The 1,153,433-nt window shown below is 43.4% G+C and overlaps 5 protein-coding genes and 1 pseudogene across 20 annotated transcripts; 1 reads left to right on the forward strand and 5 right to left on the reverse strand.

The window, feature by feature from the left end:
* Positions 1–1,371: 1,371 nt before the first annotated feature.
* Positions 1,372–26,927, reverse strand: LOC132589522 (eukaryotic translation initiation factor 2 subunit 1). Its single transcript, XM_060262276.1, has 8 exons — positions 26,803–26,927; positions 19,742–19,983; positions 19,410–19,489; positions 14,058–14,209; positions 12,296–12,402; positions 7,763–7,860; positions 6,197–6,340; positions 1,372–1,884 (listed from the first exon to the last, which is right to left on the reverse strand). Exons 2-8 carry the CDS (start codon positions 19,980–19,982, stop codon positions 1,759–1,761), a joined length of 948 nt encoding a protein of 315 aa, XP_060118259.1. The 5' UTR covers position 19,983; positions 26,803–26,927; the 3' UTR covers positions 1,372–1,758.
* Positions 26,928–27,503: 576 nt separating this feature from the next.
* Positions 27,504–55,897, forward strand: LOC132590108 (V-type proton ATPase subunit D). Its single transcript, XM_060262963.1, has 9 exons — positions 27,504–27,795; positions 38,051–38,168; positions 38,324–38,403; positions 39,614–39,681; positions 40,447–40,491; positions 48,684–48,787; positions 49,795–49,861; positions 51,075–51,153; positions 53,143–55,897. The coding sequence occupies exons 1-9, from the start codon at positions 27,755–27,757 to the stop codon at positions 53,279–53,281; spliced, it is 741 nt and encodes a 246-aa protein (XP_060118946.1). The 5' UTR covers positions 27,504–27,754; the 3' UTR covers positions 53,282–55,897.
* Positions 53,887–190,260, reverse strand: LOC132590107 (protein PALS1). Its single transcript, XM_060262962.1, has 15 exons — positions 190,097–190,260; positions 158,411–158,494; positions 144,310–144,829; positions 127,502–127,710; positions 120,970–121,047; positions 119,242–119,388; positions 108,312–108,473; positions 103,374–103,451; positions 101,577–101,760; positions 72,322–72,393; positions 70,618–70,689; positions 68,113–68,280; positions 66,690–66,892; positions 63,909–64,019; positions 53,887–56,844 (listed from the first exon to the last, which is right to left on the reverse strand). Exons 3-15 carry the CDS (start codon positions 144,710–144,712, stop codon positions 56,668–56,670), a joined length of 2,064 nt encoding a protein of 687 aa, XP_060118945.1. The 5' UTR covers positions 144,713–144,829; positions 158,411–158,494; positions 190,097–190,260; the 3' UTR covers positions 53,887–56,667.
* Positions 190,261–226,524: 36,264 nt separating this feature from the next.
* On the reverse strand, positions 226,525–252,354 carry LOC132589318 (Golgi-associated RAB2 interactor protein 2-like). The gene is made up of 6 exons (XM_060262025.1): positions 252,186–252,354; positions 249,412–249,614; positions 245,576–245,825; positions 242,596–242,849; positions 240,938–240,984; positions 226,525–226,721 (listed from the first exon to the last, which is right to left on the reverse strand). The coding sequence occupies exons 1-6, from the start codon at positions 252,267–252,269 to the stop codon at positions 226,675–226,677; spliced, it is 885 nt and encodes a 294-aa protein (XP_060118008.1). The 5' UTR covers positions 252,270–252,354; the 3' UTR covers positions 226,525–226,674.
* A 29,343-nt stretch (positions 252,355–281,697) lies between these two features.
* On the reverse strand, positions 281,698–961,737 carry LOC132589015 (gephyrin). 16 transcript variants are annotated; one of them, XM_060261529.1, is made up of 27 exons: positions 961,489–961,736; positions 846,747–846,825; positions 803,404–803,461; positions 720,996–721,088; positions 644,639–644,677; positions 611,075–611,169; positions 559,539–559,605; positions 512,643–512,915; positions 510,442–510,540; positions 489,458–489,592; positions 434,528–434,584; positions 426,006–426,047; positions 394,290–394,352; positions 391,701–391,743; positions 380,968–381,105; positions 362,392–362,484; positions 355,572–355,627; positions 353,623–353,742; positions 352,750–352,808; positions 352,424–352,577; positions 345,910–346,031; positions 319,619–319,706; positions 317,865–317,938; positions 305,182–305,246; positions 303,644–303,747; positions 295,898–295,994; positions 281,698–282,697 (listed from the first exon to the last, which is right to left on the reverse strand). In XM_060261529.1, exons 1-27 carry the CDS (start codon positions 961,550–961,552, stop codon positions 282,564–282,566), a joined length of 2,511 nt encoding a protein of 836 aa, XP_060117512.1. In that variant the 5' UTR covers positions 961,553–961,736; the 3' UTR covers positions 281,698–282,563. The 16 variants fall into 16 exon arrangements, with proteins under 16 accessions (XP_060117512.1, XP_060117515.1, XP_060117514.1 ...); XM_060261532.1 differs by lacking the exon at positions 510,442–510,540 and having other exon boundaries at positions 961,489–961,737; XM_060261531.1 differs by lacking the exon at positions 394,290–394,352 and having other exon boundaries at positions 961,489–961,735.
* A 121,238-nt stretch (positions 961,738–1,082,975) lies between these two features.
* Positions 1,082,976–1,083,956, reverse strand: LOC132589621 (thioredoxin reductase 1, cytoplasmic-like; annotated as a pseudogene).
* Positions 1,083,957–1,153,433: the final 69,477 nt, after the last annotated feature.

The raw sequence follows: 1,153,433 nt of genomic DNA on the forward strand, positions 1-1,153,433 counted from the left end.
TTCACATCATCCAGATTACTGTGCCCCACACAAAAGAACATTTTCCTTCTTAGCTTGTCTCCTGCCTTCTAAATTACTAAATGTTCTTTCATCTCAGGCTTCTGTAAACTATCCATCTGTCCACAAGCCCCTCTTATCCTTTGTTTATTTGAACAAATGTGTAACTTGCTTCCTATGAGATTAAGGTGTTTTAAAAGACCTAAAGAAGTCAAAACTCGCATTCCACATTCTGCTGTTCCTGCCTCTTCAGTTTTGGAAGTGCCTCCTGTCATACTATCCAACTTTTCTTAAAACACAAGAGCTAATCTCAAAAGATTGACACTGGCCAGTATTTTTATCTGAAATTACTCATTAAACTTATTAAAAAGGTAAAGGTAGTCCCCCTGTGCAAGCACCAGTAGTTTTCGACTCTGAGGTGACACTGCATCACATCATTTTCACGGCAGACTTTTTACAGGGTGGTTTGCCATTGCCTTCCCCAGTCATCTACACTCCCCCACAGCAAGCTGGGTACTCATTTTACTGACCTCAGAAGTATGGAAGGCTGAGTCAACCTTGAGCCAGCTACCTGAACCCAGCTTCCGCCGGGATCGAACTCAGGTCATGAGCAGAGAGCTTGAACTGCAGTACTGCAGCTTTACCGCTGCACCACGGGGCTGCTTATTAAACTTATTGCAACTGGCCTAAACTTGAACTGGTAAAATAACAGCTAATACTATTAGCACAACTATGTAACCATTCTAGCACATACACGCTATATGCTATTTGTGTATGTAGAAAGCTAATTCTAGTTTAAAAAATATTTTTAAATTACTAGCTTAATTGACTTGCATGTTTCAACATGTTTGCAATCCCTACAGGCAAGAAACAGTAGGTGGGCAGAACAAGAGTAACCTTAAGCTGTGTTTATGTGTACACAACAGCTGTTCAATTATTAAGCACACCGAAGGCCTTATGTAAGAGGTTTTTATAGGACTGTAACAGATGAGGCATTTTGTAGGGAGCAAGCAGGCACTGATGCATCACCCTCTCTGTGAGTTATTCAGAAAACTCCCATTGTCAAATGAATTAGTCATTTATGGTTTGTCTGCCATAGATTAGCATCAAAGCTTCAGTTCCATCCAAGACTTCTAATTATAAAGTTTTAAAACATCAAGAATCAAAAGGTAAAACTACAGATTTGTTCTTTTCACCCTCTGAAATCTTACCCATCTGTATTTTAACCATCTCTACTGTTGCTTGCACTAATTATAAGAGCATAACCAAGACACAGCAGGATTTATCAGCTTTGTCTTCAAAATCTTCTCTTTTCCTCTTCACCTTGTGCTCCATATCTCTCTCAAGAACATGGAATAAGGAAGCAGCAAAGAGTTAAGTATCCAAGGAATTTATTGAATATATGCTTCAGTACAGTCTGTGTAGGAATACTGGGAATCCCAGAATTCTCAGTGACAGACGCACTAAACAATTGCCAATCAAGAGTTCTTAGATATGAAAATATTGAGCAAGGCCTTGAGCCCAACAACTGGAAGTGGGTGTTAAGAGTCTTGAGAGAAAGGCACCTTGCCTTTGAGGAAGTTAGCCCAAGTTGCAGCAGATAATTTCTTATTTCTTTAAAATTTGGTCTCATTAAAACTTGAAAGTGTTTTCCAAGTCTTTTCTTTTGGAGTTTTCCATACCAGCCATCTTGCCAATCAAGGTGTCTTTATTGGTGTAGTTGTATCTATAACTTGCCACCCTATATTCCTCCCAAGCCAGTTAGTCTTCAGTTTTTGCCTCCATCTCTTCAGCATCATCATCTCCATCCACTTCAGCATTTTCACGCTCCAACCTTTCAAGCTGTCTTGCAAGCTCAGTTTCATCAGTATCAGTAACGACCTTGGGCTGAAAAGTTACACAGATATGAACAACATTTAGCTTTCAGTGTGACCAACAAGCTACTCAACCAAAGGCACTTGCACCAAAAATACAGCTGAACAACATAACTTGCTTATTTAAACAGTAAGAAGAGTGGTGTATCAGCCTGGCAGGCAGCCACACCGGTGACAGCATTCAGAGACGCTGCACCACACAAGATGTTTAGCCAGATTATAAAACAGGTCTCTTTCCAAAATACTGACTTAACTGCTTTATAGCTGACAGTCTTAGTAATTTTTATATTCTGCATAAGGTGGATAAACACAAATAAGATAAAGGCAGTGCTTTGAATAATACACTGAGATCTGATTCCTTCAAATAGGGTTAATGAAAACAGTGAGCCAAACACTATTTACAGCACTACAATCAACCACACATGAGACAATGTAAAGTTGACATTAATTAAAAATCATAGAAAAGGAAAAATGTTATATTTTGATTTTAACCCAAAAAAAGTATTTGAGAACAAATACCAGCTGTCTAGCATAGAGATCCAAGCTGTACAAGATGGAATGTTAAGCTGCACAAGGTCCATTTTTCCTTCAAACACTGAAATCAGCGAAGGGCTGTTATTCTTTGCCCTTCCTCCTCCATCTGCCTTGGTGACACTCTGAAAAAGGCACACAGGTCTGCTCCAGCACTTACTTTAACAGAAGCACAGAGGAGGTTATGTGGACACTATGTTGGAACAGATGACATGTAGCCAAAGATTAGTTGAGGAATTTGATAAAAAAAATATTCAGAAAAGGCAGGAAAATCCTGTTTTGTGAAATATAATCACAGTTCTCAGATGCGAGCTGGAGGGGATTATCAGAAAATGAAGCCCACTTGGTTCTACTTGGGGTTCAGTCTTCATAAACTATCCATAGTCAGGCCACCAACAAAGACAAGGTATGAGACTGGGTAATAATAATAATAATAATAATAAATTTATTTTTATATCCCGCCCTCCCCCACCACGGCAGACCCAGGGCGGCTCACAGGACATGGTATATACCATGATTACATAAAATACAATCATTACTATAAAAGACAGTTAAAATATAGTTAAATTACATTCATAAATTAAGTTAAATAAAACAGTTAAAACCATTATAGATTATCAATTAAGGTGCTACAGTTCAATATATGTATAGGATGGCTAGATGTCATTACCTGGGTTCCATCTTAAAAGCATGTTGAAAGAGGACGGTTTTGCAAGCCCTGCAAAACTGATTTAGATCTCGCAGGGCTCGCACCTCCTCTGGTAGTTGATTCCACCATTGGGGAGCCATTGTTGAGAAGGCTTGCTCCCTCGTTGTTTTCAGTCTGGCCTCTCTTGGTCCAGGGATTTTTAAAAGATTTTGAGAACTAGATCTCAGTGCTCTCTGAGGAACATATGGAGAGAGGCGGTCCCTAAGGTAGGCAGGTACTCGGCCATATAGGACTTTAAAGGTAATAACCAGCACCTTATAACGAACTCGGTACACAATTGGCAGCCAGTGCAGTTCCCGTAGCCTAGGCTGTACATGTTCCCACCAAGGTAGTCCCACTAACAGCCTGGCCGCTGCATTCTGCACTAGCTGCAGTTTCCGCGTTCGGTATAAGGGCAGCCCCATGTAGAGGGCATTACAGTAGTCCAGCCTCGAGGTGACCGTTGCATTGATCACAGTTGCCAGGTCACTGCGTTCCAAGAAGGGGGCCAACTGCCTCACCCTCCTAAGGTGGAAAAAGGCGGATTTAGCAGTGGCAGCTATCTGGGCCTCCATTGTCAAGGAAGGCTCCAGTAGCACTTCCAAGCTCTTGACCCTGCGCACTGGTATCAGTGATGCACCGTCAAAGGTTGGTAGGGAGATCTCCCCTCCTGGCCCGCCGCGACCTATGCAAAGGGCCTCAGTCTTCGCTGGATTCAACTTTAGCCCACTTAGTCTGAGCCAACCTGCCACGGCTTGCAACGCCCGGTCCAGATTTATAGGGACATCGTCAGTCCGGCCGACCATCGATAGAGCTGGGTGTCATCAGCGTACTGGTGGCAACCCAGCCCATACCTCTGGGCAATCTGGGCAAGGGGGCGCATGTAGATGTTAAACAACATCGGGGAGAGAACTGCCCCCTGAGGCACCCCACAATTAAGTAGGTGTCTCTGGGACAGCTCTCCTCCAATCACCACCCTTTGTCCCCGACCTTCAAGGAAGGAGGAGAGCCACTGTAAGGCTAGCCCCGAATTCCTGCATTGGTGAGGCGGCGGGTCATCAGCCGATGGTCGACCATATCGAATGCAGCCGATAAGTCTAACAACAGCAATACCGCCGATCCGCCTCGATCCAGATGTCACTGGAGGTCATCCATGTGGGCGACCAAAACTGTCTCTGTCCCATGGCCCGGGCGGAAGCTGGACTGGCACGGATCTAAGGTGGAAGTGTTATCCAGAAAATCCTGTAACTGCAACGCCACAGCCCTCTCTATAATTTGCCCAAAAAGGGCAAATTTGAGACCGGTCAGTAATGAGCCAATTCGGCCAGGTCTGATGTAGCCTTTTTCAGGAGAGGGTGGACCACTGCCTCTTTCAGGGGTGTTGGAAAGGAGCCCTCTGAAAGAGATCTATTTATGATGTCCCGTATAGGACATCTTAGCTCCTCCTGGCAAGCCTTAATTAGCCAGGAGGGGCATGGGTCCAGATCACAAGTTGTTGGACGTGCAGTGACAAGGATTCTGTCGACTTCCTCCAAGCTGAGTGGGCCGAAGCAGTCCAAGATCAAACCAGAAGACACGCATTGGGCCTCAAGTTCACTTACTGTATCTAAATTGGCATGGCAGTTGTGGCCTCGCAGCCTATCTTCAATTCCTTAACTTTTGGATTGCCTTGTGGCATTGTAGTAAAATTCCGAATTATCCTAAACAGTTGTGCCGGGCACGAATTTGCAGACGCAATCTTAGTCGCAAAGTATGTTTTCTTTGCGGCCTTGAATGCCATCTCATAGGACCTCATAAACTTCCTGTAAGATGTTCTAGTCGCTTCGTCACGGGTACGCCACCATTGCCTCTCTAGCTGTCTGAGACCTTGTTTCAGCTGGCGTAACTCCGGGGTATACCATGGGGCCAGCCTAGTCCGAGGTTGTAGAGGGTGTCGAGGTGCGATCTCATCAATGGCCCTAGAGAGCCCGCTATTCCAGGTCTCAACTAGGCCACTGAAAGAATCACCAGAGGGCCAGGAATCCTGCAGAGCCATTTGGAACTGTTCTGGGTCCATCTGGCTCCGCAGGAGAGTCATAATAAGCTCGTCGCCTAAACAGGTTTGGGGTGGCATATCTACACGAGCCCTGAGGGCGAGGTGGTCTGACCATGGCACCGCTTCAGCGGTTATATCGTCCACCATGACCCCAGCCGCAAAGATCAGGTCTAACATGTGCCCGGCCTGTTGAGTGGGGGTTGTAACAAATTGAGAGTCCTAGCGTCGCCATTGAAGACACTAGGTCCATCGCCTGACTGGAGGTCGGGTCATCAGCATGGACGTTGAAGTCACCCAAGATTACCAACCTTGGGTGCTCCAGCACCCAGCCTGTCGCCGCCTCGAGCAGGGATGGTAAGGCGCTTGCTGGTGCATTAGGCGTACGGTACACCAGCCAGATCGCCAAACCCTCTCCAGCCTCCCACGCCAGACCGGCACATTTAATACCCTCGATCCTTGGGGCCGGGAGCGCCCTAAAGGAGTAAGCCTCTCGTATAAATAATGCCACTCCTCCCCCCCGCCCGCTAGTCCACGATTGGTGGAAGACTGAACAGCCCGGGGGAGCTGTTTGTGAGAGGGCTACTGTATCTCCCTCTCGAATCCAGGTTTCAGTCACGCAAGCCAGGTCCATGTCCTGTTCGAGTAGGAACTCTCGAAGGACTGAGGTCTTATTATTAATGGACCTGGCATTGCATAACACCAATGACGGAGGCGAGTTATTCAGCCTGACCCTACTACCTGTCACCCTTGGGATGGGACACAGAATGGAGGAAGATCGAGCACTGTCTTGTCTCAGTCCTCCTCCCTTATATCGTCTGTTCCCACCGCCATACCTCCCCCTCCCCAGGAGCACTGGAATCCCTAGGCCAGCCATTCCCCGCTGGTAGCAGCCGCTATCTTAGCTACCACCAAAGCACTACTATCAGTAATACTACTATCGGTAAAGAATATGCCCCCCCTTTACATGGGTTCTGTCGTCTTGAGAAGTTGCAAGGACACGAAAGTGGTATCTCCACATGCTACCAAAATTCTTGAAATCAGACATCATTTAAGCAAACAAAAGGTTCTTACTTCCATCTGCACATTGAACACTCCTCTCTTCTCTTCAATCTTTTCCTTGATTACAGTCATGGCTTGGCTGAGGACAGAAAGACCTTCAGTCCTCTCCAGTGTTGTAGTGGTCATAACATATCGTGGAGGGGCTATCAAATTTATCTGTCAGAGGGGTGAGATGATAATGGCAGACTTCAATGTCTCAAAGAAAAACAAGCCAGTGTTGATGCATTTTCTTAAATCTTGAACCACCAGAGAATGACTTATAGTTTTTGTTAATAAGAATACAAGAGGAAAAAAACAATACCTAGCTCAGCTTTACATAAACATAATAAAACCTTAAATTATTATATTTATATAAGGTTCAATGTAATGTTAATAAAACTAAGTGTCCAGTGACAGCATTGAGTTATGTCTATTCTTAAAGAAATTACTGATAAAAAGAAGCCATTTTTCTAATAAGTGTGATTTCCCAGATTGAAATTCAGATTTAACTATGTTGTCAGTTACCTTATCTAAAGTAAAATAGTCCCATACTTGAAGATACCATGAATGCACCATTGGGGGTTCCTTATCCTTCTACTTTAAAGCAAATTGGCTGCTTTAAGGATGATTATTATTAATTCTTTTTCCTTTCCAGAAATGTTGTAATTCTCTCATAAATTAAAGAAAATCAGCTGGGAGGGGCAAAGGATTCAGTGGCCAGTTGTTTTGTAGATTTCTGCTATAATTACCAAAAATGTTTAATTCTTCCACACAGCCACCAATTATGCACAAAGGTTCCCTGTTCTCCACATAATTCCCAGCAAAAATCTCATTTTCCACATTAAGGAAATTATTTATGAGTAAAAGTTGAGGTTTACAGCTAAACAGATGGTAACACAAAAACCATGTGCACCCAGTTATTATGCAACTTGCAGAAAAAGTGAAATGGATAATAGATGGGGTGTGCTTTCTGGTATACTGAAGTGCCACCTGCTCTTAGACAGCAGTAGGTTATTTGGCTTTGAAAACAATTTATCCAAAATAGATCCTAATCTCTTCGTGGGAGAGGGAATACTAGATGCATCTGTGGAAATGTAACCGTCACTTGGGTTAGAAGGCAGAACCAACATTATCTGCGCGGAAAAGCAGCCAAGCAAATTAAACAGTTTTGACTCGATTTCTCACTAATAATCTACAGACGCTGCAGGTGGCATGTGCCCTAGATAAGTTTTCTGTATAGATATTTGTTATTTTGGCCTTAAGCAATATGATAGTTTGGAATTACTAAGAGGTCACAGCAGCAGGCTTGCAAGTAATGTTGATAAGGCAGTTGCCCACATTGCCCTGGTTGCACATAGATACACTACCTGCAGTGAGTTCACGGGCAACTAGTTTCTGTGTTTCTATAGGCAAAGAGGAGCAGGAAGAGCATGCACAGCCAATTTAATGCTGAATAACAATCCAAAATTATGCTCCTTCCAACTACCCAAGGCAGCTGCTACTTGCTGCTAATGACCAGACAACAAGAGAACAGTACAGCTAAATAACTCAGCATACTACTAATATCAGAGCAGGACCCACATCAGTGATGTCACTTACTTTGATTGGCATACTCTCTGTAGAACAGCTCAGGCCAGCTCTCAGAGCTTCTTTCACTGCATCAATGCCCTCATAACCATAGCAAGCAACTTCAATATCTAAAGGGACCACAATGGGATTTCATTAAAATCTATACATATACAATCCTGTAAGAAACCCTAGAAATTACCACTCAGCTATACACAGTTCAGTAACATTGTCTGCAATCCCCTTTTAAACATTTCCTCCCAAAAAACAAACACAAAACTAGAAAAAGGAATAAGGGAAAACCCCTCAAAATCTAGCAACTAAACAGAATTCAAAAGAAGTATACATGAAGCAGAAACAATATAACTGGGGTGGCAGATCTAAACATAAGTTTCTATAAAAGGTTTCCAACTATCTAAAAACAGGTCCATACACAATTGTTGTCTATATGTCATGTGTTCAAGTACTGACAGAGTTCTAAGGTCCTCCATCCACTAATTTACTGGAGGTGGGCATTTATGTTTGCAAAAGCCTGCAAAAGAGCCTAAGATAGATAGTCCAACTGCAAGGAGTGATCCCAGTAATCAGTTGAAGTTAACAAGTATGGCTGTTGATATAAAACTAAGATCAGGGAAACCAAATTCTCCTTCATTGAATGGAAGCTGCATCCTCTTTAAAGAAATCCTATGAACGCTTACCTGAAAATAAGCATCACTGACTAAAATGGGACTTTCTGAGTAGACATGCTTCAGCTTACTCCTGCTATATTAAGAAATGTATACACAAATGGAAACTGGCAAACAACCATTCACAGAAAGACAATTATGTTCCACTCTAAATTCATCCCTCCTTAGAAAATTCATCCCCCAAAGGTCTCATATGCATGGTCAGAATTCTTCCAAATGAAAATGCACAGCAACTAGAAAGTAGTAAGAAAACTTACAGAGAACTCTGCTGAAATTCAGTCAATCATGTCTTTTTCCTCCAACAACAAACAAGCCCTCACTACAAACCCTATGCATTGACAAATGACACTGTAAGGCATTTCCAGCTACCGCTGCCTCCTCTTTCCACTAGTGCAGTATTCCTCCCTTGGTTCCCCACTTCCTATACTCTTCTTTTCCTAGGCCCCCCAATTCTGTTTCCTGCTTTGTTAATTCTCTCAGGCCCACTCTTGGCCTACTATTTATACCAACCTCTAGTTTCTTTTCTTTTGTATTCTCTCTCTCTCTGTATGTGTGTATATATATATATACACAGTTTGGTGTGGAGAGCCAGTTTGGTGTAGTGGTTAAGTGTGCGGACTCTTATCTGGGAGAACCGGGTTTGATTCCCCACTCCTCCACTTGCACCTGCTGGAATGGCCTTGGGTCAGCCATAGCTCTGGCAGAGGTTGTCCTTGAAAGGGCAGCTGCTGTGAGAGCCCTCTCCAGCCCCACCCACCTCACAGGGTGTCTGTTGTGGGGGAGGGAGATAAAGGAGATTGTGAGCCGCTCTGAGACTCTTCGGAGTGGAGGGCAGGATATAAATCCAATATCATCATATATATATATATATATATATATATATATAATTATGGTGGATAGAGCCTGCCCCTATCCTCTCAATTGGGTATTTCCAAAAAGTTTCCCATTCCAGTACTAACCACAGCTGACCCTGCTTAGCTTCTGAGATCTGATGAGATCAGGTTTGCCATGGTTATTCAAGTCAGGCAATCTCTAGTTTCTTTTGACTCCAATCTTTTGTCTTCCTATCTCCTCCAAACTTCTGTGACACTTAAGTAGAATGGTTATCAAAGGAACAAACTATACATGTTGAAGTAAACATGGGTTTTTGGGAGAGGTTTTTTTACTTGTCAGAATCATTATTTCAGAAATACAATTCCTCATTAATTTCTCCACAATTATGGCAAGTGCTCTCAAAAAAACTTTAGGAAGAATTTTGAAATACAGTAACAATCCCTATCTTCTTTTAAAACTTCAGTAGTTAGCCAGTAGTAACAGGGGTTTTTTTGTAGAAAAAGCCCAACAGGAACTCATTTGCACATTAGGCCACACCCACTGATGCCAAGCCAGTCAGAACTGCGCTCCTGCTCAAAAAAAGCCCTCAGTAGTAATCATATTATTTGAAATTTGAAAAAACAATATTATCTTCTAACGTAGAAAATTAGGGAAATTTACTACGGGAATTTTATAACCTGACCCTACCAGATACTGAAGAAAGATCCCATTAATTTTTACAGGGTTTCACCATTAATTGCAATCCAAAGCTTTACATGGCCCAGTGTGTAGATGAAACTCTGTATTTCTTTAATGCTAGGGCATGTTTTATGCACACAAGTAGAATGAACAAGGGAAGGGCCCATCTGCACAGTGGTGTCTCAGGATCAAGGCAATTATGTTTAGTAACAGGGAGCAATTCTTATGAATAAAGAGGAGAGTTACAAAGTCTCTACATCCTACATGTAACCTGTTGATTCATCAAGCAACACCCATTTCTGGTATTCATTCTGAAGCTGCAGACATGTCAGGATTAGCCGGAACCTGTTTGCCACTCAAAATCCCTAATGATTTGTAACATCCAACTAGTAACTGCAGCTGTCAAGACTGATCTTACATAATATCATAATTAGCCTTGTGAAAAATGTTATGGAAATTCCAGTATTTCCTTAAGAAATGTTAAAATCTGATTTAACTGTGAATGTAAAGTAAAGACTTCTAAGTAATTTTAACATAATCCAACCAAACAGCTTGACTGTGTCATCTTATTCAATATTCATACAATGTCTGAAGCTAAAATGAAATAATTCTTGGGTGTTGTAGGAGAAAGGCAGGTATATAAATAGTTTTAAAAAACCCGTAGAAGTCCTGCCTGACTTCAGCAGATGCTTGTCAGCAGGGAGACTTGCATATGCTCTCACAGACCTGACATCCTGGGATTGGCCTCTAGAGGCTCCACCCCTTTTGAACTCTCAAGGAATCTGAATAATTCTGGTGGAAAATTGTTTCCACTCATATCCCAGCTGTGACTCTCCTCTTTGCTTCCCCACCCCTGCTCAAGGCTGCATCTCAGCTACTCACCAGCTTGTTAGGGCTAGTCAATCAGGCAGTGGAGCAGCAGGCTTTCTCTTAAAAAGTGCTTTGATGCATGGACACTGCAAGAGAGTCCCTGGTATCCCTCAGAGGTGGAGAGCCGGAGGAGGAGATTGCTTAAGTCTTCAACATAAATAAATTTGACCTGGCAATGTATAACTCATACTACAACCAGTCCCCCTTTCGCTTATAGGTGCTTTTTCTACACATGCACATTAAGGTGCTGCTTCTACAAGATATTAAAAACACTAGAAAACAGAGACTAAAAAACAGGCCAGCAGTAGCTTTGGGCCACTCTGAAATTCATATCCTACTTCTCGTCTCTTATCAGCACTTTGTCTCTGCTTCCTTTGTCTTTTTCTTCAAGCTTCCTTTACCTTCCCTGACTTTGTGCCACCTCCTTTCGCCACTTTTTGCCTGGCTTCCTGCCTCTTCACTTACCTACCTTATGGGATCTCTTTCTAGTCTTTAGCCTGCCCTGCACACAGCTACTATCCCCCAAGATCAGCAGTTTTCAGTCTATCTAGATCCAGTATCCACCCTTAACCTTTAGACATAAAAGGGGCCTAGTGAAGTACAAAGCAATGATCAGAAGTCATGCAAGATCACAGCCACATTGCCACATATTGCTGGCTCCTCCAGAATTCCATAGATCCTGTTGGCTGGTCTGCTCACACACCAAAGGCATATAGGGGACCACTAACTGAGAGAAGGGGGCAAGACCTCTGACCATCCATCACATTCCCCTGTTCTCAAAAAGGAAATTAGAATAAAGCTACAGGGCCGGATCTAGAGGAGGGCAGAGGGGGGTGCTTGCCCTGGGCGCCGATGGAGGAGGGGCGCCAAATTGGGTATGGAGTCCATTGTTTTCTATGGGACTATAAGATAGAATGGCCCATAAGGGGGCATCATTTTTTAATTTTGCCCCCCCCCCTCAAAAAACATGTAGAGCTGGTCCTGTAAAAGCAAAATAAAATGCATGGCTTTTTTTTTTTTTACACTCAGGCTTAAATTCCAAGAAAGAGTGCAAGTGTTTGCTAGAAAGTATTTCTAATCTGATAAAACACAATTTCAAATTATTGATTCAGTGTTAAAACAAGTCAGAAACCTGTAATTTAGCTCAGTGGTCCCCAACCTTTTTGGCACCAGGGACCAGTTTTGTGGAAGACAATTTTTCCACAGACTGGGGAGGGATGATTTTGGGATGATACAATTGTGCACTTTATTTCTATTATTACATTGTAAAATATAATGAAATAATTATACAACTCGTGGCCCGGTTGCTAAACCGCCATAAACCGGTCTATGGCCCAGGGGTTGGGGAATCCTGATTTAGCTAATGTATCTAAAATAATATGTAGCAAACAGGTCTTCTGAAGTAAAAAAAAGTAAGCCATTTTGTCTGTTGCCAGAATGATTGTCTATAAAACAGTAGTAATGAATTTTTCTAAATTATTTTGATTTTGGGACTTACCAGCTCGAATTTTTACTGCTTGTGGTGTAAGACGCCTATTAATATTGTCAATTAGCACACGTTTCTCATCTTCTGTCAGATCTAGCCCATCAAGAATGGCAGGATCCCTAGGTAATAAATATTTACCATTATTAATGATAATAAATTGTAATAAATATTTACCATTATTAATGATAATAAACTGTAATAAATATTTACCATTATTCCTTAAAATATATAATACAGCTTTCCAGAAACGACAGAAGTCATGTGTGGTGCAAAAACAAAAATAGGTGTTTGTTCATCAATTTAAACACCAGGGGGCAATAAAGCCACCTTGAGTGAAAGAGAAATATATTCTTAACTATGACTGTTGCCACACACTGGAGTTACTCATGATCTTCTTGGGGATTGATTCGCAAGGACTAAAATTGGTCTGGGAAGAATTCTTCTGCACATTTGCCCTCCCTGCACATTTTCATGGTTGTGGAATCAGTTTATTTTCTTCCAAATGTGGCTTAAATAATGAGGATTTTCAAAAGAAGGTGCTGTCATCCTCAGTATTATCAGTGGTGTCAAATCTCTCTCCCCAGCTCTGAAGAATTGCTGTAACGCTGTAATGACAGTAGTTAAAGCAGGGTCTCTGAATCTTCAGCTTTCATTAAAATACAAAGTCTCTAGCTCCTTGCCCTGCAGAAATATGCTTTTTCCCTTATATCTCACCAAGGGATGAAGCTAGAGACTTACTTTTAAAAAGACAAAAGCTGGAAATTCAAAGAACCTGATTAAACTATCATTAGAATAATATAGCATTGTAGTGATAGTTTAGGGCCTTTAAAAAAATTGAAATCACCATCAGGCGTGGGGGGGGGGGAAGGTAGTGGTTTAATAATTATGACAGTCCAGTCATTGAAAAATGTGCTGAAGGTGGGTGGGAATAGGTAAGACAAAGAAAGTCAACATACACTAGAAAAAAGCCAAACCAAAATCAGCTTCTAGAAAAAGATCAGGGTAAAACTGGTTGCAAGAGATTGCGGGGGGGGGGGGGGGGGGGGGACGGGGACAGGTAGGAGTGAAAACAAAAGGCACAAAAGTGTGCAAAGAAATCAGGGAATACACCAAAGAAGTATGGGGCCAGAACTTTGACAAAAGAAACCCAAGTGGAAAAGCCCTATAATAATTTGTGCTGAATAACCAGTTTCCTTCATGATGTTCTTACTCCAACCTTGGTAATAATCAATGTGACTAGTACAAAACAATACAATGTGATTAGCACAAGAAGTAACAATATGTCTTCACTTCAGCACTGCAAGTTATTTTAACTAGCTGTAGCTGGTGGGAGGGGGGAGAGCCTGTCCCTTTTAAACTACCATTTTAAAGGCAATCTGCTATGCACACATTTTTAGTGAGAAAAAAGTATTTGGCAAATAAGACATTGGATTTATATTCCACCCTCCACTCAAGAGTCTCAGAGCAGCTCACAATCTCCTTTATCTCCCTCCCCCACAACAGACACCCTGTAAGGTGGGTGGGGCTGAGAGGACTCTCACAGCAGCTGCCCTTTCAAGGACAACCTCTGCCAGAGCTATGGCTGACCCAAGGCTATTCCAGCAGCTGCAAGTGGAGGAGTGGGGAATCAAACCTGGTTCTCCCAGATAAGAGTCCGCACACTTAACCACTATACCAAACTGGCTCTCAATAAATAAATAAATAATTAATTAAAACCTATCCTAGCTGTTTCAGAGGCGGCAGAAAACAAGCTGGGAAAGTCGTATATACTTACGAAACTGCATGCTTGAAGGCATCATAGGCACCATATCCAGGCCTTTTATATTTGTCATCAAATACCCAAGCAGTTCTCTGGAACAGGCTCTCCAGTTGCTCATCCTTTGTGTATTCCAAAACTTCAGCAACGTGGCGAAGAATACTATAAACCTATGGCATAAGCATCAGTAATTAAAGCACAAGTGGCAGGGTGGGGGGGGGGGAGTAATGCAAGAATGCAATGTGGATTATAATTTCCATAGCAACAGCACTATATAAGATGCAATGACTCTCAATAATGGGGAAGGCATTGGATTGATTAAAGACATTACGGTAATTCAAATAAAGAACACACAAAGCTGACAATAACTTGTGGTGCTAAAAAGTCTTCCGGAACCTTAAGCATTTCATCTGTGATACACATAGTGTAAGTTAAGCATCTGTACCAATAATTATTCAGCTATTGCTCTAAATCAGGGGTGTCAAATGTGCGGCCCGTGGGCCAAACCAGCCTGCCCAGGGCTCCAATCAGGCATGCGGAGCTCTCTTATCGCCCCGCTCCTGTCCTCACCCTGTGAAGCTATGAGGCTGCAATGACATTTCCAGCTCCTTCTGCCTTCTCTTTGCAGAGAAGCCGAAAGCAAAGCAGTGAAGAAAATGCGGAATGAATTTCCCACTCAGGTTTATAGGCGGAGCAAATGTGAACAGGGAATCCACTCCATGTTTTCCTTACAACTTTGTCTATGTCTTTCAATGGAGAGGAACTTCCCAGCATTCCTAAGGCCAGCTGAAGTTTCCTAGAGTTGTGTTGCTGCAAACCAAGTGTTGATGTTTTGAGACAGTTTTGTCTCTTCTCAGTGGAATAAAAACTAGTGCCTAGTTTTACAAATAATCAGTCGGTCCTGGAACATTTAGAAAGAATGGATGTGATTACTAAGAAACAGCAGGGGTTTCTCAAGAACAAGTCATGTCAGACTAATCTGTTCTCTTTTTTGAGAAAGTGACTACCTTGCTGGATCAGGGGAATACTGTAGACATTATTAATTTTTAGAGTTTTATCTGTTTTAATTGTCTATTCCCTCACATGTTTAAATATTGCTTATTGTTATGTAGGATCTATTGTTGGAAGCCGCCCTGAGCCATTCGTGGGAAGGGCGGGATATAAATTCTAAATAAATAAATTGTTTATCTTGATTTCAGTAAGGCTTTTGATAAGGTTCCACATACTATCCTTGTTGACAAGTTGGTAAAATGTGGTTTGGATCCTGTTACCATTAGGTGGATCTGTAACTGGTTGACAGATCACACCCAAAGAGTGCTTGTGAATGGTTCCTCATCCTCTTGGAGAGGAGTGACAAGTGGAGTGCCTCAAGGATCTGTCCTGGGTCCTGTTTTGTTCAACATCTTTATAAATGGTGATGATTTGGATGAAGGAATAGAGGGAATACTTATTAAATTTGCAGATGATACTAAATTGGGAGGGGTTGTAAATATAGTAGAAGACAGAAACAGGATACAGGATGATCGTGACAGGCTGGAAAACTGGGCTAAAACCCAAAAAATGAATTTTAACAGGAAGAAATGCAAAGTTTTGCATTTAGATAGGAAAAATCCAGTATGGTTATAGGATGTGGGAGACTTGTCTTAGTAGTAGCATGTGCGAAAAGGATCTAGGAGTCTTAGTGGATGATATGCTGAACATGAGTCAACAGTGTGATGCGGTGGCTAAAAAGGCAAATGCAATTTTGGGCTGTATCAACAGAAGTATAGTGTCCAGATCACGTGATATGATGGTATCGCTTTACTCTGCTCTGGTTAAGACCTCACCTAGAGTATTGTGTTCAATTTTGGGCACCACATTTTAAGAAGGATATAGACAAGCTGAAACGGGTCCAGAGGAGGGCGACGAAGATGGTGAGGGGTCTGGAGTCCAAGTCCTATGAGGAAAGTTTGAAGGAGCTGGGAATGTTTAGCCTGGAGAGGAGGCGGCTGAGAGGTGATATGATCACCATCTTCAAGTACTTCAAGGGCTGTCATATAGAGTATGGGGTGGAACTGTTTTCTGTGGCCCCAGAAGGTAGGACCAGAACCAATGAGTTGAAATTAAATCAAAAGAGTTTCCAGCTCAACATTAGGAAGAACTTCCTGACCGTTAGAGCAATTCCTCAGTGGAACAGGCTTCCTCGGGAGGTGGTGGGCTCTCCTTCCTTGGAGGTTTTTAAACACGAGGCTAGATGGCCATCTGATAGCAATGAAGATCCTGTGAATTTAGGGGGAGGCATTTGTGAGTTTCCTGAATTGTGCAGGGGGTTGGACTAAATGATCCTGGAGGTCCCTTTCAACTCTATGATTCTGTGAGTACTCTAACTTGGGAACCCACAGCCAAAGAGGGATATGACACAAGAGAGCCACAGCTAACCTGAGTAGACCTGGGGAGGTGGGGGGGGGGGGAGCTTACAATGCCTTGCCATTTCATGTTTTCCCAGGCTGACAGCATTTTATTTTTTAAGTTTCTGCTGTGATCTTTGAGATTTTTCTTGATGTTTTATTTTTAAAATTGCACTGCAAAATCCCACTATCTCCCCTTCCTTTTTAAATAAAATATTGCAATAGTTTTAAGCATGTTTGTATTTTAAGTTAAAATTTGATATATTTAATTGTGTTGGCCTGTGTCCTCTATGAAGTCTATCTCTCTGCTCTGGCATTACATTTTAGGATATGCATGGCTTGGCACCACAAAGTCCCATTTATGTCAGATCTGGTCCTTCGAACAAATGAGTTTGTTCGCTCTAAATTATCTTCTAGATTGTAGAGCATATTTCATTACTAACATTTAGAGTATGTTTTTGTCCAGAAGAAGCTTTCTGTGAGTTCACATTTTTCTGTATGTACTTCCCTGCCATCTGTACCCCTTCCTCTGGTACAGACTTTACCTGTGGAGCTATTTAAAATGTTATAATGAGTAAGACACTTTCCAAGAGTGGTTCCCTCAAAACTGGTGTGATGCCTTAAAGGACTCTAGCTGTGAGGTCCAACTGTGCACTGCCCTGATCATAGAATCAGTATTCTGCTGGTGGTGGGAGGGATATGCAATTTGCCCTTGCTCCCATGGCTGGGTCATCTGAACATAAACTTTGTTGCAAAGGAGCTGGTCACAGAAAAAGTGGTACCACATGACTAAGGTCTTTAAAGAGTCACACAAATGAGTATCTTTTCCATTTAGTTTGTGGAACTCCTGGTGTCATTCGAAAGTACATATTCATTCATTTTTGCAGTAACCCCGCAGCCCTGAGAATGTAATGTATAAAGGTTGATTAATGCACTTGTTCTAGAAGTAAACATCTGATAAAATCACAATGAGCAATTCCAACCAAAAACTAGATAGAATATGACTGGAAAATCCTTCACTACAGAAACAACTCAGTGTTCATTCACTTCAGAAGTATAAATTGAGTGTTATCATATCATGCAACAGCTCTAACATGTTAACTATATTAACAAACTACTGTACATTAAAATTCTGCCTTCATGAATGTTCTTCATGTACAGAGTTGAAAACCTGAGGAAAAACCCATAAAGATTCCGGGGGGGGGGGGGGAATCTTCCCTGTTTTTCACTTCCTATATTTCCAGTTAAACTGGAACACAGAAAAAAAGCTGTGAAATGCCTTCTCTTTTTGAGTGAGAAAGCCTTCTTTTTAAAAAGTATTTTACTAATCCCAAATGGAAAAATTGGGAAATTTCAGGAAACACTGAATCCCCTCCAACAATGCTATTTTATTCTACAGAATGAGTAAAATGAAATACAGTGTTTTACTTAAAATGTGCTGGACAAAAAATTTTATGCAACACAAACTACTGCACAGAATTCATATGTATCCAACATTTAGTAAAATTTATGTTTAAATGTAAATCATGTAGACAATATTGTCATTAAAGAGTTCAGTGTTTCAATTCTAAAATCCACAAGTATGCCAGATACTACAAAAGTGTGCATGTTAACTATGTTATAAACAATGCATTTATGTTGTTAAATCAGAAAAAAAATGTTTAGATTTGATAGGTAAATATGCATATACTTCATTTCCCCAAAAATTTCAATATTTTTCTCCCCAATAACTGAAGAATGAGCAACTATTTTTTCCTGTAGCTTTGAAATTTCTGGTAATTGGCTGTGCAGAATCATGCATTCAATATTGACATCTCTATTAGTTTAGCCATTAATTGGACAAGGAATTCTGTTCACATCAAACACTATGACTTAAGTAGAAAAAAACGTTTATATGCAAATGAAAAAGCCACTGCAATCTGATAAAATGAAGTTACATATACATTCATTAAAGCAATGTAAGGCTTAGGGTTCTCTCTGTCCTAAGAGACTAGGATATTATAGCAAAAAGGATATTATAGCATTGGAGAAAGTCCAGAGAAGGGCAACTAGAATGATTAAAGGGCTGGAGCACTTTCCCTATGAAGAAAGGTTGAAACGCTTGGGACTCTTTAGCTTGGAGAAACGTCGACTGCGGGGTGACATGACAGAGGTTTACAAGATAATGCCTGGGATGGAGGAAGTAGAGAAAGAAGTACTTTTCTCCCTTTCTCACAATACAAGAACTCGTGGGCATTCGATGAAATTGCTGAGCAGACAGGTTAAAACGGATAAAAGGAAGTACTTCTTCACCCAAAGGGTGATTAACATGTGGAATTCACTGCCACAGGAGGTGGTGGCGGCCACAAGTATAGCCACCTTCAAGAAGGGTTTAGATAAAAATATGGAGCACAGGTCCATCAGTGGCTATTAGCCACAGTGTATGTGTATATAATTTTTTTTGCCACTGTGTGACACAGAGTGTTGGACTTGATGGACCGTTGGCCTGATCCAACATGGCTTCTCTTATGTTCTTAAAGACAAAACCATTCTAAGTTGGTGACTTCACAGGAATTTTCAATAGTTCAGTACTATCTCCTTTCAACTTAATATTGTTTGATTAAGTCCAGTCCAGAAAGAAAACCCTCGTCAGTGCAAAACAGTCTACAATTAGTCTATATATTTTTAGGTATCTATACACTACTTTTCTTGTAGGAACCCCAAGTGGCTTACCACATTATTCTCCCTTTCTCCATCTCAATCATGCAACAACCCAATGAGTTAGGTTAGGCTGATAAGCATATAACTTGCCCAAGATCAGCCAGTGAGTTTCCATGATTGCGTATGGACTGGAAGATGAGACTCCCAGATCCTAGTCTGATATCCTAACCACTTTGGTATAGTCACATAAACAGGGCCTCTCCTTTCAAAAACTAACCCAGTTTACTCACACTTTATTACTCTAGAATGTAGCACAGTAATGACCAATGGTATAGTAACTTACAGTTTTTGATTTGGTGAACTTGTCTTCACATTTAATTGCCTCCTCTGGGGAAACTCTTCTTTTTGACAAGTCAATATAGCCTAATACAGAAAGAAATATTTTAAAATGTAATTAAGATTCAACTCAACTCCTGATTTCCTTTTTAAAGAAAGCCAGTTCTATTCACTGACTGCAGCTAGAAAACTATGTTGCACTTCACATCTGAGAGAGACATCTTTTTAAAAATTCCTCTGATTCCAGATAAAACACCTAGGTCATGGCACAAGATGTCAGGATGAAAACTAAGTGTGCACTTAGGATTTAAAATAGCACTACATGTTTTTTTCACTCACCTTTTTCTTTATCAACCCTTATGACGACAACACATTCATTTCTGCCTATTCGGATTAGTTTGTTTATAGAACGGATACGCCTCCTGGACAACTCACTAAGCAGAATCATGCCTTCAATATTGTTGTATTCCAGGAGGCTAACATACGCTCCCATTTCTGCAATGGACCGAACATTGACCATGACAACATCTTCAACTTCCGGAAATTTATGCTGGTAAAACCTACAACTTAGTCCAGGCATCCTGTAATATTGGGACAGAGAAAGAGAGGCATTTAATTTAGTCATAACAGCAAAACCAGACCATGATTAAAAGAATGAACAAAGAACACTTACCTATGTACACTTTGAAACTGTGTATTAGACTTCACACCCTTGTAAAAAGCAGCATTGACAGATGTAACTGGTGGTGAAAAATGCTGTCAAGCTGCAGCTGACTTATGGTAACCCTGTAGGGCAGGAGACATTCAGAGGTGCTTTACCTTTGCCTGCCTCTGTGTCATGGCCCTGATATTCCTTTGTGGTCTGCCATCCAAATATTACCCAGGGTCGACCCTATTTCATTTCTGCGATCTGACGAGACATCAGGTTAGCTTGGGTTATCCAGGTCAGGGCTAGCAGATGTAGCTAGAGAGCAGTGTTCCCTCTAAGCTGAGTTAGTGTGAGCTAGCTCACAGATTTTTAACCTCCAGCTCACACATTTTTGTCTTAGCTCAGGAAAAATGGCCCCAGAGCACAATAATTTATGCAGTAGCTCACAAATTTAACACCAGTAGCTCACAATGTTAATACCAGTAGCTCACAATATAGAATTTTTGCTCACAAGACTCTGCAGCTTAGAGGGAACATTGCTAAAGAGTATCAAATCTAATGAAAAAACCCATGCAGTTAAATCAAAATACAAGGGGCTGAATCCCACTCACCACCAGCAAAAGGCACCAGTGGCTCTTTCTCAATGTTTTTCTTTCCCTGCTTTGAGCCCTGCAAAGATGATGCTAGGGGACTGGGTTAGCAGAGAGGGCTCCGGGCTGAAGAGGTATTGCCTCCAGATCCCACTCTTTACTGCAGCTGCCCATGCTTGTGTGGCTTTTTAACCGCACAGGTTCCTCAACCTCCAGAATCACCTTCTGGATGCCACCAGTACACAGGATCAGGTATTTATGATTATGCAGTTAAAATATTGGAAGTGTTAGCGTATAAAATTCTGTAAAAAGATTTAAAAAGCAAAACACAACAACTGTATTATATATTTGTGTGGTTCTTCAAAAAGGAAAAGGGAGGTTGACTGCAAATCTAAATCCATGGACACACACTCAAATCCTGCCAGATTCTGTTGGAAAGGTCTTGTGTTGTGTCACAGCTAAAAGTACATTTCAGATCTCACCAAAGCTAGAAATTCATTATGTCTTAAAGGAATGAGTCTCAACTACCTCAGCCCCCTCACCCCAAATCTGTAACAACAAATGTCCAAATGTACATAACAGTAATAAGGGTAACTAAAAATGTACTTTCTCTTCCTGTCTCCAATGGAGCTTCTTAGTTTCTGACTGTTTCGTTTCCCTTTAATTGAGGTTACCAGAAATTCAGACAGCTACACTGTGCCAAGAATCCCATGACTACATAGCCTTCCTTGGCTAGCCAACAAAATTTCATGGCTTTCTGTGAGCCTGCAGAATACTCATGAGAATGCAGTTTTGGCAACAAAAATCTCCAAATGGGACTGCTGTCATAACAATCCACTCAAAAGGGGAAAAAATGGATTTTGGAAAATCTTACATTTTGCCTATTTCATAAATTGTTGCAGATCAGAACACTTATTTCCTTTACTTATAGCCCCTCTTCCTTATTGAAATGAAATGAAGATTACACAGTGCAAGTCAATATAATCAATAAGATGAAACTAATAAGCAATATAATAAAGCTAAGGTTACTGAAAGAAATTATGCCTGCAGTTATGAGATTTATACTGTTTTTATACTGAGAAGTACTGTTTTTCAGGCTTGAGGTACATATTGGAAGGTACTGAAAGACCTGCTGAAATATACAAGGAAACTGTCTGAGAGAGTAGGGAAGTACTACTGTGTTCTAAAAGAGGAAGAGGAAGTAGCATGAACAAATGTGTATCACACACTGGCAAATTTTCAGAAACCAAGGGTATGTAAGAAATTCGAAAAATTATTCTGACTGAGCCAAGTTACAGGAAGGCTCTATAAAACCTACCAGCATATCCCCTTCCCTAGGAAGTTAGTCCCTACATTTCTCTCTGTCATGGAGATAAGGATTTCCAAGGCAACTCAACTGCTTTTCTCCTTATTTTTCTCAAATCTAGGGATATGCATTTGGAGCTTCCTGAGCCAAAAATATACCCAAAGATACCTTACCTGTATTTTTAATGTATATTTCAACTTTCCAAATGTAGCTGGGTTCTCTTGGGGAAAGCGAAAAAAATCCAGTAGATCAAAAAACAGCAGAGAGGCAGGAGCAGATTGTTCCTGCCTCTCTGCTGTTTGTTGGGCTTCTACCAAAGGGACTTTAGAAGGCATTAACTGTGCCAGGGGGTGCAGACTGTTCCTGCCAGCTCAGCTTGGGGCTGGCTTCTCATGCAGTTTAAACTGGTTTGCACAATAAGCCAGCCTCAGAAGCTGCTGTGCCACAGGGAGCAATTTACTAGCAGCAGCACAGCCAATCTTGGGGCCAGTCTCTCCTGAAGTGCGGTTTAAACCACGCTGTAGGAAAAGCCATACCAGCTAGGTCTGCATGCAGTGAGAAGAGACCTTCCCATGGCACATAGATCCTGGGGCCAGTTTCTCCTAAAAAGTTTAAACTGTGCTGCAGGAGAAGCCAAGCCAGCCCCAGGGTTGAGCTTGGGTTTTTTTTTTAAGCTGGTATTTTTCTTTTTGGGTCTATTGGACCCACCAAAATTGAGGATTTCCAAACAATCCCAGATCCAAATACTGAATTTTTTTCAGGTCCAATAAACTTGCACCAATAATACCATTTTTAAAAATTGCACACCCCTAGTTAAATTTGAGGATTGAAACATTATTGTTCCAACAGCTAAAACAGGCAGACAAGGTTGAACAGTTCTGGAGACTAATTGATCTAGACAGGGCAGACGATTTTATATAAATCAGAGGTGAACAAATTCACATTCAGCAACTGAAAGGGGATTGTGAAGCAACAGAATCAATTATGGTACCAGTGAAGGCTTCCTGAACTGGCAAGATGACAAATTATACTTAGGAAGTTGCATACAATTACAAGTAGAGGCATTACTTCCAAGAGGCACTGCTTTCAAGGGTCAACCGGCTAAAACAGGGGTGTTAAACATGTGGTCTGAGGGACAAATCAGGCCCCCAGAGTGCTCCTATAAGGCCCCCGAGCAACTGGCTGTCGTCTTCTTCCTTCTCCATCTCTCTTGCTTCCTTCTGTATCACAGCTTGCTCAATCACACAAGAGCTACGGAGCAAAGCCTCTATTTTCTCCAATGGCTGAGGCTAATTCCGTGCGGCGGAATCATAGAATCATAGAGTTGGAAGGAACCTCCAGGGTCATTTAGTCCAACCCCCTGCACAATGCAGGAAACTCACAAATACCTCCCCCCTTAAATTCACAGGATCTTCATTGCTGTCAGATGGCTGTCTAGTCTCTGTTTAAAAACCTCCAAGGAAGAAGAGCCCACCACCTCCCGAGGAAACCTGTTCCACTGAGGAATCGCTCTAATGGTCAGGAAGTTATTCCTAATGTTGAGCTGGAAACTCTTTTGATTTAATTTCAACCCACTGGTTCTGGTCCTACCTTTTGGGGCCACAGAAAACAATTCCACACCATCCCCAATATGACAGCCCTTCAAGTACCTGAAGATGGTGATCATATCACCTCTCAGCCACCTCCTCTACACGCTAAACATCCCCAGCTCCTTCAACCTTTCTTCATAGGACTTGGTCTCCAGACCCGTCACCATCTTCGTCACCCTCCTCTGGACCCGTTCCAGCTTGTCTATATCCTTCTTAAAATGTGGTGCCCAAAACTGAACACAATACTCCAGGTGAAGTCTTACCAGAGCAGAGTAAAGCCATACCATCATATCACGTGATCTGGACACTATACTTCTGTTGATACAGCCCAAAATTGCATTTGCCTTTTTAGCCACCGCATCACATTGTTGACTCATGTTTAGTGTATGATCCCCTAAGACCCCTAAGATCCTTTTTGCACATACTACTGCTAAGACAAGTCTCCCCCATACTATAGCCATGCATTGGATTTTTCCTACCTAAATGCAGAACTTTACATTTATCCCTGTTAAAATTAATTTTATTGGTTTTAGCCCAGTTTTCCAGCATGTCAAGGTCATCCTGTATCTGTCTTCTAAAGTATCTGCAATCCCTTCCAATTAAGTATCGTCTAAAAATTTAATAAGCATTCCCTCTATTCCTTCATCCAAATCATTTATAAAGATTTTGAACAAAACAAGCCCCAGCACAGATCCTTGAGGCACTCCACTTGTCACTCCTCTCCAAGAGGATGAGGAACCATTCACAAGCACTCTTTGGGTGCGATCTGTCAACCAGTTACAGATCCATCTAATGTTAACAGGATCCAAACCACACTTCACCAACTTGTCAACAAGGATAGTATGTGGAACCTTATCAAAAGCCTTACTGAAAGGAAGAGCTTGCTTTGTCAGACTGTCTCAATCACACAGCAGAGCTATTGAGCCAAGCCTCTCTTTCTTCTATTGGCTGAGGATCCACCCCCTCCTGGTCCCCTGGGGAAAGAAGGAAAGCGCTAGAGCTTCCTTTGCCCAGTTCCTTGGATCGCACAGGAGAGATACAAAGAAAGCACCATTAAGACCAACAATGCTAATGTTTTAAGCTTTAAAAAAAAAAATCTTCAATTGTGTTTGTCTGTGTCCTTTATAAAATTTATCTCTCTGCCACCTGGCATTACATTTTATAACACACATGGCCCAGCCTGACAAGGTCTCATTTATGTCAGATTCAACCTTCATAAAAATGAATTTGACACTCCTGGCCTAAAAAGAATACTCAGTTTACCACGTTGGCTACAGTCTAAAGCTTAGATTCTGCCAAAAATTTCAACGGTAGTGCTTCACCAGCTCTCCCCTACAGTGCAGTCCCAAAGTGCACTGATCCTTAGGGGATCAGAACCCCCAGAAACAGGTGGGTGAGGGAGATGGAGATCTGCCATGGAAAGGAAGAACTGATGAAAATTCTACCCCCCTTCTTAGGCAGAATTCAACCCTATAAATTTTAAAGTAGGAAGGGAAAGTACACAACATATAAAATAAAAAAATGCTTCCACCCAAATAGCAGGATGTGACTGTAAATGTATGTCTTAGAACTCAATCCCTGAATGCACATGACCAGTCCCATGTTACGTTTAAATAAAAGGAGAAATAAAGGTACATTAATGTTTTAAACAAAAATTTAATTGCAGTTCTCCAGAAATATTCCAAGCAGGACATCACATGCATTGTTACTGAAACACTTTTTAAAAAGAAAAACTTTACTGCAAATTAGGGCCCGGGGCTTGTTTAAGGCCACCTTGAGAACAAATGACAGAAACAACATAGGAACTGGAAGCTTCTCCAATTAAGAGAGCGATCCTATTCGTCTAAGCCACCATATCAATACACAGACATGACACTGGCACAAACACACACCAAATGGCAACAATTGCCAACTGAGGGGAAGACTGCATAAGGGAAACACTTGTATCCCGCTTATGCCACATACATAAGTGTGGAGAATGATACCTGAGTTTTGTTCAGCCCTTCTTGTCTGGACAGTCTTTTACCACTGTACTGTGTTGATTATGTAAGTTGTATTCTCCAGCTAAAATGTTTATAGCATTAATCTTCTATTTCATTTTACTGATATATGTAATGGGCCAAAACCATATTATGGCATATTTAGCAACGACCTGCAGGATATAATTTTTAAAATCAAACTACATCAGTGTAATTTACTAGTGGAACTCCTTCCCTAATGCATTCTTTTGGTAAGCTCATTTATATGCTGCTCCTCCAAACTAAGCTGGGTCTAATGGAAAACAGGGCCAAATTTCATTAATATTTTATGATGATTGTCTGAGCTCAAATCTTATTTTTAAACTGAATTTAAGCCAGCACATTTGGGGGGGCTATTTTTGGGGTAGCTATAGAAGATTCTGGAGAGTCTCTTGGACTGCAAGAAGATCAAATCAGTTAGTCCTAAGGGAAATCAACCCTGACTGTTCCTTGGAAGCTCAGATGCTGAAGCTGAAATACTTTTGCCACCAAATGAGAAGGGAGCACTCGCTGGAGAAGACTCTGATGCTGGAAAAGACAGAAGGCAAAAGAAGGGGATGGCAAAAGATGAGATGGCTGGACAGCGTTACTGATGTAACTAACACGAATTTGAGCAGACTTCAGAGGATGGTAGAAGACAGGAGGGCTGGCGTGACTTGGCCCATGGGGTCGCAGAGTCGGACTCGCCTGTGCGACTGAACACCCCCCCCCCCCCCCAGTTGCATATATGGAAATAGAAGAATTCCAAAAACGACAGTTTGAAAATGGTCCCATGTGACTCCCAGTAACTCCTATTTATTACGGATTTTTATTTTGTTATTTTTTTGTGGGACGAGGAAGCCTAACCAATGAAGTCGAGTTATCTACCAAAGACCGTCTCTCAACAGACACGTTTACAGGGAGCGCCTGCATTTATCATTTGGCTGCCCGATCACAGGGCGATGAAAGGCTCTTTGAGTTTGAGGCGACACTCGGCACTCTCTGGGAGGCCTGGAAGCCTCGCTTCAGGAAATCCTTCCGGAGAGGAGGGGTGTTCTCGCCGAAGAAAAGCTTCCACATCACCAAGACCCGCCCGTGGAATGAACGGCGGCCGCGTCAAGAGCGCGAAGTGCACCAGGCCCACAAGCGCCCCCTTCTTCGCAGCCACCCGGATGGCCTCAGGCCAGCTTCCATCGCGGATCCTCTGCGCCCCCCGCTTTTCTTACAGCCCCGGAAAGGAGGCAGCTAAGGCCCCCGCAGCTCACTTACCTGCCACTTCGAGGACCCCACTCTCTGGAGCGCTTCACTGGGCTCCGGACCAACGGCGTGTATCCGGTTCGACCGCAGCAAGCGAGCAAACTCAAAGTGCGCAGGCGCCACCCCGCCTCTTCCTGCTTCCCAGAGACCGGAAGCGGATGTATGTAGCTTCAGCCTGCGCTTTCTGCTTTGGTGCCTGTCGGTGTGGAAGAAGCTGCGTGGATCTCAACAACCGTGTCATTGTTAACTAGGTTTCCCCACCCTTTTTTTGGTTACCAAGTTAGGGATCTGCCAGCTTCAGTCCTTTATATGGGAACAGTTGCTATGAACTTGCTTCAGACCAGCACGGCTGTGCCCACCTGAATCTACGCACAGAGACATTAAAATAAAAGAATACAAACTGTTGTATCTGAAGTGCTTTGCTGGCCGAGCCAACATTTTGAGCGGTGTGAAATAACCAAATTCCAGGTGTCTTACTAAAACTCCTGCCTGTCTTACTACAACAGACTAACACAGCTGTCTTCCGGAGTAATGAGCATAGAACGCAGCCTGATCTAGTTCTTGATAAAGATACATTTCAGAATGAGGTTTGTGGCCACAATAGCTACTGCCCGAAGATCAACAAATTAATTAAGGCAGAGGGTTTTGTGAAAGTGACCTCACTTCACTGTCATTTCAGTCAAGCGTTATATTCGTTGCCAGTGTCTTCTGCCGGAAGGCGCTTCTCTTTCTCTTCTTGTCTATGGTGCTTAGCACAGCTGTAGGAGGCTGAGCTGCGCACTCCCCCTCCGCGAAGGAAGGCCCGGGAAGGTTAACATCCGGCAAAGACTCCGCCTTCTCTCTGGGGAATTGGAGGCGGCCCTTGACAACCGGTGCCAATCACGTGACCGAGGCCGGACTGCCAGCTGCCGGGAGAGAAGCGGCGGTGTTTCTTGGGTGCGTTTGTGCCGCCGCTGCCAGCAGGATGTCGGGCAAGGACAGGATCGAGATTTTCCCTTCGCGGATGTGAGTGGCCGTTTCCTTCTCTCCGAGTCCTTCTCAGGGGCTGCCTGGGGTTGTTCCAGACCGCCCTGACTGTTGAGCGCTGGTCCTTTAGGCGTCGAGGACACCAGCAGGTTTCGCTTGTTGTGGGCTCCTTATCCCTTGATATCCTTTTGCCCCCAGGTCGTATTCACTATGGAGGCAGCTTTTGCTGTCTTTGGCAATGCAGTGATGAGCAACACAGGAGGCTTGACTGGTGTTAAGCGACTTCAGTGGACTAGTTGGTCTTTAAGGTGACCTTACCTGCTGCTTTGGACTAAAGGACGGTAGTTGTTCTGGGTAATTTACTCGGTGGTTAAATACCGGAGAGTATGTTCTCTAGAGCTCTCTTTTTAGAAAGAGTACGTCTGTGAATCACGACTTTCTAAACATTTAAAAATATTGTGTTGTAAATGCACATAAAATTCAGTAACAGTCCATCATGAGGTAGACTGCAGAGTGAGGCAGAGGATCGGACACTCCACAGATTCAAAAACTAGCACAGCCAAGGACTTGCTGCCTGGCTTTGGGCATGTTGTTCTGCTTCGGTTGCACATGCCATCTTGTAAACTGAAGTAGCGATGACCTGCCGAGTGAATAAGACATGGAGGCTTATTGTGAACTTCAGTGATTGCATGAGTTACGAAGGGTAATAGTAGTTGGTGTATGCAATTATTACAGAACAACAAGATTGGTTTATTGTTTGTGAGAGATTGAATAAAATGATGATAAAATTCCTTTTGTTATCTTGGGAGGCAGATTCTTACATATCCAACTCATTTGTTCCGAGGTCTGGATCTGATGTAAATGAGGCCTTGTTGGGCCGGGCCATGTTGGGCCAGGCCATGTATATACCTATTTGAGATTTAGGGAGCAGAAATATAAACTTTATAAAGGACACAGACAAATACAATTAATTTTTTAAAAAAAAACTTTAAAACATGCTTAAAACGTTAGCACTCCTTGGTCTAAAAGGTGCTTTCTTTGTATTTCTCCCATGGAATCCAAGGAACTGGGCAAAGGAAGCGCTGGCTCTTTATTTCCTTCCCCGGGAGGGGGAGGAGCCTCAGCCAATAGAAGGAAGAGAAACTTGGCTCAGTAGCTCTGTTGTGCAGTTGAGATAGCCTGGAAAAACAAGCTCTGCCTTCTCCCCTTCCTCACCCTCCCCTTCTTCCCCAAGGGTGGAGGCTCAGCAAATGGAGAAATAGCGATTTTGCTCTGTAGCTCCTGTGTGATTGAGCAAGTCTTGCAAAGCAAGCTGTTATGCAGAAGAAAGCAAGAGAGAGGGAGAAAGAAGCAGATGACAACCAGTTGCTTGAGGGCCTGATGGGAGTCCTCTGGGGACCTGATGTTTGACACCCCTGTAAGTGCTTGTTACTGTCTGGTGTTGCTGTGTTAAATAAAATGTGTGATTCCTATATAGCATCAGGGGGAAGGACCTATATGATTGTGTTGTTGGGAAGTCAACTTGTGGCTGTGTTGCTGATCTTTTGATGGGACTCAGAACTGAACATGCAACTGTTACTAGTGGAGCAGAGCATTTTTTTACCATCACTGACTCCTTTACTAATGTACAAGGCAGGTAACTGCATTTGGGAAGGAAGGACCTTTAGGGTTAAGAAAATGAGGAAGTGTAAAACAAGTAATTTCCAGGCCTAGACAGCAAATGCTTTGTCATGTAGTCACATGTCTTTGACAGTTACAGAACAGGATTATCATCCTTTCAGAACATGAACTTCTTAGAAGTTATTATTTAACCCATTTGTACTAGAGAGAAAAGGTTGCTGAAATGTTCCTCCCTGTGTGAAAACTTGGGATTGTAGTGTTAATTCTCAAATAAAAACTGAAAATAATAAGTTGCTGTGTTTGATTTTTTAAATGAATTCCAAATTGAAGGTAACAGCAAATAATAATATAATTTAAAAATGAAAAGAGAAACTGCGATGTGCCATAGTTCACTGCTTCAGAGAGCTTAGACATGCCTAGATATACAAGACTGATCTGTTAACAACCACACCAAATCCTTCTGTGTCCTAGGTGTCTTTCCTTGGTTCTGTGGAAGGTCATACTTGAGAATGGCAAATACATTTAGCAGGATGTTTGCTTACTCTAATTTGTCAGGTTGCCATTGTTAGTTCTTATGGAATACTTATGCATACACAAAGTCAACCTTGCTGAATGATTACCCATCCACTGATAATATGGTGTATGTGACCTGTGAAAAGCTTAAAGAGTCCTAGAGATGTTAAACATGAAGGTGACCTTCTAATGTTTCTAAGCCAAACCTAGTTCCTCTGATTAATGCCTACATAGCAGAATTATCATTTTGTGACTGGGACTTTGACCTTCCAGTGGTTTTTTATATTCTATTTATCCAATAAACTGTAAAAATAGACAAGGGTGTTTCATCATGAATAGAAAATGCGAGCTTCCTCGAAATGTTTCACCTTTTCCTCTCTCCCTCCCTCAGGTAATCTTGTACAAGGAATTTAGTATTCCTTTTAAACATAATTGCAATGAAAATTGGTAGTTCATAAAACCAATGTATGGATGAAGAATAATTAAAAAAATGTAAGAAGTTATGTTTGCTTCATTCCTTGCCTTGATCTCAAGTGACTTGTGAAGGAACATCTATAGTTTGTGTTTGCTGAATCTGGTCTGACATTCTTGATAGTAAACACAACCATGTTTATTGCAGACACACAGCTCTGCAGAATCTTGTTCCAGCTAGTAAATGAATTAGGTTTCGATATGTAAACAGTGGTACAAGCCAGTTAGTACAGGAAAGCAAAAGCTATCTGAATTTTTACAGTTTGAGTTGTATTCCTTAAGTTATTTCCTTGCCCAGCATGTCTAAATGATGCCCTAAATTAATAATGTTAAGGTTTTCTTTGAAGATCAGGGTTGTCATCAGGATCTGTTCAGGTGGGTAGCCATGTTGGTCTGAAGCAGTAGAACAAAGTTTGAGTCCAGTGGCTCCTTTTAGACCAACAAAGTTTTATTCAAAGTAAAAGCTCTCATGTGCAAGCACACTTCTTCAGATACAAACAATGGAATAGAATCTCCTAAAGTCCTACTTATAGGAAAAGAGAGAGTGGGGGGGCTGCCCTTAGGAGGGCCCAAGATGTGGGCTGAAGTAGGATCAGGTGGCTGGTAAACTCAATGAATGGCAGCAAATGAGCATGTAAATACAAGAGCTAACAAGGAGATGCAAGAACAAAGCTGCAGTTCAGCAGCACCTTCAAGACAAACCAAGCTCAACCCCAGGTAAATGAGAGAACAGAGAAGAGGAGAGGGACGGTGGCTCAGTGGTAGAGCATCTGCTTGGGAAGCAGAAGGTCCCAGGTTCAATCCCCGGCATCTCCAAAAAAGGGTCCAGGCAAATGGGTGTGAAAAACCTCAGCTTGAGACCCTGGAGAGCCGCTGCCAGTCTAAGAAGTCAATACTGACTTTGATGGACCAAGGGTCTGATTCAGTATAAGGCAGCTTCATATGTTCATGTGCACACTTCTTCACCTACATTAAAACAGATTTCCTCAAATATTACATGCAGGTGTGTATGGGCGGGTTAGTTGTTGGGAAGAGCTAATTGGAGTCAAGATGCGTAAGTATCTGAGCAATAAATACTGCTAAGATTTGAATAACAATATGGTCGGATATGTAAATAGCAGCAAACCCGGCATACAGGTCTTCTCCTTCTTGACTTGACTTCGTGAACGAAGATTTAAGAAAGGTGCAGTAGGCCACGTCTGCTGCAGGCTCGCTGGTGGCTGACAAGACCAATGTGGGACAGGCAGGTCCGGCCACAGTGGCTGCAGGGAAAAGTCTGATTTGGGGTTGGTGCTGTAGCAGTGCGATTCTTCCTCAATCTCCTTTTGTCCTCAAGACCAGCTATGCATGCATTCTCAAAGGAAGAGACAGCCTGGTGGATGGTGTGCCTCCATGCTTTGTGATCTGAGGCTAGGTCAGACCACTGGTGATGGTTGATGCAACAGGTACCAAGGGATTTCTTCAAGGAGTCCTTGTACCTCTTCTTTGGTGCCCCTCTATTTCGATGGCCGGTGGAAAGTTCACCATACAGGGCAATCTTGGGAAGGCGGTGGTTTTCCATCCTGGAGATATGCCCTGCCCAGCGCAGCTGCGTCTTCAACAGCAGTGCCTCGATGCTTGTAACCTCCGCCCGTTTGAGGACTTCAGTGTTGGTCACAAAGTCACTCCAGTGGATGTTGAGGATGGTGCGAAGGCAGTGCTGATGAAAGCGCTCAAGGAGTCGCAGGTGATGATGGTATAAAAGCCACGATTCGGAGCCGTAGATGAGGGTTGTCATCACAACCGCTTTATAAACATTGATCTTTGTGCCTTTTTTCAGATGCTTATTGCTCCATACTCTTTTATGCAGTCGGCCAAATGCACGGTTTGCCTTTGCCAGCCTATTGTCAATCTCCTTGTCGATCTTGGCATCTGAGGAGATGATGCACCCCAGGTAGCTGAACTGCTGGACTGTCTTCAAAACTGATTCACCCACAGTGATGCAAGGAGGGTGATAATCTTCCTGGGGTGCAGGCTGGTGGAGAACTTCCGTCTTCTTCAGACTAACTTCTAGGCCGAATAGCTTGGCGGCCTCTGCAAAGCAGGATGTCATATGCTGCAGAGCTGATACCGAGTGGGAGACAAGTGCAGCATCATCAGCAAACAGTAGCTCTCGGATGAGTTTTTCCATTGTCTTGGAGTGGGCCTTTAGTCGCCTCAGGTTGAACAGGCTGCCATCGGTGCGATAGCGGATATAGACACCATCGTCATCATCTAAATCTACTGTGGCTCTTTGAAGCATCATGCTAAAGAAGATCGTAAAGAGAGCCGGCGCGAGAACACAGCCTTGCTTTACACCTGTGCCTATTGGGAAGGGCTCCGAGAGATCGTTGCAGTGTCTGACTTGGCCTCGCTGGTCTTCATGCAGCTGGATGATCATGCTGAGGAACCTTGGGGGACATCCTAAACGTTCCAAGATTTGCCACAGGCCTTTCCTGCTAACGGTATCAAAAGCTTTGGTAAGGTCGACAGAAGTCACATATAGACCCTTGTTCTGTTCCCTGCATTTCTCTTGGAGCTGCCTGAGAACAAATACCATGTCGGTGGTGCTCCTATTAGCTCTGAAGCCACATTGGCTCTCTGGGAGGAGTTCTTCTGCAATGGTGGGCACCAGTCTGTTCAGGAGTATTCTAGCAAGTATTTTGCCTGCGATGGAGAGCAGGGTTATCCCCAGGTAGTTGGAGCAGTCTGACTTTTCCCCTTTGTTCTTGTGTAGAGTAATGATGATTGCATCGTGAAAGTCCCGTGGTAGTTTGCCTTGTTCCCAGCAGGTGACAAGTACTTTGTGAAGTGTGCTATGTAGTACTATGCCCCCATGCTTCCAGATCTCTGGTGGGATTCCGTCAACTCCCGCTGCCTTGCCACTTTTCAGTTGCTTGATGGCTTTAACAGTCTCTTCTAGGGTGGGGATCTCATCCAACTCTGTTTTCACTGGTTGAAGTGGGGTGAGGTGGATTGCTGAATCTTGAACTACACGATTGGCACTGAAGAGAACCTGAAAATACTCCGACCACTGGTTCAGTATGGATGCCTTGTCTGTGAGGAGCACTTGGCCGCCTGCACTACGCAAGGGACTCTGAGCCTGATATGATGGACCATATACTGCCTTCAGGGCTTCGTAGAACCCTCTTAAATCACCAGTGTCTGCACACAGCTGGGTTCTCTCTGCAAGCTTGGTCTACGACTCGTTCTGAATGTCTCAAAGTTTGCGCTGGAGGTTGCTACATGCAGCGCAAAAGATTGCTTTTTTCCCAGGACAGCGCGAAAGATTGCTTTTTTCCCAGGACAGGAGGGCTGAGCAAGATGTGCTTGGTAGGCAGATCTCTTTTTCGCCAGTAGTTCTTGGATCTCTTGATTGTTCTCGTCAAACCAGTCCTTGTTCTTCCTTGTGGAGAACCCGAGGACCTGAGGTCAACAGGATGGTAGTTTTTAGGTGTTCCTAGAGTGCTTCTGGAGAAGGGTCTGTGGGGCAACTGGGTCTGGGGTCCTCAATTCTTGTCTGGAGTTTTGCCTGGAAGGCAGCTTTAACTTCGGCTGACTGAAGGCTGCCAACCTGAAACTTCCTCCGGGGGATACCGCCTCTCCTGGGTGTAGATTTAAAGTGAAGACGGAGATTGCCGCGTACAAGACGATGATCCGTATGACATTCTGCACTGGGCATTACTCGGGTGTGTAACACATCTTGAAGGTCTCTCTGGCGCACCAGAATGTAGTCAATAAGGTGCCAATGCTTGGACCGTGGGTGCATCCAGGTTGTCTTCAGACTGTTCTTCTGCTGGAAGATAGTGTTGGTGATGGTGAGCTGATGCTCCGTGCAGAATTCTAGCAGGAGGCGCCCGTTATCATTGCAGTTGCCAATGCCATGTTTGCCAAGTACTCCTTTCCAGGCTTCCGAGTTTTTACCTACTCTGGCATTGAAGTCGCCAAGGATGATCACCTTGTCCTCTGTAGGGGTCTTCCGTACAAGGTTGTGTAGATCAGCATAGAATTTGTTCTTTTCTGCAGGATCTGCTTGAAGGGTTGGGGCATACACACTGAAGAGTGTTGCATGCTGCTTGTTTTGAAGTGGGAGGCGCATGAACTTGATGCGATCTGAGTGACCTGTTGGCAGGTTTTCAAGTTTAGAGGCAATGGAGTTCCTGACCATGAAGCCAACGCCAGAAAGGCAGCTCTCAGCCTTTGACTTACCTGACCAGTAGAGGGTATAGCCAGCACCGTGTTCTCGAAGACTACCTTCCTCAGGGAAACGGACCTCACTTAGAGCTGCTATGTCGATTTTCAACCTGAGAAGTTCGTGGGCAACTAGAGCAGAGCGTCGTTCAGGGCGACCACTATCTACTGTGTCAAGCATGGTTCTGATGTTCCAACACGCAAGCTTTAGTCTTTGCACACTTTGTGAGGCAGGTGCATGCCTTTTCTTTGTTATTTTTCGACCCCAAGTAAGGATGCCCATTGACCGGGGCTAGCCAACTGGGGGGGAGGAGACGAGCTTTGTTTAGGCCACCTTTTCTAGGCCCCTCTCCGTACGGAGCAAGCAATGCTGTCCCTAAATAAGGCTGCTTGGTCATTCAGGGTGCTGCCGAAAAATGATTTCATCTCCGGGTCAGCATCAGGCAACCAATACCCTGAACCGCCTACATGCAGGATCGGGACTGCGGCTTCCAGTGGCATCTTCCACCTGCCGTTTCACCCCTTGCCCATCGCTGCAGGACTTGATATGTTGTGGGTTGTGGATGTGGATACCTTTCAGGCCTGCGCAGAGGAATTTTTAGGTGAAGCGCAGTGTGCGCAGTACTGGCTCCACCCTTTCACCTTGGGGTCATCTGCCATGGCCCAGTACGCCAGGACGCCGGCAGCATATAGGTGGTAGATGTTACATTAACGAGCTCTGTCTGCCCGGGCTTGATGTTAGAATTTTCCTTCTCTTGGCTGGCGAGGTTGGTGAGCCCCGGCTGCCCATCCGGTTATACCGCCGGACATTCGGTCGCACCATGACGTGGCAAACTCTGTGAAAAACGGGGGGGACCAGCGAGAAGGTGTTGCCACGGATGCAGTAATGTAGGAGAGACCATTGCAGTGACCATCTGCCAGGCATAGCCAGACAGTGACCACGCAGCGTTCACTACACCGGGAGAGGAGAGGCGATGTATTGCGCATACACTTTCCCGGGGGGGGCAGGACACCCAGAGGGAGCCCAGCCCCCCACCCCCCAAGAGGCATACAGGTAATAAAGGAGTTAACAACAGATGTGAGAACCAAGTTTGAGTCCAGTGGCCCCTTTCAGACAAATAAAGTTTAATTTCTGGGTACAAATAAGTACTGAGTGTATAGTATGTGTAGTGAGATAGGAAACTGATATCTCCATCATCCTGAGTGTTTTAATAACTTGTAATTCAGCAATCTGCTGTTTCAGTCTGTTTCTGAAATTCCTTTGCAATAAAACAGCTACTTTGAGGTCTCCCATTGAATTCCCTGGAAGGTTGAAATGGTCTCCCATAGGCTCCTTCAGTTTTGTGATTCTTGATGTCAAATTTGTGTCCATTTATACTTTGGCTTAGGGTTTGACCTGTTCTGTGTAGAGAACTTTTGTGGCTTTAATTTGCTGTCATTCATCAATCTTACTGACCACCTTATCTTATTTCAGTTCAACTTATGCATCTTGGCTCTTCCTAACAGCTGCTTCCACCCCAGGCCTGTAGCCATGGGGGTGGGGGCTCCTGGGACGCTGCCCCCAACTCATGTGCAAGGCCCCCCAACTTCCAAGCCATCTCTGGCTCCTGACTTCCCCATCAAAAATGTGCTACTGCGCAGTTATCATTTGTTTCACCTCCTTCATTATCCTAGCTTCCATTGCATCTAATTGGGCTTGCATTTTCTCTATTGAAGCAGACCTAGCATGAGTTTGTTTCGGGTCTGACATGTAAAAAAATCAAAAATTTTGATCTCACCAAATTAAATTTGAACCATCAGGTTTGATAAAGTGAAGCTTGCCCTTTCCAATGCACTTGATTTCGCTGTCCTCTGAGCCTCCCAGGTTCAGATATTAATGTTTAAAGCTTTTATTTCTCCCAAAATGGCGGTTGCAACTTTTGCTTCACTTTAAAAAAATTTGCTACTGTGCCTCATGCTGCCGTGCCTTGCACTGTCAGCCAGCAGCTGCCCTCTCCCCCTCCCCCTGTGCTTTTGCTCACTCTGTGACAACTGCTGCTGTTCCTTGTATTGCCAGCTGCTCTCTCCTACTCCCATCCTGAGCTGACTTGCACTCGCCTGTGGTTGTGGGTTCCAGGCACTCAGTGGCCTGCACAGCCGGGCAGGTGCTCCATGCCAGCGGAGATTGGGAGAGGAAGTGGGCTGCTATCTGCCTGCCTGCCAAAAGAGGAAGTGGCTGCAGCACAATTGATAGAAAGGAACCCCCCCCAGGCAGGCAGGGCAGGTGGTGGCTCAGCTCAGCTTTCCCTTTTGCAAGCAACTGTTTCTCACTACTGCCTTGTGGTGGGAGGGGGCACATAACCTCACCCGCTTCTCTCCTTGCCCTCATGCTCTTCTGTCCCCTTCTTTGCAGCCATTTGAGCACACACACTAGGCTAGGAAGAGTGTGCCACCACCACCCCAACTCTTGCCACGGCTTCTGCTGCTGCCAAGCTGGGTGGACAAGCAGCAGTGGCAGGGCTGGCCCTTTCCTTGGCCTGGAGGAGCCATAGTCATGGCTGACCAGCCAGGGAAAAGGGGTGCAGGCATTGGGAGTCCAGTGAAGAGTGGTAGCAGCATAGGGTCAGCTGGATGAAGTACCAGGCAGGTGGAACATGCACATGGTCTTAAAGTCCATGGATTGCAGACAAGGAGGGCATGTTCAGAATTTTCTGTTTTTTTGGGGAAAAAAAATATGTAAGAGCAGAATCCTGCCATTTAATACAGGGTTCCTGCTGGCCCTGCCATTCTAGATTGGGGGCTTTTGAAAAATTTGAGTGCTCCCTAAATTTTTAAAAAGCCCTCCGACCTAAGAAATCCTGGCTATGCCCCTGCCCCACCCTCTTTTTCTGTAAGTAGGACTTGCGGAGATTCTATTCCATTGTTTCTATCTAAAGAAGTTGCTGGCGCACGAAAGCTTATACTTTGAATAAAACTTTGTTGGTCTTAAAGGTGCCACTGGACTTGAACATAGTTCTACCAGGATCTGTGCTTACAAATGTCCAATTGGCAAAAGTTGCCTAAGGGAGCAATCCTAAGCAGATCTACTAGGAAGTAAGTCCCACATTATTCCATGAGGCTTACTCCCAATAAAGTGTTTTTAGGATTGCAGCCTAAGTCAAATGTACAGTTATATTTGTGGAATGGATTGTATGTAGAGTCTGACCATATGGTAAGGCAACTGTTGTGTCTTCCCTGCAATGATTGGAAGATAGAGAGAGTGAGGATATCGAATCTGTTTCATTGTATAACCGTTTGCAAGCAGCCATCAAATGGTAAACGTGTTTTACCACCATAAATCTTTATCATGTTTCTTAACTATATATTCAGGTTCTTTGAGCCAAAGAAAACTGATGAGTTTCACTTCTTTCGGGAATGTATATTTCCCCATTTCAGAAACATTTTTGTCTTTTATTGATAGCATGAAGTGATAGGATCAATTGTCCTTTTCTGAATTTGGCAGGGCTCAGACCATCATGAAGGCCCGTTTGAAAGGAGCCCAGACAGGCAGAAACCTCTTGAAGAAAAAGTCTGATGCTCTTACTTTGCGATTCCGGCAGATACTAAAGAAAATTATTGAGGTAAGTGAATAGTCTTTTAATGTGTTTCCATTAGTAGGAACATTTTAGCTTTATCAAATAAGGCAATTTGTGCCTGTCTTGATACAGTAAGTTTTGGTTTACTTTTCTTCATTATTGGTTGTAGCCTCCATGTTGGTATCTTGTTGCAATTGCAGACAAAGATGTTGATGGGTGAGGTGATGAGAGAAGCAGCTTTCTCATTGGCTGAGGCAAAATTCACAGCTGGAGATTTCAGGTAAGGCTTATAAATGTAGTTTTGGGAGTATCTGTTCTGCAAGGAAGGTAGAATAACTAGTGAACTATTGATTTTTCAAATCTATTCTGTTTATGGAGAAGAAATTGGAAGAGGATAATTCTGTAAGAAGAAAAAGCATTTGAACAGGGTTTGCAAAAATAAATAGAGAGAAGGCTGGGGTGGGGTTAAACTTTCAAAACTATTTTCTTACAGAAGAAGCAAGTTCTCAAGGAATTTCTATTACATTTACGCATTAAAAGGGTAGCACAACATCTTTAAATACTGTACAGCGCTTGAGATGTCGGCTTAGTCCCACATCCGAAAAAGCAGTTCTTCCTGCTTTTATGTTTTGTAGTATAGTACTAACAACTGCAATGCAGATAGGAAGATACAAAAACATTTCATTGAATTATAGATTTTCTCTTTGCTTTGTTAATCTGTTTGAGGTATTGATGTGTTTTCCCACTGTTGATTTTATGTATAGGCTTGCTTTGATTTATTGAAACCTGTGGTGGCTGATAAGAAATCGTTCTGTGAGCAGAAGACTCAACCTTTTGGCAAGGGTTGACCAAAGAATTACTGTGTCTGGAGCAATGTTTCTGTGTTCTGTAATGAAAATACAGGCTGAGATAATGTCCACTGCATAATTTACTCAGATTCTAAACTTTTAACTGTTAGATATATTAGGACAAAAGATGCATGGAGAGATTTTATGTAGGTAGTTAATCTTATGTTAGCGTTTTATCAGTTTTATTCTGCTGCTGAATAGGCTATGGGCTGTTGTAAAGGCTGACTATATTACGTACTATACTGAGAAAGGTTGTGCTTAGAAGATGTAACAACTTAGTTGGTTTATTTTAATTAATCTCTACAGCCCTCATGTGTTGGGATTGGAAGTTCCCATGCATTTGAGAATTATGCAAGTTTCTTAAAGTAACCAGCTTGTTTGCATAGTTACCTGTAAGATACTAGTTATTTTTGAAAGCTAGTTTTACATGACACGTTTGAAAAACACCCTAGCCTTTCCACCCAGCAAATGTTGGTTGTGCCTCTAAATTAATATCTGAGCTTGGTTTTAAGTGTTTGAAATTGTATATACTGATTTGTTAGCACTAAAGCTGATGGTTGAGTAAATGTTTGACTATTACTTGATTGTCACAGAAGTGATGTCATATGATAATTGCAAAATGAAAATCTTTTGTTTCTGCAGTACTACAGTGATTCAGAATGTGAACAAAGCTCAAGTCAAGATCAGAGCCAAGAAAGACAATGTAGCAGGTGATCAAACTGTAGACTTATTTCTTTCCTAAGACCATCAGGATGTACACAGTGTGTTCTTGAAAAAGGATGCATCTACTCTTGCACAGGATAATCTCCTTACAGATGTGCTTTTTGAATACAATGAAGAACTGGCTAGGGTCTAAAAACTGTTGAGACTAATAGAATGCCATCCCAGTTAGAGTTGAAATGAATGGCCTTAGAAAGTTGTAACTTTGGTTAAGATGGCAATATAAGTATATGATCATTGTTTTTCTCCTAATCAGAGGTCATTCAGGTCTGCTTCTGCAATGTTGTAGAACATGTTCTTATGAATGGAACAGTATAGTCTGGCATGATTCCCAGACTTTCCTAACAGAACAGAACACAGATTAGAACAATGGTGTCTCGTCATGTACCTAATACTCCCAAAATTGTACTAGATACAGATTGTGTGGTGCATATATGTGAAGCAAACTTTCATCAGTACTGTTGTAGAATTTTGGGTTTTGAAACAGAATATTGAAAAGTGCCCGAGCTCACAGTATTTCCAGCTAGGGCCTGTCAGTGATCAGGGTGGTCCAAAACTGCATCCTTTGCTGTAGCATTCCTCCATGTAGCTATGTGTGCAACCCATCACAGGTTTATGCCTTCAAATAGCTGTTGGCTCTGAGTCAAAAGAACAAATGTTTAAACTCCTAAAGGATCCAGTTTCAGGAGTCATGAGAGAAAACTGGGTTGATGCTATAAAAGATTTTTATATAAAGTGTTGTCTGTCTTTTACAGGTGTGACCCTGCCAGTTTTTGAGCATTATCAAGAAGGAGGAGATAGTAAGTAAGAAGTTATGCCCTTCCCCCCCGCCAATCCTCAAGAAATCTCTGTGTTGTTTGTAAAGCAATATTGAATTGGGAGTCTTGGAAGCTATATTTTTTCCATTGTAGCCTCCAGGAAAAATGACAATAAACTGTTTGGGCTTTTTATTACTTCCCTGTTCATCAGTTCTGACCCAGTGGGTTGCTTTTAGCTGCTGGAGGAAAGAGTAACAGGTGAAAGCAGGCAGGACATGTTTGAGATTTAGGCACCAGCCTTGAGCACCTGATACTTTTAGATGCAATCCAGAGTTTTTGAAATGAATAAAAAACTCTTCTGTTTACTTCAGTGGCTAGCACTCTTTGACACTACTTGTATTTTCCATATCATATCACTTTATAATCTTATTGCCTAATAGTGAAGTGTGGCCCACTTCTGCAGACACCTGAATTTGTGGATCAGGGCCACAAAGCAAGAAATCATAGTTTTGCAAACTTGGGGGGACCCCCCCCAGGTTTGCAGAAAAATTCAAATGCAATTTAAAAATGCACTGAGGGGTTAATCCCCTTCAAGTAAAGCAGCATTGTCTGCACAACTCAGAGAATGCACCCTACCTCCTCCTTCTATATCAGGCAGCAAGGAGGAGGACAACAACAACCACCGGTGGGAAGAGAGGAACCCTGAGTGGGCCTGGTGGTAGAGGCTGGGAGCTGGACTGGGCTTGCCAGCAGCTGTGGAGGAAGAGAGGAACTGTTGGCGAATCTGGTGGCAGAGGCTGGGAGCCATGCCAGGCCCTAGGGCAGCAGTGGGAGAGAATTATGGTCAGAGGGGAAAGGGATTCCTGTGAGTATTGCATGACCACTGGAGAGGACGCGAAAATCCTTCTAGAATTAGCTTTGAAGTACCGATCGGAACTGGCGCAGGTGCACTATATCCCATCGGTGTGAAGCACAGAGACCACGAAGAAGATCTTTTGCTTCCGTTTTGCAGAAAATCTGTTGCTACGTAACCATAACAATTTGGCTAGCATTCTATGCTTGGTTTCTGTGAGAAAAAGGCAAGGGGAGAGGGTGGGGTCCGTTGTGGGACTGTTTTGGTCTTTGAGAGAGGACTCATTGGACCCAGAGTTGGGAACACCCACTGGGCAACTTGATGTCACCTAGACTGTGTGACTCACTCAGGCCTGGCTGCTTGCTACTGTTCAGCAGCAGCCACCCCACAAAAAGAATGTAGTAGAATTATTAGAGTTTCAGACTGGGACTTCAAATCCCCATTCTGCCCTGGAAACTCACTGGATGACCTTGGGCCAGTTACACACTCTCAACCCAACCTGTCTCACTCGATTGTTGTGAGGATAAAATAAGGAAGAGAATGATGTAAGTTGTCTTGAGTCCTCATTGTGGGACATAAACCAAGTAAATAAATGTTAAGGAATTTGGGTATAAGAACCTTTCCTAGGACTCCCATCCCACTGGGCTCGACAAAGATTTTTAATTTTGAAACTGGTAGGACCCCTATAATTTGAGAAAGAGAGAAACCTGTTCCAGAGTATTCATGATTTATTGGAAAAAAACCATACTGCACATTTTCAAGCAGTATTGCAAGAACCAATTTCAATAGTCAGAAAAGACAAACCAATACTTATAGTGCACTTATTTATTTAGGAATCCATTCTGGCCACTTCTGGCAAGACCTAATCACAGTGTTGGCACAGGGTGTCCTTAGAATTTGAAACACTGGTGTTAAATACCTTTAGAATGCAGCTTTGCTGTCAATCGAGAAATCAAGGGGTCCTGATGAAACCAGACCCTTTTCTTTTCTGATCAGAAAATTCTGCATCAGTAAGTTAAAACAACCTTCCTGTCAAGACAAGGGCTTGGTGCCGCAGATAAGAGAATCTAGATGTTTTGACTTGACACTGATACTCAGAAATGTAAATCGTTCTTTTTACCGCATAGTTCAGTGTCAGTTAGAAGAGTATCCTGCAATGCCTTATGGGAGAAAACCAAATGTAGAGGCCTAGGCAAATTCAGGCTGCTGTATGGAACTGTCCTGTTTCGCCTATAATTCCACCACAGTAAATAAGATGGGTGGCAGATAAAAGTACATTGCATGGATAGGTGTGAAGGAGAGAAGGAAGTAGGGAAAAACAGGTTGCTTACCTGTAACTGATGATCTTCGAGTGGTCATCTGTGCATTCACACCCATGGGAGAGCGCGCCTGCGCTGATCCGATCGGTACTTAACAAGCCAAAGGATTTTCGCGCTCAGCTCCAGTGGGCATGCGCAAGAACCCCACCACGCATGCTCACAGAGTGGGCGCGGACATCCCATCAGTTCCTTCTGACCGCTGTATGATCCTAAAGAGTGCTGAAGGACCGACAGCAGTGGGGAAGGAGGGTGGGTGGTGTGAATGCACAGATGACCACTCGAAGATCATCAGTTACAGGTAAGCAACCTGTTTATCTTCTTCGTGGTCTCTGTGCATCACACCCATGGGAGATTAGCAAGCTAGGCCTATGTCTGGAGGAGGGTGCTGGAGGTCATTCAGACACAGCAGACAGCAGAAGCACATTGCACACTAGGAAAAACACAAGTGTAGATAGACGGTAGAGGCATAGCAGCTTGCTGACCGGCCTAGATCGTAGCTCTGTAGATCTGCTGTATAGACTTCTGTGGATCACCTGATGCAGCAGAGACATGGCTAAGGCCCTAGTTGAGGGACCTCAAGGCAGGTAAAGAGGCAACCCATGGTAAGGGACAGTAGAGCTCAGGATGTCCTGTTAGGCCTCCGGGAAGTCTCTGAGATCTTACAGTTTAGCTTGGAAGAAACAGTGGAGAAGAACAAGTTAGTATTGTTTCTAGAGTTGAATGAAGAACACAAAAGGAGGACCCTTTTGATATCCAAAGAAAGGAGACTTTCTTTATTTACCAACCCACAAAAAGAGTGTTTGCAAAAGAGATGTCAGAGTTACAAAGGGAATTCAGACTCTATTTCCAAGAGAAAGAATACCGCTGGAGAGTGGGGAAGAAGTATATTCTCATCATGAAAACAAAGGGTATCATAACATAGAGCCAGTAGTCCAGCTATCCAACCAGTGAGAGAGACAGCCCTCAATAACGCTGCTCCCTATGACAAGAAATGAATTGAACCAGTAGCCAGGGGTTTGGAGAGGTTCCCTGGCAGGATTGATAAGAGAAAGGCAAATGCCAAGGCGGAGTGGTCATTTGGCATAAAGATGAAAGCCGAGGTGGCCTTTAGGAAGTGAGTAATAGGAGAGTGTGAGGATGACCGGTACCCATCAGTGGAGGTACAGTGTGCCAAGACAGCCAGGAGGCTGTCCAACCCAAGAGGAGTTGAGGCTGCAGCCCACAATTATGCCAATAGGATGTTCCATATTTGGAAGAAAGTAGGGGGAGTCTCTGGGACGAGATGACGCAGAAGAGGAAAGTAGCGATGGCAAAGCCATCATAGTTATGCCCTAGAGCAGTGAGGGCATGGCTTCGGAGTTTGTTGGCTACCCTGGAATTTCAAGGTGCACATGGGAACACGTAGAGGTATTGGCTGCGTTGCAGGAAAGGAGACAAGATCTGGTATCCACTCCTGCTCTGGGGTAGAACTGCCGATGTTTCCTATCTTACTCAGATGCTGTCGATTGATGAGTGACTCCAGAGGCATAACAGAGGGTGGAGAAAAACCTCTCAACATGAGGGGATGACGCCCTGCAGGTTCAAGAAATCACCTGTATGTTCAGGTCCGCAAGTGGGCAAATGACTTGTGGGAAGAGTGGAAGTCCATACCGTCTGTCAACATTCCCAGTACTAGGGTATAAGCATCCTGGCAATAGTCCATCTGTGACAGCTATAAGATGAGGGATGAGGCATTTATGCAAGGGTGAACACAGACCTCTCTGCAAGTGATAGCTGAGGGAAGTGTGTAGTGGATCTTATCGCCAGCGTTCCAGAAAATGATGTGGTAGTTGGCATGGTCGGGAGGTTATAAGTGACTTGATACAGCCTGTCCTTGCCTCCCGTTCCCGGTATTCCAAGGAGGTCTCCCATCTAAGCACTTGACAGGGTTGGCCCTGCTTAGCTTCTGAGATCCGATGAAATCAGGTTCGCCTGGGCTATCCAGGTCAGGGCTGGTAAGCTCTTGACACGGGATCATTCATGTGCATCTTCCAGAATCAGACACTGGTTTGTAATGATCCAAAAGGAAGGACAGGGAGTTGGAGAGATGTCCCGAAAAACAGAAAGAGCTCCCATTATGCACCAATCCCATGGTTCAGGCAGTAGGGAGAAGTGGAGCAACAGGGGGTCTCTGAAGAGTCAGATAGATTTGAGGCACCAGAACTCCAGAAATGTAGGACATGCATGAGGAGGCTGGTAAGCACCCGGACCGAGGTGGTTGAAGCCATATGGCCCAGCGAGGATAGACATGGAAAACTGTGTGTTCTTACCATGTTCGGAGCACATGTTCAAAAGAGAAAGTTCTGCACTCCCCATATGATGTGTGCACGTGTGTGGACCCCACAGGCTAGCATTCATAGTTGTCCCTGTGGACTGGGCTATGTTTAAAGGATTTTAGATGTCTTTCTTTCTTTCTTTCTTTCTTTCTTTCTTTCTTTCTTTCTTTCTTTCTTTCTTTCTTTCTTTCTTTCTTTCTTTCTTTCTTTCTTTCTTTCTTTCTTTCTTTCTTTCTTTCTTTCTTTCTTTCTTTCTTTCTTTCTTTCTTTCTTTCTTTCTTTCTGTTTGGAGTTAGCAACCAACAGTTACAGGAGTGTGGTTAAACCTAGGAAGCAGAGCAGGCTGAGAGTTATAGTTTGAGAGGGAGGCATGATGAATTCAAATGCCCAATGGAAGTGAAGTGGTCCAACTGAAATGTAGTGGGAATACACACTCAGTGCCAATCCCTACTTCACGTTAGTTGGCAGGAGCATATCATGCAGGGCAGTCCTGCTAAAATTACTAGAGGGACTAGTACTACTGTCAATTGGAGAGCCAGTTTGGTGTAGTGGTTAAGTGCACAGACTCTTATCTGGGGGAACCAGGTTTGATTCCCCACTCCTCCACTTGCACCTGCTAGCATGGCCCCGGGTCAGCCATAGCTTTGGCAGAGGTCGTCCTTGAAAGGGCCAGCTGCTGTGAGAGCCCTCTCCAGCCCCACCCACCTCACAGGGTGTCTGTTGTGGGGGAGGAAGATAAAAGGAGATTGTGAGCTGCTCTGAGACTCTTCGGAGTGGAGGGCTATAAATCCAATATCATCTTCTTCATCTAGTGCTCTGTGGATCCTGATGAGGCAGAGGCCTCCCAGTCCTGTTCTTGATACCATGAAGTGCTGAAAGGGAAGGTGGAAACTTGGAAGGGTAGAAGAGCTTAGTCCCTGAACAGGAATAACGGGACTTCTGCCAGGAGAACAGTTGCTATTAATATGAGCCTACAACCGGCAGTTAGCTGACGCAGCTGCACTACATTCTCTCAGGTAAGAGAGAAAAGGTGTTGGTTAGTACTGAGGCAGAACCCTGCTTCTAGTAGAGTTCAGATGGTTGGTGCTAGGATTGTAGTTTGTTCTAGGCTGTGTTCCGGGTGGCATAGAACCTGGAGGCAGACCCAGACTGCAGGGCATTGTGATACTCCTGAGCATCTCATGCCAAATAGTATCTGCAGTAGAGTGGACAACAACTGTCTTGAGCAGGAAAACTTTAGTATATGTTCTAATACCCGACTGAGGCAGCAGAGCGAAGACATGATTGGCATCCAGGAATAACAACTACAAATGATGAGTTGTTGTGAGGACAAGAGCATGCCCCCTTTGAATTAGTTTGACAGCAGAATGCTGAACATACTGGGGGTGGGGGAGGCAGTGCTTCTGAGAGTTGTTGCTCTAACATAAACTGCCAGTAGCTGGTGTGAGTGGAGCAGCGGAGGGTCTAAACGCCAGGGTAACAACTGAATAAAATGTCCTGCCCAAGGTGTTAATTTCCCTCCCCCCTCCACAAAAAAGGGGGGGGGGCTAGAAAGAGAGAGTTCAGTCCCCAGTTCATGTATTGTACACATATGATCCAGCCAAGGAGAGGAACTTGGAGGAAGGATCGGTGTAGTTCGAACTTCTTACTCCTTTATGGCACTACTGCTAGAAAGGGGGTGGGTGGGTGGGTGCTAAAAACAGCAAATGCCAAGTGAAATGATGTTAAAACACCATTGCAGTGGTCGAGGGTTGAAGTTGATAGGAGAAAGCGTCAGGGTATAGTCTAATGCTTTCATGCAGTTGCCATAGGAATTAGGGTCATCTGATGGTAAAGGCAGAGACCATAAAGCTCAGGGTAAAGAAACAGCGTGGAGGTAGGCAAGGTTTGATCTGCATCAAAACAGCCAGGGGATGGATAGAGACGCTGATATTCGGTGCTGATGGCAGAGCCATGTGAGTCTGCTCTGGAGGGCTGTGCAGATGCTTCTTCTAGCATTGATCCAATAATAGAGCAGCCAGGTCGTTGTTGCCAACAGTAGTATGATGGATGGTAAAGCATCCAGTACCTAAGGGAGGTTGCATATTGCTGGGCCAACCTGGGAGGTCCTTAGAACAAGAGCAACAAAAAGCTGCTGGGACATGGACACAGTGTGTGCCTCCTGCAGTCTGTCTTTATAAGACTAGAAGAACCCATGTGAAAACGAGAAAAGGGGGGGGGGCAGCATCGCTGCCGACGAGCCTCTCTGCCCTCGAGGTCGAACATCGGTATGGGGGAGCGCTTTGGCTCCAGTGCCCACGAGACTGGCCAAGCAGAGGGGCATTGGCGCTTGGAGCCACAAGTATCGATGGGAGGTGCGTTTGCGCTATGAACTGGAGCGCGGAAGCACTCGGCTCGGGAATAAGCTGAGCGTCGGGGGGCTCAGTCGGCAATGTCAGACAGAAGCGATTGCTGATTCCGACGCTGATCCTTCCGATGCCGATCCTTCAGTGGGCAAGTGGCGTATGACGATAGAAGTCATGTTTGCCATGCCTGCTTCCACCTCAAATCCCTTGTCCTCCCCACAGCAGTTGCTGAAAGGTAACGAGGACTCCGACTTCGATGCCGAGAATGCTCGTAGGTCAGAGCGGTCGGCGTCGGAAAGGGAAGAGCCATGAGAGTTTGTCTTGCTCTCAGTGGGCTCCGGCACCAACATAGCGAGTTGGGCCGTGTGTTGTCCAGGCTGGAAGACATCGAAGTCCATTGAATCAGTTAGGGAGACGACGCAAGCAGTTCGAACAGGCACATTGCTGGCTTTTTCCTCGTTAGTCAGGAGGATTGGTGAAGATCTGTGCTGCGAGTCCCTCTCGGCAGGGAGAGGAGCGGAGAAAACGAATCAGGAGGGGAAATTTGATCCCAGCACTTGAGTCGGCAAGAGAGCCCGCCTCCATTGCTTTTCCGTAACGGGAAGGGGAAAAAAATGGGGGGGGGGGAATCCGAAGGGCTGAGAGAGTAAAGTTTTCGACTTTTCTCCATCTCACTAGGTTTGTTTTTGAGGTAACATGAGATTAGAAGTGGCTATTTCAAAGGGAAGTAAATAAAAGTACCAGCCGGAGCGAGGAGATCAACTGATCAGCGCGGCGGTCAGAAAAGAACTGATGGGATGTCCGCGCCCACTCTGTGAGCATGCGTGGTGGGGTTCTTGCGCATGCCCACTGGAGCTGAGCGCGAAAATCCTTTGGCTTGTTAAGTACCGATCGGATCAGCGCAGGCGCGCTCTCCCATGGGTGTGATGCACAGAGACCACGAAGAAGATAAATTAGGATACAGAAATTGCCATGGTAAGGAAAAGAGGAGATAGTGTGGGACAAAGTGAGGTGCCCCCTTCAAGTAATTGCAGGTTTCTTCCTGTAACTGGGCCACAGTTTTCCTGAGGAGAGGCTGCCGGGGGGGAGGGAAAGAAAAAAACTGAAGGTGTGTGTGTGTGTGTGTGTGATAAAGGTAGGTTAGCTGGTGGGTGGAGAGTACAAAGCATGAAAAGCGGTGACGCTATAGGGGCTTTCAGTAAAGAAAAAGGATGTATTGAGGGAAGATAAAATGAGATGCCCCTGTAAATCTTTGCAGTCCCCCGTGTTTTAGAAGAGAAAGCTGAAATGAGTGGCTTGGCATTTCTTTAATGCTTAGAACCAGCCACCTCTATGTGATGCCTTCTGGTGATCTAAATCTGGTAGTATTTTTAATGCTACTATTTTTACTGAATTGCTTCAGGTTATGAGCTGACTGGTTTAGCCAGAGGTGGGGAACAACTGGCAAAACTGAAAAGAAACTACGCCAAAGCTGTAGAGCTCCTTGTAGAACTGGCCTCGCTGCAGGTAGGTGGCAACACAAGACCATCAGAAGGATTTTTGGTAGCAATGCATTTTAGGGCATCAACCAAAGAACTTAGGAACTGCACCACAGTATAATTTTAATGAGGTTCTACAGTATCTGTTCCCTTTTCTGACCCTTTTACTTGCAGTTCGTTTTACAGAATGATTAGCAAGCACATGATGTAATGACCTTGCAGTTCTGGGTCTGGTTGGTGCCTAGATGTGATGTCCGTGGGAATGCCATGTGTGGCACCTTGACTTCCAGGGTGGAAGAAAGGCAGGATATAAACAAAGTAAAAGCTGCAGCTAAAATGTACCACAAGGGCATGTATGCTGTTTTTCAGACAACTCACTGTGTGGCATGCTACAGGCTATCTGAGGGGCTGTGGCAACTATATGCTGGCATGGTTATGTTATGGGAAAAATAGACTGGCTCTGCTGCAGCCTTAGATTTGACTTCCAAAGCAGGCATTGTCTTACAAGTAAAGCATCCCACTTTGTTTTAGCAGGCTGCTGCTGCAACCTAATTACATTCATCTGTAGGGTGTGCCTATCAGCTAGCGCAGCACTGAGCTCAGTTTTGCATTCACATAAATAGACATGTTACAAAACCTTCCTACACCCCTCCTGAGCCATTGTTGCTTCAGATCAGGTATTCCATCCCAATTCTAGCATAATTGTGCAAGGCAGCACTGGGAATAGATAGTGGGAATCTGGTGAGGCCATTTCTATCCTGGTCCAGTGCCACCCCATACAAGTCTTGTGCTGATAAGGTTGTGCCAGGAAGCTTGAAGACTGAATTTCGAGTTAATACTCTGTTTTAGGAAGCTTCCCTGTGAAATACCATCTGAATTATTCGACGCCCATCCTCCAATCATGCCAATGTGACTGTATCTTTTGGGTAATGAAATCCCCAAAGATTTATGCCAACACGGCTTTAAGTCTTGGATTGAGATCCTGAAACCCAACTTGTCATGAATAATTTGTCATTTTTCTGATGCATCTCGTAGACTTCATTTGTTACATTGGATGAAGCCATCAAGATAACAAACAGGCGTGTGAATGCTATTGAACATGGTAAGTGAATGGGGACGGTGCTTAAATGCTGTTCCACATGAGTTGGCAATGTTAGGTAGGCTCAGGCAATATGGAGAGCAACAGGATTACTGTAGAAATAGTCTCCATTTACTTTGTGGTCTGTAATGTGTATTTTAATACCATCACTTGTAGTGATGAAGAGGGCATATTTGGGGGTCCCACTTCACAACAAGATCTTGGGGGAAGATTAGGAATCTAAAAAGAGCTTGTGTTAGGAATAAGTAATCCTTACCACAAGTACTTTAGGCTATTGTATAGTCCACTTCTCAGATTTCTCATTGTAATCATTAGTGGGAAACCTACTCTTTGAGCAGGGCATCTGAGATTTGATAGCTAGACAAAAGGACTTTGACAGTTGAAGTTCAGTGCTTTCTTTCTATAGATGTTATAGAAAACTAAAGACTCCCAGAGCCAAGCAATATTCTGTGGCAGCACACCCTCTTGATTTCAGTGAGATTGTGGCCCATTACCAGGAACAAAAAATGATTTGGAATTCACACATCTTGGGAGTGGTAAATGCATGTTACAACTGTCTGCTTGGGTGCAGCTCAGTTGTCCTCCTAGATTATCATATTTTGCTGTGACATGCTTGTGGTGTCACATACTGGCCAGTGATATGACCCTATGGTGTAATTATAAAGTGTCACAGAGTTAACTACATTATGAAATAACAGGAACTCCCATTCTAAGATCCTTATGCTGGTGCCACTGAGAGATATTTTAAGACTTCTCTTTTAACTACACCAGAGGTCTCAGTAGTATAATATTTCACTGGGGTTTATGCTTGGGGCTGGAAGGGTTTAAGAAGCTGATTGAGTCCTGCTCCATCCGTGGCATGTCCCTGAGATTACCCAGTTCTATACCAGTCTAGCAGGTACATTGGTGGGTGCCAGCACAATGCTGTCCAGGCTTGTTGCTGATACACCTTCAGAATACTCTGATGAAGGGCTTAGTTGCTATGCTAAGCTTGTTCTGGTGAGGGCTTAGGATGGGGTTCTTGATTAGTAACAGCAGAAAGTTTTTATTCTAGTGAGATAAAACCATATCTATGTGAACATGTTTGAAGTCAGAATGCAAAGCTATTAGGATTCTAACAAAAAGTTGTTTTCATCAGTACATTTTTTATGTGTTACTCACCAGGATAACATTTTGCATGACTACATAAATCATGTTTGTTAATTTATTTTCATAGTGATCATTCCCAGGATTGAACGTACACTTTCTTATATAATCACTGAGCTGGATGAGAGGGAGCGGGAAGAATTCTACAGGTGAGTTGGCAGTCTTTTCATTCAAAAAGATTGAACCTGTATTTGTATCCAGTCTTATGAACATTTTAAGTCTGGTTTGTTAACAATCGGAATTTCCTCAAGAACACAGTGAAATCTGTAATAATGAAAGAGTAATTTGATTCTAGGAAGTACTGCTGAACTGTACTACTACTTTTAGAGTGTGCTAGCTGCATTTTTCAAGTGGTCCCTCTTAAGCATCCACAGATACAGGTTTATGTAGAGAAGTATTAGAGTGAACAGGGTTATAGATGAACATTATCCAACAGTAGCTGACACCAGTTATTATGGTCTTGGAGATCATTAAAGATTGTTGGCTGTATCAATTTGCATCCTGGTTCACCCTGCTTCTTCTTTACATGATCCTGTACCAGTGAGACTGTCTGTAGGAAGATTCAGTGAAGTAGCTGGCTAGCCACTCCAAAGCCTTGAAACAGCTAAATTGGGTGTTTGGTGGTATATGCAAATAATTCCTGACTCATTTAGCCCCCTAGTCAGTACTGTTTTGCCAAGTGGTTAGCTAATTTTTAAAAGGTTATTGATTGGCAAAGTCTGGCATGTGTGGTGCAGAATGGTAGTTAACAATATTGAGTAAGAGCTCTGGTTTGTTGAAGGTATTAAAATAACAATAGTTTGAAACTTTACTGGCCAATCCTGTGAGTTGTTGTGGGGAGACACCAGCTTGTGCGTAACCCTGCCATTCAATAAATACTAAGGCCAGCACTTACCTGATTAGATTTGGCTAGATGACATCACCACTGAAGGCAAACTTAGTTATGAACAGAGTAGGAGTCAAGTAGCACCTTTAAGACCCAACGAAGTTTTATTCAGAATGTAAGCTTTTGTATGCATGCACACTTCTTCAGACGAGGAGATGGGGTAGTGAGCTGAAATACATATACCTGGTGGGTTAAGAGTGTAAACTGATACAAAGTTAGGATCAGATGGCAAAATAGTGTGATAAATTGGAAGACCATTTGGTCTGTATAGCATTTGCATGGGAAACCAATAAAAGGTAATAGAAGTTGCCTGTTAATTGCTTTTGCTATAAGTCTAGGAAAAACAAAAAGACATGTATTTCCTAGTGATGTTCTTGTCCACCTAACTGTTAAAAAGTAAATCAAACTTTAAGAATGGCGTAGTGGTGTGCAGGAAGGAGTATAAGGCTCTTGATAAAGTTTGGGTTGCTGTGGACAGCCCTGAAACACACATAAAAGTATAGTCGACAAACGCGTTGAGGAGGAAAGTGTTATTCTTTGGATCCTATTCTGTCTGGAGATATCTATTGAACACGGAGACACTCCCTTCTTGTTTACAGTCAGTGGGGTATTATGGATTGATTTCAGCAAAAAAATGAGACTTACCTGTATGGAACATTGAGTGGATATGAGTGGAGAGAGTCTCAAAGGAATTACTCTGGAACAAATTTGATTACCTAACTGACTGTTTTTCCACACACCTTTAGTATTGCAGTATTGTTGTTTGCCTTTAAGAATAGACTATATTGATTTTATTTACCCTTAGAGCTATAAAATTCTATTGGAAAACTTCTATAGCTTGGAAAGTGTTTTGCTGTTGTATATTTTATCATTTGAAAAAATCAGCTGAATGGGCGGGGGAGCTTTTTTCAGGAGAGTAAATGTTCATAAAACATTCAGCTATTCTCCTGTTTTAGCTCACTACTCAGTTGCTGGAGCTTCAGACCATTTTTGTTGTAACGTATCAATGGCAATAGAAAAGACAATAATGGGCTTTTATGAATTATAGTTTTATTACTCATGCATCACAGGTGAAATAGATTGAGAGCTGGTTTTGAAATATTTCAATTTCTATATGGTATTATTTTAAACTCAAAACATTTTCTAAGAATTGTTTTAAAGTTGGGCATATTCTGCATAAAAGCCAGTAGTGAATGTTCGTATGTACCAGAAAGTACCAGAAATATCAATTATATGAATTATTTATTCTAAGGTTAAAAAAGATCCAGGAAAAGAAAAAAATAATAAAAGAGAAGAATGAAAAAGAACAAGAGTTACGAAGGGCTGCTGGAGAGCATGAACCTGCCAATTTGCTTGCAGAAGACAAGGATGAAGATCTTCTATTTGAATAGCTGTGAACATCTGTGCTGAAGCAAGAGCAGTGATTCACTGAGATACGGTTCCAGACCTGCAGTGATGCTTATTTATGATGTGGTTCTTCATTTGGTGTATTACTCTGTGATCTAGACTCTGGATTTAATCTAAGGGTTCTTCTATTATGGAAAACAGCTCATGTTTGATCACTGAATATGTGCATGAAGCAGAATCATTTCCAATTCAATTTATCCAACCATTTCATTTCTTTGGCCACAGAAGAATTGGAACCTTTGCTTCTGCAGTGCTTTCAGCTATTCTTAGACTCCACTAGAAGTGCTTGTACACCTGCTTTGTGTTCACAGTCAAAATCAGGTACTGCAGCCTTGCAACCCTATTAAATACCAGTTATAGCTGCATCTTTTGTTACAATTTATCTTTCTTGTAAGGAAGGTCCTACTTTGGTTTCACGTTGTAGCTGTGTTGTAGCCATTTGCCTCTGCTGCAGGATCAGTAAAGGAAGCAGTGTCTAAACAGTTGTATGCATCATTTGTCGCCACTGGCTGGTACAATGACCACAGCAATACAGATACATACTTTGGAGTAATCCTAGTACAAGGGAAAACACATTTAGCATAACAGATAAAGTTACAGTGATTTATTTGATGCTGAGAAATATTTTACATCTTTACATTAGTGTGCAGTTCTTAACATCTCAAAATAGAGTACGTGGTATCAAGCTACAACCTAGGGCTACCATAAGTCAAGTTTTTATGCCTTTTGTTAAGTCATCCTATTTAAACACAATTACATTCATGTATTGTCAACAGAGACCCATTAGCAAAGGAAGTAATCTATCTAGAACAAAGTTTTACCAACTTTTTTGCTCTTTGTGATGTGGAATACCATAGGGCATAGGAACACATTTCTTATTTACTTCCCTTATACAAGCACATTCTTCTCCCATGACAAGGTAAGAAAACACTCTTTTATCATGTACACTTCAGCAGAAGGATTGATGCATTTTGATTCAATTATATTGGTCTTCCTTAAGACTTCACTGCAGCCTACCAGTGTTGCACTTCTATAACCTGAGCTCAATATGAATGTTTAGGCCAAACAAAGGCAAAGAACAGCAAATACACTTTGTAGTTTGTTCATTCAAAGACTATATTCCAATTAAATTTTAAACCATATCAAGAATTCAAAAAACAGTAATCAAAGAAATAAAATGAGTTTTATTGCTTAACATACTGATGGTGTGGGATACCAATTGCAGCATTTTACCTTTGATTACAATCAAGATTTAAGTGATAATGTCACATTTAACCTACAATATCAAAAAAGTTTTCAGATTTTTTTTTTCTCAAGGCTACTGAAGTAATTAGAAATTTATATCTCACGAATTAGAACTATGCCTCTTAAATGAGGGACAACCAATACTTCGTAATTCTAAGGAAATGATAAGAAATATAACATTTTGCACCCTGACTAGGCATACTCTTGTGCACAAATTCCACTAACGTTAAATACACATTTTCATGTCTGTATTAATTTTAACCATGATTAATCTCTAATCAGAAAAAGGTTGTAATCAGTTTCAAATGTCAGTTCATAGACTTGCCTTACCTATTGTTTAGGGAATGATATGGTTAAGCCCCCACAGCCCATTCCTGATTTTTAAATTATATCTGCACTGGCCCACGATGTCTTAATGCTCATGACTAAAGAAACCCCACACCAACATGCTCCTCTTTTCACCTGGCATTCCAAGCAAACAATTACTTGCAGGCTTTCTAGTGACACAGCTTATTCTATATTATTTCTTTCTCCTACCCAAAAGGCTTTATTGGATGGAGGCACATCTGAGTGATTTTGTGATCTCTCTATAAATTTGTTGCAGTGTAAAAACTTTTTGTGTATAGCATACACAGGAGTAGAGCCTCTGGGTTCTCCTAAATTTCTCTTCCTTCTCCTCTACAGTGAGGGCATAGCTTCATTTATGAAATTCTTCCAATCCATTTAAGTAAAAATGAAGCTTTTCACATACTCCATGCACCAATGAATAATATGTTCAGCTGTGAAAATGAAAAGTTATCAATCTTGTAAATTTGTTCAATTGAACCTTTTACAAAAAAAAATGAAATATGGAAAGACAACTAAATCCTTCACTATTCTATTCATATATGTTGAAGTACTTCCAGTGTATGACTGTATAGAAAAAAATAAGCTATGACTGAAAAGAAAACTATTAATATTCACATTCAAGGATGCCACCAAAAAAGCAACAAAAGTAGTAAAATTCAAAAAGCAAGCTACACTTGGCAGATGTTTTATAAATGTAATCAACATAATATTGGGACCTTCAAAGGTATTTTCAATTGCACGTAGAGATATGCTGGTTCTACAAAAGAGAATATGCCAAATTTTTAATTTAGCCATTCACATTCTCTCACTATTAATTTTATTTTACAGTACCAAGGGTAATAACTTGATTTAAATAACTCCAATTAGCTACCTATATGACAAACAGCCATGAGACATTTTGTAACTGGGTAAAAAAAATACAAGAATATATTCTGATGTTTATCATCCCAAAGTCTGTTTTCTTGGTTATAAAAGACATTTTACATTATAAGGAAGCAAATCCTTTTTTTAAAAATCCATATAAGAATGTCTATTTTCATAAAAATATAACCTTTCTTTCCCTTCTAAATTTTTCTACAGGGATAACAGTGGCTGCCAACCAGTAAGTTTAAAAATATCACATCTAAAATATCAGCTTATATATAGAATTCATGTCCTGTGAGATTTAGGGCTATTTAATAAGTCATCAAATCTGATTTACAAAATAATTCAAGACAAAAAAGTTGAAATATTTACATTATACATATTTTCTGTTCAAAACTGCAGTGCTATCAAGATAATGGAATGTTTTATCAGTAACAAATTCAAGCCTAGCAGGGCAACCCCAGATCAAAGTGGCCCCTTTATACCACTGAAAGAGAATTCAGATTAATTCCTCTATTCAAATTCTGTAAAGGTATGTTTGCAAACTACAAGCATGTCCACAAGACAATTAAGTTAAGTGTTAAATAATAACCAATACTTATAACAATCAGGGGATTGTACATATATAAAACTTGCTTTAACTGTCAATTTTGAAGAAAAATTCTAAACAGAAAATGTAATTTAAAGCAGCTGCTTGAAAAGCTAACTCAAATGATTTTTAAAAAGGTAGTGGCTTGTTCAGTGTCCATGTCTGCTCAAAAGATGGTGAAAGTTCTTATATCCTAAATTGCACCAGAACTGTTCTGTTTGCTTGATTTCTTTGCACTGACCATCACATACCCAGAGGGAAAGAGCTTAACCCGTTATCAAACATCAGAGATGAGCCAGTCTTCTCTTGGCCAAAGACTTCTTTTTATCGTAGCCAGGAGGATGGGACCCACTGAGGTTCTGTATCAAGTTTGTTGATTAAACGAAGTAGTTCTTGATATGCTTTATCAATATCAGAGTTAACAATTGCAGTATCAAAGTAATGGCCATTATTTTGTTCCATCTCTCTGGTTTTTTCTATGATTTCTCGTAATTCTTCAGGCTGAAAGTGGACAGAAGTAAATACGCTCTTTCAGTGACAATTTAGGGATCCCACATCATAAACACATACAAATGCAATCACACATTGTGCAAACTGATCTGGAGGAAGCAAGATATTGTACCTATGGTAGGCTAGGGCTGCCAGCTCTGGGCTGGAAAATACCTGGATATTTTTGGGGTGCCGCCTGAAAACGGCTGGGTTTGGGGAGGGGAGGGACTTCAATGGAGTACAATGCCATAAAGTCCATCTTCTAAACTGGCCATTTTCTACAGGTAAACTGATCTGTGTTGCCTGGAAATCAGTTGTAATCCTGGGAGATCTCAGCCACCACCTGGAGGTTACTGAAGAGAACCATGATGGCTATTGTGACAAATTGTGAAGGACAGATTTCTTACCTGTAACTGATGATCTTGGAGTGGTCATCTGTGCAGTCACACACACGGGTTATCCGTCTGGATCGAACCCGACCTTGGAGAATTCAAAGCAATCTTAAGCGTTAATTTTGGCATGCACTCCTCGTTCTGGGGAGGAGGCATCCACTGTGCATGCCTAGAATGGGAGGGAGGCGCTCCACCCACTCAGTTTCTTCTAGCCGCTGTATAGAGAAATCTAGTAAGTAGAGAAATAAAACAACCAGCAGCGGGGAAGGCTGGGCAGGCGTGTGTGACTGCACAGATTACCACTCAAAGATCATCAATTACAGGTAAGAAACCTGTCCATCTTCTTCATGGTCTCTGTGCAGTCCCACACATGGGTGACTGGCAAGCTATTCTGCCTGGAGGCGAGTGCTGGATCTGTAATAAGAAGGCAGAGGTTAATTAAGCATATGAAAAAGCAAGGAATGTACTTACAGAATAGAAGACTGGGGACGTCAGTCAAAAATGGAGCGTAGTACAGCCTGTCCGAAGGGTGCGTCATGCCGAGCACGAACGTCTAAGGCGTAGTGCGTGGCAAACGTAGATGGGGAAGACCAAACCGCAGCGGCACATATATCTTCCATCGGGACGCCCTTGCAGAAGGCTGATGACGTGGAAACGGCTCGAGTGGAACGAGCTCGTAAATGTCCTGGTACAGGCTGCTTAGCCAGTCGGTAGCACAAGGTAATGGCCGCCACAACCCATTTAGAAAATCTTTGTGTTGAGATCCTGAAACCTTGGTTGTGGGCTCTATAGGCTACGAAAAGTCTATTGTCGTTACGGAAGGAACATGTTCGCTCGGTGTAGAAAGCAAGAGCTCTACGTACATCCAGGTTATGAAGGGCTCGCTGACCATCATCGCTAGGATGTTGAAAGAATGAAGGTAAAGTAGACGGTTTCCCTAGATGAAACGGTGAGACGACTTTGGGTAAAAAGGATGGGTCAGGGCGTAATATTACTCTATCATGGTGAAAGATAGTGTATGGAGGATCTGCCCTGAAAGCACAAATGTCACTGACGCGAGTGCTACCTGATGCGAGTGCCACCAGCAATGCTGTCTTCCATGACAGAAGTTGCAGGGGGATGGACGCCATAGGCTCGAAAGGTGGTTTCAAAAGTTGGCTTAAGACGAGAGACAAGCTCCAAGTAGGGTGTAATTGACGGATTGGAGGTTGGATATGTATGATTCCTTTCATAAATGCCTTAGTCGCGGAGTGGGAAAAAACAGTGCACCCTTCAATGCGTGGATGGAAAGCTGAGATGGCTGCCAGATGCACTTTCAAAGAAGAATAAGCCCTGCATTAGAAAGGAACAACATATACGTCAAAATCTGGGCTTTAGTGGAAAGTTCAGGGTGAAAGTTATGACGAGTAGCATATGCTGAAAAACGTTTCCATTTCAGAGAGTACAATTTCCTAGTGGAGTGTTTTCTAGCATTAAGCATGACCTGGCGAACATCCTGAGGAAAAATTCAAAAACTGATCTTCCAAGCAGTCAGTTTTAGAAGACCAGGGTCGTGGTGTAGGACATTGCCTTCCTGTTGGTAGAGTAAATCACGTACTCTGGGAAATTGGAGGAATGCGTTGTTCGACAGAAGAAGAAGAGTGGTGAACCAAGGTTGACAGGGCCACCATGGAGTGATCAGGATACAATTGGTCCGATCTAGCTTGATTTTTTGGAGTGACCTTGTGATGAGAGGAATTGGTGGAAATAAGTAATGAAGTGGTCCTGACCACAGGTGGAGGAATGCATCTCCCGGACCTCAAGTGTAGAAGCGTGGACACTGGGTGTTGTGCGCGGAGGCAAAGACGTCTATCTCTGGGACTCTGAAATGTTTGAAGACTGTCTGAAGGTATTGGCGATTGAGGGTCCATCCGTGGTCGTTGACTAGGTGTCGGCTTAGTGCATCCGCCTTCACATTCTGGACTCAGGTAGATGCACAGCTGTCAGAAATATGTCGTGAGCAATGCTCCAATGCCATAGGGACATGACACGTTTGCAGAGGTGGACGATGTAGAAGACAGTGGCAACATTGTCTGAAGTGACCTGAATGTGTTGGCCATGAAGAGATGGCAGAAAAGATCTCAGAGCTCTGTGAACTGCCAAGAGTTCTAGGCAGTTGATGTGGAGGGATCTTTCGTAATCTGTCCATTGACCTTGAACTGTCAACGTTCCCAAGTGGGCTCCCCATCCCCACTTCGAAGCGTCGATCGTGACAATGGCAGACGGGGTCGGCCGTATGAACGGCATTCCAGTCAAGAGATGGTGTTCCAGAGACCAGCATTCTAGAGATGGTAGGATGTACGATGGAACAGTAAGTAGGGTCATTTGGTATTGGCGATGTGGATGAAATGTCCGGACAAACCACAGTTGAAGAGGATGCATGTGGAGTCTTGCAAAGCATAGAACGGAAGTGGTGGCTGCCATGAGACCCAGCATGCGTTGGAAGATGAAGGCTGTTTGAGTATGGTGCATAATGATGGTACTGGCAAGGGATTGAATATGGTGCACTCTGTCCATTGAAAGGTAAGCCTTGTGTGCTAGAGTTGAGAGGTGTGCTCCTATGAACTGAATGTTCTGCATAGGGGTCAGGTTGGATTTCGCTAGATTGACCTGAAGACCTAGTGAGGCTAGGAGAGACAGGATGGTAGAAATGTTCCTTTAGAGTTGCTCTTTGGACTAAGCCACAACAAGCTAATTGTCTATGTAGGGGTAGACGGAGATCTTCTGTTGTCGTAGCGAGGCTGCCACCACCGCCATACATTTTGTGAAGACTCTCGGTGCTGTCGAAAGACCAAACGGAAGGGAGCGAAACTGGTAATGTTGGTCTCCGACGGCAAACCTGAGAAATCTTCTGTGCCAATGATTGATGGTGAGGTGGAAGTAAGCGTCTTGAAGGTCTATTGACGCCATCCAGGCCTGCTCTGGAATCTGGTAGAATAGACTGCAGTGTAATCATGCGGAATTTTTTGTAACGAATGTGCTGATTGAGTTTGCGCAGGTCTAGTATAGGATGTTGACCCCCGTCCCTCTTTGGAACCAGAAAGTAACGGGAGTAGAACCCTGTGTGATGGAACTGCAGTGGAACTGGTTCTATAGCCGCCTTGTCCAGCAAGGTGGCGATTTCTTTTTGGAGTCGGTGCCGTTGGCATTGAGGTTGAAGTGGGAGCAGTCAGGTACGATGCTGAGGTCATAGTGGGAGACCTAGGGACCGAAGACCTATGATCTGTCTTCGGCTTCAATCGGTGGGCTGTCGAATCCGATGGTTTTCCAGAAGTCGATTCCATACGATGCTTCTTTTTGGAATCATCAGACTTCTTGGAGTGCTTCCCGGACTTATGCTTGCTGGGAGCCGATGCCACGGAAGCTGCCAGTCGAGCCACTTCCCTTTGGTTAGTTAGGGATGTTGGCGAAATTTGGGATCCTGAAGCTTGAGACATCACAGGCCGTAAAGATGTCTCTAGAAGGTGGCTTTTGAGCCTGGCTGTGCGATTCTTTCTAGCCTGCTTCCCAAACTGGCTACAGTGGAGGCAAATGTCGGTTCAATGGGTCTCTCCCAGACAGAAAAGGTACAAGGAATGTCCGTTTATTGACGGAATCTTAGCCCCATGCTGAGTACACCTTTTGAAAGTGATTTTGTTGTCTTTCCCTTCCATCCGCCTGGGAAGAGGGGGGTGGAAAGGGGAAGGGGAAAGAGAAAGATAAGGGAGGATATATAGAATTTTTTTTTTTTTTTACAATACCGGAGAGGTGAAGATCGAAAATTTGGAGTGAAGGGCAGTGAGGATGCAAGGAGCAAGGTGAAGATTGCAGAGAAAAAACGGAGCGCAGCGAGGTAGGTGTATCCAGGACAGCGGTAAAGAAGAAACTGAGTGGGTGGAGCGCCTCCCTCCCGTTCTAGGCCTGCGCAGTGGATGCCTCCTCCCCAGAATGAGGAGTGCGTGCCAAAATTAACGCTTAAGATTGCTTTGAATTCTCTGAGGTCGGGTTCGATCCAGACGGATAACCCATGTGTGTGACTGCACAGAGACCACGAAGAAGATGAATAACTTATCAACATAGTACTTTAAAAAAACTAATGCCAAGTGATACAAAATAAAACCAGAGATACTCCAGTGTGATCTAATAGAACTGCAAAAATATTTATCAACGTATTCAATACAGGAGTGCTTTCTTGTTGGAATTTTGTTGTTGGAGAATGGTCATCTTTTCAATGTCATTCTTCCATACCAACAAGGTGAAAACACCCCACAACACAGGGGTGAACATCCCTCACAACAGCTGATACATCTGTTTCAGTGTTAATTTCTTCAGGAAAGGGATTATCCACAACAGAATATTCAAAATAGGGAACAAAGTCTCCAATCTCTTGACAATTCAAACTGGGACTAAAAGTTTCCACAATTTACAAGATGGCATTTGCTCACCAGGCTTCAAGCTACCTGTAATACTTGGACTTTTTTTTTACTGGTGAGGTTTGGTTGTGGTTACCCAAGAAGCACTGCAGGAAGATAAAATCTAAATTGGATATTTGTATGGGGCAGGAGACACCTATTCTATCATCATCAAATAATCTTCTCCAGGCTGCTTTTTGTCTCACCCCCATGCAGTAAAAACAGGCTCAGAGGAAGCACCATAGATATGAAAAAATGTAGCTGAAAACACTTAAGTACCCCTCTCTCTCAATGTGAATTTGCAATCCAGACAGCAGGTTCCCACAGCTGCTTTGAGCCAAGGGAAAATATTTATATAATTGACCTTGTTTGAGCCTTACATCCAGGGTTGTTTTTTTTTGTAGCAGGAACTCCTTTGCATATTAGGCTATACGCCCCCCTCCCCCGATGTAGTCAATCCTCCAAGAGCTTAGAGTGGGCCTGTAAGAAGGGGGGGGGGGCTTTTTTTGTAGCAGGAACTCCTTTGCATATTAGGCTAACCCCCCCCCCCCCCGATGTAATCAATCCTCCAAGAGCTTATAGTGGGTCTGTAAGAAGAGGGGAGGGGGAAGAGCAGGAGTTCCTGCTACAAAAAAAGCCCTGCTTACATTGAAACAGCTACACTATAGTATCTTCCTTCTAGACCAGGGGTAGGGAACGTTGGCTCTCCAGATGTTTTTTGCCTACAACTCCCATCAGCCCCAGCCAGCATGGCCAATGGGAGTTATAGGCAAAAAAACATCTGGAGAGCCAACGTTCCCTACCCCTGTTCTAGACAGAATGTGCTTCCCAGAGTAGTAGTTAGCTAATTTTTAAAAACTGCATCCTGCTACTCCAATAATGGACCAAAAACATCTAAGCCAGTGGTACTCACCCTGGCTTGCAGAGAGTTACATTCACAATTACACTCAGCCTAAAAAAACAGATTTACTTCCATCCTTGGCATCTCAGGGAGGCTTGCAACTTATCTGTTACTCTGGCAGCAGCCGTTCTCCAGAACATAAGAAGCCATGTTAGATCAGGCCAATGGCCCATCCAGTCCAACATGGTGTCACACAGTGGTCAAAACAAGCACCATCAGGAGGTCCACCAGGGGGGCTAGAAGTCCTCCAACTGTGCCCCCCAAGCACCAAGAATACAGAGCATCACTGCCCCAGACAGAAAGTTCCAACAATACACTGTGGCTAGTGTCACCCAATAGCATAGGCTGGAATAATGTGTTCCAAACACAAAAATTGTTATCTTGTATTAAAAACAACCAAAAAGGTAAAGGTAGTCCCCTATGCAAGCACCAGTCATTTCCAACTCTGGGGTGACGTCACATCATGATGTTTTCATGGTAGAGTTCTTTATTGGGTTATTTGCCATTGCCTTCCCCAGTCATCTACACTTTCTCCCCAGCAAGCTGGGTACTCATTTTACTGACCTCGGAGGATGGAAGGCTGAGTCAACCTGGAGTTGGCTACCTGAACCCAGCTTCCGCCAGGATCGAACTCAGGTCGTGAGCAGAGCTTTGGACTGCAGTACTGCAGCTTTACCACTCTGCGCCACGAGGCTCTTCCCTATCTTGTAATACCTGTGTCCATTACAAGAGTCTGAAGCTAATGCATATTTGGATGCAAGATTCCTCTGCATTGCAATGCCTGCCTGAGCACTAGCAAACTGGTTTAAGGAGTCATGACAGGAATTGGATTGTCCATCTGCCTCCAGGACCACTAAACTAATTGCCTGTGACTACATTTTTGCCTGTGACAAGATTTTTTGAAGTGCAGGAACATCATCCATACAGCCCACACAACTACATCGACAAACATTAATAATGTATTATGAGCAGCTTTTAAAAAATTGTTCTGGGAAAGTGGAATATTTTTTAACAAAGAGAAAGAAATACTAAAGAAGGATGACCAACATGCAGCATGTGTTTCAAAATTGGCACAGGCAGCCATTTGCAGAACCCCTTGATAGGAGCAGGAGTGCCAATATGCATGGCTATGACATAGGGTTCAGCATGAAATCCTGTCTGCCTCTCTTATACTAAGTGTTGTGTGTTCCAGCTAAGCGTAGTAGAAGAAAATGCGCATCAGTATTTGGGGGTGGTGGTGGTACAGAATGGATTGCATTGTGCTTTAGAGAGAAATTCATACTTCGACCTTTGGAAGGCTTACAAACAAGGCTCACCATCAGCAACAGAAATGATACACAACATGAATGTTACCTTTGGATTTTTGCCCTCTTTGGCCAGTAATGCACGAAGCCGCTCTTGGGAAGGTGGTGCAATGAAGATAATATATGGCTTCAAGTCTGAATTACGTAAGCTCTTCAGTGACTGTTGGGAAATGTAATTTGCGTTTATTAAAATTACTCATTTCACACAGAACAATGTATTCCATTATTCATATCAATTATCCAGTGCCAGTACAATTTCCGCACTGCAACATTATACTTGGTGAATTTTTATGGGAATTGCAGTGCAAGATGTCTGCTTAGAAAAACTTGCTTGACAAGTTACTTGCAATCTTGAAAAAAAAAACACTTTGTTTTGGACCACACAAGTGACTGCCAAAATGAACTCAGCTTAAACAGCATGAAGTAGTAAGAAATATACTATGCATGCTAACCTCTGGAACCCAGTACTGGAGGCAACATCAAGAGAAGAAAGCCTCATCTTCTGTGCCCTGTTTGTTGGCCCGGCAGAGCAACTGGTTGGCCATGGCATGAAAACATGAAGGTGGACTTCTTATGTTAACAAAAAATTGCAGTTTCTAATGGTGTTTTTTAAAAAATACCATGATGTTAAGAAGGCCGTTTTTATGTATCTGTCCAAATGTCATATAGTTTAGACACTGGCAGGATGGGGAGGACCACATAGCTAAGAAACAGAAACTGACATATCAGAAAATTTCATTATCCATTTTTAATATATTTATATATAGGAACTGAGACAATTAACTATTTTTAATATCCCCAAGACTCTAAATTTGGAGATGTCACATCCCTACCATGGCTTATTCTTTTTTTTGCAAAGAAAAAATATAATGCAACACACCACGGCAGGGTGTGGAAAGCAATAATTTGACAATTTATTACAAATGTGTTTTTGTAGAGTTGTTTTCTGTTTCTCACACAGTGGCACAATTTAGTGGTTAGCAGCATATGGCGCATGGACTCTCTTAAACAACAGCTGAAAAGTTAAAGATTCCAAGAAGTTTCTAACACAACTGTGGAAAAGCCTAAGAAAGTACAGTGACCCCCTTCCAGAGCCATTTCCTGCTGTACACTGCAGAAGGATGGTGCTTGCTGAGACAATCACGTAAAATGTGAAGGGGAGATAAGTACCTAAGCACTCAGGAACATGCCTGAAAATCACATGTGGTCATTGTTTCCTGGCACATGTCTACTATATGTTAGGAATATATGTCCCTCATTCATGCTTCACATATCTGCTACAACTAACTGTGGTGTAAATCAGCTGTTGCATTAAGTTTAAAGCCGCCCCAGAAATCAAGAAGTAAGTCAATTCTTTATCACTTGCATGGATCAAAGACGAGGCTGGTGAGAGGATTTGCACTTTCAGTGTGCTATAAACTTCTCCCACCAAAAGGTCAGAAAAACCTAATTTTAAAATATATGGACCTGATGAGAAAAAGGCTTCTGTATGGCCACTAAATAGTTATTTATTAGAATTCTACTTTTTTTAAAAAGACACTAACATTTACAAATCTGATGCAGTATGCACACAATTTTCCTTTTGGCAAGGCATAATAAAGGAATAAACAGACATTTTTGATGCTGGCTCAAAAAGGTCAGGGCTAACTGACCACCTCTTCCCCCATAATATCCCATCCTGCCTTTTAACTCTCACTAAATTTCACAGATGACATTATTAATACACGGCGGTATGCTGCCTCCCTATGTCTACTACTCAGCATCCAGTTAAATATGTTTTAACTATGTAAGTGTGTTCTAATTAACTATTCCAGGCTACATATTAGTCCACAACACATAACTCAGGCTGAAACTCTGGAGGTTCTTCAATGCTCAAACCTCAGTATTTTTTGAAGCTAATTGAAGATCTTTTTGGGTTGGCAACGGTAGCCAGAAAGGGCAGCAATTCATTTGCGTTATCAAAGCAGCTTGCTACTTTACAAAGGTAGCTGCAGCAGCTAGTGAGGGTTAATGTAGGACAGAAACCATATCTCTGCTGCAAGAATATGGAGAAAGCCAATGTTAAGCCAGTTCCACAACCTCTCTTGCCAGTACTCACTATGCTGAATACTGGTAATAAAGAGAATTCATAGCAGCAGGGACTCCCACCTCTGCATAGTCTTTCAACCTGTTATCCAATAAATCCAGTGATGGGTAGGAAAAATTACAAATAGTCTCCCACGATAAAACAGTATCTTCAAAATTAGGAAGTATTTAGCATTTATATTCTAAAAACAGATGTTCCATACAGCCATAGCACATGTACAGAGCAGACAATAAATATGCAAGTTTCGTGCCTGTGTAGGAGAAATTATAAAGGTCTGTTGTTGTATTACCTAATCTCAGAGGTAAAACAACTGTGCTCAACAGAGTGATTTCACAGGGCAATCAGTGCATGAAAGCTATTTCTAGAAAGAAGATCCTTCACCAACACGTTTATTTTAAACTACCGCAATGCAACAATTACAGCTGGACTGCTTATCTGGACTGGGGTTGGGCGGCATTGTTCTGCGATGGTTCTGATACTACTGGGAAAGTAGGTTTCAGAAAACAGTGCTGGGGACTACTGTTAAGCCCCCTGGCCTTTAGCCTATGGGCTACACCACAAGGTTCCATGTTGTCCCTTAACTCTTGGTAAAATTGTTTTAATGAAGTATGTTTGAGAGGGGGGATTATTTTTATGGTTTTATAATGTATTTTATCAAGAATGTTTAAACAGCCACTTTGGCAGCCCTTGTAAAAACAGAAAGATAGGATATAAATTTTGTAAATAAATAAACTTTGCTGATACCTGTGTATGAAGATTTAAGAGACATATCTTTCCAGAATTGATCACTTGCCGGACAGAGTCTATGCTGGTGCCGTACAAATTCTTCTCAAATTCACCATGCTCAATAAACTTCCCAGCAGCTATGTCAGCCTCAAATACTTGTCGTGACACAAAATGGTAATCTCGGCCAGCTACTTCATTGTCTCTCCTATTTCGTGTGGTATCTAACACCGTGCCCCCCCCCAAAAAAACAAGACAATAAATTAAGACAATTTTTGGAGATGGAAACAATGTAGAAAGCATTTTTATTTTAATTTGCAACCCTTACAGGGGAAAGGAACACCTACTTGAATCTCAGCAGAATATACTTGTGTTAGATGAAGAATACCAGTCTTTAAAGTTGTTAATCCAGAAAGATTTGCAAGTTTTAACCCCAATGGGGGTTAAAAATAGTTACAGAAGTCTCTGTAAGGTGCACAGTACATGTCCAGTCATGCAAAGACATACTTCCTAAAAACGTTATCACATGAAGGAAGGAATGTTATATGCAACTGAAACTCCTGAAGTATATGAAGAATGACAACTGTATCCATGTAAAAGAGTATTTAATCAAGCTGCTGTTAGTAACTAACTGACATCCTTGGGAAAGCAGCTATACAAAGGATTTTATTTTAAAGCAGGCTTTTTTTGTAGCAGGAACTCCTTTGCATATTAGGCCACACATCCCTAATGTAGCCAATCCTCCAGGAGCTTACAGTAGGCCCTGTAAGCTCTTAGGAGGATTGGCTACATCAGTGGTGTGTGGCCTAATATGCAAAGGAGTTCCTGCTACAAAAAAAGCCTGCTTTAAAGTACCCTCATACCTATAAAATACAGTATTTTCAACAGCACACACATACTGGTTTAGTGAATAATCTATTAAAGCAGCTTCCATTCCTACTAAGTTATAACCTGCTCTTGATTTCGTTTACATTGTGACATGGTCAGGCGGTAGGGCAAAGGTGCAGTGTGATATAATGGTTAAAAAGTAGGATTAGGAACTAGGGTACACGGATTCAAGTCCCTGCTTTGCCATGGAAGTTTGCTGGATGACCTTAGGTCAGTCAAACACTCAGCTAGGCTGATTGTTTTAAAGATAAAATGGAGGTGAGAAGAATCAGCTGAGTTGCTTTGGGGAAAAGTCAGTATGAATGAAAACATGGCCTGGGTGTCCCTGTGTAGACCCTGGTGTTCAGCAAACTAAAGAGAGTGGGGGAGAGAGAGTGCACTTGGCCAGACATACTGGGAGAACCTGAGCCCTAGCATTGGAGAATCAAACTGACAAGCTGAGCAAAATGAGTTGAGGTACTGCTAAAGTGCTTGGGGCTGGCTGCCTACCACTGCTGTTGGGGTTTAATTTTAGAACACAGGACCAGTGACAATGTATCCAAAGCTTCAAACTTACGAGGAACTGCAGAAGCAAACCGATCAGCTTCATTATTCATTAGCCTCTGCCGCAGTTCATTCTGGCCACAGTTCTGTGGACCGATCAGGACAATAGGTCGTTTCCTATTTGCGGGTTGGTGATAAAGTGACATTTCTTCATAAGTCAAAATCTCCTCATTGTCATAATCTTCAGAGAGAAAGACCAAAATAAAATGTGAATGTTTTCCAAAGTGAGCAATAATTACTATGACATTCAATAGGGAGGGAGTGTGACTCAGAAACAGGGCGCATCCTTTGCATGCACAAGGTCTCAATCACTGGCACCTTCAGTTAAGAGGATTCTCATGTCTGGATTACATAACAGTAGTCTGAGAAAGCACTATACATCCATACTCATACAAGCTTGTTCTCGAGTCTCTGAGAATATCAGGCAAAATTTCAGGCCATAAACACTATCTGGATGGTAGTTCTAATTTAAACAATAATCACTTTCTCCTTTTCCCTTGGTTTTATAATATATGGCATTTCATACACACATGATCTTGGTCCTGCCTAGATTTCTTTGGGTGCAAGGGGAGCGGGTGATTTTTTTGCTGATTCCTCCCTCTTGTGGATGCCCAAAAGAAACCCTGAAATGCTATTTCACCTTGCACCTGAGGAAATCTAGGTGAGATCGAAGCCATAATCATTGCATCTTGTGGCAATGATTTTCATAAGTTAGTTATGAAAATACACTTCTATTAAAAGAATATAAACCACCACTCAGTCTAGCATCTCAGAAAGCATTTTAGCTCATGAGTGCACACAGGTAATTTAATCAAAAATGGCACATCATTCCTTCTGGATCTACTATATTTCTAGAACTCCTTTCATGCATTTTATGTATCTTACACAGTTTTCAGGGCATCCTATTTATTTTAGGTATTTGTATCCCACAGCCTCTCAGCATTGTACAAATAAATGAAGATTCATAATAATAAAAATCATAATCACAAGCAAATGTAAAATAAATCATATTAAAAATTTAAAAATCAAGTCAGTGGGAACACACAAATAAAATCAACAAAATGTCTGGAAAAATAAAATTCCCTGCCATTGAATCTTAACTCTAACTTATTTCTTGAACTGTTGTCTGGAAAATATACTTCTCAAGGTTTTTTACCCACTTGTATATAGTTTGATTCCCCAATCCTCCACTTACAGCTGCTGGAATAGCCTTGGGTTAGCCATAGCTATCGCAGGAGTTGCTTTTGAAAGGACAGCTGCTGTAAGAGCCCTCTCAGCCCCACCCACCTCACAGGGTGTCTGTTGCGGAGGAGGAAGATAAAGGATATTGTAAGTCACTCTGAGTCCCTGATTCAGAGAGAAGGGCGGGGTATAAATCTGCAGTTTCTTATTTTTCTATGGTGGTTTTCTACAGTAATTCTTTATTTTCACTGCTAAGCTTTGGACTCTGGGTGTACTGATATTGTTCCTTTAATGCTAATAGCTCACAGCTTTAATACCAGTAGCTCACAAAGTAGAATTTTTGCTCACAAGACACTGCAGCTTAGAGGGAACACTGGATATAAGTACAAGTGCTTTGGAGATGATGAATTCAGAGACATATCTTTGATGTATGTCAGTCGGAACAAGGGAAAGAAGGAAAAGAAAGGAAAAAGAAGGAAAGATCAAGAGATCAAGAGAAGGCAGCAACAGTACATTACTATAGGTACTGAATCAGGTTTTGTATTAAAGTGAGCAACAGTGCAATCCAAGGCAGAGTTACATCCTTTTAAGTTCCACTAAAGAAAATTCATGGGGCTGTAAGTGAAATTTCTTAATTGCCAGCTTGTAAAAGCAATACATACCAGTTTCAGAAACAAGTGAACTACATTTTTTATTGCTCAGGATCATACCGATCTATTCCACTACCAGAAACCTTTTTCCTTCTGCTGGACGAGGCTCTTTACTCCCACTAACAGAATGTGCTTTTGCCAGAAGAACATAAGAAAAGTCATGTTGGATCAGGCCAATGGCCCATCCAGTCCAACACTCTGTTGTCACACAGTGGCCAAAAAACCAGGTGCCATCAAGTGGTCCACCAGTGGGACCAGGACACATGAAGCCCTCCCACTGTTGCTCCCCCAAAGCACCAAGAATACAGAGCATCACTGCCCCAGACAGAGAGTTCTACCTATACCTTGTGGCTAATAGCCACTGATGGACCTCTGCTCCATATGTTTATCCAATCCCCTCTTGAAGCCGTCTATGCTTTCAGCTGCCACCACCTCCTGTGGCAGTGAATTCCATGTGTTAATCACTCTTTGGGTGAAGAAGTACTTCCTTTTATCTGTTCTAACCCAACTGCTCAGCAATTTCACTGCATGTGTTCTTGTATTTTGAGAAAGGGAGAAAAATACTTTCTCTATCTTCTCTATCCCATGCATAATCTTGTAAACCTCTATCATGCCACACACTAGTGGGAGTCAATCCTTCAAGTAGGAAAAACCAACAACTCTTGAAATAATTTTAAATATCTTACCATCATTTTTATTGGCATTATACAGAACTTTTTTCCGTTTCTTTTTGTTTTTCTTTGCACACCAAAGTTTCCCTAGAAGTTTAAAATATGAATATGAGATTCAAAGTTGTACAAATATAATAACCAAAATTTCCTTGGTTGGCAGCTGTAATAATTGGAACACGACATTCACACTGTTTCCAAGTATCACACAACTGGTTAAATTAAATGTCAGCCACAAACATAACACTTTTTACTTGCTTTTCATACCAATACTGTGGATCTCTTACCAGCAGCCCATTGTTAATATCTCTCTTTACAAAATTTAATTATTCATTCTTTTTATCATTATTAATCATGATTGAATTCCTTGATAACATCACCATGACAAAGAATAAAACTGAAAGGCACCATGCTAATTCAAATCCTCGAGCAGACCCAGAAGTCAATTGACAATATAATGGTATATTTTATCTGGCTCATTCTGAAATTCAAAGAGCCCTTTCTAGCACAGCATTTATATATTTACTTTGCTCACAGTACACCTTTCTTGCTGAGATGCAAAGTCAATTACAAAATTTAGCAATGTAATAGAACACTAAAAGACAAATAATAAGCACTGAACACAACAGGATTACAAAGTTAGAAAACAACTCAATAAAAACAGTATAAGAAATGATGTAAGACATGCAAAAACTGGATTACAGAAATCAGAATACCATGCAGTAAAAACAAGAAATGCATACAATAAACAGCGCCATAAACTACACTCTTGCTCCCTTGCAAGAGTGTCTTCCTGAACAATTTCCACTTTACAGTCCCTTTTCCTTTTATACTCTCCTCCCAAGCAATTCCTTTTTACACATTCTACAGAATGACAGGATTGGGAGAACCTGCTTGATCTCCTCAGGTAAGCCATTCCACAAAGTGGGCATCACAACAGAAAATGATCAGGTATGGGCAGTCACTGATCAGGTATGGGCAGCATTGTGACAGAAAGCCTAACACCTTACTAGGGCAGAAGTGCCATCTAGAATGTCTGGGATCTTGGGCCCTGGAGAGGTACATTAAAATGACCCATTCATTCCCATTCCACATTGGAGCATCCTGGCAGACTTAATTCCTTTTGGACAAAGGACATTCTGGTTGGGACCAGACCACCTATCTGACTGATGGATGTAAGACTGCATATTATAGGGCTCTGATTGGTAAGAAGCCTCTGACATCACAGATGGAACTTTGCATAGGACTGACTAAAGCTGACTGTCACCCTTAGAAAGGAGGCCGGCTTAGGTCCAATTCCATTTACCATAAATATCTGGACATTTTGGGACTTTCCCTGTCTTCAGTTTTCAGTGGAATCTGAGTCCATAGGATATTAGGTAGGAATTAACAACTCCTTCAACTTCTTGTTACTACAAGGAATTCTGCACGTGCTCTGAGGAACCTGCTACAGCCTAGGTTGCATGTTAGCTTGGCTAGTTCAACTGTATTGCTTTCCATTTGAACATCTCTGTACTGCTATTGTTGTGTATTTTCCTTGTATTTTGTGTTTTGCCCTTTTCCTACCACCCCCGGAATTCACCAGCCTCCCCCCGCCTTTTATAATAAACTTAAAAAAAAATGAAGACTTTTTTAAGCTTTGCTTAGTATAATTTATTTCTCTGGCTTATTGCTCTTAATCTCTTCCCCCACATATTCGACAGTACAGTGCTACTGGCTTACCTGATTTTTCTGGTTCTTTATCTTCTTCTATAGTTTGTTTCATGGCTTCTCTTTGCTGCTGAAAGCTTTTTCCTTAATAAAAATGCATATAGAAAAATAATTAGCAATGGAAAACAACTGCAATTTCCCATGACAGATTACAGTAATAATTTTAAGATGACGGACAGTATCTCAGTGTGGATTCATACATCAATTCCATTAAGAACACAGAAGGAGGTAATTCCACAAGAGAATCTCTTATAACAGTACTGAACTAGTGTAGCACAATAGTACTACAATGACAACATGGAATCCTGCTTCAAAGTATTTAATTTCCTTCAAAATTCAAGAACTCTACAAAAGTAAAAGCTCTGGCCCATCAACAATATGGTCACATGAACTGCTACAAGTTTTCTGAAGGAGATCATATGACAAATATTCAGAATTTTTTTTTGTGTCGAAGGGAAACCGCAGAAATGTTCCTTCCCTTGTGCCGAAGGGAAACCTTAGAAATGTCTATGGACTAATTCCTTCTATTCCCCCACCTTACAGAAATAATAAGAGTAGCTACAAAGACAACTTTATCTTATGAAGCACAGTTCAGAACTTCCACTACTTTAAAAAATAAGACATTTCTCTACATAGATATGTTTGGTAAACAATCTCTAGCAATTGATAGTGATCTAAAGGACTTTGGGGCCTAGAATATATATAAGCAGTCTTATCATGAGTCATTATTTTAACAGAGAATGGAGGCACATGACAGAAATCAGACCTAGAAAGTGATCATTACCAAACATAGATCTTTTCCTCACAAATTTCAAATCTTTAGTGATACTTGCATATGAAGAACCTCTAAAGTTGTGTTACTGCAAACAACATGTCATTTATTAGAGTATCTCTATCAGCCACCCATGATGCATTTTTAGTTCCAATGGATCGCGAATTCTACTTGCATTTGTTGATCTCAGTCTTACTGGACCACATTCTTCTATGACTGAGATCAACAAATTCTATCTGGAATTTATGATCCATAGGGATTACATAAAGTATGTGTATCCCATAGAGGAATTGCAGTATGATGTAATTCCGTCCACTTTTGTAAGCAGCTATGTTTATGTGGTGAAATGATAATGCTGTCACTTATAAAAGGAAGGGTCTGGTTAAAGGTGGATGCAAGTAGCAAACAATGTATCTAGTTCTTGGCTATTCAATATAGCTACAAATGATATAATACAAGGTTCAGCTTCTCAGGCTGGACATATAAAAACTGCTGGTATGCATACATTTTTATTTATGTAAAAATAACTCTTTTCAATATTTATTTTTCATTCCAAGAAAATATATGCTGGAAGGAATCCAAAAACATGCCAGTCCAAGTTATTGACACACAAGATCTTTTCAGCATCTACCGAATACACCAAGAGTCACCTAGGTGCAGTGGTTAGATCCAGGTTCCCATTCTACCATGAAGCTGGTTAGGTGACCTTAGGGCCAGTTGGTCTCTCAACCTAACACACCATGCAGGATTGTTGTGAAGGTAAAATGATATATGCTGCCTGAGCTCCTTGGAGGGAGGTTGGAATAAAAATGTACTAAGTAAATAAACAAGAAACCAATAATTTTAGCTTTTCTGATGTGGAAGAATGAGAAAATATACTCTAATTCTTTATATTAAAGAAAACAGCAAATATTACCAACATGTTAAATCACTAACAGATGCCAATACTGTTAATTAGAAAAAACAGTAACATGGAATCACAGTTCATATTACAGGAAACACAAACAAACACACACCGTAATAAGCTGGCTAACACAGTCAGTAAAACTGTTTTCCAAATCTTTTGTCACATTATAAAGAAGTACAACCTCATAATATTAAAGAAAATTCCATTCAATCAGTAGGCTTGCTAGTCCTCAGGTTTGGGTGGCGGAGCCCCTGGTTTTGCAGGCTCCTCCCTGCTGCCACCCATGATGTGCATTTACATCTCTGCAGGTTTAAAAGAAGCTACAAACTGTGCTTTGGAATATGTGCACACCTTTAAATCTTAGCTTGAGGAAAGCTGCAAGGGGGCAGGGACAAGCAGGCAGAGCCATGTGGCTCTTCCTGGTGCGTGAAAAAGGAAGAGCAGAGTCCCTGTGTTTGTTTTGCATTCATTTCAGAAGTTGTTTGTATAGTAGAACAGTAAAGAGTTAACTAGAAACTGATTATAGGATGGAAGAAAACTCCACCCCCTAGATTGCTCTGTTCCTTACTTTGCTTTTCCTGTGTTAGTCTGAAGGTAATTGAAATACAGCACATTGTTACAGTCAGCAACTCCCATGAGTAAACTGCCCATTGTCAAGCATGGCTAATTCTGATCAATAACTAATGGTTTTAGGGCCTGACTAGAAACAGACCTGGGAAAGAGCCCAGGGAATCAAATGTTGTTAGTTTATTATTCTTTCCTGGCTTTCCTCTCCTTTATGACTGTTTAATTAGAGTGAACAAAGCAATCAGCACCTTCCCCTGAATTCTCCTCTGGGAGGATGAGCCATCTGGGCATTGCAAGGCCGAATGCCTGATAACGCCCTGGGAATGTATGTAGTTTTGATATTCTATGTGTGAACACTCCCCTGCTTCCACCCCCCTTTGGAATCCCTTTGAAGTGTGTCTTAAAAGTTGTGTATCAATGTATCGGTTTCATTCTTTTCAAGCAATGGCTTTAGCCAAAGTATCGGTCTATCAATAAACGTAGTCTTTGTATCAACCTCGACTCGTCATTGAACCCGCATGATTGACACCCATGAGATCACAAAACTGTGGGCTTGCTGAATGGAAGAGAATAATTACTTAATTTTATTTATTATTATTAAGGCAAAAGTCTCTAATGGTGCAAAATCCACAGTAAGGTAAGTAGCTTACAAGTCCATGTTCACGCGTCCATATCAATGTCTTCATACGGATGCAATCTCACTGGTCGACCCACATGGGGGGCACAGAATTCAAATTCCAGCACAATAAATGATAACAGAATCTATCTTCTCCTCTACGCGATTGCCAGCTAATTACTTATCGCATTTCGGGGTTGCACAATGTAACTTCAGCTTTATCAAGAGCAATCTCATTCAACCCAGGGAAAGAACCTCCAAAATTTCTCACCTCTCACTTCTACTTTCTTACACACCAGATAGCATAAAAAATTGGCACCAGCTCTCTTCAAAAAGCTTGAAAACTAACTCTACTTAAAGAAAGCCATTCTAGGAAACTCCATGCAGCTGTGTCTCTTTCTTAAAGGTATAAAACACAATATAAGGTATACAACACAATATAACATTATCAAAGTTGTTGTGGACTGAAACCATGTATAATACTTCCACTTAGATGCACCTTAAATGTAATACTTTTCAGAGATAAACTACGGTCTGTTTCTTACATTTACTAAATAACTGCAGAGCCATCTGCTTCGATATATGAATTTGATATTTAGAACATTTTGAAACCATACCAGAAACTTATTGCTTCCCAGAGAATCTAATGGAACACCATTTATAATTCTTTATTATAGCTAAATGTTTACTAACCCCAAGTTTTACTAAATGTGTTAGCCAGTGTGTTTGTTTCCAGTATTGTTAATAAGCATATCAAATTTCTTTGCTAAAGCTATTGGCCAGGTCTTCCCCCTAACTTACCAAGGTAGCTATTCGGGGGTAGAACTGCAGTAGCATAACTGATTTTACTAATAAGTATTTAGCTTATTCAGTAGGGAGAACCCTACTTACTGTGATACAGGGGCAGAGTATTAACTTCAAGTGCATAGAAGCAACAGTTATGCAATAGTCTCTCAGAATGAAGAACTGATATATGGCAAGACAAATCTTCTATGCATACACAGAGCCTTTTTGCAATTCTGGCTGTAGCTTACACAACATCCTAACATGATAGTGTTGGCAGCCTAACAAGCGAGCCAAACAACTCTGGAAAATATATAAATTCTGACCTATAACTTGGGACTTGCCACAATGCTGACGCTGTTGTACAGGTTACTATTCAGAAAATGAAGACTGCTTATAATGTCATTGTCTATAAAATAGCTATACTGAAAATCCTTATCAACAGGATGGCCTTAGATTGGCAGTAAATATATTTCTGCACAGTTCTATGCATAATAGAAAGCAACCTAGCGAAGAACAAACATTTACTAAGCAGAAGCTTCTCATTAGCCAAGGTGATTAGAGGGAACAACATGGAGTTAAGAGTTATTTGTGTAAGAAAGACTACTTCTTCCTCTATTTATTTGAACAACTAGATAGATTTTTTTAAAAAAACTCTCTGGGGTTGAACTATGTGCTTCCCATCTCAAATACTGCCACTTAAATTACAGACAGGAAAGCAATAATGTCTTGACCCCCCCCCCCCGCCCCATTAGATCCATCCATATAGTCTACTGTTTTCAAATCATGACGTTAGCAAATCAAAGATCTTCAAAAAAGGAACTTAACAGTATTGTTTTTAACAAGACAACATTTAACCTTGTATTCTTTAGAGAACAACTTAAAGTCCTTATGGCACAGTTTTTGTTTATTGAACCTAACAAGATTGATGTAGCAGACTAAACAGGGAGCATGATGGTACAAAAACTAAAAAAAAGTGTACATAGAAACATTTTTCTGTTGGCAAGAATAGTTTCAAACTAGGACTTTAAACAAAAAAAGAGGACTACTATGAGCAAGAAATACAAGGTTAGAAAAAGAAATTAAGAGTGGTTTAAATGTTATATTCAAATGAAGTTAGCTTTTCATGTGTCAATTATTTGTATAATACCAGAAAAATACTTGAAACACAGTAAATAAACTATTATGTACTTCCCCTTAAATTGTTTAAACTGTAGAAGAAAACCCAAAGGCACTGAAAACTTTTGACAGAATAATTTTAGCATATCGAAAGTGGATGTGACTATCTAACTCAGAATTTCCCAGTCACGAAGCTCAAGGAAGTGGGTCATGGGTTCTTGTAGGTTTATGGTAGTCCTTTCCCTCTTTGCCTAGTGCCCAGACAAACTTATGCTGAATCTCTGAGGTGGGGAAGGTGGTGCATAGTCAACCAGACAAACAGCAGACTGTAGTGAGCAAGGCTGCAGCTGAGTGATGAGATGAATACTTTCTTGTCCAGCTCAGCTGCAGTCAGCTCCATCATTGTTCTCCTTTTCCTCCTCAGCAGGTAGCTGAGAAAAACTTCAGGGTGACTGCAAAACACATTAATGCCACAGTTTCTGCTGCAGCAAACCAGTTTTCTATCTACCTCCTTAATTTGTCAGCTAGTAGGAAGAGGCAGAGAGGGATGCAGGCTGGACACTGCAATGAGTATGGGAGCGTGTGGGCAAAAGTGAGCTGCTTGGATGGGGTTAGGCAAGTTTAGCTGTTGCTTCTCTAATTTTTCACAGGGAGAATGCTTTGCTGAAGTCTTCAGAAGAGCTTTGCGCTTCAGACATAATACTAAAACTGCATTTCACTTTTAAAGATAACTTAAGCCTACTCTGTTGATTCATGAGCTACTGACTAGCAACATTAGTTTTTTAAAGCTGCCATTTGGCACTGATGGAAGAATACAATGATCTTCTCATATCTTTCTTTGAGTATATATTATTTTTCAGTCCAAGAAGTATCTCTCTGATGTGGTGGCCAAGCCTGTATCTCAGAAAAATAAAATGCCAACTTCATTCACTACCTAATTCTCCTCTTGGGTCTATTAGAGCCCCCCCAAATTCAGGATTTCTGAAAAATCCCTGATTCCAATACTGTGCCGGTATTGGGACCTGGGATTTCTTGGAAATCCCAAATTTTGGTGGGATCCAATAGACCTAAACCAAAAAAAATTTGTTCTCCTTCCACCCCCATCAACAGAATAACTAGAAATTTGGGGGAGCAGAGGAAAAAAAGCGTTCTACAAAATATTTCCCCCTTTTGGAGTCAGTGAAATGCTTTTAAAGACAAATTTTACAGCGCAATCCTATGAGGGGGGCTGAAAGAGCTTTGGGAGCAAACTAACGGCTATGTCGACGGAAGTCAGTTATGAAGGCGCAAGCCCACTTACATTCGGGCAGAGGCACCTTATACAAGCATGGGTCCACTTGAGCGAGAGGGCAGCGGTGCCTCAGCCCTGTGCCCAAGCGGAAGTGCAGTGGAGATACGTACGCCAGCTTGAAGGGGGTCAGTGTCAGGGGCATGCCCCAGCTTAGTCAGCTCTCAAAGAACTTTGGGTCCTGACATGCCCCCCCCTCCCCGAGGTGTAAAGTTATGCCATGGAAAATGCTGGCGTGGTATTGAAACAGAAAACAAAGTCCGCTGCTGCCGCACCAGCTTGCAAACTCCTTAGGAAGCTGTGTAATTGCCTCACCAATCACTTCACACCCTGGGCTGGTCAAGCCCCTCCCCAACACCCAATCACCACTCCCCGTCTCCTAGGAAAGCTTCTGCTCTAGCCTCGCACAACTCTTTAAGTAGGGTAGGGCGCAAGGCATGGGACTCTGCCACAGAGCTCACTGCCATGTGGACTTAGCGTGAGGGTGGGAGCACTTGGTGGAGGGAGCTGCACAGAGAAGGCACGTAGGCAGTACAGTGTGAGCTATTTGACTTGCAAGGAGAAGAGCAAAGTCTCTACTCCGTGGCTAACCTTTCCTGTTTTCAAGCCCCAACAGGTTTACGGCCTCTGGAGTGTTCGCACATAGATGAGCAAGTGCGGCTGCGCACCCTTGCATTGCCCCCCCTCCCCTTGCTCAAGGCTGGGCAAATTACCAGCATCTCTGGCACAGGAACCTGGCAGCGTGCTTTGGCATGTGGCATTCACCCCAGTCCATGCATGCCACTGGAGGGCTCCCTCCCTTGTCTGTCCTCTGCCTCTCATTTCCACCCCTGGTGGGGCAATGGGGGGGCGTGTCTGGCAGCTGTTCCATTGCCTGTGGGGAGGCAGGTCAGCAACTGTCCCTTTAAGAGAGTCCATGGCTTTGACAGTCCCACGCTACAGCTCCCATGGCTATCGAAGTACAAGCAAGCCAGGAACACTTTAACCCAGGACAGGTGGCTGTGTGTTGGCTGGTTCCATCATGTGCTGCGGGGTTGTTTGTTCGCCCCTCCCCCGCCACCTTTGCTGCCCCAGTCAGGATGGCACCTCCCCAGCTGCAAGTGGCATGGCACTCCTTCCCGAATGCAATGGGTTTCTTTCTCTGTTTTGCAGGTGCGAATTCAACAGAGACTTTTGTGTGCGGCATTTCAAACCCACCCACCCCCCTCCACTCAATCAGTTGTTCCTTCCCTCCCCTCCAATTGGAGCCTGCCATGCAAGACTTTCCAACTTCCAGCTGGGATGCTATTCTGCTTGGTTGCCGCACAAAAAAAGCTTAGATGTGCAACTGTGTTGTCTCTCCTGCTGGGCTTCTGCTTCGCTCCTCTCTGCCCCCGCCCCCGCCACTCTGTCAGTGGGCTTCCCAGAAAATGCCTTAGAGGATGGGCTCGCTTGTTTCGTGAGGAGGGGACAAGGAGGAAAACTATGAGCCACTCCACTGCCGCAGGGCTGGACAGGGGAGGGGAGGTCTTCGCCCCATGCATCCCATGGGAGGGAGAGTAGTCTTGCACTGGGTGCTGCACCTCAACCTGCACAACCCCACAGGCTGTTGTGCTCACCGCACAACCTGGGGGGGGGGCTAACAGAGTGGATGCATGGCCAATATCTCACACTCTGAGGTCTGCAGCCCCCGGGGGAGGAGTTCCATGCACATAGCAGGGGGTGTCACAGTGACACAGGGGGTCTCTGACTCCGTGTGGAGAGGTTGTCTGTTGGATTTGGTGGCATGTTGGGGAACTGTCTGTTTGTTCCCATACACACATTCTGTCTTTGGCAGCAGACTCCTGCACTTTGTGCTTCCTGTTTGTCTGCGGCAAGGCAGAGGATGCAATGCCTCTGCCTGTCTGCCTGCCATTGTTATGAGTCTCTGATAGTGGGTGGCTGCAAGCGGGTTGACAGCCTCTCAGGCGCAGGCTTTCCACCCCCCCTCCCAGTCACATGCAATGGATTGGCCAATCCTGTGGTCCTGCACAACCCTGTCCCTCCCCCCACCCCCATCTCAGCAGCAAGCCAATAGCACACACATGGACAGAATCATTATGGCGACAGCTTCTCTCTCATGCCTATTTGTCCGGCTGTGCTCCATCCCTCTGAATAACTTCTGTTGGGAAGGGCATCATGACATAGAGGTTTGAGTCCAACTATCAGTCTGACGGAGTTGATAGCCCTCAATAACACTGCTTAACTAGACAAGGAACAAATAGGCCAGGTGGCCAGGGACGAGGTTTCCCCGTCAGGTTAGACAGGAGAAAGGTGGAGTGGGTGGTTCAACCGAGGGATAAATGCAGAGGAGGCCTTTTAGGAACCACATAGCATGAGAATGCATAGCAGGTACCCGTCAAAAGGGGGTACAATGTACTGCAGCACCCAGGAGGCCGACCTTAATAGAAGAGGAGCTGAGGACAAAAGTCTACTAACTATAGTGTAAGGTTATAGATGGCAGGAGGTCTCCCTCCCCCCCCCCCAAGGAGGCTGTCGGGGGGGGCAATCAGGACTATCCGTAATTGTGTCATTAAAGAGAGGAGAGCTTCTACTACTCTACCACAGGGTGACTCCTGAAAGAGGAGTGCACAGTAAGACCTTCCAACCCATCTGTGAGAAGAGGAGTACACTGTGACACAATGTCTGGTCTCCATGCATCAGGCAAAGATCCAAGACAGGAGAAGGGTAGAAAAATGTCCCAGGAGAGTGACAAAGCAGAAGAGGAAACAACGACTGCAAGACCATGACGGTGCTGCAGAGAGCATTGAGGGCCATCCCTCAATAATTTATGGACTACCTTGGTGATTTGAGGGAGACATGAAAACATGTAGAGAGACTAGTTTAGTCCTGGGAACAGGAGGCCATCCCCCAAGGGCAGGATGTTTTGGGGCAGAATATTGACATTTCTGATCTTGAACAGTGGTAATGGAACAGTCGGAGGGGACCTCAAAGGCATAATGCTCGTCAGAGAGATGTTCAGGTGATTCCTCCACTCATGAGGGGCTGCTGCCCTGTGGCTCAAAGGATCCATCTGCCCATTCAAGTCTCCAAGTTAGTGGGAAACCTGCAGGAGTGAAATGGAGATCCATGCCGTCTGCCCATACTCTCAGAGCAAGGGCACAGAGAGTTCGGCAATAGTCCACCTTGACCGTAATGTGTATGAGAGCTGTGGAAGTTGTGTAAGAATGGAAACAGCCTTTGCTGCAAGTAGTCACTCAAAGAAGCATGGCAGTTCTAGGAAAGTAATAAGGTGGTTGGCCTAGTTGTGAGGTCTTGGGTTCCTGACACGACCATTTGTGTGCGCATTCCAGGGCCTAGGGAAGTTACTGGCAATGATTACAATTGTAAGAGTAGGGAGTTGGAAAGGTGTTCCCAAAAGCCTAGAGGGTCCTATTGTCCACCAGTTCTATGGCTGAGCCACTGGTTGATAGGGAGAGGAAGAACCATGAGGGGTCTTTGAAAGATCCAAGAGTTCTGAGGCATCAGTTATGGAAGAAGTGCATGGGGAGTTTGGTAGACATCTAGACTGAGGTGGTCAGGCCGTGAGGCAGAAGAGGCGTTGAGTGTAGGAAGCTGTGCCTTGTCTTAGTGCTTGGAACATATGTACAAAAAGGGGGCAGCATCCAACGCCCTGTGTAGGAAGGGGAGAAATCTTAAAAGTTAGGTTCCATGCTCTCCTATAGACTGGACCTTGGTGGGATTTTTCCTCCTTTTAATTATTTTTTTTTGGGGGGGGGGTAGATTTACCCTGCACCCAAAATTGGACCTAATGTAGTAAGTGAGGGTCTGTTTGGATTTTGCCAAAAGCCAGATAGCTAGTGTCACGTTCTCAGGGTGCAGGCAGGCAGGAGTCCAAAGCCAGTCCAAGGTCAAAGTCCAGGATGTCAAGCAGGAGTCAAGTCACCAATGCAGAATCACAAACCGGAATCAGAAGTCAATGTCCAAAAGCCAAAAGGTCAGGGTGCCAAGGAAATCAAGCAGGTCAGGATCAGGAATCAGGAAGGAGCATGGATGCAAGCCAACGAATAGACTTGTTGCTTCCACAAGGTTACCAGGTCCTGGATGGGAGCTATATGGGGGCCTCAATCAGCCTGCTCCCTGGGTGGCAGTGAATCTGCTAGAACTCAGGGCTGAGAGATCTGAAGCATCGGCGTGCCTCATGTCTTTGCTCTGAAAGTTCTTTCCGTAGTCTGCTTTGAACTCTTGAGATGGGAGGAGAGCTTGGAGGAGATTGATCGTCAACAGCTGACACTGGTGCCTGGAGAGTGATTGATGGGCCAGCTGCTGTTTGTTCAGCTAAGGAACTGGCTGGCAACTCTTCCAGGGCTGTTAATCCGTTCAGCTCCTCCTCATCAGGGCTCATGACAGCTAGTTGCAGGCACATAGTTATACCCCAGAAGTAGCTGTAGACTGCAAAGAGCATCATGGTTCTGATGAAGACTGTGTAGCCTTAGGATGCCAAATGGTGTCCCACGTGTAGATCTGACATCAGGGCAAATGTAGATTTGGAAATGTCCTATCCTCTTGGTGAATCAGCAGGAGGATATTGTTTAGGACAGACATGCCAGAGTTGTAGATGAAGAAGATAAGAAGATAAAGATATTGGATTTATATCCCGCCCTCCACTCCGAAGAGTCTCAGAGCGGCTCACAATCTCCTTTACCTTCCTCCCCCACAACAGACACCCTGTGAGGTGGGTGGGGCTGGAGAGGGCTCTCATAGCAGCTGCCCTTTCAAGGACAACCTCTGCCAGAGCTATGGCTGACCCAAGGCCATTCTAGCAGGTGCAAGTGGAGGAGTGGGGAATCAAACCCGGTTCTCCCAGATAAGAGTCCGCACACTTAACCACTACACCAAACTGGCTCTCCGTGAGATATATAGGGGCAGTGGTCTGTCTGTTTGTCTGTCTGTCTGTCTGTCTCTCTCTCCCTCTCTCTCTCTCCAATAATGACTCCCGGATTAGACTTTGGTGACTGAGCATAAGCTCAGTACCAGGTTCCTGCATGTAACATGCACCCAGAGGGAGGGACTTAGAGGAGGGATCAGCATGGATAAAGAATCCTTTACAGATTAAATTAAAGGTAAAGGTAAAGTCCCCTGTGCAAGTAGCAGTCGCCTCTGACTCTGGGGTGACGTCGCACCACGATGTTTTCACCTGAACTGAGTTTCTGCTGGGATCAAACTCAGGTAGTGAGCAGAGATGAGTGCAGTACTGCAGCTTACCACTCTGTGCCATGCCTTTCAATGATGAAAGCAGGGACAGTCAGTGACGTTTGGCCAAATCAAACTAGTGCAGAATGGCTGAAGCTTGCTCTGCATCAGAGAGGTCAACGTAAGGAGAACACCACCGACATGTGGTGCTGATGACAGAGCCTTGTCAGTTCACTCAAATTATTAGTGAGAGCACCCTTTCCAGTGTTGATCCAGTATCGGGTCGGTCTGGTTACTGCTGCCAACAGCCAGTATAATGGCTGCTTCTGGGAGGCTTCAAATGCTGGACTCAATCAAAAGGCTCTCGAAGCCAAAAACACGGAAAGATGCCTGGGACGGGGTGCACCCCATGCAGATATTGCCCCCATCACTTAACCCACATAAAGGGTGAGGGCAGCGGCGGCAACAGACGTAGCAAGTGTTACTGTCCTCGCCACCGATTAGCATCCACTGTTGAGGTCGGATGGTGGGGGTGGCGGCGAATGAAGAGCCGCCACCCTCGCCACTGATAGGCCTCCACTATCGAGGTCGAACATCGGTATGCAGGGACATTCTGGCACCGGTGCTCACAGGACCACAGCCGAGCAGGAAAAATAGGTTTCCTACCTGTAACTGATGATCTTCGAGTGGTCATCTGTGCAGTCACACTGATGGGATATAGGCGCCCACGCCGATCACGATCGGTAAACTCAAAAGCTGCGGATTTCCGCGCCCCAGGCCCAGTGCGCAGAAGCCCCACCACGCATGCCCACTGGGACCAGAGCGGACATCTCGCCAGTTCCTTCTGACCGCTGCGTAAGCCCTTTCAAGATGGACCAGCAGCAGAGGGGAAGGAGGGCGGGTAGTGTGACTGCCCAGATGACCACTCAAAGATCATCAGTTACAGGTAGGAAACCTGTTTATCTTCTTCGTGGTCTCTGTACATCACACTGATGGGAGACTAACAAGCCAACATCCTACCTGGAGGAGGGTGCAGCAGTGTATCAGCAGGGAAGCTCCTGGAGAACAGCACGGCCCACTGACGAACGTCTATGCCAGCAAAGGTCCAGCGCATAATGTCTAACGAAGGTATGCGGGGAGGACCACGTGGCAGCTTCGCAAATGTCTCTTAGCGGCACACCTTTCATGAAAGCCACGGAGGTGGCCATGGCCCTGGTAGAGTGGGCTCTAATAGGTCCAGGGAGAGGTCTCTTATTTAGTAAATAGCACAGCTTTATAGTCTCTGTAATCCACTTAGAGATTCTTTGGGATGAAACTCTGACGCCCCGCAAAGCCAGAGCATACGAGACAAAGAGTCTGGGGTCCTTACGACCCGGTCCTACCCGATGTAGGTAGAAAGAAAGTGCTCTTTTTACATCCAGGGCATGAAGCTTTTGCTCCAATTCTGTACGTGGATTGGGAAAGTATACAGGTAAACATATTTCTGAGTTCAAGTGGAACGAGGAGATCACTTTTGGAAGGAAAGTGATGTCAGGTCGTAGCCAAACCCCTTCAGTGCTGAATCGCAGATATGGGTCATCACAGCGTAACGCGGCAAGCTCTCCCACCCTACGTGCGGAGGTAATAGACACTAAGAAGGCTGTCTTCCATGACAGCAACTGAAGGGAACATGTCGCCATTGGTTCAAAGGGTTTCCCCGCCAACGCTTGTAAACCCCCTGGCAGGTCCCACATGGGGGCCGGGCGCCTTGTTGACGGATAGAGCCTCATAAGACCCCGTAAAAATCTTTTAGTATCTGGGTGTGTAAAAACCGAATGACCTTCGATTTGTTCATGGTTGGCTGAAATGGCCGCCAAGTACACCCTTATTGATGACACTGCTAGACCTTTTTCCAGTAAGGAGAGCAAAAAATCCAGAATAATCGGAAGGCCCGCTGTTCTAGGTTCTGCCGAGGCGCTTGAGGCAAAGTGCCCGAATTTCGACCACTTGTACTCGTAAGACTTCCGAGTAGATGGCTTTCTACTGTTCAGGATGACATGTAGTGCCCTTACCGACAATGCCCCTAAGCCAGCCTCCACGCCGTTAGCTTTAGGTGCAGGACGTCGTGGTGTATCACCTGCCCTTGGTGGGACAGAAGAAGGTCCGGAACCATGGGGAATTGATGGAAGATTCCCTTGGACAGTCGTAGAACTGGGGAGAACCACTGTTGTCTGGGCCACCACGGGGTAATGAGGATCCCCCTGGGATGCTCGCTGTAAATCTTGTGCACCACTCTGGTGATTAGTGGAATTGGTGGAAATAGGTACACGTGTCTTTGAGACCAAGGGAAGAGCAAGCCGTCTCCCAACGACAGCGGTTCCACTCCTCCCCTGCAGCAAAATTTTTCGCACTTTGAGTTGCTGCGTGTGGCGAAGACATCCACCTCTGGTGTCCCCCACTTCTAGAACACAGGTTGGAGAAGTTCCCAGTTGAGCTCCCACTCGTGGAGTGTGGCACCTCCTCGACTGAGAAAATCTGCACAGGCATTCAGATTGCCTGGAAGGTGAGTGGCCGTTAGAGTTGTGTTTGTTTCTCTGCAGATTTCCCATATCCTCAGTGCTAACAGACACAACTTCCTTGACACTGTGCCGCCCTGCCTGTTTATGTAGGCTAATGCGGTTGTGTTGTCCGTCAGGATCGCCACTGTCCTGTCTGCAAGTAATAGGCGAAAGGAGAGAATGGCGTGATGAATCGCCAATAACTCAAGAAAGTTTATGTGGTACCGTAGGTGGCATCGAGGCCACTTGCCTCCCACGCACAAGCCCTTTACCTGCGCTCCCCAACCCCACAGGGGTTTGTTTGTGGAATGGAGCCCCTTGTAGAAGGTGCCCTTTCCATTGCCACCAGTCCAGGGTAGACAAGACTGGTTGTGGAATGGTCATCTTGCGAGACGGGGGGTCCGTCTGGCATCTGAAGTTCTTGAGGAACCACAGTTGCAGTATTCGCATGTGGAATCTGGCGAACAGTAGAACCGCTGTGGTAGATGCCATTAGGCCCAGAAGGCGTTGGATCTGCAGTGCCGTGACCGATGAGTTGTGAAGGAAGACCTGTACCAGGGAAATGATGTCTTCTGCCCTCTTTACTGGTAGGAATGCCCTGCATGCTCGTGTGTCCAGGATAGCTCCTATGAACTGTACCCTCTGGGAGGGTTGAAGGGAGGATTTCTTCCTGTTGACCTGCAGTCCCAACTCTCGTAGGAGGGCCAGGGTGGTGTCTATCTGTTGTAGCAGGAGAGTTTCTGAATCTGCTACCAGGAGCCAATCGTCTATATATGGGAACACTGTGATTCCCTGTAGTCTCAGATGGGCTGCCACCACTACCATTGTCTTTGTGAAGACCCTCGGTGCCGTGGAGAGGCCGAAGGGCAGAGCTCTGTACTGATAGTGAGTGTTTCCTATGGTGAACCTGAGGAACCTCCTGTATGCTGGATGTATGGTGATATGAAAGTAAGCGTCCTGCAGGTCCAGGGTAGCCATCCAGTCTCCCTGATTGAGAAGAGGAAGGATGTTCGGCAGGGAGGTCATTCTGAATTTGTGGTGTGTCTTGCAGAAAAAAAAAGTATAGTCTCGCACTTCATGATTAAACTTCCTCCATATATCTTCTAAATTTTCTTGTTTAACTAATTCGAAGAAAGACTTTGGCAATTTCCCTTCTTTCCCATCATTTTTTTCCCCTCCAGATCTATCCAATGAGTTCTCGACTGTTCCATTAAGATCTCCCATTAAGAGTATTTGATCATAAGTCAACTCATCCAACTGTTGTGTAATGTCTTTAAAAAAAGCATCCTTTGCACCGTTAGGTGCATATAGTCCCAATAACAACGTTTTTTCCCCACTTAATATTATCTCAACTGCTACAAATCTTCCATCTTTATCTTTAAATATTAACTTTGGCTCCAATTCTTGTTTAATATAGAAAACTACTCCCCTTTTCTTCTGTTCAGCCAATGAAAAAAATTCCGTTCCCAATTGTTCATTCCATAAAAATGTATAATCCTTTTGTTTAATGTGTACTTCTTGCAAACAAATTATATTACAATTTTGCTTCTTGATCCAATGAAATGTTGCCCTTCTTTTTTGTGGTGAATTTAGTCCATTAACGTTCCAAGACAGTAATTTGTAATCCATCATGGTGCAAATTCTTTATTTTCTTCAAAAAATCTACTCAACTCCTGAGCATTTGTAATTGTAACTCTCTTCCCTTGAAGTTCAAAACTCAAACCTTCAGGTATTATCCATCTGAACCTCGTGCCATTGTCTTTCAGTTTTTCTTTTTGTATATTCTCCTGTCATTTATCACTTGTCTTGGCAGCTCCCTCATGATTCTCACTCTACTGCCTCCTACTATCAGTGACTTTTCAAAGTTTTTGTTCATGATCCTTCCCACCATTTCCTTTGTCATATATCTTATAACAACATCTCTTGGTAAATTGTTTTTCTTGGCAAAAAGTGAATTAACTCTATACATGTGATCATACATGTTTTTGGTCTCATCTGGGTCTTCTTCTAAAAATTCTGCAATTATTTTTATTATATATCCTTTCAAATCACCATTCTCTGCTTCAGGTACTCCTCTCAGACGTATCTGAGTTTCCATTAATTTACAGTCGTGGATTGTCACTTTTTCTTGAATTTTCAACAAGGTGGTATCATGTATTTTTACTTTCTCTTCCACCCCCTGCACTTTCTTAGCTGTTTCCTCAGGTTTTTTTTTTTTAATCATCCACTTCTTTTTTAATCTCTGTGATAATTTCTTCCTTTAATTCATCTATCATTCTCCTAACTCCTTTCATTATTCTGACTTCCATGGCATCCAATTGGTCCTGCATTTTCTCTAATGAAAGAGCCCTTTGTCGGGTCTGCTTGGGTTCAGACATTTAAGCAAAAAACAAAGGGATAGAAGAAGTAAAAAAAAAAATACCAAAAATTTTGGTCTCACAAGTTACAAGTTTAACTACCAAATTAAAAAGATCTCAATTTACTCTTTTAGTTAAACTTTATTCTATCTTCCTCTGAGCTTCCTAGGCCAAGATATACATTTTTTTAAAAAAAAATTCCCCTTTAAAAAATGATGAAATTTTTGACCTCACCAATTTGCAATCTGACAGTCAGGTTCAATAGAGCAGGACTTGCCCTTTCCAGCAAGCCCAATTTCGCTGGTTTCTGAGCCCCCAAAATCAAGATATTTATCAAAGAAGTCTCTAAAATTTCCAAAATGGCGGCCGCGATTTTTTACTTCTTCTTCTTCAAAAAAATTTCCCTTTTAAAATCACCCTAGGAGCCCACAAATAATGTAGCCAATAGTTCTTGTCTTCTTACCCTTTTTCCAGTTGATTCTGACAATTTTTAATGTCCCAGATTCTTTTAAGAACAATGTTTTGGATTTAGCCTCCCAGCAATGGCTGCCGATGTTTCTCTATGGTATAGAGTAGGCTTTTTTCTTTACTGCTTCCTGCCTCTGTCACCATCAACTCTCATGGAGATCTCACGATACTTGACGTACTTCCTGTCTTGCTCAGAAGTGCTGCAGGTCTGTTCCAATGTGACGCAGTTGCTTTTTCTTCAAAACCGCAGATAGACTAAACAATGTTCCTTTTCACTTTTTAGCAGTTTTTAGCACTGTCCTTTATATTTAAACAATCCAAACTTCACCCCTTCCTTCTTCTTCTTGCAAGCTTTCTATTTTTCTTTTTCCCACCTTTTAATTTTGTCCCTTTAAGCTATAAATAGCTCCGGAATGAAAAGAAAACTTCTGTACCTTTTGTTCCAGTTATCCAAGTTTCCACTGGTCTTTCAAAGCTTTAATTGTTTAGAAATGTCCAAGAAGGTTAGGATCCTGACGAGCTTATGTCAAATCAATGACTCTGAGAACTTTTGCAGACGTTGACTATGCAGACTCCATGAGACCCCTCAAAGCCTCAAAGAAGACCTCTCCAGGGCTTCCTTTCAGCCAAGGTAAATCTCTTTAAAGTTTCTGTGCAAGTCTTGGACCTTTCTCTCACTGAGAAAAGTAGGCAGTAGGCATTAATTTGCCCTCTACTACCCCGAACAAAAGTTTCAGCCTGCTCCCGTTATGAGAGACAGCTCAGCTCGTCATTTTCCTTCCCCGGAAGTCCCTGAATTTGTGGTGTGGAATGAAGAGATTTAGGCCCCGGAGGTCCATGATGGGTCGAAGACCCCCGTCTCTTTTGGGGATTGTGAAATATTGGGAGTAGAACCCTTGTCCCTCCTGGTTTGTCAGGACTGGTTCTATTGCGTTCTTCTGAAGGAGTGACTGAACCTCCTCTCGTAGTGTAGGTGATGTTGTAGTGTGAACGAAGGTGGGAACTGTAGGATTTTGCTGGAACTCTATCTGGTAACCCAGTTGGATTATAGATAGGACCCATCTGTCCGTGGTGATTCTGGACCATGCCTGCAAGTGGGGGAAAAGCCTGGTATGGTCCGAAGCTGAGGGGAGGGAGGAGGAGCAGGGGGAAGGGCAGTCAAAGTCCCTGTTTGGGCTGCCTATTTCCCTTCTGGTGAGAGGATTGGGAAGAGGCAGAAGAGTATTTAGATTTGGGATTGTATGGAGGCTTGGAGAAGGATGCTGTACTCTTTAGCCTCCATTGCTGCTCCGCGGGTTGTTTCGTGAATGGTTTCTTGTTCCAGGGCTTGTTCCAGGGTCGTCTGTTTTGAGATCTAGATGAGATGGGCACTCCCAGGTTTCTGGATGTTCTGATACTTTTGTCCATCTCCTGTAACACGGAGTCCGTGTTAGCGCTAAACAAGCCGTTTCCATCAAAGGGGAGGTCTTCGACGTATGACTGCATGTCTGGCTGTAGTGCAGTCGACCTTAACCAGGAGTGACGTCTTAGGGTAATGGCTGAGGTGATGGTCTTCGCCCCTATGTCACCTGAGTCTTTTGCAGAATTGAACTGCTGTTTGGCCAGCGTCATACCTTCCTTCTGAATCTTTTTGATGGCGCTTTTAGCCTGTTCAGGAAGGCCTGGCAAGATGCTCGACAGCTGGTCCCATAGAGCATATTAATAGCGCCCCATGCATGCTGAATAGTTTGCCACCTTGACTCCAAGCGAGCTCGCCGAATAAAGGTGTCTGCCTAAGTTGTCTAGCTTCTTCCCCTCTTTATCTGGGGGGGATGCATGTGTCTTCCTTGCCTTTGACGATGAGGCCACTACGACTGAATTCGGCTTGGGATGGTTAAACAGGAATTCAGCTGTAGATTCTTGGATACGGTACATATGGTCAAGCCTGCGCGAGGATATAGGTGTTGAAGCAGGCTTGTCCCAGGAAGATTTGGCTGTGTGCAGCATGACCGTAGTTAGCGGCAAGGCAATGGCTGTAGAGGTGTCCATCTGGACGATGTCGAAGACGTTGTCTGTGACCACAGGTTGAGGTTGGACTGTGGGCAAAGATAAGGTCTGGGCCATCCGTTTTACGAGGTCCCCATAGGATTTGAGGTCTTCTGACGGGGATATGGGCTGTTCTTCAACCACCTTGTGTGAGGGTGATGGCTCTTCTGGAGACGAAGAAACTCCTTGCTCCTCCTGGATCGAGCCCTCCTCTGATCTGGGGAGCCCTCCAACGATTCAGTGTGCTCTGATGGAGGTCTTGGAATGTCTGGAGCCTTCAACGACTCTGGGGTTATGACCTGTTCCGTGCCTCGGGAGCGTGGGGAGACCTTTTGCTTACGCGGTGATTCAGCGTCTGGCGGCTTCGACATAGATGCCGATGGGGCATGTTTCGGGGGTCTATACAATGTTCGCGACCTGCACGAAGCTTCCCAATCCGACTGCCTTGGGGGGAACCAAGGAAACATTGAAGGCAACGGGTACGACCCGTACAGGTACTGCCATTGTTGCTGGTCCCAGGGTATTGGTGGTGGTGGCCTCCGAGGTGGAGAGCGGTCTCTGGGTAACGCCCTTGGTAACTGCGCGGGGACCTCCCTTCCTCCGATTCCTGAGATCGGCGTCGACGTCGAGGGCTCTTGGATCGATCTCTCTGCACGCTTCTGGAGCAATCACGCCTGAGGCTTCGGGATCGATGCCGAGGCATGGAGGAGCCTCCTCTAGGAGGGCTGCAGGATCGGCCCCGACGAGGGCTGTCCGAACGATCTCGAAGGGGAGATCGGGACCGAAGGGTTTCTGCCACAGTATGGATGAGTTCGGGTGGGCTATCTTCCGCCCCCGAGCGTTGTGTCAGTTCCAGGTCACGATCGGAGTCCGATGAGATGGCAATCTGGGTTGACATGGAAGCCAGCATCGGGGGGCTTAGCCGACGGCGTGGCGAAGCAAAGAGCTTCAGCGGAGGTATGGTAGTGGCCGTCGATTCTGATGGTGAGATGGGAGAGGAAGATGCAACAGCCCTGTGTTTGAGTTTGTCTGTCTTCTTCTTCCTTTTTGCTTCCGGATGCGCTCCCTTCTCCTCCCTTGGCCGTTTTGCAGGAGTGGAGGAGACCAACTTAGATGCCGAGCCCGTTCCTTTTGCGGGGCGATCGGCGTCGGTAGGGGGTCTGTCAGTATCGACCGACTCCGATGTCGACAGTTTGTGGTCTGCTGTCGACATTTTCTTGGGGGACAATGCCCGTTCCATTAGAGCTGCTGCTAGGCGGGCTGCCCGGTTCTTTTTGGTCTGCCTCGAAAATTTTGCAGTGTGTGCACGAGTCTGGTATGTGTGACTCTCCCAGGCAGAGTAGGCAAAGAGCGTCGCCATCAGGAGGGGCGATTTTGCTCCTGCACTTTGCACACCTCTTGAAAAATCCCTGCTTTTCCATGCGAGGGGGAGGGGGGGTGAAGAGCGGGAAAAGGGAAGGAACCAAAGAAAAACTGAAGATCCTTTCCGCTTCTACTCTCACCAAACAAAAATGAAGCATATATAGAAAGTCTCTGTGAGTTTTGAAATCTGAATTCTAACAACAACAAGAAAAAGTTCACCGACCATAGCGAATGATCGACTGATCCAAGCGGCGGTCAGAAGAGAACTGGCAGGATGTCCGCTCCAGTCCCAGTGGGCATGCGTGGTGGGGCTTCTGCACATGCGCACTGGGCCTGGGGCGCGGAAATCCGCAGCTTTTGAGTTTACCGATCGTGATCGGCGTGGGCGCCTATATCCCATCAGTGTGATGCACAGAGACCACGAAGAAGATCTGCTGGTGCTCAGAGGCTGCTAGTGCATTTGCACTCCAAGCTGCAAGAGCTGAACTACCAGGACGGAAGCGAGTTGAGTGTTGGAGAGCTCAGTCGGTGGGGAGGACCTCCGACTCCCGACACGGATCCTCTCATGGAGGCGAGTGGCATATGATGACTGTAGTCAAGTTTGCTAAGCTTGCCCTCCTCCTTATCCTCCCTGCAGCGCAAATTCTGACAGGTAGTGAGGACTTCAATTTCAATGTCGAGTTTGCTCCTTTGAGAGAGCAGTCAGCATCGGAATGGGATAAGAGCCATGAGAGTTTCCCCTGCTCTCAGAGGGCTCGGGCACCAACATAGCAAGTTGGGCCATGCATCATCCACTCTTTCCAGTCGGTGTGAGAGACGACTTGGGCTTTGTGCACAGGCGTGTAGCTCAAGTTTTCCTTCATCTGCGGGAACGACTCAGTACAATGCAGGAGTAGATCTACATTACGTTGAGAGTCGTCCTGAGAAAGGATGAGCAGAAGAGGGGGCCAACAGGAGAGGAATTTGCTTTCCCACATTAAGAGCCATTTTAAAAACACCCTCCAGCGCCGTTCCATTCAAGGAAAGGCAGTGAAAAAAGGGGGGGTGTCCGAGACTGAGGAAAGTAAAGTCTTGCACTTTCCCCTCCCACACTATGTTTATTTAAGGTTTCTTTTGTTTTGAGATGTAAATAAGAAGAGAATATTTGAAGAGGGGGAGAAGGTGTAGCGAAAAGTTCCGGCTGGAGCGAGGAGATTGACTGATCGGCACAGTGGTCAGAAGAGAACTGGAGGGATGTTTGCGCCCGCTCTGGTGAGCATGTGTGCTGGGGCTCCTGTGCATGCTCACTGGAGTCTGGGCGCAAAAATCCTTTGGCTTGTTAAGTACCGATCGGGGTCAGCGCAGGCACGCTACCCCATGGGTGTGATGCACAGAGACCACAAAGAAGCAAAACCATACCTTTTAAAATCCATTGACTTTGAGGGACTTCGAAAGATGTTAATCTGTATAGGATTACACTGTCAAACACTTATATATTTTAATTTTCATAAATATGCCCACCACTTTATGTGCCAAGTAATAAACTACTGAATCCATCTTCTTAAAGCAATAAAATAAACACAGGCTTGATAAAAGAACAGAACAAAGTTGGAGACCAGTAGTACCTTTAAGACCAACGAAATTTTATTGAGAATGTAAGTTTTTCTGCGCTAAAAGCACACTTCATCAGACAATAGTATGGGATGGAATTAGCAATCCTACATATATAGAGAGTGCACAGTGAATTAATATGCAAAATAGTGAAAATGTTTTTAGCATATTAAAAGAACGACCATTGGTACTTACCGCGAGGGGTCATTCTCCTCTGAGTACAGGAGGACATCTTGGGTGCTTTCCACTATCTTGTCAGGGAGGCAGGAAAAAGAATTATTCTTCTTCCTCTTCCCATGACCCTGGAACACCCTTCTCCTCAGTTGGGAAACTCCGGGAAGCAGTTCCTAGACTATCAACCTTACTCAGAAAAATCTAACAGTAATAATGAGTTAAGATGCAACAAGCATAACAGAAAGAAAGAAAGAAAGAAAGAAAGAAAGAAAGAAAGAAAGAAAGAAAGAAAGAAAGAAAGAAAGAAAGAAAGAAAGAAAGAAAGAAAGAAAGAAAGAAAGAAAGAAAGAAAGAAAGAAAGAAAGAAAGAAAGAAAGAAAGAAAGAAAGAAAGAAAGAAAGAAAGAAAGAAAGAAAGAAAGAAAGCAGCAAGAGAAAGAAACAGACATGGCAGAATAGACCCTAGTATGAGCGATGTAGTGAGGTGGGCAAGATGTCCTGTACTCAGAGGAGAATGACCCCTCATGGTAAGTACCAATGATCGTTCTCCCTCTGAGTCGGAGGCCATTATGGGTTCTCCTATAGCAGTAGACTAATGACTGGGTGGGGCATTGCTCTCTTCCAGGAACACATGTTGTAAAACTTTTCTGCCAAATGCTGCTTCTGCTAAACTGTGTTTAGTTTGTAGTGCCGAACAAACGTTGAGATAGAAGACCATGCTGCGGCCCTGCATACTTCGTCTATTGAAGCATATTTGTTAAAAGCCGCATTAGTTGCTGCACTTCTGGCTGAATGTGCTGTGATCCCTCTGGGTACTTCTAATTTCATTGCTCTATAGGCTTCCGTAATGCATTGCTTAATAGCATAGCTGATGGCTGAGGCTGACATCTTTTGGCCCAACTTTGGTTGTGCAACGTTGATAAACATGGCATCCGTTTTCCAGATTGGTTCAGTCCTAACTAAATATGCCTTCAGGCAACGTCTAACATCTAAGTTATGCCACCTTAATTCCCTGGGATGTTTAGGATCTGGGCAGAATGATGGTAAATGAAGTTCCTGGGACTTGTGACACTTAGACACAACCTTGGGCTTAAAAGTGGGATCTGTACGAAGGATGTCCTTGTGAAAAACGCAGAGTTCTCTCTTCACAGACAGCGCATTAATTTCCAAAACCCTTCTTGCCGATGTGATTGCTATCAGGAAAATGGTCTTCAAACGTAACCATCTTAGAGAAATGTCCTGCGTAGGTTCAAAGGGTGGTTTCGTGAGTGCAGACAAGACAGTATGTAAACGCTATGTCGGAAATATGTGAGCCTGTGGAGGACACTTGAGGGTGGCCCCCCTTAGGAATTTCTGTACGGGTGCATGTCTGGAAATGTCTCTTCCCTGTATCATTCCCAATACAGAAGTTAATGCTGCTACTTGTCTACGTAAGGTGGCTGGTTTCAGTCCAGATTGTAGACCATCTTGTAGGAATTCCAATATGGATTGAATTGATGGATTTAGGGGGTCCCTTGCCTTTCTGCGACACTACCTATGAAATGCCTTCCAAGCAGTATTGTAAATCCTAGTGGTGGACTCCTTCCTGGAGGCCAATAATGTGTTAGTAATCTCTGAAGAATAACCTAACTTCAGGAATGTAGACCGTTCAATTTCCACACAGTCAATTGCAGCCATTCTGGGTGTGGATGCCAAATTGGGCCCTGCGTCAACATGTCTGGGGAACTCTCTAGCCAGAGAGGCGGAGTTGTCAATAGCTTTTGGATAGTAGAAAACCATGGGCGTCGTGGCCACCACGGGGCTACTAAGAAAACTTGCGCCTTCTGGTATTGTACCTGGCGAAGAAATCTCAATAACACCGGAATCAGAGGGAAGGCATACAGTAGGCCCTGAGACCAAATCACTGTCAGTGCATCCATTGCTGCTGCAGCCAGATGAAAAAATCTGGTGCAAAAGCTTGGTACCTGATAATTGTTGTGAGAAGCAAACAGATCCATGATTGGTCGTCCAAACTGTTTGACTATCTGTTGGAATACCAACGACTTTAATCTCCATTCCCCTAGTTGTATGGTCGTTCGACTGAGCCAATCTGCCTGAATGTTGGTAATGCCCTTGATGTGTTCTGCCCTGATGGACAGAAGATGATATTCTGCCCAGTTGAATAATGTCTTTGCTTCTCTGCACAGAGCCGAGGATCTCAACCCCCCCCCCCCCCCGATGGTTCAGGTAAGTCTTTGCAGCCACATTGTCTGTTCGTACTAGTATGTGTCGCTTCCACACTAGTTCGGTGAAGAATAATAGGGCTAGACTGATTGCTCGTAACTCTAATACATTGATCAGAAGTTGAGTCTCTGATGGTGACCAGCGACCCTGTGTTGGAATGTTGTCAAGTGTTGCTCCCCATCCTGACAGACTGGCATCTGTGAACAGCGGTATCTCCCCAAGAAGGTAGTAAATTCTCCCTTGTCGAAGGTTGGAATCCCTGGACCACCACATCAAAGATTGCTTGACCGCTAAGGTGACATTAATCTGTGGATTCTGTTTTTCCATGATCTGGTATTGGTGGGGGCAGAGTAAGTTTTGTAAAAGTCTCATATGTAGTCTGCCCCACTGAACTGCATCTATGTTCGAGATGAGCAAACCCATCAATTTGACTAAAGTCAATAACGAAGTGTGGACATTCCGGATGACCAGATTCATGAGCTGCTTGCTTCTCTGTATCTTGTCATTTGGGAGAAAAAGAGAATTCTTTCGTGTGTCTATGATCACCCCCAGGTGCTCCAACCGTTGTGTTGGTTCTAGAAAACTCTTGGATAGATTTATGAGAAAACCATGTTCCTGTAGACGCCAGATAGTTGTTTGGACATCTGATAGAGCTTTCTGATTGGACGATGATCTGATCAAAACATCGTCTAGATATGGATGAACATGAACCCCCTGTTGCCTGAGATGGGCCACAATGTTCACCATCACTTTTGTGAATACTCTGGGGGCTGTGGCTAAGCCGAAGGGGAGTGCCCTGAATTGGAAATGTCTGTGTCCCACGCAGAATCGAAGGAAATGTCGATGGGATAAAAGAATCAGAATGTGTAGATAAGCTTCCGTTAGATCCAATGACGTGAGGAACTCCCCTGGTTGCAGAGCCTCTGTGATTGACTTTAGGGTTTCCATACGAAAGTGTCGGAGATGAATGAATCTGTTGAGAAACTTTAGGTCGAGTATTGCTCTCCAATCTCCGTTCTTCTTGGGGACAGTGAAGAATATTGAATACACGACTCGACCCATCTGTTCTGTTGGTACGTGTTCTATAGAATTGATTTCGAGAAGATATGCTATGGCTTTGTTCATTATTGATCTCTTTGTAGGATTCTTTCGATTCGGGGACAGTAGGAAACGGTGGGGTGTTTTTGAATTCTACTGCATAACCGCACGATATGATCTCTAATGTCCAACAGTCTGCCTGGGAAGCCTCCCAGGCGTCTTGAAAATGATGTAGTCTTCCCCCTACCGGAATAGAAGTCCAGTCACGCCTTGTTGAACTTTGGTTCCCGGTCCTGCTTGTCTCAACGGTCTGAGTTCTGTTTGGAGAATCTAGGATTATTGAATCCTTTCTGAAGGGGTTGATTCCAGGACGATCTTTTGGTATCTGAGTAGGGTCTAGATCTGGCCAAGGTGTGTGAGGAACGAAAGGGCTGAGAATAAAAACATCTTCTATCAGGTCTCCGAATGTTCCTTGGCATGGCCTTCTTTTCGTCCTTAGTTTCCACTAAAATCTTGTCTAAGGCACTACAAAAGAGTTTTTCTCCTTGAAACGGATAAGAAATCACGATTTGTTTGGAGTGATTGTCTGCGGGCCATGCTCTCAGCCAGATGCCTCTTCTGGCTACTGTCCCTGAAGCCAAACCTCTGGAACAAAAGGTGAACGTGTCTAAAGAAGTGTCGGCCATGAACTCTGCTGCCTTAAGCAGCCTAGAGCTTCCCTCAATTAACTTCTTATTATTTTCTGGTAACAGCTGGGTGAGTCTCCTAGCCCAGACAACAGCTGCTCTACATACAATAGAGGATGCTGTACATGCCTTTATTGCCATGGTTACCGCCTTGTGTGACCTCTTTAGTGCCAAATCAATTTTCTTGTCCCAGTTATCCCGGATGGAACCATGGCCGTCTTCTGACACCAAACCCGAGTTTTGAAGTGTGGTCACTGGGACGTCCACTACTGGAACCTGTAACATCTCGTTTGCAAAAACAGGTAAATCATATAGCTTTTTCACAAACCCAGGAAACTGACAATTGGAGTCAGGTTTTCCCCATTCAGCTTTGAGTTGTCTCTCAAAGAATTGTGGAAATGGGAAAACCTTAGTAGTTGTGTGTGAACCTGGAAAAAACTCCCTATCCCCTGTAGTTTTGTTTCTGGGATTGGTATCAGTACTGGTATTCTCCTCAGAGGAGGAGGAATCCTGGAGTGCCAGTGCTGCCATGACTCTAGTTAACAAATATTGGAAATCATCAGCTTTAAAGCAACAAACTGACTGTTCCAGAACACAGACATCCTCCACCTCCTCATCTGAGATAAAACTCTCTTGATCTTTGGGCTGTGACTCCACATCTGAATGAATCTCCTCTGAGTCTTCCTCTAGTAATCTAGAGTCAGTAATCTGCTTTCTGGCTGCCTTAGTTGGCCAAATGGCCTCTTTGAGCACACTTTGTTCTGGGCGACGTGAAGGGGGAGGAGGAAGGGAAGGAGATCTGGACCCCACTGACCCCATGCCCATAACTTCCGATTGGCAAGCATTGAATAACTCGGGCCTAATCGTTTGTTGGAGCATAGCCATAAACTCGTTAGAAAAAGGCCCTTTTGGGTTGGGTACATTACCACACTGTTGCATCAGGGCTGGGTCTACCGTGGAGGCTTGATTTGACAGGGGCTGGCCTCCTGTAGTGGCTCCCGGCTGGAGATTGGCAACCATCCCATGGGGCAAAGCAGATAGCTCATGGCGCCGATCGGGTGAGATTCGCACCAAAAAACCCTCATCCAAATGTCTGCCGCCAGTTGCAAGCTTCTGATGAGGAGGAGCTTCAAATGTGTCCGCTGGTTCCTCTGGACGCTTCTGCCTGCGGTAACTGTAGTCACTAGAGCGGGAAACGTTGCCGGGAACCGCAGCAAGCTGAAAAGACATGCCAGTCCCGGAGTCTTTTCCCAAGGCGTCGGTTTGAGGGCCGAGGGAAGACGTGTCTTCCAAGAACTCGTCCCTGAAGCCTTCCATCTGCTGCTTCTTGCAGCGCTCAGCAAAGAAAAAAAAATCAGCTGCTTTGAAGTGTCCACGGCAGCGTCGTTCCCTCACTGATTGTGAGGGTATGAAGGGAAATAGAATTAAATCTAAACAAATGGTGACCATATAAACTAATCTTGTTATTTCTGTTTGATCTTTGCATCTGTTAAACATCTTCATTACGTCATATGCTAATTTGCTGCTTCCCCTCTACCTCTATATATGGACACTGTATCTGAAGAACTGTGTATGCACACAAATGCTTACGCCTTGAACAAAATTTTGTTGGTCTTAAAGGTGCCACTGGACTCCAGTACAAAAGACTGTTTTTGAAATATGGAGATTGCTCCTTAATCTGAGACCTGAAATCTCTCTTAAATTGTGTTGATACCATAATTACTGATCCCAGAGAAGGTTGCCCTAACCTCTGAGAGAATGATATTTGCACATTAGTGGAAAAAAACCAACATTGTCTGGCAAATTAGACTGGTTCATAAAGATGTGAGAATTGTTATCAATAGTGAAAGAAACAACAATTAAAAATTCTAAGAATAATTCAGAAAATAAAAATTGGCAACAATCAGCTGCATTTTAAAAAAACCGTTATGATTATATATGGTCCAAATTATATATTGTTGCATTTTAATAAATAATTTTTAAAAAAGAATTTTAGATTTGGTTTTGATTTAGGCTGAATCAGCCAATCAGGTGAATCCATATATATATATATATATATATATATATATATATATAAATTTGGACTATATTTCTATTTCTGGAGTCAGTCCTCCCTTCTCAGTTTGCAAGTCAACATAGATGTGTATAACATATATTCTCAACAACCCCCTCTGAATGCAGATACTTATTTCCACAAACATAAGGCATACTCTCCCCCTGCAAGTTTTCTACAGACTCGGGGGGGGGGGGCTCTCTGAATATTTAAAAAAATACATTGGGAGGTTTAAATTCCACCCAAAATAAAGTGTTGTCTGTTGCATAAGCAGACAACGCAACTTACCATTGAGGGCCTAGCTGCTGCTCCTGTGGAGCTGATCCAGGCCCAGCTGTGGGGGTGGGGAACGCTGGGCGCCACTCTGGGCCTGGCCACAGCAGCAGGGATTACTGGGAGCTGTTCCAGGCCCGGCTGCAGCAGTGTGGAGACTTTGGGCACAGACACAGAGTGGAGACTCTGGGCACAGACACAAAAGTGGAGAATGCCTGGAGAGACTCCAACCTGGCCGCAGCAAACACCAGGAGCTGCTCTGGACCTAGCCACCACCAGGAGCTGCTCCCAGGCACTACCACCACTGCCACGTAGTAGAAAACAGGGTATTGACTTGGGGGAGAGAGAAGGAAGCAGGACTGGCTTGGGGGTGGGGAGAGAGAGAGAAAGATGGGGTATTGGCTTGGAGGAGAGAGAAGGAAGGAGGATTGACTTGGAGGGGGGAGAGAGAAAGACAAAGATGAAGGGACTGACTTGGTGGAGGGTTAGAAAGAAAGGGGAAGATGGGGAGAGGGAAGGAAGCAAAAGTGGGGGAATGCGCCTTCCTCATGAGCTTCCTGCAGTTTCCCACTTGTAAAACATAAATTGCAGTCTAGCACTGAAGAATATTAGCCCTCTGGATGTCTATCTGCTAAAAGCTATATATCAAAGCAGAGCATACTAGCAGTAAGAAGAAGCAGCTTTTATACATTAGGACATTTGCCCTACAAGTGGTATCATTTCCCAAAGCATGATAAACCAACAAAGCCCTAAGCTTGACTCTTACAGCAGAAATCTAAACATATCCTCCTCTTTCCAAGAGTATTTGTAGCACCTGAATTATACTTTGCTTTTGAGTTATTTAGGATAAAGGGGAGAGATTAACTGAAAGTCTTATCCTGAAGAGGACATTAGAAACCAGCATCTTATTACTACTATGTTAGATCAAACTGACTGGACAGTGAAATAAGGCAAGAGTAATGCCCAGTGACCCGAATCCTGAAAACACACATCAGGTCTGTGACCTCAGCTACCACAACACTAAAGCTCTCCTGCTATCATCCGGTTAAAGAAAGGGAGATTGTTGAAATATGGTCTTTGAGGTTGGCAAGTGAAAACACCTAAGATGAAATGTTCTATTTTTTTTTTTTTTGCCTATAGGCCAGCAGAAAATGGCTCATAGCTCAAACCACAGCAACAGTCCACATGTTCATAAAGTGTTTTGAACAGTACTACCTGAACTATTTTGCAACTATTTAGGCATTCCACGATAAAATACCTGGAATAAGGCCTGCCAAAGGCTGATTTTCTTCATCTCCATCTCGATAAGCTTGCCACCAGTTTGGATCTTCCTGGCTGATTACATGGAGTATATCTCCCTTTTGAAAGGATAGGCCTAACTCTCTGCAAGGGACATAGGGGTCATCAGATGGATCATAGTCAAAGTGAGCTTTCACGTGGATCTAGGAAACAAAGAAGTATAAGCATAAAACAAAAGTATGTATCTGGTGTATGTTTCCTTTTAAGTATAGGAGATAAGGCTTACTTTCTCATACAAAACAAAGATTCTCGCAGGAGCAGTTCTCAAAAGAGTTCTCTCAGTCCCACCTACCTCATAGGGTGTCTGTTGTGACGAAGGGAAGGGAAAGGAGATTGTAAACCACTCTAAAACTCCAAGTGAGGGTGGGGTATAAATCCAATCTCTTCTTTTATTATGATAATTTTAGGTTCCTAAAGTTTTAAGCTGATTTATGCTTTAATTGGTGTTTTTAATGGTTTGTTAACTTTAATGATTGTATTATATTTTCCGTCATGTTTTATTTTGGGAACTGCCTGAAGCCATTCTTTGAAGAGGTGGTATATAAAATTTCTCAATGTTTGTTAATTACGTCAAATGGAAAACGACCCAAAATTTTAAAAAGTACCTCAAATTAAGATGGGATACATTAAAATAGCAAGAGGTAATATATGAACTGATCACCATGAGAACACTAGAAGTCTGTATGAGCTTGCTATGAAGAACTGCATCAGTGGACTTGGATATATCAACTCTGATGCAGCTCTTGAAAGAATAAATAATTGGCTAGGGTAGCAGGGGGTGGCAGTCCTTCGGCTTCTTCATTTGAGGAAATGCATGAAGAGGTCCAGGAAGGATCTCTTATCTTCCACACACAGCATACCTTAAATTACAACTGAGTTTCAAATATTTCTCTGTGCACATTATTAGTGAGATGCTTTTTTCAACACAATCCACCTGTAACAAGCAGGCAAGACAGCTGGAAAATGTTATACTCTTCCACCAGATTTGCTTACAATATATAGTACCAATTTAAAAATAAAGTTCCTTTTTTAAACTCATTAACATTTCTCCATCCTTTATTCAAACATGCATTTCTCAAGGAGAGATCATTCTGTTTAGATAAGGGTGCGGCAGCAAGTGCTGAGCTGGCTCAATGAAAGGGCACTTTGAAGAATGACTGTACAAGGAATTTCCAAATGGCACAGAAGAAAATGGAGGAGTGGCAGGAAAGCAAATATCGAAACCGACTGCCTGTTCCAGATCAGGCTGATACTTATTTGTCAGCATGTACATCTGATTGCGAAACAAGAAGTCAATGTATGAATTTTGCACAGAGCAGCTTAAGATTAGTACAAGGAAATGCACATGAGGAATTCCTCTGCAAAGGATCAAGAATGATAGCCTTCCTTCTGCACTGTGACCAGGACGTTTGTTTTTTTTAAATAGCAGGAACGCACAGGAACGCAGTTCCGGTGTCTTGGGTGTCATGGGGTGTGGCCTAATATGCAAATAAGTTCTTGCTGGGCCTTTTCTATATAAAGTCCTATGTGGAACAAGGGTGACATCAGGGGCTGTGGCCTAATATGCAAATGAGTTCCTGCTGGACTGCTTCTACCAAAAAAGGCCTGACTGTGACACAATACAATAACAGCTATCTAAAAATCTATGAAATTAGTATTTTATGGAGGGAAAGAGGCATTGCATTCCAATAAACGAAGACAAAATACATCTGTAATTCAGTATGTTATATATTGTAAATGTATTAAAATCACATACCACTGTCTCCTTTGCAGGTGGTGGCTTGCTCTGCTGACTGGGAATCAGCACAAATGTCAAAGTGCCATGCATGTCCGCCTGTGATAAAAAACAGATTTTTCATTGAGAGCTTGCATTTTTTGATATATTTGCTTATTGTGATCAATGACTGTTTGGTGCATGTGTATTTGGGGGGGGGCAGTTTTGAGAACAGTTGCTGCTTTTGCCAGTCTCTCACTCCATTAGAACATCCTTTAGTTTTCTAGCCTCCTTTATGGATGTGCTATAGCAGCATGGCAGCTGACACTTCCATGGGGATCTGGCATGCATGAGAAACAGTGTTTTTCTGTACTTGGAAACTAGCTGAGTTTACCAGACAAGTTAGACAGTGGGTAGCAAAAAGGAACAGCAGCACACTGGATCATTGCTGAGGGAGAATGAATGTTTAAACTGATGCCCCTCTGCGTGGCCAGCCCTAGACTGTCTGGCACCCTAGGAAAGGCTAATTTCTGGTGCCCCCCTTGTAATGATAACATCACTGAGTCACATGGGAGGTGCCTAATTCAGTGCCCCTAGAAGGCTGGTGCCCTAGGCATCTACCTAATGGCAGGGCCAGCCCTGTCCCTTTAGGTGGATCTAGGAACATTCTTATGTTCACATAGTGGGAAAGTTAGCACCTCTTTGGACAAGCCAACAAATTATTGTATTTTGAGCAAAATACAGAAGTGGAGCCTTGGCATGTTTTGGGGCATACAAGAAAAAACTAGAGGGCTCAGAACATCAGATCAAACAATCCAAGTATAAACACATGTATACCTTTCAAATAATTTAACCCTAGATTCAAGACCTCTAGAGTTCGGCTTAAATAAAATGATGCCTCACTCCAGAATGTGATGCTACTGGACTTTCATGGAAGAACAATTTTAAACCTATACAGTTACTAAACTTCAGACCAAAAACCTCATAAATAGGATTTATCATCTTTTAACGCTCTTGCTATATGAACTTGACATGCTGGGCTACTCTAAACTAATCTTAGTGGATACAACAAGATATACAGGAGGTGGTTAATTGCTAAATATGCAAGTACCCAACCTTTTTGTCACAATTACTGTATAGCAAAACAAACAGATCTGCACTACAATTCAACAGATTTAAATTCACAACTGGCAGGGTGATAACAAGCAGCAACTTCAACTGGCATGACAATAAGGACCCAAACAGATGAAACACTGGGAGAACCATGAATGGATCTTCAAATGTTTTAAGAAGTCTAAGGGCTGCTGTGCCTAATTTGAACTGGAATCATACTACTGGAAGGAAAAGGAGTTTAATTCTTCCACCCAGCCATCTTCGCTTACTGAAATAACATCCATTCTCATGCTGTGGTTTGTGGAAAGGAAAATACCCATCTTTATTGGGGGGGGGGGGGTTGTTCTCTATGCTTATCAGAACCACTGGTGTCATTTAATAAAACTCTAGGAATGAAAGGGATAAATCCCAGGGCAAGATCTACATATTTTTTGAGTGGGGGCAAAAGTAAAAAACGGTATGTATACACACACACACACACACACACACATTACAGGGCCTTTTTTGTAGCAGGAACTCCTTTGCATATTAGGCCACACACCCCTGATGTAGCCAATCTTCCAAGAGCTTACAGGGCTTTTAGTGCAGCGTCTATTGTAAGTTCCAGGAGGACTGGCTACATCAGGGGTGTGTGGCCTAATATGTAAAGGAGTTCCTGCTACAAAAAAGCCATACATATATGTATGGATCAATGTTTTTAATATAGATATATAATAAACAACTCTTTTAAACAGAATAAAGTGTGTTGACGTCAATGAATTGTTAATAAGAACACTTTTACGTTATCCATCATAGGTAAGCATTCCTCATAGAATTCCTTTTGTTTTAGGGAGCTAAGGGAGTTCATAGCCAGATATGCATATTAGATATTAGGATTTTAAGGAACTCAGAGGCATGATGAGAGTCATTCCATGGCAAAAAATACTGGAAGGGAATACAACAATGAAATTCAATTCTGTCAGAAATTCAATTCAACCAATTAACAATTGGTTTAGAAGTAGAAACTCCAATAAACAATGCATTAGGACTAGGATTTCAAAACTGGAGAGCAATGCAAAAAAATGACTTGGTAAGATAGCAAAAGTGAAGTCCTTTTCATTAATTTCAGTAGGAAAAATAAGCCCACTCATTCTTCCCTTGATTCCCAAACCAAAAAGCACAATGTTTCAGGAGTGAGATAAAGGGGCAAAGCAACTTGAAATGATCACCATCTTCAAGTACTTGAAGTGCTGTCATATAAAGGATGGTGTGGAATTGTTTTCTGTGGCCCCGGAAGGTAGGACCAGACCCAATGGGGTGAAATTAAATTAAAAGATTTTCCGGCTCAATATTAGGAAGAACTTCCTGACCGTTAGAGCGATTCCTCAATGGAGGTGGTGGGCTCTTCCTTGGAGGTTTTTAAACAGAGGCTAGATGGCCATCTGACAGCAATGAAGATCCTGTGAATTTAGGGGGAGGTGTTTGTGAGTTTCCTGCGTTGTGCAGGGGGTTGGACTAGATGACCCTAGAGGTCCCTTCCAACTCTATGGTTCTATGATCTGAAGAAGTGTCCATGCACACAAAAGCTTATATCCAGAATTAAACTTTGTTGATCTTAAAGGCCCCACTGGACTCAAACTTTGTTCTACTGGTTGATCCTGGATTTAAGAAAGCATTCTAAAAAGCAGAAAGGGACCCTGATCTAGTTCTGTCCCTACCGCCTAACATGATTTCTCTGGTACGTTTGTTTTCCTGTCAATAAAGACAAGCAAGAACATATTGAGGGTGGGTGAGGGATAATGAAGTTTAGGTCCCCTTCTCCACCAACATAGCCAGAATAACCAGCCAGATATAACGCACATGCATACACAAAGACAAGATCTGCTCCCGAATAAGGCTGCATAGCATCAAAAAGCATTAAAAATAAACCCATTTTAGTAATATTTTTTTCAATATTACACTAACACAGAATGGAGGTGGGGAGTTGTGTTTTAACCACTAAAAATCCAAGTGTTTTTTCAGTATTACACTAACTTGGGGGAGGGGAGGAAAGTATCATTTAAACAAAGGAACAATAAATGACTGCAACAGTTCATAAAGCTCCAAGCCTACCAGAGAGCCAGCACAGTGTCAATCACCTTTCATGCCTTTGACAGAAGTTGGCTACAGGGCAGGCAGAAGCAAAACTAAACTACAAGAACCCGAGTCTTAGAAAGCCCCCTTTTTTTCCTCATTGGGGTACATTTGTGTTTCTTATTACAGCAATAAAAGCTTGTTCCTCCCCATCCTATCAAATACAGCTTGCATTCAGGGCTGGGTTAACAATTAGACCAAGAAGGCACTGGCCTATCCCCCATGCCTTTAGGGGCCCCGGGCTGGCTCCCCGCCCCTTTCCCCTGCTTGCAGCTCTACCAGCCTGCACACACAGCCAGCAACTGAGCTGCTCTTTGCCCAACTTGCCTGGTGTGCCTGTTGCTGCCGTCGTCACCAAGTTTGCCTCTCTCTGCCTCTCCCTCACAGCTTTGTCAAAGGGGCTTTTGAGAAGGTGCCTGAAGGCTGTAGTGGGGACTGCAGGCAGTGGGGCGGGCGTTCCAACTCTGAGATAATTTGTGAGAGGCCTCCACAGGGTTTAATCCAGCACTGCTTGCATTTTGTGATAAGACACACCTTGTGTTCCCTCCCCTGCCCTACCACTGAACTCGGAGAGAAAAATAACACAGACCAAACCAAAGGCTGCAACTGTTTGAAAGCAAAGGAGACCTGATGCCTAGCAAGAAGAGAGTAAGTCACTCATTCACCTGCCAGCCAGCGCAACTTCATAAATATTTTTTAAAATGTGATAAGAGCAGCTGAAACGGGGGAGGGCAAAGTGTCATAGCTGGAGGGGAGAATTGCAAGGCTCACCTAACAGCTGGTTCATTGGGCCAGTTTGGGCAACAAGGACAAGAGAGAGAGAGAGATGACGAGAGACAGCCAGAGAGCATGCATGCAGATCAGGGTCTCAAGCTGGCAGGGCTATTCCTTCTTCACCCCTTGCCCCCGGTCTACCTCCTCCTTCTCCTGGCTGCTTGTTCAGTCGGAGAACATGCATGCAGATCAGAGTCCCAAGCTGACATGGCTGTTCCTTCTCCTCCCGCCAATCTCCCAGGCCATGCTCTGGAGTTGCAGCTGTTGTAAGGGGCAGACCTGGGAAAGTTGCTTTCTGGCGCTGCTGTCTAAGCATGCAAGGAGGACACCTTAGGTGGCAAGGGCAGTGCAGAACAAAGTGATCGCTTCTCGCCATTCCCTAGCACTGGTAGCAGCAGCAGGATGTGCTCTGCTTGCTGCTGCCTGTATGCATAGAGCAGCTGCTTTGCCAGCATGGCGGCGCCCCGTCTAGTCAGAACCCGGAGCAACTGCCCCCTCTGCCCCCCTAAATCTGGCCCTGATAAATCCCCCCCATGCCATGATCTTAATGTGAAATAGTTATTACCTTTTAAGAATGCATAGACCAGGGTGGCCAAACCTGCTTAACATATAAGTCACAAGGAATAAACATCAGATGTCTGAGAGCCACAAGACATGAACATTGGATGTTTGAGCGTCACAAGACAAGAAGTTAATTAAACAGATGGGGGTGGAGGGAGAGAGAGGTGGAAAGAAAGCAACTTTAAATGTATTCTCCAAGCTGCTGACTGGCTTGGCTTGGCGAAGTGATTTAAAGGGAGAAATGCTTTCTCCAAGCCAGCCGACGAGGTGGTGAGGGCTTTGAGAGCAACACAAATGTGCGAAAGAGCCACATGTGGCTCTCAAGCCAGTTTGTTCACCCCTAGCATAAACTTTATCACAGCTCTCCCAACATCATGTCTGTTTAGGTCTTCAGTATTTTCTATAACAGACTTCACATACCAGTAAGTCAAAAACTTCATTGACATCTTTTCCACGAATTTCAATTCCATTAATTTCAAGAACTTCATCTCCTTCATGCAACAGGCCACTCTTCTCTGCAGCACCTCCTTTCACTATTCGACTAATGATGACAGAATCCATTTCATTGCGTACTGTAGCACCCTGCGTAATTTAAAAAGTAACCATTTTAACACATCAGAAACAGCCTTCAAGTACAAACTGACTAATCTGTTTTGGCCTTTATTCAACTGCATATTCTGAAGACTTAAGGATGCAGTCTTTCTAAAGAGATGACAACTTCTGTGGATGCCCCCTTGTCGCAACAGACCCTCACGTTCTCCCTCATGCTGTGCCTAAAAACTCACTTGTCTAAGGGCTCACTTGCTCACATGAACAAATACGGAGGGAGGGGGGTTCTTCCTGTATCCACTGGTGGGAGTTACACTAGTCCTCAATTCAGAAACTTCCCCAGACTGCTTTTAAAACTGCTTTTAGCTTCCCAACTGTACAGAAAATAGCTAGGTAAACACAAAGCTACTGCATGTAACAACAGATAAGAAAAGTCACTGAATGAATAAAAGCTTAAGACAGACATGTTAAATATATGGCCCAGTGGCCAGCCCAGGGTTCTTATCCATTCTGCAAGCAACTTGGGGGAAACCAGACTGAATGTGGACTTGAAGAGCCTATATTAGGTTATTATATCTCTTGCTGAGGTCAGGGTTGGTGCCAGGGTTTTGGGTGCCATTGGCACCCACCCTCCCGCCTCCGGACAGACAAAAGGGTGAGGGTGGCAAGGAGGGTCAGTAGCAGAGGGCTTCAGTGACTTAGAAGCGGGCCATCTTTCTTGGGATCAGGCACGAGACACTCTTTGCTTAATCTTAAAATGACTCTTTTGCACTAAAAGCCACTTTGATCCTGCTTATTTGGGGACTGAGGAGCAAGCCCTATGAAACAGGATAGGAGTCTCCCTCCCTCCCCATCCTGGGTCCAAATTCTGGACTGGGAGAGAAAGTGGCTGCGCAGGTGCGGCATCCTGAAGTCTGCCTCCCTGAGTGATTTCTGATTTGACAGGGACAATGGGCCCACCAACCTTTCTGCCGTTGCTGCCACTGTCCTCCCACGATCTGGTGGTTCTGGACTAGAAACCCTGCAAGTCCTCCCTCTCTCCTCAAAGGGCGGTCTGGGTTTGGCAGAGAGAAGCCCCCGACACACACCTTTTGTCTTGACAGAGCCTCCCGGTGCAAGCTGGCTGTCGAGGGAGGCAGCAGTGGGTGAGGCAGTGGGGCACGTGTGGGGAGGGGGTGCCCACCCCTGTGGTGCCGGTGCACACTAGGCAGCCGCCTACTCAGCTTACTGGGACACACCAGCCCTGGCTGAGGTCCTTCCTTTCCCAAAATGCAGGCCCTCCTCAGGGTCTTCCTTCAGATCTCCAAGGATTGCTCAACCTTGAGTTGGCAACCACAAGGGGAAAGGAGAGCTGGTTTGGTCCCAAGTAGGGATGGGCATAGACTGTGAAAATGGTGGTTCATTTAGTAGTTCACTGGTGTGCCCGAATCACTGGTTCAGTTCATGTTTTTTGATTTTGTGTACTAACTGTGGTTCATTTGATTCAGAAGGGCTAGAAAGTGCTGGCGTGCCATGAATGTGCCCAGCATGATGACGTCACTGGAAGTGACACTATTGCACTGGGCTCATTTGCCAGGGAGCCATGCCTGGTGAAATAGCACCATTTCTGGGTGACCCCCTGCTGATAATGACACACATTAGCCACCCAAAACCCAGCAATAAAAAAGGCCAACGCCATGCTGGGAATTATTAGGAAGGGAATTGAAAACAAATCAGCCAGTATCATAATGCCCCTGTATAAATCGATGGTGCGGTCTCATTTGGAGTACTGTGTGCAGTTCTGGTCGCCGCACCTCAAAAAGGATATTATAGCATTGGAGAAAGTCCAGAAAAGGGCAACTAGAATGATTAAAGGGCTGGAACACTTTCCCTATGAAGAAAGGTTGAAACGCTTGGGACTCTTTACCTTGGAGAAACGGCGACTGCGGGGTGACATGATAGAGGTTTATAAGATAATGCGGAAAGAAGTAATTAGAGAAAGAAAGTAGAGAAAGAAGTAATTTTCTCCCTTTCTCACAATACAAGAACCTGTGGGCATTCGATGAAATTGCTGAGCAGACAGGTTAAAACGGACAAAAGGAAGGACTTCTTCACCCAAAGGGTGATTAACATGTGGAATTCACTGCCACAGGAGGTGGTGGCAACCACAAGCATAGCCACCTTCAAGAGGGGTTTAGATAAAAATATGGAGCAGAGGTCCATCGGTGGCTATTAGCCACAGTGTGTGTGTGTGTGTGTGTGTGTGTGTATAAATTTTTGCCACTGTGTGACACAGAGTGTTGGACTGGATGGGCCATTGGCCTGATCTAACATGGCTTCTCTTATGTTCTTATGTTAACCCATTTCATTTTGCAAGTTGTGCATAGTGTGAGCATCCGAACCAATTTGGAACAAACCACAAATTGGCTATCTTAGGCACGAATTGCAATTCGTACTTCGATTCATGCCCATCCCTAGTCCCAAACTCTGCACAGACAGTTCCTTTCAGGCCTGCCTACTGCCCTTGGCCAAAAGGCCAGGCTGCTCTGTCTGCTGCTACCTCCTCCAGCCATTGGGCTCCTGCCTGTGCCACCTAGGCTGCTGGAAAGATGGCTGGCTGTTCATGTGGAGGCAGCAGAATATTTTTGGCCCCACTTCCTTAAGCCCCATCAAGCTGTGGCTTCCAACTTGCAGGAAGCCCAGGGAAGGAGTTCATAGGCAGAGGTACCTGTAGAAAGCCTCTGGGTAGCTGTCCAAACATGCCCACTTATGGAAATGTGTGAACAGAATGACTGGCTAAGCCAGGCACATTGTGCATAGCAGCCTGGGTAAGCAAGAAAAGCCTGGTGCTTATGTAAGCAGAACAATGCATGTAGAACACTGAGAGTCAGGGGCAGAGGAGGCCCGAGCCAGGTGAGCCAGAGCCTGCTAACCCCCTGACCCAAACATGGACGGCTCCTCTCCTGTTTCCCTCCCTTGGCAGCATGTGGAGGATTAAGTAAGAGAAGTCATAACACATGTATGTTCCCTGGGCTCCCTGTACAGAATCACTGCCTTATGTAACAGTCTGGATGGAAGTGGAGAACAGGGGGTTTAGGCAAAACTCTAGGATGAGAGCAGGCATTCAGAAACATGCACAGGGTTTGCACATAGCAGAAAACCAGGTGCTGGATGTGCATCTGAGTGCTTGCAAATGGGGAGTATTTTGTGTGAATGGATAATTACCATGGAGCTGGTAGGAAATTAAAATCTTAAAAAGGTAATTAAAGTGGAGCTGGCATCTTTGGAGAGTGGTAGCACTTGAAGATTACTTGTGGTCCTGGGGGAGCACCGCAGTTCTTCTTGTGGTTCAAGCTTGTTGCTGAATGTGGGACTTTGACAAAGGGAGGTGTGGGCTAGCAATTGGCATGACAGAATGATATCTGACTGAGTCACATGCTGAGTGTACTGGACACCTTCTTCCCTACTGGACAAAGGATAGTGCAACTTGTCTTAGGTATGTTCTCAGGGCTCTTTGAAAGAGTTGGCTTTAGGATTAAAGGTAAGATCATTTCTGAGCATGACAAAACCCTAATAAAGACACAGAGGCCCTTTCAGGTGGACAAAGTCCTATGTTCTAACACCCTGCAGGTTAAGGACTTTCATAGTGAGAAAAAGAGAAATTATAAGATTATATCTTAGTCTTTCTCCCTGGTTTTATTGTTACCTGTGTTTTAGTATTTACATGGTTTTTATTGAGTTATTTTATGTATATTTTATTTTAGAAAAAGAACTGCCGATTTATACCCCGCCCTTCTCTCTGAATCAGAGACTCAGAGCGGCTTACAATCTCCTTTATCTTCTCCCCCCACGACAAACACCCTATGAGGTGGGTGGGGCTGAGAGGGCTCTCACAGTAGCTGCCCTTTCAAGGACAACCTCTGTCAGAGCTATGACTAACTCAAGGCCATTCCAGTAGATGCAAGTGGAGGAGTGGGGAAACAAACCCGGTTCTCCCAGATAAAAGTCCACACTCTTAACCACTACACCAAACTGGCTTTAGATGTTGAAATGTTTTAATGTTTGGATGTTCACCACCTTGTGTATTCTATCTGAGCGGAACAGCAGAATACAAATGTTTTAAATAAATAACTAAATATACACTTCAAGAACCCCTGTATGATTAACTGAGATGAGACTCCAAAATATGGACAGTATGACCTGTCTACTGGAACACTGGAAGGCTGAGCTGAACAACATGCTCAGTGGACATCAGGAAACAAATACACCCTCTGAACATGTGAGTATGATATGAGGCTGCCACCTGCTTGCATAAAGAGTTAGTTTTCACATCCTGGTCAAGACCTGCTTGAAATAAATGCAGTACATGTTTCATGGATCCCAGGAATGGGTCAAGGCTCTTCCTGTTAAACCAGTGGATGTGACCCTACAAAATAAATTCTAGATACTGAGCACCTTTCCCAGAAGTCATTGTCTTGGTTATCTCATCTCAGAAGCTTAGCCTTAGAAGACAGTGGCACTCACTATCCTTATGACAAAGTACAGCCAGTCTGATAGTGCATCTAAAATCACTAAAATCCTCCATGGTTCTAAAAACAAACTATCTGATAGGCTAAAGAAGCACGGTCTGTGCGGGCTATGACGTGCCAAGCAGCCCTGAGTGGCCTCCTTTTATCTAAGTTTCCTCATAAGCTTTGGAATGAGAGGGAGTGGAATGAAAATCATACATCAGATCCTCTAGCCAGGGAAATGTCAAACACAGACAAAGAAAATTATACGACAAAGTAAAAAGATGTGAGGGAAGCCTACTTTAGAGATCTCTCCTAGGCAGGAAATGAACCAAGGAGTAGGGTGACCACCACTTGTGCGGCAGGAAACTGACAATTAAGTCCTGCCTCAATGACTAAATGGTATGGATCACCCATGTTAAGATGTCATCCTCCCTGGAGTGAGAATAGGCAAAAACTTCCACTCCTTTGAGAAATGTGTACAAAGATACAGGCCACTGTTCTAGGTGGTTTTGTTCCTACAGTTTGAGTAGAAGAGCTTGCCATTACATAAGAGTTTAAATTAAACTTACATGAAGTATATTTTCTATGATGAGAATTGAGATAATACATATGATAATAAAATGATCACTTAACAGTATCATGAATATTAAAAGCCTTCAGTCTACAGTAACCACCAACAGACTCCAAAGGTTCTTTTAAAGTTCTGTCATACAACAGATGAAGCCTTCCTAATTTCTTCTGAAGAACCTCCTACAGTCTAGCTTAGGTGTGTTTAGCTTTTCATTTGAACATCTCTGAGCTGCTGATGCTGTGTGTTTCCCCCCATATTTTGATTTTGCCATTTTTCTACCATCTTTGGAATCCAAGCACCCTTCCCCTCTTCTATAATAAGCCTTAAAAAAGAAGTCATTTTTCTGGCTTCCCTTAGTACAATTTATTTCTCTGTGATATTTCTCTTAATATCTTTCCCACATGCTAGTCTGTATGGGTGCTATCAGGTTGGTAATAAGGAATTTTCTAGAAGAAGAAGGAGATATTGGGTGTGGACTGAGATTTTCAATCGTTCCTTGTCACAATCCATTGTTCCCACTTGTTTGAAGGCTTCCCTTATTGTCCCAATACCAAAGAGGACGCCAGCAAAGGTTTTAAATGACTATAGGCCAGTGGCCTTGACTTCTGTGATAATGAAGTGTTTTGAACAATTAGTTCGAAAATATATTATTTCCTGCCTTCCTGTTATTTTTGATGAATATCAGTTTGCTTACAGGAAAAATAGATCTACTGAGGATGCTGTTAATACTGTTCTTTATACTGCTTTATCGCATTTGGATAAAAAGGGGACGTATGTTAGAATGTTGTTTGCAGATTTTAGTTCTGCTTTTAATACAATATCACCCCATAGATTGTTGTTTAAGCTTAAAGATTTGAAGCTGTCGGACTCTATATGTGAGTGGATTTTGAATTTTTTGTCAGGTCGTTCACAAAGGGTTAAAATGGATGGATATATTTCCTCCGTGAAGATCTTAAATACTGGCACCCCTCAGGGATGTGTCTTGAGTCCACTTCTTTTCACTATTTACACGTCTGATTGTGTTTCTAGCAGTCTGAGTAACAAAATCATTAAGTATGCAGATGATACAACGTTGGTAGGGCTCATCTCTGAGGATGATGAGTCTGCGTACAGGAGGGAAGTTCAACAGCTGTCCCTTTGGTGTAAAGTAAATAATCTTATTTTAAATATAAATAAGACGAAGGAAATTATAGTGGATTACAGGAAGAGTAGTTTGGACACCCAGCCGTTGTTTATTGATGGTGTTATGGTAGAACAGGTGACAGAATGGAAGTTTCTGGGAATTACCATGAAACAGGATCTAACATGGGGGGCAAATACTTTAGCTCTAGAGAAAAAGGCCCAGCAACGACTATACTACTTAAGACTCTTAAGATCACTACAACTGTCAGGGAGTCTGCTGGTTGCCTTTTATCGTAGTTCCATTGAGAGCATTTTATCTTATTGCCTCTGCGCGTGGTTTGGGAGCTGCACGGAAGCAGAGAGAAGGGTGCTCCAAAGAGTGACAAGAAGAGCACAAAAGATTTGTGGATGTTCTCTCCCCTCATTGGTGGATCTGTATAATATGGCATGTAAAAGGAAGATACAAATGATCCTAAGGGACCATACACATCTGGGCCATTTGCTTTTTGAGATCTTACCGTCAGGTAGACGATATAGAGTGTTGAAGGCTAGGACAAACAGATTTAAGGACAGTTTTTATCCAAGTGCTGTGGTTAGGTTAAATGCAGGGTTATGAAGGATTATCTGTTTTAGATGTATTTAATGGTTTAAATGGTTTTAATGGTTTTATGAATGTTTAATGGTTTTATGAATGTTTATTTAATGGTTTTAATGGTTTTATGAATGTTTATCCGTTTTAGATGTATTTAAATGGTCTTAATGGTTTTAATGGTTTAATGGTTTTAGATGTATTTAAATGGTTTATGAATATGTGTGTTTGATGTGTTGGTATGTTTGTGGAAGAGCACCTCATTTCGTTGCTCTCTTTTTGTTGAGAACAATGACAATAAATTCATCTATCTATCTATCTATCTATCTATCTATCTATCTATCTATCTATCTATCTATCTATCTATCTATCTATCTTATATCCCGCCCTCCACTCCGAAGAGTCTCAGAGCGGCTCACAATCTCCTTTATCTTCCTCCCCCACAACAGACACCCTGTGAGGTGGGTGGGGCTGCAGAGGGCTCTCACAGCAGCTGCCCTTTCAAGGACAACCTCTGCCAGACCTATGGCTGACCCAAGGCCATTCCAGCAGGTGCAAGTGGAGGAGTGGAGAATCAAACCCGGTTCTCCCAGATAAGAGTCTGCACACTTAACCACTACACCAAACTGGCTCTCTTTTCTAGTGTTTCTACCTTATCACTTTGTTATTGCTCTAGTACTAAGCTGGAAGAATGCCAGTCTAGATATTCTCAGGAGGCACTAGCAGTGGTCGCAGGTTACTAGCATATTTTTCAGGGAACCGTCAGTATGTTTCCCAGCAAGGAAAGCCACCATTTCCCCCTTTCTTCCATAATAGAGACCACCCAGCAGAGTCGGATTATATATAAATCACAAGCGGGGAAACTGAGATGTACAAAACCTGCATTCTAGCTTGATTTTCCAAAAGAATGCATCTTCAGTCACTCATTAGAGTTCTCATTATAGAATATACAGATATGGCAGTAAAAACTTTATTTTACAGATAACAGGAAAAGTTGATGTCCAGGTCTCCTTTTTAGCCCTCCCTCTCCTGTACAACAGGGTTCTGGGCAGGTAACAACAGTGTTCTTAAAACAATATCTATAAAGTTATTAAAACAGTTTTTACAATAACATTAACAATTAATCAGATGGCACATAAAGAGAATAGCCAAGTGCCCCTGTCCAGGGCTGGGGGGGGGGGGGGAGAGTAAAATATATTATGGTAAATCAATTGGAGGAATAGCAGATACAAAGACAGGACAGGGGATGGGTAGGAGGAAGGAGAGAGGCCAATCACTCTCAGCCATAAACTTGGAGGGACAGCTCTATCTTGCAGACCCTGCAGAACTGCACCAAGTACTGCAGGGCCCGGATCCCATTCAGCAGAGCGTTCCACCAGGTCAGAGCCAGGGCTGAGAAGTCCCTGATTCTGGTTGAGGACAGCCAGATGCTTTTAGGGCTGGGGATCACCAGTCGGTTGCTATCCCTTGAGCATATAGCTCTTTGGGAGATATATCAGGAGAGGAGGTCCCTGGAGGTATACTGGTCCCAGATCATTTGGGGCTTAAACAGACTGGAACCAAATTTTCAACAGAGCTTGAGAACATAAGCTTAAATTAACTACCTTTCAGTTTCCAATGCTGTACCCAGAGAATTGGTAATATTTTTGGGAATGCTATTTATAACAATCTGTCAACATTCTAACCTATATTTAGAATGTCAACATTCTAACCTATATTTAGAGGAGAATCTGTCATCAGACCAAACACTACGAAAAACATATGGAAACCATTTACAGCAAATGTGGGCTCAAGGTGATTTATTATACAAACCATAAAAACAGAGCATATATAGCTATATATTAATAAGAACTTGACACCTTAATAAATCTCTTATAGCAGTGTTTCCCATTTGCAGGGTCATGGCCCGGTACCGGGCCACGGAAGCCTCACTATCGGGTCACAAGAAAAGCCAAAGCTAGTCCCGCCCCCAGCAACACTAGCCCCGCCCCGTCTCTGTGTTGTGCAGAGAGGAGCTGGACTGCCTTTCCATCCTTCTCCCCCGCTCCCAGTGTTTGAGAGAAAAGTTAGCATCCACTGGCACTTTAGACCCATGAAGTGTTCTTCAAGGTATGAGCTTTCATATGTCTTGCAGTATGTTCTTTTGGAGAGATTTCTCCAGGAGGCCTGAGCGGCAAAGAAGGGTGTGTGTGTTTTTTTCAGCCGAGAGGGGTGGGGAGCGGGCATTACAGTAGCTATTTTTTTTAACCAAACGACCCCTGGGCAGAATTTTTGCTGGCTGGGGTCATCTGATGGTGAGGAAGGCTTTTTTTTCATCCCTCCTTCTTTCTTTTTCTTTCCCTGCAAGTGATGCTCTGTCCGTATTCTTGGTGCTGGGAGGGGGGGAAGCAATAGTGAGAAGGCTTCTAGTGCCCTATCCCCACTGGTGGACATTCTGGTGCCTTTGGGGCATTGTATGAGGGAATTTTGGACTGGATAGTCCACTGGCCTGATCCAACATGGCTTCTCTTATGTTTTTATGTTCTTTCTTTCCATGTCTTTCTTTCCCTTTCTTTCTTTCCTTCCATTTTTACTGGATGAAACTTTTCTGTTCATCATACTGTTGTTGCAGATATAGGAGCTCTGCCAATGAAAAGTTGGCACCCCCAGTTGTAGCCAGGTGGTCTTCTATGAGATTTCTGTGTGAGTGAGTGAGAGTAAGAGGTGTGGGGCAGAAAGAGATTATTGGAGATTACTGTGGTATATCTCAACAGCACTGGAAGAGATGGTACTACGAACTTGGCACCATTTTACTAGTCCTGCTTTTAACAGCTGTCTGACACCAACATTAAACTCTTCCTGTAGATATTAAAAAGGATGAAAGTAGTTCACTGGCTAAGTAGCTGCACAACAGGTTGCTTTTAAAAGCATGGGAAACGCAGCCAGCAAAAAGCTGCAAGCCCCTCATAAATATCCTTTTTGGGATAACTGCAGAAAAGCTTGTATGAACTTCATATAACTTGAAATTAATTCATTAATTGCACTACAATTCTCTGCTACTTGTCACAGCAATTTCCCCGTGTTTCAACAAAGTATGAAAAATAGCTGTCGAAAGGTTTTCTTGAAACCAAGCAAGTTTGGTTGTAGCTTGAGGAAGGATTCCAGTAGTAGCAGCTGAAGGAAGGGCCTACTAAATGTGTCAGCATATTTTGAGGTAGAGCAGCTTCCAGGGCCCAGTGTGGGTGGTACACAGTGCTGGCATTCCTGATGGCAATGGCAATAGCACTCCCAATTGCATACACTGGCCAGTGCTGTTGAGGAAGGGATGTGTAGGCAGTGCAGGCAACTGAACATGGGCATTAGGAGTGCTTGCAAGCTGGAGAAGAATACACAAACAGATAGGTGCATGCAGGTATGGGGGTGAAAAGAGAGGAGCGCCCACTTTCCACCCCCATTTTGGCTCAGCATGAGTTTCAGAGAGATTTTTCTGAAAATGAATTTACTTCCGAAGAAGAGGCAGGTTTGGGGGAGTGCCCTGAAAGTGACATCACAGGAAAAGGTGGAGTTTTGGTTCAGTGTGCCCCGGAAGTGACATCACTTGGTCCTTGACACCACAGGAAATGATATAATTCCTGTGTCTCAGTTCCACCCCCAAAGTCTCCTGGCTCCATCCCCAAATGTTAGTGGGCCACGATGGAGAAGTGTAAAAATAACCAGGCCACGGGAAAGAAAAGTTTGGGAAACGCTGCCTTATAGCAACAGTCAAAAATAAAGTGCACAAAATTTAAGAGAGCATTGACAAAATTTAACAGACCTCCTCCTTCCAAGGTTCTTTAACAGAACTATCTTGCCATGCTTAAAGAGTCTGCATCTTCTAAAGACACACATGGACCCCATGGTTCTTACTTCCATATGAAGTCTATGGCAAAATATTGGAACAACCATAAAAAAAACCTTCAGGAATGGGGCCATACAAACCTTCGTGTGGTAGGAGATCAAAAGGGAAAACTGGCTAAATTTTCCCCCCATGTCTTATATTATTATACTCACCAATGGAATATCTCTAGCCTTTTCAATACGGACTATTTTAACTGTCTCTCCTCCATACAGACCAACATTCTCATAAATCTTTTCATCTGTTAATGGCTCAGGTTGCATTTCCTGCTCAGCAACTTTATCATGAGCCAACAGCAGTGCCTGGTATAAAATAAACAAAGCCATTTATAATCATACAATGTCCTTAATGTGTACTAAATTGAATTTATGTACATTATAGTTTAAAATTCCACCAAGCAAATATAAATTTAACTCAAGGATTATAAGATTTAAGAAGATGATGATGATATTGGATTTATATTCCGCCCTCCACTCAAGAGTCTCAGAGCAGCTCACAATCTCCTTTATCTTCCTCCCCCATAACAAACACCCTGTGAGGTGGGTGGGGCTGAGAGGGCTCTCACAGCAGCTGCTCTTTCAAGGACAACCTCTGCCAGAGCTATGGCTGACCCAAGGCCATTCTAGCAGGTGCAAATGGAGGAGTGGGGAATTCAACCCAGTTCTCCCAGATAAGAGTCCACACACTTAACCACTACACCAGAAAGAGATCTCTTGTCAAAATGGGGCTATAAGCCAGAATCATATCTAAGGAACAAGATACTGTGATTTTAGCAATATGGACTGTGAAGTTAATGTGACAGAAAATGCTGCCAATTGCACTTTTATTTGTAGCTATCCTATGAAGGGCAATCCCACAGAGCATTCTCAGTGCAAATGAGGAACAGAATCTGATGTCTGAGCTGGCTTCTGTAATAATCCAGTCATGAGAGTCATGATTCAAAGAACAAAAATGTGCACACTGTAGAAACGCTATATATTTTAGAATTCTGATGTTCACAATGCCGCATTTTGAGTTCTAGAGACAGTTTTCTTATATAGGCCCTTTCTGCACTGTGGGTTTCCCTGCACTCATGGTATATTTTCTGCATTGACTCCCACTATAGACTCACTGTATATTTTTAATTCTGCATTGCCTCCAGGGTTCTCTCTGCATTTCCGTGTTTATCTTTTAATTCTGCACTGCTCAACTCTCAGTTCAATTTTGCAAGGACCCTCATTCAAGCCAAAAAAGGAAAACAGCTTCTAGTAAAGCAAAGTGATCCCTGCCCAGTTAAGAATGGAAACAGCTTCCAGAAAGAGAGGAGTGATCCTGGTTTGTGTATAAAGAAGGATTTTGGGAACTTTGATGTTTGTTCCTGCCTTCTAAACTTTATATGTTCATGAAACTCAGAAACCTATACTTGAGTGTTTAAGCAGAAACGGAAAAGTAAGCCTCCCCCCAAAGTTTTAAACACCTTGTTGAATAGCAGAAACAATTATTTTTTTGGCAACAAATTATCTGGGGTTTGTGTGCATAAAAATTCGGTTTTACTAACTGTTCACCTCATACGTCCTACACCTTATTCCTCCTGACGTTTTCTCCTCCAAGTTTTTGTTTATTTTGAAGTTATATATAAAGTGACTGAGTGGGACAGCCATAGACAAACAAATAAAAAGAAAATAGACAAGGGGGCTGCTCAGCAAGAAAGAAGACAGAAGGGAAAATTCTGTGTGTGAGGGAGGGAAGAGGGTGAGATTGTTATACATGCACTTATTATTTCTTTGGGTTGTGGCCATAAAAATTTACCATGCAAGCTAGGAACAAAAAATGTAAAATACACACACATCTTAAGAATGCTAAGGGAATTGGTTTTACCGTACAGATAATTAGTTGTTTCCTACCTGAATATGAGGAGCATTCAATATAGAATTAAGTTCCACCCCATCTTTCTGATGACTTGGTTTCAACACACACTGTACCTGAAAGACAACAGAACAAGAAAAAGTTGAAACCAAGGTCCTCTCCAAATATGCTACCCTTTTGCTGGTATAACTTGTAGTTCCACCTTAAGATATATGAAGGGGTAACAGCCAGACAATGTGAAATTATACTATTTAAAGACAATCACTCATACTGATTTAACAGATTATTTTGTTATGGGATGATTTTTCTAAACTATAATGTGACCTAGCTCATTAAACATATAAAATTAAAATAATTCAGGAATGACCATGCAAGTTTATATTTTGACAAAAGTGCAATTAAAAGTCACCTACAAAATGTATAGAAGTAAATGCAAAAGATATTCATGTGGCTGTAATCAGACATGCAAAGTCATGCCAGGTAAACTGAGCTGTGAATAGGTTATCATTTTTGCATTTCAAAGGGAGAAATACTTCCCTCTGTACTACTGTGGTACATGCTCTGATTCAGCATTAGTGCTTTTCAACGATACAAAAGTGAAGAGGGGAGAAAGCTGTTCACTCTGCTTTTTTTATTCTGAACTGCAGCTAGTAAACAGAGTGGTAAAACTGATCAGACTGGATCACCATTACCTCCTGTCCTAGCTTCTTTATTTAGAAAATGTATGTGCCACCTTTCCAGAGACCTCCTTGTGGCAGCTCAGAAAGTAAAAAGAATACAATAAAAAAATAAAACTATAAAAATTATCAGGAAGCCAAAAACAAACAGCATACAACATCCAGCATGATAAACCAGGGGTGAAGCTCATTTGTTATGAGGGCCAGATCTGACATAAATGGGACTGTCAGGCTGGCCATGTGTGTCATAAAATGTAATGCCAGGTACTTGAGAACTGAGCGTAGGAAAACATGAAATAGCAGGGCATTGCAAGCTTCTGCCCCCCGCCCCAAGTCTACTCAGTGACTCTCCAGGATCTCAGGGTTTTTTTTTTTTAACAGGGTGGTTTGAAATAATTATTTTGGAGGATGTACTAAAAGGAATGACAGGATTGCCCATTGGAAACAATGGGAGATGCCTGAAGGCCTACTGGAGGTAATGGGAGCCAAGAATGCCAATTGACTTGCATGGGCTCCATTGAAATACATCGCAGTACAAAAAAAAGTTGCAATGAAAATGTGGAATGGATTTTTCATTAAGGTCTCTGGGCCTGACAGACTTCTCTGGGAATGGCAAATCCATTCCATATTTTCATTGCAACTTTTTTTGTGCTGCAATGTATTTCAATGGAGCCCAGAGGAGCTTCTGACCACAGGGGAAGCCAGCAAGGTCAAGCTGGGAAGTCTGGCAGCCCCGTCCTCTGCTCCCTGCACTCAGCAGAAGCTTGAGTTCAGAAGGGTGAGGATAGGCAGGGGGAGAAGAGAATGATGGGCCAAATTAAAGCCTTGAGTGGGCCACTTCTGGCCCATGGGGCATAGGTTTAACACCCCTGTGCTAAACAGTCTTTGGGACAGCAGTAGAACATAAAACAGCTTAAAAAGTTAAAAAGTTCAGACTTGGGGTAAAACTAAATATTTTTGAGTAGTGCCTAAAGGACAGTAAGATCAGTGCCAGGAAAGCCTGAAGGGGGAGGTCATTCTACAGGTGATGCCCCACCCCCCAAAAAAACTCCATCTCTGGTTGCCACTTGCCTCACTTAGGCAGGTGGGACCACAGAAAGCATGGCTTGGAAAGAGGATCTCAACTGGCAGGCTAGACAGTGTGATGAAAAGCAGTCCTTCAAATACTCAGGCCCAAGGTGTTTAGGGCCTCAAAAGTAAGAAATGCCATCTTGATCTGTGTCCAAAATTACATTAACAGCTTGGATCCAAATTATGTAGGGGAGAGCAATTTTTGCTCATTCTTCCTTTCCACCAGACACTGTGGGGGGGGGGGGAGATTTTAGGAGAATGGAAGGTTGTAGCAAGGGAAGAAATTTTGCTTCCAAGTGTGGCTGCATTTGCATAGCACAGCATTCTATCCAGTTTCATTTGTGAGGAAAACTTTAAAATGCATATTTCTGAGTACATTTGGAGAAACAGACCCCATATTGTTCAAAGAAAACATTCTATCATGTTTAGACTTCAGATTTTTTTCTTAACAGGTTAATGATAATACAAAAATAATCCTGGTCAGTAATCCTTCCACCCAAACCCAACAACCCAAAAATAATTAGAAATTTTAAAGACAAGACAGGAAGACAAAAGACAATGATGGCAGTAGAGAGAGAAGAGGGAAAAAAGGCTGATGGTGACAATTATAAATACTGCTAACATGGATGACAATCCAAACACTGCCTTCAGAAACAATTCTGTCTAGAAGTACAAATGGCTTCTGATTCTCTCAATATCCTTCCCTTTATTTAACTCATGAGAGATTTCCCCCCAAAACATATAAGAAAATGAACAGTTAGAGCCTTGCACTTTAAATAACAAAAAAAGACTACATAAATCTTCCTATGGATTAATGAATATGTACATATTCTTCATCATGTTCCCTCAGTACTGCTTCCTACTCCCTGAAAAATTATTGCTGATTCACAGTCTGACATTCATAAATTAGAGGGGTACTTAGACTAGTCTGTTGTAGCAAACTCATGAAAATTCATACTGAGATAAATGTTGTTAATCTTTAAGGTGCCACTGGACATTCCTTTTATTCATATCAACCTTGACTAAACAGCAAGTGACTATATTGTCCTTTTGAATGTCCACTTCTGTTCCAGGGATGCTGGTTAATGTTGCTGTGGAGAAACGCCATCTTGGTTAATGTTGGTGCTTGGTTGGAGGGGAACATGAAACTACTAGGCAGGCTGTGTGGCCTAGCCTTCCCTTCACTCCCCCCCTCCCTTCCGGAATTAAACCATCAACTCTAGGGGGAAAGCCTCCTAGAGGGGCAGGAAGTTCTTTAGCCTTCCCCTCATTCCCTCCTCCCTTCTGGAGTTAAACCAGCAACTCTAGGGGGAAAGCCTCCTAGAGGGGCAGGAAGTTCTTTTGGTTTTTTTTTATTTGAATTAGGCGGGAAAAGGGCAGTTCGCAGCTGGCCCTCAAAGAGAGAGGTTGTGAGTCTGTGGGCTCCTGACTGTGGGAGAGGCCTACTCAAGAGGCAGTCAGATTGAGTAAGTAATTCAGTCAGACTGAGTAAGTAATTCAGTCAGACTGAGTAAGTAATTCACAAGGTAGACCAAGTTTACACCAGGGACGAGAGGATGCGTTGAAATCCACCTTTTATTTGCCCTTCTTGTTGCTGATCAGGTGCTGTGCTAAACTGTTACATGTAACTATTTTTGTTTTTATTTTTCTTTCTCTTATTAAACTTTTTTTACTGTTTTGAATGCTGGCAGTCAAACTCTGTACCACATAGATCCCCAACCGCGTTAGACCATGCTGCTTTATGAAGGGAGCTCCGGGGAAGGGGGAAGGCATGCAGTTGGATAAGGTGCCAATCCTCCAGGGGTTCCCCGAAGAAGTGCTGTGGTCTCTGTGATACCCAAGTACAGGGTGGCAGAGCACCTTGAGGCCTGGCCTCAGAGCTGGAGAGGGGGATTGGGAGTCCTGTTCCTCTCAATCTGAACCCCTAGACTGAGCAGGTGGTGGCAGCGAGCCCAAGTGGCCAGAGGAGAAATAGCTCCCTCCAGGAGTTGGCGACTCAATAGGGAGTTGACGGGACCGGGTCTGAAGGCAGAATCGGGCCGGTTCCGTCACAGTTGCCTTCTACTTTCCTCAGCAATAACTACTAACATCCTTCATAATGTGAACAAAATTGTACAGTGAGCAGAGATATCAGGATCCATTAATGCTATGGAAAGAGGTCAATGCAGAAAAGTCCATGCTTTTGAATACACTGTAATGGAGACATGAGAAACTGCTGAGCAGAAGTTCTGTCAAAATCAACAGGATTTAACCCACAAGTGCATTTATTTAGGTTCAAAGTATAAGATGAAGGTCTCAAGCCAAATCACTCAGACCTTTAAATGACATGTTTTGGAAGAAACAAGTTCTAGTGAAGCTGATTGGCTTTGTTTTTCTCAGTAATGGAAATATATAAGGTTCAGTGCTTTTTGCTTTAAAAAGTATTATGCCATGAGAAATGCTAAATCTATTATCACCTAAGCACTTAGTGTAAAAAGGTCTATTCATTATGTGAAACATATCTTGATGGCATACCACAGTCTTCCATGTCAAGCTACTATGCTGATAATTGCATCAAATTATCTTTGAGGGTCACTCAGACTATGGTTCAGTAATCCTGGCTTCATTTTTGTCACATTTAACTGGCTTAATCAATTTAATTAAATTTGATGTTTAACAGCTATTTTTATACCAGACACAGATTGCACCAAATTATTTTAGGGAGTTAATCTCCACATAAATTCCTTAAGCCTGCATGCTTTACTCAGCCTTCTAATTAAATTAAAGTTTCAAGAAACAGATAAATCATATTTTCTTTGCTTTATTAAAATTACTTATTTGCCCCCAACCATAACTGAGAAAGCACCTAGACTTAACCCAGCAAAGTATTATTCAGAACGTAAACTGGAAAGCTAGCAAAACAATTTCTTTTGAATTTTTAACGTCTGATCAATTAATCAGAAAGGCTGCATTCCAGAAGGGTGTTTGCACAGCTTCCATGCATTCACTCAGGCTACTCCACAGTATTCTGTCAACTGCTGCTCCACAGGAATTCCAAACTTCTTTCTTGCTTTCTAAGTTTAAAAGCAATTTGGGGATTCTTACGAAAAATACTGGTTATGCACCGGTGGTTGGGTTGCCAGCCTGGGGCCTGGAGATCTCCCGCTTTTACAATAGATCTCCAGTTGGCAGAGGTCAGTTCCCCTGGAGAAAATAACTGCTTTTAAGGGTGGACTGTATGGCATTGTACCATGCTGAGGCCCTTCTCCAAACCCCGCCCTCTCCCAGATCCACTCCCAAAATCTCCAGGAATTTTCCAACACAGACCTGGCAGCCCTAACTGACGGGCAGTTCCCTTCTAAAGGTATATACACGTCACCGTCTCACACCTGTTTCCTGATTCTCTTTACTTTCATATCATCACGCCACTTCGTATCATCTGACTATTGTTGGGGGGAAATGCAGACTGATCTTTCAGGTATTTGATGCTTTAAGGAACAAACAGGATGCTACAATGCTATACAAAGTAAAATTATTTATATCAGCTCAATTGCCTGAAATATGCAAATGAAAACAATTACACTAGGGCTAGAAAATTCCAAGTAACTGCGAAGTACTTCAAAAATCACCATGAGGGAAAAAATGAGACTAGATCTAGTCCTTTAGAGATCATGGGTGTTTTCAATGGTAATTTTTCAAGAAACAGACCTACAGCAAAGTATACATACGTTCCATTTCCAAGCCTCCCTCACATTCACACTGCTGCTGTTAAACAGCAACTTTTCAGAGGAGCTACTGAAGACTTGTTTGAGTTTGTTCTTAAAATTTAAGGAATTGCAGCCATCACTCACTGGACAGCTTTTCTGTTTATTTGTGCTTTCTCACTTTCACGTAGGTTAAGTAGATAAAGTTGCATGACCATTCTGCAGGAATCATTCAAGACCCATTAGGCTGGAGTTTTCTTGTTTTCTTGTCATTGTTTCAGAACTTTAATGGAAGGCATGCCAAAATAATTAAAGCACAATGTTCTAGTTAAGAGAGAATGCATACTATAGGCATGTGAAAATATACATTCCAGTAAATTTGAACAAAATTGTTTTTTAATATAATTCAAACTGCTGTGAGTTCTCAAAAATGCTGTATAGTTACTAATTAACACAGTTCTCCAATTTAACTACAGAAAAACAAAGCAAACAATCACCATTCAAATAATGTTAATAGAAAAGGTAAAGCTTGCTTCTATATCAGTCACCCATTTGGATGACAAGTAAAACAATAGAAAAAGTCAAATCCATGTTTGTTAGAATGCTAGTTCATCATATATCTGATACAGTTCCTTTTCAAGATGTCAATGGAAAGCACAGTTTTGTTCTGAACAGAACATCAAGCTTAGATGTTTGGCAGGAGATACTTTAAGATGTGCAAAGGGTTTCACATATTTTGCAGTTTCTTTGAACAATGACCCCCATGCCATGTCACAGTCTGCTTTTGAAGTCTCCTCTGGTTGGTTTGGCATGTGGTATGTTGGGCTGCTGTTTGATAAAAACAAGATTAACCCTCCTCTGGTATGCTGAAGTAGTGATGCAGTCTTTGGGATCCTGGCTTTCAAAGAACGAAAGATTAATGTAATTTGCCATTTATACTTCTTTCTCTCTGTCTCTATAAAAGCTAGCTTCTCAAAGTTTAAAGTTATTCTCTTTTAAGAGGAAAAAAAAGATAACACTGTAGGCTATGCATATGTTTGTTGTTTCCTATCTTCATATTTTTTATGATGTACTTATGTTTGGCTGTTTTGAAAAAGTTTACCATTAGTAGTGCTAGATAAAAGATACAAAATACATACCTCTTGTGCAAGTTCTTGTGCATTGGAGATTAGAGGGTATGGAGGACTTGCTTTGTTCATATGAACTGTAACAGCATTGTATATCTTAAATGCATTCTGAAAGTCAGTGTTTTGGACTAGCTGCAATATTAGAGAAATTTCCTCTTGGCTTTGGGGATCTATCAGAGTGTGCTGGACATGTTTAAGAGAAGATAGCAGCTCATCAACTTCTGAAAAGGAAATCAATACACATTAGTTAACCCAGATGTATTAAATATGTAGGACAAAAAAAAAGCAAGTGGAGGGGCTAGCTATCAGATACATTACAACTTTCCCTAGATGCAGCCTTCTCGCTGCATCAGCCATCTTTAATAGAGAATTGTTTATTTCTGCATTGATGAAAACATCACTTCTAAGAGTAAAACAGGCAAAAAGCACAGAAATATATGATTATTTGCAGAAAGAAAAGCCAAAATTCTTTCTCAAATTATTTGTATGATTCCTATCATCAGTTTCAGCTAACATCAATATCTGTTCAATATAAAACACATTTGTTCTACACATTTTAGTGTGTTATTCCAAATAGAGGCAAATATGTTATTCTCCAGGATGTACTAGAAGAAATAGAGACAACGTCTAATAAACATTATATGCAGTCTATGGTTAACAGACCATTTCTCTCAAAGTTTCTGAACTTGGGCCTTCCCTTCTAAATCTATGCTACCTTGGGGAGCAATAGCAGGGGTGGCCAATGGTAGCTCTCCAGATGTTTTTTACCTACAGTTCCCATCAGCCCCAGCCATTGGCCATGCTGGCTGGGGCTGATGGGAGTTGTAGGCAAAAAACATCTGGAGAGCTACCGTTGGCCACCCCTGCAGTATAGCATCAATAAACTGTCCCACAGATGAACATGTAGATCCTTGCATGTAGTCAGGAGTGTATGGGTGAGTGCTAGAATCATTGAGCTAGGTAACAACATACTGACATCACAAAAGGAAGAGTAAGACCTGACCTGGAGAGCCCAGGCAAGCCCAATCTCATTCAGATGTTGAAAGTTAAGCAGGGCCAACCCTGGTAAGTAGTTGGAAGGAAGACCTCCACAGGAATATCAAGTCCAGGATGCAGAGGCAGGTATATCAAGCCACCTCTCTGAAAAATGACCTAGCCCTGCCAGTTGTCACCAAAAGTCACAATGACTTCCACACATGCAAGCACATACACACACATGCACGTGACACCCATTTGGTGTAATAGTTAAGCACACAGACTTTGATCTTGGAGAACCAGGTTTGATTCCTTACTCCTCCACATGCACCTGCTGATGTGACCTTGAGTCAGTCACAAGTTTTCACAGAGCTGTTCCTCTCAAGAGCAGTTTCTGTCAGAGCTCTCTCAGCTCCAGCTACCTCACAGAGTGTCTGTTGTGGGGAGGGGAAGAGAAAGGAGATTGTAAGCTGCTCTGAGACTCCTTTGGGTAGTGAAGGCTAGGGTATAACTCCAATCTCCTCCTTCACACACACACACAAATACTTTTTAAAAATCTAAAAGGAAGAGTAAGGTCTTCCAGTTCATCTCCTAGAACCACATTCTGGGAAACTGAATGAAGCAATTATTTTTGAACTCTCTTCATCCCAAATCATACTGGGAGAAGGAGGCAGTAATAGTGTCATAACTCCTACAAAACTGATGTGAACCAGTGAGGTTCCCCTGCCAGGAGACATTCAACCTATTCACATCTTGGCTGGTGGGAGAGGAAGGTACCACTTGCTTCAAGATCCTCCTCCCAGTACATATTAAAGTCTATCACATTAGGTGCCCCATACTAACAAAAGCAGTTCAAGAGCCACTACTCTATGCAAAATAGCTTTCTAAACTGCAGTCTCACTTTTTACTTAAATTATTATGAACATAAAAGTTATAACACTGATCTATTATATTCACACAAAAATCACACAAAAGAACAATAGTCATGTGTTGACAGTACTAAAGTACAGTCACATCTATCTTTTCTGGCTAAAAGCCAAGCAGTTTAAGGAAGAAAGCAAAGTATGCTCATTTCACAGCACATCATAAATCTTGAAACATGAAAGAAAGTGACAGTAAAAGAATCATAAATAGGCATTAGAACATAAAAGATTTTTACACTTCTAAAAGAGGTCAACAGATTTTACTGTTATGTTTCAAAATGTAAGATAAATATGTAGAGTTAAGCGGTATGTAAATTAATTTATCTAATACATTTCTTAAAATCAATAGCAAAAGTGGCTTGAATCAAAAGACTTGACATATTTTGTAAGTGAAAATTCTGTGACTTCTTATACAAAGTAAAAGATGGACAAGGATAGTCATTCTAACAGTTTCTTTTGCATACATATCAGCACCTCTAACATAGTAACAAATTCTGACTATACACAAAAAGACTAACAATAATGTCCTCAGCAATTTGCCTCTTTTGCAGAGCCACCATTTACCATCAAAGTCCCTGTATCATAGTCCTTGTGCATCAGAGTCACTTCTCCGCCTGTCAGAATGAGGGCACATTTCAGAGAAGCACAAAACTCAAAGAGCTACAATGAGCAGCTGAATGGCTCCTGGCCAAGGATATCACCATACCCTACTTCTTGGGCTTGAGGAACAACAAAGCAAACAACAGTCTGCACTGTGACAGCTCAAGGTGTTCCATGGAACTGGGCTGCAAGAAACTAAAGGTGCATTTTCTCCTCCCACTAAATCCAAACTGCTAGAGAAGTTCAGGAAAGCAAAACAGAATGTCACAAGCCAGATACAATTACACAGTAAGTCAATTACATATTTAATTCCAGATTTGCTACTTATTTATTTATTCAATTAATTTGTACCATACCTTTCTCCCCAATGGGGACCCAAAGCAGCTTACAGCATTCTCCTCTTTCCCATTTTATCCTCACAAAACCCCCATGATGTAGGTTAGGCTGACAGAGTGTGACTAGCCCAAACTCACCCAGCAAGCTTCCATGGAATGAATGGAGATCTGAGCCTGGGTCTCCCAGTTTGCACAGGGGTTTTAATAAACCTTTACCTTTACTCCCTGCTGAAAGTCTGAGACTCTGAACCACTCCACTCCACTGGCTCTCTTAAATAAAGCATGGATGAATCATACTAAGTCCCATATTTCTTGACTAAAGTGCTTCTTCTGTGTTAACATTTAACATCCCCTTAAAAACAACTCTTTTCAATTAAATGAAACCCTAATCAGAATCTAAAGTGCTTGTCAGTTCCACATTTCTGGCAGCTAATGCTGGCAATACTTCAACAGTAACACCCCACAAAGCTTAAGGAGCTATAAACCTTCAGCCACCCTCTCCCCCATGTGCATACAGAAGTATTTTGAACCAAAAAAAGGGGTAGTCTACACACAAAAAGGCAAAATTTCTTCTCAACACTGATAAATGGCAAAGTATATTTCTCTACTCAATACACCTTTTATTTTGTATTATGAGTCAAATTGCACCTTTTTCTGGCTTCAGTGGCAGACAGAGAAGATAGCCAATCCAATTCCAAGAAAAGTAGAAAAGGAAGAGATCTGTAATTCTGAGGGAGGATTCTTTTTCAAGATAGGGAGGATAGCCAATCTACCAACTGAAACATCCTTTATTTTGTGCCAATGTAATTAGTTTGCTAATGGAATACTTTGTTTTCGAACTTCAACATCAAACAGAATGCAGAAGATGAGCTGAATGCATTTGAACACAAAACTATATCTTCACTTCCTCACTTTATTCCTTATCACACAAAACTCATACTAAACCCTACTTGCATCATGAGGAGAAATCGCCAAGATGGTTTGCTGTTTGAAACAATGGGGTCAACAGGCTTTATTTAGAATGAAGATTTGCTTTTACTTATTAGTGAACATATGGAGCAATTAATTCATTTAGAATTTTTATGGACAAGTTTGTTCTCATATGACAGAAATCAGAGAAGGAAGCCACAAGATTAGTGAACTACCATATTCTTCCTGATTAGAAAGTCCTGTTGCATTGTTTATTGGCTATTTTATGCTGTTTGTCATGTTCTCAGAGTGCAGGCAGGCAGGAGTCCAAAGCCAGACCAAAGTCAAAGTCCAGGAAGTCAAGCAGGAGCCAGGAGCCAAGTCACCAATGCAGAATCACAAATCGGAATCAGAAGTCATTGTCCAGAAGCCAAAAGGTCAGGGTGCAAAGGAAATCAAGCAGGTCAGGATCAGGGATCAGGAAGGAGTGTGGATGCAAGCCAGAGAATAGACGTTGCTTCTACAAGGTTACCAGGTCCTGGGTGGGAGCTATATGGGGGCCTCAATCAGCCTGCTCCCTGGGTGGCAGTGACTCTGCTAGAACTCAGGGCTAAGAGATATGAAGCATTGACGTGCCTCATGTCTTCACTCTGAAAGTTCTTTCTGGAGATTGCTTCGAACTCTTGAGATGGGAGGGGGGGGAGCTTGGAAGAGACTGATCATCAACAACTGACACTGGTGCCAGGAGAGTGACTGATGGGCCAACTGCTGTTTGTTCAGCTGAGGAACTGGCTGGCAACTCTTCCAGGTCTGTTAACCCTTCCAGCTTCTCCTCATCAGGGCTCATGACACTATTCCCCCCCGCAGGACCCCCCACACACACACAGACGGGCCAGGGCAGGCCGTGTGGAACTGCTGCACAAGGTCAGGGGCATGTTGGTTGTCCGCGGGTTCCCATGAATGGTCCTCGGTGCTATAGCCTTCCCAGTACACGAGGTACTGGAGGTCCCCGTGGTGGATTCGGGAGTTCAGGAGCTGGTGGACCTTGTATTCCTCCTTGTCATCGACCAGGACAGGTGGAGGCGGCGCTGGAGGCAGTGGTCAGATGGGATCCAGTGGTGTAGCAGGAACAAGGAGGGGTTGGTGGAAGACCGGCTGGATGTGGAGGGCAGCCAGAAGCTGTAGCCAGAAAGCAACGGGGTTGATTTGGTCTGTAATCAGGTAAGGCCCTGCAAAGTGGGGGTCCAGCTTGGGAGGCCGACGCAGGTAACGGGTGGAGAGCCAGACGTGGTCCCCGAGTTTCAGTGGGGGCCCCACCTGTCGCTTTCGGTCGGCGGCTGTCTTGTAGGCCTCTTTAGCCTGTTGGAGCTGCTCTCGGACCAAGTCCTGGAGAGTCCAGAGTTTCTGCAGGTGCGCATCAGCAGCAGGGACTGCTGTGGAGGGCAGGACTGCGGGGAAGAAGCGAGGGTGGTAACCATAGGTGGCTGCAAATGGGGTCTGTTGCATAGACGCAAATACGGCACTGTTGTAGGCAAACTCGGCTGGGGGTTGCAAGGCAGCCCAGTCATCCTGCTGGAGCCCATGCAGGCAACAGCAACAGCAAGCCTTTATTGGCATAAAACAGATTTAGCAGTAAAATAGCAATATAAATAATATAAAATCCTAGATTATAGAGTACATAGGCAGCTAATATATTAAAATAAGTAAAATATATATGAGTAGAGTTTAGCCAAATTAAATAATTAAAACAAATAAAATGTGGTCATTCCAGAACCATTCTCTGTCGTATTTCCATGGCCTGTTGAAGAAATCTAGCCACCATTAAAGTTACCTCAGAGCAAGTGTCATTTAAAAGTTTGTGGACTTTGCCTGAATCAGCACAGCTGAACATATCTGCTAAGATATCTTTCAGGTATATACAACTAATATCATCATAAAGAGGACAGTTCAATAATACATGGGAAATAGTTTCAATACACTCGGGATTACAAAAACAGTGTCTATTAGAGTATTTAATCCTGTTAAATCTACCAAATAGGATAGCAGATGGTAATGCATTACATCTCGTTAACGAGAACGCACGCCGTTGCTGTGGAGCTTGTAGAGAGGAGAAATATGACGCTAATTTCCCTACTGAGAGAGGAAGTTTGAAATTCAGCGGGGAGCAAGATTTGTTGGCTAGGCTATAAAATGTTTGCATTTCAATATCTAGAATTCTGAGCTTAAGTTTCAAAAATGCATCTTTTAAGGATAGCATAAGAAGTGAATCTAAATCAATGCCCATAGATTTAATTTTCCTCTCAATAAATACTAGCCAATTTGACAAATTAGATTCTGAGAGCAGTTGATATAAAAAGCTCTCTGAGTCAGAGTGGAAATGTAGCCGTAGCCAGTATTTAAGTGACATTAGCCATGCTTGTGTTTCCACAAGATTCGTCCCTGTTTCTAAACACAAAATTGCATATGGTACGCACTTTCGGAATCCCAGAATTTTCCGTAGGAATTTTGATTGAACACCTTCAATGTTATCATCCAAAGCTGTGATCCACGCTGGGACCCCATATAAAAGCTGTGGTATCACTTTAGCCTTAAAGATTTTTAGCGCGGCTGGGATAAACTGATTGCCTCTGCTGTAAAAGAAGCGCTGGATAGCTGCAACGCTAACATTGACTGACTTAATTATACAGATACAATGATTAGTCCAAAGTGTGTTATATTGAAAATGAATTCCTAGGTATTTGTAGTATTTTACTTGTTCTATCTCTTTGCCGCCTATTCACCATTTAGTTGGTTTCCAAGATTTGGAAAAAACAACAATTTTAGATTTGTCATAGTTCAATAGGAGCTTGTTGTTGTTAAGGAAGGTGATACAGCGAACAAGCAAACGCTTTAATGCAATTCTGGAGCAAGATAATAAGACTGTATCGTCCGCATATAACAATAAGGGAACATGTCTGGCACCAAGTTTTGGACTATGATGGTCAGTATCTGACAAAAAGGGAGCAAGATCATTAAGAAAGAGGTTAAACAAAAAGGGGGCCAACACACAACCTTGTTTAACCCCCTTTCTTAACAGGATTTTTGACGCAAGATTGCCTGATAAAGAGCATTTGTCTTGACAAAAGTTGAAAGTATATAATTTTTTAATGAGCATAAGGAGTCTTTTATCAATACTTGTTTGATTCACATTTGGGCTAGACTTCCAGTTTCCAGGCGATGAATCAAGGCGGCTGCCGCCGAAGCTCCAAAAACGCTAAGTTGTTTTATTAGCCTTTTAAACAGCATTTACTTTTTTTCTGTTCCTTTAGGCTGTTAATTGTTTGAAGCAGCTTAACAGCAACATAGTCAACTCTTCCTGGCCGACTTTTATCTCCTTGTTTTATAAATAGCTGGTCGCTAGGTATTTACTGGCTCGTTTTCCAGCTGATGTTTTTAGAGGAATAGCATGTAATTGCTTGCAACTTGAGAAGTTGCTAAATTTTGCCCTGGCTGAAAGAGACTGTTTGGTGATGCATCCCTGCGGTTTAATATCAGCCTGAGCCAAGGAAATAAAGCAGTTACTTTTTGCTATTACATTTTGAGACTAATATGGGTGTGTCTAAGCGTAGAAGAGACCAAGAGGAACCTTTATTACCTCCTCCTAAGCAAAAGAGAATTGGAGACTTTTACTCTGCACAAATTCCAACCTCCAATCATTTTGAGATTCTAGCCATGCAGGCGGAAGATGTTCTGGAGTTAGAGCTGGGCTGTTTCAGGATCCATGGGCAGCTTGGGACATGGAACAAAGTGAGCCATCTTGGTGAAGATATCCACCATCACCAGGATGCAAGTGTGCCCCTTGGACATGGGGAGCTCGGTGATAAAGTCCAGGGAGATAGTGTCCCACGGTCCTGCAGGTGTGGGTAGGGGATGCAAAAGCCCTAGGGGCTTGGCCGGTACATCCTTGGCCTGCTGGCAGACCTCACAGGAACTGACATAGTGGGCCACGTCGGCATGGATGCGAGGCCACCAGAACTTCTGCGTGAGCAGGTACAGGGTTTTGTGTTGGACGAAGTGCCCCACAGAAGGGGAGTCATGGGTCAGGCGGAGCACGTCGGCCCGAAAGGGCCTCAGAGGCACGTATAGGCGCCCATGGTACAGGAGGAGACCTTGACGGGTAGAGAGGTCCCCGGCCAGGCTGTCTTGCACTTCCAGGAGGCGTTGCTGAGTCCAGGGATCTTGGGCCTGGCTGACCTGGATGCCTGCAGCCAAGGTCGGGCGAGTCATGGAGGCAGCAAAGACCGAGGGTGCAAGGATGAGCCCAGTTGGCATCTCCTCCGTTAGAGGCACAGCGTACTCCAGTTTTCGGGAGAGGGTGTCCGCTTTCTGGTTCTGGTTCTGCGGGATGCAGGTGATCCGGAAGTCAAATCAGGAAAAGAAGAGGGACCACCGGATCTGACACTGGGTGAGGTGTCAAGCAGTCTGTAAATGCTCCAGGTTCTGGTGGTCAGTCAGGACCTGGACGGGGTGGCAGGCCCCTTCAAGGTGATGCCTCCAAACCTCGAAGGCGGTTTTGATGGCAAGGAGTTCCTGCTCCCAGATGGTGTAGTTGTGTAGATGGTGTAGTTGTGCTCTGCGGGCGTCAGCTGCCACGAGTAGTATGCGCAGGGTTGTAGTGGCTGGGAGGGGTCCTCCCACTGGGATAGCACTGCGCCGAGGGCCACGCTGGAGGCGTCCGTCTCTACTGTGAACTGGGTAACAGAGGGTCTGGGTAATGCAGGAGCGGCTCAGTGGTGAAACAGGTTTTCAGGGTGGTGAAGGCATGGTCTGCCTCTGGAGTCCAGTGAAATGGCTTTTTGGGCAGTTCAGCTGAGGAACTGGCTGGCAACTCTTCCAGGTCTGTTAACCCTTCCAGCTCCTCCTTGTCAGGGCTCATGAAACTGTCTGACTAGCAATAAATGAAGCAATTAAAAAAAGTTCCAGGGATACATTAGCAATCATTCACTGCCTCTTTCTAAACAAGCAAGCAGAGAATGTTGCAGCAACTCAGATTTTTAATAACCTATTATTCAACTAGTTTTTCAATACATACTGTGACAGTAAGGTATGGGTTAAACAGAAAACCAAGGATGCATAGAGCCTGCGTCAGGAGACCTGAGGGTGGGGGCCAGAGCGCTTGGAACTCTCAGTGAGATTGACAGCTAACGGCTGAGGGAGTCAGTTAGGGTCTGACAGAGGCTGAAGAGAGTGCCTGTCAGAGTCTGAGAGAGCTGGTGCCTGACAGAGTCAGAGAGAGTCAATCTTTGAGGGAGCTGGGTCAGTAGCTGTGGAGAGTCTTCGTGAGAGGCAAAGCTAACTGCTAGCTCTAGAAAAACAGCAAGGGGCTGTGTGTGACTAAAAGGAAGAGTCACCGTGAAGACCTGAACGGTCACAGACACTTGTACATCTCTCTTAAGAGCTAGAGAGGTGGTTGAGGGAATATATGTGGGTCTAAGAGTCTGAAGGGCTGGGAGTAGAGGCTCCAGTCGACTTGAGAGACTTGGCACATTACACCCAAAAGGCCAGCCTCTGCTAGTGTTAGAGAGTGTTTATAGAGGAACTGTGAACCTGAGAGACCTAAGAAGAAAGTTATATTAGAAAGCCTGAAACAACTGAGCAACTTGTTAACTGATTGAGACACATTATAGCCCGTGTATATATCTTCCATAACCCCAGTTAAGACTTTGTGTTTAAAATAAATATCTGTGGTTTACGTTAAAGTTCTCTGGTGCCTATAATTTGGGAAAACTGTCAAATCTGCTGTGGTCCCCTACGAAGTGCATTATATATCCATCTGAAAACAAATACCCCGAAGAGACTAATATAGAGAGAAATCCAAATCATACCCACCCCTTTGAGTTATATAGTCCTGAGGAAAAAGTTTTTAAGGAAGAACTGAGGAGATAGAGGGGCTGGGGTAGCCATAAACAGCACATAGAAGCAACCCAGTGGGACCGTGAGGCGGGTGCTGTGATATATACACATCTTACGTGTAGTTTGGCAGCGTTCAGAAGAACCTAAAATTTTGTTTTGAAGTTCAACAAAAGTGTCAAATCCTTGACTGAAACACAGAAAAATAAAGCAGGCTTACAGAAAAATAGAAACTTTAAGCACTGTTAATTACCCTTTTTATGATTTGAAGTCTGAATATTCACAGGTCAAATTAGGGCAATTCTTCACAATCTTTCAGGTTCTAAACATATTTAAAATTTAGTTTTCATTTATTCTACAAGATTAGTTACTCAGAAACCTAGATATATTCCTTCGTTTTATTCAAGCCTGTTGCAAATGAAGAAAATATTTAACAATGTATAACACTCTTTTTCTTTTGCACTCTAAGTCCTTCAGCACAGGAGGCTGAAAAACAGTTGTTACCAGGGTCCCCGTTCGTAGATGTGTGCTGTCTGCCCCAACTCCATCTTGGCTAAATTTGCTGTGGCAGTCATTTTAGGAACTAGCAATACCTTACTTTGGAGAAGGTGAGGTTAAGGCTCTCCTTGGGCTATGCTAAGAAACAGCCAAGATTTGGGCAGAAGACTGATTCACTGATGGGGCATCTGCAAGCCTATCCATCGCCATGGGGGCATGCACCCACCTAGATCTTTCAACATAATTTAATTAGCAAAGGCAAGTCTTCCTGAGCACAAAATCATATTTCTATTAAATAGCCGGGTGGGCTTGATTGCTTTTACTGGCCTTGCCTGAATATCTCCTCCACATTGCATTAGTGGCATCCCAAGTCTTTTGCTCTTGTTTATTAACATAAGGATTGATAGAAAACAATTACAGTAAGGCTTTTGCACATAGCTGCAGAAAGCCAGCAATTCCGTACAGTGTCAGCAAAAAACAAGGTGTATGTGTGTGTGTGTGAGAGAGAGGAAGGTATACTTTGAACTAGTCATACTAAGCTTTTGATAAAGAAGTGTGTGTTGTTGCATAGCAGATCCAAGATACACTAGTATGCCACTGATGTATTAGCCAACATGTTGTACAGACACTGGCGGAGCTATACTCAGAAGCAGTATTGAAGCCATTCGAGTCTGTTGTTCAGACATACTTAGACTTACTTTTCAGGGACTGCCCTGCTTCTGCATCAACCCTATAAAATAACCAGAGTATAGACTCAAGGTTACAAGTCTAGAAATGGATTGCTACTGTAAGAGGGAACAGAACAATATTTTTCTCAAGGTGGCTCACTTGCATTTGAATCAGTGATCCCCATCCCCATACAATCTCTTAAAGGGGGGGGGGGAATTGATGTGAGTTTGGTATCATGAAAGGGCAGCTTCTGTAAGCTCCTACTGAATTCAAGGCAGGCCTGGCTTATAAACTTCCTGGCTTCCCTGCTTATCATAGTGTGCTGTTAGACATGAAACAAAGTTAAGATTTCCTCTAAAATGGAATCTGAGCATACATTTGGACTGCCAACTATGATTTGATGTTAAAGGGATCGGCAGCAGATTCAGGACAGAGAGAAGTACTTTTTCATTCAATGAGTAATTAAATCATAACATTCAGTACAAGTGATGTACTGATGGTCACAACCACAGATGGTTTTAAAAGGGACGTTGACATACTCTTGGTGGTCCATCAATGGCTGCTAGTCATGACATTAAAAGGCAAGAGACTGATGACATTAAAGTGGATTTTCATATTCAGAGGCAGTAGACCCATGAAAATCCTAAATTGTAGGCATGGGAAGCCCTATTGTGTAAATTTCTTTTATCATCATGAGGTTCAGCTCTAACTTAAAAGATATAATGATCTTGCCCTTCCAAAGAGCACATAATTATCTCCCTATTCTCATTTCATCCTCACCGCAACCCTGAGTGCTAGGTTATTTATTTATTTATATTTATTTGATTTATAACCCGCCCTCCCCACCAAGGCAGGCTCAGGGCGGTTCACAACATAAAACTTCACAGTAGTAAAACAATACATACTATAAAATAGCACATTTGATAAAATTATAGACTGAGAGATAGTGACTAGCCTAAGTGTACGTAGTGTGAGGATTTGAACCTCTCTCTATTGTCCTAACCCAATACTCTAAATGAAGGGTGTAAAATGTCTATCTCACAGGCCAGAACCGGCCCGCCAAGGGCTATGAATATATATACACGTCATTAGGTATTTGGCTCTTCTCCTGCCGATGTTTCGTTTGCTATAAATATATTTTGATAGGGCCAGTTATACTTTTGTGTTAGAGTAACTTTGTGTTAGCTTTCAGAAGCACAATTGAGACTAATTTATACACGGAAGTGTTGCTTTGTATCTCTGCCATCCTTATCTGTGTTTCACTTTGGTTACTTAATTCCCAGTTGGGGGTAGGGAATCCCCTGGTCTGGAAGCCCTCCCCCTGCCTCAGGGTTATCAGAACGTGGTAATGGGGAAATGTCCACTAAGCACTCCATTATACCCCATACTTGTCTCCTGATATGACTAGAGCAGAGTGGCCAACGGTAGCTCTCCAGATGTTTTTTGCCTACAACTCCCATCAGCCCCAGTCAGCATGGCCAGTGGCTGGGGCTGATGGGAGTTGTAGGCAAAAAACATCTGGAGAGCTACCGCTGGCCACCCCTGGACTAAAGTTCATAGCTTTCCAACTATTCCAACAATTCAAATCTTTGAATTACAAGCAATGGAATGCGCAACATCTGCTTGTTCATTTGTGCTAGAGCAGAGATGATGTGAAGGCTCAGCAAACCAGAAAAATTAGGAAGAACATCCATCCCAACCCACGGAAATGTTGGGGAGCAGTGAAAAAACTACTATGAAATATGTCCTTTTCAAGTGAGTGAAATGCTTTTCAAGGCTCACTCAAAAGGGTATAGCATGAAAATTTATATGCAAGTCTACAGCAGCAGTGGCCAAATTGTGGCTTGGGAGTCACATGTGGCTTTCACACATATTGTGTGGCTCTTAAAGCCACCACTGTCTCATTGGCTGGCTTGGAGAAGGCATTTATCTCTTTGAATCACTTCTTTAAGCCAAACCAGCCAGCAACTTGGTGAGTGCTTTTAAAGTTGCTTCCTGCCTCTCCTCCCTTCGCCTTATCTATTTGCCTTCCTTCCTGCTCTCAAACATCTGATGTTCATGTCTTGTGGCTCTCAAACATCTGACGTTTATTCTATGCAGCTCTTATGTTAAGCAAGTTTGACAACTCCATGTCTACTGCATTAAACAATGATAATGCCTATGTATAATGTAGACATTTACAGCATATTTTCAAGGATATGTTTATTGTTTAAATATGAATAATTTTTGCAACAGTGAGAATGCTATAATGCAGGGGTATCAACCGTGCAGCCTGTGAGCCAAACCATGCAGCCTGCGGGCTTCTCCTCCCTCCTGCTGTCACCCTGGGAAGTCCCGAGGCTGCCGAGAACGAGAACGTTCCCAGCTCCTTCTGCCTTCTCTTTGCAAAGGCTAAAGCTGAAAGTAAAGCTGCAAAGAAAATGCAAAATGGATTTTCTTTCAGGCTTAAGAACATAAGAAGCCATTGGATCAGGCCAACGGCCCATCCAGTCCAACACTCTGTATCACAGTGTGGCCAAAAATATATACACACACACACACACACACACACACACACATACATACATACACACACACACACATACACACACTGTGGCTAATAGCCACTGATGGCTTCTGGGCAGAGCAGACATAAACATAAAATCCACTCCATGTTTTCCTTACAACTTTGTCTATGTGTTTCAATGGAGAGGAACTCTGTAGAGTTCCTATGGCCAGTTTAAGCTTGCAAATCAAGTTTGTGTCCTTGCAAATCAAGCTTTGTTTCTTCTCAATGGAGTGAGAACTAGTGCCTAGTGAATACTCTAACTTGGGAACCCACAGCCAAAGGGGGATATTACAATGGAGAGCCATTGTTCATCTGAGTAGGCCCAGAGGTGGGAGGGTGAAGCTTGCAATGCCTTGCCATTTCATGATTTCCCAGGCTGAGAGCATTTTATTTTTTAAAGTTTCTGATGTGATCCTTGTGCTTTTTCTTGATGTTTTATTTTGAAAATTGCATTGCAAAATCCCACTATCCCTTTTGTTTTAAACAAAATATTGCAAAAGTTTTAAGCATGTTTGTATTTTAAGTTAAAAAATGATATCTTTAATTGTGTTGGCCTGTGTCCTCTATAAAGTCCAGGGCTTTTTTTGTAGAAAAAGTCCAGCAAGAACTCATTTGCATGTTAGGCCACACCCCGATATCACCATTGTTTCACATAGGGCTTTTTGTAGAAAAGGAAGGCAAGGAAAGGTCTCCTGTGCAAGCATCAGTCGTTTCCGACTCTGGGGTGACGTTGCTTTCATAACTTTTTCATGGCAGACGTTTTACGTGGTGGTTTGCCATGGCCTTCCCCAGTCATCTACACTTTTCCCCCAACAAGCAGGGTACTCTTTTTACCAACCTCGAAAAGATGGAACGGTGACTCAACCTCGAGCCTGCTACCTGAAAACCCAGATCCGCAGGGGATCGAACTCAGGTCATGAGCAGAGCTTAGGACTGCAGTACTGCAGCTTTAATACTCTGCGCCACAGGGCTCTTGTCAAAAAAAGAAAAAGCCCAGCAGAAATTAATTTGCATATTAGGCCACACCCCCTGCCACCAAGCCAGCCGGAACTGTGTTCCTGTGCGCTCCTGCTCAAATAAAGCCCTGATAAATTCTATATCTCTGCTACCTGGCATTACATTTTAGGACACACATGGCTCAGCCCCACAAAGGGTATAGCATGAAAAATACTTAAAAGGTTAGCGCTCTTGCAATATTTTGTTTATGTCATTTATGTCAGATCCAGCCCTTCTAACAAATGAGTTTCACCCCTGCTCTATTTTTTCCATTGGCTGACCAGTACACTAAGCAGTTTATGTACAAAAGCTCACAATGCCCAGCCATTTCATGTTTTCCCCTGGACTCAAGGAATTGACCATGAGATTTCTGTAATGAATGTCAATAAATCAAAAGTAGGTTTGTAAGTTACGTCAACAGCATACTCAAGATTGCTACAGCACAGACATTGTCTCCAGATTTTGATGCAATAATTCAGAGCAAGAGGTGTCAGTTATCAGAAACTGTTAAATAAACAAAATATTGCAAGAGTGCTAACCTTTTAAGCATTTTTTATTTTTAAAGTTAAAAAAAATTAATTGTGCTTATCTGTATCCTTTATAAAGTTTATATCTCTGCTACCTGGCCTTACATTTTATGACACACATGGCTTGTCCCAACAAAGTCTCATTTATGTCTGATCTGGCCCTCATAACAAATGAGTTCGATACCCCTGCTATAATGTCTTTGATAATAACAAGCAATATCTGAGGGTAATCTTTAGACACACATTTAACCTGGAAACCTAAACGAAAGGCTGTGATGGCATGAGTGGCCTGCTATGGCACAGAGATCATGTGGGTTTTTTTCTAGAGGAAAGGCAGACAATACCTTCTGGCAGCAATTATAGCTTTTGACACTAATATATTGTCTCAACTACTATACGGAGCAACAATCTGGGTCCATAGGATAAATAAGACTATAGATCAGATGCTATTTGTGTGTCAAATCTCTGGGATCCTGAAATACATGGCTGGCAGCGCCTTTAGACTGGAACCTGGCCAGCATTCATTGAATCTAATATTGGTATTGGTATTAAATGCAAAACTTCTCTGCTTATTATATTACATTACATTTTCAGACAAATATTGTGGTTGTGATTTAGGGATCACAGAAATTGTGAAGCATGGTTGGTTTGAATGTCCACAGTATAGCAAGAATTGGATCAAACCACTTAAGAAGAACTGCAGATTTATATTTTCAATTGCAGATTTTTAATTTCAAGTTTTATTTTTCCTTACACTCAGACTGCAAAAATGTAAGATATATGTGCCAAGGGAGCATAAGGTATAGCTGTTTATAGTTGTCTCTCAAGTAGTGAATATTTTTTCAATTTAATTTGAATAAAAGTAAGGTACTTATGTTGAAATCCCATAAGAACACCAAAAAGTACAATTTTATATGCTAAGATTTTTTTTTTACTGTTTTAACAACAAAAGTATATGTTTGATAGGCAAATACTGCACATATTTCAATTTTCCAAAACACTTGTATATTTTTTTCTGAAAAATCATGATACCCCTCCCCCTAATTTCCATCTCTGTGATGGGGGTCTGCAATCATAAAAGATGACATATAAGGACACGGAACAGATCTGCATGCTAACACAGAAGCAAATAAATGTTTGAAAATAAATAGCCATGCTATGATTGTTTTTATGAGAAAGAGGCATCTAGTGAGATTTCTCAGAGGTCAAATGCACAGACAGATCTATTAAAAGACTTTTATCCTTGCCTGTCAACTGCCTAGTAACACAAGCTGACAGTGTCTTGGAAAGAGGCAAACAAGCAAATGTTTTGGGTTTTTTAAAAAAAAAAACCGTTATGGGGAAAGATTTTACTTTGTTGAAGTACAACTACAAATGAGTTCATGACTAAGCAAGGATTGAAGTCTAGACCATAACTTTATCATGTGATATTTTAAAGACAAACTGGACTAAGAGACAGTACCACATAGATATGAATCCATTTAGCATTTTTTATAAAAAGGTCTTTGGCTATACTAAAGCATGTTATTCATGCCAAAATTTAAAGCTATCCACCTGGAAAACAAAACAGCAGCATAAAAATTTTGACTATACCTTCCATTGTACTGAAGATTATACAAAAACTATGGATTTAACCTACAAGTATGATTGGATTTCCAGTTACTGAGCTGCAAACTACCAGACCTTCAGGCAAAGGTTTCAAAGGTTGCTTCAAATCTATGGGTAATGTTTACTCTAGTAACCATGTATCACGTTCTGAAAACTCTCTTAATAGGAATTAAAATGCTTTTAGCATATTTTATGATCAAAACAACTGGTACAATCACATCAATTAGTGGGTGGATTTCCTTCTTGGTAAAACTACTGTCTTAACAAGTCTAGCAAAGCTAATCTTATTTTAGGAGGCCTAACGTATATGAAAAGTTTCATTCCATTTGTAAGCAACACATACCTAAGACTTTAACAGCACAGTGTGGGCTCTCCAGAATAACTCCTTCGCCTGTATCAAACATAGGATTGTCTATTCCAGTTTTAGGAGGAATTTGAGCTAGCTTCTTTAGCCTCATGGACGAATTTAGGTCCAGTTCCTGTTTCTTTCCTTCTTCTTCCCGCCTTCGCCTCAGATCCTCCTGCTGTTGTCGAATCCGCTCAAGTTGAGCACTCCTTCGTAGTGGCATCATCCTGGTGCCCAGATCACCAGGGCAATCAACAGCCATCTCTCTATGTTTCTGAGGCTCTTCTAAAGGTGCAAGTTCCACATTTTTTGTTTCACTGTCTGAATCTTCTGTTAAATGGCCATTCATATGAGTGGTTGTCATCGTTGTACGTAAAAAGCTGTACAACTTATCAGACATAAAATTTATTATAAAGCCTATTTTTTTGATGGTACCACTTAAAATCCATTATAATTTCAAGCCACTCTTCTTATGCATTACCAAACCCAGATGAAAAGAAATATCCAGCGAGATAATCTATGAGAAAACATAAAACACAGGAAATAGAGTTAATAGGGAGAAGCTAATTCTTATCTCCAATATTTCCTGTATAATTTCATTGGTTTTAGCGAATTTAGTGGAAATATTCAAATACAGACTTCCATATATCAGCACAATTGTGGAAGTATAGGGAGAAGGTACTGCACATAGTAACGTTTAAAGAAGATACAGTTCTTCATTAACTAGCAATTAATTGACAATACAGTTAACTGCAATACAGTTACAGATTATCTATGAGCAAATGTCGTTTCAGGAGCCCTTGGGGAAAACCTTCAAGGCCTCAACCCTTTCTAAACTAGCCTCAGATTACAGATGCTTTGCCATGGGCACACAGACTCCTTGAATATTCACAGTACGGATTCAGGAACTTGCAAAACCACATTTTCCAGACTGGTAACAGCACTGACATTACAACAGACAAGAGGTTTCAAACAAAGGCTTTTGCAAAACTTCACTATCACTGCCTTCACCAGACAGTGAAAGGTCTGGCTATGCTGGAGGGGTGATATTGCTGGCAAGCATTATTAAAGGTGGGCCCAAACTTATCTGAGCTTTAGCTACTTGTTAAAAGCTGGAGGAAGGTGGGGAGGAGGAAAGGACTTGTTATGTTTGCCATTTTCTGAATTTCCAATCAGTAATTAGAACATAATTCATAAAGATCTTCTGTGAGCTAACTTCTTTACAGGAAGCAATTTTATTTTGCTTACATCTGCAGAATGAGTTGCTTTAATCATTTCTGCAATATAACATGACTGTCAAGGTCAGACTGACCATGATGGCCACTCCATAATGAAGCCTAATTTTAAGAAAATTCCATTTACACTGGTCAACTCCCTTTACTCCCATCCACTTAAAATTTAGTAATGGAATTGGTGGGAGTGCATTGTTTATAAAGCATTGTTCTTAGCTTTTGTGTATTTTCTTTAATTACTGATTATTGAGAGTAAGCTTTTTACTGTGTTTCAAAAGTATAATTTGCTACTCTGGATGGAAAGAAATTTTGCCAGATCACACCAACCATTCGTTTCACCATTCTGTTTCCAGAACTGGCCAGCAAGATGCTTCTGGGAACTCACAAGCAGGTTGTGAAGACGATGGCTATTTTCTGTATTACTCTCCCAAGAGGCGCCATTCAGAGATATACAGCTGCTAAATACTTAGGTTCCATTGATGTATCATGGCTAATCATCTATAAAAGACTTGCCATTCATTTCCCTAGGCCATGGCTAGGAGTCAAGAGCAGCAAAGAAGTATTTGATTCCTCACCGGCTGTTGCTCTGCCCCAGGGTTTCTGCTTGAGCTGGCTCAAGCTATCAATTCCCCACCAGTTGCTGCGTGGACGCCTTTTGATCCGTGGCTACCTTCCATTCCCCTCACGGTGACTGGACCTCCAAAAAAACCAGATCTGGTCACTGTGAGGGGAATGGAACATAGCTGCAGATAAAAAGGAGAATGGATTGCTTGAGCCGGCTCAAGCAGAATCATAGAGTTGGAAAGGACTTCCAGGGTCATCTAGATCAGTGGACTCTCAACCTTTTTGGCCCTGGGGATCAGCCCCAGGGCCAGCAGGGTGGGGGCACCGAATTCAGCCTCCGCCCGCCCCCCTCCGCCCCTTGCGCCTCCCCCCCTCTGTTTGCACAAGTTTAAGGCTGGGAAAGGGATGGTGAAGCACCTCCCCGGCTCTTTAAAGGCCGACATCCCCCCGCCGATCAGCTGGTCGGTGGGGGAAATCACGGCAGCAGCGCAAGCCACCCACTGAAAAATCCACACTGCCCTTGTCTCCTCCCCACTTCCTTCCTGGGTGTGGGAAGGCGGCAAGGGCAGCACGTTTTTTTCAGTGGGTGACTCGCACTGCTGCCGCACTTCCCTCCACCGATTAGCTGATCAGTGGGGGGAGGGGGGTTCAGCCTTTAAAGAGCCAGGGAAGCACTTCACTGCCCCTTCCCCAACCTTAAACTTGTGGAAACGGAGGGAGGAGGCGCCACAGAGGGGGGTGGGGGGTGAGGCTGCACAGCGCCACGGGGGGGAGGCGGGGCAGCGGGGTTGTGCGACCCGGTTGCTAACAGGCCATGGCCCAGTACCGGTCTGTGGGCCGGGGGTTGGGAACCCCTGATCTAAACCAACCCCCTGCACAATGCAGGAAATTCACAAATGCCTCCCCCTAAATTCAAAGGATCCACATTGCTGTCAGATGGCCATCTAGCCTCTGTTTAAAAACCTCCAGGAAAGGTGAGTCCACCACCTCCCAAGGAAGCCTGTTCCACTGAGGAACTGCTCTGTCAGAAAGTTCTTCCTATCGTTGTGAGCCAGAAATTCTTTTGATGCAATTTCAGCCCATTGGTTCTGGTCCTACCTTCTGGGGCCACAGAAAACAATTCTGCACCATCCCCTATATGACAGCCCTTCAAGTACTTGAAGATGGTAATTATATCACTTCTCAGCCGCCTCCTCTCCAGTCTAAACATCACCAGCTCCTTCAACCTTTCCTCATAGGACTTGGTCTCCAGACCCCTCACCATCTTCGTCGCCCTCTTCTGGACCCGTTCCAGCTTGTCTATATCCTTCCTAAAATGTGGTGCCCAAAACTGGACACAATATTCCAGGTGAGGTCTTACCAGAGCAGAGTAAAGTGATACCATCACTTCATATGATCTAGACGCTATACTTCTGTTGATACAGCCCAAAATTGCATTTGCCTTTTTAGCCACCACATCACACTGTTGACTCATGTTCAGTGGATGGTTCACTAAGACCCCTAGATCCTTTTCACACACACTACTGCTAAGACACGTCTCCCCCATCCTATAACTATGCATTGGATTTTTCCTATCTAAATGCAGAACTTTACATTTAACTCTGTTAAAATTCATTTTATTGATTTTAGCCAAGTTTTCCAGTCTGTCAGCATCATCCTGTATCCTGACTATCTTTTACCATAGTTGCTACCCCTCCCAATTTAGTATCATCGGCAAATTTAATAAGCATTCCCTCTATTTCTTCATCCAAATCATTTATAAAGATGTTGAACAAAACAGGTCCCAGGACAGATCCTTGAGGCACTCCACTTGTCACTCCTCTCCAAAAGGATGAGGAACCATTCACAAGCACTCTTTGGGTGTGATCTGTCAACAGATTCACCTAACGGTAACAGGATCCAAACCACATTTTACCAACCTGTCAACAAGGATAGTATGTGGAACCTTATCAAGGCCTTATTGAAATCAAGATAAACTATGTCTACAGAATTCCCCTGATCCAGCCAAGGTAGTAACTTTCTCAAAAAAAGAGATAAGGTTAGTCTGACATGACTTGTTCTTGAGAAACCCATTCTGGCTCTTAGTAATCACAGAAGTCCAGGGGTAAAGCAACTGCTGTTGAGGGATCAGTCTTTGATTTTTGGCATATGAACTAAATATCCATACCTTTAATTCACATTGCCAGAAGTCAAACACTTCTTGGTTTGAGTACAATCAAGTTTCATGGCTTCAACTGCAATTGATGGAATCCAGTGGTGGTAGCAGCTACTAAATCTCCCACAGTGCTTTGTGAGCAGAATTTTAGCAGTAAGCACCATTTTCAGCAGCAACCATGCTTGCTTACACTATATACCACAATCGGGCTCCATAGCCTTGTGAGTAAAGTGCAAAGTGACAAAAGAGCAGATTTAGATCAACAGATGTAGCCTTGTCCATTGTTGGAAGTAACCAATTCAAACTGTGTTAATTTATATTTACAAGTATTACATGGTGTCATGACCCAGATGGGGGTGCCACCTGATGCTGCCACCACTCTGGAATCAGGATCCCTTGGAAAGGCCCAGAGTCCCCTCCCAAGCCCTTCCTTTGGCCCAAGAAAACAGGTGTGTTGACCAGGCAGAGTAACAAAAAACAAAATGGTTTATTTCAAACAGGAAATCAATAAAGGGTAAGTGAACAGATAAGGTGCATTAAACTACAGCAAGATGGGTGAAGGAAAATAAACGTAAAACCCCTAACGCGACTAAACTTAACTGTCCAAGCCTGTTAGGCCCCAGGCCTCGGCCTGCTCACTCTCTCCGTCAGAGTGAGGGTCCTCCTCCTGAACAGCAGCTGTCCTTCCTGCTTGGCCTCTCAGTAGGAAAAGAACAGTGTTTGTCTCTAGAGAAAGCTTTTAAGCCAATCACCTCAGAGCCTACTTGGACACTAATTGGCTGAAACCAGCGCCAAGCATTCTGGGGATTGTAGGCTGCCTCTTTTACTGAGACACAGGCCTCACAGGCTCCCTAGACCCACTAGGCCTCTCTCTGCAATAGTTTTTCAGTCACAACTGATTTGGAATTCGGAACATGTTAAACGTTTTATGTTAGTTTAACTGGGGATTTTAACTATCATTATAAGCCACCCTGAACAAAGAGGAAAGTTGGGATGCAAATGTTTTAATAAATAAGCTCCTAATTTAGTGGTTTAACTAGGCTTCCCAACCCCCCCCCCCGCCCTGCCGAGGGATCCCCGAATTAGCAACCTCCTCCCCCGCTCTCCAAAAATCCGGAAGCGGGGGGGGGGGGGGAATGGCGCCGTGTCTTTCCCTGCCTGCCTCCCTCGCAGGCTTCAGGCTTCTCCCTTCCTCCAGGTCACAAAGACCCGCCCACCGCCGGCCTGCTATTCATTCCAGTCCGGCCTCCCTTCGCGAGGTGCATGCTGGGACTCATAGTCCTTGCGTCCTCTCCAGCTGCCGGGTGGTGTCTCCTTGGGGAGTCTGGCCGGTGTGGGGGGGAAGCTCCGCCCCCAGAGTGTTTGTATCTCGGGAGGCTTCAGTTGCTGATTGAAAGGCTTCCTCTTGGGATGTTGTGTCTGTGTTACTTTGAAGAAGTTGGCAGCAACTCGTGAGTAGAGAGGCCAATCCCTCGCTTCAGAGTGGCCAGAAATGGGGGGGGGGAGGGAGTCTGCTGAGCACTTCATTATTCTCTATGTGGAGATTGATTCTCATAGGGTATAATGGGGAATTGATCTGGAGGTTTCGGGGGCTCTGGGGGAGCTGTTTTTTGAGGTAGAGGCACCAAATTTTCAGTATAGTATCTAGTGACACTCCCCAAAGTATCCCCCAAGTTTCAAAACGATTGGACCACGGGGTCCAATTCTATGAGCCCCAAAAGAAGGTGCCACTATCCTTCATTATTTCCTATGGAAAGAAGACATTTAAAAAGGTGTGCGGTCGCTTTAAATGTGATGGCCAGAACTCCCTTTGGAGTTCAATTATGCTTGTAACACCCTTGCTTCTGGCTCTGCCCCGATGTCTCCTGGCTCCACCCCCAAAGTCTCCTGGCTCCACCCCAAAGTCCCCAGATATTTCTTGAATTGGACTTGGCAACCCTAGGTTTAACATCCAACTGAAAATTATCTGAGAAGTTTAGTATTTCTATAGAGTAATGGAAAAGTCTGCTTCTAAACATATCTATAGGGTACTGTCCAGTTTCCCCCCTTCGCTGAGTTAGTGTGAGTGAGCTCAGTTTTTTATTCTCTGGCTCATACATTTTTGTCTTAGCTCACGAAAAATGGCCCCAGAGCAAACTAATTTATGCAGCAGCTCACAACTTTAATATTAGTAGCTCACAACTGTAATACTAGTAGCTCAGAAAGTAGAATTTTGGCTCAGAGATTCCACAGTTTAGAGGGAACAGTGGTACTGTCTGGCTTTAAAAATGAAAGCCTCAAAACATGTCCGGCAAACATAGTGCACTATAGATTATAAACGTAAATCGAAAGTATGTATACAACATGTTCCATGGCTGCCATTCCCATTTTGTCTGATGAAGTCTGCTTAAGAGCATACGAAAGCTTACATTCTGAATAAAACATACGGTAGTTGGTCTTAAAGGTACACTTGTCTACTGCTTTGTTCTATTGCTTCAGACCAACACGGCTGCCTACTGGGATCTATGTATTATAAAGGCAAGGTAATAATCTGCTTACACTGATGAAAGTCATGCAATTTACTTGAATAATCCACATGTCATCCAAAATATACATATTAACACAGATCAAAATAAAGCATATTTTTGAAATGTGCAAAACACATAGAAGTGTAAGTTATAAATAAGCAAAAAAACCCACCTACTTGGAAAGCCTAAACAGAACACTAGCAGCATCACAAAAGTAGCAAGTGCCAAATGGTCAATTCTACAAAGTCTCTGAAAATCACTCATCTGTACTACAAGGTAAAAGCAAGTCCCCTGTGCAAGCACCAGTCATTTCCGACTCTGGGGTGACGTTGCTTTCACAATGTTTTCACGGCAGACTTTTTACAGGGTGGTTTGCCCTTGCCTTCCCCAGTCATCTACACTTTCCCCCCAGCAAGCTGGGTACTCATTTTACCGACCTTGAAGGCTGAGTCAACCATGAGCCGGCTACCTGAACCAGCTTCTGCTGGGATCGAACTCAGGTTGTGAGCAGAGGGCTCTGACTGCAGTACTGCAGCTTTACCACTCTGCGCCACGGGGCTCACATGTACTACAATCGTATTATTAAAAGGTCACTGCATAGTTCCAAAAACGAAGGTATCTAATTTTGCTCAACATTGCTCAAGGCCCTTGGAATTAAAATCCCAAAGTTCCCAGTGATTACATGACTCACTATGCTGCTCTGTTTCTGCCCCATCTGCAAGAAATAGAGGGACCAAATTTCAGAGATCCTGTTGTAGACAGCTTCCTTCAAGGTACTTTCCCTATGTTATGCTCTCTCTTCAGCTACAATGTGCAGCACAACCTCTTCATTCCTTTTTGGTCCTTAATCACTCCTTTTGAAATAGAGAGACATACAAATTTCAAGATTTCTGCAGAAATACTGCAAGTTGGTATAAATTTTAAGAGATATCTTTCACTAATTTATCTAGCCCCAAGTTTCTTAAGCTTTGGGTGCCATGTGAAAACATTCATATTTTCACAAATGTTTTATTGCCTTTGTTTGCTTCTACTTTTTGATGTAGATGCAGTTAATATTGTTAATTTCACCCCGAACTTGTTCATCTGGTGTAATATTCTTTTTCTCCTGTTTTGTTTCTGTGCATACTGCAGACACACAGAACGTATTTTCAAGCATATATTTAATTTGGCCACAAGCAGCCCCATGGCGCAGAGTGGCAAAGCTTCAGTACTGCAGTCCGAACTCTCTGCTCACGACCTGAGTTCAATCCTCAGTGGAAGCTGGGTTTTCAGGTAGACAGCTCGAGGTTGACTCAGCCTTCCATCCTTCCAAGGTTGGTAAAATGAGTACCCAGCTTGCTGGGGGGAAAGTGTAGATAACTAGGGAAGGCAATGACAAACCACCCTGTAAAAAGTCTGCTGTGAAAACATCGTGATGTGATGTCACCCCAGAGTCAGAAACGAATGGTGCTTGTACCTTTACCTTTTCAATTTGGCCACAACCAGTATAGTGTATATAACAGTTTTTAACTCAAGGGTTTAATGTTTGGTGTTGAGAGCCAGTTTGGTGTAGTAGTAAAGTGTGTGGACTCTTATCTAGGAGAACCAGGTTTGATTTCCCACTTCTCCACATATACCTGCTGATGTGACCTTGGGTCAGCCACAAGTTCTCTCAAAGCCGTTCTGGGAGAGCTCTCTCAGCCGCACCTATCTCGCAGGGTGTTTGTTGTGGGGAGGGAAAGGGAAAGTAGATTGTAAGCTGCTCTGAGGCTCCTATGGGTAGCGAAGGGCAGGGTATAAATCCAATCTCCTCTTCTTTTTAACTCTATATCCAAATACACTGCTAGTCCTCCTGTGACTGTATGAAACCATTTGTCCAAATTAAATCTTTGTTTACTACTGTTATTCCTGTCTCTCAAATAGGAAAAAACCTATGCAATACATGCAAAGATGACACAGAGTGTAGCATTTTGTAGCTCTTTTTCAAGTATTAGGTCTTTCACAATTTTACCTGTTGAATACTAAAGCCTTCTAATATAACCACCAAATTATACACTTTGATATGTAACATATTTGATATTATTAAAGCTGTGCAATATATTTAGGTTTTATAAGAAAGTATTGCGTATATCATTTCCCCCACCACAAGTTTTCGAGAGGGAGGGGGACCAACACATTTTATAATTCTAAGTTTTGGCAGAGAATGGGAATTTCTGAATAATCATTACATTGGATGCTACAATGTACTACTGGTTACTTCAACTGATATATTGCCTTATTTTTTAAATTACTATGAATGAAAACCATCTCAGGAGTTTATGAGCTGAGAATACAGAATATGTATCTTTTAAAGACCTAAAGCTTCTCACAGGAGACTGCTGCACACTATTCCCAAGGATCTTCTGACAGCTAGGAGTAGCTTTTCAGGGGACAGTGGCCTAAGCAAGCAGCAGGGGAGGTGGCAAAAATCCCTCCTGGTCTCTATCGCTTTAACATCTCCACTCTCAACTAGAATGGTCATTAGCAATAAGCATAGAAGGTTCTCGGATATCAGCACTACTGTTCTCTTTCACTCTCTCTAGCCTTAACTATTCAGCATCTGCTGCTGAGTAATGGAGATAACATTTCCACTAAGGGTTTCACTGGCAATCAGGCAAGACCTAAGCAAACACAACTGATTTGCAAATAGACAACATTGTGGCCAGACAGAAGGTTGACTCATACAATCAGTTCAACAAAAGATGAAATAGTTTGTCGGTGCAGCTATCAAGTTCTGCTGCCTGCATCTACAGGTTCTATACACTGAGAAAAGACAGAAGTGTCAAATGATATATAGTTCCTGATATTCACAGTTCAGTTTAATAGTAACATTTTGTACAAGTTGAAGATACTCTGGTCTCAGGAACCAAAGCCTCCAGAATAAATGCTACAGTATAGTTCTCCTTGACAAATCTGTGGTAAGTATATATAGTTTTTGAATTCTGTCAGTCAGAATTAGAAACGTCTATATTCTTCTATAAACAGACATTCTGCTAATGAAAAAGGCATCATCTCACTCTTTTTGGATGTCCTAAAGTAATACTGATGTTTACAAAATTAATGATTTTGGGCTGTTAGCTAGCTAAAGATGTTCCAATCATTCAATTACACTTCACATATCAGAAAGATTCAATGGAGGTAAATTTTAAATATTTCTATGCAGATCTCTATGCCCCCCAAAATAAGATCCTGGACCGTTGGGAATACAGCAGGATGCAATCAGAAGAAATCAGCCTCTGCTCTTTTGCATATGGAGCAAGAATTCACATAAAAGCATGTGTATGCATGTATGGGTGATTTCTGCCCATTCCTGCTTCTCTTCCCCCACCCTTGCACCTTACTGTTCCTTAAGAACTCCTGGACAAAGAATTGCGAAAGTAAGAGTAAATAATGAACATTCACAAGCATTTCCCATACAAGGAGAAGACAGACAAGGTTGCCCACTATCTCCACTCTTATTTATAATAGCAATAGAACAATTAGCAGAAAGGATTAGAAATTCGGGAAGAATAGAGGGCTATAGGATAGGTAACGAAGAAATGAAGCTTAATCTATTTGCAGATGACATTATAGTAATCATGACAAACCCTAAAGAGGGAGTTAAAGAGGTTAAGATTATCCTAGAAGACTTTGAAAAGTGCTCAGGGCTAAGGGTCAACATGGTAAAATCAGAAATCATATAGAATCAGAGAAGAAAGGCAAGAGATAAATAGGAGTACGAACATAGGATTGGGGGTTAAGAAATTTAAATATTTAGGTATAGTGTTGCAAAAAAATATTGATAAAATGATAAAGGATAATTATGATAAAACATGGGGAAAATAGAGACAAGAAAAGATGGAAAAATAAAATGCTGGGGATATCATCTAGAATAGGAGTGCTAAAATGTTTTGGGTACCAAAATTAACATACCTATTTCAAATGTTGCCTCTGGGAACAATGAAAAATAAAACTGAACAATGGAACAGAGCATTAAAGGAGTGGATATTTGACAGTAAAAATGCAGGTTCCATAAGAGAATAATTTATAGTCATAAATCAGAATTTGGATGGGGAATCCTAAACCTAAACAATTATTATGAAGCTTTTCAACTAAAACCATTATTAGAAATAGGCGAGGAAAAGACTCAGAAGTGGATTAACCTTGAGAATGAAACTAATAATAATATAGGTAGATTAGGCATTTTTTCTAAAGTTACGAATAAAGACTTAAAATTAACAATAGGCCCTAGAAGAGCATCATTAGAAGTTTGGAAGAAATGGCAACCCTATTGGTTAGGAAAAGTTTCTAGATGGGCACCCCTCGAGACTGTTAACGAAGGAGTGCAAGATATTAATTGGTGGGAAATGTTAAATCTTAAAGATTATCACAGAGTGGGGGATATGTTTAGAAGTGGAAATCTTAAGCTCTTACAGGAAGTAACAGAACAAACAGGTAAACAATATTGGCTAAAAATAGCTGGGCTATATAAGGCAGTAAAAACGATTAGCGAAAATGAACTCTGGATAGATGAACCAACGGAAGTAATATACAAAGAAATGGCAAAGCAGAAAAAGGGGTTGGTAGGGAAAATATATAGAAAGATGATAATAAATAAGGAAAAAATAACAGAATACTTACAAAGGAGATGGAGCCATGAAGGTCAGATATCAGAGAGGATTGCGGATAAAATTATGAAAGGAATAGAAGAAATCAAAGTAACCAAATTTAAAGAACTTGAATATAAATTCCTTACAAAATGGTACATGACACCAGCACAGCTAGCTAACATGATTCCAGGGTTAAGCCCGTTATGCTGGCACTGTAAACTCTCTAAAGGTTGGTATGCACACATGTGGTGGGAATGTTCGGAAGTAAAGACCTTTTGGAAGGAAATTATCGAAATTATTAGAAAAGTATGCAATATAACACTAACTATAGATTTTAATCTAATGTTGTTAAGTACAATAGGAGGCCCAATAATAGGAGTATTCAAAATTTAGTTAAGGCTATGATACTGGCAGGAAAAGCGGTTATAGCTTTGGGTTGGAAAGACAAAAGTAAATGGACAGTAGAAATCTGGCACAACTATTTGTTTGAATTTATACAGTCAGATATCGTGGCATCAATCAACAAAGAGACAACGTGGGAAGGGAAATCTAATGAAATCAAGACCAGATGGAAGACCTACCTAGATTGGTTATTGAAAGAAGGAAGAAAAGACATTCAGTGGAAGATTAAGGCTTTGTGCCCATGGCTGGGGTGAAAAGACTAAGAGTAAAGGGAGGGAGAAAGGAAGGGAGAGATCGAAATGTATATAGCTACAAATATTTGTTGTAATAAACTAAATGGAATAATTAAAAAATGGGGGGGGGGGAGAACTTCTGGTCAACAGAAACAACTTTTCAGTGGTCAAAAGAGGAAGGATCTGTTCTGATTATTCCTTCAATTTATTTTGTTTTACTAAAACTTTTATATCTCATCTTTCCCTGTTATTTCAAGTGGTTTACAATATACCATTAAAATATCCAAGGGACAATAAGGAACAGTAGAATCCCAATTCACTCCCAAACTAATGAAATATGTGTCACTTACACACCACAGGTCCATTTGAGGAACCCATCCCATAAAGTGGAAACCATCACAGAGAAAGTACAGGCTCTAGTCAATGCCAACCTTCGCGAGGGACACCCAGAAGATGGCAAACTGAAGACGTTAGATGCAGGATGCTCTAGGTTTTCAAGGCAAGAGACAAACAGAGGTGGTTTCCTATTGGCTGCCTCTGTGTAGCAACCCTGGCCCTTGGTGGTCTCCCATCCAAGAATTCCTTAGCTTCCAAGATCTGATGAGACAGGGCTAACCTAGGCCATCAAGGCCAAGGCATGTTTAATGTACATGTCTATTATGCAAGTGTTTTAAAATTACTGTATCATTTGCTAGCCATATTGAATTACAGTGCCAGCGAAGAGTAACTTCTGAAATAATGGAATGTGTTTTCACTCCCTTAACTTCCTCTTCTATGCCTCCCCACCTTTGGACAGCAGCTGGAACTCCTCATTTATACCAGATTAGCATTCCATTGGCACTCTCTGTAGCTGACTGTTTGTTTCCATGGTAACAGCTTTGCCAGCTAACATGCAACTAATGCAAAAAAACAAAAGTACATCATGCAATCATGAAAGATTTCTCCTCCGTCTTCCCAGATTCTTTCCCTCTGGTCTTAAGGTAATAGTGACTACCCTTCTAAGCCTGTTAAACAGTAAATTAGACGATTACCCATGTGCAGAACAGAAGAACATCTTTCTACTAGCTGTATCAAGCTCAGTCGGCAGATGGCTAAAGCTTCCTAGTAGTAATGATGCCAAAACATTTAAGGAACTGCACGTAAACTATCTGCTCTGTTTACGTCAATCATTGGCGACTGCTTAAATTTAATGACATGAGTGGAAAAATTTTAAGCAACAAACACAGAAAATAGATTCCATTTAAGAATGTAAGTTATCAGTTTCAATCACATTGATACAGGGTACACATCTGCTTAAGGTTAGATTATTCACAAATTCCCTTCTTCACCCATCAGCAGATAGCTCCAACTGAACTCTACATTTATTTCCTACAAGGCCTATTAAAACACAGAAATCCTCATTACATCTTAATTACCATTTATAATAGAGTTGAAACCTGGCTAGTCTCACTCTCTCACTTTCACACACACACTCACACACACGCGCATACACAAAAGCCGAATTGCTATCTATGTTCCTTCACTTCTCTTTTCAAACCCCCAATTAATGAAATAAGGGAATTGTCTTTCATAGTTAAATTTCTCTTTATGGTCAACAGAAGAGCTGCTGCACAATTTTTTGGGGGGGGCGGGGTATTCTGTCTACCTTTGAAGTTTCTTAAGAGAAATGTTATGCACTAATCAAGAGGTGCTGAATTCATTTGTTATAAGAGCTGGATCTGACACAAATGCCACTTTGTTGGGTCAGGCTATGCGTGCCATAAAATGTAACATGAGGTACCAGAGACTTTATAAAGGTGACTTTAGATGTTGAATGGCGATAGCTGGTTAATGACAATAACAGGCTTGATTGGATTAGGTGTGATAGATATACAGAGGAGTAGTAGACACAGAAATACAAGTGTTGGTAATGAGACAGGAAACCTAGGTCTCAATTCCATCCAGGAGGATGCAAAGAATAAATGGACATAAGTCCAACATTAGAAACCACATTCAGTTGCTGACCTAAGAGTAGCAGTGCTCTTATAAAGAAATTTCAATGGGAGATTAGAAAGAGAGTCTGCTGAATTGCAATTGATAATGAAGCTCAAGACAATGCAACCTCCTGGACTGAACTGAGAGTTAGTTTTCCTGTCTCATTACCAATGTGTGCTATGCTTTTATCACCTGAAATCACTCTGCTCTCCAAGATATAAGAGCCAATCCAAGTGTTCTAATTCCTAAACAGGGTATTTTTTTAAAGAAAATAATTCCAGCTAGGAACAGAGAAATCAATTAAAAAACCCTTTTTAGAATAAGCCAAAATAATGTCTTAAATGTACACTGTGCTTGTCAGAAGAATCCATTCATCCATCCACCATCCCTCACTAGAAGTGTGCTTGCACTCAAAAGCTTATACCTGGAATAAAATGTTGTTGGTCTTGAAGTTGCCATGGGACTCTTTCCTCCTCCTCCTCCTGTTCCCAAATAGAAGAGAACAGCCCTGGAAAAGGAGGCAGAGAGTGAGTGAGTGCAGCAGAAAAACCACTGAGGGAATGGGGGGGGGGGACAACCTCCAGTGTGGCTGCAGTAGCAGCCCTGGGAAAGGAAGCAGAAGGAGGTAGTTGTTGGGGAGGGGGGAATTTGAGCCCTGCATGGGCCAGATCTATCCCGCAGGCCACATGTTTGACACTCCGGCATGGCAAGCCAATGATTCATACTTAGGAGCATAAGAGTCAGGCTGCCAGCACTATCTATTCAGAATTGACAATTACTTATTTAAATTACAGATGCTAGAATACCAAGAGTCTATCCTCACATAAGGCAATATAAGCATACATTTAAGAACATCAGAGCTGATAAAAGTGCAGATTTTTCAGCAGAATCAAACTAAGCACTGATAAGCTAGTTACATTAGACTTGTAGTTGAAAAGCATGAATAAAATTCTGTGTATAAAGCCATAAGGCTTGGACTAAAACCTATGTTTTCTGCTGGCAGAAGGCACTTCCCACCAGAGGAATAGGGGTGGTCTTTTATATTTATTAGTTTTTACCAATTTTCCCCTCCCTCATGCTCTTCTTGGGGGTCCACTGAGGACATGTTTCAGAGGACCTAAAGGCTGCTACAGTGGGAAGGAAGAGGTCACAGCATTCCCTTCTGGAAGCTTCTCTCTAGTCATACTAAAATATGATCTAAACTATAGCACTATAGAGATGGAAGGGACCTCCAGGGTCATCTAGTCCAACCCTCTGCATAATGCAGGAAACTCACAAATACCTCCCCCTAAATTTACAGGATCTTCATTGCTGTCAGATAGCCATCTAGCCTCCGTTTAAAAACCTCGAAAAAAGGAGAGCCATTAGAGGAACTGCTCTAATGGTCAGGAAGTTCTTCCTAATGTTGAGCTGGAAACTCTTTTGATTTAATTTCAACCCATTGGTTTTGGTCCTACCTTCTGGGGACACAGAAAACAATTCCATACCATCCTCTAGATGACAGCCCTTCAATTACTTGAAGATGGTGATCATATCACCTCTCAACCGCCTGCTCTCCAGGGTAAACATGCCCAGCTCTTTCAACCTTTCTTCATAGGACTTGATCTCCAGACCCCTCACCATCTTCGTTGCCCTCCTTTGGACCCGTTCCAGCTTGTCTATATTGGTCCACCCTCTCTTAAAAAAATGTACAGCAGACCCGGCCGAATTGGCGAATTACCGTCCGGTGTCTAATTTACCATTTTTAGGTAAAATTATCGAGAGGGCAGTGGCGTTGCACTTACAGAGGTTTCTAGATGACGCTTCCGTTCTTGACCCGTGCCAGTCTGGTTTCCGGCCGGGCCATGGGACGGAGACGGTGCTGGTCGCCTTGGTGGATGACCTCCAGTGGCAACTGGATCGTGGCGGCATTGCAGTGCTGATGTTACTAGACCTGTCGGCGGCATTTGACACAGTCGACCATCAGTTGCTAACGCGCCGCCTCGCCGACATTGGGGTTGGGGGGTTGGCCTTGCAATGGCTCTCCTCCTTCCTCTCAGGCCGGGGACAAAGGGTGGCTATTGGGGATGAGCGATCCCAGAGACACACACTAGATTGTGGTGTACCTCAGGGAGCAGTTCTCTCCCCAATGTTGTTTAACATCTATATGCGCCCCCTTGCCCAGATTGCCCGGAGGTTTGGGCTGGGTTGCCATCAATATGAAGATGACACCCAGCTCTATCTACTAATGGACGACCGGCCCGACTCCGCCCCAGGGAATTTGGACCGGGCCTTACAGGCTGTTGCGACGTGGCTCAGACTGAGTGGGCTGAAGTTGAACCCAGCGAAGACAGAGGTCCTTTGTGTGGGTCGCGGCGACCGGGGAGGGGAAATAGCTCTCCCTGCCTTCGAGGCGCACCATTGAAATCAGCGCGCCAGGTAAAGAGTCTGGGTGTTTTACTGGAGCCTTCATTATCAATGGAGGCCCAGATAGCAGCCACTGCCAAGTCAGCATTCTTCCATCTGAGGCGGGCAAGGCAGTTGGCCCCTTTCCTAGAGCGTCGCGACCTCGCAACAGTGATCCATGCAACGGTCACCTCAAGATTGGACTACTGTAATGCCCTCTACTTGGGGCTACCTTTGTGCCGGACCCGGAAGTTGCAGCTGGTGCAGAACGCGGCAGCCAGGCTGTTGTTGGGACTCCCAAAATGGGAGCACATACGGCCGGGGCTGCGTGGACTGCACTGGCTGCCAATTACATACCGGGTCCAGTACAAAGTGCTGGTCATTACCTTTAAAGTCTTGTATGGCTGAGGACCAGCCTACCTGAGGGACCGTCACTTCCCATATGAACCCCAGAGGGCACTGAGGTCAGCTGGAAAAAATAAAATGACTATCCCTGGGCCGAAAGAGATCAAGCTTCAGAATACCAGAGCACGGGCCTTTTCAATCGCGGCCCCTACCCTATGGAATCAGCTCCCTGAGGAGGTGCGGGCCCTGCGGAACCTTGATCAGTTCCGCAGGGCCTGCAAGACTGCCCTCTTTAAACGAGCATACATCGACTGCTGAATTGTTGTTAACTAAGGACCCACCAACACGGTCCTGTTTTAAGGACCTATGTCATCATGGAATTTGTTTAAACTGGCAGAAACTAGCGTCAGAATGCCATCATTGCTGCCAGATCAATTCAAATTATGAATTTTTAAATACATTAACTGGTATTTAAATAAAGTTTAAAGTTCTTACTTTTAAATCTAATGTTTTTATTTATTATTGTATATGTACGAAATGTTGTTAGCCGCCCTGAGCCTGCCTAGGCGGGGAGGGCGGGATACAAATAAAATTTATTATTATTATTATTAAAATGTGGTGGCCAAAACTGAACACAATACTCCAGGTCTTACCAGAGCAGAGTAAAACGATACCATCACTTCACGTGATCGGGATACTATACTTCTGTTGATACAGCCCAAAATTACATTTACCTTTTTAGCCACCACATCAAGAAGATGATGATATTGGATTTATATCCCGCACTCCACTCCGAAGATTCTCAGAGCGGCTCACAATCTCCTTTACCTTCCTCCCCCACAACAGACACCCTGTGAGGTGGGTGGGGCTGGAGAGGGCTCTCACAGCAGCTGCCCTTTCAAGGACAACCTCTGCCAGAGCTATGGCTAACCCAAGGCCATTCTAGCAGGTGCAAGTGGAGGAGTGGGGAATCAAACCCGGTTCTCCCAGATAAGAGTCCGCACACTTAACCACTACACCAAACTGGCTCATCACACAGTTGACTCACGTTCAGCGTATGATCCACTAAGACCCCTAGATCCTTTTCGCACATACTACTGCTAAAACAAGTCTCCCCCATCCTATAACCATGCACTGGATTTTTTCTACCTAAATGCAGAACTTTACATTTTTCTCTGTTAAAATTTTATTGCTTTTAGTCCAGTTTTCCAGCCTGTCAAGGTCATCCTGTATCCTGTTTCTGTCTTCTACTGTATTTGCAACCTCTCCCAATTTAGTATCATCAGCAAATATAATAAGCATTGTTTCGGAGAGGTAGAAGAACTAGAGATCAAATTGCCAACATCTGATGGATTATGGAGAAAGCACGGGAGTATCAGAAAAACGTCTATTTCTGTTTCATTGACTACGCTAAAGTCTTTGATTATATGGATCACAACAAACTGTGGCAAGTCCTTAAAGAGATGGGAGTACCAGACCACCTCACATGTCTCCTGAGAAACCTGTATAAGGGTCAAGAAGCAACTGTCAGAATGGGATATGGAACAACTGATTGGTTTAGAATAGGAAAAGGAGTTCGACAAGGATGTATATTGTCACCCTGCTTATTTAATTTATATGCAGAGTACATCATGCGGAATGCTGGCCTGGATGAGCCCACTGCAATGGCGGTGTACTCGTGACGAAGCGACTAGAGCATCTTATAGGGAGTTTATGAGGTCCTATGAGATGGCAGTCAAGGCCACAAAGAAAATGTACTTTGCAGCTAAGATTGCGTCTGCAAATTTGCACCCGGCACAATTGTTTAGGACAATTCGGAACCTCACTACATTGCCACAAGGCAAACCAAAAGTTAAGGAATTAGAGATAGGCTGTGAGGCTTTTGCGAATTTTTTTGCAGACAAAGTCCAGTCACTCCGCTGTGACTGCCCTGCCATATTGGATACAGTGTGTGAACTTGAGGCTCTGTGCCTGTCTTCTGGTTTGATCCTGGATTGTTTCGACCCACTCGGCCTAGAGGAAGTTGACAGAATTCTCTCTACTGCACGCCCAACAACTTGTGATCTGGACCCGTGCCCCTCCTGGCTAATTAAAGCTTGCCAGGAGGAGCTGAGATGTCCTGTACAGGACAACATAAATAGATCTCTTTCGGAGGGTCTTTTGCCAACCCCTCTGAAAGAGGCAGTGGTCCGCCCCCTCCTGAAAAAGGCTACATCAGACCCGGCCGAATTGGCTCATTACCGGCCGGTCTCAAACTTGCCCTTTTTGGGCAAAGTCATAGAGAGGGCTGTGGTGTTGCAGCTACAGAGTTTCCTGGATGACGCTTCCACCTTGGATCCATTCCAGTCCGGCTTCCGCCGGGGCCATGGGACAGAGACAGTGTTCGTCGCCCTCATGGATGATCTCCGGTGCCATCTGGATTGAGGCAGTGTGGCAGTATTGCTGTTGTTAGACCTATCAGCTGCTGACCCGCCGATATGGTCAATCACCGGCTGCTGACCCGCCGCCTTGCCGGCGCAGGGATTCAGGGGTTAGCCTTGCAGTGGGTTTCCTCTTTCCTTGAGGATCGGGGACAAAGGGTGGTGATTGGGGGAAAGCTGTCCTGGAGACACCTACTTAATTGTGGAGTGCCTCAGGGGGCAGTTCTCTCTCCGATGTTATTTAACATCTACATGCACCCCCCTGTCCAGATTGCCCGGAGATATGGGCTGGGTTGTCACCAGTATGCGGATGACACCCAGCTCTATCTATTGATGGGCGGCCGAACTGGCGATGTCCCTGCAAATTTGGACCAGGCGTTGCAAGCTGTGGCAGATTGGATTAAGTCAAGTGGGCTGAAATTGAATCCAGCGAAGACAGAGGTCCTTTGCCTAGGTCGCGGCGGTCCGGAGGGAGGGATCTCCCTTCCAGCTTTTGACAGTGCGCCACTGGTACCAGTGCGCAGGGTCAGGAGCTTGGGAGTGCTACTGGAGTCTTCCTTGACAATGGAGGCCCAGATAGCAGCCACTGCCAAATCCGCCTTTTTTCATCTTAGGCAGGCGAGGCAGTTGGCTCCCTTCCTGGAATGCGGTGACCTGGCAACGGTGATCCATGCAAAGGTCACCTCGAGGTTAGACTACTGTAATGCTCTCTACATGGGGCTGCCCTTGTGCCGAACTCGGAAACTGCAGCTAGTGCAGAATGCAGTGGCCAGACTGTTAATGGGCCTACCTCGGTGGGAACATGTGCGGCCTAGGCTGCAGGAACTGCATTGGCTGCCAATTGTATACCGAGTTCGTTACAAGGTGCTGGTTATTACCTTTAAAGCCCTATATGGCCAAGGACCTGCCTACCTTAGGGACTGCCTCTCTCCATATGTTCCCCAGAGAGCACTACGATCTAGCTCACAAAATCTTCTGGAAGTACCTGGGCCAAAGGAGGCCAAATTAAAAACAACTAGAGAACAGGCCTTCTCTATAAAGGCTCCCCAATGGTGGAACCAGCTGCCAGAAGAGGTGCGGGCCCTGCGGGATTTTAATCAATTCCATAGGGCGTGCAAAACCGCCCTCTTCCAACTAGCCTTCTAAGATGGAACCTGGCATAAGCATCACGACATCTTTAACACAACTGAGATAGTAGCACCACTAAATTATATTGTTTTAGACTGTTTTTAGATTATTTAATGTTAATTGTGAATTGTATTTAATTGTATTATCCTGTTTTTATTGTTATAACATGGCTTATGCCATGTCCTGTAAGCCGCCCTGAGCCTGCCTCGGTGGGGAGGGTGGGGTATAAATAAAATTTTATTATTATTATTATGAAACACAAGCCAGAATGAAGATTGCTGGGAAAACATCAACAACCTCAGATATGCAGATGACACCACTCTAATGGCAGAAAGTGAGGACCTAACGAATCTCTTGTTGAGGGTGAAAGAGCAGAGCACAAAAGTAGGCTTGAAACTCAACATCAAAAAAACTAAGATCATGGCATCCGGCCTCATCACACGTTGGCAAATAGAAGGGGAAGACATGGAAGTAGTGACAGACTTCACATTTCTGGGATCCAAGATCACTGCAGATGGTGACTGTAGCCATGAAATTAAAAGATGTTTGCTCCTTGGGAGGACAGCTATGGTGAACCTGGGCAGTATAATAAAAAGCAGAGACATCACCCTGCCAACAAAAGTCCGTATAGTCAAAGCGATGGTATTCCCAGTAGTAATGTATGGCTGTGAGAGCTGGACCATAAGGAAGGCCAAGCACAGAAGAATAGATGCTTTTGAGCTGTGGTGCTGGAGAAGAATCTTGAGAGTCCCTTGGACTGCAAGAAGATCAAATCAGTCAGTCCTAAGGGAAATCAACCCTGACTGTTCCCTGGAAGGTCAGATGCTGAAGCTAAAACTCAAATACTTTGGTCACCAGATGAGACGGGAGCACTCACTGGAGAAGATCCTGATGCTAGGAAAGTTAGAAGGCAAAAGAAGAAGGGGACGGCAAAAGATGAGATGGCTGGACAGCATTACTGATGTAACAAACACGAATTTGAGCAAACTTCGGAGGATGGTGGAAGACAGGAGGACCTGGCGTGACTTTGTCCATGGGGTTGCAAAGAGTAGGACTCGACTGTGCAACTGAACAAGAACAACTATTCCTTCATCCAAATCATTTATAAAGATGTTGAACAAAACAGGTCTCAGGACAGTTCCTTGAGGCACTCCACTTGTCACTCCTCCCCAAGAGGATGAGAAACCATTCACAAGCACTCTTTGGGTGCGATCTGAAAACCAGTTACAGATCCACCTAATGGTAACAGGACCCAAACCACATTTTATCAACTTGTCAACAAGGATAGTATGTGGAACCTTATCAAAAGCCTTACTGAAATCAAGATAAACTATGTCTACAGTATTCCCCTGATCCAGCAAGGTAGTCACTTTCTCAAAAAAAAAAAAAAAGAGATCAAGTTAGTCTGACATGACTTGTTCTTGAGAAACCCATGCTGGCTCTTAGTAATCACAGCCATCTTTTCTAAATGTTCCAGGACTGACTGATGATTTGTTCTAAAACTTTTCCAGGTATAGACGTCAAACTGGTGGGACGGAAGTTACACGGATCCTCCTTTTTCCTCTTCTTGAAGATAGGGACAACATTTGCCCGCCTCCAATCTTCTGGCACCTCTCCTGTTCTCCAAGAATTCTCAAAAATAATAGCCAGAGACTCAGAAATTACATCTGCAAGCTCTTTTAGAACCCTTGGATGCAGTTCATCTGGCCCTGAGGACTTAAGTTTCATTTAAATATGAAGCAGATATAGCACCAAAGAAATTAATTTTATGTATCTGGTTTTAATAATTAATTTTTTTAATTTTCATATTAATATTGTCTTATAATAGATTATTGTATTTTATCATGTTACTGTGTTGTTAGCCGCCCTGAGCCTGTTCGCAGGGAGGGTGGGACAAACAGAAATAAATAAATAAAATATATAATATACAAGTTCATGAATAACAAAGCTGTACTTTATCGACACACAGAGTATTTATTTACATCTTTGGTTCTCCAGAATGGAAAAGAAGCTGCTGTGTCCTTTTGCACTTTTTCTTGCTGTTTGGTTTATAATATCAAACAGAACAACTGTTTATTAATATGGATACCAGAAAGATTTTTCCAAGCCTAACAAGATGATCTGGAATTTGTGCTAGAGTAATAGATATAGTGATTTCTATTCACCTGATTGAATTCCAGAGTAAAATTCTGGTTGTCTGACATAAATATGACTGCACCTTTCCTAAATTATATATAAGGGACAAAACAGAGGGACTAAGTGTAAAATTGGAAAAAAAAGAAAGTTCTGAAAAATAAGTGCATGTAGGAATGTCCGTAACTATAATTTCACACACACAGAACAACAAGAAGAAAAAACTATTGTAGCTTTTTACCATAAAGACCTGAAAAAAACTTGCTGGGGGGGGGGGGAGAGCTGTCACAGCCTTTCCCCTGCTTCTCCTCCTGGTCCTTGCCTCTGCCACTTCATACCTTCTCTCTTGAATGGGGGGGGGGGCAGGGGGGAGAGAGAAAACATCAGCAGAGGCACTGGCGCATCTTTCTCCTGGCTGCTCTCTCTTCATTTCCATCTCTCCAAGGAAAGTGAGGGAGTGCTGCTTGGGACAAAGGAGGGTGCTGCTGCCTTGTTGCTTGCTTACTGAGCTTCTTGCCGTACACTTCTCTGTAGCTGTAGCAGCATCACCCAATCACACAAACACACCAACTACCACTACTTGCTCACCCTCTCTTGCTGCCTATCCAGCTTCTCTTTCTCCCTAGTATCCCCTGTTCCACTGCCACTAGCAATGAAGTCAAAGATTTTGCAGTGCTTTGTCAAGAAGACTCTTTTACTTTATGTTGGTTGTACAAGTGTAGACAGTGGCTCTCTAATTGGAGGTTGTTTAAAATACCGCCTCCCTTTTTTAAATGGGATTTTTATGCAATGGCCCTGATTCCGTGGTGTTTTTGATCTTCAGTTTTTGATCTTCAGGTTCAGAATCAGATATACTGACTGATAAATTTGTTTGTCTTTTATGACATAATGTAATTCTATTATTCACTGCACTTCCCATAGGATAATAAACACAGTATATAAATGTATTAATATTACCAACTATTAAAATGCTGGTACTATATAATGTACCACCTTGAACAAGAACATTCTTCCACAATGAAATATTAAAAGAAACTGAAATGCATATTATTTCAAAGCACTGAAATTAAGTCGCTATACCCAAAATAATCTGAAATTTGTTCACCATTTGAACATTTCAGCTCAATTAATTTGAAAAGGGCTTTGAAATGTGTTAAGGGGGAAAAGTCCAGGGGGGCCAGATGTCCCCAAACAGATCAAACTCAGCTATGAAAACACTGGAGATCCTTGAGAAAATCAGCTTTCTGTCTGTAAAATTGAATTGGGGGTTTATCTCATAGGGTATTGTGACGAAATGAAGAATTATCATAACTGATATTTTATATAAGAAACTAATAAATTCGGAGGAGGAGCAAACAGCAATTTGGAACTTGGGTGTAGATTCTGGAAGATCTTTAAATTTGCCAAGAAGGGTATAGTCAGTTACTGGATGATGTAAACTTAAACTAGTATTAGGCTACGCCCACTTCAAATAGGAGTGCCTGTCCATTAGTCATCCATTTAGTTTCATTCTCGTTTTGAACTTACTAGAACATTCATACACAACAATGACATCAGTTTATTGTATGATTCCAAGGCAGTAATTTTTCTCATGATACCTATCACATTCTTCAGTAGACTAGAGTGACAGATGTATTTATTAAGCAGAGTTATAACACTACATATGGTAGAATAGACATGTAATATAATTCTGCTTCATATGTACAGCCATGTTCATATTCTCAGAAACAGGAAAGGTATCGTGAAAGAAAATGACTCCTACAACAATTGGGGCAAATTGCTATTTTAAATGTTCTCACTATAGATATTTTTTCAACTGCATACAGAATGCTGATTTTGACTCATGTACATGATGATGATTTTAAGTGTGGGATTTCTGAATATGTTTACTGTTTAACTGGAATTCAGATGAACTGGAAAAAACTGGAAAAAATACTCCAGCTCACCTTTTCTTTCTACTTATTAAAAATTGTTTTGCTTACTCAATAGGAGCTTTAGAGCTCAGACTAGCACATCACAGAAATAAATACAACTAGAGGTTACTTATAAAGTACTGGATATAGGAAAGACTGACTTCAGAAGACAAAGAAAAACATGGCTCTATAACAATTATCTATCCAAATTTCTCAACACACAATGCTCAAAACACTTAAAGACAGAACAGTCTTTCTAGAGGTCTGAGGTCCCTTGAACATACAAGCAAGGTACACAAGTAGAGAGCAAAGGTATCAGATTTTCACAGAATAAGACATGCAACTGCTGTCAACTGTATTTACTCTTAGATCATAGCCTCACCAAACGTTTACCTTCTAACATTTACCATGGGTCACAGGCTAAAAAAGCAGACAGAACAACAAAACAAAGGAAGATATTTCCTGCCTCCTAAGACTTTGGATAAGACCATAACAAGAGCCTTGCTGGATCAGAGGTCAATCTAGGTCAGCATCCTGTTTTACACTGTGGCCAACCAGTTCCCCTGGAGGGCCAATGAACAGGGCATAGGCCAAGACCTTTCAACAATACTGTCTCCTACCAGAGATAGTACTGGTATTCAGTTGCTTATTGCCTTTGAACATGGATGTTCCCTTTGGTCACCACAAGTGGACCTGTCTTCCATGAATCTTTGTTACCTCCTTTTAAAGACATCTATGCTTACGGCCATTACTACATATCCTGACAATTAATTCAATAATTTAACTATTAATTGAATAAAGTAGTATTTCCTTTTATCTGCATCCTAAATCTACTGCTCATCAACTTAATTGGAAACCCTCTCAGTTCTAGTATTAGGGGAGAATACTTTCTTGTGGAATCTACTTTACTTAGTGCTCAAGGTCCTGTTTTTGTTAGAAGATGGGTGACTTTACAAAAGCTTTTTGAATACTACATTAAATAATTGGTTTCATATAAAGACAAGGAGCAAGGACAGTATCTTCTTGTCCTGTTCCTTTTTTCCATCACTGAATTTCTCACTAAAATGAACACAAAGGGACTCCTTTGAGAAGAAAGGGAAACAGGATTCATGACTACAGAGTACTTCTTAAACAGTTAAAAGTAATCCAACACATCACTTTGTGCAGTCACACACATGAAAGATTAGCAAACTGTCTTTTTGTAAATAGTATAAATGAAAACATCTGATTACGGATTCATAAGTTTTTGGCTAGTATTGGTAGCTATTTAAAAGTTTAGTATCCTGCCCTTCCTCCAAGAGGACCTTAGGGTGGGATACATCAGTCCCTCCCCCTCCATTTATCCTTACAACAAACTCTAAGGTATGCTGAGCTGACAAAGAGTGACTGCACTAACCAAGGGTCACGCAGAGAGCCTCATGGCAGAGTGGGGATTTGAACCTGGGTTTCTTCAATCTTAACCCATCACTCTACCTCCAAGTCAAACTTGCCACTTCTCCCTCCTCTTGTCATGCTCAGCTTCGTAGGAATTTGAAGAATCTCCAAAACAGGACATTAGGTATAAAACTTTGCTACAGTTCAGAGGTTAGGAGCCATCAGGTACTGCCTGCATAATTATACAGAGCTTTGGAGGTGCTCCCCACTAGGAGCTATAAGTGCTTCTAAAAGCTCCCTCCGCAGATGGGGAGCAAGGTGGTGATACCTATGTAACCAATGCAACATCAGTGACAGCCCCTGGTATTTAGGCTCTCTTTAACCACACACTGACTTTGGACACTATCAAAACAATGAAACATTTATGTCTCATCTCAGTCTGATCAAAATTTAGACTCTTGGACATCAGACCAGATAACTCCACAATTCTTGAAATAATCCAAGTAATGGAAAAACTCTCCCAAACTGGAGAATTCCAGAGGCACTGAAGTGTGGTGCTTTGAGTGTATGCCTAAGACTAAGAGACCTAAACTCAAATCTCTACATACATGGCACTCACTGGAAGACTTAGAGCAGTCAGTCATTATTATGGTCATTTGACCAATCATATAACACATTTACACATAAAAAAAAAAATCAAGGCATACAATAAACCAGATAATACAATTTGAAATTAAGATCTATTTACAGTACAGTTTCTGATTTAGAGGACAGTCATTCTCTCTCAGCCTGGTCTATTTCAAAGGGTGCTGTGAGGATAAAATGGAGGGCAGAAGAACTACACATGCCAGGCCTCAAACAACTTGTCTTCAGATTCAGAAGCCGAGCCAAAAATGTAGGAGCCAGACTAAATTTTTAGCTTCACATCTTAATGAGCATATTTTCTAATTGCTACTACCGAACCAAATTCTAACTTTTTCAGAGTTTCTCATTATTTTATTAAAGCTATGAAGTTCAATTTTTTTATGAAATTCAATACATAAACAAATGAAGGAGAAAACCATGAGTGAACATATGAAGCTGCCTTATACTGAATCAGACCTTTGGTCCATCAAAGTCAGTATTGTCTTCTCAGACTGGCAGCGGCTCTCCAGGGTCTCAAGCTGAGGTTTTTCACACCTATTTGCCTGGACCCTTTTTTGGAGATGCCAGGGATTGAATCTGGGACCTTCTGCTTCCCAAGCAGATGCTCTACCAATGAGCCACCGTCCCTCCCCATTGTGTCATTGCCACAACAAAAAGCTAACCTCTAACCCTAGTTTAGAAGCAATTGGTTAAGACTGAATTATTATTATTATTATTATTATTATTATTATTATTATTATTATTATTATTATTAATATTATTTATTGGACTTGCTTGATAACCCATCCTGGCCAAGGCCAGACTCTGGGCAATGTACAACAGATAGAACACTATAAAAAGTTAAATTAAAAAACTCTAAAACCCTTGACTGAGTTGCACTAAGTTAGTTCTCCTTCCAAACTATCAGAGCATATGGAGGGGGGGGGGGAGGAAGACTGCTGAACAGGGGTGGACGAAAAGGAAAGAAATGTGCCAGCTGTTGCTGTCCTCAATCGAAAGCCTGTCAGAACATCTCTGCCTTACAAGCCCTGCAGAATTGCATAAGATGCTGCAGGGCCTGAATGTCAACAGCTGAGAAAGCTACCAGGTGGGGGCGAGGACAGAGAAGGTCCTGGCTGTAGTTGAGGATAGTTGAGCCTTTTTAGGGCTCGGGATCATCAGCAAATTGCTACCAGAAGAGTCTAATACTCAACCAGGGATGTAACAGAAGAGATGGTCCTGCAGATACCTTGGTCCCAGACCACTCAAGGCCTTGAAGGTCAAAACCAAGACCTTGAATCTGACTCGCTACTCAACTGGAAGCCAGTGCAGCTGGTGTAGCACAGGTTGCATATGTGCCATCCATGGCATTCCCAACAGGACTCGCACTGCTGCATTCTGTTGGAGTTTCTGGGTCAGTCTCAAGGGTAGGCCAGTGTAAAATGAATTCCAGTAGTCTACCTTAGCAATATGTATAACATGGGCCTCCAATGAGAGAGAGGCATCCAGTGTCACACCCTGGCTCTTGATGGATGGCACTGGTGTTAGTGGCATCCCATCAAGTGCTGGTAATCTGCATCCCAGATCCAGCCCCATTTCCCCCAGCCACAGAACCTCCATCTTTGATGGATTCAGCTTCAATCTGCTCTTCCTTAGCCAGCCCACCATAGCTTCTAGGCCCTTGGCCAGATCTTGTGGAACATTGGCTGACTGGTCACCCAGTAAAGAGATATAGCAGAGTGTCATCTGCATATTGATGACACCCAAGTCTGAAAATTCCATGTCAGCTGGGCAAAGAGGCATGTATAGATGTTAAACAATGTCCAATAAAGGAGTGCTCCTTGAGGAACCCCACATACTAGGGAAAACCTTGTGGACACCTCCTCACCCTGCACCACCCTCTGTCCCTGGCCATGGAGAAAGGAGAAAGCCACTAAAGGGCTACCCCATATATTCCCACATCAGCAAGGCAGTGAACCAATAGATCATAGTCGACTGTGTCAAAAGCTGCTGTGAGATCTAACAACAATAGCAGTGCTAACCCACCTCAATCCAACTGTCTATGAAGACTGTTAGGGCAAACAGTACAGTCTCCATCCTATGGCTTGGGTGGAAGCCCAATTGGAACAGCTCTAGGGCCAACATATCATCCAGGAAATCCTCGAGCTGTTCAGCTACCACTCTCTCAATTACCTTACCCAGAAACAGTAAATTCAAGATTGGGCAGTAATTGGTTGGATCTAGAGAATCCAGAGATGCCCTTTTCAAGAGCAGTATGACCACTGCTTCCTTGAGGTCTTCTGGAAATTCCCCCCCAAACTCACTCTAGTCGTCTAAGCCAGAGGTGGCCAAACTACAGCTCGGGAGTCGCATGTGGCTCTTTCACGCATATTGTGTGGCTCTCAAAGCACCCACTGCCCCGTTGGCCAGCTTGAAGAAGGCATTTCTCTCTTTAAACCACTTCTCCAAGCCAAGCCAGTCAGCAGCTTGGAGAATGCATTTAAAGTTAAAGTTGTTTTCTTTCCACTTCTCCCTCCCTCCATCTATTTGCTTTCCTTCCTTCATTCTTCCCTTCCTGCCTTGCAAACATCTGATGTTCATGTCTTGTGGCTCTTAGATATCTGGCGATCATGTCTTGCAGCTTTCAGACATTTATTCTACATGGCTCTTACATTAAGCAAATTTGGCCTCCCCTGGTCTAAGCTCCGCTTCATCCTCCTATGTTCTGCCGTATACCAGGGGGATGCTTTTCCACAGGAACACAGAGAACATCGAGGAGCCACCTCATCAATGGCTCCACAAGCAAGCATAAATCAGCTCTCTGCCTAGATAGGGGGGAATGGGAATGTCCAGCCAGGTCTTTAGAATCTTTGGAATGGGAAGTGGCTTGAAGGAGAAAGCCTCCCAGATGATCCAAGCCACTCTACCTCCCACCCCTGAGTTCAAGATTGATGGAGGACCAAGTAACCTGGTGAAAGCCAGTTTGGTGTAGTGGTTAAGTCCATGGGCTCTTATCTGGGAGAACCGGGTTTGATTCCCTACTCTTCCACTTGCAGCTGCTGGAATGGCCTTGGGTCAGTCATAGTTCTTTCAGAGGTTGTCCTTTAAAGGGTAGCTGCTGTGAGAACTCTTTCAACCCCACCCACCTCACAGGGTGTCTGTTGTGGGGGAGGAAGATAACGATTGTAAGCCACTCTGAGACTCTGATTCAGAGAGAAGGGTGGGGTATAAATCTATGGTCTTCTTCCACCACCACATTAATCCACCATCACTGAATGGTGTAGAGTTTACATATAAAGAAGCAGTATGTACATTTATTTTTATACCATAAAATTTTCTAATGTAAAATTGCAAATAAACTTTAGGTTGGATCCAGCCAGCTTTGACATTCAATCTCAGCCAATTTCCCTTCTTTTTACAGAGTTCATTCCACATGGCTTTTGTCTATGCAGGTCCCATGATACCAAACATACCCTTTCTGGAAGTCAATTTCTCCTCCCTTTTTCACCAGTGGAAAAAATGGCTGACTCTAACCCCTTGTAATTCCACTTAGAACTCCTAAGACACACTACTGTAACCTCACTACTGAAAAAATTAGGCACCACAATGGAATTTCTAGGTTTCCCCTGTACCTGGGATATCTCAAGCCCTCAATGTGTGCTGCCCTGAGCTCCCAGGAGAAGGGGAAGAATAAAAATGTACTTAATATATAATTTTCAATTACTAGTTAGAAGGACAAAAGATGAAGTTATGGCTGATCCAAGACCAAGCCAGGGTTGCTGATGAACACAGGAAAGGAAGCATTGCACTACATTATTATAATAACTGGATCAGTTTTTGCAAAAGAACATAGAAACAGGTCTTCATTGCCTCAAATTATTAAGAACCAGAAACAGGTCTTAATTATCTGAGGACTTCTACCTCAACGTTTTCCAAAGGAAAACCATGGAAGCTCTGGAGAGCACTGAGAAGGGGGGAAAACTTATATGAAATATTTACTATTTTGGAATGAGTGAAATGTTTAAGATTTTACTCACTTGAAGTATATCTTACAATGATTTCTGCATAAACAACCTACAGCATTAGACAATTCCTGTGTATTATGGTTTAATGTGACTTATTTTGTCAACTACATTACATATATATATTATACCTGTGTTTGTGACTCCATCAGAACTACGAACATGGCTAACAAATTAAAGCATATTTAATAAAAACACATCTTAGAAACCATTAAAACTGAACAGAACACATAATTAAAGCAGTTTAAACCCATCTAAAATGGCACATCTCCCCACCCACAAAAGAAAACAGCTAAAATATAATTCATAATAAATGACGAGTTCAATGTTCTCAATGTTATAAGGTTTCTATTGTAACTGTATGAATGCCTACCCAAATATATACTATAAAAGTTATTTTCAACTTTTAATTCTTCCTACCTCTCCGATACCAAAAATGAATGCATATAAAGGCAGCATAAGGTACAGCAGTTGACAACTTTCTCAAATACTGATCATGATTTTTCTTGTAGAAAACTAATGTATTTTCACTTAAATGTGCTAAATAGAACAATTTTATATGATGTAACATAAGATGCATTCATATTGTTAAAGCATTAAAACACCAATTTGGTAAAGAAAGTATTGCATATATTTAAATTTCCTCCAAATTTCTATCCCATCCCCCAAAAGTTTTTCTACAACATTTCTGAAAATTTCACACCTCTGGCACTATTGAAAGGCTCCCAGCGGAAAAGGATTAGTGAAGGGTCAAACTGAAACTTCATATCACGAGATTCAATGTCTCCACAATGTGGAGTATTAACTGATTCTTGAATCAAACATCCAGCATAGATGTATTTCTGTATATATAGTAGCTTTGAATCCACATATAGGTAAAAGCAGAACAGAAATATTAATAATACTTTCCCTCCTCTTATACCTACCAATGCAGTTAGTTAGGACTGATGAGTTTACTTTACCACAAGACCCCTTTCCCATGGGAGCCATCCTTTAGACCCCTCCCCCCCAATATCCTCAGGCTATATACAGAGAAAGAGTAATCTGGTTCTCCCAGGACCTTTTGCATGTCTTAATCAAGACCAGGGGTGGCCAAACTGTAGCTTAGGAGTCATATGTGGCCCTTCCACACATATTGTGTGGCTCTTGAAGACCCCACCACCCCATCGGCTGACTTGGTGAAGGCATTTCTCTCTTTAAATCATGTCTCCAAGCCAAGCCAGGTGGTGGCTTAGCAAATACATTTAAAGTTAAAGTTGCTTTCTTTCCATCTCCAACTCTTTCCCCCCATCTATTTGCCTTAAGAACAAAAGAAGCCACATTGGATCAGACCAATGGCCTATTCAGTCCAACATTCTGTGTCACATAGTGGCCAAAAAACCAGGCGCCATCAGTAGATCCACCAGTGGGGCCAGGACACTAGAAGCCCTCCCAGTGTTGCCCCCCCCCCAAAGCACCAAGAATACAGAGCATCACTGTCCCAGACAGTGAGTTCCATCAATATGCTGTGGCTAATAGCCACTGATGGACCTCTGCTCCATATGTTTATCCAATCCCCTCTTGAAGCTGTCTATGCTGGCAGCTGTCACCACCTCCTGTGGCAGTGAATTCCATGTGTTTATCACCCTTTGAGTGAAGTAGTACTTCCTTTTATCCATTCTAACCTGACTGCTCAGCAATTTCATTGAGTGCCCATGAGTTCTCGTATTGTGAGAAAGGGAGAAAAGTACTACTTTCTCTACCGTCTCTATCCCATGAATAATCTTGTAAACCTCTATCATGTCACCCCCCCCCAGTCGACGTTTCTCCAAACTAAAGAGCCCCAAGCGTTTTAACCTTTCTTCATAGGGAAAGTGTTCCAAACCTTTAATTCTAGTTGCCCTTTTCTGCACTTTTTCCAAAGCTATAATATATTTTTTGATATATGATATAATTTTCTCTTATATCAGGTGCTCTTTTCCATGGACTATGAGGGTGGGACACAGTAATTTAGGAGTAAAGTGATTTGAACTGGACGACAGAATGCTTTGGAGGACATTAATTCATAGGGTTGCCATTAAGTCTGAAGTGACTTGATGGCACAACACACACACACACACAGATATGCATCTTGGAAAAAATGGGGGGGTTGGATCTGAATATCAGGGAGCCAAAAATATTTCTATTCTCTATAATCCAGGATACAACTATCTGGTGGTAGTGGGGATTCCAATATTATCTGGCTCCATTATTCCCTATGGGGAATCTTTCTGAAGAACTAGAAGGGCTGTTTCTTCAGCAAACTGCACCAAAACTGTAGCACAGCTGCTGGGATCTGTCCTTTAAATAATCCCCAAGTTTCAAATGAATTGGACCACAAGGTCCAGTTCCATGAGACCCTGAACAAGATGCCTCCATGCTTTCTCCAGGAGAAAGAATAGCCAAAGATGCAAAACAATAACTGGCCAAACACCTCTCAAAGCAGAAACAAACAAGCCCAAAGAAACAATACAAAACCAGGGAATTCTGGCAGAAGCACAGAACAAAGTGGCTAGCCTAACACAACAAACATGCAACCCAAGAATTCAAATCAATGTCAAACTAGAGAATCATTCAAGCCAAACCTAACAGCAGGAGAACCCAGCATGGTGTATGTGGGCGCCATGGCACTCACCAACTTCTTTTTCAGTGCCCATCAAATGTCTTTAGGAAGTGGGTGAGGCTAGGTAGGGCTTCTGCCCAGCAAGGCTTTTTGATTGGCAGTGCAGGTTTTTGAAAAATTGTTGCTTTGGTAGCAACAAGGATCTGCACAGTATTACTGAAGTTAAGCTGTGGAAATCTTTTTGTGGCTGACTCTGCCTCCTGCAACAGCCATTTGTGGTAGCCATTTTGCTGCTATGTCCACCATTCCATGTCAGGATTTCAAATGTGCCTGCAAGCGCAAAAAGGTCAGGACCCCTGCTAACAGGAAAGCTGTTGCAAGCCCAACTGTTTTACTCAAATCAGTCTGGCATACTATGAAGATGCTAACAGGAGGTGTTAAGATCACATTTTGCAATATTTCTCTCCCACGTTGGCATCTAGCCTTGTGAAGCATTCTGGAGAACTTGAAAGTCGGCACTGTTTTTTGTTATTAGATTCAGGAGGGTAGCTGAGTCAGTCTGAAACAGCTGAACAAAATTTGAGCCCAGTGGCACCTTTAAGGCCAACAAAGTTTCATTCAAAGTATACGCTTTCATGGGCACGTATATTTCTTCAGGTACCTATCTGAAGTGCACACAAAAAACTTTGTTGGTCTTAAAAGTGCTGCTGAAAAACTTTGTTCTTGTATTGTTATTGATAGTCTTAACAGGAGATATCGCACAGCTTTTGTTTTTGGATTCAGCTGATAGGAAATCACAGATAAGAGAATAAAGAGCTGGGTTAGATACTACACACACTTGATCTTAGCCGAGAAGCTATGAGAGGTGGGTTAGGAAGCTGCAGGATGGCAAATTCCACAACAGCGACAGAATATTTTTCAGATTCCAGCATGAAATGATCACAGGAACTTTCTTAATATTTTACAATGTCCCTTGTACAACACAGAAGCTAAAGAAGCTGGTTTGATTCCTAGTTCCTCTCAATACATTTTGCAGTATTAGCATATCAACTGTGCCTGATACAATTAACATCTAAAATCTTGAATCCAAAGGGTGAATATCATACTTCCAAGTTCAAAGTCCTTGCCATTCTGATTCTTATGCAATCTTTCTATATTTATGACATCATATTTACACATTCAGAGTCCCACTCATGAATTCTTGGTGAAATGTTGAGAAGCCAGAGGTGAATTCAAAATCTGTTTCTTGTTTACCTAGCATACAAACTGGAAAGGTGATTTCTTTCTAACACAGAAGCTGTTGCTGGCTTCCTGAAAAGCCACATTTCCAGCTTGACAAAAAGTTGTGTTTATTAAGACTGCCATTTCTACCATCTGCTGAATCTTGGTGGCAGGTCTCCTTATACAGAATTGTGGAAAGGGGTAGTGAAGCAACAATATTTGCTGTAGATGCACAGGTTGCTGCAGAATTTCACAAGGTACACTTTAACAAGTCAATATACCAGAGTGCAGCAACAAACATTAACAGATAATTACACTGATAAGTAAGCACTAAAGAAGTCTTGAAAATAATGTGCAAATAAGAACCAGCTTGACAGCTGATGAGCCCATATGTACATATATGCCACAAAGTAGTTCCAGCATGGAATCTTGCTTGCTAGATTTTATTTAATTTTTAAATAAACCATCCTTTCAAGGCTGAAACCACAATTACAGGTAATGAATAATTAAAACTCCTCAGGACTGATAATAAGTCACAAGACAAAGGCAAAAGAAAGCTATGGAAGACACTAACAGGGAAAACTGGGATAATGCAGCAGAAAAACAGTGCAATCCTTACCCTCAAGTTACACCAGCTGAATGAGCACAGAACTGCAAGCAAGTCCCCTTTATCAGCATAATTTATGCCAGCACAGCGAGATTACCGTCATGGCCAGTGCATGGGAGTAGACCTAGTAGGCGGCTGCCTAGGGCAGCACATGGGCTATAGGGGCACCGTCAGGAACCCCCTCTCCCTACACATGGTGTGTGTGCTCCTTGGAGCCTGCCTTCCCCAATGGAAGGCTCTGAAGACAACACTGTGCAGGCACTGCCCAGTTGCTTCCACATTCCCTGGGTCTATAGCACAGACCCGGGGGACATGAAGGTGGTCACCCCAACCCTGCCCAGCCTTCCCGGGCCCTGGGAAGGATAAGAAGGGTTGATGGGGCGCCTTGGCAACAAGAAAGCTCAGAGCCTGGCTCCGAGCGTGCCTGCTGCCACCACGACCCTGCTCAAGTCTTTCCAGGAACCAGGAGAGCTGGGCAAGGTTGGGGGGCAGGGAGGCAGCAAGTGCACTCAGAGCCAGGCTCCAAGCACGCCCACTGCCACACTGCCCCCCCACTGGAAGATGGGGGCAGGGTTCTGCCTGAGGCAGCAGAACCTCCAGCGCTGGCCCTGATTACCGTAGTGACATCATTAACAGTTTTAAATCAGAAGAAAACAACACCTTAAAGAGTAACAAAATTTATTCCAGCATAAGCTTTTGAGAGTCTGACTCATGAAAATTTGCAATTAAGTAAATCTTGTTACTCTTTAAGGTACCACTGCTGCTACTGACTAACACATCTAATATTTAGCCTTCAATCAGAACAAGTCCTATCTAGTATGACCATGATGATGTAAGGGAGAAGACATAGCTGGATTTGAGAGGGTGGCAGGCAGAGGACTGATGGAATAGTCACATTGGTATCTTATCCAAGAGCAAAACCCTATCTCACCTGAAGACATAACATTAAAAAAGCAGTTATCAAAGGAACTCAGATGTCTTATATCAAGTTGTGTGGCCTGTAGTTATGTCATTCTGTCCCTATGTGAAGAGAACTAAAAGCACACAAGTGAATACTCTGGTGAAGGGAAACTCTGGTATTTAAAAAAAAATCTGAGCAAACAACATCCAGCCTCATAAAATTCATATAGGAAAGACGGTTGGCCAACATTTCTTAAACCATCAGAGGCACGCAGAGAATACCCTCCATTGCTGGTAAAAATCATACATTTTACTCCAACTATTAATACTGCAGCCTAGGCACTCACCTTCAACATGTTTCCTTGCTAGATAAGAACTACAAGCTATGTAGAATAAGAGGGAACTGTATCATCTTCCTTGTGCTGCATTGTCTGCCACCTATATAATTCATCTTTGCATTGGAATGTTTATGGAATGTGATGTCATATCTGTTTGCAATGTTTTCTAGTTTAGTGATTCTAGTCCTATTGAGTTATTTATGGAACGTCTAATGCTGCCTGACTGCATTGTTTTAAAAAATTGTGTACTCCGCCTTGAGTTTCAGCAACATGCAGGATATAAATAAACTAAGTTGTCCCATGGGGCATGAAATACATGTTCTATTCCTCTTGCCTTCCTCCCTAGCCATTTAAAACGATGTCAGCCATATACCCTTAAGGTTTTATCTCAAAAATCTGCATTTCACCAAGGTAAGGAACTGAAGTAGTAATCACTGTAAAATGTCTCCAATCCCGAAATGCAAGATAAAACTAAAAAAAAAAAAATCTAGCTAGATTGAGCCGCCCTGAGCCTGCTTCGGCAGGGAGGGCGGGGTATAAATAAAAATTTATTATTATTACAGAACATTAACATTTATCTGAAACAGGTTTTATATCTGCAGTGGCTAATAAGACTGTTCAATTCATACTATCTACATATTTTATATCTACCAATGATGGTTACTAAGCACATTATATCATGTATCTAATTCTGAACTTGACCACCATGTGAATCAAGAACCCCAGAGAATGGGGCTAGATACAGATAAGGGTTGTCTCTTTACATATCTGGGAGACTCTTCAGGTTTGCTGAAAAATCCTGAAAAGAAAAAAAAGTGACATTTTAAACAGAAGATTATGATCTTGTAATAACTGTCATATGACCTTGGCTGCCATTTTGAAAGTCTGCCACTATAGGTGCAGGAGTTGCTGCTACACAAGCCAGTCAGTCAGTCAGAAGCAGGAGCCACCATAGCTTCATGAACTGCTGCTGCTGCCCTCCACTGCGGTGTGAGCCAGGCAGCCAGAGGCACCGCAAGCAGGCGGGCAGGGAGAGTTGTCACCCCAGCACCACTACCAAACAAGCCAGGCAGATGGAGAAACTGTGGGCCTGTGGCTGGCCAAGAAAGGAGGAGGAGGATAGGTTTTGGGGGGTCACTGCTCACTTCTTCAGACTTACGTCCATTTATTTTTTCAGGCTCAGTAGGCTATAACCTGAGGGGAGAAGACAGTACTATTCCCTTCCGTTGATGAAAGTGCCTTCTATTCAGGGAAACTGATCCAGGTATCCAACCTACTGCATATAGTTGAAGAGGAGGAGGAGAAGACTAGATTTATACCCCACCCTTCACTTGGGAGAGCAGCTTACAATCTCCTTTCCTTTTCCCTCCCCACAACAGACACCCTGTGAGGTAGGTGGGGCTGACAGAGCTCTTGAGAGAACAGTTCTGAGAGAATTTGTGACTGACCCAAGGTTACACAAGCAGTTGTGTGTAGAGGAGTGGGGGAATCAAACCTGGTTCTCTCATGCTCTTAACCACTAAATTAAACTGGTTCTCTAAAAAAAGGGTAGTGCTGAAATGGAGCAGAAAAGCATAACCAGAAAGATCCTTAAGCACCTTCCATAGGAGGAAGTGTTCAGAAGTTTGGGGCTTTTAAATTTATAGAAACAACAACGAAGGCAGGACATGATAGAAGCTTACACAATTATGCATAGGACAGGAAACACAGATTGGAAGAGCCTATAATGCCACTATGTGCAAGCACTCAGTGAAGCTGATGCATAATAGATTTAGAGCAGGCAAATAGAAAGCACTTATTTACTCAGCGCAATTAACTTGTGAAATTCAGTGCCACAGGATGCAGTGATAACTGCTAGCTTAGTTGGCTTTAAAAGGGAATTAGACAAATGGATTGAAGATGGGTCCATCAATGGGTATTAGCCAGGATGACTAAATGGAACCTTCATGGTCAGAAACCAGTGGTATGGAAGCAACAACACAGGGAGACCTTTGCCTCCATTCATGAGAACACAAGAGAAGCCATGTTGGATCAGGCCAATGGTCCATCCAGTCCAACACTCTGTGTCACACAGTGGCCAAAAAAAACCAGGTCCCATCAGTGGGGCCAGGACATTAGAAGCCCTCCCACTATTGCTCTCCCAAACACCAAGAATACAGAGCATCATTGCCCCAGACAGAGAGTTCCAACAATATGCTGTGGCTAATAGCCACTGATGGACCTCTGCTTCATATGTATATCCAGTCCCCTCTTAAAGCTGTCTATGCTTGCAGCCAGTGCTGGCTTTAGAGCATTTTGTGCCCCAGGCAAAAATAACTTTCCCCGCCCCTCTGCAGCACCACACTGAAAAAGGGGTTTCAAGTTTAAATCCCCTTCTCTAGAATCATGAAGCAGCAGCCGCAGATCCCTCCATTCTATCCTATAGGCCCATAGGAAAGAATGGAGTCCATTCTATCGTATGCGGCTATAGAATAGAATGGACTCCATTCTTTCCTATGGCCACATAGGGTAGAATGGAGGGATCGTGCCGCCTCTGCAGAGCAACGCTAGAGAAGGGGATTTAAACTTTAAACCCCTTCTCTGGCATCATGCTGCAAAGGCGACACGATCCTGCCATTCTATCCTATGGGTTCACAGGAATGAATGGGCCAATGGGGGGGGAGATCTTCTCCCTGCTTTTGCACCCCAGGGGTGCAAAGGCAATGAGAAAGACCCTGCCTCTCAGGAAACTCTGGAGAGGCATGGGGGGGGGGGAGAAATCCTCTCCCTGCTTTTGTACCCCTGGGGGTGCAAAGGCAGGGAGAAAGCCCCCATCCCTCGCACCTCTCAGGTGATTCAGAGAGGAGGGGGAAGGGAGATCCTCTCCCTGCATTTGCACCCCTGCCTCTCAGGAAACTCCAGAGAGGAATGGGGGGGGGAGACATCTCTCCCTGCTTTTGCACCCCCGGGGGTGCAAAGGCAGGGAGAAAACCCCCGTCCCTCTCGGGAGACTCCGAGAGCAGGGGTGAGGGAGATCCTCTCCCTGCTTTTGCACCCCAGGGGTGCAAAGGCAGGGAGAAAGCCCACACAGCCTGCACCTCTCAGGAGACTCCTGAGAGGCTCTGGGAGACTCGGGGAGGCAGCCACTGGGTAGCTGGCACCCTAGGTAACTGCCTAGTTTGCCTATTGGCAGATCCGGCCTTGCTTGCAGCCACCACTATCTCCTGTGGCAGTGAATTCCATGTGTTAATTACCCTTTGGGTGAAGAAGTATTTCCTTTTATCATTTCTAACCCACACAACTGCTCAGCAATTTCATTGAGTGCTCACGAGTTCTTGTATTGTGAGAAAGGGTGAAAAGTACTTCTTTCTTTGCCTTCTCTATTACCTGCTTGTAAGCCTTCTGGGCCACATGGCTGGTTACTGTGTGAAACAAGCATGCTGGACTACTGGTCTGATCCAGCAGAGCTGTTCTTACAATGAAGACATGATTTGGGGCTTGTAATCAAAGTATAATTATACCCCAAAAAGATGCACTTTAACCAACCTCTTGCCATTAATTTCAATGGAATAATTATTAAAACACTGAAATGGCTTGTGGCTCAAACAATGGACAGATAACTCAAAATAAAAGCAAAATTCCCCTCCTTGTAGATATGTTAAAATTCAAACATCTCTGAAGAAAATCTTTCTTTTGTATGAACTCACTATTGACAGCTAGGGTTAAGCAGGAAGACAGAGAAAAGTAAAATAAAAATAATTACTGTAACTCACTAGTGTACCACAGAATGAGGCACGTTAGAAATTCAAGCATCTAAAGTAAGGTTGAAGCTATAAACTAACTTGTTGCTATCTGATGCCCTTCTCGGCTTTAAATGATTGGACAGAATAGATTGTTTGAATGGTCAAAGCAGATCCTTAATACTAGTAGCTCAAGTACGACTTATCGACCACCCAGCAGGTGAAAAAAAAGCCTAGCTGATCAGCTCAGCTCATTAACTCTAAAAGTCTCCCTTAATGCTACTGTTGCTAACCAAGAGATCAAATTTAGAATTTATCTTCTTGGCTGAAGATGAAATTTCTTTTCCTATAACAGTGTGGGGGGAGGGGGAGACAAATCTAGTACTCCCCCCCCGAATTATCAGTTCTTTTAAGGCTCTTTTCTACTGTGGGCAGCTAAAAGAACATGTTGGAATGGCATAAAAGCAACATATACAGTCCATCAAAAAGATAAAAATATCACACGGGTTAAAATGCAGCCAGATCTGTCAAAGCAGTTTACCTTATGCCCTCACATATTTCTAAATGCATTGAGTGAAGGTGTTATGTGAATGCACACAGGTAAGCCTTCCAGAGGATTGAACCTATCACAAAAGACTGGTCCTGCCACTTACAAGTTGTATTGGTTTTGAAAGAAGAAATTTAAGCATGACTGAGGATTTAAAAGCATTTAGCTACCCTGTCCATATTTCCATTTCTACAACAATGTTTTTTATTGATGTATTAACATTGTACTGTAGTTGTAACAATTAGCTACCCTTGAGTGGCTCCGTATCTTCAAGTGACATTGTCTAACCAAGGGTCTATTTACTGGTAGAAATAAAATCCAGTAATACTCAACTGAAAGCAGTTCTTACATACAGTGTGTTAATAACTTAGGGATATAAAATGTTGAAAGTCTGAGCAACTAAACTGTAGTCTACTTATTTATAGAATATTGTAAAAGCTTAAACAATACCAGTTAAATCAGATATAACTCCTTTTTTCTGCACAACATTCTTCCTGCTCTGGAAATGCAGTCTACAAATGTTGTGATAATCTATATTACCTTTATGGTGCTCATGTCACACGACATTCCCATTTGCTGGCACTGAGGAGCCAGTTTTAATCAGATATTACAATTGTGTAGATCCCTGCAGTGATCCCAGCTCAATTCCTATCCACCCACTATACGAGTAAACTGCAAGACACGGATCAGAATTTGTTCACTTCATGAGTAAACACGTTGCTTGTGTAGCAATCCCAATCACACTGAGTTTGGTCATATTATAGTATATTTGTGTAGAATGCAGATTTAGATCTCTATACAGCTAGACATCACTCTGTGGGATATATACAATTGCAACAGCTGATTAAAGCTACTTATTCAGTGCCAGCAAATAGGAAGTTGGAGTTTGTCACATACTGCTGGTAACACAGGTTTATTGTGAGTTTTGCTAATGGTGTTTCCAGAGGGGGGAAAATGGTGCAAAACAGAGTGAAGCCTGGAAATACTTCACAAGAACTCAGAAGGCATTGTTAAATGTGATACAGAGCTAAGATACACAAAAAGCACTGGATCAGTGTTGAACCATTTGAGGCTGGTAACACCCTGTTTACTAATGTTTAAATAATAAAATGTTACTAGATTAAACGTTTACTTTTAAAAATTAGAGTATTTCTGAGCTAAATACAGTAGAAAAGAGGATAAATCCAAGCAGCACCTTAAAGACAGCTTTCTCTGAAGAAATGAGCAGTGACTCACAAAAGCTCACACCTTACCACAAATTTTGTTAGTCTTTAAGGTGCTACTGGAATCTCACAATTTTCTGCTGCTGCAGACAGACTAAGACAGCTACCCATCTTGATTTTTCTGAGCTAAATGTAAATGCTCTGGAGTCCCCCCCCCCCCGCTGAAACTGTCACTGAGTTGGACAGCAAGAACACTGGAGAAGGGGATGGTTGGGCAGATGAGCCAACCCCCCCTTTTGTTGTTGAGAGTTGCCAAGGAGAAGCATGAGCTTCTGCCCCCTCCCCCCCAATATCCTCATTTTGCCACAACTGCAACATGATTTAGACAATTGGGATGTTGGGTATCTGAGTAGAGCAGCAGCAGAGGGTATGTGGCTGAGCCAGAGCAAGGGAGGTACAGCAGTGCAGTGTGTATGTGTGTGTGAGCTAGCTCCCCCATGAGTCTTGCAGGCAAGGGAAAGAGATAGAGTGACAGAGAAGGGCTGGCAGGAGGAAGGAAAGGTAGAGGGAATGGAATGCCCTCTCCCTGCGTCCCTTGCAGATCTCCAATTGCATATCCAATTGGAGGAGGAGAAGGTGGAGGTGATATTGGATTTATATCCCACCCTATACTCTGAATCTCAGAGTCTCAAAGCAGTCACAATCTCCTTTATCTCCCCACCCCACAACAGACACCCTGCGAGGTAGATGGGGCTGAGAGAGCTCTTACAGCAGCTGCCCTTTCAAGGACAACTCCTACAAGCAGCCCTGGCTCGTGGGCAAACAGTGCCCTAGGCAGGCGCCCCACCACCTTGGCCCCCCTGGGCATGCTCTGCATGCCACCCCCCGCCGCGGCCAGCCTCCTCCGGCCACCCCACCGCGCTCCTCTCACCCCCCGCTACTGCCTCCTCCAGCCCACCGCTGCCATGCTCTGCTTGCCTCCACTGCCACCGCACTCCGCTCACCCCCCCTTTGCTGCAACTAAAACAGCCTTACAGGCTTCTTGCAGCCCGCGCCTGCACGTTTAACCAGGCGTGGGCTGCTAGAAGCCAGTAGGGCTGTAGTCGTGGTAAGTGGGAGCAAACAGAGCATGGTGGCGGCAGGGCGAGCGGAGTGCCGTGGTGGGGGGAGTGGAGCGCTGTGGCGGCGGCGGGCCAGAGGAGGCTGGTGGCAGCTGCGGGGGAGGCAAACTAGTCAGTTGCCTTGGGCACAGGAGGGGGGGAGCCCAACTCGGTACCCCCTGCCTCTCAACGCCCTAGGCAATTGCCTAGTTTGCCTAGTGGATGAGCTGGCCCTGACTACAAGAGCTATGGCTGACCCAAGGCCATTCCAGCAGCTGCAAGTGGAGGAGTGGGGAATCAAACCCAGTTCTCCCAGATAAGAGTCTGAGCATTTAATCACTACACCAAACTGGCTTCCTACACCAAACTTGGCAACTTCTGTGGATATTTAAATCCAGAGACTGGAGCCATGAACAGACCAGATAACTCTTTTTTACAAACCTTCAAAAAGTCCCAGGTTTGCAGCAAAATCTGAAATTTAAAACACACACACAACATTGGGGGCTTAAACCCACCAAAGTAGCAAATGCAGCATCCATACCTTTAAGAAATAATGTTCTCTTGGTGGCCATTGTTGGGGTTGCTGGAAAACCACAACAGCATTGCCAGCCTTTAAGCCCTGGTTTCAGTCAGGAAAAGTCAAGGCTCTTTCCAAGGGAGGGAGGGCTCTCCAGCAGCCATTGGGAAACCTGATGCCATGCAACTTGCTTGACTCATATATGAATGGCTACTTGTTGCTGTTCAAAAACAGCTACCCTACAAAAAAAATCAGTGTGGTGTAGTAGAGTTTCAGACTAGGGTCTGGGAAACCTGGTTTCAAAACTCCATTATGCCTTGGAAGCTCGCTGGATACCCTTAGGCCAGTATGCATTCTCTGCTTAATTTATCTCACAGGGCTGTTGTGAGGACAAAACGGAAGATAGGAGAATGATGTAAGCAGCTTTGGGTTCCCATTGTGGAAAATGCTAAAGTATAAATAAGTAATAAATATAGCGAAGGAGGCAGATAAAAGGTTGTTTTGGCATGTGAGACAGAAAGAAGGAAGCAGGGGAAGGTTGCTAAAAGAAGGTAAGGAGGAAATTTTGTGGGAAGACTGATAATGGAAGACTGATATGTCACCTGCAAGTGCTTACAGCTTCCCCAGCACAACTGCCAGAACCACACCTCTGGGCCATAGTTTTCCCAAGTACCAGCTGCCAAAGGGAGGGAAGGAAGGAAAACTGAAGAGAGGGAGGCAAATAAAGGTAAGTTGGTTGGTAGGAAGGAGAAAAGGAAGCAGGAAAAGGGGAGAGGCGATGATGGTTTTTGGGGAAGGGAAAAGGATGCAGTGGGAGGGGGGAAATGAAATGTCCCCTGCAAGTCTTTGTGGGTCCCCTGCTTGTAATTTCTTAAAAGCCACTGACTGGTAAAGAGCACTTCTTTCAAAATGGCATTGGAATTTCTTTGTGCTAAAATGCTAAATAATGACATGAGTTGGAAGTGGCTTAATTCTATACAAGCAGCACTAACTTACACAATATGTTTGTGATTAGTTGCGTCTGGATTTGATTCACTTTCCCTATAGCCACACAGCAGCTGTAGGAAATGTCATTTTGAAATCCTGTGGGGCCCAATTTGGATCATGGCATGGGGGAGAAGGGCTCCCACACTGTGCTCCCTCGTGCTTTTCCCCTCAAGTGGAAATGGCCCCAGCAGAGTAATCTGCTCCAGAATGGAGCTGTATGTGTACATAATCCTGCACATATAGCTTTAAATGAGGCAGATAACACCCCCTGGTGCTGCTGTGACTAAAAAAAACCAGTATGGGGAGGAACACAGGAGCCCTTCTACCCTTTAAATGGATGTTCCCCACAATTACTGCATGCTTGCAGGGAAAGTTAAATCTGGTCTGGACTTCTTTCAAAAATATTGTGTTGTTTGTCTCACAGTGCCTTCTGCTTCCTCCCTTGTAATGCCTTTGCTGGGTAGTCTGTATGCTTTGCCCCTGGAAGTGAAAAAGTCTTATTGGCTTCTAGAAACAATGGTCCCAAGCCTATTCAAAATGCCTTTATTTCTGTATATGTGAATCAATCATAATCCATATTCTCAATCTATAAATTCTCAACATCTAGGAACCATGAAATATAACGTTGCATTCTGGGCCACTGCTTACCAGCTATGTATGGCTCTGCTCAGCTATGTATGGCTTTGCTCACTGTGCTGGATTCCTCGTCTGATGAAGTGTGCTTAAGAGCACACAAAAGCTTACGTTCTAAATAAAAATTGGTTGGTCTTAAAGGTGCAACTTGACTCCTGCTTTGTATAACAATTATTCTGTAACATAAGTATTAACAAAGCACCATGGTGCATAGTTCATCAGAAAAGGCAGCAAAAAGTGAAATATTTTGTATTTCTAGGATATTGCAAAACTTCAGGGTTTTGGAATCAACCTGTCTAAAAATTCTTTACCATCCTTACTGTTCAGCAGAAATGAACCATTAACATCCAACAATTTCCTTTCAAGAAACTGTACTTCATCTTCTGCTCTTGTTCCACAATATCAATGCATCCTGTGTCAGGTACAGAGAAGAACCTTCTAATACTTATAGATATTTGTTCTAAACAAATAAACCTAAAAACAGGAAAAGTGAATACCCTGAAACTTTAAAAAAAATTAAAGTGCCAGGGTTTATACACTCACAGTGGCATAGGAGTCGCTTGGCTTCTCTGCAAAATATTCTGGAAGATTCACCTCCTTGATCATGATTCCTAAACAGCACTACTACTCCCAAACAGTTTAAAGAGATAAACGTGTTGCTGTATGCATAGCTTCCACCGGTTCATCAATTTAATCCTTCCTGCAAGATTCCTGTGTGCCAGTTGAGGCTAATGGCTTTATAAGGCCAGTTCCCCAAACATGAGATTTCCAGCAGGTGGGGGCAGGATTAACTGCAGGACACACTGAAATAGACAAGGTAAAGCAACAATGAAAATAGCAAAAGGGCCTCAACTAAGCAATCTCGAGCCTCCTTCGTGCCAGCCGGAAGCACAAACGCAGATTAGACACGAAGTACAAGATCGGCAGGATCAACACACGGGAACACAAACTACTTCTACGCACACCCTCAAAGAAGCGTAACTAAACAAGTTCCCTACCAGGCACAGACAGACACTTTCCCTCCCTCCCCAATAACTACAGGCAGGAAAGAAAAGCCCAGCGAGAAAGGGGCGGGATATCAGGGATAGCATTTGGAGGCGACCAGCTAGATACAGAGACAAAGTTCACACACTCGGGGACGAGGGGAACAGAGAAACGGTACCACTTCTTCCCCTAAGACATCCACGCCGAGAAAGACGTCTCCATGGCTACACCAACACCCAGCATAGGAACGACGAGCAGGGGATCCGGAGGTGCAATTCTAAAGCACTTGTCTGGGAACAACGCCCACTGAATAAAATGGGACTTACTACTGAGTAGACTTGCGCTCAAGCCTGCTCTTTAAATTGGGCAGTAAGGCACCTCCCCACTCCACGCCAGCCTCTCCCTGGAGGAACCTGTTGAATGTCTTCAGGGCTATGGAAGAAAAAGAGATCAAGGGGCCTCTTCTCACCTTTACATAGCCAGCCACACCAGACGGGACTCAGCCTACACCTTGAGAAGGCGCGCCCGGCACCACTTCCCTTCAGGCCCCTCAAAATAACAAACACGGGCCCGAGCCGAGCAGGGAGACAAGCTCTTCCCAATTCACTCCGCGCGCAGACGACAGGGAGCGAGGGAAAAGAGAGCGAGAAGCACCACAACTTCAGTCGACATCGCCCCGCCCCCTGTGCCAGATCCCAGGGACAGAAGCACCGCCTTTTCTCAGCGCGCAGGCGCTGTCACGGTCTTTCCTAGCGCCCTGCGATCCGCTCTCGACCACCTTATCTAGAGGGAAGGAATAAGGAAATCCGCGCCGGCGCTTGGCTGTCCATCTCACACAGACGTCATGGCCCACGGGCGCGCGCGTGCTCGCTATTTCACCCCACCCCCTTCGCGCGAGCGAGTAGCCTCTTCCTTTCTCTGACCAATCGGGCAAAAATGCTGGTGTTGCAATGAGGGGGTGGAGTAGAGTAGTAGGAAGGGGTACCGTTGTTGCCTCACATCTCTCCGGCAGGAAATTATATGAATAAATAAATAAACCAAATTATTATTAATCGAAAAGAATAATTGCGCAACTCTTTTGGCTGATTACATTAAATTCAAACACCCAAACCTAATAGTATTTTATGAGAAACTGAAGAGAAAATAACATAGTTTAATAAATAAGGGCAAAGTGCTGGTAATAAGACTGTGTTAAAGCAGCAACCAAGTTGTGTGGAATTTAGAGAATGACAGAGTGGCAGGCCATCCCACCCTAAGCACAGTTAAACCGTTCTAAGTCCATTAAAGACAATGGGCTCAGAAGGGTGTAACTCTGGTTTAGAAGGGTGTAACACTTTATTGTGGCCTGGTAAATTGAGTTCACAAAGCTTATACCACAATAACTCCATTAGGCTTTAAAGTGCCACACAATAATCCTAGTTGTTTAAACAATAGCTGCCCATTTTGAGAAGGAAAGGTCATTTTTAATATTTTCTGTGCTGTGTTAGAGTAATACAAAAGGCCCAGATCGTTTGGAAGACAGAACCCAAACAGCAAAGTGGGCTGTCCTCAGTTCACATTCTGAAATAATACATGCACACCCAAATCTCTTCCCAAAACATGGAAATTCAAATGAACATTAAACTGTGTAGCTCAAGGCATAAACCATAATACTGAAGACAACAATATGTTTAGATAATACTATTCAGTTAGGAATTAATTTGCAGAAATAGTTCTGTCTGTGGATGTTTCCAACCGGAGAATTGCACCTTAGAAACAAAAAATTAGGCACTTTATTTATTTCAGCTGATCAGAAGAAAAACCGAGGCGTAGCAACTAGGGTTGCCAAGTCCAATTCAAGAAATATCTGGGGACTTTGGGGGGGTGAGCCAGGAGACATTAGGGGTGGAGCCAAGATCAAGGCTGTGATAAGCATAATTGAACTCCAAAGGGAGTTCTGGCCATCACATTTAAAGGGACGGCACCCCTTTTCAATTCCTTCCTTCCAAAGGAAATAATGAAGGATAGGGGCACCTTCTTTTGGGGCTCATAGAATTGGACCCCCTGGTCCAATCTTTATGAAACTTGGGGGGGTATTTTGGGGAGAGGCACTAGATGCTATACTGAAAATTTGGTGCCTCTACCCCAAAAACAGCCCCCACAGAGCCCCAGATACCCATGGATCAATTCTCCATGATTTTTTATGGGAATAAATCTTCATAAGGAATAGAATTCCCAGAAGACATTTCCCTCCCCTCCCCACGCTTTCTGATGACCCTGAAGCGGGGGAGGGCCTCCAAATTGGGGGGGATCCCCTGCCCCCACCTGGGGATTGGCAACCCTCGTAGCAACTTATGAGAAGGACTACTTAGACCCAAAGCAAGTTTATTCCTCGGATGATGGTAGAATATTATTGGTAGATAGTACTCTTGATGACAGGAGGATCTTACTAGCTAACGTTTACGCACCCAATGATTCCCAAGATAAATTCTTCCAAGAAATTATGCTACAAATTGGGGGAGTTAGACTATCAGGAACATTGTATTATTGGAGATTTCAATGCAGTCGCTGAGAGGAAAATAGACAAAAAGACCAGGGAAGGGAAGAAAGAATCAGGACACCAACTTCCAAAAAGTTTTTTAGAAATAGCAGAAGAATTAAACTTGGCTGATGCATGGCGTACTAGATACTAACATTCAAGAAATTATACTTTCTTTGAGACACATAAATTGTTGTCACATATAGATAACATAAGAACAACGGCCCATCAAGTCCAACACTCTGTGTCACACAGTGGCAAAAAATTTTATATACACACATACACTGTGGCTAATAGCCACTGATGGACCTGTGCTCCATATTTATATCTAAACCCTTCTTGAAGGTGGCTACACTTGTGGCCGCCACCACCTCCTGTGGCAGTGAATTCCACATGTTAATCACCCTTTGGGTGAAGAAGTACTTCCTTTTATCCGTTTTAACCTGTCTGCTCAGCAATTTCATCGAATGCCCATGAGTTCTTGTATTGTGAGAAAGGGAGAAAAGTACTTCTTTCTCTACTTTCTCCATCCCATGCATTATCTTGTAAACCTCTATCATGTCACCCCGCAGTCGACGTTTCTCCAAGCTAAAGAGTCCCAAGCGTTTCAACCTTTCTTCATAGGGAAAGTGCTCCAGCCCTTTAATCATTCTAGTTGCCCTTTTCTGGACTTTCTCCAATGCTATAATATCCTTTTTGAGGTGCGGCGACCAGAACTGCACACAGTATTCCAAATGAGACCGCACCATCGATTTATACAGGGGCATTATGATACTGGCTGATTTCTTTTCAATTCCCTTCCTAATAATTCCCAGCATGGCGTTGGCCTTTTTTATTGCAAACGCACACTGTCTTGACATTTTCAGTGAGTTATCTACCACGACCCCAAGATCTCTCTCTTGGTCAGTCTCTGCCAGTTCACACCCCATCAACTTGTATTTGTAGCTGGGATTCTTGGCCCCAATGTGCATTACTTTGCACTTGGCCACATTGAACCGCATCTGCCACGTTGACGCCCACTCACCCAGCCTCAACAGATCCCTTTGGAGTTCCTCACAATCCTCTCTGGTTCTCACCACCCTGAACAATTTAGTGTCATCCGCAAACTTGGCCACTTCACTGCTCACTCCCAACTCTAAATCATTTATGAACAAGTTAAAGAGGATGGGACCCAGTACCGAGCCCTGCGGCACCCCACTGCTTACCGTCCTCCACTGCGAAGATATGTGTGATATGTGTTGGATTACTGCGAGTTTAATGAAAGAAGTGGAAGAGATAGAGATACTCCCACGATCCTTTGCAGACCACAACCCAGTTTGGCTAAAGCTGAAGAATTACCACAAAAAATGTTGATGGTCGTTAAATTTTCAAATTTTGAGAGAAGAGCAATTTACCAAAGAAGCAACAGAGGAATTGAAGAATTTTTTAAAACAAAATATACAACCTGAAATTAGCATCCAATGGTGTGGGATACAAGTAAGGCTTTTTTAGAAGTATTGCTATTAGATACCTAGCAAGACGAAACAAGGAAAAGAAGAAAAGACATCAGGACCTTTTGAAAGATAAAGAGATTCAATTAAAAAACGAACTACAAGAACCGAGGTTAAGAGAGAAGGTTCTCTTAAGTACTGCAGCTTTAACACTCTGTGCCACAGGGCTCTTGCTTATGAATAAGCAAGCATAATAAAACATTATATTGAACTGCAAAGCTGAAATCTGAAAGGTTAATACTACTGAACTCAATGGGATCTCAGCAGACTAAGTTAAAAAATAGTAACTTACATAACACTAGCAGTGGGGATTCCCATCTTTCCTCTATTGCAGGGGTGTTGAACTCATTTGTTATGAGGGCTGGATCTGATATAAATGACACCTTGTGGGGCTGGGCCATGTGTCATAAAATGTAATGCCAGGTAGCAGAAATATAAATCTTATAAAAGATACAGACAAACACAATGATTTTTAAAAAGCTTAAAATAAAACATGCTTAAAACATTGGCACTTTTAGGTCTTACAGGTGCTTTCTTTGTATCTCTTCTGCATGATCAAGGGAACTGGGCAAAGGAAACTCTGGCTGTTTCCTTCCTTCCCCAGGGACCAGGAGGAGGAGTACCCTCAGGCAATAGAATAAAGAGAGGCTTGGCTCAGTAGCTCTGCTGTGTGATTGAGAGAGCCTGGCAAAGCAAGCTATTCCTCCCCCCTTCCTCCTCAAGGGAGGAGCCTCAGCCAATGGTGAAAATAGAGGCTTTGCTCTGTAGCTAGCTCTTGTGCGATTGAACAAGCCTGGGAAAGCAGGCTGTGATGCAGAAGGAAGCAAGAGACAAGGAGAAGGAAGCAGATGACAACCAGTTGCTCAGGGGGCTGATAGAAGCCCTCTGGGGGGCCTGATTTGGCCCCTGGGCCACATGTTTGTCACCTCTGTTCTATTGCCTAGCCTACCATAAAAATATATACGAAGTAATTCTTATTGTCTATGTTTGTTTCCAATAATACCAAATACACAATATATCAAAATGTTTCACAAAAGGAAAGGAGCCACAGTATTTCAATGTCAAGAGAATGTCCAGTCTTTCTCCCTTCTTGTTCAATCCTCTGTGATATCCAAATTCCTTACAAATCCTGGCTCCAAAGGTGATGTTCCCTTACGTGCCTGTCAACTTGGATCACATTTCGCATACAATGCTTCCTCGAAGAGCCAATCTGCTCCATTTTTCTTTTTGACGTCAACTAAGACCACCTGATCAAATTTCCAATAGGCACTACCTCAATTTCATGGCAGTCCTCTGTCATGGGCTCAGAGCTTCTCCTGGTATCCACTGCCACAGCAGCCAGACCATAAACGTCTCTCAGTGTCCTCCCCTGCAGTGGCTGGGCCAGGAGTGGCTTCCTGCAGCAGCTATTGCCAGCTCTGCAGGTAAGTGCAGACAATGCTTTTTTAAAATTTTGGAGACAATTTAACCCACCCCTCTAGTATATTTTAGTTAAAATTTCAGATTTCTCTGCAAATTTAGGGTATTTCCCAAGTTTGCAGAAAAATCTAATATCAGTGTGGCTCTGAGCTGCAGATTTAGGTTCCACAGATGGGGGCCCAACTTCGCCGTTAGATATACAGATTCCTCACCTTTCTGCTCTCATAAGGGTTCATAAGGCGACTAACATCTTAGAATCACATCTTAGAAATCATTAAAACCAACAAAAACATATCAGAACAATTAAAACCTGAGTTAAAATACACATTCAAAAACATAAAAGCAACAATTGAAATTTTGGGCAGGAAGGATGGATCACTGAGGAACACCAAACAAAACAAGCATTCACCTGCTAGAGAAAGACAGCAACTGAGGGGGGACAGATGAGCCTCACTGGTGAAAGAATTTCAGAGTTTTGGTGCCATGATCAAGACTGTTTTCTCCCAGGTTGTATCCACTAATCTCAGACAGGCCTGGGAAGATGACCATCGTGGTTGGGGTAGGTTCATAAGGGAATAGGTAATCCTTCAGGTATGTTGGTCCTTACCACATAGGGTTTTAAAGGTCAACTCCAACCACTTGAATTGAGCCTGGAAACAAACTGGGATCCAGTGTAGACAGGGCCAAGACTGAAGTCATATGGTCCTACAACTTGCTCCAGTCAACATCCTGGCTGCAGCTTTCTGTTCCAACTGAAGTTTCCAAACACGTTTCAAGGGAAGCCCCATGTAGAGTACGCTGCAGTAATCTAATCAGGGCATGCCCTACAGTGGCTAGATCTTTTCTGTTCAGAAAAGGCTGCAGCTGGCTAACCAGTCAAAGCTGCCACCTGCATATTCAGCAGTAGGCCTGAGTCTAAGAACACTCCAGACTACAGACCTGTTTCTGCAAGGGGAGTGTACGTCTATCCATAATTTGGGAAACCTTAAATCCCAGGTCATAACTTCCTCCCATTGTCTTGTCAGAATTAAGCTTCTGTTTATTAGCCTGTCTGCACTCCAAAGGTGCCTTCAGGCATTTGTTCAGAGTTTCTACAGCCTCTCTAGGATTAGCCAGAAGTGACAGATAGTATTGAGTCATCAGCATATAACCCAACTCAAATCTCCAGATGACCTTACCCAGCTGTTTCATGTAGATGAAGAGAATAGGGACAAGATGGAGCCTTGCTGGAATCCACAGGGCAAATGCCAAGAGGCTGAGCAGAAGTTCCCTAGCACCACCTTTTGAAACCTAACCTCCAGGTAGGATCGAAGTCACTGCAAAACAGTACCTTCAGGTCCTACCCCAGAAAGGCAGTCCAGAAGGATACTATAATTGATGTTACAGAATGCTACTGAGAGGTCCTGAAGAATCAACAGAATCAGTCCATAATTTGTCCATCTCCTGGCACAGGTCATCCAGCAGGGTGACCAAGGCTGCTTCACAGGCCTTAAGCCAAATTGGAAAGACTTCACAACCTGTTTCAAGGAGTCATTACCTACTTCTCCAATCCAGACAGGCAGCCCCTCAGCAGATTTAAGTAGCCACTAAGGGTTGCTGTGGATTAACCCTATGCCTACAGGGTTGCTGTAGTTTCCATAACTCTATATATTGTGTGTTCCATCTAATTTGAAATGTATGAAACTGAGTCATGTTCCTATTACCAAAGGTGGTATTAAGAATGGCCAACTGTGAAGCAAGTAGGACCAATCCTGATCTCAGCTGAAGGTTTGTTTGATGTTGACATTGCCAAAGAGATAAGCCACTTTCCATTTAAAAATAGCTTGTCTCTTCAGCTTTGGGAACAAATAAAACTCCAGTTGCATTTTGCCTCTCTGGATTGTATTATTTGGGTAGCGTCCTTTATAGTTATATTTTTATTGGAGTAAATCTCAGCAAACTGATTTTAGTTTGCTTATCATTAAACATTTACAAGAAAACCACTGTATTTTGGCAGAAGGAAACGTGTCTGAAAATAATCAATTTGCTACATGGCTGGTCAAAATATGTGTGACACTGTTGCCATCTAGAGGAAGAATGGAAAACTACAGGAAAGAGAGCAAGGGTAATTTCTAGGTGCTTAAAAAAAAGTTCATCTAGTCTCTCTATGGCTTTGCCTCGTACAGTTATCGGTGATTGATTTAGCCCCTTTCCAACCTGATCCATCAGATCTGTGTTTTGCCACATACATTTGGTTCTTAGGACTGTTGCCATAAAATGTAGTGTTTTATTAGCTTTTACAGAGCTGAAATGCAGTGGGAACCAGTGACAGCCAGGCATAGTGGTCTAATACAACACACAGCTTTAATTAATTCCATAATTAATAAATAGTGGGATTACTGGAGCCATCTCTCCAAACGAATCTCTGTTTTCATTTAAGAGATGTCAGATTCAATATGAGGTAGGAACTGTTACTGTTAATAGATGCATAGACAGAAAATCTGATTGTACTGAAGGAGAAATGAAAATCTGTTTAACTACTAGAGCAGTGGCCCCCAACCTTTTGGCACCAGGGACCACTTTTGTGGAAGACAATTTTCCCATGGACAGGTGGGGGTGGGGGTGCTGGGGTTTTTGCTGCCCCAGATTGCACCCAAGCCCACACCCTATCCCTGCCCTCCCATAAAGGTAAAGGTAGTCCCCGTGCAAGCACCAGTCATTTTCGACTCTGGGGTGATGTTGCTTTCACAACGTTTTCACAGCAGACTTTTTACGGGGTGGTTTGCCATTGCCTTCCCCAGTCATCTACACTCCCCCCCTCCCACCCCAGCAAGCTGGGTACTCATTTTACCAACCTCGGAAGGATGGAAGGCTGAGTCAACCTGGAGGTGGCTACCTGAACCAGCTTCCACTGGGATCAAACTCAGGTCATGAGCAGAGGGCTCCAACTGCAGTACTGCAGCTTTACCACTCTGCGCTGTGGGGCTCTCCCTTGGGGGTCTTTAAATAAGGAGTAGGTGAAAGTCTCTGCCTCACTCCATGGTCCAGTTGCCAACTGACCGGGGGTTGGGGACCCCTATACTGGAGAGTTATATTTCAACACTATAGCACTACATTTAGAATCTCTGCCTGCTTCAGTTAGACAGGCCCCATATTGAATAAAATCTTTTTTCATTACTTATTTATTTGTCCATTCAGTTTATATCCTGCCCCAAAGCAGCTGACATATATAAAAAGGCAATACAATGAAAATTCAAAATTAAAATATAAAACCATGTGTTATTATTGGGACCTTTATGTATTCCTCCCAGATCATAGGTACCCACAATGGTAGTTATTCTAACAGGATCTCTATCTGTTCAGATAACAAGCATGCATATGTCAATTCATAATCAGTCAATTACAGAAAATGAAAATAAAAGAATGAACACTGGATTCCAGACTGTTGCAGCTCATAATTTTTGAATTAGGCAATCATTTCCTAACACTTTACTACTAAATTAAACAACTTAAAATATTTGCCCATAACTGCTGTGAAAGTTTTTTTTTTTAAAGGAGGGGGGGAGAAAGTGTGCTCTAGATGGGATAAAAAAATAAAGCTATGTAGAATGTAGAAGCATTTGGCTAAAATAAAGCATATTCCGTCTTTTAAAAATAATTGTTTTATTTAAAAATTGACATCACGGCCTTCAATTTATCTTTGATTTCTCTCTTTCTCCCTTGTCCCCCACTTATGACATTTCTTTGCTGAACCATGTACATTTTTATTCCAGCACTGCAAAAATCCTTCATTAATTCCTGTGCATTGATATTATGAGCAGTATTGGGGAAAGCTTGAGCACCTTTTGATTTCCTACCAGAAAAATTTTGAAGTTCCAGTTTTTTCTTCTTCTGGATTATTTTAATGGCCTGATTCTGTAAGTATGGAAAATTAATTCTGTAGCTGATATAGAAAATTCCTTTCTTCCATTAATCCCTTTTGGACAACTGGTGCTATGAATCATCATTGTGCTTTGCTTAAAAATGAATTTTGTCTGTAAATTTTGAATTATAAAATTTGGTGAGGACACTTGGGTCTGTTTAATAAGTTTTTTCCTTCTCTTCTTCAGAGAAAAAAAACTGGATACATTGTACTCCTGACTTGACCCTTGCTCTGGTTTTCTAATTTTAGAGGAGCAGTTCAATCTAATAATTGTCAGTATTTATTATACATTCAGACTTGTCCATTTAATGCTGTGAAAAATCACACCAATAAAACATTCTACTAAAGAATCTGAAGCAATACACACCAAGAATATTGAACGAACAAGCATATGATGAGAGGCTCCTAAGCTTAATGCTGACAGATTTCTTTCCGATAGAACTGTTGTCATGGACTCCTCAAAACAAATGAATGAAATCCAGAGAAGCCCACATATTTTCTGCTCAGGCATTTATGGATCCTTGATACTGTTTTTATATTTAAAGTCCTTAATTTAAGTTCATGGGTTCACTGCCACAGTTCCACTACAGATGCCACATTTGTATGAGGATTTGTATGTTGCAAAGCATTATCATTTTCTTGCATAATTTAATCTTATTAAAATGTTTATGAAAGTTTAGAGAAATTAAATCTCCATATATTAGCAGATTGTTTTGTAAGCAAAAGGAAGCATAAATTGCTGTATTTCCTCATCCATCTTTCTATCTTCCATAGAATCCATGGGTATATTTGGACACTGAACAATCCCTAAACCACAGCTGGCCCAGAAAAAGTCAAAACTATAGTGCTGGTGAAGAATTAGAGTTGCCAAATCCAATTCAAGAAATATCTGGGGACTTTGGGGGTGGAGCCAGGAGAGATTGGAGGTAGAGCCAGAAGCAAGGGTGTTACAAACATAATTGAACTCCAAAGGGAGTTCTGGCTATCACATTTGAAGGGATCGCACACCTTTTAAAATGCCTTCCTTCCATAGGAAAAAAGAAAGATAGGGGCACCTTCTTTTGGGGCTCATAGGATTGGACCCTCTGGTCCAATTTTTTGAAACATGGGGGGTATTTTTGGGAGAGACACTGGATGCCATACTAAAAATTTGGTGCCTCTACCTAAAAACACACACACACACCCCCGAGCCCCAGATACCCACGGATCAATTCTCCATTATTTCCTATGGGAATCGTTCTCCTTAGGGAATAATAGAGTGCCCAGCAGACATTTCTCTCTCCTCCCCTCGCTTTCTGATTACCCTGAAGCGGGGGGAGGACCTCCAAACCAGGGGATCCCCTGCCCCCACCTGGGGATTGGCAACCCTATGAAGAATAGATACGAGGCAAGTGTACCCCAGACAAGTAGATTGTTCTCAACTACCTCTCCCAGTTGCTGGGCTCATATCTGTCTCACAGTGACAGAAGAATTGGTTGAGGAAGATAACTTTGGATCTGGAAGGTAGCAATAAATTCCTTTTCAAACTGCTTACATTCAGTTCTCCCTGTAATCTCTTCTTTTTGTGGAGAGGATTTATAGCACTCCTCTCCACTATCTGTCTTATGCTCAAGGGGCCATCTATTGAAGCCACCAGTAGACGGAAGTTGATAGGTATGAGAATGAAAGATTAACATTTGGGATACTCTCTCCTGTCATCTCTGTGCCAACCAGTAATCCCAGCTTCTTTGTGTTCCACCAGGTCCCAATAGATAGTGCAGTGTCTTGCCTATTTCTGTTATGGAGTCTCAAGTTCCATCTTTGTTGTAGCAGAGTCACATTGTATCAAGTCTAAAAGACAGAACTGTGGTGACATGAGGCGAGTTTACCAATGTGTAGTTTTTGCTGGTTTAGAATGGTTTTGTATTTATGAAAGATGAACAAATTGTGGGAGAAAGTGTGTTGTAACCCCAGGTTTCTGTTTGGGGAGAACAAGGTCTTAAAATCAGTAAATGTTAGAGAATTTGCACGCAGCAGAAGACACTGAAGAAGAGGGACAGGGAAAACACAGGAATTAATAGACAAGAGAGACAACTGTATTCAACAGTGGAATATATTTACCAGGGCAGTATCCAATATTCAAAGTCGTTTCCAGGCCAAGGTCATACACAGTAATCAGTACACACAACAGTAGATAACAGTATACACCAGTAAGTATACACAGAACGATCCAAGCACAGTAGCACAGGATCAACACAAGCAGTGTTCGCTGTCACCCGGACGGTAAGTTACACAGTACCCACAATCCTTACAGGCAGAAAGAGCAAGCTCACTGAGCTTCCCTAAATACACACATCAATCATGCCAGCTCACCAGAGGTTGCATCAGCTCTGTGAGTCAGCACAAAGCCTAATTACAGTTGAGGTCATTCCACCTTACCTCAGTAACAAGAAACAGCAGGGCCATGATGCAGCATGACTCAGCATGACATTTGCAGAAACAACATTACTATTACTAAGATGGAGTCAGCCATTTTAGGACTGATTTCCAACAGTAAATGATATCACCATAGTGAAAAATTGGTAATATTAAACTAGGGGAATACACAATGAGAGAAAAACAAACTCATACCTAAGCCCCAGGATGAGGTTGTTTTTTGGTTTTGTATTTTAATGTTGGAGTGAGCATGCCTGGACATTGGAGTGTGTGCTACATCCTTGAATGGGATGCCTCCCTTTTTTAAAATCTGGAATCTGCCTTCTGACCCCTCCTCTCTCACACTTTGTCCTCTCCACAAAGCCTTCCATGAAGGCACATGTCTGTGGAGGTCTGTCCTGTATTTACAGTGCTCTCATACTTCCACACACTTGATGCTGGACAAGCTGGCCATGTTTTATATGGAAGGTACTGGGCCTGTTGCCATGCTGGGTTCCCCAGATGCCTGGACTTCCAACTTCTCACCAAGGCCACTCAACTCATTACCCAGCCCTGGCCCCCCAGCTTCCAGTCCAACATTGTACCACCCACACGTTTGCCACCTTCACCCTCCTCCTCCCCTTTTGAGCTTCAATTCTGAGAAGCTTCTTGCCCAGAGCAAGGCTAGTCCAGCAACCCACACACTGCAGCCAAGGTAAGGGGCCTGCAACCTGTGCCAAGGAAGTGCCCCACCAAGGGTGCCTCTCCTGGGCTCCAGTAATATGAGTTCTCAGTCCCAGCAAGCCCTCTCTGTCTGGTCAGGCAATCTGGGGTGCACCCGGCCTGGGCCTCCGTGGGCAGCAGGGCATTTCACTCACTGTACCTGCTGATCGCAGCAGCCCCTGGCACAGCCCAGGACTGCCATGGCACTGGCAAGAGCAGCTAGGGTTGTGGTTTTGCACCAGGCACAACATTTCTGGGCAGAGTGGGGTGGCATCTTTGGGGAAGAAGGGAGAGGTGTCTGCCCTGCCTGCCTGAGGAATGCCAAATGAGACCCCAGCCAGCCAGGGGCACATTGGGAAGCTTCCCTTTGGAATGAGCTGAGGGCGCGTTCAGAAGCTTTTCCCCTCATGCATTTGTTTTTTGAAATCCCAAGCTCTTCAAACCATTTCTGAGGAATGAATGAATGAATTAGTGAGTTGGCTATGTGGAGAGGAGTCCAGGCTGGGGAAGCCCCCTCTGGGGAGGAGAGGAGGAGGCCATCAATTGAGGACTGTACAAAAGTGGTGGGGCATTTAATTAAGTTTAAGGTAATTAACTTTAAATTAAATGCCGCCTAAGAAATTTAAATGCCCCCCACAAAAAAAATCCTAGCTACAGGCCTGGAAAGTACCCTTTAGATTAGTCTTCTTCTTCTCCTTTCAGCTGCAACCTGAATGTGAACTGAATCTATTTGAATAAAAGTAAGTTTTCTGTTTTGCAATATATTTCTTGGGAGACTTATATACTGCACTCAGTATTGTATTTCTGTGACTGGGCAAAACTCTGTTATATTAACCAGATATCCTAATATTTAATACCATTAGTAATTAAGTCACAGATTGAAATTTTAGAAGGAAAAAAATTAAGACATTTCAACTAGGCTTTGAAAATACAGGGAAATAAAATATTGATAATTTATGTAAGGGTGTAATAAAACAAATTCTATAATCATATTATGGGGGTTAGCATTAAGAAAGCTATGAAAGGACTACATATTTTTTGGGGGGTGGGGGTGGGAAGGATTCTACACAGATTGCACAACTTTGCATTTCATGTGGTTAGTTAACTTTTCCATTAGTGCTATTTTTCAAAACCTTTGGTACAACGTAATGCACTGGATATGAAGTCATTATGCCACTAATGGCACTTATGCCAATGTACCTGCACTTCCATTACTGGATGAGGGTACATGATTTTTGCTGATATCCTCTTCCCTGTGCAGACCTCTAGCTCAATGTTTACCACCTTTATGCCATTTCCTAAGGATCTCCTGACCCCTGGGAACAGAATTTCACTGGGCTACAGCAGAAAGAGCCCCATGGTGCACAGTGGTAAGCTGCAGTACTGCAGTCCAAGCTCTGATCATGACCTGAGTTTGATCCCAGCGGAAGCTGGGTTGAGGTAGCCAGTTCAAGGTTTACTCAGTGTTTCATCCTTTCGAGGTCGGTAAAATGAGTATCCAGCTTGCTGGGGGGAAAGTGTAGATGACTGGGGAAGGCAATGGCAAACCACCCTGTAAAAAGTCCACCATGAAAATGTCATGATGCAACGTCATCCCAGAGTTGGAAACAACTGGTGCTTACCTTTACAGCAGGTGGTGGAAGAATCCTGCCCTTTGAGCTTTTTCCTGCTCATGGTAATTTGGACCCAACCCATTCAGTTGCACTGAAGATTTCCATTGCTGAAATATGATAAAGTGGGCACATACTAGAAAGAATTGATTAAAGGTTTATGAATGACCATATGAATATTATCTCCGGGAAAATGTAACACTACTAAATTTGGGTTCTGGGACCAGATTTGGTTTGAGAATTTTGTTAATTTCTAAAAATAGTACATGCCAGGTTCCTCAGTTTCTGAAGGTATGTTTGCTTTGATTTGTGTAACAATTTGTCAAAGTTTATTGTGCACTATTTTACAAGAAACTTGTGATACAGTTCAGAGATCGTGGATTTCTTCCATCCACACCCAAAAGGCCCTGTGTGGCTGCTACCCGTATCTACTCCAAAGGATAGTTCTGTCTTGGCCATCACCTGGGAGGCAAGTTCCAGTAACCACAGAGTCTGACAGCAGAAGTTCTAGGATCACAGCCCTGAGCCCAGGGTTCAATAACACAATAATCAGTAATAAATAAAAGCCCAACTTTGGTGGCAAATCTGAGGATATTCTTTGGTTGGATGTGGCCTATACAGGATTGGCTCGCACTCAGTCTCTAGCATGCCATTGGCTGATTCTGCTCTCCCCTGCCCACCACTGGCCCCGTCAGGCAAGCACACCACCAGAAGGCCACTCACCTTTGAGGGAGACAGTTCTCTGCTGACAGGCTCTCTTGGGGACTTACTGATCACTACTGCCTCTCCTCAGGGTCCACTGTAGGAAGTCCAGGACAGTCCGTCTCCCCTCCCCCACCACCATAAACACCACTGCCACAAAGCAATCAGTGAAGCAAACAGTAAACTGTGAGAGACATGTTCATGAAACAAAACAGCAGTAGTTACTGCTCTTCAACAGACACAAAAGGAATGTTGATTCACAGCAGGGAGAGGCCAGTTCCACAGCAGCAGATAAACAGACTGACACTATACAATGACACTGTACAAAGCCCCCTTTCCACCTGCACTTTTCACTCTTTCTATTCAAATTAAGCTACAGTGGGCTCATAAGATAGAATGGGCTGTGAAGGAGAGGCCTTTCTTCCTGGGGAACCACTGTTGCCAATCTCCAGGTGAGGAAAAAAATGTATAAAAGTAACAAATGTTGATACAAGTCTTGGCTTGCTACTCTGTATTTTGAAACAAACAATTTATTATCAATATTATTGACAACAACACTTCATACTAGATGCCAGATTTAAACAACATTGACAAAATTACAATAGAGGGTTGATGTTACAGCAACAGCAGCAGCAATGGATTGCCTAGGTAACTATCCATTTCATTTGTCTTCTTCAGGCTGCAGTACACTAGGTAAAGTCTTGAATTCAATAATGGAATACCCAGTATTTCCTTCAAATTTATATTTAGACATTCTCCAGCTTTTACAATTGTTGTGTAGGCAGTTGCAGTTGGAGCCTCAGAGATCAACAGTCTTCTGTTAGAGGTTACCCTTTGCCAGGCTCAGTCCATAACTTATGAGTCTCTTCCAGCATTTTCTTAGCAGAGGGTAGGCCTCAGGCTGCCAGGTGTGCACTCCTGTGCCTGATCCATGCCTCACCCCCAGTCCTTTGCCTCCTCTGCTCCTGGGGTGCTTTTAGAGACTGTGGTGGTCTGGTCATGTGCAGGTCCATGCTGGGGCCTCCAGGCCTGAGAGTGCTGCTAGCTTAAGCAGTGGTACCATTTCAAGGTCCCTTCCAGGAGGAGAAGGAGGAGGAGGAAGACAAAGAAGAAGAAGATGATATTGTGTTTATAGTCCGCCCTTCACTCTGAATCTCAGAGTCTCAGAGCGGCTTACAATCTCCTTTACCTTCCTCCCCTTTAAAGGACAGCTCTGCAAGAGCTATGGCTAACAAGGCCATTAGAACAGCTGCAAATGGAGGAGTGGGGAATCAAACCCAGTTCTCCCAGATAAGAGTCCATGCACTTAACCAATAAACCAAACTGGCTGTCTACTGAGACACTGAGGTACAGAGACACCAGCCTCACAGGAAGGTTCTGTCAAGGTGGGCTTGGAGACTAGGCTTCCCAATCCCCAGGTCCCAGCGGGGGATCCCCTGGTTTTACAAGCTTCCCCCCTCCCCCAGCCAGCTGGCTGGCGGGGGAAGCTCCACCCCCACAGCCATTTGTGGGAAGGGCGGGATACAAATCACGAATAAATAAATAAATAAAATAAATAAATTATGCACCTCCAGGAACGATTCCCATAGGGAATGATGGGGAATTGATCCGTGGGTGTCAGGGGCTCTAGGAAGGCTGTTTTTTGAGGTAGAGGTGCCAAATTTTCCATAAAGCATCTAGTGCCTCTCCCCAAAATACCTCCCAAGTTTCAAAAGGATTGGACCAGGGGGTCCAATTCTATGAGCCCCAAAAGAAGGTGCCCCTATCCATTATTTTCTATGGAAGGAAGGCATTCTAAAAGGTGTGCTGTCCCTTTAAATGTGATGGCCAGAACTCCCTTGGAGTTCAATTATGCTTGTCACACCCTTGCTCCTGGCTCCGCCCCCAAAGTCTCCTGGCTCCACCCCAAAGTCCCCAGATATTTCTTACATTGGACTTGGCAACCCTATTGGAGACAGGTAGTCCACCTCCTCTTCTGATGAGGCCTCATGCTACACCAGGTTGGTCCATGATAAATTCATTCTATTCCAGCAGGTAGCCTATCTGTGTCTTTGCCCTCTTTGTTGGCCTGTTGACATTATTCTTTAAGACTCTATGAAGAGTAGCCTCCCTTTGCCCCTTCTCTTCCTGAAATCAGTACCCTCTCCATCCTCCTTGGTCTCTGACCTGGCTGACTCTGCTAGCTCGGTATTTTGCCAGCATATCAGTGGATTGAAATTAAATCAAAAGAGTTTCCAGCTCAACATTAGGAAGAACTTCCTGACCGTATGATCACAGCCTAGAAGTAAAAAAAAAAAATCAATGTATTTAGGGTTCTAGAAAATTAATGCATTTAGGGTTCCAGATCCTACCTTATTTTACATGTGGGGTGTGATGACACCGCTTGGAAGTGACATCATCATACCATCTGTATTGCATGGCAACACTCAGTTTTTGGGCAAAACTTTATGGTTTGAGCCCAAATTTACTATAGAGTTTTGCAAAAAAACTAGAGTGTCACTGTGCAACATTGGCCCTGCAATGATTTCACTTCCATATGTTGCCATCATGCCGCATTTGGGGGCATGTGCAGGCAGGAAGGAGCTTGCAAAAGCAGGGGGGCCCCCACTTGGACCAGGAGGATGGCAACCCTAAATGGTACAGACTAGGGGACTTGTCTCGCAATTTCCAATATCATTCCATTCTTCTTGAAGCAAGCTTGTTCCAATATCTGTTCCCCAGACAAGTCATAAAGAACTGGTGTCATGTTAAGGAGGGTTAAATATCTATTCATTTTTGAGACCAGATGCTTATTAGTGTTAGTATTTGAGGTAACATATTTTTCAAATGTCAATAATTTCCTAACTATTGGTGACTGGTGATAGAATGTCATAACTGATATATCTGATTTCAGTTTATTTTTGTGCCTTCATGCCTCAGATTTGACAGGTCATCATATACAGTTAACTTTCTAAATGTTTGTCTGAAACATACATGTTCATTTATGAATGGCAACTACTAGGAGCTAGTGGACTTGGATAATTTAATACCTTTTAAAGAAGTGTCTGAGTACTAATGGGATGGTCTGTCTGCTCAGTTCCTGTGGCGGATGAGGGTTAAGAGGACAAGGTTTAGTCATGCTTCTTGTGGTCTCTGTGGAAAACTACTTCTTATTTTTCTGGTCTTATTCATGTGAGAATATTAGTGGTGAGCACTGAACTTCTGCTTCAGTGGCAATAGTGTGGCTGGTTCTCATCCTCCAAATTGTATGTAGCTTCTGTACTTGAGAAATATGTAGTGGATTCAGCCAATGTTTTTACTCAATCTCACCCAATTACCCTCCTCTCATGGTTTTTGCCCATGCAAGTCCCATAATCCCCCAGGTAGAGTTTTTGATTGCCAGAAAAGGACCATCTCCTCCATTTTGTCTAGTGGAAAAGCTAGTTTGATCCACCCCTATAGATGGAAAAGGGAAATTGTGTTGGTTAAAGAATCTATCTTGACCCAGGTTGACAGCTCTGTAATGACAGCTGGTGATCTAGCCGGCATGCTAGGTCACAGTGACCTTATCAACAGGCTGGTTTGAGCCGGCTGAAGACAAGAGAAGGAACCTGCTGAGTCAGCATGACAATGCACTGCTAGGATTGGCTGACTGGACTATAAATGAACTGTGTGTGTAATGCACAGGTCTCTTTCTTTTTTTTTTTCTTTTCTTTTTTTTCATTTTTTTTGACTTTATTGAAACAGATGTGGAACACAAAAATAAACAATATACCAAATTATAAACATCCTTTCCCAATTTATACAGTCTAAATTCATATCCGAAGGGGTTGATTGTGGATTTTCTCCAATCTTTGTTAGCATCTCCTGTTTAGGTAAGTCAAATAGCAAGAGAGAAATATTTACATAGATACAGACCTTACATCATTTTTTTTTTCCAACCAATCATAAAATTTTTTCCATTTTTCTAAAGCTTCACATTTTGACATTCCTCTATTCAAATTAGTTAAGACATCCAATTCGGCAACCTGTAGTATTTTCGAAACTAATTCATCTTGCTGAGGAGGGCTCTTTTGTTTCCAGAATTTGGCAAACAGAATTCTAGCCGCCGTCAAAATATAAACTACTATGTATTCATCTTCCCGTGGGATCTCGTTTCTAACAAAGGAGAGTAATATTAGTTCTGCTTTAAGTTGTGTGTTTGTCTTTAATATCTCGGATAGCATCTTATGCACACCAACCCAATATCTTTTCACTATTTTGCATGACCACCATAGGTGGAAGAACGAGCCGTTTTTTGTGCCACACTTCCAACACTTCGGCGAGATAGATGGATTAATTTTATTAAGTTGGAAGGGTGTAATATGCCATCTGTGGAAGAGCTTAAAAACATTTTCCCTATGATTAGTCGGTTTGAGAATTTTATAGTTGACCTTCCAAAATAAGTCCCATTGTTCTAAAGTTATATTTTTGTTAAGATCTTTTGCCCACTTTATCATAGGTACCTTAACCAATTCATCCTGAAGTTTCCTTTGTAGCATATAATTGTACACTTTTTTAATCACTTTACCTTGTCCTGTAGTTAATATTCTATCAAAGTTAAAATCTTCCTTGGTGAACCCAAGCAGTTTATCTTTATTGTACTTAGTTGTTATTTGCGTCATTGTCCACCAGTCTAGTTTTATCCCCAGGACTTCTAAATCCTCTTTCTTTCTCAAATTATTCTTTCCATCAAGCAGATCTATATATCTGATGACCTTCATCTTGTTCCGTAAGTGGGGTTGTACTGAGGCCTCTTCGGGAGAGACCCATCTAGGTGTAGTATTACCGTATACATTTCTCTTAATTTTCAACCAGACCTCATAGAGGGACTTTCTGATCAAGTGACTTCTAAAATATTTTTGGCTTTTTTCTATGTACCAAAGATTAGCGTGCCAACCTGCCTGGAGATCGAACCCTTCCAGAGCCAATACGCGATTATCTTGTAATGTTATCCAATCTTTTAACCATAAAGTAGTACATGCCATATGATAGATCTCAAGGTCAGGAAGGCCTAATCCTCCGTTTGTGCGCAAGGTCATAAAAGAAAAGGTATGGAAAGAAGCCAGAGAACAACAGTTAATGATTAAAGGGGTAAGAATTAAGATTATGAAAGAAATTCCATGGTGTATAAGGACCAGGAGGAAGGATTATACGAGATTAACTGAGTTGTTACAAGAAAAAGGTATTATGTATAAATGGTTGGTCCCGGAAGGTATTTTATTTACCTATGCAAATACTAGATTCAAGATTGACTCTGTTTACAAATTAGATGAATTTATTAAGAATCACACAAAGCATTGGCAAAGGAAACATAGAGGGAAAAGTTTCAAAGAGACGGAGGAGCAGACACTACCGAGAGAGTCCACGCATCTGGTGGACCTTCTGGATGTAAGTGAAAAAGAGGAAGGAGAGGTACCCGCAGGTGAGGAATTGTCCCAGAGAGAAACGAGGCTGCAGAAAAAAAAGAAGTTTCAACTAACAGAACAGTAGAAGCTTTATAATAAAATGATGGCTAGCAAACTGAAAATTGTCTCGCTGAATGTTAACGGTCTAAATTCCCCGCAGAAACGAAAAAGAGTTTTTTTACAACTTAAAAGATTAGACGTGGACATTATTTGTTTGCAAGAGACCCACATAAAAAAGAAAGATGAACACTTGTTAACTAATCGAAGATTAGGAAAGGTGATTATAACTTCAGAATTAGAAAAAAAGAAGAGAGGATTAGTAACATATATTAAGTCAGACATCCAAGCTGAATTAATTTTTGAAACTAGGGATGCAAGATGCCAAGGCATCGAAATAATGAAAGACCAACATAAATTCCTTTTGATAAACGTCTATGCACCCAATGATAAACAGGGCCCATTTTATAAGGACTTGTATAATCAAGTGTTAAAGTCTAAATATGAAAATATCTGTGTTATCGGCGATTTTAATGCAGTCAGTGTTCCCAAAATTGACAGAAGTCCTAGAAATCCCAATAAAAAGAAAAGAAACAAGAACAATAAATTGTCAGGTAGTAATGTACTACCCGAGGTTTTTTTCAAAATGGCAGAAGAATTTGTTTTAGTGGACGCATGGCGCTCTATCAACCCGAATAAGAGAGATTATACTTTTTTTTCTAATAGGCATAAGTCATGGTCAAGGATAGACATGGTCTGGCTGTCGTTAGGTCTAGCGAAATTGATCGAAGATGTAGAAATTCTACCCTCTGCTATAGCTGATCATAGCCCTATTCTTCTATCTATAGGGCCCAGGAGAAAAAGACCCTCAGGATGGAGGATGCATGCAGGTCTGATGAAAGACAAAAAATTTATACAATTTATAAAAGCAGAATTAAATTTTTTTTTCAAAACAAATGCACAGCAGGAGGTTTCACATACAACAGTCTGGGAAACCAGTAAGGCTTTTTTTAGAGGATTAGTTATTAATTTTTCCGTAAATAAAAAAAGAGAAGAAAGCAAAACTCTCCTGAATTTGACAGACCTAATTAAGAGAAAAGAAAGACAATTAAAGATGACTCTGTCTCTGCAGGATATTAAGACGGAAATTAGAGATCTGCAACATAAGGTTCATTTATTATTTTTAGAAGAAATGGATAGGAAGATAACTTATTCTAGACAACAATTTTTTGAAAAGGCCGACAAACCAGGAAAATGGTTAGCGTACAAAATCAGGAAGGAAAAAGAAAGGAAAACAATTAAAGTTCTGAAAGATAAAGAAGGAAGATATAAAACCCGAATAGAAGATTTGAAGATAATAGTAAGAGATTTTTATACTAAGCTATTTAATAAGGTCGAATTGAATAAGGAAAAACAAGATGATTATTTATCTAATAAACAATTGATAAAGTTAACAGAGGAAAAGAAGAAGATTCTAAATGACCCGATTACAATGTGCGAAGTAGAGGAAGCTTGGACTAAATTAAAGAAAAATAAGGCGGCTGGTCCAGACGGTATCCCTCCAGAGTATTATATTACTTTTAAAGATGTTATTATAAATTATTTTAAAAACTTAATAGATGAGGTCTGGTTCTCAGCCAAATTACCAACATCTTGGAGATCCAGTAATGTTATCCTTATCCCAAAAACAGAGGGAGAAGCTGATGATATTAGAATGTATCGACCCATCTCTTTACTCAATGTGGACTACAAACTATATGCCCTTATTTTGGCCAATAGAATGAAAAAAATTCTAAATACAATAATACACTCAGACCAGACAGGTTTCCTTCCCAGGAGACACATGCGTACCAATATTCGGATGTTATTAGATTTATTAGAATATTATGAATTAAATAGGGATAAGGCCGTGGCTTTTTTTTTTTCTTGATGCAGAAAAGGCATTTGATAATGTAGACTGGAATTTTTTATTCCAAATATTAATTAAAATGGATTTTGGGTCTGATTTTATCAGGAACATACAAGCAATTTATGACAAACAGGTAGCCAGAGTAATTATAAATGGGGACTTGACCGAGGAGATAACAGTAGGCAAGGGTACAAGACAAGGCTGTCCCCTATCACCTCTTTTATTTATTTTATCATTGGAAATCCTTAATAATGTTATAAGAAAGAATAATAAAATTAGAGGTCCAAAGATAAAAGGGGAGGAATATAAACTTCTAGCATACGCGGATGATATGGTGTTGATTCTCTAATGCACAGGTCTCTTTCTGAGAATTGACTTGCTGGCGGAGCATTCTGTTCCTGTGATCAATATATTGGACTGCACTAGTGAGCACGTATTGTATATACTGTAAATACACTACTTTGGCACTAGCTGCAGGTGTCTGGCTGATTTCTTTCCTGGAGCTCTGTGTCGGGCTCATCACATCGCTCCCTCTGCTAGCGTCCGCACCGACAAATTGATGGTAGAAAACAGTTGCAGAAAGCACATTCAGAATAGTTCAAGTGGTAGTGATGGAAGAAACAATATACATACATAGGTGCAGCAAAAGTGTGGATGGTGGCTTCAAAAATTCAGATGGTCAAGGCAGTTAGAGCTGAGCAAGTGCTATCATTAATAAGATATTCAGAAGTTGAAAACTTTAGAGGCCATAAAACTGGGCCACTTTTTGAGACAAATATATGTTCAGATCATCAACATTAAAGAACTTGATTTTTGCCATGGTAACCACTTTTATCCTATTTCCAAATAATACTATTTTAAGCTTAGGTATTTATCAGTGTACAGTTCCATAAGTGATGTTAACAAATGTCTACAATGTACAATATGGCTCTATTATCTTGTAAAGGAAGAGACTGAAATGTCACACAAAGCCCATTTCTCAGGCGGAGGTGCTCTAAGCATAATAAACTAAAATTGATTTTTGTGTAGTTACTGTGACAGAATTAGAATGTTATTATGAAGCTCCTAGGTAACAACAGCAGTCCCTGAGCAAGATGAAGTTACTTGGGGTCTAATATAGTCAGGTCTAATACAGTTCAGTAAGACTGACCCAGCTAAAAGATAACTCCATTTTCCGATCTCTGTGAATAATATTCCATGGTTTTATTGCTTAGAAATTAGAATAATTGTTAGGCATTTATCTGCCTCAAGTTACGCTCCAAAACTGTTGGAAAAGTGGCACCTTAATCCACTGAGATATCTAAAACTGCAACAGTGGTAAGCAATGATTTATATTATGACAGCTAAGGCCTTAGTCTGAAATGAGGCATCAGAAAACTGCTACCCCTTACTATCAACCATGGCTGATGCAAAAGCTTGCATTGTGTCCATAAGCTTTTTTGATCCATGCATTTTTGTATACTAGTGCACGAGAAGACTTCTTGTTCTTCTGGAAAGATGTGGTAACCTTTTAAATGTGCAGCACAAAAGGCATTCACCTCAGCATTATCCTACAGATGACATGGTACCACAGGGATATTGAACGTGTGGCCCTTGGGACGACTGAGGCCCCCAGAGGGTTCTTATCAGGCTGCGAGCAACTCACTGTCATCTGCCTCCTTTTCTCTCTCTTGCTTTCTTCTGCATCTGAGCTTGCTTTGCTAGGCTTTCTCAATTGCACAGGAGCCATAGAGCAAAGCCTCTGTTTTCTCCATTGGTTGATGCTTCTCCCTTGGGGAGGAAGGGGAGGGAGAGAGCTTGCTTTGACAGGCTCTCTCAGTCACAGAGCAGAGCTACTGAGTCAATCCTCTCTTCCTTCTATTGGCTGAGGCTTCTCCCCCTCCTTGTCCCTGGGAGGAAGAGAGAGGGAGGGAAGAAAAGAGCAAGAGCTTCCTTTGCCCTGTTCCCTCAATCATATATACTCCATTTAAGGAAAATAGTAACTTTCAGAGAAATAGCTGTTTAAGCGCAAGAGCTAGAAAAACAGGAAATATGTTATACTTGGGTGCCAAAAGCACTTAGTTAACAAAGCCAAACCGCCATCATAGGAAACTTTGGTGGAAAAGGAATATGCTAATGAATCGCATCATGTAACCCATGCTTTCACCTCGCTCATAGTATAAAAGTGTGTGTAGACCTCTCGGGGGCAGCTCAATTCTTCGGTTGTGAGACCAATTGAGCTCTGACATGCCAATAAATCTGCTTCAAGCTTCCTTTGTGGTTCCTGCCTGGTTTTTCTTGGTTTTCCTGCTACATTTTTTGTGCATTGGCTGGGAAAAGGGAAAATCCCACAGGAAAATTCCACGGGAAAATCCCAAGCAGGAGAGTACTTGGGACCCCTTGGCCCTAGGCTCTGCCAGCCTCGTGCTGCAGGACTCTTGGACCATGACTGCCGCAATGATCTCTTTTACTAAGTCTTGCTCCCTGAGTCCTGTGCCACCTGTGCTGCTGCCCAGATCACCCAACAACCCTGGCAGGAAGCTGAACCAGAGTCCTGGGAAAAATCCTCCGGAGGTGAGTATCTGTAACTGGGTATCTGGCCACTCCCGTTTGGAATGAAGAGGGGCTTGATCACCCCCTATATCCCGACCTGTAGAGGAGATCAGAGGGATCTCGCTCAACCTTCAGAGATAAGGTTTGGATTTGGGAATTGTGGATTGCATGTGTGACTGAGAGGCAATTTGATTGCCAAGCAAGTGTGGACTCCTGAGTAGTGCATTTCCCAGCCAGGAGACCTGGGTCACGAAGCCAGGAGTCTGGGTCACAAAAAGGGGTAAGTGCCTGGAAAAGGTAACAATTCATGAATGACTTTTGTAAACACGATTGGAGACACTGGACACAGAAGGAGAGATTCAAGGCACTGGTCCATCTTTGGGTAGAAACAGAAGGGAAGTTATCTGTTTGCTGGGAGGGGGAATTGTGCCCTAAGTATAGGTTACAACTTTGGAAAGGAATAGATCAGGATACAACAGCATGGGTGATTAAAAGACAAGGGAAAACACGGAATGAGAATTGGAGGGCCTGGTGGAATAACTGGTATTTCCTTTGGCAAATTCCTTTGGTAACAACTGCATTCGGGTGTGGGAAATAACTAACACAAGGACTGGAGAGAAGACTACCTGTTATACAGGAGGATGGGAAAATCAGATTCCATATCTAAACAATTTCCATTCAGATAATTGCTTCCGGTTTGGAGAGATGGAATTACACACAGGAAGTTGATCCGAGTCAGACACGTTAAGCTTGGAAGGGTCAATAGATTCTGAGGAATATTGGTGGGAGGAAACCCTAATCCAGGGACTACATCCTTGGGAACCAGAAGACATAGAAGCAGTGCAGGAGGCCTATTTGTTTACAGCCCACAAGAAGAAGAACTGGCAATAGTTGAAGAGGCCCCAGGAGGTAACGAAAACGAGAAAATAGAAGTGGAATATCGAATCACATGTTTGCCTTTAACCCCCAAGACTTTGGACAGGAGGATAATCCAGAGTGGTCTCCAACTTGGCATTGGACTACGTTTGGTCTTCAATTTGAAGACCCCCTTCAACATTTTTATGGTCCAATAATTACTGAATCAGGAAATCTCTGCCCTTGGTTTAAATATAGAATTTGGTATTATAACGAAGAAAGTGCAGGAGGCTGGGGTAGGATAGAATACAAAACCCGACTCCACTTCCCCACACGAATTTGGACAATTCATTTTTATTTTCAGCACAGACCAGGAAAGCCTGAAAGGTTTTGGATGTTCAGGCAAATATCAAAATTTCACCAACCAGAATTGTTCTTAGCACAGGAAACATCCAGTCCAGTAATCTCTTCCGAAGGAAAATTAATAGATAAGACAGGATTACACTCCCTAAATTGTTCCAAGGGCACGCCACCACCCACACAGCCCCCATCCTCACAGGAAACCCCTGAATACACGCCTTCTGAGGTAGAGCGTGACACGAAATGATTCCAGAGGGGAATGTAACTGGAGAACCAGAACAACAAGAGGCATGTATATGCATATTGTTCCCCCTTCTAATTATTTTTGCTATATTTGTTTGGATATGGGACACCTATTGGCTGTAGTGTGGGCCCTCCTCCTTCTCTTGGGAGGAGGATGAGCCTCTCCACAAACTATAAAAGCAGATTGGAAAGAAAGGGATTCTGGCTCCCTCCCCTATATAGAACAGTTAAAAGAAAATGGTGCTAAAGAGGAGCCGAATATCCAGTTAAATTATGGACCAACCTCACAAAGATGACAGGGGCCCAAACTGTACAATTTGATGCCTAGTTAATATTGAAATGAGGAAACTTAATAGAACAAAGGAAATTAAATAGTGGTGATAAATATCTATGCCCTGAAAGTCAGAGGCGGATGCAAATGCCTGGGTGGAATGGGTCAAATATACTGTAGCAAGCCTGAACAAAAGTAACTGCTATGCTTATGCATCAGGCAGACCAGTAGCACAAGAGATTCCCTTCCCATTGGACAGAAGACCCCAACACAATATGGTGCATGTTACCCTCACATCAGCAGAAGGCGCCCTGGGGCAATGAGTCATGCAGATCTCACTCATTGCTTTCCCCATCTCTTAAGGATAGGGACCTAAGGGTACCCCCTGCGTTCTCGGAGGCCTACGAAAACCACTCTGCCTGCCTGAAGAGGCAAGGAAACAATACACCAAGGTTTTAGGCACTCTGAGAACGTGCACAAGAATCCTTAATCTCACAGGGGTGGGAACAGAGGAAAGAATCTACTCCCTATGGCAATACTGTGGAGGAAAAATGTTGAGGTATACTCTTCTGTCTGATTGGTCTGGAACCTGTGCAGCAGTACAATTGGCTATACCTTTCACTCTGGCATTTAAACAAGAGCCTACACCTAAACAAAGTAAAAGGGATGTATAAGGTACATAATTTAATGAATTATATTACTCATCAAATGGCAGATACACATTTATAAGGCCATGACTGCAGGTAAAAGCCATATAAAATGCTTGCAATTAGGAATAATAAAAAAGGGTTTGCTTGCTTGCTGTTAGAAATCTGCTAGTTGCTGCCTGAAAGTAGACTTGTGGTTAGGTTAAGACATTAACTAGGTAACAAAAACAGGAAACCGCTCTAAAACTGAACAGAAATGGTAATAAATGTAACATGAAAGATTCTTCCCACATGAAAACTGCTGCAGATTTTTAAAGCAGAAGCTTTTGTGGGCTGAAGCTCCCTTCATGCATTCAAAGATGTGCTCTAGCTTGTGAATCTTTTGTCAGTAAACCAGCTAGTTTCTATTCATGCCACATAAGTCTTCTCTGTAGCTCTTGTGAATAGTGAGTTGTCTCACACATGAACAAAGGGGGGGAATTGCTCCTCAAGAAACATAATATCTCCTCTAGCTCAGAGGAACTAATTTCTTGTGTCTTTGGATTTTGATCTGGGAATATTCCATTTTTATCAAAGATTTCAGGTTTTCACGGCTGGTAACATCATTAGGGTTTGTAGAATCTTTCGGGCTCAAGTGCCGTGTTCTACTGGAGAAAGTTTTTCTTCCAGATGTTTCGTTCTCGGCTGCGGAGAACATCCTCAGTGGCGTTGCAACCAGAGCAGGCGCTCTGATCTTCTTGGCTGAGAAGGTCAGCCAAGAAGGTCAGAGCGCCTGCTCCGGTTGCAACGCCACTGAGGATGTTCTCCGCAGCCGAGAACGAAACGTCTGGAAGAAAAACTTTCTCCAGTAGAACACGGCACTTGAGCCCGAAAGATTCTACAAACCCTAATAATTCCATTTTTAAATTATCAGTTAGCATAAATTAAATTGTATCTAGAGGTTTTACTCTATCATCCTTGCACTGAGTAGATCTTCTGCCATGAGGAAATTTGTTCAACCATATTCCTGGCATGTGGTATATTCTAATCTACAAGGTGTGAGTTCATAAGTAAAACAATATGTATACATTCAACATGCATGCATTGTAAAAGACCATAAGACCCACTCCCCAGGTCTGCAAAAACTCCACCAAACCCCCAAGAAATTTTCCTCTTGTGAATGGTCCGATCCACATAGTAGGGTTTCCCATGGAAATTAGATATATGATAAAATAAGTATTTCAGAAGATGGTGTGATAGCAAACTGTTAAAGCTGTAAACCAGTTTGAGAACCTTGGGTGATAGTATTCAAATTTGGTACTATTTTGCAGGCTTAATCACTGCCCATCATCCATATGTAACGCTGCTCACTGTACCCTATTTCATTGTCTAAATAATAACTCCAGAGTTCTGGTAAAGTCAAGTGAGCCAACAGATAATTAAAATTGACTATGTCTGAAATCTGTCAAAAAACAAGGCTGCCTTGAGTTAAAGTCCTGCCAAATTGCCTTATTCAGACCACCCTTAGGCATCAAGTCTAAAAAACCCCCCAAAACTCCTGACACAGTTAAGAAACGTAATCATTTAATAAAACTGTAAACACTAAGAAAAGCTGTAAACAAAATGTCAAAGTATGTTGAAAGGAAAAAACAAAAACAAAACTCAGACCTTGTAGCCTAAATGGGAAGGTCCTTATGTGATGCTGGTAAGCTCCCCCACAGCTGTTGAAGTGTCCAGGGATTGTTGCCTGGGTTCACTGGTCGCACTTTAAGCCAGCAACCAAATCCTGGGCAAAGCAGTCTGTCGCTGAGAAATGCCTAAAACCTCCAGATCCAGAAATTGACACCTGATTCTTAGTCCACTGGGAGCGTGTAAGCCAAAATGCCCTCAAAAAGAGGTTGGAGAATTGTTAGATGGGCACCTTTAGCTTAATAAGGATTTAGAATCGATATGTACAGGATTCCACCTCCAGAAATTATTGCTTAAATCTACCAAGGACACTAACTAAGAGAAACTATCTAAACTTTATTACAGAAAAATATAGAACATACACATACAAGGTCATGAATTTATACAACACACATACAGTTCTAATAAAAATAGAGAGAGATTCAGAGTTAACACAAGGATGTACAAACAGGGTGATAATTACCAATCGTAGTCTCCAAGGAAGGCTCCAATGGCAGAAAAATGAGGACTAGGGGGAGGGGACCCTCAACTGGACAAGAATCGGGGATGTATCTAGACAGCGGAACTGGGGTTCTGCTAGATGCACACGTGTAAAAGGTTGGGTTATAAGGCTTCCCTTGAGCTCTTAGGGGATGGGAGGTACAGGGGCGGATAACAGGTGGTCAGCTGGTGCATGACCTCAGAAAAAGGGGAGGCTCTACAGTGACCATAAGGGCTGGACTTATGCAGTAGCCAATAGCCAGTTAATTGGCACCCCCTGATTGGATGCTCATAGCTATCCAATGAGCAGACTTGGCCTTAGTTATCTGATTGGACTTCCAGGTAACAATGAGCCAAGGGGGAGGCTCCAGGATGACCATTAATGGAAAGAATGGGGGGAAACTCCTGGGGTGAGGGTGATTAAAAGCTGTTAAACATGTCTAAAAGGTGACAATGGATAGCCAAATAGCTACCTAGGTGACACCAGGTCTACACAAAGATACTTGGCCTTTAGGTGAAGATGTTGCTCCTTGGCTGGCACCATCCTTTGTTTTGGGTTCCATGGGACAAAAGTTTATGCAGTCTGACAGGGTCTCCTCCTGGGGTGAGCTTGATTGCCCTATGCACAGGTGACATCCGCTGAGTACGTGAGCCTCCTGCTTCGCTGTTATGGAGTCTGGCGCTGTGGAAAGATAGTTGCTGGGTCTGTTAGCCTTTCCCTAGCGATTCGGTGGTTGAGGCTGAAAACCGCTTGCTTGGACAGCTCCTGGCGGTGCAACTTCTTTCGCTACAATGGCTGAGATGGGGATTGCGCAGAGCGACTGGAAACCATCTGTTCTCCTGGTTAGCATTCCTCCAAAGACATGGAGTGCTGCTGCAACGTTATGGCTGTTAGTACTCACATAAGTCCCTTTATATTCTGGTAGACAAAACCCAAAGTTTCTGGCAGATGTGTGCAAGTTTAATCTCCAGGCAGCCTGGCAACCAAATGGGTGACTATGACATTCTGCAGTTGGGGGCTCTTTGCTCACAATTCCCCCCCTTCAAGCCTGACGTTATCAAATGGTTACGCTGTCTTGACTGGTAACAACGTCCACAGCTGATCTCGATAGGTGACGTTTTCTTTAAGGGCCAAGTGTTAACCTGGGTGCACCTCCTAACTAAAGGTTGGAGCCACTAAGCTAATAATACTCAAAAATAAATTTGAAAATACAGTTTCCAAAGGGCCAGAGGCTACTTCCTTAAAAACTATGATGTGATGGCGACTGACATTGGAAACATTGTTCATCATGCAGTGTCTTTGAACACAAGGTTGCAATTTTAATAAAACTGGTGATCTCATAACAATATTGTTGTTACTCAAACGAGATAACAACTACTGATTGGCTATGTATACCTTTAAATCAATGCTTAAATGAAATGATACATAATTGAATCAGATTTCATGGTTACAAGTTAGATTCATACATCATTTTCCTACAACTATTCTAATACATAGGTTTCCTATTCACTACATAGCCTTGAGTCTTCTCCTCCCCCCCCCCCCCCTCGATAGTCTTCTCGTGCTGGGGGAGGAAGAGGATCTTTTTCCTGCCTCACTTAAGTAGGTACGCTTCCTGGAGGAGGGAGAGAGATAGAGAATGCCTGGTGGCAGTCATTAATAGTCACCCCCCCCTCACATAGGGAATGCCCGATCTGAAGCCAATTCTCCACAGAGCATGCTCAATGCAGGACTTCTCGAAGTTTCCTGAGTCGAATCGGGTATTTCCGTGTTCCCCAGTCCTGGGATCACATGTCATAGTGGGATCCTATTAAGAGGAGTTTTGCGTTTACATATGTAAATAGGCACTTGCAAGGACTCCTGGGGGAGATGTTTGTGCCCTTGTTGCATGTAAGTGGTCCTCAAACAATACATATACCATCCAATACAATGATTTTTTTTATATCACCCAGACCCTAAGGTCACCTTTGTGCTTATTGAAAACTGCACACTATATTCTCAAGGCGTGTCCATTGGCATGCCCTGATTGCTAGCTGCAGCAGCTGGTCATGTTTCCTGGGTGAAAATGGCCACTGGGTTAGCGCTCCAAACCAGGGAGTATGCACCTCTATGATGCCCCTCCCCTTGCATTGGGTTCGGAGAAGCCAGCCATGTGTGCTTTTCTCCTTTTTAATTTAGAGCCTTTGTGGCTCTGAGGGGCCCAGTATCCGCTTGGCCCCTTTTTAGGGCCTCCCTGGAGTCCCTCCCTGGCTGGGAGGGGGGGACTTCCCCTTTTCAAGTAAAAGATAGAATAATCTATAATACGCATAGCCTGTCACTCACTCGGATGTCCGTCCCTCAAGGGGAGGGGTTATCACAGCGTTGTGCCACAGAACTCATTGTACACGTGCACATTTCTCTCGGATTTCCCCGGGCCCCTTTAAAGTGTGGGCTGTCTTATGCAAATAGACCCGAGTGGTTGCAATGCATGATGGTACAGTATATTTCATAGTAATAATATACAAACATAACCGTGTTAGAAATATCCTCATTTTTAGCAAGCATTTGTATTCAGTTAAACCACTGTCTTAGGTGCTGGTCATTTACCCTAGGGTAAATTTGGACACTTAGACCTAACAATGGGTCAGATAAGATGGACTGCTGGCATGTTAGGTGGGAAATCCAGGTAGAGGCTGTCTTCTCTGACCCCTCTGGTGAAATGCTGCTGGTTACCTCTGCCATTTACGGCCTGATACTGGACTCCCTTGGGGTCCTTATACAGACCTAGGTAGAGGCTGCTGCCTCTGAACCCTCTGGGGAGTTGCCCTGTCCACCTTCTGGACTCCCTCAGGGTCCTGATACAAGTTCATACTTTCTGGTTTGGCTGACAAACTATCTCAAAATCCAGCCCTCCCAGGGCTGGCTCCCTTTTCTTGTAAAGAATAGATTGAAAAATACATACACATATCCATATTTTAGTTGAAAACACAATTTTAGTGACATCTCCCACCCGGGAGATGGCACCCGTCAACTGGATACGTCACACACTTTACTCAGTGCTGCCTCCCGCTGGCGGCTGAGGCGGCTTACAAGAGGCTAAGGAGGGAGTGTAAGCACGGGTTTGGATAGGAGGAGCTATGTAGATTACCCCTTTCAATGGAAACAGGACTTCCAGACCTTTGTGTGTTATTTTCCATAAACACATAATATTTTGACATTGGCAAAACACAGTGTACAATAATATCTCTGTACTGGGCAGTAAAACATGCAGTTGAATTCTGTTACTGTAACTGCCTAGTGCCTTCCATTGCGTGTCTCGGCCCGGCTGAGATGGACCCAACCATTCCTCTCCCACCAGGGACTCAAATGCCCGATCCAAACTCTAGACACCCTAGATGTCTGAGTAGGATCTGTTCTGGCCCCCTGAGTCCCTGGAAGGGAGAATTTCTTAGCTGGAGCTCCATGCTCCAGAGGGCAAGTGTCACTGCCTGTCCTCTTTTAACCCTTTGGGCCGATGGTACGGCCCTACCTTTTTTGGTAAAAGATAGATTTCAATCAATACACAAACTTGTGTCCATACGCTGTGAAAGAACTCTATTTCTCATCTTCCCCTGCACACATGCCTTGGGTTGGAGCACGTGCAGAGTGTAAAAATGCAAATGATCCAAAACCACGGCTGGCTGGGGCAGTGGGTAGGTGGCAGGTTAATCAAAAACGAACATGCTTGCAGGTAGAAAACCAAGGGGAAGATTATAAACCTGTGACAGGGAACCCAAAGAGCCATTTCCACCAAGAAGCCGTGCCTGAGCAACCCTAGCTATGACCAGAAGGCTAATCGACGAGCAAGGACTGTCCAGGAAAAGCGGTCGATCTCAGCTCCCTGGTTTGGCTCTTTGCACCCACTCTGGTTCCCTTCTGCAATGATGCAGTCAAGGGCTGCATACCCAGATGGCTCTGTGGGTCAGAACAGGTTCTGCTCAGGTGTCAAACTTGGGTGCCGTTGGGCAAATTTCTCCTTCCTCCAGACCCTGTTTGCACTGAAGGCTCATGGAGGTCCAAAAAGAACCCACAGTGTACAACAGCTTGTTGTGCATTGGCTGTCTGACTTCTGGAGGGCTCCATGGGTCAGAACAGTTTCTTTCTGGGTGCCAACTCGGAACCCAGTAGTGAAGGATTGTCTATTGTGCATTGGAACTTTTAATTCTGCCATCGCAGTCCCAACACACAATACTTTCAAAACCACTCAGGTATCAGGAGTTTGGGAATACCTGCTCTAGGGAACTCTCTGGTTTGGACCCCCCCCCTCCACAACTCCCAGGGCTTTTCAGCCCTCCTTTACATGGTAAAAGACAGACTGAAAACATCTATGAAGGGGAAAGGACTTCATTTCCCATCCTTCCTTGCATCCTGGCTTCGGGTTGGAGCATGTGCAGAGTCTGACCATGCAAATGTCCCAAGACCAATGCTGACTGGGTGCAATGGATGGGTGATAAGTTAGTCCTGACAGGCACGTTTACTGGTTAGAAACCCAAGAAAAAAAAAACTTAGACACTCGACCAGTAGGTATAAAGAGCCATGGTTGTGTTGGTGTACTCCTGACTATGACCAGTAGGCCAGCTGGTGGTAAAAGCTGTCCTGTAAATGTTGCCGACCTCAGTTCTCGGGTTCAGCTCGGCAGCCAGTCCGTTTCCCCTTTGCAGCAATGCAATCAAGGGATGCATCTCCAGATGGCTCCAAGGGTCAGAACAGACTCTCTTCTGACACCGACCCTTATATGGTCAAAGACGGAATAAGATTCATAATAACAAATACAACCCCCCCCCCAAAAAAAACCACTAAAGTCTTTTAACCCTTATGTCCTAGGTTAAGTGAATCAGGGCAAACATACAAGAAAAAGCCCTTGGGATAAAAATGCAGGATCAGTGTTCCACAATTACTCTTTCTCCTGTGGCAGGGGACAGTATCTCCACATTGTTTGGAACACTTCTATTTTCCTAAGCTGTTAAAAATCACGGGCAGTGGCTGCAAGTCCTCTGCTCCCACCACACTGGAAGCTGGCAGGTCTACGCACAGGAGAAGATGAAGTAAAATCTACCAATCTTATTCACTGTGGTTTTGTGATTTCCTGTCAGCTACTGAATGCTGGGTCTGTAAAAAGTTTAACCACACCAATTGCTGCTTCCAGATAAATGATAATAGAAAAGATAAGCCTCAGGTTTAAAGGATAATAGCCTTGCTCTGCCTACTCTCCATTATTAGAACCATGGTCACTAGCGGTGTGAAGAAACTGCAGCCTGCCCCAAAACCAGATACAGTCCTGCTGTTGAAAGCAAGGAAGAGCATATATGCAAACAGTTTGGCTTCCAAATATTTGATCCCCTTAGTGATTATGCCAATAATGGAGAGCCAAGTTATATGCATATGTGCCCTTAAGACAAGAATGGTCAGACCCTCTTCCCCTTTGGTCAGGGTTACTCAGGTCTGAAAGGGGGGAATGTGGCAGGCATGGAAAATATTATGCAATTAATAGGTCAAATTATATGCCATTGAAGGGTCAGTGCTGTAGATTTGTGCTCACACAGAACGCAAGAGGTTTAAGTATTTGTGATGTGTTATGCTTCATTTAAGGGAAATAGTAGCTTTCAGAGAAATAGCAGTTCAACCGCAAGAGCTAGAAAAACAGTAAATATGTTCTGCTAGGGTGCCAAAAGCACTTAGTTAACAAAGCCAAACCACCTTCATAGGAAACTTTGTTGGCAAAGGAGTATGCTAATGAATCGCATCATATAACCCATGCTTTCGCTCAAAGTAGCACCTCGCTCATAATATAAAAGTGTATGTAAACCCCTCGGGGGCAGCTCAATTCTTTGTGAGACCAATTGAGCTCTGGTGTGCCAATAAATCTGCTTCAAGCTTCCTTCGTGGTTCCTGCCTGGTTTTTCCTGGTTTTCCTGCTAGTTTTATGATGTAAGCCACCCTGAGCCCATTTTGGGGTAGGGCAGGGTATAAATTTAATAAATGAAATGAAAATGTCAAAAGTAGGTTTGCAACTTACAGATACACACCTGAACAATATCCGAACAGCCTACTTAAGATTGTTATAGCACAGACATTGTCTCCAGGTTGATGCATTAATTCAGTGCAAGTTATCAGAGATTGTTAAATAAACAAAATATTGCAAGAGTGTTAATGTTTTAAGCATGTTTTATTTTATATTTTAAAAATATTTGTGTTTGCCTGTGTCCTTTATAAAGTTTATATCTCTGCTACATGGCATTACATTTTATGACACACATGGCCGGGCCAAACAAGTTCTCACTTACGTCAGAGCTAGCTTCATAACAAATGTTTGACACCCCTGACACAACCTAAGTTTGTGACATGGGAATTATGTGCAACCCTATTGCTTCTCTATGATCTCTTGGCTTTTCCAGCAAATTTCAGGGAAGCTGTGGAAACTGTGAACTAGTGCCTTGAAGCAGTTTTGGGATGGATGAGGGCTAGCAACCTGAAACTTAATCCTGAGAAATGGAGGTGCTATTGGTGGAGGGAAGGATTGGCCCAGTAACTGAGGTGTCACCTGTTTGATATAGAGCTGCATTTTCCACAAAGAGCAGGTCCATAGCTTGGGAGTGCTGCTGGACCCAGGCCTCCTGCTGGAAAAGCAGGTGTCAGCAGTGGCCAGGAGGGCCTTTCACCAGCTTCGGTTGGTGGGCCATCTGCAACCTTTCCTGTGAAGAAAAAGATCTTGCCACTATGGTGTGTGGCCTGGAACCATCTAGATTAGTAGGACTGACCTTGGAGAGTATCCAGCAGAATGCTGAGGCTAGATAGGCAGCAACCTGAGGAAGGGCCTTCTTTATCATAGTTCCAAAGTTATGGAATTCTCTCCTCAGGGAGATTAATTTGTTATCTTCTGCAGGGCTTTTTTTCTGCTGGAGCCCACAGGAGCGGAGTTCTGCCTGGGCTGGCCAGGGCCCTGGCTAGCCCGACCCACCATGCGGCTGCCATGTGCTCCCAGGCTGGGCAGGTGTGGCCTAATATGCAAATGAGCTCCTGCTAGGCTTTTTCTACAAAAAAGCACTGATCTTCTGTAAGAGCAACAAAAGAGGCATGACCCTTGTCTACATCCAAATGGAGATCATCAGCTAAAGCTACTAGTGCCTCTCCATTCTATACTCTGACCTGAAATCAGACTGAAAAGAGTTCAGAGCAGAGGAGTCATCTGAGAAGAACTGGAGTCATTTGACAACCACTGTCAATCATCTTGTCCAGAAAGGGCAGACTGAAGACCACATGATAACTGGCCACATAATTCTTCTCTAGCAATGTTTTCAAAAGTAATATACAGATAATCTCCTCTTTGACAGACAGATTAAGTGATTGTTTTATGATCAGAGACATGTTAATGTGATCCTAACATGATTCCAGTAACCAGGATGGACAAGGATCCAAAGTAAAAGTGGTAACCTTGACAGATCCCAGGATTCTGTCAACATCTATCCTGGTACGTGAGTTACAGTGATCCATAAAAAAGAACAGACAATGCTCTGGGCGCCACTTCTGTCTAAATTATATATTAGTTGTAAATGTATATAAGAGAAATTTATTTATGCACAAGTATTTAAAGGAAGTCATGTTTGAGCCTTTTGCTGGAGTCAAATTAGTTCTTATACCCACAGAAATAATGAGCATTCCTAGATGGATCCATTCAGATATTTCCTTCCACTCACAGAACAGGAACAAGAAATATATGTGTATAATATCATGGTTTCAATAATGTTTAATTTTGTAATATTGGAACTGAACAGCTCTTCAGGTTCTATATTTCTACCCATCTCCATGTGTACGTCTGTTTTCTTCTTTCACTTGGTATCTTCAGTTTCTTTTATTTCTGTTTATCTGAGAATCCATTGTCAATGTTACTTGTAATAAACAACTTCAGGCTTACTGACATTCTTGAGGATTCCTGTAAAGAAACAGGAGGAACATGAGGAAAATACAGTTGAGGAAAGCAGAGAAAAAAGAAGGATGGTGAGCCAGTAACATAGAGAGAATCTGAGGAATCAGGTTGGGACATGGATTTATGAATTTTTTTATTAAATCATGGGACTATTTTCTCCAGTTTTAGGTAACCTCAGTTCTCAGCTGTCTGTTTCAAAGAGGGAGATATCAGATATAATCTTAATTAAGATGAACGTGTCTGATATGAGCAGTTTTGTCAGTTTTGGAGAGGTGTCATGTATCTCGACTATTTGATATAATATGGAAATTAAATATCCCCAATGGACAGCTGATATTTCTTGAGGAGAGCCTAGCTGGCTTATGGGAATGAGTACATCATTTGCAGGAGAAGGTTGGAAAGAATACAAAGGAGTTGGAGAGGAATATAGAGAATAAAACAGACTGAAAGAGACCAGGAAGGAGGGAGAAGGTATAGTGGATCCAAGACATATTGAAATCAAAGGGGTTTTTTTAGGAAAAAAGAGGTAACTTAGAGTAGAATGGGGAAAGAAAAGTTAACAAGAGAGAAAACTGTTGCACTAGAAACAGCTAAAGAATATGAAGAATCCAGCATAGCAGGAAAAAGTAATGGTGTAAAGAAGAGAACAAGAAAATAATGAGAGGAGAAAGTCAGTTTCTGATTGGTTAAAGAAGCATCCTGAAGAAACTCACAAAACATACTGGTATTTTATAACTTTACTCTCAGTTCTGTAAAGTATAACTGAAGACATTTGCTAAACTAGTGGACAGTATATAACTGAATTTAAGGTAATGACATGAATGATTGTGCATGTTTTTGCATACAGCATTGACACTATTTGGTTGAATTTTTTTGGCTGTCGATCCACATAGGGAAATCTAAAAGTCAGTTTTGGTCCTAATGACTTTGGGAAATATTTGAAGTCAGTGTTTCCTCTAAGATGAGCTATTGTGAGCTAGCTCACAGTTTTTTAGCCTCCAGCTCACACATTTATGTCTGAGCTCAGGAAGGATGGCCCCAGAGCAAACTAATTTATGCAGTAGACAAACTGCTTGCTAACACCTTTAATGTCAGTATTTATTTTATTTAGAACATTTGTTAGCTGCCTTTCTACCTTGCAGAACTTAAAGTGACTTACAATATAAATAAAACATGATGAAAAACCATAATAAAACAACTATTATAAAACTCATAAAAGTCACAGATTAAAAACTCCAATGAGGTTGGCCAATAATAAAAACTAATCAATCAAAATGCAGCCCTAAATAAAACTGGTCTGCCTTTCAACAAATGTAGAGAACCTCTGCTTTCAGGATTAAGTTTCAGATAGGACTTAAACCACCATATAGGGTGTCCCTAAATCCTAGTGCTGAGACATGGTTCAGTAAGATACAATGTTCTGATGGCCTCCTGCCTCCTGAAGATCATCAGTGAGGGGGCCAGGCACACCTCCTTGGGGAGGTTGTTCCATAATTGTGGGGCTGCCACAGTAAAGGCCCTTCTCAAGTACCCACCAAACAGGAGGGCATCACCCTGCAATCCTAATTCATGGGCAGGAACACATGGAAGGTCTTTCTAACACCCTGGTCCCAGGCTATGTAAGACAAAACTAACACCTTGAAATGGGCTTAGGAGTGAATCAGTAGCCAGTGTAATTGCTTCTGTAACATATGGACTTGATAGCTGGCAATGACCAGCAATCTAGCCACAGCATTCTGCACTCACTGAAGTTTATGAACACTCTTCAAGGGTAGCCCCAATTAGAGTGCATTGCAGTAGTCCAGTGTAGATGTAGATAAGATCTACTGTGGCTAGATCAGACTGAACCAGGAATGGATGCAGTTGACACACCAGCTAGAACTGGGCAAAAACACTCTGAGCCACAGTAGCAATCTGGGTTTCTAAAATGACTACCGTGTCAAGCAGCACTCCCAAACTGTGAACTAGACTTTTCAAGGGAAGTATAACCCCAGCCAAGACAGGAGATCTGAAGTCCCTGGTCTGCCTTTCAACAAATGTAGAGAACCTCTGCTTTCAGGATTAAGTTTCAGATAGGACTGAAACAACCACCATATAGGGTGTCCCTAAGTCCTAGTGCTGAGACATGGTTCAGTAAGATACAATGTTCTGATGGAATATAGTCCCTTGCATGTGTTGCTTTCTGCAGGAGTGCTGCCTATTGGACAAATTGTTCTTAACCTAAAATCTAATTGGTGTCAATCCATTCCACTAATCTTTGATACAGAAGGGAAGACCATTCCTGACAGATGATAAAAGGCTGGTCAAATGCTAATGACATAGAGTCCAGCATGAGCATGTTCATTTTGCATAATATTGATCAACACACGGGCATGTTGGGTAAAGCCTTGTTTTGTAGTCCTCAAATGTTACATTCAGTGTGTATGAGATGTGTCTGTGGTTAGAGCAGTATGCCGACAGAATGAAGTAGACACCATCCTACTCTCCACACAAGTAACGCTTGCTTGCTATGTCTGAGGGAAAAGAAACTTAAAGATGCTCCCCATGAAGAAGGTCAGCATTCCCAGCTCTGACTGACCTTCTAGGTTACTGTTATCTCATGGTGTCTGTAACTGTTTCAACTTTTTGTGTGAACTAATCGTTTCGCTAAGCATGGGATTTTTTGCTTGAATTCTGGCAGGACCCTAATGGTCACAATGAAGGTATATAATCCGTGCACCCCTCAGCTGTATTTTAGTTCCCTCAGCTGTATCAGAATGTTTTTTTTACAGTACTTATAAATTGATGGCTCTTACCTGTTGTCATGATCTGAGGCCTAGTGCGGCCTAGAGAAGCCTGCCTAGAAGTAGATATACAGGGGCCTACATCTCTCAGGATTCTTTCTGTCCCTCTGACTGGGTACCAGAGTTTCTGGAGGGAAAACTAGCCCAGAGGGGGTGGGACTTGGGAGGAAAGGATAAAAGGCCTAGCTACATGGGAAGGTTTGTTCTCTTCTTGGAAAGGCTGCAGAGAGAAAGGTTCTCTCTGGGAAAGCCTGCAAGGGAGAAGGCAGCTGGAGAAAGGGATCCCTCACCCTAAAGAGGTGGTGAGTTTGGGGCAATAGAGACAGGGAATGTCTAGTCAGATGCGTCAGGGTTTTAATTTATTTACGCCAACCTTTACTGTTTCTTATTTCACTGTTGCATTAAATGTTTTGCTACCCACTGTTGTTTGGGTGGTATAAAAAAACTGTTGTTGTTATTGTTAAACTGCCTGGATCCTCACGCCTGGGTCTGGCCATGGTTAAAAGGTATCTGTTTTTAAGGGATAGAGGGGTTGGGTGGATGCTCTGGCACCTCCAGACAGACCTTAGCCAGAGTGGTGGCAGCCAGTAGAAGGCCCTTCCTGGTCCCCTGCTGTGTGACAGCTGTTTTTTCACATTTCTCATTTAATAATTTTCAAAGAAATGTTATTCCCTATCTGATGCTAGTCAGTGATCCAACCTTATTGGTTGTTAAATTCTTTTATATCATAATGTCATTCAGAAATCAATTTAGAGAAACAGAAATGTTTGCTTAGATAAAAGTTGAAGAGACGGGATAGAAATAATCGTTATCTGGTTCGGTTTGCAAGACACAATTGAAATACTGTTTATTGTTTTTGTCAGAGGTCTTTACATTGGTCAATATAATTAGAATAGCTAGTATTTTACACATGCATACTTTGTTAATATGCTTTATTGAAATATATTATTTGTGTTTGTAATTAAGATAACACTCTAAAATCATTTAAGAAGTAATACAATATCATGGTAAGATTAAAATAATATTGGAATTATCAGTTTTGATCTGTCTTTTAAGTAAATAGGGTGTATAGTGTATGTATATGAATACAGTTGGACGTGTTTTGTATAATTCATATGTATATATATGCACAACAGATGGAATATATATATATATTCCATATGCATAATTTGTATTTATGAACAGTCTTTGATGTATGCAAATGTCTAAAACTTTTTCTTTATATATGTTATCTTCCCTTCCCTGTCTTTTTCTGTATCCCTATATGCTTTCCCCCCAAAATATAAAGAAAATATTATAAAAGAGGAATCAATTGTATTTATTTATTTATTATTGGATTTATGAATCGCCCATACCTGTTATAGCAGGGCTCTGGGTGATGTACAACAGAGATAAAAACATCAAACATAAATGAACAAAATAAGAGTTATTTACAGTCTAAAATCAGCTGGCAAAATCTTAGCTATTACAAAGGGGCCAGCCACTTTGCGAGCACAGGGAAAGAGGGCAAGATGAATGCAGAGAGCGGAAGAGGGTGCCAGCCAAGATAGTAACTAACGCTGTCCTCAACCAAAAGCCTGATGGAACACATCTGCCTCACAGGCCCTGTGGAATTGCAACAGATCCCACAGGGTCCTGATGGTATTCGGCAGAGAGTTCCACCAGTTTGGGCCCAGGACTGAAAAGGCCCTGGCCCTGGTCTAGGGTAGTCGGACGTCCTTGGGGCCAGGGACCACCAGCAGATTGCTGTCCAAGGTGTGTATCACTCTCCTGGGGACATAACAAAGGAAACGGACCTGTAGAAATGTTGATCCCTTAAAGATCAATACCAGGACCTTGAACTTGACTCGATACTCCACTGGCACAGCACTGGAGGTATATGTGCTGTTCGTGACATTCTCATTGTAACACTCGCACTGCCACATTCTGGGTCAGTTGGAGCTTCCAGGTCAGTCTCAAGGGCAGCTAAGCATAGATCAAGTTACTGTAGTCTAGCCTGGAGGTGACAGTTGCATGGATTACCATGGCTAGGTCAGGGCATGACAGGAAAGGGGGCAATTGCTGAGCCTGGCACAGGTGAAAAAATGCCAACCTGTTAATATGTATGACTTGGGCCTCCATAGTCAAAGAGGCATCCAAGATCACTTCCAACCTCTTGACAGACTGTGTCAGTGGCACCCCATCAAGATCGAGTAATCTGTGCCCCAATCATGAGGGCCCCCCCTCAGCCACAGAACCTCTGAATCCAACTAAGAATTTTGCCACCCAACCATGGCCTCCAAACCCGCAGCCAAATTTGGTGGAGTGGTATCTGGGTGGCTGCCCAATAGCAGACACAGCTGGGTATCATCAGCATACTGGTGACACCCAAGCCCAAAACTCCACACCAGCTGGTTGAAGGGGTGCATAAAGATGTTAAACAACATTGGGAAGAGAAGCACCCCCTGAGGGACACCCACTAGAGGACACTAGAGGACACATTTAGTATTCTTCTAGTCCAGGGGTGGCCAAACTTACTTAACTTAAGAGCCATGCAGAATAAATGTCAGATGTTTGAGAACTGCAAGACATGAATATCAGATGTCTGAGAGCCACAAGGCAGTCAGACAGGCAGGCAGGGGAGGGAGAGGTAGAAAAAACAACTTTAAATGCATTCTCCAAGCTGCTGGCTGACTTGGCTTGGAGAAATTATTTAAAGAGAGAAATGCTTTCTCCAAGCTGGTTGACAGGGCAGTGGGGGCTTCAAGAGTGTGAAAGAACTACATGTGGCTCCCAAGCCACAGTTTGGCACCCCTGTTCTAGTCATTGCTCAAGATCTATTGATCAGAAGAGTTTTAAAAAGAAAAGGACTGAACTGTATGTTAAATTCCTCATATAAATGGTATGTCTATGAAAACATTAGCAAAATGTGTCTGGGGCTGCCTGGAGCCCTGGGTGCTCCCCCACCATGATTGTCTGTTTCTGGCTTAGAATGAGTGACAGAGGCAATCTGGATGTGGGGGTGGTGGTGTGCAGTGACTCACCTGGGTTCTGCTAAGGAAACACTGCTGGTTAGCTGGGCTTACTGGAGAAGAATGCTGCTGCTGGAGCCCAGGAACAAGGCCTCTGCAAGCTGCGAAAGTCTGGGCGGTATTTAACAGGGCCTGCAGCAGGAGCAGTTCAGGGGGGGGGGCAAGGGGCAGGTAGAGAGCAGCCAAGCTTGGATGAAGGGCCCATGTGGGGAACGACTGGGTGGTTAACAGTGGCTCCTAGCAGGGCGGAACATCCAAGAGAGCCACAGATGGCAGCAAAACAAGTGCAGCTGGATGGGTGATGGAATCAATGGGAGAAGCCACACCAGTTGCAAGATCAGTTGTCTGAAGGGCACTTAGGTGAAGGAGATGGGAGTTGATATAAATTAATGTAGTGCAGTGTTGAATGTGTGTGTGTAAGGGTATAGATACATATACACACAAACAAACTAATGACAAGTTTATGTGTGGCCCCACTTGTTTAAAAGCTGACATGAGCCACAAGGAGAAAGCAAGGTATAAATATTTTAATACATACAAATTAATGATAGGCAATAGAAAGCACAGGACATTCAATCAGACATAGTTTTTGCCTGCTTACAAAACTTCACATTTTGATTTATGGAAAGCAGCTGGTATTACTAGCCTCCAAGATCTTGCATCCAATAATTTGATGCTATCCAAATAATTTTTTGAAGCCAAACTGAAATTATCAGGACCTTGGGGGCAACATCTACAGGTCAGTCATATGTGCTCACAGAGTAATCTGACTAACATCTTAAAACAACCTCTGAGAACTCTAGAATTAATTTTTAAAAGAGCCCAGAGCTCTAAGAAACATTGGATCTCTACGGTCAAGCATGGCTAATTCTGATGAATAACTGATGGTTTTAGGGCTTTGCCAGAGGCAGGTCTGGGAAATGTCCCCAAGAACCAAATGTTGCTAGTTTATTATTCCTTCCTGGCTTTCATTCCGCTTTATGGCTGTTAAATTAGAAGCAGTGTGAAGGGAACGAAGTAATCAGCACCTTCCCATGAATTCTCTTCCAGGAGGATGAGCCATCTGGGCATAGCAAGGACGAATGTCTGATAACGCCCTGAGAACGTATGTAGTTTTGATAGTTTATGTGTGAATGCTCTCCCACGTCCCCCCACCTTTGGAATCCCTTTGAAGTAAGCTTTAAGAGCTTTGTATCAATGTATCAGTTTCATTCTTCTCAAGGAATGGCTTTGGCCAAAGTATCGGTCTATCAATAAACGTAGTCTTTGTATCAACTTCCACTCGTCATTGAACCCGCATGCTTGACATTTACTTGCATTCAGCTTTCTTCGCTATTGCTTCATCTCAACCCCTTAACTATCAGCTCTTGTGGAACAAAATATGTGGTCATATCATTTCAGAAAATCACTGGGGGCGTCTCTGGAATACCCCTTCTTTTAAGTCCAATGTTGCTGGTATAAAATTGCAAACTTTTAAAATCTTATCCTTGTGTTACCTCACCCAACAGCAGTTACCACATATGCTACACTCTGCTAAACCTGTGTTGGAAGAATTGTGGAATGAAAGGGGACTATATACACTGCTGGGCTCTCTGCCCCCAAAGTGAATAATAGAATCATAGAGTTGGAAGGGACCTCTAGGGTCATCTAGTCCAACCCTCTACACAATGCAGGAAACTCACAAATACCCCCCCCCTCAAATTCACAGGATTTTCATTGCTGTCAGATGGCCATCTAGCCTCTGTTTAAAAACCTCCAAGGAAGAAGAGCCCACCACCTCCCAAGGAAGCCTGTTCCATGGAGGAACTACTCTAATGGTCAGGAAGTTTTTCCTAATGTTGAGCTGGAAACTCTTTTGATTTAATTTCAACCCATTGGCTCTAGTCCTACCTTCTGGGGCCACAGAAAACAATTCCACACCATTCTCTAGATGATAGCCTTTCAAGTACTTGAAGATGGTGATCGTATCACCTCTCAGCCGCCTCCTCTCCAGGTTAAACATCCCCAGCTCCTTCAACCTTCTTCATAGGACTTGGTCTCCAGATCCTTCACCATCTTTGTTGCCCTCCTCTGGACCCGGTCCAGCTTGTCTATTTCCTTCTTAAAATGTGGTGCCCAAAACTGAACACAATACTCCAGGTGAGGTCTTACCAGAGCAGGGTAAAGCGATACCATGACTTCACATGATCAGGACACTATACTTCTGTTGATACAGGTCAAAATTGCATTTGCCTTTTTAGCCATCGCATCACACTGTTGACTCATGTTCAGCGTATGATTCACTAAGTCCCCTAGATCCTTGCCCCCCCCCCCATCCTATAGCCATGCATTGGATTTTTCCTACCTAAATGCAGAACTTTACATTTATCCCTGTTAAAATTTTATTGGTTTTAGCCCAGTTTTCCAGCCTGTCAAGATCATCCTGTATCCTGTCTCTGTCTTCTACTGTATTTGCAACCCCTCCCAATTTAGTATCATCGGCAAATTTAATAAGCATTCCCTCTATTCCTTCATCCAAATCATTGATAAAGATGTTGAACAAAACAGGTCCCAGGACAGATCCTTGAGACACTCCACTTGTCACTCCTCTCCAAGCACTCTTTGGGTGCGATCTGTCAACCAGTAACAGATCCACCTAACGGTAACAAGATCCAAACCACATTTTACCAACTTGTCAACAAGGACAGTATGTGGAACCTTATCAAAAGCCTTACTGAAATCAAGATAAACAATGTCTGCAGTATTCCCCTGATCTAGCAAGGTAGTCACTTTCTTAAAAAAGAAAAAGAGAGATCAGGTTAATCTGACATGACTTGTTCTTGAGAAACCCATGCTGGCTCTTAGCAATCACAACCATCCTTTCTAAATGTTCCAGTACTGACTGTGATTATTTGTTCTAAAACTTTTCCAGGTATAGATGTCAAGCTGACGGGTCGGTAGTTACCCGGATCCTCCTTTCCCCCCTTCTTTTCTGTTTAAAACAATTTTATTCCAGTAACATATGGTAAAAATCAATTCTTGCATTATTAATTACTTCTTTTTATCTATCCCATATATTACTTTTCTAACCCCTCCTCCCCCCGTTACTTGACCCCTGCTGGTGTTGTATACTTAAAATACTAATACTTAAAGGAACCCCTATCTAATAAAACAAACATTTCTATTTTTCTTTCTTTTAAGACTTAATCATTATCAAACATTGTCCAATGTCCTTTTATTTTCCACTCTTTTTCTATATAACTTCTAAACTTCTTCCACTCCAACTTAAAAGTTTCTAGATCATAGTCTTTTAAAATTCTTGTCAATTTTTTTCCATTTCACTCCATGTTATAACTTTTATAATCCAATCCCATTTCTCTGGTATTCTTTCTTGCTTCCACAACTGTGCATACAATGTCCTAGCAGCTGAGAGCAAGTACCAAATTACAGTTCTATCTTCTTTTGGAAATGTGTGCATAGTTTCTAATCTATGTCTAGTGATACAGTCCATCTGAGTTCTTCTTCCCCCTCTTGAAGATGGGACAACATTTGCCTGCCTCCAACCTCCTGTTCTCCAAGAATTCTCAAAAATAATAGCCAGAGGCTCAGAAATTACATCCGCAAACCCTTTTAGAACCCTTGGATGTAATTCATCTGGCCCTAAGGACTTAGTTTCATTTAAAGAAACAAGGTGTTTATGTACTATCCCTATGCTGATCCTAGGTTGGAACTTCATACCCTCATTATATGTTCTGTTTTTGCCATGTTGAGCACTTTTTCCCTCAGAAGAGAAGGCTGGGGAAAAGTAGGAGTTCTGTCCTCTCTTCATTATCTGTTACAATTTCACTTTCCTGCCCTCGCAGTGGGCCTACCATGTCCTTGCTCTTTTTCTTACTCTGAACATAAGAAAAGAACCCCCCCTTTTTGTTTTTAGCATCTTTGGCCAGCCTAAGCTCACACTGAGCTTTAGCTTTCCTAACTTTTTCTTTACAAACACTGGTGATTTGTTATATTCATTCTTGGTTATAAGGCCCTCCTATTACCTTCCAATTCCTAAAGGAGTCTTTTTTATTTCTCAAGCCTTTAGAGAGCTGTTTATGGAGCAAACTCAGCTTCTTTAGACATTTTCCATTTTTTTTCTTCTCATAGGAATCGTCTGTGATTGTGCTTTCAGTATTTCACTTTTAAGAAACTTCCACCCCTCTTGAACCCCCTTCTTCCTAAGTATTTCTGACCATGGGATTTTATCCAGCATAGTTCTAAGTTTATCGAAGTTTGCCTTTCTGAAGTCCAACCTATAAGTCTTTTCCCTCCCCTAAGACTGTAAATTCTAAAATCTTTTCCCTTCCCTAAGGCTGTAAATTCCAAAGTCACTACTGCCCAGGGTGCCCACTATTTCCACTTCTTCAATCAATTCTTCCTTGTGGGTGAGAATCAAATCCAAGATAGCAGATCCCCTTGTTTCCTTCACTTTCTGGAAAAGGAAGTTGTCAGCAAGACAAGTCAGGAATCTATTTGACCTTTCATTTTTAGCAGAGTTGGACTTCCAACAGATGTTCAGGTAATTGAAATCTCCCATGAGCACTGTATCCCTTCTCTTGGAGAACTTTGCAATCTGTTGTAGGAGTATCTCATCCAAGTCCTCTGCCTGACTTGGTGGTCTATAGCAGACCCCCACAATAATATCACTGTTATTTCTTACTCCTTTTATTTTTACCCAGAGACTCTCAACTAAGCTGCCAACCTCATATTCACATATTTCCTCACAAGTATATATCTCCTTCACATATGCTGCTATGCCTCCGCCCTTTCTCATTTGTCTGTCCCTTTTAAATAAGTTGTCAGTTAGTCAGTCAGTCAGTCAGTCAATATTTTATTTGTATCCCGCCCTACCCGACCAAGCGGCTCAGGGCGGCTAACAGCAAAAAACTCAATACATACATTGTACAATAAATAACATTTAACTGCAATTAATTAAAATCCATTAAAATTCTAAAAACATTAGTGCATTTAGTGCTATAATTGCTGGCAAGTTTACTTGGTAGTTTAGTAGTTTCAGCTGGTGAAGGCCGTTTGGAACAAGATGGTCTTGCAGGCCCTGCGGAACTGTTCAAAGTCCCGCAGGGCCCGCATTTCTTCTGGAAGCTGATTCCACAGCTGTGGGGCCATAACAGAGAAAGCCCGAGTATGGGTACTCTGGAGTATTACCTCCTTTGGCCAGGGGATAGTCAGCAGGTTCTTTCCTGCTGACCTCAGTGCTCTCTGGGGTTCATACGGGGAGAGACGGTCCCTAAGGTAGGCAGGTCCTCGGCCATATAGGGCTTTAAAGGTAATAACCAGCACTTTAGTTGTACCCCTGAATCCTAATATTCCAGTTGTGAGTGTCATCCCACCAAGCTTCAATAAGGCCTATAATGTCATAGTCTCGGTCCTGTATTAGGACTTCCAGTTCTTCCTGTTTATTTCCCATACTCTGTGCATTAGTGTAGAGACATCAGAATCCATGTTTTATCCATCCCGAGGGTTTTGTTTCCATACATACCTGCAAGTTAACATTACCTAGTGTATGCACCACTCTCTGCAAATCTTTAGTGTTCTTATCCCCAGTTTCTGGCATTATACGAGGCTTTGAATTATTGTCTCGCTCCCCCATGCAATTTAGTTTAAAGCCCTCCTTATTAGGTTAGCAAGGCTGTTACCAAACATCCCTTTTCCTACCGTCGAAAGGTGCAAACCATCTCCTGATAGAAGACCACCATCTCGAAAGTGTTAGCCATGGTTCAGAAATCCGAATCTTTCCTGATGACACTATCGATGTAGCTAGTCATTTATTTGAAGTATTCTTCTTTTTTTTGTCCTAAGCCACAGTCTTGAACAGGAAAAACTGATGAGAACACAACCTGTGTACCCAGTTCTTTCAGCTTCTGACCCAGAGTCACATAGTCTTTTCTAATACATTCAGGGCTATGACAGGCAGTATCATTCATTCCCACGTGGATCAGCAAGAAAGGATAATAATCCATGGGCTTAATAAGTCTTCCAATCCCTTCTGTCACATCCTGGATGCGTGCACCTGGCAGACAGCAGACCTCTTGAGATGACAAGTCCAGTTAGCACACTTTGGGCTTCACCCCTCTGAGCAAGGAGTCTCCAATTACCACCACTTTCCTCTTCCTATATTGGGGAGCAGAAGCTCCAGGCTTCTTATCCACAGGAGCCTGAGAAACTTTCTTCAAGCTTTGCAGAGGCTGGGGAAGTAGCTCTTGTTCCAATGGTTCAGAATCAGTTACTGTGGGTAGATCCTGGAACCTATTGCTGAGCAGCAGAGGCTCAGAACCTCTGGTGATTTTCTTGCTTCTTTGGGTTACATTTTCCAGGAACCCTCCTCCTATGTTGGGTTCTCTTCCAATTACTGAGATACCACTTCCTCTTCCTCCTCTTGTCCTTTCAAGAGCACCTCATGGGTTCTGTCAAGAAAAATCCTCACCTTCCTTTATACACTGCAGTGTGGACAATCGTGCCTCCAGTCCCTGTATCTTTTCCTGCAGCAGGGCTACTAACGTACACTTGCTGTAAGTGTAATTGCTGCTACTCTCAGGTAGAAATGCAAACATCCCACAGTCTTTGCACACCACTGCCTCAGCTCCCTCACAAGCCATGCTACTGCAATCCATTTCAAAATTCTCTTTGTCTTGACTTCCCTGTAAATTCCACCACCAACTGCCCCTTGAAACTACTTGTAGAAACACCTTTCTACAGAACCCCCAGGCTAGACCCCCAGACTAAGAGCCACAGGCCAAGAGCCCTTTGGCTCGTGCCAAAGGCTCATGCCTCTGGCAAGGATGAGCCTTGCAAATTAAAGGCTCAGGCCCCCACCCACCTCTGACTCAACAGCCAGAGCAACAGCAGAGGGTGGGGACAGCAACCACCCCCAGGCAAACAAGCTATCCTCTCTTAGCAACAGCTACATAAAAGACACACAAAAGCAATCAGAAATCCCTCTCCAGCAGGCACCAAGCACTCACACAGTTCCCTTCCACAGCAACCCTAGGTAATGCTCCCCAGCAGTTTTAGAAAAGCAAATCAACACTCACCTTACCAGCAGTTCTGTCCCATCTCCAAGCACCTTCCTCTAATGCAGCTGAGCCACTTCTGCCTCTGGCAAGGATGAACCTTGCAAATTAAAGACTCAAACCCCCACCCACCTCTGACAGCCAGAGCAACAGCAGAGGGTTGGGCCAGTAACCACCCCCAGGCAAACAAGCTCTCCTCTCTCAGCAACAGCTTATCAGCAGTTCTGTCCCAGCTCCAAGCACCTTCCTCTAATGCAGCTGAACCACTTCAGTGGTGCCTTTTTGGGATCAGTTTCGGAAAGAATTAACTCAGTCACAAATCTAGATTTCAGTTACACTCTGGATCACTATTTCTAAACGGGGAGATTCTATCAGATTGTGCACAATACAAAAAGGACATGGTTTCCCTCCTCCTCTTTGCTGCCTGAACAGCAGTTGCCACATGGTGGAACTACCTCCCAACTTGAATTTTTGGCAAAAAAAAAAGTGGGATGCCTATATTATGGCAAAAATAACTAATAATATTAGAAACACTGAACATCCAACCTCATCTTCAAACTTTGTGGCAGTATGGTTTCCTATTTTGGAATACTTAACAGTACAAAATGAAATTCCTAAAACAATAGATGATATGTCACTTTGGTAGGTTTGTGTTTAAATTTTCTTTATATCTTTTTTATATTATGCCTTTTGTTTGTTATACAACTGTATCAATGAATACAAGGAACATTATTGTATATCTAATCCAAATGTGTTTCACCTTATATATCTATATCGTATTATGCTGTAGCAATAATGTACTTAAATTCTATATGTTATCTTTGACTAAAAAAATTAAAAATATATTTGAAATTAAAAGCATAGGACACACAAAGTTGTATTCCAAGCGGCAGTGACTCTAAGTCACACAGAGGCAGCACAGACTTTAAAACAAACAAGCTGAAGATTTTTATAGCAACAAGGTCAACTCCAGTATTTTTCCATAATTGTCATGTAGGTACAACAGCCAAATAAATTCATTGTTAATGTAAGAAAAAAAACCCTTTAACAGTTGATATTGCATGCAATACACTACCAGACTGCTATTGTTCAGGCATTCATGCATCAGAGTGAGTGGTGCTGAAATGTAGACATGAATGGCAGCTCATAGGAACTTGCACTACTGATAACAAAATGATTGTGAACATTCTAGGAAGTACATAGAATACAGGAGAAATCATCTACTTTGTCTTAGAGAATAATCTTTGCTATACACACAAGCCATAGAGAAAAGCCAGATATTTCAGTTGCATGAATTAGAACTCACATTTGTCACAGAGAAACATTAGAAGGGCAGAATAGAAAAATACATAACAATGTCAAATAACAACTAATACCTGAAGTTTGCAGTCTTTTTTCTGAATAAGAAAAAGGCTCTCGTTCCCTAGAACCAAAAAAGACGATCACATTTTTAAGCCACAAGAGTTAGCACATAAAAAGGGTTACAAATTGCACTGTAATTTCATGGCAGCCCTACATATGATGTCAGTGAACATGGATTCAAAATGAGTGAATGTAGGGGGCATTTGCCGGGGGAAAGTGGTGCAGTACTTAACCCTTCCAGCCCCCAGTTCTCTTCGTCTTACTGTTTTACCCCCATTTTTACATCATGAGGGCATTTCACAACTGGAAGTAAGCTGACTTGGAGGAGAAATGGACTGGGGGGAGGATTGTGTGATAAATAGAGGGCAGGGAAGCTTTCATATTACCTTGGCCATCATTTCTCCCTGAAAATGCCCTCAGTCCCTGCATTCCTGTTACTCAGTAAAGGCATTGGAATTTGAGGCCACATTTCCTGACATAACATTTAGTTCTGGCTTCATAATTTGGAAATTGACAAATCATCCTTTGTCAGTTTCATACAGCTGTTCTGCCTTTGGTGGATATATGTGAGCATACTAACATAAAAAGAAATACAAGCATAGACTTATGGTTCTCCAGCTTTTAAGGTTCATGGCCTATTTGGAATCACTGATAAATCCTAGCAGGCATTTTGCAATCCAATAAATAGCTTCAAGTGCACAACCATCTAATACAAGATGCCAATAACAGTCTTTCTATTATACAGAGAAGGAAATGAGGCTGTTTAATTGAAGGAAGAAGCCACATTGACCAGAAAATACATTCAGTTTAGAAAGGGCTCTTTCCCACTTACTACATCACATTAGTTACATTTGGAAATGGTGCATTAGACACTAAAGGTGTTTTTTAGTATCACTTAAAAAATGAGTACTGAATCTGTAAAAATGCAGGGGACTTGCAATCACAAGCCCAGAAGAAGAAGAGGACTCCAGATTTATACCCTGCCCTTCTTTCTGAATCAGAGACTCAGAGAGGCTTACAATCTCCTATATCCTCTCCCCCCACAATAGACTCCCTATGAGATGGGTGGGGCTGAGAGGGCTCTCACAGCAGCTGCCCTTTCAAGGACAACTTCACGATAGCTATGGCTAACCCAAGGCCATTCCAGCAGCTGTAAGTGGAGGATAATAGCTCTTGGATTGCATCTGTTCTCAGTACAAGCATGAACATCTTCTACTATTAAATGCCTCACGTTTAGGATGTTTTCTACTTGCAGAAGGTGCTGTTAAAAGGATCCTGAAGAAATGAAGAAAATTAAATCAGTACTATCTTGTAAATCTTTGGTTTCTGTAATATGGAACTAGGCGAAGCGGCTGTCTACAAGAAAATGATCCAAAATATTGAGATTTTTAAAAAAATGGAATGAGATTTAAAATGAGATTGGTAACACATTGTTCAGGATATGCATATCTAGGCATCTTATTCTGTCCGAGACTCTCTCCACCTTGGGCCCAATACTGATATTCCAAATTCTGAAAAAGGAATAGAGGTTCATAGCTTTCTTTGTTTGCTTAAAGGGTAGACTAGCAACCAAAGGAGCCTTATAATTTTAAAGGCTGTGTTACTGAGCAGATGAATCTAATGCAAAATAATATTGAGAAGCCTAAGACTAAACATTGTGTAGCCCACATACCTAGATTTCTTTTTGGTGTCATTCTTCCTTAATTCTTGATGTTGCTTATTTTGTTTCCCTGAGCCCATACTGGATTTTCTGATGAAGCTGTAGGAAGAAACTGCCCCTTGGCTTCTGCTCTTTCCAACCTGTTCAATAGGATCCACAATTTCAGAAATGGTGACTCGCTTGGAAGATATTTGTTTAAGGATTTGTGCTTTCTCTGGTTCCTGTCTTTTCTCTTGGTCCCGGACAGACTGTTCTTGATTGTTTCTCTTTGGGGAGCAAACAATATATAGTTTTTAAAAACTGGGCACAGGTGAGAGTTGAGATTCTGTGTACTTGCAACAGTGAAGAGTTCAGAGTTATTACTGTGATGGACTGACATTTTCTGAATAGTTAGAAGGTCTAAAAATTAAAAGGGGAGAAAACACCAACATACAATCAAGAAATAACAACATCTGTTCTACAGTCCTGGGATGTAAGCAAGGAAAATTTAACTCATGACATTATCAACAGTTTGCTTTGGAACACTTTAAAGCACAGAGGGACTATAATGGATATAATGTACCATCTTAATAATAGTAACAACAGTTTGTTGCAACCACATACATACAGTTGTGGTGTTACCTTAATTAAGTCTCATTAAACCCCATTGTGTAGATAGTGCTATACATATTTACTTAGAAGTCAGCCCCACTCAATATTTGGAGAAACTTCCTAATGGTAAGAAAAGTTACATAATAGAACCAGTTACCATATGTGTATGTGCTCTACTTTGGATATCTTGAATTAAGCAGGCAGTTGGACTTCTATGTCCTATAATTCTGAATTCAGAGGAGCTTACTCCCAAATAAGCATGCATGGGATTGCAGTCTAAAATGAATTATTTTAGCTTAAAACCAACATAAGTTGAAAGTATATATTACTTATTCTTTCTGTTGAAAGAAAAAAGTGGGTTCACATAGAAGTAACACCAGCATATGGGAACGAATTCTCAGCATTTAGGAGTCCTGTTTTCATGGTCCTGCTTATTTCAGGCAGCAACTCAGTGGGTCAAAATGTATCTAAATCAAATGTATCTAAAATGGCATTGGGAAGCCTCTGTAATGTAGATAATATCTTGCCAGCCAGAAGCCTCAGTACAGAATTTCTGCTATACTTCTGCTTACACTTCTTGCTCTTCCCTGATTGTTTCCAGGCAGTGATTTTGCTCATTTGGAACCCAAACCAGAGCAGTATTTTTGTGAAGTATCTACACAATGTGATCCCCTATCATCCAATTTCCAGGGTTTCCATTTTTTGCTCCGTTCTTTCTCAAACCTGGTTTGATATAATTGTTTAAAAAGATTGCTTTTCAAGGTGAGGTGAGCTTTTTTAAAGTTCTCATTCACACTGGCACCATTTTCCTTGCGTCAGTTGTTTCCCCTCCCCAAGTCATCAGAAGAGTTTTTGAGCTTTTGAAACGTCCCCTTGAAGCTCACTTGATGCCTACTTTACTTTCTTTTAGGCACTCAGCTAAAACACTTCCCCATGGCTTTTAATTAGGGGTTTTATCTTACCAGGTTTTGTTTTATGCATCTTTTAAATGATGCTTTGTGTCCAGTGGCTTGTGTTTTAGTCGTTTGTGTTTTCACCCTTTGGTTTTTAATTGTAAACTGCATTCAGCACAACTCTGAGGAGATGTATGGAAATTTTAGGGTTGTCAGGCTGGAAAATACCTGGAGACTTTGGATCTGGGAAAGGGGTGGGGAGGGGGGACTCAGTGTGATACAATGCTGTAGAGTCCACCCTTCAAAGCAGCCATTTTCTCCAGGGGAGCTGATCTCTGCCAGCTGCAGATCAGTTGTAAAAACAGGAGATCTCCAGGCCCCACCTGGAGGCTGGCAACCCAGGGAAATGTTCTAAATAAAGTAAATAAATAAAAATAAGTAATTGCTGGATCGCTATAATGTTATAACATCACAATTAGAGCCTCTGTCTACACATTCCTCTAAATTCTCAGCTGTCTCTAAAAACAAAACAAAAACTTAGCTTTTTTGTTGTGGGGATAGCCGTTCTCCTTCTGCTTCGGCAGGAAGGGAGGGATATAAATCCAATAAATAATAATCTCCACAACAATAAGGGTTGGAGACTTAGGCTGCCTACACTGAGGGGTGGAAAAGATGTCCCTGCTGCAGAAGCAGTGCAAATGATGAGGAAGAGGCAGCTGTCCACATTGGGAAAAATCTTTGTATGGCGGTAAATTCAGGGGAACTGGTGGATGTTGGAGGAAACTGTACTTGAAACTCTTGTGTGAATGCTACATCAGCAGTATGAATGTCCCTGCATTTGCAGCAGCACTGACAAAGAAACAGAATCCTCACCATATAGATAGACCCCCAGGGCCAGTGCCAGGCTTCCTAGCACCCTAGGCTGGGAGGGTGGGGGTCATGCTCTTCCTCCTGGGCAATTTAAATTGTGCAGGAGGGCCCCCAGAACTGCCCTTGCCCTCCCCACACCAGTAAAAGGTCCACACTGATCAGTTGATTGGTGGGACCTTTCACTGGCATGGGGAGCACCAGCAGAAGCAGTTGGGCTGGCCTCCCTCTTCATTTAAAGGTCTTTTAAATCAAGTGGGGAGGTGTGTGGCTGCTTCTACCGCCTCTCCCACACAATTTGGACTGCCAGCAGGGGCACCTAGTGGGGGTGCCAGCCCTGCAGACCCCATTGCCCTAATATTTATGTGAACATTCCAAAGAAAGCATTTACATATTCCCCTTCAAGCCACTTTTTTACATATACCAAGACAATTAGAATAATGGTTTGTAAGGTGCTTTTCTTGGCATTCATCATCCCCATAGGGGCTTGTTATTGCAGGCCCTGTTGTGCTGAGCGTTTTAAATGGATCTTAAATTTGATGACTTTCATAAATATCTGTTGTAGGCCATCAGCCCCCCAAGGTCTTATTTTCCAAAATAATCCCAGTCTATGAGGAGGTCCCTGCCTGATTAATACTCACTTTCCATGGTGTGTTGCTGGTAGCTTTCTGTTCCTCCTGCATGTCAAAATTTTTAAATACAATACTGGCATCAGAATTCTTAGATTTCAATAAATTGATGAGTCGCACCCATTGACGGAAAAGGAACGCCTGTTTCTGTGGTGGACCAGAAAGCTCTAAGTAGTAGGCACGACCGCTCACCAGCTTTAATTTGATGCGATTCCTCTTAAGAGAGTGAATAGAAATCTTCACATATTTCAAGGGTAGGAACCTATTAAAAAATGTCACGTGAGTATTTGAAAGGAGTGGAAACACTGGAATCAAGAGCATGGGGAAGTGATCTGGAATTGGACTCATTTCTGAAAGGGCACAGTTTTGGGTTTTCAAACCAGGTTTATGTGTCTGCAGCTCACTCTGGCCATAGCCAACTTTCTATCAATTGTTCTGGCTTGTCGAATAGCTTCACAATAGGTTGATGGAACAGTAATTTTATCATCATCATGTGTGTACAGCAGAAGAGAAATGCATATAGTGTATGTCTCATATAGTGTATGTCACCCATGGATGGGTGCTGCTCTGTCATTTGAGGGGGGAGGGGGAGTCCATAACTCTATTTGTACTCTGCATACAAAGAACTCATTTATTGTTTCATGTTGATTAGAGAGTTATGGTGACAATTATGACTTACACTTTAAATATGTCTGCTATTAATTGAAACTCTGGCAATGTGCTACTTAGTGAACAAATCCTAATACATTGGTTGGCTCTTTGCCTGTTTCTCCTTGCCACACACCCCTTGCTTTGAGCTTAGAACGAAGATTTTGCATTGGTCCTCTTGCTACTCCTTTGGGCAGGATCAAAGAGTCAAGCATATTTTCAAGAGGACTTTGCCACTGGAGGTGGAATGAAAGAACCATACTTTTATTCCCTCTGTAAACATACCATACCAAATAAACTCTTGGGTACTGAACTCCTGGTAAAATACAGAAATTCCTCAATGAAAACCATTGGTAAAACATAAAACCAGAAGAACATAAGGGAAGCCATGTTGGATCAGGCTAATGGCCCATCCAGTCCAAAACTCTATGTCACGCAGTGGCCAAAAAACCCAAGCGCCATCAGGAGGGCTACCAGTGGGTACAGGACACTAGAAGCCCTCCCACTGTGCCCATCCCCCCAGCACCAAGAATACAGAGCATCACTGCCCCAGACAGTGAGTTCCATCAATATGCTGCGGCTAATAGCTACTGATGGATCTCTGCTACATATGCTTATCCAATCCCCTCTTGAAGCTGTCTATGCTTGTAGCCACCACCTCCTGTGGCAGTGAATTCCATGTGTTAATCACCCTTTAGGTGAGGAAGTACTTCCTTTTATCTGTTCTAACCCGACTGCTCAGCAATTTCATTGGATGTCCACGAGTTCTTGTATTGTGAGAAAGGGAGAAAAGTACTTCTTTCTCTACCTTCTCTATCCCATGCATAATCTTGTAAATCTCTATCATGTCACCCCCCAGTCAACGTTTCTCCAAGCTAAAGAGCCCCAAGTGTTTTAACCTTTCTTCATAGTGAAAGTGTTGCAACCCTTTAATCATTCTAGTTGCCCTTTTCTGCACTTTTTCCAGTGCTATAATATATGTTTTGAGGTGCGGTGACCAGATTTGTACACAATATTCTGAATGAGGCCACACCATCAATTTATACAGGGACGTTATGATACTGGATGATTTGTTTTCAATTCCCTTCCTAATAATTCCCAGCATGGCGTTAGCCTTTTTAAAATTGCAATCGCACACTGTCTCGACATTTTCAGTGAGTTATCTACCATGACCCCAAGATCTTTCTCCTGGTCAGTCTCTGCCAGTTCACACCCCATCAACTTGCATTTATAGCTAGGATTTTTGGCCCCAATGTGCATTACTTTGCACTTGGCCACATTGAACCTCATTTGCCATGTTGATGCCCACTCACCCAGCCTCAACAGATCCCTTTGGAGTGCCTCACAATCCTCTCTGGTTCTCACCACCCTGAGCAATTTAGTGTCATCAGCAAACTTAGCCACTTCACTGCTTACTCCCAACTCCAAATCATTAATGAACAAGTTAAAAAGCATGGGACCCAGTACTGAGCCCTGCGGCACCCCACTGCTTACCATCCTCCACTGAGAAAATTGCCCATTTATACTCACTCTCTGTTTCCTATTAATTAGCCAGTTTTTGATCCACAAGAAGACTTGTCCTTTTACCCCATGACTCTTTAGCTTACTCAGGAGCCTTTGATGAGGAACTTTGTCAAAAACTTTCTGGAAGTCAAGGTAAATAACATTTATAGGGTCCCTTCTGTCCACATGTTTGCTCTCACCCCCTCAAAGAACTCTAATAGGTTAGTGAGACAAGATCTTCCTTTAAAGAACCCATGCTGAGTCTTCCTCAATAACTTTTGTTCATCAATGTGCCTACTAATTCTGTCTTTGATAATGGTTTCCACCAAGTTTTCCGGTATTGAAGTCAGACTGACTGGTCTGTAATTTCCCGGATCTCCTCTGGAACCCTTTTTAAAGATGGGGGTGACATTAGCTACCTTTCAGTCCTGAGGAATGGAGGTAGATTTCAATTAAAGATTATATATTTTTGTCAGGAGATCCACAATTTAGTCTTTGAGTTCTTGAAGAACTCTTGGATGTATGCCATCCGAACCTGATGACTTATCAGTTTTTAATTTGTCTACCAGTTGTAGAACCTCCTCTCTTGTCACCTCAATCTGACTCAGGTCTTTCAACACCCCTCCCAAAATTAGCAGTTCATGGGTGGGCAAACACTTTTTTTCTTCCATAGTGAAGACGGAGGCAAAAAATGCATTCCGTTTCTCAGACATTTCCCTATCTTTCTTCAATAATCCTTTTATCCCTTGGTCATCCAAGGGCCCCACTGCCTCCCTGGCTGGTTTCCTGCTTCTAATGCATTTGAAGAAATGCTTATTGTTGGTCTTTATGTTTCTTGCAATATGCTCCTCATTGGCCCTTTGTACCTGCCTGATCACAGACTTGCATTTGATTTGCCACAGCCTATGTTCCCTTTTATTAACCTCACTTGGACTAGCTTTCCACTGCTTAAAGGAATCCTTCTTACCTTTTACAGCTTCCATTACTTTGTTTGTTAACAATGCAGGCTTTTTAAAATACCCATTTGTGCCTTTCCTGACCTGTGGTATATATTTTATCTGAGCTTCTAGGATTGTAGTTTTAAATAGCCTCCAAGTTTCCCCAAGGGTTTTGACCCTACTTACCTTTCCTTTCAGTTTCCTCTTCACATGCCTCCTCATCTCACAGAATTTACCCCTTTTAAAGTTAAAAGTGGTTGTGTTGGTCTTTTGGGGCAACTCCCCATTTATACAAATGGTGAAATCAATAACATTATGGTCACTGCTTCCAAGCGGTGCAATCACTTTTACATCTCTCACCAGGTCTTGGGCACGGTTTTTCTATGTATGTCTTGTGATTTCAGTAGTCAGGAAAACTCGTGACTATTTGGCCAGCATTCCCCACTCCCTGCCCCACCCTGGCATGGTATTACAGAGCACCTGGAACCAATACTCCCTCTAAGTTGCAGAGTCTTGTGAGCAAAAATTCTACTTTGTGAGCTACTGGCATTAAAGTTGTGAGCTACTGCATAAATTAGTTTGCTCTGGGGCCATTTTGCTACTGCATAAATTAGTTTGCTCTGGAGCTAAGACAAAAATGCATGAGCTGGAGGCTAAAAAACTGTGGGCTAGCTCACACTAAACTCAGCTTAGAGGGAACACTGCCTGGAACTTATGCTTTGTGTGTCAGTCTTTCACTTCTCCCCAGTACCAACATACCTGGTGAGTACTAACTCATCCTCTGAATATGACGTCTTTGTACATGATGAAGATGTTGAAATGCTTTCCTGAGAGGATACAGGAACGGTATGTGCGAGCAGCATCACATTTGGCAATGACTGATTTGGACTGGCGGCACAGACACCCATTGTCACATAGTTGGGCCGATTATGAAGGTAAATTGATTCACCTCTTCTATTGACCTTGTGAAAACAGTATTAAAGCATATTAAAGAAATAATGTTATTTCAAGAGCAGCTATAACCTGCTGTATTACTATTAGGATTCACATGATAGCAAAGGAAGAGAAGAACTGAGAACAATATAGACCTAAAGTTAGAAAATAATGATTTGATTTGTTAAAATGGATAGTAAAAACCAACTATTTATACAGTTCTCTTTTGCATTCTCCTATTTCTTTACATATTATTTTTGCTGTTCCTATAAAACAGGATCTGAATGACTGGCTACTGTGAGATTTGGGAGAGTGCATATAGATTTTCTTTTGTGGGTCCTTTTTTGGTATTTTTGTATTCGGTGTGCATGTGTGTGTATGCACTAGAAGTCATGGCAACTTCAGGTGACTGACCCCTACTGGGGGCCTAGAGGATATGCAGAGAGGTGGCTGAATAAGGCCTGCCCCAGTCCTTCTGACTACTGGTATTTCAAGGAGTCTCCCATCGATGTGCTTGCCACAGTCAACCCTGCTTAGCTTCTGAAAGCTAATGAGATTGGGTTTCCCTGGGCTATCCAGGTCAGGATCTCTTTTGTGGATGCTTGATAGGAAGACTGGGTGCTCACTGATGCTGGAGTGGGGAGATGGGTCCTGATAGTCTGTCCTCAAGGAAAGGCAACCTCTACATTAGCAAACTTCCCTTCAGTCTGGCCTCCACTGAACTCAGTGCTCAATCCTGGGGAAGAGACCATTTTCTGGAATTATTAGGGACCAATGGAGATAGAGGAGTGGGAAACATGCTAGATGTGGTAGGAAGAAGGGAACATTTCTATATGTTCTTTGGAGGCAAACATAGAAAGCTGGGAAGGCAGGCTAGCCCTTAGCAGTGGTAGAAGAAGAGGAAAGAGCTACAAGGAAAGGCAACACAATGTAGAGGAGATGGAAAAGGAGGTGGATGGTAGTGAAGAACCTACACATGCCCATGGAGAGAGACACTCACCACATCATGCATCTTGGTCTAGACTCTAGAGCTTTGAGCACTCTAATAACACCTGAGCAGGAGTGGTTATCTAATGAATTGTGGTTTGGGCAGTTGATGTTAGCATTAAACCACTGGGGCAACTCTGTGAGTAAACATCTTTGGGATGGATCCCTCTATAGTTAACATACTCCTCTGGCTTGGAGGGTGTCACTACAAGATAGAAGTTTATGGAAAAGTCCTAGGGGGGCACCTTATTCCAGTTTCCTATGGCTGGTATCACATTCAGTTCAGGGTAGTTCTGTGACTCTTTCCATCTATAATAATACTCAGATTCTTGTGGTCTTCTAAGGGCTGATTACAAAACAAACAATGGAAGTGTGAGTCATTTGCACATCTGATCTGACTGCTTTGGTTATGATTGGACCTGATGAATACTCAGAGGATGATAACACCAGAGTGGTCGATCCTATGAAGGACAAAATTATGACAGATCCCTGCAGTATTTGGGCCCTTGGATCTCCAGGAAGTTGTCATGGAGCTTGCAGCCAACTCTGGCAACTGGGCCAGAAGCCCAGGAGGCTCAGGAGCAAGAGCCACCCCGCAGAACCTGAGATTATTTCTAAATTTCTCAGGGGGACTCACTGGACAGTTCCCAGGAACAAATGCAACTGGTACAGGTTGCACGGATGGTTCTGCTACTGTAGCGTGGCCACAGCTGCAGTCAGTTGGGCCACTTGGGCCCACAGTGTTTGCTTCTCAGCTGCAGTGTCCTCTATCTGCCATGTGTTGTGATTAAACTGTCCTGTTCACACCCAGAGACCCTGGCAGGAGTCACATTGAGGCAGGCACAACTAGCCCTGAGACCAAAAGATGACCATTGATAGCCTCCACCAACAGAGGGGCCACTTTGAAGGGCAAGAGAATCTGCTGAGGGAGCTCTGAAGGGGCATGGCCAATTGTCAAGAACTTTGTGGTTATTTTCCCCAGGACCCCAATAGCAGAGAAGATAGAATCATAGAATTGGAAGGGACCTCCAGGGTCATCTAGTCCAACCCCATGCACAATGCAGGAAATTCATAAATACCTCTCCCCACGAACACCTGAAAGATGACAAAAAATAATCTGAGCCCAGTCATAAACACAGCTTAGATGGTGGAGTGAATGATTAGCTGCCTGAGGCCTCTTTGTTGACCACAGGGCATCTGTAGAACCAGATCTATATAGCTTTGTGGGATGCTGCCTGCAGTCTCCAGGCCACTACTACAGTGACAGGCACTCACTCCTACAAATAACATCCTTTCGGCTCTGGTTATTGTGGGATCAACAGCTGTGGTAGTGTTTATCACGTTCTGGTCCCTGGTGCCAACAGGACAATTTCACTTTGAGATGTGACTAGGGCAAAAACCAGAGGATAAAGCATGATGCAGCTGTTTCTGCTGCTGTGTTTTATATGGAAATATAGTATTTATACATACAAAGATGGATGTGAGCTTGTATTTATGGAATAAAAAGTGGAAATTAAAAGTTTAAAAATGAGAAAGTAAGTTTTTAATACAATATGAAAGAACTCATGGTCTGCTAAATTGTTAGTCTAACAACCTTTCTGCAAACTGATTACCTGAATAAAGTTGCTCTCAAATACTGGAACTGATCTCAAAGGAAGATACTCTCCTCTATCAAGAATTTTTTGAAGATCTCCCATTATGAGTAGCTAACTTGCAGATTGTCTGTTTGGTGAGGTTCCTAAAAACTGGTCACTTCTTATTAGCCCTAAACACAAGAAGAGAATAAACCAACATGGGAAAGAAATGGATACGGGGAAGAATTTGCTGGTGGGAGAAAGTACTGTAATAGGCTATCTCATATAGAGAATTAAGGAAAAAACAAATATTATAATTTCTAATCCTTTCTAATTGTAATTCAGTTTCTAATTTGTAATTCAGCAATTTCCTGTTTTAGTCTGTTTTTGAAATTCCGCTGTTATAAAATAGCTACCTTGAGGTCCTCCACTGAGTGCCCTGGGAGGCAGAAATGTTCTATAGGTTTCTCCATTTTGTGATTCTTTATGTCAGGTTTGTGTCCATTAATCCTTCGGTGTGGGGTTTGACCTGTTTGTCTTATGTAGAGAACTGAAGGCATTGTTGGCATTTAATGACATATACAATGTTAGAAAATGAGCATGTGAATAAGCCTAAGATAGTATAGTTGATGTTGTTAGGTCCTATGACTGTTGTCTGCGTGTATGTGGCAGCAAAGTTGCATCTGGGTTTGTTGCAAGCTCTGATATCAGTGCCCATATTCAAATTAGTTGTTGTATTATTGTGGGTGAGGAGTTGTTTGAGACTGGGGCTGCTGTCTGTGTACATGAAAAGGTTTGTCTACCAGTACTCGTGAAAGAGAATTGTCATTATCCAGTAGAGGTTGTTAAGTTGCTGATGATGCATTGAACTGTTTTCATTTGAGAGCAGTATGTGACCACTAGTGGTGTTCTGTTATTGTCTCTTTTAGGTCTGTTCAGGGAATATTTTTATAAAGGGAATCGGATTGCAGATAATGTTTGTGACATTTAGAAAGTGTTTACTGCTTTGTTCATTGTATATGTTGGGCTGGATCCATCCAACATTCCCTATCCATTTTACCTAATTATCCTTCTTACTATGCCCCTGTTCCACATCGTTTTTTCCATGCAGGTGCTATGATCCCCAGCATGGGCTTTTTGGTGGTCCATGGGGAGACCCTTGTCCTTTTCTCACCAACAGATAAATTGGTTGGATCCAACCTACCATTATATTGTTTTTTTCTCTAATGTTGCTACCCATTTTTGTATTGTTTGTTGTATGTATTAAACTATTCTATACCATTTTTAGAGCTGTGCTCTCTAATTTTCATAATCCAGTTTTATTCCACTTCTGGTTGTACCTATTATACTTAGGGTTGCCAATCCCCAGATAGGGGCAGGGGATCCCCTGGTTTGGAGACCCTCCCCCCGCTTCAGGGTCAATAGGAAGTGGAGGGAGGGTAGGGAAATGTCTGCTGGCCACTCCATTATTCCCTATGGAGACTGATTCCCATAGGAAACAATGGAGAATTGATCCACAGGTATCTGGGGCTCTGGGGGCGCTGTTCTTTGAGGTAGAGGCACCACATTTTCAGTATAGCATCCAGTGCCTCTCCCCAAGATACTCCCCAAATTTCAAAAATATTGGACTAGGGGGTTCAATACTATGAGCCCCAAAAGAAGGTGCCCCTATCCTTCATTATTTCCTATGGAAGGAAGGGAATTAAAAAGGGGTGCAGTCCCTTTAAATGTGATGGCCAGAACTCCCTTTGGAGTTCTATTAGACTTGTGCCCTGGCTCCACCCTCAATGTCTCCTGGCTCCACCCCCAAAGTCCCCAGATATTTACTGAATTGTACTTGGCAACCCTAATTATACTGTCTATTGCATTGTTTTTAGCTGTGTAATCTGCCTTGAGTCTCAGCAAGAAACATGGACTATAAATTAAGTAAGTAGTGTTTTATGATTGTGTTTGTATCTTGGCCTTAACTGTGTGGTGGAAAATTTCTCCAAATCTCTTAAGAAATCACTGAAATGTAAAATACTAATATCTTATCACTAAACAATGGTTCACATTACATTAATGGTAAATGGTCACATTCCTGATACCTAATAACACCTCTCTTTCATACAGTGGCTCCCTAAAAGAGGTTTACTATCTTATTCTCCCCATGCACTATTGTAAGATTTAAATGATTAAATTTCTTACATGGAAACCAAAGAAGACAGAAGACCATAACTTTCTGCCCAAGCCAAACAGCAAATATTTATCTTTCATTTTCTCTAACCAATGCAAATATCCAGAGGTGAGATAAAATCCATGTCGCAATAGGGACACACTGTCTTGTTGAAGTAGCATCATAATGCTGTGGTTTAGCCTGATATGGGAAGTCATCAGTATGTGTGAGACACAGGAAAGCAGCATGTCAAGAAAGACAGGCCTACTAATTTTGTGTGCAAGGAACTTTTCCAGACCTGAGCATTCAAACAAGCAGCTGCCCAACCGAAGCCTGAAGGAGGACAGTTCAGAAAGTTTATCACTTGATTCTGCTGATGTAAAACTAACCCTAACATAGTTTTTAGAAAGTTCCCTGAATATGTATTGCAACTGGTAATTTTCTTAGTATGAATAAATTACGTGTAGCTGCAAAAATGCAAACTGTTTTAAAGTAGTGTAATCTGAAATATTGTTCTGATGATTGTTAACTATTTATTTGGAAAATTCTAAAAATTATTTACAATCACGCTTTATCACAGCTGTGAATAAATGCCTTTTCCCCTGAGAGGTTTAAGCTGAGCAAAACCTCAACTGTACATTTAAAGTCCCCCCCCCCTCTGGGCAGGGAACAGGTTGTGGGGGGAGGGGAAGGAATAAGTTTAATTGCTTCCCAGACATACCTCAGCTCACCTTCATACAAATGTTAATAGATCTAGCAGGGGAGATAATGGGTAGGTCAAGATTTCCCCTTTCCCCAAGCTGGGAACATAGATTTGGAGGAATATTTTATTTATTTATTTTATTCCACTTTTATCCCACCCTCGCCACCAAGGTGGGCTCAGGGCGGCTCACACAGACATGCATGTTCATGATTCAACATAATAGTACAGCATTAAAACCATAAAACATAGAGTAAAATAGACATAAAATACATAAAAAATGTTTCGGTGCCATGATCTTATATTTTCCAATTTTATAATTCTCTGTATAGATCTTAAGTTATCCTCTCTGCAGCTGCTATACAACAGATTGTTGGTGGTGGTTCACAAGTTGCTATAAACTGTAGTGGCCAGCAGCCTAGTTCACAAATGCCTGGTGGAAGACTGTTGTCTTACAGGCCCTGCGGAACTGTATGAGCTCTCGCAGGGCCCTGACCTCTTCCGGCAACTCATTCCACCAGCTTGGGGTCACTACGGAGAAGGTTCTGGCTCTAGTTGACATGAGCCTGGCCTCCTTAGGGCCAGGGATTGTAAATAGATTTTGTGATCCAGACTGAAGTGCTCTCCAGGGAACATGTGGGGAAAGGTGGTCCCTCAGGTATGCAGGCCCCTGGCTATATAGGGCCTTAAAGGTGAGAACCAATATCTTGAAACAAAACCGGTATGCTATAGGCAACCAGTTCAGCGCTTTCAGCACAGGCTGAATGTGTTCCCATATAAGAAGGCCCATTAACGACCTGGCTGCTGCGTTCTGCACCAATTGAAGCTTCCGGGTTTGAGACAAGGGCAGCCCCATATAGAGGGCATTGCAGTAATCCAATCTTGAGGTGACGGTGACGTGGATCACTTTCGCCAAGTCACTGCGTTCGAGGTAGGGGACCAACTGCCTTATCAGCTGTAGATGATAGAAGGCTGATCTGGCTGTTGCTGCCACCTGGGCCCCCATATTTAAAGGGGAATCCAGGAGCTCCCCTAAGCTTTTGACCTTGGGCACCGGTGTAAGTAGTGCCCCGTCCAAGGTCGGTAGTAAGACCTCGGTTCCCAGACCACCACAACTTAGGTACTGGACCTCTGTCTTCGTCGGATTCAACTTCAGTTGACTCATCCTGAGCCACCCTGCCACAGCTTGAAGTGCCATGTCAGATCTTCCATGGAGGAGTTGGACTGGCCGCCCATCAGTAGATAAAGCTGGGTGTCATCCACATATTGATGACATCCCAGCCCAAACCTCTGGGTGAGCTGGGCAAGAGGGTGCATGTAGATGTTGAACAACATTGGGGATAGAACTGCCCCTTGTGGCACACCACACACAGGTGGGTGCTGACGGGACAGTTCCTCCCCTATTGCCACCCTTTGTCCCCAACCCTGAAGGAAAGAGGAGAGCCACTGTAAGGCCAACCCCCGTATCCCAGCGTCGGCAAGGTGGCAGGTCGGCAACTGATGATCGACCGTGTCAAATGTGGCTGATGGATCTAGAAGCATCAGTACTGTCGAGCCACCTTTATCCAGATGCCTCTGGATAAATGCTAAAATAAAATGCTAGAGTCTTCAGAAAGGAGATTCCTGGAGATTTCCAGGAAAAGCCTCTTTGACCTGGTCTGACCAGGTCAGTGGGAAGGGAAAGGTAGAGTCCAGAAGAGCACACAGACCTCACCACTGGGAAGACAGGCACTGACTATTTGCTTGCCTAAAAAGCTGGAGCACGCTTCAAGGTAATGAACACTCTGTAAAGATCTGTAACTTCCTAAGCAAAAGGCACTTGCCCTGTTTTAACAGCTGATAGGGCATGTAGAGAGAGAGGGAAAGAGGATTTGTGTTTTACCCATTTCTTGCTCAACTTGGTGCTGTGCTAAAAGTATGCTTGCACACAATTTCTTTTAAATAAATATTTTATAACTTTTGATGGTGGCATGTACCACATAGACCTCCATTGTTTCAGACACACTATTTTAAGAGGAGCACCAGGGAAAGGCAGGCAGTTGGCAAGTGGCTATTCCTCCAGGGGCGCAAAAGGCAGAGAATTGTCCCCTTGATGACCAGGTGCTAAGCAGCGGGTTTTGTTGCTGCTAATTTACAACATAACAAATCACCAAACACAAGTAAAATCAGGCCTCATTTTGGGCAGAAACTCACAGCTTTGGAACCTCTACATTTTATTGTGCTCTTTCTTTCTTAACCCCCCCCCCCCAATAATTGCTTATGGGCTCCATTTTTCAAACCCCCTGTGAGAATTTTGCTGAACTCTTAAGATTTGACAATTTTTCTAATATTTCCCTCCACAAAAAAGGGGAAAATAACCAAAACATATAAAGCAGACAGATGGAAATCTTTATCATGCCACTGTGGCCATGTAGGAGAAAGTAATTTTAAAAGTATGGTGGGAGTAAGGTTTTATTATGACAATTATAATTCAAGAAGCATTTTAAGGTAGATGCTGAGCTGATATAATTTAGTACACCTTTCGGTGATGTTAAGGGTGCGTGGCATACGCAAATGAGTTGCACTAATGAGCTCTAGCACCTCTTTTTTTATGAAATGACCCCTGAGTAAAATTGATTTAGACAATAAATATTTTAAACTTAAAACAGCAATATCAAAAACCTTTTGTGCTAAGTAACAGGAATATATTTTTATAATCAATAAAACAACCAATTAGAGAATAAATGGAGAAAACTGAATATAACAAAAGTATAATCAAATTATTACTCATACTGATTTAGGATTCCTGTGCAGAATTTAAGGAACTTACCGTGTCTTTTTTTTTTTTTTTTTTTAAAGTCTTGATGCAGGAGATAGATGGCAGGTGAGGATAAATTGCCTGATAAACTTATATCTGTAAAGCTGACCAGCTGAGTTGGCATCCCATGGCTTACTCCAAGGAGTGCCAAGTGCCTCTTAATCTTTCATGAATTTTGTTCCTGGAAGGTGGTCATTGGCTTAGTCAAGAGCAAACAGTCAACCTGGTAAAAAACTTTTGAAAAATAAACTGACTTCCTTTGTCTCATGTGTGAGGTAATAATGCCTTATTAGCATAGTTGAGTCACACAAAGGAGTTGAGCAAAATAAACCTTCTCAGGTGGTGGACAATGACCTGTGAAATAAGAGTAAAAAAGGTGAACAGGATGTTTCAAGGGAGAATGAAAAGACTCACAGAAAATAGTAAAAGCACTTTTAAAAAGCAGTTAAAGCACAGAACTCCCCAAATATATGATACTGTTTAAAAACAGCTCAGAGATTCAAAATGCAGACCTGAAAACAGTCAGCAATACTGAAATATCAGCTTGTCTTCAAGCACTTGTGCTTTTAAAAGTCCAGTGGAGATGCCTGTGGAATAGGCTTCAGAGGAACGATAGTAGACCTCTGGCCAGACTCTGACTAGAGGTAGTGTGGAGGATTCCCATATTCTCAGCAGGCAGTACTGAAAGGAGGAGGTAACAAGTGAACTGGGATAATGCAAACATAGGACAGGGAAAGAAAGAGAAGGGGAAGTGGATTAGCCAGCTATTCAGTAGTTTTAGATATGATTAGCACATTTCTAATTAGATTCTAGATATGTTGGCTGGATTTGTTCATATATGTCCAGGTTCCCCTTCTACAAAATAATACACATGCTCTTCTTGTGAGCACATTATCTTGCCAAACACTGCAGGCAGAGGTGGGGCTTTCAGGATTATTCAACAAGAATGCTCTGTGGGGACCACTTTGCATGTACTTGACTACAGTTGACACTGCTGGTGCAAGCCAAAGATAGCAGTAGCAGGGGAAATCTCTTTTATTTCCTACCTCTCTCAGAAATAAAGCCACCATCAGACACTGTCAATGAAGTACATATTTCATGTATGTGCTCTTATTTTTGCAAACTTTTTGGGTATCCAGTAGATTCTTGGGATCAGTTTTTGAACTGAGACATAGCAGCAAATTACTGGACTGAAGGACATTTTCCATTTATGCTGAAGTAGCCCACAATGCTTTGTTCCATCTTAGCCATCTGTGCTCAAAATTGTTTATAGGCACACGGAAACTGATCTCTGTAACTCAGCAGATTCTTGTAGAATTTGTATGCTGTCTCTGGAATGATGCAGGAAGTATCTGGGAAATACTCTTGAGTTTAGTTTAGTTTCATTTCATTTTATTTAGTTTATATCCCGCCCTTCCCACCAAAGCGGCTCAGGCAGCTCACAACACAAAAGTTCTAACATAGAATTAAGTTTTAAAATACATCAATTTACAACATTTAAACAATAAACCAGTAAAAACAGTAAAACAGTAAAACAAAGCCATCTAGTTAGCAATCTGTACTTAAACTGTAGTGCTCCGAATTTTACAAAGCCTCCCCTTGTGTCTCTCAGTTGGCAATATGCAAATCTTTTTCATTCAAGACTTCCAGAATGTGGAAGCCAATTTTCCTTTTGGATTTCTGAAAAGTGTTGCAGATTCATGTGGGTATATGTCCACAGTCCCCTTTAAGTCTGATTTCAAGCCATCTTCAAACTAATCTCAGTGATTAGTGATGAATCAGTGAATCAGTGATGCTTCCCCCCATCCCAGATTTTGAAGAGCAAGTGCCCAGTGTTTCACCATTAATAGGGGAGCAAACAACTTCATTTTTGTGACTGCCCAAGTTGATGTTAATGGCCTTAGGTCTGTGTGCATGTATTGAGAGTACACTAGAATATAAGTGTTGTGATAAGGTTGGAAGTTCATTATTTGACTTTCACCATATATGTATATCTTGTGGCCAGTGTCAGGGATTATGCTAATTTTATCTCACATCACAGTAGCCATCAGAGTAGTTAGCAATTTGCTTGTTTTTATTTATTTCTTTAGGATGCTTATATACTACCTTTTTCAGTTATATATGTTTCAAACACACACATTTTAGATACAAGCAGTAATACAAAATATAACATTAAAGAGGAGAAAAAAAAGAGGGGGAAGGGGAAAGAACCCACCTACGGCCTGTTATTACTCCAATACCCACAGCCGGGCACGAAGGTCTTGCCCTAAAGAAATTATACATCCTAAAATAGGATGAAGTTTAAATATTTTCTTGGCATTTCATTTTTCTTCGATGAATTAGCATTTACATAATCAAAGAAAATAAACCATTTTTCCGTAAAGTTTTCGGCTGCACTAGGGTTGTCTGTAAAGATAAGTTGTGAGGTAATTTTATCTTGAATGATTATATCCCACACTTTCTGGAACCATAGGGTCAGCGAAGGAGTTCTAGCAGCTTTCCAGTATTTTGCTAGCAGAGTTTTCCCTGCCAGTATCAAGAGAGCAATTAGATCTTTCTTTTGTTTAGTAAAGTTGTTGTTTGGCCAGAAATTAAATAAAATAGACTCAGGGGTACGGGGAAGTGATTCATTTGTAATGGCTTCAATTTTGTTTATCAAGGCATTCCAAAAAATTTGAAGTTTTGGGCAAGTCCACCAGCAATGAAAAAAGGACCCTATTTCTCCACATCCTTTCCAGCAGAGGGGAGCAAAACCTTTTCGCGCATAGCTCAGAGACAAAGGGGTTAGGTACCAGCGTAGAGATAACTTGTACTGTTGGAGCTTGAAGTTTGTGCACCTCCATTTACTTAAAGGAGATGACCATAATATAGACCATTTCTCCTCCGATAAGTCAAGAGGACAATCTTTGCTCCATGCTTTTTGCTGATGTGACTCCTGTGACCAGTTTTTTTGATTCAATAAAGTATAAATTTTTGAAATCACTCCTTTCCTGTTCGTGTCTTCTTTTAGAATTAATTTCTCAAAAATATTTACTTGATCAGCAGGAATCATAACCGGAATTATCTTATTTAGAGTGTCAAAAAGCTGATGATATTCATACCAAGGAATATTGGTCCTGTGTTTAGTTTCCAATTGATCCCTGGTAAGCAGCTTTCCCCTTGAACTTACATCGGTTATTCTTAAGATGTTTAACTGTCTCCATGTTTTAAAGCTTCCTTCGGAATTTCCCGGAGGAAACCAAGATTGGCCCAAGAAAGCCATAACCGGTGAGGAAGGCTGGACCACGTGCATCCTATACTTATCCCATGTCTCTAGAGTGGAACGTAAAAAAGGGTTAGTTAGCCGTACTTTGGCTCTGTCCGTTTTAGAATTCCAGAGGAACTCCCTAAGGTGTAAAGGATGGATGCTAGCAGCTTCGATTTGGGCCCAGGACAGATGACATTCTTTCCTAGCATAGAGTAAAGCACTTCGTAGCTGGGCCGCCACGTAGTAGCTGTTCAGTAGTGGTGCTGCCAATCCTCCCTTAATGAGTGGCCTAGAAAGAACCTGATATGAAATCCTGGGTTTTTTGTTGTCCCAAATAAAAGAAGACAGGCATTGTTGCCACGTTTTCATATCCTTATTCAGAATAGGAATAGGTAAATTCTGGAATAAAAAAAAAATTTGGGCAGGACAAAAGTTTTTAATAAGTCAATCTTTTCAATCAGATTGAGTTTGAGTTTAGCCCAAATAACTAAGTTAGATTTAATTGACGCAAATCGTTGTCTAAAGTTGGCATCAAATAATTTGGACAAATCTAAAGGTATATGGATCCCCAGGTGGCGCCATGACCTGGCAACCCATTTAAAAGGAAACAGCTGTTCAATCTGTAGATAGACGTCTGGTGGTACATGAACCGGGTACAACTCAGATTTAGTCATGTTAATAGTTAGACCTGAAAAATTCCTAAATAACTCCAAAGTTTTCATTACTTTTGTTAAAGAATGCACTGGATTACTCAGATAAAAAACCGTATAATCCGCAAAGAGACTGATTTTATGGGATACATCTTTCACTCTGATGCCTTCAACTTCAGGGTCCGATCTGATTACATGTGCTAGTGGTTCCAACGATATTGCAAATAAGATCGGAGAAAGCGGACAGCCTTGACGCGTACCTCTAGTCAGTTTTATTTCCTCTGACCTATAATTATTAATAGTTAATTGCGTTTTAGGATTTTTGTAAATAGCCGAAATTGAATTAAGAAAGTTTGGGCCAAAACCCATGTGATTTAGGACCGCTTTTAGGTATTTTATTTCAAGCATGTCAAATGCTTTCTCCGCATCCAAAGAAAGGATTAGTGAAGTTAGTTTGGATGACTTGCTATGATGTATTAAGTTAAGGGTCCTTCTGATGTTGTCGGAGATAGAGCGACCAGGAATAAATCCTGCCTGATCTTCATGGATATAGGTACAAATAATTTTGTTTAATCTGCGGGCTAATATAGTTGAGAAAATTTTAAAGTCGTGATTCAATATTGAGATTGGTCTGTATGATTTGGGGTTTTGTTTGTCTTTGCCCTCCTTATGAATCACTATCATTCTGGAGTCCCTCCACGTGTCTGGGAGAGCTCCTTTTTCCATTGCCAAATTGCAGGTTCTCAAAAGGGGTTGCAACAATTCGGAACTGAATTTCTTATAAAATTCTATCGGAAACCCGTCCATGCCTGTCGCCTTATTGTTTTTTATAGACGATAGTGCATCCAAAATTTCCGATTCCGAAATCGGTCTATCCATGAAGTCAGTATCCTCCATTGTTAGTTTCCTGTCAAACTTAGCATTTGTTAGAAAGGATTTAAAATCTAGGTCACCATCAATAGAGGAGGTATATAAGGAGGAGTAATACTCTTGGAAAACCTTGGTGATTTCCTGAGGAGTAATACAGATATCACCCTGAGATGAACTAATAGAGTGTATCAATGTGGTAGACTTCTTTTGATGCAACCTAAACTTTAAAAACCTTGGCGACTGCGAAGTTTTAGTAACGAATTTTTGTTTCAAGTATAACAACTTTTTTTGTATATCAGAGGTTTCTAGCAGTTCCAATTTTTTCCTCTCCATAGTCAACTTTTTCAGCAGTTTTTTCCCACCAAATTTAATATGTTTCTTTTCCAATTCAGCTATCTTAAGCTGATGTTCTTTTATTTGTTTGGTTCTATCCCTGTGGCAGGCCGCCGCAATTGAGATTAAATTCCCCCTAAGCACAGCTTTGAATGCGTCCCAAATGACATGTTGAGAAACTCCACAATCTTCATTATGCAAAAAGTATTCCTGAATTGATTTCCTAATTTTCCCACAGACACTCTCTTTAGAGAGAAGTAATTTGTTTAAGGTCCAAGAGGGGCCTTTATCATCAGAGCATACAAACTCCAGTTTACCTGACACCCAAGAGTGGTCAGAAATATTTCTCGAGCCAATATCTACACTTTTAACTGATTTTAACAGATTTGGTGAAACTAAAATGTAATCAATTCTGGAATAAGAGTTGTGCACGTGGGAAAAGAAGGTAAAGTCTCTTGCTCCCCGATTGAATGCCCTCCAGACGTCCACTACATTAAAAGAATGAAACAGTTCAGATAAACCTGTCTTTTTAGTTGTCTTAAGTTTGTTTCCATTGCGGACCGATCTATCCAGGGTAGGATCCACGATGTATTTCAGATCCCCACCAATGATGAGTTCCCCTTCTTTAAAGCCCATCAAATCAGCAAAGGTGTCTTCCAAGAACTTTAATTGGCCACTATTTGGAGAGTAGATAGAGGCAATAGTTAATAAGTGGCCATTCAGAATACCCTTCACAAATATATACCTACCATTAGGGTCTGCCTTCATGCCTTGCAAGGTAAAAGAGGATGTTTTCGAAATCAATATTGCCACACCCCTGGCTTTGGAAGACCCAGTGGCCTGAAAGATCTGGGTAAACCATTTAGAACGTAGCAATGAGGTAGTTTGTTTCTTTACGTGGGTTTCCTGCAAACAAACTACTTGAGGTCTCTCTTTAGCTAAGAAATTAAAAATGCGTGCCCTCTTAATTGGATTTTTAAAACCCCTACAGTTCCAAGTGAGAATTTTTACTGGGTTGGCCATTCTGGAAAACGTAATAAAACAAACAATTAACACAGGATCAAGAACCTTCCACCCCGCCGTGGAGTACTGGAGCAACAGCTTATTCTTACACCCAGACAAAACTAGGGAAAACACACAAGGTAAGTTAAAAAAAAACAAAAGAAAATAAGGACAAAGTGTCCTTATAAAAAAAGGTAACAAGTAAAAATAATAACAGGGGTATTATTAGCTTTCTTGCAACACAAAAGAAAGGTAAAATAAACTTAAAATAGAAACAGCACACAAACAAAACACAGCAACTAAATACTAATACCCTAATATGGGTAACTTTTCAAAGTCTCCCTTAGATAGGGAGATTAGGGAGAGCACCTGTATGTTCGTGTCTCCCTTCTTTGAAACACCTACTCTCCTCACCAGAGGGCGAGAATAACCAATAAGAATTTATATTATAATTCCTAACCATTCCTCCTTCCCCAACAGTATTAATAAGTTACAAACTCTTTCTAACCAAGTGCATCAAGCAAATTCAACTTAAAGCAAAGGTAGTAACATTCATAGTCCCAACAACAGTTACTCCTACTAGCACTTTTGACATGACATTTCCTCTTACCATTTGTCTTAACAAAATACATGCAACAAAACAAAAGGTAACTTGTACTAATAATATCACCCAGTCACACTTAAGTTTCTATTCAAGGGGATCCAAACGGTGTCCATTAAACGCTCTAGGAAATAGGGATAACTAAAAAAATTGTGTCCTAAAATTCATTTAAGGCAGATCAATATTTAAATGCATGACTAAGAGATCTTAAACCTCTACTGTCAATAAATAAATTAGTACAATACTGGGTATCATAGGCACTCCTCCACGCCATAAATAGGTAAAACAAATTTCCCTTTGGTTGGACCCATTAAGGAAGAATAAAGGATCTAACAGTCCTGTAGAAATACAAAATTGATTAGGTTTAGAGAATACAAGTACCAGAAAGAATTCATTAGACTTCAAAATAGAAGAACTCATTTTTTAAAAAAAAATTCCTTCCCTTTTAGATTTCATAATATTTGATTATAAACCTAGCATACTATAATGTCAATCCAGAGCCTGTGAATTAAATGACTTAATGTTACTTCTGCATTAATATAAAAATAAAGTAGATTGCCAACCACATTCAGCCCTGCAAGAACTAAGTTAATACAAAGCCCATCTATTACCTATAGATGGTAAAAAAAAAAGAGCTATTTCAAAACCAACATAGCTCAAGAACAAGCTGGCTGGTTACCTATTTTGAAACAAGTTCTCAATATCTAGTCCTCCTAGTGACAGGTAACAATAACAATATAAACTAGATTAATTTAATTAATCCAAGAGAGGGGAAAAGCCTATTTCCATTCTCAGACTTAACGCAGTAGCTTTCCTATTCCACAATTCCTCTTTCCCTCTTTCGTTAAAGGTTTGAACACAAAAAAACAGGCATCAAACAAGAAAAAGACCCGCAGGGAGTCGCCTTAGGGCGCTTCAACAGAGCGTTAAGTAGGCACTTCACCAGCTGTCTTTTTAAGCGTTGAGCTTTCCCGCGCCGGAAACAATACCCTCAAAGCGTCCTTCTCTTCTAAGGATCGTCCTGGCGTCAAGGCTTCAAACATAGCGGCTCCAGTCTTCAAGAAGGAAACATCGTGCCCCGCTCCCCCAAGTAAAGTGCAGAGGGAAAGTCAGGAGCAGAGATCAACAATCTAAAAGGGTTGCAGCAAGATTAGGTCTCTATGCAGTCGCTATGCAGTCATTCACATCAGGCGGTGGGCTTCCTGCCGGAAATAGCTGCCATAAGTCGTCCTTCTCTTCCGGAGTTAGTTTTAGCGCCAAGGCTTCCATCATGGTGATTCCTGACTGTGCATCAAAGGCTCTATGCATGACACCATTTTTGAAAATCAAAACCTCAGAGGTTGGGCTCCAGAGGAACCTTAGGTTGCTAGCATGGAGTTTATTGGTGATGATTTTTAAATTTTTTCTTTTTTCCAACGTTTCAGGAGACAAATCTAGTAAAAATAAAATTGTTTTTCCATTGCACGTTAGAGCGTCCGCTTGTCGTGCTTTTTGTGGAACTATGTCTTTAATTCTGGAATTAGAGAATTGTACTAAGATATCTCTAGAAAAGTCACTTCTTACTGACTTCCTTGGGCCCAGCCTCTGCACTCTTACCATGTTACTGGCCATGTTGCCCGGGATTGAGAGCTTTTCTTGGAGCCATTGCGCAATAAACAATAAAAGATCGTTTTTATCTTCAGCCCCCTCCCCAAAACCGCGTAGCTTCAAGTTAAGGGCTCTCCACTTATTTTCCAACATTAATATTCTGTTTTGTAGCTTCATTTCATCATTCTTTAAGGAGGTAAGCTCAGCTTTAATTGACAGCCCCAGCTCTGCAGATGTCTCTGCTATTTTAGCAGTAGTAGCAAGATACTCCGTCAACTCCTGTACTTTATCCTTTAAAGGCTTAATGTGCTCAAGTATAGAGTCATTAAAATATTTGTGGATGTCAAGCCTTAATAGATCTAGATCGCTACGGCGAATTGGACCATCTTCATCATTTCCCACTGAAGAGGGGGAAGAGGACTGATTTGAAAGAGCAGGAACAGGGCTGAGCGCCATTTTCTCAGGGGCCGGGGAGCATGCAAGTAGGCCACCAACCTTTAACGAGTTTTCTGGTGAAAAATAGCTTGGAACCACCGCTTTTTTCGCCGAAGTCAGACTTTTCTTCTGTCGCACCACCTTTCCTTTCACTTTAGAGGACATTTGAGTTTGTATTGATGTCAAAGTAGTAGGTTGGGGAAGGAGGCAGTCAGAGCTCACTTATTTTGCGTCTGCCATGATCGAGCGACGCTCCGCCCCCCCGTTATATATGTTTCAAGGTGGTTAAAAGATATAATTTAGCACACATAAATCAAAATTATAAATAAAATAGACAATAAAAACCAAACTTCAGAAAACTACTATAAATTCTTTGCTCTTAATATAAATATTAAATCCATAAGCAATCTCATGGACTGTAAAAGCCAAGAGGCGCACAATTCACTTAATTTAGCTCAAAAACCTTCTAGAACAAAACACTTTACTCCAGAAAACCTACAAGGGGTGTGTGCTAATCTTACTTTCTAGGGGAGAGAATTTCACAATTTGAAGTTTGCTGCTGAAAGTTTTCCTGGGGATCCCAGCCTTCAGGTATGCCCAATTCCCGCAGGAAAGCACCATCCATTGACTACAACTCTCCAGACCCTGTTTTAGGACATGCTATCTCTCTGGATTTAGATGACAGGCAAAGTAGATTATAGTGCTTCCAATCTCCAGATGATCTAAACAGCTTCATGTAGATGTTAAAAAGTGCAGTACCCCAGGAGCCAAATGCCAGGAGGCTGAACAGAAGTCTCCCACCAACACATTCTGGAAACAGGACCAAAATCAATACTGCATTCTGCCTTCACAGGGCCATGTTGACTGAGCAGTCCACAAAGATTTCATGGCTGATGGTATCAAAGGCTATAGAGATATCTTCCTGAGGACCATTAGGGACAAACTTCCTATTTCATATCTTGGCGATCAAGGTGGTTCTGTTCCATTATCAAGAATGAATTCACCACTGAAAAAAATCTACATAATCCTTTCCAGGAATATCTAGAGTTATTTAGCTATTACCATCTCCAACATATATGGGAAGCTGGGTACAGACATAATTATTTAAATCTGCTGTTCCTGAAGATGGTTTCTTGAACCTGTGATCCATAATGAGAATGGCTTCCCTCAGGAAGTGGAGAAACAAGGATGTTATTGAGTGCATGATTAACTGGAAATTTTGGGAATTGGGGTATGTAACAGAAATATGGCTGTCTCCAAGGCAGAAGGAAATACCAAGCTGGGCTCAGCCAGATTCCATTGGGGTATACCCTTCATATTCAGTCTGCTATTAGGCTTCCCAACCCTCCCCCAAAAAATGGAAGCGGGGGGAGGGGGGGAAACGGCGCCGGGGAGCATGGCGAGCCGCCCGATCCTGGAGTGGGCGAGGCTGCCACACCGCGCCGCTGCCGCCCCCTCCCCACCCACCGCAGCTGCTCCTCCAAGATGGGCCCAGGCTGAGCCCATCTCAGAGGAGCAGCCAAGAGGCGGCAGCAGTGGAGGGGAGGGCGAGGCAGGCCAGGAGCATGGCGAGCCGCGAATCTGGGCCCTTCTAGGACCCGGACTTGCGGCTCGCCACGCCCCCAGCCTGCCTCCACCCCCCCCCGCTTCCACCCCAGAGGCAGAGCGGGCGAGGCCGCCGCGCCGCTGCCGCCTCTTCTCCGCTCGCCGTGACTGCTCTTCCGAGATGGGCTCAGCCTGAGCCCATCTCGGAGGAGCAGCCACGGCGAGCGGAGAAGAGGCGGCAACTGCGGGGCGGCTCGCCACGCTCCCCGGCGCCGTTTCCCCCCTCCCCCTAGCTCCACCCCAGTGTCTCCTGGCTCCACCCCCAAAGTCTCCTGGCTCCACCCCCAAAGTCCCCAGATATTTCTGGGGTTGGACTTGGCAACCCTATCTGCTATAGATATGTTAGTTTTAGCCTTGGAGTCAATAGGATTTTGATGTGGGGATGGGAACTGTAGATTAAATTGAGAAGAGCATTCTTTATATGTAAGGTGGTGTAGTGCTAGAGAACATTTATAGATGGGCAATAAAGATTAATAGAAAGAAAAGAAACAAGTGGAACTGTCATTGTCTAACAAAGAGACAAACATATATTATCTCAGGCACAATTTGACCAGGCTAATAAGAATCTTACTATTCTGAAGGATATAGGAATCCTTAAGACACCCTTCCCTCCTTCACCCTTCTTCTTTTTTAGCCTTACTTGTTCCTCCAGTTTCACTATTCCAATTCCATCTCATCTTATAAACCTTTCAGTTTATTTTCCCCTCCACCAGTATTGTTACTAACTGAGGCTGAGAATTCTTAGCAAAGCTGGAAAGTAAGATCTGTGTTGTTTTAACCTTAATCAAATATGTCTTTACTCTACTTGTATGCATGTCTCAATAAATATTATTATTTCCATGTCTATTTTCACTGTTGGGCAATAATCAAATTGAGTTGGATGGGCATAGGGAAGAAACAAAGTACTGACAGGATCTTTTTAAAAAAATCTATCCTTGATTTTATCCCAAATTTAGATGTTTATAGTTTTAAATGGCATTTTCTTTTTATTATATAATTGTATTGCCTCCTACTTCCTGCTACCTGGATTCCTATGAACAAATGCCTAATAAAGGTTTCAGTATCAGGAATCCTTAAGAATGTTTAAGGACTATGCTTTAAACCCTCCATCACCACCTTCTGTTTTCACAGCTGTTTCTGACAGCTGAGTTGACAAGTTCATTACATTAGTGATTTTTACAAGAAGTGCTGAACAGCTTTCAGATGATAATTTTTAGTCCTAATCATTTTCTCTGAGACTTGAACTAGTGACAAATGAAAGACTCTATATCTATTAGCAAAACCCTTAGTCATCCAGTTATTTAAACATGATGCATTATCTCTTTTATGTGACATGAAGGCTGGCAGAATTTAATATCCTTCTACAAGAGAAAACGAAAAAAAATGTAATTGTTGTAATCCATGCTGGAAAAAAAAGCTATTAGGACAGCTCATCATTCTGCTCACCCAGAAAATAGTGTAATAAATGTTCCATATGCAAGTGCTGTGCTCAGAGATCCAGTAAGGAGTTTGTTACCAGCAGACACATATCACAGAGAAGTGTCACATAGATTTGCAGAGTTGGATGAACTGAATTTGGAACCACTGAAAAAGATTTTGATATGGACTGTTCTCATGATATAGCTCAAAGGTAATCTTCAGAGTACAAAAGTAAAAGTAAAACCACATTAAATGAAAACAGAAATAACATATCTCATCCATTCAATATGCTGTTTTTAATTCTAGGATTCATACCAGTTTGACTCCATTTACTCTAGTCTACAGGGTTTATATCCATAAGGCAGATATAGCCAGGCTTCAAAAAGTTCAAATTCTAAGTGAAAATTTAGGAGTAAAGTTTAAAACCCCAATGTAGATCAGATCTCTGCTTTCTGAGGGGAACCAAGCGACCATTAATTCCCACTATTAATCCCAGTTTATTGTGCAAGCACCACAGTCACACACTGTGCTGTGATAAACAGGCCTTATTCTTTTAATTGGTTGCAATAGGATTTTGGAGAGCCAGTCATAGCTTCAAGAGTATACTGAAAGGAAGCCCAAACTCTGAGTGCAAGGAAGTCTCCAGGGAAGCATAACGCATAAGACAAAGCATCTTGAAAAAGCTGAAATAGACAGCATTGTTAAGCATCTCTGCAAGGTATACCACATGGCAAGGATGCCATGGCATGCTCTTTCACTGTCTTCAGGAAACTTTAGAATAACTTCACAGCTACTCCCACAGGAAGCAGTGATCACCATTGTTTTAGATGTTCTTAAAAAGAAAATAGAAATTCATGGGGCATATATCCATTAATGGCTATTAGTCATGGCTAATAGGAACCTCTGTTTCAAGAGGTAATATGCTGTTGGACTCAAACTTTGTTCTAATACTATTTGCTGTGAGGTGACAACATTGGGAGGCTTTGGGTTCTATGCCTTTGTTGGTGCACCTCCTAGGACATCTAGATGGCCATTTTGGGAAGGATGTTGAACGATGGACCTAGCAGGACTTTTACTTTATTATATACTCTGGTAGATGAAGACTTTTTATTATCTTTGGGGAATATAGAAGAGCTGCAAATATCTGTAAACTATTACTATTTTGCCTAAAACTTCAGGCTAGGATAGGCAACTATCCTAAGTAAAAGGCACTAGCTCTATCTGCCTTTTCTAACAGTCACAAGTAAGATATATGAGTAAAGTTTAAAAATGCAAATTAAATTTCACAAAAATTCCAGCCATCTTAAGGAACATCTCTCTTGAGCAACATCTTTTGGTAACTGGACTAGATCGCTGGAACAGTCTCAATCCAGAAATAACACCCAACATATTTTAGAATCCAGACCATGGTTTGCACTTCTGAATATACAGGCAAGCCACTATTTTGAGCTGTTTGCTTTCATTTTCCATATGTTCTGCTCAGCATCCCTTGGAAATAGAGCAATCTCTTTAATTATGGTTAGCAATTTATACATTCTACCAAATTATAGCAGAAAACATGGTTTGCAAATCCACTTACTCTACAGTTTCTGATTCTAGTTTGCCAGATAATAGACCTAATGTGTGACTCCAAGCATCACATGAAATGAAGCCAGTTGAGTTCCTTGACCACAATCTGTGTAAAGTACTGGGGTCGACGCAGTAAGAGACCAGAGTCGGAGAGTGATTTCAGCAAGCTTTACTTCAGGTACACAAACACAGACTGAGCTCTATTCAAACCTCCCGCTCCTTTATACAATTCTTGCCCCCTTCTGATTGGTCCTTAACTATGTACATGGATTGGCTATTTACAGGGGCCTAAGGGCCTATCAGGGTACAGTATGAGCCTAGATGTTAATTGGCTACTTATGTTTCAATCCTTCCCCTGATTGGGCACGCTTAGGCCTTCTCTGGAACCCTGGTGTGGACTACAAGCTTTGGCTTTTTCAGCTTCCCTCCAAAAGTAACAGTTCCCTCCAAAAGTAACAGTTCTCCCATTTGAGCCTAGGACACAACACCCCTCCCCCCATAGTTCCAGCTATCAGGTGACATAGTCCTGGAGATATGCCGGAGGGCGGCGGTCTCGTGTCGAGCGTCGGAGCTCCGAGGGGACTGGGCGTTCCGACTCGGTTGGTGGTTCCGCGGCTGCAGAGCTGGAGACATCTGGGACGGCGGCCCCGGGAGACCTGGGTTCAGCTGCGCGGTCGGGGGTCTCCTCCTGCTGGGCCGAAGCGGGCTCCACGGAACCCTGTTCTGTGTCAGGCTCACGGGGACTTACGTTGTCCGGATCTGGAGCCTCTGACCTTGGCTCCCCGGCAGGCAGGCGACCACGGAGTTGGTCGATGTGTCGCCTCAGGAGATGTCCACCCTCCAAGGTCACTGCATAGGAGACCGGTCCGGTAACGTGGTCCACCTTTCCAGGGAGCCAGGCGGGGCCTGTGGTGGCATAGTTCCGTGCCCACACTGTCTCACCTGGGTAGAACCCTCTGGGGGCTTTAAGGTGCTCCGGCGCCGGTCGCCTGTCTGGGGCTCGGTCAGGGTGCAGCTTTTCCAGCAGGGTGGTGATGCGGCGGCCCATGAGGAGTTCGGCTGGACTGCGACCTGTGGAGGCGGTGGGTGTGGTCCGGTAGGCCATTAGGAAATACGCCAAGTCTTTTGGCCAGTCTGAGGGGCCCAGACGGTTCAAGGCCTCCTTTGCCGTGCGCACCATCCGCTCTGCCTGGCCGTTGGTGGCTGGATGAAACGGGGCAGAGCGAATGTGCCTGATGAGGTTCCTGGCTAAGAAGTCCTGGAACACTGCGGACGTGAATGCTGTGCCGTTGTCGGTGACGATGGTCTCTGGCAACCCGTGGGTTGCAAAGATGGCCCTCAGAGCCGTGATGGTCGCCTGCGATGATGGCGAGGGCACCTGGAACACCTCCAACCACTTGGAGTATGAATCCACTAGTATGAGTAGAGTCCGCCCATGGAAGGGGCCAGCAAAGTCCATATGCAGTCTTGACCAGGGGGTTTTGGTAGATTCCCATGGTTGCACTGGGCCACGTGGGGGGTCAGGCCTTGACACCTGGCATGTCGGGCACCTTTTAACCCAAGCCTCAATTTCAGCATCGAGGCCGGGCCACCAGACATAGCTCCGTGCGAGAGCCTTCATGCGGACTATGCCCGGGTGTGCCTCGTGCAGGGCTCTAAGCACTCGGTCTTGCAAGGGTTTGGGGATGACGACTCTGTTGCCCCATAGTAGGCAGCCTTTGTGGGTAGATTGTTCGTCTTTCCGGGCTGCAAACGGAGTAAATTCCGGCCCAGTTGAGCCCTTGGGCCACCCCCTCCCCACCCAGTCCAAGACACAGGAGAGGACTGGATCATGAGCGGAGCGGGCAGCAACGTCGCGGGCGAGCAATGGCCTGTCTGGAAGCATGTCCATCAGTAGGATCTGATGAGCCGGGGCTGGATCGGGATCCACGTCAGGCAAGGGCAAGCGGCTCAGGGCGTCAGCATGGCCCATTGCCTTGCCCGGGCGATGCACTAGGGTGTAAGTGTAGCCGGCTAGAAAAATGGACCAACGGAGGACCCGTGGGGACAACACCTGAGGGGTCTGCCGGTCTGATGCAAAGAGGCCCAAGAGGGGTTTGTGGTCCGTATAGAGGGTAAAGGGCCGGCCATAGATGTAATCATGAAATTTTTTGACGCTGGCCACAACTGCCAACCCTTCTTTGTCGATTTGGGCGTAGTTCCGCTCCGCCGACGAGAGGGTCCGCGAGTAGTACGCGATAGGGACTTCGGTCCCATCAGGGAGTCGGTGGCCCAGAACTGCCCCCACGCCATAAGGGGATGCGTCGCATGCAAGGACCAAGGGCAGGGTCTCGTCGAAATGGGCAAGGACAGAGTTAGACATCAGGAGGCCCTTGATATCCTGGAAGGCTTTAGCGTGCTGGCGGCCCCACGCCCAGGGTCGGTTCTTGTCTAGAAGCCGGTGCAGGGGTTCGGCCACCGCTGCCTTGTGGGGGAGAAAAGCATGATAAAAGTTTAGGAGGCCGAGGAAGGCCTGGAGTTCTTGCTTGTTGGTGGGCGCTGGAGCATCTCTGATGGCACGCAGCTTGGCGTCGGAGGGGTAGACCCCCTGGGCATCGATGGAGAACCCCAGGAATTCCACCCGATCCACGCCCAGGAGGCACTTCTCCCGTTTGACCTTGAGGCCGGCTGTTTCAAAACGTTGTAGGACTCCTCTAAGGCGGGCGGCGAATTCTTCAGGCGAGGCTGCAGCGATCAGCACATCATCGAAGAATGGAGTGACTCCGGGAAGTCCTTTTAAAAGAGAGTCCATGAGTTCCTGTAACAACCCCGGAGCCACACTCACGCCAAATTGCAACCGCTTTACTCTAAAGGCCCCCCGGTGGGTCACAATTGTTTGGGTGTTGGCCGTGGCCTCATCCACCGGCAGCTGTTGGTAAGCTTGGGCCAAGTCCAACTTGCCAAAAATTTTTGCGCCGGCTAGGGTGGCTAAAACGTGGCTGACGATGGGCACAGGGTATGCGTGGGCCTGAAGAGCCTTGTTGAGGGTGCACTTATAGTCTGCACAAATCCGCACCTCCCCACTGGGCTTGACTGGAGTCACGATGGGAGTTTCCCAGGTTGCGTGGGTGACAGGCTCTAGTATTCCCTGTGCAATCAGTTTATCCAGTTCCTCCTCAATTTTAGGCTTGAGCGCGAATGGAACTCGCCGCGCTTTAAGCCTAATAGGCCGCACTGTGGGGTCGAGGTGTAGTGTAACCGGGGGACCCGTGTAGCAGCCCAAGGTGCCATCGAAAACGGCCGGGAACTCTTCACAAACCTTGTTAAAGTCCACTCCGACAGTCTTATTGACCCCCCTGATCTCTATTCCCAGGGGCTTGAACCAGTCGAGACCCAAAAGGTTTGTAAGGTGGTTCTTGACCACTAGCACTTGTAGCTGGCCCTTGAACCCCTTGTATTGGACTGGGACCTGGCCCACTCCCAAGATAGGCACCTTATTCTTCTGGAAGTCCACTAAGGTAAACCCCGGGTCCCTGAGACGAGGCCTCAGCCTGGTGGGGATTTTAAAAAATGTCTCTGCCACTATAATAGATGATGCTGACCCAGAGTCCACCTCCATTTGGCAGGGCACCCCCCCCCCGATCCCTACATTGACCCGGATTTTGGAGGGCCTGGCTGGCGAGGGTAGGTACTGTACCGGGTATGGGTGGGCGTGGAGAGCGTCGGTCTCGAAGTCTGGCTGGCCTTCGGAATGCGCAGATCTTTGCGGGACGCGTGCTCGGGATGTAGATCTGCAGGCACAGGCGATGTGGCCTTCCTTGTTGCAGCGTCGACAGGTGGCATTCCGGAATCGGCAGGTCTTCCGCTCGTGCTGGCCCCCGCAACTTGCACATGCAGGTGGTGTCTTGTGTCTCATGCCCTGTGGGACATGGGTGGTCTTCCTTCCTGCTGAATGATAGCCGGTTTGTAGAGCTCTGTGCTCGTCCGAGTCCTCCATAGATGGTTCAGGGTTGGTCTGGTGTGTCGCAGCCTGTCTTGTCAGCCGCGGCTCTGCTGATCTGCCTTTCTCCCAGCTGGTGGCCACGTCGATTGCCTTTGTTAGGTCGCACTCGGAGAGGGACAGGAGTTTCTGTACTAGTTTTTCGTCCCTCAAGCCCCATACAAACTGGTCGAGCAGGGCTTCATTGAGGTCTGCGAAACTGCATCGGCTTGCCACCCGGCGCAGGCTTGTCAAGAACGCCATGGTGGTTTCGCCTGCCTTCTGTGTCCTTTGTCGGAAGTCCCAGTGCCGGGTGAGCTTGGTTGGCTGGGGCTGGAAATACTTCTCCAGAGCGCTGATGATGTCGTCCACCGGCGTCTCTGAGAGCTTCCTGGGTTGGAGAAGAGCCCTGGCTAAGTCCACGGTCTCCGTGCCACACGTATTGATAAGCAGAGCTCTTTGCATGGTAGTCTCTGTAATCTTCCGGAAGGTCAGGTATGACTGGAAGCCTTCGACCCATGAGTCCCACAGCTCGGGGCGATCGATGCTAAAGGGCTGCAGGAGGTTAGCTGAAGCCTCCATTCTTGGCAGCGTGTCTGGGCGGCTTGAGAGATGGGGTGTGCGCAGAGCGGAGGTGTGGACCCAGATGGCTTGGATTTAGCCACCTTTCCGTGTTCCTGGTTCTGTTGCTGGTTCTTACTGGCATCCCATCCTCGTCGCCAGTGTAAAGTACTGGGGTCGACGCAGTAAGAGACCAGAGTCGGAGAGTGATTTCAGCAAGCTTTACTTCAGGAACACAAACACAGACTGAGCTCTATTCAAACCTCCCGCTCCTTTATACAATTCTTGCCCCCTTCTGATTGGTCCTTAACTATGTACATGGATTGGCTATTTACAGGGGCCTAAGGGCCTATCAGGGTACAGTATGAGCCTAGATGTTAATTGGCTACTTATGTTTCAATCCTTCCCCTGATTGGGCACGCTTAGGCCTTCTCTGGAACCCTGGTGTGGAGTACAAGCTTTGGCTTGTTCAGTTTCCCTCCAAAAGTAACAGTTCCCTCCAAAAGTAACAGTTCTCCCATTTGAGCCTAGGACACAACAATCTGCTTTGATGTCTCAAATGAACCACAGAACCTTTCCAACAAAAGGATTCCATAACCCAAAGTTATGTGCCAGCAATGCATTCTTGCTACCTTTTACCCTAGTTCCAATGTAGCTAATTCAGTGTGAAAGCACACCAAGTCCTTTCTGCTGAAGAAACACATTTTGAGAAACAACCAGAAATTGTTTTCCCTCAAGGAATTTTAAAGGAAGTTGTTAACAGTCTTAACATACCAACTCTTAGTGACAGCTCATCTCCAAAACAACATGCACTACATGAGCATATGAGTATACACACTCTCCAAGAAATGCGGAGAGTTTCATAGTTGTATTGCTTTCTAAGATGCTTTTGCCTTGAACAGGAAACTGGAGCTCTGCTGTATGAGAAACCACAAATCTCCTGGACCCCAAGCAACTTCACCAACCACTTACCTTATTTCCCCTTTCATAATAAGACTAACCACTGCTATTCCCGGCTCATATTTAAGCTTTTGGCTCCTGCGTGTATCTTACACTTATCATTTGTCTCAATTCCTGCATAATTCCTGAGCCATCCTAAACCCTTCTCACAGTTATTCTCCCTTCTCCCCAGCCCTCTCTATTCCACTTTATCAACTTGACTGCTTCCTTGGACTGAATTTAGGTTGGCTTCCTAACAAGAGAACTGCCTAATCTCTTAGATTGATATTAGCCTCTCTCTCTTGTATGGCAAGACCCATTCAGGAAGCACTCTGATACCCAGCAGAGACTCTAGCAAGTAAACACCAGGCCCCTCCAAGGCATGACAACTTTATAAGAACATAAGAGAAGCCATGTTGGATCAGGCCAACAGAACATCCGGTCACCAACACAGTGGCCAAAAAAACCCCTCCACACAACACAACCCACATGGTGGCCAAAAAACAAACAAACCAAGTGCCATCAACAGGTCCACCAGTGGGGCTAGAAACCCTTCCACTATGCCCCCCCTCAAGCACAAGAATACAGAGCATTACTGCCCCAGACAGAGAGCTCCAACAATACGCTGTGGATAACAGCTACTGATGGACCTCTGCTCCATATGTTTATCCAGTTCCCTCTTGAAGCTGTCTGTGCTTGTAGCTGCCACCACCTCCTGTGGCAGTGAATGCCACATGTTAATCACCCTTTGGGTGAAGAAGTACTTCCTTTTATCCGTTCTAACCCGACTGTTCAGCAATTTCGTTGAATGCCCACGAGTTCTCATTGTGAGAAAGGGAGAAAAGTACTTCTTTCTCTACCTTCTCTATCCCATGCATAATCTTGTAAACCTCTATCATGTCACCCCTCAGTTGACGTTTCTCCAAGCTAAACAGCCCCAAGCGTTTTAACCTTTCTTCATAGGGAAAGTGTTCCATCCCTTTAATCATTCTAGTTGCCTTTTTCTGCACCTTTTCCAATGCTATAATATCTTTTTTGAGGTGCGGTGACCAGAATTGTACACAGTACTCCAAATGAGGCTGCACCATCGATTTATACAGGGGTATTATGATACTGGCTGATTTGTTTTCAATTCCCTTCCTAATAATTCCCAACATGGTGTTGGCCTTTTTTATTGCAATTGCACAGTCTTGACATTTTCAGTGAGTTATCTACCAGGACCCCAAGATATCTCTCTTGGTCAGTCTCTGCCAGTTCACACCCCATCAACTTGTATTTATAGCCAGGATTTTAGGCCCCAATGTGCATTACTTTGCACTTGGCCACAGTGAACCTCAGTTGCCAGCCTCAACAGATCCCTTTGGAGTGCCTCACAATCCTCTCTGGTTTTCGCTACCCTGAACAATTTAGTGTCATCTGCAAACTTAGCCACTTCACTGCTTATTCCCAACTCCATTAATGAACAAGTTAAAGAGCATAGGACCCAGCACTGAGCCCTGAGGCACCCCACTGCTTACCACCTTCCACTGTGAAAATTGCCCATTTATACTCACTCTCTGCGTCCTATTAATTAGCTAGTTTTTGATCCACAAGAGGACTTGTCCTTTTATTCCATGACTCTTGAGCTTACTAAGGAGCCTTTGATGAGGAACTTTATCAAAAGCTTTCTGGAATCAAGGTAAACAACATCTATAGGGTCCCCTTTGTCCACATGTTCGTTCACCCCCTCAAAGAACTCTTAACAGGTTAGTGAGACAAGATCTTCCCTTAAAGAACCCATGCTGAGTCTTCTTCAATAACGTGTGTTCATCAATGTGCCTGCTCATTCTCTCTTTGATAATGGTTTCTACCAACTTTCCCGGTATTGAAGTCAGACTGACTGGCCTGTAATTTCCCGGATCTTCTCTGGAACCCTTTTTAAAGATGGGGGTGACATTAGCTACCTTCTAGTCCTGAGGAGTGGAGGCAGATTTCAATGAAAGATTATATATTTTTGTCAGGAGATCCACAAGTTCACCTTCGAGTTCTTGAAGAACTCTTGGATGTATGCTGTTCGGGGCTGGCGATTTATCAGTTTTTTATTTGTCTATCAGTTGTAGGACCTCCTCTCTCGTCACCTCTACCTGACTCAGATCCTTTAACACCCCTCCCAAAATTAGCGGTTCGGGATTGGGCAAACACTTCTCATCTTCCACATTGAAAATGGAGGCAAAAAATTCATTCAGCTTCTCACCCATTTTCCTATCCTCCTTTAGTAATCCTTTTACCCCTTGATAATCCAAGGGCCCCACTGCCTCCCTGGCTGGTTTCCTGCTTCTAATATATTTGAAGAAATTTTTATTGTTGGTCTTTATGTTTTTTGCCATATGCTCCTCATAGTCCCTTTTTGCCTGCCTGATCACAGACTTGCATTTGATTTGCCACAGCCTGTATTCCCTTTTATTAACCTCACTTGGACTAGCTTTCCATTTTTACCTTTTACAGCTTCTATTACTTTGTTTGTTAACCATGCAGGCTTTTAAAATACCTATTTGTGCCTTTCCTAACTTGTGGTATATATTTTATCTGAGCTTCTAGGATTGTAGTTTTAAATAGCCTCCAAGCTTTCCCAAATGTTTTTGATTCTATTTAGCTTTCCTTTCAGTTTCCTCTTCACATGCCTCCTCATGTCAGAGAATTTGCCCCTTTTAAGTGGTTGTGCTGGTCTATTTATACAGATGGTGAAATCAATAACATTATGGTCACTGCTCCCAAGTGGTGCAGTAACTTTTACATCTCTCACCAGGTCTTGGGCATTACTTAGGACCAAATCCAGGCTCGCCCCAACCCTGGTAGGTTCTGTGACCATCTGCTCCACAGCACAGTCATTGAGATTGTCTAGAAACTCAATCTCTTTCTCCCAATCAGAACACATATTGACCCAATCAATCTGCGGGTAGTTAAAAACACCTATTATGACAGTTTTTACATTTAGTTGCTATCTTTAATTCTTTCATCGTATTATAATCATCCTCTAACTTTTGATCCGGTGGGCGATAACAAACTCCTATAGTTACATTTCCTTTTGGACCCACTATTTTGACCCAAAGCATTTCTAGAAGGGATTCTAATTCTGACCATTTCTATCTTACTGGACTGTATACCCTCTCTGACATACAGAGCCACCCCACCTCCAACCCTTCACTCCCTATCCTTCTGGTATAATTTATATCCAGGAATCACTGTGTCCCACTGATTTTCCTTATTCCACTAAGTTTCTGAAATGCCCACAATGTCTATGTTTCCCCCCGACACTAAGCATTCCAACTCCCTGATTTTACCTTGGACACTTCTAGCATTTGTATACAAACATCTATAATTTCCCAGGCAAGTTAGAACTGCAACCTTCCTCCTACTGCCTCGAGACTTTAGCAGACAGTCCATACCGTTTGTCACCATCTCAGTGGACAACTCTAATCCATTGCCTGGTAGAAAAGTAACAGCTAACCCTTCATCTCTTTGAGATGAGTCCTCCCAAACCAGACGTTTAATCTACTGTTTGCTTTTCCCCAACTTCCTTCTCCTCCAACAGAATAAGGGTTTATGTATGAATTCATGATGATGCAAGAGAGCATGGGGATACTGTTGGGCTTGCAGCCAGACAACGCTCTCAGGGAACTGCTACACATATGGCCACCACAGTTTCTATGATGGTGGCAGCTTGAAGATCAAAGCTGACTTGACACTTGAAGGTGACTTAACCAACAGTTGACTCCTATCTACAAAAAGTCACTTGAGATTTAGTGAAAGATGTCATTGGAGGAAGTACAGATGTAGGGGCGAACATGGGAAAAAAATCTCAATTCATTTGCTCATCATGCTTGCAGTGTATTGGTCAGTTACAAAAGCAGTGCACATCCTGGGAAGAAATGATCTGAACTACTGGAAATTGAAACAGAACCAAGTCTTCCGTATACTACTGGGAGGTTTTCAGCAAGCCTACCAGAAAGTATTTTTGTCATTAATTTTCTCTGAAATTAACAAATGCTTATGTCTATGCATAATAAATATTATTACAAAAAAGAGCAGGGAAGTAAATAATAACCAGTGAAAAGACTACAGTAAAGAAGTTCCTGTGCACTAGACTAACACATACACCACAGTTGTAAACAACCATGTTATATAATTCACAATGAAGTGTGAAAAACACAGGAATACAAGACAAGACAACAATGCAGTTTTAATTATAAAGGTATGCTGTGGAGCACTCCAGTCTCTTCAGCAGGATGCCAGGATCATACTTAATCAGTGGATCAGCATCTGACAAAGGGACATCAATTATTGTTTGGTTTTTGCTGAAAATCTACCTTATTCCTGTTGCTATATCTATGTATTTTACTCTTCAATGGTTGTTTCTGATAGTTGTTCTTGGTTTGAAAATATAGTGTATATGTAACCTATTACAACATTGGGTTTTGTGTTATATTATATAGTTTAACATACAGGGGATGGAAAAGGGGAAAGACAAACTCAATCCTAAAATATACCAGCTCATGTTGATATTTTTAGACTGTTTTTACTTTTAAAATATTTGCTACTGTATACACCATAAATAAAAATATATATTTGATTATATTTATTTTGAAGTCAGCTTAACCCTTCAAACAGTTTAATGTACAAGGTACATCTGTATGTTGATTTTTGTGATTCATTTAAAAAAATGAGTTGGATCCTATGGAGCATGTTTACTTTCTTTCCTTTCTTGTCCTTCCCCTTTCCCCAGCAGCCCCCTGAGATTTCCAAAACACTGGTTCCTGAAATTTTCTGTGATAAAAAGTCATGTGACTGGGGGAAGGCTGCCGTGAGGACTAGGAACCAGGTAAAATCAATACACAGTTCTTCAATTTTAACTTATTAATGTTTGTCAGGGTCACATATTGACTGGAAATTTATCCAGGAACTCTAGTCTAAAATCACCAAGAAGGACCCCACTATATTTTGTTCAGGAGACACTGTAAAATCTCTCCACTAGTGCTCTTTTTGTTAAAATATAATTCTGCTCATTTAATTCTTGAGTGAAGAAATCCCCCCAATTGAAAACAATATTCTTTCTCTTTATCAAATAACAAGGCTAATCACTCATCTTTTAAATAATGATCAAGGATTTTTTTTTATTCATTTAAGTTTCAGTATCATTACAGAAAATGTTATGGTACAGAGTTGTTTAACATTAGTTTTATCTCTTTGCTCATTTAATTTGCACACAAATGCTGGTAACACTAATATCTGTACAAGATCAGTCTTTGATTTTTTTAGATTTTAATTCTGTACATTTTTAAATGTATTGGTTAAAAAGGCTGTCAGCACTTAAGGAAGCAATTTTTGTTGTTTGTTTAAACAAAAGGTATCCAGTTACTGCCCAAGAGTACTGAGCTGGGTGGCTGCTGGGATGACAGATATCCCTGAATGCGCAGCAAGGGGGGAAACCTCGGGACTTGATCGGGTTTCCAATCCAGCCACTCTGCTTTTGGCACTGTGCACATCAACACGAGATACAAGATAAAGAACAAGCAGAAGCTCTCTGTGAAGCGGTTATGAAGCATACTAATAAGGGAAATCCAAGTGTTGTCTACGCTAGTATAAATAAGCAGACAGCCTTGTTTTAAGAGCATAAGTAGTTGTATCTTAAAGATGAGAAAAAACACAAGTTCTGCAGGCACCTACCGCTGTCTACTAAAAGCTACCGCTATCAGAACTAGCATTGAACACACAAAGCAATTGCAAGAAAGGAAAAAGCTGCTTTGATATAATCAGAATAGATTTCTTTAATATTTGTTTTTTAAAGTTTTTTTAAAAGGTATTTATTTAAATCCATTTGAAATATAGTTCAAGGTGTTGACTATACTGATCAACTTTTATCCAAATCAGAAAAACTAGCTGTGCCGTTGCATATTACAGGATACAGTCAATGATATGTGGACATGCATCAAAACATCTTTTGCTGATGACATCATAGCCTTCCAATGACCATGACATCAACCACCTCTCCCTTATGAAGTTCCACATACTGCTCTGTCTTTGGAGGTAGCATCAACAGTCCATTGGCACTGCGCATACTCATCAGACGACTGCTCATCTGATTCCCTATAGAGAAACAGAACAATCTGGTTAGCTGGGCAAATGCCACAAAGTGGTGTAACACATACAGCAATTTCCAAAGATGAATTCTAGGTTTAGAATAGTAGGGTTTGTCCAGAATGGCAATGAGAGAAGTTTCTGAGAATCTCCAACAAAGCTCATTGCAAAAAGCACTGGGGTCTAAAAAGTCACATAAATCATTCTCCCTCGCACCTTGTTTTCCTTTTTCCTCTCCTACTTACTAGTGCAGACTTATTTTCTTCCCATTAGACTAGTAGGGACAATTTTATTTATTTATTCATATTATTTTATATTTAATTTAATTATACCCTGCCTTTCCTCATGCTTCAAGGCAGCTTCAAGTTGTCTGAAAATAAAATGTGGCAGATGTCCAGGAAATAAAATTTTCTGTAATAAATTTTGATTTGGGTTGGAACACATTGAAAACCCCCACAAATGCAATTTATCCATTTATATTTATTTTACATAGCAGTACCCTTAGTCATTAATCTGTATCATAAACATGGCTGTCTCAGCAGCTGGAAAACAGATGTGGTCCAAAGTCTTTTCACATTTTAATAAAATCCCCTGGCTAGTTCTATCTAAAAAGCCTCCTAAGATACCTTCCAAAACCTGGAGAGTCTTCTTGGTTCATTTCTGCAATCAATAGGAAATGTTTTATGAGTAAATTTTTAGTCCAACATGTTGCCTCTTTTGGTTTCCCCATTCTAGTTGTTCCAGTTTGTAGCTTACCCCATTTTGTGCAATGCAGGTACGTTGCACTATATAGTTTCCATTTTCAATTAGGGGCATTACTTTTTATAAGGAAGAAAGGGAACAAGAGCCCATGTAATGCTACACACCTGCATGATAGTCCTTCAGATGTTTAAATGAACCTCCTTTAAAGGGATTCATTTTTCTTCTACTCCTTTTTTGTTTCCTAAAGGAAATGTTTATTCAAACAATGGATGGGGACAGTGAACATACTTCAAGAAGACTCTTCAAAAGAAAGGGAGTGACTTGCAGTATTTGAGGCAATTTTTTTTTTTTGAAAGGCCTTCTTGAATGTGTTTGTGATAGAGAAGGAATGCACCCTTCAAAGAATAAAATATATTTAAAAAATCTTTATAATTACCCACGCATGGTGTTGTGATAAAAGAGGGATTGCTTCCATTTTCGTAAGTAGCATCATGGGCACTGTACAATAGTTACACACCTAACACATACACTCATGATGAAGAATTGTGTTATGGTGTCAGTAGATATGATTTACCAACAGATATTATATACAAGTCCAAACTAAACATAGTATGCTATTGAAAACAGAAGTATCTCCATTCCTAAAATGGACACAACAACTGTCAGATCTATGGCAGTACCAGATTCTCTTTTTTTAAAAAAATTTCTTTTTTTTTGTTATTACTTTTTATTTTATTTTCAAAACCCAAAAAAACACAAACAAGATACAAACAAAGCCAACAACCATCCTGACAACAACAAAACTAAACAAATAACATAACATAAATCAGGATGGAGAATGCAGCCTCCATACATTCAATAGTGCACAACCCTATATCTTTTTCACCGTTATTTTTAACTCCATTTCTCAACATATTCACTTACTATTCACTGAATAAATATTAAGTATATCCACATACCATTATTTACATTTACCTATCCAATAATTTACCTTATTTCTTTTTGTTCCCAACATATTTGGCAGAAGGAAGAACAAGAAAACAACATTCTAGGGAGAGGGGGGGACCACTCTCACCCAACTGGGAGATTCACAACAAAACAAGCATCTTTCTTTCTTTCTTTCTTTCTTTCTTTCTTTCTTTCTTTCTTTCTTTCTTTCTTTCTTTCTTTCTTTCTTTCTTTCTTTCTTTCTTTCTTTCTTTCTTTCTTTCTTTCTTTCTTTCATTTCTGGAGGGTTCCATAATTTTTAATGGCTGGTCTATTAGGACTTTGCACCTCGTCTCCTTACTCATTTTTCTATTGACAGTACTATGGTCTTCCTTCTGAGAGGGATAGTTCTTATTATGGGCTGAATTACCCTTATATGGATCCTCTATTTCTTCCTCTGTATCCAAGGACTCAATTTCTGTTACTACCACCAATACATCACTTGCACCATGTAAAAAGTCTTTTTCTTGGTTTTGTTTCAAAACCTCTTGGGGTCTCAAACTATAAATAACCTGTTTCAGCTCAGAACTGACTAGCTTTCCTTCTTTAATCACTTGAGTTGTCTCATCTACCTCCACTATTTGATTCTCAGCCTTCATTTTAACATCCAGAGGTTTTAAAGACTGGCTTAAGTCCAAAAACTCTTCCTTAATTCCTACTATTTGTTTCTGTAGGCCATCCATTTTTAAATGTAATCCACCCATCTGCTCTACTAGATTTTCCTGCATCTGATTTAGTACTGTCCTAAAATACATTTGCATGTTATCTTGTAACTCTTTAATCATGTCCTGAAATATTGCAGGCCCCAATGATTTCGGAACATCTAGTGAGGCTACTGTATTGACTGACATTTTATCCTTATTTGTATTAGTATTCACATCCCAATTACTATATCTTCAATTTTTCTTATCTCTCAGACAAGATTTATGGTCCAAAAATTTTATAAACTATAGCTTCAAGTTCATCATTCCTAAATTTCATCTCTTACATAATCTCCTTACTACAGACTTTCACCACTTCATACTCCATACTTCCAGCACTTCCCCTCACACGCACTGCCACATCTTTCAACCAAAACTCAGCCTATATATTAACTTCTCTTCATACAACACAATCATATCACTTTATCCTTAAACATTCATTCACACTCACTCCTAAACTCACTCTCACTATTACATATGTAGCCGCTTCTCTTCGTCTTGTCTTCCTTTCTTTTTAGCTTCTCCTTACATTACTCTCACTACCATCTCATAGCATAGTCCTTTCTCTCTTCTTCTTACTTCTTCTCACTTGCCATTCTTCTCCCCGTCAAAATTCATCAAGATACTCTCAAAATACTCTCAAAAGTAGTGCCAATTTTAACAATGTTCAATAATTTCAGTTTGCTCAGTCCAGTTTCTTTTCCACCATGCCGAACCCACACTACTGCTCCATTCCACTCCTCCACTTCCTCTGAGGCTTTTACAAACTAGACAGTATATAATAATTTGATCTTACTCAAGTCTAAAGTCTGTTTGATCACGCCGAGCCCACTCTGTCACTCTGTTCCTCTCCTCCACTTCACCTGAGATTCTTCTAGCCTTCTACTCCTTCGCCTCACTTTCTACTCTGTCACCAGTGATCTTCCCCTCTGCCTCCTCGCTCTCTGGCGTCCTGATAGTCACTCCACTTAGCTCCTCTCCTCTCTTTGACTTCTTCTGAAACTTTCACTGGGTGTTCTATAATTTTCAACTCCTTCGCCTTGCCTTCGCCCCCTCTCCAGTAGCCTTTTCCTCCGCCTCCTCGCTCCTCACCTCCCTTCTGTCCTCTGCATCTGTCTCAGTCTTCCAAAAGGTTTGCCTCAAGGGGTGAGAATACTCAAAGAAAAGATAGGGGGGGGGGAAACCTTTTTTGGTTGTTTTTAAAAATCTTTGCAGCTTCTCTCCTCTTGTCTAGCAATTGTATCTTAGTTGCCAATATGGCGCCCGTCTCAGCCTGGGTTGGGGGAGGAAAGGGGGAGCCCAAACCGTAACTTGTGCCGCAATACATGTCTCCCCCCAAAAACCCCTGCCTAAGAAACCCCCCGACCAGGGCCCTATCGAGTCTTCCCACCTCAGAAGACCCCCAAAGCTGTGCAGTCCAGCACATTTCTGCAGAGCCCTGCAGAACGTGTCCATTCGTCATTGCGCTGAAACCAGAAACTCCTCTATGGCAGTACCAGATTCAATGTGTTGTTATCAGGCAATACTCTTAGCAGATCTCATTAAACAATATAGAGAATCTCATGAAGCTGACTGGAAATGTATTGAAAATCATTATTTCCTCCTCAGATTTTTTCAGGAAATCTTGTGGGTTATACATGATAAACATTTGTGAGGATTATGTAAAGAAGGGGTCCTGAACTGACTCTTTTTTGAATATTTCCAAGCTTGTATTTTATCTTTTCTTAAGTGCCTGAGTACTCTGTATACCATCACAAATGCTACTGAAACTGATATAAATACAGAGACCATGCATAAAGTTGCCAAGTTTTGTTCCCATGCAATCAAATTGCATTTTATGGTTCTTACAAGTTAATGTCGAGGTAACAGATTGTAATTTTAACCAGTGTATTCTAGTTAATATTTTTTCTGGAGCTGTATAATTTTTAAATTTTTATTATATGTACTATATTTATTAAGCTAGAAGATGTTTGACCACTACCGTATTATTTGTCATATCTCATTATTCATACTAATGTCCTATATTTTATTTTCACATTTATTTTTAAAATATCTTACGTTTCACCTATTTAGGTCCATCTTGATTTTTACAATTTTTATGTGGTTGTTGTTGGCCTGCATTGTGCTGTGTATTTGGTCATGGACCGTAATAAAGCAAACTGAAACTGAAACTGATAAACATTTGTATTCAAACTATAATAATCCCTTCATTGAAGCTACATTAAAAATCTGGACTAAGACTTGTTCAAGGCTGGCTCCACCACCCTCCATATTGATAACCTTTGTAGGCAGGTCCTGGTTTCCCCCAGAACAAGAATGTAATTCCTTTTAGAAATGGAGAACAACATGTCTGACTCCATTTTGGGATGTTACCAGCAAGGGGGCACCACATAATAAATCAAAACTTGAACAGGTATCCTTGCCTTGGTCTGAATATATACAACTTATCTCTACTTTGAACTCTGAAAGGTACCCTCTTTCGAAATCCTTAACAGAATTTGAAAGATTGCTGGTCAGCAAAATTAGTCTGGTTCAGGGTCTGCTCTCTACAATTTACAAAATTTTATTACAGCCAGCTTCCATTAGGAAGATAAAATATCAATTGCCTGGGCATGCAGACTTGAATAAAGAGCTCACGGCAGACCAGTGGAACCAAATCTGGGACTCCCTGCTCACCACCTGAAGAGTTCTGAATATTCAACTTCAAAATTTATTTATGTTATTCGATTTTTAGCCTGCCCTTCCCGTAGAACAGGCCCAGGGCGGGTTACATCATAAAAAGAGTCAATAGTAACGGTCATTTCATGTTGGTACCTAACCCCTGTGCAATTAGCTCACTCAAACCCCATGATGCCTCCAACCTTCTGGAGACAATGTGGGGAACCGGGACATTTTTTCCATGGCTGGTGATCTTGTAATTTGATAGGTAAATTTTGGAAACAAATCTAACACCAAATCCATATAATAACAGGTCATTTGATCCCCTTAACTCTGGAATTAATTCTTCTCAATCTGTGGGAAACTTGAACAATTTCCAAAACAAAACAAGACCTAATTATGATAATGATAATCGCTGCTAAATTCTTATAGCGTCACATTGGAGGTCTACTTCAATTCCATCACTCCAAGAATGGCACTTGAAGTTATGGGAGTTATTTATCCTAGGTAAGATTACATATACTTTGGATAAGTTTAAAGATACATCTGGCCAATCCAGGCAGATTCTGCACTCACCTTGCTCCGGGGCAGGCTTCCGTTTCTGTGTGGAGCAAGCTGGCGATTTCGCACTGGTTGCTCCATGCAGCCATTTTGTGCGGGGCAAACCCACAATTTGCCGCACCATACAGTGTAAACCTGTTGCTTCAGGTTTATCTTGCGCCGTGGCAAATCACGGGTTTGTCCAGCACAAAATGGCGGTGCGGAGCAACTGGTGAAAAATCGCCAGCTTGCTGTGCATAGAAACAGAAGCCTGCCCCAGAGCAAGATGAGTGCGTAATCAGCCTCAGTCTCCTAGAGAAATGCTCAAGTGTTGGTCTGCTCTCTCAAATGACTGCTGTGTTGTAAGTAAAAGTCACCTCTCTCTTCTCTGTTCACACTGATTAGATGATATCTATTCCCTAATCTAATACACTGATATACTGCTGGTGTTAATCTCTGTTGTCCAATTTACTTCTCAGCTCTGCATTTGTATTTTTAGTTTACTGTGTGCAGATGTTTAGACTCAGTTTTACTGACGATCTGTAACATTATATTTCATTTCTGTATACTCTGATTAATGTACTAATTTCTATTGAAAGATTATAATATTATTTAATTAAATAAAATATTATTTAAAATAAAAAAGGAGCTATGGCCCATTGTAGTAAGTACTGATGGTAATTTGACTGAGTAAACTAAAGAATAGGGTCGCTGTGAGGCAAAGCATCCAAGTTTCACCAAGGGTTAACACAAATAATAGTGCATCTGCTTCAGCTTGCAGGTGTTTGTAATTAGCCTATCTGTATCTCTTTCAATGTGTGATAGTGGAACGTAATAACTGGTCAAGTGAAAAGGCCTGTGCTCAATTCAGAAATTAGATGGGAGGGGGGAGTCAGGAGTAAATTGCATCATATCTTGGAGGGCTCCAGTGAACGAGCACTTTGATTGGATTCTGAAGACCACCTGATGTCACAGAGCAGAGAATTATAATTGGGCCTTAGATAATGGTGACACAATGCTAGCTTTTTATCCCATGGGACAGATGTATAACCTTCTAGCCTGGATTCTGCTATTTTTAATGGTGCACCAGTTATTGCTAGGTACTAAAGTGTTAGAAAGAAAATTATATTGTTTTTTCTAATTGATTCTAAAGACTGTGTTACTTAATAGTATTCTTAATTTTGTCTGTTCAGTAAATCTGTATGTATTTTTTAAAGGCACTGTTTGCTGGGCAGTAAGGCGGTAGCTAAGAGGACCCAGGATTGGATTTCCAAACAGTCTCAATCTAACATATGCAGGTTTCGTGTTTATTATCTAATAATTATTGTTATTTCTTTGTATTCCAGACTTTGATTCCCCCTGGAATAAAATGCACATGCTTGTCTTATATATTTGAATAGGAAACAGTAGACAGTATCAATGGATTTTGTCTTCGTTGTTGTCAGAAAAAATTAAATACTGTATGTCATTATTATTAATGTCAGGGCAGTTCTCTCAAGTTCAATCATCTATAATCAAGAAGAATACACAAACTGGAACATGTGCTGTCACTACCTTGGGTCACAGGCTAAAGCAGTCTGTAGGCCCTCAATGAACCCTCTCTTCTACAGAGTTCTGAGTCTTTTGTGTAAATTTTACGATAGGCCTACAGTTCCCAAGAACCTCTATGGCTTATGATTGGGCTGATGAAGAAGCAGAAGCTAATCACAGGTGAAGTACAGCCTGGAGAAAAAGCAAATAAGGCCCTGCATTAGGGTTGGTAAGCCTGGCAACCAGCAAGAGGGCTGAGGGCAGGGAAATGGGGGAGTTGAGGGACTTCAGCTATGTCATTCCAGGGAGAACCCCAAAGTGATGTAGTATAGCTCTAGAAATCAGCAGAAAGTCTGCAATAAAACCACATAGTTTCTTGTGCTTCTTAGAGCTACCATATGTCACTTCCAGGTTTTCTCTGAAAGTAATGTCATGACATAGCCAGGTTTTTTTTTTTTTAATTATTCCACTCAGAGCAACACTGGGCAAACAAGACTGCCAACAGGAGGCCTCCCACTAGATGGAAGGGGGTCACTCCTTGAAGCTAAGCAGCAATGAGGCTGCTCTTGGAAGGAGTTATTCCCTTGCCCCTTGGTGGGGTTAGTCTGGTCTACTTGGACCAGGTATTGAAACAGAGTAGGGACTAAGTAAGATAGCTGCATCAGGGAGCTTTGTTAATTTCTGGTGATCTTTTTTCTTTGTGAGTTTTGCCCTTTCAAGGACAACGCTTGTGAGAGCTATGGCTAACTCAAGATCATTCCAGCAGCTGCAAGCGGAGGAGTGTGGAATCAAACCCGGTTCTCCCAGATAAGAGTCCACGCACTTAACTACTATATCAAACTGGCTCTCTACATCACTATACCAGACTGGCAATAGGGTCTGTTTAGTAAATTTACAGTGGAGATCTGAATGTTATTTTCTTTATACTAAATGGATCCTGAACAGAAATCAGCTTAAACTTCCACAAAAATATTCAAAAACCTAGTTAGCAGATGAAAATGTTACACTGGTAGTCACATTTGCAGGAATGGCATACTACCTTGACTACTAAAAAAACTAGAGGGTCTAATGCAGGGGTGTCAAACATATGGCTCGTGGGCCTGATCTGGACCCCAGAGGGCTCTAATCAGGCCCACCAGCAACTGGCCATTGTCTGCTTCCTTCTCCCTTGCCTGCTTTTTTCGGTTGTCATTTTGGGTTTCTCCCCTGCGATCAGCCAGCAAAGCAGCCTCTCCTCTCTTTCCCTCTTCCTCCTCCTTTTTCCCAAAGGGAGGAGGAGAAAGGAGGAGCTTGATCTATAGGAGCTTGGATCTATAGCTTTGCTGTGTGATTAAGTTTGCCAGGCTCAATCAATCACACTGCAGAGCTACTGAGCCAAACCTCTTTTCCTTCTAGTGGCTAAAGCTCCTCCCTCTTGTCCTCTGGGAAAGGAAGGAAAGGATCAGAGCTTCCGTTGCCTGTCACCACCATTGGAAGAGATACAAAGAAAGGGCTTTTAAGACTAGTGACATTTTATTTGAAGGTATGAGAACATAAGAGAAGCCATGTTGGATCAGGCCAACGGCCCATCCAGTCCAACACTCTGTGTCACACAGTGGCAAAAAATTTTATATACACACATACACTGTGGCTAATAGCCACTGATGGACCTGTGCTCCATATATTTATCTAAACCCTTCTTGAAGGTGGCTATACTTGTGGCTGCTTTTTGCCTTGCTACAGAGAGCAAGAGATAGAGTTTTGTTGGGCTTGTTATGGGTGCAACTGAGTTCCCCTCCTCTTTTTCACTGTATTCATGCCATCCAGTCTTTCTCAATAAGAATGCATGTGAACTATTTAGAAGAGCAATAACAACAAGCCAGGATTAGGCTGAGAGTGTGTGTGTCCAGCCCAGGTTTACTCGGCAAATTTCCCTTGATTTTTCTTTCATATTTTCCTTTGATTGGTGATCTTGAATTTAGACTTCTCAGATAGTAGACTGATACTGACCACTGTACATGGCTGTCTCTCTGTTCTTGCACTGCCACATAGGAGTTGTAGTTATTTTTCTGGGGAAGACTATAGTTTTGTAGACCAGCACATAACTCTCAGTCTATGCCATGGTGCCTTCACATGTTCTTGACCAGCACATGAAGCAACTTATGTACAAAATCTCACAATGCCCAGCTGCTTCATGTTTTTCTCTGAGTCTTAGGCTCAAAGCACTGACTATGAGATCTCTGTAATGAATGTCAATAAATCAAAAGTAGGTTTGCACACTTGAACAACACCTGAACATTATATTCAAGATTGATACAGCACAGACATTGTCTGCAGTTTTTGATGCAATAATTCATAGCAAGAGGTGACATTTATTAGAGACTGCAAAACAAAATATTGCAAGTGTGCTAATGCCTCTACCTGGCATTACATTTTATGGCACACATGGCCTGGCCCAGCTCAACAAGGTCTCATTTATGTAAAATCTGGCCCTCATAACAAATGAGTTCGACACCCGTTGTCTAAGGTTTTTTATTATTACAAGTATAAAATATTGACATAGCCATTACAGGTAAGTTGTAGGAGCGAACAACCTGCCTGATTTCTGAACAGTGTTAGCAAAATAGATGAAGGATGATTTATGATTTTTCTTTTGTTTGTTTGGGACCAATGAAAGGTGGCTTTCTCCTTCCGGGCTCTCCCGGCCCCAACGATCGAGGGCGTTGAATGTGTTGGCCTAGCGTGGGATGTCGGAGAGGGGTTGGCAATCTGGCTGGTGTATCGTCCGCCTAATGCACCAGCCAGCGCCTTACCATCCCTGATGGAGGCGGCGTCGGGCTGGGCGTTGGATTACCTGAGGCTGGTAGTCTTGGGCGACTTTAATGTCCACGCCGATGACGCGGCCTCTAATCGGGCAATGGACCTAGTGTCTTCCATGGCGACACTGGGACTCTCTCAATTTGTTACGACTCCTACGCATCAGGCGGGACACACATTGGACCTGATCTTTGTGTCCGGGATTCAAGTGAACGATATCGCAACGGAGGCGGTGCCATGGTCGGATCACTTAGCCCTCAAGGCTCGTATGGAGACGCCACACCAACCCTGTAAGGGCGGAGAGCCTATTTTGGCTCGCCCGTGGGGCCTGATGGACCCGGAACGGTTCCAGATAGTCCTTCGGGACCCCTGGCCCTCTGGCGATTCCCTTGACACCCTAGTCGAGGCCTGGCAAGATCGGCTGTCTGGGGCAATCAACGAGATCGCACCTCGACGTCCTCTGCGCCCTTGTTCGAAGCTGGCTCCATGGTATACCTTGGAGTTACGCCAGCTAAAACAAGGGCTTAGACGACTAGAGAGGCAGTGGCGGCGCACTCGTGACGAAGTGGCGAGAACATCCTATAGATCGTTTATGAGGTCTTATGAGATGGCACTCAAGGCTGCGAAGAAAGATTACTTCGCAGCCAAGATTGCGTCTGCAAATTCGCACCTGGCTCAATTATTTGGAATAATTGGAGACCTAACTACACTGCCTCAGGGCAGGCCAAACGTTAGAGAATTGGAGATAGGCTGTGAGGCTTTTGTGAAATTCTTTGCAGACAAAATCACGTCGCTCCGCCAGGACCTGCCCATCACATGTACAGTACATGAACTGGAGGCTCCGTGCCTGTCTTCTGGTTTAGTCTTGGATCATTTCGACCCACTCAGCCTGGAGGAAGTCGACAGAATTCTCTCCTCTGCATGCCCAACAACTTGTGATTTGGACCCGTGCCCCTCTTGGCTGATTAAATCTTGCCTGAGGGAGCTTGGATGTCCTTTACGGGACATCATAAACAGATCCCTCTTGGAGGGGCACTTTCCAACGCCTCTAAAAGAGGCCCTGGTCTGTCCCCTCCTGAAAAAGACTACAGCATACCCGGCCGAATTGGAGAACTACCGGCCGGTCTCAAATTTACCGTTTTTAGGTAAAATCATAGAGAGGGCAGTGGCGTTGCAGTTGCAGGGTTTTCTGGATGACGCTTCCATCCTGGACCCTTGCCAGTCTGACTTTCGTCCAGGTCATGGGACGGAAACAGTGCTGGTTGCCTTGGCGGATGACCTCCAGCGGCATCTGGATCAAGGCGGTTTGGCGGTGCTGATTTTGTTAGACCTGTCGGCTGCGTTCGAAATGGTCGACCACCGGCTACTGACCCGCCGCCTCGCCGATGTCGGGGTTCGGAGGTTGGCCTTACAATGGCTTTCCTCCTTCCTCGAAGATCGGGGACAAAGGGTGGCAATCGGGGGAGAGCTTTCCCAGAGACGCACACTACATTGTGGGGTGCCTCAGGGAGCAGTTCTATCGCCGATGCTATTTAATATCTATATGTGCCCCCTTGCCCAGATTGCCAGGAGGTATGGGCTTGGGTGTCACCAATATGCAGATGACACCCAGCTCTATTTGCTAATGGACGGCCGGCCTGGATGCGTCCCAGGGAATTTGGACCTGGCACTGCAGGCCGTGGCAACTTGGTTAAGACTGAGTGGGCTGAAACTGAATCCAGCAAAGACAGAGGTCCTTTGCTTCGGTCAGGGCGCTCTGGGAGGAGAAATATCTCTCCCGGTTTTCGACGGGGCGCTGCTGACAGCGGCGCACCAGGTCAAGAGCCTGGGAGTTCTACTGGAGCCTTCATTATCAATGGAGGCCCAGATAGCAGCCACAGCCAAGTCAGTCTTTTTTCATCTGAGGTGGGCGAGGCAGTTGGCCCCCTTCCTAGAGCGTCGAGACCTGGCAACAGTGATCCATGCAACGGTCACCTCGAGATTAGATTACTGTAATGCCCTCTACATGGGGCTGCCTCTGTGCCGAACCCAAAAGCTGCAGCTAGTGCAGAACGCGGCCGCTAGGTTACTGCTGGGGCTCCCAAAGTGGGAGCACATACGGCCAGGATTGCGTGAACTGCACTGGCTGCCATTTACTTACCGGATTCGTTACAAAGTGCTGGTCATTACCTTTAAAGCCCTATATGGCCGAGGACCTGCCTACCTTAGGGACCGTCTCTCCCCACAGGAACCCCAGAGAGCACTGAGGTCAGCAGGGAAGAACCTGCTGACTATCCCCGGGCCAAAAGAAGTAAAACTCCAAAGTACCCGTAACCGGGCTTTTTCTGTTATGGCCTCACAGCTATGGAACCAACTTCCAGAAGAAACCTTGAGCAATTCCGCAGGGCTTGTAAGACCAGTTTGTTTCGAATGGCCTTCGCAGACTAGAACTGCTAATTAAGTTCGCCATTTAGACAATAGCACAATTTAATTTTACTGTTTTAGAATTTTAATAGTTTTAATTAATTATGGTTTAAAATGTTGTTTTGTATTATGTATATTTGAACTTTGTTGTTAGCCGCCCTGAGCCTGCTTTGGCGGGGAGGGCGGGATATAAATAAAAGGTATTATTATTATTATTTGTCCGAAGATCTTGGATCCCTTTTTTCTTTTTCTGTAGCATCTCAAATTGTGATAACAGAAAGCCATAGACATCAGCCTAAGTGACAAGAGATTTTTCTTTTGGAACACTTCATTGAATGGGTTTTGCTTCAAACTCAGATTCTATTAAGTGTCATTCTCTGTAAGTAACACTTGTCACAAAGTCTTAGATTTAATCAATCACATATAAAATGTGACATACAAAACCATGGTTGCTTGAAGCAGGATGATTTTAAAGTCATTTGACTGCCCATTGTCAACTTACTTCCACCTGATTCCCACTAAATAGCAGCTGCAGAAGTAATAATAATTCTGAATTGGAACACCAGCACAAGCTGTGATATAAAAATCTAAGGGGAAAATCCTGCCAGCTTAAATTAGTATTTTTTCTAGAGCAAGTAGGTTTCCTAATGTTTTTAAAAGAAGCAGTACAGAAAGTTTAAACTCCTTATTTTTTGCTTTATCCAAAGTTACTGAAGTGCATGAACTCCATAATGTGAAGAAGGTAGGGGTAGGAAGTTTATGCATCTCACGTGTACAACTTTGTTTCAGACATTTCACACTAATTATGATGGAGTGAAAGTCACTTGTATTTCTTCTTTCTGCCAGAGAGAGAGAGAGAGAGAGAGAGAGAGAGAGATATTCTGTAGCTAACCTGTACTTTGTGCCCAAGGCAGTGGTTCTTGGTGATGCCAAGTCAGTATGCACCGATGGTATTCTGGACGAGGGTCCAATTTCACATCACATGATAACTGAAGAAAGCATACAGAGAAATAAAATATAATTTCCTTCATACTATTTATTTACATTATTTATAGTTCATATTTCTCACTGAGATTTAAGGCAGATTACACAGTGTAAATCAATTAATCAATAGGATGAAAAATCAATTAATCAATAGGATGGAACATCTAATTAGCAATGTGGTTGGACTAGGATTACAGAAACCTGAAACAAAGCACAGAATATTAGACATGTACAATGCAGAAAATGTTATTACATAACTACAAAAACAATACAATCAGAGCAAGATTATATATGCAATAGATAACATGTATTATACACAATATCACAGTCCACAGACCTGTCCCCTTTATTGAAACAGCTTTCTGAATCACTCTGTTATAATATAGCCAAATTATCTTTATAAAAATACCCTCCTGGAAAATTTTGTTTTACATACTTTGCAAAATGATGGAAGTATGGGGGCCTTCCTGATCTCCTCAGGTAGGTCATTCCACAACAAAAATTAAAAGGACTCTGAACTGTAATGGCTAAACATCCACAAAATCACCCCAAAACCTAGCCCACAAGTGCAAAATGTTATTCTGTAGTTGGCTCAGATTTACAAGAAAAGCATACTGCTTTGACTACTGAAAAGCTTTATAAAAATATGCATGGGGTGGAGAGAGATGACAAAGATAAATTTTTCTCTCTGTCCCAAAATGCAAGAACTCAAGGGACTTCTGGAGTTGGAAAGATGGGGAACTGACGCATCTCCCTTTCGTGGCGTGGACCAACGCCTTTGTTCTGGACATAAAAGGTGTTTTTATCACCTGCTGCCTACCCTCCCAGTTATGGGAAGAGTCCAAGACATGCTTGCAAGATTTTGAGGAGTTTAACTTTGGCTGGCGAGGAGTCCTGCTGGGGCTCTTTTTTGGCTTTGAAGAATCTCCCGTGAAAAATTGCATAACGTCTACAAAGGCTTTTTGGAGTCATTAAGTTGACATAAGTTCACCCAACCCCAACTTTCTATGGACTATAGACTACTGAAGATTGGAATGATCAGTGTAAGGAAGTTTTGGACACTTGATAAGGTACAATTCTTATCTTTCATTCCGGGTCTAAAAGAACTTTTTAAACTAAAGAAACAAAGATTTGGAACTATTTGCAAAGAAGTAAAGCTGTGTTACAGAGGCTGGGGGTAAAATCGTGGCTTTGGGACTTTAATAGGTGCTGTAAAACTCAAAAAACCCCACAAGATTTGTTTACCTTTGTGGCTTCTGTAAAAAAATCCCCCGTCATAACAAAGCCTCGGCTTGCAATTGGGAAACAGGAAGTGACGATCGAAATATCTCGAGAGTGGAAACCACTGAGAACAGAACTTCATTTCCAGAGAGTCAAGAAACAGCGCTGGGAGAAGAGGGACACATCCTAGACCTCCAGGCCTACTCTAGCCCAAAAAATCATAGAGTAGGGGCCTGAAAAAGTTGCAGCCGCCATTCTGAATGTTTACAAAACTTTAAATATTAATATCTTGGCCCAGGAAGCTCTGAGGACGGCGATTTTGGGCTTGCTGAAGAGGGCATGCTCTAATCTATTGAACCCTGTTATCGGTTTGTAGTTTGGTGAGGTCAACCTGGGGTCTATTATATGATATGGGAACACTGACGTCTGATGTCTGATCCAAAATACGAACTAAGAACACGTGGAAGAGCTGGCTCAGTAGAGGGCAAAATGTCTAAGATTGCCCAAGAACAGCTGGATGCTATGGAGGCCAGATTAACAAAGGCAATAAAAGATTTGATAACTACAAGTGAGAAAAAGTTGACTAAAGAGACTAAAGAAATAACAAAAGAGATAACTAAGGAACTAGCAAAAGAAATAAATTCCAGTGCTGAAGCTGTAAAGAAAGAGATCAAGAAAGAAATTGAAGATCTGAGGAAGGAGTCACAAGCAACAACACAGAAGATGCAAGAAGTGAAAAATAGAGTTACAAATCAAGATGTTACAATAAAGAAGATTCAAGAAAAAGTTCTACTACAAGACTGTAAGCTGATGGAGAACTTTGTACGTCTGAGGGGGGTGCCAGAAAATAATCAAGAGGACTTAAAGAAATACATCATGACTATTATTGCTGAATATTTGAGTGAAGATCCAGAGAAGACTGAAGATCAATGTGATTACATGTACAGGGTCAATTCAGAGTTTGCCAGAAGGCGTAAATTGCCAAGAGACACAGTAATTAAATTTACCATTAGAGATATAGTGGGAAGGCTCTTGAGCCAACAATTTGCAAAAGAATTGGTGGAGGAGAGTAGAGTCAGAATAATGAAGGAACTACCAAGGAAGCTCATCAGTGACAGAAGACAATTTAAACCTTTGACGGATAAATTAAAGGCAAAAGGTACAAGATATAGATGGATTTTACCAGCCAGACTTACTTTTGAGTATAAAGGGCTGAAGTATTCCATAATAGACATTCAAGGCATGGAAGGGTTTTTGGCGGACAATAAGGATTTGGGGGACACAGCTTAATTGAAGAATCATTATGGATTACAAATTAATTTCTTGGAATGTTAATGGCCTAAATTCGACACAGAAACGAAGAGCGACATTTCATTGGATTACAAAACAAAAATGTAATATAATTTGTTTACAAAAAGAACACATTAGACAATTGGATTACAAATTTTTGCGTAACAAATTTTTAGGGGAAGAATTTGGTTCATTGGCTAAAGAAAAAAAAAGGGGAGTGATTTTTTACATAAAGGAGCTGGAGCCCAAACTGATTTTTAAAGATAATGAAGGTAGATATTTGGCAGTAGAAGTTTTGATGTATGGCAAAAAGACTCTATTGTTGGGACTTTATGCTCCTAATGGAGCTAAGAGTGATTTTTTCAATGATATTATGAAACAACTGGATCAAGTAACATACGATCAGATAATGCTTATGGGTGACTTTAATGGAACTATCCAGAACTCCTTATATAGATCTGGGGGAAAAAATGTAAATGGGAAACTACCTAAAGCATTTTTTGAACTAATTATACAAGAGAGCTTAGAAGATGTGTGGAGAAAATTCAACCCCAGGGTATGAGACTATACTTTTTTTTCAGCCAGACATAATACCTTTTCTAGGATTGATATGTTATGGGCTACAAAAGAGCTGGGGCTGATCACAAAAAAAGTAGAGATTCTTTTGAAAATAGGTGCAGACCATAACCCGTTGATGTGATTGGCTAAAGGGAGGAAAAAAGAGAGGAGGTGGAGGATAAATGATGACTTATTACAGAAAGTGGAGGTAATGGCATCTCTAGAAAAAGAAACCAAAGCTTTTTTCCAAATAAATGACAACCAAGAGGTACAATTTCAAACGGTTTGGGATGCCTATAAGGCTGTGATGAGAGGAACATTAATTACATTGAATAATAAGGAATGAAGGGCAAATGAAAAGCAATTGTTGGACTTACAAAAGGAAATAAGTAAAAAAGAAATTGAATTAAGAAAGAGACCGGGGAAAAAGAAAATTTTGCGAGAAATTACAATTTTACAGCGTCAGTTAAGTCATTTACTGAATAAAGAGATAGAATGGAATTTGAAAAGACTCCAACAAAAATCTTTTGAAGGGGCAAACAAACCTGGAAAGTATTTGGCGTGGCAAATGAAGAAAAGTAGGGAAAATAAATACATAAACAAGATTAAAACCGGTGGCAAAGAAATTGTAGACCAGGAGGGCATCAAAAGGGAATTCTACAAGTACCGTGCTAACTTATTTAAAGGCCAGCGAGTTGATAAAGAAAGAATAGAAGCTTATTTACAAAATGTGAACAGAAATGATGAAAGAAACATTGAATGATCCAATTGAAAAAGGTGAAATAGAAGCTGCAATCAGTTCAATAAAAATAGGGAAAGCACCGGGACCAGATGGCTTTTCAATAAAATTTTACAAAGTTCTTATAAATATATTAGTTCCAATGCTCCAAAAATTGATGAATAATATCCGTTTGGATGGGCAACTGCCAAATACTTGGAAAGAAGCAGTTATTTCATTGTTACCAAAAGAAGACAGAGATGCTACAAATGTGAAAAATTATAGACCGATTTCATTGCTTAACAATGACTACAAAATTTTTGCAAAAATTTTGGCAGAAAGGCTAAAACAATACCTGCATAGGTTTATCTGTGAGGAGCAAGCAGGCTTTCTCCTGAAGAGGCAAATTAGAGACAATATCAGAATAGTGGTGAACATTGTAGACTATTATGAAAAACATCCAGAAAAAGAAGTGGCACTCTTTTTTGCTGATGTGGAGAAAGCCTTTGACAATCTTAATTGGGACTTTTTGTTTGCTGTGATGGAAAAAGTATAGTTGGGAAAAGACTTGGTGAAGGTGATATATACTGAACAGCGAGCTAAACTATGTGTTAATTCAGATTTAACGGAGCAAATTGTTATCAGCAAAGGTACAAGACAAGGTTGCCCTCTATCCCCATTGCTATTTATAATGACTCTAGAGATTTTGTTGTTGCAAATAACAGAAGATAAGGAAATAGAGGGGCTAAAATTGAAAGGATGGACTTATAAATATAGAGCCTTTGCAGATGATGTGATGTTTATTACTGAAAATCCAATACAAGTATTACCATTGTTATTGGAAAAAATCAGAGAATATGGTGACCTTGCTGGGTTTTACATAAATAAAAAAAAATTGCAAATTTTAAGTAAAAATTTATTATTGTGCAAACAGAAAGAACTTCAAAATGCAACTGGATGTGAAGTCACCTCGAAAGTAAGATATTTGGGTGTAGAGATCACGATGAAAAATATAGATCTGTTTAAAAATAACTATGATAAACTTTGGCATAAAATTGAAGCTGATATGATGAAATGGAACAAACTGAACTTGTCTCTTTGGGGCAGGATAGCTGCCGTGAAAATGAATGTCTTACCAAGAATGTTGTTCCTCTTCCAAACAATTCCAATTGTGAAAGATGTTAAACAATTCAATAGATGGCAAAAAAAAGATTTCTGAATTTGTATGGGCGGGAAAAAAACCCAAAAATCAAAAGGAAAATACTAATTGATGCAAAAGAACGAGGAGGTTTTCAACTGCCGGATCTTAAATTATATCATGAAGCAGTATGTTTAGTATGGCTCAAGGACTGGATAACCTTATCCAACCAGAAGTTATTGGCGTTAGAAGGTCATGGAAATCTATTTGGTTGGCATGCATATTTGCATTATGGGAAGGAGAAGATGGATGGTTTCTTCCAACATCATTTTATAAGAAGAAGTTTGTTGAATACTTGGAAAAGATATTTTAAATATGGTGATGAGAGGAAACCACTGTAGATTGTACCAATGGAAGTTATAAAATGGATTTCTGACTCATGGGTTACATACAAACAATTGCTAAAAATTAAGGGTGGCAAAGTAGAATTAAAAGCAGAGGAAGAACTGCAAGACAAATTTAATTGGTTCCAGATGCTACAAATTAAAAGTTTAGTGGATAAAGATATCAGGACTACAGGTATAAGGCAAGATCAGACAGAAATGGAAAAAGTGCTATTAGGGGAAGATGAAAAGTTGATTGCAAAAATGTATAAATTGTTATTGAAATGGTCTACAGAAGACGAAGTAGTAAAATCTCAAACGATTAAATGGGCAATAAATATGAATAAAGAAATTTCAATGGAGACATGGGAACACCTATGGAAGAACTCTATGAAAATATCAGCATGTAATAATATAAAAGAAAACTGTTTGAAAATGCAATACAGGTGGTATATGACACCTAAGAAGTTAGCAAAAATGAACAAGCAGGCATCTGATCGGTGCTGGAAATGTAAAAAGCATGAAGGCTCTTTTTACCATATGTGGTGGACATGTGAAAAAGAAAGACAATTTTGGCAAATGATTCAACAAGAGATGTCGAAGATTTTGGGATATGCAGTTAAAAGGGCACCAGATACCTTTCTGGTAGGATTACAAATGGAAAGTTTTCCAAAGCAAGACAGGACTTTGGTGTGGTATATGTTGTCAGCTGCAAGAACATTGTTTGCACAAAGGTGGAAGCAAGCTGAAATACCAGATAAATGGGACTGGATTTTAAAAACTTTACATTGGAGTGAAATGGATAGACTTACTAGAATCTTGAAAGACAGTGATGCAGAAAAATTTAAAGATGAATGGTAGAAGTTTTGGGACTATATTGAAAAGCAATGGAGAGTTAAGAGACATTTGGTGGTTTTTGAAAGTATAACCTGAAATTGGGGAAAATGGGGAGACAGGTGATTAGAAAGAATTTTTTGAATCAATATACGATAGCTCCTTTTATTAGCAGTTAGAAAATATAATGATAATTACAACAGTTATAATTGATGTGATAATAGATCGATGAAAGATAAGTGTAATACTTAAAAAGAATTAAATAGCTATAACTGGTGTGATAATAGATGAAAGATAAGTGTAATACTATGGGTGAACTAAAAGGTTAAGGTGATATGATTTAGTATATTGAGATAAATAAGTTCAGGATGTGCTAACAATGTCCTGAAGGAAATCTAGAAGACCGAATTATAAATAGAGATATAGAGATGTTATTAGATTTTATGTAAGTTTTATAGTGCAAGATTCTAAAACGGATGGTACCTTAATTGTTTTTTCTCAATAGCTTGAAGCACCGACAGAGATCAAAGAAAAGAGGGGAGGGAAGTGAGGGGAAAAAAAAAGAAAATGTGTAATGTATTGATAAGGATTGAAATATTGCTTTTTTTCCTTTTTATTATTTGATGTACATTTCAATATATTGCAAAAATTTAATAAATTTGGTTAACACACCAAAATGCTGGAGCTCAAGGACATCCAATGAAGCTGATGGGCAGAAGATTCAAGGCGGACAAAAGAAAATACTTCTTTACACAGAGAGTGATTAAAATGTAGAATTCACTGACAGAGGATATAGTGATGGCCACAGGAATAAACAGTTTTTAAAAAGGGATTAGTTAGATTCATGGAGGATGTCAATCAATGGCTAATAGCCATGGTCGCGGCTGAGGGTAACTTCAACATTCAGAGGCGCTAAACTTTTCAATCCCAGAACCAGGAAGCAACATCAGGGGAAGGCCTTGGCTTTCTGGTTGACTACAGTGTGAGACAGGATGCTGAACTAGATGGACAATTGGTCTCATCAAGAAGGGGTCTTCTTATGTTCTTAAGCTACAAAAGTAAACCTGATCACACCTAATTAAAATGTGTACCTTTCTCACAGAATATCCACAGTCTATCTCTTCTCTATTCTACATGTATAGCTTAATTAGAAAAGATGTTGGGAGATCCAGAATAAGTTCTTTCCAGCATTTTTAAAAAAGGCCAATAGCAGCTGCATGAGCCCAATTTGGATTGGGAGCATGAACAGGAGAAGAAGTCAAATCAAAAATAGTTTTGCAAAACAATCTCTCTCCATACTGAGGCTGAAGAAGAAGAAAAGGCAGGCATATTAGGCAATATAACCTTTGCCAGAGTGCTGCTTATTTCATGGATGATCGGGAGTGGAGGGGGAGGGGATGGGATTTTAGGCCAAAGATGTTTCTGTAGTTTATAGGAGATTTCTTTAATACTGTAAAACTCATACCTAGATGGAGCAACTCAGAGGCTCATCTTATGTTTAAAAACTCTTACCCTGGCTTTTATAATAGTGGGCCGAGGGTCCAGGATTCCCTGCATTTTCCTCAGTGCTGGGACAACAAAGAGATTGCAGGTAACAACAGCTGACACAGGATTCCCTGGAGATCAAGAAACAATAGCAGTGTACATATGAGCTATTTTGAATTATTTATGGAATTATAAAGACAATGATTACACTGCTATAACAGTATTCAAGATTACCCCACTGTGTAATAGAAGAAAAGAGCAAGAGTTTAGTAGCGCCCTAAAGATTAACAAAATTTGTGAGAGGGTATGAGCTTTTGTGAGTTACTGCTCACCTCTTCAGATACAGCTAGAATGGGAGTTCATCTGTCCTTTATATTGGAAAGTGGATTGATTTCAGATGCCAAATGATATTAGCAGGCATGATTGGATTAGGTGTGATATGCAGAGGGATAGTAGGCTTGGAGAAATCAACATTGGTTATGCAGCAGGACACATAAGTCTCAATTAAATCCAGCTGGATGCATTGTTTCATTATCAGTTGCAATTCAGTGGTCACCTTCTTATCTCCCTTTGAAATTCCTAGTAAGAGAACTGTTGCTCTTAGGTCAGCAACTGAATGTCCTGGAGGGTTAGAATGTTGCCTCATTGGTTTTTGAATGTTGTGGTTTCTAATGTCAGACTTATGTCATTAATTCTTTGTTGAAGGGACTGGCCTGTTTGTCCAATATAGAGGGTGGAAGGGATTGCTGACATGTGATGGCATAAATCACACTAGAGGATGAGCACGAGTATGAACCCCACACGGTATGGCTGATGTTGCTGAACCCACTGCCAGTGTTGCTAAGATCCATATGACAGCAAAAATTGGTTTGTTGCAGGCCTTGGTGCCAGAGTCTATGTTACTGTTAAATTATCATTGCAAGTGAGAGGTTGTTTTAGGCTAACAGACTGTCTATAAGCAAGAAAAGGTTCACCCCTCCCCACAGTACTATCAGCCATACCTTCTGAAGTTCATGCTCCTGCCCATCATCTAATGTGATTTATTATCAGCAGTGCCCTTCCAACTTCTATATTCGACAAACTGGTCAGTCCCTTTGACAAACAATTAATGATTTCTCCATATCTACCATCCCTCTGCATATCACACTTGATCCAATCACTCCTGTTGTTGTAATTTACCTGCTAATGCCATTAGGTATCTGAAATCACTCTGCTTCCCAATATATAAGACAGATGGACTCGCATTCTAGCTGTATCTGAAGAAGAGAGCAGTGACTCATGAAAGCTCATACCATGCTACAAATTTTATTAGTCTTTAAAGTGCTACTGGACTCTTGCTCTTTTCTATTGTGCAGGGGGTTGGACTAGATGACCCTGGAGATCCCTTCCAACTCATATTCTATTACTACAGACAGACTAACATAGCTACCCACCTTGGCCTAATTCCACCAGACCATATGGAAGATGTAACGGGAGGTTTACATTTCCATACTCAAGTTCTGCTGTTTTATACTTTTTGTGCATCTGTCAAGAACAATTATATGTCTCCTTTTAGCAAGACTTACCTGGGAGTGCAAATATTATTTTTCTTACTCCATCAATATCCAAAGTTGCAAAGGTTGTTGGCAAGCTAGGAAGAAAGACTAAGTGTTAAAACTATACAATAATCTTTAATTAAGCTTTGGAGTACTATTGAAATATATAGATATTTACATTTGGTATATATTCTGGGGTTTCTTGCCAACTTCTATACCCTGGGAATCACTGTCAAGTTTAACATTTTGCAATATGATTGGATCCTGACCATAACAGTCTCCAAAGACACGCTTTTGCCAAATATTCCAAAACATTTGGTTTCTAACAAGATCTATAAATACCTTAGAAGTATACCATTTTGAAATGATGAGACTTACTCCCTAGGATTTCTGTTCACATGTCAGCTGCAATATTCCAATGGTTAAGAGCCTTCTAAACACTTTAACCTAAGACATTTACATCTGTTAATTATGAATGAGCATATTTCCTCAGTTCTGAAGTTCTATTGTGAATTGAGTTATTGGTCTGGTTGCCTAACTGAAGCTAACAAAGGAGAATTTTGAGAAATAGACCATGTCAAAGGACCTTAAAGCCAAAGTCCTGTTTAAGAGGCAGGCTGGACTAGCCAAAATCAAGTCTGGAGTCCTCACACCTCAGGGTATCACCTCCAGCAGTCCCCCTACTTCCTTATCAATCAGAGACTGAGGGAATAAGCCTCCTGGTTAGAAAGACGTCAACCCTGTAAAGTAGGATATTTCCAAGGCAAGTTCTAGAAACAATAACTCTGGTAGCTATAGCTAATAAAGGATTGAAGGCCCAAACCCCAAGAACATCACAAAATATGTGACCTATTATAAAAGTTTGCAGCAATATATCATAAAAGAGCAGTGAACAGTGAGGATTAGATAACAAAGCTGTATATCTAAGCTAAGCACGAGGGACGGACATGAACCAAAGGTTTGAGCACAAACTTGGATTGTCTGTGGCTCATTTCAAATTGTTTTGGAGAGAAAGTGCCTCCCATGAACTCTCCCTGAACCTCCCATGGAGGCTCAGGTTGGGTTCATTCCTTCCCTCCAAGCCGTGGCTTTCCCAGGCACCCCATAGCTGCAGGATTCCTGAGGACACCAAGGGGAGGCAGTTTAAACTGTCCTCCTCCAAGACTTGCCTTCCCTAGGTGACCTGCAGTCATGAGGTGCCTGGAGAAGTAAAGGTGAGGCAGTTTAAGCTGCCCCCTCTCCAAGCCTCAACTTCCCTAGGTGTCCCATGGTTGTGGAGCACCCGGAGAAGCCAAGGGGAGGCAGTTTAAACTTCCCACCCCTCCAAGTCTCAACTTCCCTAGGTGTCTTGTGACCATGGGGCTCCTGGAGAAGTTAATCCCAGGAGGAAAGGCGGTGCAAGCTGCATTCCCTTAGTTCCCCAGTTGAGCCTACAGGGAGACCTCTCCCTGCAGGATCAGCTGTCTTGCGAGCTCTGCTGGGCTGTCCAATCTCAACTGGGCAGCCCAGAAGATCCCCAGCTGAGCCAATGGGGAGACCTCTCACCGATCATTCTTCACTTCCCCAACCAGCCTGCCAGGATTGGCTGGTTGCAGAAGGGAAGAGAAAAAGGGAGAGATCTCTCCATTGTACCTTATGGCTCTATAGCATACAATAGAGAGATCATGGGCTGGAGAACGGAGGGAGTGGCATTTAAATCCCTCCCCCTCTCTCCCCCAGCCATGTGGGGGAGTTACTGGTCAAGACCCTACTAACTCAAGCAACGCAAACAGTCCACCTTAATAAATGGCAGTTTTATTCAGTCACTGATGCTACTGGTAGCAAAACGGGTTTTGCTAAGACTAGTGAGTCAAGGCAATGGCCCCCTTATATATACTTTTGAATAACAGTTACATTTTCAAAGCAAGGCAGGAAGTGATTTAGGCGGGAGCTTTAGGGAATTCCAGTTCAATAGTCATATTATTAATAATCCGTTTGACTGGAGAAGGTCCCAGATATTTAAGCCCCAGCTTCTTTGAATGCTGCGAATTAGGGAGATGTTTGGTGGAAATATATATGGAATCTTCCACTTTAAGGTCCCACAATTTGGAGTGTTGTTTATCATACTGGCCTTTGTAGGTTTCTTTAGCTTTGACAAGTTCCTTTTGGATTATGCCCCACCCTCAGGTTATCAAACTCCATCACTCATTAAACTCTGATAGATAGATAGATAGATAGATAGATAGATAGATAGATAGATAGATAGATAGATAGATAGATAGATAGATAGATAGATAGATGAATTTATTGTCATTGTTCTCAACAAAAAGAGAGCAACGAAATGAGGTGCTCTTCCACAAACATACCAACACATCAAACACACATATTCATAAACCATTTAAATACATCTGAAACCATTAAACCATTTAAACCATTAAAACCATTTAAATACATCTAAAACGGATAAACATTCATAAAACCATTAAAACCATTTAAACCATTAAATAAACATTCATAAAACCATTAAACATTCATAAAACCATTAAACATTCATAAAACCATTAAAACCATTTAAACCATTAAATACATCTAAAACAGATAATCCTTCATAACCCTGCATTTAACCTAACCACAGCACTTGGATAGAAACTGTCCTTAAATCTGTTTGTCCTAGCTTTCAACACTCTATATCGTCTACCTGACGGTAAGATCTCAAAAAGCAAATGGCCCAGATGTGTATGGTCCCTTAGGATCATTTGTATCTTCCTTTTACATGCCATATTATACAGATCCACCAATGAGGGGAGAGAACATCCACAAATCTTTTGTGCTCTTCTCGTCACTCTTTGGAGCACCCTTCTCTCTGCTTCCGTGCAGCTCCCAAACCACGCGCAGAGGCAATAAGATAAAATGCTCTCAATGGAACTACGATAAAAGGCAACCAGCAGACTCCCTGACAGTTGTAGTGATCTTAAGAGTCTTAAGTAGTATAGTCGTTGCTGGGCCTTTTTCTCTAGAGCTAAAGTATTTGCTGGGTCCCTTGTGGTTGTGAAGGGAGTTCTGGAAACAGCTTGCCCTCATAGCCATCCACGATTAGGAACAGGCTGGAGTTGGTGGAGCTGTGCACACTATTATTATAAGCATATTCCACAAAGGGAAGGAGGATGACCCAGTTATCCTGTTGAAAAGAATCATAACAGTGCAAGAATTGCTCCAGCATGGCATTCGTGCATTCAGTCTGTTCATCTGTCTGAGGGTGGTAGGCAGAGCTACAGCCCTGTTTGATACCGGTCAATTGGCATAGGTGGCCCCAGAAATTGGCAATGAACTGGGGCCCATGGTCGTGGAAGCCGTGAATCCTAACAATGTGTTGTAGGAACAGCTGGGCCATTTTCGTAGTGGTGGGTAATTGCTTATATTGAATAAAGTGGGCTTGTTTGGAAAAAGTATCCACTACTACCCAAACAATGGTCTTCCCCTGGTTATAAAGTCCATGGAGTTGCATTCCCATGGCCGGGAAGCCATCGGTGGTGGCTGAAGTTCTTCAAAGGGTCCCCCCCCCTCGTTTTTTAGCCATGATGCAGGTAAGACAGCCTTGGACATATAGGGAGATGTCCCGCCATAGCCTGGGGCACCAGAATTGCTATTGCACCAGGTGTAGAGTTTTGATGAACCCAAAGTGCTCCCCCCAGTTTTGAGTCATGCGACCGCTGCAATACTGTGGGACATAATGATTCCGGTTTGTATATTTTAGAGTCTCTAAGCCATAGCACATCTGGAGACTGGGAAAGCGCCAAGTCAGGAGTGGGTGGGAGCTTGGCTAGCTTATCTCACAACGCAGTGAAGAAAGTCTCATCCAGGCCCACCTCCCATTGCGCCTGTGTCTGACTGCGTGTGGTGATGAGGGCTCCCAGGTGTGTGGGGAAGAACGAGTCAATGATCACCTCCCTCTTGCTTTCATGTTGTGGGAGGCGGGATAGGGTGTCTGCCAAGAAGTTTTGCTTCCCCGGAATGTGCCCCAGGGTACAGCGGAATCTATGAATGAACCCTGCCCATTGGACCTGTTTGGTGCTGAGTTTGCTCATGGCTACCAGGAACGCTAAGTTTTTATGATCGGTCCAGAGCTCAAAAGGCACTCTAGCTCCCTCTAGGTAGTGTCGCCAAGTCTCTAAGGATAGTTCAATGGTGGATGCCTCCTTGTCCCATACTAACCAGTACTGCTCAGTGGGGGAGAACTTCTTGGACAGATTGGCACTGGAATGTAATTTCCTGTCCTTCTCCTCCTGGAGCAACACTGCCGCTTGGGCCACATTGCTTGCGTCACATTGCACCACAATTTTTTTTTTATTTTTATCGGGGTGTATTAGGATAGGTTCAGAAGTGAATAGTTGCTTGAGTTCATTAAACACTCTTTGATGACCATGCTAAGTGGGCGCTGGGTTTTTGAGCACTGGGTCCCTTTCCTTTTGTCTTTAGGAGATCTGTGAGGGGCAGGGTAACTGTTGCAAAGTTGTTTATGAATCCCCTATAAACGTCTGAGAAAAAACAGGTTGCTTACCTGTAACTGATGATCTTCGAGTGGTCATCTGTGCAGTCACACTGATGGGATTAGGCGTCAGTGCCGATCTCGATCGGTAAACTTAAAAGCTGCAGATTTCTGTGCTGACATCCCAGTGCGCATGCCCAGAAGCCTCACTGCGCATGCCCACTGAGACGGGCGCAGACATCTCGCCAGTTCCTTCTGACAGCTGCATAAGCCCAAAGATGGACCGGCAGCAGAGGGGAAGGAGGGCGGGTAGTGTGACTGCACAGATGACCACTTGAAGATCATCATTTACAGGTAAGCAACCTGTTTATCTTCTTCGTGGTCTCTGTGCATCATACTGATGGGAGATTAGCAAGCCCAAAATCCTACCTGGAGGAGGGTGCAATGGTCCATCAGCAGGAAAGAGACTGCAGAACAGCACGGCCACCGACGAGTCCTGGCGAAAACGTAGGTCCAGCGCATAGTGATTCACAAAGGTATGCAAGGAGGACCAGGTGGCAGCCTTACAAATTTCCTGGATCGGAACACCCTTCATGAAAGCCGCCGAAGTTGCCATAGCTCGAGTGGAATGGGCTCGTATGGGCCCTGGCAGGGGCTTCTTGCTCAATAGATAACAGAGTTTTATGGTTTCAGTTATCCATTTAGAAAGTCTTTGGGATGAGATCCGCTGCCCTAAAGAAGCAGTGGCATAGGAACCAAAAAGCCTGGAGTCCCTCCGAGAGGGATTTACACGATGGAGATAGAACGATAGTGCTTGTTTCACATCCAAGGCATGAAGTCGCCGTTCTGCGTCATTAACCGGATTAAGAAAAAACACTGGCAGGTAGATTTCAGTGTTCAAGTGAAAGGAAGAAATCACCTTGGGAAGGAAGGTGATATCTGGACGAAGCACTACACTTTAATTAGATAGGGGGCGTCGCATCTGAGTGCTGCTAGATCACCCACTCTTCTTGCAGAAGTAATTGCCACCAAAAAGGCCGTTTTCCACGCCAATAATTGAAGAGAGCAAATGGCCATCGGCTCAAAGGGTTTCCCTGTTAGCGCATGTAGAACCAAAGATAGGTCCCAAGTCGGAGTAGGCTGTCTCACAGCAGGATACAGTCTAGAGAGACCCTTGAGGAACCTCTTCATATCAGAATGCATGAAAACAGAATGTCCATCAATCTGGGAATGTTTAGCAGAGATGGCAGCCAAATAAACGCGTAACGATGAGACTGCTAATCCCTTATCCAAAAGGGAAAGAAGAAAATAAAAAAATGTAGATAAGCCTGCTGCTGATGGGTCTAAGGAAAGATTAGAAGAAAACTGAACGAATCTTGCCCATTTATAGGCATAGTACTTGTGTGTAGAGGGCTTCCTGCTGTTCAATATGATGAACTGAGCTCTGTCTGACAGTAAAGTCACTGTAGACGCCACGCTGTTAATTTCAGATAAGGAATATCATGGTGTACCACATGCCCCTGGTGAGTGAGAAGATTTGAGGCCTGAGGAAAGTGGTGAAATGTTCTGTTGGCTAGGTGAAGGACCAGGGAGAACCAATGCTGTCTGGGCCACCAGGGTGTCATGAGGATGCCTACAGGTCTTTCCCTCAATATCTTCTGCACCACTTTGTTGATCAGGGGAATGGGAGGAAACAGGTACACATGATGTTGACTCCATGGAACGAGGAGGCCGTCCCCCAAGGACAGGGGATCCGCCCCCCCTTCAGAAGAAGAGTTTGCATTTCCTGTTGTTGCGTGTGGCAAAAACGTCTATCTCCAGAGTTCCCCAATGCAGAAAGACGGGTTGAAGGAATTCCCAGTTGAGTTCCCATTCATGGAGCAAAGCTCCCCCTCGACTAAGGAAATCTGCACACACATACAAGTCCCCCGAGAGATGCCTCGCCACCAAGGACACACTCATTGACATGCACATCTCCCATATGTTCACAGTAAGTATACAGAGACTGCGGGAGACCGTACCTCCTTGCCGGTTTATGTAGAACATGGCCGTCGTGTTGTCTGTCAGAATGGCTACCATTTTGCCCTTGAGAAGCGACTGGAAAGATTGGATAGCATGGAAGATCGCCAACAGTTCCAAGAAATTTATATGGTGGTGTGAGTGCTGACTGGGCCACCTGTCCCCACGCAGAGGCCGTTCATATGTGCTCCCCAACCCCATAGGGACGCATATGATGTTATTGTGACTGAGGGGATGGTCTGTGGAAGGGAGTCCCCTCCATCAGGTGCTGCCGCTGTTGCCACCAGGTAAGAGAGGATAGAACTTCTGGAGGGATGGTCATCAGACGAGATGGAGAATCGAGATTGCATTTGAAGTGTTTGAGGAACCATAGTTGCAGGATCCTCATATGCAGCCTGGCGAAGATCAGAACCGAAGTGGTGGCTGCCATGAGGCCCAAAAGACACTGTACCTGGTGAGCTGTGACTGTGGGACTGCGCCGAAAGGTCTGAACAAGACTGATTATGTCGTCCGCTTGATTTGGAGGCAGGAAGGCCTTGCAGGCAAGGGTGTCTATTATGGCTCCTATAAACTGCACCCTCTGAGAGGGTTGTAGGTGCGACTTCTTTTGGTTGACCTGTAGTCCTAGCTCCCAAAGAAGAGGGAGAGTGACGGTAATGTACTGCAAAAGACTGGTCTTGGATTCTGCCATGAGGAGCCAATCGTCTATGTACGGGAACAGGGTTATCCCCTGCAATCTCAGATGGACTGCGATAACTACCATAGTCTTGGTGAAAACCCTAAGGGCTGTAGAAAGACCGAAGGGCAATGACCGATACTGGAAATGGGCTTCTCCAATGGTGAATCTTAGGTACTTCCTGTGGGAGGGGTAAATGGAGCTGTGGAAGTACGCGTCATGTAAGTCCAACGTGGCCATCCAATTTCCTCGATTGAGAAGAGGGAGGATGTTGGGTAGTGAGGTCATTCTGAATTTGTGGTAGGTGATGAATAAATTCAAGGCTCGAAGGTTCATGATCGGCCGAAGACCTCCATCTCGTTTAAGGACCGTGAAGTAGCGTGAGTAAAAAACGAGTCCCCTTTGATTTAAAAAAAAAGGTCTTCAAACCCGCGCTCCCCCAAATGCTTATTAACTACTATAACTAAGAACTATAACTAACTACAACTATAACTATATATATTTATTTTTGAATAAAGAAGTTCACCGACCGAAGCGACGAAAAATCGACTGATCAGAGCGGCAGTCAGAAGAGAACTGGCAGGATGTCCGCGCCTGTCTCAGTGGGCATGCGCAGTGGGGCTTCTGGGCGTGCGCACTGGGATGTTGGCGCGGAAATCCGCAGCTTTTAAGTTTACTGATCGAGATCGGCACTGCCGCCTAATCCCATCAGTGTGATGCACAGAGATTATGAAGAAGATCTAAGTAAACTTTGTAGTTGTTTCTGGGTTTGGGGGGGGCACTCAGTCTACCACAGCTTTTATTTTGGCCGGGTCCATCCCGAGTCCACCCGCTGACACACTGTAGCCCAAAAAAGTCTAACTCTGTTTTGTGGAATTCACATTTGGATAGTTTGGCAAATAGTTTATTCTCATAGAGGGTCTGTAGGACCTCCCACTCTAGCTTGATGTGGGAAGGGAGGTCCTCGGAATAAATTAAAATGTAATCCATATAACAAACCATGCCCTTATACAGAAATTTTTGCAAGGTTTCATTGATCAAGTGCATAAAGATGCCGGGCACCTCCTTTAGTCCAAATGGCATCACTAGGTACTCGAACTGTCCCAAGGGGGTATTGAATGCTGTTTTCCACTCATCCTGCTCCCTGATGTGCACACAGAAGTAGGCATTGCATAAATCCAATTTAGTGAAAATTTTGCCCTGGGAGACCTCACTGAGGAGGTCCTGAATTAGGGGAAAGGGATAAGCATTGTTCATAGCTGCACTAATCCGTGCAAAGTATAAGGCTCCCGTCTTTTTTTTTCCTAAATAGGATGGGGGCCACATGGGGTTACTGGGCAGGCCAGATAAATCCCTGCTGCAAGTTAGTGTCCACAAATTTCTGTCGACTCATTGGGTCTGGCCTTGGGCAGGGGCTCCCCTTTGCTGAACTCGATTGCACAGTTGATGGGCTGATGTGGGGGGAAGCTCATCAGCCTCGGCAGGCTCAATCCCCCTCAGAGGTCCCTGTACTCCGCTGGGATGCTGGAAACCTCCTGGATGGTGAGGCATAATTTTTCCATCCCGGGGGGGGGGGGGGCTCGGGACCCCAGTCTGCATTCCACCTATGCTTTTGGCACCCCTCATCTTGGAAACAGATAGCTTGCCCGCTCCATTTGACAAAAGGGTCATGATCGGACAACCACTCAAGGCCCAGCACCGCTTGAAAACGTGCGGCCGGTGTGATCACAAACGTCCTGGCCTCCCAGCGTTCCCCTACCCCCAGGGCCATTTGCTAAAACAGCAAGGAGGTGGTTAGTGTTTCCTGTTTAAGGCCTAATGCTTCCACCACACTAGGGGATAGCAGGTCCTTGGAGCAGCCCAAATCTAGGAGGGCTCTCACGCACGAAAACCTCTTGGTTACCGGATTCACTAGGGTGACTGGTATAAAATATAAAGTTCCAGAAACTCTCACCCATAAAGGAGCGGCTGTCAAAGTGACCTACTGGTGCACGCTCTTCACATCAGGTCATTGTCGCTCCCCTCATCCGAAGCCTCGGCTGCTTGGTCTATGTAGTGTAAGGCGGCTGCCTCTCCCCCCCGGGCTGTTTTGTAGCGCTTCCTCCTGGCTTCTTCTTCTGGTCCCCTTTCTTCAGGAGTTGGGGTTGGGGCTCCTGAGGCTTGCTGGGACATTTGTTAGTGAGGTGATTCTCCTCCTGCATTTTAAACATAGATGGCTTTTTGAACGCCTCTCCTTTTCACCAGGGGATAGGGAACTTTGCTTGGCCCCCCCTTCTCCCCAGTTTAGTCCTTGAACTCCTTCGTCCCTTGCCCTGCTTGCTGCTTGCAGTGGAGGGTGATGACTTTCTGGTGATCTTCATTCTCACATGCCAGCTGGATCCACTCAACCAGGGTCTGGAGGATCCCCAATTTTATGGCCTCTGCAAAGATGGAGGAGTTAAGGCTCTTCTTATACTGTTTGATTCGGGCCCTGTTGTCCCAGCGATGGATCTTGGTATTCAGGAGTCAGAATTCAGCCATGTAATCTTGCACTGACTTGCCCCCTGATGGAGGTCCTGGAACGTCGATATGGCATTGGTTTCTTGCAAGGGGTCCTCAAATTGCACCCTAAGAACCCTCAGGAGGTCTCAAGCCATGCCCAGGGTGGGGGACTTCGCCTCATAGAGAGTCATGAACCAATCCACTGCCGCTTCTTCCAGGCACCCCCCAATGTAGTGGGGAAATTCTCTGCCCAGACTCTCAGGTGCCCTCTGACTAGGACCAGGGAATACCCCAGCCTCCATTGAAGTAGGCTTTGCGGACCTTTGGTCCCCCTGGGGCGGCTCTGGGTTCTGGGGGTCCCCCCAGAGGAACACGTGGTTGCCCTGGGTCGACCGGTTGGCTGGGTCCCCCCCCAGCTGGCGCTGCCAGCAAACCCCGCCCCAGTGCTCCTGCTTCGTCAGGGGGTACTGGGGGGCGTGGGTGGGTGTTGAGCGGGAGGTGTTCCAGCAACCTGAACAGCTAAATCCTGTAGCTGACGGGCAAGATTTTTCACCTCCCACATAAAATAGTCATTCATGGTCAGCATTTTGTCTCTCATCTGATGGCCTTGCATCAGCATCGCATCCTGGAGCCAGCTGGGCAATCTGTCACTCCCTCAATGGCGCGCTGCTAGCTCGGACTCTTCAACTTCTTCTTCTGACCCCCAGGCTCGAAAAGCCCCATGGAGGGCCAAGGAACAGGGCCAATGGCGACCAGTAGTGTCTCTGGTCTCTCTGTCCCCATAGTTCCCCACGCTGTGTTCTCTTCTTCTGACCATTACGAATGTAGGTACCAGTGGTAGCCCTTCTGATGGAAGTAACTCTGGTTCGACCCAGTCAGTTTGAATGTCCTTAGATTTGACCTTCTCTTTTGACATTTTCAGAGTTAGGTGGTCCACTAGGGTTGGGAGTCTTAGCAATATGTCAAGACCCCAGTAACTCAAGCAATGCAAATAGTCCACTTTAATAAATGGCAGTTTTATTCAGTCACTAATGCTTCTGGTAGCAAAACGGGTTTTGCTAAGACTAGTGAGTCAAGGCAATGGCCTCCTTATATATACTTTAGAATAACAGTTACATTTTCAAAGCAAGGCGGGAAGCGAAGTGTGGGCAAACATAACCCTTACCCAGTTGTCCAGTCCCTTCTCTAAAGAGATGCAGTGCTATCAATGGCCTGGCCTTGAGGTTCTGCCTCTGGCCAAAGGAAAGGAATCTTGTTATTCGTTACAGAGATAAAGAGGCAAAAGTGGCAGCGCAGAGCATAGCACAATTAACAATTGGTACTGAAGCATAATTCACGGCAAGACCACTTGACACTATTTTCTCCAGCTTGTCTGTGGCAGGCCAGCTGGGGAAGGGAGTGGGAGGTAGAGTGGGTCAGTTTCACTCCCCTTGGCTTCCAAGCGAAGGGACTGAAACTGACCTGCTCTACCTGCCTTTCACTTCTCACAGCCCACTGGCTGGCTGGGAGAAGGAAGGGAAGAGACAGCTGGTCAGTTTCAATCTGCTGAAACTAATCATGTACAAGGGAAACTGAGGTCTGAAGCTCACCTGTCTTTGGAGCTCATTGAGGATGGGACAAACTGGATGAACCATGAAATGGTTCAGGAAATTAAACAAACCACAAAGCAACACAAACCACCATTTTCCCGATTCATGTCCATCTCTAATAAGTACATTTTCAAGCACTGTTTCAAAATTCAGATATTATCCAGCAAAACTGAGTCCCAAAGGGTTTCAAAATCCAAGACAAGGGCTCTAAGACAGTGACTCACTCAGAATCAAGAAGTGTCCCAAAGTTCAATTTAATCCAGAAAAAGGACAAAACTAGAATGAAACTAGAATGCAATATCTTTCCTTTATGCTCAATGACTTCTGTTGGCCTGATACTAGTTGACCAATCACATATATAACAAATAATGTAACTTGACCAATCAAGTAAGTTGCTAACCAGGTGACTTAACCAATCAGATGAGTTTGTCAATTAGATTAGACACTCTGCAGTTGCATTGGGTTCAATTAAGCAAACTCCTTCTCCCATCCATGAATTTGGGAGCTAAGGAGGTGGAATGTACCCTCCTAGATTCTTGTGGTCTAATGGTTCCCTCCCATCTCCTTTATCTGACTCTTTGAAGCTACAAGCAGCTTTACTTGAGTTCTCAGAGATAGAAGCTTCCATGGTTTTTAGCTAGGCCTCAGCTTGAACCATTGTTGGAATTTAGCATGAAACTGCTTAAAGGGGCCAGGTTCTTGACAGACTATATAGTTATGTTTTTAAAGTGCTAATTTTTATCTTGTGCTAGGAATTCACTTATACTCTTCTCAAACCTAAAAACAAGCAATCCTTCTAAGCCTCTTTCTATGGGAAAACATTTTAAAAACATATTTTTGATTTTCAAAAGGTTATTTTTGAAGGGGTTGATCATATTTTATTCCTATTTACACATACATTTTGGAACTATTACTCTAGAAGAATCCTAAAGTGTGGCATTATGAGTTCTGCCCTGGAATATTTATTTCCAATAATACAAAATCCAAAAATTTGGATAAATTTGACAGTGATAGATTATGTAGGCATTTTGATGTCTGGGGTCTGGTTCATAGGAATATTTGCCAAAAACGGAGCAATTTCAGATACTCAAGTGTGTTGTTACAGTCAACAACCAGCTTGCAATCAATATGCATAAAGCATTTGGGTACAGAATTAAAATAAAACCAACAGTGACATTGGATATTTGTGACTGTAACAATCGAACAGATTAAAACAGCCAAAAGCTCATCTAAAATTACTTTCAGATACTCAAAGATGGTCAGGAGCTTAAGTTAACCAGTAGGCAATTTTAGTTTAATATTTGAAAGAATATTTATAATCAATGAAACAGCTCAGCAGATTTACACCATAGCATCCTCTTTTTGATACTTAGAGATATGTAACTGTAGGGAGCCATGTAAAATGTCAACATCAACATAAAATGTCCCCACACTGTTTTGTAGTATATCTAAGACTAACATTGCGTATGAAAATATTTCTTACCCTGGTTTCATGAAAACCCTGCCGAAGTGAATTTGAGCATGAAGATCAATGTCCAGCACCTGTTTAAGATAGTCCTGTTTTAAAAAAGCAAAGAGAGCTTTAAAAAAAAGGTAATTAGTCCCAAGAATTGTGGAATGAAGCCCTATCCTGTCCTGAGTGTTATAAATATAATGTCTGATGCAAGTCAGCTTCTATTGGAGCTGGTGTAGCACACTGACTAGTGAATGAACTGTGATTCAAATCTGACATCTGCCATGCTCTCACTGGGTAGCCTTAAGCAAAGTCCTCGTGCAATAACAGGTTAGTAACAAAGGGCTGCCTTATAAGGCTGCATAAAGATTACCGATATCGTCTATGTGATATGTTTTGACCATAAGAACATAAGAGAAGCCATGTTTTGGATCAGGCCAATGGCCCATCCAGTCGAACACTCTGTGTCACACAGTGGCAAAATTTTTATATATATATATATATGTGTGTGTGTGTGTGTGTGTATGTGTGTGTGTGTGTATGTATATGTATATATATGTTTGTGTATATATATGTGTATATATATATATATATATCTGTGGCCGGACCTGCCTGTCCCACATTGGTCTTGTCAGCCACCAGCGAGCCTGCAGCAGACGTGGACTATTGCACCCTTCTTAAATCTTCGTTCGCGAAGCCAAGCCGAGAGAGAGAGATATATGTGTGTGTGTGTATATGTGTGTGTATATATACACACATATATACATATATATATACACTGTGGCTAATAGGCATTGATGGACCTCTGCTCCATATTTTTATCTAACCCCCTCTTGAAGCTGGCTATGCTTGTAGCTGCTACCACCTCCTGTGGCAGTGAATTCCACATGTTAATCACCCGTTGGGTGAAGAAGAGCCTCCTTTGACCACTGAAAGTGCTGTATAAAATTATCACCATCCTTTAGTGAAGGGTAAAGATATCCATAAATTATCTGTGATAACTGTGCTACACTATTAAATATAAGACAAGCAGTTCTGCGAAGGCCTTTCAAAATAACTGCTGAAATAGTAGCACATTTTATCCCCTATGAAATATTCTTACAAGTAGTACAAACACCAGTCTGCAACCTAATAGAATGGGATGGAGTCTGAGAAGACCTTTGTAGCAAGTGAGACTAGGGATGGGCATGAACTGAGTTATGAGCCAAAATTCATCATAAACTGGGCACGGTTTGTGGTTTGCGAACCTTGGCTCGTGCCATCCTGCTGGTACCGGCAGCAGGGCATGGAAAACACAGTGGCACAATAGCTTGCAAAAGCCATTTAAATGGCTCTTCAAGCTGCACTACAAGTCAGTTCATTAAACAAAAAGGTTTGTGGTTTGTGAGACGAACCACAAACCTTCATAGACCTCCATTTTACCCATTCGTACCCATCTGTAGATCAGACAGCCCCACTTAGGAAAACGGAACATCGTAGCCTCAATGATACAGTATGTTCAGCAACCCAACAACATCAACTCACTGTTTCGATTTGTGTTTGGTTAAGTGTACTTTTGCCATTAAAACCTATGCTGTAATGAATTTGTTAGTACTTAATGTGCAACAAGACTCCTTATTCAAAGCAGAACTGAAAAAAATTAATGTGTTGGTGAGCCAATTCAGACCTGATCCCAATCCTTCTTCAATGGAATCTACCATTCCTTAATGTGCTTCATTCCCATCACAAGCTTGTCCATGCTGCACTTCTCTCCATTTCAACCCAACACAGTTCTGTACACATACCTTTTCTCCCATGGACACACCCCCTGATGTGATGATGACATCAGCACGGCTGATTCCCTCATTCAAGGCATTAAGTAAATCATCTGGGCTGCAAAAAATAATAAAAACGAACAGATTAACAATAATGTGCTTTCTAAGAAAAACTAAATATGTATCTGCAATGTAACTCTTTTTTAAAAGCTCTAAGTAGACAAAACATATAATTAAAGAATAAGACTAACAAGATATTATACTAGTTATGAGACCTTTTTCTCCATAAACAGCAAATATTAATGCACTGGGAATCTCTTTTGTATATAGTATGCTTGTACAGTCTGGCTAGAAATACAGCAACATACGTATCAATTCATAATCACTTAACAAGAATTTTAGCCTGATGGACTGCTAGATAAGATTATTCTCAACAATTCATTATAAACAACAAAGATAACGAACTGCTTGAGTGTTTTGGGTTGTATCCAACCTCCCTACAATGATGAATGTCATTTATGCAGGGCATAACACACTGATGAAAGACCCTCCTCCATCAGCAGGACACACCTTCTGCGAATAGAACATGGCATCCTTAGCTGAGTGGAATGATTGGCTAAAACCTAGTGCCTGCTGTTAGAAATATAAATTAATAGTGAGAGAAGATAAAATTAAATTTGCACTGTCTTTCTAATCATGTAAGTTCTGATGGGATCACTTTTATATTCCAATGGGATTCCAAGCTACAGATGACAGTCTCGGCTGGCCAGAAGATATTGTTAGCTAATACATTAAAATCATGTCTACAACCCCTGTTAATAGCAACATTAATGGTCTAGGGTCTCCTAGTAGGGCAGCAAAATGGGACCGCCCACAGATAAAGACAGGATTTCTTCATATTTTGGGGTCTCCAAAAGTATGCAGAAAAATATTTAACCAGTCTGATAAACACTGAATATGTCTACTGCCACTGAGGAGCCACTGTTGATGGCAGTGGTGCATATCTTGCAGGGGGAAAGTGGAGCGGGAGAGGAAATGGTCTTCTAGATCCTCAGTGAATGTTAGTATCCTAGAGAAATAGTTTTGGTTGCGGGGATATTAATCCATTATTATTTATTTATTAAATTTCTAGACCGCCCTCCCCCACAGGTTGGGGCTTGGGGCAGTGTACAAGAACAGAAACACATTCATAATTAAAATACAAAGTCAAAACAATAAAATATAACAATAATTCTGATTAGATGGCACAAGACTACATCAGATTGTACTTCTGTCCCATGGGGTGGGGAGGGGCAGCGGCAGGGAACAGGAGTGCCAGAGTAGATGGAAACTGTCACTGTTTGTGGAACATTCTTATTCTTAAGATTTGTGAATTGCCTTATCCCAGCCAGTGCTGGGCTCTAGGAAATAGACATCAGCATAAAATATATATAAAAGCAGTAAATCCAATCAATTAAACAAATTTACAACCCAATGACATCCTTTGTAAATGTGCAACAATTCAGCTTTCAAGGCACTGGGAGCAGAGAGGAGGGGGAAGGAGGGAGGGTGACAGCCCAACAACTGTCATTGTTCTCAGGCAAAAGCCTGGTGGAACATCTCAGCTTTATAGGCCCTGTGGAATTGTAGAAGATCCCGCAGGGCCCTAGTATCTTCTGGCAGAGCGTTCCACCAGGTTGGAGCCAGGACTGAAAAAGTCCTGGCCTTTGTTGAGGACAGCTGGACCTCTTTGGTGCCAGGGATCACCAGTAGATTTCGACCTGTACAGCATAATGCTCTTCCAGAGACATAGCAGAGGAGGCGGTCCCATAGATACAACAGTCCCTGACCACTCAAGGCCTTAAAGGTCATAACTAGAACCTTGACTCTAACTCAGTACTCAGCTGGAAGCCAGTGTAGCTGGCGCAACGCAGGTAGACTATGTGCCATCTGTGGTGTTCCCATCAGGACTCACGCTACCACATTCTGGATCCATTGGGAGTTTCTGGGTCAAAGTCAAGGGCAGGCCAGTGTAGAGTGTGTCTAGCCTGGAGGTGACTGTTGCATGGATTACTGTGGCTAGGTCTAAGCAAGGCAGGAGGGGAGCCAGTTGTCTACCTTGGTGTAGATGAAAGAATGCCACTTTAGCAATGTGTGTGACTTAGGCTCCCATTGAGAGAGAGGCATCCAGGGTCACTCCCAAGCTCTTTACAGTTGGCATTGGTGTTAGTAGTGCCCCATCAAGGGCAGGCAATCTGCACTCTAACTCCAACCCCAGTCCCCCTCCCCCCCCCGCAACAGAACTTCCATCTTTGAAGGGTTCAGTTCCAACCTACTCTACTTTAGCCAGCCCACCATGGCCTTCAAACCCTCAGCCAGAGATGATGGGATTGAGGCTGACTAGTCACACAACAGCAAATACAGCTGAGTGTCATCTGCATATTGATGACACCCTAGCCCAAAACTCCATACCTGCTGGGCAAGGGGGTGCATATAGATGTTAAACAACATCAGGGAGAGGAATGTCCCTTGGGGAACCCCACAGACCAGGAGGTATCTTGAAAACACATCCTCCTCATGTGCCACCTTTTGTTCCTGACCGTGGAGAAATGAGGAGAACCATTGAAAGGCCAACCAACAAGAAGACAGCCTTTATTGGCATATGTAAGAATATAAAATAGAGGGTTGACTAGGTTACATATTAAAAGAATACATAATCCATACAGAATAAAATTAGGATTATAAAATAAAAACAAAGTAGCAATATAGTAAAACCTGATACATAGTACTACTTATCAGGACGAGTAACCATGACTCTATAAAAAAAAGTGCTACAAATTCTGTTATTTCTGGATCAGAATTATCTAGCAAGAAAAGCACCTTAAAATCATCAGAGGTCTCTAAAATTTGGGCCAATATGGAGTATAAAAGATCCCAGCGGTACGCCAAATAGAGGGGACATTGGAGAAGAACATGGGCAACAGTCTCAACACAATCCATTTTACAGGGACAGCACCTACTTGAATAGGGAGTCCCTTGGAATCTGCTTAAAATGGCTGACGGAAGGGCATTGAATCTGGCCAAGGAAAAGGCTCTGTGCAAATTTGGAGCTAGAAGTTGGTAGAAGTACACAGCTGGAATATTTGCATTTGGAACAATCCCTAAGTTTAGGGGAGAACAGGTTCTGTTGGCAAGACTATAAACAGTTTGTAGCTCTGAGGTCAGTAGGCTAGATTTTATTTCTAAAATAGCCTCGAACTCAGAAAGCAAGGATAAGGAATCTAAAGATAGATTCAGGAAACTTATTTTAGCTTCAATGTAACATAGCCAGCTGAAATTATCAGATTTGGAAATTAGCTGGTACAGAAAACTAAGTGGATCAGAGTTGAAGTGGAGTCGTAACCAGAATTTAATAGTGTGAACCCATGCCATGCTGAAAGGTCAACCCACAAATTCCCAGATCAGCAGTGTGGTGAATCAACAGATCATAGTTGATTGTGTTGAATGCTGCTGTAAGATCTAACACACACACAGACACAAACTTTATTGGCATAACATGGAAGAATACAAAACCCAAGGGAAATTAGAGGGCAAATAAAAACAGTCCACAAGAGTTCTCAGTAAAGTAAAATATAAGTACAATCAGAACTCAACCAAGACGAGTAGAAACATAATCTTCTCCTATCTAACTCCTTTACCACTTTTAGTTTCTATCTCTTTCGCTGCTAGAGCCAGAAACTCTGCCACCTGCTTGGTGATTGAGGGACATTTATCAGCCAACAAGAACGCTATCCCATCTATTTGTCGCAAGACTGAGGTCGTTTTCGCACTTAGCGTTTGCTCCCCTTATTCCACGGCGCAATTATGTCCGGCTCATTTTCCTCGTTTTCGCACATGGACTCATTTGCGGAGTCGCTTTCCATGAAGCCCCGGCTCAAATCGTTTCCCCACTGGCATCGACTTGAGTTCGATGCCCTGTCAATCATTTTTTTTTAAGCGCAAGTCTGGTTGCGTAAGGACGTAATAACATAACATCGAGCAGCCACAGCTGTTCCCTCCCCTTCTTTTTGTGGACAAACCGCATCACGTGTGCTGCTGCTGCTTATGGATTGGCTGCAGCTGTAGTATCCTCCACAGCCCTTTATGTATTAACAGAAGCATTCACAGTGGAGAATCCTAGCACTAGATTCCCCCCCCAAATTCTGAAGTTGCGAAATATCGCAATAACGAAGAGAGAGAAATCGAGGGGTTTGTGTGTGTGTGTGGCAGCTTCTTCCTTTCCCAGCCTCGCTCCCTCCCGGGTGGCGAAGCTGGGATTTCCTCCGCGCTCTTTCCCCTCCCCGGCTGGCGCTTGCAACGGGGACCTGATTCCTGCTGCCAGAGCTCCCCCCCCGCCCCATTCTCTCCTTCCCCTTCTGTGGCGCGTGTGAAGAGCGAGCTCGCGTCTATTTTCTAACTGAGCGGAATGTAGCCAGGGAGAAGAATTCAGGACTCCAACTTCCCATTTTATACATGGCGATTTTGTGCAGGTCCAGAAATCCTGGTGGCACAGCTGAGGGAGGCATTGCCTTTTTAAAACACACACACATGAACGCTTTGGCCCGCGCCGGCACTAGATTTCCCCCCCCCCCAACAATGTATAATGTAGTTGCGAGATAACGCAACAGCGAAATAACGCAACTAAAGTCAATAATAATAAAAAAAAATTCTAACGAAACCAATTGAAGTGGCAATTGAGGCTATTCCAGGAGGGGTTTTTTTTTTCTATTTGTTAATTTCGAAATATCGCTATTACGCAAGAAAGATGAAGTTTAAAAAAAAAATGGCCCTGCGGGCACTTTTGGGAAGCGCCGCGAACGGCTGATGATTGGCCAAGGGGGTGGATGGGGTGGGAGGACGGAAAGGGAGAGGGTGACGCCCACAAAGCAGTCGATCCGGCGTGGATGGATTTCCCACAGCAAACTCCGCAGAGTGGATCCGGTGTGGATCCGGAGGTTTTCAAAAACTCTGGAAGGAGGTGGATCTAGATACTCCGGCGTGAAACCCCTGCAGCACCGGAGCAAGACGCAGCGCCGGAGCAACAGGTGCGAAAACCAGGAAAAGATCCGGAGGTAAATGGGGTGCTACGCCGGAGTAAACGCTAGTGCGAAAACGGCATGAGAGTCAAGAGAAGTGGTTTGATCAGGCAACAGTGCCAACTTGCCTCAATCCAGCTGTGTTCAGAGACTGTCAGTTAGACTGACCAGGACAGTCTCAGTTCTGTGGCCAGGGTGGAAACCCGACTGGAATGGGTCTAGCACTGATGTGTCTTCCAGGAAGCCCTGGAGCTGTTCTGCTACAGCTCTCCCAATTACCTTACCCAGAAATGGTAAGCTTGATATTGGGTGGTAATGCGCCAGATCTGCAGGATCCATTGATGGCTTTTTAAACAGTGGTATGACCACTGCCTCCTTTAGGTCCTCTAGAAACACCCAACTCTCTAAGGACTAGTTGATAATTTCCTTCATAGGATCCCAGATCCTCTCATCACCAGCCTTAACCAGCCACAAGGGACATGGGTCTACCAGGCAATGGTTGGCCTAATGGCTCTCAGGACCCTGTCAACGTCAGCAGAGGAGAGCAAGTTGAAAGAATCACAAACTGAACCCAAAGACAACTAAAGGACCTCCAGTTCACTCGCTGTAACAAAATTGGCAGGTAGGTTGTGATGCAGCGACACGACTTTATCTGTGAAGAAGATCAAAAATGCCTCAGAATCAAATTACTACCTCTTTTTGAACCTCTTGTTGCGAGGGATGTTAAAGACCGAATTATCCTAAACAAATGAACTTGGCGTGAGCCCGTGGGTGTGATGGAGGCTGAGTAGAACTCAGTGCAATCTCTTTGATGCAATCTCTTTGATGGATTCAGTGAGACGGGAATTTAGTTTCCTACCAGCTCACCTAAGGAGGTGCAAGGAGGACTGTGGATCCCGCAGAACATTCTGGAACCCAATGGCATCCATTAGTCTCCATGGGCGAGCATAAATTGGCTCATCACCTAGATAGGGAGGAGCAGAAATGTCCAGCTGGGCCTTCAAAACCAAGTGGTCTGACCATGGCAACTCTTCTTTTGAGGTTAGGTCCACATTCAGCCCCATGCCAAAGATCAAATCCAATGTGTGGCCTGCCTGATGTGTAGGGCTCGAGATAATTTGTTTGAGTCATAATGCTGCCACGGAAGACATTAGTCCTGAAGCCTGGACAGAGGCCGCAGGTTCGTTCGCATGGACACTGAAGTCCCCTAAGACCAGCAGCTGTGGGTACTCCAGGGCCCACCCAGCCACTGCCTCCAACAGGCTCAGAAGGCCATCCGCTGGTGCGCTAGGCTGATGGTGAGAGTCTCACAGATGGTGAGACTCACCTCTGACTCCCACACCAGGCCAACACATTCAATTCCAGTGATCTTTAGGATGGTGAGTGGCTTGAATGAAAAGACTGCCAGATGAGCAAAGCCAACTCCCCCCGCCCATGGGTTCGGGACTGACGCAAGACTGAGAAACCTGGCGGGGCAAGCTCTTCCAGGACAACTGTTTTGCCCTCCCAGACCCACATCTCAGTCATGCAAGCCAGGTCTACTGACTGAGCTGCAAGATAATCTTGTTGTTTATAAACCTGGCATTGCATAGCATCAGTGTCGAAGGGGAGTATATAGTCCACATCTTCTCGCCAATTTCGTGGAATGGGACGAAGGTTGGAAAGGGACCAGGCATGTCCATATCTCCATCCCCTTCCATACCAAGACCTTCTCCCATTGCCATATCTCCCCCTGCCCTGGATAACTGGGATCCCCTTGCAGGCCCTGCAGAACTTATGTCCCACAGGGCAAAGATGTTACTTGGCAGAAACTTCTGCCAGGTTGGAGCCAGGGCCAAGAGGACAGCCGAGTGTCTCTTGGGCTGGGGAGCATTAATAGGTTTTTTTAAATCAGCAGAACACAGTATTCTTCAGGGGGTATACCAGGAGAGGCGGCCTCAAAGGTACTTGGGTCCCTGACCATTTAAGGCCTTAAAGGCTAATACCAGAACGTTGAACCTGATCTGGTACTCCATCTGGAGCCAGTGCAGCTCACACAGCACAGGGTGAATATATGTGCCCTTCATGGGGTTCCTGTGAGAACCCATACTGCTGCATTCTGTACTAGTCAGAGTTTCTGGGTGAGTCTCAAGGGTAGCACTGTGTAGAGTGAGCTACAGTAGTCTAGTCTGGTGGTGACCATTGCATGAGACAGGTAGGGGGCTAGTTGCCTGACCTGATGCAGCTGGAGAAATGCCAGTCTGGCAACATTTGTGATCTGGGTCTCCATTGATAAGGAAGCATCCAAGACCACACCTAAGCTCTTGACAGCTGGTGCCTGTATTAGGGGCACACCGTCAAGGGTGAGGAGTTGGCACCACAAACCCAATCCTCCCCAAACCTGATTCTATCTTAGTAGGACTGAGTCTCAGTTGCACTATTTCAGTCATCTCACCACAGCCTCTAGTCCCTTCAGGGGGTATACCAGGCATGTCTATATGAGATTCACTGGGCCAGTATCCAACTGGCTGCCCATCAACAGATTTAAATGAAGAGCATAACCAGATATAATTCCTGGTGTCCAATCAGTCTAGGGTGCAATACATTTTAGATCCATGAACACTCTTTTAGACTTAAAACATTCAAGTGGTGGGATTCATTAGATTCAGGGGAAGAGTATTTAAACACCATAATAAATAATGACATTGCAGGCTTATAGGAAATCACGTAAGAAAGTGCAGATGTGATATATAAAATAATGAACTATCACGCAGTTAACTTTACTAAACTTGCTTGAGTTAAAAGCATGGTACAGTGGTTACAGTGGTAGACTATGATCCAAGTTCATATACTACTTAGCCATGAAGGTTGCTGGGTGAAACTGGGCCACTCACTGACTCCCAGCCTAATGTACCTCACAGGATTACTGTGAGATAAAATACAGAAGGGTAGTAATGCTGTATGCTGCCCTGAGCTCCTTGGAGGAAGGGCAGAATAAAATTATGTCTGTCTGTCTGTCTATCTATCTATTTGGTTCAATTTCTATCCTACTCTTCCCACAAATGGGCTCAGAGCAGTTTACAAAATTGGTTATACACAATAAAATCAGACTTTAAAAACTATAACATCTGTAACCATGGCATTCAGAACTATTTCCATGCTGTCCCAGTATCAGACAATTGTAAACAGAGAGGGCTGAATCCTATATAGCAGGAGTGGCCAACGGTAGCTCTTCAGATGCTTTTTGCCTATAACTCCCATCAGCGCCAGCCATTGGCCATGCTGGCTGGGGCTGATGGGAGTTGTAGGCAAAAAACATCTGGAGAGCTACTGTTGGCCACCCCTGCTATATAGGTATCCAGATGGTAAATATCCTTCCCTTGGCTAGCTAAGGTGTGTGTGTGTGTGTGGGGGGGTCATCCAAGTCCTTGAAGATTGAAGACCTTGGTGATAGTAGGAGGGGCCAGATGGTATTTGATGTCCGCTTCCTCATCCAAAAGCTGGGTGGAATAGCTCCATCTTGCAGGCCCTGTGGAACTGTAAAAGGTCCCACATAACATAATAAAGAAAGAACGGATAAAAATGTATGCATATAGGTAAAGTATGAAGGGTATTTAAACATGCATGTAGACATCAAAAAGAATGAAATTCTAAAGTTGGATTTGGCTTTAAAATTCCGTTCAATATATTAAATTCTTCCCACCTTTATTAGAATTTGCCCTGATCTAATCAGTTAAGATTTTTAAACTGCTAAAGGGATACAACTAATACTTAACTTTCAGGATTAGGTGACAAATGTAAGATCAAGGGATTGTATGCCATGAAGCATATACATTCCCAAACCCCAATCTCTCTCTCCAAACAGCAGGTCATGGAGAAGTAAAAAAAAGACAGGTTGCTTACCTGTAACTGTAGATCTTCGAGTGGTCATCTGTGCATTCACACTCATGGGATAAAGCGCCTGCGCCGATCCCTGAATCGGTAACTAAAAAGCCCAGGATTTTTTCACGCTCAGCACCAACAGGCATGCGCAGGCATCCCAATGCGCATGCTCGCCAGCGCCAGAGCGAGGATCCCGCAAGTTCCTTCTTGACCGCTGTAAGCCCCTACTGGAGGGAGACCATCAGCAGTGGGGAAGGAGGGTGAGTAGTGTGAATGCACAGATGACCACTCGAAGATCTACAGTTACAGGTAAGCAACCTGTCTATCTTCTTCGTGGTCTCTGTGCTTCACACTCATGGGAGATTAGTAAGCAAGACATACCTGGAGGCGGGAAAACGGTCAACCGGAAGAAACAGTTTGCAGCACCGCAGCTCCCAAACGAGTCCTCTGCTGAGCATGCACGTCCAGCGTGTAGTGTTTCTAAAGTAAGTTGCAACTACGCTCAGATCGACAAGGAGGCTTTGGCAATCGTGGCGGGCATACACAAATTCAACGACTACCTGTATGGTAGGCGTTTCATGATTGCCATGGACCATAAGCCGCTCCTGGGCCTCCCCGCTCCAGACCGTCAGACCCCACAAATCTTATCACAGCGAGTCCTGAGGTGGAACCAATTTCTGAACTCATACACATACACCCTGGTGCACCACCTGGGCAAAGCCATGGGGCACGCCGACGCCCTTAGCCACCTGCCGCTTCCCTTGACGGACCCAGATTCCACCCCGGCCCACCATGTGATGCTTCTGGAGTCTTTGCCCGAGTGGCCCCTCCATGCTGCTGAGGTGGCTCGGGCCACAGGCAAGTACCGTATACTTGCACAAGTTTTGGACTGGGTGGGAAGGGGGTGGCCTACGGGCAAAGTGGACACTGAATTCAGGGCATTCACATCATGCAGAGACGAGCTATCCATATACAAGGGATGCATACTCTGGGCAGGGTGGTGGTTCCCCCCCTATGCGGAAGCAAGTATTAGACGCTTTACACGAAACACACCCGGGGATAGTGAGGACGAAAGCCCTGGCCTACAGTTACGTATGGTGGCCGGGTATGGATGAGGAGATAGAGGGGTGGGTGAGAAGGTGCCAACCCTGCCAAGAATCCCGGCCCGATCCGCCGAGCGCCCCCGTCCACCACTGGGAGTCCAACCGGCGGCCGTGGTCTCGCCTTCACTTAGATTTTGCAGGGCCATACCAGGGCCAAATATTCTTCATCCTGGTCGATGCATATACTAAGTGGTTAGAGGTGATCCCCGTAGCTTCCACCTCCACAGCAGCGGCGGTCAGAGCCCTGCAAAGGGCCTTTAGCACGCATGGGATCCCCGATACCCTGGTCACGGACAATGGGACCGCTTTCACCTCCCAGGAATTCTGGGAGTTTGTAAATAGGTACCTCATCAAGCACATCCAGTTCGCCCCCTTCCATCCGGCCACCAACGGCCAGGCAGAGCGCATGGTGCACACCACCAAAGAGGCCCTGGGTCGCATTATACAGGGGGATTGGGACCACCGCCTGGCAGACTTCTTATTTCATAACAGAATTACCCCCAACCTCGTCACCAGGTCAAGCCCCGCCGAACTACTAATGGGGAGGAAACTGATTACGAGGCTGGACAGGCTACACCCAGACAGGGCCACAGACATCCGCAGTTCCCCCGAAGTCAGGGAAGCGGCACGGGGATTCTTTCCGGGGGACCCGGTCTATGTGAAGAACTTCGCAAGCAGCCCAGAGCGGGTTGCTGGCCGGGTGCTTCGGGTAACGGGGTCCCGCTCGTACGAGGTCTCGTCCAAGGGGGGTCAGATACTAAGGAGGCACATAGACCAGCTGCGCCGCCGCACCTTGCCGGAAGAACCAACAGGGGTTGGGGAAGCGGCAAGCGGGGGAGAGCTAGCATCGGAACCCCCAGAAGCGGCCCTGCAGCCGCCGACCCTACCGACAATGTGAGTGGAAGGGCCAACCAGTGGGGAGTACGACCCACCGACTGGCGGTTCTGGAACCGCAACCAGTGCCGGGCAGCCAGCCGCCGGTGGCGAGTCCCCGAGAAGAGACCCCTTCCATGGCGGCAGCTCCAACGCCCCAAGTAACCCTGAGGCGGTCAACCCAGGAATGCAGGGCCCCAGCCTACTTGAAGGACTATGTATCTTGAACTGGGGGGGGGGAGGAGTGTTGTGTCTTGAAATCCAGAAGTACTGCACAGCAATGCGGCAGAGGTGACCAGAGGAAGTCCCCTGGTCACTCGCGCAGACAGAGGAGACAAAGGGAATGGCCGCTGGGGGGGGGGAATCTTCTTCTCACAGGAGCAGCACCTCTTAACCCCCCCCCCAACATCTTTCCATAGACGCCCAGGAAAAAAACCCCACCCAGGAAAGTCTCTGAGGGGGAAAACACGGGGGAAAAACCGAGCCCCGAAGGGCAAGTCCAACAACCTTTTTTTTTTTAAACAACACTATCTAACAACTAACTAACTACACTAAGAAAATAACAAACGGGCTATATACAACAGGAAAAAAGCAATCTAAGATTACTTTATTGACCGGGGACACGAAAGGAGATCCTCTCAGCGCAGCGGTCAGAAAGGAACTGGCGGGATCCTCGCTCTGGCGCTGGCGAGCATGCGCATTGGGATGCCTGCGCATGCCTGTTGGTGCTGAGCGTGAAAAAATCCTGGGCTTTTTAGGTACTGATTCAGGGATCGGCGCAGGCGATCACGCCCTTCCTATGAGACACGGTACTGTAGTACTGCAGTACTGTGATCTGAACTCTCTGCTCATGACCTGAGTTTGATTCCGGCGGAAGCTGGATTCAGGTAGCCAGCCCAAAGTTGACTCAGCCTTCCATCCTTCTGATGTTGGTAAAATGAGTACCCAGCTTGCTGGGGGGAGGGGGAAGTGTAAAAGACTGGGGAAGGCAATGGCAAACCACCCCGTAAAAAGTCTGCTGTGAAAACGTCGTAAAAGCAACGTCACCCTAGAGTCGGAAACGACTGGTGCTTGCACAGGGGACCTTTCTTTCCTTTCCTATGTGACACTACTCAGATTTGGGATGAAATAAGCCATCGGTGCTGTAAGACAACTGGGAAGAAAGGTAGGCATAAATAAAGTAAAAAAATAAATAACATTGGCAATCAAAGAGAGAGTTGCCCAGCCCTAAAAACCAGCCATGTCAAGCTATGGAGTATCAGAGTCATTTTAGTCATTTATTCACCCTTTACTCAGTGATTTTCTATAAGCCTCACAACTTGTCATAATCTAACATATTGTATTTCAGACAATTTTCCACTGGCATCTAGGAATGTGGACATTGAAAAAAAATCAGTATTTAAAAGATTTGGATACAAAGGAACCAAGTAATATCTGTATGCCTGGTCAGTCAGTCTGTCTGTCTATCATCCATCCATCCATGATCCATTCATCTTTGGATTTACCGTATTTTTCGGACCATAAGACACACTTCCCCCCCCAAAAAAAAGTGGGGGGGAAAGTGTGTGCGTCTTATGGTCCGAAGGTACGTACCTTGGGGGGGGCGATCTGCTGCCTCTTCCTCCGATCCAGCGCTTCCCCCGCGCCTGCCTGCCTGGCTCCATCTTCTTCAGGCAAGCGCTGGGATTGCTCCACGTGGCCCCACCGCAAACCCAGCGCTTCACAAGCGCTGGGTGCAGAGGGGGCAGCATGCTTCCTCCTTGCCTGTGTGCCTGGCTTCAGCTGTGATGTTTAAAGGAAGCGCTGGGATCGGAGGGGGGAGGGAGCGATCCCAGCGCTTGCTTTAAACATCACAGCTGAAGCCAGGCACACAGGCAAGGAGAAACACGCTGCCCTCTCCACAGCCGGCGCTCGCAAAGTGCTGGGTTTGCGGAGGCGGCGGGTGTTTCCTCCTTGCCTGTGTGCCTAGCTTCAGCTGTGATGTTTAAAGCAAGCGCTGGGATCGCTCCCTCCCCCCTCCGATCCCAGCGCTTCCTTTAAACATCACAGCTGAAGCCAGGCACACAGGCAAGGAGGAAGCATGCTGCCCCCTCCGCAGCCGGCGCTTGTTAATTTGTGATCCACTTTCTGCATTATGGTACATCGTGCTTTTGACAGTTTTTTGTTTGTATTGTTTTTCAGTTCTGTAATCCTAGTCCTAGTGCATTGTTTATTGGGTGTCTTTTGCTGTCTGATTAAATTGTTTTTTTTTAATAATTTGTAATTACTTTTCAGTCTCATTGAAAAAAGTGATCTATAAGCAAATATTTTTATAATATAAATAAACATTTCATTACATTTTTCACACATTTTCCCAGAGATATTTGCTTCAGCAACAGGTATCTGCTCAACCATTTCCATAATGATGACAGATGTAAGGAATTCAATCATCTTATCCACAAACTCCTCCTCACTACAGTAATCTTCTCACACCATTGTCATCTAGTGATTCAACAACTTCCCTTGCTGGTTTTTTTTTTTTTTTTGCTTCTGAGAAATTTAAATATATTCTTGTTGTTTGTCCAAAGGCTTCTAACAATACACTCCTCAAGTTCCCTTCTGTTTGCCTTACTTCTGTCCTGCATTACTGTTGCCACAATTTGTACTCCCTCATATTTTGTTGAGTTGGGCTAGACTACTACTTAGTAAAAGAAGCCTTCATGCCTTTTATAGTTTCCTTGATATAGTTCATTAACCATGCTGGGCTCTTCATGGCATTGTTTCTACCCTTCCTAATTAAATGCTATATTAAGTTTCTATCATTTGGGTTTTAAATAATCTCCAACATCAAGAGCCTCCTTTTCCCTTTCAATTTTCTTTTAATTAATCTCATTATCTTGGAGAAGCTGTCTTTTTGAAGTTGAATATGAGCATGTTGGACTTTCCAGATAACTTACTCCAGGGGTGTCAAACTCATTTGTTATGAGGGCTGGATTTGACATAAATGAGACCTTGTTGGGCTGGGCCATGTGTGTCATAAAATGTAATGCCAGGTAGCAGAGATATAACCTTTATAAAGAACACAAACACAATTAAAGGTGTTTTTTTAAAAACTTAAAACATGCTTAAAACATTAGCACTCATTGATCTTAAAGGTGTTTTCTTTCTATCTCTCCCATTGGATCCATGGAACTGGGCAAAGGAAGCTCTGGTTCCTTTCTTCCTTCCCCAGGGGACCAGGAGGGGGAGCAGCCTCAGCCAATAGACAGAAGAGAGGCTTGGCTCAGTAGTTCTGCTGTGCAACTGAGCAAAGCAAGCTCTCCCTCCCCCCTTCCTCCCCAAGGGAGGAGCACCAGCCAATGGAGAAAATAGAGGTTTTGCTCTGCAGTTCCTGTGTGATTGAGCAAGCTATGATGCACACTGTAAACGTTTATGCACATTCCTGGAAGGTAACTCTCTGCTGAGGGGTACAGAAGTCATGTGTCCAGGCCTGATCCCTTATTTTTTATTTTATTGCAATTATATCCCACCCTTCCCTAACAGGCTCAGGGCAGCTAACAACAGTTAAAATAACACAGTGTTAAAATTAAAGTACAATAAAATCATTAAAACATTTCAACAGTTCAAAATATGTAGTATGGTTCCAGGCTCACTCGCCAGGATCCACATGGCGGGTTTTCATTCTTATTGAGTGCCACATTTAATGATATTGTAAGATGTTATTTGGCACTCTGGATTTGTACTGGGATGGTTCAGGTGTCAGTGCTGTGGGCTGGTGGAATAGCGGTCACCTCCCCATTGCTTGCCAGGGGCAATGATTAAATATGTGGCAAACCATATGCCAAAATTGGTCAGATCTACAGATAACCCATTTGTGATGGTCCACATGGGAACAAATGACACATCCATGAACACCATCACAAGCATTAAGGATGACTATGAAGTTCTCAAGAGAAAGCTGAAGGCAATGGGGGTACAGTGGTATTCTCTTTAATCATTCCCATAAGAGGAAGGGGAACGCAATGGGAACAGAAGATAATGGAGGGGAACCATTGGGTGTATTGGTGGTGCCAACAGGAGCAATTTGGATTCTGAGACCATGGGCTAGTTTTTTTGGAACACAGCTTACTAGCATGTGATAGACTTCACCTAACAAGATTGGGGAAGAATGTGTTTGGCAGGAACCTGGGGAAAGGTGATAGGCCCACTATTTGGTGAAAATGGAGAAACATGGATACAGAGGACAGAGAGAAAGCAGAAAGACTCACTGACTATTTTGCCCCACTCTTTTCCCTGAATAAGAGAATAGGATTATTTAGAGATGGTAGTTGGTAAGCATGATGTCTGGGCTGCTGGTTGACATGAACAGAGAGGCTGTTGAAAGGGATCTGGCTGCACTGGATGAGTACAAAACCCCTGGACCAGATGCGGTGCATCCAAGAGGGTTCAAAGAACTTTCTAGAGAGCTTGCAGAACATTTTCTATCATCTTCAAGGCCTCTCGGAGGATGGGAGATGTGCTACAAGACTGGAGGAGGACAAATGTTATCCTAATCCTCAAAAAAGGGAGGAAGGATGATCCAGGAAACTACAGGTCAATCAGTCTGACCTCTGTCCTAGAGAAAATACTGGACCAGATTTTAAAGTGATTATTCTGCTAGCATCTGAATGATAACTTGGTGATATGGTTAAGTTAGTATATATTTGTCCCCAAAAGGTCCTGCCAGACCAATCTTGTTTCCTTTTTTTATCAGTGATGAGCTTACTGGATCATGGGAATGCTGTCAATATTGTTTATCTGGACTTCAAGAAAGCTTTTGACAAGGTTCCCCATTATGTTCTGATGTGTAAACTGGAGGAATATGGATTGGATTCTAGGATAATAAGGTGGATAGGTGACTGGTTAAAGAACTTCACTGAAATAGTAAGTTGTCAATGGCATTTCATCTGACTGGAGGGAGGTATCCAGTAGGGTGCCACAGCGCTTGGTTCTGGGCCCAGTAATTTTTAATATTTTGATAAAGAATATGGATGAGGGGGTGGAGGGACTACTCATTAAATTTGCTGATGACACCAAATTAGGAGTTGCAAACGCACCAGAAGGCAGAGAGAGAATTAAAAAAGATCTGAACACACTAAAAAAATGAGTGGATGTGAATTGAGACGCATGTATACAGACAGGGAAAGAATTCTACATAGCAGTTTGTGAACAAGATCTCGGGGTATGGGTGGAATATAAGCTAAATATGAGCAGCCAGTGTTATGCAGTGGCAAAAAAGGCTAATGTGGTTGTGGGACACAGCTTTAGTTGGGAAGGCCACACACATGCTTAAGTAACATCTTTAAGGGTTAATTCACACAGCTAGGCCTGACTGAGAAGAAGAAAAGACAGAAGAGTAACAACATTCCAGTCCTTTCTATAACAGAAACATAACTTACACTATGCCTTATGGAATCTCTACTTTGTTTCTAACAATAAAGTAAAGGGGGCCCTAAACCCCCAAACTGGATTTATCTGGTCAAGGTTCATGCGAAGTAGAATTTCTTTCTGCAACGTAAATTCTGACCAGTTAACTGGCACCAGCCTGGCAAAACTGTGTGTCATGAGAGCCAACTAATGTGTAGTTGGCTCTCATGACAAAATTATGCTGGATGTTACAGCCAATTAATATGTTTATATGCCAACATCCACCAACATGTCATCAAGGCTATATAAAGTACTGCTCACTCTGGAAGAGGGTAGAGCAGCCCAGTATACAGGCTTTGGGATAGCTTTGCTCTCAGTTTATTGCAAGAAACTTTTTTTTCTTCCTCCTCCATTAGACTTTGCTGATTGTTTCTATTGGTCAAGAACACTTAGAGCACAAATTTGTGAAACACGATCTTGGGGTGTATAACGTCCAGATCACAGGATGTCATCATCTTGCTGTATATTGCATTAGTCAGGTTGCACCTGGAGTACTGTCATCAAAAAGGATGTGGACGGAATGGAGCAGGTAGGGAGATCGACAAAGATGATCAGGGACCTAGAGACCAAACCCTACAAGGAAGGGCTGAGGGACCTGGGAATGTTCAATCAGGAAAAGCGGCTGATGGGGGACATGATAGCTCTCTTTAAGCATTTGAAAGGTTGTCAGAGTAGGGCAGAAAGCTGTTACTGCTGGCAGAAGACGATAGGGCCCATAATAATGGTGGAAATATACTGGTTGGATATTAGGGATTTTTTTAAACAGTAAGAGTAGTTCAGCAGTGGAATCAGCTGCCTAAGGAGGTGGTGACCTCCTCCTCATTGGCAGTCTTCAAGCTGCAGCTGGATGAACACTTGTTAGGGATTTTTTAAGCTGATCCTGCACTGAGCAGGGGGTTAGATTAGATGGCCTTTATGACCTCTTCCAACTCAATGATTCTATGGTATTTCCCCCCTACCATTAGACTTTTTTTGCTTTGCAGATCAACAACATGGAAAGTGCTTAATGGGGAGATTTATAGTATTTACTAACTGACTGCAGTAAGTTACTCAAAATATAAGAATGCTCAATAATTGAAACAGCAGTCTTTAAAGATTTTTCTTACAGCTAAACATAAATGGAAACTAACTAGGGGATTTTAATGTATTTTTAAAATACAGTTCTTCAGTCCCACGTATTTTGGATTAGAATTTAGCTATATTAAAAAGTGTAACATTTCTTTAGGTTATGAGGTTGATTGATAGTAGTGTTTGAACTATCTGCTATCCTTTGGTACATCTTTCTCTATTGTTTAAGAGAGAATGCCATAAAAAGGAGGAGGAGGAGGAGATTGGATTTATATCCTGCCCTTCATTCACAGTCTTAGAATAGTTTACAATCTTCTTTCCCTTCCTCCTCACAACAGACACCCTGTGAAGTAGGTGGAACTGAGAAAGCTCTGTTGAGAACTTCTCTTAAGACAACAGCTCTGAGAGAACTTGTTACTGACCCAAGGTCATTCTAGCAGCTGCAAGTGGAGGAGTGGGGAATCAAACCCAGTTCTTCTCACAGATTAGAGTCCATGCTCTTAACCACTACACCAAACTGGCTCTTACTTAAACTTACTTGCTTAAACCTATTTAATGGTTTACTTAAACCTAGCCATTACCTATTAGACTTGCTAGAATGTTTTAAGGAGTCAGTAAGATCAAGGCCCAAGAGAGATCTGGCTGTTCTGCTGACATGAACCTCATGAACCTCCCAAAGCCACCTGGGAGGGTCATGGGAGGTCTGTGGTGGTGAACTACAAACTGGGCCCGGTTGGTCACAAATTTAGGTTTGTGAGCTGGTTCATGCCCATCCCTACTGGTAACAACTAAATAGGAAATGGGATAAAGTTTCAGTTACAGCTCTTTCACAAGGGCAGAGTACCTGGAAGCAGCTAATACCCTAACAATGACTTAACAATTCTGTAAGTAGTAAACCATTTGTTCCATCAAGTAGAAATAGTTGGTGATAAAGTGGGACCATTAAAAAAGTAAAATATTGTGGCAAAACAGAAAAAAGAGGGGTTGAAAGGCCCCAGAAAAATGCAGTGTCTCTTGATGTCTAAATTAATAGCCTCAACATCTAATCACCTCAGCAAGATGAGAGTCTTCTTTCTTACTTCTGGGACATCCATGGGGGACAGGCATTGATTAAACTCTAGACTAAGCAATTTATCCTCCATTAATTTATCCCAGGATAATTTATGAGAATCAAGTGGAGTCCATTTTAAAAGCTCAGGTAAGAACTCACATTCTACCAGGAAGAGTTTAGATTTTATTACAGCTGCCCAGGCCATAAGAGAAATTTGACTACAGCTTATTTCATAATAAATTAGAATTTGAAATACATTTGGGAGCTTGCAGAAGTGTGCATGGGAAGGAAGCCTGCATGCTCTCCAACCTATCTAAGGCTGCAGAGATCCAAATAGGAATTCCATATAATAGGAAGAATGACTGATAATATTAATCAGACACAGGATTCAGAGACATATTTTAAAGTACATTAGAGTCACATAAAAATAATCCTGAAAAAGGAGCATGCTAGGTTAACAATACCTCATTGAAACGTAAGTCCGAACTGTATGACATCATTGCACTTCAGTGTTTAATACTTGTCAGGAACCACCTCCTTGGGGTTAGAATTCTGGCTTGAAGCTTCTTTCAGCATCCTTTTCATGGGGCTTTAGGGCTGCCTCGGTGTTTAGACAGGAGGGGGTTACCACTCACCTGTAGTTTGAATCCTCTTCTCGAGCAGTTGGAGAGCTCCCACATTTTCTTCCCTGGAGCCCATATGGACTTTGTTTTAAGTGAGTGGTTGCAAGGAGGCTGGATCAGGGAACTGTGTTTAAGGAGACTGCCATTTCATAGGGCCTGTAAGACAGAGCTGTTCCACCGGGCTTTTGGTTGAGGCAGTGGGTGTCCTATTCCACCAACTATTCTATCTGTCGGCCTCCCTTGTTATGACATCATGCTTCACAGCCTGTTGAGGTGCTGAATGTGATTTTAATGCCATCACTTCTTGGGCCAAAACCTGTATTTTGTGGAATGTGCCCTTTCCATCGGTGAAGAACCGTATTTAGTTTTATCGTTGTTGTTTTGGTCTTATTGTATTGTTTTAAATTTGACTTGTTGGTTTTTACTGTGTAATCTATGTTGTGATCCGCCCTGAGCCCAGTATGGGAAAAAGTGGAATATAAGTTTTCTAAATAAATAAATAAAACCCATTAAAGTCTTCAGAATCTTGCTGTGGAGTTACATGGCTTAGAGAAGGCATTTAAAGTGACAGCAATACCTTTAAACACCTTTTTCCTCCCCCCATTGGAAACAGTGGAGGATGGGGGCACCTTCTTCTGGGGCCCCTGGAATTAGACCCCTAGTCCAATCATTTTGAAACTTGGGGGGGGGGGGGGAGTGTTGAGGAGAGGCACCAGCAGCTATGCATTAGATGTGGTACCTCTACCTCAAAAACTGTCCTCCAGATGTTCCCAGATCCTGAATAGTTACTAAATCTGAATACCATATCAGTATTGGGATTTGGGAATATTGGGCTTTTTTTTTTAGGTTCAATATACCTGCACCTGAAAAAGACTTTTTTGTGTGTGTGAATACCCCTGTTCAGGAGTGTATAGAATAGATCCTGTGCAAGCTAGAGACACCAAAGTCACAGGGGTTCTCCGACTGACTCTCCTCTACCTACTCTCCAAGTTCGGTGAGGATTGGGTTTACGGGGTCTGAGTTATGGCCCCCAAAGAAGATGCTCCCATGAAAGTGCTTTCTGGATAAATGTTTCTCCAGAAAGCACTTCCTTGGGGGCACCTTTTTTTTGAGGGGGGCATAACTCAGGCCCCTTAAATGCTGTGGGAGCTGTTTTACCTGGTTACAAACCTCACTGGTTCGTTTGGCCCCTAAATGTTCATGATAGTTTGTGGTTTGCAAACCAGGCATGCCATGAATGGAACAGTATTTTTCTGGTTCATGCCCATTCCTAGCCACACCCTCCAGAGGGCACAGCTGCTTAGAGGTGCCATGGCCTGTTGCCATTATCTGGTGCGGCTGCTTTAATAACCTGTGCCTCTTATTTCATTTAATTAAGCAAATTTCATTTAATATATTTAAAGTAATGTTAGCTCCCTTCCAAGACATACCAATAGACTTTGAATCCTTTTGGAGGAGTGGCCAAAGGAAGAAGAGCAGGGGGTCACCCCAATTATAGTGTTGGACTTGATTCAACAGTCTCGGCTCAGTTCAGCAATTTTTGGGCCACATCGATTCAGTCTGACAGCTATCAGCACACAGAGACCTTCCAGAGGCCTCTCAAAGAAGAGAAGATGAGATCGGTTGCAGAGATTCTTGCTGTGAACTGTTTTTATGACCAATGGAGAAGCCTTTTATGTTCCTGTTACGACCACCTTCAATTTAATTTAATTATTAAATTTCATCAGCATGCAGCACTTTAGATTTAGCACTTAACACCCAGTGCTTGATAACTAGTACTCATAACTATTTACCTTAAACTTGCTGCTATAGCCATATAGGATCAAATTTACTGCTGCTAAGCTATGCAAGATTTTAGTTTTATGCTAATGAAATGTATTTTTTTGTAACCATTAATGCAAGTTATTGTTAGTTCTACAGATTGTGATTATTTATTGATTGTATTAGAATTTATCGTTATTAATTGACTAAATTGGAATTTTTAGTGGTTAATTAGTTAATTGATGAGATAGATTATAATTAGGAAATTTAGCTGTGGAAATTGATTAATTAATTAATGTACATATTAATAGGAACAAATTAGGATTTTAAATATAGATTGTAACGTGGCTTTTGCTAGCTAGTGCATTGAATTTGCTGGGAGAGTGAGAAGGGTAGACTGTTACTGTCAGGGGTCAGTGGGGAGTGGGTATAGGAGGAACTGGGCAGAGATATAGAAGGCCCACATTTTGGCCCACCAGTAAATGCTAGCAGGGTCATTGCCTGGCCTGATAGCACTACACTGGGGAGGCCATGTTAGGGTCGGGGATATTGGTCATTGAGGGGCAAGGAAGGTATGGCGGTGGGCATAGAGTGTGAAGACAAGGAAAGGGCCAGAGATATGGAAATGCTCAGACCCTTTCCCACCTATGTCCCATCCCAAAGCATGCTGGTTGTGGGGCTAGGAAGACCCCATCTCCGACACTGGTGTTGATTAATGCCAGGTCCATCAATGATAAGATTGCTACTCTGCAAGATTTTCTTGTGGAGCAGCAGGTGGACCTGGCATGTATGACGGAGACCTGGGTGTGGGAAGGCGACACTGTTGCCTTGAACCAGCTTACCCCACTCGGGTTCTCTGTCCTCCACCAGTCTTGGACAAATAGGCGGGGGTGGGGGGGGGGAGTTGCTGTGTTTGTCCGGGATTCTTTTTCTTTCAGGGTGCTTCCTGTCCCAAACATCGCTGGCACTGAGTGTGTCGGCCTTGTGTGGGAAGCTGAGGAGAGTTTAGCAATCTGGGTGGTGTGCTGACTGCCTACTGAACCTACAGCTGGATGCTGTGTCCACCTGGGCATTGGGCTTCCCCAGGCTATTAGTTCTGGGGGATTTCAACGTCCATGTTGATGACGCAGCATCTCAACAGGCACAGAACCTGGTGTCAACCATGGAGTCACTAGGACTCAGCCAATTTGTATCAGCTCCCATGCATCAGGCCAGTCACACGCTGGATTTGATCTTTGGGGCAGGTATATTACCAGATCTGGTGACAGCAGAGCGAGTTCCATGGTCAGATCTCATTATGCCCCAAAAGCCCGGTTAGACCTGAAACCTCCCCCCTGTTCAGGTGGTGAGCAGATTTATGCTTGCCCGCAGAGCCAAATGGACCCAGAGCGGTTTCAGGAGGCCCTGTGGGATCTGATGCCCCTTGGCGGGTCATTGAATGAGTTAGTGGAGGACTGGTACTCCCGATTCTCCACTGCCATCGATGACATTGCTCCCCGGCGCCCTCTTCGTTGTCGCATCAAAGCTGCCCCTTGGTATATCGTGGAGCTGCTGAGGATGAAACGGCAACTTAGATGGCTAGAGCGAGTATGGCGATGTGCTCATGACGAAGAGTCAAGAAGCTCTTATAGAACGTTTATGAAGGTCTATGAAGAGGCTGTGAAGTCCGCTAAGAAAGAGTTCTATGCGACCTCCATAGAGTCTGTGAAGTCACGCCCAGTCCAACTTTTTAGACTAATTCGGTCATTAACAGTCTTGCCATCAGGCAATCAGAATGGTAGAGAATTGGATATTGGCTCTGAGGCTTTTGCAACATATTTCGCAGATAAAATCCTGATTCTCCACCAGGACCTACCTGCTACGATTGATACATTACACGAGCTGGAAACCCCTTGGCCGTCTTCTGGTCCTATATTGGACTGCTTCAGCGGGCTCTTACCAGAGGATATGGACAGGATGCTGGCTGCAGTGAAGCCTACCACTTGCCTCCTGGATCCCTGTCCATCCTGGTTGGTGAAAACCAGCCTGGATGGTATCAGGGACTTCCTGGGTGATATTGTCAACTTGTCCCTTTCAACAGGGACCTTCCCAGAGAAACTGAAAGAGGCAGTGGTTTGTCCGCTTTTGAAAAAAAAATGTCATTAGACCCTGGGGTCTTGGCCAAATACCGCCCAGTTTTGAATTTACCGTTTCTGGGTAAGGTAGTTGAGAAAGCGATGGCGGAGCAGTTACAGGTTTTCCTGGATGAGACATCCGCCTTGGACCCATTCCAGTCTGGCTTTTGCCCAGGCCATGGGACAGAGACTGTCCTAGTCGCTCTCACAGATGACCTAAGACGGCACCTGGATCAAGACAGGTCAGCGCTGCTGATACTTCTCGATCTGTCAGCAGCATTTGACACCGTCGATTACAATCTTATGACCCACCACCTCGCCGTCACTGGAATTCGGGGGGGGTGGCCTTACAATGGTTTTCCTCCTTTCTCCAAGGACGGGGACAAAGGGTGGTGCTTGGTGAGCAGACTTCCTTGTGGCATCTACTTATATGTGAAGTGCCGCAGGGAGCCATTCTCTTGCCAATATTATTTAGCATCTATATGTACCCCCTTGCCCAGATTGCCCAAGGTTTTGGGATGGGTTGCCACAGGTACGCTGATGACACCCAGCTCTATCTGTTGATGAGTGGCCAGCCAGTCGCCGCCCCTGACCAGTTGTCTGAGGCATTGGGAGCCATGGCTGGGTGGTTACAACAGAGCTGGCTGAAATTGAATCCAGCCAAGACGGAGGTCCTGTACCTGAGTCGAGGTGGGGTGGGTATGGGCATCGAGCTCCCAGCTTTGGATGGTGCCACATTGGTGCCAGCCCAACAGGTAAAGAGATTAGGAGTGACCTTGGATGCCTCCCTTTCCATGGAGGCCCAGATCATGGTGGTTGCCAGGTCTGCCTTTTGTTATCTTTGGCAGATCAGGCAGCTAGCACCATATCTATCCCCCCAGGCCCTAGCTACAGTGATCCATGCAAAGGTCACTTCCAGACTAGACTACTGTAACTCGATCTACGCTGGCTTACCCTTGGGACTGATCCAGAAACTGCAGCGGGTACAGAATGTGGCGGCTTGCCTGCCGACTACACCGCCTTTATGGATGGGCATTCGGCCAGAGCGCCACAGTCTGCACTGGCTGCCCATTGAGTACTTGATCCACTTCAAGGTTTTAGTTCTAACGTTTAAAGCCTTATGTGGCCTGGGACCAACATACCTGTGGGACTGTCTCCCTCCACATATACCCAGGAAGTTGTTACATTTGGCCTCCCAACATCTGTTGGCCGTCCCCAGCCCAAGAGATCCCCCCCCTTGCCTCAACTAGGGCCAGGGCTTTTTCAGTCCTGGCCCCAACCTGGTGGAATCAGCTCCCTATTGAGATCTGGGCCCTACCTGGCTTATTAGCCTTCTGTAGGGCCTGTAAAATGGAGCTGTTCCGCCAGGCTTTTAGCTGAGGCTGTGGGCGTCTATTCTTGATCTGGTTGGCCTTCCCGACCAGCACTGTCATCTGTGCTAGGAAATGGATTAAAAACTGCCATGATGTGAGACGACTAGGCTGGGCAATATGTGATGACATGGTAATCTGAGTGCTGTTGAGTTGTCTGTTTATAGAAGAAGAAGAATTGCAGATTTATATCCCGCCCTTCTCCCTGAATCAGAGACTCAGAGCGGCTTACAATCTCCTATGTCTTTTCCCCCCACAACAGACACCCCGTGAGGTGGGTGGGGCTGAGAGAACTCTCACAGAAGCTGTCCTTTCAAGGACAACTCCTGCGATAGCTAAGGCTAACCCAAGGCCACTCCAGCAGGTGCATGTGAAGGCGTGGGGAATCAAACCCAGTTCTCCCAGATAAGAGTCCGCACACTTAACCACTACACCAAACTGAATGTTTTTATTGTATTTTATTGTTTTATCATATGTTGTACTCCGCCCTGAGTCCTACGGGGAATGGCCGGAATAGAAATATACTAAAATAAAATGAATATATTTATAACCTGCCTCTTAGTAATTATGCTCCTGAACAAACCATTTAAAACAATGAAAATATTAATCAAATTTAAACAATAGCAAGCAAAAATGAGTCGTGAAATAAAACATCTGAAAAATCACTCATACATCCTACAGGAAGAAAAGTAGTGATAAATAAACCTCATAATGTAAAAGCATTTGAAGTTGGCAAGGTGTCCACTGACAACCCACCCCCCCTCAGTCTCTGCTTCTTATGCTATGGATTACTTTTTGTCTAGCAACTTAGACTCCTACCTCAGTATTTAGATCTCCACTTAAATCTTCAAGGGATAAGTTCTCTTTCTTTCCCTCCCATTCATCCTTCTTTGGCTACTCCTTTTTCTTTTTTGCATTTTGTATGTGTGTGTGTGTCCATGCATGGAAGTAATGGTGACCTCTGGCAGCTCCTACTGGGGCACGGAGGACATTCAGAGAAGTGGCTTGATAGCCTGTCTCTGCCTTCACTATATGTGATAACGGCTTTCTCATGACTGTCACTTTGAATTGTGCATGGACACTAGCCAGCAGCCAGTACAGGTATTTTAAAACTACATTTTGCATCAACAGTAGCTTTTGAACATTCTTCAGAGGCAGCCCTTGAAAAGGCTCCCCCCCAAGTCAAGTCACAGACTAATGGCAACCCCATGGGGTTTTCAAGGCAAGAGATGTTCAGAGGTGGTTTGCCATTGCCCAACTCTATGTCACAACCTAATATTCCTTGGTGGTCTCCAGTGTTCCCTCTAAGCTGAGTTAGTGTGAGATAGCTCACAAATTTTTAGCCTCCAGCTCACACATTTTTGTCTTAGCTCAGGAAGGATGACCTCAGAGCACCCAAATTTATGCAGTAGCTCACAACGTTAATGCCAGTAGCTCACAATTTTCGTACTTGTAACGCACAAAGTAGAATTTTTGCTCACAAGGAGTCTAAGTTGCTAGACAAAAAGTAATCCATAGCATAAGAAGCAGCTTAGAGGGAACACTGGTGGTCTCCCATCCAAATATTAACTAGGGCCAATCCTGTTAGCTTCTGAGATCTGATGAGATCAGGCTAGCTTGGTCTATCTGGGCCAGGGGCTTCAGAAACAGCATTTTGAGTGGCATTTTTGTGCTGCAGTGGGTGGAGAGAGGTAGGGAAGTTGCACTCTGTGGACAGAAATCCCTTCCAGCAGGAGAAATTTCTGGTGGATATAAACTAGTTACCATAAAAGTTAGCTGAGAAAATTTATAGTGAAAACAACTTCTGTCTATAAAAGGCCAACACTGCAAGAAGAACTGACTGGTCAAATAGTGGACACAAATGGCTACTAATATACCTGTGTGCCTTTCGAAAATAGGCTATTACCTTTTGCACAAAGGTGACAAACCTGTCAGATAAATAAAAATGATAACCTTTTGGCAAGCAAATAAAAATAAATATGAAAATGCAGTACATACTTATCTCCCACAATTCCCAGGTTGATTGTTGGGTACCCATGTTCTTGAATTGTTGCTAGAAGGGTTGAACGATTACTGTCTCTAATCTTTCCTGGTAACAAGTCATCTTCAGGATTCAGTAGCTATACATGCAATCATAAAATAAAATGCTTCAATATTCAACCAGAGCTAATGAAACATAAAGGCATCTATTCTGTACATGTTCAAATTTCAGCTGAATTTAGGAAACAAAATGCTAGTCATTTTAATTTTTAAATTCATTTAATCAGGAAGAGCTTTAATGTAGTATTATGGTTTATTTGCTATACACTATACTAGAAAATAGCTTATTTGAAACAATGTTAAAATTTAGGAACATATGATATTAACAACGCAATCATATGCACAGTTGCCCTATTTTAAACTCACTGGAATAAATGGGCTTTGACTAGAATAACTCTGGTAAGATTACAGTGTTAGTATCTTGGATCATGATTATTATTTCTGCTGTTACATTCCACAGTAACTGTTTATCTGAGATAATATACTTGACTATAACATATATGTATGAATATGTGTATGTAATCCCTATGAAAAAGGCATGCTGCTCATTGGTGGCTGACTATAATTTCTCTCTCTTGAGAGATTTACAAAAAATTTAGGCTGCAGTATTTTCCAGAAATTAAAATCAAGGCCTAAGGTTTGGGCTACTTCAGTGAACTGTTACATACTGAATTGGTATTCTCTTAAAACCAGGTGCCTGCTGCTGTCTAGCAGAACCAAAAGCAAGGAGAAAAACAGAGGAAAGGATGAAGGCTGAACCTTTACTTAACAAGCAGTTTTGTCAATGATGTAAATACTGTAGTTTTTTTCTGAGTATAAATGTTTATCCTTTCTCATTGTCTTTCTTGTTCTCCTTCAAAATCCAAGCAAGCTCCATTCATCATTTTTCTACATTTTCACTTTTAAATCTATATACATAGCAAATTAAGTGTTCCTATTTAAAAACAGTCCAAATCTCTGCACAGTGAATTTTATCTCTTCCTAGTCAGCATCAGCTTCTGAGCCACTGATCTGTTCATCCCCATGTTACAGTATGAAAGACAACACTTTCAAAACCAGCGCTTTGTTGAAATATTTAATATGTAAGAATTTCAGCATGCAACAAGCACATTAGGAACATAATTTTATTATATTTTGTTTCTATGGTACGGCAGAACACAGTTGTGGACTTATACAATAAAAAACAAAAGCCTCTTCAAAACTAGCCACTTATATGCTGAAAAATTTGAAAAAGACACTTTCTAGTTTGAGTAATTTGGAAGCGATTTGGAAGAGATTTCTATTTATTTGTGTGTGTTCTGTTTTGCAGTGCCCAGGTGAGCCTTCTCTAGAACCTCAGAATCTTGAGATCACAAATATGTGCACCTATGGAACAACAAAAAAAAATCTCCGGTGTTTTGGTTTATTTGAACAAGAGGGGTGTAGTGTACTGAGAGACGAGTCGTGGTGAAGGCATAAGTATTTAATAGCTAGCACACTACCGAACTGGTTAACACGCGGTCGGGTCCGCTAATATATACAAACATCCCGGAACATCCCCTTTGCTGGCCAGCCCAATCCTGGCCAGTTGAGCTTCCCGCCCTTGGAGCTGATTGGGGTGGCTTTCCCGCGCTGCGCAAGGCGACCCGCGGGCGGCTCGGGTTGCGCGGCGCTGTGCTGATTCCAATACTCTACACTCCTCCCCTCCTAGTTTAAACTACATAATCCTGTAGGTACGTTGGTGCCCTGCGTTCCCGGGTTGATCTCCTCGGGGTTGCTATTGGTGTGGAGCCCGACCCAGCTGCGGGTGGCTCCGTTTCTGGCGGTGGATGGTCCGGGTCGGGTAGCGGCTCTGGTACGGGTTCCGCGGCCCCGGGGACCTCGTATATGGGCTGTTCTTGAGTCTGCGGGGCCCCTTCTGGGGACTCCGTTTCCGGCAGTTCCCTGATCCCGGCTGCCTCCGGCTCTTCGGGCAGGGTGCGGCGGCGCAGCTGATCGATGTGTCGCCGCAGTACTTGGCCCCCTGCTGTGGTCACTTCGTAGGATCGGGAGCCGGTTACTCTCAGGACCCTCCCGGCTACCCACTCCGGGCCGCTTGCGAAGTTTTTCGCGTACACCGGGTCGCCCGGAAAGAATCCCCTTACTGCCTCGCGAACCTCGGGGGACCCGCGGACCTCCGGCGCCCTGTCCGGGTGGAGCCTATCTAACCGGGTGGTCAGTTTCCTCCCCATGAGCAGCTCGGCGGGGCTGAAACCAGTTGTGGGGTTTGGGGTGATCCTGTTGTGGAACAGGAACGCGGAGAGGCGGTGGTCCCAATCCCCCTGGACAATGCGCCCTAGGGCTTCCTTGGTGGTCCGCACCATCCGCTCCGCCTGGCCGTTGGTGGCTGGATGGAAGGGAGCGGATCTTATGTGCCTTATCAGGTACCTCTCGGTGAACTCTCGGAATTCCCGGGAGGTGAAGGCCGTGCCGTTGTCCGTCACTAGGGTGTCAGGGATCCCGTGTGTGCAGAGAACCCTTCTGAGCGCCCGGACGGCTGCTGCGGTGGAGGTCGAGGTGACCGGGATCACCTCCAACCATTTTGTGTGAGCATCTACCAGTATAAAGAAGAGTTGCCCCTGATGCGGCCCCGCGAAGTCTAAATGGAGGCGGGACCACGGCCGCCCGTTTGACTCCCACCTGTGGACCGGGGCGGACGGCGGATTGGGCCTGGACTCCTGGCAGGGTTGGCACCTCCTAACCCACCCCTCTATTTCCTCGTCCATGCCTGGCCACCACACGTAACTCCGGGCCAGGGCTTTCATCCTCACGATGCCCGGGTGGGTCTCGTGGAGATCTTCCAACACCTGTCTGCGCAAGGGGGGGGGAACCACCACCCGGCTCCCCCAGAGTATGCACCCCTTGTGGGTCGATAGCTCGTCCTTCCTGGACGTGAATGGCCTGAATGCATCTTCCACCTTGCCCGCTGGCCACCCCCTTCCCACCCAGTCCCTGACCCGCGCTAGGATGCGGTCTCTGCCCGTAGCTCGAGCCACCTCTTCGGCGTGTAGTGGGCGCTCGGGGAGGGACTCTATAAGCATCACCCCGTGGGCCGGGGCGGGATCTGGGTCTGTGGCGGGCAGCGGCAGGCGGCTGAGGGCATCGGCGTGCCCCATTGCTTTCCCTGGGCGGTGGACCAACGTGTAGGTGTACGAGTTCAGGAACTGGTTCCACCGTAAAACCCTCTGTGAAAGGATTTGGGGGGTTTGCCGGTCGGGGGCTAGGAGGCCGAGGAGTGGCTTGTGGTCCGTGGCAATGGTGAAGCGCCTACCGTAGAGGTAGTCGTTGAACTTGTGGACTCCCGCCACGATCGCCAGGGCCTCTTTATCGATCTGGGCGTAGTTCCTCTCGGCTGGGGACAGAGTCCTGGAGTAATAGGCGACCGGCACTTCCCTCCCGTCCGGGAGTTGGTGCCCCAGGACCGCTCCCACCCCGTAGGGAGAGGCGTCGCAAGCCAGGATCAGGGGAAGGTTTTCATCGTAGTGATGAAGAACCGCGTTTGAGACTAAGAGGTCTTTGACCGCCTGGAACGCCGCGGCTTGGCGCTTTCCCCAGACCCATGGGGCTTGTTTATCGAGCAAACGGTGTAATGGTTCCGCCACCGCGGCTTTGTGCGGCAGGAATGAGTGGTAAAAATTCAACAATCCGAGAAAACTCTGTAGTTCTGCTTTGCATTTGGGGGCAGGGGCCTGGACAATGGCCTTGGTCTTGTCCGCGGTTGGGTGGATTCCCGCTGCGTCCACTGCGAAGCCCAGGAACTCCACTCGCGGAACACCCAACAAGCATTTTTCCTTTTTCACCTTCAGCCCCGCCGCCTGGAACCGTCGGAGGACCTCTCGCAGGCGGCGGCTGAACTCTCCTTCGGTGGGGGCGGCGATCAAAACGTCGTCGAAGAAGGGCTGGACTCCGGGGATCCCTTTAAGGAGAGAGTCCATTATGCTTTGGAAAATCCCCGGAGCCACGCTCACCCCGAACTGCAGCCGTTTAACCCTGAACGCCCCCCTGTGGGTCACGATTGTCTGTGCCTCTGCTGTCTTAGCGTCGACCGGCAGTTGCTGGTATGCCTGAGCTAAGTCCAGCTTCCCAAAAACCTTCGCCCCGGCTAGCGCTGCGAGGACATGGCTGACCACCGGGACTGGGTAGGGATTGTCCTGTAGAGCCTTGTTGATCGTGCACTTGTAATCAGCGCAGATCCTCACCTCCCCGTTGGGTTTTACGGGTGTCACTATAGGGGTCTCCCAGTCGGCGTATGTGACTGGCTCTAGGACGCCTTGGGCCGTGAGGCGGTCCAGTTCCGCCTCTATTTTCGGTTTTAGGGCGAACGGGACGCGTCTCGCCTTGAGCCTTATGGGCCGGACCGTTGGGTCGATCGGTAGGGTGATGGGCGGCCCCTTGTAGCTCCCCAGGGACCCGTCGAAGACCTCTGGGAACTCCCGGCAGACCCCGTCGAAATTGCTGGTCCGCATGTGGTCTACCCCCACTAGCTGGATTCCCAGAGGCTGGAACCAAGCCAGCCCTAGGAGTGTGGTCAGTTGGCGCTTGACCACCAGGATGTCTAGGGGTCCTCTAAAACTCCCTCGTTCCACATTCACCCGGGCCCACCCCACGATGTGTACCGGGTTTTTTTGAAAATCCCTTAATACGAAGTCCGCTGGCCTCGTATGGAGGCGGCGGCGGGGGCATAGTCTCTTGAGGGTTTCCTCCGAAATGATCGAGATGGAGGAACCCGAGTCTACTTCCATGAGGCATGGGGCGCCCTCGATCAGGACCGACATTTTGACCTTGTCGGGGGCTGCAAGGGGCAGGTTCAGTACCTGTAGACTGGTGGAAGCCGTCGTGTAGGCATCCAAGGAGTCGTGATGCGCTGACGGTTGGCGGCGGCTGTTTTTGGCCCGGCAAGCCCGGGCGATGTGGCCCGTCTTCCCACAGCTGCGGCAGTCCAGGTGGCGGTACGGGCAGTCCCTTCGCTCGTGGGGGTCGCCGCAGCTGGCGCACCTGGAACCGGTGGTGGCGGTGGGCCTCTCCGTTGCTCGTGGCCTCGCGGGGGCCCGTGTGTCGGTTCTTTGCGGTCGTCGGAGCTGGAACGCGTCTCCCTCTGCTCGGACCTCTGGCTCTGCTTCACCCTGGTGTACTGCCTCCCCGCGTTGCTGGCCGTACGCCTTGGTGGCCCTCTCAAACGCCGTCGCCTCGTTGAAGGCTTGTTGTAGGGTGAGCTCTTCTTTTGCGAAGAGCTTCTGTTGCAGCCGTTCGTCTCGGAGGCCCCAGACGAAACGGTCCCTCAGGGCTTCGTCCCTCTTATCAAAACTGCAGTTCCCGGCGATTTGCCGAAGTGCCGCCAGGTAGACCGCCGCTGTCTCCCCCGACTTCTGGTCCCTCTTGTGGAAGAGGAATCGGCGGGCGACGATGGAGGGTTGGGGCGCAAAGTGGCCCGTGAGGAGTCTCACGATCTCCCCGTAGGATCTCTCGGTCAGCCTTTCTGGAGCGGAGAGGTTTCGTGCGATTTCGAAAGTCTCTTCCCCACAGACGCTCAGCAGGACGTCTCTCTTCCGGTCATCATCAGTGATCAAGTTCGCCCTCAGGTAGCACTCGACCCGTTCGGTGTAGGTCTCCCATCTCTCGGGGTGCTCTGGGTTGAATTCAGCAAGGTGGCCCGTCGTTACGCTAGAGTTCGCCATGGTGGCGGCGGGCTGCTCGGTCGTCGGTCTCTCACCTTCCTCGTCTCCGGCCAGGGCTGGTTCCCCGCGGGGTGGCCTGGCCTAGCTAGATCCCACCTTCGTCGCCAGTGTAGTGTACTGAGAGACGAGTCGTGGTGAAGGCATAAGTATTTAATAGCTAGCACACTACCGAACTGGTTAACACGCGGTCGGGTCCGCTAATATATACAAACATCCCGGAACATCCCCTTTGCTGGCCAGCCCAATCCTGGCCAGTTGAGCTTCCCGCCCTTGGAGCTGATTGGGGTGGCTTTCCCGCGCTGCGCAAGGCGACCCGCGGGCGGCTCGGGTTGCGCGGCGCTGTGCTGATTCCAATACTCTACAAGGGGAAAAATCAAAAAACAAAAGTGTAAACCCCACTGGAGTGCTCACTGGTTTGCCCTTGCAATCTGAAGAACAATCCAACTTTAGAGAGGAAAATTTGTGATTTATCCCTATAAAAATAGCTCTGATTTTTTTGGAAAAAAGGTATCAGTAATATTGGAAACAGTCTATATAAAATAACAGTAGTCAAACCACAATCATTTCCAGGACATGACCTGAAAGCACATGTTGCAACAACCCTGCTTTAGCTAACTGCTATCGCCTAGTCAGGGTCTGGATGTGAGATTGCTTAAATATCTAAAGCACGCTACCTTTAGTTCCTCAAAAAAAGAGGATGGATATAAATGTAATAAAGAAATAAGTACTATCATGCTTGTAGAAGACTTGTAAATGTTTGGATAGCAATATTTTATTACCTCATTCCCTGTGGACATGACTGCAACCACTGGAAACTTATTAACTTCAACTTCTGTTACCCCAACAGTTGCTAGGAGACCTATTTCTGATGGGCCCATGTGTGTTCCCTTGGCCAACACACATTCACCTCTTTTAATGTCATGTCCTATAGGTCTGAAAATGCACACAAAATGGAATACAATTGAAATGTATTCAAGTTAATAGACCGTTATCAAACAACTAACAAGATGAGATTTCAAAACCTATTCATACCAAACCACATTCAACTGACTGTTATCCTTATTTTCAAAACAAGTGTAAGGGTGACAACAAGCAATTCACTAACCTGATATCTTGGCCTGGTCGAGCCTGCACCAGAATACGCACCTCAAGTTCTTCAGTGCCCTGCATTTAAAGAAACAGTAAACATAATTTCTTACTAATTATTACATAGCTGCTATTTTATTATTAGACTGCATTGTGTATGAATGAATTTCAAATTTTGTTATTGTATAATCTCTACAAAGCATGTTATTAGATCCAAATATAACTGACTTTCAAAAATCTGTTGAAAAGAATGGTCCTAAGTCCACAATGCAGGAGAAAGATGATTCATTCTCCATTGTAGTACATCTTCTGTATTTTTAAAAGTGAGCAGGGGGTTGTATTCCTGACATAACTGCTTGTGACCCAGTTCAGTAGTCATAAAAAGTAATGACAAAATGCACGCATGTGTATATGTACCTCCTTCCACAAATGATATAGTACAGCTGTATAGTTGTAAACTGATTTATTAATCAATTACATTTCAATACATTTACAAATATTAACATTTCAAATAAAATGTTTTAAGAAGGTCTTGAAGGAAGGAAACAGTTTCTCTTAAGCTAAATCTTTATTTAGCACTCTGGAATGAGATCTGTGTAAGTCATGTTAAGTGTTGCAGCATTTACAGTTATACAACTCCAGCTGTCTCCTAAAAGCTCCACATCTCTTTCCAAATATTCTCTCCTGCTACACATGCTGATCCCTATCATTCTCTCCCTCAACCCAATGAAAAACAAATTATACCAATTCAATTTAGGTGGCAGAAACTGTAACACGTGTACAGTGTTCTGTGTTTCAAATATGTATTGCTGGAGTGTATACAGCCACACAGCTGGGACTATAGAATGCCTCCTATAGTGATGTTACCATGTACCATTTTATTATCACTCACATCATCTGATTCCCTGATGAGTTCTGTGTCTTCTACTTGCACCACAGCATCAGCACCACAGGGTATTGGAGCACCAGTTGTAACTCGCATTACCTGACCAGGCATCACAGTCTGAGTCGGCTGAAAAATATCACTCAAGATCAACTAATTTTTAAAAGAGAGGAAATCTGAGAGCTGCATGACACTGCAGAAATAATTAGCAATGTTAAAAATAACCTTTGAAATACAGATACTAATTTTCTTAACACATTGCAATTAGCACTAGTCACATGCTAGACAAAATAACACCTGTTCAGCCATCCTGTGTCTAAGGCTTTCTCATAGATACATACAGACAAAAACGGTTCCATTCATATATCAAACAAAGCCATTTTATTAAACCAGCTATGTGCACACCAGTTAAATGCTTCAACAGTTAAATGCTATTTCCAGTTAGTGACTGTACTATCATTATGTGTTACTCAATGAGTGAATAGGCCTTATTGGCATTCTCACAAGGCAATTTTGGCTATATAGTATAATTAACTCATAGAGGCTATAAAAGAACTACCTGAGTCTGGCAGATTCTAACCAGCAGGAGCACTATATATCATCCCACAGGTCTCAGACTGAGAGTGTACCTCTCTCCTAACTCTGCTCCTTTCAACTTGAGCAAGAGTCAGTATGTTCTCCTCAGCCAATTTCCCTCTGCTTTATGAAGGGCTTGTCCCAGGGGTGGCCAAACTGTGGCTCTTTCACACATATTGTGTGGCTCTCAAAGGCATTTCTCTCTTTAAATCACTTCTCCAAGCGAATCTAGCTGGTGGCTTGGAGAATGCATTTAAAGTTAAAGTTTTCTTTTCACTTTTCCCTCTCTCCCCCATCTGTTTTCCTTCCTTCCTGCCTGCCTGCTTCTCAAACATCTGATTTCATGTCTTGTGGGTCTCAAACATCTGATGTTTATGCAATGTGGCTTTTACGTTAAGCAAGTCTGGCCACCCCTGTCCTGTCCTTAGGGTTGCCAGGTCTGGGTTGGAAAATACCTGGAGACTTTGAGGGTGGAGAGGGTGGGGTTTGGGAAGGGGAGGGGCCTCAGCATGGTACAATGCCATAGAGGCCACCCTCCAAAGCAGCCATTTTCTCCAGGAGAGCTGATATCTGCCAGCTGGAGATCAGTTGTAAAAGCAGAAGATCTCCAGGTCCCAGGAGACTTAGCAGCCCTACCTGTCCTGAGGCCAGTTCCTTTAGATGTTCCACCCCTCTGGAACTCTCACAGGATCTAAGCAATTTCTGGGAGAAGCTGCTGCCATGTCCACATTCCAGCAGTGACTCTTCTCCTTGTTTCCCACTTGTGGCTCAAGGCTGCTTTCCACCTAATCATCAGTCAGTGGGCTGTTAAAGGTCCAGTCCCAGTCTATCATTGGAGCAGCAGCCTTTGTCCTGAAGGCACCATGTGGGTTGCTGCTTTGGTGTGTGCACCCTAAGGAGTCTCAGAGTGGCTTACAATAATCCTACCTTCCTCTTCCCACAACAGACACGCTGTGAGGTAGATGGGGCTGAGAGAACTGTAACTGACCCAAGGTCACCTGGCTGGCTTCATGTGGAGGAGTGCGGAATCAAATCCAGTTCTCCAGATAAGAGTTCACCACTCTTAACCACTATACCATACTATCACTCACTATGTAATCTTACAATATAAACCTCTGTCATTTGTGGTATTCTACATAAGTAACTGACACAACTTTTCTTTGTTTAGTAGTGACCTAGCCTAACTGCATTTTTTTCCCATATATGATGTGACTGGGTTGGATCTAAGGATTTCCTTCTTTTAAGAGAGGAATTGTCCTCCACCAAAGGAAGTTTCCTCAGTTAGCAGAAGGGAACCTTCAGACCCAACCCACTATGTTCATGACAAATGAAGAAATGCCTCTGATATTAAAATTATCACAAGGAAAACATATTGCACTCACTTGCTCACCAGCTTGGGATTCCCCAATGATGAAACGATCCCCAGGTCCATCAGCAGCTGTGAAATAACACAGCAGCAAGGTAATTATAATTGTAGACAAATCATAGAATTATTGCTATTATTATACTCATTCTACTATATGTTTTTATATTTTTATGTGTTTGTACTATGTTTCATTTAATTTTTAAATGCTCTTAATGTTTTGCTTTAATGTTTGCTGCCTTGGAAACCCTGAACTGGGAGAAAAGGTGACTCATAAATGTTTTAAATAACTAAAAGAAAATAAATAAAACAATGCGGATGTTTTTGCTTCCAAATTTGAGCATTTTCACAAGTTGCAACCATTGTTCCCTCTAAGCTGAGTTAGTGTGAGCTAGCTCACAGTTTTTTAGCTTCTGGCTTACACATTTTTGTTTTAGCTCAGAAACAGTGGCCCCAGAGCAAACTAATGTATGCAGTAGCTCACAACTTGAATGCCAGCTCATGAAGTAGAAGTTTTGCTCACAAGACTCTACAGCTTAGAGGGAGTACTGGTTGCAACATAATGCAGTAATCATAACTGGATTTATGCAACAGGGTGCAAGTGCTCCCAAACTCTGTTAACCTCCTCCCCTCAATTCCATTTTAAGATTTCGTAGCACAAACTTTTTTACAAGTTTTATTTATTTAGAGTTTGGCTTTAAGAAGTAAAAAGCATTTACTGCGTTGTTTCAGTTTCTGAGCATTCTCTCTCTTTTTTTAATTGACTGATCATTTACGCCATGACCTTTCAAAATGTGTCTGTTGGAAAAACACTATTATTTATTTTTGCTTTAAAAAAACCAACAACACAGATTCCTAAAGCGTGACATAAAATAAACCCTCTGATAGTGCAAGTTGGGTTGGTTACCGAAAACCCCCTGGCATGTCCCCTCATGAGCTTCAGGGGTGGCTTGTTCTGAGAATCTTAGTCTGGATATGACCTTCCCAAGAGTCATTGAAAATCCTACCATTGGAACAGCCTGGCAGAGACTGGGTCAGAATAGGTTGTGCCTTCCCCTGACCACTCCCTCTCTTATTTATCTTCCATGGAGACAGATCAAGATGGGTAGCTGTGTCAGTTTGTCTGTAGCAACAGGAAAGTATAAAAGTCCAGTAGCACCTTACAAACCAACACAATTTGTTCACTTGACCATAAATTTTAAGTCTTTAAGGTGCTACTGAACTGTTTTTTCTTTGTCTGAAGCTATGAAGTCTGAAGCAAAGTTGGAATGGTGAAAGAGGACAGAGCGTCTACATTGAATGCAAGTCTTGGGGCCTGCCAGGTCTAGAGGAAAAGTTGCAGTGGCTGGTCCTGGGATCTGAGGAATAACAGCCAGGGTCCTCAGAAAAATGCAACTGGTACCTGCAGCTCTTCCAGGGTATGGAAAAAGTATAGAGGGGGAGAAGGAATTGTAGTCCCTTTGTCTATTGTGTGTTCTTTTTTTGCACTTTTTTCATTCAGATGCTATTTAATGTGCTTCGGCACTTTCTGAATAATAAAGGCAGAGAGTTGGAGTGAAGCCCCATTGATAATTGAGGGAAGTGAAGGGGAGAGCTACCCTCTGAAAGCTAATGAGCCTTCACATTGCCCCCTCTGCTGCCTTGGGGATCTTTTCTCATGGCCAAGGCCAGTGGAGGTGCTAGGGAAGCACTCTTTCAGTGCTGGTACTTTCAAGGGCTTTCTGGCCTTGTATAGTTGGGGGAGTGAGAGGTGCTAGCGTGCATGAACTGCAGGTGGCCTACTGACGGGCCCAACTGCTATGGGTGCTTTGGAGTGAGAAAGAGCCTGCTGTCCACTCCCAGTCCCTGCCAGTGCTTTGGTGGGTGAGAAGAATAGGGCTGCCAGCCCCAGATTGGGAAATACCTGGAGATTTTGGGTGTGGAGCCTGAGGAGGGGAAGGGGAGGGACTTCAGTGGGTATAATACCATAGGTTCTGACTTTCAAAGTGGTCTTTTTCTCCAGATGAACTGATCTGTATCACCTGGAGATCAGCTGTAGTAGCAGATCACCAGCCACCACCTGGAGGTTGGCAGCTCTAGAAGAGAGTGGCAGCTGAAGAAGACACAAAGGTTGCCATTGTGGAGGTTTGTACCAAGGCACTGGAAAATGAAGGAGCAATGCTGTCCTCCTGAAGCAACTCATTGCCAATGGCTACTGTGGGACATTCTTTCCAAGACAGCTTTTTCTCCCCCACCCCCCGGCTCCTGCTAGCAAGCAGAAGGGATGGAATTGCTGCTGATTTCTTAAGGTGTTTCAGCATTTTCTCCTGCTTTTCCATAAATAAGATGAAAGAGCTGTAAACTTTGCAGAAAGGCACAGGAAGCCAAAAGCAGAGCTACTACTCTTTATTGATACTAAATTGGGAGGGGTTGCAAATACAGTAGAAGACAGAAACAGGATACAGGACGACCTTGACAGCCTGGAAAACTAGGCTAAAACCAATAAAATGAATTTTAACAGGGATAAATGTAAAGTTCTGCAATTCGGTAGGAAAAATCCCATGCATAGTTATAGTATGTGTGAAAAGGATCTAGGGGTCTTAGTGGATCATACGCTGAACATGAGTCAACAGTGTGATGCAGTGGCTAAAAAAGGCAAATGCAATTTTGGGCTGCATCAACAGAAGTATGGTGTCCAGATCACGTGATGTGATGGTATCGCTTTACTCTGCTCTGGTAAGACCTCACCTGGAGTATTCTGTTTAGTTTTGGACACCACATTTTAAGAAGGATATAGACAAGCTGGAACAGGTCCAGAGGAGGGTGACGAAGATGGTGAGGGGTCTAGAGACCAAGTCCTATGAGGAGAGGTTGAAGGAGCTGGGCATGTTTAGCCTGGAGAGGCAGTGCCTGAGAGGTGATATGATCACCATCTTCAACTACTTGAAGGGCTGTCATCTAGAGAAGGGGTCCCCAACCCCTGGGCCACAGACTGGCCCCGGTCTGTGGCCTGTTTCTGAGTTGGCTGTGCAGCCGCCTGCCCACCCCACCAGCGCAGCCTCGTCGTCACCGCACTCAGCCTCACTGTCCCCCGTTTATACCACTTTAAGGACAGGGAAGGTGCCATGAAGTGCTTTCCTGGCCGACCTCCCCCGCCCCCTGCTGATCAGCTGATCCAATCAGCAGGGAAACCTGCAGCAGCAGCGGCAAGCGACCGCTGAAACAGCTGCGCTGCCGTATTTTTCCGGCCGATTGGATCAGCTGATCGATGGGGGGGGGGAGGTCGGTCTGGAAGGCGCTTTACCTTCCCTGGCCTTAAAGTGGTAAAAACAGGAGGTGGTGAGGCTACGTGGGGACGGGCGGCAAGGCTGTGGGGGCTAGGGCAGAGGAGGGAGGAGGAAACGGGGGGAGGAGGAGGAGGCGGCGCCGCGGGGGGGGGGCAGCTGCTGGCTCTGGGGCCGGTCCCTGGGATAAAAAAAGTTGAGGGCCTCTGATCTAGAGGATGCTGTGGAATTTTCTGTGGCCCCAGAAGGTAGGACCAGAACCAATGGGTTGAAATTAAACCAAAAGAGTTTCCGGCTCAACATTAGGAAGAACTTCCTGACTGTTAGAGCGATTCCTCAGTGGAACAGGCTTCCTCGGGAGGTGGTGGGCTCTCTGTCCTTGGAGGTTTTTAAACAGAGGCTAGATGGCCATCTGATAGCAATGAAGATCCTGTGAATTTGGGGTAGGTATTTGTGGGTTTCCTGCATTGTGCAGGGGGTTGAACTAGATGACCCTGGAGGTCCCTTCCAACTCTATGATTCTATGATTGTGCTCTGTTTTCCCTGTGCTTCTAGTAGCTGTAGTGCAGAACTGCATTAGAAGTGAAATTAATCAGACACATTCTGCGGGTAGCCTGATGCTGGCTTCAGGGGTCCTCCAGGTAACTTGGGCCTGGGAATTTTGTGCCCTAGCTTCCTCCCCCCGAGGCCCTAGAGTACCTCAGAACTCACAAGCAATGGACTTATTACAAGTTCCTTGGGCCAAGCTACAATGTTATGATTTTTAGCCAGTTGTATCTTGGCTCCTTGACCTGACTTTGAACCAGTCAGTCACATGTCTCCCTGTCAGCCATGGTCCCAGTCCAAACTAGGACCCTGCATGAGTTGGAAAATTACTTCCCAGCAAGTAGCTTGCCACTGATGTTTGAATGTCAGATACAAAGTCAAGTTAGGGTACAGAGACACAGTACATTAAAATCATAACATATAGATGGTCCTACAGATAACCTAGTAATTTTCCATCTGGTAGGACAGAAGGGATTTGAAAGTACTTAAAAGGGAAACTTTCAGAAAAAAAGAGGAAGACAATTTTAGAATGGGAAAGCTTTAAGTAAGAAGAGAAACTTGGCTTGTAATAGCCAGAAATAGCTTGGATAAAGAGGCCAAAATAAGGAACTTCAATGAGAAAGTCTATAAGTGAAAAAGAATAAAACAGAAGTCTATTCTGCCTAAAGAACACACCATCATAAAGGGGCAGAGGGGATGATGTTTACCACTTATTTTATTTTCTCTTGCCCATTTGTGAAATAATTTTTGCTTACATACTTTCCTTTTTTTTGTAACCAATGATACTACCTCTAAATGATAATAATTATTTTTTTATGGTATAAGTTTATGATTATCTTTCTGTACCCATATAAAAGCCTAATTTGGCCTCTGCTTACCAATCTACAAAGAGAGAGTCTCCTGCTTGGATCTGAACTCTAACAAGCAAGATTTTCAGGGCTTCTCCCTATGTCCCAGATAATTTGGAATATGTGGTGATGAAAGGCATGGGGAGGTGTCTTAATTTTAAGAATTTTAAAAGACAAAAATAGAGAATTTAGATTCCAGAAAACTAATCAGGCATCTCTTTAAAATAGTCTGGGAATTGTGGTGGTTAAAGGAATCTTATTTTGGGGGATGGTTAGTAGAAGAAACTCATTAAAGACTAACGGCTTGGGACCTGATCCAGTTAGTTAAATTCTGCAAAGCCAATGGCAGAATGAGGTGTGTGTGGAGGGTGATGGTGGCCTGTTTTGGCACAGTCATTATGGAAACTCTCAGAACCCTCAAGTCTCAAATAAGAACATGTATTTTCATTCACTAATCTGTATGGAGATAGTGACATTCAGTGAAATGCAATGTAATTTTTCAAAGACTAGCTTTCCACACACACCTTCCCCCTCCCAGTTGGCTACTGCCAGTAAAAATCAAGCCGCTGCCTTGGAAAGAGAATGCTAAAAGAGACTGGCATGTAGAATTTGAGTTCAGATACAGATAGTAAGTATTTTGGCTTTTGGAAGAAGCTATTATACAACGAAACGTGACAGGACAATTATAGGACAGGTAGCACGTGAAGGACAATTATACCCTTCAAGTTGACTGTTTTGTATGGACTCCTAATACGCCTCTGAATAATGGACAGATGTTTACAATTTAGTGATTAAGGAGAATTTTGGAGCCATATATATATATATATATATATATATTGCACTTACATTTTGGTGCTGTGCTTGTCAGTGTTATTTGTACTTTGTGTATTTGTGAATGAATTTTTGATACTTCGTATATTTGAGAGTTATTATTTTCCTAGCACAGTTGTTTGATATAGCCTAGTAAAAATCAGCTGGCAGATTTGTTCTTTCCCCACTTTTCTATAGTTAGTTTTAGACTAATTCTAAATAAGTCTTTTCCAAGATGATTGCCTGCCTGATTGCCACATAGTCTCAGTCTATTTATCACCAGAATGTGGATGGGCCCTAATGTGTACAGAGATAATTTTTACGATAACGTAGACACCAATCGCTTCTTTCCTTTCAGTGTTTTCTCACTATAATGGCCTGCAGCTCAGCAGTGGGTCTCCTGAAGTATTCTGGTAGGGTCATGCCATATGGGGGAACCACTCTCTACTGGGCCCTGCCAAACACATCTGGCAACATTTCTAAAATGCAAGGAATATGTCTGGATTTTTTTCACACACTAGTATCCTTACTAACAGTGACAAAAAAGCAAAAGAAACCATAGCAGAACAGTAGAACCACAAAATTAAAAGTGAAACTGATTTACTTCCAGTCTAATACATTTATTGGACTACAATAAGAACAAGTATAAATAAAGCTTATGAACCTTAGATGAATATGAATCTGTCCATCTTTATGTACTCTAGCTACACTTGAATATGCATTAGTTACAAAACAGCTGGAGCACCTTAGATGCTAATTTATAAAGCCTTCAGTGAAAGTAATAACAGTTGTAATCTCAGATAAGAGCTACAGATAACAAACTTTTTGAAGACCATTTAAATTATATTAAAACAGCTTGAGTAAGATTGCTTAGAGTAAGGACTACAGACTGAAGGCACAGTCTGGCAGTGTTTCTGAAGTTAAACATGATATGTGCTGGATTAATCCTTGGATGGAACTCTGCTTGGGAATGTCTTCCATGCTGCCAAGTTCCACCAGAGAAAAAAGGCATGGCATAAATTTAATAAATAAATAATATATCCTTGGATCTTTGGCCATCATTGGACTTGCTGCTCTATACAGCATATAGCTTCGATCTGTCAGAGCATTTCTGCAGACAGAATTTCTGCCTGTAGATAGTGAGTTTCTCCCCTCTTGCTGTAGTGCTACATGCCCCCTGAAATGCTGACTGAGAGCAGAATTTCAGGTGACATTTGGGGCTGCAGTGGATGGGGAAATGAGAAAGTCACCATCTGCAAGTAAAAAAACTTCTGCCATGGAGAAACACTGGTTATGCCTAGATAAGCAAGTAATCCACTATAAAGCTAGATGTATAAGAATCAACTTAATGGGCAAAATCATAAGCACTTACCTCTGACGGCATAACCATCTTTTACTGAAGCTGGAAATGGTGGTAGGTTGTCTTTTGCATAAACATCTTGGGCAAGAACTCTGCCCATTCCATCTAACAGAGGTGGGAGAGACAGAAAGAAGAAACAAATCCTTGTTAGAAAATTCAGAGTAAAAAGACTAAATCTGCACGTTTCTACTGATTAAGTTCATCTATAGATAACACCTCTCCGTTAACTTTTGGTTTCTGCAAATATCAATAAAGTGATTTGAAAAACTTAAGATTCAAATAAAGAAGTAAGATATGTGGTTCAATCAATCTCCAGTTTGCATAAGGATTATCATGGTAGTGTTTTACCCATAGTTTAATAGCTAGACTGTGTGCAGGCAACTAAGAAACAAATTATTTATCTATTACCTGAAAAACCATTTTAAAAATACACTAAAAACCAACTTAGAAAAGATAATATTTTGTGCTAGATGTTATTGCAGAATTGTGAGCAGAACAGTAATATGGTTTTTTTTCTTTAGATAGGTACCTTACTAGTAACACATTACTAGTTGGAGAGATTTTAGACCTTTTGAAATCAATTTTGTTAATGATGTACAGATTGATTAAAAAAACTAGAGGGATAATGCTTCTATACTCTGTGAAAAGCATCAAGTATATCAATACAGCAACATTTTAAGCATATGTCTATTTATTCAGAAATATGAATATGTAGAATAAAGCAGGTTACATTGTATGTATGACAATGACTGAATTAGGCTTGCCAGCCTCCAGATGGAGTGTGGAGATCTCAGCTCCCCTGGAGAAAATAGGAAAATAATCAAATCACCGGTCAACAATAAATATTCACTCTCATTGTATGTACATGCTATTGATTTAGTGCAAATATAAGACAAAATAAAGAACGAAGGAACAAATAAGGTATTTGTACTCCCCCAAATTATACACTTAAATGTTTCTGCATAGGAAAGACAGGTTGCTTACCTGTAACTGTAGATCTTCGAGTGGTCATCTGTGCATTCACACCCATGGGATAGTGCCTGCGCCCGGGATTTTTCCGCGCTCGGTGCCAATGGGCATGCGCAGGCGTCCCAGTATACATGCTCACTGGCACCAGCGCGGGGATCCCGCCAGTTCCTTCCTGACGGCCGGAAGCCCCTACTGGAGGGAGACCGTCAGCAGTGGGGAAGGAGGGCGGGTAGTGTGAATGCACAGATGACCACTCGAAGATCTACAGTTACAGGCAAGCAACCTGTCTATCTTATTCGTGGTCTCTGTGCTTCACACCCATGGGAGATTAGCAAGCAAGACATACCTGGAGGCGGGAAGACGTTCAACCGGAAGAAACAGCTTGCAGCACCACAGTTCCCAACCGAGTCCTCTGCTGAGCATGCACGTCCAGCGCGTAGTGCTTCATGAAGGCATGCGGAGAAGACCAGGTGGCAGCCTTGCAGACATCAGAAAGGGACACACCTCTCAGGAACGCCACCGACGTGGCCATCGCTCTTGTGGAGTGTCCATGAACAGGCCCAGGTAGCGGCTTCTTTGCCAACAAATAACAGAGTTTAATCATCTCAGTGAGCCATTTTGAGAGCCTCTGAGATGAAATCCTGGAACCTAACTTGGGAGCAGCATACGAAACAAAAAGCTGCTTGTCCTTACGAAACACCTTTGAATGTTTCAAATAAAACAGTAAAGCACGCTTAACGTCTAGAGCATGCAACCTACGTTCCTCGCCCGAGGAAGGGCTAGGGTAAAAAGTGGGCAACCAAACTTCTAAATTGAGGTGGAACTGAGAGACCACCTTCGGAAGAAAACTAATGTCCGGAGCCAAGAAAACTCCAGCCACTCTAAAAACAAGATAAGGGTACTCACACCGCATTGCCGTGAGCTCCCCAACACGACGTGCTGATGTGATGGCAACCAAAAATGCAGCCTTCCACGACAAGAGCTGCAAAGAGCATGTCACCATCGGCTCAAAGAGGTGACGGGTTAGTTTGTCCAGCACTAAAGTCAAGTCCCACAACCGTGGGGGCGATCTTGACGGTGGATGCAGCCTAAACAACCCCTTCAAAAATTTCTTGGACTGAGGGTGTGCGAAAACGGAGTACCCCTCCACCGGATCATGGAAGGCAGATATTGCCGCCAAATAAACTTTGATGGAGGAGAAAAACAGGCCCGCATCCACTAGGGACAGCAAAAAATCAAAAATTGCCGCCAATCCCACCCTGCTAGGTGAGACCGAAGGGTCAACTAAAAACTTGGTAAATCTCTGCCACTTCCTGTCAAAGGAAGCGCGGGTGGACGGTTTTCTGCTGTTCATAAGAACTTGCTGGACCCTGTCAGAGAACCCTACTGGTCGATGAACCACGCTGTCAGCTTCAGATGGGGCACGTTATGATGGAGTACATGCCCGCCCTGAGCTGACAGAAGGTCCGGCTCTGCCGGGAACTGGTAGAAGACCCCCCTCGAGAGTTGGAGCAGGATCGCGAACCAGTTCTGGCGAGGCCACCAGGGAGTCACCAGGATGCAGCGTGGTCTCTCCCTTGCTATTTTGTTGACCACCTTCGTCAACAACAGCAGAGGTGGAAACCAGCCCTCCCAAGGAAGCAGGAGCCCGTCTCCCAGAGATGTTGGATCCGCTCCCACTCTGGAACAGAACCTGGGGCATTTTTTGTTCTCGGCCATGGCAAAGACATCCAGCTGCGGGTACCCCCAAAGCTGAAATACAGGCTTCAGGAAACGCCACTGCAGTTTCCACTCGTGTGGGTAAGCCCCACCTCTGCTGAGGGAGTCTGCCTGAACGTTGAGGACCCCTGGAACATGCGCCGCCTTCACGAAGATCTCGTACTGGAGACACTCCAACCAGAGATCCATCGCCAATGCGCAGAGCCGACGAGACACTGTCCCCCCTGCCTGTTGATGTAGCACGGGGCAGTGGTATTGTCCGTAAGCAGCGCTACAGTCTTCCCCGCCACTAGGGGACGGAAAGAGTGTAGGGCAAAGTGAACTGCCAGTAGTTCCAGGTAGTTTATATAGAACTGAGTCAGTTTTGGCGGCCACTGCCCCCCCCCACACACACACAGGCCTTCCATGTGGGCCCCCCAACCCCACAAGGAAGCATCTGTGGTGATAGTCACAGTGGGAGTTGGCAGATGGAAGGGAGCTCCCTGGCAGATGTTGTTCTCTGACTCCCACCACTGTAGCGTCTGAAGAGTCCCTGATGGGATGGTGAATCTCTTTCGAGGTGAGTCTCTGAGTGGACGAAACTGGTGAAGAAACCACAACTGTAGGCCTCTCATCCTCAGTTTCGCGAAAAGTAGCACGCTTGTTGCCGCCACCATCAGCCCCAGCATTCGCTGAAGCTGCTGTGCTGTGCCCCACTTTTGCCTCTGAAGCAGTTGTACCAGACCGACAATGTCCTTTGCCCTCTGCGAAGGCAGGTATGCATGATGCTGGTCTGTATCCAGCAAAGCCCCTATGAACTGCACAGCCTTGACGGAGTAAGATGGGATTTCTCCAAATTGACCTGTAACCCCAAGGTGTCAAGAAGACGTAGAGTGATGGCAATGTGCGTTGACAAACTTTCCCTCGACTTTGCCACAAGGAGCCAGTCATCGATGTATGGGAAAACGACAACTCCCTGGAGATGGAGATGGGCAGCCACAACGCTCATCATCTTCGTAAACACCCGAGGTGCCGTGGACAGGCCGAACGGAAGGGCTTTGAACTGGAAGTGCTGGGAACCCACTGCAAACCTGAGGAAACACCTGAACGCCAGATAGATGCTGACATGGAAGTAGGCATCCTTGAGGTCCAGGGTCACCATCCAGTCCCCTTGGTTGATGAGGGGCAGGATTGTTTGCAGCGTGGCCATTCTGAACTTCTGGTACAGAATGAACTTGTTCAGATTCCGAAGATCCATAATTGGTCTTAAGCCCCCGTCCCTCTTGGGAACCAGGAAGTAACGAGAGTAAAAACCTCCCGTCCTGGCCTCCGCCGGAATTCTCTCTATGGCTTGTTTCTGTAGGAGGTTGTTCACCTCCGCCAGCAGAGGTGGGGAAGGGGGAGTGGTAATCACCATGGATTGGTTCGGAATCTGCACAAACTCTATTTTGTAGCCCTCTTCTATGATGGACAGAGCCCACCTGTCTGTAGAGATCAACTCCCAGACAGGTAGGAAAGGGCGGAGGCGGATAGATGCTGAAGTTGGGGCGATGATGCGTGCCACAAGAAAGTAAAAAGCCCTGCTTTTGAGGGCGGGTACCCTTAGACTTGCCCATGGCCTGAGAACCATAGCAGTTCCTGTTGTTGCCTGAGTACGATGGTCTGTCAGGCTGGGTGGAGTGAGGTCGCCATTGTTCAGGCGAAAACTTCTGGTAAGGCTTTTTGGCCCATGGTTTGTGCCACTGCTTCGCCTTAGGAGCCCTGGAGGTGGCCTGCACACCCAGGTTCCTGGAGGTCTTGAGGCTCTTATCGATTTCCTGCAGTGCACTGTCTGTGGTGGTGCTAAACAGGCCATCCCCTTCAAAGGGCAAGTCCTCAACAAAAGCCCTAATGTCCTGCTGCAGGATTGTTGATCTTAACCAGGAGTGCCGACGAATGCACACAGCCGACGTGATTGCCTTTGCCAACACGTCCACCATGTGCTTTGCTGCAGCCAATTGCTGTTTGGCTACAGCAAAGCCTTCTTTCTGCAGCTTCCTGGCAGCAGCCTTGTTGTCCTCGCTCAGGGAAGAAAGGAGAGGGGTGAGTTGTTCCCATACGGAGTACTGGTATCTAGCCATGCAAGCCGCATAATTAGATACCTTTACTCCTAGGGCCCCTGCAGAATAAACCTTTCTCCCTATGTTGTCCAGCTTCTTTCCCCCCTTGTCAGGTGGGGATGAGTGGACTTTCCATGCCTTGGAGGAGGAAGAGATGACCACTGAGTTCGGTTTCGGATGGGTGAAAAGGAACTCAGCCCCCGTCTCCTGGACCCTGTACATATGGTCCAGCCTTCTGGATGACACTGGAGTCGAAGATGGTTTCTTCCAGGGCTCCTTCACTGCCTGCAGAATCACTTTGGTGAGTGGCAAAGCGATTGCTGTGGATGTGTCCCTTTGCATAATGTCAAAGACATTATCATCCACGACAGGCTGTGGTTGTATCACAGGCAGGGAGAGGGAGGTTGCCATCCTCTTCACTAGGTCGCCATAGGACTTCAGATCTTCCAATGGCGAAAAAGGAAGATCTTCGGCCATCTGGGAACCTGGCGAAGGCTCCAAAGCACCTTTCTGGGCATCGGTACTGCTCTCTGAGTCCAATGAAGAAGACTCCTGGTGTACGGAGTGCTCAGAGAGGATCGGCGTCGATTCCCGGATCGGTGAACGGATCGACGTCGATGGTTGCCGACGAGTCTCAGCAACTGGGTTGGTGCGCCTCTTCGGAGGGATAGATACCGATGGCCATCGGGAATGGTGCGACAGCCTCGACATGCAGGATGCCTCTGACTGTTGGTCCCACTCCGCAAACTCCCTCGGTGGATACCACTGGTAAGGAGAGTAGGGATACAGGTAGGTGGGCGGCCACTGACGCTGCTCCCATGATGGTAGCGGTGGGAAACGGCATGGTGCCATGGAGGGCTCTAGCTCCCGTCTGCCTCTGGGCTCCATCGGGGGAGACGGGTCCATTGGTGCCGAAGCCTCCACTTCCGAGAGTGAACCGCTCCCGCTGCGATGCCGTGACCGGGATGACGAGGATTGCTGTGTGAGGTCAATCTCCTGTTCAGACAACGAGAGACGGGGCTGTTGAGTACTGCCTCTTGATGCCGATGGGCTGTGGCACGGGGACGCCAGGATCTTCCTCGGCGCAGCAGAGGTCATCAGTGCCGAAGCGTCATAAGAAGGCAATGGAGTGCGGGGCCTCTTCCGCTTCTCCTTGGACTTGGCCTTCTTCAAAATGGATGCTCGGAGCCCCGAGTCATCCCGACGCTTCTTGGCGGGCGTGTCCACTGATCCCTCATGGGATCGTTTTGTGGAGGAGCCTCGCTCTATCAGCATTTTGGTCACGACCGGGGTCACATCGGCCAATGTGACTGTCAGGGCCGGGGTGTCTGCCATGGTCGATGCTGATGGGCCCGATGCTGATCTCTGAGGGCGAAGTGCCGACTCAGTCAAAGCCGCCGAAAGCCACGCTGCCCGGTTCTTCTATGTTTGCTTGGAGAAGCAGAGACAGTGTGGGCAGGACTCCACGTGGTGCGCTTCACCCAAGCAGAGAAGACACAGGGAATGGCCGTCTGGGGGGGCAATCTTCTTCCCACACGAGCGGCAGCATTTGAAAAACCCCCAACGTCTTTCCATAGACGCCAATCGCCAAAAAACCCACTCAGAGTCCTCTGAGGGGGAAAAAACTTTTGGGGGGAAACAAACAGGGGGAAAGGCCCCGAAGGGCAATCCAACAAACACACACAAACTTTTCCCCCCCCCAAAACTATCTAACTATCTACTCTAAGAAAACAACAAACGGGCTATATACAACGAGAGAAAAGGCAAAAACCCGATATCTCACCGACCGGGGACCGAAAGGTAAACCTCTCCGCGCAGTGGTCAGAAAGGAACTGGCGGGATCCCCGCGCTGGTGCCGGTGAGCATGCATACTGGGACACCTGTGTATGCCCATTGGTGCCAAGCACGGAAAAATCCCGGGCTTTTCAGATACCGATTCGGGGATCGGCGCAGGCGCTCTATCCCATGGGTGTGAAGCACAGAGACCATGAAGAAGATCCAGCCTTAACCAAGTCCATAAGTAAGTGTTTTAGGGTGGAGTCATTAAACGTTCCGCTGTGACGTTGCAATAGAGAAAAAGGAGGGACCGTATATAAAGGAGTCCTCACGGTTTCGCCCATCTCAAACTTTGTCAGCCTCTTTTCTGTGTTTCTTGGAGCCACAGTAATTATGTTACAGACATGGATCAACGCATGCTCTAAACCTCTGCTGCCGGAATGTCTGTAACATAATTACTGTGGCTCCGGAAAACACTGAGAAAAGCGGCTGACGAAGTGTGAGAAGGGCGAAACCGTGAGGACTCCTTTATATACGGTTCCTCCTTTCTCTCTCAATTGCAACGTCACAGCAGAATGTTTAAGGACTCCACTCTAAAACACTTATGGAGTTGGTTAAGGCTGGTTCCTATGTAGAAACGTTTAAGTGTATAATTTGGGGGAGTACAAATACCTTATTGTTCCTTCGTTCTTTATTTTGTCTTATATTTGCACTAAATCAATAGCATGTACACACAATGAGAGTGTGAATATTTATTGTTGACCGGTGATTTGATTATTTTCTTATTTACACACTGGTACCAGTTATTTATATTGTATTACCCCCTGGAGGAAATGGCTGCTTTGAAGGATGTACTATGCTGAGGTCCCTCTCTGAACCCTGCCCTTTCCAGATCTACCCCCAAAGTCTCCAGATATTTTCCAACACAGGCCTGGCAACCCTAACTGACCTGCCCACCTCCTTCCAAAGGCTAAGAATGGCTATGATTAGCTGTCCTTGAAAGGCTCACAATTTGAATACATAAAGGAAGGGGAACAAAACAGATGGTTGAACATAAGATAAGACAGAGATCAAAACATATATTAAATGATGAGTATTCTTTTAATTTGGTACAGTACAGAAGCTTTATCTGCCAGCATTCTTTCTTACTCAAAGTATTTGCAGGGTCCTTTCCTTCACCCCTAAAATTTCCTTCAAAACTTTTCTATCCTCTGTGTCCATATTTTGAATGCTTTCTAGGAAGATGTACTTACTCACAAGTATAATCACAAACTGCTAGTTGTAATTTCTACTGAAAGCCTCTTTTACAGCACACCTAGTTTGGAAATACTAATGCTGGTGTTACAGTGGAGCAATAAAATTCAATTATAAATTCAATATAACAATAAAGAAAATATGCCAGATACTGAGCCAACTTTTTTTAAAAAAACAAAACATTTAACAAGGAAAAATCTGAGACAGAACACTTTATAATGCTTTCTAAAATTCAATAAAATTATGCTGAAATGGGCTTGCTGTGGTTGTGAGCTTCGTAGTGCTGGAACTATGAAATTTTAGAGAGGCATTTTAATCAGGGACCCTCTGGGTGATTATAGACCAGCTTTTTGGGCCAGCTCAGAGATGCCTCAGAAGTCAACTAAAAAAATTGTGGAAGCAAGACAAAATACCAGAGAAATGGGATTGGATTATAAAAGTTATGACATGGAGTGAAATGGACAAATTAACAAGAATATTAAAAGACTATGACTTAGAAGTTTTTAAGGCGGAGTGGAAAAAGTTTAGAAGATATATAGAAAAAGAGTGGAAAATAAGACATTGGACATTTTTTGATAATAATTAAGTTTTAAAAAGAAGAATATAAATTTTTGTTTTAATAGTTAAGGGTACCTTTAATATTTGTTTTTTTTTTAAGTAAATAACACTGGCGGGGGTCAAGTAACGGGGGGAGGGGTGGGTGGAAAGTAATATATGAGGTAGATAAAATAAATTTTTAAAGATGTAAGATATAGATATAGATTTATTACCATATGTTACTAATAAAAATTGTTTTACATCAGAAATCAACTAGAAAAATCCTTCCAAATGGCAACATCTGCTGCCCGTCCCCATCCCATACTCACCCTGTCCTCCAGCTGTCGGAGAGTGGCTCAAAAAGCTACCACTTTGAAAGTGGTAGCAAATTTTTGAGCAGCACGTCAGTCGCCTCCTCACCATCTGGAAGTGGATGGGTGCAAGCAAGGTGCCTCGGTGCTGTGAAATCACCAAGCCACCCCAAGCTGCATCTGACTTTTTGTGTGTGTGTGTAAAAACTACCCAGGGCATTTGAGCATGAGTACTTGACTCGTTGGGGGAGAAAAAGAGCAGTCCAGCCTCTGAGGCACTCTCATCTGATTGTGCCAAGCCACCTTGCAGATGGGATGAGGCCGACTCACACTGGAATGTGTGGAGGCTTCGGGACGATTCTTTTTGAGCTGGCCTGATTTGGGATGCCTCCCATCCGCCTCAAAATGCCTGCCTGTTAGCAGTGAGAATGTGCCTCTCTAATTTTCATTTCCTCTTCCTTTGTGTGCATCATATGCAGAAGTTACTTCTGATTTATGGCAACCCTATGAATTAATGACCTCTACCATTGCTTAGGCCTTGCAAATTGAAGGCCATGACGTTTTTGTTGAGTCAATTCATCTGAAGTGGGACTCCCTCCTTTCCTACAGAAACTAAATGAGTGTGTGCCAGATTATAGGATTTCCAATCCCCAGTTGGGGACAGGGGATTCCATGGTTTGGAGGCCCTCCCCCCACCTCAGGGTTATCAGAAAGTGGGGGAGGGGCACTCCATTACACTCTATGGAGACCAATTACCATAGGGGATAATGGAGAATTGATCCATGGGTATCTGGAGCTTGGGGGGGTTGTTTTTTGAGGTAGAGGCACCAAATTTTTAGCATAGCACCCAGAGCCTCTCCTCAAAACACCCTCCACGTTTCAAAAACATTGGGACAGGGGGTCCAATTCTCTGAGCCTCAAATGCAGGTGCCCCTATCCTTCATTATTTCCAAATGGAGGGAAGGCATTAAAAAGGAGTGCAGTCCCTTGAAATGTGATTGCCAGAACTCCCTTTGGAGTTCAATCATGCTTGTCACACCCTTGCTCCTGGCTTCACCCTCAAAGTCCCCAGATATTTCTTGAGTCAGACTTGGCAGCCCTAATCAGATATATTATTTTCATAGAATGCTCCACCTGGGCCTGCTGTTGGAAAGCTGTTGCTTCCTCTTCACAGTGGTAGATAACATAATGCTAGGAAAAGGTAGCACTTTATATCCCAGTGAATGAGCTACCACTGCTAGACAAAATAAGTTAAATCTAGGGGGAAAGCTATACCATACCATTCCACACCCCCTAGAATTCCTTTAGTTAATTTTATTTTGAAAAGATCCATATATAATAGCAAAATGTAAGAAAAAGAATTCTTTATACAGCACACACCTTACATTTATCTCCCACTGACTTTATTAAGAAATGTTTAAGATTAAGAGCACTCTTGGTATCTTGGTATTCAGTAATAACAAAAAGTGACAATACAAAATATTGTACAAGTATATAAAGTATTTTGTGCAATGCAATCATTTATCTATAATGAACTACTAAATGGTATGTCCAAAATAAAATGGTTAGGCTTGTGCTCTAGTGTTTTGATTTTTAAGTGTCTCAATCCATTTAGGAAAGGCTGCTGTTTAATATATCTGTATCTTTTATTTACTGCAAAGTGATGTGGACACTTTGAATGCATGAATTTACAACTGGATCAATATTTAGCTTAAGGCATTTACTGATTTGGCAGTAATACTTTTTTTACTGTTGTTTTTTAAAAGCCTGTGTGATTGCTAAACTGCCTTGGAAATATATTGCTGTGTTCCTTGAGAAATTCCCTCTAGAATATTAAAAATGATCCCACAAATAATCAATAAGACTAACAGAAAGGACAATATGTAAAGAGTTTCACATTAAGAGATATCATAATACATTTAACACTGGGGGGAGAAAGTATGACCTTGACTATGTTTCCTCCAGTCCAGAACCATTTGAATTCTGTGACTCACCCAAATTATGCAGATTAAACATATCTGTGTGACGTCTCTTATTTTGCTGTTTCTTTTCTAATTGTACCTGAGCACTCCATTGCAGTTTTGAGCATTGCAGGCTGGGCCTAAGCAGATCCATGGGCATATGAGATACTGTAAACCTTGATGAGTTGTCCACAAGGTTCTTTCTAGCAGAAGTTCCTTTGCATATTAGGCCATGCCCCCTGATGTAGCCAATCCTCCAAGAGCTTAGAGGGCTCTTAGGACAGGGCCTACTGTAAACTCTAGGAGGATTGACTACATCAGGGGGTGTGGCCTAATATGCAGAGGAGCTCCTGCTAGAAAAAAAGCTCTGGTTGTCCATACTGCATCTCAAGAATATTGATCACCACTTATTGCATGGGTGAACATCTGTGTGAGTAAGGTCCATTCTGCGTAATCATACAGAGTTTTATGTATATATTTGTTAATTTTATGGTTACCTTTCTCGTGTAGGGTTGTGTTTTCTCTCTCCTTTTGGTTGCACTTGTGTCTCTTATTTTGCATAATATACTGTTAGACCACTGTATGAGCAGGAAAAGATAGCTCTTAAGTGCCTGGACCCAGCCATAGCCTTAAAGAGTTGTTGTGATGATAAAATGGAGCAGAGGAGAATGAAGTATGCAGCTTGGGATCCCCAATGGGGAAAAAAGTGAGGTACAGGGTTGCCAGGTCTAACTCAAGAAATATCCAGGAACTTTAGGGGTGGAGCTAGGAGACTTTGGGGTAGAGCCAGGATCAAGGGTGTAACATGCATGATTGAACTTCAAAGGGAGTTCTGGCAATCACATTTAAAGGGACCCCACGCCTTTTAAATGTCTTCCCTCCATTTGGAAATAAGGGATAGGGGCACCTTCTTTTTGAAACCTGGGGGGTGTTTTGAGGAGAGGCACTGGTGATGCTGAAAGTTTGGTGCCTCTATGCCTCTACCTCGAAAAATAGCCCCCCACCCGAGCCCCAGATAACCATGGATCAATTCTCCATTATACTCTATGGGGATTGGTCTCCATAGGGTATAATGGAGTGCCCAACAGACATTTCCCTCCACCCACTATCTGATGACCTTGAAGTGGAGGGAGGGCCTCCAAACCATGGGATTCCCTGCCCCCAACTGGGTATTGGTAACACAACCCGAAGGTTATAGTGAGAAAAATTACTATAGACTTGTAACAACAAATTCTAAATTGCAAATTTATATGGTAAAGACAATTAACAATCTAACAAAACCCAATACGTTATATAGAGGCCAATAATGATTAGCCATCCCCAGGAATTCTATTCAGTACTGTACACTTCCTTTGATCATGCTGTTAGCCTACTGCAGTATTGTGATCCTAGGGTCCCTTATGGCCTAGTGCAATAGGCATTTGGCATTCTGGTTACTGCCTGTCCATCCTGAGGATTTTTGCCTGTTGAGCTTTAAGTTGAATTGACAGAGGGCTGCTTGGTCACCTGCACAGCCTTCTAGACCTTCACTATGTTTTTAGACTGGGCAGCCAAGGACTGCGCCCAGTTTCTTCAAGTCACACACTACTTGATAATTCCTATTTGTTAGTCCCACCAGAAGTCCTGCCTGTGCCACTTATTTGGTACAAATGGCTTCCAAGCACTTGGATTGGGAGCAGAGGAAAGTGCTGAGAGACACTTGCATCCACCATCACTTGGCACATCATATTTCATGGACCTCCAGATGCTTTGGTCATCCAAGTTGACAAAAATGATCTTTCTACCAAAACAAGATTGATGTCACAAGGTGGAAAGTGAGCAGAGCAGCTGAGCAGCTCATAGAGACATCAGGTGGATCTATCATATGGCATCCAGACATTTCTGGGGAAATATAGCCATTCAGTAAAGTATTCAAACTCAAAAATTGCACCAAAACTATTCATATATATTCAAAACTATCAGCAGCTCACGGCAAGAGCCAGGCACATTTTGAAAATACTTTCATTTTAACACAAGATGTTACTCCTTTTTTTGGAGTGAAATGGACAAACTTACTAGAATCTTAAAAGAATATAATTTGGAGAACTTTAAAGAAGATTGGAATAAATTTCAAAACTATGTGGAGATGCAATGGAAGGTGAAGAGACATTTAGTGGTTTTTGATAATATTAACTGAATCTAAAAGAGAAAAAGGACTGTGATTACTGAGTACTGTTTTAGTAGCGAAATATAAGTATGGTAGCTGAGTTTATACAGTAAATTTATGTGAATTAAGATAAGATTAAGATTTGAATAATTTTTAGTGATGATTTAAGGACTATGAAATATATGTTTAATGTTTAACAAGTAATAATTGAATTTTTAAAAGTGCAAAGAAGAATAGATTATGGTTATCTGATTAAATCTGTAATACTGAGGATTAAGAAGTAAGTAATGAGTAAAAGAATAAGAATAGTAGTTATATTGGAGTTAAGATAAAGTTAAGTGAATAATAACTTTCAGTTAAGATTCTATATATGTGAATTTTTACTTTTAAAAGGTTTTTAATTTGTTTTGTATACCGGTGGAGGTCACAATTTGGAGAGTGGGAGGGGTAAGAAATTGTGTAATGTATTGATGAACTATATTTAGATTTTGATAGTAGAATACTTTTCAATATATTGCAAAATAAAAATTTTGTTCACAAAGATGTTACTCCTTTTTTCAGAATATTAAGTTTTATAAATGCTTTATTGATGATATCTTTTTGTTGTTTGAAGTTGAAGTTATGGATTTTTTTAATCAGCTGAACTCCCTGCATACAACTATCAAGTTTGAAATTCATTATGATTTATCGTCTATTAATTTTTGGACATTGTGATGTACAAGACTATGGACCTCAAATTGGCAGTTAAATTACATCATAAACCTACAGACAAGGTTTCATTTTTACATTTGACTCTTTTCACCCCTGGCATCTACAAAAAAAATTACCATTTGGCCAATTTGTTATGGCCAAGTGTAACTCTACTGACAATTATCAACAGGAATCCAACCATCTTTTAAAACAGTTTTATTCTTGTTTCCCCCCAGAATATAGTGGTTGGAGCAACGAAGAAAGTGGATAGGATGAAAAGGATGAAACTTACAATATAAATAGAAGAAATCATTTGCATCAGTCTCCTGTGCTTTTCAATTTTCTAATTAGCCACTGGCATCCACAAAGCAATTTTACGCCATTGGCATGTTACTTTCCATCTACCAGGTTGTATTTTTCCTCCTAAAGCTGCTCTGTGTAGACAGAAAAACATTAGGAACCTGCTAGTACGAGCAGTTGTTAATAAAAGGACGAGGACTAAAGACATACTTAGTAATGGCAACTACAGATGTGGCTACTGTAAAGCATGCAGATTTATCAAATCTGCATGCAGCATCGAGCATGCAGCATTGAGCAGTCGGCCAAGCTGCGCAGTTTGCACTGGCTATCAATTGAGTACTGGATCCGCTTCAAGGTTTCAGTACTGACGTTTAAAGCCTTGTGCGGCCTGGGACTGGCATACCTGTGGGACCGTCTCTCCCTTTATGAGCCCCGGAGATCATTGTGATCAGCTGGCCAACATCTTCTGATCGTCCCTGACCCAAGGGACATCCAGCTTGCCTCAACCAGGGCCAGGGCTTTTTTGGCCCTGGCCCCAGCCTGGTGGAATCAGCTTCCTCTAGAGGTTTGGGCCCTGCTGGATCTGTTGCCATTCCGGAGGGCCTGTAAGATGGAGCTGTTCCACCAGGCCTATGGCTGAGGCAGGCAGACGTCCTTACCCTATTATGTCATCAAACTGGCCTGCCAATACTGTTGCTGAACTTGGGCCAATGACAGTTGACTTAAATGATGTGTCCACACCATGCCATGCTGCTTAAATTCAACTTCTGAATTAATGGCTTAACTAGCTTAAATTTTAATCTGTTTTAATTGTTTGATATTATTTATTTCTTGATTATTTTTACTGTTGATCTGATTGTTTTATTGTGTTGGAACCCACCCTTAGCCCATTATGGGAAAGGGCAGGCTATAAGTTGAAAGAAAGAAAGAAAGAAAGAAAGAAAGAAAGAAAGAAAGAAAGAAAGAAAGAAAGAAAGAAAGAAAGAAAGCTGACTGGTTTGAGGATGCAGATAAAGGCATAACATTACAATTTCCTTTTTTTGCTACCTGTGTAACAAAACAGGTGGCCTACCTCATAATCTGCCCTCATAGGTTTTATTACATTGGGATGTCAATGAGGGCTGTGAGAACTCGTATATCGGAACATCAAAGCAGAATCAGGAGTTCAAATATGGACCCACCCATGGTGGATCATTTTTTGAGTAAAGGTCACACTCCAGAACAACTTAAGTTCTGTGTCCTTTATACCTACCGATCACCAAGATACACAACTGAACATGTCCAACAAATATTGCTCCCAAAGGGAAACCCAATTTATATTCAAACTGAAATCCTATTCACCTTTAGATCTCAATTTAGCTTTACATATTTCTCCATCTATTTAAAATATTATGTACCTTTAAATTTCAAACACTGCTATCTCTAGTCTGCAATGTAAGAAGCAGGGGTGGATTTATCTGCCAGGAGAATCCACTATAGGATGAGAAATGAAGTTGTGGCTAGCATTAAATGTTTTAAAGTTGGGGGTAAGCCTACTTGCTTCTGTTTTTGCATATTTAACTGGCTTTATATTTGCATTATTATATCACACACTTATATTTAATGTGTAATATAAGCAGCAGGGGTGTGGTCATCTGCTAGGAGAACGCACTCCAGGATGAGAATTGAAGCTGTGGCTAGAAATTAATGCTTAAAAGTTGGGGGTAAACCTACTTGTTTCTTTTTTTTATGTATTAACATTATATTTAACTGGTTGTGTTTTTTGTATTATTCCTGTACATAATTTTATTCTGCAGTTCCACTAAAAAGTGAGGTTGAAAAAGTGCATGAAACATGCTGAGATTCTGGACTAAGTGTCTTTCTAGGCCTTTCCAAGATAGTTTTGGACTTTTTCATGAGTTGGCAACTGGAAGTTTTCTTTTACACCAAAAAACAGGTTCTTTAAAGACTTCTTTGGTCCTCTCCAGGAGAGCTGGCAACTGAAAGACTTCATTTGTACCAAAAAGGTTCTTTAAAGTCTTCACTGTAAATATCAAGACTTTGTGTTTGAGCAGGGCCTTTTTTGTAGAAAAAGCCCAGCAGGAACTCATTTTCATATTAGGCCACACCTCCCAACATCACTATTGTTTAGCATAGAGCTTTTTTGTAGAAAAAGCCCAGCAGAAGCTCATTTGCATATTAGGCCACACCCCTTGGTGCCAAGCTAGCTGGAACTGCGTTCCTGTGCGTTCTTGCTCAAAAAAAGCCCTGTGTTTGAGTATCCTTACTATTCTGGGGCAGTGACTGTGAACTGCAACATTGTGGACTGTTTTTTGCCTTTGTGATTCTTTACTGTTACATACGTACTGCGTCTTTAATTGCCATTGTGCTTGTTGTGCCTGGCTCTTGCTGTGAGCTGCTGAGAGTTTTGAATATATATGAATGCTTTTGGTGCAATTTTTGAAAGTTTGAATACTTTATTGAATGGCTGTATTTCCTCAGTGATTCTTGTATTGGCTTTACACACTGGGAGACCTCATTTTTTTTGGCTATCCAGACATTTCTTTCAGACAGACAGCCCTCTTTGAGGCAGATGCCCTGCATCTCTCCAAATGGGATTAGAACATTTAGCTTCACAGCATCCATGAAGGCCTGTTTTCTTGGGTGTGGTTGCAGGAGTGTTGGTGGGAGCTTAGCTGTCACCCATCTGTGTGGCAGTTTGGGCACTGGGCTGGATGCAATTCTGTGGGGAGGCTGAGTCTGCATGCCTGCTTCCCCTGGTCTTGGGACCCCCATAAGGAGTCTCGAGGGTAGGGCCATTCTGCATCATACCCAGCATGGGGGCAGGTAGCCAGCTCTAACACTCAGGTGGCAAGGGAATCATGTAGAGGGGCATGCACATATAGGAACCCTGGACTTGCCATCCCACATTGCTCTCACAACAGGGAGGCTGGGGGTAGGATTGGTAGGAAAGGCCTAGAGAGGGTAGGAAAGGCCTAGAGAGACACTTAGTCCAGAATCTCAACGTGTTTCACGCACTTTTTCAACCTCACTTTTTAGTGGAACTGCATAATAAAATTATGTACAGGAATAATACAAAAACCACAGCCAGTTAAATATAATGTTAATACATAAAATGCTGTGCAGCGTTACTATGATTGCATTCAATAAAAGTTGAGGTCGTTTTTCCCTCCATCAATGTGCTCTGCTTTTGTTGCTTCTTTTGCCCTTACTCCCTCACTTTGAGCAGTTTCAATCCTGATAGTCTCCTTGAACCTGTCATTGTTTTCCAATCTGGGGACAGATTTTTTGGTTACTGAGTCTGATAGATGCAGACCACACTTCAGTCTTGCCTTCAGATCTCAGTCATATTACTCAGGCTCTCAAAGGAAATGGACAGAAGTTACCTATGATTTGACTCATGATGAATAACTATGGAAAAACTCGTAGTGTCCAACCCAAGATCTAGCTTGTATTTTATGCCAGAAAAATATTTCTTGTTCTGTTCCTAAGAATTCCACTATAGTATACAAAACAGAATAATTTTATTTCTAGCTATCTGTGTGGCTTCTTTCCCAAATGCTCACTTAGAGTTGGTTCATACATTTTTTTTACCTGAACAACCCTGATCTTCCCTAAAATGGTCACCACATATATTGTGAGGGAAAATGTACTGTGCTAATTTGAAGAGCATAGAAGCCAAGAACATGACAGAAGCATTAACACAGGGAATTACATTGACAGCTTGTATACTGTGTATTTTCATCCAAAGTCAGGACCACTTGAATGGAAGATACAGTATGTAAACTTGCTCAAAACATTTACACTAGGCATTTCAAAAGAAGCCATCTTGCTAATGCTGGAACACCACTCAATAAATTCAGCTGATTTCACCCTGACCTGGATAGCCCAGGCAAACCTGATCTTGTTAGAACTTGGAAGCTTTTGCTGTTGTTGTTCATTTGTACAGTCGAGTCTGACTTTTTGCGACCCCATGGACAAAGTCATGCCAGGTCCTCCTGTCTTCTACCATCCTCCGAAGTCTGCTCAAATTCGTGTTAGTTACATCAGTAACGCTGTCCAGCCATCTCATCTTTTGCCGTCTCCTTCTTTTGCCTTCTTTCTTTCCCAGCATCAGGATCTTCTCCAGTAAGTGCTCCCTTCTCATTTGGTGGCAAAAGCTAAGCAGGGTCAACTTTGGTGAGTATCTGGATGGGAGACCTCCTTGGAATACCAGAGATGGGAGACGGGCTCAGGCTTTATTCAACTACCTTTCTGAATACATTCCAGGCCTCCAGTAGGGGTCAGTCACCAGAAGTTTCCATGATTTCCAGGAGCGCACACACTCACATGATCGCACACACACATGCGCATATAAAATACAAAAAAAAGGAAGGTGATTTCCATGAATTAATTTTTTGGGCCTTGGTAGCAGTTCTGACTAATCTGCCAAATTAGTTACCATTTTTCTTCTCTAAATGTGTTGGGTTACACAGCAGTATTTTCTCTCTGTAAGGAAAGATCTATTTTTTCACTAGTGAAAACCTGCAGTCTCTTTATGGAATAACCCAGTTTAGAAGTTCAAGTGTGAAACATAGCAGTTCTAAGCTGTGAACCAGGAAAACCCAGGATCTAAATTAAATCTGTTGCACAAACTCACTAAGCAGCCTTAGGCAAGTCTCTCTCTCTCTCTTAGACTCATTCTCATCTACTATACAATAATAGTGTTATTGATCCACTGTACAGAGTGCTTGCAAAGTTTCCTATATATTGTTTTGAACACTATATATTACAACAAAGTAACCAAACAAAACTCCAACTGTTTTCCCTTTCCTTTCTATCCAGAAGTCCAAGATTGTTTGATATACCTCGATAATTGATTATTTCTGTTCCAAGCACTGGGGTCATTTCCAGTACTGTGATGAAGGCTTTGTCCATTGATGTTAATGGAAATGGAGACATACGGTGTCTTCTTGCCACTTTTGTAATGTCTACGGCACTATGACCTGCAGAGGAATAATATTAAAATTAGAAAATATTCCTTGGTATTTTCTTAGAAAGATAATACTGTGATGTATACAGGGTTCCCCTCCCCTCAACAGAACAATCACATGCTGACAGTATAGTATATGCTGACAGTATACTCCTGGTATAGCCTATTGTGGAATGCAAGAACCGTTTAAAGAATCACTTGGATCTAGTGATTAAAATATATAGTACTCAAGATAATACACAGGCAAAACTGGAAACAGAATTAGAAATGTTCATTAAATTACTGTTCCACTAAAAATTTCATTAGTGTTTTTATTGACTACCACAATGTATTTGTTGATCTATAAAACAAATGAGACAGAACATCTATATTAATTTCTTCTTCCATTACTTATGTCAGAGAAAAGTTCATCGTACAAAACTGAGATGGATATATCCAATAGTCCATAACAGTTTAATTGCACTTAAGCAACTGGCATTCATGTACAAATTTCTCGAAGCTCCCCCATTGCAAAAATTATGAGAGAAGACTCTGAAATGTCTATGCCCACTTGGATCTATGCCTGAAGCACTTTTCCCTCATGGACAGCAAATTACAGCTGGCAATTTGATTATGTTTACAAGCACAAAACTAAACAAGTGTGAGCTGGATGAAAGTACAAATTGGACCTAGGGAAAATTCAGAGATTGTCATTTTGAATTAATACTGCCTCATCTTTATTTAGATAGCACAATCATTGTATTGCCATAGTTGTGTGTATAATATGAACTCCTTGTACCCAAGCTTAACTCTGGTATTAGCATTATTTATGTGGTCGGTCATGGCCCCTATTATAAGCTCAATTATGACCTGAGGAATGGAAGCTCATGTTTTTTACTTGTCTCTGTATCAAGTTTATGTCTTAACTGTGAGCATGTTTGAGATTCAAGTGAGTTATATGGTTGCTAAACTCGTCAGTTTCAATAAACCAAGGATGATGATGTGTTGGGCAGCCCATTCCTGAGAATGGCTGCAGTCGGCTCCCAAAGGGGAGACGTAATGCCAGGGGGGGGAGCACGGGCGGACGAGTGAGAAGCTGCTGCCATGGTGATTCCGCCCATGTCCATGCCATTGGCTCGCTGCCAAGGTGAGGGTGGTGGAAGGGACAGGGTCGCGCCCGACTATGGGATTGGACAGCCCGTTGTATGTGACCAGAAGAGGGGGTGGAAAGCCCGTGCCTGAGAGTCTGTCAATCCCCTCACACACTCCTGCTGTTAGAGACTCTGCCAATAGGCAGAGGCATGCGCAGACGAACAGGAAGCACAAAGTGCAGGAGTTCACTGCCATAAACAGTGGCTGGAATGTGTGTATGAGAGTGAGCAGACTGAGTCCAACAGACACCCCCCCACACACTCAGAGACCCCCTGTGTCACCCTGACACCCCCTGCTATGTGCACAGAACACCTCCCCTGGGGGCCGCAGAACTCAGAGTCTGATCTGCTGGGCATGCATCCACTTCATCATCCCCCCCTTTGTGCCCTGCGCACAACAGCCCTGTGGGGTAGGGTAGGCTGTCAGACGGGGCAGGCTGAGGGGCGGCACATGGGGGCAGTGTGGTGGCTCATAGCCCTCTGCTCACCCACCCCCAAGAACCAAGTGTGCCCACTCTCCCAGGCATTCCCTTGGAAAGGCCACTGACAGAATGGTGGTGGGGAGTGTCCAGGGAACTTGCAGCAGATGCCAAGCAGGAAAGACAAAGGAGGGCACAGCTCAGACTTTATTTTTCTGGAACAGAGTGCAACGGTTTCCCTAGTGTTCGTTGGGCAGTCTCGCTGGGGGTGGGGCTCCATTTGGGGTGGCGGGCAGGAACAGCTGAGTGGAGGGGGGGGGGGTAGAGTGCCACACACAGAGCCTCTGTGTTGGATTCCCACCTGCAAAACACAAAGATCAAGAGCATCTGCAGGGGCAGCAGCTGGAGGAGCAGACTCCGTTTCAGCCGGGCGCTCTCTTAAAGGGACAGTCTCTGACCCACCCACCTCCCCACATCGGGGCAGCTGCCAGACACCCCCCCCCCCCTGGTGCCCTGCCAGGAGTGGGAATGTGCCGGAGGACAGACCAAGGGAAGGGAGCCGGCAGCAGTACAGGTGAGCAGGGCCAGCAAATGCTCCCTGCCGAAGCCCACTGCTTGGTTCAAGTGCCAGAGACATTTGCACACCACTCGGTCTTGCAGGAGGGGAGGAGGAGGACATTGGGGGTGTGCAGTTGCATTTACCCAGCCATGGCCGACAGTCCTCGCACGCTGAGCCTCCGGGAGCTAGGAACCTGTGGAGACCTTGAAACAAGAGTAGTTAGCCTCAGGGGAGAGACGTTGCTCTCTCCATCACAGGTCAAAGATACTGTCTAAGCAATCGCGCAGTGCAGTGCCCCGTCACCAACGTGCCTGTCCCTCGCTCTAAGTCCACATGGCAGGGAGCTCCCCGGCAGAGCCCCTTGCCATGTGCAGCTGTCCCTAGCAAATCAGTTGTGCGAGGCCAGAGCAGAAGTATTTATAGGAGGGGGGAATGGCAATTGGGTGTTGGGGAGGGGGCTCGCCCAGGCCGGGCTGCGAGGGGATTGGTGAGGCAATTACATTGCTCCTTAAGGGGTTTGCGAACTCCCGCGGTGGTGGGGCCAACCTTTGTTTTCGGTCTCAACGAGTGCCTATGGGTTACACCACCATTTCCATGGACGTAACTTTACGCCTCTTGGGTGTGTGTGTGTCATGACCCAATGTCCTTAGGGAGCCGCCTAAGCCTGGCTACGCTCCTGATTCCACCCCCTCCTGTGCTGGAGCAGCTCGCTCCGCCGCACTTCCGCCAACGCTTGAGCGCACCCCTCATGCGCCGCTGCTCTCGGCTGGGGTGGTGCTCCGGCAGCCCCACGGCCACGTAAGTCTCCTCCGCCATGGCACTACTGGAGTTACGCAGGCACAAATGCTACTTGCGCCAACATAGTGATCCTCTGCTCCCAAAACACTTTCTGCCCCCCCCTTTAGGATTGTGCTCTACCAAACTTTGGATTGCTAGTTTATACCCTTCATCATTTTAAGCACTGGTTATCATGAATTAAGATATGTTAATCAATTATCTTCATGTATGCTTAATTTTATGCATTAATATAGTACCAATCTAGATAGCCCAGGCTAGCCGAATCTTATTTGATCTCAGAAGCTAAGCAGGATCAGCTCTGGTTACTATCTGGATGGGAGATTATCAAGGAGGTCCAATGTTGCTATGCAGAGGTAGGCTATGGCAAACCACTTCTTCTCTTGCCTTGAAAACCCTATGTGATTGCCATGTCTGCTGTGAATTGACAGCAAAAAAGGTACAAATAACTGTATTAAAATTATTTTTTCTTTTGAAGTTCATTCATACTACTATTGTAGTTCATTCAAATTCAACAATCAGTAAATGGAATCCTCACAATGGTAAAAAGGAAGCACCTATATAGCCACTTATATAGCAGTGAAATAAGCATTTTCTTACAACATTGATAGAATTATCAAATTAAATTAAATCTCTCTATATTCTCCTCCTCAAGGCTCTGCAGATCTCAAGCAACTCATTTTTGAATCATACAAAGCAAGAGGAAGAAAATAAGGTAATCTCAGAGCATTAACTTGGTAGAAGTTATCTACTGATTTATTGATTCAAGAATGTATATTCTGCTTTTTGTTGACATTCTCAGTGTGTCTTAAAATACAAATGGCCTTCAAACACTAAAAAGTTATAAAAGCACCAGAATAATTTGAATAATACAAATAAGTTTCTGAACTGCCAGGAGACAGTCCTCCACAATCAGCAGAATAAAAACAAGATACTTAGGCAACAGCAGTAGGAAACATGTCTGAAAAGAAACTTAAATAAATGCCTTCCAATGCTTTTAATAATTTTTTTTAAAATCAGCATATTAGGATAGAATCTTTCATATATTGGATGCCTGGATTTAAGAAAATACATGCATTTTAGAAAAAGTTTCCTAAAAGCAAAAGGATGCTGATGATCTACACTTAATTTTCATATATTTTCAAATGAGTGAGTTATAAGGAGTATTATATATTGAATTAGGTCCCATGGCTGATTATGTTCTTCTATGAGACATAACAGCAACATTTTAAAACAAGGACCAAGTGTATGTTTACTTGGTTCCTGTCTGTAAGTGGCTGCAAATAGTATGGGAATTAAGACTCCCTAAATAATATATGTATACCCAAAAGATGCACTTGCTGTCTTTTCAATTATACATTCATTATTAACTAATCTCAAGAGACAAATTCTGAAAGGAAAACTAAATATTATCAACGGGAAAAGAAAGCTACAGATTTTAAAAACTCTGTTATGTAATAACTATCAAGGGAAACAATGGTTATAAGGATGACAGCTCTGTGGGACTCTATGCTGCATGTACTCACAAATTTAAGTCATAGCCTAAAATGACTCATTATGTTATTTAAAAGAATTGATATATTGGAAAGAAATGTTACACCCATTGAAAGGGTCATAATTTCATTATATGCTATGCTCACCAACCTAAACTACTCCAGCTTCAAGCAAAATTATGGCAGCAGCAACACTGAAATAATAAATGCTTTACTCTGCTCTGGTGAGACCTCACTTAGAGTATTGTGTTCAGTTTTGGGCACCATAGTTAAAGAAGGATCTAGATAAGCTGGAACATATTCAGAAGAGGGCAACAAAGATGGTGAGGGATCTGGAGACCAAGTCCTGTGAGGAAAGGTTGAAGGAGCTGGGTATATCTAGCCTGAAGAGGAGTTGGCTGAAGTCTTTTCTACACTAAGTTCTGCTCCAGATTTTGTGAGTGCTCAACCTGTCTGCTACAGATCCACATCACTCAAATTGATTCTGCATTTAAAATATTCCTTTGTGCCTTCCCACAGGAAACAAGTTTTATCTGTGGATTTTTACTTCTGTATTTGTGCTGTTTAATGCACTTCTGGGTTTGTGAGGCCCCCCGAGAGTCCTTTTTCCTCTAAGCGAGTAGCCAGCCAGCCAGCATTGTCAGGAGAAGATGCATGTGTGTGTGTATGTGTCTGTTTGTGAATGAGTGTGTGAGAGAGTGTTAGCGGGGGAGGGGAGTCTGCGCGAGTCCTTTCCCCCCCTCAGAAATTGGCATGCCAGTTCAGTGCTGTCAGGAGAAGATGCATATGTGTATGAATGATCGGGAGTGTGGTAGCAGCTGGGGGAGCCTGCAGAAGTCCTTTTTCCCATCAGAAATTTGTATGCCAGCCAGCACTGTCAGGAGAATATGTGCATGTGTGTGAATGAGTTGGAAGTGGTAGTGTGTGTGTGTGTGGGGGGGACACAAGTCTTTTTTCCCCATCAGAAATCAGCATGCTAGCCAGTGCTGTCAGAAGGAGATGTGTATGTGTGAATGAGTTGGAGAGTGGGAGTGCAGGCTACATTGGTTTCAGTAATGTCTTGAGGTCCGGATCAAAACTAGTTTTGAGGACCACAGGGCAACAGCAGGGGTGAAGCGGTGTTGGTATACATTTACATAAAACAATGTAGAAGGTAGAAGAAACCATGAGACAAGACGGAACTGAAGGCAGCAGGTAATGTAGAAGGTCACTTTGGAACGCGCGCAAAGAAAGGATCAAATGGCTAGGTAAAAAGGGCCTGAGAGGTGATATGATAACCATATTCAAATACCTGAAGGGCTGTCATATAAAAGATGGCGTGGAGTTATTTTCTGTTGCCCCAGAAGTTCGGACCAGAACCAACAGGTTGAAATTAAATCAAAAAAGATTTCTGCTAAATATTAGGAAGGACTTCCTGATAGAGCAATTCCTCAGAGGAAAAGACTTCTTGCGAGGTGGTGGGCTGTCCTTCTTTGGAGGTTTTTAAACAGAGGCTAGATGGCCATTTGACAGCAGTGCTGATTCTGTGAACTTAAGTAGATAATGAGAAGGAGGGCAGGGGGCAGTACTTGTAATTTTCCTAGATGGGGCAAGTGATGCTCTGTATTCTTGGTGTTTGGGAGGGGCAACAGGATGAGGGCTTCTGATATCCTGGCCCCACTGATGGACCTCCTGATGGCACCTGGGTTTTTTGCCCATTGTGTGACACAGTGTTGGACTGGATGGGCCATTGGCCTGATCCAACATGGCTTCTCTTATGTTCTTATGACCCTGGAGGTACCTTCCAGCTCTATGATTCTATAGTCTGTAATTGGGATGAAGTCAGGGAACATTGTAAAGGTCAAGGAATAAGAGATGAATTTCAAAGACCTCTGCAGCTGATGAGAAATAACAGGTTGGATCCTACAGATCTGTTGACTAATGGCAGTGACTCTGTTCAGTGCAAGAGGTTCTTCTTCCATTGGTAAAATACTTCTTAAACTAGAGAAAAGAGTTAATCAACAGAACATCTATGGGATTCAACTCAATTTCTTTTACTTCTTCAGCTCTGTTCCTTTAATACAGGAAGGGGCAATGGGTCATGGTATTCTGCTAGAAATTATATTTCTAGATACCCCCAAAGATGTGAATGTGCTTCAGAAGCTCATCATTCCACTCTAAGGACTTCCTACATATCTAGCTTTGAGATGTTCTGCTGCATGGCGTGGAGAGCAGGAACAGGACTTCCTTTCTCCTTGGTTTTTATTTGTAATGCCACTTCCCTCTTTCTGTTACTTAAAAACTCTCTAGATAAAGCGGTTTTTACACTAAAATTAGAGTAGACTTCTTATATAGGGGACGGTTATCATGCTTAAGCACTCAAGACTAGGAGGTACGTCCTCATATTTTAGAAGGCTGTGTAGCAAATTTCATTAAAAGAATGCAGCAGCAACTTAGGATCTTTCTCACAGGTTTGCCCAAGGAAATGTTATCTGGAAATTCTTTGTGATGTAATCTTTCTCAGACACAGATGCCCCAACAAAGGCATTAAAAAAAAGCATTTGTACAAGCGGAAAATGTTAGAGAGATTTATTGTTAATTTTATGCTGGGAATCTTACAGGAGCAATGAGCAGGCCTCAGATTCAGTGGGAGCTCACAGGAGCACAGCTCCTGAATTGTTCTGAGAGTTTCACCTCTCCTGAGAGTTCCACTTCCTTGTCCACTGAATAGTATTGCAGTTGCATCACAATCCCTGGATGAGCTCCATCACCTATTTTTCTACAAAATGACCTCTGGCAATGAGTATTGAAAAGAGGGTGCCTACAGCAGCAATGGCATCTGTGGGTCAGTTTTCCTTCAGTCTAGAACAGGCTGCTCCCAAGAGTTGGCCTGTTTTGCCCCTGGATTTGCCCCAGCTACATGGATTTCAGGAACAGAGTATGTTCAGCCCAAAGCACAGCTTCAACTAGATCCTAGGCAGAGAGGATCTGACTCTCCTAGTGATATTCCTTATGGTTGTTTCAAGGAACAAGGTTGTTCCAGTCTCTAGTCATTTTATTTACGAAGAAAAACAAGCAATATTTCACTGATTGCTTGGTAGGACATATCTCTGTCATTTCCTTGTGGTCTTCTGCCCAGTGAGTGCAATGTCACAGGGGTCAATTTTTGAAAATTTGTCCTGCTTCTATACACATTGCAGAAACCAATGTACAGTAAAGACAATTAAAATCACAAAATATAAAGGAAATGCAAACAGTAAAAAAGGAAGCAAACTGGAGGAGAAACCCACATCACACAGAAAGCACATATATCAAGAACTGCAGAAGGATTTATTTATTTAAGGCAGGATAACTGAGTAAGCATTTATTTTTTAATTCTACAAAAATGATTTAATCCACTGAATAATTTCAAAATATTTATTTATTTAAAACATTTCTAGGCCACCTCTCCACTCAATTCAGGGTTCCCAAGGCAGCATGTATTAAAACATTTCAAATGTTAAAAAGCATTTAAAATACAAATATATATAAAACACATCAGACAAATAGATGACAACTGGTCCATCTAGTCTCTTACAGTGGCCAACCAGTTTCTCTGGAGGGCCAAAAACAGGGCACAGAAGCCAAAGTCTTCCTCTGATGTTATCTCCTGGCACTGGTTTTTGAAGTTTACTGTCTCTGAATGTGGAGGTTCCCTTCAGTGATGATGTCTAGTAGCCATGATATACCTATCCTCCATAAATCTGTCTAATCCCATTTGAAGTTGTCTATGCCTGTGTTGATCACTACATCCTCTTGCAATGAATTCAGCATTTTAATCACTCATTGTTCAAAGAAGTATTTTCTTTTGTCCATTCTGAGCCCATTAACTTCACAGGATACCCTCAAACTCCAGTATTTTGGGAGAGGGAGAAAAAGGTTTCTCTGTGCACTCTCTATACCCTGTGCATAATTTTATTTATTTATTTATATTAAGATTTATACCCCGCCCTTCTCACCTAAGTGTCTCAGGGCGGCTATTTTATATTCCTCTATTACGATCTTCCTTAGTTATCTTTTGTCTAAATCAAAAAGTCCTAGACTCCTCACCCATTCTTCTTAGGAAAGGTGCTCCAGCCTCCATTTATCTTGGTTGCCCTCTTAAATATTTTTTTCCAGCTCCACAATATCCTCTTTGAAATACAGTGACCAGAACTACACATAGTATTCCAATGAGGCTGCACCACAGAGCTATACAAAGGCCTCATATTATTGGTTGCCTTATTCTCAGTCCCTGTCCAAATAACCCTTTTCACAATGACATTTTCATTGAGCTGCCCCTTATGATCCTAAGTTTCCCTCTCAGTCTCAGTTCAGACACCATCAGCATATACTTGGAATTTTTGTTGTTGTTCCAGTGTTCATCACCTTACAGTTAGCTACTTTGAATTCCATTTGCTACATCGTTGCCCACTCATCCAGTTAGTGGAGATCCTCCTAGAGCTATTCACAGTCAGCTTTGGTTTTTATCATTCTGAATAATTTTTTGTCATCTGTAAACTATATATATAAAAAGTGTTTTATTCCTTGCAGTTGTGGACTTGCCTCACCTTCTCAAAAATAGTTTCTGGAACAAACAGAAATTTGCCTATATTTTGCTGAAAGTATGTGGGGCACTGAAAGTGTGTGGGGGCACTGAAGCCATGCTCCTGAATGTGGTAATATTATTTTTGGCTATTATGTGGTAATATTTATTTTGTGGTAATATTATTTATTTAGCCATACCTCTGTGTTTTGACATTTCATCAGCTGTTTCATATATATTTTGAAGTCTATTTTCCAGTCAAATCAGAGCAGAAATGAATCCTTTAGTAATAAAACCTATGTTGTGGTGGCAATATAGAGCAACCTGATTCGCTGGGATTGGGTAGGCCTGTGGGACATCAACTATTGGCTCATCACATGTCCATCATCCCCTCTGGCCTCCCTCGCCCACTGCAGGCCCAGGAATGCTGAACAAACTGACAAAAGCATCTTACCTCAGGAGACAGCCACATCTCCAACTCTTTTATATTCTGTCAACTGGCCTCAGAAAGGGCCGGAGAGCTATTGCAGCCTCATAAAAGGCCTCCCAGCACACGCAACCTTCAAGGGTCACAGAAATATCCAGGGAGGCCAGGCCCTGCTGGGAATGTTTCCTTAGGCCCAATGGCTGCCCCCTGGGAAGTGCTAGCCAGAGGCTGTTGCTAGGCAACCCAGGCTGCTTTTGTCATTAAAGGGAAAGACCTCAGGTGACTAGAATGCCACAGATTCCACCCTCCAAAGCAGTTATTTTCTCCAGGATGGGGAGAGAGATCTGCTGTCTGGAGTTCAGTTGTGATCCCAGGAAATTTTCAGGCTCCACCTGGAGGTTGGCTACCCTATGCGTGGCTGCTTGCTACTGTTCAGCAGCAGCCCCCCTATGACAGCCAGTGTGGCATAGGAGTTAGGACTTCAGAGCAGGATCTGCCAGACCCAGGTTCTTGCTGTGGATGCTGACTGGGTGATTTTGGACCAGTCATAGACTTCCAGCCTTACCTACTTCACAGGGTTGTTGTGCAGTTCAAAGTGGGGAGAGGAGAATGATGTAAGTCAGGGGTGGCCAACGGTAGCTCTCCAGATGTTTTTTGCCTACAACTTCCATCAGCCCCAGCCAGCATGTAGAGGCTGCACGGAGGGAGAAGGCAATGGAAAGCTGACATCAGAGGGGCAGATAAATGGAAGGAGATGTTGCCAACTCCAGGTTAGGAAATTCCTGGAGATTTAAAGGGTGTGGCCTGGAGAGAGTGGGGTTTGAGGATGGGTGGGGCCTCAGACAGGTACAATGCCATTTTCTCCTGCGGAACCACATTGCCAATCTCCAGGTGAGGGCTGGAGATCACTCAGAATTACAACTATTTTCCGGATGGCAGAGATCAGCTCCCCCTGAGATAGAGGGGAATGAATTCCATCACTTGGGTGGGTGGGAAGACAGCAAGGGTGGGGGGGCACTCACTCAGAGCCTCTTTCTAGATCTCATTGTAGTTTTTTTCACAATGGGCCTTATTACCAGTGAATAAATAAAAATTGAATTCTATTTCTGGAACCACATTCTCAATGTGTGTTTTTTGTTAATTTTTTTACTGTGCTTTCATGGACTATCAAAAGATAGATAGCTAGTGCTGCAATTTAAATGGGAATTATAGTCTACAAATAGCCAAAAATGCAATACTTACTGGCTCTGAGGATGTTCTCCTTACTGCTGCACCTGGATTGGACCTGTAGAGAGAAGTACACAACTGATGAGTCAGAACAAACAACTGTACAAGTTACCATGGAAATATAATGGGCAAGCTCCTGGGACTTGGAGACAGAGGGTCTATACAGTTTACCAGTTACGTATGACACAAATTTTATGCAAGTGGTTCTTGGACAACAGCCTGAATCAAATAAAAACATTAAAACATAAATCAGACCTACAAGACAATTTTTGGCAAAAATTTACCAGTTCAAACATGCATTTTGAACTTGAATGACAAATTCCACCTTCATTGTTCTATAACGGAGACAGAAAGGGACCTAAATCTAGTTCTATCTTACTGCAAACCACAAAATAGGACAATATAGGCATCATCTTAAAGATACTCAGGTGAAAAATCAACATGTGGTATTGGTTCTGTAGCCCTTTTACCATTTGATCAATGACTTTTCCTTGGATTTGACAGAATTAAAATTGTTCAGATATTGATATGCTGAAGAAACAGTATGCCTAACATGTCCTGATAGTGTCATTTCTCATTAAAATGCCTGCATAATAACAGCACCTATTTCATCTATAATGAGATTTTCTATGAGTGTATAGGCAACCCGAAATGTCATGAGTTTGTATGGTATCTGTTTGTTTTAGTTATCCAGACTGGTTATTTAAACAGGTGCTCTAGAAAAATGTGTAGTCAGTTCTCAGAAGAAAGTGCTTCATTAATGAGCAGATATTGCATGGATACAATCTCTGTGAGTGTGGCAGCATTTGCTTTCCTGCTTGAAAGCATTCTTTGTATGCTTGTCTGATTATAGTGAACTTATATTAGTGAACTTCCTTACATCTTACTTACAGCAGTACTTACTTACACTAGTAAACTTGACATTATCCTGTGACATATACAATTAATTTAGATCTAATGTTAACTTGGTTTCATGAGGCTAATAGGATGAATTGTCTTTTGCTTCTTGCTAACCATTTAGAATACAGCTAAAGGGAAAGAGTGTATTAAGCGTTTAGCTCTCACTACATTTCCATCTTAGGTCCAATAAGTCATACATTTGCAAAGATAAGTTATTCATCCCAATCCTAACAACAATGCAATGGAAAGAGCCAATTTCTCAGTGTTCACTAGCAAGGCTCTGAATTCATGGGAACATCATACATGTTAGGAGCTCTGTGCCATATTCATACATGAATATGCATGAACAGCTGAATCAGGGAGTAAGAATTTTCATATGGCACACCACGGACACCATCTGCCTTTTAAAAATTTGTTACTTCTGAACAGGAATGAAAGGGGGGGAAAGCATGTTACCAATTAAAATTCTATATATCAGGGGTGGCCACACTTGCTTAACGTAAGAGCCACAAAAAATAAATGTCAGATGACTGAGAGCCGCAAGATATTAATGTCAGATGTTTGAGAACTGGGAGGGAGGGAGGGAGGAGGGAAGGAAAATAGATGGGGAGAGGGGAGGGAGGGAGAAGTGGAAAGACAGCAACTTTAACTTTAAATGCAGTGTTTTAAAGAGAGAAATGCCTTATCCAAGCCAACTGATGGGACTGTGGGGGCTTCAAGAGTTATATAATAGATGTGAAAGAGCCACATATGGCTCTCGAGCCACAGTTTGGCAACCCCCGCTATACAGTATTTGAAGGTTTACCTGTAAAGGAAGCAAATTTGGTATGTGGGTTATGGAATGGGCAAAGACTGTCCCTGTAACACAGTCAGTTACTTAACTTTCAGGAACACGGCCATTGTTTACATATGTCCAAATAATGATTATTTATTTTAAAACCTCTTTCTTCTGTTCCACAGTAGCTTGCCCCAAACACATATTGATAGAGCTGGAGTTTACAGAATTATAACACGATCTCTTTATTGCAATGGGGTAACATGACAATAATGTTGCAACTTAGAGTGGCTATGGTTGTCCTTCCCTGAAAAAACAGTAATGTTTAAAAAACAAAAACAAGCCCCCCATCACTACACATTTATATGTCAAATAAAATATTAACAATGCTACATTTTGTTCCAGAATCTTTTTCCAACTTAATCAAAGCAATATAAATTCAAACAGAAAAAAGAAATTGTTTGCTTGCGACTACTGTAAAACAATTCTGGACTAAAAAGATAAAATGATATGTGTGCACACAATATGTGTATAAAAGAGAGAGATAAAGGGGGAGAGAGAGAGAGGAAGAGAGAGAGAGATCTGGACTGGAACAACTTGAAAGGGGTGATATGCAAAAGAAATGGACATCTTAGGTACACAGGACATTGTTTTAGAAATGGTGGGAAAAATGGGCAATGTACAAGGTAACTAAACTACAGAGACCTAAAAGAAAAATGTACAACAACAAAACACAAATACAGAGGTGCGTGGGGAAATAACCAATTAATAGGGTACAAATAAGAGGAAAAAAATGTTAACAAAGACAATTCTAAGAACATGGAAGTCAAGAAAATCTGCAACGAAGTGTAGAAACAGAAGGACCCAAACCCATAACGCAAAGCAATGTTTGCGAATGGAAAACAGCTCCTTTGATCATTAATAGTTACTCTCGAGTCGTAGCCTTTATTCCTCCTGAGTTCATCTTTAAGCCCTTCCAATTTATAGTGGAGCTAGCACATGAACAAAAAGAAGACATTTACAATGAACAAAGTGTCTGAGATTTATGTTGACTCCTGTAATATTAAAAGGCTATCTTGAAAAGGCAGCAAAAAGCAGTTTCAAAAGTAGTGTTGAGAGGAATTTTGTGAATGAATACAAGGACAAATTCATGGAATGCCTTGAAGGATCTCACTGTACACCTCAAGTTTACAGTTTATCCTTTACATTATTAATGAACATGTATAATGTGAAATTATTTTATCACTATAAAAATAGCAGGGCTACAAAATGATATGAGAATGAAGTCAGCCTCAATTAAGATTTGACCAGTTATTATCTATAGCTATAGCTTATGGATATAAACCCTGAAGCTAGTATGGAATTTATAGCTAGTTAGTGCTTCCATTTCCTTTATAAAAATATCCTGTAAATAACTTAATTTCAAATGGGGTTATTCAAAGTTATTCTAAATTTCTAAAGAATACATGTTTTTGCAATACAAAGATCTCTTTATTAATAATGGGAAGCACAAGTTTCTTGCACTCTTTCCCCCATACTTCTTCATACTATATGATATAAAATCTTTTTAAATCTTCACCTCCATATACTCCTGTTCTTACTACAGAAACTCTGTTTGGGTGAAAAAGAGAAGCACCAAAACAACCCCCTCCCCTCCAAAAAAAAGAACTTGCACTTCTGGCACTCTTTGTTACTGCAGACATCTGAAGACACTCTCAGACCTGACTCATACATTATCAAAATATCATGAGAGCTCTGGTGCCTTGCTGTTTCCCTCACAATTCTTGTCATGAATAAGGAGAAGTGGTTATGTAGACAGCCTAATAGACGAGGTTACTTCCAATGCGAATGCCTACATCAGTGTGTAAACATATGATTGGGGTGGGGGATGGTGCCATAGAGTTTTTACCCAAATGCAATGACATCACTTCCAGGTAACGTCATTGCACCAGGCATGTTGGGTGCTGATGGAGCTCTTCGGGGGTGGAGATCCCCTGTTGGCCAACTCCATGCCTGTGAGTTTGGGGGTCCAAAGCTGGGGGAACCCCCACCCCCAGAAGGAGGCTGGGAACCCTAATTTTGTAACATTATGGGATGTGTATTTTTTAACGATGGCAATTTCAGTCCACTCACATTGAACAAGAGAAAGTAAAATATGTATGTTTTCTATAGCATTATCCTGGACAATGTTGTTCTGTGTTTATCCTCCTTTTGGAAAGGTAAAAGATATCTGAGCAACTGGAATTTCATCCATATTACTCTGCTGTTTTTATTGGTTTGGAAGTTCTCTGTGGGTTCTTGCATTTTTGTTTTGTGAATGGTGACATATCTTCCCACAAAAACAAGCATTAAGCTTTAAGTGAAATAGAGCATTTTAATTAAATCACAGAGAATGGTGAAAAGATAACCGACCACATCAAACTTAACATCATAGTACAAGCAAAAGCAGAGAGGGACCTTGAACATATGACTATACTCATTAGAAAAAAAATCAAGAGATTACTTACCTTTTATAGATCATAACAAGATTAGCACACAGTATAAAGTCAGCTCTTCATTATGGGAAGTACAATTAAAAGTGAAGAGTTGGGGTAATATGAATTGCTACACAAAGATGAAGATTTTTCAGCCCAACATGAAAAGCTAACTCTCATGAAGAACATTTTAACTCACGTTTAATACAGTACATAGAACACTGACATCAAAACAATTTTGCCACCAACAGAGAAAAGTGATTTTTTTCAAAAGAAATAGTGGAAAGCTAGCCCATAATATATATAATTTATGGGAAAGCTTATCAGTTATAATCAGAGGCATGCAGAATGTGGAACCACCAGCAGAAACCAAATTAGTAGACACACACACACACACACACAAAGTGTGGACTAAGATAAGGAAAGGGTAATGGATTAGCTTAGCAGGTAAGCTAAAATGAAGGGAGCAAGATAAGCAAAGCACAGCAGCAACTATGAAGTGAGAGCTATTTTCTTCTGTCTTTATAAATTCCACGTTTATTTAAGGCATAAGTAGGATATTCTTCAATATTGCATATATCTCAGGTTGTGGCTTTGTATTGATGTAGGTAGCTATCTTATTTACTATCTCAAGAACTACAACAAGATGTTTTAGTCTCATACAATGTTCTTTGGCTTTTTCAACAAATACTGAACTAAACAGAAAATACTGATCCTAAAATCTATCCCTGAAATATATCTTCATAGTTAATATATGGTCTCATTTAAAATGCTCCACTTGCATACAGATAGTTTCTAGCCTCCACTCACTCTTAGTACATACTGATTCTCATAAAATCACAGAATTGGATGGGACTATACAGGCCATCAAGTCCTTGCAAAATGCAGGATCAGCCTAGAGCATCCCTTACAAGTGTTTGTCCAGCTGCTGCTTTAAGACTGCCAGTAAGGGGGAGCTTACCATCTCCCTAGGTGGCTGATTCCATTGTTGAACAACTCTTATCGTAAAAAAGGGTTTTCCTAATATCCAAGTTTTTCCCAATATCTCCCCCCCCCCTTCATTTAAATCCGTTGTTGGGAGTTCATGATAATATCTTTGATGAATAAATAGTATCTAAGACTGGCTTTGAGAGTTGCTGGAGTGCTCCCAACTGAATATCTAGTGACTTTTCCCAGTCAATTGGCAATTCTTTCTCATAGCACACATATATTTGAGTTTTATGAGAATCACTGAAAGAGGAAAAGCAACACAGATTCAGCTCGTGGCACTACTTTGGCAATGTCTGAAGCAACTTACAAGCTGAAGGTATTAAAAAAATACATGAAGCCCGAGAAATATATTAAATTTGTAGAGAAGATCTTCTCTGTTGGTTCTTGTACTATGAATAATTTTTCTCACATATAGTATATCACAATATACTACATTTTTGCATATTTTCTGACATAGATCCTAGTTGACAGAGTACATATGTTAATTAAAAATTAAAAGTTGTACCAACAGAAATTCCAAACATGGTTTTCCCTAGAACTCCTTAGTCTCTTGAATAAATTACTTTATTTCAGTCTCTTATGTTTCAGAATTGTGTGCTTTTGTGCATTGTCAGGAAATTTTAAACAATGCAGTCCTATGACCTTAAATAAGTAGGAACTTGTCATAGTCATAGGGGAGGATCCCTTCCTCCCATCACTGCAGCCAGGCCTAGCACGGCTCCCAGCTTCCACTGCCAGGCCTGCTGAGCCCCACCACCTGTCAAGGCAGAAGACTGCTTCCAGGTGGCAGGCCCTTTGAGGCTTGCTCCCCACTCCGCTGATGGTGGTGAGCCCTCCTGGAGCCATTTAGACATCTCTCCACTATCATTTACACCTTTATTTCCCTCCTCCCTCACTGCTGCCAGGATATCACATGGCTCCCAGCCTCCACTGATGGGCCCACCAAGGCTTCTCCCCCCCCCCCCCCTGGTCAAAGTTGACAGCAGCAAGTGTGGCTCCAGGCAGCGGGGCCCACCAAGACTTTTTCCATTCTCCTATTTTGGTGAGCCCTGTGCATGTCCTGGGCTGTACTGTTGGGCATGTTGAAGCTTCTCTCCCACACCATCAAGGAGGAAGATAGCAGTAAGTCATCCAACAGAGGAGGAGGGTAGGTTCTTTGTCTATATATGCATAGACAACAAATTTGTCTTGGGGGGGGGCAGAATTTAACCTGCTTAATGTATTTTTAAAAGTTTTCCGATTTTTATGTAAACTTGGAGAGTACCCCAAATTTGCAGAACTATCTGATTTGGGTAAGAGTGGCACCAATCCACAATTTAGATATTCATAAATGGGGTCCACATTTAAGAAATAAATATACAGATTACATGACTATTACAATGCTATCATTTTTTCCTTTCTTGCCCTTCATATTTATTACATCTGATGAATAGTAGTGACGCAGAAAAAATGTTCTGACACTGAAGACGAGAAGATAGGTTTATATTTATTTGGGGTCTCAGATTACATTTTGCGTGTTCACTGAAGACATTTTGCCTACTAAAAATTCCCTTAAAATGCATTTCAGAACATCAATAACTGGGAGCTGAAGATTTCCCCCCCTTTCTTTCTCAATATGCTTCCATCAAAAACATGGTGAGCAGATTTCTATTATTCCCTCCAAGATCTAAAAATACCACTTGGCAATAATTCATACTTCACAAAAATTACTGATACATCTCCTGTTTAAGAGAGATAAAAAAGCTGTTTTTTCCACAGTGATATTTCACTGACCCAAGGGTATTTCTTTCTTTGACTGCTTTTTAACATATTGTTACTGTCCTGGGACCCAACCAGAACTCCAGTGGAAGACCCCTGCAGCAGCCCCCTCATCGCCAGGTGCCCCCGAGCCCACCTCACCCTGCGGCGACCCCCTGACCCAGAGCTGGCAGACCTACTGGGGCAGCCTGAGGGAGACGACAGGAGGCTGTGGCGAGCTCGACAACAGCAGCAGTGGAGCCCAACCGGCCAAGAAGAATCCCAACACCGCAAGAGACGCCCCGGGCACTGTATGGGCCAGACTGCACGTCTGGGGAGGGCAGATGAGCCACAATGCATGAGGGCACCAAGAGGCACCGCCCAAACAGAAAGTCGGCCTCGTGGCTAATGCCATTCAGCCGACAGCATGCCTGGAGGGGGAGGGCAGAGGAGAAAGGGGAAGGCAGGGGGAGACATCCGGGGAAGGAACAAAGGTGCCTGGTGCAGAACATCCTTGCTGATAAAGGGAGTAGGGTTGAAATGAAGGGAGGAGAAAAGAAACAAGCCAGGAGATAAAAGGGAAGGGCCAAAAGGGATCAAGGAGGAGCATCGCCAGGGACTGGGCAGCACAAAGAGGGAGATGGTGCCAGTCCTGGCAGGGGTGTGGAGACCACCTGGGTGAAGTTAACCTGGTCTTCCATCCACAACTGAGACCCTGGCCCAGCAGCTTGGCACAGGGGCAGCAACGGCGGGGTGTGACAGTTACTAAAGAAAAGAGGGGGCCTAAGAACATAAGAGAAGCCATGTTGGATCAGGACAACGGCCCATCAAGTCCAACACTCTGTGTCACACAGTGGCAAAAAATTTTATATACACACATACACTGTGGCTAATAGCCACTGATGGACCTGTGCTCCATATTTTTATCTAAACCCTTCTTGAAGGTGGCTATACTTGTGGCTGCCACCACCTCCTGTGGCAGTGAATTCCACATGTTAATCACCCTTTGGGTGAAGAAGTACTTCCTTTTATCCGTTTTAACCTGTCTGCTCAGCAATTTCATCAAATGCCCACGAGTTCTTGTATTGTGAGAAAGGGAGAAAAGTACTTCTTTCTCTACTTTCTCTATCCCATATATTATCTTGTAAACCTCTATCATGTCACCCCGCAGTCGACGTTTCTCCAAGCTAAAGAGTCCCAAGCGTTTCAACCTTTCTTCCTAGGGAAAGTGCTCCAGCCCTTTAATCATTCTAGTTGCCCTTCTCTGGACTTTCTCCAATGCTATAATATCCTTTTTGAGGTGCGGCGACCAGAACTGCACACAGTACTCCAAATGAGACCGCACCATCGATTTATACAGGGGCATTGTGATACTGGCTGATTTGTTTTCAATTCCCTTCCCAATAATTCCCAGCATGGCGTTGGCCTTTTTTATTGCAAACGCACACTGTCTTGACATTTTCAGTGAGTTATCTACCACGACCCCAAGATCTCTCTCTTGGTCAGTCTCTGCCAGTTCACACCCCATCAACTTGTATTTGTAGCTGGGATTCTTGGCCCCAATGTGCATTACTTTGCACTTGGCCACACTGAACCGCATCTGCCACGTTGACGCCCACTCACCCAGCCTCAACAGATCCCTTTGGAGTTCCTCACAATCCTCTCTGGTTCTCACCACCCTGAACAATTTAGCGTCATCCGCAAACTTGGCCACTTCACTGCTCACTCCCAACTCTAAATCATTTATGAACAAGTTAAAGAGCATGGGACCCAGTACCGAGCCCTGCGGCACCCCACTGCTTACCGTCCTCCACTGCGAAGACTGCCCATTTATACTCACTCTCTGCTTCCTATTACTCAGCCAGTTTTTGATCCACAAGAGGACCTGTCCTTTTACTCCCATGACTCTCAAGCTTTCTAAGGAGCCTTTGATGAGGAACTTTATCAAAAGCTTTCTGGAAGTCAAGGTAAACAACATCTATTGGGTCTCCTTTGTCCACATGTTTGTTCACCTCCTCAAAGAAATGTAACAGGTTAGTGAGGCAAGATCTTCCCTTGCAGAACCCATGCTGAGTCTTCCTCAATAACCTGTGTTCATCAATGTGCCTACTCATTCTGTCCTTGATAATGGTTTCTACCAACTTTCCCGGTATTGAAGTCAGACTGACTGGCCTGTAATTTCCCGGGTCTCCTCTGGAACCTTTTTTAAAGATGGGGGTGACATTTGCTACCTTCCAGTCCTCAGGAACGGAGGCAGATTTCAATGAAAGATTACAGATTTTTGTTAGAAGATCCACAAGTTCAACTTTGAGTTCTTTCAGAACTCTCGGATGTATGCCATCCGGACCCAGTGACGTATTAGTTTTTAATTTGTCTATCAGTTGTAGGACCTCCTCTTTTGTCACCTCAATCTGACTCAGGTCTTTCAATACCCCTTCCAAAATTAGTGGTTCTGGGGCGGGCAAAAAGTTCTCATCTTCCACAGTGAAGACGGAGGCAAAAAATTCATTTAGCTTCTCAGCCATTTCCCTATCCTCCTTCAGTAATCCTTTTACCCCATGGTCATCCAAGGGCCCCACTGCCTCCCTGGCTGGTTTCCTACTTCTAATATATTTGAAGAAAGTTTTATTGTTGGTCTTTATGTTTTTTGCAATATGCTCCTTATAGTCCCTTTTTGCCTGCCTGATCACAGTCTTGCATTTGATTCCATTTTAATTCTAATTCCATTTTAGTTCTAAACCACATTGTCGCATAGCAGTTATTTTCACACAGTGGTCTGTATGTCCTAGGCTTGCCAGGCCCCAAGTCTGGGCAGGGGATCTCCTGGTTTTGCAAGCTCCTCCACACCACCAGCTGGCTGGTGGAGGAAGTCACACCCCAACAGCCATGATGTGCCTTTAAATCTCAGCAAGTTTAGAAGAAGCTTGCAAACTATTTGTGCTTTGGAATGTGTGTGTGCTTTAAATCTCAGCATGGGGGGAAGGCGAGGAGGTAGAGCCACATGGCTCTTCTCAGTGAGTGTGAAGTGTAAAGAGAGCACGGTCACTCTATTTGTTTCGTATTTGTTTCAGAAGTAATTTGTATAGTAAAATGGATAGTTTAAAGTAGCGTTTTCCATTTGTTGGATTGGGACCCGGTCCCGGGCCATGGAAGTCTCCATGCTGAATCACAAGAAAAGCCCTAGGTAGCCCCGTCCCTGCTGCTCTCAGCTTTCCGGGTGTGCAACCCAGGATCCACGAGAGACACAGGGTGCTTGCAGGAGGTGAGCCGGCTTCTCATATTGGGGAGGAGGCAAGAAAAGACCCTCTCTGCCTGCACTTTCTACCTGGGGCTGCATAATTGGAGCAGTCCAGGCCCCCAGCCCTGCTCCGTCATATCCTTCCCAAATGAAGCAGCCGCCCTCCAACTCTTCAGTCTTTCCATGTGGGAGGGCAGCGCCAAGAATGTTTCAAGGCTCCCTTTTCCCGCCAGACACATTCACTTCCCATCCACATGGCACGAGGGACAGCAGCGGCAACAGGATCTCTGGCTGGACCTCCTGCTGGCTCCTCAAGTGGAACTGGAGTTCTGCTGCTTCCCCTTGCCCGAGGAGACAATATCAAGCCGCCTGGATCTGCGTTGCAGAGGTGCCTCTCTTGGCCTCTCTGAGGCACCAGTTTGTTACCTGTCTTCATCTCCCGGGTTCTCTTCCGGCTTCCACCAACTCTTTCCCCAGGTCTCTTTCTACTTGGCTACTCAGCCAGACAGTAGAAGGGGCTAGAAGAAGCTGAGGGTCCCCGTGGCATCTCTGAACACAGGAGAGATGACGCTACCAGCTTAAATAGCCACTGGCCATTTCAAAAGAAAAGTCCTGTTTCCCATGTGCATTAAGCTGATCCCCTGGATTTTTTTTAAAAAAAGATTATTTACTGAATTTGGTGGGTGATATATTTTTCCATTCTGTAGAGAGGTAAAGCTAAGGAAAGAGGGGCTTTTAAAAGGCCAGAACTCCTTTTGCAACCTTGGTGAGAGAGAGAGAGAGAGCATGCATGCAGAGAGGAGGAAGAAGCCGGTGACAGGAGCCCTGCAGGCAGCAGCCCCCTCCTAAGCCATGCTCACCTTGCTCTGAATGTCAACCAAAGTCCATAAAATAAAGTAAATAAAAGTTCTTTAGAACGATCCTGTTGGAAGTATGAGAGGATTGAGGGATATCAGAGTTATCCCAGGGAGGGAGGGTCCTCTGTACTTGTTCTGGGCTGGCTGGGCAGGGCCCTTCCTTATTATAGCAGCTCTGTTGAAGGGAATGAGGCAAAGATCTGGAAGGGGCAGCAGAACAGGCAAGCAGAGTGCTTGATGAGGAGCTTCTTGAAAGACAACTGGCTGCTTCCCCGCTGGTGAAAAGAAGGGGGCATGGAAAAGAATAATTAAGGGGGGGGGCATGGATCATGCCATGTCAGAAATGATCCCTCTTTCCCACCCCCCACTCCCCTATCTGATTTCACTTTCCTTTTGAAGCTTTGTGATCATCATTAATGAGGTGTGAGGCATTTTCCAATGTGCAAAGCCGAGGTAAGAAAGCTCTTTTGCTGTCCATTAAGGCAGTAGTGCACTACCGGAAGTATTAAAGCCCCTTCTGGGTATGCTACCTCTGGCTATAATAGAGAGGTGCTACTGGACTGAGTATGTATAAAGCAAATTCCCTTTAACACCTTCCAGACTCATGTGAAAATCAGCAAGAAAACATGACAAAACTAGACTGATGCACAAGGTTTGAGAATGAAAAGGAAATCTTATTCAGGATTTCAAGTGCTTTGCAGTTATGTTTGGTAATGGGCTGGGCAAAGAGATTGTTATGTAAAGTTTTATTTAAAAATGCATAAAGAAATGAAAGATGTTTCAGCTCCAAGTAATTACAGGCCTATTGTCCTTCTTAACTGTGATTATAAGATTTTTACCACCATGTTAGCTAAAAGATTGAAGCAGATTATCAATAATCTGATTCAGTGAGATTAGACTGGTTTTATCCTTGGGAGGGATATATCAGAAAATATTAGAAGAACTTTGGACATCTTGAATTATTGTACAGTAACCAAACAGGAAGCAGTCTTAATTTCAATCAATATTGTTAAAGTTTTTGATTCTGTGGAGAAAGATTTTTTTATGACTGTCTTTGAGAATATGGGATGTGACAAGAACTTTTTAAATGGTCTCCGTGCTCCATACAACAATCCCTCTGCTCAAATCAAGGTTAATGATTGTTACTCTCAATTCTGTTACATAAAATAGGTACACGCCACGGGTGTCCCCTTTCATCATTAATTTTTGCTATCTCAATGGAACCCATGGCAGAAAGTATCTGAAGAAATCACAATATCGAGGGTGTCTCAATAAGTTCTAAACCCCATAAAATAGCGCTCTTTGCTGCTGATGTTGTATTATATATCACTTCCTCGTTAAAGTCACAACAGGTTATCAATCAGATCTTACAACACTTTAGTCTTATGTCTGGGTAGAAAATCAACCTGGAAAAAACAATTTTGCATCCAATCAGTCTGTCAGCTGATACCGAATCAAGGCTAAGAAGTCTAGTCCCTTATTCATGGGCAGATAAGAAGTGGTTATATTTAAGGATAAATATCCCCTAAATGAAGGCTTTAATAAAATTCAACTATGATGAATTGCTAAAGGAAGTTCAAGTATTATTACTAAAATGGAACAGAATCAACTCTTCTTGGCATGAAAGAATCATGAGTATCGTGTAGAAAAAAGTAGGAGTCAAGTGCACCTTTAAAACCAACAAAGTTTTATTCAGAACATAAGCTTTTGTGTGCTCCAAGCACACTTCATCTGATGAGGAATCAGATACAGTGAGCAGGGCTATATATAGCTTTTAGGCAGTGGTTTAGAATGCAAAATGGTACAAATTTAAGATTCAATGACAGAATAGTAAAATTCACAAATTGAGCAAACTTTTGATCTGGGTAGCATGAGCATGCAAAAGAAATAGAACAGTAATATGTCAAAATGTGAGAATGTCTGTCAATCACTCTATTATATAAGCCTGGGTCAAAAAGAAGGCATTACTTTCCCAGTAGTTTTTTCCATCCAACTAATTTACCTTTTAACATGTAACATATGTATAGTTTGCCATTAGAAGAAAAATATATTAATATAGTGGAAGATGGGTTTAGTATATGCAATGAGATAAACAGACAATATCCCCATTTGAGTATGCCTACTGCCTACCAGCTATATATAGCCCTGCTTACTGTACCTGATTTGTCTGGTGAAGTGTGCTTGGAGCACATGAAAGCTTACATTCTGAATAAAACTTTGTTGGTCTTAAAGGTGCACTTGACTCCTACTTTGTTCTACTGCTTCAGACACGGCTGCCCACTTAGATCTATGAGTATTGTGTGTTATTCTTCCTAATTTTTTATATTTATTCTGGGCTATTCTAATAGAAATATCAGAAAAAAACTTTGAATAAATGGCAACAAATTTTAAATCAATTTATTTGGAATAATGCTAGGCTGAGGATAAAATTTTCAATGAGGTGTACACCTATCAAGAAGGGGGATTTTCAAATACCCAATTATCTACTATTATGCAGCTAGGGTGGCCATAATATCCGCAGGCCAGCCAGGGACACCTTGAGGGGGGAATGAATGTGTGTGTGTGTGTGTGCGCGCTTTGCGCGCACCGCTGCAAACAGGAAGTGACGGCACTTCCGGTGACATCATGCCACCGCCGGAAACAGGAAGTGACATCACTTCCTGTGACATCGTTTCAAATAATAAAGCTAACAGTATGTTAGTTTGAAGTGATCAGTCGGGAAACATGTCCTTGTCCGTCCCCCACAACCCGGCCCCAGCTTTTCAAAATATGCTCACCCTAAGTTTCCTGCAACTTGTTTGCAAGAGATCCACCCATGCTCCAGGGGACTGCTCTCGTCCAGCAGCTCCTTGAGGTCGCCGGAGCAGCTCTGGAAGGACGCGCCGGGGCCCCCCGCCAGCAGGGCGGCAGCAGGAAAAGGCTCGGCGCTGGGCGGCTGCAGCCCTTTGGGGCCGATGGGCGGCTGCACCAGCGGCAGGTAGGTGGGCAAGGAGGCGCCGGGCTGTTGCTGCTGCTCTCGGGCGGAGGTCGGTGGGCTCGTCGCACTCTCCGCTGGGGCTCTGGAAAGCCTCGCACACGCTCTGGAAGAGGCTCTGGAAAGCGCCGTGGAAAGTCTTGCCCGGCGGCCGCCCGTACACCCGCCCCAGCCCCATGTGCACCTCCATGGCGGCGGCGAGCGGAGCGGTCGAGGCGGGGTCCTCCTTCCGGGCTCCGGGAGAAGCGGCGGCGAGCGACTCTAGCAGGGGCGGGCCATGCCGAGGCCACGGGCAGGAGACGGAGCGCCTGTACAGGTGCCGCCGGAGGAGGCGATGAGGAGCCGGCGGGGCGCTGCGGCGAGCGAGGGAGGGAGCACGAGCCAGGATAGGGCAATGATTAACTCGGCAATGTTCACAAGGCAGGCGGGAGCCGCCTGCTTGGCTCTGCGTGCGGCGAGGGGCAGCTGCAGGAGCGGCGAGAGCAGCAGGCACCGAGGTGAAAGCCCCGCCGGGGGTGGCGCCCAGCCGCTCGGCCCTTGACCCGCTTCGCCCGAGCGTCCCACGCCGCCGCACAGCTGCCCGAGCCCGAGGCTGCCTGTTGTGGCCCGGCGCGCGCTAGCGAGAGTCCCAGGGTGGTGGTGGCGGGCTCCTGCCTCCCCGCCTTGCTTCTTTCCTTGCCGGCTCGGGCAACAAGTGTGTGCGCGGCGCAGGTGGGGGGAGGCGGCGAGGGGGGCAGCGGCTGGCCCGGGCTTGATGCTTTCCCCTTTTGCCTGCTTCTCTAGCTCCTGCTCCGCCCCACTGGAGTCTCGCCGTGCTTCCAAATCCGGTTCTTGGGGGTTTGGCTTCTCCTCGCGCTCTCGCAGCCTGCCTGGAAAGAGCAGCGGCCCGGCCCAGCCGACAGCTGGAAGGCCTCGAGAGGCGAGGCGAGCTCCACGGGCGGCCCGAAGCCCCGCGACTGGAGTCCAGTTGCGGGGCTTTGGGCCGCCCGTGGAGCTCGCCTCGCCTCGCTCTGCCAGAGCGGCACAGGCAACCCCTTCGCTTTGCGCCCGACGGCTCGCTCGCTTCTCGCCACCGGCGCTGGAGGTTGTGGCTGCGGGGTGGGGAGGGGAGGCAAGACGGTCTGGGGAGGGGGCTCCATGAGGGGATGCTCCTGATTGGCCGCCCGCTCTCCCGAAGGCGCCGGGGCCTTCGGGAGAGCGGGATTTTGGCGAACCCGGGATTTGCTTGGTCCCGAGTTAGCCAACCCGTGAGGCGGGAATTTGGGGGCAGGGGCGGGACTTTCCCGGGTGGTCGGGACGATCTGGCCACCCTATGCAGCTAACCTTACCCAAACAGTTAAAATTATTAGGACAAATCTGGTAAAAACTTGGATCAGTATAGAACAAGAGTATGTTATCCCCTTCTTTTTGAGAGGAACTTTCTGGTCTAAATGTCAGAAGAGATCATATTCTATACCAGCGAATCCCTTCCTGAAAAATTCATTAAGAATATGGGATAAACTAAGAAAGTGGATTGTGCCGGGTATTTCCCTAGTAGGTGGTTTTTTCAATGAAGATTGGTTCCCACAATTTATAAAGGCTAACTCCAGCCATGCATGGGGGATTAAGGAGTTGGATAGAATTGGGGAGTGGATTAAAGGAATAGAATAGAAATAGAAATATGTAAATACCTAATTTAAGATATAATTTAATGAAAGCAAGAAACAAAATATGCCCATATTGGTTGCAATTTTTTTTTTGGGGGGGGGGATCTAGTATTTAAATGTTAACATACTTTCAGGGTAAATAACTGTTCTCCTCTAAAGTAAAGATAATTTCCCTACAAACAAAACAGGAAATAGGAATTAGAAAGCAACTAACTCTTCAGTAATGTAGCACTTGGTTCCTCTGTATTTGGAAGAACCCAACTATATGGCAGACTTTAAAGAAATAAAGGTGACAGCTTACTAAGTGGAAAATGTTGGGAAGCCTTACCGTTTGGTAAAGAGCACAAATTCACCATACATTAAAAACTGTGGCAGGAAAAATTATCCCACACGAGTCGTACAAACTTGCTGAAGACACCACTTTCCCATGGCCTAAATTAAACAAAACCCAGAGTCCAGAAGCAGCAGTTTTGGAGACTGCACATAACAAATGGCGCAATTTGTTTTTAAGTTCTTGTTTGAATGTATTTTGAATTCTGTAATACTGTGAAGCTGAATTGCTTAATTGTTTGTCTGTAATCTGCCCTAAGCCCGCTTATAGGGAGGGCAGAATATAAATGTGAAAAACAAACAAATAAAGAAAGGGGACTCTAGTGCACAGATGTTTATGGTATAATTTAAAAAGTTAATTGATAAGGTGCCACAGGACTCCTGTTTGTTTTTGATACAACAGACTAACACAGTTGGAATTGAATTATACATCAAATTTTATCTTGTCAGGTCATGTTGAAATAACATTTGTTTGTGAAGCCCAATTTGAGACCTAATAATAAGACTTTTGCAGTTGGTGAATTTGGTTTATTTTCAAGGCTTACACATGCCTTCTGGTCTGTTATCACATGGAGAGCTGCGATCAAATATTTCTGGTTTGGAATCCCAGTTATTGGGAAAGAAACAGACTCCATTTGTTACAGTGTTTGCATTCATAAGCCATTACAAACTAAAGACTTTGTAACCCAAAAGTTTCCTACTGAGGTACCATGTGTAAGTGAAGGAGAAAACATTCAGGTCTGCGAATAAAACAGGTATGAGTTGATCAAACAAACAAATTTAACTGAGATGTCTGAATGAAACTAAATTTTTTACTGTAATGGGCATATATTCCTGAGGTCAAGTTAATCATTCTCAAAAAATAATATAAGAGAGAAGACTAAAAATACATTTTTCTTAATGTATTCCATGGCACACCCAACTTGCTTCATGGTCATGGTTTAAAGTTGTTCTTTGTTTTCAGACGGAGGAACAATTGTGGGCAGGGCTTTTTTTGTAGCAGGAACTCCTTTGCATAATAGGCCACACACCCCTGATGTAGCCAATCCTCCAGTACTAAGAGCCCTGTAAACTCTTGGAGGATTGGCCACATCAGGGATGTGTGGCCTGGTTGTGAGAATTACGGTTGCCAATAAAATTTAAATGTGTGAAATGAGTTAAATCCAGAAACTCTTTTACAACCTATAAATGTAAGTTCTGCATTTTAAAATGTAAATTTTGTTCATGATAAAATATCCCTAATATTATTAAAATATATGTTATGCCTTGTTTTTTTTTCAAGGTACAACCAACTGTTTTTAAAGTAGACATTTTGAAGTTAGTTATTATTGGTTATTATTCCTTGCATTTTGTGATACATACTAAAAGCTAAGTATTGGAAGAACTCTGATGGATCAAAATTGAGGTGTCCATAGTTCAGGGGTCCTCAGTGTAGTTGGTGCCTGTGGGTGCACCATGGCACCCACTGACACATTTCCTTACACCCTCCAACTTTTTAGAAAATGGGAGGGGCCATGTGAGGCTTTCACCCAGCAGGTCTTCTGATTAGCCACTGGAGATCTGATTGGTAATGCAGATTAAAAGGTACCCTGTTAAAAGAGCTTCTGTCTGAAATATTGAAGTGTTACATGGAGCCTTTCTTCTTGACATTTTGTGGTTGGCTTCACCTCTTGTGACAACTATTTTGTTGTTGCACCCACCATCCTGTGTCACAATTCTGAAAGTGCTTGTAGCTCAAAAATGTTGGGGAGCCATGCTGAAGTTATTCTCTTATCAGCTAAGTCATACTGCCATAACTTTTGAACCAACAATCAGAACCACAGCTTACATTGCAGTCCCACAATAGTTATTCCAGTCTAACCCACTGATTTCAGTAGATTTAGACTAGAATAACCCTGTACAGGATTGCATAGCTGATCTGTCAAACAAAGGCAGGTAGACTTTTTGCTTGGACCACAGGTTTTGAAGGCTTGAATTAAATATTGTTTTATTAGCAAGAATTAAAGAGTTAACTATAGATAGTTATATTTATACTATACTGTTGGCAGCTACAAATAAACTGATACCTTTGATATGCATTGAGCTATGTTTGTGTGTATTTTGCTGTTAATATAATTGGCTTGGATCTAGATCAGTTCTTCTACCTAGTAACAGGGAGATTTCATCCAATTCCTTCTGCAGCCACCATAACATCTTCCGTGCAGTATCCAAGGATGCCCTGATGCTCAGGACTATGCCCATAGCCAGAACTTTTTTTATTGGTGGGGCAAATGAGTATAGTTGTAGTCAGCCCATCGTTATTTATTTACTTTATTTATACTTTATTATTTATTTACCAATTTTCTTCTTGAGACTCAAGATGGGCTACCATCCAATAGCATGAAAGATCTAATAAGCAGTGCAATAGGACAAAGATTACAAAAATTAGAAAAATGCAAAATATATCAGACATGCTGTGTCAAGCAATGCAAAAAATGGAATTACAAAAAATAAAACAATGCTGTAAGAACATGATAGAACATGTAGGGAAGGGCGGCCTAGCGAACAGAATTTAATATTTATTATTGTTGTTGTTATTAATAATACATAGCGTACACTGTAGCATAAACTACAGTCTGGTTCTGTATTACATTTATAAAAACGTGCTGCCAAACAACTGTTTTACATAGTTTGCAGAACTGAAGTAGTACAGAAGTCTTTCTTCCAGTTACTGATGCCTGAAACTGTAAATACAAACTTCTTTTCTCTGTTAATCAACAGTTGATCAAGGCTTCTAATAGTATCACTCAACAATTAGGTAAGCTCAGGAACTGCCCAAACACATGCATTTTTTGTTGGCACTTCCATTTTGTGAAAGTCAGGAAAGCTCCCTCACTTTTGTGATTTTGTAAACTATGTAAAATAGAATGGTTCAAGAGGAAGTTTTTGTAAAGGAATCAGGGCTATGTGATAATGGAATGGTTCAAGAAAGAGCTTTTATAAAAGGAACAGGACTATGGTTATATCATGGTATATTATGTATTATCTGTTTGCCATAAGTATTTTTTTTTGTTCTTACTGTATTGCTTTCTGCAGTATTTCACATCTCATGTGTAATGATTTTTGATCTCTTTCAAATTGCTGTAATCCTAGTCTTTTTGCATTGTTTATTAAATGTTTTATCTGATTGGCTGCATTGTTTTACATTGTGTAACCAATTCTGGGTCTCACTGAGAAAGGTAGATTATAATAAAGTCAATAAAATGCATAGGATCAGGCTGTGAGTAGGATTCTTTTCTAGTGAATAAACATAGGGTCATGCAGCACTGGCATGATCCCTGAATTTCCCGTGGGAAAGATGCTTTCCCACCAACATTTCATCATCAGAGCAAACACCAAAACCTTCCCTGTGAATAAGACTGCTGTGGGGTAGAATATATTGACAAAAATATTTGTATTTACTTACCTCTGGGCCTCAATCTCTTATTAGTCTCCTGTTCTGTCAAAAATAATTACCCCAGTGTTAAGAGTTTTACAGGACTATTGTGGGACACTGTCCTGCTCTAGCTTTTTCTTGCTTTCTTCTGAGTTTTACCCCATCCCTTAATCTCTCTCTCTTTCTGCTTTATTCCAACATTATTTTACTTTCCTCCCCTCTGCAGGGTTTTAAAATCAGCCCTGCTTTTAATTTTGTTCTAGTCAAATGCATAGAGAAGTCGCCACTGGAAGGTTTTTGACAGGATTAATAACATTTATCTCAACTCCTTCCTGTTATACGTAAAGAATTTGCACTTGAAATATCTAATTTCACATTCACGCTTAGTGTTGATTGGTGGGGCATGACAAAATGGTTTTTGCACCATTATGACTATGAGCCTGCTCAGGACTCACTTTTCACTGGGCTGCACCAAGAAGTGGGAGGTGGAAAAAAATCTGCTCATGGGTCATTAAAGCCAAGGTAATAAATTATTAAGGCAAAAGAAGAAGGGGATGGCAAAAGATTAGATGGCTGGACAGCATTACTGATGTAACTAACACACATTTGAGCAGACTTCGGAGGATGCTGGAAGAGCAGAGGGCCTGGTGTGGCTTTGTCCATGGGGTCGCAAAGAGTCGAACTCGACTGTGTTACTGAACAACAACAACAATCAATTATTCTTTTGTTCCTGCTAAACAGAATAGGGCGAAATTTTAAAAAGAATCAAGCTTTATTATTCAGTTCCTCAAAAAATGCATGTACCGGTATTAGGCTTCCCAACCCTCCCGCCCTGGCGGGGGACCCCAAGATTTCCACCCTCTTCCCCCGCTCCCCCAAAAAACAGAAGTGGGGAGAGGGGGTGGAAACGGCGCCGGGGAGCATGGCCAGCCGCCGCATCCCGGAGCCGGCGAGGCCGCCGCGCCGCTGCTGCCCCCTCCCCTCCCACCGCAGCTGCTCCTCCGAGATGAGCCCAGGCTGAGCCCATCTCAGAGGTGCAGCCAAGAGGCGGCAGCAGCGCAGGGGAGGGCGAGGCAGGCCAGGAGCATGGCGAGCCGCAAATCTGGGCCCTTTTAGGACCTGGACTCGAGGCTCGCCACGCCCCCGGCCCGCCTCCACCCACCCCCCTCCACTTCCACCCCAGAGGTGGAGGAGGAGAGGCAGCAGCGGCGCGGCGACCTCTTCTCCGCTCGCCGTGGCTGCTCCTCCGAGATGGGCTCACCTTGAGCCCATCTTAGAGGAGCAACCACGGCGAGCAGAGAAGAGGCGTCAGCTGCGCAGGGGTGGCTCGCCGTTTCCCCCCTCCCCTAGCTCCACCCCTTGTCTCCTGGCTCCACCCCCAAAGTCTCCTGGCTCCACCCCCAAAGTCCCCAGATATTTTGGGGGTTGGACTTGGGAACCCTAACCGGTATTCCTGTTCCACATGAAAAACTGTGCCAATTCTTAGCCATATTACAGATCTCTTATAACCTCTTTCTCTTAATACACTCCAGACAAGGGTCAAAGGTAGAGCTGCCAACCTCCAGGTGGGCCCTGGAGATCTCCTGCTTTTACAGCCGATTCCCAGGCAACAGAGATCAGTTCCCCTGGTGAAAATGGCTGTTTGGGAGGCTTGTCTCTCTGGCACTTTGCCCTGCTGAGGTCCCATTTCTTCCCAAATCTCTCCCTCTCCAGGCTCCACCTCCAAATCTCCAGGTATTTCTCAACCAAGGGTTGGCAACCCTTGTCAAAGAACCATCTTATTCACATTTGCTTTCTTACCTAATTTTTAGTAGTTGGAATTATTGAACTAGATAAATATTTAACTGCTGCCATACCTTTCCTAAGTATATTGGAAGGCTTCCTTCATCATTGTCTTTCAGCATTCTGTCAACCAGGCCTCATTTTCGGCAGGAGCTCACAGGAGCGGAGCTCCAGAACCTCTAAATTTTATTGTGCTCTTTCTTACCCCCTCCCCCCCAAAAACCCTGCTTGCTTCTGGGCTTCATTGTTCAAACTCCCTGTGAGAATTTTGCTGAACTCTAAGATTTGACAAACTTTCCAATATTTTCCCCCACAAAAAAAGAGAAAATTACAAAAAACATATAAAGCAGACAGATGGCAATCTTCAACATGCCACTGTGGCCACATAGGAGAAAGTAATTTTAAAAAGTATGATGGGAGTAAAGGTTTTATTATGACAATTATAATTTAAGAAGCATTTTAAGGTAGATGCTGAGCTGATACAATTTAGTACACCTTCCAGTGATGTCAGGGGTGTGCGGCATATGCAAATGAGTTATGCCAGTATGTTGTGCTAATGAACTCTGGCACCTCCTTTTCTATGAAATGACCCCTGCTGTCAACCATAGCACATGCAGAAGCTAGAGACAAATGAGCAGAGATACAGAAAGAGAAGGCTGAAGGCAACAACGAATTTTTAAAAATGTGCCATTGGATAAACGGTCTACAAAGAATGTAATAAATAAGCACACTTTGGCCCATCCACTCACATACCAATTATAGGTGGCATTACATAAAATGCAAAAGTGAAGTTCAAATAAATCTATACATGAGCACAGCTAACATGATCTAACACTCTGTGTGAGAGTTATGGTAATGAAATGTCTATTTTTTTTAAAAAATATATATAATAAATGCATTTATAACAACAGAAACTTCTATTTATATGTTTAATGAAGTACACTTCAGAAATCTTCTTAACAAGAATTATACATAAAAATATGTACCATATGGGCAAATCTTTATCACAGACTGCAAAGTTCTACCACAAGAGAAAAATGTAAAGTGAATATAGTGCATCATAATATAGCCATAGGACACTATGAAGCAAGAGAGCAATCTCCATGCTATGAAATATTTACTGAAAAATCAAAACTTTAACATTACAGGATTATGTTGGCTTGGAAGAATTTTGAAAGAATTGCTATACTATGTAATATCATTAATGCTTAGAGATGTAAAAAATATTAAGAAAATGTTAGTTTGGTTAGTGCAATGGAGATTGCCATGAACAATCCGTAAAGATGCAACACAATTAGGCTTAAAGCAGGGCTTTTTTTGAGCAGGAACGCAAAAGAAAGCAGTTCCAGCTGGCATGGCATCAGGGGGTATGGCCTAATATGCAAATAAGTTCCTGCTGGGCTTTTTCTAAAAAAAAAAAGGGGGGGCCTGGCTAAAGGTATTCAGAGATAACACAGTTTCTTGTGGTGATGGGGGCAGACTTTTGGTTCTTGCAAATTGTTTTGGTTGACAGACTCTAGGTTACTGAAATCATATAAAGCCCACATAAATAAGTCACTGACTAAATTCTGAAACTCTTTCCTCAGGGAAACTTTTTTGTTTCCTTCTGTTGTCATCTACCACTAGTTGATAAAAGACTTGTTTCATTTAGCTTCCTCAAGGATCCCTTCTTCCTGCCCTGTTTTATAGGGTTTTCATGTCCAATTCAAGAAATATCTGGTGACTTTGGGGGTGGAGTCAGGAGACATTGGGGATGGAGCCAGGAGCAAGGTTGTGACAAGCATATTTTTACTCTAAAGGGAGTTCTGGTCCCCTTGTACTCCAAAGGGACTGCGTACCTTTAAAATGCTTTCCCTGCACTGGAAATAATGAAGGGTAGGAGCACCTTCTTTTGGGGTTCATAGAATTGGATCTCCTAGTCCAATCTTTTTGAAATGTGGAGGGTGTTTTGAGGAGAGGCATTGGATGCTATGCTGCAAATCTGGTGCCTCTACCTCAAAAAACAGCTCCCCCCCAGATACTTGTGGATCAATTCTCCATTATACCCTATGGGAATTGGTCTCCCAGCTTGGGATTGGGAACTCTTATGTTTTGTTTTTATGCTTTATATGTATTTCAGCTATGGTTTAAATGGTTTTTGTTGGTTTTCACTGTTTTTAATATGTGGTTTTATTATGTTTTAATTTGTTAACTCCTTTGGTAGTCATTGGAGAGAAAAGGGGAGAGGGGAGAAAAGGGGAGAGGGGAGAAAAGTGGGTGTAAGAAAGAGACTGGCTCAGGCCCAAAAGAGAAACTCCAATGAACTAAAAGCAGAGCATTGACTTTGCAAGTAGTTGCAGAAACAGTCCAGCATTCATCTAGTCAGAGCTTCTGAGTCATGTTAATTAATAGCTGGACTTGATGGAGGGAGGGGCAGAGAGTTAAGGTTTTCTCTTTCAGAATAAAGCTAAGCAGGAGGAATTTTTTTTTTTTTTTAAATCATGCACATCTTTTTTTGGGGTAGGAAACTTTCCCTGTCTTCGACGTCTGGAAAATTTTTGCCTGATTTTAATTGAAGTTGCTGCTTGTGAGCCTCTGGAAACACTTTAATTTGCTTTGCCTTAATAATCACTGTTATTGGAGGTCACTTCACCTTCTCTGCAATAATTAAGAAAATTTTTGCCTGACCTGCTGGACTGGCATATGGACCTTTGAGCTGTGGATCCCAGGAGGACTTTTAAAGCCTAAAACCATATAGTGGGGTATACATTTTGTAAATTAAAAAAAAAGTAAATAAATAAAATTTATGTCTATCATAAATCATTCACTGACTCAGGGCATCTTCCCTAGGCCATTCAAGTTGATGGTCATTCATCCCTTGCTTAAAAAACGAACCCTACAGAAAAATGATGTGGCCAATTATTGCCCTGTTTCTAGAGAAAGAGCAGTTGTAGACCAACTATAGGCTTTCTTGAATAGTTTATGTGCTCTGGATACTTTTCAGTCCAGCTTCAAGTCAAATTAGGTCATGGAATAGGGTGCTGGTAGCTTTAGATCATTGGTTCCCAAAGTGGGTAGTACCACCCCTTGGGAGCAATGTGATTACCAAGGGGGGCACTAAGAGGCAAGGGGCTGGTGATGGGCACTGGAGGTGGATGCCTTTGACTGTATTGTTCACCTATTTATGGTACCATGCTGGCAAATGGGACTTCAAGTTTCTGCCTCTGCATAGTGCTGAAATATGGTGGAAATGATCAGAATTTTTACTAAATGTCCTGTAAGCCGCCCTGAGCCTGCCTCGGCGGGGAGGGCGGGGTATAAATAAAAATCTACTTACTTACTTACTAAATACTCCGTCAGCCTACTGCATTCTGAGAAACTGTCATCACCACATGTGTTTTTGTCTCTGTCATTTTTAAAGCTTTTGCTGGTAAATCTCGAGAGATTATTCCTCTCAGCAACAATGCCGCGCAAATATGCAGAGATGAAATGGCTGAAAATGTGGACAATACATTGTACAGAACACTAAGGACAACAGAATTTGCATTACAGCTAGGTGAGTCAACTTTGTCAGGCAATGAATCTTTCCTTCACACTTATGTCCACTTTATAATAGTTTGGCTCATCAGTTATTATTTGCAAGGCAACTAAGAACAGATAATATTCAGTATTTTGTGTTGTTGAGCAGTTCTTCAAAGACAAGTAAATTCCACTTACTAATATAATTGCTTGTGCAACTAACAGAGCACCATCAATGTCTGGTCACTATTGTGTGTTGCATATTTGGAAAAAAAATGTGCCATATGTCTTTACCATTAACTGTGTCCATTCACTGCCAACATTTGGTTGTGAAAAACTGCAGTGATTGCCAGCACAAGTCATTACATACAGTCATTATTGCAGTGAATAAAATTAAAATCCATGGTCTCAATGACTGACTATTCAGGAGCCCTATGTTGAGAATGACGAACATTTTCAACATTTGCTACTTCGCATCAACATTTGTTGGCTATCAGAAGACAACTGTGTGAGATGCTTTTATAACCTTTTTAACACTGTTATGGATTTTTAAAGACACTAGTGCTTTGCACAGTGATGAATGTAGAGATCAGGCATGACATTGCTTATTTATTAGAACTATTTGTGAAGATCCATGAAGGGAAATTGCAGTTGAAAGGAAATGAGATCAATCTTAATAAGGCCAAATCTGTTATCTCTGTATTTAATTCAATTAACTCTATTAAAATGAAATGAAATATAAGCCGTCATGAGCTATACCAATTCCTGAGCTTGTCTGAGCTAGAAGAGGAAGGTGGGATACAAGAAAATGACCACTGGATTATGCTGCATGAAGATATATGCAAGTGATTTGAGGATCTTCTTCAACGTAAATTCTAGATTGGGTGATAAACCCATTTTTAGATATTAAGGAGGCTGGGGTAGTGGAGGAAGAACTAAATGAATTACAAACTGATACTGAGCTGAAGCCAGTATGGTGATTTGACTCCTTCTAAGTGAATTTGAATCAGGCATTGGAAAACTGGTATCACTTCAGCAAGCTCATTCATTGCATTAAGAATGTACTGAACAGTGAAGTAACTACTAAATGTGGTATCTCAGGTAACTGCCAAATGATTGTAAGGGCCACTGTGGTATAGTGGTTAAAGGCAGCAGACTCAAATCTGGAGAATGATTCCCCACTCCTCCACATAGGAGACCTTGGGTCAGTCACAGTTCTCTCAGCCCCACCTACCTCACAGGATATCTGTTATGGGGAGAGAAAGGGAAGGCAATTGTAAGCTGCTCTGAGACACCTTTGGGTAGTGAGAAGCAGGGTAGAAAAACAAACTGTTCTTCCTTGAAAAACTGGTATCACTGGATCAAGTTCATCAATTTTGTTGAATAAACTAAAAAGTTTTAATTGGATTTTGAATAAACATGCAATTAACTGTTACTGTTTTGAATTTTATTGTTATGCTCTTCACTAGTGGCTGGTGCAAACTACTGCTTTGCATAATGCTTCTTATAGGATAGGGTAGGGGACACTGGGGATGAGTTTATAGAACCAAGGGGAGGTGGCCTAAAAAATTGGGAATTACTATTTTAACTGATGATTTCTGTTTGAATGTAGACAATAGTCTCTTTGTTGCTCCTACTGGATTTATCTGCTGCCTTTGACACAGTAGACCATGCTATTGTGTAAAAGTATTTGGAGGCAGAAATAAGTATCAGGGGATGTACTTTGAATTGGTTTAAATCCTTGTAGTTCAAAGAATTGCCTGTGGAGACCAGTTGTTATCAGTGTGGGATTTGTCCTGTGAGGTTCCCACAGGGTGTAGTCTTATTCCCTATGCTATTCAATCTCTATATATGAAGGCTTTATGAGAAACATCTTAATAGTTTTGGAACTGGATGCCATCAGTACATTGATAACATTCCACTCTATCCAAATCTTCTGGGGATGAAGCAGAGATCTTGAGTCTCTGCCTGGCTGCTGTGGTTAAATAGCTGAAAGTGAACAAATTGAAATTGAACCCTAATAAGATGGAGGTAACGATGGCTTAGAAGCTTGAGGTCTTGACAGATATTGTGCTTCCCAGTTCTGATGGGGTTCAGGTGACTCTTGCTGACTGGGTTAAGAGCTTAGGGGCTATACTGGATCCAACATTAATGCTGGAGAAATGAATTAACGCAGCTGCAAAAAAAAAATTGCTTTCTTCCCATTTAGTTAAGCCTGGTAGATGATGGCTGATCTGGCAACCTAGATCCACAAAATGATAACATCAAAACTAGACAACCACACTGCATTCCATGCATCTCCTTTCAAAATCAACTTGGGAATTCTAGTTAGTGCAGAATGTTGCTGCTCACTTAAGATCAGGAAGTAGGCAGTGCACACATATTACTCCCAATCTACAGCCACTCCAATAGCTGCCTATTAGTTACCAAGCTCAAATCAAGATACTAGCCATTGCATACAAAGCCCTTCATGGCCTTGGGACTCATATCTGCAGGGCTGCCTCTTCTCTGATGCCCTACCATGGAATGGTCTGCCTGAGGAGGTCAGAAAGGATTCTGCACTTTTGGATTTTGACAAATTATGTAAAACAAGGGCAATAAAGGTACAGGGCTGTATTATAAAAGAATTATTCAAGAAGATGTTTCAATAGAGATAACAGGGCTGTAGACTACACTATTACTATTTATTTATTTAGTTTTATTTATCTTTGGATTTTTGTCCCACCCTTCCCACAAGTAGGCTCAGGATGGTTCACAGCAATGAAGTAACAACTAAAAATACAATTGATAATAGCCTAACTTAAAAACAATGACAACAACACCGTACACAACCATCTCTGGCACTCACCAACGTCTCCCACTGGTGCAAGGCATAACAAACTAACAAGAGCCAGGCTGGTTCTTGAGGATAGTTCACTTGGGCAGTGTGGGCAGAGGAGGCCAAGACATGGCAACCCTAGTCCTAGATTCCAGTAGCACCTCACAGACCAACAGAAGTTTCAGGGTATAAGCATTTGACAGTCAAAGCTCCCTTTGACAGACTCAAGAAAAAATGGAGATCTTGGAGTTCTTTTATTCTAGTCAGCAAGTGGGAGAGATGCTGTAAAGCAGTGGTCCCCAACTTTTTTGGCACCAGAGACTAGTTTCATGGAAGACAATTTTTCCATGAACCTGGGGGGGAGGGGAATGGTTTCAGGATGATACAATTGTGCACTTTATTTCTATTATTACACTGTAATGTATAATAAAATAATTATACAACTCACGGCCCAGCTGCTAACAGGCCATGGACCAGTACTGGTCCGTGGCCGGACGGTTGAGGATCCCTCCTGTAAAGAATGTTAGTAAAGGATTCAAAGGTACCATGCATATTGTAATCAGCTTGATTAGAGCAGATGGAAAATGCTTCGGACAGAAAACATATGAACTTGTGAATTAACTTAAGTTCAGCAATCACACATTGTAACATCTCCTTTAAATTTTTTTCAAGGACTAGGGTTGCCATGTCTTGGTTGAGAAATACCTGGATATTTTGTGGGTGGAGCTTGAAGAGAAGGAGAGGAGCTTCAATAGGATTTAATGTCATAGAATCGTGCTTCCAAAGTCATTTTTCCAGATGAACTTATCTCTGTGACCTGGAAATCAGTTGTGTAATCCCAGATCTCCAGCTGCATCCTGGAGGTTGACCCAATTGAGGACTGGCACTCTTTACAATAATCATGGCACTTCTGCATCCTTTACAACATCCCTCCCACCTTTTGGCTACAATAAAAGGACACTGAGATCTCCATTTTTACTTGTGCCTGATGAAGGGAGTTCTAAAAGCTTATACCCTGAAATTCTTGTTGGTCTTTGAGGTGCTACTGGACTTGAATCTGTTTGATTGTAGACCAGCTAACTTAGTTAACCCTCTGAAATTATGTATTATCTATGGGAAAGGAGTATGTTATTAGTGCCTGGGCCAAGCCCAGTTGTGTGCTGATGGGGAACATGCAAGAACTTGCAGATGGCACATCACTTTCCGCTGGTTCCATCTGTCTTTCCCACCCACCATACTATTTTTATCTGCCCCGATATTCAACTATATTTATTTATTTACTTGATTGTTGCTGTACATTATTCTTGCTCCCTCTGTACAATATTGCTACTTACACAATAACCTTTCTTGCATTGTTTATGTTATGTTTGATATTTGTGTTTTATTTCAATTATTGAAATCCTAGTCCTATTACATTGTTTATTAGATGCCCCCTGATCCTTTCAATTGTACTTCCTTATGTAATCTCCCTTGAATCTTGAAAAAGGCAGACTACAAATAACACAAAATAAATACATTTCTCAAACATACGTTCAGACTGGCATTTTCTGTATCTTTGCTAATGCCTTCTAAACTTGGGTAGAAATCTTAAAATGTATTGCAATAAAAATGCCTCTGCTGTAACACCAATAGGAATGCATCTATCAGGACTTGTGGTTTTTTATCTGACAATATACTAAAGGTCTTTGAAAAAATGTTATAACGATAATCTTGGCAAAGTACTTGATTTCGTTGAATATAATGAACTAAAATTATGAAAGTGTTGGTAGATATGAATAGGAAATATCCTATTAAATAAAATAAATGCCCCTGTTTTCCTAAATTCAAACTTGTTAATATAATTGTGGTTTTCTGCTATTTAAATTCTGTAGTATTTTTTAGAAATTGCCTTCCAAGATGCTGTATAGCATTGAAAATTTGTAATCCATTTGGATTATAAACAGTTCCAAGAATCTGAAAGCCTATCTATAAGGATTAACTGTAAATAGCATTAAAGTGACTTTCTAAAACGCAAGAAAATATTGAAGAGAGAGCACAACATAGATAGTTTCCCAAGAAATAGCATTCAGCAGAACAAAGCAAAGACCAAATATTTGCAGAGAAAACACTAAAATCAATCTGATAGATTCAGGTGAGTAGCCATGTTTGTCTGAAGCAGCAGTATAAAGTTTGAGTCCAGTGGCACCTTTAAGACCAACAAAGTTTTGTTCAAGATATAAACTTTTGTGTGCAAACACACTTCTTCAGAAATCCACTCAATTAGCCCTGCAGAATGAACCTAAGAATAATCAGAAACTGAGGTCTGTACTCTAATATGAAGAAAAAATGAAACTGTTTGGTCAGTCCTTTATAAATATGCCTCTTACCCTGCTTCAAAATACTTACCTTACCTGCTTACCTTAGGGATCGTCTCTCTCCACACGTTCCTCAGAGAGTACTTAGATCTGGAACCCAAAACCTATTAGTGATCCTTGGGCCAAGGGAGGCAAAACTAAAATCCACCAGAGAGAGGGCCTTCTCGGTAGCAGCCCCCTACTGCTGGAACCAGCTGCTGGAGGACATGAGTGCCTTGCAGGACCTCGCCCAGTTCCGCAATGCCTGTAAAACCACACTCTTCTGGTTGGCCTTTAACTGACTTAGAGTTACCATTACGGTAGGAGAAAATGTAAGAACACTGAAGCCATCGGAAGTGAAACAACTACATATGATGTTAGCACCAGATTGTTTTTAATTACTGAATTTTAAATTGATGTATTAATGCTATGAAATTTTAATTGATTGTTGTGATTTTATTGCTGTAAGCCGCCCTGAGCCTGCTTCGGCGGGGAGGGCGGGATATAAATCAAATAAAGTACTTGATTTTACTTCTCAAAGGAAGCTCCAGTTCCCTTTCTAAGCAAAGAACCAATTAAAATGAAGTAGAGGCATGAAATATGAAAAGGTGAACGAAAGGTTTTCTGTTATTCAGATTATTATTGTCCAGGTGATATGTCATATCTGACACATATTAATGTTTCTGAGCTTTAAAATATTATGTTTAAGCATGGTTTAAACTTTAACTGAACACCTGCATAAACTGTTCTGCCATCTAGTCCAGCATTCAGTTTCCAGAAGCAGGGCTTTTTTAAGCAGGAGTGCACAGGAACACACTTCCAGCTGCCTTGGTGTCAGGGGTGTATGGCCTAATATGCAAATGAGTTCCTGCTGGGATTTTCCCACAAAAAACCCTATGCAGAACAATAGCGATGTCAGGGGGTATGGCCTCATATACAAATGAGCTCCTGCTAGACTTTTTCTACAAAAAAGCCCTGTCCAGAAGTATGCCTCTGGGTGCTCCAAAGCACCCAAGTTATATCTGTGTAGGTTATAACCTTCCCTTCCGTTTATTCCCTGGCATCAGTTATTCAGGTGTGTACTGTACCTTATATCAACAAAAGGGATAAATATGAGGCTGTCATAGCATTCCTATACATGCCAAGAATAAACCTGAATACACTCTCCATTTATAAGCATGACAAAAATGATAGATCCAGTAGTACTGTTTATATTTGGAACAGGCTAATGGCAGAAACAACAAATGTAAAATTAATAATTAGAAGTGAAAAGGTTCAAGACTGTGTCAAGGATCTTAAAGAGAGAACCATAAGACACCCAAAATGTACTGGTGGTCCCATAAATCCCCATCATTGCCAAGCCTGTATAGCTTCTCATACTGCACTGGCTGGAGGGCAATCAAGGACAATAAACCTTTGGCTTAATGAATGAGCAAAGCAACAGAAACTCAGCTGTGAAAAAGTTCAAATCTTCTTTTAGCAAGTCCTCTCATCCCCTTATGTTGACCCACACTACACTTTATAAATAATGATACCAGTACTTGGGAGTTTAATTTGGGGAGATAGCATATATTTTCTGGAAAACAAAACCTAAAGGGACATTTTGTTGCTTACTGAAGGTCAAGATAGTGAAAAAATGTCTTCTTCTAACCATCTTACATTAACTTGGCGTTAGAACAATACAAATATTTAATGATTAGGAATATTAATTTGCCATTTTAGTCTTATGAACTCCAGTGTCTCAGTCACTGGTCCGTCCATATTCATGATTGGTTCTGCCCCAAATTCCAGTAGTAGAGCATGTCAGATATGTGGACACTTTGTTGATACACAGCACATCTACAGTTTGTTATGTGGGAATCTGAAGATGTCCAAAGTTGTACTGGGACAATTGAACTGAAGTGACCTCACAACTCTGTTTTTAATGAATTAATGGACTTCAGCAGCAAGGGGGAAAAAATACTATTTGCAGATTCTCTCTTTCCCTACACATTGAAGTCAACAGTGCCTGTGGTGGAGAGGCCATCCAATCTGTGTCATAAACTTTAGTTCTTTATTTACTCCTACTGACTTCCAGGAGAAAAAGCCCATCAAGCCCATCAGTGGAGGGTACTAAGCTTGCATTTGTAATACTAATAGGCACGAACCACCTCCTCCCACATACGCACAAGAAATCCCAGCTAGTGTTCTATCTGAATACTTCGCAGAATGCCACAAATTGGTTATTATTGGGAGCTAGGCAGAACATGCATATTACTCCCATCCAGCAATCATTTCATTGGCTGCCCATAAGAGTCAGTTTGGTGTAGTAGTTAGAGCGGCAGACTCCAACATGGAGAACCAGGTTTGATTCCCCACTCTTCCACATGAGACTTGCTTGGTGACTTCGGGCCAGTCACAGTTCTCTCAGAACCCTCTCAGTTCCACCTACTTCACAAGGTGGCTGTTGTGGGGATGATAAGGTATAAAGAAGCAGGGAAAATTATGTTTCATTTTGTTATAAGACACCTGGTGGTGCTGTGTAACAGGATGTAGCTAAACCCCAGGGTCAAACAGTTATGCAGCAGGATGCTTCGCTTAGCCAAGTAGATAAGAATGTAGCTTACATTCTATGCTTCCTATCCATTCTGTATTTCAGAATAAAGAAACAAAAGTTAAAGTGAGCCAAAAGTAAGAAAATGAAACTTAAGGTTTAATGGTCGTAAAAGCGCCGAGAGGAGGGGGGAAACACGGGGTGCACATGTGTTAGAGTGTACGCGATAGGATGAATAGATTGTGAGCCTGTGTGCCAATTGGTCCACAGAGCCAGAATAGGTGGGACAGGGGAGGCTTAAAATGAGCTGCACTGCATTGCAGACTTTGGATTTCTGGGTGGGTTCACTCGCCCTGACTTCCCCATGCTTTGCAAACCACGCAATAAAACTGCTTGCTTCTTTGACCCACGTCCAGAACTCCTTTCTTTCAGATAGATTGGCCTTCTGGCCATAACAGGGAGAGCCACTTTCAGACTCCTTAAGGACCAGTAGAAGTCCTTTCCAACTCTATGATTCTTAGAGAACAGTGGGGTATAAAAACCAGCTCTTCTGCCTGCTGGAATTAAAATGGCCCCCATTTTCCTGGCATTCCTCAAACTGTGCAAAACTGAATTACTCATGAGGGCTTTTTTACACAAATCATAAGGCTGTATTGTAATAAATTGGTTCAGGAAAGAGACTTTGGACTGCAGACTATAATACTGTATTCCTTCTGTTGTTGTAAGTATGCTCCTACAGTGTAATTTCTGCATCATATAATATGTCATGTTTAAATGCTTATGCTTTGTTTTCAGCTATTTCAGATTTGTTTTCAGATTTCTGCAATCTAACCCTGTTCCACAATTTACTGAATATCCCATCCTGTTGATTGTATTTGATATTATGTAATCTGCTTTCAGTCTCAGTGAGAAAGGGAAACTATAAACAATGTACATAAATAAGACTTGAACTGAGCGCACAGCTGCTGGTCTTCCTGTACTGCAACATTTTTCTGTACTTCCTGTACTGCAACACTTGGTCCCATTAAACTCTGCTGCATCTCTTATAGTCATCTGGCAAGCTGATGCTCTCAGATCTCTGGTATGCAGGCTACTTCCACAGAAAGCATGAATATGTAAACATGAGCACAGTGCAGGGTGCATAGGGAGCCATGTGCACTGTATTGCATTGCATAGTCATGTGCACTGCCCAGCACCACATTTGGCTGAGAATGTGAAGGGAACAATATCTCTACATGCATGGAGCTGTATGCAGAAAGACTCTGCATGCACAGGGGGAGGCAGAATATAGCAATTACATTCTGATGATGCTTGAACAACAAAGGATGCATAACAAATCTGCACAGGGGACATTTTACACCTAATGTATCTTCAGCCCTTCTTGACAATTGGGACTTGAATTGTGTTCCATAGAGGGTATGAGAACATGAGCTATGATTCTGAGTTCCTGAAGTTTTCCAGTGTTTATAAGTATTTGGTTGAAAATAAAAAGACTGACAGGAAAGCATTATGTTGAATGAAAAAGTGATTCTGCCACCATTCCTGAAATTTCTGGGTACATTGTAGTTAATACCTTATTTAATGGTAAAATGTAAAAGTGCTTCTATACCAAAGGAATTCATAGATTAAAAAGGTAATAATTTGGATACATTGTTAAAACAGCTAAACTATCACCAGAGTTCAAGAGATACTAATGAGATTCTGGGTAAAACAGTTGTTTAAAACGGCACTGCATTTTGAGTTTCTAAGCACTATTTAAACAGCTTCCTAATAAAGAAATCATTCAAGGTATCTCCTATGGTGCTAAGGAATAATTGCTTGATTGGTCTTTACACTGAGAAGATATAGTAGTATTAAACCATGCTGGACATGGTTGCAGGATAAGCATGCAGAATCAATCCAACAAATTGATTTTTCCTCACTTGTGCACAGTGCAAGACCAAATAAAATTAAAGAAAAATGACTAAATAAAGGGTGATGGGTGAAAGTTTTGACAGTGACAGACACATGCAAAGTATACCTCAGAAACACTATAGGTAGATGAACACGAAGGGAGCCGAGCCTGGTTGTGCAGTGGGAAAAAGAAAACATTGTTAAAAAAGGAAAAGGTGGCACAGTAAGGGCTTTAGAAGGTTTTCTGTTTAGGTGGTTCCAGCACTGAAATATTAGCAAGGGTTTCATTTGGTTCCTACAACCAGATTCTTTCAGGTGCAATTATTATATATGTTAGGCCATTTAAGGTGGAAGCTTTATGCAAGCATTTTTAGACTAAAGTTACATCAATAATTCTAAATGACAATTGAGTTTTAAGTCTTCTCGAGAGGTAAGAGTTTAATGAATATGAGCCTCATTCAAAATGCAGAATATTCAAACACAGTTCTGAATTTCATAAGTATAGACCTGAAAATTGTTTTGAGCTTCTTTCCAAATAAAAAGCATCCTCTTGGGTGGCTTATTTTGATGTTTCCAGATATCAGTAAAAAATGAGAAGCTGGAGAAAATTAGGAAGTTGTATGTGAAAATACTTTCACCAGTGCTTCAAATGCTGCACCATGATCATGAATATGTTTATGCAAGTCTTTCTGAATTCTACGGAATGTACTTCCTAGTAAATATGCTTAGGCTATAGCTTTTCATAAATCATCCAAATGTCTGTATTTATTGCTGTATTTACACAGGACACTGACAGGGTGGAGCTTAAACATGCAGTGAAAGCACACAGGATACACTGGTCCTATCCATAACCATATGATAACCATGCACTGGACACAACACTGGAATATAGCAAGAGTTGGCTGACTTCAGTCTCTGTTTTTATGAGAATTCCCATCATCCATTAATATATTTCAAACTTATATTGCAAGAGTGAATACTCAAGATTTGTTAGCATTTTAGGCACAACTGATTTGTATTCAGTCACTCTCAGTGCGCTTTCTTAAGGACAGAAGGAGTGGATGCTGCAGAAGACCAGGTTCAATGTTTTCTGCAAGGCCTCCAAGCAAGCAGCAGCAGTTAAGTGATTCACTGGGAATCAGACAGTTTATGGCCTGCTGACAGAGAGAATTTGGGACTAATACACTGCATAATTTTATATGTCAGCAGGTGTAGTTAACTAGGTTTGCTAACTCTATGCTGGCCAATTCCTGAAGATATGGGAGTGGAGACTTAGAAGGGCAGAGTTAGGGGAGGGAGCTTAGCAGGAATGTGATGGCAAGAAGTCTATACTCCGAAGCTGCCATTTTCTCCAGGGGAACTTATCTTTGTAATCTTAAGATCACCTATGATCCCAGAAGAACTCCAGGGCCCACCTGGAGGATGGCAAAACCAGGTCAGTAACCCAAGCATTTTATACTTTTGATGGGTTCCTTAAGTTAGGTATTGGCTAGGCATAGAGGACTTTTAACCATTTCTGACAAGGCAATATTGTTCTATAACTATATCTTAAGTTAAATCCAAATAAATTTTATGTATCTTCTCATTACATTAGTCTCTAATGAAATGATTAGTATCTTATTGTCTTGTCAAATTATCCCCTGGCATCATCATTTTTTTTAACCTAAACATGATGTGAGAAAGCTATTCCTGCTGACAATCAACATTGGAAACTTCCATTTGTCTCTTCTCATGTTGCTTTTAATTTGTTTGAAGGCAACACTACAATATTCTAAATTTGTCTTCTTATTGGGTATTCAGAACAAGTAATTTAATTGGTAAGTTAAAGCACTTTATGTTCCTTCAGTTATTATTAATTAAAAATCCATATGAAAGATAACAGTCCCCAGCTTACTTTCTCTATCTGTAAATAGGTAGATAGTCAGATAGCTAGAATTCTGGAGTTCCATGGAACAATAGCAGGTCTATCAAAAAATGAAGGCAGAGCAAGTTTATGCACATGAAGTGAAGAGGCTATTTGAATATATTTCTCAGTTCTTAATCACTTATATTGTGTTGTATGGGTCAAATTAAATCTGGGGCCCTCTCTTACAGACAGTAGGCTCACCAGGGCAAGTTAAGCTCCAGCTCCAATTTGCCTTCCTTAATTTACATCCATTAAGTGTAAACCCAAATCTATTCCTATGGAATAAAGTAAAACATAAAATCTTCCCACCACCCCTGACACAGAGCCGGGGTTGCTGCAGTGTAAGTTCTCCCTCCTCCACAAATACAAACAGTACCTACAAAAATGCCAGGTTTTCACTACTTTTTTATTATCGGTTGTGGGACATATTCAGTTTTTAGATTGCCTTTTGGTAATATATAGTTTCATTTGGAGCTTTAAAAAGACATCCTTGATATGGACTCAGTGTTCTCTATTTACTAAGAACTATACTGAGTAGTCAATAAAATAATGTGTTAACCATAAACTATGCACAAGCCTGTTATGCAAATATCTGACCTTTTATGGAAAGTCAAAAAGTAAAGTTCAGCTTGATTTTCAGTGCAGTGGAAACATGTTTACAATTTCTCAACATAAATTTAAGTGATGAGAATGCTTTCCTGAATAGTTTAAAATTTCTAGGATGTTTTCAGGACAGCAACAGATGTTATACAGGCAACTGAAGCCTGTGGAGTAAAATGGCTTGGGTGAAATATTCAAATCCACTCTGAGAAAGTTGGAGATTTTAAAATGTAAGAGACAAACTTCTCAATGTCAACATTAATACTTACTTCATAAGAGATATTAGACCTAAAATGCTCTCTAATTCTTTCACATTAATACGCAACCCCCCTAAAATACTGTATTCTATTGTTTTATCTATTCTTGTTTAATATACACAATGCTGGGAATATGAAGAGCACGAAAGATAAAAGAAAAATCCCATTCTAGAAGAATGCCTTTTAATGCAGTATAGAATACTAAAAATCAGGTTTATCAGCCCCTTCCTATAGTTGGTAAGTATTTTTGAAAATTAAGACTTTTAAAAATATTAACATTTTCAGACAACCCATCATTTCCTCTTGAATTGCAGTGGGCCCAATAATTAATGTCACAGGTGTGGTTTCTGAAATAACACAAAGGTTCCACCTTAAATAGGAATAGAATTGTGTAACTGGGTTTAGCCTACCATGCAGCTGGGGGGGATGTTCTAGCCAAAAGCTAACACAATACTCTTAACATTCATCTTGATTGTTCCACTGTATTAAGTTGGGTTCCTGAGTTAAATCCTTTTCCAAAATCAGTCTAGGAGATATGAAAATTAGCTATTCATTTGTTTGTATTTCAGATTATTTTGTAAAATCAGCAGGCCTTGGGTACTTTCTTATTCTATAAAATAACTGTCCCCAGGAATATTACTGTAGTGAGGATGAAGACAAATTTAAATGTCTCAATAGACAACTGACATTAAAAATGAGTAACTTATAGTTAATATAACATTTCTAAGACTCGTGTGTTGAAATATCCGGGATCAGAACAAAATGTCCATGAACTCTAGAACAGTAGCCAACTTTTTGTGTGTGTTCACTATTATCGAAAAAAATTATCCAGGAGTATGGAAGTAAAGATTTACTTTTCATTTCCTTCAGAGAAGGAATGAATTTTAAATGGGTAAAAAAGCAATGCGCTCCTGTCAAGTCATGCAGAGCAACACAGAATATTTTAGAACATTGGTGAAGAAATTATGCCAAAGAATTCTTGTGAATTAGATAAACTGATGGATACTGCCAGCCAATCTAACTGTATTTTCTTTTTGACTCACTGTCTCTGTGAAGGAAATATGACTTCAATTTTGTGAAGAATTTGGTCACCAAGTGTTAGGTATACACAGAACATACAATATCCGATTTCATGTTTAAGCTAAGTGAGTGGGTTCAGGAGATTCAAATAAGTTTCTTAGTATATATACAGACATCCATTTACCCCATGGCCACTTATGTTCACATGTAAACACATACCACTGACAGAATCCATGTGACAAAGGGAATTTTATACATCACTGCTTCCTAACGTTTGTGCCCTAAAGCAAGACAATGGTAGCATGCTCTTCACTGACTAGCTTTTAAAGCTATTGAAGCTAGATGACTAGCTTTTAAAAACCATTCAGTAAACAGCCATGATTTAAGAGGTCCTCTCTAGCCTCCTTTAGACTTGCCATTTCATATATTCTTTAGGGAACAATGGAGCAGCATAATAATCTGATATGAGAACCTGGGTAGGACTTCTATATTCACAACATTCAATTTCACACAAATCACCAGTAGGTTTGATCCAAATCTTAATTTTGTCAGCTTTCCAAAGTTTGAGGTTTCTGTGTATATGATTTCTAATTCAAGTCTGAATGTCAAATATAAGAATTTATTAACTATATATGATCCTCTGTGATCCAAAACACCATGGTTAATAACAAATTTAACCTGTACAATGGACATTTGGTACTGCTATGGCATTAGGACCTGGATAAGGAACATTTGTGATTTTTTTGAAGCAGTATTAACATTTCATCTCTTGACATTCACTCAGAATTAAATGAGACACTGAAAGATCCAGCATGGTGTGGTGGTTAAAGTGGACTAAGCTCTGGGGAAACTCAGGTTGAGATCCCCAGTCTACCATGGAAGCTTACTGGGGGACCTTGGGCTATGCACACACTGTCAGCCCTAACAGGGTTGTTGTGAGGATAAAACAGAGACTTGGAAAATAATGTAAGCCATTTTGGGTTCCCACTGGGAAGAAAGGTGGGATATAAACAAACATATCAGTCAATTCATGAATGCATTTACAGAGCATGTTTTATTGCTAAATAGCAACTGCAGGATCCCCTGGTTTCGACTGGGGTCATAGCACTGGCTGACAAGAGTTCAACTCTTTCCATTTGCCAACCTCAAATGTTCCTAGAGATGCTATTTGTTGTTGGGCAAAAGATACAGGTTGCCTCAACAGGGAAAACAGCAGTTCTCAAGAGCCATTTCAAATTCAGGGGAAAAAAATGAGAGAGATTAACCCCTTCTCATTAGCTTCATTCAGAACTGGGATCTTTGGAAGCTGTGATATCACAGTAAATGATGTGCTGGGGATCCATGAATGGATTTTCCATCTTCGAATATAATTTAATTTTAGATTTATGGCCACAATACATATTACAGGTATTTACATGTTTCCCTTAACTGTTCTTTTAAAATTACTGTTACTAAATACCAACTACCATTAAGAGTGGAAGAGAAACAGGTAAGAGGAGCTGCTTAAGTCTCCACTTTGATAATTCAAAATCACATGTCCCAAGCTCCTTTCCCACACATAAAGAAAGGGATTGAGGGAGAATGCTTTTCAATAAAAAGAAAAGAGAACCAACAACATGTAACATGTAGTTTGGCCATCAGGAGTGGCTTATATGTGCATTTCTATGTTAATATGTAAGAGTAGTGCAATCCTAGGAATTATAAACACAGAATCTAAGAGAAGGGGAGAGGTTTGAAAAAGGCAAAAATAAATATGAGCCAAATCTAACCAGGGACACTTGATATGACATAGTGTTCCCTTAGAATAAATCCTCTAGGCACTAGTTTAACATGTAGCAATTAAGAAATGGATTCTAGCATAGTACTGATTTTGGAAAGGATTTTTTAGTCAAGTAAGAACCTGAAAACCAGCCAATATTTGCTCTACATTAAGAAGAAGAAGATGAAGAAGATATTGGATTTATATCCCGCCCTCCACTCCGAAGAGTCTCAGAGCGGCTCACAATCTCCTTTACCTTCCTCCCCCACAACAGACACCCTGTGAGGTGGGTGGGGCTGGAGAGGGCTCTCACAGCAGCTGCCCTTTCAAGGACAACCTCTGGCAGAGCTATGGTTGACCCAAGGCCATACTAGCAGGTGCAAGTGGAGGAGTGGGGAATCAAACCCGGTTGTCCCAGATAAGAGTCCGCACACTTAACCACTACACCAAACTGGCTCTCCACACAGGATATTTTAAATTGGAACCTGTGAAATTCTGATAATTTTCCATGTATATTATAATGAAACCCCAGCTAGAAAACAAAACATAAGAGTGGAAAAGAGAGAAAGGAAAAGAGATGGGGATGAGAGGACAAACCAATCAGATTTGGTGTTACCAGCCAGAAGAAGTTTTTTTAAAAAATAAATCACCGAGTGAAATCGTACATTTACTCGGAGAGAGCATCCTTTGACATTTCCTTCTAGGTGATCTCTGAGCTCCTCCAGCTTTCGATGGAGCTACATGTAAACATCAGAAAATGAATTCAAAAAGCAACCTGTTCTCTTTTATGCTCTCTGTTTCCTTTTTTTTTTTACAAGCTCAAAGTGAAACACATTTCTCACTGCCTTTGCCACACATCCAACATTGTTTTACAACACAAATATGTTTCATGTAAAACCACCTATCTGATTAAATCGGCAATTATTTTTAGCATGTAAACAAGAGTAAAATATAGGTTAATAATATTTGCTTTAACCAAGCTTCCAAAATTTCAAATATTACTTAAAGGAAGCAGAGTACATAGCATATTCTAGATAGTTTCTGTGGAAACTAAAAATAAGGTGGAAAACATGGAAAACAAAAATAAATAACAAAACATGGAAAACAAAAATAAAATGGAAAACAAAAATAAGGTCTTCAAGAAATTTTTGAATGGTCATATTTCATTCTGATGCTTAAGAATATATATTTATAGCAAAAAAATTCTAGCATTTAGTAGACAGAAATAAGAGTTCTGATGAAGATATCAATATTTTATGATAAATCATTATTTTAAATTACAATCAGATTTAAAACATACTTTATTACATTAGGTAAACTTCCATCCTTCCGAGGTTAGTAAAATGAGTACCCAGCTTGCCGGGGGGTAAAGTGCAGAAAACTGGGGAATGCAATGGCAAACCACCCTGCAAAAAAAGTCTGCCATGAAAACATTGTGATGTGATGTCACTCCAGAGTTGGTAACAACTGGTGCTTGCAACTGGGGGACCTTTTTTTTTTTTAAACTGAGTTTATAGTTCGAAATGTTGCATTTATTAATAATGCATTTAAATAGTAAAGAATACATTTGGAGTACATTTATAGTAAAGAATACATTTGGAGTAAGAATACATTTGGAATACATTTATATGTACAAATAAGTTTAATTTTCTTGAAAGTGTAGTGAAATGGTTATAATGTATATTGAAACAACTGTGTCCGTGAATGCACACAGTATTTTTCTCAGCTATAATATCTTCTAATAAAGCAAAAGAAAAATAAATTAAGCCTCACAGAAAGACAGTGAGGAATGCTGTAGATGTCTTTACATATCATTAGCTTAAATACAGGTGCAACATTTTTTTTTCTTTTTCTATTATGAAATTAGTTGTGGGTTTGAATAGAAAAATATGTGCATAATTAAACTTTTCCTTCCCCCAGTTTATGCTCAGTGCAACAATATCTTCACACAGAGCAGCTTATAGAGTAGTAATATTGAGAGAAAAGATGGCTTGTCCTGTAATAAAGGTGAAACACACGCACACATACAAAAACAAAATAAACTGTTTTTTTAAAAATTGAAAAGGCAGGATTGGTAAGGAGAGTGAAGAAAAGAAATCAAAGTTAGTGTCTCATATGGTGCATAAAAGAACTGAAGTGAAATAGTGCAAAAGATTAAAAAGGGGCCGCTACTGCTGCTAGATATTAACTGGGTAGCTATACTATGTACTTTCTTTCTTTTTTAAAATAAGCCTAGGTTTTTCAGATATGCCTAGCAAATATCTGGCATCTGACAATGGATGTAGGAACAGGGAGAGAATAAAGTCTTCTTACGATATGAGATACTATAGAAGATGACCATTAGTTCAGAAAGCTGCCTGGCTCTGTTAAGACAATATACATGTTAGCAGTTCTTTAAAACAATAAGAAGGTGAGTGCCTAAATTAATATTTAATATGAATGGTGTCTCTCACAGGAATCTCTACCATTTCACACTTTGGGTTTTTTTAATCTTTTCCAAGAGTATGTATTCTCAATGAATGTGGTTACTTCAGTTATACACTGATTATTTTTGAAGAACAAACTATGAAAACTAACAAAAAACTAACAATTTAATTATTCTTGAAATAAGAAAGCAGCAAGCTTGAAAATAATGTTATCCACAAACCACTTAAACCAGAATATTTACATTTAAGCAAATTAAGCCATTTAAATAAATGAAATGAAGACTTATTTAGTGAACTAAGCTGGTTTAAGAGGGTGTAGAGTCATGCCTGAGACCTCTCTCCTATGCAGCATGGCTATAATATTAAGTCACTGATGTCTACACTGTTTACTATTCCCCAATTATGGGCACCTTAATAAAGTTACGTTTTGTTTTTTAAATATGGTAACATTCAGAGTTAGTTTCTTGGCAACTTGCCTTCAGCTAGTTGCTTTATGGTGGCTCTTGTGTAGCACAGAAACAAACAAAATATGATGCAACAGTGTTAAAAACAATTAAATAAAAACAATGAAATGGTGAGAAATGTAAAAGCCCCACCCTTTGCCTTCCCTCCCGCCCCTCCAAACAAAAAGTGTAGGCTATAGAAGAAAACTTGCAAAATAAAAGTCAGAAACATATTTACTTTGAGGGATCCAACTCTACTAGCAACTCCTTTGCTTTCATCCGGGCGTCTAATTTGCTACAATGGGGGAAGATGGGTAAAAAAGACAGAAGAATAAAGAAAAAAAGTGAACTTAAAAAAATTTCCACACAGTCAGTTAGCAGTGCATGCAAGACATCAGTTTGACTTTCTGACACACTTCTAGGGAACAAGGACACAGACTCTTGTTTCTGGTTTACATTATGACTCTTTCACTGAATAGTTCTTTAATTATACTACAGATTTGACATGGAAAGTGTGCATGCTATATTCATTCATTAATCTCACTTTTAAGAGTACATATGCAACAGTATATTGTGACAGTCTGGATTAGTTCATGAAGAATGAATTATTAACAAAAAGATAGGACAAATGTCTGTGTCTTTTAGGCCAGTCAGACCTGTCAAAGGTAACCATGGATAATTTCAATTACATACAACCACCCCATGTTTAAAACAAACAAACAAAAAAATCAGGAAAGCACCACTGTTCTTATTTCCCAATTAAATAACTTTGCTGCCCAACCAGAAAATTTTAATGCCATACCAACAACTTAACAATAGCCAAAACATCCCTTTAGTTTTATTTTCTATACTAGCTGCATTGTTCTTTTCCTTGTACTGTGTAGAGGAATGAAGAATCTGTACTATTGCTACTGCTTAGTAAACTTTCACATTGCTAGTAAATAGTTTAAAAGTATATAGAGAAAAATTATATACTATTGTACAAATGCTTTATTCTTTGAGTTTTGATGAATAATATTAACAATGCTATCAAGACCAAATATTTGTATGTATAAAATGTGCCATAAATCCAGCTGAAACATTTTAGAGCTATGGAATCAAAAAGAAAGGTTCCCACTTAAATGGGCTAGATCACAAATTGTAATGCCAGTAGGATAAAATGGGTGCTCATTTTAAACAAATTAATGTTTATATTTGCAGAAGACTCAACTGATCAACAGGATAATCAGACCAGTAGTTGTTTTGCTTTCTGACTGCAATAAGTAGTTAACTCAGAAGCTGAAGCTTTATTCTTTGTAAGCATCAATTAATTCAATAGCATGTGTCATGGATTTCTTCGGTAACATTAAGTACGTTGTTTGATTACTGTGTATCTTAATTCCTCATTTGTAAAACTGGATTGTTAAACAAATGATCTGACTGAAAATTAGTGGAATGTGGCGAGTGTAAATACAGAAAGTAGATGAGAAAATGAGAAATACAGAAGTAAAAAAATAAACAGGAGTCTTGTGGTGCTGTGAATACCAGTACTGCAAGTTCCTATTCAGACACTAAGCTTGTAAAACACTCTAGACAGAAAAATGGAATTGGCAAAAACATAGGCGAGCCAACAGAATTTGATAACGTAACACAGAGATATCAGTGCAGAGGACTACATAACAAATAAGAAGGAATAAAAAGAAAAATTAAAAAGCAAATGGAACCACAAGAAAAGAATGAACATGAATGGAAATTTAACAGCTAGAAATATATTTCCTCATCCAGGCTAAAAATTTTATTTCTTGAAGTCCTAATATATTGTGTTTTAATTTTTCAAAAGAAAAATACAGAACTGCACTGTAAATACATTAGAAAAGACAAGTGGGGGATCACAAGGACTTGCAGGGGGCACCTCATTTTTCTTTTTCTCACTATTTCCTTTTTCCATTTATTAAAACCCCCACTGCCTCTCCCTTTTCCCTGATCCCTTCTCTTCTTCCCACCCCCAGCCAACCTACTTTTACTTGTCCCCGTCTTCAGCTTTCCCTACTTCCCTCCCTCTGGCAGCACCTACCTGGGAAAACTATGGGAAAGGGGTATGTTACTAGTGCCTGGGCCAAGCCCACTTGTATGCTGCTGGGGAACATGCAAGGACTTGCAGGGGGCACATCACTTTCCCCTGTATACCCCTCCCCCAAATGTTTTCGCTTTCATACTTTCTGGCAAATTTTCCCTGGTTCCTTCTGTACTTCCCACTTACCCACCGTCCTATCTTTTATCTGCTCCCATATTCAACTATATTTATTTATTTACTTGATTTATATCCCACCTTTCTCCCCAGTGGGGAACTTAAAGCAGCTTATATCATTATCTTCTCCTCCATTTTATCCTAAGAACTTATGGAACAGACCAGTAGTCCATGTCCTCTAGCATACTGTCTTATACTGCAGCCAACCTGTTGCTCTGAAGGGCCAACAACAGCGCATAGGAGCCAATATTTTCCTCTGATGTTGCCTCCTGGCAGATATTCAGAGGCTTACTGTCTCTAAACTTGGAGGTTCCCTTTAGTCCCCAAGAGTAGTCACTGATAGACCTATCCTCCATAAAGCTGTCTTAAAGATTTAAAAACCTATCAGCATCACTTCCTCATCAGTCAGTGAATTCCACATTTTAAGAAACATTTCCTTTTGTTTATACTGAATCTACTGCTCAACAACTTCATTGGATGCCCTTGAGTTCTAGCATTTTGGGAGAGGGGGAAAGAGTATTTTCTGTCCACTCTCTCTACCCTCTATCATAGAAACACAGAGTAGGAAGGGGCCTAAGGGTCATCTAGTCCAACCCCCTGCACAATGCAGGAAACTCACAAATACCTGCTCCCCCACACCCAGTGACACTTGCTCCACACTCAGAAGATGGCCAAAAAACAAAACAAGACAACACCCCCCATGAAAAACAAAACAAGACAACACCCCCCATGAAAGAAAGGTTCATGAAAACTAAGCACTTCCTGCCCTCCCTCTCATGATCTGCCTAAATTCACATAATCAGCATTGCTGTCAGGTGGCCATCTAGCCTCTTTTTAAAAACCTCCAAAAAGAAGAGCACACCACCAAAATGATTACTGGGGTGGAGTTGTCCCTGTGAAGAATAACTGAGACTTTTCAGTTTAGAAAGCAGATTAAGGGTGATAAGGATCTGTCCCGGTACCTATTTTGTTTAATATCTTTATAAATGATTTTGATGAAGGAATAGAGAGAATGCTTATTAAATTTGCAGATGATATTAAATTGGGAGGGGTTGCAAATACAATAGAAGACAAAGCCAGGATACAGGATGATGTTGACAGGTTGGAAAACTGAACTAAAACAAATAAAATGAATTTTGGCGGGGATAAATGTAAAGTTCTGCTTTTAGGAAGGAAATATCAAATGCAGTTATAGGATGGGGGAGACTTGTCTTGGCAGTAGTGTGTGCAAAAAGGATCTAGGGGTCTTGGTGGACCATACACTGAACATGAGTCAGCAGTGTGATGCAGTAGCTAAAAAGACAAATGCGATTTTGGGCTGTATCAACAGCAGGGTAGTATCCAGATCACATGAAGTGATGGTATCACTTTACTCTGCTCTGGTTAGACCTCACCTAGAGTACTGTGTTCAGTTTTGGGCACCACAATTTCAGAAGGATCTAGACAAGCTGGAACGTGTCCAGAGGACAGCAATTAAGATGGTGAGGGGTCTGGAAACCAAGTCCTATGAGGAAAGGTTGAAAGAACTGGATATGTTTAGCCTGGAGAGGAGATCTGGTTTCACACTGTGAAACTGATGCTATATTATCCCGTAGGGAAAAAAACCTACTTGAGTTTGGTCCATTTCTGGGCTATCAGACAGCAGCCGCTGAAGGGCCAGGCTCCCAGCAGCTGTCTGTGGTTGTCCATTCACACTGCTAGTGTGGCTCAACCATGGACACGGAGCACAAAGGGCAGTTCTTTTTAAAAAAGTCCTCTGTGTGTGCGCTCAAGCAGAGAAGCGTACAAGCGCTCCTCTGAGAGGGATTGGGGAAAGCCCCTCCCTGACCCTGCTGGAAACGGCTTGGCACAATCACACAGCTCTTCTACTTATGAGTTGCCCTGGGGCATTCAGACAGCAGCCGATTATGCGACCTACATCTGATTCAGGGGAATGCTACCAGGAAAATCCAGGTAGCTTTTAAATGTGGATAGGAGGCGTCTGGAGACGGGGTGAGAACGGGTGCAGCTCGGAGGACAGATGTGTTTGTGTGATCATGCGCTTTTAATCTGAATGTGAGGCAGGGCTATGTTGGGCCAAATCTCCTGTGTGAAACCACCAGAAATGACTGAGAAGTGATATAATCACTATACTCAAGTACTTGAAGGGCTGTCATAGAGAGGATGGTGCAGAGTTGTTTTCTGTAGCCCCAGAAGGTCAGACAAGAACCAATGGGTTGAATTAAATCAGATTTTTAAAATTAAATATTAGGAAGACCTTCCTGATAAGAGTAATTCCTCAGTGGAACAGGCTTCCTTGGGAGGTGGTGGGCTCTCCTTCTTCGGAAGTTTTTAAAGGGAGGCAAGATGGCCATCTAACAGCAATGCTGATTCTATGACTTTAGGCAGATCATGAGAGGGAGGGCAGGAAGGGTTGCATCAGTGCTTAGTTCTCATGGCCGTTTCTTACATGCTCAGGGAATGCTGTTCACCACTTTGAGGTCAGGCAGAAATTTTTCTCCAGGCAGTTTGGCCAGGGATACTGCAGGGGTTATTTTTGGTCATCTTTTGAACATGAGGCAGGTATCACTGGGTGTGTGTGTGGAAGAGGTATTTGTGAATTTTCCCGCATTGTGCAAGGGATTGGACTAGATCAGGGGTCCCCAACCCCTAGGCCGGGGACCAGTACTGGGCCGTGGCCTATTTGGAATGGGCCGTGCAGCCTCGTTGCCCCCCCCATGGCACCTCCCCCCCATTTTTACCATTTAAAGGACAGGGAAGGGTAGGAAGTAAGGGCAGCGTTGCTCACTTGTGCTGCTGTGGCGGTTTTCCCGACAATCAGCTGATTGCTGGGGGGGGGGGTCAGCCTGGAAGGTGCTTCATGGTCCCTTCTCTGGCTTTAAAATAGTGAAAACGGGGGGGGGGGAGCGGCAGTGAGGCTGCGTGGGGGAGGATAATGGGGGGAAGGCTGCGAGGGGGGCCGTGAAGGAGGGAAGAAGAAAATGGGGGGAAGAGGAGGCTGCGAGGCTGTGCAGGGGGGTGGCGAGGCTGTGCGGGAGGGCAAAGGAGGGAGGTGGAAATGGGGGAGGAGGAGGTGCTGTGGGGGGGAGATTGAATTGGGTGTCCCCACCCTGCCGGTCCTGGGGCCGTGGTCAGCAGGCTGGCCCTGGGGCTGGTCCCTGGGGTGAAAAAGGTTGGGGACCACTGGACTAGATGACCCTGGAGGTGTCTTCCAACTCTATGATTCTAACTAGCCCCTTTCCTGCCACACCCTGACCTAGCCACTGTAATCCATGCAAGAGTCACCTCAAGGCTAGACTACTGTAACTTGCTGTACACTGGCCTGCCCTTGAGAGTGACCCAGAAGGCTTCATATGGTCCAAAATGCAGCAGCGCAAGTCCTGACAAGAATTTCACAGACAGCACATATACAACTCATGCTGTGCCAGTTACACTGGCTCCCTGTGGAATACTGAGTCAGGTTCAATGTTTTGGTTTTGACCTTTAAGGCCTTGAGCAGTCTGGGACCTGCATATCTGGCTCCTCCAGTATCCCTGGAATAGCGTTACACTCTGCTGAGAACAATCTACTGGAGGTCTGTGGCCCTAAAGATATATATCTGCCCTCAACTACAGCCAGGGCTTTTCTGTCCCTGGATCTAACCTGGTAGAACTTTCTGCCAAATATCATCAGGGTCCTGCAGGATTTAATGGTTTCTATAGGAATAGCAGAGATTTGCTGGGGTGAGATAATTGCAATTTTTTTAAATCTTGCTCTCTGCCACCAATTATCCTACCTCAGCTACTGAAACCGCTTCTGGTCGCCTGCTGTTAATTTCATGTCCAAGGTGATGTTTTAAATGTTGGAAATTGACAGAAGTTTATACTTCAGGAATTCTGTTTGTTAATATATCAGACATTATATATCAGATGAGATAAGGTAACAAATCAGCAATAATTCCCTTTTAGATGCAAAACCAAAGTATTGGCTACAAATATTTGGTATGGGGAAACATCTGTACAGCTAAGAGAGCAAACTTACTCTGTAAATTTAAATCACATAATAAGAATATAGTGGAATCTGATAATGACAGGAATACGCAGATGGTAAGCAACGATGATAAAATGGAGCTGGTTGATGAACTCCTACAAGTGAATGAAGTAGATAGACTGCTTGTCCAGGAAGGGAATTAACTGAAGTGATACCTTGCTTAGTACATACTTGTAGCAAATGTTCCACCATGCACATAAGCATCCTTCTTGTATATAACATTTCATGGGACAAAAACAAAAAATGCTTTATTGCTGAAATGACATAAATACATATCATAGTACAATCTGGACTTCATCCCCAATAAAATGTACTTAATATCCATCCCAGGCTTTAGCCCTGTCCATGTGGAAGCATATGAAGTTTGCTAGATAATAGAAACTGGCACTGTCTAGATGCAACAAAAGACAGGAAAGTTGCTTACCTGAAATGCAGAATCCTTCCAGATTGGCCTTGATTTTTCACACTGATGTGTATACAGTCTGCACTAAGAACCTGATACCTTGTTCTAGCAGTGCTAATGGGGGAAAAAAATCCCCTGACTTAAATCAGGACACAACTTGAATTTGGTTTCCTCTGTTCCTTTAAATCCTCTACTAGGTGAAAAACTCTGTTCCAAGGAAAAGAGGAATAAATGGGGCTACTCTGGAAAAGCAGTCCTGACAAATTATTAGACTAAGAGGCAAATGAGAAGCAGAATTTCACCTGTAGACATCAGTAGAGGACTCCCTATTGAAACAAAAATTGTGTTCTGTTCTTCCATGTGGTTCTGGTATTGACAGCAATAGGTAGTGAGGGCATGCTCTAAAGACTTCTTTTTCGTTGCATCAATGCCTATGAAAAAGTCATTTTAATGAAAGGTAGCAAGGGAATAATAATTGAACACAATGTGCTTCTAGGGAATGTGATGAAAATCTGATTGCCATGGTCTGCAATATACAACAAAACCTATCACTTGATAGCTTTGCTAAAAGTGCTAGGCTTGGTATGTGAAGAAGCTACATGAAGTGGTAAATAATGCAAACTCTATTTTTTGCATATTTAGGACAGGGAAGAATGTCTCATGCAGTTGAGAGTCTGTTTTGTTTTTATGGAACATAGTGTGGACATCAGTGACATTATCTAACTGACTTGGGCTTGCTGGGGGAAAGCACAAGAAGGCGAATGGTGATGATTGCTATCAGTGTTCCCTCTAAGCTGATTAATGTGAGCTAGCATAGCTTTTTAGCCTCTAGCTCAGATAGTTTTGTCTTAGCTCTGGAGAGCCACTGCCAGTCTGAGTAGACATTGCTGACTTTGATGGACCAAGGGTCTGATTCAGTATAAGGCAGCTTCATATGTTCATATATTCAAAAATGGCCCCAGAGCAAACTAATTTATGCAGTAGCTCACAATTTTAATGTCAGTAGCTCACAACATAGAATTTTTGCTCACGAGACTCCACAGCTTAGAGGGTATATTGATTGCAATATGTTGCTGAGTATCCTTTGAGGAAATACCAAGTATCAAATTGGTTGCTTGAAGGCAGACAGAGATCTGTTTCAACCTCACAATTGTGGCTATTGCCTACTAGGACAATTTTAGTAGCACAGAAAATCTAACAGGAAGCACCCTGCGTTCACAAAAGCAGTTGAGACTATGCATAAGAAATCTTGTTATGAATAAGAACATAAGAGAAGCCATATTGGATCAGGCCAATGGCCCATCCAGTCCAACACTCTATGTCACACAGTGGCCAGATTTTATACACACACACACACACACATATATACACACTGTGGCTAACAGCCACTGATGGACCTCTGCTCCATAGTTTTATCTAACCCCCTCTTGAAGCTGTCTATGCTTGTAGCCGCCACCACCTCCTGTGGCAGTGAATTCCGCATGTTAATCACCCTTTGGGTGAAGAAGTACTTCCTTTTATCCGTTTTAACCTGACTGCTCAGCAATTTCATTGAAAACCCACGAGTTCTTGTATTGTGAGAAAGGGAGAAAAGGACTTCTTTCTCTACTTTCTCCACCCCTTGCATTATCTTGTAAACCTCTATCATGTCATCCCGCAGTTGACATTTCTCCAAGCTATAGAGCCCCAAGCGTTTTAATCTTTCTTCATAGGGAAAGTGTTCCAACCCTTTAATCATTCTAGTTACCCTTTTCTGCACTTTTTCCAATGCTATAATATCCTTTTTGAGGTGCGGTGACCAGAATTGCACACAGTATTCCAAATGAGACTGCACCATCGATTTATACAGGGGCATTATGATACTGGCTGATTTGTTTTCAATTCCCTTCCTAAAATTCCCAGCATGGTGTTGGCCTTTTTTATTGCAATCGCACACTGTCTTGACATTATAGTTATAGGGGTATGTTATAGTTACAGGGGTATGTGGAAATACACTCTGCTGCTGAGAAATTTTAACCAATTTTCAGTCGTGGTCTCTGTAAAGGAGAGCATCTAAAACTGTGTGGATATTTACTTTTAAAAATATTATTATTATTATAAAATCAAAAGTAGTACAATCATCCTAGCTGTGTTAGGCTGTGGCAGCAAAAACAGAAAATTTTATTTTTTCATAAACTTTGGTGAAGTTACTCTTCCTGATAAATTTCATGTTTACTCAGCTCTTCCATATAATTTTGTAGAGATTTTTTCCCTATATGAGACCCAGAACAAGTAATGAGTGTTCATTGGAAGACAGTATCATTAAAACCATACTGAATGATGAACATGTTGATAGCTCCAGGATCGGTTCCCTGATGTTGTGCCTATGATATTGTATCTGCTTATTGGAGATAATGTGCACAGTGGTGCAACTGTAAGACAGGACTAGATTTTTATTTACCATTGCCCAACAGCAGATGAAGCGTAAGCTGGAAAAACTATGGAATTTATTGAGATGACATGAAATGAAACATGACACTGAGCAAGCAGACTGGGAAGAAATAGAACAAGGAATGGATGAACTACAAGCCAATTTCCAAAATACCAGAACTGGGTCTGACGAGATAGCATGAACAGGTTCTTCAGGGTTGAAGCTGAAACAGCCAACCAAGCAACTATTCTATAGCATTCCTTTCTTCCATACATAATTATAAAGAATGCATTACCTTGCCTATATCATTGCAAGGAAAAAACCTGAAGGAACCTATGTATCGTAAACCACTAGTATGGAGGAACAAAAAACCCTATCTAAGAGGGAAAACAAGAGAAAAAACAAGACTTATATTAATTCTCCATTTATTTTGTGAGCTTTGTTGCTAAACAATTATTTCTCTGTTCTCTGTAAGCATCTATAAGTATTGTTACCATAAGAAAGGACAGTTTGCAAATTTAAATAAAACTGCTGAATCTGAAATCTTTAAATATATGACAAGGTTTTTAAAATTAGCAAGGATTATAGCTGGACATGACTGTTAACACATTGAATCTGGATGATTACTTGGGAAATAATTAAAATGAATTTGCCTGAGGATAACAACAAATATTAACATAGATGCGCACATTCATTTAGGATAAGATTGATGTTTGCTGTTTGTTTCTGACAATGTCCTGCACAAAATATTTTTATTATTAAAGAATTTAACATTTTGTATGTCCCTATGACACATTCATATCATGTCCATTTCAAAAGATGACAAAAATGCAAAATTTTGCAGCTTTGTGGTTCATAAAATGAATTACATCAAAAGAAGTTAAAAGACTATTCTAGGCAGGCAGCAATTAAAGGTCTTAAAAATAAAGGCAAAACCATATTCCAGTAATATCAAAATAAAGTGAGGCAGAAAAGTTATTCAGTAGCAGGAAATCATGTAGGTTAATTTAAATGCAGTTGTTTTCTTCAAAAAAGACCAAATTTCTGTGTTATGCCATGTGTTGAGTTTATGCCATCTATATTTTAAATAACCATCAGAACTGCATTGGTTTCAAGCCAAAGGATCTTAGTTATAGGAGAACAAGACAAGTAGCTAATTTCAATACACCTGAATGTTTAAGAGGTTGAATGAAGCCTGGATAGGGAGTTTTAAATGTGTAAACATTTCTCTGCACAAGCAAGTATAAAGAACTGGTAGAAAATATATATAGATGATCAAGTAGAGGAAATATTAAAGTTTTTGGAACCTGTTTTCTGGTCCCCAAAATGAAAATGAATTGTGATTGGGAGGGAGGAATTAATCTATTTTTCATTAATGCTACAGAAAATCAATTGAACCTATCATCCAAAGTGGTCTGAATGAGACTTCCAAAACAAGTGCCCTGCGAAGGGCAGAGTGGCTAGATTAATTTAGAAAGACATGGGTACAAATCTCAGCTCTGCCACAAAATATACTGACTGAAAGTGACACATCTGGACATACAGTCCTGCATACCAAGGACCATCACCTTGCCATGAGCAAGCTAACCTATAAAACCTGAAGTAAACCACTGTGCAGTCTTGCAAGAGGCCATCTGACAGACTGTATCTTGGGCTAGCCCAGCAGAGACATGTGACAAGGGAAAGCCAGTTAGAGCAGAGCTGAAATTCTATATCTTCAGTCCTAACTGACTTAACTGCAGACAAATGACTTATGTCTAATACCTAGGCCTGATAGTGTTGTTGAGCCACACCTGATTAAAGCCCTCTGGCCTCTGGTCCCTTTTATCTATTTCTGCTGTGTCAGATTTGCTCTCCTGCCTTTGGTCCCCTGGACCTGCTGTTTGCTGCATTAGACTTGACCCTTTCTAAAAAGGGGCATTATCTTCTACACTACAGTTGCCAATCTGCAGGTGGGGGCAGGGGATCCCCCGGTTTGGAGGCCCTCCTCCCGCTTCAGGGTCATCAGAAAGCGGGAGGGGAGGAGGGAAATATCTGCTGGGAACTCTGTTATTCCCTATGGAGTTATTCTCATAAAAATGGAGAATTGATCTGTGGATATCTGGGGCTCGGTGTGTGTGTTTTTTTTTAGGTAGAGGCACCAGGATAGCATCCAGTGCCTCTCCCCAAAATACCCCCCCAAGTTTCAAATAGTTTGGACCAGGGCCCCCAAAGAAGGTGCCCCTATCCTTCATTATTTCCTATGGAAGGAAGGCATTTAAAAGGTGTGCAGTCCCTTTTATGTGATGACCAGAACTCCCTTTGGAGTTCAGTTATGCTTGTTACAGCCTTGCTTCTGGCTCTACCCCCAAAGTCTCTTGGCTCCACCCCCAAAGTCTCCAGATATTTCTTGAATTGGACTTGGCAACCCTATTCTACACAGATATACAAATGCAGGGGTCGTTTTGTAGAAAAAGAGGCGGTGCAGCTCATTACCATAAGCTGCCACTCCACCAGCCAAAAGCAACCCAACGCAAGAAAGGAGAGCCCCAGAGAGCCCCAGCCAGCCTAAGCAGGCCTCATTCAACTGGGGATCTCCTTGGCTGCCCGCTCCCCACAGTCAAAAAGCCAGCAATCCACCAACTGCCCAAAATCACATAAGAAGTGGAGAAAGGGTGGCATGGGCTTCTCCAGAGGTTATTGAGGGCTGCTGGGGGTGTGGCAAAGCTCCTGGTGGCTGGCTGGCTGCCAGCTCTTCTAATCTAGGAATTGTTATGCAGCTGCACTTACTATTCAATGGACAAGATAGGTGGGGAGGAGGAGGGGGGCTGTCAGAAGCTGTGCTCCTGCTGAATTCAAGGCATGTATAAATGTACTCCCTTCCTGGCAACACCCTTCCCATCCTCTACCTATATGTAATGGTTGGTGACTTCTGTTTCAATGCATCTGAAGGTGTGCATGCACACGAAAGCTTATACTCAGAATAAAAATGTGTTGATCTGAAAGGTACCACTGGACTCAGATCTGATGAGTGTGAGAGGTGATCCACTGTGCACAGAGATAGAGTGGCAGACTGTTGGTGAAAGTACGCCAACTAGGCCTCATTTGGGGCAGGAGCTCACAGGAACAGAACTCTGGAACCTCTAAATTTTATTGTGCTCTTTCCTTCCCCACCCCCACCCCCCGCCACAAATTGCTTCTGGGCTCCACTGTTCAAACCCCTGTGAGAATTTTGCTGAACAATATTTGACAACCTTTTGAATCTTCCCCCCTCCATGGGAAAATAACCAAAACATATAAAGCAGACAGATGAAAACCTTCTTCAGGCCACTGTGGCCACAAAGGAGAAAGTAATTTAAAAAGTATGATGGGAGAAAGATTTTGTTATGACCATTATAACTCAAACATTTTAAGGTAAATGCTGAGCTGATATAATTTAGTACACCTTCTGGTGATGTCAGGGATGTGTGGCACATGCAAATGAGTTGTGCTAATGAGCTCCGACACCTCTTTTTTTACAAAATGATCCCTGTCAACTCATTAACCAGCAGAAAGGAGGGGCAGCATCTGGTAAATACTACATTTCAAGGGGAGAGAGGAGGAGTCTTGTGGACTTGCTGGATAACTTTAGAAACGACAGCTCATTGCCTAGAAAAAGGTAACAAGCAGTAGAACAGTGGGGATGGATTTGGTTATCAGTCTCAGTCTGTTAAGAAATCAGGGAAATTTATATTAATATGCAGACAACATGAGAAACATAAATATACTTTTTTAATGTTAGGAAGTGATGCTATTAAATGCCATATACAAAAATTTTGCAACTCCAAGGTCATTTTTGCACTCACCTTAATCAGCAGCGACGACCCTCTTCACCGCGCAGGATCTGCACGGATTTCGCACTAATTGCCGTGGAGCACCCAGAAGAGTCCCGGGACTTTCCGGCTCTTCTGGGTGCTCCGCAGCAATTAGTGCGAAATCCGCGCAGATCCTGCGCGGTGAAGAGGGTCGTCGCTGCTGATTAAGGTGAGTGCGAAAACGACCCAAGAGTCACATTTGGATCAGTATCTGCTACTAACTTAGCTACAACCTCTTGATTTGTGACAGAATTCCATTTTTGGATGTAAACTGTGATCTATTTGTCATGGGCCAAATTGTATTTGTTGCAATCAATAAAAAAGTGTTAGATGGTGTCTAAATCACTGGATTTGCAGTCATATAGCTGCTCAAAGAAAATAATTCCAAGGAGCCTGCCTGCTATTTCCCCTAGTAGCAGTGCATATAGTTTAGTACATCCTTGCCTTCAGTCACCGATATTTATCATAACATAATTTTCACTTGGTCCTATATTGATTAATATTAGTATTGTAATAATTGAGCCTACATGCAACATTTATATTTGACCACTGAAGACAGCCGACAGACTGAAATGCATCTGTATGATCTGTGCATATTGTATGACTACATTTCGGGCAATAATTGTTTTTAAATTAATATGTGTATGTGTATTTTTAATAATTTGTAATATTTATGTTGTATTTTTAACATTGGCCCCCCTAACGTATCCATTTAATCTTTCAGGTTCTTAATTCATTTTTGGGTTAAGTTTTTGTTCCTCTGTTTGTTTCCCTAGTGGTGAAAGTGTTCACCAGAAAGGTGACTACCAGTGTCATTTATATAGAGGTTAAAAGAGTAGTAAGCCAAAAGGCAGCCCTATTAAACAGCTCTATTTACGTTGAACTCTTTGGTCAGCTAGCCATAGTTTCTGCATCTCACCTATGCAATATTATTTTTGGTATAATTTAAGGATTAACTAGGTTGCCAAGTCCAATTTCAGAAATATCTGGGGACTTTGGGGGTGGAGCCAGGAGACTTTGGGGGTGGAGCCAGGAGACACGGGGGTGGAGCTAGGGGGGAGAGGGGGGAAACGGCTGCCACCGCCACCTCTTCTCCGCTCACCGTAGCTGCTAAAATGAAGCCGAGAAGAGGTGGCCCTGCTCTTCCGGCAGTTTCTGCAGGAAACACCGCTGGGCAACTGGGCCTCTGAGGAGGGTATGGGGCCGCAGAAGCCGCCTGCCCCGTGCCGGGGAAGCCGCGAAGGCAGCAGAGAAGGGAGGGCGGCAAGGGCAACCCACCGGGCCTTGGCAGCTCCATCCCCCCTCCCTCCCATGCTGCGGCGGGGCAGGGCAGGGCGCTCACTCACCTGGGGTTGCTGGGGCTTGGGGGGGGCGGCGGCTGTGCTGCTGGAGGCGGCTGACCATGTGGTCGGTGTAGAGGACAGGCTTGAGGGTGTGGGAGCGCTGTGGCCAGCCATAGCAGAAGGTCTCCACACCCCGCCCGTTGCGCCCGTAGCGCACCGATGAGGAGCACATGGAGCGCGAGCGCAGGCGGCCCCCCAACCGCCGCTGTTGATGCTGTTCACCCCCAGCATCCTCCCTGGCAGCCCCCGACGCTGCCAGCAGCAGCAGCAGCAGGAGGAGGACGCCGAGCGAGTCAAGGAGGAGCATTTACAGTGAACTCCTTGGTGCCGTTCCCCCCCCCCCCCGCTTCCATTTTTTTGGGAAGCGGGTGGAAATCCTGGGGTCCCCCGCCAGGGCGGGAGAGTTGGGAAGCCTAGGATTAACCAGAGCAGCCACAGAAGTCACTGCTAGCCCCCCCCCCCCCGCAATCTGGCATGAGAAACACAATTAAAAGGCCCTTTTAGGTTGGTGAAAGCCACGTAAGGTTTATCTCAAGATGCTTTAATGCTTTTTTTCCCCAGCCAGATGGGAAAGTACTGCACAATGATCTAAAGAAGAGGCTCATCTTTTAAAACCAATCTGAGAGGGAATAAGGCTTGTCTGACGACCAAAATAATAATTTAATAAGCAGGTAAGAAATAATTTACCTAGACAGGAGAGCAAACTAATCAGTCTATAATTATCAGGAAAAAAAAATTGCCTTTTTAATGGATAGGAATAATTATTGATTTAAACCAAGATTGTGATATAGAGACAGAGTTACAAATATTTGAAAAGAAAGGGGCTAAAATCTTACTCCAACTGTAAAAAGTGCTCTTAAAAAAATTGTTGACAATGAAATCAGAGTCAGGGGCCTTATCAATGTTGAGGTTTGAAATGGGATTGGCTATTGCTTTCTCTGTCCGGGGTGGGGGGGTGGGTGACAAGGATATCTGCTAATCTACTGAAGATGTCACTGGCTCAGAATACAACTCCACACCAGCTTTTGCTTCTTTCCCTGTGCTTCTTGCCAGAACTGCCTAACAGCTGGGGCTCTTTCCTCCCTTGAGAGAAAAACTCAAAAAGCCTGTGGGTTTTATAGCAGTTTAGCAAAACATTAGCAATTGCTGCTATGAGTTTGTGGACATTTTAGATAGGGAAGGATAATGCAAATGGTTAATTTTAAATAGCCCTGCTGGACTGGTGAAATAACACCTTTTGCTGGAAAAGTGTAACTTAGCCCCACTGCTCAGCTATTTCATTCTTTCTTGTGCAATTCCTTTAGACTTTAAAGAGACTGCTCAAGAAAGCTGGAAAGAGGAGCAGCCTGTCCAGGATTGGGAGCCATCTCAGTAGGGGAAGCCCTTGTCCATTGCTCAGTGATCCAAGAGAGCCTGGATGCTCACCCACTCTCCTCCCATTGCCTGAGAGTTCCCCCTTGACCTCCCATTGGGAACTCACCCAGGAATCCAACAGAGGTGGAAGCTGATGGCAGAGAATGGGTGCCCAGCTGAGGTAGTCAATGGAGGAGATAGCAGTGGCAGCAGGGTCATGGCAGAAGTACAGTGGCCAGGCGCACCCCAGGAGCCCAGGGTAGGGGAGGAGGCTGCTCCAGCCTGGGGATCATGTGGGTTGGGTGTCTTTTGGTGGCAGCAGAAAAGTCAAGCCCAGTAGGAAGGGGACTGGCCGCAGAGGATGCCCAACCCATGATGTTGTCTCCAGGCAGGAGTGGCCTCCTTCCTTGTCGGCACCACTTCCCCCGCTTGAGGCTCCTGGGGTGGGCCCAGTCACTGTACTGCCACGGCAGCCCTTGGCCACAAACCTGTTGCTACTGCAGCTTGCCACAGCCATCCTCTCTGCCAACTGCCTCAGCTGGCTGCCCCTTCTCCAATACTGGCCTCCTCCTCCACTGGCCTCCTGGATGAGTTCCCATTGGGAGGTCCAGGAGGCATCCTCAGGTAATGGGGGTGGGTGAGTGTTATGTATGTGGACTCAAGGGAAGACTCTGGGTGTTCCTGCCTGGCTCATTGGAGCCATACGGACTGAGTTTGGGGACTTGGGAACAAAGGGCTGCAGGATCCAAATCTCTGCAGACCTGAACCAATCACAAGCCCCCACCGGTTTTAATGACCCAATAACATGCTTGCGTGGGAAACCAGAGATGTATATAAGTTTGGCCCCATTGGCCCTGGCCCCAGTCTTGTAATGTAGCTTTATACTATGCTACTTCTATTAAAGAGCTTGTTATCACTCATCCTGAGACTCCTCCATGCATAGAACCCACTATACAATAGTGCCGGCAATGATGGAATCTGGATGAGCGAGGCCCAAGGCCCCCCAGCACCACCAAGCACACCAAGCTCCAATGCCACTGCACAACAGGCACCGCCGCCCAGCCTAACCATGGTCACCATGCCTGGATCACAAAATTCCATTCTGGAGTTTGACATAATGCAGCTCGAGGTCTGGGATACCTGGGTCAAAAGACTCAAGTACCACCTCGTGGCGCAACGAATCAAGGATGATGAAATGGAGATCAAGAAGGCCATCCTGCTGAGCAACTGTGGCATCACCACCTTACAGCTCGCTGAGGGCCTGGTCATGCCAGAAACACTTGAGATGTCCTCCTTTGACGAGATCATCAAGGTGCTGACCGGCCATTTCATCTCGAAGCCAACCTGTCTCATCCAACAGCTACAGTTCCTCAACAGGTTTCAGGAACCGAACTAGACTGTAGCAACCTTCCAAGCCCGCCTGCGCGGCCTGGGCAGGAAGGCGGAGTACGGTGCACAACTTGAAAACGCCCTGCTCGTGAAGTTCACTCACAGCCTCAGGGACCTGAAGGCACGTAGGAAAATCACAATGGAATCCGATCCAACCCTGGCCAAGGCACTACAGATAGCCACAGCTCTCGAGGATGCGCACAAAAAGAAGGTCTGCTGCCTGGGTGCCTGCGCTCACCAGCTGGGACTGGCCTCAGAGTCGGACGACTGCGATGGGGACGACGCCCTCAAGCTGCATCAGGCAGGTCAACAAAAACTTAGGCCACAGGTGACAGAACCGACCACCCACAAGACATGAGCCAGCTGCGTGGAGTCACACGAGCGATGCACCTGCAGGTTCCAAAGCACAACCTGCCACACGTGCGAGAAGGTCGGGCATCTGACACAGGTATGCCGGTCATCGGCGCTGCGCCAAGGGAAACCTCCACACCAACACATCCAGGTACTCACCACTACAGGGACCCAGGTATGCCAGCTGCCCCTGCCCTCCCCAGACAAATATCAAGTGACTGTGTTCATAAAAGGCAAACCCTGCAAAATGGAGGTAAACTCTGGGATGGGCCAGACAGTCATTTCAGCCTGTTCAGGGAGTTGTGCCCTGGGGGGAATCCCAGTTACAACCATCCCCATTCATAGTCCATGATTTTCAGAAGAGAAAGGCTGCAGTCCTGGGGTGTTCCTGGTTCAAGGCCCTGGGAACTGAGTGACAGGTTTCCGTCATGCTCTCTTTCAAAGAGATTTTCAAAAGGTGTGCAAAGAATTCCCCACTGTTTTCAACGGCACCCTGGGGACATACACCAGGGCCCCTGTAGCATTACAGCTGAACCCCAATGCGCAGCTCATACGGCTGAAGGCCAGGTGCATGCCCCTAGCTCTGAGACCCAGGACTGAAGAGGAGCTAGACTGCCTCATGGCCCAAGGGGTTCTGGAACCAGTTGCTAATGCAAAGTGGGAGACTCCCATTGTCACCCTGATCAAACCCAATGGCAGCATCTACATTTGTGCCGATTACAAATGTACGATTAACAAGGCATTGCAAGGTCATGCCTACCCGGTCCTGGTGATGAGCCACGTGCTAGCGCCATTAGCGGGGGCAAATTTTTTCGGGAAACTGGATTTTGGGAAATTTTTTGGGAAACAGCTTTCTATGGATGCCACCACAGCTGAAACTCAAACTATCGTAACACACCAGGGGGTTTTCAGAGTTAAGCGCCTGCAGTTTGGGGTCAGCATGGCTCCGGGAATTTTTCAGAATTTGATGGACTCTCTTCTTAAAGGTATCCCCGGGGTCCAGCCATTCTTCGACAATATTCTGATAGCAGCAGCCACCGAAGATGAATTCACTAGCCACCTCTGGATGGTTTTACAGCATTTTGATGAGGCAGGGTTGAAGGTAAAACAGGAGAAATGTGTATTGGGGGTGCCCACCATAGACTTTTTGGGGTATACAGTGGATGCAAGCAGCATTCACCTGGCCCAGGACAAAATAAAGGCCATTTGTGATGCCCCAGCTCCCACCAACAAGGCAGAATTACAATCTTTCCTGAGCCTCCTCAATTTCTACTATGCCTTCCTTCCCCACAAGGTGGCAGTAGCAGAGACCTTACACAGACCGTTCGACAAAAGGACGCCGTGGGTTTGGGGTCGCTGGCAAGCTGCTGCCTTCCAGGCAGTAAAGGTCATTTTGACTTCAAACAGCTTGCTGGCACACTTCGACGAATGGCTGCCCGTTGTTCTAGTGTGCAATGCTTCACCTTACAGGATGGGTGCCGTGTTGGCCCACATGTTACTAGATGGCCGTGAGGTTCCAGTAGCATATTATTCTATGACTTTACAAAAACCAGAGTGAAACTACGCTCAGATAGACAAAGAGGGGCTGGCCACTGTGGCAGGGGTTAAAAAATTCCACAATTACCTGTACGGCCAGCCTTTCACCATCTTGATGGACCGCAAGCCTCTGCTGGGCCTGTTTGCCCCGACTGACAAACGCCCCAAATGCTTTCACTACGGGTGTTGAGGTGGTTCATCTTCCTGGCGGGGTATCAGTATGACCTCAAGTACTACCCAGGGAAGGTGATGGGTCACGCCAATGCTCTGAGCCACCTGCCGCTGCCCTCAACGGACCCGGATCCAACCCTTGCGTTCCAGATCATGTCACTAGAGTCTCTTCTGGACTGGCCAGGGCATGCCAAGGACATTGCCTGTTGCTCATCTAAGGACAAAATCCTCTCCCGGATTCTGGACTGGGGGTGAAGGGGGTGGCCTGAGGGCCAGGTGGGCTCGGAATTCTTGGTGTTTGCATTCCACCAGGACAAACTGTCTGTGCATAAAGGGTGCCTGTTGTGTGGAAGTAGGGAGGTTGTGCCCCTGGTACTGTGGCAGCGAGTCCTAACAGTGCTGCACAAAACCCATCCAGGGATTGTGCGCATGAAGGCGCTGGCCCGCAGCTATGTATGGTGGCCGGGAATTGATGCCATTGAGTCCTGGATGGCCCGTTGTCAGCCATGCCAGGAGACCCGTCCGGTGCCGCCCCATGCCCCAGCCCAACAATGGGAGTCCACTCGCAACCCCTGGTCCCGCCTGCACCTCAACTTCGTGGGGCCTTTCCACGGGCAGATATTCTTTCTTATTGTGGACTCCTACTCCAAGTGGCTGGAGGTAGTACCAGTAGTGTCCACATCCTCCCGAGCGACATTAGGGGCACTCCGCAGGGTTTTCGCCACATATGGCCTCCCAGAAACATTGGTATCGGATAATGGGACAGCTTTCACCTCGGCCGAGTTTCAGGATTTCTGTAGCCGGAACTTAATAAAGCACTGTCCCGCCCAGCCCGGGCAGGGACTGCGCGGAGGAGACCCCCCGGCGCCTGCCAGCCGCTCCAAGCCCCCGGCATCGCCCCAAGAGCCCCCCCCACCTCTCCAAGCCCCTGTGGAGGCCCCACCCCTCACCTCGACTGACGGGGCGAAAGCAGCCACCCGAGCGACGCCTCCCAGACGGCGAGCCCGGCTTCGAGTCCGTGAGGTCTGGCCGGGGCAAGACGCCGGAGAGCAAGAGGGAGAGCCATTCAGCTCGTCGCAGCTCGAGACGCTCCCTCGCAGCACGCCGCTGAGGGCTGGGACGCCCGAGGCACGCCCAGTCAGCCCGGCCCCGACGCACCTCTCCTGGGCGTCTGGGGCTTTGAAGGGGGGAGGAGCCAGAGAGGGGCAGGTCCTGGGAGGGGGGAGGATGGGTCGGGAAGCATAAAAGGAGGGAGGGAGGAGGTCGCTGAGGAGAGCTGGCTGATGCGCAAAGAGGCTGCCTCGCGAGAGAGAGGGACAGGAGCCATAGCACAGCCAGGAGGGAACGGGGGCCTGCGGTGAAGTAACCCAGTGCCCACCCCCCTGTTTCTGAGACCTCCGGGGAACGCCCCAGAGTGCCCGGGTGGGGCAACGGCGACGCCGGGGGACCGGGAGGGGCACCAAAGACCTGACAAGCACATAAGGTTGGCCCCCTTTCACCCAGCCACCAATGGCCAAACGGAAAGGATAGTGCGGGCTACAAAGGAAACGCTTCGCCACATCACATATGGGGAGTGGGAAGCCCGTCTCGCTGAGTGCCTCCTGGCACAACATTTCACCCCCAGAACTGTCATTGGCCGCAGCTCAGCCAAGTTTCTCATGGGCCGGCGGCTGACAACCCTGTTTGATCACATGGACCATGCCCCAGATCTACAAGAGGTGCCAGAGGTGGTCCGGGCTCCCTGGGGTTTCGATACAGGGGACTTAGTGTTTGCCAAAAAACTTTGGGAGGGGGGCCCAGTGTGGATACCAGCAGGTGTATTCAGAGTTTTGGGTCCTGTCATGTACGAGGTCACCTCCGAGGGGGGGTTCACAATGGCAGCACATCGACCAATTATGGGCACATGAGGCGCCCGGGGTGAAAGATGAAGATGAGAGCTCTGCAAATCCAGCAACCGCACCAGATGCAATGACCTATGAGCCGGAGGAAGCAGAGAGGCCAGCAGCAACACCCCTGCTGGTGCCAGAGCCAGCGCAGCATACGGGACAACCATCAGCATCAGAGATCCCTGGGGTCCCGGTTCAGCTGATTGAGCTTCCCTTGGCGCCTGGACCTCTGCTCACTGCGCTTGAAGCCGCAATTGCATCGCCACCCACTCCAGCGCTCAGGCAGTCGATGCAAGAGCACCGCAAGCCTGCGCACCTAAAAGACTATGTCCACTAGGGGCTTGTGAACTAAGGGGGGAGGGATGTTATGTATGTGGACTCAAGGGAAGACTTTGGGTGTTCCTGCCTGGCTCATTGGAGCCATACGGACTGAGCTTGGGGACTTGGGAACAAAGAGCTGCAGGATCCATATCTCTGCAGACCTGAACCAATCACAAGCCCCCACCAGTTTGAATGACCCAATAACATGCTTGCATGGGAACCCAGGGATGTATATAAGTTTGGCCCCATTGGCCTCGGCCCCAGTTTTGTAATGTAGCCATACTATGCTACTTCTATTAAAGAGCTTGTTATCACTCATCCTGCGACTCCTCCATGCATAGAATCCACTATAGTGAGTGTCCAGGCTCTCCCAGATTCCTGGGAGTTGGGCAAGGGCTTCCCCAGTTGTAGTGGCGCCTGACCCTGGGCAGGTTGCTCCCCATTTCCCTGCTTTCTTGTGAAGTCCCATTAAACTTTAAAGAAACTGCACAAGAAGGCCCAAAACAGCTGAGCGGCTGAGAGTGCTCCTGCTGCTCAGCTGTTTCTACTTTCTGAAAAACCTGTTAAAAAGGACTTCAGTCCCTTTCAATGAGGTTTGTTGGACCCAGAAACCATTAACCCAACCGGTTTGGTTCATGCCCATGCCTATTGAACATTAAAAATGTTGTTTATAAAACAGTTCTTCATATGCAAGATTTCAAATCAAAGAACAGCAAGAAACACACTGATTAAGTAGGGCTTAAAATATTCCATTGCAGATTTTCAAATTTGTTGTTTAATACTCTAGATCTTTGGGAGCTATATAAAAATATCAGCAATTTATCAAATGGACCATCAGTCAAGTCAAGTTTTATACAGTAAGAGACCCATCTAAAAAAAAAAGAAAAATAAGTAACAAGTGGCAATAAAAAACCATTATATGCCAGGGGCATTCACAAGTAGCTATGCATATCCAGCACTATTATTTCCCTTGAAACATATGCATACTCCACAAAGCTTTTGAAGTTCTCACTGAAAACAGCACATTTAATACATAAATTGATTTTTTTGGAGAATGTGGCAGTAAATACACAAGTTTTCTCATGCTATTGAATTAGACAACAGGTTTACTGCTATAGAAAAAAGCTTCAAATAATCTAAACATGATGTATTAAGAAAAATTATTGTCTAAGGCGACTTTTAGTTAGTCTTGTATTTCTTGATTACAGGGTTACATAACAAACAACCTCTAACAGATGTGGGTTTTTAAAAAGACCTCTATATATTGTTCTTAAACATGTCAAAGAAAATGAAGTATAATATTGTTCCTGGTAATAAAATAAATTATGTTTTCGGTATCAGAACTCTTTCAGAATGGATTTATTTAAAAATATTAACATGCACCTTGTTCATACACAAATTTATTTATACAAATATACTGAAACAGTTCAAAAACAGTAATTATACGTACAAACACCAAAAAGAAAAAGGTTCTTCACAGCACCAATCATATCAAATCTGTAACAGCTGCTCATTGCCTAAGAGTCTTCTCACATAAACAGGCAGTATAACCACTCTGAAGGGTTCTGTAGCACTTTAAAGACTAATAAAATTTGTGCTAGGGTATAAGCTTTCAAAATTTGTGCTAGGGTGTAAGCTTTTGTGAATCACTGCTCACTTCTTCAGATACACTTCAGTAACTCACAAAAGCTCATACCATGCCACAAATTTTGTTAGTCTTCAAGTTGCTATTGGACTCTTACTCTTTTCTACTGCTAGAGACACATGGCTACCCATCTGAAAGGTTGTATTTTCTGATTTCACAATATAAGTAATTACAAATCACTGGTACAACTGTAATAAAGACCTGCCCTTCTGCGGTTGATGTTTTTACTAGAGTTATTTACATTATTTTTTCAATGCTAAAAAGATTCTATCAGGGGTCTTGAAACAATCTGCAAACTATGTCCCCATAGACATTTTCCATTTATTCTTCATGGCCATCTACAGCTATTTGCTCTTGCAGTCTTTTGTATAACTTTCTTCTCCTTTCTTTATCATCTTGATCAGTCTAGGATCATGCACTGAGCAAGACAACATCATAATCAGATATGAACAATTTAGGGTCATCTATATACTCAAAGCAGCATCTTACTTGCAGCTAGAGAGACAATTCCTTTATTGTGAAGGCAACTAAGGACCCCCCCCCCCAATTTTGGCACTGTAGGAGACATTTCATTGTATCTTCTATAAATCACAGCATGGTAAATCAAGAAGTGTTGTTATGTTGCTTCCTGTCTTTGCAGGCTGCTGTGAAATCACCTTTATTGAAAAGAAAGATGGGGAGTGTCAGTCAGTTGCTTTGGCAACACAGGGATGTGCTCCCCTTTCCTCTATCTCAATACTGCAATTGGATATGAAAAAATGTTAGTTTAAGAAAGTAGCTCATTATAATACAATGGTATGCAAGCATGGATGTTCCTTAGGGACTGGCACTGCCCCATTTGCTTTTCATTTCATTCCAGTTTCCTTGCTGCAATGCAGTACATCAAAACAGGGAACATTGGTTTAGTTGTTAAGGCAACTGGGGCATTCCTTCCAACATGGTTTCTCTTATGTTCTTAAGTTCTTTGCAGTGCTGGCAGGCAATAACATAAAATCTTATTTTATTTGAGATTTCTGACATAGGTGAAAATCAGCAACCTGGAAGGCAATACAGGCCTAAACTGTTGGTGGGCCATGCAGAAAGCAAGGCAGGTCAAGAGGTCCTCAATAGTGAAGTGTGGCTGCAGCTGGGGAGGGGGGCCTTTCTCTCCTACAAGCCACCCTATCTTCATTTATCCCTTTAAGTGGGACTGGGTAACTGAGGGTTTGCCCCTTTTGCGTCTTCCAGCTGCAGCTGTGCTTTCCTATTGATGGGGGGAGGGCCTCTCAACCTGCCTTGCTTTCTGCACAACCCACTGATGGTTTAGGCCTCCACTGCCTTCCACACCCGACTCCTGAATGAACACTGGTTGTGCCTTGTGGCCCATCTCTGCTCCACACAGCAACTGGGGTCTGTGATAGAGGGTGGCTGGGAGCCATGTGGAGCCAGCACAAATCGGCACTGTTCCCAGCCTCGGACACAGAATAGCTACCAGGGCTAGAAGTGTAACCTCCCCAATCAGTCAATCAATCGTATGTTTTCACTGGTCCTCAGGAAGGGGCTGTGAACCAGTGGCTGACTGCTTGCTCTGCAAGCTGAGGTGCCCAAGCTTGGTCCCTGGCACCCCCCAATATGGGTTCAAGAGACAGATGCAGTATGGGTCCTTTGCCTGTGTACCTGGAGGGATGCCTATTTGTAGACCACAGATGTTTATGATGGGAAAGCTAGGCAGTGGGGCATAGGGAAGATAGAAGAGGAAGGTAGACAGGTCAATGGGGGGATAATAGATAGGCAGTTAGGAAGTAAGATGTCAGGTAGTTAGATAGGTATAAGACTTTGGGGCTGCGGCTCAGTAGCTCTGCGTCTGCTTGGTACACAGAAGGCCTTGGTTTCAAAGATCTGGCAGTAGGTGTGAAAGCACCTGCACTGCCTGAGATCCTGGAGATCTTTGAGAGGCACTGTTATTTAAGTCAAATCAATCATAGAATCATAGAGTTGGAAGGGACCTCTAGGGTCATCTAGTCCAACCCCCTGCACAACGCAAGAAACTCACAAACACTTCCCCCTAAATTCACAGGATCTTCATTGCTGTCAGATGGCCATCTAGCCTCTGTTTAAAAACCTCAAAGGAAGGACAACCCACCACCTCCCAAGGAAGCCTGTTCCACTGAGGAATCGCTCTGTTAGGAAGTTCTTCCTAATGTTGAGCTGGAAACTCTTTTGATTTAATTTCAACCCATTGGTTCTGGACCTACCATCTGGGGCCACAGAAAATAATTCCACACCATCCTCTATATGACAGCTGTTCAATTACTTGAAGATGGTGATCATATCACCTCTCAGCCGCCTCCTCTCCAGGCTAAACATCTCCAGCTCCTTCAACCTTTCCTCATAGGACTTGGTCTCCAGACCCCACACCATCTTTGTTGCCCTCCTCTGGACCCATTCCAGCTTGTCTATATCCTTCTTAAAATGGGGTGTCCAAAACTGAACACAATTCTCCAGGTGAGGTCTTACCAGAGGAGAGTAAAGCAATACCATTACATCACGTGATCTGGACACTATACTTCTGTTGATACAGCCTAAAACTGCATTTGCTTTTTTAGCCACCGCATCACATTGTTGATTCATGTTCAGTGTATGATCCAGTAAGACCCCTAGATCCTTTTCACACATACTACTGCTAAGACAAGTCTCCCCCATCCTATAACCATGCATTGGATTTTTCCTACCTAAATGCAGAACTTTACATTTCTCCCTGTTAAAATTCATTTTATTGATTTTAGCCCAGTTTTCCAGCCTGTCAAGGTCATCCTGTATCCTGTTTCTGTCTTCTACTGTATTTGCAACCCCTCCCAATTTAGTATCATCTGCAAATTTAATAAGCATTCCCTCTATTCCTTCATTCAAATCATTGATAAAGATGTTGAACAAAACAGGTCCCAGGACAGATCCTTGAGGCACTCCACTTGTCACTCCTCTCCAAGAGAAGAAGATGATTTTGGATTTATATCCTGCCCTATACTCTGAATCTCAAAGTCTCAGAGCGGTCACAATCTCCTCTACCTTCTCCCCCCACAACAAACACCCTGTGAGGTAGGTGGGGCTGAAAGTGCTTTTATAGCAGCTGCCCTTTCAAGGACAGCTTCTATGAAAGCTATGGCTGACCCAAGGCCATCTCAGCAGGTGCAAGTGGAGGAGTCGGGAATCAAACCCCGTTCTTCCAGATAAGAGTCCGTGCACTTATCCACTACACCAAACTGGCTCTCACTGGTGGATGAGGAACCATTCACAAGCACTCTTTGGGTGCGATCTGTCAACCAGTTACAGATCCACCTAACGGTAACAGGATCCAAACCACATTTTACCAACCTGTCAACGACAGTATGTGGAACTTTTATCAAAAGCCTTACTGAAATCAAGATAAACAATGTCTACAGCATTCCCCTGATCCAGCAAGGCTGTCACTTTCTCAAAAAAAGAGATCAGGTTAGTCTGACATGACTTGTTCTTGAGAAAACCATGCTGGCTCTTAGTAATCACATCCATTCTCTCTAAACGTTCCAGGACTGACTATCTGATGATCTGTTCTAAAACTTTTCCAGGTACAGATGTCAAGCTGACGGGTCGGTAGTTACCCGGATCCTCTTTTTTCCCCTTCTTGAAGATGGGGACAACATTTGTCCGCCTCCAATCTTCCGGCACCTCTCCTGTTCTCCAAGAATTCTCAAAAATAATAGCCAGAGGCTCAGAAATGACATCCGCAAGCTCTTTTAGAACGATTGGATGCAATTCATCTGGCCCTGAGGACTTAGATTCATTTAAAGAAACTAGGTGTTTATGTACTACCCCTATGCTGATCCTCGGTTGGAACTTCATACCCTCCTTATAAGTTCTGTTTTTGCCATGTTGAGCACCGTTTCTCTCAGAAGAGAAAACTGAGGAAAAGTAGGAATTGAGCAGTTCCGCCCTCTCTTCATTGCCTGTTACAATTTCACTTTCTTGCCCTCACAATGGGCCTACCGTGTCCTTGCTCTTTTTCTTACTCTGAACATAAGAAAAGAACCCCCTTTTTTGTTTTTAGCATCTTTGGCCAACCCCCCTTTTTTGTTTTTAGCATCTTTGGCCAGCCTAAGCTCATGCTGAGCTTTAGCTTTCCTAACTTTTTCTCTACAAGCACTGGTGATTTGTTTATATTCATCCTTGGTTGCAAGGCCCTCCTTCCAATTCCTAAAGGAGTTTTTTTTTATTTCTCAAGTCTTTAAAGAGCGGTTTATGGAGCCACTTTGGATTCTTTAGGCTTTTTTCATTTTTTCTTCTCATAGGAATCGTCTGTGAGTGCGCTTTCAGTATTTTGCTTTTAAGAAACTCCCACCACTCCTGAACCCCCTTCCTCCTAAGTATTTCTGACCATGGGGTTTTACCCAGAATAGTTCTAAGTTTATCAAAGTTTGCCTTTCTGAAGTCCAACCTGTAAGTCTGACTACGTATAGCTTTCCCCTTTCCTAAGACTGTAAATTCCAAAATCACATGGTCACTACTGCCTAGGGTGCCTTGAGGGTCATGAGTCCGATTCAGTATGAAAGAATGGTTTATTTTCCGTGTAAGCCTTTCCTAAGACTGTAAATTCCAAAATCACATGGTCACTACTGCCTAGGGTGCCTTGAGGGTCATGAGTCCGATTCAGTATGAAAGAATGGTTTATTTTCCGTGTAAAGGGTCTTTATGGCAATATGCCCACATGTCAAGCCAGACTCCCTATTCATCCCTTTCCTCATAAGATAACAGTTCATTGTGGTTCTGAGAACTGGCATAACCAGTGTCGGACTTCCCCTGGGAACTTTGGACCTCATTCTCCCCCCCCCCCCCCAATCCCACCATTGGGGAGGCAACTGCAGCTTCCAGACTAGGCATGGAGCCTGCAAACATCCAAACCATAGGAAGGTGGTGTTCTGAAGCCTACCAGACTTATATTCATCTACACCTGGTGCCTGCCATTTAACATTGACTCTTTAACTTTGACATCTTCAGTTTCAGGGGGATGATGCTGGTTGGTCTGGATTTGTGGACACAGCATTGTACTTTGGGCAAGCATTTATGTAATTTCTTCTGGTTGAAGTAGGGACCTTGGCCTGCAGGATAAGTTGGGAATCACTTGGATGGGTGAGCGTGGGATGGGATAGAACACTCTTCTACCTATGGTGTGGTTCCATTTAATAATCATAAGCCTCAGGATGTACTGGTGATACAGCTCAGTGAGAATTACTTGGGGGCCCACTCTGGACTCAAACTGGTGCATCGGGCTGCAGAGGACCTGTGTAGGCTGAGGGGTTAACTCCCAGATATGGCCTTTTTCTGGTCTGATTGGCTTCAATGATGCTGCTGGTGAGAGCGGGTCATGCTATCCTGACTGAATTAGTAAGGCAGAAGGTGACCAAGAGGCTGGGCAGGACCTTAGCAGCTATGGGGAGGGTCACTGGATTAACCATCCAGAATTTTGCTATGCCTGGGTGCCCTGTTCCTACCTCTTAAGGTTCACTTTTCTCACTGGGGAATGAATATTCAGCTGCATGACATTGGGGATGGCCTATGCAGTCAGCTGTCATGGGCGGCGGCAACAGTCATGCTGGGCTCCTGCCCGAGTTGACAGCACCAGCAGAGGCTGCAGCCAGCCCCTCTGATGCTCCAGAAGCTAACAGCTTGCCGCTGCCTGAGTCAGCCTCCCCTGCACCTGTCCCGTCAGCAGTTGAGGAGGTGCAGCTGCAAGAGGAAAGCCTGCCAGACTCACCCCTGTCGGTAGCTCGGCTAAGGGAGCGACTCCGCAGGGACTTAGCAACGCATTGGAGAGACGTACACCTGCGAGGAAGACGGTCACTGAGTCCTGAGTTATGACAAGAGCTTGCCGTGTGCTAACTGGAACATTGCCAGAGACTCATTTACCCCCTGCTTGGGGCTGGGCTCCTCAAGGAAGCAACAAGTCGCATACGTGATGACACTGGATCCACCAAGGCTCTTGCGCTCCTGATCAAATTCCTGACTATCGGCTCCGGACGATCTTGTCCTCCGACCCCCAACCTGACTTGGCTTTAGTTCAGACTCCCTTGGCTTGACCCCGGACAGGACACAGACTTTGCTTCCCGGCTGCACCTAGCCCGTGACATTAGCTAAAGCTGTAGGAGCAATTATAGGAACTGGGTGTGACGGAATTGGAAGGGTTAATAGAAAAGCTAAGGACTCAGGGAGTCTGAGTCATGTGATCTGAGGGTGGGGACCGGAGTGCTCGGAACTCTCAGGATGAGTGAGTGACAGATAACGGCTGGAAAGTCAAGTGTCAGAGAGAGACAGTGGAAGTGAGCAGTAGATGGTCAGCAGGAGAGCTGTGTCGTAGTAGGTGATTTTAACTACCCGCAGATTGATTGGGTCAATATGTGTTCTGGTCGAGAGAAAGAGATTGAGTTTCTTGATGCTCTCAATGACTGTGCTATGGAGCAGATGGTCTCAGAACCTACCAGGGGTGGGGTGATCCTGGATTTGGTCCTAAGTAATGCCCAAGACTTAGTGAGAGATGTAAAAGTGATTGCGCCACTTGGGTGCAGTGACCATAATGTTATTGATTTCACCGTTTGTATAAATAGGGAGTTGCCCAAAAAGACCGCCACAACCATGTTTAACTTTAAAAGGGGTAAATTCTCTGTGATGAAGTGTCATGGGTGCTGGGGACCCTGCAGAGGAAGTTGAGCCTGCAGAAGAAACTGTGCCCCTGCCACCTGCACCAGTGCCCCTACCTCCTGCTGGAGAAGATCCCAGCCCCCCTGCCTCGCCCTCTTGGGTGGCGCGTGTGCGTGACCGCCTCCGTCAGGACCTCAGGGATCGGAGGAGGGCGGCACGCTCACAAGCAAGACGCTCCCTGAGCCCTGAGTTTTGAGAGGATTCTGGCCCTTCTAAAAGCAAGGATGCTTGAGTTGTAACAGGATCCTGGCTGCCTCTCTGAGCCAGCAATTAGCCCAAATGGACAACAGCCAGCAGAGGGCTATATAGCTGTAGGCTTTGGGAGGAGGCTTTGTGGAAGCAACTAGTCATCTCCCTGACGTTCTAGCATCCACTCCGGCTTGACTTTGGTTTCTGGACTCCCTGACTTTGGCTTGTGACTTCTGGACTCCCTGACCTCGGCTTCTGGACCTCGGACCTGCGATACTTGTACAGTGATTCGGATTTGGCGCCTCGGACCCTCCTGCTTACTGGCTACAGACCTCGGACTGCCCCTGGACTTTGCCTGACCCGGCCCCAGCCGTGACATGAGGAGGCATGTGAGGAGGAAACTGAAAGGAAAGGTAAATACGGTCAAAACCCTTGGGGAAGCTTGGAGACTATTTAAAACTATAATCCTAGAAGCTCAGATAAAATACATACCATAAGTTAGGAAAGGCACAAACAGGCATAAGAAAAGGCCTGCATGGTTAACAAAGTAATGGAAGCTGTAAAAGGTAAGAAGGACTCCTTTAAGCGGTGGAAAACCAGTCCAAGTGAGATTAGTAAAAGGGAACACAGGCTGTGGAAAATCAAATGAAGACTGTGATCAGGCAGGCAAAAAGGGACTATGAGGAACATATTGCAAAAAACATAAAGACCAACAAAAAAAAATTCTTCAAATATATTAGATGTAGGAAACCAGCCAGGGAGGCAGCGGGGCTCTTGAATGAACATGGGGTAAAAGGATTACTGAAGGAGGATAGGGAAATGGCTGAGAAGCTGAATGAATGTTTTGCCTCCGTCTTCACTGTGGAAGATGACAACTTTTTGCCCGCCCCAGAATGACTAATTTTGGAAGGGGTGTTGAAAAACCTGAGTCAGATTGAGGTGACAAAAGAGGAGGTCCTACAACTGATAGACAAATTAAAAACTAATAAGTCACCGGGTCCGGACGGCATACATCTGAGAGTTCTGAAAGAACTCAAAGTTGAACTTGTGGATCTTCTGACAAAAATATGTAATCTTTCATTGAAATCTGCCTTCGTTCCTGAGGACTGGAAGGTAGCAAATGTCACCCCCATCTTTAAAAAGGGTTCCAGAGGAGATCCGGGAAATTAAAGGCCAGTCAGTCTGACTTCAACACCGGGAAAGTTGGTAGAACTTTGAGGTTACTGAGGAAGACTCAGCATGAGTGCTGTAAGGGAAGATCTTGCCTCACTAACCTGTTACGTTTCTTTGAGGGGGTGAACAAACAAGTGGACTAAGGAGACCCGATAGATGTTGTTTACCTTGACTTCCAGAAAGCTTTTGATAAAGTTCCTCATCAAAGGCTCCTTAGAAAGCTTGAGAGTCATGAAGTAAAAGGACAGGTCCTCTTGTGGATCAAAAGACTGGTTGAGTAATAGGAAGCAGAGAGTGAGTATAAATGGGCAGTCTTCACAGTGGAGGACGGTAAGCAGTGGGGTGTCACAGGGCTCAGTACTGGGTCCCATGCTCTTTAACTTGTTTATTAATGATCTGGAGTTGGGAGTAAGCATTGAAGTGGCCAAGTTTGCAGATGACACTAAATTGTTCAGGGTGGTGAGAACCAGAGAGGATTGTGAGGCACTACAAAGGGATCTGTTGAGGCTGGGTGAGTGGGCGTCAACATGGCAGATGAGGGTCAATGTGGCTAAGTGCGAAGTAATGCACATTGGGACCAAGCATCCCAGCTACAAATACAAGTTGATGGGGTGTGAACTGGCAGAGACTGACCAAGAGAGAGATCTTGGGGTCGTGGTAGATAACTCACTGAAAATGTCAAGACAGTGTGCGATTGCAATAAAAAAGGCCAACGCCATGCTGGGAATTATTAGGAAGGGAATTGAAAACAAATCAGCCAGTATCATAATGCCCCTGTATAAATCGATGGTGTGGTCTCATTTGGAGTACTGTGTGCAGTTCTGGTTGCCGCACCTCAAAAAGGATATTATAGCATTGGAGAAAGTCCAGAAAAGGGCAACTAGAATGATTAAAGGGCTGGAACACTTTCCCTATGAAGAAAGGTTAAAAAGCTTGGGACTCTTTAGCTTGGAGAAACATCAACTGTGGGGTGACATGATAGAGGTTTACAAGATAATGCATGGGATGGAAAAAGTAGAGAAAGAAGTACTTTTCTCCCTTTCTCACAATACAAGAACTCGTGGGCATTCGATGAAATTGCTGAGCAGACAGGTTAAAACGGATAAAAGGAAGTACTTCTCCACCCAAAGGGTGATTAACATGTGGAATTCACTGCCACAGGAGGTGGCGGCCGCCACAAACATAGCCACCTTCAAGAGGGGTTTAGATAAAAATATGGAGTAGAGGTCCATCAGTGGCTATTAGCCACAGTGTGTGTGTATATATATATAATTTTTTTGGCCACTGTGTGACAGAGTGTTGGACTGGATGGGCCATTGGCCTGATCAAACATGGCTTCTCTTATGTTCTTATGAAGAGAGGTCTGATACAGAGAGCTGTGAAGAGACTTCTGGTGAAGTGAAGCTCGCTGTTAGCTCTGTGGAGACAGCCAGGTGGCTGAAAGTGACGATCGAGTGTCACAGTGAAAGGCCTGAGTGGTCACAGAAATATTTACACTACTCTTAAGAACTAACAAGGTTGCTGAGGGAGAGATGTGAGTCTGAGGGAGTCAGTAGGGCTGGGAGCAGACACACCAGTCGACTCAAGAGACTAGACACATAAAGCCCAAGAGGCCAACCTAATTAGAGTTTGGAGAGCGAAGAATATAAGAACTGTGGACCCTGAAATGCCTCAGTGGACCTCTGTATTGTAAAGCCTGAACTGTTTAACAACTGTTATTCATCCAAGATACAAAATAGCCTATGTAAATAAATCCCTTCCCCCCAGCTGGAGGCTGTATGTAAATAAAAATCTGTGGTTAACTGTTAAGTTCTCTGGTGCCTGAGTATTTGGGAATCAGCAGCAAATCAGCAGTGGTCCCGTACATGCATAGTTATCCGTCTATCTGAAAAGAAAAGAAAACCCTGAAGAGACTAGAAATCCTTATTATACCCACCCCCTTTACTTAGTAGTTGTGAGGTAACACCAGAAGGAAGAAACAAAGTCTGCAGGAGGGGCTGGGGTCGCCATAAGTCGCCTTAAGTGGTGCAGGGCGGTCATAATTGGTTGCCAGCGTCGGGATTTTGAAGTAAACCCCAAATATAAGTGTCATTCTGACACACAGACAGTAAAGGGACACTGCAGTAATGGAATTAAGGCTGTTTGAAAGAAAAAAAAATTGCTGTCAGAAATGGCACCACCAAAGAGAACAACCACAGCCACTGGGGATGGACAAGATCAGGAAGGGATTCCTGAGGAGAATCCTAGACAGAGCATAGAGGCTATGAAACTACAGTTAGAGTTAGCCAACATCAAAGCAGAAAAAGAAATCCAAATGGCTAGACTGCAGGCAGAGAGAGAGAAAAGAGAACATGAGGCTGCATTCGATACAGTCGACCATCAGCTACTGACGCGCCGCCTCGCCGACATTGGGGTTGAGGGGTCGGCCTTGCAATGGCTTTCCTCCTTTCTCCTAGGTCGGGGACAGAGGGTGGCTATCGGGAGTGAACAGTCCCGGAGGCGCACACTGGACTGTGGGGTGCCCCAGGGAGCAGTGCTCTCCCCGATGTTGTTCAACATCTATATGCGCCCCCTCGCCCAGATTGCCGGCGGTTTGGGCTGGGTTGCCATCAATATGCGGATGACACCCAGCTCTATCTACTAATGGACGGCTGGCCCGACCCCGCACCAGGGAATCTCGACCGGGCCTTACAGGCTGTTGCGACATGGCTCAGGCTGAGTGGGCTGAAGCTGAACCCAGCGAAGACAGAGGTCCTTTGCGTGGGTCGCGGCGCTCTGGGAAGGGAAATAGCTCTCCCGGTCTTCGATGGCGCGCCATTGAAAGCAGCGCGCCAGGTAAAGAGCCTGGGTGTTTTACTGGAGCCTTCACTATCGATGGAGGCCCAGATAGCAGCCACTGCCAAGTCAGCATTCTTCCATCTGAAGCGGGCAAGGCAGTTGGCCCCTTTCCTTGAGCGCCGGGACCTCGCAACAGTGATCCATGCAACGGTCACCTCAAGATTGGACTACTGTAATGCCCTCTACTTGGGGCTACCTTTGTGCCGGACTCGAAGACTGCAGTTAGTGCAGAACGCGGCGGCCAGGCTGTTGTTGGGACTCCCAAAATGGGAACATATACAGCCGAGGCTACGTGAACTGCACTGGCTGCCGATCATATACCGGGTCCAGTACAAAGTGTTGGTCATTACCTTTAAAGCCTTATATGGCCGAGGACCTACCTACCTGAGGGACCGTCTCTCCCCGTATGAACCCCAGAGGGCACTGAGATCAGTTGGGAAAAATCTAATGACCATCCCCGGGCCGAGGGAGACTAAATATCAGAATACTAGGGTACGGGCATTTTCAGTCGCGGCCCCTACCCTATGGAACCGACTCCCCGAGGAAGTGCGGGCCCTGCGGAACCTTGACCAGTTCCACAGGGCCCGCAAGACCGCCCTTTTTAAACTTGCATACCTGGACTGTTAAGAAGATCGGCAATTAAGCACCCGCCAATGCGGTTAAGACCACACCGCTGAATAACTGCACTTACTGGATTGTTTTAATGTTATTAAGTTAATGTTACTGTTTTATATTGTTAAATGTAAAAGTTTTAACCATTATATGTTTTTATGAAATGTTGTTAACCGCCCTGAGCCTGCCGAGGTGGGGAGGGCGGGATAGAAATAAAATTTATTATTATTATTATTATTATTATTATGAGGAAAGAATGTATAATTTGAAGCTCCAGGAAATTCAGGCGAGGCCAGAGCTTCAAAATGACTCTAGTAATGAATGTCGCCTCACAGTAGAACAGAAGAAATTCCCCAGATATCAAAAAGGGGATGATGTAGAGGCTTTTCTGTTCAGTTTTGAAAGAACCTGTAAGGATTTGAAAATTGCTGATGAGTACAGAATGATCTATTTGAGACCACAAATTTGTGGGGGGCTAAGTGAAATTTACTCTGAATGAAGAGACGAGGAGACCTCTAACTACCAGCTATACAAGGAAAGAGTTAGAGTCCGCTTTGGCTTAACAGCAGAGCAAAGCAGAAAGACATTCAGAGAAATCAGAAGAAAGCCTGGAGAAACATATTCTCAATTAGGATGTCGGTTAGACAGAGCCCTTAATAGGTGGATTGAAGGGAGTAAAGTCACCACAAAGGAAAACTTGAAAAATCTAGTGGGCTTGGAACAGTTTTATAGCTAAGTCCCCTCTCAGTATAGATGGGTTCTAAGGGACAAGAAATTAAAAACTGTGGAAGAAGCAGCTTTGATTCTAGATGAGATCGAATCAGACTTAGGGAGATCTATGTGGACTGCTCCTATGAAAAAACCCAGAGTCTGGAACTCTTCAGAAAAGTCTGGGGCGGGTAACAACAACCCTGCAAGGCGGTACAGTCCACCTCCATATAAAAAGAATGAGGCTGCCTGTTTCCAATGTGGAGTAATAGGGCATTATATTAGATCATGTCCAAAGAAGGAGAAAGGGAAACAGACACCACCACATAAAACAGTCAAAGTGATGAAGTGTTTAAAGCAAGAATCAGATAAAAACCCCTCACTTCCAGAGAACGCACAACAAGAAAGATCCAATAGTGTTTTGCAAGTGTGGAAAGTGCAGGAAGGCTTGAGTGAGGAATATACTGAGACTGTAACAGTAAATGACAAAGAAGTCATAGCTTATAGAGATACAGGGGTGCAAGTTTCCCTGATCCAGCCAGGATTAGTACAAAGCCATCAGTATTTGCCTGGAAAATCCTACACCATTAAAGGCATTAGAGGACCTGCATTTGAAGTGGCCCTGGCAGAAGTTCCTCTAAAGTACAGAGAATTCCAAGGAGATTGGATAGTGGGAGTTCTCAATGATATTGGAACATCGCTTTTAGTAGGAAATGACTTAGCTTCTGAGTTAAAGAAACAGCAAGCTAATCCAGTAAACATTGTTACGAGAAGCAGGCCAGAACAACCAACTGGTGAGTCAGAACAGCAACCAGAAGAAGAGGAAACGTTGCAGACCATCCATGCAGCAGAATTTCTCAGAGAGCAGCAACAGGATGACAGCCTAAAAGAACTGTGGCAGAGAGCTGGGGTGAGTGATGCAGAGATCACAATTGAAAAGACTTGCCAATTTAAAGTGATAGACCAAAAACTGTATCGGGTTGTGTTAAGAAGAAAATATAGCGTAGTCTGGGCGAGAAAGAAACAATTAGTTCTTCCCAGTAGATATAGGATGCAAGTGCTGGAGTTGGCCCATGCAACACCCATGGCCTCTCACCGAGGCATCAACAAGACAAGGGACCGAGTACAGGAAATGTTCTCTTGGCCAAATATGAGCAAGGACATAAGGGCTTTTTGTAAATCTTGTCAGGCCTGCTAATTGGTAGGGAAAGGCCTGGATAAGACAAAAGGACTATTACAGCCAGACCCTATAGTCACAGAGGCATTTGAGAAGATCGGAGTAGATATTGTGGGTCCTAACTCCAGAGTCACCAGAAGGAGAAACAAGTACATCCTTACCATCATAGATTATGCCACAAAGTTTCCAGAAGCGGTTCCTCTTAGGGACATTGAGGCCAAAACCGTAGCGGAAGCCCTGCTGAATGTGTTTTCAAGGCTGGGTTTTCCAAAAGAAATGGTGACTGATTTAGGCACCACTTTTATGTCAAATGTGATGCAGGAGTTATTGAGAGCTTGTGGGATCCGGCATGTAACAACAACAGCATATCATCCTCAAGCCAATGGATTGAATGAAAGGTTCAATGGCACCTTGAACCATATGTTGAAAACATATGCCTACAAGCATCCCAATGATTGGGACCAGCGTTTGCAACACCTGCTCTTCGGGTACAGGGAGGTACCCCAAGAAAGTTCCGGGTTCAGCCCATTTGAACTACTCTATGGGAGACAAGCCAGAGGACCCCTTGATGTTTTGAAGGAGGCGTGGTCCGGGCACGAGGATAGCCAGGAGGCAGATGTCATCACCTATCTACAAAAGCTACAACAACATCTGCAGGAGGTGAGGATGGCCGCTGCAGACAACATGAGCACAACAATGGCAGAAACTGTGGTATGATTCCAAGTCCAGGGACAGAGAGTTTAAGCCGGGGGACCGAGTTTTAAGTTTTGAAACCCAGGAGGAAGAACAAGCTGGATGTGGCCTGGGAGGGACCTTATACCATCACCCATAAGGTCTCCAACGTGAACTGTTTGGTAACCCTAAGTGAAAATGGTGAACAGTGTAAAGTGTTCCATGTAAATATGTTAAAACCTTATTATGATAGAGGTAATTTGGTACTAATTGCTAAAAAGGAAATGTGTGAGGTTACTGAATTGTCGGTGAGGTTCAGTTCGCCCCTTCTCTTACTAGAGAACAAAGAGGCCAAATACAAGCAATTTTGGGAAAGTACCAAACCATTTTTTCCAATGTACCAGGGAAAACAAACTTAGCATTCATAAGATTGATACTGGGGATTTGAGGCCTGTGGCACTTCCACCGTATAGAGTGACCGGCCCAAATGCCTCGTGTGTACAAAAGGAGGTAGAGGAAATGTTAAAGTTGGGTCTGATTGTACCATCTGAAAGTCCTTAGGCCTCACCTGTAGTCCTAGTACCCAAGCCTGATAAAACCATGAGGTTTTGCGTAGACTACAGGAAGTTAAATCAGGTTATGGTACCTGATGCCCCATCCCACACATAGATGAGTTGGTGGAAACAACTGGAGCTGCCAATTTTATTACAACTCTAGATTTAACAAAAGGTTATTGGCAGGTGGCTATGGACCCTAAAGATCAACAGAAGACAGCATTTGTAACCAAAGAGGGACTCTGAGTTTACAGTGCTCGCATTTGGATCGAGGAACGCTCCATCCACGTTCCAAAGGTTGATAGATAAAATGTTAGTGGGACTTAAAGAATTTGCTCTTGCATATATTCACGATATTGCTGGTTACAGTAACACCTGGAAAGAACACTTACAGCATTTGGCCATTGTGTTCCAACGAATAAAAGATGCGGGTCTTACCATCAAGGCATCTAAGTGTCAGTTAGCCATGGCCCAGGTGAAATATTTAGGGCATGTGCTAGGAGGAGGTAAGATAAAAGCAGATTGGGGAAAGGTGCAAGCCATACATGAGTGGCCCAGACCCCAAACGAAGAAACAAATTAGAGCATTTTTGGGCGAAGTAGGATACTACAGAAGATTTATTCCTGAGTTTAGCTCAATAGCAGCCCCACTATGTGAGTGCACAAAGAAAAAGAACCCTGATCCAGTAAAATGGAATGCAGAGTGTCAGAAAGCTTATGAGCGTCTGAAAGTGGTTCTAACTACTGAGCCAGTGGTAAGAACTCTGGATTTTTCCAAGGAGTTTACCCTATTTACTGATGGGATAGGTGCAACATTAAGCCAACATGGAGAGGAGGGACAGTATCATCCCATCCTTTATTTGAGTAGAAAACTTTTAGACCGGGAGCAACATCTCTCAGTTATTGAGAAAGAATGTCTAGCAATTGTATGGTCCATAGGAAAATTGAAACCATACCTATGGGGGAGGAAGTATACTTTATGCACAGACCATTCCCCCCCTGAAATGGTTAAACCAGGTGAAAGATACCAACAGTAAACTAATAAGGTGGAGTTTACAGCTCCAGGATTATAATTTTGACATACAACATATACCTGGAAAACAAAATGTAATTGCGGATGCACTGTTGAGAACAATGTAAATGTTGAAAAACTGTTTTGTATTGTGCCAGTATTGAAGGTATTATTACTTATACATGAAGAAAAATGTACATAGTTATGAATTTAAGATTATAGCATAATGGTTAAAGTTATAATGAAGTATAACCCAAGTAGGTGTGCCCCATGTGCCCATTGCTCAGCAAAAGGCTAAGACCTTTCGCCTTACGCAATGATTCAGAAGGGAGGGACATGTGACAGAATTGGAAGGGTTAATAGAAAAGCTAAGGACTCAGGGAGTCTGAGTCATGTGATCTGAGGGTGGGGGCTGGAGTGCTCGGAACTCTCAGGATGAGTGAGTGACATAACGGCTGGAGAGTCAACTGTCAGAGAGAGACAGTGGAAGTGAGCAGTAGATGGTCAGCAGGAGAACTGAAGAGAGGGCTGATACAAAGAGCTGTGAAGAGACTTCTGGTGAAGTGAAGCTCGCTGTTAGCTCTGTGGAGACAGCCAGGTGGCTGAGAGTGACGATCGAGTGTCACAGTGAAAGGCCTGAATGGTCACAGAAATATTTACACTACTCTTAAGAACTAACAAGGTTGCTGAGGGAGAGATGTGGATCTGAGGGAGTCAGTAGGGCTGGGAGCCCTACTGAATTGTGGGAAAAATGAAAAGCACAAAACTTGAAACTGCTCCCTGGCCTGGATAGCCCAGGCAAGCCTGATCTTGTCAGATTTTGGAAGTTGAGCAGGGCCAACCCTGGCAAGTATTTGGATGGGAGACCTCCTTGAAATAACAAAATTGGGAGGACAGGCTCTATTCAGCAACCTCTCTGAATATCCTCCAGGCATAGTAGAGGTCAGTCACCAGAGGTTGACATGACTTCGAGGTGTGCATGTGATAAACAGGTTTCCCAGAAAAACTTTCTTGTCTCTAACTAACGTTAATATATTTGATTTTTCTTTAGATTTCATGTTATTACATTTATCCAGAGCTTTTTTTGAGCAGGAATGCATGGGAACGCAGTTCCGGCTGGCTTGGTGTCTGGGGGTGTGGCTAATAGGCAAATGAGTTCCTGCCAGGCTGTTCCTACAAAAAAGCAGCGCGAAACAATGGTGATGTCAGGGTGTGTGGCCTAATATGCAAATGAGTTCCTGCTGGGCTTTTTCCACCAAAAAATCCTTGCATTTATCAATAAAGGTATGTAATTTTAAACAGTTCAGCCTGGTCCAGACACATAAAAGCCAGAGGCTTTTCTTTTCTACATAAAATTTTACATAATTCTACATAATTTTTTTCATAAATAAATCCTGGTATGGAACAGAAGATAGATATGTCAGTGTGGATTGAACTGTATGTAAACATAGTCAGCCGTGACAATCAGACTAATTTCCTACTAACCTTATGCCGCTCTCACTCTCCTCTTCTCTATGGGGCTTCTCTTGGATTTCACACTATCTGCCCTGGGGCTGCAACTTGCTCTTTTTCGTGCATCAAACAAGATCCTCTAAAAACCAGTTTCTGTTTGCTGTGCGAAAAAGGCGAAGCCAGTTGCAGCCCCAAGGCAGATAGTGTGAAATCCGATGGAAGCCCTGAAGAGAAGAACATAAGAACATAAGAGAAGCCATGTTGGATCAGGCCAACGGCCCATCAAGTCCAACACTCTGTGTCACACAGTGGCAAAGAATTTTATATACACACATACACTGTGGCTAATAGCCACTGATGGACCTGTGCTCCATATTTTTATCTAAACCCCTCTTGAAGGTGGCTATACTTGTGGCCGCCACCACCTCCTGTGGCAGTGAATTCCACATGTTAATCACCCTTTGGGTGAAGAAGTACTTCCTTTTATCCGTTTTAACCTTTCTGCTCAGCAATTTCATCGAATGCCCACGAGAAGAGGAGCGTGAGAGCGGCGTAAGGCCAGTGGGAAATCGGTCTCAGTAATTTCTTGGATGATGATTGCTGGAAAAAACAGCTTCCATAATAAGGAGCACAGTGCGTGCGCGCACACACACACACAGAATTTTGGACCCTCCAAGATTGCTGGAGGGATTTGCAGGCAGGAGGTGCCAAACTCATTCTCAGGGGTCTCCAACTTTTGAAAAGGATTTCCATGCCATTTAAAAGGTTTCAAAAGATGGCCGGGGTTGGGGGGGGGAGGAGGGATCTCCTTGCTTCCAATCGGACAGTACTGAGAAGGCAATTCATTATGTCAACAGTTTGTGGATATTTGGACATCCTTGTCTTCTTTTGCCGACTGCAACATTGAGATTCTGACATACAAACTTCTAGTGCCAACAGTCAGAATAAGAGCCCCAGGTTCAAATCTTCCACTCTGCCATGGAAACTTAATGGAAGATCTTGGGCCAGTCGCCTTCTCTCAATCTGACCTACCTCAGGGTTCTTGAGAAGACAAAATGAGGGAGAGGAGAATGGTGTAAGCCACTTCCAGTCCTTGTTGGGATGAAAAGTAAATACTATTCCCGTAAATACTCAGAAAATGTGATTTTGCTTGTGCTGTTTATGATCCAAGGCTTTGATACAATGTTTCCAGTCCAGGGAACCATCTTCATCTGAGTTGTTTTAAGAAAAATTAAAAGCATTCGCATTCAGCTCCATCAGAGATTTCTCAAACATGGCAAAATTAATAGGAACATCCTGTAGAATCCTGCATTCTAGCACACTGGGTTTGAGGCAAACTGCTGGCAGGAAAGAGATAGACCAGTTTGGTTAAGATGCTTGTAGATCCCTTTGAGAAATTTGGGAAGCAGCCCTGAACACCCTTACTTCCTTCCTAAATCTAAGGAACTCTCCTTAGAGCTGCTTTGCGGGACTGTATCCAGCTCCACACGATCCCTGCTAACATTCAGTGCTCAGGTCTCCAGGTAAGCTATTTACCAGATCCAGGTAAGCTATTTTCCACAGCCCATACGCCGAGAAAGGCATGCACTGAAAACTTTCCCCACTAGATCCGGTCTTTAAACAGGCTTTGTTTTGGCTGGATTCCTTCTCGTGGGCCAAGGATCCATGTGAGAGATCTGACCCCTGCTCCAAGTGCCAGCCACCTGCACACCAGCTTGCCAGGGGCACCCAATCACTTGTCCACCACACCGCGATCCTATGCAGAGCTCCTCCAGTCTAAAGTCCATGGGAATCAATGGACCTTGACAACTTGAAGCCAGCATAGGAGTGTGCGGTCAGTGTGACCTTTCCAGAATTCATTAAAAGACTCTGAGACCCCCATCAGCAACAACCTATCCCTCCCAATCTCCAGCAATTTGTTTACAAGGATCCCCCCCCCCCCCCCCAGCAATCTTTATTCCAGATTGCCTGTGCAGGAGCAGGAAAAGAACTTGTTCCAAAACATGCAAGAAAGTTCCTAAAGTCCACTAAAGCAGGGGGATGACCCACCCTTGCCTGCCTTGCTCCCCTGCCAAAGTATTTTCCAAGGTAAGCCACTAGCACTGCCAGCAGACTCAGGCCAGCCTTGAAGGTGCATATGGTGGTGCACGGCTGGGCAGGGTGCATGGATAGAGGGAAGGCAGTGCACAGGAACCTCAAATGACAGCAGTGGCGGCAGCAGCACACACTCTTTCCGGCTGGCAGCAGTCACTCACAGACAGGTGCCTGCCTACCTTTGCCAGCCAGTGAGGAAAGCTGCGCCTTTTAAGGCTGGCTCTACAGGCTCTGATGCTGCTGCTGGCTCACTTTGCCGCTTTTGTGCAGGTGCAGCCCAGCATTGTGCAAGCGGGCCAGTAGCCAGTAGCAGTGTATGACTGTCACTTAGTCACATGGGATGCCCAATTTGGTGCCCCCCGAGGACTGGCGCCCTAGGCAATTGCCTATTTTGCCTAGTGGCAAGGCTGGCCCTGCAGGCAAGTCTGATCTTGTCAGTTTTTGGAAGTTAAGCAGGACTGACCCTGGCAAATACCTGGATGGGAGACCTCCAAGGAATACCAGGGCTGGGACGTAGAGGCAGGTAATAGAAGCCACCTCTTTAAATGTCCAAGTTCCCAGTAGGGGTTGCCAGAGTCAATCACAATTCCAGGCATACATATGCATGTACATGAAGGCAGAAACAATTTTTAAAACCCCCCTAAAACAAGCAATGAACACAGAAAATAAAAACTGAAAGTGATAATAAAAGAGATTTATTACCATTACTACAAACTATCCATAATTACCTTATTTCTAACTAGGGATGGCATGTAAAGATTCCACTGTTTCTCTGCATTATATTACCATAACCTTGAACCTTGCCTAAGCATAACTTCAGTACATCTGGTGGTATTCAAGTACTCATCATTGAATGCATTAGCTTATCTATAGGAGAAGGCAGGCTATTTGGTGTTCAACAGTGAAAACTGTAAACCTCTAAAGCTTTGAAAAGGATTAAACTCATCCTAAGCTTTCTGGAAATAACCAACTTTTAGCAATAAAAAGGTAAATAAAGCATTTTAAAAATCTAAGTCTAATTACTGTTGAAATTTTTGTATCCTCCACTGAAACACCTTTTATTAGCTATTAGTGAAGAGAAGACACTGACACATACAGACTTATTGATTTAGAAAATATTTGTTGCTCTAAGTCAGTACTATACAAACAGTAATACAGGTATGTTCAACTGGTTATTCAACTATCTTACTGAAGGAACAGGGAAAGACCTTATCTCAACTTTTGCTAATTTTCCTGCTGCCAGCTATTAGGGTTGCCAGACCCCTGGTCTGGCCAGGGGTTCCCTTGGTCTTTGGGGCTCCAATCCATTCCCCAACCCCGCTGGCTGGTTAGGGAAATCCCACCCCCAAACATGGATGTCATAGCACAATGACCCTGACATAGACAGGTTGCTTACCTGTAACTGTAGATCTTCGAGTGGTCATCTGTGCATTCACACTCATGGGATAGTGCGCCTGCGCCGATCCCCGAATCGGTAACTGAAAAGCCCGGGATTTTTTCGCGCTCGGCACCAATGGGCATGCGCAGGCGTCCCAATGCGCATGCCCACCGGCGCCCGGGCGGAGGATCTTGCCAGTTTCTTCCTGACCGCTGAAAGCCTCTTACTGGAGGGAGACCGTCAGCAGTGGGGAAGGAGGGCGGGTAGTGTGAATGCACAGATGACCACTCGAAGATCTACAGTTACAGGTAAGCAACCTGTCTATCTTCTTCGTGGTCTCTGTGCTTCACACTCATGGGAGACTAGCAAGCAAAGCATACCTGGAGGCGGGAAGACGGTCAACCTGAAGACACAGCTTGCAGCACCACAGCTCCCAACCGAGTCCTCTGCTGAGCATGCACGTCCAGCGCGTAGTGCTTCATGAAGGCATGCGGAGAAGACCAGGTAGCCGCCTTGCAGACATCAGAAAGGGACACACCTTTCAGGAACGCCACCGACGTGGCCATCGCCCTTGTGGAGTGTCCACGAACAGGTCCAGGTAAAGGCCTCTTAGCCAGCAAATAACAAAGTTTAATTGTCTCAGTAAGCCACTTGGAAAGTCTCTGAGACGAAATCTTGGACCCTAACTTGGGGGCAGAGTAGGAAACAAAAAGCTGGTTATCCTTACGAAAACCCCGTGAACGATCCAAATAAAACAGAAGGGCACGCTTGACGTCTAGTGCATGCAACCTACGTTCCTCATCCGAGGAAGGGCTAGGGTAAAACGTGGGTAACCAAACTTCTAAGTTCAGGTGAAATTGGGGAACCACCTTGGGGAGAAAAGTGATGTCTGGAGCTAAGGAGACCCCCGCTTCCCTGAAGGCAAGGTAGGGGTAGTCACAGCGCATCGCCGTGAGCTCCCCCGCACGACGTGCCGAGGTGATGGCAACTAAAAATGCAGTCTTCCAAGACAAAAGTTGTAAGGAACATGTTGCCATGGGCTCAAAGGGACGACGAGTCAACTTGTCCAGAACCAGAGTCAAGTCCCACAACTGTGGAGGGGATCTAGAAGGGGGGTGAAGGCGAAACAGCCCCTTCATAAACCTCTTGGAATGAGGGTGAGCAAAAACAGAGTAACCCTCTACTGAAACATGGAAAGCAGAGATAGCTGCCAAATAAACCTTGATGGAAGAGAATACCAGCCCCTCATCCACCAAGGCTAAAAGAAAGTCAAAAATTGCCGACAGCCCGACAGAGTCAGGAGGCGTAGGGGAGTCAGCCACAAAGTTACTAAACTTCTTCCACTTCCTCTCGTAAGAGGCACGAGTGGAAGGCTTCCTGCTGCTTTGGAGGACTTGCTGGACCCTGGTGGAAAACCCTACTGGTCGATGAACCACGCCGTCAGCTTCAGGTGAGGCACGTTGTGATGGAGTACGTGCCCGCCCTGGGCCGACAACAGGTCCGGATCTTTCGGGAACTGGTAAAAGACCCCCCCCCCCCGACTGCTGGAGCAGGATCGGGAACCAGCTCTGACGGGGCCACCACGGAGTCACCAGGATGCAACGTGGCTTCTCCTGCACTAGCTTGTGGACTACCCTCGTCAGCAGAGGCAAGGGTGGGAACATATAAAGGAACCAGCCCCCCCACGGAAGTAGGAGTCCGTCTCCCAGCGAGGCTGGATCCGCACCTCCCCTGGCACAGAACAAGGGGCACTTCTTGTTCTCCGCCGTGGCGAAGACGTCTAGCTGTGGGTACCCCCAACGCTGGAACACCGGCTCCAGGAACCGCCATTGCAGCTCCCATTCGTGTGGGAGAGCAGCACCCCTGCTGAGAGAGTCCGCCTGAATGTTGAGGACCCCCGGCAGATGTGTTGCCTTCGGAAAAATGTCCCACTGGAGGCACTCCGTCCAGAGATCCATCGCTAGCGAGCACAGCTGCGGGACACCGTCCCCCCCCTGTCTGTTTATATAACACAGGGCAGTGGTGTTGTCTGTAAGCAGTGCCACAGTCTTCCCTGCTAGCAGAGGGCGGAAGGAGCGAAGGGCGAAGTGAACTGCCAGCAGTTCCAAGTAATTTATATGGCACCGACTCAGTTCCGGAGGCCACTGGCCCCCCACACACAGATCTTCCAGGTGAGCTCCCCACCCCCACATGGAAGCATCAGTAGCGATATTCACGGTAGGGGTTGGTAGATGAAAGGGAGCCCCTTGACAGATGTTGCTCTCCGATCCCCACCATTGCAGAGATTGGATAGTCCCAAGGGGGATGGAAAACCTCTTTCGAGGCGAGTCTCTGAGAGGACGAAAATGGCGTAAGAACCATAGTTGCAGTCCTCTCATTCGCAGTCTTGCGAAACGTAGCACGCTTGTCGTCGCAGCCATCAGCCCCAGCATCCGCTGGAGCTGCTGAACCGTGCCCCACTGCCGCCTTCGAAGAAGCTGTACCAGATTGATGATGTCCTTTGCTCTCTGTGGAGGAAGGAATGCTCGGTGTCGATCTGTATCCAATAGGGCCCCTATGAATTGAACTGTCCTGGATGGAGTAAGATGGGACTTCTCCAGGTTGACCTGCAAACCCAGGGTGTCGAGCAGACGCAGAGTGATGGCAATGTGCATTGTTAAACTCTCCTTCGACTTCGCTACAAGAAGCCAGTCGTCGATGTATGGGAAGACAACAACTCCCTGAAGACGAAGGTGGGCAGCCACCACACTCATCAGCTTCGTGAACACCCGAGGAGCGGTAGACAGTCCAAACGGCAGGGCCCTGAACTGGAAATGCCGAGCACCCACTGCAAACCTTAGGAAACGCCTGAACGCAGGGTGGATGCTGACATGGAAGTAGGCATCCTTGAGGTCCAGGGTCGCCATCCAGTCTCCCTGATTGATGAGGGGCAGGATAGTTTGTAGGGTGGCCATTCTGAACTTCTGGTACAGAATGAATTTGTTCAGACTCCGAAGGTCCATGATAGGCCTCAAGCCCCCGTCCCGTTTGGGGACCAGGAAGTAGCAGGAGTAGAAGCCTCCTGTCCTGGCCTCCGGTGGAACTACCTCTATGGCTTGTTTCTGTAGGAGGTTGTTCACCTCCGCCAGCAGAGGTGGGGAAGGGGGAGTGGTAACTACCACGGACTGGTCTGGGGTCTGAACAAACTCTATTTTGTAGCCCTCTTTCACGATGGACAGCGCCCACCTGTCTGTGGAGATCAACTCCCAGGCAGGCAGGAAAGGGCGTAGGCGGATGGAAGAGCCAACAGTGGGAGCGATGACGCGTGCTTGTAGGAAGTCAAACCCCCTGCTTCTGGGGACGGGCCCCCTTAGACTTGCTGGAGGGCTGGGTCCCGTAACGGTTCCTGCCGTTACCAGGGTAGGAGGGTCGTTCAGGCTGTGCAGGCCGGGGACGCCATTGTTCAGGGGAGAACCTTTGGTAGGGTTTCTTGGTCCAGGGCTTAGGCCACTGCTTGGACCTAGAAGTTTTGGGAGTGGATTGGACGCCCAAGTTCTTAGAGGTCTTGACGCTCTTATCGAACTCTTGCAGCGCCGAGTCGGTTGTGGTGCTGAAGAGTCCATCACCCTCAAAAGGCAGGTCCTCAATGAAGGTTTTTGTGTCTTGGTGGAGTGCCGTGGACCGAAGTCAGGAGTGACGCCTAATGCAGACTGCAGAGGTGATCTGTTTGGCTGAGGCTTCCACCATGTGTTTCGCTGCAGCCAGTTGTTGTCTGGCCACAGCGATACCCTCTTTCTGCAGCTTGGTTGCAGCGGCCTTTTTGTCCTCGCCTAGAGAAGAGAGGAACGGGGCAAGTTGTTCCAGCACGGCATACTGATACCTAGCCATGCAGGCTGCATAATTAGATATTTTTATGCCGAGTGCCCCAGCTGAGTAGACCTTGCGGCCCATTCCGTCGATCTTCCTCCCTTCTTTGTCCGGTGGGGAGGAGTGAACCTTCCTTGCCTTCGAGGAGGAGGAGACCACCACTGAGTTCGGACGTGGGTGGGTAAACAAAAATTCGGCACCTGCCTCCTGGACCCTGTACATGTGGTCCAGGCGTTTAGAAGAGACCGGTGTCGAAGAAGGCTTCTTCCAGGGTTCTTTGACGGCCTGAAGAATCACCTTAGTAACTGGGAGGGCCACCGCAGTGGACGTGTTCCTCTGCATTATATCGAACACGTTGTCGTCCACTACGGGTTCAGGCTGGGTCACAGGCAGTCTGAGGGTGGCAGCAATACGTCTCACGAGGTCCCCATAGGACTTCAGATCCTCCGACGGCGAAATCGGGAGGTCCTCCGCCGTCTGGGAACCTGGTGAGGGCTCCAAGTCCTGAGCTTCACTATCCGACTCCGATGACGAAGAGTCACGTTGGGTGGAGTGTTCTGAGAGCCTCGGGGTCGACTCTCGCGGTGGCAGTTGAAGCGGTTGTAGTCTCCGAGGGGCTTCGACCGGAACTAGCTGTCGATCCGGAGGAACCGACGCCGACGCCTTCCGGGAACGATGCGAGACCTTCGACACCGAAGAGAACTCCGAAGCTTGCTCCCAGTCTTGGTAGTCCTCCGGGTACCAACGGTAGGATTCATACCGGGAGTAGGGAGGCTGCCACCGACGCTGCTCCCATGGTGGTATCGGGAAGCATTGCGGGGTAAAGGGTGGATCTCGCCTGAGTCGGGGCTTGAATGGCGGGTCTATGACCGGTGCCGAAGCATCCACTTCCGACGCCGAATCGCTGATCGACCGTCGACGTGAGCCCGAAGACGAAGACCGTTGGGTGAGGTCAATCTCCGGCTCCTGCTCCGACGCCGACAGGCGTTGCTGGGACGCTGGGCTTCGGCGCGGGGAAACCCGAATCGTTTTCGGTGGGTTTGCCGATGTCGATGCGCCCCCCAACTGGGAAGGAGTGCGGGGTCGCTTCCGCTTCTCCTTTGACTTCGCCTTTTTCAGAACTCGGGTCCCCGAGTCCTCAAGGCGTTTCTTAGCGGGCGTATCCACCGAGCCCTCGCGGGAACGTTTTGTGGAGCCACGCTCTTCCGGCAGTTCTACCATCGGGATCGGAGCAGCATCGGCCAATGCGAGCTCCTGTGCCGGGGTGTCAGTCGATTTCGGCGCCGATCCCTCCATCGGTCGATGAGGTCGAAGCGCCGATTTGGTCAACGCCGCCGATAATCGAGCCGCACGGTTCTTCCTGGTCTGTTTCGAGAACCGAAGACAGTGCGGGCACGACTCTACTCTGTGCGACTCTCCCAAACACAGCAGGCACAGAGAATGGCCGTCCGGAGGGGCAATCTTCTTCCCGCAAGCACGGCAGCGCTTGAAAACCCCCCAGCGACTTTCCATAAGCAGTCGCGCGAACACAACTTCTTTCTACTCAGAAACGCCTGAGAGAAAGGCGGGGGAAAAGCGAACGCGGAATACCCCAAGGGGCAGTCCGCCGGACAACGAAGAACGCTTTTTTTTTTTAAAACTAACTATCACTAACTAATACTAAAGACTAACTAACTAACTATTTACAAAGATAAACGGGCTAAAACGAGAGAAAAGTGCTCTCACCGACCGGAGAAACAGAAAGGGAACCTCTCTAGCGCAGCGGTCAGAAAGGAACTGGCGGGATCCTCCGCGCGGGCGCCGGTGGGCATGCGCATTGGGACGCCTGCGCATGCCCATTGGCGCCGAGCGCGAAAAAATCCCGGGCTTTTCAGTTACCGATTCGGGGATCGGCGCAGGCGCACTATCCCATGAGTGTGAAGCACAGAGACCACGAAGAAGATGAAGATGTTACTTGGAAGTGATGTCATCGCATTGCCGTCTGATCCCGCTGCCAGCAGCCAGGTAGGACCTGGCAACACTAGCTATGATTCATGAGCCTTTTTGCATCTAAAGTTGCCTGCATGGCTTTTCTCCATTCCCAGTCCCAATGGGAGACAAATCTTGGAGTTTATGTGATACCCATTCCCTGATTCTCACAGCTGTTAAACACACTATTTTTTTTTTTTTAAAAAAGCTTTGGTTAGTGAATACACATGTGGCTACTAGTTTAGGGATGGCTCTATGACCAGATCACTAGAGATAGATTGATGCATGTACTTTAGTTTAGGAGTTGAGAGCATATGTATCTGGGAACGGGATGAATCAGAGGGATGGGAAAACTGGAAACATTGTATCAAAGCCTTGGATCATAAACAGCACAAGCAAAATCACATTTGAGGAAAGTATCTTCTCCCCCCTCCCCTCCCACTGCAGCTTTCTGTGCCTGCAAAACTGTCTTCCTGCACTGTGTGTGTGTGGGGGGGGGGGAGCAAAGTAAGAGGCTCCAGCAGCAGGAATAGGCATAAATTGCCTCCCTTTCTTCACAAACTCTGTTCTGTCTAAGGAACTGCTGTTGCACTAATGAAATGGCATCTCAGAAACCAAGCCATGGTTTATTCTGGATCTTGAACACCTAAAGGTCAGTCTTGGCAACTTCAGTTGAAATGATCTCAAATAAAAGGGGTGGAAAAGACCTCACTTGAAGGCCTAACTACACATTACAAAGTCCTCCTGCTTGTCTACCCCAGTCCTCTTGACTAGTTTGAGAGCCAGTCTGGTGTAGTGGTTAAGAGTGCGGACTCTTATCTTGGAGAACCAGGTTTGATTCCCCACTCCTCCACTTGCAGCCCATCAGTACATGTAAATTTCCTCAACTGAGCCATTTTAGGTTCCCTTCTCCCCATGAACTATGGTTCCAACTTGCATGACCCTGGAAATCAAGTTCTAAGTGCTAAATTTCCAGACATGCTTCAGTGATAGAACTGTGGTGGACATGAGGAGGCACAAGGACTTTGTAATGTTCCCTGAGATCTTGGAGAGCTATTGCAAATAGATTAGTTGGCACTAGATTGGCTGAAACATTACATTTAAGTACACGGAAGCCTAATATGTTAATAAATTGAGTAACAAGTGTACACTGGCTGTGGAGATGGGTAAAGCCGTTACCAGGACTAAAATGAATGAGAGCAACTGGTGTAACCTATACTGAAATAAATCTGGCCATATAATGAAAAGTTAAAAAGGTAAAAAGGTGAAGATAGTCCCCTGTGCAAGCACCAGTCGTTTCTGACTCTGGGGTGACATCATTTTCATGGCAGACTTTTTACGGGGTTTGCCATAGCCTTCCCTAGTATCTACACTTTATCCCCAACAAGCTGGGTACTCCTTTTACCAACCTTAGAAGGCTGGAAGGCTGAGTCACCTTGAGCTGGCTACCTGAACCCAGCTTCCACCGGGATCGAACTCAGGTCATGAGCAGAGCTTGGACTGCAGTACTGCAGCTTACCACTCTGTGCCACAGGGTTCCTTAAATGAAAAATTAGAGTCATACAAATAAATTATGGTTCTTGGTTGCAAGAAATTAATACTTACGATTCATTTTCTATTTTAACTTCTTAGTATAATTTTAATCCTCTGAAAACAGTATGTTTTCTATTTCATTTTAGGTTATGTAAACTAGCCTGAAAAGCATTTTGCTTTAACCTCACATGTTTTCTCCTGCAGGTAGCTATTTCAAACCACCTCTTTGTTAATTGCTAACATTAAGGTCAGATAAACCAAAGAAACATTAATATTGCATTTAAATTCAACATCAAAAATCTGCATGTTTCCTTCTTGGGGGCTTCTACCCAGAGAAATTAAGGCACAGACCAAGAATTGAGCTTATAGTCTAATTTATCTTGTTGAGTCTTAAGTTTAATAAATTTCCAAGCTTTCTTTGAATAATAGTAATATCCTGAAATATGCCTCAATTTATTTTGGTAAGGAAAAGAAGGAAATAATTTTTTAGTAAAATTTACAGTACAATCCTAAGGCGGGGGAGTGCTAACTATAACTATCCATTAGTTCAGAGTTATGCTGGTGTAAGTCAGAGTTATATACATGCTGACTACAGGCATAAAAAATCATCTCCCTCCCCTGTGGTGGCCAAATCCCCTCCGCAGGACCCAGTCATGCCCCCACCCCCTGGCTTACAAAAACTCCAGGCAGGTCGCTCCCAAACTCACTATGTAGGACATGTGGTATGAAATTCTATCTTGGAACTCCCTGTCATACAGACTTAGTACAAGTGGCGTGACACTTTGGTCATGGAAAAAGAACAGAAGAGTCACTTAGCACTACTGGGGAGAACGAAGTCCTTACTGTGTGGCTAACATGTCTCACTACAGAACCCTAACAGCTACCTTATCTCTGAAGGCTCGGCCCAAATGGTGAAAGAACCGATCCATCAGAATGCTATCAAATGCTTCAGGATACAGACTGGCAGTGGCATTCCAATAAGAGATTCCATATAAAATATCAATTTGGAAGGCCAGGATATGAAATACAGCACTACAACACTACTGAACCCAGTATAAAAGACAGTCCCCTCAAGAAGGGTTCTTCCCGAAATGAAATGGACTGGTTCTTTTTATGATTCGTTGGACTTTAATTAATTTTGTATTGTTTGGACAGTAGGAGTGTTGTGCACAAGATGTTTTTTTGTCTGTACCATTGAGATATTTACAAGAGGATATGTTTTGGAAAAGACTGAATACATACTGAATACAATTGTATATATTTTTCTACATGGAGTGAGAGTGTCATTTCACTGGTTCTGACTCCATGACAGCAACTCTATGCCTCTCCTTCCCCCACCCCTCCCCTTTAAGGCTGCCCAATAACACATCCGAGGGAGGGCTCTGACCCAGGAATCCCCAAGCTTCGGTGGTTGCAGTTGATCGTTCAGATGAAACTGGTCCCCCATCATGGTCATTTGTCAAACATAGCAGAAGTCTGGCACCACTTCCAAGGATGACCTCACACCTTGGCCCACCACTCACCTTGCTGGCTGCTGCGTGAAGGGGGGATGGGTCTGTGGGTGCTCTGGGTGAATGTGTGCCTGCTCTAAGGGGGCCCCTGTCATCTTGGCAACAAACATCTAGAAGGGCTATTACTGTGGATGCATGGGATCAGTCAATAGCTGGGTGGGGAGCCAATGCAGCAGGCAGGCTCAATGACTTTGGAGGGAATCACGGGAATGGGGAGGGCACTAGTGGGGGAGGCAAGCAGTTTCCTCAGGCTCTAAGTGCTGTAGCAGGGGACTCAGAGTCCTTACTGGGGTCCTGGGCATTGGGCCTATGGCTGGCAAAGCCCATCTGCCCTACCTTCTCTTCCATGTGGATGGTAACTGAGCAAGAGTGGCTGGAGATCTGCCAGAAGGGGAGGGATGCTGGAGTTATGAGTGCATGGAAGGGCTGGTGGCTGTCATGAGGGACACTGAGGCAGTCAGGAGTTTCCAGCTCAACATTTGGAAAAACTTTCTGAGCATTAGAGCAGTTCCTCAATGGAACAGTCTTCCTCAGAAGGTGGTGGGCTCCTCCTTCTTTGGAGGTTTTTATACAGAGGCTGGATGGCCAACTGACAGTAATGCAGATCCTGTGAATTTAGGGGAAGGTATTTGTGAATTTCCTGCATTGTGCAGGGTGTTGGACTAGAGGACCCTGGAGGTCCCTTTCAACTCTATGATTCTATGTTGTTACTGAGAGATGTAGTAAAATGAATGACAGGAATGGCCGCTGGGAACAACGGGATATAATGGAATCCCATTGGATATAATGAAAGCCAGGAATGTCAATTGACTTGCATGGGATCCACTGAAATACATTACTATACACAAAAGTTACTATGAATGAGAATGGATTTAGAATGATAGTCTCTTGGAAGGGACAGATTGCTCTGGGACTGGAATGACAGCATCCAGAGTGGACTTACGGCCCCTCAATGCTGAAGGCAGTGCTTTGGAAAAGCAATGACAGCGTTCTGCAGTGGAATGATGGTTGTTCCTGTCTCAAAATACTTCTGTTTCATTAAGGAGGCTGTTAGTGATGCTGCATGCCCCCACAGCAAAACCACAACAGTGGCCTCCCTTCCGCTCCACCACCAGGAGTGCGCCCAGGGGTGCCCTTGGCAGAGTGTTGGCTTGTCAGGATGCACCCCTGCTGGTGAGCAGCAGAGTTCCTGGCTGGGCACAGTCACCTTGTCATTTCCCTGTGCCCCTTTCTTGGCGACTGCACCCTTTGGGTCATGGATTCGTCTTGGGTTGCTGTTGGTGAGAGACTGCTGCAGCCTTTGCCTACCCTGTCAGCTGCAATGTTACTGTTAGGCAGGGTTCTGTTCCTTTAAAAGAATGGAGTGTGTGCTGTGGACAAGGCCCTGCAGTCCATGGCCCCTCCCCTTCCTGCCCCTTGGCTGTGATGTGCACAGGCCTGGGTTCCCAGTGCTGCTGCCCCTTATTGCTTCTGTTTGCCCTGTTCCTCACAGCTTTGCCACTGCACCTTGTGAGCTGTTTGGGTCACAATGGCGTGGTTGCTGTGGATGATGGCATGGTTGTAGCCTGTACAGCCCAGCTTCTTGCTCTTTTCCCTGCCTTCTTGTCTCTGCCAGAACCCTATGCCAGCACTTGACCACTGTGGTGTGGGCATCCCTTAGGATTGCACTGTCCATAATTCAAGGAATTTTCTTATGAAGCTTAATTTATGCTAATCAGCAGGGCTCTTTTTCTAGCAGGAGCTCCTCTGCATATTAGGCCATGACTCCTGATGTAGCCAATCCTCCTGGAGCTTACAGTAGGCCCTGTACTAAGAGCCCTCTAAGCTCTTGGAGGATTGGCTACATCAGGGGTGTGTGACCTAATATGCAGAAGAGCTCCTGCTAGAAAAAGAGCCCTGCTAATCAGCAGCACCTCTGGTCTGCTCTAGTCATGGCATGCAGTTCATAATACATGCTGAAAATGTCAATAATTTAAACAAAGTGCTGAATAATTAATATTAAAAAATAAGAAGAAAATTAATCATTGCATATGTATAATAATTTTAAGAACCAGAATTGGTTGAGATGGAACTATGTTGTTGGCCATTTGCTCTGTTAACCATAGCAATAATAATTATGCCAGCAAAACAAGAATTTATTTGCAGAAAGGAACGATTTTTTACTGGCCTTGCTACTTGTCTAATTTTGCTAGAAAATACTATATTGAGTTTTATATGAAACCGAATGGATCATCTGCATAAGTAAATCAATGTGAAATAATATCTAAGCTACTGACTAATATTCTCAAAGGTTGGCATTAAAACTTTCTTTCTATATAATTTAGAGTTTCCAAATAAGAGGCAGCAAGTATCCAAGTTAGAGCAAAACTGTTTGGCTTGGAAGTCCTTTGGAGATATTAATACCATACAGAGGGAGGGAAGTGCCACAACCTAGAGAGCTTCAGACACTTTTGTGGAAAGCATACTGTTAGTCTACCTCTCACATTCAGGAGCAGGCTTACCTGCACTTCTCTAGGTAAATAAAGCATTGCTAGGGTCCACATTTTCATACACATATAATAGAGAACAGGTAAGCACCTTCAGACATAAGACGTTTTAGTATAGATAAGTATACTTATTATAGATTTGCTGTTCTACATAATTTAATACAAGACCTTTCATATATTGTTCCTTGTATCACAGTGTTGCTTGGGTAGCAATATGTATACAAACTATTCTTTACCCATTTATCACTTTTAACACACTAATCTTGCATGAAATCTAAACTTGAGCAGCAGAAACCATTTCTCATTTAGACAGATTGCAACCCATCCCCCACTGTGAGTGCTGACTGGGCTGTTTACTTACTTTTGGTGTTGGACAGGAAGCAGTGGAGAGGCGAGAAGTGGCCTGGGCACGAGGAGATTCAGAAGGGGTAGTGCTGAGTGAGGCCGTGTCTCGTGGAAGCACTTGAACACCACGAGATATGATGGAATCTGGAATCTAAACATGAAAATAGATTCAGTACATTTCTCTAAAACCATGATGAATAATAAAATCTCTCAATACCCAGACATCTGTATTCAAAAGAACCTGGAACACTGGTTTTCCATACCCCTGCTTTACAGTTCTTCTGGCAATAATACCAACAAGCCACTCCCAATCCATCCAGTAAGCTTTTAATTAGAAATTAATCTGAGATTTCTTATGGGACAATATCTTTTAGGTGCTAGCCTGGTAACGCCACCTCCCACAAACAGGCCAAGCATTGTGTTCATGTGAGGACAGCATAAGCCACAGCCTCCTGGTACCATGCCCTGTCATGTGACAGGAAAAGTTTCCAGAAAAGTTTTGCAGGCAAATTGAGCTGTTAGCACATTCTTTTGTTTTACAGGGGAATCTTTAATTACCATGAAATAGTGAGCTAAATTGTATCTGGGCTATTTATAGAAAAGGATTTTTAAAAATATCTGGCTGTCCAAGTATGGTATTGAAAAGTAAGTCCATTATACTCATTTCCTTAATTTTCCTTAAGAATATTGAAAACCTCTCTATCATTTTCTTCATTGTGTTTATTTGATTCTTTATCTGTTTAGCCTTAATATTTTGTGGATATTATACTAATATTTCACTTTCAATTAAAACAGATATATGCACATTGCAATTACCAATCTTTCTTAGATTTATCATCAATGCATGATGCTACTTTTAATTAATAAACTATCAGGCATAAAACTCAGAAAGTGAATAACTTCAGCACTGCATTTGCTAACAGAGTCTAAAAATAAAATAAATAACAGAGAAAGAAATAGGCTTAATGAAATTAACTGAGAAGAAGACTGAAAGGAAAATACTTGAAAATAATAATCTATTCTATGTGTTTATTTTGGAAGAATGACTCTGACAAGTGTACTGAAGAAGTTGATCAATTCCCTTTCCACTTCATCTTCCTCCTCATGCTTCTGATAGCTATATCCCAGGAGCACTAAATTTACAGGTCACAATGCCTTTTCCAAGCAAATAGAAAATAAATGGCAGTAACAAATCGGGGAGAAAGCCTGAGGATTTACAAATTGTGAAGGCGTTCAGGTGATAAAGTGAGATACCATTCAGAAGATTAAAGGAGACTGGGAAAGTTAAAATAATGTGGAGAATACCTGGCACAGTTCAGTATGGATTCAAAGGAAGGAGCTTCTCAGCACCATTTTAGAGCTGAACTTGGCCATTTAAAAATGCTGTGAGAGCCAGGCCTGCAAGAATGGCAGGTCCATGCGGTCTTGTCCCCACCCCTAGCAGCTTTTAAAATGCCAAATACACTTGGCTCTTTAAAAAGTGTGTTTGTGTATGGGGGGGGGGGGCAAGATCACCTGGTCTCACTGCCCTACAGGTCCAATTGTGGCATTTTAAAATAACTGAGTCCAGCTCTAAAATAGCATAGTCTGTTGAGTCTCTCTTTATATAAACTACTACTGAGGCTGGCGCCATGGATTCTGACACCCAAGGCCCTGCTCTCACCAGACCTGGGAGGGCGAAAGCGGTGAGGTGGCACCTGGGCGCTTCTGAAGCTGCTTTCCCTTGAAAGGAAGTTGAAAGCAGCAGGGTGGCACCTGCACTCTGTGGAGCCTACCTTAGGCAAGCTCCAAGGAGCACACGTGCTTCTTCTGCCTTCCCAGGTCTGCACAGACCGGGGAAGGTGAGAGCAGCACAGCAGTGTAGTGGGAGGGGGCACCCGCCTACCTGGCCTACTCCTACACACCAGCCCTGACTGAGAAATTATATTGAAGCAACTGGAATAAATTTATCCTCTGATGTACTATCCACATCCTCAAACTTACACCCACAGTTGCATCAGTTTGGTTTGTTTTGTCAGAGACAACCCACTCTGGTCAGGACCTCCTCCCCCTTGTACGAGGACATTTTTGCTTGCACAAGAGGGGTGATTTTCAGCAATTTCCTCCCCCCCCCCCACAATAGCTGTCTATATTTAGGGGCTCCCATTCCTCAGGAGCAGCTTTACGGGGCTGCAGCAAGATGGGCAGCAAGAAGTTGCATTCTGTTATGTGGATTTCTGAATCCAAGCCATTTCTTTTCCTTAATTCTGTGACATAAAGATCTTAATTTTGCAGATGCAGTTGCCTGAGAACATTTTGTATAATTAAATCATCTAACAACCTAAATACTTGAAGAATAGTCAACTATGAAATTGATCCACAAAACAACAATTGCACAAGACTTCATGCTTTTATGAAGATGAAGGACAAATGTATCCCTTTGTTACTGTTGTCGAATGATTGATTGATACTTCAGCCCAGCAGTTCCCTGAATAGGTAGGCTAGCAACAGAGGTGAGAACTTTTCATATATCTGATTCCTACATGTAGTGATTAATACAGAAATTGAGCCACCTTACTATTTGATTTGCTAGGTTAAGGTGGGCTGGGGAGAACAGAAGAAGAATATTATTGAATAACCCTCTTACTCAGTCCAACTCTAGTGGCTTTCCAATCTAGTCTGTTTTACTTCTAGTATATGCATTGAAAATCCACAGGTGACATGCTTTGCCAGTTGATGGACCACTTTATGGAGTTTGAGGACTGTGTGGTGGACTTAGTCTATTTTTCTGCAAAAAAACAGATCACCTCTGTGGTCTCCCAGCGTTACTGGCTATCTGAATGGATGGTCACATTTGCTGATAGGATGAAGTTAGGGGCAAGAGAGAGAGAGAGAGAGAGAGAGAGAGACAGATGTAGGAAATTGTAGATCCAGAAAGAAACAGATTGCTTACCTGTAACTGATGATCTTTGAGTGGTCATCTGTGCATTCACACTCTTGGGATCTATGGCGCCTGCATCGACTCCAACTGGTACCTCTAAAGCTCCAACAGAGGGATTTTTGTGCCCGATTCTCTCAACATGACCAGGAACTCCACTGCATATGATTAATTAAGGGACACCAAGATCTCACCAGTTCCTTCTGACCGCTGATGAACATAATTAATACTGCGACTGGGCTGACAGCAGAGGGGAAGAAAGGCCGGGTGGTGTGAATGCACTGATGACTACTCGAAGATCATCAGTTACAGGTAAGCAACTAGTTTATCTTCTACATGGTCTTGGTGCTTCACACACTTGGGAGAATAGCAAGCTGTGGCCTACCTGAAGGAGGGAACTGTCAGTCATAAAGCAGCAGTCTGCAGAACCGAGCATCCAACCATCATCCACTTCCTCTCACAGATGTTGAGCATGTAATGCCTGGCGAAGGTGTTGGGAGTCGCCTGCATTGCAGCACTGCGGATGTCCTGTAGAGGGAACCTTTGAGAAAGGCAGTGGAAGTCACCAGTACTCTGGTAGAATGTGCCCTTAAGTGTCCTGGCAGGGGCTTTGTGGCCTGCAAATAGTACAGCTTGATGGTCACTTGGAGAGTTGTTGAGAGGAGACCTTAGAGCCCTTAGAAGGTCCAGAGTAGGTAACAAAAAGGTGAGTGGTTGAATGGAAGTCTTTAGTTCTCTCCAGATAGAAAAGTAAAGCTCTTTTAACTTCCAGCACACGAAGAGAGTGTTCCTCTGGAGTTTGAGGATTCGGCAAAAAAGCTGGGAGCATAGTTTCCATGTGAACATGAAAGGCGGAGGCCACCTTCAGGAGGAACTTAATGTCTGGGTAAAAGGCTACCCCCTTGACTATGAAATCTCAGATAAGGCAGGTCAGAGCATAATGCTCAAAGTTCATTGATGCTTTTGGCCAAAGTGATCACAATAAAAAAGGCCATTTTCCAGGATAGCGGATGTATGGGGCAGGCTGCCAGAGGTTCAGAGGGTTTCTTCATGAATCCCTGTAGAATAAAGTGCAGGTTCCAGGCTGGGGTTGGTTCCCTGGTGGGTGGATGCAGGTGCAGCAACCCTTTTAGAAAATGTTTAGAATGAGTGTGAGAACACGATGAACCATCGATCAGGGCGTGATGAGCTGAGATGGATGCTAGAGGACCCGAATACAGGAATGGTTAACGCCTTTATCCACCAGCTGAAGAAGTTTTTTAAAAAATAGTTGGCAACCCTACTCCATCAGGAGAGACCGAGGGGTGGGAAGCAAAGGAGACAAACTTCTGCCACTTGTAGTCATAAGATTTCCATGTTGCAGATTTCCTGGAATCGTATAGAACATCATGGACTCTAGTGGAGAAGGGAGTAATCAATCCTCCACACAGTGAGTTTCAGGTATAGGACATTGTGGCGAACTACCTAGCCCCCTTGAGCTAAAAGGAGGTGATTAGAATACACCTCAGTTTTTCTCTCTGTATCCTCATGATTACCATGGTGAGAAGTGGAATCAGTGGGAAGAGGAAGCAATGAGACCATGTGAGGAGTAGGCTATCCCCTATCAACAATGGGTCCCATCTCCCTCTGGAACAGAAGTCTTGTTCTCTCTCATGGCAAATACATATAAGTGATGGGTTCCGCACTCCCAAAATAAAGGAGCCAGGTAGTGTAGATTCAGCTCCCATTCATGCAGGACAGTACCTCCTCTCCTCAGGAGGCCTGCTTGAGTATTCTGGATTCCTGGTAGGTGTGTAGCAATCAAAAACATTCCTTGAGACAAACACAGTTCCCACAGTTCTATTGCCAGATTGCACATCCTCCTGGAGACAGTCCCTCCTTGGCAATTTATCTAACTCAGTGCTGTGGTGTTGTCTGTAAGAACTGAGATCAGTTTCCCTCAAAAGATGGGGTGGAAAGATCAGAGAGCATAAAGAATGCCTAATAGTTCCAGATAGTTTATGTAGGGACAGGCACACCCAGAGTCCCAACAAGCACCCTCTTAGATGTGCTCCCCATCCCAACAGGGAAGCATGCGTGCTGAGAATCTCTGCAGGAACAGGGGTCCTGAAGGGGGCACCTACCAGGAGGTTGGTCTGGTCTTCCCACCAAGTCAGGGACTGTGATAATTCCAAAGGTAAGGTGAGAGCATGTGATGGAGGGCATATAGAAGGCCAAAAACTTCTCAGAAACCAGAGCTGCAATGGGAACATCTGCAGCTTTTCATGATGATGGCCGTGGTAGTAGCTGCCATGAGCCCTATAAGTCTTTGGATGGAATGTACCGAACTTTGTCCCTGTTCCTTCACGTGCATTATTAGAGAGATTATGATCTGAACCCTCTGGGGTAGAAGATAACCTCTGCAGGCTGCAGAGTCTATGGTGGCCCCTATGAACTTTAGAACTAAGTTGGATTTCTTTAAATTTACACAGAAACCAAGGTCTTTCAGAGCAGACAGTCTGAGAGATCTGACAAATGAGTTGGCTTTGTGAGTCGGCTACCAGTAACATCGTTGATATAAGGAAAAACTACAATGCCTTGCAGATGAAGGTGGGTGGTAACCATCACAATCCTTTTGGTGAAGATCTTTGGGACTGTGGAGATCCCAAACAGGAGTGCTATATACTGGTAGTGGTCAACACCTACTATAAATCTGAAGTACTGCCTGTGGCATGGTCTTATCATTAGATAGAAGTACGCATCCTGCAAGTCTATCATGGCCATCCAAGCTTCTTCTTTCAGCAGTGGGAGAATGTGGATCATTTTGAATGATCCACATTTTGAATTGTCATTTTGAATTTGTGACAGATGATATGACAATTTAATGTATGAGGTCCATGAAGGGGAGGAGTCTCCTTTCCTTCTTGGGAATGGTAAAATAACGGGAGTAGAAGCTGCTGTCCCTGGAAGTTGCAGGGACTGGCTCTATCACTCCCTTGGTGAGGAGGGATTGTACCTTTTCCAGAAGGACCATAGAGGATGGTGTAGAGATGACCCATGGCAGCTGAGGTAACTGTTCAAACTCACATACCCCTTGGCAATGATGGAAAATACCCATCTGTCTGATGTTATGTTCTCCCAAGCATGGAGATAAGGGGAGAGACAGGTGGCCAAGGGTATTGGTGAAGGAACTGGAGGATTTAGAACTGGTGAGCCGACAGCAAGGAAGTAAAAGATTCCATGTTTGTTCCCAATGGACTGCTGCTGGTTGTCAGAAAAATTCTGCTTTGCGGAATATGGTCTGCTATGGCCTTGGGGATGTCCATGTCAGGAGTGCTCTGGAAAGGAACGACTTTGAGAGTGTCTGAACCATGGCCTAGTGTATGGTTTACCCTTAAATTGTTTGGAGGAGGATGAAACTTTGAGTGTACTAGAAGTCTTGATATTTTTGTCCATCTCCTGCAATGAAGAATCTGTAGTGGCATGGAACAGCCCCACCCTATTGAATGGGAGATCTTTGATGGCTGATTTGGTGTCTTGGTTAAAACTGTTAGAGCGAAGCCAAGAGTGGCATCTGAGAGTGTCAGTTGATGAAAGTCTTTTTGGAACAGTATCTATGTTGTGTTTTGCAGAATTTACTTGTTCTTTGGCTACTACCATGCCTTCTTTCTAGATTTTGAGCACAGTGTTCCATTTGTCTTCTGGCAGACATGGTAAGAGAGGTGACTTGATCCCACAGTGCAAACCGGTAGTGTCCTAGACAGGCTAGGTAAGTTGGTAATCTTTTTTTTTTTAAACAGAACAAAAATTTATTAAACACTCAATACAATCCCCTGAAACAGAGGATAAGTTTCAAACCTTAAAACAAGGCTGTATAAAGGGATGCCAAGAAAATGATCCCTACTTTGAAACCTTTATATTAACCAACTTGGGGGGAAACTACTGAACTGTTGCTGAGAAACCATCTCTCCCTTTAGTTAATATTTGAAGCATAAAACAAATTTAAAGTGTATTAAAGGTTTTAGAAGCACCAGAAGGTATAAGTTTGCAAAGTCCTGAGCTTTATAACCAAGTATATTATGGTCTGAACAACATTACCAAAGATATAAGCAATATTAAAATAACATGCACATATTTGTTAACTAGTCCAAAATAGTGTACTGTAGCACATACACTTACATGACCTAACATTTGTCCAGTCTGATATTGCTGCACTGATATGGAACTATAGAGGTTAGCATAGAGAGAAATGTAAAAAAACAGTAATGGCACAGGTATCTAAGACTAAGGTGGAGTTGAGATGATTAATAATAATAATAATAATAAATTTATTTTTGTATCCCACCCTCCCCCGCCAAAGGCAGGCTCAGGGCGGCTCACAGACATGGAACAACCATGATTTCAGTAAAATACAATCAATAGAATAAGACAAATTAAAATACAATTAAATTACAGTTGTAAATTAGGTTAAAATTAGATAAAACAGCTGTTATGTATTAATAATTAAGGTGCTACAATTCACATATATAAGATGGCTAAAAGTCAATTTAGCTGGGTTCTATCTTGAAAGCGAGCTGAAAGAGTGTGGTTTTGCAAGCCCTGCGGAACTGATTCAGGTCCCGCAGGGCTCGCACAACCTCTGGAAGTTGATTCCACCATCGGGGGGCCATTATTGAGAAGGCTTGCTCCCTCATTGTTTTCAGTCTAGCCTCTCTTGGTCCAGGGATTTTTAAAAGGTTTTGGAAACTGGATCTCAGTGCTCTCTGGGGAACATATGGGGAGAGGCGGTCCCTAAGGTAGGCAGGTCCTCTGCCATATAGGGCTTTAAAGGTAATAACCAGCACCTTATAGCAAACACGATACACAAAAGGCAGCCAGTGCAGCTCCCGCAGCCCAGGCTGCACGTGTTCCCACCGAGGTAGTCCCACTAACAGCCTGGCCGCCGCGTTCTGCACTAACTGCAGTTTTCGCGTTCGGTATAAGGGCAGCCCCATGTAGAGGGCATTACAGTAGTCTAGCCTCGAGGTGACCGTTGTGTGGATCACAGTTGCCAGGTCGCTACACTCCAAGAAGGGAGCCAACTGCCTCGCCCTCCTAAGGTGGAAAAAGGCGGATTTAGCAGTGGCAGCTATCTGGGCTTCCATTGACAAGGAAGACTCCAGTAGCACTCCCAAGCTCTTGACCCTGCGCACTGGTATCAGTGACGCACCGTCAAAGGTCGGTAGGGAGATCTCCCCTCCTGGCCCGTCGCGACCTATGCAAAGGACCTCAGTCTTCGCTGGATTCAGCTTCCGCCCACTCAGCTTGAGCCAGTCAGCCACGGCTTGTAACGCCCGGTCCAGGTTTATAGGGACATCGCCAGTCCGGCCATCAATAGATAGAGCTGGGTGTCATCAGCGTACTGATGACAGCTCAGCCCATACCTCCGGGCAATCTGGGCAAGGGGGCGCATATAGATGTTAAACAACATCAGGGAGAGAACTGCCCCCTGAGGCACCCCACAATTAAGTGGGTGTCTCTGAGACAGCTCCCCTCCAATTGCCACCCTTTGTCCCCGACCTTCAAGGAAGGAGGAGAGCCACTGTAAGGCTAGCCCCCAAATTCCTGCGTCGGCGAGACGGCAGGTCAGCAGCCGACGATCGACCATATCGAACGCAGCCGATAGGTCTAGCAGCAGCAGTACCGCCAAGCCGCCTTGATCCAGATGTCACCGGAGGTCATCCATGAGGGCGACCAAGACTGTCTCCGTCCCATGGCCCGGGTGGAAGCCATACTGGCATGGGTCTAGGGTGGAAGCGTCATCCAGAAAATCCTGTAACTGCAACGCCACAGCCCTCTCAATAATTTTGCCCCAAAAGGGCAAGTTTGAGACCGGTCGGTAATGCGCCAATTCGGCCGGGTCTGATGTAGCCTTTTGCAGAGGGTGGACCACTGCCTCTTTCAGGGGTGTTGGAAAAAAGCCCTCTGAAAGAGATCTATTTATGATGTCCCGTATAGGACATCTTAGCTCCTCCTGGCAAGCCTTAATTAGCCAGGAGGGGCATGGGTCCAGATCGCAAGTTGTGGGTCGTGCAGTGCCAAGAATTCCGTCGACTTCCTCCAAGCTGAGCAGGTCGAAGCAGTCCAGGGTCAAATCAGAAGACACGCATTGGGCCTCGAGTTCACTTACTGTATCTAAATTGGCAGGGTAGTCGCAGCGGAGCGACTGGATCTTGTCTGCAAAAAACTTCGCAAAAGCCTCGCAGCCTATCTCCAACTCCTTAACGTTTGGATTGCCCTGTGGCAATATAGTGAAATTCTGAATTATCCTAAATAATTGAGCTGGGCGCGAATTTGCAGACGCAATCTTAGCCGCAAAGTATATTTTCTTTGCGGTCTTGATTGCCATCTCATAGGCATTACCATTACATTATTAACTTTTTGCATGAGGTACGATGACTAAAAATCCATTGCTTTAAATACCACCAAATAATAATAGTAGGAATGAAAAAAATCCTAGTGTACATGCCAGTATCAATGCATTTACCCAACTGCACCTCAAAAGGGAGAAATACTACTACTACTAATAAAGACACTTATTCTTGTATTTTACAATCTTTTTTGTAAGGAAAAAAAACATGAACTCAATTTGAATAAAACATATTAAAGCTTATAAGGACTTATGTAAACTTTAGTCCATGTATAAGTTTGCTATTTAGTGGTTCTTAACATCTGGTATACTATAACAACAAATAAAATTAAAATTCATGTTGACATACAATTCCCTCATATAATTACTAACATATAAATTTATTTTGACAATCATGTTAAACTACGATTAAACTATGATCAATCATGTTAAACTAGCAGCATTCATACATTATAATCAAAAACACACACACCACACAACACAAACAACTAATACATAGACATCATACTGTTAATTAATTTATAACTATATTACAACTAAGCTGAAATTCATTTTTTGATCTAAGTATTACTTAAAATGAATTAATATTGGGGATTATTATTTATACCTTAACCTCCTATACTTCCACACATCATTCAATCTCCTAAACAACCTAACACTCACTCATGCCATTATTTAGAATTAATATGTGATTAAACGCTCATGCACTCCCTTACAACGTACAAAGTACTTTACCACACTAACAATCACACCAACATACAGCCAAACAGACCATTGAACTCTATGCGTCTATGTTGAACTCTCCTACCCTAAGCAAAACATTAATAGGTTATTTAATATGAAAAAACAAATACCTCTCCATCCATCAAAACGTATTGATCAATACACAAGAACAAAATGAGTCTTAACAGCGAAAATCTTCTTACACATAGGTATACTCTTAAGGGTCGTTAGGTGCTGCCATTTCCATGAGAGTCTTTTCCTCCTCTTGAGTAACTTTCACATTCAGAGCTGCTAGCAGCGCTTTGCCAGTTAGACCGTCTGACGCTTGAAAAATAGATCCATTTTCATATACAATGATGTCAGAGGCGGGGTTTCATCAGAATTTGATTTTATTTTCAAAGAGTTTGCTGCAAACCAAGTTTAGCCAATGACGTTTAGGCAGGGTTTCTGGGGATAAATCAAGCAGCAATAACACACGCTTCCCATCAAAGAAAATCTTCCATCGTCTTGCCTCCCTCATAATGGTGTCTCGTTGTGCTGATGAGATGAGCTGCACTAAGATGTCTCTGGGTCGCCCCCTACGTGCAGACGCCATAGATCCCACTCTGAAAGCATTTATAACTAACATCGCTACGTCTCCATGGGCGGGAAAAGTTTTTTTGAGCCAATTTTTTACAAAAATAAAAGTCGAGGCACTTTCTTCTGCCCCTTCATCAATCCCACGAATTTTAAAATGACATGATCTCCATCTGGCTTCTATTTGATTTATACGTTCTGTTAGGTGTTGTTCTGAGCTTTGAAGTGCCTTCACTTCATCTTGTAAGGTGAAAGCCAACTCCACAGCATTTTCTGCTGTTTTAGACGTTTCCTTGAGCTCCGCTGTTAGAGCATCAAGTTTTATATTGACTGGAGAGAGTAATTTAGACATAGAAGTGGTGAAAAAGTTGCACAGATCTTCTCTCAAATTTAAAAGATCCTGTTTTGTTAAGGGCGCCAAATCAGCCTCTGCATCGGCATTAGTATTACCATTTGAGTTAGGCGGGGGGAACTGATGCCAGGTGCCATATTGGCTTTGTTAGAGTTGCTGGGGCCCAAGCGATGAACTGTTTCTCTTGGTGAAAAAAAAGTCTTACCAACTCTGATGATTTAGCAGCTAACTTGGAAGAAGATCTCAATTTTCTTCTCATACTTTTTTCGCCGTTTGTAAGTGATTGCTTTGCGCTATAGCACGTATTTAGGGGAGAGTTGTTGGAGCCTCTCTAAAACACGTCCGCCATAGTGAAGCGACGCCCCGCTCCCCCAAGTTGGCAATCTTTATTCCCAGGACAGTAGTGGAATAAAATTTTCTTTCAAATGCGTCTAGTTTCCTACCCTCTTTGTAAAGGGGCGAGGAGATGGAGTGTTTGCCCTTTGATGATGAGGGCATACCATAGAATTGCGTTTGGGATGGAAGAATAGAAACTCTGCACCCTTCTCTTGTACTGTTTGTAGCCAGTTTGGTGTAGTGGTTAAGTGTGCGGACTCTTATCTGGGAGAACCGGGTTTGATTCCCCACTCCTCCACTTGCAACTGCTAGAATGGCCTTGGGTCAGCCATAGCTCTGGCAGAGATTGTCCTTGAAAGAGCAGCTGCTGTGAGAGCCCTCTCAGCCCCACCCACCTCACAGGGTGTCTGTTGTGGGGGGAGAAGATACGGGAGATTGTAAGCCGCTCTGAGTCTCTGATTCAGAGAGAAGGGCGGGGTATAAATCTGCAATTCTTCTTCTTCTTCTTCTTCTACCTTATATATATATGAGCCAGCCATTTAAAGGATACATCCGAAGATATTGTCTTGTCCAATGTGCCCTTCACAACATATTTGTGAGTGGGAGAGCAACTGCTGTGGAAACATCTTGTTGCAAATGTCGAAGACTAAGTCATACACCTCTGGTTGTGGTTGGGAGACTGACAAACCCAGGGAGGTGGCCATCCTTTTTATTAGGTCCCTGTAGGACTTCAGGTTCTCAGATGGAGAAATAGGAACATTCTCCATGACTGAAGTCAGAGGTGACAGGTCAGTGGGTGAGTGATCTGATTCACTGTTATCAGAGTTGGCTCCACCCATTCTTCGAGTGTTGTCAATGTCAGATGAGTCAGCATCAGAATGTTGACACCCTTTTTGGCTTGTGCGGATGAGATATCGGAGTGGAGGGTGCTGGATGTTTCAGCTTCAGTTTTGGTGGTGCATCCTGTTTGTGGGATTTGGGTGAGTGTCAGAAGGAGCACCAGTCCCATTCTGTCTGGACTCTCAGTGGTAGCCAAGAAAACGGCGAATGGTGGGGTCTGTAGATGTAGTTGAGCTGCTGATGGTCCGATGAAGGAAGTCCAGGTTGATCATGGTACCAAAAATAATGATCACCCTTGAAGTGATTGTGACAATATGGACTATGGAGTGGTTCTTTAGGATTGTTTTTGCCATGGTCAAAGTTGCTGGTGATCAAAGCCTGACACAGTTAGTACTGAGGAGAGCTTACCCAGCTGGCTGATGCTGATTGGGAAGGGTGTTGGGATTGTTGCATGAGGTCAATCTAATCTATGTCTGAGTACAGAACATGCAATGATTGGATGCTTTGCAATAGTTGAGTCTGTACTGGGGAGTTCACCTGATGCAGTGATGCCAAGATTTTCTTTGGCATTGATGACAGAAGCATCAGATCTGGTAAGCCAACTGCAAGGGCTTGGTGTGTGCAAGCCAGAGAAGCCATGGATGAGCTTGGGGAAGGCTTGCACTTGGAGCAGTGTGACTTGTGCTCTTTAGTCGACTTATGCTCCTTATCCTTCTTTGGCTTTTTTGGTGGGGTAGAAGAGGATGAATTTGGCCCTGACGCCAATTTAGGAGCCGATGCTCTGGTAACAATGATTGATACTGCTGATGATGGTTTTGCTGGGGAGGTCAGGAAAAAGACAGGTTGCTTACCTGTAACTGTAGATCTTCGAGTGGTCATCTGTGCATTCACACTCATGGGATAGTGTGCCTGCGCCGATCCCTGCATCGGTATCTGAAAAGCCCGGGATTTTTTCACGCTCGGCGCCAATGGGCATGCGCAGGCATCCCAATGCGCATGCTCACCGGCGCCAGCGCGGGGATCCCGCCAGTTCCTTCCTGACCGCTGGAAGCTCCTTACTGGAGGGAGACCGTCAGCAGTGGGGAAGGAGGGCGGGTAGTGTGAATGCACAGATGACCACTCGAAGATCTACAGTTACAGGTAAGCAACCTGTCTATCTTCTTCGTGGTCTCTGTGCTTCACACTCATGGGAGACTAGCAAGCAAAGCATACCTGGAGGCGGGAAGACGGTCAACCTGAAGAAACAGCTTGCAGCACCGCAGCTCCCAACCGAGTCCTCTGCTGAGCATGCACGTCCAGAGCGTAGTGCTTCATGAAGGCATGCGGAGAAGACCAGGTAGCCGCCTTGCAGACATCAGAAAGGGACACACCCTTCAGGAATGCCACCGACGTGGCCATCGCCCTTGTGGAGTGTCCACGAACAGGTCCAGGTAAAGGCTTCTTTGCCAACAAATAACAAAGTTTAATCGTCTCAGTAAGCCACTTGGAAAGTCTCTGAGATGAAATCTTGGACCCTAACTTAGGGGCAGAGTAGGAGACAAAAAGCTGATTGTCCTTACGAAAACCCCGTGAACGATTCAAATAAAACAGGAGGGCACGCTTAACATCTAACGCGTGCAACCTACGTTCCTCATCCGAGGAAGGACTAGGGTAAAACGTGGGTAACCAAACTTCTAAGTTAAGGTGGAATTGGGAAACCACCTTGGGGAGAAAAGTGATGTCCGGAGCCAGGGAGACCCCTGATTCCCTAAAGGCAAGGTAGGGGTAGTCACAGCGCATCGCCGTGAGCTCCCCCGCACGACGTGCTGAGGTAATGGCAACCAAAAATGCAGTCTTCCAAGACAAAAGTTGTAAGGAACATGTTGCCATAGGTTCAAAGGGACGACGAGTCAACTTGTCCAGAACCAGAGTCAAGTCCCACAACTGTGGGGGGGATCTAGAAGGGGGGTGAAGGCGAAACAGTCCCTTCATGAACCTCTTGGAATGAGGGTGAGCGAAAACAGAGTAACCCTCTACTGAACCATGGAAAGCAGAGATAGCTGCCAAATAAACCTTGATGGAGGAGAATACCAGCCCCTCATCCACCAAGGATAAAAGAAACTCAAAAATTGCTGAAAGCCCAACAGAGTCAGGCGGCCTAGGAGAGGCAGCCACAAAGTTACTAAATTTCTTCCACTTCCTCTCGTAAGAGGCACAAGTGGAAGGCTTCCTACTGCTTTGGAGGACTTGCTGGACCCTGGTGGAAAAACCTAGTGGTTGATGAACCATGCTGTCAATTTCAGGTGAGGCACGTTGTGGTGGAGTACGTGCCCGCCCTGGGCCGACAACAGGTCCGGATCTGTCGGGAACTGGTAGAAGACCCCCTTCGACTGCTGGAGCAGGATCGAGAACCAGCTCTGACAGGGCCACCAAGGAGTCACCAGGATGCAACGTGGCTTCTCCTGCACTAACTTGTGGACTACCCTTGTCAGCAGAGGCAAGGGTGGGAACATGTAAAGGAACCAGCCCCCCCACTGAAGTAGGAGTCCGTCTCCCATCGAGGCTGGATCCGCACCTCCCCTGGCACAGAACAAGGGACACTTCTTGTTCTTCGCTGTGGCAAAGACATCTAGCTGTGGGTAACCCCAACGCTGGAACACCGGCTCCAGGAACCGCCATTGCAGTTCCCATTCGTGTGGGAAAGCTCCACCCCTGCTGAGAGAGTCCGCCTGTATGTTGAGGACTCCCGGCAGATGTGTTGCCTTCACAAAAACGTCCCACTGGAGGCACTCTGTCCAGAGATCCATTGCCAGCGAGCATAGCCTGCGGGACACTGTCCCCCCCCCTGTCTGTTTATATAACACAGGGCAGTGGTGTTGTCCGTAAGCAGTGCCACAGTCCTCCCTGCTAACAGAGGACGGAAGGAACGAAGGGCAAAGTGAACCACCAGCAGTTCCAGGTAATTGATATGGCACCGACTCAGCTGCGGTGGCCACTGACCCCCCACACATAGATCTTCCAGGTGAGCTCCCCACCCCCACATGGAAGCATCGGTAGCGATAGTCACAGTAGGGGTTGGTAGATGGAAGGGAGCCCCTTGGCAAATGTTGGTCTCCGATCCCCACCATTGCAGAGATTGGAGGGTCCCAGGAGGGATGGAGAACCTCTTTCGAGGCGAGTCTCTGAGGGGACGAAAATGACGTAAGAACCAAAGTTGCAGTCCTCTCATTCGCAGTCTTGCGAAACGTAGCACGCTTGTCGTCGCAGCCATCAGCCCCAGCATCCGCTGGAGCTGCTGAGCTGTGCCCCACTGCCGCCTTTGAAGAAGCTGTACTAGGCTGATGATGTCCCTTGCCCTCTGCAAAGGAAGGAATGCTCGGTGTTGATCTGTGTCCAACAGAGCCCCTATGAATTGAACTGTTCTTGAAGGAGTAAGATGGGATTTCTCCAGGTTGACCTGCAACCCCAGGGTATCGAGAAGACGCAGAGTGATGGCAATGTGCGTTGTTAAACTGTCCTTCGACTTCGCCACAAGAAGCCAGTCGTCGATGTATGGGAAGACAACGACTCCCTGAAGACGAAGATGGGCAGCCACCACACTCATCAGCTTCGTGAACACCCGAGGAGCGGTAGACAGTCCAAACGGCAGGGCCCTGAACTGGAAGTGCCGAGCACCCACTGCAAACCTTAGGAAACGCCTGAACGCAGGGTGAATGCTGACATGAAAGTAGGCATCCTTGAGGTCCAGGGTCGCCATCCAGTCTCCCTGATTGATGAGAGGCAGGATAGTTTGCAGGGTAGCCATTCTGAACTTCTGGTAGAGAATGAATTTGTTCAGACTCCGAAGGTCCATGATAGGCCTCAGGCCCCCGTCCCGTTTGGGGACCAGGAAGTAGCGGGAGTAGAAGCCTCCTGTCCTGGCCTCTGGTGGAATTACCTCTATGGCTTGTTTCTGAAGGAGTTTGTTCACCTCCGCCAGCAGAGGTGGGGAGGGGGGAGTGGTAACTACCACGGACTGGTTTGGGGTCTGAACAAACTCTATTTTGGAGCCCTCTTTTACGATGGACAGAGCCCACCTGTCTGTGGAGATCAACTCCCAGGCAGGCAGGAAAGGGCATAGGTGGATGGAAGAGCCAACAGTGGGAGCGATGACGCGTGCTTGCAGGAAGTCAAACCCCCTGCTTCTGGGGACGAGCCCCCTTAGACTTGTTGGAAGGTTGGGCCCCGTAACGGTTCCTGCCGTTACCAGAGTAGGAGGGTCGTTCAGGCTGTATAGGTCGAGGACGCCATTGCTCGGGGGAGAACCTTTGGTAGGGCTTCTTGGTCCAGGGCTTAGGCCACTGCTTGGATCTGGAAGCCTTGGGAGTAGATTGGACGCCCAAATTTTTAGAAGTCTTGACACTCTTGTCGAACTCTTGCAACGCCGTGTCAGTTGTGGTGCTGAAGAGCCCGTCACCCTCAAAAGGCAGGTCTTCAATGAAGGTTTTTGTATCTTGGTGGAGTGCCGTAGACCTGAGCCAGGAGTGTCGCCGAATGCAGACTGCAGAGGTGAGTTGCTTGGCTGAAGCCTCCACCATATGTTTCGCTGCAGCCAGTTGTTGTCTGGCCACAGCGAGACCTTCTTTCTGGAGCTTGGTTGCAGCAGCCCTCTTATCTTCACTTAGAGAAGAAAGGAACGGGGGAAGTTGTTCCCACACGGCATATTGGTACCTAGCCATGCAGGCGGCATAGTTAGATACCTTGATGCCGAGTGCCCCCGCTGAATAGACCTTGCGGCCCATTCCGTCAATCTTCCTCCCTTCTTTGTCAAGCGGAGAGGAGTGGACCTTCCTGGCCTTTGAGGAAGAGGAGACTACCACCGAGTTAGGCCGTGGGTGGGTGAATAAAAATTCAGCCCCTGTCTCCTGGACTCTGTACATATGGTCCAGCCGTTTGGATGATACAGGAGTCGAGGAAGGCTTACTCCAAGGTTCCTTGACAACTTGAAGGATCACCTTCGTGACCGGCAGGGCGACCGCAGTGGACGTGTTCTTCTGCATGATATCGAACACGTTGTCGTCCACTACGGGTTCTGGCTGGGTCACAGGCAGTCTGAGGGTGGCAGCAATGCGTTTCACTAGGTCCCCATAAGACTTCAGATCCTCCGAAGGCGAAATCGGAAGATCCTCAGCCGTCTGGGAGACCGGTGAAGGTTCTAAGTCTTGGGCTTCATTGTCCGACTCCGATGACGAGGAGTCTTGATGGACGGAGTGCTCCGAGAGAATCGGGGTCGACTCTCGCGGTGGAAGCTGGACCGGCGGTGGTCTTCGTACAGTTTCGACCGGGACTAACTGTCGATCCAGGGGGACTGACACCGACGCCTTCCGGGATCGGTGCGATACCCTCGACATGGAGGAGAATTCCGATGCTCGCTCCCAGTCCTGGCAGTCCTCAGGGTACCAATGACAGGATTCGTAGCGGGAGTAAGGAGGTTGCCACCTGCGTTGCTCCTATGGTGGTATTGGGAAGCGTTGAGGTGCATAGAATTGTTCCGGCTCACGCCTGTCTCGGGGCCTGAACGGGACCGGTGGGACTATCGGTGCCGACGCCTCCACCTCCGAGGTCGATCCGCTGGCCGACCGTCGACGGGACCCGGAAGATGACGAGCGTTGAGTCAGGTCGATCTCCGGTTCCTGCTCCGACGCCGACAGACGCTGCTGAATCACAGGGCTTCGGCGTGGAGAGGCCATGATCTTCTTCGGCGGTTGAGGGATCGCCGATGCCGGTGCGCTGACCAACGGGGAAGGAGTGCAGGGTCGCTTCCGCTTCTCCTTTGATTTCGCCTTCTTAGGAGCTCGGGTCCCCGAGTCCTCTCGGCGCTTCTTAGCGGGCGTATCCACCGAGCCCTCGCGGGAACGTTTTGTGGAGCCACGCTCTTCCGGCAGTTCGGTCAAAGTCAGTGTCGGAGCAGCATCGGCCGATGCAAGCTCCTGTGCTGGGGTGTCGGTCGATTTCGGTACCGAAGACTCCATCTGTCGATGAGGCCGAAGCGCCGATTCCGTTAACGCCGCCGATAATCGATCCACACGATTTTTTCTGGTCTGCTTCGAGAAGCTGAGACAGTGCAAGCAAGTCTCTACTCGGTGCGCTTCTCCCAGGCACAGCAGGCACAGGGAATGGCCGTCCGGAGGGGCGATCTTCTTCCCACAAGCACGGCAGCGCTTGAAAAACCCCCAGCGACTTTCCATAGAAAGAAGCCGCACGCAAAATTACTCAGAGTGGTCTGAGAAAAGCGGGGGAAAGCGAGGGCGAAATACCCCAAGGGGCAGTCCGCCAGACAAACAAAGAACGCTTTTTTTTTTTTTACTAACACTAACTAAACTATCAAACTACTAACTAACTAACTAGGAACAATAAACGGGCTAAGAACGAGAAAAAAGGCAAAGCCAAGAATTCTCACCGACCGGGGAAACAGAAAGGTAAACCTCTCAGCGCAGCAGTCAGAAAGGAACTGGCGGGATCCCCACGCTGGCGCCGGTGAGCATGCGCATTGGGACGCCTGCGCATGCCCATTGGCGCCGAGCGCGAAAAAATCCCGGGCTTTTCAGATACCGATGCGGGGATCGGCGCAGGCGCACTATCCCATGAGTGTGAAGCACAGAGACCACGAAGAAGATCCAAACTTGATGAGGCAGAGCCCTTTGTGGAGGATTTGGTGCCCTTTTTCAGAGGTGTCAGTGCTGATTAAGAAGTGCAGCTTGGAGGTGTGCTGCACTTTTTTTCGGGCTTGTTTACTGAATTTTTGGCAGTGCACGGAAATATTGGTACGCTTCCCCCAAACACAGGAGGCACAGCGAGCGTCCATCCGTGGGAGAGTGTTTATTCCTGCATTGCAGGCAGTGTTTGAAGAACCCCCACATAAGCCAGGAGGCCTTGAGGCAGCTGGGGTGGGGGGTTGGAATGGCAAACCCAGTCCCCTGAGATGACTAATTCACATTGTTGGTTTTATTTTGCAGAATCTGGAGAATGAAGCAAGAAACAAGCAAAGAATGATAAAAAAACAAAGAGAAAAAAGGAGGAAAGAGGTTCACTGACTAGAGAGCGAAGTCCTGTAAATGTGGCAGTCAGAAGAGAATTGGCGGGATCTTGGTGCCCTGCCCTCCGAGTGTGAATGGTGGACTTCCTGGGCATGGTTGGGTGATTGGGCACAAAAATCCCTCTGTTGAAGCTTTAGAGGTACCCACAAAAAATAAAAAAGGCCCAGCAGGGATTCACTTGCATATTAGGCCACAACCCCTGACATCACCATTGAAAATGGAGACAGAGATTCTCTATCTAAGTCGCAGCGGCCCGGGAAGGGTGATCCCTCTACCAGCCTTTGATGGGGCACCATTGATGCCAGTGTCAAGGGTTAAGAACTTGGGAGTGCTTCTGGAGTCCTCCTTGACTATGGAGGCCCAAGTAGCAGCCACTGCCAGAGCTGCTTTTTTTCACCGGTGAACACGGCAGTTGATCCCCTACCTTGAGTGTGGAGACTTAGCAATTGTGATCCATGCCTTGGTCACCTCAAGAATTGATTACTGTAACGCTCTCTACATGGGGCTGCCCTTAACGCAGATTCAGAAGCTGCAGTTGGTGCAGAATGCTGCAGTCAGGCTACTAATAGGGCTTCCCTGTCAGGAGCACATTCAGCCTGTGCTGAGAGTGTTGTACTGGCTGCCTGTTGCATACCAAATCTGTTTCAAGATCCTGGTATTAACCTTCAAAGCCCTATATGGCCTAGGACCTACCTATCTGCGGGACCACCTTGCCCCACATGTTCCCCAGAGAGCACTGCAATCAAGCTCTCAAAATCTTTTGGCTGTTCCTGGGCTAAAAGAGGCTAGGCTTAATTCTATCAGAGCAAGAGCCTTCTCGGTTGCAATCCCAATACTTTGGAACACCCTCCCAGAAGCCATCAGAGCCCTGCAGGATTTATTGCAGTTCCGCAGGGCCTGCAAGACTGAACTGTTTCTCATGGCATATAACTTCTAATGGGAGAGGGCTGCCACCACATCTGGATCTATCACACTTTAGTACTAACTGACTAGGATCTGTGTGTGTGAGAAAGAAAATATTACACGATCCACCTGAAGTAGCACCACTGTCATTTATCTGATTGTTTTATTTTTTATTGATTTAATATTGCTTTTGTTTACTGTCTATTTTATGCTGTTAGCCGTCTTGAGTCTGTATAGAATGGGCAGGATATAAATACAATGTAAATAAACATAAATAAATAGTTCCACACAGGGCTTTTTTTGTAGAAAAAACCCAGCAGGAATTCATTTGCATATTATGCCACGCTCCCTGACACCAAGCCAGTCAGAACTGTGTTCCTGCTCAAAAAAAGCCCTGGAGGTACCGATTGGAGTTGGTGCAGGCACCATAGATCTCAAGGATATGATACACAGAGGCTACAAAGAAGATCTATTATTCAGTATGACAAGAAAATCTGATGCCTGACCTAAGTGGCAATGTCCATATTTTCTTTAAACTACAGAGCATGGCAAATTTAAGAAGGGAACTGACACAAAAGTAGTATTTAGATTTCATTCTGTGAGTGAAACAAAGCCGAATGACTAGAACTGAACATGAGAGATAGTAAATGACAAAAACTAGAAAAATGACAGCGATGGATGATCAATAGCAGCCTCTACCAGAAATATTTGCAGCCCAGATGCAGCCACCAAGTCTCCTTAGTATTAACCACAGAGTGCATGAAATAGGAAGTTAAGACTTCTTTGCTAGAGACTAATATTATATATTGGTGGGAATAAAATGAACAGCTCCTTCTTACACACAGAGAGGAGACAGGAAAAATATCTGCAGATATTAGTAATTAAAAACCCTCCGGTAGGTGTGTCTTACCGGTTCTCCTGCTGCGTGATGGGAATAACGGATGATACCAGGGATGGGATGTTCACCTTTTGCCATGATAGCAGCATAACTGGTGTAGGATGGATGCTTCTAATGTACAATACATAACAACTATGAATACAGTGACAGGAAAACATGATACTAAACAAGCAAAATGAACAGAGGGAACAGGAGTAAAAACAAGTGAAATATACAAATGCAAGATGCATAGGAGTTTAGACGAGCTCAATTAGTTTATATCTCAGGTATTTTCTGCTTTTAATGTTTACTGCTTGTACCTTTCCAGGACAGCAAATACTCAATATAGAACTTTGTGAACTTAGTAAAAATCCAACTTTCCATTGATAATAAATGACTAACTGCATTATGTTTGCAAACATCTGATAATGCTTTTAAAGAGGATTGTTGTAAACATGATGAAAATACTGTATAGAGATGGTTTGGAATGTTGATTTTGGTTGTTTAGTCCATAAAAAAGCAAGTGCTGGAGGGGTTGGGCTATTGTGAAATTATATCCCATGGCTCAGACACTTTGACCTCTAGAAGTGGTCCAAGGTTCAGCTATGGTTTGACAGGACTCAGACTGTCAAAGCTTGGCTCAAACTATGCATTGCTGGTATTCCAATTTGACACACAGAATCACAGAGTTGGAAGGGGCCATTCAGGCCATCTAGTCCAACCCCCTGCTCAATGCAGGATCAGCCTACAGCATCCCTGACAAGTGTATGTTCAGCCACTGCTTAAAGACTGTAAGTGAGGAGGACCTCACTACCTCCCTAGGTAGCTGATTCCACTCTTACTGTAAAAAGGTTTTCCTAATATCCAGCCAGTACCCTACTGCCCTTAATTTAAACCCATTATTGCAAGTCCTATCTTCTCGAGCTAACAGGAACAGCTTCCTGCCCTCCTCTAAGTGACAGCCTTTCAAATGTTTCAAGAGAGCAATCATGTTCCCTCTCAACCTCCTTTTTTCCAGACTGAACATTCCCAAGTCCCTCAGCCTTTTCTCATAGGGCTTGGTCTCCAGAGTCCAGACCTGTGATTATTTGTGTTGTTCTCCTCTGCACCTGCTCCATTCTGTCTACATCCTTCTTGAAGTGAGGCCTCTAGAACTCCACACCGTACTCCAGGTGTGGCCTGACCAATGCAGTGTACAGTAGGACTATGACATCTTGCTATCTGGACATTATGCCACACTTGCTACAGCTAAGATCATATTAGTGTTTTGGTGCTGCATCACACTGGCTGCTCATATTTGATTTATGGCCCACCCATACCCAAAGATCTTGTTCACACATACTGCTACCCAGAAGTGTATCCCCCCTCCAGAATATATGTTCCTCATTTTTGTTACCCAGATGTAGAAATCAGCACTTATCCTTGTTAAATTGGATCTTGTTTACATCTGCCCACTTTTCCAGCATGTTCAAATCTCACTGAATCCTATTTCTGTCTTCTGGTGTGTTTGCTGCTCCTCTCAATTTGGTGTCACCTGCAAATTTATTGAGTACCCCTTCCACACCCTTATCCAGAATATTTATAAAAATATGCACACCTCCCTCCATTCAGATGAAATGCCAAAAAGTTCCCTTTCCACCTAACTATCCTAGAGTCCAGTCCACAGTACTCTAGTTTACCCAACAGACATCATGGGGAACCCTGTCAAAAGCTTTACTGAAATCCACACAGGGTATTTAATTCAGAGCTTCATTCTTCTTACAGACATAGCACGATAGATACCAATGAAACTAATCCAACTCCCACTAATATTTTGTCATGCAACCTGGACTTCATGAAAAAGTTGGGTCCAACTGCGTACCTTTCTACAGCTGCACAGGTAATGCCTCCCTCCCTTTGTCCAGCTTCTCAACTTTCCCACAAAACAAATTCTCAGCATAAAAATGAGAGCCTTGGGAACAATGGTATTAGAAAATAATTATATTATTTTAGAGTTATCACTTTATAGGATGGTTATGTAGGATGGTGGTTAATTTCTGGGGTGGTTTAAACTGCTGTAAATAAAAAATGAAAGGGAAACTGAAAGTTAAAATTATTTGATTAAACATTAAGATAGGCTTTCCTTATTGCCATAGCACTACATTTAAAAAACATAAATGTATGCCTGAAAGGCTAAAGGAAAGTACCTGAGATAGAAACCAATGTGCCTCTTTGGCAAATGACCCCCAACTCACCTTAGCTGCAATGGCTGCAGCAGTTATATGTGAAGAGGAACTATCCTCTGTTGAAGCAACTCCACTATCTTTTTTCTCTTCCTCCTCTTCCTCACACTGTACACCTTTGTCTTCTGTCTGCTTGTGTGGGCTGATGGTTGGAGGAGGAGAAAGAGGTGGTGGTGGTGAAGGTAGATCCTCAAGTTCATCATGCACCTCTTTTACTTTTACAATGGCATCTCGCAAAAGGTCAATGGCATGAGGTAGGGCTGGCAGTATAAACTGAAAGCATTCCTGTGCACAATGAAAAAAATGACAATGAAGACTTACCTATAGGACACAGTAGTTATAGAACAGTTAAACTTACTCAAGGTGTCTAGAGATGTGAATTAGCATGATGATCTTATGTACACTTTATAGACTTTTTGAATATATTAATACTGCAGCTTAACTTTTCTATTCAGCTTTAACATATCCACATCATAGTCCCATACTAGAGCTTTCACTTTATGCAGTTTTGTCCTTGTAGACAAAACTATATTCTGTAGTTTGAAAACAATTCGAATAGAAATTTTAGACAAAGGAACTGTTGCAAAAAGTGTTTATATATACTAGTTAAATATTAACAACTTCATTTGACTATAGAATATAGTACATTGTGTTCAATTTGAAAATATTATTAAAATTAATTTTGTTCCTTTTTCATCTCCTAATAGGAAAGATACTAAGCTTTTCCCATAACAAGTTCAACTTTGTACTCCTTAGTTCACAATGCCTTTTTTGTTTAGGTCTTCTACCCCATTTGCACTTAGAATAATGTGTCCTTATATATCCTAAGATCACATTCTGTCTTTTCAACATACTTTTTCTGCATCTTAAAATGATGTTTAGAATAAAAACAAGAACTTTTGAATGAGCTCCATCCCCCTTGCCGCCCTGTAATATGTTGCCATTATATATTGTCTAGTTGAGAAATAGATCTCCAAGGTTTCATGTAGAGTTTCTTCTCATTCCTACTAGGTTAGGATCTTTTAAGAACTGAAGATGCAGGGGGCTGTACCTGAGATGCTATATATGCAACTGTGGCTCCCTCCTAATGTGTGTGTGGAAACATTATCAGATTGTGACCATAATTATGAAGTAAAATTCACCTGTCAGTTTACTCCTACAGAAGAGTCTTTGGCTTCTACCCAGCATCACAGCACATCTGTCTGAGTTTTCTATTTCTTGGAGGCGGGAGTACTGGAAGAATACTGTAAATTGTCCTTCTTTCTCTCTTGTCAGAATTTGGGGGGGGGGGGGTGTTGCACATAGGCTTAAGTACATCTGAAGTACTGGAGCAGGGACATTCAAAACGTATACCTGTCCATTGATGTTCCCCTTAATGCCTGGGGTTCTTGCAAAGAAAAGCTGGAGTAGGTGGGCTTTCAGGCAGGCCTGATCAAGCAAAACACACCTCCTTTTCTAATGTTTTTAAACATGAGTGCAAGCTCAACACTAACAAAGATCAGTTATGACTTTGTTATGGTTAAGAACTCCTGATTATATATTTACCAAAAACCTATCTATTTAACTTTTCAGGTAGCTAACACCAGATTTTTAAAATGTAATGCAACAATAAAACCAAATCATATACATATATGAAACAAAAGTGAAAGCAGTAGCAGAATTCAGCAGTAGATGACAATGGCAGGAAAAATGATTTCAAATGATCTCCCAACAAAAGCCTGGAACATGGCCTACAAAGACAATCTCAGAAAACAGGCAGGAAGATTTAAATAAGTAAATTTGTCTTTCAGATACTCTGGATTGATTGTGTATTCTTGCTTTATAGGCTGAACACAAACTGGTGGATTACAGAGATTCTAGTTTTAAAAATAAAAATCATACAAGACTGGAGCCAGATTTCTCCTTAGTCAAAACAATGAAGGGTAGGTTCTCAAGAAAAAAACTTAAAAAAAACCATTTAGACACTAACCATAGCCCAATTTATTTACATTAATCAGCTCAATATTTCTACACATGCCATTTACCTATTTAAATTATTTATTTTGCCAACTTAGTTTGGACCCAGTTTAGAATTTCACTGTTTGCTGTCTTCACAGAAAAATTCTGGTCCCCCAAAAATGAGTCAATTTTTTAAAAGTGTTAATTGTGACAATGTCAGGGCAATAGCTAGTTTTTCTGTTCCTTTGCTGCTGCTCTCATATCAGATTCAGTAAGTCATTAGGTAGAATTAAAAAGAAAAGAAAACCCCACCCTTCTTGAACTCTGAAAAATGTCTCCCAATGACCTGGTAACTGAATATGTGAAAAATATGGGATACTTCATGTTAGGTCTTGTGGCACAGAGATCTGCCTCAGTGTTTCCATTATTGAAATACTGTAGCTAGATGATTTTTTCTCTAGAGCCCAATGCTTGCTTACTGAATCTGACCAGTTGAGAGTATCTAGCACAAACTGGTATTGCATGTCATGTGAGTGGCACTGGAAGTCTGATTTTGAAATTTGTTTAGCCTTCCTAAAAACATGAGAGAAATTGATTCACCTTGATTATGTAGTATTTTGTCATCATGCTGTCTGTAGCCAACTGAACCATCTTCCCCTTCAGGACAGGGGCTACAGAAATAAGCACTCTTGATGGTTCAATTAGTTGATGTCCAATCCTTCAATCCTTCCTCCTGTTTCCATACAACATATGCACACCAACATCATAGGGATGTATCTGTGGTTAGACCAAGAGGTATCCTATTAGAAAGCTGCCTGAACTCACAGCATAGTTTGTCCAACAGGAGTGTCTCTTCCCTCCACTCTTTTTGTCTGTCCTAAAGTATCTTTAATAGAACCTATTCTGATTATATCTAAATGTACCAATGCTATTATTTATTCTTGGAGAAGCTCCCTGATCTCCTAAACTGGTAAATATTCTTAATGTTCACTGCACAGCCTGTAGAGAGTAGAGTTTATTTTGTAGTAATCTTTGGTTACCATTTCCTGAAGGGAGATAATGTCACTGAAGACATCTCACACACTATTAGCAGATCTTGAATTCATTTTTGGTTTCCGGAGTCATTGCTAGCATGCATAGATATGTCATAGACTCCATATGCAGTAGACTGAAATACATAGGCTGTTGCTGACTGTTCTATCCTACCTATGGATGAAAACACTTTGGATCTCTGGGAAGACTGAGATGTAGAAGTACCTGTAATCTGAACTTGATTTATTTTTTTTAAGAAATAATCTGTCTGAGAGCTGAATAGTTCTATTCCTTCAAACAGAAGACATTGAACTTTTCTCAGCCAGCAGCCCTGTGAAATGGAACCATGCATGTCTTAGAAAAATACCCTGAAAATACAGTAGTGCCATACTGCCAGCCACATGTCCAACCATATTAATTTCCTCTTTTAGACAATTTTCTATCCACTCATTGAAGAACCTTAGCTGATGGTTGCTTATCACTAGGGTCAAGGCAAATATATATTCTCAAAGAAAAAATTGATATGTGTCAGTAATTGTTTAGAAATTGGGTGTTAGAATTGAAGAATATTTTTCCAAACAATTCCATTTTATATACATTAATGAGTGATGAGTATGGGGTATGTTTGTTTGCCTCATGATACCTTCCCTCCACTAGCAAACAGACAATATACACACACACACTATATATGCTAATCTTATTGAGTCCTTACATCTGTATTCTCACCAAGAAGGGCCATCCTCCTCTTTGTTTTATTGTATTTCTTATTTGGAATTGTAGATTGCAATAATAATTGTAACATAATGCAGTGAATAATAGAATGTAATGTAATTTGGAATGGTAGACTGGAATGTATTTTATTTTATTTGTTGAATTGCTATCCTGCACTTCCCACAAGCAGGTTCAGGGCAGGTAAAAACAGAGATGAATAAATATTAAAAACCAATTAACATAGTAAAATCTTTAAAACAATTAAAACAATTTCAACTACTTAAAGATGGTGAAACATAGATAACATTATAACATAACCCCATAAGCTGGAGCAGATGGTCACAATGAGACTTATATCAGTACTCCATGGGCAGGTGGATGGGTTTTTCTGCAAGTAGGCCAAAAAACTGAGTGTCCACTGCCTCAACCAAAGGCCTGGTGGAACAAGTCTGTTTTATATGCCCTGAAGAACTGCAATAAGTTCCATAGGGCCTTGACCTCTAGTGGGAGCATGTTTCACTTGGTAGGGACCAGGGCAGAAAAGGCCCTGGTGCAACTGAAGCTAAGTGGACATCCTCTGGGTCAGGGATAACCAGCAGATGTTGATCAACAGAGTGAAAGGCTTTCTGGGGAATATATGGGAAGAGATGGTCCCTTAGGTATGCTGGTCTCAGGCCACTCTTTTTCTGGTCTGGTGAGTTAACAATGCACAACCAATCACTCCACCTTAAAGAAAAGGATGTTGTTAGTTACATCCATGCTTCAGAGGAGACAGATGGAGCATCACAACAGGGTCTCAGTTAATTACTCTTAGTATTCCACAATGAAGGGTACATTTACACATCCCTAACTGTAATGTATTTATTTGCTTCACTATGCCCCCCCACCCTGAATTAAATCCAAACAAATGGTGACCATATAAACTTAGCTTGTTATACCTGTTTCGTCTTTGCATTTATTAAACATTGCCATTATACTGTTTGCTAATTTGCTGCTCACCATCTACTTATATGCAGGGCTTTTTTTGAGCGGGAATGCACAAGAACGCAGTTCTGGCTGGCTTGGTGTCAGGGATGTGATCTAATATGCAAATGAGTCCTTGCTGGGCTTTTTCTACAAAAAAAGGCCTGCCTATATGTATAGACTGGCATTTCAAGGTATCTGAAGAAGTGTGCATACACACAAAAGCTTACACCTTGAATAAAACATTGTTAGTCTCAAAAGTGCCACTAAACTTGAATTTTGTTCAAAAGACACACAAATAAAACTATACAATCCTCCTGTCGAAGCTTGTGATCTCTGTCTTATAGTGACTGCTGTCAATGCTTGTTTCATTATTGTACCTCCACATTGAGGTCTAAAACAGTGAATATCTCTTTCTCATAGTCACACCAGTAAAAATAACTTTGATCCTTCCAAAACATTTTTCATTTCCAAGTTGGGCTCCAACATATCGGAAGGTCTTTCATTGTTCTGGTGGTTTGTCTTAGTTTGCCTGAATGACAATCACCTTTGACCTCCCTTCACAATCTCGGTTTTAAACAATTTATTAATAACATATGGTTACAATATTTAATTATATCCTTTCTATCTCTAACCCATATGATATTTTCAATCCCCCCTCCCTCCATTACTAGACTTCCCCCGAAGTTATATGTTTAAATTCAATTATAAAGGTACCCCTAGCCAATTGGAGTTCAATGTCTTTCTCTTCCCATTCATACTAAAAAATTGTCCAATGTCTTTTTACGTTCCACTCTTGCTCTATATATCCTTTCAATTTCTTCCACTCATTTTTAAACACGTCTAAATCAAAATCTCTTAAAGTTCTTGTTAACTTATCCATCTCACTCCACGATAAAACTTTCACAATCCAATCCCATTTCTCTGGTATTTTTTCTTGCTTCCACAACTGCGCATACTGTGTCTTAGCAGCTGAGAGCAAATACCAAATTAAAGTCCTATCTTCTTTAGGAAATTTTTCTATTTGTAATCCTAGCAGAAATGTCTCTGCCACTTTCTTGAAATCACAACCCAAAATTTTAGAAATTTCTTGTTGATACATCTGCCAAAACTTTTTCGCTTTTTTACATGTCCACCACATATGAAAAAAAGAACCCTCATGGTTTTTACATTTCCAACATCTATCCGACATCTTTTTTACTCATCTTTGCCAATTTTTTCAGAGTCATATACCACCTATACATCATCTTAAAACAGTTCTACTTAATATTTTGACATGTTGATATCTTCATCGAGTTCTTCCAAAGGTACTCCCAAGTATCCATTTGAATTTCTCTGTTTACATTGATTGCCCATTTGACCATTTGAGATTTTACTACTTCTTCTTCAGTAGACCATTTCAATAATAATTTATATACTTTCGATATTAATTTTTCATTGTCTCCAAGCAAAACCCTTTCCAGTTCTGTTTGCTCACGTCTAATTCCATCCGACTTAATATCGTTTTCCATCAAACTTTTTATTTGTTGCATTTGAAACCAGTCATATTTGTTATTTAGCTCTTCTGCAGACTTTAATTCAACTTTATCACCTTGAATCTTTAGCAGCTGATTGTATGACATCGCTCTTTCTTCATCAGATTCAGCTGTTATTTTATTACTTCTGCTGGCACTATCCAGAGCGGCTTCCTCTCATCACCATATTTTTTATATTTTATCCAAGTATTTAGCAAACTATTTCTAATATAGTGGTGAGAAAAAAACCCATCCATCTTATTTTTCCCATAGTACAAATATGTGTGCCAGCCGAATTTATTCCCATGAGCTTCTAACCATAAAAGTTTTTTATCTAACAGCATTATCCAATCTTTAATCCATGTCAAGCAAACTGCATCATGATACAATCTTAAGTCCGGAAGCTGAAAACCACCTCTTTCTTTGGCATCTGTTAAAATCTTCATCTTAATCCTTGGTTTCTTTCCGGCCCATACAAAATCAGAAATCTTCCTTTGCCATTTATTGAATTGTTTGCTATCTTTCACAATCCGGATAGTTTGGAACAAATACATTATTCTTGGCAAGATATTCATCTTAATTGCAGCAATCCTGCCCAGCAAAGACAAGTTAAGTCTATTCCATTTCATCAAGTCTTTGTCCATCTTGCACCATAACTTTTCATAATTATTTTAAAACAAATCAATATTCTTCATAATTATTTCTAAGCCAAGATATTTAACTTTAGAAGTAACTTCACATCCCGTCAAAGTCTGCAATTCTTTCTGTCTATTTGGTTGCATATTTTTACATAAAAATTTCGACTTCTCTTTGTTTATGTATAGTCCTGCTATCTCTCCATATTCTTTTATCTTGGCTAATAGCAACGGTGTCACTTGGATTGGAGTCTCTATTATGAACACAATATCATCTGCAAATGCTTTATATTTATAAGAGAATCCTCTGATTTTTAATCCTTCTATTTCTTTGTCATTTTGTATTTGTTGTAATAAAATTTCAAGAGTCATTATAAACAACAATGGTGATAGCGGACATCCTTGTCTTGTACCTTTGCTTACCTTCAATTCTTTTGTGAGATCTGCATTTCCACACAATTTTGCTTGTTGTTCCGTGTATATTCCTTTCGTCATTCTTACAAAATGTTCCCCTAAGTTAATTTTTTCCATTACTGCAAACATAAAGTCCCAGTTCAAATTGTCAAAGGCTTTTTCTGCATCTACAAAAAATAAGGCTGCTTCTTTTTCAGGATGCTTCTCATAATATTCCACAACATTAATAACAGCTCTTACATTGTCTCTTATTTGCCTTTTAGGAAGAAATCCAGCTTGATCTTTTTTAATAAAATTTATCAGATATTGCTTCAGTCATTCTGCCAAAATTCTTGTATAGATCTTATAATCATTATTTAGTAGTGAAATTGGTCTATAATTCTTTACATTTGTGACGTCTTTATCTTCTTTAGGAATCAATGAAATTACAGCTTCTTTCCAAGTATTTGGAATTTTCCCTTTTTCTCTTATCGTATTCAACAATTTCTGCAGTTTGGGTATTATCTCATCTTTAAGGATTTTATAAAATTTAGATGTAAACCCACCTGGCCCAAGAGCCTTACCTTCTTTCATTGCTTTTATTGCTGCTTTGATTTAAATTTTTTCTATTGGATCATTTAAAATCTTTTTCATATATTCAGTCAGGGGTGCTATTTGAATATTTCGTAGATACTCTTCCATTTTTTCTTTTCTAATTTTCACGCCTTTGAATAAATTTGCATAATATTTAAAAATTCTCTTTTGATTCCATCCTGATCTACTATTTCTTTTCCATTCGCCATAATTTTATTGATGGTTTTATTTTCTTTCTTTTTCTTCAATTGCCAGGCTAAATACTTCCCAGGCTTATTCGCACCTTCAAATGATTTCTGTTGCAAACTTTTTAAATTCCATTCTAATTCTTTATTCAGCAAATGTCTCACTTGGGATTGTAATATAGTAATTTCTTTTATTAACTACTTCTTTCCTGGTCTTTTTTTAATTCCCCTTCTTTTTTGTTTATTTCATTTTGTAAAACTAGCAACCGTTCTTCTTTAGCCTTCTTATCTTTATTATTCAATGTGATTAATAATCCTCTCATTACTGCTTTATAAGTGTCCCAAACTATTTGAAATTCCACATCATCAGTTTCATTTATTTGGAAGAATGCTGCAGTTTCCTTTTCTAAAAATGCCGCAATGTCTTTATCTTGTAGCAGGTCCTCATTTATTCTCCATCTTCTTGTTTTCTTTGCAGTTTTGTAGTCCAGCATATTGGATTATGATCTACACAAACCTTTGGTAGAATCTCTACTTTTTTAGTCATGAGGCCCAAGCTTTTGGAGCCCCATAACATATCTATTCTGAAAAAACAATTGTGTCTTGCTGAAAAGAAGGTATAGTCTCTTACTTCAGGATTAAATTTTCTCCAAATATCTTCCAAATTTTTTTGTTTAACCAACTCAAAGAAAGAATTTGGTAATTTTCCTTCTTTGTATTTCTTTTTTTGGCTTGATCTATCAATATTATTTTGTATTGTCCCATTAAAATCGCCCATCATCAAGATCTGGTCATATGACATTTCGTCCAACTGCCGATTAATGTCTTTAAAAAACCTGTCTTTTGCTCCATTAGGCGCATATAATCCTAGTAACAACGTTTTTTTTTTGTCTCCAACGTCACTTCTACTGCAATATATCTTCCTTCTTTATCCTTGAATATCAATTTTGGTTCTAATTGTTCTTTAATATAAAAAACTACCCCTCTTTTCTTTTGTTCTGCAAATGAAAAAAATCCCAGTCCCAAATTTCTGTTCCGCAAAAATTTACAGTCTTTTTGTTGTATATGAACTTCCTGTAAACAAATTATATTACATTTTTGTTCTTTAATCCAATGAAATGTTTTTCTTTTTTGTGGTGAATTTAGTCCATTTATATTCCAAGATAATAACTTGTACTCCATTATGGTGCAGAATCTTTATTCTTCTCAAAAAAGCTATACATCTCTTGTTCATTCTTTATTGTAATCCTTCTTCCATGTTGTTCAAAGCCAAGACCTTCAGGTAGTATCCATTTGTATCTTGTGCCCTCTGCCCGCAGCTTCTCTGTTAGCCTCTTATATTTCTTCATGCCATTGATCACTTGTCTTGGTAGCTCTTTCATTATTTTAACTTTGCTTCCTTCTATTGTCCAAGCTTTTTGGAAGCCTTTGTTTAGGATTTTTCCTGCTATGTCCTTAGACCTTAGTTTTATAACAATGTCTCTTGGTAGGTCTTTGTCTTTTGCATATGCTGAGTTAACTCTGTAGACACTGTCCAGCATACTTCTGAATTTTTCAGGATCTTCTAAGTATTCAGCAATGGTTTTCACCATGTAATCCATTAGGTCCGTTTCCTCTCTTTCGGATAGTCCTCTCAGACGCACTTGTGTTTCCATCAATCTGCAATCATGGATTGTGACCCTCTCTTGGAGTTTTAGCAGAGTAGAATAATAATAATAATAAAATTTTATTTATATCCCACCCTCCCCACCTCGGCAGGCTCAGGGCGGCTAACAACATTTTATAAAAACATACAATAGTAGATAAAAGCCTTTAGATTTAACAATATAAAACATTAAAACATTAAACTTAATAACATTAAAACCAATCCAATAAGTACAGTTATTCAGCGGTATAGATCTTCAACCCGCATTGGCGGATCCTTAATTACCGATCTGTGTATCCACTTTCTCTTCAACTTCTTTGACTCTGTTTTTGACCATTCCCAGTTCATCTTTAAAGTCCTCAATGTCCTTTCTAAGATCTCCAATATCTTTTTTCATTTCTTTTTTAAAGGCCATTAACATTTTGTCCACCCCTTTCATAATCCTGGCTTCCAAGGCATCAAATTGGCTTTGCATTTTGTCAAAAGAATGAGCCCTTGCAAGGGTTACTTTCTCTCCTGACATAGAAAACTCACAAAAACTTAAAAAGTCTCCAAATCAAAGTTCAACACCAAGTCCAATAACTTAGAACATGCTGTTTGAAACAAGACTAATTTCGTTTTTCTCCTAGCTTCCTGGGCTGAGATATTGATTTTTAACAAATTTGGCAGGTTTCCCTCCTTTTAAAATGGCGATCGTTATTTCTCTATGGTTAAACAAAGTTCCTAGAGAGGTCCTTCTTGGTCTTAATTCCTTCCTGGTTCAGATGTCACAACCTTTATAATCCTTAGAGGCTTTACTTCATTGGCCAGTAGCTTTTACTTCCTGGTTTAAGTTGCTCAGTTCTCATCCATCAAGTATCGCAGCCTTTGAAACTTGCATGTGGGAATGTGGAGCGACAAACAAAGAAGCCTGCATCATCAGCCACGGGTATTCAAAACAACTTCCTTCTTTTTCAAAATCTATTAAAGCATTTAATTCAACTAAGTTCAAATTTGGAAGGCTCTTATCTTCCTTCTATTCCTCTTCAGTTAAGTCTATTTTCAATTCCCAGTGCTGTTTAGATTAGCTTTAAAAAGTTCCGGAGCAGAAATATAAATCAAGGTACCTTATCAGTTACGTTCTTGCACTTTGGCTTTTCTGTTTTGTTGCAATTATAAATCAGTCCTTAAAGTGCCCGAGTTCCAACAGGCTTAAGCCAATTTAATGGCTTTCAATCCTTTGTAGATGATAGCAGACGTTCCCTCTCAAGCGTCGGATCTCAAGGCTTCCAGAAGGCAGCTTCAGCTACCTAATTTCAGCCGAAATCTACGACTAAAGGTATTTCGACATCATCATGGTCTAATCTCTGACTAAGATTAGTGGGCAGAGACCCCCCAAAGGGTCTTTTCTACCCTGAACAAAGGGGGGAAAAATTCCCCTTATTTAGAGGGCTGCAGCTCTGTCTTTCAGCTCAGGCCGGAAGTCCTACCTCCCTTCACAATCTCAAAAGGTTTTCTGGATAACAAAAAACAAATGATTACTGCCATAACTGTGAAATAAAAAGCAGCAGAATTCACATAACACTGATCAGAACCAAATCTAAAATGGCAACCAATAAACTTAAGAGTGTTCATAGATGGTGATAATGATGGGGATAACATAAATCTCAGAAAATCCCACCTTCCAACTATAATTATCTGTGGGTAATGGGCTTTTAAGTGACACTTAACAGGAAGCTTATAATGACTCAGTTTCTCTGGAAGATCCATAGACTCTGTGCTTAGAAACAATTTCATTATCAAAACAAAACTCTGAAACTCCCTTTTATCACAGGCAACAGTAGGATCAGAATACACACTACAAACAACCCCCCTGGTTGCAAACCTCATCCAACTCTGAAAAGAATAAACCATAGTTAGCCTCCAGTTTAACAGATCACAGGACAACAACAACAACAATAAGCCTCTTCAGATTACCTATTAGTAGTTACACATTCACTCACACTTCAAATGGGAATATATGGAAATTGGGAATATATGGGAATTCCAATATGGGAATTGGAAGATAAGACTGCCACTTTAACTTATGTAACTACCCCAATGTACAACACTTATGCAACTACCCCCAACAAAACTACCCCAATCTACAACACCAACAAAAATTCCAAACATATGTGAACTATCTAATTAATTTAATAAATATAATAAATTTGTATATGTCAGAATTATTGAATAAAAATTACACTTCCATCCAGTCAAGACATATATGACCCAGCAATACAATGGAACCCAATGGATAATCAATAACTATATATAGTCCTTTTCAGGTGGATTTCTTTTTCAAGGGTCTAGTTATGTATATAAGGTCAATAAACTTGCCTGGACAAAAACAGGCACTTTCAGAGCATTCCATGTTATAAATACACTGATATGTAATTATTGACTTCAAGGTGAAAAACTGAGCTACATACAGCCATTTTAAAATAAGGGACTCCATATGCTCCAGGAACTGAAAATGAGCAGTTTTGAATGAGCGAGCACAGCTGTGAGTTTATTGACCTTCTATTAAAAAATATACCCTTGAAAAAAGATTCTATCTGAAACTGACTATATATAGTTATTAAGTATCCATTGGGTTTCATTGAATTGCTGGGTCAGAGTTTCTTGCTAGCGCGTTCATTATGGAGACTATGTCATGTATATGGAGTGTGTTTATCTGTTACTGATATATGTCTTGACAGGATGGAACAGTGATATTTTTTCAATAACTTTGACACATACAAATGTATTATATTTATTAAATTGATTAGATAATCCTTCCTTCCTTTGACAGTGTTTCTTTCTTAAACAAATTTACATTCCTTTCAATGAACCTTGCGTGCTATTTATTTTAAGATGTCACCAAGCTGTTATTCAACATTTATACAGAACTGATCTCACCTTCACTGTTGCAAGCTGGGAATGAAAGAGCAAGTAACCTAACTTACAATTCTTTGGACCATGAGTGAATCTTTAAGTGTCACACAATTGTTCTGCTTTCTGGAAAAGGAAAATAATTTAATCACATGAGCACTCTATGTTGGAATATGTTGCAAAATTTTTTTTCTTGCCTTTGCACAGCATTCCTCTGCAACATAAAAATAAGATTAAAAAACAACACCTTCAAAGTTTACCAGAGCTGGAGCTTCCTTTGAACAAAGCTCATCCTATGGAATCTACACTATGAATAGACAGGTTGCTTACCTGTAACTGTAGATCTTTGAGTGGTCATCTGTGCATTCACACTCATGGGATAGAGCGCCTGCGCCGATCCCCGAATCGGTACCTAAAAAGCCCGGGATTTTTTCGCACTCGGCACCAGCGGGCATGTGCAGGCGTCCCAGTACGCATGCTCACCGGCGCCAGCGCGAGGATCCCGCCAGTTCCTTCCTGACCGCTGGAAGCCCCTACTGGAGGGAGACCGTCAGCAGTGGGGAAGGAGGGCGGGTAGTGTGAATGCACAGATGACCACTTGAAGATCTACAGTTACAGGTAAGCAACCTATCTTCTTCGTGGTTTCTGTGCTTGACACTCATGGGAAATTAGCAAGCAAGACATACCTAGAAGCGGGAAGACGGTCAACCAGAAGAGACAGCTTGCAGCACCGCAGCTCCCAGACGAGTCCTCTGCTGAGCATGCACATCCAGCGCATAGTACTTCATGAAAGCATGCGGAGAGGACCAGGTGGCCACCTTGCACACGTTCGTCAGGGAAACGCCTTTCAGGAACGCCACCGACGTCGCCATCGCTCTTGTAGAGTGTCCACGAATGGGCCCAGGCAACGGCTTCTTTGCCAACAAATAACACAGTTTAACAGTCTCAGTGAGTCACTCTGAAAGCTGCTAAGACGAGATTCTGGAACCCAATTTAGGAGCAGCATAAGAAACAAAAAGATGCTGGTTCTTACGAAAACTTTTGGAGTGACTCAAATAAAACAATAAGGCATGCTTAACATCTAGAGCATGCCACCCACGTTCCTCATCCGAGGAAGGTGTAGGATAAAACGTGGGCAACCAAACTTCTAAATTAAGGTGAAACTGAGAAACCACCTTGGGGAGAAAAGAAATATTAGGAGCTAAAGACACTCCAGACTCCTGAAAAACTAGATATGGGTAGTCACAACGCATAGCTGTGAGCTCCCCTGCATGGTGTGCTGATGTGATGGCTACCAAAAAAGAAGTCTTCCAAGATAGAAGCTGTAACGAGCATGTGGCCATTGGCTCAAAAGGACGCCGAGTCAGCCTGTCCAACACTAAGGTCAAATCCCGCAACTGTGGGGGTGATCTCGATGGAGGATGAAGCCTAAGCAAACCCTTCAAAAATCTCTTAGAATGAGTGTGTGCAAAAACTGAATGCCCCTCAACTGGCTCATGGAACACAGATATTGCTGCCAAATAAACTTTAATGAAAGAAAAAACAAGGCCAGCATCCACCAGAGATAACAAAAATTCAAAAATTACCGATAGTCCCACCCTTTGGGGTGAAACTGTAGGATCAACTAAAAACTGAAGAAACTTCTGCTACTTTCTATCATAGGAAGCGCGGGTAGACAGCTTCCTGCTGTTCAGGAAAACGTGTTGGACTCTGCTGGAGAACTCATAGGGTCAATGAACCACGCTGTCAGCTTCAGGTGAGGCGCGTTGTGATGGAATACATGACCATCCTGAACTGACAGAAGATCCGGTTGCGCCGGAAACTGGTAGAAGACCCCCCTTGCCAACTGGAGCAAGATCGGGAACCAGTTCTGCCGAGGCCACCACGGAGTCACCAGGATGCAGCATGGTCTCTCTCTTGCGATCTTGTTGACAACTCTTGTCAGCAGTGGCAGAGGTGGGAACAGATATAGGAACCGACCTTCCCACGGGAACAACAGACCGTCTCCCAATGACTCTGGATCCGTGCCCCCTCTGGAACAAAACAGAGGGCACTTCTGGTTTCTGGCTGTGGCAAACACATCCACCTGAGGGTACCCCCAGAGCTGAAACATGGGTTGAAGGTAGCGCCACTGTATCTCCCACTTGTGCAGGGAAGCTGCACCCCTGCTCAGCGAGTCTGCTTGCAGATTGAGCACCCCTGGGAGGTGCACAGCCTTCACAAAGATGTTGTGCTCTAGGCACTCCGACCACAGTTCCAGTGCCAGCACACAGAGCTGTCGAGAAACTGTCCTCCCTGCCTGTTGATGTAACACAGGGCAGTAGTATTGTCTGTTAGCAGAGCAACAACCTTCCCTGCCACCATGGGGCAGAAGGACCGAAGAGCAAAGTGAACCGCCAGCAGTTCCAGGTAGTTTATATGACAGTGAGTCAATTGAGAAGGCCAAGGGCTCCCCCCACACAGAGAGTCCACGTGAGCCCCCCAGCCCCATCTGTTGTGATCGTCACTGTTGTTGCAGGTAGGTGGAAGGGAGCTCCCTGACAAATGTTGTCCTTTGATTTCCACCACTGCAGTGTTCGGAGTGTCACAGGTGGAATTACAAACCTCTTCCAAGGTGAGTCTTTTAATGGTCAAAACTGTCGAAGAAACCATAGTTGTAGGCCTCTCATCCTCAACTTTGCAAAGAGCAGCACGGTTGTAGTCGCTGCCATCAGCCCCAGCATCCGCTGCAGCTGCTGCGCCGTGCCCCACTTTCGACTCTGTAAAAACTTGACAAGATTGATAATGTCCATTGCTCTCTGCTGAGGCAGAAAGGTGTGGTAAAGGTTCATATCCAGCAAAGCCCCTATGAACTGAACTGTCCGTGATGGAGTAAGATGTGACTTCTCCAAATTCACCTGCAGACCTAAGGTGTGAAGAAGATGAAGAGTAGCGGCAATATGGTCTGACAAACTCTCTTTCGACTCTGCCACAAGGAGCCAATCGTCGATGTATGGAAAGATGACTATCCCTTGAAGCCGGAGGTGAGCAGCCACAACACTCATCATCTTTGTGAACACCCAAGGTGCAGTGGACAGACCGAACGAAAGGGCTTTGAACTGGAAGTGTTCAGGACCTACTGCGAACCGAAGGAAACGTCTGATCGCAGGATGGATGCTGACGTGGAAGTAGGCATCCTTGAGGTCCAGCGTTGCCATCCAGTCCCCTTGGTTGATGAGGGGCAGAATTGTTTGCAGAGTGGACATTCTGAACTTCTGGTACAGAATAAACTTGTTCATACTCCCAAGGTCCATGATTGGTCTCAGACCCCCATCCCGTTTGGGAACCAGGAAATAATGAGAGTAGAAGCCTCCTGTTCTGGCCTCCACCGGGACCTGTTCTATGGCTTGTTTCTGCGCCAGCAGAGGTGGGGAAGGGGGTGTGGTGATTACCACAGATTGGTTTGGAATCTGAGTGAAGTCTATTTTGTAGCCTTCTGCGATGATGGAAAGCGCCCACCTGTCCATAGAGATGGACTCCCAGCCCTACAGGAATGGGCAGAGGCGGATAGAAGAAGAAATGGGGACGGTGATGCGTGCTACTAGAAAGTCAAAGGCCCTGCTTTTGGGGGTGAGCGCCCTTGGACTTGCCAGTGGTCTGTGCTGAGGCGTATCGGTTTCTGTTGTTTCCCCTGTAAGGGGACCTCTCAGGTTGGGCAGAGCGAGGTCTCCACTGCTGTTCCGGGGAGAACTTTTGATATGGCTTCTTGGACCAGGGTTTGTGCCACTGTTTTGGTTTAGCAGCTCTGGAAGATGCTGGGACACCCAGGTTCTTGGACGTCTTTATGCTCTTATCCATTTCCTGAAGAGCATTGTCCGTGGTCGAGCTGAAGAGGCCTTCGCCCTCAAAGGGCAGATCTTCCACGAAAGCCCTGGTGTCTTGTTGGAGGGCCGTTGATCTAAGCCAGGAGCGGAGGCAGACAGCCGATGTGATCGTCTTCGCTGACACAACTACCATGTGCTTTGCTGCAGCCAGTTGTTGCTTGGCTACAGCAAAGCCTTCCTTCTGCAGCTTCTTTGCAGCAGACCTCTTCTCGTTCAGGGAAGACAGGAGGGGGGGTGAGTTGTTCCCATACAGAGTATTGGTATCTAGCCATGCACGCAGCATAGTTAGATACCTTAACCCCCAACGCTCCAGCTGAATAAAACTTTCTTCCCACATTATCCAGCTTCTTTCCTTCCTTGTCTGGTGGGGAGGAGTGCGTCTTACGAGCCTTTGATGAAAAGGACACGACCACCGAGTTTGGCTTTGGGTAGGTAAAAAGGAATTCGGCACCAGCTTCTTCGACGCGATACATATGGTCCAATCTTCTTGATGACACAGGTGTAGAAGCCGGTTTCACCCAGGGCTCCTTCACCACCTGTAAGATGACTTTCGTAACAGGCAGGGCAACTGCCATAGATGTATCCCGCTGCATGATGTCGAATACGGTATCGTCTACGACGGGTTGCGGTTGTGTCACTGTAAGGAAGAGGGAGAGTGCCATCCTCTTCACCAGGTCCCCATACGACTTCAGATCCTCCGATGGTGAAATTGGAAGATCCTCAGCAGTATGTGACACTGGTGAAGGTTCCAAGGCCCTGTCTGGATCGTCGGTACCGACCTCGGAGTCCGAAGATGAAGACACTCTTCTCAAGGAGTGTTCCGAAAGCACCGGCGTTGACGCTCTGCCGGGTGACCAGATCGACACTGACGACCTAGCCTGGACCTCCTCCACCACCATGCCACGTCTTTCAGGCAGGATGGACACCGATGGACGCCGCCTAGAGTGCTGTGAAAGCCTCGACATGTGAGACGCCTCGGATTGCTGGTCCCAGTCGGCAAACTCACGAGGGGGGTACCATTGGTACGGCGGGTATGGGTAGGCGTAGGGAGAAGGCCACTGGCGCTGATCCCACAGTGGAAGCAGTGGGAAGCAACGAGCTATGGTGGATGGTTTCAGCTCTCTCAGACCCCTCGCTTGATCCAGAGATGCCGATGGTTCCATCGGTACTGACACCTGTACCTCCGAGACAGAGTCGCTCTCACTCTGATGCCGCGACCCGGAAGAGTGGGACAGCTGAGTAAGGTCGATCTCTTGCTCCAATGCCGATAGACGCAACTGCTGAGAAGCGCTGCCTCCCGACACCGAAGGGTTACGATGCGGGGACGCCAAGATCTTTCTAGGTGGAGCAGCTGGCATCGATGTCGAAGCTTCCTGAGAAGGGGAAGGAGTGCGGGACGATCTCTTCTTCCGCTTCTCCTTGGATTTCACCTTCTTCGGTACGGATGATTGGGTCCCCGAACCATCCCAACGCTTCTTAGCTGGGGTGTCCACTGACCCTTCAGATGGTCGTTTTGTGGAACCCCTGCGCTTGACCGGCATCTTGGTCCTGATCGGTGATGTATCGGCCGATGTGACCGTCAGGGCCGCGGCTTCTCCCATCGGTACCGACGGGCCTGATGCCATCTTCTGAGGACGAAGTGCCAATTCCACCAACGCGGCTGAAAGTCTCGCCACCCAATTCTTGCGTGTCTGTTTCGAAAAGCTCAGGCAGTGCGAGCAAGAATCAACACAATGTCACTCGCCCAAACAGAGGAGACAGAGGGAATGGCCGTCAGGAGGGGCAATTTTCTTTCCACAGGAACGGCACCTCTTAAAAAAAACCCCAATGCCTTTCCATAGACGCCAAGGAAAAACCCACACAGGAATAACTCTGAGGGGAAAAACGGGGCCCTGAAGGGCAAAGTCCTACAATTTTTTTTTTAAACAACACAAACTATCTAACAACTAACTAATTAACTACACTACAAAAACAACGAACGGGCTATATACAACGAGAAGAAATAATCCGAAGATTACTTTACCGACCGGGGACACGAAAGGAGATCCTCTCAGCGCAGCAGTCAGAAAGGAACTGGTAGGATCCTTGCGCTGGCGAGCATGCATACTGGGACACCTGTGCATGCCCGCTGGTGCTGAGCGTGAAAAAAATCCCGGGCTTTTTAGGTACCGATTCGGGGATCGGTGCAGGTGCTCTATCCCATGAGTGTGAAGCACAGAGACCATGAAGAAGATAGGGTTACTATCTCTCTTTTGTTTTTAAACCTGCAGCGCATTCAGATAGAGCTGAAATTGGTCTGCTGGAACTTCTACAAAACATAGAAACACCCTTTATAGCTTGACAGGGTATAGATCTTGTACTAAACCTTTCTCCCACATAACTTCCTCCAAGTGTAAAGTACTTCACAGCACAGGTACAAACTCAGGAGCAATCAATATTATACCTTTTGCCCAAATTATAAAAGCAAGCTACAATCACTAAACTGGGCAACCTTACATCATACCATACCACATACAGATCCAGGTGGGCAGCCGTGTTTGTCTGAAGCAACAGAAAAAAGTTGGAATCCAGTAGCACCTTTAAGACCAACCAAGTCTTATTCAGAATGTAAGCTTTCGTGTGTATGTGGTCTGTGTTTTTTGCTGAAGGGATGGCCACCTGTCATGTAGTCTTTTCCTTCCACCCATGTGTCTATTGCTGGGGAAGTATGATCAAAGCAAAGAAAATGCTTTGCTTTGCTCATTATTTAGCCCATGTAATCTTAATGGAATGGAGTATATGGCAGATTCACAAGCAAGCCATGGCCTCCCTTTGTTCCTTGGCCTCGAGATGCAGGTGTTTATCTGTACTGCTGGAAATAACAGCTTAAAGTTTCATTTTCAGAGAAAGACACTTAGTGACTAGGGGGGGGGGGGAGTTGAACACATTAAAATGCTTTTCTGCTACTTTTGTGTGCCTTTGGTTGCTGATGTCATTAACTGCCATACCTAGAGAATAAATTTTTGGCCCTACCCTCTGAGGTCAGTTCTAACAAGAAAGGTCTTGCTGTGAATATATATCTTTTTCAATAAAGTCCTTATTTGATTCAAATCTAAGAGGCTGAGTTGATGAGAGCTGCACAGAACCTGACAGATTGTTAGAACTCATTTCTGCCTGCTGTGGCCCTATTCCTGCACCTCCAGCACCGTGAGTGACAAAGAGGAAAATGGGAAGGGGACAAGAAATGTGTCGGTCACCCAAAATGAAGAGGTTCCTGAGGCCTAGGACTACCTGAAAGGTGACCAAAGGACCAACCAGATGTGCCATGGCATATGCTGGTAAAGAGAAGAACAAAGCCAGTCAGTGTATGGGACGACTGGCCAACAGAGATGCCAAAACAAGTGGCAGCCTCAACCCTTGGGAATTAGAGAGGAGAAGAAATCGCAAGGTTACCAACCTTGTGATGACAGCGACTTAGAGGATGAGAGAGGCGCTGTCAGTGGATTACCGTGACTGAAGCGAGGAGAAGCTCACTCCCTGAAAATGGGCTAGGTGTGAGCAGAGATAGAGGAACTGGTGCAACAGCTGCAAACTGAAATGACTCTTTTTGGAAGATAAATATAAGCAATGTGATAGCAGGTTCGGGCACCACCTGCCAACGTGCTTCCACCCAGGCACCAACCCCAGATGGATGGCAGGTCCTTGGGCAACCCTGGTCTGGGAGATAGGGGCCAACTCAGAGTACCAGCCGTCCCTGCTGAACCAGCGGGACCTGTTCCACAGCTGCTCGCAGCTCCACCAGCACCAGTTTCTGTAGCTCCCCCAGGACTGTGAGACCCACCCAGAGCCAGAGGCTTGAAGGTGAAGTTCGACAGGGATGCGGACACCCAGAGCTACTTTCTCATTCAGGCCCAGGGTGACATGCAAGAATGAGAATACCGCTTCCCGTCTGAAGTTGGTAAGGTGAATTATCTGTGGCCAAAACTGGCCAGAGCCACTGCAAATTGGTACATGACCCTCTATGAGACACACACCCCAGAATTGTGCATGGCTAGTGGATTCTTACAAGTCCTTCGGTTGCAGTTTGAAGACACACTTCACGAGATGAGAGCCCATGTGTCACTACAACAAACTCCACCAAGGGACTAAGTCTTCTGGTCCCACACTACCACAATTCAGGGGTGGGATGAACAGATGAAAGTGGACCAATACCAGAAAAAAATGAATGCTAATTTACTAGATCAGGCCCTGATGCAAGATAGAAGAAGATATTGGATTTATATCCCACCCTATATTCTGAATTCAGAGCGGTCACAATCTCCTTTACCTCCCCCCACCAATAGACACCCTGTGAGGTAGGTGGGACTGAGAGAGCTCTTACAGCAGCTGCCCTTTCAAGGACAATTACTATAAGAGCTATGGCTGACTCAAGGCCATTCCAGCAAGTGCAAGTGGAGGAGTGGGGAATGAAACCCAGTTCACCCAGATAAGAGTCTGTGCGCTTAACCACTGCACCAAAATGGCTCTCTCCATATTTTGATGATCTTGACACCTTTCTAGGGTGGATTCAACTGGAGTACGAGATCGAGAACTGACTGCAAATGGTGGCATTCCCAATTCCCAAACTGTATTCCATGAGTAGAAAAGAAAGAACTGAATTGTGGAAATTTTTGGATACAAACCTAGCCCAAGGGTTCATCCACCTGGCAAACTCCCCCATGCAGTTCCAGTACTGTTTAGAAAAAAGAAAGATGGAGGACTGATTCTGTGCACTGATTACTGTGGCATTAATGCAGTCTCTATGTCAAATGCTTACCAAATCCCCCTAATCAAAGACCTACTAAGAGTAGTCACACAAGGTCAGATTTTCATAAAACTGGACTTAAGAGATGCTTATTATTGGGTGTGCATTTGAGAGGGAGATGAGTGGAAAATGGCGTTTAACACCCTACAGGGCCAGTTTGAGTACCTAGTGATGCCGTTCGGACTACAGGCCCCCCTCAGGGTTTTTATAAAGTAATGAACAAACGTTAAGAAAGTTTCTGTACAAGAGGATAGTATTGTATCTGATGTTTTAATTTATTCTCAAGATAAGGAGTCCCATGTGAAATTGGGAGGGAAGTCCTTGTGACATTATATCAAAACAAACTGTTTACAAAATTGTCCAAATGTGAATTCCACAAAACTGAGCTAGATTTCCTGGGATATCGAGAACCCCTCAAATGAGGTGCCAGTTACAATAATTTCTGAGATTCACAAATTTCTATAGATGCTTCATAAAAAACTTTGCACAGGATGGATCTAGCTTTGATGGATTTGTTAAAAACTAAGGGAAAGGGCCTGGATTACAAAAAACTGGAGACTAAACTGGACTGCAGAGTGCCAGGCTGCCTTTGATCATCTAAAAAGACTGTTTACCTCTGAACCTGTGTTACAACAACCTGATGAGAACAAACAATTTGTGGTCCAATGTGATGTGAGGGATGTGGCCAGGGCAGTGGCGGTGGTCACCTCCAACCCTGTGCTTTTTTGTAAAAAGAAACTGATGAGACTGAGAGAGACTGGTTGGTGTGGGACAAAGAAGCTGCCTCAATTAGGCTAGTTTTAAAAACTTAGTGCCAATGGTTGGAAGGCATCAAGATGTCATTTGAAATCTGGACCAATCATAAGAATCTGGAAGTGCTCAAAACCCTATGCAAATTGGGCACCAGACAGATTAGATGGGTGGAGTTTTTCTCAAAGGGCGTTTTCGCACTTACCTTTTACTGGCGCGACCACCCTCCTCACGCCGGCGGATCTGCAGGGATTTCGCACCAGAAGCGCCGGCACAGCCAAAAGAGCCGGCAACTTCCGTCGCGGAGCCAGCTCAAACGTTTTCCTGCTTCTTGGCGGTTTCCGTTTGAGCTGGCTCCGCGACGGAAGTTGCCGGCTCTTTTGGCTGCACCGGCGCTTCTGGTGCGAAATCCCTGCAGATCCGCCGGCGTGAGGAGGGTGGTCGCGCCAGTAAAAGGTAAGTGCGAAAACGCCCAAAGTTTCAAATTCACCCTTAAGCACCTCCCAGGGAAATTTAAAAAAAAATGTATTTATGTTATTTAGTCCAATTTAAAAGTTAAAAAAGAAGCTTTATCTTGATAGAAGGGAAGTATTTCCTTTAATGAGCAGTAAATCTTGTTAGGATTCTCCAATGCAACCAAGAAAATAAAGTTATAAAAGTTAGTAAGATGAACTTTAAATAATGTTCTGAGTAAGGTCTGTTTGAAAATATTCACAAAAAGTAATTGGGCAGGCAGATTTACTCAGTTTTCCAACAAGCGTTCTTGAGACATGCTTGATGGTAGCTGCAGAGCAGAAGCTGGGAGACACTGAGTCCACTAATTAAAGGAGACTCAAAATCTTCCATGCTTCCAAATAGGCTTTGCTGGAGTCCTCCCTGTATTGGAAAGGGAGTGGGCTGGGGTTTCCCTCTCGGAAAAACAATTTTTGGATGATGCCCTGTCCTGCCTCCCACAACACAAAAACAAGAGGGAGGAGATTACTGACACTATGTTTATGCAACATAGGGTGAGGTGGTGACTACATGGAGTCAGTCCTTAAAAACCACCACTGGCCACCTTGATCCACCTTTCATAGAAAAGGCTGATGGATGTCTGTATAAACATGACAGACTGTATATTCTGGAAACACTATGGAAGGGCATTTTAAAACATTGTCATGATAACCTGCTTGTTGGACACTGGAGATATGTAAAAACATTGCACTTAGTACAAAGACAATTCTGGTGGCCAGGTATAAAGAAGGACATTTCACAATATGTGGTAACTCGTTAGCAGGAAAGGCCTGTGGCAAATCTTGGAACGTTTAGGATGTCCCCCAAGGTTCCTCAGCATGATCATCCAGCTACATGAAGACCAGCGAGGCCAAGTCAGACATTGCAACAACCTCTCGGAGCCCTTCCCAATAGGCACAGGTGTAAAGCAAGGCTGCGTTCTCGCGCCAACTTTTTTACGATCTTCTTTAGCATGATGCTTCAAAGAGCCGCAGTAGATCTAGATGATGACGATGGTGTCTACATCCGCTATCGCACTGATGGCAGCCTGTTCAACCTGAGGCGACTAAAGGCTCACTCCAAGACAATGGAAAAACTCATCCAAGAGCTACTATTTGCTGATGATGCTGCACTCGTCTCCCACTCGGTATCAGCTCTGCAGCATATGACGTCCTGCTTTGCAGAGGCTGCCAAGCTATTCGGCCTAGAAGTTAGTCTGAAGAAGACAGAAGTTCTCCACCAGCCTGCACCCCAGGAAGATTATCACCCTCCCTGCATCACTGTGGGTGAATCAGTTCTGAAGACAGTCTAGCAGTTCAGCTACCTGGGGTGCATCATCTCCTCAGATGCCAAGATCGACAAGGAGATTGACAACAGGCTGGCAAAGGCAAACCGTGCATTTGGCCGACTGCACAAAAGAGTGTGGAGCAACAAGCATCTGAAAAAAGGCACAAAGATAAATGTTTACAAAGCGGTTGTGATGACAACCCTCATCTACGGCTCCGAATCGTGGGTTTTATACCATCATCACCTGCGACTCCTTGAGCGCTTTCATCAGCGCTGCCTTCGCACCATCCTCAACATCCACTGGAGTGACTTTGTGACCAACACTGAAGTCCTCAAGAGGGCGGAGGTTACAAGCATCGAAGCACTGCTGTTGAAGACGCAGCTGCGCTGGGCAGGGCATATTTCTAGGATGGAAAACCACTGCCTTCCCAAGATTGCTCTGTATGGCGAACTTTCCACCGGCCATCAAAATAGAGGGGCACCAAAGAAGAGGTACAAGGACTCCTTGAAGAAATCCCTTGGCACCTGTCGCATCAACCATCACCAGTGGTCTGACCTAGCCTCAGATCGCAAAGCATGGAGGCACACCATCCACCAGGCTGTCTCTTCCTTTGAGAACGCATGCATAGCTGGTCTTGAGGACAAAAGGAGATTGAGGAAGAATCGCACTGCTACAGCACCAACCCCAAATCAGACTTTTCCCTGCAGCCACTGTGGCCGGATCTGCCTGCCCCGCATTGGTCTTGTCAGCCACCAGCGAGCCTGCAGCAGACGTGGACTACTGCACCCTTCTTAAATCTTCGTTCGCGAACAAGCCGAGAGAGAGAGGTAACTCGCCCCATTTGCCTCATGGCAAAGAAAAGGAGAGGACGAGCTCCTGGTCAACCCTAGTTTTTAGAGACAGCTACTAGATCTTCCCTGGGCAGTAATTTCTGTGGACTTCATAACAGATCTACCACCTAGCAAAGGGAAATCTTAGTGGTAGTAGACACGTTTTCTAAACAAGCTCATTTCATTCCTTGCTCTCAGTTGGCCTTGGCCAAAAAGTTGGCCAAGTTGTTTTTACAGCACATAGTTTCTCCTTCCCTGAGAAAATAATCTCAGATCGGGCCCCACAATTTATAGCAAAATTTTGGAAGGAGTTTTGTAAAGTGGCTAATACAGAACAAGGGCTAAGTTTGGCTTGTCATTTCCAAATCGATGGGCAATTGGGAAGACTAAGTTCAATTTTGGAACAATTTTTGAGATACTATATTAATTTCCAAAAGGATAATTGAGTCGACCTTTTCCCCTTTGCTGAATATGGATACAATAACAGTGTGCATAGTTCTACCCAGGCTAGTTCTTTCATGGTGGCGAACAATTATGAAGGGAAATCCTTTCCAGGGCTGCCGAGTGGCACCACACAAGAATCAGGAGATTTTCTAACGTGATAGTCAGAACTAGCCAAACAATGGCAACTAATACAAAAAAATTGAGGAAAGTAAAAAAGAAGTACACATCTCAATATGACAAACACCATGCACCTGTATGGGACATGACAGTGGGGGGATCTAGTGTATATCTCCACTAAGAACCAAAGATAGATGGGACCCACCAAAAAGTTGGGGCCAAAATAGGTGGAGACCCTTTCCTATTAAGTGAGTAATTAATACCATGACTGTGGAAGTTGACTTGCCAAAGACATTTAAAATGTCCACCTTGTTTTTCATTGTAGTTTTCTAAAGAAAGATCCTGGTACGAGCAAATGGCACTCACAAACAGCGGCTCCTCCTCCTGTGGTGGTTGATGGTCAGACTCACTAAAAAGTCTAAGAAATATTGGACTCTAAACTAAAAAAGAGGAATGCTTTACTACTTCATTTCCCTGCTTCCCACAATGAATGGATCCATTTTGACCAAATGAGGGAGCCCAAGCTGATTAAACAATTTCATTAAAAATACCCAAACAAACCTGGGGGGTAAGAACTTCTTTTGAGGGGGGGGGCAGAATGTCAAGACAAGGTTTCTTGCCATTATTTCATGTCAGCCAATTTCCAATGTTGACTGCTAATACTGAATATATGTCTTTCATATATTGTCTTTCATAAAGCATTCACTGATCAGTTATGCTTTGCTCTGCTCATTATTTAGCCCATGTAATCTTATAATGGAATGGAGTGTATGGCAGACACAAAAGCAAGTCATAGCCTCCCTTTGTCCCTTGGCCTTGAGATGCAGGTGTTTATCTGTACTGCTGGAAATAACAGCTTGAAGTTTCATATTCAGAGAAAGACACTTAGTGACTATTGAGGGGAGGGATTGACCACATAATAATTCAAATGCTTTGCTGTTACTTTTGCGTGCCTTAGGTTGATGTCACTAACTGCCATACTTAGAGAATAAATTTCTGGCCCTACCCTCTGAGGTCAGTTCTAACAAGAAAGATCTTGCTGTGAATATGTATCTTTTCAATAAAGTCCTTCTTTGATTCAAATCAAAGAGGCTGAGTTGATGACAGCTGCACAGAACATGACAAGGATTAGGGAAGGCGTAGGAGGCTAGATGTGTCTCCATGATCCTTAGGCCCTGCTTCTGGTGTACATGATGGGGTTTCAACTCCATGGATGGAATGATGGCTCTTCCTATTGGATAAGAACCTGTGTGCAGGAAAAACACACAGGGGAACGGCCACCAACATTCCTCGTTGGCAGCTTTTAGGGCATTTGGTAGTCCTGGATGCCATTTCTGGCACTCCAATTCTGCAAGGGGGACCCAATAGGTAATGGAATCCAAATCATCCACACCTGATCCAGTGTCCTGTTAGAACCCCTGTGTATCTGGACGTGTATTCTGTCAGCAGTGTCAGGTCATTTTGTACCTGCAAGGGAAGAGTTTGGGCATCAAGTGGGAGCACTTGGCACTCAGGTTAGAGGTGGTGCATTCTGTCCGCTGGTGCATTCTGTTCAGAGGAAGCACTGCCAATGGGCAAGGTATGCAGCCTAGTGCTGTGGTGTCACCTTTGGCCCCCTCCCCTGGCAGCTGCCTTGGTTGGCCTCCAAAGCACTGAACTTCCTGGTGCATGGGATCCATGTCCATCTGGGGGAGTGCATCTGGCTTTCTAGCTGCCAGGTTTGGAAATGAAAGATACCATGTCCAGTGCAGCTCAATGCCACTGTTGTTGGCCAAGTGGGGAGAAGAGGGTTGGGGAAGGGGTTCCTTGCTTACCTGTTCATGTGTGGCTCTTCCTTGGGATCCCAGCAGATAAGCTGCTGTATCTGTGCAGCCTGAAATCTGGGAGAGGTCAGACATCAAGTGTGTATTTTACTCTTCTGGTGACCTCTCCCCCACCCTCCGGGGCTTACTCACTGCCACTGAGGTTTGTGCACTCTAGCTCTCTGTCCACACAGCTGACAGCCAGCATCCCATGTTGCACACACTAACTCTGGAGTTGGGGGGGGGGGGTTGACTTCCCAGAACCATTTGTAGCATGGGGGTGGGCTGTTACATATGAACATACGAACATACGAAGCTGCCTTATACTGAACCAGACCCTTGGTCTATCAAAGTCAGTATTGTCTTCTCAGACTGGCAGCGGCTCTCCAGGGTCTCAAGCTGAGGTTTTTCACACCTATTTGCCTAGACCCTTTTTTGAGATGCCAGGGATTGAACCTGGGACCTTCTGCTTCCCAAGCAGATGCTCTACCACTGAGCCACCGTCCCTCCCCTGTTATTGGGCCAAGGAGAAGTGAGGAAGATGCGAAGTGTGTGCTGACTGGGTGCACATTTAATTGGTATCCTGAGCTGCTTGGGTACCCAGCTGAGCAGGGGGAGTGAAAAGGGAGTTACAATGGCCACCAATGGAGTGCTCTGTAATTTTTGCCGGTGCAATTTCACACCTGTTCTGGGGGCATTTCTATGCTGAAAATGCTTTGGGAGCTGACTGGCTGGTGCCATGCCCCCAGGCATGCCCACATTTCTGCCAGCACTGGGGTTCACATGTGGTGCAGCTGTGCCAGTGGAAGTGTGCCATGCAGTGCTGCTCATGACTTCTGCTGGTGTAAAAGCCCTTTACACCACTGTATATCCTAGTACACTGGCATTTAGGTCAGTTGCCTCCTTATTCCGATTCACAGCCCCCTCTCCTAGGATTGCTCTTATGAATCCTCTTGTTAATACATATTTCCACACTTCATTTGATATTTCATATCCTAATGTTAAATCCCACTTATGTTTAAACTTTGGTATCTATGTTGTTTCTTGACTGATTACATGCCTGTGAAACTTGGAAAATAAATGCTCTGGATCTTGAATCATGGCCTTTTCTAAATTAGTTGTTTGTCTTAAGTTAATATCATTATGCATTAGACTTTCTAAATAGTTGTTACAGAGTATCCAACCATTACTCTTCCTATAGACCAGTGGTGTCAAACATATGGCCCATGGGATGGATCTGACCATCCGATCCCAGGGAAGGGAAGTCCCTTGAGCGACTTACTTTTCCCTGCTTTCTTTACCAGGGCTACTATTGCAGCAGCACCATAGCTTGCTTTTCTCCCAATTCCCCCAGTGGCTCTTTGCTTCCTGCCTCCCTCCCCCCTCTCTCTCACAGACACAGGCACACAGAGAGCTCTGTAGCTGCTTCTTGTGGGAGAGATAAGACAACTCTTATCCATGCATGCGCGCGCACACATACACACACACACACAGAGCTTCTGCTTCATTATCTGGGGCTGCTCCTCCTCTTTTGGGAAGGAAGGGACGTTGGGGGGGGGAAGAGAGAGAGAGAGAGAGAGAGAGAGAGAAATGAAGTTGGAGTCCCATGGCAGCTGTAAGACTAACAATATTTTTATTCCAGCTTCTGGTGTGCAAGCACACCAAAAAAGTTTTAAAAAAGAAGAAAAAAGACTTGATTTCTCTTCCTATCTGGATTTTAATTTATTTTTAAAAAACCTCTGGGAATTAGAACACTTGGATTGGTCCTTATATCCTGCAGAGTACAGTAATTTTAGATGTCACATGATAAGAGCACACACTGGCAACGAGACAAGAAAACCAGGTCTCAATTCAGCCTTGGAGGATGCATTGTGTTGAGTTGCATCATCAACTGCAATTCAGCAGTCTCTAATCTGTTTGAAATTCCTTTGCTACTCTTAGGTCAGCAACTGAATGTTGTGGTTTCTAATGTCAGATTTATGTCCATATATTCTTTTTATCCTCCTGGACTGAATCCTACTGAAGGGAATGAGACTTAGGTTTCCTGTCTCATTACCAATGCTAGTATCTCTACATCTATTACCCTTTTGCATATCACAACTAATCCAATCAAGTCTGCTATTGTCATTCACCTACTATTGCCATTTGGCATCTGGAATAACCTTTATAAAGTTTATATCTCCAACATCTCATGTTACAGTTTATGGCATGCGTGTCTTGGCCCAACAAAGTGACATTTGATCCAGTCCTCATAACAAATGGGTTTGACACCTCTGCTATAAGCAATTTCATTATTTTACCTGAGATAATTAGACTACTGTAAGAATCTAATTTACTTGCTTCCCATTTAGAGAAACATTGTAACTTAAAATGCTAAAGATAATCTAAAATCACAGTTAAAGTTAATGGTGAAATCACTGGAGGATAATATATCTATCCCAAATTACCAAAGGTTATCTATTATTAGATTTCCTTTAATATATATCTTTTCCCTAATTTTCAGAGAGGCCCCCCAGAAAGTTCCTAATGGCATTTTTATTTCCATTTCTTTGACAGATATCACATTCGAGCTATTCTAAAAGCTTACCCATGCTCATAATCAACTGAACTGAGCAGTATCATGATATATGTCTTTATATCTTCCTCAGACCACTTGGACCAGGCTGTCATTTAATCTTAGGGCATTTAGCTCTCCAAATGAACTCATTACTTTGCTACTTCTTTAGTTTCTTGTCCTATATTACTATTGGTTGTTAATTTGGGAATTATCATCATTTTGATTGCATTTATCTGGCCTAAAACAGATTGTAATTCTTTACACCTAAACAGGAGACATAACTATCTATCACCTTCATCTTTTTTAGCCAATCTGAAGGATCTATTTTTTATACACTACAGAAAGAAGGGCTCCATGTGGACTCCCCCTGAAGGCCACAACACTACACTGGACCTATATATAGAATGCTTCTGCTGCCAAGCTCAAGCTGAAATGATCAACTAACAACATTGCTCAAGTTTCAATCTCAGCCACACAGAGAAGAATGGCAAAGAAGTCCTTGAGAGATTTCAACAGGCTTTCCACAACTTCTACCCCACCATCAGTCAAAATATGAATTACTCTACACAAGACACCACAATATGGATACACAAGGTTACACTTAAGTTCCATATTATACCAGAAACTGAAAGCTCAGCACACATATCTACATGCTTCCAGCTACCACCACCCCAACTACATCAAACAATCCATTGTGTAAAACCAGGTCCTACGCTATAGCTGCATCTGCTCCATCCTCTTAGACAGAGATATTAATTTGAAGGATATGAAACAGGCATTTTTGCAACTGCAATACCTTCCTGATATGGTAGAACAAAATAGGAGTCAAGTTGCACCTTTAAGACCAACTTAATTTTATTCAGAAAGACAGGTTGCTTACCTGTAACTGTGGATCTTCAAGTGGTCATCTGTGCATACACACTCATGGGATAGAGCGCCTGTGCCAATCCCCAAATCAGTATCTGAAAAGCCCGGGATTTTTCTGCGCTCGGTGCCAATGGGCATGCACAGGCGTCCCAGTACGCATGCTCACCAGCGCCAGTGCGAGGATCCCGCCAGTTCCTTTCTGACCGCTGGAAGCCCCTACTGGAGGGAGACCGTCAGCAGTGGGGAAGGAGGGCGGGTAGTGTGAATGCACAGATGACCACTCAAAGATCCACAGTTACAGGTAAGCAACCTGTCTATCTTCTTCGTGGTCTCTGTGCTTCATACTCATGGGAGAGTAGCAAGCAAGACATACCTGGAGGCGGGAAGACGGTCAACCAGAAGAAACAGCTTGCAACACCGCAGTTCCCAACCGAGTCCTCTGCTGAGCATGCACGTCCAGCGCGTAGTGCTTCATGAAGGCATGCAGAGAAGACCAGGTGGCAGCCTTGCAGACATCAGAAAGGGACACGCCTCTCAGGAACGTCACTGACGTGTCCATCGCTCTTGTGGAGTGTCCATGAACAGGTCCAGGTAACGGCTTCTTTGCCAACAAATAACAGAGTTTAATCATCTCAGTGAGCCATTTTGAGAGCCTCTGAGATGAAATCCTGGAACCTATCTTGGGAGCAGCATACGAAACAAAAAGCTGCTTCTACTTACGAAAACCCTTCGAACGGTTCAAATAAAACAGCAAAGCACGCTTAATGTCCAGAGCATGCAACATACATTCCTCGTCCGAGGAAGGGCTAGGGTAAAAAGTGGGCAACCAAACTTCTAAATTGAGGTGGAACTGAGAAACCACCTTTGGAAGAAAACTAATGTCCAGAGCCAGGGAAACCCCAGCCTCTCAAAAAACAAGATAAGGATAATCACAACGCATCGGCATGAGCTCCCCAACGTGACGTGCTGATGTGATGGCAACCAAAAATGCAGCCTTCCATGATAAGAGCTGCAAAGAGCACATAGCCATCGGCTTGAAGGGGTGACGAGTTAGTTTGTCCAGCACTAAAGTCAAGTCCCACAACTGTGGGGGCTATCTTGATGGTGGGTGCAGCCTAAACAACCCCTTCAAAAAATTTTTGGACTGAGGGTGTGCAAAAACGGAGTACCCCTCCACCGGATCATGGAAGGCAGATATTGCCGCCAAATAAACTTTGATGGAGAAAACCAGGCCCGCATCCACTAGGGACAACAAAAAATCAAAAATTGCCGACAGTCCCACCCTGCTAGGTGAGACCAAAGGGTAAACCAAAAACTTAGTGAATCTCCACCACTTCCTGTCATAGGAAGAGCGAGTGGACAGTTTTCTGCTGTTCATAAGGACTTGCTGGACCCTGTCAGAGAACCCTACTGGTCGATGAACCACGCTGTCAGCTTCAGATGGGGCACGTTGTGATGGAATACATGCCCGCCCTGAGCTGACAGAAGGTCCAGTTCTGCCGGGAACTGGTAGAAGACCCCCCTCGACAGTTGGAGCAGGATCGAGAACCAGTTCTGGCGAGGCCACCAGGGAGTCACCAGGATGCAGCACGGTCTATCCCTTGCTATTTTGTTGACCACCTTCGTTAACAACAGCAGAGGCGGGAACATGTAGAGGAACCGGCCCTCCCAAGGAAGCAGGAGCCCGTCTCCCAGAGAGGCTGGATCCACTCCCCCTCTGGAGCAGAACATGGGGCATTTCTTGTTCTCGGCCGTGGCGAAGACATCCAGCTGCGGGTACCCCCAAAGTTGGAATACAGGCTTCAGAAAACGCCACTGCAGTTCCCACTCATGTGGGGAAGCCCCATCCCTGCTGAGGGAGTCTGCCTGAATGTTGAGGACCCCTGGAAGGTGTGCTGCCTTCACAAAGATGTCGTATTGGAGACACTCCAACCAGAGATCCATTGCCAATGCGCAGAGCCGACGAGACACTGTCCCTCCCTGCATGTTGATGTAGCACAGGGCAGTGGTATTGTCCGTAAGCAGCGCTACAGTCTTCCCCGCCACTAACGGGCGGAAAGAGCGCAGGGCAAAGTGGACCGCCAGCAGTTCTAAATAGTTTATGTGGAACTGAGTCAGTTTTGGCGGCCACTGGCCCCCCACACACAGGCCTTTCATGTGGGCCCCCCAACCCCACAAGGAAGCATCTGTGGTGATAGTCACAGTAGGAGTTGGAAGATGGAAGGGAGCTCCCTTGCAGATGTTGTTCTCTGACTCCCACCACTGTAGCGTCTGAAGAGGCCCAGATGGGATGGTGAACCTCTTTCGAGGTGAGTCTCTAGAGTGGGAAAAACTGGCAAAGAAACCACAACTGTAGGCCTCTCATTCTCAGTTTCGCGAAAAGTAGCACGCTTGTCATCGCTGCCATCAGCCCCAGCATCCGCTGAAGCTGCTGTGCCCCACTTTCGCCTCTGAAGCAGTTGTACCAGACCGACAATGTCCTTTGCCCTCTGCGAAGGCAGGTATGCACGATGCTGGTCCGTATCCAGCAAAGCCCCTATGAACTGCACTGTCCTTGACGGAGTAAGTTGAGATTTCTCCAAATTGACCTGCAATCCCAAGGTGTCGAGAAGACGTAGAGTGATGGCAATGTGCATTGACAAACTTTCCCTCGACTTCGCCACAAGGAGCCAGTCATCGATGTATGGAAAAACGACAACTCCCTGGAGATGGAGAAGGGCAGCCACAACGCTCATCATCTTCGTAAACACCCGAGGTGCAGTGGACAGGCCGAACGGAAGGGCTTTGAACTGGAAGTGCTGGGAACCCACTGCAAACCTGAGGAAACGCCTGAACGCCGAATGGATGCTGACATGAAAGTAGGCATCCTTGAGGTCCAGGGTCGCCATCCAGTTCCCCTGATTGATGAGGGGCAGGATTGTTTGCAGCGTGGACATTCTGAACTTCTGGTACAGAATAAATTTTTGCAGATTCCAAAGATCCATAATTGATCTTAAGCCCCTGTCCTTCTTGGGGACCAGGAAGTAGCGAGAGTAAAAATCTCCCGTCCTGGCCTCCGTCGGAACTCTCTCTATGGCTTGTTTCTTTAGGAGGTTGTTCACCTCTGCCAGCAGAGGTGGGGAAGGGGGAGTGCTGATCACCACAGTTTGGTTCGGAATCTGAGCAAACTCTATTTTGTAGCCCTCTTGTATAATGGACAACGCCCACCTGTCTGTAGAGATCAACTCCCAGGCAGGTAGGAAAGGGCGGAGGCGGATAGATGTTGAACCAGTGGGGGCGATGACGCGTGCCACGAGAAAGTCAAAGACCCTGCTTTTGAGGGCGAGCACCCTTGGATTTTCCAGTGGCCTGAGAACCATAGCGGTTCCTGTTGTTGCCTGAGTACGATGGTCTGTCAGGCTGGGTGGAGTGAAGTCACCATTGCTGTTCTGGCAAAAACTTTTGGTAAGGCTTCTTGGCCCATGGTTTGTGCCACTGCTTCACCTTAGGAGCCCTGGAGGTGGCCTGCACACCCAGGTTACTGGAGGTCTTCAGGCTCTTATCTATTTGTGGTAGTGCTAAACAAGCCATCCCCCTCAAAGGGCAAGTCCTTAACAAAAGCCCTAGTGTCCTGCTGCAGGGCTGTTGATCGTAGCCAGGAGTGCCGACGAATGCACACAGTGGACGTGATGGCCTTTGCCGACAAGTCCACCATGTGCTTTGCTGCAGCACATTACTCAACTGTTTACATTCCTTGTTCTATCCCCCGCCCATCAGATCTAAACTGCCAATTGAGTGACATTATTTATTATTGTTTGTGATTTATAGGCTATTTAAATTAATTAGAGATTGTTATTGGCTAAAGTGCGAGTTGGAATTATAGCAAATTAATTATGGGGAGGGTTTTTTATGATTTATGGGGAGGGTTTTTTATGATTAATGAGCTTCTGAAATTAATAATTGACTTGTGGCAAATTAATTAGGGAAGAATTTATTGGGAGGGTTTTTTATGATTAATGAGCTTCTGAAATTAATAATTAACTTGTGGCAAATTAACTAAGGAGGGATAATTATTGGGAGGGTTTTATAGTTAATAAGCCTTTAGATTATACTAATTTAAATTTTAGCTAATAATTGTTGGGAAGTTAAAAGGGGATCTAGTTAAATAGCTGATTAGTAAATTGGCAGATTAGTTTAAAATAGATAGATTAGCTGGGAGGAGGGGGTGGAAGAGAGGGTAACTCTGACGGCTCCATCAAATCAAGGGGGCATTAACAGGGGATGATCGGCCTGGGGATTCCAGTGCTCCTGGGGAGGGGAAGATATGACGGTGGGACGAGGCAGAATTATAAGGGAAGGAGGTCGAGACATAATAGTGCTCGACCCCCTTCCAGCCTTCGCCCCATCCCGATGGTGACAGGTAGCGGGGCCAGGTTGAATCACCCGCCTCCGTCACTGGTGTTATGCAACGCCAGGTCCATTAATAATAAGACCTCTGTCCTGCAGGAGTTCCTGACTGAACAGGACATGGACCTGGCTTGCGTGACCGAGACCTGGGTGCGCGAAGGGGAGACGGTAGCTCTCTCCCAGACCGTTCCCCCGGGATACTCGGTCTTTCATCAGTCACGGACTAGCGGGCGGGGGGCGGGGTGGCACTTTTCATACGAGAGGCTTACTCCTTTAGGGCTCTTCCGGCTCCAGAGATTCCGGGCGTTGAATGTGTTGGCCTGATGTGGGATGTTGGGGAGGGGTTGGCGATCTGGCTGGTTTACCGACCGCCTAACGCACCGGCCGGCGCCTTACCATCCCTGGTGGAGGCCACGGCGGGCTGGGCGCTGGAGCACCCAAGGCTTTTGGTCTTGGGTGACTTCAATGTCCATGCCGACGACGCGGCGTCCAGCCAGGCGATGGACCTGGTGTCATCCATGGCGACACTAGGACTCTCGCAGGTTGTTACAACACCCACTCATCAGGCGGGACACATGTTAGACCTGGTCTTTGTGGCCGGAATATCAGTGACTGATATTGCAATGGAAGCAGTGCCATGGTCAGATCACTTTGCCCTTAAGGCCCGTATGGAGGTGTCACCCAAAACCTGTTTAGGCGGAGAGCGTATTTTAGCTCACCCGCGGAGCCTGATGGACCCGGAACGGTTCCTAACGGCTCTACGGGATACCTGGCCCGCTGGCGATTCCCTGGATGATCTGGTAGAGTCCTGGAACGATGGGCTCTCCAGGGCCATTGAGGAGATCGCACCCAGGCGCCCTCTGCGCCCCCGCCGGAAACTGTCGCCATGGTTTAACCGGGAGCTATGGCAACAAAAGCGGGGGCTCAGACGACTAGAGAGGCAATGGCAGCGTACTCGAGACGAAGTGACCCGAACATCTTATAGAGAGAGTTTGAAGGCCTATGAGATGGCAATCAAATCCGCAAAGAGAGTATTCTTTGCGGCTAAGATTGCGTCCGCAACTTCGCGCCCGGCACAATTATTTGACATAATTAGAGGACTTACAACGCTGCCACAAGGCAGGTTAAATTCTATTGAATTGGAAATTGGCTGTGAGGCTTTTGCGAAATTTTTTGCGGATAAAATCGCATCACTCCGTCCCGACCCCCCTGCCAGTTTGGTGACAGTTAGAGAACCTGAGGCCCCGAGCCTGTCTTCGGACTATACTCTGGATGGCTTTAGGCCCCTCAGCCTGGAGGAAGTTGACAGGATTCTCTTATTGGCTCGCCCAACAACTTGTAAATTGGACCCATGCCCTTCCTGGCTTATTAAATCTTGCCAGGGGGATCTTAGATATCCTGTGCGGGATATCATAAATAGATCCCTAACGGAAGGGCACTTTCCAACGCCACTTAAAAAGGCCGTGGTCCGTCCCCTCCTAAAAAAACCATCCTTAGATCCGGCCCAATTGGCACATTATCGGCCGGTTTCAAATTTGCCCTTTTTGGGTAAACTTATTGAGAGGGCAGTGGCGATGCAATTACAGACTTTCCTGGAGGACGCTTCTATCCTTGACCCATTTCAGTCCGGCTTTCGCCCGGGACACGGGACGGAGACAGTGTTGGTTGCCCTGGTAGATGACCTTCAACGGCATCTGGATCGGGGTGGCTCGGCGGTGCTGATGTTGCTAGACCTGTCGGCGGCGTTCGACACGGTCGACCATCGGCTACTGACGTGCCGCCTCGCCGACGCGGGGATTCAGGGGTTGGCCTTACAGTGGCTTTCCTCTTTCCTGGAAGGTCGGGGACAAAAGGTCGCAATAGGGGGGGAGCTATCCCAGAGGCGCACACTTGATTGTGGTGTGCCCCAGGGGGCGGTTCTCTCCCCGATGTTATTCAATATCTACATGCGGCCTCTTGCCCAGATTGCCCGAAGGTATGGGCTGGGGTGTCACCAGTATGCTGATGACACCCAGTTCTATCTACTAATGGATGGCCAGCCGGTCTGCGCCCCGGAAAATCTTGACCGGGCATTACGGGCCGTGGCTGAGTGGCTCAGACTGAGTGGGCTGAAGCTAAATCCAACGAAGACAGAGGTCCTTTGCTTGGGTCGCCGCGGCCCGGGAGGGGGGATCCCCCTGCCAGCTTTTGACGGTGCGCTGCTGATGGCGGCGGACAGAGTCAGGAGCTTGGGGGTGCTGTTGGAGCCTTCCTTAAAGATGGAGGCTCAGATAGCAGCCGCTGCCAAGTCCGCATTTTTTCATCTTAGGCGGGCAAGGCAGCTGGCCCCCTTCCTGGAGCGTGACGACCTAGCAACAGTGATCCATGCTACGGTCACCTCGAGGTTGGACTACTGCAATGCCCTCTACATGGGGCTGCCCCTGTCCCGGACTCGGAAACTGCAGCTGGTGCAGAATGCCGCGGCCCGGCTGCTATTGGGTCTCCCAAAGTGGGGACACATTCGGCCGGGTCTTCGGACCCTGCACTGGCTTCCAGTGATGTACCGAGTCCGGTACAAGGTGCTGGTTATTACCTTTAAAGCCCTATATGGCCTGGGACCTGCCTACCTGAAGGACCGTCTCTCCCCACATGTTCCCCAGAGAGTACTGAGGTCAGGAACACAAAATCTCCTCTCTATCCCCGGGCCAAAAGAAGCCCGCTTGAAAGTCACCCGAGAAAGGGCTTTCTCCGTTATGGCCCCCACTTGGTGGAATCAGCTGCCGGAAGAGGTGAGGGCCCTGCGGGACTTGGCTCAATTCCGCAGGGCCTGTAAGACGACCTTCTTCCGGCTAGCCTACACCTAGCTGGGATAAAACTTGACGTAACTGGCCAGCCATCTGTTTATATATAATGACATGTTATTGGTTTTAAGCTGTATTGTTTTATGGAGTGAAATGTTACTGGTTTTAATGTTTAAATGTTAATTATTTAATTGTTTTATATTTAAAATTGTTAAATTTATGTTGACTAGTTGTTGGAAGCCGCCCTGAGCCACTTGTGGAAAGGGCGGGATACAAATCCCAAATAAATAAATAAAAGCCAATTGTTACTTGGCCACAGCAAAGCCTTCTTTCTGCAGCTTCCTAGCAACAGCCTTTTTGTCCTCGCTCAGAGAAGAGAGAAGAGGGGTGAGTTGTTCCCATATGGAGTACTGGTATCTAGCCATGCAAGCCGCATATAGTTAGATATCTTTACTCTTAGGGCCCCTGCAGAATAAACCTTTCTCCCCATGTTGTCCAGCTTCTTTCCCTCCTTGTCAGGTGGGGATGAGTGGACCTTCCGTGCCTTGGAGGAAGAAGAGACGACCACTGAGTTCAGTTTCGGATGGGTGAAAAGGAACTCAGCCCCCGTCTCCTGGACCCTGTACATATGGTCCAGCCTTCTGGATGACACCGGAGTCGAAAATGGTTTCTTCCAGGGCTTTTTAACTGCTTGCAGAATCACTTTGGTGACCGGCAAAGCGATTGCTGTGCATAATGTCAAAGACATTATCATCCACGATGGGTTGTGGTGGCGTCACAGGCAGGGAGAGGGAGGTTGCCATCCTCTTAACTAGGTCGCCATAAAACTTCAGATCCTCCGATGGCGAAATAGAAAGATCTTCGGTCGCCTGGGACCTTGGCGAAGGCTCCAAAGCACCTTCCTGGGTGTCGGCAGCGCTCTCAGAGTCCAATGAAGAAGACTCCCGGTGTACGGAGTGCTCAGAGACGATCCGTGTCGATTCCCGGATCGGCGAGCGGATCGACGTCGATGGTCGCCGACGAGTCTCATCCGCCGAGGTAGTGGGCCTCTCCGGAGGGATCGATGCCTCGGGAATGGTGTGACAGCCTCGACATGCAGGATGTCTCTGACTGTTGATCCCATTCCGCAAACTCCCTCGGTGGATACCACTGGTAAAAAGGGTAAGGATATGGATAGGTGGGCGGCCACTGACGCTGCTCCCACGATGGTAGCAGTGGGAAACGGCGTGGTGCCATGGAGGGCTCTGGCTCTCATTTGCCTCTGAATTCCATCGGCATGGGAGACGGATCTATCGGCGTTGAAGCCTCCACTTCTGAGATTGACCCGCTCCTACTACGACGCCGCAACCCGGATGACGAGGATCGCTGGGTGAGGTTGATCTCCTGCTCAGACATCGAGAGACGGTGTTGTTGAGTAATGCCTCTCGATGCCGATGGGCTGTGGCATGGGGACGCCAGGATCTTCCTCGGCGGAGCAGTCATTGCCGAAACGTTGCGTGAGGGCGATGGAGTGCGGGGCCTCTTCCGCTTCTCCTTGGCCTTCTTCAGGGTGGATGCTCAGGCCTCAGAGTCATCCCGACGCTTCTTAGCAGGCGTTTCCACTGATCCGTCATGGGATCGTTTTGTGGAGGAGCCTCGCTCGATCAGCATTTCGGTCACGATCGGGGTCACATCAGTCGATGTGACTGTCGGGACCGGAGTGTCTGCCATGGTCGATGCCGACGGGCCCGATGCCGATTTCTGAGGGCGGAGTGCCAATTCCGTTAGAGCAGCCGAAAGCCGCACTGCCTGGTTCTTGTTTGCTTGGAGAAGCGGAGGCAATGTGGGCAGGACTCCACACGGTGTGCTTCACCCAAGCAGAGAAGACACAGAGAATGGCCTTCTGGGGGGGCAATCTTCTTCCCACAGGAGCGGCAGCGTTTGAAAAACCCCCAGCGACTTTCCATAGACTCCAGTCGCCAAAAACCCGCTCAGAGTCCTCTGAGGGGGAAAAAACTTTGGGGGAAAACAAACGGGGGGAAAGGCCCCGAAGGGCAGTCCGACGGACACACACACAAACTCTTTTTTTTCCCTATCTAAACTAACTAACTATCTACGCTAAGAGAAAACAACAAACGGGCTATTTACAACGATAAAGGCAAAAAGACCAATATCTCACCGACCGGGGACACGAAAGGCAAACCTCTCCGTGCAACGGTCAGAAAGGAACTGGTGGGATCCCCGCGCTGGCGCCGGTGAGCGTGTGTACTGGGATGCTGGCGCATGCCCATTGGCGTCGAGCGCGGAAAAATCCCGGGCTTTTCAGATACCGATTCGGGGATCGGCGTAGGCACTCTATCCCATGAGTGTGAAGCACAGAGACCATGAAGAAGATCATAAGCTTTCGTGTACTCTATAAGCACACTTCATCAGACGAGGAATCTGGTACAGTGAGCAAAGCCACATGTAGCTGGTAGTCAGTGGCTCAGAATGCAAATTGGTACAATTTAAGAACCAATGACAGTATAGTAAAATTATCTGGTAGGGAGTAGTTTAGAATGCAAAATGGTAAAAAAAAATTAAGATTCAATGACAGAATAGTAAAATTAACAAATTGAGCAAACCTTTGATCTGAGTAGCATCAGCATGCAAAAGCAATAAAACAGTAATATGTCAAAATGTGAGAATGACTATATTGTATTAAGCCTGGGTCAAAAGGAAAGTATTTATATCTCATAAGATTTCCCATCCAACTAATTTACCTTTTAACATGTAACATACATATTGTTTGCCATAGGAGAAAAATACATTAAAATTAGTGGGAGATGGGGTTCTGTATATGTAATAGGATAAACAGCCAATATATCTGTTTGAGTATGTCAATACAGCTAAAAGAAAAATGCATTGGTCACTATCCAATGCATCACTATCCAATACCTGCATCAATTTCTATCTCTTTTGCCTTCTATAAGCAATGGCGTAAACAGCTAAGATTCTACAAGTATGATTTGGCTGTCTCCCAAATAGTTACTGGGGAAATATTTCAGTCATTATTTATCCTAAAGAATTCCTGTACATCTTTCTGCATTTATTCTTTTATTTTTAAGTTATTTAAAGTTATTGTCTAATCACCATGACCTATCTTTAGGTTTATCAAATGACAGATTCAGTCTTATAGGGGCATGGTCTGCATAAGAAATCGGTTCAATTATAGCACTTTTTATGTAATTTGTAAGTTATTTATATATTAAGAAAAGGTCTTTATGTGAATATGTGTTGTGAAATCCCAAGGGGAAAAAAGTATAATGACTTATTTTAGGATTCAGTATTTACCAAGTATTTACAAAGCTAAACCTTTTAACTACATTCTTCATTAGATTTACTAATGGTCTCCATCTGTCCTTAGCACTCCTATGATATCTATCTAAATTAGGATTTATAACAAAATTGAACTCACCACTGATAATGAGTTCACCTCCAAACAAATCCAACACTCTAGCCATTTCATTATAGATGATTTTCTGTTTAGTATTTGGAGTATAAACATTAACTGTTGCTTTTTGTTCCTTAAAAATAACTTTTATATGTAATTATCTACCTGTATCCTCAATTAATGTGAATAGCCAACGTCTCTTTTGTTATTTGGTCCAGAGGCTACATATTCTTCACCTAGCTTAGGGCAATGCAATAGATAGTTATGACATTTCTTAATGTGAGTTTCTTGAAAAAAGACTAATTGCTTTTTCTTTCCTTAATTTATGAAAAAAACCTAAAGCTTTTTGATGGTTCATTGAGTCAATTTACAATTGTAGAAAAAAAGAGATTTTAACACAGATTTTATCTCTTAACATTTAATTATCTATCACTTATGAAAAATAGTGTTTCAGCTTCCTTGGCTGTTCTAATAGTTTGCATTTCCCCTTAAAATTTAAAATTGAGTTTAAATGGAAATCCCCATCTATATACAGTTTCATTATTGCTCAAACTTTCTGTCAAAAACCTTAAAATTGTCTCTTTTCTGGATAGTCAGGTGTGAGATATCCTGGAATAATTGAATTGTCTTATCATTAATTATTAAAGATAATTAGGTTTTTTCCACTGTTCTTTCATGGGATAAAGATTCAAAAGATACTTCAATATCTTGACCAGGAGTTTTGTTTTTGTTTTTTGTAGAAAAAGCCCAACAGGAACTCATTTGCCTGCTAGACCACACCCTCTGATGTCACCATTGTTTCACACAGGTCTTTTTTGTAGAAAAAAATCCAGCAGGAATGCATTTGCATATTAGGTCACACTCCCTGATGCCAAGTCATCCAGAACTGAGTTCATGTGCGTTCCTGCTCAAAAAAAGCCCTGATCTTGACATACCTATTACTTTTCATTATCTCTGAATTAATTCTAGGGCTTTATTAGTCTTAACTCCTTCTCCAAATCAGATCCTAACACACCTGAAATAAAATTTTCTAAGTAAGCAATTCTCATTCTCTAATTCCCCTAAATTTCAACAACACTCCCCTTAGTTTATTATAAAGTTCAAGATTTTACCATCATTTCATTGTGAAACTGCCTCATTGATAATGCATTTTGAATCCAGCAATTAATTTGTATTTGTTGATCTTTAATCTTACATGAATTTTCAAGAATCTCCTGTTCATTTCCATTGATTTTTAACCTTTTATCTAGAAACTGAAGTTTCTTTTCAAAGCTGAGTGGTAGTTATTTTGAAATTCTTCAATATATTCACAAAAAGTTCTCTAATACTATCTAGAGAGCGGGTAAGTGGTTAAGGTGATGAACTCATTTTAGGTAATTCATTAAATTTCTTCATTGGCATCTTAATACTCTAACAACCAATTCCTTCTTTTAAAGAAAGTTCATTTCATTGACCCTGTCCTTTTGCTCACAGCATATAAATTCCCGTCCAGAGATGAAACTAAGAGCAATGTCTCTGGAAGAGTCACTGAGTTGGTATTTCCACAGCTCAAGATATAACACAAGGCCTGGAAACCCTTGTCTCCATCGGCACACTGATGAGTACTGTAAGTGACTGATGTCCAGGTGGATCAAATCTCTTTGTCTCTTCCACCCAAGCAATTAGGGAAAGAGATGCTACTGTACAGGCATGGAGATGAGCCTGATAACACCAACTCCTATATATGGCAAAAACAACTGATTGCAGAAATACAAGCTCCCCTCTTCCCTTCCTGACCCAAATTCTGGCAATAATTGAGACCATGACCCTACAGTAAAACTCCTCTAGTGTATTTCACAGAAGATTTTTTTGTCTTCTCCACTCATCAAAATACTTTTCACAATTGTATAATACATCTCAAAGAAACTGTTTTTACTTTCTAATTTTGTAGCTATTCCCTTTGCCTCCAAATCCAAATAGTTTTGTTTAACCTAAACAACATCCCACTACCTGTGTTTGAAAAATAACAAAATACATAAAATTCTTCTCTGCCTGGGATAAATTAGCGATAGATAGACAGACAGACAGATAGATTTTTACAGTTACAAATTTACAATTATGAATGTTAAAAGGCTAAAGAATTGGGCAGATTTGAAATATGAATTTAAAAAACGACTGGACAGAATGATGGATATGATAGAAGGCAATCACACTGTATCGTTTTTAGAACCATATATATTAAGATACCATTGGAAATGCTTCCATTCTTTTAGCACTTGCACAATCAAAAGCTTTATGCAAAGATCAGCACTCACACCATAATTTTACAAAACTGATATATTTTCAACTATTATTATAGCATCCTCTACACTTGCAAAGATTGCTCTGTAAAATCTATCTCATTTTAACAGAAATGGGTCATGTTCAAATGGATACGAGCTCTTATCAACTCATATTCCTGATTCTCAATGTGACTGCCTGCTTAAAATTCCTTTTAAAATTTTGTGTGTGGCATCAAAGGTTAATTTTCTTAAAATATAGTACAGATTAGGGGTCTACAATGTGATGCACATAGGTGCCATGGTGCCCACTGACACCTTTCTTGATGCCCGCCAAGTATTCTTAGAAAGTGGGCAGCGCCATGTGGAGTTTTTGTCCCGCTGGGCTTCTGACTGACCACTGGAGATTTGATTGGCTGTGCAGATTTTTTTAACACGTTGGCAGCAGCTGCCACCACAGCACAAGACTCAAAAAAAGGTTGGGGACTTCTGGTATAGATTTCATTATATACCTGAAATACTAAAAATAAAATATTTAAGGATCAAAATTATCTTCTTGCACTAAGAAAATATTACTGGAACATAACTGTTCCACTGTGGAACATATAGTGACAAAATGTACAAGTTTATTGAGGGGGGGGAGTATGTCCAACAATGACTATAGTGGGTCTAGCCTTTATCAATTTTATTAGGGTATATGAGTCAGAATGAAAGCAGCTAGATTCAAGTCCAGGAGAACCTTAAGAGACCAATGAGGTTTTGGGCATACACTTTCAAGGGTCAAAGCTCCTCTTGTCAGCTGCCCACTCTCTATATGTATGACTGTTATTTTATTTCCATTTCATTGTGTCTGACGAAGTGTGCCAATACATGAAAGCTCATACCTTCAATAAACTTTTGTTGGTCTTAAAGGTGCCACTGGACTCAAAATTTGTTCTACCCAAAATCTTGTTAGTCTTTAAGTGCTACTGGATTTGAATCTAGCTGCTACTGAAGACTAACATGGCCACTCTCTGAAATAATGAAAGCAGTTTGTAAACAATTGCTAATTTTTATGTTAACTACGACAAAAGTTTGGTGTCTGCTTTTTTGGCAATAGAGAATTACTCTCAATACATGTATGAAAACACAAAATTTGAAAGGAAGAAACTGATGCAGCTGCCATTGAAATATATAGTATCTATATTTACTATAGTAAAAATTCTTATCTGGTTATCTCATGGGGAATAGGGGTTGCCAGTTAATCAGATGTGCCAGATACTTAAGTTTACCACTCCACTTTGCCCCCTACGCTGAAGAATATGCAGTGATCAAACCTCACCCACTGAGCTGTTCTACACAGCAGGCAGACAAACAGGCCAGCTGTCTGGGAGCCCTCTGGCAGAGCTGGGGTCCAACAGGCCAAGAAAAGCTAAGAGGAAGGAAGACATGAGGATGGTGTCTGCTGGCAGTTATAGACCACAGGCAATCACACCCTATCAGTCCTTCGAGGGCATCTGAACACTGACTCCCAGCTAAGGGTTGGTGTTTCCTCTCCTTGCCTGAGAAGCCTCTCCCAATGATGCTGTTGAGACCTGGGAAGCAACTTTCTGGGCAGGAGAGGTATCAGAATGTCAAAGACAGGAATTGTTGTTTTTATGCCTCCCTCCAGCCCGACAATGCTCACTTGGTGCTGGTATGGATGTTGTGAAAGGCTCGTAACACTGGGCCTAGTCCAAGCAGCTTTTTTATCAGGAAGTATGTCAACTTCAGGCATCCATTGTTCTCACTGCAAGAATGTATTTTGAGCAAGCCAGCAGTGAGAAACAGGACACTCCATGGTTGCTGGGGCTTGGTGAGAGGATTTCGGTAGAAGGTAGGAATTAGCAACACTCTCAGATGGCAGGTGGTGCTCCCATCCCTTCTTCATACACCCACCTGGGAAGCCTCTTGTTGTAATTCTAGGCAAGAACAACTAAGAAGCACCATTCTGACCACCTCAGTTACATGGGCCATAATGGAGCCATGTGTGGTTATGGGGCAGCCATGTTAGATCCTTTATGGCCTACATAATGGTCTGGAGTTCTGCATCTTGACCAAGTATTTATAGAATACAGGCATAGCTAGGGGTGTCTAACCTGGAAACCAGTATGAGACCCAGGAGGGGGGATATGGGGGTGGCCATCAGCGATGGTGATGGCACACCACTATAGGAATCCCTGGAAACTCTAACACCATGGAGCTTCCAGTGATTCCTAGAGAGGGCTGATTCACTTTCCCAAGAAGTAACATATGCTGCCAGCTGTATTTTTATTTTCTTTTGCCGCTACTCTGAGAGGCAACAGAAAGAGAGTGCTGGGGGTGGGGAGTTGTATCCCACCAGTGGGCTGGACTAAAATACAGAAGATAAAATTGTAGATGAAATTATAGGATAGCTCCATACATTTTCTCACCATGGCTGTACTTTCCTTTTTAACTTCTCTGGGTGAAATTAGATGTTCAGCTTTCTGCGTTTTTACATTTTAACAGCTTCATCAATATATACACACTGGCTTCAGTTCTATGAGTCAGTGTCAACTGCATGGAAACGGGTGTACATGCATACAAAAATTACCATGTATAAGTTCATAGGGTTGCCAGCTTCCAGGTTGAGCCTGGAGATACACTTTTACAACTTATCTCTAGCTGGTAGAGATCAGTTGACTTAGAGAAAACAACTGCTTTGAAGGGTAGACTCTATGGCAGTGGTGGCCAACAGTCTCCAGACTTTTTTTGCCTACAACTCCCATCAACCCCGGCCAGCATGGCCAATGGTTGGGGCTTATGGGAGTTGTAGGCAAAAAACATCTGGAGAGCTACCGTTGGCCACCCCTACTCTATGGCACTGTACCATGCTGAGCCCCTCCCTCTTTCCTGGATCTACCTCCAAAGTCTCCTGGTATTTTCCAACACAGACCTGGCAACTCTATTTATGGAGGAGATAAGTACAGATCAGCCCAATGATCTAGAGATTTGATGTATTTATGTATGCTTCAACTTCATATGGCATGCCAGTTTTTACACTCATGTGATAGCTCACTATACTACTGTTTTTATAGCAAAAACCAATATTAAACCTTTTGGCTATGTTAACAAACTGTAATGTAAAGCAATGCCAACCTCATACAAAGAAAATCCTTGCTTGCCATGTGTATGACATTTAACAGTTTTTTATATTATTGAATCACATCATTCTCATGATCAGATTTTTATTTATTTAAATATGTGCTGAAAGACAAGCATCAGCAGTGCTCACATGATAGAGGGGGAGAAGCATTAGAGTATCCATGTAATAAACCAGACTAAGAACAGTAACTTACATAGGAATTGATCATAACAAGGATTTTTTCTTCCCCATCACAATTCTTTTATTATTATTTGACACAGGGGAAAATATTTGGAAATTCTCTCTCCTTTAAAATATCTTACTCTAGGAAATAATACTAATATACCCTAATCCAAAAATCTGTTCCATTAATCATCGTTGTTCTTGCAGTTCCATTAACTGCAGCACAGCTTACACATTATGAAAAGATCTTATACAGAACCACTGTGGTGAATCCAGCCACTTGGCTCAGCAAAGTCTGAAGTCTTCCTCCAACTCAATGATACTTCCTCCAACATAAGTGGCTCTTCCTTTGCAGGAATACTTCAAACCTTACTGAGCAGAATGGCTGGATCCACCCCAATATTTCTATTCAGGATCACAGTGTATATTTTAAGATCTACCCCCCCGCCCCCGCCATGAACATTGCTTACCTGTGACCCTTTCTTGCTACCTGGAAGGTTAATTATGAGAGTTTTCCCTCTGATTCCACATACAGGCCTGAAAAGAGAGAAACACTGCTGAAACCAGTGTGTGGGAAATATTAACATTAAAACAGGGATTGTTAATCAGACTTTTTATGATTAATAGCTAAAACAATGAAAATTTTATGATGTTTTCAACTCAAATTTTCGAATGTGTTCAATTCAATGTAACTATCTTTTATCTACACATGCTGAAGTATTTCTGTGATTGTGAAAGTCTTTCAAATGGGAGGATAAAAGTAGAGTTCTTGGTTCTTAATGAAACACGCAAAATTGAATTATTTAAGTAGTGACATTTTTGCAACAAGAATCATAAAATGCTTGAATTAAGAGGAATCTGGGTCAGGGTTATAGGAAACAAATAATCCATATCCATAACGATATGGCAAAGGACATTGTACCTATTCTTCAAGTAAAATTCTGCTCTGTTTTTCTTGATTAATTAGGTACAGTAGAGTCCTGCCAAACAAAGTGAACTCTTCTGCCTAATCAAGAAAAGGAACATGTGTACTACAGAGGAACATGTGTACTACAGTGAAAAGTTTCTTGAGGGGGACAGTAGAATTATTCAACTTAACAAAGTTTGAGTCCAGTGGCACCTTTAAGACCAAGTTTTATTCAAGGTATAAGCTTTCATATGCAAGCACACTTCTCAGATATCTGAGGAAGGGTGTTTGGGCTCAAACTTTGTTCTGCTGCTTCAGATCAACCTGGCTACCCACCTGAATCTATTACTCAGCTTGAATGCCAAGTGGCATCTGCCTTCTCTCTCTCAAGCTAATATACTTGGAATAGGACTATCAATTGATTATTAAAACCTTAATTGATAAATAGTATAAGAAAAGATGGAGCTAGGAAGAATAACAAGAGGGGGGAAATATTTGGAAATTTTTCCCCTTTCGAATCTCTTCCTCTAAGAAATAATAAACTTTCAGGTGGTTAAACAGATTAAATTTCTCTCTAAACTCTATGCTACCTGGATCATCCTCATGAGGCCTTTTATTTTACTCTTTCTTCTTTTACATTATTTTGTCATATTTTTCTGCATTCCTCGGGAGTTCTGATGTATGTAGAAATCCATATGTTGTCTTTGAATGGCCTAGTTTTGTGAGCTTGTGATAATTTATTTATTTGAAATATTTAAATACCCTCCTATCTACCAGATATCCTGGAACCCAAGATGGGTAACAACAATGTAAAAACAGTGTGATGGATCCAACTGCCCTCCAAGCCTATGGAGCCCTCCTCCAAATCGAAGGATTCCTCCAATGGAGGAACCACATAATCTGGAGGAAGGCTTCAAACTTGAACCAAAAGGATATCTAGGGTATAATATTTTAATAAATAAACTTTGCTCAGTGGACTGGTAAAATGGGGGCAGGATCCACTCCAAAATAAACAATGTAATAATGTAATCCATTAAAAACAAACACAATTTATAACCCAATCAGTAGGTTGTTCCTCTTTTGTCTTGACTCAGGCTCTTCCCAAAACTTTCTGGAACAGTTCAGTGAAAGGACTTCAAAATAAGTGTAAAAACAGGTTTCTTACCCGTAACTGATGATTTTCAAGTGGTTGTCTGTGCAGTCACACACTTGGGTACTGTTTCTCAGCAGGGTCCATCTCAGAGGATTAAAAAGCTCTACCACCATTCTGGTGCATGCTTTCCTTAGCTCTGGGGAGCAGGGAGCCCATGCACATGCCCGGAGCTAAGGAATGGTGCCCCCTCACTCAGTTCCGATGCGCTGCTGCCAGTACGTCCTACTAACCAGGCAAGTAGATGAGAGATGTCAGCAGCAGGGATGGCTGAGCAGGCATTTGTGATGCACAGACAACCACTCAAAGACCATCATTTACAGGTAAACAACCTGTTTATCTTCTTTGAGGTGTCTGTGCAGCCCAAACTTGGATGACTGACAAGCAATTCCCAACTGGGCAGTGTGTGCTGGCATTACTCCTTCAATTGTTTAGAAGTTAAGAAATGTTCTAATTAGTATGCCCATTTCTAGTATTAATCAACAATCAGCATGTCAACAAAACATTTTGTTTTTATTTTCCAGGAACTTATACATGTTTAGATATGTCTAACAGGAAAACAGAGAACAAAGAACTTTATACCTAAAGGCTGTGTCTTGGTGTGCTCTCAAGCCAATGCATAGTGTGAGATAAATGTTGCTTTTGAGGACCACATGGCTGCAGCACAGATTTCTTCTATTGAAGTGCCACAAAAGAGAGCAGATGATGTCGACAGTGATCTGGTGGAGTGGGCAGTCAGGGGTTGCTTGGCTAGTCCATAACACAGAGATAAGATATAATCCACTTTGCCAGCCTTTGGGAAGATACTTTACTCCTCTTCTTTGGATTACCATAGACGACAAACAGGTTTCTGTCTTTACGGAATGCCCATGTGTGGTCAAGATAGGATGACAGTGCCTGTCTCATATCTAGGGAACGCAAAGCCTTTTGGGTTTTATCAGCTGGATTTGGGGAGGAAAGCTGTAAGAACTGTAGGTTGTGATGAATGAAACCTGGATATAACTTGAGGGAGGAATAAGGGATCATGACGAAGCACCACCTTGTCTCTGTGGAACACTGTGCAAGGTGGGTCAGCCGTAAATGCAGCCAATTCACTGTATCTTCTCACTGATGTAATAGCTACTAAAAACACACACCTTCCATGAGACCAAGTGGACTGGTGTTGTGGTCATAGGTTCAAATAGTCATCCCATCAGTTGTGAGAGAATCAGGATAGGTTCAATGTAGGAACAATTGGTTTCACTGATGGATTTAGTCTTAACAGACCTTTTAGGAAAATTTTTGTCAGTCTGTGAGAAAAAATAGTACTCAAGTCCACTGGTACATGGAAAGCTGAGATTGCTGACAAATGAATTTGTTTTGTAAGGAGACTATATATGAGAACAGGTATGGCAGTGCTGATTTCTCTAGGACTATCCTGTCTTTCTTTGCAGTCTCTGTAAAGCATTATCACTTTGCCATGTACAAATGTCTAGTACTCAGCTTATGAGCATTTTCCGCAACATGCATCACTTCAGTCAAAAAAGCTCATGGGTGAATTAACTATGCCATGAAGTGTAGAAAGGCCTGGTCACAATGTAGTGCCTGATCCTCCTGCTGTGGCAGAAGATCTGGGACCACTGGAAGGTGGTGGTAGGTCTGATGTAATAGACTTAACAGAAGAGGGAACCATGGTTGATGAGGCCACTATGGAGCCACTAGAATACAGTATGTGCCGTCCATGACAATCTTCTGGATTACATGAGGAATAAGTGGAAGAAGTGAAAACATGTAGTAGAGGTGTCCTGTCCACCTGTGCAGAAAAGCATCCCCCAATGACCCTTGGCATGGTTGGCCTCGACTGAAGAAGGCCTTGCACTTTGCATTGTGATAGCATGCGAAGGCATCCACTGATGGATGTCCAAATAGGGTGAACACTTTCTCCACATTATCAGGATTCAGGGACCATCAGTGCTCATTCACTTTTCTTCTCCTGAGATGATCTGCATAAATATTGTCCACTCCAGGCACATGAATTGCCAATGGTAAGATTTTCTTTCTGTATGAACCAGTTCCAAAGACGCAGTGATAGGCTGCACAACTTTCTTGTTACCATGCCCTCCTGCTTGTTTAAATAGCACACTGTTGTTGTATTGTCTGTCATGACCTGAACTGCTTTGCCCACATTCTTGGGTAAGAAGGACTGAAGTGCCCTGTGTACTGCAGTCAGTTCCAGACAACTGGTGTGAAGTCTTCTTTCCACTGGTAATCATTGGTCTTGGGTTGAGAGATCTTTGCATTGGGTTCCCCAACCCCATTGTGAAGCATCTGCAGAGACTGTTATCTGTGGAATGATAAAAAGGCATCCCTACCAAAATGTTCTCTAATGTCCATCATTTCAATGTCTGTAGTAGTCGACGGAATCAACATGCATAGATGACCATGATGTGTTCTCAAATTTCTCAAAAAATGTTATTGAAAAGAGGCCTCATGAGGCACTACAAAGGTGACTGATGCTATCAGCCCCAACATGGTTATTGTATATTGAGGCAATTGTTTTGGATTTTGGATGAGTTTCCTTCTCAACGTCTGCAACTTCAAGGCTCTGTCTTGACGCAGATACACTCGATGATTTAGGGTGTCTAGATTAACCCCAATAAACCGCAGATATTGTGTTGGTTGGAGAAGAGACTTTGCCTGGTTGGCACAGAGTCCTAGTCTTTTCAGAGTTTCTAACATGACCTTGATATCTGATTGCAACTTGTCTGCCGAATTGGCAGCCAGGAGTCAGTTGTCTATGTATGAGAAAATAATATTTTGTTGTCTCAGAGCTGCCGCCACTATGGATATGCGTTTGGTAAACTTGTGGCACAGCTGCCTGGCCAAAAGGAAGGACTCTGAACTGATAATGGACATTCCCAACCATGAACCTTAAGTACTTTTGATGCTGAGCTCTGATTGTAATGTGAAAGTATGCATCTTGGAGATCTATCAACACTAATCATGCCCGAGGTGGTATGAGTGATAGGATGGATTGCAAGGTGACAATTCAAACATGGGTTTGGCAACATACTTTTTAATCCGCTCAGATTCATTACTGGCCTCTTTCCCCCCATCTCTCTTTGGAATAATGAAATACTTGGAGTAGAAGCCCTTGTGGGACATTGTTGCAGATACTTCTACGCCCCCCTTGGCCAGCAAAGTTTGAACCTCATCTTCCAGGTTGACATGACATAACCTGTAGTATGGTTACAAAGTCTATAGCATACTCTACCTGAATTATGTAAGGCACTCAGGCATCGGTGGTGTTAGCATCCCACGGATCATAGAAGGGATGCTGCCTGGTGTCCATGGGTGAGTGACAGTGGCTGGCTGAATGTTGACAAAGTCAAAGAGACCACTTGGGGCCCTGCAGGGAGGGTGATAATCTTCCTGGGGTGCAGTCTGGTGGAGAACTTCTGTCTTCTTCAGACTAACTTCTAGGCCAAATAGCTTGGCAGCCTCTGCAAAGCAGGACGTCATATGCTGCAGAGCTGATACCGAGTGGGAGATGAGTGCAGCATCATCAGCAAATAGTAGCTCTTGGACGAGTTTTTCCATTGTCTTGGAGTGGGCCTTTAGTCGCCTCAGGTTGAACAGGCTGCCATCGGTGCGATAGCGGATGTAGACACCATCGTCATCATCTAGATTTACTGCGGCTCTTTGAAGCATCATGCTAAAGAAGATCGTAAAGAGAGTTGGCGTGAGAACGCAGCCTTGCTTTACACCTGTGGCTATTGGGAAGGGCTCCGAGAGGTCGTTGCAGTGTCTGACTTGGCCTCGTTGGTCTTCATGTAGCTGGATGATCATGCTGAGGAACCTTGGGGGACATCCTAAACGTTCCAAGATTTGCCACAGGCCTTTCCTGCTAACGGTATCGAAAGCTTTGGTAAGGTCGACAAAAGTCACATATAGACCCTTGTTCTGTTCCCTGCATTTCTCTTGGAGATGCCTGAGAACAAATACCATGTCGGTGGTGCTCCTGTTAGCTCTGAAGCCGCACTGGCTCTCTGGGAGTTCTTCTGCAATGGTGGGCACCAGTATGTTCAGGAGTATTCTGGCAAAGATTTTGCCTGCGATGGAGAGCAGGGTTATCCCCCTGTAGCTGGAGCAGTCTGACTTTTCTCCTTTGTTCTTGTGTAGAGTGATGATGATTGCATCGCGAAAGTCCTGTGGTAGTTTGCCTTGTTCCCAGCAGGTGACAAGTACTTTGTGAAGTGTGCTATGTAGTACTGTGCCCCCATGCTTCCAGATCTCTGGTGGGATTCCATCAACTCCCGCTGCCTTGCCACTTTTCAGTTGCTTGATGGCTTTAACAGTCTCTTCTAGGGTGGGGATCTCATCCAACTCTGTTTTCACTGGTTGAAGTGGGGTGAGGTGGATTGCTGAATCTTGAACTACGCGGTTGGCACCGAAGAGAACCTGAAAATACTCCGACCGCCAGTTCAGTATGGATGCCTTGTCTGTGAGGAGCACTTGGCCGTCTGCACTACGCAAGGGACTCTGAGCCTGATATGATGGGCCATATACTGCCTTCAGGGCTTCGTAGAACCCTCTTAAATCACCAGTGTCTGCACACAGCTGGGTTCTCTCTGCAAGCTTGGTCCACCACTCGTTCTGAATGTCTCGAAGCTTGCGCTGGAGGTTGCTACATGCAGCGCGAAAGATTGCTTTTTTCCCGGGACAGGAGGGCTGAGCAAGATGTGCTTGGTAGGCAGATCTCTTTTTCGCTAGTAATTCTTGGATCTCTTGATTGTTCTCGTCAAACCAGTCCTTGTTCTTCCTTATGGAGAACCCGAGGACTTCTCCAGAGATCAACAGGATGGTAGTTTTTAGGTGTTCCCAGAGTGCTTCTGGAGAAGGGTCTGTGGGGCAACTGGGGTCCTCAATTCTTGACTGGAGTTTTGCCTGGAAGGCAGCTTTAACTTCGGCTGACTGAAGGCTGCAAACCTGAAGCTTCCTCCGAGGGATATCTCCTCTCCTGGGTGTGGGTTTAAAGTGAAGACGGAGATTACAGCGTACAAGACGATGATCCGTATGACATTCCGCACTGGGCATTACTCGGGTGTGTAAGACATCTCGAAGGTCTCTCTGGCGCACCAGAATGTAGTCAATAAGGTGCCAGTGCTTGGACCGTGGGTGCATCCAGGTTGTCTTCAGGCTGTTCTTCTACTGAAAGATGGTGTTGGTGATGGTGAGCTGGTGCTCCGTGCAGAATTCTAGCAGGAGGCGCCCGTTATCATTGCAGTTGCCAATGCCGTGTTTGCCAAGTACTCCTTTCCAGGCTTCCGAGTCTTTACCTACTCTGGCATTGAAGTCGCCAAGGATGATCACCTTGTCCTCTGTAGGGGTCTTCCGTACGAGGTTGCGTAGATCAGCATAGAACTTGTTCTTTTCTGCAGGATCTGCTTGAAGGGTTGGAGCATACACACTGAAGAGTGTTGCATGTTGCTTGTTTTGAAGTGGGAGGCGCATGGACATGATGCGATCTGAGTGACCTGTTGGCAGGTTTTCGAGTTTGGAGGCAATGGAGTTCCTGACCATGAAGCCAACGCCAGAAAGGCGGCTCTCAGCCTTTGACTTACCCGACCAGTAGAGGGTATAGCCAGCACCATGTTCTTGAAGACTACCTTCCTCAGGGAAACGGACCTCACTGAGAGCTGCTATGTCAATATTCAACCTGAGAAGTTCGTGGGCAACTAGAGCAGAGCGTCGTTCAGGGCGACCACTGCCTACTGTGTCAAGCATGGTTCTGATGTTCCAACACGCAAGCTTTAGTCTTTGCACACTTTGTGAGGCAGGTGCATGCCTTTTCTTTGTTGTTATTTTTCGATCGTAAGAGTGCCCGTTGACCGCGGCTAGCCAACTGGGGTGGGGGAGACGAGCTTTGTTTAGGCCACCTTTTCTAGGCCCCTCTCCGTGTGGAGCAAGCAATGCTGTCCCTAGATAAGGCTGCTTGGTCGTTCAGAGCGCTGCCGAAAAATGCTTTCGTCTCCGGGTCAGCATCAGGCGACCAATACCCTGAACTGCCTACATGTAGGATCGGGACTGCGGCTTCCAGTGGCATCTTCCACCTGCCGTTTCGCCGGTTGCCCATCGCTGCAGGACTTGGTGTGTTGTGGGTTGTGGATGTGGATATGCCCTTTAGGTCTGCGCAGAGGAATTTTTAGGTGAAGCACAGTGTGCGTGGTACTGGCTCCACCCTTTCACCTTGGGGTCATCTGCCATGGCCCAGTAAGCCGGGACGCTGGCAGCGAGTCCTCCAGGTGGTAGGTATTACATTAACAAGCTCTATCTGCCTGGGTTTGATGTTAGAGTTTTCCTTCTCTTGGCTGGCGAGGTTGGTGAGCCCAGCCTGCCCATCCGGTTATACCGCCGGACATTCGGTCGCACCCTGATGTGCCAAACTCTGTGAGAAACGGGGGGGGGGGGACCAGCGGGAAGGTGTTGCCACGTATGCAGTAATGCAGGAGAGGCCACTGCAGTGACCATCTGCCAGGCATAGCCGGACAGTGACCACGCGGCGTTCACTACACCGGGAGAGGAGAGGCTTTGTATTGCACATACACTTTCCTTGGGGGGGCAGGATACCCAAGAGGGAGCCCACGCCTCCCCCCCATATAAACATATATATCATGAAGATAGAATGCCAGCAGGGGGGTGGGGGCTTTCCAGTGTTTTGCACTGAGTGTCACATGTACGACTATCTGCCCAAAGGACCAAAGTCTTGGGTGTGTGCTCGATGCAAGGAGCTCCTGGTCCTCAGGGAACGAGTGGGGCCGAGGTGACTGCCCTGGGGAAGCAGAGACAGTCAGTCAAGCACTTGGGGAAGACTCTCGCGGGCGTATTAGATGAGCCCCGCTTTGAACGTAGCAGCCCCGTTGCTGCCAGAGAGCGAGAGGGTCGAGAGGAAATAGGGCACCGTGCTGAGGATAAGGGGAATGTGCCCTCAGAAGGGACCTCTTCTTCGGTTGGTGAGTGGGAATCCTTTCGCGCCAAGGAACCATCCCTGGGCAGGGGGAGAGGTGAGGTTTTGGTAGTTGGTGATTCAATCCTTATGCAAGTAGACATTTGGGTGGCGAAACCCCGTACTGACCGTATGGTGACTTGCCTGCCTGGTGCGAAGGTAGCGGACATTACGCGTGTAGTAGATAGGCTGATAGACAGTGCTGGGGAGGAGCCTGTGGTCGTGGTGCATGTTGGCACCAACGATGTGGGGAAATGCAGTCGTGAGGTCCTGGAGGAAAAATGTAGGCTGCTAGGCGGGAGACTTAAGGCCAGGACCTCCAAGGTAGCCTTCTCGGAAGTCCTACCTGTTCCACGTGCAGGGCAGGAGAGACAGGCACAAATTAGAAGTCTCAATGTGTGGATGAGACGATGGTGTAAGGAGGAAGGGTTTAAGTTTGTTAGGCACTGGGATGCTTTCTGGAACAAGCGGGAGCTGTACAAAAGAGACAGTCTCCACTTGTCCCCAGATGGAACCAGGCTGCTGGCGCTTAAAATCAAAAAGGTGGCAGAGCAGTTTTTAAACTAAATCTTGGGGGAAAGCTGACAGGAGATGAAATGTCTCTGGTTCGGGAGGACTCGTCTCAAAGAGATGAAGGGTTGGCTGCTATTTTTCTACCAGGTAATGGATCAGAGTTGTCCACTGTGATGGTGACAAGCAGTATGGACTGTCTGCCAGAGTCGCGAGGCGGCAGGAGGAAGGTGGCGGGCCTAGCTTTCCTGGGAAATTATAGATGTTTGTATGCAAATGCTAGAAGTGTTCAAAGTAAAATTTGTGAATTGGAATGCTTAGTGTTGGGAGAAAACATACACATTGTGGGAATTTCAGAAACTTGGTGGAATGAGGAGAATCAGTGGGACAGGAAATGTATAATTAAGTTTTGTAACCATATGTTATCAATAAATTGTTAAAACACGAGGAGAATCAGTAGGACACGGTGATTCCTGGATATAAGTCATATCGGAAGGATAGGGAGGGAAGAGTTGGTGGTGGGGTGGCTCTGTATGTCAGAGAGCGCATACGGTCCAGTAAGACTGAGGTCAGAGAATTAGACTTTCTTATTAGAAGCACGAAACCAGCCAGGGAGGCAGTGGGGCCATTGGATGACCATGGGGTAAAAGGATTACTGAAGGAGGATAAGGAAATGGCTGAGAAACTGAATGCATTTTTTGCCTCCGTCCTCACTGTGGAAGATGAGAACTTTTTGCCCACCCCAGAACCACTAATTTTGGAAGGGGTGTTGAAAGACCTGAGTCAGATTGAGGTGACAAAAGAGGAGGTCCTACAACTGATAGACAAATTAAAAACTAATAAGTCATCGGGTCCGGATGGCATACATCTGAGAGTTCTGAAAGAACTCAAAGTTGAACTTGTGGATCTTCTAACAAAAATCTGTAATCTTTCATTGAAATCTGCCTCCATTCCTGAGGACTGGAAGGTAGCAAATGTCACGCCCATCTTTAAAAAGAGTTCCAGAGGAGATCCGGAAATTACAGGTCAGTCAGTCTGACTTCAATACCGGGAAAGTTGGTAGAAACCATTATCAAGGACAGAATGAGTAGGCACATTGATGAATACGGGTTATTGAGAAAGACTCAGCATGGGTTCTGTAAGGGAAGATCTTGCCTCACTAATCTGTTACATTTCTTTGAGGGGGTGAACAAACATGTGGACAAAGGAGACCCGATAGATGTTGTTTACCTTGTGTGTGTGTGTGTGTGTGTGCATATATATAATTTTTTTGGCCACTGTGTGACACAGAGTGTTGGACTGGATGGGCCATTGGCCTGATCCAACATGGGTTCTCTTATGTTCTTATGTTCTTAAGTTGATGGGGTGTGAACTGGTGGTGACCAAGAGAGAGATCTTAGGGTCGTGGTAGATAACTCACTGAAAATGTCAAGACAATGTGTGACTGCAATAAAAAAGGCCAATGCCCTGCTGGGAATTATTAGGAAGAGAACTGAAAACAAATCAGCCATTATCATAATGTATAAATCTGTATAAATCTATGGTATGGCCTCATTTGGAATACTGTGTACACCTCAAAAAAGATATTATAGCACTGGAAAAAGTGCAGAAAAGGGCAACTAGAATGATTAAAGGGTTGGAACACTTTCTTTATGAAGAAAGGTTAAAACGCTTCTGGATCTTTAGCTTGGAGAAACGTCGACTGTGGGGTGACATGATAGAGGTTTACAAGATTATGCATGGACTAGAGAAGGTAGAGAAAGACAGGTTGCTTACCTATAACTGTAGATCTTCGAGTGGTCATCTGTGCATTCACACTAATGGGATAGAGTGCTTGCGCCCGAATTGGTACCTAAAAAGCCTGGAATTTTTTCGCGTTTGGCACCAGTGAGCATGTGCAGGTGTCCCAGTACGCATGCTCACTGCAGCCAGCGCGAGGATCCTGCCAGTTCCTTCTTGACCGCTGGAAGCTCCTAACATAGGGAGACCATCAGCAGTGGGGAAGGAGGGCGGGTAGTGTGAATGCACAGATGACCACTTGAAGATCTACAGTTACAGCTAAGCAACCTGTCTATCTTCTTTGTGGTCTCTATGCTTCACACTCATGGGAGATTAGCAAGCAAGACATACCTGGAGGCGGGAAGACGGTCAACCAGAAGAGACAGCTTGTAGCACCGCAGCTCCCAGACGAGTCCTCTGCTGAGCATGCACATCCAGAGCATAGTGCTTCATGAAAGCATGCGGAGAGGACCAGGTGGCAGCCCTGCACACGTCCATCAGGGAAACACCTTTCAGGAACGCCACCAACATCGCCATCGCTCTAGTAGAGTGTCCATGAATGGGCCCAGGCAACGGCTTCTTTGTCAACAAGTAGCACAGTTTAATAGTCTCAGTGAGCCACTTCGAAAGCTGCTGAGATGAAATTCTGGAGCCCAACTTAGGAGCAGCATAAGAAATAAAAAGATGCTGGTCCTGATGGAAACAATTAGAACTACTCAAATAAAACAATAACGCACGCTTAACATCCAAAGCGTGCCACTGACGTTCCTCATCTGAGGAAGGCGTGGGATAAAACGTGGGTAACCAAACGTCCGACTTAAGGTGAAACTGGAAAACCACCTTGGGAAGAAAAGAAACATCAGGAGCCAACGACATTCCGGACTCCTGAAAAACTAAATATGGGTAGTCACAACGCATAGCCATGAGCTCCCCTACACGGCGTGCAGATGTGATTGCTACCAAAAAAGCAGTCTTCCAAGACAGAAGCTGTAGCGGACATGTTGCCATTGGCTCGAAGGGACGCCGAGTTAACCTGTCCAACACTAAAGTCAAATCCCACAACTGTGGGGGTGACCTTGACGGGGGATGCAATCTGAGCAGACCCTTTAGAAACCTCTTCGAATGAGGGTGCGCAAAAACTGAATGCCCCTCCACGGGCTCATGGTACGCTGATATTGCTGATAAATAAACTTTAACAGAAGAAAAGGAAAGTCCAGCATTCACCAGAGATAACAGAAAATCAAAAATCACCAATAGCCCCACCCGTTGGGGTGAGACTGCAGGGTCAGCCAAAAACTGAAGAAACTTCCCCCAATTCCTGTCATAAGAAGTACGGGTAGACAACTTCCTACTATTTAGGAAGACGTGTTGGACTCTTCTGGAGAACTCACAAGGTCGATGAACCGTGCTGTCAGCTTCAAGTGAGGCACGTTGTGATTGAGCACTTGACCATCCTGGGCTGACAGAAGGTACGGTTCCAGCGGAAACTGATAATGAACCCCCCTCGCAAGTCAAAGCAAGATCGGGAACCAGATCTGCCAAGGCCACCATGGTGTCACTAGTATGTAGTGCGGACTTTCTCTTGCAATTTTGTTGACAACTCCTGTCAGCAGAGACGGAAACGAGTATAGGAACCAGTCGTTTCACGGGAACATCAGGCCGTCTCCCAAAGATTCTGGATCCATGCCCCCCCTGGAACAGAACAGAGGACACTTCCGATTGCTGGCTGTGGCAAACACATACACCTGAGGATACCCCCAGAGCTGAAACACAGCTTGAAGGAAGCGCCACTGTATCTCCCACTCGTGCGGAGATGCTGCTCCTCTGCTCAATGAGTCTGCCTGCAGACTGAGCACCCCTGGAAGGTGTGCAGCCTTTACGTAGATGTCGTGCTCCAGGCACTCCATCCACAGTTCTAGTGCTAGAGCACAGAGCCGTCGAGAGACTGTCCCACTCTGCCTGTTGCCATAACAAAGGGCTGTAGTATTGTCTGTTAACAGGGCCACCGCCTTCCCCGCCACCATGGGATGGAAAGACTGAAGGGCGAAATGAATTGCCAACAGTTCTAGATAGTTTATGTGGCAATGAGTCAATTGCAGAGGCCAAGGGCCCCCCACACACAGAGAGTCCATGTGAACACCCCAGCCCACAAAGATGCATCTGTGGTAATTGTCACTGTTGTCAAAGGTAGGTGGAAGGGAGCTCCCTGACAGATGTTGTCTCTGGATTTCCACCATTGCAGGGACCAGAGGATTGAGGGTGGAATTGTGAACCTCTTCCGAGGTGAGTCCTGTAAAGGCCGAAACTGTCTGAGAAACCACAGTTGAAGACCTCTCATTCTCAATTTTGCAAATAGCAGCACGTTTGTAGTCACCGCCATCAGCCCTAGGATCCGCTGTAGCTGCTGTGCCTTGCCCCATTTCCGACTCTGGAAAAGATGTTCAAGATTGATGATGTCCATCGCTCTCTGCTGAGGCAGAAAAGCGTGCTGAAGGCTTGTGTCCAGCAAGGCCCCTATAAACTGAACTGTCTGTGATGGTGTAAGATGAGACTTTGTCATGTTGACCTGCAGACCTAAGGTGTGAAAAAGACGAAGAGTAGTTGCGATATGGCCGGATAGACGTTCTTCCGACTCCGCCATAAGGAGCCAGTCGTCGATATATGGAAAGACAACTATACCTTGAAGCCGGAGATGTGCAGCTACAACACTCATCATTATGATGAACACCTGTGGTGCAGTGCACAGGCAGAATGGAAGGGCTTTGTACTGGAAGTGGTTGGAACCTATTACAAAACGAAGGAAATGCCTGTACGCCGGGTGGATGCTGACGTGGAAGTAGGCATCCTTGAGATCCAATGTTGCAATCCAATCTCCTTGATTGATGAGAGGAAGGATTGTTTGCAGAGTGGACTTTCTGAATTTCTGGTACATGATAAACTTTTCAGATTCCGAAGGCCCATAATTGGTCTCAATCTCCCATCCTGTTTGGGAACCAGGAAATAATGAGAGTAACCCCCCCCCCCCATTCTGGCCTCTACTGGGACCGGTTCTATGGCTTGTTTCTGCAAGAGGTTCCTCACCTCCGCCAGCAGAGGTGGGGAAGGGGGTGTGGTGACTGAGTCGGAACCTGAATGAAATCTATCTTGTATCCTTCTGCTATGATGGAAATAGTCAACCAGTTGTTGCTTGGCCACAGCAAAGCCCTCCTTTTGCAGCTTCCTAAAGAAAGATCTCATCTCCTTGCTGAGGGAGGACAAAAGGGGTGTGAGCTGCTCCCAAATGGAGTATTGGTAGCAAGCTATGCACACGGCATAATTGGAGACCTTCACTCCCAATGCTCCTGCTGAATAAAATTTTCTTCCGGCATTATCCAATTTCTTTCCCTCTTTGTCAGGTGGGGAAGAATGGGTCTTGTGCTCCTTGGATGATGAGGAGACCACCACCAAGTTAGGCTTGGGGTGGGAGAACAAAAACTCAGCACCAGCCTCCTGGACCTGATACATATGGTCCAGTCTCCAGGAAGAAATAGGTGTAGATGCCGGTTTCGCCCAAGGCTCCTTCACCGCCTGCAGGATAACTTTTGTCATAGGCAGGGCCACAGCCGTCGATGTGTTCCTCTGCATAATATCGAAGACCGTGTCATTGACGACTGGCTGCGGTTGAACCACTGTGAGGAAGAGGGAGTGTGCCATCCGCTTCACCAGGTCCCCATAAGACTTCAGATCTTCCGATGGAGATATGGGAAGATCCTTAGCAATATGCGACTCCGGCGAAGGTTCCACCGCTCTGTCAGGGTCATCGGTACCGACCTTGGAAACCGACGACGCAGAGTCTCTTCTCACAGAGTGCTCAGAGAGTATCAGAGTTGAAGCTCACTCAGGTGACCGCAGAGATACCGACGATCTCATCTGCACTTCCTCCACCCTCTCTCTACGTCTCTTGGGAGGGATCGACACCGAAGCCGACGCTCGATGCTTTGAGTAATGCAAGACTCTCGAGAGATGAGAGGCTTCCGACTGCTGATCCCATTCGGGGAAGTCACGTGAAGGGTACCACTGGTATGGCGGGTAAGGGTAACCGTAGGAGCAAGGCCACTGACGTTGATCCCATGGCGGAAGTGGTGGGAAACGATGAACCATAGCAGCTGGTTCCAGCTCTCTCCTTTTCATAGTTGAAGCAAGAGGTGCCAGGGGTTCATTCGGTACCGAAGCCTCGATCTCCGATATCAAACCACTGTCACTCTGACAATGCAATCCCGATCTGTGGGTACACTGGGTCAGGTCTATCTCCTGCTCCGATCCCGACAGGCGGATCGGCTGCGAACCTCTGTTTCTCGACACCAAAGGACTCCTTGGACGTGAAGACACCAGGATCTTCAAAGGTGGAGCAGCTTGCATCGATGCTGAAGCATCCTGAGAAGGAGTGTGGGAAAGTCTATTCTTTCACTTCTCCTTCAACTTAAACTTCTTTGGGAGGGACGATCGGGTCTCTGAATCGTCTCGACATTTCTTGGCCGGAGTCACAACTTACCCTTCAGAGGGTCGTTTCGTGGGTCGGCCTATCCGTCTGCACTGGTGATGATGGATCGACCGATGTAACCGTTGGGGCTGGGGTGGCTTCCCCCATCAATACCGACGGGCCCGTTGTCATTTTTGGTGGACGAAGAGCCGATTCCACAAGTGCTGCCGATAGCCTTGCCGCCTGGTTTTTATGGGTTTGCTTAGAGAAGCTCAAGCAATGCGGGCACGAATCAACTCGGTGTCCCTCGCCCAGGCACAGTAAGTAGAGGGAGTGACCGTCAGGAGGTGCAATCTTGTTACCACACTTGTGGCAACATTTAAAAACCCCCCAACGCCTTTCCATAGGCACCGAAAAACACACAGAAATATTTCTGAGAGGATGGGGGGGGGGGAAATAAAGCCCCGAGGGGCAAAGTTCAACAAAACAGTCTTTTTTATTTTAACAACAACAACTATCTATAACTATTTAACTATCTAACTACTAAGAAAACAACAAACGGGCTATATAACAAGAAGAAAAATCCGAAGGATTACAGTACCGACCGGAGCAATTGAAAGGAGATCCTCTCAGCACGGCGGTATAAAAGGAACTGGCGCTGGCTCCGGTGAACATGCGTACTGGGATGCCTGCGCATGCTCACTGCTGTTGAGCGCGAAAAAATCCCGGGCTTTTTAGGTACCGATTTGTGGGATCGGTGCAGGTGCTATATCCCATGAGTGTAAAGCACAGAGACCATGAAGAAGATAGAAGTACTTTTCTCCCTTTCTCACAATACAAGAACTCATGGGCATTCAATGAAATTGCTGAGCAGTCGGGTTAGAACAGATAAAAGGAAGTACTTCTTCACCCAAAGGGTGATTAACACCTGGAATTCACTGCCTCAGGAGGTGGTGATGGCTACAAGCATATACAGCTTCAAGAAGGAACTGTCTAAACATATGGAGCAGAGGTTCATCAGTGGCTATTAGCCACAGCGTATTGTTGGAACTCTCTTTCTGGGGCAGTGATGCTTTGTATTTTTGGTGCTTGGGGGGGCACAGTGGGAGTGCTTCTAGTGTCCTGGCTCCACTGATGGACCTCCTGATGTCGCCTGGTTTTTTGGCCACTGTGTGACACAGATTGTTGGATGGGATGGGCCATTGGCCTGATCCATCATGGCTTCTGTTATGTTCTTATGAGGGTGGAGTCTATGGTATTATAAACCCTTTAAGGTCCCTCCCCTCCTCAAACCCCACCATCCCCAGGCTCCCCCCCTCAAATTTTTAGGAGTTTCCTAACGTTCCCTCCTCTTGGCAATCCCCATAACTTCTCCCTGCCTCATTCTCAGTCATTCACCATTCTATCTTTTAGCTACCTTCCATCTTCAGCTATATTTATGCTTTGTGATTTATTTGAATTATTTTTACTGTATTTATACCGCAGCTTCATCCACAGTGGGACTAAAGCAGCTAATATTCTCTCTTCCTTTTTATCGATATGATAATCTGTGAGGTAGGTTACGCCAAAAGTACGAGGCTCATCCAAAATCACCCAATGAACTTCAACAGCAAGATGGGGATCTAAACCTGGGTCTTGCAGACTCTAATCTGAAGCTCTAACTGCTGCATCACATTGGCTTTCATAGGGTTTCTGCTGTTGAACAGTAGAGTAGCAAGGAGCCAAGCCTTCTTGAGTCATGCAAGTCAGATGAGGCTGCTGCCAGGTCTAGGGTTGCCAACCTGCAGATGGGACCGAGTACCAGTGTTCCCTCTGAGCCGAGTTAAGCCGAGAGAGCTAGCTCACAGATTTTTAGCCTCTGTCTCACACATTTTTGTCTTAGCTCAGGAAGGATGTCCCCAAAGCACAATAATTTATGCAGTAGCTCACAACTTTAAGAACATAAGAGAAACCATGTTGGATCAGGCCAATGGCCCATCCAATCCAACAATCTGTGTCACACAATGGCCACCCCCCCCCCCAGTGCCATTAGAAGGTTCACAAGGGGGTCTAGAAGCCCTTCCACTTTGCCCACCCCAAGCACCAAGAATACAGAGAATCACTGCCCCAGACAGTTCCAAAAATATACTGTGGCTAATAGCCACTGATGGACCTCTGCTCCATATTTTTATCCATCCCCTCTTGAAGCTGGCTATGCTTGTAGCCGCCACCACCTCCCTTGGCAGTGAATTCCACATGTTAATCACCCTTTGGGTGAAGGACTTCCTTTTATCCATTCTAACCCAACTGCTTAGCAATTTCATTGAATGCCCACGAGTTCTTGTATTGTGAGAAAGGGAGAAAAGTACTTCTTTCTCTACTTTCTTCAACCCATGCATAATCTTGTAAACTTCTATCATGTCACCCCACAGTCGACGTTTCTCCAAGCTAAAGAGGCCCAAGCGTTTTACCTTTCTTCATAGGGAAAGTGTCCCAACCCTTTAATCATTCTAGTTGCACTTTTTCCAGTGCTATCATATCCTTTTTGAGGTGTGGTGTACACAGTATTCCAAATGAGACCGCATCATCGATTTGTACAGGGGCATTATGATACTGGCTGATTTGTTTTCAGTTCCCTTCCTAATAATTCCCAGCATCGAGTTGGCCTTTTTTATTGCAACCACACACTGTTCCAGGACAGATCCTTGAGGCACTCCACTTGTCACTCCTCTCCAAGAGGATGAGGAACCATTCACAAGCACTCTTTGGGTGCGATCTGTCAATCAGTTACAGATCCACCTAACATTAATAGGATCCAATCCACATTTTACCAACTTAGAATCATAGAGTTGGAAGGGATCTACAGGGTTATCTAGTCCAACCCCTGCACAATGCAGGAAACTCACAAACACCTCCCCCTAAAAATTCATATGATCTTTATCGCTGTCAGATGGCCATCTAGCCTCTGTTTAAAAACCTCCAAGGAAGGAGAGCCCATCACCTCCCAAGGAGGAAGCCTGTTCCACTGAGGAATTGCTCTAACAGTCAGGAAGTTCTTCCTAATGTTGAGCCGGAAACTCTTTTGATTTAATTTCAACCCATTGGTTCTCGTCCTACCTTCTGGGGCCACAGAAAACAATTCCACACCAACCTCTATATGACAGACCTTCAAGTACTTGAAGATGGTGATCACCTCACCTCTCAGCCGTCTCCTCTCCAGGCTAAACATCCCCAGCTCCTTCAACCTTTCCTCATAGGACTTGTCCAGACCCCTCACCATCTTTGTTGCCCTCCTCTGGCTTTTAGTATTTCGCTTTTAAGAAACTCCCACCCCTCTTGAACCCCCTTCTTCCTAAGTATTTCTGACAATGGGATTTTACCCAGCATAGCTCTAAGTTTATTGAAGTTTGGCTTTCTGAAGTCCAACCTATAAGTCTGACTATGTATAGCTTTTCCCTTTCCTAAGGCTGTAAATTCCAAAATCACATGGTCACCACTGCCCAGGGCGGCCACTATTTCCACTTCTTCAATCAATTCTTCCTTGTGGGCGAGAATCAAATCCAAGATAGCAGATCCCGTTGTTTCCTTCTTCACTTTCTGGAAAAGGAAGTTGTCAGCAAGACAAGTCAGGAATCTATTTGACTTTTCATTTTTAGCAGAGTTGGACTTCCAACAGATGTCTGGGTAACTGAAATCTTCCATGATCACTGTGTCCCTTTTCTTGGAGAACTTTGCAATATGCTGCAGGAGCATCTCATCCAAGTCCTCTGCCATCCTTCAGGTATTTGGGTTGCTTCCATCAGTTGGCTTCCACTTTCTAGGAAAACTTTTTTAGAAAAGTGCACAGCATGCTTTAGATTTAGACTATGATGAAATGGGTGCCTGTATAAACTCTCATTTGGGATAGCTACACAAAGCCACAAGAGCCTGCTAGATCTCCCTGCCTATGGTTTATTTATTTTAAAAACCTCAACTCTTGGCTCAGAACAGGCCACCAAGGCTGTTAGCAATTTAAAGCAGAGCATTGTATAACCCCTAATAAAATCAATTAAATCCATAAATTAAAACCTAGTAGATGTAGCTTCCAATGAGAATTAAAAAGGTCAAGGTAGTCCCCCGTGCAAGCACCAGTCGTTTCTGACTCTGGGGTGACGTCACATCATGGCAGACTTTTTACAGGGTGGTTTGCCATTGCCTTCCCCAGTCATCTACCCTTTCCTCCCAGCAAGCTGGGTACTCATTTTTCCGATCTCAGAAGGATGGAAGGCTGAGTCAACCTCGAGTCAGCTACCTGATAACCCATTTTCCACTGGGATCGAACTCAAGTCGTGAGCAGAGAGCTTGGACTGCAGTGCTGCAGCTTTACCACTCTGTGCCACGGGGCTCTTCTCCAATGAGATTTAATCACCAGGAAGATTTCAGGAGATGTTTAGAAGTGTGAGAGACATTTGCTGGGGCTATGAGGAGGACAGGACTTCTCATGGTGGGGGGGGGGGGGGTGAGGCTCTCTCCTGCGCCCTTGGGCCTTCTTCTGATGCTCCGGGGTGACTTGAAAGGCAGAGGAACTGTGGAGCTGAGCTGGACATAAGAACATAAGAGAAGCCATGTTGGATCAGGCCAATGGCCCATCCAGTCCAACACTCTGTGTCACACAGTGGCCAAAAATTAAATATATATATATCTATCTCACACATACACACACACTGTGGCTAACAGCCACTGATGGACCTCTGCTCCATATTTTTATCTAACCCCCTCTTGAAGCTGGCTATGCTTGTAGCCGCCACAACCTCCTATGGCAGTGAATTCCACATGTTAATCACCCTTTGGGTGAAGAAGTACTTCCTTTTATCCGTTTTAACCTGACTGCTCAGCAATTTAATTGAATGCCCACGAGTTCTTGTATTGTGAGAAAGGGAGAAAAGTACTTCTTTCTCTACTTTCTCCATCCCATGCATAATCTTGTAAACCTCTATCATGTCACCCCGCAGTTGACGTTTCTCCAAGCTAAAGAGCCCCAAGCGTTTTAACCTTTCTTCAAAGGGAAAGTGTTCCAAATCTTTAATCATTCTAGTTGCCCTTTTCTGGACTTTTTCCAATGCTATAATATCCTTTTTGAGGTGCAGTGACCAGAATTGTACACAGTATTCCAAATGAGACCGCACCATCGATTTATACAGGGGCATTATGATACTGGCTGATTTGTTTTCAATTCCCTTCCTAATAATTCCCAGCATGGCGTTGGCCTTTTTTATTGCAATCGCACACTGTCTTGACATTTTCAGTGAGTTATCTACCACGACCCCAAGATCTCTCTCTTGGTCAGTCTCTGTCAGTTCACACCCCATCAAATTGTATTTGTAGCTGGGATTCTTGGTCCCAATGTGCATTACTTCGCACTTGGCCACATTGAACCTCATCTGCCATGTTGACGCCCACTCACCCAGCCTCAACAGATCCCTTTGGAGTGCCTCAGAATCCTCTCTGGTTCTCACCACCCTGAACAATTTAGTGTCATCTGCAAACTTGGCCACTTCACTGCTTACTCCCAACTCCAGATCATTAATGAATAAGTTAAAGAGCATGGGACCCAGTACTGAGCCCTGTGGCACCCTACTGCTTACCATCCTCCACTGTGAAGACTACCCATTTATACTCACTCTCTGCTTCCTATTAATGCCAGTAGCTCACAAGTAGAACTTTTGCTCACAAGACTCTGCAGCTTAGAGGGAACACTGCCCAGGACCCTCCAGAATGACAACTGAACTCCAGACATCTGTCACCTGGAGGATATGGCTGCTTTGGAGGATGGACTCTGTGGCATTATACCATGCTGAAGCCTCTCCCTTCCCCAAACCCTGCACTCCTCAGACTTCATCTCATTATCTCCAGGAATTTTCCAACCTGAAGCTGGCAACCCTAGCCAGGCCTGGCCCCTAATGAGTTTTTCCTCAAAGGACAAAACAGGGCTGGAAAGGGCCCTAATCCTTCCCACTGTATTTTACTGACAGAACCAAGCTTTTAATACTATGGCTGCCTAACAACAGCCACCAAGGGTTCAAATTCTGGGTTCGATACATGAGGATGCACTGGTCATGTTGATCACAGCTCTTTTATTGTGATTACAGCATGGTAACTGGGAAACTGAGACTGGAGAACTAGGCCAATGGGGCGAACTATATACAGCTCATGTTCCCGCTCGAAAATGTCATTGGACCATTCAAACCAGCAGGGGGCTTGCTATTGGTCAGGGAAAGTAAAGAGTTGAATCCTGCTTCCCATTGTTTCAATGTCCCCAAGCTCAGTCCTTAAGGATCCAATGAGCCAGGCAGGAACTAGCAACCCAACATCTATGCAATGTATCACATACATAAGAATGCATCACATACACTGTTTAAAGGTACAGGCACCTTTATCATTTTTGAATTTTTTAAGCTGCCTGGTGTACCCCCCACCCCCCAAATTTCACATTGTTCTGCAAACCTATGGCCCTTTTCAGGTTTTTTTTAGAAAGATCAGTAACTGGAATTAAGTATCCAAAGATATCCTGACTTTGCTATTAGAATATAAGACCATAGTTAAATCACTGTTTTGCATTACGTCTGAACAGAGCCATAGTATTTCTCTATTGCTCTTGGTGCATAAATAAACACACTCAGAGAACAACCCAGAGTAATGAAATACAGTCAGGTACAGGTCAAAACAACATAAAACTTGATAAATGAGAAGACGGCAATTAATTTTTTTAATGCATGGCTCCTAGAAGTGTCAGGGTTTCTTTGGAGATTACTCATAATATTACTCATCAGGCCCTTTTTTTGTAGAAAAAGCCCAGCCAGAACTCATTTGCATATTAGGCCTTACCCCCTGACATCACCATTGTTATTCATAACTTAAAAGTGTAAATGAGCAGAGGGCAACCCCCCCCCCCCGATTTAATGGCTGAATGACTAGATAAGAATCTGATATTCCAAATTTTATTAGCCACAGGCATATCTGTTCATTGTTTTCCCTGTCCCTGTATGTTTAAGGTCTAGTTTACACTTATTTGAAGCAGGCTTTAAGGGTCTGCAGCAGGCCATAGGACTGTATATGTCCTCTTCTGTATATCCTCTTGCATGAGTCCCACCTATTTCTCCCCATGTAATGCTAACATAAATTAGTAGCACGATTCCATAAAAAGGAACAATGGTTTAATAAGGTGCAAATGCATTCTTCAGGCAAAGTGTTAATACAGATCTTTCATCAACCAACCTTTATCTGCCCCTTTGACTTCAGCTTTCCATCTCCTCCCCTCTCCCTGAAGTCTCTACCTAGGATGAGGACAGTCTTTCTCCACAGGGAGACCAAAACAGCTTACATAATTCTCCTCTCCTCTCTGCACAGCAACCCTGTGAGGCAGGTTAGGCTGAAAGTCTGTGACTGATCCAAAATCACCCAGTCAGCTTGCACAGCAAAAACCTGGGTCTGGCAGATCCTGCTCTGAAGTGCTAACTGCTCCACCACACTAGCTTTCATATGGGAGCTGCTGCTGAACAGCAGCAAGCAGCCAGGTCTAATTCAGTCATGTCAGTCAGGTGGCATTGAGTCACACAGAGGGTGCTGCCAGGCCAAGGGTAGTCAACCTCCAGGTGGAGCCTGAAGATCTCCTGGTAACACAACTGAACTACAGACAACAGATTTCTCTCTCCCTGGAAAAAAATAATTTAATTTAATTTGCGATGTATACCCCGCCCTATCCCACAAGGTGGGCTCAGGATGGCTTACAACATTAAAACATTGCAATAACAATAAATAAAACATATCCAATTAAACAACAAATTTGGATTTCCGGGGGAGGAAAATGTCGAGCTAAACTGCTTCTCATAATGGGAGCAGGCTGGAACTTCTGTTCGGGGTATTGGAAGGCAAACTAATGCCTTCTGCCTACTTTTCTCAGTCAGAGATTAGTCCAAGATATGCACAGGAAACTTTGAGGAGATTTACCTTGGATAAAAGGGAGTCCTGGGGGGGGGCTCCTTTGAGGGGTCTCCAGGAAGAGTTGCATTTTCATCATCTGCAGAAGTTTTCAGAGTCATTTATTTGAGATAAGTTCGACAGAATCCTAACCTTTTTGGACATTGCTAAACATCTAAAGCTACGCAAGACTGGTGGGAACTTGGATAATTGGAAGAGAAGATACAGATTACTATCTTTCACTCCGGGACTATTTACAATTTAATGGAGTAAATTTAAATGGTAGGAAATGAAAATCTAGAAAGCTTGGAAGAAGGGAAAAAGAGGTGAAATTTGGACTTTGTAAATATAAAGGAGAGTGCTAAAAAGTGGAAAGGAATTTATTGTTTGGTCTACTTGCGGTTTTGAAAAAAAGAGGACCATCGACACAGACCTGCAACATATTCAAGCAAAATAGGAAGTACGTCAAGTATCGTGAGATCTCCTTACTAGTGTGAATGAGACTTCGTGGCAAGTAAAACAGGAAGCAGTGGATGGAAAACCTACTCTAGAAATATAACACCATTGAGAAATAGCGGCAGCCATTGCTTGGAGGTCAAAATTAAAATAAGGTTTTTAAAGTGTTTGGGACATTAAAAATTGTTGGAATTAACTCAGAAGAGGACAAGAAGATAAGTATTATTGGACATATGTGTGTGGACTTTAGAAGTTTTTAAAAGGGAAAAAAAATTGTAAGGAGCAGAAAAAGTCGCGACCACCATTTTGAAACATTTAAAGACTTTAAAATAAATATCTTGATTTTGGGAGTTAGGAGGATGGCGAAATTAGGCTTATTATAAAAGGCAAGTCCTATTCTTTTGAATCTGATAGTTGAATTTGAATTTGGTGAGGTCTAAATTTTCGCTGTTTTTTAAATGTCAGAACACAAGCCACCCCGTACAAGGGCTACTTCATTAGAAAAAATGCAGGACCAATTAGAAGCAATGGAGGCCAGAATGATGAGAGGTATGAGAGAGATGATAACTGAATCGAAAAAAGAAATTATCGAAGAGATTAAAAAAGATATGGAGGATCTCAGAAAGGAAACTGAGGAAACATCTAAGAAAGTGCAGGAGGTAGAAGGTAGAATGAAAGTCTATGATTCCACCTTGTTGAAAATGCAAGAAAAAGTGACAATCCATGACCGCAAACTGATGGAGACTCAGCTACGTCTGAGAGGAGTACCTGAAAAGGAAGATGGTGATCTAAAAGAATATATAATAAAAATAATTGCAGAATTTTTAGAGGAAGATCCTGAAGAGACTAAAAACATGTATGACTATATGTATAGAGTGAACTCACTTTATGCCAAGAAAAACGACTTACCAAGAGATGTTGTTATAAGATTTATGACAAAGGAAATGGTGGGAAGGATCATGAATAAAAACTTTGAAAAGACATTGATAGTGGGAGGCAGTAGAGTAAGAATTATGAAGGAGTTGCCAAGGCAAGTGATAAATGATAGAACATATAAAAAATTGACAGAAAAATTAAGAGATAATGGAATAAGATTTAGATGGATAATAGCTGAAGGTCTGAGCTTCGAACTTCAGGGGAAAAGAATCACAATTACAAATGTGCAGGAAATGCGTAGATTTTATGAAGAAAATAAAGAATTTGCATCATGACGGAATAAACAATTGGGACTAGATTTTTTTTTCATTGGCTGAACAGAAGAAAAGGTGAGTGATTTTTTATATTAAACAAGAATTGGAGCCAAAATTAGTGTTTAAAGATGAAGATGGGAGATTTGTAGCAGTAGAAACAATATTAAATGGAAAGAAAACGTTGCTATTGGGACTATATGCACCTAATGGTGCAAAGGAGGCTTTTTAAAAAGACATTATACAACAGCTTGATGAACTGACCTATGATCAAGTTTTGATAATGGGAGATTTTAATGGAACAGTTAAGAACTCATTGGACAGGTCTGGAAGGAAAAAAAACAACAGTAAAGAAGGAAAACTGCCAAAGTCTTTTTTTGAATTGGTTAAACAAGAAAATCTAGAAGATATATGGAGGAAATTTAACCCTGAAGTTCGGGACTATATTTTTTTTCAGCAAGACATAAAACTTTTTCTAGAATTGACATGTTGTGGGAAACTAAAGATTTGGGTCTTATAACAAGGAAAATAGAGATTTTACCTAAGATTGGGGCTGACCATAATCCAATAATGTGGATGACAAAATTGTCCAAGAAGTTGAGAAGATGGAGATTGAATGAAGATTTGCTACAGAATAAAGAAACAGTGACATACCTAGAAAATGAAACTAAAGCCTTTTTCCAAATGAATGACAAAGAGGACAGAGATTTTCAGACGGTCTGGGATGCTTACAAAGCAGTAATGAGAGGAATGTTTTGTTTTTTTTTTATTTTTCACGTTTTTATTGGGTCAATCAAATCATACAAGTAAATAAAAAAAAGGTACCAAACAATTTCAAAAGCAAATAACATCACCATCATGATATCGCATTATACAGACCAAAATAGGATTAGCATTAGTAGTAGTAGTATAACTACTTCTTTCATACAGTGTGAGTTAGTACTGTGGTATTAGAATCACAGATCTAAAATTGGTAACTTTCCTTTCTTCCAAACATGAAGTAACCGTTTAAGTTAGTAATGATAGTAATAAAATAATAATAAATTGATATTAATATTATCACAATAAATTTAATTTCTTTCCAACCACGCATATACTTTTTCCCATCTTTTTTTTGCATCCTCCTTCAGATTTCCTTTTATCACATTAGCTAATATATCCATTTCAGCAACTTGCGTAATTTTTTGAATTATTTCTTCCCTCTTTGGGAGCGCTTTGGATTTCCAATTTTGGGCAAATAAAATTCTCGCCGCAGTTACAATATATACTGTGATGAACTCATTCTCACGTGGGACCATCTCTCTAACTAATGAAAGTAACATACACTCAGGTTTGAGGGGAAAATTAACTTTAAGTATATCGACCATTATTTTATGAATCTCCTTCCAATACTTTTTAGAGACACTGCAGGTCCACCATAGGTGATAATAAGTTCCTACCTTTCCTTCACATTTCCAACAGATAGGTGGGATAACATGATTAATTTTATTTAATAATACCGGTGTAATATGCCATCTATAAAAAAGCTTAAAAATTTTTCTCGAAAATTAACAGGCTTTATAATCTTATAATTATTTCTCCATAACATCTCCCATTGTTCCAGAGTAATATTAATCTTTAAATTGTTTGACCATTTTAACATCACATTTTTGACAGTTTCCTCTTCAAGTTTTATTTGTAAAAAGTAATTGTAAACCTTCCTAATCAGTTTTCCAAGTGTCGTTGTTATTATCATATCAAAATCAAAGTCCTTCTTAGTAAATCCAGCTATTTTATCTTTATTGTATTTTGCCAAAATTTGTGTCATGACCCACCAGTCATAACTAATCCCTCTAGCTTCCAAATCCTCCTTCTTTCTTATTTTATTAGTTTCGTCCAATAAATCTGCGTATCTTATTATCATTCCAGGGGACCACAACTGCGGTCGAATTGCTGCCTCCACAGGGGATAACCACCTGGGCGTTTTATCATATATTTTCTTCTTTATTTTCGTCCAAACTTGCAATAAAGCTTTGCGAATTAAATGATTTTTAAAATAATTATGGGGTTTTTGAATATACCACATATTTGCGTGCCAACCCGCGTGTAGATCAGCCCCTTCTAATGTTAATAAACGAGTATCTTCTAACGTTACCCAATCTCTCAACCATAAAGTTGAGCAGGCTGTGTGGTAAATCTCATAGTCCGGGAGGCCGAGGCCTCCATTTTCTTTTTTGTCCTTTAAAATTTTCCAACTGACTCTAGGTTTTTTTCCCTGCCATATAAAATTTTTGGACAATTGATTTAATTTAACGAAAAAAGAATCTTTTGCGGCAAAATTTGCCATTTGAAACAGAAATAAAACTTTAGGGAGTATATTCATTTTAAGAAGAGACACTCTTCCCATAAGTGAAAGTCTCATATTAGCCCATTTTTTAAATAACATATCTATTTCCTTTAATAATGGGTCGTAATTATCTTCATAAACAGTACTGCATCTCTCAGAGATCACTAAACCTAAATATCTAACTTTTTTGTCCCTTTTAAAACCCGTTTTCCTTTCAAGATCAGAAATTGCCTGTGCTGTCATATTTTTAGTTAACAGTTTCGACTTGTCTTTATTTATCTTCAAACCAGCAACTTTTCCGTATTCCTCAAGATGATTAAAAACCACCTCTACCGACTCCAGAGGATTTTGGAGAACCAGCACCATATCATCTGCATAGGCTAGTATTTTATAATCTTCACCTTTAACTTTCAAGCCCTCAATATTGTTGTCAGACCTAATTATTTCACTTAATAATTCTAAAGAAAATATAAACAGTAATGGGGATAAAGGACAACCTTGCCTTGTACCCTTACTGAGACAAATTTCTCCTGTCAGATCTCCATTAATTATTATCCTGGCAAATTGTTTGTCATAAATTGCTCGGATGTTATTTACAAATTTATCACCAAAATTTGACTTCTCTAAAAGTTCCAACATAAAATTCCAATCCAAATTATCAAACGCTTTTTCGGCATCTAGAAATAAAAGTGCTAATTGTTTACCTCTATTAAACCCAAAATATTCCAAAAAATTAAACAACATACGAGCATTTGTTCGCATGTATCTCTTTGGTAAAAACCCTGTTTGATCAGGATGGATAATTTCTCTCAAAACTGATTTGAGTCTATTAGCTAAGATCGTCGTGAATATTTTATAGTCTGTATTAAGCAGGGATATAGGACGGTAATTCCCAATATCATCTGTGTCCTTGCCTGGTTTTGGAATAAGCGCAATATTGCTATACCGCCATGACTCTGGGATTTTAGCCAGGGACCAAACCTCATCTAATAAATTTTTAAATGGGTCTAATAAGTTCTCTTTAAAGATTATATAAAATTCCGGTGGTAGACCGTCGGGTCCTGCGGCCTTATTACGTTTTATCTTATTCCAGGCTTCTACAATTTCCACCATCGTTATCGAACCCATTAACGTTTCTCTCTGCTCAGCTGTTAACTTTGTTCGCACCTTATTCGAAAGATATTCTTCTAATTTAACCTTATCTCTCTCCTTCTTTTTGTATAAATTCTCATAAAACTCTTGGGCTATTACTTTCATATCCTCCAGCACAGAGGTATTCCGCCCACTTTTATCCTTTAAAGTTTTTATCATTTTCTTTTCTCTCTCTTTTCTGACTTTATATGCGAGCCACTTACCAGGTTTATTTGCATTCTCGAAGAATTGTGCTTTCGAGTAGGCTATCTTTCTCTCCATATGATCTATAAAAATTAAATGAACTTTATGCTGAAGATTTCTGATCTCAGACCTTAATTCCTTTGATGTGGGATTAGACTTTAACAAGCTTTCTTTAGTTTTGATTAGATCTGTCCATTTCAACAAGTTACTACTCTCTACACGCCACTTATTTGCACTGTAACTAATAACCAGCCCTCTGAAGAAGGCTTTACTAGTTTCCCAAATAATTGACTGAGGTACCTCCTTCTGTGTATTTATAAGAAAAGAAAAAAACTTCAACTCTTCCTCTATATATCAAATAAATTTCTTATCTTTGAACAAACTTGGGTTCATTCTCCACCCCGATTTCCTCTTAGGAGTATTTAATGATAGCATAATGGGTGAGTGATCAGCAATAGTGGAAGGGAGAATTTCCGCTTCTTGCACCATTTTCATTAAACCTAACGATATCCAGATTGAGTCAATCCTAGACCAGGAGGCATTTCTATTAGAAAAATACGTATAGTCTCTTTTCCTAGGGTTAAGGGTACGCCAAACATCCACTAGGGCAAGTTCATCCACCAATCTCAAAAAAGGTTCAGGGAGGATATGACTACTGTTCTTTTTACCTTTCTTTTTATCATTTTTGGGAGTCCTATCCAGCTCTGGGTTTTCAACTGCATTTAAATCGCCAATAATACAGACATTCTCATAATCAGCATCTATTATCTTAGAATATAACTCTTTATAAAATAGTCTTTGATTGTCATTAGGCGCATAAACATTTATCAAAAGGAACTTTTTTGAATCCTTTATTATTTCAATTCCGTGCATTCTAGCTTCTTTACCTTCGAAAATTAGTTCTGCTTGTAGTCCCTCTTTGACATATGTCACCAACCCTCTCTTTCTCTTATCCTTTTCCGATGTAATAAAAGCCTTACCCAGTCTTTTATTATGTAACAAAACTTCATCTTTTTTCCTCATGTGAGTCTCTTGTAGACATAAAATATCTGCATTAAATTTTTTTAGCTGAAGAAAAGTTCGCTGCGTTTTCTGGGTGGAATTCAAACCATTGATGTTTATCGAATAAATTTTTAAACTGTTTGTCATATTGATTTCTCAGCTTTCTCAACTTTCTATTGGTTTATCTTTTTTTTCTGTAACCTAGTCTCCCTTTGTAATTCTTCCGTTTGCACAACCTTTCCCCCCTCTTGTTCCTCTAAATCCAGTAGTTGAAATGTATATGATGGGTCTCTTTGTTCTAGCTGTCTCTCACCCCCATTTAAATTTATCCCCTTAGTTTTCTTTAACCAATTGCCACTGTGAACTCTAATGAATTCTTCTAGTTTTATGATCGAGTCTATCTTAAATCTATTGTTTGAGTAAGTAAACAGCAAGCCTTCTGGGACTAACCACCTGTACAAAATCCCTTTTTCCTGTAAGGCAAGAGCCAGCTGCATGTATTCTTTTCTCTTAATCCTAATTGACCATGGTATTTCCTTCATTATCTTTATTTTTATCCCGTTTATGGTCAGCTGCTGATCTCTTGCTTCTCTCCAGACCCTTTCTTTGATCATCTTACGTGCAAATTTTAAATGGACCTCCCTGTTGAGTCCATTTTTCCTGGCATATGTAGTGTTTCTCCATTTCTGTCTTATCCATCATCAGTAAGTCTGCTAAGGCTTCACTCATCAATTTAACCAAGTTTTCGTTCTTCTCCTCAGGTATATTTAAAAACCTGAGCACATACTCCGCTTGACTCATTTCCATTTTTGTAAACTTCACCTCGGATCTCCCCTGATTTATTTCTATCTCTTCCATTTTACCTTCCATAAGTCTGAGCTTGCCCTCTATTGATTTAGTCATTTTGACCACCTCAGCTATGTCTTTCTTCGTTTCGCCAAATTTATCATCAAGACTTTCAATTTTACTTACGACACCTTCCATCTGTTTCGTTAATACCTCCTTCATTTGGTTTAGCGCCTCTAAAAAATTTGATTGAACATCTTTCAGTGTATCCTGTGAAAATGCTGCACCAACTGCCTTTGGCTGCCCTGGCGAAAATTTAGTTTTACCTGGTTGCGACATTGTTCTAATATACAGAGTCAATTTTAAACTGAACTAGAACAGTGTCTCAGTAACTAAACCCACAGGTCTGGCAGATTTGGCAAGGTTACAGCAGATAGTGAAGAAGTCAGCACTACTTAAATTATTAATCAGATTTGTAACAGACCAAGGTAAAACAATACCACAGGGTGACAAGTATTAGAAAACAGAAATCATAAGGTTATTAGGCCAAAACTCTCCAAATAAAATAAAATAAAACTCTCCAAATAAAATAAAATAAACAAAACAAATAAAAGTGGTCACCAACATCCAGCAACCAGCTAAGGCTGATGAGTCTCCGTTAGAGTAGGATATAATTCACTTCAGTATTAATACTATTAAGATCTCAGTCTTAGTCCCTTTGGTACCAATATAAATGCACCAATGTGAATAGAGCACTTCAGTATTAATACTATTAAGATCTCAGTCTTAGTCCCTTTGGTACCAGTATAAATGCACCGATGTGAATAGAGCACCTTTTTCTAAGTCCTGTTAAAGTTCGGTTGGAGCGTATATAATTTCTCTTAGGCTTCTTGTGCGCTTTATCCACCCTATCCGCTCTGTCAAATCTTATTTATGACCAAAGAAAAGGGAGACTAAACAAGTAAACAGAGACTGCAGGTCCTAAAAGCCCAGCCTGACCTAATTCATCTATGAAAGTTCCTTTCCTGTCTTCCTGAATCGCAACGTCTGTCTTCCGCTTTTACTCCGTCCTTCCAAAGTCTCTTCTGTCTTCTGTTGTTCTTTTACCGTATAACGTCAAATACGCCCACACGTCCAGACGTCAGGCGTCCGACACGTCAGTATGCCTCCCCCACTTCTTGCAGTTTAACCCTCTCACCACTGGACTGGTCCTTGTGAGGGAAAAGACGTATAAAGATGGCTAGTTCTTTCTCCTTTTAAACTTCGTCTCTAGCATTTAATTATCAGTCCCGTCTCAGAAAAAAAACCCACGTTGTCAGAACAAAACAGAGGACATTCTTTATTCCTCTCCCCAATCGCTTGCACAGACCTCCAAGCCCGCGCTCTGCGCCGTCTCAGTTCTCCTGCCCCCCTCAGGAAGGCGAAATGCTGAAGGAAAAAAAAAACACTTAAAGTCTGACAAAGAAAAATACCGATGAAGAGGTAAGCAAATAGCTTAAAACTTCTCCTTCAGCGCCTCTTCCTCCTTAACCGCCAACCACAGTCTAGCTCAGTAATCCGGTGGCTGGGGCTGTTTCGCCCAAAGACGTTTTCAACCGTGGTGCAAAAGACTGAGAGAAAACACTTGGAGAACACCCGTAGGGCTCCCCACTATTCCCCCTCACTCTTCCTACGCACTTTACCTCCTCGACCGAAGGTTGTGCAGACCCGAAGGCCCCCCCAATGGGTTGAAATTGCAGTTCGTCCCGAGGAGCTTTCTCAGAACGCCGCCGCACCGCCCCGCCGGAAACCAGAAACCCCCCAGTAATGAGAGGAATGTTGATTACTTTGAATAATAAGGACAAAAGAGTAAAAGAGAAACAGATGTTGGACATTCAAAATGAGATAAAGAAAAAGAAGGGGAATTGAAGAAAAGGCCAGGGAAAAAGAAAATTATAAGGGAAATTACAAACTCTAATGAGACATTTGTTAAATAAAGAAGTGGAATGGAGTTTGAAAAGATTGCAGCAGAAAACCTTTAAGGGAGCAAATAAACCGGGAAAGTATTTGGCTTGGCAATTGAAAAAAAAAGAGGGAAAGTAAAATTATTAATAAAATTGTGGTAGATGGAAGAGAAGTGGTTACCCAAGAGGGAATAAAAAGAGAATTTTTTAAGTATTATGCCAAATTATTTAAAGGTGTTAAAATAAAGAAGGAGAAGATGGATGAATATTTACAAAAGGTAAAAATAGAGCCCTTAACTGAAAATATGCGAAAAGTTTTGAATGATCCAATTGAAAAAATAGAAATTGAAGCAGCAATCAACACAATGAAAAATGGAAAAGCACCTGGGCCTGATGGATATACAACTAATTTTTTAAAATCTTCAAAGAGGAATTAATACCAAAGTTGCAGAAGCTGATGAATATGATAAGAATGAAAGGGAAAATACCAAACAAATGGAAGGAAGCTGTTATTTCGTTGATACCTAAGGAAGACAGAGATGTCACGAATGTAAAAAATTATAGACCAATTTCGCTATTAAATAATGACTTTAAAATTTATACAAGAATCCTGGCAGAACGGCTTAAACAGCATTTGATAAATTTTATAAAGGAAGATCAAGCAGGTTTTCTTCCCAAAAGGCAAATAAGAGACAATATTAGAACTGTTGTAAATATTGTAGAATATTATGAAAGACATCCAGAAAAAGAAGCATTAATCTTTGCAGATGCAGAGAAAGCATTTGACAATTTAAACTGGGACTTTATGTTTGCAGTAATGGAAAAAATGGAGCTTGGGGAAAGCTTTATAAGAATGATAAAAGCAATATATTCTGAACAAAGCGCAAGGTTATGTATAAATGCAGATCTTACAGAAGATATGAAAATCAGCAAAGGTACTAGACAAGGTTGTCCACTTTCATCATTGTTGTTTATAATGACTCTTGAAATATTATTGATGCAGATACAAGAAGAAAAAGATATAGAAGGATTAAGAATAAAAGGATTTACTTATAAATACAGAGCTTTTGCTGATGATATAATGTTTATAAATGAAAACCCCATACAAGTTACACCTTAGTTGTTAGCTAAAATACAAGAATATTGGGAGTTGGCGGGACTTTTTATTAATAGAAAAAAATCAAAAATTCTGTGTAAAAATATGCAGATAAATAAACAACAAGAATTGCAGAAACTAACGGGCTGCGAAGTCACCTCTAAGGTAAAATATCTGGGGGTGGAGATAACAATGAAGAATATTGATCTGTTCAAAAATAATTATGAGAAGTTATGGTGTAAAATGGATGAAGACATGTTAAAATGGAACAAGCTTAATTTGTCATTGTTGGGTAGAATAGCTGCAATTAAAATGAATATTCTACCAAGAATAATGCATTTGTTTCAAACTATTCCTATTGTGAAGGATAGTAAACCGTTTGATAAATGGCGAAGAAAAATTTCAGAATTTGTGTGGGCCAGGAAGAAACCAAGGATTAAAATGAAAATTTTGACAGATGCAAAACAGAGAGGTGGATTTCAACTACCGAATTTAAGATTATATCAGGAAGCAGTTTGCTTAGTGTGGATAAAAGAATGGATAACGCTGTTAAACAGAAAACATTTAGTGTTGGAAGGTCACGGAAATAAATTTGGCTGGCACGCATATTTGTATTATGGAAAAAAGATGGACTTTTTTTCTCTCACCATTATATAAGAAATAATTTGTTAAGTACATGGATGAAATATAAGAAGTATGGAGATGAGAGAAGACCGTTATGGATTGTGCCGGTGGAAGTAATAAAAATAATAGCTGAGATAGGGGTAGAAAAGTAGTTGTCATATAGTCAACTGTTAAAAATACAAAGTGGCAAAATAGAACTGAAAACTGCTAAAGAGTTGAATAATAAATATGATTGGTTTCAAATGCAACAAATAAAGAGAATGATATTGGTGGAGAATGATATTAAAACTGAAGGAATAAGGAAGGAGCAAACAGAAATGGAAAAAGTTCTGCTTGGAGACAATGATAAATTAATTTCAAAAGTATATAAATTACTTTTACAATGGTCTACAGAAGATGAAGTAGTAAAATCTCAAATGATTAAATGGGCAATTAATGTAAATAAAGAAATACAGATGGAAACTTGGGAATATTTGTGAAAGAACTCTATGACACTCTCAACATGCCAGAATATCAAAGAAAATTGTTTTAAGATGATGTACAGATGGTATATAACTCCTAAAAAATTGGCAAAGATGAATAACAAGATGCCAGACAGATGTTGGAAATGTAAAAAGCATGAAGGTTCTTTCTACCATATGTGGTGGACTTGTGAAAGAGCTAAAATGTTTTGGCAGATGATTCAGCAAGAGATTTCTAAGATCTTGGGATATGAATTTACAAAGTTGCAGAGACTTTTCTGTTAGGATTACAAATGAAAAAATTTCCAAAAGAAGACAGAACTTTAATCTGATACTTGCTCTCAGCTGCTAGGACATTGTATGCGCAGTTGTGGAAACAAGAAAAAATACCAGAGAAATGGGATTGGATTGTTAAAGTTATGACATGGAGTGAAATGGATAAGTTAACAAGAACTTTAAGAGACTATGATTTAGAAATATTTAAGATGGAGTGGAAGAAGTTCAGAAGATACATAGAAAAAGAATGGAAAATAAAAGGACATTGAACAATCTTTGATAATGATTAAGTATAAGTGGGGGGAAGATATGAACTTTGGTTCTTATTAATTAGGGGTACCATTTAAAATGATGTTTTGAATTTACTACACTGGCGGGGGTCAAGTAAAGGGGGAGGGGTATGTAGAAAGTAATATATGGGATTAAAAAAGTAGTTATTAATAATATAAGAAATTGAATATATTGCCATATGCTACTAATAAAAATTGTTTGAAACAATTAAACAACAAATTTAAAATATCTCATAAACGTAATACATAAAATAGAGGGTCATAACTCCAACAACTGTCCAGCCAAAGGCCATAGTTCAGCAGTTGGTACGACTTCAGCTACCGTATTTTCAGACCATAAAAAAAAGTGGGGGTAAAAAAGCAAGCACTGGGATCGGAGGGCGGAGGGAGCGATCCTGGCGCTTGCTGTAAGTATCAGAGCTGGAGCCAGGCAGACAGGCACGGAGGAAGCACACTGCACCCTCCACAGCCGGCGCTGGCGAAGCGCTGGAGGGGGGGGTGCTTCCTCCGTGCCTGTCTGCCTGGCTCCAGCTCTGATGCTTAAAGCAAGCGCCGGGATCGGAGGGCAGAGGGAGCGATCCTGGCGCTTGCTGTAAGCGTCAGAGCTGGAGCCAGGCAGACAGGCACGGAGGAAGCACGTTGCCCTCTCCGCAGCTGGCGCTCGCGAAGCGCTGGGTTTGCGGTGGGGGCAGCGTGGAGCGATCCCAGTGCTTGCTGGAAGAAGCTGGAGCCAGGCAGGCGCGGGGGAAGCGCCGGGATCAGAGGTGGAGGCAGCGGATCGCCCCTCAGGAGGAAGGTGCGTCCTATGGTCCGGAGTGCCTTATGGTTCAAAAAATACGGTAGTTAACACAACTTAGCACAGCTTTAGGTCACTGACACTACTTAAGGTTGTAACTCAGACGCCTGACCCAACTCAAGCACATGGATAGTAAAGTGTTGAGGGAAGGTTTCAGAGGATGCCTGATAGATTAAAACGCTGGTGGAAGAGCTCCATTTTACAGATCCTGTGAAACTTAGGTAAGTCCCGCAGGGCCCGGATCTCCAATGAGAGCTCATTCCACCAGGTAGGGGTTGGATTGAAAAGGCCCTGGCCCTTGTTGAGGCCAGCTGGGCATCCTTAGAACCAGGGATCAAAAGTAGATGTTGTGCAGGTGATCTCAAAGTCTGTGTGTGGGGGGGACTCATATGGGGAGAAGTGGTCCTGTATGCTTTGGAGGGTGGACTATATAGCATTATGTTCAGCCGATGCCTCTCTCTGGCAACTCTAGTCACAACTGGCCCAATGAGTTCTCCCTCAAAGACCAAAATAGGCCTGGAAAGGGCCTCCCACTGACAGCACCAAGCTTGGAATACTATGGATGCCTAACAATAGCCACTGAGGGAAAATGAAGGACCTAGCAGGACGGGCCAATAGGATGCAAAGCCAGCTTCCCTAGTGACTGAATTCTCATCTTTCCTGGGGCTGGATGGTGGGGTTGTTCTCCATGGAGACTGAGCAACACACAGCTCTCAGCCAATGGAAGGGTAGGTGAGTTGTGGCCAAGATAGCTTGCTTTTTATATCTATAATGACTGTATGGATTGGTTAATTCTATGTATTGTTACTACTCCCTTGTTTACCAAAAAAAGTATTTTTAAAAAAAAGAACAGCTTGTTTTCCAACTAATAACATCACGATCTTGTCTGGATTCAGTTTCAGCTTGTTCGCTCACATCTGCTTAATCACAGGATCCAAGCAGTGAATCTGGATAAAGACAGCTGTGCTTGGAATATTAGACAAAGAAAAAATATAGCAGAATGCATATGAACATATGAAGCTGCCTTATACTGAATCAGACCCTTGGTCCATCAAAGTCAGTATTGTCTTCTCGGACTGGCAGTGGCTCTCCAGGGTCTCAAGCTGAGGTTTTTCACACCTATTTGCCTGGACCCTTTTTTGGAGATGCCAGGGATTGAACCTGGGACCTTCTGCTTCCCAAGCAGATGCTCTACCACTGAGCCACCATCCCTCCCCAATGCAGGTAGTTTACAAATCACAATCAATTCTAAAATTCCAGATGATCTCATTCTGAAAAGCATAGGTGAGAGTACTGAGCCCTCAGATACACCACAAGACAATTTCCATGGTGCTGACTTGATTTATTTGAAATAAATCCTCTACTATAAATGTGATAGCAAAGACTGAAACCAAGTAAGAGATTCCCAGAAACTCCAAAACCATGCTTGGTATAATTAAACAGGATGGTATGGTCAACCACACCCAATGCAGTGGTCAGATCAGGGTTTGCATTTACCTGTAACTGTTGTTCATAAAGTGGTTTTCTGTGCAGTCACACATGAGACAACACTTGTGCAGGCCTGCCACAGAGATCTTTTTATCTAAAAACTCTCTAGAAGGTTCAGAGCACTCAGCTTCCTCCCCTCACAGGCTGGCTTCTTCCCACTGAATCGACATGTGAGGGCAAGCACTCCTTCCCCCCAGTCCCTTCTCACCACCGTGGAAGGAGCTCAATAGTGCAAAGATTGCACAGCAAGGAAAGGAGGGATACGTGCCTGCACAGAAGATCACTTGATGAACAACAGTTAGAGGGAAGTGTAATCCTGTTTTTAGCATCTGTGTGTAGGGTTCATTCCTTATTCGATTTTTTTTTTTGGGGGGGGGGAGAAAAAACACTGGCAGAACTGTGTCCTCAGAAAAGTACATAAGAACATAAGAGAAGCCATGTTGGATCAGGCCAACGGCCCATCAAGTCCAACACTCTGTGTCACACAGTGGCAAAAAATTTTATATACACACAAAGTAAAAGGTGGACAAAAACTTTGGGAGGCATTTCAGATTAGGCTGGAAAATAATCTTATTGGAGTGAAACTTGGAAAAAGGTGGAGGAGACTGCAATTCTCCTACCCTTTGTGCGGAAGGCTACCTTACAGGAGAGGAAGGACAAGTTGCACATGGCAAGAGGCTCAAAGGGCTTGAATACCAATGCAGAAAGACCCTACTGGGGAATGGAAGGAAGTGCCAGAGGGTGTAAGTTAAATAAATCCTTTAGGAATCTTTTAGAAATTGGGGTAAAAAACCCAGAAAAACCCACAAAGGGGTTAGAGAAGTCTGAAATGGCTTGGACTTTGATTGAGGTAGCAGTCAGGCTACTATATAGTAGTAGTCAGGCTACTATATTTCAAGTGTAACACATATTCCAAACAAACAAAAATCTTCAACTGGCAGGATTCAGAGGAGAGGCTACAAAAATCTGTAATCTAACAAAAAAAATCTAACAAAAATCTGTAATCTTTCATTGAAATCTGCCTCCGTTCCTGAGGACTGGAAGGTAGCAAATGTCACCCCCATCTTTAAAAAGGGTTCCAGAGGAGATCCGGGAAATTACAGGCCAGTCAGTCTGACTTCAATACCGGGAAAGTTGGTAGAAACCATTATCAAGGACAGAATGAGTAGGCACATTGATGAACACGGGTTATTGAGGAAGACTCAGCATGGGTTCTGCAAGGGAAGATCTTGCCTCACTAACCTGTTACATTTCTTTGAGGGGGTGAACAAACATGTGGACAAAGGAGACCCGATAGATGTTGTTTACCTTGACTTCCAGAAAGCTTTTGATAAAGTTCCTCATCAAAGGCTCCTTAGAAAGCTTGAGAGTCATGGAGTAAAAGGACAGGTCCTCTTGTGGATCAAAAACTGGCTGAGTAATAGGAAGCAGAGAGTGAGTATAAATGGGCAGTCTTCGCAGTGGAGGACGGTAAGCAGTGGGGTGCCGCAGGGCTCGGTACTGGGTCCCATCCTCTTTAACTTGTTCATAAATGATTTAGAGTTGGGAGTGAGCAGTGAAGTGGCCAAATTTGCGGATGACACTAAATTGTTCAGGGTGGTGAGAACCAGAGAGGATTGTGAGGAACTCCAAAGGGATCTGTTGAGGCTGGGTGAGTGGGCGTCAACGTGGCAGATGCGGTTCAATGTGGCCAAGTGCAAAGTAATGCACATTGGAGCCAAGAATCCCAGCTACAAATACAAGTTGATGGGGTGTGAACTGGCAGAGACAGACCAAGAGAGAGATCTTGGGGTCATGGTAGATAATTCACTGAAAATGTCAAGACAGTGTGCGTTTGCAATAAAAAAGGCCAACGCCATGCTGGGAATTATTAGGAAGGGAATTGAAAACAAATCAGCCAGTATCATAATGCCTCTGTATAAATCGATGGTGCGGTCTCATTTGGAGTACTGTGTGCAGTTCTGGTCGCCGCACCTCAAAAAGGATATTATAGCATTGGAGAAAGTTCAGAAAAGGGCAACTAAAATGATTAAAGGGCTGGAACACCTTCCCTATGAAGAAAGGTTGAAACGCTTAGGGCTCTTTAGCTTGGAGAAACGTCGACTGAGGGGTGACATGATAGAAGTTTACAAGATAATGCATGGGATGGAGAAAGTAGAGAAAGAAGTACTTTTCTCCCTTTCTCACAATACAAGAACTCGTGGGCATTCGATGAAATTGCTGAGCAGACAGGTTAAAACGGATAAAAGGAAGTACTTCTTCACCCAAAGGGTGATTAACATGTGGAATTCACTGCCACAGGAGGTGGTGGCGTCCACAAGCATAGCCACCTTCAAGAAGGGGTTAGATAAAAATATGGAGCAGAGGTCCATCAGTGGCTATTAGCCACAGTGTGTGTGTGTGTGTGTATATATATATATATATATATATTTGGCCGCTGTGTGGCACAGAATGTTGGACTGGATGGGCCATTGGCCTGATCTAACATGGCTTCTCTTATGTTCTTATGTTCTTAGGTAACCGCCCAGGAAGAAAACTTGGACCATTCAGCAGCATAAGATTTCCTTTCTGAGCAGTGCCTAAAGGACAGTAACACCTCTGCAAGAAACTCAAACCTTGGTCTCTGTGAGCTACTGCCTCACAATCTAACAATCAATACTTAAACTCATGGGTCCCTGAGGGTAAATGTGCACAAGAAAATCAAAACCACTAAAAATACATATAGGTTTATTGAACAGACAAAAGTAAGAATACCATTAGACAATACAGTCTCTAAAATCAATTAGTGAAAAACACAATAATAAGGTAACTTCATACCAAAAATTTTTGGTTTTGAAACCTTTGTAGAAATGGCTTACAATCTCCAGAAATCGTTTTCATGAAAGCCATTTTGCACTTCATGAGTGGATCTTGCATTGCAGCTTTTATACAAATTGCAGATTTACTGTGAGGGAGTTTTGCTTCTTCCACATATTTCTTGATGTTGTCAAAAACAGTTATAGCTCTATCAGGGCACTTAACATTCTCCAACCACCTAGTGGAGTAAAACTTCAGGGGAAATAGTGTACCTCCAGTCACAGCACTGTATTATGCCCTCCTAACTGGGGAATCTTTGAACAGATAATACATGTTGCGCAATACTGAATTCAGGTCCCATTTCACTGCTTGCAATCCTGTTTTAAAAGACCCATGTACAACATGAAGGCTACAAGTCCCAAAATCATAAGAACATAAGAGAAGCCATGTTGGATCAGGCCAATGGCCCATCCAGTCCAACACTCTGTCACACAGTGGCAAAAAAAAATTATATATACACACACACACACACACACTGTGGCTAATAGCCACTGATGGACCTGTGCTCCATATTTTTATCTAAACCCCTCTTGAAGGTGGCTATACTTGTGTCCGCCACCACCTCCTGTGGCAGTGAATTCCACATGTTAATCACCCTTTGGGTGAAGAAGTACTTCCTTTTATCCGTTTTAACCTGTCTGCTCAGCAATTTCATCGAATGCCCACGAGTTCTTGTATTGTGAGAAAGGGAGAAAAGTACTTCTTTCTCTACTTTCCCCATCCCATGCATTATCTTGTAAACCTCTATCATGTCAGCCCGCAGTTGACGTTTCTCCAAGCTAAAGAGTCCCAAGCGTTTCAACCTTTCTTCATAGGGAAAGTGTTCCAGACCTTTAATCATTCTAGTTGCCCTTTTCTGGACTTTCTCCAATGCTATAATATTCTTTTTGAGGTGCGGCGACCAGAACTGCACACAGTACTCCAAATGAGACCGCACCATCGATTTATACAGGGACATTATGATACTGGCTAATTTGTTTTCAATTCCCTTCCTAATAATTCCCAGCATGGCGTTGGCCTTTTTTATTGCAATTGCACACTGTCTTGACATTTTCAGTGAGTTATCTACCACGACCCCAAGATCTCTCTCTTGGTCAGTCTCTGCCAGTTCACACCCCATCAACTTGTATTTGTAGCTGGGATTCTTGGCCCCAATGTGCATTACCTTGCACTTGGCCACATTGAACCACATCTGCCACGTTGACGCCCACTCTCCCAGCCTCAACAGATCCCTTTGGAGTTCCTCACAATCCTCTGTGGTTCTCACCACCCTGAACAATTTAGTGTCATTCGCAAACTTGGCCACTTCACTGCTCACTCCCAACTCGAAATCATTTATGAACAAGTTAAAGAGGATGGGACCCAGTACCGAGCCCTGCGGCACCCCACTGCTTACCGTCCTCCACTGCGAAGACTGCCCATTTATATTCACTCTTTGCTTCCTATTACTCAGCCAGTTTTTGATCCACAAGAGGTCCTGTTCTTTTACTCCATGACTCTCAAGCTTTCTAAGGAGCCTTTGATGAGGAACTTCATCAAAAGCTTTCTGGAAGTCAAGGTAAACAACATCTATCGGGTCTCCTTTGTCCACATGTTTGTTCACCCCCTCAAAGAAATGTAACAGGTTAGTGAGGCAAGATCTTCCCTTGCAGAACCCATGCTGAGTCTTCCTCAATAACCCGTGTTCATCAACGTGCCTACTCATTCTGTCCTTGATAATGGTTTCTTCCAACTTTCCCGGTATTTCTTTTTTACAGTCAAGGTTTGTTTTAATTTCTTCTTTTAGTTTTCACAGAAAAAGGTGATTTATATTTGGCCCATTCATAGACACTTGTAATAATTTTGCAACTGATAAAGAAGACACGCCTTCTTGAAACTTCTGAAGAAGGTCTTCAGCAGTAGCAGTTTGAAGAAAAACTGGTTAGATACTGTGTGGAAACTTTATGTCAGAAATCATCCCAAAAATGAACCACTAAATCCATCTATCGCTTTGGAACCACCTTATTCAAAGCTTCGTCAAAACAGATAACAAATGTTTGGCATTGTTTCAGCTGTTTCAGTAAAAGATCAGAAAAATATGTTACGAAGCCAAAAGCAACAGCATACATTGCTTTTGTTTTTCCACGATGAAACTGTTGAGCTATCTGGCTATCTGAAAACATTCGCCTGAATAGCTCACTGATGTTGTTACAAGAGTTAAATGACATCTTCATCACCAGTTGCAAAACCCACAGGCAATCTGCTGTCCTGATTCAGTCCTTGATTACATAAGCAGCTGTACTAGTTTGTGTGGTGGGTAATTCTTTGCTACTTTCATCACTCCGGTTATGTTTTCCAGTTTCCGCAAGGGCTGCATCTTTACCCTCTCTGGTTTTACTATCTGAACTTGTACTTGGCTTTGAACCTAGACATATTGTGATGAAGTGCTGACTTGATTTAATTTTTAGGTTCTTCTGATGTAATGGTCCTTGTGCATGAGAATCCATAGCTCTAATTCCCATATTACTTAGTTCAAAGGTTTTGTAGCGCACTTTACAATAACCTTTGCATTTGTCTCTAGCAACTGGTGATAGCCATGGAATGAAGTCAGGATGAAGTTTGAAATCCAGTCACAGCATATTAAAAACTGTCCTCTTAGAAGCCAACTTCAAAACGTGGTTTCTGATACAGCTGTACGCAGAACCACCTGCCTGACACCAAGGTGTTAGCAGATTTGATTCTGGCAAGCAGAAACTTTCCAAAGCTGGGAAAGTTTCACTTTCTGGTTCCAGAAAGTGTAATGAGCAGATCAGCAGCAAGAAAGTAGGTGGAGTTTCTGCACTCTAGAAAAGCAGACAACCCTGATTTGCAATCTTTATGCATGGGAGAAGTCAGGAAAGAGGGTGAGAAGGCTGGTACTCTGTAAACTTCAGCAGGAACAAGCAATCACATTTGCAAAATTTACTTTGCATGGTACAGAGTGGAAAGTGCTAGTTGTCTGTGAAATCCAACAGCGGCAAAACTCATTTAAAACTCTGTGCTGGGTTTAGCAGGATACAAAACATTCATTCCATACACAAGCATGATCTAAAAACATGCTTATCTTTATATGTAAGTTAAATGCAGTACTAGCAGGTAAGGATAAAACAGATGTTTAAAGTTTGTATATTGCTAAACTTTTAAACTAGCCTTGCTTTGCAAATGCTACAAGCAGACCTTGGAAATCATGCAGGGACAGAATTCAACAAACACATTAGGCTGGTTGCTGATTGTGGAGCTGAGAAAAAAGGTGGAGCTGGGAAAGGGCATCATTAAGATTTGCTTCTACTACTTCTCTATTCCAGTTGCCACAAGAACAGATCATGCTCTTGCAGCAGCAGGTCAAAAATCCACTGCTTGAATATATTTTAATCACAATTTCCCTGACTTCAGACCAATTTCCCTGATTTCCCCTGACCAATTTCCATTTCCCCAACTTTTCAGAAAGTGGCAACCCTGCCAGGACAAGGAGCCCTCTAGGCTGTGCTCCAGAGGTATCAGGAGTGGCTGTAGGCTCCTCTCTGGGAAAGCTGGTGAGTTGCATAGCCAACCTCCCAAGCTCCCGGGCAGGTTTGTTGGGTGGAGTGGAAGTTTTCCCTGTCAGGGACTGCTGGAGGTGGGGTGTGTGCAGTGGAGCTGGGCTTACTGTCCCCAAAATGGAGACACTCCAATGCCTCGGATGGATTCTGTTGCAGTCTCTCTTCCTCTCTTCACTGTGGGAGTTCCAGAATCTCCTTACCCTTCTCTGTAGCAGGGACTGGAAAAGAGGCATACAGACACAGGGTTTTTTTTCCCATTAGTCCCAGGAGGGAGAGGTTAAAAAACATGTAGAAAAAACAGCCCTCCTGCTTAAAAACAAAGCAATGACCCCCCCCCCACACACACACCTTTTTTGCTCCTGACAGTGAGTCTTCTGCACTCAGGATGGCTTTAAAAGCAAGCCTGCATCTGTCAGCAAAAAGCCAGCTTCAGTTGGGAAGCAGGGGCTGGTGTGAAAAAGAAAAAAAATCTGCCTACTCTTTCCCCCGTCCTCCACTTCAGGCTTCTGAGAGAGGGCATGGAGAGGAAGCAACGATTTCTCTTCCACCTCTGTTGAAAATTTAGAGGCATGGTTTGGGAACAGAGCAAAACAAACGTCTCTTCCAGCTCCAGAGGAAGTGTTTTAAATGCTTCAAGGTGCTGGTTGTGACCTTTAAAGCCCTATATGGTCTGGGACCTGTGTACCTCTGGGACCACCTTTCCCCATATGAGCCTCAGAGAGCACTTTGATCAAGTACACAAAATCTCCTTATGATCCCCGGGCCAAAAAAAGCACGGCTGATCACCACCAGAGCAAGAGCTTTTTCAGTGGCAGCCCTGCTTTGTGAAATGCTCTCCCTGAAAACACCAGGGCCCTGTGGGACTTGCCACAGTTCTGCAGGGCCTGTAAGACAGAATTGTTTAAACTGGCATTTAACAAATAACGGGGAGGCGACCACTATTCCACCACCCCACAGCATTGGCACCTGAACCACCCCAGTACATATCCAGAGCACCAAATAGCATCCTATAATATTATTATATGCAGTGGTCAATAAGTAAGCTCTGCTCACGACCTGAGTTTGATCCTTAGTGGAAGCTGAATTTTCAGATAGCCGGCTCGAGGTTGACTCAACCTTCCATCCTTCCAAGGTTGGTAAAATGAGTACCCAGCTTGCTGGAGGGAAAGTGAAGATGACTGGGGAAGGCAATGGCAAACCACCCCATAAAAAGTCTGCTGTGAAAACGTTGTGAAAGCAACGTCACCCCAGAGTCGAAAACAACTGGTGCTTGCACAGGGGACCTTTCCTTTTCCTTTCCCATAAGAATAAAAACCCACCATCTGGATCCTGGTGAGTGAACTTAGAACCATATTACACATTTTAAACTGTATGAACTGTTAAAATGTTTTAATGATTTTATTGTACTTTGATTTGAATACTCTATTATTTTAACTGCTGTTAGCCACCCTGAGCCCGTTAGGGGAGGGTGGGATAGAAATGCAATAAAATAAATAAATAAATAAATAAATAAAAAACAGGCAAAAATCCCTAAGACTGTTAGAGCCTTCCAACTTAGGCAGTTTATAAGTGAAACTAATCAGTGTTCCTTAGCATTTGCTCATTATGTCATTTTAGAGTATTGTTTTCCCTTTGCTTGCTTCCCTTCCTCCCTCTCTACCCATCTCTCTCTCTCTCTCTGCCTGTTCTATGATTTCTGCCAGCCCCTATTCGAAGTCTCTGAATCAGTAGTTCTTGTGCTCAGGCTTCATAGTGTTGGGACCTTAATGGGGTCTTTCATTGATCAGGATAATTGATTATAAACATGCTACATGGAAGTATATCCCTATGATTTCATTCACTCATCAATCAGCTTGCCTATGTAGACTTCCCAATGCAATCCTAAACTGAGTTACACCATTCTAAGCCTGTTGACTTCACTGGACTTTGAAGGATATACCGTATTTTTCGGACCATAAGACGCACCCCCCCCCCAAAAAAAGTGGTGGTGGTGGGGAAAGGGCGTGCATCTTATGGAGCGAATGCTGAAAAAAGGAGACGAGGCGGGGGGGAGGGGACCTGCAGCCCCCGGGAGACAAGCGCCGGGATCGCTCCCTCTGCCCCCACCGCAAACCCAGTGCTTTGCGGGCACCGGTGGGACACGTGGCCCTTGAGCAGCCCTTTTCATGGAAAGTGCAAACTATAGTATCTAAATTTGGATGTAATTGCAAATTATGGCACAATGCAACCTCAGGAATATCTAGCTATTTGGAAGTACAAAAGAGGAGGTGGGAGGAGAGATGAACCCAAAGAATCCTCTAGCTTGTTATTTTAGGAGCAAACTGTGGTTTGTTATTCCATCTGAAACTAACCATAGCTTTATATCCCTAACTTGCATAGAGAAAAAGCAGAAAGATTAATTCCTGTGAAATACGTATCAATAAATTCTTCATTTTTTCCATATTCACTTTGAAAATAAAATGAGTAGATACATAGAGCTGATACCATTTCCCCATAATCACAGTCATAGCCAACTCGAAGTATTTCTTCTTTTATATATTGAAGGGGATGGAGTACATTTAGACTTCAAGCAGTATAATCCTAAGCATTAAACTCTTCTGTTTACTAAGGGGTGTAACTGTGTTCGGAATACACAGGGGTCATTTTGTAGAAAAAAGGTGCCTGAGTTCATTAGTGTAACTAATATGCCTAATATTTGCATATGTCACATCTCTTTGACATCACCAGAAGTGCATCAGAATGCCAGGAAGCAGAGATATAAACTTCAGAAAGGGCACAAAGAAACACAAAGATTTTTTTAAAACATGCTTAAAACATTAGCACACTTGCAATATTTTTGACAGTCTCTGATAACTGACACCTTGTGCAATTATTGCATCAAAATCTGGAGACAATTGTGTTGTGGCAATCCTAAGTATGCTGTTCAGGTGTTTTCAGTTGTGTGCCTGTAAGTTGCAAATCCACTTTTGATTCACTGACATTCATTACAGAAATTTCATGCTCCGTGCTCTAAGATCCAGGGGAAAACATGAAATGTCTGGGCATTGCGAGCTTTTAGACATAAATTGTTTCATGTGCTGGTCAAGAACTTGTGAAGAAACTATGACACAGACTGAGGGCTATGTGTCTGTCTACAAAACTATAGTCTTCCCCAGAGAAATTACTACAACTCCTATAAGGCAATGCAAGAACAGAGAGACAGCCACATGTAGTGATCAGTATCAGCCTACTATCTGGGAAGTTTAAGTTCAAAATCTCCAGTCAATCAAAGGAAAATGTGAAACGTGAAAGAAAAATAAAAGGAAATTGCTGGGTGAACTTGGTCTGGACACACACTCTCAGCCTAATCCTGGCTTGTTGTTATTCCTCTTCTGGATCATGAAGACATGGATCATGAAGGCATTAATACAGTGAAAAGGAGAAGGCAAATTCAGTTGCACCCAGAAAAGCCCAGGTATAATAAGCCAACAAAACACACTCTTTCTCTCTCTCTGTAGCAAGGCAAAAAGCTCATATCTTGAATAAAATGTTGCTGGTCTTAAAAGTGCTTCCTTTGTATCTCTCCCATGTAATTGATAGAGGGAACTAGGCAAAGGAAACTCTCTCTCTTTCCCTCCCTCCCCAGGGGACGAGGGGGGGAGCAGCCTCAGCGAACAGAAAGAAGAGAGGTTTGGCTCAGTAGCTCTGCAGTGTGACTGGGAATGCCTGGCAATCCTGGCAGACTCAATCACACAGCAGAGCTAGAGAGCCAAGCTCCTCCATTGGCTGAGGTTCCTCCTCCCTTCTCCTTCCTTTGGGAAGAGGGAGGGAGAAGAGTGAAAGAGCAAGAGGCTGCTTTGCTCAGCTATCTCATCACAGAGGAGAGGGAAAATGGTGGCCAAAGCAGGCAAAGGAGAAGGATGCTGTCAATGGTCTTATGCTTGGGGCCTGATTAGAACTTCCGGAGTGGCGCTTTGGGGAACTCTGTCCCCAACTGAGGCCTGGGAATACAATGACCCAAGTAAGACACCTGATTTAGGCTGCAATCCTGAAGTGTTTTTGTATCTATGTTATTTATCCATTCAAAAAATCTCAATGATATGCAACATCCATTATTGTCAGTTAATTTTGTGACAGCTGAAACAATTCTATAAACAACAGAGCTGCAGACTGCTAGGACAAATCCAAGCTGGGGCCTGGACTCGCCCAGGTCCTGAGAGCCAGTTTGGTGTAGTGAGCCGACTCTTATCTGGGAGAACTGGGTTTGATTCCCCACTCCTCCACATGCAACTACTGGAGTGACCTTGGGTCAATCATAACTCTGTCAGAGCTCTCAGTCCTGCCTACCTCACAGGGTTTCTATTGTGGGGAGGTGAAGAGAAAGGAGACTGTAAGCTACTCTGAGACTCCTTTGTTTGTTTGTTTTTGGAAGCTAAAGTTTAATGCTGATTATGTTAGCAATTGGAATTTTATACTGCTTCACAAAGCTATATTCTAAGCACCAGAGAAGGCTGAATGCACAAGCAACTACTATGAGATAAGATATATAAAGATTAACACTACAAGGTAGACAAAGCTCTATAAAAACCAGAGTTAACTGTCAGATGCCAAGTAATACCCCAGGAAAAACACACAAGTATGAAGCTTATATTTAAGTGATAACAACTACTGAAACAATTTTGAAACGTAATGAACAAGCAATAAGAAAGAGTGATAGTTTCATGAACTCCAGAAGAACAAGAAATAAAGATGAAAATAAAACCCCGACCTGGAATTAAGACTATCCTGTACCAAAGACTATCAATAACACGGAGGCAAACTTGAGAAGCGCCCCCTCCCCGATAATAACTAGCATCAGAACACTGCAAAATGTTAAAGCCAATATATAGAAACATCAATGAATAACCAGTGTATAGAGATAACGTCAGACACGAGAACTTAGTACTAAACCATAGATATGGCAGAGCTGGTAATTAATTCATTTCATCATTAGAGAACGACGTGGAAGCACAGCGCCATTTTGAGTTGGCTTTTTGGGCATCAGCAGCAGGTTTAATGTTAAGGGTTTAAAGCACCTTCAGTCCTGAAGTCAGATCGTCTACAAAATAAAGTTTATCTTTGAAAGAAATCTGGAGGCGCATCAAGTTTCACCACTTATAGTGAACTCGCGCATGTTGCAGGGCTTCAGTAATGCTCTTGAGGATCCGCTGCTTGCTGAATACTGCAAGAGGTAAATCTTGAAAAACCAAAATACGATCCCCTTTTAATGTAAGATGACCTTGGCTTCGTCCAGTTTCTAGGATAGCTTTTCACACTCTAATATCAGGGATGACCGCAATAATGTCTCGAGGACCCTGTCATGAAGGATTGTGGAGGGGACACAGACGGAAACCATTAGAGAGAAATGGAGCTGTAACTTTGGGCAATTCTATAGCGTTTTCTAGCCAGTCTGAGACAAAAGCCACTAAATCAGCAATTAATGTTAATTGCTCATTAAAGCCACAGAATTTGAGGTGAGATTGGCGTGCCTGCGACTCTGAATGGAGTACTCTGTCATGCATAGCACCATTTTCTTGTTGTAGGGCAGTTACGTCTTCCTTCAACGAAAGCCCCATTTCTTTAGCCCCCTCAGCTGTTTGATGGACTGCTTTTAAGGCTTGTTTAAAGGCAGAAAACTGGTCAGTGAGGGGCTGAATTAAGGCATTCATGGTCTCTTTAAGTCTGATCTCCATAGAGCCTAGAAGCAAAACACCAGATCTGTTGATGGCAGGAAAACAGGGGCGACAGAAGCCTCGGCAGTCACCATGTTTTTGGCGGCAAGCAGATCAGGGTCTTGAGTTTTATCAGGACAGGATTTGGCAAAAAACCCAGATATGTCCTTACAACTAGCAGGATTTAAAGCTGCCTTGTCTCCACTTTTATTGACCATGTCAAAATAGTCAAAGTTCTGTTTATAACGCTGATAGATGGGGTTCAGAGGGAATTCAAGAGAGGGAGCACTTCTCTTAGGCGGCCATTGTCCTTGGCGTCTAAGCCACACACCCCTGAGACTCCTTTGTGTAGTGAAAGATCAAATATCATCTTCTTTTGTTCGTGGCACTGCAGGGAGTGTGAGGGAAGAGCAACGAGGGTGATGGCAGCTGTGGCATCTCTCGCCAGTGGGGAGAGAGCTGGGTTGTAACAAGTGCAGGAATCCTGGTCCCACCCCAACCTGCTGCTGGACCTAAACTGGAGGCTGGAAAGGGCTGGAGAGCAGCCAATAGGGCTATATAAGGGTCTCTGTTGCCTTCTTTACCACATGGGCTTTTGCCCAACCACCCTCCCCTTTTTTTCTTGTTACTGCTGTGAGGCATCATATGTGGCATTTATGCATCAGTTCATTCTCAGACCTGTCACAGCATGGGTGGTATCATGCTGTGCCAAGGCTTCTTACAGCTGTAACAAATAAAGTTGTGGCTAATTTATTCCAAGCCAGGTTATGTGTGTGAGTTGTAAACCGGGTTAATGGGGTACAATGAGTAAGGTAACCCCCCTTGTGCCCTTTGGCACCCTCCCTCACACCCTCCCCTTGGCGCTGTGGCTACAATAGGAACTACAAACTAATCAAAGGTGGTTTTAATCATTAATGTAGGCTAATTTCTTGCCATCTTAAAATAGTACTGATACAAAAGTTAATTACCATTCAATGATCTCATTATCATCCAGAAAAAATACAGTGATATTTTTAATGGTGTCCATGTTATGGAAAACACTACTATTATTATTATTATAGGGTGAGGGTAGTAATGAAGAACCTGAGCTGTGAACTTAGAAATCCTTGGCCTAAATCTTGGCCAATAGCCATGAACTAACTCACTAGGCAGCCTAAAAAAGCATCGGCTACATCATTACTGCCACAAATACAAAGACCTTCACACTGGCAATGGAGTACCCACATGGGAGTTTTATGTGCATTTTCCTCCATTAGCCATCATATTTATTTACAAACTGTATACCTCACTTTTCTGCCCTCATTAGTGCCACCCTTCATTTCCCTTTTACTGCTCCACGAGAGGTTTTTTCCAGAGCTTAAAAAAAACTCAGCAAGGGCTATTGCACTGCACTGCAATAACATCATAATCAACAACTTCCTCTGAATTTTCTGATTTTTTTTAAAATTCTCAAACTCTTTAAATTGCAGCAATATAAAGAGAAATATCTCTCTGAGAAGTTGATGAAAGAAAAATGGTGCCAGTGTAGCTTCAAAAATACCCCTACCTTTCCATCCAGAAAAACTGCTAACATACTTAGACTGTGTTCTTTCTTGAAATATTATACCAAGCCACGTTTGAGAAACAATGTATGGGGAAAAGCTTAGAAAGTGGATGATTAGAGGACGATGTTGTCCCCCCTCCCTGAAAAAAACACTGTTGTTGTTTGGAAGCTGAGGCAGAAACAAAATCTCAGCACAATGCAGATAAAGCCTTTACTGTCTAGTCTCAGCCTTATTCACAAACTGCAACACTAGATTCTAACACTGACCTAGTCTGTTGAAAGGATTACACACAATGAATACTTTGAACACTAAAGAGCTGTATACATTTGTAGTATATGTTGATTCAGGTAAAGGAACCTCCAACATAAAATATTTCCAGAGAAAAGGAAAGCCCTGTTTAACAGCACGTGCCAGACCTACCTAAAAGCAATTCAACAGGCATGAGAGTAATGAGCCTACAAGTAAAAAAAGGGGCCAAGAATCAGTGTATCACTCAATGCAGCCATCCTGCCATCTTAAATATTTGTGAAGAAAGATTTAATTTTGTTATTTTTGTTAACATTCTTACCTAGAAAGCATGCCCAGAGGTGTAACATTAAGTGATCCCATCAGCATTGCCAAGGCCATCCCTGGGGCCTCCCGTTCTATTACTTCTTTAGTGGCCTGTAATCAAAGATTAAACAGCAGACTGAGTAAAAACAACAAAAAGTAAAATAAATATAATCTAACTAAAATTTATGAAAGAAACTCCATTCTTTCCCTCAAAATTAACATGAGTTTCAGCAGTGAGTTAAAAACTCAGGGCACAGAGTCACTTTACACTCTTACCACTAAAATTAGCCCCTGTGGGAGTCTCATTCTGCCAAAATTTCCATAATCTGCTGCCAAACACACTTTTTATTTCTCTTAGATTTATCTTACAGGAGGCATATGTAGCTGTCAAACTTCTAAACTAATTAAATGAAATTTGATTGGTCAATGGCTAGAAACCACTGGCCACAAAATACTTCAACCATGCAAATGTTAAACAATGAATGCACCCTCACAGGGTACAATAGATTTCTCAAGGAAATCCAAACTACTTAGTATTAGGCACGGTCAGTAAGATCAAAGCACTCTTCAAAATGAAGACATGCATACAGCATATGTTTCTTATCCACTTGGGGTGATGAATGGTTTAGTAAACCTGTACTGTCTCTATCTAGAAGCCAAAAAATTCACAGACAGGTGTGATGAATCTTGTCTTACTTATTTGGATCACTTTCAATCGGGGCTGCAAGCTTTAATCTATCATTTTAACTTGTTAACAAAGTTTCTGTTGATTAATCATTAAGTCTAATTTTAATTGATGGGATTGAAAATAAGGACACACCATTGAGTCTATTTTGATTCTGGTAACAGAATTTAAAAGACAATACTAAGAACAGTCTTTAGAACTGGACTTTTTAAATTTATGAAGTACAAATGGGGACACCCCCCCCCGAAACTTGTGGGGAGGGGGTCATTCCCCCATCTTTGCTTCTTTCCCTTACCCTCTCTTCTTTCATCATCTCATCTATGTCAGTCTTCCCCCACCCCTTGTATGTCAATATCCCCCCTCTTTAACCCCCAGTCCTTCTCAATGTTCCCTCTTTCCCCCACTCCTTCTCAATCTGCCTCTTTTCTCTTCCCTTCTCTCAGACAATATCCCCTCTTCTTTTTCTCCCCCTTCCTCAATTTCCCTCCTTCTTTCTCTCCTCCCCTCCCTCAGACAATAGCCCCCCTTCTTACTCCTACCTTGGGAGTCACAGTGGCTGTGGCAGGGCTCCAGGAGCTGCCATGCCATACCTTCTGCAGGGCCCCAGAGAACTGCCATGGCTGCAGCAGGGCCACAGGAGCCATTGCAGCAGTGCCCCCTGGGAGCCAAGGCGACAGTCTGGTCATCAAAAGCCACAGTGGCTATGTCAGCCCACCCCACAGGAGCAACCATGCTGCCTCTGTAGGACCCCCAGAAGCCATCTGGGTTAGAATGGATAAAAGGAGGTACTTCTCACCCAAAGGGTGATTAACATGTGGAATTCACTGCCACAGGAGGTGGCGACGGCAACAAGCATAGCCAGCTTCAAGAGGGGGTTAGATAAAAATATGGAGCAGAGGTCCATCAGTGGCTATTAGCCACAGTGTGTATATATACATAAATAAATTTTTTGGCCACTTCGTGACACAGAGTGTTGGACTGGATGGGCCATTGGCCTGATCCAACCTGGCTTCTATTATGTTCTTATGTTCTAAGCTCCACTGATGGTAAGTACTCTATGCCTGCACATAAAACATTTTTGTTTCCAGGGGGGGAATTTAAACACCTCCCAATGTAGATTTTTTTGCAAACTGAGTTTAGAGAAAAATCTCCTTTGTGTCAGTGTAGTTGTGATCAGCAGATTTAGATACCACAGATGGGGGCCAAACTTGAGAAATAGATATATAGATAATAAATGCCTCTTATAAATCCTATAAACCTATTTAAGACACATTTTTTACAATTGATCCAGGATCATTTCCTGTCATTTAAAAATATTTGATGTATTTTCTTTTTAGATGTGTAGATATTCCCTTAAAAATGCATGAATCCATGGACTTATACCACATATGGCTTAATTTCTAATGAGAAGATCTGGGGCTCTACTTTGTCTGCAAGCCACGGCCTAACCTCTCATAAGCAAACCATTCCCATTATTCATGGGTGTACTGATGGGGGCCCACAGCAATTGTTCAAAGGCACTTATTCCTCAGCACTGAGCAGAGTATGGTAAGGGAGAACTTATAAATGTAGCTCCATCAATTTAAAAAGTCAACAGCTGCCAATAATCAAAAACACTTCCTGCATTCAGACATAATGATAATGAGCCTTGGAAGTGCTGAGGCTCAAATGATCTCTTCCCCCCTCTCCTATACTTGTATATAACTCTGACATTGAAAAAAATCCTAGATCACAAGAAAACAATATTCCAACTATAAACTAGGATTTGTTTCTTATCTAACAGGCAGAATACCAAACAAGGATTAAACCATGGTAATTCTGGTTTATAGGCAATAAACAAATCCTAGTTTGTGATTTAAATGTTACAACAAGCAATGGCTTATTGTGAACCAGAAAGCCTTCTATATTCAAGCCACATGTAAGTGAGGTAAGGAAGAGTCCAAACCTGAGGATTTTGAAGGTTCATTCACATAACAACTAGGAGTGGAGCTATATGTTTTTTGAGGGGAGGCAAAATTAAAAAATGATGCCCCCTTATGGGCCCATTCTATCTTATGGGCCCATAGAATAGAATGGACGATACCCAATTTGGTACCCCCCCTCTGGTGGCACCTGGGGCAAGCGCCCCCTCTGCTCCCCGCTAGATCTGGCCCTGATAACAACAATGGTTTGCCGTTGCTTGTGAATGCCAATATTGCATTAAGGGATATTTCTCAATGGGTTAAACATATCTGCAAAACAACCTGCTGATTTTCCTTATCTCTTCTTCTGCTGAACAATAGTATAAAGGTGATGCTGAAGATTCCACAGCCCACATGGGCAGAAAACCACATGGCCCAGGAGACTGCACTTAGCAGCAGGCGCTGGCAAAAACATCACACATCACTCTTGTACCAAGGGTAGAAGATGATGATGTTGATGGAAGGCAATTTTGTCTAGTTTTCCCTCCTTAATTAAGTTCCACAGGCCACAGCTTTAGAACCATATAGCTCCTGTAACAACTAGCACTAGTTTTTCAGAGGTTTCAAGGACACATTTTCTTTGTCTTTTGTATTCTATATGTAGGTCCCAGGCTGAAGAGAGTGTTTGTTTAGAATTGTACTGCCAGTCTCCTATGTCAGAGTTGCACCCTTGTAAACCTATTAATTTTAACAGACTTAGAAAGGTGTAATTCTGCTTAGGATTGCATTACTCAGGTGTTATAGGGAGAAAAATCCATATTAGGTGATGTCAACTACACTGCCTATGTGTGCCTGTTCCATATTCCAGATACTCTTTAGTTACTCAGTTCATCACAGATTTCAGTCATGCTACACCAGCAGTAATAATGAGAAAAAGCATTAAAAATATTGTACATCATTGGTCAACTTTTGTTCTGCACACTTTTGAGCTACGTAGAATACGTAGTTGTGATAACTGAAGAATTCATATTACTGTTCCTATAAATCCAGTTGAAGATACTACATTTGTTAACATTTATAACTACAGGATTTAAAAAATCTGAATTTAATGATAAACAAAAATAAAAAGTATGCTCAATGGGAAGAAATTACCTTGCTATATACTGAAACTAAGTCCACAGAAGCTTGGGTAGGGGTTAACAACTCTTCCAACTTCTTATTACCCTTCCAATTTCTTCCTTGTTATTGAAAGGAACTCTGCACATGCTCTGAGAAACCTACTACCGTCTAGGTCTAGGTAGAAACCTGCTACCATCTAGGTAGCAGGTGTTTAGTTTAGTTAGTTCAACTGTATTGCTATTTATTTGGACATCTTTGTGCTGTTGCTCTTTTGCCTTCCTTCCACAATTTTTTCAAAACCAACTGCCCTTTTCTTTTTTCTCTTTAATAATAAACTTTTTATAAAGACCTTTTTTTTTTTTTTGCCAAGTACAATTTATTTCTCTGGAATATTTGTCTGAATCCCTTCTCGGCACACTAAATTGCAGTTGGCTATAAGGCAAAGGTATCAAACAGGCAGCCCGTGGGCTGGGTCCATCCCCTAAAGGGCTCGGATCCGGCCTGCAAACAACTGACCCCCCCCCCCCCCCCCGCAATGCCTCGCTGTCGGAGAGGCGCAGGCCAGTTAGGCTTTCCTCTTGTTTCTGCAGCCTCAGCTGTAGAAGCAGGAGGAATATATCCCCCGGTGTTCCTCTTTGACTGTTGGAGAGGCAGGGCTGGTTGGACTTTTCTCATGCTTCTGCAGCCGTGGAAGATGTCCCTGCCCATGTCTCTCCCAATTGTTGGAGAGGTGGGGAGATGCCTGGGCTTTCCTCATGTTTCTGCAGCCGTGGCTGCAGAAGCACAAGGAAGATTTTTTCTCCCCACCCCAGTGCTTCCCAGGCTGTCCTGGAACATAAGAGAAGCCATGTTGGATCAGGCCAATGGCCCATCCAGTCCAACACTCTGTATCACACAGTGGCCAAAAATTTATATATATATATATATATATATATATATATATATATATATATGTGTGTGTGTGTGTGTATATACACACACACACACATATATACACACTGTGGCTAATAGCCACTGATGGACCTCTGCTCCATTTTTTATCCAATCCTCTCTTGAAGCTGGCTATGCTTGTAGCCGCCACCACCTCCTGTGGCAGTGAATTCCACATTTTAATCACCCTTTGGGTGAAGAAGTACCTTCTTTTATCCGTTCTAACCCGACTGCTCAGCAATTTCATTGAATGCCCATGAGTTCTTGTATTGTGAGAAAGGGAGAAAAGTACTTCTTTCTCTACCTTCTCCATCCCGTGCATAATCTTGTAAACCTCTATCATGTCACCCCGCAGTCGACGTTTCTCCAAGCTAAAGAGCCCCAAGCGTTTTAAGGTGTGAGGTGGTTGGGCTTTCCTTGTGCTTCTGCAGCCAGGCTACAGAAACACATGGAAGATCTCCCCCCCCCCGTTCCTGGACTGTCTGGGAGTGCAGGGTGGCTGGGCTTTCCCTGTGCTTCTGCATCCAGGCTGCAGAAGCACAGAGAAGATTCCCCCCGCTAGGCTTCCCAAACCTCCTGCCCTGGCGGGGGACTCCAGAATTTCATAAGAACATAAGAGAAGCCATGTTGGATCAGGCCAACGGCCCATCAAGTCCAACACTCTGTGTCACACAGTGGCAAAAAATTTTATATACACACATACACTGTGGCTAATAGCCACTGATGGACCTGTGCTCCATATTTTTATCTAAACCCTTCTTGAAGGTGGCTATACTTGTGGCTGCCACCACCTCCTGTGGCAGTGAATTCCACATGTTAATCACCCTTTGGGTGAAGAAGTACTTCCTTTTATCCGTTTTAACCTGTCTGCTCAGCAATTTCATTGAAAGCCCACGAGTTCTTGTATTGTGAGAAAGGGAGAAATTTCAAGCCTCTTCCCCCGCTCCCCAAAAAAATGGAAGCGGGGGGAGGGGGGAAATGGCGCCAAGGCTCAGGCTGAGGTGAAGGAGGAGGCAGCCAGTGGCCCGTCCGCGCCGCCACCAACCGACCCTCGACGGCGCTCCGGGGCAGCCTCCCCTCCCCTCAGGGCTGCAGCGGCGCATGGCCTTGACTGGTGGCTGCTGGGGCCGGCGGGGGGCTTCAGACGGCACGGGCGGCTGCTGGCCACGGCCTCGGCACTGCCCGCAATGCCGCTGGCACTGGGCCTGGCTGCGGGGCTCCTGCTCTTCGCCACGCCGCCCCACCGGAAAGTTAAGCGGTGCCGCTGGCGCTGGGCCTGGCTGCGGGGCTCTGAGGGGAGGCTGGGGTTTTTAATAGTAGTCTGCTCTTCTCGGGGAGTAGGAGGGATCTCAGGGCAGACCGGTGCCCTCAGCCCTGTCCGCTTCCCTAATGATGGGGGCCGGTGGGGCTCAACAAGAGCTGAGTAGCCTTTGCTCCCTTAGCTTGGTTGGGGGTGTGAGTGAAGTTCTGAGGAGTGGGCTGGTAAGGAAACCAGTGACTAAGATAAAGATCAATATTGAAATGTAAGCACGTGTGCTGTCCCTTTAAATGTGATGGCCAGAACTCTCTTGGAGTGCAATTATGCTTGTCACACCCTTGTTCCTGGCTCCTCCCCCAATGTCTCCTGGCTCCACCCCCAAAGTCCCCAGATATTTCTTGAATTGGACTTGGCAACCCTACCCCCCGCCCTGGCCCAACAAAGTCTCATTTATGTCAGATCCAGCCCTCAGAAAAATGAGTTTGACACCCCTGCATATTTTCTAGGGTTTCTGCCTTGTCACTTTGCTATTGCTCTAGTACTGTGCTAGAGGTGAACCTTCCCAGTAGGACAGTCTAGATGTTATCAGGAGGTTTTGAGTGGTGGTGGCTGATTTATAGGGAGCTTTCCAGGGAACTGTTTGTATAAGGGAGTTTCCATGCAAGGGAAAAAAACCCACTCTCCCCTCCCTACCATGACACTTTCCCTTTTAAAACCATCTATTATTGTAACCATCATTACATTTACTGGCAGTGAATTCTACAATTTAACTACTTGTTGAGGAATGATGTATTATGTTTTATCTGTCTTGTACCTACAGTCTATCAACTTCATTGGGTGCTCCTGAGTTCTATCTTCTTTCTCTACCCCATGCATAATTTATAAACCTCTATCATTCCCCTCTTAGCCTTCTGTTTAGTAAACAAAAAAAATCACATTCTTCAGCCCTTTTTCATAGGAAAGATGCTCCAGTGCCTTGATTATCTTTTTTGCCCTCTTCTGTACTTTTTTCAGCTTTGCAATTTCATTGTTAAAATATGATGGCCAGAACTGTACATAGTATTCCAAGTAAGGCTGCACTATTATGATTTTTGTTGTTTTATACCCAATTTCCTTCCTAATAATCCCCAGCATGGTGTTTCTTTTTCACTGCCGTTGCATATTAAGTCTACATTTTTATTGACCTACCCACTATAATGCCAAGATCTCTCTTTTTAAAATAATTTAAATTTTATTGAAACTTTTATAACTAATATACACTTAAACAAAACTAAAAAACGATCAAGAAGTACATACAGTAACTAATGATTTAAAAGATTAAGAGACAATAACTTGTAGATCATTCAATACAACACATAGCAACTCGGAAAAAGTACTTCAAAACATTATAAAATACAATTAGTAAATCATTTACAATTAGTAAATTTATAATTAGTAAATCAAGCCGCCCTGAGCCACTTGTGGGAAGGGCGGGATATAAATCCTAAATAAATAAATAAATAAAAAAAATAATATTCATATATTTCAATGAAGTTTTTCCCAAATTAGGTTCCTTGTTATTAACATATTCCAGAAAGACAAACTATTTTTTCCAGAAACCAATCCCCTGCTTTAGGATTATCATGAGCCAAGATCTCTTTTAATCTTGATCACAAGCAGTTCAAAACTCATGAGATTCAGACTTAAAACCTCTGGGAGAATGGTTAGGAGGGTCCACTCCAGGATATTAATGTCCTGGATGGTTTCCATGAGAACTTCATGACCCTGTTAAGTAGGCTGATGCCAGATGAAAAAGAGTTTGAGGTGTTTACCACTGAGTACAAAAAGGAAGCATTAATTCTAGGTTTATGGAATTAGACCATTATTTTTGAGCTTCAGGACTTTGAAGGAAGAAGAATATTTGAAAGGCATACTTCTGGAGCCTGATCACCCCACCCCAATACCACCCCAAAACATCTGCTATCTTTGGGGATTCAGCCCCATTATCAAGTCTCTGCACCCAGATAAACTACTCTCTTAATGAAAACTCCATTCTGTGTTTTCCTTGCAACTTTGTCTGTGCTGTAATGTATTTCAATAGAGTTTCACTTTCCAGGGTTTGTATGGCCAGCTGAAGCTGTTGCTTGCTGGAATTCCCTCCTTGCAAATAAAGAGTTGCCTCTGCTGAATGGACCTGAGAACGGGTGCATAGTGAGTACTCTAACCTGAGAACCGACAGCCAAAGGGGGATATTTCACTGGAGAGCCATTACCAATTGGAGTACACCTAGAGAGGGAGGGAAAGCTTGCAATGCCTAGCCATTACATGTTTTCCTAGGCTCAGAGCATTTTATAGTCTTTGTTTATATTTTCAGTTTCTGCTGTGATCCTTGTGCTTTTTCTTGATGTTTTATTTTTAAAATTGCATTGCCAAATCTCATTATTCCCCCACTTTTTCATTTTGAACAAAATATTGTAAGAGTTTTAAGTGTTTGTATTTCAAGTTTAAAAAAATCCTTTGAATTGTGTTTGTCTATGACCTTTAAATAGTTCTTATCTCCTCTACTTGGCATTAAACTTTATGATACACATGGCCCAACCCCATAAAGTCCCATTTATGTCACATTCAGCCCTCAGAACAAATGAGTTCAATACCCCTATCTTACCGTATTGCCTTTGAATATTTTTGTCAATATCAGTGTGTTTATTCTTTCAGTTTTATTTACAGATGGTTTCCTAACATCTCCAGGGGGGGGGGGGTTCAATCAGCAATTGGTGAGCCTATCGTTTTGGTTAATCTGTGGAATATGGGATGCCTGTGCTGCTGACATGATTGCTCCACAGTCCCCTTTACCCTCCTGCAGAGCCTGGAATATGCCTTGGTTTACTGAAGAGCTTAGAGCAATGAAGTGGTTAGGTAAGCGGTTGGAGCATAAATGGAAGAAAAGAAAGCATATGTGACGGTGCAAGTGAGAGCATATTATTGTGCCCACTCTGCAGTAGTGGTAGAGGCAAAACTTAAAGAGTATTTGGTGAGGTACCTTGTAAAAAGTCCAAGTATATAATATCTACTAGATTACTGATTTATATACTTGCTAACCTACTCAAAGAATTCCAAAATATTGCTGAGGCAGCACTTTCATTTCCAGAAGTCATGCTGATTTTCTTTCGATGGGTTTTGTTCCTTAATACGCTTGTGACAGGGACATAGATGAGGAAGGCACTGCCCCCGTGAAAATCGTCCTGTAACTCAACTTGACAATTCAAACACACTCAGAATACTTAGAACACAAACTAATATCCATTTTTACAAAAAAAATAGTTGAATAAATAATAAACAACCACTAAACAACCACAGAACAACCATAAGGTGGAACAGGTAATGTGTCAGAAATATATTAAAAAGTCCTTAGTTCACAGACAAATATATTAAAAAGTCCTTAGTTCACAGACAAATTCATTCATGTTTTTCCTCTATTCACATCAAAACAGGTACTGTTCCAGCCTCTAAATTAGAACCTGCTTGGAACTTTTAAGTGTGAAAAGGTGAAGGACCTATGAGAAGTTTCTCCATGAAGAATATAGCTTGAATACAGCTTCTTGCAAAAATGGGGTTCTAAATATTCCAGAAATACTTGTTAGCTGTGTGGCTGTATGCCTGAAGTTTCTACCTTATCCAGAGCAGAATCTTCTTCTACAGTGGCTGGAATGTGACCTGTTTTGTTGTGAATAGAGGAAAAGCATGAATGGATTTGTCTGTGAACTACCATTAAGGACTTTTTGATATATTTCTGACGTCACTGGTGAGTTTCATTAGTAAGTCACAATCTCAACTAGGGTTGCCAAGTCCAATGTAAGAAATATCTGGGGACTTTGGGGGTGGAGCCAGGAGTCTTTGGGGGTGTAGCCAGGAGACATTGGGGACGGAGCCGAGAGCAAGGGTGTGACAAGCATAATTGAACTTCAAGGGAGTTCTGGCCATCACATTTAAAGGGACTGCACAAATTTTTAAATGCCTTCCTTCCATAGGAAATAATGAAGGATAGGGGCACCTTCTTTTGGGGCTCATAGAATTGGACCCCCTGGTCCAATCTTTTTGAAACTTGAGAGGTATTTTGGGGAGAGGCCCTAGATACTATACTGAAAATTTGGTGCCTCTATCTCAAAAAACAGCCCCCCCCCAGAGCCCCCGATACCCGCGGATCAATTCCCCATCATTCCCTGTGGGAATCGTTCATAGAGGTGCATGATGGCTCTGGGGGCGGGGCTTTCCCCGCTGGCCAGCTGGCTGGGGGAGGGGGGAAGCCTGTAAAACCACGGGATCCCCCTCTGGGACCTGGGGATTGGGAAGCCTAATCTCAGCCTTAAGTTTTCTCAGCACTAGTGTGATACTCTTAACCACATAATCACTCAGGCTCTATATATTCTGCCATATCAACAGATACTCATAGTGGTTTACAGTTTATTATATTTCAGGTGCAGATGAATATGTAAAGGGATATAGTAAATAAATGTATGTTAGTAATACACATACACATTACATACATAACCTTGGAATGCATGTGTTCATTCGTGTGCACACCCACACATATATACACACTGTTCTCCTGTCTTCAACTAATTAAATGCTTTTCTGAGCATTTCACAAATAGTTCACCCCTAATTTATGTACTGTAACCTCTTTATTATGCCCTTGAGCAGAGTGGCATTTAGAAGGCTGGGTTAGCTCTAAAAAGGTTTCAAAGATAGTGCAAGAGGAAAACAAACAATCAACCCTCTATAAATAATGATCAGGGAGCCCTTCAGCATAATTCAGGTCCATTCTTAACTTTGTAAGAAAAATGACCTTGACAAATAGACTTAGCAAGAAAGTAGTGTGATTATTTATTATTTATTTATTTATTTGATGGACTTATATCCCGCCCTTCTCACCGAAGTGTCTCAGGGCGGCTCACAACACAATGATTCATACAGTTCCATTTAAAACATTTACAGATACAATAAAAGCATAGTTAATAAAACAAGATAAAATAAAGCCAGCGGTCTATAAGAGCATTTTGTTCCATCCAAAGATGTTCCATCCAAAGTATCAGTTAGGTGTTATAGGCCTGCCGGAAGAGGGCTGTCTTGCAGGCCCTGCGGAACTGCCCTAGGTCCCGCAGGGCCCGCACCTCCTCCGGCAGCTGGTTCCACCAGTAAGGTGCCGCTGTTGAGAAGGCCCGATCCCTGGTGGATTTTAGGCGGGCCTCCTTTGGCCCAGGGACTACCAGCAGATTTTGTGAGCCGGAACGTAGTACTCTCTGGGGAACGTGTGGGGAGAGACGGTCCCTAAGGTAGGCAGGTCCTAGGCCATACAGGGCTTTAAAGGTAATGACCAACACCTTGTACTGGACTCGGAATGTTACTGGCAGCCAGTGCAGATCCCGGAGCCCCGGCCGATTATTAAATATGTATGCGCTATGCAACACTAAAAATGGAAAAAGCAGTAAGCACAGCTAAGCAGTTTTATCTCCTCCCTGCATGTGACATTTACTATAGTAGATTTCAGAATATGTATGTACCTATTTCCAGTTGTACACCATTAGAATTATGGCCAAGTTGATTCCAGAGTTTTTTTAAAAAGCACATTGAACAAGTCAGGTGTTACTTTTGGAAGAATAGCTGGTTTTTATAACCAACTTTTCTGTATCCTAAGGAGTCTCAAAGCAGCTTATAATCGCCTTCTCTTTCTCTCCCTACTTTGTGAGGTAGATGGGGTTGATCGAGTTCTGAGAGAACTCGCCCAAAGTCACCCAGCAGGCTTTATGTGAAGGAGTAGGGAATCGAACCTGGTTCTCCGGATTAGAGTCTGCCACTCTTAATCACTACATCACTAACTGCATCCTTTGGGTGAAACAGAAACATTGATTTTCATCATCACAAGGTGGTGCTATATTTCACAATCAGAGGCAGATCTATTTTTTTTTTAAAGGCAGCAAAATAAATGTATGAATTTGTATGTCAACAGGGAGGGCTCCTTCCTGCTGCTTGAAACATAATACCGCCCATCCAGTTGATTTGCACCTGTTGAAAGGCTGCTGTATATCTGCTTGCTATGTAGCAGGATGGGGCCTTCCTTGCTGCCAAATCTACACATGAGTAAGCACCTAGAAAAAAATGTATGGGCAGAGGGTTCATGCTATTACTTTCAACACGTCCTAGTTAGCAGCTCTCGTCTGGATTTCCTGATGACTGTGCTCAATTAAATATCTTTTTCTTTGGGAATTAGTGTTTTCAATGTAATAACATTTAACTTGAAATTCAGATATGTTTGTTGGTAGTCCTGAATGTGACTGTTTGTCCAAATAATATACTTTCTTTTATTTACACTGATGGACCTCCTGATGGCGCCTGGTTTTTTTGGCCACTGAATGACACAGAGTGTTGGACTGGATGAGTTATTGGCCTGATCCAACATGGCTTCTCTTATGTTCTTATTACATAATTTGTTTTCTCAGAATTTCCACACAGACACAATTCCTCCCCAATGTCTTCAACATTTTTGGAAACTGTATTTCTCTAAAAGTAACTCATTCCTTCACTATTCAACTGCCTGTAACTGAGTTAAGGCTTACTCAGTCCTTATGAACTGGGTAGCTGTCAGATAACATGTTCAAAACAGTTTAACTCCACCCCCCCAGTCACTGTCCTACGTCTTTAAAACCTATTGCATTTTCCCCTCTTCCACTAGCTAGTACTCTAATCATACAATGTTCATATGGACACAAAGGAGCACAATTAAACAGTTGGATTAGTTTTCAGTTCCAGCACTAACAACCTAGTTCATTTAGGATCAGCATATACATTGGAAGGGGGATATGTTAGTCAGTATCTTTTAAAAGTAATTTTATTCATGAAAAATAAAGTTGTGTACAAAGCTTTAGAAATTCCTCCTCAATTCCAAAAACAAATCATATAGATGTTATTAAATTCAGTTTACCATCTGAGTCAGAACAACCATCCATTAATCAAATGTACTAAATTTTCACTATGTAATTATGTAACATACACATTCCTTTAGTTTTTCCAACTATTAATCTTCATTTGGATTTATGTTCCTTTTTCAGTATCTAGCAAATACTAATCTGGCAGATTACACTTGGATCAAACACCTCCCCAGTACTCAAAGAAGATATTGGTTTTTATGCTAAACCCTTTCTCACCAAGTAGAGTTATACATCCACTGTATTCTAATGTATTTCTTTTTTCTTTTTTTGTATTAGTGTAGTGGAATAACATTTGTAATACTATGCAACATATTAGATTGGGGAGGGACAGTGGCTCAGTGGTAGAGCATCTGCTTGGTAAGCAGAAGGTCCCAGGTTCAATCCCTGGCATCTCCAAAAAAGGGTCCAGGCAAATAGGTGTGAAAATCCTCAGCTTGAGACCCTGGAGAGCTGCTGCCAGTCTGAGAAGACAATACTGACTTTGATGGACCAAGGGTCTGATACAGTATAAGGCAGCTTCAAATGTCCATATATGTCCATATTAGATTTCTCTGACAGAACAGAACATCTCTTAACCCATGGCTGAGAGGAGACCAATGCAGCATGACAACAGACTTTAAATTTATTACTCCTTACAATTAAGAAACCTAATGACAACTGCACACCATCAAGGACACATCAGACTTCAGACTGGTTTTAATTATAAATATTTGTATTTTTACTTACTGTTGTACATCACCCAGAGCCTGGCACCAGCCGAGATGGGGCGATTAATCAAGTTAAATACATCATCATCTCCAATTCTGACATATTTATGTGCTTGTGATGTTGTTCCCCTAGTTGAACCCTAACAGGTGACAGCCATATACCTAACCTTATTATTCTTTTAATCTGTTAAAAAATCTTCATTATTCTGTATGCTAATTTACTGCTCACCTTCTATATGTACGTTTCCACTCCATTCTGTCTGAGGAAATGTGCGTGCATAGGAACAAAACTTCATTGGTCTTAAAGGTGCCACTGGACTCTTAACTTGGTTCTACTTCTTCAGACCAACATGGCTACCCACCTGGATCTAATCTGGCAAAAGTTATGGCATTTAAAACACATTGAGTATATTTGCTAAGGAAATCTGCATCATTCAACAAGAAACATTTAGGGGAGAAAGGTAACTCTCCACCTATTCCATGGGAAGTTAGTAATTATCTTAATACTATGCCAATATATAAGGATTTGAAAGGTGGCTATCAGATTGACTGCTTTAGATATTCTATTTTGTGATGTTTTTATTGGCTTAACTAAACATAGTTAAGTTCATGTTCATAAAAAGTTCAACATAGTTAATTATATTCCATAATTTATTATATTACAACTGCCAAATAAAGGAGTAAGTTGGAGGCCAGAAGATCAGCAATTCAGCACGGAAGAATTCAGAATGTGTGTTTTATTTCTCTTCTGACTAAAAAATGGAAAAGGATGTGTTATTATAGGTTTTTGTCTGGGGGGAGGGGGATTTAAAGGGTTAAGATTTTGTGAATATTTGACTGCACTTGTATATCTTTTTTTTTTAAGTTTAATTAAAAAAAGAGAATGCAAACAAAAAAGTAAAGGATTGAAAGACAAGAATAATGAACATGGGGAGGGAGAGAGAGAGAGAGAGACTGTGAAATGGCAACTACTCTGCATGGTTAAAAACTTACTGGTTTCCCCCAGGAAAAGATAGACAAGCCTTTACATCATGGCATCAAGCGGGCATCTCTTATAGTGATGATCTATTAAAGAAAAATGTGGTGTTGGATAAAGCTCAACTAGAAAAGTTAGGAGAAACAATCCCTTGGTTCCAGTACTTTCAGGCTCATAACATGTTACTGTTCAGATTTCTTACAGATAACAGGACCTGCCCTCTCACAGAATTTGAATTCATTTTACAAGAAAGAGAGGAGGCTATCCCTGGTTTATTGTCTGTTCTACAAACTTTTGTTGGCTAATGGTAAGGTGAAGCTTGCAACCTGTCAAAAGAAGTGGCACAAAGATGTACAAGAAATGATAAAAGAAGACTGGTAACAAGCCTGGAGCACCCCTGGTTATATGTCCAAAATATTCAAAATGAAATTTTAGTCAATAAAAATGGCCTCTAGGTGGTATTATACACCATCACAGCTATACAAAATTAAGTGGTCGCTATCCCTTCATTGCTGGAAAGAATGTGGAGAGATTGGGGATTTCATGCATACTTAGTGGTCTTATCCCAGTTAATAAATCTGGAGAGATGTTGTTCATGAAATTAACACAATCACTGGAGAGTCATCCCACTGTTGCCTGAAGCCATTCTCCTAGGTTGATGGCCAGAAAAGCCACAAAATAAAATCTCAATGGAAAGACTATTATTAATAGTGACAAGGTTGACCCTTGCAAAACATTGGAAGAACCACATGATGCCCTCAGTCCATGATTGGAGAATCCAGCTCTGGGACTATTTTATACTTGGAAAAATATCCTCTTACAGTTCTCCAGCACACACACAAATCCCAGGAAGTCTTCGTGAAGCTATAGTTTCCTATTGTTACATACTTCTCTGACCTTGACATTTTGCCAAAAAACAAATTTTATCATAATCTGATATTTTTCTAAAAGCAGTGATACTCCTTTACTATTGCATTTTGGCTTTATTGTGCATATGTTTGTTGTTGTTGTTGTTTGTTCTCCCCCTTTCCCCCTCACCTTCCTTTTCTATAAGCTGAGGTCTTTTGAACTCTGCCAGCGTGTATTCTCTGTATTGGGAATTTATTATGCAGCTTTTTATTTTGATCATGTTGTTGGTGTACCTACCTCTTGAACCTTGCCTGTCTGAGTCTGATCCTAGAATAATGGTATAGATGTGTTATTATAGGGTTTTGTCTGGGGGGGGTGGTGGAGGAGGAGGGATTTAAAGGGTTAAGTATTTTGTGAATATTTGACTACACTTGTTGTATATCGTTTTTAAAAGTTTAATTAAAAAAAGAGAATGTAAAAAAAAGAGAGAAGTTACTCCTAAGACTTAACTACAGTAAACAGACAGTCCACAGATGTGGGCTTGAGATCTTTTCCATTACATTTGTGATATAAATAGTACAGAAACCTTTCTGCTCAGCTTGAGATCCTATTTTGTTTGGCTGACAGCACACTGACCTCATTCAAATGGGTGTATTTTAGGCATTTCTGATGTATCTGACATATCTTAGAGAACGGCTGACTGCCAAGTGATTGTATAAAGCTATGCATTTGCTTTTTTCTCACTCTAGTATTGAGGTAATTTCTCTCTAGTATGATTAAATCACAATAATTTCACACTTGCAAATTTTTAAAACATTTCTAAAACAAACACCAAGCCATCATGGGATAAGCATAGTGCACATAGGTATCGGATTCCAGAAGACTTAGTAGAACCCCTGCATATCTACATGCACAGCTGCCTATGTATGCAGTGTAACAGGCTAAGAATGATCATATTGTTGTTGTACCTACCTCTTAAACTTTGCCTGTCTGAGTCTGATCCTAGAGTTTGTGGGTACCTCCCAAGAGGTATGATTTTGTATGCCCCTCCAAAATCTTCTAACTCCATGTAATGCAGATCACTCATACTCCAGTGTATCTAGACCTCCCATTTACCCCAGTGGCCTACTGTACTTCCTGTGCACATACTCACATAAAAAGGTGTGTTGAGCATATGGGAAGCTTCCAAATGGGCACTGTGTCGGTGGGGAATTATTAGAGAATTACACATGCCTTAATTAGTACACAAGACACAGGATGTGTGTATAGCCTGATCTTGTCAGATCTTGAAAGTTAAGCAGGATGGTAATTGGATGGGAGACCATCAAGGACTTTGCAGAGGAAGGCAATAGCAAACCACCTCTGCTTAATCACAACCCTTGAAGTGTCTCTATAAATTGGTTGTAACTTGATGGCACTTTACACAGATAATCATTGAACAAATGAAAAAAAAATATTGTGGAAGTAACAAAACGATCTCTGGTTTTGCAAACATAATGAAAGTTAAATGCAAGTTTAAAGACTAACCAAAATACCACGATTCAGGGTCAGTTCAGACATAATGCAAAAAACAACTTAAGCTGTGGATAGTTAGCAAAACCAGGATTGGGTTGACATATAAGTGAATGTTGTCTCAGTAAAACCTGGCTTCATTGTTTCAGTTTTCATTCACGTAACACACAGGTGATTTGCGTTAAATGCACTTGACTGAACAGAAAAAGCTGTTGGAGTAAATGGGACTCAGCATGCCAGGACAATGGAAGTGGGAATGTGCATTCGGTTCGGCCGAACCGTATTTACAGCCGAATCACCACTGATTCAGCTGTATACGGAATAGGCTGAAGCCGATCCCCATAGGCGCCCATTACACAGCAGCCGAATACGGCTCGCCGTATGTTTCCGAATAGCTATTCGGAAGTATACGGCTGTCAATTCAAAAGGCGGGAAAGTAGCTTCTGCAGCCTCAAAGGAGCTGCTTGCCTACTTTCCCGCCTTTAGTTGCCTTTTCCCGCCTCTCCCATAGCCTCCCTGGGATCAGGGAGGGGGGGAGGGGGAAGAGGAGCCCCAGCAGCCAATCCAAAGCATGCATTTGCAAAATGCATTGCAAATGCATGCTTTGCAGGGCTTTTTAAGGAGTCTTCCTGGCTGGACTCCTCCATTGCTGCTGAGATTGTGCTGCTGCTGGCTGGCCCTTGGCTTCAGCTGCTGCCTGCTGCTCTCTCACTCAGCCTTACCAGCCTTACCAGACTTCCCTGGACTAGAGAAGACAAGGTAAGACAGTCTTGGGGTTCTTGTTTTTATTTATTGTTGGTAAAAGGACTTTATAAGACTCAGAGTCCCTTTACTTATCCAGATTTGGGTGGTGGTGGTGGTGGGGTAGCTTATTTGGGGTTAGGGGTTTCTGCTTGGGGAGGGGGCCTGGGGTGGGGTGGGGTTTGCCAATTTGCCCATATCTTAATTTAGTGAGAGGACTTTTAAAAGTGCAGTGTCCTTTTACTTTTCCTGATTTGGGTGGCTTGGATTTCTTGGGGTTAGGGTTTTTTTTTTTGGGGGGGGGGGTGTTGGCAAAGTTCCTGTATTGTTAAAAGTTGAGGGTTTTTTTACTGTTTTAAAAGTATTCAGTGTTTGATTTGTTGCTGCTGCTGTTACTTTTATCTTCAGGTTATTGGGGAGGGTGCTGTTTGGCCTAATTTTCATTGTTTAAAAGGCCACTTTTGTCTCCCTTTTCCTGGTTCTGGTTTTAGGGGTGGGGGTGTTGTTGTTGACTAATTTGGCCTGAGCTTTCTTGTTGGTGAAAAGGCCACTTTTTAAACACTTGGCCTTTTGTGATTCTGCTGGTTTTGTTTTGGTTTTTTTAAATTACCTCTGGTTGGTGTGGGGGTTGGCGAGGGTGTATGTAGGCTGTGTGGGCTGGGTCACTTTCTTGTTTTTATAGAGTAGATTGTGTGTTCTGTGGCAGGGAAGCTGGCACCTGGGTGAGAGACCCAGAGCCAGAAGGCTTGTTGTGGTTGGCAGCTCTCCCCGTGTTGTTTGGGGCAGGGCTGGAGAGCTGGCATCTGTAGATTGTATGTTCTGTGGGAGGGAAGCTGGCACCTGGGCGAGAGACCCAGAGCCAGCAGGCTTGTTGTGGTTGGCCAGCTCTCCTCGTGTTGTTTGGGGCAGGGCTGGAGAGCTGGCATCTGTAGATTGTGTGTTCTGTGGCAGGGAAGCTGGCACCTGGGTGAGAGACCCAGAACCAGCAGGCTTGTTGTGGTTGGCCAGCTCTCCCTGTGTTGTTTGGGGCAGGACTGGAGAGCTGGCATCTGGGTTTGCTGCAGCCAGGTCTGCCTCAAACCCCCTGCCCCCCCCCCCACAGTAGCCTCTAATTATGCCCTATGTTGCCATTGATGTCAATGGCCCATAGGGTATAATGATGGAATAGGGGCACCCTTTTTGGGTGCCCCTGGAATGGGATCCCCTGGCCCAAACTTTTTGGGACTTGGGGGGGTTGGAGGGGAGAGTCCCCTGCAGGTCCCCTGCAAATTTGGGGGCTCTCCCTCAAACCCCCTCCCCTCCAGGCAGCTTCAAATATACCCTATTTGCCATTGATTTCAATGGCCCGTAGGGTATAATAGGGCTGTATATTCGGAAATAGCCGCGCATCTACCGTATATGCGGCTATTCTGAATGCGGTATTCAGCAGTATACGGGGATTCCGAATTCCTCCCCCCCGTATACTTCCGAATCCGTGTAATGCCGAATTATTTTTTTTGCACACCCCTAAATGGAAGTCACTATATTTCTCTTTGCACTACAAGCAGATTGTGTGTATTGTGCAGGTTTGCATGATGGTGCAGGTTGCACAATCAAATAACTTTGTTTAATTAACCCATGGCTGTGCATTATGTCTGAACCAAACTACAGTATACAGCCTCTTGTTTCTATAAGTTCTTGACTTCTCCAGAACTCTTTATTGGGCTGGATGTTAAACCCCCCCAAAAAACACACAAAAAATAGGATCATTTATTAGTGGGCCTGGTTTAAATGGGCAGTCTTGTAATTAAGAAGACTGGAACAATATCACTAGAGAAAGTTTAAGCAACAAAGTCAACTGAAATTAGAATACTCTCTAAAATGTGATTAATTCAATCAATTTCAGCAAAAATATACAGTAAATTTAGCTTTTTAATGCAACCACAATAAGAGAAAGAAAAGCATGGACAGACATTTTAACAGTATGTAGTACATATTAAGCTAGCCAAATTTTTAGCCCTGTATATCTTATTTATTAATGAAGTACTGCTGAAACCAAATGTCTTAAATATGAATCTGTATGTGATATCTGATGGGGAAAATACAATTCAGAAAGATACATGGATGACAACTTCACTGAAATTTCTTGAGCAGTATCTGTATTGCAGCTTTCACGGTGATGCCATTTGAAATAACTTTTACATTTTTTGCTAGGCTGAAGTTATTCATAGAGACTCCTCTGCCAAACTACCTATGAAAAGGTAAAGGTAGTCCCCTGTGCAAGCACCAGTCATTTCCGACTCTGGGGTGACATTGCATCATGATGTTTTCATGGCAAGATTTTTTACGGGGTAGTTTGCCATTGCCTTCCCCAGTCATCTACACTTTCCCCCCAGCAAGCTGGGTACTCATTTTACTGACCTCGGAAGGATGGAAGGCTGAGTTAACCTTGAGCTGGCTACCTGAACTCAGCTTCTGCTGGGATCGAACTCAGATCGTGAGCAGAGCTAACTAATGCAAAACTTTACTACCAGTTGTGGAAATCTGATCAGGATTCCAGAGTTCACTTTCACTAAAATGCTGAGTCTCTTTCTTGACTATAACGAGTCTTTTAACATATTCTTCAGGTGCATTTTGTATAGTAGACTCATTGTTAATGTATGCAATTAAATCCACAAAATTAACCCCCAGTTCTAGATCTGGCAAGCCGTTTACTCTCTTCTGGTTTCAGTTCTCCAACTGTAAAGTGATTTTATAATTTTCACTGAATTATTTAGAACTCATGTTTTATAGAATGATGCTATGTAAATACATGGAACTTCTTTCCAAGATCATAACCCTTTAGCATTATCTGTATCTTGCTCTAAAACATGGTTTCAACAAATTATTTTATATGTATTAAAGTTTCCCACTTTCTCTATGGAGCTCAGTTTGGTTACATAGGGTTCTCATTCACCTTTAAAAGACTGGGAGATAATGATTTGTCCCATAGCTATCTATCTAAATGTAGTGAAGCAGGAGCTTTAAAGTGCATTTTCTAAAACCTAAACAAAACACTTTAGTCACTACATCCATTGAGCATATTTGAGTGGTTGCATATTGTTTTACAAGGCAGCCTTTCCTCTATCGTCCCCAACCCATCTTGAGTCTGAATCACTTTCTCTTTTTTTCTGTCATGGAACAGCTTTTGGTATTCACAAAAACAAAAAGAGTAACTAGTTTCATCATATTAATTGGACTAGAATGGAGATGTCTCACGTTGTCCAGTATCTGGCCAAGAGATTGTTAATCAAAGACTTTCAGAGATAAACCACAAAAGAAAAATGCTGCATTAACATTTGCCAAAGAAAGAAAAGTTTCCCAAATCAGCATCTGCAACAATAAGTTCTCCCATCTTAATTTAAACTATTTGGTACAGCCTGCCTAAGCAACACTCTTGTGATTGACAAAAGCTGCACACAAACACCAAAGTGATGATGGCGAAAAGGCAGTACCTCTCTACCACCATTGAGCCTGCACATAATTGTCCAACTGAGCTGTTTCATGTGATTCAGGGGCTTTTACATCATAATGCCAGGAAATTGGATTCTGACCACATGTCAACTCGCTGTTATCAAATTGCTACTTACTTTGCAGACAAAATTGCCCAGATCCACTATGGGTTAGATGGCACCATGGATGCATGTTCCCAGGGTTTCTTCTGTAGAAAAATCCCAGCAGGAACTCATTTGCATATTAGGCCACACCTCTGACACCAAGCCAGCTAGAACTGCATTCCTGTATGTTCCTACTCAAAAAAGGCCTGAATGTTCCCATTATGTATCTCTGGCACCTGCTTGTCTGATTTATAGATGGGTTTCAACGTGATGGACTTTTAAGGATGTTCAGTCCATTTCAAGTGGAATACAATGACCTTTTAATAGCAAGACATGAAAAGCCCATCCAGGAATGCTTTGATTAAGGTTATGTATATTAGAATGCCAAAATATATCCATCACAACAGATAAATGAAGTGGAAGAAGTCAGCTGCTGGTTCTTGTTTATTCTTTCTGCCAAAGTGGATTTGGAAGGCTTTTATCCTGGATTTGGAATACTTTTAGTTCACTCACATCAAGTTCTAAGACTAGTTTGGTCTTAACAGGGAACTTGAAATTTACTGAACACACTAAACTCAACTGGTAAATATAACTGCTTATTAAATTATTTTTACTCTCCTTCCTATCTTCATAGGACTCTCGAAGTGGCTAGCAATTATAATAAATCCAATAAAACAAAAATGAAGTATCATTAGCACGGCAATAAATGAAAAGAATAAAACTACAGATTGGAAGAATACAGACAGAACCTAATAAAATGTAATAATCAGTAACAAACACAGAATCAAAGAATGGTAGTTATTTATCACAGAGATCAAAATGTTTATGCATGTGACCCCGAGAAATAAAAATGATTTTTTAACTTATGGCAAGATGATAAACACTCAGAGGAATATAAAGTCATGGCAAGATATTAAAGATTAAGGTGTAAACATTCAATTGTTGATATTAGAACAATCAGGCCAATGGCCCATCCAGTCCAACACTCTGTGTCACACAGATGCCAAAAAACCCAAGTGCCATCAAGAGGTCCACCAGTGGGGCTAGAAGCCCTGCCACTGTGCAACGTGATGGACTTTTAAGGATGTTCAGTCCTTAAAAGTCCCCCCCCCCCAAGCACAAGAATACAGAGCATCACTGCCCCAGACAGAGAGTTCCAACAATATGCTGTGGCTAATAGCCACTGATGGAACTCTGCCCCATATGCTTATCTATTCCCCTCTTGAAGCTGCCTATGCTTGTAGCCGCTACCACATCCTGTGGCAGTGAATTCCACATGTTAATCACCCTTTGGGTGAAGAAGCACTTCCTTTTATCAGTTCTAACCCGACTGCTCAACAATTTCACTGAACACCCACAAGTTCTTGTATTGTGAGAAAGGGAGCAAAGTACTTCTTTCTCTACCTTCTCTATCCCATGCTTAATCTTGTAAACCTCTATCATGTCACCCCACAGTCGACATTTCTCCAAGCTAGAGTACCATGTGTTTTAACTTTTCTTCATAGGGAAAGTGTCATTCTTTAATCATTCTAGTTGCCCTTTTCTGCACTTTTTTCAATGCTATAATATCTTTTTTGAGGTGCGGTAACCAGAATTGTACACAGTACTCCAAATGAGGCTGCACCATCGATTTATACAGGGGCATTATGATAGTGGCTGATTTGTTTTCAATTCCCTTTCTAATAATTCCCAGCATGGTGTTGGCCTTTTTTAATTGCAATTGCACACTGTCTTGAAATTTTCAGTGAGTTATCTACCATGACCCCAAGATCTCTCTCTTGGTCAGTCTCTGCCAGTTCACACCCCATCAACCTGTATTTATAGCAAAGATTTTTGGCCCCAATGTGCATTACTTTGCACTTGTCCACACTGAACCTCATCTGCCACGTTGATGCCCACTCACCCAGCCTCAACAGATCCCTTTGGAGTGCCTCACAATCCTCTCTGGTTTTCACCACCCTGAACAATTTAGTGTCATCTGCAAACTTAGCCACTTCACTGCTTACTCCCGACTCCAAATCATTAATAAACAAATTAAAGGGCATAGGACTCAGTACTGAGCCCTGCGGCACCCCACTGCTTACCATCTTCCACTGTGAAAATTGCCATTTATAATCACTCTCTGTTTCCTATTAATTAGCCAGTTTTTGATCCACAAGAGGACTTGTCCTTTTACTCCATGACTATCTATTAGGATCATGAGTACTGAAGATGGCGTTCTAAGAGATGTGACTGAATTTGAACAGCTGATTATTAAACAAAAAGAGCATTTACTGCAATGGATATATAAGATGTTACTCCAGCTAGAAATGGAAGATGAATACGAGGGAAAAAATGTATGATTAAGTGGATGCAAAACCTTAAAGAACAGATGTAACAATGGGAACAACTACAGGGAAAAGATACCAAATTTAGTTAGCCAGACACTAAAATTGGTACAAAATGTTTTTCAGGTGGTATGTAACTCCAAAGAACATAAAAATCACAAAGGAAAATACTGGAAATGTCACAACATAGAAGGAACTTTCTTTCATATGCGGTGGACTTGTAAAAAAGAAAAAAGATACTGAAAATACTCCAAAATATGCAGAATATATTAAAGTTCAAATTCTCACTGGAAGCCCTATAAGGTGTTCTGTCTAACAAATTACCAAAAATTTTAGAAGAGCTATTCAAATACATGGTAATAGTGGCTAGAACTATTAATACAGCAAAATGAAAACTAGACATCTGTCGGTGATGACGACTGCAGATTTATATTCCGCCTTTCTCTATGAATCAGAGACTCAGAGCGGCTTACAATCGCCTTTATCTTCTCCCCCCACAACAGATACCCTGTGAGGTGGATGGGGCTGAGAGGGCTCTCACAGAAGCTGCCCTTTCAAGGACAACTCTTACGAAAGCTATGGCTGACCCAAGGCCATTCCAGCAGCTGCAAGTGGAGGAGTGGGGAATCAAACCCGGCTCTCTCAGATAAGAGTCCGCACACTTAACCACTACACCAAACTGGCTGTCATTTAGAATGGGAAATAAACTTGTTGAATGTGAGAAGCAGGTCTATTACAACATTTGAGGAAAGACAGAGTGCATATTTATGTGCATTACACTAGCAGGAGACAAACTTAAAGTGATAAAATATATACAAATGTACAGTATTGAAAAAGAAGTAGAATTAAAATATATCCCAAACATAGTATCCCAAATATAAATGGGTTCTCTATATGAGATATATGATAGACTTTCTTTACCACTGTGATATACTATTTATCTATTAAAGGTTCTAATGGATATGTAGAAGTAGCAAAAAATAAGTTATATTGAATATGTAGTAATATGTTGAAACCAGTGTAGTCAATATAGATTAGTTATCAAGTTTGAAACTTAAAACTTAAATGAGGAATGCAATTGTACCCCAACAGAAATAAAAATTATTTTATTTTATAAATAATACCTTAAAATTATAATGAAGAGGATGAAAGGGAAATGTCTGTGTCCTATACATTATGCACTATGTGATTGTCTTTGACAAATGTAATTATGTTGTACAACCCATTTTTTCCTTTTTCATTTTTGTATCCTCACTGTTTTTCTAAAAGAAATATTTTTTTAAATGCTTTTGTCTGTAAAAGCAAAGAAGGTAGGCAACCCTCTCAAGGCAGATTTTCAAAGCATAGTGCCACCATGGAAAAGGTCTATCTTATTTGCCCATAAACCATCCCTTAGACCACAATGATAGGTCATGGAACCAGGTCTTGACCTGGATGTAGGGTTAGTTTTAGATGGGTATGCTTTAGGTATGCTGCCTCTAAGCAACTTAGAGTCTGAAAGTACATTTTCTGTATACTATTTTCGGTCTCTTTAAGGGGAAAAGCGGCATAGAAATGTTATAAAAACCAAAGAAACAAATATAACCCTGCACACCATATCTTCAGAAAACTTTCCCTGCAGTTTTTAAGCAGTACACAGGAAAACAGAAATTCTAATGTATCTGACTCAAAACTACATGGTGTCAAGCAGAAGTCCCCCAAGAACACATTGCAGGACCTGCCCCTTAAGGAACAATTTCAAGAACAAAACACTGCTTCCAAGCTACATCCCAGCCAAATTGATAGGACTGAACATTTCTGAAAGATACAGACGAACTTCTAGGGCTTTATTATTCCTTTCTAGTTCCTACCCAAGGCCATATATCAGTGTAACTAAGAAACTGGGTTAGAAAAGAGACCAAAAAAGATCTAGGCATCTGGTATAATAATTGCTATTATTCAGAAGTTTCCATGACTACCTTCAAATATCATACCCCAATAGCAACGTATTTAGGACACACCAACAGCAGTTCAAATTGATGGCATGTAAAGAAAGATATTTTCAATAAAATCCTGACTATATTTTACAAATTTTTCAGAGAAGAACTTGAAGAGCTTCACTTCTACCCTCACATTAGAAAAAATAAAGGCCAGTTCTTTCTGTGATTCCTGAAGTGTCTGCATTGATCAAAACACATTGGTTGTTCAAGCATATCTACTATCCTAAAACCCAAAGCAGTCCTGTTTGGGACTCTTATCTGTAAACCTACACAGCATAATAAAAAGTAGAGACATCACACCACCAACATACAGTTCATACAGTCAATAGGCTTCCCAAATCCCCCGCCTAGCCGGGGCCCCCCCGATTTGGAGTCTTCTCCACCCGCTCGCCAAACATCCGGAAAGCGGAGGAGGGGGGAATGGTGGCCCTTCCCACCCAGCCTTGATCCCAGCAGCTTCTCCTTGCCCTTCCCTTCCCACCCAGCCCCGATCTCAGCAGCCTTTCTTCAGTTTTCCCAGGCTGCTTCCCACCCCCAATCAGCTGGCTGGCGGGGGGGGGGGGAGAGGAAGCCCCGCCTGCAAAGGACCATGTGCCTTTGCACCTCTGGAGGCTTGACTTGAAAGGCTTCAATTTAGGATGGTGTGTCTGTGTTTCTGTGAAGAAGCTGGCAGCAACTGGTGAGTAGAGAGGCCGATCCGCTGCTTCAGACTTGCCAGAAAGGGGGGGGGGAGAGAGAGAGAGGGAAACGTCTTCATTATTCCCTATGTGATCGATTCTCATAGGGTATAATGGGGAATTGTTCTGGAGGTTTCGGGGGCTTTGGGGGAGCTGTTTTTTGAGGTAGAGGCACCAAATTTTCAATATAGTATCTAGTGCCTCTCCCCAAAGTACCCCCCCAAGTTTCAAAATGATTGGACCAGGGGGTCCAATTCTATGAGCCCCAAAAGAAGGTGCCCCTGTCCTTCATTATTTCCTATGGAAGGAAGACATTTAAAAAGGTGTGCTGTCCCTTTGAATGTGATGGCCAGAACTCTCTTGGAGTTCAATTATGCTTGTCACACCCTTGTTCCTGGCTCCGCCCCCAGTATCTCCTGGCTCCACCACCAAAGTCCCCAGATATTTCTTGAATTGGACTTGGCAACCCTAACAGTCAAAGCAATAGTATTTCTAGTGGCTATAAGGAAGGCTGAGCACTGAAGAATACGTGCTTTCAAATTGTGGTGATGGAGAAGACACAAGAGTCTCTTGGATGGCAAGGAGATCAAATCAGTCAATCCTAAAGGAAATCAACCCTGACTGTTCTTTGGAAGGTCAGATACTGAAGCTGAAGCTCGAATACTTTGGCCACCAAATGAGAAAGGAGCACTCACTGGAGAAGACCCTAACGCTGGGAAAGACTGAAGGTAGAAGAAGAAGGGGATGGCAAGGGATGAGATGGTTAGACAGTGTTATCGATGCAACAAACGTGAATTTTAGTGAACTTAGGAGGATGGCGGAAGATAGAAGGGCCTGCTCTGATGTGGTCCATGGAGTCAGGAAGAGTTGGGACTTGCCTGTGCAACTGAACTGAAAATCTGAATTTCAACTCAACCTGAATGTGGCCAGCTGGCTGACAGGGGAAGCCCTACCCCCAACAGTCGATCATAGCCCCCGCTTGAAAAGAGCGGGTGCCATGTACGCCTGCCCTGCAAGCCGCAAATTTGCAGCTTGTGGGGAAGGTGCATGTGGTGCCTGCTCTTTCCCAGTGGGGACTCTTCACTCCTGCCCTGCAAGTGGCAAATTCATGGCTTGCAGGAAAGGTGTGTAAGGTGCCTGCTCTTTCCAAGTGGGATGTGTCTGTTCCTGCCTACAAGCAGCAAATTCACAGCTTACAGGACAGGCATGTGGGGGCAACCTGCTGTTTCCAAGAAGGAGCTGTGTGCACCTGCCCTGCAAGCGGCAAATTAACATGATGCTATCATAAGAAAATGAGAGAAACCATGTTGGATCAGGCCAATGGGCCCATCCAGTCCAACACTCTGGATCACACAGTGGCCAAAAAACACAAGAGGTCCATCAGGTGGTCCACCAAGGCACTAGAAGCCTTCCCACTGTTCTCCCCCCAAGCACCAAGAATACAGAGCATCAAGCCCCAGATAGAGTGTTCCACAGTGCCTATTAGCTCTGTGGCTAATAGCCACTGATGAACCTCTGCTCCATATGTTTATCCAATCCCTTCTTGAAGCTGTCTATGCTTGTAGCTGACACCACCTTCTGTGGTAGTGAATTCCAAGTGTTAATCATCCTTTGGACGAAGAAGTACCTCCTTTTATCTGTTCTAACCTGACTGCTCAGTAATTTAATTGAGTGTCCACAAGCTCTTGTATTGTGAGAAAGGGAGAAAAGTACTTTTTTCTATACTTTCTCTATCCTATGCATAATCTTGTAAACCTCTATCATATCACCCCTCAGTCATAGTTTCTCCAAGCTAAAGAGCCCCAAGTGTTTTAACCCTTCTTCATAGGGAAAGTATTCCAAACCTTTAATCATTCTAGTTGCCTTTTCTGCACTTTTTCCAATGCTATAATATCTTTTTTGAAGTGTGGTGACCAGAATTACACACAGTACTCCAACTGAGGCCGCACCATCAATTTATACAGGGACATTATGATACTGACTGATTTGTTCTCAATTGCCTAATAATCCCCAGCATAGCACTGCCATTTTTTATTGCCGTTGCAGACTGTCTAGACATTTTCAGTGAGTTATCTACAACTCCAAGATCTCTCTCTTGGTCAATCTCTCTCTCTTGGTCAATCTCATACAGATCAACTTACGTACATTTTAGTTTGGATTTTTGGCTCCAATGTGCATTATTTTGCGCTTGGTTACATTGACACCTACTCGCCCAGCCTCAACAGATCCTTTTGGAGTGCCTCACAATCCTCTCTGGTTCTTACCACCCTGAACAATTTAGTGTCATCTGCAAACTTAGCTACTTCACTGCTTACTCCCAACTCCAAATAATTAATGAACAAGTTAAAAAGCATCGGGCGCAGTACTTAGCCCTGTGGCACCTCACTGCTTACCACCCTCCACTGTGGACTCTACCCATTTATACTCCCTCTTTGTTTCCTATTAAATAGCCAGTTTTTGATCCACAAGAAGATTTGTCCTTTTACCCCATGACTTTTGAGCTTACTTAGGAAACTTTGATGAGGAACTTTATCAAAAGCTTTCTGGAAGTCAAGCTAAATCACAGCTATTGGGTCCCCATTTCCCAAGTGTTTGTTTACCTCCTCAAAGAATTCTAACAGGTGAGACAAGATTTTCCCTCACAGAACCCATGCTGTCTTCCTCAATAGCTTTTGTTCATCAATGTGCCTACTAATTATCTTTTTAATAACAGTTCCCACCAACTTCCTTGGTATTGAAATCAGACTGACTGGCCTGTAATTTCCTGGATCTCCTCTGGAACCCTTTTTAAAGATGGGGGTGATGTTAGTTACCTTCCAGTCCTCAGGAATGGAGGCAGTTTTTAATGAAAGATTACATATTTTTGTCAGGAGATCCACAAATTCATACTTGAGTTCTTTCAGAACTCTTGGATGTATGCAATCCGGGCCCGGTGATTTATAGGTTTTTAAATTATGTATTAGTTGTAGGAACTTCTCTCTCGTTGCCTCAGTATGACTCAGGCCTTTTAACACCTCTCCTGAAATCAGAGCCAGGGATGCCCCCCCTCCCAGAACACCCCCCCCCATCCCCCTGCTTGGGAGAAGATGGGACTTGGCAACCCTAGTTTTAGCCAAACTCTTTTTTTAAAAAAAAAATTAAGCTTATTGTAGTGGATGACTGCTTCAATGATATATAAAGACTGGATTGGCCATAACTGGGAGAATTTTATTGGAAGGGTGAGTTGTCTGTGTTGATGTAGTTAATAATCACTGATAATACCAATGCTGAATATGATTGTTTACACTCATATTTCAAATTCAGTTTTGAAATGTACTGTTTATTCATTAGTTCCTGTCAGAGCTTTTTTTGAGCAGGAACACATGGGAATGCAGTTCCTGCTGGCTTGGTATCAGTTCTGGCTGACTTGGTTTCAGAGGATGTGGCCTAATTTGCAAATAAGTTCCTGCTGGGCTTTTTCTACAAAAAAAGGCGTGGTCCTGTATTTCTATTTGAAAGGAAGCTGCAATGATGAGGAAATGTCTTAAACATAAAAACTTTGCAGAACTGAAAACTGGAGGCAAAGGAACACTGGTGCCATAGCGGCCATAAAAAATCCATTTGGTTCACGTGACAGGGGAAGTCACATAAGCAAGCTGAGAACTGCAGTTTCCTTTGCTTGAAATACTGGATGCATCGAATGTTGATCAGAATAGGCACTATACGAGTAATTCAATCTTTTCAAAGTGAACACCAGATGGATTAACATGCTATTGATACCATGAAAATTGCAGGAAGCAGATTACAAAGGAGACCAAAAGTCATGGCTTGACAAAAAAGATGTACCTGGTTAGAAGGGAAAGAAAAATAAGTAAAAAGGTTTTAAGCTTGATGTTGTGTTTAGTCTTCCCTACAGCTGATATTCAAGCTTTCATCTATTTTACAAGAATAGCTACACATACCTTCTGGTACTATACTGATGATATATAACTTCTTAATCTGGATTTATAGAAAGATCATCATTGTTCCAAGTCACAGTCTGGTTTGAAAATTACATTTGTGAAAAAATAATCACAGAAGTCCACTCATGAAAATTACATCCGTACTGCATCATTACTGAAGACTGGTGTCTCTTAAATAATTTACTTATTCCAGAAAGAATATCTGAATATTTTCATGTAAAATATTATAAGATACAAAGGAGGATTTTAAATGTAACATGTGGTTCTAGAGAAATTAGAATATTCAGTGATTATACTATAAAAAAGAGAGAGCTTCTGAATTTTTAGGGAGACCAAGAATTCTATTAGGGAAATTTTGTGTCATTGTTCACATATATATTTTTAGAAGTATAAGAATCTCTGACAGATAAAATTCCTGAATACACAACTAGGATGCTTTAAAAGAGAAGAAAGAAAAGCATACATACAAGAAAACAGGATCTGAAATTCTACTTTAACTGTAACAGACTGAAATAATACAAAACTCTTATTTTAGCAAGAAATTCATCCAAAAGCTATTAGTTCGAAAATATTAAGCTTTTGGTCTACATGAAAAAACACTTCCCTGAAAGAGACACGGTAACAACAAAAACTGCTTTGAACTAGGAGTGGTAATTCCGATTCAGGCATGTAAGGCCACAGATCTTTTAAAAAATAATTAATAAAGTTATGATATCACTGATGAGCAGATAAGACAAAGCAGTCCTGAAAAAGGACAAAATCTGAGAACATGGTTGGAAATGCTAGACAGGCTGTTTTCAAGGCAGAAAGAAATTATAAATAAAAACATTTTCCTTAATTACAAAAAAATCTACAAGTTCCACTAAAATTAATATGTATTTGTGTTATGTTTAAAATAAACTCTAGGAATTGTATGTAATTTGCTATCCCACTTGGAAGTCAATGTTACTTAATAAAAAAACTCCTCTTGAAAATTTTGCTCTGATAATTTTTTCAGATATAATTTTTTACGTTAAAGAATATCAGATAACTAGTACTACATGACTGCAGTTATATTTACCTTTTAAAAAAATCTAACCAGATGGCAACTTGCTAGCATAATGGTTCAATTTAAAACGAAAGATCTACAGCAGCATTTATAAGCTACATTAAAGATAAAAGAATCAACAAACTGAAGATTTTTGATTTCTGGAACAGAAGAATGAGAATTCTTCCAAGATACTCTCAATTGTCTCTGAAGTAAACGTGACCAATTCCCATATGAAAGTTGAAAAAAACAGTGAAAGTTAAATTGGGCAAAGATCTGAGTCTGGAACTTAGGGAAGGTTGGAATTCTTTGTAATTCCTGTACAAGTTTCACAATATTGTAAAACAGATTGTAGTTACACTCAGATATATGATTTTCAACATGAAGCCATCAATGCAATTTTCAGCAGGCATTACATTCTGCCACCCAACTATGAAAGTGAAAGGATGTTGGTCCAGCCAGGTTCTAGGTCATGTGTACAGATATGGTAAAGAGAGAGAAGATAACAGGAACAAAAAGCAGCACAGATTATTGTGTGAAACACAGAATTGGCTTTTGTAGTAGATACTGTAAGTATTCTCAGCATTGTAAGGGTACATCTGAAGTGGAAATATTATTTTGGAAGGTCCTTTTCTATTGGGAGTGCTACATTGAGAAAAACATATAATTCCAAAGGAAAATTATTTTAAAATATTTTAAAAAGTTTATACCCTTTTGCTACACTTGTAAGAATGAAGCTCAATAATTTGCAACCCTACCTTTCTTCGCAAACTGCCAGAAAGTTAGTCATTGAATGGAATTATTGTTCCTAGTTTTTCTTTTGGAACAGGCTAAATGTTCTTTAATTATCCTAACTGCATCAACATTGAGATCTCACAAGCTTTACACCATAACATACCCTAGATTATTTTTTTTCTCATCTTTCTGCTTTTAATGCAGATAATTTCCTCCTCTGAAATCAATAAAAGAGCCAGGATTCATTACATATTATTCTCCCTCAATCTTTAAGACCAACACTGCTATTACTTGCTATACTCTGGGCATGAAAACAAAGTTTCCAAATTTAGGAGCAAGTAGTCAGAAACAATTCCTTTACAATTTCTTTCCTCATTTGTATCTATCAAAATATAATGTTCTTAGCTGATCTGAATATCAATAAAATGGGCATGTAATAAACTATGCCAAGCAGCCTAACTGAACGATTCCAAAAGGAACAGTCTGAACCCATTTATAAACAGCAAGTATCCTCATTACTAAATCTTTACACACCTTGAGAAAGATTTATGTGATAAATAGCTGAAGAAAAGGCTATAAATGAGACCCAGACCCTCTCAATCTTTCTAGATGAGATTTGAGAATTCTGATGAAAAAAGAGCAGAAAGAAAGAGATAATGTTTTAAAAATGTGGGCTTATGAGCTTGAACAAGGACATTTTGGTGCTATATCTGAGCATTTTCACTTCCTCCCATTATTATTTGCATGTTTGGAAGAGTAAGCAGTAAAGAAGCAGAACAGGAGTGGCAAACAATCAGCAGATGGACAGGATGGCATAAAACAGCAATGCTGGTCTGAAGTCAGGTTTCAAGGGCAGCATAGGGTCAATGTAAGCTAGTGGTCAAGCGGACATGGCAGGAAGGAAAAGACAGACACGCAACCAGTTGATAGAGCAGTTATCAATCAATCAGCAGGTGCTCAAAACATCAGGGTAGCAATTTCATGAAGTCAGCAGATGCATACAGCAGCAGGGGAGCAATGCTAGCCAACCAAAAGAGGGAAGAAGTTCAGCAGGAGGTAACTGCCCATTAACAGTCATATACAAATGGCAGCAAGTAGTCATGGGCAGTACCTTGGGTAGTCCTATGTCAGACAATCAAAGATGAAGAGGATCATTCCAGGTAATCATTCGGTAAAACTTGAGTTGCAATACCAGACAGTCAGCAAATAGACAAAGCAGAAAGAAAGCAATGAATGCCATATACTTTTTACAATGCAGAGTATCAAGAGGGCAGTGCCCATGAATAACCAGATTAAGGTCCTGGCAAGGACAAAGAGAAGCTCTTGAATAGATTGCCAGGCAGCAGGATGGCATTAAATTTTTAAGTAATTAAGGATACTGTAAGTGAAAGAACCCCAGAATCTGGATGCTCATCTTCCAACAACAGCATTAGATCGACGAAGTGTATAATGAAAATCCACAAGAGTACAGCACACAAATGGAAATGAAGCTGAGCCCTGGTGTTTAGGGAGGTCTGGGGACCCTCCTATAAACAAAATTTTAAAAATGAGAATCCACAAGGAAATTAAATAGATGAGAAAGCATCTAAAACTGCTTCTAGTAATAAAATAAAACAAACTAAAATACTAGCAAAGAACTAGATCAGAAATGTGGCTGGGATTGAAGATGTTGCTTACCCCTTTCTGGAGCCCACAAAATGGGAATGTTGGGAATTTCTGCAGCAGAAAAACAGAAGAGAAAAAGGGATTTCTGACTCCCAGGTTCAAGGAAAAGCAGATCAATTTAGGGATGGTGATGTGCTTAGTGCAAAACAAGAACTGGATAGAACCTTTGCCCATTCCCAGATGCAAACGTTTTCTGAGATTTGAGAAAGGTTTGAAAACCCCACAGCATTTAATATTACAATCTCTCCCCCCCTCCATTTACAAAGCAAGAATATCACTTACCTGTAATTAATTTCTCTTGAGGAGTTTGCCCACATACAGCCTACATACTAGGTGATGATGGTATTTTTCATGGAAATAAGCTTTATGTCTAGGCACAACCCCTCCCCTTGAATAATGAAATCACGTATGTACATGCACACACACACAGAGCTGTCTGCAGACAATGCCAAGCAGTGGAAAGATTTTATATCATAACAGTATTCACCCTCTAAATTCTCTAAATTCAAAACAATATTTCCTCTAAATAAATCCTCTAAATTCAAAACAATATTTCATAACTTGCAAAATTTTGCACATTTTTGCATTAAAAAGTTGAACTAAGACTTTATGCAGACAATACTTTTCTAAGTGATTTAATTACAGGTAGCATTCTTCCTTCCTCAAGTTGCCCACACAGAGCCACATATATTGAAGAATGAAGTACTATTAACAACATCAGAAATGGTTTAAGGTTCTTTAAATCACAGTTAAAATCTGAATTGTAAATACTGATCTGCATTCCATAAATTAATCTATTATCTAACAACAAAAAGCAATTCAATACCTTTTATTAGAAGCAATCAAAATAACTTGTTATGCAAACTAGAAGTCTCAAAAGCTTTGCATATTGTACTGTAATAATATTGTAATAAAGGTATTATTATATACGTGACCCCCACTTCCTAAACATTGATTTATATTAATTCTGAATCAATGAGACTATTTCATCTATCTGATGATAATTTTATATGGTGCATCTGCTAAGAAAGCACAAAGCAGGGAAGAAGGAAATGCAGCCAAGAGGTGCTGCCTGACTAATGGAAGCACCCCAATAGCCAATAGGGTCCCCATGCTCTGACCTGAACCAGAAACGCTATAAAAAACAGGTCAAGTGAGAACACTCTCTGCTTGTGCAAAAAGACAGTCATGGCTCTCAAAACAGGATTTCTGGCAAAGGTTACAAAACAGCATCCTCGAGGCTAGTTCCAGTTTCTTTCCCCTCTCATCCCTCAATGGAATGTTCAAGACAATGGGTTCTATCAGGTGAGTATCTCCATATCTAAAGGTGCCTGGCAACATATGCCTAATTCTCTCTTGTCCTTGGTACTCCCTCCTGGCACCTATTGTGTTATCCTATGCTAACGTGCAAATCCAATGCACAAACCCTCTTTCCCTCCTGCCTCCTCCCCAGAGTACTGAGGTAAAATTAATCTCAAAAATTAAACCATTATGGCTCTTCCTGACACTCATTAGGAACCCATTCCCACCTTTTGTTTCAAACTGGGAATCCATTCAATACACCCAAGAAAGCCCATCAACGATTGTTAACTCAATTATTTTCACGGAGGGAGCAGTATAAAACATGTATAAAACATGACAGTAAGCTTGGCCCCTTCGTGCATTCTGTGGGCGCCATATACAGTTTGTACTCCCTGTTACTCTGTGTAAGTGGGTCTCCTTGATGTGTCACGCTGGTCATGCATATCCCCATCTCTATTTTTCACTACGAAGACTTCTGCACATTTGAACAGGTAAATATACCTCTTTAATAATCCCTGGAAGTCTGTATTTCTCACCCCTATTTTTCCTAGACTCTTGATTGTGTGTGTATTTTGACTGCTTATGTGTGATTTTTTCTAAGTAAACATTTTAAAATGATTTAAATCTGGAGTCTTCTTTCTGATACTGGACATTTGTATATTTGGTGAGAGAACCCTCTCCAAAAACAGCTCTACCTATGGTCTATCTCTTGCTAATTCTCCCATCAAAAGAGTAAATCCCTGCATTTCTGCTAACGGAAAGTGGCTTGAAGTTTATACCAAGTTGCATAGTTATATAAGGATAGCATTTGACAACCAAATATAGCATATTCAATGGTGGCGGAAAGAGCCATCAAGTCATAGTTGACTTATGGTGACCTTGTGGGGTTTTCAAGGCAAGAGACATTAAGAGGTAGTTTGCCATTGCCTGCCTCCAAATTGTGACATGGGTATTCCTTGGAAGTCTCCCATCCAAATACTGGCAAGGGCTAACACTGCTTAGCTTCCAAGATATTACAAGACTGAGCTAGCTTGGGCTACCCAGGTCAGGGAGAATATCTGATAACACTGAATGAAATTAGATACATTTTATAGTTTTGAAATGTAACACAGTTTATATAAGAGGTGTATCAGCAAAAATGTAAAATTAAGAGATGTGTAAGGAATTTGATCAGTCTACTTCTGTGTATTTGCTGGAAGGTAGTGCATACCCACACACCCCAGTGTGACATAGGAAATTACCATATGCGTGATTCCACAGCCATTTTGTAGAGTCAGTCTAGAATACTACAACAGAGAAACCATTCTGAGCTGGAAGAAGTAAATTTATCATACTTTATCAAGCAAAGGATCATCAAGTTGTATACCTTTCAGGGAAAATATTCAGGAGACATAGAAGACTATTGAATAATGTATTACATAAAAATGTAAACATCTTAAGATCAGACACTTAAACATCCCTATTTCAATCATACATATTTCATTTTACATTTCAAGCAAAAATGCTTTTTCTGAATACTTTTTTACAGAAGTAGCATATTAGACAATGCAAAATATATTTTGTTACAATTACAGATGTATCATCTGAGAGGCAACTTAACGTGATCCTAAGAATAAGATATATGTACAAAAGCAAGACAAAAAGGAATACCTTCACCAAATGAATTAATAACCTGGAAAGCAGGAAAGAGAATGTATCTGGAATAATAAAATAATAAAACCTTGCATTCTGGACTAAGAAGCTGGGAACTAAACACCTACAGGGAATCAATTTCAAAGGCTACATAAGTGAAAGAGACCAACGAACAATCATATCAAGAAAAAAACTTCTGTTGACCAACATCATCCCATGACCAAAATCACTGCACTGAACAATTAACATTAAATTTATTATATAAGTTGAAACCTTTCTCCAGTATACTTACACATACTGCTTGGCTCCAAAGAACTGCTTTGGATCACACACAAGCCTTGCTCTCTAAAAACAGAATTTTGGTCTTTTAAAAGAATAGCTGATCCCAATTCCACATTGAAAACTATTTTCAAAGTACCCTTATTTCAAGGCAACCTTCACATTCCAGAGGCAGTAAACCTCTGCATACTAAAGCTAGAAGGCAACAGGGGAGAAATGGTTATCTATGCCCTGTTTCTTGGCTATGATGTGTGTGGGTTCTCCTCAAGAACCAAAAGTCTAAACTCCTGAAGCATAATTTTACAATTATTTGGATCCTGACTAAATACACATAAAACTAAATTAGGGAGGCTTCTTCAAAGATGGTAGATATATGAAAACATGTTTTTCAAGGAGTATCTTGAAGTCTGAGCAGTACCATGAAATGTATTTTGTTATTTTATTATTTTAAATTGTCACCTTAAAATTGTTTTTAAATTGACTGTTAGCCACCCTGAGTCAGCTTGTGGAGAGGGTGGGAGAAAAATCTAATTAAATAAATAAATAAAGGACAGACTCAACTGTCGAACTAACAACACTTGTATAAAGGAATTACATGTCACAGATGAGATTCATGAAAAAAGAAGCATGCAAATATGTACCTAGGCATTGTTCCACATAAATTTAAGTTAACTGAATATCTCTACTTTCTCTTTGACAGGAAGCTTTATTAATCAGTTTGCATGCAAGGCAGATAGGATAGCACACGAGGAAAATAGAATGAACAAGTGGGAACCTGAATAAAACATGTGGAGTCCGGAGTAGTGGCAACGGGTATAGTGGGGGGGGGGCAGGGAGCTGAGCCAGGCCAGGGGTGGAAGTGGCAGGGGTTGGGGCAACAACGTGAGGGGACAGGGAACCTGGCAGTGACAATGGGGGGGGGTAGTAAGGAGAGACTATAGGGAGAAGCAAGTCTGGAACTATGTGGGGAGCAAGGAGGATTCTCTGTATCCACTTACCCGTCTCTAGTGCTGTTTCTCCCTGTAGTCAAATTGATTAGAAGCTGATGGAAAAGTGCGTGGAGAGCAACTGAGGTGGCGGCTAAGGAGGTGTGGGTGGGTGAGAGGAGGCTCCTTCTCACCCCTGCTTCAGCTATCTTCTTTAAATTTTCCCATCAGCTTGTAAGTGGTGAGACTGCAGGGAAAAGCAGTGCTGCAGATAGGTGAGTGGATCTGAAGAATTCTCCTTGCTCTTTCCATAGCTCAAACTCTGCTTCCAACAGCCTTGTTGTTTAAAAGCCAATGGGAAAGTTTAAAGAGGGCAGCTGAGGCATGGAACCATGATAGGCCTGGCCTGGTGGTGACGGCAGGAACTCTCCTGACTATCCCACAGTCATGCTGCTGCAGTGGCAGCAGCAACAACTCTGCTGGAGGTTTGGCCCACTGCTTCACTGTCTCAGCAATGGTTCACACAGACTCCTGTGTTTTCCTCATTTATAAGGGCTGCAGCAATGGTTCACCCAAACTCCTGTGTTTTCCTCATTTGTAAGGGCTGCTCCAATTTCTCTTCCTCTCCTACTGTTCTCCTCCTTGCTCACCTGCTAAGAACAGTTCTCTACACTGGCACTATTGTTCGCTGTTTCAGGTATTTTAGTAAATCCCTCCTTTTTTGTTTTCTGGTTTTTCTGCAAACATCACCCAATTGTAGAATGATCTGTTTTGTGTTATTTTGGCCCTAGTCCAAGGATTTAAACATCTACAGATTGGGCAATGACCTATTAGAAATTAAGATTTCTTTTAAGCTACTTAGTGTAGTTCCAGTTGCAGAAGGATTTGTGGAAGTTCTTGTGATACTCATTGTTGTGTGTCAGTCAGGACTCAGCAACAGTGAGGCCTTCTCTGGGGAAGAAAAGCCTCAGGAAATGAGCTCTGAACCACCAAAAATGGCAAGCAAGAAGATGTCCTGCAGGCTTGTAGGAGTTCATAGCTGATGGATGATGTCTGCTGGAATGTCACCAGCAGATTCCAGCCCCATTCCAACTAGGGTTGCCAATCCCCAGGTGGGGGCAGGGGATCCCCCAGTTTGGAGACCCTCCCCCCACTTCAGAGTTGTCAGAAATCGGGGAGAGGGGAGGGAAATGTCTGCTGGGAACTCTATTATTCCCTATGGAGATTTATTCCCATAGAAAATCATGGAGAATTGATCTGCGGGTATCTAGGACTCGGGGGGGGGCTGTTTTTTTGGGTAGAGGCACCAAATTTTCAGTATAACATCTAATGCCTCTCCCCAAAATACCCCCCAAGTTTCAAAAAGATTGGACCAGGGGGTCCAATTCTATGAGCCCCAAAAGAAGGTGCCCCTATCCTTCATTATTTCCTATGGAAGGGAGGAATTGAAAAGGTGTGCCGTCCCTTTAAATGTGATGGCCAGAACTCCCTTTGGAGTTCAATTATGCTTGTCACAGCCTTGATCTTGGCTCCACCCCTAATGTCTCCTGGCTCCACCCCCAAAGTCCCCAGATATTTCTTGAATTGGACTTGGCAACCCTAATTCCAACAGAGGAAACTCAGATGTTGTTACAAGTCCTCCAGTTTCACCCACACCCTTTGAGTGCTGACGACAAAGGCTTAAAATGGAGCTTCTGGAAAGAAGACAAAACCCACATCTCCTGGCCTGATGCAGCTGCTTACTGATTATGGGTAGCTGCAGATGGCTTCGCAAGCAGATGGCTGCAATTAAGACCTTCCAGTAGAGACCTATAATAGCCAGTCAAGGGAGACTGTTCAATCTGGAAGCAGCAAGTCACCAACTTCTTATGAATAAACAATTTTATTAGTAACATATGGTAGTAGAACTATAACTACAACTTATAAAAAGCTTAATATATATTAAGAAAAAGACCATCATTCTACCCCACATCTTACTTTCTCCCACCCCTCCCCCAATTACTTGACCCCCGCCAGTGTTATTTTCTTTAAAAAAACAGATATTAAAGGTACCCTTAACTATCAAGAAAAAAAACGAAACAAAAAAGAAACATAGGGAAGAAGAACCCCCTTCAAGAGTTATATTGTTATCTTAAAAATCTTAATCCTCAAAAATTGTCCAATGTCCTTTTATTTTCCACTCTTTCTCTACATATCTTCTGAATTTCTTCCACTCTTGGTTAAAAAGTTCTAAATCACAGTCTCTTAATTTTCTTGTTAATTTGTCCATTTCACTCCATGACATAACTTTCATAATCCAGTCCCATTTTTCTGGTATTTTTTCTTGCTTCCACAACTGCGCATACAATGTCCTAGCAGCTGAGAGCAAGTACCATATTAATGTTCTATCTTCTTTTGGAAATTTTTCCATTTGTAATCCCAGCAGAAAAGTCTCTGCCTCTTTATTGAATTCATATCCCAGGATCTTAGATATCTCTTGTTGAATCATTTGCCAAAACATTTTAGCTCTTTCACAAGTCCACCACATATGGTAGAAAGAACCTTCATGCTTTTTACATTTCCAGCACCTATCTGGCATCTTATTGTTCATCTTTGCTAATTTTTTTGGAGTCATATACCATCTATACATCATCTTAAAACAGTTCTCTTTAATACTATGACATGTTGCGAGTTTCATGGAATTTTTCCACAGATATTCCCAAGATTCCATCTTTATTTCTTTATTTACATTAATTGCCCATTTTATCATTTGAGATTTCACTACTTCATCTTCTGTAGCCCATTGTAAAAGTAATTTGTACACTTTTGAAATTAATTTCTCATTATCTCCAAGCAGAACTCTTTCCATTTCTGTTTGTTCTTTCCTTATTCCTTCAGCTTTGATATCATTCTCCATCAAACTTTTTATTTGTTGCATTTGAAACCAATCATATTTATAGTTTAGTTCTTCTGCAGTTTTCAATTCTATTTTCCCGCTTTGTATTTTTAGTAACTGGTTGTATGATAGTTGTTTTTCCTTGACTGTTTTGGCCGTTAACTTTATCACTTCAGCCGGCACTATCCATAAAGGTCTCCTCTCATCACCATATTTCTTGTACTTTATCCACACATTTAATAAGCTACTCCTTATATAATGGTGAGAGAAAAGACCGTCCATCTTCTTTTTTTCATAGTACAAATATGCATGCCAGCCGAATTTTTTTCCATGGCCTTCTAACATTAGAAGTTTTTTATTTAATAACGTTATCCATTCTTTTAACCATACTAAACAAATTGCTTCATGATACAGTTTCAAATCTGGTAATTGGAATCCACCTCTCTCTTTCGCATCTATCAGGACTTTCATTTTAATTCTAGATTTCCTCCCGGCCCACACGAATTCCGAAATTTTTCTTCGCCATTTATCAAATTGCTTAGCATCTTTCACAATGGGGATGGTTTGAAACAGATACATAATCCTTGGTAAAATATTCATTTTTACTGCAGCTATTCTACCCAACAGTGACAAATTGAGCTTGTTCCACTTTAGCATATCTTCTTCTATTTTACGCCATAGCTTTTCATAATTGTTCTTAAACAAATCAATATTTTTCATTGTTATCTCTACCCCTAGGTATTTTACCTTAGAGGTAACTTCACAACCCGTTAGTCTTTGTAGTTCTTGTTGTCTATTTTTCTGCATATTCTTACATAAGATTTTTGATTTTTCTTTGTTTATATAAAGTCCCGCCAACTCCCCAAACTCTTGTATTCTCATTAACAACAAAGGTGTAACTTGTAAAGGATTTTCATTTATAAACATTATATCATCTGCAAATGCTCTGTATTTATAGGTAAATCCTTTTATTTGTAGTCCTTCTAAATCTTTTTCTTCTTGAATCTGCATTAGTAAAATTTCAAGAGTCATTATAAACAGCAATGGCGAAAGCGGGCAGCCTTGTCTGGTACCTTTACTAATTTTCATTTCATCTGTAAGATCTGCGTTGATGCACAGCCTTGCACTTTGTTCAGAATATATTGCCTTTATCATTCTTATAAAACTTTCTCCAAGCTCCATTTTTTCCATCACTGCAAACATAAAGTCCCAATTTAAATTGTCAAATGCTTTTTCTGCATCCGCAAAGAATAGCGCTACTTCCTTTTCTGGATGTCTTTCATAATATTCTACAATATTTACAACAGTTCTAATATTGTCTCTTATTTGTCTTTTGGGAAGAAAACCGGCTTGGTCCTCTTTTATAAAATTTATCAAATATTGCTTAAGACGTTCTGCCAGAATTCTTGTAAATATTTTATAATCATTGTTCAAAAGTGAAATTGGTCTGTAATTTTTCACATTTGTAACATCTCTTTCTTCTTTAGGTATCAAAGAAATAACAGCTTCTTTCCATGTATTTGGTACCTTCCCTTTGACTCTTATTGCATTCATCAGCTTCTGTAATTTTGGTATTAATTCATCTTTAAACATTTTAAAATACTTGGCTGTATAACCGTCTGGCCCGGGAGCTTTATCATTTTTCATCACGTTGATTGCTGCCTCAATTTCTATTTTTTCAATTGGGTCATTCAAAATTTTTCTCATATTCTCAGTTAATGGCTCAATTTTTATTTTCTGTAGATATTCATCTATCTTTTTTCTCTTTACTTCAGCACCTTTAAACAGCTTGGCATAATACTTAAAAAATTCTCTTTTTATTCCCTCTTGAGTAACTACGTCTCTTTCATCTATCACAATTCTATTAATTATTTTATTTTCCCTCTTTTTTTTCAGCTGCCACGCCAAGTATTTCCCCGTCTTATTTGCTCCTTCAAACGATTTTTGCTGGAGCCTTTTCAAATTCTATTCTACTTCTTTGTTTAATAAATGTCTTAGTTGCGTTTGCAATATTGAAATTTCCCTTAGAATTTTCTTTTTCCCTGGTCTTTTCCTCAGCTCTCTTTCTTTTTTCTTTATTTCATTTTGAATATCCAGTAGTTGTTTTTCTTTTTCCCTTTTATCTTTATTGTTCAAAGTAATCAGCAACCCTCTCATTACTGCTTTATAAGCATCCCAGACCGTCTGAAAATCGATATCTTCTTTATCATTCACTTGGAAAAATTCTTTAGTTTCTTTTCCTAGGAAAGTCACTGTTTCTTTGTTCTGTAGCAAGTCTTCATTCAATCTCCATCTTCTCAATCTTTTGGACAGTTTTGTAATCCACATTATTGGGTTATGGTCAGTGCCAATTTTAGGCAAAATCTCTATCTTTCTTGTTATGAGGCCTAAATCTCTGGTTCCCCATAGCATGTCAATTCTAGAAAATGTCTTATGTCTTGCAGAAAAAAAAGTATAGTCCCGCACTTCAGGGTTAAACTTTCTCCATATGTCCTCCAAATTTTCCTGTTTTACTAATTCAAAAAAAGACTTTGGCAATTTTCCTTCTTTTCCACTATTTTTTTCCCCTCCGGATCTATCCAATGAGTTCTCAACTGTTCCATTAAAATCTCCCATTAAGAGTATTTGATCGTAGGTCAACTCATCTAGTTGTTGTGTAATGTCTTTAAAAAAAACATCTTTTGCACCATTAGGTGCATATAGTCCCAATAACAGCGTTTTTTTCCCATTTGATGTTATTTCCACTGCTACAAATCTTCCATCCTTATCTTTAAATACCAATTTTGGCTCCAGGTCTTGTTTAATATAAAAAACTACTCCCCTTTTTTTCTGGTCAGCTAACGAAAAAAATTCCCTTCCCAATTGTTTGTTCCATAAAAATTTATAATCCTTTTGTTTAATGTGGACTTCTTGCAAACAAATTATATTACAATTTTGCTTTTTAATCCAATGAAAAGTTGCCCTTCTTTTTTGTGGTGAATTTAGTCCATTAACATTCCAAGACAATAGTTTGTAATCCATCATGGTGCAAATTCTTTATTTTCTTCAAAAAATCTCCTCAGTTCTCGGGCATTTGTGATCGTGACTCTCTTCCCCTGAAGTTCAAAGCTCACACCCTCGGGGATTATCCATCTATACCTTGTGCCATTGTCTTTCAATTTTTCTGTCAACTTTTTATATGTTCTCCTGTCATTTATCACTTCTTTCGGTAGCTCCTTCATAATTCTCACTCTGCTACCTCTTACTATCAATGATTGTTCAAAGTTTCTCTTCATAATCCTTCCCACCATTTCCTTTGTCATGAATCTTACAACCACATCTCTTGGTAAGTTATTTTTTTTGGCATATAACGAGTTGACTCTATACATGTGATCATACATGCTTTTAGTCTTATCAGGGTCTTCTTCTAAGAATTCTGCGATTATGTTTGTTATATATCCTTTCAAATCATCATTCTCTTCCTCAGGTACTCCTCTCAAACGTAGCTGATTTTCCATTAATTTGCAGTCGTGAATCGTCACTTTTTCTTGTACTTTCAGCAAGGTGGTATCATGTGTTTTAACTTTCTCCTCCACCTCCTGTACTTTCTTGTCTATTTTCCCAATTTGGTTTTTGAGGTCATCCACTTCTTTTTTAATCACTGTAGTAAGTTCTTCCTTCAACTCTTCCATCATTTTCTTAACTCCTTTCATAATCCTGGCTTCCATAGCCTCCATTTGGTCTTGCATTTTTTCTAATGAAAGGGCTCTTGTTCGGAGCTGCCTGGGCTCTGACATTTAAGCAAAGAGCAAGGGGGATGCAATTAAAATACCAAAAATTTCCGTCGCACAATTTGCAAGTTTGACTACCAAGTTCAGAAGGTCTAAATTTTCTCTCTCAATTAAACTTTGTTCTGTTTTCTTCTGAGCTTCCCAGGCCCAGATATAAATTTTTGAAGAATTTTTCCCCTTTAAAAAAATGACGAAATTTTTGACCTCACCAATTTAAAATCTGACAGTCAGGTTCAATAGAGCAGGGCTTGCCCTTTCCAGCAAGCCCAATTTCGCTGGTTTCTGAGCCCCCAAAGCAAAGATATTTAACAAAAAAGTCTTTAAAAAATCCAAAATGGCGGCCGCGATTTTTTCTCCTTTTAAAGATTTTTTTCCCCTTTTAAAATCACCCCAGGAGCCCACCAATAATGTAGTCAATAGTTCTTATCTTCTTACCCTTTTCCCTGTCGTTTCTGTCACTTTTTAAAGTCCCAAATCTTTTTAAAACGATGTTTTAAATTGGACCTCCCAGCAATGGCTGCCGATGTTTCTCTATGATGTAGAGTAGGCTTTTTTCTTTACTGCTTCCTGTCTCTGTCACCTTCAACCTTATAGATTGCTTGACGCACTTCCTGTCTTGCTCAGTAGAGTTAGAGGACTGTTCCAGTATATTCCTGCGCAGTATGGTTGTTTACATTCCACAAATCGTAAGTAGACACAACAATGATTTCTCTTCAATTTTTAGCAGTTTTTAACACTGTCTTTTATGTCAAAATAGTCCAAACTTCACCCTTCCCTTCTTCTACTTGCAAGTTTTATATTTTCCCCTTATTTCCACCTTTAAAACGTCTCTTTAGTCTGTAAATAGCTCCGGAGTGAAAGAAGAGTTTCTGTACCTTTTTTCCTCTGTTTATCCAAGTTCCACTGGTCTTCCAAGACTTTAGTTGTTTAAAAATGTCCCAGAAGGTTAGGATCGTGACGAGCTTATGCCAAATCCATGGCTCTGAGAGATCTTGCAGACGATAATTTTGCAAACTTCTGAGACTCCTCAAAGGACCCTTCTCCAAAGCTCCTTTTCAGCCAAGGTAAATCTCTTCTAAAGTTTTTAGTGCAAGTCTTGGACCTTTCTCTCACTGAGAAAGGTAGGCAGTGGGCTTTGGTTTGCCCTCCACTACCCCGAACAAGACCTTCAGCTTGCTCCCGTTACGAGAGACAACTCAGCTCGCCATTTTCCTCCCCGGAAGTGCCCAAGTCACCAACTTCTTGACTCAGTGACTGCAGCTCTGACCACTGTTCTGTTTTGTTCATGTGGCCCTTGGATTAGTTCTTTACTCTGACTCCGGAATCTTCCTCCCTGCACTTGTAAGTGACCTTGCTGTTAGACCTTGCTTCCCAAATAATGCTCTGAAATGGACTCTGCTCTCTCGGTAACTGACCTTTGAACTAAACTTTGACTCTGACCTTGGAATTGAGCTTGGACTGATCCTAATTCCGACACACACATACATAATGTGCAATTCTAAGCAGCGTTATGTCTTAAGTTAACTGAAGTCAAGGTTGTCATTAGAAGGGCTTAATACTGTTTAGAATGTGCTGTTTGCCTCCAAACTGAAAATGACAGAAATTCCCAGATAGGTACCACTAGGCCACAGCAGATAGGTACCAAATAGATAGCCCCATGGCACAGAGTGGTAAAGCTGCAGTACTGCAGTCTGAGCTCTCTGCTCACGACCTGCAATCTGCAGTTGTGTGCTACTTTGCCTGAGAAGCACCCCAATGACGTGGGAACTATAAGAGAAACAGTTTCAGTGACTCTAGAGCCTAAACGTAAATTGCCAGTGAAAGAATCACCGTTGGAAAAAGGTGTTTTGCATGTGCTATCTCAAGTGTTGCCCAAGGATCCTGCAGAACATGCTATTAACAATGCTTACAAGAGTTACTTTGTGAGGTGGGGCCCGCCGCGGACGCGGAGGCAACCGAGGCAGCGATTTGGGCTGAGGCGTGGCCAACCGATTGATGAGTGAAGCCAGGTGGTGTTGAGCGGAGCTGGCCGACGCTGAGGGGAGTGGGGCCGGAGACTCCCATACGACGGGCACGACGATTGGGGGGCTGGGTTGCTGATGCAGCCGGCCGCCGGAAAGGAGCGCCAAGGAAGGGGGGATTGGCAGCGACTGAGGTGCCATCGGCAGAGAAGAGAGTCCGGGCGCTGTTAGGCACGTGAGTGGAGCAAGGACCCTCAAGGAGCAAAGACCTTCAACAAACTGGTCAATTCCACAGGTGGAACTGTGGAGCCCTGTAGCGTGATGGGGGGGGCACGAGGGGGGTTTCCACCCCCCCGGACCTGCCAGGTTATGCGGGGGATATTGGACTTGGACCCTTGCTGCCAGACATGTGTTACTTTACGCCTTGGTGTGTGATTGCTACTCTCTGTATTCCATCTAATACGGCACCATTTCGACGCCTGCACTCTGCACTTTACTCAGCACTCTACTTCGCGCTTTATCCCGGTTGGGAAGAACTTGCACTGATCAGCATGACAGCACTTTCCTGTAGTTATTACCCCCATCCGCTCATGAACTGCTAGTTTAATTTGATTTTGGTCAATTAACTCATTGTGATTGTTTTATGGTACTGATTGGGTCTGAATGATACAAATTTTTGGCAAATTAATTTGAGGGTGGTTTATTAGGGAGGGATTTATAATCAATTATTGCCATTAGATTTAAATTATGTGTTTTACCAATTAATGTACAAAGGGAGATTGTGGGTTGGGCTTGATTGGGTTAATTTGAAAATTGGAAGCTGGCGGGCGGAGTGGATTGGGGAGTTATCTGAGGGTGGTGGTAGTCGGCATTGGAGGTGGTGGTTACGACAATGGTTCCACTAGCGGGGGATGACTGGCCCAGGGATTCCAGTGCTCCTGGGGAGGGGGAAGTATGGCGGTGGGAACAGGCAAAGATATAGGAGAAGGGGGCCAAGACCAGCCAGTGCTCGACCACCTTCCAGTCTGTGTCCCATCCCGACGGTGACAGGTAGTAGGGCTAGATTGGACGACACGCCTCCATCATTGGTGTTATGCAATACCAGGTCCGTTAATAATAAGACCTCTGTCCTTCGAGAGTTTTTATTCGAGCAGGACATGGACCTGGCTTGCGTGACTGAGACCTGGGTTCGAGAGGGAGATACGGTGGCCCTCTCACAAACAGCTCCCCCGGGTTACTCAGCCTTTCACCAATCGTGGACCAACGGGTGGGGGGGGGAGGAGTGGCGCTGTTAATACGAGAGGCTTACTCCTTTAGGGCGCTCCCGGCCCCAAAGATCGAGGGTATTGAATGTGCCGGTCTGGCATGGGAGATTGGAGAGGGGTTGGCGATTTGGCTCGTGTACCGTTCGCCGAGCGCACCAGCCAGCGCTTTACCGTCCCTGCTTGAGGCTGTGGAAGGCTGGGCATTGGAGCACCCAAGGCTGGTGATCCTGGGTGACTTCAACGTCCATGCTGATGACCCGGCCTCCAGTTCTACCGACCGGTGTCTAATTTACCATTTTTAGGTAAAATTATCGAGAGGGCAGTGGCGTTGCAGCTACAGAGATTTCTAGATGACGCTTCTGTCTTAGACCCGTGCCAGTCTGGCTTCCGGCTGGGCCATGGGACGGAGACGGTCCTGGTCGCCTTGGTGGATGACCTCCAACAGCAACTGGACCGAGGCGGTGCGGCAATACTGATGCTATTAGATCTGTCGGCTGCATTCGATACAGTCGACCATCGGTTGCTGATTCACCGCCTCGCCGACATAGGGGTAGAGGGGCTGGCCCTACAATGGCTTTCCTCCTTCCTCATGGGTCGGGGACAGAGGGTGGCGATTGGGGGTGAGCGATCCCAGAGGCGTACACTAGACTGTGGGGTGCCCCAGGGAGCAGTTCTCTCCCCGATGTTATTTAACATCTATATCTGCCCCCTCGCCCAGATTGCCCGGAGATTTGGGCTGGGTTGCCATCAATATGCAGATGACACCCAGCTCTATCTACTAATGGATGGCCGGCCCGCCTCCGCCCCGGGGAACCTGGACCGGGCTTTGCAGGCTGTTGCAACGTGGCTCAGACTGAATGGGCTGAAGTTGAATCCAGCGAAGACAGAGGTTCTCCACGTGGGTCGTGGCACTCTGGGGAAGGAAATATCTCTCCCGGCCTTTGACGGGGTGCCACTGAAGACGGCGCAACGGGTAAAGAGCCTGGGTGTTCTACTGGAGCCTTCATTATCAATGGAGGCCCAGATAACAGCCACTGCCAAGTCAGCTTTCTTTCATCTGAGGCGGGCGAGGCAGTTGGCCCCTTTCCTAGAGCGGCAGGACCTAGCAATGGTGATCCATGCGACGGTCACCTCAAGACTGGACTACTGTAACGCTCTCTACATGGGGCTGCCTCTGTACCGGACCCGGGAGCTGCAGCTAGTGCAGAATGCGGCAGCCAGGCTGTTACTTGGTCTTCCAAGATGGGAGCATATACGGCCGGGGCTGCGCGGACTGCACTGGCTGCCGATTGTATACCAGATCCAGTACAAAGTGCTGGTCATAACCTTTAAAGCCCTATATGGCCAAGGACCGACCTACCTGAGGGACCGTCTCTCCCTATATGAGCCCCAGAGAGCACTGAGGTCAGTAGGCAAAAACAGACTGAATATCCCTGGGCCAAAAGAAGTAAAACTGCAAAGCACCCGCACTCGGGCCTTTTCCGCTGCAGCCCCACAACTCTGGAACCAGCTCCCAGAGGAGGTGCGGGCCCTGCGGAACTTAGACCAGTTCCGCAGGGCCTGCAAGACCGCCCTCTTCAGACAGGCGTTTACTAATGATTGTACTAATGTTTATGGCTAGATTAATAATACTTACCGCCACTGTTAGTTTAGGAATGTTTTAATTACTGATTGGCTTTAATGTGATTTTAATGTTTTATTATTGTATTCTTCATTTAAATGTTGTAAGCCGCCCTGAGCCTGCTTCGGCGGGGGAGGGCGGGATATAAATAAAATTTTACATTACATTACATTACAGTTCGGTGACGGACCTAGTGTCATCCATGGCGAAGCTAGGGCTCTCTCAATTTGTTACATCTCCCACCCACCAGGCCAGGCACATGTTAGATTTGATCTTTGCGGCCGGGTTTACGGTGGACGATATAATCGTGGAAGCAGTGCCATGGTCGGACCACCTCGCCCTCAGGGCTCGTGTGGACGCTCCACGCCAAACCTGTCTAGGCGACGAGCGTATTATGGCTCACCTGTAGAGCCAGATGGATCTGGAACAGTTCCAAATGGCTCTGCGGGATCCCTGGCCCTCTGGTGATTCCCTCGACAACCTGGTTAAGACCTGGCATAGCCGGCTCTCCAGGGCCATTGATGAGATCGCACCTCGATGCCCTCTGCGACCTTGGATTAGGCTGGCGCCGTGGTATACCCCGGAATTACGCCAGCTGAAACAAGGTCTCAGACGGCTAGAGAGGCAATGGCGGCGTACTCGTGACGAAGCGACTAGAGCATCTTATAGGGAGTTTATGAGGTCCTATGAGATGGCAGTCAAGGCCATAAAGAAAATGTACTTTGCGACTAAGATTGCATCTGTAAATTCGCGCCCGGCACAATTGTTTAGGACAATTCAGAACCTCACTACATTGCCACAAGGCAAACCAAATGTTAAGGAATTAGAGATAGGCTGTGAGGCTTTTGCGAATTTTTTTGCAGACGAAGTCCAGTCCCTCCGCCATGACTGCCCTGCCATATTGGATACAGTATGTGAACTCGAGGCTCCGTGCCTGTCTTCTGGTTTGATCCTGGATTGTTTCGACCCACTCGGCCTGGAGGAAGTTGACAGAATTCTCTGTACTGCACGCCCAACAACTTGTGATCTGAACCCGTGCCCCTTTTGGCTAATTAAAGCTTGCCAGGAGGAGCTGAGATGTCCTGTACAGGACATCATAAATAGATCTCTTTCAGAGGGTCTTTTTCCAACCCTTCTGAAAGAGGCAGTGGTCCACCCCCTCCTGAAAAAGGCTACATCAGACCCGGCCGAATTGGCTCATTACTGGCCGGTCTCAAACTTGCCCTTTTTGGGCAAAGTCATAGAGAGGGCTGTGGCGTTGCAGCTACAGAGTTTCCTGGATGATGCTTCCACCTTGGATCCATTCCAGTCCGGCTTCCGCCCGGGCCATGGAACAGAGACAGTGTTGGTCGCCCTCATGGATGATCTCCGGCGACAACTGGATCGAGGCGGTGTGGCAGTGTTGCTGTTGTTAGACCTATCGGCTGTGTTCGATATGGTCCATCACCGGCTGCTGACCCGCCACCTCGCCGACGCAGGGATTCAGGGGTTAACCTTGCAGTGGCTTTCCTCTTTCCTTGAGGGTCGGGGACAAAGGGTGGCGATTGAGGGAGAGCTGTCCCGGAGACACCTACTTAATTGTGGGGAACCTCAGGGGGCAGTTCTCTCTCCAATGTTATTTAACATCTACATGCGCCCCCTTGCCCAGATTGCCCGGAGATGTGGGCTGGGTTGTCACCAGTATGCGTATGACACCCAGCTCTATCTATTGATGGGCGGCCGAACTGGCGATGTTCCTGCAAATTTGGACCAGGCGTTGCGAGCTGTGGCAGATTGGATTAAGTAGAGTGGGCTGAAATTGAATCCAGCGAAAACAGAGGTCCTTTGCCTAGGTCGCTGCGGTCCGGAAGGAGGGATCTCCCTTCCAGCTTTTGACGGTGCGCCACTGGTACTAGTGCGCAGGGTCAGGAGCTTGGGAGTGCTACTGGAGTCTTCCTTGACAATGGAGGCCCAGATAGCAGCCACTGCCAAATCCGCCTTTTTTCATCTTAGGCGGGCGAGGCAGTTGGCTCCCTTCCTGGAACGCGATGACCTGGCAACAGTGATCCATGCAACAGTCACCTCGAGGTTAGACTACTGTAATGCCCTCTACATGGGGCTGCCCTTGTGCCAAACTCGGAAACTGCAGCTAGTGCAGAATGCAGCGGCCAGACTGCTAATGGGCCTACCTTGGTGGGAACATGTGCGGCCTAGGCTGCGGGAACTGCACTGGCTGCCAATTATATACTGAGTTCATTACAAGGTGCTTGTTATTACCCTTAAAGCCCTATATGGCCGAGGACCTGCCCACCTTAGGGACCGCCTCTCTCCATATGTCCCCCAGAGAGCACTACGATCTAGCTCACAAAATCTTCTGGAAGTACCTGGGCCAAAGGAGGCCAAATTAAAAACAACTAGAGAACAGGCCTTCTCTATAACAGCTCCCCAATGGTGGAACCAGCTGCCGGAAGAGGTGTGGGCCCTGCAGGATTTTAATCAATTCCGTAGGGCGTGCAAAACCGCCCTCTTCCAACTAGCCTTCTAAGATGGAACCTGGCATAAGCATCACGCCATCTTTAACACAACTGAGATAGTAGCACCACTAAATTATATTGTTTCAGACTGTTTTTAGATTATTTAATGTTAATTGTGAATTGTATTTAATTGTATTATCCTGTTTTTATTGCTATAACATGGCTTATGCCATGTCCTGTAAGCCGCCCTGAGCCTGCCTCGGCAGGGAGGGCGGGGTATAAATAAAATTTATTATTATTATTATTATTATTATTAATGTCACACACACAATATTTTGTGTAACCTGATGAACCACAAAGTCAGCCTGCCGCTTTATGGGATTGTCCTATGATATCCCTGATCTATCATTATGTCCCTTTATGTACACTAGAGCTCTGTGAAGACATACTCAAGAGAAACTGCAGGGCTTTTATTTATTGGTCTCCAGAAACACAACAAAATCTTCCCTCTCCCATATTGTATCTCATAGAGCCACTTTGAGAATGAGGAAGCAACTAGGTTAACTTTTGGAAAACCTAGGATAGGTTGCCCAATATCTTGTGCAAAAGGAGACACAAGTGGGTATACAGTGAGATGATAATGAATTGTCACAGTCAAATATTTGATGTGTTCTGCAATTTAAGATCTAGCCAAGTTCTTGGGAATTGCAGATGTATCTTCACATGATTCTTTCTGTTCCAAGTAACACTGTGTTCTGGAGCAGAGTTGGTGTTATTTGTCGAATGCCCAGAATGTTCAGGTGTTTCTTGAGACTTCCGAGCACTCCTCCAAGGGCTCCAGTGACAAGGGGCATTCTAATTCTGTTGTAGATATATTTTGTTTAAATTCAAATGTAAACTTAATTTCTAAAAAAAAGTTACAAGCAATGGATTCAAATACAAATAAAAATAAAAACAAAGCTTACAAATACCATTATGATTGCAGAAAAACAGGAACAACCTTTAACAACAAATCTATGACTCAGTCTATGAATACAAAATCTATGAAACAGTCTACGAATAACAATAAATCTATGTAACAGTCTACGAATACAAAATCTCTCTATAAATCTTATTCTTATTGAAAGAACAAACATATATTGGATCATTGTCTATTTTCGCCAGTATTGGAAACCATTTAGCAACAAACTGTTGACATATTTCATAAGGGTCAGAATGATCCAAAATGGAGGAAATTTTATCCAAAATCAAATGGTCCTATATTTTAGAAAACCACAGAACCACAGAGAGGAGTTTAGAACCTTTCCAGCAGTGAGTGATTACTGATTTAGTCACTGTAAGAAACAGGTTTATTAATGATCTCTGATGAGGAAGTAATTTAACAGGATGCCAATCATTAAGTAAAACTAACGCTGGATTAGCAGGAACTATGATACCAGTAAGGTCTTTAATGAGATGTAGAAATTATTCCAAAAAGTTTTAACTGAAATACAATCCCACCAACAGTGAAAATAAAAAGGTAAAGGTAGTACCCTGTGCAAGCACCAGTTGTTTTCGACTCTGGGAATAAGCTGCAATAAAACCATAACTCCTCCAACATAATGGAGAAAAATGTGCATTGATGTGAGATAGTTTCACTGGGGCAGGGCTTTTTTTGTAGCAGGAACTTCTTTGCATATTAGGCCACACACACCCTGATGTAGCCAATCCTCCAAGAGCTTACAAGGCTTTTAGTACAGGGCCTACTGTAAGTTCCAGGAGCATTGGCTAATCAGGGTGTGTTTGTCCTAATATGCAAAGGAATTCCTACTACAAAAAAAGGCCCTACTACCACCTAACCATGATTTTGTCGTTTTGTTGAAAAACATTTAAGAATCTGGTTTGAAAAGCTTCTGAGGACCAGATAGATTCCAATTGTTATGAGGTCAGAGAAAAATTGCAGTCCTTATGCCAAGAGACTCTGTAATTAGGTAACTGAATAAACTGCAAGCATAACAGAAGTTGTTAAATTTTTGAAATCGAACGTTTGCTATTTTGATTAAAGTGTAAGGATAAATGCCCAACAGCTGTAAATGGCCATTTGAGAGATTCTTTGATCTTTGAGCTGTCCAAGAAATGCAATAACTGAAGATATTCAAACCATGGTAAGGGGAAAGAAGTTTTCTTTTCCATGTCTGATTCAGACAGAATTTCCCCCTTTAAAGTAGTATCAGAGAGAGAAGTCAAGGAATGTTTAAGTTTATATTTGTTTAATTTGATTTATATCCCGCCCTCCCCACCAAGGTCTGTTTCCACTTACTGAAAGAGTTTGGTAATCAGGCCAGGGGAAATCAGGGTTGACCCATAAAAGTCAACAGGGGAGACAGGTCTAGAGCTAAGCAGCAGTATTAACATGTCACAAATAGATAGGCAAGGCATTAGCAAAGGGATTTGAAATATGCCAAGGAGGTCTGGCAGATTTCTGGAGCCAGATGAATTCATAGTATTTACAGGGGGTGAAATAGGATTCTTCAATTAGTACCCATTTTGGATGAGGTTTGAGATAGAGAATATTGAGCATGCCTGTTAGCATAATGGCTTGGTAGTATATAAAAAAGTCATGGACAGCTAGTCTGCCTTGAGATTTAGGTCTGCAATGGTAGACTGACGAGAGCAAGGTTGCTTGTTTGCCAAGATAAAAAGTGTAAATATTTCCCCCCCCATTTTTTCAACAGTGGAACAGGGAGTTCTACAGGTGACGCACTAAAGAGAAATAATACTTTGGGAGAAATGAAGGGTTTAATAGTGTTAATTCTCACTAACCATGACAGGCCCATTCAATTCCAGTGATGAAGCAATTTGGTGAATTCAGACAGGGTTTCAACATGGTTGACTTTAAGCAAATTTTTAGATGTAATGGGATATGGATACCTATGTAGGTCCAGTAGTTGGTAGCCCATATGTAATCATAACTAAGTTTTTTAAAAAATTGGGTAGGTATTGATAATTTGATGAGATATATGTAGTTTGGGTTGGATTGATAGCCAGTCCTGAAAGAGAAACAAAAGATGTAAGAATTGAAGTTAGTTCTTCAAGGGGATGCACTGGATCATATAGGTAAAAAGAACTTTGTCATTGACAGAGACTTAGTTTGTAAGAAGTTCCCTGAATGTCAATGCCTTTGAACTTACTGGAGTGACAGATCATAGTGGCGAGGGGGGTTCAATAAGGCAAATAATAAGGGGGAAAGTGGACAGTCTTACAATCATAGAATTGGAAGGGACCTCTAGGGTCATCTAGTCCAACCCCCTACACAATGCAGGAAACTCACAAACACTTCCCCCTAAATTCACAGCATCTTCATTGCTGTCAGATGGCCCTTTAGCATCTGTTTAAAAACCTCCAAAGAAGGAGAGCCCACCACCTCCCGAGAAAGCCTGTTCCACTGAGGAATTGCTCTAACGGTCAGGAAGTTCTTCCTAATCTTGAGCTGGAAACTCTTTTGATTTAATTTCAACCTATTGGTTCTGGTCCTACTTTCCAGGGCCACAGAAAACAATTCCACACCATTCTCTATATAACAGCCCTTCAAGTACTTGAAGATGGTGATCATATCACCTCTTAGCCACCTCCTCTCCAGGCTAAACATCCCCAGCTCCTTCAACCTTTCCTCATAGGACTTGGTCTCCAGACCCCTCACCATCATTGTCACCCTCCTCTGGACCCGTTCCAGCTTGTCTATATCCTTCTTAAAATATGGTGCCCAAAACTGAACACAATACTCCATGTGAGGTCTTACCAGAGCAATACCATCACATCATGCGATCTGGACACTATACTTCTGTTGATACAGCCCAAGATTGCATTTGCCTTTTTAGCCACTACCACTTTTTAGAACTGTTGACTCATGTTCAGCATATGATAATCTAAGACCCCTAGATCCTTTTCGCACATACTACTGCTAAGACAAGTCTCCCCCATCCTATAACCATGCATTGGATTTTTCCTACCTAAATGCAGAACTTTACATTTATCCATGTTAAAATTCATTTTATTGATTTTAGCCCAGTTTTCCAGCCTGTCACGGTCATCCTGTATCCTGTTTCTGTCGTCTTCTGTGTTTGCAACCCCTCTCAATTTAGTATCATCTGCAAATTAAACAAGCATTCCCTCTATTCTTTCATCCAAATCATTGATAAAGATGTTGAACAAAACAAGTCCCAGGACAGATCCTTGAGGTACTCCACTTGTCACTCCTTTCCAAGAGGATGAGGAACCATTCACAAATACTTTCGGTGCAATCTGTCAACCAGTTACAGATCCACCTAATGGTAACAGGATCCTAACCACATTTTACCAACTTGTCAACAAGGATAGTACGTGGAACTTTATCAAAAGCCTTACTGAAATCACGATAAACGATGTCTACAGCATTCCACTGATAAAGCGAGGTAGTCACTTTAAAAAAAAAAAAAAAGAGATCAGGTTAATCTGACATGACTTGTTCTTGAGAAAACCATGCTGGCTCTTAGTAATCACATCCATTCTTCCTAAACGTTCCAGGACCAACTGTTTGATGATTTGTTCTAAAACTTTTCCAGGTACAGATGTCAAGCTGACTGGTCGGTAGTTACCCGGATAGTCTTTCTCCTTCCTGAAGATGGGAACAACATTCGCCCGACTTCTATCTTCTGGCACCTCTCCTGTTCTCCAAGAATTCTCAAAAATAATAGCCAGGGGCTCAGAAATTACATCCTCAAGGTCTTTTAGAACCCTTGGATGCAATTCATCTGGCCCTGAGGACTTTGTTTCATTTAAAGAAACTAGGTGTTTATGTACTACCCCTATACTGATCCTAGGTTCGAACTTCATACCCTCCTTATATGTTTTGTTTTTGAGCACCCTCCTTATATGTTTTCCCATGTTGAGCACTGTTTCCCTCAGAAGAGAAGACAGAGGAAAAGTAGGAATTGAGCAGTTCTGCCCTCTCTTCATTACCTGTTACAATTTCACTTTCTTGCCCTCGCAATGGGCCTACCATGTCCTTGCTCTTTTTCTTTCTCTGAACATAAGAAAAGAACCCTTTTCTAAAGTTGTGACTGTCATCCCACCAAGTTTCAGTGAGGCCTATTATGTCATAGTCTTCTTCCTTTATTAGGACTTCCATTTCCTCCTGTTTGATTCCCATACTCTGTGCATTAGTATAGAGGCATCGGAATCCACATTTTATGCATCCTGAGGGCTTAGTTTCCGGACAAGCCTGCAAGTTCACATTACCTAGCGTATGCACCACTCTTTGCAAATCTTTGATGTACTTATCTCCAGTTTCTGGCATCATATGGGGCTTTGAATTATTGTCTCGCTCCCCCATGCAATTTAGTTTAAAGCCCTCCTTATTAGGTTAGTAAGGCTGTTACCAAACACCCTTTTCCCTACCGCCGTAAGGTGCAAACCATCTCTCGATAGACGACCACCATCTTGAAAGCGTAAGCCATGGTCCAGAAATCCGAATCTTTCCTGATGACACCATCCACGTAGCCAGTCGTTTATCTGAAGTATTCTTTCTCGTCCTAAGCCATGGCCTTCAACAGGAAGCACTGACGAGAACACAACCTGTGCGCCCAGCTCCTTCACCTTCTGACCAAGAGCCACATAGTCTTTTCTAATACGTTAAGGGCTATGATGGGCAGTATCGTTCGTTCCCACGTGGATCAGCATGAAAGGATAGTAATCTGTGGGCTTGATAAGTCTTCCAATCCTTTCTGTCACGTGCTGGATGCGTGCACCTGGCAGACAGCAGACCTCTCGGGATGACAAGTCTGGTCGGCACACTTTGGGCTCCACCCCTCTGAGCAAGGAGTCTCCAATCACCACCACCTTCCTCTTCCTATATTGGGGAGCAGAAGCTCCAGGCTTCTTATCCACAGGATCCTGAGAAACTTTCTTCAAGCTTTGTGGAGGCTGGGGAAGTAGCCCTTGTTCCAATGGCTCAGAATCAGTTACTGTGGGGATTCTGGAACCTATTGCTGAGCAGCAGGGGCTCAGAACATCTCCTGATTTTCTTTCTCCTTTGGGTTACATTTTTCCAGGAACCCTCCTCCTGTGTTGGGTCCTCTTCTGAGATACTGTTTCCTCTCCCTCCTCTTGTCCTTTCAGAAGCGCCTCATATGTTTTGTCAAGAAAATCCTCATCTTCCTTTATATATTGCAGCGTGGACAATCGTGCCTCCAGTCCCTGTATCTTTTCCTCCAGCAGGGCCACTACCTTACATTTGCTGCAAGTGTAATTCGTGCTGCTCTCAAGTAGAAATACAAACATCCCACAGTCTTTACACATCACTGCCTCTGCTCCCTCACCAGCCATACCATTGCAATCCATTTCAAAAATTTCCTTATCTTCACTTCTCTTTAAATCTCACTACCAACTGCCACTTGAAACTTTTGAGTAATTACCCACCTTTCTAAAGAACCCCTAGGCTAGACCCCCAGGCTAAGAGCCACAGGCCAAGAGCCCTTTGGCTCTTGCCCTTCTTGACAGATCCCACGACTTTAAACAAAGTCAGAAGAATCAGCACCATTAATATGAAGCTGAGCTGAAGGGAAAGAGTATAAAGTATTGATGGTAGAAAGAAATTCTGGATTACACTTCTTTTCCTGGAATACAATTATTAAGAATAAGGGTTCTACACTGTTGAAGGCCTTCTCTAAGTCTAAGGCTAAAATGCATGAATCAAAGCATTGATAATGGTGGTATTGAATGATATTTAAAGTTTTACAGTGATATCTCAAGCAGTGATAAATCCGGTTTGATTGATATGAATATAGTTACTAATAAAAAGACTCAGTCTATTTGTGAGAAATGATGTGAAAATCTTATAAAGAGATTGGGCAGTATGATGTAGTGTTTAAAAGATCTTTGACTTTTTGGGGTATAATTTAGCCTGTTTCCAGGAAGTAGGCAGATTACCAGTATCCAAGACTAAATTGCATAATTTAGTGAGGTGAGAGGAAAAAGTTTCAGCAAACGTTTTGTAGAATTCAGAAGGTAAGCCATCCTTTCCATAAATTTTATTTAATTTAGATAGGCAAATTGTGTCAAGAACTTCCTGGGTTGTTATAGGAGACTCCATCAGTTGTTTTTGAGCTAATGTGATTTCCTTAATTAAATTGTGTTTTTGGAGGTAGGTCTGGATTTCAAAGGGATTTGGTTCCGTTGAAGAGTAAAGTTTTTAATAGTACTGCTGAAAGACTGCCAAAATTTGTTTAGCTGAAGATTGTGTTTTGCCTGCTTGATCTCTAATGAGATTATTTGTCTATCTGCAATTTCTTTTCTCAATTTTCATGCTAAACGTTTTAAGGATTTAGGGTGACTATACCAATATTGCTGCTTTATGAAAAGCGGGTGTTTACGTATCTTTGAAGTCTCCAGCAATCCAGTTTCTTTCTCTAGTAACAATTTACAATAAATTCTCTTAGAGCCAGTTTGTTTATGCTTAGTTTCAAGAATTTGAATAGAGTCTAGGATCTGATGTCTAAGTTGTTGATTTCTTTTTTTACAGGCTGTGTTTAAGGAAATGCATGTACCACACAACACTGCCTTCACTGCGTTCCATACTATGGTTTCATCAACTCCACAATTGGAATTGTTGTCAAAATAAGTTTGAATTTTAGATTCTATGCTATGACATACTTCTGGGTTAAATAAAAGGAATTTATTCAATGATCAACTCTTTGTAGTAAATTCCTGTTGGGTAAATTGTAGGAGACATTCAATCCATGCATGGTCCGATAATGTACAGAGGCCTATATCTGAATGCAGAACATGAGCGATAAGAGGAGAGCAGAAAATAATCTATCATTGTGAAGATGTTATATCTAGGGGAGTAATATGTGTAGTTTTTAATGCCTTCCAAATGTCACATAAGTTATGGTGTTGCAATAAAGCCTGCAGTTAAGATGGAACATACATAGGTTTCGGAGCTTTAAGATAAGATCTATCCCATTTTAGGTCTATAATCAAAATAAAGTTGCCTCCAATGATAACTGGCTACTTTGGAAAAGAGTCAATTTAGACCACGTGTCGTCTATAAACTGGAGTTGGGAGTCTGTAATGGACCAATGCAGTTAGCCTGGGTGAGCAGAGAACAGCTCACTCTGATTGGATGAACCGTGTGTATCAATTGCAATGTCTGGTGCTTAGTTATTTTTCTGACAGGATTTTAGTGTGCCTGAGGTATTGGGTGAAGGTGACAGAAAAATTCACAGTGGCCATCCAAGCTGACCCTGACCACCCCTCACATTTATTGATGGCAGCACCATGCTCTGTAAATACCCACAGAAAATAAAATCAAATATTTATATTTTTGTACCTCAGAAATCTTTTTAATAAAAATTTCCTGTCTGAACTGGCACCTCCATAAAAGGTGGGAAAACCTAAGGGAGATAGCTCGATGAAGCAGCTGCTGGGGAGAACCCCAGTCAGTAGTTAAAAGTTGTAGAGCAGCATTTTTAAATAGATGGAGAACAGAAGAAAAGATCAGTTGCTTCTTCTCTGCCTTTGAGGGATACTTTACTTTCTTCTTCTCAAAATTTAGGAAGCATGCAGAAGTAAATCTGCTTGTATACCCTTCAGTTGGCCTTCTTGATTGTAGGTTAGGAGACAGTTACTAAAGGATCCTCTGTCAGTTAAAGATTAGTGTGAGCCCATTATTGAAAAAAACTTGATCCAGCTAACTGATAATTTTCATTCTGTCTCCAACTTTGAAAAGGTGTTCAAAATGTGTAATTTCAATATCACTCGAGGGATTACTGGATATTAAGATGTATTCCAATCAGGTTTGGGGGCAGAAACTGCCTTTGTTACCCTTGTAGATGATCTACTATCAAATAGTGAACATTCCGCTGAATAAAACAAGTTCAACAAGTGGCGATCTGTGCAGTCACACATGGGTTCTGCATGTGCACAGGCCAATAGGGGAGAGGTTTTAAAAGCCTCTGTCGAACTGTTTGCATGCTTTTTTTCAGGGTGAAATGGAAAAGAGCATGCTTCCCTCGATTCCATGAAGCTGCTAAGAACATAAGAGAAGCCATGTTGGATCAGGCCAATGGCCCATCCTGTCAAGCTCGACGGATTCTGACCAAAGACTGTTGGGTTCTGGCCTGTCAAAATCAGGCCTGGGTAAAATCATGATGAACCAAATGCTGCTAGTTTTTTATCCTTTAGTTGCCCCCCTTTCCTTTATGACTGATAACTGTTGAGAACAAAGTAATCTGTGCCTTCCCACAGGGCCTCCCGAGGAAGGAAAATTTGCATAAGAATACAAGGACAACCAGCTTGATAACTGCCCTGGGAAAATATCTTTGTAGTTATGTGTGAATGTTCCTTTGCTCCCCCCTCCCTTAGGAATCTCTTTGAAGTGTACCTTAAAACTCTTGTATCAATGTATTGGCCTCATTCCTCTCAAGCCACCAGCTTGAGCCAAAGTAACCCTTTATCAATAAATGTAGTCTTAGTATCAATTTTGACTCATCATTGAATCCGTCTACTTGAAACCATCCAGTCGAACACTCTGTCACACAGTGGCCCAAAAAACCCAAGTGCCATCAGGAGGTCCATCAGTGGGGCCAGGACACTAGAAACCCTCCCACTATGCCCCCCAAGCACCAAGAATACAGAGCATCACTGTCCCAGACAGAGAGTTCCAACAATACGTTGTGGCTAATAGCCACTGATGGACCTCTGCTCCATATGGTTATCTAATCCCCTCTTGAAGCTGCCTATGCTTGTAGCCGCCGCCACCTCCTGTGGCAGTGAACTCCATGTGTTAATCACTTCCTTTAATCAGTTCTAACCCGACTGCTCAGCAATTTCATTGGATGTCCACGAGTTCTCGTATTGAGAGAAAGGGAGAAATGTACTTCTTTCTCTACCTTCTCCATCTCATGCATAATCTTGTAAACCTCTATCATTTCACCCTGCAGCTGACGTTTCTCCAAGCTAAAAAGCCCCAAGCGTTTTAACCTTTCTTCATAGGGAAAGTGTTCCAACCCTATAATCATTCTAGTTGCCCTTTTTTGCACTTTTTCCAATGCTGTATTTTTTTTTAGGTGCGGTAACCAGAATTGTACACAATATTCCAAATGAGGCTGCACCATTGATTTATACAGGGGCATTATGATAGCGGCTGATTTGTTTTCAGTTCCCTTCCTAATAATTCCCTGCTAGAGAGAAGTGCCAATATGCAGAAGAGAACTCACAACAAGACAGGAAAGAGGGATGCACAGGTAGAGATGCCAGCCCCCAGGTGGGACTGGGGGATCCCCCAGAATTGTAGCTTTTCTGTAGACTATAGAGATCAGTGTCCTTGGAGTAAATGGATGTGTTGAAGATGGACTATAGAACTGTATCCCATTGAGGTCCCTGTCCTCCCAAGGCTCCATCCCCAAATCTCCATATCTCCCTGGGTCTCACAATCCTACCTCTCATCCACTGATGGTAGCCAGAGTGGGCCTAGCAATCCTATGCACAGGTGAGCGCTTGATGAACAAGTAAATGCAATCATATTGACTGTCCTATAATTCAACTTAAGTGCAAGCAACTTCTACTGCTATTGACCATAGTCCCTCCAGTGGTGCAGCCTGGAAAGTGGCAACCTGGTCCTCCTCCTGTACATTTTCACTGCATAACTTAATGAATGTAGATTCTACAAAAGATGCATAAGTTGGAACAGTGGTTCTTCAATCTTTCCTAAACGGCAGCTCACACGTGCCTTTCACAACCTGGTAAGTCACCATTCTCCCATTTGGGGATTGCACAGGCTGCAGAGGAAGTGGAGTCTTGCTCTCCACCAGTTGTTACCTCTGACACGGCAGAGTCTGTCAGAGTACAGTAATCAGACCACAGCTAGAGCTGCAATAATCTACTGGACAGTAGATGATCTAACTGACAATTGACAGCTGGCAGTCCTCCAGATTGCATCAGCTAGAATGATGTAAGGGGGAAGAGTATAATGACTCAGCACTAAGCTGATTGGATAATGAACTGTGCTGAACTGTATAAATGTAATGTAGCTCAGTGCTACGTGTGGTGGATGGATGGTGGTTGTATATGCAGAGCACTTTGTTAGTCTTGACAATGGAGGCCCAGGTGGCAGCCACTGCCAAATCCGCCTTTTTTCATCTTAGGTGGACAAGGCAGTTGGCTCCCTTCCTGGAGCGCAGTGACCTGCCAACAGTGATCCATGCAACGATCACCTCGAGGCTAGACTACTGTAATGCCCTCTACATGGGGCTGCCCCTGTGCCGAACTCGGAAACTGCAGCTAGTGCAGAACGCTGCAGCCAGACTGCTATTGGGCCTACCCCGATGGGAACATGTGCAGGCTAGGCTGCGCGAGCTGCATTGGCTGCCAATTGTTTACCGAGTTCGTTACAAGGTGCTGGTTATTACCTTTAAAGCCCTATATGGCCGAGGACCTGTCTACCTTAGGGACCGCCTCTCTCCATATGCTCCCCAGAGAGCACTACGATCTAGCTCACAAAATCTCCTGGAAGTACCTGGGCCAAAGGAGGCCAAACTAAAAATAACTAGAGAACAGGCCTTCTCTATAAAAGCACCCCAATGGTGGAACCAGCTCCCGGAAGAGGTGCAGGCCCAACGGGACCTTAGTCAATTCCGTAGGGCGTGCAAAATCGACCTCTTCCGGCTAGCCTTTCAAGATGGAGCTTGAAATAAACATCACGCCATCACAAATACTAATAACTGAGATAACAGCGAGTAGAGATTATTTTAGACTGTTTTTAGATTGTTTTAGATTATGTAGAAATGTAACAGTAAATTGTAATTTTATTGAATTGTGTAACTGTTTTATTGTTCAATGGCTTTGCCATACCTGTAAGCCGCCCTGAGCCTGCCTTGGCAAGGAGGGCGGGGTATAAATAAAATTTTATTATTATTATTAGTCTGTGTAAATATCTGTAAATAAATAGTGTATATAGTTTGCCTAACAGCAGCTGTGTGCAGACTTTATTCCTTTGAGTCTCAAGAGACCACACACTAAACGCCAACAGTTATAGTCCGAGCACGCTTCTGCTGCGCCTTCGTACCTTGAGTAGTGGTGGTTCGTTGGAAGGCGACGAAGGAAAGCTCAGGGAGTGAGCGAGAAGGCTGCTCGGAGGAGGAGACCAGTGAGGCTGATAACCAGGTGCGGAGTAGAATGTCTCAGGCTACAGCTACGTTGCTGGTGGAGAAGCTAATTCCCGTCAACTACAATGTGTGGGCGGTGCGGATGGAACACTATCTGAAGCGAGAAGGGCTGTGGGAATGCATATCCGGTCCTCCCGATGCACCCACACCTGCAGAGACCATCCGGGACCAGAAAGCCCTTGCCACCATAATCCTCAGTGTTGCAGACGACCAGTTGGTGGATGTGTCGGGAAAGACGTAGGCAAAGGAAGCCTGGGAAGGTCTGAAGGCCGTGTACGTGCAACACACTGCTGGCTCACTGATTGCCCTGACAAGGAAGCTATATCATAAAAGAATGCTGCCAGAGGAGTCGGTGAGAGACCACCTCAAAGCCTTGCCAATGTGTTTCCAGGAGTTGGAGCAGAGAGGAAAAGTGATTCCTGATGAAGATAAAGTCTATATAATCTTAAACTCTCTCCATGAGCAGTTTGCAATGCTGCTCATGGCTTTTGAAGCGCAGGATGCTGATAAAATCACGTTGAGTTATGTGACTGAGAAGCTCTTGGCAGAGGACCAGCGGCAGAAGGAATGTAGAGAGCAAGCTGCCCACGCTACTCTCAGCCAGATGCTGGGGAAAGAACCAGACGAGAGAGCAGTTACGTCCAGCTGGAAGCAGCCAGAGGAGCGAGCTCTGCAAGTAAGAAAATGTTTTTCCCGCGGGTCCAAGAAACATCTGAGAAGAAATTGCCCTGAGGTGCAAAGAGGCAAGAAGAAGTAGTCTCAGAGACAGCAGGCTATACTGGTGAGGACAGACTTGCACTTGCAGTATGCTCCGTGGATTGTGGACTCAGGAGCTACACAGATGTTTTGCTGTGAGAAGAAACTACTCCAAGACATTGCACCAGCAAGTCTAAAATCTGTCAGTCTTCCAGATGGCAGGACGGCTGAGGTACTGTGCATGGGGAGTGTATATTTCCCAGAGCTAGAACACAGGTTTGAAGATGTGCTGTGTGTTCCAAGCTTAGAGACTAGCCTGCTGAGTGTGTCAGCCTTGGCCAAAGCAGGTTTTTCTGTGTCTTTTGATGATAAGCAATGTAAAATCTTTAAAAGACGTAAATTGTTAGCCAAAGGTAATTTTAAGGAGAATGTCTTTGTGCTAGAACAAAATGCAGTAAAAGCAAAGTTGGTGTTGAATAACAAGCCGCATCACGAGAACTTTTTGCCCGCCCCAGAACCACTAATTTTGGAAGGGGTGTTGAAAGACCTGAGTCAGATTGAGGTGACAAAAGAGGAGGTCCTACAACTGATAGACAAATTAAAAACTAATAAGTCACCGGGTCCGGATGGCATACATCCGAGAGTTCTGAAAGAACTCAAAGTTGAACTTGTGGATCTTCTAACAAAAATCTGTAATCTTTCATTGAAATCTGCCTCCGTTCCTGAGGACTGGAAGGTAGCAAATGTCACCCCCATCTTTAAAAAGGGTTCCAGAGGAGATCCGGGAAATTACAGGCCAGTCAGTCTGACTTCAATACCGGGAAAGTTGGTAGAAACCATTATCAAGGACAGAATGAGTAGGCACATTGATGAACACGGGTTATTGAGAAAGACTCAGCATGGGTTCTGTAAGGGAAGATCTTGCCTCACTAACCTGTTACATTTCTTTGAGGGGGTGAACAAACATGTGGACAAAGGAGACCCAATAGATGTTGTTTACCTTGACTTCCAGAAAGCTTTTGATAAAGTTCCTCATCAAAGGCTCCTTAGAAAGCTTGAGAGTCATGGAGTAAAAGGACAGGTCCTCTTGTGGATCAAAAACTGGCTGAGTAATAGGAAGCAGAGACTGAGTATAAATGGGCAGTCTTCACAGTCGAGGACGGTAAGCAGTGGGGTGCCGCAGGGCTCGGTACTGGGTCCCATGCTCTTTAACTTGTTCATAAATGATTTAGAGTTGGGAGTGAGCAGTGAAGTGGCCAAGTTTGCAGATGACACTAAATTGTTCAGGGTGGTGAGAACCAGAGAGGATTGTGAGACATCCAAAGGGATCTGTTGAGGCTGGGTGAGTGGGCGTCAACGTGGCAGATGCGGTTCAATGTGGCCAAGTGCAAAGTAATGCACATTGGGGCCAAGAATCCCAGCTACAAATACAAGTTGATGGGGTGTGAACTGGCAGAGACTGACCAAGAGAGAGATCTTGGGGTTGTGGTGGATAACTCACTGAAAATGTCAAGACAGTGTGCGTTTGCAATAAAAAAGGCCAACGCCATGCTGGGAATTATTAGGAAGGGAATTGAAAACAAATCAGCCAGTATCATAATGCCCCTGTATAAATCGATGGTGCGGTCTCATTTGGAGTACTGTGTGCAGTTCTGGTCGCCGCACCTCAAAAAGGATATTATAGAATTGGAGAAAGTCCAGAGAAGGGCAACTAGAATGATTAAAGGGCTGGAGCACTTTCCCTAGGAAGAAAGGTTGAAACGCTTGGGACTCTTTAGCTTGGAGAAACGTCGACTGCGGGGTGACATGATAGAGGTTTACAAGATAATGCATGGGATGGAGAAAGTAGAGAAAGAGGTACTTTTCTCCCTTTCTCACAATACAAGAACTCGTGGGCATTCGATGAAATTGCTGAGCAGACAGGTTAAAACGGATAAAAGGAAGTACTTCTTCACCCAAAGGGTGATTAATATGTGGAATTCACTGCCACAGGAGGTGGTGGCGGCCACAAGTATAGCCACCTTCAAGAGGGGTTTAGATAAAAATATGGAGCACAGGTCCATCAGTGGCTATTAGCCACAGTTTGTGTGTATATATAAAATTTTTTGCCACTGTGTGACACAGAGTGTTGGACTGGATGGGCTGTTGGCCTGATCCAACATGGCTTCTCTTATGTTCTTATCACAGGTGTATCCACCTGTTGCATAGGTGTCTGGGGCATGCGACTTTCAACACAATAAAGAAGACCTTGGCTATTCTAACAGGGGAGAAGGTTCTGCCCTTTGATACATATTTGGATTGTAACATATGCAAACAGGCTAAGTCTAAAGCCTATCCTGTAGCAAAAAGGAGTTACAGGCTCTCTGAGAAGCCATTTTAATTAATACACGCAGATGTTATTGGCCCGTACCCCCCTAATGTGTCTAAAAATAGGTTTGTCTTAATATTGGTCAACAATAAAAGTCATTTTGCATGGGTATATGCTATGAAAAATAAATCTGAGGTGTTTACCACATTTAAATTCTGGGCAATGTATTCACACCTGTGGTTCTACCAGCGGGTAAAACAGTCTTTGGCTGTAAGTGGCTGTATAAACTGAAACGCCTGGCTGATGGATCTTTACAGAAAAAGGCGAGGCTGGTAGCTATAGGGTTAACACAGCTAGAGGGCAGAGATTGTTACGAAAGTTTTGCACCTACTGTAAGAATTGAAACACTGAAAGTAATGCTGTGTAAAGCAGGGGTGAGTGGCATGGCAGTACATCACTTTGATGTTATGACCGCATATTTAAATGCCTCCATAAAGGAGGAATTATAGCTACAGCCAATTTCTGGGTTCCCTACTGCGAATGATTTGCCTGTCCAAAAATAAACAGAGCCTTGGATAGGGAAATGGCTGAGAAGCTGAATGCATTTTTTGCCTCCGTCTTCACTGTGGAAGATGAGAACTTTTTGCCCGCCCCAGAACCACTAATTTTGGAAGGGGTGTTGAAAGACCTGAGTCAGATTGAGGTGACAAAAGAGGAGGTCCTACAACTGATAGACAAATTAAAAACTAATAAGTCACCGGGTCCGGATGGCATACATCCGAGAGTTCTGAAAGAACTCAAAGTTGAACTTGTGGATCTTCTAACAAAAATCTGTAATCTTTCATTGAAATCTGCCTCCGTTCCTGAGGACTGGAAGGTAGCAAATGTCACCCCCATCTTTAAAAAGGGTTCCAGAGGAGATCCGGGAAATTACAGGCCAGTCAGTCTGACTTCAATACCGGGAAAGTTGGTAGAAACCATTATCAAGGACAGAATGAGTAGGCACATTGATGAACACGGGTTATTGAGGAAGACTCAGCATGGGTTCTGTAAGGGAAGATCTTGCCTCACTAACCTGTTACATTTCTTTGAGGGAGTGAGCAAACATGTGGACAAAGGAGACCCGATAGATGTTGTTTACCTTGACTTCCAGAAAGCTTTTGATAAAGTTCCTCATCAAAGGCTCCTTAGAAAGCTTGAGAGTCATGGAGTAAAAGGACAGGTCCTCTTGTGGATCAAAAACTGGCTGAGTAATAGGAAGCAGAGACTGAGTATAAACAGGCAGTCTTCGCAATGGAGGACGGTAAGCAGTGGGGTGCCGCAGGGCTCGGTACTGGGTCCCATGCTCTTTAACTTGTTCATAAATGATTTAGAGATGGGAGTGAGCAGTGAAGTGGCCAAGTTTACAGATGACACTAAATTGTTCAGGGTAGTGAGAACCAGAGAGGATTGTAAGGAACTCCAAAGGGACCTGTTGAGGCTGGGTGAGTGGGCGTCAACGTGGCAGATGCAGTTCTGTGTGGCCAAGTGCAAAGTAATGCACATTGGGGCCAAGAATCCCAGCTACAAATACAAGTTGATGGGGTGTGAACTGGCAGAGACTGACCAAGAGAAAGATCTTGGGGTCGTGGTAAATAACTCACTGAAAATGTCAAGACAGTGTGCGTTTGCAATAAAAAAGGCCAACGCCATGCTGGGAATTATTAGGAAGGGAAATGAAAACAATTCAGCCAGTATCATAATGCCCCTGTATAAATGGATGGTGTGGTCTCACTTGGAGTACTGTGTGCAGTTCTGGTCGCTGCACCTCAAAAAGGACATTATAGCATTGGAGAAAGTCCAGAAAAGGGCAACTAGAATGATTAAAGGGCTGGAACACTTTCCCTATGAAGAAAGGTTGAAACGCTTGGGACTCTTTAGCTTGGAGAAACGTCAACTGCGGGGTGACATGATAGAGGTTTACAAGATAATGCATGGGATGGAGAAAGTAGAGAAAGAGGTACTTTTCTCCCTTTCTCACAATACAAGAACTCGTGGGAATTCGATGAAATTGCTGAGCAGACAGGTTAAAACGGATAAAAGGAAATACTTCTTCACCCAAAGGGTGATTAATATGTGGAATTCACTGCCACAGGAGGTGGTGGCGGCCACAAGCATGGCCACCTTCAAGAGGGGTTTAGATAAAAATATTGAGCTGAGGTCCATCAGTGGCTATTAGCCACAGTGTGTGTGTGTGTCTGTGTGTGTATATAAAATTTTGGCCACTGTGTGACACAGAGTGTTGGACTGGATGGGCCATTGGCCTGATCCAACATGGCTTCTCTTATGTTTTTATGTTCTTGTATGGTCTTAGGCAGTCAGCGAATGAATGGAACAAATGTTTAAGTAAAGCACTGGAGAGTATACGATTTAATCAAAGCGTGGCTGACTCTTGTTTATTCAGTCATGAGGTATATGGGCAAGAATGTTACATTTTGTTCCATGTAGATGATTTGTGTTTTCTATGTAAAAGCAATAAGCAACTTGAGTGGTTTGTGGAAGAAGGTCAAGCTCTGTTTAAAATCAAACACCTGGGGGAGATACAGCACTATCTCGGCATGGAGATTACTAAGAGTGCAGAAGGCCATTACCAATTAAGCCAGAAAGAGAAAATTCAAAAGCTCTTAAAGGTGTATGGGATGTTTGAGTCAAAGGTCGTGCAGAGTACTATGACAACTGGTTATATAAAAGAAGAGGATATTGTTGTAGAAAATAAACAAATGTATCAGTCCTTAGTGGGATCACTACTATATTTGGCATGCTGGACCAGACCCGATATTTGTATGGCCATACATCTGCTAAGTCAAAAATGTGCAGAGCCAAGGCAAGGGGACTGGATTGCAGCCAAACGGGTCCTTAGGTACCTGAAAGGTACAGCAGGACACAAATTAATGATGAGCAGTGACAGTGAACAAGTGCTAATGGCTTACAGTGATGCAAGTTGGGGGGAAAGACCGGACAGGAGGTCTACCTCTGGAAGCGCAACATTCATGTATGGTGCACTAATTAGTTGAAAAGCGCTGAAACAAACACATATTTCAATGAGCAGCTGTGAAGCAGAATACTCTGCAATAAGTGATACTATCATCCAAATTGAATGGTTAAGACAGCTAATGAGGGATCTGGGAATACAAGATCCAACACCGGTGGAGGTGAAATATGATAGTACGGCTGCTCAGCATCTAGCAGTTGACAGAGGAATAAAAAGCAGGAGTAAGCACATAAACATCTGTTACCAAAATGTTAGAGAAGCTGTAAATAACGGAATGGTCATTCTTAAACATTGTAAATCTTGTAGTAATGTGGCAGATGTATTTACAAAGTATGTAGCAGTGGACAGATTCAAGCTGAGAGAAATGTTGAAGCTAGTGGTCTAAGACATGAGGAGGGGTGTCAGAGTATACAGTCATCAGACCACAGCTAGAGCTGCAATGATCTACAGGATAGTAGATGATCTAACTGACAGTTGACAGCTGGCAGTCCTCCAGATTGCATCAGCTAGAATGATGTAAGGGGGAAGAGTATAATGACTCAGCACTAAGCTGATTGGATAATGAACTGTGCTGAACTGTATAAATGTAATGTAGCTCAGTGCTACGTTTGGTGGATGGATGGTGGTTGTATATGCGGAGCACTTTGTTAGTTTGTGTAAATATCTGTAAATAAATAGTGTATATAGTTTGCCTAACACCAGCTGTGTGCAGACTTTATTCCTTTGAGTCTCAAGAGACCACACACTAAACGCCAACAGAGTCAGGGATTGGTTAGGCCCAGGACCAGTGGATATGCCCAGGTGTGTAACGAAAGGGGAGCTCCAAGACCAGACTGAGAAGGAAAGAAGGGACTGAGCTCTCAGAGTCAGAAAGAGAAGGAACTTCCCATTCTGAGACTTGAGGGGAATCTGCCCAGTCCCAACCAGGATAGCAGAGGGTGGGAAGACAGGGCATAGAACTTCTCTGGACTTAAAAATCTTAAGAGGGGTAATGGTGGAGAGCCTGAATCTCATTGACCAAACAGGCAAATGCTATTGCTATGAGGAAATTTTGAGGGGACAGCACATTTAAACTGTTATACAAACTGCAGACTCACTACTTTACATTGTAGCCAAGTGTCATTTCTTCAGTGTTGTCACATAAAAAGATATACTTAAATATTTACAATATATGAGGGACTTCTGTGACATACTGTATACCACTGCCGGAGTTGGCACTGCAATCCCTAAAGTGTGAAGCACAGAGACAACAAAGAAGATCTGAGACTTGCTGAAGCGCTATTAATATGACAGTGCTTTCTGCAACAAGAGCCTGTTCTTCTATTGAGGTGTGGTATTTTATTGTGAAGCAATACATTTTAACAATTTTAATTAACTTACTTAACATGCATAAATTATACACAAACACCTATCATTTATTTACCACAAGAAAATAAGAACGTAAGAGAAGCCATGTTGGATCGGGCACTACCCATCCAGTCCAACACTGTCACAAAGTGCCTCTCCCCCCAAAAAACCAAGTGCCATCAGGAGGTCCACCAGTGGGGCCAAGACACTAGAAACCATTCCACTTTCCCCCCTGCAAGCACCAAGAATAAAGAGCATCATTGCCGCAGACAGAGAGTTCCATCTATACCTTGTGGATATTAGCCACTGATGAACCTCTGATCAATATGTTTATCCAATCTCCTCTTGAAGCTTTTATGCAGATAGCTGCCACCACCTCCTGTGGCAATGAATCCCATGTGCTAACCACTGTTTGGGTGAAGAAGTATTTCTTTTAATTTGTTCTAACTCAACTGCTCAGCAATTTCATCGAATGCCCACGAGTTCTTGTATTGTGAGAAAAGTACTTTTTTCTCTTTCTCTATCCCATGCATGATCTTGTAAACCTCTATCATGTCACCCCTCAATCATTGTTTCTCCAAGCTAAAGAGCCCCAAGCGCTTTAACCTTTCTTCATAGAGAAAGTGTTCAAACCCTTTAATCATTCTAGTTGCCCTTTTCTGGACTTTTTTCAATGTTATAATATCTTTTTTGAGGTGTGGTGACCAGAATTATATACAGTACTCCAACTGAGGCTGCACAATCAATTTATACAAGGGCATTACGATATTGGCTGATTTGTTTTCAATTCCCTTCCTAATAACCTCCAGCATAGAATTGCCCTTTTTTATTTCAGTCGCACAGTCTTGACATTTTCAATGAGTTATCTACTACGATACCAAGATCTCTCTTTTCGTCAGTCTCTGACAGTTCACACCCCATCAACTTGTATTTATAGTTAGGATTTTTGGCCCCAATGTGCATTACTTTGTGCTTGACCATGTTGAACCTCATTTGCCACGCTGACATCCACTCACTCAGCCTCAACAGATCCCTTTGGAGTGCTTCACAATCCTCCCTGGTTCTCACCACCTGAACAATTTAGTTTCATCCACAAACTTAGCCACTTCACTGCTTACTCCCAACTCCAAATCATTAGTGAACAAGTTAAAAAGCATCGGACCCAGTACTTAGCCCTGTGGTACCCTACTGCTTATCACCCCCCACTATGAAAATTGCCCATTTATACTCACTCTCTGTTTTCCATTAATTAGTCAGTTCTTGGTCCATGAGAGGACTTGTCCTTTTACTCCATGACTACTGAGCTTACTTAGGAGCCTTTGATGAAGAACTTTATCAAAAGCTTTCTGTAAATCAAGGTAAACAACATCTATTGGGACCCCCTTTTCCACATGTTTGTTCACCCCCCTCAAAGAACTCTTAACAGGTTAGTGAGACAAGATCTTCCCTTAGAGAACCCAAGCTAAGTCTTTCTCAATAGCTTTTGTTCATCAATGTGTCTACTAATTCTCTCTTTAATAACAGTTTCCACCAACTTCCACGGTATTGATGTCAGATTGACTGGCCTGTAATTTCCTGAATCTACTCTGGAACCCTTTTTAAAGATGGAGATGACATTAGCTACGTTCCAGTCCTCAGGAATGGAGGCAGATTTCAATGAAGGATTACATTTTTGGGGACTTCTGGTCATGCACCTTACAGCGAAGTCCGGCCGCGGACTTGCTCCGGTGGCCATGCTTCAATCCAGCGACCGGGGGGGGGGGGTCTCCTGGAGTGGGAGACTTGATTCTGGGGTCTGGGAAGGGTCCTGGAGGGCAGACGGCTTTACATCGAGCTCGAGAAATCGGCGGTAGTCATTTCCTTGAGCCATTGTCGCTGTGGAGCCCCTGCAGCTGCGATTACCATTTTGATGGCCCCAGAGGCATCTGCCGGCTTTCTTTTCTATATCTTCTTTGTCTCTTCTGCTTTCCAAGTACCCTCTGCATAAACGGATTTAGAGAGAAGGCTGACAAATTGAGCAAACTTTGTTGTGAGTTCTTTGCATTTTATTATAACCTTTAAGATCGAATATAAACTTTTCCTGGAAGTGTGGACGTAAGTAGAGAACTTAAAAGGGAGGAGGGGGGACAAGTAGCTGGCACCCTCTCCATCCTTGCATTACAAGGCTTCACATAGGCTTTATTTTAAAAAAAACAAAAAACTGGTTGCTTTTAAGAATATGAATCGTCCTGAAAATAAATTGCGCTCACGTCAGTGACTGATAAACTTGGATTTAAAGTTATAAAACTTTGTTGTCTCTGAGTGGAAGCTGGACACTGCTTTTAGAGTGTGTGAAGTTTACAGGAAGTTACTATATCAGAAGAGAAACTTGGCTGGCCATTGTACTTTGTCTGGGTTGCTTGGTTCTATTTAAGTGGAGTATATAGTTGAAGTAGAGTTGGCATTATTTTTGGAGATGTCCTCTACCAGTGAGTAAAAGTTGTTTTTTTAGCCCACCTAAGGGCCTTGGATTATTAATCTCTTTTTTGGATTACAAACCTGCACCTTCTACCAGTGACTAAACACTGTTTGTTTGTTAGCCTATCTAAACCCCAAATCTCTTTTTGGATTATAAACCTTTGTCCTGGATTCTAGGATTACAAATTTACACCATGGATTACAAATCTCTCTTTTGATTTATTAATTATAAATACCTGCCTGGGATTAAAGAGCACTGTTTTGTATTATACAAGTGGCTGTTCTGGATCATAAATACCTATATTGGAGTATCAATCAATCTATTTATTATTCCAATGTAGATTCCACCCTCCCTTCAAGTGGGCTCAGGGCAGATCACAACATAAAATAAACATATAAAACCAGTCAATATAAATAACAATTCCCTTTGATAAAACAGCATGCAAATATTTAATATACAGGGGTTTCCAGCTGGATTTAATTGGTCTCCAGCATCATAAACTGGGCTACATACAGTAGTGGATGATACTTGAATAATATCAGTAGTATCAGCAGCATCAAGAGGAGCTAAGATTTTCCGGGATGTCCGGTTGCCTCATTCAAAGGCCTGACGGAACAGCTCTGCAGAATGGCAATAAATCCCACAGGACCCTGGTTTCTGCTGGGAGCATGTTCCACCAGGTCGGGACCAAGGCTGAGAAAGCCCTAGCCCTGGTTGAAGCTAAATGGGTGTCCTTTGGGCTGGGGACAACCAGAATATCTTGATCCATAGAGCGCAAGGCCCTCCAGGGCACATATGGGGAGAGACAGTACCTAAGGTCTGTCAGTTCCAGGCTGCACAAAACTTTAAAGGTTAATACCAAAACCTTGAAACAGATCTGGTACTCAGTCAGTAGCCAGTGCAGTTGGCAGAGCGCTAGCCGAATGTGGGCCTGAACAGGCAGTGCCATCAACAGGTGCACCACTGCATTTTGCACCAGCTGGAGTTTCTAGATCAGTCTCAAGGGCAAGCCGGCATAGAGCAAGTTACATTAGTCAAGTCTGGAAGTGGCCATTGCGTGGCTCACTATAGCCAAGTCCTGAGGAGAGAGGTAAGGTGCTAGTTGTTTAACCTGCCAAAGGCAGATTTGGCCTCTGTGGCAACTTGGGCCCCCATAAAAAGTGAGGCATCCAGGACCACCCCCTAGGCTTCTCACCTTCTGGATTGATGCAAGCGCTGCACCATCCAGAGTGGGTAGTCTGATTTCTGATCCAACACACACACACAATTCAGGTAAAGGACCTCTGTCTTAGTTGAATTGAGCAACAACTGGCTCTGCTGTAACCATCTACCCATGGCCTCTAAAGCCCTAGCCAATTACTCTGGGGTGGAGACTGGGCAGGTAGAGCTGGGTGTCATCTGTAATACTGATGGCAACCCAGCCCCCAGACCAGCTGGGTGAGGGGGCACATGTAGATTCTGAATAACATAGGGGAGAAAATTCCCCCCTGCATGGAATAGAACATCAGGTATTTGAGAGCCACAAGACATGAACAAGTATTACACACATGTCTTTATTAAAACTGTTATATTATTTTTTTTTGCACAGAAAGATAAAATACATATGAACACAGTTTACACCACACCCATGCTAGAAGGAGACTTTTTTCAAAACAAAGGCTGGGAATAACAACCCCCATATGACCAGCATATGGAAAGGTTAGGGAATTATTTTTTGGCGCTAGCGGGAGAAGGACACACACATGTACCATATAAACCATTGACCACGATTTGCATCATTATCCATCTCTCTTTGCTTTGATATCAAGGAAAGTAAATACAGCTTCTAAAAGGGCTAAGAAACTACAGGAGAACTCTGTGCCACCATCTTTAATTCCGTCCTTCCTTCCAGAGGCTCCCTTGGCTCTTCCACTCTCTTTCCCTGCTCTAGGTCTCCAGGCAACCTCTGTGGTGGAGAAGAACTTGCAAGCCTGCCTAGTTCCCCCTCTTCCCCACTTCACACACGGTAGAAATAGTCACCTACCTATGGGTCAGCACTCAGAGGCTGACTGAGGTCCCAATACTAAGCATGCTTACTTTAGAGTAAGACTGCATTAAGTTCCTCCTCAACCTCTGGGAGCCTCACAATATCTGTGAAAGAGCTGCATCTGGCACCCAAGCCGCAATTTGGCCACCCCTGGTATAACAGATATTACAACGCTTTTTCTTAGAGATTGTTTGTTTTAGTTTGCCTTTGAACTTCACACTAGTTAAGCACACAATCTTGAGAATGTACTCAGTTTTATCCCTAAGACTAGGATTTTTCAGCTAGTCCCTTTTCTCTGGCAAGATTGTTGTCCTCTTGTCTAAGTAACCTAGGCTTTGGGCATGTTTAGGGCCTTTCAATGCCATTTCAAAGGGGAAAAAAGGAAAGGTCCCCTGTGCGAGCACCAGTCATTTCCGACTCTGGAGTGACGTTGCTTTCACAACATTTTCATGGCAGACTTTTTACGGGGTGGTTTGCCATTGCCTTCCCCAGTCTTTTACACTTTCCCCCCAGCAAGCTGAGTACTCATTTTACCGACCTCGGAAGGATGGAAGGCTGAGTCAACCTTGGGCTGGCTACCTGAATCCAGCTTCCACCAGAATCGAACTCAGGTCGTGAGCAGAGAGTTCAGACCACAGTACTGCAGTATTGCTTTACCACTCTGCGCCACGGGGCCATTACAAACCAGCTGACAAATTTTTGTCTTCCAAATTGACAGCCTTCTCACATTGGATATTAAGCTTAAAACTGGAAAACTAATTCCCCTCTCAAGTTGTGATTCTTTGTTTTACACACAGATAAGACTGTCTAGACCATGGGTGTCGAACTCATTTGTTATGAGGGCCAGATCTGACATAAATGAGACCTTGTTGGGCTGGGCCATTTCAGGCCAGGCCATGTGTGTGCCTATTTAAGATTAGGTAGCAAAGATATAAACAAGGCCAGCACTAGGGGTTCCGCCGCTGGAGGCAGACCCCTGCGCAATGCCCCTCCAGTTCCTTTGAGAAAATAAATTGTGCGCGCAGCAAGATGACGTCACAAAAGTGACATCATCAAGCAGGCTAGGGGACGAGGAGTGTGGGATGCAAGCGCAGGGGTGAAGCTGAGAATTGCATTGAGTGCGCCTTGGAAGGTGCGCAGGACGCAAGTCCCAGCTCCGATCAGGATTCCTTCCTTGCAGGAAGCCTGATTGGGGGCAGGGGGGAGCTGATGATTGCATCCAATGCGCCTTGCAAGGCACGTTGGATGCAAGCCCTGGCCCCAGTCAGACTTCCTGCCTTGCAGGAAGCCTGATCCGGGGCGGGGGGGAGCTGATGATTGCATCCAATGCGCCTTGCAAGGCGCGTTGGATGCAAGCCCTGGCCCCAGTCAGACTTCCTGCCTTGCAGGAAGCCTGATTGGGGGCAGGGGGGAGCCGACGCTCATGTCCAGCGCGTCTTGCAAGGCACACAGGACACAAGCCCCAGCCCCGATCAGGCTTCCTGCCTTGCAGAAAGTCTGATTGGGGCAGGGGGAGGGGGAGCTGACACTTGCATCCAGCGCACCTTGCAAGCAGGTGCCTACCCCACCTACTCCTACGCGCTGGCTCTGGATATAAACTTTATAAAGGACACAGACAAACACAAATAAATATTTTTTTAAAAAACTTAAAACATGCTTAAAATGTTAGCATTTGTTGGTCTTAAAGGTGCTTTCTTTGTATTTCTCCCGTTGGATCCAGGGAACGTGGCAAATGAAGCAGTGGCTCTTCCTTCCCCAAGGAACCAGGGGGGAGCCTCAGCTAATAGAAGGGAGAGAGACTTGGCTCAGTAGTTCTGCTATGCGATTGAGAGAGCCTGGAAAAACAAGCTCTGCCTTCCTCCCCAAGGAAGGAGCCCCAGCCAATGGAGAAAATAGAGGTTTTGCTCTGTAGCTCCTGTGCAATTGAGCAAACCTTGCAAAGCAAGGTGTTATGCAGAAGGAAGTAAGAGATAGGGAGAAGGAAGCAGATGACAGCCAGTTGCTTGGGGGCCTCTTAGCAGCCCTCCAGGGGGCTGATTAGGCCCAAGGCCACATGTTTGACACCTCTGGTTTAGACAATTGGAACAGTCACATTCAGAGCCTATTCTTTTTCCAAAGTCATACCACATTGGCTCTGAAACAGACTCAGTTTTTACCCTGTTTTCACACTAGAGCATCTCTGAAAATCCACCACTCTCTTCTCTATTCACTCTCCAGCTCTTCAACCACTTGTCACCTTCTTCTGGACAGTTAGCTGCAGTTCCTAATCAGAGTGAGTTCCACTGTCAGTCAGGTCAGCTAACTCACTCTCTTCCAAGCAGCACTGCCTTTAACCTGCCACTGCTTGCTGCCCATAACAGTTTGTCTAGCCATTGCTTAAAGACTACCAGTGAGGGGGAACTCACCACCTCCTTATGTTGAACAACTCTTACTGCAAAAAGGTTTTTCCTGATATCCAGCTGCTACCTTCCTGCCCTTTATTGCAAGTCCTATCCTCTGCTCCCCACAGAGAAGCATCAGCAGCTATGCTGAAAAGTTGGTGCCTCTACCTCAAAAAACATCCCCCCTGACCCCAGATATCTCTAGGTCGATTCTCCATTATAGCCTATAATTATTGACTATAGTGGTCTCTCTAAACTATAATGCAGCAGGGAAAGAACTGAATTTTTTGCACACCCCTGCTATGCTTTTCAGTATGATTTGTAAGCTGCCTTGAGTCACAATAAAAGTGGGATATGAATATTTGAATCAATAAGTAGTTTGGGCAGGCTGATAACATTTAAGGAACTTCCTGTTTGTTAGGTATGGCAGGGTTCTGACAGTGATTATTCTAGCTCTGTTATACTTGACCTGTAAATATGTCATATTTCACTTAAAAAAAAAATTAAAATTAAACTGCAAGAGCCCCTACCCCCCAAAGTGCTGATAAATTTTCTGAGGCTCAGGGCAAGATGACAGCCCAAGGCCAAGTCTACCAATACAGTCAAAACGGGAGGGTAGATCTGTTTTCCCAGAGGTCTTGTGTACATTTTCTGTAATGAAATTTTATTTCATTCTGTTTTGATTTCTCCCATTTTTTTATTTCATTCTGTTTTCTCTTTATATATTTAAATTATTCTTAAAATATAGTTTAAAATGATTAATTCTGATATTTTTACAAGGTTATGGAAATAACCTTCTAAAAAGCTAATTTGTGCAATCGTCAAATGTAGACTCGCTCACAATTTTAATGCTACTAGCTTTTTCCACTCATGAGGTAGGATTTTTGCCCTTTGGAGCTTAGAGGGAGCATTGATCATACTGCTCCACAACCTCCTCTTCTCCAAGCTAAACTTTCTCATGTAGATAGATCCAGCCATGTTGGTCTGAAGCAGTAGAACAAAGCAGGAGTCAAGTAACACCTTTAAGAACAACAACGTTTTATTCAGAATGTAAGCTTTCGTGTGCTAGAAGCACACTTCATCAGACAATAGGATGGAATAGCAAGCAGTCCTTAATATAGAGAAAGTGGGCAGTGAATTAGTATGCAAAATCATGGAAATGTTTTTTAGCAAATTAAAAGAATCACGTTGGGGTCTGGTGATTGCTAATTTGGGTTGACTGGGCTAAAACAATAAAAACAAGGCAATATACGTCAGAATAGCATATTGGTGTCTATGTCATTAGGTATCCTGTGACCTGCAATAAATAAGTCTGTTGCAATGTTAAAAAGGTAAAGGTAGTCCTCTGTGCAAGCACCAGTCGTTTTCGACTCTGGCGTGACGTTGCTTTCATGGCAGACTTTTTACGGGATGGTTTGTCATTGCCTTCCCCAGTCATCTACATTCCCCCCCCCCCCCCATCAAGCTGGGTACTCATTTTACCGACCTCGGGAGGATGGAAGGCTGAGTCAACCTGGAGCCAGCTACCTGAACCAGCTTCTGCTGGGATCGAACTCAGGTCGTGCGCAGCTTTATCACTCTGCGCTGCAGGGCTTTTAAAATGTTGTAATGTTAGCTCTGGGTTAAAAAGAGGGCATATGTTTCTCAGAGATTTAATTTAAAAATGTAAACCTCTGGTCTTAAAGGTGCTACTTGACTCCTGCTTTTTAAAATTTATTATTATTATTATTAATAGTTTATTTATCTTCCTCCCATTCCCCCAAGGGGGCTCAGGGAGGAGCACAACATAATAAAATCACATTAAAATCATATATTAATAAAAGCAATTACAATTATTCCATAAAGAAATAACTCGGCAGAACAGTTTTGATGAGATGGTGCAGCTGGACAGTGCAGCGAGTCAGCGCTGTAGGATATACAGTATATACAGTAGGGGAGGCTGACCGATCTAATGGGCGGATGCCCGCCGCTTCACCCGAAAACCTGGCGGAACAGCTCCATTTAACAGGCCCTACGAAAGGCTAGTAAGCCAGGTAGGGCCCAGATCTCTATAGGGAGCTGATTCCACCAGGTTGGGGCCAGGACCGAAAAGGACCTGGCCCTGATAGAGGCAAGACGGGCATCTTTTGGGCCGGAGATAGTGCAGGCCACGAAGCACCGGCCACATGCTCACCCATATAGGTGATGCAGTCAGCAGGCGAGCTACCATGTTCTGCACCCGCTGCAGTTTCCGTTTCAGCTTCAAGGGCAAGCCCACGTAGAGCGAGTTACAGTAATGTAATCTGGAAGTGACCGTTGCATGGGTCACTGTGGCCAAGTCCTGGGAGGAGAGATATGGTGCTAGTTGCCTGATCTGCTGTAGATGGTGAAAGGCAGACCTGGCAGCTGCCACAACCTGGGCCTCCATGGAAAGTGAGGCATCCAGGATCACTCCCAAGCTCTTCATCTGTTGGGTTTTCACTAAAACCGCGCCATCCAAGGGTGGGAGCTGGGTACACAAACCCACCCCCCTCGACTCCGTCTTTGCTGGCTCTTCTGTAGCCATCCCGCTACGGCTCCTAATGCCTTGGACAGGTGTTCAAGGGCAGAAAACAGTCTGCCATCCATCAGCAGATAGAGCTGGGTGTCATCAGCATACTGGTGACAACCCAGCCCGAAACCTCGGGCAATCTGGGCAAGGGGGTGCATATAGATGTTAAATAATACGGGCGAGAGAATAGCTCCCTGTGGCACTCCACATATAAGTGGGTGCAGCATGGAGGTTTGCTCACCCAGCCTCACCCTTTGTCCCCGCCCCTGGAGAAAAGAGGAAAACCATTGCAAGGCTGTCCCCCGTATTCCAGTGACGGTGAGGTGGTGGGTTAATAGATCATAATCAACCATGTCGAACACTGCTGATAGATCAAGAAGAATCAGCAGCGCCAACCCGCCTTGGTCCAGATGTCTTCTTAGGTCATCCATGAGGGCGACTAGTACCGTCTCTGTCCCATGGCCCGAGCGGAAACCGAATTGGAATAGGTCCAGGGTGGATGTTTCATCCAGGAAAGCCTGTAGTTTCAAAAGTGGCTGAACTTCCGCCTCCTTTAACTTTTCTGGGAATGTCTCGGTTGTCAGGGACAAGTTAACAATGTCACCTAGAGAAGCCCTGACATCATCCTGGCAAGCCTTCACAAGCCAGGATGGGCAGGCGTCCCGGAGGCAGGTAGAAGGCTTCACTGCAGCCAGGACCCTGTCTACATCCTCCAATGTGAGTCGACTGAATTGGTCCAATGTTGGACCATGTGACAGCCAAGGGGCTTCCAGTTCATGTACTGCATCAACTGTGGCTAAAAGGTCCTGGTGGAGAGTCAAGATTTTATCTGCGAAATATTTCGCAAAAGCCTCCAGACCAATATCCAATTCCCTATCTTTTGATTGCACGATGGCAAAGTAGTCAAAGACTGAATCACTCTAAACAATTGAGCTGGGCGTGACTTCGCAGACTCTATGGAGGCCACGCAGAAATTCTTCTTAGCGGACTTCACAGCCTTTGTTCTAAACTTTCCCAGTTACACCTAATAATCCTCACTGGTCTCATCTGTATCCGCTCAAAAGTTTACACAATATAATACTGCAAATGGGATATACCATGGTACAATCCCATCTTGTGTCCTAGACCCTACACAAATGTTGATACATCCTAAAATTGAACTTGCCTCCTTTGCTGCCACATATGCTGCCTACTCATTCTCATTTTACAGTCCACCCCTCAAGATCCCATTCATACACATTACTACCTAGAAGAGTGTATCCCATTGGGTATATGTGAATAACATTTTGCTACCCAGATGCAAAACCTTATATTTATCGTGATGAAATTGTATCTTGTTCACATATGCCCACTTTTCCAACATATCCAGGAATGGCTCTATTTTATTTCTATCTTACAGAGTGTTCTTTTCTCCACCCAATATAATGATAATAATAATAATAATAAATTTTATTTGTATCCTGCCCTCCCTGCTGAAGCAGGCTCAGGGCCACTCACAACATGTAAATCTATATACAAATGTTGTATATTTGATGTTTTATGCAGATTTAATGTATGACTATACATACCAACATCCTCAGCTAGATAATTGATAAAAATATTTAAAAGCATTTGGCCCAAAACTGATCTCTTTGACACTTCACTAGGTATTACTCTCATATTAGACAATATACTATTAAATGCCACTCTGTGATTATCTAACCGATTCCTTATGCACATAACCATCCTAAAATCCAATCCACAGCTCTCCAATTTGCTGTTCAAAACACTATGGGGAACCTTATCAATTGCCTTACTGAAATCCCAATATATAATATCTACGGTATCCCTATGATCAACCAAACCTGACACTTCCTCAAAAAAAGAAATGAGATTAGTCTAACAAAGGAAGGAAAGGTCCCCTGTGCAAGCACCAGTCGTTTCCGACTCTGGGGTGACGTTGCTTTTACAACATTTTCACAGCAGACTTTTTACAGGGTGGTTTGCCATTGCCTTCCCCAGTCATCTACACTTACCCCCAGCAACCTGGGTACTCATTTTACCAACCTCGGAAGGATGGAAGGCTGAGTCAACCTCGAGCCGGCTACCTGAAAACCCAGCTTCCACCGGGGATTGAACTGAGGTCGTGAGAAGAGCTTAGGACTGCAGAACTTCAGCTTTAACCCTCTGGCCACGGGCCGGTTCTAAGTCTAACAGAACATAGAGACAAATACATGCCACTTTGCAGTTGAACCCAGGCTGACAGTAACCAGAACTGAATTCGTTATTCTTTTAATCTGTTAAAAACATTTTCACTATTTTGCATAAAAATTTACTGCCTATTCCCTACGTATAGGACTGCTGGTTCCATCCCATACTATTGTCTGATGAAGTGTGCTTTTAGCACACAAAAGCTCAATTTTGAATAAAACTTTGTTAGTCTTAAAGGTGTCACTGGACTCCAACTTTGTTCTATTTATCTCCATGTTATTCTCTAGATTAGGGGTGTCAAACATACAGCCTAAGGGATGGTACCGGCCCCTGCAGGGAACGGAACCAGTCCACAAGCATATGGCTGTCTCCTGCTTCCTTCTCTGGGACTGCTGCTGCTTCCTTTTGCCTGATTTCCTCAATCAAGTATGGGAGAGATAAAAACCAGACCTCACTTCATTCCATTGTCTGAGGTTTCCTCCTCCTCCTTTGGGGAGGAAGGGAAGGAGGAGGAAGAGAGAGTGCTAGAGAGAGAATAAAGGTGGAGTTCCACCTTTAAGACCAACGAAGTTTTATTCCAGGTATAAGCTTTCACGTGCATGCATACTTCTTCAGAGGATGGGAGGGGGGAATGATTATGACAAGTACAAATTACATTGAGATTGCCCTGTTCTGCTGTTTACTCTGAGCCATGATCACACACATTGACTAAAGTCTCCTTCCTCCTCTTCCAGGGAGGATGGGAGGGGAGAGGGAAAGAAAGAAAATAAAGTCGGAGTCCCATGGCACCTTTAAGACCAACATTTTATTCCAGGTATAAGCTTTCATCAAACACATGTTAAAAGGAAGGAGTGCAGCAAAGAGATATGCTGGGATAAGGGGAAAGGAGAATTAAAAGGAAATTATTTTGGCTTATGCTGAAAAGTTTGGGGGTTTTTTAAGATTAGATTTCTCTGAGCCTATCTGGGTTTTTATTTTCTATCCTGATTAGGAATTACAGCACTTGGGCTGGGTTCCATTCAATGAATGGAAGTAGATGGCTAAGTATTTAAAATACATTTATTGTTCCATATGTTCCAATTCAATATATCTCCCTCTCTCCGCTCCCATCTCACTGGCTGCCTTTCTTCACAATAACCCTCCCCCTTTTTTTTGCTTTTTAACGGTTTCATTATAATCACTAGCATCGTTAGAAATGAGTAGATTTTGCCCAGTCTGAAATCAACACGTTAGTTCACTTGCAGAGATCCCTATCTCCAGTTCTAAAAGATGAAGAATGAAAAAAGGAAACCTAATAGCACAGCTTGCAATCTTTATTAGGATAGGTGTAGTGGCGCTTGAGCAAGACTATTATGATTTGAGTAGTTGGTGGTGAACCACAGTTCCTTCATTCCTACCCAAGATGTCCTATGGACCAGGGCTGAAGAGGTTACAGGTACTGGAAATGTTGTCTTTAAAAACATTTTTATAGAATCACAGAATCATGGAGTTGGAAGGTACCTCTAGGGTCATCTAGTCCAACCTCCTGCACAATGCAGGAAACTCACAAACACTTCTCCCTAAATTCACAGGATCTTCATTGCTGTCAGATGGCCATCTAGCCTTTGTTTAAAAACCTCCAAGGAAGAAGAGCCCACCACCTCCCGAAGAAGCCTGTTCCACGGAGGAATCGCTCTAACGGTCAGGGAGTTCTTCCTAATCTTGAGTGGAAACTCTTTTGATTTAATTTCAACCCATTGGTTCTGGTCCTACTTTCCAGGGCCACAGAAAACAATTCCACACCATCCTCTATATGACAGCTCTTCAGGTACTTGAAGATGGTGATCATATCACTTCTCAGGGGCCTCTTCTCCAGGCTAAACATCACCAGTCCCTTCAACCTTTCCTCATAGGACTTGGTCTCCAGACCCCTCACCATCTTCGTCGCCCTCCTCTGAACCTGTTCAACTTGTCTATATCCTTCTTAAAATGTGGTGCCCAAAACTGAACACAGTACTCCAGGTGAGGTCTTACTAGAGCAGAGTAAAGCGATACCATCACATCACGTGATCTGGACACTATACTTCTGTTGATACAGCCCAAAATTGCATTTGTCTTTTTAGCCACCGCATCACACTGTTGACTCATGTTCAGCATATGATCCACTAAGACCCCTTGATCCTTTTCACACATACTACTGCCCAGACAAGTCTCCTCCATCCTATAACCATGCATTAGATTTTTCCTACCTAAATGCAGAACTTTACATTTCTCCCTGTTAAAATTCATTTTATTGATTTTAGCCCAGTTTTCCAGCCTGTCAAGATCATCCTGTATCCTGTTTCTGTCTTCTTCTGTGTTTGCCACCCCTCCCAATTTAGTATCATCTGCAAATTTAATAAGCATTCCCTCTATTCCTTCATCCAGATCAATTATAAGGATGTTGAACAATACAGGTTCCAGGACAGATCCTCGAGGCACTCCACTTGTCACTCCTCTCCAAAAGGATGAGGAACCATTCACAAGCACTCTTTGGGTGTAATCTGTCAACCAGTTACAGATCCACCTAACGGTAACATGATTCAAACCACATTTTACCAACTTGTCAACAAGGATAGTATGTGGAACTTTTATCAAAAGCCTTACTGAAATCAAGATAAATGATGTCTACAGCATTCCCCTGATCCAGCAAAGGTAGTCACTTTCTCAAAAAGAGAGATCAGGTTAGTCTGACATGACTTGTTCTTGAGAAAACCATGCTGGCTCTTAGTAATCACATCCATTCTTTCTAAATGTTCCAGGACAGACTGTATGATGATCTGTTCTAAAACTTTTCCAGGTATAGACATCAAGCTGACGGATCAGTAGTTACCCGGATAGTCTTTTTTTCCCCTTCTTGAAGATGGGGACAACATTCGCTTGCCTCCAATCTTCTGGCACCTCTCCTGTTCTCCAAGATTTCTCAAAAATAATAGCCAGAGGCTCGAAAATTACATCCGCAAACTCTTTTAGAACCCTTGAATGCAATTCATCTGCCCCTGAGGACTTAGTTTCATTTAAAGAAACTAGGTGTTTATGTACTACTCCTATGCTGATCCTAGGTTGGAACTTCATACTCTCCTTATGTTTTTGCCATGTTGAGCACCGTTTCCCTCAGAAGCAAAGACTGAGGAAAAGTAGGAATTAAGCAGTTCCGCCCTCTCTTCATTACCTGTTACAATTTCACTTTCTTGCCCTCGCAATGGGCCTACCGTATCCTTGCTCTTTTTCTTACTCTGAACATAAAAAAAGAACCCTTTTTGTTGTTTTTAGCATCTTCGGCCAGCCTAAGCTCATAGTGAGCTTTAGCTTTCCTAACTTTTTCTCTACAAGCACTGGTGATTTGTTTATATTCATCCTTGGTTATAAGGCCCTCCTTCCAATTCCTAAAGGAGTCTTTTTTATTTCTCAAGTCCTTAGAAAGCTGTTTATGGAGCCACTTCGGCTTCTTTAGGCTTTTTCCATTTTTTCTTCTCATAGGAATCGTTTGTGATTGCGCTTTCAGTATTTCATTTTTAGACTTCCGGGCTCCGTCATCTTGGCTTCAAAGGGGCTTGCAGATCATCTCTCTGTGGCAACTTTGACTCTGACTATTGGAGGGGTGTCACAGAAGTGATGCCTCTGTAGAAAAAGCCCAGAGAGTCTTATTCTTAGGCATGGTTTTTTTATGGGGAGAGAGGGGCTCAGTGGCGGCTGCCTCTGTGTTCCCTGTATGTCCGGAAGCTCCGCGACCATGAAAGCTGGCATGTCAGCAGAAAATGAACGCCCGACCGCTTTTTTGCTTTCGTTTCCTCCAGTACGTCTTTGAAGTAGCGTTCTTCTACTCCTAAAGCAATGATTCTACGTAGGTGTTTTTCTAATTCTACTCCCTGATGGGTCACTCTGCATAACAACGGGAGACTAGCTCAAAAGAAGAACAAGAGGCCTCAGAATGTCATGAGCAGTCTTAACTATTTAAATTGGATTGAATACATTTACTAAAATCGACCCGACTATAATTGGGCACATACTAAAGAGATTATAAAGAGGTCGCAATACTATCTGAACATAAAGGAGATATATTTTAGAGAGATCTCTCTCTATCGCCTGACTGTATTTGAAAGAATGACAATTAAAATTTCATATGGAGCTGTCGTGGAATGTGGATTAGCAGGAGCTTGAAGGTATTTTACAAGCTGATCTAAGAGACTGAGTTTTCTTATCGGAGAAAAATGGAACTGTTTAGCGAAATGTCTCATGGAAAAGATATCTGTTCAAATCTCGTTTCTCTGAAAGAAGATCTTATCTTATTTATGCAGCTCCTTAAAGATCAAATGAGTGGTTTTATGCTGACAGCTAATGAAATTGTAAATCTATAGGGGCTGAATGCTAAAGAGAGTGTAATGATGGCTCTGAAATTGGAAGGGGGAAGTGATAAGATTAACAAAGGAAAATTAAGATGGTCTCCTGTGTCGCAGTTTTAAAACCAGGCTGGAAATCAAGACCCAGTAGAATTAGGCTGAGAGGGGAAAATGGTGTTGAATTCTTCCTCCCGTGGTTGAGGGGGCAGGCCATGTTGAGAAGAGAAAAGCTGCACTCCAATCACAAATTAAGATATGGAAAGCTTTTCGGAAAAAGGATTTTTGATTTTTTCTTTTATTTTTGTGAATGGCTGGATATTGAACTCTGACTAAGAAGTGGTATATGATTCTAAAAGGCAACTGTGATCAAATGGGCTGCCTCGGATGTAATATGGGTTCAGAAATCAAAGGAACTGAAAAGTTTTTAACCTTTGGGAAGAAGGATTCTGGAATTTTTCCTTGTGGATAAACAAACGTAACCATTAATAATGAACATATGTTCAATTTTAAAAGAACAAGGGAGATTCTGAAGAAGTAGAGAGTTGGTAAAATTGTAATTAAATATAGAGCCATTTGGGATTAATGTTAATGAGTGCAAATAACATATTTCTCTATATAGTAAATGTATTTACAGTATGCCTACTTAATGAAATTGCTTATAAAGCTGTAAGAGTTGGATTAAGGTTTGAAAAGGCAGATAGAATAATTGCTGTGTAATCTGGTAGGTTTGGTAACTTGGTAGATTTGTTTTTAATATGTTATTTGGAGAAATGTTATAGACTGAGAGACAAATTATTTAGTTGTATCTTATGAAATTTACTAAGGATAAAGAAATGATTCCTATGTGCTTGTTTTAATAAGGATCTTGTTAAACCAATAATCTAATTTGTGCTTATAATAGGCTTAAGGTAAATTAGATCAAATTTGGCATTGAGAGAGATTTGAATTTTTTTTTTAACTTGTTATACCTACTTGTGTTTAAGAAGAAATGTTTAACTTTATATTGCTATTACCAGTTTATTAAAAGAAGTTTTTATGTTTTTTCTTTCCTAGTAAAGGAAGAAAGGAAGGTAAAATTTACGAAGATTTTTATACCTGTAGCTAGAATGATTTAATTAGGAGGTAGAATTATAATTGATATATTTGTACTGGTTTCTGTTTCTGTTTTCCTCATTCTGTTAATGCCCTCTTTCCCCCTTTTGCCCTCTTTTTATGTATTCTCTGCAATGCTTCTTTCTTTTATAGTTTAAAATAATAAAAATTACAAAATGTCCAGGCAGTATTTTGCTTTTAAGAAACTCCCACCCCTCCTGAACCCTCTTCCTCCTAAGTATCTCTGACCATGGGATTTTACCCAGCATAGTTCTAATTTTATCGAAGTTTGCCTTTCTGAAGTCCAAACAGTTAGTCTACTACATATAGCTTTTCCCTTCCCTAAGACTGTAAATTCCAAAATCACATGGTCACTACTGCCCAGGATGCCCACTATTTCCACTTCTTCAATAAATTCTTCCTTGTGGATAAGAATCAAATCCAAAATAGTAGATCCCCTTGTTTTCTTCTTCGCTTTCTGGAAAAGGAAGGTGTCAGCAACAAAAGTCAGGAATCTATTTGACCTTTCATTTTTAGCAGAGCTGGACTTCCAACAGATGCCCAGGTAATTGAAATCTCCCATGATCACTGTATTCCTTCTCTTAGAGAACTTTGCAATCTGCTGTAGAAATATCTCATCCAAGTTCTCTGACTGACTTGGTGGTCTGTAGCAGACCCCCACCATAATATCACTGTTATTTTTTACTCCTTTTATTTTACCTGGAGACTCTCAACTGAACTGCCATGCTCAGATTCACATATTTCCTCACAAGTATATACCTTTTTCACATATACTGCTACGCCTTCGCCCTTTCTCATTTGCCTGTTTCTTTTAAATAAGTTGTACCCCTGAATGCTAATATTCCAGTTGTGAGTGTCATACCACCAAGTTTCAGTGAGGCCTATTATGTCATAGTCTTCTTCCTTTATTAGGACTTCCAGTTCCTCCTGTTTGATTCCCATACTCTGTGCATTAGTGTAGAGACATCAGAATCCATGTTTTACGCATCCCGAGGGTTTAGTTTCCAGACAAGCCTGCAAGTTCACATTACTTAGCGTATGCACCACTCTTTGCAAATCTTTAATGTTCTTATCCCCAGTTTCTGGCATCATACGAGGCTTTGAATTATTGTCTCGCTCCCCCATGCAATTTAGTTTAAAGCCCTCCTTATTAGGTAAGCAAGGCTGTTACCAAACACCCTTTTCCCTACCGCTGTAAGGTGCAAACCATCTCCTGATAGAAGACCACCATCTCGAAAGCATAAGCCATAGTCCAGAAATCTGAATCTTTCCTGACGACACCATCCATGTAGCCAGTCGTTTATTTGAAGTATTCTTTCTCGTCCTAAGCTACGGCCTTCAACAGGAAGCACCGACGAGAACACAACCTGTGCGCCCAGCTCCTTCACCTTCTGACCAAGAGCCACATAGTCTTTTCTAATACGTTAAGGGCTATGACGGGCAGTATCGTTCGTTCCCACATGGATCAGCATGAAAGGATAGTAATCCGTGGGCTTGATAAATCTTCCAATCCTTTCTGTCACATGCTGGATACGTGCATCTGGCAGACAGCAGACCTCTCGGGATGACAAGTCCGGTCAGCACACTTTGGGCTCCATCCCTCTGAGCAAGGAGTCTCCAGTCACCACCACCTTCCTCTTCCTATATTGGGGAGCAGAAGCTCCAGGCTTCTTATCCACAGGATCCTGAGAAACTTTCTTCAAGCTTTGTGGAGGCTGGGGAAGTAGCCCTTGTTCCAATGGCTCAGAATCAGTTACTGTGGGGAGATTCTGGAACCTATTGCTGAGCAGCAGGGGCTCAGAACATCTCCTGATTTTCTTTCTCCTTTGGGTTACATTTTTCCAGGAACCCTCCTCCTGTGTTGGGTCCTCTTCTAATTGCTGAGATACCATTTCCTCTCCTTCCTCTTGTCCTTTCAAGAGTGCCTCATATGTTTTGTCAAGAAAATCCTCATCTTCCTTTATAAACTGCGTTTGGACAATCGTGCCTCCAGTCCCCGTATCTTTTCCTCCAACAGGGCCACTAACTTACACGTGCTGCAAGTGTAATTCATGCTACTCTCAGGTAGAAATACAAACATCCCACAGTCTTTACACGTCACTGCCTCTGCTCCCTCACCAGCCATACTGCTGCAATCCATTTCAAAATTTTCCTTATCTTCACTTCTCTTTAAAACTCACTACCAACTGCCACTTGAAACTACTTTTGAGTAGCTACCCACCTTTCTACAGAACCCCTAACCTAGACCCCCAGGTCAAGAGCCACAGGCCAAGGGCCATTTGGCTCTTGCCCTTCGGCTCGTGCCTCTGTCAAGGATGAGCCTTGCAAATTAAAGGCTCAAGTCTCCTCCCACCTCTGACTCAACAGCCAGAGCAACAGCAGAGGCTGGGGCCAGCAATTACTCCCAGGCAAACAAGCTCTCCTCACTCACCAACAGCTACACAAAAGCAATCAGAAACCCCTCTCCAACAGGCACCAAGCACTCCATAGTTACCTTCCACAGCAACCCTAGGTAATGCTCCCCTGCAGTTTTAGAAAAGTAAATCAAGTCTCGGACTTCCGGTGTAATGGCGTGGTGAGACAGAACTAATCTTCCGAGCTCCGGGAGACAGTTCTGGTTTAGAGGGCAATTGTGAGAGCTTCCCCCAGGGAAGCGTCTCCTAAGGGGCACCAGGGGGTACCTCTTTGTCCGGGGAGCTTTTTGGAGTTGGAAGAGAAGCGGAGGCTCTTCTTTCAGCCCCATTCTGTCCCCTTGGCCGATGCCCTCTAACACTTCGGTGCCTAACTGGGCCACCGGGTAAGGAGCTGATGAGGTGAGCGCAATTTCCGTAAAAAATTTCCAGGACAAGAGAGCAGAAGAAGCTAAAATTGATTCCAACAGAAACATTTTGGGACTTTTTCACAAAAGATAAGGTCCGACAGAAATGGGCAACAGACTTGCGGCTGGAGCCAGAGACGCGGCGCCGATGGAGGCTTGAGAGAGGAACCGCAGCAACACAGACCTCCGTCGGACTGCTGGTAAGCGAGTCTTTTGTGGTTGGAAGACGATATCTTATACTTAATAGAGAATAAAAGGAAGAGTGGCTGCAGACTTCAGAACTGAGAAATTGAAAAGCTAACTCACCGAACGCGGAGGAGGCTTGAGGGATCTGTGCAGCTGCAGAGAGAGAAGTACAGCGGCCGACGGAGCCCGGCGGCAGACGCAGACGCTTGAAGCACGGGCGAGCGCTGGGGTGAGTGAAAACGACATAAATAGAAGAAAACAGAGAGACTGAGAGATTGAGAGAGAAGGATAGTTTGATCAGGTGGGATTGGTGAAGAAGAGAAGAAAGGAAGAAGAGTTAAGAGGTGGAAGGACGGTGTGCGGACCAGAAACGGTGAGGTCTAATGGCGGCTCATGTAGTTAGAGAAGCAGAAGAAAAAGAAATGGCGTTCTATAGAGAACAACAAGAGAGAGCAGAATAAGACTGTATGAAATTAGTGGAATGTGGAACGTGGAGTAACACAGAACAGAGGAACAGAGAACCGAGTTGTCAAGGGAAGAAGAGCCAGAAGGCAGAGAGACAGAGTTGCGGACATAAAATTTTGCAAGGGTGAGGAAATAGTTTTTAGCGGTTTTTGTGCCGCGGCTGTTCCCTCGCCGAAGATGGGCTTCTGGACAACATAACGTGTCGAGAGAGACTATAGACTAGAGACATTGTGAGAAAGAAAAGGTAGACATCTGGAGGGAAGAGGGAAGGAAGAAAGAAGGAACTGACAGAAGAAGAAGAAAAAGAAAGAAGAAGAAGAAGAAGACGGTTAAGTTGGAAGTTGGACTGTGTGAGACTGTAATTATTTTGATCCAGCTTGTGTTGAGTGTGGGGCTGGGAAAGTAAGCAACGCATGTGGCTATTTTAGGCATTGGTAGTAACTGTAAGAAATTGTAAGAACTTAAACAACACTGCTTTATAACTGAATCATTGGTAGTAAGAGAGAAGATTGATATAATAATAGGGGGAAAATATTAAAAATATTAAAAACTGGTGAAGGGGTGGAATTATAAGCAGAACTGATTAATCATGTGTAAATGATTTTCTTAGTTAAGAGGGTTAAGTGAGTAAATGATAGTTTAATGAACTTAATGAGTTAATGAACTTTTGAATTAATTGGAATATAGTGATTTGAGTTAGGTATGTTGTTAAGTGAACTTTACTTAGTATGCTTAAATGGAATGTTCTTTCTTTTTTCTGAGTAATTGTTAGATTATGGAATTGACATTAGGAACAAGGCCTGGGAAGTGATAATATTGGTATTTGTAGGTATTTGTAGTTTCTGAGACTATTGGACATCATAGAATAATTTATAAGGTATAGTAAAATTAATAGTTGATGAAAGTGTGAAGGGAAATACTTGAACCACAAGAGGGCAGTATATAACAAGGAACAAGGTATAAGGAACTGAGAAAGCAACTGCTAGCATAAGCCAGCAATAGATACTAAAGTAAAGAAGTTTGGTCAGGGTACTCCCCCAGGGGGTGGGGGGGAAATGACCTCAGTACCGGTCAATCAAGATGCGCTGGAGAAATTACAGCAAATTGTGACAGAAGGGTTTAAACAAAATCAGGAAGCTCTGACGACCATGAAAGCTGATCTACTAGGGCAAATAGAGAAAACTAACAAACAGGTAGAAGATTTTCAAAGACAACTCCTAGTTAATACACAGCAAATACATAATCTATCTGCAAGGGTAGAGAAAATAGAAGAAAAGGGAAAAGACACAACTAACTCAGTCCGGGAAAACAAAGCATCCATGACAGACTTAGAAGACAGAATAATTAAACTGGAAATGGAGAAGGCTGCATATATATTACATTTTCAAAATATCCCGGAAGAAAAAGAGGAAGATATAATGAACAAAATCTCAGATATCTTAATTATAGATGAAGAAGACCTTCTAGAAGAGGGAACAAGAGACATTGAATGGGCCAAAAGGGTTTCCTCCAACTACACGAGAAAGCTTAATTTACCCAGGGAGGTACAAGTTAAATTTCTCCGTGCAACAACTTGCGAAAAAATCTTGAAGAAAGCAAGGGAGTGTGAATTCAAATGGAAGGATGCCAACATCAAAGTGCTTAGAGAAATACCCTGGAGTATAAGACAACGCAGATTCAAGTACCGCAAATTGACATCTTGGTTACAGAAACACTCAATACAATTTAAATGGCTTATCCCGGAAGGGATCTTTTTCTTATACCAGACCAGAAGGTATAACATAACCTCTGTTGATAAGCTAGAGGACTTCTGGGGGAAATTTGTAGACCCAAGTACTGGTGAATCAGAAACAGAAACTGGAGAAGACTTAGAAGAAGGTGAAGTATTGAAGACAATAAATAAGGAAGATCCTCCAAACTTTGGAGGGGTTAAAACAAGACTGCAATCAAAGAAGGCACTAAGAAAAACCTTAGATAGTACTGAATTACCAAAATGATTTCTAAAACAGGATTACGATTAACTTCAGTTAACGTTAATGGTTTAAATGAACCAGGGAAAAGAAGAAGGATTTTTCAACAACTGAAAAAAACAGATTCTGAAATAATCTGCCTACCGGAAACCCACATCAAAGAAAAAGATATCAAGTATTTACAAAATGAGAAATTGGGCACACTATATTACTCATCGGATCCAGAGAAGAAGAAAAAAGGAGTTGCTATTTATGTTCAAAAGCATATTAAATCGGACTGTGTATTTACTGATAAGCTGGGAAGAATAGTAATCATTCAATTAGAACTCAATGGTGACAAAATGCTACTGGTGAACATCTATGCCCCGAACTAGAATTTGGAAAAATTTTATAAGACATTACATGGAATATTATTGGATTTTACCTCCCGAAATTGTTGCATCATAGGTGACTATAATGCAGTACTTGACCCAGATAAAGACAAAAAATTTGAAGAAAAAAAGAAAAGAAGACGGAGATTTTGCAACACCTTCCCTAAAACGTTTTTGAAAATGGTGGATGAACTTAATCTAGTAGATGCATGGAGGACGAAAAACCCTCAGACGAAGGATTTCACGCATTATTCTTCAGTACATAAAAGCTGGTCAAGAATTGATATGTGCTGGTTATCCATGGATTTGATTGCATCCCTTAATCAAGCAGATATATTACCCAAATCCTTTGCAGATCATAACCCAATCCAAATATCCTTTTCAAGAATACAGAAAAATACACGCTGGACTCTTAACTTACAAATTCTGAAAGAACCAAGATTCATTGAGTTAGCAAAAAAAGAAATGAAAGATTTTTTTTTACCATAATCTTAACAAAGGTACCAAGGTACATTCAGTTTGGGATGCTTTCAAAGCTTTCTTTAGGGGAATTGCGATACAATATTCGGCCAGAAGAAAGAGAGAACGTATGAAAACTTATAGTGATTTAGTAAGTAAACTGAAGGAACAAGAGGAACAACAAAAGAAGAAAAATACGAAAGAAATAAGACTTAAGATTCTTGCTACCCAACATCAACTGAATATATTACTCACAGAAGAGATGGAGAAGAATTTGAAATGGGCCAAGCAAACCCATTTTAAAAACGCTAATAAAATTAGTAGATGGCTAGCTTACAAACTGAAGAAAGAAAAAGAAAGAAAGATCATAAAATCCCTGGAAAATGATAAGAAAGAAGAATTAACTCAAAATAGCCAGATGAAGTCAATTATTCAAGAATTTTACCAAAGATTATATAAAAGACAAGAAATCTCGGATCTAAGGCAAGAAGATTATACTGAAAGTGTTAAAATTAATCGAATATCTGAAGAACAGCGAGAAAATATGGAAAAGCCGATTACGCAGCAGGAAATTGTTGATGCAATACAATATCAAAAACAGAATAAAGCACCGGGCCCAGATGGGCTGCCCATTGAATTCTTTAAAACTTTTGAAGAAATTCTGTTAACGCCATATAAATATGTATTAGAGGAAATTCAAGAAACTAGTGAGATCCCAGCTTCCTGGCAAGAAGCTCTTATCTCTTTAATCCATAAAGAAGGAACCGATTCTGTTAATATCAAAAAATTATAGACCTATCTCTCTATTGAACAGCGACTATAAGATTTTCGCGACAATCTTGGCAAACAGATTCAAAAAAGTAATTACATCTGTGATACATGAAGACCAAACTGGCTTTGTACCAGGGAGGCTAATGAGACAAAATGTCAGACTGTTATTGAATTTGATGGAGTATTATAAAGAACACCCGGAGAAACAGTTTGCTGGGATTATGATAGATGCTGAGAAAGCCTTTGATAGAGTTAATTGGAACTTTATATTAAAATCGCTAGTAGCAATGGGATGTGGAAATAAATTTACCCAATTAGTAAAAGCTATATACACGAAACAGAACGCAAGAGTCAACTTTAATGGAACTAGAACGGAGTTAATTGAAATAGAGCAAGGCACAAGGCAAGGATGCCCATTATCCCCATTACTTTTCATCGCAACTTTAGAATTCCTAACTAAAAAAATAAGAGACGATAAAAGGATTAAAGGTACTAAAATCAAGAATGAAGAATTCAAGATACAAGCCTTTGCAGATGACTTACTCTGCATTTTGGAAGAACCAATGTCATCGATAGACCATCTGAAGGAAAGGCTACAACAATATAGTGATGTATCGGGCTTCAAAGTTAATATGCAAAAAACAAAATTTTTGACGAAAAACCTGAACAAAGCACAAATTACACAATTAGAAGAAAAATCTGACTTTAAAAGTGAAAAGAAAATAAGATATTTAGGAATCCAATTTACAAATTATTTAAAAGATCTTTTTCGACTAATTATGAAAAAACGTTAAAAGAAATCCGATCTGATCTTGAGAGATGGACAGGTCTACAAATCTCCCTTCTGGGCAGAGTTGCAACAATTAAAATGAATGTGTTGCCCAGAATCCTGTTTCTTTTTCAGATGGCACCAATTATCCTACCAAAGGCATTTTTCCATGATCTTAACAGGATGATTTCGGAATTTATATGGCAAGGCAAGAGGCCTAGAATCAAACTTAAAATATTACAGGATAGTAAATCTAGAGGAGGCTTCTCACTCCCAGACTGGACCTTATATCATAAAGCATGTTGTATTGTGTGGCTTAGAGACTGGTTAACCTTGGAGAATAAGAGACTGCTGGCTATTGAAGGAGCAGGATTAGAGAGAGGCTGGCATAATTACCTTTGGTATCAAAATCCACCCAAGGCTAGTCTATTTTTAAGACACGAAATAAGAAAATCTTTATTTAGAGTGTGGCTTGAAATTAAAAGTAAGTACGTATACACTCCTTTATGGTTGTCACCTATTGAGGCTTCCACGCATCCGAATTTGTTTAAGTGGGGAAGCTTGAATACATATGGAGATCTATTAGATAAGCAAAATAACTTGAAACTGGAAGAAATTAGTAATTTAGATTGGTGGCTGCAATGTCAGGTAAAGTCTAAATATCAAAGAGATAAAGAGAAAGGCTTCCCGAAGAAATCAAAGCTAATTGAGTTGGACCGGCTGTTGCAATTAAAACCAAAATTTATTTCTAATGTGTATAAATGGTTGCTCCAGGATAAAATGCAGGGTGAACTAGTTAAAGAAGCCTGGATTAATTGGTTAAAAGATTTTGGCTATAATATAGAACTAGAAGAGTGGGAGAAAATATGGAGACACAACTTTAAATTGACAAGATCTGCAGTCTACAAAGAGAATTTGTATAAAATGGCATATCGCTGGTATCTCACACCGGTACGATTAGCAAAAATATATCCTGACTACAATAATAAACGTTGGAAGTGTAAAAAAATTAAAGGGTCCATGTACCACATATGGTGGCAATGTGACTATGCAAAAAAATATTGGGCTTTGATAAGTACATGGATCAAAAAAATTCTTAAAACTAACTTACCCCAATCAAGTCTCACTCAGCTTACCAGCAGCTCTGTTCAAGATCCAACAGCTCCTTCAACTGCAGTTCAGCCACTTCTGAGCCACATTTTACTTGTTTAATATTCATTTGTCTTTTATTGTCATTCACTATGGGAATGGGTTAGTATCATATAGAGTTGGTAGGGACCTCCAGAGTCCAGTAGCACCTAATAAAATTTTTGGCAGGGCATGAGCTTTGGGGGCCTCTCATTTCTTCAGTTACAGCTGTAAATCCACTGTTCCTTATATCTCGGAGAGTGGAATGAATTCAGATAAAAAATGACAATAGCAGGCATTAGTAATGGGACAAGATACCTAGGACTCAATGGAGGATGCACTGAGCTGCATTTTCAGTTGCAATTCAGCAGACTCTCTAATCTCCCTTTGAAACTCCTTTATAAGAAAACTAAACATAAGAACATAACAGAGGCCATGTTGGACCAGGCCAATGGCCCATCCATTCCAACACTCTGTATCACACAGTGGCCAATATACACAAACACACACACATACACACACACTGGCTAACAGCCACTGATGGACCTCTGCTCCATATTTTTATCCAATCGCCTCTTGAAGCTGGCTATGCTTGTAGCCGCCACCACCTCCTGTGGCAGTGAATTCCTCACGTTAATCACCCTTTGGGTGAAGAAGTACCTCCTTTTATCCATTTTAACCTGACTGCTCAGCAATTTTAACCTGACTGCTCAGCAATTTCATTGAATGCCCACAAGTTCTTGAATTGTGAGAAAGAGAGAAAAGGACTTCTTTCTCTACTTTCTCCATCTCATGCATTATCTTGTAAACCTCTATCATGTCACCCCGCAGTTGACGTTCCTCCAAGCTAAAGAGCCCCAAGCGTTTTAACCTTTCTTCATAGGGAAAGTGTTCCAAACCTTTAATCATTCTAATTGCCCTTTTCTGGACTTTTTCCAATGCTATAATACCCTTTTTTTGAGTAAAACAATTTTTATTATTCAGCAACATTAATCAGTTATAATCTAAAAATAAACATAAAAAATATTGCATCACATTTCCATCTCCCTCCCCCCTTTTTGTGACTTCCCCAGTGCATTCAACTTAAAATATAAAAAGAATAAAAGGTAATATTAACCTTTTAAGAACCTATTAAAAATAACAATAACAAAAAAAAACTTATGACTATAATAAAATACAAATAAGAACAAAATTACTTATTACTATTATTATCTATCTTGATTAATAGTCCATTTATAATATTGCTATACTTAATTCTTAATGTTATCTATCCTAATTATAATCCATTAAACCCAAACCTTATATGCAAAAACACTGTATATTTCCATAATTCTACTTTACCTATAGTTAACACTTTACATTAAAAAAAATTAACCACTGTTAAAAATCACCAAATGTCCTTTCACCTTCCAGTGTTTTTTAAAATACTTTTGAAATTTCTCCCATTCCTTGTCATATTTATCTATATCAAGTTCTTTTAATGTTCTAGTAAGCTTGTCCATTTCACTCCAATGCATAACTTTCATAATCCAGTCCCATTTTTCTGGTAATTTATTTTGCTTCCACAGCTGCACATATAATGGCCGTGCACCTGAAAGCATGTACCAAAGTAATGTTCTATCTTGTTTAGGAAAATTTTCCATTTGTAATCCCAACAAAAAGATTTCACGTGCTTTCTTTATATTATAACCCAAAATCTTTGAAATTTCTTGCTGAATCATTTGCCAAAATTGTATAGCCTTTTCACAAGTCCACCACATGTGACAGAAAGATCCTTCATGTTTTTTACATTTCCAACATCGATCAGACATCTGGTTATTTATTTTCGAAAGTTTCTTAGGAGTCATATACCATCTATATAACATTTTAAAACAATTTTCTTTAATATTACTACATGTCGATATTTTCATAGAGTTCTTCCATAAATATTCCCATTGTTCCATCTGAATGTCTTTATTTATGTTAATTGCCCACTTTATCATTTGAGATTTAATCACTTCTTCCTCTGTAGACCACTTCAATAATAATTTATATACTTTCGAAATCATTTTTTCATTATTGCCAAACACCATTCTTTCCAGTTCAGATTGATCCTGTCTTATTCCTTCATTTCTAATACCCTGTTCAAGCAGACTTCTAATCTGTTGCAATTGAAACCAATTATACTTATAAAACCAATTCTTCCGCTGATTTTTATTCCACCTTGCCGCCTTGTATTTTTAGCAATTGTTTGTATGTTATCTAATTTTCTTCCTTAATATCAGAATATTTTTGAGGTGCAGTGACCAGAATTGCCCACAGTACTCCAAATGAGACCGCACCATCGATTTATACAGGGGCATTATGATAGTGGCTGATTTGTTTTCAATTCCCTTCCTAATAATTCCCAGCATGGCGCTGGCCTTTTTTATTGCAATCGCACACTGTCTTGACATTTTCAGTGAGTTATCTACCACGACCGCAAAATCTCTCTCTTGGTCAGTCTCTGCCAGTTCACAACCCATCAACTTGTATTTGTAGCTGGGATTCTTGGCCCCAATGTGCATTACTTTGCACTTGGCCACAATCTCTTGTCACCTCAATCTGACTAAGGTCTTTCAACACCCCTTCCAAAATTAGTGGTTCTGGAGCAGGAAAACACTTCTCGTCTTCCACAGTGAAGACGGAGGCAAAAAATGCATTCAGCTTCTCAGCCATTTCCCTATCCTCCTTCAGTAATCCTTTGACCCCTTGGTCATCCTAGGGCCCCACTGGCTCCCTGGCTGGTTTCGTGCTTCTAATATATTTGAAGAAATTTTTATGGTTGGTCTTTATGTTTTTTGCAATATGCTCCTCATAGTCCCTTTTTGCCTGCCTGATCACAGTCTTGCATTTGATTTGCTACAGCCTGTGTTCCCTTTTATTAATCTCACTTGGACTAGCTTTCCACCGCTTAAAGGAGTCCTTCTTACCTTTTACAGCTTCCATTACTTTATTTGTTAACCATGCAGGCCTTCTCTTATACCTGTTTGTGCCTTTCCTAACTTGTGGTATATATTTTATCTGAGCTTCTAGGATTGTAGTTTTAAATAGCCTCCAAGCTTCCCCAAGGGTTTTGACTGCATTTACCTTTCCTTTCAGTTTCGTCTTCACATGCCTCCTCATTTCAGAGAATTTACCTCTTATAAAGTTAAACGTGGTTATGCTGGTCTTTTGGGGCAACTCCCTATTTATACAAATGGTGAAATCAATAACGTTATGGTCACTCCTCCCAAGCGGTGCAATCACTTTTACATCTCTCACCACGTCTTGGGCATTACTTAGAACCAAATCCAGGATCGCCCCACCCCTGGTAGGTTCTGTGACCATCTGCTCCATAGCGCAGTCATTGAGAGCATCTAGAAACTCAATCTCTTTCTCTCAACCTGACACATATTGACCCAATCAATCTGCAGGTAGTTAAAACCATCTATTACAACACAGTTTTTACATTTAGCTGCTATCTTTAATCCTTCCATCATATTATAATCGTCCTCTATCTTTTGATTTGGTGGGCGATAACAAACTCCCATAGTTAAATTTCCTTTTGGGACCTCTATTTCGACACAAAGCATTTCTAGAAGGGAATCTAATACTTTGACCTCAGTCTTACTGGACTGTATACCTCTGACATACAGAGCCACGCCACCTCCAACCCATCCCTCCCTATCCTTCTGATATAACTTATATCCAGGAATCACTGCATCCCACTGATTCTCGTCATTCCACCAAGTTTCTGAAATTCCCACAATGTCTATGTTTTCCCCCAACACTAAACATTCCAATAATACAATAGAATACAAACACCTATAATTTCCCAGGCAAGTTAGGCCCGCAACCTTCCTCCTGCTGCCTCGAGACTTTGGCAGGCAGTCCATACTGTTTGTCACCATCTCAGTGGACAATGCTGATCCATTACCCGGTAGAAAAGCAACAGCTAACCCTTCATCTCTTTGAGATGAGTCCTCCCGAACCAGAGACATTTCATCTCCTGTCGGCTTTCCCCCAAGATTTAGTTTAAAAACTGTTCTGCCACCTTTTTGATTTTAAGCGCCAGCAGCTTGGTTCCATCTGGGGACAAGTGGAGACTGTCTCTTTTGTACAGCTCCCGCTTGTTCCAGAAAGCATCCCAGTGCCTAACAAACTTAAACCATTCTTCCCTACACCATCGTCTCATCTACACACTGAGACTTCTAATTTGTACCTGTCTCTTCTGAGAAGGCTACCTTGGAGGTCCTGGCCTTAAGTCTCCTGCCTAGCAGCCTAAATTTTTCCTCCAGGACCTCACGACTGCATTTCCCCACATTGTTGGTGCCAACATGCACCACGACCACTGGCTCCTCCCCAGCACTGTCTATCAGCCTATCTACAACACACATAATGTCTGCTACCTTTGCACCAGGCAGGCAAGCCACCATACAGTCAGTACATGGTTTTGCTGTGGCAGGGTGGCTCAGGCTGAGTCAACTGTAGTTGAATCTGACGAAGGCGGAGGTCCTGTACCTAAGTCATGGTGGGCTTGGAACCAAGGTCTTACTACCAACCTTTGATGGGGCACCACTTACACCGGTGCACAAGGTCAAAAGTTCAGGGGTGCTCCTGGATCCCTCTTTAAATACAGAGGCCAAGGTGGCAGCCACTGCCAGATCAGCCTTCTATCATCTGCAGCTGATAAGACTGTTGGTCCCCTACCTCGAACGCAGCGACTTGGCGACAGTGATCCATGCCACAGTCACCTCAGGATTGGATTACTGCAATGTCCTCTACATGGGGCTGCTCTTGTCTCAAACCCGGAAGCTTCAACTAGTGCAGAACGCAGCAGCCAGGTCGTTAATGGGCCTTCCTTTACGGGAACACATTCAACCTGTGCTGAAAACGCTTCACTGGTTTCCTATTGCATACTGGGTTCGTTTCAAGGTGTTGGTCCTCACCTTTAAGGCCCTATATGGCCAGAGGCCTGCATACCTTAGGGACCGTCTTTCCCCATATGTTCCCCAGAGAGAACTTCGGTTTGGATCACAAAATCTACTTATAATCCCCGGCCCTAAGGAGGCCAGGCTCATGACAACTAGAGCCAGAGCCTTCTCTGTAGTGGCTCCACGCTGGTGGAATGAGTTGCCGGAAAAGGTCAGGGCCCTGAAAGAGTTCATACAATTCTGCAGGGCCTGTAAAACGGCACTCTTCCACCAGGCATTTTTAAACTAGACTGCTGGCCACTACAGTCCTAGGTAACTTATGAATCATCCCTTGTAGTCCGCTGTACAGCAGCTGCGAAAAAGACAATTTAAGTTCAGCTTACAGAGAATTGAAAACTAAGATTATAGCACCGAAACATTTTATGTATTTTTTGTTTTTATATTATTTTATGATCTATTGTTTTAATGTATTACTGTGTTTACTCATGCATATGCATGTCTATGTGAGCCGCCCTGAGCCTGCCTAGGCGAGGAGGGCAGGATACAAATGGAATGAAAATAAATAAATAAATAAAAATAAATAAATAGCACAATTCATTGGGCACACAATCTTAGATACTTGTGCTGTATGACTCTGATGTTCATTCATTCCGGGCCACATAGAAGTGGTGTCTTCAGTGGGGGATGACTTTTTTATTGGATGCCCACTGTCTCAGCCAAAGGCCTGGTGGAACAGCTCCATTTTACAAGCCCTGAGAAATGGGAAGAATTCCTGCAAGAGCTTGATCTATGACAGGAACATGTTCCACAAGGCTGGGGCCAAGACAGAAAAAGCCCTAGTCCTTGTCAGGGTGAGGTGGATATCCCTCAGGCTGGGAACAGCCACCAGATCTTGTTAGGCAGAGCACAAGCTCTCCAGGACACATATGGAGAGAGGTAGTCCCTCAGGTATGTCAGTGGTATATACTTTATCTGATCTTGTAGGATTGTAGTTTTAAATAGTCACAAAGCTTCCTGAAGGGGTTTGACCCTTTTTGCCTTTCCTTTCAGTTTCCTCTTTACATACCTCCTCATCTCAGAGAAGTTACTGAACATGTATTGACTCAATTCATGTGTGGTTACTTAAAATCACCTATTATGACAGTTTTATGTCTAGCCGATATCTTTAATTCCTTCATCATTTCATAATCATCCTCTATCTTTTGATCTGGTGGGCAATAACGAACTCCCAGACTTAAGCATCCTTTTGGGCCCACTATTTCGACCCAATGCATTTCTAGAAGCAAATTGAATTCTCTTATCTTCTCAATCTTACTGGACGGTATACCCTCTCTGACATACAGAGCCACCCCGTCTCCAACCCTTTCCTCCCTATCCTTCCAATATAATTTATATCCTGGAGTCATTCCACCAAGTTTCTGAAATACCCACAATCTCTATATTTCCCCCCAACATGAAGCATTCCAACTCTCTGATTTTACCTTGGACACTTATAGCATTTGCATATAAACATCTATAATTTCTCAGGCATGTTAGGCCCACAACCTTCCTCCTCCTGCTGCCTCCAGACTTTGCCAGGCAGTCCAAACTATTTGTCATGGTCTCTCAGTGGAAAACTCTAATCCATTGCCCTGTAGAAAAGTAACAACGAACTTCATCTCTCTGAGATTCGTCATTCCGAAGCAGACATTTCACCTCCTGTTGGCATTCCCCAAGATTTAGTTTAAAAACTGCTCTGCCATGTTTTTGATTTTAAGTGCCAGCAGCCTTTTCTTCTCAGGACAAGTGGCAACTATCTCTTTTGTACCTGCTTGTTCCAAAAAGCATCCCAGTGCCTAACAAACTTGAAGCTTCCTCCCTACACCATTGTCTCATCCATGCATTGAGACTCCTAATTTGTGCCTGTCTCTCCAGCCCTGCACATGGAACAGGTAGCACTTCTGAGAAGGTTACCTTGGAGGTCCTGGCCTTGAGTCTCATGTGTACCAACCTAAATTTTTCCTCCAAGACCTCACAACTCCATTTCCCCACATCGTTGCTGCCAACATGTACATGACCATTGGCTTCTCCACAGTAAACTCTATCAGCCTATCTAGAACACATGTAGTGTCCACTACCTTTGCACCAGACAGGCAACTTACCATAAAGTCAGTACGCAGGTTTGCCACCCAGCTGTCTACTTGTCTAAGGATCAAATCATCATCTACCAAGAGCCCTCCACCCCACCCAGGGATGGTTCTTTGGTGCGGAAGGTTACCTGTTCACCAACTGAAGAAGAGGTCCCTTTTGAGGGCACATTCCCCTTATCCTCAGCATGGTGCCCTATTGCCTCTTGACCCTCATGCTCCCTGGCAACAGCAGGGCTGCCATTTCCAGAGTGGGACACATCTAACAAGTCCTCAAGAGTCTTCTCCAAGTAACTGTCTCTGCTTCTCCAGGTCAGCCACTTCGACCTCAAGGGTGCAAACACATTCCCTGAGAACCAGGACCTCTTTGCACTGAGCATTCACACAAGACTTCTGTCCAGTGGGCAGACAGTCATACATATGACATGCATGCAAAACACTGGATAGCCCCCAACCCCCTGCTAGCATTCTGCCTTCAAAATTACAATTCCCCCTTTAATAACTTTTGTGTTTATGTGACTCTCTTTGTGGAAAGTCTACTTACCTTATTGTGAACACAAGGAGACTATGGCACTGGGTTTCTCACTTGGCTTCCTGGTCCTTCCTGGGCTTCTTTCAGAGCTCCTAGGCCAAGAGCCCTTTAGCTTGCACCTCTGGCAAGGTGCAGCCTTATAAATACAAAGAGGATGGGGCCAGCAGACAGCCCCAGGCAACACAGACACTTCCGATCAGCAACAATCACCTGATGCAATCAGCTACACTCAGCTACAGCCCAGTCAAAACAGACAACAGAAACAGCAGTTCCTCTTCCCCAGCAAGCAAACACAAAAACTCAGACTCACTCCTTCCTCACAGTAGCACTCAGCTAATTCTCCTCAGCAGTTAAGAAAAGGCAGTTAAGAAAAGGCACTCACACCTTCAGCAGTACCCTTTTCCGCTCTCTTTCAGAGCTCAACTGACTGCAGAGGACTGCACTGTTAGAATACCACTTTGGCTTCTATAAAATTAAACTTTTGTTTCTAATTAGTTTGAGTTAAATATGCATACTTTTGTCTCCCTTTTCATATTTGGGGTTAAATTACAGGCCAAATACCACAACTGCTTTGTCCAATATAATCCAAACATGTATAATCCAAATGTATTGAACACTAACCTGAACAAAACTGAAATGTAATATCTAAACAGAAAACTAATACTGTTTATTATTGTTTATATTTAAAGGATTGGGGACAAGTATATGGATCCCAGGAGAAGACACTAGCATGGGCCAGGATAAGATCACTTCTTAATACTTTTAGATTTTTGAGGTTTTTCTGCAGAATCCTAATCCTCTTCTTCCATTTTTTAAATTACTTGATTGTGGCTATCGAACAAAAATCTGAAATGCTGATACAAAAATTACGTTGCCTGGTTTAAAAAAATTAGATTGATAGGAAAATGAGCAATATTAATTACATGAGACATTTAGAATGAAAATATAAAAAGGAAATCTATCTTTGAAGGCTATTTGGGTCTTACAGAACAACCAACAGAGTGGCCCAAAATACAGAGAAATTAAGGGAAAGAAGCAAATAATATTCAAGTCAGCATTGTGTTGTGATTAGAAAGCTGGACTAAGATCTGCGAGTCCTGGGTTTGAATTCCTACTCTACCATGGAAGTTTGCTGGGTGACCTTAGGCTACTCGCATACTCTCTGCCTAAAGGTTTTGAAGATAAAACAGGAGAAAAGAACAATGAAAGTTGCTTTGAGGCCCCACTGGAAAGTAAGATAAGGGTATGAATGAAGTAAATAAATCTGGAGTTGACAATGGTGTTATAGAAGCATGTAATGTTATTGGATCTATAATTACTGCATTAAAATAGTATACTGATGCTTAAAAACATCAGTTTCTGAACTATCCACAGCAGGAGTGTCAATCTTGGTAACTGGAAAAAAGCCCACAGGAAAAAAAGCTCACAGAAAAACCCCACGCTCATAAATGCTCACAGGAAAAAAGCCCACGTGGGAAAAGTCCACACAGAAAAAAAGCCCACATGGAAAAATACCATGTAAAGTACCAAAGATATTTATAATTGTGGATAGCCATTTGCCTCCATTTATGAGAATGAACAGGTATTACCTATGTTTTATGTTGCTGTTTTAGGATTAAAATAAAATATTCACATGCAACCATTTGTGTTGTGATTTTATCAAGTATAATTAAATAATTTTGCTAAGTTATTTGTATATTTGATGGACTGCAGAGGGACCTGGCTTGTCCATGGCTGGCGATTGGGAATAGGTGAGGTAGGTGGCAACCTGGGGCGTCACCTCAGCTATGAAACCCTGCGAGGTCCCTCCCCCCCCCCCCCAAATGCTCTTGGCTTCCCGGGTCACAGACCTAGGAAGCTGAGAGTATCTGGATGGTGCATTGATGGAGCTCCAACACAGGCCCCCTGCTGGTTTGAATGATCCAATAACATGCTTGTGTGTGGACCCAGAGTTGTATATAGTTGGCCCCATTGGCCCTGTTCTCCAATCTTTTAGTGCAGCCCTATACAATGCTGTATCTAATAAAGAACTTCCATTTCTCAACAGTTTTCCTCACTGCATCTACAACCTCACCTCCTCAGTGCATTGAACCCACTATATTATAGGCACCAACAACTGTCAAGAGCTTGGGTGTAATTCTGGAGACTCAGATCACAAATATTGCCAGACTGATGTTTTTCCATTAGCACCAGGTCAGGAAACTGGCCCCCTACCTGTCCCACCCTGATCTAATAACAGCAATCCATGCAACCGTCAATTCCAGATTGGACTACTGTAACTTGCTCTACATGTGCTAAGTCTTGAGACTGATCCAGAAACTCCAGCTGGTACAGAATGGAGCAGCACAGGTCATTACGGAGACACCATGAACAGCACACATTTGATCTGTGCTGTGTAAGCTGCACTGGTTACTAGTTGAACACTGGATCAGGTTCAAGGTTTTGATGCTTACCTTTAAGGCCCTAATGGTATGGGTATTTTCAGGACTGCCTCTCCTGGTAAACCCCCTGATGGGCATTACACGCCGCTGGTAAGAACTTGCTTGTGCTCCCTGGGTCAAGAGATATCTGGTTGTCCTCAATCAGGACCAGAGCTTGTAGTGTTCTGGTCCCAAGCTGGTGGAACTGTTTGCTGAGTAACATCTGTGCCCAACAGGGCTTGATGCAGTTCCGCAGGGCATGTAAGGCATTTGGTTAAGGACAGTAACAGCTTTCATCTGGCTGGCATTTCCTCCCCTTTGCAGGATGATAGTATAACTGGAAATTCAGATTGCTATCTGAGCAAATTTGACTGATATTTTATTGTAATTGTAATGATTTAACCTATATGTTGTTTGTTTATTGTTGTACACAGCCCCAAGCACTGTTTACAGGGAACAAGTAGTATAAAAATCAAATTTAATAAATAATAAAGAAATAATAGAACATATTGAATTAATCATACATAAAATAATCATCATGAGAACAAAACATAATTACTGTAAGTCTTGTCTTTGTTTTACTTTATTTTTGATTTTTTACTGAAAAAGTTAATGAACTTCCATTTCTCAACAGTTTTTCTCACTGCATCTGCAAACATTTTTTCTTGTCCTCTATTTCCCCCAAAATACAGTATTGAAAATAAATTTTTAAAACCCCACAAATTGCATTCGCAAAAACAAAGAAATGACTTTACTGACCAGCGTTAAAAAAAATCCCACACCTGACAAATTACTGACCAAGATGGAAAAAAACTTTTACTGATTTTACTGACCATTTTCCACCCCTGATTGATAAACAACATAGTATAAAGTACAGATACATACTATGCAAGGAGCAACATGCAAGTCATACTTCAATCCAGGATAATGCTGAGTGATACTTTCCAAACACTATACGAAATGATACCAGTGTGAATTATTTCTGCCAGCTAGGTTATGATAGAAATAAAAATGAAAGTTCCAATCTTTCCCAGGGAAACGGCAGTTTAATACATAGAGTGGGAATGTTCTCCAAAACACCTTTCATGGGTGCAGCCAGCAGTTTGAGTAATTTTTGCTGGTTTGATCTCATGCTTTCAGGTTTCACATTAATAGTAAGACCATATGGTTGGGGTTGATCACATGGATGTCACTCGTATTACTGGTTCCCTCCCCTCTTGGCAATATCTAAGTACCATGGGATAAAAGGATGCAATTGGTCCCACCATGCAGTCATGTTATTCATTAGGGTTGCCAGGCCTGACTCAAAAAATATCTGGGGACTTTGGAAGTAGAGCCAGGATACTATAGGAGTGGAGCCAGTAGCAAGGTTGTGACAAGTATGATTGAACTCCAAAGGGAGTTCTGTCCATCACACTTAATGGGACCATGCTCCTTTTAAATTCCTTTCCTTCATGGGAAATAATGGAGAATGGGGGGCACCTTCTTCTGGACTCCCCTGGTCCAATTTTTTTGAAACTTGGGGGGAGGGGGTTGAGGAGAGGCACTAGATGTTATGTTGAAAATTTGGTCCCTCTACCTCAAAAAACAACCCTCCCCCCCAGAGCTCCAGATACCCATGAATCAATTCTCCATTATACTCTAAGGAGACCAGTCTCCAAAGAGTATAATATAGAGTGCCCAGTTGACATTCAACCCCACCCCGGCCTCCAAACCAGGGGATCCCCTGCCCCCAACTGGAGATTTGGTAAACACAAGTGAGACTCACAGATGAAGGTGGAAGGAGATCAAAAGCAACGCTTCCGTGTAAACTGAACAGATTTCTTAAAGGAATAAAGCCAAAAACCATCAAATTAGCAAAGTTTCTAGTTTTATTATTAGTGCAACTATTGAACATAGAAAACCAACGAAACAAAGCAGTAAACTGGAAGAGGACGCAGCCTACTAAGTATCTCAGTCCATAAGTAGTTCAGTCCTTTTTTTCTTACCTGTTGAACTACTTATAGACTGAGATATTTAATAGGCTGCGTCCTCTTCCAGTTTACTGCTTTGTTTTGTTGGTTTTCTACGTTCAATAGTTGCACTAATAAGGAAACTAGATATTTTGCTAATTTGTTTTATGTCTTTATTCCTTTAAGAAATCTGTTCAGACAGTTTAGCATTGTTTTTGATCTCCTTCCCCAACTGGAGATTGGCAACCCTAAAAATTTGCCTTTGAAGTATAGGAATACATCATGCAGAAGCAGATCCAGCACTGCTAGCTGAACACACTTAAGAAAACAAAACTTTATTAGGGTCAAGAAAACAATTGGTGAACATCAAACAATTGTTTGATAAGGAAGGAAGGAAGCCTACACAAAAATATAAGTACTTTATTGTTCCTCTTTGCCAAATCAAGGCATACACTGGGAAGGATTGGCAAGGAATATGACCTCCTGTGGGAACTATTAGCATCTCCGCAGGGAGTTCTAACTCATTCACTGAGGTCCAGTGTTATAGAGGAATGTCTTGCCCAATGCACAAAATTCTAGCAAAACAATAAAATCAGTTGCTACCTTTATGACTGTTCAGCGTAGGCATTTTTTGGCTTGCTTAGTTGCAGAATGATATTGTGTATTATATCAAAAAGGGCATAATACCTTCAGAAGGTTTACATCTAGAGGAATATTACAGATGTTTGAGAATGTTAAACAGTTATAAAGACAAACTATCTCACCTCTGGTGTGACATCCCTTGGTGCAAAACCTGTTCCTCCAGTTGTTAAAATCAAGTTAAGTTCCTTTTCATCACACCAGTCTATCAGAGTCTCCTGAAAAAAGAACAAAATTGTCAGCCTTCCCCTGTTAACAGCTTACTGAAATGCAGCTAAACATTTGTTTTACACTGCAAATCCAAAGCCTTTTAGTATTATAACAATGCAATCTTAGGACAGTTACACTCTGTTCAGAGTAGAGCATTTAAAGGAGCCCAAGAAGTCCAGAATTGCACATCACATGAAAATTACAATAATTTTATCACATAATCTATTTACATAACTGATCTATTAAAATTACTATGGTTTTAACATCTTTTTAGAAATAACCAGATAAACACCATAAGCAAATGCAGTTACACACACTTAGGGGTAATTAAAAAGTTAAAGGATTAAATGGGAAAAGTGCCTTCTGAGAAGAGATTTGAATGGTGGAGAAACTAGTGCCCTGACACAGATATTAAAGTATGAGTACCAGGCAGAAAACAGGCAACAAAGAGAATTATTAAACATATTTAAAAGACAGAACAAGAAATTTTTGGTGACTGGCTGAACTAGGGCTGCCAACCCCCCGGTCCGGGCGGGGAATCTTCCGCCCAGGAGGTTCTCAACCTGCCGGCTCATGTTGAGCCGGTGGGGGGAACCTCCCCGTGAATCACTGGTGCGATGACGTCACCTAGAAGTGATGTCATCAAAATGGTGGCGCCCATTCAGGGCCACTCTAGGCATTTCCGGAAAAACTCTATGGTTTTCCCGGACGCTTTAGACATGTGGGAGGTAAAACTCTATGGTACAATAGGTACCATAGAGTTTTAACCTCCCAAACGGTTACAGCGTGTGGGAAAACCATAGAGTTTTCCGAGAAATGCCTAGAGCAGCCCCACATTGGCACCGCCATTTTCATGATGTCACTTCCGGGTGACGTCATTTCGTTGCGGGGTGCACAACGCACACACGAATGTCCCTCGCTGGGAAATGAAGAGGACTTGGCAACCCTAGGCTGAACTTATGGTGCAAATGTCAGAAGCAGGGATATGATGCTCATCATAAGAGTGGAAGGATTGGGAAGGCTAGATTTGCGAAGGCATGGGGAGAAATGGAAAAAATGAAAAAAAAAGTTTCTTTCTCAGGAACATTCATTCCTCCTTAAAAAAATGGACATTTGGGGCTGCAAGGGGGGAAAAGTCTCATGAAATATTCTCTTTTACAGAATGAATGGAATGCTTTTTTTTAAAGACAAGCCTTTTCTCGCTCAAAAGGTATAGTATGAACAAGTTTGATCACTTTTTGAATTTTTGCAAAGGGAAAATTGGGAAATTTGGGGGACAATGAACCCCCACACACATTTCTGTAATCACTGAAATGAAAGATGAGGTTTTATTCAAAATGTGCAGTATGAAATTTTATACCTGAGACAATCTACATCAAAAACAAAGCTCCCTTTCTTCAAGACCTTCCACTCACAAGTAGCCCTTCCATCTTTTCAGCATTTGGCTTCAGTTTATTAGCCTCAATCCCCTCAAAAAACTTCCCCCAAATACTGGCTCAGGGTGTCTACAGCCTCCTGTCACGTCCCAGCAGGGATCCCAGCTAACTACCACTCTCAGTCATCTCACTGATGGTCTAGTGCTGAGAATTCTTGGAGCCTAAGAATGGGAAGAAAGGGATTATGGTCACCCTGGTCCTATTTCTCACTGGCTAGCTGCTCCTTTCTTGCCGCCTGGAGTTCAGCTGCCTGCTTTCTCTCTGCTTCATCATCCAGACCCTCCCTATATCCTCTTGTCCCTCATTAGCTCCTTCCCACTCTACCATTGCCTGGTCTCCTGTCTGTCAAACCAGGAAGAACTCCATTAACCTGGAGTTCTTCTTTCCCTCCCCTCCTCCACCTACCGCATAGCATCTTTCTGGCCTACCTACATGCAAATGAGGGCACAGCAGCTGTGGGCAAGACTGGGCAGGGTTTGGCCTGTTTAGTGCATGTGGCTGTGCATGGGCTGCCCACCCCCCACACCTCCTGATCTGGGGTCCTGGAAGACCAACTTTCCCTGACTCCTGAGAGCCCAAGCAAGGTTGAAGGCACACCGCCAGTAATTCCCTTCCTGCAGCAGGGTAGGAGTGGCTCCTGGGATGCTGTGATGAGCAGAGTGCTTACCACTGGCTGCTCGCTCCCTGTGGAGTGTGTTGGGCTCACAATGCTCCATGTTGGAGTCGCAGGAGAGAACCCAGATGCCACAGTTGGCTTAATGGGGCCAAGAAGGTCTCTTGTTTGGGCCATAGTTCTGGGGTGCTGGCAGGCTGCTGTTGGGCATTCCATCTGGCTACTTTCCTGTTTGGCATGGGGGAACTTGGATCATTGCTGCCACTGGCCCCAAACACCTTCCTGGATCTGCCAAAACAATAAGAGCTGTGTCATCCACATACTGGTGACAGCCCAGCTCAAATCTCTGAATGACTACACCCCATGGTTTCACATGAATGTTGAAAAGCATAAGGAACTAGATGGAACCTTGTAAACTCCTAAAGGTCAGAGTGCTCAGACTTACACAGCTGCCTGTTGCTGCAATTTGATATTTAGTACACCTGAGGCTCCTATTTCTTATTTCGTTCTATAATACTTTGAATCTTATTCTTGGCTTCTTCCCATTCCATACAAAAATTTTTATCATCTGACATTTTTTTTAAAAAAAATATTTTCTTCTATGCCAGGGGTGTTGAATTCATTTGTTATGAGGGCCAGATCTGACATAAATGAGACCTTGTTTATTTATTTATTTATTTATTTATTTGGGATTTATATCCCGCCCTTCCCACAAGTGGCTCAGGGCGGCTCATGTTGGGCCGGGCCACGTGTGTACCTATTTAAGATTAGGCAGCAGACATATGAACTTTATAAAGGACACAAACACGATTAAAGATTTTAAAAATAAATAAATAAATAAATAAAACATGCGTAAAAGATTAGCACTGTTGGACTTAAAGGTGCTTTCTTTGTATCTCTTCCATGGGATCCAGCGACAAAAGAACCTCTGGCTCTTTCCTTCCTTCCCCAGGGGACCAGGATGGGGAAGAGCCTCAGCCAATAGAAGGAAGAGAGGCTTGGCTCAGTAGTTCTGCTGTACAATTGACAGCCTAGCAAAGCAAGCTCTCCCTTCCCCCCCCCACCCTTCCTCCCCAAGGGAGGAGCCTCAGCTAATGTAGAAAATAGAGACTTTGCTCCTGTGCTACTGAGGAAGCCTTGCAAAGCAAACTGTTATGCAGAAGGAAGCAAATGACAGCCAGTTGCTCAGGGGTCCGATAGGAGTCCTTCAAGGGCCTGATTTGACCCCTGGGCCACATGTTTGACATCTCTGTTCTATGCTAATTGGCAACATTTGAAACAAAAAGCTCAACTTTGATAATATGTTCATTTTAATTGCAGAGATTCTTCCTAACCACATAATTTTCAATTTTTCCCATCTTCACAAAACTTCAGGAATGTTTGCTCAGGTTTTTTTGATAGTTGTTCTTGTTCAGTCACACAGTTGAGTCCAACTCTTTGTGACCCCATGGACAAAGTCACAATAGGCCCTCCTGTCTTCCACCATCCTGCAAAGTCTGCTTAAATTCGTGTTTGTTACATCAGTAACGCTGTACAGCCATTTCATCTTTTGCTGTCTCCTTCTTCTTTTGCCTTCTGTCTTTCCCAGCATCAGCATCAGGGAACAGTCAGGGTTGATTTCCCTTAGGACTGACTGATTGGATCTTCTTGCAGTCCAAGGGACTCTCAAGTTACCATTCTACAAATTATCGTTTTGTCCTGTTACATATATTCCCAAATATTCAATCAGTTTTTAGTTACACCACATTCTGTCATTTTTTCCCTATCTCTTCCTATTCTGCTATCTTAAGTCTTCTTTTTATTCAATTTACATCCAGAATGATTTCCAAATCTAATTATTTGTGCCATTATATATTTTAAATAAATATTTGGTTTTGTTACTGATATTACATCATCCACATAACTTTTCATTTATGTGGATGAACTTTTTCATTCTTAATTTTCCTTTACCCCAGCAATTCTAGGGTAAGAAACCAGAATTTATTGAGCCCTTCAAATTCTCTGTTCATGCTCCCAATAGAAGACTACCACAATAAAAACACAAGAAATAAAAATTATTTTTAACATATTGTATGATGATAAATACTCAGGAAAAATCAAGTCATTTGAAGATATACTTTCAAGATTAGAGAAGACCATGAATACTGAGCTCTAACAAATGTGACTGAATTTGAAACAAAAACAGCACTTACTGCAATGAATATAGAAAATATTACTCCAGCTAGACACAGAAGTTAAAAATGTAAAAGAAAATTGGTATAAAATGTTTTAGACAGCCAATAACTCCAAAGAATATTGAGAAAGCAGACAATTTACAGGTGAACATGACTGCTCACTAGATGCACTATGTGCGTTGTCTCTACTCCACCAAGGATGTTTCTGAGGAAGGGATTTGACACACAGGCTTATCTGGATTCCTTCCAGAATAGCTCTGATAACATCAAGGCCATGGGGAAAGAGAGACATAACCTGCTGGTAACAACAGACCTTTCACTATCCCTTTTGGACTTCCCTTGGCTCTTTCCATAACCCTCCTCATTAGGTCTTGTTTTTTTTTTTCATTTTAATTTCTTCTTTTGCATACAAGTACATTATACAGCAAACTAAGGGAAGCAGTATAATGAAGAGCTATCCCCCCCTTCCATGTTGTCTCATCTCCCTACAACAGTCCTGTTCTGGAAGGGAAATATTTCTCTCTGAATGGCAACAAGATATAAAGAACTCATAAAACTCTTCGAACTCTTTGAATTTGGGGAAATGCTAGATTAATGAGGTTTATCTTCAGATAAACTGTTCAACACAAATGTTAAGATGTTAAGATCTGGCTCTACTTCCAAGATGTCTACCCATCTCTAAGTATTTGATATTGCTAAATGTTTTATTTTTTAAAGACTACTGTGAATAAGTTCCACCCCCCCCCACCCCCCAATGCACAGTAGGATAAGAGCCTGAACTTTTACCTTATAGGACCTGTGGGATTCTCCCCCATGCTTCTTTATCTTTGTGGAAATTTTAGTTTTTTTTTTAACTTATTGACTGTATATATCTTACCCACTCTTACGTGTGCAGACTGGACATTTTCAGGACTGGATCAGATTCATATAAGGAGTAAACTGAACTTTTTACTAGGCAAGGGCACGAAATGAGAAAATCATGGTTTGCGTTAGTTCATGCCTCACGTGATCACCCCAAGTCGAAGGTTTATTTTGGAATTTATCCAGTTGCCTGAACTGGTTCATGGTCCATTGTTTTGTTTGGTTCAGGAGGTGTAGAACCCACTGGGAGTCTTCAGCAGACTCTATTCCACTCGCCCTCCAAGTCTGGTGAAGATTGGATTTAGAATGTCCAAGTTATAGCCCCCTCAAAGCAGGTGCCCCCAGGAAAGCTCAGCTTCACCTCTCACAATTAAAACTTAACTCTTCTCTCTTTGTGCTACAGTGCAAAGTGAAAGCAGTGGAACATATTAGTTGTATACTGCCCTGGAACATACTAGTTGTATTTGCACACAAGAAAATAAGAGATTTAAAACTGAATAAACACAGACACATCCCCACTTATAGTTTCTGATAAGGAGATACAAATTTCCCAATATTTACCTACATCTGTATCTGAGAAAAGAACAGATATTAATATCCTCATGCAAATCATACGAAAGAAAGGAATAAGATACCACTAGAGAATCCCATTCCCCCTGGAGAGCCAGTTTGGTGTAGTGGTTAAGTGTGTGGACTCTTATCTGGGAGAACCGGGTTTGATTCCCCACTCCTCCACTTGCACCTGCTAGCATGGCCTTGGGTCAGCCATAGCTCTGGCAGAGGTTGTCCTTGAAAGGGCAGCTGCTGTGAGAGCCCCCTCCAGCCCCACCCACCTCACAGGGTGTCTGTTGTGGGGGAGGAAGGTAAAGGAGATTGTGAGCCACTCTGAGACTCTTCGGAGTGGAGGGCGGGATATAAATCCAATATCTTCTTCTTCTTTATCTACAGGCAAAAGTGTAATTTTGACAAATCAACAGGCCAGGCTTCTAGCAAAAAAAGTGACAGGGAAAGAACTAGAGGAATTGGAAGAATCAAGAAAAGAAAAAGAAAACTTAAAAAAGACAAACATGACAAAGCCACAGCTTTTTGTCAAAAATGGATACTATGAAGGTCTTATCAGTTAATACCAATGGCTTAAACTCTCCTTCCAAGCGATCAAAGACATTTAATTTGTTAAAAGAACAAAATTTATCTATAATTTGTATGCAAGAGACTCATATCAAAAAGGTACACGAGAAAAAGTTAAATAACAAGAAACTGGTCAAAGCATATGCAGCTTCATCTGCTGAGAAGAAAAAAACTGTGATTCATGTAACTGATCAATGCTTAAGTGTAACAGAAAAGTGAAAAGACCCTGAGGGAAAATATATCTTGTTAAAAATAAGATCTCCAGAAGATAAAATCCTTACAACTGGCTTCACTCTATGCCCCAAATAATGGAAGAGAAAAATTCTATGAAATGTTTTTTCAAACACACTTGGATTTTCAAGAGGGAAGAATTCTAATCTTTGGTGACATGTATGGAGTACTAAATTCAAAAAAGGATAATTTCAAAAAGTCTAAAGGAGGAAAACTACTTAAGGATCTTTTCATCTATATGCAAAATGCAGAACTTAGAAGCTTTATGAGGAACCCTCAAAACTCATGTAAGACACTATACCTTCATTTTAGCCAAACAACAGACACAGTCAATAATTGACATGTCCTAGACATCTAAGATTTTACTCACAAAATCTAGTTGGAAAAAATTGCTTAACATAATTCACTATTGGTTACATGGCTCTGTAACAAGAAGATTGAGAATGAACAGTAATATCTTGCTGCAGATATAGAAGAATTTTTTTAAACTGAACATCAGTTTAAATCCTTAAACTGAAAGGATCTTTCTGTGACAAATATTTGGGAAGCAACTAAATCATATAAAAGAAGAAAGGTAATTGCCCTTGCCATTAAGAAAAGGAGGAAAAGATTGGTACAATTTTTTTAAAAAATGAGAAAAATCAGACCTTAGAAGGCCAGGATAAAAATCTTTAAAGAAAATAGTTTTAGCAAAAATCAGACATTTAAGAAATCAGTTGGATAGGCTTCAAACTAAAGAAATGCAGGAAAAAACTGAGTTTTGTAAAACATGCAAACAAATGGGGAAAATACCTTGAATACTGACTACATAAAAAAATTGAAAGGTGAAAATTACAGAAAAAAGATGGCATCAGCTATGCAGAGAAAGAAATTCAAGAACACTCTGAATTATTAATTTTATTTATGGATTTATAAGAACATAACAACATAAGAGAAGTCATGTTGGATCAGGCCAATAGCCCATCCAGTCCAACACTCTGTGTCACACAATGGCCAAAACAAAACAAAGTGCCACCAGGAGGTCCACCAGTAGTGTCAGGACACTAGAAGCCCTCCCACTGTGCCCCCCCAAGCACCCAGAGTTCCAACAATACACTGTGGCTAATAGCCACTGATGGACCTCTGCTTCATATGTTTAGCCAATCAAGCTGTCTATGCTTGTAGCCACCACCACCTCCTGTGGCTGTGAATTCCATGTGCTAATAACCCTTGGCGTGAAGAAGTACTTCCTTTTATCAGTTCTAACCAGACAGCTAAGCAATTTCATTAAATGTCCACGAGTTCTTGTATTGTGAGAAAGGGAGAAAACTACTTCTTTCTATACCTTATCTATCCCATGCATAATCTTGTAAACATCTATCATGTCACCCCGCAGTCGACGTTTCTCCAAGCTCCAGAGCGCCGTTTAAACTTTATACATAAGGAAAGTGTTCCAGCCCTTTAATCATTCTAGTTGCCCTTTTCTGCACTTTTCCCAATGCTATCTTTTTTAAGGTGCGGTGACCAGAATTGTACACAGTATTCCAAATGATGCCACACCATCGATTTATAAAGGGGCATTATGATAATGGCTGATTTGTTTTCAATTCCCTTCCTAATAATTCCCAGCATGGCGCTGGCCTTTTTTATTGCTATCACACACCGTCTCATCATTTTCACTGCGTTATCTACCATGACCCCAAGATCTCTCTTGGTCAGTCTCTGCCAGTTTACACCCCATCAACTTGTATTTATAGTTAGGATTTTTGGTCCCAATGTGCATTACTTTGCACTTGGCCACGTCGAACCTCATTTGCCACATTGACGCCCACTCGCCCAGCCTCAACAGATCTCTTTGGAGTGTCTCACAATCCTCTCTGGTTCTCATCACCCTGAACAATTTAGTGTCATCTGCAAACTTAGCCACTTAACTGCTTACTCCCAACTCCAAAAAATTAATGAACAAGTTAAAAAGCATTGGACCCAGTACTGAGCCCTGCGGCACCCCACTGCTTACCATCCTTCACTGAGAAAATTGCCATTTTATACTCGTTCCTATTAATTAGTTTTTGATCCACAAGAGAACTTGTCCTTTTACTCCATGACTCTCAAGCTTACTAAGGAGCCTTTGATGAGGAAAGGTATCAAAAGTTTTCTGGAAGTCAAGATAAACAACATCTATTGGGTCCCCTTTGTCCACATGTTTGTTCACCCCCTCAAAGAACTGTAACAGGTTAGTGAGACAAGATCTTCCCTTACAGAACCCATGCTGAGTCTTCCTCAATAACTTGTGTTCATAAATATGCTTATTAATTCTCTCTTTAATAATGGTTTCCACCAACTTTCCCGGTATTGAAGTCAGACTGACTGGCCTATAATTTCCTGGATCTCCTTTGCAACCTGTCCCTAATGTTTTAAATGGTTTAAATGTCTTAAAATTTTAAATTTATTAATTATTTTAACTGTTTTTATGCTTTAATTCTATTTATGTGAAACTTTGTGTTGTGAGCCGCCCTGAGCCACTTGTTGGGAAGGGCGGGATATAAATCATAAAATAAATAAATAAACAAACAAACAAACAAACAAACCCTTTTTAAAGATTTGCACCCTTCCAGTCCTGAGGAACGGAGGCAGATTTCAATTAAAGATTACATATTTTTGTCAGGAGATCCACAATTTAGCCTTTGAGTACTTTCAGAACTCTTGGATGTATGCCATCCGGGCCTGGTGGCTTATCAGTTTTTAATTTGTCTATCAGTTGTAGGACCTCCTCTTGTCACCTCAATCTGACTCAGGTCTTTCAACACCCCTTCCAAAATTAGCGGTTCTGGAGTGGGCAAACACTTCCACAGTGAAGATGGAGGCAAAAAATGCATTCAGCTTCTCAGCCAATTCCGTATCATCCTGTCAATAATCCTTTTACCCCTTGGTCAACCAAGGGTCCCACTGCCTCCCTGGCTGGTTTCCTGCTTCTAATGTATTTGAAGAAAGTTTTTTTGTTGGACTTTTGTGTTTTTGCAATATGCTCCTCATAGTCCCTTTTTGCCTGCCTGATCACAGTCTTGCATTTGATTTGCCACAGCCTCTGGTCCCTTTTACTAACCTCACTTGGACTAGCTTTCCACTGCTTAAAGGAATCCTTCTTACCTTTTATAGTTTCCATTACTTTGTTTGTTAACTATGCAGGCTTTTTAAAATACCTATTTGTGCCTTTTCTGATTTGTGGTATATATTTTATCTGAACTTCTAAGATTATAGTTTTAAATAGCCTCCAAGCTTCCCCAAGGGTTTTGACCCTATTTACCTTTCCTTTCAGTTTCCTCTTCACATGCCTCCTCATCTCAGAAAATTTACCCCTTCTAGCGTTAAAAGTGGTTGTGTGGGTCTTTTGGGGCAACTCCCTATTTATACAAACTGTGAAATCAATAACATTATGGTCACTGCTCCCAAGCGGTGCAATCAGTTTAACATTTCTCACCAGGTCTTGAGCATTACTTAGGACAAAATCCAGGACCGCTGCACCCCTAGTAAGTTCTGTGACCATCTACTCCATAGCACAGTCATTGGGAGTGTCTAGAAACGCAATCTCTTTCTCCGGACCAGAACACATATTGACTCAATCAATCTGTGGGTAGTTAAAATCACCTATTATGACACAGTTTTAACATTTATATTCCACCCTCCCCAAAAATGGGCTCAGGGCAGATCACAGATAATAATTAGGCCATTTGGTGAACATAATTGATAAATAATTAAAATGCATTTTGTAATTTAAAACAGTAGCACGATTCATTGTGCATACAATCTCAGATACTTGTGCTGCTGGACTCTGATGTTCATTCATTCCAGGCCACATACAAGTGGTGTCTTAAATGCGGGATGACTTTTTTATTGGATGCCCACTACCTCAGCCAAAGGCCTGATGGAAAAGCTATACTTTACAGGCCCTGAGAAATGGCAAGAATTCCTGCAGGAGCTTGATCTATGACAGGAACATGTCCCACAAGGCTGGGGCCAGAATAGAAAAAAGCCCTAGTTCTGGTCAGGGTGAGGTAGATATCCCTCAGGCTGGGAACAGAGCACAAAGCTCTCCATGGCACATATGGAGAGAAGTAGTCCCCTCAGGTATGTCTGTCCCAGGCCGTGCAAGGCTTTGAAGGCCAATACCAGCACCTTGAAGTGGATCCGGTACTCTATCAGAAGCCAGTGCAATCGGCACAATTGCAGCTGAATGTGTGCTTGCATAGGCAGTGCCGTCAGCAGGCGTATAACCGAATTTTGCATCAGCTGAAGTTTCTGGATCGATTGCAAGGGCAAGCCTCCATAGAACAAGTTGTAGTAATCAAGTCCAGAAGTGACCACTGCATAGGTCACTGTAGCCAAGTCCTGAGGGGAGAGGTACAGGTCCAGTTACCTGACCTGCCAAAGATGATAAAAGGCAGACCTGGCATTTGCTATGACCTGGGTCTACATGGAGAGCAAGACATCCAGGAGACATCCAGGAGGTGGCGAAGACTGACCAATAGAGAGATCTTGGGGTTGTGGTGGATTATAGACAAAAAATATGTTGAGAAAGTGTGAGACTGCAATAAAAAAAGGCAATGCAATGTTGGGTATTATTAGGAAGGAAGCTGAAAACAAATCAGCCAGTAATAATGCATACATTGATGGTGCAGCCTCATTTGTAACACTGTGTACAATTCTGGTCACCGCACCTCAAAAAAGACATTATAGTATTGGAAAAGGTTCAGAAAAGGGCAACTAGAATGATTAAAGGGTTGAAACACTTTCCCTATGAAGAAAGGTTAAAACGCTCTATAGCTTGGGAAAATGTCAACTGAGGAGTTTTCAAGATTATGCATGGTATAGAGAAGGTATAGAAAGAAAAACAGGTTTCCTGTCTGTAACTGATGATCTTCGAGTGGTCATCTGTGCAGTCACACCGATGGGAGAAGACACCCGCGCCCATCACGACCGGTAAACTTCAAAGCTGCGGATTTCCGCGCCCATGTCCCAGTGTGCATGCCCACTGAGACGGGAGCGGACATCCCGCCAGTTCCTTCTGGCCACTGTGTGAGCCCCCCAGATGGACCGGCAGCGGAGGGGAAGGAGCGCGGATAGTGTGACTGCACAGATGACCACTTGAAGATCATCAGTTACAGGTAGGAAACCTGTTTATCTTCTTCGTGGTCTCTGTGCATCACACCGATGGGAGATTAGCAAGCCAAGGCCTACCTGGCGGAGGGCGCGACGGTCCATCAGGAGGAAACGGATTGAAGTACAGCACGGCCCACCGAGGAGTCCTGGCATCGCCTCAGGTCCAGCACATAGTGCGACATGAAGGTATGTGCCGACGCCCACGCGGCAGCAGATGTCCTGGAGCGGGACCCCTTTCATAAACGCTGCCAAGGTTGCCATTGCCCGCGTGGAGTGGGCCCGAACCGGCCCTGGTAGCGGCATCTTGCGCAGGAGATAACAAAGCCGGATGGTTTCTGTAATCCACCTGGAAAACCTCTGGGACGATATCCACTGACCTCGCGATGCAGTCGCGTACAACACGAACAGCCGAGGGTCCTTCGAGACCCCTTCGTACAATGCAGGTAGAAGGAAAATGCCCTCTTCACATCCAAGGCATGTAACCTGCGCTCAGACTCCGTAGCCGGGTTAGGGAAGTAGACCGGCAGAGAAATCTCGGCATTGAGATGAAACGAAGAGATCACCTTGGCAAGAAGGTGATGTCAGGGCAAAGCACCACCCCTTCAGGAGTGAAGGTCAGATAAGGGGCGTCACAACGGAGCGCCGCCAGCTCTCCCACTCGCCTGGCAGGTGTCACGGCCACCAGGAATGCTGTCTTCCAAGCCAGAAGCTGGGGGGAAGAGGTAGCCATTGGTTCGAACGGCTTCCCGGTCAGCGCCTTCAGAACCAGGGCCAAGTCCCAGGCTGGGGCAGGCACCCGAACCGCAGGATACAGCCTGGCTATCCCCTTGAGAAATCTCTTGGTGTCCGGGTGAGCAAAAACGGGATGCTCCGACGAAATGGCTGCCAGGTAAACCCGTACAGAGGGCACTGTTAGATCCCTGTCCAGCAGGGAGAGCATGAAGTCAAAAATCACGGGCAAGCCCTCCTGATGCGGGACAACCCCTGCGGTCTCAGCAAACTGAGCCCACTTATACAAATAGGACCTCCGCATGGAAGGTTTCCTGCAGTTCAACATGACGAATCGCGCCCTCTCAGATAACTGCGAGCCTCCAAGCGCCACGCAGTCAGCTTCAAGTGTGGAACATCGTGGTGCAGGACCTGCCCCCGATGGGAAAGCAGGAGGTCCGGAACCTGCGGAACGTGATGGAAGCTCCCCGCGGCTAGGCGTAGGACCAGCGGGAACCACTGCTGCCTTGGCCACCACGGCGTTATAAGAATGCCCACTGGTTGGCCCCTCAGAATCTTTTGCACCACCCTGGTGATCAGGGGAATAGAGAGAAAAAGGTACACGCTGTGGTAGTTCCACGGGGCAAGGAGTCCGTCCCCCAGAGACCCGGGGTCTGCCCCCCCCGCTGCAGAACAGTTCACACTTCCTGTTGTTTCGCGTTGCGAAAACGTCAAGATCTGGCGTCCCCCAGCGCTGGAAGATTAGCTGCAGATACTCCCAATTGAGCTCCCACTCGTGAAGCGACGCTCCTCCTCGGCTGAGGAAGTCTGCCCGGACATTCTGCTCCCCCGGCAGGTGAGTCGGCAGCAGCGATACCCCCAGGGCCCCACACATCTCCCAGATGTCCATGGCGAGCCGGCACACCCTGCGAGACACCATGCCCCCCTGCCGGTTTATGTATGCCATGGCCGTTGTATTGTCCATCATAACGGCCACCGACCTGCCCCATACGAGCATCTGGAAGGACTGGAGAGCGTGATAAGCGGCTAGCAGCTCCAAAAAGTTGATATGGTACTGGAGGTGGTGGCTGGGCCACGGGGCTCCCACACAGAGACCCGATGTGTGTGCCCCCCACCCCCAAAGGGACGCATCCGTCGTGATGGTGATTGACGGCAGCGGTTTCTGAAACGGCACATCCTCCGTCAGATGGTGCCCGAGTCCCCACCACTCGAGAGACGCCAGCACCTCCGGAGGGACCGTGAGCATGCGGGAAAGAGGGTCGATGTTGCAGCGAAAGACCCAGAGGAACCAAAGCTGCAGTGGTCGCATGCGAAGCCTCGCTAGGCCCAAGACCGCGGTTGTGGCTGCCATGAGTCCGAGGAGCTGTTAGACCCGCCGGGCAGGGACCGTGGGGTTTTGACGAAGAGAGCGGACCGCCTGGACAATAACGTCCGCCCGACTTGGAGGGAGGAACGCTCTGCAGACCGTGGTGTCCAGGATCGAACCTATGAATTGCACTCTCTGGGAGGGCTGAAGATGGGACTTTCCACAATTGACCTGAAGACCCAAGTCGGCCAGGAGAGCAAAAGTGGTGTCGATATGCCGTACTAGGAGCTCCCTCAAGGCTGCCAGTATCAACAAGTCGCCGATATACAGGAACACGGTCACCCCTTGCAGCCGCAGGTGGGCCGCGACCACGACCATCGTCTTGGTGAAGACTCTTGGGGCTGTGCAAAGGCCAAAGGGCAAGGCCCTGTACTGGAAGTGATCTTCCCCTATTGCAAAGCAGAGGAACTTCCGATGGATCGGCAGGATAGAGATATGGAAGTAAGTATCATTTAAATCTAGCATGGCCATCCAGTCGCCCAGGCTGAGAAGCGGGAGGATGTACTACAGCTAAACAAGAAAATAGAACAAAGTTCACCGACCGTAGCAAAGGATCGACTGATCAGCGCGGCGGTCAGAAGAGAACTGGCGGGATGTCCGCTCCCGTCTCAGTGAGCATGCACAGTGGGGCTTCTGGGCATGCGCACTGGGACATGGGCGCGGAAATCTGCAGCTTTGAAGTTTACCGATCGTGATCGGCGCTGGCGCCTTCTCCCATCGGTGTGATGCACAGAGACCACGAAGAAGATGTATTTTTCTCCCTTTCTCACAATACAAGAACTCACAGACATTCAATGAAATTGCTGAGCAGTCTGGTTAGAACTGATAAAAGGAAGTACTACTTCACCCAAAGGGTGATTAACACAGGGAATTCACTGCCACAGGATGTGGTGGCAGCTGCAAGCATAGACAGTTTCAAGAGGGGATTGGAGAAACATATGGAGCAGAGGTCCTTCAGTGGCTATTAGCCACAGCGTATTGTTGGAACTCTCTGTCTGGGGCAGTGATGCTCTGTATTTTTGGTGCTGGGAGGGCACAGTGGGAGGGCCTCTAGATAAGAAGATGATGATATTGGATTTATATCCCGCACTCCACTCCGAAGAGTCTCAGAGCGGCTCACAATCTCCTTTATCTTCCTCCCCCACAACAGACACCCTGTGAGGTGGGTGGGGCTAAGAGAGCTCTTACAGCAGCTGCCCTTTCAAGGACAACCTCTGCCAGGGCTATGGCTAACCCAAGGCCATTCCAGCAGGTGCAAGTGGAGGAGTGGGGAATCAAACCCAGTTCTCCCAGATAAGAGTCCACACACTTAACCACTACACCAAACTGGCTCTAGTGTTCTGGCACAACTGATAGACCTCCTGATGGTGCCTGGGCTTTGATTTTTATTTTGGTCGCTGTGTGACACCAAGTGTTGGACTGGATGGGCCATTGGCCTGATTTAACATGGCTTCTCTTGTGTTCTTATGTTCTAACATCTCAAGCTCCTTAACTGCTGGACTGACACAAGTAATGCGGCATCCAAGGTGGGGAGCCTGATTCAATTTTTTCCCATAACTTTATTAAAAAGTAAATTGAATGGATTAATATATTAAAGAAGCCTTAACTTGGGTGTCAAACATGCTGCCTGGGGGCCGAATCAGGCCCCTGGAGGGCTGCTATCAGGCCTACGAGCAACTCAGTGTCCTCTGCTTCCTTCTCCCTCTCTTGCTTCCTTCTGCATCACAACTTGCTTTGCCAGTCTTTCTCAATTGAACAGGAGCTACAGAGCAAAGCTCCTCTCTTGGGGAGGAAATGGAAGAAGGAGAGCTAGCTCTGCCAGGCTCCCTCAATTGCACTTCAAAAGAAAAACACTCTCTCCGTTTACAAAATAGTAACAATGTGTAATACAAACTGCATTCACCAAAACACCTTGAATAAACAATTCACTAATGCAGTTACAAAACCATCCTGTGCAGAACATAGCTCCTGTCCAGAATTCTCTGGATGATATGATAAACTTGCAAGTTGTGACTAATATGTGGCGAGAGATCAAAGAAAACGGAAAGGAGATACAATGATGGATATATTTTAAAATTGCTTCCAGACTAAAAAAATGATATTTGTACCAAGAAAGATGGTATTAAAGAATTGAATTTCAAAATGTTATAATAATAATAATAATAATAATAATAATAATAACTTTTAATTTTTATCCCGCCCTCCCCGCCAAAGCAGGCTCAGGGCGGCTTACAACATAAAATACATTATACATCAGATTACATAAATTGCAAATAAAATCCAAGTTAAGACAAATTACAAGTTAAAATTTACAAATTACAATGGTGCTAAAACATTCGATCTTCAATAATTCCATAAAATTCAGTAACCAAGAGCACTTTTTTAGAGGCATTTCCTAGTTTATCATTGGTTGAAGGCTAGTTTATAGAGGTGGGTCTTACAGGCCCTGCGGAACTGTTCCAAACTCCGCAGGGCCCGCACCTCTACCGGGAGTTGATTCCACAGCAGTGGAGCAGCAATAGAGAAGGCCCTATCTCGGGTGGCCTTCAATCTGGCCTCCCTTGGCCCAGGGACGGTCAGCTGGTTTTTTCCAGCCGACCGCAATGCTCTTTGGGGCTCATATGGGGAGAGACGGTCCTTCAGGTAGGCAGGTCCTCGGCCATATAGGGCTTTAAAGGTGATAACCAGCACCTTGTAACGAACTCGGTATCCCACTGGCAGCCAGTGCAGTTCGCGCAGCCCCGGCTGTATGTGCTCCCATCTTGGGAGTCCCAACAACAGCCTAGCCGCCGCGTTCTGCACCAGCTGCAGCCGCCGAGTTCGGCACAGGGGCAGCCCCATGTAGAGAGCGTTGCAGTAATCCAGTCTCGAGGTGACCGTAGCATGGATCACCGTTGCTAGGTCACGGCGCTCTAGGAATTGTTGTTTTACAATCTAAAGACTACCAATTAGGATGAATTTAATTTACAAGTTACTGCTTCGGTTGTAAAACAATTTTATTATTAAGAACATAAGAGAAGCCATGTTGGATCAGGCCAATGGCCCATCCAGTCCAACACTTTGTATCACACAGTGGCCAAAAATTTATACACACACACACACACACACACAGGCTAATAGCCACTGATGGACCTCTGCTCCATATTTTTATCTAACCCCCTCTTGAAGCTGGCTATGCCTGTAGCCGCCACCACCTCCTGTGGCAGTGAATTCCACATGTTAATCACCCTTTGGGTGAAAAAGTACCTCCTTTTATCCGTTCTAACCCGACTGCTCAGCAATTTCATCTAATGCCCACGAGTTCTTGTATTGTGAGAAAGGGAGAAAAGTACTTCTTTCTCTACCTTCTCCATCCCATGCATAATCTTGTAAACCTCTATCATGTCACCCCGCACTCGACGTTTCTCCAATGCTATAATATCTTTTTTGAGGTGCGGTGACTAGAATTGCACACAGTATTCCAAATGAGACCGCACCATCGATTTATATAGGGGCATTATGATACTGGCTGATTTGTTTTCAATTCCCTTCCTAATAATTCCCAGCATGGCGTTGGCCTTTTTTATTGCAATCGCAAACTGTCTTGACATTTTCAGTGAGTTACCTACCACGACCCTAAGATCTCTCTCTTGGTCAGTCTCTGCCAGTTCACACCCCATCAACTTGTATTTGCAGCTGGGATTCTTGGCCCCAATGTGCATTACTTTGCACGTGGCCACAATGAACCTCATCTGCCATGTTGATGCCCACTCACCCAGCCTCAACAGATCCCTTTGGAGTTCCTCACAATCCTGGTTCTTACCACCCTGAACAATTTAGTGTCATCCGCAAACTTGGCCACTTCACTGCTTACTCTCAACTCCAAATCATTTATGAACAAGTTAAAGAGCATGGGACCCAGTACTGAGTCCTGCGGCACTCCACTGCTTACCGTCCTCCACTGTGAAGACTGCCCATTTATACTCACTCTCATTATTCTGCATCATATTATATTTATATTCATTATTAAAAAATTAATACCAATACATTGCATCACATTTTCCACCTTCCTCCCCCCCTTTTTTGTGACCTCCACCGGTGCATTTACTTAAAATATTAAAAGGAAATAAAAGGTAGTTTTAACAATTTAAGAATCTTTATAAAAAAATCTTATAACTATAGTAAAATAAAGATAAGGAAAAAAACATTAACTGTGATTATTATCCATCTTCTTTATATCCTTTAGTCCGCAGTCCTTTTCATAAAAATAAGGTTGAAGAAATGTATATTCCCATAGTCTCATTTTAACGATAATCCTTATCAAAATAGGTTGGGGGAAAAAGAAAGTATATAATCCCATAATCACATTTTTTAACTATAGTCCATTTACCTTTCCCCTAGCATTTAACTATTGTCAAAAATCACCAAATGTCCTTTCACCTTCCATTGTTTCTCAACATACTTCTGAAATTTTCCCCACTCATTTTTAAACTTTTCTATATCATGTTCTTTTAAGATTTTTGTAAACTTGTCCATTTCACTCCAATGCATCATTTTCATAATCCAGTCCCACTCTTCTGGTATTTTGTCTTGCTTCCACATCTGCATATATAATGTGCGTGCAGCCAAAAGCATGTACCAAAGTATCGTTCTATCTTGTTTTGGAAAACTTTACATTTGTAATCCCAACAAAAAGATTTCTGGTGCCTTCTTTATGTTGTAACCCAAAATCTTTGGAATCTCTTGCTGAATCATTTGCCAAAATTGTTTTGCCATTTCACAAGTCCACCACATGTGGTAGAAAGATGCTTCATGTTTTTTACATTTCCAACATCTATCCGACACCTGATTGTTCATTTTCGACAGTTTCTTAGAAGTCATGTACCACCTATAAAGCATTTTAAAACAGTTTTCTTTAATATTATTACTTGTCGATATCTTCATAGAGTTCTTCCATAAGTACTCCCATTGTTCCAGCTGTATTTCTTTATTTACATTTATTTCCCACTTTATCATTTGAGATTTAACCACTTCACTTTCTGTAGACCATTTCAATAATAGTTTATAGATTCTTGAAATCAATTTTTCATTCTCGCCAAACAGCATTCTCTTCAGTTCTGTTTGTTCTTGTCTTACTCCATCATTTCTAATATCCTGTTCAAGCAAACTTTTAATTTGTTGCAACTGAAACCAATTATACTTACATTCCTATTCTTCCGCCAATTTTAATTCCACCTTACCGCCGTCTATTTTTAACAACTGTTTATATGATAACCATTTCTCTTCATTAATATATGAGTATAACTTTATTACTTCTGTTGGCACAATCCAAAGAGGTTTCCTCTCATCCCCGTATCTTTTGTATTTCGACCAGGTTTTTAACAAATTACTTCTAATATAATGATGTAAGAAAAAGCCATCCATCTTACTTTTCCCATAACACAGATATGCATGCCAACAAAAACATTTCCATGGCCTTCTAATGTTAATAATTTTCTATTTAATAACGTTATCCATTCCTTAATCCACACCAAGCATACTGCATCATGGTATAATTTTAGATCCGGCACTTGGAAGCCTCCCCTCTCTTTTGCATCAGTTAAAGTTTTCATTTTAATTCTTGGGTTCTTGCCAGCCCATATAAATTCTGAAAGTTTCCTTTGCCACTTATTAAATTGTTTGTCATCCTTCACTATTGGAATTGTTTGAAACAAGAACACAATTCTTGATAACACAGTCATTTTGATGGCCAAAATTCTGCCCAGTATAGACAAGTTTAACTTATTCCATTTTAATAAATCTACATCAATTTTCCGCCAGAGCTTCTCATAGTTATTTTTATAGAAATCAATGTTTTTTGTTATTTCTACACCTAAATACTTTACTTTAGAAGTCACTTCACATTCTGTTAAGCTTTGTAGTTCTTCCTGTTTATTCTTTGACATGTTTTTACACAAAATTTTTGAATTTTCTTTATTTATATAGAAGCCTGCCAGCTCACCATATTCTTGTATCTTACGAAGCAGCAATGGTATAACTTGAGTTGGGTTTTCATTTATAAGCATTACATCATCAGCAAACGCTCTGTATTTATAGGAAAAACCTTTCAATTTCAGTCCCTCTATCTCCTTATCTTCTTGGATTCGCATAAGCAATACCTCTAAGGTCATTATAAATATCAATGGCGATAGATGTCTCGTTCCTTTACTGATTATCATTTTTTCTGTCAAATCTGCATTTATACAGAGTTTTGCTTGTTGTTCAGTCTAAATCGCCTTCACCATTCTTATAAAATCTTCACCCAATCTCAATCTCTCCATTACTGCAAACTTAAAGTCCCAATGCACATTATCAAATGCTTTCTCTGCATCCGCAAAGAATACTGCTACTTCTTTTTCAGGATGTTTCTCATAATATTCAATAATGTCTATCACTGTTCTGATGTTATCTCTAATTTGCCTCCTCGAAAGAAATCCTGCTTGCTCTTCTTTAGTAAAGTTATTCAAATGCTGCTTCAAGCATTCTGCTAATATTCTAGCATATATTTTATAATCATTGTTAAGTAATGAAATTGGTCTATAATTTTTTACGTTCGTGGTGTCTCTATCTTCTTTCGGTATCAACAAAATTACTGCTTCTTTCCAAGTATTAGGTATTTTCCCATCTTTTCTTATAGTATTCATCTACTTCTGAAGTTTTGGTAGTAGAGCCTCCATGAGGACTTTATAAAATTTTGCTGTGAAACCATCAGGCCCGGGTGCTTTTCCCAATTTAATTGATTTGATTGCCGCCTCTACTTCCTCCTTTCCAATTGGTTCATTTAATACCTTCTCCATATTTTCAGTTAAGGGATTTACATTAATTTTCTGCAAATATACATCAATCTTTTTCTTCTCTACCACATGACCTTTTAAAAACTTGGCATAATATTTATAAAATTTTGATTCATTTCTGGTCAACAATTTCCTTGCCTCCCAAAATAATTTTATTAATAATTTTATTCTCCCTTTTTCTTTTCATTTGCCAGGCCAGGTACCTTCCAGGCTTATTCGCTCCTTCAAAAGATTTTTGTTGAAGCCTTTTTAAATTCCATTCCACTTCTTTGTTTAACAAATGTCTTAATTGACTTTGTAATATTGTAATCTCCCTTATAATTTTCCTTTTTCCAGGCCTCCTTTTAAGTTCCTTCTCCCTATTTCCAATCAATTTTAGTAAGTCTATCATTTCTCTTTGGGTTTTTTGTCTTTATTATTCAATATAATTAGAATGCCCCTCATTACCACTTTAAATGCATCCCAGACTGTTTGAAATTGAATGTCCTCATTTTCATTTATTGAAAGAAAGATTTAGTCTCCTTTTCTAGAGAATCTACTACCACTTTTTTCTGCAGCAAATCTTCATTTATCCACCATCTTAAAGTCTTTTTTGTGGGTTTTGCAGACCACATTAATGGATTGTGGTCTGCCCCTATTTTAGAAAGAATTTCTATTTTTTTCATTATGAGTCCCAAATTTTTTGTAGTCCATAACATATCAATTCTTGAGAAAGAATTATGTCTTGCTGAAAAGAAAGTGTAGTCCTGTTATTTAGGATTGAATTTCCTCCATATGTCCTCCAGACTTTCTTGTTTAACTAGCTAAAAAAATGACTTTGGAAGTTTTCCTTCATTATTTTTTTCCCGCAGATCTATCCAAAATATTCTTTACCATTCCATTAAAATCTCCTATTAACATAATTTGCTCATATGTCACTTGATCTAATTGTTGCATAATGTCCTTAAAAAAAGAATCTTTTGCTCCATTTGGGGCATACAATCCCAATAACAAAGTTCTTTAATGGTTCAACATCACTTCTACCGCAATAAATCTACCATCATCATCTTTAATAATCAGCTTTGAGTCTAGTTCTTGCTTCACATAAAAAACCACACCCCTTTTTTCTCCTTAGCCAATGAGCAAAATTCCACACCAAGTTGCTTATTCCATAAAAATTAATCATCCATTTGTTTGATGTGTACTTCTTGTAGGCAAATTATATTACATTTTTGCTTCCCAATCCAATGAAAAATTGCCCTTCTTTTTTGTGGTGAATTAAATCCGTTTACATTCCAAGATATTAATTTGTAATCCATCATGGTTTTCTGATTTTAATCTGTACCCCCAAATTCTTTATGTTCCTCCAAAAACTTTGTCATGTCCCGTGTGCTTGTGATGGTAAATCTCTTCCCTTTGTATTCAAAATCCAAACCCTCTGGAAGTATCCATCTCTCTCTCATTTCACTTTCTCTCAACTTGTCAGTCAGTTTTTTATTTACTTATTTTATTTATTTATTTTATTATTTATATCCCGCCCTTCCCAGCAAGTGGCTCAGGGCGGCTCACAACATAGAATCTCACATAAATAAGGTTTAAGCATATAAACAGTTAAAATAATTAAAACATTAAGGACAGCAGAAATCTAGTAAAACCACACTTAGTTTCTTGTGCCAGCTAGTTATAGGCCAGCCAGAAGAGGGTTGTCTTACAGGCCCTGTGGAACTGAGCAAGGTCCCGCAGGGCCCTCACCTCTTCCGGCAGCTGGTTCCACCAGGAAGGGGCCATAACAGAAAAGGCCCGGTCCCTGGTAGATTTTAAACGGGCTTCTTTTGGCCCGGGGATAACAAGGAGGTTTTGAGTTGCCGATCTCAATACTCTCTGGGGAACATGTGGGGAGAGACGGTCCTTCAGGTAGGCAGGTCCTAGGCCATATAGGGCTTTAAAGGTAATAACCAGCACCTTGTATGGAACTCGGTAAGTTATTGGCAGCCAGTGCAGATCCCGGAGCCCCGGCCGGATGTGCTCCCTTCTTGGGAGTCCTAGCAGCAGCCGGGCCGCGGCATTCTGCACTAGCTGCAGCTTTCGAGTTTGGCACAAAGGCAGCCCCATGTAGAGAGCATTGCAGTAGTCCAACCTTGAGGTGACTGTGGCATGGATTTCTGTTGCTAGATTGTCGCACTCCAGGAAGGGGGCCAACTGCCTTGCCCGCCTAAGATGAAAAAATGCGGACTTGGCAGTGGCTGCTATCTGAGCCTCCATCATTAAGGAGGACTCCAATAGTACCCCCAGGCTTTTGACCCTGTTCGCCGCTATCAGCGGCGCACCGTCAAAAGCTGGTAGGGGGATTTCCCTCCCCGGACCACAATGACCCAAGCAAAGGACCTCTGTCTTCGCTGGATTTAGCCTCAGCCCACTCAGTCTGAGCCACCCAGCCACTTCCTGGAGATTTTCTGGGGCGGAGACCGGTCGGCCGTCCATAAGCAGATAGAGCTGGGTGTCATCAGCATACTGGTGGCAACCCAGCCCATACCTTCGGGCGATCTGGGCAAGGGGACGCATATAGATGTTAAATAACATCGGGGAGAGAACCGCCCCCTGAGGCACTCCGCAATCAAACGTGCGCCTCCGGGATAGCTCACCCCCAATCGCGACCCTTTGTCCCCTGACCTTCGAGGAAAGAGGAAAGCCACTGTAAAGCTAACCCCTGAATCCCCACATCGGCGAGGCGGCAGGTCAGTAACCGATGGTCGACCGTGTCGAACACAGCCGACAGGTCCAACAACATCAGCACCGCCAAGCCACCCCGATCCAGATGCCGTTGAAGGTCATCTACCAGGGCGACCAACACCGTCTTCATCCCATGGCTCGGGCGAAAGCCGGACTCGAGTGGATCGAGGACGGAAGCGTCCTCCAGGAAAGTCTGTAACTGCATCGCCACTGCCCTCTCGATAAGCTTGCCCAAAAAGGGCAAGTTTGAGACCAGCCGGTAATGCGCCAATTGGGCCGGGTCTAGGGTTGTTTTTTTCAAGAGGGGGCGGACCACTGCCTCTTTGAGCGGCGTTGGAAAATGCCCTTCCATCAGGGATCTATTTATGATATCCCGTACAGGATATCTAAGCTCCCTCTGGCAGGATTTAATAAGCCAGGAAGGGCAAGGGTCGAAATTACAGGTTGTTGGGCGTGCAGGTAAGAGAATCCTGTCAACTTCCTCCAGGCTGAGAGGACCAAAGCCGTCCAGAACACGATCCGAAGACAGGCCCGGAGCCTTGGTTTCACTAGCTGCCTCAAATATGGCTGGGGGGTCGAGGCGAAGTGACGCGATCTTGTCCGCAAAAAATTTCGCAAAAGCCTCACAGCCAATCTCCAATTCAATAGAATTTGGTCTGCCTTGTGGCAGCGTCGTAAGACTCCGAATTATATCAGAAAATTGTGCCGGGCGCGAAGTTGCGGACGCAATCTTAGTCGCAAAGTATGTTTTCTTTGCAGCTTTGATTGCCATATCATAGGATTTCAAACGCTCTCTATAGGATGTTCGAATCGCTTCATCTCGAGTACGCCGCCATTGTCTCTCTAGTCGTTTAAGTACACGTTTTTGTTGCCGCAGCCCCTGGTTAAACCAAGGCGTCATGGACGCAGAGGGCGACTAGGTGCGACCTCCTCAATGGCCCTAGAGAGTCCATCGTTCCAGGACTCTACCAGGTCCTCCAGGGAGTTGCCAGTGGGCCAGGAATCCCATAGAGCCGTTAGGAACCGTTCCGGGTCCATCAGGCTCCGCGGGCAAGCTAAAATTGTGCAATCTTCTGTCACTTATAACTTTTCTTAGCAATTCTTTCATAATTCTGACACTGCTGTCCACCTCCAGTTTTTTCTCAAATTGTTTGCTTAGAATCGTGCCCACCAAGTCTCTTGTTACAAATCTCACTACCACATCCCTTGGTAGTTTGTTTCTCCTTGCATAGTCTGAGTTAACCCTGTAAATATAGTCATAAAAATAACTAGTTTCATCAGGGTCATCTCCCAAAAATTCAGCAATGTTTTTTATTATATATGTCCTTAAATCAGTCCCCTCAGATTCAGGCACCCCTCTCAGACGTATCTGGTTTTCCATTAGCTTGCAATCTTGTAGTACTGCTTTCTCCTGCATTTTTTTAATACTGGAGTCCACTGTATTGATTCTTACATCATGGTCTTTCACTTTTTCTTCAACCTTCTGCATCACTGCTTGAGAGTCTTTTCTGAGCACTTCTATATCTTTTTTTAATTCCTTCTTGCATTCAGTTATTGACTCTTTAATCACTTTAACCAATCTTGCCTCCATGGCATCATTTGGACTTGCATTTTAAGCCTTTTCACTTCCTCCAGTGTCCTAGCCCTTGTATGGATCAGCTTTTCTCCTGGTTTGTGGATAGACATCACTGCCTTTCCATTGTAAAAATAGCCTTTGAAATTAACCTCACCAAATCAATTTTAAATTTTAAATTATATAGTCTTATAGCTTGGAGCTTGCCTTTTCCAATAAACCCAAAATCGCCGTTCCTTGATACTCCTAGGCTGAGATTTTAATTTTTTAAACTTTTATTCTATCCAAAATGGCATCCGCGGCTTTTCTGCCCCCCTTTTTAAAAAATTTCCTTTTTCTTCTAAGAGGCTCCAAAATTAGTTCAAATCATATAGTCCAGTAAGTTTAGGCTTCTAACGATGATATTTGCCGGCTCTACTGATTTTTAAAGTCCCGTTGTCTTTTTAATTTTTTTTAAAACTTTGACCGTCTTTTAATGGCCGCCTACGTTTCTCTATGATTATAGTCCTAGAGAGGGCTAGGAGGCTAGCAATTTTCCCTTCTCTTAATGGCCTTCCTTTCTTGCCACAAAGTCTCATTTTCTATAGTTGAGAAGTCTCGCGTTACTTCAATAACGCCACTTCCTGTGACGTCCTGTTGATCTGCAGTTCTTTTCTGTTTCGGAGGGGGCTGCCCAGCCACAGGTATGTCAAACAATATTGATTCTTTCTTTTTTAACCTTGTTCTCTAATTTTCTTAGTCCCAAATTTACCCCTTCCCTCTTCTTTACTTTAAGATAATATAGATAAATCCAGACCTTTATTTTTTCTCCAAATCTTATTTTAGTCCCGGAGTGATAGATAAAGATCTTTACCTTTAAAGATCGTGATCCTTTCAGGCACCGTTCTTTTCCAAAGTAGAAATTAATTAGTCCCAAAGAAGCCTTGGATCATGATGAATTTAAGTCGATTTAACGACCCCAGAAATCCTCTGTAGATGTTGGAATGCAATTCTTCTCCAAGGACTCTTCAAAGCCAAAAAGGAACCCCACTGGGATCCCTCATCAGCCAAAGTAAATCCCCTCAGAATTTTATAAGCATGTCTTGGCCATCTCCTTGCCTAGAAGATGTAGGCAGCAGGCGTTTAGATCACCTTTGCCCAGAACAGAGGCTCTGGTCTGCTCCTCTATTGAGAAGCACGTCAATCCTCCATGACACCAAGCCGGAAGCCACAAGTTACTGCTTCAATATGATTCTGAAAAAAAAAATTAAACCCTACAGGATGCAAAATTTTGGTAAATAGTTTCAATCATAGGAAAACTTATGGACTAAGGCAGGGATGGCCAAACTGCAGCTCAGGAGCCACATGTGGCTCTTTTAAACAAATTATGTGGGTCTTGAAGCTCCCACTGCCCCATCAGCCAGTTTGGAGAAGGCACTTGTCTCTTTAAATCACTTCTCCAAGCCAAGACAGCTGGTGGCTTGGATAAAGCATTTAAAGTTAAAGTTGCATTATTTCTTCCTCCCCCTTCCCCATCTATTTGCTTTCTTTCCAATTTTTTTTCCTTCCTTCCGGCTCTCAAACATCTGATGTTCATGTCTTGTGGCTCTCAAATATCTTGATGTTTATTCTATGTGGCTCTTACGTTAAGCAAGTTTGCCCCACCCCCTGTCCCCAGACTAAGGATATTAAGAGAAAACTGGTACAAGATATTCTACAGATGGTACATCACCACAAAAGATATTTAAGATCCAATGACAGTATAGTAAAATTATCTGGTAGGGAGTGGTTTAGAATGCAAAATGGTACAAATTTAAGATTCACTGACAGAATAGTAAAATTAATAAATTGAGCAAACCTTTGATCTGAGTAGCATAAGCATGCAAAAGCTATTCAGATCAAAGGTTTGCTCAGTTTGTTAATTTTACTATTCTGTCATTGAATCTTAAATTTGTACCATTTTGCATTCTAAACCACTCCCTACCAGATAATTTTACTATACTGTCATTGGATCTTAAATTTGTACCAGTTTGCATTCTGAGCCACTGACTATCAGCTATGTGTGGCTTTGCTCACTGTGCCGTATTTCTCGTCTGATGAAGTGTTTAGAGAGCACACGGAAGCTTACATTCTGAATAAAATTAAATTGGTCTTAAAGGTGCACTTGACTCCTATTTTGTTCTACTGATTAAATATATGTTGATAGTGGCCAGAGTAATATTTACAATGAAATGGAATACAGAAAATTGTCTGGTAATAGAGATCTGAAAAGAAATAGTGGCTGAGTAAGCAACAATGGCAAAATTAATTATATAAATAGAAGACCACTAAAAGAATTTCAGCAGAGACAGCAAGCTTACTACTTACATTAAAGGAATAATTAAAATGTCTTTACTTTTGAAATTATTTGAATGTTATGTTAAAGATGAAGATATTGATTATAGTTTTAATTTTTTTATTTAGTATTTAGTGTTCTACAAGCAGTTAAATATTTACTAAGAATTCAGATGGGCAGAGCGATCCTAGGCAGCCACCATGCAACCTTGGCACCAATAATCAGCTCCCTAAGGGCCAAGTTATGCTGTGGCAGGGGGGAAGTATAGCTGGCTGCTTGCGAGGCAGTGTCCATGGCAACTCTGCGGCAGCATGGTCTCATTGCACACCATTGTGGTGAGGCATGAGGGGAGGGAAACTTTGGGTTGATTGGAGTGGCCAGTCCAGGGCAAATGCCATTGCATGTGACAGTTGGGGGAGGTTAATGGCAGTTAAGGAAAGCCCCATTATCCTCTACCACCCCTTGCAATGGCTCTCCCCAACACTGACTCAGGGAACCCCATGACCCAGTGTCCCCAAATGTGACTTGCACAGATGCCTCCCCCCCTGGGTGCCATAGGAACACCATCCTGGAGCAGAGACAGAGTTAGGAGCCTCAGCCATGCACTAATTTCATTAACAATCTCACCGCCACCCCCCGCCCCCGGGATGGTTGCATCATTTCACTCTTCTCTGTTGCATGATTACAACAACCCCATGAGGTTGGTCAGGCTGAGGGTATACATCTGGCCCAAGGCTACCCACTTAGCTTCTATAGTATGAATGGGGAACAGACCCTAGGACTCCCTGGCCTAGCCTCACACTCTAGCCAGCGCAATGAAGTGACTCATTTACACAGAGGCTTGCAAGGTGAGTGAGCCCTCCCTCTTAGACATTTCCTTTGAAAGCCCCCAGGAGGAGTGAAAGATGGGGTGGAGAGGGAGTGGGGCAGAGAGAGGTGTGAAGTTCCGGCTATGTAGCAGAAGCCAAGCAGCAGAGACAAAGTTTGGGCCACAACACAGACTTCATTGCTCTGGTATCCACAGCAGGGGGTGATGACCCCATCCACTTCCACTCTGGGGACCAAGGGTGCTTGGCTTGGCATGAGCCTAAGTGGGATGACATTGCAGGTGGAACTCTGAAAGACATGCTGGTTGAAAAGTTCCACTTCAAGAGGAGGGCTGGAATAGTTGACTGATCACAGTGTGTGGGGGAGGGACTTGCAAAACCCATGTGCTTCTGTGTTGAATCTCCACTTGCAAGACAGTAAAACAGAGCCATGGTGAAGGTGCAAGTGCCATGGCATCTGCCATGGATGTCTTGTCCTGACAGGGACTGCAAATACAGCTGGGGAGGGGCGGGGGCTCACCACAAAACCCCTCTGAGGTGAATGATGGAACCTGCCAACGCACACTCACCTTTCATGTGTTGAGGTGCTCTCAGATAGCTTGCAATCCTTCCCCTGCAGCAGCTCCAGCTGAAAGCTGTGAATTGGAAAGAAGGCTTTGTGGCTGAAAGTGTTATAAGTGAATCTGGACACAATTTTCTGAGACGGGGACCTGCCAGGAGTTTCCTGGTTTCTCCAAGAACATTAGAGACTGCCAACCAAAGAACTATACAATGCATTTGCTGTTATGAGCTTGATATAGCTTGTGGAATTGAACTGCATGATTTATAAACTCTATATTCTGAATATGTTTTCTATAGAAATAGTTTGATATTCTTCAGTCCGATAAGAAAAACAGACAGATAACATTTTGATAATTTAGATACAGCTTTATTGTGTCATTATCACAGTTTCTTGGCTTTTTGATACTGTCTTTGGGCTGTGATTCCTTTTTGGTTTTGCTGCAAATCGGAAAGAGACACTTGCCAAGCTGGTTCACCACAAGCCGTAGAGCAGCTGTCAAACCCCCCAACCACAGGCACACCCTGTACCCTGCTGAGTCTCATGGAAAACCTTTCAGGGGAGTTTTCCCATGTCATGTCAGGGGCCATGTTACTGTGCAGTGGCAGCTTGCACCACCCCACACCTGAACTCAATTGTAGGCTTGAGTTCAGGAAACACTGCCATGGCACCTCACCTCGAGTGATGGGAGCGGGGAAGCAAGTTTGGGATGCTTGCCCATGCTTACCTGTTTATGTGCGGGTGCTCTTGTGCACTAAGCGTCTGAAGGCCGAGTACCTGTTGGCGTTCTGAAAGGGAATTGGCAGCCAGAGAGTATAGATTTCACTCTCTCCCTGGGATGTCAAAATGCTTGCCCTGTAGTGCTAAGTGCCCTCTCTGTGTGTCTCCCACTACCAAGGTGCCTCGCCCTGCACTCTATGTCTGTACAAGAGGGAGATCTGAGACAATCTTCTGCTGTGTGCCCTACCTACACTGTTGTGAGATGCCCTAGTGGAAGTTTTTGTAGAATGGGGGGGCTGTGATTGGGTGCTGGGGAGAGGGACTGGCTGCCCTGGGAAGGAAGGGGTTTGGTCAAGGATGTAGTTGGCATCCTGAGCCCCTCAGAGGACGACTTCATTTTTGCAATCTATGGGTGCCTATGGCCTACACCAGTTTTGTTGTTGGTGTAACTTTCTGCCTCTCGCAGGAGGGCATTCCCAGGCTGAAAGGGCACAGGAAACTGACTAATTCTGGCCACACCCCCAAACATGTCAGCATAGGGTTCTATGCTTCGGTCATGCCAACAGTCACCTGCCACACACCCAAGCAATGGAGTGCTGCAGCGGCCATGCACCGTTGTAAGTGCCAGTTACATCAACATACCTCGACTTATGCTGACATAACTGAGGCTTATGCCAACATATGGCTAAGTTTGCTCTCAGAGAATTTCCCCACATTGTGATGTTAATACTCAGGTTTTAAGGACAGTTTAAATTTAGCGCAGAAACTTGTTTAACAGTTAAAGATGTAATCTGTTTTATTGTTAATAGGTTAATACAAATATTACGAAAGTTCTTGTCATAATTTGCATAACAGAAAATGTGTATCAGTTTTTTGTAACTGAGTCCACACTTTGTACAGGCTCAGAGGATACGAAGTGTCTTTTGCAGGCTAGGAAAGGGGAAGGAGAAGGAGGGATGGGTACGACTGATTTCCCAAGCATGAAGATCTCCAGTGCCACAGAAATGAAAATGACTCTCAAGAAATTAGTTGCAGTTAAATGTGTCTAAATGGAACCAATGGAAAAGTGGACTGGGACTGACTTTAATTTGTTTCCCATAATGAAACACTTAAAGATAAGAGAAACCCCCCCCCCCCTCAGGACAGAATATAAAGGAAGGCCCCTTTTCATCCACTAGTCACTGTTAACCTATGTAACAGACATTTCTTTCATAAAATACATGACAAGATTCCAATTCCAATAAAACATTATTCTTTCAGAAGAATCTATTAAAAAACATAGCACAAGACCACCACACCTAGCAAACCTAATTACTATTAAGATACACTATCCCATAACCAGGACTATTTATTTATTTATTTTGTTAATTTCTATAACACATTATCCCACAAGTGGGTTCAGGTCAGATTATATCAAGTTTAAACAGTGAACAATAAAATTAACAATACATTTAAACAGTTAAGACAATAAAAACAATAAAACAAAATTATTTGATTTCAGGTGGAAGAAACTGATCAGGCCATAACATAAACAGAGCAGGAACTGATGATATCGCAACAGGCCCAATAGAAGGGATACTGTGGCAAGGGAAGACAGACTTAATGTACTGTGGGGGCATCCCCTGCCTCAATCAAAGGCCTGGTGGAACAGCTCCGTACTATGGGGGCATCCCCTGCCTCAATCAAAGGCCCGACGAAAAGGCAGTAGATCAGGAAGGGCCCAAATCTCTAACAGAAGCATGCTCCACAAGGCTGGAGCCAGGGCAGAGAAAGCCCTGGTTCTAGTCAAGGAAAGACGGACGTCCTTTGGGCTGGGGATGACCAGCAGATGGTGATTAACTGAACATAAAGTCCTTTGGGGCAAATACGGGGAGATATAGTCCCTCAGATATGTCAGTCCTAGGCCATGCAGGGCTTCAAATGTCAATACCGAAACCTTGAGGCGAATCCAGTACTCAATAGGTAGCTAGTGCAATTGGTGTAGCGCTGGCCGGATGCTCGTCCATAGAATCAATGCAGTTATGAAGTGCGCCACTGCATTTTGCATCAGCTTGAGTTTCCAGATTCATCCCAAGGGCAAGCCCACGTAGAGCGAGTTACAGTAATCCAACCTGGAAGTGACCATTGCAAGGGTCACTGTAGCTAGGTCCTGAGGGGAGAGATAGGGTGCTAGCTGCTTGATCTGCTGAAGATGGTAAAAGGCAAATTTGGCAATCACAGTGACCTGGGTCTCCACAGAAAGTGAAGCATCCAAGGTCACTCCCAAGCTCTTCACCTTCTGGGCCGGTGAAAGTGGTGCACCATCAAGGGCTGAGAGCCGGATAGCTGACTCTACTCTACCTTAGCTAATGTACAGGACCTCCATCTTAGTTGGATTAAGCTTTAGCCGGCTCTGTTGCAGCCCCCCAGCCACAGCTTCCAAAACCTCAGACAGATGATCTGGGGTAGAGTCTGGATGGCCATCCTTCAACAGAGAGAGCTGGGTGTCATCCACATATTGGTGACAGCCCAGCTCAAAACCTCGGGCTAAATGGGCAAAGGGGCACAATATAGATGTTAAACATCACTGGTGAGAGGATTGCCCCCTGCAGGATACCACATACAAGTGGGTGTTGCAAGGTGATCTGCTCACCAAGCACCACCCTTTGTCCCTGACCACAGAGAAAGGAGGAGAACCACTATAAGGCAATCCCCTGAACTCTAACATTGGCGAGGCAGTCAGTTGTAAGATTGTAATTAACCATGTCAAATGCTGCTGAAAGATGGAAAAGCAACAGCAGCACTGACCCACCTCTATCCAGATGCCTTCGGAGGTCATCTGTGAGAGCGACCAATACAGTCTCTGTCCCATGGCCAGGGCGGAAGTCAGAATGGAATGGAACAAAGATAGATGCATTCTCCAGGAAGGCCTGAGATTTTAAAACTATTTTGACTTTCTTCTGGGACTTTTTAATTGTAATTTTAAAATACAGAATCACAAATTTTAATAATATTTTAATTGAAAAACTTTAATAAGGAAATCACACAAATTCTGTAAGTAGTATACATTTTGGTTGAATTATCCTAAAATAAAATGTTGTATGGAAAAGGTGACTTCAGAATGTTTTAAATAAATAAATCTCATACCCTCTGACATCAGTCTCAATCCTTACAATAACTCACCCTCTTATCTCACTAGAAGGTTAATGCTGAAAATAATAAGGGATGAAAAAATATTGTTTCTTTGTACCACTAGGTGTATTAAAAACAGAGCTAATGATTCAAAGTGTAGGCTTCAATCCTGTTGAAAGTATCTGCTGATTGAAGGATTTCTGTCAGCAGATCATGGCATTTCACTAATGACAGTGGGGGGATTACTTGTTCCCTCCTCCCACAGTAGATCGCCAATTCCCTTATTCAGACTATAATGGGTTTCTCTGTTTTCCAGGATCCGCATTTTGGGTTGAAGTGAGGAGAATGGAAGCAAGAAAGTCATGCTCCATTCACAGAAATCTTGTCAATGAATATTTTTAGTGGGATTCAAGCCATTGGCTAGAAAACAACTGTTTGCTTACTTGGAAGTGAAGTGGGCACATTTCCCACTGCTGCATCTGCACAAAGCCATACAAATTGTGCTGTTTCAAGTGGTGAGGGAGAGCTTTATATCTTGCCGCTGGAAGTTTAAAGGCAGAATATTTAAAATTGTGTTGTAATATATTTGCTAAACATTTTGCAGCTTTCATCTGGTGACAGCTGGATGTCACCAGTCCAGCAAGCCAGTCACTGAATATCAGTGTTCTGCCTACTCGTGATGGCTTGAATTAATTTCAGTTATTGCAATTGAGAAAGTAGACGAGTTATCTAGGGTATGCTCAACCTACAAGATCAGTGTTCTGCTACTGCACTTTTACACTGAACCGCAGTAAAAACCTGGATGTGTCCTGGATGTAATAACTGCCTCACTGCAGGAAGATATATGTAAAAACTACCTGTTGTGGGTCAGCCTGCGTTAGCTGATGCTCAACCAGCTGACACTGTTGACACCCCTGACAGTGATTCTGATGCTCAACCAGTTGTTGCTGTTACCACCTCTGTCAGGGACTCTAAGGCAGCAGAAGCAGGTCCTAGTGCACCAATTGCTGAGGACAGCATATGCTCTAGCCTCATGAGCACCAAGGCTGACTCACTACCCCTTTCTCCAGACCCAGGTGAATGCATGAAGTGGCGAGCAAGCTGCAAACTCCTTGAGAGGAGGCGGAGCATGCACCTCCCCACCCAGTGATTACCAAATCAGGAAGAACACGTGGGTTGAATAGGCCAAACAGATAGCTTCATCACAAGCTCAATGAGACCTAGTTGCGAGGTGCTCATAAAGGAAGGGGCCCCAGATAGCTAAGGTGTGAGAGAAACTCATCACCATTCTATAGATGTTGCAACTATAGCTCTAGATCCTGCTTTCCCCTGAACTCCTGGCCTTGACCCCCGGACCTGCTCAACCGCACTTCTTGGACCTGCTCATACCTTGTTCCTTGGACTCTTATCTGGCTTACCTTGTGCTTGACTTAGACTGAACTCCTGACTACAAAAACCTGAGTAGCTCCTCTGCCTTGTCGTCTTGGTTTCTGTTGCCTGAGGCTAGGCTAATCCAGGAGACTACGGTGAAGGATGGTCAAGCACTTGCCTCTCTTGGCTCCACCCTTCTCACTCTCTCTCCTCCCACCCTGTTCCTTGGACTGTGTCAAGTGGCAGCTACAGCATGGACAGTGGAAACCACCTGTCCACTTTCGAACAGATGCCACAGCCATGTGAGACAGGGAGAAGGAAAAATCAGTGTAGGCAGCAAGAGTTGAGGGCTGTACCACTTACTGGTCATCCAAAGGTACAGGAGTTGCTGAGGGACTGAGCAGAGATGAGGCACATGTGAGGCTGCTGGGTGGTGCCTGAATTTTATCAGTCGGGGGGGTCACCATTTGCCCTCACCTCACACCATCAGGGCATTGGAGCATTCCAACTGCATGACATGAGGACGATGGATCCAGTAAGTTGGCCTGAGAGAACCAGAGCCTGGTATGAAGTAGTTTCTGCCACCGCCACCATGGCCAAAACTAAGGGTTTACTGTGACGGAGATGACTATCTCCTTCTTAGAAGTACCAACTTCTAAGGAAGGCTTCTCTGGACCAAGATGAAGTTAATAGCTTCTTGATAGCAAAAATCCTCTTTCTCAAGCGCGCAATAGCTAGACACTTTCATGCTTTCTTGAATTAGATTATCAAAATGGGCTTGCTTCAATATGATTTAAGGCCTAGTTTTGGAATGGAAATTGTCATGGTCATGCAGCTAGAAGACGTTTGCTGGGAGAGTGATGGAGGAATCTGACCCTGCTGGTTCTTTTTTGAGGAGGAAATTTTAATTTTATTTTTTTACTTGAAAACATTTTAAAGTATTCCTGAGATTGATTACAACATCCATTTAAAACACAGGGAGAAAAAGAAGACATTGTACAAATTATCATAGATGGCAACATTAATTTTTATATAGAAACGTTATTACTCCACAACTCCCTATTTCATTAAACCAAATTTTATAGCTTATACAAACTTCAGAGCCACTACTTAGAATTTGATTTTCAAACAATTAAAAATTAAATAAATTAAATATTTCCTCCTTGCCAGTTATTTTTCCCAGCAGGGTTGCAAGCATCTGATATACAGCCCTATGATTATTCCCAGAACATTTAAAACTAAAACAGCAATTATAGGTTACAATTCAAGAAAACAGAACCCCATGATTTAAGAATAGCTTACTAATGGATGTTAACCGTAATTCTTTACTTGCCAATATTAGTGTCATTTAAAAAAAAAACCCAACATTTCAAAAGACTCTTAAGTTTAATCTCCAAATGAACACCAGCTGTAGACAGTGTGGGACCTGATGGGAAAATTAAGATATTTATATCCATGCACAAATTTCAAACAGCCATTAATAAACAGAAATGAACTAGACATAGGGGGATCTCATTACTAAAAAAGTTATCACCACAAACGCTAACTTAAAAGAACACAATAATAGAGAACTGTTTCTAATGCCATCTCAATCAAAGCAACCTGCACCACGTCAATGAAAAGACAACTCAATATGACCAAGACTGTTGTCAGTAATATAGCCCAGGGATATCAAGTGTTTGGTCCATGGGCCAGAAACTTTCCCACCAAGTGTTTTAATCAGGCCATTTCCCCCCACACACACACGTTCTGTCCTCACGCTCTGAGGCTGCTCTTTCTGCCTTGTCTTCGCCAGCTGCAGCAGGAAGCAAAGCTGCAAAGAAAATGATGAATGGATTTTCCATTAAGGCCTCTGTGCCCCGATAGGTAGGGCCCAGAGACCTTAATGGAAAATCAATTCCACGTTTTCCTTGCAATTTTATCTGAGCTGCAATGTGTTTCAATGGAGTGGGGGGGGGACCAGTTTCACTTTCAGCATTCCTATAGCCAGCTGAAGCTCATGCTTCCTGAAGTTGGGTCCTTGCAAATAAAGGGTTGATGCTTTGAGACAGCTTGTCTCTGCTCAATGGACCTGACCTAGTGAGAACTCTAACCTAGGAACTCATAGTCAAAGGGTTCCTACACTGGAGAGCCATTACACTGGAGAGCCATTGCCGATCTGAATAGACTGGGGTGGGGGAGAGAGAAGCTTGCATTGTTTTCCCAAGCTCAGAGCATTTTATATTTTAAATTTGGTGTAGTGGTTAACTGTGCGGACTATTATCTGGGAGAAAAACAGGTTGCTTACCTGTAACTGATGATCTTCGAGTGGTCATCTGTGCAGTCACACACGTGGGTCTTGCCGCAGGCAACGGATCCATACCTCGGAGTCTCTAATAGCTCGCCTAGAGCGCTTTTTGGTGCGCTTCCCACTCGCCCTGGGGAGCAGGCATCGACTGCGCATGCCTGGAGCGAGGGGGAGGCGCCCTTCCCACTCAGTTTCTTCCAGCCGCCACTGACACTCTATAGAGTTAAACATTAGGCAGAGGAAGCCAGCAGCGGGGAAGGCTGGGTGGGAATGTGTGACTGCACAGATGACCACTCGAAGATCATCAGTTATAATAATATAATAACTTTTTATTTGTATCCCGCCCTCCCCGCAAGCAGGCTCAGGGCGGCTCACAACATGTGAATACAGTATACAATAAAACCATATGCAATCAATTATAAATTCATATACAATTTCAATATAAAATCATCCCTAAAATCATTAAAATTACATTAAACTTAAGATTATGGTGCTATAATTAAGATCTGTCATAAAATCCAGTGATTAAAACATAAAACATAGAACATATCCAACAGGGCTTTCTTGGCTCGGTTTGTGTGAAGGCTATTTTAAAGAGGTGGGTCTTACAGGCCCTGCGGAATTGATCTAAGCATCGCAGGGCCCGTACCTCCTCCGGGAGTTGGTTCCACAGTAGGGGGGCTGCTACAGAGAAGGCCCAATCCCGGGTAGAATTCAATCTGGCCTCCTTTGGCCCAGGGATATTCAGCTGGTTACTCGGTCTTTCACCAGTCATGGAATAACGGGCGGGGGGGAGGGGTAGCGCTGTTCATACGGGAGGGTTACACCTTTCAAGCTCTCCCGGCACCAAAGATCGATGGCATTGAATGTGCCGGCCTGACGTGGGATGTTGGAGAGGGGTTGGCGATCTGGCTGGTGTACCGCCCGCCCAACGCACCAGCCGGCGCCTTACCATCACTATTGGAGGCAGTGGCGGGCTGGGCATTGGAGTTCCCGGGGCTTATGGTCCTGGGTGACTTCAATGTCCATGCCGATGACACGGCCTCCACTCAGGCGATGGACCTAGTGTCTTCCATGGCGACACTGGGGCTCTCTCAATTTGTCACAACTCCCACGCATCAGGCCGGGCACACATTAGACCTGATCTTTGCATCCGGGATTCTGGTGAACGATATCGCGGCTGAAGCGGTTCCATGGTCGGATCACCTAGCCCTTAAGGCCTGTATGGAGACGTCGCCCCAACCCTGTATGAGCGGAGAGCCTATTTTGGCTCGCCCCCGGGGCTTGATGGACCCGGAACGGTTCCAAACAGCCCTGAGGGATCCCTGGCCCACTGGCAATTCCCTCGATGACCTGGTGGAAGTCTGGCAGGGCCAGCTATCCAGGGCTATCGATGAAATTGCACCTCGGCGCCCTCTGCGCCCTCGTAAGAGGCTGGCTCCATGGTATACCTTGGAGTTACGCCAGCTGAAACAAGGGCTCAGACGACTAGAGAGACGGTGGAGGCATACTCGGGACGAAGCGACGAGAACACCCTATAGAACGCTTATGAGGTCTTATGAGATGGCAGTCAAGGCTGCAAAGAAAGAATACTTTGCAGCCAAGATTGCATCTGCAAAATCGCGCCCAGCACAATTATTTAGAGTAATTGGAGATCTTATAACATTGCCACAAGGCAAACCAAATATTAGAGAATTAGAGATGGGCTGTGAGGCATTTGCGAAATATTTTGCAGATAAAATCTCGTCGCTCCGCCAAGACCTGCCTATCACATTAGATACAGTAAGTGAAACTGAGGCTCCGCGCCTGTCTTCAGATTTAATACTGGACCACTTCGACCTGCTCAGCCTGGAAGAAGTCGATGGAATTCTCTCTGCTGCTCGCCCAAAAACATGTGATCTGGACCCTTGCCCCTCTTGCCTGATTAAATCTTGCCAGAGGGAGCTTAGATGTCCTTTACGGGACATCATAAATAGATCCCTCTTAGAGGGGCATTTTCCAACGCCTCTGAAAGAGGCCTTGGTTCGCCCTCTCTTAAAAAAATCTACAGCAGACCCGGCCGAATTGGCAAACTACTGACCGGTGTCTAATTTACCATTTTTAGGTAAAATTATCAAGAGGGCAGTGGCGTTGCAGCTACAGAGATTTCTAGATGACGCTTCTGTCTTAGACCCGTGCCAGTCTGGCTTCCGGCCGGGCCACGGGACGGAGACGGTCCTGGTCGCCTTGGTGGATGACCTCCAACGGCAACTGGACCGAGGCGGTGCGGCAATACTGATGTTATTAGATCTGTCGGCTGCATTCGATACAGTCGACCATCGGTTGCTGATTCACCGCCTCGCCGACATAGGGGTAGAGGGGCTGGCCCTACAATGGCTTTCCTCCTTCCTCATGGGTCGGGGACAGAGGGTGGCGATTGGGGGTGAGCGATCCCAGAGGCGCACACTAGACTGTGGGGTGCCCCAGGGAGCAGTTCTCTCCCCGATGTTATTTAACATCTATATCTGCCCCCTCGCCCAGATTGCCCGGAGATTTGGGCTGGGTTGCCATCAATATGCAGATGACACCCAGCTCTATCTACTAATGGATGGCCGGCCCGCCTCCGCCCCGGGGAACCTGGACCGGGCTTTGCAGGCTGTTGCAACGTGGCTCAGACTGAACGGGCTGAAGTTGAATCCAGCGAAGACAGAGGTTCTCCACGTGGGTCGTGGCACTCTGGGGAAGGAAATATCTCTCCCGGCCTTTGACGGGGCGCCACTGAAGACGGCGCAACGGGTAAAGAGCCTGGGTGTTTTACTGGAGCCTTCATTATCAATGGAGGCCCAGATAACAGCCACTGCCAAGTCAGCTTTCTTTCATCTGAGGCGGGCGAGGCAGTTGGCCCCTTTCCTAGAGCGGCAGGACCTAGCAATGGTGATCCATGCGACGGTCACCTCAAGACTGGACTACTGTAACGCTCTCTACATGGGGCTGCCTCTGTACCAGACCCGGGAGCTGCAGCTAGTGCAGAATGCGGCAGCCAGGCTGTTACTTGGTCTTCCAAGATGGGAGCATATACGGCGGGGCTGCGCGGACTGCACTGGCTGCCGATTGTATACCAGATCCAGTACAAAGTGCTGGTCATAACCTTTAAAGCCCTATATGGCCAAGGACCGACCTACCTGAGGGACCGTCTCTCCCTATATGAGCCCCAGAGAGCACTGAGGTCAGTAGGCAAAAACAGACTGAATATCCCTGGGCCAAAAGAAGTAAAACTGCAAAGCACCCGCACTCGGGCCTTTTCCGCCGCAGCCCCACAACTCTGGAACCAGCTCCCAGAGGAGGTGCGGGCCCTGTGGAACTTAGACCAGTTCCGCAGGGCCTGCAAGACCGCCCTCTTCAGACAGGTGTTTACTAATGATTGTACTAATGTTTATGGCTAGATTAATAATACTTACCGCCACTGTTAGTTTAGGAATGTTTTAATTACTGATTGGTTTTAATGTGATTTTAATGTTTTATTATTGTATTGTTCATTTTAAATGTTGTAAGCCGCCCTGAGCCTGCTTCTGCGGGGGAGGGCGGGATATAAATAAAATTTTACATTACATTTACATTACATATAATAATTTTTATTTTTATCACTGTATTAAGACATACAACATAAAACACACCCAGTGTCACTTTTCTCCACACCCCGTGCATTTCGCCACTCGTAAACATTTAGTTAACCTTCTCATATCCTAAATGCTATTTACAAAATCTAACCACACTCGTTCAAATTTCGCCCCCTGTCCTTGTCGTACACAAAATACTTTTTCATGAAATGCCAGTTGTAACATTTCATCTTTCCATTGTAGAAGAGAGCCAAAAAAAGGGCCTTTCCATTGTCTTAAAATGATTCTTTTAGCTGTTATCATTGCCCGATATAACAACATTTTCTGTTCCATTGTTAACCCCCACAGTGCCGGAACATAATTTAAAATATATAATGTCAAGGGGAACATTACATTTCCAGCTGACCTCAGCGCTCTCTGGGGTTCATGCGGGGAGAGACGGTACAGGTTCATGCGGGGAGAGATCAATTACAGATAAGCAACCTGTTTATCTTCTTCGTGGTCTCTGTGCAGTCCCACACATGGGTGACTAGCCAGCTAAATGGTCACGGAGGTGGGTGCTGGTAAGAAAAGAAAGTGTTAGTCACACCATATAATCACATAACTGATAGATAGAAGCGGATGCACTCACCGGTCACTTCAATGAAAGATGGACCTGAGGACCGCTTGGCCGAAAGAGAAACGTCCCGTCTCGCACGAACGTCCAAGGCATAATGTGAGACAAACGTGGATGGTGAGGACCAAGATGCGGCAGCGCAGATGTCCTCTATGTGCAGGAAGGCTGAAGACGTCGAGACCGCTCTGGTAGAGTGAGCCTTAAGGCCTTCGGGTAAGGGCTGCTTAGCCAACTCGTAACACAACTTGATGGCACTCGATACCCACTTAGATAGTCTCTGGGTAGAAATTTTGTGCCCCTTGTGGGGATTGCCATAGGCCACAAACAGGTTAGGGTCCTTACGGAACGGTTGTGTACGAGAGAGGTAAAAGGACAAAACTTTTCTGACATCGAGGGCGTGTAGAGCTCTTTGCCCAGGGTCCTTTGGATTGGAAAAAAACGGCAACGATGTGAACGTTGACAGATGAAAGTGGGACACAACTTTTGGAAGGAAGGAAGGGTCCGGTCTTAGGACTATCTTGTCCTTATGAAAAACTGTGTAAGGGGCATCATGTCGAAAAACACACAGGTCACTGGCACGCTTGCCGGAGGTAAGGGCAACCAGTAGAGCAGTTTTCCAGGACAGCAGATTGAGATGCACTGTGGCCAGGGGTTCAAACGGGGGTTTCATAAGATGTGAAAGCACGAACAACAAACTCCAAACTGGTACAAAAGGTTTGATAGGAGGGTGGAGATGCAACATGCCCCTTAAAAAGGATTTGGACAACCTAGGTGAAAAAACAGTCTGGCCATCAACAGCATCGTGGAAGACGGAGATGGCCGAAAGGTGGACCTTCAACGAGGAGTAGCAGAGACCTGACCCTTGTAGGATCAAGTGCAGGGGTACAGACTCTGGGTGTAGATGCTGGGATGATGCAAAGGAACAGAAACGCTTCCATTTGCACTGGTAAGAACGCCTGGTGGAAGGCTTTCAAGCATTTAGAATAACTTCAGCTACTCCTGCAGATAAAGATGTGGACGGATTCTCCACTCTGTGAGGGCCAGAATCTGAGGGTTGTGGTGCAGTACCTGGCCGTGAGCTTGGGTCAGGAGATCGGCTGCCAGTGGAAGGCGGCGGTAAGTGTGGCGGGACATCTGGAGAAGTCTTGTGAACCACGGTTGCTGTGGCCACCATGGCGCAATCGGAATGCAGTCTGTGCCGTCCCGAGCAATCTTCAGCAATGACCGCGTTATCAGGGGGGTCGGAGAAAGATGTAATGCAGAGGACCCCTCCAGGTGTGTAGGAAGGCATCGTTGCCTCTCCTAGTGTAAAAACGAGGGCATTTCGAATTGTCCTTCGAGGCAAAAACATCTATTTCGAGGACTCCGAAGCAAAGAAATATGTGATGCAGACAGAGTGGATTGAGGGACCATTCGTGGTTGTCTATGTGAATCCTGCTGAGAGATTAGGCCAGAACATTCTCTACGCCTGGGAGGTGAATGGCAGTCAGGAAGATGTGTTTGATACACCATTCCCAGAGCAGTATGGCTATGCGGCACAACCGGAAGGATTTGGTGCCGCCCTGTTTGTTCACGTAGAACACTGTGGCCATATTGTCTGTAGTGATCTGGACATGTTGACCTCTGACAGATGGAAGGAACGAATGATGGGCCCTGTGCACAGCAATCAGTTCCAAGCAGTTTATGTGCATAGCCCTCTCGGACGGAGTCCAAAGCCCTCTGACAGTCTTGTCTTCTAAATGGGCTCCCCATCCCCACTTGGAGGCGTCTGTGGTCACAACGACAGATGGAGGAGGGAGAAGAAAAGGCATCCCGGAAAGCAAATTGTGTGGCACTGTTCACCAGGCAAGAGAGTGCAAAGCCTTCTGAGGGACTGTGAGAAGAGTGCTCTGTGGTTGTATGTGTGGATGGTAGACGCGAACGAACCAAAGTTGAAGGTGTCGCATACGCAGCCTTGCAAAACGGAGGACAGACATGGTTGCAGCCATGAAGCCCAGGAGCCATTGTATGGTGAATGCAGACTGCAGAAGAGTATGACGAACTAGCTGGGCTAAGGAGATGATGGTTTGAGCACGATCCTCTGGAAGGAAAACAAGATGAGGAGATGTGAATAGACGAGCACCTATGAACTGCAAGTCCTGGGTCGGTGTAAGGTGTGATTTGGTGACATTCACACAGAGGCCCAAGGAGGCTAGAAGAGAGAGGGTTGTGTCGAGATTCCTCTTCAGTTGGTGCTGTGTTGGTGCAATCAGCAGCCAGTCGTCTATGTGCGGGAAGACAGGGATGTTTCAGAGACGCAGGGCAGCTGTGACTACTGCCATGCACTTGGTGAACACTCTGGGCGTGGTGGAGAGCCCGAATGGCAGGGACCGGTACCGGAAAGGTTGATGGTGTCCTATGGCGAATCGAAGATATTTTCGGTGCTGAGGCCTGATGGTCACGTGGAAATAAACATCCTGGAGATCCAGGGAAGCCATCCAGGAGTCCCTTGGAATGAGGGGCAGAATGGATTGGACGGAGATCATTCTGAATTTCCTGTAGCCTATACGCTTGTTCAGCCTCCGAAGATCCAGAATAGGACGCTTGCCTCCATCCCTCTTGGGCACCAGGAAATATCTTAAGTAGAAACCCGTCACGCGGTGTTGAGGATGAACAGGTTCTATGGCATTTTTCTGGAGCAGGTCCAGAATCTCTTGTTGGAGGTGAGCGGAGGGCAGAGTAACGATAAAGTAGTGGTGGTGAGGTGGTAAAACGAACTCTATTGCATAACTGAGATGGATTATGGTGAGCACCCAAGAGTCCGTGGTGATTGAGCTCCAGGTTGGATAGAATGGGAGGAGACGTGTGCAATAGAGGGGGTTCATCTGTGGAGTGGAATGGAGAGGGGAGTCAAAGAGACTGCTTGGGTTGTTGCGCAGACTTCTTTGCAGGTTGGAAAAGTTGTTTGTGTTGTGGAGGTTTCTTCCTCCAATAGTCAGGTTGCCTGGGGGAGCGCTAACAACGTTGGAAATGTGGCCTCCAAGGTTTAGGCCTATTAAAGTGTTGAGAGGTAGGTTGGGAGACACCCAGATGCTTAGCTCTCTTACGACCGTCATCGACGGATGTAAGGACCTCATATGTTGAGGTGTGGAACAGGCCAAGGCCATCAAAAGGCAGGTCTTCGATCTTCTGCTTAATGTCGGATTGTAGATTAGTTGACCTAAGCCAAGCGTGACGACTAAGGGCCACCGAAGAGGCAAAAACCTTTGATGAGCAGAATACAGCATGTCTTAGAAACTCGTGACAGCTCAGAGACCAAGTTGGAAACAACCTTCTGGGAAGTGTCAGGCATAGATGGAATATGAGGTGTAATATGGTTGGCCAGATTATATGTATAAACTGCAAAGTAGGCTAGATAATTGTTGAGCTTGGAGTTTGTGGATGCAAGGCTATAAATCTTACGAGCCAATGTGTCCAGCTTTCTGCCCTCACGATCAGGTGGGGTTGGATATCGGGATGGTTTGGCCTTAGTGGCTGAATGGACGATGATAGAGTTGGGAGCCGGGTGAGAGGCTAAAAACTTGGATTCAGGTGCATGCACTCTGTAAAGGGAGTCGAGGCGCTTTGAGGTAGGAGGTATCGAGGCTGGTTTATCCCAGGACTCACGTAGGCCCTTGAGATGGATGGGTAACATGGGTAGAATTGAGCCTGTTGGAAAATCAACCTGAACTAGATCGTGAACATCGGAAACCTTGGGAGAATCAGAGGGGAGAGGAATATTAAGGGCTTCAGCCATGGTGGTAATTAGGTTGAGGTAAGCCTTGGAACTATCCGAGGGCGATAAACGGGGGGGGGGGGTCGAATCCGATGCAGGGGAGACAGGAGGGTCCTTCAGAGTCTGAGGGATCCGATGAGCCCATCTCGGATTGAGATTCCTCAGGTGGGGGCGACATATGAGGTTTGGTAGGAGCGGAGGGTGTCTGATCTCTTGGAAGCTTAGGTTGAAGGTTGGATGTTAGGGCTGGAACGGGTGATGTTGTCGGGGCTGTAGATACTGTGGTGGATGTACGGGGTATCAAGGGCTCCTTAGATAGGTCTCGGCCTCGAGAGGATTCCAGGGGTCGAAGGGTTTCACGGGTCTGAGGGGAGTCATATTCCAGGTCTCCATAACAAGGAGGACGATAGTATGGGGATGTGCGACGGTATTGGTATTGGGGCGATATACGTTCTCAGGCTCAGGATCGATAGGATTCACGGTACCGGGGGGAATCGTGGAGATTTCGGATTCGAGGAGTCAACACGTCACACATGCGGTCGGTATCAACATCATGGTAACAGGATCGGTGGGAACTCTGCTCAGAAGGGGCGTGGGAGTAACGTTGGTGGATTCGTCGTGGTCGAGGGGACGGTGACCGGGGCGAAGAGGAGTAGTCGTAATGGCGACGTCGATAGTATTCCTGGTACGGAGAAGGAGAGTGATGTCGAATCGGAGAACGGGACCGGAACCGTTGCATAGAGACTTGAGTGGAAGACTCTCGATATAATGGAGAGATTGCAATGTCCCCAAAGGATCCACATTTGAATCTTGAACGGGTCGTGTGCGGGGAAGGATTGGGTTCCAGGATGTCGTATGGCACATCGCTATGGATCGAGGGGGAGCGAGACCCGATCGGTATAACCTCCACGGTAGGTGGAGAGTGTGGAGTCAGCTGCAGAATATCCGAGATGACGTCGGAAGGCGCCAAGAGCTCTGCTGGGATAATCGTGGCCGAAGCCATCGGGGTGGATACTGAGGCCGACATCGATGGAGCCGGATTGCGGGGCTTCTTCAGAGCCGAGGCCGACGCGCCCGGATGATGTGATTTTGGCGAGTCCGGATGACACAACTTCGAAGCCGAATTCGGCGAACCCAAATGACGAGACTTCTTCGAAGCCTTATGGCCGTCGGAATGCTTAGACGGTCTCGTCAGAATGTGAAAAGCGGCCGGCGCAGCTGAATCACCCGCTCGTTGTGGGGGAGGCGGCGAATCCGAGGCGGGCATAGGCCGAAGAGATTTTTTGAGCAAAAAACTTTTGAGTCTAGCCACTTGGTTTTTTCACGCCTGTTTTCCAAAGCTGGCACAATGAGGGCAGGTATCCACTCTATGTGATTCACCCAGGCAAAAAAGGCAATAGAAGTGTCCGTCCGAAGTTCTTAAAAGTAATTTTCCCTTACATACGCTCTGAACGGGGGAGGGAGGAAGGGGGGGGAGAAAGCAAGCAAGCGCAGAGTTGGGTTCTCGTTTTTTTTTTTTAAATTTTTACGGACGAAGGAAGTAGGAGAAAGGAATAAAGAAGAAATAGAGACGAAGAAATACGATAACAAAAGGAGGGAGACGAGCCAAAGAGAGGAATGCAACAAGCTAGGTGTTGTTCGGGCGGCAGAAAGGAAGAAACTGAGTGGGAAGGGCGCCTCCCCCTCCCTCCAGGCATGCGCAGTTGATGCCTACTCCCCAGGGCAAGTGGGAAGCACACCAAAAAGCGCTCTAGGCAAGCTATTAGAGACTCCGAGGTACGGATCCGTTGCCTGCGGCAAGACCCATGTGTGGGACTGCACAGAGACCACGAAGAAGATCCAGGTTTCATTCCCCACTCATCCACTTGCAGTTGCTGGAATGGCCTTGGATCAGCCAAAGTTCTCATAAGAGTTGTCCTTGAACGGGCAGCTGCCATGAGAGCTGTCTCAGCCCCACCTACCTCACAAAGTGTCTGTTGTGCAGGAAGAAGATAAAGGAGGGATGGTGGCTCAGTCGTAGAGCCTCTGCTTAGTAAGCAGAGGGTCCCAGGTTCAATCCCCAGCATCTCCAACCAAAAAGGGTCCAGGCAAATAGGCGTGAAAAACCTTAGCTTGAGACCCTGGAGAGCTGCTGCCAGTCTGAGTAGACAATACTGACTTTGATGGACTGAGGGTCTGATTCAGTATAAGGCAGCTTCATATGTTCAACATATATGAGATTGGAGGCCGCTCTGAGACTGATTCAGAGAGAAGGGCGGGGTATAAATCTGCAGTCGTCTTCTTTCTGCTGTGATCCTTGTGCTTTTTCTTGATGCTTTATTTTAAAAATTGCATTGCCAAATCCCATTACTCCCCCACCCTTCCATTTTAAACAAAATATGGCAAGAGTTTTAAGCATGTTTGTGTTTTAAGTCAAAATATAATATCATAAATTGTGTTTGTCTGTGTCCTTTATAAAGTTTATATCTCTACTGCTTCACATTACATTTTCTGACACACATGGCCCGTCCCCACAAAGTCCCATTTGTGTCAGATCTGGATCTCCTAACAAATGAGTTTGAGACCTCTGATATAGCCCTTAATACATATGTTAAACGATCCAGGTTAGTAAAATAATCCAGAAGCAATTTTCAGAGTTAGCATAAACCAAAAAAGATGTAATTCCAACAGGTCACTGTTTATTCAGAGGAAGATGAAAGGCTTACAGATGTTTCTTCTGATTGATATAAAACAAAATCAAGACAAATTGTTCCATCTGATACAGAAAGCTATTAGATTATTATGTATCAGTCAAACCAAAATGTACAGTCCAGACAGGTGGACTGTTATGTTGACCTTGCAAATGTGCTGCCCAACTCAACAGATTCACATCCGTCATTACCACCAACTCCGATCTGAATTTCACAGAAAGTGAGGTCTTTTTGTGTGAGATCTAGGTCTAGGGACCTAGAAGGGGAAAGGGAACTGCTGAGGAGGGTAAGCATGAAAAACCTGGTCCATTGAAGGATCTTATACAGTGACCCTCATGCCTAGGAGATGGGCCAGAAGCATCAGCTCTATGGGATTCATCCCCATTACCTGTGATAACCTGTGAATTTTTGATATCTTTATTGTGAGAACACTCCATCCCAAACAATGTAAATCTGAACCCCTAGGTGAACCATCACCTGGGTTGGAAACAGAGTGGTCCTCTGCATGTTGATGACAAAGCCGTGGTCTCTTAGGACCTCCATAAGTCATCTGTAAGGACTTGAGAATCTGATCCCGGGAGACCACCTCAATTAGGATGTCGACTGGAAAGGGAAAATGGTTCAACTCCCTGCAGCCACAGAAAACTAGAACCAAGGCGGGGACTTCAGACCCAAAGGAAAAGTCCAATATTGAAAATAAAGTCCTATATGCAAATAGGAATGTTGAAATATACCTCAGATAGATCTATGAAAGCCATGAAGTCTCCCTGCTGGAAAGCAGCCACAATGTCCTTCAGGGTCTCCATTCTCAATTTCCTGGTGCCTACACCTTGTTAATCTGTGTTAAATCCAGGATGACCCTACCATCCCTGTTAAATCCAGGATGACCCTACCATCCCTGGACTATGAAGAACACTGTGACTGTTCTTGAAAGGACACAGGCTCTACAGCTCTTGTGTCCAGCTGATATAAAAAGGCCAGCTGGAGAGGACTGTGTTTGTTTGGGATATCAGTTCTTGGGAACTTCCAGGAAAATGATGGCAAGTACACTTTAACCCCAGCAAGCTGGATACTCACTGTACCAACCTCAAAAGGATGGAAGGCTGAATAAACCTTGAGCTAGCTAACTGAACCCAGCTTCTGCTGGGATCGAGCTCAAGTCATGGGCACCCTCGGGGAAGCTTGGAGGCTATTTAAAACTACAATCCTAGAAGCTCAGATAAAATATATACCACAAGTTAGGAAAGGCACAAACAGGTATAACAGAAGGTCTGCATGGTTAACAAACAATGTAGTGGAAGCTGTAAAAGGTAAGAAGGACTCCTTTAAGCAGTGGAAAGCTAGTCCAAGTGAGATTAATAAAAGGGAACACAGGCTGTGGCAAATCAAATGCAAGACTGTGATCAGGCAGGCAAAAAGGGACTATAAGGAGCATATTGCAAAAAACATAAAGACCAACAATAAAAATTTCTTCAAATATATTAGAAGCAGGAAACCAGCCAGGGAGACAGTGGGGCCCTTGGATGACCAAGGGGTCAAAGGATTACTGAACATATGAAGCTGTCTTATATTGAATCAGACACTTGGTCCATCCTCACTGAAGGAGGATAGGGAAATGGCTGAGAAGCTGAATGCATTTTTTGCCTCCGTCTTCACTGTGGAAGATGGGAAGTGTTTGCCTGCTCCAGAACCACATATATTGGAAGGGGTGTTGAAAGACCTGAGTCAGACTGAGGTGACAAGAAAGAAGGTCCTACAACTGATAGACAAATTAAAAACTAATAAGTCACCAGGTCTGGATGGCATACATCCAAGAGTTCTGAAAGAACTCAAAGTTGAACTTCTGGATCTTCTGACAAAAATATGTAATCTTTCATTGAAATCTGCCTCTGTTCCTGAGGACTGGAAGGTAGCAAATGTCACCCCCATCTTTAAAAATGGTTCCAGAGGAGATCCGGGAAACTAGGGGCCAGTCAGTCTGATTTCAATACCGGGAAAGTTGGTAGAAACCATTATCAAGGACAGAATGAGTAGGCACATTGATGAACACGAGTTATTGAGGAAGACTCAGCATGGGTTCTGTAAGGGAAGATCTTGCCTCACTAACCTGTTACATTTCTTTGAGGGGGTGAACAAACATGTGGACAAAGGAGACCCGATAGATATTGTTTACCTTGACTTCCAGAAAGCTTCTGATCAAGTTCCTAATCAAAGGCTCCTTAGTAAGCTCGAGAGTAATGGAGTAAAAGGACAGGTCCTCTTGTGGATCAAAAACTGGCTAATTAATAGGAAGCAGAGAGTATAAATGGGCAGTCTTCGCAGTGGAGGACGATAAGCAGTGGAGTGCCGCAGGGCTCAGTACTGGGTCCCATGCTCTTTAACTTGTTCATAAATGATTTGGAGTTGAGAGTAAGCAGTGAAGTGGCCAAGTTTGCAGATGACACTAAATTGTTCAGGGTGGTGAGAACAAGAGAGGATTGTGAGGCACTCCAAAGGGATCTGTTGAGGCTGGGTGAGTGGGCGTCAATGTGGCCGATGAGGTTCAATGTGGCCAAGTGCAAAGTAATGCACATTGGGGCCAAGAATCCCAGCTACAAATGCAAATTGATGGGGTGTGAACTGGCAGAGACTGACCAAGAGAGAGAGATCTTGGGGTTGTGGTAGACAACTCACTGAAAATGTCAGGACAGTGTGTGATTACAATAAAAAAGGCCAATGCCATGCTGGGAATTATTAGGAAGGGAATTGAAAACAAATCAGCCAGTATCATAATGCCCCTGTATAAATCGATGGTGCGGTCTCATTTGGAATACTGTGTGCAATTCTGGTCACCGCACCTCAAAAAGGATATTATAGCATTGGAAAAAGTGCAGAAAAGGGCAACTAGAATGATTAAAGGGTTGGAACACTTTCCCTATGAAGAAAGGTTAAAACGCTTGGGGCTCTTTAGCTTGGAGAAACGTTGACTGCAGGGTGACATGGTTGATGTTTACAAGATTATGCATGGGATGGAGAAGGTAGAGAAAGAAGTACTTTTCTCCCTTTCTCACAATACAAGAACTCGTGGGCATTCAATGAAATTGCTGAGCAGTCGGGTTAGATAAAAGGAGGTACTTCTTCACCCAAAGAGTGATTAACATGTGGAGTGATTAACACTGCCACAGGAGGTGGTGGCGGCTACAAGCATAGCCAGCTTCAAGAGGGGGTTAGATAAAAATATGGAGCAGAGGTCCATCAGTGGCTATTAGCCACAGTGTGTGTGTGTGTGTGTATATAAATTTTGGCCACTGTGTGACACAAAGTGTTGGACTGGATGGGCCATTGGCCTGATCCAACATGGCTTCTGTTATGCTCTTATGAGCAGAGCTTGGATTGCAGTACAGCAGCTTACTATTCCACACCACCAGATCCCTATGGCAGTGACAGACCTGTGCCACCGGAATGCAAACCTCTGTAAATGACCCCCCAATTCTGATGCCATGCAGGTTCGTGGCATAGTCACACTGAATTTGTTTCTTAGTACCCTTAAAAGCTTGACCCTGTTTGCCAGAGACGGAAGATGATCTATTCTCTCTGGATTTGTACTGCAACTTCCCTTTAAAGGGTTTGTTGCAGGGCCTGGGATCACGTCTGTCAAAAAAAAAAATCACAAAATATGGTTAGCGCCATTGAAAGTGACTGTTGCCACTTTAGCTCTTGTTGCTGGGACTGCATCCCAGTATCTGGTGCTGTTCACATTGGCCAGGTCAGAAGCCCAGGAGATGGCTGCTCTAGTGAAGGCAGAACATGTGACTGAGGCACTATAGGGATTGTTCAAAGTTTCTCAGGGACCCTCTGAAGGACCTGTTCTGTCCTTTGGCATGCCATCTGTGTCCATGGGGAGCACTGAGAAGGATGCAAACCAACTGATAGGATCATCCACTGCTGCAAGTCTGAATTTTTTGAAAGCTTCTGGTATGACGAATAAAACTTAGCAAAAAGAAGATTTAGCTTTAGGTTTCACTGGCTGTTCCCATTCAGCTTCATCACTGAGTAAAACCCCAGCTGACAGAGGAACCCAAAGTGGATTTATTCCAACTTTAGCAGTGATTTTATCAGAACCCTTGTGAAATTCAGCATCCTCCTCTATTACCCCATTTGGGGTATAAGAGAGGCCCAGGGTTGCCAGGACCTTCAATGAGTGTCTAACATAAACCTCTTAGGGAAACAGCCTCACTACTCTGGCAGCAGACAAAATCTCTTCCACTTCCTCATACAATTCAACTTCTTCTTTAGCAGAAGAGAAGGCTGAGAACTCAGAACCTCCGTTTTTGTCACTAAACATAAGACTGATCCAACTGGGCACCCATGTTGGTCTGAAGCAGTAGAACAAAGCAGGAGTTAAGTGCACCTTTAAGACCAACAAAGTTTTATTCAGAACGTAAGCTTGGAACACATGAAAGCTTACGTTCTGAATAAAACTTTGTTGGTCTTAAAGGTGCACTTGACTCCTGCTTTGTTAAATAGAAGACTGCAATCCCTGTGGGGCCTGTAATTTCTTTTTTTAAAAAATGGATTTAAAAATTTACCCACACCCTCATCTCTGCCCCATTTCTTGGGCTTAGAGTCTGCCTCTGTTTTGGGAGTCCTCTTTCCAAAGGTCTCCACAATCCTACCTGATTCAGCCATGAAGATGATTGGCTTTGGCACTTTCCCCTGAAATATCCAAGGTTTGACTCTCAAACTGTGTGCCATTATTGGATAAAGGGGAATTTGGCAGTTAGAATTCACATGCTGAGTCCTCCACATTGAAGCCCTGGGCTGCAACTGAAAGTGAAAGCAGTCCCTCAGTCTGAAGAATTAATCCCTCTAGGACCTAGAAGCTGATTCAGTATAAGGCTGCCCCTAAAATGGCTGCCTTTCCCTCTCTTTTCCTCCCTGAAGGCCTGAAACCTGAGGGAAACAAAGGGGCCTTATTACCCAGGGAAAAACAAACCTCCGGCTCCCAACCACACCAGAAGGAAGGGAGGGGGGAAATTTTCTTAGCCATTTGCCCACCAAGTTCCCTTTACAAATGAGTAACACTGGGGCCCAGGCAGAAGAAAAGGGAACATGCTGGATCAGTGCCCAGGGTACAACCCTACCTTATATGCAGGGTGAAGCCTTGGACCTCCACTGGCTTTGAATAAATCATCTGTGCCGGGAGTGATGAGGTCTCAGCCTTCTGGGCTAGCGTGCCTAGGCAACACAGCTCCAGAGAGTGCTGCTGACTCTACCGCTTACTTTTGAGTCCCCACAAGTGTAGGATCATGAAAGAACCAGCCAGGAGGGATACTGGTGGCAAAAGTGGGAGTCAGTGAAGCTCCAAGAGGACTGAGGGACCAGCCTGTGGTTTCAGTGTCAAAGGAGCCATGCGGCCAGCTGCCGCAGCAAAAAATAAAATACCAGAGAGACTTGGGTGCCTAGGTATTTTCCTGTCTGGTTCCCTGGTCACCTCAATTTCTTTCTTCTTATCAGGATCTTCAAGCTCAATAGAGCTCAAGCTGACACATCCTGCTTCAAAGGCAGGGCCGGTAAGACTGGGAATGCAGTATACAAAATTCTTCCTTGCTGTCAAGAGAGTTATTGAAGTTCATGAAAGCACAAACATAACAATATATTTTATGTAGCTTGCAGAAACAAATGCATTACATTATTATGCCACAATTATATTTATAATCTGAAACGCAACAATCTGGAACTGAATTTGCAATGGAACTGTGAATGCTTATTAATTCCAAGCATGTTTCATTCACAAAAACTAAAAATAGTTCAACCATTACATACACAATAAATAATGAAAACTCCCATAAATGCAGTCCATGAAGTTACCCAACCAAACTGTAAATTTATTTGCTTAATCAACTTGCCCTTTCAAGAATATATACAGTTCTAGCAAAAACAAACACATGCAATCTCTGTTCTCAATATGTGGGTAATGATGTTCATATTAGAGACAGAATAATAAAGCAGTGATTTTAAGCAAGCATTTATCACATAAAACTACATCATTTGAAGCATGTTTTCAAAAACATTTTGCAATGACAACACATTGTATTCTGCTTATCGTGCTTTCCATCAATAGAAAAAGTCCTGGGGTTCACTATTCTGCACTTCAGTTTTCTTCTTTTACTGGCTTTTTCAGCTATCACATTCGTCTTTGGGTACCTGATCATTCAGTTTGTTTCTTAACACAAAAGCTGACCTGGAAGGGACTTTATAAGGCAAGGGGTGGCCAAACTTGCTTAATGTAAAAGCTGTACAGAATAAACATCATATGTTTTGAGAGCCACAAGACATGAACAACACACATTTTTATTAAAACTCTTAATGCTTTCTTTGCACAGAAAGATAAAATACATATGCATACACTTTACAACATGACCATGCTATAAAGAGACTTAAAAAAAACAAAATCTGGGAATAACAGTTCCCATAAGACCTGCATAGGAAAAGGTTAGGGAGTTATCTTTTGGCACCAGTGGTAGGAAACACACATATACCATAGGGATCATCGGCCACTGTTTGTTTATTATTTATTTATTTATCACTTTAAATTTCTATTCCGCCTCTCCGCAAGTGGACTCAGGGCGGCTAACAACATACATTTTTTACGATTTAACCAATAAAACTACAATTTAAAATGATTTAAAACACTTAAACATTAAAACATTCCATTGCATTTTTGATGCTGTATCACTATGATATAATTTAACATAAATATAAATGTAAATGGTGATCATGGTACTCTTTAATGGTATAAAGTGGCAGCTCTCTCCCAAATTAGGTTAGATCTCAAAGGCCTGTCAAAACAGTTCGGTCTTACAGGCCCTGCGGAAAGTGGAAAGATCCTGCAGGGCCCTTATGGCCTCTGGGAGAGTATTTCACAATTCTGGCACTGCCACCAAGAAGGCCTTAGCTCGCGTCTGCCGCAACTTAGCCTCCCTTGGTCCAGGGATGGACAACAGATTTTTTGTCCCTGAATGCAGTGCTCTCCGGAGAACGTGTGGGGAAAAGTGGTCCCGCAGATAGACAGGCCCCTGACCATAGAGGGCTTTAAAGGTCAATACCAACACCTTGAAACGGACTCAGAACACAATAGGTAGCCAGTGCAGCTCTCTCAGCACTGGCCGAATATGCTCCCACCGGGGGAGCCCCATTAGCAGCCGCGCTGCAGCGTTCTGCACTAGCTGTAGTTTCCAGGTCAGCGCCAAGGGTAGCCCCATGTAGAGAGCGTTACAGTGATCTATTCTTGAGGTGACTATAGCATGGATCACCAGTGCTAAGTCGCTGCGCTCCAGGAAGGAGGCCAACTGCCACACCCGCCGAAGATGAAAAAAGGAAGATCTAGTAGTGGCTGCTACCTGGGCCTCCATTGTAAGAGAGGACTCCAGGAGCACACACAAGCTCTTGACCTTGGGGGCCGGGATTAGTGACACCCCATCAAGAGCTGGCAGAGGGATCTCCCCCCCCCCGGACCACCCCGACTCAGATAGAGAACCTCCATCTTCGTCAGATTCAACTTCAACCGACTCAGCCTGAGCCAAGATGCTATAGCTTGAAGAGCCAGGTCTAGATTTCCGGGGTACAGTCGGAGTGACCACCCATCAATAGATAGAGCTGAGTGTCATCTGCATATTGGTGACATCCCAGCCCATACCTCCTGACAATCTGGGCAAGGGGGCGCATATAGATGTTAAATAACATCGGGGACAGAACCCCACCCTGTGGCACACCACATATAAGTGGGTGCCTTCGGGATGATTCTTCCCTTATCATCCTTATGTACTCTCTTTGCCTTGACACCAAAGTTAGTAAATATAGCTCCTAAAAGAGCTACGAAACTAAGCAGAAGCCTGTGCTGCCCTCTATAATTCTGTCTCCTTCCAGTGGGACAGCCTAAAGGGGGGGGGCACCTGAGAAAAGGTGTGAAGTATTATCACAGGCAAACCAAAGGTCACCACAACTTCACCAGTGCTTCTGCAGCAGCAGGCAAGCTGGTGGAAGACTAATTAACCCACTTACTTCTAAAACCCAGTGCAGGAGGTTCCCCCATGCTCAGCAGGCCCACAAACCTGTCAGGGGACAAGGATGCTTGGCTGGATGCATCCCCTCGTTACCAGGCCTGCACCAGCTGGCAGGACAAGGGAGAGAGGCAAGCCTCTTTTATCTATGATGCAGCTTGTTCAGCTAAGCTGCAGGGATTGCCACTGGCCATTCTGGTGCACCTTGCAGAGGAGAGGTGAGGGCAGTTGTCACCCTCCCCTCAGTGCCACTACCATAATTGCTCACCAAGCCAAGGGCTAGCACTGGCATTTACCCTCTCATATTCCTTTCCTTCCTCACTGCTCTCAATCTTGTTACACTTCTTGGTGGTGGCTGCATTCCGGTCACTCTGTTCAATAGGAGAAGGCAAGAATCCCAAGTGTGTGTCCAGCTGGACTCAGAAGTGCGGCTGACAGTTTCCCTTCTCTACATAGTCACTTTTCTTTCTCAGCTCTTGTGCTCTCTTTCCCTGCTCTAGGTCTCCAGATTACGTCTATGGTGAAGGAGAAGAGCTTGCAAGCCTGCCTATTTCCCTCTCCTTCCCCACTCCACAAACTGTGGAAATAGTTGCCAACCTATGGGTCAGCGCTCAGAGGCTGACTGAGGTCCTGATGCTATGCATGCTTACTTGAGAGTAAGCCTGCATTGTTTCCCCTCAACCTCTAGGAGCCACACAATATATATAAAAGAGCCACATGTGGCTCCCGAGCTGCAATTTGGCCACCTCTGTTATAGGCCATCTAACCCGACCCTTGGCTCAGTGCAGGAAATCCAACATGACTGATAAAATCAATGATTTTTTGTTAAACTGCATTTTTAGGGGGGGGGGGGGGTTAAATGCTTTCAATTTTTTTTAAAAAAAACCTACATGTAGTTTTCATATAGGTTATGTTAAAGCGCTGATCTAACGATGAAATGCGGATTGACTTCTAATTACATATTGTGAAGCAATTTATTTACTTAAACTTGCTAAAGAAGTTTTATTATTAGAACTTGACAAGGTTTTTTGTTTTATTCTATTATTTGATTGATTTTATTGCTATTTATTAAGTTACATTGTATTTTAGAATGTTTTATTGTATAGTATGAATTTTTACATGCTTTGAGCAGGTTTCAGCAGAGCAGGCTAGAAATTAAATTAAATAAATATATAAAATAAATAAAATACTATATATCAGGATACACTCTTATACGACTTCTCAGGGCTCCTCTGTATTTTGAAAGATTAACCATTTTACTCAATGGGACTTCCCTCTAAAAGACTGATGGTTTTAAAACTGCAAAACTGAATATCTCCAGACACAACATACTTGTGGTTAGCAGTCTCTCTCTCGGCTTGGCTTCGCGAACGAAGATTTAAGAAGGGTGCAATAGTTCACGTTTGCTGCAGGCTCGCTGGTGGCTGACAAGACCAATGTGGGACAGGCAGGTCCGGCCACAGCGGCTGCAGGGAAAAGTCTGATTTAGGGTTGGTCCTGTAGCAGTGCGATTCTTCCTCAATCTCCTTTTGTCCTCAAGACCAGCTATGCGTGTGTTCTCAAAGGAAGAGATAGCCTGGTGGATGTTGTGCCTCCATGCTTTGCGATCTGAGGCTAGGTCAGACCACTGGTGATGGTTGATGTGACAGGTGCTAAGGGATTTCTTCAAGGAGTCCTTGTACCTCTTCTTTGGTGCCCCTCTATTTCGATGGCCGGTGGAGAGTTCGCCATACAGGGCAATCTTGGGAAGGCGGTGGTTTTCCATCCTAGAAATATGCCCTGCCCAGCGCAGCTGCGTCTTCAACAGCAGTGCCTCGATGCTGGTAACCTCTGCCCGCTTGAGGACTTCAGTGTTGGTCACAAAGTCACTCCAGTGGATGTTGAGGATGGTGCGAAGGCAGCGCTGATTAAAGCGCTCAAGGAGTCGCAGGTGATGACGGTATAAAACCCACGATTCGGAGCCATAGATGAGGGTTGTCATCACAACCGCTTTGTAAACATTGATCTTTGTGCCTTTTTTCAGATGCTTGTTGCTCCACACTCTTTTGTGCAGTCGGCCAAATGCACGGTTTGCCTTTGCCAGCCTGTTGTCAATCTCCTTGTCGATCTTGGCATCTGAGGAGATGATGCACCCCAGGTAGCTGAACTGCTGGACTGTCTTCAGAACTGATTCACCCACAGTGATGCAGGGAGGGTGATAATCTTCCTGGGGTGCAGGCTGGTGGAGAACTTCTGTCTTCTTCAGACTAACTTCTAGGCCGAATAGCTTGGCAGCCTCTGCAAAGCAGGACGTCATATGCTGCAGAGCTGATACCGAGTGGGAGACGAGTGCAGCATCGTCAGCAAACAGTAGCTCTCAGATGAGTTTTTCCATTGTCTTGGAGTGTGCCTTTAGTTGCCTCAGGTTGAACAGGCTGCCATCGGTGCGATAGCGGATGTAGACACCATCATCCTCATCTAGATCTACTGCGGCTCTTTGAAGCATCATGCTAAAGAAGATCGTAAAGAGAGTTGGCGCGAGAACGCAGCCTTGCTTTACACCTATGCCTATTGGGAAGGGCTCCGAGAGGTCGTTGCAGTGTCTGACTTGGCCTCGCTGGTCTTCGTGTAGCTGGATGATCATGCTGAGGAACCTTGGGGGACATCCTAAACGTTCCAAGATTTGCCACAAGCCTTTCCTGCTAACGGTATCGAAAGCTTTGGTAAGGTCGACAAAAGTCACATACAGACCCTTGTTCTGTTCCCTGCATTTCTCTTGGAGCTGCCTGAGAACAAATACCATGTCGGTGGTGCTCCTGTTAGCTCTGAAGCCGCACTGGCTCTCTGGGAGGAGTTCTTCTGCAATGGTGGGCACCAGTCTGTTCAGGAGTATTCTGGCAAGGATTTTGCCTGCGATGGAGAGCAGGGTTATCCCCCGGTAGTTGGAGCAGTCTGACTTTTCCCCTTTGTTCTTGTATAGGGTGATGATGATTGCATCGCGAAAGTCCTGTGGTAATTTGCCTTGTTCCCAGCAGGTGACAAGTACTTTGTGAAGTGAGCTATGTAGTACTGTGCCCTCATGCTTCCAGATCTCTGGTGGAATTCCATCAACTCCTGCTGCCTTGCCACTTTTCAGTTGCTTGATGGCTTGCTCTTGCTCAGCCCTCCTGTCCCGCGCTGCATGTAGCAACCTCCAGCGCAAGCTTCGAGACATTCAGAACGAGTGGTGGACCAAGTTTGCAGAGAGAACCCAGCTGTGTGCAGACACTGGTGATTTAAGAGGGTTCTACGAAGCCCTGAAGGCAGTATATGGTCCATCATATCAGGCTCAGAGTCCCTTGCATAGTGCAGACGGCCAAGTGCTCCTCACAGACAAGGCATCCATACTGAACCGGTGGACGGAGTATTTTCAGGTTCTCTTCAGTGCCAACCGCGTAGTTCAAGATTCAGCAATCCACCTCACCCCACTTCAACCGGTGAAAACAGAGTTGGATGAGATCCCCACCCTAGAAGAGACTGTTAAAGCCATCAAGCAACTGAAAAGTGGCAAGGCAGCAGGAGTTGATGGAATTCCACCAGAGATCTGGAAGCATGGGGGCACAGTACTACATAGGTTAGCAGTACAATTCATTTATAATAAGTTAAACCCTTGGAGATAAATGGGAAATACAGGGAAGCAAGAACACGGAAGTGTACCTAAGATATCTCAGCGAGGCCTTCCAATAGAAGCTCAGTAGACATTATTATGAGGGTGCAGAATTGCAAGAACAAAACCATGGAAACCCAGTTCTAATGCCCAGTGCAACCTTAGAAAAATAGCTAAAATATATTTTTGCCAAGACAGGACGAATACAAAATATGTAGAGAATCACAGATGCCTACAAATCTCACTGATGGACAGGTGAATGGTGGGTACTGTGATATCTCTAAACCGGTCTCAGAGCATGTTGTCTTGTTCTCCATATACAACAATGAGAAAGATTTGAGTGATTGGTAGCAGCTTGAAATAGGCAGCCAGAAAGCAATTTTAAATGTATAACACAGTAAGTCTATTATCTTCACAAGCCTCCTAATTCCTTCACTCATTAATTATTAAGGAAGGCACTTACAAAAATGCTTATATTCTTTTATCAAGTCTGCAGTAGTTGATATTAAATTGAAATTGATACTGAAATTAAAATAGTTTTATGGTGAACTATGTCAGTTTGGCTTTTGTAAGCCGCCCTGAGTCTGCCTCGACAGGGAGGGTGGGGTATAGGGTTTTGTTTAATAACACCCAAACTGAGAGTCCTACAAGACTGCTAACTATTTTGAAACTTAGATTCCTAAGAGAGTTATTTAATGGTGTAGAAGTAGTCTTATATTTCCATACACACAGGGAATGATAAGAGAGGGAGAGAAGGGCCCATGAAACCCGTGGAAGGATCGATGAATCGTCATATCCAGGCCTCACCTTGCAGCCTGGCCAGAGCAGAACCCAGCATCCACCACTGCCACAGCAGGGTCCAGAGTGGCTCCTAGTGTTCACTGATGCTGCAGCTGAGCCCAGAGCAGGTTCTGATGTGTGCTGCAGAGGCAGCTGGGCCCAGAGCAGCTCCCAGCATCTACTGCTGCTGGACTCAGCAGGGCTGCTGCCCCCCTCTGCCACCACAGCTGGGACCTATGTGGCTGCTGGCTTCTTCCACCACCATGGCCAGGCCTAGTGCAGCTGCTGGCCTCCTCCACCACTGCCATGGCTGAGCCTGGTGTGAATGCTAGCCTCCTCTGCCATGGCTGCCAACCTCTGTTGCCAGGGTAGGCTGGAGCAGCTTCTTGGCTCAGCAGGCTCCTGGGCTGCATGGCCAACATCACTGGGCCCAGCACGGAGTCCTGGGCTGTAGAGCCACCACCACTGCTTTTGACCACCAGAGATAAGTGTGTCCTTTACACCTGCACAGAGAATGCTGTTTTATTTTATTTTTTTTTTGGGGGGGGGGGGATTTAAACCCTGTGTATTTTTAAATATTTCAGATTTTTCTGCAAACCTAGGGAATTCCCCCAAGTGTGCAGAAAGATCTGCTTAGCTTCCCTGTGGCCCCAAGCTGCAGACTTAGCTACCTGCAGATGGAGGCCTCGGGTAGCTAATAGTATATAAATACAAGGGGATGTGTTCTAAGCATACTACCCTATGGCATGCACCTGCAAAACCTAGGGAAACAAGGAGGGGAGAGAACTATGTGTGGTGCAAACCAAACAATCTAACAAATTCACTGCTGAATTATGTACATTAAATCAGACACTGCATTACAGCAGGGGTGCTACTTCACATTGGAAAGAGGAATTGCATTAGTGCCTTGCTGCAGCTGGAACAATTCACACATTGGAACTATGAATTTTCCTTATAGCTAACAGAACATGGTGAGCATCAATTAGTGGAGTGAGTTCACTAGGAGCACCTGCACCTACTCTTTGCAATCCACTTCTGAAATTTTAACATGGAGAAGGGGTGGAAGAAATCCAAGTATAAACGCACTTTTAGATCACAATGGAAGCAATGGAAGTATTGGCTCTATAGACAAATGGGAAAGAGACTAAGAGAGATAGTGATGGTTGTATGTGACATTCTCTGCCATCTTTCCCTCCCCATTTTGTACAGTACTCCCAAAACATACCTAGACACCTAAGACAAAATCAGTGTGCCCTGCTGTGTAAAATAATAAGGATCTCATTCTGTGTGTCTACTATTCAAGACAATCTTGCAGCCCTTGCAAGAAAGATTCTGAGAGCAAAGACACTACTAGGAACAAACTATTGATAATTCAGAATGAAAACAACTTTTGGTCCTTATATACTTGCTAACATACTGTCAACAAATCTGCCACTTACTTTTTTGCCAACTTGTCATGCCTATTCAGAAGTCAATGACTGAGCACAGCTCTTCAGTACTTTGGCACTGAATTCTTTCCCTCTGTTCCACTGACCATTCAATTACAAAAAGTTGTGAACTGCCTGCCACCATCCTTTGAAGTCCTGGAGTACCACCCATTTCACCCACTCAGTTTATTATTTTTTTTAATGAATCTTCAGTCTTGAAAAGTGGTGATCATCCATTGCATTTGTATTTTTCAGGGCTTCCATGGATCTATCAGTATGAGCTGTTAGGGAGAAACAGAGCTGGGTATTATCCACATATTTGTAACAGCTTGCTAACAAACGCCAGATGATATGTCCCACAGATATTAAAAACTGTGCAAGACAGACTATGGTCAGTGGTGGTGGGACTGCTGGTTAAAACCACATTTGAGGAAGACACTGGTGCCAAGTTCTGAAACCAAAACCAGAATGAAGTATTTTCACTGCAACTGTGTAATATATCATGCCGAAGTGGATACAGCTGCTGCTGCAAAAGAACACAATTATACAAAAAGGTGTAGCACTACACATATCCTTAGCCCAGAAAAAGCTCTGTTATCCAGCATTTCATTTTCTAGAACATCTGACTCACTGGCATTAACCATAGGGCAAGTTTTTCCCCTTCAGTCACATGCTCCTAAGCTTTCTTGTGTGCACAAGCCCCACTCCCATCTTTCCAGCTGGTCAGTTTGATGCTTCTGATTATTCTTGGGCATCTGACAGCAAATGACGGCAGCTGACATCATCCTCAGGTGCCTCCTTCAGCCTGCCGCAAGCTATCAGGAGCCTGCTCTGCTGAGGAGTTCCTAGGCAGCTGGCCCACTAGTATTCCTTCTTCATGGAACAGCTCTATAGCTTGGGGGGAAAAGAAGCATTTTTCCTAGTGTTGAGTCTGTTGCCACAGCATTCCCAATGGAGTATGTTGGTTGCTAGGTAAGGAGAGAGGGCACAACAATAGCTTAAGTACCAAGCAAATTTCATTAATCAACAACCCGCACTCCCTATGAGAGCCCAATAACAAAGCTTTTACTGCATTATTTATCATCTTCTTAGATACTATTACTTTCTTATTACTCTTACTTTCTTCTATAACAAGAAATAGAAAAGAAAGATTCTTATGTTGTGAGAACTGGAGGTAGAGACAGTTTTGAAGTAACTGAAGATTCCAGTTTTCAGAGATAGCCCATCCTAAATATAACGTCACAGCCAAATCTATGCCACTGTACCTTGCTCTACATTGTTTTATCTTTGGGGAATGTTAGTCAATGTGGTTATTGTAAAATAAGCAAAATGCATGGTGAAAACACTGAATATAACCTTATATAATGCACAACTGATTACAAAATGTTTCCTAACAGTCCTGCATCACTGTATCAGTAAGTAGGAAGGTAGTATGAAAACATTACTAAATAGCTGAGTTTTTCTCTTTATAAAAATAGAAAGCTGAACATTTAGAGATGAAAGACATAGAAAACTGCCTGTTTAAAAATCAGACACCAGGCAACATCTTAAGGAATATAAAAATACATTTCACAAGATAAAAGAGTTGGAGTAATGGGGAATCATCTTAAAATCAGTAAGAAACCTACTGATAAAAAGTATATACACATATATTAATGAGATTTCAAAAGAGAAGAATTTTGAACCAAGAATTTTAAACCAAGGGAATTAATCAAAAATTATAAGAGAATCAACAAAAATATATGCATCAGAAAGAAATATTGATTGTTCACCTTTCATTTTCTTCGGATGCATAAAGCTAAATATTAACTTGTTTAATTTCATATTTATTCTGTAGTTTATACTATATCCACTATTTTATATGTTCTGGCTTTCAGGACAAACTGTGTGCAATGATGGGGGGGGGGGGATTAAAGTCTAGCAAAATAAATTTTCAATCCCAGGTGAGCCAATTGACATTTTTAAAATTATGAATGCTTATAACATAAAAAGTACTGAAATTTTGACTTCACAATAAACCTTAATCACAACAGATATTTCTGTTGTGTTCTGGTAAATGATCATATGGATATTTATGCTGAGATATCCAAGATGCTTACATAAGCAAAAACAAAAGACTGTCCATGTACCAGTAATGTTAATCTTAAATAATCTTGTTACATAATAATAAACTACTGTAAAAATCAGAGTTGTCACTTAACATTTCTGCCCCAGTGCAACCTTACTCATTTGTAGAATGAATACTCTACTTATCACAATTCCAAAACTATGAAGATGGAACAATTTCAATTCTGCAATACCCTTCAACACAAAGACCCACCACTGTAAATCTGTACGTAGCTGATACTAGAACAGGAACAACTTGTTTGTGGACAATGGGCCACGGAATGGAAACAATCACAGGACCTAAAACCAGGCCTCAGATTCAGTGGGAGCTCATAGGAGCACAGCTCCTGAACCTTTCTGAGAGTTCCACCTCTTCCTTCTGAGAGTTCCACCTCTTTGTCCATTGAATAGTATTGCAGCTGCATAACAATCCCTGGATGAGCTCCACCACCTATTTTTCTACAAAATGACCCCTGCTTAAAACCAAACCAACAACAACACAAAACAAAGTAGGCATAAAAGAGATTAAATAGGTCACAGAATATGGGAAGATTTTCATCCCTAATGGAATATCTGGACTGATGGGACCACAAAAACCTCAAGACAGGTAATCTCAACATTTTGGGACAGCTACCAAAAAGCCCCGGCTGCACAAAAAGGCATGACCAAAGCCTTATTTTTTGGGACCCAGTACAAACTTGTAACACATCACTCACACATAAATGAACACCGCAGTTTCTCATTTCCTACATACAATGTCATGAGCCATGAAGAAAGTGTGCTGTAATTTTGAAATTGCCATTATAAAGTTTACATCCCTGGAAGATGCCCAGCTTTGACACTTTTGTTTAATAACACCCAAACTGAGAGTCCTACAAGACTGCTAACTATTTTGAAATGTATTGTTAGTCAAAAAGGGATTGTCCTCTCATTTAAGAATGGGCACAAAGTGGTTCATGAATGGAAATTTGGTAATCTTCTTCGTGGTCTCTGTGCAGTCCCACACATGGGTTTTCCCGCTGGGACGAACCCGACCTCAGAGAATTTAAAGCTAGCCTAGGCGTTTATTTTGGCACGCATTCCCTTCCACTCTGGGAAGCAGGAATCCACTGCACATGCCTGGAGCGAGGGGAAGGCGCTCCACCCACCCAGTTTCTTTCTGACTGCCGCCCGGGATAGTCCTTCCTCGCTGCATCTCCTTCGTTACCTAGCCTATTTACCTCATCCTTACCTCATCCTTGACTGATCTTTGTACTCCGTTTTCGATCTTCACTACTTCCTCTTCTGGTATCGTATATATATAAAAAAATTACCTGCTTTACCTTCTTTCCATACCCCCCCTCCCCTCCCGGGCGTATGGAAGGAAAGGATTCAAAAGTCACTTTTAAAAAGTGTACTCATTGTGAGACAAAAATTCCCTCATCTGACGGCCGCTCTCAGTGTTTGTTTTGTTTGGGGGAAGCCCACAGAACAGACTCTTGCATCCACTGTAGTCAGTTCGAAAAGCAGGCAAGGAAAAACCTCAACGTGAGACTGAAGAGTCATCTTTTGGAATCCTCACTACGACCTGTGATGTCCCACACCTCTGGGTCCCAAAGATCACCACCTTCCCTGACCTCTCAGGGCGATGTGGTGAAACAGGCAGCTTCAGTGGCCTCGGCTCCCAGTAAGCCTAAGTTTGGCAAACATACAAAAAAAATCGGACGACTTCAAGAAAAAGCACTTGGAATCGTCATCTAAATGACATCAGGAACCGAGAGCTACATTGAGATTCCAGAGCTCCCGACTTCATGGCTACAACAACTTTGGTACCGAAGACTATGACACCAAAGTCGACAACTCCAGTAGTCCCGCCAGAATTGTCAATGCCGACAGACATGATCGAGGACAAAGTTATAAGGATTCGGTCCCAATCGCCATCTGTCCATGATTACATGCCTGAAGACTTCTTGGCATAGGAGCCTATGGAACAGTCACCTTATCCCCAGACTCAGAAAAACATACTCGAGCTGCGGTCATTCCAAGATATGTCGGCGCTGAGACAGTTCAAAGACTCTGCTGTATCCTCACTACATCGGGAATCCCCTCACCATCAGGAACCACGTACCCATCGGTACCGAGAAAAATCTCCGAGCCGAGGAAGAAATCGAGAATCGCATACTTGTCAGTACCGAGAAAGATCTCCGAGTCGAGGAACAGATTGGTATTACTACTACAGCCAGTCTAGAGCTCGATCTCCATACAGGCATTACCACTACAGACCTTCAAGATCGCCTTCTGTCGAATACCATCGGTACCGTGATCAACCTCGGTACCATGTCGAGCCCTACCAACCACGATATCGAGATGCGGAACCTCAGTACCGTGAGGAGTTTTGCCAACATAGAGATAGAGAAACACACCAGTCTAGCCAGCAGGAACTGAGTCATACATCACCGGCTCCGTCAACGTCCGCTGCATCCACGGCTGCCTTGGTGACAACGCCTCCTGTTACGGCACCGATACTAGACACGACTCCAGCTGACGCTCCAGAAGAATCTGAAGCTGAAAGCTCTGCATCATCCCACTCAGTTTCCTCTCCAGCATCACCTGCATGTGACATCGTTAAACTAGCAGAGCTGTCTCCATCTGAAGGAGCCAAAGCTTATCTGGATCTAATCTCCAACATGGCAACCACACTCAATATTAAATTAACAACTGATCTCCCAAAGATTTCCGACGTGGTCCATGACCTGGTTCATGCTGACTTGCCTGCGGGATCCTCCTTACCCATGCTGCCGGTTCATTTGGAAGCTCTTAAGGAAGCCTGGGATAAACCAGCCTCCATCCCACCAACGTCTAGGCGCGTAGAGTCATTATATAAGATTCATGCACCAGAGTCAAAGTTCCTGTTTAACCACCCAGCTCCAAACTCGATGATTGTTTATTCTTATTCAGTCTAAGCAAACGCGCCATCCTGTACCACCGGAAAAAGAAGGAAGTTGGATACATTAGGCAGGAAACTCTATTCCCTTTCAACTGCCACAGCCAAAATCAACAATTACTTAGCTTACTTCGCTGCCTACTCCTTCAATATCTCTTCCCAATTGAGCATTTTTGTACCATCTTTACCTGAAGCCTCTCAAAAACAAGTATCAAAGTTGCTACAAGAGCTTAATCGCCTAAGCAAGCAGCAAATCAACAACATACGACACGCTGTCCTCAAGATCTATGGCTGCTTCCATTGCCCTACGCAGACATGCCTGGCTCCGTTCATCTTCTTTTCAGCCGGACATAAAATTCAAGATAGAGGATCTCCCCTTTGATGGTCAAGGTCTGTTTAATGCAACTACTGATGACATACTAACCACAGCTATAGAGTGGTGGACAGTACAAGATCATCTCCTTGCAGGGATGCCATTCTTGAGACAACCTCCGTCAGCCATTGTCACCACAGACGCCTCGAGGTGGGGTTGGGGAGCCCATTTCGAGACACTAACAGTACAAGGACAGTGAACAACCTACAAAAAATCTCTCCACATCAACTGTTTGGAACGTCTAGCTGTCCACAGAGCACTCAAATCCTTCCTACCATCCCTTCACGGTCTACACATTCAAGTCACATCAGACAATGTTGTGACTGTGTTCTACATCAACTGACAAGAAGGGACCGCACCCACCCATCTGTGCAAGAGAGCTCTAGCTCTTTGGTACTGGAGCATTGCGCACAATATACACCTGGCAGCTGTACACCTACCTGGGATCCAGAATATCCAAGCGGATACCCTGAGTTGACAGCTGGTCAACGATCACGAGTGGACACGCAAACGGTCGTACCTCCAACCTGTCTTCAAAAAATTTGGAGTGCCTCTTGTAGATGTGTTTGCCTCCCGGGACAATGCCCAATGCACACAATTCTATATGCTAGGCCCCCCTTCGGCTCACTCTGCAGGAGATGCTTTTCTCCACCAATGGAACGGGCCACTCCACTATCTTTTTCCACCCATTCCATTGATAACAAGGACTCTCCAGAAGATCCAACTGGATCAAACCAATTGTATATTAGTCACACCATGGTGGCCCCGCCAACCTTGGTTCACCACACTTCTCCTCGTCTCCAACAGCATATCTCATCGCTTCCCTCAAGCTCGGGACCTTCTATCACAACAGAATGGCAAGGTCCTACATCACGACCCAGGACTGCTGCGACTAACTGCATGGAAAATCAGTTTTTAGGGTTTCCTGCGGAAGTCAGACAAGTTCTGTTGAATGCCAGAAAACCATCTACTAGAAGGTCTTACTCTCTGAAATGGAAGCGCTTCACTGAGTATGCCACTCATCACAATTTCCAACCTATGTCATCTTCCATGCCTCAAATTCTATCATACACCCTTTCTCTATCAGAGTCTGGTCTTACCTATTCCTCGTTGAAAGTACATTTAGCTGCCATTTCGGCTTTCCATCCGCATATCGACAGACACACAGTATTTTCTCATCCTGCCACAAAATCGTTTCTCAAGGGCATCCTACATCTCCAGCCACCAGTCCGTCAATTACACCCCACTTGGAGTTTATCTTTGGTTCTCAGCCAATTAATGAAACCTCCCTTTGAACCGATGGCATCTATCCCACTGCATCTTTTATCATGGAAAACAGCGTTATTAGTGGCGCTTACATCGGGCAAAAGGGCCAGTGATATCTGCGCTTTTCGGACAGACCTTCCTTACACTGTTTTCCACCGTGACAGAGTAGTTCTGCGTCCTGATCTTACGTTCCTCCCGCAGGTTGTTTCACCCTTCCATTTAGGGAAACCTACTACTTTGCCGTCCTTCTTTCAGAATCCTACTGACAAGGGCCAACGAACTTTACACAGTCTTGATGTACGTCGAGCCCTTGCTTATTATATTGACAGGACGAGCTCTTTTTGTAAGGACTTGAGATTTTTCATAGCCTACGGAACTCATAAACAAGGGCAGAGAATCTCTACTCAGAGACTCTCTAAGTGGTTGGTAGCTGTCATTTTGTTATGTTATCAACTAGATAAACAACCTGTCCCAGAACATCTACGAGCCCATTCCACGAGAGCTCTCTCTACGTCCTCTGCCTTCTCCAGAGGCATGCCTATAGAATATATCTGTGCTGCTGCAGTCTGGTCTTCTGCATCGACGTTCGCCACGCACTATGCCTTAGATGTCCGTGCATGGTGAGACTCGTCCTTCCGACAGGCTGTGCTCCGCTCTATCTTTGATTGAAGCCTACAGTCTCTCCTCTGGTGAGTGAAATCAACTTGGGTGCCTATATGAATGTCTAACTTATATGCATGTATAATCTTTGCAGTTCTTTTTCAGAACCAGCACCCACCTCCGCGCACTTCAGCTTACCAGTCACCCATGTGCGGGTCTGCACAGAGACTACGAAGAAGATAAACAGGTTGCTTACCTGTAACTGATGATCTTCGAGTGGTCATCTGTGCAGTCACACACGCCCACCCAACCTTCCCCGCTGCTGGTTTAAATGCATTCTACACTTATACTACTATTTGTACAGCGGCTAAAGAAACTGGGTGGGTGGAGCGCCTTCCCTTCGCTCCAGGCATGCGCAGTGGATGCCTGCTCCCCAGAGCAGGAGGGAATGTGCGCCAAAATAAACGCCTAGGCTAGCTTTAAATTCTCCAAGGTTGGGTTTGTCCCAACGGGAATACCCATGTGTGTGACTGCACAGATGACCACTTGAAGATCATCAGTTACAGGTAAGCAACCTGTTTTTTTCCCCAAACATTTCCCAGACTTTTGTCTGGTTTGACTTTTAAGACCATCTAAAACTAACCGCTGAGCAGCATGGGTCCATAATTCACCTATTAGGTTTAAACGGCTGGCAGCCACTTGAACAGTATTTTTTGCTACCCCACTTGCAGCCATTTAAACCTAATAGTGAGGAAGGTGTGCTGGGTGTAAATGGCTTGCAGCTATTTCAGTGCTCTGTTTTGCTCCCCCTGCTCCCCTGAGAGGCCTTTTTCTCCCTGCTACCCCCTCCTGTCCTCACCCTTTGGAGCTCTGAGGCTGCCAAAATTCCCTTGACTTTCTATGTTGTTTTAAGAACATCGAATCACAGAGTTGGAAGGGACCTCCAGGGTCATCTAGTCCAACACCCTGCACAATGCAGGAAATTCACAAATACCTTCCCCTAAATTCACGGGATCAGCATTACTGTCAGATGGCCATCCAGCCTCTGTTTAAACACCTCCAAAGAAGGAAAGCCCACCACCTTCTGAGGAAGACTGTTCCATTGAGGAACTGCTCTAATGCTCAGAAAGTTTTTCCAAATGTTGAGCTGGAAACTCTTTTGAGTTAATACTTCAGGTGAAGTCTTACCAGAGCAGAGTAAAGCAATACCATCACTGGACACGATACTTCTGTTGATAAAGCCCAAAATTGCATTTTGGCCATGCTGGCTGGGGCTGATGGGAGTTGTAGGCAAAAAACATCTGGAGAGCTACCATTGGCCACCCCTGTTCTACTGTATTTGCAACCTCTCTCATAAGAGAAGTCATATTGGATCAGACCAGTGGCCCATCCAGTCCAACACTGTCATGCAGTGGTCAAAAAACCAAGGTGCCATCAGGAGGTCCACCAGTGGAGTCAGAACACTAGAAGCCATCCCACTGTTGCCCCCCCCCCACCCCAAGCACCAAAATACAGAACATCACTTGCCCCAGACAGTGAGTTCCATTTATACCTTGTGGCTAATAGCCATTGATGGACCTCTGCTCCATGTTATCCAATCCTCTCTTGAAGCTGTCTATGCTTGCACCTCCTGTGGCAGTGAATTCTCTGTGTTAATCACTCTCTAGGTGAAGGATTATCCGTTCTAACCCAACTGCTCAGCAATTTCATTGAGCGTTCACGAGTTCTTGTATTGTGAGAAAGGGAGAAAAGTACTTCTTTCTCTGCCTTCTCTATCCCATGCATTATCTTGTAAACCCTTATCATGTCACTCCTCAGTCATCATTTCTCCAAGCTAGAGGGCCTCAAATGCTTTAGCCTTTCTTCATAAGGAAAGTGTTTCAACCCTTTAATCATTCTAATTGCCCTCTTCTGCACTTTTTCCAAAGCTATAATACTTTTTTTGAGGTGTGGTGACCAGAATTGTACACAGTACTCCAACTGAGGCCGCATCATCAATTTATACAGGGGCATTATGTTACTGGCTGATTTTCTTTCAACTCCCTTCCTAATAATCTCCAGCATAACACTGGCCTTTTTTATTGCAGCCACACACTCTCTCAACATTTTCATTGAGTTATCTTCCATGACTCCAAGATCTCTCTCTTGGAGTCAGTCTCTGCCAGTTCGGACCCCATCAACGTGTATTTATAGCTAGGATTTTTTACCTCAATGTGAATTTCTTTGCACTTGGCCATGTTAAGCCACACTGACACTCACTCATCCAGCCTCAACAGGTCCCTTTGGAGTGCCTCACAATCCTCCCTGGTTCTCACCACCCTGGACAATTTAGTGTCATCCACAAACTTAGCCACTTCGCTGTTTACTCTTACCTCCAAATCACTGATGAACAAGTTAAAAAGCATTGAACCCAGTACTGAGCCCTGAAGTACCCCACTTCTTACCACCCTCCACTATAAAAACTACCCATTTATACTCACTGGCCATTTTCCCACTGACCTTACCCCAGAGCGACATCCCTCTTCACCGCGCAGCGTCTGCGCGGATTTCCCACCAACTGATGCGCAGAACCAGGAAGGGCCACGGCTTTTGCGTCGCAGATGTAAACCGCTAAAAACCAGTTTACATCTGCGACGCAAAAGCCGCGGCACTTCCTGGTTCTGCGCAGCAATTGGTGGGAAATCCGCGCAGCGGTGAAGAGGGACGTCGCTCCGGGGTAAGGTCAGTGGGAAAATGGCCACTCTCTCCTATTAATTAGCCAGTTTTTGATCTACAAGGGGACTTGTCCTTTTACCCCATGACTATTGCGCTTACTCAGAAACCTTTGATGAGGATCCTTATCAAAAGCTTTCTGGAAGTCAAGGTAAACAAAGCTTTATGGAAGTCTTCGCCAGCTGAAGCAGGAAGCAATTCTGGGCTTGCAAAACTGCAAGGAAAAAGTCAGATGGACTTTCCACAAGGTCTCTGTGCCCAAATAGAGTAGTCTATCTGGCTCCAGAGACCTTAATGGAAGATCCATTTTGTGTTTTCCTTGCAGCTTTGTCTATGCTGCAATGTATTTTAATGGAGTAGAGCTTGGTTTCACTTCTCAGTGTTTTTATGGCCAGTTAGATGCTATTCCTTGCTGGAGTTGTGTGACCTTGCACAAAAAGGAATGATGCTTTGAGCCAGCATGTCTGCTGAATGGACCTTAGAATTGTTGCCTAGTGAGTACTCCAACTTGGGAACCCACAGCCATTGCCCAATCTGAGCAGATGGGGTGGGGGGGCAGGGAGAGAAGCTTGCAATGCCCAGCCATTTCATTTTTTCCCTAAGCCCAGAGCATTTGTTATTTTTGGTTTATATTTTTAAATTTCTGCTGTTATCTTTGTGCTTTTCCTTGATGTTTCATTTTTAAAACTGCACTGCCAAATCCCACAATTCCCCCACCTTTCCATTTTAAACAAAACACTGTAAGAGTTTTAAGCATGTTTGTATTTTAAGTAAAAATATAATATATTTAATTGAGTTTCTCTGTATTCTTTATACAGTTTATATCTCAACTACCTGGCTTTACATTTTATGATATGCATGGCCTGGCCCCACTAAGTTCCATTTATGTCAAATCTGGCCCTCATGAGTTTGACACCCCTGACTACCCATTGTCCCTTCCCTTCCCAAAATTACCACCACCCATTCATCCACCCCAGTACAACTCTTTTAATGCCTTTTTTCCTAGTTCTGCAAATGTGTAGTAGGAAGTATCTCAAGTATAAATTCCATTTTCCTTGAAGCATTCTCATGAACTCATTAAAATATGGGACACATGACATTGCTACAGAGGTTGGAAGGGGTGGGGGGTCAGCCTGTCAGTGCTCAGACCATATGCCACACACTGCAGGGCTGTCGTCCCAGAAGGAAGCCTCTTCTAAAGATGATGCACAAGAAAGCCCGCAAACGGTTTGCGGCAGACAAGCAGACTAAGGACATGGATTTCTGGAACCATGTCCTGTGATCTGATGAGACCAAGATAAACTTATTTGGTTCAGATGGTGTCAAGCATGTGTGGCGGCAACCAGGTGAGGAATACAAAGACAAGTGTGTCTTGCCTACAGTCAGGCATGGTGGTGAGAATGTCATGGTCTGGGGCTGCATGACTGCTGCCGGCACTGGGGAGCTACAGTTCATTGAGGGAACCATGAATGCCAACATGTACTGTGACATACTGAAGCAGAGCATGATCCCCTCCCATCGGAGACTGGGGCGCAGGGCAGTATTCCAACATGATAACGACCCAACACACCTCCAAAACAACCACTACCTTGCTAAAGAAGCTGAGGGTAAAGGTGATGGACTGGCCAAGCATGTCTCCAAACCTAAACCCTATTAAGCATCTGTGGGGCATCCTGAAACTGAAGGTGGAGGTGTGCAAGGTCTCTAACATCCACCAGCTACGTGATGTCGTTCTGGAGGAGTGGAAGAGGACTCCAGTGGCAACCTGTGAAGCTCTGGTGAACTCTATGCCCAAGAGGGTTAAGGCAGTGCTGGAAAATAATGGTGGCCACACAAAATATTGACACTTTGGGCCCCATTTGGACATGATCACTAAGGGGTGTACTCACTTTTGTTGCCAGCAGTTTAGACATTAACGGCTGTGTGTTGCGTAATTTTGAGTGGACAGCACATTTACACTGTCATACAAACTGTAGACACACAACTTTACATTGTATCCAAGTGTTATTTCTTCAGTGTTGTCACATGAAAAGATCTACTTAAATATTTACAAAATGTGAGAGGGTGTACTCACTTCTGTGATGTACTGTAAATAGAATAAAATAGCTGTTTTAAGATATGGAAAATAAGTTCATGACAGTCAGCCTCTGACAACAAGTGGCCTACCATGAGCAGGGCCTTTTGCAGGTGCTACCATGCAAACAGGCAAAGGAAGAAACTGCCTGTATGTGTGTACATTCTCTGTTGGGGTCCCCAGCCATTCATGACAAAGTTAGGAAGGTTCCCACTCTTTTCATAAACTATGCAACAAACAATTATTCAGGAGGGCCTCTTTACATAGGTAATAGTACTATACTGTAGTAAATTATTCAGGAAAATGCTTTGGTAAAGGTATATGAACTGTGGACTATACTACTGTATTCTGTTGCTGTATATATATTCCTACTGTGTAATTTCTCTTTTGCGTAACGCATCATGTTTAAATGTGTATGCTTTGTTTCAGCTTTATATAAACAGGTTGGTTACATATAACTGATTATCTTCTAGTGGTCAGCTGTGCATTCACACCCATGGGATTAGGGAACCTGTACTGACCCCAATAGGTAATTTACAAGCTCAGCAGAAATTATTTTCATGCTCTTTCCCTGTTCCATGAGCAGGAACTTCCACCACGCATGCTCACAGAGATGGGTGAGGACACTCCACCAGTTCCTTCTAACCACTGTGTAAACCCCAAGGTATACAACTGGAGGCTGACAGTGGAGGGGGACTTTGGGCAGGCAGTGTGAATGCATAGGTGACTACTGTTTCCTGGAAGGGCTTTGGAGAACCAAAGGTAAGTTCCATGTGGGAACCAGAGTTTTGATTGGTAGGCACATATACTAAAGACCATTTAGTAATCCTTTGGTATCAAGATGGGCAAAAACAGAGTAACTGTTGATCCTTTGGTGGTGTGCCAATACAACTGCAAGGTAGATTCTCAAAGAGGAATGACTCATGCCAGCATCCATAAGGGTGACACGTAGTCAAAGATCAAGGGAAGGCCAGACTCGTCTGGAGGTGCCATGACACTCTGATGCGGGTGAGGAATTTCTGCCATTCAGAGTCATAGTCAAAGGCCTTCAGCTGTTTATCACATGTTCAAGGAAGGGTCCAAGATGATCCACCAGTTTGTCAGTTTCAGACATGGGATGTCGTGGTGCCAAACTTGACCCTTTTGTGCAAGAAGGAGGCCGTTGGCTCATGGAAAGTGATACAACTTCCCATGGGGCAGCTGAAATATAATGGTCATGGCCTGTCACCTGTCATGGCCACCGGTGTGATCAGTAAACAATTCAGTTCCTCCCTCATTATTTTGTTGACGACTCGGGTCATGAAAGAAACAAGAAGACAAATTTGTGATTCCAAGAGTAGAGAAGATCATCTCCCAGAGAGAGCAGGTCCATGGCTCCCTGCAGCAAAAGTCCTGACATTTCCTGTTTGCTCTTTTGACAAATGAGTCTATTTTGGGTTGACCTCTCTTGGCGAAGATGGGTTGTAGATAGTTCCAATTGAGTTCCCCACTCATATAGGAGCACCCCTCCACTACTGAGTTCCACTTGGATGTTTTGTGCACCTGGGAGGTGAGCGGCAACCAGGAAGATCCCTTGTGTTTATGCACAAGGTCCATAAATTGGTTGCCAATCCAAGGTTTTCTGGATACTGTTCTCCCTCAGCAGTTATGTAGGTATCAGGGCAGTAGTATTGTCTGTAAGGATCGATACCTCTTTCCTTTTTACTGCAGGTTGGAAGGAGCATAGAGTAAATTTCATAGCTAACAGTTCCAAATAATTTATGTGGTGGTGGTGTTCCATTCCAGTCCTATGCACCTGCCCCTCAGCTGAGCACCTTGCTCCCAGAGGGAGGTGTCTGTAGTTAGGGTCTCCATAGGGGAAGGAGGTTGGAACAGAGCTTTCATTAAATTGGTTCTGTGTTCCCACCAGGGCAAGGATGCTAATACATACAGGGGTAGGAGAAGTATCATGCACTGTGAATGACAGGATGATTTGAAGTGTCTGAGGAACCATGGTTGAAGGATCCTCATAAGGAATCTAGCAAAGACCAGTAAAACTGTTCTTTGTGGCCATGAGGCCCAGCAGCCATTTGATGGATATTGCAAATGGATATTGGGGCCTCAGTTGGTGGATCAGGGAAATTAACACAGATGCCCTCTGGAGGGGAAGGAATTCCTAGCAGACCCTTGAGTAAAGCAGAGCTCCAATAAATTGTGTTTTTCTGGAAGGAGTGAGATTGGTTGTAGTTGATGCAGAAACCCAAGTCTTGTAGTAGTGATGTCCTTTGGATGTCTCTGAGGAGGTGTTCTTTGAACTCAGCCACCAGAAACCAGTTGTCTATATAGGGGAAGATGACAGTACCCTGAAGACAGTGGTAAGCCACAACAACCATCGTGGTTTTCATAAATACTCTTGGTACTAGTAATGGTAGCCTCCTACCATGAACCGTAGGTATTGTCTGTGCTGTGGTTTGATGCCCAAGTGGAAGTAAGTGTCGTGCAGGTCTATTGTAGCCATCCATACCCCCTCCTTGAAGAGTGGTAAGATGTTGTGGACCATCGTCATATGGAATTTGTGATTAATTTGTTCAGCACCCTTAAATCCATTATCAGTCAGAAACATGCTTCAAAATCCGGAAATTGCGTAGTGTGGAGTTATATTTTGAGGCTACTATTTTCAAGAATATATACTCATTTGAAGGCAACATTGACTATCATTAAGAGACTGCTTGAGTAAAGAGACTGCTTGGCTGGAAGGACTTTTTTTGTAGCAAGGACTGTGCCAGTGTATTGTATGAATTTGTTGAATATGTTTCTTTGTACATTGTATATTCTTTGTAGCGTTACTGAACACAGATTCTTGGGTGTGTTTGCTTTGGGATATTTATGCTATGTTCCCCATTCTGTTATATTTGACTTTCTTGGGGATAGTGCAATATTAAGAATAAAAACTATGTTCCATGAATCTGTCAGTATTGGTTCTATCGCTTGCTTTTCTAGCAGAGTCTTCACCTCCTCCAATAAGGTGTCAGATAAAGGGATGGTGACAAGCACTGGAGCAGGAGATATCTGAACAACTATATTGCATAGCCCTGCAAGATTATAGAGAGGATCCAGTTGTCTGATGTGATCCATCACCAGGCTGGAATGAAGGGGTGGAGGCAGGTGGTTCAGACGCAGGGTTGGTGGGTGGTAGTCAGTGGCTTCTGTGGACCAAAGGCAAGTAAGTTAAAGGTCTTGGGCCTATGTGCTTGTTGCGTGTCTGAGAATTTGGTCTTGGGTGTGTAGGAAGACCTAGGAGCAGTATGAGCCAGGTTCCCCATGTCAAAGGCCTGTTGCACGAATGCCTAGACCGGGATCATGACAAAGACCTGGATTTGTAAGTGCGGGTGGTGGTCATGATGCTTATGTTGCATGAAGCTTTAATGCTCATGTCCATCTCTTAAGGAACTTTGTCCATCATGGAATGGAACAGGCCATCCTAATCAAAGGGAAGGTCTTTAATGTAGGAATGTGTCTCTGGATGAAGGGCTGTCATTCTGAGTCATGAATTTCTCTGCAGGGCAATGGCAAAGGTAAGTGTATTGGCAAAAGTATCGGAGGAGCTGCTTGGCCAACAAAATGCCTTCTTTTTTGGATTTTCCCAGCAGTCAGCCTTTTGTCCTCAGGTAGTGCAGAACGCACTTCAGAAAATTGTTCCCAAAGAGCATACTGATAATGCTCCAAGCACACTAGGCAGTTGGTAGTCTTAACTCCCAGTGCTCCTGCTGAGAATATTTCTCTTCCAAAGGAGGCCAGCTTCTTGCCCTCTTTATCTGGTGGGATGTGTACGTTTACTTTTAGAAGAGGAGGTCGACTCCAGAGAACTGGATTTGGGGTGGCAAAACAAAAATACAGCCCCTGTCTCTTGCACTATATACATATGGGTCCCAGTGTCTAGAGGAAATAAGGGTTGGTGCCAGTTTGTCCCAGGGAACTTTGAAGGCTTGAAGCATTACCAAGGTCATAGGAAGCACTATGGCTGTGAAGTTGTCCAACTGAATAATGTCAAAGATAACATTTTATTTTATTCAATTTGTGTACCGCTCTCCCCATCAAGGTGGGCTCAGGGTGACTCACAGGCTCAACAGCAATTTAAAACATAGAACCATTATAAAAACACTAAACCATTAAAACATAACAGAGGGGGTGAAAAAACATGTGGACAAAGGAGACCCAATAGATGTTGTTTACCTTGACTTCCAGAAAGCTTTTGATAAAGTTCTTCATCAAAGGCTCCTTTGTAAGCTCAAGAGTCATGGAGTAAAAGGACAGGTCCTCTTGTGGATCAAAAACTGGCTAATTAATAGGAAGCAGAGAGTGAGTATAAATGGGCAGTCTTTGCAGTGGAGGATGGTAAGCAGTGGGGTGCCACAGGGCTCAGTACTGGGTCCCATGCTCTTTAACTTGTTCATAAATGATCTGGAGTTGGGAGTAAGCAGTGAAGTGGCTAAGTTTGCAGATGACACTAAATTGTTGAAGGTGGTGAGAAGCAGAGAGGATTGTGAGTCCTCAGGGCCAGATGAATTGCATCCAAGGGATCTAAAAGACCTTGAGGATGTAATTTCTGAGCCTCTGGCTATTATTTTTGAGAATTCTTGGAAGAAGCAGAGATGCTGAAAGATTGGAGGCAGGCAAATGTTGTCCCCATTTTCAAGAAGGGGAAAAAAGATGATCCGGGTAACCACTGACCCATCAGGTTGACGTCTATACCTGGGAAAGTTTTAGAACAAATAATCAAACAGTCGGTCCTGGAACATTTAGAAAGTATGGATGTGATTACCAAGAGCCAACATGGATTTCTCAACAAGTCACATATCAGACTAACCCGATCTCTATTTTTGAGAAAGTCACTACCTTGCTGGGGAATGTTGTAGACATCGTTTATCTTGATTTCAGTAAGGCTTTTAATAAGGCTTCACATACTATCCTTGTTGACAAGTTGGTAAAATGTGGTTTGGATCTTGTTACCGTTAGGTGGATCTGTAACTGGTTGACAGATTGCACCCAAAGAATGCTTGTGAATGGTTCCTCATCCTCTTGGTGAGGAGCGACAAGTGGAGTACCTCAAGAATCTGTCCTGGGACCTGTTTTGTTCAACATCTTTATCAATGATTTGGATGAAGGAATAGAGGGAATGCTTATTAAATTTGCAGATGATACTAAATTGGGAGGGGTTGCAAATACAGTAGAAGACAGACAGGATACAGGATGACCTTGATAGGTTGGAAAACTGGGCTAAAACAAATAAAATGAATTTTAACAGGGATAAATGTAAAGTTCTGCATTTAGGTAGGAAAAATCCAATGCATGGTTATAGGATGGGGGAGATTTGTCTTAGCAGTAGTATGTGTGAAAAGGATCTGAACAGAAATCTGAAGCAGAGCTGATCCTCATCATGGTCTCTGTGCATCACACCTATTGTGTTCAGTTTTGGGCACCACATTTTAAAAAGGATATAGAAAAGCTGGAATAGATCCAGAATAGGGCGATGAAGATGGTGAGGGGTCTGGAGACCAAGTCCTATGAGGAAAGGTTGAAGGAGCTGGGTGTATTTAGCCTGGAGAGGAGGTGGCTGAGAGGGGATATGATCACCATCTTCAAGTACTTGAAGGGCTGTCATCTAGAGGATGGTGTGGAATTGTTTCTGTGGCTCCAGAAGGTACAACTAGAACCAATGGGTTGAAATTAAATCAGAAGAGTTTCCGGCTCAACATTAGGAAGAACTTCCTGACTGTCAGAGTGATTCCTCAGACTTCCTCGGGAGGTGGTGGGCTCTACTTCCTTGGAGGTTTTTAAACAGAGGCTAGATGGCCTTCTGACAGCGATGAAGATCCTGTGAATTTAGGGGGAGGTGTTTGTGAGTTTCCTGCATTGTGCAAGGGGTTGGACTAGATGACCTTGGAGGTCCCTTCCAACTCTATGATTGTATGAACATTGTGAGTAGTTTGAGTCAGAGAGTTCACTCATCTGAAGCCAGGAGAGGGCAGACTGGAGCAGAATGGCAAAATATAGGTACCGGAGCTGTTGTTGGTTCCAGGGAATCATTGGGGATGCAGCTGGGAACTGAAATAGAGGGCCTTCATCTCACAGTCAGTGGCCGTGTCTAGAGAACGAACACCAAAGTTGGGGTCTGACATGGCTGGTATCCGCATGGACATCATGCAAATGGGTTGATACTTGGTGTCAATCTTAACGTTGAGAACCTGGAGTGGGATGTTTTAGGCGAGCTTCACTATTTCTTCTGCCTATAACACTAAGAAATGGATTGCTGAGGAGTTGATACTAGTAGTTTCACTACTGGGTAGTTCTGCCAATGTATCATTGAGTGGAGAAGCTGCAAGGTGGAATCACTGAGATCAGCATCTGGTCCAGAAGCGGGGACTTAGCAATAGTAGCATATTTAATAATCTTAGAGCCATGAGAGGGGTTTTGAGACTTTCTTTTGAAGCCTGTCTTGGGGATTTTGTGCTTACTCGGTGTAAGGTCTTTGTCATTCCTACACTTTTTGATAGGGGAAGAGAATGATGATTTCAAAGCAGAAAGATTTCAAAGTGGGCATCAACGTGGCAGATGAGGTTCAGTGTGGCCAAGTGCAAAGTAATGCACATTGGAGTCAAAAATCCCAGCTACAAATACAAGTTGATGGGTTGTGAACTGGCAGAGACTGACCAAGAGAGAGATCTTGGGGTTGTGGTAGATAACTCACTGAAAATGTCAAGACGGTGTGCGATTGCAATAAAAAAGGCCAACGCCATGCTGGGTATTAGGAAGGGAATTGAAAACAAATCAGCCAGTATCATAATGCCCCTGTATAAATTAATGGTGCGGTCTCATTTGGAATACTGTGTACAGTTCTGGTCACCGCATCTCAAAAAGGGTATTATAGCCCTGGAAGAAGTCCAGAAAAGGGTAACTAGAATGATTAAAGGGTTGGAACACTTTCCCTATGAAGAAAGGTTAAAACGCTTGGGACTCTTTAGCTTGGAGAAACGTGACATGATAGAGGTTTACAAGATTATGCACGGGATGGAGAAAGTAGAGAAAGAAGTACTTTTCTCCCTTTCTCACAATACAAGAACTCGTGGGCATTCAATGAAATTGCTGAGTAGTAGGGTTAGAACGGATTAAAGGAAATAGTTCTTCACCCAAAGGGTGATTAATATGTGGAATTCACTGCCACAAGAGGCGGCTACAAGCATAGCCAACTTCAAGAGGGGTTTGGATAAAAATATGGCGCAGAGGTCCATCAGTGGCTATTAGCCACAACATATTATTGGAACTGTCTGGGGCAGTGATGCTCTGTATTCTTGGTGCTTGGGAGGGGGGCAAAGTGGAAGGGCTTCTAGCCCCACTTGTGAACCTCCTTTCTTTTTTGGCCACTGTGTGACACAGAGTGTTGGACTGGATGGGCCATTGGCCTGATCCAACATGGCTTCTTTTACATTCTTAAGTTATGTTCTTAAGCCAAGCCTAATTCCTTTGGTGCCGACCAGTTGGAGTCAGATGGAGCCTTTGTCAAAGCCTTCAATGCTTGCTCTGAGGATGAAATGTGTCCAGTTGACAAAGGTGTTGATCTGACATTTTCCATGACAGCAGAGGTTTTTGTGGCCATTTTGGTGGGAGAAGGGGGATTCCAGCAATGCTGCCTGGAGTCTCACCACTCAGTTTTTCCTTGTCTGCTAAGATAACTTAAAGCAGTTGATGTAGAAATCTGACTGGTGTGACTCTCCAAGGCAAAGGAGGCATAAAGAGTGGCTGCCCAATGGAGTGAGTTTCCTCCCACACTGGGAACACCACTTTAAAAATTCCCACAGCTTTTCCATAGACTAGGTAGAGAGGTGATGATGTAGGTAAAGGTTGAAGTAAAGTGGGTTTACAAAAAAAAAAATTGTGAAGAACCAAGATAAAATGGAGGGTCAAAAGAGGTAGGTTGGAGCTGAATGAAAAAGACTGGAGAAGTCAAAAGGTCAGTTCCTCCTCTGGAGTGCTGAGAAGACCGTCTGATCTGCCCAACAATCAGAAGAGATCGGTTGAGATGTCCATGCCTGTCCGTGTGAGCATGCACGGCAGAAGTTCCTATGCATGGCACAGGGAAAGAGCACAAAAATCCTTTCTGCTGAGCTTGCGAGTTTCCAATCAGGGTCAGTTCAGGTGGCCTAATCCAATAGAATCATAGTGTTGGAAGGGACCTCAAGGGTCATCTATTTCAGCCCCCTGCACAATACTGGAAACTCACAAATACCTCTCGCTAAATTCACAGGATCTTCATTGCTGTCAGATGGCCATCCAGCCTCTGTTTAAAAACCTCCAAGGAAGGACAACCCACCACCTCCCGAGGAAGCCTGTTCTACTGAGGAACTGCTCTAACAGTCAGGAAGTCCTTCCTAATGCTGAGCCAGAAACTCTTTTGATTTAATTTCAACCCATTGGTTCTGGTCCTACCTTCTGGAGCTACAGAAAACAATTCCACACCATCCTCTATATGACAGCCCTTCAAGTACTTGAAGATTGTGATCATATCACCTCTCAGCCGCCTCCTCTCCAGGCTAAACACACCCAGCTCCTTCAACCTTTCCTCATAGGACTTGGTCTCCAGACCCCTCACCATCTTCATCGCCCTATTCTGGATCTATTCCAGCTTTTCTATATCCTTTTTAAAATGTGGTGCCCAAAACTGAACACAATAGGTGTGATGCACAGAGACCATGATGAGGATCAGCTCTGCTTCAGATTTCTGTTCAGATTTATGCATTGCATTGTTTATTGGATGTCCAATCCTGTTGACTACATTAACTTACACTGTTTAATCTGCCTTGAGTCTTAATGAGAAAGGTGGACCATAAATAATGTAAATTAAAGCAGATTCAGCTGTGATGCACCCACCTGGGATGAGCTCAGAAGTCAGCACTTTGCTAGCAAGTAAGCTGGCAAGGAGTTACTGGCTTACTCATTGAAGATAACTGATGAGAGGCTGAAGTAGTCATGGTTGGATTCAAAGTTACATCAACTGCAACTTGATTTAACTAATTTTCCATCAGTTTCCTCCTCACCAGCAGACTGCTGCACCCCCTGAAAACCTACAGCTGAGGATCTGGGAACCCTACAGAATAGAATGTCATATGGCATAGAGCTTTGGTGAGCAAGAAACTCAGCAGGAATCATTCTCCTTCCCTCTTTGATGATAATCTCATGAACAGAAGCTAGGTTTCCTTGAGCTGGAGAGAGGGAGAATAATTCCTACCAAGTCTCTCTCCTCACTGCATTTCTTAGACTGCAAGGCATCCTGAGTGGTCCCCCAACCACATGAGGCTGTTGAATAAAGAGAAAGCAGATAAAAACTCTTTCTCCAAAGTTGTGATCTGACATGTATTTGGATCCCACACCAAAGACTCTATATATTGTTTAACTAAATACTTAACAGCATAAATGAACAAACTGGTTAAAAACAAAATTACTTTCCAAGTTGAATCAAAATTTTCTGACTATACACAGTTGAAATAATTATTCAGATTTCTCTGTAAAAAGGTACTTCAACATATGAACACAAAGGACAAAAGCAATTTTATTATGTTAATTAATTATGCAGATTACTTCAATAGTCACATTAGCCATTGAAAGAGGCAGTTTTAAAATTTAGCAGTGAAACCAACACTGTATTCCAGGACAAATAAAAATGAAAGTTTCAACACTACAGTGGTTTTTCAACAACAACAACAACAACAACAAAAATACAATGAAGCACTGAGAAAAGATTACTGTACCTTAATTTCTTCTATTTCATCGGGCACTATTTTGTAAGCTGATATAGTCCCACCCAACCTGTAATCGGGAAAAGAACACAGTCTCAAAATCCAGCCAGAAATAGCATGGGAAACACTAAAGTTTCAATTGCTATTTAATTCAGAAAACAGAAACCTCCTTCCTACAGTTAACTTCTAGGAACAAACTGTACTTGGCCAGCAAAGGCAGTAAATTGACGCATAGCTGCCACTAGAAGTATGCACAAAATAATCAGTATTTTTTTTGTTTGGGCATACCAAACACAAAAAATATCAGTATATAATTGGGAAATAATCTGCATTGCCAATTATTTTCTGTTCCATATCTTCCCTTCTCTACCAAGTCGTACTGTGGGGGTAAATGCTTTAGGGAGTGAAGGGAAGGTAGAAGTCCCTTTAAATACCTTCCATTTAACCCCTGACACATGCTGCCGCTGTGGCATTATTGAAGGAAGAAAGGGGAGATATTTAAAGTTTAAATATCCTTCCTTTCCTTCCTGGGTCACACCTCAGCAGCAGTACATGACAGGGAAGGTAGGTTTAAAGGCTTCCTTCCATGAAAGGTGATCAGCAGACAAAGCAGACTTGCCAGGCTGATAGGCTTCCCCTGGGAGGAAGCCATTTAACCCCTCTGTTTTGCTCCCCCAGCAAAGCAGAGGAAGAGGGGTTTAAAGGCTTCCTCTAAGGGAAGCCGATCAGTGGACTGGCAGAATCCCCAGGATGATCAGCTTCATCGGGAGGAAGCCATTTAACTCCTCCATTTTACTCCCCACACTTCAGGACTGGGGAGAAACAAAGCAGAGGGGTTTAAGGCTTTCTCCCAGGGTGCAAATGATTCAACAAGAAATTTCAAGAATTTTGGGATATGAATTCAAGAAAGTAGCAGAGACTTTTTATTGGGATTACAAATGGAAACATTTCCAAAAGAAGATAGAACTTTGATCTGGTACTTGCTTTCAGCGACTAGGACATTGTATGCGCAGTTATGGAAGCAAGAAAAAATACCAGAAAAATGGGATTGGTTTGTAAAAGTTATAACATGGAGTGAGATGGACAAACTAACAAGAATCTTAAGAGACTATGATTTGGAAGTGTATGAAAAGGAGTGGAAAAAGTTTAGATGTTATGTAGAAGAATGGAATATAAAAGGATATTGGACAATTTTTTTAATAATGATCAAGTACTAGAAAAAAGTAGAATATGAATATAGGTTCTTATGGTTTAAGGGTACCTTTAAATGTTAGTATTTTACGTATATAACTTCGGCAGGAGTCAAGTAATGGGGGGAGGGGGGATTAGAAAATAGCATATGGGATAGATAAAAAGAAGGTATTCATGGATATGGTTACCATATGTTATCAATAAAATTGTGTTTTCACGAAAAAAAGCTTTCTCCCAGGGAATACAAATCAGCTGACAGGTAGACCCACCAAGCTGATCAGTTTCTCTGAGAAGAAGCTATTCCATTGCTCCTTTAGCTCCAGAGCAGGGGGAGAAAAAGGAGCCTTGAAATGGCTGCCAAGCATTTAAATGAACAGCTGACTTCACTCCTCAGCTGTTAGGTTTAAATGGCCAGGAGTTTTGATATAGCTGAAAGCATGTGAAAAAAACTTTATAAAATTGGCTTTTGGGGGGCTCAGCTATATTGGTAGCCAAATATAGACTCCTGATACAGCTGGAAAGGCCATAAGCATGCTTAAGTAACATCCCTAAGGGTTAAACACAGTGGTGGGATTCAGCCGGTTCTCACCGGTTCTGCCGAACCGATACCTAATGTGCTATCGGTTCGGCAGAACCGTTTGTTGGTCCAGTGAGCGGCAGCAGCAGAAGGAGGAAGGGGGTCGCCTTTGCTTTCTGCGCCCCGATGAAGGAGGCCGTGCAAAAGATGGCTGCAGCAGCAGCCGCGGAAGCAGCCCCGCCGCAGGCAACAAGCCCCGCCGGGTGCTGGAGCTGGCCGGGAAGCCACCACCGCCTGCCACCGCCAGGGCCAAGTGCTCGGGCTGGGAGCAGCCATCGGGGAGGCTGGGCCCTGGTGCCCACCATCTGCCCTCCCTCCTGCAAAAAAGTCAGGCCCGCCGGCTGCCTCAAGCTGCCCCGTCGACCATCCAGCGAGCGTCAGCAGTAGCAGAAGGAGGAGGAAGGAGGAGCGCCTTCGCTTTCTGCGCCCCGATGAAGGAGGCCATGCGAAAGATGGCTATAGCAGCAGCCGCGACAGCAGCCCCGCCGCGGGCAACAAGCCCTGCCGGGTGCTGGAGCCAGCCAGGTGCCTGCCACATTACTAGGGGACAGGAAAGACCATCAGCAACAGATATATTGTTTAAAGCACACAAATGACCGTATGTAAACCTGTGCAATTGAGCTGGGACCTCTTTGTTCTACATTGGCTGACCAATGATGAGTGAAATTTTTTGCGTGGAAAGTTCATTGCATTCTATATGTCTGTACTTTTGCTGCCCACACATAGAGCCTTAAGGGCTTGGGCTGGGAGCAGCCATCGGGGAGCTCGGCCCTGGTGCCTGCCATCTGCCCTCCTGGAGCGCCCGCCCGTGCCCCCGCCCAAGCTTCTTGGAGCTGGGAGCCGCGAGCAGCGGATCGCCCCCCCAAGGAAGGAGGTTGTGTGGAAGATGACTATGGCAGCAGCTGCGGCAGCAGCCACCAGAGAGCCAAGTGCCGCCCGCCGTGGCTCTCCAGTGGAGAAGGCGCAGCGGCAGCGCAGCCAAGAGGGAAAGTTCCAGTCTGGGCGATCTGCCCGCTGAAACTTCATTTTCCCATCACAAACAGTCCTCCAAAGGCAGCCGTGAGTCGCTGCCATTTAAATACAGTATATTACAGGCGGCCTTCGGGAAGGAGGGGGCGGGCCTCCTGTAGGTGGGGCTAGGGAAAGTGCTGGTAAGCCGGCTTCCTTGCTTTATGAATTGAACCGAGTGGGAAAGAAAGGGGCAGCGGTGTGAGCGTGAAGGGAAAGTGATGAGGTCTGTTGCACGTCCCGTCTCGAACACATGTTGTGGGCCCTGGAGATCACCTAGCCAGGCATGGAAGCAGCCGTGGTCGCCGCCGCCCTTTCGTCTTGGGGGAGCAAATCCTGCTGTTGGATTCACAGAATCATAGAGCTGGAAAGGACCAATCATCTAGTCCAACCCCCTGCACAATGCAGGAAACTCACGAACACCTCCCCCTAAATTCACAGGATGCACATTGCTGTCAGATGGCCATCTAGCCTCTGTTTAAAAACCTCCAAGGAAGGAGAGCCCACCACCTCCCGAGGAAGTCTGTTCCACTGAGGAATCGCTCTGACAGTCAGGAAGTTCTTCCTAATGTTGAGACTTTTTTGCCTTTTTTTCATTCCTGGCATGGTCAAGATTCTTCCAACTGTGTTGACTCTCTGATCAGTGGCATTACTCTTTGGCTGCAGCTTGACTCACAGCTTTTTACCTGTTCTCAAACTGTCTGTACAGTGAGGGAAGTCCCCATGCATGCAAGACACTTGCAACAAATGGTATGTAAGAATGCAGAATTTCTCAGAATCGGCTGCCTGCAACTCAACACACACAATCTAAAGACTTCATAATATCCTTTCCTTTTTGATCCTTTTGCTTTCAGGCCAGGGAAGCATGGAAATTGTCCCATTGGTCGTCAGCGGGGGGAGAGGAGGGAAATGTCTGCTGAGTACTCATGATTCCCTATAGAGACTTATTCCCATAGAAAATAATGGAGAATTTATCCACGGGTATCTGGGGCTCTGGGGACCCTGTTTTTTGAGGTAGGGGCACCAAATTTTCAGTATAGTATCTAGTGGCTCTCCCCAAAATACTCCCTAAGTTTCAAAAAGATTGGACTAGGGGGTCCAATTCTATGAGCCTCCAAAGAAGGTGCCCCTACCCATTATTTACTATGGAAGGAAGCCATTTAAAAGATGTGCAGTCCCTTTAAATGTGATGGCCAGAACTCCCTTTATAATAATAATAATAATAATAATAAATTTTATTTGTATCCCGCCCTCCCCGCTTAGGCGGCTCAGGGCGGCTAACAACATTTCATACATTTACATAGATAGATAAAACTTTAAATTTAACAATTAAAAATTAAACATATAAAAACCAGTCAATAGAATTAAAATACATAATTTAAGCTAAGTTAAATGTATCTGGCAGCAATAAAACTATTCTGGCGCTGGTTCTGCCAGTTTAAATATTTCCATAGTAATATTATAGATGGCGGTTCCTTTATTCCTAGCAACTCAGCAGTCGATATCAGTGTAAGCTTGTCTGAAAAGGACGGTCTTGCAGGCCCTGCGGAACTGGTCAAGGTTCCGCAGGGCCCGCACTTCCTCCGGAAGGTGGTTCCACAGTGCAGGGGCCGCAGCTGAAAAGGCCCGTGCTCTGGTGTTTTGGAGCTTGACCTCTCTCGGCCCGGGGGTGGTCATTTTATTTTTTCCCATTGACCTCAGTGCCCTCTGGGGTTCATATGGGGAGAGACGGTCCCTTAGGTAGGCTGGTCCTCAGCCATATAGGGCTTTAAAGGTAATGACCAACACTTTGTACTGGACTCGGTAGATAATTGGCAGCCAGTGCAGTCCGCGCAGCCCCGGCCGTATGTGCTCCCGTTTCGAGAGCCCCAATAGTAGCCTGGCCGACGCGTTCTGCACCAGCTGCAGCTTCCGGGTCCGGCACAGAGGTAGCCCCAAGTAGAGGGCATTACAGTAGTCCAGTCTTGAGGTGACCGTTGTATGGATCACTGTTGCGAGGTTGCGACGCTCCAGGAAGGGGGCCAACTGCCTTGCCCGCTTCAGGTGGAAGAATGCTGACTTGGCAGTGGCTGCTATCTGGGCCTCCATTGATAATGAAGGCTCCAGTAAAACACCCAAGCTCTTTACCTGGCACGCCGATTTCAATGGTGCGCCTTCCAAGGTTGGGAGAGCTATTTCCCCTCCTAGGGCGCCGTGACCCACACAAAGGACCTCTGTCTTCGCTGGGTTCAGCTTCAGCCCACTCAGTCTGAGCCACGTCGCTACAGCCTGCAAGGCCCTATCTAGGTTCCCCGGGGCGGAGCCGGGCCGGCCGTCCATTAGTAGATAGAGCTGGGTGTCATCTGCATATTGATGGCAACCCAGCCCAAACCTCCGGACAATCTGGGCAAGGGGGCGCATATAAATGTTAAACAGCATTGGGGAGAGAACTGCTCCCTGAGGCACCCCACAATCAAGTGTGTGCCTCTGGGATCGCTCACCCCCAATAGCCACCCTTTGTCCCCGACCAGAGAGGAAGGAGGAAAGCCATTGCAAGGCCAACCCCCCAACCCCTATGTCGGCGAGGCGGCGCTTTAGCAACTGATGGTCGACTGTCAAATGCCGCCGACAGGTCTAGTAGCATCAGTACCGCGGCGGCGCCCGGATCCAGTTGCTGCTGAAGGTCACCCACCAAGGCGACCAGCACCGTCTCCGTCCCATGGCCCGGTCGGAAACCAGACTGACACGGGTCAAGAACGGAAGCATCATCTAGGAACCTCTGGAGCTGCAGCGCCACTGCCCTCTCAATGATTTTACCTAAAAATGGTAAATTAGACACCGGACGGTAATTTGCCAATTCGGCCGGGTCTGCTGTACATTTTTTTAAGAGAGGGCGAACCAACGCCTCTTTCAGGGGCGTTGGGAAATGCCCCTCTGTGAGGGATCTATTTATGATGTCCCGTAAAGGACATCTGAGCTCCCTCTGGCAGGATTTAATCAGCCAAGAGGGGCAAGGATCCAAATCGCATGTTGTTGGGCAAGCAGCGGAGAGGATTCCATCGACTTCCTCCAGATTGAGCGGGTCGAAGTGATCCAGCACCAAACCCGAAGACAGGTCCGGAGCCTCAATTTCGCTCACTGTTTCCAAGGTGGTAGGCAGGTCTTGGCGGAGCAATGAGATTTTATCCGCAAAGTATTTCGCAAATGCCTCACAGCCAATCTCCAATTCTCTAATGTTTGGTTTGCCTTGTGGCAATGTTATAAGGTCCCCAATTATTCTAAACAATTGTGCTGGGCGCGAATTTGCAGATGCAATCTTGGTTGCAAAGTAGTTTTTCTTTGCAGCCTTGACTGCCATCTCATAAGACTTCATAAACGTTCTGTAGGATGTTCTCATTGCTTCGACCCGAGTATGTCTCCACTGCCTCTCTAGTCGTCTGAGCCCTTGTTTCAGATGGCGCAATTCCAAGGTGTACCATGGGGCCAACCTCATACGAGGGCGCAGAGGGCGCCGGGGTGCTATTTCGTCGATGGCCCTGGTTAGCCGGTCTTGCCAGGTCTCCACAAGGCCATCGAGGGAATTGCTAGTGGGCCAAGGGTCCCTCAGGGCCGTTTGGAACCGTTCTGGGTCCATCAGGCCCTGGGGGCGAGCCAAAATAGGCTCTCCTCCCATACAGGGTTGGGGTGGCGTCCCCACACGGGCCTTAAGGGCTAGGTGATCCGACCATGGTACCGCTTCTACAGCGATATCGTTCACCAAAATCCCGGATGCAAAGATCAGGTCTAGTGTCTGCCCAGCCTGATGTGTGGGAGTCGTAACAAATTGAGGGAGCCCCAGTGTCACCATGGAAGACACTAGGTCCAGCGCCTGAGTGGAGGCCGTGTCGTCAGCATGGACGTTGAAGTCACCCAGGACCATAAGCCCCGGGAACCTCAACGCCCAGCCCGCCACTGCCTCCAATAGTGATGGTAAGGCGCTGGTTGGTGTGTTAGGCGGACGGTACACCAACCAAACTGCCAACCCCTCTCCGACATCCCACGCCAGACCAGTACATTCAATACCATCAATCTTTGGGTCCGGGAGGGCCCGAAAGGAGTAACCCTCCCGTATGAGTAACGCCACTCCTCCCCCCTGCCCGCTGATCCGTGATTGGTGAAAGACAGAGTATCCGGGGGGGGGGGCATTTGGGAGAGAGCTACTGTCTCTCCGTCCCTCACCCAGGTCTCGGTCACACAAGCCAGGTCCACATCCTTTGGAGTTCAATTATGCTTGTCACACCCTTGCTCCTGGCTCCACCCCAATGTCTCCTGGCTCCATCCCCAAAGTCTCTTGGCTCCACCCCCAAAGTCCCCAGATATTTCTTGAATTGGACTTGGCAACCCTATTCCCTGTGCTAATCTTGAACTCCCTGATTGTGTCAGGTGCAGTTCTGTATGCCCCAGCAGCTGGCTCATCCTCATCAATGCAAATAAGGCAAGTGAGGATGCCAATCAAACAGCAATATGGAAATATCTTCAATAACTGTCAGGTATTTAATATTATAAATCTTTCTTTAAACATAATCTAGTTGTCTTTACCTCTTTTACTGTTCTTATTGCAGTATTTAATGCATGAATTATTAAACTACCTTTCGGTATATCTTTTGGTATAGTTAAAATAGTCATTAGGACATAGAACCTGTTGTTAATTTATTTGAATCCCACCACTGGTTAAACACACATCTAGGCCTGACTGAGAAGAAAAGACAGAATAGTTACCAACATTCCAGTCTTATCTATAACAGAAACATAACTTGCATTATGCCTTACTACATTTCTATTGTGTTTCTAAGCGACAGAAGTATGATTCAAAACTTGGGGGCATCCAAACTCCCCAAGTCTCCATCAGAATACTTTTCCATAAGTAGCAGGAAAAAATCAAGACTAAATGAGAGAGAAGAATCCAAAGCTTACAAAGCATTAAACCAAAAATATATATTCTTTTTAAAAACTCTCACTATTTTTAGATACCATAACTGTTAAGCTTAATGCAAAACTGCCATAATGACAGTCAGCGATATTTTTTTAACGAATATTTTTGTCCAAGCATAAAAAATAATGCTATTTCCTGGAGCAGAAATCAAAGCCTCAGTTGGTTTTTCTCAAAGCCCTATTACCTGATTTTAAGTGCTTATGCATGCATATTACTACCTTGGATAAATGTCAAGATATATTTCATAGCTGTGAAGCTCTTTACTTTATGCTGTCAAAAACCTGTGCTTTCCAAATTCACTATGGAACTTCAAAGCAAATGAAAATACTTACTGGAGAAGTTTTTGTGCCTTCTGGAAATAGGCCACAATAACCAATAAAGAACCTCACTTTTTAAATGCTACTTGTCAGTCTCCTATTCTTGTAAATATTTTCCTTAAGTCTTAATGAACAAAAATAATTTAAAATACCATATTGCAGTATATCATTTAAGAGTGACAATCCATTCACCAAAACTCTTCCCCATCCCAGTTGCCACTTGAACTACAGAGATAACTATCCTGACAAATTTCCTCATTATCTACATTATCTATTGCACATTCCATGGCAAAGCAAAAAGAAATGTTGAAGGAATAAATGAACACCATACTCCAGGGGTGGCCAACGGTAGCTCTCCAGATGTTTTTTTGCCTACAACTCCCATCAGCCCCAGTCAGCATGGCCAATGGCTGGGGCTGATGGGAGTTGTAGGCAAAAAAATATCTGGAGAGCTACCGTTGGCCACCCCTGCCATACTCAGTGGACAATGAGACATGTAGAAATGAAAGAGGGAAAGAGAAGTGATTGAGACATGTAGAAATGAAAGAGGGAAAGAGAAGTGATTGCAAGGCAGTTATGTATTTTTTTTCCAAATCTGTAGTCTCCTCCACTCCCAAGTTATTCTAATATAAAACAGGAGAAGGGTATCACTTGTCAGTACCAAAAGAAAAATGCAATAATACATCAGTCTGACATTGTTGATAGATTTCACTCATAGGTCATCCAGGTTGCCTACTACTATCCTACATATCAATGCTGTTAACACTAATACTACACACCTAGTGAAGTGTATATAGCTTAGCGATTCCATCCTTAGGGCTCGAGTAATTCTAAATAGTTGTAGCTTGTCATGCCACTAGTCCAGGAATTCACTATATATAGTACAGAAAACCCTTCTTCTTCTACACATACTATTAAGAGAAATCCAACTGTAGGACCTTCTCCACATCTTCTTTGGAAAAGTACTGTGGGCAGGGGGCATAAGCATTGAAGCAACTGATGTAAAACTGATGCAGAGGGCACTGCAGTATTATGCTGCAGCTGATGGTTCAACAGTTTCATTTTAATAGTGTTTATAGTCTGCCTTTCTTGCTGTGAATTAAAGTAGGTTACAGTAAACAAAACAAGTGCAGAGACATAGACCAATTTCCCACTAGCACTGCTCCGCCCTGAGGCTTCTGTTCCTCCCCCCCCCCCCCCAACCCAGTTCAAGTGATCAATTTCCCATCAGTTGCTCTGCAGGCACATTTTGAGCCATGGCAACCTCCAGTTCCCTGCGCCATTTTTAGATTCTGTCTTTTCAGGATTACGTAGAGAATTGGAGGTTGCCGCAGCTCAGAATGCACCCATGGAGCAACTAGTGGGAAATCTATTGCTTGCTCTGAGGAAAACAGAAGCCTGGGGGTGGAGCAACGCTAGTGGGAGAAGCAAGTTAATGCAGCTTCAAAAATGTTATTCTACCATTTTCATTCACTCAGCTGATCTGACCACTTATTCCATGGTGTGTATCCATACCTCCAGGCTAGACTATTGTAATGTGTTCTACATGAGTCTTGCCCTTAAAGAGCATGTGGGAAACCTGTCATAGTTTTAAGACAACCAATGAACAATGCAATGATTAATAGAACAATGTGAACAACAAACTAAGGCACGGGATGAGACACGCACATTCTGCCTGATACCCAAAAGTAGTAACCAGGCTGTTCTATTCTGCACTAACTGGAGTTTCCACATGCTCTTTAAGGGCAAGACTCATGTAGACACATTACAATAGTCTACACATTACAATGGAGGTATGGATACACCTTGAGTTGTTCTGCCACTGCACCCACTGTCATTTTGCTGAGAAAGGAAAACTAGAAAATGGGACTACCCTTACTCGTAAACTTTATTTATTGAATGGTCTTCTAAGCAGGCACACATGGGGACTGCACAGTCACAGGCCAGCTGCAGAAGAGTTTAAAAGCTTTAAAAATGTCTACTAAGAGCCTGTGTGTACTCCTTCCCACCCCGGTCTTAGTGCACAAATGGTCATGCGAGGGGAAGAGCACTCCTCCCTCAGTTCTCCCTTCACCACTGTGAGGGCTATGATGGACCTGTAATGATAAATATCCCACAGCGGAGGAAAGGAGGGAGGGATGAGTGCCTGCACAGAAGACCACTCAATGACCACTTGTTTTCAGGTAAAGGCAACCCCATTTTCATCATTATGGCTTTTGTGCAGTCCCACGTAGGAGATTAGCAAGCTCACTCACCAATGAGGTGGCTGTGGGCTGATTAGCAGAAGACAGACTGAAGAACCACTTTCCCAACCAATGCATCCTTATGAGCATCCACGTCCAAGGAGTAGTGTTGAACAAAGGTGGAGGGCATTGAGCAGATGGTTGCTTTGCATATGTTATCCACTGCCATGCAAGATAAGAAAGCTGTCAAAGAAACTTGAGCTCTTGTGGAATGTGCTCTGATGTCAACAGGACAAGGTACACTAGCTGCAATATATGCTGTCTTGATCATGTTAACCACCCACCTAGATATCTGACTGATGATGCTGATTTCCCCTTATTGACACCTTTAAAACAAACAGGTGTTTGTCTTTTCTAAATTGCTCTGTATGTCTTAAATAAAACAAAAGTGCTCTTCTGACATCTTGTGTGTAGGATTCTTTCAACAGTGGATGTAGAGGAAGGAAAGAAAACAGCTAGAACAATATCTTGGTTGATGTGAAATCTGAAAACCACTTTCGGTAAGAAATCAAAGCTAGGCCTCATAACAACATTGTTTGCATAAAATCTGGTGAAGGGTGGATCACATCTCAGGGTGATCAACTCTCCCATCCTACGTCCAGAGGTGATAGCCACTAGAAAGGCAATCTTATGTGAAAAAATGACAAATCAGCCTTTGCTATTGGTTCAAAAGGTTTATTAATTAATTTTGACAGAACAAGAGAGAAACTCTATTATGAGAGAGGACAGATAGATCGAAGGTGCAGGTTATATCAACCCTTAAGGAATTTTCAGGATTCTAGAGCAGAAAACATAATGAAAGACTTCCGGTGTTCTATTGTCCTGCGTTTTCTAAAAGTGCTTTTGGAGCAGACCTTTTATCTACTCTGTTTTGAATTCTGTTCTCTCTTTAAAAGTAGAATTTTTCCTATGGGTATTCAAGCACCACCCCCTACCTCTTCTTCCCTTTCTTTTTGCAGTGAGGGAGGGAAAGTTCTGAAAGATATTTCCTCTTAGACGAAACAGCCAGTTAGCTCAGTCACTTAAGTGTGTTTATCATACCAAAGTTTGTCAGTTCAAGCCCTGTGGTGGGAAGTTACTATTTACAAAAAAAAAAAGTTTTTAAAAAAAAACTCAGGGATGATTTATTATTAAAAATTTGATCACTGGTGAAAAATATTACTGAACTGTGAGGCATGTGTGTGTTCTTAGGGCACCAGAACAACTTCCTGATTTCCTTTTCTCTTAAAGGTATAGTATCCTATACTCTGTTCTCATGTTCCCTAAGATGAAAACACCAGCAACATTCAACCAGTATCCTCTTCAGCTCTCCCCTCCCTTAGTTTTATTTACCAGGTTTTTAAATTCTCTACACTTAAGACAATGCCTCCAAGTTGGCCAGCCCCATGCTCATCACTTTTCTATCTCCAACTAGACTACTCAACTGCAAATATCCCCCTGTGATGGGGTGGAAATGCATAATCCATAAGTATAATCCACATAGAGTAATGTTCCAGGCACAAAATACCAAGAAAATTCAACATATGCCGAATGAAAGCAAATGATCTGATTCAAAGACATAACTTGAGTGCTGGGAAACTATGGAGTAAAAACAGAATATAGAAAGAGCCTTAATTGCAGAAACTGATGAGATTTTGTCTCAAATAATATCAGGTAGCTGTGTGCTCCTTTGACACCAAAATGGTGGTACAGGGTGACCATTATTTTACATGAGATTTTCTCTTTCCTTAGATTCCCAATATACTATTGTAGCTGGCACTGATTTATAGACCCTGCTGTTGAGTATAAGAGACAAGCCCAGACCTGGATATCCCAGGCTAATCCAATTTTGTCAGATCTCCAAAGCTATGCAGGGTCAGCCTTGGTTAGTACTTGATGGGAGACCACCAAGGAAGCCCAGGGCTGCTGTGCGGAGGCATGTAATGGCAAACCACCTCTGTCCATCTTGGGCCGAAAACGGAAGATTCTGTTCACTTACTGTGAAGTCTTCCTTCTCTGTGGTCCCAGAGTGCATCAGTCCTTACTTCTGGGATCTAGCTCCTCTTCTCCTTATGCAGGGCCGGCAACTTTTAGCCCAGGAGGGGAGGGGCTTGCTCCCTTAATCTTCAGTTCATCTTCATGCCACAAACTCTCATAAAACATGTCTGAAAAAAGTTATCAAAGGGAAGCAAACTCCCCATCTTTATGAAATGTCCCCCTCCTGGACCAGAAAAAAAACATTTTGCAGATTAAGGTATGATTATCAGCCCGAAATATAATAGTCCAGATGGTAAGTCATTGTAGGGAAGGACAATGGATGGTATAAATAGTAGAGAAAGGATGCCCGCTTGCCTCAACCGAAAGCCTGGCAGAACAGCTCCATCTTGCAGGTCCTACGGAATGGTAGTAAGTGGGAGCTGATTCCACCAGGTCAGGGCCAAAGCCGAAAGAGCCCTGGCACTGGTCAAGGCAAGTTGGACGTTGATCAGCAGATCACAACAGTCTTTGGGGCTCGTATGGGGGGAGGCAGTCCTGCATGTATGTCAGTCCCAGGCCATGTAAGGCTTTGAATGTCAGTACTAGAACCTTGAAGTGGATCTGGTACTCGATTGGTAGCCAGTGCAATTTGCACAGCATCGACGAACTGCTTGCCCGTAAAGGACTGCTTGTCCACTCTGTATGGCACATCTCTTGTGCCAACCCAGAAGGTGAGGAGCTTGGGTGTGATACTGGAATCCACCCTCTCTATGGAGGCCCAGGTCACAGCTGTTGCACGATCTGCCTTTTATCATCTTCAGCAGGCCAAACAACTAGCACCCTATCCAGCCCCTCAGGACATAGCTACAGTGATCCTTGCAACAGTCACTTCCAGACTAGACTACTGTAACTCGCTCTACGCAGGCTTACCCTTGAGGCTGATCCGGAAGCTCCAGTTGGTGCAGAATGCGGCAGCATGACTGCTGTCTGAATCGTCTGTACGGGTGAGCAGTTGGCCGATGCTGCACAGTTTGCACTGGCTACCCACTGAGTACCAGATCCACTTTAAGGTTTTAGTACTGACATTCAGAGCCTTGCACGGCCTGGGACCTGGCCCAAAGGACGTCCAGCTTGCCTCGACCTGGTGGAATCAGCTCCCAGAGGAGGCTCTGTTATCATTCCGGAGGACCTGTAAGACGGAGCTGTTCCATCAGGCCTATGGCTGAGGCAGACGGGCATCCAATCATTTAAACGAGACCCCCCCTGCACCAACTGCACTGTACTGATGCTTTGAAACCAATATAGCCAGGATTTGAACACCTAGGTTGCAACAAGCAAGCCGAATCAATCTGTTAATACCATCTTTGCTGCCCCACCTAATGTGAGCTGTGGCTTAATTGTCTTAAACTGTTTAAACTATTTTAATTGTTTTAAATTGGTTTTATTGTGTTGGAAGCCGCCCTAAGCCCATTATGGGAAAGGGCAGCCTATAAATCTACGCAAATAAATAAATAAATAAAAGGCAATCCAGTTAGCAGCCGTACTGCTGCATTTTGCACCAGTTAGTTTCCAGATTAGCCCCAAAGGCAAGCCTGCGTAGAGCAAGTTACAGTAGTCCAGCCTGGAAGTGACCGTTGCATGGATCGCTGTAGCTAAATTCTGGGGAGTCAGATTGCAGATCGCACAACTGCTGTGACCTGGGCCTCCATGGAAAGGGAGGCGTCCAGTATCACTTCTTTTATTCCTTGTATTTAAAATTTAAACATGGAGTACAAGTGCCTAACCTGAAATATAAACTGAAGTAATACTTCTCAAAAAAGGGAATATATCATTATTTGAAAAAAATAAAATATGAAATATGTTGGCAAAAGACACATATTACAAAAACCAATATAAAATATTTGACTTATAGGAAAGGGTGGGCGTGAACCAGATAAATGAAGGTTCTTGGACATTCCTGATTTGGGATTTTCAGGAACCCCAAACTTCTACTAACTTTTCCATTGCATGAAACCTGTTCATGCTTCAGGCAGTTAGTGAAACAGCAACCCCTCCCAGAAGTGAGGTCCAAAGGCAATTAAAATGCCTTTGGGGCTCACTTCCAGTTGGTAGTGTGGCTGCTACATGACCCAGAGGTGGGCTCTGATGGCATTTAAATGCGTTTGGAACCAATTTCAGCAGCAGCCCCACCTAAAAGTGAGCTCTGAAGGTGACCCAACTCAACTGAGCTCCCAGAGTGAGCTCTGAAGGCTTCAATCTTGGAGTTCAACTGGGCCAGCCTGACCCAGAGGTAGGGTCCAAAGGCACTGAAATTCTTTCAGAACTGGTCAGGCTGCCCAACCCAGAAGTAAGCTCTGAAAGCATTTACATGCGCCATTGGCGCTCACTCAGATTGGGCCACAGCCCAGTGGTGAACTCCAATTGCATTTAAATGCCTTTGGAGCTCACATTGGGTTGGGCCACCAGACCCAGAAGTAAGCTCCAAAGGTATTTAAATCCCTTTGGAGTGCAATTGGGTCAGGCGACAGGCTGGTGGTGGGGTCTGACAACATTTAAATACCTTTGGAGTTAACTTGCTATTGGGCTGCAGGACCTGGAAGTAAGCTCCAAAGGTATTCAAATGCCCTCAGAGTCCACATGAACCCTTCCATGCACCTCCATGAAAACCATGGAGGTTCGTCTGTGGATCATGGGAGACACATTCTCCCAAACCCTGTTTGTGAAGCACGAACCAGCCTGGTTCATGCTTGAATTGGGGTTCATTTGGCAGTTCATGCCCATACCTACTTATAAGTCTTTGGGTGAAGAATTTGTATTGGCTGATACTAAAAAGAAAAATGGAGTGGTACTGTATATAAATCCGCAAGAGTTGGTGCTGTTTGATTAACATGGTAGGTTGGTGAGAGCAGAAATATACTTTTGGGGCGTTAACACTATGGTGTCAAGGATCTATGCACCAAATGAAGATAAAGAGATTTTTTACAAACAACATGGATACTGGTCTTGTCCTATGAAAACTGGTGTTTCATGGGTGATTGGAATGGACAAGAGAGGGCAGGTTTCAAGAGGGAGAAGGTAAAGTATTTGAGTATTCCTTTGGCAAATATGAATTTGATTTTTTTCAAAATAATTATGTTCAAACATGGAAATAAATGCTAAAAGATCTGTTAAGATGGGATAAATTGCAATTGTCATTGATGCAAAGAATAGCAGTAGTTAAGATGAATGTTTTATCTAAGATGTTACTTCTTTTTCAAACAATGCCTGTTTTGACAAATGATATAGCATTTAAACAATGGCAACAAGACATTTCTATTTGTGTGGCAAGGAAAAAACACATATTAAATTTAAAGTATATTTGCTGTCTGTTGCCTGGTGTGGATGAAATAATAGCTTCTGTTAAGAAATAAACAACTGTTGGAGCTGGAAGGTTATGATTTAAGACTTGGGTAGACTGCTGATTTGTGGTAAAATAAAGTAAAGGTGAATGTTGATTTTAAAATCATTTTATTAGACATGCCATTCTAAGAATATGAAATATTTAAATATAAGCCTAGGCTTTCTCAGAAAACACTTTTGTGGCACTCAACACATGAAGCATTTTTAGATAAGAGATGGTAACCAAACACAAGTGGTTAACATACCATGATATATTAGAGTTTACACAACGAGATTGCAAAATGAAATCAAGAGAAGATCTGATAATATAAGGATATAATTGTCAATATTTTTATACACAATTGCTAGAAAGGTTTAAAACAGAGAAGAAATTTTGTGGTTTTGAGCACCCTGTAACAGAATTTGAATCAGATTTATGTAAGAACAACAAACATGCAATTCCAAAAATATAGAAGCTGTTGAAATCTGGGAGAGGAGGAAAAACAGGTTGTTTACCTGTAACTGATGATCTTTGAGTGTTCATCTGTGCAGTCACACACATGGGTCTTGCTGCTGGCAACGAATCCATACCTCGGAGTCTCCAATAGCTCACATAGAGCGTCTTTTGGCGCACTTTACAGCTCGCCCTAGGAAGCAGGCATTGACTGCGCATGCCTGGAGCGAGCAGATCAGTTTCTTCCAACCACTACTGACAGTCTAAATAGGCATAAATCAGCAGAAAAGCCAGCAGAGGCGAAGGCTGGGTGGGCGTGTGTGACTGCACAGATGACCACTTGAAGATCATCAGTTACAGGAAAGCAACCTGTTTATCTTCATCGGGGTCTCTGTGAAGTTCCACACATGGGTGATTAGCAAGCTGAAGAACAAATAAGGAGGTGGGTGCTGCAAGTAAAGTCTAAATACTCACAATATATGCAGGCACTCACCTTGGATGACTTCAGTGGAAGATGGCTCTGAGAACCGCTTGGCCAAAAGAGGCACAAACGTTCAAAGCATAGTGGGAGACGAACTTGAATGGAGAGGACCAGGATGAAGTAGAGCAAATGTCCTCTAAGGAGACACCCTCAAGGAAGGCCGAGGAGGTCGAAACAACTCTACTTGAATGAGCCTTGAGACCTTCAGGTAAAGGCTGCTTAGCAACTTCGTACCACAACCGAATTGCGTTGGACACCCACTTAGAGTAGAAATTTTGCACCCCTTACAGGGATTGCCATAGGCCACAAACAAGTTAGGGTCCTTACAGAATTGCTGTGTACGTGAAAGGTAAAAAGACAAAGCCCATCTAATGTCGAGTGTGTGTAGAGCTTTCTGTCCAGAATCCTTAGGTTCACGGAAAAACATAGGTAACAAAGTAGAACTGGAAAGGTGAAATTTCAAAACCACTTTAGGGAGGAAGGAAGGCTGGATCTGCTCACAGGACCACCTTGTTCCTGTGAAAAACTATAAGGAGGGTCAGAGCGAAATGCACACAGATCACTAGCTCATTTGCCCGAGCTAAGTGCAATCAACAAAGCAGTCTTCCAGGAAAGAAGGCTGAAATCAACAGAAGCTAAAGGCTCAAATGGAGGCTTCATGAGTTGTGAAAGAACCAACAACAAACTCCAAACTGGCACAATAGGTTTAACTGGAGGGTGGAGGTGTAACATACCCCTGAGGAATGATTTAGATAACCAATGGGAGAAAACAGTCTGACCATCGACAGGTTCATGAAAAGCTGAGATGGCAGGAAGATGAACCTTCAAAGAAGACTAAGTCCAGAAACTTGTAACGATAGTAGGTATTGTAAGACCAAGGGGAGCGGTACAGTCTCAGGGTCAAATTGTTGGGACAGCGCAAAATTTTCCATTTACATAGGTAAGAACGTCTTGAAGAGGGTTTTCTGGCATTCAGGATGACATGCGCAACATCTGATGGCAAACCTATGGCCGTATTCTCCATGCAGTGAGCCCCAGAATCTGAGGATTGTGGTGCCATATCTGGTCCTGATGCTGGATTAGAAGGTTGACTGCTAGAAGAAGGCAAAGGTGATGAGTCAGCTGAAGGAGTCTCGTGAACCATGGTTGCCGTGGCTAGCATAGTGTTAAGATGCAATCTATACCATCCCGAACAATCTTGAGGAGAGATTGAGTAATTAGAGGAGTTGGAGGAAAAAGGTAATGTAGAGGTCCTGTCCAAATATGGAGAAAAGCATCGTTCGTGCTCCTGGAGTAAAAGCGGCGGCATTTCATGTTGGCCCTTGTTGCAAAGACATCTATGCCTGGAACCCTGAAGCAGGTGAATATACGATGGAGATAGCGTGGGTTGAGAGACCATTCGTGGTCGTCCAGGCGAATCCTGCTTAGGGAATCGGCCAACACATTTTCTATCCCTGGCAAATGGATGGCAGTCAGGTAGATGTCATTCCTGATGCACCACTTCCAAAGGGCTATGGCTAATCTGCATACGTGGGATGACCTGGTTCCACCCTGCCTATTCATGTAGAAGACTTTAGCCATGTTGTCTGTCGTAATCTGAACGTGTTGGTTGATTAAAGATGGGAGGAATGATTGAAGAGCCCTGTGAACAGCAATGAGTTCCAGACAGTTTATGTGCATGACGCTCTCTGAGAGAGTTCACAGTCTTCTGACAGTCTTGTCCTCTAAGTGGGCTCCCCACCCTCACTTGGAGGCATCTGTAGTTATAATCGCAGAAGGAGGAGGAAGAACAAAAGGCATCCCTAAGTGAAGGTTGTCCTGAACGGCCCACCAGGAGAGGAAGAGCAGAACCCTCTGAGGTACAGTAAGGATGGTGCTCTGAGGTTATATGTGAGGCTGGTAGGCACGAACAAACCAGAGTTGAACAGGCTGCATTCGCAGTCTGGCAAAATGGAGTACAGAAGTTGTTGCAGCCATGAGGCCCAAAAACTGTTGGATGATGATCGCAGGTTGTGTTGGAGAAAGTATGACAGCTTGAGCCAAGGACTGAATAGTATGAGCCCGATCCAGGGGGAGAAAGACCAGGTGAAGGCACGTGCACAGATGAGCACCTATAAACTGTAGGTCCTGTGTTAGGGTGAAATGAGACTTGGCAATATTCAAACACAGGCCCAAGGAGGCCAGAAGAGAGAGAGTCATTTTGAGATCCCTCTCGAGTTGATGCGATGAAGGAGCTATTATCAGACAATCGTCTATGTAAGGGAAGATGGAGATGCTGCAAAGACGAAGGGCAGTTGCCACCACCGCCATACATTTCATGAACACTCTTGGGGCAGTTGACAGCCTGAAAGGGAGAGCTCAGTATTAGAAATGATGATGACCCATGGCGAAATGCAGATATTTCCAGTGGTGAGGCCTGATGGTTACGTGGAAATAGGCATCCTGGAGATCCAGGGATGCCACCCATGAGCCCTGAGGTATTAAGGGAAGGATTGACTGAACAGAGATCATTCTGAATTTTTTGTAGACTATCAGCTTGTTTAGTCTTCTGAGATCCAGAATGGGTCTTTTGCCGCCGTCCCTCTTGGGAACCAGAAAGTATCATTAGAAACCTGTGCCTCAGTGGTGTTGGGGAACAGGTTCTATTGCACCCTTTTGCAGCAAGTCCAGAATCTCCTGCTGGAGATGATGAGATGACGGAGTGGCAATTAAGTGGTGGTGGTGTGGGGGCAAAGTGAACTTGATGGCGTAGCCTAGACAAATTATGATGAGCACCCAGGAGTCCATGGTGATCGCCTGCCAAGTTCAGTAAAAAGGGAAGAGTCTGGTCTGATAGAAAGGATCCAGAAGTTGAAAAGGACAAGGAATGAAGTCAAAGAGACTGCTTGGATGGTGGTGTAGACTTTTTGGCTTATTGAGAGCGGGTTTTTTGGTGAAAAGGCTAGACTGGGTCTTTCGCTTCCAATACTCAGATTTTTTAGAGACCGTTGACGCCTTTGATAGGTCTGGAATGGTTAGGCAGCTGGGGAGCGGGTTGCATGACTCCAAGCCGCTTAGCTCTCTTGCGACCATCGTCTACAGACGTGAGAACCTCATCAGTTTTTTACATTTCCAACATCTATCTGGCATCTTGTTGTTCATCTTTGCCAATTTTTTAGGAGTCATATACCATCTATACATCATTTTAAAACAGTTCTCTTTAATACTATGACACGTCGAGAGCTTCACAGAGTTCTTCCACAAGTATTCCCAAGTTTCGATCTGTATTTCTTTATTTACATTAATTGCCCATTTAATCATTTGAGATTTCACTACTTCATCCTCCGTAGACCATTTTAAAAGTAATTTATATATTTTTGAAATTAATGTTTCATTGTCTCCAAGCAGAACTTTTTCCATTTTTGTTTGTCCTTTTCTTATTCCTTCAGTTTTGATATCATTACCCACCAAACCCTTAATTTGTTGCATTTGAAACCAATCATTTATTGTTCAGCTCTTCAGCAGTTTTCAATTCTATTTTGCCACTTTGTATTTTTAATAATTGATTGTATGACAACCACTTTTCTTCACCTATCTCAGCTGTTATTTTTATTACTTCAAGCTGGCACTATCCATAGCGATCTTCTCTCATCTCCATATTTCTTACATTTCATCCATGTATTTAACAAATTATTTCTTATATAATGGTGAGAGAAAAAACCATCCATCTTCTATTTTCCATAATACAAATACGCGTGCCAAATTTATTTCCATGACCTTCCAGCGCTAAGAGTTTTTTATTTAACAGTGTTATCCATTCTTTTATCCGCACTAAACAAACTGCTTCTTGATATACCGTATTTTTTTGTCCATTGGACGCTCCAGACCATAAGATGCAGGTGCCTGGCTGGCAGACAAGGGCGAGATCGCTCCCTCCGCCCCCACCGCAAACCCAGCACTTCGCAGGGAGCGATCTCGCCGCTTATCTCCCAGCCAGGCATGCAGGCATGGAAAAAGCATACCGCCCCCTCCGCAAACCCAGCGCTTCACGAAGGTTTGCGGAGGGGGGGGGTGCTTCCTCTGTGCCTGGCTTCAGCTGCTGCTTATAGCAAGGGCTGGGATCGGAGGCAGCCAAGCAAGCGCCAGGATCGCTCCCTCCGCCCTCCGATCCTAGCGCTTGCTTTAAGCATCAGCAGCTGAATACAGGCAGACAGGAACAGAGGAAGCACCCCCCCCTCCGCAAACGCAGCGCTTCGCAAGCGCCGGCTGTGGAGGGGGCGGCGTGCTTTCTCCCTGCCTGTTTGCATGGCTTCAGCGCTGATGCTTAAAGCAAGCGCTAGGATCGGAGGGCGGAGGGAGCGATCCTGGCGCTTGCTGTAAGCATCAGGGCTGGAGCCGGGCAGGCAGGGGCGGGAAGCGCCGGGACGGAGGCAGCGGATCACCCCCCCCCCCCGAGGAAGGTACGTATGGTACCTTCGCTCCATAAGACGCACACACTTCCCCCCCCCACACATTTTTTTGGGGGGAAAGTGTGTCTTATGGTGTGAAAAATAAGGTAATTTTAAATTCAGTAATTGAAATCCACCTCTCTCTTTTCCATCTGTCAGAATTTTCATTTTGATCCTTGGTTTCCTCCCAGCCCACACAAATTCTGAGATTTTTCTTCATTTATCAAATTTACTATCTTTCACAATAGGAATAGTTTTAAACAAATACATTATTCTTGGTAGAATATTCATTTTAATTGCAGCTATTTTGCCCAGCAATGACAAATTAAGTTTATTCCATTTTAACATATCTTCATCCATTTTACACTATAGCTTCTCATAGTTATTTTTGAACAAATCAATATTCTTCATTGTTATCTCCACACCCAAATATTTTACCTTGGAGGTAACTTCACAACCTGTCAGTCTCTGCAAGGCCTGTTGCTTGTTTATTTGCATATTTTTACATAAAAACTTTGATTTTTCTTTGTTAATACAAACTCCCGCTAACTCCCTATATTCTTGTATTTTGGCTAACAACAAAGATGTAACTTGTATAGGATTTTCATTTATAAACATTATATCATCTGCAAATGCTCTATATTTGTAAGTAAATCCTTTTATTCTTAATCCTTCTATTTCTTTATCATCTTGAATCTGCATCAATAATATTTCAAGAGTAATTATAAACAACAGTGGGGAAAGCGGACAGCCTTGTCTTGTACCTTTGCTAATTGTCAAATCTTCTGTAAGATCTGCGTTTATACATAGCCTTGCACGTTGTTCAGTATATATTGCTTTTATCATTCTTATAAAGCTTTCTCCCAACTCCATTTTCTCCATTACTGCAAACATAAAGTCCCATTTTAAATTGTCAAATGCTTTCTCTGCATCCGCAAAGAATAATGCTACTTCCTTTTCTGGATGTCTTTCAAAATATTCTACAATATTTACAACAGTTCTGATACTGTCTTTTATTTACCTTTTGGGAAGAAACCCCGCTTGTTCCTCCTTTATAAAATTTATCAGATGTTGTTTAAGCTGTTCTGCCAAGCTTCTTGTATATATTTTATAGTCATTATTTAATAGCGAAATTGGTCTGTAATTTTTTACATTCGTGACATCTCTATCTTCCTTTGGGATCAACGAAATAACAGCTTCCTTCCATGTGTTTGGTATTTTCCCTTTTATTCTTATCATGTTCATCAACTTCTGCAATTTCGGTATTAACTCCTCTTTAAAGGTTTTAAAGTATTTAGCTGTATATCCATCTGGCCCAGTTGCCTTTCCATTTTTCATTGCGTTAATCGCTGCTTCAATTTTTGTTTTTTTCAATTGGATCATTCAAAACTTTTCGCATATTTTCTGTTAAGGGTTCTATTTTTATCTTTTGTAAATACTCATCCATCTTTTCTTTCTTTATTTTAACACCTTTAAACAACTTGGCATAATACTTAAAAATCCTCTTTTTATTCCCTCTTGATTAACCACCTCTCTTCCATCTACCACAATTTTATTAATAATTTTATTTTCTCTTTTTCTTCAGTTGCCAAGCCAAATATTTTCCAGGTTTGTTTGCACCCTCAAAAGATTTCTGCTGCAATCTTTTCAAATTCCATTCTAATTCTTTATTTAACAAATGTCTCATTTGCGTTTGTAATATTGTAATTTTCCTTATAATTTTCTTTTTCCCTGGCCTTTTTTCCAACTCCCCTTCTTTTTTCTTTATTTCATTTTGAATGTCCAACAACTGTTTTTCTTTTGCTCTCTTATCTTTATTATTCAAAGTAATCAATATTCCTCTCATTACTGCTTTGTAGGCATCCCAGACCATCTGAAATTCTATATGCTCTTTGTCATTCATCTGAAAGTTTTCGTTTCATTTTCTAGGTATGTCATTATTTCTTTATTCTGTAGTAAATCTTCATTCAATCTCCGTCTTCTCAACTTATTAGACAATTTTGTAATCCACATTATTGGGTTATGATCAGCCCCAATTTTAGGTAAAATCTCTATTTTCCTTGTTATAAGACCTAAATCTTTAGTGCCCCACAACATGTCAATTCTGGAAAAAGTTTTATGTCTTGCTGAAAAAAAGGTGTAGTCCCGCACATCACGGTTAAATTTCCTCCATATATCCTCCAAATTTTCTTGTTTGACCAATTCAAAAAAAGATTTTGGCAATTTTCTTTCTTTATTATTATTTTTCCCCCAGACCTATCCAGTGTATTCTTAATTGTTCCCTTAAAGTCCCCCATTATCAGAACTTGATCATAAGTTAATTCATCAAATTGTTGTGTAATGTTATCAAAGATTTCAGGTTTTCATGGCTGGTAACATCATTAGGGTTTGTAGAATCTTTCGGGCTCAAGTGCCGTGTTCTACTGGAGAAAGTTTTTCTTCCAGACGTTTCGTTCTCGGCTGCGGAGAACATCCTCAGTGGTGTTGCAGCCGGAGCAGGCGCTCTGACCTTCTTGGCTGCTGTGCATTGAGTGAGGCCAGGGCTGCTGGAGAGCTGCTATTTCTAGGCTGGAGGGGGTGTGGTGAAAGGGCAATAGGTTTGTGTATGTGCCCATTGTTTGGTGGGGCTTCCTGGAAGGGTAGTGATAAGGAAACTTGCTGTTGAATGTGACCATTGTTCTGTGTTAATTGCTGGGAGGGTTGGAAGGGGTGTGAAGATAAGGAAGATGGTTGTTGACTGTGCTGATTGTTCTGTGGAATGTTCTGTTGTTCTGCGAATTTCTGCAATTTATAGTCTGTAGGGTGTTTTGCAGAGCTGGATACCAAGAATGGTGGATGGAAATGCCTTCTTCCTTTCTGTTAAAGTTGTGCTGGTCTTTTGTAATGTCTTTTTAAAAAGCATCCTTTGCACCATTTGGTGCATACAGTCCCAATAACGTGTTTTTTGGGGGGGGGGGTTGCATTTAATATAATTTCTACTGCAACAAATCTTCCATTTTTGTTTTTAAACACTAATTTCGGCTCCAATTCTTGTTTAATATAAAAAAATCACTCCCCTTTTCTTCTGTTCAGCCAACGAATAAAATTCTAGTCCCAATTGTTTATTCCATAAAAATTTATAATCCTTTTGCTTAATATGCACTTCTTGTAAACAAACTATATTACAACTTTGCTTTTTAATCCAATGAAACGTTGCCCTTCTTTTTTGTGATGAATTTAGTCCATTTACATTCCAAGACAATAATTTGTAATCCATCATGATGCAAATTCTTTATGTTCTTCATAAAAGCTACGCAGTTCCTGTGCACTTGTAATTGTGGTTCTTTTCCCCTGAAGTTCAAAGCTCAAGCCTTCAGGTATTATCCATCTGTACCTCATTTGATTGTCCCGTAATTTTTCAGTCCGTTTTTTATATGTTCTTCTATCATTTATCACTTGCCTTGGCAACTCCTTCATAATTCTTACTCTGCTGCCTCCCACTATCAATGTCTTTTCAAAATTTTTATTCATGATCTTTCCCACCATTTCTTTTGTCATATATTGTATGACAACATCTCTTGGTAATTTTTTTTTTTTGCATAGAGTTCACTCTATACATATAATCATACATATTTTTAGTCTCTTCAGGATCTTCCTCTAAAAATTCTGCAATTATTTTTATTATATATTATTTCAAGTCTCCATCTTCGTTTTCAGGTACTCCTCTCAGACGTATCTGAGTCTCCATCAATTTGCAGTCATGTATTGCCACTTTTTCTTGTATTTTCAACAAGGTGGAGTCATGTACTTTCATTCTTCCTTCTACCTTCTACACTTCCTTAGATGTTTATTCTATCTCATTTCTGAGATCTTCAATCTTTTTTTAATCTCTTCTGTAATTTCTTTTTTAGATGCAGTTATTTCTTTCATCATTCTAACCTCCATTGCCTCTAATTGGTCCTGCATTTTCTCCAATGAAGTAGCCCTTGCACGGGTTTGCTTGTGTTCTGACATTTAAAAACACCGAAAATTTTGATCTCACCAATTTCAAATTTGACTACCAGTTTCAAAAGATTAGAGCTTGCTTTTTACAACACGCCTATTTTCGCCTTCCTCAGAGCTTCCCAGACCGAGATATTAATTTTTAAAGTTTTTAAATCCTTCAAAATGGTGGTCGCAACTTTTTGCTTCTCTCTAAAAAAAGTTTTTCTCTTTTCTTTTAAAGGCTTCTAAGGTCCATTATAAACAATATGTCCAATAATATTTATCTTATCACCACCTCAATTATTTCCAACTTTTTAATGTCCCGAACACTTAAAAAAAATATTTTAATTTTAACCTCTTTGCAATGGCCGATGTTTCTCTATGGTATTATAATCCTAGAGTAGGCTTTTATCTGCTACTTCCTGTTTTACTTGCCACCAAATCTCGTTTTCACTGGTAAAGAGATCTCACGATACTTGACGTACTTCCTGTGTTGATTGGTTATATACCATATATTATTCAAGCTAAAAATGAATACAAGGCTTTTAAAGTTAGCTTAAAAGCAACCATGTATGCCCTGATTTGGATAGCCCAGGCAAGCCTGATCTCATCAGATCTTGGAAGTAAGCAGGCTATCAAGTCACTTTTCTGAATGTTCTCCATGCCCCAGCAGGAGTTGCCAGAGGTCGCCATAACTTCCTGGAATGGGCACACATGTACAAAAAAAAAATGCAAAAAATACCACCCCGTAAAAAAAAGCAACCATGTAAGTTGGAAAAAAATGATTTTCTTGTATTATATTGTTGAGGTACATTCAATGGAAATTTTAATCTTGCCATATATACCATGGCTGCATAAAAATGGACACAGATACATTTTTGTATTTTTTTTTCTGATGTTCATCCCTCATGGTTATGGGGAGGAGCACAGCATCTGTTTGGTATCAGGGATACCAGTTAAAGGGTCTAGCAGTAGGTGACGCTGGAGAGCCACTGACAGTCTGAGTAAACAATACTGATGGACAAAGGGTCTGAATGAGTATAAGGCAGCTTAATGTGTGTTCATGGATACAAAAAGAAGGCTGGGTTGAATTCTGAAAGAGCTGGTTTGACAACTAACAGAAAGTAGGTCTGCTTTAGATGCAACTCGCAAGATGTTCTTGATGGATCAAAACTAGCATAATATCATAAGGCCTCTGGGGGAAATCTCCATCTAGAAATCCCAGACTTGGAACTGCTTCACTACAGGCTTAGTCTCTGCTCTTCCACAGAGGAAAAGATACCAAGACAGTCATGACTATGTACAGAGGGTGAATACTCTCTTGCATTTTGCTCATGTCAACAGACACTTTGACCTGACTTGATTCCTATTAGATTCTAAAACTATTTTTCCAATCCCCCCCCCCCCCGCTTCTCTCTCCATCTGTTCAGGAGGGGAAAAAATTAAGACATACACACAGAAGGTACCAAAATGTTCTGTGCTATTTTTATATCATTTTCTACAAATTTTGAAATCACAAAAAATGCATCTGAAAAGATCACTCTTAGTAAATTAATAGGAGATAATGTAGAAATTATAAAAACAAAGCCAAGAACATTGGAAATAACACAAAATGTGCTTCTTAAGGCTGTACGGATTAGACAGTCAAATGCACAGGCTTGCCGCTCTGCTAAACCTTGATAGGTGTTAGGCTGGGGATTAGAAAGTGATGCTTCCTATCCCAACTCTACCTCCAGGAGTGGTTCTGTACTCTTGATGTCAGCCAACTCTCCCTTTCACCCTGCACTTCAGGAGGATGAGAGACAGTGTATAAGAAAACAGGGCACCTTCTTACAATATTTCTCTGTACCCTCATTTCAGGAGTTCATCTCAGACAGCGAAGGAGGGAAAGAGATGACTTTTCAGGAATGTTCTCTTAAGACAGTATGGGCAGCCATTAGGGAGAGTCTGTGGGAAACAATGTCTGTAGTAATGGAACAACATACTCTATCAAATAAAGTGCAGCATATAGCTTATACAGTTTTTACACAGATCTCAAAAAACATAGTCCAGAAGTCCCCAATGAAAAACGCTGGCAGCAAAATTACAATGAATTCAGTAGATCACTAAAATGTAGACAATGATACTGCTCACATGTAGCAAACTAAGGTTTGTTAGAAATCACTATAGATTAGTTTTAGAAATCCTCAGTCATACATTCCTTTCCCCATTCCCGTCTTACACGTGAGACTCAGAAATTAATCAATTACACTTTTGTAGCAAACTAGGATTTGTTGTGGTCTAAATCAAAAGCTATAGTTTGTTTTTGTGCCTCAAACCCTGGTATAAACTATGGTTTACAGCAGTGGTTCTCAGCATGGGCTATCTGGACCCCCAGGGGATCATGGCAGATTTTAAAGGGGCCATACTATAGTAACTGCCTTATTTCTAGAAAGGCAACCATAAGTTTCTGAGGGGACCAAGAAACTTAACTGCTAGGTTGTCATGAACCTGGGCCTCAGCCAAGGCATATTGGGAGAAGGTACTGGAATGGAAAGAGATAGAGATATAGTCATGCTCGGTCTCCTTCCAACCTTTGCTCCATCCTTAGACATACTGGTGAGAGGGGCTAAAAAATACACCCCCTTTTGACACTGATGTTCTGTAATGCCAAGTCCATTAATAATAAGACCATGATGCTACAAAATTATACTGCAACACAAGATGTGGACCTGGCACGCATGACCAAGACCTGGACAAGAGAGGGCAAAATTGTCTGGGAGGGCCCAGAGCATCCACCCAACTCTTGGATCTTCCTTCTTAAAATCTTCTATCTTTGACCAAAGAGATGTGAGGGACTCAGGCAGTTTAGCAATAACAAGTTTATGATAGAAGCTCAAAACCTTTGTAAATATGAAATAAGAATATGAAAACAGTAAAGATTGGTACAAAGAAATAAAAGCCCTGACACAACTAACTGGACATTGCCTTCCTCTAATGCCAAAGACTCACCACCAGCTGCAGTCTTCTCCAGCCCAACCTTTTAAAATAGAACAACCTCTCTCTCCAGCTAGGCCAATTTATTCTGTCTTCCCAGGTCCCACCCATCTTGATCTTCACTGGGCAAGTTTTCCCTCCTAAATGTCTGCATCCCAATCAGAAGGACAGAAGCGATTCTGGGAGATGTAGGCTCACTAGCAAATCAAGATAGGCCTCCTCAGACCCTCTAGGCCTCATGGCTTAGGTCCAGGACATAACAACAATGTATACCTCATTTGAGATTCTGAAAAGAGTTTGGATGTATGTCTGGTGTACCAGACTGAGCCCATCTCGGAGGAGCAGCCACAGCGAGTGGAGAAGAGGCGGCAGCGGCGCGGCGGCTCGCCACGCTCCGCCTCTGGGGTAGAAGCGGAGGGGGGGTGGAGGTGGGGGGGAGCGTGGCCCGCTTCCCTCTCTACATTTGAACTTTCTATATTTTAGTCACAGAATCAATTATCAGCACAAGGGTTTGACATCAATTAAAGGCATTGTGTGTGCTGGGAAATAATTTGTAATAATCAAGGGAAGGGGGGGTGTTTTCCCCTCCCTCTGCGGCATCTTCTAAGAGTAAGCAGAAAGAATCCGAAGTCTAGCAACAACAACAAAGTTAGAATTTGGTGCTGGAAACAATGCACTTTCTTTTAGGCATCAGAAGGCAGGGGTGGACTTCTTTAGCAGGAGATGGGCTCCTCCAAGATGGAGGAGCAGCCACGGCAAGCAGAGAAGAGGCGGCAGCGGCGCGGTGGCCTCGCCCGCTCCGCCTCTGGGATATAAGCGGAGGGGGGGTGGAGGCGGGCCGGGGGCATGGCGAGCCGCAAGTTCGGGTCCTAGAAGGGCCTGGATTCGCGGTTCGCCATGCTCCTGGCCTGCCTCGCCCTCCCCTTCTCTGGTTTTGCCTGCTCCTCCGAGATGGGCTCAGCCTGGGCCCATCTCGGAGGAGCAGCTGCAGTGGGCGGGGAGGGGGCGGCAGCGGCGCGGCGGCCTCGCCCGCTTGAGGATGGGGCGGCTCGCCATGCTCCCCGGCCCCCCTCCCCCCGCTTCCATTTTTTTGGTCTTCTTTGATGTTTGTGGGCGAGCCCTTTGTTGATAGGGCTGCTTAGATTGAGGAGGCTTACGTTTCCATGCTTCTGGCTGTCTAGGAGATCTTGAGCTTTTATAGTAGTAAGGTCTCCAATTTCTTTGCTTGGCAAGATGAGGTTGAGGCTGAGTGACTCCCAGTCTCTTGGCTCTCTTACGGCTATCGTCTACATTGGTGAGGATGTCGTCTGTGGTGGCATTAAACAGTCCAAGACCATCGAAGGGAAGATTCTCGATTTTGAACTTAATATCTGGTTGGAGCGAAGAGGATCTGAGCCAGGCATGCCTGCGTAGAGCTATGGCTGAGGCGAGAGTTCTGGAGGAACATTGAGCAGCGTGGCGTGCTGTGTTAATTTGTTGCTTGCACACTCTGGCAATCTCTTGCAGGGTGTTGGTAGCTGGTTTCTGTGTCTCCTCCGGTAAGGAAGGGATCAGAGTGTTCAGATAAGATGTCAGGTTAAATGTATAGGCTGAAAAATATGCCATGTAATTATGGATTTTAGTCGTGGCAGTGATGAGAGAGTAAATCTTCCTCCCGATGGTGTCTAGTTTCTTGCCTTCCTTCTCCGGAGGCACAGGGTGTCTGGTTTGCTTGGATTTAGAGGAGGAATGAACTATCATAGAGTTCGGTGCAGGGTGGTTGAACAGAAACTTAGATTCTGGAGCATGGACCTTGTAGAGTGCTTCGACCTTTTTGGAGGTTGGTGGTACCGATGCCGGCTTGTCCCAGGCTTCCTTGAGAGTTTCTAGGTGAACGGGAAGCATGGGAAAGGATGAGCCAGCAGGAAGGTCAGCATTCACTAGGTCGTATACAACGTCAGAGACTCTGGGGGCATCAGAGGTGAGTTTGATATTAAGCGAGTTGGCCATATTAGCCAAAAGGTCCAGGTAGGATTTTGGACCTTCAGAAGGCGATAGTTCTGCCGGCTTGGCTATGTCAGAGAGTGGAGAGTGAGGGTCCGAAGTCGAAGAATGAGAAGAGTCGGATTGCTTGGCTTCGGAGTCGATATCGGGTTCGTCCCGAGGTTTGGCCGGAGGTTCTAGGGTAGGAGGCTGTTTCTTTGAAGCCAAAGAAGTGGACCTCGCTGGAGAAGTTGGTTTGGGTTTAGAGATGTAGCGAGCCGATTTTTTAGGATGTTTTCCGGACTTAAGCTTGCAGGGAACCTGAGCCACGGAAGCTGCCGGCTGCGCCGCTCCCGTAGTAGTTAGGGAAGCTGGCGTAGATTGGTGGGCCGCGTGAGACATATCTGGTCGAAGGGAGGATTCCAGGAGATGGCTCTTAAGCCGCGCGGCGTGGTTTTTACGGGCCTGCTTGCCGAACTGAATGCAGTGATGGCGGGAATCCGTATGATGCGCCTCGCCGAGGCAGAAAAGGCACAAGGAATGTCCGTCAGAAGACGGGATTTTAGCAGAGCAGCGAACGCAGCGTTTGAAAGTGATTTTGTCTCTTCCTTCCATCTGCCCGGAGGGAAAGGGGGGGGGAGGGGGGGTAGAGAAGGAGAAGATCGAAAATAGTGCGGTTTTTTTTTTTTAATACGATGCCAGAAGGAGTAAAGTGGTGAAGAAGCTGAAGAAAGCTGGAAAAGAACGTTGAAGGTAGATTGCGATGAAAAAGCAGGAGACTCAATGAGGTAGGTATGATCCGGACGGCGGTAAAAAAGAAACTGAGTGGGCTAGCGCCTCCCCCTCGTCCAGGCATGCGCAGACGGTGCCTCCTCCCCAGGACGAGGAGAAGGCGCGCCAAATTTAACGCTTAAAGATTGCTTTGAATTCTCCGAGGTCGGGCCCGATCCTGCGGATTACCCATATGTGGGACTGCACAGAGACCACGATGAAGATACAATACTGACTTTGATGGACCAAAGGTCTGATTCAGTATAAGGCAGCTTCATATGTGACTGTAAAAAATTGTATGATCAAGTGGGCCCAAAATTTGGGACATAACATAGACTTAGAAGCCTAGGAGAAAGTTTGGAAATGTAATATAAAATGACCAGATCAATGGTCTTAAAAGAAAATATTTACAAAATGTTTCATAGATGGTACTTAACTCCAGACAAATTAGCAAAAAATGTACCAAAATGTGTCAAATAAGTGCTGGAAATGTAAGACTACAACCGGAACTTTTTATCATATGTGGTGGTTGTGCGATAGAGCCGAATCTTATTGGAAGATGGTACACAATTTCGATCCCGGCAGAAGCTGCGTTCAGGTAGCCAGCTCGAGGCTGACTCAGCCTTCCATTCTTCTGAGGTCAGTAAAATGAGTACCTAGCTTGCTGGGGGGGGGGGGGGGAAGTGTAGATGACTGGGGAAGCCAATGGCAAACCACCCCATAAAAAGTCTGTTGTGAAAACATGGTGAAAGCAACGTCACCCCAGAGTCGAAAGCGACTGGTGCTTGCACAGGGGACTACCTTTACCTATACACGATCTACTACAAAAGATTCTGAAAATACAAATTAGATTTCAGCCAGAGACTTTCTTACTAAATATGTTACCAGAAGATTATTCCAGAAAGACCAAAGTGTTTTTAATATGCCCAGTGACTGCAGCCAGAATAATCTTTGCTAAATATTGGAAATTATATGAAATACCGAGAAAAGAGGAGCTACTAGTTAAGTTTTTAGACTGCAGAAATAGATACATTATCAGCAAGATTGAAAGATGTTAATCTGTGTGAAACTAAGAAAATATCTGAACCATTATATAGCTGGCTACGGTATAATACATGAACTTCTAAGATAAGATAATAATGTGATTTATAACAATTATTGCTGCGTAAAAATATTTTCTTGTCTTAGTAGGAGTTTTGAGAGATATTAATTATTAATGAATTATAAGATGTAATTGCAGAAAATGTTATAAGATGACTGATATTGATGATGATAATATGAAATGAATAATGTATAAGTAGAAATAACACAAAAATTTAATTTATGTACCCCACCCTTTTCCCTTCCCTTCTATCCCCACTTCCTATTTTGCCTGAAAACCTAATAAATCTATTTAAAACAAAAGACTATGATTGCAATATGACTCCAGAGGTTACCTAGCTGAGATGGACTGCAGGCCTATTTCTATGCTTCACAACTACTGAGACCATAGACCACACTAAATAGAACTTTGTGCAACCTAACAGAGCTCCTAAATAGTGTTAAATTGTTTCATTTTTTGTTTCATTTGCTGTTTGAACTTTCTAATCTGTTGGATATATTTTCATTAAATACATATATTTTTTAAAAATACTACCAGTCTAGTTATTTGTGTGCAACCTCCCTGGAAGCGCATGGGGTCAGTCCCTTGATAATGGGCAAATGAATACAGTGGTAGTGAGCACATCATCATTTATTTACTGCATTATGAATGAGATATAATGCAGTGCTTTCCTCAAATACGGTTATATCTATTTTGTTTAAACCAAATATTCCCTTCTTTTCTTTCTTTACACATGACATAAATGCATAAAGATTCCCAACCCCCATATTATTTGTCCTATTTCCACAGTGTGGGTTGCAGGGTGCAGGATGGGAATCCCTCCCCTACCAATGTATCACTATAAAAGTATCTCTTTCTTTCTGAGAATGAAGTAAGGCTTTGCTAATCAAACTCAAAGATGAAGGTGCATTTTCTTGTATGTATGGCCCCTTTGATTCACAACACAATCTTCCACTGAACTCACTTCCCCCTCCCCCGCAAAAAGCCACCACCCCTGCTCTGGTTTGGCCCCAAATAACTTGCTCCACATAACTGGCCTTGGGTCAGCCGTAGCTTTCAAAGGAGTTGTCCTTGAAAGTGCAGCTGCTGTAAAAAAAAGCTCTCTCAGCCCCACCTACCTCACAGGGTGTCTGTTGTGGGGGGGAGAAGGTAAAGGAGGTTGTGACTGTTCTGAGACTCTGAATGTAGGATGGGATATAAATTCAATATAATCTTCTTCTATAGAAGACTCAAAGGTAGCTATAGGCACTCAGACAGTATAGGGTTGACAAACTCCATGTGGAGCCTGAGATCTCCCAGAATTACAAGTCATCACCAGACTAGAGAAATCACTTTCCCTGGTAAAACTGCCTACTTCAGAGGACAGAGACGATGTGTAAGGTTTTGCCCAGAGTCCACCATAAGACTTCTTGCATAAATGCAGAAGAAACTTTAATGAAGAAACATATAGCAAACACTTATAGCATGTATACGCAAGACTATTGCCTTTGCCAGACTGATATAAAATGAAACTTACAATCCAAATAAATGTTACAGTTAACGGCCCATCACCCCTCCCGCTTAACTCTCCCACTCAAATGTCTTTGAATTATTTCTCAGGCTGCAAGTGTTACTTTTTTCAAGGTCACATTCCAACTCACAGGCATCTTTCATTGGTATCTATCTTCCATTACTAGGGAGATGAGATTAGGCCCTGACTTCCCACTGTGGCTTACCCTCCACAGTGGCCTCCCTTGTTGCCAATACTATTCTACATAACACCTGAAAGAATATAAGGAGTGTATAGAAGGGTTAGTGAATACCGATATTCTAATACATGGCTTAGTGCAGTCATGAATATATGTGTATAGATACATGTATGACTACAGACAACAATACAGATATAGATATATGAATACACTTTGGATAATTGGCTCTTCATCAGCAAATAATTTCGGCAGGCTATCCGGTTATAAAATTAATTGGCAAAAATCAGAAATTTTACAGATCGGGGGTGAAGCGGCATTGACGGGAGATATTGGGCAGTTCTCAGTTCAGGAGGCTTTTATTATGTATTTGGGCATTCTTATTCCTAAACAGCCTGAGATGCTCATATCGTTAAATTTAAACAAAGTAATAGGGAAAATACAGCCGGAACTTGAGCGATGGTCCGCTATCCCCTTGTCGCTTTGGGGTAAAATAAATGCTCTGAAGATGATCATCTATCCCCGTTTTTTTTACGTGTTGCGTGGTATCCATCAACATATACCGCAGAAGTGGTTTCGAAAAATCAACTCAGTATTAGCGAATTTTCTGTGGGAGGGGAAACCCCCTCGGTTGTCGTGGGCACGCTTACAATTACCATTTGACCGAGGTGGATTTGGCTTGCCAAACTTATGTCTATACCATCGGGCATACTTGCTGGCTGGTATTCAGCGATGGGCCCCACTTAAACATTTTGTCGAGTCTCCCTGGATGAACTTGGAAACTGCTGTTCTTACTCCTTTGTCGACATGGAACGCGCTTGGATCAACATACTATCAGGGAGAGTCGGTTCTTCCATCAATTCGGGCGACAAGACAAACGTGGCAATATTTGGGTGATATTTACGGAGCTTTATACATAGTCGGATGACTCTATGGGGCAATCCTGAAGTGAAGATAGGGGGACGGCCGGTGATTTGGAAGTCGTGGGCGCAGAGGGGTCTCTTAACTCTCAATCAGCTTAAAGACAGCAACGAGGACGCATTTCTTTCTTTTGAGGATCTACAAAGTGTATTTGGGTTACCAGCTAACCAATGGCTGCAATTCCAGCAACTGAAGCATTCACTGTCTACCTCTTTTGGCATAGACGCTTTGGCAGTTCCGGATGCTCCGCCTCTTCTGCAGACCCTAGAACATGCAATTGAACAAAATAAGCCAGTCCGTGTTTTATATCTATGTCTGAAAAAAGATGTGCAATACTCTATGGAAGACTTGCGATGTCAATGGAGCGAGGAAATTAACTGCCCTATTTACCCTTTTCAATGGGCAGCTATCTGTAGTGGTCTCCGCCATTGTTCGAAAGATCTTCGCTTGATTTTAATTCAACAAAAGCTTTTGTTCAGGATTTATTGGACTCCTCTTCGTCTGTATAAGCACAACTTGGCTGAATCCTCGGCTTGTTGGCGGTGTCTACGCTCAGAGGCGGGTCTGGTTCATATGCTGTGGAAATGCCCGATGTTAAAAAATTTCTGGGATGGGATTGCTCGATGGATGCAAAAGGTACTTAACATTGACCAGTCTATTTCTGCCATGCAGATATTACTGAATTACTTCCCGACGACCTGGTCACTGACTCGTTGGCAGCGAAGATGGGCGGCACGTGCGATAATGATTGCGAAGCGGCTTATCCTGCTGCAGTGGCGTGAAGACTTCACCGGCACAATTACTACTTGGCTAGAGGGAATGTATGCTTTGGCTGTGCAAGAAAGGATAGCATATCGCCGGCAATGTCAACAACAACAATTTGAAGAGATTTGGGCGGCTTTTCTAGAAGCATCTAATGTTTAAAGCTCTGCATTTTGAAGTCTGGGACTTGTTTACCCGGGGGGTCTTGAGCTGGGGAACTGGCACGCCGGCATCTAATTAACTTGATCAGTTCAGGCAGTTCAGATTAGGAGAATATGTGGTGGCGGTGCACAAGGTGTTGGATGAGTGCCTCTGTTCGTGATATGCTTTATGGAAAACTTAATAAAGTATAAATAACAAAAAAAAAAATCAGCAATGATAATACTATTACTAAAATCAGCAAACTGTTTCTAACCCACAAGTTTGAAACAAATCTTTGTCAGGGATTTGTACCTGACACTGTGGTATTATGCCTGATTAAGAACATAAGAGAAGCCATTTAAGATCAGGCCAATGGCCCATCCAGTCCAACACAAAAAGCAAACAAACAAACAAACAAAAGTGCCATCAAGAGGTTCACAAGTGGGGCTAGAAGCCCTTCCACTTTGCCCCTCCCCCCAAAGCACAAATAATACAGAGCAACATTGCCCCAGACAGAGAGTTCCAACAATCTCTCTCTCGGCTTCACTTCGCAAACGAAGATTTAAGAAGGGTGCAGTAGTCCACGTCTGTTGCAGGCTCGCTGGTGGCTGAAAAGACCAATGCGGGACAGGCAGATCCGGCCACAGTGGCTGCAGGGAAAAGTCTGATTTGGGGTTGGTGCTGTAGCAGTGTGATTCTTCCTCAATCTCCTTTTGTCCTCAAGACCAGCTATGCGTGCGTTCTCAAAGGAAGAGACAGCCTGGTGGATGGTGTGCCTCCATGCTTTGTGATCTGAGGCTAGGTTAGACCACTGGTGATGGTTGATGCGACAGGTGCCAAGGGATTTCTTCAAGGAATCCTTGTACCTCTTCTTTGGTGCCCCTCTATTTCGATGGCCGGTGGAAAGTTCGCCATACAGAGCAATCTTGGGAAGGCGGTGGTTTTCCATCCTAGAAATATGCCCTGCCCAGTGCAGCTGCGTCTTCAACAGCAGTGCTTCAATGCTTGTAACCTCCGCCTTCTTGAGGACTTCAGTGTTGGTCACAAAGTCACTCCAGTTGATGTTGAGGATGGTGCGAAGGCAGCGCTGATGAAAGCACTCAAGGATGATGACGGTATAAAACCCACGATTTGGAGCCGTAGATGAGGGTTGTCATCACAACCGCTTTGTAAACATTGATCTCTGCGCCTTTTTTCAGATGCTTGTTGCTCCACACTCTTTTGTGCAGTCGGCCAAATGCAGGATTTGCCTTTGCCAGCCTGTTGTCAATCCCCTTGTCGATCTTGGCATCTGAGGAGATGATGCACCCCAGGTAGCTGAACGGCTGGACTGTCTTCAGAACTGATTCACCCACAGTGATGCAGGGAGGGTGATAATCTTCCTGGGGTGCAGGCTGGTGGAGAACTTCTGTCTTCTTCAGACTAACTTCTAGGCCGAATAGCTTGGCAGCCTCTGCAAAGCAGGACGTCATATGCTGCAGAGCTGATACCGAGTGGGAGACGAGTGCAGCATCATCAGCAAATAATAGCTCTCGGATGAGTTTTTCCATTGTCTTGGAGTGAGCCTTTAGTCGCCTCAGGTTGAACAGGCTGCCATCGGTGCAATAGCCGATGTAGACACCATCGTCATCATCTACATCTACTGCGGCTCTTTGAAGCATCATGCTAAAGAAGATCGTAAAGAGAGTTGGCGCGAGAACACAGCCTTGCTTTACACCTGTGCCTACTGGGAAGGGCTCCGAGAGGTCGTTGCAGTGTCTGACTTGGCCTCACTGGTCTTCATGTAGTTGGATGATAATGCTGAGGAACCTTGGGGGACATCCTAAACGTTACAAGATTTGCCACAGGCCTTTCCTGCTAACGGTATCGAAAGCTTTGGTAAGGTCAACAAAAGTCACATATAGACCCTTGTTCTGTTCCCTGCATTTCTCTTGGAGCTGCCTGAGAACAAATACCATGTCGGTGGTGCTCCTGTCAGCTCTGAAGCCGCACTGGCTCTCTGGGAGGAGTTCTTCTGCAATGGTGGGCACCAGTCTGTTCAGGAGTATTCTGGCAAGGATTCTGCCTGCAATGGAGAGCAGGGTTATCCACCGGTAGTTGGAGCAGTCTGACTTTTCTCCTTTGTTCTTGTGTAGAGTGATGATGATTGCATCGCGAAAGTCCTGTGGTAGTTTGCCTTGTTCCCAGCAGGTGACAAGTACTTTGTGAAGTGTGCTATGTAGTACTGTGCCCCCATGCTTCCAGATCTCTGGTGGGATTCCATCAACTCCCGCTGCCTTGCCACTTTTCAGTTGCTTGATGGCTTTAACAGTCTCTTCTAGGGTGGGGATCTCATCCAACTCTGTTTTCACTGGTTGAAGTGGGGTGAGGTGGATTGCTGAATCTTGAACTACGCGGTTGGCACTGAAGAGAGCCTGAAAATACTCCGACCACCGGTTAAGTATGGATGCCTTGTCTGTGAGGAGCACTTGGCCGTCTGCACTACGCAAGGGACTCTGAGCCTGATATGATGGGCTATACACTGCCTTCAGGGTTTCGTAGAACCCTCTTAAATCACCAGTGTCTGCACACAGCTGGGTTCTCTCTGCAAGCCTGGTCCACCACTCGTTCTGAATGTCTCGAAGCTTGCGCTGGAGGTTGCTACATGCAGCGCGAAAGATTGCTTTTTTCCCGGGATAGGAGGGCTGAGCAAGATGTGCTTGGTAGGCAGATCTTTTTTTGGCTAGTAATTCTTGGATCTCTTGATTGTTCTCGTCAAACCAGTCCTTGTTTTTCCTTGTGGAGAACCCGAGGACTTCTTCAGAGATCAACAGGATGGTAGTTTTTAGGTGTTCCCAGAGTGCTTCTGGAGAAGGGTCTGTGGGGCAACTGGGGTCCTCAATTCTTGACTGGAGTTTTGCCTGGAAGGCAGCTTTAACTTCGGCTGACTGAAGGCTGCCAACCTGAAGCTTCCTCCGAGGGATACCTCCTCTCCTGGGTGTGGGTTTAAAGTGAAGACGGAGATTGCAGCGTACAAGACGATGATCCGTATGACATTCCGCAATGGGCATTACTCGGGTGTGTAAGACATCTCGAAGGTCTCTCTGGCGCACCAGAATGTAGTCGATAAGGTGCCAGTGCTTGGACCGTGGGTGCATCCAGGTTGTCTTCAGGCTGTTCTTCTGCTGAAAGATAGTGTTGGTGATGGTGAGCTGGTGCTCCGTGCAGAATTCTAGCAGGAGGCGCCCGTTATCATTGCAGTTGCCAATGCCGTGTTTGCCAAGTACTCCTTTCCAGGCTTCCGAGTCTTTACCTACTCTGGCATTGAAGTCGCCAAGGATGATCACCTTGTCCTCTGTAGGGGTCTTCCGTACGAGGTTGCGTAGATCAGCATAGAACTTGTTCTTTTCTGCAGGATCTGCTTGAAGGGTTGGGGCATACACACTGAAGAGTGTTGCATGCTGCTTGTTTTGAAGTGGGAGGCGCATGGACATGATGCAATCTGAGTGACCTGTTGGCAGGTTTTCGAGTTTGGAGGCAATGGAGTTCCTGACCATGAAGCCAATGCCAGAAAGGCGGCTCTCAGCCTTTGACTTACCCAACCAGTAGAGGGTATAGCCAGCACCATGTTCTTGAAGACTACCTTCCTCAGGGAAACGGACCTCACTGAGAGCTGCTATGTCAATATTCAACCTGAGAAGTTCGTGGGCAACTAGAGCAGAGCGTCGCTCAGGGCGACCACTGTCTACTGTGTCAAGCATGGTTCTGATGTTCCAACACGCAAGCTTTAGTCTTTGCACACTTTGTGAGGCAGGTGCATGCCTTTTCTTTGTTGTTATTTTTTGACCATGAGTAAGGATGCCCGTTGACCGCGGCTAGCCAACTGGGGTGGGGGAGACGAGCTTTGTTTAGGCCACCTTTTCTAGGCCCCTCTCCTTGTGGAGCAAGCAGCGCTGTCCCTAGATAAGGCTGCTTGGTCGTTCAGGGTGCTGCCAAAAGATGCTTTCGTCTCCGGGTCAGCATCAGGCGACCAATACCCTGAACCACCTACATGCAGGATCGGGACTGCGGCTTCCAGTGGCATCTTCCACCTGCCGTTTCGCCCCTTGCCCATCGCTGCAGGACTTGGTGTGTTGTGGGTTGTGGATGAGGATATGCCCTTCAGGCCTGCGCAGAGGAATTTTTAGGTGAAGCACAGTGTGCGCGGTACTGGCTCCACCCTTTCACCTTGGGGTCATCTGCCATGGCCCAGTAAGCTGGGACGCCGGCAGCGAGTCCTCCAGGTGGTAGGTGTTACATTAACGAGCTCTATCTGCCCAGGTTTGATGTTAGAGTTTTCCTTCTCTTGGCTGGCGAGGTTGGTGAGCCCAGCCTGCCCATCCGGTTATACCGCCGGACATTCGGTCGCACCATGACGTGGCAAACTCTGTGAGAAACGGGGGGGACCAGCGGGAAGGTGTTGCCACAGATGCAGGAGAGGCCATTGCAGTGACCATCTGCCAGGCATAGCCGGACAGTGACCACGCGGTGTTCACTACACCGTGAAGGAGAGGCTATGTATTGCGCATACACTTTCCCTGGGGGGGGGCAATTACCCAAGAGGGAGCCCACCCCTCCCCACCCCGTTCCAACAATACACTGTGGCTAATAGCCATTGATGGACCTCTGTTCCATATGTTTATCTAATCCCCTCTTGAAGCCGGCTATGCTTGTAGCTGCCGCCACCTCCTGTGGCAGTGAATTCCACATGTTAATCACCCTTTGGGTGAAGAAGGACTTCCTTTTATCTGTTCTAACCCAACTGCTCAGCAATTTCATTGAATGCCAATGAGTTCTTGTATTGTGAGAAAGGAAGAAAAGTACTTCTTTCTCTACTTTCTCCATCTCATGCATTATCTTGTAAACCTCTATCATGTCACCCCTCAGTCGACGTTTCTCCAAGCTAAAGAGTCCCAAGCATTTTAACCTTTCTTCATAGGGAAAGTGTTCCAAACCTTTAATCATTCTAGTTGCCCTTTTCTGCACTTTTTCCAATGCTATAATATCCTTTTAGATGTGCGGTGACCAGAACTTTACACAGTATTCCAAATGAGACGACACCATCGATTTATACAGGGGCACTATGATACTGGCTGATTTGTTTTCAGTTCCCTTCCTAATAATTCCCAGCATTGGAATTATTGGAATTATTATAGTGTTGGCCTTTTTTATTGCAATCGCACACTGTCTTGACATTTTCAGTGAGTTATCTGCCACGACCCCAAGATCTCTCTCTTGGTCAGTCTCTGCCAGTTCATACCCCCATCAACTTGTATTTGTAGCTGGGATTTTTGGCCCCAATGTGCATTACTTTGCACTTGGCCACATTGAACCTCATCCGCCATGCTGACACCCTCTCACCCAGCCTCAATAGATCCCTTTGGAGTGCCTCGCAATCCTCTCTGGTTCTCACCACCCTGAACCATTTAGTGTCATCTGCAAACTTAGTCACTTCACTGCTTACTCCCAACTCCAAATCATTAATGAACAAGTTAAAGAGCATGGGACCCAGTACTGAGCCCTATGGCACCCCACTGCTTACTGTCTTCCACTGCGAAGATTGCCCACTTATACTCACTCTCTGTTTCCTGTTAATTAGCCAGTTTTGATCCAAAAGAGAACTTGTCCTTTTACTCCATGACTCTCGAGCTTACTAAAGAGCCTTTGATGAGGAACTTTATAAAAAGCTTTCTGGAAGTCAAGGTAAACAACTTCTATTGGGTCCCCTTTGTCCACATGTTTGTTCACCCCCTCAAAAACATCAAACAGGTTAGTGAGGCAAGATCTTCCCTTACAGAAACCATGCTGAGTTTTCCTCAATAACTTGTGTTCATCAATGTGCCTACTCATTCTGTCTTTGATAATGGTTTGTACCAACTTTCCCGGTATTGAATTCAGACTGACTGGTCTGTAATTTCTTGGATCTTCTCTGGAACCGTTTTTAAAGATGGGGGGTGACATTTGCTACCTTCCAGTCCTCAGGAACGGAGGCAGATTTCAATGAAAGATTACATATTTTTGTCAGAAGATCCACAAGTTCACCTTTGAGTTCTTTCAGAACTCTTGGATGTATGCCATCCGGACCTCTAAAATTAGTTTTAATTTGTCTATCAGTTGTAGGACCTCCTCTCTTATCACCTTAATCTGACTCAGGTCCTTCAACACCCCTCCCAAAATTAGCAGTTCTGGAGTGGGCAAACACTTCTCATTTTTCACAGTGAAGATGGAGGCAAAGAATGCATTCAGCTTCTCAGCCATTTCCCTATCCTCCTTCAGTAACCCTTTTACCCCTTGGTGGTCATCCAAGGGCCCCACTGCCTCTCTGACTGGTTTTCTGCTTTTAATATATTTGAAGAAATTTTTATTGTTGGTCTTTATATTTTTTGCAATATGCTCCTCATAGTCCCTTTTTGCCTGACTGATCACAGTTTTGCATTTGATTTGCCACAGCCTGTGTTTCCTTTTATTAACTTCACTTGAACTAGCTTTCCACAGCTTAAAGGAATCCTTCTTACCTTTTATAGCTTCCATTATTTTGTTTGTTAACCATGCAGGCTTTTTCTTATACCTGTCTGTGCTTTTCCTAACTTTCTGAGTTTCTAGGATTGTAGTTTTAAATAGCATCCAAGCTTCCTCAAGGGTTTTGACCGTATTTGGCTTTCCTTTCACTTTCCTCTTCACATGCCTCCTCATCTCAGAGAATTTACCCCTTTTAACGTTAAAAGTGGTTGTGCTGGTCAACTCCCTATTTATACAAATGGTGAAATCAATATGAACATATGAAGCTGCCTTATACTGAATCAGACCTTTGGTCCATCAAAGTCAGTATTGTCTTCTCAGACTGGCAGCGGCTCTCCAGGGTCTCAAGCTGAGGTTTTTCACACCTATTTGCCTGGACCCTTTTTTGGAGATGCCAGGGATTGAACCTGGGACCTTCTGCTTCCCAAGCAGATGCTCTACCACTGAGCCACCGTCCCTCCCCTAACATTATGGTCACTGCTCCCAAGCGGTGCGATCACTTTTACATCTCTCACCAGGTCTTGGGCATTACTTAGGACCAAATCCAGGATCACTCCACCCCTGGTAGGTTCTGTGACCATCTGCTCCATAGCACACTCATTGAGAGCATCTAGAAACTCAATCTCTTTCTCCCAACCAGAACACATATTGACCCAATCAATCTGCGGGTAGTTAAAATCACCTATTAAGATACAGATTTTACGCTTAGCCACTCTTTAATGTCCTTCCCCCCACCTTTCCCAGACTCTATCCCCCAAATCTCCAGGAATATCCCAACATGGAGTTGGTAACTCTAGCAAGTACACACTTCGCAGCGACAGCCTGCCTGGCATGCAGAGGAAGGATGGCTTTTTTGCTTCATGCAGATGGGAAAATTAAACCGGGGAGGCTCCCTTCTGCAGGTAGAGATTGACTCCCCCCACACACACACACATACCTTGCTGAGCCCAGTTAAAAGAGAAGGAAAACTGTTGCCAGTACCAATTCATTATCAGCATTCTACATTGATTTTAAAATGCTGTGATGCCCTGATCTCCAGTGGGCTTGTGGTGCTGCTGCCACCCACTCACTCTGATTCAAACCACCTTTGAACACTGCCCACCCAGGCTAAAATAGAGCCTCCAAAAAAAACACCTTCTACCTTAATATGCTGATCAGAGGAATCCATGACTGATACAACCTAGCAAGCTAAGACAGGAAAAGGACTGTGCTACATGCTTCAGGACACAGCAGAAGCAATTACTTTGGGCAGGAAGCAAAGAAAGAGCCTGGGAGAGAGGTGGGGACCATGGGAGGAGAGAAAGAGTCTCTCTCCCTCATTGGCAAAGCCTGGGAGGGAGGAAGGAAGGAGATGCAGAAGACTCATTGGCAGAAGACTTGTGACAAATTTCACACCAACCCCTAGTGCTGATCGGAGGGGCATGACAAATGGTTGGTAGGGGCCTGACACTTTCTGTGGCTATGAGTCTGAGTACCTGTATTCCAGGCTAACTGTGTATCAATCATTGCCCATTTTGAAATCTATTATTCACGCTTGAAAGCAGATACTTACAAAGAAGGATCTTGGACGAGGTCTTTAAGGTTTATCCCACTACGATCCTCTGCGAGATTCCTGAAGCAGCTGTCACTCACTAAAGAAGAAAGAGGGGGGGGGGGGAAAGTATTATCATCCTAATCAATTTGCAACCTAGCTTTCTCACTGAGAATCAAGGTGGATTACAAAACATGATAAAAACAATTCAAACAGCAAAAATCTCTAATGAACAAACAATGCTGTGGGGGTGTGAATGAAGAACTGGAAAACAATACATGAAAATAGAACAACAGTCTAAAGCAGGGGTGTCAAAAATAAGGCCCTGGGGCCACAACTGGCCTGTCCAGGACACTTATCCAACCCTTGAGCAACTGGTGCAAACAGTAGGATGCTGGAGGAGAGTGGGTGGAGCCACTCTGATTGTAGCTTCAGCACAAACTTTGTCTGAGGAGTCAAGCAGAAGCCTTTGCTTCAGTGGCAGACTCACTGGTAAATAGGGCACCACTGCAGCCACATTCATACCAACTAAAGGTTCCAGGATGAGGCTGCACACATCTCCGCTCAGCCTGTAGCTCCAAGGATGCAATCCTGAATGGCCACAGGAATCGGTGTTTGCTCAAGGGGGGGCACAGAGGATCCTCTGCTGGAGCTGACAGGTCAGCAGAGCCACCATAGTCATGACCCGCCCCCCCCCCCAAGAGGCAGATGTTTTGGCCCATTTTGGCAATTTCTTCCACACATTAGGAAGACAGGTTGCATACCTGTAACTGTAGATCTTCAAGTGGTCATCTGTGCATTCACACTCATGGGATACAGTGCCTGCACCAACCCCCCAAATTGGTACCTAAAAAGCATGGGATTTTTTCGCACTCAGCAACAGTGAGCATGTACAGGCGTCCCAGTACACATGCTCACCGGAGCCAGCGGGAAGATCTCACAGTTCCTTCTTGACCGCTGGAAGCCCCTAACATAGGGAGACCGTCAGCAGTGGGGAAGGAGGGCGGGTAGTGTGAATGCACAGATGGCCACTCGAAGATCTACAGTTACAGGTAAGCAACCTGTCTATCTTCGTCGTGGTCTCAGTGCTTCACACTCATGGGAGATTAGCAAGCAAGACATACCTGGAGGCAGGAAGACGGTCAACCAGAAGCGACAACTTGCAGCATTGCAGCTCCCAGACGAGTCCTCCACTGAGCATGCACGTCCAAAGCGTAGTGCTTCATGAAAGCATGCAGAGAGGACCAGGTGGCAGCCTTGCACACGTCCGTCAGGGAAACACCTTTCAGGAATGCCACCGACGTTGCCATCGCTCTAGCAGAGTGCCCATGAATGCGCCCAGGCAATGGCTTCTTTGTCAACAAGTAGCACAGTCTCAGTGAGCCACTTCGAAAGCCGCTGAGATGAAATTCTGGAGCCCAACTTAGGAGCAGCGTAAGAAACAAAAAGATGCTGGTCCTGACAAAAACCATTAGAACGACTCAAATAAAACAATAATGCACACTTAACATCCAAAGCGTGCCACCAACATTCCTCATCCGAGGAAGGCGTGGGATAAAACGTGGGTAACCAAACGTCCAACTTAAGGTGAAACTGGGAAACCATCTTGGGAAGAAAAGAAACATCAGGAGCCAACTACACTCCGGACTCCTGAAAAACTAAATATGGGTAGTCACAACGCACAGCCATGAGCTCCCCTACACGGCGTGCAGATGTGAATGCTACCAAAAAAGCCGTCTTCCAAGACAGAAGCTGTAGCGAACATGTTGCCATTGGCTCCAAGGGATGCCGAGTAAACCTGTCCAACACTAAAGTCAAATCCCACAACTGTGAGGGTGACCTTGACGGGGGATGCAATCTGAGCAGACCCATTAGAAGCCTCTTCGAATGAGGGTGCGCAAAAACTGAATGCCCCTCCACAGACTCATGGTACACTGATATTGCTGATAAATAAACTTTAACAGAAGAAAAGGAAAGTACAGCATCCACCAAAGATAACAGAAAATCAAAAATCACTGATAGCCCCACCCGTTGGGGTGAGACTACAGGGTCAGCCAAAAACTGAAGAAACTGAAGAGACGTGTTGGACTCTCCTGGAGAACTCACAAGGTCGATGAACCACGCCGTCAGCTTCAGGTGAGGCACGTTGTGATGAAACACTTGACCGTCCTTGGCTGACAGAAGGTCCGGTTCCACCGGAAACTGATAAAGAACCCCCCGCGCTAGTCAAAGCAAGATCAGGAACCAGTTCTGCTGAGGCCACCATGGTGTCACTAGGATGCAGCACGGCCTTTCTCTTGCAATTTTGTTGACAACTCTTGTCAGCAGAGGCGGAAATGGGTACAGGAACCAGTTGTTCCACGGGAACATCAGGCCGTCTCCCAAAGATTCTGGATCCATGCCCTCCCTGGAACAGAACAGAGGACACGTCCGATTGCTGGCTGTTGCAAACACATCCACCTGAGGATACCCCCAGAGCTGAAACACAGGTTGAAGGAAGTGTCACTGTATCTCCCACTCGTGCGGAGATGCTGCTCCTCTGCTCAATGAGTCTGCCTGCAGACTGAGCACCCCTGGAAGGTGTGCAGCCTTTACGTAGATGTTGTGCTCCAGGCACTCCATCCACAGTTCTAGTGCTAGAGCACAGAGCCATCGAGAGACTGTCCTGCCCTACCTGTTGACATAACGAAGGGTTGTAGTATCGTCCGTCAACAGGGCTGCTGCCTTCCCCGCCACCATGGGATGGAAAGACCGAAGGGCGAAATGAATTGCCAACAGTGCCAGATAGTTTATGTAATAATGAGTCAATTGCAGAGGCCAAGGGCCCCCCACACACAGAGAGTCCATGTGAACACCCCAGCCCCACAAAACGCATCTGTGGTAATCGTCACTGTTGTCACAGGTAGGTGGAAGGGAGCTCCCTGACAGATGTCTCTGGATTTCCACCATTGCAGGGACTGGAGGATTGAAGGTGGAATTGTGAACCTCTTCCGAGGTGAGTCCCGTAAAGGCCGAAACTGTCTGAGAAACCACAGTTGAAGACCTCTCATTCTCAATTTTGCAAATAGCAGCACGCTTGTAGTCGCCGCCATCAGCCCTAGGATCCGCTGTAGCTGCTGTGCCGTGCCCCATTTCCGACTCTGGAAAAGATGTATAAGATTGATGATGTCCATCGCTCTCTGCTGAGGCAGAAAAGCGTGCTGAAGGCTTGTGTCCAGCAAGGCCCCTATAAACTGAACTGTCCGTGATGGTGTAAGATGAGACTTTGTCATGTTGACCTGCAGACCTAAAGTGTGAAGAAGACGAAGAGTAGTTGCAATATGGCCAGATAGACGTTCTTCCAACTCCACCACAAGAAGCCAGTCGTCGATATATGGAAAGATGACTATACCTTGAAGGCAGATATGAGCGGGTACAACACTCATCATCTTGGTGAACACCCGTGGTGCAGTGCACAAACCGAATGGAAGGGCTTTGTACTGGAAGTGGTTGCAACCTATTGCAAAATGAAGGAAATGCCTGTACGCCGGATGGATGCTGACGTGGAAGTAGGCATCCTTGAGATTCAACGTTGCCATCCAATCCCCTTGGTTGATGAGAGGAAGGATTGTTTGCAGAGTGGACATTCTGAATTTCTGGTACATGATAAACTTGTTCAGATTCTGAAGGTCCATAATTGGTCTCAATCCCCCATTCCGTTTGGGAACCAGGAAATAACGAGAGTAGAACCCCCCCGTTCTGGCCTCTACTGGGACTGGTTCCATGGCTTGTTTCTGCAAGAGGTTCCTCACCTCCGCCAGCAGAGGTGAGGAAGGGGGTGTGGTGACAATCAATGACTGAGTCGGAACCTGAACGAAGTCTTTCTTGTATCCTTCTGCTATGATGGAAAGAGCCAACCTGTCTGTGGAGATGGACTCCCAAGCCGGAAGGTATTGACAAAGGCGGATGAGTGATGAAGAAGGGGCGGCAATGCGTGCTACTGAAAAGACAAAGGCCCTGCTTTTGTGGCCGAGCACCCTTAGATTTGCCAGTGGTTTGGGATGCTGAAGCAGACCTGTTTTTATTGTTTCCCCTATAGGGAGACCTACTCTCTGGTTGGGAAGAGCGAGGTCTCCACGGCTGGTTGGGGAGAATTTTTGGTAGGGCCTCTTGGGCCAAGATTTATGCCACTGCTTAGGCTTGCCTGCCCTAGAGGAGGCCAGGACACCCAGGTTTCTTGAGGTCTTTATACTATTGTCCATCTCTTGGAGGACACTGTCGGTGGTTGAACTGAAAAGACCTTCACCTTCGAAAGGCAGGTCTTCAACCAAGGCCCTGGTGTCAGGCTGAAGAGCTGTGGATCTTAGCCAAGAGTGACTGCGTAGGGAGACAGCAGAAGTGATGGTTTTTGCCAATACGTCCACCATGTGCTTTGTTGCAGCCAGTTGTTGCTTGGCCACAGCAAAGCCCTCCTTTTGCAGCTTCCTAAACGAAGATCTCTTCTCCTCACTCAAGGAGGACAAAAGGGGTGTGAGCTGCTCCCAAATGGAGTATTGGTAGCGAGCCATGCACGCAGCATAATTGGAGACCTTCACTCCCAATGCTCCTGCTGAATAAAATTTTCATCCTGCATTATCCAACTTCTTGCCCTCTTTGTAAGATGGGGAAGAGTGGGTCTTGCGTGCCTTGGATGATGAGGAGACCACCACCGAGTTGAGTTTGGGGTGGGAGAACAAAAACTCAGCACCAGCCTCCTGAACTCAATACATATGGTCCAGTCTCCGGGAAGAAATAGGTGTAGATGCTGGTTTTGCCCAAGGCTCCTTCACCGCCTGCAGGATAACTTTTATCACAGGCAGGGCCACAGCCGTCAATGTGTCCCTCTGTATGATATCGAAGACCGTGTCATCGACAACTGGCTGCGGTTGAACCACTGTGAAGGAGAGGGAGTGTGCCATCCGCTTCACCAGGTCCCCATAAGATTTCAGATCATCCGATGGAGATATGGGAAGATCCTCAGCAATATGTGACTCTGGTGAAGGTTCCACCGCTCTATCAGGGTCATCGGTACCAACCTCGGAATCCAATGACGAGCTCTTCTCACAGAGTGCTCAGAGAGTATTGGAGTTGAAGCTCGCTCAGGTGACTTCAGAGATACCGACAATCTCATCTGCACTTCCTCCACCCTCTCTTTACGTCTCTCAGGAGGGATCGACACCGAAGCCGACACTCGATGATTTGAGTGATGCGAGACTCTCGAGAGATGAGAGGCTTCTGACCGCTGATTCCATTCAGGGAAGTCACGTGGAGGGTACCACTGGTATGGCGGGTACGGATAACCTTAAGAGCAAAGCCACTGACATTGATCCCACGGCGGAAGTGGTGGGAAACGACGAACCATAGTAGCTGGTTCCAGCTCTCTCTTTTCCATAGTTGGTGCAAGAGGTGACAGGGGTTCATTCGGTACCGAAGCCTTGATCTCCGATATCAAACCACTGTCACTCCGATGACACAATCCCGATCTCGATGAGTGGGTGCACTGGGACAGGTCTATCTGCTGCTCGGATACCGACAGGCGGATCAGCTGAGAACCTCTGCTTCTCGACACTGAAGGACTCCTTGGACGTGGAGACACCAGGATCTTCCGGGGTGGAGCAGCTTGCATCGATGCCAAAGCATCCCGAGATGGAGGAGTGCGGAAAAGTCTATTCTTTCGCTTCTCCTTCGACTTCTTCAGGAGGGATGATCGGGTTCCCAAATTGTCTCGACGTTTCTTGGCCGGAGTCACCACTAACCCTTCAGAGGGTCGTTTCGTGGATCGGCCTCACTTAGTCGGCATATCAGTCTGCACCGGTGACGATGAATCGACCGATGTAACCGTCGGGGCTGAGGTGGCTTCCCCCATCAATACCGATGGGCCCGTTGCCATTTTCAGCGGACGAATAGCCGATTCCACAAGTGCTGTCGATAGTCTTGTTGCCCTGTTTTTACGGGTTTGCTTAGAGAAGCTCAAGCAATGCGGGCACAAATCAACTCAGTGTCCCTCGCCCAGGCACAGTAAGCAGAGGGAGTGACCGTCAGGAGGTGCAATCTTGCTACCACACTTGCAGCAACATTTAAAAAAAAAACCAACGCCTTTCCATAGGCACCGGAACCCGCACAGAACTATTTCTGAGGGGGTTGGGGGGGGGGAATAAAGCCCCGAGGGGCAAAGTCCAACAACAGTCTTTTTTTTAAACAACAATAACTATCTATAACTATTTAACTATCTAACTACTAACTAAGAAAACAACAAACGGGCTGTATAACAAGAAAAAAAATCCGAAGGATTACAGTATCGACTGGAGCAATCGAAAGGAGATCCTCTCAGCACGGTGGTCAAAAAGGAACTGGCGGGATACTCACGCTGGCTCCGGTGAGCATGCGTACTGGGACGCCTGCGCATGCTCACTGGTGCCGAGCGCGAAAAAAATCCCAGGCTTTTTAGGTACCAATTCGGGGATCGGCGCAGGCGCTATATCCTATGAGTGTGAAGCACAGAGACCACTTGAAGATCTTAGTCCTGCCATCAGGCACTTGGCAGCCAGGCCTCCCTCCCCCATGGAACACCCAGTGGCCTTCAGCCATAGGCAGTTATCATCTCTGGGAAGCAGTGCCAACAATCTCCAGCTATACTGATCACGAGGTGACCTGGGGCCTCTGCTGCACATGTGGCTTTGCATATGTGGTGCCTTCTGTCTGTGGTGGCTCCTGCCACATGGGCATGGAACAGAATACCAATGATCTCTGTCCTGAACCACCAGCATCACCCCACCATGGATCAACTGGTAGCCTTGGCTGGGGGTGGCCACTACTGCACAGGCATCTCCAATTTATTGGGCTTTGATTGACATGGATCCACCATGCACATGGGCCACGGGGGGAGGGTTAGTTTCACAGGGGAAGGGTTAGTTCAGTTTGTCTTCCCAACACCCTTTCATGGTTACTCAGGGGTAGGGGAGAGCTCAAAACAGCAGACCACTGCATTTTTATCCTGGGACCCAGGGTCACAGCACTGCTGTCTGGAGCGGATTGAGGAAGGGGTTTGCCACCTCTCCATACACACAGGAGTGTCTGCCCAATACTGCACCTCTGGCTCTTCAATCTGCCCATACCAGTTTTCCTCTGCCACACACACACAGCCCATGGGGCCGCAGTGAGGATACCAACTCCAAGCTTACCAACTACTGTCATTTATAAAGTCTGTATCTCTGGTACCTGGCATTACATTTTATGGCACACTTGCCCAGCGCAACAAAGTAACATACATGCAAGAGCCAGCCTTCATAAAGCAACAAAATAGTCCATGTAGACAAAGAACTGCAAGGCAACAAAACAGTCTGACAGTAGACATACCATACTGAAGAGGATTACAAAGGTAGAATACAGTGAATTGCACTTAAGGGAGGGCATATATTATAATACTCCCCCTTTTAGAAGTACCCTCTTGAGCTAATCCATTATACTATCATTCTGATCCCTTTACAAGAATGCCCTTGTCAATATTTTTTCCTTAGGACATTCTGTGAAATGATAGATGCCTAGGGGCCTTAGCTTGCTTGCCCAGCGGTAAATCTATATCTAGTGTCACCCCTAAGCTCTTAAATTACTCAGTGGGAAGTGTTAGCTGGACCTTATCAAAAGGACGAAGCATCATGTCCTTCAGGATGTTAACCTTCCCAATATATATTATCTCTGTCTTGCCAGAATTCAGTTTCAGCTTGCATACCCTTGTGAAGTATGTACAGAATCTGGGAAATAATACACAGATGAGCTCTTTCCACACATTACATTTCTCATGGTCTTCACAACATGTACTCAAAGCGTGCACTATGTGTGACCATCTCAGTACACATAATCACCATTTTGTCTGAAAATGACATTTTTATAGCTTCAGAAAGCATAGTGCAAATGTGTACTCAATAATCTAGTGTTGAGACAGCAGATACTGAAGCTGCATATGCCTCTTTTTCAGACAAAATGGCGATGGAGTGTGAGGCAAAATGTGCCTTATCTTACCTGTTCTTCCCTGGCCTTCCTGGTTTTTTCTCAACACTTGGAGAGGCTTCCCCCCCAACCTTGTCTGGTAACCACCACCACCACCAGACCTTGTACAGGATCAGGACTCTCAGGTTCCAAGTTCTGAGGCCTTGCCTCTGTGTCTCACATAACCCAGTGTCTGGTCACCACAGGGATGGTTTTCTGCCTTGCGCATCCCTGGAAGAATGACCACTTGCCAACTGCCTGCTTTCCCTTGGGGCCTTTAAAATAGTGTGTCTGAGATGCTAGAGGTCTATGTGGTACAGAAAATCATTCCCACCATCAAGTCATAAAGTATTTATTAAAAAAAAAAGTTTGCAAACATACTTTTAGCACAGCACCAAACTGAGCAAGCAGTTCCCAAAAATGGGTAAACCCCATTTTTTTTCTATACTTTTTTTCTCTATACATGCCCTATCAGATGTTAAAATAGGACACACTCCTTTTGCTTAGGAAGTGACAGATCCCTATAGAGTACCACTACTTTGAAGCTTGCTCCAACTCTTGAGATGAACACATAGTCCAGGGGTGTCAAACATCAGGCCCCCAGAGGGCTCCTACCAGACTTCTGAGCAATTGGCTGTTGTCTGCTTCCTTCTCCCTCTCTCTTGCTTCCTTCTGCATAACAGCTTGCTTTGCCAGGCTTGCTTAATCGCACAGGCGCTACAGAGCAAAACCTCTGTTTTCTCCATCGGCTGAGGCTCCTCCCTTGGGGAGGAAGGGGGGGGGGAGACAGAGCTTGCTTTGCGAAGCTCTTAATCACACAGCAGAGCTACTGAGCCATACCTCTCTTCCTTCTATTGGTTGAGGCTCCTTCCCCTTCTGCTTCTTTACCCAGTTCCCTGGATCCCATGAGAGAATTTTTTTTAAATAATCTTTAATCCAACAGTATTACATTTAAAAATCAAACAGAAAACCAATGGAAACATAAATAGATACATTGCTATTTCTAATCTAATACAATCCTTCAAAATCTGACTTTTATTGTGTGTTACATAAAACTAACCAAAGTTTAACAATTGGTTGAATATATACATAAGTAACAGGACTATCAAAAATAAATTAACTTTCTATAATATTGATTCTGTGGAATTATGTCATTTTTAAAAAGAAAAGTAAGGGGTACCAAACAGACACTACATGTCTTTCATATTGGTTGTAAGATATGAATTATATCAATGATAAGGGATTTTGCATAATATGAATGTTTCCCACAGCCCTTGCTACCAGGCTTCTAATGTGGGTGGGTGTTTATCTACCCAATGTGAGGCTATGACAAGCCGTGCCGTAGCTATTAAAATATGAATTAATTCTGATGTACTGGAATTTAACTTTTGGTCTTGCCAATTATGAAGTAAAAAATATCAGGTTCCAGTGCTAAGGTTGTATGGGTAATTTTGCTTATTTGTCTATTTACCTGTTGCCAAAATGCATAAATCTAACTGAATCACCACCAACAATGGATAAAATCTGCTTTTCGCCACAAGACTTTTTGCAGAGAGAAATACAACGAAAGCACCTTTAAGACCAACAAGTGCTAATCTTTGTGTTTGTCTGTGTCCTTTATGAAGTTTATATTTCTGCTGCCTAATCTTAAATAGGTACACACATGGCCTGGCTCAACATGGCCTGGCCTGACAAGGTCTCATGTATGTCAGATCCGGCCCTATATCAAATGAGTTTGACGCTCATAGTCAATGCCTGCTTTCCCTGTGGAGAAATCTGTGCGTGCTTAGGGACACAGCATCCTAGGAAAAGAAATCTCCTTCCTTTTGCAAGGAGTTTTTAATCATATCTCTTTCCCCACCCACTGACTAAGTCATGTCAGATCAAAGAAGCATTTGCTGGAGAAATCCCCATTCTGAAAACTAGTATTCTATTCCTCCAACTCTCTTTTCCCTGCTTGAAGGGGAAAGAAAAGGGGAGAGCTGGACCCACCCATTATTTCTCCTTCTAGATCCAGGCCCGTAGCTAACTAGAGGTCCACAGGGCCTGTCGTGTCCCCTTGACAGTTTTTTGGGGGCCCTCATTCCCCTGTGTGATTTCAACTGTGCAGGAGGGGCACCCAGGAGCAGTCACTGCCCCTCCCATGCCATTTAAAGAGCCCACAAATCAGCTGATCGGTGGGCTCTAAATCATGCTGGAGGCGCAGCAGGAGCAGTCAACAGCCTCCTGCATAATTTAAAGGTTCCCCTCCCTTTGTGGTCCCCATGGCCCCCTCCTCCTGCAGCCTCTATGGGGCTGGCTAGATCTATTTGCATTTGTATGAAGGTGAGTTGAGGTGCATCTGGAAAACCATTGATGACTTCCTCCTTCCCAGCCTGATCTCTGCCAGAAGGGAGAAAAAACATTAAAATGCAGAGTAAAGGTTTGGCTCAGCTCAGACCTTCCAGAACAAAATGCATTTCTTCACAGTGTATCCTAAGATTAGCAGGTGTAGCATGATCTAGTACACAAGATCAAAGTGCCAGAAAGTTAACACCTGAAAATGGTTACTGAGATCTAAATAAAAAGGCTCACGTATAATCTCAGACTCAAAAACTTTTCAGATAAATTGACAAAACGCATGTCAGTAGAACATTCAGGGCTTTTTTTTTAGCAGGAACGCACAGGAATGCAGTTCCGGCTGGCTTGGCTCCAGAGAGTGTGGCCTAATATGCAAACAAGTTCCTGCTGGGCTTTTTCTACAAAACAATTGTGCAAAACAATGGTGATATCAAGGGTGTGGCCTAATATGCAAATGAGTTCCTGCTGGGTTTTTGCTACAAATAAAGCCCTGAGAACATTAGATGTAGTATATTAATTATTAATAAATGCCTCATCTTGCAGATCTTTAGCTCTGAACACTATCACAACACCAAAGCACACATGAAAGAACAGCAAAGGGAAGTGGCAGAGGTAACAGGGCTGGGGACTCTCTCCTGTAGTAGCCAGGGAGCCATTTCATTGTGTCCCTCCCAATACCTGGCTAGATGAACGCCTCTCACCCTTCTGGCAGTAAAGAGGGAATGGAAAAGTCAAAGCAAAATCTACACAGAATGCAATCCAAGGCACACTTGCAGCACCTTAGCTAAATCTTTCAGCAGCAGTGGATGAAAGTGGAAACAGTACAGAGGAATCTCCCCTGTCATGGTAATGGAGCCAGTTCATCACAGCTCTCCCCTCATGATACCTGGCCAGAGAGACACCTTTTGACCCTCCAGCAGCAAAGAGGGAATGGAAAAGCCAAAGTGCAACCAGTCTGAGAAGAAAATACTGACTTTGATGGACCAAGGGTCTGATTCAGTATAAGGCAGCTTCATATGTTCAACCTACGCAGACTGCAATCCAAGGCACACTTCCAGTATATCAGCAACATCTTTCAGTAGAGGCCTGCAGCTGCACAGCAAGCACACACCAAGGGCAATGCATAACAGTGATGTCAAAAAGTATGTCACCCTCTGGCATGAACCTAAGGCCAACTGCTGGGTTTTTTTTCCTTTTTGCTTCTGAGAAGTATAAACAGCTGTTATCTATATTTTGATCTTATTCCAAGTATTCCATTAACTGGACTATTAGCCTCATAGTCTCTACAGAAATAATTCCAGTCAGTAATATTAGTGTAAAGCTACTGGTAATGTTCTAAAGAAATGTAGTAGTATTTTTAGGCTACACTGTGGTTTTGCTAAATAAATTTAGTGATACAAAGTTAGGATAAAAATTCAGGAAAATAACTTAATGAAGTAACAATAAAGAATTAAAACATGCCCCAAACAGTCTGCACTCTCTTCTGGAAAAGACTCCTTACAATGTGGTTCCTTCTTTGGGCAACATAACTGAGTTCAACCCTTTTGATGAAAAAATAATTTAAAAGTTTAAAGAGCAGTTTTAGACAGTAAAGTGGAATCCACAGAAAAAAGAATTCAGTTTAATGAGAAAAAGACCAAATAAATCTTGCAGCGCTTAAAAGAATTAAAGGATTTTTAAAAACTGTAGTTGAGGAACTGAAGAATAAACTTGAGAAACTAGAAACAAAATGTACTATTAATAAGGATACATAGGAATAACAGAATTATTGAACTTGAGGACAAACAGGAAGAATTGCACAATGAAACATAGAAGATTATCCCCTCAAACTGAGAGTGGTTAAGGAAAAACTGGAGGAAGAGAACTTGCTGATTTATTTAGAGGATTTATTTTCCGGCATTTTAGGTTCAGACTTTGCAGATAGTGTTAAAACTTCTCATGTTTTTAGAGTTAATTCCCAAGTTGCAAAACCCAGGAATGTCTCTAGAGATTTCATGGTGACTTTTGATTCACCAGCAACAGGCAGGGAGAGGTGGGAACTTACAAAAGGAGAGGGATCTCTGTCATCAATGCATGATGATGCAACTTCTGGTGCAACCTAGAAGTGACAGCATTGTGCCGAGGTGATACTCTAGCATTAATCCCAAAATTCTATGATCATGCATGACCCATGCATGAAACCATTGCTTCTGGGTTGCTCCAGAAGTTGCAGCATCAGATGCACGCATGTGCGCGCACACACACACTTGGCTGCCCTGTTTCCATCTGCCAAACAATTAAGAATCAGCAGGCAACAGGCGCAATAACCTGGAAATAAGTTTAGCGGAAGGACATAGTAAAATTACCAATTATCCAACATAGCTCTGCTCAGGCTACATAGGATCCAAACACTGGCTGGACTTCAGCTGATCTACTACAATTTTTATTTTATTTTATTTTTGTTAACCTGCTGTAACTAGATCCTGGACTAAGAAATTTAACGCAGTTGTTTTTCTACCAGCTTTTTTGATTAATATTTCCCAATCTCCCTCCTATTTACAGCCCTAATCCATATGCCTTTTGTTAACATGGATTCCAAGATCAGCAGCATAATTTTTTGGAGGCCAAAAGGGACCCCTCCTCCCTACTTCACCAGCAGAAAGGCTAGTAGGAATCAACACAAATCATGTTTCCCCCTCAAAAAAAGGATGGGGAATACTACGTCTTGTATGGCCAGGTTTTTTTTGCATGTGCAGAACACACAGAATATTATTTGCCAAAGAAGAATATTATTTACACACACAGAATATTATTTGCCAACGCTGGGACACAGGGGTTGGCCTTACAGTGGCTCTCCTCTTTCCTACAGTGTCAGGGACAAAGGGTGGTGGCAGGGGAGGGACTATCCCGATGGCACCCACTTGTATGTGGTGTGCCGCAAGGGGCAGTTCTCTCCCTGATGTTGTTCAACATCTACATGAGCCCCTTTGCCCAGATTGCCCAGAGGTTTGGGCTGGGATGTCATCAGTATGCAGTTGACACCCAGCTCTATCTGCTGATGGGTGGCTGGTCCAACTCCTCCCCAGAAGACCTGACCATGGCACTACAAGCTGTGGCAAGGTGGCTCAGGCAGAGTCGACTGAAATTGAATCCAACAAAGACGGAGGTCCTGTACCTAAATCATGGCGGTCAATCCAAGGTCCTATTACTCACCTTTGATGGGGCGCTACTTACACCGGCGCCCAAGGTCAAAAGCTTTGGGGTGCTCCTGGATTCCTCTTTAACTATGGAGGTCCAGGTGGCAGCCACTGCCAGATCCGCCTTTTATCAGCTTCGGCTAATAAGGCAGTTGGTCCCCTACCTTGAATGCAATGACTTAGTGACAGTGATCCACGCTACAGTCACCTCAAGGTTGGTTACTGCAATGCCCTCTACATGGGGCTGCCCTTGTCTCAAACCCGGAAGCTCCAACTAGTGCAGAATGCTACAGTCAGGTTCTTAATGGGTCTCCCCCTGCGGGAGCACATTCAACCTGTGCTGAAAGCTCTGCACTGGTTGCCCATTGCATATCGGATTTGTTTCAAGGTACTGGTTCTTACCTTTAAAGCCCTATATGGCCAGGGACCAGCATACCTTAGGGACCGCCTTTCCCCACATGTTCCCCAGAGAGCACTTTGGTCTAGGACAAAAAAACCTGCTTTCACTTCCCGAGCCTAAAGAGGCCAGGCTCATGACAACCAGAGCTAGGGCCTTTTCTGTAGCAGCCCCACACTGGTGGAATGAGCTCCCGGAGGAGGTCAGGGCCCTGCGAGAGCTCGTACAGTTCAGCAGGGCCTGTAAAACGACACTCTTCCACCAGGCATTTGTAAGTTAGACCACTGGCTGCTACAGTCTCTGAAAAATATCTGGACCACCTCTTGCATATAGATCATCTGGACCATTAAGATATGCTTCACGGAGAACACCTAGCTGGAATAGCAAGACAACACACTTAAGATCATAGCACCTGAAACGTCAATTTCTATGTTTTAACTTGTTTTTACTGTTATAATGTTTTATTGTATGTTTATATTCATGCATATGCATGACTATGTGAGCCGCCCTGAGCCTGCCTCGGCAGGGAGGGCAAGATACAAATTGAATTAAATAAATAAATAAATTTACACAAGAAAGGGGACTAGAGAAGGAGTGACTCACTCTTCCAGCATCATCCCTATTGAAGGTTATTTTATTTTGATGACAGCTGATTATTATATTATATCTGGATATGTTTGACTAACATAGGATGCCTTGAATTTTCAGATGCAACCAGAATATGTTTTCGAATAACTAAGTTAATGTCTTAACTTGCTATTCCTTTTTACACATTGAAAGGGCTTTGCAGCACTCTGTTCCTGGGATGCAGAGAACACAATCTTGCTGCCCCAGCCACATTCTGTCCTTTATTTATTTATTTAGTCACCACTCACCCAAAAGGCTCTCTCATGGATCGCTGCCTTGATGTGGCGAGAGGGCCATGCCATGCAGGGCTACCCAAGAGGGACAGGCCACAGCTGAGAACCCAGACAAAATGCGATCCACTGGAGAAGGAAATGGCAACCCACTCCAGTATCCTCACCAAGAAAACCCCATGGACAGTAACAAAAGGCTAAAAGATATGGCGCTGGAGGATGAGTCCCTCAGGTCAGAAGGTGCCCAATATGCTACTGGGGAAGAGCGGAGGGCAAGTACAAGTAACCACAGAAAGAGTGAAGCGGCTGGGCCAAAGCTGAAAGGATGCTCAGCTGTGGATGTGTCTGAGGGTGAAAGGAAGTCTGATGCTGCAAAGAACAATACTGCATTGGAATGTGGAATGTAAGATCTATGAATCAACGTAAGCTAGATGTAGTCAAACAAGAGACGGCAAGACTGAACATAAACAATCAGTGAACTAAAATGGACAGGAATGAGTGAATTTAACTCAGAGGATCACTACAATCTATTTCTGTGGGCAAGAGTCCCGTAGAAGAAATGGTGTGGCATTTATAGTTAACAAGAGAGTGAGGAAGGTAGTAATGGGATACAATCTCAAAAATGACAGAATGATCTCAGTCTGTATCCAAGGCAAACCATTCAATATCACAGTAATCCAAGTCTATGCCCCAACCACTGATGCAGAAGAGGCTGAAGTGGACCAGTTCTATGAAGATCTACAACACCTTCTAGAACTAACACACAAAAAAAGATGTCCTCCTCATCATAGGGGACTGGAATGCCAAAGTAGGAAGTCAAAAGGTAACCGGAACAACTGACAAGTTTGGCTTTGGAGAACAAAATAAAGCTGGGCAAAGGCTAATAGAGTTAGTCAAGAGAACAAGCTGGTCATAGCAAACACCCTCTTCCAACAATCTAAAAGGCAACTCTGCACACGGACATCACCGAAAACAGATTGATTATATAGTCTGCAGTCAAAGATGGAGAAGCTCCTTACAGTCAGCAAAAACAAGACCCAGAGCTGACTGCAGCCCAGAACATGAGCTACTCATTGCAAAATTCAGGCTTAAACTGAAGAAAACGGGGGAACCCATTAAGCCATTCAGGTTTGACCTTGATCACATCCCTTATGAATATATAGTGGAGGTGAAGAATAGGTTTAAGGAACTAGAGCTGACAGAGTGCCTGAAGAACTATGGACGGAGGTTCATGACATTGTACGGAAAGCAGCAATCAGAACCATCCCAAAGAAATGCAAAGTGGCTGTCTGATGAGGCTTTACAAATAGCTGAGGAAAGAAGGAAAGTGAAAGGCAAAGGTGAAAAGGAAAGATTCACCCAACTGAATGCAGATTTCCAGAGAACAGGAAGGAGAGATAAGGAGGCCTTCCTGAAGGAACAATGCAAAGCAATAGAGAAAAATAATAGAATGGGAAGTACAAGAGATCTCTTCAAGAAAATTGGAGAAATCAAGGAAACGTTTTGTGCAAAGATGGCCATGATAAAAGACAAAAATGGTAGGGATGTAACAGAAGCAGATGAGATTAGGAAGAGGTAGCAAGAATACACAGAAGAATTATACAAGAAGGATCTCAATGTCCTTGACAACCATGACTGTGATATTGCTGATTTTGAGCCAGACATTCTGGAGTGTGGGCCTTAGAATGAGTCTTAGAAAGCATTACTAACAACAATGTGAGCAGAGATGATGGTATCCCAGTTGGGCTATTCAAAGTCCTAAAAGACGAGGCTGTTAAAGTGATGCACATATTATGTCAGCAAATTTGGAAAATGCAATAGCGGCCACAGGATTGGAAAAGGTCAGTTTATATTCCAATCCCAAAGAAGGATCATACTAAGGAATATTCAAACTATCGCACCATTGTACTCATTTCACATGCCAGCAAGGTCATGTTAAAGATCCTACAAGCTAGGCTTCAGCAGTATGTAGATCGGGAACTACCAGAAGTTTAAGCTGGGTTTCGAAGAGGTAGAGGAACTAGAGATCAAATTGCCAACATTCACTGGATTACGGAGAAAGCACAAAAGTATGAGAAAAACCTCTATTTCTGCTTCATTGTCTACGCTAATGCCTTTGATTGTGTGGATCACAACAAACTGTGGCAAGTCCTTAAAGAGATGGGAGTACCAGACCACCTCACACATCTCCTGAGAAACCTGTATAAGGATCAAGAAGCAACTGTCAGAACGGGATATGGAACAACTGATTGGTTTAGAATAGGAAGGAGTTCGACAAGGATGCATAGTGTCACCCTGCTTTTTAATTTATATGCAAAGTACATCATGCGGAATGCCAGCCTGGATGAAGCACAAACCAGAATTAAGATTGCCAGGGAAAACATCAACAATCTCAGATATGCAGATGATATCACTCTAATGGCAGAAAGCAAAGAGGGCCTAAAGAACCTCTTGTTGAGGGTGAAAGAGGAGAGTACAAAAGTAGGCTCGAAACGCAACATTAAAAAAACCTAAGATCATGGCATCTGGCCTCATCACTCCTTGGCAAATAGAAGGGGAAGACATGGAAGTAGTGACAGACTTCACATTTCTGGGATCCAAGACCACTGCAGATGGTGATTGTAGTCATGAAATTAAAAGACATTTACTCCTTGAGAGGACAGCTATGGCAAACCTAGACAGTATAATAAAAAACAGAGACATCACCCTGCCAACAAAAGCCCATATAGTCAAAGCAATGATATTCTCAGTAGTAATGTATGGCTGTGAGGGTTGGACCATAAGGAAGGCTGAGTGCAGAAGAATAGATGCTTTCAAGTTGTGGTGCTGGAGAAGACTCTTGGGAATCCCATGGACTGCAAGAAGATCACATCAGTCAGTCCTAAGGGAAATCAACCCTGACTGTTCCCTGGAAGGTCAGCTGCTGAAGCTCAAATACTTTGGCCACCAAATGAGAAGGGAGCACTCACTGGAGAAGATCCTGATGCTGGGAAAGACAGAAGGCAAAAGATGAGATAGCTGGACAGCATTACTAATGTAACTAACACAAATCTGAGCAGACTTCAGAGGATGGTGGAAGACAGGAGGGCCTGGCGTGACTTGGTCCATGAGGTTGCAAAGAGTCAGACTCGACTGTGCAACTGAACAACAACACCCAAAAGGACTCATGGTGACAAAATTTAATTACAAAATTAAAACCATATAAGTTTAAAAACATAAAAGCAAATAAAATATTAACATTAATGTGTTAAACAATTAACATATGTGGCTATCCAGGGCTTTCTTTTGAGCAGGGAAGCAAAGGAACACAGCTCCAGCTGGCTCGGCCAGGGCTCTGGCTCAAAAAAGGTCTCAGAGGGGCATGGCTTCAGCGCCGAAGATGATGGATGCCTAGAGGCATTGCTCCACTTCCCCTCATACCCCAAACCTAACAAATCTAGCCAAAATTAATCTTAAGTGCCAATATATTATGGGCAGAGCAAGGGCTGACAAAGCTTCAGAGCACCCGTCTACTTCTAAGAGCATTATAGGAGTCTTTCGAAGGCAAACTCCATCTCGATCACCTGACAAATACCAGGACAGAATTGACAAGATGGTGGCAGATGACTCGAATAACACACCCCTCTCCCTCTACAGACAAAAACTACCTTAATGGGAATGTTCAAGCGCATGGAAAACAAATTATTAGAGAACATGTCCAATTTAATCAAACCACTTATAGATCAGTTTGCAGAATTTAGAATTACCTTGACAAATATAAGAAAGATGGCAAACAACATAAAAGATAGGTCATTAAATGAAGTAATGAGAGGGCTTAGAAAGGATAATCATACACTCAAAGAGAGGGTCATCTCATTAGAAGCTGCCAATCATCACTCCAATCTAAAACTTAGGTTTTAAAGAGAACATAACTTTAAGTGTAGAGCTGCCTAACTTTATAGCCGAATGGCTTGTGTGGGAACTGCATCTAGTAGAAAGTGTCCTCCTGTTTGTTTCTGTTACCTACTGCTTCGGACCAATCCCACATTCAACAATAAAGAACCCAGAGACATTGTAGCTCAGGGGTGTCAAGCTCATTGATTAAGAGGGCCAGATCTGACATAAATGGGACTTTGTGGGGCTGAGCCATGTGTGTCCTAAAACGTAATACCAGGACACTGCAAAGTTAAGCTCAGTTCCACTCCACTGAAACAAAGGTGCAAGGAAAATATGGAGTGGATTTCTCATTCCAGTCTGCTCTGCCCACAGGCCTGAATAGGAAATTCCACATTTTTTTTCCACATTCCACATTTTTTTTTGCAGCTTTGCTTTGTTCTTTAGCCTCTGCAAAGAGAAGGCAGAAGGAGCTGGGAACGTTGCAGCAGCCTCGGAGCTTCAAAGGGGGAGGGCAGGAGTGGGAGAAGAAAGCCCTTGGACCTGATTGAATTCCTCGGGGGGGAGGGAGGGAGCAGTTTGGCCCACGGGCCGGATACTTGACACCCCTGTTCTAGCTGTTATAAGAAATTTTTAGAAGAAGCTAGAATTCAGGATCCTTTACCTTTAATGGAGATTCAAAACTGATCTTCCCTGACTCACCACTGGAGGTTCTTGCAAAATGCTGGGAATTACATCCAGTAACAGAAAAGCTTTGCCATGTTAACGTTCACTATAAATGGTCGAATCTATCCCATTTACAGGTTGTTTATATAGACAAACTTTACTTTGCTAATGATCATGAGTCTGGAATGACACTTCTAAAATCTCTCCATCTCACTTTCCTGCAGGACCCAGGTAAGATGCCATAAAAGCAGAGGATGCCTCCCTCCATCAACAATAAAAAAAGTAAAATCATTATCCATATACGAAATCATGCTGTTTGCATAGTACTATCCATGAAGTTTTCTTATTTGAATTCAATCTGATCAGTTGTTTACTATAATGAAGTTCCTTGTTTCATTCACACTTTACATAAAGCTTTCACAAGGTAGGGGAAGGGGCTTGTTCTCTTATTCCCTGCCTTCTTGTTAGTAAACAGTCTTTGCTGATAGAAAGTATTCCATTAACCACTCTGGTCTATATTCCAAAGTGGTTAAGTGAGACTGTTCCTTCTACTAAATTTCATTGTATCTAACACTGAATAGTCATTTAGAATTTTTTGTATAACAAAAAACATAAATATTTTAACACCAATATTCCATCAACTCATTTTTCAATATAAAATAATATATATCAGGGGTGGCCAACGGTAGCTCTCCAGATGTTTTTGCCTACAACTTCCATCAGCCCCAGCCAGCATGGCCAATGGCTGGGGCTGATGGGAGTTGTAGGCAAAAAACATCTGAAGAGCTACCGTTGGCCACCCCTGATATATATATTGTATATTCCCACTTTTAAAAACTCATAATTCATTTTGCAGCTAATTAATTTGAGTCATAAACTGATTGTATCTGTTTTCAGCTACCTTCACCACATACGGATTAATTCTATAGAATTAGTTCTGATGGGGGGGAGTACAAAGGTAAAAAATATAATACAATTATTTAAAAAAATAATAATACAGAGATCAGTTCAAAAATCCCCATTATTTATAACTTTTCCTTATCTTATAGTGTTAAGTATAACATTTCTTAAACTTATAGTGCTGTTTCTATAGCAAATTATAGTTCAGGGGCAAGTGTATTATTGCATCCATTTCCCCTCAATTTAATAGGTCATAACATTAACTGTTAGAGTGGTTATCAATTGAACAAGTAACTTTACTAATAAACTATAAATTAGAACTAAGTGTGTTACATTTATCATAATATTGCATTGAGCATAATTATATTAGATCTTATTTACCTGTCTTTCATCTGTCATAATATTAAGGCAGAAGTGTTCTATCCAGTGTCATTTTCTTTATAGTAATATCACTTAGTGGTTGTTTCAATAGCAAAAACGAAATCTATTGTTAAGTGAATTTATTATTCTATTATTAGTTATACTAAATTGCTTTGGTGTTTGAGTGTGTGCATGACTGACTCTGTGGGATCCAATCTTTTCCTAATTATTTTACGATCCTCCTCCTCTTGCCAAACAAACAAACACAAAAAAGAAGGGGGGGGGAACCAAACAAATAGGGAATTGACAAATACTCATGCACTCACACATCTTAAATTCAACAACAGCAATAGAAGAACACACAAACAAAACACTACTGGAAAGGAGTAATTCTTCTACTAACAAACAAAATACTACTGGAAAGGAGTAATTCTCCTACTACTATCCAAGAACACATATTTTGCAGAAAAGAATACCAGTACGTCTGACAGACACTTCACTTGGACTGAAAATGACCCCAACTTAGAATGTTCTTTCACTTAATGTCTGAAGTCTTAATACTGTCATAAAGAGGAAACAAGTTTTCACCGATATAGCAAAATTGAAAGCAGACCTTCTTCTTCAAGAAACCCACTTTCATTCCCAATCTCGACCAGTCTTAAAAGCTAATTGGATCAAACAATAATTCCATGCAGAGGGTAGTTCTAACTCTCATGGAGTGGCAATCCTTATTATTAATAAAATTCCAACATCATGCAACAAAACTTGATTCCTGTGGACGTTTCATCTTTATAAGAGGTCTACTGGATGACTGTAAGGTCACAATCACCTCTATTTATGAGCCTACTGACAGTTGCAATTTATTGAAGAAACTCTTCTTGCATTAACCTCATTTCAGGAAGGAGACACAATTTTAGGGGGAGACCTCAATCATATTGTAGATTTTAATATGGCTTGCTCTCACCGAGTCAAAAAGAACTCCAAACAGAACAAAATCCACAAAGCTAACAAAACTTTTCAAGGATTTCCATTTGATTGATGCCTAGTATCACATAAACCCTTCAATTCGGAACAACAACTAATTTCCCCCAAAACACAATGTTCACACTTGGATAAATTTCCTCATCTTGACTTCTTTAGCTGACGAGACATAACAAGCTGATATAGCGCCAACTTTCTGTTCAGATCACACTTGTGAACAGAAGAATCATAATGATCCAATAACTGCAAAACAATGGTCTCTTAATAAAGCCATTTTATTCAATGAAGATTTGATTGCAAAGATTGATAATGACATCCAACAATTTCTTCAAACCAATTCCATAGACAATGTCTCACCTTCAGAGGTATGGAATGCACTCAAGGCAGTTACTAGAGGTCAAATAATATTGTTATCTCACTTAAAGAAAACTAGAGAAGTCTTAAGAAAAGAACTAGTAGATAAGATTGCACAGTTAGAAAAACTACATAAAGAGAGGGGAAGAAACACACAATATTAGTAACATATGAAAGCCCCAATATCCAGAAGAATCTAGTATTTTTAAAACAGAAATACTGGAACAATTCTCTGATGGTCTGAAATGAGGTCAAATTGGGTCCCCATGAATTTAAACTCAGCTTGTTCACTGCCGACATGCTTCTTTACTTGACCAACCCAGAAGCATTCATAGCAAATTTACAGAAACACCTAAAAACCTTCAGCTGTGTTTCAGGACTAACAATTAACAAATCTACCTATCAACCTAATATGTGACACTAAGGGAGCCATTTGAAAAGAGTACAACTTCCTTTGGTCTAGCCTACCTCGGTACCTTGACCTACCTCGGTATTCAAATACCACAAGGCCTTACAGACTTAATCAAAGTTAATCATCTATACAAATTCCAGGAAGTTAGATTAGACCTAAACAAGTGGAATAAACAAGCAATATCCTTTCTGGATAGACTATATGTAATTTAATCTTTTGTATTCCCCAAATTTATCTTCCTGTTTCATGCGATCCCTGTCAGTTTATCCCCAGATCTACTCCATAAATGTCAGACAACTCTTAACTCCTTCCTGTGGCAACAAAAAAAATTGAGAATCAATTTCAAAACGATCTGACAACATAACTTTCTAGGTGGGTTAAATGTATCTGGACTTACCAATTTACTATGAAGAATAATGCTTTCCAATACAATCAAGATATTGATCAAAGGAGATCAGGCAGTCTGGGTGAAACCACTCTACCCGATAACATACCCCATGTCTATTCAAGCAGTCATCTGGAATAAACCAACTGACCGTCCCAAATTGATTCAATCTAACAACTTTCTTACTACTATGCTCAAGATTTGGGATAGTATCAAACATTACTACCAACAGTCTCCAGATATTCAATTTTTTTTTCAAAAATGGTTTCCCCCAGGAAACAAAATTAAAATCACCAAAATCTGGATCCAAGCTAACTTTTCATAATTAACAGATATGGCTTTGATGACTGGTCTGCTACCAAAACTATTATTAGAAAAAAATGAACCACTCTATTCCTTTTTTTTTTTTTTTTGAGGGGGGGTTATCTACAACTCAATTATATGATTTCAAAGCGTCAATCTTTGGGGGTTTTGCATGCTCCCAAAAAAGCATTATAAGTGTTTTTAGATAATAATGGAAGTTCATTAATGGGATAATCTTCAAAATATGATATTCTGATTAAACTTGACAACAGAAAAGAACTGTTTTTGCAAAAATGGCAACCAGATTGTAAACTTCCAAATATTGATGAAATACAGGAACAAATCTGGGCATCTAAATTAATTACTTCTCCATTTGTTAATACAAGATTACAAAATTATTGCAGGCTGGTATATCACACCTCAAAAGATTAGCTTTTTCCTCCTCATCCCTCTCTCCTCAGTGCTAAAAGTGTGAGAATTTAGGAACAACATATGCTCACTGCTGGTGGAAATGTCCAGTTTTTGTAAACTTTTGGCATGACATTCTTTCCCAAATTGAAAGAAGACTGTAGATTTTTACCCTGCCCTTCTCTCTGAATCAGAGACTCAGAGCGGTTTACAATCTCCTAAATCTTCTCCCCCCACAATAGACACCCTGTGAGGTGGGTGGGACTGAGAGGGCTCTCACAGCTGCCCTTTCAAGGACAACTCCTGTAATAGCTATGGCTAACCCAGGGCCATTCCAACACCTGTAAATGGAGGAGTAGGGAATCAAACCCAGTTCTCCCAGATAAGAGTCTGCACACTTAACCACTACACCAAACTGGCTCTATAAAGTTCCTTTTGCACCAGAAATTTTGTTCTTTAACATTTGGCACAACAACTCTATTCCGATCATCTGACTTGATTTAATCTCCAGTCTCATAGTTGCAGCCAGAATCTCAATTGCCTTCAGCTCCTACAAATGAACTGTGGTATTCAAAAGTACGGGGCTTCTTCATAATGAAGAGGATTACAGATCACATGAGACGAGCAGATCTATGCCCCAAAGAAACTTGTTTCTACCAGAAATGGTTACCATTCTTTGAATTCGTAACTGCTAATGATACCCACCTTCACAAACAAATTTATCAGAAGTTAATGTATATTTAGTTGCCCAAGTCATAACAATACAGTTAATCGTGCACACATCCTTACCATTCCTAGCTATGATTTACTTATTTGATTAGATATATTTTTAACTTACAAGTTATTTTACTCATTCTATTGGATTTTCCTGCACATGAACCCATGACATTACTTTGTATTTGTTAAAGAATTTAAACTGTTTTCTGTATAAACTGTACCTGACTTTAAAAAATTAATTAAAATTAATGTATCTTTTAAAAAAAATGTCTCTAGCAGAGGGAAGGCACTAGGGCAGCCTCGTGCTCCCAGACTGCGCACTCCGTCCTCTCTGTCGCCTCCAGCCTCCAATAGGCTTGTGAAGACTGGTCTGTGAAGACGCAGAGCTGCCCACAAACTCCCCCTCCCAGGAGAAGTTGGGTCTGTCCCTGCCTGCTTCACCACACATGGCTCGCTCTCTCCGGCCATATTTTGGGAGGGGGTGAAACAAGGTCTCTTACTGGGCTGTGTGAGCACACACATCCATGAAATTCAGCTGATGGCACCATACTGTTCTATGTTAATATGCAGAAAGTATCCTACTGAACAGACAACGTCACTTCCAGTGACAGCAGGTAGTGTGGCCTAATATGCACACCACCTGTGACCAGCGCTTCCTCTAAGCACTTTGCCAGGCTTGCTCAATCACACAGGAGCAGGGAAAGGAAGGAAAGAGCCAGATGCCTTTGCCCAGTTCCCTAGATTCCAATGAGTGCTAATGTTTTAAGAATGTTTTATTTTTAGCTATATAAATAAACACACACACACACACTCAATTGTGTTTGTCTGTGTCCTTTATAAAGTTTATATCTCTGCTACCTAATCTTAAATAGGTACACATACAGCCCGGCCCAACATGGCCTGGCCCAACAAGATCTCATTTATGTCAGATCTGGCCCATATAACAAATGAGTTCAATACCCCTGCTGTCAAGTCTGCTGTATTTTTATTAACATGTTTTCTAACTCTGGTTCAGAAGCAAGGGATTCTGGGCTCATACTGAACACCGAATGCTGCTAGCTACCTCCCCTTCCCCCCCTCCGCTTAGCTATGCCTTTGTTGTGTAGTCTGCTTTGAAATGCTGATATGTGAACAAGATAGTGGAGCCTTCTCAAGCCGGGTGTCTGTGGGAGTGTGAAGCGCCAAGGCCTTGGCTTGGGAACGAGGGAGTAACGTCCTAGTGTGAAAATATACTGCATGGAGTACCCCGCCCGTAGGAATCCTTTGATCTATACCTTAAATGCTTGGTTAATGTCTATGTACCCCAGTCCTTCAATCTCTATCATGGTCTTCAGTTCTGCTTTCAATAAACTAGCAACTTTGTTTCAACCAAAGACTCGTTATTGAATTCAGCCGACTTGACACCTGCTCTAAGCTGAGTTAGTGAGAGCTTGCTCAGTTTTTAGCCTCCAGCTCATACATTTTTGTCTTAGCTGAGGAAAAATGGCCCCAAAGCAAACTAATTTATGCAGTAGCTCACAACATTACTGCCAGTAGCTCACAAAGTGAAATTTTTGCTCACAAGACTCCAGAGGGAATATTGCCTGTGACTAGCACTATACTGCTAACAAAACCAACCCATACATGTGGATTACACTCCAAAGGCGAACCTAAACAATTTGACCTTGCATGCCCTGTAGAAACGAAACAAATCCAATACGGAATGGGTGTCCTTTCTATGCAAAACAGGAAGGATAATTTGTGGAAACTCTATAAAAGAAGGGAAAGGAGACTATAAGAGGAAAAGTTGGGACATGAATTGCTGGGCAGAAAGACTTTCATATCAAAATTTGCTAGGGAGGAAGACTTGCTGGGCAGAAAGACTTTCATATCAAAATTTGCTAGGGAGGGGGGAAATTTTACCCTGAGATCACCCCCCCCCCCTTTCCTAACAAAAATTGGGAAACCATGAAAAAAGGCTGTTGTGAATTTTTGTCTCTTATAGAATGAGAGATGCTTTTTAAGACAAGGTTTTTCCTGCTCAAAACATACGACATGGAAAGGAGAGTACTGTTGGGGGGGGGACTCCTATTAAGTATTTTCTCCTCAAATGAGAAAACCTTGTCTTAATAAAGTACTTCACTCATTCCAAATGCACAGCATAAAGCCTGAAGACTTTTCTTGTTGTTCCAATGGAAAAACTGGGAAATGTTTGGGAGCTGTGAAAAAAATATTCATACTTTAGACAAAATATATTTTAGACAAAATATACAATCAGGGCTGGCCTCAGGGCGTCTGGTACCTGAGATGAGAGCCTGTCTCACCACTTCACACCCTTCTGTCTACACCCTTTTTCCCTCGCCCATGGCGCCAGCATCTCAAAGCATGAACACCACCTGGCCGCCATCCCTTCTGGAAGCGACAGCGGCCAGGCTGAATAATGGTGGCTGGGCAGCACACACGCTCTGAGGTGCAGGCAACACAGCACTGCACTCGTCCATTTCCTTTGCCTAGGGCTGTCAAATGGACAGCCCAGCCCTGTATACAATTTTTTCAAATATATTTTTAAATGTAAATGATTTGGGCAACAAAATATATTTTAGACAAAATATACAATCAGGGCTGGCCTCAGGGCGTCTGGTGCCTGAAATGAGAGCCTGCCTTACCACCCCCCACCTTTCTGCCTGCACCCTTTCTCCCTCGCCCATGGCGCCTGCACCTCAAAGTGCGCAGACCATCTGGTCGCCATCCCTTCTGGAAGCGACAGTGGTCAGGCTGAATGATGGCAGATGGGTAGCACACACGCTCTGAGGTGCAGGCACCACAGCACCACTCTCGCCCATTTCCTTCGCCTAGGGCTGCCAAATGGACGAGCCCAGCCCTGTATACAATGTTTTCAAATATATGTTTAAATGTAAATGATTTGGGCAACAATAAATATTCTATAACATTAGAAAAGAGCAGGAGTCCAGTAGCACCTTGAAGACTAACAACATTTGCGGCAGAGTATGAGCTTTTGTGAGTCACTGCTCACTTCAGATATTTGATATCCATTTCAGATATTTGATATCCACTTCAGATATCTGAAGTGAGCAATGACTCATGGAAGCTTATATCTTTCCACAAATTTTGTTGAAGTGCTACTGGACTCTTGCTCTTTTCTACTGCTACAGAGACAAACACAGCTACCCATTTTGATGCTTTAATGTGTTTAGTACATTATAATTTATTATAAACAGTTCAGTATTTTCTATATTGTAGAAGTTTAGCATAATATCTAAATATTTTGGCAGTCCTATCTACTGTGTTTCTGTGAGAGTCTCTGTCCATATATTACAGAATATGCTTTCTGAGAAAGAGGGAAAATAAATGTTGAAGGTAAAAAGCAAATGTGGCATAGAATGCAGCAGTCAGCAACCCTTTCTTAAGCACTTAGTATACTTTTAATTTTTCCTATGGAAAATGAAATATATATACTTCTAAACTCCATAAATATGCGAGATTATAAAAAAATATATAACTGATGCATTTTTATGTAATTTGGTCACAAAAAACAAGGTTAGGTCTGATAAGAAAATGTTGCATATATTTCAGTTTTCCCTCAAATTTCCCACCCCCCACGAAAATTTTTCTCTCATGGCTTCAAAAACTTAGAAATTTTACATCTCTGCTATTTGCAAAACTGGAAGATATGCCTTAAACTAACTGTTCTATAGTTTTTAATTTTCTCCCAACTACATTTTAGGCTGAGGAGAACTGAATGGCCCAGCATTTCTCAGGGACCTTCATGGAAGTGGGGATTTTATATCTTATCTCCCAGATTCAAATTCTCACTCTGACAACTTCACTACACTGGCTCCTTAAGCTTCAAGGAATAGAGTATGCTGCATACTTGTGATTAATAGATGATCACAGTTATTTTACAAAGAGGTTACCTGGAAGTCACCTTAAAAGCAAGTGACTGTTACATATACCTCCATACTTTTAAGTTATCATCCACAAGTAGGGGTGATCAACCACTTCCTGGATTCAACTCTTAAGTTTCCTTGTACATTTCTATCACCAGAGTCAAATTACTAAATAAACTGAATGCATCTGGAAAAGAGACTGCACATGAACAGCTCCATACTGCTTTGTTACAGCTGCCTTCTTCTCTGCAATAGTCACCCTGTCCAATTCTGAGATTTAAAAGGCATACTGTTAAAAGTAACACCACCCCCTCATCACATTCTGAGAGGGGATTTGCTTGCTGGTTAGGTGGTTTCTCTGTCACTCTTATGGAAGCAACTGCAGTGTCTTGGTCTGGATAAATTTGCAAATCATTGCTCTGTCTCAGAAGTTCATCTGTCTCACAAGAACTGCAGTTTCTCCCCCATCATCATGAAATCTTGCTTTTTCAGAGTTTTAGAGACTAACACAAAAATTTGGCTTTTTTGACACAGCATTTCTGTTTGACACAGCATGCCCACTGAAAATGAAAGGGAAGCAGCCAAATGTGAGATCAGCACCAGCATATATGCCATTTGGACACTGTAGATCACAGCCAATGCATTCAGTTGCAAGTGATTTGGTATCAAAAAGCAGGTAATGTTAATGCGCCTCACCAGTATGTGCCTTGTTCAAAAAGATCTGGTTTGGGGACAGCACAGACTGAGGAGAAGCTGAAACATATGCTACAAATGTTCAAGGGAGCATTTTTATAAAGGGAATTTTGTATAGCTTTAAAACTTGTGAAAATTCTAGGTAGTTTTATGGATCTATTCCTAGCTTTTATCATATTTATTGTATTATTTTAATATCTGCACTTCATTACATTTTATGACACATTTTAATTTCTGCCCAACATTACATTTTATGACACACATGGCCTGGCCCTGGTCTCATTTATGTCAGATCTGGCCCTTGAAACAAATGAGTTCGACACCCCAACCCCAGAGGATGCTTGGAAGGTGCCAAGACTAAAAGAAGATGCAACCAAAGAGATACATCACTGTGATGGCAACTTTCAACCTCTGGAAAACCATTTCTTCAAGGCACTTTCAAAGAGGCACCAGAACAACATCCATGACCAAATTCATTTCAAAGAACCAGAAATCCTTGCAAACATGTTTTTCACAAAACAGAACCCTGTCAGAGGAAGAACAAGAACATCCATATTGCAAGGTGTATGAAACATCTGTTGCATGCCATGAATTTCTTTTATTTCTTTTTTATTATTTTATTGGATTTATATCCCACCCTCCCCACTGAGGCAGGCTAAGGGCAGTTCACAGACCAATTGGCAATATAAAACATCCAGTAATAACTATAAAACATATAATAATATAAAAAACAATAAAACATATAAAGACATTACATTAGGTGTTATCTTACATTTATGCGAATAAATAACTAGGCGGAATCTGGGGGTATCTTCATGGTCATAACTTACACCTGGTTGCCTAGGCAATGTTTCTCACAGGTTGTTTCAGCAATTACTCCATCCAGTTCGGCATTCAATAATTAAATGCTTGATGAAAAAGTGCAGTCTTACAGGTTTTGCAGAACTGAGAAAGATCCTGCAAGACACTAATATACTCTGGAAGTTCATCCACCAATAGGGTTCAGCTACTGAAAAAGCTCTGGCTCTAGTTGTTTTCAGCCTAGCCTCTTTCGGCTCCGGGATCCACAGAAGATTTTGCATTCCTGAATGTAGTACCCTCTGGGGAACATATAGAAAAAGGCAGTCCCTAAGGTAAGGTTACTGCAAAAACCAATGTAAGCATTTTATTTCCCCTTGAGTGGGGTAGAGATTGGAACAAGCACTTTATTTCCCCTTAAGTGGTGTAGAAACAAGACTTTTTGAGGGACTTTGAATAGGAATACTGCAATTTAAGAAGAAGAAGAAGAAGAAGATTATGATGATATTGGATTTATATCCTGCCCTCCACTCCGAAGAGTCTCAGAGCGGCTCACAATCTCCTTTATCTCCCTCCCCCACAACAGACACCCTGTGAGGTGGGTGGGGCTGAGAGGGTTCTCAAAGCAGCTGCCCTTTCAAGGACAACCTCTGCCAGAGCTATGGCTGACCCAAGGCCATACCAGCAGCTGCAAGTGGAGGAGTGGGGAATCAAACCCGGTTCTCCCAGATAAGAGTCTACACACTTAACCACTACACCAAACTGACTGTGAACATATGAATACAAGGATATTTATAAAAATAACATAGTTATATAAAATGTGTATGAGTATAATTTAGTTATTTTTCACGGTGATATATCTCTTTGGTTGTATCTTCTTTCCATGCATCTGTTTGGTTGTTAAGTCTAAAAGAAGGCCTGCTCTCTTCTGCTCCACCAAGTGCTTAAGCATGGTACAGGTGGCGTTCCAGTGAGTGTTCATATCACCAAGCAGGCAGTGAACCAGCATGCCTGTTAACACCTGCTTCTCATGTCCTTCACACAGCACAAGAAGTCACCTGTGATATTTCAGCATTTATGAAGGAGATACCTGAACTCACAGGTCTCAGCATCCAGACTGAGATTCTGTGCAGAACCCAGCCGCAATTCATCCTTTATCCACCAGGTGGAGAAGGGCCATGCAGTGAATGCACCTAAGATCTGAGGCCTGTGCAGCTGCCCTCAATCAAGTTCATGCCACCATCGGTCACCATGAAGCCCATGGAGAGGTCCCTGCCTACCCATGCCACTGTTTTTCAGTAGTGGCTGATAGGTTGTCCACAGTGAGTACCTCAGTGTGCAGCAGAGCTGGCCCAGCAGCTCTGACCCTGCCTAACACTACTTTCCTAACACTACCTCCACCCATAATGTTGCTTGATTGCCACAAGTGTGCAGCCAGAGCACCATGTACCTGAGAAGAGGTCCAGAAGTTGGATGTGAAGTGCGCACTTCTCCTGCAAGCATGGGACAACTGTGCCTACACATAGTCCCTGGCAGCCCTGTACAATGAAGGCAACCTGAGCCTGCTCAGGGTAGTGCGAGTAGAGGGCGTGTACCAGGGATAAACATCCTAGAGCAGCATCCAGAAAGTAGTGCCTTTGACCATGGAGAAGGGGCGGCCATCTACAGCAACTATTAGGCAAATGAGGTGACCCTCTTACTCACCTGCTGTTCCCCCCACAGGCACCCAAGTGGCAACCTTACCTTGTATCGTTGTCAGAGATGCTTGGTGTACCTTACCTACTGTGGAATGTTTAGGGACAGCACTGGAGGTGGTCACAGGACAACTCACCTCCTGCTTGTCTGATGGTAGTTACTTGGGTACCCCAGCAGCAGCCTCCCTCTCCTCCAGGTGGTGCTTCTTTTTTTGGGGGGGGGGGGGGCTGCTGCTGGGGTACCCAAATGGCTACCAACAGCCAAACAGGAGGTGAGTTGTCCTGTCAGATGATTCCGCAAACTGGTAGTCATAAAATGATTGAGGTCTCTCCCACAACTTATCCAGATCCTACATAGCTGGCACTGTGTAAAGCAGGTTTCTTCCATTTCACTTATCAAATCCTGTCTGTTAGCCGCCCTGAGCCCGCCTGGCGGGGAGGGCGGGATATAAAAATAAAATATTATTATTATTATTATTATTATTCTCCTTGAGGCTTCCTTGATGCCTATCCTATTCTTTCAAGTACCAGGCCAGAACATTTTTTTTATCCAGGTTTTTAATTAAGAACTTAAGCTTTTGAACCTAGCCTGAGAACTATTTAATGAGAATCATTTTTAAGTTGCTATGTGTTTTATGCTGTGGCCAAGTTTTTAATGGTTTTTAAAATTTTTAATAATATATGCAGTTGAATGTTTTATCTTGTCTTCCATTGCAAGCACTTCCAAACAGGTTTCCTGGAGATGCAGCTCATACATTTACTGAATCAAGAAATAAGTGGCACAGGATATGAGGGGGTTTTTTTTGGGGGGGGGAGGCTCATAAGAAGACAGAATGGGGGGAAAGAAAAGTTAAGGAATAAATATATCTTCAGGATTCTGGAGAAAATACATAAAAGGCCATGGATTTGGGGAGAAGTAGCAATTAGCACAAAGCTCTTTTCAACCATCATTGAAGAGACAAAGTTACATCACATATTAGTCAGTTGGATTCTATTATCTTGGTTTGGACAACTAAGCTTAGAATTCTCTAAGATTTGTTGGTGTGATTATGAATTCTGTAAAGTACTTTGTAAAGCTATTAACTGGCAGTATGCATAAGGGCGACATATGAAGTAAGAAATTCTGTAAGAAACTATATATGTGCTTTGAGAAATAATATATGTTATGCCTGGTTGTATTCCATCTCAAGCACACTCCAACACAGATGAAAGATCCCCTCAGTAGTGAAAAGTCTGCTGGTTCCCAGTTAAGTGAGGGTCAACAGCATGTTGCAGGTGATTTGCCCTAATGACAACCACCAACTGCAACACACTGATATATTGACAGCAGGCCGAGTGTGTTAAAAAACTGATTTTTAAAATAAAAAAAAAAATTAGAATGCTTTTTGAGGAAAAACTGTATTTTAGGATTTTTTTTACCACAGACTATAGCAGTGGTGCTCACTCTGTGCATTGTGGAGAGCCACTTCAAAATTCCCATTAACCAAAAGCACTATATGAATACTGTATGCTCTACATGCCACTCCAAATACACTAATAATATATAAATCCTTTAATTATCAAAGTTCCTCTGAGCTTCCCCACCAATGGGAATTTTGTTTTATGGACTAGCATTCAGCAGAGTATGATTCATTCCAATAATTCATTCAGCTGCATGTTGACCCAGCCTCCAACACAGAATCCCAACATCTGCACAACCTTGATATAACTGTCATGGACAAGCTGTGTTGAATTTTAAAAATAATTATATCTTAGTATTGTTGAAATTAATTTCTAAAAGAACAGTGCTCAGACAAGCCACATGTAGCTCCTCAGTCACTGAGTAAGTTCACTGTGTTATAGTTTTAAAGAAATCTCATGACAGAAAAACAATTATAAATTCTATATTCATAATGTTTAATGAAAATTTTGTAAATGTGTTCTAACAGTTCATGGATTAGGGACTCAGTTTTATAGGGGGTAGATTATTTAGGTTAATCTTTATATCAGTGCTCAGTCTACAAAGTACCAGATGCCAAATTATACAATGAGAGATTCACAAAGAAAGAAAACTAAGTTCTATAGAGAAGATCTTACCAAATGTTCTTCCTAGCATGCTATCACAAAGGAATCAGAAACTCAAACCAAAGATGGGGATAGGGTTGCTAAATCCAATTCAAGAAATATCTGAGGACTTTGGGGGTGGAGCCAGGAGATTTTGGGGGTGGAGCCAGGAGAGTTTGGGGTGGAGCCAGGAGCAAGGGTGTGACAAGCATAATTGAACTCCAAGGGAGTTCTGGCCATCACATTTAAAGGGACAGCACATCTTTTTAAATGCCTTCCTTCCATAGGAAATAATGGATAAGGGCACCTTATTTTGGGGCTCACAGAATTAGACCCCCTGGTCCAATCGTTTTGAAACTTGGGGGGGATTTTGGGGAGAGGCACTAGATGCTATACAAAAAATTTGGTGCCTCTACCTCAAAAAACAGTCCCCCCAGAGCCCCCAATGCATCCAGATCAATTCCCCATTATACCCTATGAGAATTGATCTCCACATATGGAATAATGAAGTGCCCAGCAGACATTTCCTCCCCCTCACCCAACTCTGGCAACTCTGAAGTGAGGGACTGGCATCTCTACTCACGAGTTGCTGCCAACTTCTTCAAAGTAACACAGACACACCATCCCAAGAGGAAGCCTTTCCAATCGGAGACTGAAGCCTCTGGAGGTGGAAAGTCACATGGTGGCTGTGAGGGCAGGGCTTTCCCCCGCCAGCCAGCTGACTGGGGGTGGGAAGGAGCCTGGGAAAGCAGAAGAACCCCCACTGGGACCTGAGGATTGGCAAGCCTAAATGGGGAGAAATTACCTACTTAACAGAAAACTGAAATCAGCCTACTTCCTCCCTTCAGGAATTGCTGGTGGACAACTACCCACTTCTTCCAGAAAGTCCTTTTCATCCCCAGTGAAAATATACATTTCTCAGACTGTGCATTTATATTTCCAGAGGTAACATTTGTTAACTGCAAAAATGTTTAAAATTATTTAAAATATTTATTTACATACATATATAAAGGTGAAAAAAAATAACAAACCTCACATCCATTCCCCCCCCCCTGAAAATTTGCATACGAAGAGTTAACTCTATGCTCCTCTGAGCCAACTATGATCTTCAGGCTGCCACCTGCTGGCTGTTCACACAGTTAAGTGACACAGTAGCCCAAGTCTTTACTGACATAACCCCCACTCTGTGGACATGGATCCTTGATGAGGAGAGAGGTGCCCCCTCACCAGGAGGCACTGCAAGTCCTGTTTGCTATGGCTTTTGATGGGTTAAGAATAGCAGGCATTTTTAGAGGGGAGGGAAGTATTTAGGGCTATTGCAGGTGATGTTTGCATGGAGGCAGAAACATGCCAGGGCATATAACATGGAGAATGTGTCTGCAGTATCAGACAGTACACTCTATGCCTTAGGGCACAAATGGGATGCTTAGCAGAAAATTGTACAATTTGTGTGCAACAGTTACATTCAAACTGGCAGCAGGAGTTTATTTTTCTAGGTTTTGATGAGGAAAGGTTAATTCAAAGGCCTTGCAATTTCCTTTAGCCTTTGAGCAGAAAGAACAGTTTTGTTACATGTGGTCAATGGTAAATGAGATCACAATGCACTGGGTGTCCTGAAAAAGAAAGGGATAGTAGTGGAGTCCCTGGTGCAGAGAACGGGAAACAAAGAACTGAATCTAGGATTGATACTCTGCAAGCCAAATCTTAATATCATTAATTTTAATGTAATTCAATTTAATTTTCGATATATATTCTGCCCTATCCTGCAAACGGGCTCAGGGCAGCTTACAACATTAAAAACTTTACAGCAACATTAAATAAACCACATCCAAACAAAACAATATCATAATTACAGAATTGTCAAATTAGATCAAAAACCCAGATCCACGTCATTGGCTACAAGTCATAAACCCTAGATATTAAGGTGCTGGGGGAAGCGATGACTTCAGGGGACACCCACTGGATCAATTAAAAGCCTGGCGGAAAAGCTCTGTCTTACAGGCCCTGTGGAACTTGGATAAGTCCCACAGGGCCAGGATCTCCAGCGGGAGCTCATTCCACCAGGTAGGGCAGGGGTGTCAAACATGCAGCCTGGTGGCCGAATCAGGTCCCCAAAGGGCTCCTATCAGGCCCCCGGGCAACTGGCTGTCATCTGCTTCCTTCTTCCTATCTCTTACTTCCTTCTGCATAACAGCTTGCTTTGCCAGGCTTGCTCAAGCACACAGGAGCTACAGAGCAAAACCTCTATTTTCTCAATTGGCTGAGGCTCCTCCCTTGGGGAGGAAGGGGGGCGGTAGAGCTTGTTTTTCCAGGCTCTATCAGTCACACAGCAAAGCTACTGAGTCAAGCCTCTCCCCCTTCTATTGGCTGAGGCTCCTCTCCCCAACCTCTGGGGAAGGAAAGAAAGAGCCACAGCTTCCTTTGCCCAGTTCCTTGGATCCCATGAGAGAGATACAAAAAAAGCACCCTTAAGACCAACAAGAGTTATGCTTTAAGCTTTTTTAAAATTGTGTTTGTTTGTGTCCTTGTCATGATCCTGGGCCTAGCGAGGCCTGCAAGCCCCAGGGAAGCCTGCTTAGGAGTTACTGCATCTTCCAGGATCCCCTCTGTCCCTCTGATTGGGTAGCAAGGGTTTTGGAGGGAAACAGGCCCAGAGAGGGGTGGGGCCTGGGAAGAGAATATAAAGGCCAAGCCCAGGAAGTGGGTGTTCTTTCCCTGGAAGGCTTAGCTGGAGGCAGGCTGTCGTCTGGAGAGCTGGAATGTGTCTATCTCTACAGTCCCTACTCTAATACTACACTTACCCCAAGGGGGGGGGGGGGTAAGTGTAGTATTAGAGTAGGGACTGTAGAGATAGACACGTTAGGGCATTTGTTTATTTTTCCTTCACCCTTTTACTGGTTAATGCACCTTGTTAATTTATATTGCACTGGAATAAACCTTTTTGTTGTTGTTTACTTTGCCTGGTCCTCACGTCCATTATTTGGCCTAGCTAAGGGAGGCCTGAAGGGCTTGGGAGGGTACTGTGGGCCTTCTCAAGGGGAACCCTTAACCTAGAGTGGTGGCAGCAATTGGTGAGACCCCCCCTGGGTCGTGACAGTCCTTTATAACGTATACTTAATCTTAAATAGGTATACACATGGCCTGGCCCAACACGGCCCAGCCCAACCCGACATGACCTGGCCCAACAAGGTCTCATTTATAGCAGATCTGGCCCTCGGAAGAAATGAGTTCGACACCCCTGAGGTAGGGACCTGGACCGAATAGGCCCTAACCTTAAATAACCACTATAAAATATGGTATGTTTGAGATATATATCTAAAGTGTATGTTTCCCGAGAAGTCTATTCCTGATGTTGGACCGTAATAAACTGACTGCCACATACCAGTGATGGAGAACTGATGACTGTGTGTGCACGCATTTTTTACTTTATTACAGATGAGGGGGTTTTTTAGGGCCAAGGACACTGTCAACTGCTAGAAGACTGCAATACGGTCACATAAAATCAAGGGTAAAAGTGGATGACTGAAAAATGTGTGTGTGCAAGAGATGCTAAACACAACAAAAAGGGGGAGCGTTCTTTAGAGTAAGAAAAAGAACAAGGAAGTGGTAAGCCCACTGTGGGAAGAAGAAAGAGAAATTTTAACATGTGATGAAAAGAGTGAAGAACTGCTCAATTCCTACTTTGCCTCAGTCTTCTTTTTCAAGGAAAGGGAATTGCAGTCTAGGATAGGCATGGGGTTGTAAATAAACATCTAATTTCTTTAAATGCAATTAAGTCCTCAGGGCCAGATAAACTGCACACAAGAGTAGTAAAGGAACTTGCTGATATAATTTCAGAACCTTTGAACATTATTTTTGAGAACTCCTGGAGAACAGGCAAGGTGCCATGTTGGAATTCAAGTTATCTACATTTCAGTCCTCATGGAGTTAAACAAATGTTAGTAGCTAGTAAGCAGGATATGATGTATTGTAGTTTGTATACCATTAGAAACTGTCTATAGTAAGTCTGGGAAAATCAAGAAGAAAATGGATTGATCTGTAACCTTACTATTGGTCAGCTAACACCTTTTTGTAAGAATGCTTTGATGCAAGCTTAACAATTGTCCTTCCTGTCTCTGTGCCTGCTGGGAAGAAGAAAGCAACAAGGATCTCCATTACAGAAATAGCCATGTAGCAGTTAGAATGTACATAGTATTGTGTGTGTGTGTATGTATATATATATATATATATATATATATATATATATATATATATAAAATGCCCTCCCCGCCGAAGGCAGGCTCAGGGCAGCTCACAGACCAAAGGTCGACACAAGCACATTAGTGTGACCGATAAAATAAACAATAAAAACATAAGACATAAAAACAATTTTAAAACATTTGCATGTGCTATTATGAATTCAAGCAGCGATTAAATTCTGGTGGTTAGCTGTACTCAGAGGTCTCAGGATCACCAGTGTGGTGAGATAGGCCATTGGTGGTGTTCTTATGGGCCAGCCCCGTTGCTGGCTCTAACTGGAATGTGGAAGGGGGGGAAGGGTGCTGCTTCATTGGTAGGAAAAAGGCGCTTTTTACTCTAATGAATAATGATCTGAACCAGCCGATATATCTGACTGACTGTACCTGGATTACCAGCTGTAGTAGAATATACTGTTTATTTTATTTCATCCCAACTACCTTTCCCTAATGTTTTTCAGTAAACTTTATTTCCTTTAAGCATTACTTGTCTCATCTCTGACTTTTAAACAAATACCCAAACATGCCAGAAGACTGGAGGCAGGCAAATGTTGTCCCCATCTTAAGGAAGCAAAAAAAAGGAGGATCCAGGTATCTAGTGCCAACCCATCAGCTTGATGTATGTACCTGGTAAAGTTTTAGAACAAATCATCAGTCTGTCCTTGAGCATTCAGAAAGTATTACTAGAAGCCAACACAGGTTCCTCAAACATAAGTCATTTCAAGCTAACCTTACCTTCTTTTTTTGAGAGATTTACTTCTTTTTTAGGTAAGGTTCCACATTATATTCTTATTGACAAGTTGAGAAAATGTGGTTTGAATCTTACTACTGCTAGACGGATTTGTAGCTGGTTGACAGATCGCACCCAAAGAGTGCTTGTTAATCTTTCTTCATCCTCCTAGAGAGTGTCAAGGTATACCTTGCCATAAGCAATTCCAAATTGGTTCAGATTATTCTAACAATAGGCATTGTGTTTGTAGAAGCAGCTGGCTAACTAATCACATATATAGTGTCTGTGAAGTTTACATGCATCCTTCTTATAGCAGCGCCAACCTCACGGCCTCACTAGATCTCTTTATCAGTCTCTTCGGGGTATTTTACTTTGTTATTTGATGGAAATAGAATTCTCTTCGTAGGGGACCACAGCAGCTTTGTTAGTTTTTCCCAAAAATATAGGCTCTCAAGAACTTTAACTCAAACCACAGATTTATTATAACACACAGTCTTAAACTGGGGATATGGGAGATATTTACACAGGCTAACACGTTGCTCAATTGTTTCAGGCTTTACATTAACTTTTTCCTTCTCGAGTCTCTCAGGTTTCAGTTCACAGTTTCCCTATAACTTGCTCTCTCCACCTCTAGCCAAGGTCTGGCCTCTTGGGAATGATGTGCCAAGTCTCACCCCTCGACTGGAGCCACTACTACCAGTCCTTCTGGTGTCTCAGACCCACATCCACTCCCTCAACCACCTCATTAGATCTTCAGAGTTGTCTATAGGTGTCTGTGACCGTTCAGGTCTTGACTGACTCACACTTGTTCCTCACACTCAGCCCTCTTGGCTGGTTTTGTCGAGCTTGCAGTCTCTGGAAGACTTTCCCGTCACTGTCTCAAGCTCCTTCACAGGATCAGCTGCCCTCCCAGCCTCGGTCAAGCACGAACTGACCCACTCAGTCTCTGTCAGGCCCCAACACTGACAGACTTCTGACAGGCACCAACTCTGTCAGACACCAACTGACTGAACGACTGCCTCAGCAGTTTCTGTCACTCAACCACTTTCCCTCCCTGAGAGCTCCGAGCACTTTGCCCCCACCCTCAGGTCAGCCCTGTGCGTCTTCAGTTTCTGGTTAACCCCTAGCTTTCCGTCACACTTCTCTCACCCTGAGGTATGTGGTAGGCTTGGGTCTTCAAGGTTGCTACTTTCAGAAACTATTCCTTGGCTGCAGCTGGCTCTAACTGGAATGTGAAAGGGGGGAAGGAGTGCTGCTTCATTGGCAGGAAAATTGCGCTTTTTACTCAAATGAATAATGGTCTGAACCAACCAATATATCTTGACTGACTGTACCTGGATTACCAGTTCTATCAAGACAGAGTCTTGCCTGTAACAATTTTGTTATATGAATTAAGCCTACTATGATTAAATCAACATAGAGTCTTCAACATTAAGTCTTCATTAATGAAGACTCTGCAATACTTGACAAAGAGGAGTCACAAGTAGAGTGCCTCAGGGATCTGTCCTAGGTCCTGTGTTGTTCAACATTGTTGGATAAAAAAAATAGAGGAAATGCTCATTAATTTTGTGGATAGTACTAAACTGGGAAGGGTTGCAAATACAGTAGAAGACAGAGCCAAGATACTGGATGATTTTGACAGGCTGGAAAACTGGGCTAAAACTAACAAAATGAATTTCAATAGAGGTAAATGTAAAGTTCTGCATTTAGGTGGGAAAAATCAAATGCATAATTATAGGATGCAGAAGACCTGTCTTGACAGTAGTACATGTGAAAAGGATCTGGGGGTCTTAATAGATCATACACTGAACATGAGTCAGTACTGTGATGCAGTTGCTAAAAAGGCAAATGGGATTTGGGGCTGCATAAACAGAAATATACTGTCCAGATCAGTTTCCTCTGCTCTGGTTAGACCTCACTTGGAGTATTATGCTCAGTTTTAGGCACTGCAGTTCAAGAATGATGTTGACAAGCTGGAACGTGTCCAAAGAAGGGCAACATAGATGGTTAGAGGTCTGGAGACTGAAGAAAGGTTGAAGGATATGTTTAGCCTGCAGAGGAGACAACTGAGAGGTGATATCTCAAGGGTGGCCAAACTTGCTTAACATAAGAGCCACATAGAACAAATGTCACACGTTTAGAAACATAGAATCATAGAGTTGGAAGGGACTTCCAAGGTCATCTAGTCTGCCCCCTGCACAATGCAGGAAAGTCACAAATACCTCCCCCTAAATTCACAGGATCAGCATTGCTGTCACATGGCCATCCAGCCTCTGTTTAAAAACTTCCAAGGAAGGAGAGCCCACCACCTCCCGAGGAAGCCTGTTCCACTGAGGAACGGCTCTAACCGTCAGGAAGTTCTTCCTAATATTGAGCCAGAAACTCTTTTGATTTAATTGGTTCTGGCCCCACCTTCTGGGGCCACAGAAAACAATTCCACACCATCCTTTAGATGACAGTCCTTCAAGTACTTGAAGATGGAGATCATATCACCTCTTAGCTGCCTCCTCTCCAGGCTAAACATCCCCAGCTCCTTCAACCTTTCTTCATAGGACTTGGACTCCAGATCCCTCACCATCTTCATCCTCCTCCTCTGGACCCATTCCAGCTTGTCTATATCCTTCTTAAAATGTGGTGCCCAAAACTGAACACAATACCCCAGATGAGGTCTTACCAGAGCAGAGTAAAGCAATACCATCACTTCATGTAATCTGGACACAATACTTCTGCTAATACAGCCCAATATTCCATTTGACTTTTTAGCCACCACATCACACTGTTGGCTCATGTTCAGTGTATGGTCCACTAAGACCCCTAGATCCTTTTCACACCTACTACTAAGACAAGTCTCCCTCACCCTATAACCATGCATTGGATTTTTCCTACCTACATGCAGAGCTTTACATTTATCCCTGTTAAAATTCATTTTATTGGTTTTAGCCCAGTTTTCCAGCCTGTCAAGGTCATCCTGAATCCTGTTTCTGCTTCTACTGTATTTGCTACCCCTCCCAATTTAGTATCATCTGCAAATTTAATAAACATTCCCTCTATTCCTTCATCCAAATAATTTATAAAGATGTTGAACAAAACAGGTCCCAGGATAGATCCTTGAGGCACTCTACTTGTCACTCCTCTCCAAGAGAATGAGGAACCATTCACTTTTTGGGTACGTTCTGTCACCCAGTTACAGGTCCACCTAATGGTAACAGGATCTAAACCATGTTTTACCAACCTGTCAACAAGGATAGTATGTGGAACCTTATCAAAAGCCTTACTGAAATCAAGATAAATGATGTCTACAGAAATTCCCTGATCCAGCAAGGTAGCCACTTTCTCAAAAAAGAGGTTAGCCTGACATGAGAGCTACAAGACATTAACATCAGAGGGAGGGAGGGAAGAAAGGAACTTTAAATTTAAATGCATTCTCCAAGACAAGCTGCCGCCTTGTTTTGAGAAGTGATTTAAAGAGAGAAATAACTTCTCCAAGCTGGCTGATGGGTTGGTGGGGGCTTTAAGAGCCACACAGTATGTGGGAAAGAGCCACATGTGGCTCCCAAGCCACAGTTTGGCTATCCCTGTGATATATCAAGATGGGTAGCCATGTTAGTCTGTCTCTAGCAGTAGAAAAGAGTAAGAGTCTAGTTGTACCTGGAGTGAGCAATGACTCATGAAAGCTCATACCTTACCATAAATTTCATTATTCTTTAAGGTGCTACTGGACTTTTACTCTTTTCTCCTGCTGAGAGGTGATATGATAGCCATTGTTCAAGATTCTGAAAGTCTATCATATAGTCAGTGGGTGAAGCAGAGTTGTTTTCTGTTAGCCTAGAAGGTTAGACTAGAACCAACAGAGTTTTCTGCTAAACATTAGGAAGGACTCCGACAGAGTAGTTCCTCAGTGGAACATACTTCCTCAGGAGGTGGTGGGTTCTCCTCCTTTGCAGATTTTTAAGCAGAGGCTGATTCTATGAACTTACGAACCTCATGAGATGAAAGGCAGGAATAAATAAGTCAGTGCTTGCCTCTCATGGCCCTTTCTTACATGCCCAATGTAAGGCCAGATTGGTCCAGGGATCCTGGAGGGGTTTTTGTTTTGCCTTCTTCTGGGCACAGAACAAGGGTAACTGGGGGAGTGGAGGGGAGGTAGTTGTGAATGTCCTGAGTTATGCAGGGGGTTAGTCTAGATAACCCTTAAGGTTGCTTCCAGCTTTATGTTTCTATCAATATACTAACTGCAGCACCTCACTACAACAGTACTATTTCCCACACTAATATTTAACAGCTATTTACTATAAGCAGCTGTACAAGCGTATAACGCATACAATAAATATTTCATGCTCACACCCACATTTTCTCTTGATGGCAAGGCCATATTTACATATACTGTGTATTCTTAGAGTACAAGAAAAAACACCCAAGCCAGCTTTTTTTTTGGGGGGGGGGGGTCATGAATTTTTCTCCATATAGTTATCATTCTTGCCCATAGTAGTATGCTTCCAAATACTTATATTTATTCATTAGACAATATTTTCCAAATGCATGTGCACTCTTCCTTCAAGTATCCTTATCAAATGTCAAATATGTTTTACTTTCAGTTCAGTTGTAAACATTTTGTTTACTAAAAAGGAATGCATCTATTTTACTTCCACTATACCGAAATGGATCAGTATAACATGATAAAAAAAAAAAAAGGAAACTACCATTGGACACCTACCGTGAAGGGCCCCTCTCCTCTAAGGATAGGAGGACATCTTGTGGATGATTCCCATCTGACTTGTAGGGAGGCAGGAACAATCTTCTTTCCACTTCTTTTTCCTGCTGGGAGTCACTCTCAACCTCAGTTTGGCAACACCAAAAAGCAGTAATACTTGAGAGAGAATGACTGATTCAAACATTAACAGTAAAAAGCACAGTGCAAAACAGGAAGTAATCACAATCAGATAACAATTAAGGAGAGAAAATAACAATTAAGGAGAATCAGATAACAATTAAGGAGAACTGAAGTAGTAACATCTTTCTGGAGAAAACGACAGTGCTTGGGAGCAGCCAAGATGTCCTCCTCTCCTCAGAGGAGAAGGATGCTTCATGGTAAGTGTCCAATAGTTGTTCTCACTCTGAGTCAGAGGACATCTTGTGGGACATTGAAGCAGTGTGTCACTAAGGTAAAGGAGGGTGGTCACCATCAACCTCCTCCAGAGCATATTGCAAGATCCTGTGACCAAAAGTTGCATCAACAGAATCACAGACATTGCTCTTGTAATGTTTAATGAAGGTGGAGACCAAAGACCACAAAGCAGCTTTGCACACCTCTTCCACTACAGTTTGCTTGGCAAATGTTGTATTTGTGGATGCACTCCTTACCAAGTGTGCTGTTATTTCTGCTGGCACTGATCAGATGTCACATATAGGCCTCTGCTTTTTTTAAAAAAATAGATTTTTATTTTATTAAATCTAATCCAATACAAGGGGAACACAGGAAACATAGAGAACATAGGGAAAATAAATAACAAAAGTATAAGTCTAACATACAAGAATCCAATTTAGATCACTGGATGCATATAACAAACAATTTACAAAAGCAATACATAATATGCTAGGTATTAAGAATTAAGAAAAAGTCTACAATTCATTCTATTAGGCAAAAAGGAAATATTCCCAAAGAATTGCAAAACGGGCCCAGAGCAAATCATAATCTATAGCCAAATCAGTATCATTTTCGAAGAAAGGGTTATCCATTGTCTTACCCATTACATACTTGTCCCATAAGTTATCATACCACACTTCCTTCATGAGGTTTTCCAATTTTTAGCGATCGTCATACGAGCTATCGCCAACATTATCAAGATTAAAGATTTCTGATCTTTACTCATCAATTTATCAGGCCAGATATCAAATAAAAGCAGTTTAAAATCTACTGGAACGGTTAGATTGAATATAAGTTTTATTTGCTCTACCACTTTATTCCAAAAGTTTGACACTGTTGGACATTCCCGCCACATATGATATGGGGAGCCTTTAGTTTTACAATTCCTCCAGCAATCTGGACTTGAGACCCTCTGTTACGTGTAATCTTATAGTTTTGCTGATAATCATGTTGAACATCTTCTTGCCCACGTGTTGGGGCAAGAAATGTATATATAGCGCATCTGTCTTGCAGATGTGTTCTGTCCTGAAGATGTATGGAGTTCATCAAACACCTTCCCCTATGAATGTACAAGGTATAGGCAGAAAGAAGATAAGCAGATCTTTTGGGATCTGTAAAAAGATGAATTTACCTTTGGCTTGAATACTGGGTCAATGCGAAGCATGACTTTTTCTTTGTGAAAAACACAGAGCTCAGACTTTACCAATAGGGCACCCAGTTTGGAGACACTTCTAGTGGAGGTTATTACCAGAACAAAAATGGCATTCATTCTAAGAAATGTAATCAAATTGCCCTTAAGAAGCTCGAATGGTGGTCTTGTTAGAAGAGAAATAACTGTATTTAGTTTCCACATTGGGAATCTGTGTATCTGTGGTGGATGTGACAATGTTGCCCCTCTTAAGAAGCATAGAATGTGAGACTGCTTTGAAACACACCCCTTCTAAACGTAAGAGAGCACTGAAGAAAGAGCTGCAACTTGTCTTCTCAAAGTAGTGGCTTTCAGACCCAAGGACAGGCCATCTTGGAGAAAAAGGGAACCCCCATGGGCTTCAACTTATCCACTTGTTTTCTGCATCACCAACACACAAACTCCTTCCAGGTGGTGATATAAATGCTGTTTGTAGAAGATCTATGGAAGGCCAAAATTGTATCAATAACTTGAGATGGATATCCTAGGAGGAATAGGTTCTTCCTTTCAATTACCATACGATCAAATGATACCATTCCGGACATGGATGGACTATCAGTCCTTGGTAGAGAATGTCTTCTGAGACTGGAAGGGTTAATGGAGGTTTCACTGCTAGATCTTGGAGGCCTGCAAAGCAATGTCTTCCTGGCCAGTATAGAAGCTACTACCAGAATTTCTGCCTTGAATTCTCAGACTCTCCTGATCAGTCTGAATAGAAGTGGAGTTGGAGGGCAGGCAAGGTGCCATCAGTGCCATCTCAGCCATGGTGCCATCAGTGCATCTGTAGTTTCTGCCTTGGTGTGGAAATTTCTGAAGTAAGACCTCTTTAGTAGATGGTTCTGTGGAGGCACAAATAAATTGATCTTCAAGGAGATGATTATTCCCATGGAGTGACCATTCTCCCTGCATGATGACTTGGCAACTCAGTCAGTCGGCATGGACATTTATTACTCCCATCACCTTTTCCACCTTGAAGGATGCCAGGTGTTTCTGAGCTCTTACAAATAGCTTGTGAACTTTCTTCTGAAGGGGTGATGATCTGGATCCCCTGTGCTTGTTGATATAAGCTTTGGCAGGTATGTTATCCATCCAAGTAAGATGAGTAATTCCTTGAACTGTATTGCAAGTCGTAATAATGCCAGCCTGATCGCCTTCTGCTCCAATACAATGGAAGTTTGGATTCTTTCTTTGATCACTGACCCTAAATCAGGTATTAATTGAACATGGCTCCCCAACCACTCAGCCATGAAGATTTGGTGCTGTTCCGGAATCTCAAAATATTTTCCTTGTAGAAGAGTGGTCATCTTGGTCCACCAATGAAGGTTGTACTTTACCACTAATGGAATTTGAAGTGAAACATCTATCTTTTGGAGATGTGGATATGATAAGGTCATACCTTCATGTGTAGCTGTCTAGTATGAAAACTGTTTGAATCTATAGGAGTGATTAGAAGACCCTGGAGTTTGGCCCACATCATCAGAGAAAACAATTTACTTTTGATCACTAAAGAAGCAAGTTCCTTGATCTTTTGTGCTTTTTGAGGAGTGAGGTACATACTGATTTCACCAACACCTTTGTAAACATTCACAGCACTGAGGCTAGCCTAGAGGGAAGTGCCCTGCATTGGTTGTGGTGGTTGCTGAAGCAGAAGCAAAGGTCCTTCCTGTGACCCCTGAAGACTGGGATGTGAAGGTAGGCTTCAGTGAGGTCTGTGGATGTCAGAAACTCTTGAGACCGTAGAGATTCCACTACTGACCTTAGGGTTTCCATCCTAAAACGTTCTGGCATCACAAAGTTGTTCAAGAACTTGAGGTCCAAGTCTTCCGGGTTATGTCGCCTTGAGCTCAGTGGGGGTCCGCGGAGCGCGTCTCTAGCTGCCCCCCGAATCAGGCAGTTGGAGAGGTTCCAACGATGTGGCATCTCCAGGGAGACCCTAAAGGGGTTTCCTTTTGGCATGGGACTTTGCAAGAAGCCAGGGGCATAGCGGCGGCTGTTCCTGTCCTTGTATGACTCAAAGCACCACCACCACGATCCCTATTACGCCAGTAAGAGGTGAACACCCAACCGCTTGCTCTTTTTTTTCTTAACAAACTTCTGATGCATCGCTTTCCTACCTCAAGCACGGCAATTCTACTCGGCAAGTAAGTATGTTTTCAATACCACCGGCTAATGGGTTGTTTTACATAACAACAAACAGGACAGTTCAAAGGAAGGAAAAGAGGTGGATTCCCTCCCCCCCCCCCCCACTTTCCCGTGAATGAGGCTTTGAAAAGACAAAGAACAGCTTTGAGCACTGGCAACAATTTGAATTAGACTGAATATAGATACTCAAATCAACCCGGATTATAATTGAATATGTGTTAATGAGACTATTACCTGACTATAATACGGTTTGAACAAAAACAAGATATATTTTAGAGAGATTTGTCTTTGCCATCTGAGCGCAACTGAAATGGCAACAACCAAAACACCTGGCTGGAGGAGTTTTGGAAATACAGACTAACTGGGTATCTGAGTTACTTTTCAACTTGGATTAATAGACTGAGTCATTTGGTAGAGAAAAATGGCATTACCAAGCGAAATGTTTTATAAAAAAGATATAATGGTTACCATAACTCATCTAAAGCAAAATCTTGGTTCATCAACAGAGTTGATTAAAAAGCAAATAGGAGCTTTTATGCTGAAAGCTAGCGAAATCTCAAATCTACATGGGGAGAGTGTTAAAGAGATCTCAGTGACGTCTGTGGAATTGGAAATGGAGACTGATCCACTGGGAAACAAACAGAAGAAAACCAAAATGGAACCTTATTATGCAATTAAAAAGAAGGACCAGAAATTGAGACTGATTAAAGTTTTTTCAAGAGGAGCAAGTGATGTGGGATCCTTACTATTTTTACCGAGAGAAATGACTGCATTAAGGAGAGAGAAGGTACATCTCAGTAAAAAAAATTAAGACATGGAAATATTTCAGGAAGAAGAGTCTTTGAACTGTTTCAAGCCAGTTTGGTGTAGTGGTTAAGTGTGCGGACTCTTATCTGCAAGAATTGGGTTTGATTCCCCACTCCTCCACTTGCACCTGCTGGCATGGTCTTGGGTCAGCCATAGCTCTGGCAGAGGTTGTCCTTAAAAGGGAAGCTGCTGTGAGAGCCCTCTCCAGCCCCACCCACCTCACAGGGTGTCTGTTGTGGGGGAGGAAGGTAAAGGAGATTGTGAGCCGCTCTGAGACTCTTCGGAGTGGAGGGCGGGATATAAATCCAATATCATCTTCTTCTTCTCTCTCTGTGGGTAACTGGATTTGGAATTCTCAACAAGAACTGATATGCAATTTTAAAAGGCTAAGTGAGATTTTTGGGTCATATTAAGTTGTTCCTCTTACAGCAATGTGGATATAAAAGTTAAAGGATTGAAAAGTTTTGAAAAGAATTTTATATAAATAAATAGTTAACTTGGATCAATTTTTAAGAAGGCAGACAACACAATTATTCTGTAATCTGGTGGATCTGCTCTTAACTGTTAGTTTTACATGTTGTGAGCCGCCCTGAGCCTGCTTCGGTGGGGAGGGCAGGATATAAATAAAATATATTATGATTATTATGTTTGGTTGGAGAAATTGTTTATACTGAGACAGAGAAATTAGTTTTTTTCTGCTTATTACTCCTTTTTCTCTCTCTGTTTTATGATATTGTAAATCTGATTCTTTTTCTTTTCGTTTGAAATAAGTTAGAAGGATAAAGATATTTGTTTCTTATGCTCATTTTAATGATGACATTGTTAAAATAACATTTAGTCTGCATTTTTAATATGGTTAAGCTTAGCCAGTTAGTTCTGTGTTGAGACTCTCTGACTTTTCTGTACTTATATGTGCTGAAGAAGAATAGTTTAGTCTTGTATTTTAAGTAATAGTTTAGTAAAAAGTCTATAATGAAAGATAAAGATGGTAAAATATAAGGGGAAAACTTAATATTCGGTATTTCATTTGGAGGTAGAAATTTAACTGATATATTTGCATTTTTCTCTGTTTCTGGCTTCTCACTTTGTATCCACCCCTCCCCCTCTTTAATGCCTCTGTATCTATGCTTATGCTTTTTCTTTTTATAGTTAAAATCAATAAAAAAATTACAAAAACGCAAGAACTTGAGATCCAAGATGGCTTACCAGTCTCTCAATCTCTTTGGGACTGTGAAAAAGATGGAATAAACTCCTAGATAATCTTTCCTCTGTTGGAACTGGTTCAATTACCTTGATGTCCAGAAGGCGTTGTATGGCCTCTAGAGTTTGCAGCCTTTTTACAGATTCCCGTGATTGTTGGTGATTGTACAAAACGATGTGGAGGAAGCATTTGGAACTCTATTTTGTAGCTGTACCAGTTGTCCACTGTTGTTGAAATGGAGTAGACGTGCTCCAATGGATAGTGCCGTATAGTCATGCCTTGCTGCTTTTGGGCTCCTTATCAGGTCTCTCGGATTGCTTTCCTTCTGACTTGTGAAATCTGTGGCTGAAGCCTGATTTGAGAAAAGGCTGTTTATTACAATTTCAAGTGGGTCTTTTTTTAGTCTTTTTGTTTGTTTTAACTATGGTCTTGTCTAGACTCTCTCCAAAGAGTCTGTCTCAGTGGTAAGGATACACAGTGACTATAATCTTGGAATGATAATCAGCAGGCCAAGCTCTTACCCACAGTGTGTGTGGAGAGAGACCTTGAGGTCATGGTAGATAACACTGAAAATGTCAAGACTGTGTGCAACTGCAATAAAAAAGGCCAACACCATGCTGGGAATTATTAGGAAGGGAAGTGAACACAAATCAGCCAGTATCATAATGCCCCTGTATGAATCGATGATGTGGCCTCATTTGGAGTACTGTGTACAATTCTGGTCACCGCACCTCAAAAATATATTATAGCATTGGGAAAAGTTCAGAAAAGGGCAACTAGAACAATTAAAAGGCTGGAACACTTTCCCTATGAAGAAAAGTTAAAACGCTTGGGGCTCTTTAGCTTGGAGAAAGATCGACTCAGAGGTGACATGATACAGGTTTACAAGATTATGCATGGGATAAAGAAGGTAGAGAAAGAAGTACTTTTCTCCCTCTCTCACAATACTCGTGGGCACTCAATGAAATTGCTGAGCAGTCGGGTTAGAACAGATAAAAGGAAGTACTTCACCCAAAGGGTGATTAACATTTGGAATTCACTGTCACAGGAGGTGGTGGCTGGCAGCTACAAGCATAGCCAGCTTCAAGAGGGGACTGGATAAACATAAGGAGCAGAGGTCCATCAGTGGCTATTAGCCACAGCGTATTATTGGAACTCTCTGTCTGGGACAAGTGATGCTCTATATTCTTGGTGCTTGGGAGGTGCAACTGTGTGAAGACTTCTGGTCCCACTGATGGACCTGATGGCACCTGGGGTTTTTGGCCATTGTGTGACACAGAGTGGTGGACTGGATGGGCCACTGGCCTGTTCCAACATGGCTTCTCTTATGTTCTTACATTCTTATGTCTGGCTGCTGCCATTGAGGACATTATTCTGGAAGCAGAGACCATAGTATGTAAGGTGGAATCTCTGAGAAAGGAGACTGCCTTCATAATTCTGTTAGCTGCCTCAACTGCCCAATGATTATCTTCAGGAATAGAATGCATGAGCTTTCTCATCCAGACTGTAGTTGCCCTAGCTATCATGGAACCAATGGCAGAAGATCTAATGGCCATTGAGGATGCTTCCCGGATCCTTCTCATGACAAATTCTGTTTTAAAAAAAAATCAGGATTGTCTTTGATAGTGCCATGGCCATCTTCAGCTAGGATGCCATAGGGTTGAAAAGATATAACAGGTGCATCTCCTAAAAGAACCTTAATAAACCAATTAGTAAAGGCTGACAAATAATATAACTTTTAAAGAGAAGCTGGATATTGTTTGTTAGCAATACTCCCTCTAAGATGTGGAGTCTTTTGAGCAAAAAATTCTACTTAGTGGGCTACTGGCAATAAAGTTATGAGATACTGTATAAAGTAGTTTGCTCTGAGGCCATTTTTCTTGCGCTAAGACAAAAATGTGTGAGCCAGAGGCTAAAAAACTAAGCTATCTCATACTAACACAGCTTAGAGGGAACACTGTTAACCAGTGATTTGGCCCACTCAGCCCTCATTTGTGTCTTGAAGTAAGACGGGAAAGGGTAGGTTTTCTCATGAACATACTCCCCAGGAAAGAACTCTCTATCTCCCTCCTTCCTAATATACTTTCCATGCTTGTTCTCCTCTTGGTCATCAAAATCCTCATCTTCCTGGAAGGCTAAGGCAGAAAGATTCTTTGTCAGTAAATATTGGTAATTCTCTGCTTTAAAAATCTCAGCCTCCTACTCATCTGAGAAAAATTCCCCTTCCTCACAGTCACTATGCCTGTCAGAGTGATTCTCCTCTCTCTCTGGGGATGCATTTCTACCCCACCCCCCGGCCGCCTTTTAATGATTTTTTTTGTAGCCTTAGTTGGCCAGTGTGCATCCCTATTATGACTCAGTCCACTAAGAGGAGAGGGGAATGATGAAGAATGGGATCTTGATCTAAATAAAAGTACTTCTGCTCTGTCTTGCAGAAAGAATGCATTTCCTCCCTCATCTGCTTTCTCATAACAGGGGAGAAACAACAGCCTAATGCCCATTTGTGAGCTTCCCTTAGAACTTCTTGGTGGTCTACTCTAAAGCCAAGTGAAGAGGAGGATGGACCCTCAAGAAGATTAAGCTCTGTGCTGCCCACTTGCCATGCTCACTAAATGCAGCCTGGTTGGATGAGTAATTCACCACTAGTTGTTCTCTGTGCTGATTTGAGTGCTGGACTGCATTGTCTGCTTCCCAGAGGCATGCTCTCTGCTGCGCCATAACGGCTTTTGGTGCCTTTTTCGTCTTTGCCTCCTTCAAGTGAGACAGTTGGAGAGTCTGAGACAAGCCATGAATGGGTCTTGCCAGCTCCGCTCTGAAGGCATCCTCTGAGAATCTCCCAGAGTTTGCGCAAAAGGAAGCCATCAGGGAGTCTGAGACAAGCTGTGAATGGGTCTTGCCAACTCCGCTGAGTCTCCTTCTCTCAGTGCAGAAGGAAGCCATCGTCCTTGCTCCTTTTCAGAGCCCCATTAAATGCAAACAGCCCAGCAAAGCAAGCCCCTTGATGGCAAATTGCTGTGGCAATGGGTAAAATGGACACCAGGAATGATGCAGCCTTGTAACTCTGCAAGACAGTAAGAATTAAAGAGGGAAAATAGTAGTGGAAAATGCACAGGACACTGCAGAGAAGAATAGAAGGAAGTTAAGAAGAAAAATTGGACTTTGTAGAAGGAAATTCTCTCTCATGGAAGCCACTATGTAGAATAGGATAGGGCAAAACCTATCCTAGGTTGCTCTCCCTACTGAGGCAGGAAAAGAACAGAGGTTGAGAGTGACTCCCAACAGGAATAGGAAGTGGAAAAAAGATTTAGTTCCTGCCTCCCTACAAGTAGGATGGGAATCACCCACAAGATGTCCTCCGACTAAGAGGGAGAACTGTTTCTCATACCTATATGCTATTGTACCTGTAATAATACAAAATTATGTCCTATTAACATACTGTATACATTTGGCATCTATGGATGGTATACAATGACTAGTGAAAGGCAATTCATGTGTAAATGCAGTTAGTTCACAAAAGCAGTTTGTTATAAAATAGATATGACACAAATTATATGAACTGCCATGTTAGAAAATAGTCAAGCTACAGAAAGCACGGCACATTTTGGTTCCTCCCCTTTGTTCTCATTCAGGCATATGAGAGAAATGTATTGTACTCTCTTCTTTTATTTTAAAAAGCAACACTCCCCAGCTCTGGGAGCATGCATGCACCTGAGGAATCGATTCCAAGAAACAGGGTCTTAACAGTGTCGTGTTGCGCAAGACCTCCACACAAAAGGACTTTGGACTCTTTTGGATTGCAGATTAATACTGGGAGCTCTACGGAGCCAGTAGAAATTGTTCACTAATTTGTACGGGCCCTTAAGGGTTGTTGTGAAATAGAGCATTTGCTCTTTATGAACTACTTTAAGTATTTTTACAAGTCAGCACACAGGATTAAATGCATTCATGAATTCATGTATGTCTTTACTATAAATCTGTGTATACAAGTGTTTGCAGCAATATAGGTTGTGTGCCCTCTGGGCTTTTGGTTTGTTTGTGTCTGTTACACAGCCTTCTCATTTGTCAGGTTATTTTCTCTTCCACCTTGTCTTGATTTCTGGCTTTCTTGGGTATATTTACCAAAAAGGAGAATTTTTTTCTAGTTATTTGAAGGCTCCACATAAAATTTTAATCCCTCTATGTTAGATATAAGAATCACTACCCTGATATTATCAACAAGGATCCTGTTGTCAGTTCTTTAATTAAATCTTAAATAGCTAAGTCTCAAGCGTTAGGACCTACAATCAGATAATTCTACAAATAATCATAGCATATCTCACCCCTCCCCTGCAGCACTGGGTTCAAAGCAACTCAAGACATTTTAAAATATATACAACTGAACCATAAAGTTCATCATTATAACAGAATAAAACAGTTAAAATCTTGTTCTTCTACCTAGATACACCACTTATTTAATTATTCCACGATCTAAGATGTCCAACAGTTTAAAAGAAATTTAAATTTTATTTATAAATAAATAAAGTCACACACGTAAAATTAGGAACATTTAAAGAAGCAAATGATTGATTTCATTACACTGGCACCAAAGGTTAAAAGCTTAGGGATGCTCCTGGATCCTTCTCTTACAATGGAGACTCATGTGGCAGCCACTGCTAAATCAGCCTTTTATCACCTTCAGCTGATAAGGCAGTTGATCCACTTTCTCGAATGCGATGACTTGCTGACAGTGATACATGCCATGGTCACCTCAAGACTGAATTACTGTAATGCCCTCTATGTGGGGCTGCCCTTGTCTCCATTCCAGAAGCTTCAACTAGTGCAGAATGCTGGAGCCAGACTGTTAATGAGGCTTCCTTTACAGCAGTACATTTAACATGTGCTGAAAGCACTGCACTGATTACCTACTGCTTACTGGTTTTGCTTCAAGATGCTGTTTACTGCCTTTAAAGCCCTATATGGCCAGCCCTATATGGTTTACCTTTGGGACCGCCTTTCTCCACATGTTCCCCAGAGAGCACTTCGGTCAGGGTTGCAAAACCTGCTTTCGATCCCCGGCCTTAAAGAGGTCAGGCTCAAAATGACTAGAGCCAGGGCCTTTTCTGTTGTAGCTCCGTGCTGGTGGAATGAGCTTCCAGAGGAGGTTAGGGCACTGTGAGAACTTTCACAATTCCACAGGGCTTGCAAAACAGTGCTCTTCTGCCAAGCATTTGTAAATTAAGATAAATGACAACAGACTACAACAGATATTGAACCATCTGGCCCATAACAAGAGACACTGAATTATCTGGCCCACCTCAAATACACGTTCACGATTTAGGACCTTTCTCTCGATAGAACATCTCATAGTAACAGCCAAACAACAAATTTAACATGGGTTGAATTGGCAGCTATCCATCATTATTCTATTTTAAGACCAAAAAAGCACCTGATATAATTTAATTTTTTTAATGTATTTTTTTGTTTGTGGTTTATATCAAAACTGGTTTTTATATGTCTTTTGTGGAATGTAAGCCGCCCTGAGCCTGCTTCAGTGGGGAGGGCGGGATATAAGCCAAATAAATAAATAATATTAAACATACATGGAATTAGATATCAATAATGAACCTATTATTTATTCAATTAAGTTGATCAGAGAGAAGAAAATTATTCAGTTTTAAATAATTTTATTGATAACATATGGTAACAATTTCCGTTAATATGCTTCTTTCTAATCACCCCTCCCCCATTACTTGATCCCCACCAGTGTCATTTACTCAAAATACTAACATTAAAAGGTACCGTTAATTACTAAGAACTAAAATTAATATTCTTCTTTCTTCTAAAGTTTAATCATTATCAAAAATTGTCCTTTTACTTTCCACTCATCTTCTAAATTTTTCCACTCCCTTTTAAAATCTTCTAAATCATAGCCTCTTAAAAGTTCTTGTTAATTTGTCCATCTCACTCCATGTCACAACTTCTACAATCCAATCCCATTTTTCTGGTATTTTTTCTTGCTTCCATAACTGCGCATATAGTGTCCTAGCAGCTGAAAGCAAGTACCAAATTATATCTTCTTTTGGAAATTTTTCCATTTGTAATCCCAACAGAAAAGTCTCTGCAGCTTTCTTGAATTCATATCCCAAGATCCTAGAAATTTCTTGTTGGATCATCTGCCAATACTTTTTCGCTCTTTCACAAGTCCACCACCTATGGTAGAAAGAACCTTCATGTTTTTTGCATTTCCAACATCTGTCTGGCATCTTGTTATTCATCTTTGCCATTTTTTAGGAGTCATATACCATCTTATACATCATTTTAAAACAGTTCTCTTTAATACTCTGACACATTGAAAGTTTCATAGAGTTCTTCCATAAATATTCCCATGTATCCATCTGTATTTCTTTATTTACATTTATTGCCCATTTAATCATTTGAGATTTCACTACTTCATCTTCTTATAAGTAACATAAGTTTTTGAAATTAATTTTTCATTATCTCCAAGCAGAACTTTTTCCATTTCTGTTTGCTCTCGTCTTATTCCTTCAGTTTTAATATCGTTTTCCACCAAACTCTTTATTTGTTGCATTTGAAACCAATCGTATTTGTTATTCAACTCCACCATGCTGTGTCAAAATTCCAAAGGTACCTGCAGGTTTGAAAAGGTTGGGGACAATGATCTCATCAAACTTTCATTTAAATACACTTTTTAAAGAAGAATCATCATACAGAAGGCAAAAAAGGGGCCATCAAAACACCTGGTTCTTGCAAAGGGCATCCTTGCCTCCTCTTTGTCAAAGTCCAAGAACAACAGCAAGGGCATTCCTTTGCCCTTCACCTATGTGGTGTGTTCCAAGGTGCAGTTCCAGCCACTTTCTCCACTTTAACTGGGTACGTTATTGGAGCTATATAGTAGAACTACCATATTTTTCGCACCATAAGGCGCTCCGGCGGATAGGACGCACCTTCCTCCTGGGGGGCGATCCGCTGCCTCTTCCTCCGATCCGGCGCTTCCCCCGCGCCTGCCTGCCTGGCTCCATCTTCTTCAGGCAAGCGCTGGGATCGCTTCACGTGGCCCCACCGCAAACCCAGCGCTTTGCAAGCGCCGGCTGCGAAGGGGGCAGCGTGCTTCCTCCTTGCCTGTGTGCCTAGCTTCAGCTGTGATGTTTAAAGCAAGCGCTGGGATCGCTCCCTCCCCCCTCCGATCCCAGCGCTTGTTTTAAACATCATTTAAACATGGAGAGGCTGCTGCATGGAGCGGCTGGGCCCCACGATCCTCACTGGCCAGCCAGGCCCCAGGGAGGCTGCCACATGGCAATCTATGTATCTGTCCAGCAATCCCCGAGGGCCAAACCAAGTGACCTCGAGGGCCATATACGGCCCTCGGGATGGAGGTTTCCAACCCCTGCTTTAAGCGGTGGAAAGATAGTCCAAGTGAGATTAATAAAAGGGAACACAGGCTGTGGCAAATCAAATGCAAGAATGTGATCAGGCAGACAAAAAGGGGCCATGAGCAGCATACTGCAAAAAAACATAAAGCCACTTGCTGGGAAGGGCAGGATAGGAATCATCAAATAAATAAATACCAACAGTAAAAATTTCTTCAAATATATTAGAAGCAGGAAACCAGCCAGGGAGGCAGTGGGGCCCTTGGATGACCAAGGAGTAAAAGGATTACTGAAGGAGGATAGGGAAATGGCTGAGAAGCTGAATGCATTTTTTGCCTCCGTCTTCACTGTGGAAGATGAGAAATGTTTGCCCATTCCAGAACTGCTAATTTTGGAAGGGGTGTTGAAAGACCTGAGTCAGACTGAGGTGACAAGAGGAGGTCCTACAACTGATAGATAAATTAAAAACTGATAAGTAATCAGGCCCAGATGGCATACACCCAAGAGTTCTGAAAGAACTCAAAGGTGAACTTGTGAATCTTCTGACAAAAATATGTAATCTTTCATTGACATCTGCCTCCGTTCCTGAGGACTGGAATGCAGCTAATGTCACCCCCATCCTTAAAAAGGGTTCCAGAGCAGATCCAGGAAATTACAGGCCAGTCAGTCTGACGTCAATACTGTGAAAGTTTGTGGAAACTGTTATTAAAGACAGAATCAGTAGACACATTGATGAACAAAATCTATTGAGCAAGACTCAGCATGGGTTCTGTAAGGGAAGATCTTGCCCCACTAACCTGTTACAATTCTTTGAGGAGGTGAACAAATATGTGGACAAAGGGGACCCAATGGATGTTGTTTACCTTGACTTCCAGAAAGCTTTTGATAAAGTTCCTCATCAAAGACTCCTTAGTAAACTCGAGAGTCATGGAGTAAAAGGACAAGTTCTCTTGTGGATCAAAAACTGGCTAATTAATAGAAAACAGAGAGTGAATATAAATCGGCAATCTTCGCAGTGGAAGACAGTAAGCAGTGGAGTGCCGCAGGGCTCAGTACTGGGTCCCATGCTCTTTAACTTGTTCATTAATGATTTAGAGTTGGGAGTAAGCAGTGAAGTGGCCAAGTTTGCAGATGACACTAAATTGTTCTGGTAAGAACCAGAGAGGATTGTGAGGCACTCCAAAGGGATCTGTTGAGGCTGGGTGAGCGGATTTCAACGTGGCAGATGAGATTCAATGCGGCCAAGTGCAAAGTAATGCACATTGGGGCCAAGAGTCCCAGCTACAAATACAAGTTGATGGGGTGTGAACTGGCAGAGACTGACCAAGAGAGAGATCTTGGGGTCATGGTAGATAACTCACTGAAAACGTAAAGACAGTGTGCGATTGCAATAAAAAAGGCCAACGCCATGCTGGAAATTATTAGGAAGGGAATTGAAAACAAATCAGCCAGTATCATAATGCCCTTGTATAAATCAATACTGTGGTCTCATTTGGAATATTGTGTACAATTCTGGTCACCACACCTCAAAAAGGATATTATAGCACTGGAAAAAGTCCAGAAAAGGGCAACTAGAATGATTAAAGGCTTGGAACACTTTCCCTATGAAGAAAGGTTAAAACGCTTGGGGCTCTTTAGCTTGGAGAAACGTCGACTGTGGGGTGACATGATAGAAGTTTACACGATTATACATGGAACGGAGAAAGCAGAGAAAGAAGTACTTTTCTCCCTTCCTCACAATACAAGAGCTCGTGGGCATTCAATGAAATTGCTGAGCAGCCGGGTTAGAACGGATAAAAGTACTTCATCACCCAAAGGGTGATTAACACGTGGAATTCACTGCCACAGGATGTGGTGGCAGCAACAAGCATAGCCAGCTTCAAGAGGGGTTTGGATAAAAATATGGAGCAGAGGTCCATCAGTGGCTATTAGCCACAGCATATTATTGGAACTGTCTGGGGCAGTGATGCTGTAAAGCATGCTTATTTCTGCAACATAATGGGTTTTCAGACACAGAGCAGATCTCCCGCTCTTTACTGCTCCACCCTTCTTTACAACCATGGGGCAAGTAATAAATCCATCTGGCTCAAGGATGTTTATGCTACAGCCTGGCTGGTACCACTTGCAAGTCGCCTCTCCCACAGGTTCACATAGACAGCACTTATCTTTTGCTAGAGAAGTGTGAGAATGGGAGATGTTTTTAGTAGCCTAAGTTCCTTAGTAAGAAAAGAGATAGTGTTTAGCAACCTTTGGACCCTTGACTCAAGTATGCATCTGTAACGTAACCTTTGAATATATCCTATATAGCAACTGTGTAACTCTGTATACGCCATTACTCCCAAGGCTTGTGTCCTTGGTACAGCTTCTGAGTTGCTTAAATAAAACAGCTTTGATTTAAAACAAAAGGCTGCTTATTGAGAAATATTGACGCTTGACAGATGCTCTGTATTATTGGTGTTTGGGGGGGGGGGGCAAAGTGGAAGAGCTTCTAGCCCCACTTGTGAACCTCCTTTTTTTGGCCACTGTGTGACACAGTTTTGGACTTGATGGGCCACTGGCCTGATACAACATGGCTTCTCTTATGTTCTTATTACAACGGATAGTAGCAGCACATGGACCCTTAAAATGCTAAGCAGAAAAGTCCTTGCTGAAAGGGAGCAAACCAAATCTGTACTAGTAGAATAATAAGAGTAAGAAATATGCTCTTATACTAGTTAAACCTCAGCTGAAGAAATCTTCTGTAATTAGTAACATTAAAGAAGCAGACCTCAGTAGAAAATGCAATGTTTATCAAGCCAGGAACAGAACATAAAAAGATCTAAGTGCCATAACTGAGATTTAATACATTTCTATGAAATTGTAAAGTGCATACTTAATGACAGATACTTTCGAAATGCCCAACAAACTAGGTGGGTGCTCTGACTAAAGTTTCTGAACAGTCTGCAAGTGACTGATTTATAAAGGCTGTTTTAAATATTCTGAAAATTAAATTCAAGCTTCTCTTGTGTTTCTCTCTAATATGAATTTCTATCCAATGATTCTCAAGAAACAAAGCTGGTTTATCTGGCTTCTAAGCAAATCTGACACAACCCTAGTTGCTCTGTTCTGCATCTGTAACAGAGGCACTCATACCAAAGACGTATAATTAGCATTTAGCTCTTTGATTGTAAGAGGTGCTGAAAATCCTAAGTCTTCATTAATAGCCACTTAAAGAATCACATTCAAGATATAGCAATATCATTAAATTAGATTCTATGAACTAAAGATAACTCGTTACTAAAAATATGTTTCTTGTCTGAAATGTGATGATGTACCTGACACAAGGGACAAAATGAAAGTACAGTAAGAAATGCAAAATGTTCAGTACACAAGGTGTAGGGAATCTAAATATTCTTGTTGAAGACTGAACTATTTAAACTACACTATTTAGAATGCAATATCTGAACCGAGCTGGTGAGTTAGGCTGGCTCCTGCCTGACTGTGCATGGTGACAGCAGCTGCTAGCCATTTAACCATTCAGTTTTGCTCCCCACCACTTGAAAAGGGGTGAAGCAAAACTGAAGGGTTAAATGGCTCAGAATCATTTAAGCCTAACCACTGAGCAGGTCCACCACTCAGCTTTTATGTTTAAATCGCTGGCAGCCATTTAACCCTTCAGTTTCACTCCCCACCTTTGGAACAAATGTTTTCCGTCTGTTTCATCCAGTTTGTTTCTTAGTGTAATGCTAAATGTCTCCTATCTATACTTGCTTTGATCAGTTCTACAGGAATTGATTGTTTTCCCTTCACATGTAAGTAACAAAATACTTCTTGGTAATTACTAACAGTAATCATAATACCATTCAAGAGTCTTGCTACAATAGGAGGCATACTGGATTCATGCTCTACAAACTCATTAGACTTTTCATCCTTTTTATAGAAACATTTTAACTTAATGGGATACAGCTTTGTTATTAATTTCTGTAACAATTGTTCTGGCTCCTTAATTTTTTAAAAAATGTTGAAATCTACACTTTTATGTACTGTACCTTTAATAATTGATAGCAGCTGTGAAGACTGCAATTTAGGACTGACTAGCAGTTATTCACCAATGTTATGAGAAATGTGTTTGAGGAGCTGCTGCCACAGAAAGGAGTTTGAGCTGTGATGTAAGCTGCTGTAATAATAGACTGAAGGCATGGGTAAGTTATTGCAATTTAGTTTCTGTTTTGCTGTGTGCTGTCTATATTGGGATATGTGATGTAACCAATATGTGTTTTATTAGCTCTAACTTAACCGGGACTTGATCTAAATAGCCTGTTGGCTTTGAAAAAGAAAGCTTTTGAAACTAGCTGAATCCAAAGGCATGGTAACCAACTCAAGCCAACACTGACAGTGGTTGACATGCAGGGAAGCTTCCTATTTATGAAAAGCTACAGCTACTGAATTTCATCTGATCATTTATCACTACACTTGTTCAACATCCAGCTGGCTATCTTGGCATTCTGTCTGCAGTAACCGTGGTTAACATAATAAGATACATCTACAGGATTCTTTGCAGTATGGAGTACTTCAATATGCTGTAAAGCTCACTAGATGTCAGGACCATGGAGGTATAACTACTAGGAAATAAACACCAATAACACCTCTCCATGTATAAAGTGCAAAAATCCAACAATATTCTATAAACGTGTTTACTCCAATTTAAATCAAACCATACAGTAGTTGCTATGAAATAATACAGTGAGAAAATCATGCACTACCTACAACACAACTACAGTCAGTTATATAATGACTAGTTTAGATTTCACAAATTTTCTGATATAAGTCCGATGATGGAAGAACTGGTCCAATATAGTTTCGGATTAAGCGATCCTTCTTCCTGGGACCACCTTGTAGTATAAAAAGTCTAGTAGTTGGTAGTGCCACAAATATTTTTACAATTCACTGTTGCCATTCTTCCTGGCTTCCTCTAATGTTACTCATTTGCTTGTGGAACGCTGCTGCCAATTTCTTACATGTCAGCATTAATAGCGTGAACCATCATAGAGATACCGTTGCTGGAGACTTTGCGTCCTAATGAATTTTGCCTTGAGAATAGTGATATTTATTATCTTTTGAGACTGTGAAATATCCTTCATTGATAAAGATCACTGAAACAGGTGTGGCAGAAGTCGACGACCTGTCCAGGGTATTTTAATTTTACTAAGGAGAATTCTGCACAGTGGATACATCAATTAAGAAATTCTTCATTGAAATAACTGCATTACTGAAACATCGTTAAGAGGAGATCCATTGTTAGTCCTTCAAGATCGGGATACAGACGGACTTTCATAAGGATCTTATGACTTATTTTGTATAGTTGTACTATATTGTAATATATTTGTCATATTGTCACTATAACCTAAGGGCTGTATTTATTTGTATGTTCTTGAGTGACTTTTCTCATTGTGTTTGTCCTTAGGCAGCATCTCTAGGCAGGATGAAATGTCATCACAAAAGAACTGATAGTTAGCCATGATACATTGGTAACAAGTGATCTTAAAGCCAAGCACAGAGGTATCATAGATTTTTATGCCTATTCCATATAGTATTTGGCCAGATGAATGTTGAGTACCCTTATTTTTTCCCTACAACCAGGGTGTAATCTACAACCAGGGTGTAGGAAGAGGAAAGATCATCCCTCATGCTTCTCTCCCCACAACAGACACCCTGTGAGGTGGGTGGGGCTGAGAGGGCTCTCACAGTAGCTGCCCTTTTAAGGACAACTCTGCCAGAGCTATGGCTCACTCAAGGCCATTCCAGCAGGTGCAAGTGGAGGAGTGGGGAATCAAACCCGGTTCTCCCAGATAAGAGTCCGCACACTTAACCACTACACCAAACTGGCTCTCTTCTGTATTAATTCTGTACTAATTTTCAGTATGCCTAGCAGAATGCAATACCAGACAGACCCAAGGGCCAGCAGTGGCTTTGAGAAAATCTTCTGTGACTGGGAGTGTGACAGGCCCAATATTCCTAGGGTGCATTACTCTAAATACGGGATTCATTGCCCATGGAAAGGCACATAAGACATCAGTTTTTATTGAACTTTCTATTCAAATTAGCTGTTCATTGTATATGTGAAGTTCTTCGGGGAAGGTTCACAGACAGTTCCAGCAAGAAATTCGTGGGAGAGGGTTCAGAAGTATAATCCAGCTGTCTTCATCAGTGGGTAGGAGACCTGGTAAAGGTCTACTTCTGCTTGGCCAAAACCAAAGGCAGCACAGAGATTCCATCCTTAGTCATAATAATCACATTGGAGGTCTTGGCATGGTAACCAATGCTCCCTTTAAGCTGTGGAGTCTTGTGAGAAAAAATTTTACTTCATGAGCTACTGGCATTTAAGTTGTGAGAGAGCAATTTGGCTATTGCATAAATTAGTTTGCTCTGGAGCCATCCGTCCTGAGCTAATACAAAAATGTGTGAGCCAGATGCTAAAACAACTGAGCTAGCTCACAGTAACTCAAGTCAGAGGGAACACTAATGGTTACTGTGATTATGTCATTCATATATTGTTGAAACTGACTAGAGAAGTGAATCCAAATGGTGAAATGAAGGGGGATGATGACACAGGAAGTTCCAAGTTCTGAAGTTTACCTTCCATGACAGAAAGGATAAAGGGTGGTAAGCAACCTGAAAGGAAAGGGGCTCTCAAGAATGGATACTCATACTTTGATTGATTCCAATGATGCTTTATGAAGAACCCACCTGGATTTATGAAGAACAAGTTCCTTACTGACAAGGACAGGAGGGGCTGGACAACTTTGATTTGGAAGGCTTTTCTCAGTGTTTATGCAAAAGCCTTTTATAATGAAGGTTCTAAAGAGCAGCGCTCCAGGGATGTGGGAATTGACCCTGTAGGCTTCTCTGTAGTTTTGGTCAGGTCTGGATTGACCGGTTTCAGTCTTGGAAACACTGGAATCAAGGATGCTCATTTCCTTCTATTGATAGTGGAAGGTGGCAAAGTGCTTAGATCTTTTTCTTGAGAACTGCACACATGGCTTTTCTCCCTAAAATGCTGCTTTTAGATGGGAAGCTCTATCATGCTTTGCCTTCAGGGTGAACTGGTGACAAATATTGTCTGAAATGTCAGGCTCGTTTGTCAAGGCATAAAAGACATTGCTCATAATCATCTGAGTGGAGAACTTTTGACCCAAAAGACCTGCATTTCTTAAAGAGCACTTTCTGTGCCAACTTTTAAGCTGCAAGCTCCTGTTGAGTAGACAAGGTGAATTCATAGGCAGCAATTGCTGGTGAGGAAGAGACAAAAGATTTTGTAAATGAACCACTGTCAGCAGTGGCAGGAAGAGAACTGAGAAAAGGGCACTCTGTCCCCTCCCCCCATATCACAATGGGAAATAGCTTGGGTCAGAGAGACTATAGGCATTTTGAGCTTCAAAAAATCCTGTATGCAGCAGGTCTGCATGTGAGCAGTACCTATGTGGGACTGTCAGGTACCACAGCAATGAACTCTTTATTCCTCTTGGGTTTAGCTTTAGGGTTTTTTTTCCTTTGTCCCAGTTTTGGGGGTTTAATTTAATTTTTAGATTTATATCCCACTCTATTCTGCAAGTGGGCTCAGGACGGCTTACAACAACAAAACAACAGAGTTTAAATAATATCATAAAAACAGACATTACAAAACAAGAGCAGCACAGTAAACAATCTTACAGACATAGGCGGTAAATAGCATGTGGCTGATAGCTAACAGCATAACGTAACACCATAATGCTGAAATGCTAGGGGAAGTGATGACTTTCAAAGGATGCCTGCTTGATTAATTAAAAGGCTGGCAGAAGAGCCCCATCTTACAAGCCCTGCGAAACCTGGGTAAGTCCCATAGGGCCTGGATCTCCAGGGGGAGCTCATTCCACCAGGCAGGGGCCCGGATCAAAAAGGCCCTGGCCAGCCAGGTGTCCTTAGAACCAGGGACTAGGAGGAGATGTTGAGCAACAGACCTCAGAGCCCGAGGGGGAGATACGGTCCCGAAGATATGCAAGCTCCTGGCTGTAAAGGGACTTAAAGGTAAAGACCAACACCTTAAACTGTATCCAGTACTCAAGAGATAGCCAGTGCAGTTCATGCAGCACCAGATGCATCCGTGCCTGCATAGGCCTCGATGCCAACAACCGGGCTGCTGCGTTCTGCACTCCCTGGAGTTTCTGGAGCAGGGTCAAGAGAAGCCCCACATAGAGAGAGTTACAATAATCTAATCTGGAGGTGACCGTTGCATGAATCACAGTGGCTAGATCACAGGAGGTAAGGTAGGGGACCAACTGCCAGGCCTGCCTCAGATAAAAAAGGCGGCCCTTGAAGTGGCAGTGACCACTTCATAGTGGTCACTGTGACCACTTCATAGATAAAGAGGCATCCAAGAACACCCCCGGACTCTTCACCTCTGTCGATGGCATCAATTGGGTGCCATCGAATTGTGGGAGTCTGATCCCATTCCTACCCCCTTCTGACCCAGACACAGGACTTCCGTCTTTGATGGATTCCGTTTTAGCCAGCTCTGATGTAACCAACCAGCCACAGCCTGCAATATCTCACCCAGTTCTTCAGCGGCAGAGTTCAGGCGGCCATCCATAAGCAGATAGAGCTGGGTGTCATCAGCATATCGGTGATAACCCAGCCCATATCTTTGGACCATCTGAGAGAGCGGGTGCATATAGATATTAAATAGCATCAGGAAAAGGATTGCTCCCTGCGGCAATCCACATTCGAGTGGGTGCCGCTGGGACAATTGGGGGGGGGCCCAAGAGCCATCCGCTGTCCCTGACCACGGAGAAAGGAGGTCAGCCACTGTAAGGCTAATCCCCAAATTCCTGCATTGGTGAGGCAGTGGGCCAGCACCTCATGGTCGACCATAATGAATGCTGCTGACAGATCTAACAGTATCAGCAGCACTGAACCGCCACGATCTGAGTTCTGAGAGATTCAGTGTCACTACTGCCCTGAATAATAACTCTTGATAATCTTCTTGTTTAAATAAGCATTTGGGCTGCCCGGAACCACTACATCTTTGTCACACAATTCTTCTTTATCAAAGGAGTTGTCTGAATCTCTGAACCCTTAGATATGGAGCCAGAGCTCCTGTCAGAAGAGTGGAATCTTTTGCATTGTGTTCATCAACCCAGGACTGTGCCCAAAGTCTGTCCATTGTCTAAGGGATCTCCCCTGCTCTTCTGCCTAGATGATCAGAGGGAAGAGGATGATGGCAATCTGGAAGAGTGAACACTGTCTTTTCTGATTCCTGTGTGGTGAAAAGCAGACTGTTGGGTCCATAGGCGTAAACGGGGGGGGGGGGGGCTCAGGGACTCGAGCCCCCTCCGGACTTTTCCAGGGGGACTGAGCACCTCCAAGCAATCAATACAAGACTTGGGGGCTCAGGTCTCCCCCAGGCAACCAGTGTTAGGCATAGTGACAAACTCCTTTGAGTGTATGAAACTGTTTTCCAGATTTTCAAGGAGAGATAATGATCTTCAAAGGCATGAATGGGGTTGTGGATCCTGTGAAGAAATGCATTTTTCTCCTGGGACGTTGTGAGGAAGGAAAACCTCCCTGTGTGTGTTTTTTTCCTCTGGGCTGGAAAGAAAGGAATAATTGGTGTAATGATCTTCCAAGCTCACCTTCTTACAAATGGTAATTGGGCTAGCAGACCAGATGACTGATCGATCAATCGATGATCAACAGACGATCGATAAATGATAGACAGACAGACACCCCACTTCTCCAAGCAGGAAACAAATAGGAACCCCTTCTCTCCCCTCTCTTCTCCAAGAAGGAAACAAATAGGAAGACTATCTCTGGAGACAGAAAAGGCTGTTTTAACCTGAGCACTCCTGGGTCAAGGGGGTGGGGAAAGAGTTTTGATAATGTTTCTGGGCAATAGGAAAAGAAGTTTTCTTGCTGCTGGATCCATCAGAGAGGTCAGATTTCTCACCTGAGATCTAGGAAAGGTAGCTATTTTGTTCATCCATCCGGACAGCCTAGACGGCTGAAGGATGCTTGATACTGTAAAAGGTAATTGTGATCTGCGGAAGTTTTTGGCTGTATCTTTGGACTCTCTAGATTAATTACTAAGGTTTTGATATCCAGAACACATCAATACTTAAATATGTTTGGTGCCTGTTGGAAAAGAAAGTATAGTCCTTAACCCTGGCTGGCAGCATCCACTTTCAGTGTGGCAACAGTCAGACTGCAAGGCCTTTGTTGGGCTCAACATACTTGCAATGTCTCTAATTTACCCTTGGGGAAAGTGAGATTGGGTGGAAGGGACATGAAGATCAGAGGCCTTTTAAATTTCATTTCGTCCTGTGTGCAGTCCAGAGACAACATTGCCAAGGAGTGTGCACTCTATACATATTCATGCTTTCCATGTTGCTGTTACCTAAAATGGCGTGCTACAGGTTCAAAGGGACAGGAAAGGAAAGGTCCCCTGTGCAAGCACCAGTCGTTTCCGACTCTGGGGTGACGTTGCTTTCACAACGTTTTCACGGCAGCCTTTTTACAGGGTGGTTTGCCATTGCCTTCCCCAGTCTTTTACACTTCCCCCCAGCAAGCTGGGTACTCACTTTACCAACCTCGGAAGGATGGAAGGCTGAGTCAACCTTGGGCCGGCCACCTAAACCCAGCTTCCGCCGGAATCAAACTCAGGTCTTGAGCAGAGAGTTCAGATCACAGTACTGCAGTACTACTGCTTTACCACTCTGCGCCACAGGGCCGCCAAGGGGCAACCCACTAGCTAATGGATTCAGGTGGGGTAGTCCTGTTGGTCTGAAGCAGCAGAACAAAATTGCACCTTTAAGACCAACCAAGTTTAAATTCTAGGTATAAGCTTTCATGCGCATGCACACTGTTTTATTTAGATCCATGTGGGTAGCCATGCTGTTCTGAAGTTTGAGTCCAGTGGCACCTTTAAGGCCAACAATTTTATTCTGGGTATAAGCTTTTGTGTGCAAGCACATTTCATCAGATACAGCTGAAGCAGAATTTAGAGTCAAGATGCTTAACTACTAGGTAATTATTGCTGAGATTGGATGTGTGAGAGATCTGTGAATGGCAGTAAACTAGCAAGCAAATATAAGAGTTAAGCAGGTGTGGGAACAAGGTTTGAATCCAGTGTTACCTACGAGTCAAGTAAAGTTCCATTATGGGTATAAGCAAGGACTGAGAGACTTCGTATGTTCACTCCCTAAGATTAATTGAAACAGATTTCTTAAAATATTACATATTGGTATAGATAAGTGGGGTGGGGTTAAATTGCCAGGAAGAGTTAATTGGAGTAAAAATGTCTAAGTAACTGAGCAATACATACAGCTAAGACTGGAATAACATTCATTAAGTAAGACTTGAAAATTGCAGTAAATTGGTATACAGATAATAAAGAAATTTACAATGGATGTGAGAACTAAGTCTAAGTCCAATGGCACCATTTAGAACAACATAAGTTTGATTTCTGGCTATAAGTGAGAACGACCATTGGTACTTACCGTGAGGGGTCATTCTCCTCTGAGTACAGGAGGACATCTTGGGTGCTTTCCACCATCTTGTCAGGGAGGCAGGAAATAGACTAATTCTTCTTCCTCTTCCTTGACCCTGGAGCACCCAGATCTCCTCAGCTGGGATACTCCAATAAGCAGTTTCTAAACTATCAACCTTACTCACAATAAAGAAACAGTAATAACAGTCAGTTAATATGCAAAAAGCATAACATAAGGAACTGTAAAGAACTACAAAGAACTGTAGAGCAGCAGAAGAAAATGGAATAGATATAGCAGAATAGACCCTAGTATGAGCAATGCAACGTGGTAGGCAAGATGTCCTCCTGTACTCAGAGAATGACCCCTCACAGTAAGTACCAATGGTTGTTCTCCCTCTGAGTCAGAGGCCATCTTGGGAACTCCTATAGCAGTAAATTAATGACTGGGTAAGGCATTGCTCTCTTCTAGGACCACATGTTGTAAAACCTTTCTGCCAAATGCTGCTTCTGCTGAACTGTGGGAGTTTAATTTGTAGTGTTGGACAAATGTTGAGATAGAGGACCATGTTGCGGCCCTGCACGCCTCGTCTACCGAAGCATAATTGTTAAAGGCTGCATTAGTTGCAGCACTTTCATTGCTCTATAGGCTTCCGCATTACATTGTTTAATAGCATAGTTGATGGCTGAAGCTGACATCTTTTGGCCCAATCTTGGTTGTGCAATGTTAATGAACATAGCATCGGTTTTCCGGATTGGTTCAGTCCTGATTAAATATGCTTTTAGACAGCGTCTGACATCTAAGTTATGCCACATTCGCTCCCTAGGATGTTTAGGGTCTGGACAAAATGGTGGCAAGTGAAGTTCTTGAGACTTGTGAAATTTTGACTCAATCTTGGGTTGAAAAGTAGGATCTGTACGAAGGACTACTTTGTCCCTGTGAAAAATACAAAGTTCTTCCTTTACAGACAGTGCATTGATCTCTGACACCCTTCTTGCTGAAGTGATCGCTATTAAGAAGATTGTCTTTAAGCATAACCATCTTAGAGAAGTGTTTTAGTGAGTGCGGACAAGACAGTGTGTAGACGCCAAGTCGGAAACCTATGAGTCTGTGGAGGGCACTTGAGGGTGGCTCCCCTTAAGAACCTCTGTACATGTGCGTGCTTGGAGGGATCTTTACCTTGTATCAGTCCCAATACGGAAGATAGTGCTGCTACCTATCTCCGTAAGGTGGCTGGTTTCAGTCCAGATTGTAATCCATTTTCTAGGAATTCCAATATGTCTTGAATTGATGGATTTAGTGGATCTTTTGCTTTTCTGCGACACCACCTATGAAAAGCTTTCCAAGTGGTATTGTAAACTCTAATGGTGGACTTCTTTCTGGAGGCCAATAATGTCAGTGATCTCTGAAGAATAACCTAACTTTAGGAATGTAGACCGTTCAATTTCCACACAGTCAATTGCAGCCAATCTGGATGTGGATGCCAAACATGTCTGGAACGATTTCTAGCCGGAGAGGTGGAGTGGTTGATAGCCTTTGGATAGATGAGAACCATGGGCATTGTGGCCACCACGGGGCTACTAATATGACCCGTGCTTTCTGATGTTGTACCTGTTGAAGAAATCTTGATAACACCGGAATCGGGGGGAAGGCATACAGTAGGCCCTGAGGCCAACTCACTGTCAATGCGTCCACTGCTGCCGCAGCCGGGTGAAAAAATCTGGTGCAAAAGGTTGTTACCTGGTAGTTGTCGTGAGAAGCAAACAGGTCCATTATAGGTCGACCAAACTGTTCGCTTATCTGCTGGAATATTAACGTCTTTAATCTCCATTCCCCTGGTTGTATGGTCATTCGGCTGAGCCAATCTGCCTTAACATTGGCAATGCCATTGATGTGTTCTGCCCTGATGGAAAGAAGGTGGTGTTCTGCCTAGTTGAATAATGTCTTTGCTTCCCTGGACAGAGCTGATGACCTCGAGCCCCGCTGATGGTTCAGGTAGGACTTTGCAACCACATTGTCTGTTCTTACTAGTTCATGCTGTTTCTGTACCTGATCGGTGAAGAATAGGGCTAGGCGTATTGCTTGTAGTTCCAATACATTGATCTGCAGTTGGGTTTCTGATGGTAACCATAGACCCTGCATTGGTATGTTGTCAAGCATTGCTCCCCAACCTGACAGACTGTCATCTGTGAACAGCTGCATCTCTCTGGGAAGATAGTAAACTCTCCCTTGTCACAGATTGGAATCCCTGGACCACCACATCAGAGATCTCTTGACCTCTAATGTGACCTTGATCTGTGGATTCTGTTTTGTTGTAATCTGGTACTGGTGAGGGTGGATTAACCTTTGTAACAGTCTCGTATGTAATCTGCCCCACTGAACTGCATCTATGTTTGAGATGAGCAAACTCATCAATTTGGCTACAGTCAATAATGGAGTGTGAGTGTTCCAAATGACTAAATTCACGAGTTGCTTGGTTTTCTATATCTTGTCGTTCGGAAGAAAGATAGAGTTCTTTCGTGTATCTATAATCATCCCCAAGTGTTCCAACCTTTGTGTTGGTTCTAGAGAGCTCTTGGCTATATTTATAAGAAAGCCATGTTCCTGTAGAAACTGCATAGCTGCTTGGACATCTGACAGAGCTTTCCGGTTGGACGCTGATCTGATCAGAAGGTCGTCTAGGTATGGATGGTGGATCCTGTTGTCTGAGATGTGCCACAACATTTACCATCACCTTCATGAATACCCTGGGGGCCGTGGCTAGACCGAAGGAAAGCGCTCTGAATTGAAAGTGTCGGTTCCCCACACAGAACCAAAGGAACCGGCGATGAGGTAGCTGGATCGGAATGTGCAAATAAGCTTCCGTGAGATCCAGTGAGGTGAAGACCTCTGTGATCAACTTCAGGGTCTCCATACGAAAGTGTCAGAGATGAATGAATCTGTTGAGAAACTTTAGCTCGAGTATTGCTCTCCAGTCCCCGTTTTTCTTGGGAACCGTGAAGAATATTGAATAAACACCTCGACCCCTCTGATCTGTTGGAACGTGTTCTATGGCATTAATCTCTAAGAGATGTGTGATGGCCTTGTTCATTATAGATCTTTTTGTAGAATTCTTCCGGATTGGGGACACCAGAAAACATTCCAGTGGAATGCTTTTGAATTCTATCACATACCCGCATGATACAATTTCTAATGTCCAGCAATCTGTTTGGGAAGCCTCCCAAGCATCTTGAAAATATTGAAGTCTTCCCCCTACCGGAGTTGAAGTCCAGTCACACCTTGCTGAATTTTGACTCCCTCCATCAATGTCTTATTATTTTCTGGTAGCAATTGAGAGAGTCTCCTAGCCCAGACTATGGCTGCTTTAGATACGATGCAGTACATGCCTCAATTGCCATAGTTACCGCCTCGTGTGATCTTTTTAGGGCTAGGGCTAGGTCAATTTTCTTGTCTCAATTGTCTCTAATGGAACCATGCCCGTCTTCTGACACCAAACCTGGATTTTGAAGAGCCATCACTAGTACGTCCACTACTGGAACCTGCAACATTTCGTTTGCAAAAACAGGCAAATCATATAACTTTTTTACAAAGGCAGGAAACTGCCAATTAGAGTTAGGTTTTCCCCATTCAGCTTTTAATTGTCTCTCAAAGAATTGTGGAAAAGGGAAAACCTTGATAGTGGTGTGTGAGCCTGGGAAAAACTCTCTATCCCCAGTAGTTTTATTCTTGGGATTGGTATCAGTACTGGGATTCTCCTCCCCAGAGGCAGAATCTTGGAGTGCCGGTGCTGCCATGACCCCGGTTAACAAATACTGATAGTCATCAGCTTTAAAGCAGCTAACTGACTGCTCTGGGACACAGACATCCTCCACCTCCTCATCTGAAATAAAACTCTCTTGATCTTTGGACTGTGACTCCACATCCAACTGATTCTCCTCTGAATCTTCCTCTGACAATCTAGAGTTAGAGATCTCTTTTCTGGCTGCCTTAGTTGGCCAGTTGCGCTCTCTGGAAAGATTTTTCTCTGGGCACCTTGAGGAGGAAGGAGGGGAAGGAGATCTAGATCCCACTGACCCCATGCCCATAGCCCCTGATTAACAGGCATTAAACATTTCTGCTCTAATTGTTTGCTGGAGCATAGTCATAAATTCAATAGAAAATGGCCCTTTAGGGTACAGTACATTACGACTTTGTTGTATTAGGGATGGGTCGACCGTGGAGGCATGATCCCATAGGGACTGGCCTCCTGTATTGTCTCCCACCGAGAGATTGGTAACCGTCCCAAGGGACAAAGCATAAGGCTCCTGGCGCCTTTCTGGCAAAACGTGCGCCAAAAATCCTCCTTCAAAATGGCTGCCTTCAGATGCGAGCCTCTGGTGGGGAGGGACTTCAAGCCCTTCTGTTGAAGCCCCTGGACATTTCAGCCTGCGGTGACTAAAGTCACTAAAATGGGCAACGTTGCCGGGAACCGCAGCAAGCTAGGAAGACATGCCAGTCCCAGGGTCCACTCCCACAGCCTCAGTGCGAGGACTTACAGAGGACGCGTCTTCTAGGAACTCGTCCCTGAAATTTTCCGTCCGCCACTCTTTGCCGCATTCCGCAACTGAAGGCAAGGGGGGAAAAAAGTCAGCCGCTTTAAAAACAGCTGCGGCCGCGCCACTCTCCCAACTACTGTGAAGGTGTGAAGGCAGATGGAAAGTGAAAGTAGCTCAGTGTAACAGACTGGAACTTAGGAAGATTGTTAGACAGAGGAGTAAGGTTGGGGAAAAAGGAAGAATTAGATTAGGAATAAAGAATAGGATTAAAATTGCTTCCTATCTTCTAGGAGCAAGCTAGCTAGTTGCTCTCCCTCTAGAGGCAGGAAAGAAACTGAGGAGATCTGGGTGCTCCAGGGTCAAGGAAGAGGAAGAAGAATGATTCTATTTCCTGCCTCCCTGACAAGATGGTGGAAAGCACCCAAGATGGCCTCCGACTCAGAGGGAGAACTGAGTGACTTAGCTTGTATAGTTACAGAAGAAGCCAATATCTCTGTTAAGTTCCGGGGGTTCCATTGTTCTGAGTGTTGTAATAGCTTGCAATTCAGCAATCTCCAATTCTTATCTGTTTATGAAGTTCCTCTGCAATAAAGCAACTACTCTGAGGTCCCCCACTGAGTGTCCTGGAAGGTTGAAATGTTCTTCTGTTCTTGAATATGTTGGAAGTACTCCATCTGCATAGATGGCAGAAAAAGTCTTTCAGATCCCCAGACACAATGGACACAAATCTGACACCAAGAATCACAAAACTGAGAAGCTTGTAGGAGAACACTTGAACCCTCCAGGACACTCAATAGGGACCTCAGTGGCTGTTTTATTGCACAGCTGCTTTGAATGCACAGCAACTGTTTTCTATTCTGCCCTAGCTCAGAGACTCCAGCTATGCATTTACCAAATGAAGGTATCTGTGATGTCATAATTTTGTAAATTTCAGTACGGTGTTACCCTTATGAATAAGGCAGAAACAAGACACCTGTAAATGATCATCCAGGGAAACTTTTTTAAAAATTCCTCTAAAGGCTTTTCTGCGTTGCATTTTACCATCAAATTTGTGACCATTAGTTTATCCTATGTACATGATATGCATGTCTGCTTATCTTAAAAGTGACTCTTCATTCTAAAAGTGAATTTCAAAAACAGGACACAGAAAGAGACTGCTGAGATACCACTAAAACCACTGGCCAATTCCCACCTTTTCCTGGGTTCCTGCTAAATTTCTGGGAGGCTTCTCCCTAAATCCCCCATTGCCCCACCTCCATAAGTAAGAACACAGATATTTCAGAATTTAGAGCAAAGTATTAGTGATTTATTCCTCTTGTAATCTGAGGCACCAGCAACTAAAATGAATTATACAATAATTTGTGTGTTGGCTACAACTTAAAAGCTATGGTAGCTGTCTGAAATTAAATCTTTTCTTGATTCCGTGCTTCTAAATTAAATGTTTAATATTAGGTACCCTACTAGGGATCCCTAATGGTAGTACAGTTGAAAACCATTTCAAAACCCTACTTCAGCCTCTTCCATCACCTTCTCCAGGATTCAGTCTCAGCAGGCTAATTTGGCCCCTCTCTCCCCCAGAATTTTTCTTCTTTAACACATGCTCAGCTGGTCTCAATATTTCCTCTATTCTCATCATTTTTTTACAACACGCTTTACAATGCATGTGTAGCTATCCTGCAAAGGCAGAAAAATCTGTGTGGCTCTCCTGCAGCCATTTTAATTATAGCATTAAAGTAACTTAATAGTTAATGTAGACCAGCCCCATACAAAATTCATTTTCCTGAAACAACCTCTGACCAATATTCATTCAGCCACATCTAAATGATTTGTGATAAATAAGAAAACAATCCATTGTTTTAGGTATTCTGTTAAATGTTGACATACTAATAATTACTATGCCTTGATTTACAACTTTCTGTTGATGTAGTGCCATGGTCTGACCACTATGCCCTAAAGGCCCATGTGGATACTTTTTCTCTACCCCGTTTAGGCGGTGAGCAAGTTTTGGCTCACCCACGAAGCCAGATGGACCCTATGCAGTTTCAAATGGCTTTGCAGGATCCCTGGCCCTCTGGTGACTCCTTGGATGAGCTGGAAGTGATCTGGAATAGTCAGCTCTCTACAACCATCTATAAGATCGCTCCTCGATGCCCTCTTCATCCCCGTTCACGATCCATGCTGTGGTATACCCTGGAGCTGTGATCGATGAAATGGCAATTAAGATAACTAGAGAGACACTGGCGATGTACTCGTGACGAAGCTATGAGAACATCTTATAGGTCATTTATGCGGACCTATGAGATGGCAGTCCGAGCCACAAAGAAAACTTACTTTGCAACCTGGATTGCATCTTCGACCTCATGCCCAGCCCAGCACAATTATTTAGTACAGTTTGGTCACTGACAACCTTACCGCAAGGTAAACCAAATGTTAATAAAATTGGAAATCAGCTGTGAGGCTTTTGCAAGCTTTTCCGCAGATGAGGTCTCGTCGCTCCGACAAGATTTCCCTGCCACAATTGACAAAATGAAAGAACTCGAGGCACCAAGCACGTCTTCTGATCCATTTCTGGATTCCTTCACTCCACAGCCTAGAGGAGATTGACAGGATCTTTTTTGCTGTACACCCTACCACCTGTGGATTGGATCCATGCCCATCCTGGCTTATAAAAGCTAGTCAGGCAATGCTATGGGAACCAATGCAGGCTGTTGTCAACAGATCCCTCTAAGAAGGGATCTTTCCCACACCTCTTAAAGAGGCTGTGGTCCATCCCCTCTTGAAAAAACCATCTGCAGACCCAGCTGTAATGGCAAACTATTGGCCAGTATCGAACCTTCACTTTCTGGGTAAGGTCATATAGCGAATGGTGGCGATTCAGCTACAGGGATTCCTGGATGACACTTTCACACTGGATCCATTTCAGTCCGGCTTCCAGCCCATTCACGGAATGGAGACGGTTCTGGTCGCCCTCATAGATGACCTCATGCGACATCTGGATCAGGCGGCTCAGCGGTGCTGTTACTATAAGATCTGTCAGCCGCATTTGACACAGTTAACCATTAGCTACTGTCTAGTCGCCTTGCCAACATAGGGGTCCAGGGGTCTGCCTTGCAATGGATGGCCTCTCTTCTCCAAGGTCAGGGACAAAGGGTGGTCACAGGGGAAGAATCATACTGAAGACACCCACTTATATGTGGTGTGCCACAGGGTGCAGTTCTGCCCCTGATGTTATTTAACATCTATATGCGCCCCCTTGGCCAGATGGTCATGAGGTGTGGGCTAGGATGTCACCAATATGCAGATGACACCCAGCTCTATCTATTGATGGGTGGTCAGTCCAACTGTACCCCAGATAATCTAGACCTGGCTCTTCAAGCCATAGCATCTTGGCTCAGACTGAGTCGGTTGAAGCTGGATCTGATGAAGACAGAGGTTCTCTATCTGAGTCGTTGGCCTGGGAAGGGAGATCCCTTTGCCAGCTCTTGACGGGGTACCACTGATACCAGCCCCTAAGGTCAAGAGCTTGGGAGTGCTTCTGGAGTCCTCTCTGACAATGGAGGCCCAGGTTGCAGTCACTACCAAATCCACCTTTTCCCATCTTCGGTGGGCTCGGCAGTTGGCTCCTTTCCTGGAACATGATGACTTAGCAATGGTGATCCATGCTATGATCACCTCGAGAATAGATCACTGTAACGCTCTCTACATGGGGCTACCCTTGATCCTGACTCGGAAACTACAGCTAGTGCAGAACACTGCAGCACGGCTGTTAATGGGGCTCCCTCGATGGGAGCACATTCAACCAGTGCTGAAAGAGCTGCACTGGCTACCTATTGTGTTCCGAGTCCATTTCAAGGTGTTGGTATTGACCTTTAAAGCCCTATATGATCCGGGGCCTGCCTATCTACAGAACCATAAATGTTCATAAATGATTTAGAGTTGGGAGTGAGCAGTGAAGTGGCCAAGTTTGCGGATGACACTAAATTGTTCAGGGTGGTGAGAACCAGAGAGGATTGTGAGGAACTCCAAAGGGATCTGTTGAGACTGGGTGAGTGGGCGTCAACGTGGCAGATGCGGTTCAATGTGGCCAAGTGCAAAGTAATGCACATTGGGGCCAAGAATCCCAGCTACAAATACAAGTTGATGGGGTGTGAACTGGCAGAGACTGACCAAGAGAGAGATCTTGGGGTCGTGGTAGATAACTCACTGAAAATGTCAAGACAGTGTGCGTCTGCAATAAAAAAGGCCAACACCATGCTGGGAATTATTAGGAAGGGAATTGAAAACAAATCAGCCAGTATCATAATGCCCCTGTATAAATCGATGGTGCGGTCTCATTTGGAGTACTGTGTGCAGTTCTGGTCGCCGCACCTCAAAAAGGATATTATAGCATTGGAGAAAGTCCAGAGAAGGGCAACTAGAATGATTAAAGGGCTGGAGCACTTTCCCTATGAAGAAAGGCTGAAACGCTTGGGACTCTTTAGCTTGGAGAAACATCGACTGCGGGGTGACATGATAGAGGTTTACAAGATAATGCATGGGATGGAGAAAGCAGAGAAAGAAGTACTTTTCTCCCTTTCTCACAATACAAGAACTCGTGGGCATTCGATGAAATTGCTGAGCAGAAATGTTAAAACGGATAAAAGGAAGTACTTCTTCACCCAGAGGGTGATTAACATGTGGAATTCACTGCCACAGGAGGTGGTGGCGGCCACAAGTATAGCCACCTTCAAGAGGGGTTTAGATAAAAATATGGAGCACAGGTCCATCAGTGGCTATTAGCCACAGTGTATGTGTGTATATAAATTTTTTTGCCACTGTGTGACACAGAGTGTTGGACTTGATGGGCCGTTGGCCTGATCCAACATGGCTTCTCTTATGTTCTTATGACCACCTTTCTCCGCATGTTCCGCAGAGAGCACTACATTCAGGGACACAACACCTATTGTCTATCCCCGGACCAAGGGAGGCCAGGCTGTGTTCCACACGGGCCAGGGTCTTCTCAGTGGCAGCACCAGAAATGTTGAATGCCCTCCCAGAGGCCATAAGGGCCCTGCGGGATCTATCTCAATTCCACAGGGCCTGCAAAACTACTATTTCGACAAGCCTTCAACACCTAAACTGGAAGAGGATTGCCACCATACACTGCTGAGGAACTACAATTATTATAGGACCACTGTTAGAAAAGAAAGATCCTGTCTATACTGAAGTTGAACAGCACCATAAAATGTTTTAATTGTATTTTATTGTTTTTAAACTGTAATTATAGATGTTTGAACTGATTGTTAGCAGCCCTGAGTACACTTGCGGAGAGGATGGGATAAAAGTCTAAAGTAATAAATCAATAAATAAATATTCTAACTAAAAAACAGAACTTGTTAACAGAAACATTAATACAACTGTAACAACACCAAGCAACAGAAGTATACAAATCTAGAAGAGAACACAGAGCAGGAAAGAGAGTGAATACCAGATTAATCCTAGATGATGATGCAGGGAGCTGCAAGATGTGCTCCTGACCTCTGAAGAGAAGGATCCTTTATGGTAAATACCAATGGGCCATTCTCCCTCAGAGGCAGAAGATATCTATGTGGGACCTTCTAGAACTGTATCTCTTAGTTGGGTGGGTCATCATCATCTTTAGCCAAGATCAGAATATGTTGTAGAACTCTTCTTCCGAATGCTGTGTCCACCACTGATGCTACAGTGTAGATGTTATAATGTTGCACAAAAGTTGAAATAGGGGACCATATTGCTGCTCTACAAATTTTCTCCACTGAAGCATGGTTGAGGAATTCCGTGTTGGCAGAAGCACTGTGCAAGGAATGTGCGGTGATGCCCCTGGGAACTGGCAAACCTGAGGCCTTGTATGCTTCCATGATGTATGCCTTCAGAACTGAACTGATGGAGCTCCAGGACATTTTGTCTCCTGTTCTCAGGGGAGTGATGTTAATAAACATGCAGTCTGATTTGAGAATGTTTTGAGATCTAGCAATGTAGATTTTTAAGGCTCTCCTAACATCCAGGGTATGCTAAATAAACTCCTTAAAATGTTTCGGCTGTGCGCAGGTGGGCTAGCAGATTTTCTGAGAATTATGGAATCTTATAGCTGCTTTTGGGAGAAAGGCTGGATCCATTCTGAGTACCACTTTATCCTTATGAAACACGCATAAGCCCATCTTGATTAAGAGAGATCTGAGCTCTGACACCTTCCGAGCAGAAGTGACAGCAACCAAAACATAACCTTCATGTGGAGCCATTTAAGTCCCACTTCTCTCAGAGGTCAAACGGTGGTTTGATAAGAACCGTTAGCACTGAGTTGAGTCTCCAAGTAGGGAAGCGATGTATCTGAGGAGGAGCCTTCTCTGTAGCCCCTTGGAGAAAAAATTGGACATGTGGGTGTCTGGACAGTTTGTATTCACCTGTGTGAGGCAGAACAGTGGTCAGAACTTGCCACCACAGAGTAGAGGCCTTAAGTCCTGACTGAAGGCCGTTCTGAAGAAAGAGGAAGACTGAAGACACTGGTGGAGACAAAGGTCTATTTTTTTACATCTGAACCACCTCACAAATGCTTTCCAAATCATATTGTAGATGCAAACTGTAGATTGGTGTCTGGAGGCCAGAATGGTATCAGTCACCTCTGAAGCATAACCTAGCTGCTGGAGGATACTCCACTCAACCACCAAGCGGTCAAATGTAGCCATTCTGGATTGGGGTGGCACACTGGACCCTGGTGGAGCATGTCCAGAGACACTGGAAGGATGACCAGAGCTTGCACTGAGAATTCCTGTAACATCGAGACCCAGGGACATTGTAGCCAAAAGGGGGCCACCAGGATGACTTCTGCTTGCAGTTTCTTCGCCCTCCTATGGGGTCCAGAGGGCCCAGCCTCCTTGTGGATTTTATGGGCCCCCTCCCCAATCCTTGGCTCCCCCCAATTGCCTCAGCACATAAAGCAGGTAGCAGCACCAGCAAACTCTTCCTTGAAGCAGTCTGAGCAGAGTTGGGTGGGTGGGCAGATTCCGAAAGTTGGGTGGGTAGGTGGGCAGCTAGCCCCACCGCCTGCTCCCATCAGCCTTTAGTCTGGCCATGAAGAGCTGGGTGCTGTGCTGCCTTTTTTCCACTGCCATGAGCCTGAATGGTAAGTTCTTGGGTGGATGGGAGGAGAGAACCCTAGATTGCACAGGCTGCAAGAGCAGCTAGAGTCCTTTCGGGGTGGGGAGGGAGGGACAAGGGCAGCCAGGACATGTCTCCCCCAGCCAGCGTGTACAAGCCATGTGTGTTCCCTGCTGCTCCTAGTTGGGGAAGGGCACAGGAAAACAGGGGAATGAGGGAACACAGAGATACAAATCAGCCTTCTTTTGAACTTCAGAACTGGAAGTTGATCAATGCAGGCTGAGCTCCAGGAAAGGTAGAATTGACCACTGGTACTTACCGCGAAGGATCCTTCTCCTCTAAGGTCAGGAGGCCATCTCTGTGGGTAATTCCCATTCATCCTTCAGAGAGACAGGAAATACTTTTTTCTACTTCCTGTTGGCACCTTCAGAATGACCCTCCATTCAGTTCTGGGACTCTGAAGCAGCAACCGTAATTCAAGTAATACCCTAATTCTGTTAAAGAAAACCTACTAAACAAGAACATTAATGGCCACATAACAGTACCCAGTGAGATATAGGGTAGAAAGGCAAGAAGAAGAGAACGGCACATAGAAACAGGAATATGGATGATGATGGGAGAGCCAAGATGGCCTCCCGACCTCAGAGGAGAAGGACCCTTCATGGTAAGTACCAAAGGTCATTCTCCCTCTGAGGTGGAGGCCATCTCTGTGAGACCTTCCACAGCCATGTCCCTTGAGTGGGTCATCATCATTAAGAACATAAGAGAAGCCATGTTGGATCAGGCCAATGGCCCATCCAGTCCAACACTCTGTGTTACACAGTGGCCAAAAAAACCCAGGCGCCATCAGGAGGTCCATCAGTAGGGCCAGGACATTGGCTGTTATCGTGGTTTGTGCTGCAAAACTCTTCTTCCAACCGCAGCATCAGCCGAAGCCAAATAATTCAGCTTGTAATGACAAACAAAAGTGGAAATGGAAAAACATATATGAACATATGAAGCTGCCTTATACTGAATCAGACCTTTGGTCCATCAAAGTCAGTATTGTCTTCTCAGACTGGCAGCGGCTCTCCAGGGTCTCTCAAGCTGAGGTTTTTCACACCTATTTGCCTGGACCCTTTTTTGGAGATGCCAGGGATTGAACCTGGGACCTTCTGCTTCCCAAGCAGATGCTCTACCACTCAGCCACAGTCCCTCCCCATGCAGGGAAGGACATGCAGTCGCTTTACAAGTGTCTTCTGCCAATGCTCTATTAAGTAGGGCTGCATTAATGGATGAACTACACAAGGAATGTGCCATAATTCTGGTAGGTGTCTCCAGGTCAAAAGCCTTACAGGCTGCAATATTACAAGCCTTGAGAACTAAGCTAATGGAAGCCTTAGACATTCAACCTCCAGACCTGGAGGGTGATATGTTGCTGAAGCAGTTGTCTGTTTTCCTGATGGAGTCTGTCCTCAATAGATATTGAGCGCTCTGCGGACATCCAAGGTATGCCACACAAATTCCTTGGGATGCTTGGACTGTGGGCAAAGTGTGGGAAGATAGATCTCTTGTAATCTGTGAAAATTCAAAGAAACTTTAGGCAAAAATGTTGGCTCAGCCTGGAGCACTACCTTATCTGTGTGAAAGATGCAAAGGTTTAATTTTACAGATAAGACACTAATCTCTGAGACTTTGTGAGCTAAGGTTACAACAATTAAAAAGAGACATACTCAGACATACTCCCTACAGGCCAACTTCCCTGAAAGGCTCAAAGGGAGACTTTGCAAGGGCAGACAATACCATAAACTCCAAACAGGACAGCGATGTACCAGAGGAGAAGCCTAGCATTTTGCAGGAAAACCCAGGACATGATGTTGGGTCAGCTTGTATCATCCATAAACAGGAAGAACTGTGGTAAGGGCTGCAATCTGTCTGCAGATAGTGGAGGACTTTAGATCTAATGTCAGACCATCCTGGAGAAAAACTAACACAGACAAACAGGGAAGGGTGCCTCAGTTTGATCTGGTTTTGTTTGCACCATCTCACAAAAGCAAGTAGACAGCACTTCTTGGCCTGTCAGTTGGCCACTGCTATCGTTGACTGCTGAGCTCCATCGAGACGGACAGCACGGACAAGCCGCGAAGGCATGTCGGCCCCGCCTAAAAAGTACACCGCAATCACAGCTGCAGATGCCCCTGACTCCTTGTCAGTCAGAAAAGCCTCTGAGTGTTCTGCCTCCACCATTTGGGGAGAGAAAAAATATGCAGGAGCACTTTGAAAGTGCAAAAAAATATAAATCCTCTGTAGGCCTCTGAAGAGAGAGAGGGAGGGAGGCAGAGAAGAAAAGTGGTAAAATATAGAAAAGAAACATAGAACATGAAGGAACATTCTCTGCGGGAAAATGTAGATTTTTTTTGTTAGTCTTCACCAAAATGAGTAAGAATATAAGGAAGAACAGTGATGAAATTAAAGGAAGTAGTTATGAGGGAAAATAAGAAAGAGTTTAAGAGTTAGATAAAGGCAAGGCCTGATGTAAGCTGCTCTCCCTGTAGAGGCAGGAAAAGAACTGGGAGGAAGGTCATTCCAAGGGTGCCAACAGGAAGTAGAAAAAAGTATTTCCTGCCTCCCTGAAGGATGGATGGGGATCACCCACAGAGATGGCCTCCACCTCAGAGGGAGAAGGGGAATCGTAGCTTACATGCAATTTAAATCACACTGGAGAGGGGTGGCCCCCACTCTCCAGCTTCTTGCTCTCACCCCCATGCCCCCCCTCCTGCAGCCCCTCTATGGCCCCCTCCGCCTGTGACTTTTAGCTGTGGGGCTGTAGGGGAAGGAAGGCATACAGCAGCTCCCAAGGCCACGACTATGTTAATGTGTTGATCTGTTCCTGATTAAAATATCTGGAGAAGAAGTGAGGAAGCTGACTATTCATTGGGATGCAAAGAAGTTCACTTAGGATGACCTAGCAGTTGGCGAATGAGCTGAAACAGCTTCAGATCATCCTCTTTGTGAATGATCTATCTGCTCAGCCAATCTGCCTGTCCATTTTCCTGACCTTTGATGTGTTTTGCTAGAATGGAAAAGAGGTTCCTCTCCACCCACTGGAGGATTTTCAGTTTCCCTGTATAGCTGAGATGATCTGAAGCCCCCGTTTATTTAGGTAAGCTTTGAAAGGCTTATTTCCCTGTACTGAAAGTGTAGATCCCCAATTGCCCCAATTGTAGATCCCCAATTTCTTAGGGAAAATCTGTGTGCTGGGTGAATTGGCACATGAAGGTAGACTTCTGTCAGATCGATGGAGGTAAGAAATCCCCCAGGTTGAAGAGAGTCAATTATGAACCTCTCAGTGTCTCCATCCAGAAATGCCAGAATTTGACAGATTTGGTCAGGAATTTGTTCACATCCAAAATGGCTCTCTAGTCTCCATTCTTCTTGGGTACCATGAATAGGATGGAGTAGACTCCTTGTTCCTGTTCCTAGAGAGGGATAGGTTTGATAGCTTGAATATCTAAGAGGTGCTGGAATGCCCTGGGTGTAATCTGCTTCTTGATGGGAGTCCAGGCTTGAGGGGATTCCTGGCTTGAGGGGACCTAAGAAATCTGTTGGGTGGTAATGAGTTGAACTCGATGGTGTAACCCTGAGATACGACATCTAGTGCCCAAGAGTCTGTGTGAGAAGTCTGCTAAGTTGGTAGAAATTGGCGTAAGCATGCTCTCACTGGAATGTGCTGACAGTCATGCCTGTTTTGTTTGGTATCATGATTGGATCTGTGACACTGAAAGACTTCATGCCAAATCTAGAGCTGAAGGAGCCTCTTCTGAAGGAAGGCTTGGATATTTCCCAGATAGGCTTCTTGTTGTCCGAACAAAATCTAGCCAAGGAGTGCTGGAAATGAAAGGAATGTGATCCTCTTTTTTCTGCTTGTCTTACAGATCTTGGCATGACTTTTTTTTTCCTCCCTTTTCTCAAGGGTGTTGTCTAAGGACTCATCAAATAGCTTCTCTCTGTAAAATGGATAGACTGACACCAAGGTCCTGGAAAGAAAATCAGCGTGCCATACTCCGAGCCATAGTAATCTTCTGGTGACAGTGGTAGCTGCTACGGCCTTGGAAGGAAAGGATATGATATCCAGAATCGCATCAGCTGTAAACGAAGCAGCCTTAAGGATGCGAGTGATGCCCTCCAGCAGCTGATGGTTATCTTTTGGTAATACCTGTAGAAGTTTGCATATCCAGACAATGGAAGTTCTGGAGACCAAAGATTCTGATTCATGTACCCTTTCGAGTGCTGATTCTGCCTTCTTGTCTAGGGCATCCCAAATGTTGCCACACCTGTCTTCAGACAGAAGACCAAAGGTCTATAACGCTGCCACCGGACCATCTAGATAGAGCATTTGCTAGTAGACTCTAACAGGTTTTTGCATTCAGTTACAGAAAAGGCACAGGACTGGCCTGCTTAAAATCATACACTTAAGCGGCTTTGAGCTAATTTGCTGTCAAAAGAATGACTTGCTCGAAATTAAAAATAAATAAATATTATAGAGCAGGGGTGTCAAACTCATGAGGACCGGATCAGACATAAATGAGACCTTGTCGGGCAGGGTCATACCATGTCAGGCTGGGGCCATATGTGTACCTATTTAAGATTAGATAGCTGATATATAAACTTTAGAAAGAACACAAACACAAAGATTTTTTTAAAACTTAAAAAAAAAACTTAAAACATTAGCACTCATTGGTCTTAAAGGTGCTTTCTTTGTATTTCTCCCTTGGGATCCAGGGAACTAGGCAAAGGAAACTCTGGCTGTTTCCTTCCTTCCCCAGGGGACCAGGAGGGGGAGGAGCCTCAGCTAGTAAAAAAAGAGAGGCTTGGCTCAGTAGCTCTGCTGTGCAACTGAGAGAGCCTGGCAAAGCAAGCTATCCCTCCCCTGCTTCCTCCCCAAGGGAGAAGCCTCAGCCAATGGAGAAAATAGAGGCTTTGCGCTGTAGCCCCTGTGCGATTGGGCAAGCCTGGCAAAGTAAGCTGTGATGTAGACGGAAGCAAGAGAGAGGGAGAAGGAAGCAGATGACAGCCAGTTGCTCAGGGGCCTGACAGGAGCCCTCCAGGGGCCCGATTTGGCCCCCAGGCTACATGTTTGACACTCGTTATAGAGAGTATAAGAGCAATCGGCCATTTAAAAGAACAGCTTGTTTCTAATAAAAATAATAAAAATATTACAGAGAGATACTGGCCAGCAAACTCCAAAAGGCTTGTGCATCTGGTTAAATTAATAAGTTTGGACCGGCTTAAGCTCCTAATATAAATATGTGCACTTCTGTGTTATTGAGTGGATGAGAAAACTTGAGATAGAAGATGTTGCAGAAGAGCATTAACACTGGGTTGTTGCAAGAAGCTGGTATCTCGAAGAAATATAGGAAGGATTACTCCCGAGGAAGTCCATTGACAAAATGAGCCTCTATCCGAGTGCTCATAGGATTTTTCCTATTGGAATGTGAGAATGGACCTCTGTAATAATATTGTTATGTGAATGAATATTTCTAGTGAAGTATAAAAAGATATTTTAAAAGTTTTTAAATGGTTTTATTAAACACTGTTAACCAGTACATCACAGTATTTGTTTCTTTCTTTACCGGACCATCTACAGCAGGGACCTGTAGTAACTCAGTAATGTATGTAGGTAGTGTATATGATTTCTTTACCAAGTGGGGAAATTGTCTATTATAAGCAGGTTTTTCCCATTTAAATGCTTTTCAAAGTACAGTGGGAAAGGAAAAACCTTTTCCAAAGTCTCACCTCTGGGAAGAAATTCTGAATTCCAACTGGCCCTGGACAAACCTCTTAAGAGCTAGAAACCTTGGGTTTTGCCTCTGTAGGAAGCTCGCATATTTCCAGGGCAGTTAAGGTTTTTTATAACAAATACTAGTAGTTGTCAGCTTTGGAGAAGCAACGGGACTATATGGGAACTTTAACCTCCTCTTCCTCATCATCAGATAGGAACTCCCCTTCCTCCCTATCACCAGCCTCAGAGACTGAAGCTCCTGAGGACCCCCCCCCCGACTCTTGAGGCAGCCTGTACACAGGAATAGCCTTATGTGCAGCTTTGGTGGGCCAGGAAGAGGGATGTTGGGAAAGAGAAGTGTATGAGAAGGATGCAGCCACTATAGCGTTAAAGCCTACTCATGAGTAGAACTTAGCCATCTCCTCCTACATTGTCTGTCTGAGAACCAGGAGAGACTTGAGACTAACTGTACCAGGGAGCGCAGGTAAGTTACCCATGCCACATGAAAAGGTAGTCGTTGAGCCGGCAGAAGGGTATTCTGGAGTGCATCGATCTCCCTCAACCTTGAGAACATTGCAGCTGAAGGGCAGGAACTGCCTGGGATCGAGTCCCAGGAATCCAAAATGCCCACCACTGCTTGCAGCCAACAGCCCCAATGTGGCTGGAAACTTTTTCTGCAAATGACACTTCTTTTGGGTGGCAGCATCGATGGTGGCTCCCTCCTGGATGGTGCACCATCATGGTGTGAAAGAGCATCAGCCCCACTCGTGGCACACAGCTACAGCCACAGCAGCACGTCCCAATATATCTTCCTCAGAAAGGAATCCTTCCGAGTGCTCTTCAGATGCCATGAGTGGTCGCCACACTCTTGTACTTGTCCCTCACTATCTCCTCATCGGGAAGGAAAGCAGAGAGGGGAGAGGGAGGTGAAGAGAGAGCGATCAAATGTAGAGGAAAAGGGGTTTAAACATACATGGAAGGAAAGTAATAATTTTAAAGAATTTTGAAGAAAAGTGAAGCCTGATCCTATTTTGCTGCTGCTCCCTATAGAGTCAGGAACAAAACTGAAAGGTGCAGATTATTCCATAGGCGCAAAAAGGAAGGATAAAAAAGTGTTTCCTGCCTCCCTAAAGGACCATGGGAATAACCCAAACAATGTCTGCCACCTCTGAGGGAGAAGGTCCTGGTTGAGGCTAAGCAGAAAGTTTTGGGGCCAGGAACTGCCAATAGGTGTTAGTCTACATATCACAAGGCTCTCTGGGGCACATATGGGGAGAGACAGTCCTGAAGATATGCTGGTCCCAGGCTACATAGGGCTCTAAAGGTCAACACTAGGGATGGGCATGGACTGAACCACAAATCACAATTCACAATTCAAGCTAAAAATGGCCAATTTGTGGTTCATTCTGAACCAGACTTTTTTCTTGGCATGATGTTTGACTCATGTTTGCTTAATATTTCCAGACAGCCTGGTGCTGGCTTGATAACTCAGCCTCCTGCGATTCTGGTCAGTTTCCAGTGAAACTGACAAGAAGCGGCAGTTCCACTCTCCCTACCCCCCTGCACTTCTGGTCAGTTTCCAATGAACAACACCATGCCCTTGAAGCGGATCCAGTACTCAACTGATAGCCATTGTAGTTGGCATAGCACTGGCTAAATGTGCACCCGCACAGATAACACTGTCAGCAAGTGCATCACCACATTCTGCTCTTGCTGGAGTTTCCGGGTCAGGTTCAAGGGCATCCCCACATAGAGTGAGTTATATTAATCCAACCTGGAAGTGACCCTTGCATGGATCACTGTAATTATGTTCTGGGAGGAGAGATAGGAAACAAGTTGCCTGGACTGCCTCAGATGATAAAAGGCATGCCCTACATACAATTTGTAATAACAGCAGCAAACTTCCACACACTCAAGGGCAATTTCTCTTTATCCCTCCTCTGGTGGCTTCCTTAAAATATCACTGATAAGGTTCACTTGGGTGACAGTAGACTCCCAGAAACACTATGGGGAAAAGCTGGAGACTGTAGGGATGAGATTGATGAAAATCACCCCCCCCCCAAAAAAACCCCCTGTATTCGTTCAACAGGATCCAACCCGTTGGTCAGTGGCATGGAGAAGCTGCATTTGGGATTCTTTGACTGTTCTCAGAAAAGCATGCTGCCTCTTCCTATGAAATTAGCAAAGGAAGCCACAAGGCTTTCACATTACCTGGTCAAAAGTCATTTTATGTGCCCCATGCAAATTCAACCAAATACCCTCCAAAGTCTCAGCGCCATGACAAAAGATTCTTGCAGCAGATACCGTAAGCACCCCCTCTAGACTTATTCATATCTCCCCACAAAACCAACCACATAACTAGAATACTGGTATATGAAGTTCCAAATACAAATGTAGCCCTGAAAAACCTGCACTCATTACCACTTGTGATAGAACCAGCCTGATTTGACTTTCAGATCCAATCCCATCAGCCCCCTCCTGGCCTCGTGTCCCTTCTTGGAGGGTGCTATTCTTTCTGCCACTAGGGCACATTGCCACCACGTGCTCAGTTTTGGACTTCAGACTGAGAGGAACAGGACTCTCAATCTCCCTTTCCAGTTCTGAGGCCTGGCCTCAAAGTTCTCTGCTACCCGGCACCTGGTCAATCAAAGATACCAAAGTCTTTCTTTGGGAGACCCCTGGAGGATTAGCATCCCTGCCAACTGTGTGCCTTCCCTCTTCCTGGGACTCCCCTCTTAAAGTATTGTAGTCTGAGTTAGTTGGGGAACTATGTGGCACAGAGCTGTACTGCCAGCATTCAAAACTGTAAAATGTTTATTAAAAAGAGAATAACGTTTCAAGCATTAGTTTAGCACAGAAACAAATTAGCAATCAGGACAAATAAAAGTTGGTTTTAATATAATATAAAAACAACTTGCCCTAAGAGATGTTGAAGAAGGGCAGGCAAATCTAAGCTTAGTAAATTACAAAATGCTCTAAGGATAGCACATTGCTTCAGATTTCCTGAATCCAGCCAGGCCCAACTACATGGTCAATCAATATGGCCACTGGCTGTTGACCAGAGCATAACAGTCTGTCCTCTTCCAAGGCCCAGCTCCAAGAGAGAAAGAGAGAGCTCTTCTGAGCAAGCACTTTTATTAATCCCCTGACTACACCCATTTTACATCACTCTCCAGTCTCTACTCCTTGCTACCTGGCCCACCCAGGACCCAAAGGCATCATGGAATCACCCAGGGGCATCCTGGGAGCCCTCCTGGGAAGCATCCTGGGATATCTCTAGGAGTCTCCTGGAGATGACTAACACCAAATATCTTAGTTCCTCTGCATACTCAGTCATTTGTATAACTATGGTGGGTAGTTAGGCTAGCTTCCTGATCTCCCGGAGAGCAGAGATAAAGAATGACACCTTTGAAACTCGGGGGGGGGGGGGGCATTCCATCACATCACCCACGAAGAGACACAAAGTGGTGTACTGAACAGAGAAAGCAAGTAAAAGCATGAACAGCTGTGACACCTTAATGAGGTTGGATATTTTGTGTGTAGAGAGGGGCTGGCCACAGGAAAGCCAGGGAGGAAGACTTTAGGGTAGGTGTGAACTTCAGGCACCCCTTGACACATAATATGTATTGATCCAGATGTACTGGTTGATGACCAGGGCTTTTTTTGTAGCAAGAACTCCTTTACATATTAGGCTACACCCCACAGATGTAGCCAATCCTCCAAGAGCTTACAAGGGCTCTTCTTACAGGGCCTGCTGTAAGTTCTTGGAGGTCTGGGTACATCAGGGGGCACGTAGCCTAATATGCAAAGGAGTTCCTGCTACAAAAAAAGCCCTACGTGATGACTATACAGATAGCCTTTGCCTGCCCAGTGAGGAAGTAGAAAAATCAATCAGTGCCCAGGATGAGGACCATGCCCCAGAACTTAGTGTGTGCATGTTCTGGAATCTCTCAGCCAATTAGCCAACCTATGTGCAATCTGCAAGCCTTCAGTCACCACTGAAGTGCTAGAATTAGAAATGCTAGTAGTGTCCAAGGTAAGATCAAGGAGTTGGAATGCTTAGTTTTGGGAGAAAACATAGACATTGCAGGTATTTCAGAAACTTGGTGGAATGAGGAAAATCAGTGGGACAGGGTGATTCCTGGAAATAAATCATATCAGAAGGATAGGGAAGGAGGTGGGGTGGCTCTGTAAGTCAGAGAAAGTATACAGTCCAGTAAGATGGAGAGGGTCAAAGAATTAGATTCACTTACAGAAATGCTTTGGGTCGAAATAGTGGGCCCAAAAAGTTAGTTTGGGAGTTTGTTGTCGCTGGATCAAAAGTTAGAGGATGATTATAAAATGATGAAAGAATTTAAGATAGCTAGACGTAAAAACTGTGTCATAATAGGTGATTTTAACTATCCGCACATTGATTGGGTCAGTATATGTCCAGGTCAGAAGAAATAAGATTGAGTCTCTAGACACTCTCAATGACTGTGCTATGAAGCAGATGGTCACGGAACCTACCAGGGGAGAGGCAATCCTGGACTTGGTTCTAAGTAATACCCAAAATCTGGTGAGAGATGCAAAAGTAATTGCACCGCTTCTAACATTCATTACAGAAATCTCATGGTCCTGGCATAAATCTCTCTCTCTCAGAGCATAATACCACAAAACGTTGCTCGTCTTAAAGATGCTATAGCAGCGCCCGCCTCACAGCCTCACTGGATCTCTTTATTTCAGTCTCTTCGGGGTATTTTACTTGTTTTGTTGATGGAAATATAATTCACTTCCTAGGGGACCACAGCAGCTTTGTTTGTTTTTCCCAAAAATATAGGCTCTCGAGAACTTTAACTTAAACCACAGATTTATTATAACACAAAGTCTTTAAACTGGGGATATGGGAGATATTTACACAGGCTAACACGTTGCTCAGTTGTTTCAGGCTTTACATTAACTTTTTCCTTCCTTTTGAGTCTCTCTCAGTTACACAGTTCACAGTTTCCCTATATCTTGCTCTCTCCACCTCTAGCAAAGGTCTGGCCGCTTGGGAATGATGTGCCAAGTCTCACCCCGTCACAGATGCTTTCTCAGTCTATATATCTCTCGTGCAACTGAGGGAACTGGGAAAAGGAAACTATCCCTCTTTCCCTCCCTCCACAGGGTATGAGGAGGGGGAGGAGTCTCAGTCAACAGAAAGAAGACTTAGCTCAATAGTTCTGCTGTGTCATTGAGAGAGCCTGGCACCCCAGGCTCTCTCAATCACACAGCAATAACTATAGAGCCAACCTCCTCCATTGGCTAAGGCTCCTCTTCTATCCTCCTCCCTTTGGGAAGAGGAAGTAGGAAGAGGGAAAGAGTGAGAGGGTGTTTGGCTCAGCTGCCTCATCATGGGGGAGAAATAAAAAATGGTGACTAAGCAGGCAAGGGAAAAGGAAGCAGACAATGGCCAGTTTCGTGTGGGTCTGATAGCCCTGTAGGGAACACATCAGGCCTGCGGGCTGGACATTTAACACCCCTGGTCTACTGGGCTTACATTTACCTCACCAACTAAGCTATAAAAAGTAATGAGTTGAACAAAAGCATGCAAGTGCACTTGATGGGGGAACATGAAAGAACAAGTTTTGTTAATACAGGTCCAAATAATAGTATGCTGCTACATGTGAACCAACATATTCTTAGCTTGGAAATGTATCTTTAATATTTTATTTGACATTCTCTTTTATTAACACACAAGAGTGAAGACAGTTGTAAAAGTGTGCTCTTAATTTTCAGCATGATCAAATAAAATTTGCCTGTATCTATATATCCGCTAAAGCTTCTAGTTGATTTACTTACCAAATAAAGTATGTAGTCTTAACATTAATGTACTTATCCCTTTGGTCTCAAAAACGTGCATTCCAGCAATTCCTTTTCGAATACGTGGCAAGCACTACAGAATGTACAGACAGTTTTCAAAATGGCAGAAACAAGTGGAGAAGACAAACATCTTTTAGTTCACTGTCATCGTCCATCTCTTCTACCAGATATAGTAGGGCTTTCCTGGGGGCTTCACAACTGCTAAACAGTATGGGTCACATAACTATTACACCAAAAGTTTTTTTTCAAGTCATATTTAGGCACTTGGGGGGGGGTGCTTAGATTTGAAGTTAAACTAACACACATATTCCATACAATGAATACACTGAAAGAAAAATGTAGCATGATCATCAACATGAGATTTGACCAATGCATAAATTAACCTCAACATGCCATATGGCAGCAGTTTGTTTGCATATTCTCCACTTGAAATCTTAGTTCAACCATGAAATCACTACATAGCCTGCCTCTATAATATGAAAATAATGCTAGTGCTAGCTGAATGGGCTAGGGACCTGGGCTGCTACACATGCTATGGCAGGGGTGTCAAATCTACAGCCTGCAGATTAGAACCAGCCCAGCCAGGACTTTAACCAGGTATCTCTTCTTCCCCTCCCACCTGTCCTCACCCTTCTAAACTCAAGTTCCAGCTGCCACTGAGCACAGAGAGCAGAGGGCAGGGTGCTGAACTTCCCAGTTCATTTCCACTGGCTTCTCCTCCAGACGGAGCTCCTCTGGGCTCCACTGAAATACACTGCAAGACAAAAAAAATTACGATGAAAATGCGGAATAAATTTTTTCATTTCCAGAGTAGTCTGTCTTGGCCAAGAGACCTTAATGGAAAATCCATTCCTTATTTTCTTTGCAACTTTTTTTTTGTGCTGCAATGTAGTTTAATGAAGTTCATACAAGTCAACTGGCATTCTTGGCCCCCATTACCTCCAATGGACCTTCAAAGCTCTCCCATCTTAAATCACCCTGTAAAAACATCTGAGACCCTGGAGTGTGGCATATTTATTGTATTTAAGTAGTTGAACAATCTTCTCCCTGCCCCCCACAATATCTGTGTGATTCAGTTTAGTCCTACTGGATGCAGCTCTTGTTTTAATTTCCAGTTTTGCATGACAGCTGCAGTAAATGGTTGTGAGATTTGTTCCTACACAAATAAATTGTTGATATTTTGAGCCAGCATGTCTCTGCTGAATGGACCTAAGAACTGGTGCCTTCACCAGGCTCGGACTAGCGGGCGGGGGGTGGTGTCCTTTTTTCATACGGGAAGACTGCCCCTTCAGGGTGCTTCCACCGCCAAAGATTGTGGGCATAGAGTGTACTGGCCTGATGTGGGATGTGGTGGAGAGTTTGGCAATCTGGCTGGTGTACCGTCTGCCTAACGCACCGGTCAGTGCCCTACCATCCCTGATGGAGGCTGTAGCTGGGTGGGCATTGGAGCATCCTCGTCTTATAGTCCTGGGTGACTTCAATGTCCATGCCAAGGATGCAGCTTCCACTCGGGCAGCGGACCTAGTGTTTTCCATGGCAGCACTGGGACTCTCCCAATATATAACAGCGCCTACGCATCGGGCTGGGCGCACATTAGATCTGATCTTTGCGGCGGGAGTTGTAGTGGATCAGATTTCTGCCGAGGCAGTGCCATAGTCTGACCACCATGCCCGTAGGGCTCGTATGGATATTCCACCCCTACCCCGTTTAGGCAGTGAGCAAGTTTTAGCTCGCCCACAAAGCCAGATGGACCCTTTGTGGCTTCAAATGGCTATGCGGGATCCCTGGCCCTATGGTGACTCGCTGGATGAGCTGGTGGAGATCTGGAATAACCAACTCTCTACAGCCATCAACGAGATCGCCCCCCCCCCCCCCCCCGACGTCCTCTTCATCCTCATTCACGATCCACTCCATGGTATACCCTGGAACTGCAATCAATGAAACAGCGATTAAGATGACTAGAGAGACAATGGCCATGCACTTGCAACGAAGCTACAAGAACATCTTATAGATCATTTATGCGGACCTATGAGATGACAGTCTGGGCCACAAAGAAGACCTACTTTATGTCCCAAATTGCATCTGCGACCTCACACCCAGCACAATTGTTTAGTATAATTCGGTCATTAACAACTTTACCGCATGGTAAACATAACATTAGAGAATTGGAAATTGGCTGTGAGGCTTTTGCAAGTTTTTTCGCAGATAAGGTCTTGTCACTCCGACGCGACCTTCCCACCATAATTGATACAGTGAAAGAACTTTGGGCACCGAGCGCGTCTTCTGGTCCAATTCTAGATTCCTTCAATCCACTCAGCATGGAGGAAGTCGACAGGATACTTTTTGCTGTACGCCCTATGGCCTGTGGGTTGGACTTGTGCCCGTCTTGGCTTATAAAAACTAGCCAGGCGTTGCTATGTGAGCCACTACAAGGTATTGTCAACAGATCCCTGGTAGAAGGGATCTTTCCCATACCTCTTAAAGAGGCTGTGGTCCATCCCCTCTTGAAAAAACCATCTGCAGATCCGGCCGTATTGGCGAACTATCGGCCGGTATCAAACCTTCCCTTTTGGGGTAAGGTTATAGAGCAGGCGGTGGCAACTCAGCTACAGGGATTCCTGGAGGACACTTCCACACTGGATCCATTCCAGTCCGGCTTTCGCCCAGGTCACAGGACGAAGACGGTTCTGATCGCTCTCATAGATGACCTCATGCAACATCTGGATCGGGGCAGCTCAGCAGTGCTGTTCTTATTAGACCTGTCAGCCGCCTTTGATACGGTTGACCATCAGCTACTGACTAGCCGCCTTGCCGACATGGGGATTGAGGGGACCGCCTTACAGTGGTTGACCTCCTTTCTCCAAGATCAGGGACAAAGGGTGGTGATAGGGGAGGAATCATCCCAAAGGCACCCACTTATATGTGGTGTGCCACAGGGTGCGATTCTGTCCCCGATGTTATTCAACATCTATATGCGCACCCTTGCCCAGATTATCAGGAGGTATGGATTCGGTTGTCACCAATATGCAGACGACAGTCCGACTGAACCCCGGAAAATCTAGACCTGGCTCTTAAAGCCGTAGCATCTTGGCTCAGGCTGAGTTGGCTAAAGCTGAATCCGACAAAGACAGAGGTTCTCTACCTGAGCCGGGGTGGTCTGGGGGGGGGGGGGAGAGCCTTCTGCCAGCTCTTGACGGGGTGTCACTAACACCGGTCCCTAAGGTCAAGAGCTTGGGCATGCTCCTTGAGTCCTCTCTTACAATGGAGGCCCAAGAAGCAGCCACTATTAGATCCGCCTTTTTTCATCTTCAGTGGGTGCAGCAGTTGGCCCCTTTCCTGGAGCACAACGACTTAGCAATGGTGATCCATGCTACGGTCACCTCAAGAATAGATCACTGTAATGCTCTCTACATGGGGCTACCCCTGACATTGACTCGGAAACTACAGCTAGTACAGAACGCTGTGGCACGGCTGTTAATGAGGCTCCCTCGATGGGAGCACATTCAGCCAGTGCTGAAAGAGCTGCACTGGCTACCTATTGTGTTCCGAGTCTGCTTCAAAGTGTTGGTATTGACCTTTAAAGCCCTTTATGGTCAGGGACCTGTCTATCTGCGGGACCGCCTTTCTCCACATATTCCCCAGAGAGCACTGCATTCAGGGACAAAAAAATCTATTGTCCATCCCTGGACCAAAGGAGGCTAGGCTGTGTTTGACGCGAGCTAGGGCCTTCTTGGTGGCAGCACCAGAATTGTGGAATGCTCTCCCGGAAGCCATAAGAGCCCTGCGGGATCTCTCTACTTTCCGCAGGGCCTGTAAGACCGAATTGTTTCGACAGGCCTTTGATAACTAACCAGGAGAGAAAGCTGCCACCTGACATCATATAGAGTACTTGGTGATCACCGTCTGAAAAGAAGAACTTGTCTATATTGGACATTGTAGCAATACAGCACCATGAAATGGTTTTTTAAAAATTTAAAATTGTAATTATGTTTATTGGTTTTTAACTTGTGGAAATGAATGTTGTGAGCCGCCCTAAGTTCACTCACGGAGAGGGCGGGATAGAAATTTAATGTAATAAATAAATAATAATAAATAATGTTTTGTTTATATTTTTAGTTTCTGCTGTGATCCTTACGCTTTTTCTTGACATTTTGTTTTTAAAACTGCATTGCCAAATCCCACTATTCCCCCACCTTTCCATTTCAGGCAGGCATCTTTTAAGGGTGAGAGGGGAGGTTTGGGAGGTATCGGATAGCAAAGATGGTGCATAAACAAAATATTGCAAGAGCATTACTGTTTTAAGCATGTTTGTATTTTAAGTTTAAATTTTACTTGTTTATTAATTGCCCTATACCAGCTTACACTGGGCTCTGGGAAATGTATCAGGCATAATGCCATAAAATAATACACAAGTTAAAAACCGTTACACCACTTAATATATTAAAAACCAAAAAATGAGGGGGGGATTTAAAAATCCCAGATGGTGTTCTATGAGTTTGTTCCCATTTTGGACTACCTAGGTATCTTCGGGGGGGGGGGGGCTTACAAAATGTCTGGGGGGGAAAGGGGGGGTTAAAATCCTAGATGGCAATCTATGAGTTTCTGTTCCCATTCTGGACTACCAGGGCATCCTTTGGGGGGGGGGGGGGAGAGAAAACTTACAAAGTGTCGGGGGGGGGAAGGAGAAAAACTGTTGCTGCCCTCAACCGTAAGCCTGGCAGAGCCTTACAGGCCCTGTGGAACTGCATAAGATCCCGCAGGGCCCTTACATTTTACATATGACACACCATTTATGTCAGATCTGGCCCTCATAACAAATGAATTCAACATCCCTGTCCCACAGCACCCCATTTCAAAGGTCATTCCCTTGCTGACTCAGAAAATACAGTAGCAGTGGGGGTTACCCTCCTGGCCTCCTCCTGCCTGGCTGGCTTTCTCCTCCTCCAGACTTGTGGAGAAGAGTTTAGCCCAGCTCGTCCCTGGCTGGCACTCAGGGCACTTAAGCCATGCGTACTCAGCAGGCCTTGTGGACTACATGCATGAAAAGCCCTCCCTACAAGCGGTTTAAAGGGCAAGAGGCTAATACATTCATCCTTGCCCCCTGCTCTTCACCAGCCAAAGTACCTGTCACCCAGCTGGCAACATTGTGGCCACAACACTTAAGAGGTCTGCCACCATTCACAGACTGGCTGTTCCTTACTCAGGCGGAGGAGCCTGAGTAAGGAGAACTATCAGGTTGAAGGAGCTGGGGATGTTTAGCCTGGAGAGGAGAACATCTTCAAGTTCTTGAAGGGCTGTCATATAGAAGATGAGGTGGAATTGTTTTCTGTGTCCCCAGAAGGTAGGACCAGAACCAATGGGTTGAAATTAAATCAAAAAAGTTTCCGGCTCAACATTAGGAAGAACTTCCTGACCGTTATAGTGATTCTTCAGTGGAACAGGCTTCCTCAGGAGGTGGTGGGCTCTCCTTCCTTGGAGGTTTTTAAATAGAGGCTAGATGGCCATCTGACAGCGATGAAGATCCTGTGAATTTGAGGTAGGTATTTGTGGATTTCCTGCATTGTGCAGGGAGTTGGACTAGATGACCCTGTAGGTCCCTTCCAACTATGATTCTATTATTCTTGTTTAATATGTTAATCCACTTCTAGCTGCAGTTACCACTGTGCCATTTTGGCATCTAGATTCTAATGATGCTTCCTGGCAACAAATCTCCCCCATGAAATATGAGGAGACACCCTTTTCATTTAATCTCATGGAGCTCTGGTGGTGGTTATACCACCTAGCATTGTCCTTCGCTTGTCTTGAGGTGTCACTGGCACACTTCTAAATGTTATTCTCTCACATTTAGGTGTTCAGGTTTGTAGTTGTATGCTGCTGTATTTTAACCTTGCTCCATTTTTAGTTATACTCGGTGAACACCCAGTTATTAGTATGCATTTGACTCTAACTGGTTGAAAGCCAGTTTGGTGTAGTGGTTAAGTGTGTGGACTCTTATCTGGGAGAACCAGATTTGATTCCCCACTCCTCCACTTGCACCTGCTGGCATGGCCTTGGGTCAGCCAAAGCTCTGGCAGAGGTTGTCCTTGAAAGGGCAGCTGCTGTGAGAGTCCTCTCAGTCCCACCCATCTCACAGGGTGTCTGTTGTGGGGGAGGGAGATAAAGGAGATTGTGAGCCACTCTGTGACTCTTGAGTGGAGGGTGGAACATAAATCAAATTTCTTCTTCTTCTTCCTGACCGTCAACCAACCCAGCAACCATGCTCCCCCAATAAGACCAAAATCAACTAAATCCAAACCTGATTTCAAACTGCAACAAAGACAGAAAAAGTAATCAGGTAACCAGAGGAAGCAAGTCACAAAGAGTAATACAAGACTGTATCAGTAACACCAGCTGCAAGGCCCACCCAGGAAAAAAGGGCAAAAACACAAGTCTGTATAAGACAAAACAACACAGAGAAACACAGCAACCCACCAACATCCACCACCAGTCCCCTCCCCAGCAACCAGAATGGGGGGGGGGGGGAGGAACTATAAAAAACCAATCCTAAATTCACAACAAATCACAATGTCCAGCAAAAAACACACACACAAAAGCAACAACAGTATCCAGGAGAACCAAACCAGAAGACACAACCCCACAACAGCAGCTGCTCATCTACCTCAAGCAACAAAGGAAACACAAGTAAATTCTTTAAAAACATCTGTCAATGCCTACAAAACAGTAACAATAATTAAATCTGCAAGCAACCATTAACACAAGTTGTGATCAGAAATTTAACAAAACATTAAGTTAACAAAACACCCTGCCCCCTATCCAGCAACAAAATAATAACAGCAGTAATACAGTAATATCTTGAATGAAAGTATTGAAATATTTCTACAACAAGCTTTTAAACCCTGCACAAAATTTCAACTTCTAAAGACCTGACCAAATCCCACCCCACCGCAAAAGAAATCCCTAACCCACCCCAAGCAGGCAATCATCCTAAACCGGGATACTCTTTTAAAACCTACGGAGTCTGAATTCTGGGGAATATTAAGAGCTGAGCAAGTTATTATGTCCACTGAGATAGGAAGCCGATATCTCTATGAAGTCCTGGGGGTTGGTTCCTGGGTCTTGAGTATTTTTGCAGTGACTAGTCTCTCAGCTTTGTTATCATAGATAGGAATACTTCTTTCTTCATGCCAGAACCAAGAACTGGAACAAGTACAGTGCAGTGACAGGTTTCCAAAAAAAGACTAGAGGTGATGTCCATGCAACTTATTGCCACATAAGTTAAGGTTCTCCTTGAGCAGCCTTGACTTCCCAGAAGCTTCTTTTAAAACCCAACTGTCCTGTTCTAGTTTCCAAAGTTTTCTTTCTTACAGTGTAGTGTTACAGGATTCCCCATAGGTATTTCTTATTTAGGGCTACGGTTCAGTATGCAACTCCTTTGCACATGAAAAGTTCATGCCCCATCTCTGCTGATTGGCATTTGTGCATTCAATGTACTGGTTTTGTGCTGCAATTCCTACATAAAGCCCCTATTCCCAATTTTTAACTCTGAGAGATTCTTTAATTTGAACTAAGGTCCTGTGCACTGCACTACCATTGCCACAGTAGCACTTGTTCTGTGGGGTGATTATGTTCCTTGCAAGCTAGCATCCTCAGCACAGTTGACTTGACTGCAGAGATTCTCTATGAGAATCTGACTGCTGCCTGGGTTAGGTTTTCATAGATGATGCCCTTAGAGTTGAACCCCCTGCTCCAATCCTTTTGGAAATTAGAGGTTCCATGTGAGAGAGGCACCAGAAGCAGCTTTACAAATTTGGTGCCTCTCACTCAACCCCCCCCCCTCCAAAGGCACTTTTCCAACTGTAATTACAATGGGGAAAGTGACCAATTGTTTTTTCCTATCATAGGGGGAAAGGGCCCTATTTGGGTGCCTCTAGAATTGGATCCCCTGGTCCAATCTTTTTGAAACCTGGGGGTTCTGTGGAGAAGAGGCTCCTGCAGCAACCCTGCAAATATGGAGCCTTTATCTCAACCCCCCCCCATCCCCCAGCTGCACGTCATTATACCCTATTTTGCCATTGACTTCAATGGCCCATAGGGTGTAGGGTCTAACTGTCAAGCATGCGGGTTCAATGACGAGCCGAAGTTGATACAAAGACTACGTTTATTGATAAACCGATACTTTCTGTAGAACAGATTCTTGAGAGCAATGCTGACAATACATTGATACAATACTTTTAAGGCTTACTTCAAAAGGATTCCAAAGAATGGGGGGTGCAGGGTAGCACTCACACAAACTATCATAAATGTCTACGTTTCCACTCATCCCCCTCCTTGATGCACACTCTAAAATACTCATCCCTCAAGTCCAGCTTTGTGAAGACCTTCCCCTCCGACATCGTGCTGAGTAAGTCCTTGATGAGGGGGACTGGATAGGCATTGGAGGTGGAAATCCCATTAATCCCTCGAAAATCAGTACAAAGTCTGAGCGAGCTGTCCTTCTTTTTCCTGAAAAGGACTGGAGCTGCATGGGGGGCTGTAGCGGGTCGGATGAAACCTCTTTTCAAGTTCTTATCTAGGAATTTCCGCAGTTCCACCTTTTCTGCCCACCCCATCGAATACAGCTTAGCCTTAGGTAAGATCTGCCCCGGAATCAGTTCAATGGCACGGTCTGTGTCCCTATGGGGCGGAAGTTCATCGGCCCCCTGTTCACTGAACACCGCCCTCAAGTCTCTATAAGCTTTAGGGATCGTCTGGACCTCCTCCATTGTCAAGCAGACCTTCTCATTTCGGGGTGGTGGACTGGGACCCCACTCCTTAGTCCAGAGATGGGCTTTACATCTCGGGTCACTGAATTCTATTGTCTGGTCGCCCAGACAATTAGCTACATGCACTAAATGTCTGGTTCATGCTTGGCCAACCATCCTACTTCCAAAACCACATCATATGAGGAGGAGGGGGCAATTACAAAGGCCCACCGGCACTAACTGAGTCTCTAATACGCATGGCTCCCCCCTCATTACTGACCCATCCATCTGTTCAAATTGGATGGGATGCGGCAAAGCCGTCGTGGGAAGCCCCAATGCGTCCACCAACTTAGGGGTGATTATGTCTCTTGTGCAGCCCAAGTCAATCAGGGCTTTCACCTGCACAAACCTCATGAGTTTGCTGTTTAGCAAAATTACTGGCACAAAATATAGCGACCCCATTACTCTCACCCTGGGTGGTGCCGGTTCATCGGCGACCTGCTGGCTGGCACCATTTAGAGCAGGTCATCCTCGTTTCCCGACGGCTCGTCCACCCAGGACATCTCACTCAGCTCATTGGTGACGATGGTGTCGTCGTCCAGCATCGAACTCGCAGCTGCGCTGCTCTTCGCTGCTTCCTTAGGGCGGCTGGCCTGTTTCTTTGGAGCCGGAGTGCTCATCTTGGAGGTGCTCGATGGTGGTCTGGGAGGGTTCGGACAGCTGCTGGCCAGGTGGTTCGGGTCCCCGCACCTGAAGCATTTGCGGGTACCCGGTGGCTTCCCGCTGGCTCCCCCTTGGGAATTCTTCGCCTCCGTCTTCCCTCCAGGTTTCGGGTTATGACCCAACTTACTGCTTTGATGTTGGTGCTGCATGGCCACTCTCTTCATGTTGGTTTCCACTTCTCCCGCCAGCTGGATCCATCCCACCAGTGTGGTTGGTCTGGCTTGCTGCAGGGCTCGATCCAGGATGCTCGCATTCAGCCCACAGGTGAAGTGCTCAATCTTCATCAACTCACTCCACTTCCTCACCTTGGCCGCGTTGGTATGGAAGCCGCATACTCCCGAATCGTCTTTGAGCCCTATTGCATATCTCTCAGGGCAGCCAGTGCGCAGGTCTCCTGGATCGTGAAATACTCCACCTCCTCGGGGTCCCCATCAAAGGTGGCTTCCAACTTCCTCCCGCGGCCCCCTAATCGAGGGGCTGGGGGCGCCGTCGGTTGCGGTTGTAGCGGTGCTGCCAAGGGTCTAGCCGCAGTCGGTTGCGGGGTTCTTCTTGGGTCGGCCGTTCCCAGGACTCTGTCGATTTGCCTGTTGAACTCTCCGGCCATCATGGTGGTCATCGCCTGCATCTCATCCCGCAACCCCTTGGCAACCTCTTCGACCTCCTTTCATCATCACTCTGAATTCTCGAGCCATCTTGTCTTTCTCCTCTCTTGGGCCCGGTATTTCGGGGTTCCCAACCCCTGCATCCAGAGGGGGGTCAGCTTCCGCACCGGGTACTACTGCGGCCGCTGCACCCTCTTCCTCTCCAGGTCCGGGATTCTCACCCCCTTCGTTGGCCATCTTCACCCAGCGCATGTGCCTAGTTAGGATGGCCTCTCGGCACACCAGGGCCTCATCCATCATGGTGGTAGAGGTACGTGGGTGCCACTGCCACAGGGTTACCAAGAGTTGTTGAATGTGGAGAGGGGAACTCGGTCCAGCGACTCTCTAGGCGTCCAGCACGTGCCACAGCGGGGTAGGTGCTCTCGCCCCTTCTTCAGGTTCTGGAAGTTCACTGCTTACTGGAATCTTTTCAGCCATTCGGTTATAAAGTTGCCAGGGCAGTTAAACTTCTTGCCAGTTTACTCACAAAATGTCAAGCATGCGGGTTCAATGACGAGTCGAAGTTGATACAAAGACTACATTTATTGATAGACTCATACTTTCTGTAGAACACATTTTTGAGAGTAATGCTGACAATACATTATTACAATACTTTTAAGGCTTACTTCAAAAGGATTCCAAGGGATGGGGGGGTGCGGGGTAGCACTCACACATAAACTATCATAAATGTCTACGTTCCCATAGTGTTATCAGGACTTCGTCTTTGCTTTCCCCAGATGTCTCGTACTCCCTTACAGGAATGTATGGGAAAGTGCTGATTACTTAGTTTCAGTTCTTACTACTTCTAATTTTAAGCCATAAAGCAAGACAGGGGGAAGGGAAAGAATAACACAGCTAACAAAGTTGGATCCTCCATGACACTTCACAGACCAGGTTTAGGCAGGATCCTACAACAATCAATTATCAATGGAATTTCACCATGCTTGGCACTAATGGCCGCTGAATTTCGGCGGCAATTAATGGCTGCAGTATACGGCTCCTGAATCAGATCAAAGAATCTGATTTGGTTCTATATAGCATGAATATAGCCAAATCAGCTGTTTTGGGGGGGTGTATCTGGTTTGAATGCACACCCATAGTAACCATCATCTGATTACAACATAATATGGAAGAATCTGCATGTGGGTGGTTAATATATGAATGTGTAATTGTGGCTGAATTATGTGTAATTGTGGCTGAATTATAACAAGATTAATGACTTAGTGTCCATTTCTAAAAGCACTGCTAATTGTGATTAACACATTATCATTGCCTGCTTTCACTGCAGATACAAAATAAGGCCAAGGCAAAATCAGGTAAAATTATACTTTATTACTCAATTAAATTTCCAAAAATTCCCTACATGTTTCACCAACAGACTTCATCAGAGGAATCTGTTCATCTTTCAGAAGTTCTTCAAAAAGAGTAAAAGATCAGTCTAAGGAAACTGCCATTCTAATAAGGAAAATGTATTGACGGAACACCAAGCTTCTAGGACCTCACCTACTCAGTTCCTCTATAACAAGTAATGAGACAGAAAGCAAAAAAACCCTTGCTACATTATCTAACATCTCCACCCCATACCCTGAAGGAGGACATATTAAGAGCTGACATCTGCACTAATAAAAGAACTTGTTCTGGTTTCAGTCAGTGGGATGAATGGCAACCAGAATTACCTCACTGCTTTACTAAAGAATAAAGAACTTTAGACTATTCAGACCAGTGATACTCCACTCAGTGGCCTGGGAGCCATGTGGCTCTTTGATATGCTACCTGTGGCTCTTCTGAGTATCATTTCCCCAAAGTGGCTGCTGCCCTGTATTTCAGGAAAGGAGTGGAGCTATTGCCAGGTGGTAAGCAGGTTACCTCCTTGAAGCAACCACCAAAGGAACAGGTAAGCTGTGAACCTCCCTGAGGCACAGGCATCACATCAAGAATAGAATTAAATTGCTTTTTAATTGATGGTAATTGCAAATGTGCCCCCCCATAAACAGTTAATATCACTCAAAAAGTTTAAAATATATACATCAGAGAGCAAAAAGTTTAGAATATGCACATTAGAGAGCAATCACTACACCATACAGTAGTTATAGTTTTTCTAGAAATCTTGATCTTAATTGCAGTTTTTTTAAAGAAATCCCTGTGTCTGAGAGCAGACAATCAGAAAATCGTTCATCATAATGAATCATTCTTAACAGCTTGAGGACTTTTGTGGTGGGATTCCCTTTCATAAATTTGAGGTCAACAGAACACTACTGTAAGTAAATATTACTTTTAAAAAATAAATACATAAGCACCATCTTCATCCCAAAGCAAATTTTCTTCTACTACTTCTCTCGGTCTCTCTACTGAACAAATGAGCATTCAAATCTTTAGGGGATTCATAATCACATTTTGAGATCAGCAAAAAGAGAAAGACAGAGGATAGTAAGATAATTGATGTTTCCCATGCATAAGAATGAAGCCAAAGTTTATTTTTATTTATTTTAAAAATGTAACAGCCACTTCTGCAGAGATCTGCTCACAGAGGCTTAAAGGAAACAAATTAAAAAGTAAAATAATTCAAAAACATAGAAGAGCACAAAAGACAAGTAAAACATCATGAAGCTAAGTAAATTAGGAGTTTCGATGCATGGATGAAACAACGGTGTCTTGAGGGAGGGGATGAAGTTTGGTAGGCACTAGGATGCTTTCTGGAACAAGCAAGACCAGTACAAAAGAAACCGACTCCACTTTCTCATGAAGGAACCAGGCTGCTGGCACTTAAAATAAAACTGAGGCCAAGCAGTTTTTTAACTAAATATTGGGGGGAACCGAACACAAGATAATATGTCTCTGATTTGGGATGGCTCATCTCAAAGAGATGAAGGGGTAGCTACTACTTTTTTAGAGGGAAATTGATTAGGACTGGTCACCGACAAACAATTCTGATTGCCTGTCAAGGTCTAGAGGCCACAGGAGGAAGGCTGCAGGCCTAATACATCTGAGAAATTATAGACATTTGTATATAAGTGCTAGAAATGTCCAAGGTAAAATGGGGAGCTGGAATGTTTAGTGTCAGAAGAGAATACAGACATTGGTGGGCATTCCAGAAACTTGGTGGGATAAGGATAATCAGTGGGATGCAGTGATTCCTGAATATAAATTATATTGGAAGGGTAGGGAAGGAAGGGTTGGAGCTAGAGTGGCTCTGTATTTCAGAGAGGGTACACAGTCCAGTAAAAACTGAGAATGTAAGAGAAACAAATTCACTTACAGAAACACAATGAGTGGAAATGGTATGCCCAAAAGAAAGCTTAACTCTGAGAGTTTGTTATCACCCACCAGATCAAAAATTAGACGACAATTTAAAAACAGCAAAAGAATTAAAGCAGCTACATGAAGTTACTGTATCATAAGAAACAATCTTAACTACCCACACATTGATTAGTTCAATATACGTTCAAGTCTGGAGAAAGAGACCGGGTTTCTAGATACTCTCAGTGACTGTGCAACAGAGCAGATGATTACAGAACCTACTAGGGAGGAAATAACCCTGAACTTGGTCCTTTGTAATATTCAAGCCTGGTGAGAAAGTAAACATGCTAGCACCAGTTGGGAACAGTGACCATAATGCTATTAAGTTTAGCATTTATGTAAATAGGGAGTTGCCAAAAAAGACCAACACAACCACATTTCACTTTAGAAAGGGTTACTACTGTCAAATGAGGGAGCTTGTGAAGAAGAAACGGAATGGAACGGAATGGAAAGGAAAGTCAAATCCCTTTGGGAAACTTGGAAACTATTTAAAACTACAACTGGAAGCTGTTTTAAACTATTTAAAACTAAAAATCAAAGCTTAGATAAAATTTATACCACATGTTAAGAAAGGTACAAATAGGTATAAAAAAGGTCTGCATGGTCAATGAACAAAGTAATGGAAACAGTAAAAGGTAAGGATTCCATTAAGTGTTGGAAGACTAGTCTGAGTGAGGTAAATAAAAGGGAGCACAAGTTTTGAAAAATAAAATGCAAGATGGTGATCAAGCAGGCAAAAAGGGACTATGAGGAACATAAAAACCAACAATAAAAAATTCTTCAAGTACATTAGTAGCAGAAAATCAGCCAGGGAGGCAACAAGACCACTGGATGGCCAAGGGGTAATAGGATTACTAATGGATGATTGAGAAATGGCAGAGAAACTTAATGCACTTTTTGCTGCTGTTTTCTCTGTGGAGAATGTACCTGCCCACTCCAGAACTGCCAATTTCGGGAGAAGTGTCAAAAGACCTGAATCGGATTAATGTAACAAGAGAAGAGGTCCTATGCCAGATAGACAAATTAAAAACTGACAAATCACCAGGCCCTATTGATGGCATAACTATAAATATATACTAAAAGGGTCCAAACTGGTGGTAACTGACCATGAAAGAGCTCTTGGAGTGGTGGTAGATAATTCACTGAAATTGTTGACTCGGTATCCAACAGAAATTAAAAAAAGGCAAATGCTATTTTGGGAATTATTAGAAAGGGGATTCAATCAGCCAGTATCATAATGCCCCTGTATAAATCTACAGTGCAGCCTCATTTGGAATGCTGTGTACAGCTGTGCTGACTGTGTCTCAAAAAAAATATATGGAAAAGGTATAGAAAGGGCAACTAAAATGATTAAGGGAATGGAACACCTTCTCTATGAAGAAAGGTTAAAAAGGTCAGGGCTCTTTAAGCTTGGAAAAATGAAGATCGAGGATTAACATGATAGTGGTTTACAAAATTAGGCACGGAATAGAGAAAGCAGAGAAAGTAGTATTTTCTCTCTTTCTTACAATACAAGAATTTGTGGGCACATAATGAAATTAATGAACAGTAAGCTTAGAACAGATCAAAGAAGGAACTTCTTCCTTTGAATAATTAACACATGGAATTTACTGCTGCTAGAAGTGGTGGCAGCTACAAGCATAGACAGCTTCAAGAGGGAACTGGATAAAATATGGAGCAGAGGTCTATCAGCAGCTACTATTCATAAGGTATAGACAGAACACTATGTCCGGGGCAGTGGCGCTCTGTATTATTGGTGCTTGCGGGGGCACAGTGGGAGGGCTTCTAGAATTCTGGCCCTGCTGATGGACCTCCTGATGACACTTAGGTTTCGGCCACTGTGTGACACAGAGGGACTGGACGGGCCATTGGCCTGATCCAACATGACTTCTCTTATGTTCTTATAAGCCCAGTTGCACCTTAAAGACCAACAAGTTTCAGGGCATAAACTTTTGAGAGTCTAAGCTCCCTCTATTAGACAAGGAGGAATGGAAATCCTGAAGTCTTTATGACCCAGTCAAAAGATGTGAAGGGTGATGTAAAGAATCCATAAATCTTGGTACCCAGCTCTGCAAAACACCCTACAGACTATAAATTGCAGAAAGTCACAGAACAACCAGTACATTCCACAGAACAAGCAGCACAGTCAACAACCATCTTCCTTATCTTCACACCCCTTCCAACCCTCCCAGCAATTAACACAGAACAATTCACATTCAACAGCCAGTTTCCTTATCACTACCCTTCCAGGAAGCCCCACCAAACAATGGGCACATCCACAAACCTATTGCCCTTTCACCACACCCCCTCCAGCCTAGAAATAGCAGCTCTCCAGTAGCCCGGGCCTCACTCAATGCACAGCAGCCAAGAAGGTCAGAACGCCTGCTCCGGCTGCAACGCCACTGAGGATGTTCTCCACAGCCGAGAACGAAACGTCTGGAAGAAAAACTTTCTCCAGTAGAACACGGCACTTGAGCCCGAAAGATTCTACAAACCCTAATGACGTTACCAGCCATGAAAACCTGAAATCTTTGATGTAAAGAATGCTGTGAAAAATGCAAAAGTACAATGCATAGTGTAATTTGCATGATTAGAACAGAAGGGAAAAGCTTGGTGGCAGAAAATTAGCATCTGCAGGCAGGTAAGAATCCCATAGAATCATAGAGTTGGAAGGGACGTCCAGGGACATGTAGTCCAACCCCCTGCACAATGCAAGAAATTCTCAAATCACTTCCCCTAAACTCACAGGATCAGCATTACTGTCAGATGGCCATCCAGCCTCCGTTTAAAAAACCTCCAAAGAAGAGCCCACCACTGTCCGAGGAAGACTGTTCAACTGAGAAACTGCTCTAACCCTCAGAAAGGTTTTCCTAATGTTGAGCCGGAAACTTTTAAAATTTATTTTCAACCCGCTGGTTCTGGTCCTACCTTCTGGGGCCACAGAAAACATTTCTGCACCATCTTCTATATTACAGCCCTTCAAGTACTTGAAGATGGTGATCATATCACCTCTCAGCCGCCTCCTCTCCAGGCTAAAACATGCCCAGCTCCTTCAACCTTTCTTCATAGGACTTGAACTCCAGACCGCTCACCATCTTTGTTGCCCTCCTCTAGACCCGTTCCAGCTTGTCTATAGCCTTCTTAAAATGTGGTGCCCCAAACTGAACACAATACTCCAGGTGAGGTCTTACCAGAGCAGAGTAAAGCAGTACCATCACTTCACGTAATCTGGACACAATACTTCTGTTAATACAGCCCAATATTCCATTTGCCTTTTTAGCCACCACATCACACTGTTGACTCATGTTCAACGTATGGTTCACTAAGACTCCTAGATCCTTTTCACAGATACTACTGCCCAGACAAGTCTCCCCCATCCTATAACCATGCATTAGATTTTTACTACCCAAATGCATAACTTTACATTTATCCCTGTTAAAATTCATTTTATTGGTTTCAGCCCAGTTTTCCAGCCTGTCAAGACCATTCTGTATCCTGTATCTGTCTTCTACTGTATTTGCAACCCAACCCAATTTAGTATCATCTGCAAATTTAATAAGCATTCCCTCTATTACTTCATCCAAATCATTTATAAAGATGCTGAACAAAACAGGTCCCAGAACAGATCCTTGAGGCACTCCACTTGTCACTCGTCTCCAGGAGGATGAAACCATTCACAAGCACTCTTTGGGTGCAGTCTGTCAACCAGTTACAGATCCACCTAACGGTAACAGGATCCAAACCACATTTTACCAACTGTCAATAGGGATAGCACATGGAACCTTATCATAAGCAATACTGAAATCAAGATAAACTATGTCTACAGCATTCCCCTGATTCTGAAAGTAGTTACTTTCTTTAAAAAAAAAAAAAAAAAAGATCAGGATAGTCTGACATGACTTGTTCTTGAGAAACCCATGCTGGCTTTTAGTAATCACAGCCATCCTTTCTAACTGTTCCAGGACTGACTGATAATTTGTTCTAAAACTTTCCCAGATATAGACGACAAGCTGATGGGTCAGTAGTTACCCAGATCCTCCTTTTTCCCCTTCTTGAAGTTGGGGACAACATTCGTCCACCTCCAATCTTCAGGCACCTCACCTCCAAGAATTCTTAAAAATTATGGCCAGAGACTCAGAAATTACATCAGCAAGCATTACTACTCTTGGATGCAGTTCATCTAGCCCTGAGGACTTGGTTTCATTTAAAAAAACTAGATGTTTATGTACTATGCCCTATGCTGATCCTAGGTTGGAACTCCATACCCTCATTGTATGTTCTGGTTTTGCCCATGGATGTCCCCATGGAGCTCTGGAGGTTGTCCATTGTTCTGAACTTGTGAATTAATTCAAGTTCAGCAATCTAACATTGTAATTTCCCCTTGAAATTTCTTTGTTTGAAGGCTGCCACTCCTAAATCAGCAATGGAATGACTTGGAATATTAAATTATTATCCCACTGGTTTGAGGGCATTGTGGTTTTTATCACTGAATTTATGTTCATTTGTTCTTTTGTGTAGGGACTGACCTATTTGTCCAATGTAGAGTGGAAGGGCACTGATGACATTTGATCAGGTCCATCGCTACACTAGGGCCTCTTGGGGCCCGGCCCCCAACTTACTGCCAAGCCCCCCCCCTCAACTTCCCTGAGCTCCATTTTTTTATTTCATTTATTGTGCCTCTCTCTCTGATCACCAGTAAGCCCCACAGTCGGAATCAGTAGCAATGGGGAGAACAGTGTCCTTGCTTTTGCTCTTCCATTTGAAGAGTGAGTGTGTGCACCTTTTAATCTCTTTGCTGGGAAAGTTTACTCACTGGGAGCTCATATTTGTGTATTAGAGTTCTTGCTTTTGTTTTGCATTTGAGTGTGTGTTTAATCTTGTGAGGAAAGCTCCATGGTGGGTAGAGAAGTCAGACTCCAGGTGGGACCATGGGGATCTCCCATCTCCAGACTACAGATATCAGTCAGTTTCCCAGGAGTAAATGAATGCTCTGGAGGGAAGTCTCTACGGCACTTTACCCCACTGAGGTCCCTGTTCTCCCCAGGCTCAATCCCAACATCTCCAGGAGTTTCCTTACCTGTCTTCAGTTAGCTAAGCCCTTGTACACTTATGGGCTCTGTCTGCAGGGCCTGGTTCATAGTTTTTTTTTTGGGGGGGGGGGTTAAGTAAAAGAAACCGTTCATGTTTGTTTTGTTTTCCAATGTAATCTTATGTGGGGGGTTGCGGGGTGCAGAGCCAAATGTCTTGTTTATCTTTATTATTTACTTATTTTTAAAGGTATAAGTATAAGCATAATGAGTGTCCCACAGGGGGGGAAAAACTGCCCCACAAACAAAAAAAATCCTGGCTACAGCTGCATTTGATGGCAGATATAACATTGGAAGATGAACAAGTGAATGAACCTGAGATGGTATGGCTGGTGTTGATAGTCTGATGATGCTGGTCGGTCTGGTGGTTGTGTTGTCAGAGTAGCTATGGGGGCAGAGTTGACATCTTGGTTTGTTGCAGGCTCTGGTCCAGACACCATGTCCATGTTAGGAAGAGTACTGCTGTGGCTGAGAAGTTATTTAAAGTTAAGAGACTGTGGTCAAGAAGAGGTTGTGAGAGGGGGAGTATCATTGTCCAGCATAGTTTGTGGCTTGTTAATGATATTTTGAACTAGTCTGAGCTAAGAGCTGTATGTAATCACAAGTGGTTTTCTCTTGCTGTTTTATTTGGGCCTATCTTGTAGCAGGATATCCCTAGAAAACATACTGGTTTTGTCGATCTGTTTTCTTACTACATTGAGTGGATATTATAGAAGAAAAAGTGAAAAAGCTTACAGTAGGCCCCGCACTAAGAGCCCTGTAAGCTCTTGGAGGATTGGCTACATCAGGGGTGTGTGGCCTAATATGCAAAGGAGTTCCCGCTAACAAAAAAGCCCTGGAAGTAACTATTTCTCTTTAGGCAAAGCAGAAGAGTTTATAAATATTCAGAACTGCAGTTTTACAAACTTTCCACCAAAGTAAATGCACAACTGTTTCTTGTTTTACTGGAATACTCCATACATCTGCCCCTGGATATTTCAGTAAGTGAAACTGAGCATGGGCTTTACTGAACTTTACCCTGAAATTTTGTCAAGTTAGCAAACTAGAAAGGAAAATGAAACTGGCACTTTCCACCACTACAAAATTTAAGATGAAGTCTTAAGAAGAAAAAGACTGCAGATTTATACCCCGCCCTTCTCTTTGAATCAGAGACTCAGAACGGCTCACAATTTCCTATATCTTCTCCCCCCACAACAAACACCCTGTGAGGTAGGTGAAGCTGAGAAGGCTCTTCACAGTAGCTGCCCTTTCAAGGACAACTCCTGCAATAGCTATGACTAACCCAAGGCCATTCCAGCAGCTGTAAGTGGAGGAGCAGGCTTCCCAATCCCCAGGTGCCAGCGGGGGATCCCCCGATTTTACAGGCTTCTCCCCTCCCCCAGCCAGCTGGCCAGCGGGGGAAGCCCCACCCCCACAGCCATTATGCACCTCCACAAAAGATTCCCATAGGGAATGATGGGGAATTGATCTGTGGGTATCGGGGGCTCTGGGGGGGCTGTTTTTTGAGGTAGAGGTGCCAAATTTTCAGTGTAGCATCTAGTGCCTCTCTTCCAAACACCTTCCAAGTCTCAAAAGGATTGGACCAGGGGGTCCAATTCTATGAGCCCCAAAAGAGGGTGCCCCTATCCTTCATTATTTTCAATGGAAGGAAAGCATTTTAAAAGGTGTGCTGTCCCTTTAAATGTGATGGCCAGAACTCCCTTGGAGTTCAATTATGCTTGTCACACCCTTGCTCCTGGCTCCACCCCAATGTTTCCTGGCTCCACCCCCAAAGTCCCCAGATATTTCTTGAATTGGACTTGGCAACCCTATGGAGGAGTGGGGAATCAAACCCAGTTCTGTCAGATAAGAATCTGCACACTTCCTTCTAGAAGGAAGGAAAGAGCCAGAGCTTCCTTTGCCCAGTTCCCTGGATCACACAGGAGAAATACAAAGAAAGTACCCTTAAGTCCAATGAGTGCTAATGTTTTAAGCATGTTTTATTTTTAAGTATTTTTTTAAAAAAATCTTTGTGTTTGTCTGTGTCCTTTATAAAGTTTATCTCTCTGCTACCTAATCATAAATTGGTACACACATGGCCTGGCCCAACGTGGCCCTGGCCTGAAAAGGCCTCATTTATGTCAGATCTGGCCCTCATAACAAATGAGTTTGACACCCCAGGCTTAGATAATCCCCATTCAAAATTAACACACAGAGCCAACCACTGAACATATACCTAACTGAAAACATATGTAAGATGGGACCATTGCAGCAAATTTATTACTGAACTACAGTTTATTACTGGACCACAGTTACAATCACACATAAATACTATAATTAACTTGCAATACAGTAAATACTACTTTCAAAAAATCTCCCGTTTGCTACTAAATTAATTCAACACACTATTTTTAAAACGTAATGCTAGGAATGAATTGAGGGACGGAAGAGATTATGCAAGACACTGCAAATCACACATGATTTGTCAACCCAGAAAATTCAAGGAAGAAAATTATCATTGGCTGAAATGGAAAAGTTAAATCAAAGAAAGTATTACCTTACTTCAACAGTCCCAGTTAAAGTACTATACCGCAGGAATAAACAATATTTCATAAAATATATATTTATTATAAATGTTTTCGTATATTATGATTTCATATTATTAGCAACTAATAACAGAAGGGTTTTGAATCCCATGGTAATTTTCATGTTCTGCTCCTCCAAACAGTGCTTTGTGACCCCAGAAAAGGAGTCTTTCTAGTGTCTGAAAGATCTGAGTTGGAAGGGTGAGGAGGGGGAAGTGGACAAAACTGCCCTTCTGTCTCTTCTGTGAGGAGTGCTGTACAGATGAAAGTGGCAGAAAGGGTTTCCCTTCCCCCATCCTTACTGCAGCCAAGTGTCCATTAGATGATAAGGATCCCACAACCACAGAATAAAACTATCCAAGCGTCAGAAATGACTTCCATGGGCTAGGAAAAGTGGATAAAACCTATGATCCCAGTGTCCACAGATCACAAGGTCCAATCCAATGTAGAGACATTTTGATCCCATAATATATAATTTTATATTTATATATTTATAATTGTAATATATTTCATAAAACTGAAAATCAATGCAACAATTTACAGTACATCCAAATTCTTGTGTCTATAAAAACTTCACAGATGGTGTAATTAGTGAGACACCATCAAGAGTTTGTAGAATTTTATTGGCTTAACTTGCTGAAATGTTTTAAGTTGACTTTTTGTATGTTGTATCTGCTGTACATTGCCCAGAACCTGGCCTAGGCCAGGATGGAGCAATTAAGCAAGTCAAATAAATAAATAGGATTTTGCTGAATCAAAGCAATTAGAAGAATATCCAAGAACGTACGCCACACTAATGAACTAATGATTAATTGTTCCTAAATACTACAGGAGACAACACTGATAGTTAAACTTTTCTGAAAGTATAATGGAACTGAAACTAGCACAAATATAATGCGCTTCTTTGTTTTTGCTGTCAAAATTGCCGAAACCTTCTCCAAGAGACTATCCTTCATACTGGTTATTAACTTACAGTCAATAAAGCAAAATGCACCAAAAGTACGAAACTGCAACAAAACAATTCTAAAAAATAAAATTCAAAGGCGGCACAATTCTTGTATTACAATTGTAATACAGTTCTTGTATTATCACATCCAAAATTAAGACCTATTGGTAAATAGAAACAGTTATGTTTGCTTTATTCCCAATAGCAATATAAGAACAGCCACAACACTTAAAAAAAATCCCAGCCCACAAAGCAAAAATTCAGAAAATATGTGAAACCCATATTTGCCTATTTCTGTGCCTCCTGCCTTTAGAGGCAACCTTATCTCTTAGAACATAAATGAAGGGAGAACACATCAATAGCAAGGGAACAAATTCCAGCAATTTGATTTTCATACTTTGTCAAGTCAACAAATTCCAAATTTAACAATGCAGTTGTCTTAGAATACAGAAGCATTAGTGAGAATTATGCTTCTCTTATAGCAGAAGCTTCTAGACATTTGTATCCTGCCACAACATTGTTGAAGAAAAAACCTTAACAGAAAGCATAGAAAATAACTTTCAAACCTAACATCTATATTTTATCATTTATACTGTAGATGAAAATCAAGGGCTGGAAATTTCAATACCAAAAAGAGAGAACAGCACACCATCAGACTCTGGGATTTCCCTGTCACACTCAGGAAGGCTCCAAGCAGCTATTCATAGGCAGACGACAGGCTCCTCCAAAATCTAGGGCAGCCAAGTATGCAGTACACAAACACAGAACATTTTTTTAAACACTGTTATTTTATTTAATACCACAAGACTGAATTAATAAGTTTTTTATTAGCTAGCCCTATCTGACTCCGCAGTGTTCAGCTGTGTCATCCCTTTTCAGCCTGCAGCCTTAGATTTTTCAGAAAGGCTCTCACAAGTCCCCATTAAGAGGAAGATGAATGGAAATTACACAAGAGAACAAAATATCTTCAGGATTTTCCTCCCGCTTTCCCCTTCCCTCCTCTTCATCTCTACACACACAAACCTCTTCCGATTTAATTTGACCATTCAAACCCTTTGGCTTTATTTGTGAATATATATAGCTCTTCCTTCAAAAGAATCAAGATCTCAAAGACAATACATACCCAGACGGTCACACCAGCAAAAACAGAGAAAGAATATATCAAAGCTTCACACTTGACAACAGATCTCGGCTATACGCGGGGGGGGGGGGGGGAGGATTTTAAAGAACCAGTTCAAGCGGCATCCTGCACGCACCCATGATCCCGACCTTTCCTCTCCCTTAACCATACATAGCCTCTCGCGGATTGAAAAGGAAGAGTGAGATTTGCAAAAGTCTCTCCAGTTTAAAATTGGCTAATCTCAAGGCGTACCCCGGAAGAGGGGAGGGGGATACCGATTCTTCTGGGGCCCGTAGAGAGAAGATCATGCAGCTTCAGCACTCGCAGTCAGGGCAGGCATCCACTTTTCCCAGGCACCTTTGCACCTGGATCTCCCTTAATGCCCGAGGCAAACCCGGCATCTCCAGGTCCCCCCTCCCTCACATGAGTTATTTACAGGCCAGTCCCCAGCGGGAGCGGAGAGCTTGAGGCTGCGGCACTGAACAGCCTCCCGCCCGCATGCGGCAGCAACAGCAGCGCCCAATCCCACCGTCCCTACGCCCGCCAAGACTGTTTTTTCCCGTCCTCCCTCTCTTCCACTTCAGCCGATGAAGCCGAGCCTTGACTCGGAGGAGGAAGGGGGGGGGGGGTTCCCGAGGAGGTCTCTTCCCAAAGCAGCGAACGGTTCCCCGGGTCCCAGAACAGCGGTGGAAGAGCCCGACAGGCGTTGAAGGAGCTAAAGAGACGGCGGTGCCGGTAGCAGGAGCGAGAACCAGCAGCCCATGCGGAGCGGCCTTGACAGCGAGTCCCGACCCGTAGCCACCTCTGCCCGGCTTCCCGGCCGCGGTTCGTTACCTGTGAGGACCCCGACGCGGATTTGGTGGTCGTGGTTCGTTAAAATCATCCCCTCCGACGCCATGTTTCCCAGCGCAGCCACCACACTGACAGGGAGGCGGGTGGGGGGAACCGGGGGGAGAAGAAGCGCGAGAGCGGGGAAGGGGGAGGAGGGGAAAGGAAAAGCGCGTGAGGTGGAGCCAGCGTGAAGGGGAAGGGGGACGAGAAGGCGGGCCCAGCCTCCTAGAGGCAGGCTGACGGAGTGCGCGCGACTAGATTAAAGCGCACTAGAGGGGGAGGAGCCAAAGACACCGATGGGGCGGGGCCTAGAAGAGTTGGGCGAACCAGGCCTGCCCTGGGCGGAGCCGAAGAGAACGCGGGCGGGTTCTTCGCGAGACATGCGCTCTTCAAGTGTTAGTCTTAGACAGCGGTAATCGAGCGTCGAAAGAACTGCCTGGGTCTTGCCTGCTTGTGTCCTTTCTACTCTTCCTCCAAATGTCCGATCCGATCGAGTTACGTGAAGAAGCGGGGATGGGGGGGGTGTCCTGCTTTGTGGGGGCGGGGGAAAGCTGAATGGTCTTGATTGCACAGAAAATCTTCACTGTCTTTTTCCGTACTTACGAAGCAGCAGGAACATGAAGAGAGCTCTCACGTCCTGCGTTGCTTAGCACAAGCCGGTATGTCACTTCACGCACCTACACTGCACCCACACATGTACCAGTCACCATTTTTACATCCATACGTATTTGACTGCATCTCGATGCACTGGCACATACTACTCTGCATTCATACGTGCAAAGAACTGCACGCGTACCTACTGCAATTGACGGCCCACCTCTCGTCTTGCAGACACATTCTACTTATTTACATTATAACCACGTTTACTGTTCTGCATTGCATTGGCTGCAGGGTGCTTATATCCAGTGGAATATGAGAGTATGTCAAGCCCTAGAAAAATGGGAGACTAATTCATTCTTCTGTTGTTTGTGTTTTGCATGCCAGCCAGGACAGCTTCCATTCTGTACCTTCCTTGTCTTAATGTATAACACATGCAAACCCACTGCAATGCATTCTCCTACATTCTATTCACATTCGCTGTATTGCATAACCCTGCATCACTCTGCAGGTTCACACACCTGCATTGCTTTGAAAATGCATTCTATGGTAGCACATGACTACAGAGTATCTGCTTTCACTTTCAATGCATGCACATAGGTTTTGCAACCACATTTTTAAAGGCTGCAATGGGAACTTGACAATAAACATTTTCATTATTTTTCCTTTGAAAACATTTGCATCTTGCCTTTTGTCCTAGGAGTCCAAAGTAGTTAATATACCATAAAGAAACATACCCAATTAAAACTCACTAGTCCAATAAACAGGCAAGTACTGCACACACACACGTGAACACACAGACTGATAGAAATAATTTCTCATAAACACCCACTGAAACAATACTGTTTTTGCTGCCTGTCAAAAAGCCTGAAACAGCAAATCTTTCAGAGTTCTACAAGATTTTTCCACAACAGCAGAGCCACTAGTGAGAACAGAGGGTGGGAGAGATCAGATGTGCTGCTAGTTTAATTTGACAAAGAAAGGATGGAGTGCCAGATCCACAAACAATACCACATTGTTCACAACAAAGATATTGCAGCCGACGAATACCTGCCTATTATGATCCACACGTTTCATGCAGGTATTCTGCAGATTCTAACCATGTACTGTTTTGAAAAATTCAAAGGTGTTAGACTCAATTCTACAGAAATATATAAAGCAAGGCAGCCTTTGGGTGAAGTTTGTTGGGAGATCCATCAGGCAGCTGGTATGCTTCAGCTGTGTCTTCACCATCCATGCTTCCTACCCTGCTTGATATTGGGGGTACATTTTTAATAGTTTTACATTTTTAAAGTTTATTTATTGTATCTTTTGTATTGTTTTTTATTGGTTGTATTTTATATGTTGTTAGCCACCCCGAGTTCCATTCGGAGAGAGGGAGTGGGATATAAATTTGATAATGATAATAATTTTTTAAAATGTAGAAGAAATATCTTCACCCATGAGCCAGTTTGGTCTAGTGGTTAAGTGTGCGGACTCTTATCTGGGAGAACCGGGTTTGATTCCCCACTCCTCCAATTGCACCTGCTGGAATGGCCTTGGGTCAGCCATAGCTCTGGCAGAGGTTGTCCTTGAAAGGGCAGCTGCTATGAGAGCCCTCTCAACCCCACCCACCTCACAGGGTGTCTGTTGTGGGGGAGGAAGATAAAGGAGATTGTGAGCCACTCTGAGACTCCAGTTAAAACATTCCAGTGAGTTGAACCAATAAAACTCTAAAAACCTTTGATGATATCCCACTAATTAAGTTCTTCAGAACTATCACAGCATAAACAGGAGGAGGATAAAAGCGGGGTGGACAAAAGAGGAAGGAAAGGTGCCAGCCGTTGCTGTCCTCAGTTAAAAGCCTGGCAGAACATCTCTGTCTTGCAGGCCCTGCAGAATTGCATAAGGTCCCAAAGGGCCAGATGCCATCTGGCAGAGAGTTCCACCAGGTTGGGGCCAGAACAAAAAGGGTCCTGGCCCTAGTCAAGGACAGCTGGGCCTCTTTAGGGCCAAGGATCACCAGAAGATTACTACCAGAAGAGTGACCAGAGAAATAAAGGAGATGGTCTTGTGATTATGTTGGTCCCAAAAATTAATTTGTTTCATAATTGTACGCATCATAACTGCAATCCAATGAGTTGCTTTAGGTTCCCTTAGGGGGAGGGGGGAATTCTTATTTCCTCTGTTGAGCAGCAGACTCCCATGCCATCTCTTATTATTCTTTGAGAAGTCACAAGGGATTTGCTATGTGACATGGTAGGCTTCTGTTTAAAGAAGGGGGAATACCCCTGAGAGTCCTTTTGTAAATCAAAATTAGTTGTGTATGTTTTTAGATGCAATACTTTTAAATTTTTGCCCTGCTTAGTCCTACAAGATTCAGTCCAGCAAAATAAAAACACTAAAGTAGACAAAAACCCCAATTACTATTCAAATCACATTTAAACCAGACATAGGAGACCAAACAATCTTAAGTAGGCCTACTCAGAATCCTAGTAAATCCTAGTATTCAATAGGTCTTACTACCAGGAAAACGTTCTTAGGATGACATTATCCTGTTAAGCTGTTACAGCTTTCTCTAGTTATTGAAGCAGATTGCTTTTTGTAACTCTGTTCAGGATTGCACTGTAACTAGTACAATAAAATTTATATGCCAGTAACAGCCTATATCAGAAGTGTCAAACATATGGCACGAGAGACAGAACTGGCCTGTCCAGGGCTCTTATGTGACCCACAAGCAACTGTTCATTACCTTTTCTACCAGATGACATTGGCTGTGCGTTATGTCCCTGTACACTGTCCCAGTGAGGAAGCGGGAGAGTGGCTATCATAAATCAAAATGGGAGTGAGCATTTGGCCTGAGATTGGCCTGTCTGTGATAGACAGCAACAAGTGCAGTTAAACTGGTCTGAACTAGCTCAGAAACTGGGTAAAAGAAGTGTCACAGCAGAGATCAGACAGACCACCAAGTTATTAACCAGTCAGAGAGCCAGTTTGGTGTAGTGGTTAAGTGTGCAGACTCTTATCTGGGAGAACCGATTCCCCACTCCTCCACTTGCACCTGCTAGCATGGCCTTGGGTCAGCCATAGCTCTGGCAGAGGTTGTCCTTGAAAGGGCAGCTGCTGTGAGAGCCCCACCCACCTCACAGGGTGTCTGTTGTGGGGGAGGAAGGTAAAGGAGATTGTGAGCCACTCTGAGACTCTTCGGAGTGGAGGGCAGGATATAAATCCAATATCATCTTCATCTTCATATGTTTTCCTGCCAAAAGGTCTATGCTGGAAATTATAACAATGTTCCTTCCTAATTTCAATAAATATGTTGTATGAACTCACATCAGGATCCTTGAGCTTGGTTTCAGGGCTGGCCCTGCCACAAGGCAAACTAAGCAATTTTCTAGGGTGCTGGCCTTATGGGGGTGCCAAATTGGGCACCCCATGTGACTCGGTGATGTTATCAGTGAAGGGGGGGTGCCAGAAGTTAGCCTTGCCTAGGATTCCAGACAATCTAGGGCCAGCCCTGCTTGCTTCTCTTTGACCCACGCATGTAAAATGAATTCTGTTTTTCTGTTAAGGAGTCTCTGGTTTGGGGTGTGTTTGTTTTCAGATTCAATTTTTAGAGTGACCTGGTGTGTCAAAGAAATTCCAGGACAATTTGTTGAGTCATCCAGCAGGTACGCTGTAAGTGGCATGATAGGGATCCATTTCTAATGAACATCTGCCAGCACTGACTCTATTTGAGTCTAATCTCCACTGAGGATTGGTCTCTTGAATGCCTTTGGCTCAAGTAAGGCCCATCCTCACCCTTGTATCTGTTTAGCATGGGACAGGATCATAGTAAATTCTTAAGTGTTTCCAGTTTTTCCCAATTGACTCCTCTGGGTTATATTTTGATATATTAAAGGTAAAAGTAGTCCCCTGTGCAAGCATCAGTTGTTTCTGACTCTGGAGTGACGTCGCATCACATTTTCACAGCAGACTTTTTATGGGGTGGTTTGCCATTGCCTTCCCCATTTGAAATATTATGCATGTCTAAAAAAGATTTCTGAGAATCAGGCCCAGAGTTGGCCAGAATTAAGAAAAATGGATCCCTTTCACTTGCAATGACCCAAAACTGTCTGAAGTTCTGAAGAATTTGCATGACAATATTGAGCAACGACTTACGTGCAGGCCTCAGTTTGGGGCGGAGCTCACCGGAGTGGCTCGCCGGAAGCTCCAGTAGGGCTCCTGACTGTCTTGGAGCCCCCCCCCCCCACACCCCTGCTTTAAAAGTGGAAGTGTATTTGCAAGGCTCCCTTTTGCTTCCACCGCCTGCAGCTGCTCTCCTTAGAGAAAATGGCATTGGGAGGAACAAGTCCAGATACAAGTTTCCAAACAATGATAATGAACATTCTTACGGAAATGAAAAATGAGTTCAGCCAAGGCATTGACTGTTTAAAGGGGGAGATTGAATACTTAAAAACAGAGCTGGGGAAACCCCAGGGAACTGTTGAACCAATGTAGAAGAAGTTTAAACAACTGATGACCATAACGAAGGATACAGAATTAAAAGCAGAAATGGCTTTACAAGAATAAAAAAACCAGCAAGAGATTTGAAAGCAATGAAAGACTTTGAGATGTGGGCAAAGAATAAAATTATATTACAGAACATAAAATCAAGAGAGAATGCAAAGCTAAAATTAGAGGAGTTTCAAAGAATTTCTCACCAGAAGAAGATTTGCATTCGTCCTTAAACGCCTGGCTCTTATCTCTGCTTGGAATAACAACTTTAAATCAAAAGGTAATTACAATAGCTTTTCGTCTGCCTTTGTCGAAAAATGCCCCAATAGAAGCAACTCCAGCTATATTAGTGGAATTTGTAGACATTGAGCAAAAGAATAAATTACTTCAAATGGCAAGAGAAAAACAAGGATTGCAATTGGCTGACACGTTAGTGCAGCTCTTTCCTGATTTACCTCCTGAAATTCTCGCTTCACAGAGAAAATTACAAGGAGTGACTAATAAACTCCAGAGGAATGGTGTTAAATTTTGCTGGCTACCTCTTGGGCACATCTGGAAGGCAAAACTTATACAGCTTTTTGTCATGCACTGGGGTGCCAGCAAAGAAATGGTCTGAGTATAATCCACGTCAGCGCCAGGGGAGCGTTGCAGGAACCAAAAGCCTCAGTCTAAATCAAAGTCTGAAAGCAAGGTCATTCAAGTCAGAAGTCAGGTAACTGGGGAAAGCAGAACAGGAACAGAGTCAAGGAAACGGGAGCTGGAGTGGTTGCAAATCATCGAATGGACTCGTTGCTTCCACAGAGCATGTTGTCTGAAGCAGAAGCTTTGTACAGCCCACTGCAACAGTTTCCAATTAGCCAGCAGTGGCCCAGTCTAGCTTCTGCTAAAACTCAGGACTCAGAGATCTTCTTGCCCTTAATCTCGCCTCTTTCTGTCTTATCTCAAAGTCCTGTCAAGTTTCTGTCTGATGCGTTCCAGACGAGGTGTGGTGAGCTGGGAGGTGTCTCTGCCTCATCAGCTGAAGCACCGGCTGGCAGCAATAAATCAATTACGCAGCAAGAGGGCCCCGCTCTTAGCTCTGCTTTGTCTGTTAACTCTGTCGGCTGTACCTGGACAGGCCCCTCGGCAGAGCCCATAACACTTTTGATGAATTATCTGGACAAATTGTTAGCAGCATGCGCAAAATTATAGAAGGTAGTGAGGGGAAAATAGATAGTTTTGAATGTCTGTTAAGAATAACTTAAGGTGCAATTTAAAGATTAAAATGTTGGGAAAGATGTAAGGTTCTTTGTGTAATATTAAACAGAATGGTTTTCTATGTATTATTAGTTCTTAGTTTAAGGCTATTAAGCAATATTAGCAATGTTTTTTAGTTTTAATATTTAGAAATACAAAATAGCTGAAAATATACAAATTAAGTTTGGGTTGTAACATTAGGCGTTAGGAGAGGGAGGGAGCCTCCCCACAATAGCCTCTCTAACAGGAGGGAGTTCTCTTGGCTCCAGAATGAGAGGCAGCCATTTGGTTTTCTTTCTCTTTTTTTTTCTTTTTTATCTAGGTGAAGCTGACTTATTGGAAGGCAAACAGAAGGGGGAAAGTGTGATAACAGATGGTTAGTGGAAGAAGGTTTAATCTAGAATGATATGAAGGTAATTAGGTTGATATTACTATTAAGGTAATTAAGACAAAATGAAATAGGGGGAACAGAATGGTAATTAACGGGTGATATAAGATAATAAGATTCAGAATAGAAAATGAGTCTTGGTTAGTATAGGTGTATCAGTTGTATGTGGATTAATTGAAGAATGTTTTCTATTGTAAAAGGCGGATGAATGTTATAGTAGATTGATGGGGAAAGGTGATTAATAATTAGGTTAATGTTCGCCATAGAATTCAATTCAGTCAAAATTTCAGCGTAATGGCAAAAAAAAAACCCCACAGGTGCAAACTGTTTTTAATTTTTTTTTTTTTGAGTTTTAAACAATTTATTGGTAGCATATGGTTACAAAGCTTATCTATTTCTTAATTTTTTCTTTTTTTTTCACATTAACCCATATGACATTTCCATCCCCCCTCCCTCCAATGTTGACTTCCCCGAGGTTATAAGTTCAAATCCATACTAAAGGCACTTCTGATTGCTCAAAGTTCCGTATATATATTCTTACAACTAAAAAAATGTCCAATATTTCTTTACTTTCCAAGTTTTCTCCATATATCCTTTAAATTTTCTCCACTCCCTTTTGAATATCTCTAAATCATAGTCTCTTAGTGTTCTGGTTAATTTGTCCATTTCACACCACGATAAAACTTTCATGGTCCATTCCCATTTCTCTGGTATTTTTTCTTGCTTCCAAAGCTGCGCGTACAAAGTCCTGGCAGCTGATAACAGGTACCAAATTAAAGTCCTGTCTTCTTTTGGGTATTTTTCTAATTGTAATCCAAGTAAAAACGTCTCTGCAATTTTCTTAAAATCATAGCCCAAAATTTTGGTGATTTCTTGTTGTATCATCTTCCAGAATTCTTTCGCTCTTTCACATGTCCACCACATATGGAAGAAAGAACCTTCATGTTTTTTACATTTCCAACATCTATCCGACATTTTCTTACTTATCTTAGCCAATTTTTTCGGAGTCATATACCACCTATACATCATTTTAAAACAGTTCTCCTTAATGCTTTGACAAGTTGATATCTTCATTGAGTTCTTCCAGAGGTGCTCCCATGTTTCCATTTGTATTTCTCTATTCACATTAATTGCCCATTTGACCATTTGAGACTTTACTACTTCTTCTTCTGTAGACCATTTCAATAATAACTTATATACTTTTGATATCAATTTTTCATTGTCACCTAACAGGACTCTTTCCAGTTCTGTTTGTTCTCGTCTAATCCCCTCTGATTTTATGTCATTTTCCATCAAACTTTTAATTTGTTGCATTTGAAACCAATCATAATTGTTATTTAGCTCTTCTGAGGTTTTTAATTCAATTTTGTCTCCTTGAATCTTAAGCAGTTGGTTATATGACATTTCTCTTTTTTCTTCAGAATCAGCTGTTATTTTTATTACTTCTGCTGGCACTATCCATAATGGTTTTCTCTCGTCCCCGTATTTCTTGTATTTTATCCAAGTATTTAGTAATGTATTTCTGACATAGTGGTGAGAGAAAAAACCATCCATTTTATTCTTCCCATAGTACATGTATGCATGCCAGCCGAATCTATTTCCGTGAGCTTCTAACCACAAAGGTTTTTTATCTAACAGCATTATCCAATCTTTTATCCATGTCAAACAAACTGCATCGTGGTATAGTCTTAGATCGGGAAGTTGAAAACCTCCTCTCTCTTTGGCATCCGTTAAGATCTTCATCTTTATCCTTGGTTTCTTTCCGGCCCAAATGAAATCAGAGATTTTCCTTTGCCATTTGTTGAATTGTTTTGCTTCTTTTACAATCGGGATGGTTTGAAACAAATACATTATCCTTGGCAAAATATTCATTTTGATTGCAGCTATCCTGCCCAGTAAGGACAAGTTGAGTTTATTCCATTTCATCAAATCTTTGTCCATCTTACACCACAGTTTTTCATAATTGTTTTTGTATAAATCAATGTTCTTCATTGTTATCTCTATTCCAAGGTACCTAACTTTGGTTGTGACTTCACAACCTGTCACCTTTTGTAGTTCGTTTGTTTTATTTGGTTGCATGTTTTTACAGAGGAATTTCGATTTCTCCTTATTTATGTATAATCCTGCTAATTCTCCGTATTCTTTTATCTTAGCTAACAGCAGTGGTGACACTTGAACCGGATTCTCCATTATGAACACTATATCATCTGCAAAAGCTTTATATTTATAAGAGAATCTTCTAATTTTTAGACCTTCTATTTTTTCATCTTTTTGAATTTGTTGTAACAAAATTTCAAGAGTCATTATAAACAACAATGGTGATAGCGGGCATCCTTGCCTTGTTCCTTTACTCACTTTCAATTCTTTGGTAAGGTCTGCATTTATACACAATTTTGCATGCTGATCTGTATATATTGCTCTTGTCATTTTTATAAATTGTTCCCCTAAATTAATTTTTTCCATTACCGCAAACATAAAGTCCCAATTTAAGTTGTCGAAGGCTTTCTCTGCGTCAACAAAAAATAAGGCCACTTCTTTTTCCGGGTGCTTTTCATAATATTCCACAACATTAATAACAGCTCTTACATTGTCCCTTATTTGTCTTTTAGGAAGAAATCCCGCTTGGTCTTTGTTTATAAAGTTGGTCAGGTATTGTTTCAGTCGCTCTGCTAAAATTCTTGTATAGATCTTATAGTCATTATTCAACAATGAGATTGGTCTATAATTTTTTACGTTTGTGCTATCTTTATCTTCCTTAGGAATCAGAGAGATTACAGCTTCCCTCCAGGTCTTTGGGATTTTCCCTTCTTCTCTTATCGTGTTTAACAACTTCAACAGTTTGGGTGTTAATTCATCCTTGAGAGATTTGTAAAATTTTGACGTGAATCCATCTGGCCCTGGAGCTTTACCCTCTTGCATTGCTTTTATTGCTGCTTCTATTTCAATTTTCTCTATTGGGTCATTTAATATCTTTTTCATATGTTCCGTCAAAGGTGTCACCTGAATGTTTCGTAGATACTCTTCCACTTTTTCTTTACTTACATTCACACCCTTGAATAAATTTGCATAGTATTTAAAGAATTCTCTTTTAATTCCTTCTTGATCCACTACTGTTTTCCCATTTGCCATGATTTTATTTATAGTCTTATTTTCTTTCCTTTTTTTTAATTGCCAGGCCAGGTATTTACCAGGTTTGTTTGCACTTTCAAACGATTTCTGTTTCAAATTTTTTAAATTCCATTCTAATTCTTTATTCAGCAAATGTTTAACTTGGGATTGTAATATCGTAATTTCTTTTATTAATTTTTTCTTCCCTGGTCTTTTTTTTAAGTCCTTTTCTTTTTTATCTATTTCATTTTGCAGTGCTGACAGCCTTTCTTCTCTTGCTCTTTTGTCTTTATTATTCAATGTAATTAATATACCCCTCATTACTGCTTTATAAGTATCCCATACTGTTGGATATTCCATATCATCCGTTTCATTTATTTGGAAGAATGCTGCAGTCTCCTTTTCTAAGAATGATACAGTGTCTTTATTTTGTAGTAAATCCTCATTAATTCTCCATCTTCTTGATTTTCTTTGCAATTTTGTTGACCAGCATATTGGATTATGGTCCGCCCAAACCTTTGGAAGAATCTCAATTTTTTTTGTTATGAGGCCCAAGCCTTGGGAACCCCACAACATGTCAATTCTGGAAAAAGAATTATGCCTTGCTGAGAAAAATGTATAGTCTCTTACCTCAGGGTTGAACTTTCTCCAAATGTCTTCTAGATTTTCCTGTTTAATCAACTCAAAGAAAGAATTGGGCAGCTTCCCTTCTTTATCATTCTTCTTTGGACTTGATCTGTCAAGGTTATTTTGTATTGTCCCATTAAAATCGCCCATCATCAATACCTGGTCATAAGTCTCTTCGTCCATTTGTCTATTTATGTCTTTAAAGAATTTGTCTTTCGCTCCATTGGGTGCATAGAGTCCTAGTAGTAACGTTTTTTTCGCCTCTATCGTCACCTCAACAGCAATGTATCTTCCTTCTTTGTCTTTAAAGATTAATTTTGGGTCAAGTTGTTCTTTAATGTAAAAAACCACCCCTCTTTTCTTTTGCTCTGCTAGTGAAAAAAATTCCAACCCCAAATTTCTATTCCACAAAAATTTACTGTCCTTGCGTTGTATATGAACTTCCTGTAAACAAATTATATTACATTTTTGCTTTTTAATCCAATGAAATGTTCTCCTTCTTTTCTGTGGTGAATTTAGTCCATTTATATTCCAAGATAGTAATTTGTACTCCATTATGATGTTGGTTCTTTATTTTCTTCAAAAAAGCTATGCATCTCTTGTTCGCTTCTTATTGTAATCCTTTTGCCATTTTGTTCAAATCCAAGACCCTCTGGTATTATCCATCTATATCTTGTGCCCTCTGCACGCAACTGATCGGTTAGCTTCTTGTACTTTTTCCTATCGCTGATCACTTCTCTTGGTAGCTCTTTCATTATTTTAACTCTGCTCCCTTCTATTGCCCAGGCTTTTTGGTACCCTTTCCTCAAAATTTTCTCTGCCACTTCTTTTGATCTTAATCTTATAACGATGTCTCTTGGCAGACCTTTATTTTTCGCATAAACTGAGTTGACTCTGTAGGCACCCTCCAACATACTCTTAAATCTGTCAGGGTCTTCTTCTATGTACTCAGTGATGATATCCACCATATAGCCTTTTAAGTCTGTGTCTTCTTTTTCAGGTACCCCTCTTAGACGCACTTGTGACTCCAGCAACTTACAGTCGTGTATTATGACCTTTTCTTGAATTTTTAGCAAGGCAGAGGCCTGTGTATCCACTTTCATCTCTACCTCTTTCACTTTATTTTGAGTCTCTTCCTTAAAATTCTCTATCTCCTTCTTAAGGTCTCCAACTTCTTTTTTAATATCTTTTTTTATTGCCAAATGCAATTTGTCCATAGCTTTTAACATTTTTGCCTCCAGAGCGTCAAATTGAGCCTGCATCTTGTCAAATGATTGGGCTCTTGCACGTGTTGTTCTTTCTACTGACATATAAAAAATCACCAAACCTTAAAAAAATCCCCACATAAAATTTAGCATTCAATCCAATAGCTTAGAGCCAGTTCTTTCAGATGAGACTAGTTTCGTTTTTCTCCCTTCTTCCTGAGCAAAGATATTGAATTTTAACAATTTTGACAGTTTTTCTCCCTTTTAAAATGGCAATCGTTATTTCTCTATGGTACAGTTCCAGCCTAGAGAGGTCTCTCTTCGTCTTTCTTGATCTGAGTCTTGGACTCAATTCCTTCCTAGTTCAAAGGTCGGATGTCACAGCTCTTGTTGTCCTTATAGGCTCTGATTTATTGTCCAGCCCCTTTTAGTTTCACTTCCTGTCACAGCTTAGACTGATCTCGTGTCTAATCTCGCAGTTTTTTGAGCTGCATGAAGAAACCACAACCACAAAAATTCACAACAATATGTCCTTTCTCCAAAATATCTTTGAAGGCAATTGTTTTTACGGCGTTCAGTTTTCCCAAGCTGAATTCTTTTCCTGCTGTGCCCCCACTCAGCTCAGTTCATTCTAGGTTCTGCAGTTTATGGGCATATATACACGGCAACTCTCTTTTCTTTCTTCTGCGTCACCAGCCTCCCATTGCCAACTTTCACTCTTATCTTGAAAGGTTTTTTTTTTTTTTTGCTGTTGTTCACATCCAAAGCCACAGAGCTCAGCTTAACAAGGTAAAAGTTTTTTTTCATTCAATTATGCTTTGCCTTCGTCTGTTATTAATCCACTCAGTGTTTAAACTATATTCAAAGTCTCTCAGAGTGAAGATAAGAATGATGAGTCTACCTTTTAGATGTTCTCAACTCCCCCGGCTGCTATTTTCTTGCAATTAAAATCAGTCCTTCTAGCGTGCTTGGATTCCGACAGCCTTAAGTGACCAAAGTCACTTTAGAGTCACTGCAGACGATGGTTGACATTCCATTGCCGGACATCAAGAAATGAAGGAGTCAGTTCCCTGACTGCTCCAGTTCGATATCAACAGCATTAAAGGAAGATAAGTCGTCTTGGGTTAACCCTTGCCTAGGGTTAATGAGCATAGACCTTATCAGGGGTCTTTAATACCCTGAACAGTGACAATAAAATCCCCCTCTGTTAGGGAGCTGCAGACTGTCTTCCAGCCAAACAGGAAGTCCCACTGTTTTTAATTTTTTTAATCCCTTTTGACAAGATACAAATCAACTCCCAGATACTATTTGTTCCCCTGATGAGAAGCTAGTTATTTTAGAAGCAGCTGCTACTTGGCCAAATGAAGAAGGGATCCATGTTGTCTGGCCTGCTGATGACCCTCAGTGGAACCCTGGTAACGATCAACATAGGTAACATTTGAGATAAGCAAGGGGTGGACTTTAGGAAGGAATCAAGAAAGCCGTAAGAAAGGTGTCAGTTGGTCGAAGGTTAAAACTATTCATCAAGAGCTCTCTGAACATCCCTTAGATTTTTTCTCTCATCTCTAAAAAGCAATTTGTGGTAGACCCTAAAAGTCATGAAAATGCAGCTATGACCGTTTCTATTTTTGTGGAACAAGCAGCCCTAGATATTCACAAGTATTTTTATAGAAATGCCCCAGGATGGCAAGGGGAAACTCTGTCTAAGGTTTTGTCTTTGGCCACTTATGTGATTAATGGTCCTGATCAAGAAAAACAGAGTTGATAAAGTAGCTACAAAACAAGAAATGTCTATGTTAGCTGCTGCCATTGTGGGTTCTCATTCTTCTTGGAGACACCCGAGAGGACAGGGACAGAGAGGACAGGGAATGACTGGCTGGCCACTTCCTCCTGGCGACCGGTCCCAAAATCATTGCTCTTACTGCAAAAAATTAGGACACTGGAAAATGAGTGTCCAGCTCACTCCCAGGGACCTTTACCTCAGTCACACAAGCCTATCTCACAACAAGGCTCACTCCTTTAGACCTTATGGCATGACAGGTAAATCCAGGATAATATGATCTTACTATGTTATTTTTTTCAAGTACTACCTTCTGTCCAGTTTTGTTGTATTTTACAAGATCCACAACTTGACCTTTCTGTAAATGGAATAAAATATAAATGTCTAGTGAACACAGGAGCTGCAAAATCTTTGGCTTCTTCTGTTTTGCCAAATTTCTAAGTCTGTACTTGTTACGAGTGTGATGGACTGAAAGCAATCTGCCTGAGTGAGAGTTGAAAAGCTCACTCTGATTGGCTGAGCCACTTCCATGGTAATAAATCTATCAAGTGGAAGGAGGCAGCCAGTGGTAGAAATCTCCTTAGAGTTCAGTTCAATTTGGAGATTGGAGCTGAGGGTTCAGTTCAGTTCCTGAGACAGAGCTGGTAGATTTAGAGCTCTTGTCATTCATACAGCCCTCTTGTATGAGGGTTGTATGAATGAACTAACAATAGCTCTTTCTGGGGAAAACTCTCAAGACTGTGGCACAAAGTGTCACTAGGCAGAATGAGGTTTTAAGACTCTGCTGAGGAGTTCTGTCAGACCAAAGAGCAGACTCCTGGTTCTAAGATAGAACAGCAACATACACACACTATCAGAGGGACAAAAAGGTTCTTGTGGAAATTTCAGAATTCAGACAGAGATCCTAGTTGCAAAAGGGACTTAACATGAGGTGCTAGTGTGAAAAGCCTTCAAGGTATAGTGTTCAAGGTATAGCTCTACAATCTAGAGCAGGGGTGGGGAACGTCAGACCAGAGGGCTGTTTGCGGCCCTCAAGATCACTTGGTCTTTCCCTTGGAGATTGCTGGGCCAAGCCATGTGGCGGCCTCTCTGGGGCCTGGCCGGCCAGCGAGGATCACTGTGGGGCCTGGAAAAGTCACTGTCACAGTTCAGGTAAGTTTCCCCCTCATTTCTTTATTTCCCTTTTGTTCTATTTCTCCCCCCCCCAATTTCTTTATTTCCCTTTATTCCCCTTTTATAGAATCATAGAGTTGGAAGGTACCTCCAGGGTCATCTAGTCCAACCCCCTGCACAATGCAGGAAACTCACAAACACCTTCCCCTTTCTTCCCCCCTTTCTTTATTTTCCTTTATTACCCTTTCTTTCCCCATTTTATTTCGCTTTCTTTCCATTCCTTCCCCCTTTATTTCCCTTTATTCCCTTCTTCCCCATTTCTTTATTCCCCCCTTTTATTTCCCCTTCCCCCTTTTCCCCCACATTCTTTTTATTTCCCCTTCTTCTCCCACATTTCTTTATTCCCCTTTCTTCCTCCCATTTTATTTCCCTTTCTTCCCCTTTCTTCCTCCATTTATTTTTCTTTATTCCCCTTTCTTCCCCCATTTCTTTATTTCTGTTTATTTCCTTCTTCTCCCCATTATTTTTCTTTATTACCCTTTCCTCCCTCCATTTCATTCCCCTTTCTTCCCCCTATTTCTTTATTTCTGTTCCTTCCTTCCTTCCTTCCTTCCTTCCTTCCTTCCTTCCTTCCTTCCTTCCTTCCTTCCTTCCTTCCTTCCTTCCTTCCTTCCTTCCTTCCTTCCTTCCTTCCTTCCTCTCTCTCATTTTCTCTGTAGAGCCTGAGTGGTGGGCATTGTGAAGGATTGTTTTTGGGGTATATGGGAGCCTTTAAAGGTCATTGGGAGCAGCTGCAGTTTCCACATGAAGGGAGAGAGGGAGGGATGGAGGGTAGGAGCCAGCTACCAACAGTTCAATTTGCACTTGATTACCCTAGATAGTGTGGCCCAGTATGCTAATGAGTGTGTAACCTAATATGCTAATATTAGGGGATGTGATCTAATATTATGAGTTTCTGCTCTGCTTTTTCTACAAAAAAAAGCCCTGGACCTAGGCATTTCCCTAGGCTGGCAGGCTGGAGGGGGGAGGTTGTGCCAAATTACGCTCACCCCACATGACTCCAAATAGAAAAACAATTATTTGCATTAATTTTGCCTGCCTGAATTGTTCTCCCTTGGTGGAGCACTGTTTTTTAAGTTGGTAATTTTGTATGGCCCACGAATGATGTTATAAATATCCAAATGGCCCTTGGCAGAAAAAAGGTTCCCCACCCCTACTCTAAAATAACGTCCAGAGGCTCAAAAATGACATCTACAAGTCTTTTTTAGTACCCTTTGGATGCAGTTCATCTGGCCCTGAGGACTTTGTTTCATTTAAAGAAACTAGATGTTTATCTACTAACCCTATGCTGATTCTAAGTTGCAACTCCCTGCCCTCATAATATGTTCTGGTTTTGCCATGTTGGGCACCATTTCCCTCAGAAGAGAAGACTGAGGGAAAGTAGGAATTAAGAAGTTCTGCCCTCTCTTCATCACCTGTTACAATTTCACTTTCCTTTCCCCACAATGGGCCTACCACGTCCTTGCTCTTTTTCTTACTTTGAACATAAGAAAAGAACCCTTTCTTGTTGTTTTTAGCATCTTTTGCTAACCTAAGCTCATACTGAGCTTTAGCTTTCTTAACTCTTTGCCTACAAGCACTGGTTATTTGTTTATGTTCAACCTTGGTTATGAGGTCCTTCTTCCATTTCCTAAATGAGTTTTTTTTTAAATTTCTCAAGTCTTTAGAGAGCTTTTTATGGAGCCACCTTGACTTCTTAAGGCTTCTTCCATTTTTTCTTCTCACAGGAGAAGAAACTCCCACTCCTCTTGAACTCCCTTCTTCTTAAGTATTTCAGACAATGGGATTTTATCCAGTATAGTTAAGTTTGTTGAAGTTTGCCTTTCTGAAGTCCAACCTATAAGTCTGACTATGTATAGCTTTTTCCTTCCCTAAGACTGTAAATTCAAAAATCACATGGTCACTACTGCCCAGAGTGCCTCCTACTTCCACCTCATCAACCAGTTCTTCCTTCTTGGTGAGAATCAAGTCCAAGATAGCAGATCCCCTTGTTTTCTTCTTCACTTTCTGGAAAAGGAAGTTGTCAGCAAGACAAGTCAGGAATTATTTGACCTTTCGTTTTTAGCAGAGTTGGACATCCAACAGATGCCCATGTAGTTGAAATATCCCATGATCACTGTGACCCTTCTCTTTGAGAACTTTGCAATCTGTTGTAGGAGTATCTCATCCAAGTCTTCTGCTTGGCTTGGTGGTCTATAGCAGATCCCCACCATAATACCACTGTTATTTCTTACTTCTTTTATTTTTACCCAGAGACTCTCAACTGAGCTGCCATGCTCAGATTCACGTATTTCCTCACAAGTATATACCTCCACGTATAATGCTATGCCTCCATCCTTCCTTATTTGTCTGTCTCTTTTAAATAAGCTGTACCCCTGAATCCTAATATTCCAATTGTGTACCCCTGAATCCTAATATTCCCACCAAGTTTCAGTAAGACCTATTAGGTCTATCAAAGATTTCAGGTTTTCATGGCTGGTAACATCATTAGGGTTTGTAGAATGTTTTGGGCTCAAGTGCTGTATTCTACTGGAGAAAGTTTTCCTTCCAGACGTTTCGTTCTCAGCTGCGGAGAACATCCTCAGTGGCGTTGCAGCCGGAGCAGGCGCTCTGACCTTCTTGGCTGCTGGGCATTGAGTGGGGCCAGGGCTGCTGGAGAGCTGCTATTTCTAGGCTGGAGGGGGTGTGGTGAAAGGGCAATTGGTTTGTGGATGTGCCCATTGTTTGGTGGGGCTTCCTGGAAGGGTAGTGATAATGTTGAATGTGACCATTGATCTGTATTAATTGCTGGGAGGGTTGGAAGGGGTGTGAAGATAAGGAAGATGGTTGTTGACTGTGCTGATTGTTCTGTGGAATGTACTGGTTGTTCTGAGACTTTCTGCAATTTATAGTCTGTAGGGTGTTTTGCAGAGCTGGGTACCAAGATTGGTGGATGGAAATGCCTTCTTCCTTTCTGTTAAAATTGTGCTGGTGTTTGTAAATTTCAATAGCTTCTCTGTTCGGACGGGTATGATAATGTGAGACCGTAGAAAGGACTTCAGTTCTTTCAAAGTGGATGACGTGGTTTCCTTCTTGAAGTGCATGTTCAGCTACAGCTGATTTTTCTGGCTGAAACAAGCGACAGTGACTCTTGTGTTCGGTGAGGCGGGTGTTCATACTGCGTTGGGTAGTGCCAATGTAGACTGCACCACAGGAGCAGGGTATTTTGTAGACTCCAGGGGTTGAAAGTGGATCTCTCATATCTTTGGCTGAGTGCAGCATGTGGCGGATCTGTTGTGTGGGCTTGAAGACTGTGTCAACATTGTGGCGTTTGAGAATTTTGCCAATTTCAGCTGTTGTCAGTTATTGGAAAATGGTATACGGAATACTACAGAAAATTATGAAGACACAGATCCAATTAAAACCAGAACTATTTTTATTGAATATATTTCCTGAGGACTATTCCAAAGAAATGAGACATTTGTTGGCACATTTCAACACAGCAGCAGGATTCTCAGGAAATTCCCAGAAAAATGGACTTGGTGGGGAAATTCTGGAAACAGCAGAGCTGGACTTTCTATCCCAGCTGTTAGCTGGGAGATCTAAAGAAGAAGCAAGAAAATACTGGATGAAATTTTATGCCTGGTTAGACTCAAGACTGGGGGGGGGGCTTCCCCTTGGGTATCCTGCCCCCCCCAGGGAAAGTGTATGCACAATACATAGCCTCTCCTTTCCCGGTGTAGTGAACGCCGCATGGTCACTGTCCGGCTATGCCTGGCAGATGGTCACTGCAATGGCCTCTCCTGCATTACTGCATCCATGGCAACACCTTCCCGCTCCCCCCCCCCCGTTTCTCATAGAGTTTGCCACGTCATAGTGCGACCGAATGTCCGGCGGTATAACCGGATGGGCAGGCTGGGCTCACCAACCTCTCCAGCCAAGAGAAGGAAAACTCTAACATCAAACCCGGGCAGATAGAGCTCGTTAATGTAACACCTACCACCTGGAGGATTCGCTGCCGGCGTCCCGGCTTACTGGGCCATGGCAGATGACCCCAAGGTGAAAGGGTGGAGCCAGTACCGCGCACACTGTGCTTTACCTAAAAATTCCTCTGCGCAGGCCTGAAGGGCATATCCACATCCACAACCCACAACACACCAAGTCCTGCAGCGATGGGCAACAGGCGAAACGGCAGATGGAAGATGCCACTGGAAGCTGCAGTCCCGATCCTGCATGTAGGCGGTTCAGGGTATTGGTCGCCTGATGCTGACCCGGAGACGAAAGCATTTTTCGGCAGCACCCTGAACGACCAAGCAGCCTTATCTAGGGACAGCATTGCTTGCTCCACACGGAGAGGGGCCTAGAAAAGGTGGCCTAAACAAAGCTCGTCTCCCCCACCCCAGTTGGCTAGCCCCGGTCAACGGGCATCCTTACTTGCGGTCAAAAAATAACAACAAAGAAAAGGCATGCACCTGCCTCACAAAGTGTGCAAAGACTAAAGCTTGCGTGTTGGAACATCAGAACCATGCTTGACACAGTAGACAGTGGTTGCCCTGAACGACGCTCTGCTCTAGTTGCCCACGAATTTCTCAGGTTGAATATTGACATAGCAGCTCTCAGTGAGGTCCGTTTCCCTGAGGAAGGTAGTCTACAAGAACACGGTGCTGGCTATACCCTCTACTGGTCGGGTAAGTCAAAGGCTGAGAGCCGCCTTTCTGGCGTTGGCTTCATGGTCAGGAACTCCATTGCCTCCAAACTCGAAAACTTGCCAACAGGTCACTCAGATCGCATCATGTCCATGCGCCTCCCACTTCAAAACAAGCAGCATGCAACACTCTTCAGTGTGTATGCCCCAACCCTTCAAGCAGATCCTGCAGAAAAGAACAAGTTCTGTGCTGATCTACGCAACCTCGTACGGAAGACCCCTAAAGAGGACAAGGTGATCATCCTTGGCGACTTCAATGCCAGAGTAGGTAAACACTCGGAAGCCTGGAAAGGAGTACTTGGCAAACACGGCATTGGCAATTGCAATGATAATGGGCGCCTCCTGCTAGAATTCTGCACGGAGCACCAGCTCACCATCACCAACACTATCTTTCAGCAGAAGAACAGCCTGAAGACAACCTGGATGCACCCACGGTCCAAGCACTGGCACCTTATCGACTACATTCTGGTGTGCCAGAGAGACCTTCGAGATGTCTTACACACCCGAGTAATGCCCAGTGCGGAATGTCATACGGATCATCGTCTTGTACGCTGCAATCTCCGTCTTCACTTTAAACCCACACCCAGGAGAGGAGGTATCCCTCGGAGGAAGCTTCAGGTTGGCAGCCTTCAGTCAGTCGAAGTTAAAGCTGCCTTCCAGGCAAAACTCCAGTCAAGAATTGAGGACCCCAGTTGCCCCACAGACCCTTCTCCAGAAGCATTCTGGGAACACCTGAAAACTACCATCCTGTTGATCTCTGAAGAAGTCCTCGGGTTCTCCACAAGGAAGAACAAGGACTGGTTTGACGAGAACAATCAGATCCAAGAATTACTAGTGAAAAAGAGAGCTGCCTACCAAGCACATCTTGCTTAGCCCTCCTGTCCCGGGAAAAAAGCAATCTTTCGCACTGCATGTAGCAACCTCCAGCACAAGCTTCGAGACATTCAGAACGAGTGGTGGACCAAGCTTGCAGAGAGAACCCAGCTGTGTGCAGACACTGGTGATTTAATAGGGCTCTACAAAGCCCTGAAGGCAATATATGGCCCATCATATCAGGCTCAGAGTCCCTTGCGTAGTGCAGACGGCCAAGTGCTCCTCACAGACAAGGCATCCATACTGAACTGGTGGTCGGAGTATTTTCAGGTTCTCTTCAGTGCCAACCGCGTAGTTCAAGATTCAGCAATCCACCTCACCCCACTTCAACCAGTGAAAACAGAGTTGGATGAGATCTCCACCCTAGAAGAGACTGTTAAAGCCATCAAGCAACTGAAAAGTTGCAAGGCAGCGGGAGTTGATGGAATCCCACCAGAGATCTGGAAGCATGGGGGCACAGTACTACATAGCACACTTCACAAAGTATTTGTCACCTGCTGGGAACAAGGCAAACTACCACAGGACTTTCACGATACAATCATCATCACTCTACACAAGAACAAAGGGGGAAAGTCAGACTGCTCCAACTACCGGGGGATAAACCTGCTCTCCATCGCAGGCAAAATCCTTGCCAGAATACTCCTGAACAGACTGGTGCCCACCATTGCAGAAGAACTCCTCCCAGAGAGCCAGTGCGGCTTCAGAGCTAACAGGAGCACCACCGACATGGTATTTGTTCTCAGGCAGCTCCAAAAGAAATGCAGGGAACAGAACAAGGGTCTATATGTGACTTTTGTCGACCTTACCAAAGCTTTTGATACCGTTAGCAGGAAAGGCCTGTGGCAAATCTTGTAACGTTTAGGATGTCCCCCAAGGTTCCTCAGCATGATCATCCAGCTACATGAAGACCAGCGAGGCCAAGTCAGACACTGCAACGACCTCTCGGAGCCCTTCCCAATAGGCACAGGTGTAAAGCAAGGCTGCGTTCTTGCACCAACTCTCTTTACGATCTTCTTTAGCATGATGCTTCAGAGAGCCGCAGTGGATCTAGATGATGACGATGGTGTCTACATCCGCTATCGCACCGATGGCAGCCTGTTCAACCTGAGGCGGCTAAAGGCTCACTCCAAGACAATGGAAAAACTTATCCGAGAGCTACTGTTTGCTGATGATGCTGCACTCGTCTCCCACTCGGTATCAGCTCTGCAGCATATGACATCCTGCTTTGCAGAGGCTGCCAAGCTATTCGGCCTAGAAGTTAGTCTGAAGAAGACAGAAGTTCTCCACCAGCCTGCACCCCAGGAAGATTATCACCCTCCCTGCATCACTGTGGGTGAATCAGTTCTGAAGACAGTCCAGCAGTTCAGCTACTTGGGGTGCATCATCTCCTCAGATGCCAAGATCGACAAGGAGATTGACAACAGGCTGGCAAATGCAAACCGTGCATTTGGCCAACTGCACAAAAGAGTGTGGAGCAACAAACATCTGAAAAAAGGCACAAAGATCAATGTTTACAAAGCGGTTGTGATGACAACCCTCATCTACGGCTCCGAATCATGGGTTTTATACCGTCATCACCTGCGACTCCTTGAGCGCTTTCATCAGCGCTGCCTTTGCACCATCCTCAACATCCACTGGAGTGACTTTGTGACCAACACTGAAGTCCTCAAGAGGGCGGAGGTTACAAGCATCGAGGCACTGCTGTTGAAGGCGCAGCTGCGCTGGGCAGGGCATATTTCTAGGATGGAAAACCACCGCCTTCCCAAGATTGCTCTGCATGGCAAACTTTCCACCGGCCATCGAAATAGAGGGGCACCAAAGAAGAGGTACAAGGACTCCTTGAAGAAATCCCTTGGCACCTGTCGCATCAACCATCACCAGTGGTCTGACCTAGCCTCAGATCGCAAAGCATGGAGGCACACCATCCACCAGGCTGTCTCTTCCTTTGAGAACGCACGCATAGCTGGTCTTGAGGACAAAAGGAGATTGAGGAAGAATCGCACTGCTACAGCACCAATCCCAAATCAGACTTTTCCCTGCAGCCACTGTGGCCGGATCTGCCTGTCCCGCATTGGTCTTGTTAGCCACCAGCGAGCCTGCCACAGATGTGGACTACTGCACCCTTCTTAAATCTTCGTTCGCGAAGTCAAGCCGAGAGAGACTCAAGACTTTTAAGATTCTCTGGTGTGAACTTATTTCTCCCTTTTTTCCTGTATTTTATATTACAAAATTGCCTTTGCTGGAATTGTCAGAACTAATAGATAACGTAAACAAAAGATTTATGATATAAAATTTTAAAATATTGATGATGTTTAGCATAGAGATAATAATATGGGACAATTTATGTAAAAAAAGTATTGCAGATGTAAGCAATAACCCATTTTCCAATAACCCTTCACCGTCTCACATGTCCACCACATGTGATAAAAAAAAGCAACATGTTTAGTGCATTTTGAACATTTGTTAGACATATTAGTATAAATCTTACACAATTTCTGTGGGGTCAAGGACAATCTATAAAACATCTTGTACAAATTTTCTTTAAATATTACTGACCTAATAATAATAATAATAATTTTATTTTTATATCCCGCCCTCCCCCGCCAAAGGCGGGCTCAGGGCGGCTTACAGACATGGAGTTCCATGATTCAATAAAGCAATGCAAACAGTTTCAAATACAATCAATTACATAATAAATTATTTAAAATAGATAAAATATATAAAATGGGTGCTAAAATACTGTAAGTCATAGTATCCACAAGATGGCTAGGTGGCCGCACATCAAGTTAATCAGGTTCTGTTTCAAAAGCCAGCTGGAAAAGAAATGTTTTGCAAGCCCTGCGGAATTGATTCAGGTCCCGCAGGGCTCGTATCATCTCTGGAAGGTGGTTCCACCAACGCGGGGCCATTACTGAGAAGGCTTGCTCCCCAGTAGCCTTCAACCTAGCTTCTCTTGGCCCAGGGACTGTTAGAAGGTTCTGAGAGCTAGATCTCAGTGCTCTCTGGGGAACATATGGGGAGAGGCGGTCCCTTAGGTAGGCAGGTCCTCGGCCATATAGGTCTTTAAAGGTGATAACCAGCACTTTATAGCGAACACGGTACACAACCGGCAGCCAATGCAGATCCTGCAGCCCAGGCCGCACATGTTCCCGCCGTGGTAGTCCCTCTAGCAGCCTGGCCGCCGCATTCTGGACTACCTGAAGTCTCCGTGTTCGGTATAAGGGCAGCCCCATGTAGAGGGCATTGTAGTAGTCTAATCTCGAAGTGACCGTTGCGTGGATCACAGTTGTTAGGTCGCTGCGCTCCAAGAAGGGAGCCAACTGCCTCACCCTCTTGAGATGAAAGAAGGCGGATCTAGCAGTGGCAGCTATCTGGGCCTCCATTGATAAAGAGGATTCCAGTAGCACTCCCAGGCTCTTGACTTTGCGCACTGGTGTCAGTGGCGCACCGTCAAAAGCCGGTAAGGTAATCTCCCCTCCCGGTCCGCCGCGGCCCACGCAAAGGACCTCAGTCTTCGCCGGATTCAACTTCAGCCCACTCAGCCTGAGCCAGTCAGCCACAGCTTGTAACGCCCGGTCCAGATTTATAGGGACATCACCAGCCCGGCCATCCATCAATAGATAGAGCTGGGTGTCATCTGCATATTGATGACAACCCAGCCCATACCTCCGTACGATCTGGGCAAGGGGCGCATAAAGATGTTAAACAACATTGGGGAGAGAACTGCTCCCTGGGGCACGCCACAGTGAAGTGGGTGCCTCTGGGACAGCCACCCCCCAATTGCCACCCTTTGTCCCCGACCTTCAAGAAAGGAGGAGAGCCACTGTAAGGCTAGCCCCCGAATTCCTGCATCGGCGAGGCGGCGGGCCAGCAGCCGATGGTCGACCATATCGAACGCAGCCGATAGGTCTAGCAGCAGCAGTACTGCCGAACCGCCTCGATCCAGTTGTCGTCGGAGGTCATCCATGAGGGCGACCAGGACTGTTTCCGTCCCATGGCCCGGGCGAAAGCCGGACCTAGTTAATTTAACATCGAACTTCCACAGTCTTCTAATGTAATATTATGACCAAAATTTTTCGCCCATTGAACCATACAATTTTTTACAACTTCATTTTGTGTCTTCATCTGAAGTAGATATGCATATAATTTGGAGATTAGCTTTTCCTGTGGAGACAAAAATATTTTGTCAAATGAATATTGTTCTGTATTCAAACCTGTCGTCTTGTCTTTGCATACCTAGATTCAACTTGCATTCTCAACCACCAGTTCATTTTGATGTCCATATTTTCTAACTCTTCTCTGGTTTTCAGTTGATTATCTTTTCCCAACAGGTCATCGTACCTATAATTCTGATTTGGGTTTAGAAGATTTGGATGAGTAAATGCTTCTACTGGAGAGACCCATCTTAGAATTTTTTCATAAATTTTGATTTTTAGCCATGATCACGTGTGGTACAAGGATTTTTGAAACCAATAGTTCTTAAAATAGGAATGGCCTTCAAGTCTTTGATACCATAGATACGCATGCCACCCCAGAGTGAGATCATGTCCCTCTAACAACAGTTGTCTCTTATCATTCAATAGTGTCCTGTCTCTTACCCACAAAAGCACAGAAGCTTTGTAATACAATTGCCAGTCTGGAAGTTCCTCATCAAAGGCTCTTTAGTAAGCTCAAGAGTCATGGAGTAAAAGGACAGATCCTCTTGTGGATCAAAAAGTGGCTAATTAATAAAGCAGAGAGTGAGTATAAATGGGCAGTCTTTGCAGTGGAGAATGGTAAGCAGTGTGGTGCCGCAGGTCTCAGTACTGGGTCCCATGCTCTTTAACTTGTTCAATAATGATTTGGAGTTGGGAGTAAGCAGTGAAGTGGCCAAGTTTGCAGATGACACTAAATTGTTCAGGGTCGTGAGAACAAGAGAGGATTGTGAGGCACTCCAAAGGGATCTGTTGAGGCTGGGAGAGTGGGCGTCAACATGGCAGATGAGGCTGGGTGAGTGGGCGTCAATGTGGCCAAGTGCAAAGTAATGCACATTGGGGCCAAGAATCCCAGCTACAAATACAAGTTGATGGGTTGTGAACTGGCAGAGACTGACCAAGAGAGAGACCAAGAGGGAGATCTTGGGGTCGTCGTAGATAATTTATTGAAAATGTCAAGACAGTGTGCGATTGCAATAAAAAAGGCCAACACCATGCTGGGAATTATTAGGAAGGGAATTGAAAACAAATCAGCCAGTATCATAATGCCTTTGTATAAATCAATGGTGCAGTCTCATTTGGAATACTGTGTACAATTCTGGTCACCACACCTCAAAAGGGATATTATAGCATTGGAAAAAGTGCAGAAAAGGGCAACTAGAAAGATTAACGGTTTGGAACACTTTCCGTATGAAGAAAGGTTAAAACGCTTGGGTCTCTTTAACTTGGAGAAACGTCGACTGCAGGGTGACATGATAGAGGATTACAAGATAATGCATGGTATGGAGAAAGTAGAGAAAGAAATACTTTTCTCCCTTTCTCAAAATACAAGAACTCGTGGGCATTCAATGAAATTGCTGAGCAGTTGGGTTAGAACGGATAAAAGGAGGTACTTCTTCACCCAAAGGGTGATTAACATGTGGAATTCACTGCCGCAGGAGGTGGTGGCGGCTACAAGCATAACCAGCTTTAAGAGGGGATTGTATAAAAATATGGAGCAGAGGTCCATCAGTGGCTATTAGCCACAGTATATATTTATTTATCTTTATATTTATTTTTCGTATTTATATCCCTCCCTCCCCGCCGGAGCAGGCTCAGGACGGCTAACAACATTGAATATCAACAGTGAAACAATAAAACCATAAAACAATAAAAACAATTACAATAATATCAGTTAAAATTAAAATTTTACAATTTAAAATTATTAATGCAGTTTTAAAACAACAGTTTTGGTGGAGGACTTCCGGGGGAGGAAAATGCCGAGCTGAGCTGTCTCACAAAGGAGCAGGCTGGAACTTTTGTTCGGGGTAGTGGAGGGCAAATCAATGCCTACTGCCTACTTTTCTCAGTTAGAGATTAGTCCAAGACATGCACAGAAAACTTTAATGAGATTTACCTTGGCTAAAAGGGAGCCCCGGGGGGACTTCTTTGAGACTTTGAGGGGTCTCAGAGGACGTTGCATAGTCATCGTCTACAGAAGTGCCCAGAGTCATTTATTTGACATAAGCTCGTCAGGATCCTAACCTTCTTAGACTTTGCTAAACATCTAAAGCTTTGAAAGACCAGTGGAAACTTGGATAATTGGAAGAAAAGGTACAGAAGATTATTTTTTCATTCCAGAGCTATTTATAGCTTAAAGGGACAAAGTTATAAAAGGTGAGAAAAGGAAATATAGAGAGCTTGGAAGAAGAGGGAAGGAAGAGGTGAAATTTGGATTTTATAAATATAATGGACAGTGTTAAAAACAGCTAAAAAGTGGGAAGGAATTTATTGTTTTGTCTACTTGCGGTTTTGGAAAGAAAAAGCAACATCGTCATACTGGAACAGACCTGCAGCACATCTGAGCAAGACAGGAAATACATCAAGTATCGTGAGATCTCCTTGTGACTTTGTGGTAACAAAAACAGGAAGTAGTGGAAAGAAAACCTACTCTAGGAATATATACCATTGAGAAACATCGGCGGCCATTGCTGGGAGGCTAAATTAAAAACATTGTTATAAAAAGAAATCGGGACAGTATAAATTGTTGGAATCAACTGAAAAGAGGGTAAGAAGATAAGAACTATTGGTCATAGTATTTGTGCCACCATTTTGAAAAATTTAAAAATTTTAAAACTTAATATCTGGACTTTGGGAGCTCAGAGGACGGCGAAATTGGGCTTGCCATAAAGGGCAAGTCCTACTCTTTTGAATCTGATAGTTAAAATGAAAATTAGTGAGATTTAAAAATTTTGTTGTTTTTGGAAGGGTTTTTAAAGTTTTAAAAATTTATATCTTGGTCTAGGAAGCTCTGAGGAAGGTGAAACTAAGCTGATTATAAAAGGCAAGCCCTAATCTTTTGAACCTGACACTTAAATCCGAAATCTGTGAAGTTAAAATTTTTGGTGTTTTTAAATGTTTGAAGCCAAGCAGCCCCGAACAAGGGCTCTTTCATTGGCGAAGATGCAGGAACAATTGGATGCAATGGAAGCCAGAATGATGAGAGGGTGAGGAAGATGATAGATGAATCAAAAGAAGAAATTATTGCAGAGATTAAAAAGGATATGGAAGATCTCAGAAAGGAAACTGGGGAAACATCTAAGAAAGTGCAGGAAGTAGAAGGAAAAATGATTCCACCTTGTTGAACATTCAAGAAAAAGTGACAATCCATGACTGCAAATTGATGGAAACTCAGATACGTCTGAGAGGAGTAGCTGAAGTGGAGGATGGTGACTTGAAAGGATATATAATAAAAATAATTGCAGAATTTATAGAGGAAGATCCTAAAGAGACTAAAAATATGTATGATTATATGTACAGAGTGAACTCACTTTTTGACAAGAAAAATAATCTACCAAGAGATGTTGTTATAAGATATATGACAAAGGAAATGGTGGAAAGGATCATGAATAAAAATTTTGAAAAGGCACTCATAGTGGGAGGCAGTAAAGTGAGAATCATGAAGGAGTTGCCAAGGCAAGTGATAAACGACAGGAGAACATATAAAAAGCTGACAGAAAAATTGAGGGACAATGGCATGAGGTTCAGATGGATTATACCTGAAGGTCTGAGCTTTGAACTCCAGGGGAAAAGAGTCACACTTACAAATGCTCGGGAGTTGCGTTGATTTTTTGAAGAAAATAAAGAATTTGCACCATGATGGATTACAAATTATTGTCTTGGAATGTTAATGGACTACATTCACCACAAAAAAGAAGTGCAACATTTCATTGGATTAAGAAACAAAACTGTAATGTAATATGTTTGCAAGAAGTACATATTAAACAAAAAGATTATAAATTGGGAGTAGAATTTTTTTCACTAGCTGAACAGAAGAAAAGGGGAGTGGTTTTATATATCAAACACGAATTGGAGCCAAAATTAGTGTTTAAGGATAAAGATGGAAGATTTGTAGCAGTGGAGACAATATTAAATGGGAAAAAAAACGTTATTGGGATTGTATGCGTCTAATGGTGCAAAAGATGCTTTTTTCAAAGACATTACACAAAAATTTGATGAACTGACCTATGATCTAGTATTATTAATGGGAGACTTTAATGGAACAGTTAAGAACTCACTGGATAGATCTGGAGGGGGAAAAAATGATGGGAAAGAAGGGAAATTGCCAGTCTTTCTTTGAATTGGCTAAACAAGAAAATTTAGAAGATATATGGAGGAAAGTTAATCCTGAAGTGTGGGACTATACCTTTTTTTCAGCAAGACACAAAAATTTTTCTAGAATTGACATGCTGTGGGGAACTAAAGACTTAAGTCGTATAACAAAGAAGATAGAGATTTTACCTAAAATTGGGGCTGATCATAACCCAATAATGTGGATTACAAAATTGTCCAAAAAATTAAGAAGATGGAGACTGAATGAAGATTTGCTACAGAATAAAGAAACAGTGACATATCTAGAAAAAGAAACTAAAGCTTTTTTTCCAAGTGAATGATAATGAAGATATTTATTTCCAGACGGTCTGGGATGCTTATAAAGCAGTAATGAGAGGATTGTTGATTACTTTGAATAATAAAGACAGGAGAAGAAAAGAAAAACAGTTGTTGGACATTCAAAATGAAATAAAGAAGAAGGAAGGGGAAAAGAAAATTTTAAAGGAAATTACAATACTACAAACTCAACTGAGACATTTGTTGAATAAAGAAGTGGAATGGAGTTTGAAAAGACTTCAGCAAAAATCATTTGAGGGAGCAAATAAACCGGGAAAGTATTTGGCTTGGGAATTGAAGAAAAAGAGAGAAAATAGAATTATTAGTAGAATTGTGGTAGATGGAAGGGAAGTGGTTACTCAAGAGGGAATAAAAAGAGAATTTTTCAAGTACTATGCCAAACTGTTTAAAGGTGTTAAAATAAAGAGAAGATGGATGAATATCTACAAAAGTTAAAAATAGAACCCCCAACTGAAAATATGAGAAAAGTTTTGAATGATCCAATTGAAAAGATAGAAATTGAAGCAGCAATCAACACAATGAAAAATGGAAAAGCTCCTGGGCCAGATGGATATACAGTTAAATATTTTAAAACTCTTAAGGATGAATTAATACCAAAATTGCAGAAGTTGATGAACATAATAAGAATAAAAGGGAAAGTACCAAATACGTGGTAAGAAGCTGTCATTTCGTTGATACGTAAAGAAGATAGAGATGCCACGAATGTACAAAATTACAGACCAATTTCATTATTAAATAATGACTATAAAATATTTACAAGAATCTTGGCAGAACAGCTTAAACAACATCTGATAAATTTTATAAAGGAAGATCAAGCAGGGTTTCTTCCCAAAAGACAAATAAAAGACAATATTAGGACTGTTGTAAATATTGTAGAATATTATGAAAGACATCCAGAAAAAAAAGTAGCATTATTCTTTGCAGATGCAGAGAAAGCATTTGACAATTTAAGCTGGGACTTACAAGCCTGATTACTATAATTAAGATCCACTTTAAAAAGAGATCTTTTCCTGATAATGCATATATCTCGTGAACTTTATTTTAAATATGTCTAGACCAAGGGTGTCAAACATTTGACTCAGGGGCTGAATCAGGCCCCCAGAGGGCACCTATCAGGCCCCCGAGCAACTGGCTGTCATCTGCTTCCTTCTCTCTCTCTCTTGCTTCCTTCTGCATCACAGCTTGCTTTGCCAAGCTTGCTCAATTGCATAGGAGCTACAGAGCAAAGCCTCTATTTTCTCCATTGGCTCAGGCTCCTCCCTTGGGGAGGAAGTGGGGGAGAGATAACTTGCTTCAAAGGAAGCTCTGGCTCTTTCCTTCCTTTCCCAGGGGACTAGGAGGGAGCCTCAGCCAATGGAAGAAAAAGAGGCTTGACTCAGTAGCTCTGCTGTGCAATTGAGAGCCTGGATTGCATGGGAGAGATATAAAGAAAAAAACTTTTAAGACCAACAAGTGCTAACGTTTTAAGCATGTTTTAAGGGGTTTTTTAAAAAAATAATCTTTGTGTTTGTGTCCTTTATAAAGTTTGTATCTCTGCTTCCTGGCATTACATTTTATAACACACATGGCCTGGCCCGACAAGGTCTAATTTATGTCAGATCCAACCCTTATAACAAATGAGTTCAACACCGCTGGTCTAGACTGTCCCAACTAATGTGGGCTTTTATGTAATTGTAAGCAAAAAAACTGTTCAGCAGTAGTTCCAAACACTGTTGTATATTATTTTGGTTTGCTGTTTCTAATAAAATAAAGAGCTATCAGAAATGGGATTGCTAGGATTCCCAACCTCCAGATGAGGCCCCAGAGATCTCCTGGAATTAAAACTAATATTCAGACTGTGGAGATCAGTTTCCCTGAAGAAAAATGGCTGATTTGAAACATGGACTCTATGGCATTATACCGTGCTGAGGTCCCTCCTCTCCCCAAACCCTGCCTTCCTCAGATTCCACCCCTAAATCTCCAGGAATTTTCTAACCCACAGTTGGCAAACTTAGACCAATTTTGCAGTTGCTGTTGCTTTGCCCCTGAGCTTCTGCTTTCATTGGATCAAGCAATCAACTTCCCACCATTTGCTGTGCAGCCGCATTTTGACCCGCAGCTCTGTCATGGGCAACGGCAATGACCGTGCTTGGCCCATGCATGACTTGGCAGCAGAGCCTGCAGTCAGCCCCTCTAATGCTCCAGGAACTGACAGCTTTCTGCCGCCTGAGTCAGTATTCCCCACACCTGACCCAGCAACAGTGGAAGTGACACAGCTGCAAGCAGAAAACCCACCAGACTCACCCCTGCGGGTAGCTCACTGAGGGAGGGACTCTACTGAGACTTAGCAACCTGTCAGAGGAACACACGCCTGCAAGGAAGATGGTTGCTGAGTCCTGAATTCTGACAGAATGTTAAAGAAAGGAGTGACTCTAAATTATTATTTGTGGCAGAAGATGGCAGAGCGTTGTTGACTGAAATTCAATACGATGAAAGAAGAATACTATTAAGTAATATTTATGCTCCGAATGATCAACAGGAGAAATTTTATAAAACTATTCATAAAAAAATAACTAAATTTGATTGCCCAGAACACTGCATTATTGGAGACTAAAATGCTATCTTTGACGTAGAAATGGATACGAAATCGGAGAAGGTGAAGAAGAAAAAGAGACATAAACAACTGCCCAAAACCTTTTTGAAGCTGGCGGAAGAGCTAAGATTAGTGGATTTCTGAAGAGCAAAAAAATTTAAAACCAAGGACTTCACCTATTATTCAGCAGTACATAATTCATGGTCCAGGATAGACATGTGCTGGATCTTGACTTCGTTGTTCCATGAAATAGAGGATGCGATAATGCCCAGAACATTTGCAGACCACAGACCACTACAAATTATGTTAACAAGCCCTTACAAAAGATCAAGATGGACCCTGAACCTACAAATTTTAAAGGAAGAAGCATTTTGTGAGAAAGCAAAAGAAGTAGTTAGGATGTTCATTGAACAAAATGTGGAAAGAAATACATCAGTACTGGTAATATGGGATGCATTCAAGGCCTTCTTCAGAGGAATCGCGATGAGATACTCAGCCAAAAGAAAGAAAGATAGAGCAAAAACCTATAAATTATTAGTAGAAGAATTAGACCGACAGGAAAGAAACCAAAAAGAAACTAGTACGGAAGAAACTAAAATTAAAATCCAAAATTTACAACACCAAATCAATTTATTGTTAACAGAAGAATTGGGGGGGAAAGTTAAAGTGGGCCAAACTAAATTTCTTTGAGAATGCTAACTAAGTAGATGGCTGGCCTACAGATTGAAGAAAGAGAGGAAAAAGAAAATGATAACAATTTTGAAAAATGAAAACAATGCCGAGTACAGAAAGTCAAGAAAGATTGGAAACATCTCAAGATGAATATATAAACAGGACACAAAAGAAAAAACTCTCAGAAGAACAAAAGAGTTTAGACTATTATATCCCTTATACACAAAGAGGGCTCGGATCCGACAGATATTAGGAATTACAGACCTATATCCCTCCTCAATGCAGATTATAAGATTTTTGCTGCTATTTTAGCACAAAGATTGAAAAAAGTACTACCAAGTATAATAAATGAAGACCAAACTGACTTTATTTCAAAAAGGCAAATGAGACAATATTAAAACAGTGCTGAATATACTGAAGTTTTATCAAGATCACCCAGATAAACAGATTGCCTGTATATTCTTGGACGCAGAGAAAACATTCGATAATGTTAATTGGAAATTTATGATGCGATGCTTAGAGAATATTGGTTGTGGAGAAAATTTTATACAAACGTTCCAAGCTATACATACTAATCAAAAAGCCAGAGTCGGGGGCGGAGCGTCGCTAAGCTATGGCAGACGTATTCAAGTGAAGCTCCGACTTTCCCCTGCTAAATCTGGGCGCTTTGGTTACAACGCGGACTTAAAATCATTTGCAGATGGGAAAATCTCTCAAAGCTAAATCCACAGCTATTGCCAAGATCAAACACAGGGGGAAATCCACAGTAGAACCTTCACAATCAGTAAGAGACTTTTTCATACCAAGATCTCCCTCTATTCAAACGGGCTATTCTCTCTCTGCTGATCCCAAAATGGCCCCCGGGCAAAATCTAACTGATAGCTCACAGGAGGAGGGGGAAGAGAGCCCGATTTGTAGAAGAGATCTGAATATGCTAAGAGAGGACATTCACACTTACTTTACCAAAACAGTGGAAGCTCTGTTGGCCCCTCTTAACAAACGTATTGATGAAGTGGCTAGTGAACTAGAAGTCACTTCAAAAATGGCAGAACGCTCGGCTAAAATATCTTTATCTTTGAAAGACGAAGTAAAGCAGTTAAAAGCAAAAGAGTCTTTACTCAACACTAAAATAATATCACTGGAAATTTCGAGGGATCAGAGAGGGCATTGGTTGTGGAGAAAATTTTATACAAATGTTCCAAGCTATACATACTAATCAAAAAGCCAGAGTCGGGGGCGGAGCGTCGCTAAGCTAAGAGAATATTGATCTAGCTGCTTTCAAGTCATAATGGTTAACTCGAGTTTTTAAACAAGAAGGTGGTGCGTCTCCGGCCATTGCTAAAGCACAGAGGCTTGGACCGTTATTATTGGTGCGCAAAGAAAAACCGTGGGATATTTTGGTGCAGTTTCTCTACCCCAAGACAAGGGGAAAAATTCTGAAGGAAGCCCGACTGCAAGGCTATTTTTTGTTTGAAGGTCAGAAAGTGATTGTGCTACTAGACCTACCAGCAGAGGCGTTAGAGAAGCGGAGGAGCCTAAAGTTTTTTGCTTCAAAGTTGTACCATGCTAACATTAAGTTTCGTTGGAGCTCTGTCTCAGACATCCTAGTATATAAAGGAGGCACGTTGTTTAAGGCTTCAAACATCACCACAGGGAAGTTACTTCTTCAAAATTTGAACTTAAAACTAACAAGAAGGGAAGAGGAAGATCTAGGTGCTGATGCTTCCATAGCAGAGGAACCACACATGCCTGAAGCTACTTGAACTCTCAATTTTGTATTTAAATAGGTTATTCAACATCACAGTTTGAACTTATGTAATTGAGACTACAGAGTTGCCATGACACAAACATTGGAGTCAAACATTCAAATTTCAAGTTCTTTTATAGGACAAAACAAATACTAAGTTTTATAGAGTGTTAAATAATTAATGAATGATACATCACATATTCTGAATTTATAATCATATTTTCTTATCTATAATTTTAATTAACCTAGCTAATTTTGTTCAGTTTAACTCTAGAGTTTATCTCATTAATACTAATATTACTGACATATTTAATTAAGGAAATTTATTAGGGTTCTTAATGTTTACATAAGAATATTTCTTGGATTATGAACTTTTATACCAAGCTAGGTGGTTACAGTGAGTCTACACTGTAATGAATTCCAGTTAATGTTTTAATACTATTGCACTATTATCTATTATTTTAAAGTTGATTATTTATGAATGAATTTTTCTTTAGAACACTAGGAAACACAGCACTTATAGTGTACTTGGTTATGAATTCAATTAAAAATGCCTTTATTTATAATTTTAATTAACCTTGTTAACTCTGTTTAGCCTAACTTGAGGGTTTATTTTGTTAATTCTAATACTACTGACAGATTTAATTAATGAAATTTATTAGGGTTTTTAATGTTTATATAAGAATGCTTCTTGGGTTAAGAACTTTTATACCAAACTATGGGGTTACAGCTAATTTACACTGTTAATGAAATCCAGTTAATGATTTAATACTATTGCACTATTATTTATTATTTTAAAGTTGTTTATTTATGAATTTCTCTTTAGATCATGAGGTAGCACAGCACTTATAGCGTACTTGGTTATGAATTCAATTATAATTGCCCTTATGAATTTTATTATAGTAATTTTTAGGATCTTATAATACACAATGAATTCCTAGACATAAAGTTACAACTAGTACTTCAAATTGTGTACATGAAGAGGTTAACTAAGGCTGAAATACTTTTTAATTGATTACTTAAAAGGGGGCATTAACACACAAAATACTATATATTTGTTATAGCACTAAAATAAATTTTAAATTAACTTAGTTAAATTTATAACCACTGAATTAATAGGGGACATGTGATTTAATGGTAATAAGTATAAGACAGATTTAATTATTGCAAATCTTTATACATAAAGGTACCCAAAGTTACTGGTTGTTAATTTTTAGGTCTTTATACAATATAAATATCTTTATATTTGTTAAGACCAATTTTAATATGAAATGGACCCAAGGATATTCCATTTGACACCTCGTGAAATGAGTTTCTCTTTTGTAACAGTGGAAAGGATATCTGTACAGTCTGTGGTATAGTATAAAAATAATTAGGGGAAAGGGGTGTTTTGTTAAGTTTGTTCATATTCAGGTGGTTAGAGCCTCCCCAGAGGTGTAGGAAGGTTTCAAATAGGGAGATTAGCTGACTTCTTCCTATAATTTAGAAAGAGTTGAAACCTGTGCCCTTATTAGGGCTTAAGTGATAGAGATTAATCTCTATTTTGTGTTCTGTGTTCACTTTTAGTGTGTTGTATACGTATTGTACTTATTGATTTTATTTTATTTGTTTTGGTTCAAACTTGTTCTCAAGAATTCAAACCAATGTCTCAGCAATATAAGTTTATAACGTGGAATTGCAAAGGTCTTAACAACCAAATCAAACACAGGAGTATATCTAACGTATTATATAAAGAAAGAGCTAACATTGTTTTTCTGCAAGAAACCCATCAAAAGTCCAAAGCCAAACAACTTCTGAAATCCCCATGGCTTACCCAAACATTCCAAGCCTTAGGCACGTCTAAATCAAAGGGAGTTGCGATTCTCTTCTCAAAGAATACACCGTTCCAATGCCAATCAACAAAGATAGATCCTTGTGGGCGATACATTTTTGTTCAAGGTATGTTAAATGACACCCCAGTTACACTTGCTTCAATTTATGTGCCGAACAATTCCTAAATCAATTTTATTGAAAACACACTAGATGAACTAAGCTCTTTTCAAAAAGGGGAAATCATAGTTGGAGGTAATTTTAATATCATTGCTGACCCGGTCTATGACAAAACGCACAAGCAGCGGAAATCATCTCATTCTGTTTTGAAACCAACCGCTTTACAAAATGTTCTAGACACTTAAAACATGATTGATATTTGGCATACTCTAAACCCTGGTACCAGAGAGTATACCTATTTTTCCTCTGTACATGAAGTATACTCCAGAATTGATTTTCTAATCACTTCAAGAAATCTAGTAGGCAAATTTTCTAATGCAAAAATTGATTCTATAAAGATATCGGACCATGCTCTGGTATCCATTGATTTATTTCTGCATAACTCTGATGAAAAAGGTCCCAGATGGACATTAAATAAATTACTGCTAACAAATTTGATCATTTCAGAGGAGATAGAACAGCACATTAAAGAGTACTTTTCTTATAACGCCATGTGTAGAGTCTCCCAGGACTATGTCTGGGATACTTTTAAAGCAGGGATAAGAGGCAAATTAATTTCCATTGCTGCCAAATGTAAAAAAGAGAGACAAAAGAATATACTTGAGTTACAAACAAAAATTACAGCTTTGGATAAAAGGCGTATGAAATATGGGGGTAAAAAAACATTTAAAAAGCTAATTCAAGAATGGAAAAAATTAGAACTATTGGAAGTCTCTCAGATTCAAAAAGATATGATGTTTTTATGTCAAAAATATATAACTAGATCATCAAAGTCACTTAAATTTTTGAAGTATAGGGTTTCACGCCAAAAAGCCACATTTTTATTTCACGTGATTAAATCTCCTACTGGTCAGGTGGTGACAAACTCAAAGGATATTACTGCTTCCTTCTTTCATTTTTATAAAAACTTATACACCACCTCTAATCCGAATGTGAACTTAATTTCTGACTATTTAAAATCTATTAATTTCAATGCTGTTTTATCACAGGAGCATTCTTTCTTTTTAGACAAACCGACTTCTCTGAGTGAACTGAATTTGGCCATTGCTAAAATTAAAAATAATAAAGCGGTTGGGAGTGACGGCTTTCCAATCGAATTTTATAAGCATTTTAAGACTCAAATTGCGGAGCATTTGCTAACTACTTGTAATTTTATCATGTCTTCTGGTACCTTACCCAAAACATGGAAGGAAGCGAAAGTTATTGTGAGTCACAAGACAGGAAAATATAAATTAAACCCATCATCATATTGTCCAATTTCTATTTTGAATCACGATTTTAAAATTTTCTCTACCATTTTAGCTGAAAGATTGAATAAGATCATTGCATAGTACATTGGTAGTGACCAATCTGGCTTTATCCCGGGTTGTTCTATTAATGATAATGTTCGTAGAACTCTCAATTTGATTCACTATTGCAGGTCATCTAAGATCCCCTCGTTAATACTCTCACTAGACGCCGAGAAAGCGTTTGACAAATTGGAAATCCCCTTTTTGAAATCAGTTCTAAATTCTATGCAATTTGATCCATAGATGCCATATATAATGCACCAAATGCCCAAATTTCTATTAATCAATTCAGAACAGATAATTTAATTCTAGGTAGAGGTACTAGGCAGGGTTGTCCTTTGTCACCAATTTTATTTGCGTTGTCGTTAGAGCCACTGGCCCATGCAGTTAGAGAAGACCCAGGAGTGGAAGGCATTGTTCTAAAAGATAGATCACATAAAATTAGCCTCTTTGCGGATGATACTTTGTTTTATCTTAGTAATCCCCTTGTCTCCTTAAATAAATTAAAGACAATAATTGATCAGTTTAGTATTCATTCTGGATTTACTGTTAATTTTTTAAAGTCTGAGATATACCCTATAGTACTTTCACCCACAATGAAACAAACTATTTTATCTCACTTTTCTTATAAGTGGGTGGAAAAGTCTTGGCGATATCTAGGGATTAATATACCGCTGAATCTTAAAGATTTAGCTCAAGCTAATTATTCTCCCCTTTTTCTTTCCATTAAGAATTTGCTTGCTGAATGGTCCAGAGGTACCTTTTCACTGCTTGAGAAAATTGATCTTTTAAAATCCTTTTTATTACCAAAATTTATATTTTTATTTCAGAACCTGCGTATTCCAATTGATAGATGTGATTTGCAAAAGTGGCAAAAAGCCTTTACGGATTTCCTGTGGAACTATAAGCACCATAGACTCTCCCTTTCTATGATATCAAAACCTATATCACTTGGAGGTTTGGGTGTTCCCCTCTTAGAAAAATACTATGTAGCATCTCAATTGAAGTACATACTTTTATATGCAAATTCGTACTACGAGTCGTCGTGGCTCAGTATTGAAAAACTTTCACTAGGCGAGGCGTTGTTACATGAGGTTATTTGGCTTGGAAACTTGAAAGACCAAAAATGATTTTCAGCAACCCTTTTTTAGAACACAATTAGTTTATGGAATAAATATAGAGAGATTTTAACACCAGCCACCTCTCCTTTTATGGCTTTTCTTGGGCAAACCTGGTTTTTGCCAGGGAAAAATTTGAATGATTTTAAAATCTGGCGTGAAAATAATATTTTTCATCTAATAGACATTACAACCAATGGTAAACTTAGTTCAATAGCCCAACTAGAAGCAAAATATAAAATCAAAATCCCCTGGATGCAATATTATCAAATACATGATACCTTGAACAAAATTATACCTCTTACATGTGCAAACAGACAGTTAAACACATTTGAAATTTGGCTAAAGAATGGTTCTACAGCTGTTAGAGGTGTAATTTCAAATATTTATCAGTTACTAAACTTAAAGCCATGGGCGCAATGTACATTGCAACAAAATCAATGGCAGAAAGACTGTGGAAAAGTTTTCTCGGAAGAACAATGGAACTCAATGTGGAAAAGCTCTCTATTTAAATCAAGATCCTCTTATGTTAGAATCCAGAATTTTAAAGTCAGGTCCAGATGGTATTACACACCGTATACTATGTTTCGTAGCAAACTAATCCCAAACCCATGTTGTTGGAAAGGGTGTGGAGAAATAGGCACGTTCAAACATTGTTGGTGGGATTGCCCTAAGATAAAAGTATTTTGGAAATCTGTGCTAAAGATTGTTACAAAAATATTTTATTAATGGCGGCTAAGATCAAGGTGGCACAATGTTGGAAATCTGATAAAGCTCCTAATATCTGTCAATGGTGTGATAAAGTCTGGGATCTCTTGATTTATGATAAGTTGGCATCCTGCATATTGAAATTTGAAAATCCATTATTAGCAGATACCTTTGTCGAAAAATGGTTTGGGTTCCTTGCATACATAAATGAAAATCCATCTTCCAGCTCATCTATTCCAACTAAATATCTGGATTACATTCTGTACTAATTGGTTCTTTAAATATGTTGCTAGTATGTAACGTGAGTCAAGGTTTTGTATAGTCAAGGGGTTTAGATAAAAATATGGAGCACAGGTCCATCAGTGGCTATTAGCCACAGTGTGTGTGTATATATAATTTTTTTTGCCACTGTGTGACACAGAGTGTTGGACTGGATGGGCCGTTGGCCTGATCCAACATGGCTTCTCTTATGTTCTTATGTTCTTATACGTATAATTTATTTATATTTAAGTTTTGCAATGTTTCTGTATGTCTTATCTCTGTAAGGGATGTTTTGTTTTTTTGTTTTTGTTTTTTATTCTAAGTTAAAATAATAAAAATGTGAGTTAAAAAAAAAGCCAGAGACAATGTAAATGGTATTATGACAGAGCAGATCCAGATTGAGCAGGGTACGAGACAGGGTTCCCACTTTTGCTGTTACTGTTTGTATTGATAATGGAATATTTGCTGGATAGGATACAAACTGATCAAGAAATAAAAGGGCCAAAAATTAGAGGAGAATCATTTAAGCTACAAGCATTTGCCAATGGTGTGGTGTTCACACTGGAAGACCCATTAAAGTCAATAGATAAATTGAAGGAGAGGCTGAATGAATTCGGGATGATAGCGGGCCTTAAAGTTAATCTAAATAAAACAAAATTTTTGACCAAAAATATGACCAAAGAACAAATTAAGGAATTGGAGGATAAATCAGGATTTAATTACGGGAAAAAAGTGAAATATTTAGGAATTCATATATCAAACAGAGTAAAGACCTTGAAAGCTGACATTTATGATAAATTATTAAAAGAAATAAAAATGGACTTAGAAAAATGGTAAGATATACAACTTTCATTGTTGGGTAGAATCACGACAGTGAAAATGAGTGTGCTGCCGAGAGTGTTGTTTCTATTTCAGATGGCCCCAATTATGTTACCTCGAACCTTTTTCCAACAACTAAATCAGCTGACAACTAAATTTATATGGCAACAAAAGAGACCCTGAATCAAACTGAAAGTTCTTCAAGATGCAAAACAACGTGGAGGACTGGCCTTGCCAGATTGGCAGACGTTGTATAGAGCTTGTAATTTGGTATGGATAAGAGACTGAGTATTGTTAAAGAATAAGAGGTTATTAACTTTAGAAGGTGCTGATCTCCCCAAAGGTTGGCACTCATATATGTGAACATATGAACATATGAAGCTGCCTTATACTGAATCAGACCCTCAGTCCATCAAAGTCAGTATTGTCTACTCAGACTGGCAGTGGCTCTCCAGGGTCTCAAGCTGAGGTTTATCACGCCTAGTTGCTTGGACCCTTTTTTAGTGGAGATGCCAGGGATTGAACCTGGGACCTTCTGCTTCCCAAGCAGATGCTCTGTCACTGAGCCACCATCCCTCCCGTACCAAACTACGTCAAAAGGAAGTGTTTTTTCTAGGCATGAAATTAGGAAATGTATCAAACATGGTCATGGATCAAACCACAAATATATAAAAGCTTTCCGAGGTGGTTGTCTCCAGTTGAAGCACTGGTATCACCAAATTTGTTTAAATAGGAAGAGAATCTTACTTATGAAAATTTATTAGATTATCTAAGTAATTTGAAGATAGAAGATGATATGCATTTAGAATGGTGGATCAAATTGCAAATTAAATCTAGGTATGGGAAGGATAAAAAATTGGCTTTACAAAACAAATGAATGAATTTGATAAAATCATGATAGGAACTCAAGAAAAACTTATAACACAACTTTACGACTATTTGCTTGAAGAAGACGACGACGACATTGGATTTATATCCCACCCTCCACTCAGTGACTCAAAGCAGCTCACAATCTCCTTTATCTTCCTCCGCCACAACAGACACCCTGTGAAGTGGGTGGGACTGAGAGGGCTCTCACAGCAGCTGCCTTTTCAAGGACAACTTCTGCAATAGCTATGGTTGCCCCAAGGCCATTCCAGCAGGTGCAAGTGGAGGAGTGGGGAATCAAACCCGGTTCTCCCAGATAAGAGTCCACGCACTTTACCACTACACCAAACTGGCTCTCTCTTGAAATGAAAATGCAAGAAGAAATTGTGAAAGAAAACATGATAAGATGGATGCAAAATATCAAATGGAATATTGAGCTATCAGCATGGGAAAATTGTGGAAAGAAAACATCAGAATTACAAGATCAACAGTTTACAAAGAGAACTTATATAAGATGGTACATAGATGGTACATGACTCCTGGTAGACTAGCTAAAATATACCAAAATACTTCTGATAAATGTTGGAAATACCAAAAATTTAAAGGTTCGGTATATCATATGTGGTGGCAGTGTGATAAAACAAAAGCCTACTGGAAGCAAATCCATAGTTCTCTCCAAGAATGTTTGAATTTTTGAACATGTACCTGAGATGTACCTTTTAAGCATATGTCAGAATGTATTATCTAAACCAATGAACAGGTTTTTATTCCATGCAGCCACAGCGGCTAGATTAGTTAATGTGAAGTATTGGAAATCGCAAAATGTGCCACAGAGAGAAGAATTCATTCAAAAATTTTCAGATGTTGCAGAAATGGACTATCTTTCAGTTGAAATGAAAGAGGAAAATATTCAAGAATGAGGGAAAATGTGGCAATTTTTGTGGTTAGGAATGGTTAAGAATAATATGAAAAGCTGAAGACTAATTGGGAATGATAGATGGATGTATAGAATGTGTGGAATGTGTTTAGAAGTTATGGAATGTATAGAGACAAGAATGTAGTATGTAAATTGATTAGATAGTAGGATATATGAAGAAAGGGGTTGGAATTAAAGGAAGGTGGTGACAAGAAAGTAAGAAGTTGAACAGGGAAAAGGAAATGTAATTGAATTAGATGTATCCTTATGTCCTCCATTTTAATTGTTAATTGTTAGTTAGTGGTATGTTATTTGTAGTTGTTGTTTGTATTTGTTTCTTTTGTGGGTGTGTTGGTCAACCCTCTGTTGTGTATGGTGTTAAATAAAAAACCTTATACTCCAGTAAAATTAACAGCAAAATATAACAGGTTTTAACAAATTAGTTGAAATAACAAAACTCCACATAGTATTATCTGAACTTGAATTTAGTCCAAAGGAAGCTTAAAGCCAAAAGGACTACACCTTTTTCCTTAGAACTAATATATAGGGGGGCACATATCCATTCTCAAGCTGCTATCCGACTGCTCTCAAGAAATATTCTAAGGCTGATCAGAGAAGCAAAGTATAGCCTTATACCTGCTATTAAAAAGAGTCAATATTATCTTCTTCAGGGTCTTCATGGTCTTCAGACAAACAGATTTTAGTAACCTTGGCAGGGGTGGGAGGCAACCTTTCTTTCCTTTTGTTGTTTATTTTCTCCGACTGCTCCAGTGGTGATAGATTTAAGGCAGAGAGCAAAGGTTCTGATGAAATGTCAAATGCAGTATAAATTTTCTGCCTATGCTCCACACAGAGTTTTCCAGAGTTAAGACAACAATATTTAATTCCAAGTTCATGAAGTTTAGCTTTAATTCCAGAGGAAGATCTGGGAAAACTTGTATCTTGGAACCCTGATACTCCAAGCCATTCCTTTCCCTGGCCTTTGTTAATATTCATTGTTTAGTTTTATAGTCTTTGAAGACCACCACAATATCACAGGAATATGTTGCCGCTTCTTCCCTTGGTCTGCCCATGCAATATGCCTTCTGAACTAACAGAGCAACTCCTGCCTCCAGATTTAAAGCTGTTGCAAGCCAGGTAGACATAAAATTTTGTAATTCAAGGTCAGCTTCTACATTAGATTCAAACCCCATGTGTTTCAAATGCAATCATGTGAATGATAATCCAGAGAGAGAATCTGCTCTCTAGCCCATATATCTGGAGTTCTAATACCAATTTGATTCTCAAGGGCAGTCTCCTTCTTCAAAGCATTATCTACAGTTTGGTTAGTTTGCTTAATTTGTTCTTCAGTTTCATCCATCTGTTGAAATGCCGGCTTTAACATCTCAACAATATCTCCTTTTGTTGTTTAGATAAGGTTTTTACTTAAAAGTTGGAGAATGCTGTGCCTGCTGAGAAAGACATAGGATGGTCAATAACTTGAAGCCTGGGTGCTCCATTCTTTGAGAATTTTTTTCTCCTCTGTGTTAAGAGGATATTACTTTGTGAGAGAAGCTCAGCTGTGGATCAAGATTCCAAAACCGGATCTTTTGCATCAATCATTGGTCAGCTGAATGGATATTTTTATCTCCATGAGTAGCACCATCAGAGACTTTTCCATGTAGCTACCTGGAGAATTTGTAACAGAATTTTGGAGAGCAGTTTTGACTTATGGAAGTATGGACTTGGGAGTATATTTGTATATTTTTGTTGTGTGTAATTTCTAATTGTACTATTGAAAGTTCATTGCTTACTGTGTATTTTGATATTTGAATATTGTATGAGAGGTGTCAGTTTGATATTATTGTATACTATTACATGGTAAAGTATTAGTGAAGACTGTAATGTACTATTTACTGGGGGTTTCCTTTGCTTTAGCTTGATTACCCCCAGGATCTGTCTGTATGCCTTGTAGGGCTTTAACATCTCGACAATATCTCCTCTTAACTCCTGTTGTTGTTTAGATAAGTCTTATAATAAAAACTTGTCTGTGAGCATTGTGTCTCTCGGCTTTTCAGCAGTTGCAGAAGGTGCTGCAGAGGACCTTCCAGCACTTGCTTTATCAAAACACTCTGTCAAGCATGGCATAGCTTAAGTTCTTTGTTGAGCCTTCTGCCGCCCCTTTTTATCTTTTTTGGGAGGCATGTTTTTCAAATCTCAAAGTTAGTTTCAGAAAGGCAAAAAACAATAGTATAAGAGCAGCCAGATGGCGAGCAGCGAATAATGGCTACCAGCCATTATCCCCCACCCCCAATTGATTTTAAATGTAAAGTTCATGATTGGGTGGGATTTTTTTTCTGAGGAATTGAGCATCCTTTATTTATTTGGGAACTATAGTTATATAAACCATTTTTATCAGTGACAGTTTGTCAAGAGGCACAAGACAAAGCAGAGTTGGCAAGTCTCTGGGATGTATGTTGAGAGAGATCCTTATCTTTATGAATAAATCATAACTGTGGGAACAGGAGCCAGAAAATTAATAATCTGTATGAACTGGTGATGAGCTAAGAAAGCAAGAGCAAAGGACTGGTTGAACAAGACACAGTTAGGGAAATGATTGCACAACTCTTCCAAAAGATTAAAGTAATCAGTACTATGAGGTCTTTCTGTTGTACTTCTTTAAGGATTACTCCCCAGGTTTATCCTCAGACAGGCAATGGCTTTGATGCAGCAGTAGGCAAGTGGAACTATAAACGGACTTAGTGCAGTTCTGCTTGTGTAAGAGCTTGTGCAGCACCTGGTGCTTCCCTCCCTATGTATTTTAGTGTCCCAGAAATTGTTTGCACATAAATTGTTGCAAGCAGAAACATAAATAGGAATACAATATATCTTACCTAGCCCAAATGGCTATTGCTGTCTTTTTATTGGATTTTTGCTTGCACAAGAGCTCTAACACAAGTGGAATCTTTGTGCTGGATCCAGCCCAGTGTCTCAAGGTGGGATCAGAACAGCGATTCCCCATCAGTCTTCTAGAACTCGGGGTAATTTGTTTGGCACTGAGCCACTTCAGCTCCAGTCTCTGCAAGCAACATGTTTTACTCTGGACAGACAACACCTCCTCAAAGGCGTATCTGAACAACCGGGGGGGGGGGGGGGGCGTGTTTCAGGTCATCTCGGTTACACAGAAAAGCTACAAGGATCCTGATACGGGCAGAGAGGAATCTTGCCTCACTACAGGCGGAACACATCAAGGGACAGAACAACGTTGATGCAGATTGGCTGAGCAGGGAGATCATCTGCGAGGGGGAGTGGTCTCAAGCTGGATCTATTCCAAATTATATGTCAGTGTTGGGGTCAACCTCTAGTAGACCTATTTGCCCCTCCCACAACCAAGAAGCTTCATAGGTTCTTCACCAGATTTTTTCAGTGGAGCAGACAGACACATTGATATCCCCACAGTCTCAGGATCTATATGCATTTCCTTCAGTACCATTTCTCTCCAGAACCATCAGCCAGCAAGAGTTCTTCATGCAGATGTCATCCTCATAGCTTCATTTTGGCAACATGTTGAAAGAACTCTCAATAGGTCCCCCACTTCTACTACCTGTGATGCCAGACATGCTACACCAGGGTTCAATGTGGCATACCAATCCAGAGTAGTGATGCCTAACCTCCTGAAGGTTGAGCGAACTATCTTTCAGTACCTTGGGTACTCCACGGTACAGATAACCACTGGAATTATATTTTATTTAATTGGCATTTTTCCTGGTAGCCATATTGTGACCAGAGAATCTCAATTTGAATTCCAGTGAAGTACTATGGAGCCAAAGGAATTGCTGATGATGACATTGTATGTTATAATTCTTTGTCTCCCTTGTTCACTTTTTATGTACATGTGTGAGATGGATATGAATTGAAGATCCTTATTCCTAGCAATCTGGAGAGACGGGCAAGATGGAAAGTGTTACTCGGTGACACAGCTTAGTATTCTCATAAGATGTGAATGTGTTGGTATATCCTAGCCAGCATGCTGTGCCCTGCTGTTATTGATATGTACCCCTGGGGCATGGACTGGTGGGAGAACTTCATGCTTGGACTCTGGAGTGATGATTAGTGGCTGCACAATTTGTGAATGATCCAGAAATTGTTTTCTGAAATTGTAGCAGCATCAGAAAGACATCACACCATATGTGAGCCAGTTCAAGTGGAGAAGTGCATAGTAATTGCCATCTGGTACCTGGCCAACATGTCTGTCTGTCTGTCTATCATCTGTAACACCCACCTCAAGAACCAGAGCATCTGTGTAGAGGTTGCCTGACATTTTTGGGTAGGTAGCTATGTGTGTATACTGAAGCAGGTCTGCTCCAAATTTAAGCACACAATGGCAGCATTTTTGTTTTATTATATTAACGTTATTTATAGTCTGTCTTTCTCACTGGGATTCAAGGCAGATCATGCAGAATGAATCAATACAATCCACAAGATGGGGCATTCAATAAGGAAGGAAATAGGATTTGGGTTGTTATGGTGGACTCCTGTCACTTTTCTGCTGTGAGGCAGATTTTTCCACCAAAAGTTTTGTTCTCTGCTGTGACTGAGTAGCCCCTGCATGGGCTGGAATGGGATCAGGCTCCCACTCTCTGCTGTGACTGAGCAGTAGAGTGTTAATATTTGTGTTTTTGATAGTCTGCCTTGCCCTGTCACACAAAATATAATTTGGCTTTTAGCTCAGCCCAGGTACTTGATGGGGAAAAACAGGAGCCCTCTTGTTTTACCCTTTGAAATGGCACTTGAGACAGTATAACATTCAAACAGAAATCTTAAATTTATTTAACAGGCAGAGGATGAATAGGTGTGGTCAGGGATTGGTAAAATTTGTTGGTATTTCAAAGTACACTGCTTTTAACAGGCAAAATAGTGTTCTAGAAGCTTGTTTGCATATATTATAGACTCTCAACAGTGAGAGATGTTTAGTATTTTAGTTACAACAACAATGTTTCTTCAGAGCTTAGTACCGTGATGCAGTTTTCCTGGACTGGGTCTCTTTCTTTGAGCACCTAACTCATTCCTTTCTTGAAACTACAGTTTATTTCTGTCTCTTGAGTAGTCTAAAATGGGTTTCCCTTCACATCAGACCCAGGGTTCTCCTCAGAGCCAGACACGCAGAGAAATTGGGCAGGAATTAACTCTCTTCTCCATAAAAGATATAATCCTGTTCTTTTGGGCTTAAAAGGGAGTTTCAGCACACTACCCAATCACTCTTGCCAGACCACCATCCCAGTTCTGGAGTAAAACGTACTTCAACTTAGGCTGATGCCCAGCATCCACCCAAAGGCAAAGGAGTAGATTGAAGTGGTAAGGTTGCCCCATCTCCCTTGGGATGCCTTGCCATGTCTCCCAAGGATCCATTACTATCTGGAGCTACATGGAGCATGCACATTACTCCCATTCTACAGTCACTTCACTGACTGCCAATTACCAGGATCAATTTTAAGTATTGGCTATCACCATGGCCTTGGATCGTTGTATCTGCAAGACCATCTCTCCCCTTCTGCTCTACCACAACAACTTCACTCATTCAAGGAGGGCCTTCTGTAGGTGTCAATCTGCAAATGCGCAAAATCAACAACTACATGATTCAGGGATTAGCCTTGCAGTGGCTGATCTCCTTTCTCCATGGTTGGGGACAGAGGGTGGCTCTTGGGGGGGGGGGGGCGGGATTGTCCCAGCGACACCCACTGGAATGTGGAGTGCCACAGGGAGCAATTCTTTCCCCAATGCTCTGTCTATATGCGCCCCCTTGCCCGGATGATTTGAAGATATGGGCTGAGTTGTCACCAGTATGCTGATGACACCCAGCTTTATCTGCTTATGGATGGCTGCCCGGACCCTATCCCAGAAGAACTGGGCGAGACATTGCAAGCCATGGCTGTTTGGTAATGTCAGAGCCAGCTGAAACTGAATCCATCAAAGATGGAAGTCTTGGGTCTGGGGAGGACTAGGAATGGGATCAGGCTCCCACTCTTCGATGGTACCCAACTGGTGCCATTGACAGAATTGAAGAGCTTGGGGGGGGTACTCCTGGATGCCTCTTTATCTATGGAGACCCAGGTTGCCACCACTGCAAGGGCTGCCTTCATCCATCTAAGGTGAGTTCAGCAGTTGGTCCCCTACCTTATCCCCCATGATCTAGCCACAGTGATTCATGTGTCACTTCCAGATCAGACTATTTCAGAAAGCCCTCTATGTGGGGCTACTCTTGATCTTGCTCCAGAAACTCCAGCGGGTGTAGAATGCAGCAGCCTGGCTGTTAGCATCGAGGCCCATACGGGTGTGGATGCACTCAGTGCTGCGCAAACTGCACTGGTTACCTCTTGAGTACCAGATCCATTTCAAGGTGGTTAGTTCTCACCTTTAGGGCCCTTTACAGCCAGGGGCCTGCATATCTACAAGACCACCTCTCCCCATATGAGCCGCTTCAGGCTCTGAGGTCTGCCTCACAACATCTTCTTTCAGTCCCTGAGCCTAAGGACACTTAGCTGGTTTCAACAAGGGCCAGGGCCTTTTCGGTTCAGGCCCCTACTTGGTGAAATGAGCTCCCATTGGAGATTTGAACCCTGCAGGACTTGTCAAAGTCCCACAGGGCTTGCAAGATGGAGCTCTTCCACCTGACTTTGAATTGATCTTGCAGGCATCCCTTTGAATGTCATCACTTCCCCCCACCATTTTACACTCATAGTGCTTATATAGATCTGACAGTCATTGGCCATACGTGCTGTTATATGTTTGCCACTTATGCCTGAAATAGTGTCTGTCTCTTCTGAATATGCTGTTTTGACTGTTGAAACTCTTTTATGATGTTTTATGATGTTTCAATTCTGATGTTTGTTTTTACTGCTGTAAGCTGCCCTGGTGGTGGTGGGGGGTGGGCTCCCTCTGGGAATCCTACCCCCCCAGGGAAAGTGCATGCGCAATACATAGCCTCTCCTCTCCCGGTGTAGTGAACGCCGCGTGGTCACTGTCTGGCTATGCCTGGCAGATGGTCACTGCAATGGCCTCTCCTGCATTACTGCATCCGTAGCAACACCTTCTCGCTGGTCCCCCCCGTTTTCACAGATTTTGCTACGTCATGGTGCGACCGAATTGTCCGGCGGTATAACCGGATGGGCAGGCTGGGCCCACCAACCTCGTCAGCCTAAGAGAAGGAAAACTCTAACATCAAACCCGGGCAGATAGAGCTCGTTAATGTAACACCTACCACCTGGAGGACTCACTGCCGGCGTCCCGGCTTACTGGGCCATGGCAGATGACCCCCAGGTGAAAGGGTGGAGCCAGTACCGCGCACACTGCGCTTCACCTAAAAAATTCCTCTGCGCAGGCCTGAAGGGCATATCCACACACACAACCCACAACGCATCAAGTCCTGCAGCGATAGGCAAGGGGCGAAACGGCAGGTGGAAGGTGCCACTGGAAGCCGCAGTCCCGATCCTGCATGTAGGCGGTTCAGGATATTGGTCGCCTGATGCTAACCCGGAGACGAAAGCATCTTTCGGCAGCACCCTGAACGACCAAGCAGCCTTATCTAGGGACAGCACTGCTTGCTCCACACGGAGAGGGGCCTAGAAAAGGTGGCCTAAACAAAGCTCGTCTCCCCCACCCCAGTTGGCTAGCCGCGGTCAACGGGCATCCTTACTTGCGGTCGAAAAATAACAACAAAGAAAAGGCATGCACCTGCCTCACAAAGTGTGCAAAGACTAAAGCTTGCATGTTGGAACATCAGAACCATGCTTGACACAGTAGGCAGTGGTCGCCCTGAACGACGCTCTGCTCTAGTTGCCCACGAACTTCTCAGGTTGAATATCGACATAGCAGCTCTCAGTGAGGTCCGTTTCCCTGAGGAAGGTAGTCTTCAAGAACACGGTGCTGGCTATACCCTCTACTGGTCAGGTAAGTCAAAGGCTGAGAGCCGCCTTTCTGGCGTTGGCTTCATGGTCAGGAACTCCATTGCCTCCAAACTCGAAAACCTTCCAACCGGTCACTCAGATCGCATCATGTCCATGCGCCTCCCACTTCAAAACAAGCAGCATGCAACACTCTTCAGTGTGTATGCCCCAACCCTTCAAGCAGATCCTGCAGAAAAGAACAAGTTCTATGCTGATCTACGCAACCTCGTACGGAAGACCCCTACAGAGGACAAGGTGATCATCCTTGGCGACTTCAATGCCAGAGTAGGTAAAGACTCGGAAGCCTGGAAAGGAGTACTTGGCAAACACGGCATTGGCAACTGCAATGACAACGGGCGCCTCCTGCTAGAATTCTGCATGGAGCACCAGCTCACCATCACCAACACTATCTTCCAGCAGAAGAACAGTCTGAAGACAACCTGGATGCACCCACGGTCCAAGCATTGGCACCTTATCGACTACATTCTGGTGCGCCAGAGAGACCTTCGAGATGTCTTACACACCCGAGTAATGCCCAGCGCAGAATGTCATACGGATCATCGTCTTGTACGCTGCAATCTCCGTCTTCACTTTAAACCCACACCCAGGAGAGGAGGTATCCCTCGGAGGAAGTTTCAGGTTGGCAGCCTTCAGTCAGCCGAAGTTAAAGCTGCCTTCCAGGCAAAACTCCAGTCAAGAATTGAGGACCTCAGTTGCCCCACAGACCCTTCTCCAGAAGCACTCTGGGAACACCTAAAAACTACCGTCCTGCAGATCTCTGAAGAAGTCCTCGGGTTCTCCACAAGGAAGAACAAGGACTGGTTTGATGAGAACAATCAAGAGATCCAAGAATTACTGGCAAAAAAGAGATCTGCCTACCAAGCACATCTTGCTCAGCCCTCCTGTCCTGGGAAAAAAGCAACCTTTCGCGCTGCATGTAGCAACCTCCAGCGCAAGCTTCGAGACATTCAGAACGAGTGGTGGACCAAGCTCGCAGAGAGAACCCAGCTGTGTGCAGACACTGGTGATTTAAGAGGGTTCTACGAAGCCCTGAAGGCAGTATATGGTCCATCATATCAGGCTCAGAGTCCCTTGCATAGTGCAGACGGCCAAGTGCTCCTCACAGACAAGGCATCCATACTGAACCGGTGGTCGGAGTATTTTCAGGTTCTCTTCAGTGCCAACCGCGTAGTTCAAGATTCAGCAATCCACCTCACCCCACTTCAACCGGTGAAAACAGAGTTGGATGAGATCCCCACCCTAGAAGAGACTGTTAAAGCCATCAAGCAACTGAAAAGTGGCAAGGCAGCAGGAGTTGATGGAATTCCACCAGAGATCTGGAAGCATGGGGGCACAGTACTACATAGCTCACTTCACAAAGTACTTGTCACCTGCTGGGAGCAAGGCAAATTACCACAGGACTTTCGCGATGCAATCATCATCACCCTATACAAGAACAAAGGGGAAAAGTCAGACTGCTCCAACTACCGGGGGATAACCCTGCTCTCCATCGCAGGCAAAATCCTTGCCAGAATACTCCTGAACAGACTGGTGCCCACCATTGCAGAAGAACTCCTCCCAGAGAGCCAGTGCGGCTTCAGAGCTAACAGGAGCACCACCGACATGGTATTTGTTCTCAGGCAGCTCCAAGAGAAATGCAGGGAACAGAACAAGGGTCTGTATGTGACTTTTGTCGACCTTACCAAAGCTTTCGATACCGTTAGCAGGAAAGGCCTGTGGCAAATCTTGGAACGTTTAGGATGTCCCCCAAGGTTCCTCAGCATGATCATCCAGCTACACGAAGACCAGCGAGGCCAAGTCAGACACTGCAACGACCTCTCGGAGCCCTTCCCAATAGGCACAGGTGTAAAGCAAGGCTGCGTTCTCGCGCCAACTCTCTTTACGATCTTCTTTAGCATGATGCTTCAAAGAGCCGCAGTAGATCTAGATGAGGACGATGGTGTCTACATCCGCTATCGCACCGATGGCAGCCTGTTCAACCTGAGGCGACTAAAGGCACACTCCAAGACAATGGAAAAACTCATCCGAGAGCTACTGTTTGCTGATGATGCTGCACTCGTCTCCCACTCGGTATCAGCTCTGCAGCATATGACGTCCTGCTTTGCAGAGGCTGCCAAGCTATTCGGCCTAGAAGTTAGTCTGAAGAAGACAGAAGTTCTCCACCAGCCTGCACCCCAGGAAGATTATCACCCTCCCTGCATCACTGTGGGTGAATCAGTTCTGAAGACAGTCCAGCAGTTCAGCTACCTGGGGTGCATCATCTCCTCAGATGCCAAGATCGACAAGGAGATTGACAACAGGCTGGCAAAGGCAAACCGTGCATTTGGCCGACTGCACAAAAGAGTGTGGAGCAACAAGCATCTGAAAAAAGGCACAAAGATCAATGTTTACAAAGCGGTTGTGATGACAACCCTCATCTATGGCTCCGAATCGTGGGTTTTATACCGTCATCACCTGCGACTCCTTGAGCGCTTTCATCAGCGCTGCCTTCGCACCATCCTCAACATCCACTGGAGTGACTTTGTGACCAACACTGAAGTCCTCAAGCGGGCAGAGGTTACCAGCATCGAGGCACTGCTGTTGAAGACGCAGCTGCGCTGGGCAGGGCATATTTCTAGGATGGAAAACCACCGCCTTCCCAAGATTGCCCTGTATGGCGAACTCTCCACCGGCCATCGAAATAGAGGGGCACCAAAGAAGAGGTACAAGGACTCCTTGAAGAAATCCCTTAGCACCTGTCACATCAACCATCACCAGTGGTCTGACCTAGCCTCAGATCGCAAAGCATGGAGGCACACCATCCACCAGGCTGTCTCTTCCTTTGAGAACGCACGCATAGCTGGTCTTGAGGACAAAAGGAGATTGAGGAAGAATCGCACTGCTACAGGACCAACCCTAAATCAGACTTTTCCCTGCAGCCGCTGTGGCCGGACCTGCCTGTCCCACATTGGTCTTGTCAGCCACCAGCGAGCCTGCAGCAAACGTGGACTATTGCACCCTTCTTAAATCTTCGTTCGCGAAGCCAAGCCGAGAGAGAGAAAGCTGCCCTGAGCCCGCTTGCAGGATAGGGGGAGTATAAATAAGAAATTAAATTAACTTAAATGTACATGCCCTATGACCAAGTCCTATGACAAAAGGTTGAAGGAGCTAGGCATGTTAAGCCTGGAAAGGGGCTTGTGCTGATAGTCCAATGCTAGAAAGGTGAGAGGAGAAGAATTGAGGATGGATAGGGTGATTAGATTAGTTCAATGGAGACAGGAAGGCAATTAATTTTGAAGATGGAGGCACGGGAATCAGGAATTGGAATTTAAGATATTAACAGGAAATATTGATAGATTATTGATACAATCAGAGGCTTTATAGACAAAGACAAAAGGTTGGGGGAGAAGACAGAAACCCAAGTGAAAAGACTTTTCTTAGTCTGTGCACTTTATAGAAGCTGAAAGGATGATGAGATTAGTTAGGTGTCTGACTGTTCCCGAGCTCAGGGCCACACCTTAGTCAGAGACAATGAGATTGATGCAAAGTGATCTGATTTGCCCAATGACTGCATGGGCTGGACCTCTAGGATATAATTTTTTGGAGCTGGAGTTGTTTTTCCAGTTGCTGCAAAGCTTCATTTGGTGTGCACCTGGCAGAGGGTATTCCAGAGTCCAACAGTGTCACAGATGCCATGTGCTATTGAGGTGTGTTAGTGCTGCAATGCAGCTTGGCTGTCCCCACACAAGACATGTGTGTGAGCAGGGCGTATAGGTGAGCTAACAATCTCCTCAAGGCATTTTGAGGCACCTGCTTCCTCAACTGCACACTGGTGCGTCTGCTGAGCTACATTCTTCAGCAAAGAAACACACCTTGTGCTATCCTTTTTAGAATATATTATAGACACCCATGTTTACATAGTTGGCATCACAATTGGATTAGTTCTGCTCTTAGTTTTACCTCATATGGCTTGTTGTGTTAGGGTTGCCAAGTCCAATTCAAGAAATATCTGGGGACTTTGGGGGTGGAGCCAGGAGACATCAGGGCGGAGCCAGGAACAAGGGTGTGACAAGCATAATTGAACTCCAAGGGAGTTCTGGCCATCACATTTAAAGGGACTGCACACCTTTTTAAATGTCTTCCTTCCATAGGAAATAATGAAGGATAGGGGCACCTTCTTTTGGGGCTCATAGAATTGGACCCCATGGTCCAATCATTTTGAAACTTGGCGGTTTCTTTGGAGAGAGTCACTAGATACTATACTGAAAATTTGGTGCCTCTACCTCAAAAAACAGCGCCCCCAGAGCCCTCAAAACCTCCAGATCAATTCCCCATTATACCCTATGAGAATCGATCTCCACATAGAGAATAATAAAGTACTCAGCAGACTCCCCCCCCCCCATTTCTGGCAACACTGAAGGGGGATCGGCCTCTCTACTCACGAGTTGCTGCCAACTTTTTCAAAGTAACACAGACACCCCATCCCAAGAGGAAGCCTTTCAATCAGCGACTGAAGCCTCCGGAGGTAGAAATGCACATGGTCCTCTGGGGGCGGAGCTTCCCCCCCCTCTGCCAGCCAGACTCCCCAAGGAGACGCCTGTAGCAGCCGGAGAGGATGCAAGGACTATGAGTCTCAGCATGCATCTCGCGAAGGGTGCACCCCCCCCACCCCTCCTGCTTCCACGTTCTTAGAGATCGGGGGGGGGGGGAAGGCTCCTAATCCAGGGGTCCCCCGGCAGGGCAGTGGGGGGGGGGGGTTGGGAACCCTATGTTGTGTTGACCAGCTGTTTTGGGTCAGTATCTTGGTTTATTACAGGGCCTAGGCCCAGAGTCCATGTTAAACCATGCATTATTGTAAATGAGAAGTTGTTTAAGATTATGGGGTTGTTTGTGAGCAAGAAAATGTAACAAGAATGCTGACACTGATGGGTGATACAGATTGATTGGTGGAAAACCATAAGATAAGGTATAAAAGGTTTTCCCAGATTTCACATTTGGGAAGCACTGATTTAACACAGATTTCAAATCATGCTTATTACTACCTGGTCATTTGATTTATATGATCTTCCCAATTGCTTAGATTAAATATTTTCAAGGCAGGAATACTAAACAGCACAATTCCAGATCCAGAAGCGCATGTAAATTAGGACTCCTGCTCATGTTCAGTGCAGCTGATAAAGCTACATAGCTCATAAGGAAGGTACTAGTAATAGAGCCAGTGAGATGTTTTATAATATAGCAGCAAAAATAGTACTTTGGAGTTACAGGTGATATTTCCAACTGGAAATGAGAATACTATATTTTTAAATGTCACACCTAGGTTTACACCAGAAATCTTACCTTTCCCCCCATGTGCTTGAATTAAAATGTGACTAATTGTAACAAAGAAAACACCAGAATTAATGTTATGCTTTCTGGAAGCTATCTTGTGATCTTTGTTTCCCTGACCCTTGCAAAAATGACTAATTGGTTTACTAATTAACAGTTACTTAGAAAAGCAATTTTCAGAAAGAAATACTGAAATGTATTCTTTTCTTTAAAAAAAAACTTCCTCTGTCTTTGTGTTTCACTGCAGGGGTTTATTTGTCTGCTATTTCAGTACTAACTGTTTTTTTATATAATATGGGTATCCATGTATACATAGTTGGCAACATAGTTGGATTAGTTCTACTCTGATAAAATTTTCATATTAACTTGACAGGACATGACCTTCTCAAATTCTTCTTTAAAGCTTTTCTTTTCCTGTCCCACCTTCCTTAGGGGAGGGACGGTGGCTCAGTGGTAGAGCATCTGCTTGGGAAGCAGAAGGTCCCTTGACAAAGATACTAATTGAAAAGGGAAATATAACAATCGAAATTCTGTTGAGAACATACTTTACGCACAGTTGGAGAATATATTTATATCACCTTTGAGTGTTGTACAAGTCTTTACATATTCCTTGGAAGCCTGGAACTGTAATGGAACTTGGTGGTTTGGTTTATGTTATTCTGGATATTGTATTTATTGGCAACAGTGTGTGTGTTACAACATTTTGAATTTTTCTCATAAGTAATACTAGTGTTTTCTGTATTATTTATGTGTTGGAGATATTAAGTACATTGTTTTCATTATACAAGGGAGATATTTGGTGTTTTCTGGACATTAAAGTTGTGAGCAAGTGATTTGGCTACTACATAAATTAGTTTGCCCTGGTGCCATCCTTCCTGAGATAGAAAAAAATGTGTGAACCAGAGGCTAAAAAGCTGAGCTTGCTCACACAAACTCAGCTTAGAGGGAACACTGCTTGTGATGTAGGTGGGACTGAGAGAGTGCTGAGATAACTGTGACTGACCAAAGGTCACCCAGTTGGCTTTATGTGGAGGAGGGGGAATCAAATCCAGTTCTCCAAATTAGAGTCCACTACACTTAACCACTACACCACAGGATGAACTACTTTTGAATGACTGAGCTGGATGAGATTCTGCTGACACAGTGATGACAGAAAAGAAAGTCTTCTACCACCTCATATGTCTGTGAAACTCAAGCTGGGACTGTCAGGGTCATAAAATGCAGCCTGTTCACATGCAGGCTTTCATCTGGAGTCAGCTTCCCCAACCAAGGCCCTAGAGCTGAGATACTTACCTGGTCTGCAGCCATCCATGGGAAAGAAGGGTGACAGGGAATGAACTGCCTGCCTAAAGTAGACAAAATAATTTACAGGTGCCATCCAGCAGATGATTGGACACCTGGGCCAGGGAACCAGGTGAGCCAGGCCAGACCCAGGTGTAGGGGCTATTGGATAAATGGGGATGGATGGATGATTGGCTCCTCAAGGACAGAGAAGACAAGAGTAAGACCAGAGAGGGAAATAAAAGGCAGGCTTCACAGACAGGCCAGGGAGCAAGTGAGCAGCACAACAACAACACTGGAGAGGGAGGTGGAGTGCTGCTCCAAGAGAGGAAAGGAAGAATCTGCAGCACTCAACCAACTTTCTACCTCCCTCAGATCTAAGGTTTAAGGAGCTCCAGTGTGGATGGCATAATGGCAGAGGGCAGGGAGTACAGCTTCGTGGAAGGGAGCTCTCATACAGCTATATGGCCATTGAGGTAAAAGACACAATGGGACTGCAGAGGTTACCCAAAGCCCCAGAGGCAATTAAGCTTTACAAGAAGTCCTTCTTCTGCATTAGTCTTCCTGACTCATTGGCTACATATAAAACAACAGCAACAAACATCACTCACCACCAATTAAACCTCATTACCAGGACTTTTTTTGTAGCAGGGACTCCTTTGCATATTAGGCCACACATCCCTGATGTAGCTAATCCTCCAAGAGTTTACAGAGCTCTTAGTACAGGGCCTACTGTAAGCTCCAAAAGGATTGGCTACATCAGGGGTGTGTGGCCTTATATGTAAAGAAATTCCTGCTACAAAAAAAGCCCTGCCATTACTGTTATTTTTTTTGTTCTAAAGTATATCACTTAACTTTTTTTTTTTTAAATGAACCTCATTTGTCATTCTGCTGGTCTAAAAACAGGCATTTAGCAGCCTCTAAGGCAATTCTCATAGCCTTTATTTAAGAATATAAGAGCAGCTCTGCTGGATCAGACCAATAGTCCATCTTGTCCAGCATCCTAGCTCACTTAGTGGCCAACTAGTTTTTCTAGAGGTCCAACAACAGAGCATAGAGGCTGAGTTCTTCCCCTAATGTTGCTTCCAGGCACTGGGATTCAGAGGTTTACTGTCTCTGAACATAGAGATTCCCTTTAGTCACCATGTCTAGTAGCCAGTCTAGTAGCCACCTTTCCTCCATGAATCTTTTTCATCCCCTTTTACAGCTGTCTTTGTCTGTGGCCATTGCTTCATCCTCTGGCAATGAATGCCACATTTTAATCAGTTGCTGTGTAAAGTATTTATGTCTGTCCTGAATCCATTGCCCATCAGCTTTACTGGATGCCCTTGAGTCCTAGTATTTTGGGAGAGAAAAAATTATCTGTCAACTCTCTCTTCTATTATCTCCCTCCTTAGCCATCTCTTTTCTAACTAAAAAGTCCCAGACTTTTCATCCTTTCCTGATAGGGAAGATGCTCCAACCCCCTAATCATCTTGGTTGTCCTCTTCTGTACTTTTCCAGCTCTGTGATGTCTTTTCTTTTTTTAGGTAGAGTGAACAGAAGTTCACATAGTATTCCAAATGAAGTCACACCATAGATCTACAAAGGGGCATTATATTATTGGCTGTTTTATTTTCAACCCTCTTCCCAATAATTTCTCTTTCACTGCTGCAGCACACTGAGTTGGCAGCACCTTCATTGCGCTTTCTACTATGCTTTCAAAGTCTTTCCCTACTCTCAACCTCAGCAAATTCAGTCCCCTATACTTGAAGTTGGGATTTTTGGTTGCAACTTTATCATCTTATACTACTAGCATTGCAACTTCACTGGAGGTCCTTTTGGAGCTCTTCACTGTCAGCTTTGGTTTTCAAAATAATGTTGTGTCATCTGCAAACTTGGCCACTGCATTATTCATACAGACTTCCAGATCATTTATGAATAAAGTAAATAGTACTGGATCCAATACCAATCCTTGTGGGACTCCCACTACTTCTCTCCAGTGTGAGAACTATCCATTTATTCCTACTTTTTGCTTCCTGTTATTTAACCAGCTTTTAATCCATAAGAGAATATGTCCTGTTATCATTAACTAAGGAGTCTTTGGTGATAGAATCATAAGAGTTGGAAGGGACCTCTAGGGTCATCTAGTGCAATCCCCTGAACAATGCAGGAAACTCAAACACCTCCCCTTGAATTCACGGGATCTTCATCGCTGTCAGATGGCCATCTAGCCTCTGTTTAAAAACCTCCAAGGAAGGAGAGCCCATCACCTCCCGAGGAAGCCTGTTCCACTGAGGAATTGCTCTAACCGTCAGGAAGTTTTTCCTAATGTTGAGTCGGAAACTCTTTTGATTTAATTTCATTGGTTCTGGCTGCTGGGGCCACAGAAAACAATTCCACACCATCCTCTAGATGACAACCCTTCAAGTACTAGAAGATGGTCATCATATCACCTCTCGGCTGCCTCCACTCCAGGCTAAACATTCCCAGCTCCTTCAACTTTTCCTCATAGGACTTGATCTCCAGACCCCTCACCATCTTTGTCACCCTCCTCTGGACCCGTTCCAGCTTGTCTATATTCTTCTTAAAATGTGGTGCCCAAAACTGAACACAATACTCCAGGTGGCGTCTTACCAGAGCAGAGTAAAGCGATACCATCACATCACTTGATCTGGACACTATACTTCTGTTGATACAGCCCAAAATTGCATTTGCCTTTTTAGCCACCGCATCACACTGTTGGTTCATGTTCAGTGTATGATCTTCTAAGACCCCTAGATCCTTTTTGCACATACTACTGCTAAGACAAGTCTCCCCCATCCTATAACCATGCATTGGATTTTTCCTATCTAAATGCAGAACTTTACATTTATCCCTGTTAAAATTCATTTTATTATTTATTTTATTTTATTTTTCATATTTATATCCCGCCCTCCCCGCTGAAGCAGGCTCAGGACGGCTAACAGCATCATATCATCAACAATAAAATATAAAACCATCACCATCATATATCAATTAAAAATTAAAACAGGTTACAATTTAAAATTTTGTACAGTACAGTCATAAAACAATAGTTTAGTGCTAAATCGTGCCATTCTTCAATGATATTGGGCATCTACACACTTTGGTTGAAAGCCATTCGAAACAATGTTGTTTTGCAGGCCTTGCGGAACTGGGCAAGGTCCCGCAAGACTCTAACATCGTCTGGGAGTTGGTTCCACCAGTGGGGGGCCGCAATAGAGAAGGCTCTTTCTCTAGTAGCTTTCAATCTTGCCTCCCTCGGCCCAGGGATTACTAGTAGGTTTTGCGATCCGGATCTAAGTACCCTCTGGGGAATATATGGGGAGAGACGGTCCCTAAGGTAGGAAGGTCCTTGGCCATAAAGGGCTTTAAAGGTGATAACCAGAACCTTGTAGCGAATCCGGAATACTATCGGCAGCCGGTGCAGTCCCCTCAGCCCCGGCCGAATAGGGAGACCCAGTAGCAGCCTGGCTGCCGCATTCTGCAGCAGCTGCAGCTTCCGAATTTGAGACATGGGCAGCCCCATATAGAGGGCATTACAGTAGTCTAGACTCGAGGTGACCATCGCATGAATCACTGTTGCTAAATCGCTGTGTTCTAGGAAGGGGACCAACTGTCGTGCCCGCCTAAGGTGGAAAAAGGCGGATCTTGCAGTGGCCGCTATCTGGGCCTCCATAGCCAATGTGGGCTCTATTAGCATCCCCAAGCTCTTGACTTTGGGTGCTGGTATCAGTGGTGCCCCATCAAAGGCTGGTAGAGGGATTTCCCTTCCCAGACCACCACGACTCAGACAAAGGACTTCTGTTTTCGTTGGATTCAGCTTCAGACGACCCAGCCTGAACCACCCGGCCACGGCTTGTAACGCCAGGGCCAGATTTTCTGGGGCAGAGGCAGGTCGGCCATCCATCAACAGCTAGAGCTGGGTGTCATCAGCGTACTGATGGCAACCCAGTCCAAATCTCCGGACAATCTGGGCAAGGGGGCGCATATAGATATTAAACAACATCGGGGAAAGTACCGCCCCCTGAGGCATCCCACAATTAAGTGGATGCCTCTGGGATGATCGTCGCCCGATTGCTACCCTTTGTCCCCGACCACAGAGGAAAGAGGAAAGCCATTGCAAGGCCAACCCCTGAATCCCCGCGTCGGTGAGGTGATGAACCAGCAGCTGGTGATCGACCATGTCGAATGCTGCCGACAGGTCCAACAACAACAGTACCACTGACCCACCTCGATCCAGTTGTTGCTGGAGATCATCCACTAAGGCGACCAGCACTGTCTTCATCCCATGGCCTGGGCGAAAACTGGACTGGTGTGGTCTAGAACGGAAGCGTCCTCCAGAAATTTTACTGATTTTAGCTCAGTTTTCCAGCCTGTATCCTGTATCTGTCGTCTTCTGTGTTTGCAACCCCTTCCAATTTAGTATCATATGCAAATTTAATAAGCATCACCTCTATTCCTTCATCCAAATAATTGATAAAGATGTTGAACAAAACAGGTTCCAGGACAGATCCTTGAGGCACTCCACTTGTCACTCCTCTCCAAGAGGATGAGGCATCATTCACAAGCACTCTTTGGGTGCAATCTGTCAACCAGTTACAGATCCACCTATCGGTAACAGCATCCAAACCACATTTTACCAACTTGACAACAAGGATAGTATGTGGAACCTTATCAAAAGCCTTACTGAAATCAAGATAAGCGATGTCTACAGCATTCCCCTGATTCAGCAAGGTGGTCACTTTCTCAAAAAAAGAGATCAGGTTAGTCTGACATGACTTGTTCTTGAGAAACCCATCTGGCTCTTAGTAATCAGATCCATTTTTTCTAAATGTTCCAGGACCGACTCTTTGATGATTTGTTCTAAAACTTTTCCAGGTATAGACGTCAAGCTGATGGGTTGGTAGTTACCCGGATCTTTTTTCCCCTTCTTGAAGATGGGGACAACATTCACTTGCCTCCAATCTTCTGGCACCTCTCCTGTTCTCCAAGAATTCTCAAAAATAATAGCCAGAGGCTCAGAAATTACATCCGCAAGCTCTTTTAGAACCCTTGAATGCAATTCATCTGCCCCTGAGGACTTAGTTTCATTTACCTTGTACCTTGTCAAAAGCCTTTTGAAAACCCAAGTATATAATGTCTACTGGATTACTGTTACCAACATGCTTGTTCACTGAAAGGATGTTAAAAATGGGTGAGGCAGGGCTTCCCTTTGCAAAAGTCATGTTTTTCCCTCAGCAGTCTTTGTCCCTCTATGTGCCTAACAATTCTGATTACAATTTCTACCAATTTGCTTCTGACACGTATTAGTCTAACTGGCTGTAATTTCATGGTTTTTAAAAATTATCAGTCTTCTGATAACAGAAGCTGAGTTTAGTGATTGGTTAATATACAGATTAGTAGATCAACAATCACATTTTAGTTCCCTAAGAACTCTCAGATGTATGCCATCAGTATCTGGAGCACTTAAAATTTTCCCCATAGATCTAGGACAGGGGTGTCAAATGTGTGGCCCACGGGCCAAACCGGCTTCAATCAGGCCTGCAGGGCTCTCTTCCCTCTCCCCCCTCCTGTCCTCACCCTGCGAAGCTCCGAGGCTGCCTACATTCACAGCTCCTTCCACCTTCTCTTTGCAGAGGCTAAAGCAGAAGTGAAGCTGCAGAGAAAATGCTGAATGGATTTTCCACTCAGGCCTATGGGCAGAGCAGACTGGAATGGGAAATCCAACCCACATTTTCCTTGCAACTTTGTTTCAATAGAGAAGTTTAACTTTCCAGTGTTCCTATGGCCAGCTGAAGCTTCCTGGAGTTATGTCCTTGCAAATCAAACGTTGATGCTTTGAGTCAGCTTTGTCTCTTAATGGACATGAGAACTAGTGCCTAGTGAGTATTCTAACTTGGGAACCCACAGCCAAAGGGGTATATTACACTGGAGACCGGGGTGGGGAAGCTTGCAATGCCTTTCCATTTCATGTTTTCCCAGACTGAGAGCATTTTATATTTTTAGTTTTCTGCTGTGTGATCTTTGTGCTTTTACTTGATTATTTATCTTTAAAATTGCATTGCAAAATCCCACTATTCCCCTACCTTTCTGTTTTAAACAAAATATTGCAAGAGTTTTCAGCATGTTTGTATTTTAAGTTAAAAATAATATCTTTAATTGTGTTAGCCTCTGACCTGTGTCCTCTATCTGGCATTACATTTTAGGACACACATGGCTCGGCCTCACAAAGTCCCATTTTTGTCAGATCTGGCCCTCCTATCAAGTTTGATACCCCTGGTCTAGAACTTCATCTCTGGTCACCTCAATTTGGCTTAGTTCTTCAGACTCCTTTCTTGAAAATAGTGGCTGTGGCATAGGTACATGTCCCATACTTTCCACAGAGAGCCCAAAAGCAAAACATTGATTGAGGTTCTCAGCCATCTCATTTCCTTTTCCCCATGCCAGCATGAAAGGAAGTACCATTTTGGCCAGAGTCTGCTTCAACTGTATTTAGCAGAGGGATTTTTTCCAACCCCAACCAAACCACAATCCCCAGTAACCTCCTAAATCTGCCTAGTAGCAGGCCAGTTTCTGGATCACCCTTTACTGAAAACAGAAAATGTTGCTGTTCTCCAGGATGGCATCTCTCCTTCATATAGGGACTGTCTTTCCCCATATGAACCCCAGAGAGCGCTGAGGTCAGCTGGGAAGAACTTGCTAACTATCCCCGGGCCGAGAGAGGTAAAGCTTCAGAGTACCCGTGATCGGGCTTTCTCTGTTATGGCTCCACGCCTATGGAACCAGCTTCCGGAGGATCTGCGGGTCCTGCGGGAATTTGAACAGTTCAGCAGGGCCTGCAAGACCACCCTTTTTCGATTGGCCTTCACCGACTAAGGGAAACTGCTAATGAAATCCATACAATAGCACCAGTATATTAATTTTAATGATTTTATTTATTTTAGAGTTTTAGTAGAATTTTAATTAACGTGTTAATTAGTTATGTTTAAATACCTTGTAAACTAATGTATTGATTGTGTTGTTAGCCGCCCTGAGCCTGCTTCGGCAGGGGGGGCGGGATACAAATAAAAATTGATTGATTGATAGCGTTAACTATAAAAGCTGAGAGTGCTAAATTTTCATCAGCTGGTTCCTTTAGCACATCGGGGTGCATTTCATTAGGCCCTGATGAGCTATATGCTGCCCTTTCCCTCGTTTATCTGGTTAAAGTTTCTTTGTATTGTGAGGGAGAGATGGGGGGAAATAAGCTTAAAGAACATTAGAAATAGTGTCTTGGATGTGAATTCTTTGTTGAATGCCAGTCCTGTTGAATCTGTAATCTAATTCTAACTCTTGTTATTGTTTCCAATATCCCAGAATAATGATAATTCACTTTCTAACTTCCTCTGTAATTTCATCCTGACAAGCAACATTTTTATAATATTCTTTAGTGACATCCTCTTCTTTCCATTTGTTTTCCATTTCATTTCACTTTTTAAAAACCAAAATCTCCTTTATGCAACCACACTAGTCTCCTGTGAATCCTTCTTTTTTATTGCAATAGACACAACTTTCCCTCCACAGTGTAGTCCTTCTGGACTTCCCTTTATTTTTGTTTCTCTCTTTTTTTTTTAAACAAAAACAGGTTTTATTGACATTTCCATATATCCATAGACAATAACTAACAACACAATATACATAAGTCATAAAACCTATCCACCACCAAACCAATACCCAACACCACCCTCAACCCAAGGAGCATAGAGGTTAATTTCACAATATACAACTTATTTCCTTGTCAATTCACATTATTTATCCATATATATAAATTGTTCCAAGTCTTTTTGCAATCTTGTAAATTACCTCCTCTTAGTCTTACAGTAAGAGTGTCCATCTCTGCGGCCTCTAACAATTTCTGTACAAATTCATTTCTATCTGGTAATTTTGATACTTTCCAATATTTTGCATAAAGAATTCTCGCGATAGTTATTGCATATAACAATAGTTTTTTTCGTATCTAGGTAGATTATCTTTACACACATTTAGTAAATACATTTCAGGGGTATGCCGAATTTTAATTTTTAGTATTTTCTGTATCCACATGTTAATTTGGGCCCAATATTTTTTAGCTGTTTCACAATGCCACCAAATATGATATAGAGACCCCTTTACTTTCCTACATTTCCAACATCTGTTGGAGTAATCAGGATAGATTTTACTCAACCTTTCCGGCGTTAAATACCATCTATACATCATCTTATATACGTTTTCTTTAAACACAGCAGATTTAGTAAGCCTTAAGTTTTGATTCCATATTTTTTCCCATTGTTCCATTTTGATGCTGTATCCAAAATCTGTCAACCACTTTACCCAGCTTTCCTTAACGACTTTGCCCTGAAATTTAACTTCTAAAAGCCAATTATAAAATTTTGAGATAAGCTTCTGTTTTTCATCAATTATAATATCAAATTTATGAGATGTTTTAATGAAACCTGTTTCTTTATCTCGTTGGAATTTCGATTTAATTTGGTTCTTCAGCCACCAGTCCAGTTTAACGTTGTCGTCCAGATTTAAGTTGAGATCCACATCTAGTAGGCTTCTGTAGCTGTAACTGGTATCCCAACTATATAAATTAGGATGGGTGGAGGCTTCTACTGGAGATAACCAGAGGGGCGTTTTAGAATAAATCACGTTTTTGACTTCTGTCCACACTTTGTATAGCGATTTCCTAACTTCATGTCTATGAAATATGTTTTCTCTGGAGGGAGGGGAGTACCACAAGTAAGAGTGCCAGCCTCTAACTAAACCCATACCTTCCAATACTAGTAATCGTTTGTTTTCCAGTGTGAACCAGTCCGAAAGCCACACTAAACAGCAAGCCTTGTAATATAAGTTCCAATCAGGCAGAGCAAGCCCTCCTCTAGATACGCTGTCTTGTAATACTTTTAATTGAATCTGGTTTTTTTGTTTTGCCATATAAATATGGTAGTCAATTTATTCAGCTGGGAGAAAAAGGATTGGGAAAGGATGATTGGTATTGTCTGGAATAAAAATAGGATTTTAGGCAGAATATTCATTTTAATGGATGCGATTCTCCCCAGTAGTGAGATATGTAAATCTCTCCATTTATTTAAATCTGCTTGGATTTCTGCTAGGATCTTGTCATAGTTATCTCTTTGAAGAGTTTTTAAGTCATTTGAAAAGAGAATGCCTAAATACTTGATTTTTTTTCTCGTAACAGAACCCTGATTTCATTTCCAACAGCTCTATTTCCTCATTAGTCATATTTTGGGCTAGAAACTTCGTTTTCTGTAAGTTGACTTTAAAACCAGAAATTTTTCCATATTCTTCCAATGCTCTCATTAAATGTTCTATTGAGGCCGTTGGGTCTTCTAATATAAGAAGCAAGTCATCGGCATAGGCACGAACTTTATATTTCCCCCCCCTGATGTTAGCACCTCGTATTCCATCATCCTCCCTTATTTTTGTTATTAAAAGTTCTAATGTTAAGATGAAAAGCAAGGGGGACAATGGACATCCTTGTCTGGTTCCCCGTTCAATTATGATCGCTTCGGAGAGATCTCCATTGATGCTAATCTTTGCGCTTTGTTTGAAATAGATAGCTCTCACTAGATTCGTAAAGTTTGGGCCGCATCCGATAGTTTCTAATGTCTTCACAATGAGGTTCCAATTGACTTTGTCAAACGCCTTCTCGGCATCTAGGGCAATACCGGCAGACTGCTTCCCGGGGTGTGACCGATAGTATTCCAAAATATCCATGAAAAATCTTGTGTTCTGCCTTATTGCTCTGCCAGGGACAAACCCTGTTTGGTCTTCCTCGATAACTGTGGGAATAATCTTTTTCAATCTGTTGGACAGGATCGTTGCAAATATCTTATAGTCCGCGTTCAAAAGCGATATTGGCCTGTAATTACGTATTTCTGTAGGGTCTGAGTCTTTTTTATGAATTAGTGATATCGAGGCCTCACTCCACGAGGGAGGAAGGTGGGCTGTTTCCTGGATCTCCTCTATCAGGGACTTATAAGGCATCAACAGAACCTCTTCAAATGTCTTGAAGAGTTCGATGGGTAAACCATCTGGGCCTGGAGCTTTATTATTCTGTTTTTTCAATGCTTCTGTTATCTCGTGCATTGTAATTGCGCCTTCTAGACCATCACGATGCTCTTCAGATATTTGCTTGATCCCAACCTTTCTGATATACTCCTCCTGGGATTGTGATGTTATCTCTTGTCTTTTATAGAGATTCTGATAGTACTTTTGAACAATTGAGTTCATTTGAGATTTTTCTGTGGTTTCTTCTTTTTCTTCATCTTATGGCTTTCCTCTCCCTTTCTTTTCTTAATTTATATGCCAGCCATCTACTCGGTTTGTTGGCGTTTTCAAAATAGTTTTGTTTGGTCCACTTCAATTTCTTCTCCAATTCTTCCATCAATAATACGTTTATTTCATGTTGGATCGCATAGATTTTGACTGCAACTTCTCTGGAGCTTTTATCTTTTTGTTGCTTTTCGAGTTTCTCCAAATCTCTCATTAAATCATTGTATGCTTTCATTCGTTCTTTTTTCCTTTTAGTAGAGTAGCTAATTGCAATCCCTCTAACGTAGGCCTTAAAAGCATCCCAAATTATTTGCATTGAGGTATCTTTTTTCAAGTTGCGCTCAAAAAACAACTTAATATCTTCCTTTGCTTTCTCGATAAATGGTTCTTCTTTTAAAATTTGCAGATTGAGTGTCCAACGAGTTTTGCATATGCAATCTTTCAGAATAATTTGAATTGGATTATGGTCGGCATAGGTTTTAGGATTGATATTAGCTTCGGTGACCGACCACCCCAGGGAAGCCGACAGCCAACACATATCCAGTCGGGACCAACATTTATGTACATGGGAGAAGTATGTGAAGTCCCTTGTTTGTGGATTCTTCATCCTCCAGGCATCGATTAGGTTGAATTCATCAGCCATCTTGAAGAAGGTTTTCAGAAGTTGGGATCAGTTCTTTTTTGCCTTAGCTCTCTCATATTTTGTATCTTTCCCAATGTCAAATACCACGTTGTAGTCACCCACAATGCACAAATTTTGCAGGTTGTAATTTACCAGCTTTCCATGCAATTTGGCAAAAAACTGTTCTTGGTTGTTGTTTGGGGCATATATATTGCCCAAGATTATCTTATTCCCATTTATCTCTGTTTCTATCACTATAACTCTGCCTAGTTCATCTTTGAATAGCAATTTGGATGGTATATGTGCTTTCACATAGATAGCAACGCCTCTTTTTTTTCAGGTCACATGAGTAAAAAAGTTGTCCTAGTTTTTGGTTCTGAAGATATTTTGTGTCTCCCTCTTTTATGTGAGTCTCTTGTAGACAGATTATTTGAGCTCCAGTCTTCTGCAGTTGCAGAAATGTCTTTTTTCTCTTTTTTGGTTCATTTAATCCGTTTATATTGACAGAAAAGATCTGTACTCCCGGTCTAGACATCATCTTGTTGTTGGATTACTATCTGGTATTTTCCTCTGTCCCTTTGGGACTTGCGATCTTGTCTTCATTCTTTCTTTTTTCCTTTCCTGAGAATCTTTTTTCTCCGGACTTCTGTTATCAGGGTCTTCTTCTTGGTCTTCTGCTGAGTCCGATTCCTGGGAGTGCCTTTCTACATGCTTTCCCCAAAACTCTTCCAACTTTTCTATCGATGTTATATTGTACCTACCGGTCTGATAGGTAAAAAAAAAGTCCTTCTGGGACTAGCCACCTGTATTGTATAGAATGCTTCATAAGCCAGTTTGTCAGCTTTTTATATTCAAATCTCCTTTTCCTTATAGACCAGGGGATGTCTCTCAATACCTTGATGTCCTTATCCTCCCAGGTCAGAGGTTTTCTTTTGGCTGCACTCAAGATGTTTTCACATGTCACGGTTCGGGTAAATCTTACTTGAATTTCTCTTGGGATGTTAAGTCTCTTCATGTACGCCGATGCAACTCTCCTTGCCCATTCAATTTCTGCTCTGCCCTGTTGCAATAGTTCTTCTTCTTCTGAGTTCAGTAGATCCACAATCTTATTTTCAACACTTTCTTCCTTTTCCTCAGGGATGTTTTGGAATCTCAGAATGTATGCTGATTTTTCCATTTCAAGTCTCGCCAACCTGTTTTCTAATTCTAAGACACTAGCCTTGTTTTCTCGTGCACTCACAGATGTCAGTTCTTCTTGGTCTTGCAGCTCTCTGACTTTTACGGAAAGTTCATGCACTTGCTGAGTGTTAACTAGCAACTGTTTTTGGAATGCTGTAACTTGTTCGTTGGTTTTCTTGATTTCGCCCAATAGCTCTGTCTTGACCTCTTCCAGGGCTTCCTGGTTCTGTTTAAAGCCGGCTATCATTATATTTTGTAGTTTTTCTATTGCGTCTTGGTTGACCGCTGGAGGAGCTGGCTTACTCCCACCTGGGGGGGGGGTAGCTTGGCCCAATTTTTTAATTTTAGTCTCCATTACTGATTTCTCTCTGCTGCACTTATCTAGGATTAGTTTCTTTACAGCAACTAACAGATATTCTAATGTCCTGCAATCAAAAGCAGTTAGTTTGCCCAAGGTTTAGTGGCTTTGACTCTAGTGCATCAATTTCCTCTACACTCTAAGTTCCATCTGCAGTTTAAATTCACCTAAATTACCCAACAGTTGTTTCACAGTTCATCACAATTCATTCAATCAATTCAATCAATGATCAACTTAGCCTCAAATTATTTAAATTACCAATCAATTTCCCCCTTAGTTCATTACTTGTTACCTTTAGTAGAATCAGTTCCCTCTACAGTCTTGTTTGAACAATATAACCGATTAATCACTTAAGTGTCTAAATACAATTCATTCATTCATACAAGTACAGCACCTTAAATCAGTTAATTAATCAGTCAGACCCACTTAATCAATTATACCCCCACAAAATTAATAAATAAGTAGTTTAGAATATGTAATCAGATAAACTTTCCCCCTTTTGTATTCCCAATCTTAAAATTGCTTATCAAGTGCCCTAATTGACGGTGGTTAGCTATTTTATATGCTTTAATACAGTTACCAGGTGAATTTGTTATTATAGTCCCGTTTTCCTTTCTTTCCCTTTCTTCCTTTCTTCTTTCTTCCTTTCTTCTTTGTTCTTTCTTCAGTCTTCTGTTCTTCTTAAATCTTCCTGCTGTAAGTCCTGTCTCTTATTTCCTGTCTCCGGTGTTTAATCCCGGTGCTTGCCTTTAACACTGTCCTCTACCACTCTTCGGGGAAGAGGTAGCCGCTATATTGTATAGCTAAAAACTGCCTCTTCCCCCTTTGAGCCATCCAAACGCACCAAACAACGTCTGATGAGATTCAAAATCCTGTGCCTCTGTAAACACTTCTTTCGGGACAGTCCTGTCCATTACTCTCACTCTCACAGACCATCTGCTACTTACTTTCTCTGTCCATATAACTTTCTATACTACTTGTTTCCTCGTGTCTGTCGCCATCTTAGTTCTCTACCCCCTGCCAAGAAATCCTTCTCTACTGTCCACGCTTTGCCTCCGCCGTCACTCAACGTATCAAAATTCTGGTTATTGTATCTTCTAGGGTCTCTAATAATCCTTGTTTATGCTTTAGACCCAGCTTCTTTTTATTATTTCCTCCACCGCGCCTTCTTTCGCTCACTGCACTTCAACCTCACAGTTTCTCGCCAATCGGCACTCTGTTTCAACTTCCCCACTCCTCCTCCTATCCACCATTCCACCTCCTCTCTTCTCTCGTTTAGTCTCTCTCCCTGGAAGGTATCAAAGAAAAGTTCAAACCTTTTACTTCTTTCTTTCGCCCGAACGAGCTCCGTTTCTCAGCTACCGCCGCCGTTTATCAGCCACTGCCACCCACGCCGCCTCTTTTTCCCTTCCCGTCTTCCAGATGCTCCGTGGCTCGGCTTTCCGGTTAACTGCTACGCTCGGGAGTCTGTCTCGCAACCGCTTGTCGTCTTCAGATGTCTCCTTTTTTTTTAAATTCCAAATGGACTAGTTCTTATGAGGGTCTGTTGCCCTGTCTGCTCCTAACCGGCGGCCCAGTTGCACGCACCAGCGTTAGAAGGCTCCGGTCAGAGGGAAAGGCTGAGTTCTCGAGGTAAGCCTCCGCTCCCCCCTAGATTCTCTGCCAGCCCCCCAGACTATGAAGCGTCCTCAGATGCTTCTTTAGGAGGTGTACTGCGAAGTACCCTCCCTGGAGCCTACTAAAACGGAGTGTTCACCGGAGCACCGTGAACAAGCTCCGCTTCACAGCGCCATCTTGCCAGAAGAGTGCCTTGCACTTTTTTGATCTTATTTTTGTTTCTCTACACAAAAGAAGAAATAGCTAATGGCTAATTCATAAACCAGACTAATGGCTAATTCATAAACCAGTTCTGTTTTCAAATTTACAAGGAAAAGCAAAAGATTAATGTGGAGAATGAACATCAATGTTTTTGTTCTCTGATGGCTCTAGATTAATTGAACCAGAAGAAAGGGTTTTTTAGTGTTTTTGTGTCAGGCGGTGTGCACATTCTCATTGTACCCCATGACATAGTAGGTATAGAGTAGCAAATTTGGTGATTATAGGGCTATCTTTAGCAAGGTTAGTAAGAAAATTATTGTAAACGCTTAACAATGTAGCTTTATTTAGGTAACTCTGCAGAAGTACCATGACTGGGTTCATGCAATAGTGCTTGAACAACTATGGATTAAGTACATTGCATAAAGCAACTGGATTTTTCAAAGTTAAAAAGACTGTAAGAGCGTAGCAAAAGAAGGAAGTCATTTAAGTCAGAAAATGACTTATGTACAATGATCACAGATCATCTAAAGCCATCTATTAGGGAAAATATATAAAATGCTATTGCAATATGAAACAGAAACAGAACAAGTGAAGGATTGTATGATCAAATGGATGAAAAATTTTGGAGAGAATATTTCTATGAGCCAGTTGTTACCCAAAATGCCTTTTTCAAGTGAATTCAGAGAATTTTAGTCAATTAGGCAAGATGGCAAAATTGGTGCAGGGTCAATAACCTATGTACACTGAAGTCAGCATTTCCCAGGAGCCCTTAAGGCATAAAGCAAATTATATTTATTAAAGGAAACTCAAGCATATAAGAGAAAAATCATACATTCATCACATAGGTTAGAACTAAGAAAAATAGCTAAGAAAAGATAGAGAAAAGATAGAGACATTTGCATTAGCAGGAGTATCATTGGTGGGTAATATGTTACCTGTCCAGATGAGAAGCAGAGATTCAGCAGCAAGAAAGGGAGGGGACCCACAAGATGACCAGCGTCACATGGACAAAGACCCAAACTGAAGAGGAACGGGGGTGGCACTTCCTGCAAGGTAGCTGTCAGGAAAAAGTCACACCTGAATGGCAGGAGGGTCTGCCTTAAATAGCCAATTTTGTGACCTGGGGCAGGGTCTTGTGATGGGATTACCTGACTGGTCACTGGTTCCCAGGAAATTTAACAATAGCACCCAGAGATTGATTAATGTGTCTCTGAGTAGAAACATACACTAGATAAAGAAAACCAGAATGGACAATTTAGGGTCTGATGGTTTGCTGATGGTTTGCTGTAGTGACACCTTTTGGGGAAAAATGGGAAACAAAAGGGACCAGGAGGAGTGGAGATAGGTAGCAGGATTTGGTTGATGATGACTGTAAAATGATGAGATTAGTTCAACTATATTCTATTTACAGATGTGTTGTTTTGATGGGTGGCAGGAAGATTCTTTTGTTCTTTTGTTCACCAGCAATCATCAGTTCCTTTGGCTGGGCAGTGAACATTTGTATGATTAAAGCTGATGCAACGACCCTGGAATGCAGTATGTGATGGAGATGCAGCTTCTTTATGGCTTTTACAGGAAAATAGTGTGTCATTTGAAATCTCCAGGAACATGTTTTCCCCTAAGTGTGCTGCTGATCTTGTCTCCATGAAGACAGGGTTTCAGGCATCTGCAACAGTGGCTGGGCAGCTAAAGGTCTGAAGTCTGGTCTGAAGTCTTTACAGTTTCTGTAGGCAAAATGGCCCACAGCATAATAGCCCAGTGAGCGGTGCATTGTGCATGGTTGGCTCAACACCAAGGCAGTCCAAGAGGGCCAAGTGTCCGAAAGCTAATCTGGCAGGTGTGTCAGTCTCTGTGCAGTCCATTCAAGTCCAAAGTCAAGCATGGGATTTGCTGGAAATCATGGTTCTTTGGCAACACTGCGGGGAAACAAATCAGGTTTACTGAATCCCAAACCCTAAGGGAGAACTGGTATAAAGTGTTCTTTAGATGATACATCACACCCAAAGAAACTGCAAAAGCTAACAAGAGCTGCAATGCCAGATGCTGGAAATACAAGAGTACAGATTCAACATTCTATCATATGTGGTGGTCCTGCAACAAAGCCAAAAAATATTGGATAAAGATCCATTAAGAAATACGAAAGATATTAAAAGTTAAAAATTTGGATTCCTGATGAATCAAAAAAATATATTACCATTTAATGAATAGGGAATTCATAACAAATTATTTAAATACGTGGTGACAGTGGCAAGAGTTTGCATTTAAACAAAAAGTGAAATATGCTCAGAACTGATTTGATTTCAAACAATTTTTATTAGTAACATATGGCAATATATTCAATTTCTTATATCATTAACTACTTTTTTTTAATGCCATATATTACTTTCTACCTCCCCCTCCCCCTTTACTTGACCCCCGCCGGTGTACTAAATTAAAAACATCATTTTAAAAGGTACCCCTAATTAATAAGAACCAAAGTTTATATCTCCCCCCCCCCACACTTATACTTAATCACTATCAAAGATTGTCCAATGTCATTTTATTTTCCATTCTTTTTCTATGTATCTTCTGAACTTCTTCCACTCCATCTTAAATACTTCTAAATCATAGTCTCTTAAAGTTCTTGTTAACTTATCCATTTCACTCCATGTCATAACTTTAACAATCCAATCCCATTTCTCTGGTATTTTTTCTTGCTTCCACAACTGCACATACAATGTCCTAGCAGCTGAGAGCAAGTACCAGATTAATAATAATAATAATAATAATAATAATAATAATAATAATAATAATAATAATAATAATAATAATAATAATAATAATAATAATTTTTTATTTCTATCCCGCCCTCCCCGCCGAGGCAGGCTCAGGGCGGCTCACAACATAAAATACATTATACATCAGTTATACTTATAAAATCATGGTTAAAACAATTACAGATTATTAAAATTAACATTAACAATATGGTGCTATAAACATTAGGTCTTCAGTAGAATTCAGTAACTAAAAGCATTTTCAGCGGCACTTCCTAGCTTGTCATTAGTTGAAGGCTATCTTGAAAAGGTGGGTCTTACAGGCCCTACGGAATTGATCTAAGCATCGTAGGGCCCGCACCTCCTCTGGGAGTTGATTCCACAGCAGTGGAGCTGCGACAGAGAAGGCCCGATCCCGGGTGGCCTTCAATCTGGCCTCCCTTGGCCCAGGGACATTCAGCTGGTTTTTTCCAGCTTACCTCAGCGCTCTCTGGGGCTCATATGGGGAGAGACGGTCCCTCAGGTAGGCAGGTCCTCGGCCATATAGGGCTTTAAAGTTCTGTCTTCTTTTGGAAATTTTTCCATTTGTAATCCTAACAGAAAAGTCTCTGCAACTTTGTTAAATTCATATCCGAAGATCTTAGAAATCTCTTGCTGAATCATCTGCCAAAACATTTTAGCTCATTCACAAGTCCACCACATATGGTAGAAAGAACCTTCATGCTTTTTACATTTCCAACAACTGTCTGGCATCTTGTTATTCATCTTTGCCAATTTTTTAGGAGTTATATACCATCTGTACATCATCTTAAAACAATTTTCTTTGATATTCTGGAATATTGAGAGTTTCATAGAGTTCTTCCACAAATATTCCCAAGTTTCCATCTGTATTTCTTTATTTACATTAATTGCCCATTTAATCATTTGAGATTTTACTACTTCATCTTCTGTAGACCATTGTAAAAGTAATTTATATATTTATGTAATTAATTTATCATTGTCTCCAAGCAGAACTTTTTTCATTTCTGTTTGCTCCTTCCTTATTCCTTCAGTTTTAATATCATTCTCCACCAAGCTGTTTATTTGTTGCATTTGAAACCAATCATATTTATTATTCAACTCTTCAGCAGTTTTCAGTTCTATTTTGCCACTTCGTATTTTTAACAGTTGACTATATGACAACCCCTTTTCTTCCCCTATCTCAGCTGTTATTTTTATTACTTCTGCCAGTACTATCCATAACGATCTTCTCTCATCTCCATGCTTCTTATATTTCATCCATGTACTTAACAAATTATTTCTTATATAATGGTGAGAGGAAAAAAACGTCCATCTTTTTTCCATAATACAAATATGCGTGCCAGCCAAATTTATTTCCATGACCTTCCAACACTAAAAGTTTTCTGTGTAACAGCATTATCCATTCTTTTATCCACACTAAGCAAACTGCTTACTGATATAATCTTAAATTCGGTAGTTGAAATCCACCTCTCTCTTTTGCATCTGTCAAAATTTTCATTTTAATCCTTGGTTTCTTCCTGGCCCACACAAATTCTGAAATTTTTCTTCGCCATTTATCAAATTGTTTACTATCCTTCACAATAGGAATAGTTTGAAACAAATACATTATTCTTGGTATAATATTCATTTTAATTGCAGCTATTCTACCCAACAATGACAAATTAAGCTTGTTCCATTTTAACATGTCGTCATCCATTTTACGCCATAACTTTTCATAATTATTTTTGAACAGATCAATATTCTTCATTGTCATCTCCACCCCCAGATATTTTACCTTGGAGGTGACTTCGCAGCCCGTTAGTTTCTGCAATTCTTGTTGTTTATTTATCTGCATATTTTTACACAGAATTTTTGATTTTTTTCTATTAATATAAAGTCCTGCCAACTCCCCATATTCTTGTATTTTAGCTAACAACAAAGGTGTAACTTGCATGGGGTTTTCTTTTATAAACATTATATCATCAGCAAAAGCTCTGTATTTGTAAGTTAAAAAAAAGATGGCGGCGGCGGTCGAAGCCTAGACGCTGGGGCTCCCGCCGTTCAATAGCTATAAACAGCTAAATAGCTAGCAAATATTAACATTTACAATAACTAAACTGAGTAATAACAACAATAACAACCACTTGAAACAACTGTGGAACAGCAGCGACGAGGAACAACGACGGACCGACCGGGAGTAAAAGAGTAAAAGATAAGCTCACCGACGATTGATGGGCCTGGTGCTGCGGTGGAGGTCAGGTGCGACCACGGATTGCCGTGGAGAGGCTGCTCCAGCAAGGATAGGCTGCTTTGGTGAGGCTTCGGTGAGGCGCTGGGGGCGGGGAGTGAAGTCGGCTGAGAACGCCGCGGACCAGCTGCGAGGGCCGGGGAGTGGCAGAGCTACATGTGGAGAACTTACAGGGGAACAACAGCTGAGCAGCGAGCCACCCCAAGACGGAGACCAGGTGGGCGTTCTCTAACCCCACCTCCTGCCCCCCTCTTTCCATCAACCCGCCTCCCCCCCTCCCACCACCCTCTCCCCTCCTCCTCCTTCGCCTACAAATGCCACTTAATACAGCTGGCCAGCGACCTGGGCAACCCCAACAGAGAAGCCCTGTACGGGGCTCAGGGGAGCTCAGTTTGCACATCGAACGAACAAAAGCGGCGTGGAGGAGGACTGAATTTTTCTGACGGAGCTAAGAGAGATGAGCAATTGATTAATTTGTTAGACCGTAGAAGAGACCTGCCTCCTTCATCTCCCCCAGATTACCAGGCCATAGACACCTTAAGTCATCGAATCACACCCGAGGCTGAGATATTTATAACACCTGTAACACCTGCACTTGCACTTTATCAACAACAGAGACTAACAAAACCACAACTATGGATTATTCTCATGGACAATGTGCAATATTTACCCGATAAAATCTGGACTTACACCCCAACGATTGACTAACGGCTTGACCACTAATAGAAGTTATTACAATTTATTGTTAATTAATTTATTGGAAAATTCAATCAGTCAATTAGTAATTAGATTTTTTTATAATATATATTTTTATATATTATAATGTATTTATTTTATGATCTCTTAGCTTATTAATAAGAATGGGGTGGGAGGGAGTATATTTTTTAATAATGCTGGGAAGGAATAAATCATAGATATTTGGTAACAAATTGACTGAAATAGATTGGGAAGGGTAATTAAATTAATTAATTTAAGACACAGGTAGTGGGTCTAGCGGTTGGAACCGGAGGGGCTGGTGAGGGGGTAAGTTAAAACGATAGGCCGGAAGGAAAACCGGGGAGTGACATCGGAGAATCTATCTAGTGCAGGTGAAAATGTCCGGCCAACGGATTCCAGTGCTCCTGGGGAGGGGAAGATATGACGGTGGGAGTAGACAGAAATATAAAGGAAGGAGACAGAGACAAAATGGGGCTCGGCCACCTTCCAGTCTACTTCCCATCCCAACGGTGGCAGGTAATGGGACCAAGAGGAATTGCTCGCTTCTGTCATTGGTGTTATGCAACGCCAGGTCCATAAACAACAAGACCGCGACCCTGAGAGAATTTTTGCTCCAGCAGGATGTGGACCTGGCTTGTGTGACTGAGACCTGGGTGAGGGACGGGGAGATAGTAGCTCTCTCCCAAATGGCCCCCCCGGGATACTCGGTCTTTCACCAATCACAGATTAGCGGGCGGGGGGGAGGGGTGGCGCTACTCATACGGGAGGGTTACTCCTTTCGGGCCCTCCCGGACCCAAAGATTGATGGTATTGAATGCACCGGTCTAGTGTGGGATGTTGGAGAGGGGTTGGCAGTTTGGTTGGTGTACCGTCCGCCTAACTCAACAGCCAACGCCTTACCATCACTATTGGAGGCAGTGGCGGGCTGGGCTTTGAGGTTCCCGGGGCTTATGGTCCTGGGTGACTTCAACGTCCATGCTGACGACACGGCCTCCACTCAGGCGATGGACCTAGTGTCTTCCATGGCGACACTGGGGCTCTCTCAATTTGTTACAACTCCCACGCATCAGGCCGGGCACACACTAGACCTGATCTTTGCGTCCGGGATTTTGGTGAACGATATCGCTGTAGAAGCGGTACCATGGTCGGATCACCTAGCCCTTAAGGCCCGTGTGGGGACCCCACCCCAACCCTGTATGGGCGGAGAGCCTATTTTGGCTCGCCCCCGGGGCCTGATGGACCCAGAACGGTTCCAAACGGCCCTGAGGGACCCTTGGCCCATTAGCAATTCCCTCGATGGCCTTGTGGAGACCTGGCAAGACCGGCTAACCAGGGCCATCAATGAAATAGCACCCCGGCGCCCTCTGCGCCCTCGTGTGAGGCTGGCCCCATGGTACACCTTGGAATTGCGCCAGCTGAAACAAGGGCTCAGACGACTAGAGAGGCAGTGGAGACATACTCGAGACGAAGCAATGAGAACATCCTACAGAAGGTTTATGAAGTCTTATGAGATGGCAGTCAAGGCTGCAAAGAAGAACTACTTTGCAACCAAGATTGCATCTGCAAATTCGTGCCCAGCACAATTGTTTAGAATAATTGGGGACCTTATAACATTGCCACAAGGCAAACCAAATATTAGAGAATTGGAGATCGGCTGTGAGGCATTTGCGAAATATTTTGCAGATAAAATCTCATTGCTCCGCCAAGACCTGCCTACCCCCTTGGAAACAGTAAGCAAAATTGAGGCTCCGTGCCTGTCTTCGGGTTTGGTGCTGGATCACTTCGACCCGCTCAATCTGGAGGAAGTCGATGGGATCCTCTCTGCTGCTCGCCCAACAACACGCGATTTGGATCCTTGCCCCTCTTGGCTGATTAAATCTTGCCAGAGGGAGCTTAGATGTCCTTTACGGGTCATCATAAATAGATCCCTCACAGAGGGGCATTTCCCAACGCCTCTGAAAGAGGCGTTGGTCCACCCTCTCTTAAAAAAAGCAGACCCAGCCAAATTGGCGAATTACCGTCCGGTGTCTAATTTACCATTTTTAGGTAAAATAATTGAGAGGGCAGTGGCGTTGCAGCTACAGAGGTTTCTAGATGACGCTTCCGTTCTTGACCCGTGCCAGTCTGGTTTCCGACCGGGCCATGGGACGGAGACGGTGCTGGTCGCCGTGGTAGATGACCTTCAGTGGCAACTGGATTGGGGCGGCGCTGCGGTACTGATGTTATTAGACCTGTCGGTGGCATTTGATACAGTCGACCATCAGCTGCTAAAGCGCCGCCTCGCCGACATTGGGGTTGGGGGGTTGGCCTTGCAATGGCTTTCCTCCTTCCTCTCAGGTCGGGGGCATTGGGGGTGAGCGATCCCAGAGACATACACTAAATTGTGGGGTGCCTCAGGGAGCAGTTCTCTCCCCAATGCTGTTTAACATTTATATGCGTCCCCTTGCCCAGATTGTCCGGAGGTTTGGGCTGGGTTGCCATCAATATGCAGATGACACCCAGCTCTATCTGCTAATGGACGACCAGCCCGGCTCCGCCCCGGGGAATCTGGACTGGGCTCTACAGGCTGTTGCGACGTGGCTCAGATTGAGTGGGCTGAAGCTGAACCCAGCGAAGACAGAGGTCCTTTGTGTGGGTCGCGGCACCCCGGGAAGGGAAATAGCTTTCACAACCTTCGACGGTGCACCATTGAAACCAGCGTGCCAGGTAAAGAGTTTGGGTGTTTTACTGGAGCCTTCATTATCAATGGATGCCCAGATAGCAGCCACTGCCAAGTCAGCATTCTTCCATCTGAAGCGGGCAAGGAAGTTGGCCCCCTTCCTGGAGCGTCGTGACCTCGCAACAGTGATCCATGCAACGGTCACCTCAAGATTGGACTACTGTAACGCCCTCTACTTGGGGCTACCTTTGTGCCGGACCCGGAAGTTGCAGCTGGTGCAGAACGCGTCGGCCAGGCTACTGTTAGGGCTCCCGAAATGGGAGCACATACGGCCGGGGCTACGCGGACTGCACTGGCTGCCAATTACATACCGAGTCCGGTACAAAGTGTTGGTCATTACCTTTAAAGCCCTATATGGCCGAGGACCAGCCTACCTAAGGGACCGTCTCTCCCCATATGAACCTCAGAGGGCACTGAGGTCAGTCGGAAAAAATAAAATGACTATCCCTGGGCCAAGAGAGATTAGGCTCCAGAACATCAGAGCACGGGCCTTTTCAGCTGCGGCCCCTGCACTGTGGAACCAGCTTCCGGAGGAAGTGCGGGCCCTGTGGAACCTTGACCAGTTCCGCAGGGCCTGCAAGACCGTCCTTTTTAAACAAGCATATACCGACATCGACTGCTGAATTGCTATGAAGAGGTATCTGCCACCTACATTATTATGGAACTACTTAAACTGGCAGAACCAGCGTCAGAATATCACTATTGCTGCCAGATAAAGATAAAGATAAATTTAAATTAATTTATATTATGTATTTTAATATACCAACTGGTTTTTATATGTTTAATCTTTTAATTGTTAAATTTAAAGTTTTTACCCATTAATGTAAATGTATAGAATGCTGTTAGCCGCCCTGAGCCGCTTATGCGGGGAGCGCGGGATACAAATAAAATCTATTATTATTATTAAATCCTTTTATTCTTAATCCTTCTATATCTTTTTCATCTTGTACCTGCATCAATAATATTTCAAGAATCATTATAAACAACAGTGGTGAAAGTGGACAACCTTGTCTAGTACCTTTGCTGATTTTCATATCTTCTGTAAGATCTGCATTTATACATAACCTTGCGCTTTGTTCAGAATATATTGCTTTTATCATTCTTATAAAGCTTTCTCCAAGCTCCATTTTTTCTATTACTGCAAACATAAAGTCCCAGTTTAAATTGTCAAATGCTTTCTTTGCATCTGTGAAGAATAATGCTACTTCTTTTTCTGGATGTCTTTCATAATATTCTACAATATTTACAACAGTTCTAATATTGTCTCTTATTTGCCTTTTGGGAAGGAAACCTACTTGATCTTCCTTTATAAAATTTATCAAATGCTGTTTAAGCCATTCTGCCAGGATCCTTGTATAAATTTTATAGTCATTATTTAATAGTGAAATTGGTCTATACTTTTTTACATTCGTGACATCTCTATCTTCCTTAGGTATCAACGAAATAACAGCTTCCTTCCATGTGTTTGGTATTTTCCCTTTCATTGTTATCGTATTCATCAACTTCTGCAACTTTGGTATTAATTCCTCTTTGAAAATTTAAAAAAAATTAGTTGTATATCCATCTGGCCCAGGTGCTTTCCCATTTTTCATTGCATTGATTGTGGCTTCAATTGCTATTTTTTCAATTGGATCATTCAAAACTTTTTGCATATTTTCAGTTAAGGGCTCTATTTTTACCTTTTGTAAATATTCATCCATCTTCTCCTTTATTTTAACACCTTTAAATAATTTGGCATAATACATAAAAATTCTCTTTTTATTCCCTCTTGGGTAACCACTTCTCTTCCATCTACCACAATTTTATTAATAATTTTACTTTCCCTCTTTTTATTGTCAAGCCAAATACTTTCCCGGTTTATTTGCTCCCTCAAAGGTTTTCTGCTGCAATCTTTTCAAACTCCATTCCACTTCTTTATTTAACAAATGTCTCATTAGAGTTTGTAATATTGTAATTTCCCTTATAATTTTCTTTTTCCCTGGCCTTTTTCTCAACTTCCCTTCTTTTTCTTTATCTCATTTTGAATGTCCAACATCTGTTTCTCTTTTACTCTTTTGTCCTTATTATTCAAAGTAATCAACATTCCTCTCATTACTGCTTTGTAAGCATCCCAGACCGTCTGGAAATCTATGTCCTCTTTGTCATTCATTTGGAAAAAGGCTTTAGTTTCATTTTCTAGGTATGTCACTGTTTTTTTATTCTGTAGCAAATCTTCATTCAATCTCCATCTTCTCAACTTCTTGGACAATTTTGTAATCCACATTATTGGGTTATGGTCAGCCCCAATCTTAGGTAAAATCTCTATTTTCCTTGTTATAAGACCTAAATCTTAAAAGTTTGGATTCGTAATGAATCAAAAAAATATGCTACTAAATATATTACCATTTAATGAATCAGAAATTCATAATAAATTATTTAAATACATGGTGACAGTGGCAAGAGTTTGCTTTTAAACAAAAAGTGAAATATGCTCAGAACTGATTGACTGAAGAAATAAATTAACTGATTATATGACAATGGCAATGCTGATATCTTACTTGCTCAACAGACTAGAATCCAAATTTCAAGAAAAATGGAATGTATTTTTTGCATATATTGATAAAACTAGGTTGGAAAGTTTTAAAGATTAAAATAAGAATAAAATGAAAAAGTCCAGAAAGATTAAGAGACAGAATTGAGCAACATACATTTATGAAGTTTATGGTTACAATCAGGAACTCCTTTGCATATTAGGCCACACGCTCCTGATGTAGCCAATCCTCCTGGAGTTTACAGTAGTTCCTGTACTAAGAGTCCTGTAAGCTTTTGGAAGATTGGCTACCCCAGGGGTGTGTGGCCTAATATGCAAAGGAATATTACAGTTCCCATAATACACAAAGAGATGGAGTAGAAGAACTGGTCAACAAGAAGGGATGCTACTGCAAGATATTTCTACCCTCTCAATTCTTCCACGGTATCCTATAATATTCACCCTATCAATAGGAAAGCTAAATAGGACTTGGGTTAGGGCAATGGCTTGCAACTCTTGTCTGGGGGGACAAGGGAATTATTTTATTATAGAGCTTCCAGTGGTTCCGAGAGAGGACTTGTGTCACTTCCAATTTTTCCTTGGAAGCGATGTAACAGTTTTTTCTCTCTCACCAGTATTCATCAGAAAAGTAAAATGGCCTATTTGCACAACTGTCAAATTTGGGAGGAACATATAGCCGAGGACCTGTCTACCTTAGGGACCATCTCTCCCCACATGTTCCCCAGAGGGTACTTAGATCAGGAACTCAAAATTTGCTGTTGATCCTCAGGCCAAGGGAGGCAAGACTCAAAACACATGAAAGAGCCTTTTCTTTTTTTCCCCTTTTTTCCATATTCAATTTAGGTTTATTTATAACAGCACACATAACAAAAAATTAACAAACATAGAAAAGAAAATGCAACTACAAATAATAACTAAATAACAACTAAATTGGAGGCAATGAGGATATACCCAATTTAATTACATTTCATTCCCTCCATTTGACTCCACATTTTACTTTCTTATCACCCATTTTCTTTAATTCTGCCCCTTCATATATTCTACTATCCAATCACTTTACATACTAAGTTTTTTTTAATTATATACACCGTATCCTAATATTTCCCTTCTTTGTCAATTCCATTTTAAAATTCTGCACCTTCTATACATCCATTTATATATCCCAATTACCCTTCTAGTTTTCAAGTTATTTCTAACCAATCATATAGAAACTGCCAAGTCTTCTTACATTCTTGTACATTTCCCTCTTTTAATTTAACGGAGAGATAATCCATTTCTGCAGTTTCTAATAATTTTTGAATACATTCTTCCCACTGGGGTATGCTTTGTGTTTCCAATACTTCACATATACTAATCTTGCCACTGTCACTGCATGGATTAAAAACCTATTCATTGGTTTAGAGAGTGCGTTCTGGCACATATTTAAAAGATACACCTCAGGTACATATTGTATATTTACTTTTAAGATTTTTTTTTAAGGGAACTATGGATTTGCTTCCAATAAGCTTTTGCTTTATCGCACTGCCACCACATATGATATAGCAACCCTCTAATTTTTTTGGCATTTCCAGAATTTGTCAGAAATATTTGGGTACATTTTGGCTAGTATGTCAGGAGTGATATACCATCTTATATAGGTTCTCTTTGAAAACTGTTGATCTTGTAATTCTAATTTTTTTCCCCACACTTTTCCCCATGCCAATAAATCAATATTACGCCCAATATTTTGCATCCATTTTATCATACTTTCTTTCACTATTTCCTCTTGCATTTTCATTTTAAACAGTTTTATTAATAGCATATGGTAACAATATCCATTTATATCATCTGCATTCCTAACCCATATGATATTTTCTAGTCCCCCCCTGCCATTTATAGACTCCTGCCGAAGTTATATACTTCAAGTTCACTTATAAAGGTACCTTTAACTATAACAATCTAAATTTATATTCTACCTTTTTCTAATACTCATTATTAAAAAATTGTCCAATGTCTTTTTACGTTCCATTCTTTCTCTACATAACCTCTAAATTTCTTCCAATCCCTTTTAAACACTTCTAAATCACAGTCTCTTAGAATTCTTGTTAGTTTATCCATCTCACTCCACGATAAAACTTTCACAATCCAGTCCCATTTCTCTGGTATTTTTTCTTGCGTCCACAACTGCGCATACATTGTCCTAGCAGCTGAGAGCAAGTACCAAATTAAAGTTCTATCTTCTTTTGGAAATTTTTCCATTTGTAATCCCAACAGAAAAGTCTCTGCTATTTTCTTGAAGTCATATCCCAGAATCTTAGATATTTCTTGTTGTATCATCTGCCAGAACTTTTTCGCTCTTTCACATGTCCACCACATATGATAAAAAGAACCTTCATGTTTCTTACATTTCCAACATCTATCCAACATCTTTTTACTCATCTTTGCCAGTTTTTTAGGAGTCATATACCACCTATACATCATCTTAAAACAATTCCCTTTAATACTCTGACATGTTGATATTCTCATAGAGTTCTTCCAAAGATACTCCCATGTCTCCATCTGTATTTCCTTGTTTGCATTGATTGCCCATTTAATCATTTGAGATTTTACTACTTCTTCTTCTAGACCATTTCAACAATAACTTATATATATTGGATATTAATTTTTCATTATCTCCAAGCAGAACTTTTTTCCATTTCAGTTTGTTCGTGTCTAATTCCTTCAGATTTAATATCATTTTCCATCAAACTTTTTATTTGTTGCATTTGAAACCAGCCATACTTATTGTTCAGCTCTTCAGCAGATTTTAATTCAACTTTATCACCTTGGATCTTTAGTAATTGATTATACGACAACCCTCTCTCTTCATCAGATTGAACTGTTATTTTTATTACTTCTGCTGGAACTATCCATAATGGCTTTCTTTCATCACCATATTTCTTGTACTTTATCCATGTATTTAACAAATTATTTATAATATAATGGTGAGAAAAAAACCCATCCATCTTTTTTCCCCCGTAGTACATATAAGCATGCCAGCCAAATTTGTTTCCATAAGCTTCTAGCAATAAGAGTTTTTTATTTAACAACATCATCCAATCCTTTATCCACGCCAAACAAACTGCATCATGATATAATCTTAGATCTGGAAGCTGAAATCCTCCCCTCTCTTTAGCATCTGTTAAAATTTTCATCTTGATCCTTGGTTTTTTCCCAGCCTGTACAAATTCTGAGATCTTCCTTTGCCATTTATTAAATTGTTTACTATCTTTCACAATTGGAATAGTTTGAAATAAATACATTATTTTTGGCAAAATGTTCATCTTAATTGCAGCAATCCTACGCAACAAAGACAGATTAAGTCTATTCCATTTCACCATTTCATCCATCTTACGCCATAACTTTTCATAATTATTTTTGTACAAATTAATATTCATTGTTATTTTTAAACATAAATATTTAACTTTAGAGGTAACTTCACATCCCGTCAAACTCTGCAATTCTTTCTGTTTATTTAGTTGCATATTTTTACATAGAAATTTTGATTTTTCTTTATTTATATAAAGTCCTGCCAGGTCTCCATATTCTTTTATCTTAGCTAGCAACAAAGGTATCACTTGTATCGGATTTTCAGTTATAAACACAATATCTTCTGCAAATGCTCTATACTTATAAGAGAATCCTCTAATTTTCAGTCCTTCTATTTCTTTATCATCTTGTATTTGCCTTAGCAAAATTTCAAGAGTCATTATAAACAGCAATGGTGAAAGCGGACATCCTTGTCTTGTACCTTTGCTCGCCTTCATTTCATTTGTAAGATCTGCGTTTATACACAATTGTGCTTGTTGTTCTATATAAATTGCTTTTGTCATTCTTATAAAATGCTCTCCAAGATTTATCTTTTCCATTACTGCCAACATAAAGTCCCAGTTCAGATTATCAAAGGCTTTCTCTACATCGACAAAGAATAATGCCACCTCCTTTCTGGATGTTTCTCATAATATTCTACAATATTTACAACAGCTCTTATATTGTCTCTTATTTGCCTTCTAGGGAGAAATCCCGCTTGATCTTCCTTTATAATCAAATATTGCTTGAGTCGTTCTGCCAGAATTCTTGTATATATCTTATAGTCATTGTTTAATAATAAAGTTGGTCTATAATTCTTTACATTCGTGACATCTCTATCTTCCTTAGGAATCAACGAGATTACAGCTTCTTTCCAAGTATTTGGAATTTTTCTTTTTGTTCTTATCGTATTCATCAATTTTTGTAATTTTGGTACTTTCTCTTCTTTAAGAATTTTATAAAATTTAGTTGTATATCCATCCGGCCAAGGAGCCTTACCTACTTTCATTACATTGATTGCTGCTTCGATTTTAATTTTTTCTGTTGGGTCATTCAAAATCTTTTTCACATATTCAGTCAAGGGTGCTATTTTAATATTTCATAAATACTCTTCCATTTTTTCTTCTTTTATTTTCACACCTTTGAATAAATTTGCATAATATTTAAAAAATTCCCTTTTAATTCCTTCTTGAGCTACTATCTCTTTTCCATTAGTCACAATTTTGTTAATAATTTTATTTGCTTTCTTTTTCTTCAATTGCCAAGCTAAGTACTTCCCAGGTTTGTTCGCACTTTCAAACGATTTCTGTTGCAAACTTTTCAAATTCCATTCCAGTTCTTTATTCAACAAATGTCTCACTTGAGTTTGTAATATAGTAATTTCCCTTATTATTTTCTTTTTCCCTGGTCTTTTTCTCAGTTCCTCTTCTTTTTTCTTTATTTCATTTTGAATGTCCAACATCTGTTTTTCATTTGCCCTATTATCTTTATTATTCAATGTAATCAATATTCCTCTTATTACAGCTTTGTAAGTATCCCAAACCATCTGGAAATCTATATCATCAGTATTATTTATTTGGAAAAAAGCTATGGTTTCCTTTTCTAGAAATGTCACAGTCTCTTTATCTTGTAGCAAATCCTCATTTATTCTCCATCTTCTTGTTTTCTTTTGCAATTTCGTAGTCCACAATATTGGATTATGATCTGCACATATCTTTGGTAGAATCTGTACTTTTCTAGTTATGAGGCCCAAATTTTTAGAGCCCCATATCCATTCTAGAAAAAGTATTATGTCTTACTGAAAAAAAGGTATAGTCTCTTACTTCAGGGTTAAATTTTCTCCAAATATCTTCCAAGCTTTCTTGTTTAACCAACTCAAAAAAAGATTTTGGTAATTTCCCTTCTTTGTTATTGCCCTTTTGGTCAGACCTATCTATATTGTTTTGTATTGTTCCATTAAAATCACCCATCATCAAGATCTGGTCATAGGACACTTCATCCAATTGTTGATTGATATATTTAAAAAAAGCATCTTTTGCACCATTTGGTGCAAATAGTCCTAATAACAACATTTTCTTTGCGTCAGTCATTACTTCCACTGCTACATATCTTCCATCTTTGTCCTTAAATATCAATTTTGGCTCTAATTGTTCCTTAATATAAAAACCACACCCCTTTTCTTTTGTTCCGCCAATGAAAATAATTCCAACCCCAATTGTTTATTCTATAAAAATTTGTAATCCTTTTGTTGTATATGAACTTCCTGTAAACAAATTATATTACATTTTTGTTTTTTAATCCAATGAAATGTTGCTTTCCTTTTTTGTGGTGAATTTAGTCCATTTATATTCCAAGATAGTAATTTATAATCCATTATGGTGCAAAGTCTTTATTTTCTTCAAAAAAGCTACACATCTCCTGCTCATTCCTTATTGTAATCCTTCTTCCACATAGCTCAAAACCCAAACCTTCAGGTAGTATCCATCTGTATCTCATTCCCTCAGCACGTAACTTCTCTGTCAGTCTTTTGTATTTCTTCCTGTCATTTATCACTTGTCTTGGCAGCTCTTTCATTATTTTGACTCTGCTCCCTTCCACTATCAGAGGCTTTTGAACGTTTTTATTCAGAATTTTCCCTGCCATGTCTTTTGTCCTTAATTTTATAACTATATCTCTTGGTAGGCCTTTGTCTTTTGCATATGATGAATTAACTCTGTACATACTGTCAAACATGTTCCTGGACCTTTCAGGATCTTCCTCTAAAAAGTCAGCAATTATTTTCACCATATATTCCATTAATCAGTTTCCTCCCCTTCAGGTACTCCTCTCAGATGCACTTGGGTTTCCATTAACTTGCAGTCATGAACTGTTACCTTCTCTTGTAGCTTTAATAAGGTGGAAGCATGTACATTAACTTTCTCTTCAATATCCTTGACTCTGTTTGTCACTACAACCACCTCATTTTTGAAATCTTCAATTTCTTTTTTAAGATCTCCAATGTCCTTCTTAAGTTCTTTTTTACAAGCTGTTAACATCTTTTCCACACCCTTCATAATCCTAGCCTCCATAGCATCAAATTGACTTTGCATTTTGTCCAAAGAGTGGGCTCTTGCACGAGTTTGTCTTTCTTCTGACATAAAAAAACCTTCAAAAATTCTAAAATCTCAAATTCTAAAGTCCAACACCAAATCTAATTGCCCTTTAAAATGAGACTAATTTCGCCATTCTCCGACCTTCCTGAGCTTAAATATTGATTTTTAACAGTTTTTGACAATTTTCATTTCTTCAAAATGGCGATTGTAATTTCTCTATGGTTAAAATTCCTAGCATAGGCCTTCTTCTTGCTCCTCTCCCGTTTCAGCTTTTACTTCCTGGTTCACTAGGCCCCAGTTCACGTTCTCCAATTATCGCGATCTTTGGAGTGCTTGTTATGTTGATTGCAAGTGCAGAGCTACGACACCGATGCATACGTCAGCCACCACAGGTATTCAAAACAAATCTTTTCTTTCACAGTTTCTTTCAAAGTCCTTAATTTAACAGAGTCCAAGTTTTAAATTTTCTTTTCCTCACCTCCCCTTCTTTGTAATTCGATCTTTCGCACCTTCCAATGTTATTTAGATTAGCTTAAAAAAGCCTCGGAGCGAGAGATTGTAATCAAGTACCTCTCAACAGCTATGCAGCTTAAACTTCGGTCTTCTCAGTTTTCAGATGTTTATCAGTTCCAAAAGAGAATGAGATCCCAACAGGCTTATGCCAATTAAATGGCTCTATAATCCTCTGTAGATGCTGGAAACTCCACTTCCTCGGCAGTCCTCAAAGCCTCAAAAAGATCTCCTCCAAGATCAATTTTTAGCCAAGGTTAACCGTCTCAAAGTTGCCATAAGTATCCTGGACAAATCTCTATCTGAGAAATGTAGGCAGAAAGCCAAAAGAAAGGCTTTTTACTACCCTGAACAGAGAATTAAGTTTCCCCTTATTCAGGAGACTGCAGCCCAGCTGGATTCTCAGACCGGAAGCCTCCTCTTGCATTTTCATTTCAAGTAGCAGATTATAAAATCATGTTATAAACTTTCCTTCAGTTCCCATAATTTTATCAAGTTCATTAATCTGTTTTGCAAAGCCGAATTCTTTATCCTTCCCAGGTTCATTCAACCTTTCTTTCAATTTAGCAATTTGCAATTTGGTCCACCGATCTAAATGCATATCATCTTCTATCTTCAAATTACCTAAATCAACCAATAAATTTTCATAAGTAAGGTTTTCTTCCATTTAAACAGATTTGGAGATACCAACGCCTCTACTGGAAACAACAACCTCGGGATGTTTTTATATATCTGTGGCTTAATCCAAGTCCATGTTTGATAGATAGCTTTCTGAATTTCATGTCTAAAAAAATGCTTATTTTTGACATAGCTTGGTACCAGATATATGTGCCAACCTTTTGGGAGATCAGCACCTTCTAAGATTAATAGTCTCTTATTCTTTAACAGTATCTAATCTCTTATCCATAACAATGTACAGGCTCTATAATATGTCTGCCAGTCAGGTAATGCCAGTCCTCCATGCTATTTCGGATCTTGGAGAACTTTCAATTTAATTCTGGGTTTCTTTTGTTGCCATATAAATTTAGTTATCAAATTATTTAATTGGGAAAATATCTGAGGTAAAGTAATTGGGGTCATTTGGAATAGAAACAACATTCTCGGCAACACACTCATTTTCACAGTTGCAATTCTGCCCAACAGCAAAAGTTGTATATCTTGCTATTCTAGGTCTGTTTTTATTTCTTTTAGTAGTTTATCATAATTATCAGTTTTCAAGGTCTTTACTCTATCTGATATATAAATTCCTAAATACTTCACTTTTTTCATATCTAAATTCCAGTTTATCTTCTAGCTCCCTAATTTGTTCTTTTGTCATAATTTTTGACACAAAATTTTTTTTTTTAGATTGACTTTAAGACCTGCTACCATCCCAAATTCATTCAACCTTTCTTTCAATTTGTCTATTGATATCAATGGATCCTCTGGAATAAACACCACATAGTCGGCAAATGCTTGCAACTTAAATGATTTGCCTCTAATTTTTGCTTCTTTTATTTCTTGATTCATTTGTATCTTGTCCAACAAATATTCCAACATCAATACAAACAGTAATGGCAAGAATGGACATCCCTGTCTTGTTCCCTGCTCAATCTGAATCTGATCTTTCAGAACACTGTTTACATTAACTCTAGCTTTTTGATTAATATATATAGCTTGCACCATCTGTTTAAAATATTCTCCGTAACCAATATCCTCTAAGCACCTCATCATAAATTTCCAATTGACACTGAATGCTTTCTCTGCGTCCAAGAAGATACAGGCCATTTGCTTATCTGGATGATGTTGATAAAACTCCAGTATGTTCAAAACTGTCCTAATATTCTGCTGAAATCTCCAGGCCCCAACCTGAGTTTTTAGTTAGACTATGGGCCTTCCAGTTCATCAAGCTCTCACAGCAGGATTGAAAACTGTAGAGTAGGGCAAGCATGAAACTTGCTAATATTTTTACTTGATAATACTTGCTAATAATGCTAATATTTTTCACCATACAGAGTCTGAATGGAAGATGAATACATAGCAGCAAAATAAAACTTAGGATGCTTCCACTTTTCAGTAAACCATGGCTTGATTCTGAAAGCATTTATTTTTGAGATCAAATAGAGAACAGAGTAATTCTGGAAACTGAGAATGGCAATATGGTATTTCTTTAGAAAACTAATTTATGGAACTTGCTGTCAGATGTAGAAGTGGTTCCAGAAGGTCTTAGAAAGGGATTAATAGAGGGTACATCTCTCAATAACTATTTAATGGAATCTCTATATCTAGAGATATAGATGACTTCCCTAGTAGATGGCAATGGGGAAGGCAATGGCAAACCACCCTGTAAAAAAGTCTGCGTTGAAAATGTCATGATGTGATGTCACCTCAGAGTTGAAAACGACTGGTGCTTGCACAGGGGACCTTTCCTTTCCTATATCTAGAGGCACAGAGGAAGCTCTCTTAAGCTGATCTATTCAGAAATATGTTGCATTTTATTCAACAGGATTTAGTCCCAGGATCATGCTTTTAGGATTGCACAATATGTCTCTGAATACAGTTGTTGCAGGAGGAGGCAATGGTATGTGTGTGTGTGTGTGGGGGGAGACTATTGCTGTCATACTCTGCTCAGAAGAAATATCTGGTGATTAGGGTTGCTTGCCAAGTCCAGTTTAAGAAATATCTGGGGACTTTGAGGGTGGAACCAGGAAATATTGGGGGTGGAGCCAGGAATAAGGTTGAGACAAGCATAATTGAACTTCAAAGGGAGTTCTGGCCATCACATTTAAAGGGACTGCACATCTTTTAAATGCCTTCTCTCCATTGGAAATAATAGATAGGTGCACCTTCTTTTAGGGTTCATAGAATTGGACTCTCTGATCCAATCCTTTCAAAACTTGGAGGGTGTTTTGAGGAGAAGCATTGGATGCTATGCTGCAAATTTGGTGCTTCCAAATAAAAAAACAGCTCCCTCCCAAGCCCCAGATGAATGACTCCTGGACCAGATGAATTCTCCATTATACCCTATGGGAACTGCTCTCCACAGAGAATAATGGAGTGCCCAGCAAACATTTCCCTCCCCCCTGCTTTCTGATGACCCTGAAGTGGGGGGAGGGCCTCCAAACCAGGGGATCCCCTGCCCCTACCTGGGAATTGGCAACCCTACTGGTGACCCACCATTGGAAATAGGATAGATCTCTAATCTAATCCAGCAGGAATCTTTTTATGTTCTTATCTTCAGTACTGTAATTGTTCAAATAAGGTTCAAGCTACATTTAAGAGGTGACTGCCATGGAAACTTGCTTTCAGATGGCAACTGTGAGTTCTCCATAGGAATGCAGTTCCAACAACTGCAGGAGTCAATTTGATCAAGACATGGTCACATGTTACAATGCACATCCTGCATGAGCATCTGATTAAAAGAAAGAGCCAACTGAAATGAAACCTTATCAATGTGGGGTTTATATCACATATTCAGCTATACATGGATTAACTGTAACCTGAGAATTACTTAGTGCATGTATAAAGAAAAATTAAATGCCTACTGTAGACAGATTGTATGTGAATTCAGTGTAACAGTGCTCATGGTATGTTGGGAAGAGGGGCTTCCTGTTTTTCTGACCCAAAATGGCCCTGGGGATGCTATTTGCTCTATGGCATGTCATTAAACAGAATTTCTAGTTCGGACATAATACAGCAAATGAACTGCTTTTCACTGTAGTCTTGTGATATAATCATTGTCAATTTTAAAAACTTTGTGTCCTGACTCATGGTTTTGACTCACATTTGGAATTTCATTGCCACAGGAAGAGATTTGATTTCAGGATGACACATACCATGAAGACTTTTTATATATTCTGTTATTCTAAAATAATCTCTTTTAACACATGCAATTATATTACGTTATCCATGAACAAAGGAAAAAAGAACCAAGAGAAAGTTGTTGAAATATATTTTCTGGTGGTCAGGTACCACTCATTGGACATCAATATAAACATACATTATAGCACCCTAGTTAGCTGCTCTTATTATTGGCTGCTATAAAAGGATCTATTCTCTTAAACCGTGTGCAGATAAAGGATGCCTCTCCATTATTTTAAAGTGGTGTAGAGTGAATTTGGATAATCAAGCAGATGATGTGGAATTATATATACACCAGATTCTACCATATAACTACAAATCAGGATATATTATTGGCTCCAATGCAATTTTTCTGTCAGTGTAATGGACCTTCCCTGTGTCTCCCTTCCCATTGCAGCCCACTGATCTTCACAAAATTGTTCTTCTAGGGTATAGGGGACCTTAAAGGGAGAATTGATGGAAATTACCAATTTAGTCTGGATGATATGACTCCTGGACCAAGACATAAGGCAGGGGTGGAATTCTAGCAGGAGCTCCTTTGCATATTAGGCCACACACCCCTGATGTAGCCAATCCTCCAAGAGCTTACAAAAAAGAGTCTTGTAAGCTCTTGGAGGATTGGCTACATCAGGGGTATGTGGCCTAATATGCAAAGGAGCTCCTGCTAGAATTCCACCCCTGCTTTATGTCTTGGTCCAGGAGTCATATCATCCAGAAACAGAAGGAAGAAAAAGCATGGAGTAAATGCTTGCAGACCTTATCCACATAGAAACTTACCACACTACCAGTCATAATCCATCTCACTACACAATTCAAAGTACAAGAAATGATATGATATAGGGAGCAGTTTTGCATACGCATATTCGTCCTTCTCTTAATGTAGACTATGTGGCTCATCAAAGGCCACAATTCTCCATGTCTGCTATACTGAATTGATCTACGGAACATGGTAATCAGTTGTCGGTTCCTATTGAATGATTTGGTAGTGGAAATCACTAGAGACGTTGCAACTTTTAAGAGGTTATTCTGAAAATTAAATCCAATTATGTTTTGTTATAAAATTGATGTTCTTATTTTAATCATATGTATTTAATTTTTGCATATAATCTTAATCTTATGCATCAATCTCAAATGTTACTCAAAGGTGGGGGGGTTATACTATGCCAGTGTATACAATATTCTAAATATGGCTATACCAGAGATTTATGTAATGCAATCACTATAATTTTGCTTTTGTTTTTTCTCATTAGATACCACCTTAAGAAGGCCATCTGTACTGATCAACTTATTTTTGTAGAGAAAGCTTCTGAGAAAGATGCTTTTAGTGTTATAACAGCCAGGATGTTTCCACCATTGCCTCCAGCAACTGACCTTCTCAGTCTTCCACCAGGTCCTTAGGAGATGCAGTTGTGTGATGGTAACTTCTGTCATGATGCAAAAAAACAAAACAGAGCAGTATAGTCATTACTTTCAGAATACTGGTGTTGTATTTTTGAAGATTCAGCCACTGGTTTTGATTTTAAAAATGCACAAGAAGGAATGATGCAGTCAAGCAGGCAGTTATGAGAACAGCACTAACAGAGCAATCCTGGTGGGGGGGGGGTGGGGGGGTGGGAATCAAAATAGGGAGCCAGCTGACCCAAACACCAGCCTAACTTTGACGTACACAGGTGTAAGGGACATTTATGCTGGCAGAGGGCACAAGCACCGCAGCATGGTGCACTTGCACTGGCGCAGCTGCACCATGACCACACACTGGCAGAGTGACAGCATGAACCCTAGCACTGGCAGAAATATAGGTGTTTTAGGGGGGTGTAGCACCAGCCACTCAGCTCCCAAAGCATTTTCAGTGTAGGAACACACCCCAGTACAGGCTCAAAATTGTGCTGGCAAAAATGGTGGCACAGTCCCTTGGTGCCATCTATGGTAACTCTCTTTTCATTCTCCCCTCTCTAAGCAGTGGCCATGCCCTTGCCCTAAGCAGCTCAGGATACTGGCCAAGTGTGCACCCAATGAGCACATACCCTACACTGTCCTTGCCTTTCCTGGCACCAAATGACAGCCCACTCTGATCTACAAATGGTTCCAGGAGGTTGCCCCACAATTCTAGCAGTAGGGCATATGGCACAGGATGCTGCCTGACAGCTCCCTGTTGTGTGGATTTAGGGCAAGCACACATGCACCTCAGTGGTTGGCAAAATACAGACAGGGCACCTAGCCCTGCTGGGTGAGCACTTAGGGGGAAGAGACCACCAGGAGAGCAAAGTCCTGGCTCTTCCTGACCCATATCCATCAGGCAGGCACCCCTCACACCAAAGGACTAAGTGGGGGTCCAGATGTCAATGTTGCAATCCCAGGGTGTTGTAACAGGGTGCTTCCATTAAAGCTCATCCATTGGGTCTATTCCAGGTGTTGGTGTTTCTTGTGGACTATGGAAGATGGGAGTGCATGGCGGGGGGGGGGGGGGAGGTGCTGCGCAAGCCATAAAGTTGTCAGTGAAGGACCCATCCTGACAATAATGCTGTCACAGCCATGGACACAGATGGGTAGGAGGAAAAGACTATACAACAGGCCAAAAGCATACACCACATACTCAAAAGCTGCAGGGCCACCCTATGAACCATCTCAAATCAGTCAGGGGGCATCCAGGAGGAGATGTACTGTCACAGCAGTGAGTACAGACACAAATGCCATGGGTGTGTGCTAATGGATCGGTCCTGGTGGTGGTCTCTGGGTCAATGAGGGCTGATTATTCATGCAGGAACTGCTGTGCAAATGATGCTGTTGGCTTAAGGGGTCATCACCTCAGTAAGGCTTTGTGGGTAGCATTCCATGCAGCTGACCAGGGATGGTCAGTTTCACAGGGCTGCCCCCTATGGAGGCCTGCTTGGCCTATCTGGATTCCAGCTGCCCTGGAGCTATGCAAGTGTTGGGCTCAGATGGCACATATTTATTTATCAAATTTATATCCCGCCCTCCCCTGACAGGCTCAGGTGGCTAACAGCAGTTTTAAAACATTAGCAATTAACAAACATCATTTTAAAAATAAAATATATAATAATACATTTCTATACATATTAAAAGTCCAAGATGGCAAGTTTCTAATTTCCATTGCATTAGTTAAGTGAGACTGTCGGTGCTGTAAGGCAATAGCAACCTCCCCCTAACCATTGAAGGCAAGTTTGAATAATTCGGTCTTACAGGCCCTATGGAACTGTGGCAGGTCCTGCAGGGCCCTGATGTTTTCGGGGAGGGCATTCCACAAAGGGGGGGCTATTACTGAGAACGCTCTGGCTCTAGTGCTGGACAATTGAGCTTCTTTTGGTCCAGGGATCTTAAGGAGATTTTGAGACCTTGAACATACTGCTCTCTGGGGTACATATGGAGAAATGCTGTCCTGAAGGTATACAGGTCCCAGGCCATATAGGACTTTAAAGGTTATAACCGGCACCTTGAAGCGAATCCGGAACGCCATAGGCAACCAGTGTAATGCTTTTAGCACAGGCTGAATGTACAGGTAACTCCATTAAGAACCCGGCTGCTGTGTTTTGCACCAGTTGTAACCTCCAAAGTGGAGTAAAGGGCAGCCCCATTGTAGAGGGCATTACAGTAGTCTGTTCTCAAGGTTACCATCGCATAGATAACTGTTGCCAAGTCATTGCGCTCCAGGTACAGAACCAACTGTCTTATTTGCCTAAGATGGTAAAATGTGGATTTGGTAGTGGCTGCTAACTGGGCCGCCATTGTCAGCAAAGGCTCCAGGAGCACCCCCAAACTCTTGACCTTTGACGGCACTAATAGCATCCCATCAAAGGCTGGCAAGGGGATTTCCCTACCCAGGCTGCCATGACTCAGGCACAGGACCTCTGTCTTCACTGGATTCAATTTCAATTGACTCTGCCTGAGTCATTTCACTATGGCTTGCAATGCCAAGTCCAGATCTTCTGGGGTGCAGCTGGACTGGCCCCCCAACAATAAAGCTGGGTGTCATCCACATATCGGTGACAACCCAGTTCATATCTCCGGACAATCTGGGCAAGGGGGTGCATGTAGATATTAAATATTGGGGAGAGGACTGCCCCGTGAGAGACCCCACATACAAGAGGATGTCACTGGGACGATTGCTCCCCTATAGCCACCCTTTGTCCCCAGCCTTGGAAAAAAGAGATAAGCCATTGAAGGGCAGACCCCTGAATCCCCACGTTGGTGAGGCGGCAGGACAGAAGCTGGTGGTCGACTGTGTCAAACACAGCTGACAGATCTAACAACAACAGCACTGCCGAGCTGCCCCGATCCAGATGTCTCAAGAGATCGTCCATGAGGGCGACCAGTACAGTCTCTGTCCCCTGGTCCGGCTGCAAGCTGAACTGAAATGGGTCTAAGACTAAAGCATCATCCAAGAATCCCTGTAACTGTACTGCCACTGCCCTCTCAATAACTTTATCCAGAAAGGACAAGTTCGACACCGGCCGATAGTTTGCCAATACGGCTGGGTCCAAAGATGGTTTTTTGAGGAGAGGGCATACCACTGCCTCCTTAAGGGATGTGTAAAAGGTTCCTTCAATCAGGGACTTGTTTGTAATCACCTGCAACGTGGCTTGCAATTTCATCTGGCAAGTACATATCAACCAGGATGGAAACAGATTCAGATCGCAGGTAGTGGGACGTACAGTACAAAGGATCTTGTCAACTTCCTCCAAGCTGAGTTAAGTGAAATTGTCCAGGACTGAACCAGAAGATACACTTGGGGCCTCGAGTTCACTCACTGTGTCAAGGTTGGTAGGGAGATCACAGCAGAGCAGCAGGACCTTATCTGCAAAAAATCTGTGAAAGCCTCACAGCCAATTTCCAATTCCTTATCATTTGGTCTTCTTTGTGGCAAGTTTGTAAGCGTCCGAGTTGTGCTAAAAAATTGGGCTGGGTGAGAATTTGCAGACGCAATCTGGGTTGCAAAGTAAGCCTTCTTTGTAGTCTTAACTGCCATCTCATAGGACTTCATAAACAGCCTATAAGATGTTCCTGTTGCTTAGTTGTGGGCGCGCCAGCATCGCCTCTCTAGTCATCTTAGTTGCCATTTCAGCAGTCACAATTCCGTGGTATGCCACGATGCAAGCCATGAACAGCAGCGAAGAGGGTGCTGGGGAGTGATCTCGTCAAAGGCTGTGGAGAGTTGTTGATGCCACGTCTTCGCTAGTTCATCCAGTGAGTTGCCAGGGGGCCAGGGATCCTGCAGAGCCATTTGAAGCCGCATAGGGTCCATCTGGCTTTGTAGGCGAGCCAAAATATGCTCACCTCCTAAACAGGGTTGTGGCGGCAAAACAATATGGGCCTTCAGGGCGTAGTGGTCCAACCATGGCACTGCCTCAGCAGTAATCTGATCCACTGTAACTCCCGCCGCAAAGATCAAATCCAGCATGTGCCCAGCCTGATGGCTGGTAGTTGTTACATGTTGGGAGAGTCCCAGTGTCACCATGGATGACATCAGGTCTGTCGCCTGTAAGGAGTTCGCGTCATCGGCATGGACATTGAAGTCACCCAGGACTAAAAGTCGTGGATTCTCCAATGCCCAGCCTGCTATGGCCTCTATCAGGGACGGTAAGGCACTGGCTGGTGTGTTAGGCAGACGGTACACTAGCCAGATAGCCAACCTCTCCCCCACATCCCATAGCAGGCCGACACACTCTATGCTGGTGATCATTGGGGATGGGAGTGCCCAGAAGGAGTAAGTCTCCCATATAAGTAGTGCCACCCCTCCCCCTGCCTGCTAGTCTGTGACTGGTGAAGAACCGAGTACCCAGGTGGAGCCATTTGAGAGAAAGCTACAGTATCTCCATCTCGCACCCAGGTCTCAGTCACACAAGCCAGGTCCATTGCCTGCTCCCGCAGGAAGTCTTGTAGAACTGCGGTCTTATTATTAATGGCCCTGTTATTGCACAGCACCAGGGATGGAGGCGGGTAATTTCTCTTCACCCCACTACCTGCTACCGTCGGGATGGGACATAGGCTGGAAGGAAGCGAACATTTCCGTATCTCAGTTTCCTTCCCTTCAATTTTTGCCTATTCCCACCGCTGTACTTTTCCCACCCCAGGAGCACTGGGATCCCCTGACTGGACATCAGCGTTGGCTGGTCTTCACCTCAGCTTCAGACCAATCATACTGTGATAATGTCCTCTTACACCTATCCTATGCTTCCTTTTCTAATATTTATGACTTATGTCTGCTCCTAATCTATCTAGCCTAATTTTAATAGAAACATCTAATTTGGTCCCTAACAGTATCTACTAAGAAACTGTGACCACCAATGGCAAAAATGAAGGGCACCACAATCAATATGAGCATCACACTACCTGATGACTTCCTTGCCTGAAAGCTACCATGAGGGTTAATGCCATCACTAGATGTGCCAAGCCATGTCCCAGCCACATGAAGGATTCTGAGACCCAGTGCCCACAGAGCTAGAAGCATCTGCCTGCCTCTGGGTGGATGCTGGGGGCATGCACTGTGGAGGGATTGGCTATCTGTCAGAAATGCAGTCCCTTCCACAAACCCCCTCCCTTGCTCCATAGTGCCTGCAGAAATTACACCTCAATCTTCAGCCTGGGGTATGACTTATGGCCACAGCCATGGGGGACTAAGGGGCATAGTGCAGTACGGACGCAGTCCCATGCTGGTGTTGACACTCCCTTGAAAGCCCGGAGTTGTTCAACAGTGGGATCAGCTACCAAGGAACAACTTTCACTGTAAAAATGTTTTTCTTAATATCCAGTCAATACCTTCCCATCCTTAATTTAAACCCATTATTATGAGTCCTCTCCTCCGCTGCCAACACAAGCAGCTCCCGGCCCTCCTTTAAGTGACAGCCCTTCAAATATTTCTAGAAAGCAATCATGTCTCCCCTCAATCTCCTCTTCTCCAGACTGACATTCCCAAGTCCCTCAGCCTTTCCTCATACGGCTGTCTCCAGGCCCCTGATCATCCTTGTCACTCTCCTCTGCACCCGCTCCATTCTGCCCACATCCTTATTCAAGTGAGGCCTCCAGAACTGCACACAATACTCTGGGTGTGGCCTGATCCATGCAGTGTACAGTGGAACTATGACATCTTGCAATCTGGAAGTTATGCCTCTGTTGATACACTCTAAGATGGCATTTGCTTTTTTTGTTTCTGCATCACACTGGCTGCTCATATTTAACTTATGGTCCACCTGTACCCCAAGATCTCAGTGGTTTATGCTATGGGGTGAAGATCCATAAGATCTAATGCCTGAGTGCCCTTCTCCATTGTATGTCTATCCTATGGATGGTTTAGAGTTGTCCAATTAAAAATAATTCAGAATTCCAGCTTCTTTCTTCTGTTTAACAGTTTTGATACATTGAAGCTCATGTGGTGCCATGTGCTGTCAATTAAAGGAATCAAAGAACTGGAAGGGAAAAAAGGCCACTTGGAGCTATCCACCACCATAAAGGCCTTCCACATGTAATTTGCAGAGATTACTTCATGCACTTCATCCCACAAGTGCCCAAATGGATCTTTGGCAGAAATCACCCAGTCAGCTTCCTCAGTAGGAATCTGGGTCTGGCAGACCCTGCCCTGAAGTGCTGACTGTCCCATCACAGTGGCTGTCAAAGTTATTGTGGGTTGAAATCATATGCAATACTTCCACTGAAAGGCTTTTTCAACCCTGGCCCCAACCTGGTGGAATCAGCTGCCGGTGGAGGTTCAGGCCCTCCAGGATCTGTTACCATTCCGGAGGGCCTGTAAGACAGAGCTGTTCCATCGGGCCTATGGCTGAGGCAGACTGGCGTCCTATCTTTGCGACCAATATAGCCAGGATTTGAACACCTAGGTTGGGACAAGCAAGCTGAATCGATCTGTTAATACCATCTTTGCTGCTCCACCTAATGTGAGCTGTGGCTTAATTGTTTTAACTGTTTAAATTGTTTAAATTGATTTGATTGTTTTATTGTGTTGGAAGTTGCCCTGAGCCCACTATGGAAATGGGCGGCCTATAAATCTACAGAAAGAAAAAATAAAAATAAAATACTATATCACTTGTCTTGTACCTTTAAGAAAGAGATATCCACGACACAGCTGCATGGAGTTACCTAGAATAGTTAAAGAAAACTACCTCTACTTAAAAAAGTTTTCAACCTTTTGGAGAGAGTATTTTGCCAGTAAAATTCAGAAGATGTTTGCATCTAGTTAGAGAAGAGGTTCAGGACTGGCTTACTCCTAAATTAAACACTTAAGTGGTATTGAGAGCATTTTGCCATCAATATTCAGAAAAGATTTCAGGTTTTCACGGCTGGTAACATCATTAGGGTTTGTAGAATCTTTCGGGATCAAGTACCGTGTTCTACTGGAGAAAGTTTTCCTTCCAGACGTTTTGTTCTCAGCTGCGGAGAACATCCTCAGTGGCGTTGCAGCCGGAACAGGCGCTCAGACCTTCTTGGCTGCTGTGTGTCTGACCTCAAGACAACAGATCTCTTTCCTTTTGGAGAAAATAACTATTTTTGAGGGTGAACTCTACAGCATTGCATTTGGCTTGAGCCTTTCCCCTCCCCAAAGTCTGGCTTCCATAGACTCTACCACAAAATCCCCAGGCATTTCCCACCAAGCTGGAACTGGCAGCCCTAGTCAGTACTGGCCCTAATGAGTTATCCATAAAATGCTAAAATAGGCCTGGAAAGGGCTTTCTCCCCCAGCCTTTTACTGACAGAATCAAGCTTGGTTGTAGGGTTGCCAAGTCCAACTCAGAAAATACCTGGGGACTTTGGGGGTAGAACCAGGAGACTTTCCCATCCCATCCCCCCCCCCAATATAACAATGTCATTCCTTGGAATACAGTCTTCATTTCATTGTTCCCAAGCAGCTGACTACACTTCCACTAAATTAAAGTGAACATACACACTCTCTCACACACAAAACAGCCAGATAAACAGTTTGCAAGCACACACTGGGTTTTTTGAACTGAACCAGCATTTTTGAACTGAATCAGGAATGTATTCAGTGGAGCAATTTACTCACTGGAGCTGCTGAATGTAATCGTCTGCTGTATTTCAGTCAGTCTTTACAGGAAAATGAAAGCAGAGCAGCTCCATACAGAAGGGCTCTGCTTGCTTCTCTTCTTCCTTTTTACACACTCACCAGGAAGATCCAGGAGCCCTCAGCCAACAGAAGGCTTTCTGTGGCTGTTTCCCTCCTCCTTCCATTCTTAGCCGATTGAGAGAAGGCTTTCTTTCTTTCCTCTGTGAAGCAGTGCCTCGATCCTCAGCCAATGGAATGCGATAGACCTTGATTGATTGATTAATCCTATATATAGGATTATAAAAATTATAATTTAATTTAGGGAGAAAACACAGCTTTTAATCATGTATCCATGTTTATTTCTATTTCTTCCTGTCCTTTTTAATGACAGTAGCATTTGTTTGTGTGTGTGTTCCTGTTTCAAGTAAGCTTGGTAGGTGATTTCTATTTCCTTATGGAATGAAATATATCAGGGATGGCCAACGGTAGCTCTCCAGATGTTTTTGCCTACAACTCCCATCAGCCCCAGCCATTGGCCATGCTGGCCGGGGCTGATGGGAGTTGTAGGCAAAAAAACATCTGGAGAGCTACTGTTGGTCACCCCTGAAATATATGGTGTTGACAAAGGATGAGGCGAAGCAGCATTTTGCCCCTACAGGGTTAAGTCATAAGATCATTTGTGAGTACTCTCCAGCTGGTATTGATTATGAGTTACAGCTGGATCTAACAACATCAGGGCTGAGATAATGAATATTTACATAATGGAAGAAACTCTGTAAAGACCTAGAGAATGGAGGAAGCTTATTGAAGGATGTTGTCACCTGATTGGGAAGGGGAAAGTATATTTTGATACATTCCCAACAGTAGGGGTTCCTGGCTGGAGTAATCCAGGTATGCTTGCCCAGGATTTCTGCCCAACAGCTTGACCAGAATTTCTGACCCAAGGCCATTCCAGCAGGTGCAAGTAGAGGAGTGGGGACTCAAACCCACTTCTCCCAGATAAGAGTCCGCGCACTTAACCACTACACCAAACTGGCTCTTTTCTTATGTAGAAAGACTGGTCTTTTCCTATGTAGAGGCTGCAGGGTTGTCAATCCATTTAAGGAAATCCCTGTAGATTTAAGGGGTGGCCTGGAAAGGGTGAGGTTTGAGGAGGGATGGGACTTAGTCAGGTACAATGCCATTTCATCCTGGGGGACCACTGTTGCCAATTTCCAGAGGAGGCCTGGAGATCACTCAGAATTACAACTGCTCTCCAGATGGCAGAGATCAGCTCCTCTCGAGGTGGGAGGAAGTTAATGCTTTCACTTGGGTGGGTGGAAAGGCAGCAAGAGTGGGGGGACACTCACCCAGATGCCTTTAGTGAGATCTTTCCAGGTTGGTGGGAGATTCCTAAGCGATCACTTCTGGAAAACCACTGTTGCCAATCTCCAGGTGAGGGCTAGAGATCGCTCAGAATTACAACTGCTCTCCAGATGGCAGAGATCAGCTCCCCCTGAGGTGGGGGTGGGGAGGGAATGCCTTCACTTGGGTAGGTTGGAAGACAGCAAGGGTCAGGAGGCTCTCACCCAGAGACCTTTAATGATTCCTTTCCAAGTTGGTGGGAAATTCCTGGAGATTCTATGGTGGAGTTTGAGGAGGGCATATGAGTTAGGGCTTCAGAGTGGGGTCTGCCAGACACAGGTTCTTGCTGTGGAAGCTGACTGGGTAATTTCAGACCAGTCACAGACTTCCAGCCTAACTTGCCTCACAGGATTGTTGTTCAGATCAAAGGGGGGGGGAGATCACTCAGCTTTACAACTGCTCTCTAGATGGCAGAGATCAGCTCCCCTTGAGGTGTGGGAGAGAGTCAATGCCTTCACTTGGGTAGGTGGGAAGACAGCAAGGGTGGCAGGCACTTGCCCAGAGCCTCCTTCTAGAGCCCATTGTATTTTTCTTCACAATGGGCCTTACTCCTACTTTAATATAATTTAATATGTTGGAATAGTGGTTGTAATGTAATGCAATATATAGGAAAAGATTGTTCTGACATACCGCTAAAGAACAATATATTGGTATAGTCCCTACAATTACTAATAATTATCTTACACATTTATCTCCTATTTTAACATCTTTAGTGCTTCACTGTTGTTCCCCCTTAATTAAATCCAAGCAACTGTTGACCCTATATACTTGTTATTCCTGTTTCGTCTCCACATATCTTAATATCTAAAAAGACGCCATGAGCCCGTTAGGGGAGGGCGGGATATAAATCTGATAAGATAAAATAAAAATAAATAAATAAAATATCTTCATCGTGTTACATGCTAATTTGCTGTACAGCCTCTGTCTATAAGTTTGAATTGTTATCTTCCAGTTTTTTGTATCTGAGGAAGTGTGTGCGCACACAAAAGCTCATACCTTAAATCAAACTTTGTTGGTCTTAAAGGTGCGACTGAACTCTAACTTTGTTATATTTAACAACTACAGTCTTTGATCAGACTGGTGATGGCTTCTCCACAGCACGCAGAGTATTTAAGTTTGATTTCAGGCAGAGCTGCCCATGGCAGAGTTGAGATTCCTACTCCCTCTAGTGCAGTAAAAGTGCATATAGAATACACTCTGTCTACTACACAGTTTGAACAGTTAGAACCCAAAGTCCTTGGGATAAAATGTAAAACCAAATAAAATTCTTCATCCTATTTTTTCCTGCTAAACATTAGAAACTTTTATAAATAAAATAAAATTTTATAAATAAAATGTTTTTATAAATAAAATGTTGGGTGCCTACATAGGAAACCTGGGTTCAGATCTCAGCTTAACGTACATGTATATGCTCAGGCACAGTTTGCCAGCTTCAGTTCTCCATCTGAAAACTGGAAATGATAATGAACAAGTCAGGATGAATAGGGATTAATGTGGTAAAGGTCTACTTGTATTTAAGCTGTAGAGGAGCCAAAGCTCAATGGAAGATCACATGCTTTGCCTGCAGAAGTTCCCAGTTTCAGTCTCTGGCATCATCTTCTGCCTGGAATACTGGAGAGTCACTAGCTGCCAAAGCTGGCAATAGCGAGTTACACTCAGTCTAAGGCAGCCTCAGAAGTTCATGGATTTATTTTATTTGTTTATATAAAACATTTAAAAGTCATTCCACCCAATCAGGCTCCCCAAGGTGACAAAAAAGCATCATATATACATATATACATATATATACACACACACACACACTGTGGCTAATAGCCACTGATGGACCTCTGCTCCATATTTTTATCTAACCCCCTCTTGAAGCTGGCTATGCTTGTAGCCGTCACCACCTCCTGTGGCAGTGAATTCCACATGTTAATCACCCTTTGGTTAAAGAAGTACCTCCTTTTATCCGTTCTAACCCGACTGCTCAGCAATTTCATTGAATGCCCACGAGTTCTTGTATTGTGAGAAAGTGAGAAAAGTACTTCTTTCTCTACCTTCTCCATCCCATGCATAATCTTGTAAACCTCTATCATGTCACCCCACAGTCAACGTTTCTCCAAGCTAAAGAGCCCCAAGCGTTTTAACCTTTCTTCATAGGGAAAGTGTTCCAAACCTGTAATCATTCTAGTTCCCCTTTTCTGCACTTTTTTCCAGTGCTATAATATCCTTTTTGAGGTGCGGTGACCAGAATTGCACACAGTATTCCAAATGAGACAGCACCATCGATTTATACAGGGGCATTATGATACTGGCTGATTGTTTTCAATTCCCTTCCTAATAATTCCCAGCATGGAGTTGGCCTTTTTTATTGCAATCGCACACTGTCTTGACATTTTCAGTGAGTTATCTACCACAACCCCAAGATCTCTCTCTCTTGGTCAGTCTCTGCCAGTTCACAACCCATCAACTTGTATTTGTAGCTGGGATTCTTGGCCTCAATGTGCATTACTTTGCACTTGGCCACATTGAGCCTCATCTGCCACATTGACGCCCACTCACCCAGCTTCAACAGATCCCTTTGGAGTTCCTCACAATCCTCTCTGGTTCTTACCACCCTGAACAATTTAGTGTCATCCGCAAACTTGGCCACTTCACTGCTTACTCTCAACTCTAAATCATTTATGAACAAGTTAAAGAGCATGGGACCCAGTACTGAGCCCTGCGGCACTCCACTGCTTACTGTCCTCCACTGCCAAGACTGCCCATTTATACTCACTCTCTGCTTCCTATTACTCAGCCAGTTTTTGATCCACAAGAGGACCTGTCCTTTTACTCCATGACTCTCGAGCTTACTAAGGAGCCTTTGATGCAGAACTTTATCAAAAGCTTTCTGGAAGTCAAGGTAAACAATATCTATCGGGTCTCCTTTGTCTACATGTTTGTTCACCCCCTCAAAGAAATGTAACAGGTTAATGAGGCAAGTTCTTCCCTTACAGAACCCATGCTGAGTCTTCCTCAATAACTCGTGTTCATCAATGTGCCTACTCATTCTGTCCTTGATAATGGTTTCTACCAATTTTCCCAGTATTGAAGTCAGTCTGACTGGCCTGTAGTTACCCGGATCTCCTCTGGAATCCTTTTTAAAGATGGGGGTGACATTTGCTATCTTCCAGTCCTCAGGAATGGAGGCAGATGTCAATGAAAGATTACATATTTTTGTCAGAAGATTCACAAGTTCAACTTTGAGTTCTTTCAGAACTCTTGGATGTATGCCATCCGGACCTGGTGACTTATTAGTTTTTAATTCGTCCATCAGTTGTAGGACCTCCTCTCTTGTCACCTCAATCTGGCTCAGGTCTTTCAACACCCCTTCCAATAGAAGTGGTTCTGGAGCAGGCAAACACTTCTCATCTTCCACAGTGAAGACGGAGGCAAAAAAGTTCTCTGAGTAATTCTGTAATCGTTTTGTTGGGAAAATGCTGTACAAGTACCAATCAAAGATTTTAAGCTATAAATAGCATCAGTGGCTCACAAGAGTCTAGTACGAAGGGGAAATGAAGACAAGAAGAAAGAGGACACATGTATAGGTAGATTACATGCCTCAAAATAAAGAGTGGATTTCCTCTTACCTGACAAACAAATTCTTTATTTAATGAGTCATCTTTAAATGGTTCATTTTTATATCAGATGATTGCCAGTTTCTTTTAATCAATTGAACAGCATTTGAAAAAATGATTAGCCTTTTGCATAATTAAGAAACCATTAAGTAGGAGCAATGATTAGTTTAAAAATCTTTCTGATTAGTAACAGATTTGCCATTTTCAATCTGCACTCATAAAACATCATTTAGCTAGAATATTAATAAAATTATATGACTTCCTCCCCAAAATACAGAATAGGGCAATATGTCATTTTAAAATTAAAATACTTAAGTTATGACTTAAGTACAATGGCATGGGCAGAAATCCTAAGCAGGTTTACTTGGAAGTAAGTCTCATTTTATTCAGTATGGCTTACACCCAGGAAAATGTTTTTAGACTTGTAGCCATTGTGCCTATATGAGCTGTCTTATACTGAATCAGACTCTTTGTTCCTTCATGGTCAGCATTCTCGGAGTCTACACAGATTGGCAGCCACTTGCCAAGGTCTCAGCTAGGGGAGATGTAGGAGACTAAACCTTATGCAAGCTAAGCAGATGCTCTGTCTATAAGCCATGACCACTCCCTCAGCATCTCCTCTTCAAGAAGACTATGATTAATGAAGCCAGAAGCAGTAAAGGTATCTTTTGGACAGGAGGATCAGGGAGTCATTTGGTGCGATCACACAAGCAATTTGACCCAACCTAGCCATGGCTTCCCTCCAGATTTAATGTGTGTGATCACACACACATGTGCCCCTGAGTCCTGTCCACCCCTACCTCATTTTAGGGTGGGCTGGGACCAGAGTAAATCTCTAAAGTGCATGCAGGGCATTTCCTGTCTGTCTGAATGGCCGGAGCACAAATGCATGTGCACCGCATGTGCAGGAGCAGTCTGAATGCTCCTCTTGCATGTGTGTGGCCCATGCCTCTCCTGGCAGCAGGGCAGGGGCTGTATGATTGCCATGGCATGCATCAAAAAGCACTGGCTTTTTCAAAGCTGGGATGCTGCCATGCCAGGTTCCCAGTGTGATCCCATCCAATGTCTGATTACTATCATTATTGCTGTTGGGATGCCTCCATCCCTTCTGAAAACAACATTGACCTTCATAACTACACAAGATGATGCTCACCACTCAATCATGGAGGAGTTGCAAGTTTTATCATAATTGTTGTATTGTTGATAAAGTGAATATTTAAAAGAAAATTATTGAGATGGCTCACCTAGCACCCCATTGTGTCCTGAATAGGGTGAGAACTAAGCATCTCATTTGCTCTTTTTCTCTCTGTGACTTAGCTACCTCCTTCTCTGACTTGGGCATAATGGCAGCTAAACATCCTACCTGGCAGAGGAAGTACAGTGGTGCTGCAGAACCAGTATGATTGCTGGGATGATGTGGAAAGGAGTAAAAAAAGGTGCTTAGGCTGAATCCAGTCACTGCTGTGGGAGAGGGAGCTTCCTATTCTTCTTTTTAATTATTGATCACAGATAAGAGTCTCCTTGCTTCTTTGCATCCTGCGTACAAATAGCTTTTAAACATCTGAACTATTGTGATAGTTCACAAATTGAGTCACGATTATAGGAGATAAATAGTTGGAATATTCCTCCCCCCAATAGTTCAATAAGGCAAAACTGCTGAATTCAAGTACTATGTTAATAGCTGTCTGCTCACTTACTGCTGAACCTTAGCAGTTTAGCACAATAATGCAATTGCCCTGTAGCTCTGATTGTGTCATGGAACAACCAGACCCTGGAGACAGCTCTGCTCCTCTGATGAATTCTGTGCTGGATTCAGCTGGATTCTGTGCTTATCAGTCAGCAGCCAGCTGCAGCTGAATAATCAGATGAGGAATCACAGTTAGGAGGCTATGAAGTGTGTATTTCATCCTCCTCCCTGGAACTGACAGTTGAGGTTCAGCCAGCTGCCCTGTCTCCTCCAGGATCCCCAGATCTGCAAGAGCAGTGTTGGCACAGGTGTAGAGAGGATTTACAGTCCTGACACAGGTCAACATTAGGGGTGTGCACATTTTTTTGTTTTTTTTCCCCCCTGATGCAGGTCTATTGGACCCAAACAACATTGGCATTCCTGGATATTCTTGAACACCAGTATCGGTATTGTGTTGATATTTGGGTAAATATTTGGGAAACCTGAATTAAGTTTAAATGCTATGGTGGTGGAGCTCAATGAATTCAGAAGGCATTTGCTAAGTTCATTATGCTGCAAAACACCCTGCAAAATACCCCAAATCAGCATGCTTCAGAGCTCAGCACTGGCAATCAGTTGCAGAGGAAGAAGAAACATCAGCAGAGGAGATGTGAAACAGCTGTCATAGGTGTGGCATAGGACTTGAAGTATATAAAACTACTAGGGAAGAACCCTTAAGCATGGCTTCAACATGACCTGCATCAGTCTTGCTTTCTGAAAAACTGACCTTGGCCTGCTTAGACAGCTGTTGTACAATTATGGTCTCTGTTTATTAAACTCTGGCATCCTGCCTCTGATAACCTGCTCCTATTATCTGCCTGAGTTAACTCTGCATATGCTGGCACCTGCCTGAAGCAGAACAGTTTGGAGCCATCCTAAAACACACCAGCACCATGGAGGGAGATGCTGCTTCTTAAACTGACCTTGCTGCTCAGAACCAACTGTTAGAGACACAGATACAGTAGTTAACAAATGCCACAGTCCTGTTGCATCTGCAGGTAGTGCTGGTGCTGGGGCCTGTCTCTTCTCCCCCAGGGAATGCCCAATTAATCCCCCAAAGAAATTTGAAGGGAGTACTGAAGAGTTCCCTGCATTCCTGGCATAATGCCAGCTCTATATGGAGCTTTGGGCATGGGGATTTCTGGATGATAAGACCAAGGTCTATTTCATAATAAGCCTCTTAAAGGGGAAGGCTACCAAATGGTCAACACCCTTGCTATTTATGAGCTATTTATGATTTGTTAAGCAATTTTGCTAGCTTTGTGGCACACAAGAAGGCTGCCTTTGTAGACACTCTGGAGGCTGAGAAGGCCAACTGGCATATTTGGTGCCTGTGCCAAGGGGGGGACACTGTGACTGACTACACCATAGAATTTCAGTAGCTGGCACAAGACTTAAAGTGGAATGAGACTCCACTCATGGACCAGTATCTGCAGGAGTAGTCAGAGGAGGTGCTGGATGAGGTGGTCCAAGCTGAACATCCTGCAGACCTCCAAGTCCCGACATTGTTCTTCCTATGCATTGATGGTCACCTGGATAGACAGAAGCAGGCCTGTGAGGAAGTATGCCCTCAACCTGACTCCAGGTTCCAACCACTTGCCCTGCTCCAACAGGCACTGAGGCTGAAGGTGCAGGGCATTACACCAGCTGCCCAGAGAAGAAGAAGAAGCCTCAACTACCAGTGTTAAAACCCAGGCCCCAAGTGGGAATGGTCCCTGCCACTTGGGGCACACCTCAGAGCATCAAGGCCCTCCTGATACCAGCCTCTGACATCTACTGGTCCCAGTGAAGCTCCAGCTACCAGAGGCGTACTGGTTGTTGGTTTATTCAGTGATTGACTCCACAGCCTCCCATTCTTATATGAATGCCAATTTGTAAAACAACACCAAATTTCAATATTTGCTAAAGGAATGCCTTTCCGAGTAGACACTATAGCCCGGAATGGTCAAACTCTTTGCTTGGGAGTCACATGTGGCTCTTTCACACAAATTGTATGGCTCTCAAAGCCCCCACCATCCCATTGGCTGGCTTGGAGAAGACATCTGCCTCTTTAAATCACTTATCTAAGCCAAGCCAAGCCAGCTGGTGGCTTGGAGAATGCACCTAAAGTTAAAATTACTTTATTTCTACCTCTCCCTCCCACATCCCTCCCTCCCTCCCTGGGAGGGACGGTGGCTCAGTGGTAGAGCATCTGCTTGGGAAGCAGAAGGTCCCAGGTTCAATCCCTGGCATCTCCAAAAAAGGGTCCAGGCAAATAGGTGTGAAAAACCTCAGCTTGAGACCCTGGAGAGCCGTTGCCAGTCTGAGAAGACAATACTGACTTTGATGGACCAAAGGTCTGATTCAGTATAAGGCAGCTTCATATGTTCATATGTTCCCTCCCCCCTTCCTTTTTTCAAACATCTGATGTTTATTCTATGTGGCTCTTACATTAAGCAAGTTTGGCCACCCCTGCTATAGACAGTCAAGTTTTATGTTTTAGCCCTGTCACTCAGGAAACTCAGTCTCTGGGTCTGCACATACCGCACCATCAAGAGCAACTCTGTTTTGACATTGCCACCATGCCCCATTTCCCAATAGTGCTGAGGATATCCTGGTTGGAGATGCACAATCCTTTTGAGACCTTTGTCCTCATGAAGGTCCCCTGCCCTTCATGGTGGTTTTGGGAGCTACCACCAATTTGGGAGCTACCAGCAGTTCAGACCTGTCAGTTCTTCCAGCAAAATATATGGAATATCTGGATGTTGTCAAGGAGAAAGAAGCAGATTGGTTGCCCCTTAATTAGCCTTAGCATTGTGTCGTCAACCTGGTACCTGATGCTCCCTTGCTTACTGGGTGGTTGTACTCCCTCTTGGAACCCAAATTGGTGTCCCTTTGGGAGTTCCTGGCCAAGAATGTGCAGAGGGGCTTCATTGGCCCATCTACACCCCCAACCTTGGCCCCTGTCTTCCAGGGAATTACACTCATGTAATCACTATCAGACATTCAATTGAATCACCATCAGTGACCACTATCCACTGCCACTTAATGTAAGAGCCACATAGAATAAACATCAGATGTTTGAAAGAAGGAAGGGAGGGAGGGAGGGATGTGGGAGGGAGAGGTAGAAATAAAGTAATTGTGGAACTTCTGGGCTGGTTGCAGGGCCCCCCAGAAGTACACAAAACTGGAGCTTCGAGGTGCTTACAATCTTGTGTGCATACATTCCAGGAACAAATGGAAAATTGTGTTCAGTACCCAGTATGACCAATATGGGTCATGTTCCATGTTCCAACATTTCATGAATGACAACTTCTGGGACTTTCTAGATTGCTTCATCTTACTTGATGACATTCTGATCTCTCAGGATGCAGATGAACACACTGAACACATGTGGGTCATCCTGCAATATCTTCAACAATATGGCTTGTATGTCTAGCTGGATAAATGTGTGTTTGATCTGAATGCCATGGAATTCCTGGGCCACCTCATCACTCCACAGTCCTAAAGATGAACTTCCAAAAAGGTGGGTTTTTGGCAGGCTGTCCTGGCAGGCACCTCAGAATCAGAAGGACATCCAGTGGTTCTGGGGCTTCACCAACTATTATTGTTTATCCCTAATTTTATGTCCCTCATGAAGTTGCTATGGCCTCAAGAAACTTTCCATTGGTCAGCAGAGGTTCAATAGGCTTTCCAGGAGCTGAAAACCTGGTTTGCATCCAAGCTACTGCTATGTTACCCAGACTCAAGCCTACCATTTGTGGTTGAGACTGATGCCTCCAGTGTCACAATCAGTGCCATGCTATTCCAGTGAGAAACCCCACCAGACCCTTACAACCCTGTGCCTACTATTCATGGAAACTCAAAGCTGCTGAGAAAAACTATACCATCTGGGAGTGGGCACAACTGTCTATTAAGGCAACTTTTGAGGTCTGGTGGCACTATCTGGAAGATGCCTGACACCCAGTGCAAGTTCCTATAGAACACCACAATCTTGAACACTTGTGATCTGCTCACCAAGTGAACCACAGGCACATTCAGTGGTCCCTGTTTTTCTCCTGGTTTCACTTTACAAGTACTTATATCCCCAGTTCCCAGAACTAACAGAATCATAGAATCATAGAATTGGAAGGAACCTCCAGGGTCATCTAGTCCAACCTCTTGCACAATGCAGGAAACTCACATAAGAACATAAGAGAAGCCATGTTGGATCAGGCCAATGGCCCATCCAGTCCAACACTCTGTGTCACACAGTGGTAAAAAAATTATACACACACACGCACACACTGTGGCTAATAGCCACTGATGGACCTCTGCTCCATATTTTTATCTAAACCCCTCTTGAAGGTGACTATGGTTGTGGCTGCCACCACCTCCTGTGGCAGTGAATTCCACATGTTAATCACCCTTTGAGTGAAGAAGTTCTTCCTTTTATCCGTTTTAACCTGTCTGCTCAGCAATTTCATCGAATGCCCACGAGTTCTTGTATTGTGAGAAAGTGAGAAAACTACTTCTTTCTCTACTTTCTCCATCCCATGCATTATCTTGTAAACCTCTATCATGTCACCCCGCAGTCGACGTTTCTCCAAGCTAAAGAGTCCCAAGCGTTTCAACCTTTCTTCATAGGGAAAGTGTTCCAGCCCTTTAATCATTCTAGTTGCCCTTTTCTGGACTTTCTCCAATGCTATAATATCCTTTTTGAGGTGCGGAGACCAGAACTGCACACAGTACTCCAAATGAGACCGCACCATCGATTTATACAGGGGCATTATGATACTGGCTGAATTGTTTTCAGTTCCCTTCCTAATAATTCCCAGCATGGCATTGGCCTTTTTAATTGCAAACGCACACTGTCTTGACATTTTCAGTGAGTTATCTACCACGACCCCAAGATTTCTCTCTTGGTCAGTCTCTGCCAGTTCACATCCCATCAAGTTGTATTTGTAGCTGGGATTCTTGGCCCCAATGTGCATTACTTTGCACTTGGCCACATTGAACCGCATCTGCCACGTTGACGCCCACTCACCCAGCCTCAACAGATCCCTTTGGAGTTCCTCACAACCCTCTCTGGTTCTCACCACCCTGAACAATTTAGTGTCATCCGCAAACTTGGCCACTTCACTGCTCACTCTCAACTCTAAATCATTTATGAACAAGTTAAAGAGCATGGGACCCAATACCGAGCCCTGCGGCACCCCACTGCTTACCGTCCTCCACTGCAAAGACTGCCCATTTATACTCACTCTCTGCTTCCTATTAATCAGCCAGTTTTTGATCCACAAGAGGACCTCCCCCTAAATTCACAGGATCTTCTTTGCTGTCAGATGGCCATCTAGCTTTTGTTTAAAAACCTCTAAGGAAGGAGAGCCCACCACCTCCCGAGGAAGCCTGTTCCACTGAGGAATCACTCAGGAGGTTCTTCCTAATGTTGAGCCAGAAACTCTTTTGATTTAATTTCATCCCATTGGTTCTGGTCATACCTTCTGGGGCCACAGAAAACAATTCCACACCATCCTCTATATGACAGCCCTTCCAAGTACTTGAAGATGGTGATCATATCATCTCTCAGCTGCCTCCTCTCCAGGCTGAACATGCCCAGCTCCTTCCACCTTTCTTCATAGGACTTGGTCTCCAGACCCGTCACCATCTTCATCGCCCTCTTCTTGACCCGTTCCAGCATATCTATATCCTTCTTAAAATGTGGTGCCCAAAACTGAAGACAATACTCCAGGGAAGCTTTGATGTTAATGTTCAAGAGGGCAGGATATTGCAGTGTAACTTCCCAGTGGCCATGACCCGTTAATCTGTTTAACAATGAATGATAGCACACCCCACTGCCATGACAGTGACATTTGATGTAGATGAAAACTCCCACCACCACCACCACACACATGGGGCTGCCTCTGTGCCGAACCCGGAAGCTGCAGCTAGTGCAAAACGTGGCTGCTAGACTGCTGCTGGGGCTCCCAAAGTGGGAGCACATACAGCCGGGGCTGCGTGAACTGCACTGGCTGCCAGTTATTTACCGGATTCGTAACAAAGTGCTGGTCATTACCTTTAAAGCCCTATATGGCCGAGGACCTGCCTACCTTAGGGACCGTCTCTCCCCACACGAACCCCAGAGAGCACTGAGGTCAGCAGGGAAGAACCTGCTGACCATCCCCGGGCCGAAAGAGGTAAAACTCCAAAGTACTCGCACTCGGGCTTTCTCTGTTATGGCTCCACAATTATGGAATCAACTTCCAGAAGAAATGCGGGCCCTGCGGGACTTTGAACAGTTCCGCAGGGCCTGCAAGACCATCTTGTTTCAAATGGCCTTTGCCGATTAGAACTGCTAAGTAAAGTTTGCCATCTAGGTAATAGCACAAAAATATTAATTTTACTGTTTTTAGAATTTTAATTGATTTTAATTAATTGTAGTTAAAATGTTGTATTGTGGAGGGGGGCGGAGCGTCGCTCGGTCATGGCAGACGCGAAATAGATACGCTCTGACAGCCTCCTTCCCCGATCTGTTAAATCAACGTTAAAACGAACTCAAATGTCAACTAAAACAAAAGGAAAAGTGGTGCGAAAGAAGAAGATTCTGGAATCAGGAAAAAAAGCTGTGGTTCCAAGTTACTTCTCGCCAGAAAGCTCAGCAAAGGTGGGTGATCCACTGGCGTGCTTCCCGGCCCCAGGCAAGATGGCGCTTGGCCCTGCAATCTCCCTCCAAAACCTTCCTCCTTCCTCTCCTGCTCCTAGTCGTGATGAGGATGGCCCGATCTGTCGAAGTGACCTCCAATTATTAAAGCAAGACATCCATAAATATTTTAAGGATGCCATTATGGAATATATTAAACCCTTGAAAGAGAAAATGCAGGAGCTTACGGAGGACTTTGCCACTACCGCTAAAATAGCGGAGAAAACAGCGGAGCTGGGGCTGTCTATTAAAGAGGAGCTCATTTCTGTAAAAAGCAACGAAATGAAGCTGCAAAATAGAATTCTGGTGCTCTTAACCTGAAGTTACACGGTTTTGAGGAGGGGGCTGAAGAAAAAAGTGACCTCTTGTTATTTATTGCAAACTGGCTCCAAGAAAAATTCTCGTTCTCAGGCAATATGTCCAACAACATAGTAAAGGTACAAAGGCTGGGCTCTAGAAAGGCACTGCAAAATAATTTTACTAGGGACATTCTGGTGCAATTTTCAAACTCCAGGATAAAGGACATGATCCTACAAAAAGCAAGACAAACAGATGCTCTAACTTACAATGGGAAACATATTTTATTTTTACTGGATTTGTCACCTGATACTCTGGAAAAAAGAAAGAACTTGAAAATTATCACATCTAAATTACATGCTAATAATCTGAGATTCCGTTGGAGCCCAACATTGGAAATTCTTCTCTTCAAAGATGGCGTTTTACACAGGGCCTTTGACGCACACTCGGGGATTACTTTAATGGTTGCCTTAGCGTTAAAGACAACACAGGAAGAGAAGGATGCTCTGTGGCGGCTATTTCCGGCGCCGAAGAACCAAGCACCTGACGAGACTGGCGAAGATGCAGAGGCATAGAACCTATACAACGCACCTCAGCACGCTTCCTTTACAGTGCTGCACTTAATCTTTGAACTACCTTTAGAGTTGTACCTATAGAAACTGGGTTTTGAGACTTTTTGTGTTTGCTGTTGGTTCCTTTTACAATTCTGCACCTAAACTTTGTTATATTTGTTGAATGGTAATTATGAAAGTTGGGCTGAGCATCCCTTTGGGTTTGCTGTTGGTAGTAGTATACACATCAATGGAGAAAAGGGGGAGCTCTGCTGATAGTTTATGAGTTTATGTTCTGGATAGAGTTTGATCTCTACTATTTCTTTAAGATGATGGTTCTATTTAAAACATTGTGTTAACTACTGAGATATCTGAATAGCACTTAGCTAATACTTTTTTTTATCTAGATAAGCTTTATATATATATTTTTAATCATATGAAGACTCTCTATTCAGTGATAACTATAATTCAGGGTTAATGAATTAATTGATAAAAAGTTATTTATTTCATTTAGGGGGGAAAAGGGGGGAGGGAAAGGAAGGGGGAGGGTTCTGGATTAAGGGAAACAGGTAAAATAGATAGTATTAATGATTACTAAATTCTTTGGTAATTTTAACTAATTTACAACAAATATTGGATGAAGTTATACATAATGGTGCCTTTTTATGAGTCATATTTAATGTTATGACAGCTCAATTTCGTCAACCACAAATATAGTCTGACTGGGCTCACTATTACTGATGATATTGTTACAGTTAATGTTCTTATTTTGTATTAAGAACTGAATTGTTATTTATCGTTTAAAAGAGTTTGTTACTCATTGGAACTAATGGGGAAGGAGGAGGAGTTAGGGATTTGGTAATTTTTTATTGTGGGTTATCATCGCCCTCTGGAGGGGAGAGTAGGTATTTCAATGTAGGGAAACGCAGTAGTGTTTTTCCCCTAACCTCTTTCTTTGAAGGAGGCCTTGAGAAGGTACCCGTCGCAGGGTATTCAGTTTCTGCTTTTGTTTTAATTTAATCGCCTTTCTGTGGTGGTAGTACAGGAAGGTAAAGCCAATTGTGTTATATCCCTTTTTTGATTATTTATTTTTAATTCCTTTTGATTATTAATCTTATATTCCTTATTGGTAACTTTGTTTATAACCTTTCAGGTTAATTTAATTTGGGAGTTGTTTTTTTGGTTTGGGGATAAGGGTGATAAGCTGCTCCAATACTTCACAGCTGGGGGAGGGGTCCTAAAAATCGTCTCTTCTTTTTTTACTTTCTTACTCCAGTAATGGCCAAATCAGTAAAAATCCTTACATGGAATTGTAGGGGCTTAAAAAACCCGATCAAAAGGGCGCGAATTTCAAATTTTTTGACAAAAGAGCGGCCACAAATAGTCTGTTTGCAAGAAAATCATAATAAAAAACAAACTACTCCACTACTACGCTCTAAATGGTTTACCCAGATTTTCCAGGCCACTGGGTCTTCAAAAGCAAGCGGAGTAGCAATTCTAATTTCTAAAACCGCATCATTTAGTTTGCAAGGCATAAAAGCTGACCCTAATGGTAGGTTTGTATTTGTAAAAGGTATGCTAAACGGTCACTTGATAACAATTGCTTCTATCTACTCTCCGAACAGTGGGCAGTTGGAGTTCCTGGAGGACACCTTTGCTGACCTGATGGGATTTAAACAGGGGGAACTCATTATCGGTGGAGACCTGAACTTCATTGTGGATCCTTCTCTTGACAGATCGGGTAGCAGTGGGACTAAACTCAGGTTACTTAAAAAGACTGGTCTTTCTGATCTTTTTCAATCTTTCAATGTGGTGGACGTCTGGAGGTCACTCAATCAGGGAGCAAGGGATTATACCTTCTTTTCCCATGTGCACAACTCTTATTCTAGGATTGACTATATTTTAGTTTCGCCAAAGCTTCTAAAGTCTATCCATAATGTTGATATTGGTTCAAGAAATATTTCTGACCACTCTTCGGTGTCAGGAGAATTGGATTTTTTGTGTACTGATAATAAAGGACCCTCGTGGACTTTAAACAAACTACTTCTCTCTAAAGGGAGTGTGTGTGGGAAAATTAGGAAATCGATACAAGAATACTTTCTATATAATGGAAATTGTGGAGTCTCTCAACAACTTATTTGGGATGCATTTAAGGCTGTAATTAGGGGTAGTCTTATCTCAATTGCAGCGGCATGTCATAAGGAAAGGTGCAACAAAATAAAAGAGCATCAACTTAAAATAGCAGAGCTGGAAAAGAAACATTAAATTTGGTGGAAAAAAATTGCTAAAAAAACTAACATTGGAAAGGAATAAATTGGAGCTGCTAGAAACCTCTGACATACAAAAAAAATTACTGTATCTTAAACAAAAATTTGTTACCAAAACTCCACAATCTCTGAGATTTTTGAAGTTCAGGTTACATCAAAAGAGTGCATCTACAATAATCCATTCTGTTCGCTCACCCATAGGAGATACCTATGTAACACCTCATGATATCACCAAGGTTTTTCAGGATTACTACTCCGCCCTATATTCCTCCTCTATTGAGGATGACCTGGACTTCAAAACTTTTCTAAAAAATACTAAATTTGACAGGAAATTATCAAAAGAAGACTCTGACTTCATGGACAGGTCAATTTCGGAATCAGAAATTATGGAAGCAATTCTTGTCTATTAAAAACAATAAGGCTACGGGTAAAGACGGGCTTCCGATAGAATTTTATAAGAAATTTAGTTCCGAAGTGTTGCAACCCCTCTTGAAAACATGTAATTTGGCTATGGAATCGGGTACCCTTCCGGACTCGTGGAGGGACTCAAAAATGATCGTGATTCATAAAGAGGGAAAAGATAAACAGAACCCCAAATCTTATAGACCAATTTCAATATTAAATCACGACTTTAAAATTTTTTCAACCATACTAGCCCGTAGACTATCCGTAGACTAAAATTATTTGTTCCTATGTCCATGAAGATCAAGCAGGGTTTATCCCTGGTCGCTTTGTCACTGATAATATCCGGAGATCTCTTAACTTAATACACTTTGGAAAGTCATCTAAATTAACCTCATTAATTCTCTCATTGGATGTGGAGAAAGCGTTCGACATGCTTGAAATCAAATACCTGAAAGCGGTCCTAAATCATATGGGCTTTGGCCCGAACTTTCTTAATTCAATTGCGGCTATTTATAAAAATCCTAGAACGCAACTAACTATCAATAGTTATAGATCAGAAGAAATACAGTTGACCAGGGGTACACGTCAGGGATGTCCACTTTCTCCAATTCTATTTGCCATTTCGTTGGAACCACTAGCACATCTAATAAGGTCAGATCCTGAAATTGAAGGCATTGAAGTGAGAGGCACCTCTCAAAAAATCAGTCTCTTTGCCGATGATACTGTTTTTTATTTGACTAACCCGGTGCAATCTCTAACAAAACTAATGAAAACTTTAACCCTATTTAAGAAATTTTCATGTTTAACTATTAACATGTCCAAATCAGAGTTGTTCCCAATTCATGTGCCTCCCGATGTCTATCTACAAATAGAGCAGCTTTTCCCTTTTAAATGGGTGACTAGATCATGGCGTCATTTAGGGATTCATATCCCTTTAGAATTGTCTAAATTGTTCGAGGTTAACTTTAAACAGCTGATCTCATCTATTAAAACCAAGCTAGCTATCTGGGCAAAATTACAGCTCAACCTGATTGAAAAGATTGATGTATTAAAAATGTTTGTTCTTCCCAGATTTCTTTTTTTATTCCAAAATCTACCTATTCCTATTCCTAACAGGGATATGAAGTCCTGGCAGCAATACCTATCTTCTTTCGTTTGGAATAATAAAAAACCTAGAATCTCATATAACGTTTTATCCAGGCCAATAGATAGGGGAGGGTTGGCAGCACCGCTTCTGAACAACTATTATGTGGCAGCTCAGTTACGTAATGTTTTGCTTTATGCGAAGAAGGTAAACCACTCACCCTGGATCCAAATTGAGTCAACCATTATATACCCTCTCCATCTGAGAGAATTCCTTTGGATTTCCAGGGCTGAGAGGAGCAAAGTATTGCTAACTAACCCATTCTTAGGGCACACTTTGAAGACATGGGACAATTTCAGAGCATCCGTGGTTCAACCCTCCACTCCGGTAATGACCTTTTTGGGCCAGCATTGGTTTCCTCCGGGAACTTCTGAGAGTAGTTTTAGAACTTGGAGACGGCTCAACATCATACGAATTGCAGATGTTAGTCTAAAAGGGAAAATGCTTACCCGGTCCCAACTAGAGTCCAAATATAAAACTACTATACCCTGGTATGAATACCACCAACTCCACGACACTCTGCACAAGGTAATTTCTGTCATGTTATCTACAGACCATCTGAATTCTTTTGAAAAACTAGTGTTGAATGAAAACTCAAATATGAGAGGTGTGATTTCAAAAATTTATAATTTATTAAATTTTAAAAGCTGGTCACAAGAGTCAAATCAGCAGAAGAGGTGGAACAAGGACTGCTTTCTTGACTTATCCACAGAGCAATGGTCTAACATCTGGTCTTCTTCCGTATGCAAATCCAGATGCACCAACTTTAAGCTTCAACAGTACAAACTCACTTCACGGTGGTACTTAACTCCCTTATCTTTGAGCCATGCTAGGTCCGGCCTCACTCCCCTGTGTTGGAAGGGATGTGGTGAGATTGGATCTTTCTCCCACTGTCGGTGGTTCTGTCCAAAAGTACAGGCCTATTGGAAAGTCTTGCTAAACAAAATTGAAGCCATCACTAATGAACACATTCCTTGCACTCCTGAGTCAATACTACTCAATTACTGGCCGAATAATAAGTATACCAAACAAAAAACCAGAGCTTATTTCTCTTTTGATTTTGGCTGGGAAAGCTCTTTTGGCAAAATATTGGAAAACAACAAGAATTCCCTCAATTACCCTTTGGTTTCAGAAAGTGTGGGAAATAGTTATTCAGGATAAAATTGCGTCACAACTTATTTTTAATGATAATCCCAAAGCAGGGGAGAATTTCATCGAAAAATGTTTTTTTTATTATTATTATATAAACGCTAACTCATAAAAAAAATGAAATGCCAAAGAAATATTTAAACTTTGTCTTATTCTAATTTAAAGACTCTTTGATGGGTTCTCTGGGCTTGGCTGTGGAGTTTGGAGCAGTAGTACAAGGTTTGTTTTTTTCCTTTCCTTCCCCCTTTCTTTTCTCCCTATACATTGTGTCATTGTTTGAATTTAAGCTGTATTTGTATTGAAAAGTGTTGTTTATTGAAAAAAATAAAAAAAATTGAGTTAAAATGTTGTATTGTATAATGTATATTGAATTCTTGTTGTTAGCCGCCCTGAGCCTGCTTCAGCGGGGAGGGCGGGATACAAATAAAAGGTGATTGATTGATTGACACACACTTCTGGCTCAGCACACAGCCATATTTGATATTCTTGCTGCTAGAGGACTCTCCCTCTTAGATCTGGAATGACCTGGTTCATCTGCTGATAAAACCTGGAGATTATGCCACCAGGATGACTAGAAAGCAAAAAGAGAAAGAGATATTGCACAGTGCCAATCAGTTCAGAAGAAGTTTGGGATGTTTGCTAAGGATTGGCTCACCAGAATTGCTAGCACTGATTATAATAAGTTCATCTGGCAATGATTGCAGCATCACTAATATGGAGCAAGATGTTCCCAATATTTCTGGCAGGGCAAGCTGAATAAGCTTTGCTTAGGCAACATCTCAATTAAGTACACTTTGCTGTCTCCACACATTCCCCCTGCCAGTTTTCCTTGCTGGATAGGGTTGGCATATTGAAATATGGAACATCAATGGAAATTGATGGAAAATTAGTGATGTTCTTTGCAACCATTTTCTCTCCAAACCCAAGTATCCATATTATTTGAATGTCCTATAATAATTTCAGTGTTCTCAGTATGATGACTTTTAGTATCCCAGAAGTTCCTTCCTTGATCTGTTCAGTCTTGGTGGGCACACATCTTTTAATGAACTTGATTCCATGTTCTTCCATGGGTTCCCCCATCTTGTTTGCCATATCTTGATCAAAGCCTCTTAGGATAATGGAGTGCACCACCACAGTCACATCGAAAGCAAGACCAGCAAGAAACCCTACACATTCAAGGGCAACAAAGGAAGCCCCAACCACCGATATCTTTCCTGGACATCAAAGCAGGGAGAAGAGGTCATCACTGGTGATGCAATATTTCTTGTCTCCAGGGTTGCAGGATAATGGGGCCTTTCTCCAGTGGCAATCAGAATCTCTCTGCTGTGTAAAACTTCTCTAACCCTTTGTTATTTGTTGCCGTAAATCTGAGAGATGCAACAAATTATGCATAAGTGTTCTTATATGTGACTTTATTACCTTGGAGGGCTATCCAGTGGCCCCAATACAGAGAGTCAATGTAATTCTGAACCACTTCTGCCATAGTCTCCCAACTGTGATTTCCTTTGGGATCCAACTGCCACCCAAACTTGGGTGCATCATATATGGCTTCCCCAAGCAAAGTTGTCTGGTGCATCAGCTTTTTAGGTATGCAACCTATGCTGATGCAAGTTCCTCTAAGACTCCATCTAGTTCCCAAAGGAGTAGGGACAACATAATCCAGAACCATCACCTTCTTACTGAGCTTGGCAGCTTCACTGGAAGTAGCCAGTTCACTCAAGTCCTCTCTGATGACAATCAAATCATAGTAATAAGAATGCCCTTCTGCTTGGCCATTCAGTTCAAGCATCTGTTAAAGTGTTCCTTCCTTGTGTGCCTGAAAGGTTTTCTGGTGACCTCTAATTTATTTTGCTGAACAAACATGACAGGCACTGAGGTCTCCATTGTGAGTTAATACAAAGTTTCTTTCAGTCACTGCCCATCTTCTGTAAGAGGTAGAAAAGGAGAAAAAACACACCTTATTGGAATGTCTATGAACTGTTCATATCAGAAATGTAGAAGGTAACATGTAATGTAAAAGAACAGTTATTTTACTCAGAATGTTTCATCCACTCACAATAACTTTCTAAAACAAAATACTTTTGTAACTTCTCTCTAAGCATCTTGATCACAGCCACTGTAGTTAAAGGAGGGTTTCCCAATGACTGCTGAAATATAAGGATGATAGTGATCTTCAAAAATCCACCAGGGAGAACTTGGTTGACCAACCTGGTCAGTCTTGATGGGTGGCAAAGCCACTGGGAGGGGGGAATTAGCTGAATGATTGTTTTTTATTATTCATTTCATTTATAATTTAAATTTATAGACCACCCTTCCCTGAATACACATGGCTCAGGGTGGTGAACAACAGTAAAAACAGGGCTTTTTTGGGCAAGAACACATAAGAACGCAGTTCTGGCTGGCTTGGCATCAGGGTGAGTGGCCTAATATGCACATGAGTTCCTGCTGGTTTTTTTATAGAAACAATGATGACATCAGGGGTGTGGTCTAATATACAATTGAGTTCCTGCTGGGCTTTTTCTACAAAAAAGCTCTAAGTAAAACATTAAAAAATGAATAAAATGAATTCCAACATTTAAATAAAATATGATTAAAACATTCTCAGATGGCACTCAAACATCAAATTTCAAATTGTGTCACTGTGTTGCAGGGGAGGTAGAAAGGAAGCAGAGAGGAGGCAAAGGAAGTGCCAGATAAAATGATACCATCACTGTCCTCAACCAAAAGCCTGACAGAACATCTCTATCTTGTGAGCTATGTGGAATTGGTTTTAATCATAATGGTTCCTAATTCTGAAAAGAAACTCTTACAATGCAATCCTTAGGACATTTCTCTCCTGAGAGCAAGATCTATTACATGTTTCAATGAGTTCATCTTAATTAATGACATGAAGTTTGAAAATAAGCACAATTACCTCCAAAACTGTTCTCCATGTCAGTGTCACAGTACTTTCTCCTTTAGTCTGTGTTAATAGCGCTTTGAGCCATCAGTTTCAGTTTTGACTAGGATTTTTTATATTGGATGAATCATTGCAGAATCCAGGCATTTAAAAGTCTTACAGATTACAGCAGGTTGACAAAACCTTCACCCTTGACAATCTGAATTCTCATGTGAACCTTTCTGCTGAGAGATATAAACATCCAGATACATCCTGTTCCATTGTACATGACCTGTGGCAACAGGCCTGACCCAGAATCTTAAAAGAACAAATCAATAGGCTTTTAAAGAGATGCAATTTATCAAACCTTAGCAGTATTGTCAGGGAACTCCTGAGAATTTCCAAAAATAAACTGAAAAAACAGTTAACTGTCAGGATTACATTAAAGGGAAACCAAACTAAGAGGAACAGTCAAGTCAAAGTATGAAAGTAAGGGAATTAAAAATGCTTCAAAATCTCTTCATGCATTAAAACCTGTCACAGACAGAATGATGATTTTTTAATTGATGATTTGGATCAAGGCGGATCAGCACTGCTTCTGCTCTTAGATCTTACAGCAGCGTTTGACACGGTCTATTAGGATCTAATGACTCATCGCCTTGCCGACACTGGAGTTCAGGGGGTAGCCTTACAGTGGTTTTCCTCCTTTCTTTGTGGTTGGGGACAAAGGGTGGTGATTGGCAAGCAGAGCTCCTGGCATTATCCACTAGAATGTGGTATTCTCTTGCCAATGGTGATTAACATCTATATGTGCCCCCTTGCCCAGATTGCCAGAGGTTTAGGGCTGGGTTGTCACCAGTATGCAGATGACACTCAGCTCTATCTGTTGATGAATGACCACTCAGACTCTGCCCCAGACCACCTGAGCAGAGCACTGGAAGCAGTGGCTAGTTGGTTATAGTTGAGCCGGCTGAAGAGTAATCCAACCAAGACGGAGGTCCTGTATCTGAGCCATAGGGGGCTAAGATTGGACATCCAACTTCCCACTCTGGATGGTGCACCTCTTGTGCCAGTTCAGAAGGTGAGGAGTTTGAGTGTGATGCTGGATGCCACCCTTTCTATGGAGGCCGAGGTCACAGCAGTTGCATGGTCTGCCTTTTACCATCTTCGGCAGGTCAAACAACTAGCACCTTATTTGGCTCCCTGGGACAGTGATCCATGCAACGGTCACGTCCAGGTTGGACTACTGCAATTTGCTCTGGTCGTTTTCGCACTCACCTTCAGCCGGCGCGACCCCCCTCTTCACCGTGCAGGATCTGCGCGGATTTCGCACTAAACGCCACGGAGCAGCCAGAAAAGCCGGAAGCTCCCGGCGCAAAAGCCGCTCAAACTGAAACCGCCAAAAAGCAGTTTGGCGTTTGCGCGGCTTTTGCGACGGGAGCTTCCGGTTTTTCTGGCTGCTCCGCAGCGTTTAGTGTGAAATCCACGCAGATCCTGCGCGGTGAAGAGGGGGGTTGCGCCGGCTGAAGGTGAGTGCGAAAATGACCTCTGTGTAGACTTGCCCTTGGGACTAATCCAGAAACTCCAGCAGGTACAAAATGTAGCAGCATGATTGCTGGCTGAACGGCCTGTATGAGCAAGCAGTCGGCCGCTGCTGTGCAGTCTGCACTGGCTACCAATCAAGTACCGGATCCATTTTAAGGTTCTAGTATTGATTTTTAAAGCCTTACGCGGCCTGGGACTGACATACCTGTGAAACCATCTCCCCCCTATGAGCCCCGGAGGCTACTATGATCGGCCAACCAATATCTTCTGACTATCCCTGCCCAAAGGATGTCTGGCTTGCCTCGACTAGGGCCGGGGCCTTTTCAGCCCTGGCCCAACCTGGCGGAATCAGCTCCGAAAGGAGATTCAGGCCCTTCTGGATTTACTACCATTCCAGAGGGCCTGCAAAACGGAGCTGTTCCGCCAGGCTTTTGGCAGAGGCAGGCAGGAGTCCTGATATAATCTAACTGGCCTCCCTGCACTGACTACCATCCTGATAACCAGGGACCGGGCAGACATTGTTGATATTTGACATCTAAGACACCTATGATTCCTGTCTCTCAATCTGTGAATTATGTTCATACCAGCAACGCTGCCTTATTTTATGTTTATTTAATGGTTTTAACTGTTTAATTTTTAACTGTTTTATTGTTCGATTTTAACTGTTCTATTGTGTTGTAATCCACCCTGAGTCCATCATGGAAAAGTGCAGACTATAAATTCACAAAATAAATAAATAAAATCAAGAACCTAGACATTCATAAGAGAAGCCTTTCTCAGCTTCTGTGAATAACAGATAAGATGCTTTAAAAAAAGAAAAGAAAAAGAAAGTACAAGCATATGATCACTGACTAGTTTTAGGAAAAGAAATGCCTCAAAGAGAAGCTACTCTCCAACACATCTATAATTGGCTTCTGCTTCACTTGAAAGAGGTCTTATGTTGAAAACAATTAGTAGGCTGGAAAGAGTTCTCTTCTAATATTCCCTCCAAACTAGTCTCTGTCTTAACTAATGATGATTAATTAGGAATTGCACTTGTGGCGGAACCGGCCCGATTCTGCCTTCAGGCCCGGTCCCGTCAGCTCCCTATGGAGTCGCCAACTCCTGGAGGGAGCTATTTCTCCTCCTGCCCCTTGGGCGCGCTGCCACCACCTGCTCAGTCCTGGGGTTCAGATTGAGAGGAACAGGACTCCCAATCCCCCTTTCCAGCTATGAGGCCAGGCCTCAAGGTCCTCTGCCACCCTGCACTTGGGTTTCACAGAGACCTTAGCGCTTCTTTGGGGCACCCCTGGAGGATTGGCACCTTATCCAACTGCATGCCTTCCCCCTTCCCCGGGGCCCCCTTCTCAACACAGCGTGGTCTAAAGCGGTCTGGGGATCTAGGTGGTACAGAGATTGACTGCCAGCATTTAAACAGTAAAAATATATTTATTTAAAAAGAGAAAAAGATAGGAAAAGAAAAACAAAACAAAAACAGTTGCATCTACCAAATTAGCACAGCACAGCCCAGCTCAGCACAGCCCAGCACAGCACAGCCCAGCACAGCAACCAGTATAACAAAGAAAAGGTGATTATAAACGCATCCGGCTGGCCCTGCTCTAAACTTGCCCTGTCTTGTGAATTACTTACTTAGTCTGCCTGCCTGGGCCTTCCCAGGCAGGAGCCTCCATTGCTCACCACATGCTCGCTCGAGCCCCAGTTCAAATCTGGCTGCTCTTCCTGCCTAACACATGCAAGGAACAACAGCACTTCCTGCCTCTCTAGGAGATTTCCCCCCTAGCGTTGTTGGTTTGGCTCTGGAAGGGGGGGGGAGTGAGGGGAAGGCTACAAAGCCTGCTGAATGGATTTACTGATCCCTGCCTTTTTGGATGAAGCACCAACACTCTCAGATGGCGTTTCTCCACACGTCCCCCTCCTTAAATTCTGAGCCGGAGGGGTTGCCTCCTACAGAGGTGACCCCGTAGCAGAATCCAAACAAACAAGGAGAAACCCATTAACCAAAATATTACACAAACATTCAGGTATTTCTCCAATAATACACAAAGTCCAGCACCCTCGGTGCCCATGTCCCTTCTGGACAAAACGTTGCATTGCTGCATGCAGAAGGAATGTCCAGTCTTTAAGATGTACTCCTCCATCTCCCAGGACCACCTCTGGAGTTTGGTGCTCTCCCTCAGTTGCTGCTGTTGCTGGGATGAGTGGTCCATCAAAGGAGGAAATCCCTGGCCCCACATATGGGGTTGGAAACTGCCCAGTTCCCACACAGTTGCTTCTTCTTTATCCCTCATTGGTGGAATATTCCCTCTGTCCACTCTGTCCTCCCAGAAAACCACCTCTGGGGCTCCAAACAATTGCTGTCCCAGCTTCTTTTTGTCTCCTTCCTTCCTACCTCTATGCAACACCATGGACCTCGCAGAGACTGGCTGTGGTACATTCACCTGCACCACTTTAACTGCCTTTCCCATTTTCTCCATAGCCACCACATAAGTAGCCTCGTCTAGGTCATCCACAATCACATGGGGTCCCACCCATTCCACTTTCCGTTCACCAGTATGAAGTGGCAGGGAAACCATCACCCTATCCCCTGTCTCAACTTCTGAGAACTCCAGTTTCTGGTCCCTTGCCAACTCACACAGTGGATCCAGCCTAGGGTCACTTTGAACCTCAGACAGGAACATTTCTGGCTCCCCCAAACTTCCTATCATCTGTTCCTTCAAGCCACCCCTAGTCCCACTGTTTCCAGAACACCCAGCCAAAGTTTGATCTGGGTTCTCCGCCCCCTCAGTTGGTTTTTCAATGTCAGCCAACTGAGCTCCTTCCTGCCTGGAAGACTCCACCGCATCCTGCTGCCCTTGCGGAAATTGGCACCCCTCTTCCCATTGGGCACATCCTCCTGCAGGGCTTGAGACAGACTGGTCCTCCCCCTCCCTGGTTGGTGGTGAGGTGGCTTCCCTAAAGTTGCCTTCCTCCCCCCACCTTCCCCTGAGGGTTTGGCTTGGGTTCTCAGTCCCCTCGGTTGGTTTTTCAGCACTACCCAACTGACCCCCTTCCTGCCTGGAAGGTCCCACAGCTTCCCAGGATTCCTGTCTGCCCTGCTTCAAGACGACCTGTCTTGAGAGCGTCTCGGACGATCCCACTTCCTGATCCACAGCTACTTGGTGAACCGGTTCCAACCTAAGGCCGCTCCGGACCCCCTTCTGGAACCACTCCCGTTCCCCCAAGCCTTCAGCTATGTGCTCCTCTGAGCCCACATTAGCCTTGCTGCTCTCAGAACCTCCTGTGAAATCTCCACTCTCCACCTCGGTCTCTTCAGCTTGCACATCCTTTACGCTAGACAGGTTCCCTTCCGCGCTAGGAACATCGACAGCCTCTTGCTGCACTTGGGGAAAGCTACACCCCTCTTCCCCTTGGGAACACCCTACTCCAGGGCTTGAGACAGGCTGGTCCTCCCCCTCCTGGGTGACTGCCCTCTCTTCGTCCTCAGTAACCTGGGTTATTTCCCCCTCCCTGGTTGGTGGTGAGGTGGCTTCCTTAAAGTTGCCTTCCTCCTCCCACTTCCCCCTGGGGGTTTGGCTGCGGGGTACAGCCTTGATAGAGTACTGGCCAACCAACAAATCCCGGCCCAATAACACTGGAACTGTTTGTTCCTTCATTACCCCACATTCAGAATAGGATTTACCTTCTTGTGGAGCCAAACCCCTGAACTGCTTTCGGGAGTGGTCTGGCCCCAGTTTAAACCTTTTAAATACAGTGGCTTTATAGGCCGCAAAAGTTATCCCCCCATCTTCCATAGGCATGCTGTGATAGATGGCTGAGAGTTCTCCAGTCAGGATGCTACAGAGGTAAGACATATAGTCTTCCTCTGCAATCCCCCACTGTTTGGCTGCCCTCTCAAAGTTGGAGAGGTATGTGGAGGGGTCTTCTCCCTCCTTGTACACTGCAAAGTCTTTGGGGGTGACTTGGATCTCTTTGCTTAGTTCAGCTTCCAGACGTAGCACCTCAAGCTCATGGCGACGTTGCTCTTCCTGCTCCCGTCTGTGGATTTCAGCTCGTCTCAGCTCTCTCTCTCGTTCCTCCTGTCTGCAGACTGCATCCCTCTCTGCTTGTTGTTCCTCTCTCTCTCGTTCCTCCTGTCTGCGGACTGCATCCCTCTCTGCTTGTCGTTCCTCTCTCTCTCGTTCCTCCTGTCTGCGGACTTGGTCCGCCTTGATACGCATTCTCTCCAGTTCCATCTGTAGCTGCAAGATTACTTCTGACTGGGTGGGGGCCACTTTTGCAGGGGCCCCTGCATGCTCAAGATGCTCCAACAGGAGGACTTGCATATCTACTACAGTCAGGTTGTCACACTCCAGTTCTTGCTTTGCGCACTCTTCCTGGAGCTGTGGCTTTGTCATCTTCAGGATTTCCAGTTTCTTAGCACGCTCCATCCTAACTAACTAAACTTTCCCTACTCCAGTTGACCCGAAAATAAAACAAAACCTCTGTTGCTTTCTCTGGGTGCTTGCACGTATCAAAAAACAAAAATGCCTGGCCAATCAAGTTCTCTGTTTGTTCTCATCCCACCGCTGCCGCCAAGTGTGGCGGAACCGGCCCGATTCTGCCTTCAGGCCCGGTCCCGTCAGCTCCCTATGGAGTCGCCAACTCCTGGAGGGAGCTATTTCTCCTCCTGCCCCTTGGGCGCGCTGCCACCACCTGCTCAGTCCCGGGGTTCAGATTGAGAGGAACAGGACTCCCAATCCCCCTTTCCAGCTATGAGGCCAGGCCTCAAGGTCCTCTGCCACCCTGCACTTGGGTTTCACAGAGACCTTAGCGCTTCTTTGGGGCACCCCTGGAGGATTGGCACCTTATCCAACTGCATGCCTTCCCCCTTCCCCGGGGCCCCCTTCTCAACACAGCGTGGTCTAAAGCGGTCTGGGGATCTAGGTGGTACAGAGATTGACTGCCAGCATTTAAACAGTAAAAATATATTTATTTAAAAAGAGAAAAAGATAGGAAAAGAAAAACAAAACAAAAACAGTTGCATCTACCAAATTAGCACAGCACAGCCCAGCTCAGCACAGCCCAGCACAGCACAGCCCAGCACAGCAACCAGTATAACAAAGAAAAGGTGATTATAAACGCATCCGGCTGGCCCTGCTCTAAACTTGCCCTGTCTTGTGAATTACTTACTTAGTCTGCCTGCCTGGGCCTTCCCAGGCAGGAGCCTCCATTGCTCACCACATGCTCGCTCGAGCCCCAGTTCAAATCTGGCTGCTCTTCCTGCCTAACACATGCAAGGAACAACAGCACTTCCTGCCTCTCTAGGAGATTTTCCCCCTAGCGTTGTTGGTTTGGCTCTGGAAGGGGGGGGAGTGAGGGGAAGGCTACAAAGCCTGCTGAATGGATTTACTGATCCCTGCCTTTTTGGATGAAGCACCAACACTCTCAGATGGCGTTTCTCCACAGCACTCTATGAGAAGCAGAGCCTTTATCAGATTAGAAAAATAGTTGCTAGGCTTGGTTGTCATTCCTATAAAGTCTTCAAGAGTACTTTCCCAGTTAAGATTTAAATTCCATATTTAAAACTAGAATAGAGTTGTCACAGTAATAACATATAGGTAAAAACCTTCTGGGCAGTATCATAAAATGTTGGGTTCTCACCTGCAAGGTTGATTTTATAGCAGAGGAGGCCCCTCCACCTCAACTGAACCCACCACCTCAACTGAAAGCCCAGCGGAACAACTCCATCTTGTAGGCCCTACAGAATTGCAATAAATCCCACAGGGCTCTGATCTCAAATGGGAGCTTGTACCATCAGGCTGGGGCCAGGGTAAAAAAAGCTCTGGCCCTAGATGAGGCTAGTTGGACATCCCTTGGGCCAGGTATAACAAGAAGATGTAGAATGGTTGAGTGTAAAGCTCTGCGGGGTACATACAAGAATAGATGGTCCCTGAGATATGCAGGTCCCTGGCTGCATAGGGCTTTAAAAATCTGTATTAAAACCATGAGCTGGAGCCATTATTCTATAGGCAGCCAGTGCAGTTGGTGTCACTGTCAGCACATATGGTGCTGCATTCTGCACCAGCTGCAGTTTCTGTATCAAGTTCAAGACAGCTCCACATAAAGCAAGTTACAGTGATCAAGCCTAAAATGACCATTGCGTGGATCATTGTAGCAAGGTCTTGGGAAGTGAGATAGGGAACCAGTTGCTTGACTAGATGAAAATGATAAAAAGCTAATCTAGCAACTGTGGTAACCTGGGCCTCCATAAAGAGGGAGGAATCTAGTCTGACCCCGAGGCTCTTCACCCTCATTGCCAGCATCAAAGGTGCTCCATTGAGGGTTGGGGACTAGGTTCCCAGTCCTAAATCTCCATGACCCAGGCACAGGATCTCCATCTGCATTGGATCAAATTTCAGTCAGCACTAAGCCAATCCACCCCGGCCTATAACACCCTGGCCAGCACCTAAGCTGTCAACAGATGAAGCTGTATATCAACAGCAAATTGATGACAACCCAGCCCATACCTCCAGACCAACTGGGCAAGGGGCACATATAGATATTAAACATTGAGGAGAGGATTGCTCACTGTGGCACACCACATTCAAGTGGGTTCCAGACCCTGTGCTAGGGCCTGTGGCACCCCAAGCCCCTGCTGGCCTGCCCTGCTGCTGCACCCCTGCCCATGGAGGGGCAGACATGGCAGCATGGCAGAGGAGGATCTATGAAGGGCAGTTTCAGAGTGCCTCTGAGAGGGCACGGCACATGCTTGGCATGCCCACAGCTCCTCCTCAGGTAGACCCGAGAAGGCTGAGTGGGGGCTGCGGGTGAGCCTCACATGTACTCTTGAAGGCACTCTGAGACTGTTCTAAGAAGGACAGTTTTGGAGCATCTCTGAGAGTGTACTGCACATGTGTGCCCTGCCTGGCTGCTTTTGCCATCAAGGCAAGAGTGGCTGGGTGGGGTGTGCACTCCAAGCCCACCTTCCCTTGCAAGGGAAGGCAGACTCAGAGGAGCACACCGATACCCTGCCTGGCTGCTTTTGCCTTCAAGGCAAGAGTGGCCAAGCAGGGAGTACTTGGAGGAATGTGCCAACTCCCTACTTGGCTGCTTTCACTTTCAAGGTGATAGTGGATGGGCAGGGCATGCTCTCTGAGCCCGCCTTCCCTTGCAAGAACCTGGAAACTGAGAGCGGCAGGGCAGGGGAGGGGGCACCCAGCAGCGCCCCTGTAGGCCAGGTGGCACCTAGGCAGCCACCAACCTGATTTACTCCCACATGCTAGTCCTGGTGAATGCTATTGGGTCAATCCTCTCCAAGTGCCTCCCTTTGTTCCCAACTGTAAAGAAAGGAGAGCCATTGCAGGGTGATCCCCCATACCCCAATGTCACCAAGACAGTGGATCAAAAGATCATAGTCAACCATGTAGAACAGCAGGTCAAGAAAGCTAAGATCCAGATGTCTCCAGAGATCATTTGTGACCTCTGTCCCATGGCCCAAGTGAAAGCTGAATTGGAATGGGTCCAGGATAGTAGCTCCATCCAAGAAAACTTGGAGTTATTCTGCCACTGCTCTTTCCATCTCCTTGCCCAGGAATGACAAATTTGATACTGGATGATAATTTGTAAGAACTAATGGATCTAATTATGACTTCTTCAAAAGCAGAGGCACCACTGCCTCCTTTAGACTAGCTGGGAAGGTCCCTGATGATAGGGATAGGTTGATAATATCTCCCAGAATAGTCCCAATGCTCTCCCAGGAGGTCTTAACTAACCTGGAAGGACATGGATCCAGGAGGCAAGTGGTGGGCTTCACAGCTACCAGGAACTTGTCAACTACTTTCTGGGGGAGCTGACTAAATTGGTCCAAGACCAGACATGAAGATGGACAAGGGGCTTCCAATTCTGTCATTGTATCAATTGTAGCTGGAAGGTCATGGCAGACAGACAAAACCTTTTATGCTCTTTTTGACTCTTCTCCTGGCTGGTGCCTCTTAACTGCCAGAGACCATCTAGCAACCCATCTCCTCTTTTGAACTTTTTTTAAAGAGCTCCAACTTGTAATTGTGTAGGTCCAGTGCCACCCTCCCTCCCTGACTCATTGCAGCAAGCAATATCACCCCTGTAACTCCTTGGGAGAGACCGTCCTGCCCTTGCTAATGGGGAAGTCCCCACCCCTCTCCCAGGGCAAGAGGCCCAAATGGCTTCATCAGAGGCAATCATTTCCATCCCTCACTAGCTGGTGGAAACAGCTAGTTGGGGATAAAGGCAAGGCCAGGCATCTCTGTTGATTCTGTGCTTGTCCCACAAGTCCATACTCCCTTGAGAAGTCTTAACATGGAGTAGATCCTTATTATCCCATTATGAAGGGAGGGGCATGGCTAGGGTGGCCAGACCGTCCCGGGAGCCCAGGAATGTCCCGGTTCTGGCCACCCAATCCCGCCTCCCGGGCTGCCTATACCGGGACCATTAAAGGTCCCGGTTTAGCCAGCCCCGGAGGCGGTGGGCCGCGGGCGCCGGCGGGGAAGGCAGGGAGTGAGGGAGGGAGCGTCCCTGCGCCTGCGCAGGGACGCTCCCTCCCTCACTCGCCGCCTTCCCCGCCCGCGCGCGGGGCCCGGCGGTGGTGGTGGAGGCCTCTCCGTGGCCTCCGCTGGTCGCTGGAAGCCCTCCAGAGACTCTGGAGGGCCTCCAGCGACCAGCAGAGGCCGCGGAGAGGCCGCGGAGCACCCGGCGCTGGTCCCGGAAGGCCTTCCAGAGCCTCTGGAAGGCCTTACGGGACCAGCGCCGACCAGCGAAGGCGTCCCCGCGGCCTCCGCTGGTCCCTGGAGGCCCTCCAGAGTCTCTGGAGGGCCTCCAGGGACCAGCGGAGGCCGCGGGGACGCCGCGGAGCACCCGGCGCTGGTCCCGGAAGGCCTTCCAGAGCCTCTGGAAGGACTTCCGGGACCAGCGCCGACCAGCGAAGGCATCCCCGCGGCCTCCGCTGGTCCCTGGAGGCCCTCCAGAGGCTCTGGAGGGCCTCCAGGGACCAGCGGAGGCCGCGGGGACGCCGCGGAGCACCCGGCGCTGGTCCCGGAAGGCCTTCCAGAGCCTCTGGAAGGCCTTCCGGGACCAGCGCCGACCAGCGAAGGCCTCCCCGCGGCCTCCGCTGGTCCCTGGAGGCCCTCCAGAGTCTCTGGAGGGCCTCCAGGGACCAGCGGAGGCCGCGGAGAGGCCGCAGAGCAGCCGGCGCTGGTCCCTGGAGGCCTCCAGAGGCCAGCGCTGGTAGCGGAGAGGCCCGGCGCTGGTCCCTGGAGGCCTCCAGAGGCCAGCGCCGGCAGCTCCCTCCTCCCTCGCCGTGAGGCCGCCGCCGCAGGACTCGCCGCTGCTGGACTCTACGCCGCCCTGGAAACAGGTAAGGGGGCCGAAAGCGGGGGGCGGGGGGCGGCCTTCCTTTCTTCCCTCCCTCCTCCCTCCCTTCCTTCCTTCCTTCCTTCCTTCCTTCCTTCCTTCCTTCCTTCCTTCCTTCCTTCCTTCCCTCACTCCCTTCCCTTCCTTCCTTCCCTCCCTCCTCCCTTCCTTCCTTCCTTTCTTCCTTCCTTCCTTCCCTCCCTTCCTTCCCTCACTCCCTTCCCTTCCTTCCTTCCCTCCCTCCTCCCTTCCTTCCTTTCTTTCTTCCTTCCTTCCCTCCCTCCCTCCCCCCCTTCCTTCCTTCCTTCCTTCCTTCCTTCCTTCCCTCCCTCCCTCCCTCCTTCCCTCCCTCCCTCCCTCCCTCCCCCTTCCTTCCCTCCCTCCCTCCCTCCCCCTTCCTTCCTTCCTTCCTTCCTTCCTTCCTTCCTTCCTTCCTTCCTTCCTTCCTTCCTTCCTTCCTTCCTTCCTTCCTTCCTTCCTTCCTTCCTTCCTTCCTTCCTTCCTCCCTTCCCTTCCCTTCCCTTCCCTTCCCTTCCCTTCCCTTCCCTTCCCTTCCCTTCCCTCCCTCCTCCCTTCCTTCCCTCCTTATGTTCTTATGTGACACAGAGTGTTGGACTGGAGGGGCCACTGGCCTGATCTAACAGGGCTTCTCTTATGTTCTTATGTGACACAGAGTGTTGGACTGGAGGGGCCACTGGCCTGATCTAACAGGGCTTCTCTTATGTTCTTATGTGACACAGAGTGTTGGACTGGAGGGGCCACTGGCCTGATCTAACAGGGCTTCTCTTATGTTCTTATGTGACACAGAGTGTTGGACTGGAGGGGCCACTGGCCTGATCTAACAGGGCTTCTCTTATGTTCTTATGTGACACAGAGTGTTGGACTGGAGGGGCCACTGGCCTGATCTAACAGGGCTTCTCTTATGTTCTTATGTGACCAGAGTGGTGGAGTGGATGAGCCATTGGTCTGATGCAACAGGGCTTCTCTTATATTTTTATGTGGCACAGAGTGTTGGACTGGAGGGGCCATTGGTCTGATGCAACAGGGCTTCTCTTATATTTTTATGTGGCAGAGAGTGTTGGACTGGAGGGGCCACTGGCCTGATGCAACAGGGCTTCTCTTATATTCTTATGTTACACAGAGTGTTGGACTGGAGGGGCCACTGGCCTGATGCAACAGGGCTTCTCTTATGTTCTTATGTGACGCAGAGTGTTGGACTGGATGGGCCACTGGCCTGATCCAACAGGGCTTCTCTTATGTTCTTATGTGACAATACTGACTTTGGTGGACCCAAGCACTGATTCAGTGTAAGGGAGCTTTGTGTTTGTGACTGGAGTAGATAATACTGACTTTGGTGGACCCAAGCACTGATTCAGTGTAAGGGAGCTTTGTGTTTGTGTCTTCTGGTGCAATTTTGTTCTCAGATCCTGTATTTACTTCATCAGTATATGGGATAAGGCACTTTCTCAACTGTGCTGCATAATGCAGCCTATTTATTTTGTCCTGTTGGCTCTGTTGGCTCTGTCTGCGCCACCTTCATCACTTTCGGGGTGTGGATCCCCCAGTGGGGTGGTCTCGTGACTCCCTCCGCCGGCTGTTTCTGATAGCCCTGCGCCCCCTCTTTCATTTGATATGTGTCCCGTGCGGGTGCCACCCTCCCGCCGGGAGATGCCGCAAAATGAGCCCCCTTGAGGCTTATGGCGGCAGGGCTCGGGGGAAGCGAGCTAGACTGCTGTTCTTTTGAGGGGTTATAGAGTGTTTCGAGCCCGTCCCTGTGGCATCGGTCCCATCGTTGTGGGGCCCAGGGGGCCGGCGCAGCGGCACGCTGAAGCAGCCTGTCGGGCACTTCCGGGTTCCTGTCCTGCATCTCGACCTGTGTTATTAGTGACAGGCTGCTTCGGCGTGCCGCTGCGCCGGCCCCCTGGGCCCCACAACGATGGGACCGATGCCACAGGGACGGGCTCGAAACACTCTATAACCCCTCAAAAGAACAGCAGTCTAGCTCGCTTCCCCCGAGCCCTGCCGCCATAAGCCTCAAGGGGGCTCATTTTGCGGCATCTCCCGGCGGGAGGGTGGCACCCGCACGGGACACATATCAAATGAAAGAGGGGGCACAGGGCTATCAGAAACAGCCGGCGGAGGGAGTCGGGAGACCACCCCACTGGGGGATCCACACCCCGAAAGTGATGAAGGTGGCGCAGATAGAGCCAACAGAGCAAACAGGACAAAATAAATAGGCTGCATTATGCAGCACAGTTGAGAAAGTGCCTTATCCCATATACTGATGAAGTATATACAGGATTTCAGAACAAAATTGTTTCCGGCAGTGATATTTGGGGGATTTTTGGGGATGTCACAGAAAGTGCTGTGAAGTCACTTCCTGTTTCCGGCAGTGGCATTTGGGGGAAATGATGCCATTTGGGGGAAATGATGTCACAGGAAGTGATGTCACTTCCCATTTCCGGCAGGTGACGCGGGGAAATGATGTCACAGGAAGTGATGTCACTTCCTGTTTCCTGTGGTGGCATGACGTCACCGGAAGTGACGTCACTTCCTGTTTCCAGCGGCACACGCGCTTTGCGCGCGCGCACCCCTACCTCCCCCCCCCAACATGTCCCTGGCTCGCCTTCAGACATTATGGTCACCCTAGGCATGGCCCATTGCTTCTTGGGTAAGCCCTGGAGAACAGGGATGAACCCCAGACAATAGCAACTCCCCAAAAAGCAACTCACCGTCTGTAAGATTATGCCCACCAACTTTTTGCTTAAAAATATTTTTCTCTAGTCTCCCTGCTCTCTTCCCTCACAAAAAAACTAAAACAAAACCATACCATTTCTTAGGGAAGAAGAAATGCTAGGTAGACATACAAAACCTTGAACAGAACTAATTAATTGCTGAGGAGATAAGTTAAATGGGGGGGAGGGGAACAAGGCAGGCAAGCAGTGACGTTCCTCAGTGCTTGCTATTTACTCTATTAGTCTCATTGAAGCACCCATAAAAATCATAAAGACATTTCTAGGAAATTAAGCATATTTCAGATTCTTTTGAAATAAATGGAGTTTACATGCATAGCTGCATATTTTAATGAGATTCATATGTGCTTAACTTTTTCAGCATTGCATCCAGAAGATACTCCAGAGCAAGTGTGTTGAATTTAATGTGTATAGCAAAATCATTATATTCTAACAATGGTCTTTACCATTGCTTTTGTTTTAAAAATTACATTTCATCCAGTGGTTCTTCTCCTTTGGGCAAACCCATGCTTACATATTATAGGCATACAGGAAAGACGATCTAATTAATTTGCAGTGTTCAACAACAGCTGTCAAGTTCTGATTGTGGGTCACATGAATGAATCTCCAATCTCAGCATCTGCTGAGTGAGTTGGTGAGACAGATCCCTGACAGTAGTAGCAGGAAATGGTTGCTGGCTCTTCATAAACGCAAATTTTGGTTCTCCTTTGTGAAAAATTATCCTGTAGTTTAGTTAATAGGCAAATGATGCCCACTTAATCTGAAATACAAATAATATTTTTGACAGAATCTTAAAGCAGAGTACAAAAGATGATTAGGCCTTCTCATGTATAGCAGCGCCTGCCTCACGGCCTCACCGGGTCTCTTTATTTCAGTCTCTTCGGGGTATTTTACTTGTTTATTTGATGGGACCACAGCAGCTTTGTTTGTTCTTCCCACAAAATATAGGCTCTTGAGAACTTTAACTTAAACCACAGATTTATTATAACACAAAGTTCTTAACTTGGGGATATGGGAGATTTTTACACAGGCTAATACGTTGCTCAGTTGTTTCAGGCTTTACAATCACTTTTACTTTTCTTGGAGTCTCTCACAGTTCGCAGTTCACAGTTTTCCTTTAACTCACTCTCCACCTCTAGCCAAGGTCTGGCCTCTTGGGATTGATGTGTCAAGTCTCACCCCTCGACTGGAGTCTCTCCTCTCAGCCCTCTTGGTGTCTCAGACCCACATCCACTCCCTCAACCACCTCACTAGATCTTCAGAGTTGTCTCTAGGTGTTTGTGACCATTCAGGTCTTAACTGACTCACACACACACAGCCCTCTTGGCTGGTTTTGTCGAGCTTGCAGTCTCTGGAAGACTTCCCCGTCTCTGCCTCAAGCTCCTTCACAGGATCAGCTGCCCTCTCAGCCCTTCTGGTAGGCTCGAACTGACCCTCTCAGTCTCTGTCAGGTCCCCATTGACAGACTTCTCTGACAGGCACCTTCTCTGTCAGAAGCCAACTTGACTGAACCCTGCCTCAGCAGTTTCTCTCACTCAACTTCTTTTCCCTCCCTGAGAGCTCTGAGCACTTTGCCCCCACCCTCAGGTCACCTGACGCAGCCCTGTGCGTCTTCAGTTTATGGTTAACCCATTGCTTTCCGTCACATCATGAATTAAGGATATGAGGGCTTTTTCTTTTCTCAGGACTCCCCCCACCCCCCACCCCAATTTTTCCATTGGAAGAAATGGGGAATTTGGGGGAGTACTGGGAAAAGTACTCATATACTGTAGACTTTTGCAACAGTTTTAAGGGGTTTTTTTTTGTTTAAGTATGAATTATTTTGGCAACAATTAATATGCTATAATGTTTAGTAATATATTATTATTAAAAGAGTTCAATGCATTCAATGTTATAAGGTTTAACTGTTTTGTAATGTTTGTTTTTATGATATTATTTTAATTCTATTGCTTTATTGTTGTAAACTGCATTAAATTAACTTGATATAAAAATGCTGTTAGTCACCTATTGTGATTGCCTGAGAGTGCTTCTGTCTTGTTACTACAGAATTTGATTCCTACTTTCAATTTCTTTTTCTACCTCTAAGATGGCAAGAATTATGATACATGTGCTAAGTTAGCGTAGGTGTAACGGTTTGCAAATCTCTGTAAAGTATTGGCTGTATTTGAAATGTTTCTTACAGAGAATCAAGACCTTTGTACTTAAAAATTTCATAAACATGTAAAAATTCCATAAACTTTGTACCATAAACATGCCAAACAGTACATTTTTATGGTAAATTATGAATGATGCTGTGACGGACTCAGAAACTTAGCCTGAGTAGCTGGGGAACAGGCTTGCAGCGATTGGTTGGAACATTGCCCGAGCAATGGGGTTTGTTCAGCAGTAAAACACTTCAGGTTTTTAGTCTGAGCCAGGGAGTCTTCAAGAGAAGTCTTCAGAATAGCAGTCTGAAGTGATGACAGTGGGCTTAGGCCGGGCAGTTGTAAAACCAACTGGATGAGGGGCTGAGAGTGGCCAGATAGGCTGGGCTCCTTGTGGGAGACAGAGCTGAGTGGAATCTGTCTGGAAGAGGGAGTTTTCAAGCGGTTTGAAACTCTCTGAGAAAGATTTTACCAGCGCATCAGGCAATCTCCAAGTATAAACTAGATCACACAAATACACACTGAAGGGTGAACTGGATTTTGGTGGTCAGCAGGGTTACCCAAGACTCAGACCAGAGGACTAGTTGTGGGACTGAGACGCATCAGAATTGAGGAATGTGAGTCCTGGAAGATAGCTAGTGTGAAAGGGTCTGTGAGGGAGAATACTGACACGTCAGGAGTTCTCTATGTGTGTGTGTGGAAGAATGATTGAAGTTTATTATTTATATGATTTGGCATTGCCAAAGTTAGGGCAAACCAACTGAAGTAACAACATTCTGAGTGCTCAGAAGGCACAGACAGCCTGTATGAAGTAGATTCTAGTGGGACTCCGAAACCTGCCGAAAGCTATTATTTATTTTTAAGATCTTCTGCCAAAATAGTGTTATATTTTACCTCAGCCTGATTATTCTCTACTCTAATTGAAATATTCTGCCAACCAGCTGCCAACTGATTTACCTTTTGAATATTGAACAGTTATAATCAATATTATTTCATCCCTCTCCCTTGCCTTTTGTTTCTTAATAAATATTTTGTGGGTTTTGACTTTAAAATCATCTGGTGCCAATTATTAATAGTTCTGACAGAATTTCTGGGAGTGTTACTGAGGGACTGAGGGAAGGTGACCGGGGAGAAATTTAAAGTGGTCGCCTCCCTAGTAAAGCCTCTGATCAGGGGTTTCTCACAGATGCATTTAAAGCTGTTAAATCAGTAAAACAGGAGGGGACTTCGTAAAAATTGACTGCGAGGAATTTCACACACCTGCCCCCACCCTGTCACTTAGCCTGCATACTTCTTGTCCTCTACCCCACTGCACCCAATCACACATTCCTCACCATTCTACCAACCTACCCAGCCAACTGGCTCATGCTGCAGTGGTCCAGGTAGATCTGGTGAGTCAGTGGTGAAGGGGGATGGTAAGAGTGCCAGAGGTTCCTGTTCTTCCTTGCCCACTCATCTTACTCCACACTGCTACCTCAGTGGTGGGTCTGGCAGTGGGTGGAGGACATTGAGGGGATTGCCAATTTGAATATTGTCAAGAAATTGGGTTTCTTGTTCAGTTTTGGCTCTTTTTAACATTGGTTCAGGCTTCATTTTCAGCTTCTAGGTCTGAAGTGAAGTTGCAAGGTAATTGAAAAACAACTGTGCTTGGGCGTGAGGAGATTCAGCAAGCTGACCATGATTTGAGATAACAGTCCTGGTGCAAAGAGGTGCCTATCTTTGCCTTTCTGTTCTAAGGCCCATACATTGGTGCCTGAGCAACCAATTAACTGCATTCTATCTAATTAAGAGTTATGATCTAAATCTGTGGGAATGATAGAACTATCCTGCAGATAACACCATAATTTCCCTCTATCCCAACCTTCTCTTTTGGGTCATGGGCTGAGCAACAGGGTCACCTCATCAATTGACATCACCAGCTAAGGCTTTGATTGGTCTAAGGGCCTCAGACCATGTTGCATTGTTAGCCATTAAAAAGTTAGCTTTTGTAACTTAGAGTATAGCTTCTTAGGTAGTCCTCCTGTGTGGCTCTCCCTTTGGAAGCCATCATGCCTTGATTCCAGGTTCTGACATCAGAACTGTCTTGAATGCTTGCTGTAGGTCTGGCACTCTGACTGTCCTATGCTTACTATGGAGGGAGTGTACTTTTGATTGCTGAACATCTTCAACTGTGAAGGGTAGCATCTGGTATTTTTGAACCAATGTTTTGTTGTGTAGCTAGCCTTTTGAATTTAGTTTTGTTATTTTGACTCTTTTTGAAATATTCTTGCACACTTTAAATACATTCCTTTAAATCACATTTGTGGTGTTTTGTTCTTCAGGTGGCTTCAATCCTAACTCCAAAACCTAGACCCAGTGCTCACCTACCAGGTTAAATGTTTTGTTGAAACTCATTCTGCAAGTGTGGCCTACTTTGCAGGGTTGACTTTCTTGTATTGTCCCAGAAAGGTTAGAAGCTTGCCCCTTGACTTCTGGGTGTTAGATAGTCAAAGAGGCTGGTGGCAGCTACTCAGACTAGTGTATGTGAGGTTTCACATACCCAGAGTTTGTAATTTTGCATTGCTCCCCAAGGACGGAATAAAGAGTCAGACACAGAGTATTGGTATAAAATTGGGCCACTTTATTCAATATTCTAATAAACAGCAAGTGTACCCCACCAGCGGCCTGGCCAGGGCTAGGGGTCACCGTGACCACTCCCCTGCCATTAACAGGCGAGAGATCCAGCCCCCCAGCCGGAGCTGAGTGTTACTCAGCTCCCTCCAGGCAGGCCCAGCAGGGAGGCACGCACGAGAGGGCCCAAACCCAGGCGCATGTCTTGTCAGAAAGGCACCCTCTAGCCGAGCTTCCCGGACAGTCTGCATTCTCCAAACCCGGGTCTTCAAACCCGAAGGCTGATCATGCCAGACCCCAAATTCCCAAAAGGGGGATGCTTCACAGTCTTCCCGTAGCTGCATAGTGCCCTAAACCCCAAAACTTGCCACTGAAGTGACCGCCTATTTAACAGCGCCTCCCGATAGCCAAATCCTCAATCCACTGCATTGCTATGTAGGGTAGGCAAAAAACGCACCCCAGCCACTGCCAATCAGCCAAGGTGTAAAAAAATCCAAGTCTCTACTTAAAGCTTAGCGCCCACCGGGAGGCCCAAAGCCACCCGCAACCCTTGCTGCAAATCCCTCAGGAAAAGCATATTACCCTTTTCCGAGAGATGGACCCCATCCCCTCTGCAGAGGTCAGAAAATTTCAACAAAATGTCCGGATGGGGCAAATAGTGGCCCAACCCCTTTTCCAGCACCTTCCTGATCTCCTTATTAGCCTTATAATAAAAGGTCGCACGTAAGCCTTATAGGCCGAGGAACGCCACCTGCTCAATCTCTGAATGGAAGTGGTAGGATCCCCCATGACAGCCGCTGTTGAGGCTGCCCCAATTCTAAAGGAGTGGGTCCCAAACCGCACCCCAAACAACCCCAACTCACCCAAAGCCCATGACGTTACTGCCCCAAACTGATGCTTCGTCAATGGGCTACCATTCGAATGTATAAACAAAAACCCCCTCCATGGGCCCCCTAACTGCCAAATAAGCAGCCAACGCAGTAACTGGACACAGCTCAAGCTCTGAACAACTACCCAACTCAAGCACTGTACCCTTCTGCAACTGATCCGTCTTAGAGTGACTGACAGTGATGACTGCCTTACCCGCAAACAGCTGCAGATCCCTTAACAGAGCCTTACCAGAAACATCGTTTCTAGACTGTGCCACCAGCTCACTTACTCTAAGAGCCCCCCCCCAAAAGCTAACAAAGACATGGCGTGAAACAAACATGCTTCAAATGATGAAGCACACACCACGTCCCAAACCCTCTTCAAACCCCGCAGAATCAAAGGAGACACAGGATTTTGCGTATCAACCCTGGGACCAGCGTCTCTGGCCCACCCCTCCAGCAACTTTCAAATATGAAAGTCAGCTGTTTCTTCCCTATAACCCAGCGCCTTACTGACAAAAGCCAATGCAGACAGGCGCCCCTTAATGGATCACACAGCCAACCCCTTACCTCGCAGCGAAACACAGTAATGGATGGGCCATGCTCCACCAAGATGGGCCAAACCCTGCAATACCCTACCTCAGCCCTAAAGTCTTCAAACTGCCACACAGCCCGTTCGTAAGACTTCCTGGTGCTGGGCGCAATGGCTAGAACTATCGCTCTGCAGGCCTTGGCTCTCCAATCAGCCATAGCTCCTGGGGCATTGACACCGGCTCTCTGTCGGCATCTGGGGCCAGCTGACGAAACCTCTCCATCTGTTTACAAGATAGAGCGTCAGCCACCCCGTTACTCACCCCAGGAACATACTTGGCTAAAAACAAAATGTTAAGCCGCAAACAGCGCAGAGTGAAGGCCCTCACCAATCTCATAACCGGCCAGATTTGGATGAAAGGGAATTAATGACATGGACCACCGCCATATTATCACACCAAAAATGGACAGTGTGATTGGCCATATCCTTCCCCCACAGCCAAACCGTGACTAAAATAGGAAAGAACTCAAGAAACGTAAGATCCCGGTTCACATCAACCTTTACCTAGGAGTCAGGCCAACTATCCGTGCACCAATGTCCATGGAAATAGACTCCAAAACCCAAGGAACCAGCAGCATCAGACATGACCTGAAGCTCAGGTTCGAGCCTCATGTTGTCCCTCCAAAAAGAGACTCCAAAAATTCCTGCCAAACCCTCAAATCATCCCTCATGCTGCAGGTGACCCTAGTTCTATGCTGCGGTAAGTGTAACCCTGCCATAGCATCGCACAGCCTTCTAAGAAAAGCCCTCCCAGGAGCAACCACTTTGCAAGCAAAGTTGAGGTGCCCAACTAGCTGCTGCAACTCCAACAAAGTAACCTTCCTTTTAAGAAGAGAGGTAGAAATCCTAGCCCTCAGCTCCACTATTTTCTGAAGAGGCACCTTAGACAACTGCGCAATAGTGTCAGTCTCAATCCCCAAAAAGGTCAACCTCTGGGTCGGACCTTCAGTTTTCTCAGGCGCTAAAGGAACCCCAAGCTCTGCCATCAGTTCAACAAAGCCAGACAGCAACTGCCCACAACACCCAGTCCCCTCGGGACCTACAAAAAGTAGTCATCCAAATAATGAATGACATCCTGTAAACCCGCTTTCTCCCGCACAGCCCATTCCAAAAATGTGCTGAAACGCTCGAAAGCCGAACATGACATAGAGCAGCCCATTGGCAATGCTCTATCCATGTAAAATTGACCCTCAAAAGAAAACCCTAGAAGTTCAAAATCATTGGGATGGACAGGTAAAAGGCGAAACGCAGACTTAATGTCACATTTTGCCAATTCTGCCCCCACCCCGCAATACCTCACCACGGCAATAGCCTGATCAAAGCTGGTGTATCTAACAGAGCATAAGTGTTCCGGGATCCCATCATTCACGTAATTCCCCTTAGGAAAAGACAAATGGTGAATCAAATGAAATTCATCAGGCACCTATTTAGGCACCACACCCAAAGACTCTAAGAGTACTCACTGGAGGCTGTGAAAAAAAACCCAGTATCCTTCCCTCAGCCAGCTCTTTTGCAATCTTGTCCCTAAAGACCTGCTCCAAGCCCTGAACTGACTTAAGGTTTCCTGACATAAATGGAACTCGAGGACCCTGAAAGGGATCCTAAACCCAACTTTAAAACCTTCTAACAAATACAATCAACCCTTCGAGGGTACCTTGACAGCCACTGCTCAATCGGGCTGGGCCCCTTTCTTAGCTGGAAAGACACCTCCGCTCCCGCCAGGCTTCTTCGTATTTTTACGCCCACGGGCTCTAGGGCAGTTGTCAAATGAGTGGGAACCACCACACATGGGGCACTCGTGCTTGAACTGGCACGCCTTCCTATTACATACCCCAAGGGATCCAAATTCCCAGCAGAGCATGCGGGGTTGAACCGCCTGCCCTGCTGCACCGCGGGGAGAGCCTGATGAACCAGCAGTGGATGTGGATGACCTACTCACCAAGTGACCAGCATCAGAATGAACACCCAAATTAGGCCTAGCCGGGAACATAACCTGCAGCCAAAGCTTCTGATGGATCCGATCCCACTGAAGGGACAGATACAGGACAGCCCTCATCCTAAATTCCTGGTCATATTGTAACCAGGCTGGTCCACTAAAGGCTGTATAGCCTTTATAAATTATGTCCAAATACTGGAACAGGGATGCTGTCCACCACGGCTGCGCCCTCGCAATTACCCCGGCATAAATACAGAACCCAGGAAGCCAATTAGCCCACGTCCTGTCCACCTTCCGTTTTTTCAATTTTTTCTTCTCTTTCTCATCCATTCTTCCTTGTCTTTTTTTCTCAACCTCCCAAAAGAGAAGAGAAAAAATATCCACGTACTCCCCTTTTAATATTTTTTCCCTAGTAGCGGAAGCAAGTGGTCCCCCAGCAGCAAGGCAACCTCCCCAAACAGCAAAGCAGCAAAAGGCACCATCCCATATGTTGAGGGTGCCCTCATAAAGGAACCAGCCATGTCAGGATGCCCTGCGCCTGGGTACACGCTAGGAACGCCTTGCCTACATGGCCAAGCCCAATTCTGAAACGCGCTCAACGCAGAGGAGGCAGGTGCCCCTGCGCTTGACATGGAAGTGCCCTGTCTGGCTGCCGAAGCAGGCCCCCATGCTTCCCATGGCCAAACCTGCCCAGCCCCCCCTGTAAATTATCACCCGACCTACCTCCAAATCCAGCAGGAACCAATGGCAAAACGCCGATGCTCCAGCCGCCATCAAACCCACATCCGGACCGCAAAGGCCAGCGTCCCTGCCAGGCACGACTCACCAGACTTGCCCTCAAGAATAGACAGCCTGGTGAGAATACTCGCCTGCTTACCCTTCTTAGATTGCCTCACACCATCCTCCCTACCTGGAGAAAGGATGCCCGCTGCCTGTTCCAATGCTCTCAATCTACAAGCAATATTGGAATCAACCACCATATCATCCTCCTCATCAGAAGAGGATAACGGCGGTGGTGGCCTTTTCGCAGGAACCTTGGGTGCCTTAGGCGCTGGCTTTTTTCCTTTGGGCTTGCCCGACCCTTTTCCACCAGCCATCTAAATAGCAAGCACAAGACCACAAAATGGCCTCCTGCAGGCTCCCCTGAAGAAGAAAGGGAACTCAAAATGGCCACAAAAGCCTCTGCTGCACACCAATGTCTCCAGTAGGAGAAAAATGGGGGGAGGGGGAGGCTCTCCAAAATGGTCACCTGCCAGCCTCAAGGGCAATAATAAAAAACCCAGGTCCCCCACAGGCCCACACCCTCAAGAATTAAAAGGGGAAAGACCAACCCCTGGCTCCACAACCCCTGCCCCAGCAGGCCCCAAACCCTAGGCAGACTCAGCCAACAAGAAGGACAACGCCACGTCCTCCACCACCTCTGATGCTGCCGGCAGCCCACAGCACTGCAGCCGACACTCCAGCCCCTCGCTGACACTCCAGCCAACGCTTCACCACCATTGCCCAGTCGACTGCCCCAACAAACCCTGACGTTCACCAAAAACAAAAGAAAATCCTCAGCCTCAGCCAATCGTCTGCCAAGACGAAGGAGCTGATGAGGAGTGCAGATCTGACAGTTAGACTGTCAGATCCCACCTTTTTCCTCTGCGTGCCGAAACGGGCCCCCCTGACTCTTCCCATCCAGGGAAGCAAACTCTGCTCATGCAGCCTAGCAGCTACGCTGCAGTCTGCAAGCATAAGATTCTGTGGGCCATTCCTGGTAATCCCTTGGACTAGGGGTTGTTGACAAGTATCCTTAAATGGGGCCATATAGGCAAGTTTAGGTTTGATAGAAAGAAAATCATTGCATATATTCGGTTTTCTCCCAAATTCCCATTTTATAGAAAAAAACACCTCAATCCCCACTTTTCCTCCACTGCTTCAGAATTTTTGGCAATTTACATATCTACTACAAATATCTGCTTTTATTCACAGGCTCCTACTTTTCCCCTTCTGCAGGGTTTTCAGGTAACTGAGGATTCAAAAATCAATTTATTTTTCTTTTGCTACCATCAAAACACTACCATGGGTAAGGAGAAATCTGAAAATATACAAAACTTTTTTTTTGTGCATCTACATTTATAAATATGTATACAGTTGTGGCATTAGTTGCCAAAAGGAGACTGACATAGCTCAGATCCTCTGTCCTTATGGAGAGATAGAACCTGCTTGCTGGAATGTAGTAGTACATCTTGTGGGCTTGTGAACTGAATCACTGATGAACTGCTGCAGCATCTGAATACTAGAGAGTAAAATGTTTGTTGTGCATGCTGAACAAGACTTGTGACTGCATAAATATGTATACCCCCTGAGATATTAGCCAGGCATTATTGGTCTGTTTCTTTTCATGTTTCATAGCAAATTGGGCACAAAGGGAGGTCATCTTCGTCTGCTAATTGGTAACTGTGCATATGATATAGCCTTATTGCTTGGATTCCACTGAATTGACAGCAGTTTCTGCCCCTCCAGGGAGCTGCTGTGAAGAGGAACCACCTACACAATAAAGGTGCTAAACTGGATGAGCAAGTAATCATGGGTATAGAGACAAACATTAATTCTGCAAACCTGGGAAAGGTTATAAACTGGGATGATGAAAATGAGCACTCAGGCAGAAGTTAATTTATTTCTGTGAAAGCAAATCAAGGCTATTCACAATTAAATGTGCTTCCTCTTTTTTAAATTTTAGAAAATAACCTCTAGAGGTAGTTTCCTAAAGAGCTGAAATTTCTGTTTCACTACAGTCTTTTTTCTGGAACAAAGGTGTGGATACATAAAATGTTTATTTCCTATAGGTTTATGTTCCAATTCCAAAGTTAAAACAAGCTCTGCTGACTAGATATGATTTTTGTAATCATGAAATTATCAAGCCAATATTTTATTAACAGGCTGGGCATGTTTACAGAGTTAGTTGTGCTTCTAGTTTATGGATGTAATATCTATGATGAAGCATGCAAATTAAGAAGTCATACACATATGCTACCAAAAATGGCTTCTATAAATGAAAATACGCAGTGCATACAGAATTACCCTAATCCCATGAGCTGCTCTGCAGACGCAGCTGCTGATAGGTTCAGGAATTTATATTTTTAGTGAAGGTGCAAAAGGATAACTCATTCTCTTACACCAGTGCTGTAATTCAGCTTAGTTTGGTGCTAGAGAGACTGATACATCACAACGCCTATTAAATTGACTAACTTCACTATTCCAGTGTAACTTCTGTTAACCCTCTGCCTTCATTGTGGACTCTAAGCCTTCATGTTAGTGCCAAGGCCTGTTCTCACCTCTCTATTTCCATAGGGTTACTAGCTTCTTGGTGGCACCTGGAGATCTTCTTCTATTACAATTGATCTCTAGATGACAAAGATCAGTCCCCCTGGAGAAAAGCACTGCTGTGGTGGGTGGACTTCATACCCTGCTGAAGTAAAGGTGATACAAGGGGTGCTTTCACACTGGGAAATTGACCTGATATCATCTCATCCTGGGGGAAAAAAAAAACGCTTCAGTTAGGTCAATTTCAGAGGGATCAGACAGCTCCTGTTGAAGTGGCAAGATCCCGGCAGCAGTCTGTGATTGAGCATTCACATTGCTAGTGCACGTCAACCATGGATCTGCTGCAGAAAGGGTTTTTTTTTTTTTAAAAAAAAGTCCCCTGGTGTGTGTGTTCAAGCAGAGAAGCGCACAAGCATTCCTTAGAAGGGAGTTAGGGGGAAAAAAAACAATGCACCTGAAACAGCTTGGAGTAATCACACTGCTCTTTTGCTTATGAGCCATGCCAGTGCGATAAGACAGCCAGTGAATATGCGACCTAAATGCGATTCAGGGGGAATCTACAGGAAGATCCAGGTGGCTTTTAAATCCGCATAGGAGGTGTCTGGAAATAGGGTGAGAACGGGTGAGGTTTGGAGGGCAGATGTGCTTATGTGATCCTGCAGATTTAATTTGAATGGGAGGCATGGCTAGGTCAGGCCAGATCTCTCATGTGAAAGCACCAAGGAATCTTCACTGGAAGGGGAGAACAGAAACATAGCATAATCACACTAGTTGGGAGTGTTCTGGGATGAATAAACAAAACCCCAGAGAAAATGCCCTTCATCCAAACACTGCTATTCAGAAGTGATCAGACCCCATTTAAGAACCTTCAGGAATTTTATCATTAGGCCTTTTCTCATAAAAGATGCTCCTTCCATCATTAATACATCATCTTGTTTTGGGCAGACTTTACCTAACTATTAATAAACACATAACCTCATGTTTGAGACTTGCCACCTCCAGTCCGTTTCCCACTTTCCCTAGTTTGTCCCTGGGTGTCTTCACTTCATATCCAGCTCCATACCATTGGCATAGCTTTATGCACATCTGGACTCCACCTCTTTCCCCTTCGTTTTCAGTCCCCAAAAGAAAGATCTTTTATTTCTGTGCTGCACCTACTTGCCCTGTAATCTTCTCAAAGTACTTTCCCCCCTTCTTTACCTGTCATCTGTATATTGGGAATTGCAGAAACTGCTGTTTGGTTCACAAAATGCAGCTCTACTGTTAAATACTGGGTTCATTGCATGAGGAGGCTCTTGCATAGTGATTAAAGCTCTGTATTAGTGATTCAGCATGTCTACTAAGTGACTACAAACTACTGCTAAGCACCAGAACATGTGACAATATTTATAGTTAGGGCAGGGAAACCCAGCTCCCAAGAAACAGAAGCTCCTCTGTGATTGTGCCCTTTTTGGATATAAATCCTCATTGGCAGATCCTAGGATCCTCTGATACTGCCTCCCAATTGGCCAGTTTGAATTATGCAGCCAATTGGGATGCAGATCTTTGGATCCTCTCAGTCTATTGTGTTGTGCCTCAAGCTCAGGACATTATACCAAACATGTCTAGGCATGCCTTCACATACAAAACACCTAGTTTCCCTGTAGTGTCTTGGGCTTAACTAAAGCACCGCGCAGCCATGCAGCAGAGGCGACCAGGGGAAGTCCCTTGGTCGCCCTGCGCAGCGCGGGAAAAGACTCCGCCAATCAAGATCAGTGGCGGGAAGTTTGACTGGCCAGGATTGGACTGGCCAGCTGGAGGGCTGTTCTGGGCCGAATGTATATAAAGTGGGTCCCAGCCCGCGTTGCCCTTTTCTGTGATGTACCTTCTAATAAAGTATGTTGCCTTCTACACGTCTCGTCACTGAGTACATTACACTGGCGACGAGGATGGGATCTAGCTAGGAAGGCTTTCCCAGCGAAAAGCAGCTGACCTGGCTGGAGATGAGGAAGGTGCAGGACCGCAAGAAACTGAGATGCCCGCCGCCACAAAGGCGAACTCTAGCATAACGACGGGCCATCTTGCTGAATTCAACCCCGACCACCCCGAACGGTGGGAGACCTACACTGAATGGGTCGAGTGCTACCTGAGGGCCAACATGATCACGGACGACAACTGAATGAGGGACGTCCTGTTGAGCGTCTGCGGAGAGGCAACCTTCAAAATCGCACGAGGCCTCTCTGCCCCAGAGAAGCTCACCGAGAGGACATACGGGGAGGTCGTCAGACTCCTCACAGGGCACTTCTCGCCCCAACCGTCCCTTGTCTCCTGCAGATTCCTCTTTCACAAGTCTACATGGCCGCTCTCCGCCAGATCGCAGGAAACTGCAGTTTCGACAAGCGGGAGGAGGCTCTGAGGGACCGATTCGTCTGGGGCCTCTGTGATGAAAGGCTGCAGCAGAAGCTCTTCACCAAGGAAGAGCTCACACTCCAACAAGCCTACAACGAGGTGACAGCCTTCGAGAGGGCCACCAAAGTGTACAGCCACCCACGTGGAGAGGCAGTCCACCATGAAGAGATGGCACCGGGCGATCGGGAAGACGAAGAGGTTTTCCAGCTCCGGCGGCCACAAGGAGCGGACCCAAGAGCCCCCACGAGACAGCGAGCGATGGAGAGACCTCCCACCATCAAATGCGCCAGCTGCGGCAACCCCCACGAGAGGAGGGACTGTCCATACCGCAACATGGACTGCCAAAGCTGCGGGAAGATGGGCCACATTGCTCAGGCTTGCCGGGCCAAGAACAGCCGCCGGCGACCGACAGCGCATCATGACTCCACCGAGGCCCACACAACAGCATCAACCAGCCTGCAGGTATTGAACTTGCCCCTCTCTGCCCCCGACAAGGTCAAAATGATGGTCCTCATTGAGGGCGCCCCATGCCTCATGGAGGTGGACTTGGGGTCCTCCATCTCCATAATTTCGGAGGAAACCCTAAGGAAACTTTGTCCTCGCCGCCGCCTCCACCTGAGGCCGGCTGACTTTGTTCTGAGGGACTTCCAGAAAAACCCAGTGCACATCGTGGAGTGGGCCCGGGTACAGGTAGAGAGAGGGAACTTCCGGGGGCCACTGGACATCCTGGTGGTCAAGCGCCAGCTCACAACCTTACTGGGGCTGGCCTGGTTCCAACCGTTAGGGATCCAGTTAGTGGGGGTGGAGCAAGTGCAGACGGGCAGTTTTGAGGACGTCTGCCGGGAGTTCCAGGCAGTCTTCGATGGGTCCCTGGGGAGTTACAAAGGGCCGCCCATCACCCTGCCGCTCGATCCCCTGGTCAGACCGATCCGGCTTAAGGCAAGGTGAGTCCCGTTCGCCTTAAAACCAAAGATAGAGGCGGAACTGGACCATCTCACAGCCCAAGGTGTCCTAGAACCAGTGCCGTATGCGACCTGGGAAACCCCCATAGTCACGCCGGTGAAACCCAATGGGGACGTGAGAATTTGCGCTGACTACAAGTGCACAATAAACAAAGCGCTCCAGGACAACCCCTACCCGGTTCCGGTGGTTAGCCATGTACTGGCGGCACTAGCTGGGTCCAAAATTTTTGGAAAGCTGGATTTAGCTCAAGCGTACCAGCAACTACCGGTCGACGCCAAGACAGCTGAGGCACAGACCATAGTGACCCACAGGGGAGCTTTCAGGGTTCGGAGGCTACAATTTGGGGTTAGCGTGGCTCTGGGGATCTTTCAGAGCATAATGGACTCTCTCCTTAAAGGGATCCCTGGAGTGCAGCCATTTTTCGATGACATTCTAATCGCCGCCCCAGACGCACGAGAGTTCAGCAGCCGCCTGAGAGAGGTGCTCAGCCTCTTCCAAGCGGCGGGGCTGAAAGTCAAAAAAGAAAAATGCTTGCTAGGAGTGCCGTGGGTGGAGTTCCTGGGGTTCGCCGTGGACGCGGCGGGAATCCACCCAACGGCAGACAAGACCAGGGCTATTGTCCAGGCCCCAGCCCCCACGTGCAAAGCGGAGCTACAGAGTTTTTTGGGGTTGTTGAACTTTTATCATTCGTTCTTGCCCCACAAAGCTGCCATAGCGGAACCGCTCCACCGGCTGCTGGACAAACAAGCCCTGTGGGTTTGGGGGAAGCGCCAAGCTGCTGCGTTCCAAGCGGTGAAAGACCTCCTAGACTCGAACGCCATGTTTCACCACTTCAACGAGAGCCTGCCGCTGATCCTGGCCTGCGACGCTTCCCCGTACGGAGTGGGCGCCGTCCTGGGGCACCAACTCCCGGATGGGAGGGAAGTCCCGGTGGCGTACTATTCCAGGACCCTGACCCCCGCGGAGCGCAACTACACTCAAATTGATAAGGAGGCCTTGGCAATCGTGGCGGGGGTGCACAAATTCAACAACTACCTGTATGGTAGGCATTTCACCATAGCCACAGACCACAAGCCTCTCCTGGGTCTCCTCGCCCCTGACTGCCAGACCCTACAAATATTATCTCAGCGGGTCCTGAGGTGGAACCAATTCCTGAACTCTTACACGTACAAATTGGTGCACCGCCCGGGAAAAGCCATGGGGCACGCTGACGCCCTCAGCCGCTGCCCTCGACAGACCCAGATCCCACCCCGGCCCACGGGGTGATGCTCATCGAGTCCCTGCCCGAGCGCCCTCTCCACGCCACGAAGGTGGCTCGAGCAACAGGCCGGGACCATATCCTTGCTCGGGTTTTGGACTGGTGGGAAGGGGGTGGCCCACGGGCAAGGTGGACAGTGAGTTCAGGCCGTTCGCATCCCGTAGAGACGAACTATCCTTCCATAAGGGGTGCATACTCTGGGGCAGCAGGGTGGTGGTTCCTCCCCCCCCACCCATGCGCAAACAGGTACTCGAAGCTCTGCACGAAACCCACCCGGGGATTGTAAGGATGAAAGCCCTGGCCCGAAGCTATGTGTGGTGGCCAGGCATGGATGAGGAAATAGAGGGGTGGGTGAGAAGGTGCCAACCATGCCAGGAGTCCAGGCCCGATCCGCCCTCCGCACCAGTCCACCGATGGGAGTCAAACAGGCAGCCGTGGTCCCGTCTTCACTTAGATTTTGCCAGGCCATACCAGGGTCAAATATTCTTTATCCTGCTCGATGCCTATACAAAATGGCTGGAGGTAATCACGGTAGCGTCTACCTCCACAGCCACAGCCGTCAGAGCCTTACGGAGGGTTTTCTGCACGCACGGGATCCCCGATACCCTGGTCACTGCAACGGTACCGCATTTACCTCCCGGGTGTTCCGGGAGTTCCTCAGGAGATACCTCATAAAGCATATTAGGTCCGCCCCCTTCCATCCAGCCACCAATGGCCAGGCAGAACGCATGGTGCGAACCACCAAAGAGGTGCTAGGTTGCTACAGGACTATGATTGCTAAGGCTTGTGAATTGCAGGGGGGCAGGTGGGGGGGGGAGAGATATTATGTATGTGAATCTTTGTGTTACCAAATGGTGTTCCTACCTGGCTCATGGGAGCCTGAAGAATTGAGCTTGGGGACTTAGGAACAATGGGCAGTAGGATCCATATCTCAACTTCCCTGCTCCAATCACAGGCCCCCTGCTGGTTTGAATGACCCAGTAACGTGCTAGCGCAGGAACCCAGTGTTGTATATAGTTGGTCCAGTGGGCCCCGTTCTTCAGTTCTGTTAAAGTTTAAGTTTTATTGGCTTTATATCCTGCCCTCCCTGCTGAAGCAGGCTCAGGGCAGCTCACAACCAGTAAAATTATAACAACTGAACAATTAAATAGTGAAACAATTAAAGTAAATTAAACAGTTAAAAACAGTTATGAACAATTTAATACAGACTGGTGCTAATAATTTTTGATGTTTTCTTGCTTCAGATGGCGTTCAGTATATATTAGATGTATATCAGTGACACCGTATCAGTCCTTCCATGTTAATTAAAGGCCTGCCGGAATAGAATTGTCTTACAAATCTTGCAGAACTAGGTGAGGTCCTGCAAGGCCCTAACTTCTTCCAGCAGTTGATTCCACCAATAGGGGGCAGCGATCGAAAAGGCAATCTCTCTGTAGTTTTTTTGTCCATATTATTCAGTGTGATTAAAATGCCTCTCATTACTGCTTTGTATGCATCCCACACCGTTTGGTATTGGACATAATTATTTTCATTTACTTGGAAGAAAGCTCCAGAGCCTCTACTACCTCTTTTTTTCTGCAGTAATTCTTCATTTATCCGCCTTCTCAAAGTCTTTTTAGTTTTCTTTGCAAACCACATTATTGGGTTGTGATCTACACTTATTTTAGGAAGAATCTCTATTTTTTTTGTTATCAACCCGAATTTTTTTGTAATCCATAACATATTAATCCTTGAAATCCTGAAAAGAACATATAGTCTCGCACTGTAGGGTTCATTTCTCTCCAAATATCCACACAGTTTTCTTGTTTAACTAATTCAAAAAAAGATTTTGTCAATTCCCCTTCTTTATTTTTTCTCCCAGATCTGTCCAAAATATTCTTAACTGTTCCATTAAAGTCTCCCATTATCATAATTTGCTCATATGTCACTTGGTGAAGTTGTTGCATAATGTCCTTAAAGAAAGAGTCTTTAGCTCCATTAGGAGCATACAATCCCAATAACATATGAACATATGAAGCTTCCTTATACTGACTCAGACCTTTGGTCCATCAAAGTCAGTATTGTCTTCTCAGACTGGCAGCGGCTCTCCAGGGTCTCAAACTGAGGTTTTTCACACCTATTTGCCTGGACCCTTTTTTGGAGATGCCAGGGATTGAACCTGGGACCTTCTGCTTGTCAGTGTGTATGCAAAGCCTAACAGTTTCTAGCACATGCTGGGAAAGTAAATTGCCAGGTAGATCATCTAAGTGACAGAAGGTGGCTGGTTGCCAGATTGCATCAGCCTAGGCAATGTCAGCATGACTCAGAAGGAAGCTGATTGGTTACCTGGCTGGACCTGATGTATAAATGTACTTTACTGTGTGTGGGATATGTATGGTGGAGGTGCAGCGGAGCATTCTGTCGGATTGGAGAGTGGAGGTGTAAATAAATTGTATATAGTGGTTTTAACACTACTGTGTGCAAGCCTTCATTCTTTGCGTCACTAAAACCACCCTCACTAAGCACAGGTGCATCAACACTGCTTCCCAAGCAGATGCTCTACCACTGAGCCACTGTCCCTCCCCAAAGTTCTTCTGTGGTTTAACATCACTTCCACTGCAATAAACCTACCATCATCATCTTTAAAGATCAATTTTGGTTCTAAATCCTGCTTCACATAAAAAAACATGCCTTTTTTTTTCCTCCTTGGCCAGTGAAAAAAATTCCAAATCTAATTGCTTATTCCATAAAAATTTGTAATCCAATTGTTTAATATGTACTTCTTGCAAACAAATAATGTTACACTTTTGCTTCCCAATCCAAGATATTTATTAAATAAAGAAGTGGAATGGAATTTAAAAAGGCTTCAACAAAAATCTTTTGAGAGTGCTAACAAACCGGGAAAATACTTGGCCTGGCAAATGAAATGAAAAAGGAAAAATAAAACTATCAATAAAATAATTTTGGGAGATAAAGAAATTGTGTATCAGGAAGGAATTAAAAGAATTTTATAAATATTATGCGAAATTGTTTAAAAGCCACATGGTGGATAAAGGAAAAATAGAGACATTTTTACAGAAAATAAATGAAAAACCTTTAACTGAAAACATGAAGAAAATGTTAAATGACCTGACTGAAAAGAAGAAATAGAGGCAGCAATTAATTCAATGAAATTGGGGAAAGTTCCTGGTCCAGATGGATTTACAGCAAAGTATTATAAAGTTTTGAAGGAGACCCTACTTCCAAAGCTTCTGAAATTGATGAACATTATAAGAGTTGAGGGGAAGCTACCTAATACCTGGAAAGAAGCAGTAATCTCATTAATTCTGAAAGAAGACAGAGATGCCACAAATGTAAAAAATTATAGACCAATTTCATTACTTAATAATGATTATAAAATATATGCTAGTATACTAGCAGAACGCCTGAAACAGCATTTGAATAACTTTATTAAAGTAGAGCAAGCAGGGTTTCTTTCCAGAAGGCAGATCAGAGACAATATTAGAACTGTAATTGATATAATTGAATACTATGATAAACATCCAGAAAAAGAAGTGGCTTTGTTCATTGCAGATGCAGAGAAAGCTTTTGGCAATGTACATTGGGAATTTATGTTTGCAGTAATGGAGAAATTGAGATGGGGTGAAGTTTTTGAGTGAATGGTAAAAGCGTATATACTGACCAACAAGCAAAACTTTGTATTAATGCAGATTTGACAGAGAAAATGGTAATCAGTAAAGGAACAAGACAAGGATGCCCTCTATCTCCTCTCTCTCTTGGCCTGACTTCGCGAACGAAGATTTAAGAAGGGTGCAGTAGTCCACGTCTGCTGCAGGCTCGCTGGTGGCTGACAAGACCAATGCGGGACAGGCAGATCCGGCCACAGTGGCTGCAGGGAAAAGTCTGATTTGGGGTTGGTGCTGTAGCAGTGCGATTCTTCCTCAATCTCCTTTTGTCCTCAAGACCAGCTATGCGTGCGTTCTCAAAGGAAGAGACAGTCTGGTGGATGGTGTGCCTCCATGCTTTGCGATCTGAGGCTAGGTCAGACCACTGGTGATGGTTGATGCGACAGGTGCCAAGGGATTTCTTCAAGGAGTCCTTGTACCTCTTCTTTAGTGCCCCTCTATTTCGTTGGCCGGTGGAAAGTTTGCCATACAGAGCAATCTTGGGAAGGCAGTGGTTTTCCATCCTAGAAATATGCCCTGCCCAGCACAGCTGCGTCTTCAACAGCAGTGCCTCGATGCTTGTAACCTCCGCCCTCTTGAGGACTTCAGTGTTGGTCACAAAGTCACTCCAGTGGATGTTGAGGATGGTGCGAAGGCAGCGCTGATGAAAGCGCTCAAGGAGTCGCAGGTGATGACGGTATAAAACCCACAATTCGGAGCCGTAGATGAGGGTTGTCATCACAACCGCTTTGTAAACATTGATCTTTGTGCCTTTTTTCAGATGTTTGTTGCTCCACACTCTTTTGTGCAGTCAGCCAAATGCACAGTTTGCCTTTGCCAGCCTGTTGTCAATCTCCTTGTCGATCTTGGCATCTGAGGAGATGATGCACCCCAGGTAGCTGAACTGCTGGACTGTCTTCAGAACTGATTCACCCACAGTGATGCAGGGAGGGTGATAATCTTCCTGGGGTGCAGGCTGGTGGAGAACTTCTGTCTTCTTCAGACTAACTTCTAGGCCGAATAGCTTGGCAGCCTCTGCAAAGCAGGACGTCATATGCTGCAGAGCTGATACCGAGTGGGAGACGAGTGCAGCATCATCAGCAAACAGTAGCTCTCGGATAAGTTTTTCCATTGTCTTGGAGTGAGCCTTTAGTCGCCTCAGGTTGAACAGGCTGCCATCGGTGCGATAGCGGATGTAGACACCATCGTCATCATCTAGATCTACTGTAGCTCTTTGAAGCATCATGCTAAAGAAGATCGTAAAGAGAGTTGGCGCGAGAATGCAGCCTTGCTTTACACCTGTGCCTATTGGGAAGGGCTCCGAGAGGTCGTTGCAGTATCTGACTTGGCCTCGCTGGTCTTCATGTAGCTGGATGATCATGCTGAGGAACCTTGGGGGACATCCTAAATGTTCCAAGATTTGCCACAGGCCTTTCCTGCTAACGGTATCAAAAGCTTTGGTAAGGTTGACAAAAGTCACATATAGACCCTTGTTCTGTTCCCTGCATTTCTCTTGGAGCTGCCTGAGAACAAATACCATGTAGGTGGTGCTCTTGTTAGCTCTGAAGCCGCACTGGCTCTCTGGGAGGAGTTCTTCTGCAATGGTGGGTACCAGTCCGTTTAGGAGTATTCTGGCAAGGATTTTGCCTGCGATGGAGAGCAGGGTTATCCCCCGGTAGTTGGAGCAGTCTAACTTTTCCCCTTTGTTCTTGTGTAGAGTGATGATGATTGCATCGAGAAAGTCCTGTGGTAGTTTGCCTTGTTCCCAGCAGGTGACAAATACTTTGTGAAGTGTGCTATGTAGTACTGTGCCCCCATGCTTCCAGATCTCTGGTGGGATTCCATCAACTCCCGCTGCCTTGCCACTTTTCAGTTGCTTGATGGCTTTAACAGTCTCTTCTAGGGTGGGGATCTCATCCAACTCTGTTTTCACTGGTTGAAGTGGGGTGAGATGGATTGCTGAATCTTGAACTACGCGGTTGGCACTGAAGAGAACCTGAAAATACTCCGACCACCGGTTCAGTATGGATGCCTTGTCTGTGAGGAGCACTTGGCCATCTGCACTACACAAGGGACTCTGAGCCTGATATGATGGCCATATACTGCCTTCAGGGCTTCGTAGAACCCTCTTAAATCACCAGTATCTGCACACAGCTGGGTTCTCTCTGCAAGCTTGGTCCACCACTCATTCTGAATGTCTCGAAGCTTGCGCTGGAGGTTGTTACATGCAGCGCGAAAGATTGCTTTTTTCCCGGGACAGGAGGGCTGAGCAAGATGTGCTTGGTAGGCAGATCTCTTTTTGGCTAGTAATTCTTGGATCTGATTGTTCTCGTCAAACCAGTCCTTGTTCTTCCTTGTGGAGAACCCGAGGACTTCTTCAGAGATCAACAGGATGGTAGTTTTTAGGTGTTCCCAGAGTGCTTCTGGAGAAGGGTCTGTGGGGCAACTGGGGTCCTCAATTCTTGACTGGAGTTTTGCCTGGAAGGCAGCTTTAACTTCGGCTGACTGAAGGCTGCCAACCTGAAGCTTCCTCTGAGGGATACCTCCTCTTCTGGGTGTGGGTTTAAAGTGAAGACGGAGATTGCAGTGTACAAGACGTTGATCCGTATGACATTCCGCATTGGGCATTACTCGGGTGTGTAAGACATCTCGAAGGTCTCTCTGGCGCACCAGAATGTAGTCGATAAGGTGCCAGTATCTCCATTGATATTTATAATGACTTTAGAGATATTGCTTATGCAAGTCCAAGAAGATAAGGAAGATAAGGAAATAGAGGGTCTGAAATTGAAAGGTTGTTCTTACAAATACAGAGCTTTTGCAGATGATGTTATGTTTATAAATGAAAACTCGACTCAAGTTACACCGTTGCTGCTTCAAAAAATTAAAGAATATGGTGAATTGGCAGGCTTTTATGTGAACAAAGAACGGTCAAAAATTTTGTGTAAAAATATGTCAAAGAGTAAACAGGCAGAATTACAAAATTTAACAAATTGTGAAGTGGTTTTTAAAGTAAAATAACTTGGAGTAGAACAAAAATCACAACAAAAAATATTGATTTATACAAAAATAATTATGAAACGCTTTGGCAGTAAATTGATGGAGATTTATTAAAATGGAATAGGTTGAACCTGTTTATACTGGGTAGAATATCGGCAATTAAGATGACTGTATTACCAAGAATCATGTTCTTGTTCCAGACAATTCCAATAGTGAAAGAAGATAAACAATTTAATAAATGGCAGAGGAAACTTTCAGAATTCATATGGGCTGGCAAGAAACCAAGAATTAAAATGAAGATCTTGACAGATGCAAAAGAAAGGGGACGTTTTCAAGTGCCGGATTTAAAATTATATCATGATGCAGTTTGTTTGGTGTGGGTAAAGGACTGGATTATGTTATTAAATAAAAAATCATTAATATTAGAAGGCCATGGAAATATTTTTGGTTGACATGAGTACTTAAGCTATGGGAAAAGTGAGATGGATGGTTTTTTCTTACATCATTATATAAGAAGTATTTTGTTAAAGACATGGTTGAAATACAAGAAGTATGGTGATGAGAGGAAACCACTTTGGATTGTGCCGACAGAAGTAATAAAGTAATTCTGATATTGAGGAAGGAAAACGGATAACATACAAACAATTGCTAAAAATACAAGGCAGCAAGGTGGAATTAAAATCAGTGGTTTCAACTGCAACAAATTAAAAGTCTGCTTGAACAGGATATCAGGAATGAAAGAATAAGACAAGATCAAACTGAACTGGAAAGAATGCTGTTTGGCGATAATGAAAAAATAATTTCAAAGGTACATAAATTATTATTGAAATGGTCTACAGAGGATGAAGTGATTAAATCTCAAACGATAAAGTGGGCAATTAACATAAATAAAGATATTCAGATGGAACAATGGGAATATTTATGGAAGAACTCTATGAAAATATTGACGTAACAATATTAAAGAAAACTGTTTTAAAATGTTATACAGATGGTATGTGACTCCTAAGAAACTTTCGAAAATAAACAACCAGATGTCTGATTGATGCTGGAAATGTAAAAAACCTGAAGGATCTTTCTATCACATGTGGTGGACTTGTGAAAAGGCTATACAATTTTGGCAAATGATTCAGCAAGAAATTTCAAAGATTTTGGGCTACAATATAAAGAAAGCACCTGAAATCTTTTTGTTGGGATTACAAATGGAAAGTTTTCCGAAATAAGACAGAACATTGCTTTGGTACATGCTTTCGGCTGCACGGACATTATATGCACAGTTGTGGAGGCAAAATAAATTACCAGAAAAATGGGACTGGATTATGAAAGTTATGCATTGGAGCAAAATGGACAAACTTACTAGAACTTTAAAAGAACTTGATATAGATAAGTATAACAGGGAATGGGAGAAATTGCAAAAGTATGTTGAAAAACAGTGGAAGGTGAAAGGACATTTGGTGATTTTTAATAATGGTTAACTTTTTTCTTTCTTTTTTTAGTGTAAAATGTCAACTACAGATAAAGTAAAATTATGGAAATATACTGTGTTTTTTGCATATGAGGATTGGGATTAATAGATAACAAGATAGATTACACCAAAAATTAAGTCTAGTAATATTATAAGACTATTAATTAAGATAGAAAAGAATAGTAATAAGTAATTTTTTCTTATTTGTATTTTATTATAGTTATACATTTTTATAAGGTTCTTAATAGGTTAATATTACCTTTTATTCTTTTTTTGTATTTTAAGTTGAATGCACCGGGGAACTCATAAAAAGGGGGGAGGGAGATTATTTTTTTATTTTTTATTTATTTATTTAGAATTAATATCCCGCCCTTCCCACGAATGGCTCAGGGCGGCTTCCAACAATAGATCCCACATAACAATAAATATTTAAACATGTGAGGGAATAGACAATTAAAACAGATAAAACAGATAAAACTCTAAAAGTTAATAAATATTCAAGTATATATAAAGGGAAATGGGAAATATATGGGAAATGGGATGCAATATGATTGATGTTTATTTTTGGATGATTATTGATTAATGTTGCTGAATAATAAAAATTGTTTTACTGAGAGAAGGCCCTCTCTCTAGTGAACTTTAATTTAGCCTCCCTCGGCCTGGGGGTTGCTAATAGATTTTTCGTCCCAGATCTAAGTACCCTCTGGGGAACTGTTAGTGCAGTCACCCACCATGCTGTACTCAATAAAGAGCTTGTTATCACTACCACCTCGCTTCTTCAATGCCTTAGAACCCATTATATTATAGACAGGGAACACTGAATAGCAAACCTGTCCATGACAGGAACATCATCCAACCAGAACACTATGCTGATGTACTTACCAAACAGGATTAGCCTTATGACTTGCATTTCAGTGTACAGTGTCACTTTCTATCAATCATTGCAATGTACCTGGTACTTTGAGAAGGCTTCGATAGTGGTCTGACTGCAATCCTAAACAGAGTTATCCCCTTCTAAGCTCATTGAATTGTCTAAACCAGACAAGCAATACCATTTCTCCTAGTGCAGTTAGATTATACTCATTTATTAAGTGTTTGTGGAACATGAAGCTTGCTAAGCTTCTCTTCAGCTCATCTGCTAGTAACTGAGATACATGTGTATGATTTGTATGCTAGTGCATGTGTCTGAGAAAAAGTGTGTAAATTTAGTGCTTTTTTTCTTGAAAAAGAGGTGCCAGAACTCTTAAAAAGGAAATGAAGGAGAAACACATGAGTGCCCCTCATGAACCATTAGATATTTTTGGAGAATCTTGTTTCCACAAAAAGATTCTAGAATTCTGTTCCACCGTGTTCCCCCAGGAAAAAAAGCCCTGGATTTAGATAGGTTGATCGTTAGCTTTGTGATGCCATCCCCATTCCCCCTTCAGTTTAATCTAGTTGGTAGTGCTTGGCTGTACATATTGCAGTACTTGATTATCTGGAGTGCACACAAATTTTTCAGCACAACAAATAAATCATCAGAACATCTACCACACATTTAGAGCTTCAAGCCAGTTCTGCCCTTGTTTCTGCTTGGCTCATCCAGGGGATTATAGCAAATCTTTGTTTCTGCTCTGTAGATCAGTTTACCCTAATTGGAGCGCTCAGTCACCGATTCTACCGATTCTGCCATGTTCTGGGGGTTATGTGTAGAAAACAACCAAAAGGTTATAGTGACCAAATTAATATTTATTCATGAAACTTCAAAAAAAAAGTGAGCACTCCATACAGAAAACTTAAAGGCACAAGTCCAATATGGGTTCAATATGAATTCCAACAGAGTACTGAAGTGCAGGAAGTCTACTTGAATACTCCTGCTTCGATCACTCTTCTAGCATAGAGTGCTTGCTCCATTGATTGCATATTTACAAAACTACACTAAAAAGGCAAGGTTATAACATCTTCTGCATGTTACTGTGATACCACAATTATAGCTGGGGGTTGCCAAACATCTCCCAGCTTGGTGAGTGAAAATGTTAATGGCATATATCTGGGATAGTAAGTTGTTGTTTTGTCAACTTAAGTATTTGTTTTTTCTTCAGAATCTCTACCTTCTTTCAGGTACACAATATCTTGTAGTTATATTCTGCTGCTGGGTGAATAAAAGTACATGGTATTGATCAGGGGTCATGTTGTAGAAAAATAGGTAGTGGAGCTCATCCAGGGACTGTTATGCATCTGCACATTCTATTAAATGGATAAGGAGGTGGAACTCTCAGAAGGAGGAGATGGAATTCTCAAAAAGGTTCAGGAGCTGTGCTCCTGTGAGCTCTCACTGAATCTGAGGCCTGGTATTGATGAAACTGTAATGTTTCTATTTTCATACTGGACCTATATGAATCCATGTGTCATCTTCAGTGCTTATACCAGTGTCTTCTGGTAGTACCCTCTGTTCTGCAGATAAGAACTTCTTCAGTGAAACCAAGAGCCATCTCTGCTGTAGTCTTCCTTATTGATGTTCATAGAGAAAACTTTTGCTGTTGGTTAATTCACTTAGCTATTGTCAAGCATGGTGAAATTCCATTGATAATTGATTGTGTGAGGGTCTTGCCTAACCTGGTCTGTGAAGCATCATGGAGGATCCAGCTTTCCTAGCTTGTTATTCTTTCCCTTCCCCCGTCTTGCTTTATGGCTTATAATTAGAAGTAGTGAGAAATGAAACCAAGTAATCAGCACCTTCCCATACATTCCAGTAAGGGAGTGAGAGACATCTGGAGAAAGCAAGGACACAGTCCTGATAACGCTATGGCTGCACTAGAGACATAATCACCCCTAAACTGGTGGACGCATTGGGGCTGCCCACGGTGGCTTTGCCACACCCCATCCAGTTTGAGCAGATGGATGGGTCAGTGATGAGGGGGGAGCCCTGCGTGTTAGAGACTCAGTTAGTGCCAGTGGGCATCAAGGACCATTGGGATCAGGAGGCCTTTGTAATTGCCCCCTCTTCCTCCTATGATGTGGTCTTGGGAGTAGGTTGGTTGGCCAAGCATGAGCCAGACATTCGGTGGGGGACCAGACAATAGAATTCAATGACCCGAGATGTACAGCTCATCACTGGACTAAAGAGTGGGGCCCCAATCCACCGCCCTGAAATGAGAAGGTCTGCTTGACAATGGAGGAGGTCCATGCGATCCCCAAGGCTTATAGAGACTTGAGGGGGGTGTTCAGCGAGCAAGGGGCCAATGAGTTGCTGCCCCATAGGGATACAGACTGTGCTATCGAACTGATCCCGGGGCAGACCTTACCTAAGGCTAAACTGTACTCAATGGGGTGGGCTGAAAAGGTGGAACTGCGCAAGTTCCTTGATAAGAACGTGAAGTGGGGCTTCATCTGACCTGCTATGGCCCTCCCTGTAGCCCCCGTTCTTTTTAGGAAAAAGAAGGAGAGCTCGCTCAGACTTGGTACTGATTTTCAGGGGATCAATTGGATCTCCACCTCCAATGCCTACCCAATCCCCCTCATCAAGGACTTGCTCAGTACGGTATCGGAGGGGAAGATATTCGCCAAATTGGACTTGAGGGATGCGTATTTCAGAGTGCGCATCAAAGAGAGGGATGAATGGAAAACGGCGTTCAACACCCCATGGGACAGTTCGAGTATCTAGTGATGCCATTTGGGTTGCAGGGAGCGCCGTGAGTATTCATAAACTTTATCAATGAAGTGTTGAGAGAATATTTGTTCAAAGGGGTAGTGGTGTACTTAGATGACATAATTATTTACTCACAGGATCTTGAATCTCATGTGAAATTAGTGAGGGAGGTTCTTAGCACCCTATTAAAGCACAAGTTGTATGCTAAATTGTCAAAATGTGAGTTCCATAAGACCGGACTAGACTATTTAGGTTTCCGGGAATCCACGCAGGGGCTAGCTATGGACCCAAGTAAGGTTCAGGCGGTACTGGATTGGGCTCCCCCGAGGACACGTAGACGGCTCCAATCGTTCCTTGGGTTCGCAAATTTTTACCGAATCTTCATACCGGGGTTCGCCCAAATTATGTTGCCTCTCACGGAGTTGCTGAAAACCAGAAGGAAGGGTCCTGACGCCAAAAAACCCAAGGCGAAATTAAATTGGACACCAAGGTGTCAGGAGGCGTTCACTAAGCTCAAACGATTGTTTATGAGTGAACCTGTTTTAACCCACCCTAATGAACTGAAGCCCTTCATTGTGCAATGTGACGCCTCCGATGTTGCCGTTGGAGCCATCCTCATGCAAAAAGATGAGGAGGAGAGGCTAAAACCCTGTGCCTATATTTCTAAAAAATTCTCCCAAGAGCAGAGAAATTGGTCAGTCTGGGATAAAGAGGCTTTTGCTGTGACATGCTCTCAAGACCTGGAGGTCATGGCTAGAAGGCTCTAAGGTGCCATTCAAAATCTGAACTGACCACAAAAATTTGGAGGCGCTCACAGGCCGGTGCAAACTCAGTGAAAAGCAAATCAGTTGGGTGGGGTTCTTCTCTAAATTTGACTTTGTGCTGAGGCACATCCCTGGGACGAAAAACTTTTTGGTGGACGCCCTTTTGCGTCTTCCTCAGCATAACAGTCAAAGGGAGGAAGTGGTAGATTCTTTGATCCCTCCCTCTCAAGTGGCCGCCACGGTGACCACCCGATCCAAAACATGGCGGAAACTGCAGCTCGATAAGTGTGTGTGGGGGGGAGAGTGCCTGGCCACTGAAACTGAAAAGGAGGGGGAAGATAAACCAGGGGAGGTGCAGAAGATGGATTTTGGTATAAAGGTGACAAGCTGTACGTTCCAAAAAGCCTCCATTCTGAAGTGTTGCAATTTTGCCATTTGAACAAATTAGCTGGTCAGTTTGGGTACGTGAAGACCCTGCATTTAATCAACAGATGGTTTTGGTGGCCCTCCATGAAAAAGGATGTGTCTGAGTTCGTAGCTTCATGCCCAATTTGCTTAATGGCAAAGCGAAGGCGGGGGAAACCTCCTGGGCTATTGAAACCTCTAAAAACAGCTACACGTCCTTGGTCTGTGGTGTCAATGGATTTCATAGTCGAACTGCCAGCATCACAAGGCAAGACTGTAATTCTGGTAGTAGTGGACACCTTTGCAAAACATGCCCATTTCATTCCTTGTGCGCAGCTGCCAACAGCTAAGAAACTAGCCTATTTGTTTTTCCATCACATTGTGAAACTACACTCGTTCCTGGATAAGATCATTAGTGATAGGGGGCCACAGTTCGTTGCCAACTTCTGGCGGGAGTTTTGTAAACTGTCAGGTATAGAGCAAGGGTTGAGTTCGGCCTACCACCCCCAAACAGACGGGCAGACGGAACGCGTGGACGTGCTGTTGGAACAATATTTACGGTGCTATGTAAATCACCAACAGTCTAACTGGGTGGACCGCCTGCCGTTTACGGAGTACGGTTACAATAACATTGTGCACAGTTCAACCAAGGCTTCCTCCTTTCAGATTGTAAATGGGTACAAGGGGAATCCTGTTCCATTGTTACCAGGGGGAGAGCGAATTCGGGACCCTACTTCATTTGAGCAATGGTGGGGAAAATTAGGAGACAGCTGGAAGGGGATCCAAGCGAATTTGGAGGCCGCTAAGGAGGCGTACAAAAAGCAGTACGATAAATCCCACGTCCCCGTTTGGGATTTTAAAGTGGGAGATTCGGTATTTGTGTCAACAAAAAACCTCCCACTGAATCAACCCTCCAAGAAGTTGGCTTATAGATTCCTGGACCCTTTTAAGATGAAGAGGGTGATTAATAAAGTGACCATAGAATTGGAGTTGCCCAAAATGTTTAGTAAAATACACCCTGTCTTTCATTGCAGTCTTTTGCGAAGAGACCCGGGTGGTTTTTCATGGCACCCTCGATCACCAGCTCCACAACCTATCCAGATTGGGAATCAGAGTCATCATGGTGCAAGATATATTAGATTCAAAGATGAAACGTGGGGTGTTGTATTATTTGCTTAAATGGAAACATTTCCCAGCCAGTGAAAATGAATGGGTAGCAGAAAAAGATGTGTTGGCTCCTGATTTAGTAAATAAGTTTCACAAAGCGTTTCCCCAGAAACCCCGAGGTTGAATTTAAAGGGGGCACTATGTCAAGTATGGTGAAATTCCATTGATAATTGATTGTGTGAGGGTCCTGCCTAACCTGGTCTGTGAAGCATCATGGAGAATCCAGCTTTCCTAGCTTGTTATTCTTTCCTTTCCCCCGTCTTGCTTTATGGCTTATAATTAGAAGTAGTGAGAACTGAAACCAAGTAACCAGCACCTTCCCATAGATTCCGGTAAGGGAGTGAGAGACATCTGGAGAAAGCAAGGACACAGTCCTAATAACGCAATGGGAATGTAGACATTTATGATAGTTTATGTGTGAATGCTACCCCGCAACCCCATCCCTTGGAATCCCTTTGAAGTAGGCCTTAAAAGTATTGTATCAATGTGTATTCTGCATTACTCTCAAGAACCTGTTACCAAGGTATCGGTCTATCAATAAATGCAGTCTTTGTATCAACTTCGACTCGTCATTGAACCCGCATGCTTGACAGCTATTATATTTTATTTTAAGTTGATATATTTGTGATTTAACCTGGTTGAACATGTGGAGAGGCAGTGTAAAATACTGGGTTCAATGCATTAATATTCAATAGAGGAACATGCTTTATTGATAACTCCAGGATAACTCCATTCTGGAGTTATCAATATTCAATGATGAGACCATGTCCCCACTTATATACATGCAAAGAACGCCCCCCCCCCCCCAGATCCCCATACCAAATCACAATTGTTGAGCTTTCCGTCAAACCCGTTCATTGGTTCACGTTCAGAGTCCAAGACATTGTGTAGCAAAGAGTTTCTAGTACCCTGCTGCTGCCATGTGCAAACTTCCCACCAAACATTAAGGTCAGCACACAACACCCCTCCCCCCAAGTTCCAAAGTACCTAGCATGCGTAGTTCTTCAGGTACTCTGGCTGGCGATGTTCCCTCATTGAGCATCGAGGCTCAGCCTGGAGAGGAGGAATGGCTGGAGCTGGGCTCATTGTGGCTGAAGCCTTGCTTGGCTGTGGCAAGGAAACAGGAACACCATCAGGAATGTCCACAGCTGGGGGAAGGGGGCCGGCTTCGCCTTGGCTGTTGGGCAATGGGCTGATAGGTGCTGGCTTGCCCTCGTCCACGGCAATGCTGGCTCTTCCCAGTTGTTGTCTTCCTCCATTGCTCCCAGGTGCTCCAGCTCCTCTGGCAGTATCTGGTGTTGCAGCTGGTAGATGTGCCTGCAGAGGAGTTGGCCCTCTTTGGTTGTCACTTCATATGAAATGGGACCAGTGGCTCGGATCATATGGGCTGGAACCCATGCTGGGCTGCTGAAATAGTTCCAGGCATACACTGAGTTCCCCCGAATAGAACCCCTTGGGTGTGTCCTGGTTTACAGGAGTTGGTTGCTGCTCCAGAACCCGGTCTGGGTGCAACTAATCCAAGCGAGTTGTTAGGTGGACTCCAGCTGGTGGTTGCACTCGGGGTTACTTGGTGGCCAAACAGGAAGGCTGCCAACCAATGGATGAGTTTGCAGAAGGATTTCTTGGTCGTGTGCACCATTCTCTCAGCTTGCCTGTTGCTGGCTGGAGTGGACTGAATGTGATGGATTAAGTAGTGTCCCAAGAACTCTTGGAATTCTCCGGAGATGAAGGCAGTCCCATTGTCGGTTACGACTGCGTCCAGCAGGCCGTGGGTGCAGAAAACTCATCCGTGTCATGAGCCCTGACAAGGAGGAGCTGGAAGGGTTAACAGACCTGGAAGAGTTGCCAGTCAGTTCCTCAGCTGAACAAACAGCAGCTGGCCCATCAATCACTCTCCAGGCACCAATGTCAGCTGTTGACGATCAATCTCCTCCGAGCTCTCCTCCTCCCATCTCAAGAGTTCAAAGCAGGCTCCGGAAAGAACTTTCAGAGCGAAGACATGAGGTACGCCGATGCTTCAGATCTCTCAGCCCTGAGTTCTAGCAGAGTCACTGCCACCCAGGGAGCAGGCTGATTGAGACTCACATATAGCTCTCACCCAGGACCTGGTAACCTTGTGGAAGCAACAAGTCTATTCTCTGACTTGCATCCACGCTCCTTCCTGATGCCTGATCCTGACCTGCTTGATTTCCTTGGCACCCTGACCTTTTGGCTTTTGGACATTGTCTTCTGATTCTGGTTTGTGATCCTGTATTGGTGACTTGACTCCTGCTTGACTTTCTGGACTTTGACCTTGGACTGAGTTTGGACTCTTGCCTGCCTGCACCCTGAGAATATGACAATCCGAGGGCCTGGATGGTGACTCATGCCAAAGTTGAGGCTACGGGCATCACCTCCAGCCATTTAGTGTAGGAGTCCACCAGAATGAAAAAATCTGACCTTGGAACAAGCCCACAAAGTCCAAATGTAGCCTTGACCACAGTGTGCAAGTTGACTCGCACTTGTGCACGGGTGCTCTCATGGGCTCCGGGTGAGTTTCCTGCGAAGCCTGAACCACCTGACCCACGCCTTTTTCTCCCTGTCCATTCTGGACCACCACACATAACTCCTGGCTAGGGCCTTCATTCACATGACCACTGGATGTGTCTTGTGCAGGCCTTCTAAGACTTGTTTGCACAGCAGTAGAGGAACTACTACACAGCTGCCCCAGAGCAGGCACCCCTTGTGGGCTGACAGTTCATCCTTGCATGAGGCAAAAACTGTAAAGTCTGGGCCAACCTGGCTGGTGGGCCATCCCCTCCCCACCCAGTCCAGAACATGGGAGAGGATGCGGTCCCTGGCCATGTACTTAGCTAGAGAAAGCCAGTTTGGTGTAGTGGTTAAGTGTGCAGACTCTTGTTTGGAAGAACCGGGTTTGATTCCTCACTCTTCCACTTGCAACTGCTGGAATGGCCTTGGGTTTGATATCCAGAAAGACACCTCTGTACTGATTTCCAAGCCATGCACCCCCAGAATGTGATATTGCAATGTAACCCTAGAATATTAATATGACACAGCAATGCCCATTTGAATTGGAATGGTCTTTCTTGAGCATAAAGGAGAAAAATCTAGTTCCCTCTAGGCCCCAGGCAGGCTGGAATTATGTCAAGTCTGGTTCACAGGCTGGACAGACATGGTGGCCAATGCTGAATAGCTAAGAAGCATCCATCTTTCTGCTCCTGGAAATGAAGAATTCCAGGCCCAGAGAGGGACACATAGTGGGCAGAACTGTAAAAGTCCCTTCACTTCTTTTGGCAACCTTAAGTTCTGTTGTTAAAATATAAAAAAATAAGGGTTACCAGGACTCCTGCAACACAAATAAATGGCTTGTATATATATGTTCTGGTATTCTTCAGGGCAAGACAGCAGAAACACAAAGGCTAAAGGTTAAGTGGCCATCTTGTTGTGAATGTGTGGTATACCTGTAAACTGGTCTCACATTTCTGCCAGGGAATCTGACTTTTAACAAAATTTCTATTTTTCTTTAATTACTGCTAAGGCTATCAAAGTCGACCAATCTCCGGAACACTTGATGGATGCCTATTCATGTTTGACATTAAGGGAGAAATCTATCACTTTCGGGGAGCTTCAAAGGAATCACTTTGGAAAAACAGGGTCATAAAAAGTCGTTTGGCCACTGTAATTAAAATTCCTCTATTGGTGGTATGGGTCTATGACATAATGATCTCTGATTGGATATTCCACATATGACACTCTGATTTTCCATTGGTGTGACACTGCTTCCTCATTGGGTAATTGAATTGCTTGACGTGACATAATTTACCCTAGAAAACAGGCAATCCCACCTGTCAGGATTGGGAATTCCTCCATCCTCTCCTCCCTCCATCCCTTCCTGCCCTCACCCCCTCCCTTCTCAAGAGAAATCTCCCTCCAGAGGCCTTGTGTTTCCTCTGACTTAGACTACTCTGCAAGATCTAGGTATTGTATCACCTCTCCCCCCATCCATACTTATTCAGCTAACCACTGTATCCCTCTTGTATGCTTGAAATTGTTTGATTGGGATGCAACTATTTGAAAACCAATACCTATAATAAAATCCATTAATAACCAAAGGATTTTCAGTGGTCTATCTCTGTAAACATTGAGAGATCCTTGCTCATCTCATCTCTCGTAGACTCACCATTTTGAGCTAAGAAATATTAATATTCCCCAATAAAAAGATTAGTTGAGGTGTAACAGGTTAGCCATAGCTCTGGCAGAGGTTGTCCCTGAAAGGGCAGCTGCTGTGAGAGCCCTCTCAGCCCCACCCACCTCACAGGGTGTCTGTTGTGGGGGGAGAATATATAGCAGCTTGTAAGCCACTCTGAGTCTCTGATTCAGAGAGAAGGGCGGGATATAAATCTGCAATTTTTCTTCATCTTCTGAAGTGTGGAGGGGCTGGTTGGGCAGTTCCCCCACTAGCAGGATCTGATGAGCTGGAGCAGGGTCAGGGTTGATGGACTTGAGTGGTGTGTAGCTGAGTGCATCAGCGTGTCCATGGACTTCCTGAGGCAGTAGATGAAGTTGTACTGGTTGGCCCCCAGAAAGATGACCCAGTGCAGGACCCTAGGCAACAGAATCTTTGGGGTTTGCCTGTCTGAGGCAAGCAATCCCAGCAGAGGCATATGGTTGGTGGCAATGGTGAAGGGCCATCCATACTGGCGGCTCTTCACCATTGGACTTTTTCACCTCTGCCACGATGGCAAGGGCCGACTTGTCGATCTGGGAATAGTTCAGTTCCAGCAATGACAAGGTGTGGGAGTAGTAGGTCACAAGCACCTCCCGGCCACCCTGCAACCGATGCTCCATCACTGCCCCAACACCGTAGGGGGAAGCAACACATGCAGGGACCACGGGTAGTGTCTTGTCAAAGTGGTGTAGGACCTTGTTGGAGATGATGAGGTCCTTGATAGCTTGGAATGCAGCCACTGCTTTTTACCCCAGCGTGGCCTTGAGTGGCAGGAAGGATTGATAAAAGTTCAGAGGTCCAAGAAAAGTCTGCAATTCTGCTTTGTAGGTGGGAGCGGGGTTTGTATGATGGTGCAAGCCTTCTCTGGAGTGGGGTGAATGCTGGTGGCATCTACTGTGAACCCCAAAAATTCCACCAAAGGGACACCCAAGAAACACTTTTCCCTCTTTAATTTGAGACCAGCAGACTGGAAACACTGCAACATGACGTGGTGGCAGCAGGCAAACTCTTCTTTGGTGGGGATGGTGATCAAAACATCATTGAAAAATGGCTGCACCCCAGGGATTTTTTAAAGGAGAGACTTCATGAGATTTTGAAAAATCCCTGGGGCCACGCTCACCCAAACTGTAACCACTTCACGCTGAAGGCCCCCTGTGTGTGCCTATGGTCTGCACCTCAGCAGTTGCATCATCCACTGGGAGTTGCTGGTATGCCTGAGTTAGATCCAGCTTCCCAAAAACTTTTGCATAAGCCAGCGAAGCCAATACGTGGCTGACTACTGGGACCATGAGTATGCATTGTCTTGAAGTGCCTTATTAACAGTGCAATTATAATCTGTGCAGATGCGGACATCCCCGTTGGGCTTAATGGGCATCACAATTGGGGTTTCCCATTGGGTATGTGGAACTGGCTCCAACACCCATTGTGCTACAAAGTGGTCCAGCTCCACCTCATTTTTTGACTTGAACATGAATGGGAAGCACTTTGCTCTCAGCTTTATTGGTTGTACTGCTTGATTTAATTGTAGTGACATAGGGACCCGTGTAGTGGCCGAGGGACCCATCAAAGACGTCCAGGAACTCCTCACAGATGCTCAGAAAACTGGAGGGCCTAGTCTGGTGTACTTCAGTCACTTCGATTTCTAAGGGCTTAAACCAGGCCAGTCCAAGTAGGCTCATGAGCCTGCTTTCCACCACCACCAAGTCCAGCATGCCATCGAAGTGCTTGCATTGCACCCAAAAACTGCCCCACCCCTTAATAGTCACTGGGCTTTTGTGTAAGTCTCTCAGGATTAACCTGGCTGTCCTTAAACGATAACTCGGGTGGCAAAATCTCTTGTGTGTATCCTCAGGGATAATGGAGATGGAGGACCCAGGGTCTAGCTCCATCTGGCAAAGAGCACCCTCTATCAACACATGACCCTTAATTTGTCAGGAGTGTCCTGGGGCAGATTGAGTACCTGGTACTGGTCAATGGCAATGGTGTGTAGCTCCGCAGACTCCTGGTGGGTGGCTTGGCATCTCCGGGCTCCCTTAGTATGGCAGTATTTCAGCTAGTCCATCCAGGTTTCCCATAAGTCTGGGTGAGCAGGGTCAAATTCTAGCAGATGTCCTGGAGCCAAAGACATAATCCCAACTGCAATGTGTTGCAAGGGAAAGCGCGGAGCAGAGGAGCTCAGTGTGTGGTGCAGTATGTCTGAGCAATAGACTGATTCAACAGGATCCCATCCTTGTCGACAGTGTAAAATACTGGGTTCGATGCATTGATGTTCAAAACAGAAACATGCTTTATTGACAACTCTAAAACAAGACAAAATGGCAAGCCCATGACCCCACTTATATACATGCAAAGAAACACCCACCAGATCCCCATACCAAATCACAAGTTACTCTCCAAACTCACTCATTGGTTCACATTCAGAGTCCAGATCACTTGTGTAGCAAAGAGTCTCTGATGCCCTACTGCTGCTGTGCACAAACTTCCTGCCAAACATTAAGTTCAGTACACAACAGGCAGTATATACATTTCTAAAGTAGACAAGCAAACAGCAACGGATGCAGTTGAGGGAGCCTGATCAAGGGGTGTTGGGGCCAGGAAGGGATGCAGATGCACTGGGCCCTTACATACAGCTGTGGGGGCCTGTTCCTGCAGAAAACCATAGGGTTGGGCCCAGGAGTGATGGAGCCAGCAGCAGCTAAGATGACACCAGCCTAGAGCTCACCCTAGCACTTGCTGGAGATGCCATAGTGCAGTGAGGCTGAGAGGGAGGTAACATAGGCCTCCTGATGAGGGACAAAATCAGAGCTTTTTTGTAGCAGGAACTCCTTTGCATATTTGGCAACACACCCCTGATAGTCAGTCCTTCAAGAGCTTACAGGGCTCTTATTACAGGGCCTACAGTAAGCTCTTGGAATATTGGCTGCATCAGGGGTGTGTGGCCTAATATGCAAAGGAGTTCCTGCTACAAAAAATGCCCTGGACAAAGTAATTGGCTAAGTTGGCTCAGCATTGTACTAGGTGGCAAGGTCCCAGAAAGGGTGGGCCCAGGGAAGATAGGAGACTGAGCAGCTCCATCTGACCCCCCCAGTGATTGCCAATGAGAGTCTGTGTGGTGTTGGGGGGATGGACAACAGCCAGGCAGGGAGGAGGGAAAGGGGGAAATTCCCCCCCTCACCAGTGTAACAAGCTAAGCTGAGGGGGATCAAGATTGGGTGGCTAGGAGTGGGGTGGGATTAGACAACCCCATAAAAAGCAGGACCCAGCAACAGGTCAAGGAGGAAGAGATGGATGCTGCTTTGGATCTGAGTACATTGACATTCTAGGAAGAGAGGAACCAGATGGTGTAAGCCCCACTCCTTCCCATTATGAGGTCTGGGGACTCAGCAAAACACCAGAAGGAAGGCTGTTGGAGCTAAAAAGAGGAGAGCCCCACCAACAATGCAATTAGACAGCAAGGACTTCCAATAAACAATGCAGTAGGATTAGGTTTGCAAAACTGAAAAACAGTACATGCAACAAGAAAAACAAAAGGACAACATCAGTAACAAACCCTGTATGAGTCATGACACTGCTACAATGCAGAAAGGGGGTTGCAAAAGTAGGAGTGCAGTAAAAGCAAGGTGATACTTACAATAAATAATGCCTTAGATGATAATCCTCATCCTTATAGTGACTTCCTGAGCTGTTCCATCATACTATAACTCTAAGTGCTTTATAAAAATGCCCTCTTGAATATTTCTGATTTGAACACATTCCATGAAATTGTAGTAGTGCAGTTTTGGCATAGTTTGGCATAGTGACCAGAGGTCGCATTCCCAATTTCTCTTGCAGGGGATGGACTGACCATACAACTTTTGGGGTCACCAGAAGTAGGTAGACCCAATAGAACCCCAGTCGGGGGGTTCTCAAGGCAGGGGGAGCAAGAGGAGGGTCAAGCTGGGGCTGTCAGCTACATTTTGAGCCTCCTGGTATCCCCGAAACCTGGGTTGTTATGGATGCCTTAATGGCGAAGAAGCTGTGAATGCCAGAGAGGAGGAGAAAGGGCGGCAAGGTTTTTACAACTGAGAAGAGACTTCTAACAAAAGGCAATATACATAACTAAATGATTTACTATTACTAAGAATATACAGCGGCTTGGAATTTACGGTCAGGTGATGAAAGGGCAGTGAACTGAGTGTGATGACGGAGAAGAGGAGAAGTTTGGAACTGATGATGGCAACAACGGATTAAAGGTTCAGCGTTTGGTATACTTGGTTAGCAGGAAGACTGTGGTTTGTTGATGGACCTATAGCTGATTATTCTTATAAATACAAACTCTCTATTCAATTAATTTTGACTGCATGATTTTTGAGGCTATAAAAATAATCATATGTGACTGCTGTTTTGTGCTACATGGACGGTATTCTGGAAGGGACAGTATAGCTGAAATCAAAATGCTAAATGAACTGGCTGGCGGGATTTACTACAGAGTGAGCGGACGGAAAGTAGACAAGCAACAGGAAGAGGAAGAAAGAAGACTTAATGAAAACATTTTGGACTTTAAATGAAAGGAAGAGATAACACGTTAAGGTGGCAGTAATTGGAAGCAGGAGAGAGAGAAAAGAGTAAAAGAGTGTGAGTGTGAGGCAGATTGTGAGGAGGGTGCCAAGTGGATTTGTATGAATGAGCGATAGGATTAGTATGGTGTGGTGAGGCTGTTGGTGAGGGGGGAAGGTGGTGTGGTTGGTTTTGTGTGAGTGGAAAGCTAAGTGATTAGGTGTGGTTGGTTGCTTAATAAATATATCTGTGAGTGGAAAAATTACAGACGGGGATACAGTGAATTGATGGAACTAGATTTATGATAGTTAAACTGTAAACTGTAGAAGGAACAAGGCAGGAAGAAGGAAGAAAAACAAGGTTGGAAGATTCAAAGTGGCTAATAGCAAGGTGTGTTTATTTCTGAAATTAGTAAGGAGTAATTATTGTTTATTTAATGGATTGTTTATTCAATGGATTAACTAATTTGAATTTGGTTATGTATGACAAATTAATGAACTAATGTAGATGAATTGATTGCAAAGGGGTTTATAGGAAATTTGTGTTAAGGTAAGGAAGTGAAGGTGAAAAATTTGTGGTGGTAATGTCTGGCTAATGACTGGCTATAAGGACATAATGGGAAGAGGATATAAAAGAATAATACACACACAAAAAAGGATAAGAAACAGGTTATTAGTCTGTAGTTTAAAATATAATATCTAAAATAATGAGTATGTTAGACAAGTCAGTAGTACCATTAGGCCTTCCCAAATCAACGAGGCCTTTGATATCTCAGGAGGTCATTAAAGAATTACAAAACAATATGCAAACTTATTTTAGGACAGTATTGAACCAGGTACAGGTGAATCTATTAGAGCAGATAGGTGGGTTGAACTCAAAATTGGATAACATAAAGGAACAAATAATAGTAACTAAAAAAGAAATTCTGGGCTTAACTCAGTCTGTAAAGTTCCTTGATCCTAAAATAAAGGTTATTAATAAAAAAAATTGAGATAGATGAGATAACTCAAGAGATAGAAGAAGAAAAGTTGGTTAGACTTGAGTTGGAACAGGTAGTCTACAAACTGGGACCTCATGAGGTACTAGAACAAAAACAAGAAAATGTATTACAAACATCAAGGGAAGCACTGGCAGCAATTACAGAAATAGAGCCCTTGGATATAGAGAAAGAAATAGATGATGCTCATAGGGTAGGTTCAGCCTATATTAGAAAACGCTCGTCTCAGTGGGAAGTTCACAGTACCTCTAATAGAAGAATATACAAGACGTTAAGCTGGAAAGTTCTAATAGATCAACCATCAAAAATTACTGAACAACAGATAAAGGTTTTAAGAGAGACTCCATGGTTGGTCAGAAAGAGAAGGCTAAAATTAATTTTAACCTATACAAATCCTCCAAAAAAAAAAAAAAAGGGAGGGAGAGAGAGACTCTCTGGCAAAGCTTTTGAGAACAGAACAGAATTCATATGAAGTATGGAATGGGTTACTGCTCTATGATTTCAAAACGTAACTGTAAATAATGGTATGTGGATTATTTTGGAGAGAGATTCTCTGCCAAATATATTGTGAATAGAATTAATATGAAGCACAGAATGGCCACTGCTTTATGTTTGAATATGACTGAATATATGGATTACTTTAGAGAATGAAGCCGGTTAAAAGGTTGGTAAGTTAGCATGTAGTGTGAGTGGGGTTAAAATAATTGTGAAAAAGATATATGGTTGTCCATTATTGTTTTATCTTATATGGAAGCTGCATTCTCCATCATAATTTATTTTGTTTCTGTTTGTTTGTTTGTTTACTTTTGTATTTGATTGTTGGAGAAAATTAAAAAAACTATTACAAAAAAAAGAAAGAAATTGTAGTAGTTCAGGGGCCTTTCTGACAGGCGTTTCCACAAGGTTTGTTGTTGTTCAGTTGCACAGTTAAGTCCGACTCTTTGCGACCCCATGGACAAAGTCACTTCAGGCCCTCCTGTCTTCCACCAGGATGTTTGTGACATCAGTAACGCTATCCAGCCATCTTTTGCCGTCCCCTTCTTCTTTTGCCTTCTTTCTTTTCCAGCATCAAGATCTTCTCCAGTGAGTGCTCCGTTCTCATTTGGTGGCCAAAGTATTTGAGCTTCAGCTTCAGCATCTGACCTTCCAGGGAACCATCTGGGTTGATTTCCCTTGGGACTGACTGATTTGATCTTCTTGCAGTCCAAGGGACTCTCAAGATTCTTCTCCAATATCACAGCTCAAAAGCATCTATTCTTCTGCACTCGGCCTTCCTTATGGTCCAACTCTCAGAGCCATACATTACTACTGGGAACACCATCGCTTTGGCTATACGGACTTTTGTTGGCAGGGTGATGTCTCTACTTTTTATTATACTGCCCAGGCTCACCATAGCTGTCCTCCCAAGGAGTAATCATCTTTTAATTTCATGGCTACAGTCACCATCTGCAGTGATCTTGGATCCCAGAAATGTGAAGTCTGTCACTGCTTCCATGTTTTCCCCTTCTACTTGCCAAGGTGTGATGGGGCCGGATGCCATGATCTTAGGTTTTCTGATGTTGAGTTTCAAGCCTACTTTTGTGCTCTCCTCTTTCAGCCTCAACAAGAGGTTCTTTAGGTCCTCCTCACTTTCTGCCATTAGAGTGGTGTCATCTGCATATCTGAGGTTGTTGATGTTTTTCCCGGCAATCTCAATTCTGGTTTCTGCTTCATCCAGGCCAGCATTCCGCATGATGCACTCTGCATATAAATAAGCAGGGTGACAATATATATCCTTGTCGAACTCCTTTTCCTATTCTAAACCAATCAGTTGTTCCATATCCTGTATTCTTGCCACCTCTTCCTGATCTCGTCTGCTTCTGTTAGGTCCTTATTTTTGTCCTTTATCATGGCCATCTTTGCACGAAACGTGCTCTTGGTTTCTCCAATTTTCTTGAAAAGATCTCTTGTCCTTCCCATTCTATTATTTTCCTCTATTGCTTTGCATTGTTCCTTCAGGAAGGCCTCCTTATCTCTCCTTCCTGTTTTCTGGAAATCTGCATTCAGTTGGGTGAATCTTTCCTTTTCACCTTTGCCTTTCGCTTTCCTTCTTTCCTCAGCTATTTGTAAAGCCTCCTCAGACAGCCACTTTGCTTTCTTGCATTTCTTTTTATTTGGGATGGTGCTGATTGCTGCCTTCTGTACAATGTCATGAACCTCCGTCCATAGTTCTTCAGGCGCTCTATCAACTCTAGTTCTTTAAACCTATCCTTCACCTCCACTGTATATTCATAAGGGATGTGATCAAGGTCAAACTTGAATGATCTAATGGCTTCCCCAGTTTTCTTCACCCAAATGAATGCAGAAAAACAAGACCTGGAGCTGACTGTGGCTCCAATCATGAGCTACTCATTGCAAAATTCAAGAGATCTTTTCAAGAAAATTGGAGAAATCAAGGGCACGTTTCGTGCAAAGATGGCCATGATAAAGGACAAAAATGATAAGGACCTAACAGCCTGAATTTTGCAATGAGTAGCTCATGATTGGAGCCGCAGTCAGCTCCAGGTCTTGTTTTTGCTGACTATAAGGAGCTTCTCCATCTTTGACTGCAGAGTATATAATCAATCTGATTTCTGTGTTGCCCATCAGGTGATGTCCATGTGTAGAGTCACCTTTTAGGTTGTTGGAAGAGGGTGTTTGCTATGACCAGCTGGTTCTCTTGACAAAACTCTATTAGCCTTTGCCTAGCTTCATTTTGTTCTCCAAGGCCAAACGTGTCAGTTGTTCTGGTTACCTTTTGACTTCCTACTTTGGCATTCCAGTCCCCTATGATGAGGAGGACATCTTTTTTTGGTGTTAATTCTAGAAGGTGCTGTAGATCATCATAGAACTGGTTCACTTCAGCCTCTTCTGCATCAGTGGTTGGGGCATAGACTTGGATTACTGTGATACTGAATGGTTTGCCTTGGATACAGACCAAGATCATTCTATCATTTTTGAGATTGTATCCCATTACTGCCTTCCTCACTCTCTTGTTAACTATAAAGGCTACACCATTTTTTCCACGGGACTCTTGCCCACAATAATAGATGTAGTGATCCTCTGAGTTAAATTCACCCATTCCTGTCCATTTTAGTTCACTGCTTCCCAAGATGTTGATGTTCAGTCTTGCCATCTTTTGTTTGACTACATCCAGCTTACCTTGATTCATAGATCTTACATTCCACGTTCCAATGCAGTATTGTTCTTTGCAGCATCGGACTGTTCTTTCACCCTCAGATACATCCACAGCTGAGCGTCCTTTTGGCTTTGATGTTGATGTTCAGTCTTGCTATCTTTTGTTTGACTACATCCGGCTTACCTTGATTCATAGATCTTACATTCCACGTTCCAATGCAGTATTGTTTTTTGCAGCATCGGACTGTTCTTTCACCCTCAGACACATCCACAGCTGAGTGTCCTTTTGGCTTTGGCCCAGCCGCTTCACTCTTTCTGTGGTTACTTGTACTTGCCCTCCACTCTTCCCCAGTAGCATATTGGGCACCTTCTGACCTGAGGAACTCATCTTCCAGCGCCATATCTTTTAGCCTTTTGTTACTGTCCATGGAGTTTTCTTGGCAAGGATACTGGCGTGGTTTGCCATTTCCTTCTCCAATGGATCACATTTTGTCTGGCTTCTCAGCTGTGGCCTGTCCATCTTGGGTGGCTCTGCATGGCACGTCAAGGCAGCAATCCATGAGAGGTTCCACAAGGTGGGAGCCATCATAAAGAATACACTTGAACAGACATGCTTCTGATCTCACTCATTTGCTGGGCAGCATTTTCAGAAGACTTGGCTCAGGTAAATTAAACTTGTGGTGGGGCATCACAGTCCTAGAGGTATGTGGGCCCAAGGCCATTAAGGGCTTTATACGGGGTAACCAGAAGCTTGAATTGAATGATTGGTAACCAACAGAGTCAATGATTGGTAACCAACAGAGTATCTTCTGAATGAGTCTGATATGCATGTTCCGCCTAGTGTTCAATTGTAACAGGATCATGGTAGTGCATTGCATAGCCAAGTCCACAGGCCCTCTGTATGAATTTTTAATCCCCTTACCTTTGATCCCCCATAATAAAATTATTGGCAAGCTATTTCTGCAGATTTCCTCTCTTTCTGTAGTGAAAAGTAATCACATAAATATGATGCCTGCTTCCAAAAGAGGACATATGGCAGGTAATTCTGTTGTTTTTCTTCTGCAAAAACCTTGCCATATCTGGAATTCCTAAATTTTCTTTTGTTATCTGGGATAGTGAATTCCATAAATTAACAACTTATTGTGTGAAACAGTTATTTTGGGGGATAGTCATGAACTGGGAAAATGTGTTTTGATTTGTGGTTAATGACATAAGAACATAAGAACATAAGAGAAGCCATGTTAGATCAGGCCAATGGCCCATCCAGTCCAACATTCTGTGTCACACAGCGGCCAAATATATATATATATACACACACACACACACTGTGGCTAATAGCCACTGATGGACCTCTGCTCCATATTTTTATCTAACCCCTTCTTGAAGGTGGCTATGCTTGTGGACGCCACCACCTCCTGTGGCAGTGAATTCCACATGTTAATCACCCTTTGGGTGAAAAAGTACTTCCTTTTATCCGTTTTAACCTGTCTGCTCAGCAATTTCATCGAATGCCCACGAGTTCTTGTATTGTGAGAAAGGGAGAAAAGTACTTCTTTCTCTACTTTCTCCATCCCATGCATTATCTTGTAAACTTCTATCATGTCACCCCTCAGTCGACGTTTCTCCAAGCTAAAGAGCCCTAAGCGTTTCAACCTTTCTTCATAGGGAAGGTGTTCCAGCCTTTAATCATTTTAGTTGCCCTTTTCTGAACTTTCTCCAATGCTATAATATCCTTTTTGAGGTGCGGCGACCAGAACTGCACACAGTACTCCAAATGAGACCGCACCATCGATTTATACAGAGGCATTATGATACTGGCTGATTTGTTTTCAATTCCCTTCCTAATAATTCCCAGCATGGCGTTGGCCTTTTTTATTGCAAACGCACACTGTCTTGACATTTTCAGTGAATTATCTACCATGACCCCAAGATCTCTCTCTTGGTCTGTCTCTGCCAGTTCACACCCCATCAACTTGTATTTGTAGGTGGGATTCTTGGCCCCAATGTGCATTACTTTGCACTTGGCCACATTGAACCGCATCTGCCACGTTGACGCCCACTCACCCAGCCTCAACAGATCCCTTTGGAGTTCCTCACAATCCTCTCTGGTTCTCACCACCCTGAACAATTTAGTGTCATCCGCAAATTTGGCCACTTCACTGCTCACTCCCAACTCTAAATCATTTATGAACAAGTTAAAGAGGATGGGACCCAGTACCGAGCCCTGCGGCACCCCACTGCTTACCGTCCTCCACTGCGAAGACTGCCCATTTATACTCACTCTCTGCTTCCTATTACTCAGCCAGTTTTTGATCCACAAGAGGACCTGTCCTTTTACTCCATGACTCTCAAGCTTTCTAAGGAGCCTTTGATGAGGAACTTTATCAAAAGCTTTCTGGAAGTCAAGGTAAACAACATCTATCGGGTCTCCTTTGTCCACATGTTTGTTCACCCCCTCAAAGAAATGTAACAGGTTAGTGAGGCAAGATCTTCCCTTGCAGAACCCATGCTGAGTCTTCCTCAATAACCCGTGTTCATCAATGTGCCTACTCATTCTGTCCTTGATAATGGTTTCTACCAACTTTCCCGGTATTGAAGTCAGACTGACTGGCCTGTAATTTCCCGGATCTCCTCTGGAACCCTTTTTAAAGATGGGGGTGACATTTGCTACCTTCCAGTCCTCAGGAACGGAGGCAGATTTCAATGAAAGATTACAGATTTTTGTTAGAAGATCCACAAGTTCAACTTTGAGTTCTTTCAGAACTCTCGGATGTATGCCATCCGGACCCGGTGACTTATTAGTTTTTAATTTGTCTATCAGTTGTAGGACCTCCTCTTTTGTCACCTCAATCTGACTCAGGTATTTCAACACCCCTTCCAATATTAGTGGTTCTGGGGCGGCCTTCCAATATTAGTGGTTCTGACATGCCTTGTTCACAAACCACAGTCATGAATTTTTAGCCATTTAATGAATCTGTTCAATTTATAAGTTTTGTGAGGCAGTAGAATGGCTCCCAGACAGTCAAGAGACACCAAACTCATAGGGGACTCCAGCTGCCTCTCCTCTCCCTTCAAATTTGGTGTGGATTGGATTTACAGGGTCTGACTGTGATGGACTGGAAAGCAGTCTGTGTGAGTGGCAGTTGAGACATTCACTGTGATTGGCTAACCGCCTCCACGGTAATCAATGTAACAAGTTAAAATAGGCAGGGAGAGAGAAATAGCCTCAGTTGAGTTCCAGTTTCATTCCAGTGAAGATCAGACTGAGAGAAGTCTGAGGGAAACTGCAGTCTAGGCACTCTGAGACAGAGCTGGCATCTGATTAGAACTTTTGTCTGTGGAGTGTCTGTTTGTGTGAGAAGGGGCTAAAAGTGGCTCTTTCTGGGAAGACTCTCAGAGTTATGGACCAGAGTGTCACAAGGCAGAGGAATTTTAAAGACTCTGCTGAGGAGTTCTGTCAGAGCCAAAGGGTAGACTCCTGGTTCTAAGAAAGAACACAAACACATACACTGTGAGGGGGGGGGGGCAAAAGGTTCTTTTGTCTATGTGAAATTCCAGAACTCAGACTGAGATCCTAGCTGTGGAGGGGGACCTGGCACAAGTGTATGAGGTGTTGGTGTAAAGGTTCCTCAAGGGTGTCAGAGTCTAGGGTATAGCTCTTCAGACAAGAGGATATCTAGTCTGCTAGGGGAAAGGGTCTGTGGTGGGAAGTTCTTACATGAATTCTGGCAGTCTTCTCTGAGTGAGTTAGTGTGTGGAGTAATTAAAAAGCCAAATCCATCTCACAAGGCTTTATATGTTCTGAATGTTGTCCAGCTAAGGGACATTTTATTTTTATATTATAATAACAGCCTGACAGTATAAGGTGTTCTTGTATGTTACAAGTTTAATTTTCTGCCTGCCAACTGTTTTTAATATTACAAATCCTCCCTTCCCAGCCTATCTATATATAATAAAACTTATTCTTTGTTTTTTATCTTAAAATGCTATAACGATGTGCTATCATTCATTTCTGAGAAGGTTAATTTTGGTTCTCCTGAGGTACTGGGTAAAGTTGTGACAGGATTCAAAGTGGTCCCCTTTGCCCACTGACCCTGGCTCCCTCACACTGAGTTAACAAACAAAGTAATGGAAGCTGTAATTAACAAACAAAGTAATGGAGGCTGTAAAAGGTAAGAAGGACTCCTTTAAGCGGTGGAAAACCAGTCCAAGTGAGATTAGTAAAAGGGAACACAGGCTGTGGCAAATCAAATGCAAGACAGTGATCAGGCAGGCAAAAAGGGACTATGAGGAGCATATTGCAAAAAACATAAAGACCAACAATAAAACATTCTTCAAATATATTAGAAGTAGGAAACCAGCCAGGGAGGCAGTGGGGCCCTTGGATGACCAGGGGGTAAAAGGACTACTGAAGGAGGATAGGGAAATGGCTGAGAAGCTAAATGAATTTTTTGCCTCCGTCTTCACTGTGGAAGATGAGAACTTTTTGCCCGCCCCAGAACCACTAATTTTGGAAGGGGTTTTGAAAGACCTGAGTCAGATTGAGGTGACAAAAGAGGAGGTCCTACAACTGATAGACAAATTAAAAACTAACAAGTCACCGGGTCCGGATAGCATACATCCGAGAGTTCTGAAAGAACTCAAAGTTGAACTTGTGGATCTTCTAACAAAAATCTGTAATCTTTCATTGAAATCTGCCTCCGTTCCTGAGGACTGGAAGGTAGCAAATGTCAAACCCATCTTTAAAAAAGGTTCCAGAGGAGACCCGGGAAATTACAGGCCAGTCAGTCTGACTTCAATACCGGGAAAGTTGGTAGAAACCATTATCAAGGACAGAATGAGTAGGCACATTGATGAATACGGGTTATTGAGGAAGACTCAGCATGGGTTCTGCAAGGGAAGATCTTGCCTCACTAACCTGTTACATTTCTTTGAGGGGGTGAACAAACATGTGGACAAAGGAGACCCAATAGATGTTGTTTGCCTTGACTTCCAGAAAGCTTTTGATAAAGTTCCTCATCAAAGGCTCCTTAGAAAGCTTGAGAGTCATGGAGTAAAAGGACAGGTCCTCTTGTGGATCAAAAACTGGCTGAGTAATAGGAAGCAGAGAGTGAGTATAAATGGGCAGTCTTCGCAGTGGAGGACTATAAGCAGTGGGGTGCCGCAGGGCTCGGTACTGGGTCCCATGCTCTTTAACTTATTCATAAATGATTTAGAGTTGGGAGTGAGCAGTGAAGTGGCCAAGTTTGCGGATGACACTAAATTGTTCAGGGTGGTGAGAACCAGAGAGGATTGTGAGGAACTCCAAAGGGATCTGTTGAGGCTGGGTGAGTGGGCGTCAACGTGGCAGATGCGGTTCAATGTGGCCAAGTGCAAAGTAATGCACATTGGGGCCAAGAATCCCAGCTACAAATACAAGTTGATGGGGTGTGAACTGGCAGAGACTGACCAAGAGAGAGATCTTGGGGTCGTGGTAGATAACTCACTGAAAATGTCAAGACAGTGTGCGTTTGCAATAAAAAAGGCCAACGCCATGCTGGGAATTATTAGGAAGGGAATTGAAAACAAATCAGCCAGTATCACAATGCCCCTGTATAAATCGATGGTGCGGTCTCATTTGGAGTACTGTGTGCAGTTCTGGTCGCCGCACCTCAAAAAGGATATTATAGCATTGGAGAAAGTCCAGAGAAGGGCAACTAGAATGATTAAAGGGCTGGAGCACTTTCCCTATGAAGAAAGGTTGAAACGCTTGGGACTCTTTAGCTTGGAGAAACATCGACTGCGGGGTGACATGATAGAGGTTTACAAGATAATGCATGGGATGGAGAAAGTAGAGAAAGAAGTACTTTTCTCCCTTTCTCACAATACAAGAACTCGTGGGCATTCGATGAAATTGATGAGCAGACAGGTTAAAACGGATAAAAGGAAGTACTTCTTCACCCAAAGGGTTATTAACATGTGGAATTCACTGCCACAGGAGGTGGTGGCGGCCACAAGTATAGCCACCTTCAAGAAGGGTTTAGATAAAAATATGGAGCACAGGTCCATCAGTGGCTATTAGCCACAGTGTATATGTGTATATAAATTTTTTTGCCACTGTGTGACACAGAGTGTTGGACTTGATGGGCCGTTGGCCTGATCCAACATGGCTTTTCTTATGTTCTTATGTACAGCCTTCAAAGAAGGCATCAAAGAAGTTACAGCCTTCAAAGAAGGCATCCCCAGAATATTGCTGTTTCCTGGAGCATTGACTTGCGGGGGGGGGGGGGGGGCATAATTCAGTCCTCATAAATTCAATCCTCACCAAACATGGAGGGCAGGTAGAGGAGAGTCAGCCAGATTTCCCTGTGAGTTTGGTGTCTCTAGCTTGCAGAGGGTCTGTTTTATACACTCCTGAAGCTCCTGAACTTGTGCCTGTCAAAATGACAGCTGACAGGTTGTCATTGTGACAGACACAGGTTCAAGAGCTTCAGGCTTGTATAGAATGACTCATGTGCAAGCTAGAGATACCAAACTTGTAGTGAACCACCCCTGAACACTCCTCTACATGCTCTCCGAATTTGGTGTCTCTAGCTTATACAGAATGCATTATAACTTATGCCTGTCAAAATGACTGAGGTTCAGGGGTATATAGAATGGATCTTATGCAACCTAGAGACAATAATGTTGCAGGAGACCTCCTTCGGGTGTTCCTCTACCTGCTCTCCAAGCTTTTGCTTTGAAGCTTTGTTAACATTTTGATTGATTGGAGATAGTCTGTCTGGAAATGTCTCCACTCACAAGCCTCCACAAACACTTTGAATATTTGTGGAAAGTTCATGATGGGTGACTTGCCACAAACTCTGTGGAGAATCTTCCTCTGTGTTAATTGGTGTAGACTTTGGCTACATGCAAATGTTTGCAGTGATACTCATACAAACACAAGTTCTTGTTTATATGATTACAAGCTTTTTGGAGCCTGCTTTGGCCCCACTCCAAAAATGATAACAATTACTAAGATTGTAAGCTCTCTGGAGTCCAGGTTTAAGGTCCCATTTCAAAGTGATACCAAGACTATATATTTATCCATTCATCTTGGACCTGATGATTTGAAATGGAGGACTTTGGATAGACCCACCATTGTCCATACATGTGTCAATATATTTAGAATTCATTTCTGGAATTTGTGTATCCATATGTTGGAAATGTATATTTGGAATTAGTATTTTGTTGTGTATGACTGGTTATCACTAAAATACTCTTACTATTGTGTTGTTGTGCCTGAAAGCAGTGTATTTTTTATTTGAAACCTTCACATGGGGCCTGGAGATCTGGAATTACAATTGATATCCAGATTACAGAGATCCATTTCCCTGAAGAAAATGGCTGCTTTGGAAGATGGACTTTATGGAATTACTAGGAGTAAGGCCTGTTGTGAAGAAAAATACAACAGGCTCAAGAAGAAGGTTCTGGGCAAGTGCCTGCCACCGTTACTGTCTTCCTACCCACCCAAGTGAAGGCATTGATTCTACCCACACCTCAAGGGGGGGCTGATCTCTGCCATCTAGAGAGCAATTGTAAATCTGAGTGATCTCCAGTGGTTCTCCAGGTGGAAATGGCATTGTATCTGTCTGAGGTCCTATCCCTCCTCTAACCCCACTCACTCCAGGCCCCACCCTTAAATCTCCAGGATTTTCTTAACCTGGAGTTGGCAACCTATCTCCGTCCCGTTATCTGCCCCTCTGACTTTAGGTTTCCATCACCTTCCCCCTCCCTGCAGCCTCTTCATAGAAAAATGACAGTCTTTCTTCACAGTGATGGGGAGAGGACCAAAGCAGTTTACATCATTCTGCTCCCCCCCCCCCCCCGTGTGATCTGAACAACAACCCTGTGTGGCAGGTTAGGCTGGAAGTCTGTCTGGTCCAAAATCACCCAGTCAGGTTCCACAGCAAGAACATGGATCTGGCAGATTCTACTCTGAAGTCCTAACTCGTATGCCACAGTGACTGTCATAGGTGGCTGTTGCTGAACAGTAGCAAGCAGCCAGGTGTAGGGTAGCGAATTGCCAGTTGGATCCATCCCTTTATCTGCCCCTCTGACTTCAGTTTTCCATCACCTTCCCTGCTGCCTCTACATAGGAAAAATACAGTCTTTCTTCACAGTGTGGGGGAAACCAAAGCAGCTTACATCATTCTCCTCTCCCCTCTTTGATGTGAACAACAACCCTGTAAGGCAAGTTAGAGTGGAAGTCTGTGAAGAGTCCAAAATCACCCAGTCAGCTTCCACAGCAAGAACTTGTGTCTGGCAAACCTCGCTCTGATTTCCTAACTTGTATGCCCTCCTCAAACTCCACCACAGAATCTCCAGGAATTTCCCACCAATCTGAAAAGGTACCACTAAAGTCCTCTGTGCAAGTCCCGCCCCCAGCCTTCCTAACTTCCCTCCCACCCAAGTGAAGGTATTCACCCCCCCCCCCATCTCGAGGAGAGCTGATTTCTGCCATCTGGATAGCAATTGTAATTCTGAGTGATCTCCAGCCCTCACCTGGAGATTGGCAACAGTGGTTCCCAGGAGAAAAGACCTCTCCCTCAGAGGCTTGTAGTGATCCCTTAGGAATTTCCCAGCAACCTGGAAAGGCACCACTAAAGGCCTCTGGGCAAGTGCCCCCCTCCCCAGCTTTGCTGTCTTCCCACCCACCCAAGTGAAGGCATTAATCCCCCCTCCCCATACACACATCAAGGGAAGGTGATCTCTGCCATCTGGAATTCCCTAACCTGGAGTTGGCAACAAAGCAGCCTCTACATGGGAAAAGGATAGTCTTTCTTCACAGTGGGGGGGAGCGGGGTGGAACCAAGCACCTGGAGGTTGGCAACAGTGGTTCCCTAAGAGGAAATGGCTCGTAGCATCAAGCAGCTGACACTGTGAAGAAAACCACTGCAGGCCTCCCTTTCGCTCCCTCTGAAGTGGCACCTCCCTGCTATGAATGAACATTCCTTGTCAGTTGAAGAAATGTTAATTTTTACTGTTTGTGTGGATTAAAGGAAGAATGGTAGACACAATGAAATAAAAAGACTGAAAGTCAGAGGTACAGAGAAAGAATGAGAGAAAGAACAGAAAGGGGAGGTAGAAAAAAGAGGGGGAGAAAGGAGTGAGAGAGAGTGTAATGTACTGAGAACTGAGACGGTTTGAAGGCAACATACTTTATTCAGTAGTACATTACAAGAGAGAGAGCACGCGGGCCGGGCCCTGCTTATATACATTGCCCGGTACAGCCCCCTCATTCAACCAGGCCAATCCTGCTCGGTCAAACTTCCCGCCACAGATCTTGATGGGCGGAGCCTCAGGCGAGCTCCATCCGGGGACCCAAGGGTCGCCTTTAGTCGCGATCGCCATGAGGTCTGGTTGCTTATGTTCAATACATAACACTTCTCCCCCCTGGCTCAGGACACATAGTCCTGCAAGTAAGCGGGGGCTGTGCACTGCCGGTTAGACCTCCTCGGGATAGCTGGTGAAGTCGGAATGGTCGCCGGTGCCTCAGGGGGCCCAGCCTCCGTCGCGGACGGGTCTGCGGTCTCCCCACGTGGGAAAGCCACTGGCCTAGGGTTGTCAGCGCCACTACGTCCTGCTTCTTCCCCCAGACCCACGGGGCCTTTTTGTCTAGGAGGCTGTGTCGGGGTAGATCTTGGTGGGGCCGCGGTTCTGAGCTCTTTCTCGCACCACGTCTCAGCCAGTTCCTCCGGCAGGGTGCGGCGACGTATCTGGTTAATATGCCTCCGCAATATCCTGCCTCCCTCCATGGATACGCCGTAGTGGCGGGACCCTATTACTCGAAGCACCTGGCCCTTAACCCACTCGGGGCCATTCGCATAGTTCCTCGCGTACACCGGGTCCCCTGGGAAGAATCCCCTGGCCGCTTCTCTGATCTCGGGGGAGCTGTGTATGTCAGAGGCCCGGTCGGGGTGCAGCCCATCTAAGCTTGTGATTAGCTTCTGTCCCATTAACAGCTCGGCTGGGCTGACCCCCATGACTGGGTTGGGAGTTATCCTATTATCAAATAGGAAGGCGGCTAGGTGGTGGTCCCAGTCCCCCTGCACTATATGGCCCAGTGCTTCCTTCGTGGTGCGCACCATCCGCTCGGCTTGGCCGCTGGTGGCCAGATGGAAAGGGGTGGACTGGATGTGCTGTATCAGGTATCGCTGCATGAACTCCCGGAATTCCCGGGATGTGAAGGCTGTCCCGTTGTCTGAGACGATAGTGTCCGGGATCCCGTGTGTACATAGGACCCTGCGTAACGCCCAGATTGCTGCCGCCGTTGAGGTTGAAGCTACTGGAATCACTTCCAACCACTTGGTGTACGCATCCACCAAGATAAAAAATATTTGGCCCTGGAAGGGCCCTGCGAAGTCTATGTGTAGTCTGGACCACAGCTTCCTGTGTGTTTCCCAGCGTTGTGCGGGGGCGCTGGGCAGATTGGGTTGGGACTCCTGGCAAGCTTTGCACCCTCGGACCCAACCCTCTATTTCTTCATCCATCCCCGGCCACCAGACATAGTTGCGTGCTAAGGCCTTCATTCGAACAATCCCTGGGTGTGTTTCATGAAGGGCCCCCAACACTTGTTTCCGCAGCGGGGGAGGAACCACCACCCTGCTCCCCCATAACAGACATCCCTCGTGGGCAGATAGTTCTTCCCTGCGTGTTGTGTATGCCCTGAACTCTTTGCCCTGTTTTCCCTCTGGCCAGCCCCTCACCACCCAGTTGAGAACCCGCACGAGTATTTTGTCTCGCCCCGTTGCTTTTGCTACCTCAGCTGTGTGTAGGGGTCTTTCTGGCAACATTTCAATGAGCATCACATGATGGGCTGGGGCCGGGTCGGGGTCCATGGAGGGCAGCAGGAGGCAACTGACAGCATCTGCATGGCCCATCGCCTTACCCGGCCAGTGGACCAGGGCATACGTGTAGGAATTAAGAAACTGATTCCACCGCAAAACGCGCTGCGATAGGATCTGTGGCATTTGGCGGTCTGGAGCTAAAAGGCCCAGGAGCGGTTTGTGGTCCGTGGCAATGGTGAAACGCCTCCCGTACAGGTAGTCGTTAAACTTATGCACCCCTGCCACGATCGCTAAGGCCTCCTTAACTATCTGGGCATAGTTTCGCTCCGCTGGGGTCAGGGTCCTCGAGTAGTAGGCTACCGGGACCTCCCTCCTGTCCGGGAGTTGGTGACCCAAGACAGCGCCCACCCCATATGGTGACGCATCGCATGCTAAGATCACCGGTAGGCTCTCATCAAAATGGTGTAGCACATTGTTTGATACGAGCAGCCCTTTTACTGCTTGGAACGCTACGTCCTGCTTCTTCCCCCAGACCCACGGGGCATTTTTGTCTAGGAGTCTGTGGAGGGGTTCAGCAATGGCGGCTTTGTGGGGCAAGAACGAATGGTAGAAATTTAATAACCCCAAGAAACTTTGTAGCTCCGCCTTGCTCGTGGGAATGGGGGCTTCCACTATGGCCTTTGTTTTGTCGTGTGTGGGGTGGATCCCCGCCGCGTCGACCGCAAACCCCAAGAACTCTACCCTCGGTACCCCAAGGGAACACTTTTCTTGCTTTACTTTCAGACCGGCCTCTTGGAAATGGCGGAGGACTTCTCGCAGCCGGTTGCTGAATTCCTCTGTGTCCGATGCGGCGATCAAAACGTTGGCGAAAAACGGTTGCATCCCAGGGATCCCCTTGAGGAGAGAATCCATCAGGCTCTGAAACACCCCCTGGGCCACGCTCACCCCAAACTGCAACCGCCGCAACTTAAATGCCCCCCTGTGGGTAACTATGGTCTGTGCTTTG

Source organism: Heteronotia binoei, chromosome 21 (assembly GCF_032191835.1).
Source record: "Heteronotia binoei isolate CCM8104 ecotype False Entrance Well chromosome 21, APGP_CSIRO_Hbin_v1, whole genome shotgun sequence".
Lineage (NCBI taxonomy): Eukaryota > Metazoa > Chordata > Lepidosauria > Squamata > Gekkonidae > Heteronotia > Heteronotia binoei.

Bases quoted from the DNA above. Each gene is read 5' to 3' on its own strand.
- LOC132589522 (XM_060262276.1), bottom strand. From the start codon at position 19,982: ATGCCTGGACTAAGTTGTAGGTTTTACCAGCATAAATTTCCGGAAGTT. The intron at 19,490-19,741 runs GTGAGTGAAAAA...TTTCTGTATTAG, and splicing joins AAGGGTTGATAAAGAAAAAG to GCTATATTGACTTGTCAAAA. The intron at 6,341-7,762 runs GTAAGTGACATC...CCCCTCTGACAG, and splicing joins CAGAGAGTATGCCAATCAAA to ATAAATTTGATAGCCCCTCC.
- LOC132590108 (XM_060262963.1), top strand. From the start codon at position 27,755: ATGTCGGGCAAGGACAGGATCGAGATTTTCCCTTCGCGGAT. The intron at 38,404-39,613 runs GTAAGGCTTATA...TTGTTTCTGCAG, and splicing joins TTCACAGCTGGAGATTTCAG to TACTACAGTGATTCAGAATG. The intron at 39,682-40,446 runs GTGATCAAACTG...TGTCTTTTACAG, and splicing joins CAAGAAAGACAATGTAGCAG to GTGTGACCCTGCCAGTTTTT.
- LOC132590107 (XM_060262962.1), bottom strand. From the start codon at position 144,712: ATGTCTGATAAGTTGTACAGCTTTTTACGTACAACGATGACAACCACT. The intron at 72,394-101,576 runs GTATTTTATCGT...ATTTTTATTAAG, and splicing joins TTTGGCAGGCCTTATTCCAG to GAAAAAGCTTTCAGCAGCAA. The intron at 68,281-70,617 runs GTAAGATATTTA...TTCTCTCTGAAG, and splicing joins TAATGCCAATAAAAATGATG to ATTATGACAATGAGGAGATT.
- LOC132589318 (XM_060262025.1), bottom strand. From the start codon at position 252,269: ATGGGAGATCTTCAAAAAATTCTTGATAGAGGAGAGTATCTTCCTTTG. The intron at 245,826-249,411 runs GTATGTTGGTAC...ATTTTTTAATAG, and splicing joins GATGAGTTAGTACTCACCAG to GTTCCTACCCTTGAAATATG. The intron at 242,850-245,575 runs GTGAGTATTAAT...TGCTCCCCAAAG, and splicing joins CCAGCAACACACCATGGAAA to AGAAACAATCAAGAACAGTC.
- LOC132589015 (XM_060261529.1), bottom strand. From the start codon at position 961,552: ATGGCGTCGGAGGGGATGATTTTAACGAACCACGACCACCAAATCCGC. The intron at 611,170-644,638 runs GTAAGCAACATC...CTTTGATTACAG, and splicing joins TTTGTGGGCTCCAGAAAGGG to GCCACTAAAGAAGTAATAGA. The intron at 381,106-391,700 runs GTAAGTATTGCA...ATTCCTCTGCAG, and splicing joins GGAGAACATCCTCAGAGCCA to GTCATAGTGCCGTAGACATT.